Source organism: Haematobia irritans, chromosome 3 (assembly GCF_050003625.1).
Source record: "Haematobia irritans isolate KBUSLIRL chromosome 3, ASM5000362v1, whole genome shotgun sequence".
NCBI lineage: Eukaryota > Metazoa > Arthropoda > Insecta > Diptera > Muscidae > Haematobia > Haematobia irritans.
In genome coordinates this window covers 117,004,463-118,142,240 of record NC_134399.1, presented here as the reverse complement: position 1 = coordinate 118,142,240, position 1,137,778 = coordinate 117,004,463, and the positions used below count along the sequence as shown (strand labels likewise).

Sequence of the window (1,137,778 nt, the reverse complement as noted above, 5' to 3'; positions counted from 1 at the left end):
TTATTCTATAGAAAATTTTGTCTAAATTTTATTTCTATAGAAAATTTTCCCAAAAGTTTATTTCTATAGAAAATTTTGCCAAAAAATTTATTTCCATATAGAAAATTTTGTAAAAAATGTATTTCCATATAGAATTTTGTTAAAATGTTATTTCTATAAATTTATTTTCAAATTTTTATTTTTATAGAAAATTTTGTCAAAATTTTATTTCTATTTCTAAAAATTTTATTTCTATAGACAATTTTGCCAACATTTTATTTCTATAAGAAACTTTGTCAAAATTTTATGTCTATTGAAATTTTTGGCAAAATTTTATTTCTATAGAAAATTTTGTAAAAATTTTATCTCCATATAGAATTTTGTCAAAATTTTTTTTTCATTGGAAATTTTGTCAAAATTTTATTTCTATAGAAAATTTTATTTCTATAGAAAATTTTTTCAAAATTTTATTTCTAAAGAAAATTTTGTCAAAATTTTATTCTATAGAAAATTTTTTCTAAATTATATATCTATAGTAAGTTTTCCAAAAAGTTTATTTCTATAGAAAATTTTGCCAAAAATTTATTTCCATATAGAAAATTTTGTAAAAAATGTATTTCCATTTAGAATTTTGTTAAAATGTTATTTCTATACCAAAATTTTATTTCTATAGAAATTTTTGCCAAAATGTCATTTGCATAGAAACTTTTTCCAAAATTTTAATTTTATAGACAATATTGTCAAAATTTTGTTTCTATAGAAAATTTTGTAAATATTTTATTTCCATATTTTTATCAAAATTTTATTTTTATAGAGAATTTTGTAAACATTTTATTTCATTAGAGAATTGTGTCAAAATGTTATTTCTATAGAAAAATTTTCCAAAATTTTATTTATACAGAAAATTTTTCAAAATTTTTATTTCTATAGAACATTTTGCCAAAATTTTACTTCTTGAAAATTTTACCAAAATTTTATTTCTGTAGAAAATTTTGTCAAAATTTTATTTCTATCGAAATTTTTGTCAACATTTGGTTCTATAGAAAATTTTGTGAATATTTTATTTAAGAACAAAATGTATTTCTATTCAAATTTTATTTCTATAGAAAATTTTGTCAACATTTTATTTCTATAGAAAATTGTGTCAAAATTTTATTCGATAGGACATTTTTCCAAAAGTTTATTTCTATAGAAAATTTTGCCAAAATTTATTTCCATATAGAAAATTTTGTAAAAAATTTATTTCCATATAGAATTCTCTGAAAATGTTATTTCTATAAAAAATTGTTTCAAATTTTTATTTCTATAGAAAATTTTGTCAAAATTTTATTTCTATAGAAAATTTTGTAAAATTTTTTTTCATTAGAGAATTGTGTCAAAATGTTATTTCTATAGAAAATTTTTTCAAAATTTTACTTCTATAGAAAATTTTGCGAAAATTTATTTCTACAGAAAATGTTGCCAAAACTTTATTTCTATACAAAATTTTGTGAAAATTTTATTTCTATTGAAAATTTTGTCAAAATTTTATTTCTATAGAAAATTTTGTCAATATTTTATTTCTATACAAAATTTTGTAAAATTTTTATTTCATTAGAGAATTGTGTCAAAGTGTTATTTCTACAGAAAAAGTTGTCAAAATTTTATTTCTATAGAAAAATTTTGCCTAAATTTTATTACTATAGAAAATGTTGTAAAAATTTTATTTCTATATATATCAAATTTAAGTACCTTTTAGTAAAAGGAAGATTTTTTGGAAAATCTACCGAAACATCAATAATTCTACCCTACCAAAGAGTAAAAAAACTACCATTTTTGGTAGAATTCTACCAATTGTGGCAACCGTAATCACAAATCAATTATAACTTTATAGAGAGCTAGAGGAAGCTGCCGTATTGCCAAAATGGTTTTGCATAAAGATAGAAGTCAAGAGAAGAAAAAATATATAAAAAGTTGTGATTCCTAAAAATGTTTGATATTTTTTAAATCAGAGAAGGTTTGCCTCATATAACCTGCATACAGACTGTCCGAGCTCCACACAATAGATTTGCAGTTGATATACAAAAATTCATGTATTCATATTAAGTGTACGCTACATCGTCTTCTACTCTCATTACTTGAGTTTTAACTGACAATAATTTAAAATTGCATTCAATCCATCACAGGATAATCTTTGCGATAGTAGTGGTATCAGATAAATATGTACACTCATCTATACAATTTAAACCATATAATATTCACCAACATAAATACACACACACAGACATTCGCACACATCCATCATTATATCTCACTTATGGTAATTACACCAAACGAATGCCTAAAATTGGCCCGAACATCATCTGGTAGTTTTAATGCACTTAAAATCAGAAAAAAATGAGACCATCATCATTTGGTCATGTCCGTCCGTTCGTCCGTCCGTCCATCTGCACACAATTAATTCGGCAATAAATTGAAATCACTTGGATACTGGGTTACATAGATGAATGAACATCAATCAATAGTGTACATATACTATCATCGTACCTATGTATACAATAGGGTGTAATGAACACTTATACTTTGATTAAATTCCTTTAATTTAATTCAAATCAATTAACTATCCAGCGAAAAAATTTGGAAGTTCTAACTATGTCATTACTTTTAAAGTATATCCAAAAATGTTCTTCTAGACATGGATTTCATTTTAACTTTACAAAAAGTTTATCGATTGTTTGTTTTTATACCCTTCACCACTACTGTGGTACAGGGTATAATAAGTTTGTGCATTTGTATGTAACGCCAAGAAATAGTGGTCATAGACCCATCTTTTAGTATACCGATCGGCTTAGAATTAAATTCTGAGTCGATTTAGTGATGTCCGTCTGTCTGTCTGTCCGTCTGTAATTTTGTAATTTTGTGCACAAAGTACATCTCGCAATTTAAGTCCGATCGTCCTCAAATTTGGCATAGGGCCGTTTTTTGGGACAGAGACAATCGCTATTGGTTTTAGAAAAAATCGGTTCAGATTAAGATATAGCTGCCATATATATTTATCCCCGGTGTGGTCATAGTTAGCGTGTTTATCAACCGATTTTCTTGAAATACCGTACATCCAAATATTTTATGAATCTCGAAAATCTTGCAAAATATCAGCCAAATCGGTTCAGATTTAGATATAGCTCCCATATATATCTTTCGTCCGATTTAGACTCATATGACCACAGAGGCCAAAGTTTATTACCGATCTTCGTGAAATTTTGCACAGAGGGTAGAATTGACATTATACCAGTGCTTGGTAAAATTGATTGAAATCGGTTCAAATTTAGATATAGCTCCCATATATATCTTTCGTCCGATTTGAACTTATATGGCCACAAAAGCCAGAATTTTGCCGTGATTTGCTTTAAATTTTGCACAAGCGGTACTTTTAACGATACTATTGTATGTTCCAAATATGGTCAAAATCGATTCAGATTTAGATATAGCTCCCATATATATCTTTCGTCCGATTTGAACTTATATGGCCTCAAAATCCAGGGTTTTGCCGTGATTTGCTTCAAATTTGGCACAAGGAGTACGTTTAGTAGTATCGGTAATTGTGCCAAATTTGGTTGAAATCGGTTCAGATTTAGATATGGCTCGCATATATATATCTTGTCTCCTTTATATAGCTTCCAGCAAATGTGAAGTAGTTGAGATGGTAACAAAAATTTTGGCCTACATAGGGGTGAAGGGTATAATATAGTCGGCCCCGCCCGACTTTAGACTTTACTTACTTGTTTTTAAATTAAATTGGAAATACTGGATGCCAAAAAGCATTACTTTCGCCCTATGACAAGCCCATGTAAAAATGTTCGCTTTTGAGCCCTATTTGAACCACCACATCCGGATCTAAAAAAAAAAACTTTTTCATTTTTATACCCACCACCATAGGATGGGGGGTATATTAACTTTGTCATTCCGTTTGTAACACATCGAAATATTGCTCTAAGACCCCATATATATTCTGGGTCGTGGTGAAATTCTGAGTCGATCTGAGCATGTCCGTCCGTCCGTCCGTCTGTTGAAATCACGCTAACTTCCGAACGAAACAAGCTATCGACTTGAAACTTTGCACAAGTAGTTGTTATTGATGTAGGTCGGATGGTATTGCAAATGGGCCATATCGGTCCACTTTTACGTATAGCCCCCATATAAATGGACCCCAAAATTTGGCTTGCGAGGCCTTTAAGAGAAGCAAATTTCATCCGATCCGGCTGAAATTTGGTACATGGTGTTAGTATATGGTATCTAACAACCATGCAAGAATTGGTCCACATCGGTCCATAATTATATATAGCCCCCATATAAACCGATCCCCCGATTTGGCTTGCGAGGCCCCTAAGAGAAGCAAATTTCATCCGATCCGGCTGAAAATTAGTACATTGTGTCAGTATATGGTCTCTAACAACCATGCAAAAATTGGTCCACATCGGTCCATAATTATATATAGCCCCCATATAAACCGATCCCCCGATTTGGCTTGCGAGGCCTCTAAGAGAAGCAAATTTCATCCGATCCGGCTGAAATTTGGTACGTGATGTTAGTATATGGTCTCTAACAACCATGCAAAAATTGGTCCACATCGGTTCATAATTATATATAGCCCCCATATAAACCGATCACCAGATTTGACCTCCGGAACCTCTTGGAAGACCAAAATTCATCTGATTCAGTTGAAATTTGGTACGTGGTGTTAATATATGGCCTCAAACTCCCATGCAAAAATTGGCCGATATCGGTCCATAATTATATATAGGCCCATATAAACCGATCCCCAGATTTGACCTCCAGAGCCCCTTGGAAGAGCAAAATTCTTCCCATTCGGTTGGAATTTGGTACGTGATGTTAGTATATGGCATCCAACAACCATGCAGGAATTGGTTCATATCAGTCCATAATTATATATAGCTCCCATATAAACCGATCCCCAGATTTGACCTCCGGTGCCTTTTGGAGAAGCAAAATTCATCCGATCTGCTTGAAATTTGGTACGTGGTGGTAGTATATGATATTTAACAACCATGCCAAAAGTGGTCCATATCAGTCCATAAGCGTACATAGCCCCATATAAACCGATCCCGAGATTTGGTTTTGGAACCTCTTGGAGGAGCAAATTTCATCCGAGTGAGTTGAAATTTGGTACATTGTGCTAGTATATGGTCGTTAACAACCATGCTTAACTAGGTCCATATCGGTCTATAGTTATATATGGCCCTCAGATAAATCGATCCCCAATCACACAAAAATTGGTCCATATCAAGTTCATAATTGTATATAGCCCCCATATAAGCGACCCCCATATTTCAATTCTGTCTCTCTACGTACCGTGCAAAAGTCCATATCGATTCGTAATTATTTGTAGACTTACCTATACATAACTTTTTTGTCTAATATATACCATGTATGGACTAAATCACAATTTAGAAAACGATGTTAAGAAGTTTTAAGATACCACAACCCAAGTAATTCGATTGTAGATGATAGTCTTTCGTAGAAGTTTCTACGCAATCCATGGTGGTGGGTACATAAGATTCGGCCTGGCCGAACTTGCGGCCGTATATACTTGTTTTTTTTTTGGGTTACGCGTTGTTTGCTGGGTCATATATGCTAAGACCGTCTTTTTGTCTGTTGTAATCAGGCTACATCCTATTGTCCAAAAATTTGGCAACGATCCGTTTTTGTCTACAGGTAGGTCAAATTTGAAGATGGTCTAGGATTTGATATAGCCACCATATAAATCGACCCCGCGATTTTAGGCTTTGGACCTCTAGAAACCATAGTTGTTATCCCATTTGCCTAAAATTGGAAATTTTGAGGTATTTTAGAACCACCAATAGGTATGCCGAATATGGGCCAACAATGTTTTGATATAGTGGGAGTACGCAACAGAAATTTATTTTACAGACTAAGATTAGGAGAATGCTCGGTTATTACGGTTTTAAGGTAATTCGCTTTATTGTTGTGAGACATTTTTGAATTATAGAGTTATGATTTAGTAGGAGAGGATGGTTGTGCCAGGAGGATGCGGTTATGACGGGTTTTGGACACGGTTGTCACTAAGAGGTACTTCACAAATTTTCCATAAAAATAAAATTTTGACAAAATTTTCTATAGAAATAAAATATTGACAAAATTTTCAATAGAAATATCATTTTGAGAAAATTTTCTATAGCAATAAAATTTTGAGAAAATTTTCTATAGAAATAAAATTCTGAGAAAATTTTCTATAGAAATAAAATTTTTACAAAATTTTCTATAGAAATAAAATTTTGACAAAATTTTCAAAAGAAATAACATTTTGATAAAATTTTCTATAGCAATAAAATTTTCAGAAAATTTTCTATAGAAATAAAATACTGAGAAAATTACTGTAGAAATAAAATTTTTACAAAATTTTCTATAGAAATAAAATATTGACATAATTTTCAATAGAAACAAAATTTTGAGAAAATTTTCTTTAGAAACAAAATTTTGAGAAAATTTTCTTTAGAAACAAATTTTTGAGAAAATTTTCTATAGAAATAAAATTTTGAAACAATTTTCTATAGAAATAAAATTTTGGCAAAATTTTCTATAGAAATAAAAATTTGAAACAATTTTCTATAGAAATAAAATTTTGACAAAATTTTCAATAGAAATAAAATTTTGAGAAAATTTTCTATAGAAATAAAATTTTGACAAAAGTTTTTTAGAAATAAAATTTTAACAAAATTTTCTATGTAAATAAAATTTTAACAAAATTTTCTATGTAAATAAAATTTTGACAAAATTTTCTATATAAAACAATTTTTGACAAAATTTTATATAGATATAAAACTTTGACAAAATTTTCTAAAGAAATAAAATTTTGACAACATTTTCTATAGAAATAAAATTTGACTATAGAAATAAAATTTTGACAAAATTTTCTATAGAAATAAAATTTTGACAATATTTTCTATGGAAATAAAATTTTACAAAATAAAATTTATTTATTTTATTTTAGAAAAGTCTGGGCTGGGGTGGTCGCACATCCCTAACTGAGGAATAGGAGAAAACTGGGAAACGTGGTTAGAGTGATCGCACATCTCGGGCAGTGGAATAGCATACGACGAGGGAACTCGATAGGAAACTAATATATTTGATTAACGCTGGTAGTGAATATTTAAAATTCGACCCATCCCAACTTACGGATGTCTATCACGGTTGCCACTCGTGCCAAAAATAATCTACCAAAATTTGAAGAAAATTTTACCAAAAATCTACCAAATTAAAAAATCATATAAAAATTAAAAAAAATGTTTTTTTTTTATTCGAAAGAAATTATTATTATTTATTAATAGATTTTTCAAGTGTTGTTACAAAATTATTCAATATACACTATTTGTAATCTATAGTTGGTGTAGCAGAAAAATGCTGTGACCAATTTCTTTGAATGTTTATTATTACATACATTTTTATAATTCATATATTTAATACAAATGTAAATATGGCTATCTATTTAGGTTAGGTTAGGTTAAAGTGGCAGCCCGATTAAGATTCAGGCTCACTTAGACTATTCAGTCCATTGTGATACCACATTAACTAAAAGTACCTATTACATATGGGCACTTCTAGTTTTAACCGCTGAACCTTCTTGATTATTTTTCTTTGTTGAACCAACCAGATTGTTCCAAAAACAGTAGCAGACTGCTTAAGTTAACGTTTTCCAGATCCGCCAGTAATCTGAAGCTATATGCTCCTAAAAGTTGCTTGCGCTTTACACAAAATGCAGGACACTCACACAAGAGGTGTTTAATTGATTCTTTTTCCTCCGCATCATGACAGCTCATACAATAGTCATTATACTTCGCGCCAATAGTTTTTGCAAAATCGCCTATCAGGCAGCGACCCGTTATAGCAGATATCAGGAGTGATATCTGACGTCTCGAGAACATTAGCATATCTAGTGTGCGGTTTAAGTTGAAATGGGGCCATATTTGCTTGGTGTCGTTACAACCCTTGCAATTCTCCCATCGAACATTTGCCATCATAACAGCCTTCCCACGCAGCATGAGCTTGCAGGTAGCTAGGGGCATACCAACAAATTCTAGTTCCCCTGGAATATGTAAGGTAGTCCCTAGCCTTGCCAACTCATCCGCTTCGCAGTTCCCCGGTATGTTCCTATGGCCAGGCACCCATATTAGGTGAATATTGTACTGCTCAGCCATCTCATTGAGAGATTTGCGGCAGTCGATGGCCGTTTTCGAGTTGAGGAACACAGAGTCCAAGGATTTTATTGCAGGTTGACTGTCAGAGTATATATTAATGCCCACATTTTTTGGAACATTACTTCTCAGCCAATTCGCCACCTCTCTTATTGCTAATATTTCAGCCTGAAAAACACTACAGTGATTAGGTAATCTTTTCGCTATTCGAAGTTCCAGATCATTAGAATATACTCCGAACCCCACTTGTCCATCCAATTTGGAGCCATCAGTGTAGAAATCTATATATTCTTTATTCCCCGGGGTCTGTGCGCACCACGCCTCACTGTTGGGGATTAGAGTCTCAAACTTTTTGTCGAAAAGTGGACTCGCCAAAGTGTAATCCACTACGTTAGGCACATCTGGCATTATTTTGAGGACAGAACTGTGACCGTAACCTTTTTCCGACCACAGCGATAGCTCGCGCAACCGCACAGCCGTTGTTGCAGCTGACTGTTTGGCCAAAATGTCTAAAGGCAATAGATGCAGCACGACATTAAGGGAATTTGTTCCTGTCTTGCTGAATGCGCCTGAAATACACAAACACGCCATACGCTGAACTTTATCTAAACAAGTCGGTTTCTGAAGTGCCGGCCACCAGACTACAACACCATATAGCATTATAGGTCTAACCACTGCCGTGTATAGCCAATGCACAATTTTTGGTTTCAGTCCCCACTTTTTTCCTATTGCCTTTTTGCACGAGTACAAAGCTACAGTTGCCTTTCTCGCCCTTTCTTCAATATTAAGCTTAAAGTTCAGCTTCCTGTCCAAAAATAACGCCAAGGTATTTTGCAAATTCACCAAAGGGAATTTCAATACCCCCTAAGGAAATAGGCCTAACCGTGGGAGTTTTGCGATCGTTGCAGTACATGACTAATTCTGTCTTTGCAGGATTTACCCCAAGACCATTGTCTTTCGCCCATTTCTCGGTCATCCGGAGGGCCCTCTGAATAATATCTCTGATTGTGGATGGGAATTTTCCCCTGACTGCCAGAGCCACATCATCTGCGTATGCCACCACTTTTATTCTTTCTTTTTCTAGAGTAACCAGAAGGCTATTTATAGCAACATTCCAAAGAAGAGGTGATAGAACTCCTCCTTGGGGAGTGCCTCTGTTCACATACCTTTGTATGTTTGCTTGTCCTAGTGTGGCTGAAATACGTCTCTTCATTAGCAGTTCGTCTAACAGCCTGAGTATACATGGATCAACATTCAGAGTTGTCAGTCCATTTAATATCGAGCTCGGATGGACATTATTGAACGCCCCTTCGATGTCTAGAAACGCCACGATTGTGTATTCTTTGACAGATAGTGAGCTTTCAATAAAGCTGACTAGTTCATGTAGTGCGGTCTCAGTAGACCTGCCCTTCGAGTATGCATGCTGTCCTTTCGAGAACAACCTTGAATCGATGCTAGTTCTAAGATAAATATCTATCATCCTCTCCAGAGTCTTAAGTAGGAATGAGGATAAGCTGATTGGTCGGAAATCCTTCGCCCTCGAGTGAGAGGCTTTTCCCGCTTTAGGTATGAAAACGACTTTTGTTTCCCTCCACTTTCCTGGGATATATGATAAGTTGATACATCCTTTATATATCACTGACAACCAGGGGATAATTTTGTCAGTTACAGCTTGTAACTCCGCCGGAGTAATTCCATCAGGTCCGGGGGATTTGAATGGTCCAAAGCTATTTAGCGCCCATCTTATTCTAGTTTCCGATACAATTTCCTCGACAGGAAACGACCGCTGAGCAACTGTGGCACCGCCAGTACATGGTTCAACCGTCTGATTTCCAGGAAAATGTGTGTCCAATAGTACCTCCAGCGTCTCCTCACTGGACGTTGTCCAATTTCCCTCCGATGTTTTAATGAAACCTGGAGCGGAGTTGGTGGATGCTAGAACCTTCCGTAGTCTGGAAGCCTCGGACGTATTCTCAATACTGCTGCAGTAGTCATTCCAAGAGTTATGCTGAGCCTTTCTCAGTTCTCGCTTGTATCCTCTCAGATTCCTCTTGTAAGCGTCCCAGTCCTCAGGGGCTCTGGTGGACTTTGCCTTGTTAAAGAGCTTCCTGCAGGATTTCCTCATATTACTTAATTCCGTAGACCACCATGGTGGTCGATGTTTCCCCCTTGGCTTTCCTCTAGGGCATGCAGCTTTCAGTGAGATGTTGAAGGCCTTAGTAATCCGCTCCACTGCGTGTTCGATATCTTGCACATTTCTCATATTTGTCTCTGTTATTTCCGGTATCATCATATTGAACGATTCCCTATACCTATTCCAGTCAGCTTTCCTAACATTTGGCGAAAATATGGTCTTGGTGATATGAACATCAAATTTGAAACTGATGTAGCGATGATCTGAGAAGCTGTGTTCACTTAAAACATGCCACTCAGATATCATTTCATTCAGTTCTTGCGAGGCCAAGGTGATGTCCAAAACCTCTTGCCTGTTTTTAGTGACAAAGGTTGGGGCATCTCCCTTGTTGCAAACTACCAGATTAGTACGCAAAATAAACTCTATTAGCGACTCTCCCCTTGCATTAGTATCACTACTTCCCCATATACTATGATGCGCATTCGCATCGCATCCCATAATGAGTTTCGTCTTTGTTTTCAGTGACTCCTCAACTAAGGTCTTAACGGCACATGGAGGCATCTCCCTGTCATGTCCCATATAGACCGAAGATACCCAATATTTGCATTTGGCTATTTCTAAATTGGCAACGACAGTGTCTGCATTGCACATTGAAGGAAGCAGAAACAAGTTAAGCTCGTTTTTAGCAATTATACAGGCTCGAATTACATCATTACCAGTATACTGCAATAGTTTGAACCCCGGAGTACTTAATTCACATATTTTGTTTCTATAAACATATGGTTCTTGAATAAGAACTATGTCTATGTCCCCTTTCATCAGGAGAACTTTTAAGGCAGCACATGCAGCCTTACAATGATGAAGATTTATCTGGAGGATCCGTAGGACCATCGAGATTTTCAACAACCGTCACATCAGCCGCTTCAATCGAGTCATCAAGAATGTCTTCTTCAGAGATATCGGTGACTCTCGCAATAACCATAGGTTCGACTTTGGTGAGTTCTGAGGCAATAGAAGCCTCCTCACGCATACGGTATCTATCCATGTCTTCAACTTTGGTATCTCCCTCGACTTCGCAAGAGGATCCGCTTACTTCTGATTCAGACAGAGGCTTGTCCATTTCTGAATCCTTTAGCTGATCGTTTTTATACACCTTCATTTGGATATAATGAAAGCCATAACATACACGGCCCTGGGACTTTGCCAGATGTGGCAAAGACTGAGTGTTCAATATAAACACTGCATGCCGTCTTGGTCCATCCACTTCATCCAAACGGCCAACCTTCCAATCAGCTGTTGGAAGATCTGGATTGCATCGTTTCAGTCTATTTAAAATAGATTCAGGGTCAGAAGGGTTTGCAGGTATCCAGGCATGTGCTCTAGGTCTAGCCGGTATGTCTTTCTTCTCGACTAACTCTAGAGCAGCTCCTTCCCAAACTTCACCAATTAGTATCAGAGCAGCTTTAAAACATTCTATAGACCTCTGGTCCTCAAATGCGACTAGCTTAAATCGTCCTTGATACCAACCAGCCTCTTGGTGTCGAGGATCTGGGCCGGGAAACTTTTCCAGCACCTGTGAGTAGACGACAGACAGAGCATTCTCAATTTCCCCCCATTTCTGCTTTGGAATCATACCGTCCAATGCTCCTTTATTAATGATAGCCATCACAAGGCTATCTTTAGCAACTGAGGCAAACGATCTTTGATCCCTTTTGGAGGATGGCAGCTCATCCGGCGATCGTTCCCTTTTTCCAGTCTCAAGAATTCCTTGAGCCCATTTTAAGGAATCGCTTTGTTTAGCCGACAGCGTGCTTGGGTCGACTGATCCTAACTTCTTTAGGATAAACAAAGCATTTCTGCGTTCCTTGAATCTCTTTCGTGAGGGATTACCTCCTTTTGATGTCGTTACCTTAGAAAAGTTCGACTTGTCAGAGTGTCGCCACCTGGCTATCTATTTAACTAAATTCATTTACGATTATCCTTCTATATTTAATAGATGATTTTAAATACCAATATAGACTTATGTAATTCGTGCCGTTTAATATTTGCCGTACTTCAAATTCATTTAATATGCTTTTTCCAAAGTATATTATTCTTAAATCTCGATACATAGGACAGACACCAATAAAGTGTAATGTGTTTTCCGGTTCATCTAGATTACATACCGTACAAATACCATCACTGTTATTCCTAAAACTCCTCGCGTATAGATCTAGCAGACCGCCTCTAGTTCTTATAATTAAACCGATAGCATGAGTGGAAAGATTTGTCGTCAGTAATGGTGTCTGTTCATAATTTAATGTTGGGTACATATCGTGGAACTGAGAGCTTAAAGCATTCTCTGTAAAATCATGATTCTCTTTTATTGTAAGCCTCTCAACAACCTCCCTCGAGAACATGCATACCGATTGATTGTTAGTTGGAGGGTTATATCGAAGATAGTCGCACAAATTATTCCATTCTCCTGCCCAGTACGTTCGCCGTACTATTACTTCTTCGGCAAGTCTACGCGGCAGCCTATCAGGGGTAAGTGTTAGTACCTTCTGGATGTAACCAAAATACATTCTCAGCGTTGATACAAACAACGAGCTCAGACCAGTCTCAAGGTGTAACATGTAGTTGGGTGTATTTTCCGGTAGGCACAACATTTTCTTAACAAAGAATCGTAGTAATTTTTCTACATCATCGTACTTGGCATATCCCCAGACTTGTGCTGCATAAAACATTACAGATCTACAGCAAGAGTCAAAAATTTTAAGTTTATTGGCTTTTGATATTCTCCAGTTATTGATGTATCGGGACCAAGTCGAGGCGACTGCCATTTTGGAAGAGGCGAGTTTACTCCTTAAGTGTTTTCTGAAAGACAGATTGTATGTAATCTCAACTCCTAGGTATGGGTAACTGTTAACCACTTCTATATGTTGTCCGTTAAATGTCCAGTTCAAGCCTGCTGAAATTCTAGGTCCTTTACGGAACACTAGGATTTTTGACTTTGTCAAGTTGACCGTTAGTCCCCATGTAAAACAGTAGTCGAAAGAAATGTTTTATATTGAATTTATAGAAAATTTTATTTCTATACAAAATTTTGTCAAAATTTTATTTCTATAGAAAACTTTGTCAAAATTTTATTTCTATAGAAACTTTAATCAAAATTTTATTTCTATAGAAAATTTAATCAAACTTTTATTTCTATAGAAAATTTTGTCAACATTTTATTTCTATAGAAAATTTTGTTAAAATTGTATTTCTATAGAAAATTTTGTCAAAATTTTATTTCTATAGAAAATTTTGTGAAAATTGTATTTCTATAGAAAATTTTGTCAAAATTTTATTTCTATAGAAAATTTTGTCAAAATTTTATTTCTATAGAAAATGTTGTCAACATTTTATTTCTATAGAAAATTTTGTGAAAATTTTATTCCTATAGAACATTTAATCAAAATTTTATTTCTATAGAAAATTTTGTCAAAATTTTATTTCTATATAAAATTTTGTCAAAATTTTATTTCTATAAAAAATTTTGTCAAAATTTTATTTCTATAGAAAATTTTGTCAAAATTTTATTTCTATAGAAAATTTTGTCTAAATTTTATTTCTAGAGAAAATTTTGTCAAAATTCTATTTCTATAGAAAATTTAATCAAAATTTTATTTCTATAGAAAATTTTCTCAAAATTTTATTTCTATAGAAAATTTAAGCAAAATTGTATTTCAATAGAAATTTTTGTCAAAATTTTATTTCTATAGAAAATTTTGTCAAAATTTTATTTCTATAGAAACGTTTATCAAAATTTTATTTTTATAGAAAATTTAATCAAAATTTTATTTCTATAGAAAATTTTGTCAACATTTTATTTCTATAGAAAATTTTGTCAAAATTTTATTTCTATAGAAAATTTTGTCAAAATTTTATTTCTATAGAAACGTTTATCAAAATTTTATTTTTATAGAAAATTTAATCAAAATTTTATTTCTATTGAAAATTTTGTCAACATTTTATTTCTATAGAAAATTTTGTTAAAATTTTATTTCTATAGAAAATTTTTTCAAAATCGTTTTTCTATAGAAAATTTTGTCAAAATTTTATTTCTATAGAAAATTTTGTCAGAATTTTATTTCTATAGAAAATTTTGTCAAAATTTTATTTCTATAGAAAATTTAATCAAAATTGTATTTCAATAGAAAATTTTGTCAAAATTTTATTTCTATAGAAAATTTTGTCAAAATTTTATTTCTATAGAAAATTTTGTCAAAATAGCAACTTGTCTCAAAATTCTATTTCTATAGAAAATTTTGTCAACATTTTATTTCTATAGAAAATTTTGTCAAAATTTTATTTCTATAGAAAATTTTGTCAAAATTGTATTTCAATAGAAAATTTTGTCAAAATTGTATTTCAATAGAAAATTTTGTCAAAATTTTATTTCTATGAAAAATTTTGTTAACATTTGATTTCTATAGAAAATGTTTTCAAAATTTTATTTCTATAGAAATTTTTTGCAAAATTTTATTTCTACAGAAAATTTTTGCAAAAATTATTTCTGTAGAAAATAGTTGCAAAATTTTATTTCTATAGAAAATGTTGTTAAAATTTTATTTCTCTAGAAAATTTTGTTAAAATGTTATTTCTGTAGAAAATTTTTTCAAAATCGTTTTTCTATAAAAAATTTTGTCAAAATTTTATTTCTATAGAAAATTTTGTCAAAATTTTATTTCCATAGAAAATTTTGTCAAAATTTTATTTCTATAGAAACTTTTATCAAAATTTTATTTCTATAGAAACTTTTATCAACATTTTATTTCTATAGAAAATTTTGTCAACATTTTATTTCTATAGAAAATTTTGTCAAAATTTTATTTCTATAGAAAATTTTGTCAAAATTGTATTTCAATAGAAAATTTTGTCAAAATTGTATTTCAATAGAAAATTTTGTCAACATTTTATTTCTATAGAAAATTCTGTCAAAATTTTATTTCTATGAAAAATTTTGTTAACATTTGATTTCTATAGAAAATTTTTGCAAAATTTTATTTCTATAGAATTTTTTTGCAAAATTTTATTTCTACAGAAAATTTTTGCAAAAATTATTTCTGTAGAAAATAGTTGCAAAATTTTATTTCTATAGAAAATTTTGTTAAAATTTTATTTCTGTAGAAAATTTTTTCAAAATCGTTTTTCTATAAAAAATTTTGTCAAAATTTTATTTCTATAGAAAATTTTGTCAAAATTTTATTTCTATAGAAAATTTTGTCAAAATTTTATTTCTATAGAAAATTTTGTCAAAATTTTATTTCTATAGAAAATTTTGTCAAAATTTTATTTCTATAGAAACTTTTATCAAAATTTTATTTCTATTGAAACTTTTATCAACATTTTATTTCTATAGAAAATTTTGTCAAAATTGTATTTCAATAGAAAATTTTGTCAACATTTTATTTCTATAGAAAATTTTGTCAACATTTTATTTCTATAGAAAATTTTGTCAAAATTTTATTTCTAGAAGAAATTTTGTTAACATTTGATTTCTATAGAATTTTTTTGCAAAATTTTATTTCTACAGAAAATTTTTCCAAAAATTATTTCTGTAGAAAATATTTGCAAAATTTTATTTCTATAGAAAATTTTGTTGAAATTTTATTTCTATAGAAAAGTTTGTTAAAATTTTATTTCTATAGAAAAAATTTTCAAAATCGTTTTTCTATAGAAAATGTTGTCAACATTTTATTTCTATTGAAAATTTTGTCAAAATTTTATTTCTATTGAAAATGGTACCTTTTGATTGAAGAGGAACATTTTGCAAAATCTACAAAAACATCAAGAATTCTACCAATTTACCAATGTCAACATTTTATTTCTATAGAAAATTTTGTTAAAATTTTATTTCTATAGAAAATTTTTTCAAAATCGTTTTTCTATAGAAAATTTTGTCAAAATTTTATTTCTATAGAAAATTTTGTCAGAATTTTATTTCTATAGAAAATTTTGTCAAAATTTTATTTCTATAGAAAATTTAATCAAAATTGTATTTCAATAGAAAATTTTGTCAAAATTTTATTTCTATAGAAAATTTTGTCAAAATAGAAACTTGTCTCAAAATTCTATTTCTATAGAAAATTTTGTCAACATTTTATTTCTATAGAAAATTTTGTCAAAATTTTATTTCTATAGAAAATTTTGTCAAAATTGTATTTCAATAGAAAATTTTGTCAAAATTGTATTTCAATAGAAAATTTTGTCAAAATTTTATTTCTATGAAAAATTTTGTTAACATTTGATTTCTATAGAAAATGTTTTCAAAATTTTATTTCTATAGAAATTTTTTGCAAAATTTTATTTCTACAGAAAATTTTTGCAAAAATTATTTCTGTAGAAAATAGTTGCAAAATTTTATTTCTATAGAAAATGTTGTTAAAATTTTATTTCTCTAGAAAATTTTGTTAAAATGTTATTTCTGTAGAAAATTTTTTCAAAATCGTTTTTCTATAAAAAATTTTGTCAAAATTTTATTTCTATAGAAACTTTTATCAACATTTTATTTCTATAGAAAATTTTGTCAACATTTTATTTCTATAGAAAATTTTGTCAAAATTTTATTTCTATAGAAAATTTTGTCAAAATTGTATTTCAATAGAAAATTTTGTCAAAATTGTATTTCAATAGAAAATTTTGTCAACATTTTATTTCTATAGAAAATTCTGTCAAAATTTTATTTCTATGAAAAATTTTGTTAACATTTGATTTCTATAGAAAATTTTTGCAAAATTTTATTTCTATAGAATTTTTTTGCAAAATTTTATTTCTACAGAAAATTTTTGCAAAAATTATTTCTGTAGAAAATAGTTGCAAAATTTTATTTCTATAGAAAATTTTGTTAAAATTTTATTTCTGTAGAAAATTTTTTCAAAATCGTTTTTCTATAAAAAATTTTGTCAAAATTTTATTTCTATAGAAAATTTTGTCAAAATTTTATTTCTATAGAAAATTTTGTCAAAATTTTATTTCTATAGAAAATTTTGTCAAAATTTTATTTCTATAGAAAATTTTGTCAAAATTTTATTTCTATAGAAAATTTTGTCAAAATTTTATTTCTATAGAAAATTTTGTGAAAATTTTATTTCTATAGAAACTTTTATCAAAATTTTATTTCTATAGAAACTTTTATCAACATTTTATTTCTATAGAAAATTTTGTCAAAATTGTATTTCAATAGAAAATTTTGTCAACATTTTATTTCTATATAAAATTTTGTCAACATTTTATTTCTATAGAAAATTTTGTCAAAATTTTATTTCTAGAAGAAATTTTGTTAACATTTGATTTCTATAGAATTTTTTTGCAAAATTTTATTTCTACAGAAAATTTTTCCAAAAATTATTTCTGTAGAAAATATTTGCAAAATTTTATTTCTATAGAAAATTTTGTTGAAATTTTATTTCTATAGAAAAGTTTGTTAAAATTTTATTTCTATAGAAAAAATTTTCAAAATCGTTTTTCTATAGAAAATGTTGTCAACATTTTATTTCTATAGAAAATTTTGTCAAAATTTTATTTCTATTGAAAATGGTACCTTTTGATTGAAGAGGAACATTTTGCAAAATCTACAAAAACATCAAGAATTCTACCAATTTACCAACCAGTAAAACAATCTACCCTTTTTGGTAGAATTCTACCAACTGTGGCAACCGTGATGTCTATACATATTTAATTTTACTGGCGAGCAGTAAAGAGCCTTTTCGAATTTCTATTCAGACGTTAAATCATTTTTCTTACATTTATGGGCTTTATTTAATGAAATAGGAACCATTGTGGCAATATTCCGCTAGAAATATTTTATTCGAATACATTCTTGAGCACACACAAGCCAATGTAAAGAAACTGTATTTAATGAAAACAAACCACTTTAGTCGGTCGATTTCCAAAAATGTTTCGCAAAATTTCAAAGGGCCACCTAACCTATTATGAATTCATGCCACCCCAATGTTATGTATACAATGTATATGTATATTTATCTCTATAAATTGATAATATATGCCTTTTCCACATTTTCGCTTTTTAATTTATATACTTTTCAGATGCGTTTAAGACCATCGGCGTGGTGATGTAAACTGTACTCTTTCAGAGAACGGAAATCGATATGGCAATTGATTACATTTAATGTCTGATTCATTTTGTTATTGTGGGTTTTCTGAGATCCTTTGCAATTTAAAATATAACACTTACAATGGTTAAATATTAAAACCTTTAATGAGAAGTGCACTTTTTTTAATTGTATGGAAAAATGATTGACTCATTTATTGATTGATTGGTGTATTCTATGGCACACCACTTTGAGGATACACTAAGAAGGATGGCTCATTTCAATGAGTAAAGCGTATTGGCATAATATTAATACACCCAATGAAGAAAGACAGTAGAGGGGTTTGAGTGATATGAAGTTGACTCATCATTGTTCACGACAGTCTTTAACGATTTGTATTAAGCTGGAGTCAATTATGTGCAGATGTATTAATAATAATTTTATTTAACTTGTACTAATTCAGTTTCTTATAATTTCATTTAATTTATTTTAAATTCAATAAAAATTTATCTAACTTTACACATTTTGTTAGATGTTTGTTATTCATAAATACTCAGTTTTTTTATGTTGAAATATATTACACGAAAAAAAAAATATCACTAAAATATATCCAATTATAAAATTGATTACAATTGAAAATATACTCCATTAAAAAATTAACTTATTCAACTAATTGTCAATCAAATTAAAAAATAAAGTCAGTTAATAAAATAAGTGAATTTTTTAAAATTAAAATAATTATATTTCATTTAAATAAAAAATATATATTTCCAATTAAAAATATAATTGAAAGTTTGTTCTGAAATAATTAGTTTCTATATAATATAGTTATCGAAAAAAATCTCAAGAATAAATTATATAAAACAAGTATATACAGCAGTAAGTTCGGCCGGGCCGAATCTTAAATACCCACCACCATGAACCAAATATTAGGGTTTCATTTGAAATTTCAGGAGGGCTTGAGGACTTGAGGACACTTCCCGAAGATAAATTTAAAGATTTCACCTATGAGGACTATATCAGATTCTGGATTTATAAGAACCATTTTTGTTTGAGGTTTAGAGGAATCATTAACATCTCTTGTAAGTGTGCAAGAAAATTATAAAATAACGTCTTGATTTGAAATCTTAAATCTGTAGAAGTAAAATCTGGAAATTTTACATTGAGTTTCAAGCAATTTTCATTATCAGTGCGCCTTCTACACCCTCAAGAAGTAAAGTCGGTCTATATGGAGGCATTACCAAATGGACCGATAAAAACTTAATCCGATAAACGTTTTTGTGAGCCTAAAATACCAGAATATTTACAATTTCAGGCATATCAGATAAAAACTACGGTTTCTAGAAACCCAAGGAGTTAAATCGGGAGATCGTTCTTATGGGGGCTATACTAAAATATGGACCGATACTCACCATTTTCGGCACACCTCTTTGTGACCCGAAAATACCTCTAGATTTCCAATTTCAGGCAAATAGGATAAAAACTTCGGATTCTAGAAGCCCAAGAAGTAAAATTGGGAAATCGATCTATATGGGGGCTATACCAAAATATGGACCGGTACTCACCATTTTCGGCACACCTCTTTATGGTCCTAAAATACCTCTAGATTTCCAATTTCAGACAAATTGGATAAAAACTACGGTTTCTATAAGCCCAAGACCCCAAATCGGGAGATCGGTCTATATGGGGGCTATACCAAAATATGGACCGATACTCACAATTTTTGGCACACGTATTTGTGGTCCTACAATACCTCTAGATTTCCAATTTCAGATAAATTGAATAAAAACTGCGGTTTCTATAAGCCCAAGAAGTAAAATCGGGAGATCGGTCTATATGGGGGCTATACCAAAATATGGACCGATACTCACAATTTTTGGCACACATATTTGTGGTCCTACAGTACCTCTAGATTTCCAATTTCAGGTAAATTGAATAAAAACTGCGGTTTCTATAAGCCCAAGAAGTAAAATCGGGAGATCGGTCTATATGGGGGCTATACCAAAACGTGGACCGATACTCACCATTTTTGGCACACGTATTTGTGGTCCTACAATACCTCTAGATTTCCAATTTCAGGTAAATTGAATAAAAACTACGGTTTCTATAAGCCAAAGAAATAAAATCGGGAGATCGGTCTATATGGGGGCTATACCAAAACGTGGACCGATACTCACCATTTTTGGCACACCTCTTTATGGTCATAAAATACCTCCAGATTTCAAATTTCAGGCAAATTGGATAAAAACTAAGCCCAAGACCCCAAATCGGGAGGTCGGTTTATATGGGGACTATATCAAAACCTGGACCGATATAGCTCATCTTCGAAGTTGACCTGCCTGCAGACAAAAGACGAGCTTGTGCACAATTTCAGCACGATTGCTTCATTATTGAAGACTGTAGCGTGATTACAACAGACAGACAGACAGACAGACAGGCGGACAGACGGACATCGTTATATCGTCTTAGGATTTCTCCCTGATCAAGAATATATATACTTTATATAGTCGGAAATCGATATTTCGATGTGTTACAAACGGAATGACAAACTTATTATACCCCCGTCACCATTCTATGGTGGTGGGTATAAAAAGTTATAAAAGTACAAGAAATAATTGATTGCCTCTGTTAATAATTTAATTGAGGTTTACAACCAATATCAATTATATTTTTAATTGAACCAGTTAAAAAATTGATTGAAAAAGAAATGTATTTTTTAATCATTTCTATTATATAATTTATTTATAATTAATTCTATAATTAGTACCATCATTTTCGATTGATTAAAGCAGTTTCAATTAGAACAAGTATATACGTCTGTAAGTTCGGCCAGGCCGAATCTTATGTACCCTTCACCATGGATTGCATAGAAACTTGTACTAAAGACTGTCATCCACAATCGAATTACTTGGGTTGCGGTAACACTTGCCAATGGCATCTTAAAACTTCTTAACATCGTCTTCTCAATTGTAAGTTAGTCCATACGGGATATATATTAAACAATAAAAAGCCCATAAAATACGTATATAATTCAGTTCGACAAAATTTTTTATAGAAATACAATTTTGACAAAATTTTTCTATAGAAATATAATCTTGACAAAATTTTGTATAGTAATAAAATTTTGACAAAATTTTCTATAGAAATAAAAATTTTGTCAAAATTTTATATAAAAACAAGTAAGGAAAGTCTAAAGTCGGGCGGGGTCGACTATATTATACCCTTCACCCCTATGTAGGACAAAATTTGTGTTACCATCTCAACTACTTCACATTTGCTGGAAGCTATATAAAGGACACATATTTTTTACATCTACAAAATCTCTAGAATTAAAATTTAAATCGGCTAACGCTATCTAGTTAATTGGAGGAAACTTCCATTGACAATGGGTCTAAATTGTGTAACAGTCTACCATATTTCCCCAACTCTGGTGTACGTATATATGGGAGCTATATATAATCTGAACCGATTTTGACTAAATTTGACATGTATACACCCTCAAAAAAAATTGTTTCATTAACATATGTTCCAAACATATTTTGCAGGAAGCACATATATTATTGGATACTGCCGAAACATTAATATGTTTGTTTTATGTGAACATATTATATGTTTGGAAGCATTTTGAGCCCAAAAATATTATATGCTTGGAAGAATTTTTCCCAAAGACGATTGTGCTCATTGCCCAACATACTCGTAATTTTCAATTCCACGAAATATTTTAGTTCTTGGCACCTTTTTCTGTAATACAAATAATGTTGAAGAAATTATTCACTTTTATAAATTTTTTTAAATTTTACCTTTCGCCTGCACGGAGAATCGAACCGAGGACCATACAGTTTGTAAGCAAACACACTATCCACTGGACTACGTAGCTGTTATAGTCACCAGTAGATAATTATCGTTATAAGTTACATTTATTTAGCATAGTTTGCAGCGCCCACGAGCCCATGCAAACATAACATTATTTAACAGAAACATACATTTGTTTGCCACGTGGAGCAGTGGTTAGCATGTCTGCCTTGCATGCAAAGGGTCGTGGGTTCAATATTTATACTATATTAAATTTTTATAATGAAACTTCGAAATGTGGGTTATTAATCATTTTACTGACCCAACTCTAACAAGTACATACGGCCGTAAGTTCGGCCAGGCCGAAGCTTATGTACCCTCCATCATGGATTGCGTAGAAACTTCATCTAAACACTGCCATCCACAATCGAATTACTTAAGTTGCGGTAACGCTTGCCGATGGCAAGGTATCTTAAAACCTCCTTACACCATCTTCTAAATTGTATGTAAGTCCATACGTGGTATATATTAAATCAAAAAAGATCGATCCAATACGTATATAATTCAGTTTAACAAAGTAAAGAGATAAAATTTTAACAAAATTTTCTATAGAAATAAAATTTTCACAAAATTTTCTATAGAAATAAACTTTTGACAAAATTTTCTATAGAAATAAAAATTTTGACAAAATTTTCTATAGAAAGAAAATTTTGACAAAAATTTCTACAGAAATAAAATTTTAACAAAATTTTCTATAGAAATAAACTTTTGACAACATTTTCTATAGAAATAAAATCTTGGTAGATTATTTTTGGCTCGAGTGGCAACCATGATTATGAACCGAATAAAAATTGAACAAAATTTTCTCTAGAAATAAAATTTTGACAAAATTTTCTATAGAAATAAAATTTTGGTAGATTATTTTTGGCTCTAGTGGCAACCATGATTATGAACCGATATGGACCAATTTTTGTGTGATTGGACCAATTTTGGTATGGTTGTTAGCGACCATATACTAACACCACGTGCCTAATTTGAACCGGATCGGATGAATTTTGCTCCTCCAAGAGGCTCCGGAGGTCAAATCTGGAGAATGTTTTATATGGGGGCTATATATAATTATGGACCGATATGGACCAATTCTGGCACGGTTGTTAAAGATCATATACTAACACCATGTTTTAAATTACACCCGGATTGGATGAAATTTGCTTCTCTTGGAGACTTCGCAAGCCAAATCTGGGGATCGGTTTATATGGGGGCTATATATAATTATGAACCGATGTGGACCAATTTTTGCATGGTTGTTAGAGACCATATACTAACACCATGTACCAAATTTCAGCCGGATCGGATGAATTTTGCTCTTCCAAGGAGCTCCGAAGTTCATATCTAGGTATTGGTTTATATAGGGGCTACATATAATTATGGACCGATATGGACCAATTCCTGCATGGTTGTTAGAGACCATATACTAAAACTACGTGCCAAATTTCAACCGGATCGGGTGAATTTTGCTCTTCCAAGGAGCTCCGAAGTTCATATCTAGGGATCGGTTTATATGGGGGCTACATATAATTATGGACCCATATGGACCAATTCCTGCATGGTTGTTAGATACCATATAAACAAGTTGTATCCGATATATAAATATATGTAGCTCCCATATAAACCGATCCCCAGATTTGACCTCCGGAGCCTCTTAGAGGAGAAAAATTCATCCGATCCGGTTGAAATTTGGTATGTGGTGTTAGCATATGGTCTCTAACAACCATGCAAAAATTGGTCCATATCGGTCCATAATTATATATAGCCCCCATATAAACCGATCCCCAGATTTGGTTTTCGGATCCTCTTAGTGGAGCAAAATTCATCCGATCCGGTTGAAATTTGGTACATGTTGTTAGCATATGGTCTCTAACAATCATGCAAAAATTGGTCTATATCGGTCTATTGTTATATATAGCCGATCCCCAATCACACAAAAATTGGTCCATATCGGTTCATAATCATGGTTGCCACTCGAGCCAAAAATAATCTAGCAAAATTTTATTTCTACACCCTCACAAAAAATCGCTTCTGTAACATATACTCCCAAACATATTTTGCTTCAAGCATATACATTTTTGGGTATTGCCCAAACATTTATATGTTTGATCTCTTCCAATATATAATATGTTTGAAAGCATATTGGTCTAAATAATATATGTTTGGGTAGTCTAAGTTCCAAACATTTTGTATTTTTGCATCCAAATTCAATAATGTTGTCTTCCAAAAACAATATGTTATTATGTGAACATATAATATGTTTGGAAGCATTTTGCACCCAAAAATATTATATGCTTAAAAAAAATTCTCCCAAACAATATTGTGCTCAAAATTTTATTTATTTATTTATATATTTACAATCATAATGAATTATGATTAAAATAAACAGGTAATATAGGTGCTAACAACATAGGTTTTCGACCTGAATGCTCAAAATTTTGTTTCTGCCTAATTGTATATTCCCCCACATCTTTCTCACTTCCACGACATTGTTTAGTCCTTAGCACCTTTTTCTGTAATACAAACATTGTAGAAGAAATTATTCAATTTTTTTTATTTTAATTTTACCTTTTGCCGGACGGGGATTCGAACAGCGGACCACACAGTTTGTAAGGATCAAAGAAGTAGCTGATCAATTGCCCAAGGAAAAATAAATCCGTGTATGGACTACGTGGTATATATTACGGTTATTAGGAAGTTTTAAGATACCTTGCCATCGGCAAGTGTTACCGCAACCCAAGTAATTCGATTATGGATGACAGTCTTCAGTAGAAGTTTCTACGCAATCCATGGTGGAGGGTACATAAGCTTCGGCCTGGCCGAACTTACGGCCGTATATACTTGTTTTGTTTGGAAAATTTTTAACTACCCAGCAAAGAAAGTTTCGTCAAAAAAAGTAGTGAAAATGTTCTTTTCGTATCCGGAAGTGGTGCATAATTGGAGCAGAAGCGATTAATTAAACATGCACGGATGAAAAAGGCTGTTTTTCATATGTTTGGCTATAAACATTATATGTTTGGAACACAAATTTTTAAACACAATATTTTTGAGTACAAGCATATAATGTTCATAAACTAGCATAACATATTTGGGACATATATGTTAATATGTTAGAACATATTATGTTTGGGACATAAAATGTTTGTAAATATAATATGCTTGGATGCAAACATATATTAATTTAGAAATAGCCTATAAACATATATGTGTTTAGTAGCTTGGAGCGCTATTTAACAGGGAGCGATATTGAATTAAGTTGGTGGTTGTTGCTTGTTATTACAAAATTAACATTTTATTTTTCCTTGGGCAATTGATCAGCTACTTCTTTGATCCTAACAAACTGTGTGGTCCGCTGTTCGAATCCCCGTCCGGCAAAAGGTAAAATTAAAATAAAAAAAATCATACAATTGAAAAATTTCTTCTACAATGTTTGTATTACAGAAAAAGGTGTTAAGAACTAAAAAATCTCGTGGAAGTGAGAAAGATGTGGGGGAATATACAATTGGGCAGAAACAAAATTTTGAGCATTCAGGTCGAAAACCTATGTTGTTAGCACCTATATTACCTGTTTATTTTCATAATTCATTATGATTGTAAATATATAAATAAATAAATAAAATTTTGAGCACAATATTGTTTGGGAGAATTTTTTTAAGCATATAATATTTTTGGGTGCAAAATGCTTCCAAACATATTATATGTTCACATAATAACATATTGTTTTTTGGAAGACAACATTTTTGAATTTGGATGCAAAAATACAAAATGTTTGGAACTTAGACTATCCAAACATATATTGTTTAGACAAATATGCTTTCAAACATATTATATATTGGAAGAGATCAAACATATAAATGTTTGGGCAATACCCAAAAATGTATATGCTTGAAGCAAAATATGTTTGGGAGTATATGTTACAGAAGCGATTTTTTATGAGCGTGTGGGCTTGTCATAGGATGGATATCCACCATTTCAACAGAATGCAAAGGCAAATTCATCACATCTTAAGGTTTGATTCGAATTCAGTGTTTTCGATGTGAATTAAAAATGTTTATGATATTTTTCCAAATAAATAATTTTTATAATTTTTTGTGATTTTTAATGTATTCTAACGCTTGTCTGAAACGTTTGACCTCAACTATTTTCAAAAATTCGCAATTTTTCTAGATTTGATTTAGCATTTTTTCGATATTTTTCGACCCATTTGGATCAAAATAAGTTAAAATTATCTATAACAAGTAAGGAAAGTCTAAAGTCGGGCGGGGCCGACTATATTATACCCTGCACCACTCTGTAGATCAAAATTTTCGATACCATATCACATTCGTCAAATGTGTTGGGGGCTATATATAAAGGATTGTCCCACATACATACATTTAAATATCACTCGATCTGGACAGAATTTGATAGACTTCTACAAAATCTATAGACTCAAAATTTAAGTGGGCTAATGCACTAGGGTGGAACACAATGTTAGTAAAAAAAATATGGGAACCATTTAAATCTGAAGCAATTTTAAGGAAACGTCGCAAAAGTTTATTTATGCTTTATCGCTCGATATATATGTATTACAAGTTTAGGAAAATTAGAGTCGTTTTTACAACTTTTGGCGATTTTACAAGGAAAATGTTGGTATTTTGACCATTTTTGTCGAAATCAGAAAAACATATATATGGGAGCTATATCTAAATCTGAACCGATTTCAACCAAATTTGGCACGCATAGCTACAATGCTAATTCTACTCCCTGTGTAAAATTTCAACTAAATCGGAGTTAAAAATTGGCCTCTACGGTCATATGAGTGTAAATCGGGCAAAAGCTATATATGGGAGATATATCTAAATCTGAACCGATTTCAACCAAATTTGGCACGCATAGCTATAATGCTAATTCTACTCTCTGTGCAAAATTTCAACTAAATCGGAGTTAAAAATTGGGCTCTGTGGTCATATGAGTGTAAATCGGGCGAAAGCTATATATGGGAGATATATCTAAATCTGAACCGATTTCAACCAAATTTGGCACGCATAGCTACAATGCTAATTATACTCCCTGTGCAAAATTTCAACTAAATCGGAGCAAAAAATTGGCCTCTGTGGTCATATGAGTGTAAATCGGGCGAAAGCTATATATGGAAGCTATATCTAAATCTGAACCGATTTCAACCAAATTTGGCACGAATAGCTACAATGCTAATTCTACTCCCTGTGCAAAATTTCACTTAAATCGGAGTAAAAGATTGGCCACTGTGGTCATATGAGTGTAAATCGGGTGAAAGCTATATATGGGAGCTACATCTAAATCTGAACCGATTTCAACCAAATTTGGCACGCATAGCTACAATGCTAATTCTACTCCCTGTGCAAAATTTCAACTAAATCGGAGTTAAAAATTGGCCTCTGTGGTCATGTGAGTGTAAATCGGGCGAAAGCTATATATGGGATATATATCTAAATCTGAACCGATTTCAAACAAACTTGGCACGCATAGTTACAATGCTAATTCTACTCCCTGTGCAAAATTGCAACTAAATCGGAGCAAACAATTGGCCTCTGTGGTCATATGAGTGTAAATCGGGCGAAAGCTATATATGGGAGCTATATCTAAATCTGAACCGATTTCAACCAAATTTGGCACGCATAGCTTCTATGCTAATTCTACTCCCTGTGCAAAATTTCAACTAAATCGGAGCAAAAAATTGGCCTCTGTGGTCATATGAGTGTAAATCGGGCGAACGATATATATGGGAGCTATATCTAAATCTGAACCGATTTCAATAAAATTTGGCACACTAGACTACACTACTAATTGAACTCCTAGTGCAAAATTTCAACCAAATTGGGGTAAAACTCTGGCTTCTGGGACCGTATTAGTCCATATCGGGCGAAAGATATATATGGGAGCTATATCTAAATCTGAACCGATTTCTTCCAAAATCAATAGGTATCTATTCTGCGCCAAAACACATACTTGTGCCAAATTTGAAGTCGATTGGACTAAAACTGCGACCTAGACTTTGATTACAAAAATGTGTTCACGGACAGACGGACAGACGGACAGACGGACAGACGGACATCGCTATATCGACTCAGGAGCCCACCCTGAGCATTTTTGCCAAAGACACCATGTGTCTATCTCGTCTCCTTCTGGGTGTTGCAAACATATGCACTAACTTATAATACCCTGTTCCACAGTGTGGAGCAGGGTATAAAAAATATGAAAACAGTGAGTTATAAAAAATTGAATTAGAAGTACTTCCGAAAATAAATAAAGAACATCTTTGGGAGGAAAAATTTGGAAGTGCTTTAAAAGTTGTGCCTGTGGAACAACTTCCAAATTTGTTTGCTGGGAAATAAAAACCAATGGTAGTAGTAATAGTTAACATATCAAATTATGGAATTTCCTTATTCACCAAGGACTGCTTTTCAAGATGTCTGATACCGACTACTTTTTAATACAACAAATTTCTTTAAGTACATTTTATTAAAAAACCACAACATTCCAAACGATTTACCATTAATTGCAAAACCTCAATCTTTCTAATGAATTCTACCTTCTTTCCCTGATTATTACCCAATAATATTCAAATATATGATGAAATCATTGTACAAAATAATGAAGAGTTTAGGTTTTATTGAAATTTGTGGTTTACGATTGAAGAACTGTCTTCTGCCATCAACTTCTAAAGCTTTCTTGTGGATAGCAGTCTGTCTGTCTGTCTCTGATAGCACTTGTTACCATGCCAATAAAATGGTCAACAAAATGATAATCCTTTTGGTTATGGAACGGAACCAAACGAATACGTGTTGTGAAGAATCATTTCGTCATCGCATCTAGAGAGTGATAGGTGGGTATTGTGGTGGTAGCTTCAATGTGAGCTTATATACCTTGACCACTCTACTGATATCTTGGAATGATGGTAAATGTGCATATGCACAACATATGGTGACATCGGCTTTGGCAGTATTGCAGCTCTTGGTTGGCATTCAGGACAGGACAAACAATTAAATGTTGCACAAGTATCCTGGCAACATTTAAACATCAATACGAAGCGATAAGAGGCACTCATTTACGCATCTGTTTCCATGCACTTTACTCTACGTTGTACAATGGGATGGGATTTAATAAGAACAAATAAATTTTGATTTTTTTCTTTCAAAATTGCTAAAAAGTTGATTTTAGACTTTTGCGATTATTGAAAATCTAACTTCTGGCGTCAAAACTTTGTGACCTTTTACAGAGCTGTTTTTATAAAAATTACAAATTGTCGTAAGTTTGGGCAGGTTGAAGTTTGAAGTTTTGTCAAAATTTTGTTTCTATAGAAAATTTTGTCAAAATTTTATTATTATTGAAAATTTTGCCAAAATTTTATTTCTATAGATATTTTGTCAAAATTTTATTTCAATAGAAAATTTTTTCAAAATTTTATTTCTATAGAAAATTTTGTAAAAATTGTATATCTATAGACAATTTTGTAAAAAATTTATTTCTGTAGCAAATGTTATCAAAATTTTATATTTCTATAGAAAATTTTGTCAAAATTATATTTCTATAAAAAATTTTGTCAAAATTTTATTTCTATAGAAAATGTTGTAAAAATTTAATTTATATAGCAAATGTTATCAAAATTTTATATTTCTATAGAAAATTTTGTCAAAATTTTATTTCTATAGAAAATTTTGTCAAAATTAAATTTCTATAGAAAATTTTGTTAAAATTTTATTTCTAACGAAAATTTTGCCAACATCTTATTTCATAGAAAATTTTGCCAAAATTTTATTTCTATAGAAAATTTTGTCAAAATTTCAGTTCTATAGAAAATTGTGTAAAAATGTTATTTCTATAGCAAATGTTATCAAAATTTTATTTCTACAGAAAATTTTATTTCTATGGAAAATTTTGTCAAAATTTTATTTCTATAGAATTTTTTGTTAAAATTTTAATTCTAAAGAAAATTTTGCCAACATTTTACTTCTTTACAAAATTTTGCCAAAATTTTATTTCTATAAAAAATTTTGTCTAAATTTTATTTCTATAGAAAATTTTGTCAAAATTTTATTTCTATAGAAAATTTTGTCAAAATTAAATTCCTATAGAAAGTTTTGTCAAAGTTTTATTTCTATAGAAAATTTTGTCAAAATTTTATTTCTATCGAAATTTTTGTCAAAATTTTGTATCTGAAGAAAATTTTGTCAAAATATTATTTCTATAGAAAATTTTGTAAAAATTGTATTTCTATAGCAAATGTTATCAAAATTTTATTTCTACAGAAAATTTTATTTCTATAGAAAATTTAGTAAAAATTTTATTTCTATAGAAAATTTTGTCAAAATTTTATTTCTATAGAAAATTTTGTCAAAATTGTATTTCTATAGAAATTTTTGTCAAAATTTTATTTCTATAGAAGTGTTTGTCAAAATTTTATATTTCTATAGAAAATTTTGTCAAAATTTTATTTCTATAGAAAATTTTGTCAAAATTGTATTTCTATAGAAATTTTTGTCAAAATTTTATTTCTATAGAAATGTTTGTCAAAATTTTATATTTCTATAGACAATTTTGTCAAAATTTTATTTCTATAGAAAATTTTGTCAAATTTATATTTCTACAGAAAATTTTGTCAAAACTTTATTTCTATAGAAAATGTTGTCAAAATTTTATTTGTAAAGAAAATTTTGCCAACATTTTATTTCTATAGAAAATTTTGCCAAAATTGTATTTCAATAGAAAATTGTATTCTATAGCAAATGTTATCAAAATATTATTTCTACAGAAAATTTTATTTCTACAGAATATTTTATTTCTATAGAAAATTAGTCAAAATTTTATTTCTATAGAAATTTTTGTCAAAATTTTATTTCTATAGAAATTTTTGTCAAAATTTTATATTTCCATAGAAAATTTTGTCAAAATTTTATTTCTATAGAAATTTTTGTCAAAATTTTATTTCTATCGAAAATTTTGTCAAAATTTAATTTCTATAGAAAATTTTGTCAAAATTTTATTTCTATAGTAAATTTTGTCAAAATTTTATTTTAATAGAAAATTCTGTCAAAATTTTATTTCTATAGAGAATTTTGTCCAAATATTATTTCTATAGAAAATTTTGTCAAAATTTCATATCTATAGAAAATTTTGTCTAAATTTTATTTCTAAAGAAAATTTTGCCAACATTTTATTTCTATAGAAAATTTTGCCAAAATTGTATTTCTATAAAAAATTGTATTCTATAGCAAATGTTATCAAAATATTATTTCTACAGAAAATTTTATTTCTACAGAATATTTTATTTCTATAGAAAATTTTGTCAAAATTTTATTTCTATAGAAAATTTTGTCAAAACTTTATTTGTAAAGAAAATTTTGCCAACATTTTATTTCTATAGAAAATTTTGCCAAAATTGTATTTCAATAGAAAATTGTATTCTATAGCAAATGTTATCAAAATATTATTTCTACAGAAAATTTTATTTCTACAGAATATTTTATTTCTATAGAAAATTTGTCAAAATTTTATTTCTATAGAAATTTTTGTCAAAATTTTATTTCTATAGAAATTTTTGTCAAAATTTTATATTTCCATAGAAAATTTTGTCAAAATTTTATTTCTATAGAAATTTTTGTCAAAATTTTATTTCTATAGAAAGGTGTGTCAAAATTTTATTTCTATCGAAAATTTTGTCAAAATTTTATTTCTATAGAAAATTTTGTCAAAATGTTATTTCTATAGTAAATTTTGTCAAAATTTTATTTTAATAGAAAATTCTGTCAAAATTTTATTTCTATAGAGAATTTTTTCAAAATATTATTTCTATAGAAAATTTTGTCAATATTTCATATCTATAGAAAATTTTGTCTAAATTTTATTTCTAAAGAAAATTTTGCCAACATTTTATTTCTATAGAAAATTTTGCCAAAATTGTATTTCTATAAAAAATTGTATTCTATAGCAAATGTTATCAAAATATTATTTCTACAGAAAATTTTATTTCTACAGAATATTTTATTTCTATAGAAAATTTTGTCAAAAGTTTATTTCTATAGACATTTTTGTCAAAATTTTATTTCTATAGAAATTTTTGTCAAAATTTTATTTCTATAGAAATTTTTGTCAAAATTTTATTTCTATAGAAAATTTTATCAAAAGTTTATTTCTATCGAAAATTTGTCAAAATTTTATTTCTATAGAAATTTTGCTAAAATTTTGTAAATTGCGCATCCTAAAATTTAGTTTGTGTAATCTTAATATCATGTAAATATTTTTTCAATGTGGGATTGAGTTTTGAACCTTTTGTATACAAGGCCGGCATGCTAAACACCACAGTGGCTTCCGATTTTTAATTTAATTTAAAAAATGTCCATCTATATCCATCCCATTGTGCATGGTTAATTTACTATACGGTGTATGTGTTATCCTCTGATTGGCAAAAGTATGAATGTGTATTTACTACCTCATAAGTGCTTTTGTGCGAGTCCATTCACGTAGATTTGTTAGGCAATAAATCACAATTGAATTGATCGAGTGCAAATGTGGCCAATATTTAACATTTTGCAGCCGGATAAAAGCCAACGGATGTTCCCGATAGACACGTACAAATGTGTTTGTATCACAATACTATCGAACGGAAGCGGAAACTGAAAAACCACAGGTTAACACCCATTGCGGAAAACTGGAAAAATATGCGAAACCTTTTAAAATGCCAATTGACATCACATATGCATTTTTTTTAATTTCTCATATATGTATATCGCTTAAGGATTAAAGCATTTATTAAAGTATTTATTATCAATGGCAGTGGGAAACAAGAGAAAATACTTGATAATAAATTAACTACAATAAAGATGACAATATTTTCTATACAAATGATATTTTGACAAAATTTTCTATAGAAATACAATTTTGACAACATCTTCTATAGAAATAAAATTTTGACAAAATATTCTATAGAAATAAAATTTTAACAAAATTTTCTATCGAAATATAATTTTGACAAAATTTTCTATAGAATTAAAATCTTGACAAAATTTTTTGTAGAAATAAATTTTTTTTTGGTGTCAAAAACTGACGGGGTCAATCTGACAACGATAAAATATCACGTTGTCAAAACAACAACCAGCGTTCATGATCTGAAAACGTAATGGTTGCGAATTTATAAAAAGAGTTCGCTACTGCGACTCGAACCTGGATTGTCTGCTCCATACGCGTTAATAATCTCCTTAGCACTTTGCACCACCGACGGAGCTGCCATAAGAACGTCTGACGAATAATTTAAGACTTTTCATGCCCAAAGAAACTTGAAAGCCGATCATGACACCCCTGGACGAAACCAAAAACACTCCGCTTTGATTTTTCATGAACGTTTCCGTTTCATTTTGTAACCGCACGTTCACGATTTTAGAAAGTATTTTTTTCTATTAGTGTACTGACATCACGTATCGAATTTCAAACGCATCGGATGAAATTTGCTTTTTCACGAAGTTCCGGAGGTCTAATCGGAGGACTGATATCGATCGATTTTTGCATGGTTGTTAGAGGGCAATATCACGTACCAAAGTTCAACCTGATCGGATGAAATTTATTACTCCATGAGGATCTTGGGATCGATCTATATGGAGGCTATATATAATTATTGACCGGTTTGGATCAATTTTCGCATGGTTGTTAAAGCGCAAATACTAGAACCGGATTGGATGAATTTTGCTCTTCCAAAAGGCTTCGGAAGTCAAATCTAGGGATTGGTTTATACAGGAGTTGTTTTCCTAGAAAATTCTTATATGAGTTAATAGGACATGAGTATTTCTACCCCGATGGACTTTAGGCTGTATATTCTTGTTTATCTTAAATTTCCAATTAGATCAATATGGATACTGCAGTAATAGTATGAACAACGTAATCCCCCTTACACTATCGTTGGGAATTTTATCAACCTCTACGACCATTTCCAATACCCAAAGTGCATATTTTCATTGTATATCGCTATCAAATACAATGAAAATGGATAATAACCATATTTTACCGATTAGTGACATGCAATTAGGAGGATAGAGAAAACAAAAAAAAGGAATAATCGATGATATACCCAACCCATATTTGTGAGGTAAAACAAAAAAACATCAACTAGCCCCTTGAGTATGATTTCCGGTCAAAATCATTGATGTGATGACATTCCATTTGAACCATCCTCCATTTTATACGTATGTGGTTGCCATAAGAAGAATCATAAATACAATAAAACAAGGACATATCTCCATATACGTTGCATGTTCTTATGAAATTATTTAGATTCCCTATAAGTTATTTTTCGAAAACCCATGCGAGAGAGAAGCTCATATCATTCCAGAACAGAAAATGTGTTAAATGACAAAACATCACACACATCTGGATGTAAGCATCAGTGATAACTTGGTAAATTTTACGTTCTGAGGCCTTATTCAAGGCGTCTTAAAGTTTTAAAGAAATAAAATGTCAACAAAATGTTCTATAGAAATAAAATTTTGACAAAATTTTCTATAGAAATAAAATTTTAACAAAATTTTCTATAGAAATAAAATTTTAAAAAAATTTTCTATAGAAATAAAATTTTGACAAAATTTTCTATAGAAATGAAATTTTGACAAAATTTATTATAGAAATAAAATTTTGGCTAAATTTTCTATAGAAATGAAATTTTGGCTAAATTTTCTATAGAAATAAAATTTTGGTTAAATTTTCTATAGAAATAAAATTTTGGCAAAATTTTCTATAGAAATAAAATTTTGACAAAATTTATTATAGAAATAAAATTTGACAAAATTTTCTATAGAAATAAAATTTTGACAAAATTTTCTATAGAAATACAATTTTGACAAAATTTTCTATAGAAATAAAATTTTGACAAAATTTTCTATAGATATAAAATTTTGACAAAATTTTCTATAGATATAAAATTTTTACAAAATTTTCTATAGAAATAAAATTTTGACAAAATTTTCTATAGAAATAAAATTTTGACAAAACTTTCTATAGAAATAACATTTTGACAAAATTTTCTATAGAAATAAAATGTTGACAAAACTTTCTATAGAAATAAAATTTTGACAAAATTTTCTATAGAAATAAAATTTTGACTAAATTTTATATAGAAACAAAATTTTGACAAAATTTTCTATAGAAATAAAATTTTGACAAAATTTTCTATAGAAATAAAATTTTGACAAAATTTTCTACAGGAATATATTTTTGACAATAACATTTTGACAAAATTTTCTATAGAAATAAATTTTTGAAAGAATTTGCTATAGAAATAAAATTTGACAAAATTTTCTGTAGAAATAAAATTTTGACAAAATTTTCTATAGAAACAAAATTTTGAAAGAATTTGCTGTAGAAATAAAATTTTGACAAAATTATCTATAGAAACAAAATTTTGACAAAATTTTCTATAGAAATAAAGTTTTGACAAAATTTTCTATAGAAATAAAATTGTGACAAAATTTTCTATAGAAATAAAATTTTGACAAAATTTTCTATAGAAATAAAATTTTGACAAAATTTTCTACAGAAATAAAATTTTGACAAAATTTTATTTAGGAAAAAATTTAGACAAAATTTTCAAGGCCACAAATTACAAAATTGTACAAATTACAATTTTGACAAAATTTTCTACAGAAATAAAATTTTGACAAAATTTTCTATAGGAAACAATTTTGACAAAATTTTCTATAGAAATAAAATTTTGTCAACATTTTCTATAGAAATAAAATTTTGACAAAATTTTCTATAGAAATAAAATTTTGACAAAATTTTCTAAAGGAAAAAATTTGGACAAACTTTTCTATAGAAATAAAATTTTGACAAAATTTTCTATGGAATTAACATTTTGACAAAATTTTCTATAGAAATAAAATTTTGACAAAATTTTCTATAGAAATAAAATTTTGATAAGATTTTCAATAGAAATAATATTTTGACAAAATTTATTATAAAAACAAGTAAGGAAAGTCTAAAGTCGGGCGGGGCCGACTATATTATACCCTGCACCACTTTGTAGATCTAAATTTTCGACACCATATCACATCCGTCAAATGTGTTGGGTGCTATATATAAAGGTTTGTCATACATTTAAATACATACATTTAAATATCACTCGATCTGGACAGAATTTGATAGACTTCTACAAAATCTATAGACTCAAAATTTAAGGCGGCTAATGCACTAGGGTGGAACACAATGTTAGTAAAAAAATATGGGAAACATTTAAATCTGAAGCAATTTTAAGGAAACTTTGCAAAAGTTTATTTATGATTTATCGCTCGATATATATGTATTAGAAGTTTAAGAAAATTAGAGTCATTTTTACAACTTTTCGACTAAGCAGTGGCGATTTTACAAGGAAATTGTTGATGTTTGGTCAATTTTTGTCGAAATCAGAAAAACATATATGTCGGAGCTATATCTAAATCTAAACCGATTTCAACCAAATTTGGCACGCATAGCTACAATGCTAATTCTACTCCCTGTGCAAAATTTCAACTAAATCGGAGTAAACAATTGGCCTCTATGGTCATATGAGTGTAAATCGGGCGAAAGCTATATATGGGAGATATATCTAAATCTGAACCGATTTCAATCAAATTAAGCACGCATAGCTACAATGCTAAATCTACTCCCTGTGCAAAATTTCAACCAAATTGGGCCAAAACTCTGGCTATTAGAACCATATTAGTCCATATCGGGCGAAAGATATATATGGGAGCTATATCTAAATCTGAACCAATTTCAATCAAATTTTGCACACTTGACTATACGACTAAGTGTTATGTTTGTACAAAATTTCAAGCAAATCGGTATAAAACTCTGGCTGCTGGGTCCATATTAGTGCTTATCGGGTGAAAGATATATATGGGAGCTATATCTAAATCTGAACCGATTTCTTCCAACATCAATAGGGTTCTATTCTGACCCAAATCAGGAACATGTGCCAAATTTGAAGGCGATTGGACTTAAATTGCGACCTAGACTTTGATCACAAAAATGTGTTCACAGACAGACGGACGGACGGACGGACGGACGGACGGACAGACGGACATGGTTATATCGATTCAGGGACCCACCCTGAGCATTATTGCCAAAGACACCATGTGTCTATCTCGTCTTCTTCTGGGTGTTACAAACATATGCACTAACTTATTATACCCTGTTCCACAGTGTGGCGCAGGGTATAATAAAATTTTGACAAGATTTTCTATAGAAATGAAATTTTGGCTATATTTTCTATAGAAATGAAATTTTGAAAAAATTTTCTATAGAAATAAAATTTTGACAACATTTTCTATAGAAATAAAAATGTTGATACAATTTTCGATAGAAATAAAATTTTGACAAAATTTGTTATAGAAATAAAATTTTGGCAAAATTTTCTATAGAAATGAAATTTTGGCTAAATTTTCCATAGAAACAAAGTTTTGACAAAACTTTTTGAAGAAATAAAACTTTGACAAAATTCTCTATAGAAATAAAATTTTAACATAATTTTCCATAGAAATAAAATTTTGACAAAATTTTTTGTAGAAATAAAATTTGGGCAAAATTTTCTATAGAAATAAAATTTCGACAAAATTTTCAATAGGAATAAAAGTTTGACAAAATTTTCTATAGAAATAAAATTTTGACAAAATTTTCTATAGTAATAAAATGTTGACTAAATTTTTCTATAGAAATAAAATTTTGACAAATTTTTCTATAGTAATAAAATGTTGACTAAATTTTTCTATAGAAAGGGAATGTTGACAAAATTTTCTATAGAAATAAAATTTGACGAAATTTTCCCATAGAAATACAATTAAAAAAAAAATCTGTAGAAATAAAATTTTGATAAAATTTTCTATAGAAATAAAATTTCGACAAAATTTTCAATAGGAATAAAAGTTTGACAAAATTTTCTATAGAAATAAAATTTTGACAAAATTTTTTGTAGAAATAAAATTTGGACAAAATTTTCTATAGAAATAAAATTTTGACAAAATTTTCAATATGAAAAAGTTTAGACAAAATTTTCTATAGAAATAAAATTTTGACAAAATATTCTATAGAAATGAAATTATGACAAAATTTTCTATGGTATTAAAATGTTGACAAAATTTTCTATAGAAATAAAATTTTGACAAAGTTTTCTATAGTAATAAAATGTTGACTAAATTTTTCTATAGAAAGGGAATGTTGACAAAATTTTCTATAGAAATAAAATTTGACGAAATTTTCCCATAGAAATACAATTAAAAAAAAAAAATCTATAGAAATAAAATTTTGATAAAATTTTCTATAGAAATAAAATTTGACGAAATTTTCGCATAGAAATACAATTTTCACAAAATTGTTCTAGTTAAAAAAATATTGACAAAATTTTCTATAGAAATACAATTTTGACAAAATTTTCTATAGAAATAAAATTTTAACAAAATTTGCTATAGGGAAAAATTTAGACAAATTTTTCTATAGAAATAAAATTTTGACAAAATTTTCTATAGAAATGAAATTATGACAAAATTTTCTATAAAAATAAAATGTTGACAAAATTTTCTATAGAAAACAAAATTAAAAAAAAAATTCTATAGAAATGAAATGTTGACAAAATTTTCTATGGAATTAAAATTTTGACAAAATTTTTCTATAGAAATGAAATGTTGACAAAATTTTCTATAGAAATAAAATTTTGACAAAATTTTCTATCGAAAAAAAAAATTTGAAAAAAAATCTATAGAAATAAAATTTTACAAAATAAGTAGTTTTTTGGTAACATATTCTCCACGGCCCTTCACTGCATAAAAGGCCCCTTCAAATGTACAAAGTTAATTGGAATGCTCTCTACTCAGTCAAAGGATTATTTGCCAATTGTTTATGGGAATGTTTGCTACAAATGACTCTATGTGAGTGCGGTAAGAATACAAACAAAAAAAATGCTCTTTATTTTTACAGTTCCCCTGGGAGTAGTTATTTTGGCTGATTTGAAATAAAGATGTCCCACTGTGGAGGCCAACCACAGTTATTTTCTTTAGGCTTAAATGTCAAGAAAAAGCTAAAAACTGAAGATATATAAGTGTGCAAGCTGTACGAAGATCTGAAGAAAATCCATAAATTTTGTTGTCCTTTTTATGTGAATGTGGGGAGTTTTTATGCCTATGCGTGTGGTTGGGATGGAGCCGGTAAAAAAATGTGAAATAAAAAATAATTGCCACTGTTATTTGTGATTATTCGAAGGTATTTCTTGAAGACATTTCATTTGCGTTTGATTGTTGTCTACCTTTCGTGCAGGAAGGGGGTTTAGACGAGTTCATTGGCATTGGATTTTGGGAATATTGAGTTTGGAAGATGGGTTTAAATTTAATGTAACGATGCTTTGATCAATTTCGTTAGACAAAATTATTGGGTTTGGTTTGTCTACTGTTTCGATCCCATTAGGATCTCTTCAACAAAAAGTGGGTAAATGTTTGGCCCGGAATCAATAGTATTATTAATTAAGGTAAAGACAAAATCTTTTGAGCTTGCTAAGCTTTTTCAATGTATATTTATTTGCACTTCTTTGTCTCACTGCTTTCATAATAATATATCACCTTGCTCGGATGAGATTGCTAAAGTAGTATTGTGCCCTTTTACCGTAATATACATTCCTCTGGAGCTCGTTAACAATGATCGTAAATGCGTTAAATATTATTGCTTGTTTGCATTGGCCCAGAAAATTTTTGGTCGTCATTTTGCGTTTTCCATATCCCCGTCATTGTTTAAGCATTTTTTAATATCCCGCTGATATGAGGTATGTTGTCAAATACACGAATTACCCACAATATCGTACCATATGCATTTGTATAGAATATATTGTGTATCTCTATATGTATCCTTAGGGAATAATCGTAAAAGGATACAAACTTAACATCCTTTTACTCAAATGTTTTATGGGTACTTATCAATTTGATGTTTATTTACTTTTTCTCGGTGGCAAAACGATGTCACATTTGGTTATGGGTGTCCCTGTGTATTAACTGTTTATGGCGGACATTATAACACGTTATCGTTATGGTATGGTATATTTGTCTGTGTAATAAACATTATTGTGGTGGAAATCTTTGAAGGATAGAAGATTGACAATATTTTCACACAATTTGCATTCCTTCATATGAGACAGATGTCCACTAATAAAGGGTGGTTAAATTGTAAGGGCCCATGTTGAATGTGAACCACACCTAAACGCCAAGTTTTTTTTTCCTAATTTTATTTGACATTTCACTATTTCAGACTTACTCAATTTGAACCATGGAGAGATACACAATCCAACAACGTGTTAAAGTTATCCAGACTTATTATGAAAATGGGCGTTTATTTTCGAAGAAAATCATCTTCAGTGATGAGGCACATTTTCACTTCAGTGGATTCGCCAATAAACAGAATTTCCGCATTTGGGCGAATGAGAATCCAAGAGTGATTCTCGAAAAAACCAATGCACCCACAAAGAGTGACTGTTTGGTGCGGTTTATGGGCTGGCGGCATCATCGGGCCGTATTTTTTCCAAAATGAGGCCGGTCAGGCAGTTACTGTGAATGGTGTTCGCTATCGTGAGATGATAACGAACTTTTTATGGCCTGAATTGGAGGATATGGTTGTGGACGATATGTGGTTTCAGCAGGACGGTGCCACTTGCCACACAGCTAACGAAACAATAGCTATTTTGCGCAACAAATTCAATGACCGTGTTATCTCACGTAATAGCGATGTCAATTGGCCGCCAAGATCATGTGATTTGACACCGTTGTACTTTTTTCTTTGGGGTTATTTGAAAGAAAAGATGTACGTCGATAAGCCAGCAACAATTCAGGAGCTAAAGGATGAGATAATTCGGCACATTAACGGCATAGAACCTCCATTATGCCTCAGCGTCATCGAAAATTTGGACCATCGGATGGAGGTGTGACACCGAGGTCGCGGCGCCCATTTGAAGGAAAGAAGGGAAGAAATAATTACTAATCGATATGAACTTTTGTGCGGTAATTATAGAATTGATATATGGGGTCGGTTTGTATGGGGGCTATATAAAATTATTAATACGAGTCTATCAAAAATGGCAGATTTTTTACTGTTTTGTAGATTGGTAGAATTCTTGATGTGTTGGAAGATTTTGCAAAATATTCCTCTCCAACTATGAAATGCTTCATAAATTTTCTATAGAAATAACATTTTGATAAAATTTTCTACAGAAATAAAATTCTGACAAAATTTTCTATAGAAATAAATTGTTGACAAAATTTCCTAAAGACATAAAATTTTGACAAAATTTGACAAAATATAAAATTTTGACAAAATGTCGTGACTCACGAAAATTTTCGTGACTCACGCGTGAGTCGTGAGTTACGCTCATGGCAACGGCGTGAGTGTGCGTGATTAACAAACCAAAATGTCGTGTGTGAGCGTCAATCACGAAAATATTATCTTCGTGAGTGTGCGTGAGTAAAGATTTACGCTCACGAAAATAATCCCGCTCACTAACATAGAACGCTTAAGAGTTAAATTCATTTACATTTTTAGTGACACCTGGGATGTTAAAAGTGTAATAACGCTCTCGATTTTAATAATGCTCAAATTTTCAGACACGTCGCTAAGGTAATTACTCAAAAAATTGTTCGTGAGTCACGGTATTTTTCGTGAGTCACGGTATTTTTCGTGAGTCACGACATTTTCGAGCGTGAGTGTGCGTGAGTACAAATTTTATTTTCGTGAGTGTGCGTGAGCGTGAGTCCTACCAAACAATATCGTGCGTGAGTGTGCATGAGTAAGATATTTCCGTCGTGAGTGTGAGTGAGTAAAATATTACTCACGTGCACACCTCTAGAACCGATATGGACCAATTTTTGCATGATTGTTAGGGACCATATACTACCACCATGTACTAATATGGACCAATTTTTGCATGGTTATTAGAGGCCATAACAGACGGACGGACGGACGGACATGCTCAGATCGACTCAGAATTTCACCACGACCCAGAATATATATACTTTATGGGGTCTTAGAGCAATACTTCGATGTGTTACAAACGGAATGACAAAGTTAATATACCCCGATCCTATGGTGGAGGTTATAAAAAACTTGTGGAAACGAGAAAGATGTGAGGGAAGATGCAATTTGCTAGAAAAGAAAGTTTTTTTTTATACCCTCCACCATAGGATGGGGTTATATTAACTTTGTCATTCCGTTTGTAACACATCGAAATATTGCTCTAAGATCCCATAAAGTATATATATTCTGGGGCGGTCCATAATTATATATAGCCCCCATATAAACCGATCTCCAGATGTGATCTCCGGAGCCTCTTAGAGGAGCAAAATTCATCCGATCCGATTGAAATTTGCAACGTGGTGTTAGTATAAGGCCGCTAATAACCATGCCAAAATTGGTCCATATCGGTCTATAGTTATATATAGGCGATCCCCAATGACACAAAAATTGGTCCTTATCGGTTCAGAATCATGGTTGCCACTCGAGCCAAAAATAATCTACCAAAATTTTATTTCTATAGAAAATTTTGTCAGAATTTTATTTCTATAGAAAAGTTTATCCAAATTTTATTTCTATAGAAGATGTTTTCCAAATTTTACTTCTATAGAAAATGTTGTCAAAATTTTATTTTGTCAAAATTTTATTTCTATAGAAACTTTAAACTTAATTATATACGTATTTCATCGGCCTTTATACCGCCTATGGACTATGTGGTATATATTACGGTGTTAGGAAGTTTTAAGATACCTTGCCATCGGCAAGTGTTACCGCAACCCAAGTAATTCGATTGTGGATGACAGTCTTCAGTAGAAGTTTCTACGCAATCCATGGTGAAGGGTACATAAGCTTCGGCCTGGCCGAACTTACGGCCGTATATACTTGTTAGTTCTTAGCACCTTTTTATACCCTGCGTCACACTGTGGAACAGGGTATTATAGGTTAGTGCATATGTTTGCAACACCCAGAAGGAGACGAGATAGACACGTGGTGTCTTTGGCATAAATGGGTGGGCTCCTGAGTCGATATAGCCATGTCCGTCTGTCCGGGAACACATTTTTGTAATCAAAGTCTAGGTCGCAGTTTTAGTCCAATCGACTTCAAATTTGGCACAAGTATGTGTTTTGGCTTAGGATAGAACCCTATTGATTTTGGAAGTAATCGGTTCAGATTTAGATATAGCTCCCATATATATATATATATATATATATATATATATATATATATATATATATATATATATATATATATATATATATTTCGCCCGATATGGACTCATATGGCCCAGAAGCCAGAGTTTTACCCTAATTTGCTTACAATTTTGCACAAGAAGAACAATTAGTACTATGGTCAAGTGTGCCTAATTTTATTGAAATCGGTTCAGATTTAGATATAGCTCCCATATATATCTTTCGCCCGATATGGACTAATACGGTCCCAGAAACCAGAGTTTTACCCCAATTTGGTTGAAATTTTGCACAGGGAGTAGAATTAGCCTTATAGCTATGCGTGCCAAATTTGGTTGAAATCGGTTTAGATTTAGATATAGCTCCCATATATAGCTTTCGCCCGATTTACACTCATATGACCACAGAGGCCAATTTTTTGCTCCGATTTAGTTGAAATTTTGCAAAGGGAGTAGAATTAGCATTGTAGCTATGCGTGCCAAATTTGGTTGAAATCGGTTCAGATTTAGATATAGCTCCCATATATAGCTTTCGCCCGATTTACACTCATATGACCGCAGAGGCCAATTTTTTCCTCCGATTTAGTTGAAATTTTGCACAGGGAGTAGAATTAGCATTGTAGCTATGCGTGCCAAATTTGGTTGAAATCCGTTCAGATTTAGATATAGCTCCCATATATATATCGTTCGCCCGATTTACACTCATATGACCACAGTGGCCAATCTTTCACTCCGATTTAATTGAAATTTTCCACAGGGAGTAAAATTGGCATTGTCGCTATGCGTGCCAAATTTGGTTGAAATCGGTTCAGATTTAGATATAGCTCCCATATATATCTTTCGCCCGATTTACACTCATATGACCGCAGAGGCCAATTTTTTCCTCCGATTTAGTTGAAATTTTGCACAGGGAGTAGAATTAGTATTGTAGCTATGCGTGCCAAATTTGGTTGAAATCCGTTCAGATTTAGATATAGCTCCCATATATATCGTTCGCCCGATTTACACTCATATGACCACAGTGGCCAATCTTTCACTCCGATTTAATTGAAATTTTCCACAGGGTGTAAAATTGGCATTGTCGCTATGCGTGCCAAATTTGGTTGAAATCGGTTCAGATTTAGATATAGCTCCCATATATATCTTTCGCCCGATATGGACTAATACGGTCCCAGAAGCCAGAGTTTTACCCCAATTTGCTTGAAATTTTGCACTAGGAGTACAATTAGTAGTGTAGTCAAGTGTGTCAAATTTGGTTGATATCGGTTCAGATTTAGATATAGCTCCCATATATATCGTTCGCCCGATTTACACTCATATGACCACAGAGGCCAATTTTTTGCTCCGATTTAGTTGAAATTTTGCACAGGGAGTAGAATTAGCATTGTTGCTATGCGTGCCAAATTTGGTTAAAATCGGTTCAGATTTAGATATAGCTCCCATATATATGTTTTTTTTTTTGATTTCGACAAAAATGGTCAAAATACCAAAATTTTCCTTGTTAAATCGCCACTGCTTAGTCGAAAAGTTGTAAAAATGACTCTAATTATCCTAAACTTCTAATCCATATATATCGAGCGATAAATCATAAATAAACTTTTGCGAAGTTTCCTTAAACTTGCTTCAGATTTAAATGTTTCCCATATGTTTTTTTTACTAACATTGTGTTTCACCCTAGTGCATTAGCCGACTTAAATTTTGAGTCTATAGATTTTGTAGAAGTCTATCAAATTCTGTCCAGATCTAGTGATATTTAAATGTATGTATTTGGGACAAACCTTTATATATAGCCCCCAACACATTTGACAGATGTGATGTGGTATCGAAAATTTAGATCTACAAAGTGATGCAGGGTATAATATAGTCGGCCCCGCCCGACTTTAGACTTTCCTTACTTGTTTAGTAATACAAACAATGTAGAAGAAATTATTAGATTTTATCAATTTTTTAAAGTTTATTATCGCACGGAGAATCGAATCGCGGACCATACAGTTTGTAAGTCAACACACTATCCATAGGGCTACTTAGCAGTTATTGTCATCAACAGACAATTATCTCTATAGTCATCAGCGTACAAGCAACGTATACGGTCATGTAGTTATATGTAAAGAAACTTTATTTAACAGAAACATACTTTAGTTGGCCGCCGTGGAGCATACAAACGGTCGTAGGTAAATTCCCTGCTTCGAACGAACACCAAAAAGTTCTTTTTTCACGAAAAGATGTTCGACTTTACATACTAGTATTAAATTTTTACTATGAAACTTCAAAATGTGTTTTATTAACAAACTAGCGTATCCCGGCCCGCTTCGCTGCGCCTTCCGAAGCGTATTTGTAGGAACATTTTGCATTAACTTAGGCAACCATATCCTTCGTGCTGAAAACAAATTCGAAAATATTTGAATTCTTTCAAACAAATCGAACTACTTGAACTACAAATACGGCGGATATGCATATGTAAAACGGTTCGTCTTAAAAAATGTCGGGGAGAGGGTGTACCCTTTCCTCCAAATTTTTTAAATAATGTTTTGTATTCAAGTAGTTGGACAATCTTCTATATTTCTTGTGAATTTTAAGTGTGGTTTGTCAAGGAAAGGTATCCTTCTTCTCAACATATCTGAAAATTAAGCACTATATTATAATAACATACAAAAAAAATTACTGTAACCCATCAAATAAATCGGAAAAAGCAAAAGTAGTAAAAAATTTTACCACAATAACATTTGCTAAAATATTGTAAAATGATGCACCCTATACGTTGGCTGCCAATTTATGTAAATTTAAGTTCTTTACTAAAAAGAAGTCTGGCAGAAGCCAGTGCAAAAATCATAAAATTATGTACCGAGTTCCCATTTACGGACAACCCTCTACTTTCAATTTAAGGAAAAAAAAACGGACAAAAGGGAACCCTCTCCCCACCTACGCTCCACTCCGACCTGATATCGGACTATCACGTACCCTATATTAATTTCACAAATACTCAATGGTCCCTATAAATTCTATCGAAGTAAATCGCCAAAGTTTATTTCAATTTTCCCCTTCCTCAACCAGATATCGAAAAATCATACACTAATTTAAAAATCATGTATAAATTTAATCACCTCCTCCCACGTTCCCTGTAAATTTCAAGTAGATCGGAGATGTTTAAATGTTGCTCTATTGTTTTAAAGGGACGTCACTTTCCCCGATATCGATATCGACAAACACCGTAGAGAATAGCACCCCTAACCTTCCCTGAAAATTCTTAAAACTTTCCTTCAAGTGTGGAGCAAGGAAGGTTGCCTCTTTCTTCATAACCTTCCCCCACTGCCTTTGTAAATTTCAAGAAAACTTAAGAATTTTTGTTTTTTTTTTGCAGTTTTAGAGGAGAACCTCCTCCCCGACCAAATATCGAAAAGTGATGTAGCGTATCTTTTGTAAACGTCCCAGAAAATGTCAAGCAAATTATAAGCCTAAAGGGGCGGCCTCTCTTCCGTCCAAATATTACAAATCAAGTATCAACTATTAATATGGTAACCTCTCCCCAGTCCTCTGTAAATTTCAAGTAACTCGGTAAAGTTTAATTGTTTCTCTGTATGTACTTAAGAGAAGCGGATGTCTCCCTATGCCCTTTTATTTTTATTAAAAAATCAGGAACCTGATATAAATTTCATAACCTCACCCATTTTTTCCGTAAATTTTCAGTCGGGGGAGTTTAGTTTTGTTTTCACTGTACTTTAAAAAAAGTCGGGCAAAGGGTGGTCCCCCTCCCCGACCAAATATCAAAAAATAATGTAGCGGATTTTTGTCTAGATGCCAACCCCTACATTCAATGAAAATTTCAAGCAAATCGCATAATTTTGTTCCAAGTTTCAAAAAGTAGGGCAAGGGGGAGGTCCCCTCCCCGTCCACATATGAAATCATCAGGTACCCCATATTAATTCCATAACCTCACCGCATGTTCTCTGTAAATCTCAGATAATTTAGAGAATTTTAGTTTTTTCACTGTACTTTGAAAAAAGTCGAACAAAGGGGAGGTCCCCTTCCGCCACCAAATATCAAAATATAAAGTAGCGGATCTTTGTCTAGATGCCAACCCCAACCTTCAATGAAAATTTCAAGCAAATCGGTCAACTTTGGTCCAATTTTCAAAAAGTCCGACAAAGGGGAGGTCCCCCTCCGCGACCAGGTGTCAAAAAATGAGGTACGCTATTTTCACCGCATGAACGCCCCCTACGATCTCTGAAAGTTTCAAGTAAATCGGTTCAGCCGTTTCGGAGCCAACTCGGAACATACAAACAAACAAAATAACAAATAAACAAATTATAAATGAAATTTACTGTGTTTTTGGATCGAAAATTATTTTTTTTTAGCGCAGAAATAAAAATTTTGTAACAAAAAATTGTTTTGGTGATTATAGTTCGAAATTTGCAAAGGAATTAAAAAAACTCTAACAAAAGAAAAATGTTTTCGGTTCACGTTTTCCAAACGTTTTCTTTACGTGTAGTCAAGTTACAAAAATCATCTAATTAATGACGATTTTTATAATACTTAAGAAGTGGGACCAATTTATATAAGCCAAGTTGACCTCAGTTTAATAGATTTATTTTTATATAAATTGTTTTTACATCCTGTAAAATTCGCCAAAGTTTATCAAAAACACAACTTTTCTTCCAAACAAAGTTTTTAATCTTGAAATAAAAATTCCAAACCATGTTCGTTGGTTTATGATTTCGTTTGGGAGGAAAGATTTTTTTCTTCCTATAACATTTGCCCTCAATTTATTATTATTCAAACAAAAACACGTATTTCTTCAGAATCAGTACGCCACTATTAATCATACGTCTTTGGGAATGATTGCTAATTCAATTATTTATGTCAGATTCATAAAGCTCCATGGAAAATGCATTGCTGAATTGATTTGATAAATGAATGAAATGCACAGATCTGCCATATCATCATCAGCCATTTATACGAAGTCGAATAATGCCTTTGATGAAATGAAAATTCTTTGCTTTATTTAGGGTGAAAATGAAGAAAACTACCTATATAATGCCAAAGGAAAGAAAAACTTTTGTCAGGAGCTTCCTCCCTTATTCATACATATATTCCCTGACGCCACAATTATAAGACCATATCCCATAAATAAAGTCCTTATTATGTCGTTACAAAAAAAAAAACACAGACACAACAACGTACAAGTGGAAAAACTACTACCAAGTAAAAGATGGGGGAGGTTTATAAGACAAGAAAAAAAAACACACCACAACACTGAATAAAGTGAGAAAATTGCCAAGATCTTTTAGAAGGGTGGCAGATTTAATGATGAAAAGGGTACATGAGTCCTATCCTATTCATTTAGACCGAGGTGAAAATCTTGTGTTCTTTTTGAAATTTAAATAACCATTAACGTTGATGACACAGTCGTAAAAGAAAAAAACAGTATGAGCAAATAGTGTTTACATGGATATGTCTGTGTTGTAAGCTTGTAAACTTTCCCAGCGGGAAAATTGCGAAGTACCGTAAAAATCATGCCTTCTTAACCCATGATTTTGGGATCCTTAACACCTTCCCATATGCCTTCTCCTATCATGCATGTTAAAATGCCTTGCACTTCCTTTCTAAAAAATGCCCGCAAACATTATTCTGTGCCTTCTTTTGGAATTGGAAAAAGAAGAACCTACATTGTTGTTATAAGAACGAAAATTCAATTTTTTATATAATCATCAAACAAACATTTGTATCAATATTTTTAACAGGACACGGTTTTAACCCGATTTGCCTCAAAACTAGAATTTGCTGTTATTTCGCAAGATGATTTATATTTAGATATAGTTGTTGATTTTAGTTCTAGAACATGTAATGCGCTATTCTCATCCATTTGCCAGAAATTTGGAAATTAGTATTCCTCCCCGCCTTCCAGTGTATTAAAATAGAATATATTTTTATACCCTCCACCATAGGAACAAAAAAAATCAGAAGAAAATTGAAGTTTTGTACTCGAAACAGCGTTTCTGGCGATGTCTTAAAATTTACGTATTTTTTGGGATTAAGTTGGACATATAGTTAGTTGTAGATAAATTTACCAACATATTTTCCATTGGTTTTAATTTATACGTTTATTTTGATCGTGATATTTCTATTTGTCTTCTATATTAGTTGTTGTAGTTATAATACAGTTTCGTAATGTTGTTGTGAGAGCATACACACAGAAAAATTTATTTGACTTCAAATCTTTTGACCTTTCCTTTTGACATTTCGTTATTGAATCTGAGATATTGTTTTTTTTTTTAATATAAAGTCGCTTTTTTGGAAGCTACACCCAGAGAAGGAATATGATAACCTCAGACATGTTTTAAGAGCAAAATGTTATTTTTGGGTGGTGACCATGTAACATGGTTTTCGCAACCATGTTATTTTCTCAGAAATCATGTATCTGATTTCGGCAAGCAGATTATATTTGACGAGAAAATAACATTTTAGTGACAAACATGTTACATGGTCACCATACAAAAATAACATTTTGCTCTTGAAACATGTTTGAGGTGATCATATTCCTTCTCTGGGTGTAACAAGCTATAGATCTAGGCTCTGTGAATTTAAAGCTAGGATACAGGTCTCATTTATTGAATTTTCGTTCACGATTTGCGATATATCAACACAGGTATACAGCTATAAATAAATGTCGAATAAAAATCCAAATTGTAAAATACACATTAATGCAAAAAATGTTTTCTTATTTTCAAATAAATTTTTAACCAAAAATGTAAAATCCTCCAAATAAGTATTAGCCTATTTTGAAGTTTTTTTTTTATCTTTAATACAAGGGTTCAATATCACAGTTAATTAAAAGATTATTCACTTAAATCATTTCATTTCTTCTTTATATTAAGTGAAATTGGCCTTACTTTTAGGTCCTATTTGATAGAGGCACGAACATTTCAAAGACTCGTGTACTAAATTTAAATAAAATAGATTTTAATTTAAGATTATGAACTTTTATCAATTATTTTTTGTTTGTATATGTGCAGTTTTATCTCTTCATAACCATGAAGAAAAATGAAATTAAAAAAAAAATAAAAAGTATAGCACTTGTTGTATTACATATCAGTCACCCTGTACATATGGGGAGGCATATATAACTCCGATCAGGTTTGAACTAAATATAGTAAAAGTACTTGCTACTCAAAAAAAATGCTTGTTCAAAATTTCAAAAAATTGGCTGAGTAATATGGGATATAAACTCAAATCGGACGATTATATATACGGGCGCTATATATATGCCTGACACGATCTCTTTGAAAATTGACAGAGATGCTACTATTAACAAGAGCAAACGTTTTGCCAAATTTCATGTAAATCGGGTGTTCCCTTGAATTAATACCAGTTTGGGGATCAAATACCCCACTGTGCGACGGGATACTTTGTACAAGTAGCTACTATTTATGTAGGTCGGATGGTATTGCAACTGAGCTATATCGGACCACATTTAGGTGTACGATCCTCTTTGAGGAGACAATTTTATCACATCCGGTTGAAATTTGATACGTGGCCTGTAACAACCAGGCAAAAATTAGTCCAAACCGATCCCCCGATTTTATTTCCTGCGCTTTCTGGAGGTGAAAAATTCATTCGATCCAGTTGAAATGTGGTACGTGGTGTTAGTAACTGGCCTCTAACAACGATGCAAAAGTGGCCCATATCGTTCCAAAAATATATGTAGCCTCCATAAAAAGCAATTTCCATTATTTATTTATTATTTAATTTATTATAATTACAAATTACAATAAACTTATTTATACGTGCACTAGCAACTAGAGGCTATCGGCCTAAGCAATTTCCATATTTGGTTTCCTGCGCTTCTGCAGGGACATATTTCATACGATCCAATCGAAATTGGAAATTTTTATGTTAACCGACCAAGAACTGGTTTAGCTTATATAGGTATTTAATCTACCTCCATGTACATTAAGGCAATGTTAAGAGGTTTTAAGATACCTTGTCTTTAGTAGAACTTTCTTCGTATTACATGGTGGATGGTCCATAACACTCGGCCTGCCTGACATTACGGTCGTATTTACTTATTTTTATACTGCGGTTAAATAAATAAACATAAATCTTTCTAAATAATTAACAATTAAATTAATAATAACAAAAATCTATAACTTTGCCTATGGTAGAATCTGTTCGAACCCACCAATGATCCCATACTCATTCTTTGTTGGCTGCCAAGCTATTAATTTGCTTATGTCTAGTTACTCCTAACTTTGGCCTTCTAGAAGACATTCTCTGTAACATAAAGGGTGATTTGTTAAGAGCTTGATAACTTTTTTTTTTTAAAAACGCATAAAATTTGCAAAATCTCATCGGTTCTTTATTTGAAACGTTAGATTGGTCCATGACATTTACTTTTTGAAGATAATTTCATTTAAATGTTGACCGCGGCTGCGTCTTAGGTGGTCCATTCGGAAAGTCCAATTTTGGGCAACTTTTTCGAGCATTTCGGCCTGAATAGCCCGAATTTCTTCGGAAATGTTGTCTTCCAAAGCTGGAATAGTTGCTGGCTTATTTCTGTAGACTTTAGACTTGACGTAGCCCCACAAAAAATAGTCTAAAGGCGTCAAATCGCATGATCTTGGTGGCCAACTTACCGGTCCATTTCTTGAGATGAATTGTTCTCCGAAGTTTTCCCTCAAAATGGCCATAGAATCGCGAGCTGTGTGGCATGTAGCGCCATCTTGTTGAAACCACATGTCAACCAAGTTCAGTTCTTTCATTTTTGGCAACAAAAAGTTTGTTAGCATCGAACGATAGCGATCGCCATTCACCGTAACGTTGCGTCCAACAGCATCTTTGAAAAAATACGGTCCAATGATTCCACCAGCGTACAAACCACACCAAACAGTGCATTTTTCGGGATGCATGGGCAGTTCTTGAACGGCTTCTGGTTGCTCTTCACTCCAAATGCGGCAATTTTGCTTATTTACGTAGCTTATTTATGTAGACCATAAATCGGACGTAAAGCGCGAAACACATTTCGAACCGAACACTGATTTTGGTAATAAAATTCAATGATTTGCAAGCGTTGCTCGTTAGTAAGTCTATTCATGATGAAATGTCAAAGCATACTGAGCATCTTTCTCTTTGACACCATGTCTGAAATCCCACGTGATCTGTCAAATACTAATGCATGAAAATCCTAACCTCAAAAGAATCTCCCTTTATAAAAGATCCGATACCGATTATACGTTCACTTCCAACAGAAGGGAACGCGGAATGACCTCACGTGTAGCTTAACTTTACCTTTTGGCGCCCACATCACATAAATGTGTCGTAGGCCAGTGGATGAGTGTAGGACTACCAATAACGAGGACCCCGGTTCAAATCCCGACGGAGCAGAAAAATAAAAATAATATGAAAATCACAAAAATAAGATAAAGTGTATAGGAAAAGTAAGTCAAATTAAATTCTAACGTAAACGGTATGAGGGCAAATGTTCAGTTCATAGACAACCTTGCCTTCAAAATATTTATTTTTACACGCTTTCTTTTATGCCTTCCTGTCCAGGCCTTTTTGAGGGCCTTCTTTGGAAGGCATGATTTTTGTACTTAGTATGAAGGCCTGATAGCATGGCATCGACGACACCACCTCTAGAAGGCATACGAATAGAAGCGAGAGGCAAGGCCTTGGTCTCCAATCCAATCCAATGTTATTTTGAAATGAACACGTAATGCAGCGCCCAGGCCTTATAGCTACCCGGACAGCACTTCCATCATCGATTCCACGTCGCTTCCATTTCCCGCTGGGTTGGTTTGTATGGGTGTGTGTGTGTTTTGTATTCCTGCTTTCCTTTTTTTTGATACACTTTTCATTAAATTAAATTTCTATGAAAGTGTTGTAATTAATGGCTACAGATGAAAACAAAAAACTTTAGTAAGAAGAGAGTTAAATCTAATACGGCGTCTGTGTTAATAATGTCAACATATCTTGTACTAGCTAGCTGTCTGTGTGGGTGTGTGTGCCTGAGTTCCCAGCGGCGGAAATCGCTCTTCATAAGGCCTTTTAAAAGACATTTATTTGCAGACACAAGGCAATGATTTCCCATTACATATTCATTGATTTTTTACACAGGGTGTCATAGCCGACCAAGGGCTCCAACTTACAGCATAAGGGCTAATAAAAGGTTATTATTTTAAGGCCTTTTAGGAATTGCCTCAAATAAGTTCTTTATAATGTGTGATAAAATAGGGCCTTTTATAATGTATACATCAAAAGGTTTTATGAAGCATATATAAATAGAGGCCTCTTAATAGGAGTTTAAAATAATGCCAATTTAATTCCTTTTTATGAAGACTGTTTAAAAGGCCTTGTTTAGATACCTTATATAGGACCTACTCCAAATTTCATATACAAATAAGAAACCCAAAATTTGTGCAGATTTTTTTTTATTTCATTTTTATACCCACCACCATAGGGGGTATATTAACTTTGTCATTCCGTTTGTAACACATCGAAATATTGCTCTAAGACCCCATAAAGTATATATATTCTGGGTCGTGGTGAAATTCTGAGTCGATCTGAGCATGTCCGTCCGTCCGTCCGTCCGTCTGTTGAAATCACGCTAACTTCCGAACGAAAGAAGCTATCGACTTGAAACTTGGCACAAGTAGTTGTTATTGATGTAGGTCGGATGGTATTGCAAATGGGCCATATCGGTCCACTTTTACGTATAGCCCCCATATAAACGGACCCCAAAATTTGGCTTGCGAGGCCTCTAAGAGAAGCAAATTTCATCCGATCCGGCTGAAATTTGGAACATGGTGTCAGTATATGGTCTCTAACAACCATGCAAAAATTGGTCCACATCGGTCCATAATTATATATAGCTAGCTGTCTGTGTGTGTGTGTGTGCCTGAGTTCCCAGCGGCGGAAATCGCTCTTCATAAGGCCTTTTTAAAGGCATTTATTTGCAGACGCAAGGCATTGATTTCCCATTACATATTCATTGATTTTTTACACAGGGTGTCATAGCCGACCAAGGGCTCCAACTTCAACTTACAGCATAAGGGCTAATAAAAGGTTATTATTTTAAGGCATTTTAGGAATTGCCTCAAATAAGTTCTTTATAATGTGTGATAAAATAGGGGCTTTTATAATGTATACATCAAAAGGTTTTATGAAGCATATATAAATTGAGGCCTCTTAATAGGAGTTTAAAATAATGCCAATTTAATTCCTTTTTATGAAGACTGTTTAAAAGGCCTTGTTTAGATACCTTATATAGGACCTACTCCAAATTTCATATATAAATAAGAAACCCAAAATTTGTGCAGTTTTTTTTATTTTATTTTTTACTATATAAAATTGTACTATAAAAAATAAATCACCTTCTTCATAGGAACTGATTTCGTATTGGACGTCTGATTACCACATATTGAGCAGAACATTGGCTTTCATGGTAGAAGTTGCCGCTAAATAAATAAGTAAAATTATTATAAAATTATTATTATAATGTAATTCAATATAGTCAAAAAATATATACTTACCGCATATTTTACACTTCAGCTACTTAAAAAAAACAACAAGTATATACGGCCGTAAGTTCGGCCAGGCCGAAGCTTATGTACCCTCCATCATGGATTGCGTAGAAACTTCTTCTAAACACTGCCATCAACAATCGAATTACTTAAGTTGCTGTAACGCTTGCCGAAGGCAAGGTATATTAAAAACTCCTAACACCGTCTTCTAAATTGTATGTAAGTCCATACGTGGTATATATTAAATCAAAAGAGATCGATCAAATACGTATATAATTCAGTTTGACAAAATTTTCTATAGACATAAAATTTTGATAAAATTTTCTATAGAAATAAAATTTTGACAAAATTTTCTATAGAAATAAAATTTTGACAAAATTTTCTATAGAAATAAAATTTTGACAAAATTTTCTATAGAAATAAAATTGTGACAAAATTTTCCATAGAAATAAAATTTTGGTAGATTATTTTTGGCTCGAGTGGCAACCATGATTATGAACCGAATAAAATTTTACCAAAATTTTCTATAGAAATAAAATTTTAACAAAATTTTCTATAGAAATAAAATTTTAACAAAATTTTCTATAGAAATAAAATTTTAACAAAATTTTCTATAGAAATAAAATTTTAACAAAATTTTCTATAGAAATAAAATTTTAACAAAATTTTCTATAGAAATAAAATTTTAACAACATTTTCTATAGAAATAAAATATCGACAAAATTTTCTATAGAAATAAAATTTTGACAAAATTTTCTATAAAAATAAAATGTTGACAAAATTTTCTATAGAAATAAAATTTTAACAAAATTTTCTATAGAAATAAAATTTTCACAAAATTTTCTATTGAAATACAATTTTGACAAAATTTTCTGTAGAAATAAAGTTTTGAAAAAAATTTCTATAGAAATAAAATTTTGACAGAATTTTCTATAGATATAAAATTTTGACAAACATTTCTATAGAAATAAAATTTTGACAAAACTTTCTATAAATATAAAATGTTGACAAATTTTCTATAGATATAAATTTTTGACAAAATTTTCTATAGAGATAAAATTTTGACAAAATTTTCTATAGATATACAATTTTGACAAAATTTTCTATAGAAATAAAGTTTTGACAAAATTTTCTATAGAAATAAAGTTTTGACAAAATTTTCTATAGAAATAAAATTTTGGTAGATTATTTTTGGCTCGAGTGGCAACCATGATTATGAACCGTTATGGACCAATTTTGGTATGGTTGTTAGCGGCCATATACTAACACCACGTTCCAAATTTGAACCCGATCGGATGAATATTTTGCTCCTCCAAGAGGCTCCGGAGTTCAAATCTGGAGAATTTTCCACAGAAATAAAATTTTGGTAGATTATTTTTGGCTCGAGTGGCAACCATGATTATGAACCGAATAAAATTTTAATAAAATTTTCTATAGAAATAAAATTTTGACAAAATTTTCTAAAGAAATAAAATTTTAACAAAAATTTTCTATAGAAATAAAATTTTAACTAAATTTTCTATAGAAATAAAATTTTTACAAAATTTTCTATAGAAATAAAATTTTGACAAAAGTTTCTATAGAAATAAAATTTTGGTAGAGTGGCAACCATGATTATGAACCGATATGGACCAATTTTTGTGTCATTGGAGATCAGCTATATATAACTATAGACCGATATGGACCAATTTTGGTATGATTGTTAGCGACCATATACTAACACCACGTTCCAAAGTTGAACCCGATCGGATGAATATTTTGCTCCTCCAAGAGGCTCCGGAGTTCAAATCTGGAGAATTTTCCACAGAAATAAAATTTTGGTAGATTATTTTTGGCTCGAGTGGCAACCATGATTATGAACCGAATAAAATGTTAATAAAATTTTCTATAGAATTAAAATTTTAACAAAAATTTTCTATAGATATAAAATTTTAACTAAATTTTCTATAGAAATAAAATTTTTACAACATTTTCTATAGAAATAAAATTTTGACAAAAGTTTCTATAGAAATAAAATTTTGGTAGATTATTTTTGGCTCGAGTGGCAACCATGATTATGAACCGATATGGACCAATTTTTGTGTCATTGGAGATCAGCTATATATAACTATAGACCGATATGGACCGATTTTGGTATGGTTGTTAGCGGCCATATACTAACACTACGTTCCAAATTTGAACCGAATCGGATAAATTTTGCTCTTCCAAGAGGCTCCGGAGGTTAAATCTGAAGAACGTTTTATATGGGGGCTATATATAATTATGGACCGATATGGACGAATTCTGGCACGGTTGTTAAATATCATATACTAACACCATGCTCCAAATTAAAACCGGATTGGATGAAATTTGCCAAGAATCTCCAAGAGAAACTTCGCAAGCCAAATCTGGGGATCGGTTTATATGGGGGCTATATATAATTATGAACCGATGTGGACCAATTTTTGCACGGCTATTAGAGACCATGTACCAACACCATGTACCAAATTTCAGCCGGATCGGATGAAATTAGCTTCTCTTTGAGGCCCCGCAAGCCATATCTGGGGACCGGTTTATATGGGGGCTATATATAATTATGGACCGATGTGGACGAATTTTACCAACACCATGTACCAAATTTCAGCCGGATCGGATGAAATTTGCTTCTCTTTGAGTCCCCGCAAGCCATATCTGGGGACCGGTTTATATGGGGGCTATATATAATTATGGACCGATGTGGACGAATTTTAGCGTGGTTGGCGAATCGGATGAAATTTGCTTCTCTTTGAGGCTCCGCAAGCCAAATCTGGGGATCGGTTTATATGGGGGCTATATATAATTATGGACCGATGTGGACCAATTTTTGCACGGCTATTAGAGACCATGTACCAACACCATGTACCTAATTTCAGCCGAATCGGATGAAATATGCTTCTGTTAGAGGCTCCACAAGCCAAATCTGAGGGTCCCTTTATATGGGGGCTATACGTAAAAGTGGACCGATATGGCCCATTTGCAATACCATCCGACCTACATCAATAACAACTACTTGTGCCAAGTTTCAAGTCGATAGCTTGTTTCGTTCGGAAGTTATCGTGATTTCAACAGACGGACGGACGGACGGACATGCTTAGATCGACTCAGAATTTCACCACGACCCAGAATATATATACTTTATGGGGTCTTAGAGCAATATTTCGATGTGTTACAAACGGAATGACAAAGTTAATATACCCCCATCATATGGTGGAGGGTATAAAAAAACAAACACCGCGACTTGCTCCTACGAAATCACAAACCCGAATGAAGAAACACGTGTTGCTTTAAATTGTGCAAAACTATTTTTATTCTTAAATTTCGGTTACTTATAAACTTACGGCATAAGGGCTTATCAAAGGTCTCTTAGATTCAAGAAATGCGCATATGAGAACATGACTTGTTTCTTTAAACCCGTTATATTGTTTGTGACTCGTTGTCGAAAAACTTATAAATTGGCTTACGGAATAAGGGTTTTTCAAAGGTCTCGTAAATTATATGAGCTTGCTATGAGAATATGAGTTGCTTTTTAAAAATCGTTTTATTTTGTCTCGTTGCAAGAACACATTGTAATTCACGATATCAAACAAAACCTATTAGGAGTTCTTTAAAATGTGTCTTTAAACACATGTCCCAGATAAGCCACTTCAAAAGGCCTCGACAAGTATGCTATGAGAAAAGGGATAGCGATCTTAGTAAATAAAGACCTTTTTTAAGGCCTGGTTTTTGCAATGAATAATGAATGAGTATCAACTTTTTTTGTAAAGAAGGAAGAGGTCTTAAAAAGGGATTATTTTATAAGACCTAATCGTATGAGTATTGCCTCTCAAATAGGGGCTCCGTGAATGCTTTAAATCGAAAGTGCTCTCGATTTACGCTGCTGGGCATGGCTGTGTGAAATTGAAAATGTGTTGGATTTATCCTGTAAGAATTAGAGTGCATTTCCTTCCGGGTATTATATGGCATCAACATGGTTGCACAGTGTTTCTGTTTGTTCATTGAAGAGTTGAAGAGAGAAAGTGAGGGAGAGAGAGAGAGAGATCTTGAATATATTGTTTATTACGAAAATTCGTGTACTGAGACATACAGTCAGGAAACAAAAGTTGTACACCAATCAATGTGAAATAAATTGTGAAACGATATGGAAAATATCAAGTAAATGTATGTGTATCATATCTTAAATTAAAGCTTTAAATCCCAGCTACGAGTATAAAATAAAAAGAAAATTGTCATATTTCATACAAATAAAAACAAGTATATACGGCCGTAAGTTCGGCCAGGCCGAATATTATGTACCCTCCACCATGGATTGCGTAGAAACTTCTACGAAAGACTGTCATCCACAATCGAATTACTTGGGTTGTGGTATCTTAAAACTTCTTAACATCGTTTTCTAAATTGTGATTTAGTCCATACATGGTATATATTAGACAAAAAAGTTATGTATAGGTAAGTCTACAAATAATTACGAATCGATATGGACTTTTTGTACGTAGAGGGCCAGAATTGAAATATGGGGGTCGCTTATATGGGGGCTATATACAATTATGAACTTGATATGGACCAATTTTTGTGTGATTGGGGATCGATTTATCTGAGGGCCATATATAACTATAGACCGATATGGACCTAGTTAGGCATGGTTGTTAACGACCATATACTAGCACAATGTACCAAATTTCAACTCACTCGGATGAAATTTGCTCCTCCAAGAGGCTCCAAAACCAAATCTCGGGATCGGTTTATATGGGGCTATGTATGATTATGGATGCATGATTGTTAAATATCATATACTTCCACCACGTACAAATTTCAAGCAGATCGGATGAATTTTGCTTCTCCAAAAGGCACCGGAGGTCAAATCTGGGGATCGGTTTATATGGGAGCTATATATAATTATGGACTGATAGGAACCAATTCCTGCATGGTTGTTGGATACCATATACTAACATCACGTACCAAATTTCAACCGAATGGGAAGAATTTTGCTCCTCCAAGGGGCTCTGGAGGTCAAATCTGGGGATCGGTTTATATGATTATGGACCGATATCGACCAATTTTTGCATGGGAGTTTGAGGCCACATATTAACACCACGTACCAAATTTCAACTGAATCAGATGAATTTTGGTCTTCCAAGAGGTTCCGGAGGTCAAATCTGGTGATCGGTTTATATGGGGGCTATATATAATTATGGACCGATGTGGACCAATTTTTGCATGGTTGTTAGAGACCATATACTGACACCATGTACCAAATTTCAGCCGGATCGGATGAAATTTGCTTCTCTTAGAGGCCTTGCAAGCCAAATCGGGGGATCGGTTTATATGGAGGCTATATATAATTATGGACCGATGTGGACCAATTTTTGCATGGTTGTTAGAGACCATATACTGACACCATGTACAAAATTTCAGCCGGATCGGATGAAATTTGCTTCTCTTAGAGGCCTTGCAAGCCAAATCGGGGGATCGGTTTATATGGAGGCTATATATAATTATGGACCGATGTGGACCAATTTTTGCATGGTTGTTAGAGACCATATACTGACACCATGTACAAAATTTCAGCCGGATCGGATGAAATTTGCTTCTCTTAGAGGACTCGCAAGCCAAATTTTGGGATCCGTTTATATGGGGGCTATACGTAAAAGTGAACCGATATGGCCCATTTGCAATACCATCCGACCTACATCAATAACAACTACTTGTGCCAAGTTTCAAGTCGATAGCTTGTTTCGTTCGGAAGTTAGCGTGATTTCAACAGACGGACGGACTGACATGCTCAGATCGACTCAGAATTTCACCACGACCCAGAATATATATACTTTATGGGGTCTTAGAGCAATATTTCTATGTGTTACAAACGGAATGACAAGGTTAATATACCCCCCATCCTATGGTGGAGGGTATAAAAACGTTAATTTCGCATAGCAAAAAAACTTGTCAAAATTGAATTTCTATAGAAAATTATGTCAAAAATGTTATTTCTATAGAAAATTTTGTCAAAATTGTATTTCTATAAAAATTTTGTCAAAATTTTATTTCTATAGAAAATGGTGTCAAAATTTTTTTCTCAATAGAAGATTTTGTCAAAATTTTATTTCTATAGAAAATTTTGTCAAAATTGTGTGTGCTATAGTTGAGGTTGCACAATCTTTCATATTAGGTAAATATTTGATATTAGGTAAATGTTTCTCAGATTTCTCAGAATATCTCAGTTAGTTTAAAGAATATTTCTTAAAATCAAACATGTTTTTCTTTACTCTAAGGAAAATTTTCCTTACTTGAAAGCCGTGCCACATGAATGGATGGACGAAAATTTCAAAGATTCTTGTACTAAATTTAAAGAAAAAATATGTTAATGCAAAGATTATGAACTTTCATTTAATTAAAATTTCTTGATTTGAATGAAACTTGTCCTTAATATTGCGTAAATTTTGTGTCCTAACATGTAGGTTGTATAAGCGTTTTCTATAATAATTCACTGTGCTGAATTAATTTGAATAACCGCTATTTTGGTTCCACATCAAAAATCAACAGATTGCCGCGGATGCGGGTGTCTTGTCACCACAGTGAATGAAGGAATATGGTAATCACGTTGGAATAAATATGAATATATGCTTGTTCTTAACCATCATATTCTCAAGGATATGTGGCGGGCTTATAGATGAAAAAATGCGTGACTATGGTTACTCAACTGTAAGTAGAGATGGGAAAAACGAAAAAAAAAACAGCTCATGTGGATGTTTTGATTCCTTTGTACCACGTTCTTGGTAATAAACATAGACCACCGCCTCTCCCTCATTCAAACATCTTTGAGGGGTTCAAGAATTTTCTTTGAGATTTGTTTCACGTGTTGTTGTTTCATTTATTTTCTTGTTTTAAGGATTAAATCTTGGAAGAAGATGATTTAGAAATGTCATGATGATACTGAATACTGATGTGGTATGAGTGATATGTCTGTCTGTTGGTTAGAAAGAGATTTTATTAATGATTTACATCTGTGTTTACCGCATATTATGATATGTGAATAGAAAAAGTTTTGACAGAATTTGATTTTGCCAGATATTCCCAACTTTTATTAATTAAGAAAATTTTTTGTTTACTCAGATATTTATATTTCGGTATTAATATCACACCATAGCAAATATTCGACATAAATCGTGTAAAAAGAATAAAATATACAAACATATTTGGAAAATAAGATTATCTGTAAGATAATATGTTTGGTTGCAACAATAATATATCGTGAAAAAAATGGAGCACTATTTCAGCAGGATTGTAAGGGAGAGAGACAGTAGGTTAGGTTAGGTGGCAGCCCGATGTATCAGGCTCACTTAGACTATTCAGTCCATTGTGATACCACATTGGTGAAGTTCTCTCTTATCACTGAGTGCTGTCCGATTCCATGTTAAGCTCAATGATAAGGGACCTCCTTTTTATAGCCGAGTCCGAACGGCGTTCCACATTACAGTGAAACCACTTAGAGAAGATTTGAAACCCTCAGAAATGTCGCAGGCATTACTGATGTGGGATAATCCACCGCTGAAAAACTTTTTGGTGTTTGGTCGAAGTAGGAATCGAACCCACGTCCTTGTGTATGCAAGGCGAGCATGCTAACCATTGCACCACGGAGAGGCAGTACCAACTGCTTACGAAACAACCGAATCAGCACTGATTTTTGTGAGCGATGTCCCGATTTAGAGCAGCTTCTACAAAGCGGTGAATTGTTCATTTTAATAGAAATATTACTCAGAAGTGATAAATAATCTTGAGTATAGCATTGTTGGCGTGAGGGAAAACAGCACTACCTTTCATGCAGCTATACTGCATGAATTGGTTGCAATAACGTAAATGAATGATCATAAACTAGTTTGATTACTCGTTAAGTTATTGCCACCGATTCATACCAAAAAGCGCAACTAAACTCTGGGAGGGAAATCCAGAAAGAGAGTAGGAGAGTGAAAGAAAACTCCCAAATAAAGTTTCTTTACATCGGCTCATGTGTGTCCAACAATCTATAAATAGAATTGCTTGATTGTATGAGCTGCATGTGTGTTGATGGCTATAGTGATGTGGTTTTATTTGTAAACAAAAAGTGCGACATGGTCCACTGGATAGTGGCTTTGCTTACAATCTGGTTCGATTTTCCGTCAAAGGGTAAAATTCCACATTGTTTCTATTACAGGAAAAAGGACTTAGAGCTAAATAAACTAGAAAAGGGTAGAATTAGACAGAAGATTAATTATTGTAACACCCAGAAGGAAACGAAATAGACGTATTGTGTCTTTGGCAATAATGCTCAGGGTCGGCCCCTGAGTCGATGTAGCCATGTCCGTGAACACATTTTTGTAATGAAAGTCTAGGTCGCAGTTTTAGTCCAATCGACTTCAAATTTGGCACAAGTATGTGTTTTGGCTCAAAATAGAACCCTATTGATTTTGGAAAAAATCGGTTCAGATTAAGATATAGGTCCCATATATATATTTCGCCCGATATGGACTTATATGACCCCAGAAGCCAGAGTTTTACCCTAATTTGGTTAACATTTTGCACAAGAAGAACAATTAGTACCATAGTCAAGTGTGCGAAATTTTTTTGAAATCGGTTCAGATTTAGATATAGCTCCCATATATATCTTTCGCCCGATATGGACTATTACGGTCACAGAAGCCTGAGTTTTACCCCAATTTAGTTGAAATTTTGCACTAGGAATACAATTAGTAGTGTAGTTAAGTGTGCCAAATTTTATTGAAATCGGTTCAGATTTAGATATAGCTCCCGTATATATCGCTCGCCCGATTTACATTCATATGACCACAGTGGCCATATCTTTTAGTCCGCTTTAACTGAAATTTTGCACAGGGAGTAGAATTAGCATTGTAGCTATGCGTGCTAAATTTGGTTGAAATCGGTTCAGATTTAGATATAGCTCCCATATATATGTTTTACTGATTTCGACAAAAATGGTCAAAATACCAACATTTTCCTTGTAAAATCGCCACTGCTTAGTCGAAAAGTTGTAAAAATGGCTCTAATTTTCCTAAACTTCTAATACATGTATATCGAGAGATAAATCATAAAAAACTTTTGCGAAGTTTCCTTAAATTTGCTTCAGATATAAAGTTTCCCATATTTTTTTACTAACATTGTGTTCCACCCTTGTGCATTAGCCGACTTAAATTTTGAGTCTATGGATTTTGTAGAAGTCTACCAAATTCTGTCCAGATCGAGTGATATTTAAATGAATGTATTTGGGACAAACCTTTATATATAGCCCCCAACACATTTGACGGATGTGATATGGTATCGAAAATTTATATCTACAAAGTGGTGCAGGGTATAATATAGTCGGCCCCGCCCGACTTTAGACTTTCCCTACTTGTTTTTTTTCTAACATTGTGTTCCTCCCCCGGATAGTAGCCGGCTTAAATTTTAAGTCTATAGATTTTCTAGAAATCTATCATATGTTGTCCAGATGGGGTCAGCTTTTAATATATGTATATGAGAACATCATTCTTTATATATAGAACCCAATAAATGTTAAAAAAATGGTTTTGAAAATTTAGATCTACAAGGTGGTGCAGGGTATATGGTATTTTACTCGGCCCCGCTCTACATTAGACTTTCCTTACTTGTTATTCCTCCTATTTGGTTTTCATATTTTAATTGAGATCAGAGAATGAATCTGATCCATTGTTGTCAGCGGTGGCTGACACTATGTTTTCACCGCCAGCGACGGGGGCTGACCTCTTAGGCAAGCAAATCCGAATATTTTAGTTGTTCACAAACTGCTCAATTTGGAATGGCTCTGCTCGGAAAAATCAAAATTCGGTAACTGGTCACTTTCGTGGAAGCGAAGTAACTTCTTGGGCCTTTCCAGCCTAACTTTTTTGTACTCTTGTACTTCTTGGAACATCTATGGCTTCAATGGTCCAAGTCCGCGATATGTTCAGCTCACGAGCATAGGTTAGGTTAGGTATAGTGGCAGCCCGATATTTCAGGCTCACTATTCAGGCCATTGGGATACCACAGTGGTGAACTTATCTCTCTTATCACTGAGTGCGGTCCGATTCTATGTTAAGCTCAATGAGTCCGAAGGGCGTTCCACATTGCTTAGAGAAGCTTTGAAAAAATCGGAAATGTCACCAGCATTACACCCTCCAAAAATCGCTTCTGTAACATATACCCCAAACACATGTTGCTATAAGCATATATATTTTCAGGATTGGTCCAAACAAAATATTGTTTGTATTGTTCAAACATATTATGTTTCACCTTAGAACATACACTGGTAGTACAAAATTTTAATGAAATTTTCTTTGTGTGCATATATTTCTAAGGCGCCAATTGGTTACTTCCATTATTTTACTTGTGGCATACTCTCTAGGTCTCTCTGTCTAAACGCATATGTTTGCATGTAAGCATGTTATATTTACAAACATTTTATGTCCCAAATATAATATGTTAACATATATGTCCCAAACATGTTATGCTAGTTTATGAACACTATATGTTTGCATTTAAAAATATTGTGCTAAAAATTTGAGTTCCAAACATATAATTTTTACACCCAAACATATGAAAAACAGTATTTTGCGTCCGTGTACTGAAAGGGGATAATCCTCCGCTGAAAATCTTTTTGAACCCACGAAGCTGTGTATGGATTTGAACCCACGACGCTGTGTATGCAAGGTGGGGCTGAATGTAATTGATCAAAATGCTTTTGTTAGCAATAAGATAAACTGTCACTGTCAAATAAATGATAAATGATAGTAACCAGAAATTTTGTTGCAATACATATCAGTCACACTGAACGAAACGAACAGCGAGCTAAGTTGGAGGCGGCCCGAAAGTTTTAGTTAAACAAAACATAACACAATAAAGCGTTTGTTGGTCTGCAAAATAAGTATATGGAATAATGCATTTGCACGCTCATAAAAAATCGCTTCTGTAACATATACTCCCAAACATATTTTGCTTCAAGCATATACATTTTTGGGTATTGCCCAAACATTTATATGTTTGATCTCTTCCAATATATAATATGTTTGAAAGCATATTAGTCTAAACAATATATGTTTGGGTAGTCTAAGTTCCAAACATTTTGTATTTTTGCATCCAAATTCAATAATGTTGTCTTCCAAAAAACAATATGTTATTATGTGAACATATAATATGTTTGGAAGCATTTTGCACCCAAAAATATTATATGCTTGAAAAAAATTCTCCCAAACAATATTGTGCTCAAAATTTTATTTATTTATATATTTACAATCATAACGAATTATGAAAAAAAAACAGGTAATATAGGTGCTAACAACATAGGTTTTCGACCTGAATGCTCAAAATTTTGTTTCTGCCCAATTGTATATTCCCCCACATCTTTCTCACTTCCACGAGATTTTTTAGTTCTTAGCACCTTTTTCTGTAATACAAACATTGTAGAAGAAATTATTCAATTGTATGATTTTTTTTTTATTTTAATTTTACCTTTTGCCGGACGGGGATTCGAACAGCGGACCACACAGTTTGTAAGGATCAAAGAAGTAGCTGATCAATTGCCCAAGGAAAAATAAAATGTTAATTTTGTAATAACAAGCAACAACCACCAACTTAATTCAATATCGCTCCCTGTTAAATAGCGCTCCAAGCTACTAAACACATATATGTTTATAAATTAATGTATGTTTGCATCCAAGCATATTATATTTACAAACATTTTATGTCCCAAACATAATATGTTCTAACATATTAACATATATGTCCCAAACATGTTATGCTAGTTTATGAACATTATATGCTTGCACTCAAAAATATTGTGTTTAAAAATGTGTGTTCCAAACATATAATGTTTATAGCCAAACATATGAAAAACAGCCTTTTTCATCCGTGTGCACTACATGTTACACTAACATTTTGGATGGCTTCCCTAATACCAAATTCATTGGGAAATCCTGGCCTCCAGAGCGTAGTCGCAATAATGTTGATATTATGATTTCCATGCATGTAAAAAATTGCCATAAATTGAATTGAAACCACATTCTTCCCACCCATGCGAAAGTATATGTTTGGTGGTAATGGGTCCCAATAGCATTTTCAATTTATTATTTTAAATTGACTCTTTTTGGATTCAAAAATATTCAATCAAAATTTGATGTAGCTTATAGTCATAGATACTGTCAAATTTCTTGGCATCACAACTTCTGCCTTTTACATATCCTCCATCGTAGTCCTAGTCGCATGAAATGTGTTATTCCATTTTGGTGTGAGCATCAAATATTCTATCAATCACGTATTGTATTTTTCCAAAATAGAAAAAACAAAATATATGCTGAGAAGGAAAATAAGTAATATGCGGCCAATATAAGAAAGAATAACGTTCGTCTCATCATAAAAATGCTCGTTTCAATGTAACATTTGAAGCATATTTTAAACGCAAGACACGCATTTTGGTTTTATGCAACTCTTTTTGTTATGAACCCTACATTACCACTGGGATACACTAAATGTTTGTAGATATTTGAAACAATCCAGAAGGACAAGAGAGAGAGACCATGTAGTCATACAAATGGGTCAAAAATTATTTTTTGATATCTTCTAACGATTTGTCGAATTTTAAAAAAATTACAAAATTACTCACAATGAATTTTGATTGTATGATTGAACACGAAAATTGCAATTTTTAAAGACATTGAATTTATAGAAAATTTTATCAAAATTTAACTCCTATCGAAAATTTTGTCAAAATTTTACTTCTACATTTTTTTTTTGTAAAAATTTTATTTCTATGGACAATTTGCCAAAATTTTATTTCTATAGACAATTTGTCAAAATTTTATTTCTATAGAAAAAGAAAAATTTACTAATACAAAAACGGAGAACTTACTCACAATAGATTTTGATAGTAAGGTTTAACACGAAAATTAAAAATTTTAAAGATATTTAAATTATAGAAAATTTTATCAAAATTTAACTTCTATAGAAAATTTTGTCAAAATTTTACTTCTATAGAAAATTATGTCAAAATTTTATTTCAATAGAAAATTTTGTCAAAATTTTACTTCTATACAAAATGTTGTCAAAATTTACTTCTATAGAACTTTTGTAAAAAAGTTTACTTCTATAGAAAATTTTGTCAAAACTTTACTTGTATAGAAAATTGTGCCAAAATTTTTAAAGATATTGAATTTATAGAATATTTTATCAAAATTTAACTCCTATCGAAAACTTTTTCAAAATTTTACTTCTATATTTTTTTTGTAAAAATTTTATTTCTAGGACAATTTGCCAAAATTTTATTTCTATAGAAAAAGAAAAATTTACTAATACAAAAATTTTCAATTTTTAAAGACATTGAATTTATAGAATATTTTATCAAAATTTAACTCCTATCGAAAATTTTTTCAAAATTTTACTTCTATATTTTTTTGTAAAATTTTTATTTCTATGGACAATTTGCCAAAATTTTATTTCTATAGAAAGTTTTGTCAAAATTTTATTTCTATACAAAGAGAAAAATTTACTAATACAAAAATGGAGAACTTACTCACAATAGATTTTGATAGTAAGATTTAACACGAAAATTAAAAATTTTAAAGATATTTAAATTATAGAAAATTTTATCAAAATTTAACTTCTATAGAAAATTTTGTCAAAATTTTACTTCTATACAAAATGTTGTCAAAATTTTACTTCTATAGAAAATTTTGTCAAAATTTTACTTCTATACAAAATGTTGTCAAAATTTTACTTCTATAGAAAAATTTGTCAAAAATTTACTTCTATAGAACTTTTGTAAAAAAGTTTACTTCTATAGAAAATGTTGTCAAAACTTTACTTGTATAGAAAATTGTGTCAAAATTTTTAAGATATTAAATTTATAGAATATTTTATCAAAATTTAACTCCTATCGAAATTTTTTTCAAAATTTTACTTCTATATTTTTTTTGTAAAAATTTTATTTCTATGGACAATTTGCCAAAATTTTATTTCTATAGAAAGTTTTGTCAAAATTTTATTTCTATAGAAAAAGAAAAATTTACTAATACAAAAATGGAGAACTTACTCACAATAGATTTTGATAGTAAGATTTAATACGAAAATTAAAAATTTTAAAGATATTTAAATTATAGAAAATTTTATCAAAATTTAACTTCTATAGAAAATTTTGTCAAAACTTTACTTGTATAGAAATTTGTGTTAAAATTTTACTTCTTTAGAATATTTTTATAAAAATATTATTTCAGTAGAAAATTTTGTGAAAATTTTACTTCTAAGCAAATTTTGTCAAATTTTTAATTCTTTAGAAAATTTTGTCAAATTTTCACTTCTATAGAAAATTTTGTTAAATTGTATAGAAAACTTTACTTCTATTGAAAATTTTGTCAAAATTTTACTTCTGTAGCATATCTTGTTAAAATATTACTTCTATAGAATTTTTTTTTATCAAAATTTAACTCTTATAGAAAATTTTGCCAAAATTTAATTTATGTAGAAAATTTTGTCAAAATTTTATTTCTGTAGAAAATTTTGTCAAAATTTTATTTCTATAGAATATTTTGTCAACACTTTGTTTCTTTAGAAAATTTTGTCAAAATTTTAATTGTATAGAAAATTTTGTCAAAATTTTACTTCCACAGAAAATTTTGTCAAAACTTTACTTGTATAGAATATTGTGTCAAAACTTTACTTGTATTGAAAATTGTGTCAAAATTGTACTTCTATAGAAAATTTTCATCAAAATTTTACTTCCATAGAAAATTTTGTCAAAACTTTACTTGTATAGAAAATTGTGTTAAAATTTTACTTCTATAGAAAATTTTTATCAAAATTTTATTTCTGTAGAAAACTTTACTTCCATAGAAAATTTTTTCAAAATTTTACTTCTATAGAAAATTTTGTGAAAATTTTACTTCTACAGAAAAATTTGTCAAAATTTTACTTCTATAGAAAATTTTATAAAAATTTTACTTCTATAGATAATTTTGTCAAAATTTTACTTATGTAGGAAATTTTGTGAATATTTTACTTCTAATGAAAATTTTGTCAAATTTTTACATTTTGTCAAAATTTTACTTTTATAAAAAATTGTGTCAAAATTTTACTTCTGTAGCAAATTTTGTTAAAATATTACTTCGATAGAAAATTTTTATCAAAATTTAACTGCTATAGAAAATTTTGCCAAAATTTTATTTATATAGAAATTTTGTAAAAATTTTAATTTCTGTTGAAAATTTTGCCAAAATTTTATATCTATAGAATATTTTGTCAACACTTTGTTTCTTTAGAAGATTTTATCAAAATTTTACTTTTTTTATAGAAAATTTTTTCAAAATTTTACTTCTATAGAAAATTTTTATCAAAATTTTACTTCTGTAGAAAGGTTTGTCAAAATATTGTTTCTATAGAAAATTTTATTAAAAGTTTGTCAAAATTTTACTTCTATAGGCAATTTTATCAAAATTTAACTTCAATAGCAAATTTTGTCAAAAGTTTGCTTCTATAGAAAATTAGTTCAACATTTTACTTCTATAGAAAATTTTTTCAAAATTTTACTCCCATGGAAAATTTTGTCAAAACTTCACTTCTATAGAAAATTTTATAAAAATTTAACTTCTAAATAAAATTTTGTCAAAATTTTACTTCTGTAGAAAATTTTGTCAAAATTTTACTTCTATAGAAAATGTTGTTAAAATTTTACTTCAATGGAAAATTTTGTCAAAATTTTACTTCTATACAGAAATTTGTCAAAATTTTACTGCTATGGAAAATTTTGTCAAAATTTTACTTCTATGGAAAATTTTGTCCACATTTTACTTCTATAGAAAATTTTGTTAAAATTTTATTTCTGTTTAAAAAGTTACTACTATAGAAAATTTTGTCAAAGTTTTACTTCTATAGAAAACTTTGTCAACATTTTGCTTCTATAGAAAATTTTTTCGAAATTTTACTTCTATGGAAAATTTTTTCAAAATTTTACTTCTATGGAAAATTTTTTCAAAATTTTACTTCTATGGAAAATTTTGTCCACATTTTATTTCTACAGAAAATTTTGTCAAATTTTGTACAAATTTTACTTCTATAGAAAATTTTACTTCCATAGAAAACTTTGTGAAAATTTTACTTCTATAGAAAATTTTGTCAAAATTTTACTTCTATAGAAAATTTTGTCAAAATTTTACTTCTATAGAAAATTTTGTTAAAATTTTACTTCAATGGAAAATTTTGTCAAAATTTTACTTCTATACAAAACTTTGTCAAAATTTTACTTCTATAGAAAATTTTGTCGAAATTTTACTTCTATGGAAAATTTTGTCATAATTTTACTTCTATACAAAACTTTGTCAAAATTTTACTTCTATAGAAAATTTTGTCGAAATTTTACTTCTATGGAAAATTTTGTCCACATTTTATTTCTACAGAAAATTTTGTCAAATTTTGTAAAAATTTTACTTCTATAGAAAATTTTGTCAAAAATTTACTTCCATAGAAAACTTTGTGAAAATTTTACTTCTATAGAAAATTTTGTTAAAATTTTATTTCTGTTTAAAATGTTACTTCTATAGAAAATTTTGTCAAAGTTTTACTTCTATAGAAAACTTTGTCAAAATTTTACTGCTATAGAAAATCTTGTCGAAATTTTACTTCTATGCAATTTTTTTTTTCAAAATTTTACTTCTATGGAAAATTTTGTCCACATTTTATTCCTACAAAAAATTTTGTCAAATTTTGTAAAAATTTTACTTCTATAGAAAATTTTGTCAAAAATTTACTTCCATAGAAAACTTTGTGAAAGTTTTATTTCTATAGAAAATTTTGTTAAAATTTTGCTTCTATAGATAATTTTGTCAAAATTTTACTTCTGTAGACAATTTTGTGAATATTTTATTTCTATAGAAAATTTTGTCAAAAATTTACTTCCATAGAAAACTTTGTGAAAATTTTACTTCTATAAAAAATTTTGTCCAAATTTTACTTCTATAGAAAATTTTGTCCAAATTTTGTTAAAATTTTACTTCTATGGAAAATTTTACTTCTATGGGAAATTTTGTCAAAATATTACTTCTATAGAAAATTTTATTAAAATTTTTGTCAAAATTTTACTTCTATAGAAAATTATGTCAAAATTTTACTTCTATAGAAAATTGTGTCAAAATTTCTTCCATATAAAATTTTTATCCAAATTTTACTTCTTTATAAAATTTTGTCAAAATGTTACTTCTATAGAAAATTTTGTCAAAATTTTACTTCTATAGAAAATTTTGTCAACATTTTATTTCTACACAAAATTTTGTCAAATTTTGTAAAAATTTTATTTCTATAAACAATTTTGTCAAAATTTTATTTCTATAGACAATTTTGTCAAAATTTTACTTCTATAAATTTTTTTTTTAAATTTACTTCCGTAGAAAACTGTGTCAGAAAATTACTTCTTTAGACAATTTTGTCAAAATTTTACTTCCATAGAAAATTTTGTGAAATTTAGTTTGAAGTTCTATACGTAAAGTGTAACAGCTAGGCAATGCACAAAAAAGTTAAACTGGGAGGAGCTTAAGGAGTTTCTGTGCTTGCTAGTTGCCGAATATGGGTTTCTCCGATGAGAAGCCATTCTAAATTGATCGGGTCAAACGCTGTCATGTTAAAGGTGTGTACCGATAAGAGCAACAAACCACATTGGTTTAATTCCAGATGTGTGCTCCGATACCTTCATTTCTGCCCTTCTCCAATTTAATGCCCCTTCGACTCCATATATAGACCATCATACAGAATCATAGTGATCTTATATGCTGGCATAAACCTTACTCAAATAGGATATCTATAGAAAATAATATTTCTTATTCTTTCAATAACTTGGGTATTTTTGTCTGTACAACTTCCTTGGTATTTTCAGCATATTCATCAAATATTCGAAACATGTTCTTTTATGATTACAAAGCTTCATTTTCACGTTATCACGCATAGCTTGAAGTAAAGGAAAACCCCAATGTAAAGGAAAACAAAATGTATTGAACGAACGGAAGAGAAAGGAAAATTGGACGGAAATATTATTTTTGGAAAATTTTAGTTTTTGATAAGCTTCGATTTTGCAATTTTAATATAACAGGTTGATAAGTCCCCGGTCTGACACATAGATGTCGTCGCTAGTATTAAATGCATATTATTTTTATATAGTATCAACCTTCAAATGATTCGTGTCAAAATTTGACGTCTGTAAGTCAATTAGTTTGTGAGATAGTGCGTCTTTTGTGAAGCAATTATTGTTATTGTGAAAAAAATGAAAAAAAAAGAATTTCGTGTTTTGATGAAATACTGTTTTCTGAAGGGAAACAAGTATATACGGCCGTAAGTTCGGCCAGGCCGAAGCTTATGTACCCTCCACCATGGATTGCGTAGAAACTTCTTCTAAACACTGCCATCCACAATCGAATTACTTAAGTTGCGGTAACGCTTGCCGATGGGAAGGTATCTTAAAACCTCCTAACACCGCCTTCTAAATTGTATGTAAGTCCATATATGGTATATATTAAGTCAAAAAAGATCGATTAAATACGTATATAATTCAGTTTGACAAAATTTTCTATAGAAATAAAATTTTGACAAAATTTTCTATAGAAATAAAATTTTAACAAAATTTTCTATAGAAATAAAATTTTCACAAAATTTTCTATAGAAATAATATTTTGACAAAAATTTTTATAGAAATAAAGTTTTGACAAAATTTTTTATAGAAATTAAATTTAAAAAAAAATTTCTATAGAAATAAAATTTTGACAACATTTTCTATAGAAATGAAAATTTGACAAAATTTTCTATAGAAATAAAATTTTGGTAGATTATTATTGTGTGATTGGAGATCGGCTATATATAACTATAGACCGATATGGACCAATTTTGGTATGGTTGTTAGCGGCCATGTACTAAACCACGTTCCAAACTTGAACCGGATCAGATGAATTTTGCTCCTCCAAGAGGCTACGGAGGTCAAATCTGGGGATCGGTTTATATGGGGTCTATATATATGGTTGCATGGTTGTTAGAGACTATAAACTACCACGATGTACCAAATTTCAGCAAGATCGGATGAAATTTGCTTCTCTTTGGAGCTCCGCAAGCCAAATCTGGGGATCGGTTTATATGGGGGCTATATATAACTATGGACCGATACGGACCAATTTTTGCATGGTTGTTAGAGACCATATACTAATACCATGTACCAAATTTCAGCCGTATCGGATGAAATTTGCTTCTCTTAGAGGATCCACAAACCAAATCTGGGAATCGGTTTATATGGGGACTATATATAATTATGGACCGATATGGACCAATTTTTGCATGGTTGTTAGAGACCATATACTAACACCACGTACCAAATTTCAACCGGATCGGGTGAATTTTGGTCTTCCAAGAGGCTCCGGAGTTCAAATCTGGGGATCGGTTTATATGGGGGCTATATATAATTATGGACCGATATGGACCAATTTTTGCATGGTTGTTAGAGATCATATACCAACACCATGTGCCAAATTTAAGCCGGATCGGATGAAATTTGCTTCTCTTTGAGGCTCCTCAAGCCAAATCGGGGGATCGGTTTATATGGGGGCTATATATAATTATGGACCGATATGAACCAATTTTTGCATGGTTATTAGAGACCATATACTAATACCATGTACCAGATTTTAGCCGTATCGGATGAAATTTGCTTCTCTTAGAGGATCCACAAACCAAATCTGGGAATCGGTTTATATGGGGACTATATATAATTATGGACAGATATTGACCAATTTTTGCAACACCACGTACCAAATTTCAACCGGATCGGATGAATTTTGCTCCTCTAAGAGGCTCCGGAGTTAAAATCTGGGGATCGGTTTATATGGGGGCTATATATAATTATGGACCGATATGGACCAATTTTGCATGGGTGTTAGAGACCATATACCAACACCATGTACCAAATTTTAGCCAGATCGGATGAAATATGCTTCTCTTATAGGCTCTGCAAGCCAAATTTGGGGGTCCGTTTATATGGGGGCTATACGTAAAAGTGGACCGATATAGCCCATTTGCAATACCATCCGACCTACATCTATAACAACTACTTGTGCCAAGTTTCAAGTCGATAGCTTGTTTCGTTCGGAAGTTAGCGTGATTTCAACAGACGGACGTACGGACATGCTCAGATAGACTCAGAATTTCACCACGACCCAGAATATATATACTTTATGGGGTCTTAGAGCAATATTTCGATGTGTTACAAACGGAATGACAAAGTTAATATACCCCCCATCCTATGGTGGTGGGTATAAAAAGTGTTGTTCCACCAAGACAACGCACCGTGCCACAAGTCATTGAGAACGATGGCAAAAATGCATGAATTCGGTTTCGAATTGCTTCCCCACCCACCGTATTCTCCAGATCTGGCCCCCCAGCTACTTTCTCTTGTTCTCAGACCTCAAAAGGATGCTCGCTGGGAAAAAATTTGGCTGCAATGAAGAGGTGATCGCCGAAACTGAGGTCTATTTTGAGGCAAAATCGAAGGAGTACACCGAAAAAAATGTTTACTATTTTTTATGAAAAATGAACTAACCCATAGTAAGAATGACCATGATTTGGCGCCAAAGATTTTTTCATCTAGATAAGTTCATGATTTTCTTATAAATTAGTTCATGTATTGCATCGTATTTTAGTTCATTATTACTATGTTGTGGGAAGAATATACTTAAACTCATTCAAAATATTCCTGCTATCCAGAAAAATGAACAATTTTTTGGGAAACCTGTATTAAGAAATTGGTTTGAAATAAACTGTTTGTCAGTATAATTTTCAAAAAAGTAGAGAAATTGAGGAATCAAAGGTACAACAAGCCTCTATACAACTAAGAAATTTTTCGTACAAAGCAAGTCAATTTTCTATAACCACCAGTATTTTATTTCAAAAAAAAAAAAAAATTATAATATTACACAAAACTATGGCTTATGATATACAACAAAGGAAATATTTTTATTCGTACGTTGGATGCAGTTACTTGTCGGTAGTTAGTAATTGCTTCTTCAAAAGAGTAATATTCTATGTTAATAGGACTAAAGTAATTAATTTAAATTTCCATGTTTTCTATCCATATGAAAGATATATGTGGCATAAGTTGCTATTTTCAATTGAATTGTCCAATTTAATCGATTTTGGCTAACTTTTGTTGGGCGGATTTGTCTTTTAAACATCTGAAATTGCAAAGTTATACAAAATATAAGAAAAATATTATTAATTAATTAATTCTATCGTTCATATTGATTTTTAACTTATGGTTTTCAAGAGTATTTCTTAGAGCCAATAAGGATATCAGCTTAATTAGCATTAAACAGTAAGAATATTCAAAAAATTACCATTACAAGACCTGTCTAACTGCAAGTGAAAAAAATTATTTTTAATAAATTGAAATTTTGGTTTTATTAAAAACGGACAAAATACCGTTTATAGAAAAACTTACCACATTGAAAAATCCATCCTGTATTGGAATCATATCCATGGACTAATGGGACGTTTTTGAAATTATTCTCAGAATATATTTGAAATAAAAAATATTATAAAATTAGACATAATTTCCACTTGTCAGTATAGCATTTAGTATTTAAGTTGGACATTAAGTTCGAGTTTAGAGGCTAAAATCGCAATTTTCATGACAAGTTTTCTTTAATAATCCATTAAAAAAAATAATCTTTATAAAAAACTTGGTTTGGGCTATTCTCCATCAAGTTATATTTAAATTTGTATCGAAGACGTACAATTTTATAATTTTCTTAGTGATTTATTTTTAATTTTAGCGGCTAAACTCGAACTTAGTACTCACCTGTAGGAATTGCTGTAACATAAAAAAAATAGATTCCAAAAAATAGACTCCAACCTGTGATCCAGATGTGGAATAAATATAGATCATGCTATTACCACTCATGTTGTATATTTTTTATGTAAATCAATTAAAAATCCGCACTAATTTTAAACTATTAACAGAAATATACAGTTCCTTAATCTATTATTTGTTTTTTAATCAATAAAAAGCGTTTTTGATTTCTGTAACATCATATTCACTTCTCAGTTTCTAAAATGTTTCGAATAAATGTATTTTCATTAATAAACACCAATACCGCACGTACAATTTTGCAAAATTAAATCCACGTGTGCACTTCATAAATGCATCAACATAACTGCCCTTCAGTTCTTGGGACTGGTCCCAAACCGGTCGAATCACCTGTCCTTTATAGCCGGTACAGGTCCTTTAACTGGTTAGGTGACCGGTGAAATTAACATGGGGTTGTCATAGGAAGGGTCAATTGACCCCCACATAGATACCTACAAACCAATCCTTTAACCGGTTGTTTTCAACCCACCAATTAACCAGTTCAAATCAGGGATCCGGAGCGGAGCGGAGCGGAGCAAGCCCTTTTTTGCCGGAGCGGGAGCGGTATTTTTAAAATCCGGAGCGGAGCGGGAGCGGAGCGGTTTCCAAATGAAAAACCGCTCCGCTCCGAATAAAATATTACTTGAATGAAATGTGTAACTTTGAAATTACACTGTGTAGGTAATTTCAAATTTAGCTAGTACTTAGCGTAGTGTGAGTAAACGTTTAAAATGTACGATATGTATTTTTGTACGTACGTACATTGGGGAAAACACAACGTGTTTTTTAGTAATTGTTTTCAAAAACGGCAAATGTCAAAATATATATCTAGTATGTGTTGTAAAAGTAACAACAGTACTTTCGATCAATTTCATCCCGTATTACTACAAAGATGTTTGTAATGAACGTCAAATAAATGCAATTAAACGATCTTATTTATTTTTAATTTTTTAGTTTTCTACACTGAAAAAAATATTGTCGTGAAGTCAAAGATTCCATGTCCTTAGAATAAGAATGCAAATTTTGCTTAACATGGAAGACGCATTTCTCAAAATAAAGTTTTTTTCTTTTCCAAAAGGCAATAAACTTTTGAATGAAGTTGTAATGTCCTTATAATTAAGTGATTTTACTTAAAAATGTGTATCATAACAGGAAAGATACAATTTTTGAGGTAAGGTAAACGTGACTTTAATAATTAAGAAAAAATTATCTTTAAAATTAATAAAATTGTCTTTAAATTTGTTTCCTTTTTGCATCTTGCCTACAAAGCAAAAAATCGTTAAAAAATAAGACATGTTTTTCAACACTTTATTTTAAAGACGCTTTTTACTTGAAACATAGCATAATTTTTACTGGAAGTCGAGTCTTAATATGGAAAAAAAAATAACTCGTTAACTCGTTTTTAAAGGATTTTGATAACAACTGACGAAAAAAAAATCTAAAAAAAATTAAAAATTAACATTTTCTTCCTAGAAGCAAGTACATAACCCCCAAATTTAAAAGTGAATTACGTCTTTAAAGTATCCTTACTTGTATTCTCCGCTTCTTTGGCTCGGAATTAATACCCAAACTGTTAAAGTAAAGACAAAATCTTTGGAACCGGGCATGCTTTTTTTCATTCACATTTGCTTTACTATTGTACTATATCCTAGCATTCTCTTATTTCTGATATTAGTTCTCGAAAATTTAATTAAAATTTCAATTTTGGTTGAAAAATGTGCGCATATACATTTATTATACAATAAAGGGGAAAAAAGCGAAATTATGTAACACTAGATCTGAGTAAGAATATTCGTAGGTATACCACGGACTGATGTCGATGGAGGTTGTTGCAAACATAAACATACACACACACACATTACAAATATAACAAAACCTCTTCTCTACGTCTGTTGCAAAACAAAAAACTTTCGGAGAGTAGTTACTTATACTTATATACTGTATAGACTTTCAATTCCAATCAGCGTTGCCGTTTTGGTCCGATCGGACCAAAATTGGTCCAAAAGATTTCTAATTTTTAAATTTAGTCCGATGGTCAGACCAAACAGAACTTGGTTCATTTTCATAAATTTGGTTTCTATCACATATTAAATAGTAGATGGTGCACCGCAAAGAATATTGTCGGGAGGCCAAATATTTCACATGCTTAAAATACGAATACGAATTTTGCTTAGAATAGAAGACGTATTTCTCTGAAAGAAAGTTTTTCCTTGTCTAAAAGTCTCTAAACTTTTCAATGAAGTCTGTTTGTCCAATGAAGTCTGTCGACATAAAAATGTGTATCCTAACATGAATGCAAATTTCGTTTTAATGAAGTCAAAATGGATTTAATATTTCTGAAAAAATCTTCAAAATTAATAAAATATTTCAACACATTGTTTTAAAGTCATTATACCCTAAACCACATAGTGGTTAGGGTATAATAAGTTTGATCTGTCGAAAAATGTGCCTACAAGAAATATTGATTTTAGACCCCATAAAATATATACCGATCGACTCAGAATCACCTCCTGAGTCGATCTAGCGCTTGGCGTCCGTCCGTCCATCCATCCGTCTGTCCATGTATTTGTTGTTCACAGGATTTCGGTCGCAATTATTAACCGATTTTGATGAAATGGTACAGGGAGTTTTTTTGGGCACAAGGACGAACGTTATTGAATTTGGAAGAAATCGGATCAAATTTAGATATAGCTCCCATATATATGTATTGCCCGATTTCGACAAATGGGGTCACGTTGCACTTTTTTTACTAACCGATCGTCGTCAAATTTAGCACAAAATAATCTTTTGTATCACCCTTTAAGTCTGAAAATTTCATCGAAATGGGTTCAGATTTAGATATAGGTCCCATATATATGTATCGCCCGATTTTGTCAAATTAGGTCATAAAACCCTTATTTATCAACCGATCTTACTCAAAGTTGGCGAAATGTAATCTTCTATAGCACTAACTATATGTGCAAAAAATCATCGAAATCGGTTCAGATTTAGCTATAGCTCCCATATATGTACCGCTCGATTTTTCTAAATAAAATAAAACTCAATTGAACAAATAATACAATGTTTGTACTATAATTTTCTCGAAGAGGAGCGGAGCGGAGCGTGGAGCGGAGCGGAGCGATTTTTTTTTCTCGGAGCGGAGCGAGGAGCGGAGCGGTTTTTTTTTCTCCGGAGCGGGAGCGGAGCGGAGCGAAAAAAATGGACCGCTCCGGATCCCTGGTTCAAATAGACATGTTAGAGAGACAGTTCTAAAAAAAACAAATTTTTCCACCAATTTTACTTCTTATTTCTATCAATGTTTTTTTTATACCCTCCACCATAGGATGGGGGTATATTAACTTTGTCATTCCGTTTGTAACACATCGAAATATTGCTCTAAGACCCCATAAAGTATATATATTCTGGGTCGTGGTGAAATTCTTAGTCGATCTAAGCATGTCCGTCCGTCCGTCTGTCCGTCTGTCCGGCTGTCCGTCCGTCTGTGGAAATCACGCTAACTTCCGAACGAAACAAGCTATCGACTTGAAACTTGGCACAAGTAGTTGTTATTGATGTAGGTCGGATGGTATTGAAAATGGGCCATATCGGACCACGTTTACGTATAGCCCCCATATAAACCGATCCCCAAATTTGGCTTGGGGAGCCTCCCGGAGCAGCAAAATTAATCCGATCCGGTTGAAATTTGGTACGTGGTCTAAGTATACGGTCTCTAACAACCATGCAAAAATTGGTCCATATCGGTCCATAATTATATATAGCCCCCATATAAACCGATCCCCAGATTTGACCTCCGGAGCCTCTTGGAGGGGCAAAATTCATCCGATCCGATTGAAATTTGGTACCTGATATTAGTATATGGTCTCTAACAACCATGCAAAAATTGGTCCATATCGGTCCATAATTATATATAGCCCCCATATAAACCGATCCCCAGATTTGACCTCCGGAGACTTTTGGAGGGGCAAAATTCATCCAATCCGGTTGAAATTTGGTACCTGATGTTAGTATACGGCCTCTAACAACCATGCAAAAATTGGTCCATATCGGTCCATAATTATATATAGCTCCCATATAAACCGATCCCCAGATTTGACCACCGGAGCCTCTTGGAGGAGCAAAATTCATCCGATCCGGTTGAAATTTAGTACGTGGTCTTAGTATACGGTTTTTAACAACCATGCAAAAATTGGTCCATATCGGTCCATAATTATATATAGCCCCCATATAAACCGATCCCCAGATTTGACCTCCGGAGCCTCTTGGAGGGGCAAAATTCATCCGATCCGGTTGAAATTTGGTACCTGATGTTAGTTTACGGCCTCTAATAACCATGCAAAAATTGGTCCATATCGGTCCATAATTATATATAGCCCCCATATAAACCGATCCCCAGATTTGACCTCCGGAGCCTCTTGGAAGAGCAAAATTCATCCGATCCAGTTGAAATTTGGTACATGGTGTTAGTATATGGTCTCTAACAACCATGCAAAAATTGGTCCATATCGGTCCATAATTATATATAGTTCCCATATAAACCGTCCCCAGATTTGACGTCCGGAACCTCTTGGAGGAGCAAAAGTCATCCGATACGGTTGAAATTTGGTACATTTTGTCAATATATGGCCTCTAACAGCCATATAAAAATTGGTCCATATCGGTCTTTAGTTATATATATCCGATGACTTATTACACAAAAATTGGTCCATATCGCCAAAAATAATCTACCAAAACTTTATTCCCATAGAAAATTTTGTCAAATTTTATTACTGTAGAAAGTTTTGACAAAATTTCATTTCTATAGAAAGTTTTGTCAAAAGTTTATTCTATAGAAATGTTTGTCAAAATTTTATTTCTATAGAAAATTTTGTAAAAAATTTATTTCTGTAGAAAATTTTGTCAACATTTTATTTCTATAGAAATTTTTGTCAAAATTGTATTGCTATAGAAAATTTTGTCAACATTTTACTTCCATAGAAAATTTTGTCAACATTTTATTTCTATAGAAAATTTTGTCAAGTTTTTATTTCTATAGAAAATTTTGTCAAATTTTTATTTCTATGGAAAATTTTGTCAAAATTTTATTTCTATAGAAAATTTTGTCAAGGTTTCATTTCTATAGAAAATTTTGTCAAAATTTTATTTCTGTAGAAAATTTTGTCAAACTAGATTATATACGTATTTAATCGGCCTTTTTTTGTTTAATATATACCCCGTATGGGCTAACTTACAATTTAGAAGACAGTGTTAAAAAGTTTTACGATACCTTGCCATCGGCAAGTGTTATCGCAAGCCAAGTAATTCGATTGTGGATGACAACCTTTAGTAGAAGTTCCTACGCAATCCATGGTGGAGGGTACATAAGATTCGGCCTGGCCGAACTTACGGCCGTATATACTTGTTTTTATTTGTCTTATGTTATTTTATCTAATTTTTACAATTTGAAAAACTTTTTCGCTCCGGCCAGGTTTTGAACCTGGGTTTACTGGCAGCATAACAGAACGCCTTAACGCATTCAGCCACAAACGCCATTGAACACCCAGCGTTGAAACGTCAATTTAAATGTTTGTGATATTGGTAGAAAATGAACAAATGTAGGGAAAATATAACTGAAAAAAAATCTAAAAATAGAACTGTCCCTGTTATAGATGCAAAAGGGCCAGAAATGTGTTAATTAACCCTGTGATAGAGACATTTGAACCGGTTAGGGGATGGGTTCATTGTGGTCTAGAGACAAATTCATGAAGTGGCTACCAATTGGGTAAATACAACCAGTCCCACGACCGGTATAAAATTCCAATTGCTTGGAAAAAGGGGTCAATTGGCACCAAAAAAACTGAAGGGTAGTCATAACGGATACATAGCTGCCGTAAAGAAAAACAACTCCACACACACACGATCCCTTTCTGATCTCGCTATTGCAAGAAAACAATTCTCACCACAAAAGATACCAACAACACACAAGGAGCATTCCATTGTCTCTACACTGAAAAAACAGTGAACCCACCAGGAAAGATAACTTTCGATTAATTTTAGAAAATTTTGAATTTTTTTAGAAAATTTTAACTAAACAGTATTACAAGCGCTGGCATCACTCCGATATGGTAAAAATAAGTAAATATTTTTCGACAAATTCAAGAAAATTTATTAGACATAATTAAGTTTTTGCACTTGTTAAAGAAAATTTTGTAGTTTTAAGAGAAATCTTGGAGTTCAAAATTGCAAGAATGTCTTTAGTGTCATACGAAGTTCATGATGGACACATTTTTGGTAAAATTTACAAATTTAAAGAAATAATGAACTATTTTGTGAGAAATACGAAATTAGGAAACTTTTATGCTTTATTTTGTATAATTTTTTCCTGTTTTTTAGTTCATTTAACTAACATACGCAAAAAATTATTTGAGTAAAGTAAACTTTTTCCAAACATAATGATTCTATGAACTAATATAAAGTTAAATTGGCTTTAGTGAAATAGAGAGTTCACTTTTTTTTGAGTGTAGAATCGAAACAACCAACAACAGCATAAATGGCGCAATAACAAACACAAACAATCATACGAGATATACACAAAATGTCTCTAAAAACTCCCTCACATGATGCACTCACATTTTCCAGTAGCACGTTTATTGATTAGTTGGAATACTATCGATAAGTTAAGGTTAAATATATACCAAATCTATGAGGAATCTATATAAAATGATATACTTTATCTAAAATTTTCAATGTGAGTAAAAACACTCCAACATATAGTAAAAAGGGAAATAATCTGTAGGTAGCCATCGTACGAATCGGTAATGTCGTTAAGTTAATTTTTACTACAAAAATTTTTTTCCATACAAAATTTTTTCTTAGTAAATTGTCCACATTTCGTAGTAAGATTTTTATATTGCCCATGTATATTTATAATAGAATCAACGATGCATTAACTACTGTGTTGGAAATTTATTTAAGGAAAAATCCTTCCCATTTCGTAGTTAGTGAACTAAAAAACATTTACTGAATTTTTATAAGTTTTCCTTTAGCTAAGTTAATTTTCGTTGTGGTTACGAAAAATGAACTATATTATAGTAAATTTGTTGAACTATGTGGAAGTTAAAATGGTCCTTAAATTTACAAGACACTTTTTTTTCTGTGTACTACCAAAATGGTATCAAAAAATTGGAAGGTCGTTATAATCGTTATATCGCTCTTGAAGGAAACTATGTTGAATAATAAAAACGAATTTTGACAAAAAAATGTGTTTTTCTTTGTTAGACCGGGGACTTATCAGCCAACCTGTTACATATATGTGGGAGCTATATCTAAACGCAACAAAAGGTTAACTTGTGCTAAATTTTAGTAAGATCGAGTAATAAATAAGGCTATTTTGGTAAAAATAGGGTTTTTTGAAAATCGGGCGATACATATATATGCGAGCTATATCTACATCTGAACCGATTTAGATGATATTTGGCAGGTTTGGTTGATACTATGGAAGGTTACCTTTTGCTAAATTTGATTAAGATTGGTTAATAAATAAGGGTTTTATGGCCAAATTCGGCAAAATCGGGCGATACATACATATGGGAACTATATCTAAATATGGACCGATTTCGATGTTTTTTAGCACATATTGTTAGTACTATAAAAGATTAGAGTAAGTCAAGTTTGAGTAAGACCGCTTAATAAATAAGGTTTTTATGGGCAAATGTGGGAAAATCGGACAATACATATATATGGGAGCTATATTTAAATCTGAACCGATTTCGATTAAATTTTTCTAACTTGAGGGGTGATGAAAAAGTTTACTTTGTGCCAAATTTGACGACGATCGGTTAGTAAATGAGCGCAAACTGACCCCATTTATCGAAATCGGGCGATACATATATATGAGAGCTTTATCTAAATTTGATGCGATTTCTTCCAAATTCTATAGCGTTCGTCCTTGTGCCCAAGAAACACCCTGTACTAAATTTCATCAAAATCGGTTAATAATTGCGATCGGAATCCTGCGAACAACAAGTACATGGACAGACGGACGGACGGACACCAAGCTGAGCTAGATCGGCTCAGGAGGTGATTCTGGGTCGATCGTATGTATTTTATGGGGTCTAAAATCAATATTTCTGGTAGGCACATTTTTTGGCAGATCAAAGTTATTATACCCAGACCTCTAATTGCCCAGCAAAAAAAAAAAAATTGGAAGTTCTTCTAAACGCACAACTTTAAAAACGCTTCCAAAAATGTCCTCCCAAAAATGTTTTTTAGTTTAACTACAGGGAAGTTCTTTTAATTCAATATTTTATAACTCGACTTTCCCTATTTTTAATAGGTATTTTTAACTTTTTATATATAATAACATGACCACCAATTAATACACAAGAACACCAATTCCTCCGAAAAATATTTCATATGCAAAATGATAAAACAAAAAAAAAATTATTTTTTGTTTCTTTTATCTCTGTCAAATATTATTAACCTTCCAATTTGTAGGTTTTAAAATTTTTGATCAAAATTTGATTTGCAGTTTTGGTTTCAGATTACACAGAAGCATTATAGAAAAACACATTTTTATTTATACCCTCACACAAAGAAAATTTCATTAAAATTGAGCCAACGAAAATTTTTCATTGATATAACGAAACATTTTCATTAAGACAATGAAAATGTTCGTTAATAGTACGAAACGTTTCGTTGACTAAGAGAAAATTCGTTATAATAATGAAAAATTTCGTTATATCAATGAATTTGTTTCATTGGCTCAATTTTAATGACACATTTCATTAATATAACGAAACTTTTTCTACCAGTGCTCCACCATGGGATGGGGGATATATTAACTTTGTCATTCCGTTTGTAACACATCGAAATATTGCTCTAAGACCCCATAAAGTATATATATTCGGAAGAAATCAAACATATAACTATTTGGGCAATACCCAAAAATGTATATGCTTGAAGCAAAATATGTTTGGGAGTATATGTTACAGAAGCGATTTTTTTGAGGGTGTGGTCTCTACTCTTTTTAACGATGATAAAGATAATGAAGGTGGCATCGAGAAAAAAACATAACGATAAAGAAATACCAGTAAAATCTCTTCTGCCAATTTTAAAATTCCTATTAAATCCCAAATCGAAGTATTCCATAAAAATTCCTTATGGAATTTCCATTTCAATTATATTGATGATGCAGCTGAAAAGTCAGGTCTGATTTCATCATCTGTTGGAGATAAATGTGTGAAATGAAAAATAAAAAAGATAATAACAAAAAATCTCCTCCCGGCTAGTCACATAGTTATATAGGTATATGAATGGTGGGTACTGAAAGCAAAAAAATGCCAGAGTAAAAGAAAGAGGATGTAAAGAAATCCACTAGTAAATGGTTTCACCATATTGAAGATGATGAAAAGGGTAAGGAAATGCATACACGCTTAAAAAAAAATCGCTTCTCTAACATATACGACCAAAAACATTCTGCTTCAAGCATATGTATATATTGTCGGTATTGGTCCAAACAAAAATTTTTTTTTATTGTTCAAACATATTATGTTTTACCTTAGGCATACGCTGGTAGAAAAAAATTTAATGAATTTTTCTTTGTGTGTATATATTTTTATGGCGACCATTGGATACTTCCATTTTTTACTTGCAGCGTGCTTATAGGATATTTCTATATATATAGAAATATCCTATATCTAAATGAATATATCTTTGCATCCCAACATATCATATTTATAAACATTTTATGTCCCAAACATAATATGTTCTAAAATATTAACATATATGTCGCAAACATGTTATGCTAGTTCATGCTTCCACTTAAAAATAGTGTGTTAAAAAAATTTGAGTTCCAAACGTATAATTTTTACACCCAAACATATGAAAAACAGTTTTTTCGTCCGTGTAGGTATCACGGTTGCCATTCGTGCCAAAATAATCTACCAAAATTTGAAGACAAGATTTTATTTCTATAGAAAATTTTGTCCAAATTTTATATCTATAGAAAATTTTATCAATATTTTATTTTTATGGAAAATTTTGTCAAAATTTTATTTCTATAGAAAATTTTATATCTATAGAAAATTTTATCAATATTTTATTTTTATGGAAAATTTTGTCAAAATTTCATTACTATAGATAATTTTTGCAAAATTTTATTTCTATAGAAAAGTTTTGCAAAAAAAAAAATATTTCTATAGAAAATGTTTGCGAAATTTTATTTCTATATAAATATTTTGCAAAATTTTAATTCCATAGCAAATGTTTGAAAAATTTTATTTCTATAGAAATTTTGTCCAAATATTATTTCTATAGAAAATCTTGTCAAAATTTTATTTCTAGAGAAAATTTGTCCAAATTTTATTTCTATTGACAATTTTGTCAAAATGTTATTTTGTATTGAAAATTTTGACAAGATTTTCTATAGAAATAATATTTGGACAAAATTTCTATAGAAATAAAATATTGACAAAATTTTCTATAGATATAAAATTTTGACAAAATTTTCAATAGAAATAAAATTTTGACAAAAATGTCTATAGAACTAAAATTTGGACAAATTTTTTATACCAATAAAATGTTGGCAAAATTTTCTATAGAAATTAAATTTTGACAAAATTTTCTATAGAAGTACACTTTTGACAAAATTTTCTATTTAAATAAAAATTGGACAAAATTGTCCATAGAAATCACATTTGGACAAAATTTCTATAGAAATAAAATTTTAACAAAATTTTCTATAGAAATAAAATTTTATGTTTTTTATTTTCGAATAAACAAACTTTTATTTGAAATAAAATTTTCTATAGAAATAAATTTTTGACAAAATTTTATATAGAAATAAAATTTGGACAAAATTGTCTATAGAAATAAAAATTGGACAAAATTTTCTATGGAAATAAAATTTTGGCAAAATTTTCTATACAACTTGAATTTTAACAAAATTTTCTATAGAAATAAAATTTTGGCAAACTTTTCTATAGAAATAAAATTTTGACAAAATTTTCTATAGAAATAAAATTTTTACAAAATTTTCTATAGAAATAAAATTTTGACAAAATTTTCTATAGAAATAAAACTTTGACAAACTTTTTTATACCAATAAAATTTTGGCAAAATTTTTTTTAGAAATTAAATTGTGACAAAATTTTCTATAGAAGTAAAATTTTGACAAAATGTTTTATAGATATTAAATTTTGACAAAATTTTCTACCCACTCGTATTTTTTTATAAAATTTTCTATAGAAATAAAATTTTGACAAAATTTTCTATAGTAATAAAATCTTTATAAAATTTTCTATAGAAATAAAATTTTTACAAAATATTCTATAGAAATAAAATTTTGACAAACTTTCTTATAGCAATAAAATTTTAGCAAAATTTTCTATAGAAATTAAATTGTGACAAAATTTTCTATAGAAGTAAAATATTGAAAAAATTTTGTATAGAAATAAAATTTTGACAAAATTTTCTACAATAATAAAATGTTGACAAAATTTTCTATAGATAAAACAAAAATTTTCTATAGATAGAACAAAATTCTATAGATATTAAATATGGACAAAATTTTCTACCCACTTGTATTTTTTGATAAATTTTTCTATAGAAATAAAGTTTTGACAACATTTTCTATAGAAATAAAATCTTTATAAAATTTTCTATAGAAATAAAATTTTGACAAAATATTCTATAGAAATAAAATTTTGACAAACTGTTTTATAGCAATAAAATTTTGGCAAAATTTTCTGTAGAAATTAAATTGTGACAAAATTTTCTATAGAAGTAAAATATTGAAAAAATTTTCTATAGAAATAAAATTTTGAAAAATTTGTCCAAATTTTAGTTCTATAGACAATTTTGTCAACATATTATTTCTATTAAAAATTTTGCCAAAATATTATTTCTATAGAAATTTTGTCAAAATTTTATTTTTATAGAAATTTTGTCCAACTATAATTTCTATAGAAATCTTGTCAAAATTTTATTTCTATAGAAAATTTGTCCAAATTTTATTTCTATTGACAATTTTGTCAAAATTTTATTTCTATTGAAAATTTTGTCCAAATTTTATTTCTATAGAAAATTTCGTCAAAATTTGATTTTTATAGAAAATTTTGTCAAAATATTATTTCTATAGAAAATTTTATCAAATTGCATTTCTACAAAAAATTTAAAATCTACCAATATACCAAACAGTAAAAAATCTACCATTTGTTGTAGAATTCTACCAACTCTGGCAACCGTAATAGTATGCGCTTCAATTGCCATTCACCTTCCACCGCAATAGCCTTTATTGCCGACGTCATATCTATTATCCCAAAGGTGTGGCAACAGTTCAAATGCGCTCATCAACATCATTGGAAAGCAAAAAAATTCTCCACATTTTATCCTCATTGATCATAACGATTTGCTAAATTCTTTCTGTGGCTACAAATGAAGGCAATCATAAGTAACAATTTATTAAAACGGAAACGGAAGTTCAAAAAGTTAGCTTGGCAAAATGAAACGAAGCGACGAAAAAGGAATAAAAACCCCAGAGCAAACAACCATAATCATAATCTTCAGCATCAACATCATCATCATCGGCAGAGGTGGGCAACAAAAAAAAAAACAACATCATCGACATTTACAGTCATAATCAGGGGGGAGGTAAGTTTGCCACAAAAAAAAAAAAAAACAAGCAAAATGCCATAAAGAAATCATCATAAAGTCAAATATGAACCTAAATCGAAAGAAAGCTTAGAAAGGGGAAAACAGGATACCTATCGACAATGATATTGGTATGCAGACAGTGTACTGGTGGTGGCATTAATATTTTATGTGGCTGTCTGTCTGTCTGTAACTCTAACTTGTTTGCTGTGGTGTGATAATCACAAACCCCCTTTTATTGATTATAAAGAGTGGTAATGGTGGCTTGCCTGCCTGCCGAAGGAAATCAGCAAATATTGGAAATTGTGCCATATCTGAAGGAGGCAAAGCCAAATAGTCTTGAGTTGCTTGATTGTATTCAATAAGGTGAAGGTTAAATAAATGCGATTAAAATCAATCGAAAATATTCATTTGATGGCATATTTTTTTTTTTGCAAAATTCGGCAAGGGCTATGTTTCTCATTCAGAGATGAATTTAAATGTTTTCTTATCATTGTCAACACAGGTGCTGAAGGCTGTGTCCAATTAATATGGGAATATTTGAATATAAAATTGATTTTATGAGACACACCAATACGATTTCTAACGTAATGTAAGGAAAGAAAAATGATGACGAAAGTATGTCGGAGCAACCATCGTGATCCAATGGTTAGCATGGCCGTCTTGCATACAAAAAATCTTTGGATCAATCCCAGTTTCGAAAGAACACCAAAGGGTTTTTCAAGGACAGTTTATCTCCTCTCACTCTTGCTGGTGATATTTCTGAGAGGGAAAAAGCCGTGTGAAACACCGTTTGGATATGGCTATAGAAAGAAATTAAAAATAGAGCCGGTTAGCACTCAATGATGAGAGAGAAGTTCACCACTTGTCGTATAACAATGAACGGAATAGTCTAAGGGTTCTTAAAATATTGGGTCTCTGCCAAAATTTTCCTAATAATAGTTACGAACAAAAATCGATATCGTATTGGTGCGAAGATTGATAATCGAGATAGCTGAGGCATTTCAAAAGACCTCGCCGTTGTTACACGAAAGTTGAAAGGAAGCTGTCGGCGCAATGGATCTGGCAAATTTAAAGGAATTTCTGCATCTTTTTGTGACCGTAGTGCTTCTACGGTCCTATGGACCAACCGAAATACACGTTAGTTAATTGAATAGTCAATTCAGCGGATTAAATAGTGACCCAATTACTCGTGATTTTACCTGCATGTGTAGAGCAGTTACGAGTATGTTGATCCGGTTCATAACTGATCGATTGATGATGAGCTCTTCGGTTTACACTTAATTGGGTATTGGTTAATTTTCAGATGATCACTACGTGGTGGGAACTTTTGGTTTTGATGTTCGGTAGTTAATGAGAACTACGAAGATGATCGGAAACAGTTGAATATACTGATATGTTATTAGGTGGGTTTCGAATTAGAGGTAGTTACTGGAAATTTTGGTTCGTAGATGATGTATTCACTGAGATGTAGATGGTGAAGAATTTATGATCCTTCGGCTGGCAATTGATTGGGTGTTGCTTACTTTCCAAATGGTTGGTAGTTGACGAGAACTTCCGTTTATAGATGAAGGGAAACTGCAAAATTTGACTTTATGTAGCTTGAGAACTAGTGCCTTCATCAAGATGAAGGTGATCGTGAGATTATGAACATTTAGGTCTTCAAACGGTTTCTTGTGGTTACAGTAATATGGTGGCTAGCAAATGCCTTAGCTTCGGTATCGTTCGTGCTTGGCCGTAGTGGCGAGTGTGGTAGTCATCTCATGGTAGGTTGAAGCATTCGATAGGTAGGACAGTCTCAACTGTAGGCCTGAAGGTCTTAGAGTGGGAGTTGAAGGCCTCGTTGCTCCGATGTTCTATGTGGGGAACTGACTATGGGCTGAAAGTTTTGGTTTGGTAACTGAAGTCGCAAAGGTTTCAGTCTGAAAACTGAAGGGCGAAAGACTTAGTGGGGGGGAACTGTAGGTTTCAGTAAGAGAAGTGAAAGCCCAACCGTTTTAACTGTATTTGTGAAAGTCTCAGTCCTCGTAAGGGTACTACAGGCGCCAAGGGTAGTAATTGAAGACCCGAACTTCTCATTAAGGGGACTGAATTAGTCATTGTTGGACTTGTATTTCATATGTCTCGGTGCTGGAAAGCCATAGTGTAGGCCCGGAGGGCTTAGTGTGGGAGTTGAAGGCTCTGTTGCTCCGATGTTCTTTGTGTGGAACTATAGGCCTGAAAAATTTCGTGTGGTAACTGGAGTCGCGAAGGTTTTAGTGTGACAAGTGAAGGACTTAGTGTGGGGAACTACAAGTCCGAGCGACTCAGTATGGGATTGAAGACCCAAAGGTTTCTGTAAAAAAAGTGACAACTCAAATGTTGGAACTGTATTTGTGAAAGTCTAAGTCCTCGTAAAAGAACTGTATGCACCAAGGACTCAGGGTAGTAATTGAAGACCCGAAGTTGTCATTGAGGGGACTGAAAGAGACAGTTTTGGACTAGTATTTTGTATGTCTCGGTGCTAGAATATCATAGTGTGGGAACTGTAGACCAGAAGGTCTCAGTGGAATGCCACAGTTTATGAACTTAGTTCCGAAGGAGTCCAGAAGGTTGCTGTAAAGAAACAGAAAGTCACAATGTTCGAACTGGTGGTTCGAATGTCCTAGTCTGGAAACTGTATATTCTGAGAAGAAGTGAGGGTTGGAATGTCACAATATGCGAACTGTAGGCTGGAATACCACAATCTGTCCCGAACGACTCAGGATTGGAGTTGAAGGCCCGGAGGTCTCATTGTGGGAACTGTGGGCTGGAATGTCACAGTCTATTATAGACCCATAGAAATCAGTGTGTGAATTAAAGACCGGAAATACAATGTCTCGAAGTTGCAGTGCTACAGTATGGGAACTGTAGGTCCGAAGGACTCAGTGTGGGAATCGAACGTCGGAAGGTCTCAGTAAGGAACAAAAGGTCTCATTGCAACGGTATTTGTGAAGGTCTCGGTATAGGAACTATAGGCCTGAAGGTGTCAGTGTGGCAACTGTGGCTCTGAAGGACTTCGTTGGAAACTATAAGCCCGAGATTTCAGAGTGGTCTTAGTGTGGGGAACTGTGAACTGTGAGTCCGATAGTCTAATTGTGAGAGCTGAAGGACTGGAGGTCTCATTGACGGAACTGTAGCTTCGAAAGCCTATGTAACTATAACTCCGAACGCTTCAGTGTGGCAACTGAATTGTCATATTCTGGAAACTCTAAGCCTTGTAAGAATTGAGGGCTCGAATACCACAGTCATACACCCGAAGGACTCAGTGCGAGGGTTGAAGTTCGGGCCTTGGAAACTCTAGCTCCTAACATCTGTGTGGGGAACTATAGGTCCGAAAGTTTCTGTGTTGCAACTAACGGTTCGAAGGTAGTTTTGGAACTGTGGGTCCGATTGTCCCAGTATAGAAACAATAGTTCCTAGGAGAATTGAGAGCAGCAATGCCACAAACTGCGAATTTTAGGCTGGAATGCCGTGGAGGAATTGAAGACCCTGTGGTTTCACTGTAGTCGCGAAAATGTCGATACTTGAATGCAATAGCCGGGGAACTGTAGGCCCGAAGAACTGTGTGGAGTTGAAGGCCTCAAAGGTTTCATTGTGGGAACTATAGCACCAACGGTTTCAGAGTGACAACTGTCTATCGAAAATCTTAGGACAACTGTAGGACAATTAGAGCAGGAAAGACACAAATGAACTGAAAGTCTCAGTGTTGGAACAGTATTTGGAAAGTATCAGTGCTTGAATGCCATGTTCTGGGAACTGTCGATCAGAAAGATTCTGTTGAAGGTCCTAAAGTCTCATTGTGGGAACTGGATTTCCAACGGTCTGTGGGGGGAACTGTAGGCCCAAAGGTTCCAATGTGGCAATTAATGGCACGAAGGTCTTAGTGTTGGAATTGTATGTCCGATTGTCTTAGTTTGGAAACTGTAGGTCCTGAGGTCTAGAATGTCATAATCTGCGAATTGATGGCTGGAATGCCATAGTGTGGGAACTGTAGGCCTAAAGGACTCAATATACGAATTAAACACATTAAAGGAGGAAGTCTCAGTGTTGGAAAGTCTCGGTGCGAAGCACTCAGTGTGGATATTGAAATGCTGGAATTTTGGATCTAATTGTCTCCATCTGGAAACTGTTAGTCCTATGTGAATTGAGGGCTCAAATGCCACAATCTGCCAATTGTAGGCTGGAATGCCACAATGTGCAAACTGTGTGGCCGATGGACTCAGTGTAAGAAGTGAAGACCGGTAGTCTCAGCAAAGGAATAGAATATCTCAGAGTTGGAACTGTATATGTGGATGTCTTGGTGTGGGAACTGTAAACCCGAAGGAGTAGGTGTGGGAAAAGCAAGCCCGAAGATCTCAGTGTAGGAGTTGAATCCTCGAAATTCTCAGTGTGGTGTCCGTAAGCTGGAACTCAGTGTAGGTATTGAAGAGCCGAGGATCTCAATATGGGATCTGTGGCTGCGAACTTTTTATTGTGGGAACTTAAGGTCCGTAGGACTCAGTCAGGGAATTGGGAATGCTCTCAGTGTTGGAAAGTCTTGGTGTGAAGCACTCATTATGGAAATTGAAATGTTGGAATTGTGGATCTAATTGTCTCCATCTGGAAACTGTAGGTCCTATGGGAATTGAGGGCTAAAATGCCACAATTTGCCAATTGTAGGCTGGAATGGCACAATATGCAAACTGTGTGGTCGATGGACTCAGTGTAAGAAGTGAAGACCGGTAGTCTCAGCAAAGGAATAGAATATCTCAGAGTTGGAACTGTATATGTGGATGCCATGGTGTGGGGTCTGTAAACCCGAAGGAGTACGTGTGGGAAAAGCAAGCCCGAAGATCTCAGTGTAGGAGTTGAGACCTCGAAGCTATCAGTGTGGTGTCCGTAAGCTGGAACTCCGTGTAGGTATTGAAGAGCCGAGGATCTCAATATGGGAACTGTAGCTGCGAACTTATTATTGTGGGAACTTAAGGCCCGTAGGACTCAGTCAAGGTATTGAGAATGGTCTTAAGAAAAAATTGTGTTTAGACTAAATTCGTTACCCGTAACAGTCCCAAATATCTTACTGCGTTAAATATTACTGTGTCTTAATTTGTCTTGTCTTGTGTTTTCTTCTTCTCCCTTTACGTTTACGTTTTAAACACAATCCAAAATCGAGTCCTTGTTCAAATGTCTGCTATATAGCTTAAGACACTTGTCGCTCAGTTGCCGTTGAAATTGAAATGTTATTAAGTTCTTAGGTGGTAAAAAAAAAAACAAAATTCTCATCTGTAATTTTTCTAACAGCTTTATATGCGATGGTATCAATTTCGTTTCGATGTTTTTGCTCTCTATCCCATTGGTGTCTTATATGTGAATCCTTTTTGCCAAAATAAACAGACAAACAATATCCTTTTTTTATATTTTTGGATTGGTCGTTTTGCCGTTTTACCACAACCCAAAATGAACAAAATAATCGCAACATGTCTTTGGAGTGGAGTTTGTTTGCCAAAGGAAAGTCTGTTTGAAGAGTTACAGAAGACATTGAGAATTCATGAAGACGAAATGGAAAACGCTGATGAAAATGTTGATGATGACTATATGTCGATGTTTTTGTTTGATAAGTAAACGAATGTCAGACATCACGTACGAAATGTGTCACTTTGTGGTTTGGGGAAAGGAATGCTAAAATGACAACATTCTACTTCTTGGAAATGCAACAAGATAGGCAGGAGCATATCATGTCGGGGTGTGGATAGGGGGATTCAGGAATTGCTGAGGTAGCATCAACTAAAGGAAGGATTAAATTTTCTTAGGTCTAAGAGGGTCCTTGTCTTACCCGCTTATTATTCTAGGTGCTCCCTATATAACATATGTCTTCAAATTAAGTCAGACAGAATCTATACCTCATGAAGAAAACAGCATAATTTTAAAGCTTTTGATATAAAGCCCAAAAGAATACACCCATTTTTGTATAACTACGTCTCTGTTTTATTGGTATTGTCATGTCTCTAAGTCATTCCTTACGTAGTTCATATGTGTGTATGTACATTTTGAAATGTCAATATTGGCAACCACATTACAAAACACTCCAAAAACTACAGACAATAAATGGAAAACTTTATTAATGTTTTGCTTTACACCCCACCACCCATCTTCTACCGTAATACAAGAAGAAGTTGTTCATGAAGTCGTTCCTCGTAAGTCCTTGGTAGCCTTGAGACAAAGTGTATTATGTTTGAGTTGTCTAGCAACTGTCGTAAGAGGATTGTTTATCACAAACAAGGATTGTGTATTAACAACCAATGACAATTGTGGTTTAAATTTTTAAACTCATTCTCGATGTGGAATTTCCTTTGCGTCATATCATACTGCAACATATGCATTTAGATTTAGGTTTATGTTATACACTAAAGATGATATTTTCGTTATATTAAATATTAAGTGATTTAAATTATATGGCATCTATGTAAGGTGTTATTTTTTAAGGAGAGAATTTCATCGAAGATCCAAACGGCCTTTAATTTCGTTGCGCGACTTATCTTCCAAACGAAAAATCAAATCGAGGACCAATATTACTTTGGGAATCCTCGGAATTTCCGGGATTTTATGATACATTCAATCTCCGTAAACCGTAATTTTTATACCCTCCACCTTAGGATGGTGATGGAATGCCACCGTGTGGGAACTGTACGCCCGATGGACTCAGTGTAAGAATTGAAGACTGTAAAAATCCAGTAAGATTTTTACAGTCTTCAAGACTTGGTGTAGGAACTATAAGACCGGAGGTGTCAGTGTGTTAACTGAAGTAGAGGTGTGCACGTGACACGAAATTGTCGTGACTCACGCGTGAGTCGTGAGTCACGCTCATGGCAACGGCGTGAGTGTGCGTGAGCGTGATTAAAAAACCAAAACGTCGTGCGTGAGTCACGAAAATATTATCTTCGTGAGTGTGCGTGAGTAAAGATTTACGCTCACGAAAATAATCCCGCTCACCAACATAAAACGCTTAATTGTTAAATTCATTTACAATTTTAGTGACACCTGGGATGTTAAGAGTGTAATAACGGTCTCGACTTTAATAATGCTCATGTGTTCAGACACGTCGCTAAGGTAAATTATTCAAAAAATTGTTCGTGAGTCACGATATTTTTCGTGAGTGACGACATTTTCGTGAGTGATTGTGCGTGAGTACAAATTTTCTTTTCGTGAGTGTGCGTGAGTCCTTCCAAAAAATATCGTGCGTGAGTGTGCGTGAGTAAGATTTGTCCGTCGTGAGTGTGCGTGAGCGTGAGTAAAATATTACTCACGTGCACACCTCGAAACTGAAGGCGCAAATGTCTCTGAGGGCTGAGAGCCTGAAGCTCTCAGTGTGGTGTCTCTAGGCTGGAATGTCATAGTCTGAGATCTGAGCACGTGTAAACTGGAAGCCCGAATGTCTCAGTACAGGAGCTGAGGGCCTGATGTGGTGTCTCTAAGCTGGAATATTATAATCTGAGAAATGATCACCTGAAGAACTCAGTGTGGGAAATGAAGTCCCGAGGGACTCAGTGTGGGAACTGTGGCTTTCGGGATTTTATCATATTGCCACACTAGATCTCCTGGGAAACGAGTGCGGGAATATACCGTAATTTTTATACCCACCACCTTAGGATGGTGATGGAATGTCACAGTGTGGGAACTGTAGGGCCGATGGACTCAGCGTAAGAATTGAGGACTGTAAAAATTCAATGAAGGAGTTGAAAACCTCAGAGGGTAGAACAGTATTTACGGAAGTCTTGGTGTAGGAACTATAAGCTTGGAGGTATCAGTGTGAGAACTGGAGGACCGGATGTTTCATTGTAGGAGCTGAGGGCTCGAAGTTCTCAGTGGGGTATCTCTATGCTGCAAGAACTCAGTGTAGGAATTGAAGACCAGAAGGACTCAGTGTGGGAACTATGGCTTCGAGACATGATAGCTCATACAGTATTGATTATACTTCACGCCAATAGTTTTTGCAAACTCGCCTATCAGTCAGCGACCACGGTTGCCACTCGAGCCCAAAATAATCTACCAAAATCTGGAGAAATTTTTACAAAAAAACTACCACACAAAATTTTATTTCTATAGAAAATTTTATCAAAATTTTGTCTAATTTTTTTTCTATACAAAATTTTGTCAAAATTTTATTTCTATACAAAATTTTTTTAAAATTCTATTTCTATAGAAAATGGTGTCAAAATTTTATTTCTATAGGAAATGTTGTCAAAATTTTATTTCTATCGAAAATTTTGTCAAAATTTTATTTCTATAGAAAATTTTGTCAAAATTTTATTTCTATAGAAAATTGTGTCAAAATTTTATTTCTATAGAAAATTTTGTCAAAATTTTATTTCAATATATAATTTTGTAAAAATTTTATTTCAATAGAAAATTTTGTCAAAATTTTATTTCAATAGAAAATTTTGTCAAAATTTTATTTCAATAGAAAATTTTGTCCAAAATTTTGTTTTTATGTAAAATTTTGTCAAAATCTTATTTATATAGAAAATTTTGTAAAAATTTTATTTCAATAGAAAATTTTGTCAACATTTTATTCCGATAGAAAATTTTGTCAAAATTTTATTTTTTTTTAGACATGAGCATTGTAAGGAGAATGTCTATTACTTTTTAAAATATAATATCTCGCTGAACTTGATCACCGATGGTGTATCGAAATATCCGAGAACAGCAATATTTCAATAAAAAGTAATGAAAAGCATTAACACCAGCATTTTTCATTAGTCCATGACCTCAAGCCAAACAAATAATCCCAAAATTGTAAAATTTTATTATTTCTATAGAAAATTTTGTCAAAATTTTATTTCTATAGAAAATTTTGTCAAAATTTTATTTCAATAGAAAATTTTGTAAAAATTTTATTTCAATAGAAAATGTTGTCAAAATTTTATTTCTATAGAAAATTTTGTAAAAATTTTATTTCAATTTAAAATTTTGTAAAAATTATATTTCAATAGTAAATTTGTCAAAATTTTATTTCAATAGAAAATTTTGTCAAAATTTTATTTCAATAAAAAATTTTGTCAACATTTTATTTCTATAGAAAATTTTGTCAAAATTTTATTTCTATATAAAATTTTGACAAAATTTTATTTTTATAGAAAATTTTGTCAAAATTTTAATATTTTAGTGCTCAGCCATTACGTTGAGAGATTTGCGGCAGTCGATGGCCACTTTCGAGTTAAGGAACAAAAACTCAGCCAATTCACTACTTCTCATATTGCTAATATTTCAGTCTGAAAAACTCGTGCTACCGTACAGCCGTTATTGCAACTGACTACTTAACCAGTATGTATAAAGATAATAGACGCAATATGACATTAAGGGAACCTGTTCCTGAATGTGTCAGACACTGGTTAAGAGCAAGCCAAAGGACACATAGATTCCTTAGTATACATCGGAATTGAAGGAAGTGATAAGAGGTATAAGACCACTCTCGTTTAGTCAATCGCATAATTTACATTTTATTGCCAGCTCCTCTTGGTGAGGGTTTACAAGATGATGATAGCATCTTGCGTACACATTTAATATATTTTTCATTTTCGTTTACAGTAATCTGCCTTTGATATATTTGCATTATTAGTCATGTCTGTAAATTGCAAAATTAATCGTTTTTGACTGATTTTGTGAACACTAGTCTTGCCTTCTTAAAATGATAAATTTGATACTTAAAACAGAAATTTGCATATCAGCTCTTCAAATAACACTAAGAACTTTTTGTCTTTTAAATCGAATCGAATCGTTTTCTTTAATCCTCAGCCATTTGCAAAAAAAAACGTTTATTCAAAAATAATTTGTATCATTATTCAGGCGGGGGAATGTGATAAAGCAAATCGCATAGAATCCTTCAAATGAAATCTGCATCAATTTGCAAATATAATGCCTTAATACACGTGTTGTTATTTTACTCACACCCACAAATTCACACCTCAGTGGAAAATACCACCACTAACAAGCGGTAGGCGGATACAGTGGGTCATAGAAAAATATATAGATGAGACAAAAATTGTGAAGGGTTGAACAGTTGCATGCATTCACACTCAAATTTGAATGAAATGGCCTGAGTATGCAGGAATGAAACTTAATTGGCTATTTCTGTTTTGGAAGCCATCGTGATTCAATGGTTGTTTTTACCAAAACCGAAAAATTGTAATTTTATATATGTTCCAAAAATTTTCGGGAATATCCTTAAGAATTTTGACAAAATTTTGTATAGAAATAAAATTTTGACAAAAGTTTCTATAGAAATAAAATGTTGTCAAAGTTTTCTATAGAAATAACATTTTGAAAAAAATTTCTATAGACATAAAATTTTGACAAAATTTTCTATAGAAACAAAATTTTTTATAGAAATAAACTTTTGATAAAATGTTCTATAGAAATAAAATTTTGACAAAATTTTCTATAGAAATAAAATTTTGATAAAATTTTCTATAGAAATAAAATTTTCTACAGAAATACAATTTTGACAAAATTTTCTATAGAAACAAAATTTTGACAAAATTTTCTATAGAAATGAAATTTTGACAAAACTTTCTATAGAAATAAAATTTTGACAAAATTATCTATAGAAATAAAATTTTGAAAAAAATTTTCTAAAGGAATAAAATTTTGATAAAATTTTTAAATTAAATTTTCACAAAATTTTCTATATAGAAATAAAATATTAACAAAATTTTTTGTAAAAATAAAATTTGACAACATTTTCTATAGAAATAAAATTTTGACAAAATTTTCTGCAGAAATAAAATGTTGACAAAATGTCTATAGAAATAAAAGTTTGACAAAATTTTCTATAGAAATAAAATTTGACAAAATTTTGACAAAATTTCTATACAAATAAAATTTTGACAAAATTTTCTATAGAAATAAAATTTTGAAAAAATTTTCTAAAGGAATAAAATTTTGATAAAATTTTCTATAGAAATAAAATTTTGACAAAATTTTCTATAGAAATAAAATTTTGATAAAATTTTCTATAGAAATAAAATTTTGACAAAATTTTCTAGAGAAATACAATTTTGACAAAATTTCCTATAAAAATAAAATGTTGACAAAATTTTCTATAGAAAAAAATTTTGACAAAATTTTCTACAAAAAAAAATTTTGACAAAATTTTCTGTAGAAATAAAATTTTGACAAAACTTTCTGTAGAAATAAAATTTTGACAAAATTTCTATAGAAATAAAATTTTGACAAAATTTCTATAGAAATAAAATTTTGACAAAATTTTCTATAGAAATAAAATTTTGACAAAATTTTCTGTAAGATTAAATTGTGACAAAGTTTTCTATAGAAATAAAATTTTCTATAGAAATACAATTTTGACAAAATTTTCTATAGAAATAAAATTTTGACAAAATTTTCTATAGAAATAAAATTTTAATAAAATTTTCTATAGAAATAAAATTTTGATAAAATTTTCTATAGAAATAAAATTTTGATAAAATTTTCTTAGAAATAAAATTTGATAAAATTTTCTATAGAAATAAAATTTTGACAAAATTTTCTATAGAAATAAAATTTTGACAAAATTTTCTATAGAAAAAAATTGAAAAATGTTTTATATAATTTTGAAAAAATTTTCTATAGAAAAAAAAATTGACAAATTTTTTATAGAAATAAAATGTTCAGAAAATTTTGTATAGAAATAAAAATGTTGACAAAATTTTCTATAGAAATAAAATTAAACAAAATTTCTATAGAAATAAAATTTTGACAAAAGTTTCTATAGAAATAAAATTTTGACAAAATTTTCTGCCGAAATAAAATTTTGACAAAAATTTTTATAGAACTAAAACTTTGACACCATTTTCAAAAGAAATAAAATTTTGACAAAATTTTCTGTAGAAATAAAATTTTGACAAAATTTTCTATAGAAATAAAATGTTGACGACATTTTTTATATAGAAATACAATTTTGACAAAATTTTCTATAGAAATAAAATTTTGACAAAATTTTCTATAGAAATAAAATTTTGACAAAATTTTCTATAGAAATAAAATTTTGATTACATTTTCTATAGAAATAAAATTTTGATAAAATTTTCTATAGAAAAAAATTGACAAATTTTTTATATAATTTTGAAAAAAAATTCTATAGAAAAAAAAAATTGACAAATTTTTTATAGAATAAAATGTTCAGAAAATTTTGTATAGAAATAATATTTTTGACAAAATTTTCTATAGAAATAATATTAAACAAAATTTTGACAAAAGACAATTTTGACAAAAGTTTCTATAGAAATAAAATTTTGACAAAAGTTTCTATAGAAATAAAATTTTGACAAAATTTTCTGCCGAAATAAAATGTTGACAAAATTTTCTGCCGAAATAAAATGTTGACAAAATTTTCTACCGAAATAAAATTTTGACAAAATTTTTTATAGAACTAAAACTTTGACACCATTTTCAAAAGAAATAAAATTTTGAAAAAATTTTCTGTAGAAATAAAATTTTGACAAAATTTCTATAGAAATAAAATTTTGACAAAATTTTCTATAGAAATAAAATTTTGACGAAATTTTTTATATAGAAATAGAATTTTGACAAAATTTGCTATAGAAATAAAAATTTAACAAAATTTTCTATAGATATATAGAGATTTGACAAAATTTTCTATAGAAAGAATTGGAAAAAGATTAATGGATAGTGGTGGTCAATAGTAATTAATTCTCAAATATGTTAAAATATCGCTAAATTTTAATTTGCTCTCACAATATATTATGAAACCACTGTTTATCTGCAGTATTCTCCTTCTCTTCGTTAGTAATTTAAATCTCTTTCTTTGTCATTTCTTTCAAATCCACAAATCACTGGTGACACACTTTTTTAGTCCTTTGTTGCGAAAATGGCTGTATTGATGATGTGGCTGGCGATAAAACGTCGTTTCGTTACAAATTTGCAATTTTACGCATTTTTTTCTCTCAATCTCAATCGAACACATACACATATATTCCCGCAATCGTTTACAACCACTACCACAGCAACATTTTGTATTAGTGTTCAACATTTGAATCGTATGAAGGTTTATTGTCTCGATATCCTGTCGAGCTTCATTTATGTGAGTGTGTATCCCTTTATCGAGTAAAGCAAACCAATCAATAGCAAATCCATGACAGCCAAAAAAAGGACCACAAAAATGTGTCGTACAATCAAATCATCAAATAAACAACGACAAAATCCAGAGTCCTTTGTTCGATTTGTTAAACATTTGTCAGCATTTGAAAATGGCTATAAATGCAAATTCTTAATACGTGAAAATGTGCGAAATGGAGCAGGGAGAAGGAAAGAAAATATTGTAAACGTATTTTTCAATGCCCTCCATACCATAGGACCATGGGGGTATATTAAATTTTCCATTGTTTTTGTAAATCATTGAAATATTGTTATGAGCTTGATCGTCATGATAAAGCTAATTCATCTTACTTTAAAGAAAGATTGCTTTCGTTCAAAGACGTACGACATTAACATTTCCAAAATTTGGGTACTAAAATTAATAAAAAAAAAAATTGAAGCAAAGTTTAAAAACTTTCTTTGAATTAATTATTGTATTATTTTAAAGAAATTTCTCCTTAATATTGTGTAAATTGTGAATCTTAAAATGTAAGTTGTGTAATCGTTAATACCTTGGGGGTGATCCTTCGATCTGGTTTGGAAGGACCATATGTCCAGAATCAGATATTTACCAGGTATTAACGATTACATAACTTACATTTTAAGATTCACAATTTACACAATATTAAGGAGAAATTTCTTTAAAATAATACAATAATTAATTCAAAGAAAGTTTTTAAACTTTGCTTCAAATTTTTTTTATTAATTTTAGTACCCAAATTTTGGAAATGTTAATGTCGTACGTCTTTGAACTAAAGCAATATTTCTTTAAAGTAAAGAAACACATTTTTGATTTAAAGAAATCGTGCTTAAATTTAATGAAATTGTGAATCTTTAGATTTAAGCTAAAAACGCTTCAAAGTATGTAAGTCTACAAATAATTACGAATCGATATGGACTTTTGCACGGTACGTAGGGAGCCAGAATTGAAATAGGGGGGTCGCTTATATGGGGGCTATATATAACTATGAACTTGATATGGACCAATTTTTGTGTGATTGGGGATCGATTTATCTGAGGGCTATATATTACTATATACCGATATGTACCTAGTTAGGAATGGTTGTTAACGGCCATATACTAGCCCAATGTACCAAATTTCAACTGACTCGGATGAAATTTGCTCCTCCAAGAGGCTCCAAAACCAAATCTCGGGATCGGTTTATATGGGGGCTATATCTGATTATGGACTGATATGGACCACTTTTGGCATGATTGTTAAATATCATATACTACCACCACGTACCAAATTTCAACCAGATCGGATGAATTTTGCTTCTCCACAAGTCACCGGAGGTCAAATGTGGGGATCGGTTTATATGGGGGCTATATATAATTATGGACTGATATGAACCAATTCATGCATGGTTGTTGGATACCATATACTAACATCACTTACCAAATTTCAACCGAATCCGATGAATTTTGCTCTTCCAAGGGGCTCCGGAGGTCAAATCTGGGGATCGGTTTATATGGGGGCTATACATAATTATGGACCTATTTCGACCAATTTTTTCATGGGTATTTGAGGCCATATATTAACACCACGTACCAAATATCAACTGAATCAGATGAATTTTGGTCTTCGAAGAGGCTCCGCAAGCCAAATCTGGGGATCGGTTTATATGGGGGCTATATATAATTATGGACCGATATGGACCAATGTTTGCATGGTTGTTAAAAACCATATACTAACACAATGTACCAAATTTCAGCCGGATCGGATGAAATTTGCTTCTCTTAGAGGCTCCTCAAGCCTAATCGGGGGATCGGTTTATATGGGGGCTACATATAATTATGGACCGATGTGGACCAATTTTTGCGTGGTTGTTAGAGACCATATACAAATGCCATGTACCAAATTTCAGCCGGATCGGATGAAATTTTCTTCTCTTAGAGCAATCCCAAGCCAAATTTGGGGGTCCGTTTATATGGGGGCTATACGTAAAAGTGGACTGATATGGACCAATTTTTGCATGGTTTTTAGAGACTATATACTAACACCATGTACCAAATTTCAGCCCGATCGGATGAAATTTGCTTCTCTTAGACGCTCCGCAAACCAAATCGGGGGATCGGTTTATATGGGAGCTATATATAATTATGAACCGATGTGGACAAATTTGTCCATGGTTGTTAGAGACCATATACTAACACTTTGTAGCAAATTTCAGCCGGATCGGATGAAATTTGCAAACATATATTAATTTAGAAATAGCCTATAAACATATATGTGTTTAGAAAGAGAGACCTACACAGAAAAAAATATCACCAAAATATTTCCAATTAAAAAGTTAATTGAAGTTGAAAATTTTTTCAATTAATAAATTAATTGATACAATTAACTTTTTAATCATGATAGAAACATTAAGTTAATTAAGTCAATGATTGAAATTTTTAAAATGTTTAATTAAAAAATTAATTGATGCAATTAACTTTTTAATCAAATTCGGAAGACTAATTCAGTTAAAAAAAGTGCTGATTTTTTTTTTACTTTTTTAATTAAAAATGTATTTCAAACAATCATTTATTAATCCAAATAAAAACTCTAAACCAATCTAACTAAGTAATTAAAAATAGTTACCCTTTTTAATTAATAAATTAATTGCGTTTTGCAATCAACATCAATTAAATTTTTAATTGAATCAATTAAAAAATTAATTGAATTTTGCTGAAAAAATCAATTAATTTTTTAATCAAGAATTTTTTTTATGCCCAATTAAAACTGTGATTGATACTATCATTTTCGTGATTGAAGACATTTCAATTAAAAAATTAATTGGATCAATTAATTTCGTGATTGAATCAGAAAAATATTTTTTTGTGTGTAGAGAGTATGCTTCAAGTAAAATAATGGATGTCAATTGTCGCCTTAAAAATATATCCACACAATGAAAATTTCATTAAAATTTTTTCTGCCAATGTATGTCTAAAGATGAATCATAATATGTTTGAACAATACAAACAATATTTTGTTTGGATCAATCCTGAAAATATATATGCTTGAAGCAAAATGTGTTTGGGGTATATGTTATAAATAGAAGCGATTTTTTGAGGATGCGCGTTACAGCCCTAGTGTACACAAAATAAATAAATATTAAATTTTTAAAACAGAACCTCAAAATGTGTGTTATTTAAGATATAATGTCAGAAAAAAAAACAGTGCTTGATATAAACGAAGTAGACTGAGATTTTAAAATAAAAACTAATTTTTTATTGCAAAAATAAAACTGTTGTAACAAAAAATTGGTTTTAGATGATAAAGGGTTGAACTTTCAAAAACAAAAACTGTAATAAAAGAACTACGTTTTCGTGGTAAACATTGGCCCTATTCAGAAAATATATAAAATTATACAATAATCAGTTTACAATCTCCTCTTCTCCTCTTCTTGTTGGAAGCTTATAAATAGAAAACATTATGTTATTATACCCACCACCATAGAATGGTATAATAAGTTTGTCATTCCGTTTGTAACACATCGAAATATCGATTTCCGACTATATAAAGTATATATATTCTTGATCAGGGAGAAATTCTAAGACGATATAACGATGTCCGTCTGTCTGTCTGTCTGTTGTAATCACGCTACAGTCTTCAATAATGAAGCAATTGTGCTGAAATTTTGCACAAACTCGTCTTTTGTCTGCAGACAGGTCAAGTTCGAAGATGGGCTTTATCGGTTCAGGTTTTGATATAGTCCCCATATAAACCGACCTCCCGATTTGGGGTTTTGGGCTTATAGAAATCGTAGTTTTTATCCAATTTGTGTGAAATTTGAAATCTAGAGGTATTTTATGACCATAAAGAGGTATGCCAAAAATGGTGAGTATCGGTCCATGTTTTGGTATAGCCCCCATATAGACCGATCTCCCGATTTTACTTCTTGGGCTTATAGAAACCGCAGTTTTTATTCAATTTACCTGAAATTGGAAATTTAGAGGTATTGTAGGACCACAAATATGTGTGCCAAAAATTGTGAGTATCGGTCCATATTTTGGTATGGCCCCCATATAGACCGATCTCCCGATTTTACTTCTTGGGTTTATAGAAACCGCAGTTTTTATTCAATTTACCTGAAATTGAAAATCTAGAGGTATTTTAAGACCATAAAGAGGTGTACCGAAAATGGTGAGTATCGGTCCATATTTTGGTATAGCCCCCATATAGACCGATTTCCCGATTTTACTTCTTGGGCTTCTATAATCCGAAGTTTTTATCCTATTTGCCTGAAATTGGAAATCTAGAGGTATTTTCGGGTCATAAAGAGGTGTGCCGAAAACGGTGAGTATCGGTCCATATTTTAGTATAGCCCCCATAAGAACGATCTCCCGATTTAACTTCTTGGGTTTCTAGAAACCGTAGTTTTTATCTGATTTGCCTGAAATTGTAAATATTCTGGTATTTTAGGCTCACAAAAACGTGAATCGGATTAAGTTTTTATCGATCCATTTGGTAATACCTCCATATAGACCGACTTCACTTCTTGATGGTGTAGAAGGCGCACTGATCATGAAAATTGCTTGAAACTCAATGTAAAATTTCCAGATTTTACTTCTACAGATTTAAGATTTCAAATCAAGACGTTATTTTATAAGTTTCTTGCACACTTACAGTAGATGTTAATGATTCCTCTAAAACTCAAACAAAAATGGTTCTTATAAATCCAGAATCTGATATAGTCCTCATAGGTGAAATCTTTAAATTTATCTTCGGGAAGTGTCCTCAAGCCTTCCTGAAATTTCAAAGGAAACCCTACTATTTGGTTCATGGTGGTGGGTATTGAAGATTCGGCCCGGCCGAACTTAGTGCTGTATATACTTGCTTCATTATACCCACCACCATATAATGGTGACGGGGGTATAATAAGTTTGTCATTCCGTTTGTAACACATCGAAATATCGATTTCCGACTATATAAAGTATATATATTCTTGATCAGGGAGAAATTCTAAGACGATGTAACCATGTCTGGCTGTCTGTTGTAATCACGCTACAGTCTTCAATAATGAAGCAATCATGCTGAAATTTTGCACAAGCTCGACTTTTGTCTGCAGACAGGTCAAGTTCGAAGATGGGCTATATCGGTCCAGGTTTTGATATAGTCCCCATATAAACCGACCTCCCGATTTTGGGTCTTGGGCTTATAGAAATTTTAGTTTTTATCCAATTTGCCTGAAATTTGAAATCTAGAGGTATTTTATGACCATAAAGAGGTGTGCCGAAAACGGTGAGCATCGGTCCATGTTTTGGTATAGACCGATCTCCCGATTTTATTTCTTGGGCTCATAGAAACCGCAGTTTTTATTCAATTTACCTGAAATTGGAAATCTAGAGGTATTTTCGGGTCATAAAGAGGTGTGCCGAAAACGGTGAGTATCGGTCCATATTTTAGTATAGCCCCCATAAAAACGATCTCCCGATTTAACTCCTTGCGTTTCTAGAAACCGTAGTTTTTACCCAATTTGCCTGAAATTGGAAATCTAGAGGTATTCTAGGAAAATAAAGAGATGTACCGAAAATGGTGATTATCGGACCATGTTTCGATATATCCCCCATATAGACCGATCTCCAGATTTACTTCTTGGGCTTCTAGAATCCATAGTTTTTATCCAATTTGCCTGAAATTGGAAATCTAGAGATATTCCAGGATAATAAAGGGGAGTGCCGAATATATTGAGTATCGGTACTGTTTTTGATATAGCCCCCTTATAAGCCGGCCCTCAGATTTGGGGTCTAGATTCTAGAACTACAATTAAATGTGCTGAATACTGTGTATATCCTTCCATGTTTTGGTATAGCCCCCATTACCCCGAACTCCCGATTTTACTCCTAGGGTTTCTAGAAATTGTAGTTTTTATCCGATTTGCCACAAATTGAAAATATACTGGCATTTTAGACCCATAACAAAGTGTATAGGATTTAGTTTTATCGGTCCATTTGGTAAGGCTTCCATATAGACTGATTTCACTTATTGAGGGTATAGAAGGCGCACTGATCATGAAAATTGCTGAATGCGATTTCCAGATTTTACTTCTCGTAGTCATTTAAATAATTGGGATGAAAATTCATAGATTATAGATTTCAAATCAAGGCGTTATTTCATCATTTTCTTGCACACTTACAAGAGATGTTTATGATTCCTCTAAAACTCAAACAAAAAATGGTTCTTATAAATTTAGAATCTGATCTAGTCTCCATTGGTAAAATCTTTACATTTATCTGTGGGAAGCGTACTGGTTGAACTGATCTGCTTGGGAAAATATTTGTCATCAAACCCCCCTGAAATTTTCAAAGGAAACTATTATATTTGATTCATGGTGGTGGGTATTTAAGATTCGGCCCGGCCGAACTTAGTGCTGTATATACTTGTTTTTTCTCCCATATCTCTCACCATTTTGTTTATATTGTATTTTACAATAATATTAATGCTGCAAATATGCAGCAGTAAAAGTACACAAAAAACACTCTCTTTTGTCATGATTTATGATATGAAAACTATTTCTACACATTGGCCATATGTTGCATAGGAAGATAGTGCAAGAAAAAAATAAAAACGAACAACAATGGCCGATATGAATAAATTGTTATCACAGCAACATGTTGCAGGCATTTGAGATTATGATAAATGTCCAATAACATTGACCAAACTCCATTACAAACCCAAACGCATTCAATAGTCGTAGTGAACATTTTAAATAGTTTAAAGAAATTTTCGCAATCGATAGGGAAATTTAAACTTCGAATAATCTAACATTAATATATAGAATTAAATTTATACTCGGCTATAAAAAGGAGGTTCCTTGTCATTGAGCTAAACATAGAATCGGGCAGCACGCATTGATAAGAGAGAAGTCCATCGGGCATCTCCTAAAAGTAGACAACTTTCGTGAGACATTTCTTATACTACCGCTTTAAAGTTAATCTCTCATTAGGGAGCACCTCTCATAAATTAGAGTATCCGCTTCTGAGAGGTTTTTATTGAAGATAAGAAAATAAAAAAATCCTACATTTTATTAACTTTTCTTTACGCCCGGCTATATCTCTCTTTCTTGCTAATAGTTTATCTCAATACTTTATCTTAATAGACATATTCCATCTTGTTTATAGTTTTATCCACTTAAATACTTTGTTCCACTAAAATTTAATTAAAAACATTTCACCGTATTCTCAAATTAGATTGTTGTCGTCATTTTTTCCCATAAAACATAAAACGACCATACTAATGCTGGTGATGATGCTCACAATGATGAGGTTGTAAAGATTCTTGTTGCAGTTGTCATTTCCAAACAAATAAATTTGAAAGTTGTAAATTTAACTGCCGCCAGTGTTAGTGAGACATGACTAAATGCGCCACACACAGTACAAGTACATCCAAAATAAAAAATAATCTCATAGTTTGGATGATATTGCTGAACATATCGGAATGCTGAAGTAAGGTTTGTCGATGGCAAGATATGTCGATATCTTCTAAATTGTGCATGTGGTGTCAATGTTTGATAAAACAGGTCTAAAACGCCTTAGGTTAGGTTAGGTATAATGCCAGCCCGATATTTTAGACTCACTTCGACTATTCAGTCCATTGTGACACCACAATGGTGAACTTCTCCCTTATCACTGCGTCCGAACGGCGTTCCACATTGCAGTGAAACCACATAGAAAAGCTTTGAAACACTCAGTAATGTTAACCAGCATTACTGAGGTGGGAGTATCCATCGCTGAAAAACTTTATGTGTTCGGTCGAAGCGGGAATCGAAACTACGACCTTGTGTATGTAAGGCGGGCATGATTACCATTGCCCCACGGTGGCTCTCTTCGGCACATTTATTTATGCACCCAAAACACCACTAAATTTTGAAATTCAAATGGACCCATATAGCACATCTTTGAACTTGAGCTGCCTGCAGACAAAAGACTGTAGCGTGATTACAACAGACAGACAGGCAGACAGACGTATATACGAGTACGAAAATAGTTATATCGTCTCAGAAGAATCCCATATCAAGAAAATATGGGATCATGCTTCGAGAAGCAAGGTACCGATAATTGATCATAGTGGAGAATATTGTCTTCAGTAGACACTACGAAGAGATCCAGTAAAGTGTTAGCAAATTGCGTGAAATGTGTTGGAGTGTCAGTATATTATCACGTATAGACCAAGAGCTCTCATATCTCCCACTAATTGTTGGTTCGTAAGAAGATTGCTGTTAAAGACACCTGCTATCACAATTTCATCGAATTGTGTTGAAAAGATTTCCACTTGCATATCGATATTACTTCTGGGTCGGTATACACTCCCAATCAGAACTGTCCGATCGAGAGAGCAAATCTCCAAGAAAATGTACTCTATTGATTCGGTGTTGTCGGAAGTAAACCTAGGCTTGCAGTTTAAACCCTTCTTCACGTAAAGAGCTACTCCTCCTGCAAAACCTTTACGATCTACTCTAAATTTCTCCTAACTCTTCACCGACACCATCATATCGGTAATTGAGTCATCAAACCAAGTTTCGGTTTTGCAGACTATATCAACTGGGGATCCCTCGAAGATATGTATGAACTCATCCATTTTCCTATACAGGATTTGTGCGTTAATATGACATATGTGGGGACCACTATGCTGACTGGATAATATTTTTATCATATTTGCAGTTCCATCTCTGGACCATGATTGAGTGTTATTGGGTACACTCAACATCAATTAAGGCGCCACTTGGTTTCTTCCATTTTTTTACTTGCATCATAGTTTAGGTTAGGTTAGGTGGCAGCCCGATGTATCAGGCTCACTTAGACTTAGACTATCCATTGTGATACCACTTTGGTGAACTTCTCTCTTATCACTGAGTGCTGCCCGATTCCATGTTAAGCTCAATGACACTTGCATCATACTCTCTAGGTCTCTCGTTCTAAACCCATATATGTTTATAGGTTATTTCTAAATTAATATATTTTTGCATCCAAGCATATTATATTTACAAACATTTTATGTCCAAAATATAATATGTTTAACATATTAACATATATGTCCCAAACATGTTATGCTAGTTTATGAATATTATAGGCTTGCACTTAAAAATATTGTGTTACAAAATTTTAGTTCCAAGCATATAATTTTTAAACCCAAACATATGAAAAACATTCTTTTTCGTCTATTACTTCCCAGCAAAAAAAGAGCTTCCAAAAAAGTAGTTTGGATTCCCAATTTGTGATCCGGAAGTATTGTAAACTTGGATCATCTTCCATGAATTGTAAATGATCTTGTCATAGGACGGAAGTACTCCAGAAATGTCACCAGCATACTCCGTAATGCTGGTGACATTTCTGAGGGTTTCAAAGCTTCTCTAAGTGGTTTCACTGCAATGTGGAACGCCGTTCGGAGTCGGCTATAAAAAGCAGGTCCCTTGTCATTGAGCTTAACATGGAATCGGGCAGCACTCAGTGATAAGAGAGAAGTTCACCAATGTAGTATCACAATGGACTGAATAGTCTAAGTGAGCCTGATACATCGGGCTGCCATCTAACCTAACCTAACCTAACCTACTCCATTTTTGGATCCTTTGCATTACTTTAGAAGTTGTGTCTTGGAAGTTAATTTGTATGAAGAAATTAAAAAAAAAATTAAAAGCAAAAAATTTTTTTTTCCAATTTCACTTTCTCTTTTCATCAGTATTTTTATACCCACCACCATAGAATGGTGACGGGGGTATAATAAGTATGTCATTCCGTCTATAACACATCGAAATATCGATTTCCGACTATATAAAGTATATATATTCTTGATCAGGGAGAATTTCTAAGACGATATAACCATATCCGTCAGTCTGTTGTAATCACGCTACAGTCTTCAATAATGAAGCAATCGTGCTGAAATTTTGCACAAACTAGGCTTTTGTCTGCAGGCAGGTCAAGTTCGAAGATGGGCTATATCGGTCCAGGTTTTGATATAGTCCCCATATAAACCGACCTCCCGATATTGGGTCTTGGGCTTATAGAAATCCAATTTGCCTGAAATTTGAAATCTAGAGGTATATTATTACAATAATATGTGTGCACAAAATGGTGATATGTGTGCCAAAAATGGTGAGTATCGGGTCATGTTTTTATTCAATTTACCTGAAATTCGAAATCTAGAGGTATTTTAGAACCATAAAGAGATGTGCCAAAAATGGTAGCATCGGTCCATGTTTTGGTATGGTCCCCATATAAACCGACCTCCCGATTTGGGGTCTTGGTCTTATAGAAACCGCAGTTTTTATCCAATTTGCCTGAAATTCGAAATCTAGAGGTATTTTAGAACCATAAAGATGCGTGCCAAAAATGGTGAGTATCGGGTCATGTTTTGGTATAGCCCCCATATAGACCGATCTCCCTATTTTATTCTTGGGCTTCTCGAATCCGCAGTTTTTATTCAATTTACCTGAAATTCGAAATCTAGAGGGATTTTAGAACCATAAAGAGATGTGCCAAAAATGGTAGCATCGGTCCATGTTTTGGTATGGTCCCCATATAAACCGACCTCCCGATTTGGGGTCTTGGTCTTATAGAAACCGTAGTTTTTATCCAATTTGCCTGAAATTGGAAATCTAGAGATTTCTCCCGATTTAATTCCTTGGGTTTCTAGAAGCCGTAGTTTTTATCCGATTTGCCTGAAATTGTAAATATTCTGGTATTTTAGACTCACAAAAATGTGTGTCGGATTAAGTTTTTATCGGTCCATTTGATAATGCCTCCATATAGACCGATTTCACTTCTTGAGGGTACTGATCATGAAAATTGCTTGAAACTCAATGTAAAATTTCCACATTTTACTTTTCGGGTGAACATCTACAGATTTAAGATTTCAAATCAAGACGTTATTTTATAATTTTCTTGCACACTTACAAGAGATGTTAATGATTCCTCTAAAACTCAAACAAAAATGGTTCTTATAAATCGAGAATCTGATATAGTCTTCATAGGTAAAATCTTTAAATTTATCTTCAGGAAGTGTACTGGTTGAGCTGCTCTGCTGGATCTGTCCTCAAACCCCCTGAAATTTCAAAGGAAACCCTAATATTTTATTCATGGTAGTGGGTATTTAAGATTCGGCCCGGCCGAACTATTTTTTACAAATTGAAAAAATTCTCCGCTTTCACCAGGGATTGAACCTGGGTATGTTGCCACCATAACAGAACGCCTTAGCACACTCAGCCACAAACGCCATTGGACACGATGCATCAAAACGTCTTTTCAAATGTTTGTTATATGAACCTAATATGACACCACGGTATGACATTCTAATTACTTCCTGATATGTTCTTTATTATTATGAATGAAAAAATACGGAACACTGGTTCAAATTTCACCATCGGAAACTTTTTTATTAATTAGTTTTCTATTTTTTTTGTTTTTGTTATACATCGTTTTTATTTTGTTTTTTTCGTCCTATATTTTTGTAAAAATATATTTTTTTCCATTAAAAATCAACAAAAAATTAAAAATTATCGTTACGTGGTGTTAGTAACGTGCTAAGAACTAAAAAATCTCGTGGAAGTGAGAAAGATGTGGTGGAATATACAATTGGGCAGAAACAAAATTTTGAGCATTCAGGTCGAAAACCTATGTTGTTAGCACCTATATTACCTGTTTATTTTCATAATTCATTATGATTGTAAATATATAAATAAATAAAATTTTGAGCACAATTTGGAAATTGACTACCCAAACATTTTGTATTTTTGCATCCAAATTCAATAATGTTGTCTTCCAAAAAACAATATGTTATTATGTGAACATATAATATGTTTGGAAGCATTTTGCACCCAAAAATATTATATGCTTAAAAAAAATTCTCCCAAACAAAATTGTGCTCAAAAATTTATTTATTTATTTATATATTTACAATCATAATGAATTATGAAAATAAACAGGTAATATAGGTGCTAACAACATAGGTTTTCGACCTGAATGCTCAAAATTTTGTTTCTGCCTAATTGTATATTCCCTCACATCTTTCTCACTTCCACGAGATTTTTTAGTTCTTAGCACCTTTTTCTGTAATACAAACATTGTAGAAGAAATTATTCAATTTTATGATTTTTTTATTTTAATTTTACCTTTTGCCGGGCGGGGATTCGAACAGCGGACCACACAGTTTGTAAGGATTAAAGAAGTAGATGATCAATTGCCCAAGGGAAAATAAAATGTTAATTTTGTAATAACAAGCAACAACCACCAACTTAATTCAATATCGCTCCCTGTTAAATAGCGCTCCAAGCTACTAAACACATATATGTTTATAGGCTATTTCTAAATTAATATATGTTTGCATCCAAACATATTATATTTACAAACATTGTATGTCCCGAACATAATATGTTCTAACATATTAACATATATGTCCCAAACATGTTATGCTAGTTTATGAACATTATATGCTTGCACTCAAAAATATTGTGTTTAAAAATTTGTGTTCCAAACATATAATGTTTATAGCCAAACATATGAAAAACAGTCTTTTATATCCGTGTATACGGCCGCTAACAGCCATGCAAAAATTGGTCCATATCGGTCTATAGTTATATATAGCCGATTACCAATCACACAAAAATTGGTCCATATCGACAAAAAAATCTACCAAAATTTTATTTCAATAGAAAGTTTATTTCTATAGAAAATTTTCTCAAAATTTTATTTCAATAGAAAATTTTGTCAAAATTTTATTTCAATAGAAAATTTTGTCAAAATTTTATTTCTATAGAAAATTATGCCAAAATTTTATTTCTATAGAAAATTTTGTCAAAATTTTATTTCTGTAGAAATTTTTATCAAAATTTTATTTCTATAGCAAATGTAATCAAAATTTTATTTCTATATAAAATGTTGTCAAAATTTTATTTCTATAGAAAATTTTATTTCCATAGAAAATTTTGTCAAAGTTTTATTTCTATAGAAAATTTTATCAAAATTTTATTTCTATGGAAAATTTTATCAAAATTTTATTTCTATAGAAAATTTTGTCAAAATTTTTATTTCTATAGAAAATTTTGTCAAAATTTTATTTCTATAGAAAATTTTGTCAAACTGAATTATATTCTTATTTTATCGGTCTTTTTTTGTTTAATATATGGACTAACTTACAATTTAGAAGACGGTGTTAAGAAGTTGTAAGATACCTTGCCATCGGCAAGTGTTACCGCAACCCAGGTAATTCGATTGTGGATCACAGTCTTTAGTAGAAGTTTCTACGCAATCCATGGTGGAGGGTACATAAGATTCGGCCTGGCCGAACTTATGTGTTTTGGATATGAATTATAAAATATTGTGATATTTCGTCAAATAAATAATTTTTATATATTTTATGATTTTGTAATATTTTATTAGTTCTTACTCTGTTTTTAACGTATGTGAAAGAAAAAAAGTTAAAATTACCCATTAAATCTTACTCGGAAACACGACGTGCAGGCACACGGAACTTGTCGCTTCAGTTGGGCAGCGTCTAAGGACGGACTATATGGCGACCCAGCATGTATACGAGGGCAAGCTAAGATTGATTTTCCCAAGCATAGATGACTGGGAGGAAAGGCGTATACTTTATGGAGATCTGAACATGTATACGGACGGATCGAAGATGGCTGAAGGCACGGGTAGTGGTATCTACAGCGAAGAGCTAGGATGCAGGGAGTCATATGGATTAGACAACGCATGGAGTATCTTCCAGGCGGAGGTACTTGTTGTCGCCAAAGCTGCGGAGCTCCTGTTGATGAGGCCGATATTCAGAAGCGATATCTGCTTCTTCATCGACAGTCAGGCAGCAATGAAGGCCTTGGATAATACGAGTACGAACATAACGTCGGAGGTAGTCAGCCGCTGTCGTAGAGAACTAAGGGTTCTCGCTGAACAGCATAATATAACTCTGTGATGGGTACCTGGACATTATGGAATAAGGGGCGATGAGGAGGCAGATGTACTGGCTAAAGAAGGTGCACGCGGCACGAATAACATCGTCACGGACGTTTTCCCCCCGCTATCTTTGTATACACCCTCACAAAAAATCGCTTCTGTAACATATACTCCCAAACATATTTTGCTTCAAGCATATACATTTTTGGGTATTGCCCAAACATTTATATGTTTGATCTCTACCAATATATAATATGTTTGAAAGCATATTGGTCTAAACAATATATGTTTGGATAGTTTAAGTTCCAAACATTTTGTATTTTTGCATCCAAATTCAATAATGTTGTCTTCCAAAAAAAAATATGTTATTATGTGACCATATAATATGTTTGGAAGCATTTTGCACCCAAAAATATTATATGCTTAAAAAAAATTCTCCCAAACAATATTGTGCTCAACATTTTATTTATTTATTTATATATTTACAATCATAATGAATTATGAAAATAAACAGGTAATATAGGTGCTAACAACATAGGTTTTCGACCTGAATGCTCAAAATTTTGTTTCTGCCCAATTGTATATTCCCCGACATCTTTCTCACTTCCACGAGATTTTTTAGTTCTTAGCACCTTTTTCTGTAATACAAACATTGTAGAAGAAATTATTCAATTTTATGATTTTTTTTTATTTTAATTTTACCTTTTGCCGGACGGGGATTCGAACAGCTGACCACACAGTTTGTAAGGATCAAAGAAGTAGCTGATCAATTGCCCAAGGAAAAATAACATTTTAATTTTGTAATAACAAGCAACAACCACCAACTTAATTCAATATCGCTCCCTGTTAAATAGCGCTCCAAGCTACTAAACACATATATGTTTATAGGCTATTTCTAAATTAATATATGTTTGCATCCAAGCATATTATATTTACAAACATTTTATGTCCCAAACATAATATGTTCTAACATATTAACATATATGTCCCAAACATGTTATGCTAGTTTATGAACATTATATGCTTGCACTCAAAAATATTGTGTTTAAAAATTTGTGTTCCAAACATATCATGTTTATAGCCAAACATATGAAAAACAGTCTTTTTCATCCGTGTACTTACAGGGTCAATGCTAAATATGATGAACTGTGGAAGGAACGATGGACTTCCTCTGAGGGTTGCGAGCAGACCAAGCTGATATGGAACGATAAGAGTAATAGGAACTCAGAAATTCTAATGGCGATGAATAGAGAGGATTTGAGGCCATTGATAGGCATCATTACGGGACACAATACACCCAGAGAAGGAATATAATCACCTCAAACATGTTTCTAGAGCTAAATGTTATTTTCGGATGGTAACCATGTAAGATGTTCGCTGCAACCATGTTATTTTCTCGGAAATTATGTATCTGTTTTCGGAAAGCATTTTATGTTTGCCAAGAAAACAAAATTTTTGCGACAAACATGTTACATGGTCACCATCCAAAAATAATATTTTGCTCTTGAAACATGTTTAAGGTGATCATATTACTTCTCTGGGTGTACACTTGGGAAGTATATGGTAATGATTGGCTTAATGACCGATGATATTTGTAGATGGTGCCTTGACCCGGAGGTTACAGAAGACTCTTACCACTTTCTGTGCCAGTGTCCGGCACTATATTTTAGAAGAAACAAGATACTGGGATCCTTTTTCTTTCAGGACATTGCGCGCCTTTATCAAGGCTTCAGGATGGAAAACCGAGAGACGCGTAAAGGAGTTATGACCGACCAGGGCAGATGAAGACAGATGTCGAAGAGGAAAGAGAAAACCACGAGGAATTACAATGGACCATCATGGTCTAAGTGGACACCATTTCTCCGTATAAGGTTTTGGTGTCATCCTCCATAACCTAACCTAGCCTAAGAAACTAAAAAGCGAATCCACATTGTGTAGAATGGAAAATATTACTATGGGTACTTAGAATAGCATAATTGAACTCATGACGAGGGCATGCTAACCAATGTACTACGGTTGCTCCCTAATATTGATATCCTAGCATTAGGTAGCAAGGCCAAGACTTACTGAAACCGACCTGAGACCATCCATTCCGGTATTTTTTATATGCAATGGTACATTTAGCGCATCTGATTGTGCAATACAAAAATTTATATTTCTGCGAAAATCATTTACAATTTTTCCAGGTGTAACACCATAAAACATTGTCAAAGAAGTTGTACATGCAATTCATGCAGCCAGTGACTGGATTCTACTGCTCTGCTGGTGTTCACGTTGTGCTGTTTTTGATGTTTTGCAATTTTGGCAAATACAAGCATCTGACCCCCGCCCAACCCCTTTGAGTTGTGGGGTTTGGCGTTTTGTTGGCGTTGTCACCGTTTAACGACAAAACTGACAATTTTCCCATAAACAAACTATTTTTAATTTTAGACAAAACAAAAAACAAAAGTCATCATGTCGCGTACAACATGTGTCGCATGTGAACGAAACAGGCGAAAACACACAAACAACAACAACAACACCACCAATACCAAAATAAAAACGTCAAACGTTGAAGTATGGAAAATATTTTATTGCAACATATCATAGAAGCTCCCAAAACTCTGTGGGTCACAGTCGCCGCAACATGCAAGACACACACATATAAACATACTATGGAAGATACGAAAAGTTTTCGCGCCATTTGGTGATGAAGTCAGTGGCAAAAATCATCACTACCTACTCGAACGTGTGTCATCACAAACACAGGCTGGTTGGTTTATACTCCAGCTAGTTTTTGCATTAAAATCTGACTGTGTCAATGCACTTTTCTAACGGCGGCAGACACTGCAGACTGCACATGACAGGCGGTTGTTGCATTAGTACACGAACTCTCCCCTCTTTTCCTCACGGAGAGGAGAATACATCTGTAGCAGTGACAGTATTAGGAAAAATGATGAACGGACTGACTAACTCACTGACTATTGCCACGGGGATAAATTTTACGTTGGCTGTAGTACATCATGATTTTCATCATCAACATCAATGACACATATCTGCTGGCAATAACAATGCCATATATTTTTAATTTTGACAAGTTAGCACTGGTAGCCATGTGTGGAGTGACAAAGACGTTGGATTTGGAATGATTAAGATGATTTTAAAGTGCCATGGGAATGATCAAATTGATTTGTGAATGGCGTGAAATTGGGTTCCCTATCAGTATTCCTAGCAACTTTTCTAACTCGATCAAAGCTTCTCTTGGTGGTAACACACACTATTGAATATTTTATTTCTATTGAAAATTTTGTTAAAATTTTATTTCTATAGAAAATGTTGTCAAAATTTTATTTCTATAGAAAGTTTTGTCAACATTTTATTTCTATAGAAAATTTTGCCAATTTTTTTTTTATAGAAAATTTTGTCAAATTTTGTTCTATACAAGTTTTTGTCAAAATTTTAATTCTATAGAAAATTTTGCCAAAATCTTATTTTTATAGAAAATTTTATCAAAGTTTATCTCTGTAGAAAATTTTGTAAAAATTTTACTTCTATTTTGTCAAAATTTTATTTCTATACAAAATTTTGTTAAAATTTTTTTAATATAGAAAAGTATGTCAAAATTTTATTTCTATAGAAAATTTTGTCAAAATGTTATTTCTATAGAAAATTTTTTCCAGAATTTTATTTCTCTAGCAAATTTTGTCTATAGAAACTCTTGTCAAAATTTTATTTCTATAGTTTTGTCCAAATTTTATTAATATAGAAAATTATGTCAAAATTTTATTTCTATAGAAAATTTTGTCAGAATTTTATATCTACTGAAAATATTGTGAACATTTTCAAAAATTTTATTTCTGTAGAAAATTTTGTCAAAATTTTATTTCAATAGAAAATTTTGTCAAAATTTTATTTCTATAGAAATTTTTGGCAAAATTTTATTTCTATAGAAAATTTTGTGAACATTTTATTTCTTTATACAAATTTGTCCAAATTTTATTTCTATTGGAATGGAAAATTTTATCAAAATTTGATTTATATTGAAAAATTTATTTCTATAGAAATTCTTGTCAAAATTTTATTTCTATAGTTTTGTCCAAATTTGATTAGTATACAAAATTATGTCAGCATTTTATTTCTATACAAAATTTTGTCAAAATGTTATTTCTAGAGAAAATTTTGTCAGAATTTTAATTCTCTAGCAAATTTTGTCTATAGAAACTCTTGTCAAAATGTTATTTCTATAGTTTTGTCCCAATTTTATTAATATAGAAAATTATGTCAAAATTTTATTTCTATAGAAAATTTTGTCAGAATTTTATATCTACTGAAAATATTGTGAACATTTTCAAAAATTTTATTTCTATAGAAAATTTTGTCAAAATTTTATTTCAATAGAAAATTTTGTAAAAATTTTATTTCTATAGAAAATTTTGTCAAAATTTTATTTCTATAGAAAATTTTGTCGAAATTTTATTTCTATAGAAAATTTTTTAAAATATATCTATTGAAAATATTGTCAAAATTTTATTTCTATAGAAATTTTTGGCAAAATTTTATTTCTATAGAAAATTTTGTCAACATTTTATTTCTTTATACAAATTTGTCCAAATTTTATTTCTATGGAAATGGAATGGAAACTTTTATCAAAATTTGATTTATATTGAAAATTTTATTTCTTTAGAAATTCTTATCAAAATTTTATTTCTATAGTTTTGTCCAAATTTTATTAGTATAGAAAATTATGTCAAAATTTTATTTCTATAGAAAATTTTGTCAGAATTTTATTTCTCTAGAAAATTTTGTCAAATTGTTATTTTTATAGAAAATTTTGTCAGAATTTTATTTCTATAGAAAATTTTGTCAAATTTTTATTTCTGGAGAAAATTTTGTCAGAATTTTATTTCTCTAGCAAATTTTGTCAAATTGTTATTTTTATAGAAAATTTTGTCAGAATTTTATTTCCGTAGTAAATTTTGTCAAGATTTTATTTCCATATAAAATTTTGTCCACATTTTATTAATGCAGAAAATTATGTCAAAATTTTATTTCCATAGAAAATTTTGTCAAACTATTATTTATATAGAATATTTTGTCAAAATTGTATTTCTATAGAACATTTTGTCAACATTTGATAGCTATAGAAAATTTTGTCAAAATTTTATTTCTATAGAAAATTTTGTCAACATTTTATTTCTATAGAATATTTCATCAAAATTTTATTTCTATAGAAACTTTGTCAAAATTTTATTTCTGTAGAAAATTGTGTCAAAATTTTATTTCAATAGAAAATTTAGTTAATATTTTATTTAAATGAAAAATTTTATCAAAATTTTGTTTATATTGAAAATTTTATTTGTAGAGAAAATTTTGTCAAAATTTTATTTCTGTAGAAAATTATGTCAAAATATTATTTCTATAGAAAATTTAGTCGAAATTTTATTTGAATGGAAAATTTTATCAAAATTTTATTTACATTGAAAATTTTATTTCTATAGAAATTCTTGTCAAAATTTTATTTCTAAAGTTTTGTCAATATTTTAATAATATAGAAAATTATGTCAAAATTTTATTTCAATAGAAAATTTTGTCAAAATTTTATTTCAATAGAAAATTTTGTCAAAATTTTATTTCTATAGAAAATTTTGTCAAAATAAATTCTATAGAAAATTTTGAATTTGGAAAACTTGTCTTCAATCACAGAAAGTATCAATTAAAAAGTTAATTGAAAGTTAATTAAAAAATGAATTGATCCAATTTAAAAATTAATTGATACTATTAATTTTTGTGATTGATTTTTGTTTCAATTAAAAAATTTGCTGAATCAATTAACAATTTAATTGAATATTTTTTAAAACTCAATTAAGATTTTAATTGGAAAAATTGTCGTGAATTTTTTTCTGACGGTCGATACTAGCTCATAGTTAACTTTTCACAAATTACTGCACAAACTGGAAAGAAGGAAAACTAGAGAGAGTTTTATAAAATCACTTGTTGGCTTATTACAGCCAATTTCCATACTATTTAAAATTTTTCAAAATTGTAGCTAGTCATTAACTAAATCCAACAAAAGCTTGGATGGACATTATGGACCACGAAAACCAAGAATAGTTTGAAGTTGTGAATGAGAGATGTAAATCTAGTATAGCTTTGAATAAATACAATATACACAAAAAAATTTCACGAACATTTTTTCAATTAAAATTTTAATTGAGTTTTAAAAAATATTCAATTAAAAATTTAATTGATTCAACAAATTTTTTAATTGAAACAAAAATCAATCACAAAAATAATAGTATCAATTAATTTTTAATTGGATCAAATAACTTTTTAATAGACCTTCAATTAATTTTTAATTGATACTATCATTTCTGTGATTGAAGACATTTCAATTAAAAATTAATTGGATCAATTAATTTCGTGATTGAAGCAGAATTTTTTTGTGTGTATAAAGCATTTTTTGCATATCTTTTATCGGGGAGCCTAACAAAATTAATTTAATAAATATTCACAATTCTTTAATTCCAAATTAGGTTTTCTACAGTAGGTTTTACGACTTTTGCGACATACGTATTATACCGTCGTAAACGTATGTCGCAAAAGTCACAGTTTGCAACAGGCCAATCCTGGCTGCATTGCGCTGGTGATTTCTACCCAACCCAATAAAAAATTTCTAGAATAACACTTTATGTGTTCCGACAATACCTAACCTAAATAGAATAGATGATTGTGTAGATTCCTCTGTTATCTGTAGGTTAGGATTAGGTTAGGTATAGTGGCGACCCGATATTTTTCAGGGTCACTTAGACTATTCAGTCCATTGTGATAATACAGTGGTGAACTTCTCTCTTATCACTGAGTACTGAGAGGGTATAATCCACCGCTGAAAACTTTTTTTTTGGTTTTCAGTCGAAACTAGGGTTGAACCCATGACCTATTGTATGCAAGGCGGGCATGCTAACCATTGCACCGCGGTGGTTCCCTGTTATCTGTAGGTAAACGTGCTGTAGAAACGAGGACTGAAAACGAGGATAATCAGTGGACGGTCAATGTAATACAGTTTTGGCTACCAGTGCAGATTGTCAAGCAAGTTGAGGGTTTTTTTTTTGGCATATTTTGATCACCTACTTTCTGCTTCAGTTGTTTCGCCCAAAATGGAAATGAATACGGTTGGTTTCGAGGCCGCTCTATGCATAAGCGTGGAGGAGCGAAAGGTGGTTAAAAATTAAAATATGCAATTCCATCCAAATCCTGATATAAATCTAAATTTTTATTTATTTATTTCAGTCAATAGAATACATTCTTTACAGACTAAAATTAAATTAAGTCTAAGATATAAAGGGTGATACGTGCAAATTTGGTCAAGGAAAAACGCGTGTAAATCGGTGAAATAGTTTATTTAAAAAATCAAATTAAATTTATTTTTCAAGTTCAATTAGTATAAAATTCAGGAAAAATATTCAGTTAGGCTTTATTTTTTCCAAATCCGAATTGCCGGGCCTCACGCTTGACACCTGCCATCAGATTTTGTACAGCCACCTTCTTCGCCGCAGAAAGCCAGTTTGCCTTGAACTGCTGCTCGTCCTTAGCAGTTTTTTTGGTCTTCTTTAGGTTCCGCTTGACAATAGCCCAATATTTCTCAATTGGGCGGAGCTCTGGCGTGTTGGGAGGGTTCTTGTCCTTGGGAACCACCTGCACGTTGTTGGCGGCGTACCACTCCATGGCCTTTTTACCGTAATGGCAAGATGCCAAATCCGGCCAAAACAGTACCGAACAACCGTGTTTCTTCAGGAAAGGCAGCAGACGTTTATTCAAACACTCTTCCACGTAAATTTCTTGGTTGACAGTCCCGGAAGCTATGAAAATGCTGCTTTTCAAGCCACAGGTACAGATGGCTTGCCAAACCAGATATTTCTTTGCGAACTTTGACAGTTTTATGTGCTTGAAAATATCTGCTACCTTTCCCCTTTCTTTTGCCGTATAAAAATCCTGTCCCGGAAGCTGCTTGTAGTCGGCTTTGACGTAGGTTTCGTCGTCCATTACCACGCAGTCAAACTTCGTCAGCATCGTCGTGTACAGCCTCCGGGATCGCGCTTTGTCCGTCGTATTTTGTTTATCATCGAGATTTGGAGTCACTACCTTCTTGTAAGTCGATAGTCCGGCTCGTTTTTTGGCTCGATGCACGGTTGTAGATGATGCACCCAGCTTATTTGCGCCATCTCGTAGAGAGAGGTTAGGGTTTCGCTTGAAACTACCGGCAACTCTCTTTGTCGTCTGAGCGGCTTCCGGTTTTCGATTTCCCCCCGATCCAGACTTCCTGGCTGTCGACAAACGTTCCCCAAACACTTTAATTACATTTGTAACGGTTGATTTGGCAACTTTTAGCGATTTTGCCAGCTTTGCGTGCGAGTAGCTCGGATTTTCGCGATACGCGAGCAAAATTTTGATACCCTGCTCTTCTTGCTTGGACGGCATTTTGACAACTGAAGATTGAATTCCAAAATCAAAATAGGAGCAACATTCTACACACACACACACACCTTCAAAATGAGGGGTGTTCAGGTTTTTTAAATGCAAAATTGGAAGAAATACGTCAAGTTTATATTGATCAAATTTTGACCGTATCACCATTTAGTAGATACTATTCTTGTAAGCAATCCATGGATTGGTTTTATAACAATAACTTCAGCAAAAACTGTGGCTGTTATAACATGTTATACAAAATCTAGTCGACCCACCTCAGTGTACATACATATATTAATGTATTTATCCTCTGTCAATTGTTAAAATTTGGCATTAGACCAAATGTTTTAATAGAAACAAATAGCTTAATAACATACTTCAAAAAAAGAATCTCTTCCTCATTATTTCGTTCATTCGCGCCAGGAACAAATTGAATACTTTCTTATAGTAAATTAAGTAACGAAGTTTTTTCTTGGTGAGGTAAACTAAGTGACACCCTATACTTGATAGTTTCCCAAGACCAATTTCCCAGGAGGAAAGCATTTCTCAGCAATATTGCCAAGAACTAAATTGTAAGCATGAACGAAAAATAAACACACAATTTAGATTGCGAAAATTACGAGGATTGCCTTTTACATTTCGGGATAAGAGGACAAAAACAAATATTAATCAACCATCCACCGCTACTTCAGGTGTATATACGCAAAAATTAGTTTTGCTTCTTTTATATGTCTACTGTTTATCACAAAATTTTTAAGATTGTCTGAAAGAATTATATTTTTTTTTTGCATGCATAAATATGACAAAAATGTACCACTTTACCTTTATGATATTCATCAAATTTTAAATAGGCGGTACCAGAGGCTGGTGTAGGGTGTAACAAAATGAAATCTGAAACGAAACAATAATTTATAGTGTAATTTATTTTTGTTAGTAGACATATTTGTAGCGAAGGAAGTTAATGGTGAAGTTAGCAAATTTAAAATATTTCTCATTCAGCAATTGCCTTAACAATGTGTGTGGCATTCGAAGAAAATGAACAAAGTCTAGTCTTGGCTAAATAAAATTGCAATTTATTTAGCTCTTTCAAAAAATAGTGTTTTAAATAATTTCAGCATATGCCACCCATAATATAGCTATAATTACATAGTGCAAAATAAAAATTCCAAACAAAAAATCACTTATCCCAGCCGAAAGTTGTCGATGAGAGAAGAAAAGTAATTTCATTATTTTTCTAGATTGGTTGCCGTCCGTTTTTTTTATGATTTTGAGAACTTTTTTGTGCCGTCTTCATCAAAGTTGTAGCTCTTGACCAGCGTTGCCAGAATTGTTTCACCAAAAACCGCTAGATTTGTCAAAAAAACTAGCCAAAAAAAGCTAAAAAATTTAAAAAAATAGCTAGAAAAAAAGCTAAATTTTTTTTGTATCAAAAGTCACATTTTTGATTGAAATTTAACAAACTTAAAGGCTTTATTTCACTTAAAATGCATATTATTTTAATTGTATTCAATTTAATTCCATTTCTGTGAGACTGTAAGAAAATCTAAGTCATATTAGCTCTGTTGGCGTACTTGATACATTTTGATTACTATCACAAATTTTTACTGGAAGTCCTTCGTTTATATTTCCTTGTAAAAACATTTTTCCCAGTGAACTTGCAATTGTCAGTTGGTTAATCATGTCACATAGAACTGCATTAGAAAATATCTATATATTTCGTTTTAACTGAATTAATGATAAATTCGTGAACGTGTACACTTCTCCTAATTTTAGCCAAGCGAATAAAACCCATTCTAACTGTCTTGCAAGTTTATATTGAATATTTTTTATTCGAAAATTTCCCAAAACCTATTGTTGTCCAATTTTCGTAAATGTAAATCCATCCCATCCCACTACGAATTTTTTATTGCATTTTTTGGTGTTAAAAAAAATAATACCACATTCAAAAACTTTATTTCCTTAATTATTTCTATGTTCGGTTCCAAAGATTTTGTACATTAATGATTTTTGTATTGATTCCGAGTCAAATTTGAATTTATTCGTTTTCTCAGCTTTTTCTTCATGAGCTATCACAGTGCTTTAAAAACGTGCTAACGAAAACTTAAATTTTCAAATTCAGACTCGACTTTAAGTAGAAATTATTCTATGCATAAGTTTTTAAAATAAAATGTTGAAAACCTCTTCTATTTTTGAACGTTATTTTGGTTTGTGGTCAAGATACAAAAACTCCACAAATTTAGACTATTAATTTTAAGAATTTTTTAGAATTGACCCTAGCCTTCTTTTATGAAAAGATACCCATTTTTAAGTTGAATCACTTAACTATAAGGACAAAACGACTTTATCGGCTTTTGGACAAGGAAAACAGTTTATATAAGAGAAATTCACAAATGCTATTATAACCAAAATTCGCGTTCGTATTTTAAGGACATGAAATCTTTGGCCTCACGGCAATATTTTTACAGTGTACAAATCAATTCACATCTACTATTTTAATGTAGTAATATCATAATAACTTTAGAATATTATAATAACATAAAAAGGGTAAACGAGCCAAATGCTAACATTCCTAATAATTTAATGACGTTTATATAAGGAATTTGTATGGTAATAGTAGATTTAAAGTTTACGATAACTTTTATGAATACGAGGCAAGAACTTTACAACCAGGTGTATTTGCTGCAAAATGCTGGAATAATTATTAATGTTTCAATTGAGATTTGAAACATGTGAAAACCCTTATTCTGGCAGCAAGGCTTAGATAAAAACGAAGTTTTATCCATAATTCAATAGGAACATGTCGAAAATAAAAAAAGCCAAAAATAGCTAAAAGGGTCATGAAAAAAAGCCAGAAAAAAAGCTAAAAGCTAAATGCATTTTTTCCCCGCTAAACGTCTTCAAAAAAAGCCAAATCTAGCGGGAAAAAAGCTAAATTGGCAACGCTGCTCTTGACTCGGCCAACAAAAATGCTGAATATACACTGAAAACAAAGCATGCCCGGTTCCAAAGATGTTGTCTTTACTTTATCAAGTTTGGTATTGATTCCGAGCCAAAGAAGCGGAGAATACAAGTAAGGATACTTTTAAGGCACAATTCTCTTTTAAATTTGGGTTTTGTGTACTTGCTTCTAGGAAGCAAATTTTAACCTTTCACTTTTTCAGCCATTTTTCTTCATATGCTGTCAAAGTCCTTTAAAACCGAGTTAACGACAACTTTATTTTCCAAATTACGACACGACCTCCTGTAGAAATTATGCTATGTTTCAGTAAAAAACGTCTTTAAAATAAAGTGTTGAAAAACATGTCCTATTTTTGAACGAGTTTTTGCTTTGTAGTAAAGATGCAAAAATACAACAAATTTAAAGACAATTTCATTAATTTTAAAGAATTTTTCTGAATTATTAAATTCAAGTTGACCTTAGCCCAATAAATTTTTCTTTTTTTTTTTAAATGAAATCACTTAATTATATGATACGACTTCATTGAAAATACGACTTCATTGAAAAGTTTATCGACTTTTGGACAAAGAAAAAAACTTTATATTAGAGAAATGCGTCTTCTATGCTAAGCAAAATTTGCACCCAGAAAAAAGTGCCTTCGAAACTAAAGGAAAAAATGTTCATCAATATAGTTTATCCATTTTATTTCCATTAAGGTAAATTTTTGTGAAAAATAATAAAATTTACTCGTTTCAGTAAAAAAATCCTAAACTGTAAGCAGTTAGGAATAGTTCACTAACTAGAATAAGGCAAGGAATTTTACTCATACTATTTTCTTCGCTGGGTATAAGAATTTACTACTGAAAAAGAAAATTTTATTCACCGATAACAAAGCATTCGTAAAAATAAACAAAAAACCGAACTAAAACCAAGTTTCCTCAAAATTAGTAAAATTTCTTATAAAATGATAATTGCGACTTCCTTTATAATAGAAAGTTTTTCATACATACGAACAACACTTGGCATAGAAAAATATTTTAGTTCATTCGTACTAAGAAGTATGCAATCCTTTCAAAACTTAAGGAAACACACTTGTTAGAATATAGGAAATTTTCCTAAATTTCTATTGTTTACCTGTAATCGATACCTGTCATCGTAATCGATGTGTTTGCGCGTGGGTGTAATCGATATATTTGCGCGTCGGTTGTTTTTTTAGTTGGAATCGCGTTGTTTTGGTATACGGAGAGATTGTTAAAAAATAATATGGTAAAATAATATAATAAATAACAAATAAAATATATAAAATATTTGTTATTTTAAATTAGTGATTTTTCGTTTTTTTAAATAAATCTATCAATATTCGTGATAGTGTATAAAGAAAGAAAACACCAGCAGAATAACAACCCTTTCATTTGTCTTCATTTTGGAATCTTCAATTATCAGGTAATATTCAGTGACGCTAACCTTTTGCAACAAAAATGTTTTATGATTTTTTTATATTTGTAGGTATTGAAATTGTAAAAGGAGGACAAAATCGTTAAGCAGCAACTTATTAAAAGTTAAAAGTACAAGAAGAAGAAAAAGTGCGTTTTACAGTTGATAATATCACACGGAAATTGGAAATAGTGGAATAATAAACTAATATTTCAAAGAGATTCGATGCTGTTGATTCTTAATAAATATATTCAATATATTAATAAAACATGTCTTTTTATTGAAGATAAAATTGCTTATAGAAATAAATAAAATTGTATTTAAAAACGAAGGTAAGCAGTTCTAATTATGAAGTAAAAGTTTTACCACAAATGTGTAAGATTTGTCGAAATGAATGAAAAAATTTCAATAAAATCATTCCATATATGAATTCAAATTAGTTAAATTTTTTCATTCTGTAGTATAGTGGTATATAAATATAGGAAAATGTTAACTAATATATGGAATGCATTATTCCTAATTTCTACGAAAATCACATCGTTCAAACAAATAAAAATGTCTTTGGCGCTATACGAAGTTCAACTTTCTTCACAATGAGTTCATTTTAACTTAAAGAAGGGGTCACTTTTTTCTGGGTGTGCATTCGTATTTTAAAAACATAAAATCTTTGACCTCACGACAATATTTTTTGACAAAATTTTCTATAGAACTAAAATGTTGTCAACATTTTCTACCGATAAAAAATTTTGACAACATTTTTTATAGAATTAAAATTTTGTAAAATTTTTTATAGAATTAAAATTTTGTAAAAATTTTTTATACAATTAAAATTTTGTCTAATTTTTCTATAGAAATAAAATTTTGACAAAATTTTCTTTAAAAATAAAATTTTGACAAAATTGTTTATACACCCAGAGAAGGAATATGATCACGTCAAACATGTTTTAAGAGCAAAATGTTATTTTTGGTGGTGACCATGTAACATGGTTTTCGCAGCCATGTTATTTTCTCGGAAATCATGTATCTGATTTCGGCAAGCAAGTTATATTTGACGAGAAAATAACATTTTAGTGACAAACATGTTACATGGTCACCATACAAAAATAACATTTTGCTCTTGAAATATGTTTGAGGTGATCATATTCCTTCTCTGCGTGTAGAAATAAAATTTTGACCAAATTTTCCATAGAAATAAATTTTTTAAAAAATTTTCTATATTAAAATTTTTACAAAATTTTCTATATAAATAAAATTTTGACAAAATTTTCTATAGAATTAAAATTTTGACAAAATTTTCTATAGAATTAAACTTTTGCCAAAATTTTCTATAGAAATAAAGTTTTGTTAAAAGTTTCTATAGAAATAACATTTTGATAAAATTTTCTATAGAAATAAAATTTTGATAAAATTTTCTATAGAAATAAAATTTTGTCAAAATTCTCTATAGAATTAAAATGTTATCAAAATTTTCTATAGAATTAAAATGTTGTCAAAATTTTGTATAGAATTAAAATTTTGCCAACATTTTCTATAGAAATAATCTTTTGCCAAAATTTTCTATAGAAATAAAATTTTGCCAAAATTTTCCATAGAAATAAAATTTTGCCAAAATTTTCTACAGAATTAAAATTTTGCCAAAATTTTCTATAGAAATACAATTTTGACAACATTTTTTATAGAAAAAAAAATTTTGAAAAAAAAATTCTATAGAAATAAAATTTTGGCAAACTTTTCTGTAGAATTAAAATTTTCACAAAATTTTCTATAGAAAAAAAATTTGATAAGATTTTCTATAGAAATATTTTATTTTTTTGGCAAACTTTTCTATAGAAATGAAATTTTGACAAAATTTTCTAAAGAAATAAAATTTTGACAAAGTATTCTATGGAAAAAAAAAATTGAAAAAATGTTCTATAGAAATAAAATTTTGCCAAAATTTTTTATAGAAATAAAATTTTGCAAAAATTTTCTATAGAACTAAAATTTTGCAAAAATTTTCTATAGAACTAAAATTTTGACAAAATTTTCTATAGAAATAAAATTTTGACAAAATTTTCTATAGAAATAAAATTTTGACAAAATTTTCTATAGAAATAAAATTTTGATAAAATTTTCTATAGAAATAAAATGTTGATAAAATTTTCTATAGAAATAAAAGTTTGACAAAATTTTTTATAGAAATAAAATTTTGAAATAAATTTCTATAGAAATAAAATTTTGGCAAACTTTTATGTAGAATTAAAATTTTCACAAAATTTTCTATAGAAAAAAAATTTTCACAAAATTTTCTATAGAAAAAAAATTTTGATAAGATTTTCTATAGAAATAAAATTTTGACAAACTTTTCTATAGAAATGAAATTGTGACAAAATTTTCTATAGAAATGAAATTTTGACAAAATTTTCTATAGAAATGAAATTTTAACAAATAAAATTTTTGCAAACATTATCTGTGGAAATAAAATTTTGACAAAATTTTCTATAGAAATAAAATTTTAATAAGATTTTCTATAGAAATGAAATTTTGACCAAATTTTCTATAGAAATGAAATTTTGACAAAATTTTCTATAGAAATGAAATTTTGACAAAATTTTCTATGGAAATAAAATTTTGCAAATATTTTCTATGGAAATACATTTTCTATAAAAATTTGATGAAAAGGTTCAAATTAAGATTAAGGTAGATTATTGGTAATATGTTCTTCAAATTTTGGTAGTTTATTTTTGGCCCGAGTGGCAACTATGATTTTTTTTTTTAAGGTTGTAGCGTGATTACAACAGACAAAACGATAAGGTTCGATGACGAACTTCTCCGTGTTCTGTCAGGCCCCTCACGTAAATTACTCATGCAATTCTAGGATTGACACTACTAATTTCACGCACTTTTATTCGTCGATCATTTAATACCATATCATGCACTTTGGCTACAATTTCTGTTTTTGTTGTCTTCAATACTTGTACGACCACGTTTCAGCATTCCAATTTTGGTGGGTATATTAACTTTGTCATTCCGTTTGTAACACATCGAAATATTGCTCTAAGGCCCCATAATGTATATATACTCTGGGTCGTGGTGAAATTCTGAGTCGATTTGAGCATGTCCGTCCGTCCGTCCGTCTGTTGAAATCACGCTAACTTCCGAACGAAACAAGCCATCGACTTGAAACTTGGCATAAGTAGTTGCTATTGATATAGGTCGGATGTTATTGCAAATGGGCCATATCGGACTAGTTTTACGTATAGCCCCCATATAAACCGATCCCCAAATTTGGCTTGCGGAGCCTCTTGGAGGAGCAAAATTCATCCGATTTGATTGAAATTTGGTATGTGGTGTTAGTATATGGTCTCTAACAACCATGCAAAAATTGGTCCATATCTGTCCATAATTATATATAGCCCCCATATAAACCACTCCCCAGATTTGAACTACGGAGCCTCTGGGAGGAGCAAAATTCATCCGATTCGGTTGAAATTTGGTACGTGGTGTTAGTATATGGTCTCTAACAACCATGCAAAAATTGGTGCAAATCGGTCCATAATTATATGTAGCCTCCATATAAACCGATCCGAGGATATGATCTTCGAAGCCTCTTGGAAGAGCAAATTTCATACGATCCGGTTGAAATTTGGTACGCGATGTTAGCATATGGTCTCTAACAACCATGACAAAATTGGTCCATATCGGTCCATAATTATATATAGCCCTCATATAAATCGATCCCCAGATTTGATCTCCGGAATTCATCCGATTAGGTTGAAATTTGGTACAGTGCGCTGGTATATGACCGCTAACAGCCATGCAAAAATTGGTCCATATCGGTCTATAGTTATATATAGTTATATATAGCCGATCGCAAATCACACAAAAATTAGTCTATATCGCCAAAAATATCCTACAAAAATTTTATTTCTAGTTATAGAAAAAATTTTTAAGTTTATTACTATAGGAAATTTTGTCAACATTTTATTTCTATAGAAAATTTTGTCAAACTGAATTATATACGTATTTGATTGGCCATTTTTTATACCCTCCATCATAGGATGGGGGTATATTAACTTTGTCATTCCGTTTGTAACACATCGAAATATTGCTCTAAGACCCCATAAAGTATATATATTCTGGGTCGTGGTGAAATACTGAGTCGATCTAAGCATGTCCGTCCGTCCGTCCGTCCGTCCGTCCGTCCGTCCGTCCGTCTGTTGAAATCACGATAACTTCCGAACGAAACAAGCTATCGACTTGAAACTTGGCACAAGTAGTTGTTATCGATGTAGGTCGGATGGTATTGAAAATGGGCCACATCGGTCCACTTTTACGTATAGCCCCCATATAAAGGGACCCTCAGATTTGGCTTGTGGAGCCTCTAACAGAAGCATATTTCATCCGATCCCGCTGAAATTTGGTATATGGTGTTGGTATATGGTCTCCAACAACCATGCAAAAATTGGTCCACATCGGTCCATAATTATATATAGCCCCCATATAAACCGATCCCCAGATTTGGCTTGCGGAGCCTAAAAGAGAAGCAAATTTCATCCGATCCGGCTGAAATTTGGTACATGGTGTTGGTATATGGTCTCTAACAACCATGCAAAAATTGGTTTACATCGGTCCATAATTATATATAGCCCCCATATAAACCGATCCCCAGATTTGGCTTGCGGAGCCTCAAAGAGAAGAAAATTTCATCCGATCCGGCTGAAATTTGGTACATGGTGTTGGTATATGGTCTCTAACAATCATGCAAAAATTGGTCCACATCGGTCCATAATTATATATAGCCCCCATATAAACCGATCCCTAGATTTGGCTTGCGGAGCCTCAAAGAGAAGCAAATTTCATCCGATCCGGCTGAAATTTGGTACATGATGTTGGTATATGGTCTCTAATAACCATGCAAAGATTGGTCCACATCGGTCCATAATTATATATAGACCCCATATAAACCGATCTCCAGATTTGGCTTGCGGAGCCTCAAAGAGATGCAAATTTCATCCGATCCGCCTGAAATTTGGTACATGATATTGGCATATGGTCTCTAACAACCATGCAAAAATTGGTCCACATCGGTTCATAATTATATATAGCCCCCATATAAACCGATCCCCATATTTGGCTTGCGAAGTCTCCAAGAGAAGCAAATTTCATCCAAACCGGTTGTAATTTGGAACATGGTGTTAGTATATGATCTTTAACAACCGTGCCAGAATTGGCCCATATCGGTCCATAATTATATATAGCCCCCATATAAACATTCTCCAGATTTGACCTCCGGAGCCTCTTGGAGGAGTTAAATTCCGATCCGGTTCAAATTAGGCACGTGTTGTTAGTATATGGTCGCTAACAACCATACCAAAATTGGTCCAATCACACAAAAATTGGTCCATATCGGTTCATAATCATGGTTGCCACTAGAGCCAAAAATAATCTACCAAAATTTTGTTTCTATAGAAAATTTTGTCAAAATTTTATTTCTATAGAAAATTTTGTCAAAATTTTATTTCTAGAGAAAATTTTGTTAAAATTTAATTCGGTTCATAATAAAATTTTCATCATTGTCACAATTTTATTTCTATAGAAAATTTTGTGAAAACTTTATTCCTATAGAAAATTTTGTTAAAATTTTATTTCTGTAGAAAATGTTGTCAAAATTTTATGCCTACTTTGTCAAACTGAATTATATACGTATTGGATCGATCTTTTTTGATTTAATATATACCACGTATGGACTTACATACAATTTAGAAGATGGTGTTAGGAGGTTTTAAGATACCTTGCCATCGGCAAGCGTTACCGCAACTTAAGTAATTCGATTGTGGATGGCAGTGTTTAGATGAAGTTTCTACGCTCTATGATGGAGGGTACATAAGCTTCGGCCTGGCCGAACTTACGGCCGTATATACTTGTTAAGTTTAATATATACCACGTATGTACTAGGGAGCCACCGTGGTGCAATGGTTAGTATGCCCGCCTTGCATACACAAGGTCGTGGGTTCGATTCCTGCTACGACCGAACACCAAAAAGTTTTTCAGCGGTGGATTATCCCACCTCAGTAATGCTGGTGACATTTCTGAGGGTTTCAAAGTTTATCTAAGTGGTTTCACTGCAATGTGGAAAGCCGTTCGGACTCGGCTATAAAAAGGAGGTAAAAAGGAGGAGGTCCATTGTGATCATTGGTATCACAATGGACTGAATAGTCTAAGTGAGCCTGATACATCGGGCTGCCACTTAACCTAACCTACCACGTATGTACTATCTTACAATTTAGAAGACGGTGTTAAGAAGTTTTAAGATACCTTGCCATCGGTAAGTGTTACCGCAACCCAAGTAATTCGATTGTGTTTAGTAGAAGTTTCTATGGAATCCACGGTGGAGGGCAGGGATCCGGAGCGTGGAGCGGAGCGTGGAGCGGAGCGTGGAGCGGAGCGTGGAGCGGAGCGGAGCAAGCCCTTTTTTAGCCGGAGCGGGAGCGGAGCGGTTTCCAAATGAAAAACCGCTCCGCTTCGAATAAAATATTACTTGAATGAAATGTGTAACTTTGAAATTACACTGTGTAGGTAATTTCAATTTTCAGAATCACCTCCTGAGTCGATCTAGCGCTTGGTGTCCGTCTGTCCATCCGTCCGTCTGTCCATGTATTTGTTGTTCACAGAATTTCGGTCGCAATTATTAACCGATTTTGATGAAATTTGGTACAGGGAGTTTTTTGGGCACAAGGACGAACGCTATTGAATTCGGAAGAAATCGGATCAAATTTAGATATAGCTCCCATATATATGTATTGCCCGATTTCGACAAATGGGGTCACGTTGCACTTTTTTACTAACCGATCGTCGTCAAATTTAGCACGGTTTATTTTCTCCGGAGCGGGAGCGGAGCGGAGCGAAAAAAATGGACCGCTCCGGATCCCTGGTGGAGGGTACATAAGATTCGGCCTGGCCGAATTTATGGCCGTATATACTTGTTTTTTATACCCTCCACCATAGGATGGGGGTATATTAACTTTGTCATTCCGTTTGTAACACATCGAAATATTCATCTAAGACCCCATAAAGTATATATATTCTGGGTCGTGGTGAAATTCTGAGTCGATCTGAGCATGTCCGTCCGTCTGTTGATATCACGCTAACTTCCGAACGAAACAAGCTATGGACTTGAAACTTGCCACAAGTAGTTGTTATTGATGTAGGTCGGATGGTATTGCAAATGGGCCATATCGGTCCACTTTTACGTATAGCCCCCATATAAACGGACCCCCAAATTTGGCTTGCGATTGTTCTAAGAGAAGCAAATTTCATCCGATCCGGCTGAAATTTGGTACATGGTGTTAGTATATGGTCTCTAACAACCATGCAAAAATTGGTCCACATCGGTCCATAATTATATATAGCCCCCATATAAACCCATCCCCCATTTGGCTTGCCGAGCCTCTAAAAGAAGCAAATTTCATCCGATCCGGCTGAAACTTAGTACATGGTGTTAGTATATGGTCTCTAACAACCATGCAAAAATTGGTCCACATCGGTCCATAATTATATATAGCCCCCATATAAACCCATCCCCCGATTTGGCTTGCGGAGCCTCTAAGAGAAACAAATTTAATCCGATCCGGCTGAAATTTGGTACGTGGTGTTGGTATATGTTCTCTAATTACCATGCAAAAATTGGTCCACATCGGCCCATAATTATATGTAGCCCCCATATAAACCCATCTCCCGATTTGGCTTGCGGAGCCTCTAAGAGAAGCAAATTTCATCCGATCCGGCTGAAATTTGGTACGTGGTGTTAATATATGGCGTCAAACACCAATGCAAAAATTGGTCGAAATCGGTCCATAATTATATATAGCCCCCATATAAACCGATCCCCAGATTTGACATCCGGAGCCCCTTGGAAGAGCAAAATTCATCCGATTCGGTTGAAATTTGGTACGTGATGTAAGTATATGGTATCCAACAACCATGCAGGAATTGGTTCATATCAGTCCAAAGTTATATATAGGCCCTATATAAACCGATCCTCAGATTTGACCTCCGGTGCCTTTTGGAGAAGCAAAATTCTTCCGATCTGGTTGGTATATGATATTTAACAATCATGCCAAAAGTGGTTCATATCAGTCCATAATCAGATATAGTCCCCATATAAACCGATCCCGAGATTTGGTTTTGGAGCCACTTGGAGGAGCAAATTTCATCCGAGTCAGTTGAAATTTGGTAGATTCTGCTAGTATATGGCCGTTAACAACCATGCCTAACTAGGTCTATATCGGTCTAACATATAGTTATATATAGCCATCAGATAAATCGATCCCCAATCATACAAAAATTGGTCCATATCAAGTTCATAATTGTATATAGCCCACATATAAGCGACCCCCATATTTCAATTCTGGCTCTGTACCACGTATGGACTAACTCACAATTTAGAAAACGATGTTAAGAAGTTTTAAGATACCACAACCCAATTAATTCGATTGTGGATGACAGTCTTTCGTAGAAATTTCAACGCAATCCATGGTGGAAGGTACATAAGATTCGGCCTGGCCGAACTTACGGCCGTATATACTTTTTGTTATTGGTAATATTAAAAACTTAATTTAATTTCATGAAAAAATTAAAAAAAGAGATCGAAAAAATATCAGTGGATATGTAGTTATAAAGAAATTTAAATTAATAATTAAATTTCACGAAAAAGGCTAAACTAGTAAAAAAATTCGTAAGTGTATTTGAAATTGTATTTGGCATTGTCATCAAATTTCATGTTTTTCAGCGTTACGGAGTAGTTAGTGTAAGAAAAAGCGTGTTCACGTCATGCGGTGTTCGCGTTAGGCGGTGATCACGTTATCGCGAGTGCACTGTATTTCGAAAATTTACCTTTTCTATGAATACTTAAAATAAAAACAAACCATGTTTTCTATATTAAATAAGTACTTTATCTCACGGTGTCAATAATTTACAATTTAAAATGTCTGCAACTGCTACGATACATCTGCAACGGGTGTCACAATAATTTCAATATCACTAAAATGTCGAAAACAAATGCCCCGCCCCCCCCACCCAAATAGCAAAATACTGTACTGCTCTATAGTGAAGTTCATGAATAAATTAACATTCTATTGAACTCGGACAAGGAAATTCATCTGCAGATAGTGTTTATTTTATTTTATTTTATTTTATTTTATTTTATTTCTTTATTTCCATGTCGATATGTAATTAATATTTTTTGCTGTAGACAAACCACGATTAATTCCTTCATGTTTGTTTTATTTAAATTTCAATTTAATAAAAAACACTATGACAATGTGTCAGACACTATCTGTATAATATGAAATCAAAAAAAAAATTAAAAATTTTCCTATTGTTCTTTTGCAATTTATATTTTATTTCTTGTTTATATGGAACACAGTTGGTGAATCGATTTTTGTTTTGCTACAAAATCGTGATTGCAGTAAGAAGTACAAATGTAGGATTAAAAATAGAATTTATTGGTTTTTAAATTACCGATGAAGGGTAACATGGATGGTTACCATGTAAACTTATTGGAATTGATTTGCAAATATGAAAAATACATAATAATAAATATAATTGCATCAGCAACATAGATACACAAAAAACTGGATTCAAATTTTTAAATTTTAGACTTAGCATTGAATCCGAGCCAGAAACGTGATTTCTTTAAAAAGAAGATAATTGAGGAAGCACTAACATCTTAAATCTATATTTTTGTAGATTTAAAAATAGGATACAGATATCATTGTCACTGGTGTTCCAAGCACGGTTGCCAAAAAATCTACCAAAATTGGGAGACAATTTTATTTTGTTTTTATAGAAAATTTTCTCAAAATTTTGTTTCTATTGAAAATTTACTCAAAATTTTATTTCTATAGGAAATTTTATCAAAATTTCATTTCTATTGGAAATATTATCAATGTTTCATTTCTATAGGAAATTTTGTCAAAATTTCATTTCTATTGGAAATTTTGTCGAAAATTTATTTCTATAGAAAAATTTGTCAAAATTTTATTTCAGTAGAAAATTTTATCAAAATTTCATTTCTATAGAAAAATTTGTCAAAATTTCATTTTTTTCGGAAAGTTTTGTTAAAATTTCATTTCTATAGAAAATTTTGTTAAAATTTAATTTCTATAGAAAATTATGTCAAAATTTCATTTCTATAGAACATTTTGTCAGAATTTCTATAGGACATTTTATCAAAATTTAATTTCTATAGGAAATTTTGTCAAAATTTCATTTCTATAGAAAATGTTGTCAAAATTTCATTTCTATAGAAAATTTTGTCAAAATTTCATTTCTATATAAAATTTTTTCAAAATTTCATTTCTATAGGAAATTTTGACAACATATTATTTCTAAGGAAATTTTGTCAAAATTTCTGTTCTATAGCACATTTTGTCAAAATTTTATTGCTCTAGAAAATTTTGTCAAAATTTCATTTCTATAGAAAATTTTATCAAAATTTCATTTCTTTAGGACATTTTGTCAAAATTTCATTTCTATAGAAAATTTTGTGAAACTTTTATTTCAATAGAAAATTTTGTCAAAATTTCATTTCTATAGGAAATTTTATCAAAATTTCATTTCTATAGAACATTTTGTGAAACTTTTATTTCAATAGAAAATTTTGTCAAAATTTCATATCTATAGAAAATTTTGTCAACATTTCATTTCTTTATAAAATTTTGTCAAAATTTCATTTCTTTAGAAAATTTTATCAAAATTTCATTTCTATAGGTCATTTTGTCAAAATTTTATTGCTCTAGAAAATTTTGTCAAAATTTCATTTCTATAGAAAATTTTATCAAAATTTCATTTCTTTAGGACATTTTGTCAAAATTTCATTTCTATAGAAAATTTTGTGAAACTTTTATTTCAATAGAAAATTTTGTCAAAATTTCATTTCTATAGGAAATTTCGTCAAAATTTCATTTCTATATGAACTTTTTTCAAATTTTCATTTCTATATGAAATTTTTTCAAAATTTCATTTTTTTAGAAAATTTTATCAAAATTTCATTTCTATAGGTCATTTTCTATAGAACATTTTGTGAAACTTTTATTTCAATAGAAAATTTTGTCAAAATTTCATATCTATAGAAAATTTTGTCAACATTTCATTTCTTTATAAAATTTTGTCAAAATTTCATTTCTTTAGAAAATTTTATCAAAATTTCATTTCTATAGGTCATTTTGTCAAAATTTTATTGCTCTAGAAAATTTTGTCAAAATTTCATTTCTATAGAAAATTTTATCAAAATTTCATTTCTTTAGGACATTTTGTCAAAATTTCATTTCTATAGAAAATTTTGTGAAACTTTTATTTCAATAGAAAATTTTGTCAAAATTTCATTTCTATAGGAAATTTTGTCAAAATTTCATTTCTATATGAACTTTTTTCAAATTTTCATTTCTATATGAAATTTTTTCAAAATTTCATTTTTTTAGAAAATTTTATCAAAATTTCATTTCTATAGGTCATTTTGTCAAAATTTTATTGCTCTAGAAAATTTTGTCAAAATTTCATTTCTATAGAAAATTTTATCAAAATTTCATTTCTTTAGGACATTTTGTCAAAATTTCATTTCTATAGAAAATTTTGTGAAACTTTTATTTCAATAGAAAATTTTGTCAAAATTTCATTTCTATAGGAAATTTTGTCAAAATTTCATTTCTATATGAACTTTTTTCAAATTTTCATTTCTATATGAAATTTTTTTAAAATTTCGTTTCTAAAAAAAAATTTATTTCTAAGGAAATTTTGTCAAAATTTAATTTCTATAGGAAATTTTGTCAAAATTTTATTTCTTTAGGTGATTTTGTCAAAATTTTCTATAGAAAATGTTGTCAAAATTTTATTTCTATAGGACATATTGTCAAAATTTCATTTCTATAGGAAATTTAGTCAAAATTTGATTTGTCAAAATTTTCTATAGAAAATGTTGTCAAAATTTTATTTCTATAGGACATATTGTCAAAATTTCATTTCTTAGGAAATTTAGTCAAAATTTGATTTGACGGTGGCAAAGAAAAAGAGATATGTTTGTACGAATTTATTTCGGCATAAGCCGGCTATCATGTAAAACCTTTTTTCGGAAGGTTCAAGTGTGGTTCATTGTTGGGTTTAATGAACTGCCTGAATTTATTCTGATAATTGGTTGATAGTTTTGCTGCAAGTAAAGGATGCTGATGAGGAATGTGGTAATTCCGAAACGTGCGTCCATCCAACCATCTTGCAGTCTATAGGGCTTTGCCCAAATAAATGTGACAAACATTATTTTCCTCTGTTGGTTAAGCTACACTTATAGTTTGGTCAATGCATGGTTTTAAGCTGAAATCAAAAACAACAACAATTTCATTTCTACAGGAAATTTTGTCAAAATTTCATTTCTATAGAAATTCAAAATTTCATTTCTATATGAAATTTTTTCAAAATTTTATTTCTATCTGTATGGAATTTTTTCAAATTTTAATTTTTATAGAAAATTTTGTCAAAATGTTATTCCTATAGAAAATTTTGTCAAAATGTCATTTCTATAGAAAATTTTGTCAAAATTTCATTTCTATAGGAAATTTTGTCAAAATTTCATTTCAATTGCAAATTTTGTCAAAATTTCATTTCTATAGAAAATTTTGTCAAAATTATATTTCTACAGAAAATTTTATCAAAATTTCAGTTCTATAGCACATTTTGTCAAAATTTCATTTCAATTGCAAATTTTGTCAAAATATTATTTCTACAGAAAATTTTGTCAAAATTTTATTTCTGTAGAAAATTTTGTCAAAATTTCATTTCAATTGCAAATTTTGTCAAAATTTTCTTTCTGTAGGAAATTTTGTCAAAATTTTCTTTCTATAGCAAATTTTATCAAAATTTCATTTCTATATGAAATTTTTTTCAAAATTTCATTTCTATATGAAATTTTTTCAAAATTTCATTTCTATATGAAATTTTTTCAAAATTTTATTTCTATAGAAAATTTTGTCAAAATTTTATTTCTATAGGAAATTTTGTCAAAATTTCACTACAATTGCAAATTTTGTCAAAATTTTCTTTCTATAGGAAATTTTATCAAAATTTCATGTATATTTTCAAAATTTCATTTCTATAGAAAATTTTATCAAAATTTTATTTCTACAGAAAATTTTATCAAAATTTCATTTCTATAGGAAATTTTGTAAAAAGTTAATTTCTATAGGACATATTTTAAAAATTTGATTTCTTTAGGAAATTTAGTCAAAATTTCATTTCTATATGAAATTTCTTCAAAATTTAATTTATATATGAAATTCTGTCAAAATTTCATTTCTATATGAAATTTTTTCAAATTTTCATTTCTATAGAAAATTTTGTCAAAATTTTAGTTCTATAGACAATTTTGTCAAAATTTTATTTCTGTAGGAAATTTTGTCAAAATTTCTTTTCTGTAAGAAATTTGGTCAAAATTTCATTTATATAGAAAAATTTGTCAAAATTTCATATTTTCGGAACGCTTTGTCAAAATTTTATTGCTATAGAGAATTTTGTCAAAATTTAATTTCTTTAAAAAATTTTGTCAAAATTTCATTTCTGTAGAAAATTTTATCAAAATTTCATTTCTTTAGAAAATCTTGTCCAACTTTCATTTCTATAGGAAATTTTGACATAGTTTTCTTTCCATAGGAAATTTTGACAAAATTTTATTTCTAAGGAAATTTTGTCAAAATTTCATTTCTATAGCACATTTTGTCAAAATTTTATTTCTATAGGAATTTTTGTCAAAAATTTATTTCGGTAGGAAACTTTGTCAAAATTTCATTTCTATAGAAAATTTTGTCAACATTTCATTTCTATAGGAAATTTTGTCAAAATTTCATTTCAATTGCAAATTTTGTCAAGATTTTCTTTCTATAGCAAATTTTGTCAAAATTTTCTTTCTATAGCAAATTTTATCAAAATTTCATTTATATAGAAATTTTTTCAAAAATTTCATTTCTATAGGATATTTAGTCAAAATTTCAGTTTTATAGGAAATTTTGTCAAAATTTCATTTCTATAGAAAATTTCGTCAAAATTTCATGTCTATAGGAAATTTTGTCAAAATTTCATTTCTATAGGAAATCTTGTAAAAATTTAATTTCTATAGGACATATTATCAAAATTTCATTTCTATAGGAAATTTAGTCAAAATTTCATTTCTATAGGAAATTTTGTCAAAATTTCATTCCTATAGGACATTTTGTCAAAATTTAATTTCTATAGGAAATTTTATGAAAATTTAATTTCTATAGAAAATTTTGTCAACGTTTCATCCCTATAGGAAATTTTATCAAAATTTCATTTCTATAGAAAAATTTGTCAAAATTTCATTTCTATAGAAAAATCTGTCAAAAACTTCATTTCTATAGAAAATTTAGTTAAAAAATTTCAAAATTTCATTTGTCAAAATTTATTTTTATACAAAATTTTGTCAAAATTTCATTTCTATAGAAAATTTATCAAAATTTGATTTCTTCAGAAAGTTTTGCTAAAATTTTATTTCCATAGAAACTTTATGTAGTTCCTCTTTGCAAAATCTACCAAAACATCGATAATTGTACCAATCTACCAAAAAGTAAAAACCAGTTTGGTAGAATTCTACCAACTGTTGCAACCGTGGTTCAAATCGTTTCCTTACCTTCGTCGCTTTTTGTGTTTTCCATGTCCCGGGTCGTGAAGCCTCAATAGGAGTTGGTTTCTATAGGTTCACTTCCAAGAAATGCAAGAGTATCCCATGTACAAACAAAAATTAGTCTGCAAAGAGCAAAGAAGTTGCTTTGTTACACGAAAATGGCAAGTTACCGAATTTATTTAGTTTGTGTTACAAACGGAATGACAAAATTAGTAGAACCTCCCCGTCATATGGTGGAGGGTATACAGATATAGCTCTTTACTTTGTTCCTTAACATATCAACCACCCTCCATTTCCTCTATCTTCTTGCCGATTCAATATTGATAGCATAAAGGTGTCCCCATAATTCGCGCTTTATCCGGAACCAAACACGTGACTAACAGTACAAACGCCACCTGCCCGATGGCATTGTAGTATCCATAATGGCATACATGGATTGGGATTCATAAACACTCTTGACATTCGTATTATTAATGATTTCAAATCGTATTAAACAAATAAAATCGCTATTTGTTTTGCATACAAAATTAAAAAGTATTTAATTGTCGGCATGTGATTTTTTTTTGCAACCATAAAAGTACAAACAAAAAAATATGAAATCCATGACCAGTTTAAGGCGTGCTTACTATTAAGAAACTAAATGTCAATAGATAACATATGGAAGAATATTGTGTACTTGAATCTAATGGTCATTGAAATAATTTTCATTCCCAGTATGAATCAATGTTGAGAATGTTTTTTGCTTATAAAAGCAAACCCTGTGGTTATTCTTCATTTCTTACAAATTTAGCTTGAAGCTATCAATTTTTTCATTTCTTTTGTGCTAATTTGCTTATGCGGTGATTAAAAACTTATTGAAGTTTTAATTTAATACAATTCAAGTTTTGTTGTTAATACAGAGACTTGGGGACATCATAATTTTGTTTTGTATCCAATGACTTTTCTGTAAATTTATACATAGAGTAAAAAAAACAAGTATATACGGCCGTAAGTTCGGCCAGGCCGAATCTTATGTACCCTCCACCATGGATTGCGTAGGAACTTCTACTAAAGGCTGTCATCCACAATCGAATTACTTGGGTTGCGATAACACTTGCCGATGGCAAGGTATCGTAAAACTTTTTAACACTGTCTTCTAAATTGTAAGTTAGCCCATACGGGGTATATATGAAACAAAACAAAAAAAGGCCGATTAAATATGTATATAATATAGTTTGACAAAATTTTCTATAGAAATGAAAACTTGACAACATTTTCTATAGAAATAAAATGTTGACAAAATTTTCTATGGAAGTAAAATGTTAACAAAATTTTGTATAGAAATAAAATGTTGACAAAATTTTCTACAGAAATAAATTTTTTACAAAATTTTCTATAAAAATAAAATTTTGACAAAACTTTCTATGGAAATAAAATTTTGACAAACATTTCTATAGAAATAAACGTTTGACAAAACTTTCTATAGAAATGAAATTTTGACACAACTTTCTATAGTAATAAAATTTGACAAAATTTTCTATGGAAATAAAGTTTTGGTAGATTATTTTTGGCGATATGGACCAATTTTTGTGTAATAAGTCATCGGCTATATATAACTAAAGACCGATATTGACCAATTTTTACATGGCTGTTAGAGGCCATATATTGACAAAATGTACCAAATTTCAACCGCATCGGATGACTTTTGCTATATATAATTATGGACCGATATGGACCAATTTTTGCATGGTTGTTAGATACCATATACTAACACCATGTACCAAATTTCAACTGGATCGGATGAATTTCGCTCCTCCAAGAGGCTCCTGAGGTCAAATCTGGGGATCGGTTTATATGGGAGCTATATATAATTATGAACCGATATGGACCAATTTTTGCATGGTTGTTAGAGACTATATACTAACACCACGTACTAAATTTCAATTGGATCGGATGAATTTTGCTCCTCCAAGAGGCTCCGGAGTTCAAATCTGGGGATCGGTTTATATGGGAGCTATATATAATTATGAACCGATATGGACCAATTTTTGCATGGTTGTTAGAGGCCGTATACTAACATCAGGTACCAAATTTCAACAGGATCGGATGAATTTTGCCCCTCCAAGAGGCTCCGGAGGTCAAATCTGGGGATCGGTTTATATGGGGGCTATATATAATTATGGACCGATATGGACCAATTTTTGCATGGTTGTTAGAGACCGTATACTAACATCAGGTACCACATTTCAACCGGATCGGATGAATTTTTCCCCTCCAAGAGGCTCCGGAGGTCAAATCTGGGGATCGGTTTATATGGGCGCTATATATAATTATGGACCGACATGGACCAATTTTTGCATGGGTGTTAGAAACCGTATACTAAGACCACGTACTAAATTTCAACCGGATCGGATGAATTTTGCTCCTCCAAGAGGCTCCGGAGGTCAAATCTGGGGATCGGTTTATATGGGAGCTATATATAATTATGTACCGATATGGACCAATTTTTGCATGGTTGTTAGAGGCCGTATACTAACATCAGGTACCAAATTTCAACCGGATCGGATGAATTTTGCTGCTCCGGGAGGCTCCCCAAGCCAAATTTGGGGATCGGTTTATATGGGGGCTATACGTAAACGTGGTCCGATATGGCCGATTTTCAATACCATCCGACCTACATCAATAACAACTACTTGTGCCAAGTTTCAAGTCGATAGCTTGTTTCGTTCGGAAGTTAGCGTGATTTCCACAGACGGACGGACAGCCGGACAGACGGACAGACGGACGGACGGACGGACATGCTTAGATCGACTCAGAATTTCACCACGACCCAGAATATATATACTTTATGGGGTCTTAGAGCAATATTTCGATGTGTTACAAACGGAATGACAAAGTTAATATACCCCCATCCTATGGTGGAGGGTATAATAAATATTCCATATCAGCTTTTTATACCCTAAACCACATAGTGGTCAGGGTATAATAACTTTGATCTGACAAAAAATGTGCCTACAAGAAATATAGATTTTAGACCCCATAAAATATATAGCGATCAACTCAGAATCACATGCAGAGTCGATCTAGCGCTTGGTTTCCGTCCGTCTGTCTGTCAATGTATTCGTTGTTCACAGGATTTATTAACCGATTTTGATGAAATTTAGTACAGGGTGTTTTTGGGCACAAGGACACTATTGAATTTGGAAGAAATCTGGTAGGCACATTTTTTGGCAGATCAAATATATTATACCCTGACCACTATATATAAAACAAGTATATACGGCCGTAAGTTCGGCCAGGCCGAATTTTATGTACTCTCCACCATGCATTGCTTAGAAACTTCTACTAAAGACGGTCATCCACAATTAAATTACTTGGGTTGCGGCCGTTGGCAAGGCATCTTAAAACTTCTTAATATCATCTTCTAAATTGTAAGTTAGTTCATGCGGGATATATAGTAGACAAAAGAAAGGCCGATTAAATACGTATATATTCAGTTCTTGACCGGTATATAGGGAAAAAAATAATTACGAACCAATATGAACTTTTGTGCGGTAATTAGCCAGAATTGAAATATGGATGTCGCTTTATATGGGGGCTATATACAATTATGAATACGAGTCTACCAAAAATGGCAGATTTTTTACTTTTTGGTAGATTGGTAGAATTCTTGATGTTTTGAAAGGTTTTGCAAAATACTCCTATCCAACTATGAAATGCTTCATAAATTTTCTATAGAAATAACATATGACAAAATTTTCTACAAAAATAAAATTCTGACAAAATTTTCTATAGAAATAAAATTTTCACAAAAGTTTCTATAGAAATAAATTTTTGACAAAATTTTGTATAGAAATAAATTTTTGACAAAATTTTGTATAGAAATTATATTTTGACAAAATTTCCTAAAGACATAAAATGTTGACAAAATTTTCTATAGAAATAGAATTTTGACAAAATTTCCTATAGGAATATAAGATTATAACAAAATTTTCTATGGCAATAAAATTTTGGTAGATTATTTTTGGCATTGAGGGGCAATCGTGATTTTTCTGTGATTGAGGATCGGTTTATTTGGGGGCTATATATAATAGAGATCGATACGGACCAATTTTGGCATGGTTGTTATCGGCCATACACTAGCGAAATGTACCAAATTTCAACCGGATCGGATGAAGTTTGCTCCTTCAAGAGGCTTCGGAGGTCAAATCTAGGGATCGATTTATATGGGGGCTATATATAATTATGGACCGATGTGGACCAATTTTTGCATGGTTGTTAGGGACCATATACTAACACCACGTACTAAGTTTCAACCGGATCGGATGAATTTTGCTCCTCCAAAAGGCTCCGGAGGTCAAATCTGGGGATCGGTTTATATGGGGGCTATATGTAATTATGTATATGTATTGGACCGATGTGGACCAATTTTTGCACAGTTATTAGGGACAATATATGTCCCCAGAAGCCAGAGTTTTACCCTAATTTACTTAAAATTTTGCACAAGAAGAACAATTAGTACTATCGTCAAGTGTACCAAATTTTATTGAAATCGGTTCAGATTTAGATATAGCTCCCATATATATCTTTCGCACGATATGTAGTAATACGGTCCTAGAAGCCAGAGTTTTACCCCAATTTGGTTGAAATTTTGCACAGGGAGTAGAATTAGCATTGTAGCTATGCGTGCCAAATTTGGTTGAAATCGGTTCAGATTTAGATATAGCTCCCATATATAGCTTTCGCCCGATTTACACTCATATGACCACAGAGGCCAATTTTTAACTCCGATTTAGTTGAAATTTTGCACAGGGAGTAGAATTAGCATTGTTGTTATGCGCGCCAAATTTGGTTGAAATCGGTTCAGATTTAGATTTAGCTCCCATATATATGTTTTTCTGATTTCGACAAAAATGGTCAAAATACCAACATTTTCCTTGTAAAATCGCCATTGCTTAGTCGAAAAGTTGTAAAAATGACTCTAATTTTCCTAAACTTCTAATACATATATATCGAGCGATAAATCATAAATAAACTTTTTCGAAGTTTCCTTAAAATTGCTTCAGATTTAAACGTTTCCCATATTTTTATACCCTCCATCATAGGATGGGGGTATATTAACTTTGTCATTCCGTTTGTAACACATCGAAATATTGCTCTAAGACCCCATAAAGTATACATATTCTGGGTCGTGGTGAAATTCTGAGTCGATCTAAGCATGTCCGTCCGTCCGTCCGTCTGTTGAAATCACGCTAACTTCCGAACGAAACAAGCTATCGACTTGAAACTTGGCACAAGTAGTTGTTATCGATGTAGGTCGGATGGTATTGAAAATGGGCCATATCGGTCCACTTTTACGTATAGCCCCCATATAAAGGGACCCTCAGATTTGGCTTGTGGAACCTCTAACAGAAGCATATTTCATCCGATCCGGCTGAAATTTGGTACATGATATTGGTATATGGTCTCTAACAACCATGCAAAAATTGGTTCACATCGGTCCATAATTATATATAGCCCCCATATAAACCGATCCCCAGATTTGGCTTGCGGAGCCTCAAAGAGAAGAAAATTTCATCCGATCCGGCTGAAATTTGGTACATGATATTGGTATATGGTCTCTAACAACCATGCAAAAATTGGTTCACATCGGTCCATAATTATATATAGCCCCCATATAAACCGATCCCCAGATTTGGCTTGCGGAGCCTCAAAGAGAAGAAAATTTCATCCGATCTGGCTGAAATTTAGTACATGATGTTGGTATATGGTCTCTAACAACCATGCAAAAATTGGTCCATATCGGTCCATAATTATATATAGCCCCCATATAAACCGATCCCCAGATTTTGGTTGCGGAGCCTCAAAGAGAAGCAACTTTCATCCGATCCACCTGAAATTTGGTACATGATATTGGTATATGGTCTCTAACAACCATGCAAAAATTGGTCCACATCGGTTCATAATTATATATAGCCCCATATAAACCGATCCCCAGATTTGGCTTGCGAAGTCTCCAAGAGAAGCAAATTTCATCCAATCCGGTTGTAATTTGGAACATGGTGTTAGTATATGATCTTTAACAACCGTGCCAGAATTGGTCCATATCGGTCCATAATTATATATAGCCCCCATATAAAACATTCTCCAGATTTGACCTCCGGAGCCTCTTGGAGGAGCAAAATTCATCAGATCCGGTTCAAATTAGGAACGTGGTGTTAGTATATGGTCGCTAACAACCATACCAAAATTGGTCCAACCACACAAAAATTGGTCCGTATCGGTTCATAATCATGGTTGCCACTAGAGCCAAAAATAATCTACCAACATTTTATTTCTATAGAAATTTTATTTCTATAGAAAATATTGTCAAAATTTTATTTCTAGAGAAAATTTTGTTAAAATTTTATTCGTTTCATAATAAAATTTTCATCATTGTCAAAATTTTATTTCTATAGAAAATTTTGACAAAATTTTATTTCTATAGAAAATTTTGTTCAAATTTTATTCGGTTCATAATCATGGTTGCCACTCGAGCCAAAAATAATCTACCAAGATTTTATTTCTATAGAAAATTTTGTCAAAAGTTTATTTCTATAGAAAATTTTGTTAAAATTTTATTTCTGTGGAAATTTTTGTCAAAATTTTCTTTCTATAAAAAATTTTGTCAAAATTTTTATTTCTACAGAAAATTGTGTGAAAATTTTATTTCTATAGAAAATTTTGTTAAAATTTTATTTCTGTAGAAAATTTTGTCAAAATGTTATGTCTACTTTGTCAAACTGAATTATATACGTATTGGATCGATCTTTTTTGATTTAATATATACCACGTATGGACTTACATACAATTTAGAAGATGGTGTTAGGAGGTTTTAAGATACCTTGCCATCGGCAAGCGTTACCGCAACTTACGGAATTCGATTGTGGATGGCAGTGTTTAGATGAAGTTTCTACGCAATCCATGATGGAGGGTACATAAGCTTCGGCCTGGCCGAACTTACGGCCGTATATACTTGTTTTTTACTAACATTGTGTTCCACCCTAGTGTATTAGCCGACTTAAATTTTGAGTCTATAGATTTTGTAGAAGTCTATCAAATTCTGTCCAGATCGAGTGATATTTAAATGTATGTATTTGGGACAAACCTTTATATATAGCCCCCAACACATTTGACGGATGTGATATGGTATCGAAAAGTTAGATCTACAAAGTGGTGCAGGGTATAATATAGTCGGCACCGCCCGACTTTAGACTTTCCTTACTTGTTGAATATTATTAGAGACCAAATACCAACATCATGTACCAAATTTCAGCCAGATTGGATGAAATTTGCTTCTTTTTGAGGCTCCGCAAGCCAAATATGGGGGCCCGTTTATATGGGGGCTATACGTAAAAGTGAACCGAAATGGCCCATTTGCAATACCATCCGACTTACATCAATAACAACTACTTGTGCCAAGTTTCAAGTCGATTGCTTCTTTCGTTCGGAAGTTAGCGTGATTTCAACAGACGGACGGACGGACATGCTTAGATCGATTCAGAATTTCACCACGACCCAGAATATATATATACTTTATGGGGTCTTACCGCAATATTTCGATGTGTTACAAACGGAAAGTTAATATACCCCCTCATCCTATGGTGGAGGATATAAAAATTATATTCCCTAACCCATTATGTGGTTTAGGCTATACTAAATACCTCCCAGAAGTAAACACCCATAAAATTTTGTCCACATTTGCAAAATGGCCACGTATGAGTGGTTAAGTACAATTGAAAATTACAACAAAGTTCTTCGATTTAATACCTGCCCTTGACAAACCACGCTTGCAATTCCCAGGAAATATGGATGATGGTTCAATGAATGTGATCCAGAGATATAAATTGGGCAACGCTTTGTCGCAACAATTTTACTTTGAATTTCCGAAATCGCATTTTATTACAATTTTTAACAAATATCGGTGGATGAAATACCCAAACTATACAATACTCGTACATGAAACTCTTCCATGAGTGAACCCTCTCTTCAAAGTAAGTATTGCACGATTCTAATTAACGATTAATAATGCGATGGATGGCACCACTTGAAGAGAAATAAACCTCAGATGTTGTGTTCGCCCGGATTCATTTTATGTAAGGAGAGCTTTATCTTCTTCCTTTAGCTCAAACGAAAAAGCCATGATCAACCCCACTAATAATTTAAAATCAATATTCATGTGAATTTCAATAAAAATATCAAATTCTTCGGATTTTTTTTTCAGAAGGATTATCTTATTATCTTATCCTTCGAAATATTAAATAAAAGATATGATTGAAACAAAAACCATAAAAATGTGGTAATTTTTTAATAAATAGTCTCTCAGTTTTAATATATCAGAAAGACGCAGCGAAGCGGACCGGGCTAGTATAAAATAAAAATATTACATTAATAATAAACAATACCGAGGTAAGATAAACATCATTATTACTTTTCTTCAGCGTTATTCGTTTCAACAATGATGATGAAAAATATAAATATTGACAACTGCCAGGAAACAGATGTTGAATTTCTTTCTCGTAGCTTGCATTCCACTTGTTAAAAACAGAATATTAAACAAATTTACGATTTTAAACCAAGGCATTGACGACTAGATAGCTTTGCTTAATGATGAAAAGTTCTGTCAATATTCAGTTCACAAGTAATTTTTGGTTATATTGTTTTTCTCAAGCACAAAAGGTGGTAACAAAGGGAATTCCAAGTGTTCGATAATAGTTCGTCGATATTAAAATGTATACTAGTTAATAAATTGTGTTTTTATTTAATTTTTTTTTGCAGAGATGTGAACGTGAATAATCTATAAGTTACACTCATGACTGCATATTACATCATATGCACGATCATTTTGTCAAAATTTTATTTCTATAGAAAATTTTGTCAACATTTTATTTCTGTAGAAAATTTTGTCAAAATTTTATTTCTGTAGAAAATTTTGTCAAAATTTTATTTCTTTAGAAACTGTTGTCAAAATTTTATATCTTTAGAACATTTTTTCAAAATTTTTTTCTATAGAAAATATTGTCAAAATTTTATGTCTATAGAAATTTTTGTCAAAATTTTATTTCTTTTGGAAATTTAGTAAAAATGTTATTTATTTTGTAAAAATTTTATTTCTATACAAAATTTTGTCAACATTTTATTTCTATAGAAAATTTTGTCACAATTTTGTTTTTATAGAAAATTTTGTTAAAATTTTATTTCTATAGAAAATTTTGTCAAAATTTTATTTCTATAGAAAATTTTGTCAAAATTTTATTTTGATAGAAAATTTTGTCAAAATTTTATTTCGATAGAAAATTTTGTTAAAAATTTATTTCTATAAAAACTTTGGTCAACATTTTGTTTCTATATAAACTTTTGTCAAAATTTTATGTCTGTAGAAAATTTTATTTCTATAAAAAATTTTGTCAAAATTTTATTTCTATAGAAAGTTTCATCAAAATTGTATTTCTATAGAAAAATTTGTCAAAATTTTATTTCTATAGAAAATTTTGCCAACATTTTATTTCTATAGACAATTTTGTCAAAATTTTATTTCTATGAAAAATTTTGCCAAAATTTTATTTATATAGAAAATTTTGTCAAAATTTTATTATTATAGACAATTTTGTCAAAATGTTATTTCTACAGAAAGTTTTGTCAAAATTTTTTTTTCTATAGAAAATTTCGTCAACATTTTACAGAAAAAACATTCTACAGAAAATTTTGTCAAAATTTTATTTCTATAGAAAATTTTGTCAAAATTTTATTTCCATAGAAAATTTTGTCTAAATTTTATTTTTATAGAAAATTTTGTCAAAACTTTATTTCTATAGTAAATTTTGTCAAAATTTTGTTTCTATAGAGAATTTTTTAAACATTTTATTTCTATTGAAAATATTGTCAAAATTTTATTTCTATAGAAAATTTTGTCAAAATTGTATTTCTATAGAAAATTTTGTCTAAATTTTATTTTTATAGAAAATTTGGCCTAAATTTTATTTCTATAGAAAATTTTGTCAAAACTTTATTTCTATAGCAAATTTTGTCAAAATTTTATTTCTATAGAAAATATTGTAAAAATTTTATTTCTATAGAAATTTTTGTCAAAATTTTATTTCTTTCGGAAATTTAGTAAAAATGTTATTTCTATACAAACTTTTGTCAAAATTTTATTTCTATACAAAATTTTGCCAAAATTTTATTTCTATTATCAAGTTATCAAAATTTTATTTGTATAAAATATTTTGTCAACATTTTATTTCTATAGAAAATTTTGTCAAAATTTTGTTTATAGAAAATTATGTCAAATTTTTATTTCTGTAGAAAATTTTGTCAAAATTTTATTTTTATAGAAAATTTTGTCAAAATTTTATTTCTATAAAAAATTTGGTCAACATTTTGTTTCTACAGAGAATTTTGTCAAAATTTTATTTCTATAGAAAATATTGTCAAAATGTTATTGCTATAAAAAATTTTGTCATAATGTTATTTCTGTAGAAAATTTTGCCATAATTTTATATCTATAGAAAATTTTGTCAAAATTTTATTTCTATAGAAAATTTTGTCCAAATTTTATTTCTATAGAAAATTTTGTCAAAATTTTATTTCTATAGAAAATTTTGTCAAAATTTTATTTCTATAGAAAATTTTGTCAAAATTTTATTTCTATAGAAAATTTTGTATACATTTTATTTTTATAGAAAATTTTGTCTAAATTTTATTTCTATAGAAAATTTTGTCAAAACTTCATTTCTATAGAAATTTTTGTCAACATTTTATTTATACAGAAAATTTTGTCAACATTTTATTTCTATAGAAAATTTTGTCAAAATTTTATTTCTACAGAGTTTTGTCAAAAATTTCTATAAAAAATTGTGTCAAAGTTTTATTTCTATAGAAAATTTTGTCAACATTTTATTTCTCTAGAATTTTATTTCTGTAGAAAATTATGTCAAAATTTTTTTCTATAGAAAATTTTGTTTCTATAGAAAATTTTGTCAAAATTTTATTTCTAAATTATTAAAAATTTTGTCAAAAAAATTTTTTTGAAATTTTGTCAAATTTTTCTTTCTATAGAAAATTTTGTCAAAATTTTATTTCTACAGAAAATTTGGTCAACATTTTGTTTCTATAGACAATTTTGTCACAATTTTATTGCAAATTTTTGCAAAATTTTATTTCTATAGAAAATTTTGGCAAAATTTTGCTTCTATATATTTTGCTTCTATAGAAAAATTTATCAAAATTTTATTTCTGTAGAAAATTTTATCAAAATGTTATTTCTATAGAAAATTTTGTCAAATTTTTCTTTCTATAGAAAATTTTATCAAAATTTTCTTTCTATAGAAAATTTTGTCAAAATTTTATTTCTTTAGAAAATTTTGTCAAAATTGTATTTCCATAGAAAATTTTGTTAAACATTTATTTCTATATAAAATTTGGTCAACATTTTGTTTCTATAGAAAATTTTGTCAAAATTTTGTTTGTATAGAAAATTTTGTCAAAATTGTATGTCTTTAGAAAATTTTATTTCTATAGAAAATTTTGTCAACATTTTATTTCTATAGAAAGTTTCATCAAAATTTTATTTCTATAGAAAAATTTTTCAAAATGTTATTTCTATAGAAAATTTTGTCAAACTTTTATTTATTTAAAAAATTTTCTCAAAATTTTATTTCAAAAAAAAATTTTTGTCAAAATTTTATTTCTTTTGGAAATTTAGTAAAAATGTTATTTCTATAGAAAATTTTGTCAAAATTTTATTTTTATAGAAAATTTTGTCAAAATTTTATTTCTATAAAAAATTTTATTTATATAGAATATTTTGTCAAAGTTTTATTTCTATAGAAAATTTTGTCAACATTTTGTTTCTCTAGAAAATTTTGTCAAAATTTTATTTCTGTAGAAAACTATGTCAAAATTTTTTTCTATAGAAAATTTTGTCGAAATTTTGTTTCTATAGAAAATTTTGTCAAAATTTTATTTCTAAATTATTAAAAATTTTGTCAATTTTTTTTTTGGAAATTTTGTCAAATTTTTCTTTCTATAGAAAATTTTGTCAAAATTTTATTTCTACAGAAAATTTGGTCAACATTTTGTTTCTATAGAAAATTTTGTCACAATTTTATTGCAAATTTTTGCAAAATTTTATTTCTATAGAAAATGTTGTCAAAATTTTATTTCTATAGGAAATATTGTCACAATTTTATTTCTATAGAAAATTTTGTCAAAATTTTATTTCGTTCGAAAATTTTGTCATTTTGATTTCAATAGAAATTTTTGTCGAAATTTTATTTCTATGGAAAATTTTCTCAATATTTTATTTCTACGGAAAATGTGTTAAAATTTTATTTTTATTGAAAATTTTATTTCTATGGAAAATTTTGTCGAAATTTTTTTCTATAGAAAATTTTGGTTGTAGATATCATCTAACAGTGGCATTACCACGGATGTATTGCTATATATAGCAATACAATTGTGGTAATGCCTATAGTTTAAATCTGTTTCTGAATCTGCGTCTATATTTAATTTTTACAAAGTCGATAAAATCTGCGATGTCACCGTTTACCGAAAAAATATCGGCGATGGTTAACACAGCAAAAGACGCTAATCACGGGCTACATTGTCTGGTCACGAAAATATCTCCATCACGCTCATACCTTTAATTTTTGGTGTATTTTTATATTATGCAAAAATAAAGATGTTCATGAATAAACACACCAACAAAGTCTATTAAATATTGGAAATTGAGTGGAACGTCTAATTGAATGAAGTGATGGTATAATTAGCACCACAACTTTTGAAATCGCTTTCTATCCAAGTAATGCTAGATTTTAAATTTTGATTCCATAGTTGGTTTCTGTTTATTTAAGTATGTCTAAGTTGCAAATTATGAACCTTGATAAACATTTAAATAAAAAAGTTGCTATTGCAAATACCACACGGTGCAGTTAATTGTGGCGTTTTGTTGTGTGTTCATGAAGTAGCTCTCGCGAAAAAAGCCCTGATGCAACCGCAGCAGACGATGAACGACCATCACCTTAGAATAAGGAGAAGAAGAATAATTTAATGGCCGCATTTAGATATTCAGATAAAATACAAATTGTAATGAGATTTGCTAAAATTATAAAGATAAATATGTAATTTATTTTTTTCATAATAAATTATAAAAAAACAAAACAATTGTAAACTATCAATTATAATTGAAATTAATAAAATACTTGAATAATGCAAGGGAAAAAGAAATATAATTATTTGAAAAATGTATTCAAGGGGCAAGATATTTATTATAACTAAAGAATTGTATATATCTCTCACGACAATCCCGTAGGGTCATGGGGATACTTAATTTGCATGAATGGGTGGACCACAAATTTAATTCCAAGAAATAAGACCCCAAAGCGGAAATTAAACAAAGCCAAAAACCTTTGTATTGATAACAAAAACAACGATATTCGGCTTATTTTTTCGATTTTGTGTGTGTGTGTGTTTATAATAAACTTTAGGGTGTTATCTCATTAGAACACAGAAAGAACACCTTAATTTCTTGATGAAAGTAAAACCCAACGATATTTCTGGGCTTATTTTCATTTTCTATTCAGTTTTAACCTGTTTTAAGGAAATATTTAATAAACTCATAATTGAAATTACTCCTATGTCTTTTTTTCTACAATTCCAATAAATCTTATTTTTGATAATGAAAGAAATCCACATTGAGTCCTATTTCCAAATATTTGGATCATAACTTTATTCCTATAGATTTTGTCAAAATTTTATTTCTATAGAAATTTTAGTTAAAATTTTATTTCTACAGAGAATTTTTTCAAAACTATATTTCCATAGAAAATTTTGTCAAATTTTTATTACTATAGAAAATTTTGTCAAAATTTTACTTCGATAGAAAATTTTGTCAAAATTTTATTTCTACAGAGAATTTTGTCAACATTTTATTTCTATAGAAAATTTTGTCAAAATTTTAATTTTATAAAAAATTTGGATAAATTTTTTTTTTATTTTGCATTGCTTTCAAAATTTTATTTCTATAGCAAATTTTCTCAAACTTTTTTTCTATAGAAAATTTTCTCAAATATTTATTTCTATAGAAAATTTTCTCAAAAATTTATTTCTTCGAAAAATTTGTCGTATTTTTATTTCTGTAGAAAATTTTGTCAAAATTTTATTTCTATAGAAAATTTTGTCAAATTTTATTTTTTTGAAAATATGGACAAATTTTTATTTCTGTAGAAAATTTTGTCAAAATTTTATTTCTATAGAAAATATTGTCAAAATTTTATTGCCATAGAAAATTTTGTCAAAATTTTATTTCTCTAGAAAATTTTGTCAAAATTTTATTTCTTTGTTGTTGTTTTTTATTTCAGCTTAAAACCATACATTGACTAAACTACAAGAGTAGCTTAACCAACAGAGGAAAAGAATGTTTGTCAAATTTATTTGGGCAAAGCCCTATAGACTGCAAGATGGTTGGATGGACGCACGTTTCGGAATTACCACATTCCTCATCAGCATCCTCTACTTGCAGCAAAACTATCAACCAATTATCAGAATAAATTCAGGCAGTTTATTAAACCCAACAAAAACCACACTTGAACCCTCCGAAAAAAGGTTTTACATTGATAGCCGGCTTTTGCCGAAATAAATTCGAAACAAACATATCCTATGCCACTGTCAAATCATCGATTTGAATTCACACTACTCTTGTAGTTTAGTCAATGTATGGTTTTAAGCTGAAATAAAAAAACAACAACAATGCTTAAAGAACAAAACCAACAATAACAAAACAAAACAAATGGAAAAAGAAGAGGAGGCACGCTCAAAATAAACCCAGCCATGTGAATTCAAATCGATGATTTGACAGTGGCATAGGAAAAGAGATATGTTTGTTTCGAATTTATTTCGGCAAAAGCCGGCTATCAATGTAAAACCTTTTTTCGGAGGGTTCAAGTGTGGTGTTTGTTGGGTTTAATAAACTGCCTGAATTTATTCTGATAATTGGTTGATAGTTTTGCTGCAAGTAGAGGATACTGATGATGAATGTGGTAATTCCGAAACGTGCGTCCATCCAACCATCTTGCAGTCTATAGGGCTTTGCCCAAATAAATTTGACAAACATTCTTTTCCTCTGTTGGTTAAGCTACTCTTGTAGTTTAGTCAATGTATGGTTTTAAGCTGAAATAAAAAACAACAACAATGCTTAAAGAACAAAACCAACAATAACAAAACAAAACAAATGGAAAATTTTATTTCTATAGAAAATGTTGTCAAAATTTTATTTCTATAGAAAATTTAGCCAAAATTTTATTTCTTTAGAAAATTTTGGAAAAATTTTATTTCTATATAAAATTTGGACAAACCTTTATTTTTATAGAAAATGTTATCAAAATTTTGTTTCTATAGAAAATTTTGTCAAAATTTTATTTCTATACAAACTTTGTCAAAATTTTATTTCTATAGAAAATTTTACTTCGATAGAAAATTGTATCAAAATTTTATTTCTATAGAAAATTTTGTCAAAATTTTATTTCTATACAAAATTGTGTCAAAATTTTATTTCTAAACAAAATTGTGCCAAATTTTTATTGTTTAGAAAATATGGACAAAATTTTATTTCTATACAATACTTTGCCAAAATTTTCATTCTATAGAAAATTTTACTTCGATAGAAAATTGTATCAAAATTTTATTTCTATAGAAAATTTTGTCAAAATTTTATTTCTATAGAAAATTTTGTCAAAATTTTATTTCCACAGAAAATTTTGTCAAAATTTTATTTCTATAGAAAATTTTGTCAAAATTTTAGTTCTTTAGAAAATGTAGCCAAAATTTTATTTCTATAGAAAATGTTGTCAAAATTTTATTTCCAAAGAAAATTTTGTCAAAATTTTATTTCTATAAAAAATTTTATTTCTATACAAAATTTTTTGGAAACTATGGACAAATTTTTATTTCTATGCAAAATTTTGTAAAAATTGTATTTCTGTAGAAAATTTGTCTATTTCTATAGAAAATTTTGTCAAAATTTTATATTTATAGAAAATTTGCCCAAAATTTTAATTGTATATAAAATTCTCTAGAAAATTTAACCAAAATTTTATTTCTATAGAAAATTTTACTTCGATAGAAAATTGTATCAAAATTTTATTTCTATAGAAAATTTTGTCAAAATTTTATTTCTATAGAAATTTTTTTTAAAATTTTATTTCTTTATAAAATTTAGCCAAAAATTTATTTCTATAGAAAATTTTGTCAATATTTTAATTCCAAAGAAAATTTTGTTAAAATTTTAGTTCTTAAGAAAATTTAGCCAAAATTTTATTTCTATAGAAAATTTTGTCAAAATTTTATTTCTATAGAAATTTTTGTTAAAATTTTATTTCTTTAGAAAATTTAGCCAAAATTTTATTTCTATAGAAAATTTTGTCAATATTTTATTTCCAAAGAAAATTTTGTCAAAATTTTATTTCTATAGAAAATTTTATTTCTATACCAAATTGTGTCAAAATTTTATTTTTTGGAAACTATTCTATGCAAGATTTTAGTTCTATGCAACATTTTGTTAAAATCGTATTTCTGTAGACAATTTTGTCTATTTCTATAGAAAATTTTGTCACAATTTTATTTCTATAGAAAATTTTGTCAAAATTTTATTTCTACAGGGAATTTTTCCAAAATTTTATTTCTATAGAAAATTTTGTGAAAATTTCATTTCTATAGAAAATTTTGCCAACTTTTATTTCTATAGAAAATATTGTCATATTTTTATTTCTGTAGAAAATTTTGTCAAAATTTTCCTTCGATAGAAATTTTGTCAAAATGTTATTTCTATAGAAAATTTTGGTAAAATTTTGTTTCTATGAAAAGTTTCGTCAAAATTTTACTTCTGTCAAAATTTTATTTTTATAGAAATTTTGTCAGAATTTTACTTCCACAGAAAATTTTGTCAAAATTTTATTTCCATAGAAAATGTTGTCAAAATTTTATTTCTATAGAAAATTTTGTCAAAATTTTCCTTCGATAGAAAATTTTGTCAAAATGTTATTTCTATAGAAAATTTTGGCAAAATTTTGTTTCTATGAAAAATTTCGTCAAAATTTTACTTCTGTCAAAATTTTATTTCTATAGAAATTTTGTCAAAACTTTACTTCCACAGAAAATTTTGTCATAATTTTATTTCGGCTATCAATGTAAAACCTTTTTTCGGAGGGTTCAAGTGTGGTTTTTGTTGGGTTTAATAAACTGCCTGAATTTATTCTCATAATTGGTTGATAGTTTTGCTGCAAGTAAAGGATGCTGATGAGGAATGTGGTAATTCCGAAACGTGCGTCCATCCAACCATCTTGCAGTCTATAGGGCTTTGCCCAAATAAATTTGACAAACATTCTTTTCCTCTGTTGGTTAAGCTACACTTGTAGTTTAGTCAATGTATGGTTTTAAGCTGCAATAAAAAACAACAACAATGCTTAAAGAACAAAATCAACAATAACAAAACAAAACAAATGGATAATTTTATTTCTATAGAAAATTTTGTCAAAATTTTCTTTTTATAGAAAATTTTGCCAAATTCTAGTTCTATAGAAAATGTTTTCAAAATTTTATTTCGATAGAAAATTTTCTTAAAATTTTTATTTCTATACAAGATTTTGTCAAAATTGTTTTTGAAAATTTTGTCAACATTTTATTTTTTAGAAAATTTGGACATTTTATTTTTCTATACAAAATTCTGTGAAAATTTTACTTCGATAGAAAATCTTGTCAAAATTTTACTTCTATAGAAAATTTGCGCAAATTTTATTTTTGTAGAAAGTTTGGCCAAAATTTTATGTCTATAGAAAATTTTGTCAAAATTTTATTTCTTAGAAAATATTGTCAAAATTTTATTTCTATAGAAAATTTTGTCAAAATTTTACTTGTATCAAAATTTTATTTCTAAAGAAATTTTGTCACAATTTGACTTCCGCAGAAAATTTTGTTAAAATTTTATTTCCATAGAAAAATTTGTCAAAATTTTATCTCTATAGAAACTGGGTTCGAATCCACACCATTTTGGAACTTGTTTTATTGAGCTCCAACGTTTTGGAGCTTATTTTCATGAGCCCATAATCAAATGTGCCCAAACAGGTACATGGGGTAAATTTTCATTCGTAATATTGGAGTTTAATTTCATAATGTAATTTAATAAAAAAAATCATGTCCGGTTCCAAAGATTTTGTCTTTACTTTAACAATTTTGGTATTGAGTCCGAGCCAAAGAAGCGGAGAATACAAGTAGCATAAGGATACTTTTAAGACACAATTCTCTTTTAAATTTGGACTTGGTGTACTTGCTTCTAGGAAGCAAATTTTAATTTTTCGTTTTTTCAGCTTTTTTTCTTCATATGCTAACAAAGTCCTTTAAAAACGAGTTAACGACAACTTTAGTTTCCAAATTCAGACTCGAATTCCAGTAGCAATTATGCTATGTTTCAAGTAAAAAAACTCTTTAAAATAAAGTGTTGAAAAACATGTCCTATATTTTAACGATTTTGTAGTCAAGATGCAAAAAGACAACAAATTAAAAGACAATTTCATTAATTTTAAAGAATTTTTCCGAATTATTAAAGTCATGTTGACCTTGGCCCAAAAATATTTTCTTTCGTGTTATGATACCCATTTTTAAGTCAAATCACTTAATTATAAGGATAATACGACTTCATTGAAAAGCTTATAGACTTTTGGACAAGGAAAAAAGCTTTATATTAGAGAAATGCGTCTTCTACACTAAGCAAAATTTACGTTCGTATTTTAAAGACATGAAATCTTTGACCTCACCACAATATTTTTTTCAGTGTTCATATTTGTTGTAGTCTCACTTCAGTAAGGTTTTGGGGCCCATTTTCATGGGACCGATATTCATACCACCAACTGCATCCCTCCCATATCGGTAAATTACTTTATTAACATCAAATTAAGAATAAGTGTATAAAAACTAATCCACTAACTATTCAGATAGAATTTGTGGCCCTTTTTAATTTTCTATACATATTAATAAAATATATTATAAATAAATATTTACACGAGTAAAATAAAAGTATAATTAACCTCTTTTGCATACACACAAAAAATTTTTTTTCTGATTCAATCACGAAATTAATTGATCCAATTAATTTTTTAATTGAAATGTCTTCAATCACGAAAATGATAGTATCAATCACAGTTTTAATTGGGCATAGAAAAAAATCTTGATTAAAAAATTAATTGATTTCATTACCAAATTTCAATTAATTTTTTAATTGATTCAATTAAAAATTTAATTGATGTTGATTGCAAAACTCAATTAATTTATTAATTAAAAAAAAGGTAACTATTTTCAATTACCTTTTGAATTGGCTTAGAATTTTTATTTGGATTAAAAATTGATTGTTTGAAAAAAAAATGTTAATTAAAAATTTAAAAAAATGTTAATCACTTTTTTAACTGACTTAGTCTTCCGAATATGATTAAAAGTTTATTGTATCAATTAACTTTTTAATTAAAAATTTTAAAATTTTCAATCATTGACTTAATTAACTTAATGTTTCTATCTTGATTAAAAAGTTAATTGTACCAATTAATTTATTAATTGAAAAAAAATTCAACTTCAATTAACTTTTTAATTGGAAATATTTTGGTGATATTTTTTTCTGTGTACATTATTAACGCTATAGCAATCGACATGAATATTTTATTGTAATGAAAAAAATAACTTTAATTTTTTTACATCGAGTAACTAACATACAATAAATTACAATCGCTATGCCATATCAAAAATAAAAAAAAAACACAAAAAGAAAAATCTAAAATAATAAAAAAACAAAAATGTAATACCTGTGATTTCCACGAAGATGAACATTTGATATATTGTAGAAGCAGTTGTAGCTACAACATTTTTTTTTCATTTACAATTTTTTTCTTAACTACACAAAATATCGAATATCTCAAAAATATTGAAAGTTAGTTGAAGCGTATGCATTTGATGGATGGTCTTGTTGATGTATCGGTGTTATTGTGTCATTAGAAATAACAAAAGTGAATGGAAAATCAGTAAAGAAATATTTTGCATTTAAAAGTCTTTTTTTTTTGCAGATGTTTGACAATTTATGGGATATTTACATACACTCAAACAAAGTTTACCTTTATCCAATGATTTTGACCTTCCTTTAAGGATTTCGGTACAAACAAATGCCAGTTTAAAAATCCACATTATGACCTCAAAGTAAAAAATGTTTTCTTAACTCTAAAACAACTTTAAATAAAATATGTTAAATCTTCAAAATAAGTCCTGGCCCATATTTGAAGCGTTTTTATTTTAAATCTAAAAATTCAATATTTCAGTTCTTTTAAGGATGTTTTCTTTAAATCAAAAGTGTGCTTCTTTACTTTAAGCAAAATTTGCCTTGGTTCAAAGACATACGACTTTAACAGATGGACGCAAATTTCCAAAATTTATGTCCACCGTGGTACAATGGTTAGCATGTCTTCCTTGCATACCCAGGGTCAAGGGTTAAAATCCAGTTTCTACACGCAAAAAAATAATTCTTTCCTCCCAAACGAAATTTTAGACAAACAAAGTTCGTTTCTCATTTGCTTTTCGTTGAAACGAAGTGTATTTGGAAGAAAAGTATATTCTTTTTGTGATAAACGTTTATTCTTTTCCAGGATGTAATAACAATTTCATAAAGACTAACTCAAAAAATTTTTTTCTGGCTAATTGCATTTTCCCTCACATCTTTCTCACTTCCACGAAGTTTTTTATTTCTTAGCACCTTTTTCTGTAATACAAGCAATGTAGAAGAAATTATACGATTTTATAAATTTTAAATTTTTTTTACCTTTCGCCTGGACGGAGAATCGAACCGCGGACCATGCAATTTGTAAGCCAACACACTATCCACTGAGCTATGTAGCCGTTATAGTCATCAATAGACAATTACCCATATAAGTTATATTTATATAGCATAGCTTGCGGCGCCCACGAGCCGATTAAACAAAGTTTATTTAACAGAAAAATACATTTAGTTGGGCACCGTGGTGCAGTGGTGGCTACGTCCGACTTGCATGCCAAGGGTCGTGGGTTCGATCCCTGCTTCGACCAAAGTTTTTTTTTTTATTTTTTTTTTACATATATTCCAGAGATGGTCGAAAGATTCCGAAAAAATGTTCAACATTACATTCTACTATATTAAATTTTACTATGAACTTTAAAATGTGTCTTATTAAAGACCTAAAGTCAGAAAAGAACAGTGTTTGAGATAAACGAAATGGACTGTGTTTTTGGTTCAAAAATAACTTTTTTTATTGAAAAAATAAAAATTTTGTACCAAATGAATTTTTTTGGTGATAAAAGTGTATACTTTTCGAAGCAATTCAAAAAACTCTAACAAAAGAAAAACGTTTTCGGTACACGTTTTCCAAACTTTTTTTTTCTTTGCGTGTACCAAACAACAAAAAAATTTTCAGCGGTGGTTTATCCCACCTCAGTAATGCTGGTGACATTTCGGTTTACCGTACAAAACTTCTATAGAAATAAAAATTGACAAAATTTTCTATAGAATTAAAATTTTGACGAAATTTTCTTTAGAAGTAAAATTTTGACGAAATTTTTTATAGAAATAAAATTTAACAAAAAAAAATTCTATAGAAGTAAAATTTTGGAAAAAATTTCTATAGAAATAAAATTTTGAAAAAAAAATGTATTAGGTATAACATTTTGAGAAAATTTTCATAGAAATAAAATTTTGACGAAATTTTCTATAGAAATAAAATTTTGACGAAATTTTCTATAGAAATAAAATTTTGATGAAATTTTCTATAGAAATAAAATTTTGAGAAAAATTTTCTATAGAAATAAAATGTTGACAAAATTTTCTATATGTTCAATATCATTGAAAAGTTTAATTTTCATGTTGGTCCATTTCGTCAATTGTGAGTAAGTTCTCTCTTTTTTAGCAGTATCAACTTTCCCCTGTTTGTGCAAGCTAAATCGAGGGATTACAATTCGAGGGATATCATTTTTTTTTTGCACTAGTCGCAACTGTGAAATATATCCCTATTTAAATTGTAGGATACGCAATTTATAAAATATTGAAGACAAATTTCTAATTTTTAAAATAAAGTTTACAATCTTTGTTTCAAAATTTTTTTTTTCATAAGTTGTGGAAATTTGCGCCCTTCCGTTAAAGCCACATGTCTTCGAACTAAGACAAATCTTCCTTAAAATAAAGATTTAAAGTAATCGTCTTTAAATTAACTGAATTGAATCATTAGGTTTAAGATAAAAACCCTTCAAATATGGGATAAGACTTATTTTGAGGATTTAGCTTCTTTCGTTTAAAGTTCTTATACTCACCACCATAGAATGGCGACGGGGATATAATAAGCTTGTCATTCCGTTTGTAACACATCGAAATATTGATTGCCGACAGTATAAAGTATATATACTCTTGATCAGGGAGAAATTCTAAAGACGATATAAGCATGTCCGTCTGCCCGTCCGTCTGTCTGTATGTCGGACTGCCTGTCTGTTGTCAATAATGAAGCAATCATGCTGAAATTTTGCACAAACTCGTCTTTTGTCTGCAGACAGGTCAAGTTCGAAGATGGGCTATTAGAGGTATGCGCGTGAGTGAAATTTCACACACACTCACACACATTCACGAAGCAAAATGTTTATTCAAGCACGCTCATGCACGATACGTGTGGTAGCCACTCACACTCACGCACATTCACGAAATGTAAACCAGTAACATACTCACGCACGAACTATTTGTAATGACTCACGCTGACGCACAATCCACGTGACACACGACAAATTCACGAGACTCACGATATTTTCCAACCGGGAATGAGCAAAGGTAACAAAATTCATGGGAGCCACCGTGGTGCAATGGTTAGCATGCCCGCCTTGCATACACAAGGTCGTGGGTTCGATTCCTGCTTCGACCGAACACCAAAACTTTTTTCAGCGGTGGATTATCCCACCTCAGTAATGCTGGTGACATTTATGAGGGTTTCAAAGCTTCTCTAAGTGGTTTCACTGTTCGGACTCGGCTATAAAAATGAGGTCCCTTGTCATTGAGCTTAACATGGAATCGGGCAGCACTCAGTGATAAGAGAGAAGTTCACAATGTTTCCATGTTTTGGTATAGCCGCCATATAGACCAATCTCCCGATTTTACTTCTTGGGCTTTTAGAATCCGTAGTTTTTATCCAATTTGTTTGCAATTGGAAATCAAGAGGTATTCTAGGACCATAAAGAGGTGAACCGAAAATGGTGAGTATTAGTCTATGTTTTGATATAGCCCCAATATAGACCGATCTCCCGATTTTACTTCTTGGGCTTCTAGAATCCGTAGTTTGTGCCCATTTTACCTGAAATTGGAAATCAAGAGGTATTTTAGGACCTTAAAGAGGTGTACCGAAAATGGTGAGTATCGGTCCATGTTTTGGTATAGCCGCCATATAGACTGATCTACCGATTTTACTTCTTGGGCTTTTAGAATCCGTAGTTTTTATCAAATTAGTTTGAAATTGGAAATCTAGAGGTATTCTAGGACCATAAAGAGGTGAACCGAAAATGGTGAGTATTGGTGTATGTTTTGATATAGCCCCAATATAGACCGATCTCCCGATTTTACTTCTTGGACTTTTAGAATCCGTAGTGCTTATCTAATTTGCATGAAATTGGAAACCTAGATGTATTCTAGGACCTCAAAAAGGTGTGCCAGATATATTGTATCGGTACATATTTATACCCTCCACCATAGGATGGGGGTATATTAACTTTGTCATTCCGTTTGTAACACATCGAAATATTACTCTATGTTTGTTTGTTTGTATGTTCCGAGTTGGCTCCGAAACGGCTGAACCGATTTACTTGAAACTTTCAGAGATCGTAGGGGGCGTTCATGTGGTGAAAATAGGGTACCTCATTTTTTGACACCTGGTCGCGAAGGGGGACCTCCCCTTTGTCGGACTTTTTGAAAATTGGACCAAAGTTGACCGATTTGCTTTCATTGAAGGTTGGGTTTGGTATCTAAACAAAGATCCACTACTTTATATTTCGAAAATTGGGGGCGGAGGGGGACCTCCCCTTTGTTCGACTTTTTTTAAAGTACAGTGAAAAAACTAAAATTCTCTAAGTTATCTGAGATTTACAGAGAACATGCGGTGAGGTTATGGAATTAATATGGGGTACCTGATGGTTTCATATGTGGACGAGGAGGGGGACCTCCCCCTTGCCCTACTTTTTGAAACTTGCAACAAAATTATGCGATTTGCTTGAAATTTTCATTGAATGTTGGGGTTGGCATCTAGACAAAAATCCGCTACATTATTTTTCGATATTTGGTCGGGGAGGGGGACCACCCCTTTGCCCGACTTTTTTTTAAAAGTACAGTGAAAACAAAACTCCCCCGACTGAAATTTTACGGAAAAATGAGTGGGGTTATGATATTTATATCAGGTTCCAGATTTTTTAATAAAAATAAAAGGGTATTCGCTTCTCTTAAGTACATACAGAGAAACAATTAAACTTTACCGAGTTAGTTGAAATTTACAGAGGACTGGGGAGAGGTTACGATATTAATAGTTGATAACTGATTTTTCTGGGACGTTTACAAAAGATACGCTACATCACTTTCGATATTTGGTCGGGGAGAAGGTCCTCCTCTAAAACTGCAAAAAAAAACAAAAATTCTTAAGTTTTCTTGAAATTTACAAAGGCAGTGGGGGAAGGTTATGAATCAAGAGGCAACCTTTTTTGAAAATTTTGAAATTTTCCTTTAAGTGTGGGGCAACACTTAAAGGAAAATTTCAACTTCAGGGAAGGTTAGAGGTGCTATTCACTACGGTGTTTTTCGATATTGTACCGGGGAAAGTGACGTCCCTTTAAAACAATAGAGCAAAATTTACACATCTCCGATCTACTTGACATTTACAGGGAACATGGGAGAAGGTGATTAAATTTATCCATGATTTTTAAATTAGTATATGATTTTTCTATATCTGGTTGGGGAAGGGGAAAATTGAAATAAACTTTGTCGATTTACTTCGATAGATTTTATAGGGACCATTGAGTAGTTGTGAAATTAATATAGGGTATGTGATAGTCCGATATCAGGTTGGAGTGGAGCGAAGGTGTGGAGAGGGTTCCCTTTTGTCCGCTTTTTTTTCTTAAATTGAAAGTAGAGGGTTGTCTGTAAATGGGAACTCGGTACATAATTTTATGATTTTTGCACAGGCTTCTGCCAGACTTCTTTTTAGTAAAGAACTTAAATTTACATGAAATTGGCAACCAACGTAGAGGGTGCATCATTTTCCAACATTTTAGCAAATGTTAATGTGGTAAAATTTTTTACTACTTTTGCTTTTTCCGATTTATTGGATGGGAAACAGTAATTCTTTGTATGTTATTATAATATAGTGCTTAATTTTCAGATATGTTGAGGAGAAGGATACCTTGCCTTGACAAACCACACTTAAAAATCACAAGAAATATAGAAGATTGTCCAACTACTTGAATACGGAACATTATTTAAAAAATTTGGTGGAAAGGGTACACCCTCTCCCCGACATTTTTTAAGACGTACCGCCGTATTTGTACCTACGAAAAAGCACGTAGTCCGATTTGTTTGAAAGAATTCAAATCTTTTCGAATTTGTTTTCAGCACGAAGGATATGGTTGACTAAGTTAACGCAAAATGTTCCTACAAATACGCTTCGGAAGGCGCAGCGAAGCGGGCCGGGATACGCTAGTATATTATAAATTCTGGGTCGTGGTGAAATTCTGAGTCGATCTGAGCATGTCCGTCCGTCCGTCCGTCTGTTGAAATCACGCTAACTTCTGAACGAAACAAACTATCGACTTGAAACTTGGCACAAGTAGTTGTTATTGATGTAGGTCGGATGGTACATAAACGGACCCCCAAATTTGGCTTGCAGACCCTCTAAGGGAAGCAAATTTCATCCGATCCGGCTGAAATTTGGTACATGGTATTAGTATATAGTCTCTAACAACCATGCAAAAATTGGTCCACATCGGTCCATAATTATATATAGCCCCCATATAAACCGATCCCCAGATTTGGCTTGCGGAGCCTCTAAGAGAAGAAAATTTCATCCGATCCGGCTGAAATTTGGTACATGGTGTTAGTATATGGTCTCTAACAACTATGCAAAAATTGGTCCACATCGGTCAACAATCATATATAGCCCCCATGTAACCCGATTCCCCGATTTGGCTTGCGGAGCCTCAAAGAGAAGCAAATTTCATCCGATTCGGCTGAAATTTTGTACATGGTGTTAGTATATGGTCTCTAATGACCATGCAAACATTGGTCCACATCGGTGCATAATTATATATAGATCACCAGATTTGACCTCCGGAGCCTCTTGGAAGACCAAAATTCATCTGATTCAGTCGATATTTGGTACGTGGTGTTAATATATGGCATCAAACACCCATGCAAAAATTGGTCGAAATCGGTCCATAATTATATATAGCCCCCATATAAACCGATCCCCAGATTTGACCTCCGGAGCCTCTTGGAAGACCAAAATTCATCTGATTCAGTCGATATTTGGTACGTGGTGTTAATATATGGCATCAAACACCCATGCATGAATTGGTTTATATCAGTCCATAATTATATATAGCCCCCATATAAACCGATCCCCAGATTTTAACTCCGGTGCCTTTTGGAGAAGCAAAATTCATCCGATCTGGTTGAAATTTGGTACATGGTGGTAGTATATGATATTTAACAACCATGCCAAAAGTGGTCCATATCAGTCCATAATCATATATAGCCCCCATATAAACTGATCTCGAGATTTGGTTTTGGAGCCTCTTGGAGGAGCAAATTTCATCCGAGTCAGTTGAAATTTGGTACATTGTGCTAGTATATGGCCGTTAACAACCATGCCTAACTATGTCCATATCGATCTATAGTTATATATAGCCCTCAGATAAATCGATCCCCAATCACACAAAAATTGGTCCATATCAAGTTCATAATAGTATATAGCCCACATATAAGCGACCCCCATATTTCAATTATGTCTCCCTACGTACCGTGCAAAAGTCTATATCGACTCGTAATTATTTGTAGACTTACCTACACATACCTTTTTTGTCTAATATATACCACGTATGGACTAATTCACAATTTAGAAAACGATTTAAGATACCACAACCCAAGTAATTCGATTGTGGATGACAGTATTTCGTAGAAGTTTCTACGCAATCCATGGTACATAAGATTCGGCCAGGCCGAGCTTACGGCCATATATACTTGTATGATATAGCCCCCTTATAAACCGGCCCTCCGATTTTGGGTCTAGATTCTAGAGCTACAATGAGATGTGCTGTATATCCCTCTATGTTTTTGGCATAGGTCCCATTAGACCGATCTCCCTATTTAACTCCTATGGTTTCTAGAAATTGTAGTTTTTATCCGATTTGCCACAAATATTCTGGCATTTTAAACCCACAAAAAAGTGCATACGATTTAGTTTTTATTGGTCCATTTGGTAAGGCCTCCATATATACCGATTTCACATCTTGAGGGTACAGAAGGTGCACTGATCATGAAAATTGCTTGAAACTGAATGTAAAATTTCCAGATTTGACTTCTCGTAATCATTTAAATAATTGATGTAAAAATCTTCAGATTTTGGATGTCAAATCATGGCGTTTTTCCATCATTTTCTTGAACACTTACAAGAGATGTTTATTCCCCTGAAACTCAAGCAAAAAATGGTTCTTATAGATCCAGAATCTGATCTTGTCTTCATAGGTAAAATCTTTACATTTATCTTCGCGATGCGCACTGGTTGAACTGATCTGCTTGGGAAAATATCTGTCATTAAACCCCCTGAAATTTTTAAAGGAAACTATTATATTTGATTCATGGTGGCGGGTATATAAGATTCGGTCCAGCAGAACTTGCTGCTGAATATACTTGTTTCTGATTAATGGTGGGGGGTATATCAGATTCGGCCCGGCCGAACTTAATATATGCATAGCCTTTCGATATATCGACGATAGTTGAAAATTATTCATGTCAACATTACTATTTCATTATTCGGGTCAATATTCACATATATTTAACCATATAATTCTTAATCTAAGGTTATAATTAAGGTTAATTCCGCTTGTCTAATTATCTATTGTTTAATTGATTTAATAATTAAATGAAAAACCATTTGCTGATAGCCACTGTAAAAGAGCCCTCGATCGGCCGCATATCCATTTCTAACCAATATACTAGAATGTTAAACTTGACTTAGTTTTTGTTGTTCTGTGAAATCAAAGCAAACTCAAATCGTATGACAATAGAGAGATGAATGGTTCGAAATGTGGACCCAGAGGCGGGGTGTGTGAATGGTTTTATTTAGGGGTGGTTTGTGAGTTTAGTCCGGCATTTTAACTGAACGCCTACCGCGCCGTCTGACTATTTTTGCCTACGGTTACTTCTCGTCTTCATATATCGGCGAATAGAAGAGAAGCTCTCTCTCTATGATTTATAACAACAATAGATCAATGTAGATACCTCCAATAATTAGAGATACCATCGTCGTTGGCTTCAGCACCATAGAAAAATCAAATACAAAGCCAAACAAACACATCGACACAATAAATTGTTGGTTCCAATTCAAAAATTCTAAATAAAATGTCAACAAAAGATAGTACACAAAACCAAAAAAAAAAATACGAAATCGCAGACGCAAACGCATTTTAATTCTTCATTCATAAAAAAACAACCAAAATTCCAAAACAAACCGAAATTCTCTTCCGTCTGAAATAAGCGCAGCTATAGGTAGATTAGAGATATTTTTCGGCAGACTGCGGAAGTTTTCAGTTTGTGTTTTTTTTTATTCTATGGCGCACAGTAGCTTTTGGAAGAAGCCTCTTCATACCCATTTTTTGCTATACGCTAGCGTTTATTACTATAAAGCTAAGTTTTACGCTGACGTTCAAGTTACTGGTGTAGCGATAACGATAAGCGCCACTGTGTAGTGCTACTGAGTGTAGGTAAACAGTGGGGTGAGTAGTATTTGAAATGTCAAAAAAAAATAAATAAATGTGAATTGGGTTCAAGCAAGAGCTATGAATATTTTTAGGGTCTTATTTTTTTTTTAATTTTTAAAAAATTTTGTTTTTGTTTTTTTTATACCCTCTACCATAGGATGGGGGTATATTAACTTTGTCATTCCGTTTATAACACATCGAAATATTGCTCTAAGACCCCATAAAGTATATATATTCTGGGTCGTGGTGAAATTCTGAGTCGATCTAAGCATGTCCGTCCGTCTGTTCAAATCACGCTATCTACCGAACGAAACAAGCTATCGACTTAAAACTTTGCACAAGTAGTTGTTATCGATGTAGGTCGGATGGTATTGCAAATGGGCAATATCGGGCCACTTTTACGTATAGCCGCCATATAAACCGACGCTCAGATTTGGCTTGCGGAGCCTCTTGGAGGAGCAAAATTCATCCGATCCGGTTGAAATTTGGTACATGGTGTTAGTATATGGTCTCTAACAATCATGCAAAAATTGGTCCATATCGGTCAATAATTCTATGTAGCACCCATTTAAACCGATCCCCAGAGTTGAACTCCGGAGCTCTTGGAGGAGCACAATTCATCCGATCCGGTTGAAATTTGGTACGCTGTGAAATTTGGTACATTGCGCTAGTATATGGTCGCTAACAACCATGCCAAACTTTGTCCATATCGGTCAATAGTTATATATAGCCGATCCCCAAAAAAAATCTACCAAAATTTTATTTCTATAGAAAATTTTGTCAAACTGAATTATATACGTATTTACTCCCACACTGAAAAAAAGCATACTCGGTTCCAAAGATTTTGTCTTTACTTTAAAAAATTTGGTATTGATTCCGAGCCAAAGAAGCGGAGAATACAAGTAAGGATACTTTTAAGACACAATTCTCTTTTAAATTTAGGTTTTGTGTACTTGCTTCTAGGAAGCAAATTTTAATTTTTCGCTTTCTCAGCTTTTTTCTTCATATGCTATCAAAGTCCTTTAAAAACGAGTTAACGGCAACTTAACAAATTAGGTTAACGGCAACTTAACAAATTAGGACTCGACTTCCAGTAGAAATTATGCTATGTTTGAAGTAAAAAACTTCTTTAAAATAAAGTTTTGAAAAACATGTCCTATATTTGAACGATTTTTTGCTTTGTAGTCAAGATGCAAAAAGACAACAAATTTAAAGACAATTTCATTAAATATAAAGAATTTTTCTGAATTATTAAAGTCAAGTTGACCTTAGCCTCTAAATTTTTTCTTTCATCTTAAGATACCCATTTTTAAGTCAAATCACTTAATTATAAGGACAATACGACTTCATTGAAAAGTTTATCGACTTTTGGACAAGGGAAATAACTTTATTTTAGAGAAATGCGTCTTCTATGCTAAGCAAAATTTGTATTCGTATTTTAAAGACATGAAATCTTTAACGTCACGACAATATTTTTTTCAGTGCATTTTCATAAAGCTCCGTTAGTGTTCCGTTAACTAACCAACTTTTGAACCGTATTATGGACGAAGCTGTCATCTTGCATATAAAGGGTGATTAAATTGTAAGGGCCTATGTAGAATGTGAACCACACCTAAACGCCAAGTTTTTTTCCGAATTTTATTTGACATTTCTCTATTTCAGACTTACTCAATTTGAACCATGGAGAGATACACATTCCAACAACGTGTTAAATGCTTCCAATAAATGGCAACAATGGATGATACATTTCCGAAGAAAATCATCTTCAGTGATGAGGCACATTTTCACCTCAGTGGATTCGTGAGTGACTGTTTGGTGCGTTTTATGGGATGGCGGCATCATCGGTCCGTATTTTTTCCAAAATGAGGCCGGTCAGGCAGTTACTGTGAATGGTGTTCGCTATCGTGAGATGATAACGAACTTTTTATGGCACGAATTCGAAGATATGGATGTGGACGATATGTGGTTTCAGCAGGACGGTGCCACTTGCCACACAGCTAACGAAACAATGGCCGTGTTATCTCACGTAATGGCGATGTCAATTGGCCACAAAGATCATGTGATTTGACACCGTTGGACTTTTTTCTTTGGGGTTATTTGAAAGAAAAGGTGTACGTCGATAAGCCAGCAACAATTCAAGAGCTAAAGGATGTGATAATTCGGCACATTAACGACATAGAACCTCCATTATGCCTCAGCGTCATCGAAAATTTGGACCATCGGATGAAGGTGTGCCACCGAGGTCGCGGCGCCCATTTGGCAGATATTTTGTTCCATACATAATTGAGTAGTACCAATATATCATAATAATTTCCTAAATAGTTTGTGTTTTATTCAAAATCAACATCGGCCCTTGAAATTTTAACCACCCTTTATAGGGTCTCTAACAATCATGCAAAAATTGGTCCACATCGGTCCATAATTATATATAGCCCCTATATAAACCGATCCCAAGATTAGTTCTCCGGAGCCTCGTGGATGAGCAATATTCATCCGATTCGGTTGAAATTTGGTACGTGGAGTTAGTATATGGTCTCTAACAACTATGCAAAAATTGGTCCATATCGGTCAATAATTCTATATAGCCCCCATTTAAACCGATCCCCAGATTTGACCTCCGGAGTTCTTGGAGGAGCAAAATTCATCCGATCCGTCAATATTTTATTTCTATAGAAAATTTTGTCAAAATTTTATTTCCATCGAAAATTTTGTCAAAATTTTATTTCCGTAGAAAATTTTGTCAAAATTTTATTGGTATAGAAAATTTTGTCAAAATTTTATTTCTATAGAAAATTTTGTCAAACTGAATTATATACGTATTTAATCGGCCTTTTTTTGTGTAATATATACCCCGTATGGACTAACTTATAATTGAGAAGACGGTGTTAAGAAGTTTGAAGATATCTTGCCATCGGAAAGTGTTACCGCAACACAAGTAATTCGATTGTGTATGACAGCCTTTAGTAGAAGTTCCTACGCAATCCATGGTGGAGGGTACATAAGATTCAGCCTGGCCGAACTTACGGCCGTATATACTTGTTTTTTTTTTCAAAATATTCCCCATTATGACCTAACCAATTGTAGAAGAACTTTTGTCACTCTAATTGAGGTCACTACTTCTAGAAAAAAGGAGAATTTACAACGGATTTTGATATGATGATAATAATACAAAAATTAAATTTTTTAAAAATATTGAATATATAGAAAATTTAGACAACATTTTATTTCTGTAGAAAATTTCTAAAAATTTAATTTCTATAGAATTTTTTTTTTTCAAAATATAATTTCCAAAGAAATTTTTCTCAAAACTTTATTTCTATAGCAAATTTTGTAAAAAATTTATTTCTGTAGTAATTTTTTTTCAAAATTTTATTTCTGTCGTAATTTTTCTAAAAATGTTATTTCTGTGGATTTTTTTTTTCAAAATTTTATTTCTATAGAAAACTTTTTCAAAAATTTTATTTGAAAAATTAGAAAATTTTGTTAAAATTTTATTTCTATAGAAAATTTTGTAAACATTTTATTTCTATAGAAAAATTTGTTAAAATTTTACTTCTAAAGAAAATTTTATTCAATAAAAAATTTTATCAAAATATTACTTCGATAAAAAATTTGGCAAAAATTTTATTTCTATATAAAATTTTGTCAACATTTTTTTCATATAAAATATTTTTTTTTAAATTTTATTTCCACAGAAAATTTTGTCAAAATTTTATTTCTACAGAAAATTTGTCAAAATTTTATTTCCAAAGACATTTTTCTCAAAATTTTATTTCTATAGAAAATTTTGTCAGAATTGTATTTCTATAGAAAATTTTGTCAAAATTGTATTTCTGTTGAAAATGTTGTCAAAATTTTATTTCTAGAGAAAATTTTGTCAAAATTTTATATCTATAGAAAATTTTGTCAAAATTTTATTTCTATAGAAAATTTTGTCAAAATTTTATTTCTATAGAAAAAGGTAATTTCTATAGAAAATTTTGTCAGCATTTTATTTCTATAGCAAATTTTGTAAAAATTTTATTTCTGTAGTAATTTTTCTCAAAATTTTATTTCTGTAGTAACTTTTCTAAAAATTTTATTTCTGTGGATTTTTTTTTCAAAATTTTATTTCTATAGAAAACTTTTTCAAAAATTTTATTTGAATAATTAGAAAATTTTGTTAAAATTTTATTTGAAAAATTAGAAAATTTTGTTAAAATTTTATTTCTGTAGAAAAATTTGTTAAAATTTTACTTCTAAAGAAAATTTTATCAAAATTTTATTTAATAAAAAATTTTTTCAATATTTTACTTCGATAAAAAATGTGGCCAAAATTTTATTTCTATATAAAATTTTGTCAAAATTTTTTTCATATAAAATATTTTTTCAAAATTTTATTTCCACAGAAAAATTTGTCAAAATTTTATTTCTATAGAAAATTTTGTCAAAATTGTATTTCTATAGAAAATTTTGTCAAAATTGTATTTCTGTTGAAAATGTTGTCAAATTTTTATTTCTATAGAAAAATTTGTTAAAATTTTACTTCTAAAGAAAATTTTATTCAATAAAAAATTTTATCAAAATTTTACTTCGATCAAAAATTTGGCCAAAATTTTATTTCTATATAAAATTTTGTTAAATTTTTTTTTCTTATAAAATATTTTTTTAAAATTTTATTTCCACAGAAAATTTTGTCAAAATTTTATTTCTATAGAAAATTTGTCAAAATTTTATTTCCAAAGAAATTGTTCTCAAAATTTTATTTCTATAGAAAATTTTGTCAAAATTGTACTTCTGTTGAAAATGTTGTCAAAATTTTATTTCTAGAGAAAATTTTGTCAAAATTTTATATCTATAGAAAATTTTGTCAAAATTTTATTTCTATAGAAAATTTTGTCAAAATTTTATTTCTATAGAAAATTTTGTCAAAATTTGTTTTCTATAGAAAATGTTCTCTACATTTAATTTCTATAGAAAATTTTGTCAAAATTTTATTTCTATAGAAAAAGGTTATTTCTATAGAAAATTTTGTCAGCATTTTATGTCTATAGCAAATTTTGTAAAAATTTTATTTCTGTAGTAGTTTTTCTCAAAATTTTATTTCTGTAGTAATTTTTCTAAAAATTTTATTTCTGTGGATTTTTTTTTTCAAAATTTTATTTCTATAGAAAACTTTTTCAAAAATTTTATTTGAAAAATTAGAAAATTTTGTTAAAATTTTATTTCTATAGAAAATTTTGTAAAAATTTTATTTCTATAGAAAAATTTGTTAAAATTTTACTTCTAAAGAAAATTTTGTCAAAATTTTATTCAATAAAAAATTTTATCAAAAAATTTTGTCAAAATTTTATTTCTATAGAAAATTTTGTCAAAATTGTATTTCTATAGAAAATTTTGTCAAAATTGTATTTCTGTTGAAAATGTTGTCAAAATTTTATTTTTATAGAAAATTTTGTTTAAATTTTATTTCTATAGAACATTTTGTCAAAATTTTATTTCTATAGAAAATTTGGTCAACATTTTATTTCTATAGAAAATTTTGTCAAAATTTTATTTCTATAGAAATTGTTGCTATAGAAAATTTTGTCAACATTTTATTTCTGTAGAAAATTTTGTCAAAAGTTTATTTCTATAGAAATCTACCAGTTTTGGTAGAATTCTACCAACTGTGGAAACCGTGATATGAGCCCCGGGAAAAGTTGCCCAAAGCCTAAATGAAGTAGAACCCCAAAAATTATATGGGGAACAGCAACGCAAAGTGTTTATGTTTTTCGGGAAGTAACTTTTTATTTTATTTTTTGGAGACCGTTCGCAATACGAAAATAAATCCCAATATTTTAAATATTACGGATTGTGCTTTGTTTTCAAGTGGTGTCTATTTTCACATTCTGCGAGTTGGCAATGTCGTTCTAACTACCATTTTCTTGTCGTTCTGAATACCATTTTATCGCTCCACATCAGATTTTTGCGCTCCATATCAGATTTTGGACAGAGCCCAAAGGTGGTTAAGGCGATACCTCTAGATTTAAAATGTCAAGCAAATCGGATGAAAATTGAGCCTTCTATGCCCTCAAAACATCAAAATGGAAGATAGGTTTATATGGGAGCTATATCAAAACATAGACCGATATTTTAACAAATCTCTTTGTGGGCCTAAGGTACTTCTAGATTTCACATTGCAAAATTGCGGCTTCCATGGCCAATATGGGGGACTATACCAAAACATTGAACAATATAGCCCATTTTCGAACTTGATCTGTGTGCGGACAAAAAATGAATCTGTGCAAAGTTTCAGGACGATAACGCTATTATTGAAAGCTGTAACCTAATTACAATGGACAGACAGGCGGACATGGTTATATCATCTTAGAATTTCTACCGGATCTTTTTTTTGATTGGTGAAAACCCTCGGAAGTGGTCGCCTAAATTTTGTCCACATTTTTAGAAGTGTCCACTAATAAGGGGTTATTATTAGTAAGATACTATAGCAAACGTCTCATGAAAATTGTTCACTTTTGAGAAGAGTCCGCTCTTCAGATTTCCATTTTTGAGAGTTTTCACTGTACTTTATATAATGGGAAATGGATATTTCATTCTATGGTGGCGGGTATAAAAATTAATCCTTGATATAACATTTCCCAACAGTATTGACCTGAAATTCAAAACTCATTTTAAAAAGTACGACCCAAAGTATTCGCATTGTCTTAAAATTTTCCCCATAGTGCAATAGCGAACCATCAATCTGATTGACCTGCTACGCGATGACTACGACGTTTATAAAGGCGATAGCTGCTGATAGACAAACCGAATGAACTTGACTTAGAGCTAACGGTAGCTGCAGTTTAACGATTCAATGCGAATTTTAGTCACCGACTTTAAGCCGACATCAACAGTTGATCTCTGGACTGGGATTTAATAGAGACAACGTCGTTACCGGAGCACCAATAAAACAAAAATATACAATAAAAAAATATCCAAAAACGAAAATTAAAAAAAAATCAAACAACACACAAAAAGTGAAAAAAAATACATCACAAATATTCAACCTATTGTGTATCTGGAATGGTGTAGTATAGTCGGTGGAGAGTAATAGATTTGGTGATAGCAACAATTGTCATGCAATTGCAATTGGAGAAATCTAACAACAAAAAATATCACGAAACGAAACTATGTGTTTATAAACAAATCCAAAAAAAGTAAATAAAATGTACAACTATTCGAAAATCAGGCAATTTTAAATGTAACCAAAATAAATTCCCAAAGAAAAATACAAAAAAAAAATCAATTAAAACAGAAAACATAACAAATAAAACAAAGTGAAATTTTTTTTGTTGATGAAAGAAACCAAACCAATCAACCGCATAAAACAAAAACACCAGCATCCAAATACGAACCTTATTATTTAATTATTTATTCAAATAATAAGCAGCGACAACAGAGCAAAAACAAGTAAGTAAGTAAGTTTAGCAATCGTAGAGTTTGAAAATTAATTTTGAAATGGAATATAATTTTGAAAACGTGAATGGATCTTCTAAAAAAATTATTATGTGTTTGAAATGCTCGAAATATAATTTCTATTAAAACTTCTGAATAATGTGTTGATTCAGAATTTTTGGTTTTCTTTTTATACCTTCCGCTCTAGAATATCAATATATCAAAATATAGAACGCTATCTTGGAACTTCGCGAATTGGCATCACCGGTGCCACAGTTGGTAGAATTCTAAGCAAAATGGCAGATTTTTTACTATTCGGTAGAATTTTTGATGATTTTCTCTCTACCTAAGGGTACTTCACAAATTTCCTATATAAATAGAAATTCGACATGTTGGCATATGAGAATAAAATTTTAACAAAATTTTTCATGACAATAAAATTTTAATAAAAAAAATTAATAATAAAATTTTCCATAAAATTTTCTTCAAATATAAAATTTTGATAAAATTTTCTATAGAAATAAAATTTTCACAAAATTATCTACAGAAATAAAATTTTAACAAAGTTATCTACAGAAATACAATTTTGACAAAATTTTCGATAGGAATTAAATTTTGGCAAAAATTTTTATAGGAATTAAATTTTGACAAAATTGTCTACAGGAATTAAACTTTGACAAAATTTTCCATGTGAATACAATTTTAACAAAATTTTGCTATGTAAATGAAATTTTAACAAAATTTTCTATAGAAAAAAAATTGACAAAATTTTCCATGAAAATAAAATTGTGACAAAATTTCTATAGAAACAAAATTTTAACAAAATTTTCTATAGAAAAAAAAAAATTGACAAAATTTTCCATGAAAATAAAATTGTGACACAATTCACAATGGAAATAAAATTTTGACAAACTTTCTACAGAAATAAAATTTTAACAAAATTTTCTATAGAAATAAAATTTTGACAAAATTTTCTGTAGAAATAAAATATTCACAAAATAATAAGGAACGTCTAAAGTCGGGCGGGGCCGACTATATTATACCCTGCACCACTTTGTAGATTTGTCCCAAATACATACATTTAAATATCACTCGATCTGGACAGAATTTGATAGACTTCTACAAAACAAACTCAAAATTTAAGTCGGCTAATTCACTAGGGTGGAACACAATGTTAGTAAAAAGTCTAAAGTCGGGCAGGGCCGACTATATTATACCCTGCACCACTTTGTAGATCTAAATTTTCGATACCATATCACATCCGTCAAATGTGTTGGGTGCTATATATAAAGGTTTGTCCCAAATACATACATTTAAATATCACTCGATTTTGGACAGAATTTGATAGACTTTTACAAAATCTATAGACTCAAAATTTAAATTGGCTAATGCACTAGGGTGGAACACAATGTTAGTAAAATAATATGGGAAAATATTTAAATCTGAAGCAATTTTAAGGAAACTTCGCAAAAGTTTATTTATGACTTATCGCTCGGTATATATGTATTAGAAGTTTAGGAAAATTAGAGTCAGTTTCACAACTTTTCGACTAAGCAGTGGCTATTTTACAAGGAAAATGTTGGTATTTTGACCATTTTCGTCGAAATCAGAAAAACATATATATGGGAGCTATATCTAAATCTGAATCGATTTCAACCTAATTTGGCACGCATAGCTACAATGCTAAATCTACTCCCTGTGCAAAATTTCAACCAAATTGGGCCAAAACTCTGGCTTCTGGGGCCATATAAGTCCATATCGGGCGAAAGATATATATGTGAGCTATATCTAAATCTGAACCGATTTCAATAAAATTTGGTACACTTAACTATACGACTAAGTGTTATGTTTGTACAAAATTTCAAGCAAATCGGTTTAAAACTCTGGCTGCTGGGTCCATATGAGTACATATCGGGCGAAAGATATATATGGGAGCTATATCTAAATCTGAACCGATTTCTTCCAAAATCAATAGAGTTCTATTCTCACCCAAATTAGGAACATGTGCCAAATTTGAAGGCGATTGGACTTAAATTGCGAACTAGACTTTGATCACAAAAATATGTTCACAGACAGACGGACGGAAGAACAGACGGACATGGTTATATCGACTCAGGAGCCCACCCTGAGCATATTTGCCAAAGACACCATGTGTCTATCTCGTCTCCTTCTGGGTGTTACAAACATATGCACTAACTTATATACCCTGTTCCACAGTGTGGCGCAGGGTATAAAAATTGACAAAATTTTCCATGGAAATAAAATTGTGACAAAATTCCTCATGGAAATAAAATTTTAATAAAGTTTTCTATGAAAATAAAATTTTAACAAAATTTTCGATAGAAATAAAAATTTTACAACTTTTTCGATAGAAATAAAAATTTGGCAAAATTTTGTATAGAAACAAAATTTTGACAAAATAGTTTATAGAAATTAAAATTTTGACAACATTTTCTATAAAGATACAATTTTGACAACATTTTCTATAAAGATACAATTTTGACAAAATTTTCTATACAAATAAATTTTTCTATAGAAATAAAATTTCGATAAAAAATCTATAGAAGTAAAATTTTGACAACACTTGCTATAGAATTAAAATTTTAACAATTTTTTTTAGAAATACAATTTTGTCACAATTTTCTGTAGAAATAAAATTTTGACAAAATTTTCTATAAAGAAAAATTTTCTATGGAAAAAAAATTTGATAAAAAGTCTATAGAAGTAAAATTTTGACAAAATTTGCTATAGAAACAAAATTTTAACAAAAATTTCCATGGAAATAAAATCTTAACAAAGTTTTCCATGGAAATACAATTTTATCAACATTTTTTACAGAAATACAATTTTGACAAAATTTTCTATAAAAATAAAATTCCTATATAAATAAAATTTTGAGAAAATTTTCTATAGAAAAAAATTTTGACAACATTTTCTTACAAATAAAATTTTGACAAAATTTTCTACAGAAATATATTTTCTATTGAAATAAAATTTTGCCAAATTTTCTGTGGAAATAAAATTTTGACAAAATTTTCTATGGACATAAAATTTTGAAAAAAAAAAAATATACAGAAGTACATTTTCTATGTAAATGAAATTTTAACAACATTTTCTATGGAAATAACATATTGGTAAAATTTTCTATAAAAATAAAAATTTTAAAAAAATTTCTAAAATTTTAACAAAATTTTCTATAGAAATAAAATGTTGACAAAATTTTCTATACAAATAAAATTTTGACAAAACTTCTATGGAAATAAAGTGTTCAAAACATTTTCTATAAAAATAAAAATTTTACCAAAAATTTTCCAAAGAAATCAAATTTTGACAAATTTTCTATAGAAATACATACTCTACAACACCGTGGTGCAATGGTTAGCATGCCCGCCTTGCATACACAAGGTCGTGGGTTCGATTCCTGCTACGACCGAACACCAAAAAGTTTTTCAGCGGTGGATTATCCCACCTCAGTAATGTTGGTGACATTTCTGAGGGTTTCAAAGCTTCTCTAAGTGGTTTCACTAGAATGTGGAACGCCGTTCGGACTCGGCTATAAAAAGGAGGTCCCTTGTCATTGAGCTTAACATGGAATCGGGCAGCACTCAGTGATAAGAGAGAAGTTCACCACTGTGGTATCACAATGGACTGAATAGTCTAAGTGAGCCTGATACATCGGGCTGCCACATAACCTAACCTAACCTAACCTAACATTTTCGATAGAAATAAATATTTGACAAACTTTTGTGTAGAAATAAAATTTTGACAAAATATTTTATAGAAATTAAAATTTTGACAACATTTTCTATAAAGATACAATTTTGACAAAATTTTCTATACAAACAAAATTTTCTATAGAAATAAAATTTCGATAAAAAATCTATAGAAGTAAAATTTTGTCAACAGTTGCTAGAGAAATAAAATTTTAACAAAATTTTTGTATAGAAATACAATTTTGTCACAATTTTCTATAGAAATAAAATTTTGACAAAATTTTCTACAAAGATACAATTTTGCCAAGATTTTCTATACAAATAAAATGTTCTCAAAATTTTCTAAATTAAAAAAAAAATTCTAAAATTAAAAAAAAAAAAATTATAGAAATAAAATTTAAGAACTTTTTTGCTGCGAAAAATCTATAGAAATAAAATTTTGACAAAATTTGCTATAGAAACAAAATTTTAATAAAAATTTCCATGGAAATAAAATTTTAATACAATTTTCCATGGAAATAAAATTTTATCAAAATTTTTTACAGAAATAAATTTTGACAAACTTTTCTTTAAAAATAAAATACCTATATAAATAGATTTTGACAAAATTTTCTATGGAAATAAAATTTTGATAAAAAATCTATAGAACTAAATTTCTTACAAAATTTTCTATAGAAATAAAATGTTGGCAAAATTTTCTATAAAAATAAAAATTTGAAAAAAAAATCTCAAATTTTAACAAAATTTTTTATAGAAATAAAATTTAACAAAATTTTCTATAGAAATAAAATTTTGAGAAAATTTTCTATAGAAAAAAATTTGACAACATTTTTTATACAAATAAAATTTTGACAAAGTTTTCTACAGAAATATATTTTCTATTGAAATAAAATTTTGACAAAATTTTCTGTGGAAATAAAATTTTAACAAAATTTTCTATGGACATAAAATCTTGAAAAAAAATTCTACAGAAGTACATTTTCTATGTAAATAAAATTTTGACAAAATTTTCTATGGAAATAAAATGTTGGCAAAATTTTCTATAAAAATAAAAATTTGAAAAAAAATTCTAAAATGTTAACAAAATTTTCTATAGAAATAAAATGTAACAAAATTTTCTATAGAAATAAAATTTTAACAAAATGTTCTATAGAAATAAAATGTTGCCAAAATTTTCTATAGAAATAAAATTTTGACAAAACTTCTATGGAAATAAAATGTTCACAAAATTTTCTATAAAAATAAAAATTTTACCAAAAATTTTCTAAAGAAATCAAATGTTGACAAATTTTCTATAGAAATACAAATTTTACAACATTTTCGATAGAAATAAATATTTGACAAACTTTTGTATAGAAATAAAATTTTGGCAAAATATTTTATAGAAATTAAAATTTTGACAATATTTTCTATAAAGATACAATTTTGACAAAATTTTCTATACAAATAAAATTTTCTATAGAAATAAAATTTCGATAAAAAATCTATAGAAGTAAAATATTGACAACACTTGCTATAGAAATAAAATTTTAACAAAATTTTTGTATAGAAATACAATTTTGTCACAATTTTCTATAGAAATAAAATTTTGACAACATTTTCTATAAAGATACAATTTTGCCAAGATTTTCTATACAAAGAAAATGTTCACAAAATTTTCTATGAAAAAAAAAATTGATAAAAAATCTTTAGAAGTAAAATTTTGATAAAATTTGCTTTAGAAACAAAATTTTAACAAAAATTTCCATGGAATTGTTTTATTTCCATGGAAATTTTTGTTAAAATTTTCCATGGAAATAAAATTTTATCAAAATTTTTTACAGAAATACAATTTTGACGAAATTTTCTAATAAAATTCCTATATAAATAAAATTTTAACAAAATTTTCTATAGAAATAAAATTTTGACAAAATTTTCTATACAAATAAAATGCTTACAAAATTTTCTATAGAAATAAAATTTTGATAAAAACCTATAGATCTAAATGTTTTACCAAATTTTTTATAGAAATAAACTTTTGACAAAATTTTCTATAGAAATAACATTTTGACAGAATTTCCTATAGAAATAACATTTTGACAATATTTTCTATAAAAATAAAATTTTGACAAAATTTCCTATATAAATAAAATTTTGTCAACATTTTCTATACAAATATAATGTTCACAAAATTTTCTATGGAAATAAAATTTTGATAAAAAAATCTATAGAACTAAAATTTTTACAAAATTTTTAATAGAAATAAACTTTTGACAAAAATTTCCATGGAAATAAAATTGTATAAAATTTTTTTACAGAAATACAAAAAAAAAATTTATAGAAATAAAATTTAAAATTTTTTTTGCTGCGAAACAGCTGTCCACCCAACCATCTCGCAATATATAGGGTTTTGCCTAAATAAATTTCACAAGCATACTTTTCCTCTGTTGGTTATCTTGTAGTTTAGTCAATGCATTTGTTTAAGGTGAAATCAAAAATAACAATAATGATTGAAACCAACGATGAAACCAATGATTAAACCAACAATAACAAACAAAACGATTTTTTTTTTGGAAATAAAATTTCAACAAAAACTTCTACGAAAATAAAATTTTGGCAAAATTTTTTAAAGAAATAAAATTTTGACATTTTTTTCCATAGAGATAAAATTGTGAGAAAATTTCCTATAAAAATAAAATTTTAACAAAATGTTTAATGGAAATAAAATTTTAACAAAATTTTCCATGGAAACAAAATTTTAACAAAATTTTCTATAGAACTAAAATTTTGATAAAATTTTCTATATAACTCAAATTTTGGCAAAATTTTCTATAGAAATAAAATGTTGACAACATATTCTATGGAAATAAAATTTTAACAAAATTTTCATGGAAATAAAATTTTAACAAAATTTTCAACGGAAATAAATTTTTAACAAAATTTTCCAAGAAAATAAAATTTTAATATAATTTTCTATGGAAATAAAATTTTGACAAAATTTTCATAAGTCCATTCCTAGTTTCCCCTCATTTCAAGTTTTCATGCAATAGGTTTCGTCAATTTTGATCCCGGATATATGGAAAAACGTCTAAAGTTTTCTTTCTTTTTAAAAAGTTGTGCCCTTTTTATTGCAAGTTACTCTTTTTGTGCCACTTTCTAGAAATTCTCAACAATAACACTGGTTATATCTATAGTCAATATCAATGTCTCAATGTCCTCTGTAATCGACATTAGTAGATAGATATTTTAAAATCTCTAAAAACAAATTATATGGAAATCAAACAAAGTGAAATTTATTATCGATGTATCGAAAAAAAAAAAAAACAATCAACCGCATCACACAAAATACAAGCATCGAATCACGAACCCTATTATTTCATTAGTTATTCAAATAATGAGCAAAATCAAAGAATAACAAGTAAGCTATAGCAATCGTAGAATTTTAAAATAATAAAAAAAATAGAATATAAAATTTCAAAAATGAAAAAAATCCCCAAAAATAATAATTTTGTTAATACTTCTGAATTATGTAGTGCTTCAGAAAATTTCGTATATTAAAATATTGGTCCTTCCGTCTGTCGGTTGATCTCACGCTTTACTGATAGAAGAGTTTTCTTTTCTGAGAAACGACATGTTGGAGAAATCTACACTCAAAAAAAAGTTTACTTGGATCCAAAGATTTTGACCTTCTTTTAAGGTTTTGGTATTGATTTCGAACCAAAGATGCGGCTTCTTTAAAATAAGGACATTTTTTAGCGACCTATCTGGCTTTAAATCTAGGACCTATAAAATTAAAATTAGGATATATACCTCATTTATCAAATGTTCATTCTATTTTTCCGGTATATTAATAAAGCTATTCACGTACATATAACATAAATGCCAGTTTAAAAATCCATATTTCAACGGATACTTCAAAGTAAAAAATATTTTCTTAATTGAAAAAAAAACCTTAAACCAAAGATTGAAGCGTTTTTATCTTAAATCTAAAGATTCAATATGGGTTAATTTAAGGACGATTTCTTTAAATCTGTATTTCTTTATTTTAAGGAAAATTTGCCTTAGTTTAAAGACACACAACTTTAACGAAGGGACGAATATTTTCAAAATTTTAGTTCTAAAATTAACGAACAAAAAATTTTGAAGCAAAGATTATAAAGCAGTAGAGCATTGAAGAAAAATTATTTCCGAACTGGGGATTGTAATAAAAATCGAAGGGTTGACTTTTCTAATAAGGAAAAGTGTATTTTTACTTTAGACTTTAGTGATTATGGAAAAGTATACTTTTGGCGTCCAGATTTTAGAAATTTCTATATAAAGAAATTTAGAATTTTCTATAGAAAGACTTAAGGTCGACTTTTCGCTTTTTATAACCACCAACATAGGATGAGCGTAGGGGTATTATAAGTTTGCCATTGCGTTTGTAGCACATCGAGATAACGCTTTCCGACTATATAAAGTGTATATATTCTTGATCTGGGAGAAATTCAGTCTATTGTGATAGGGTAAGGTAATCTAACAATGTCCATCGGTCTATCACTATAGCGTTCAATGATGGAACTATCTGTCTGAAATTTAGTACAGATTAGTTTGTCTGCAAGCAGATCAATATCGAAGAGGGGCTCTAACGGTCCCGATTTTATTTAGCTCCATGCAAAATAATCCCCGATTGGATTTCTAGGGGTTTCTGACACCTCGTTTTTTTTTTATCAGATTTGTCTGAAATAGGAAATCTAGAGGTTTTTAGGTCCACAAATGGTTGTGCTGAATATGGTGGGAATAGGTCGATATTTTGATATAGCCCCCATATAAACCGCATTGATTTCTTGAACTTGTAGATCAGACATTTTTTACCGATTTCCTGAAATTGTAATGTCCACATATAGGTGTGTCGGATATGGTTCATACCTAGACTCCGCAATCTTTAATCAATTTGCCTAAAATTTTTTATGTCTCCTGATTTATTTTGAGGGGATAGAAGGAGATCATCCAAACTACCCGATACTAGAAGTAAAATTTCCCGATTTTACTTATCATGCTCATTCGTGTAATGGAGATAAATATTTGCAGAAATTATTTCCAAATCATATGAAGGCCGTTATTTTATACAATTTTTCTCCAATTGGGTAAAAACGAAAATGGCTCTTATAAATCCATAATCTGATGTAGAGTTGATATGTAGAAACTCTAAATTTTACTTCGGCATTCGTACCATTTGATTTTCTTGAGGGAGTATGTTTTCGATTTTTATACCCACCACCATAGAATGGGGACGGGGGTACGTTTGTAACACATCGAAATATCGATTATATAAAGTATATATATTCTTGATCAGGGAGAAATTCTAAGACGATATAACCATGTCCGTCTGTCTGTCTGTATGTCTGGCTGTCTGTCTGTTGTAATCACGCTACAGTCTTCAATAATGAAGCAATCATGCTGAAAATTTTCACAAACTCGTCTTATGTCTGCAGGCAGGTCAAGTTCGAAAATGGGCTATATCGGTCCATATATAGCCCCCATATAAACCGACCCCCCACCCGATTTGGGGTCTTGGGCTTATAGAAACCGTAGTTTTTATCCAATTCGCCTGAAATTGGAAATCTGGAGGTATTTTAGGCCCATAAAGAGGTTTGCCAAAAATGGTGAGCATCGGTCCAAGTTTTGGTATAGCCCCCATATAGACCGATATCCCGATTTTACTTCTTGGGCTTAAAGAATCCGTAGTTTTTATCCAATTTGCATGAAATTTGAAATCTAGAATTATTTTAGGACCATAAGGAAGTGCGCCGAAAATGGTCAGTATCGGTCAAAGTGTACGAGAAACCTCTTTTGTTTTAGTCGCTAGTATTAAATGCATATTATTTTTATATAGTACCAACCTTCTAATGATTCGTGTCAAACTTTGACGTCTGTAAGTCAATTAGTTTGTGAGATAGAGCGTATTTTGTGAAGCAACTTTTGTTATTGTGAAAAAAATGAAAGAGAAAGGAATTTCGTGTTTTGATAAAATACTGTTTTCTGAAGGGGAAAAATACGGTGGAAGCAAAAACTTGGCTTTATAATGAGTTTCCGGACTCTGCCCCAGGGAAATCAATAATAATTGATTGGTATGCAAAATTCAAGCGTGGTGAAATGAGCACGGAGGACGGTGAACGCAGTGGACGCCCGAAAGAGGTGGTTACCGACGAAAACATCAAAAAAATCCACAAAATGATTTTGAATGACAGTAAAATGAAGTTGATCGAGTTAGCAGAGGCCTTAAAGATATCAAAGGAACGTGTTGGTCATATCATTCATCAATATTTGGATATGCGGAAGCTCTGTGCAAAATGGGTGCCGCGTGAGCTCACATTTGACCAAAAACAACAACAAGTTGATAATTCTGAGCGGTGTTTGCAGCTGTTAACTCGTAATACACCCGAGTTTTTCCGTCGATATGTGACAATGGATGAAACATTGCTCCATCACTACACTCCTGAGTCCAGTCGACAGTCGGCTGAGTGGACAGCGACCGGTGAACCGTCTCCGAAGCGTGGAAAGACTCAAAAGTTTGCTGACAAAGTAATGGCCTCTGTTTTTGGGATGCGCGTGGAATAATTTTTATCGATTATCTTGAGAAGGGAAAAACCATCAACAGTGACTATTATATGGCGTTATTGGAGCGTTTGAAGGTCGAAATCGCGGCAAAACGGCCCCATATGAAGAAGAAAAAAGTGTTGTTCCACCAAGACAACGCACCGTGCCACAAGTCATTGAGAACGATGGCAAAAATTCATGAATTGGGCTTCGAATTGCTTCCCCACCCACCGTATTCTCCAGATCTGGCCCCCAGCGACTTTTTCTTGTTCTCAGAACTCAAAAGGATGCTCGCAGGGAAAACATTTGGCTGCAATGAAGAGGTGATCGCCGAAACTGAGGACTATTTTGAGGCAAACGAATGGTATCAAAAAATTGGAAGGTTATTATAATCGTTGTATCGCTCTTGAAGGGAACTATGTTGAATAATAAAAACGAATTTTGACAAAAACAAGTAAGGAAAGTTTAAAATCGGGCGGGGCCGACTATATTATACCCTGCACCACTTTGTAGATCTAAATTTTCGATACCATATCACATCCGTTAAATGTGTTGGGGGCTATATATAAAGGTTTGTCCCAAATACATACATTTAAATATCACTTGATTTGGACAGAATTTGATAGACTTCTACAAAATCTATAGACTCAAAATTTAAGTCGGCTAATGGACTAGGGTGGAACACAAAATCAATAGGGATCGTCTTTGAGCCGAAACAGGACCCTATACCAAATTTTAGGACAATCGGACTAAAACTTCGAGCTGTACTTTGCACAGAAAAATACATCAACAGACAGACAGACGGACAGACAGACAGACAGACAGACAGACGGACATCGCTAAATCGACACAGAATTTAATTCTAAGACGATCGGTATACTAAACGATGGGTCTCAGACTTTTCCTTCTTGGCGTTACATACAAATGCACAAACTTATTATACCCTGTACCACAGTAGTGGTGAAGGGTATAAAAATATGGGAAACATTTAAATGTGAAGCAATTTTAAGGAAACTTCGCAAAAGTTTATTTATGATTTATTGCTCGATATATACGTATTAGAAGTTTAGGAAAATTAGAGTCATTTTTACAACTTTTCGACTAAGCAGTTGCGATTTTACAAGGAAAATGTTGGTATTTTGACAATTTTTGTCCAAATTAGAAAAACATATATATGGGAGCTATATCTAAATCTGAACCGATTTCAACCTAATTTGGCACGCAAAATTTCAACTAAATCGGAGCAAAAAATTGGCCTCTGTGGTCATATGAGTGTAAATCGGGCGAAAGCTATATATGGGAGATATATCTAATCTGAACCGATTTCAACCAAATTTGGCACGCATAGCTACAATGCTAATTCTACTCCCTGTGCAAAACTTCAATTAAATCGGAGTAAAAGATTGGCCTCTGTGGTCATATGAGTGTAAATCGGGCGAAAGCTATATATGGGAGCTATATCTAAATCTGAACCGATTTCAACCAAATTTGGCACGCATAGCTACAATGCTAATTCTACTTCCTGTGCAAAATTTCAACTAAATCGGAGCAAAAAAAATGGCCTCTGTGGGCAAATGAGTAGTGGGAGCTTTATATAAATCTGAACCGATTTGGCGGATATTTTGCAAGTTGTTCGAGACTCATAAAATATTCGGATGTACGGAATTTGACCAGATCGGTGAAAAATATATATGGCAGCTATATCTAAATCTGAACCGATTTTTTCCAAAATCAATAGGGATCGTCTTTGAGCCGAAACAGGACCCTATACCAAATTTTAGGACAATCGGACTAAAACTGCGAGCTGTACTTTGCACACAAAAATACATCAACAGACAGACGGACAGACAGACAGACAGATAGACAGACGGACATCGCTAAATCGACTCAGAATTTAATTCTAAGACGATCGGTATACTAAACGATGGGTCTCAGACTTTTCCTTCTTGGCGTTACATACAAATGCACAAACTTATTATACCCTGTACCACAGTAGTGGTGAAGGGTATAAAAATGTGTTTTTCCTTGTTAACCAGGGACTTATCAGCCAACCTGTTAATTTGTATGTCATTGAAATTTTACTGCCATTTAGTTTATAAAATTTTTGAGATATACTTGGAATAAAGAACAAATCGTTGGACTGGGGAATTTTGTTTAAAAACAAAAATTTTTTTGCAATAAATATTAGTTCATTTTAGCATCAGTTTTACAACAGACTTTTTCTGTGTAGTTTTTATCCGATTTGCCATAAATTGTAAATATACTGGTATTTTAGACTCAAAAAAAACGTGTATCGGATTTAGTTGTTATCGGTCCATTTGGTAAGACCTACATATAGACCGATTTCACTTCTTGAAGGTATAGAAGGCGCACTGATGATGGTTAGGTTAGGTTAGGTTAGGTTAGGTGGCAGCCCAATGTATCAGGCTCACTTAGACTATTCAGTCCATTGTGATACCACATTGGTGAACTTCTCTCTTATCACTGAGTGCTGCCCGATTGCATGTTAAGCCTAGTACTAAGATCACGTTTTCACGCGAAAAACTGTTATACTCCATATAAAAAAGGTTAGCGCGGAATAAATGCGAAATCTTTGTTTTGAGCATTTTAAAGCAAATATTTATACAACCCTGGATTTTTCGCACGAAAAAATAGGCAGGTATATTATTTCGCATAAATAAGTTAACATCCCTGGGTTTGAGACCCTATTTACGGAGATATATGAAGATATTCGTTTTTCGCATAAACGAACTTAGTACTAGGCATTAAGCTCAATGACAAGGGACCTCCTTTTTATAGCCGAGTTGAATGTAGAATTTCCCGATTTTACTTCTCGTAATCATTTAAATAATGGGGTTGAAAATCTACATATTCTAGATTTCAAATCAAGGCGTTATTTCATCATTTTCTTGCACACTTACAAGAGATGTATTTGATTTCTCTAAAACTCAAACAAATAGGGTTCTTATAAATCTAGAATCTGATATAGTCTTCATAGGTAAAATGTTTAGATTTATCTTCGGGAAGTGTACTAGTTCAACTGCTATGTATTATATTTTTGTTTGATTATATATATATATTTTCTTGATTGGCTCAAATTCAATGACATATGTATATCTTTAATACAACAAAGATTTTCTATCAGTGTACCAATTCAGTAGAGTCTAGAGTTTCATATAGTCGACTTTGTTCGACTTGATCCCTGCCGTACTTGTTTTAACAAACATTTCATCATTAACTACATCATATTTCTTTAATTAGCTTGTATTTAAAAATTATTAATAATTAATTATATGTCCCCAATTGTACTCGTCAAACAATAGAATTTACACGTGAACTCTCGTCAAAGCTAAAATAAAATTAAAATTCCTGTATAATTTTTGTTACAAAGTATTTTAAATCGCAATTTCATATATATTTTTAAAATCTACCAATATTGCAATTGTGTGTGCACTATTACCCAGCAAAAAAAAAAAAACGTCGACAAAAAACTAGTGAAAATGTTCTTTTTGGATCCGGAAGTGGTGCAAAATTGGAGCAGATGCGATGAATTTAACATGGGCTTGTCATAGGACGGATGGATCCATCATTTCAACAGCCGTTGCACTGCATTTGCATTACTTCTTAAGATGTGATTTGATTTCAGTGTTTTGGATGTGAATTAAAAAATTTTGTAATATTTTGCCAAATAAATATTTTTTATGACTTTATGATTTTTAACGCATTCTAAAATGCAAAAAGGATTCTAAAATACCATAGGACCGATCGAAACAATCTATCGACTTGAAACTTGGCACAAATAGTTGTTATTGATGGAAGTCGGATGGTATTGCAAATGGTCCATATCGGACCACTTTTACATCTAGCCCCCATATAAACCGACGCTCAGATTTGGCTTGCGGAGCCTCTTGGAGGAGCACAATTAATTCGATCCGGTTGAAATTTAGTACATGGTGTTAGTATATGGTCTCTAACAACCATGCAAAAATTGGTCAACATCGGTCCATAATTATATATAGCCCCCATATAAACCGATCCCCAGATTTAGCTTGCGGAGCCCCTAAGAGAAGCAAATTTCATCCGATTCGGCTGAAATTTGGTACATGATGTAAGTATATGGTCTCTAACAACTATGCCAAAATTGGTCCACATCGGTCCATAATTATATATAGCCCCCATATAAAACGATCTTCCGATTTGGCTTGCGGAGCCTCTAAGAGAAGAAAATTTCATCCCATCCAGATGAAATTTGGTACATGGTGTTAGTATATGGTCTCTAACAACCATGCAAAAATTGGTCAACATCGGTCCATAATTATATATAGCCCCCATATAAACCGATCCCCAGATTTAGCTTGCGGAGCCTCTAAGAGAAGCAAATTTCATCCAATCCGGCTGAAATTTGGTACATGGTGTTAGTATATAGTCTCTAACAACCACGCAAAAATTGGTCCACATGGGTCCATAATTATATATAGTCCCCATACAAACCGATCACCAGATTTGACCTCCGGAGCCTCTTGGAAGACCAAAATTCATCTGATTCAGTTGATATTTGGTACGTGGTGTTAATATATAGCCCCAAAAACCCATGCACAAATTGGTCGAAATCGGTCAATAATTATATATAGGCCCCATATAAACCGATCCCCAGATTTGACCTCCGGGGCCCTTTGGAAGAGCAAAATTCATCCGATACGGTTGAAATTTGGTACGTGATGTTAGTATATGGTATCCACCAACCATGCAGGATTTGGTTCATATCAGTTCATAATTATATATAGCCCCCATATAAACCGATCCCCAGATTTGACCTCCTGTGCCTTTTGGAGAAGCAAAATTCATCCGATCTGGTTGAAATTTGGTACGTGGTGGTAGTATATGATATTTAACAACCATGCTAAAAGTGGTCCATATCAGTCCACAATCATATATAGCCCCCATATAAACCGATCCCGAGATTTGGTTTTGGAGCCTGGTTCATATCAAGTTCATAATTCTATATAGCCCACATATAAGCGGCCCCCATATTTCAATTTCCATGTCGATTCGTAACAAGGTATGTCGTACCTATACATACCTTTTTTGTCTAATATATACCACGCATGGGCTAACTCACAATTTATAAAACGATGTTAAGAAGTTTTAAGATACCACAACCCAAGTAATTCGATTGTGGATGACAGTCTTTCGTAGAAGTTTCTACTAGAGGTGTGCGCGTGACACGAAATTTTCGTGACACGCGTGATTCACGCGTGAGTCACGTGATTCGTGAATGAAATTTTGACCAAATCACGTGAATGTGCGTGAATGGGACTGAACAAAAATGTGTCGTGCGTGATCGTGCGTGAACATCAAATTCTGTTCGTGAATGTGCGTGAGTAAATTTTTTTCAAAATCACGCTCACGACAAAATTCACGTTCACGAAAAAATTCACATTCACGAACAATTCACGCTCACGACAAAATTCACGCTCACGAAGAAATTCACGTTCACGAAGAAATTCACATTCACGAAAACTTCACACTCACGATGACATTCACGTTCACGAAAAAATTCACGTTCACGAAAAATTCACGCTCACGATGAAATTCACGTTCTTCTTGTGCAAAATGTTAAGCAAAGTGGGGTAAAACTCTGGCTTCTGGGGCCATATAAGTTCATATCGGGCGAAAGCTATATATGGGAGCTATATCTAAATCTGAACCGATTTTTTCCAAAATCAATAGGGATCGTCTTTGAGCCGAAACAGGACCCTATACCAAATTTTAGGACAATCGGACTAAAACTGCGAGCTGTACTTTGCACACAAAAATACACCAACAGACAGACAGACGGACATACAGACAGACAGACAGACAGACAGACAGACAGACAGACAGACAGACAGACAGACAGACGGACAGACAGACAGACAGACAGACAGACAGACAGACAGACAGACAGACGGACATCGCTAAATCGACTCAGAATTTAATTCTAAGACGATCGGTATACTAAACGATGGGTCTCAGACTTTTCCTTCTTGGCGTTACATACAAATGTACAAACTTATTATACCCTGTACCACAGTAGTGGTGAAGGGTATAATAATGATTGAACATTTTTACATTTTTAAATTGAAAACATACTTCCAAATAAAAAATTAATAATATTCGGAAATAATTGGTTTCATTGGTTCATTAAATTTTGGCTTAGATGTAAAAAAAATAATTCTATATAGTATAATTATAATATATGTAATTATAATATAATAAAAAATAAAATAAGTAAACAATAACACTATAAATCATTGATTGCCTCAACTAAAAAGTAATTAAGTTTTTCGGCCAAAATCAATCCAAATTTTAATTGAATTTATATTTTGATTTGATTAAAATGTTAATTGTATCTGTTAATTTTTTAATTGAGTACGTTTTCAACTTCAGATTTTTAATTAGAAATATTTTGGCGAATTTGTGTGGGTAGCTCATTTGTATCACGAGCGAGAGTGAGTAAGTTTTTAAGTTCGTACTCATTCGTGAATTACATTTTTTCGTTTGTTTTGTAAGTATAATAGTCGTGAACGTGCGTGAGTTGCATTTTACATCGTGAGCGTGCGTGAATAGTTTTTTTATGAATCGTGAGTGTGTGGAAGTACGTTTCATTGTTCGTGAACGTGCGTGAGTAGTTTTTTTTTCGAATCGTGAGTGTGCGAATCGTGAGTGTGGATATATCAACTCACGTGCGTGAGTTGATATATCCACGGTGGAGGGTACATAAGATTCGGCCTGGCCGAACTTACGGCCGTATATACTTGTTTCACTTGTATGGGTGTTTGAGGCCATATATTAACACCACGTACCAAATTTCAACTGAATCAGATGAACATTGGTCTTCCAAGAGGTTCCGGAGGTCAAATCTGGTAATCGGTTTATATGGGGACTATATATAATTATGGACCGATGTGGACCAATCTGTGCATGGTCATTAGAGACCATATACTAACATCATATACCAAATTTCAGCCGGATCGGATGAAATTTGCTTCTCTTAGAGGCTCCGCAAGCCAAATCGGGAGATCGGTTTATATGGGGGCTATATATAATTATGGACCGATGTAGACCACTTTTTGCATGGTTGTTAGAGACCATATACTAACACCATGTACCAAATTTCAGCCGGACCGGATAAAATTTGCTTCTCTTAGAGGCTCCGGAAGCCAAATCTGGGGATCGGTTTATATGGGAGCTATATATAATTATGGACCAATTTTTGCATGGTTGTTAGAGGCCATATACTAACATCACGTACCAAATTTCAACCGAATCGGATGAATTTTGCTCTTCCAAGGGGCTCCGTAGGTCAAATCTGGGGATCGGTTTATATGGGGGCTATATATAATTATGGACCGATTTCTACCAATTTTTGTATGTGTGTTTGAGGCCATATATTAACACCACGTACCAAATTTCAACTGAATCAGATGAATATTGGTCTTCCAAGAGGTTGCGGAGGTCAACTCTGGTAATCGGTTTATATGGGGGCTATAATAATTGGGACCGATGTGGACCAATTTTTGCATGGTCATTAGAGACCATATACTAACACCATGTACCAAATTTCAGCCTGATCGGATGAAATTACACTTCTCTTAGAGGCTCTGCAAGCCAAATCGGGGAATCGGTTTATATGGGGGCTATATATAATTATGGACCGATGTGGACCAATTTTTGCATGGTTGTTAGAGACCATATACTAACACCATTTCAGCCGGATCGGATGAAATTTGCTTCTCTTAGAGGCATCGCAAGCCAAATTTGGGGGTCCGTTTATATGGGGCTATACGTAAAAGTGGACTGATATGGCCCATTTGCAATACCATCCGACCTACATCAATAACAACTACTTGTGCCAAGTTTCAAGTCGATAGCTTGTTTCGTTCGGAAGTTAACGTGATTTCAACAGACGGACGGACATACTCAGATCGACTCAGAATTTCACCACGACCCAGAATATATATACTTTATGGGGTCTTAGAGCAATATTTCGATGTGTTACAAACGGAATGACAAAGTTAATATACCCCCCATCCTATGGTGGAGGGTATAATAAAATTGAGGTTATCCGAATGGTTATGAGATTAGTTGTAAAACCAATCTTATAATGAAATTAACGTTTAATGCGCTTTACAGACTATCAGTTATTCCGGACGGAATGTCGGTGTTTGTAAAGAATCTTACAGTGTGTCGGATCGATACGACTTGTCGGTGATGACTAAATAATCGGTAAATGTGTTATCGATCCTATAAACATGCAGCAGTATCGATTATGCCTTCGGACTTAACTGATAATGTGCACAATATATAGGATATGTTCGACACGAGCACTGTCGTCCGGAATAACTGATAGTCTGTAAAGCGCATAATTCATATTTTCAGAGTGAGAAAATTGCAAAATTCTTCTATAAAATTTATATTGAATTATTGTGGGTGAAAAGTTAAAAATTTTAACAGAAAATACCACAATTACAATGATGTAAATAAATGCTTATTTATTAATTAGCGGCTAAATTTGAGTTGAGATGAGTCGACATATTTGTCGGCGGCGTCGACATATTTGTCGGCGGCGTCGACTGGCAAAAAATGGTCGGCGGAGTGACTCGGCGGCTTCATTCTCTGCTTATGGTTTTGCGTTATAATTTTGTAAATTTATAAAGAATAAAAACGTCAAACATTTCTTGGGGAGTTTCTTGTTTGCAAATTTCTATTCAAATTGGGGATTTTTAAGGACGACAGACACAATTAACGTTTTCTTTTCATCGTTGGTTTGAGGGAATGCAAAAAAACATTTGTGTGTGTAGAAAATATTTAATTTTCACATCTCTTCAGTATTACTTGTGCTTAGTACCGGAACTTTTTTAAATGTTTAAAAGCCCTTGGAGCTGATTATAATAAAATAATTTTTTATGCATTTGATTTGACAAGTTTAACAACATATATTAGATTTACTTGCTTTTCATTGAAATTCTCAACATTTGCTTCCATAATAATCTTATTTAATGACCATGTCATAAAATGTACATAAATTAATTCTATTTGGAAATTACGTCAATTTTACTAAGATAACAACTAACATCAAAGTGATATAATTTGTTTAATTTTATTTGCAACAAAAAAAAAAAGAATAAGGAAAATAATTACTTTTCGACAAAATTTGATGCAAATCAAATTTTTATTGTATTTTAGAATAGATTTTTGATACGTGGGAAAATGTGAATCCACCACCACGGATCATAATCACGGGATAATTTCTTTTGAAATCACCTCGTCGTAGTGGGTTACTTGATAGCATTTAGAATTTAGATATGACGAAAAATACTCCCCCATGAAGATGGGTTCAAAATGTAGGGTTCCTGAAGTTAAATTTAATGTTTCTACATATGAGATTATGGATTTATAAGAACCATTTTGTTTCAGATTCAGAGGAATCTTAAATTTCATTTGTTATGAAATGAAAGTTTAGTACATCTCTACTCCCATTACTCGAATGGGAACGAAAAATCAGGAAAGGTTTTTTTTCTAGTTTCTGACTATTTGGATGATAAGTAAGAATTTTATACCCTCAGGTATTTAATTTTATCCCCTCAAAATTTTTTATATCCTCCACCATAGAATGGGGGTATATTAACTTCCGTTTGTAACACATCGAAATATTGCTCTAAGACCCCATAAAGTATATATATTCTGGGTCGTGGTGAACTTCTGAGTCGATCTGAGCCTGTCCGTCCGTCCGTCTGTTGAAATCACGCTAAATTCCGAACGAAACAAGCTATCGACTTGAAACTTGGCACAAGTAGTTGTTATTGATGTAGGTCGGATGGTATTGCAAATGGGCCATATCGGTCCACTTTTACGTATAGCCCCCATATAAACGGGCCCCCAAATTTGGCTTGCGAGGCCTCTAAGAGAAGCAAATTTCATCCGATCCGGCTGAAATTTGGTACATGGTGTTGGTATATGGTCTCTAACAACCATGCTAAAAGTGGTCCACATCGATCCATAATTATATATAGCCCCCATATAAACCGATTCCCAGATTCGGCTTGCGGGGGCTCAAAGAGAAACAAATTTCATCCGATCCGGCTGAAATTTGATGCATGATGTTTGTATATGGTCTCTAACAACCATGCGAAAATTGGTCCGCATCGGTTCATAATTGGCTTGCGGAGCCTCAAGGAGAAGCAAATTTCATCCGATCTTGATGAAATTTGTTACCTGGTGTTGGAATATGGTGTCTAATAAACATGCAAAAATTGGTCCACATCGGTCCATAATTATATTTAGCCCCCATATAAACCAATCCCCAGATTTAGCTTGCGGAGCCTCTAAGAGAAGCAAATTTCATCCGATCCGGCTGAAATTTGGTACATTGTGTTAGTATATGGTCTCTAACAACCATGCAAAAATTGGTCCACATCGGTTAATAATTATATATAGCCCCCATATAAACCGATCCCCCGATTTGGCTTGCGGAGGCTTAAAGAGAAACAAATTTCATCCGATACGGCTGAAATTTGGTGCATGATGTTGGTATATGGTCTCTAACAACCGTGCCAGAATTGGTCCACATCGGTCATGGTAACCATTGCCACTGTGGTGCAATGGTTACCATGCCCGCCTTGCATACACAAGGTCGTGGGTTCGATTCCTGCTACGACTGAAAACCAAAAAGTTTTCCAGCGGTGGATTATCCCACCTCAGTAATGCTGGTGACATTTCTGAGGGTTTCAAAGCTTCTCTAAGTGGTTTCACTGCAATGTGAAACGCCGTTCGGACTCGGCTATAAAAAGGAGGTCCCTTGTCATTGAGCTTAACATGGAAGTGGGCAGCACTCAGTGATAAGAGAGAAGTTCACCACTGTGGTATCACAATGGACTGAATAGTCTAAGTGAGCCTGATACATCGGGCTGCCACATAACCTAACCTAACCTAACCTAAACTAACCTTCGTTCGGAAGTTAGCGTGATTTCAACAGAAATCAAAATCCGTGGTGCAATGGTTAGCATGCCCGCCCGCATACACAGGGTCGCGGGTTCGACTCCTGCTTCGACCGAACACAAAAAAGTTTTTCAGCGGTGTATTATCCCACCTCAGTAATGCTGGTGACATTTCTGAGGGTTTCAAAGCTTCTCTAATTGGTTTCACTGCAATGTGAAACGCCGTTCGGACTCGGCTATAAAAAGGAGGTCCTCTGTCATATTGAGCTTAACATTCAATTGGCAGCACTCAGTGATAAGAGAGAAGTTTACCAATGTGGTATCACAATAGACTGAATAGTCTAAGTGAGCCTGATACATCGGGCTGCCACGTAACCTTACCTAACCTAGAGGCTCCCCAAGCCTAATCAGGGGGGTCCGTTTATATGGGGGCTATACGTAAAAGTGAACCGATATGGCCTATTTGCCATGGCCATCAATAAGAACTACTTGCCCCAAGTTTCAAGTCAATAGCTTGTTTCGTTTGGAAGTTAGCGTGATTTCAACAAACGGACGGACGGACGTGGCTAGATCGACTCACAATTTCACTATGACCCAAAATATATATACTTTTGGGGTGTTAGAGCACTATTTCGATGAGTTACAAACGGAATGACAAAGTTAATATACCACCAATCCTATGGGGATATATTAACATTTTTGATTTAAAGAAATTAGCAGAGCTACTGTATTTTTCCATTAAACAAAAGCTTCAAAAAGCTTTCAAAAATGGTCTAAAACTTATTTTAACGATCTTTGATTTAAATTCAATTATATTAAGAAAACATTTTTGCTTTGAAGTATTTGTTATAATTTGAACTTTTAAATTAACAAGATAAGGAAAATTCGATAAATGAGATCTGTATCCTTATTTTGATTTTATTTAGCCTAGATTCAAAACTTGATAGCTCTCTAAAAATTACTTTATTTGCAAGATGCAACATATTTGGCTTGTATACCAAAATATAAGGGTAAATAAATAATGTTATTTTCAAAATCCCAAAGGGAATGTCAAAATGGTCGGATTCAAATAAACCTTGTTTGAGGCATTCATATTTTAAGGACAACACTTTTTGTTGTTGTTCAAGACAACATTTTTTTTCAGTGCGGATACATCCTTTGTCATGCTTTTTTCCTTTTTGAATTCTATTATTTATTTATTTTATTAAAAAATTGTATATATTGCAAAATTTTCCATCACATACCATTGCTTAACTAAATATAATTCACTTAAACATTTTTAATTCATTATAAAACTGAAAAAAATAAAACAATTGTTATGCTTACTCTAATAACAGTAGAGAACAATTTTAATTGGCCACACTGGCGACAAGAGTAAATTAAGATGCGAACCCCTCCCTGCTATTCCGGGTAATTTATTCCTTTTGATCAATTTTAAGTGTTTAATTAAAATTTTGCACAACAAGTAGTTTCTTTTTGTTTTTTGTCAACCGCAAACATTTTGTTATGGAGAAATTCCGTTAGAATTACTACAACTGCTCTATGTGACTATCAGTGTTAAATCGGTCATTTGTAATTGTTGTAATTCTTTTAATAATTTAGTTGAGTTGTTTTTTTTTTTTTTGCTAAGTGCGCACAGTCTGTTGATGTCAAAGTATTTCTACCTCGCGTAGTAGAATTTACGTTAATGTTTTAAGATATGATCATAAAGGCGATTTTAATTATTGCTCACCAGATAATCACACTCAATTATTTTATTAAAAAAGCAACAACTCTGATTAGAAATTGCTTTTTTATACCCTTCACCACTACTGTGGTACAGGGTATAATAAGTTTGTGCATTTGTATGTAACGCCAAGAAATAGTGGTCATAGACCCATCTTTAAGTATACCGATCGGCTTAGAATTAAATTCTGAGTCGATTTAGCGATGTCCGTCTGTCTGTCTGTCTGTCCGTCCGTCTGTATGTATATGTAATTTTGTGCACAAAGTACAGCTCGCAATTTAAGTCCGATCGTCCTCAAATTTGGCAGAGGGCCGTTTCTTGGGACAGAGACAATCGCTATTGGTTTTGGAAAAAATCGGTTCAGATTTAGATATAGCTGCCATATATATTTATCCCCGATGTGGTCATAGTTAGCGTGTTTATCAACCGATTTTCTTGAAATACCGTACATCCAAATATTTTATGAATATCGAAAATCTTGCAAAATATCAGCCAAATCGGTTCAGATTTAGATATAGCTCCCATATATATCTTTCGCCCGATATGGACTTATATGGCCCCAGAAGCCAGATTTTTGGCCGAATTTGGTTGAAATTTTGCACTAGGAGTACAATTAGTAGTATAGTCAAGTGTGCAAAATTTGATTGAAATCGGTTCAGATTTAGATATAGCTCCCATATATATCTTTCGCCCGATATGGACTAATATGGTCTTAAAAACCAGAGTTTTGGCCCAATTTGGTTGAAATTTTGCACAGGGAGTAGATTTAGCATTGTAGCTATGTGTGCCAAATTTGATTGAAATCGGTTCAGATTTAGATATAGCTTCCATATATATTTTTCGCCCGATATGGACTAATATGGTCTTAAAAACCAGAGTTTTGGCCCAATTTGGTTGAAATTTTGCACAGAGAGTAGATTTAGCATTGTAGCTATGTGTGCTAAATTTGATTGAAATCGGTTCAGATTTAGATATAGCTCCCATATATATCTTTCGCCCGATATGGACTTATATGGCCCCAGAAGCCAGATTTTTGGCCCAATTTGGTTGAAATTTTGCACAGGGAGTACAATTAGTAGTATAGTCAAGTGTGCAAAATTTGATTGAAATCGGTTCAGATTTAGATATAGCTCCCATATATATCTTTCGCCCGATATGGACTAATATGGTCTTAAAAACCAGAGTTTTGGCCCAATTTGGTTGAAATTTTGCACAGGGAGTAGATTTAGCATTGTAGCTATGTGTGCCAAATTTGATTGAAATCGGTTCAGATTTAGATATAGCTTCCATATATATTTTTCGCCCGATATGGACTTATATGGCCCCAGAAGCCAGAGTTTTGGCCCAATTTGGTTGAAATTTTGCACTAGGAGTACAATTAGTAATATAGTCATGTGTGCCAAATTTGATTGAAATTGGTTCAGATTTAGATATAGCTCCCATATATATGTTTTTCTGATTTCGACAAAAATGGTCAAAATACCAACATTTTCCTTGTTAAATCGCCACTTCTTAGTCGAAAAGTTGTAAAAATGACTCTAATTTTCCTAAACTTCTAATACATATATATCGAGCGATAAATCATAAATAAACTTTTGCGAAGTTTCCTTAAAATTGCTTCAGATTTAAATGTTTCCCATATTTTTTTACTAAAATTGTGTTCCACCCTAGTGCATTAGCCAACTTAAATTTTGAGTCTATAGGTTTTGTAAAAGTCTATCAAATTCTGTCCAAATCGAGTGATATTTAAATGTATGTATTTGGGACAAACCCTTATATATAGGATGTGATATGGTATCGAAAATTTAGATCTACAAAGTGGTGCAGGGTATAATATAGTCGGCCCCGCCCGACTTTAGACTTTTCTTACTTGTTTTTTTAATTTTGATATTTTATTAATTATTTTTTCGAATAGAAATTAAATTTGTGTGTTTTAAGGGTTGTTTTAACAAGCCATAAAATACACTTTAAAAAGTTTACTTGGATCTAAAGATGTTGACTTTCCATTGAGGATGATGCTATCGATTCTGAGCCAAAGATGCTGCTACTGCTTAAAAATTAAGTTATTTCTCTCTCTCTCTCTCTCTCTCTCTATATATATATATATATATATATATATATATATATATATATATATATATATATATATATATATATATATATATATATATATATATATATATATATATATATATATATATATATATATATATATATATATATATATATATATATATATATATATATATATATATATATATATATATATATATATATATATATATATATATATTAAATAATTTAAAGTAAATGAGTTTTTTTAAAAGTGAGTTGGCAACACTCACTCACAGAAGAAGAGTACAAAGTAACACAAACATAAATAACGATTATATTTGACAAATTGATTAGGCTACAGGCGGTTCATTGCTGTGTTTATAACTAGGTATTCAAACCTAGCCTTCTATATAGAAAAAAATCCCATAAAGAAATAGACATTTGGACATTTATACATGGACATATCCAAAAACAAAACGACCATCAATTGTTTTCCGCGAGGGTGTTTATTTGAACTTGAATTTTGGCTTTTGTTTGTTTATTTTTATTTAGTATACGAGTATAGTTGTATATTTCATTTTTTTTAGTTGTATGGTTTTATATAGTTATTTATTAGGGGTAAGTGCGTGGGAAGGTTTTCTTTTTTTAAATACAAATGTAAAAAAAAAAACATATTAAACGTATAAAAAATTTAAGGAACTTGATACTCTCGCTATGAAGTTTATAAACTTGTTGGTGTTCGATCGAAAATGGGATTGAACCTTTGTATGGAAGATGGGTATGCTACTTATTGTATAACGATGGCTCACAACCAGAGAATGAAGCCGACCCATTTTTTCGGCGGCGGCTGACACTAAATTTTTGCCTCCAGCGGCGGCGGCTCGACGGATAAGCTGGTATAAATTTGGTCATTCATTATCCATTATAAAATCAATTTGAATTTATATGAATGGTAATGAGATTAGTTGTACAACCAATCTTACAAGCAAATTTACATTGCCTTCGAACTTTCTGAGCTAATTTTTTGCAAAATTATTATAGCAGCTTGAAATTCATTGATTCTACGTGGAATGTTCAAAATTTTGAAATAAAAAATACGACAATTATTAATACATTTTTCTGATTTCAATCGATATTTTTGATTAATTGGCGGCTAAATTTGAGTCGACATATTCGGCGGCGGCGTCGACTGACCAAAAATGGTCGAAGGCGACTGAAATCGGCGGCGCGACTTGGCGGCTTCATTCTCTGTTCACAACAGGGCTAAATGAGAATATTCAATTTGGATTGAATATGAAAACAGATTGACCTGCATTGCGACAATAAGTCGAACCGTCAAAGGATACTGGTCATAATATACCGAAACACTACAAAGAAATTTTCCTAAAAAATTATTTAAAAACTCTCGTTTTGTGGAATGTCACACATGGTGCTTATGCCATTGGTTACCTAAAGCTCAGCAGTGAATTCATCTCAATCACATACACACTTCCGCTTCATTTAATTTAGACAAATAATATCCATTTGCAGTACTTAATTATTGAGATAATAAAACAAAACAACGTTGAATGCAAAATCATCTACATTTATGTATGTGAAGATAAGCGGTCGTAAACACTTGACCATAGATTGTGTTTAGGGTTGTCAAATGGGTGATAAATTCGAGATGGAAGACAATGATTAATATTTTTAAAATCAGATATATTTTCAATAAAAAAAATTACATTTTTTTTATTCTGTTATTGTTGATTACTTCATTAATATTTTTTTTTTTATTTCAACTTAAAGCCGTTGGCTATACGAACCAACAAAGGAAAAGTAGTTTTGTCAAATTGAATTTTTCACTTTCAAGAAAATTCTTTTGAGAAAATTGTTCAAATTATGAAAATTTTTAATTTTCTATTGAATTTAAATGGAAAAATATATTTATAGAAAAATAAAAAATAGAAACGATGTTCAACATAAAAAAATAATTCTTTAGAAAAATATTTAATAAAAAATTCACCGTGGGTGAGATTTGAACCTGCGTTCTTAATTTTTTATTCATGATAATAAAGAACAGCTCAAGAAGTAGTTAGAAAGCTATGCCTTGGTGTCATATTATGATCACATCACACAAACATCTTAATTGTGTTCGATTGTGTTGTCTGAGTGTGCTAGTGCCAAGAAACCCAGGTTCAACATCCGGTCTGAGCGAAAAATTTTAAATAATAAAAAAACTTAGATTAGATAGAAATATTGTTTGATATATGAGCATCAAAAAAGATACAGACGGCCGATGAGAAATTCAACATTGAAGGTCTTGTAAGTCATCATTGAATTCGAGGTCAAATTTTATTTCTATAGAAAATTTTATTTCAATAGGAATTTTTGTCAAAATTGTGTTTCTATAGAAAATCTTGTCAAAATTTTATTTCTATTGAAAATTTTGTCAAAATTTTATTTCTATAAAAATGTTTGCAAAATTTTATTTCTATAGAAAATTTGTGTCAAAATTTTATTTCTATAGAAAAGTTTGTCAAAATTTTATTTCTGTAGAATAGCATATTTGGTCAAAATTTTATTTCTATAGAAAATTTTATTTCAATAGAAAATTTTGTGAAAATTTTATTTCTAAAGAAAATTTTGTCAAAATTTTATTTCTATAGAAAATTTTGTCAAAATTTTATTTCTATAGAAAATTTTGTCAAAATTTTATTTCTACGAAAATTTTGTCAAATTTTTTCTATAGATTTTTTTAAATTTTATTTTCATAGAAACTTTTGTCAAAATTCTATTCTCATTTTTTGTCTATAGAAACTTTTGTGAAAATTTTATTTCTATAGGAAATTTTGTGAAAATTTTATTTCTATAAAAATTTTTACAAAATTTTATTTCTATCGAAAACTTGTGTCAGAATTTTATATCTATAGAAATTTTGTCAACATTTTATTTCTATAGCAAATTTTATTTCAATAGAAAATCTTGTGAAAATTTTCTTTCAATAGAAAATTTTGTCAAAATTTTACTTCTTAAGAAAATTTTGTCAAAATTGTATTCCTATAGAAAAATTTGTCAAAATTTTACTTCTATAGAATATAATGTCAACATTTTATTTCTATAGAAAAATTTTGTTAAAATTTTATTTCTATAGAAAATTTTGTCAAAAATTTTTTTTATGGAAAATTTTGTCATAATTGTATTTATGTAGAAAATTTTGCCAAAATTTTACTTCAATAGAAAATTTTGTCAAAATTTTATTTCAATAAAAATTTTTGTCAAAATTTTATTTCAATAAAAATTTTTGTCAAAATTTTATTTCTATAGCAAATTTTGTCAAAATTTTATTTCTATAGAATATTTGTCCAAAATTTTATTTCTATAGAAAATTTTATTTCAATAGAAAATTTTGTGAAAATTTTACTTCAACAGAAAATTTTCTCAAAATTGTATTTTTATAGAAAATTTTGTAAAAAATTTATTCCTATAGAAAAATTTGTCAAAATTTTATTTCTATACAAAAATTTTGTTAAAATTTTATTTCTATAGAACATTTTCTCAGAATTTTATTCTATAGAAAATTTTGTCAGAATTTTATTTATATAGAAAATTTTGCCAAAATTTTATTTCTATAGAAAATTTTGTCAAAAATTTATTTCAATAGAAAATTTTATTTCAATAGAAAATATTGTCAAAATTTTATTTCTGAAGAAAATTTTGTCAAAATTTTATTTCTGAAGAAAATTTTGTCAAAATTTTATTTCTGAAGAAAATTTTGTCAAAATTTTATTTTGTAAAAATTTTATACCTATAGAAAAATTTTTCAAAATGTTACTTCTATAGAATATAATGTCAACATTTTATTTCTATAGAAAAATTTTATTTCCATAGAAAATTTTGTCAGAAATTATTTCTATAGAAAATTGTATCAGATTTTTATTTATATAGAAAAGTTTGCCAAAATTTTACTTCAATAGAAAATTTTTTTCAAAATTTTATTTCAACAAAAAATTTTGTCAAATTTTTATTTCTATAGAAAAATTTTTTAACATTTATTTTCTATAGAAAATTTTGTCAAAATTTAATATCTATAGAAAATTTTGTCAGCATTTTATTTCTATATAAAATTTTGTCAAAATTTTATTTCTATATAAAATTTTCTAAAAGTTTTATTTCTATGGAAAATTGTATCAACAATTTATTTCTATAGAAAATTTTGTCAGATTTTTATTTATATAGAAAATTTTCCCAAAATTTTACTTCAATAGAAAATTTTTTCAAAATTTTATTTCAATAGAAAATTTTGTCAAAATTTTATTTCTGAAGAAAATTTTGTCAACATTTTATTTCTGAAGAAAATTTTGTCAAAATTTTATTTTGTAAAAATTTTATACCTATAGAAAAATTTGTCAAAATGTTACTTCTATAGAATATAATGTCAACACTTTATTTCTATAGAAAAATTTTATTAAAATATTATTTCCATAGAAAATTTTGTCAAAAATTTATTCCTACAGAACATTTTGTCAGATTTTTATATATATAGAAATTTTTGCCAAAATTTTACTTCAACATTTTATTTCAATAAAAAATTTTGCAAAATTTTATTTCTATAGAAAACTGGTGTCAGAATTTTATTTCTATAGAAAAGTTTGTCAAATTTTGTTTCTATAGAATATTTGGTCAACATTTTATTTCTATAGAAAATTTTATTTCAATAGAAAATTTTTCAAAATTTTATTTCTGAAGAAAAGTTGTCAAAATTTTATCTCAATAGAAAATTTTGTAAAAATTGTATTCCTATAGAAAAATTTGTCAAAATTTTACTTCTATAGAATATGTCAACATTTTATTTCTATAGAAAAATTTTGTTAAAATTTTATTTCTATAGAAAATTTTTTCAAAATTTTATTTCAATAAAAAATTTTGTCAAAATTTTACTTCTATAGAAAATTTTTTTTAAATTTTATTTCTATAGAAAATTTTGTCACAATTTTATTTATAGAATATTTTATTTCTATAGAAAATTTTGTCAGAATAGTATTTATATAGAAAATTTTTTCAAAATTTTATTTCAATAAAAAATTTTGTCAAAATTTTATTTCTATAGAATTTTTTTTTTTAAATTTTATTTCTATAGAAAATTTTGTCACAATTTTATTTCTATAGAAAACTTTGTCAAAATTTTATTTCTATAGAATATTTGGTCAAAATTTTATTTCTATAGAAAATTTTATTTCAATAGAAAATTTTGTGAAAATTTTATTTCAACAGAAAATTTTGTCAAAATTTTATTTCTAGAGAAAATTTTGTAAAAATGTTATTTCTATAGAAAAATTTGTCAAAATTTTATTTCTATAAAAAAATTTTGTTAAAATGTTATTTCTATAGAAAAATTTTGTTAAAATTATATTTCTATAGAAAATTTTGTCAGAATTTTATTTCTATAAAAAATTTTGTCAAAATTGTATTTTTATAGAAAATTTTGCCAACATTTATTTCTATAGAAAATTTTGTCGAAATATTATTTCTATAGAAAATTTTGTCAAAAGTTTATTTCTATATAAAAAGTGTTGCCAAAATTTTATTTCTACAGAAAATTTTCTAAAAGTTTTATTTCTATGGAAAATTTTATCAAAAATTTATTTCTATAGAAAAATTTGTCAGATTTTTATTTATATAGAAAATTTTGCCAAAATTTTACTTCAGTAGAAAATTTTTTCAAAAGTTTATTTCAATAGAAAATTTTGTCAAAATTTTATTTCTAAAGAAAATTTTGTTAACATTTTATTTCTATAGAAAATTTTGTAAAAATTTTATTCCTATAGAAAAATTTTTCAAAATTTTTACTTCTATAGAATATAATGTCAACATTTTATTTCTATAGAAAAATTTTGTTAAAATTTTTATTTCTATACAAAAATTTTGTTAAAATTTTGTCAAAACTTTATTTCTGCAGAAAATTTTGTCAGAATTTTATTTATATAGAAATTTTGCCAACATTTTATTTCAATAGAAATTTTTGTCAAAATTTTATTTCAATAAAAAATTTTGTCAAAATTTTATTTCTATACAAAATTTTGTCAAAATTTTATTTCTATATAAAAAGTATTGCCAAAATTTTATTTCTAGAATTTTTTGTAATTACAATTGTTATCTTGAAGCTACACCCAGAGCTGTAAAATTGTATGTTTGACATTCCCTTATGAGTGATTTTTGTCTGAATTATTTGCATGTCATCCCTATGTTTGACACTCCCTTATGAGTGATTTGTATTTGGATTCTTTGCATGTCATCCCTAATTCCCACATTTTACGTTTACGGTTGTATTTAAGTCGCGTGGGGTTTTAATTCTCAACAGAAACAATTGAAATTGCAATTTTGTGTTCTTTGAGTTTTATGAGACAATGTCAAGTTTTCAAACACACATTTTTTTCAATTTGATGGATTACATACAAATATGCGTTGTTATATAAAATGTTACTGTCTCTTTGGATAAACTTAATAGTAAGAATATGGTATGAGAAATAGTGGGAAATTCTCTACTAATCGTTCTGGTATGGTTTTTGGTAGGCAGATACAAACTTCGCGATTTGCAACCGGATCGCATCCTCCAACAAGCGTCGGACGTCCAATCTCGGGATAATTTTTTTTTTTGGGGTTTTTGTAAATTTAATCCAAAGTTTCAATATCTCAATTAATTTAAAGATTATTTCTTTAATTTTTTCTTGTTACTTTAATGAAAATTTGCCTTGCTTGAAAAACATATGATTTTAATGGAGGTATGCAAGTTTTAAAGATTCGTATTCTACTTTTTCTGAAAAGTTTTTAAATCAAAATTTTTATAAACTGTTTTTGTTTTTAATTGAAAATTCGTTAATTGCTTATTTTGAATAAATTATATTTTGGGTGCATAATCTTTCAATTAGGTCATTATTTTTTTCATTTCGCAATAATCATGGATATTTCCATATACTGTTATAGTTTGTTTTTAGCGCACTATATAAAATGAATTAAAATATTATATTAAGTAAATTAAACACACTTAAATGCAAGCGTCTTTATAGGCGCCAGTAGAAAAGAATTTCTCAATAAGTGGCTAAACAAGAATATTACAGCATCTTTTGAAACCAAATATATCCATCCATTTTAATTAGTAAACGTGTGATAAAATGGCTAGCATCTTTTTTTTTACTTCAAACCATAAAAATATTCCCCATGGGTAAGGGAATTGCAATCATCTTTAATTTTGATGGTTTTTCCTAATTGGCCTTTGTTTTATTTGGATTGACTGATATGGGGGGGATTTTAATTTTTTGTTCTTTTGTAAAAGCCTGACACGAAGCTCACTTTTATAAATTATTTTTAATTAAAATTTTCTCATTGTAATGTGTTTATATTACACGTGAATTAGTATATACATTTTTTGTGTGTTGTAATCGTTGTTCATGAAGCGATGTATCTAAATTAAATTGGTAGTAGAATATATACATTGTCGTCATATTTAATGATCCATTACAGACGGATGTGAAAAGCTCTGAATAGGGAAAATAAAGGGCTTTCCAAAAGAGGTGCTTTCCAAAAAGATATTTTACAATTCAGATTTTACTGGAGTTGGAGTCGATGTCGTATAAAGTATAAAAAATCTTGATCAGAGAGAAATGTTCATTCATTTTTGGACGCAATAAAACCGTGTTGCCACAGTCAATGGAATTTTACCACAAATGGTAGATTTTTTGCTCGATTTGGTAGAATTATTAATGTTTTGATAGATTTTGCAAAATATTTCTCCCCAACTAAGAAGTACATCAATTTACTATAAAAATAATATATTAACAAAAATTTCTATAGAAATAAAATTTTGAAAAAAATTTCTATAGAAATAAAATGAGAATAGAATTTTGACAAAATTTTCCATAGAAATAAAATTTTGACAAAATTTTCTATAGAAATAAAATTTTCAGAAAATTTTCTATAGAAATAAAATTTTCAGAAAATTTTCTATAGAAATAAAATTTTGCAAAAATTTTCTATAAAAAAAATTGACAAAAAAATCCATAAAAATAAAATTTTGACAACATTTTCTATAGAAATAAAATTTTGACAAAATTTTCTAGAGAAATAAAATTTTGACAAAATTTTCTATAGAAATAAAATTTTCACAAAATTTTCTATAAAAAAAATTTTTGACAACATTTTCTATAAAAATAAAATTTAGACAAAATTTTCAATTGGAATAAATATTTCACAACATTTCTTAACAAAATTTTGTATATATTTGTATATAAAAAAATTGACAAAAAATCTATGGAAATAAAATTTTCACAACGTTTTCTATAGAAATAAAATATTGACAAAATTTTCTATAAAACATTTTTTTGACAACATTTTCTATCGAAATAAAATTTAGACAAAATTTTCTATTGAAATAAAATTTTCACAAAATTTTTTACAGAAATATAATTTTGAAAATTTTTCTATATAAAAATATTTGACAAAAAATCTTTAGAAATAAAATTTTGACAAACTTTTCTATAGAAATAAAATTTTGACAAAAAATCTATAGAAATAAAATGAGAATAGAATTTTGACAAAATTTTTAATTGAAATAAAATTTTGACGAAATTTTCCATAGAAATAAAATTTTCACAACATTTTCTATAGAAATAACATTTTGAAAAATTTTTCTATAGAAACAAATTTAACAAAAAAATCTATAGAAATACAATTTTAACAAAATTTTCTATAGAAATAAAACAAAGTTTTGACAAAATTTTCTACAGAAATAAAATTTTGACAAAATTTTCTATAGAAATAAAATTTTGACAAAATTTTGTATATAAAAAAAAATTGACAAAATTTTCTAAAGAAATAATATATTGACAAAATTTTCTATACAAATAAATTTTTGACAAAATTTTCTATAGAAATAAATTTTGACAATATTTTCTATAGAAATAAAATTTTGACAAAATTTTCTGTAGAAATAAAATCTTGATAAATTTTCTATAGAATATAGAAATCAAATTTTCATAAAATTGTCTATAGAAACAAAATTTTGAAGAAATTTTCTATAGAAAACAATTTGACAAACATTCCTATAGAAATAAAATTTTGACAAAATTTTCTATAGAAATAAAATCTTGATAAAATTTGACTTGACAAGTAAATAAAATTTTGACAAAATTTTCTATAGAAATACAATTTTGACAAAATTTTCTAGAGAAATAAAATTTTAACAAAATTTTCTATACAAATAAAAATTTTCTATAGAAATAAAATCTTGATAAAATTTGACTTGACAAGTAAATAAAATTTTGACAAATTTTCTATAGAAATACAATTTTGACAAAATTTTCTAGAGAAATAAAATTTTAACAAAATTTTCTATACAAATAAAATGTTGACAACATTTTCTGGAGAAATAAAATTTTGGCAAAATTTTCACAAAATTTTCTATAGAACTAAATTTTTGATAAAATGTTTCTATAGAAAATGGAAATAAAATTTTCACAAAATTGTCTAGAGAAATAAAATGTTGACAATAGTTTCCATAGAAATAAAATGAGAATAGAATTTTGACTAAATATTCCATAAAAATAAAATATTCACAAAATTTTCTATAGAAATACAATTTTGAAGAAATTTTCTATAGAAAAAATTTGACAAACATTCCTACAGAATTACAATTTTGACAAAATTTTCTATAGAAATAATATCTTGATAAAATTTTTCTATAGAAAATAGAAATAAAATTTTCACAAAATTTTCTAGAAAAATAAAATTTGGATAAAATCGTCTATAGAAATTAAATGAGAATAGAATTTTGACAAAATTTTCAATTGAAATAATATTTTGACAAAATTTTCAATTGAAATAAAATTTTGACAAAATTTTCTATGTAAATAAAAATTTTTATAGAACTAAAATCTTGACAAAATTGTCTAGAGAAATAGAATTGTGACAAAATTTTCTATACAACTAAAATTTTGACAAAATGTTCTATAGAAATAAATTTTGACATTTTCTATAGAAATAAAATTTTAACAAAATTTTCAATTGAAATAAAATTTTCACAAAATTTGCTATAAAAATAAAATTTTAACAAAATTTTCAATTGAAATAAAATTTTCACAAAATTTTCTATAAAAATAAAATTTTGAAAAAATTTTCTATAGAAACAAATTTTCACAAAATTTTCTATAGAAATAAAATTTTGACAAAAGTTTCTATAGAGATAAAATGAGAATAGGATTTTGACAAAATTTTCAATTGAAAAAAATTTGGATAAAATTTTCTATGGAAATAAAATGATGACAAAATTTTCTATGGAAATAAGGTTAGGTTAGGTTAGGTGGCAGCCCGATGTATCAGGTTCACTTAGACTATTCAGTCCATTGTGATACCACATTGGTGAACTTCTCTCTTATAACTGAGTGCTGCCCGATTCCATGTTAAGCTCAATGGCAAGGGACCTCCTTTTTATAGCCGAGTCTGAACGGCGTTACACATTGCAGTGAAACCACTTAGAGAAGCTTTGAAACCCTCAAAAATTTCACCAGCATTACTGAGGTGGGATAATCCACCGCTGAAAAACTTTTTGGTGTTCGGTCGAAGCAGGAATCGAACCCACGACCTTGTGTATGCAAGGCGGGCATGCTAAGCATTGCACCACGATGGCTCCCGTGGGATGGAAATAAAATGTTGACAAAATCTTTTATAGAAATAAAATTTTAGACAAAATTTTCTATAGAAATAAAATTTTGACAAAATTGTCTATGAAAATAAAATTTTGACCAAATTTTCTATAAGAAAAAAGTAAAAAAAAAATTTTCTATAGAAAACAATTTGACAAAATTTCCGTAGAATTAAAGTTTTAGATAAAATTTTCTGTAGAAATAATATTTTTACAAAATTTTCGAAAGAAATAAAATTTTGACAAAATGTTCTATAGAAATAAAAAAAAATGATACAATTTAAGATAAAAATAAAATTTTTGATCAATACATCTTATCTTATTCATATGTTTAAAAATTATAATTTTAGTGTTAGGTCTGTAAGTACTCTCCACTTTTTGTAGAAATAGTAACTTCCCTTGTTGGTGCGATCTAAGTCGTAAAAATATTTAAATAAATGAAGTTTATGCACCCAAAAATGAATTTGAATTGTGAATGCAACGCTGTCATTATCACGATAACGAAAAACAAAAGCTATATTCACATTTAAATGCTAGAGGGCTCTAACGATAACCACACTCAAGAAAAGTTTATTTGGATCCAAAGATTTTGGACCTTCCTCCAAAGTTTTTGGTATTGATTTCGACGGAAATTTCAAAAAGTCATGCCCTAAATTAAAAGAAAATATTATATTTTCATTTCTCCAGCATTTGGATGACCTTATTGCTGGTAACATATAACAAAAATTATATATATTTTTTAAATTTTTATATTATTATTGATTTTCTACATCAGAGCCTAGTTTTCTTTGGTGATTGTTTGGGATTTAAATTGGTGATTTTTTGGGACAAGATTCAGAAAACAACTGGCAGCACTGCCCTCAAACATAGAATTAAAATGGGATTTTATTATACTCGGAGTACAGCAAAACTGGCTCGACTTCACAGCTCTGGGCTACTCTACAATAACCTTACAGTTGCTCCAGATAAGTAAACATGTTGACTAAGCCAACGCAGTGGAAATCCGGCCTCATCAGTCAATATGATTTGTCAATGGAATTTTCTCCACCACTTTTGTAGCGAATTTAATTGGTTAAATTTTTCATTTGAATATTCAATTCTTTTTTTAGTATTATATTGCAAATTATTTCGTTTTTAGTTTATAGAAAATTCATTACAATACCGAACAAATAAATAAAGTCGAAAATAAGAAAGAATCTATTATCTGTCATATCTTGTACTTGTCACGTACTTGTATGATTTGCAAAAAAAAACTCTAACAAAAAACCCGAGGTGCACCCTGGAAGCTCGAAAATTATTTTAGCGCCTTTGTGTTTTCTTTTGTTTTCATCGAAATGCTTGATGACACGCTGGCATATATTTCACATGTTAGAAAATAAATATTTGGTTTTCGATAACAGTTTTGGTTTATTTTTTGTTTCTTTTTTTGTTAATGAACAAAGTGTTATACAAATTGAATCTTTCATTGAATCTCATGAAATGTTGGAAGTCTATAAAATCTCTGTATGACGTCGCAACTGAAACACGATTAAAAATATTTTGAAATATTAATGAACAAAAAACAAATCACCCCACAAAAAAAATGTGAAGTTTTACTTGACTATAACAGATAATAATTTACGTTCGTGTGAAAATATTCAAAATATTTCAATACTCAATGAATGCTATTAATAAGAATGAGATATTCAATTATTTTGTAATTTTAAAACTAAAAATATATCACGGTTTTGGCACATATGGAAGTTTGTGAAAGGCTATAGGGTTTTAAGAACGACAATACTTTGTTTAAGATATGAAGACAATTGTTTAATAAATAAGGTTAACAATAAAATTGTCTATAGAAATAAAATTTGTACAAAATTTTCTATACAAATAAAATTTTGACAAAATTTTTTATACAAATAAAATTTTGACAAAATTTTCTATAGAAATAAAATTTTGACAAAATTTTCTATAGAAATAAATTTTTGACAAAATTTTCTATAGAAATAAAATTTTGATAAAATTTTCTATAAGAATCAATTTTTGGCAAAATTTTCTATAGAAATAAAATTTTGACAAAATTTTTTATAGAAATCAACTTTTGGGAAAATTTTCTATAGAAATGAAATTTTGACAAAATTTTCTAAAGAAATAACATTTTGGCAAAATTTTCTATAGAAATAAAATTTTGGTAAAATTTTCTAATGAAATAAAATGTTGACAAAATTGATTTCTATAAATTTTTGGCAAAAATTTTCTATAGAAATCAATTTTTGACAAAATTTTCTATAGAAATAAAATTTTGACAAAACTTTCTATAGAAATCAAATTTTGGCAAAATTTTTGATAGAAATGAAATTTTGACAAAATTTTCTATAGAAATAAAATTTTGACAAAATTTTTTATAGGAATAAAATTTTGGCAAAATTTTCTATAGAAATAAAATTTTTCATAGAAATAAAAATTTGACAAAAATTTCTATAGAAATAAAATTTTGGCAAAATTTTGCAAAGAAATCAATTTTTGGCAAAATTTTCTATAGAAATGAAATGTTGACAAAATTGTCTATAGCAATAAAATTTTGGAAAAATTTTCTATAGAAATAAAAATTTGACAAAATTTTCTAGAAATAAAATTTTGACAAAATTTTCTATAGAAATCAATTTTTGGCAAAATTTTCTATAGAAATAAAATTTTGACAACATTTTCTATAGCAATAACATGTTGGCAAAATTTCCTTTAGAAATAAAATTTTGCCAAATTTTTTATAGAAATAAAATTTTGGCAAAATTTTCTATAGAAATAAAATTTTGTCAAAAATTTTCTATAGAAATAAAAATTTGACAAAATTTTCTATAGAAATAAAATTTTGACAAAATTTTCTATAGAAATCAATTTTTGGCAAAATTTTCTATAGAAATGAAATTTTGACAAAATTTTCTATATCAATAAAATTTTGACAAAATTTTCTATAGAAATCAAATTTTGGCAAAATTTTCTATAGAAATGAAATTTTGACAAAATTTTCTATAGAAATAAAATTTTGACAAAATTTTTTATAGGAATAAAATTTTGACAAAATTTTTTATAGGAATAAAATTTGGCAAAATTTTCTATAGAAATAAAATTTTTCATAGAAATAAAAATTTGACAAAAATTTCTATAGAAATAAAATTTTGGCAAAATTTTCCAAAGAAATCAATTCTTGGCAAAATTTTCTATAGAAATAAAATTTTGACAAAATTTTTTATAGGAATAAAATTTTGGCAAAATTTTCTATAGAAATAAAATTTTTCATAGAAATAAAAATTTGACAAAAATTTCTATAGAAATAAAATTTTGGCAACATTTTCCAAAGAAATCAATTTTTGGCAAAATTTTCTATAGAATTGAATTTTTGACAAAATTTTCTATAGCAATAAAATTTTGGCAAAATTTTTTATAGAAATAAAAATTTGACAAAATTTTCTAGAAATAAAAATTTGACAAAATTTTCTATAGAAATAAAATTTTGAAAAAATTTTCTATAGAAATAAAATTTTGACAAAATTTTCTATAGAAATAAAATTTTGACAAAATTTTCTATAGAAATCAATTTTTGGCAAAATTTTATATAGAAATGAAATTTTGACAAAATTTTCTATAGCAATAAAATTTTGGCAAAATTTTCTATGGAAATAAAAATTTGACAAAATTTTCTAGAAATAAAATTTTGACAAAATTTTCTATAGAAATAAAATGTTGACAAAATTTTCTATAGCAATAACATGTTGTCAAAATTTCCTATAGAAATAAAATTTTGACAAAATTTTCTATAGAAATAAAATTTTGACAAAATTTTCTATAGAAATCAATTTTTGGCAAAATTTTCTATAGAAATGAAATGTTGACAAAGTTTTCTATAGAAATCAATTTTTGGCAAAAATTTTCTACAGAAATAAAATTTTGACAAAATTTTCTATAGAAATAAAATTTTGATAAAATTTTCTATAGAAATAAAATTTTGACAAAATTTTCTATAGAAATGAAATTTTGACAAAATTTTCTATAGAAATAAAATTTTGACAAAATTTTTTATATGAATGAAATTTTGACAAAATTTTCTAGAGAAATAAATGGTTGACAAATTTTTTTATAGAAATAACATTTTGACAAAATTTTCTTTAGAAATAAAATTTTTACAAAATTTTCTATAGAAATAAAATTTTGACAAATCCTTCGCATTTGACATTGCGATGCCATCTTTAACTAATTTCTACTCTCACTTTCGTTTTGTTATAGCCCTGAAAAATGGTGGCCTCCAATGAGCCGTCCAAAGCTGTAAATGCCAACACAAAATTGCCAGATCATAAACCCACAACAACAGCTCCATTAACATGGCGAGAGAAAATGCAAAAAGTCATAGCCAATATAACTGTGGAACCCATCGTGGCGGCCTATATTATGCCAAGTGTATTATCCAACTTGGCTACACAAAACTTAAATCTGGAAAAGGCATGTCGTGTGAATATGGAATATGGTGAAGAAATCTGTGATGCATTGACCCGTAGAGAAACAGCCAATTATACGATGTAAGTAATAACCAAAAAAATTGGAATATATAATTTCTTTGTTTTGCATATTTTTCCCAACAATGAACCGATCGTTTCTCGCTTAACGTGGAGTTTTCCAGAAAATTGGGGCTGGCATAGTTCCAAATGTCTTTAGATAGAGGTAGAAATCGAAGAAGAAAAAACAAAAACTTTCTATAGAAATAAATTTTGGAAAAAATTTCTATAGTAATAAAGATTTGTTAAAATTTTCTACAGAAATAAATTTTTGATAAAATTTTCTACAGAAATAAAATATTGGAATTTTGGAAAAATTGTCTAAAGAAATTAAATTTTAACAAAATTTTCTAAATAACAAAAAATTTTGAGAAAATCTTTTACAGAAAAAAATTTTTGACGAAATCGTCTATAGAAATAAAATTATGACAAAATTTCTATAGAAATAAAATCGTGACCAAATGTTCGATGGAAATACACTTTCGACACAATTTTTTAAAGAAATATGAAAAATAAATAATACACAAAATTTACAAAATTTTCCCTAGAAATAAAATTTTGGCAAAATTTTCTATAGAAATAAAATCATAATTACATTTTGTAAAAATTTTCTTAGAAATAAATTTTTGACAAAATTTTCTATTTAAAAAAATTGTTGTCAAAATTTTCTACAGAAATAAAACTTTGACAAAATTTTCTATAGAAATAAAATTTTTGGCAAAATTTTCTACAGAAATAAAATTTTTGACAAAATTTTCTACAGAAATACAATTTTGACAAAATTTTCTATAAAAATAAAATTTTGACAAAATTGTTCATAGAAATAAAATTTTGACAAAATTGTTCATAGAAATAAAATTTTGACAAAATTGTTCATAGAAATAAAATTTGACAACATTTTTAATAGAAATAAAATTTTGAGAAAATCTTTTATAAAAAAAATTGACGAAATCTTCTTTAGGAATAAAATTATGACAAAATTTCGATAGAAATAAAATCGTGACAAAATGTTCGATAGAAATACACTTTTAACACTTGGCCGACTATATTATACCCTGCACCACTTTGTATATCTAAATTTTCGATACCATATCACATCCGTCAAATGTGTTGGGGGCTATATATAAAGGTTTGTCCCAAATACATACATTTAAATATCACTCGATCTGGACAGAATTTGATAGACTTCTACAAAATCTATAGACTCAAAATTTAAGTTGGCTAATGCACTAGGGTGGAATACAATTTTAGTAAAAAACAAGTAAGGAAAGTCTAAAGTCGGGCGGGGCCGACTATATTATACCCTGCACCACTTTGTAGATCGAAATTTTCGATACCATATCACATCCGTCAAATGTGTTGAGGTTTGTCCCAAATACATATATTTAAATATCACTCGATCTGGACAGAATTTGATAGACTTCTACAAAATCTATAGACTCAAAATTTAAGTCGGCCAATGCACTAGGGTGGAACACAATGTTAGTAAAAAAATATGGGAAACATTTAAATCTGAAGCAATTTTAAGGAAACTTTGCAAAAGTTTATTTATGATTTATCGCTCAATATATATGTATTAGAAGTTTAGGAAAATTAGAGTCATTTTTACAACTTTTCGACTAACCAGTGGCGATTTTACAAGGAAAATGTTGGTATTTTGACCATTTTTGTCGAAATCAGAAAAACTTATATGTGGGAGCTATATCTAAATCTGAACCGATTTCAACCAAATTTGGCACGCATAGCTACAATGCTAATTCTACTCCCTGTGCAAAATTTCAAACAAATTGGGGTAAAACTCTGACTTCTGGGACCGTATTAGTCCATATCGGGCGAAAGATATATATGGGAGCTATATCTAAATCAGAACCGATTTCTTCCAAAATCAATAGGGATCTATTCTGAGCCAAAACACATACTTGAGCCAAATTTGAAGTCGATTGGACTAGAACTGCGACCTAGACTTTGATTACAAAAATGTGTTCACGGAGAGACGGACAGACGGACAGACGGACATCGCTATAACGACTCAAGAGCCCATCCTGAGCATTTTTGCCAAAGACACCATGTGTCTATCTTGTCTCCTTCTGGGTGTTGCAAACATATGCACTAACTTATAATACCCTGTTCCACAGTGTGGCGCAGGGTACAAATACTTGTCAAAATTTTCTATAGAAATAAAATCTTGACAAAATTTTCTATAGAAATAAAATTTTGACAACATTTTCTATAGAAATACAATTTTGACAAAATTTTTCAAAGAAATAAAATTTGAACAAATTTTTCTATTGGAATAAAATTTTGACAAAATTTTCTATAGAAGTAAAAATTAGACACAATATTCCATAGAGATACAATTTTGACAACATTTTCTAAAGAAATAAAATTTTGACAAAATTTTCTGTAAAAATAAACTTTTGACAAAATTTTCTATAGCAATAAAATTTTGCCAACATTTTCTATAGCAATAAAATTTTGACGAAATTTTCTATAGAAATAAAATTTTTACAAAATTTTCTATAGAAATAAAATTTTGACAAAATTGTACATAGAAATAAAATTTTGACAAAATTTTCCATAGAAATAAAATTTTGACAAAATTTTCTATTGGAATATAGTTTTGACAAACTTTTCCATAGAAAAAAAATTTTCTATGGAAATAAAATTTAGAAAAAATTTTCTATAGAAATAAAATTTAGACACAATTTTTCATAGAGGTACAATTTTGACATTTTCGAAAGAAATAACGTTTTGACAAAATTTTCTGTAGAAATAAACTTTTGGCAAAATTTTCTATAGCAATAAAATTTTGACAAAATTTTCTATAGCAATAAAATTTTGACAATATCTTCTATAGAAATAAATTTTGAAAAAAATTTCTATAGAAATAATAAATATAAATAATAAAAAATTTACATTTTCCATAGAAATAAAATTTTGAGAAAATCTTTTAAAGAAAAAAAGCTGACGAAATCTTCTATAGGAATAAAATTATGACAAAATTTCTATAGAAATAAAATCGTGACAAAATGTTCGATAGAAATACAATTTTGATACAATTTGTTGAAGAACTAAGAAAAATAAATAATAAAAAAAATACAAAATTGTCCAGAGAAATAAAATTTTGGCAAAATTTTCTATAGAAATAAAATCAGAATAAAATTTTGTAAAAATTTTCTTTAGAAATAAAATTTTGACACAATTTTCTACAGAAATAAAATTTTTACAAAATTGTTCATAGAAATAAAATTTTGACAAAATTTTCCATAGAAATAAAATTTTGACAAAATTTTCCATAGAAATAAAATTTTGCCAAATTCTCTATTGAAATAAAGTTTTGACAAAATTTCTATAGAAATAAACTATTGACAAAATTTTTTACAGAAATAAAATTTTCCATAGAAATAGACAAAATTTTCTATAGAAATAAAATTTTAACAAAATTTTCTATAGAAATAAAAGTTTTACAAATTTTTCTATCGAGATAACATTTTGACAAAATTTTCTATGGAAATGAAATTTTGCCAAAATTTCTTTAGAAATACAATTTTGTAAAAATTGTCTACAGAAATAAAATTTTGACAAAAATTTCCATAGAGATACATTTTCGACGACATTTTCTATAGAAGTAAAATTTTGACAGAAGTGTCTATAGTATAAATTTGATTCTATAGAATACAACTTTTGGCAATATTTTTAATAGAAATAAAATGTTGACAAAATTTTCTATAGAAATAAAATTTTGTATATAACTAAACTTTTGACAAAATTTTTAATAGAAATAAAATCAGAATAAAATTTTGATAAAATTTTCCTTAGAAATAAAATTTTTACAAAATTTTCTATAGAATTAAAATTTTGACAAAATTATCTACAGAAATGAAATCAGAATAAAACTTAGAAAAAAAATCTATAGAAATAAAATTTTGACAAAATTTTCCTAGAAATAAAATTTTGACAAAATTTTCCTAGAAATAAAATTTTGACAAAATTTTCTATAGAAATAGAATTTTGACAAAATTTTTTATAGAAATAGAATTTTGACAAAATTTTCTGTAGAAATAAACTGAGGAGCGAAAAAGTACTTCAGTCTTAATGCCAGTAAGGGGATATTCCCTTAAAAAGACCTTTCAAAGACCTCAAATAATTTAGATTCGAGGATGTAAGCATCCGAAATTGCAGCTTGTTGAACATTCTCAACAATACTGTTGTTTGTCAATGAATTTTATGATTTTAATCACAATACGAAATTGATCCAATTTTGATGCCCTTCAAATTTCTTTACAGGGAAGAAGAAACCATTCAGAAAATGGTTGCCCACATGGTAGCCTGGAAAACTGTGATACAATCTTTGTTTCCCTGCCTGTTGATATTATTTTGGGGCTCTTGGAGTGATCGACATCATAGACGAAAACCTTGTATCCTAATACCCATTGTGGGAGAGTTTCTCGGGACGGTGGGTCTAATACTCTGTGTTTACTTCAAGAAAACACCCATGGAGGTTGCTGGTCTAACTGAGGCCATATTTCCCTCGCTAAGTGGTGGCTGGTTTGTAATGCTGATGGGAGTATTCAGTTACATAGCCGATATAACAACGGAAGAAGAACGTACCTTACGTATTGGAATACTAAATGTATGCTTCTCAGTGGGTGTGCCCATAGGTACCGCTTTAAGTGGGGTACTATTGAAGTGAGTATCGAAAACAACACCGGAATAAAAAAAAAAAAATTTAAATAAAACTTATTTTTTTCTTTAGGAAAATTGGCTTTTATGGTGTCTTCTCCATTTCGGCTAGTTTATATGTTGTGTCCTTGATTTATGGTATCTTCTTTTTACCGGAGCCACGTCCTCGTTGCATTCAGCCTGAGGAGAAACATAAGCCCCGTAGTTTATTGGCCGATTTCTTTGATAAGGAACATGTCGTTGAGACATTCCGTGTTGCCTTTAAAAAAGGAGAGAATAAGAGAAGGGCTCGAGTCATACTTCTTATGATTGTTGTTATGGTCGTCATTGGTCCTATTTATGGTAACCGCTTGGATTTGAAATTTTGTTTGAGGAATCTAAGATGTTTTTTTTTTTTTGAATTTTAGGTGAAATGAATGTTATGTATCTGTTTACTCGTTACCGTTTCAATTGGAATGAAGTTGACTTCAGTGTCTTCAATACCTTTGCTGTGGTCACGGGTTTAGTGGGTAAGTTTTATGGAATTTCCAATATAAATTTGTGCGTTTTATATTTTTGAAAAATTTCTTTTTGAAAGTTTATTTAACTCTATTGACAATTTTGGAAAACTTATATTAGCTCATACCACGAGAGGTGTAATATAGTGGGTCTGGGATTTTGAACTTTCTTCGAGTACCCTCCTCCATGGATTGCGTAGAAATTTCTACTAAAGACTGTCATCCACAATCGCATTACTTGGGTTGCGGTAATACTTGCCGATGGCAAGGTATCTTAAAACTCCTTAACATCGTCTTCTAAATTGAAAGTTAGTCCATACGTGGTATATATTAGGCAAAGTGAATCGGTTTATATGGGGGGCTATATACAATTATGAACCAATATAGTCCAATTTTTGTGTGAAAAGTACCAAATTTTAGGAAGAAGTAAAATTTTGGGATTGGTTTATCTGGGCGCTCTATATAACTATGGGTTGTTAGCGACCAAACTTTAGCCGAATCGGATGAAGCTTTCGCATCCAAGAAATTTGAAAATTTTGTTTCTATAGAAAATTTTCTGAAAATTTTGTTTTAATAGAAAATTTTCTTAAACTTAGCCAAAATTTTATTTCTATAGAAAATTTTGTCAAATTTTCATTTTTATAGAATATTTTGTCTAAATTTCATTTTTATGGAAAATTTTGTCTAAATTTTAATTCTATAGAAAATTTTGTCAAAATTCTATTTTTATAGAAATTTTTGTCAAAATTTTATTTCTATAGAAAATTTTGTCACAATTTCATATCTGTAAAAATTTTGTCAAAATTTTATTTCTGTAGAAAATTTTGTTTAAATTTTACATCTTTAGAAAGATTTGTTTAAATTTTATTTCTATAGAAAATTTTGTCGACATTTTATTTTTTTAGATATTTTTTTTTACTTTTATAGAAATTTTTGTCTAACTTTTATTTTTGTAGTAAATTTTGTCAAACTTTTATTTCCAAAGAAAATAGTGTAAAAATTTTCGATCTATAGAACATTTTGTCAAAATTTTATTTCTATACAAAAGTTTGTCGAAATTTTATTTCTATAGAAAATTTTGTCAAAATTTTATTTCTATAGCAAATTTTGTCAAAATTTTATTTCTATAGAAAATTTTGTTTAAATTCTATATCTGTAGAAAGTTTTGTTTAAATTTTATTTCTATAGAGAAATTTATCTAAATTTTATTTTTATAAGAAATTTTGTCAAAATTTTTTTTCTATAGAAAATTTTGTCAAAATTTTATTTCTATTGAAAATTTTGTCAAAATTTTATTTCTATAGAAAATCTTGTCAAAATTTTATTTATATTGAAAATTTTGTCAAAATTGTATTTCTATAAAAAAAAATTTTTTTCTTTAGAAAATTTTCTGAGAATTTTATTTCTATAAAAATTTTTCTGAAAATTTTATTTCCAAAGAAAATTTTCTGAAAATTTTATTTCCATAGAAAATTTTCTCAACATTTTATTTCTCGAGAAAATTTTCTGAAAATTTTATTTCTATAGAAAATTTTCTGAACATTTTTTTCTATAGAAAATTTTCTGATAATTTTATTTCTATAGGAAATTTCAACATTTTATTTCTCGAGAAAATTTTCTGAAAATTTTATTTCTATAGAAAATTTTCTGAAAATTTTTTTCTATAGAAAATTTTCTGATAATTTTATTCCTATAGCAAAGTTTGTCAAAATTTTATATCTGTAGAAAATTTTGTGAAAATTTTAATTCTGTAGAAAATTTTGTCGAAGTTTTATTTCTGTAAAAAATTTTGTTTAAATTCTATATCTGTAGAAAGTTTTGTTTTAATTTTATTTCGATAGAAAATTTTGTCGACATTTTATTTTTATAGAAAATTTTGTCAAAATGTTACTTTTATAGAAATTTTTGTCTAAATTTTATTTTTGTAGAAACATTTTTTAAAATTTTATTTCTGTAGAAAATTTTGTCAAACTTGTATTTTCAAAGAAAATATTCTCAAAATTTTCGATCTATAGAAAATTTTGTCAAAATTTTATTTCTATAGAAAATTTTGTCGAAATTTTATTTCTATAGAAAATTTTGTCAAAATTTTATTTCTATAGAAAATTTTTTGAAAATTTTAATTTCTAAGAAAATTTTCTGAAAATTTTTTTCTATGGAAAATTTTTTGATAATTTTATTTCTATCGAAAATTTCCGCAAAATTTTATTTCTATAGAAAATTTCCGCATAATTTTATTCCTATAAAAATTTTCTAAAAATTTTATTTCTATAGAAAATTTTCTAGAAATTTTTTTTCTATAGAAAATTTCCGCAAAATTGTATTTCTATAGAAAAATTTGTTGAATAATTTAAGGAGAAATTATTTAAAAATTGTGCTTATATGAGCAAATGCAAGATCCGTTTAGGAACTTGATGCGAGGTACACTTGAAAGAACTTGATTTTAATAATTCTGAGAAATTCTTATTTTAAGGACTATTTTTATTGTTTTACTTTGGCTCGGAATTAATATCTAAATCATTAGTGTGAAGGAAAAATCTTTGGAACCGGGCATGCGTTTTTTTCATTGTGGTTATAAAAACTGTGAAACTTAATTTTAAATGTGAAATTCCTTTAGCATTAAATATTATTATTATTTTTGTTTTTTGTTTATATCCCACAAATATAGGTGTCCTCTTTTGTGTTGGTGTCCTTTCACACAAGTTGAAAATTGATGATGCCCTCATTGGAGTTCTATCGAGTACTTCGAAAATTCTATCAGGATTTGTTTATGCCTTTGCCACATTGCCATGGCACATGTATGTGGGAGCCATAGTGGAAATATTCAATGGTACCTCATTCATTGCAATGAGATCGATGGCCACAAAATTAGTGTCCAAAGATGAATTGGGAAAAGTTAATTCATTATTTGGTGTGGCCGAGGCTTTGATGCCTGTCGTATATGCTCCAATGTATAGTACCCTGTATGCGGCCACAATTAAGGTATTTCCAGGAGCATTTTATATTTTGGGAGGAGCAATTACCATATTGGCGGTCATTATATTTTTGTAAGTTCTTAAGAAAACCAAATTTTTTTAACAATTTTTATTTCATGTAAATTTTGTTTTTTTGTTATTTAGATGGATGTATGATTTCCAACGCAAACAATTACGTAAACAAAAATCTTTAGATTCGGAGGCTACGAAGAATGGCATCAAAGAGCCAATCTCTAATATTAGCACCATTGATGCCATGGCCTTGGCATCTGAGGCCAAAGGACATCTAAATGGTATCGTTAGCAGTGTCCTACATGAGCACATCTGTGATCACAGTTGCCGCAATGGCAACAGTACCTGTACGCAGGGTAATGGAACCATGAGCGGTTTCGATAATAAAGCCTATATGCCTGATTTGGTTGAGGGTGCTGGTGATACAAAATCTGAACATAATACGCATTTATAAGATAATAAAATTAGTTTGTAAGTCAAAGCAAATTTTTTATGTCCACGGCAAATCAAGTGAGCGAAGTGAAAATTATTTTCGTTTTTGTTAAGAAAAAAAAATTGTGCATATTTGGTTTGGAATAATCTTGTATGTGATGATTAAATAGAAAATGGTTTACCTCGAATTATTTACCACAATATTTTAGATATAATCACATGTGAAAATTCTAATTGGTTATAGTCAAAGTGAAGAATTACACAGGGAATGTTGCAATTAATTTTATCCGTGTTTTTTTGCTGTTATTCTACACAATTCTAAATGTTTTTATTTGTGTATATTTGTATTTTGATATTATTAGAATTTAATAATACATATTACACAATATGTTTTGTTATTTTAAGTTAGTGCAATAAATAAGAAAACAAAAAACTTTAATTCTATCTTATAAATTATGAATACTCTGATCTAATTCCTAAAAGTGTTTGCGGAGCAATTAAATCGGAAAATTACAATTATCGGTGAGTTCAAATAGAGGTTCCCAATATGTTTGTATCAGTCCCAGAATAGTTGTAATGATACTGGTAGTATTGCCAAATGCAGTAACAGGGGTCTAGAAAAACTTCGAAAACATTTAAAATGATTCAGTGAATGAAGATTTGAATTCAATGAAATCACTGCTCTCATTTGGGGAAAAAAATTAATTATTTTTTATTGAAATTACTTCAATCAATCAATAATATTTTGACAAAATTTTCTATAGAAATAAAATCATGACAAAATTTTCAATATAAATAAAATTTTGAAAAAATTTTCCATAGAAATAAAATGTTGACAAAATTTTCTATACAAATAAAATTTTGACAAAATTTTCTACACAAAATGAAATATTGACAAAATTTTCTATATAAAAACAATTGACAAAATTTTATATAGAAATAAATTTTGACAAAATTTTCTATAGAAATAATAATTTGACAAAACTTTCTATAGAAATAAAATTTTGACAAAAATTTTTATAGAAATACAATTTTGACGAAATTTCCTATAGAAATAAAATTTTGACACATTTCCTATAGAAATAAAATTTTTACGAAATTTCCTATAGAAATAAAATTTTGACAAAAATTTCTATAAAAATAAAATTTTGACAAAATTTTCTATATAAATAAAATATCGACAAAATTTTTTATAGAAATAAAATGTTGACAAAATTTTCTATACAAATAAAATTTGGACAAAATTTTCTACACAAAATTAAATTTTGACAAAATTTTCTATATAAAAACAAATTGACAAAATTTTATATAGAAATAAATTTTGACAAAATTTTCTATAGAAATAAAATTTTCTATAGAAATAAAATTTTGACAAAATTTTGTACAGAAATACAATTTTTACGAAATTTCCTAAAGAAATAAAATTTTGACAAAATTTTTTATAGAAATACAATTTTTACGAAATTTCCTATAGAAATAAAATTTTGACAAAATATCCTTTAGAAATAAAATTTTTACGAAATTTTCTATAGAAATAAAATTTTGACAAAATTTTCTATAGAAATAAAATTTTGACAAAATTGTCTATAGAAATACAATTTTGACAAAATTTTCTATAGAAATAATATTTTTTGAAATAAAATTTTGACAGAATTTTCTATAGAAATTAAATTCGACAAAATTTTCTATAGAAATAAAATTTTGATAAAAATTTCTATAGAAATACAATTTGGACAAAATTTTCCATAGAAATACAATTTTAAGCAAATTTTCTATAGAAATAAAATTTTTTAGAAAATTTTCTATAGCAGTAAAATATTGACAAAATTTGCTATAGAAATAAAATGTTGACAAAATTTTCTAGTAGATCTAGCTATGTTCGGGAGCCACCGTGGTGCAATGGTTAGCGTGCCCGCCTTGCATACACAAGGTCGTGGGTTCGATTCCTGCTTCGACCGAACACCAAAAAGTTTTTCAGCGGTGGATTATCCCACCTCAGTAATGCTGGTGACATTTCTGAGGGCTTCAAAGCTTCTCTAAGTGGTTTCACTGCAATGTGGAACGCCGTTCGGACTCGGCTATAAAAAGGAGGACCCTTGTCATTGAGCTTAACATGGAATCGGGCAGCTCTCAGTGATAAGAGAGAAGTTCACCAATGTGGTATCACAATGGACTGAATAGTCTAAGTGAGCCTGATACATCGGGCTGCCACCTAACCTAACCTAACCTAGCTGTTGAAATCATGGTAAATTCCGAACGAATGAATCTATCAACTTGAAACAAATACAAATAGTTGTAATTGATGTAGCTCGGATGAATTCCGGAGCCTCTAGGTGGGGCTATCATTTTATCGGAATTTATTATACCCTGCGCCACACTGTGGAACAGAGTATTATAAGTTAGTGCATATGTTTGCAACACCCAGAAGGAGACGAGATAGACACATGGTGTCTTTGGCAAAAATGCTCAGGGTGGGCTCCGATATAGCCATGTCCGTCTGTCCGTGAACACATTTTTGTAATCAAAGTCTATGTCGCAGTTTTAGTACAATAGACTTCAAATTTGGCACAAGTATATGTTTTGGCTCAGAATAGAACCCTATTGATTTTGGAAGAAATCGGTTTAGATTTAGATATAGCTCCCATATATATATTTCGCCCGATATGGACTTATATGGCCCCAGAAGCCAGAGTTTTACCCTAATTTGCTTAAAATTTTGCACAAGAAGAACAATTAGTACTATAGTCAAGTGTGCCAAAGTTTATTGAAATCGGTTCAGATTTAGATATAGCTCCCATATATATCTTTCGCCCCATATGGGCTAATACGGTCCCAGAAGCCAGAGGTTTACCCCAATTTGGTTGAAATTTTACACTAGGAGTACAATTAGTAGTGTAGTCAAGTGTGCCGAATTTTATTGAAATCGGTTCAGGTTTAGATATAGCTCCCATATATATGGTTCGCCCGATTTACATTCATATGACCACATTGGCCAATCTTTTACTCCGATTTAATTTTTTTTGCACAGGGAGTAGAATTAGCATTGTAGCTATGCGTACCAAATTTGGTTGAAATCGGTTCAGATTTAGATATATCTCCCATATATAGACTTCGCCCGATTTACACTCATATGACCACAGAGGCCAATTTTTAGCTCAGATTTGGTTGAAATTTTGCACAGGGAGTAGAATTAGCGTTGTAGCTATGCGTGCCAAATTTGGTTGAAATCGGTTCAGATTTAGATATAGTTCCCATATATATATGTTCTTCTGATTTCGACACAAATTGTCAAAATACCAACATTTTCCTTGTAAAATCGCCACTTCTTAGTCGAAAAGTTGAAAAAATGACTATAATTTTCCTAAACTTCTAATACATTATATCGAGCGATATATCATAAATAAACTTTTGCGAAGTTTTCTTAAAATTGCTTCATATTTAAATGTTTCCCATATTTTTTTACTAACATTGTGTTCCACCCTAGTGCATTAGCCGACTTAAATATTGAGTCTATAGATTTTCTACAAGTCTATCAAATTCTGTACAGATCGAGTGATATTTAAATGTATGTATTTGAGACAAACCTTTATATATAGCCCCCAAAAACATATGACGGATGTGATATGGTATCGAAAATTTAGATCTACAAAGTGGTGCAGGGTATAATATAGTCGGCCCCGCCCGACTTTAGACTTTCTTTTCTTGTCCTAATATCGAAAATATCATTATCTGAAAATATTTTTAATATATTAATCTTTATATTCTATCTCGTAGGTCTCTATCATGAAAATGTTCTGGCAACACTGTGTTAAACCGAAATCTAAAGCATACCTTTAGGCGATAGATTCAAGAAAGACTTCAAATCGAATTTTTGTTAGGTAGCACTAAAGATAATTCCAATATTATAAAGTCTAAAATCTTAAGCATATTGTTAGGAGGAAGTTTGAAGCCGATTTACTATATTGTTCGGTTCAGTAAACACCAGATTCCAATCGAAGCTATTAAAAATGCCGATTCATCAAATTGCCAACAAAAAATTTTGATAATGCAACTTAAGAGAAATTGTATCAGGGTTTTATTGCACATAAAACAAATTGCCAACATATATATTTTTTCAATCCAAAAGGCAATATTACAAATATACAACATTGTGAAGTCGTTTTGTTGTGATTTTGCATTTATTTTTATACCCTCCACCATAGGATGGGGGGTATACGAGTATTACCTTTGCCATTCCGTTTGTAACACATCGAAATATTGCTCTAAGACCCCATAAAGTATATATATTCTGGGTCGTGGTGAAATTCTGAGTCGATCTGAGCATGTCCGTCCTTCCGTTCGTCCGTCTGTTGAAATCACGTTAACTTCCGAACGAAACAAGCTATCGACTTGAAACTTGGCACAAGTAGTTATTATTGATGTAGGTCGGATGGTATTGCAAATGGGCCATATCGGTCCACTTTTACGTATAGCCCCCATATAAACGGACCCCCAAATTTGCCTTGCGATTGCTCTAAGAGAAGCAGATTGCATCCGATCCGGCTGAAATTTGGTACATGGTGTTAGTATATGGTGTCTAACAACCATGCACAAATTGGTCCATATCGGTCCATAATTACATATAGCCCCCATATAAACCGATCCCCCGATTTGGCTTACGATTGCTCTAAGAGAACCAAATTTCATCCCATCCGGCTGAAATTTGGTACATGGTATTGGTATATGTTCTCTAATGACCATGCAAAAATTGGTCCACATCGGTCCATAATTATATATAGCCCCCATATAAACCGATCCCCCGATTTGGCTTGCGGAGCCTCAAAGAGAAGCAAATTTCATCCGATCCGGCTGAAATTTGGTACATAATGTTGGTATATGGTCTCTACTAACCATGCAAAAATTGGTCCACATCGGTCCATAATTATATAGCCCCCATATAAACCGTTCTCCAGATTTAACCTCCGGAGCCTCATGGAGGAGCAACATTCATCCGATCCGGTTCAAATTTGGAACGTGGTGTATATGGCCGCTAGGTTAGGTTAGGTTAGGTTAACCTAACCATATGGCCGCTAACAACCATACCAAAATTGGTCCATATCGGTCTATAGTTATATATAGCCGATCTCCAATCACACAAAAATTGGTCCATATCGGTTCATAATCATGGTTGCCACTCGAGCCAAAAATAATCTACCAAAATTTTATTTCTATCGAAAATTTTGTCAAAATATTATTTCTATAGAAAATTTTGTCAAAATTTTATTTCTATAGAAAATTTGTTAAAATTTTATTTCCATAGAAAATTTTGGTTAAAATTTTATTTGTATAGAAAATTTTGTTAAAATTTTATTTCTGTAGGAAATTTTGTCAAAATTTTATTTCTAAAGAAAATTTTGTCAAAATTTTATTTCTTTAAAAATTTTTTGTAAATTTTTTTTTTCAATAGAAAATTTTGTTAAAATTTTATTTCTATAGAAAATTTTGTCAAAATTTTATGTCTATAGAAAATTTTGCCAAACTGAATTGTATACGTATTTGATCGATCTTTTTTGATTTAGTATATATGGACTTACATACAGTTTAGAAGACGGTATTAGGAGGTTTATAAGCTTCGGCCTGGCCGAACTTACGGCCGTATATACTTGTTTTGTCTAAGGAGTTTTGAGATACCTTGCCATCGGCAAGTATTACCACAATCCAAGTAATATGATTGTGGATAACAGTCCTTATTAGATGCTTCTACGCAATCCATGGTGGAGGGTACATAAGATTCGGCCTGGCCGAACTTAGGCCGCTGATACTTGTTATCATTGGATTTTCTTAATATTTCATTCTAGCCATCATCACTTGGTGCTTTCTTTATATGGTATTGGGTTTCTCATCACAATTGCGTGCTTGCTGTTCGACGAAAATATGAACTCATGTCAAATAAATTAGGAAACAAACAAAATTAGGTCAATTATAAAACCATAGATGTCTAAATAAATTTTCAGTAAAATTGCTTATTAAATGTGTGGTTCAATAGATTATGGGCTTTGCGAATGATATAGAAAGAATATTGCAAAGTATTTTTGCTAAAGCCAAAAATGAGTTAAGCGTACAGTAAAATTGCAATTTTATGGGCTTCTCAAAAGAATAAGGGGTAGATTGTAATAAGTTTGGCATTCTTTTGGTAAAATATTGAAATATTCGTTTTTAAAACCGAATTCATAGTAACGGCATAGAGGAAAAATTTGCAATATTTGTAACATGCAAATAGTTGCTTCCAAGCATACTAAGTACTTATGTTCTTTGCCAAAATGAAATTCTAAGAGAATTTTTAAATTGTCCATCTGAAATATTTTATATCACTTAGAGACTATACAAATTATTTATGTGATATTTACGGCAATTTCCCCAAAAAATTTAACCCATCATGAAAGAAAATGTAGGTCTTTTTAGAAAAGTATAATTAAAATATTTTAATAATTGCAATATGATACAAATAAGTTAATACTTTTTGTAAAATTGAATAAAATTTTATTTTACTGTTGTTTAAGAAAATTTTCATATTTTAAAAATATGGTAACAATTGAAGTTGAAAATTGTTAAAAAAAACCAACACAGCCACAATATATATAATTGATTTTAGAAAATGGTGAACACAATTTATGCAAAATTTTCAGATACTTATTGCAACATATTGCTATTATTTCTGAACCGATCATCTGACAGTTAATAGATTTATTCCAGTTGCAGTTCATTTTATTGCATAAAAGCTTACAAAATCCCTATGATCTATTGTATTCAGAAAACAAGTAAGGAAATTCTAAAGTCGGGCGGGGCCGACTATATTATACCCTGCACCACTTTGTAGATCTAAATTTTCGATACCATATCACATCCGTCAAATGTGTTTGGGGCTATATATAAAGGTTTGTCCCAAATACATACATTTAAATATCACTCGATCTGGACAGAATTTGATAGACTTCTACAAAATCTATAGACTCAAAATTTAAGTCGGCTAATGCACTAGGGTGGAACACAATGTTAGTACAAAAATATGGGAAACATTTAAATCTGAAGCAATTTTAAGGAAACTTCGCAAACGTTTATTTATGATTTATCGCTCGATATATATGTATTAGAAGTTTAGGTAAATTAGAGTAATTTTTACAACTTTTCGACTAAGCAGTAGCGATTTTACAAGGAAAATGTTGGTATTTTGACCATTTTTGTCGAAATCAGAAAAACATATATATGGGAGCTATATCTAAATCTGAACCGATTTCAACCAAATTTGACACGCATAGCTACAACGCTAGTTCTACTCCCTGTGCAAAATTTCAACTAAATCGGAGTTAAAAATTGCCCACTATGGTCATATGAGTGTAAATCGGACGAAAGCTATATATGGGAGATATATCTAAATCTGAACCGATTTCAACCAAATTTGGCACGCATAGCTACAATGCTAATTCTACTCCCTGTGCAAAATTTCAACTAAATCGGAGCAAAAAACTGGCCTCTGTGGTCATATGAGTGTAAATCGGGAGAAAGCTATATATGGGAGCTATATCTAAATCTGAACCGATTTCAACCAAATTTGGCACGCATAGCTACAATGCTAATTCTACTAGCTGTGGAAAACTTCAATTAAATCGGAGTAAAAGATTGGTCACTGTGGTCATATGAGTGTAAATCGGGCGAACGATATATATGGGAGCTATATCTAAATCTGAACCGATTTCAATAAAATTTGACACACTTGATAACACTATTAATTGTACTCCTGGAGCAAAATTTCAGCCAAATTGGGGTAAAACTCTGGCTTCTGGGACCGTATTAGTCCATATCGGGCGAAATATATATATGGAAGCTATATCTAAATCTGAACCTATTTCAATCAAATTTGGCACACATGACTATACTACCAATTGTACTCCTTGTGCAAAATTTCAAGCTAATCGGGATAAAACTCTGGCTTCTGGGTCCATATAAGTGCATATCGGTCGAAAGATATATATGGGAGCTATATCTAAATCTGAATCGATTTCAACCAAATTTGGCACGCATAGCTACAATGCTAAATCTACTCCCTGTGCAAAATTTCAACCAAATTGGTCCAAAACTCTGGCTTTTAAGACCATATTAGTCCATATCGGGCGAAAGATATATATGGGAGCTATATCTAAATCTGAACCGATTTCAATCAAATTTTGCACACTAGACTATACTATTAATTGTACTCCTAGTGCAAAATTTCAACCAAATTCGGCCAAAAATCTGGCTTCTTTGGCCATATAAGTCCATATCGGGCGAAAGATATATATGGGAGCTACATCTAAATCTGAGCCGATTTCAATCAAATTTTGCACACTTAACTATACGACTAAGTGTTATGTTTGTACAAAATTTCAAGCAAATCGTTATAAAACTCTGGCTTCTGGGTCCATATTAGTGCATATCGGTCGAAAGATATATATGGGAGCTATATCTAAATCTGAACCGATTTCTTCCGAAATCAATAGGGTTCTATTCTGACCCAAATTAGGAATATGTGTCAAATTTGAAGGCGATTGGACTTAAATTGCTACCTACACTTTGATCACAAAAATGTGTTCACAGACAGACGGACGGACATGGTTATATCGACCCTGAGCATTAGTGCCAAAGACACCATGTGTCTCTCTCGTCCCCTTCTGGGTGTTACAAACATATGCACTAACTTATAATACCCTGTTCCACAGTGTGGCGCAGGGTATAATTATTCGTAATGGAATTCAAGCGTGATAGTGTGATTGCTTTATATTTGACAGGAAAATCACAAGTCGCTATGTTACCTGTAGTATTTCAATGTGAATAAATCTTTGGTTTCTCTTACCATCGCGTCCAAAAAACGGACAGAAAACGGTATCAACATTAGAAATTATAGTGAAGACAAGATTTGATCGAAATCCATGCCGCAGCGTTACAAAAGTTGCGCGTGATCTAAACGCATGCACAGCATATTGAACAATTAGCTTGAGCTACAGCCATTAAAGCTCCAAAAGTGCTCATCGAGACACAAGGAGTTGCTTCGCTTGCATGAACGTGACCAGTTACCGAACTTGAGTTTTACCGTTTCCGCAATTTGTGAACAATCAAAATGATCGGGTTTAAGTGCCAAAGAGGTCAACTGAAAATTTACACCTTCGATTGGCCACCACAGCTTATCGTCACCGATGGTAATGGTGTGGGCCTTCGTAACGACCGCTGGTCGCTCCCTGCTCGTATTCATTGATCGTGAAAAATATCCTAAGACAGTATTGAAGCCTTGGGCAAACAAACAAACCGTGGACATTTCAATAGGACTCAGTACTCGTCAACTAAGAATGGTTTAAAAAAGAGTTGCGCGTTCCATTTCTACCGCACAATGGCTACCAGGATCTGGATCTCAATCCGTTGGATATTTACGCTTGAGGCATTTTGGAGAGTAAGGTTGGCATTTCCGACATTTTTCGATTTTGAACAATAAAATAAAAAATAACAAGAATATACGGCCGTAAGTTCGGCCAGGCCGAAACTTATGTACCCTCCACCATGGATTGCATAGAAACTTGTACTAAAGACTGTCACCCACAATCGAATTACATGGGTTGCGGTAACACTTACCGATGGCAAGGTACCTTAAACTTCTTAACATCGTTTTCTAAATTATGAGTTAGTCCATACGTGTTATATATTAGACAAAAAAGGTATGTATAGGTAAGTCTACAAATAATTACGAATCGATATAGACTTTTGCACGGTACGTAGAGAGCCAGAATTGAAATATGGGGTCGCTTATATGGGGGCTATATACAATTATGAGCTTGATATGGACCAATTTGTGTGTGATTGGGGATCGATTTATCTGGACCTAGTTAGGCATGGTTGTTAACGGCCATAAAGGGTGATACGGTCAAAATTTGGTCGGTCAAAATTTGGTTGACGTATTTCTTTCAATTTTGCATTTAAAAAACCTGAACACCCCTCATTTTGAAGGTGTGTGTGTGTAGAATGTTGCTCCTATTTTGATTTTGGAATTCACTCTTCAGTTGTCAAAATGCCGTCCAAGTAAGAAGAGCAATGTATCAAAATTTTGCTCGTGCATCGCGAAAATCCGAGCTACTCGCACGCAAAGCTGGCAAAATCGCTAAAAGTTGCCAAATCAACCGTTACAAATGTAATTAAAGTGTTTGGGGAACGTTTGTCGACAGCCAGGAAGTCTGGATCGGGGGGAAATCGAAAACCGGAAGCCGCTGAGAGTTGCCGGTAGTTTCAAGCGAAACCCTAACCTCTCTCTCCGAGATGCCGCAAATAAGCTGGGTGTATCGTCTACAACCGTGCATCGAGCCAAAAAACGAGCCGGACTATCGACTTACAAGAAGGTAGTGACTCCAAATCGCGATGATAAACAAAATACGACGGCCAAAGCGCGAGCCCGGAGGCTGTACACGACGATGCTGACGAAGTTTGACTGCGTGGTAATAGACGACGAAATCTACGTTAAAGCCGACTACAAGCAGCTTCCGGAACAGGAGTTTTATACGGCAAAAGGAAGGGGAAAGGTAGCAGATATTTTCAAGCACATAAAACTGTCAAAGTTCGCAAAGAAATATCTGGTTTGGCAAGCCATCTGTACCTGTGGCTTGAAAAGCAGCAGTTTCATAGCTTCCGAGACTGTCAACCAAGAAATTTACGTGAAAGAGTGTTTGAATAAACGTCTGCTGCCTTTCCTGAAGAAACACGGTTGTTCCGTACTGTTTTGGCCGGATTTGGCATCTTGCCATTACGGTAAAAAGGCCATGGAGTGGTACGCCGCCAACAACGCGCAGGTGGTTCCCAAGGACAAGAACCCTCCCAACACGCCAGAGCTCCGCCCAATTGAGAAATACTGGGCTATTGTCAAGCGGAACCTAAAGAAGACCAAAAAAACTGCTAAGGACGAGCAGCAGTTCAAGGCAAACTGGCTTTCTGCGGCGAAGAAAGTGGACAAGGTGGTTGATGGCAGGTGTCAAGCGTGAGGCCGGGCAATTCGGATTTGGAAAAGCGAAAGCCTAACTGGATATTTTTCCTGAATTTTATACTAATTGAACTTGAAAAAGAAATTTAATTTGATTTTTTTTATAACCGATTTCACCGATTTACACGCGTTTTCCCTTGACCAAATTTTGACCGTATCACCCTTTATACTAGCACAATGTACCAAATTTCAACTGACTCGGATGAAATTTGCTCCTCCAAGTGGCTCCTAAACCAAATCTCGGGATCGGTTTATATGGGGCCTATATATAAATATGTACTGATATGGACCACTTTTGGCATGGTTGTTAAATATCATATACTACCACCACGTACCAAATTTCAACCAGATTAGATGAATTTTGCTTCTCCAAAAAAGGCTCCGGAGGTCAAATCTGCGGATCGGTTTATATGGGGGCTGTATATAATTATGGACCGATTTTCGACCAATTTTTGCATTGGTGTTTGAGGCCATATATTAACACCATGTACCAAATTTCAACTGAATCAGATGAATTTTGGTCTTCCAAGAGGCTCCGGTGGTCAAATCTGGTGATCGGTTTATATGGGGGCTATATATAATTATGGACCGATGTGGACCACTTTTTGAATGGTTGTTAGAGATCATATATTGATACCATGTACCAAATTTCAACCGGATCGTATGAAATTTGCTTCTCTTAGAGGCCCCGCAAGCCAAATCTGGGCATCGGTTTATATGGGGGCTATATATAATTATTGGCCGATGTGGACCAATTTTTACGGGGTTGTTAGAGACCATATACTAACACCATGTACCAAATCGGATTAAATATGCTACTCTTATAGACTCCGCAAGCCAAATCTGGGGGTCCGTTTATATGGGGGCTATACGTAAAAGTGGACCGATATGGCCTATTTGCAATACCATCCGACCTACATCAATAACAACTACTTGTGCCAAGTTTGAAGTCGATAGCTTGTTTTGTTCGGAAGTTAGCGTGATTTCAACAGACGGACGGACGGACGGACATGCTTAGATGGACTCAGAATTTCACCACCACCCAGAATATATACTTTATGGGGTCTTACAGCAATATTTCGATGTGTTACAAACGGAATGACAAAGTTAAAATACCCCCCCCCCCGCATCCTATGGTGGAGGGTATAAAAATAAAAAATATACTTATTTTTATTATAGCAAACTAAAATTAATTCAATGCAAATTAAATTCATTGGAAATTCAAGAATAAAATTTTTACTACTTTTGATAAAAATGATTAATGCGAAATATAACAAGTATATACGGCCGTAAGTTCGGCCAGGCCGAAGCTTATGTACCCTCCATCATGGATTGCGTAGAAACTTCTTCTAAACACTGCCATCCACAATCGAATTACTTAAGTTGCGGTAACGCTTGCCGATGGCAAGGTATCTTAAAACCTCCTAACACCATCTCCTAATTGTATGTAAGTCCATACGTGGTATATATTAAATCAAAAAAGATCGATCCAATACGTATAAAATTCAGTTTGACAAAGTAGACATAAAATTTTGACAAAATTTTCTACAGAAATAAAATTTTAACAAAATTTTCTATAGAAATAAAATTTTCACAAAATTTTCTATAGAAATAAAATTTTCACAAAATTTTCTATAGAAATAAAATTTTTACAAAATTTTCTATAGAAATAAAAATTTTGAGAAAATTTTCTATAGAAAGAAAATTTGACAAAAATTTCTACAGAAATAAAATTTTAACAAAATTCTCTATAGAAATAAACTTTTGACAAAATTTTCTATAGAAATAAAATTTTCTATAGAAATAAAATTTTTACAAAATTTTCTATAGAAATAAAAATTTTGAGAAAATTTTCTATAGAAAGAAAATTTGACAAAAATTTCTACAGAAATAAAATTTTAACAAAATTCTCTATAGAAATAAACTTTTGACAAAATTTTCTATAGAAATAAAATCTTGGTAGATTATTTTTGGCTCGAGTGGCAACCATGATTATGAACCGAATAAAATTTGAACAAAAATTTCTATAGAAATAAAATGTTGACAAAATTTTCTATAGAAATAAAATTTTGATAATGATGAAAATTTTATTGTGAACCGAATAAAATTTTGACAAAATTTTCTATAGAAATAAAACTTTGGTAGATTATGAACAGATAGGACCAATTTTTGTGTGATTGGACCAATTTTGGTATGGTTGTTAGAGAACATATACTAACACCACGTTCCTAATTTGAACCGGATTGGATGTATTTTGCTCCTCCAAGAGGCTCCGGAGGTCAAATCTGGAGAACGTTTTATATGGGGCTATATATAATTATGGACCGATATGGACCAATTCTGGCACGGTTGTTAAAAATCATATACTAACACCATGTTCCAAATTACAACCGGATTGGATGAAATTTGCTTCTCTTGGAGACTTCGCAAGCCAAATCTGGGGATCGGTTTATATGGGGGCTATATATAATTATGAACCGATGTTGACCAATTTTTGCATGGTTGTTAGAGACCATATACCAATATCATGTACAAAATTTCAGCTGGATCGGATGAAATATGCTTCTCTTAGAGGCTCCACAAGCCAAATCTGGGGATCGGTTTATATGGGGGCTATATATAATTATGGACCGATGTGGACCAATACCATGTACCAAATTTCAGCCGCATCGGATGCAATTTTCTTCTCTTTGAGGCTTTGCAAGCCAAATCTGGAGATCGGTTTATATGGGGTCTATATATAATTATGGACCGATGTGGACCAATTTTTGCACGGTTGTTAGAGACCATATACCAACATAATGTATCAAATTTCAGCCGGATCGGATGAAATTTGCTTCTCGTTGAGGCGCCGCAAGCCAAATCTGGGGATCGGTTTATATGGGGGCTATACGTAAAAGTGGACCGATATGGCCCAGTTTCAATACCATCCGACCTACATCGATAACAACTACTTGTGCCAAGTTTCAAGTCGATAGCTTGTTTCGTTCGGAAGTTAGCGTGATTTCAACAGACGGACGGACGGACATGCTTAGATCGACTCAGAATTTCACCACCACCCAGAATATATACTTTATGGGGTCTTACAGCAATATTTCGATGTGTTACAAACGGAATGACAAAGTTAATATACCCCCCATCCTATGGTGGAGGGCATAAAAATAAAAAAATATACTCATTTTTATTATAGCAAACTAAAATTAATTCAATGCAAATTAAATTCATTGGAAATTTAAGAATACAATTTTTACTACTTTTGATAAAAATGATTAATGCGAAATATGAAAATGTGTGTTTTCGTCCAATGCTTATTTTGACATATGGTGTTAGCTGATCATAAGTCTCCCTTAATATGTGTAGGTCAAAGTTATCATACTTAAATGTGTTTCGTTTCACATCATTTCATGGAAAGATGGTGGAAATGCAAGAAACAATTATACAATTTTATTTTTATATGCAGTTTGATTATATTAGGGTGAACTGAATAAGCTACATTTATGAGAGTTTGCTCGAATCATTTAAAAATAATTGATATAACAATGTCTCATGTGCCCTTTTAGTAGGGAAACATATTTTATAAGGATATGCTTCTAACATATGGATGCTTATACACACAAAAAAATAAAATATGAAGTTTTACCCATATTTGTACATTTTTAAAAAATTATGGACCCTTCCGTAAAATAGATGTACGTTTACATAATATATGTTTTTCGTAAATACATGTTATTAAATTATGAAATTATTATTACTGCCCAGCAAAAAAATTTGGAAGTTATTCTCAAGGCACAACTTTAAAAGAACTTCCAAAAATGTCCTCCTAAATATGTTCTTTATTTTAACTACACTGGAAGTTCATTTGAGTCAACTTTTTTATAACTCGCTTTTTTCATATTTTTAATGGGAAATTTATAATTTTTTGTTTAAACTAGGTTAAAAACAGATTAAGAATTAATAAAATTGTACAATTTAGATAAATTTAGCCGAAAAAAATGCTAAAGCCTTTGTAGAAAAATTTCGAATTTTTGCAAATATTTGATCACAAAAGTTCCAGACAAGCGTTATAATGCATTAAAAATCATAAAAATTTTTAAAAATTATTTATTTGTCAAAATATCACAAGATTTCTTAATTCACATCCAAAACACTGAATTTGCCTCACACCTTACGAAGTGATGCAAATTCAGTGCAGCGGCTGTTGAAATGGTGGACATCCGACCTGTGACAAGCCTATGTTAAATTCATCGCTTTTGCGTCAATTCGGCACCACTTCCGGATCAAAAAAGAACATTTTCACTACTTTTTTGGCGACGCTTTTTTTGCTGCGTGCACGCACAGAAAAACCATGTTTGGACATGGTTGCCGCATCCATTTAATACTTATCTAGAACATGTAATTGCCGCGAAAACCATGCATTTTGTCTTTGTAAAACCAGTTTTCGAGCGGAGAAAAATATATGTTGGCAATAAGCATTTAAATGGTTCTCAAATGCCGCAAACATGTTTTATCAATTAAATGATAGAATTTGAAACCATTAAATGGTCGGGAAAATCATGTTCCTGACCATTCCATTTTTTTACTTTTTTACAGGGAAAAATGTATTTTTATAGGTTGAGTATAGACATGTCTAGAACCATTACATGGCCATAAAGACCATTTACATTTTTTAACTTTTTTGCAACGAAAAGAATTTTATAAAAACATTGACCAGGTACAGACGATTTTCATTTTGCGCGTCAGTCGTGTGTTGATTGTTTCTTGGAATGGACGGAGAATACGGATTTTTTGTGTTTTGTGTTAATTTATTTATTCAGAAGTGGCACGTGGTTTTATGTGACCACAAAAAAAGGAAAGTGTAATTGAAACAAGTATATACGGCCGCAAGTTCGGCCAGGCCGAATCTTATGTACCCACTACCATGGATTGCGTAGAAACTTCTACGAAAGACTGTCATCCACAATCGAATTACTTGGGTTGTGGTCTCTTAAAACTTCTTATTTCTGCATGGTTGTTGGATACCATATACTAACATCACGTACCAAATTTCAACCGAATGCGAAGAATTTTGCTCTTCCAAGGGGCTCTGGAGGTCAAATCTGGCGATCGGTTTATATGGGGCCTATATATAATTATGGACCGATATCGACCAATTTTTGCATGGTTGTTAGAGACCATATACTAACATCACGTACCAAATTTCAGCCGGATCGGATGAAATTTGCTTCTCTTAGAGGCCTCGCAAGCCAAATCGGGGGATCGGTTTATATGGGGGCTATATATAATTATGGACCGATGTGGACCAATTTTTGCATGGTTGTTAGAGACCATATACTAACACCATGTACCAAATTTCAACCGGATCGGATGAAATTTGCTTCTCTTAGGGGCCCCGCAAGCCAAATCGGGGGATCGGTTTATATGGGGGCTATATATAATTATAAACCGATGTGGACCAATTTTTGCATGGTTATTAGAGACCATATACTAACACCATGTACCAAATTTAAGCCGGATCGGATGAAATTTGCTTCTCTTAGAGGCCTCGCAAGCCAAATCGGGGGATCGGTTTATATGGGGGCTATATATAATTATGGACCGATGTGGACCAATTTTTGCATGGTTGTTAGAGACCATATACTGACACCATGTACCAAATTTCAGCCGGATCAGATGAAATTTGCTTCTCTTAGGGGCCTCGCAAGCCAAATCGGGGGATCGGTTTATATCGGGGCTATATATAATTATGGACCGATGTGGACCAATTTTGCATGGTTGTTAGAGACCATATACTAACGCCATGTACCAAATTTCAGCCGGATCGGATGAAATTTGCTTCTCTTAGAGGCCTCGCAAGCCAAATTTTGGGGTCCGTTTATATGGGGGCTATACGTAAAAGTGGACCGATATGGCCCATTTGCAATACCATCCGACCTACATCAATAACAACTACTTGTGGCAAGTTTCAAGTCGATAGCTTTTTTCGTTCGGAAGTTAGCGTGATTTCAACAGACGGACGGACGGACGGACATGCTCAGATCGACTCAGAATTTCACCACGACCCAGAATATATATATATATACTTTATGGGGTCTTAGAGCAATATTTCGATGTGTTACAAACGGAATGACAAAGTTAATATACCCCCCCATCCTACGGTGGAAGGTATAAAAATTGTAAAATTTGCAAAAAATGTCTTTAGTGCTAAACGAAGTTCAAGAGGGACGCATTATTTGTAATATTTACAAATTTTAAGAAATACTATTTTATGGGAGACATGAATTTAGATTTTATTTAAAATCTTTATGGTCCACGAAAATGGCTCTCAGGTATTTTGGACCTTTCCCAGTGTAGCGCTGTCTTACGATGATCGTCTTTCTTTCTTAATCGTTCCATCCTGCATTGTAAAATTAATTAGTATCCATTTGATGTTGTTTATTATTGAGCTCTATAGATGATCGTTACACCCTAATATACATAACCACAATGCACTGTTATTGATAATTTTTCTTAAAAAAACACATATTTCGTCTTGTTTCTTAAATGTTTCAAGAAATAAACCATGGATGCTGACGTCATAAGAAGAGATCAGAATTTTAATCTCACATTAAGAAGATGAAAATTTTCAAGAAAAGCTTAAGACAAGCAGTCGTGGCCGAGTGGTTAAGGCGTCTGACTCGAAATCAGATTCCCTCTGGGAGCGTAGGTTCGAATCCTACCGGCTGCGTAATATTAGAAATCTTCCGAAGTGCGCGGTCCTTTTTGTACTAAATTAGAAGCCCTGTCTCTCTCACACGTAAACCTTAATTATTTGTCATTTAATTTTTATATCTATTAGAAATATAGCAAATTCATAGAAATTATTTAACTGAAATATTCAAAAAAAAAAAGTAAACACGATTCTAAGTTGGGTTTAAAAAGAGTTAAGATCTACATATCAGTGATTGAGCTAAACATACACGGATGAAAAAGACTGTTTTTCATATGTTTGGCTATAAACATTATATGTTTGGAACACAAATTTTTAAACACAATATTTTTGAGTGCAAGCATATAATGTTCATAAACTAGCATAACATGTTTGGGACATATATGTTAATATGTTAGAACATATTATGTTTGGGACATAAAATGTTTGTAAATATAATATGCTTGGTTGCAAACATATATTAATTTAGAAATAGCCTATAAACATATATGTGTTTAGTAGCTTGGAGCGCTATTTAACAGGGAGCGATATTGAATTAAGTTGGTGGTTGTTGCTTGTTATTCCAAAATTAACATTTTATTTTTCCTTGGGCAATTGATCAGCTACTTCTTTGATCCTTACAAACTGTGTGGTCCGCTGTTCGAATCCCCGTCCGGCAAAAGGTAAAATTAAAATAAAAAAATCATAAAATTGAATAAATTCTTCTACAATGTTTGTATTACAGAAAAAGGTGCTAAGAACTAAAAAATCTCGTGGAAGTAAGAAAGATGTCGGGGAATATACAATTGGGCAAAAACAAAATTTTGAGCATTCAGGTCGAAAACCTATGTTGTTAGCACCTATATTACCTGTTTATTTTCATAATTCATTATGATTGTAAATATATAAATAAATAAATAAAATTTTGAGCACAATATTGTTTGGGAGAATTTTTTTTAAGCATATAATATTTTTGGGTGCAAAATGCTTCCAAACATATTATATGGTCACATAATAACATATTGTTTTTTGGAAGACAACATTATTGAATTTGGATGCAAAAATACAAAATGTTTGGAACTTAGACTACCCAAACATATATTGTTTAGACCAATATGCTTTCAAACATATTATATATTGGAAGAGATCAAACATATAAATGTTTGGGCAATACCCAAAAATGTATATGCTTGAAGCAAAATATGTTTGGGAGTATATGTTACAGAAGCGATTTTTTGTGAGCGTGTAGAATCCGGCAGCACTGATAAGAAAGAATTTCTCTACCACAATGGAATGGTTCAATGCTGCAAAAGCAACGTCCAAGGATATTTACTAATCATTTTCTTTGGATGTTGATTGCAAAACATAATTAATTAATCGTTTAATTGATTCAATTATTTTCAATCATTTTTTTAACTGACTTTGTGTCTTTAGTTTGATTACAAATTTTTATTTCAATTAATATTTGAATTAAAAATTACAAAAATTTTTAATCATTTTGTTGACTGCCTTAGTTCTTCGGGTTTAATTAAAATCTTAATTGTATCAATTAATTTTTTTTTAATTAAAAAGTTTTTAGCTTCAACTTTTTAATTGGAAATATGTTGGTGTTTTTTTTCTCGATTGTATAAAAATAAAGTCCTATTAATATATTTCCAAGAATATATTATATTTAGACAGTTGCTCAGTAAACTGTCCCAAAGATCTTGAAATAATTTTCTATAGAAATAAAAGAATAATAAAGAACATTTTCTATAGAAATAATATTTCGAGAAAATTTTCTATAGAAATAAAATTTCTACAAAACTTTGTACAGAAATAAAATGTTGACAAATTTTCTGTAGAAATAAGATTTTGACAAAATTATCTATAGACATAAAATTTTGAGAAAATTCTCTATAAAAACACAATTTTGAAAACAAATGTCTATTGAAATAAAATTTGGGATAACCCTCAATACAAATAAAATTTTGACACAATTTTCTATAGATATACAAATTTAAGAAAATTTTCAATAGAAATTGAGAAAATTTTCTGTAGAAATAAAATCTTAAGCAAATTTTCAATAGAAATAACGTTTTGACGAAATTTTTTTTTCTATAAAAAAAAAGAACTTTGAGAAAATTTTCTATAGAATTAAAATTTTGACAAAGTTTTGTACAGAAATAAAATGTTGACAAAATTTTCTATAGAAATGCAATTTTGACAAAATTTTCTATAGAAAAACAATTTTGAGAAAATTTCATATAGAAATAAAATTTTGAGACAATTTTCTATAGAAATAAAATTTTGAAAAAATTTTCTATACAAATAAAGTTTTGACAAAATTTTCTATAGAAATAAAATTTTGACCAAATTTTATATAGAAATAAAATTTTGACAAAATTTACAATAAAAATAAAATTTTGACAAAATTTAAAATAAAAATAAAATTTTGACAAAATGTTCTATAGAAATAAAATTTTATTTCTATGGAAATAAAATTTTGACAAAATTTTCTATAAAAAATAAAATTTTGACAAAATTTACTATACAAATAAAATGTTGAAAAAAGAAATAAAATTTTGCCAAATTTTCTATAGAAATAAAATTTTGACAAAATTTTCTATAGAAATAAAATTTTGACAAAATTTACAATAAAGATAAAATTTTGACAAAATTTAAAATAAAACAAAAATTGACAAAATTTTATAAAGAAATAGAATTTTGACAAAATTTTCGATGGAAATAAAATTTTGACAAAATTTTCTATAAAAAATAAAATTTTGACAAAATTTACTATAAAAATAAAATGTTGACAAAATTTTCTATAGAAATAAAATTTTGACAAAATTTTATATGGAAATAAAATGTTGACAAAATTTTCTATAGAAATAAAATTTTGACAAAATTTTCTATAGAAATATAATTTTGAGCAAATTTTCTACAGAAATAAAATTTTGACAAAATTCTCAATTAAAATAAAATAGTTACAAAATTTTTTTCAGAAAAAAATTGTGTGAAATAAAACTGTGAGAGAATTCTCTGTGGAAATAAAATTTTGACAAAACTTGTTATAGAAATAAAATTTTGACAAAAAATTCCATAGAATTTTCATAGAAATATCATTTTGACAGAATTTTCAAAATTTTGACAAAAATTTCTATAGAAATAAAATTTTGACAAAAATTTCTATAGAAATAAAATTTTGACAAAATTTTCTATAGAAATGCAATTTTGACACAATGTTCTATAGAAATACAATTTTGAGAAAATTTCATATAGAAATAAAATTTTGAGACAATTTTCTATAGAAAGAAAATTTTGACAAAATTTTCTATACAAATAAAGTTTTGACAAAATTTTCTATAGAAATAAAATTTTGACAAAATTTACATTAAAAATAAAATTTTGACCAAATGTTCTATAGAAATAAAATTTTGCAAAATGTTCTATAGAAATAAAATTTTGACAAAATTTTATATAGAAATAGAATTTTGACAAAATTTTCTATGGAAACAAAATTTTCTATAAAAAATAAAATTTTGACAAAATTTACTATAAAAATAAAATGTTGACAAAATTTTCTATAGAAATAAAATTTTGCCAAATTTTCTATAGAAATAAAATTTTGCCAAATTTTCTATAGAAATAAAATTTTGAATAAATTTTCTATAGAAATAAAATTTTGACAAAATTTTCTATAGAAATAAAATTTTGACAAAATTTTCTATAGAAATAAAATTTTGACAAAATTTTATATAGAAATAAAATTTTGACAAAATTTACAATAAAAATAAAATTTTGACAAAATTTAAAATAAAAATAAAATTTTGACAAAATTTTATATAGAAATAGAATTTTGACAAAATTTTCTATGGAAATGAAATTTTGACAAAATTTTCTATAAAAAATAAAATTTTGACAAAATTTACTATAAAAATAAAATGTTGACAAAATTTTCTATAGAAATAAAATTTTGACAAAATTTTATATAGAAATAAAATGTTGACAAAATTTTCTATAGAAATAAAATTTTGACAAAATTTTCTATAGAAATATATTTTTGAGCAAATTTTCTACAGAAATAAAATTTTGACAAAATTCTCAATTAAAATAAAATAGTTACAAAATTTTCTTCAGAAAAAAATTGTGTGAAATAAAACTGTGAGAGAATTCTCTGTGGAAATAAAATTTTGACAAAACTTGCTATAGAAATAAAATTTTGACAAAAAATTCCATAGAATTTTCTATAGAAATATCATTTTGACAGAATTTTCAAAATTTTGATAAAAATTTCTATAGAAATAAAATTTTGACAAAAATTTCTATAGAAATAAAATTTTGACAAAATTTTCTATAGAAATAAAATGTTGACAAAATTTTCTATAGAAATAAAATGTTGACAAAATTTTCTATAGAAATAAAATTTTGACAAAATTATATAGAAATAAAATGTTGACTAAATTTTCTATAGAAATAAAATTTTGACAAAATTTTCTATAGAAATAAAATTTCGTTTTGTTTTGTTATTGTTGGTTTTGTTCGTTAATCATTGTTGTTGTTTGCCAAATAAATTTGACAAGATGGTTGGATGGACGCACGTTTCGAAATTACCACATTACTCGTCAGCATCCTCTACTTGCAGCAAAACTATCAACCAATTATCAGAATAAATTCAGGCAGTTCACTAAACCCAAGGTGAACCACACTCGAACCTTCCGAAAAACGGTTTATGATAGCCGGCTTATGCCGAAATAAATTCATACAAACATTTCTCTTTATTTATTTATTTATACTTATTTATTCTGATAATTGGTTGATAGTTTTGCTGCAAGTAGAGGATGCTGATGAAGAATGTGGTAATTCCGAAACGTGTGTCCATCCAACCATCTTGCAGTCTATAGGGCTTTGCCCAAATAAACTTGACAAACATTATTTTCCTCTGTTGGTTAAGCTACTCTTGTAGTTTAGTCAACATAATGGTTTTAAGGCTGAGATCAAAACAACAAATACGAAATAAAATTTCGACAAAATTTTCTATCGAAATAATATGTTGACAAAAAATTCCATAGAAATAAAATTATAACAACATGTTCTATAGAAATAAAATGTTGACACACTTTTCTATAGAAATAAAATTTTGACAAAATTTTCTATATAAATAAAATTTTTACAAAATTTTCTATAGAAGTAATATTTTTTGCAAAATTTGTACTGAAATAAAATTTTGGCAAAATTTTCCAAAAAAAATAAAATTTTGAAAAATTTTCCAAAGAAATACGATTTTGTCAAAATTTTCTGTAGTGATAACATTTTGACAAAATTTTCTATAAAAATAAAATTTTCACAAAATTTGCTATGGAAATCCAATTTTGACAGCATTTTCTATAGAAATAAAATTTTGACAAAATTTTCTATACATATAAAATTTTGACAAAATTTTCTATACATATATAATATTGACAAAATTTTCTATACATATAAAATTTTGACAAAATTTTCTATAGAAATAAAATTTTGACAAAATTTTCTATAGAAATATAATTTTTACAACATTTTCTATAGAAATAACATTTTTACAAAATTTTCTATACAAATGAAATTTTGACAAAAATTTCCATAGAAATAAAATTGTGACAAAATTTTCTATAGAAATAAAATTCTGACAAAATTTTGAAGGAATAAAATTTTGACAAAATTTCCTAAAGAAATAAAATTTTGACAAAAGTTTTCAATAGAAATAAAATTTTGACAAAATTTTCTATAGAAATAAAATTCTGGCAAAATTTTCAAGGGGAATAAAATTTTGACAAAATTTCCTAAGGAAATAAAATTTTGACAAAATTTTCTATAGAAATAAAATTTTGATAAAAGTTTCTATAGAAGTAACATTTTGGCAAAATTTGTATTGAAATAAGATTTTGATAAAATTTTCTGTAGTAATAAAATTTTGACAAAATTTTCTATAGAAATAAAATTTTGACAAAATTTTCTATAGAAATAAAATTTTGTCAAAATTTTCTATATAAATAAAATTTTGACAAAATTTGTATGGAAATAAAATTTTGACAAAAGTTTTAAATAGAAATAAAATTTTGACAAAATTGTCAATAGAAATAAAATTTTGACAAAATTTTTTGGAGAAATAAAATTTTGACAATATTTGTTATAGAAATAAAATTTTGACAAATTTTTATAAAAAAAAATTTACAAAATTTTCTATAAAAAAATGTTGACAACATTTTCTATAGAAATAAAATTTTGACAAAATTTTTTATAGAAATAAAATTTTAACAAAATTTTCTGTAGAAATAAAATGTTGACAAAATTTTCTATATAAATAAAATTTTGACAAAATTTGTATGGAAATTAAATTTTGACAAAATTTTTATGGAAATAAAATTGTGACAAAAGTTTTAAAAAGAAATCAAATTTTGACAAAATTGTCTATAGAAATAACATTTTGAAAAAAAAAAATTTAGAACTAAAATTTTGAAAAAAAATCTATAAATTCAATATCTATAAAATTTTAAAATTTTTGTGTTAGGTCATTCTATACAGTTCCAAGTTCTCCCTTTTGGTAGTAACATTCCTTTATTGGTGCAAGCTAGATTCGTTAAGACATTTAAAATTCGACAACTTTACAATTCTAAGGATATTAATACACCCAAAAACTTGTCTCCGATAGGAGAGACCTTAATATATATTATTGCAAATACTGAAATAAACTTTTAAAATAAAATAATAAAACATTTCTTTTGAAGAAAAAAATCAGTTTTTCATATTAACCACAAAATTTATCAAACATTTCAAAATATTTTTTTTTTTAATTTGGTAGATTTTTATTAAAATTTTGGTAGATTATTTTTGTCACGAGTGGCAACCGTGTATGGGGACCAAATTAGTACCATATGAACCACGCTGGGGTTCTTTCTTACTACCCTTGAGGATTGTACGAAATTTGTATCTCTCTTTAGATATCATTGAACATACATGTACCACGTTTGGTTAGTTAGAAGCAGGGCTGTGGAGTCGGAGTCGGAGTCGGAGTCTTGGAGTCGGAGTCTGAAGATTTGGCTGGAGTCGGAGTCGGAGTCGGAGTCGTAAAAATTTTGCTCGACTCCGACTCCGGCTAAACCAAATTTTTTAAAACACTTCACATTTTTGTAACTAAAAAAGTTTTTACGCAAATTAGTTTCCAATGCGTTATGCATTCGATCAATGTACACCATGATTGGAAATGAAAATCAACTTCCAATTACGGCTATCATTTTATATTTCCTAGAATGTTAGACTAGCAAATGGGCTGGATCGATCCATTTTAATCCCCATATCAATTTATTTGAAATAATTCGAACAATAATTCGAATTTATTGTTTTTAATTTTATTTTAAGGCTATATACCTACACACATATGACAGAAAAAATTGTCAAAGCTGTTTTTTATAGAAAATTTTGTCACTATTGTATTTATATGGAATGTTTTGTCAAAATTTAATTTCTATAAAAAAATTATTCGAAATATTATTACTATAGAAATATTTTTTTCTATAGAAAATTAAGTCAACATTTATTTCTATAGAAAATAAAAAATAAAATAAGTATATACAGCAGTAAGTTCGTCCGGGCCGAATCATAAACATGAATCAAATATACTAATTTTCCTAGAAAATTCCATGGGGGTTTGATGACAGATCAGTTTAACCAGTTCGCATCCCGAAAATAAATGCAAAGATTTTACCTATCAGATTCCGGATTTATAAAAACTATTTTTGTTTGAGTTTAAAGGAATCATAAACATATCCTGTAAATGTGCAAGAAAATTAAGAAAAAATACCTTGATTTGAAATCTAAAATCTATAGTACACCAACTGTTTTATGATTACGAGAAGTAATATCTGGCAAATTTACATTAATGGTAAATGCACCTTCTGTACCCTCAATATCTGAAACCGGTCTATATGGAGGCCTTACCAGCGTTGCAACAACGAATTTTTATTTTGGACCAAATTTTTCCAAAATTCGTACCAGGGGACCAGTTTTCTAATTTAAATTAATATAATTTAAAAGTTACAATTTTTCTAAAATTTTTCTTCGAAAGAAAATTTTTTCAAAATTTTATTTCTATATAAAATTTTGACCTCATTCTATTTCTATCGAAAATTTTATCCATATTTTATTTCTATAGAAAATTTGGTCCAAATTTTATTTCAATAGATTTCATTTTAGCCAAAATTTCAATTTAGCCAAAATTTAATTTCTATAGAAAATGTAGCCAAAGTTTAATTCTATTGAAAATTTAGCCAAAATTTAATTTCTGTAAAAAATTTAGCCAAAATTATATTTCTATTACACATTTAGCAGAAATCTTTTTCTATAGAAAGTTATCGCAAAATTTTATTTTTTCTTAAAATTTGTACAAAATTTTTGCATAATATTGTATCCCAAAATTTTTTAAGAAGCTTATTTCTATACAAAATTTTGTTAAAATTTTATTTCTATGAAAAATTTGTTAAAATTTTATTTCTATGAAAATTTTGTTAAAATTTTATTTCTATAGAAATTTTTGTCCAAATGTTATTTCTGCAGAAAAATTCCATTTGGTCTGACCATCGGACCAACTTCAATAATTTTTTGGGTCTATTTTGGTCTAATCGGACTAATGGGGCTACGCCAAAAACATGGAAGGATACGTACAGTATTCAGCACATCTATTGTAGTTCTAGAATATAGACCCCAAAACGGAGGGCCGGTTTATAAGGGGACTATATCAAAAACTGGACCGATACACAATATATTCGGCACACCTCTTAATGGTCCTAGAATACCTCCAGATTTCCAATTTCAGACAAATTGGATAAAAACTACGGATTCTAGAAGCTCAAGAAATAAAATCGGGAGTTCTGTCTATATGGGAGCTATATTAAAACATGGTCCGATAATCACCATTTTCAGCACTCCTCCTTATAGCCCTAGAATACCTCTAGGTTTCCAATTTCTGGCAAATTGGATAAAAACTACGGTTTTTATGAGCCCAAAAACCCAAATCGGGCGATCGGTTGATATGGGAGCTATATCAAAACCTGGACCGTTCTAGCTCATCTTCGACATGACAAACTTATTATACCCCTGTCACCATTCTATGGTGGTGGGTGTAGAAATATTTTTATGTAGAAAATTTTGTCAAAAATTTATTTCTATAGAAAATTTAGCCAAAATTTTGCTTCTATAGAAAATTGTGCAAAATTTTATTTACACAAAAAATTTTCCAAAATTTCTATTAATAATTTTTTCAAATTTTTTTCTATAGAAAATTGTGCCAAAATTTTGTTACTATAGATTTTTTTTTATACAAAATTTATACAACATTTTATGTCGATAGAAAATTTAGTCAACATTTTATTTTTATAGAAAATTTAGTCTAAATTTTCTTTCTATAGAAAATTTTGCAGCATTTTATTTCTTTAGAAAATTTTGCAAAATTTTATTTACTACACAAAAAATTTTCCAAAAATTTCTATTGATATTTTTTTTCAAAATTTTATTTCTATAGAAAATTTTGTCAAAATTTGTTTACTATAGTTTTTTTTATAGAAAATTTGGTAAAAATTTATTTATATAGAAAATTTTCTCAAACATTTATTTATATAGAGAATTTAGTTCAAATTTTGTTTCTATAGAAAATTTTGCAAACTTTTATTTACTACACAAAAATTTTTCCAAAATTTCTATTTATATTTTTTTCAAAATTTTATTTCTATAAAACAATTTGTCAAAATTTTATTTATATAGCAAATTTTCTCAAATTTTTTTCTTACTGATACTCACTGCTAAGTCGAAAACTGGTAAAAGTGACTCAAATTTTGCTATATAAAAAATTATGAATGTTTCCCAAATATTGCACGAGATTTTGTAGAAGTCTGATTTCAGATTTTATCAAAAATGTAGATCTAAATACAAAGTTGTGCAGAGTATGTTACAATCGGCCCGCTCGACTTTAGACTTTCTTTGCGTTACGTCCCATAACGTTAGATTTAAATTTTAGGTACAGAGATTTTCTAGAAGTATATACAATTTTGTCTTAATCGATTCAGATTCAAATTCATGCATATGGGAATATAACCCTTTATAATAATTTTCGTCCACAAATACATATACTGTCGGTATCTTCTCATATTATGATGGGTATTTATATCATTATTTTATTTATTAAACATTGCCCTAAATTTGAAATAAAAAGTTTAATTGGTATAAATGCGAAATTAAGACCTTTCTTGCACACATAAATAAATACGATACTTTATATCGATCCATATATATACCCCATATATACCCCCTAAATAGAACTACAAATTAGTGGTACTAGAATGAGATTTAGTTATATTACCCGGAGTCGACTCCGGAGTCGGAGTCGGAGTCGAGTTGATGAAAAATGCTGGAGTCGGAGTCGGAGTCGGAGTCGAGCAAAATTGGCTCGACTCCACAGCCCTGGTTAGAAGCATACATACTGGCGAAAATTACTTCAAAATTATACAACTATGAAAAACAAACAATAAAAATAAGGCAATTCTTGCATCAATGCATTTTTGGTCTTTGAAATATTGCTAGAATACGAGATTTAATCTGTGTCAGCAATAGATAGGCATTCTGAACCCTCTTTGCCATTTTATTCTCCATGGTGTTGGCAAAGCGAGAACAATGTCATTCGCTGCTTATTCTCATTATCAACAAGTATTTCTGTTTCAACATGTTGCTTGACGTAACTCAACAATATACCACAGATGACGTCCACCCAAATAAAAGTAAAACAACAACGTATTCCATAAGTTCGTCTGTTGTTAAAAGCCAAATACAATAACATGTGTATAACATTTAACATGGCGTATGTACGTAACATAGAGATTATTATAGTGAATGCGGTTGGAATATAACACTTCTCAGTTAACACTAAATACATTTAAATGTTGATATGAATATGTTTTCATTCTCACCACTGTTATTTGGAATTAGTCATCCTCTTATGAAAGCAGTCGTGGCCGAGTGGTTAAGGCGTCTGACTCGAAATCAGATTCCCTCTGGGAGCGTAGGTTCGAATCCTACCGGCTGCGGTAATTTCATTTTTTATTTTTTTTCATTTCAATTATTTTATTACTAATAATAATGTTAATAAATAATTTGTGCGGTTCAGTAGCGTACGAGAAAAGGTAATAAATTATGTTATCCAAGACAGTGTTGTTGTTGTTCCTGCTTTTTATTATCAATTAATGGTGACTATGTTTACTATAATAAAAATTACATTTTAATCTATGCGAGCTCCACCCAATGCGACTGGTAAAAAAACACATACCGCCAACGATGTTTAATGAATGATTAAAAATATAAGAATGGCATCAACATATTCGTATTTTGCAGAAGGCGATAAATGATAGCATATAGTAGAATTATGGTTACCCTATTGTATGAAAAAGTAATATGATGATAAAATGGGTGAACGAAATATAATAAAATATAGGGTATAGAAAATGAAAAATTATCAGTTGAAACTTTCATAACATACCGCTAGGTCCAAACTTGTTCTATGCGAGTTTTTTTTTAATTAAATTAACAATAAAAATAAATTACACAGAAACAGAGTAAACTCTTTTGTGGAAAAATTAACTAGCCCTTGCAAAAAATTAAGGAAAATTAAATTGAACTGGAGAAAATTTTAAAAATAAATCCAAATTTTAGTTAGAGAAAATGTTCACTTTTCTGCTTTACTTCAAATTTATGGGAAATGTATGTAATAGAGCTCGGTCAAAAAATCGGCATCGAGAGGCCGAGTAACCGAAGCCGAAGCTTTTTTAATAATTTATTTCATATCGATTTATTCCAGTGTTGAATTTTTTTCAGTCAAAACACCCAGTATAATGGATTTCAATTTTCTTGTGTTGATATGACAGATGTGATTTTTTCATCTTTTCTGTGAAATTGAATTCTGTTGCGTGGATATACGAATTAACTTGGAGAACAATGAAGTTACCTGTCTGGCCCTTCTCGATCACTCTAAAGCCTTCGATGCGGTAGTTCATGACATATTGTGTGTTAAATTATTGAATATAATTAAATTTTTATCATCCGCAACCACGGTTGCCACAGTCGGTAGAAGTCTACCAAACATGGTAGATTTTTTACTGTTTGGTAGATTTTGCAAAATATTCTCCAACTAAGAGTTACTTCATGAAAAATAAAATAAATTTATTTGATAACATTTTCTATAGAAATAAACTGTTGACAAAATTTTCTATAGAAATAAAATTTTGACTTAATTTTCTATAGAAATATTTGGCAACATTTTATATAAAATAAAATTTTGACAAAATTTTCTATAAAAATAAGATTTTGACATAATTTTCTATAGAAATAAAATTTTGACAAAATTTTCTATAACAAAAAAAAAAAATTTCAAAATTTTCTTTAGAAATAAAATTTTGACAAAATTTTCTATAGAAATAAAATTTTGACAAATTTTCTATAGAAGTAAAATTGTGACAAAAGTTTCTATAGAAATAAATTTTTTCTAATTATTTCACTTAAAATTTTGAAGCTTCTAATACAAGAAAAGCACAATAACATTTTGACAAAATTTTCTATAGAAATACAATGCTGACAAAATCTTCTATAGAAATAAAATTTTGACAAAATTTTCTATAGAAATAAAATGTTAACAAAATTTTCTACAGAAATAAAATTTTGACAAACTTTTCTATCGAAATAAAATTTTGACAACATTTTCTATAGAAATAAAATTTTGAAAAAGTTTCTATACAAATAAAATTTGGCAAAATTTTATATAAAATAAAATTTTGACAAAATTTTCCATAAAAAAAAATTTTGACAAAATTTTTTTTGAAAAAAAATTTGACAAAATTTTCTATTTTTAAAAACGTTTATATAGAAATAAAATTTTGGCAAAATTTTCTATAAAAATACAATTTGGCAAAAGTTTATATAAAATAAAATTTTGACAAAATTTTCTATAGAAATAAAATGTTGACAAAATCTTCTATAGAAATAAAATTTTGACAAAATTTTCTATAGAAATAAAATGTTAACAAAATTTTCTACAGAAATAAAATTTTGACAAACTTTGTCAAAATGTTATTTCTATAGAAATAAAATGTTAACAAATTTTCTACAGAAATAAAATTTTGACAAACTTTTCTATAGAAATAATAGAAATAAAATTTTGACAAAATTTTATATAAAAAAAAAAATTTGACAAAATTTTTTTTAGGAATGAAATTTTGACAAAATTTTCTATAGAAATAACGTGTTGACAAACTTTTCTCTTGAAGTAAAATTTTGACTTAATTTTCTATAGAAATCAAAATGTGACAACACTTTCTATGGAAATAAAATTATCTATAGAAATAAAATTTTGACATCATTTTCTATAGAAATAAAATTTTGACAAAAGTTTCTATAGAAATACAATTTTGGCAAAATTTTCTATAGAAATAAAATTTGGCAAAATTTTATATAAAATAAAATTTTGACAAAATTTTCAATAAAAATAAGATTTTGACATAGTTTTCTATACAAGTAAAATTTTGACAAAATTTAATATAGAAATAAAATTTTGACAAAATTTTCTATAGAAATAAAATTTGGCAAAATGTTCTATAAATTAAAATTTTGACAAAATTTTCTATAAAAATAAGATTTTGACATAATTTTCTAAACAAGTAAAATTTTGACAAAATTTAATATAGGAATACAAATTTGACAAAATATTCTATAAAAATAAAATTTTGACAAAATTTTCTATAGAAATAAAATTTTGTAGTCACACCTATAGAAAAAATCATGAACAGCATGTTTCAAAACGATTCGTTCATGAATGTGAATCAACACACATGTGATGTCAAACGAAGAACATCTAACATGCCTTGTCAAAACAACAACCTGCGTTATTTATCTGAAAAGGTTATGGTTACGAATTTATAACAAAACTCACTACCGTGACTCGAATCAGCTACATACGCGTTATCAGTCGCTCTAGCACATTGCACTAACGACGGAGCTGCCAACGATAACGAATATTTCAAGAATTGATATCGCGAACGCCCGTAGACGAAAACGTGAACATTCCGTTTTGATTTTTCGTGAATGCTTCCGTGTCATTTTGTTACCGTCCGTTCACGATTTTGGAACGTAATTTTTTTCTTATTAGTGCAGGAACTTTGCCCGTTAGCAGTGGTGTTCCACAGGAGTCAATTTTGGGTCAACTGCTCTTTTCTATCCTAACGACCTTCCTAGTCATCCATCGTGCACTAAAGTGCATTTATACGCTGATGATGTACAGGTGTATGGTTAGGTTAAGTTATGCTATGGTCACACTGATCCGTCGCCACAGCCAAACCAGCAAACATTTTGAGCTCATATTGAATATATAACATCGTGGTAAATTATTCTCCAAAAACCGTACCAAGATATATGGAAAATGGTTCGGTAAACATGTTTGACACTCATTTTGGTCAAATATTTGCCTAGTGTGACCATAGCCTTAGGTTAGGTGGCAGTCCGATGTATCAGGCTCACTTACACTATTCAGTCCATTGTGATACCACATTGGTGAACTTCTCTCTTATCCCTGAGTGATGCCCGATTCCATGTTAAGCTCAATGACAAGGGACCTCCTTTTTATAGCCGAGTCCGAACGGCATTTCACATTGCAGTGAAACCACTTAGAGTAGCATTGAAACCCTCAGAAATATCCCACCATTACTGAGGTGGGATAATCCACCGCTGAAAAACTTTTTGCTGTTCGGTCGAAGCATTAATCGAACCCACGACGTTGTGTATGCAAGGCGGGCATGCTAACCATTGCACCACGTAGGAGCCTTATATTTCTCCACAAACTTGTCTACCAAAATTCTAACAGTCTTCGGCCGACTATTGCTTTCTTTGCCGAACATCGGCTTTGGCCAAAAATCCCGCTTCATTCAAGCTATATTGTGTAGAATGAGGGCAACCGGCGAAAATAGAAAACTTGAACTGTATAGTGCCTGTACTCAAATTTCCCGTCCTCTATAAGGTGTCACACAAAGTCACCTACATCCATCCAAACAAAAGTTTCTCTTTCGTTGCCTCCCATATCGATTTATTGATAAATTAAAGCGACATGCAACCCATCTACCGGTGCTAGGAAAGACTTAAATTTCAAACACCAAAATGCAAAAAAAAAAACACACGTCTCTATAGACTTCAGCTCTTTAGATTGAAAAACTAATTAAAGTATCGTTGCTATTACGGCAAAAATGTTTTGGCAGGCGTTGCCGGTGAATTTTAATGAATATCATGAGAACAGAATTTAAACTAAACCATCAACTTCCAATGAATGAAATGTACAGCAGTGAAATAAATAAAAATTATACAGATAAGGGGCCTTTATAATGCACACTACCGTGCGATAATGCTCGCGTCCAACTATTCGATATATATACCAGATATTGGTCACACTATATGTTAGAAAACACAATCGATACCGCACATTTTGTTAATGTCATCGATAACACATTTATCGACATTTTACTTATCGTCGATAATTTTAAGGATTTGGTCAAATTGTAAGATTCTTTATAAACACAGACATTTCGCCCGGATAAATTTATAGTAGTTAAATTTCAAGGGCCGATGTTGAATGTGAACCACACCTAAACGCCAAGTTTTTTTCCGAATTTTATTTCACATTTCTCTATTTCTGACTTATTCAATTCCAACCATGGACGTCGTGAATAGGCAGAATGGCTCCAAGAAATGGCAACAGTGGATGATCAATTTTCGAAGAAAATCATCTTCAGTGATGAGGCACATTTTCACCTCAGTGGATTCGTCAATAAACAGAATTGCCGCATTTGGGTGAATGAGAATCCAAGAGTGATTGTCGAAAAACCAATGCACCCACAAAGAGTGACTGTTTGGTGCGGTTTATGGGCTGGCGGCATCAGCGGGCCGTATTTTTTCCAAAATGAGGCCGGTCAGTCAGTTACTGTGAATGGTGTTCGCTATCGTGAGATGATAACGAACTTTTTATGGCCCGAATTGGAAGATATGGATGTGGACGATATGTGGTTTCAGCAGGACGGTGCCACTTGCCACACAGCTAACGAAACAATGGCTCTTTTGCGCAACAAATTCAATGGCCGTGTTATCTCACGTAATGGCGATGTCAATTAGCCGCCAAGATCATGTGATTTGACACCGTTGGACTTTCTTTCTTTGGGTTTATTTGAAAGAAAAGGTGTACGTCGATAAGCCAGCAACAATTCAAAAGCTAAAGGATGAGATAATTCGGCACATTAACGGCATAGAACCTCCATTATGCCTCAGCGGTCGCGGCGCCCATTTGGCCGATATTTTGTTCCATACATAATTGAGTAATACCAGGGGTAGGTAGCAAAAATAATGCCTTGATTAGAGCGTACCGAAAATGCATTCGATGCCGAGTCTGATTCCCAATATGCGGCTGAACTTCTCTAAGAAGGTATCACGGTTAACGGATATATAAGATGAGCTCCGGAAAGAGATTCGGACCAATTCTAAGCACCTGGTGGAGTTTGAAGTCCAAAATGTAATAATAGCATGGAACGATGCCTTTACAGCTTAGGGTCCAAAAAGAGAATGAAGATGATTTTAGTCGCTGCCGATACTCAATAGCGTTTATTAAGGCACATTTAGATTTCCATTGAAACCCACTTTTTGCCGACTATACCAAAATATATTGGATCTACGTCAAGCCGCCGTGGTTAAAAACTCAGAATTAAACTCCGCCGGGGAAAATGGGTCTGCTCGTACTCTGTCCCCATACTGCTATTCATTGGGAGCCACCGTGGCCTGATACATCGGGCTGCCACATAACCTAACCTAACCTAACCTACACGATAAAAAGCCAAGAGCAGTTGGATGGTGTAGCTAAGAGGATACAGAAGCACTTTTGGTAAGAAGAATCACGAGATATGGACGCAGTGCAAGTCCACCAAAGTTCCTGAAGGTCGTTTGAGAGTATGTTCCTCTTCAGTCAGCATGAAGTGAGGAACACGTATGATGTTCTAAAAGCATAGCAATGTGGGCAAAAGATGAATAGATGATCCTAAAGAATCATTCTACACTGAGAATACCAGTGTAGTAGATACTGAGAGTCCAGTGGCAAAGTTTTCAAATAGGCAGTTCATAGGCGATTCTAGTGATGAGATACTAATAACGGTCTTGGCGCCAGCTTACAAAGATGTTCCGATGTTTCGCATCGGAAGATTTCTCTTCTGACCCTTAAAGCTAAAGAATCAATCATCGTCATATTTTCATTGAAACCCACCTAGTTTTCAAATATTTCAGAATACTCTGGTAGATACGCTCCCATCAGGCTCGATTTTAGACAGGACCTTGGGACCGCCTTACACAGACGCTCTTTCGGCGCCTTCAAATCGGAATATTATTCTTCTGATCCTTAAAGCTCGGCGGTCTTTCGAGGGAAATACCGTTTCATACTTCCATTGAAAATCACGAAGTTTTCAAATACATCAGAATACTCTGGAGATGCCCTCTCATCAGGTTCGTTTTCAGACAGGGCCATCGCACATCTCATAAACGGTTCTAGGGATGAGCCAATAATGATGGCCTTGAAGCCGGATTATACAGACGCTCTACAGACGGTATTTTCTCCCAACCACTGCAGTGTTGAACTAGGAGGAATATCACCTTCTGGTAGTGTAGAAAAGAGACGACCAACCAAGGGAGAATGGATCAGCGCTATGCCAACTAGGACTGCTTTCCCAGGTTCTTACTAGCTGGTATATCCGGGTACCTATCTCTGTTCAAACGCAGGCATCATACGATAATCTGCATGGGTGAATTGATCTGTATGCGAATCAAAAATTCTGGCCAAATCAAAAAAAAAAAGCAACTCCTGGTTATTGACCTTATATTGGCAGATGGTTTGTAGGATCTGTTGATCTTTGGTATGAGATAAAAATTAAATGAATCACTTACAAAATTTTAATAAAAAACTTGACTCAAATTCCTTCAGTGTACCTTCGCTCCTGGAAACTAATCCTCCGACAGCTTTGTTTGTCGTTGCCTTGATGCATCGAAACCAGGATATTGAATGAACGTTGTTGTGATACTGATGATAACTGATATGGGAGAGCCAAACTTGCAATTACACAACGATGATACGGATGTTTTTCATCTGTTGGATATCTGCCTCGGTCATAGCAGGTGACCGGTGTCTGCCGTCTGTCTTCTCATGCTCAATCAATTGGGTATTGCTTGATGGCTGACCGTTTATCCAGTTGTTTGCTTATCAAACTGATGGGGGTATCTACAAAAATGCATTTGATTTTTGGCATGGGTCGTGTTGCAAACCTTTTAACTGTGGTTATTTTGGTTGCAAACTACATTTATCCCAAATTGTTGTTGGCATTCACCGTGTCATTTGCTTGTGGTTCTTTTTTCTATTCTATTTCTACGTGTTGGTATATGTTAGTTTTATTCCTAGTTCTTGTATTTTTATGTCGATTCCGAAACTTTTGATTTTTACAAATATTGGCTATATTTTGTTGGTTGTATTTCAGGGATTGTGGATTGCATACACGAATTGTTGGACCTATAATGCTATTAAGAATAAGGATGCATATGGAGTGAAGTAGGTATCAGATCAGTTAGTTTATCAGAATAGGCGAACATGAGCGACCTGATGTGAAATCTTGATGACGGGAATCTTGATGGCTCTACGATTTCTTCAGGTAAGCCTCCAGGGCTGTGCGTTATGCCTGAAAAGTCTTCCCAGAGACATGATACATATGTCTTATTAATTAAGTGTATGAGTATAGGAGATGTAGTTTACCAACTCCTGGTTTCGAGCCTCTTCAATATGCAATAGGCAGATGGAAATCAATCTGGTATATTTGGAAAGAATCACCCAATTATCATTTTGATTCCGACCTTAAGAAATAGATAACATGTTTCAAAGGATCCCATGATCCTTTGTGTCGTTCCCTGATCTTGTTCGGATTCCTCTTAGTATTCATGTTGATCTTCCGACCGCTTCGTTGATCCTTAATCTTAAAAATGTGTACAGTGTTCCGTTTCTACTTATATTTGCTTAGTTCGGCTTGAGGTCATGTGAATAAAAACAGATGTTGTTCCGTTTCTACTCAATAAGACCGCGTGGACTCTAACGAACTTGCAAAGTCTAAATTTACCTTCTTTATCTCTCTAGATTGTAGTGCCAAGTGGCCTCTTGTTTCGAGGTTGTGTGCTTTCCTCAATTTCAGGTGCCAAATGATGCTTTCTGAATCTCACAATGCTCATTGAGGCCCTCTGTGATAAGAGAATAATTTTTCTCGGATTATTCATATTAGGGTTTCGGATAAGTTTTCTGGGAAGTTGAATATACCACGCCATAGATCTGGTTATGCTGGACGTGGGTTCTATGGCTAATGTCAACCCACATATACCTCAGCCAGTATTCAACAAATTAGTTCTTATGGCCTTCTCTTATTCTAGCAATTTCGTTTCTTTATCAAATCGCTCAAACACAGTTTTCAAGTTGCATAAGTTTCTGTATCGGCACTTTGACCTTTGAGGTGGCGTCTATACCTTGAGAATGTACGGCAGCAACATAGGTAGTGTTCCGAGGTCTCCTTAATCACGCCCTACATGCATCATCGTCCCCTGCTGCCCATTCTAGGTGTCCGATTATGATTCCCATGTCAACTGGCATATTCGACTTGTTGTGCCCTCAATTCGTTTTTCACCGTACCCTTCCCTTATTTTAGCAACTCCCTGTCTTTTTCAAATCCCTAAAACGTTGTGCCATAGTTATATCAGGTTCTGTGTCAGCACTTTCTCCTATGAGATGGCATCTATAGCTTGAGATGGCTGGGCTTTGCTCCAAGGTCTGATTAACCATACAACATACCCTAGGTCCATCATCGTTCCCTACTTTCTATTCTAGGTGTCCGGTTATAATTCCTATGTCAACTGACATATACCTAAGCCAATAATCGATTTGTTGTGCCCTCAAGTTGTTTTTTTTTTCACCGTTTCCTTCTCTTATTCTATAAATTTTGTGTCTTTATCAAATCCCTCAAACGCTGTTTCCAAGTTGAATCAGTTTCTGTATCGGTACTTTCCCCTTTGAGGTGCGATCTATACCATGATAATGCAGGGCAGTGACATATGTAGTGTTCCAAGGTCTCTTGAATCACACCACACATCATACATCCATCATCGGTCTATGCTGTCTATTCTAGGTGTCCGGTTATGATTCCAATGTCAGCTGATATATTTGACTGGTTCTCTTATTCTATCAATTCCGTGTCTTTATCAAATCCCTCAAACACTGCTCCCAAGTTAGATCAGATTTTCTGTCAGCACTTTCCTCTATGAGGTGGCATCTATAGCTAGATAATGCAGGGCTCTGTTCCAAGTTCTCATTAACCACACCACATACCCTAAGTCCATCATTGTTCTCTGTTTTCTATTCTTGCTTTCCGCTTATGATTCCCATGTCAACTGAAGTATACCTAAGCCAGTATTCGACTTGTTGTGCCCTAAATCGGTTCTTTTCTCCGTATCCTTCTATTATCATCAATCAATTCCGTGTCTTTATCAAATCCCTAAAATACTGTTCCCAAGTTGGATCCGGTTCTGTGTCAGTAATTTCCTCTTTTAAGTGGGATCTTTAATTTGAGAATGCAGGGCAGTGTTTCTAGGTCTCCTTAACCATACCACACACCCTACATCCATAATCGTTGACTGTTGACTAGTCTTCTGTCAGGTTATAATTCGTGAAATCTTCCTGACTACCGACATACTCTTCTACAGAAGTTTATTGTGGGTCGCCACCGTCATTCGCATCTCCATCTTCGATGCAATTCCACTTATCGTGTTCCGACAATCCCTTTGTATGTTCGTGTTCCCTGGTATCCTATCGCCCAGACTTTCGTTTTCTGTAATAGGCAGACGGATTGCCATCTAAGTTTTCGGGTCCTGGAAATTGTATTGCGAACCCTTAATAACCCTCGTTTTTGATCTCACTTAGAGGTCATAACCCGGGTATACAAGGTTAGTTTAGGTTAGGTTAGGTGGCAGCCCGATGTATCAGGCTCACTTAGACTATTCAGTCCATTGTGATACCACATTGGTGAACTTCTCTCTTATCACTGAGTGCTGCCCGATTCCATGTTAAGCTCAATGACAAGGGACCTCCTTTTTATAGCCGAGTCCAAACGGCGTTCCACATTATAGTGAAACCACTTAGAGAAGCTTTGAAACCCTCAGAAATGTCACCAGCATTACTGAGGTGGGATAATCCACCGCTGAAAAACTTTTTGGTGTTCGGTCGAAGCTGGAATCGAACCCACGACCTTGTGTATGCAAGGCGGGCATGCTAACCATTGCACCACGGTGGCTCCCTCGGGTATACAACCATGGGACGATTTTCTTACATTTTCCTCTATTGCCCTTTAAAGGTGAACTAGGACAGAATGTACCACACCCAAAATTGGGACGTACCAGGTCTGAAATCTATAAATTTAGCCAAGTCACCTAGGTTCGTGTTATTACTGAGATATACTACACTTCCGGACCTACGCTTGCAGTCGGAATGGTGAATCTATTTCTAAGTCCACCGTTTATCCACCCTTACGGTTCTTTTCTGAACTTTCGATCCATACCTGTCCTTTATTATCCTCTGGTAACTTTTGTGGAACGCCAAACTCCCAGGACTACTTTTAGGGCGTCAGAGACTCCGGCTTACCAGTCACTTCGGATAAACGGTCATGGTTTACTGTTGTATCCGTTTCTGCTCTCTTTCGATATATTCTGACAAAATCTTCCATGACAATTTGCGCACTATCTCTACAGGTGAAGGTACCAGATTTGTGTTATTTGTAATGGCGGACGTACCACAACCTAAACATGAACGTCCACATCTGGGAGCCACCGTGGTGCAATGGTTAGCATTCCCGCCTTGCATACACAAGGTCGTGGGTTCGATTCCTGCTTCGACCGAACACCAAAAAGTTTTTCAGCGGTGGATTATCCCACCTCAGTAATGCTGGTGACATTTCTGAAGGTTTCAAAGCTTCTCTAAGTGGTTTCACTGCAATGTTGAACGCCGTTCGGACTCGGCTATAAAAAGGAGGTCCCTTGTCATTGAGCTTAACATGGAATCGGACAGCACTCAGTGATAAGAGAGAAGTTCACCAATGTGGTATCACAATGGATTGAATAGTCTAAGTGAGCCTGATACATCGGGCTGCCACCTAACCTAACCTAACGTCCACTTTTGGTCATTTTCATATTTTTGTAAATCTACTCAAATCGACTTTTGATGTTGGAAAAATCCAACTAATCGACATTTAACGAATATGTAAAACTGTCCGGTTTAATCGATGTCCACAAAATTGTGAAAAAAAGTTGAAATCCAAACTTTCCCAAATTCTGAAAAAGTCGATTGATCGAATAGTCGATTTTTACAATTTACATTAAAAACATTGAAAGTGAGATGGGCCACTACCAACAGCACAAAGCATTTTCTCCCATTGAAATAACATCTCTGTGTTTGAGTGTGTGTCTCCTTGCCCATTTCACATATTAATTGTTACCCACCCGACCAAAGTGCCGAGAAATGGCGAAGGTTCGCTAAAGCGAACATTTTTCGAAGTAAATTTACGAGCACATTATTCGAGTAAAGTTCGATAATAGAAAAATTTCGAACGTTCGTTGTTTCGAAGTAATAGCGAATATTTTTCGGCTTATTTGTTGGTGTTTCGCCATGTTTGTTTTTGACAAAACAGAGATTAAAAAGTCATTTCAGTTTAAGAAATTGTTAAGTGCGGGTGAAGTGTTTTAGCGAATCTAAAAGAGGTAAGTAATTTATTTATATATATTTTAAAAAACTACAAATTTTCTTTCATGTTTAATTTTCAGATGTATCCAGGAAAATGTTACTCATTGATTATAGTCCTTTTCCATGGCATAGCCCCGACCTGCTTAATAAGAAATTCCTCGCAAAGAAGTCAATGCAGTGCCTTAAATCACTTTAAATGTAAATATTTTAAGTATTTTGTTCGCAACACTAATATCTATATTATTTTGTATTATAATTATCTATATTGTGTTGTAATAAAATAAAAACAAACTTGAAAATTTTCTTTTACTACACAACAAATGGGAACAAAATGGGAATAAAACAGTATAGAAAACCTTCGAAAGCGGAATTATATCGAATACGAAAACGAATTCGAAATAGATTCATTAACGATCAATTATAGATATCGCGAAACCTTCTTTAACGAATAACTAGCAAGCCTTCGAAAACGAAGAGTTTGCTGGCAGTCACAGCACGACAGATGAACGTTTTTCGAAATATTTTCGAACCATTCTCGATATCGTTTTCGATAGTTTTCTTCGAGAAAAACCCGAGAATATTTCTATATCGAACACGATAACGAACGTTGTGGTCAGGTGGGTACCCAGCGAGCAATTATGTCCGACGTGTCGGACGTCCGAAAACGTCTGCTAAATCTCTGGTATTATATCAGACATTTAGCCGAAAATCTGTTATTTCTTCCGAGATTATCCGACTTTGTCCGCACATTCTCGGATCTTTTTTCAGACGATGTCTGCACAATCTCTGAAGTTTCGTACGAGAACTAACCGACGTAGTCGGCAGAATCTCTGAAGGGAATTTTGTCAACCGAGATTTGACCGAAAACCTCTGCAAAAGTTCGGAAGGAATTTTTGTTTTTGCATTTTGTTATTATTTTTGCATTCCATTGTCAGTTTCTATTGTGATATCGCGCGGAACAGATCGTACAAATAAAACGGTGAGTGAATAAACAAAATAGTGGCAATGTGAAGTGTTAAAATAGTAAATAACAATATCATAACGGTGTTCTAAAAAAATAAAAAAAACTTATATTTAAAGACGACAGCATTGCTTCAAAATTTTATTGGTCAAATACGAACAACAACATACCTGTCAAGGATTTCTATTTTATAAAGTTACTTAAAGGTAAAAGTTACTTAAAGGTATTTAAAATATAATTTTAATGATTATAACTTCATTTTTTAGATCTCACATTTGAATGAATTCCTCAAGCGTCGAACTCTACTATTGAATTAAATATGAAGGCTTTTTTCAATGCAGCAAAAGATCGATTGAATAAAAGAAATAAGAGAAAGATTGCCGAACTATACTGTATATATTTTTTAACAATATTAGGTTACATTATATGTAATATATTAATATTTAATTTACAAACTACCATTGAATTGAACAAATTAATATGATCTCTTAGCATAACATAGATTTTTAATAACTTTGAAATATAATTTTAGTTTAAAATCTTTTTAAATAACTTTGAAATAAAATTTTAGTTTTAAATCTTTTTAAATAACATTGAATCACATTCTAAATTGTCCGACAAAAGTCTGAGCTTCTCGGTAGAAAGTCGGACAAAGTGTCCGACAATGGTCCGAATTTCTCCGAACAAAATCGGACATAATGTCCGAGAAAGGTCCGAAATTCTCTGCTAAATGTTGGTAAAATTGTCCGAGAAAGTTCCGAGATGCTCTGCTAAATGTCGGGAAAAATGTCCGAGAATTGTTCGAGCTTCTCTGCATAATGTCGGTCAAACTATCAGATTTCCCTCAGAATTGCCCATCCGAATTCGGAACGAATTCTGTCGGAATGTCTGGACAATCATCCGATTTCCCTCAGACATTTCGGTCCGAATTCTTGTCAACCGCTCATTACACTTTCCGAACGATTTCGGACCGAATTCGGAATCAGACTCGGATGATTTAGCAGACGTTCTGTCAGAATTCGGACCGAATTCGGAAGTAATTGTTCGCTGGGTAATAACCTCTCTGTATTTGTGTGTGTGTGCGTGTGTCTCTCAAAATTTTCTAACATTCATTTTTCCACCCAATTCTATTGCAACAGGGTTGATATTGTGAATGAGTGTGGATGGAGTTTCGTTGGTTCATTCGTTATTTTTTTTTTTGTAACAAACGCAGGCGACATAAACGCCAATTATCGGTAACATGAGCAACTCAATCGGGTTGAGTTTAAATACAGGTTATGTTACCTTGCTCTGCGTTATCGAACAATCTCGGTAGTTGGAAAAACATACCCATCCTCCTGGTAGAGTTATAATTTTTTTTTTGTAATACGCTCGCGAGCAGGTAAAATAAACGACATTTAACCATTGGAGTTTTTTCTTTCGTATGTTGTTGGATTTGGTTTTTTCCTTGCATCAGCAATTTTCACTGTGACGTGTGTGGTTGGCTTGCTGGCTCGTTGGTTGGTGGCCTTGTTTGAAATATTTGGCTTGAGGAGTTTGCCCTCAGTCGATTGTAATGCAAGTATTTAGTTGTTGTTTTACTACAATGCATCTACATCGGAGATGGGAGATTAAACGGCCACATTGTTAGAAGGTTGATTGGAGGACAGTGGTCTGCGAAAAGATTACAAGTTCATTATCGAAGACTTCAATAGATTCGTATATTGAATTAGGCGTTGAAAGGTTTGATTTCCGCAGCCAATCCGATTGAAATTTGCAACGTCAAGTGCAAGACATTCAATTCGCCAGTCACCAAAACGCAGCTAATGTCCTTGTTACTCAGAGAAGATCACTCAAACCATGAATAATTGACGAGACCTTGCGTTAAAATGAGGGACAGGAAACAGCTAAATAACAAAGTCTATCACAAAAAATACCGTCGATCAGAGCGAAAGTTTAAATTCGAATATCGACAATCAACGGCGAAGGTCAAACTACTTGGCCGAAAAAAAACCGCAAAGACTATCTTAATATATATCATTAAGCATAGGCGGAGAAGTCCGTCACAAATGGCAATAGGAGGGGTGTTAACAACACAACTAAACAACTGAGCGGAACAAAATATGCGAACAACCAACGCGATCAAGGACGAAAATGGAAATTATATCACAATAACGACTGAAAAGTTAACACGCTGGCGTAAATTGTTCAACGATTCAAATCCGACTGCTCCTCATACAACTAGCATGAACTGGTATAATAATAGACGACTCCCAAGGAGGGATAACTCGACTTCAACACCGAAGTTCTCAGAAATATTAAGCGCCCTGTCAAATTTGAAAAACTCAAAATCCCCTGGGACAGACAAAATCCCCTGTGAGCTACTACGATACGGTAGGAAACCGATTGCAGAAGCTCTGATACCAATAATCACAAATGTGTGGAAAAAAGAAACTATAACGGATTGCTGGAAGTATGGCGTAATTGTAACGATTCCAATAAAGGAGATCTCAGGCTGTGCAGAAATTGGAGCCACATACGCTGCTGAATGTACTCGAAGTCAATAAATTACTGTCGGCAATGTTAGGTTAAAGGTTAAAATGGCAGCCCGAGTAATTTTCATGTTCACTTAGACTATTCAATCCATTGTGATGTTAAATAATCGCATATCTCCAGCGGAAAGGACAAGCAGGGATCAGACCTGGAAGATCGTGCACAGACCATATAAACACGGTTAGAATTTTATAGAGCAGTCCATTGAACGCAATTGAAATGCGGACCTCCTCATATTCGTTGACTTTGAGCGCGCGTTCGACACTGTATCCCGTCCAGCACTGTGGAATGCTCAAAGTATGAAACGCATACCGCCGACAATAGTCAACATAATACGGTAAGTGCATAGAGGTGCAAAATGCGCTATAAAGGAGAAGAATGCGAAGAATTCGAGATAGAAACTGGTGTCAAACAGGTTGCGTCCTATCACCCATTTAGTTTTCCTATTCTTAGACGGTGCCATGTAATTGACAAATGTCGAAGCAGCATATGTCGTACGCAGGAATATGAGAGGATTTCTATTTGATATCGGTTTTGAGGATGATATCTGCCTCCTTGCCCATCTTTTTGAGGACATTGAGAAGAAACGACTAATGCCAAAGGTCAAGATCAATGCAGCAAAAATAAAGTTTATGAAAATTGGAAGTAAAAACGATTTACTACTCACATTCGACGGCCAGATAATCGATGATGTTGAAGTTTTCTCATACCTGGAAAGCACCATTGCCAAAGACGGAGACTCACACGATTATATAGCGGGCAGAATAAATAAGGCCAGACATGCATTTCACTCGTTACACAGAGTATGGCGTGCAAATAACTTCTCGACAAATGTAAAACTGAGAATTTTCGACAGTAGGCGTTAATTCGGTCCTTGTATACCGCTGCACCACTAAAGTACTACATTTCACAAGAAATGTATGAAACAAATACTTCAAATCTTCTAGCCAAATTGGTTCACAAACTACCAACTACACTAATAGAAAAATTGCGTTCCACAATCGTGAACGGACGGTGACAAAATGAAACGGAAACGTTCACAAAAAATCAAAACGAAAAATCATGAACGGCATTCGTTTTTCTTTTTCCATGAAAATTCTTAAAATAATCGTTAGACGTTGTTGCAATGGGCTAAAGCGACTGTTAACGCGTATGGTGCACACAACACAGGTTCGAGTCACGGTAGCGGAAATCTTTTTTTTTAATTTTGTTTATAAATTCGTAACCATTACGTTTTCAAATCATGAGCACTCGTTGTTGTTTTGACAACGGATGGTGTCATTTTAACGTTGTCAGATTGACCCCGTCTGTTCACAGTTTGACAACACATGTGTGTTGATTCACTTTCATGAACGAAACGTTTTGAAATGACAACGCCGTTCATAATTTTTTCTATGGGTGTACTATCGATAGCTAACCATATGTTATGCCGATTGAAGCTGATATGCGACGACGTAAATGGACATGGATTGGACATACGATTATTGTGAGAAGATTATGCGATAATATTACCAGACAAGCTCTTGAGCGAAATCCACAGGCACATTCAAATCCCGGACGGCTTCGGAATACCTGGATTCGGATGGTTAAAACTGAATGCACAACTCGTTACATGAGCTGGAACCATGGTTGCCACAGTTGGCAGAATTCTAACAAAAAAGGTAGATTTTTTACTGTTTGGTAGATTGGTAAAATTCTTTATGTTTTGGTAGATTTTTCGAGGAGGTCAAATACATTTTTGACAAAATTTTCTATAGAAATAAAATTTTGACAAAATTCTCTATAGAAATAAAATATTCTATAGAAATAAAATTTTGACAAAATTTTCTATAAAATTAAAATTTTAACAAAATAAGATTTTTTGTTTGGTACACTGAAAAAAAAGCATGCCCGGTTCCAAAGATTTTGTCTTTACTTTAAAAAATTTGGTATTGATTCCGAGCCAAAGAAGCAGAGAATACAAGTAAGGATACTTTTAAGACACAATTCTCTTTAAATTAAGGTTTTGTGTACTTGCTTCTAGGAAGCAAATTTCAATTTTTCGCTTTCTCATCTTTTTTTCTTCATATGCTATCAAAGTCCTTTAAAAACGAGTTAACGACAACTTTATTTTCCAAATTAAGACTCGAATTCCAGTAGAAATTATGCTATGTTTCAAGTAAAAAACTTCTTTAAAATAAAGTTTTGAAAAACATGTCCTATATTTGAACGATTTTTTGCTTTGTAGTCAAGATACAAAAAGACAACTAATTTAAAGACAATTTCATTAAATTTAAAGAATATTTCTGAATTGTTAAAGTCAAGTTGACCTTAGCCCAAACATTTTTTCTTTCATGTTATGATACCCATTTTTAATTAAAATCACTTAATTATAAGGACAATACGACTTCATTGAAAAGTTTATTGACTTTTGGACAAGGAAAAAAACTTTATTTTAGAGAAATGCGTCTTCTATGCTAAGCAACATTTGCATTCGTATTTTAAAGACATGAAATCTTTGACCTCACGACAATATTTTTTTCAGTGTAGTTTATTGTTAAAATTTTGCCCTAATATTGGTAGATTATTTTTGGCTCGAGTGGCAACCGTGCCTGGAAGCAAGTCAAAGCGTTGGTTAATGACCGGGTAAAGTAGAAAAAATTCGTTGACGCCAATCAGTGTTGCCAGTATTAAGGATTTTTCCCCAAATCGGGGATATTTTTTCGAGAATGGGAACGAAATTTCTGAGTTGGGGACATGGGGAATTTCCATAAATGTGGAGATATTTGTGCGGACTATTTCAAGAAATCGGTTTATTTTTTTATACCCTCCACCATAGGATGGGGGGTATATTAACTTTGTCATTCCGTTTGTAACACATCGAAATATTGATATTAGACACCATAAAGTATATATATATATTCTGGGTCGTGGTGAAATTCTGAGTCGATCTGAGCATGTCCGTCCGTCCGCCTGTTGAAATCACGCTAACTTCCGAACGAAACAATCTATCGACTTGAAACTTGGCACTAGTATTGCTATTGATGTAGGTCGGATGGTATTGCAAATGGGCCATATCGGTCCACTTTTACGTATAGCCCCCATATAAACGGACCCCCAAATTTGGCTTGCGAGGCCTCTAAGAGAAGCAAATTTCATCCGATCCGGCTGAAATTTGGTACATGGTGATAGTATATGGTCTTTAACAACCATGTAAAAATTGGTCAACATCGGTCCATAATTATATATAGCCCCCATATAAACCAATCCCCCGATTTGGCTTGCGGAGCCTCTAAGAGAAGAACATTTCATCTGATCCGGCTGAAATTTGGTACATGGTGTTAGTATATGGTCTCTAACAACCATGCAAAAATTGGTCCACATCAGTCCATAATAATATGTAGCCCCCATATAAACCGATCCCCCGATTTGGTTTGTGGAGCCTCTAAGAGAAGCAAATTTCATCCGATCCGGCTGAAATGTGGTACATGGTATTAGTATATGGTCATAATTATATATAGCCCCCATATAAAACGATCACCAGATTTGACCTCCGGAGCCTCTTGGAAGACCAAAATTCATCTGATTCAGTTGAAATTTGGTACGTGGTGTTAATATATGGCCTTAAACTCCCATGCAAAAATTGGTCGATATACCCATATAAACCGATCCTCAGATTTGACCCCCGGAGCCCCTTGGAAGAGCAAAATTCTTCCCATTCGGTTAAAATTTGGTACGTGATGTTAGTATATGGTATCCAACAACCATGCAGGAATTGGTTCCTATCACTCCATAATTATATAGAGCTCCCATATAAACCGATCCTCAGATTTGACCTCCGGTGCCTTTTGGAGAAGCGAAATTCATCCGATCTGGTTGAAATTTGGTACGTGATGTTAGTATATGGTATCCGACAACCATGCAGGAATTGGTTCCTATCAGTCCATAATTATATATAGCTCCCATTTAAACCGATCCCCAGATTTGACCTCCTGTGACTTTTGGAGAAGCAAAATTCATCCGATCTGGTTGAAATTTGGTACGTGGTGGTAGTATATGTTATTTAACAACCATGCCAAAAGTTGTCCATATCAGTCCATAATTATATATAGCCCCCATATAAACCGATCCCGAGATTTGGTTTTGGAGCCTCTTGGAGGAGCAAATTTCATCCGAGTGTGTTGAAATTTGGTACATTGTGCTAGTATATGGCCGTTACAACCATGCCTAAATAGGTCCATATCGGTCTATAGTTATATATAGCCTTCAGATAAATCGATCTCCAATCACACAAAAATTGGTCTGTATCAAGTTCATAATTGTATATAGCCCCCATATAAGCGACCCCCATATTTCAATTCTGGCTCTCTACGTACCGTGCAAAAGTCCATATCGATTCGTAATTATTTGTAGACTTACCTATACATACCTTGTTTGTCCAATGTATACCACGTATGGACTATGTTAACTCACAATTTAGAAAACGATGTTAAGAAGTTTTAAGATACCACATCCCAATAAACTCGATTGTGGATGACAGTCTTACGTAGAAGTTTCTACGCAATTCATGGTGGAGGGTACATAAGATTCGGCCTGGCCGAACTTACGGCCGTATATACTTGTTTTTTTTTTATGTTTATTTTTATAGGCAATTTTGTCCAAATTTTATTTCTATAGAAAATTTTTGCAAAATTTTATTTTTATATAGAAAACTTTGTCATAATGTTATTTCTATAGAAAATTTTGTAAAAATTTTATTTCTATAGAAAATTTTGTCAAAATTCTATTTATTTATAGAAAAAATTGTCAAAATTTTATTTCTATAGAAAATTTTGTAAAATTTTTATTTCTATACAAAATTTTGTCAAAATTTTTCAAAATTGTATTTCTATAGAAAATTTTGTCAAAATTTCATTACTATAGAAATTTTGTCAAGATTTTTATTTTTATAGAAAATTTTATCAAAATTTTTATTTTTATAAAAATTTTTATCAAAATTTTATTTCTATATATAGAAAATTTTGTCAAAATTCAAATTTTGTCAGAAAAAAATCAACATTTTTCCATATACAAAATTTTCTCAAAACTTTGTCAAAAGTTTACAAAAAATCTACCATTTCTGGTAGAATTCTTCCAACTTTGGCAACGTGCCTGCCACCCAAATTTACTACTTGAATATTTAGAAGAAAATATTCGTTCATAAATACAAGGTGACCGAATTCATATCTCCAGTATTTGGAAGACGATTACCAGTCTCTTGATGTTGTGGTTCGAAATCTTAATTTTTTTGCAGCTTGCTGGATTTGGAAAAATTTTAATTTTTATGTTATTACTGATTTTCTACAGCAGAGCCATTTGCTTTATTTTTTTTTTTTTCGAAAAAAAAAAACTTTTCAAATATGTATTGGGAATTTTTGTGAGGAATTTATATTTAAATTGGGGATTTTTTGGGGACGAAAACATCATAATTTGGGACAAGAGCCAGAAAAATACTGGCAACACTGATGCCCATAGTTCTATATGAACTTTTAATCAAAATTTAAAACAAATGTAAATTTCAGTAATTTTTCCAATTGTGAAATATCAACATAAGGCCCATTCCTCGAGACAGCTTAGGACTACTGTACATCGCTATTATCCGTTATTATTTCTTTGTAATTGAGGAATTTGATCTCAATTTGTAAAATGTACACATTGGTTGTAAATTGCTTGCAACTTTATAAGCCACCTCTTCAGGCCCCTTCCATATGTTCGGATGTTAATAAACCCCTTTATAAAAAAATACCTGATGGGTTACATAGTTCGTTCCTTGCACCGACTTGCTGTACATTTGTGGGTTGTGTGTAATTAGAAACGTTTTCATAGACTAAGCGCCGCCAATTATTTTAGCCACCGTCGTATATGGTGGATTCCAACCAATATGCAACAAACTTGCCCCTCCATTGCCTGTATTTGTTTTTTGTTTTTCTATCGCATAGATTTCCAGATTTAACTAAAGTTGAGATTTTTCCATCGATTCAATGAAAATGAAGTCATTAGCTACGCTATAAATGTTTTCCCAAGAAAACGAAGAGGGAAAATGTCAGGAGATGGGAGTCATAAAATCAATAACAAAGGACAAATCTATGAAAAGTGTATTTTGTTGCTTTTTTAGGGCATCTGTGTTTAGATTAACTCTAATGAAGATCTTGATAAGACCAGATAAGCGAAGGGTTTGTTTAAATTTACGATCGAAAATTCAACAGATTGTAAAACTAAAGATCAATTTAGGCGTTGTTCTTGGAAGTCTCCATTAGATAAATACTAAATGAAGTTAATTTTTGGGGGATTTTAGTGGAATTCAAAAAGAAACCATTTTTTTTAATCGAATCAGAAGAGAGAACAAAGTTTAGTTCGATTTGTTTTTTTTTTTCAAATATCGAGTGAGAGGATTTTCCGATTCAGACAGCAGTAGATTTTTCTCAAATGAAATAATATTAAAAAAAATTAATTAAGTAAAATTAGAAGAAATTAAAGCAAAATGAATAAATTAAATTTATTTTATCATATACTGGCGTAACCCGGCCCTCTTCGCTGCTCCTTCCGAAGCGTATTTGTAGGAACATTTTGCGTTAACTTAGTCAACCACATCCTTAGTACTGAAAACAAATTCGAAAAGATTTGAATTCTTTCATTCAAATCGGACTACTTGCTTTTTCGTTTATAGATAGAAATACGGAGGATATGCAGATGTAAAACGGTCCGTCTTAAAAAATTTCCCCTTTAAAAAGGGTGTCCCCTTTCCACCAAAATTTTTAAATAATGTTCTGTATTCAAATAGTTGGACAATCTTCTATATTTTTTGTGAATTTTAAGTGTGGTTTGTCAAGGAAAGGTATCCTTCTCCTCAACATACCGGAAAATTAAGCACTATATTATAACAACATTATATTATTACTGTTTCCCGTTCAATAAACCAATAAAATTTACCACATTAACATTTGTTAAAATGTTGGAAATTGAAAACATGCCTTTACCGAACATATACCGGAAAATGATGGACCCTCTACGTTGGCTGCCAATTTCATGTGAATTTTAGTTCTTTACTAAAAAGAAATCTGCCAGAAGCCTGTGCAAAAATCATAAAATTATGTACCGAGTTCCCATTTACGGACAACCCTCTACTTTCAATTTTCAAAAAATCGGGCAAAAGGGAACCCTCTCCCCACCTTCGCTCCACTCCGACCTGATATCGGACTATCACGTAGCCTATAATAATTTCACAATCTACCCAACGGTCCCTATAAATTCTATCGAAAAAGTTTATTTCACTATTCCCCTTCCCCTACCAGATATCGAAAAATCATGTACTAATTTAAAAATCATGTATTAATTTAATCACGTTCCCAGAAATTTCAAGTAGATCGAAGAAGGTTAAAATTTTGCTCTATTGTTTTAAAGGGACGTCACATTCCCCGCTACAATATCGACAAACCCCGAAGTGAATAGCACCCTTAAACTTCCCTGAAAATTCCAAGAAAATCCAGAAACGTTCCTTCAAGTGTGGGGCAAATACTCAAATGATTTCATAAAAATGATGTAGCGTATATTGTGTAAACGTCCCAGAAAATGTCAAGCAAAATATAAGCCCAATTTTTAAAAAGCAGGCTAATGGGTGGCCCCTCCTCCCGTCCAAATAACACAAAATCGGATATCCAATATAAATTTCATAACTTCTCCCCCACGTCCTATGTAAATTTCAAGTAATTTGGAAAAGTTAAATTGTTTCTCTGTATGTACTTAAGGAGAAGCGGATATCTCCCTATGCCCTTTTATTTTTTCCCGACCAAATATTAAAAAATCAAGAACCTGATATAAACTTCATAACCTCACCCAGTTTTTCCGTAAAATTTCAGTGGGAGGACTTTAGTGTTTTCCACTGTAATTTAAAAAAAAAGTCGGGCAAAGGGATGGCCCCCCTGCGCGACCAAATATCGAAAAATAATGTAGCGGATCTTTATCTTGATGCCAACCCCAACCTTCAATGAAAATTTCAAGCAAATCGCATAATTTTGTTCCAAGTTTCAAAAAGTAGGGCAAGGGGGTGGTCCCCCTCCCCGTCCACATATAAACTCATCAGGTACCCCATATTAATTTCATAATCTCACCGCATGTTCTCAGTAAATCTCAGATAATTTAGAGAATTTTAGTTTTTACACTGTACTTTAAAAAAAGTCGAACAAAGGGGAGGTCCCCCTCCGCCACCAAATATCGAAATATAAAGTAGCGGATCTTTGTCTAGATGCCAACACCAACCTTCAATGAAAATTTCAAGCAAATCGGTCAACGTTGGTCCAATTTTCAAAAAGTCCGACAAAGGGGAGGTCCCCCTCCGCGACCAGGTGTAAAAAAATGGGGTACCCTATTTCCGAGCCTACCCGGAACATACAAACAAACATACTTTGAATTTTATATATATAGAAAGATATAACATAAAATATAACCTTAAATTTAATTTAAATTAAAATAACCCAGCATAAAACTTAGAAGTTGTTTCACAACAATTATATTTGAGTTGGTCCAGTTTTTCTGATGGTGTACTTATGGACAAGTCTGATAAAATTAACTGTTTGGCCATTTTAAATGAAAGATATAGTTTTGAACAATAAATGTCGCATAAAAACTATAAAACCAATAAAAAAAGTAAAAACAAAAATTTCCATAAATTTGTGGATTTTTTCGAAATCGGTTCAGCATAAAAATCAGGTTTATAATAATGAGTTACACGAAATTCGGTCATTAAAAAAATATACAAAAAGGTGCAATGAACCATTTGTTATAGCAATGGGCACAAGATCTTATTTTCAAGGTCTAAGCACTAATTTATAATTTTTCTCAATTTGGTTAAAACATTTGTGTACAATTTAGGACTCGGGCCTACATGTTGCTCTCTCATTAGTGTTCATCACTTATTTGGACAACATATCCCATAATTATAGATATGATTAAGATGGATCACCTTAATATTTAGTTATTTACCACCCAGTTTTACTATTTGAGTATTTAGAAGTAAATTTTCGTTCATAAATACATGGTGACCAAATTCCCATTTTAATTTTTCGAACATTTGGTAGACGATCAGAAATAAACGTTTGTCAAAACTTTTTATATAAATAAAATTTTGTATGAATTTTTATAGAAATAAAATTTTGGTATTTTTTTTAGAAATAAAATTTTAACACAATTTCCTAAAAAAATAACATTTTGATAAAGTTTTCTATAGAAATAAAGTTTTGGATTTTTTTTTATAGAAATATAATTTTGATAAAAGTTTCTATAGAAATAAAATTTTGACAAAATTTCTTATAGAAATAAAATTTTAGCAAAATATTCTATAGAAATAAAATTTTGGCTAAATTTTCTAAAGAAAAAACATTTTGATAAAATTTTCTGTAGAAATAAAATGTTGGCACAATTTTCTATAAAACTAGAATAATGGCAGAATTTTCTATTGAAATAAAAAATTATAAAATTTTTTATAGAAATAAAATTTTGGTAAAATTTTCTATAGAAATAAGATTTTGGCAAAGTTTTCTATAGAAATAAAATTTTTCGAAAATTTTATATAGAAATACAATTGTGGAAAAATTTTCTATACAAATACAATTTTGACAAAATTTTCTAAAAAAATAAAATATTGGCAGAATTTTCTATAGAAATAAAATTTTGTCAACATTTTTTACAGAAATAACATTTTGATAAAATTTTCTATAGAAATAAAATGTTGGCAAAATTTTCTATAAAACTAAAATGTTGGCAGAATTTTCTATAGAAATAAAATTTTGTCAACATTTTTTACAGAAATAAAATTTTGAGAAAAATTTTTATAGAAATAACATTTTGTCAAAATTATCTATAGACATAAAATTCTGGCAAAATTTTCTATAGAAATAAAATTTTGGCAAAAGTTTCTATAGTAATAAGATTTTGGCAAAGTTTTCTATAGAAATAAAATTTTTCAAAATTTTCTATAGAAATAAAATGTTGACAAAATTTTCCATGGAAATAAAATGCTGACAAAATTTTCTATGAAAATAAAATTTTGGCAACATTTTCTAAAGAAATAAAATTGTGCCAAAATTTTCTATAGAAATAAAATTTTGACAAAATTTTCCATAGAAATAAAATTTTGGAAATTTTTTTGTTTTAATAAAATTTTGACACAATTAAAAAAAAAAAATTGATAAAATTTTCTATAGAAATGAAATTTTGGAAATTTTTTTATAGATATAAAATTTTGAGCAAATTGTCTATAGAAATAAAATTTTGAGAGAATTTCCTATAGAAATAAAATTTTGCCTAAATATTCAATAGAAATAAAATTTTGGCAATATTTTCTATAGAAATAAAATTTTATTAAAATTACAAAAAACAAATTTGGCAAAATTTCGCATAGAAATAAAATTTTGAGAAAATTTTTCTGTAGAAATAAAATTTTGAGAAAATTTTTCTATAGAAATACAATTTTGACAAAATTTTCTATAGAAATAAAAATTTGGCAAAATTTTCTATAAAAATAAAATGTTGGCAAAATTTTTTAGATAAATAAAATTTTGACAAAATTTTCAATAGAAATAAAATTTTGTCAAAATTCTCTAAAGAAATAATTTTATTTCTATAGAAAATTTTGCCAAAATTTTATTTCTATTGAAAATTTTATTTTTCTCTTTAGAAAATTTGGACAAAATTTTCTAAAGAAATAAAATTTTTACAAAATTTTCTATAAAAATAAAATTTTGCCAAAATTTTGTATAGAAATACAATTTTGACAAAATTTTCCATAGAAATAAAATTTTGACAAAATTTTCTATAGAAATAAAATGTTGGCAACATTTTTTAGACAAATAAAATGTTGACAAAATTTTCTATAAAAATAAAATTTTGGCAAATTTTTCTATAGAAATAAAATTTTGCCAAAATTGTCTATAGAAATACATTTCTGACAAAATTTTCTATAGAAATACAATTTTGACAAAATTTTCTATAGAATAAAATTTTGACAACATTTTCTATAGAAATAAAATTTTGCCAAAATTCTCAATAGAAATAAAATGTTGACAAAATTCTCTATAGAAACAAAATTTTGACAAAATTTTCTATAGAAAAAAAAAATTGACAACATTTTTATCAATTTCAAAATGAGATTTATGAAATTTGGTAGATTTTGGGTAAAATTTTATTGAAATGTTGGTAGATAATTTTTGGCACGAGTCGCAACCGGGTGTCTGAGACCAATATTTCTATGTGTGTTAAACGGAATGACAAAGTTAGTATACCTCTCACCCTATGGTGGAGAGTATAAACATTTACGGTAGTTCTGCTTAATATATCGTTATTACATAATTTTGCTTTTGTTATCTATTTAATATAATCGAAGAGATTCCTTATCGATCTTTTGTGTTGCGTCGTAAAATTGCCATGTTGTTGTCTGCTGTTAGATTACCTGAGTGCCAGTGCTGCCGCTACTACTTCAATCGAAGTATTTTGCTTCATTTTAACAAAATTTACTTCGTCACTCCATCTTCCAAAAATCTGCTTCACTTTTGGTTCTGCTTCAAATTTTTAAATTTTCCCCATATTACCTAATTGTTATTCCTATTCCTTTAATTACGATGAACGTAGCGGTTTTATTCATTGAATTATTAACCGATGTGGACTAATTTTTGCATAGGTGTTAGAGACCATATACTTACACCATGTACTAAATTTCAGCCGGATCGGACGAAATTTGGTTCTCTTAGAGGCTCCGCAAGCCAAATCGGGGGATCAGTTTATATGGGGGCTATATATAATTATGGACCGATGTGGACCAATTTTTGCACGGTTGTTAGAGATCATATGCTGAAACCATGTACCAAATTTCAGCTGGATCGGATGAAATTTGCTTCTCTTAGAGTCCCCGCAAGCCAAATTTGGGGGTCCGTTTATATGGGGGCTATACGTAAAAGTGGACCGATATGGCCCATTTGCAATACCATCCGACCTACATCAATAACAACTACTTGTGCCAAGTTTCAAGTCGATAGCTTCTTTCGTTCGGAAGTTAGCGTGATTTCAACAGACGCACGGACGGACATGCTCAGATCGACTCAGAATTTCACCACGACCCAGAATATATATACTTTATGGGGTCTTAGAGCAATATTTCGATGTGTTACAAACGGAATCACAAAGTTAATATACCCCCATCCTATGGTGGAGGGTATAATAATATGAATTCTATTGTTTTGTTTTCAAAAATGTATGCTACTTCATTTTTATTCAATCTACTCCACTTTTTTCCAAAATCTACTTCACTCAATTTTTCACTAGCGGCAGCACTGCTGAGTGCTAAACATGTGCCATAACCCTGCAACATCTTATAACATAAAATCCAACTCTAACATAACATACTGTATTCATTGTTTATACAACGATATGTTTGGATACACGACATTACCATCAACATTGCTATAAACATCGCACTGAACACATGTTGCCATAACATTTAACATTGGCATGCGAATGACACACTACTGAACATTACTTATATTGTGGGATGAAAACAAATGAGTGAATGTGTTCTTCGCTCTTATCTTCCCCTTCGAAGAGAAAGTGAACAAGTAAAGAAGAAATGCTTTGCCAAATGTTTCGGATTTTTTTGTCGGTTTTTAAAATACAAATTTCATTGTTAGACAAACATTTATGAATGTTTACCATGCTATTTATATTTACCTATAGATAATTTATTTACTGTACAGTTAATGCCTTGTTAAAATGCACTTTACATCTATCAAACCTGTGCAAACATAGAAATGCAATGTCTAGTAGATGTGGTACAACACACCGTGCGTACACCGTTATTAACATGCATGCGTATGTAAATTTGTTCTGCATGTTTACTTTCTCAAATAAAAACTCAACAACAACAATAAAAACAAAACATTTACATAAGAAACTACATACATGTTAAGGCTTGCGTTAGTAACTTGTTGTTGTTTTGTAGCTTGTAATAAATCGTCGTGATTGTGTTTCGTTGCACATCATGCCCATTAAGGAATTACATATAACAGTGTTTATTGTTTCGTTATGGACTTTGTGTTTTATGTGTTGCCATATTTCTGCACTTTCTATAATATAATGAGAATATAATAAGATTGTCATTCCGTTTGTAACATATCCAACACACAAAAAAAAATTTTCTGATTCAATCACGAAATTAGTTGATCCAATTAATTTTTAATTGAAATGTCTTCAATCACAGAAATGATAGTATCAATTAAAAAATTAATTGAAGGTCAATTAAAAAGTTAATTGATCCAATTAAAAAATTAATTGATACTATTATTTTTGTGATTGATTTTTGTTTCAATTAAAAAAATTGTTGAATCAATTAAATTTTTAATTGAATATTTTTTAAAACTCAATTAAAATTTTAATTGGAAAAATTTTCGTGAAATTTTTTTGTGTGAAATTGCTAGAATATGAGTGCCATATAAACCGATCACTTGATTTGGTTTCCTGACAAATCAGTGAATTCGCGGAGTAGCCATTTTCATCCGATTTAGCTTGAAATTTACAATCTGGCGATATTATACATCCATAATCTAATATGTAGTTAACGCGGTTGCCATAGTTGGTAGAATTATACCCAAAAATGGTCGATTTGTTACTGTTTGGTAGATTGGTGGAATTCTTTATGTTTGGTCCGTTAGTGCTTCGTTAGCTAACGAACATTTAAACCGTACTACACCGAAATAATTCTATTCGTTAATTTTACGAAAAAGTCTTCATTAACTATTCTTCGTGAATTCTTTATTAAAACAACGAAATTTTCATTCATTTTCGTAAATTTCACGAAGAACATTTTACGAATATACGTAACGTTTACGAAATATTCTATATTAGTTTTTCTTCGTAAAAGTTTCGTAATTCGAAAATTTCTTCAAATTTCATGATTTTTGTGAAGAAGTTTTTACGAATTTATGAATATATTACGAAACATTCTGCGTTAAAATTTCTTCATAAAAAGTACGAAAATTTCCGTTCGCGACATAAAATTGCCTTTGATAATGTGAGTGTATTCCTTTATTCTATTTTTTATGCCTGTCTATGCTACTTCTCATTTGGGTGATAGCGTGCTATGAATAAAAGTGAAGCAATAAAACTAAAAATCATTCAAAAACTTAAGATGTAAAGTAGTGATGACATTTTTCACACTTGTTACTGTAAACAAATGCACTTTCGACTATAAATTTTTTTTAGAGTTCGAACATTTTTGCACAAAAACTACGAAAGTTTTTCATAAAAAGTACGAAATATTTTCATAAAAAGAACGAAATTGTTTCATAAAAAGTACGAAGATTCTTCATAAAAAGTACGAATTTTTTTCTTATAAACTACGAAAAATTTGGAAGAACTTTTCTTTGTAAAAAGTACGAAACATTTCGTATTTTTCATGAATAGTTTCTTTGGTTGTAAAACTATGACGAATTTCGTACTTCTAACGAAATCTTTCGTTCCTTTTACGAAGAAAATTCTTTCGGTATATAGACATATCTGTCACATTCCTTATGTAGTTCATATACCATTTAGGACTTAACTAACATCCATAGTTAGAATAATAATCCAGCTATCACAGCAAAAAACATGAATGGGAGAATAATTTTGGCCTCCGTGGTCATATGGGTGTAAAACGGGCGAAAGATATACATATATGGGAGCTATATCTAAATCTGAACCAATTTCAACCAAATTTGGCACACTTAACGATACTATTAAACGTACTCCTTATGCCAAATTTGAAGCAACTCAGGGCAAAACTATGGCTTTTGAAGCCATATAAGGGCAAATCGGACGAAAGATATATATGGGAGCTATATCTAAATCTGAACCGATTTGGCTGACATTTTGCATATCTCACGAAAGCCCCAAAATATTTGGCTGCCCGAAATTTTGATAAAATATGTTGATAAATACGTCAATTATGACCAGATCGGTGATAAATATATATGGCAGCTATATCTAAATCTGAACCGATTTTTTTCAAAATCTATAGCGATTGTCTTTGAGCCAATGTAAAACTCTGTGCCATATTTGAGGACAATCGGACTTAAACTGCGAGCTAGAGGTCTGCACAATTCCAGTTGTAAATGCAGAGTACACGTGTACTTGCTACATGAGTAGATCTATTTGAAAGAGTCGCAAAACTATTGGTACACATTTTGATGAACACCAAAAGCCACGAGTAACTTCTTGTTGCTACTCTGATGTCTTCACTACCAACAAACACATATTCCTCTTTCTCTCTTATTGAAGTGTACTCAGAGTGATCACGTCGAGTATGTTGCGAGAACAAAACTTCATAGTGTACTCCATGTACCAAGTGCAGTTTCAGAAATACAAAAAAACAGTTAATCTCCATAATATATGTTTTGGTTTATTATAAAGAACGGCAAACGTTAAGGTAAGTGTGTGACATACATAAATATATGAAATATGTGATATACATACATATCTATGATTAATAATAATGGAAAGTTTTGCTTCGCACATCACTGAGAAATACTTGTGGTACCACGTGAAGTAAAGAGAATCCATGTTGTACTTTTTCTCAAGTACTTACATTTTTATTGTTCCTTTTTTTCGGAACACATATTGTTTCGGATAAGTACTTGGTGGTATTTGACAAGCAAGTGTTCTCTTCACTACTTGCGCTCTGAGAGAAAGACAGTGTATGTACTATATTCGACAGCGAATTGCATACATGTAGTGAAAAGTTATTCGATGCAGACCTCTACTGCGAGCTGTACTTTGCACACAAATTACATATACAGACGGACAAACAGACAGACAGACGGACATCGCTAAATCGACTTAGAATTTAATTCTAAGACGATCTAGAGAAATACAATTTTGACAAAATTTTCTATAGAAATAAAATTTTGACAAAATTTTCTATAGAAATAAAATTTTGACAAAATTTTCTATAGAAATAAAATTTTGACAAAATTTTCTATAGAAATAAAATTTTGACAAAATTTTCTATAGAAATAAAATTTTGACAAAATTTTCTATAGAAATAAAATTTTGACAAAATTTTCTATAGAAATAAAATTTTGACAAAATTTTCTATAGAAATAAAATTTTGACAAAATTTTCTATAGAAATAAAATTTTGACAAAATTTTCTAAGAAATAAAATTTAGACAAAATTTTCTATAGAAATAAAATTTTGACAAAATTTTCTATAGAAATAAAATTTTGACAAAAGTTTCTATAGAAATAAAATTTTGACAAAATTTTCTATAGAAATAAAATTTTGACAACATTTTTTAGAGAAATAAAATTTTGACAAAATTTTCTATAGAAATAAAATTTTGACAACATTTTTTAGAGAAATAAAATTTTGACAATATTTGTATAGAAATAAAATTTTGACAATATTTGTTATGAAATAAAATTTTGACAAAAACTAGAGAAATACAATTTTGACAAATTTTTCTATAGAAATAAAATTTCGACAACTTCCTATGGCAATAAAATTTTGACAAATAAAATTTTGACAAAATTTACTATAGAAATAAAATTTTGACAAAATTTTCTATAGAAATAAAATTTTGACAAAATTTTCTATAGAAAAAAAATTTTGACAATATTTTCTATAGAAATAAAATTTTGACAATATTTTCTATAGAAATAAAATTTTGACAATATTTTCTATAGAAATAAAATTTTGACAAAATTTTCTATTGAAATAAAATTTTCTCTAGGAATAAAATTTTGACAAAATTTTCTATAGAAATATAAATTTGGCAAAATTTTCTATAGAAATAAAATTTTAACAAAATTTTCTATAAAAATAAAACTTTGACAAAATTTTCTATAGAAATAAAATTTTGACAAAATTTTCTTTAGAAATAAAATGTTGACAAAATTTTTTATAGAAATAAAATTTTGACAAAAACTAGAGAAATACAATTTTGACAAAATTTTCTATAGAAATAAAATTTTGACAAAATTTTCTATAGAAATAAAATTTTGACAAAATTTTCTATAGAAATAAAATGTTGGCTAAATTTTCTAAGGAAATAAAATTTTGACAAAATTTTCTATAGAAATAAAATTTTGACAAAATTTTCTATAGAAATAAAATTATGACAAAATTTTCTATAGAAATAAAATTTTGACAAAATTTTCTATAGAAATAAAATTTTAAAAAAAATTTCTATAAAAATAAAATTTTGACAAAATTTTCGATAGAAATACAATTTCGAAAAAACTTTCTATAGAAATACAATTTTAAAAAAACTTTCTATAGAAATAATATTTTGACAACATTTTCTACAATTTTTTTTGGAAAAATGTCTATATGAATAACATTTTGACAACATTTTCCATAGAAATAAAATTTTGACAAAATTTTCTATAGAAATAAAATGTTGAAAAATTTTCTATAGAAATAAAATTTTGCCAAAATTTCTATAAATTCAATATCTTTAAAAGTATGAGAGGTCATAATATATATAGTATTGCAAAAAGTGAAGAAAAACTTCTAGAATAAAATAAGTGAACATTTCTTTGGGAGGAAAAACAGTTTTTCATGTTAACCACAAAAAAATTCATAAATTTGTTTTAATTTGGTAGTTTTTTGGTAAAATTTCCATCAAAATTTGGTGGATTACTTTTGGCACTAGTGGCAACTAGACGTCTTGAAAGCACTAGCATATCTAGTGTGTGGTTTAAATTTTGATGGACCCATATTTGTTTTGTGTCGTTGCGACCCTTACAGTCCTCCCATTTTATTGCAGGTTGAGTGTCTGAGTATATAGTATTTATACATTACTCCTTAGCCAATTTGCCACCATTTTTATACCCTCCACCATAGGATGGGGGGTATATTAACTTTGTCATTCCGTTTGTAACACATCGAAATATTGATCTAAGATCCCATAAAGTATATATATTCTGGGTCGTGGTGAAATTCTGAGTCGATCTGAGCATGTCCGTCCGTCCGTCCGTCTGTTGAAATCACGCCAACTTCCGAACGAAACAAGCTATCGACTTGAAACTTGGCACAAGTAGTTTTTATTGATGTAGGTCGGATGGTATTGCAAATGGGCCATATCGGTCGACTTTTACGTATAGCCCCCATATAAACGGACCCCCAAATTTGGCTTGCGAGGCCTCTAAGAGAAGCAAATTTCATCCGATCCGGCTGAAATTTGGTACATGGTGTTAGTATATGGTCTGTAACAACCATGCAAAAATTGGTCCATATCGGTCCATAATTATATATAGCCCCCATATAAACCGATCCCCAGATTTGACCTCCGGAGCATCTTGGAAGAGCAAAATTCTTCCCATTCGGTTGAAATTTGGTACGTGATGTTACTATATGGTATCCAACAGCCATGCAGGAATTGGTTCCTATCAGTCCATAATTATATATAGCTCCCATATAAACCTATCGCCAGATTTGACCTCCGGTGCATTTTGGAGAAGCAAAATTCATCTGATTTGGTTGAAATTTGGTACGTGGTGGTAGTATATGATATTTAACAACCATGCCAAAAGTGGTCCATATCAGTCCATAATCATTTATAGCCCCCATATAAACCGATCCCGAGATTTGGTTTTGGAGCCTCTTGGAGGAGCAAATTTCATCCCAGTGAGTTGAAATTTGTGGATGACAGTCTTTCGTAGAAGTTTCTACGTAATCCATGGTGGAGGGTACATAAGATTCGGCCTGGCCGAACTTACGGCCGTATATACTTGTTTGATAATATTTCAGCCTAAAAACGCTACAGTGGTTAGGTAATCTTATCGCAGTTCTGACTCGATTGGGTCGAAGCAAACTGGGATGCTTACCACTGCAGTCTCAGAGAATAAAAAACTCAATCTTTGGATTCGTTGAACTTATCAAGTCCGACCGCAGGCTGAACGAATTAGGAGTAGAAAGGTATAAAAAAGCATAAGGAGGATAAGGCTCTTGATTTCCCCGTAATACTAGGAAGATATACTGTTGGAGATACGAAAGGAATTAATGAATTTAAGGTGGGCATGCTAAGCAATGCATCATGGTTGCTACCTACTCGATTATTTTCTGCTTTTGAAACAACCTGAATGTTCCAAAAACATTAGTAGACTGCTTAAGTTAACATTTTTCAGGTCCGCCAGTAAACTAAAGCTGTATGCTCCTAAAATACGCTTACGCCTTACACAAAATGCAGGACACTCACACAAGAGTTGTTTAATTGATTCCTTTTCCTCCACATCATGACAGCTCATGCCAGTCGTCATTATATTTCGCGCCAAAACAATAGCAGCATTACAGAAAGGTCGAAACTTGGACGGAACCGATCACCATTTGTATCCAAGAAGGGCATGTAATCATTGCACAGCGGTCGCTCCCAATTTCTGTTCTGTTGTCAATCCCGCATAGGGGTAAAATGTGCAGAAAATCATTTAAGATAATCGGTATAATAAGATACGTCCCGGCCTAATTTATTTGCTTGGCTTAAAAAAGATGTGTGACATAATTTTCTGAATATTGGTACCACGGTTGCCACTTGTGCCAGACTTAATCTACCAAAATTTGAAGAAAATTATACCAAAAATCCACCAAATTAAAAAACCCGTTTTATAGAAAATGTTGTCAATATTTTATTGCAAAAAATTTTATTTCTATAGAAAATTTTGTCAAAATTTTATTTCTATAGAAAATTTTGTCAAAATTTTATTTCTATAGAAAATTTTTGTCAACATTTTCTTTAAATAGAAAATTTTTGTCAAAATTTTATTTCGATAGAAAATTTTGTCACAATTTTATTTCTATCAGAAATTTTATCAAAATTTTATTTAAATAGACAATTTTAGTCAAAATTTTATTTCAATAGAAAATTTTAGTCAAAATTTTATTTCTATAGAAAATTTTGTCTAAATTTTATTTCTATAGAAAATTTTATACCAATTTTATTTATATATAAAATTTTGTCAACATATTATTTCTATAGAAAGTTTTGTAAAAATGTTATTTCTACAGAAAATTTTGTCAAAATTTTATTTCTATGTTGTTTTTGATCTCAGCTTAAAACCATGCATTGACTAAACTACAAATGTAGCTTAACCAACAGAGGAAAAGTATGCTTGTCAAATTTATTTGGGCAAAGCCCTATAGACTGCAAGATGGTTGGATGGACGCACGTTTCGGAATTACCACATTCCTCATCAGCATCCTCTACCTGCAGCAAAACTATCAACCAATTATCAGAATAAATTCGGGTGATTCACTTAACCCAAAGTGAATAACACTTGAACCTTTCGATTTTGTCTAAATTTTATTTCTATAGAAAATTCTGTAAAAATTTTATTTCTATATACAATTTTTGTATAAATAGCAAATCGAATTTGTTGGAGACGACGATTTTGCAAAATCTACCAAAACATCAAGAGTTCTACCACTCTACCAAGCAGTAAAAAATCTACCATTTTTGGTAGAATTCTACCAAGTGTGGCAACCGTGATTAGTAACCATTTAATATTCTGCCTATACCGAATATCTCTCATTTTATCAATCTCTACAAGATTGGAAATTAAATGTTTCAGCCATATGTCTCTTCTCCATATACAATATTCCCCACGCTTGTACAACCACACCAACACTCATTTATGCGGTGTACATGAAACTGAGCGTGAGCTCATAAATACGACATCAATGCTGTGTTTATGGAAATTTCTCATCGTTAACTAGCAATTTGGATGGATTTTGTTATACTGTCGTCTGTTTAACACGAGCCTAACACGACCACCCATTGATCGAGGGGATACCCCATAGTATTTTTCGGTAATTGACAAAGGCCAGGGAAGATGTCAGAGACTGCCTACCATTAAATAGGGGATAATTTGTCATAGCGTGAAAGTCACCAAATCGTATTCAGTGTCGTGTTTTGTAGAGTCAGTAGGTGATAAGAGGGAATCCTGGGAAAATCCTAAGAAAAATTAAGACCCTATTTGGAAATGTGTTTTTATGTGAATATTTTCTTTACATCGAGACACATTTTTCATTTAAATAAGTTGAAGCCCACACATATTCGTGGCATGCATTTTATTGACTGTATCAATTAATAAATGTCATAAATATGAAGTTATCAAATTGTAGCATAATAATATATTCAATTTTATATGCCTTACGAAATAAAATAAAAAGACGTGGTTAACTCAAACTGGTTTAAATTTCTTAACTCGATTTTTTGTGTTACACTAAAAAAAAAATAAAATAGTTGGATCTGACATTTACTTATCTACATTTTTCCAGAAAAAACAATGGTTAGCATGCCCGCCTTGCATACACAAGGTCGTGGGTTCGATTCCTGCTTCGACCGAACACCAAAAAGTTTTTCAGCGGTGGATTATCCCACCTCAGTAATGCTGGTCACATTTCTGAGGGGTTCAAAACTTCTCTAAGTGGTTTCACTGCAATGTGGAACGCCGTTCGGACTCGGCTATAAAAAGGAGGTCCCTTGTCATTGAGCTTAACATGGAATCGGGCAGCACTCAGTGATAAGAGAGAAGTTCACCAATGTGGTATCATAATGGACTGAATAGTCTAAGTGAGCCTGATACATCGGGCTGCCACATAACCTAGCCTAACCTAGCCTATGGATCATAGTGGCCCTCATGAGACGAAACTTCAATATAAAATTTTGACAAAATTTTGTATAAAAATTTAATTTTGAGATTTTTTAAAGTTTTGATAAAACTTTCTAAGAAATAACATTTTGTGCAAAATGTTCGATAAAGTAAAATTTTAACAAAAATTTCTATAGAAATACAATTTTGACAACTTCTTCTCTAGAAAACAAATTTTACAACTTTTTCTATATAAGAAAAATGTTGATAACTTTTTCATAGAAAAAAATTTTGACAAAATTCTCTATTGAAATAAAATTTTGAGATAATTTTCTATAGAAATAAATTTAGACAAAATTTTAAATAGAAATTAAGTTTTGAGAAATTTGTCTTTAGAAATAAAATTTTGACAATATTAAAAATTTCACATAAATTAAATCGTGACAAATTCTTCTATAGAAATACAATTTTGACAACATTTTCTATAGAAATATAATTTTGAGAAAATTTTCTATAGAAATAGAATTTTGACCAAAATTTCTATAGAAATTAAATTTTGATCAAATTCTCTATAGAAGTAAAATGTTAACAAAAATTTCTATAGATATAAAATTTTGACAAAATATTCTACAGAACTGAAATGTTAACAAAATAAAATGTTGACAATATTTTCTATTGAAATAAAATGTTTACAAAATAGAAATAAAGTTTTGAGAAAATTTTCTATTGTAATAAAATTTTAACAACATTTTCTATGGAAAAAAATTTTGACAAATTTTTTTTTATACATAATAAAAATTTGACAAAGAATTGGTAGAAACAAAATTTTAAGTAAATTTTTTATGGAAATAAAATTTTTTGTAGAAATAGAATTTTCACAAAATTTTCAATAGAAATAAAATGTTGACAAAATTTTCTATACAATTAAATTTTGAGAAAATTTTCTACAGAAATAAAATTTTGACAAAGTCCTTTATAGAAATAACATTTTGATAAAATTTTTCAATAAAGGGTGATACGGTCAAAATTTGGTCAATATAAACTTGACGTATTTCTTTCAATTTTGCATTTAAAAAACCTGAACACCCCTTATTTTGAAGGTGTGTGTGTGTAGAATGTTGCTCCTATTTTGATTTTGGAATTCACTCTTTAGTTGTCAAAATGCCGTCCAAGCAAGAAGAGCAGCGTATCAAAATTTTGCTCGCGCATCGCGAAAATCCGAGCTACTCGCACGCAAAGCTGGCAAAATCGCTAAAAGTTGCCAAATCAACCGTTACAAATGTAATTAAAGTGTTTGGGGAACGTTTGTCGACAGCCAGGAAGTCCGGATCGGGGGGAAATCGAAAACCGGGAGCCGCTGAGACGACAAAGAGAGTTGCCGGTAGTTTCAAGCGAAGCCCTAACCTCTCCGAGATGCCGCAAATAAGCTGGGTGTATCGTCTACAACCGTGCATCGAGCCAAAAAACGAGCCGGACTATCGACTTACAAGAAGGTAGTGACTCCAAATCGCGATGATAAACAAAATACGACGGCCAAAGCGCGATCCCGGATGCTGACGAAGTTTGACTGCGTGGTAATGGACGACGAAACCTACGTCAAAGCCGACTACAAGCAGCTTCCGGGACAGGAGTTTTATACGGCAAAAGGAAGGGGAAAGGTAGCAGATATTTTCATGCACATAAAACTGTCATAGTTCGAAAAGAAATATCTGGTTTGGCAAGCCATCTGTACCTTTGGCTTGAAAAGCAGCATTTTCATAGCTTCCGGGACTGTCAACCAAGAAATTTACGTGAAAGAGTGTTTGAATAAACGTCTGCTGCCTTTCCTGAAGAAACACGGTTGTTCCGTACTGTTTTGGCCGTCATGGAGTGGTACGCCGCCAACAACGTGCTGGTGGTTCCCAAGGACAAGAACCCTCCCAACACGCCAGAGCTCCGTCCAATTGAGAAATACTGGGCTATTGTCAAGCGGAACCTAAAGAAAACCAAAAAAACAGCTAAGGACGAGCAGCAGATCAATGCAAACTGGCTTTCTGCGGCGAAGAAGGTGGACAAGGTGGCTGTACAAAATCTGATGGCAGGTGTCAAGCGTGAGACCCGGCAATTCGGATTTGGAAAAGCGAAAGCCTAACTGAATATTTTTCCTGAATTTTATACTAATTGAACTTATTTAAAAAAATCAAATTAAATGATTTTTTAAATAAACGATTTCACCGATTCACACGCGTTTTCCCTTGACCAAATTTTGACCGATCACCCTTTAGAAGTAGTTTTAACAAAAATTTCTATAGATATACATTTTTGACAAACTATTCTATAGTGCTAAAATGTTGACAAAATTTTTCATAGAACTCAAAATTTTCACAATATTTTCTATTAAAGTAAAATGTTGCTAAAATAGAAATACAATTTTGAGAAAATTTTCTATTGAAATAAAATTTTAACAACATTTCCTACGGAAATACAATTTTGACAAAATTTCCTACGGATTTTTTTTTATTTTGATAGAAGCACAAAAAATTGTCTCCAAATCGTTTCAGATATAAATCAGATATGGTAACACAAATTTTGGTCAACATAATGGTGAAGGGTATAATATAGTCGGCCCCGCCCGACTTTAGACTTTACTTACTTGTTTTCAATTAGAAATAGTATCATTAAGGTTTACTTATAAGTCATACTCTTCGTTAGCAATCATTCAAACTATGAAAGGGACTAGAAAAAGGACTCTGTAAAAAATGGCTCCCACAAACAACTATTATTAAAATAAAAGGAAGCAGCAATAATAGCACAAACACAATAACTCTAGAAATTGTAATAATATGTTACAACAACTAAAATAACATGAAATTTCATGCATCGTTAGCATTTTGGAGCAAACAACACAAAAATGTTAAAATAAATGCCAATGGGAAAGGGAAATTCATGTGTCCACCACAGAAATGAAAACGATAGTGAAAGCCCTATCCTCCTCCCCATGGTAAAGACAGATGAATATAGAGCAACTAGTCTATCCGCAAAACTAATTCAAAACCCATTAGAACATTAAATAGTGACTGCACAAAAAGGATCCCTAACGGCAAACAAATGGGTTTCAGAGCTGTAGTTGAAGTTATAACAATAACAGCAAATATGATGACCACCAAGAATGGCAATAACAAAATAAATTATTTAAAATAAATTGTTGAAAGTCTCTGGAACAGAAGGCCTGTATAGAAATGTTAACATAACTATATATAAAGTCGTGGTAAGGGCAAGATACATTGTATGGCGGCCAGAATGTGTGAGTGTATATTAGGATGAACATACCGGAAACAATTTAAATATTCTCGCTTAGGGTAAAATCAAAATTTTACCAAAAACTACCAAAAAACTTACTTTGCAAGATTTTATTTCCATACAAAAAGTTGTCAACCTTGTATTTCTATAGGAAATTTTATCAAACCATTATTCCAATAGATAACTTTGTCAAAAATGTATTTCCATAGAAAGTTTTGTCAAAATTTTATTTCTGTAGAAAATTTTGTCAAAATTTTATTTCTGTTGAAAATTTTGTCAATTTTTAATTTCTGTAGAAAATTTTGTTAAAATTTTATATCTATAGAAAACTTGGTCAATATTTTATATTTACAGTAAATTTTGTTAACATTTTATATCAATAAAAATTTTGTCAAGATTTTTTTTATTGATAATTTTGTCAAAACTTTATTTCTAAAGAAAATTGATTCAAAATGTTATTTCTATAGAAAATTTTGTCAAATTTTTATTTCTATAGAAAATGTTGTAAAATTTTATATCCATAGAAAATTTTGTCAAATTTTATTTCTGTAGAAAATTTTGTCAACATTTTATTTCTATAGAAAATTTTGTCAAAATTTTAATTCTATAGAAAATTTTATTTATTTCTATAGAAAATGTTGTCAAAATTTTATTTCTATAGAAAGTTTTGTCCAAATTTTATTTCTATAGAAAAATTTGTCAGAATTTTATATCTATAGGAAATTTTGTCAAAATTTTATATCCATAGAAAATTTTGTCAAAATTTTATTTCTGTAGAAAATTTTGTCAACATTTTATTTCTATAGAAAATTTTGTCAAAATTTTAATTCTATAGAAAATTTTGTAAACATTTAATTTCTTTAGAAAATTTTGTATAAATTTCATTTCTTTAGAAAATTTTGTTTAAATTTTATTTCTTTTGAACATTTTGTGTAAAATTTTATTTCTATAGAAAATTTTGTCAAAATTTTATTTCTATAGAAATTTGTCCAAATTTTATTTCTATAAAACATTTTATCAAAATATCTAATTATACAATTATTTTTCGAGCTTTATGGACAGATATAGATTAAGGAACATGGTTAATAGAGCCATTGAAAAGAAAACGCCAGATACAAATATATACACGCCTGGACTGTACATGTTTCGGTTCGGGCGAATGAACCTTTCCACAGCCTTTAGTATAGATCTGGCTGGGAGAGATAACTCAATTTTTGGCCCTTTATGCTAACTCCTTATGGAGAAAACATTTGGGAAATTTCCTCTTACAAATTGAATCATCTTTTCTCCCACTGTACATCATCTTTTCATAAAACTTACACGTCCCTTAATCTTATTTTTATTTCGTTTTGTTACATAGTAATGCAACAACACGAAATTTACTTTTAGAAAGCTAATTTGTTAGAATTCACCTAAGTGGTGAACAGTCGAGCAATGCTTATTTTGTCAAAATTTTATATCTATAGAAAAATTTGTGGGAATCTATATAAAATTTCGTAAAATTTTAATTTTTATAGGAAATTTTGTCAAAATTTTATTTCTGTAGAAAATTTTGTCAAAATTTTATTTCTATAGAAAATTTTGTCAAAATTTTAATTCTATAGAAACTTTTGTCAAAATTTTTTCAAAATTTTATTTCCATAGAAAATTTTGTCAAAATTTTATATCTATAGAAAATGTTGTCAAAATTTTATTTCTATACAAAATTTTGTTTCTATAGAAAATTTGGTCATAATTTTATGTCTATAGAAAATTTTGTAAAAATTTTACTTTTAGAGGAAATTTTTTCGAAATGTTATTTCTATAAAAAATTTTGTTAAAAATGTTATTTCTATAGAAAATTTTGTTAAATATTTTATTTCTATAGACAATTTTGTCAAAATTTCATTTCTATAGAAAGTTGTATCAAAATTTTATTTCTTTTGAAAATTTTGTATAAAATTTTATTTCTATAGAAATTTTTGACAAAATTTTATTTCTATAGAAAATGTTGTCAAAACTTTCTGTCTATAGAAAATTTTGTCAAGATTTTATTTCTAGAGAAAATTTTGTAAAAATTTTGTTTCTATTGCTTTTTTTTGAAATGTTTATTTCTATAGAAAATTTTGTCAAAATTTTATTTCTATAGAAAATTTTGTCAAAATTTCATTTCTATAGAAAATTTTGTCAAAATGTTATTTCTGTAGAAAATTTTGCCAACATTTTATTGCTATAGAATATTTTGTCAACATTTCATTTGTTTAGAAAATTTTGTATAAATTTTATTTCTTTTGAAAATTTTGTGTAAAATTTTGTATCAATAGAAAATTTTGTGTAAAATTTTATTTCTGTAGAAAATTTTGTCAAAATTTTATAGCTATAGAAAAATTTGTGAACATTTTATATCTATATCAAATGTTGTCAAATTTTAATTTTTATAGGAATTTTAGTCAAAATTTTATTTCTGCAGAAAATTTTGTCAAAATTTTATTTCTATAGAACATTTTGTCAAAATTTTAATTCTATAGAAACTTCTGTCAATTTTTTTTCAAAATTTTATTTCTATAGAAAATTTTGCCAAAATTTTATTTCTATAGAAAATTTTGTCAAAATTTTATTTCTATACAACAGTCAAAATTTTATTTGTATAGAAAATCTTGTCAAAATTCTATTTCTATAGAAAATTTTATGTCTATAGAAAATTTTGTCCAAATTTTATATCTATAGAAAATTTTGCCAAAATTTTATTTTTATAGAAAATTTTGTCAAAATGTTATTTCTATAGAAAATTTTGTCAAAATTTTATTTCAATAGAAAATTTTGTTAAAAATTTTATTTCTTTAGAAAATTTTGTTAAAATTTTTTTTCTTTAGAGAATGTTGTCAAAATTTTATTTCTATAGAAAATTTTGTCAAAATTTAATTTCTACACAAAATTTTGTCAAAATTTTATTTGTATAGAAAATCTTGTCAAAATTCTATTTCTATAGAAAATTTTATGTCTATAGAAAATTTTGTCCAAATTTTATATCTATAGAAAATTTTGCCAAAATTTTATTTTTATAGAAAATTTTGTCAAAATGTTATTTCTATAGAAAATTTTGTCAAAATTTTATTTCAATAGAAAATTTTGTTAAAAATTTTATTTCTTTAGAAAATTTTGTTAAAAATTGTTTTTCTTTAGAGAATGTTGTCAAAATTTAATTTCTTTTGAAAATTTTGTGTAAAATTTTATTTCAATAAAAATTTTTGACAAAATTTTATTTCTATAGAAAATTTTGTCAAAATTTCATTTCTATAGAAAATTTCGTCAAAATTTTATTTCATTTTAATTCTATAGAAAATTTTGTCAAAACTTTATTTCTAAAGAAAATTTTGTCAAGATTTTATTTCTAGAGAAAATTTTGTTGAAATTTTATTTTTATAGAAAATTTTGTTAAAATTTTATTTTTATTGAATTTTTTTCAAGATTTTATTTCTATAGAGAAATTTGTCAAAATTTTATTTCTGTAAAGAAATTTGCCAAAATTTTATTTCTATAGAAAATTTTTTCAACATTTTAATTCTATCGAAAATGTTGTAAAAACTTTATTACTAGAGAAAATTTTGTTAGAATTTTATTTCTATAGAAAATTTTGTTAAAATTTTATTTCTACAGAAAATTTTGTCAAAATATTATTTCTATAGAATAATATAAAATTTTTTCAAAATTTTATTTCTGTAAAGAAATTTGTCAAAATTTTATTTCTATAGCAAATTTGTCAAAATTTTATTTCTATAGAAAATTTTGTCAAAATATTATTTCTATAGAATTTAAATTTTCTCTATAGAAAATTTCGTCAAAATTTTATTTCTATAGAAAATTTTGTCAAAATTTTATTTATATAGAAAATTGTGTCAAAATTTTATTTCTATTTATTTAGTGAAAATTTTAGTTCTATAGAAAATTTTCTCAAAGTATTATTTCTATAGAAAATTTTGTCAAGATTTTATTTCTAGAGAAAATTTTGTCAAAATTTTATTTGTAGAGAAAATGTTGTTAATATTTTATTTATATGAAATTTTTTCACAATTTCATTTCTATAGAAAATTTTGTCAAAATTTTATTTCTATAGAAAATTTTGTCAAAATTTTATTTCTATAGAAAATTTTGTCAAGATTTTGTTTCTATAGAAAATTTTGTCAAAGTTTTATTTCTATAGATTTTTTTGAATTCTTTTTTCTATAGAAAATTTCGTCAAAATGTTATTTGTATAGACAATTTTGGCAAAATTTTATTTGTATAGAAAATTTTGTCAAAATTTTGTTTCTATAGAAAATTTTGTCAAAATTTTATTTCTATTAATTTATTTCAATAGAACAATTTTTGAAGTACCTATTAGTTACTTCAAAATATAAGAAAACATCAAGATTTTTGCTAGATTCTAGCAATTGTGGCAACCGTGATCTAGATTCATATTTATCCAACGTGATGAGTAAAAATTTGACAAACCAAAAATAATAAGTACAGCATTCTAAATTGTCCGCAAAGAACTATACTTGTTTTATTGGTAAACGATTTAAAAGGCTTATTTGGTATGTATGCGATTGTATTAATCACCCATGTATAGCAAAACAAAAGAACTCACATAGAAGTAGGTAACGTGTACAAATCAATTTGCAAGCCAAAAAACACAATACAACAATAAGAAGCTAACAGTATATGTGTGCCGCCAACGTTGATGGATACAATAACTTTCGAAAAGAGGGAGAGAGAGGTATCCAAATCTCCTTTAGTTGAAATCATAATTATGAAAATTCTCTCTCTCTCAATCTCTTTCGCACAAACAAGTTTGAGAGAGTTTGTAAATTCTATGTGCAAAAGGAATATCAATTAAATAACATCGTTCAATTGTTTAGACATTTTCGTAGATAAATAAATTGAAGAAAAAAAAGCTAGAGTAAGTGGATAAAATCATTATTGAAGGAAACGATTGTTTTAATTTCATCATCCCTCCTAAACTAATAGTTTATGTGAGCCGACATGTTTGTTGAGTACATGAAGATTTACAACAACAAAAACAACAGGGAAAGAAGATCCACATCCCCACAGCTGAACCAATAAACACAGACACTAACTAACTCCTCTCTTACTCTCGTTTGACAAGAAAGTTTGGGAGAGGTTATAAATCATGTATGTAAATCTTTCAAATAACGTTATTTATTATATTTTTAGAAATATTTCATAAAACCAGAGTTATAAAAGCACTACATATGTGCACTAATTCAAATACAACAAATAAAATATGTACATACCCAAATGCCTGCACAAGGGTTTTGCTATCACATGTGCAAAACGTTTGTTGGTAAAATATGCAACGACTATTACCCTTTAACATTCCGCTCTTGTTTATGTTTATAAAATATGCAATAGCTATTACAGTTTAATATTGCGTTATTGTTCATATTGCGCAGCACACTATTCTTATCGTTAAATTGTTCACATTACGCACTATTCTTATCGATAAATACCGTTCTTAAAGGCAACTAATGTTTGCTCAACAAAACAAAACATTATTATTTTTATAATTACTCAAAATATGCAAGAATTTCTCCGATCACTACTGCGCAAGCAAACCGAACCGCTCAATTTAAAAATCCGTACTGACGTTGCAATAGAATTTTTTGGTGTTGGATACCTTGAAATAACCACCTTACTGAGTAAAGAGAGGAAGTGGTCAAAATGGCAATATATGAAGGGATATTTTTTTGGGAAAAGGCATAATTTCCCCCAATAAAGTTTGTGTCCCCTTCGTCTCTGCATGGTGGTTACTTCATGGTATTTGTATGTATGCAATTGTATCAATTGCCTATGTATAGCAAAAACCAAACTCATAAAAATAAAAAATGATAGTACAGATCAATGTATAAGTCAATACAATTACAACAACACAATACTAACAGTTAATGTGTGTGTTCATCGTTGTTTGTTCAAAAGCGGCGGAAAAGAGTGAAAGGGGATCCAAATCTCCAATAATAAACATGGAAACTCTCTCTCCCTCTCTTTAGAAAAAACAAAACAACAACAACATAAAATTAACATCGTTGTTACTAGGGGTACCAAAAAACGCGAGTAAAGAGGGAAAGGGTATCCAAATCCCCGTCAGTTGAAATAATAAATATGGAAACGCTTTGTAACTCTCTCTCTCTCGATTAATAAAAAGTTTGGGAGAGTTTGCAAATTCAATTTGCAAAAGTAATATCAATTAAATAACTTATTTTAACTTTTTTGATATTTTCATAAATATATTAATTTGAAAAGAGCAGAGGATATGGATACATTCATAATTGAGGAAAATATCCCCTTTCCAAAATATACTTTCGCCCCATGCAAGTTTACCAACGTTCTCTCACTACTCAGTAGGGTGGTTATTTCATGGTATTCAATAGCGAAAAATTCTATTGCATTGTCAGTTCGGTTTCTTACATTGCGTTGTTCGTGCGTGCAGTGGTGATCGGTAAAATGTTTTCATATTTTTAGTTTATGTGCAAAAAATGATTTGTTGTGTTATTGAGCAAACATTAGTTGTGTTTAAATACGTTATTTAACGATAATAATAGTGCGGTGCGTAATATGAACAATAACGGAATATTAAATTGTCATAACTATTGCATATTTTATAACCACAAAATAAATAGTAATAGACGTTGCATACAAGCTACGTTATACCAAAACCCTTCACCAGACATTTGGGTATGTATTTTATTTCCTCTTATTTGTTCTATTTGAATTAGTTTACATGTGTGTGTATTTTTAATAATGTGGCTTTATAAGATTTTTCTACAATTATAAATAAAGTTATTTCATAGATAATATTTATGCCCACATAGCTTAACATATATAATCTCCCAAACTTTTTTGCCAAAAGAAAGAGAGTGTAAAGTGAGTTTCTGTGTTTATTAGTTCAACTGTTGGGGTGTTGCAAATCTTGATATACGCAACAGCGATGAAGGCACACTTACACTTTTAGTTTTGTAGAGGGATGAATTTAGAAAAATCTTTGTGGAAGAAGGGATATTTTTCTCAATTGTTATTGTATCCACTTTCACTAGCCCTTTTCCAATTTATATATTTATGAAAAATATCTAAACAGTAGAACGACGTTATTTCATTCAAAGATAATAAAAGAGGAAGATGGGAGATTGGCTTGCGTCATACCAAATGTTGCATTTACCAGATTAGTTTAATACATGTTTGTAATCTTTTAGTTGTTTTTCGTTTTTATTTTTTAAATGAAAAATGTAATTTTCTTAATGAAACAATGTTAAATTTTAGGCAACAACAAAAAAAAATTACACTTTCCCCTTTATGGAAATTTATTTCGTGCTCTTAATTTCTTTTTATTTGCATTTTAATGCTATGTCAATACTTGTCGTATACGCGTTTGGTTCGAGTATTAAACTAATGTGGTAAATGGTTTGATGTGCTCAGTAGCCAATCTCCCATCTTCCTCTTTTATTATCTTTGATTTCATTGGTATTGCATTCGCAAATAGAATTTGCAAACTCTCTCAAACTTGTTTGTTTCTCGAAAGAGAGTGAGAGGCAGTTTCCATTTAAACTGGAGGAGATTTGGGTCCCTTCTCCCAAAGACAATAAACTCTAGGAAGATAGGAAATTGGCTACTGAGGAGATCAAACCATTTACCGTGTTAGTTTCATACTCGAACCAAACGCGTATACGACAAGTATTGACATAGCATTAAAATGCAAATAAAAAGAAATTAAGTACACGAAATAAGTTTCCATAAAGGGGAAAATATAATTTTTTGTTGTTGCCTAAAATTTAACATTGTTTCATTAAGAAAATTACATTTTTCATTTAAAAAATAAAAACGAAAAACAAATAAAAAAATTACAAACATGTATGGAACTAACATGGTAAATGCAACATTTGGTATGACGCAAGCCAATTTCCTATCTTCCTCAAGTTTATTGTCTTTGCCTTCTCCCTCTTTTCCAATGTTATTGTATCCAACAACGAAGGTGGTACACATATACTATTAGTATTATATTGTTGTAAGTGCATTGTTCGGTTTACACATTGATCTGTACACAAAAAAAAAATTTTTTCTGATTCAATCACGAAATTAATTTGATCCAATTAATTGAAATGTCTTCATTCACAGAAATGATAGTATCAATTAAAAAATTAATTGAAGATACTATTATTTTTGTGATTGATTTTTGTTTCAGTAAAAAAAATTGTTGAATCAATTAAATTTTTAATTGAATATGTTTTAAAACTCAATTAAAATTTTAATTGGAAAAATTTTTGTGAAAATTTTTTGTGTGTACAATTGAGAAGAATTTCTAGTCATTTCTTATTTTTATGTGAGTTAGTTTGTTTTTTAGCTATGTATGAGTGATTGATACAATTGCATACATACAAATCAGAGGATGAAGCCGACCCTTTTTTGGCAGTCGACGACACCGCCGAATATGACGACTAATGTCGACTTAAATTTAGACGCCTATTCATCAAAAATATTTAGTAAAAGTAGAAAAAAATCTTTAATAATTGTTGTATTTCTACCAACATTTTTAACTTTCGATCCACAATTATTCAATATTAGTCCACATACATTTCAAACACAACAAGAAAAATAAAGTGGTAGTACGACAGACACCAAGAGAAATGAGAAATTATATCAAATGTCTGGAATAGGATAGTTTAAGTGATCGATTCAGTCCATTGCGATACTGTAGGTGCTGAGTCCCCTATAGCCTAGTCGGAACAATATTGACAAAGGTATATAGTGGCCGTCATGCCCCGGGGAATCTTGGATCCTCATTTCAGCCTTACCTTTATTCAATGTAGTCAAAAAATAAACAAATATCAATGTCATTAATTCTCTTAAAACGGTATTTTAAGTAATATTATTTTTAAGAACATACTTTAATTTTACCAAATACTCGTGAGTTTCTTCTCATATGGAAAAAAACTACGATTTTCGACTAAAGTTAACCATTAAAATGTCCGTTCGATTTAACGAATTTTTCCAAATAACGAAAGGGCCTGACAATATATCGTTCGTTAAACCGAGCTTCGGCTGTATTTAAAATAGCAAAAAATAACGGGTACACTCAAAAAAAAGTGAACTCTATATTTCACTAAAGCCGATTTAATTCTATTTTAGTTCGTGGAATTATTACGTTTCAAGAAAGTTTCCATGATCTTAATAATTTTTTGCGTAATTTAGTTAAATTAACTAAAACAGTGAAAAAAAAATAAATATTTTCAAACGAAGTATAAAGTTTAACTAAATTCGTGTCTCCACCAAAATAGTTCAAAATTTCGTAAAATTTGTACATTTTTCCAATAATGAGCCCATCATGAACTTCGTATGGTACTAAAGACATTTTTGCAATTTTGAACTCCAATTTTTTTCTTAAAACTTCGAAATTTTCTTTAAGAAGTGAAAAAAATTAATTATGTCTAATAAAATTTTCTTGAATTTGTGGAAAATTATTTACTTATTTTTGTCTTTTCTTTCCTGGTGGGACCACAGTTTTTTTCAATGTAGCTCATAGTTGTTTGACTTTAAACATGTGTCCTCATATGGGGACATAGACCAATTAAAATAAAGACATACCTTGATAATTCACCATGGTGTTGTTTATTTGCAGTGCGCAGTCATTCCACTCAATTGCGCAGTCAAGTGACTCAATTTCTTTTTGGAAAACGAGAATTATCGTACAAATCAGTTAATTTGCATTACAAAAAAGGTGTGGATGTATATAATTTTTTCCATGTTTTTCCAATATTTGGTGTTTCATCAAAATAACAATCGAAAGAAAACAAATTAAAGCCAAATTTAAAAATCAATCAATTGCAGACGAAAAAGAGCCATCTACGGTGTGCAGACAAACTACAGCGCTGTGAATTCACTTTCGTTGTCTATACCTTCCTTGGTCTATGATGGGGACAGATGGGCTGAATATAAAAATTCAATATTTCAGTTAATTTAAGGACGATTTCTTTCAATCAAAAATGTGTTTCGTTACTTTAAGAAAATTTGGCCTTAGTTCAAAGACATACGACTTTAAGGGAGCGACGCAAATTTCCAAAATTTGTGTCCTATATTTAATTAAAAAAAATGTTGAAGCAAATATTATAATCTTTATATAAATTAACATTTCATTATTTTAAAGAAATTGGTCCATAATATTTTGTAAATTGCGCATCCTAAAATTAAGATTTCATAATCTTGAATATCACGTTAATATTTTCTTCAATGTACTCAATACTTTTCATATATAATTTGCAAACTCATGTCAGAGAGAGAGAGAGAGAGAGAGAGAGAGAATTCCCGTGTTCATTGTTGCAACCGAAGGAGATTTGGATCCCATTTCCCTCTTTTCTAATATTCTTGTATGCAACAACAATGTAGGCACACGAAAAACTGTAAGTGTATGATGTTGTCAGTGTTGCCAATTTGGTGCTTTTAGCACCAAATTTAGTGCTTTTCGATTTCTAAAAAGCACCAAATTGCCTTTTTGGTGCCTTTTCAAAAAAAGCACCAACTTGGTGCTTTCTGGCATTTTCATTTAGTGCTTTTGGTGCTTTTTTTTATTTTGAACAGTATTAAGTTTAATTGATACAAACATTTTGATTAGACTTTCAAGAGCCGAAGAAACTCAAATTTATTGCCAAATATAGAATTTGATTGTTATTAAGTTGGTATTGATTATTATACCCACCACCATAAAAGGGTGACGGGGGTATAATAAGTTTGTCATTCCGTTTGTAACGCATCGAAATATCGATTTCCGACTATATAAAGTATATATATTCTTGATCAGGGAGAAATTCTAAGACGATATAAGCATGTCCGTCTGTCCGTCTGTCTGTCTGTCTGTCTGTCTGTTGTAATCACGCTACAGCCTTCAATAATGGCGCTATCGTCCCGAAATTTGGCACAGATTAGTTTTTTGTTTGCAGGCAGGTCAAGTTCGAAGATGGGCTATATCGGTCCAAGTTTTGATATAGTCCCCATATAAACCGACCTCCCGATTTGGGGTCTTGGGCCTATAAAAACCGTAGTTTTTATCAGATTTGCCTGAAATTGGAAATCTAGAGGTATTTTGGGACCATAAAGAGGTGTGTCGAACATGGTCCGTATCGGTCCATGTTTTAGTATAGCCCCCATATAGACCGATCTCCCGATTTTTCTTCTTAGGCGTCTAGAAACAGTATTTTCTATCCGATTTGTCTGAAATTGAAAATCTAGAGGTATTTTAGGACCATAAGGAGGTGTGTCGAAAATCGTTCGTATCGGTCCATGTTTTGATATAGCCCCCATATAGACCGATCTCCCGATTTTGCTTCTTGGGCGTCTAGAAACTATATTTACCATCCGATTTGCCTGAAATTGAAAATCTAGAGGTATTGTGGGACTATAAAGAGGTGTGTCGAAAATGGTCCATATCGGTCCATGTTTTGGTATAGTCCCCATATAGACCGATCTCCCGATTTTGCTTCTTACGCGTCTAGAAACAGTATTTTCTATCCGATTTGTATAAAATTGAAAATCTAAAAGTATTTTGGGACCATAAAGAGGTGTGTCGAAAATGGTCCGCATCGGTCCATGTTTTGATATAGCCCCCCATATAAACCAACCTCCCGATTTGGATTCTTGGGCCTATAAAAACCGTAGTTTTTATCCAATTTGCCTGAAATTGGAAATATAAATTTATTTGAGAACCATAAAAAGGTGTGCCGAAAATGGTGCTCATCGGTCCATGTTTTGGTATAGCCCCCATATAGACCGATATCCCGATTTTGCTTTTAGGGCTTCTAGAAACTATATTTACCATCCGATTTGCCTGAAATTGGAAATCTAGAGGTATTTGAGGACCATAAAAAGGTGTGCCGAAAATGGTGCTCATCGGTCCATGTTTTGATATAGCCCCCATAGAGACTGATATCCCGATTTTGCTTCTTGGGCTTCTAGAAACTATATTTACCATCCGCTTTGCCTGAAATTCTTGAACTATAATAAACTGTATTTATTACATGATTTGCCTGAAATTCGAAATCTAGAGGTATTTTTAGATTACAAATAAGAGTGCCGAAATTGAGGTATATCGGTCCATATTTTGGTATAACCCCCATATAGACTGATCTCTCGATTTTTACTTCTTGGGCGTCTAGAGACTATATTTTCTTGCCGATTTGTTTGAAATTGAAAATCTGGAGATATTTTAAGATCACAAATATGTGAGTAGCAAATGGTGCCTATCGGTCCATGTTTTGGTATAGCCCCCATATACACCGATCTCCCGGCTTTATTTCTTGGGCTTCTAGAATCCGTAGGTTTTATCCGATTTGCTGGAAATTAGTAATCTATAATAAAATTTTAGACAAACGAAATTTCTTTTTCTTATTAAGTGTTTTCGTTTATTCAACGATTGTCTCTAAAATTTGTGTCAAAAGAAAACTTTGCTTGTCTAAAATTACGTTTCTCAAAAAAGAATACATTTCTTTCAGGGTATAGCAGACGCACTGATCATGAAAATTGCTTCAAACTGAAAGTAAAAGTTCCAGATTTTACTCATTGTATTTAAATAAATGCGGAAAAATCTACAGATTTAAGATTTTAAATCCAGGCGTAATTTCAACATATACACGATATGTTTATATTTTCTCTAAAACTCTAACAAAATTGGTTCTCATAAATAAAGAATTTTATCTGGTCTTCATAGGTAGAATCTTTAAAGTTTGTCTTCGGGCGCTGGCTCGTTTGGGAGAAGATTTGTCATCAAACCCCCTACAATTCTATATATTATCAAGTAACCCACTACGACGAAGAGTTTTCATAGTAAACTATTATACTTGATTCATGGTGGTGGGTATTTAAAATTCGGCCCGGCCGAATTTACTGCTGTATATACTTGTTTTTTAATTAATATTGTTATTTAGGGTATTCTGTAGGAAAGTCGAGCGATGAGTGTCGAATTTTTGAATTTGGTAAAGATGTAATTAAAAACGTTTGTATTAAATTCACAAAAGCACGCACAACTGAAATAAGCAATAGACTCCTTCCATATATAAATATTTTGAAAGTTGAAAAACATCACTGACCAAAATGAATTAGACGAAAGCACTAAAACTGATCAAAGTGTATACTTGAATAGCGGTTCATAATGGTTAGTACTAAGTTCGAGTTTTGCCGCTAAAGTGAAAACTATATCAGTAAAAAAGGCATATTTGCTGCAAATTTTATTATAACTTGATGGGGAATAGCCAAAAGTAAATTTTCACAAAGTTTGTATTCCTTAAAATGAATTATTATTATTGTGAAAAATTTATATTTTAGCAGCTAAACTCGATCTTAATACCCACCTTAACTTCTTAAAATTCAATTCACAAAAGTTCTATAATACATCTTCGGAAGTTTGTTTTTTTTTTGTTTAGTAGAGCATTTAGTTTTCGATTTTGTGGTGGAAGGTGGTAGTTAGAATTTATAATATATTTTTGGTGCTTTTTGGCCTTGGGGAGTTGGCAACACTGGATGCTGTATTTTTTAGCTATTGAGAAGAATTTTTAGCTATGACTTATTTGTGTGTGAGTTTGGTTTTTGCTATGCATGTGTAATTAAAACATTTGCATACATACAAATACAATAAAATAACCACCATACTCGTACTGGGTAAAGAGAGGAAATGGACACAAACGTTATTGTGGAAATTATGTCTTCTCCCCAAATACCCCTTTACAAAGAGCGATTTTGGCCACTTCCTCTATTTACTCAGTTAGATGGTTATTTCAAGGTAATTAATAGCGAAAAATAATATTGCAGTCAGTTCGGTTTTTTTACATTGCCTCGGTCGGTTTGCTCGCGCAATGGTGATCGGTGAAATTCTTCCATATTATTAGTTTTGTACAAATAAAAAATTTCGTGTTGTGGAGGAAACATTAGTTGCGTTTAAATATGTTATTTATCGATACAATAGTGTGCAGTATAAACAATGACGGACAATTAAACTGTACTAGATATTGCATATTTTATAATGAACGTAACGTACACGTGTTAACACAGAACCTTTGAGAAGATATTTGAGTAAGTCCTTTATTTATTGTAATTTGTGTATTTATTTAAATTAATTTACATCTGTGTATTCGGTTAATACTATAACTAAGTACTTAGCTTTTTCCGTTTTACCTTTTTCAAGTCTCACATCATTAAATGCCGTTACAATGTTATTGCATTGTATTGTTTTTCTTTTTGTTTAAAAGTATTGTTTATAAAATAACCCAGCGGCGGAAATCGCTCTTCGTAAGGCCTTTTAAAAGGCATTTATTTGCAGACACAAGGCATTGACTTCCCATTACATATTCATTGATTTTTTACACAGGGTGTCGTAGCCGACCAAGGGCTCCGACTTCATAAGGGCTAAAATTAGGTCATTATTTTAAGGCCTTTTAGGAATTGAAGGTTAACCTTGAGTAAGAAGGTTAACCTTCTTACTCAAACGAAATACACACCTATCCTCAATCTTCTCCACATTACAAAATTACTCTGCTCCACTTCATATTTTTATGAGAGATATGCAATTTGCAAATTCTCCGAAAGTATCTTGTCAAGAGAGAGAGAGAGCTTCGGTGTTAATTGTCTCAGAGAGATTTGGATCCACATATCTCTGATTAATTCATATTGCTTTTGCAAACTCTCCAAAACCTTTTCGTTTGTCGAAAGAGTGAGAGGGTTTCCATGTTTATAATTTCAAATTATGGTGGGTTTGACCCCTCTCCACCTGTTTTCAAGCAACGTTGTTGGTACACATAAACAGTTATTTTTATGTAATTGTAGTTATATTGTTCGTCTAATAAATGGTCCTAAAAAATTAAAAAGAAGTTTTTGTAATTTCCTATTTATATTTGAATTTGTATAATTAATGCAATTGCATTGCGACAAATATGATTTTGCAATAAAACAAATCTTCTACTTCGACTGGACAATTTAGCAGACTGTACTTATTAAGAGCGAGAAATCTAGGGGTTTATGTAGCCCTCATATAAAGTGATCTCTCGATTTGACTTCTTTGGGTATCTAGAAAATTTTTATTCGATTATTTCGACAAAAACAGGACATTCTAATGTTGACGTCCTCTAGCCCGAGAGATTTTTCATATTGGTTACATATGAACATATACAATTTCCCATATATGAAGACCGTTTCTCAAAAGTCAGACGGCAAAAGGACATTACAACCAAGAAACAATTATCATAAAAAATGACCACAATATATAACAAGGACACATACTTCAAATATACACAAGGATAACCATGCACACACACACACTCTCATAAATGTGCAAAATTTTTCTAGCTAAAGTCAGAACTGGAGTTGAATTTGATTAGATACCATTCACTCAGGGAAATAGCCCAGTGAAGAAATACAAAAAAGGCAATTTTAAATCAAGTTGGCAAGGGACAAATGGCAGTGACTTTATTAGAAGGACACTCGCATACAATGAAAGCAAAAAGGATATTTTTATGGGATATGGTTGTATTTGGGTCATTATGACACAAACAAAACAAAGGAACAAAGCACCAGCAGAATACAATGCCACTAAATACGAAAATAACACTCAAACATACATATACACATTAGTAGTCATATACACTTTAAAAATTTCCTTTGCTTATAGGAACACGCATTTCCATGATATAATATAAAAATTACATTTTGAGAAAATTTTCCACAGAAATAAAATTTTGAAAAAATTTTCTTAGAAATAGAATTTTGAGAAAATTTTCTATAGAAATAATATTTTGAGAAAATTTTCTATAGAAATAAAATTTTGAAAGAATTTTCTATAAAAATAAAATTTTGACAAAATTTCCTTAAGAAATATAATTTTGACAGAATTTTCTATAAAAATAAGATTTTGACACAATTAAAATTTTGAAAAAAAAAATTCTATAGAAATTAAATTTTGGATAAATTTTCTTTAGAAATAAAATTTTGACTAAATTTTCGTTAGAAATTCAATATTGAGAAAATTTTCGTTAGAAATAAAATTTTGACTAAATTTCCGTTAGAAATAAAATTTGCAAAATTTCCTATAGAAATAAAATTTTGAAAAAATTCTCCACAGAAATAAAATTTTGACAAAATTTTCTATAAAACTAAAATTTTCAAAAACATTCCTTTAGAAATAAAATTTTGACAAGATTTTCTATAGATATAAAATTTTGAGAAAATTTTCTATAGAAATAAAATTTTGAGAAAATTTTTTATAAAAATAAAATTTTGACAAACAATCCTTTAGAAATAAAATTTTGACACAATTTTCTATAGAATTAAATTTTGAGAAAATTGTCCATAGAAATAAAATTTAGACAGAATTTCCTTTAGAAATTAAGTTTTGAAAAAATTTCATATAGAAATAAAAGTTTGACAAAATTTTCTATAGAAATAAAGTTTTGACAAAATTTTCTATAGAAATAATATTTTGACAAAATATTCAATAGAAAAAAAAATTTTTGACAAATTTTCTATAAAAATAAAATTTTTACAATATTTTCTATGGAAATAAAATTTTTTCTATAGGAATAAAATTTTGACAAAATTTTCTATAAAAATAAAATTTTGACAAAATTTTCTATAGAAATAAAATTTTGACAAAATTTACCATAGAAATAAAATTTTGACAAAATTTTACATAGAAATAAAATTTTGACAAAATTTTCTATAGAAATAAAATTTTGGAAAATTTTCTATTGAAATAAAATTTTTACAAAATTATCTACAGAAATAAATTTTTGACAATATTTTCTATAGAAATAATATTTTGACAAAATTTTCTATAGAAATAAAAATTTGACAAAATTTTCTATAGAAATAAAGTTTTGCCAATATTTTCTATAGAAATAATGTTTTGACAAAATTTTCTATAGAAATAAAATTTTAATAAAATTTTCTATAGAAATAAAAATTTTGACGAAATTTTGTATAGAAATAAAATTTTGACAAAATTTTCTATGAAACAAAATTTTGACAAAATTTTCTTTAGAAATAAAATTTTGGCAAAATTTTCTATAGAAATAAAATTTTGACAAAATTTTCTATAGAAATAAAATTTTGACAAAATTTTCTATAGAAATAAAATTTTGACAATATTTTCTATAGAAATAATATTTTGACAAAATTTTGTATAGAAGTAAAATTTTGACAAAATTTTCTATAGAAATAAGATTTTGACAATATTTTCTACAGAAATAATATTTTGACAAAATTTTCTATAGAAATAAAATTTTGATACAATTTTATATAGAAATAAGAATTTTGACGAAATTTTGTAGCGAAATTAATTTTTAATGTTGACAATTTTTCTATAGAAATAAAATTTTGACAAAATTTTCTATAGAAATAAAATTGTAACAAGATTTTCCATAAAATTTTGACAAAATATTCCATAGAAATAAACTTTTGACAAAATTTTCTATATGAAACCAAAATTTTGACAAACATTCCTTTAGAAATAAAATTTTGACAACATTTTCTATAGAACTAAACTTTTGAGAAAATTTTCTATAGAAATAAAATTTTGAGAAAATTTTTTTTAAAAATAAAATTTTGACAAACATTCCTTTAGAAATAACATTTTGACAAAATTTTCTATAGAATTAAATTTTGAGAAAATTTTCCATAGAAATAAAATTTTGACAGAATTTCCTTTAGAAATCAAGTTTTGGAAAAATTTCATATAGAAATAAAAGTTTGACAAAATTTTCTATAGAAATAAAGTTGTGACAAAATTTTCTATAGAAATAATATTTTGACAAAATATTCCATAGAAAAAAAAACTTTTGACAAAATTTTCTATGAAAATAAAATTTTTACAAAATTTTCTATGGAAATAAAATTTTTTCTATAGGAATAAAATTTTGACAAAATTTTCTATAAAAATAAAATATTTATAAAATTTTCTATAGAAATACAATTTTGACAAAATTTACTATAGAAATCAAATTTTGGCAAAGTTTCATATAGAAATAAAAGTTTGACAAAATTTTCTTTAGAAATAAAGTTTTGACAAAGTTTTCTATAGAAATAATATTTTGACAAAATATTCCATAGAAAAAAAAAAAAACTTTTGACAAAATTTTCTATAAAAATAAAATTTTTACAAAATTTTCTATGGAAATATAATTTTTTCTATAGGAATAAAATTTTGACAAAATTTTCTATAAAAATAAAATTTTGACAAAATTTTCTATAGAAATAAAATTTTGACAAAATTTACTATAGAAATCAAATTTTGGAAAATTTTCTATTGAAATAAAATTTTTACAAAATTTTCTATAGAAATAAAATTTTGACAATATTTTCTATAGAAACAATATTTTGACAAAATTTTCTATAGAAATAAAAATTTGACAAAATTTTCTATAGAAATAAAATTTTATCAATATTTTCTATAGAAATAATATTTTGACAAAATTTTCTATAGAAATAAAATTTTGATAACATTTACTATAGAAATAAAAATTTTGACGAAATTTTGAATCGAAATTAAATTTTGTTAAAATTTACCATAGAAATAAAATTTTGACAAATTTTCTATAGAAATAAAATTTTGACAAAATTTTCTATAGAAATGAAATTTTGACAAATTTTTCTTCAGAAATAATATTTTGACAAAATTTTCTATAGAAATAAAATTTTGACAAAATTTTATACAGAAATAAAAATTTTGACGAAATTTTGTATCGAAATTAATTTTTAATGTTGACAATTTTTCTATAGAAATAAAATTGTGACAAGATTTTCCATAAAATTTTGATGAAATATTCCATAGAAATAAACTTTTGACAAAATAAAATTTTGACAATATTTTCTACAATATAACATTTTGACAAAATTTTCTATAGAAATAAAATTTTGACAAATATAATATTTCTATAATATAGAAATAATATTTTGACAAAATTGACAAAAATGACAAAAAAAGAAATAAAATTTTGATAAAATTTTATATTGAAATAAAAATTTGGCAAATTTTCTATTAGAATAAAACTTTGACAAATTTTTCCATAGAAATAAAATTTTACAAAATTGTCAATAGAAAGAAAATTTTGACACAATTTTTTATAGAAATAAAAATTTTCACAAAAATTTCTATAGAAATAGAATTTTGATAAAATTTTCGGTAGAACTAAAAGTTTATTTCAGTGTAGTATCACAACATACACACACACTCATATCGAGGACTATATGTTTTGTTTTCTTGAACTTTTTCGACTTCATAGAGAAGCGATTAAATGAACTGTTGCATAGCAGGAATGACCCACTGAAAAAGCTTTTCTTTATAGCCAGATGAAGGAATTTTGATATACTCTCTATTACCATGAATGTGAAAAAAGAAAGTTGAGGAGAAACTTTATCCATTAGCCCATATTTTTTAAAAAGGCAATGCTTCGGACGAAAACAAACGGACAAAGTGGTGAATTTTATATCGACTCATATGAAGGAATATAATTTTAAAGGGATTAGAAAAGAAACGAAAACAAACAAGCACAGCACAGCAGGGCAGACTGCCTCAATATCCTTGTTGCCATGGTCGTAAATTGTTGGAAGTATTGTTAATTTGATGTCACAAATATCCACAATTTATTCGAAATGTCCACTACCAATTAGAATATTAATGGATTCAAATGAAGATTTTTAATACAATAAAACTATTAATTGACTCAATACCAATTACAGTACCTAACTAAACCACTTACTTTTCTAATTGGATCAATTAATTTTGTAAGTGGCCTCGGAGATTTATTTTGTAATTCACATTCCTGAGCAATTTCATTTAATTTTTTTTAATATTATTTATTTATGATAATTCAATACAATTTAACGCCCCAACGCCTTATAGAGAATTAATGGACAACTAACTAAAGTTCAACTATTATTTATAAGTTATCTGATTATTCAAATTCAAAAAAGTTCTTCCACATCTTTTCTAATATAAATTTTCAAATGATTTTTAAAAGTAGATATTCCTGAAATATTCTTCAGGCTCTGAGATAAATTATTGTAGCGACTTCGTCCAGCAAAACGAATTTATTGTTTCGTGACTCCCAACCGACATTTTACTATTTTTACTGATTTTTGAATAATGAGGAAAGTTCATAATTCTAGAATTCGCGGAACCAAGGAGTGTTTATATGGTATGTACGATGAAAAAAGTGCTAAAAATCTTGTAACGTGGTTTTCTCGCCAGCTGAAGTAAGCTCAGTCGCTTCCAGGGTCTCCGTAAAGACCCACTAAACCTTTCAAAATAAGAACACAAATGTTTATCTCTCTCGAAGAAAATATTAATTTGGTTTTTTTGATTAAAAATATTTTGTAATCTACTCGTGTGATATATGACAATATCTTTAATATCATCAGGAACCGGCATTCGGTGATGAAGGATCTTCGCTGAGATGAAGACAATAAGTAGGTGATGGTCGTAATTTGCTGGCTGGGTGATCAAATATTGGCTGGCAGAGATGGTTGTTTAAGATGATTCGCTGATTAGGAATTCTGCCCGTATATACTTATGTTAGATGATGAGAACTTCTGTTCGTTGATGATAAGATCGGTAGTTATTGATGAGAAATTCGGTTCAGTAGTTGATATGAATTGTTTGTAAGATGATTCATAGGATGGCTGGACTTATTTTCAATATATATTGCTGTGATAGTCGTCAGTGGGATCTGATAATCCGTAGACCCCAGCAATGGAACGGTAGGCCTAAGGTGTCAGTGGAGGAACTATAGCACCGAAGGTTTCATTGGAAGAACTGTGTTTGTTGGTAGGATGATTAAATATTACCCGGCTTATAGATGATTGGTGGTTGTTCAAAATGATTTGTTGATGAGGAATTCGGTCCATAGATGATCAGAAAATTATAAGAATTTCCGTTCTTTGATGATAACTTGGTTGGTTAATCTATGATTGGTAGATCCGTTTTTTGATGATAGACAGTCAATGAGAACTTCGGTTCGTAGATGATAGGTAGTTAATATGAATAGTCTCAAAGATAATTCGTGGGACTCCTGGACTTATTTTCGGTATCGATAGCCGTCTCGTGTTCGGCAGTCGGTCACGTTCGGTTTTAGTATTACTGCTAATGTTTTTGGAACAATCAGGTTGGTTCAACAGAAGAAATTAATCGCGTGGTTTCAACGGTAAAAAAAAAACTAGAAGTGTCTATATGTAATAGGTACTTTTAGTTAATGTGGTATCACAATGGACTGAATCGTCTAATTGAGCCTGAATCAAATCACACTGCCACTTTAACCTAAGCTAGTATTACTGACGACTACTGTTGATAGAAACTGTTGATACTAAGTTCCCAGTGATGGAACTGCATGCCCGAAAGTCTGAGAGCTGGACCTGTAAGCCCGAAGGTCTCCGTAGTGGAACTGTAGGTTCATCGGTCGGCCTGTAGATCTTAGTGGTTAGACTGTAGATCTGAAAATCTCAGTGGTTGAACTGTAGGCCCGAAGATCTCATTGGTTGAATTGTAACAATCCTCAAGTCCTTAATACTTCACAAAAATTATAACCAAACCTCGAGCGAACGATGTACAATGAGCAACCCGTAGAACGATTATATACAGCTAAAGGTAGAATTCTAAAGGTAGAATTACATACCATGCGTACAATGCGTCCGATGATTGAAGAGTTGAAATTTCTCTTTGAAATCAAAAGCTCGAATAGTCTGCCGCAAACAGAACAAAATCAACCCTTCCATCAACGCACGGATTGACGCATGGTGTGTAATTCAACTTTAAAGTCTCCGTAGACCATCCGAGTATACTCTTGGTGCCCAAAGATCAACAATAAATTCATCCGATAGACTAATTGAGAATCAGGTCGCCTTCCAATAATTGCAAATGACAACCAAAAGCATGTTGTCAGGTTGTTAATTCAACATTACTGCTGGCAAATTGAGATGTGCGTTTCGTGCTTATTCGTTGATTCGCTTCGGGAGTATGCCTCATTAATTAATAAATTCAGCGTCAAATCCGCGTAATAATTCGACGTAGTACAGACTAGTGAACTTTTATATGTCTTATACAGATAATCTATCACATTTCTAACCGTTAGGAGTCACCTTCCTCGAAGCACGTTCTTTAACTGTTCCTTGGTCGCTGGATCCACACGAGCACATCTGTGTATAAATGTTTCGTTGACTATCTCGTAAGGAGACTTCCTAGCAATACGACCACACGCAGATTTAATATTTCGAATCACTTTGTCGTCCGTCGCAGTCGTTTTGGGGTGCTAAAATCGTAACACTCAGAAATGTCACTGCTTTTCTGACTTAAAATGTACACATTTGTTCCTATAGGTGGTAGCACAGTAATAGGTACCAACTGCGTAATAGTACTCGTATTAATGGCATATCTGCCAATAATACGATTTTTGCTCTGGTAGATAGGTCTAGTAGTACTGTAATAGGTACCTAACATGGGGTGTGTACGACTAGTAAGAGCTTTTCTTTGAAAATTTTGACAGTTGCATTATTGGTACCTTGTGGTGGTACAGTAATATGTTTGTAACTCCATAATATGTACCTGTTATGGCATGTCTGCGAGTAGTATGAACTTTTCTCTATAAAATTTAGACTGTTTCAATGTTGATATCTTGGGGTAGTAGCACAATAATACGCAGAAACTTCGTAATAGGGACCTTTTATGCCGTGTCTGTGATTAATACGAATTTTCTCTGAAAGAACTAGACGGGTTTATTATTGGTACTAGGGATCTATAAATCGAAAATCGATTATTAAAATTTTGGCATAAAAATCGAAATCGAGTATTAACCTAAAAATAATCGTAAAATCGATTTAAGATTTTCAACTAATTTTTAATTTTGACTGTCAAAAATAGATTTTAATGTTTTATTCATTGGTTTCAATTAAATTGAAATGTACCTATTCTCTATTACCAATAAGAATAAAAAATATGATTTGATTAAGTAAAATATGAAATTGGTGGAAATTAATACTTTGTGTTTTCAATTTCCTTGAACATTGTAAAAATATATTAAACAAATAAAAAAAGAAAAATAACATGTTTGATAGGAACACTACTTTTTGGAATTTTTTACTAACTCTTATTGATAACACTCATAAAAAGACAAATAGATTTCATAGAATCGATTATTTTGTAGAATCATTATTTCTATGAAATTCGATTTAAAACATCGAATATTGATTGGAAAAAATAATCCAAAATCGATTTTTGATTAAAAGTCAATAATCGAAAAGTCGAAAAATCGATTATTGGTTTGTACTATAGATCACTAATTTGTATATTGATGTAGTTGTTCTGTAATAAATACCTGTTATGATTGTCTGCAATTGATACGAGCTTTTCTCAGAAAAATTTAGATTCATTTAAATTTAGTTGCATTATTGGTACCTTGGTGTAGTAAAAAAGTGTTAGGTAGCAACTCCGTAATTGGTACCTATGAAATTAATTGGTCGGTTTTCTTTTAGTACCGGATGAAACATTTGTACGATTTATCCAGAATATCGTTGCGCTGATGTTCTATCCAGTATCCAGAGGGGTCAATATACACCCATATACCAAATTTTAGGGCACGATGAGTAGAATCTAAATATGAAATAATTCTAAAAAATAAAAAGTTGTTTATTTAATTCAATGATTTTGTGTTTATTAAGTGTCCTGCACTTATCTTTCCCAAAAATGTATATACATGCATATTCTTATTATTGGATATAGTTTAGTGTTGTATGTTTGTGTTAATTTACTAAAGTAATAATTTATTTGTTGTGCCCTGCACTTATTTTTCCAAAGCTTAGATATATTTTTAGTTTTAATTTTTATATGGTGTTGGGCTATAAGTCGATTGAGTAATCTAGAGGTTATTTTTAATTATTTCGGCACAACTAACATGACAGCATATCTATTCTTCCTCTGGATAGTAGCATCCGAAGTATCCATGGTCATTTACAACCATTACAAAGATTTTCGAATTGCTCTGATTCACTACAGTGTAAGCAGACGCTGTCCATGTCGTCGGAGTTTTCGATTAAAACATTTTCTATGTACTCCCTATATGATGGTGTATTAAATGAAAAAGTATCCTTATTATCTAAAATAGCGTCGGCATAGTGGCATACGAAAACGGCGCAATTGAAATTGTCATTTTGATGTGGATATGTTATTTCTTTGTAACGCCAGATATTTGGCTCGACCTTTCTTCTCGAATGTAAAAAATAAATTTTTGCCTTTGTATGCTGATCCAATAACGGGATTTAAATAAAAAATCCTTTGTTGATACATTCAAATATACCAGAACAAAATGGGATTTATGTAATACTGGCAAAAACATTAGACCTGTGAAGCGTGAGGGAATATTTATTTTTCCATCATCGTAAAAGAAATTGTGTCCCTCTTCACATGTTATGGTGTATGAATTTTTTTCGTTATGTGTCGCACAGATTGTACGACGTCGACGATAGAATTGTACAGCTCCTCGCGACCTTCTAGGCATTTGAATTCTAATATATCTAACAGTGGTATAATGGGAGAGTCTTCCAAAATTTTATTTTTGATAGTAGAAAATTTAAAAGAACAAATTTTCTTGTTCGCTTTGTTCCCATATTTTGTTGAACAAAGTTTTTCAACATTTGAGTGTTTTCCTCCACTTATCTTCTACTAGGTTTGGATTTGCTATCTTTTTTGGGCTTCGTTTTACTTCATAAATGTCCTCAATTTCAGCTCGCTTCGCCGAGATATATACAAATGATTTTCGGACATAGTCCGTCGCTCGAATGTTAGATTTAGTTGCTGAAGTCAAATCGAAAACTTCCTTCCACGTGCGGATTTCGAATTTGAAATCCGTCCCCCTATTGTGAACTTGCAGCTGATTTTCCAGAATGTATTCCATCAAGTAAATGGAGGGTCAGATTAGTCGAAGCTAGCTCACAGTTATGCAGGTTTATCTGTACTATTCTTAGCATCATTTACTTACTGAGCCATCTCTCAACCTTTCCTCCATATCTTTAACGGTTAACCGAGAGCACTGCTGAGTCCCACACTAAAGGACTGTTATTGGTACTTTGGGGTAGTAGTACAGTAATAAATATCAACTCCGTAATAGGTACCAGTTATACCGTATCTACGATTAATGTGAGTTTTTCTCTGAGAAATTTTGATTGTTCTTATTAAATGTACGTGAAAATTAAGTTAACTTTAAAATTTCTGTTAATATTGTCTTAACGTTAACAGAGCTCTTCAAAGTGCTTAACAGAGAACAAAATAAAAGAGTAAAAATTTAAAATACAAAACCGAACACTGTGCCAGAATTCGAGATATTTGCAATTTAAGTGTCGATTGAGTTAAAATTTAAAAAACAATATGACCACTGAGCACAAACTATAGAGGGGTCAATATACACCCATATACCAAATTTTAGGGCACGATGAGTAGAAACTAAATATGAAATAATTCTAAAAATAAAAAGTTGTTTATTTAATTCAATGATTTTGTGTTTATTAAGTGTCCTGCACTTATCTTTTCCAAAAATGTATATACATGCATATTCTTATTATTGGGTATGGTTTAGTGTTGTATGTTTGAGTTAATTTACTCAAGTAATATTTTATTTGTTGTACCGTGCACTTATTCTTCCAAAGCTTAGATACATTTTTAGTTTTAATTTTTATATGCTGTTGGGCTATAAGTCGATTGAGTAATCTAGTGGTTATTTTTTATTATTTCGCCACAGCTGACATATTGGTCGTTTACAACCATTACACAGATTTTCGAAGTGCTCTGATTCCGCACAGTGTAAGCAGACGCTGTCCATGGCGTCGCAGTTTTAGACTAAAAAAAATATTTTTTTACACCCTATATAATGATTGATTAAATGAAAAAATATCCTGATCATTTAAAATAGCGTCGGCATAGTGGCATACGAAAACGCCGCAATTGAAGTTGTCATTTTGATGTGGATAAGTTATTTCTTTATAACGCCAGATATTTGGCTCGACCATTTTGCTCGAACGTAGCAAATAAAGTTTTGCCTTTGTATGCTGATCCAATCACACGATTTAAATAAAATAATGCCTTTCTTGATACATTCAAGTATACCAGAACAAAATGGCATTTATGTAATACTGGCAAAAACATTAGTCCTGTGCAGTGTGAGGGAATATTTATTTTTCCTTCATCGTAAAATAAATTGTGTCCCTCTTCACATGTTATGGTGTATGTATTATTTTCGTTGTACGATGTCGACGATGGAATTGTACAGCTTCTCGTGGCCTTCTAGGCGTTTGATTTCTAATATATCTAATGTTGGTGTAATGGGAGAGTCTCCACAAATTTTATTTTTGATATTAGCAAATTTTAAAAGAACAAATCGTCTTGTTCGCTTTGTTCCCCTATTTTGTTGAACAAAGTTTTGTAACATTTGAGTGTTTTCCTCCACTTATCCTCTACTAGGTTTGGATTTGCTATCCTTTTTGGCCTTCGTTTTACTTCACAAATGTCCTCAATTTCAGCTCGCTTCGTCGAGATATATACAAAAGATTTTCGGACATTGTCCGTCGCTCGAATGTTAGATTTAGTTGCTGAAAGTCAAATCGAAAACTTCCTTCCACGCGCGGATTTCGAATGTGAAATCCGTCCCCCTATTGTGAACTTGCAGCTGATTTTCCAGAATGTATTCCATCAAGTAAATGGAGGATCAGATTAGTCGAAGCTAGCTCACAGTTATGCAGGTTTATCTGTACTATTATATAATTTACTTACTAAGCCATCGCTCAACCTATCCTCCATATCCTTTTACGGTCTAACGAGAGCACTGCTGAGTCCCACACTAAAGGACTGTTATTGGTACTTTGGGGTAGTAGTACAATAATAAATATCAACTCCGTAATAGGTACCAGTTATACCGTGTCTACGATTAATGTGAGTTTTTCTCTGAGAAATTTTGATTGTTCTTATTAAATGTACGTGAAAATTAAGTTAACTTTAAAATTTATGTTAATATTGTCTTAACGTTAACAGAGCTCTGCAAAGTGCTTAACAGAGAACAAAATAAAAGAGTAAAAAGTTAAAATACAAAACCGAACGCTGTGCCAGAATTCGAGGTATTTGCAATTTAAGTGTCGATTGAGTAAAAATTGAAAAGAAATATGACCACTGAGCAAAAACAATAGAGGGGCCAATATACACCCATATACCAAATTTTAGGGCACGATGAGTAGAAACTACATATGAAATAATTCTAAAAATAAAAAGTTGTTTATTTAATTCAATGATTTTGTGTTCATTAAGTGTCCTGCACTTATCTTTTCCAAAAATGTATATACATGCATATTCTTATTATTGGGTATAGTTTAGTGCTGTATGTTTGAGTTAATTTACTCAAGTAATATTTTATTTGTTGTGCCGTGCACTTAATCTTCCAAAGTTTAGATAAATTTTTAGTTTTAATTTTGATATGGTATTGGGCTATAAGTCGATTGAGTAATCTAGTGCTTAGTTTTAATTATTTCGACACAACTGACATATTGGTCGTTTACAACCATTACACAGATTTTCGAATTGCTCTGATTCACCACAGTGTAAGGCGTCGCAGTTTTAAACTAAAAAAAAATATTTCTTTACTCCCTATATAATGATGGATTAAAAGAAAAAATATCCTGATTATTTAAAATAGCATCGGCATAGTGGCATACGAAAACGCCGCAATTGAAGTTGTCATTTTGATGTGGATATGTTATTTCTTTATAACGCCAGATATTTTGCTCGACCATTTTTCTCGAACGTAGCAAATAAAGTTTTGCCTTTGTATGCTGATCCAATCACACGATTTAAATAAAAAAAATCATTTGTTGATCCTCTCCACTTATCCACTTATCCTCTACTAGGTTTGGATTTGCTATCCTTTTTGGGCTTCGTTTTACTTGATAAATGTCCTCAATTTCAGCTCGTTTCGCCGAGATATATACAAGAGATTTTCGGACATAGTCCGTCACGCGAATGTTAGATTTAGTTGCTGAAAGTCAAATCGAGAACTTCCTTCCTCGTCCCCTATTGTGACCTTGCAGCTGATTTTCCAGAATGTATTCCATCAAGCTTTCTCGTCTTGAATTGGTGTCTGTGCTCGCCCATAGGTTATGGTGAGCCTTTGCGTCGCATCCTATTATAAATTCTCTTTTTTTTTGTTACTGCAGTACTTTACCAAATCTCTCACTGCCTGAGGTGGTGGCAACGGAGCATAGTCGTGTGCAAAGTAAGCCGACGATAAAACCAACTGCCTTCTGTTCCAAAATCAGTGCTGTCTGATCCGTGCCACAAAATTGATTTAAAAAAAAGACTATATTTTTCCTTATTAAAATTCATGTTTACAATTTATTTCCATGAAATCATTCATAATTCCTATGGTCTAAGCCCACTATCATTCTCCCTCTTATCCAAGGTTCCTGCACCAGGGCGACGTCTATTCTATGCCTAAGTAAGTGGAGGATTAGATTAGAGGAAGCTAGCTCACAGTGATGCAGGTTTATCTGTACTATTCTTATCATCATTTACTTATTGAGCGATCCCTCAACCTTTCCTCCATATCCTTTAACGGTCTAACGAGAGCACTGCTAATGACCATATGTCTCGAGTTTCTCAATCGTTTCCACATTTACTGCCAATATAACGCTTCTCCCTGCTTCGGTTGGGGGGTCCATCTTTAGTATCGTCCAGTCGTCAGAGGGATAGACTGCTCTATTTTGCTCCTTCAACATGGTCAGTAGGCGATCCTGTGGAAGCATGGGCCCCGTATTGAAGACCCGTATCCTAGGTTGCCGCTTCTCCTCGTCTTTCGGGTTACTTCGAACTTCGAATCCTCCCATAACTCCAGCCCTCCAATTGTGTCCTTAAACCTTGCAAGAGTCTTTTGGTTTTTACAATGCATGATTTTATGCCCCTGTCTCTATTGTATATTCCCAATGTAGGGAGTATCTCCAGTTCCTTGACATATTCTTTCGGAGATTTCGAACATCAATTTGCTCTACAGGCGCTTCCAATTATCCTCTTTTACTCTTCTGTCCTAACTATACTCATCGACGGTCACTACCTTAAAACAACCCTTGTTATATAAGTTTTCGCCCTGTTCGTTTCTAGGCTTTTTTTATCATTGTGACCTCAGTTATAGCCAAACCCTTAGTCCCATTTCTCTTGTGTCGTCCATATTCCTCAGATTCAGGGGTAAATTTCCAAAGTTCCTTGACATATTCTTTCGGAGACTTCGAACAGCAATTTGCTCTCCAGGCGCTTCCAATTCTCCTATTTTACTCTTATGTCCTTACTAGACTCATCGACAATCACTACCTTAATACAACCCTTGTTGTACAAGTTTTCGCCATGTTCGTTTCTAGGCTTCATTATTATTGTGACCTCAGTTGTAGCCATATCCTTAGTGCTATTTTTCTTGTGTCATCCATATTCCTCAGATTCAGGGCTAAATGACACATCATCTGCCGAAAGTTTTGATCCATTAGCACTCTTGGCGGGATCTCGAGGCTGGCTCGGCTTTCCTTTCGAGGCCGCTAATGGACTGGACGCACACAATATCCCGTCTCGGTCTATCTTTCCCCTGACCTGGGAACGAGAGGACGAGCTTGGTTCATCCATCTTGTTTATGTTGCGACCCGCTTCAGCTGTGGTTAAATCCGCGAGTTCCATAAGGAAAAAAGTTCAGTTTCGAAGAGTTACACCCTCTTGATATATAGTTACCTTCCATGAGCTCCTTATTCGTTATCTCCCATCTCTTTATGGTTTCATTCGCTTTGAGGAGGCGCATCGAGTTATTTTCTGACATATCCTTCTTACCTGTTAATCTCTGCTTTACTCTAAAGGCTTCTTTGAACCTTGGAAAAAAGAAAGAGTCAGTGGAGGATATGTCATCCGATTTATCTCCAGACACACCCACATCGCGCATGGCCTCCATCAGCAAACCTGCTTCGCTGAACGGCATATTCAAAATATACTTCCGCTTTTCGTTCTCACCAACAAGAGCTGTTGCATTTTTGAGCCGCAAGGCCTTCCTTTCCGTCAACTCATTGGTGCACAGTGGTCGCTTTTGTATTTGTGCTTTTTACTCTTTTTAAAGTTAACTTTTTTTCTCTGTCAAGCACTTTACAGAGCTCTGTTAACGTTAAGACAATGTTAACATACATTTTAAAGTTAACTTTATTTTCGCGAACATTCCTATTAATCCCTTTAAAAGAATGTATGATAGCGATTTGTTATTGATATCGAAGTATAATCATTTTTTCACACTAATTTTATTTACCACGAATAGACTAGATTACGAATAAAGACAAAACTTGAATTCAATCTTGAATTTCATTTCACTTGATGATCTTAAATTGAAATCGGAGCAATTTCTTCATCGGTTCATGTTAGAATGATAATATAGACAAGACATAATAAAATTGTCATCACAACCATATATTGCTTATAGGCAAAGTTACATATGTCTCCTATGTTTATGTTGTAACTCTATCCCACTCTCATTTGGACATTATGACACTCGGAAATAAAAAAATAAACCAATGACAAGACATTTATTAGCAGATGGGACAGTTGGAAGAAATGGTAATGAAAAAGAAAACAAATGGCAACAGATTTCATCAAAAATCAAGAAAGTCATTGGACATGACCATAATGATGGAGCACTTTGGCAGCCTCCAGCCACTATCACTACCTACACATACGGGGGAAATAAAGCCAAATGTTAAAGAGGGTTAAGAATACTCATGTTTGTCAGTTCGGGTTATTCGTTTTTGGCAATTTTGCCCAAATGATGATTATTATCATCATTAGTTTTATGACAAGGAACTTTGGGTAGGGGGGAGGCGAAATGAAAACTGCCCATGAAGGAAATAGTTGTAGCTGGTTGCTGTTGTTGATTTTGGCCACAATGAAAATTTCTTTCATTGCCACCGGGTTTGTCATAATGTTTTTGACGGAAACGAGCTGCTTCTACTTTTGTTGTCTGTCCGTCTATCGTTTTTGGGGTTGCTGGCCTTTAGTTAGTTTTTTTTTTTTTTTGCACATTTGGCAGACCACACAATGCCAGTGAGAAAAACACATTTCCCAAAAAAAAGGCAAATGAAGCAAGAAATTACTCGGTTTTTCTTTGCCTTGAAGAGGAAATGTAGTGGGTGGATGAAATGAGGGTTAATGATTCTCACTCCACTCCAGATAGCCAGAGGTTAATGTTAAAACCATAAGAAGGTTTTTCTTTGTGAAGAAATTATTTGGAAAACATGTGGAGAAAAAAGTTTCATAGTTACACTCAAAGAAAATTTCCTTAAAATTTAGCTAAAGAAAAATTTTCATTGACACAATGACAATATTAAGAATGAAATTTTTCCATTTTTAAATAGAAGATAAATGGCAAATATTTATTTAATTTAATTTAACCCTAAACTTGAAAAATGCATTTAATAGCCTCAGATGGACGGACGTTTCACACGCATTGGCGCATAATTTTGAAATTCCGGGTGTACCTCATGCGGATAATAAGAAATTATCTCAAAGTCTGAATATTTATTGATATATATAACATCAACGACGGAACTAAAAGGGTCGAAATCACATCAGGAGCTGGCCAGCGAGCAATCCTGTCTATGGAATATTAGCTACGACGTGGTAATGTGGGATGTCAGTGGTAACTTTTTTGGTCGTATACGCTGACGATATCGCAGCGGCGGTACAAGCGCGAAACTCCAAAGAAGCGCAGAGAAAACATACACAGGTGATGATTGGGAGCCACCGTGGTGCAATGGTTAGCATGCCCGCCTTGCATACACAGGGTCGTGGGTTCAACCCAGTTTCGACCAAACACCAAAAAGTTTTCCAGCGGTGGATTATTCCTTCTCAGCAATGCTGGTGACATTTCTGAGTTTTGCAAAGCTTCTCTAAGTTGTTTCACTGCAATATAGAACGCCGTTCGGACTCAGCTATAAAAAGGAGGTCCCTTGTCATTGAACTTACAATAGAAACGGGCAGCACTCAGTGATAAGAGAGAAGTTCACCACTGTGGTACTACAATGGACTGAATAGTCTAAGTGAGTCTGATCTAGTCTAAGTCTAAGTGAGCCTGATCGGGCCGCCACTACACCTAACCTAACCTATGATGGAGGCATAGGTCAGGTTAGGCTAACCTGTTTGGGGACACATGGACTAGAACTTGCAAAATACAAGATAGATTGCTAATCATGTGGCGACACGTATCACCGTTGATTGGCCTTCAGATAGACGATGTCGTTATTCAAAGGAGGGACGCTATAAAATACCTAAAAATACGATTGGATACAAAGCTGAAGTTCTCGACGCAAATAGACTATGTCGCTAAGAAAGCAACGCAGATATCGCAAAAACTCAGCAGAATAATGGCGAACATACCCTACGGGAAATCGGTACAAATTGCCACTGACGGAGCTATCACAGGACTGGTACCGGTGATCCAGTTGTCGCAGTTTTTAAATAGTCACAATTTAATGATTTCCATACTCGCATGATATAAAAATCTTATTGGATCTAAACATTTGGTGAAGTAGAATTACCAGAGTAACCTATTTTTCAATATATTTTAAAAGTTTTTCATTTCTGGTGCGATGGTCGGATAACAAAACTGAAACAGATTCCTAAGTGTTTGTCCAAGACTGGTTCATGAGGACCTGTCTATGGAGTGCTACTACTAAAATGTCCCAGGACGTGTCCTAAGGAACGAGTCCAAGATGTGTCCTAAAGTGTAAATTTACCCCGTCCATGACAAACCCATGTTAAAGTGAACGACCCCTTACATACGTCTTGACCAGAACTAGGGCTGGTCCATGCATACCAAGGACTAAAGGGTGATACGGTCAAAATATGGTCAAGGGAAAACGCGTGTAAATCGGTGAAATCGTTTATTTAAAAAATCAAATTAAATTTCTTTTTCAAGTTCAATTAGTATAAAATTCAGGAAAAATATTCAGTTAGGCTTTCGCTTTTCCAAATCCGAATTGCCGGGCCTCACGCTTGACACCTGCCATCAGATTTTGTACAGCCACCTTGTCCACCTTCTACGCCGCAAAAAGCCAGTTTGCCTTGAACTGCTGCTCGTCCTTAGCAGTTTTTTTGGTCTTCTTTAGGTTCCGCTTGACAATAGCCCAGTATTTCTCAATTGGGTGGAGCTCTGGCGTGTTGGGAGGGTTCTTGTCCTTGGGAACCACCTGCACGTTGTTGGCGGCGTCCCACTCCATGGCCTTTTTACCGTAATGGCAAGATGCCAAATCCGGCCAAAACAGTACGGAACAACCGTGTTTCTTCAGGAAAGGCACACTGTTAGAAAAATATGTTTTTCATATGTTCCGATATAAACAAAATGTGTTTCGGGCACGATTTTAAACCACAATATATTTAAGTGCGAACATGTAATGTTCCTAAACTAACACTAAATGTTTGGGACATCTATGTTAATATGTTAGAATATATTATGTTTGGGGCATCAATGTTTCATAAAAACCATATGTGTGAATACAAACATATATAAATTTACAAATTTCGACTAAACATACATATGTTGTGATATTTTATTCAAAGCGACAAAGAGAGTATAGAGAGAAATAGAGATGGAAACCGGGAGAGTTGACGAAAGATATCAATATAACACAGCAAAAGAGTCAAAAGAGAACAATTTCTGTGAAACCGCTTGTATGTTGTTTCGGAAAACTGTTTTATGATAAGGCCAAAAATTTGATATGTTTAAGTCTAAATATTATTTAATTTGAATAAAGAGAATAGACATTAGGAACCAAGAGAATAGACATTTGAAAAACAAACAGCATATGTTTTCGCCTTGAGAGCAGCATTTTATGTATGTGTGGACGTGCGTTGGGTTTATCATTTTGGCATTATGGGCACAATTTCTTTCATGGTTCGTTAAAAGAAATCAGGGGTCTTCATAAAAATAACGAAAGGGCACTATACTCTTTTTAGAGTTGGGACAGTAAAATGAAATAAGGAGGAAATAGTGAAAAATTACACAGTAAAATGTAAAAAAACAAACTTTTGTTCCTCTTTATTAAAAAGTAGTCCTCGAGGAGTTGACGGACACCATCAAATATAAAAGCGGGCATTAAGTTCGACTTTTACAGCTAAAACAATTTAAAAAGTTTATTTTCTTTAAAATGAATTATTAAAGAAAAATAAAAGGAATTTTAGAGCGATGGTGTTAAATGCTAGTAAAAAATTGTTCACTCCTAAATAAATTTATGTTTATATTATAAAATTACGTATGTATGTTTATACTCGACTCCACGTTCTTCTTTTGTTAGTTTTTGAATTCCTTCCGAATTTTAAAGTTTTGTACAAAAACAGTTTTTTATTACAAGATTGTTATTTTTGCAATAAAAAATAATATTTTATCCAAAAATCAGTCAATTTCGTTTATATTTATATAACGCACATTTCGAAGTTTCATTTAAAATAAATTAATATAGTATAAATATAAATGTGTAAATTAAAAAAAAAAAAAACAAAAAAAAATGTTCGGTCGGAGCAGGGATTGAACCCACGACCCTTTGCATGCAAGGCAGACATGCTAACCACTGCTCCACGTGGCAAACAAATGTCTGTTTCTGTTAAATAATGTTATGTTTGCATGGGCTCGTGGGCGCTGCAAACTATGCTATATAAATGTAACTTAAAACGATACTTATCTACTGGTGACTATAACAGCTACGTAGCCCAGTGGATAGTGTGTTGGCTTACAAACTTTATGGTCCTCGGTTGATTCTCCGTGCAGGCGAAAGGTAAAATTTATAAAAGTGAATAATTTCTTCAACATTATTTGTATTACAGAGAAAGGTTCCAATAACTAAAAAATTTCGTGGAAGTGAAAATTACGAGTATGTTAGGGAATGAGCACAATCGTGTTTGGGAAAAATTCTTCCAAGCATATAATATTTTTGGCTCAAAATGCTTCCAAACATATAATATGTTCACATAAAACAAACATATTAATGTTTCGGCAGTATGCAATAATATATGTGCTTCCTGCAAAATATGTTTGGAACATATGTTAAAGAAGCGATTTTTTTTTGAGGGTGCAGCAGACGTTTATTCAAACACTCTTTCACGTAAATTTCTTGGTTGACAGTCCCGGAAGCTATGAAAATGTTGCTTTTCAAGCCACAGGTACAGATGGCTGCCAAACCAGATATTCCTTTGCGAACTTTGACAGTTTTGTGTGCTTCAAAATATCTGCTACCTTTCCCCTTCCTTTTGCCGTATAAAACTCCTGTCCCGGAAGCTGCTTGTAGTCGGCTTTGACGTAGGTTTCGTCGTCCATTACCACGCAGTCAAACTTCGTCAGCATCGTCGTGTACAGCCTCCGGGATCGCGCTTTGGCCGTCGTATTTTGTTTATCATCGCGATTTGGAGTCACTACCTTCTTGTAAGTCGATAGTCCGGCTCGTTTTTTGGCTCGATGCACGGTTGTAGACGAGAGAGGTTAGGGTTTCGCTTGAAACTAGCGGCAACTCTCTTTGTCGTCTCAGCGGCTTCCGGTTTTCGATTTCCCCCCGATCCAGACTTCCTGGCTGTCGACAAACGTTCCCCAAACACTTTAATTACATTTGTAACGGTTGATTTGGCAACTTTTAGCGATTTTGCACGCTTTGCGTGCGAGTAGCTCGGATTTTCGCGATGGGCGAGCAAAATTTTGATACGCTGCTCTTCTTGCTTGGACGGCATTTTGACAACTGAAGAGTGAATTCCAAAATCAAAATAGGAGCAACATTCTACACACACACACCTTCAAAATGGGGGTGTTCAGGTTTTTTAAATGCAAAATTGAAAGAAATACGTCAAGTTTATATTGACCAAATTTTGACCGTATCACCCTTTAGTACTGTACCGGTCCTGTGGTTGATCCATTTCCCGTAGGTTAGCTCCTAATGGAAGGTTGTAATAGTGTTCTGCTTTACGGAAGAGAGACCTCTTCGGGCAGTACAAAGTACGCCCTTTTACGTGTAACCCCCTCATATCGCACTGTATCTGCTGCGGCGGTGATGATCATAGCCATCATGACCCCATCTTCAAGCTGAAGAAAGGAAGAAGATTTTTGATCCAAAGTTGGAGAACAGACTTAATACAAACACGTTAGAGGCGATAAATCGAGAGACTATGCAAACGTGGCAGGATTGATGGAACTGCGATATATACGGCAGGTGGACAGCAAGACTTATCCCTGATATAGAGAAGTGGACGAACAGACATCACGGGGACATGAACTATTACATAACACAGATGCTATCTGGACAATGATATTTCCGAATGTATTTGCATAAGAAAGGCAAATATCATAGCCAATATTGCCCCGATGATGCGTATCACACGTTTTTCAGATACATACGATGGGGCACAACAAGATCGGAATTTGAGGGACAAGTAGGCGCAATGGATGAGCGGAACCTGATAGAAAAATGACGGCAGACGAACAGCATTGTATACGCAACAACTCAGCGGACTAATGGCGAACTTAGGCGGCTAGCTGCCAAAAAAAAAGCTGACGCTCCTGATGGAAGCCTGTAAAAGTGTTTTACTTTACGGAAGCGAGATATGGGCAAGCGCACTGAGACATGCAAATAAGGCACGAACTCTTCTGCTGCGGCGGTACTGATCAGAACCGGCATGATCCCAATAGACCTTCAGTCTGAAGAAATGAAGAAGATTTTTGGTCTAAAGATGGAGAACCGACCTAACGATTCAAACGTTTTTCAGCTACGTACGTTGGGGCACCGAAAAATCAAAATTAGAGTGACAAGTAGACTCAATAGATGAGCGGAAATGAGAAAAAATGACGGCAGACAAACAGCATTCACACAAAAAAAATGTTTTTCTTATTCAATCACGATTCATATGATGGGGCAACACAAGATCGGTATTAGAGGCACAAGTAGGCGAAATGGATCCCCGGAATCTGATAGAAAAATTACGGCGGACGAACAGCATTGGATATGCAGCAACTCAGTAGACTAATGGCGAACTTAGACGGCCTGCTGCCAAAAAAAGGTGAAGCTCCTGGCGGTACTGATCAGAACTGGCATGATTCCAATAGACCTTCGGTCTGAAGAAAGGAAGAAGATTTTTGGTCTAAAGATGGAGAACCGACCAAACGATTCAAACGTTTTTCAGCTACATACGTTGGGGCACCGAAAAATCAAAATGAGAGTGACAAGTAGACTGAATAGATGAGCGGAAATGAGAAAATATGACGGTAGACAAACAGATTTCACACAATTTTTTCTGATTCAATCACGAAATAATTGATCCAATTAATTTTTTAGTTGAAATGTTTTCATTCACAGAAATGATAGTATTAATAAAAAAATGAATTGAAAGTCAATTAAAAAATTAATTGTTACTATTAATTTTTGTGATTGATTTTGGTTTCAATTAAAAATTTTGTTGAATCAATTAAATTTTTAATTGAATGTTCTATAAAATTCAATTAAAATTTTAATTGGAAAATTTTCGTGAAATTTTTTTCTGGTCTGGACGGTGACACGGTAGACGAAAAGATCAAGCTCATGTAGGTGCTTGATCTTTTTGTGTCCACCTCGAAATAGTGTGGAAACTGGACCAAGGTGGAGCGAAACTCCAGGGTCGATAAGGGTCGGGTTTTGTAGACGGTATTATCGGTATATATCGATCGAGTCCGGCTTACGACGGGAGACGTTCTTGTCAGATGCGTGAAGGCATTTTTACCCACTATCCACCCCAAAAAAAAAAAAAATAAATTAGTTTAATTATACCCTTCACCACTACTGTGGTACAGGGTATAATAAGTTTGTGCATTTGTATGTAACGCCAAGAAGGAAAAGTCTGAGACCCATCGTTTAGTATACCGATCGTCTTACAATTAAATTCTGAGTCGATTTAGCGATGTCCGTCTGCCTGTCTGTCTGTCTGTCTGTCTGTCTGTCTGTCCGTCTGTCTGTCTGTTGATGTATTTTTGTGTGCAAAGTACAGTTCGCAGTTTTAGCCCGATTGTCCTAAAATTTGGTATGGGGTCCTGTTTCGGCTCAAAGACGATCCCTATTGATTTTGGAAAAAATCGGTTCAGATTTAGATATAGCTGCCATATATATTTTTCACCGATCTGGTCATAATTGGCGTGTATATCAACCGATCTTCCTCCAATTCCGAACATCCCAATATTTTATGAGTCTCGAACAACTTGCAAAATATCATCCAAATCGGTTCAGATTTAGATATAGCTCCCATATATAGCTTTCGCCCGATTTACACTCCTTTGTCCACAGAGGCCAATTTTTTGCTCCGATTTAGTTGAAATTTTGCACAGGGAGTAGAAATAGCATTATAGCTATGCGTGTCAAATTTGGTGGAAATCGGTTCAGATTTAGATATAGCTCCCATATATAGCTTTCGCCCGATTTACACTCATATGACCATAGAGGCCAATCTTTTACTCCGATTTAATTGAAATTTTGCACAGGGAGTAGAATGAGCATTGTAGCTATGCGTGCCAAATTTGGTTGAAATCGGTTCAGATTTACATATAGCTCCCATATATAGCTTTCGCCCGATTTACACTCATATGACCACAGAGGCTAATTTTTTGCTCCGATTTAGTTGAAATTTTGCACAGGGAGTAGAATTAGCATTTTTGCTATGCGTGCCAAATTTGGTTGAAATCGGTTCAGATTTATATATAGCTCCCATATATATGTTTTTCTGATTTCGACAAAAATGGTCAAAATACCAACATTTTCCTTGTAAAATCGCCACTGCTTAGTCGAATAGTTGAAAAATGACTCTAATTTTCTTAAACTTCTAATACATACATATCGAGCGATAAATCATAAATAAACTTTTGCGAAGTTTCCTTAAGATTGTTTCAGATTTAAATGTTTCCCATATTTTTTTTACTAACATTGTGTTCCACCCTAGTCCATTAGCCGACTTAAATTTTGAGTCTATTGATTTTGTAAAAGTCTACCAAATTATGTTCAAATCGAGTGATATTTAAATGTATGTATTTGGGACAAACCTTTATATATAGCACCCAACACATTTGACTGATGTGATATGGTATCGAAAATTTAGATCTATAAAGTGGTGCAGGGTATAATATAGTCGGCCCCGCCCGACTTTAGACTTTCCTTACTTGTTTTTAATTTAATTTTATGCAATTAAATTTAAATATTTTTCAGTTTTTTTACGTATTAAGTTTTCCTACAAAATTTTCTCTGTGCATGTCCAATGTGCCTTACTTGCTGTGAAAAATCTCTGCTTTGTTAAGATTATAATCAACTCCTTTCGGTTGTTTCCACATTAAGCAAATTACCCGATAAGAGGGTCACCGCAGTATGAAATGTACAAAGAAGCAAGAAAAAATCATTTCTTATTTTCATATGTTGTGAAGACATGAATGAAATGTTTGACCTCACCCTCTCCCCAAATTCACCCATAGGGAATGTATGAAAATAAAAATGAAGCAAAACAGAAACAAATGAAAGGCCATGAAGAAAACAAATTTCCGTTGTTAATATTGCACAATATTTAATAGAGTTGGAAAACAGGAAAGTCACAAAGTCCATTGTATTTTACCAACATAATGGTTACCTCCCTTAGGGTAGTTTGCTGTTGATGAGGCTAACGGAAACGGAAATGAATGGTGTATTAAACATGAACAAGTTTTTTCATCTTGTTTTTATTTACCAGTGAATGTTTCATGATTTTTTTTTCATTTATTTTTCATATATTTTTTTTTCTTTATGTGCTTGTGTATTTTTTTTCAGAGAACGGTTATTAGGGACTAGTTATTCATATAAGTTTTTGTCAGCTTTGTAGTTAGTTTTAAGAGGTCGATATGTTCTTGAACGACAAGGGACCTCCTTTTTATAGGCGAGTCCAAACGTCGTTCTACATTGCAGTGAAATCAAGGCCGGCATGCTAACCATTGCACCACGGTGGCTCCCTACTATTACCTAATAGGTATCATAATCACCACCTCTATGCTATGTCATTTCGTGTATTTCCATCCTTCCGTTGGTTTGGTGTAGCCGTTGTTCTCATCTTATTACTGCTGTATAGAGCCAATTAAAAAAGGACGGCGGTTTCATTTCCCAACGTTCCCCTACCAACTTTTGACAAATGTGTATTGTCGCCTAGGCCTTTAGATAATTCATTGTATTTTCTTACAAATTAAGTCTGGAGTCTAAGACAACTCCCAAGTACCGTGTCGATTTTGAGAGGACCAATATTTTCCATTCAAGTTCTGGGTCCTTATATCCACTAATTTTCCTTCTTCTGGTGAAGAGCACTAAATCTGTTTTCCTTAGATTAATCACTAAACCACAGCTGCCAACCCAGTCCGATAGAGATTTGTAACCGTCGATTTACCCGATCTTTGTATAGGGTAACACTCTCGGGAGGCCGGGGTACGTCACAGAAACTTATTGTACAGACTGAGATAATGAGAAGGCACGGTTATTATGGTTTTAAGGTAATCGAATTTATCGCCGTGAGAATTTTGTGTTTCAAAGTTTGAGATTTTGTAGGAGAAGACGGTGGTGCAGATTTTATGGAGCCCTCCTGGGTGCGGTTATGACGGGTTGTGGATCTCTGGGTGTGGTGAGGGCGGTACCTAAAGGCCCTCTTCTTGCTCAAATCTTGGCAGGCGACCAGCGGCTCTGCACAGCTATGGTTAGATATTTCAGGCTCACTTAGCCTATTCAGTCCATTGTGATACCACAGTGGTGAACTTCTCTCTTATCACTGAGTATTGCCCGATTTTATGTTAAGGTTAATGAAAAGGGACCTCCTTTTTATAGGCGAGTTCTAACGGCGTTCCACATTGCAGTGAACCCACTTAGAGAAGTTTTGAAACATTCAGAATTGTCACCAGCATTACTGAGAGGGGATAATCTACCACTGAAAAACTTTTTGGTGTTTGGTCGAAACTGGGTTTGAAGCCACAACCCTGTGTATGCAAGGCGAACTCGCTTGCAACACGGTGGTTGTGATGTCGTGTGCGCGCGGAGTGGTGAACCCTACTCCCGTGATTTGGTTGTGTTCGGGGAATGTCAGTGATTGGAAACGGCGAAGTGAATGAAAGTGGGTCAAGTGTGGGTCTTTGGCGGTGTGACACGAAAGGATACGGTGGTGCAGGAAAAGTCGGATTTCCTTGTCCTTCCGCCATGTGAGATGAAAGGACACAATGGTAAGGTACACGAGGCTAGAGCGACCGCACACCCTTAGCGGAGGAATGGGAAAACGGATGATGTACTGCAGTGATCGCATACTCCTGGTTGTGGAATGGGAGGAAATGTAGGTACATGTGGCTAGAGTGATCGCACACCTCTACTGATTCTACGTTAACATTCCCTTCACTTTCCAATATTACCTTGCACTGTTAGTTGTTTATTATTATGCTCAACTAACCGCGTCACCTCGAACTTGGTGACCTTCAGCGTCATAGCTTGTAACGACTCATCACCACGGTTGCCACAGTTGGTAGAATTCTACTAAACATGGTAGATTTTTTACTGTTTGGTAGATTGGTAGAATTCTTGATGTTTTGGTAGATTTTGCAAAATCTTCCTCGCCAACTAAGAAGAACCTCAGTTTGAGAAAATTTTCAATAGAAATAAAATTTTGAGAAAATTTTCTATAGAAATAAAATTTTGAGAAAATTTTCTATAGAAATAAAATTTTGAGAAAATTTTCTATAGAACTAAAAATTTGAGAAAATTTTCAATAGAAATAAAATTTTGAGAAAATTTTCTATAGAAATAAAATTTTGAGAAAATTTTCTATAGAAATAAAATTTTGAGAAAATTTTCTATAGAAATAGAAATTTGAGAAAGTTTTCTATAGAAATAAAATTTTGAGAAAAATTTCAATAGAAATAAAATTTTGAGAACATTTTCTATAGAAATAAAATTTAGAGTAAATTTTCTATAGAAATAGAAATTTGAGAAAGTTTTCTATAGAAATAAAATTTTGAGAAAATTTTCAATAGAAATAAAATTTTGAGAAAATTTTCAATAGAAATAAAATTTTGAGAAAATTTTCTATAGAAATAAAATTGTGGGAAATTTTTCAATAGAAATAAAATTTTGAGAAATTTTTCAATAGAAATAAAATTTTGAGAAAATTTTCTATAGAAATAAAATTTTGAGAAAATTTTCTACAGAAATAGAAATTTGAGAAAGTTTTCTATAGAAATAAAATTTAGAGAAAATTTTCAATAGAAATAAAATTTTGAGAACATTTTCTATAGAAATAAAGTTTAGAGTAAATTTTCTATAGAAATAGAAATTTGAGAAAGTTTTCTATAGAAATAAAATTTTGAGAAAATTTTCAATAGAAATAAAATTTTGAGAAAATTTTCAAAAGAAATAAAATTTTGAGAAAATTTTCTATAGAAATAAAATTGTGGGAAATTTTTCAATAGAAATAAAATTGTGGGAAACTTTTCTATTGAAATAAAATTTTGAGAAAATTGTCTATAGAAATAAAATTTTGAGAAAATTTTCTAAAGAAATACAATTTTGAGAATAAATAAAATTTTGACAAAATTTTCTACACAAATAACATTTTGAGAAAATTTTGTATAGAAATACAATTTTGAGAAAACTTTCTATACAAAATAAAATTTTGAGAAAATTTTCTATAGAAATAATATTTTGAGAAAATATTCTGTAAAAATAAAAATTTGTCAAAATTTTCTATAAAAATACAATTTTGAGTAAATTTTCAATAGAAATAAAATTTTGAGAAAATTTTCTATAAAAATAAAATTTTGAGAAAATTTTCTATAGAAATAGAATTTTGAGAAAATTTTCTATAGAACTAAAATTTTGAGAAAATTTTCAATAGAAATAAAATTTTCAATAGACATAAAATTTTGAGAAAATTTTCTGTAGAAATAAAATTTTGAGAAAATTTTCTATAGAAATAAAATTTTGAGAAAATTGTCTATAGAAATTAACTTTTGAGAAAATTTTTTATAGAAATATAATTTTGAAATAATTTTCTATAGAAATAAAAAGTTGAGAAAATTTTCTATAGAAATAAAATTTAGAGAAATTTTTCTATAGAAATAGAAATTTGAGAAAATTTTCTATAGAAATACAATTTTGAGAAAATTTTGTATAGAAATAAAATTTTGACAAAATTTTCTATAGAAATAACATTTTGAGAAAATTTTCTATGGAAATAGAATGTTGAGAAAATCTTCTATAGAAATACAGTTTTGAGAAATTATTCTAAAGAAATAAAATTTTGAGAAAATTTTCTTAAGAAATAAAATTTTCTATGGAAATAAAATTTTGTCAAAATTTTCTATAGAAATATAATTTTTTTCAATAGAAATAAAATTTTGAGAAAATTTTCTATAGAAATAAAATTTAGAGAAATTTTTCTATAGAAATAGAAATTTGAGAAAGTTTTCTATAGAAATACAATTTTGAGAAAATTTTCTATAGAAATAAAATTTTGACAAAATTTTCTATAGAAATAACATTTTGATAAAATTTTCTATAGAACTAACATTTTGAGAAAATTTTCTATAGAAATACAATTTTGAGACAATTTGGTATGGTTGAGAACATTTTCTATAGAACTAAAATTTTGAGAAAAGTTTCTATAGAAATAAAATTGTGAGAAAATTATCTATAGAACTAAAATTTTCGATAGAAATAGAATTTTGAGAAAATTTTCTATAGAAATACAGTTTTGAGAAATTTTTCTATAGAAATAAAATTTTGACAAAATTTTCTATAGAAATAAAATTTTGAGAAAATTTTCTATAGAAATAAAATTCGTGTTTTGTTTTTTATTGTTGGTTTATACTTCAATCATATTTGTTGTTTTGATCTCAGCTTTAAAACCATTGTGTTGACTAAACTACAAGAGTAGCTTAACCAACTGAGGAAAAGAATGTTCGTCAAATTTATTTGGGCAAAACCCTATAGACTGCAAGATGGTTGGATGGACGCACGTTTCAGAATTACCACATTCCTCATCAGCATTCTCTACTTGCAGCAAAACTATCAACCAATTATCAGAATAAATTCAGTTCACTAAACCCAAGGTGAACCACACTTTAACCTTCCGAAAAAAGGTTTATGATAGTCGGCTTATGCCGAAATAAATTCATACCAACATTTCCCTTTTCCTTTGCCACCATCAAATCATCAATATCAATGCAGTTGTCTGGGATTATTTTGAGCGTGCTTCCTCTTTTTTGACAAAATAGAAATACAATTTTGAGAAATTTTTCAATAGAAATAAAATTTTGAGAAATTTTTCAATAGAAATAAAATTTTGAGAAAATTTTCAATAGAAATAAAAGTTTGAGAAAATTTTCTATAGAAATAAAATTGTGAGAAAAATTTCTATTGAAATAAAATTTTGAGAAAATTTTCTATGGAAAAAAAATTTGACAAAATTTTCTATAAAAATAAAATTTAGAGAACATTTTCGATAGAACTAAAATTTTAAGAAAATTTTCAATAGAAATAAAATTTTGAGAAAATCTTCTATAGAAATAGAATTTTGAGAAAACTTTCTATAGAAGTAAAATTTTGAGAAAATTTTCTATTGAAATAAAATTTTGAGAAAATTTTCTAAAGAAATAGAATTTTGAGAAAATTTTCTAAAGAAATAGAATTTTGAGAAAATTTTCTATTGGAATTTTGACAAAATAAGCTTTTTTTGTAAATTTTCTTCAAATTTGTATAGTTTTTTTTTTTTGGCACTAGTGACAACCCTGCTCATCACATCGGAGATTGTGTCCAAGAATTATGAAAATTGGTTCATTTCCTTACGGGAAATGGATAAACCCCAGGACCGGTACAAGACTAGTCCCTGGTGTGTTTGGGGACCAGTTCCAGTCAAAACGTATGGAAAGGACCGTTCACTTTAAAATGGGTTTGTTATATAGGGGTAAATTTACACTTTAGGGCACGTATTGGACTCATTCCAAAGCACACGTCCTGGGACAACTTATTAGAATTACACCATAGGCTGATCCTCCTGAACTAGTCTGGGACAAACTTTCCAACAGAAAGGACAAAACTTTTGGAATATATCGAACAATAGATTGTTCTAATACTTTAATACCATGAGAGTATAAAATTCAATACCAGACTTGTGGACTTGTGATATGTCCTTTTGTGGCAATTCTTCCACCAATTCTTCTGTATGGTAGCCCTTATTTTAACCGGTTCTTAAGGCTTAGTTTTCATTTGATCCGCTAGAATTTTGTTATTTGACGTTGAGTTTTTTTTTTCAAATTATTCAAAAAATTCAATCTCTTCTCTTGTGATTTAAAGAAGTAACTAATAAATTTTATGACTAGCAAATTAATCAAGCATTTAAATGAAATTCGTTTGAAGCAGAGCGACCAATCAATTGTGGGCCCCTCAATAAACTTACAACCATTTGAGATTCATGACAAGGTTCTAAGGTCTTGTTAGAGAAGTTTAATATCAATTCTAATAAATTATGCCGCTTTAGTGGATAGTGTTGCTGGCATTGCTCCTACTGAAGTTGAAAACATTATTCTTTTCCATATTAGGTTGGGGAGGGTATGGTTTATAGGCCTTTAGAATGATGATGAGGAATAGAATGTTAGTCTCTAGAAAGTATTGTTATGATGAAGTCAATGGAGCAAGTCATTCATTCATGGCAATGGTATTTTCTAGTCGTTGTTGGTTTTTGTTTTCTTCATTTTTTTTGTTCTTGGTACACAACAAATCACAAACAATTAATTAAAATTTATTTGCTGGTCTATTGGACAATAACAAGGGCAATAACAAAAAAATCGGTACAATAAAAACAACTAACAACAAAAGACGAGTAATAACAATTCTGGTATAAGTCCAGAAAAACTGATAGTAACAATGACTAGCTAACCATAGAAGCATCTAAACCAAGAACAAACTTCATAGCATCTTCATCATCACGCTTGCTTTCCTCATCGATAACAAAACAGCCCACATTCAATCCCCATACAATGGGACTTACATCTATTGAGCCAGTACGGTCATCCGTATGCACTCAATCAACGACAGTATCTAGAAATTGGGAAGAATACTGGCTTAGATTTACTCAGTTTACCACATACGAGGGGCAATGGGAGAAAGGTAATTTAATAAAAATGCAAATTATTAAAAAAAAATTAATTTAGGTTAGGTTATGTGGCAGCCCGATGTATCAGGCTCACTTATACTGAAAAAAATATTTACGTGATATTAAAGATTTCGGAACCTAAATTTTAGGATGCGAAATTTACAAAATATTAAGGACAAATTTCTTTAAAATAATGCAATTTTAATTACAATAAAGTTTATAATATTTGCTTCAAACATTTTTTTCATTAAATTTAGGACACAAATTTTGTGAATTTGCGTCCCTCCCTTAAAGTTGCATGTCTTTGAACTTAGGCTAATTTTACTTAAAGTAAAGAAACATATTTTTGATTTAAAGAAATTGTCCTTAAATTAACTGAAATATTGAAACTTTAGATTTAAGATAAAAACGCTTGAAATATAGGCTAAGACTTATTTTGAGGATTTAGCGTTTTTGGTTTAAAGTTTTTTTGGAATTAAGAAAACGGTTTTTACTTTGAAGTATCCTTTATAATTTAGATATTTAAACTGACATTTGTTTGTACGTGAGTACCTTTAATTATAAACCGCGAAAAGAGAATGAAAAAATGATAAATGAGATCTGTATCCCAATTTTAATTATATTGGTCCTAAATTTAAAGCCAGATAGGTTGCTAAAAAAGTCTTTATTTTAAAGAACCCGCATCTTTGGTTCGGAATCAATACCAAAATCCTTAAAGGAAGGTCAACATCTTTAGATCCAAGTAAACTTTTTTTTCAGTGTAGACTATTCAGTCCATTGTGATACCACATTGGTGAACTTCTCTCTTATCACTGAGTGCTGCCCGATTCCATGTTAAGCTCAATGACAAAGGACGGCGTTCCACATTGCAGTGAAACCACTTAGAGAAGTTTTGAAACCCTCAGAAATGTCACCAGCATTACTGAGATGGGATAATCCACCGCTGAAAAACTTGTGTATTCAAGGCGGGCATGCTAACCATTGCACCACGGTGGCTCTCATTTATTATAAATTAATTTAACTTGAACTTGAATTTTAATTATTTATTTTAATTAAAAAAAAAAAAATTAAACTTAATTAAATTAATTAAATTAATAAAAATTCAATATATTAAAAAGCAATAATAAAATTGAAATGAATTTTAAGTTTAATTTGAACTTAAATTTTAATTTGTTATATTAATTTAAAAAAATGAAAATAAATTCAATTACTTTAATAAAAATTCAATTTAGTAAAAAACAAGTACTCGTATATATGGCCGTAAGTTCGCGCTTTTTGTGCTAGGCTAAGAAGTTTCCGAACTGCCCTCGTATACGGCCGTAAGTTCGGCCAGGTCGAATCTTATGTACCGTCCACCATGGATTGCAAAGAAAATTATACTAAAGCCTGTCATCCACAATCGAATTACTTGGGTTGCGGTAACACTTGCCGATGGCAAGGTATCTTAAAACTTCTTAACACCGTCTTCTCTATTGTAAGTTAGTCCATACGGGGTTTATATTAAACAAAAAAGGCCGATTAAATACGTATATAATTCAGTTTGACAAAATTTTCTATAGAAATAAAATTTTGACAAAATTTTTTATAGAAATAAAATTTTGACAAAATTTTCTATAAAAATAAATGTTTGACAAAATTTTCTTTAGTAATAAAGTTTTGACAAAATTTTCTATAGTAATAAAATTTTGAAAAAATGTTCTTTAGAAATAAAATTTTGACAAAATTTTCTATAGAAATAAAATCTTGACAAAATTTTGTTTAGTAATAAAATTTTTGGGGATCGGCTATAGATAACTATAAACCGATATGGACCACTTTTGGCTTGGTTGTTAGCGGCCATATACTAGCGCAATGTACCAAATTTCACCACGTACCAAAGTTCAACCGGATCGGATGAATTTTGCTCCTCCAAGAGCTCAGGAGGTCAGATATGGGGATCGGTTTATACGGGGGCTACATATAATTATGGACCGATATGGATCAATTCCTGTATGGTTTATAGAGACCATATACTAACACCGCGTACCAAATTTCAAACAGATTGGATGAATTTTCTTCATCCATGAGGCTCCGGTCAAATCTGGTGATCGATTTATATGGGGTCTATATATAATTATGGGCCGATGTGGACCAATGTTTGCATGGTTGTTAGAGACCATATACTAACACCATGTACCACATTTCAGCTGGATCGGATGAAATTTGCCAAATTTCAGCCGGATCAGATGAAATTGCCTTCTCTTATATATAGCCCGATATAAACCGATCCCCAGATTAGAACTCCGGAGCTTTTTAGAGGAGCACAATTCATCTGAGCCGGTTGAGATGTGGTACGTGGTGTTAGTATATGGTCTCCAACAACCATGCAAAAATTGGTCCATATCGGTCCATAATTATATATAGCCCCCATATAAACCGATCCACAGATTTGATCTTCGGAGCCTCTTGGAGGAGCAAACTTCATCCGATTCATTTGAAATTTGGTACGTGGTGTTAGTATATGGTCGCAACCATCCATGCAAAAATTGCTCCATATCGGTCTATAATTATATACAGCCTCCATATAAACCGATCGCCAGATTTGACCTCAGGAGCTTTTTGGAAGAGCACAATTCATCTGATCCTGTTGAAATTTGGTATGTGGTGTTAGTATATGGTCTCTAACAACCATATCGGTGCATATTTATATATAACCCCCATATAAATCGATCCCCAGATTTGACCTTCGGAACCTTTTGGAGGAGCAAAATTCATCCGATTCGGTTGAAATTTTGTACAGTGCGCTAGTATATGGCCGCTAACAGCCATGCAAAAATTGGTCCATATCACCAAAAAAAAATCTACCAAAATTTTATATCTATAGAAAATTTTTTTATTACTATAGAAAATTTTCTCAAAATTTTATTTCTATAGAAATGTTTGTCAAAATGTTATTTCTATAGGCAATTTTGTCAAAATTTTATTTCTGTAAAAAATTTTGTCAAAATTTTATTACTATAGCAAATTTTGTAAAAATTTTATTGCTATAGTAAATTTTGTCGAAATTTTAGTTCTATAGAAAATTTTGTCAACATTTTATTTCTATAGAAAATTTTGTCAAAATTTTATTTATATAGATAATTTGATCAAAATTTTATTTCTATAAAAAATTTTGTCAAAATTTTATTTCTATAGAAAATTTTGTCAAAATTTTATTTTTATAAAAAATTTTGTCAACATTTTATTTCTATAGCAAATTTTGTCAAAATTTTATTTTTATAGAAAATTTTGTCAAAAATTTTTTTTCTATGGAAAATTTTCTCAAAATTTTATTTCTATAGGAAATTTTCTCAAAATTTTATTTCCATAAAAAATTTTGTCAAAATTTTATTACTATAGCAAATTTTGTCAAAATTTTATTTCTATAGAAAATTTTGTCAAAATTTTATTTATATAGATAATTTGATCAAAATTTTCTCTACAGAATATTTTGTCAAAATTTTATTGCTATAGTAAATTTTGTCAAAATTTTATTTCAATAGAAAATGTTGTCAACATTTTATTTCTATAGAAAATTTTGTCAAAATTTTATTTCTATTGATAATTTTATCAAAAAGTTTTATTTCTATAAAAAAATTTTGTCAAAATTTTAGTTTTATAGCAAATTTTGTCAAAATTTTATTGCTATAGAAAATATTGTCAAAATTTCATTTCTATAGAAAATTTTGTCAAAATTTTATTTCTATAAATAATTTTGTCAAAATTTTATTCTATAGACAATTTTGTCAAAATTTTATTTCTATAGAAAATTTTGTCAAAATTTTATTTCTATAAAAAATTTTGTAAAAATTTTATTTTTATAGAAAATTTTGTCAACATTTTTTATACCCTTCATTGTGAGGGGTACAGGGTATAATAAGTTTGTGCATTTGTATGTAACGCCAAGAAATAGTGATCATAGACCCATCTTTTAGTATACCGATCGGCTTAGAATTAAATTCTGAGTCGATTTAGCGATGTCCGTCTCTCTGTCTGTCTGTCTGTATATGTAATTTTGTGCACAAAGTACAGGTCGCAGTTTAAGTCCGATCGTCCTCAAATTTGACATAACGTCTTTTTTCGGGTAGAAGACAATCGCTATTGATTTTGGAAAAAATCGGTTCAGATTTAGATATAGCTGCCATATATAGTTATCACCGATTTGATCATAATTCACGTATTTATGAACCGACGTTCTTCAAATTTTGTACATCTGAATGTTTTTTCAGTCCCGTCAAAACTGCCAAATATCAGCTAAATCGGTTCAGATTTATATATTGCTCCCATATATATCTTTCGTCCGATTTGGACTTATATGGCCCCAAAAGCGAGAGTTTGCCCTGATTTGCTTCAAATTTTGCACAACAAGTACGTTTAATAGTATCGTTAAGTGTGCTTAATTTGGTTAAAATCGGTTCCGATTTAAATATAGCTCCCATATATATCTTTCGTCCGATTTGGATTTATATGGCCTCAAAAGCCAGAGTTTTGCCCTGAGTTGCTTGAAATTTTGCACAAGGAGTACGTTTTATAGTATCGTGCAAAATTTAGTTGTAGTCGGTTCAGATTTAGATATAGCTCCCATATATATCATTCGCCCGATTTGGACTAATATGCCCACAGAGGCAAAAGTGCTACCCTGATTGACGTGAAGTTTTGCAGAGGAAGTAGAATTGAACTTGAAACTTTGCACAGGCAGTAGAATTAAGGTTCTGCATATGCGTGTTTATTTTGGTTGAAATCGGTTCAGATTTTGATATAGCTCCCATATATATCTTTCGCCCGATTTTCCGTCATATGACCACAGAGGTCAAAGTTGTTATCCGATTTACGTGAGATTTTGCACAGGGAGTAGATTCAACATAGTAACTATGCATGTGAAATTTGATTGCAATATAGATTCCATATATATGATTGCGATATAGATTCCATAAATATGTTTTCCTATTTAGGCAAAACTAGCCGAAATTCCTACATTTTCTTTATCAAATCGCCACTGCTAAGTCGAAAGCTTATCAAAATGACTCAAATTTTCCTATTACTCTATTACACATCTATCGACCGATAAATCATAAATACACTTTTGCGAAGTTGCCTCAAAATTGGTTCATATTTAAATGTTTCCTATATTTTTTTACTAACATTGTGTTCCACCTCAGCGCATTAGCCGACTTAAATGTAAACTCTATAAGTATTGCAGAACTCTGTACAGATCTGCTCAGATCTGCTCAGATATACAGAATATATGTATATGGATTCATATAGCATCCAACACATTGGACGGATTTGATATGGTATCGAAAATGTGGACTTACAAAGTGGTGAAGGGTATAATATAGTCGGCCCCGCCCGACTTTAGACTTTCCTTACTTGTTTTTACTAACATTGTGTTTCATACCAGGGCGTTAGCCGATTTAAATTTTAATTCTGGAGTTTTTGTAGAAGTACAAAAAATTGTTTCCATTGAAAGTATTTGTATCTGGAAATGCAAACTTTTATATAGCTCCCAGCAAATTTTAAGTAGTTGAGATTTTAACACAAATGTATGTCTACATAGTGGTGAAGGGTATAATATAGTCGGCTCCGCCCGACTTTAGACTTTACTTACTTGTTTTTCTATGGAAAATTTTCTCAAAATTTTATTTCTATAGGAAATTTTCTCAAAATTTTATTTCTATAAAAAATTTTGTCAAAATTTTATTACTATAGCAAATTTTGTCAACATTTTATTTCTATAGAAAATTTTGTCAAAATTTTATTTATATAGATAATTTTGTCAACATTTTATTTCTAAAGAAAATTTTGTCAAAATTTTATTTCTATAGATAGTTTTATCAAAAAATTTTATTTCTATAAAAAAATTTTGTCAAAATTTTATTTTTATAGCAAATTTTGTCAACATTTTATTGCTATAGAAAATATTGTCAAAATTTCATTTCTATAGAAAATTTTGTCAAAATTTCATTTCTTTTGTCAAAATTTTATTTCTATAGAAAATTTTGTCAAAATTTTATTGCTATAGAAAATATTGTCAAAATTTCATTTCTATAGAAAATTTTGTCAAAATTTTATTTCTATAGAAAATTTTGTCAAACTTAATTATATACGTATTTTATCGGCCTTGCTTGTTAAAACTACCCTCGCCGTAATGGAAATTCTACTACATGTGGAAGAAAAAACAAAACAGAAGATTTTGTCAAAATTTTATTTCTATAATAAATTTGGTCAAGCTTTGATTTCTTTAGAAAATTTTGTGAACATTTTATTTCTGTAGAAAATGTTGTAAAAATTGTTTTCTATAGAAAATTTTGTCAACAGTTTTATTTCCGTCGAAAAGTTTGTTAATTTTATTAAATTTAATTTTAAATTGTTTCAAATTTAAAATTAAAACTAAATTAAAATTTGAATTTAAATTAAAATTTAATTTTTTTTAATTATAATTTTATTTTCAAATTTGAATTTAATTTAATTTTTTTTTAAAGAATTAATTATATTTTAGTTTAAATAAAATAATTAAAGCAAATTAACCAATTCTACACTGACAAAACTTCCTTTTTAAAACTACCCTCGTCGTAATAGAAATTCTAGTACATCTGAAGGAAAAAACAAAACGGAAAATCTTCTCATTCTAACACAATCACACATTTCTACGCACAGAAACACACTCACATAACAGGCAACGATAAATCTGTTGAGTTAAGCATTAAATTAAGTAAAAAAGCCAATTTGTCGTAACCAAAGCTGGACGTTGTTTATTATTTTTATGCCATTATTAGTTGCTGTGATTGTTTCCAAAGGGTCGGATGGTCAACATAGTAGGCAAGGCATAAATCGAGAGCTTCCAAAGATTTGAATTTGTTGGTGTGGTGTTGGTTTTTTGGTTGGTCAAAGGAAATCGATCAAATAGAAAAATGGAGGCTAATCCAAAGGCAATAGAATTGTAGTTGTTGTTGTGCGTCATCAATAAAATCATAAATTATTTTCTTATTTTCCCGCCTTCTTTATTCTCCTCCATCGAGGACGATATCCATACATAAATCCATATATAAATTGTTGAATATCGACAGAATGAGGAAGAGGACAATATTTAAAGACAAAGTTTCCATGAATACCATGAAAAACTACAAGAGCTCACCCACACACACACACGAAAACTAACTCTAGCAAGACCTACCATACGCATATGTACGTCAGTGTGTATTGAAGGACTAATGGTTGGCAGGCCAAAGGACTATAGCAGAATAAAAACAAATTTTTTTGCGATGTGTGGTCAGTGAAGTAGAAAATATTGTTGTAAAATTATTGGCAATATTGATGGGAAATTCATGAAATATTCACAACAATTTATTATCAAAATGGGAATTTATTATGAGTCCAAATATCCTTTGATGTTAAATACAATCGAGGAGAAGTAGAATCTTGAAGATTGAAGTTAGTTGCCCTTAAAAATCGTTGATTAGTGTTTTTTTATTTTTTACCCTTCACCACTACTGTGGTACAGGGTATAATAAGTTTGTGCATTTGTATGTAACGCCAAGAAGGAAAAGTCTGAGACCCATCGTTTAGTATACCTATCGTCTTAGAATTAAATTCTGAGTCGATTTAGCGATGTCCGTCTGTCTGTCTGTTGATGTATTTTTGTGTGCAAAGTACAGCTCGCAGTTTTAGTCCGATTGTCCTAAAATTTGGTATAGTGTCCTGTTTCGGCTCAACGACGATCCCTATTGATTTTGGAAAAAATCGGTTCAGATTTAGATATAGCTGCCATATTTTTCACCGATCTGGTCATAATTGGCGTGTATATCAACCGATCTTCCTCAAATTCCGTACATCCGAATATTTTATGAGTCTCGGAAAACTTGCAAAATATCAGCCAAATCGGTTCAGATTTAGATATAGCTCCCATATATAGCTTTCGCCCGATTTACACTCATTTGGCCAAGTTTTTGCTCCGATTTAGTTGAAATTTTGCACAGGGAGTAGAATTAGCATTATAGTTATGCGTGCCAAATTTGGTTGAAATCGGTTCAGATTTAGATATATCTCCCATATATAGCTTTCGGCCGATTTACACTCATATGACCACAGAGGCCAATTTTTTGCTCCAATTTAGTTGAAATTTTGCACAAGGAGTAGATTTAGCATTGTAGCTATGCGTGCCAAATTTGGTTGAAATCTATTCAGATATAGATATATCTCCCATATATAGCTTTCGCCCGATTTACACTCATATGACCACAGAGGCCAATTTTTAACTCCGATTTAGTTGAAATTTTGCACAGAGAGTAGAATTAGCACTGTAGCTATGCGTGCCAAATTTGGTTGAAATCGGTTCAGATTTAGATATATCTCCCATATATAGCTTTCGCCCGATTTACACTCATATGACCTCAGAGGCCAATTTTTAACTCCGATTTAGTTGAAATTTTGCACAGAGAGTAGAATTAGCACTGTAGCTATGCGTGCCAAATTTGGTTGAAATCGGTTCAGATTTAGATATAGCTCCCATATATATGTTTTTCTGATTTCGTAAAACTTCCTTGTAAAATCGCCACTGCTGAGTCCAAAAGTTGTAAAAATGACTCTAATTTTCTTAAACTTCTAATACATATATATCGAACGATAAATCATAAATAAACTTTTACGAAGTTTCCTGAAAATTGCTTCAGATTTAAATGTTTCACATATTTTTTACTAATATTGTGTTCCACCCTAGTGCATTAGCCGACTTAAATTTTGAGTCTATAGATTTTGTAGAAGTCTATCAAATTCTGTCCAGATCGAGTGATATTTAAATGTATGTATTTGGGACAAACCTTTATATATAGCACCCAAACATTTGACGGATGTGATATGGTATCGAAAATTTAGATCTACAAAGTGGTGCAGGGTATAATATAGTCGGCCTCGCCCGACTTTAGACTTTCCTTACTTGTTTTTTAATGAATTTATGTTACAGTTTACTAGAACGCAAATCTCACTTTATTCTTAATACCAATTAAATTTCCCTGGCAGTGATGTTTTACTGAAATTGGTAAGAGGAGTGAGTGGAAAGCTTCGGAATAGTGATACAATAATCAATACTGGAGTTACATTGAACCCTTCTTGCTTATACTCTGAGAGTTTTCTTTTCGAACTTTCTTCAGAGCTTTAGTGGACGTTGGATATTAAAGAGTTTTCTGCAATAGTTCCTCTTAAAACTTAAAGCAATAGAACGCCAGGCAATCGAGATTTCTCTTCGTTGAGTTTACTTCAGAACATGCGGGTTAAAGCGAGATGTTGAAGGCTTTCATAGTTTGATCCACAGTTTGATGCCATGAACAATGCTCATTTTAGGATCCAGCCTTTACCTTCAAATTGAACGAAAGTCTTGCATTAATCTGTTAACATCTGAATGATTAACATTTTTCAAAGGAACTAAATGGAACAAAGGAACCATAAGTTCTTCTGATGGAATCGAACGACAAACACCGATCCATTTGATGAATGAAATTTCCTAAGACTAGTCCAAAATCTTTGGTCTGTTTGTAGTGGTTCATCCTCTTTATTTCCCAACACTAGATTAGTACGCAATGTGAACTCTATTAGTGAATTCGTCTGGTATTATGTTAGGTTAGGTATATTGGCAGGCTCACTTAGACTATTCAGTCCATTACGATACAACAGTGATGAACTTCTCTCTTATCACTGGGTGCTGCCCGATTCTATAGAAGTTCAACGACAAGGGAGCTCCTTTTTGTAGCCGAGTCCCATTGCAGCGAAACCACTTAGAGAATCTTTGAAACACTCAGAAATAGAGTAGAGGAATCGTAAAGCGGATGTAAGGCTGGTGACACGTGGGCTAATAACAAATAAGGCGAGACAGAAAGAACGGCGGAGTAAACTCCTGTATAACCCAGATGCTATCTGGTGACGGATATAAATATTTCTGGGAATATCCGAATGCAGTGAGATGAATAAAATATCGTTGGTGAAGCTGAGTGCATACCTTGCAATGCAAAATTGCAATGTAGCCGATGGGCAGAACGACGCATAGAACTGGAAGATAATATCGTATCTCCCCCGAAATATAGTCAGCAAGAATGAGAGACACAGGGAGGCTGTAAGCAGATGCAGTATCCGCAGAAGTACGGTGTTCGCAACAAGAAGATCGGCATAGATTTGGCGATGCGATATTTGATAGAGGAAGTCTGGATGCAGACTAAGAACAGATGGGCATAAGCCATGAAGTTGCTCACTTCGAAGTAATGCGAACGAAATTCGGAGGTAGAATGTATACCCCGGACGGATTTTAGCCGGTAGTGTCGACTGTGATGCGGTCTGGTACATGGCATGTGGACGTAGTGCCCCTTGTGGCGAAATCTCAGATATTAGACCACTTATAAGTACATCAGACGTCGCTTTTCTACTATCAATCAAAGTGGAAGAGTTGAGGTTGATTCATATGTACCTTCCTTCGGTTCCGCGAATGGCACGCTGGCTGTAAGTAGATGCGAATGACACGCACAGGGAGGCTGTAAGTAGATGCAGTATCCGCAGAAGTACGGTGTTCGCAATAAGAAGATCGGCATAGATTGGGCGTTGTGATATTTGATAGAGGAAACCCGGACGCAGACTAAGAAGAGATGGGCATAAGCCATGACGGTGCTCATCTCGAAATAATGCGAATGAAATTCGGAGGTGGAAAGTATACACTGGATCGATACCCAGGATGGGATTTTAGCCGGTAAGTGTCGCATGAATCACTTCTATTGAGTCCCTTTTGGCGGAATATCAGATATTAGAACACCTATAAGTACATCAGACGTCGTTTTTCTTCTATCAATCAAAGTGGAAGAGTTGAGGTTGATTCATATGTACCTTCCTTCGGTTCCGCGAATGGCACGCTGTCTTTGTAACTAATTCAAAGAATTGACAATTTCCATGGATATCGTGCTATCTGGCCACAGCTATTTCCCGAAATATTTGTACTCTAGGGAAATATCTAGTGTGGCTACGTGCGAGGAAGAAGAGATTGGCGATGGTGCTGAGCATACTTTTTTCAAATGTAGCCGATGGACAGAACGACTCAGAAAACTGGAAAACGAGATCGGTCGTATCTCCCCTTGAAACATAGTCAGCAAGATTGTATTGGATAACATCCACTGGAAGGCTGTAAGCAGATATATGGAATTCGTTCTTCGCAACAAGAATACCGGTATCGAGATTTGGAGATGTGATGAATGATAGAGGAAATCTGGATGCAGACTAAGAAGAGATGGGCATAAGCCATGAAGTTGCTCACCTCGAAGTAATGCGAACGAAATTCCGATGTAGAATGTACACCCCGGACGGATATCCAGGAGGGGATTTTAGCCGGTAGTGTCGACTGTGATGCGGTCTGGCACATGGCATGTGGACGTAGTGTCCCTTGTGGCGAAATCTCAGATATTAGACCACCTATAAGTACATCAGACGTCGTTTTTCTACTAGCAAACAAAGTGGAAGAATTGAGGTTGATTCATATGTACCTTCCTTCGGTTCCGCGAATGGCACGCTGTCTTTGTAACTAATTCAAAGAATTGAAAATTTCCATGGATATCGTGCTATCTGGCCACAGCTATTTCCCGAAATATTTGTACTCTAGGGAAATATCTAGTGTGGCTACGTGCGAGGAAGAAGAGATCGGTGATGATGCTGAGCATACCTTTATCAAATGTAGCCGATGGACAGAACGACCCAGAAAACTGGAAAATGGGATCGGAAGTATCTCCCTCTGAAATATAGTCAGCAAGATTGTATTGAAATGCTGACACTGGGAGGCTGCAAGCAGATATATGGAATCGGTTATTCGCAACAAGAAGACCGGCATGGATTTGGCGATGTGAAAAATGATAGAGGAAGTCGGGACGCAGACTAAGAAGAGATGGGCATAAGCCACGACAGGGGCTCACCTCGAAGTAATGGAAAGAAATTCCGAGGTGGAAAGTATACCACGGATGGATATCCAGAATGGGATTTTACCCGGTAATGTCGACTGTGATGGGGTCTGGCATATGGTATGTGGACGAAGTGTCGGATCAACCATTTCTATTGATTCCCTTCTGGCGAAATCTCAGATATTAGTACATCAGACGTCGTTTTTCTACTCTCAGTCAAAGTAGAAGAGTTGAATGCCTTCATGGTTGATTCATATGTACCTTCCTTCGGTTTCGCGAGTGACAATTTCCATGGATATCGTGCTATCTGGCTACAGCTATTTCCCGAAATATTTGTACTCTTGTGTGACTACGTGAGTGAGGAAGAGGAGATCGGTAATGATGCTGAACATACCTTTTTCAAATATAGCCGATGGACAGAAAGATCCAGAAAACTGGAAAATGAGATCGGACGTATCTCCCTCTGAAATATAGTCAGCTAGATTGTATTGAATGACAGACACTGTGAGACTGTAAGCAGATATATGGAATCGATTATTCGCAACAAGAATACCGATATCGAGATTTGGAGATGTGATAAATTATAGAGGAAGTTTGTACGCAGACTAAGAAGAGATGGTCATAAGCCACGACAGGGGCTGACCTCGAAGTAATGGAACGAAATTCCGAGGTGGAAAGTATACCCCGGATGGATATCCCGAATGGAATTTTAGCCGGTAATGTCGACTGTGATGGGGTCTGGCATATGGTATGTGGACGTAGTGTTGGATCAATCACTTCTGGCGAAATCTCAGATATTAGTACATCAGACGATGTTTTTCTACTCTCAGCCAAAGTAGAAGAGTTGAATGCCTTGATGTTTGATTCATATGTACCTTCCTTCAGCTTTGCGAGTGACAATTTCCATGGATATCGTGCTATCTGTCCACAGCTATTTCCCGAAATATTTGTACTCTAGGGAGATATGTGGTGTGACTACGTGAGTGAGGAAGAGGAGACCGATGATGATGTTGAGCATACCTTTTTCAAATGTAGCCGATGGACAGAACGACCCAGAAAACTGGAAAATGAGATCGGTCGTATCTAGATTGTATTGAATGACAGACACTGGGAGGCTGCAAGCAGATTTATGGAATCCGTTCTTCGCAACAAGAATACCGATATCGAGATTTGGAGATGTGATAAATGTTAGATGTGATAAATGTTAGGATTGACGGGATTCACCTCGAAGTAATGCGAAAGCGGTTTCGACGTGGAAAGTATACATTGGATGGATACCTAGGATGGGTCGCATCAATCACTCGTAGTGAGTCCTTTCCATTGATGCTCATCTTAGTTGACCTAAGTTGATCCCTCAACAATCATCGCCTTCCTTTTCTTAACTTGAAGACTGGCAAAATCTCAGACACTAGACACCTGTAAGTACTTTAGTGCGGCGTGTTTGCCACTATCAGCCAATAACAGGTTGGCTGATAAGTCTCCGGTCTGACACATAGATGGCGTCGCTAGTATTAAATGCATTTATATAGTACCAACCTTCAAGTGATTCGTGTCAAAATTTGACGTCTGTAAGTCAATTAGTTTGTGAGAAAGAGCGTCCTTTGTGAAGAAACTTTTGTTATTGTGCAAAATGGTAAAAAAGGAATTTCGTGTTTTGATAAAATACTGTTTTCCGAAAGGAAAAAAATACGGTGGAAGCAAAAACTTGGCTTGATAATGAGTTTCCGGACTCTGCCCTAGGGAAATCAACAATAATTGATTGGTATGCAAAATTCAAGTGTGGTGAAATGAGCACGGAGGACGGTGAACGCAATGGTCGCCCGAAAGAGGTGGTTACCAACGAAAACATCAAAAAAATCCACAAAATGATTTTGAAGGACCGTAAAATGAAGTTGATCGAGATAGAAGAGGCCTTAAAGATATCAAAGAAACGTGTTGGTCATATCATTCATCAATATTTGGATATGTGGAAGCTCTGTGCAAAATGGGTGCCGCGCGAGCTCACATTTAACCAAAAACAACAACGTGTTGACGATTCTGAGCGGTGTTTGCAGCTGTTAACTCGTAATACACCCGAGTTTTTCCGTCGATATGTGACAATGGATGAAACATGGCTTCATCACTACACTCCTGAGTCCAATCGACAGTCGGCTGAGTGGACAGCGACCGTTGAACCGTCTCCGAAGCGTGGAAAGACTCAAAAGTCCGCTGGCAAAGTAATGGCCTCTGTTTTTTGGGATGCGCATTTAATAATTTTTATCGATTATCTTGAGAAGGGAAAAACCATCAACAGTGACTATTATATGGCGTTATTGGAGCGTTTGAAGGTCGAAATCGAATTACTTGCGTTGCGGGAACACTTGCCGATGGCAAGGTATCTTAAAACTTCCTAACACCGTCTGCTAAATTACAAGGTAGTCCATACGTAGTATATATGAAACTAAAAAAGTACGTATATAATTAAGTTTAAATACGTATATAATAAGTTTAAAGTTTCTATAGAAATAAAATTTTGACAACATTTTCTATAGAAGTAAAATTTGGAAAAAAATTTCTATAGAAGTAAAATTTGGAAAAAAATTCTATAGAAATAAAATTTGGAAAAAATTTTCTATAGAAATAAAATTTTGACAAAATTTTCTATAGAAATAAAATTTTGACAAAATTTTCTATAGAAATAAAATGTTTACAAAATTTTCTACAGAAATAAAATTTTTACAAAATTTTCTATAGAAATAAAATTTTGATAAAAGTTTCTGTAGAAATAACATTTTGACAATGTTTTCCATAAAAATAAAATTTTGGTAGATTATTTTTGGCTCGAGAGGCAACAATGAATATGAACCGATATGGACCAATTTTTGTGTGATTGGGGATCGGCTATATATAAATATAGACCGATATGGACCAATTTTGGCATGGATATTAGAGGCCTTATACTAACACCACGTTGCAAATTTCAACCGGATCGGATGACTTTTGCTCCTCCAAGAGGCTCCGGAGATCAAATCTGGGGAACGGTTTATATGGGGGCTATATATAATTATGGACCGATATGGACCAATTCTTGCGTGTTTATTAGATACGACATTAACACTATGTTCCAAATTTCAACCGGATCGGAAGAATTTTTGTCTTCCAGAGGCTCCGGAGGACAAATCTGGGAATCTATTTATATGGGGGCTATATATAATTGTGGACCGACATGGACCAATTTTTGCATGGTCATTAGAGAACATATACCAACACCATGTACCAAATTTCAGCCGGATCGGATGAAATTTTCGTTTCTTAGAGGCTCCGCAAGCCAAATCGGGGGATCGGTTTATATGGGGGCTATATGTAATTATGGACCGATGTGGACCAAGTTTTGCAAGGCCATTAGAGAACATATACCAATACCATGTACCAAATTTCAGCCGGATCGAATGAAATTTGCCACTCTTAGAGGCTCCGCAAGCCAAATCGGGGGATCGGTTTATATGGGGGCTATATATAATTATGGACCGATATGGACGAATTTTGCATGGTTGTTAGAGACAATATACTAACACCATGTACCAAATTTCAGCCGGATCGAATGAAATTTGCTTGTCTTAGAGCAATCGCAAGCCAAATTTGGGGGTCCATTTACATGGGGGCTATACGTAAAAGTGGACCGATATGGCCCGTTTGCAATACCATCCGACCTACATCAATAACAACTACTTGTGCCAAGTTTCAAGTCGATAGCTTGTTTCGTTCGGAAGTTAGCGTGATTTCAACAGACGGACGGACGGACGGACATGCTCAGATCGACTCAGAATTTCACCACGACCCAGAATATATATACTTTATGGGGTCTTAGAGCAATATTTCGATGTGTTACAAACGAAATGACAACGTTAATATACCCCCATCCTATGGTGGAGGGTATAAAAAGTGTTGTTCCACCAAGACAACGCACCGTGCCACAAGTCATTGAGAACGATGGCAAAAATTCATGAATTGGGCTTCGAATTGCCTCCCCACCCACCGTATTCACCAGATCTGGCCCCCAACCGTGCCACAAGTCAGACCTCAAAAGGATGCTCGCAGGGAAAAAATTTGGCTGCAACGAAGATGTGATCGCCGAAACTGAGGCCTATTTTGAGTCAAAACCGAAGGAGTACTACCAAAATGGTATCAAACAAGTAAGTAAAGTAGAAAGTCGGGCGGGGCCGACTATATCATACCCATTACAGAATTAGTAATCATAAGCATTTGTGGGGTAACATATAGGTCTGGGAGATAAACCGGAGTTGCATATTTAAGAAAATTAAGGGGTACATGTTTATGGGTGCTTTGTCTCAATCTGACTATAGCTCATAGTCAGTGTTGCCAGGGAAAATGTTCGGTTTACCCTACAAGGACAAAAAAAGTTCCCTACATTCCCAAACAATTTTCCCTACTATATTTTTCGTTAAATTTAAAAAATTTTACAAAACAAAAATGCTTCTAAATAGTTTATTATCTTAAAACATGAATATGCAACGTATATAACTTAGAATATACATTTGTATTACCACCACGGTTGCCATAGTTGGTAGAATTCTTCCCAAATTAGTAATCTTTTTTGTTAAATCTCTATAAAAATAAAATTTTGGAAAAAGTTTCTATAAACAAATTTTTGTGAGAAATTTTTCTATAGAAATAAAATTTTGACAATAAATTCTATAGAAATAAGATTTTGAGAAAAAATTCCACAGAAATAAAATTTTGATAAAAAAAAAAAAATTATAGAAATAATATTTTGAAAAAAATTTCTATTGAAGTACAATTTTGACAAAATGTTCTATAGAAATAAAATGTTGACAAAATTCTCTACAGGAATAAAGTTTACCACACATTGTTAAAGATCAAGCCTTGCTGGCTTCTAATTTCCTCCTTTAGAGCCACCAAAATGTAAAAATTATTACAAATTGTGTTGAGTGTCCTACATTGTGGCCCTACGTCCCTACAAGACGCTAAATATTAGAAAAACCCTACATACCCTGCGCCTACGGAGTTAGTATGCCACTAATATTGATCCCATTATTATGTAAGAGCTACAAGCACGATCGGCTAGTACATCAAAATTTGAAATTTGAGTAACATTGGTTAATAAATAAGAGTACTATGACCAAATTTGGGAAAATCGAGCGATGCGTATATATGGAAGCTATATCTAAATCTGAACCAATTTGCATAATATTTTGCGGGTTTGATTAATACCACAAAAGGTTACCTTGTGCAAGATTTGAGTAGGATCAGTTAAAAAAATGAGGCCTGTATGGTCAAACATAAGGTTATTAGGGGCGAATTTTTCAAAATCGAGTGATACATATATGGGAGCTATATCTACATCTGAACCGATTTCGATGAAATTTTGCACATATAGTTAGTACTGTAGGGGACTGGATCTAGCCAACTTTTAGTAAGATCGGTTAATAAATATGGGTTCTATGGCCAAATTTGGCAAAATGGGGATATACATACATATGGGAGCTATATCTAAATCTGAACCGATTTCGATGTTTTTTGCACATATAGTTAGTGCTATAGAAGACTACATTTAGCTAAATTTGGGTAAGATCAGTTGATAAACAAGGGTTTTATGGTCAAATTTAGAAAAATCGGGCGGTACATATATATGGGAGCTATAGCTAAATCTGAACCGATTTCGATGATTTTTTGCACATATAGTTAGTGCTATAGAAGATTATATTTAGCCAACTTTGAGTAAGATCGGTTGATAAATAAAGGTTTTGTGGCCAAATTTGGGAAAATCGGGCAATACATATATATGAGAGCTATATCTAAATCTGAACCGATTTGGATGAAATTTTGCAGACTTGAAGGGCGAAGGAAAAGATTACCTTTTGCCAAATTTGGTGACGATCGGTTCGAAAAAAACGCGCAATGTGACCCATTTGTCGAAATCGGGCGATACATATATATGAGAGCTATATCTAAATTTAATCCGATTTCTTCCAAATTTAATAGCGTTTGTCCTTGTGCCCGAAAAGCTCCCTGTACCAAATTTCATCAAAATCGGGTAATAATTGCGACCGGAATCCTGTGAACAACAAATAGATGGACAGACGGACGGACGGACACCAAGCGCTAGATCGACTCAGGAGGTGATTCTGAGTCGATCGGTATATATTTTATGGGGTCTAAAATCAATATTTCTGGTAGGCACATGTTTTGGCCGATCAAACTTATTATACCCTGACCACTATGTGGTTTAGGGTATAAAAATTGGAAGGTCGTTATAATCGTTGTATCGCTCTTGAAGAGAACTTTGTTGAATAATAAAAACGAATTCTGACAAAAAAATGTGTTTTTTTTTGTTAAACCGGGGACTTATGGAAGATATGCATGTCTTCTTAGTTGATTCATATGTACCTTTTTTTGTCTATGATTCCATTATCATAGACAAAAAGCAGTGGCAATTTCTATGGAAGTCATAACTAGCTCGAGACTTTGGATATTTCCAATGTCTGGGTGAGGACCGACAACCTTTATATCCAAGGATAGCAAGAAAATACTTATACCATAATAGCTTCCCCCTTATTTGAATTAGTTTTAGCCTACTGCATAATTTCCATATCATATCTCTCTCTGGCACATGCATTCGAAAATTACTCTGTTGGCGTTTTCATTGAACTTGAATGAGATTGGACTAGAAACGCAGATAAACGAATTTCAGATACAAGAAAAAATTTAGCACAGATACCCATGTGTCTGGCTACGGCGCTAAGCTATCATTCAAACTTAGATCTCATTTTGAGATATGACAAATCAATTGACACAGCCTAGATGGACAACTCATCAAGTGCTGACCATTTAAGCAGTCCATCAAGATGGACATAGGAAATGCGGTATGCATTTTTCTTGAAAATGAATCCATGCAAATGGACAACTAAGATAGTCTGCTAAACAGCTTATGGGCAACATGATAGACTCTATTGAATTCACTGCCTTCATCTTCAATGGATTCTCAAGTGGTCAAATGCAAAGACATTTAAACAGCCAACACATTGCCATCAAATGATCTGTGTAATGGAAAGTTGCTTCCCAATGCCTGAATGAATAGGTGGAGCTTTCTCTTGTCTCCGTCATTGCAGAGAGTGTCATCTTCCTGATGCATCCAATGGACCATGTATTCATAAATAATTCCAAATTAATTGTAAGCAGATGTAATATTGAGGATAATCCCCTGAAATATCTTCAAATTGCTTGTAATCCCCCCTTTAGAGAGTTGATTTATCGTAGCAATCTAGTGTGGCTAGCAAAACTAGACCAGCAGTGGTGGACAAACATGCCTGGGACAGACAGACTTTCGCTTGAACCAGAGATAGACGCATTCAGGTGACGGATTAACCTGTAACAACAATACCAGCCAGCCAACAAGCTAGCTAGCTGTGATAATTCACTTTCCTCAAAATTCATTCATTGACATTTGAAGTGGGGATTATTCAAATGAGCCTGAGATTGTTCCGAAATCGTGAGTTAAGTGTCTGTTTACCAATTCTATTTGAATTCAGTTCAGTAGTTAAGGTTACAAGGAAACCGGGTCAAAATGCCAGATAGTAGAATATATTACCTACATATGTACATGGGGACTACTGGTCTGAGAGAGGTTCGATGTTGCTATGGCATTATGGTCGAAAGAGAAAGTAATGACAAATTACCAATGCAGCTGCTGCATAAGAAGTAGTTCTTAATTAATTTAGTTGCCACAAACAATTCATTTTTTCCTAAGAAAAATGTAAATTTTTTCTTAATCTTCATATGTTAGAATATAATTCGTTCACATGGTATTAATGAGTTATACTAATCTTATGACCATTATTTGTAATAATTTTGTTCTTCTAACAATATTTCTTTACATTGGGGATGACCCAGTTTGTTGGATCTCTTTGTACTAAATTTTTATCCAGAATTTCTGTAAAAAACTTAAAAACTCTATTTAAGGTTATTCTAAGCTTTTAAACGATTAATACAATAATTGTGCAATCAAAAGCTGGTAGATTTTTCAAAATATTCCTCTCCAACTAAGAGGTAATTCGTAAATAGAAATTAAATTTTTGACAACATTTCTATAGAAATAAAATTTTTAAAAAATTTTCAATAGAAATAACATTTTGACAAAACTGTCTATAGAATAAAATTTTGACAAAATTTTCTATAGAAATAAAAGTTTGACAAAATTTTCTATAGAAACAAAATTTACACAGAATTTAAAAAAAAAAAACAAAATTTTCACAAAATTTTCTATAGAATAAAATGTTCACAAAATTTTCTATAGAAATAAAATGTTGACAAAATTTCCTATAGAAATAAAATGTTGACAAAATTTTCTATATAAATAAAATTTTTGAGAAAATTTTCTATAGAAATAAAATTTCGACAAAATTTTCTATAGAAATAACATTTTGACAAAATTTTCTATAGAATAACATTTTGAAAAAATTTTCTATAGAATAACATTTTGAAAAAAATTTCTATAGAATACAATTTTGAAAAAAGTTTCTATGGAATAAAATTTTGAAAAAATTTTCTACACAATAAAATTTTGTAAACATTTTCTATAGAATAAAATTTTTAAAAAATTTTCTATAGAATAAAATGTTGACAAAATTTTCTATAGAAATTAAAGTTGGACAAAATTTTCTAAAGAAATAAAATTTTGACCAAATTTTCTATAAAAATAAAATTTTAACAAAATTTTCTATAGAAATAAAATTTTGACAAAATTCTCTATAGGAATAAAAGGTGGACAAAATTTTCTATAGAAATAAAATTTTGACAAAATTTTCTATACAAATAAAATTTTCTATAGATTAAAATTTTCTATAGAATAAAATTTTAACAAAATTTTTTCTACAGAGAAAAGTTTTGACAAAATTTTCTATAGAATAAAATTTTGACAAAATTTTGTACTGAAATAAAATTTTGACAAACACATAGAATACAATTTTTATAAAATTTTGTACTGAATAAAATTTTTGCAAAATTTTCTATTGAATAAAATTTTAAAAAATTTTCTATAGAATAAAATTTTGAAAAAATTTTCTATAGAATAACATTTTGAAAAAATTTTCTATAGAATAACATTTTTAAAAAATTTTCTATAGAATACAATTTTGAAAAAAGTTTCTATGGAATAAAATTTTGAAAAAATTTTCAACACAATAAAATTTTGTAAACATTTTCTATAGAATAAAATTTTTAAAAAATTTTCTATAGAATAAAATGTTGACAAAATTTTCTATAGAAATTAAAGTTGGAAAAAATTTTCTAAAGAAATAAAATTTTGACCAAATTTTCTATAAAAATAAAATTTTAACAAAATTTTCTATAAAAATAAAATTTTGACAAAATTCTCTATAGAAATAAAAGTTGGACAAAATTTTCTATAGAAATAAAATTTTGACAAAATTTTCTTTAGAAATAAAATTTTGACAACATTTTCTATAAAAATAAAATTTTAACAAAATTTTCTATAGAAATAAAATTTAAACAAAATTTTCTATAGAAATAAAATTTTGACAAATTTTTTTATAGAAATAAAATGTTGACAAAATTTTCGAAAAAATTAAAATGTTGACAAAATTTTCTATAGGGATAAAATTTCGACAAAGTTTTTCTACTAAAATAAAATTTTAACAAAATTGTCTATAAAAATAAAATTTTGACAAAATTTTCTACTAAAATAAAATTTGGACAAAATTTTCTATAGAAATAAAATTTGGTCCAAATTTTCTATAGAAATAAAATTTTGACCAAATTTTCTATAGAAATAAAATTTTAACAAAATTTTCTATAGGGATAACATTTCGAAAAAATTTTCTATAGAAATAAAAGTTTGACAAAACTTTCTATAATAATAAAATTTTGACAAAACATTTTCTAGGAATAACATTTTGAGAAAATGTTCTATATAAAAAAGATATTGTATATAAATAATATGTTGAAAAAAATTTTTTTAAATAACATTTTGATTAAAATTTCTATAAAGTGAATAGTAACATCTTTAAAGATTTTAATTTTCGGTGTAGGTCATATTATTAAAGTTCTTTATGTGTAAATTCTCCCGCTTGGTACAAGTAGCAATTTTCCCTTGTCGGTTTAAGCTAAAAATATTTAAAACTTCGACACATTTATAATTCAAAGAATATACATACGCCCAAATAAATTTTCAGCGAACATTAAATAATAAATAATCTCATTTTGTCTAAACTGGTGTTTAGACAATATTTTTTTTATTATTTTTTTATAATTTTTATCATTTAATTATTAAAAATGAATTTCCAAATTTGAATTTCAAAAATTTTCAACCGTTACAAATTGAAATATTTTCTGTATAACAGTTTAGAATTAATTTGTATCTTTTAATTGTGAATTATATATCGATAAAAATTAATGTGTAAAAACGGATACCGATACATTCTCTGAAGTACAAACTCAAGAATTACTTCACTTGCACTTTGACTACCAACTGGTGAGCCACCTATATTTAATAAAGGATTAATTGCCACTTGAAAAATCTTGTGTTTCTTATTCTTTTACCCGCGTATAATATCTCTAATACGGAGATTTTATACTACATAGGAATTCAAGTCGCTTTCCCCGCAACTTCAATTGGATATTGGTGGGTCATTTCACTCCTGCTGTGATTACAACAACTCCGCAATACAGTCCACAATTTTATTTCCACTCGTGTTGGTCAGCACACAAGCAGCAAGTGGGTGATAGTGACAAGATCCAAGCATTGTACTCCTGGGTTCTAATTGCTCTTTAATCCCACTCTTTCTCAACTTCCACTCCATTGGTTTTTGGTTCAGCTGTCATCCAATTGTTCACATTTCTTAGAAGAAAAAAAAATATTTTTTTTTAACCCCGAAATCAAACACCGCCAAATAAGATTTTTTGCCTTTTGTATTTTTTTCGATAGAGTTTTCTTCAAATTTTAGTAGAATATTTTTGACTCGAGTGGCAACTGTTACCACTCTCCATTATCATAGGGGCCTGCTTGAACTGTAGACAGATCATAACATGTTTATGTGTAAAAAAATATATTTACTTAATATGAAAGATTATGCAACCTAAATTTTGGCACATGCCTTATACACAATATTAAGAATATATTACTTTAAAATAATGAAATTTAAATTAAAAGCAAGTTTATACTCTACACCTCAAAAATATTTTTTCATTAAATTGAGGACATGAATCAAAGAATCCATTAAAGTCCTATATCTTTAAGCTAAGGTATGTTTTCCGTTAAATAAATAAAAAAAAAATAGTTTAAAGAAATTGTCCTTAAATTAATTGATGTATTTAATCATTAGACTTAAAATAAAAACACGTCAAATATATAATTATACTTATTTTGTATTTTTGGTTTAAAGGTTTTTTTTGGAATTTGGACTGTTATAATTTAGACGTTTAAATAGGTATGTGCTTGAACGTGAATATCTTTATTAATATATCGCAAAAAGAAAATTAAAATCTGATAAATGAGATCTGTATACCAATAAATTTTATTAATCATGATTTTAAAGCCTGGGCCTGAAAAAAGCCGTGTCTTTGGATGGGAATAAATACCAAAATCCTTAAGGGAAGATCAAAATCTTTGGATTCAAGGAAACTTTTTTTAATGCAGGTCTCTACAGTCAGTCAACTTTGCAAAAGCCTGATTGGGTTGCCATAAAAAAGTATCGTTGAAAAATCATGAATGATTTCTTGATACTGAACGGTGCTTTTTATTTCGGGTACAACGTCTGTTCTGTGCGTCGACTTACTTTCAAGAAAGGATATAATTGAAACGCGACTACACTTTGATTATTTCTACATGTTTATGTGTGCTTAGATTGCGTATGTATCCATTGAATTAGTCTGAAATTGAAAACGGAGATTTTTGTTAACTTTACCAAAAACCATTAACCCTTAAATGCGCACTGTATCTTTTAAGATACTACCAGAAAAAAAATCTTAAGTCTTAAAATGTTGACCGCATTCTATGAAAACAAGTTTGTTGCATTTAAAACATCATAACCCAGTTTCAAAAATTTTGATCAAAAATTTAAAAACCTACAAAATAGATTAATAATATTTCACAGAGATATAAGAAAAAAAAATATTTTTTTTTTGTTTTATCATTTTGCATAATATTTTTCGGAGGAATTCGTGCTCTTAATTGGTGGTCATGAATGCAATACGATATAGTAGATTAAATCCATTTCTTCGTACAGTATTTTAGTTGGGACTCCTTTGGATCTAATTCATTGTTGAAAAGTAGTAAGTAATGTGACGTAAAATTATTCATAGTCAAATTTATATACCAATGACCGGAAGAGATCAGTTTTCATGGTTGTGTTCAATTATTACAAAGTCGATTTTTCACAGCATCACCAAATGTATTGAAATTTGATATTTAACCCCATTAAATAAGGTCATGGAAAACAAAAACTCTGAAAAGAATTTTCGGTTCACACAAAACCATATAACGAAGAAACACCAAGTCGATAGTCAGTTTCTGTGAGCTAATCAAGGGGAAAATCATTATGGGAAATCCCCTGTGTGTACTCTGATTTATCCCAAAATAAGAAATAATGACGAAAAAGAAGAAGAAAAACTCAATGATTTTGGGATATCCTCCCGAAAACAAGAAAATCTCAAGTGTTTTTTTAGCAGCAGCAGATATAGCATTACAAATTGCCACCTTCATCATTTTGGATGGATACGTATCATTTTCCAAAGAAACCCGAAGATAAACAATCCCAACCATTTAACACTTCAGCTTCAAAAAATCATCATGCAATCAAGCTAAAAATTTCCATCCATTTATCCATCAATCTAAGCAACTGTAGAACAAATATGAACATGAAGACAAACTCCGACTTCCTTCTCAAAAAACGAAAAAAAAACCTTAGTGTCAACCTCAATCTTTAGGCATAGGGATTGTGTTAGGGAATAGAAAATTAGTGAGGTAGGATTTCATGCAACATCCCAAAACAACAACGCCACCAACGATATCTTTTACGTAAATGATAACAATAACATAATGGGCACGTAAAGATAATATTTACGTATATGGATTCATTGGCTTATTTTCTTCTTCATGGACGACCCTTTCTTCATCCCTATTGATGGTGGTCTTTGTTTGCCTCATCTATGGTCTATTGTCTTTTGTCATATTCTTGTGAATGAGTAGAATGTTATGATTTACCATTGATTCTTGCTTCTCGGATTGTAGTCAGTCAGTGAGTCAGTCGCTTATCCCATAGGACCACCATTATCTGATATGGTAGTGTAACTTAACTTATGACTTTATTAATTGGTCTCATTATTCCAACACGTACAAAATGATTGTGTTTTCATTTCTGTTGGTGTCATATTCAATGAATACCCTTTTAACACGGAGGCCATGGATATCATTAGCCAAGTGCAATGATGACTTCAATGTAATTAGGGTTGCCATTTGGAGTGGGAAAATGAAATGGATTTGGTGATTTTTTTAATTTTTATATTCTATTTCATTGTAATGAACTTTAATTGGAATAAATATGAGAAAAATGGTCGTATGAACAAAGATTTAATGTCCTAAAAATACAAATGTTAGTTTTTTGTAAAAGGTACTTCAATTCCCTATAGAATTCAAACATTGATAAAATTTTCTAAAAAAATAAAATTTTGAAAAAATTTTTTATAGAAATAAAATTTTTACAAAATTTTCTTTAGAAATAAAATTTTGACAAAATTTTCTATAGAAATAAAATTTTAACAAAATTTTCTATAGACATAAAATTTTAACAAAACTTTCTATAGAAATAAAATATTGATAAAATATTCTATAGAAATAAAATTTTGACAACATTTTCTATAGAAATAAAATTTTTACAAAATTTTCTATAGAAATAAAATTTCCAACAAAATTCTCTATAGAAATAAAAATTTTCTATAGAAATAAAATTTTGCCAAAATTTTCAATAAAAATAAAATATTGTAAAAATTTTATATAGAATCAAAATTTTGTGAAAATTTTCTTTAAAATTAAAATTTTTCAAAATTTTATATTGAAATAAAATTTTGACACAATTTTCTATAGAAATAAAATTTTGACAAAATTTTCTATAGCAACATAATTTTGACAAAATTTTCTATAGAAATAAAATTTTAACAAATTTTTCTATAGAATTAAAATATTGACAAAATTTTCTATAGACATAAAATTTTCTATAGAAATAAAATTTTAACAAAATTTTCTATAGAAAAAAAATTTTGACAAAATTTTCTATGGAAATACAATATTAACAAAATTTTCTATAGACATACAATTTTGACAAAATTTTTTATAGAAATAAAATTTTAATAAAATTTTCTATGGAAATAAAATTTTGACATTTTCTATAGACATAAAATTTTCTATAGAAATACAATTTTAACAAAATTTTCTATAGAAAAAAAAATGTTGACAAAATTTTCTAAAGAAATAAAATTTTAACAAAATTTTCTATAGAAATAAAATTTTGACAAAATTTTCTAACAAAAAAAAATAAAATTTTGACATTTTCTATAGAAATAAAATTTTAACAAAATTTTCTATGGAAATACATTATTAACAAAATTTTCTATAGAAATAAAATTTTGACAACATTTTCTATACAAATAAAATTTTGACAAAATTTCCTATAGAAATAAAATGTTGACAAAATTTTTTATAGAAATAAAATTTTAACAAAATTTTCTATAGAAATAAAATTTTGACAAAATTTTCTATAGCAACATAATTTTAACAAATTTTCTATAGAAATAAAATTTTAACAAATTTTTTTATAGAAATAAAATTTTGACAAAATTTTCTATAGAAAAAAAATGTTGACAAAATTTTCTAAAGAAATAAAATTTTAACAAAATTTTCCATAGAAATAAAATTTTGACAAAATTTTCTATGGAAATACAATATTAACAAAATTTTCTATAGACATACAATTTTGACAAAATTTTTTATAGAAATAAAATTTTAATAAAATTTTCTATGGAAATAAAATTTTGACAACATTTTCTATAGACATAAAATTTTCTATAGAAATACAATTTTAACAAAATTTTCTATAGAAAAAAAAATGTTGACAAAATTTTCTAAAGAAATAAAATTTTGACAAAATTTTCTATAGAAATAAAATTTTGACAAAATTTTCTAAAAAAAAAAATAAAATTTTGACATTTTCTATAGAAATAAAATTTTAACAAAATTTTCTATGGAAATACATTATTAACAAAATTTTCTATAGAAATAAAATTTTGACAACATTTTCTATACAAATAAAATTTTGACAAAATTTCCTATAGAAATAAAATTTTGACAAAATTTTCTATAGAAATAAAATTTTGACAACATTTTCTATACAAATAAAATTTTGCCAAAATTTCCTATACAAATAAAATTTTGCCAAAATTTCCTATAGAAATAAAATTTTGGTAAAATTTTCTATAGAAATAAAATTTTGATAATAGTTTCTATAGAACTAAATTTTGACAAAATTTTCTTTCGAAATAAAAATTTTGCAAAATTTTCTATAGAAATAAAATTTTGATAAAATTTTCGATAGAAATAAAATTTTAACAAAATTTTATTTTGAAATAAAATTTTAACAAAATTTTCTATTGAACTAAAATTTTAACAACATTTTCTATTGAACTAAAATCTTAACAAAATTTTCTTTTGAACCAAAATTTTAACAAATTTTTCTAAAGAAATAAAATTTTGATATAATTTTCTATAGTAATAAGATTTTGACAAAATTTTCTTTGGAAAAAAATTCTATTTAAATAAATTTTTTACGAATTATCTATAGAAATAAAATGATGACAAAATTTTCTATAGAAATAAAATTTTGACAAAATTTTCTATAGAAATAAAAATTTGACAAAATTTTCTATAGAAATAAAATTTTAACCAAATTTTCTACAAAAATAAAATTTTAACAATATTTTCTATAGAAATAAAATTTTGATAAAAGTTTCTATAGGTATAAAATATTTACGTATTTTTGAGTATTGTTGACCTATTTTGTGATCATAGAAACAATCGATTATTGATGTGTTTTAATATTTATTTCCAATATTTCGGTTACTGCCACAAACCATCTTCTGGGATTTTGTATCTACATAAAATACAAAAATTTAATTACACTTAATGTTCACAAAAATCACAATATTATTTAAGATATAATTTATTGAAAATCACCGTACACTAAGCTTGCTTTGTGTCGATGCCTGTGTATGATATGTCAATACATTCTCGCGCATTCTTCCGTGTCTTTTTTGAAATTCATTCTCTTGTCAGGAGAGAGATCTATTATATTGTTTCTATGACCTCAAGCCGAACAAAATTAATAATCGGTATAAAATTTTCTAGAAAAATTAAATTTTGACAAAATTTTCTTTGAAAATAAAAATTTTGCAAAATTTCATATAGAAATAAAATTTTGAAACAAATTTCTATAAAAATAAAATGTTGACAAAATTTTATTTATATTGAAAATTTTGTCAAAATTTTCTATAGAAATAAAATTTTAACAAAATTTTCTATTGAAATAAAATTTTAACAAAATTTTCTATAGAAATAAAATTTTGACAAAATTTTCTATAGCAACATAATTTTGACAAAAGCTTCTATAGAAATAAAGTTTCGGACAAAATTTTCTATGTATTTATTTATTTAAAATTTTGATAAAATTTTCTATAGAAATAAAATTTTGATAAAATTTTCGAAAGAAATAAAATTTTGACAAAATTTTCTATAGCAACATAATTTCTGACAAAATTTTCTATAGAAATAAAATTTTGAAAAAACAAAAATCAATAGAAATAAAATTTTTACAAAATTATCTATAGAAATACAATTTTGACTAAATTTTGTATAGAAATAGAATTGTGACAAAATTTTCTATAGAAATAAATTTTTGACAAAATTTTCTATAGAAATAAAATTTTAACAAAATTTTCTTAAGAAATAAATTTTTGACAAAGGTTAGATTAGGTTAGGTTAGGTGGCAGCCCTATGTATCAGGCTCACTTAGACTATTCACTCGATTTTGATACCACATTGGTGAACTTCTCTCTTATCACTGAGTGCTGCCCGATTCCATGTTAAGCTCAATGACAAGGGACCACCTTTTTGCCGAGTCCGAACGGTGTTCCACATTGCAGTGAAACCACTTAGAGAAGCTTTGCAAATGTTCAAAGGTTTCTATACAAATAAAAATAAATTGTTGGCAAAATTTTCTATTGAAATAAATTTTTTACCAAGTTGTCTATAGAAATAAAATTTTTACAAAATTTTCTATAGAAATAAAATATTGACAAAATTTTCTATAGAAATAAAATTTTCACAAAATTTTCTATAGAAATAAAATTTTAACAAAATGTTCTATTCGAAATAAATATGTAACAAAATTTTCTATAGAAACAAAACTTTAGACAAAATTTTCTAAAGAATATAATTTTGGAAACATTTTCTATAGAAATAAAATTTTAACAAAATTTCCTATTGAAATAAAATTTTGACAAAATTTTCTTTAGAATTTGTATTGTTGTTTTGATTTTAGCTTAACCAGTAGAGGAACAGTTTGTAAAATTTATTTGGAATAAGTTTGTCATTACGTTTGTAACACATCGAAATATCAATTTCCGACTATATAAAGTATATATATTCTTGATCAGGGAGAAATTCTAAGACGATATAAGCATGTCCGTCTGTCTGTCTGTTGTATTCACACTACAGCCTTCAATAATTGCGTTATCGTCCTGAAATTTTGCACAGATTCGTTTTTTGGTTGCAGGCAGGTCAAGTTCGAAGATTGGCTATATCGGTCCTAGTTTTGATATAGTCCCCATAAACCGATTTCTCGATTTGGGGTCTTGGGCTTATAAAACACGTAGTTTTTGTCCAGTTATTCTGAAATTGGAAATTTGGAGGTACTTGAGGACCATGAAGAGGTGTGCCGAAAATGGTGCCTATCGGTCCATGTTTTGGTATAGCCCCCATAAAGATCGATCTCCCGATTTGGCTTCTTGGGCTTCTAGAAACTGTATTTTCTATCCTATTGTCCTCAAATTGAAAATCTAGAGGTATTTTAGGACCATAAAGAGGTGTGTCGAAAATGGTCCGTATCAGTCCATGTTTTGGTATAGTCGCCATATAGACCGATCTCCCGATTTTTATTCATTGGCTTCTATAAACTGTATTTATTACCCGATTTGTCTGAAATTTGAAATCTAGAGGTATTTTGGGACCCCAAATATGTGTGCCGAAATTGAGGTGTATCGGTCCATTTTTTGGTATAACCCCCATATAGACCGATCTCTCGGTTTTACTTCTTGGGCGTCTAGAGTCTATATTTTCTAGCCGATTTGCTTGAAATTGAAAATCTACAAGTATTATAAGATCACAAATAGGTGTTTCGCAAATGGTGCCTATTGGTCCATATTTTGGTATAGCCCCCATATAGACCGATCTCCCGACTTTATTTCTTGGGCTTCTAGAATCCGTAGTTTTTATCCAAATTGCCGGAAATAAGAAATATAGACGTATCTTAGAACCATAAGGAGGTGTGTCGAAAATAGTCCGTATCGGTCCATGTTTTGATATAGCCCCTATATAGACTGATCTCCTGTTTTACTTCTTGGGCTTCTAGAATTCGTAGTTTTCACCAATTCGTCTGAAATTGGAATTCTAGAGGTATTTGAGGAACATTAAGAGGTGGTGCGTATTGTTCCATGTTTTGGTATAGGCCCCATATAGACCTAACTCCCGAATTTATTTCTAGGACTTCAAATCAAGGCGTTATTTCATCATATACACCATATGTTTATGATTTCTCTAAAACTCAAACAAAATTGGTTCTCATAAATGGAGAATCTGAGCTGGTCTTTATAGGTACAATCTTTAATTTTTTTCTTCGGAAATCGTACTGGTTTAACTGATTTGCTTGGGAGAAGATTTGTCATCAAACCCCCTAAAATGCTATATATTATCAAGTAACACGTTACGACGATGAGTTTTCAAAGTAAACTATTATATTTGATTCATGGTGGTGGGTATTTAAGATTCGTCCCGGCCGAACTTACTGCTGTATATACTTGTTAATATTTCAAGGGCGTCTAGTTCTTATTTCAATTATAAGTGCTTTTGTGAATTTAATATAAACGTTTTTAATGCCAACTTTATCAAGTTCAGAAAATTTGCATTCGTCGCTAGAAATATTGATTACAAAAAGGATCAACATCAGTTTTCTATATGTGGAAATATAGTTGACTTTCTTTAGCTTTTGATAGCATTCGGTGTTTTTTTTTTTGGAAAATCAAAAAGCACTAAATTTAGTGCTAAAAGCAACAAATTGACATCACTGGAAAAACGCTTTCAGTACACGTTTTCTACACGTTCTTGTCTTTACGTGTATAAAATATAACTTAAATTTAGCATCAGTTTAACGACAATCGGCTCGGAGAAAACATTGAGAGAAATTCAAAATTATTAAAATGTTCGAAAAACGAACATATTTGGAAATTCAATCTAGCTAAAGAGTTGGAATTCGGTCGGACTCATTTACCAGTCTTAAAATCGTTCACAAGTACTTACAAGTCTTTGGTTCAATATTCAGGTAATCGATACATGAGACCTAGATAAACCAAAATTTCATTGTTCACATCATCATCATTTTATTGGTCATAGTCTGTGTCTTTGACAATAGTTTCATATTACTTGAAATTTGCATAACATTAGGAAATCTTCAGCTACACCAATTTACTGTTTTATGGAGTCAAATAAAAGCTACGCCGTCAATTCAGACCATTAATATGGATAGCCCCTACTAACTAAGAAAGAGTTCATAACGCCTGCGCAATACCAAAAAAAAAATTCCCCAGCCGCATGGAAAACAAAGGTGATCTCCCACAAAATTTCATAGCAACCACTTCAACTATCAGTGGAAGATTATAATTTGTCAAGTTTTATAGATTTAAATGGATTTTAGCCGATCTCGTTAAAGCTTAATCTCTTGTTAATGGTCAACTTGGTCAATGGTCAAAACAGATTCTAAAGAACACAAAAATTATTTATGCTCTTATAATCGCTTCTATTCATTCATCTTACCACCTCCGATAAGAAGAAGAAGAAGAAGGAAAAGGAAAAACTTTTTTCTTTGGATTTACTGTTAATTTAATTCATATGCTAGAGGTTATACCCTAAGAACTTACATTAGGATCTACCCACAAAGAGTGGGAGCCTCCCAAAAAAAAAAAAAAAAAAAAAGATGATACATTTAATCAAAAGACATTAGGCGAAAATGAATTCCCTCATCTAAAAGCGAATTGTCCCACTTCTACCGCCCATGGAGAGTTCGAGAATCTAACATAAGAAAAAAATCTAAGCACAGAAGACCACATAGATACGGCTTCCAGGCATCAGCATATCCCGGAGATACTCTGTTCAATTGTCATCCGTTGGATTCAACTCAACTCGAATGATGAAATGATTGTTACGCGTCATGGTGCTCAGCATCTGTGAGCCTACCAACAATGACATGACCAGTGACAGTGCTAACGACAAAGATTATGGACAAGCATTGAGCATCCGTGAATGGGAATAAACATCGACCATCGACCGTTGGCCATTGATGCTGGGGTGCTGCCTGCAAGCCGCCGATATTTCATGCCACCCATAGCCTAAGCAAAATGCAATGTGCGATGGCGAGAAAAACCATTCAAGCGAGCTACCTACCTACCTACCCTACCTTCTGAACATTTGGATAAAAAGAAAAACAAGTGTTCCCCGACAAAAGATGGTCGTGTCAAAAGACAACTTGGAAATCAATAAAACCATAACCGATATACAAACCAATTGAGATTTCATTTCATTTCAATTTTTTTGTTATCTTTTCGATTCGTGTTTACATTCAAGAAGTCACGAGAATTTCCTTTTGTTATTCGAATTTTGGATCCAATAGCCTGATTGTATGTGAGTGTGTGTGTTAGCTGTCATTCCCTTTTTCTTTGAATGCCAATGTTTGTATCTAAACATTGACACTCATTGAAAAAAAAAAACACCCGTAATAGAAAAGAAAAACAAGATGATCCAACTCATTAGAAATCACTGGAAATTCTTTCATTGGAAGATAATTGAAATATGGGATATATAGGAATTATAGATTCAAGCTGACCCTTTACTATACGTTTCGGCTGGATCGCTATATCAGAAGGCCTCACGAGGTCGTAGGGCAATTTTTTTTATACCCTCCACCATAGGATGGGGATATATTAAATTTGTCATTCCGTTTGTAACACATCGAAATATTGCTCTAAGACCCTATAAAGTATATATATATATTCTGGGTCGTGGTGAAATTCTGAGTCGATCTGAGCATGTCCGTCCGTCCGTCTGTCTGTTCAAATCACCCAAACTTCCGAACGAAACAAGCTATCGACTTGAAACCAGGGTTGACCTGTCACAAACTGTGACTTTTGCGACATACATTTGCGACGGTACAATACGTATGTCGTAAAAGTCGTAAACCTACTGTAGAAAACTAAATTTTGAATAGAAGAAATCCTGAACATTTTTTAACCCTTTCACTACCGAAATAAACCTAATGTTTAAAACTTTAATTTTTCTTCTGTTTCTACTTGTACTAACAGCATGTAGAACAAAAATTGTAATTTTGAGAACCTACCTCAATTACTTCAAGAGCTATATGAGCTTGTTCTGAAAACTTGATTCTTCAATTGTGACCAAATGGCCTTACGAAAATAAGTGCTATTTGGCCTATAATATCTTTCAAAGTGTGAGAAAATATACAAAAAAGAACCCGAAGTAGTATCAGCTATAGTTTTTGTATGAATGTCCATTACTATAAACATATAGTAGAAAAATTGTCTCAAATTTTCGTATTTTTCGTTTATTGTTACAGAACTTTATAAAAATGTATTTTAGTGCTCACCAAAATGGAAAATATTTATAGCTTATTTAGATTAAAGCCTCTACTTTAAAATAACATCGAGAAATAATTCGAAACTAAGTGGGAAAATAGAATTTGTTGTCTTTTTCGAATGTCCTTCTAAGTGGACATCGGTAGTGAAAGGGTTAATTTAACTGGTTGGCTGATAAGTCCACGGTCTGACACATAGATGGCGTCACTAGTATTAAATGCATATTATTTTTATATAGTACCAACTTTCAAATGATTCGTGTCAAAATTTGACGTCTGTAAGTCAATTAGTTTGTGAGATAGAGAGTCTTTTGCGAAGCAACTTTTGTTATTGTGAAATAAATGGAAACAAGTATATACGGCCGTAAGTTCGGCCAGGCCGTAGCTTATGTACCCTCCACCATGGATTGCGTAGAAACTTCTACTGAAGACTGCCATCCACAATCGAATTACTTGGGTTGCCGTAACACTTGCCGATGGCAAGGTATCTTAAAACTTCCTAACACCGTAATATATACCACATAGTCCATACGTGGTATATATTAAAATAAAAAAGTCCGATATACGTATAAAATTAAGTTTAAAGTTTCTATAGAAATAAAATTTTTTCGGGAGGTTCAAGTGTAGTTCACGTTGGGTTGAGTGAATTACCCGAATTTATTCTGATAATTGGTTGATGGTTTTGCTGCAAGTAGAGGATGCTGATGAGGAATGTGGTAATTCCGAAACAGCTGTACATCCAACCATCTTGCAGTCTATAGGGCTTTGCCCAAATAAATTTGACAAGCATACTTTTCCTCTGTTGGTTAAGCTACACTTGTAGTTTAGTCAATGCATGGCTTTAAGCTGAGATAAAAACAAGTATATACGGCCGTAAGTTCGGCCAGGCCGAATCTTATGTACCCTCCACCATGGATTGCGTAGGAACTTCTACTAAAGGCTGTCATCCACAATCGAATTACTTGGGTTGCGATAACACTTGCCGATGGCAAGGTATCGTAAAACTTTTTAACACTGTCTTCTGAATTGTAAGTTAGCCCATACGGGGTATATATTAAACAAAAAAAGGCCGATTAAATACGTATATAATCTAGTTTGACAAAATTTTCTATAGAAATAAAATTTTGACAAAATTTTCTATAGAAATGAAACCTTGACAAAATTTTCTATAGAAATAAAAATTTGACAAAATTTTCTATAGAAATAAAAACTTGACAAAATTTTCTATAGAAATAAAATGTTGGCAAAATTTTCTATGGAAGTAAATTGTTGACAAAATTTTCTATAGCAATACAATTTTGACAAAAATTTCTATAGAAATAAAATGTTGACAAAATTTTGTATAGAAATGAAATTTTGACAAAATTTTGTATAGAAATAAAATGTTGACAAAATTTTCTACAGAAATAAATTTTTTACAAAATTTTCTATAGAAATAAAATTTTGACAAACATTTCTATAGAAATAAACTTTTGACAAAACTTTCTATAGAAATGAAATTTTGACAAAACTTTCTACAGTAATAAAATTTGACAAAATTTTCTATGGAAATAAAGATTTGGTAGATTATTTTTGGCGATATGGACCAATTTTTGTGTAATAAGTCATCGGCTATATATAACTAAAGACCGATATGGACCAATTTTTACATGGCTGTTAGAGGCCATATATTGACAAAATGTACCAAATTTCAACCTGCTCCTCCAAGAGGTTCCGGACGTCAAATCTGGGGACGGTTTATATGGGAACTATATATAATTATGGACCGATATAGACCAATTTTTGCACGGTTGTTAGAGACCATATACTAACACCATGTACCAAATTTCAACTGGATCGGATGAATTTTGCTCTTCCAAGAGGCTCCGGAGGTCAAATCTGGGGATCGGTTTATATGGGGGCTATATATAATTATGGACCGATATGGACCAATTTTTGCATGGTTATTAAAAACCGTATACTAAAACCACGTACTAAATTTCAACCGGATCGGATGAATTTTGCTCCTCCAAGAGGCTCCGGTGGTCAAATCTGGGGATCGGTTTATATGGGAGCTATATATAATTATGGACCAATTTTTGCATGGTTGTTAGAGGCCGTAAACTAACATCAGGTACCAAATTTCAACCGGATCGGATGAATTTTGCCCCTCCAAGAGGCTCCGGAGGTCAAATCTGGGGATCGGTTTATATGGGGGCTATATATAATTATGGACCGATATGGACCAATTTTTGCATGGTTATTAAAAACCGTATACTAAAACCACGTACTAAATTTCAACCGGATCGGATGAATTTTGCTCCTCCAAGAGGCTCCGGTGGTCAAATCTGGGGATCGGTTTATATGGGAGCTATATATAATTATGGACCGATATGGACCAATTTTTGCATGGTTGTTAGAGGCCGTATACTAACATCAGGTACCAAATTTCAACCGGATCGGATGAATTTTGCCCCTCCAAAAGTCTCCGGAGGTCAAATCTGGGGATCGGTTTATATGGGGCTATATATAATTATGGACCGATATGGACCAATTTTTTCATGGTTGTTAGAGACCATATACTAACATCAGGTACCAAATTTCAATCGGATCGGATGAATTTTGCCCCTCCAAGAGGCTCCGGAGGTCAAATCTGGGGATCGGTTTATATGGGGGCTATATATAATTATGGACCGATATGGACCAATTTTTGCATGGTTGTTAGAGACCGTATACTAAGACCACATACCAAATTTCAACCGGATCGGATGAATTTTGCTGCTCCGGGAGGCTCCCCAAGCCAAATTTGGGGATCGGTTTATATGGGGGCTATACGTAAACGTTGTCCGATATGGCCCATTTTCAATACCATCCGACCTACATCAATAACAACTACTTGTGCCAAGTTTCAAGTCGATAGCTTGTTTCGTTCGGAAGTTAGCGTGATTTCCACAGACGGACGGACAGCCGGACAGACGGACAGACGGACAGACGGACAGACGGACGGACGGACGGACATGCTTAGATCGACTCAGAATTTCACCACGATCCAGAATATATATACTTTATGGGGTCTTAGAGCAATATTTCGATGTGTTACAAACGGAATGACAAAGTTAATATACCCCCATCCTATGGTGGAGGGTATAAAAAACAACAATAACGATTGAAGAGAAGCCAACAATAACAAACAAAACGAATGAAGATAGAGGAAGCACGCTCAAAAACAAACCCAGCCAAATACATACAAATCGATGATTTGAGTTTGGCAAAGGAAAAGAGATATGCTGGCAAATTTGTTTAGGCAGTAGCCGACTATCAAACCCTTTTTCGGGAGGTTCAAGTGTAGTTCACGTTGGGTTGAGTGAATTACCCGAATTTATTCTGATAATTGGTTGATGGTTTTGCTGCAAGTAGAGGATGCTGATGAGGAATGTGGTAATTCCGAAACAGCTGTACATCCAACCATCTTGCAGTCTATAGGGCTTTGCCCAAATAAATTTGACAAGCATACTTTTCCTCTGTTGGTTAAGCTACACTTGTAGTTTAGTCAATGCATGGCTTTAAGCTGAGATCAAAAAAAAAAACAACAATAACGATTGAAGAGAAGCCAACAATAACAAACAAAACGAATTTTGACAAAATAAAATTTTGACATTTTCTATAGAAGTAAAATTTGGAAAAAATTTTCTATAGAAATAAAATTTGGATAAAATTTTCTATAGAAATAAAATTTGGGTAAAATTTTCTATAGAAATAAAATTTTGACATAATTTTGACAAAATAAAATGTTCTATAGAAATAAAATTTTGACAAAATTTTCTATACAAATAAAATTTTGACGAAATTTTCTATAGAAATAACATTTTGACAATGTTTTCTATAAAAATAAAATTTTGGTATATTATTTTTGGCTCGAGTGACAACCTGATTATGAACCGATAAGGACCAATTTTTGTGTGATTGGGGATCACCTATATATAACAACAGACCGAAAATCTGGGGATCGATTTATATGGGGGCTATATATAATTATGGACCGATATGGACCAATTCTTGCATGGTTGTTAGAGACCATATACTAACACCACGTACCCAATTTCATCCGGATCGGATGAATTTTGCTCCTCTAAGAGGCTCCGGAGGTTAAATCTGGGGATCGGCTTATATGGGGGCTATATATAATTATGGACCGATATGGACCAATTCTTTCATGGTTGTTAAAGACAATATACTAACACCACGGACCAAATTTCAATCGGATCGGATGACTTTTGCTCCTCTAAGAGGCTCCGGAGGACAAATCTGGGGATCGGTTTATATGGGGGCTATATATAATTATCGACCGATATGGACCAATTCTTGCATGGTCATTAGAGAACATATACCAACACCATGTACCAAATTTCAGCCGGATCGGATAAAATTTGCATCTCTTAGAGGCTCCGCAAGCCAAATCGGGGGATCGGTTTATATGGGGCTACATGTAATTATGGACCGATATGGACCAATTTTTGCATGGTTGTTAGAGACCATATACTTACACCATGTACCAAATTTCAGCCGAATCGGATGAAATTTGATTCTCTTAGAGTAATCGCAAGCCAAATTTGGGGGTCCGTTTATATGGGGGCTATACGTAAAAGTGGACCGATATGGACCAATTTTCGCATGGTTGCTAGAGACCATATACTAACACCATGTACCAAATTTCAGCCGGATCGGATGAAATTTGCTTCTCTTAGAGCAATCGCAAGCCAAATTTGTGGGTCCGTTTATATGGGGGCTATACGTAAAAGTGGACCGATATGGCCCATTTTCAATACCATCCGACCTACATCAATAACAACTACTTGTGCCAAGTTTCAAGTCGATAGCTTGTTTCGTTCGGAAGTTAGCGTGATTTCTACAGACGGACGGACGGACATGCTCAGATCGACTCAGAATTTCACCACGACCCAGAATATATATACTTTATGGGGTCTTAGAGCAATATTTCGATGTGTTACAAACTGAATGACAAAGTTAATATACCCCCATCCTATGTCCGTCCAAAAGGAAGGTACTTTAATAGATGTTGCAGATACTTCCAATCCATTATTAAGATTAGGGGGGCTTTCGTTTAGTGGGTTAGTTTTCGTAAAAATAATGTAATGGCGTTTACAATAAAATTGATTTTATAAATATTTTTGTAAAAACTACGATGTTATTTAGAGATTTGTTTGCGTAATATACAGTTCAGTAGTTAGACTGTGTGAGTGGTGAAATGTTTAAGTTAAAACAAATTCGATTGCAACTTATCTCGCTATTATTTTGAAGAATTCTAATTTATCTTTGGTTGCCTTCTGGATTTTTTGTTATTCCAAATGTCTTAATTTACTGCGCAGTTTGATTGTAACCTCAATGTTTATCTAAAATTATCTTTTGCACGTCCATGTGGAATCAGACAAGACAGCAGGACAATTGATTCTTCATAATTGCTTGGATCCTCAATGTTCTTTGTATATTCGATAAATTTTATTTGATGCGATTCATTCGTCTTGTGTTAATTGATTCAACTCGATTACGGACTTCACAAACTTGGACTAGCAGGATCGCCAATGTGGGTTTCTTGATATATCAACAAATGTAGATCTCTTACTATATATTTTAAAAGCGTAGGATTCGATATAGATTTATCGTTATAAAGTTTTTATTATAATAATTTTAATTATGGAAAATTAATGACAAACAAAACCTAGTACATAAGTATATTAAATTCAAAGCTTCTTTGTTTTTTATGAATTAAAGAATATAAAGTGTTATCTATAAAAGTAATAACTAATAACGCCACTACAGTGGAGGGTATAAAAATAAGTGGGGTTTTCTTTCCTGACGCTTTAACTCCAGAACGCACGAACCGATTTCCACCGTTTTGCATTCATTGGAAAGGTCTCGGACTCCGTAAGGTATATAGCAAAGAAAATTCAAGAAAAGTTTGAACGGAAAATCGGAAAATTCTTGTTTTTACATACAGCGCACATTACAAAAATTTATAATTTGAATTCATTGCTTTTGTTATAAAATAATTTTATTTTTTCACTTGAAAAATGTTCGGAGAACGTAGAGGGTAATCATGTGGTGAAAATAGGGTACCTCATTTTTTGATATCCGGTGGTGGAGAGGGGCACCCCCTTGCCCGACTTTTGCAAAATTGGGCCATAACATAGGTCGCCGATTTAGGCGAAATATTCAAGAAAGGTTAGGGGTGATGTCTAGACAAAGACCCGCTACTTTATTTGTCGATATTTGGTCGCGGGATACCTGGTTTTTTAATATTTGGTGGACCTCCCCCTTGCCCGACTTTTTGAAAATTGGAACAAAACTATCCGATTTGCTTGAAATTTTCAGGGAAGGTTGAAGGGGGCGTCTATGCAAAGAACATCTGCTTTATTTTTCGATATTTGGTCTAGGATAGGGGCCTATCCTTACTGAAATTTTATGGAAAGTTGGGGGAGCTCAAGGGATATTCGGCATGAGGCCGTTATGCGAGTCGGGTGGTTTTAATTTAGCACTTCCAAGCCTGAGTGCCAACTGTCATGATGAGCATTAAGGTCACCTAACTGGATGGTTTGTTCACCACTGCCAGTTCTTCAGTACTTGGTTATATGCTGTCTGGCAAACCGAATCGGGACGCATCGTTTAGTATACATGTATTTTTCTCTTCCACCGTGACATTTACTCCCTGTATCTTCAAATGGGTGTCAGATGTGGTCAATGACTTGGGTCTGTGTCTCACAGAATCATGGATAACGAAATCTACTATCCCTCCGGCATGCCTTTCCTGTCTTAGCACAGAGACCATTCCTACTTGAGACCATTCCTACTGGAGAGTTTAGAACCTGTGATTTCAGTAATCTTCCTTGTCAATCCATTGTAGTTCCACTATAGGATCATGGGGCCACCCTGCCCGCATGGTTGTAATACAGCACAGCATATTGTCGGTAGTCGGTGATTGCTGACATTATTGGGTTCTTCGGCAGCAGGTTCCAACAAAATCAGGATTATATTGGTCCGAATTTCTGAGATCTGAGCATCTCAGTTGTGTCGAGGTATTGTATATTGGACGGACTCAGATTTGCATGTGGTGAAAAAGTTATGTGTGATGAATATTTCATGACAGGGGATGTGGGATTTCTAGTCACAGCATGAGAGGGCCTCGCTGATGCGACTACAGTTGGGCGACATGTGGGGCGGGCGCGCATTGGTAAGCCACTTGAATGCAGGAGTGTTTTCTCCTACATTCTTGAGTCCCCAGCATGGCAAGTGTACCCAGTTGTCACAAAATCGCTGTACATCACAGAGTAACCTTCGAGCATAGGGAGCCACCGTGGTGCAATGGTTAGCATGCCCGTCTTGCATACACAAGGTCGTGGGTTCGATTCCTGCTTCGACCGAACACCAAAAAGTTTTTCAGCGGTGGATTATCCCACCTCAGTAATGCTGGTGACATTTCTGAGGGTTTCAAAGCTTCTCTAAGTGGTTTCACTGCAATGTGGAACGCAGGCTGCCACCTATCCTAACCTAACCTAACCTCCGAGCATGACTGGCCTCGAACAGACCACATGTACTTCACTGGTTCTGGATTGCTTTTAATGTCGCCGTAACACAGGTGTAGGATTCTGAATAGAGTGGCCGGCGGATTCTTCCCATGAAGAAAAGGGGAATGGAGATTGTGATATGGGATAGGGATAGTGTTATGGTTAGGGTTAGGGTAGTCATACACACAAACAATGCCACATCCAGGAGGGTACCCACCGAACGAGCCAACCCCCTTCGGTTCGAATTCGGGAAGGATATAAAGTCAATTAACCAATTGATCGGCTATGGCAGTGATGAAGGAATAAGGACGGCATTGAGGGCGACACACATGCCAGTGGTCCAGAAGTGTTGGGTGGAAGACCACCACCTGTCAGCGATGACGAGAGAGGGCTGCCTAGAGAGACGAAGGCGGTGCTATCCTAGCTAAAGTTCTGACATCTCCAAGAACTTAAGCAGTTACATCTACCTTCTAAACCCGACAATTTAAGATGTTTGGTCGATTTGTGGACAATCTCTTCACATCACAAGGCATCTTGTCGCGTGTCCTACAAAGTCAACAGACCTGACACCTATATCACTGTGGACACATCGAGTAGAGACAGCTCGCTTCTGCGAACTGGATATAGAGGCTTAATTTGTTTTGTTTTTATTTCCCTATTTGTTTTAGTTCGGACTCGGCTATAAAAAGGAGGTCCCTTGTCATTGAGCTTAACATGGAATCGGGCAGCACTCAGTGATAAGAGAGAAGTTCACCAATGTGGTATCACAATGGACTGAATAGTCTAAGTGAGCCTGATACATCGGGCTGCCACCTAACCTAACTTAACCTTCCCAGGGGCTACAAAAACAACAACTGCAGTCTTGAACACTCTAACCATCAACTTCATGGTCATCCGATGTACTTGGAATGGCGAATGACTTCTTTTTATTCCCGTGCGTAAAAAATAAAATGAGAGGTCAACGTTCTATGACACCTGAAGAAGCGGTTGATGCGTTCAAAATTCATGTCTTCGAGATACCTCAATCAGAGTGGCAATAGGGCTTCTACAATTGGTTCAAACGCATGCAAAAGTCTATAGATCTTAATATTAATATTTTTTTCCAAAATTATTCCAAATTATTTACGATTATTATACCCTCCACCATAGGATGGGGGTATATTAACTTTGTCATTCCGTTTGCAACACATCGAAATATTGATCTAAGACTCCATAAAGTATATATATTCTGGATCGTGGTGAAATTCTGAGTCGATCTGAGCATGTCTGTCCGTCCGTCCGTCCGTCCGTCTGTTGAAATCACGCTAACTTCCGAACGAAACAAGCTATCGACTTGAAACTTGGCACAAGTAGTTGTTATTGATGTAGGTCGGACGGTATCGATATCGGTCCACTTTTACGTATAGCCCCCATATAAACGGACGCCCAAATTTGGCTTGCGATTGCTCTAAGAGAAGCAAATTTAATCCGGTCCGGCTAAAATTTGGTACATGGTGTTAGTATATGGTCTCTAACAACCATGCAAAAATTGGTCCACATCAGTCCATAATTATATATAGCCCCCATATAAACCGATCCCCCGATTTGGCTTGCGGAGCCTCTAAGAGAAGCAAATTTCATCCGATCCGTCTGAAATTTGGTACATTGTGTTAGTATATGGTCTTTAACAACCATGCAAAAATTGGTCCATATCGGTCCATAATTATATATAGCCCTCATATCAATCCATTCCCAGATTTGTCCTCCGGAGCCTCTTAGAGGAGCAAAATTCATCAGATCCGGTTGAAATTTGGAACATGGTGTTAGAATGTCGTCTCTAACAAACACGCAAGAATTGGTCCATATCGGTCCATAATTATATATAGCCCCCTTATAAACCGTTCCCCCGATTTGATCTCCGGAGCCTCTTAGAGCAGCAAAATTCACCCGATCCGGTTGAAATTTGCAACGTGGTGTTAATATAAGGCCGCTGATAACCATGCCAAAATTGGTCCATATCTATAGTTATATATAGGCGATCCCCAATCACACAAAAAAAAATTTATTTCTATAGAAAATTTGGTCAAAATTTTATTTCTATAGAAAATTTTGTCAGAATTTTATTTCTATAGAAAATTTTATCCAAATTTTATTTCTATAGAAAATTTTTTCCAAATTTTACTTCTATAGAAAATGTTGTCAAAATTTTATTTTGTCAAAATTTTATTTCTATAGAAACTTTAAACTTAATTATATACGTATTTAATCGGACTTTTTTAGTTTAATATATACCACGTATGGACTATGTGGTATATATTATGGTGTTAGGAAGTTTTAAGATACCTTGCCATCGGCAAGTGTTACCGCAACCCAAGTAATTCGATTGTGCATGACAGTCTTCAGTAGAAGTTTCTACGCAATCCATGGTGGAGGGTACATAAGCTTCGGCCTGGCCGAACTTACGGCCGTATATACTTGTTAAAATTTGTTTTTGTGCTCTAATTGCGAAATATAAAAGCAATCCTCGTATTCCCTTACTAAGTATTATCTGTTGGATTTCCTTACAATAATATGAAGAATTTTCTGGGAGCTTTAGTTCGTTCAAAATTTCTTTAGCCTATATTTGATAGGAAATATTCAGGAACTCTCTCCACTTTAATTGATTACTTGTCCACTGGCTTTAAACCAATACAATCACTGCTCTTAAAAGTGTCATGTAATTTTTGTTAATAAATCTTGTTAACTCCCATGATAATGCATTATTCCCTATTACCCATTTTCTTCTTGTTTTTCAATTTCATGAAGTTGTAGTAGACAGGGACTATGGGACAAACTGAGAAATAGGAAAGAGATGGTGATAAAAAATAAATTAAATTTATTGTCCCACTCATCTTTGCCATAATGGATTGATTTTTCAATCAAAATATTTGTCTGTTTTTATTAAATTTACATTTTTCTCCCGACACTATGGTCGATTTCTATCCTCCTACCATCATTGCAAGAAGAAGACGAAGTACGAGAGAGAGAGAGAACCCCCTGAGGAAGATGGCAGGATGATTGTTACCCATAGCCTTTGCCAGTGATATTTGTGTTGCTGATGACGGAGGGATATGGTTGCTGCATGTGCTACTGACAATTTCCTCAAATAACATTGATTTCACTGTTGTCTGTTGGAGAACAGACAACAAACAACACACCTGAACGACCGACACCGGTGATACACATGTTCAGCCCCCAATATTGCTTCCTGTAACAGGCTGGTGGTGTATCCTCATTCCAATTTCGAATTTCATCGACCATTATGCCTTAAGTGAAACATTGATTCTGTATCATTCATACAACACCCATCGAACCAAAGATAATAAAAGAAGAAGATGGGAGATTGGCTACTGAGCACATAAAACCATTTACCACATTAGTTTAATACTCGAACCAAACGCGTATACGACAAGTATTGACATAGCATTAAAATGCAAATAAAAAGAAATTAAGAGCACGAAATAAATTTCCATAAAGGGGGAAATGTATTTTTTTTTTGTTGCCTAAAATTTAACATTGTTTCATTAAGAAAATTACATTTTTCATTTAAAAAATAAAAACGAAAAACAACTAAAAGATTACAAACATGTATTAAACTAATCTGGTAAATGCAACATTTGGTATGACGCAAGCCAATCTCCCATCTTCCTCTTTTATTATCTTTGCATCGAACTATTACCATTATCACCATCAGCACCACCACCAGCAGTTGGCATTGCGTCCCAATTGTTGATCAATGGAAGGTTGGATAAATGGATGGATTGAGGGATATGGTGATGAACGACAGACTATTCGACGACTTTATTTTGAATGAATTCAAAATAACGCCTTGTGGCAATCATTTTTTTTGTTTTCTTGCGTTGAAGTAGTGATGATTTTATTGCTTTCGTAAGTGGTATTTCATGAAAGGAGTTGGTTTGAAAATTGTAGTTATGCTCACGGTTGCCACTCGTGCCAAAAATAACATACCAAAATTTTAAGAAAATTTTACCAAAAATCTACCAAATAAAAAACTTCCTATTTTGTTTGTTTTAAAAATATTGAATTTATAGAAAATTTAGTTTCTAGTAAAAATTTTAAAAAATATTATTTCTTTAGGAAATTTTGTCAAATTTTTATTTCTTTAGAAAAATTTCTCAAAATGTTATTTCTTTAGAAAAGTTGGTCAAAATTTTATTCCTTTAGTAAGTTTTGTCCAAATTTTATTTCTTTAAAAAAGTTTGTCAAAATTTTATTTTTTAAAAAAAATTTGTTTCTTAAGAAAATTTTCTCAAAATGTTATTTTTTAGAAAATTTTGTCAAAATTTTATTTCTTTAGAAAATTTTATTTCTTTAGAAAATTTTATTTCTTTCGAAAATTTTATTTCTTTAGAAAATTTTGTCAAAATGTTATTTCTTTGGAAAATTTAGTCAACATTTTATTTCTTTGGAAAATTTAGTCAAAATTTTATTTCTTTAGTAAATTTTGTCCAAATTTTATTTCTTTAGAAAATTTTGTCAAAATTTTATTTCTATAGAAAATTTTGTCCAAATTTTATTTCCTTAGAAAACTTTGTCAAAATTGTACTTCTATACGAAATTTTGTCAAAATTTTGTTTCTATGGAAAATTTTGTCAACATTTTTATTTCTATCAGAAATTTTGTCAAACTTTAATTTCTATAAAAAAAAATTTTAAAAATTTTTTCAAAATTTTAGTCCTATAGAAAATTTTGTCAAAATTTTATTTCTGTAGCCAAAAATAACCTACAAAAATTTTAAGAAAATTTTACCAAAAATCTACAAAATAAAAAACTTCCTATTTTGTTTGTTTTAAAAATATTGAAGTTATAGAAAATTTAGTTTCTAGTAAAAATTGTAAAAAATATTATTTCTTTAGGAAATTTTGTCAAAATTTTATTTCTTTAGAAAAATTTCTCAAAATGTTATTTCTTTAGAAAATTTTGTCAAAATTGTATTTTTTGGAAAATTTTGTCCAAATTTTATTTCTTTAAAAAAGTTTTTCAAAATTTTATTTTTTAAAAAATTTTGTTTCTTTAGAAAATTTTCTCAAAATGTTATTTTTTAGAAAATTTTGTCAAAATTTTATTTCTTTCGAAAATTTTGTCAAAATGTTATTTCTTTGGAAAATTTAGTCAACATTTTATTTCTTTGGAAAATTTAGTCAAATTTTTTTTTTCTTTAGTAAATTTTGTCCAAATTTTATTTCTTTCGAAAATTTTGTCAAAATGTTATTTCTATAGAAAATTTTGTCCAAATTTTATTTCCATAGAAAACTTTGTCAAAGTTTTACTTCTATACAAAATTTTGTCAACATTTTGTTTCTATGGAAAATTTTGTCAACATTTTTATTTCTATCAGAAATTTTGTCAAACTTTAATTTTTATAAAAAAAAAAAATTAAAAATTTTGTCAAAATTTTAGTCCTATAGAAAATTTTGTCAAAATTTTATTTCTGTAGAAAATTTTGTTTCTTTAGAAAATTTTGTCAAAATATTATTTCTTTAGAATTTTTTGTCCAAAATTTATTTTTTTTAGAAAATTTTGTCAAAATTTTTACTTTTTTAGTAAAGGATGCTGATAAGGAATGTGGTAATTCCGAAACGTGCGTCCATCCAACCATCTTGCAGTCTATAGGGCTTTGCCCAAATAAATTTAACAAACATTCTTTTCCTCTGTTGGTTAAGCTACACTTGTAGTTTAGTCAATGCATGGTTTTAAGCTGAAATAAAAAACCAACAACAAATTTTATTTCTTTATTTTATTTCTATAGAAAATACTGTCCATATTTTATTTCTATAGAAAATTTTGTCAACATTTTGTTTCTATAGATAATTTTTTCAAAATTTTATTTCTATAGAAAATTTTGTGAAAATTTTATTTCTATAGCAAATTTTTGTCAAAATTTTATTTTTTAATGTATTTTTTAATTTTTATATCCGGCGCCACACTGTGGAACATGGTATTATTAGTTAGTGCATATTAGAAGTGTGCGCGTGACACGAAATTGTCGTGACATGCGTGATTCACGTGTGAATCATATGAGTCGTGAACAAAATCTGAAGCAACTCTCGTGAATGTACGAGAATGGGACTGAAACAAATATATTGTGCGTGAGTGAAACAAATATATTGGCTTCCATTAGCACGAATTAACGGTCAAACGGTCGACAAAATCATCAAACGCTGCACAACAGAAGTATATTTGTATAGTCTGCGGTATTTTGACATTATCCCGGAGAAGTGCCGTCGGCGATGATCGACATTTTGGTATTTTTTTTAGAGCCAAACTTACACTCCAAAATGTGGCAAAGTCCAAGGATTGAGATGTGGAGAATTTGGTGGCCCATGTGCGGTAGAAATGAAACGGGAAACCTCCTTTTGAAGCCATTCTTGGTTGTGGTGGTGCTGAGGGCGAAGGTGCTGAGTCCTGTTAGAATGCCCATGATCTGCTATCGAGATGTTCGTCTAACCAGGGCTTCAATTCTTCACCATATAAGGTGCAAGTTTTCAGCCGACTTCTTTGGTAGGTAAACCTGACCTTTTTGTTTAGTCCCAAACTGCTCAGTTTGGAATAGCTTCTCATCGGTTATAACCAAATTCGATAACTGGCCACTTTCGTGCAAACGAAGCAACTCCTTGGCTCCTTCCGGTCTAACTTTTTGTCTGCATCTTTGTACTCTTGCACTTTTTGGAATTTCAATGGCTTTAGCCCGTGCTCATTTTTCACTAAGATTGCATGCGTTTCGCACACGAGCAAGTTTTCTAAGCACTGCGGCGTGGATTTCGAAATTGCCTTCAATTTTCGGATTATTTCTGGTGTTGTTACCGTTTCTTCCGTCCACATTTTGGACTTGACGTAGAGATGCCAATATCAACGAGCAATGAAATAAATAGAAATAAAATTGTAACAAAATTTCCCACAGAAATAAAATTTTGACTAATTTTTCTATGGAAATAAAATGTTGACAAAATTTTCTATAGAAATAAAATTTTGACAAAAGTTTCTATAGAAATAAAATTTTAACAAAATTTTCGATAGAAATAAAATGTTGACAAAATTGTCTATAGGAATAAAATTGCGACAAAATTTCCTATCGATATAAAATTTTGACTCATTTTTCTATGGAAATAAAATTTTGACAAAATTTTCTATAGGAATAAAATTTTGACAAAATTTTCTATAGAAATAAAATTTCGATAAAACATTCATCAGAAATAAAATGTTGACATCATTTCCTATAGAAATAAGATTGTGACAAAATTGCCTATAGCAATAAAATTGCGAAAAAATTTCCTATGGAAATAAAATTTTGATATAAAATTTTTTAATTACATTGTTACTTTATTTTTTATTTATTTTTTAATCACTGTGTTAATTGACTATGTGCGTTTATTTTGATTAAATAATTTTGACAACAATTTCTATAGATATTAAATATTGACAAAATTTTTCATAGAACGAAAATTTTGAAAATTTCTATAGAAATAAAATTTTGACAAAATTTTCTATAGAAATAAAAATGTTGACTAAATTTTCTATAGAAATAAAATTTTAACAATATTTTCTATAGAAATAAAAATATTGACAAAATTTTCTATAGGAATAAACTTTTGACAAAAGTTTTTATAGAAATGCAATTTTGACAAATTTTTCTATAATAATAAAATTTTGCCAAAATTTTCTATAGAAAAAAAATTTTGACAAAATTTTCTATAGAAATAAAATTTTGACAACATTTTCTATAGAAATAAAATTTTGACAAAATTTTTTATAGAAATAAAAATATTGAAATAATTTTCTATAGAAATAAAATGTTGACAAAAGTTTTTATAGAAATTAAATTTTGACAAAATTTTCTATAGAAATAAAATTTTGACAAAAATTTCTACAGAAATAAAATTTTGACAAAATTTTCTATAGAAATAAAATTTTGACAAAATTTTCTATAAAAATAAAATTTTGACAAAATTTTATATAGAAATAAAATTTTGACAACATTTTCTATAGAAATAAAATTTTGGCAAAATTTTCTATACAAATAAAATTTTGACAAATTTTTCTATAAAAATAAAATTTTGACAAAATTTTCTATAGAAATAAAATTTTGAGAAAATTTTCTATGGAAATAAAATTGTCTAGGGAAATAAAATTTTGACAAAATTTCTGTAGAAATTAAATTATGACAAAATTGTCTATAGAATAAAATTTTGAATAAATGTTCTATTGAAATAAAATTTTTATTTTTTTACATGCTGCACAGAACTTGTCAACATTACCTCGTTTGGCTACATTTTCTTCTACATTCTTACCAAGAAGGCAGTATTTGCCAAATTGAAGGTTGTGAATCTCTTATTTTTTATATATATTTTTTGCACCGTTGGTGAGGAAGCTTTTAGTGATTTTCTGAGATTTTTGTGGATACCGCATAGCAGCCGCTGGACTTTTTTCGGCCTATAGAGAGACATTCTTCAAAATGTTCTTCTATATGTTTCGTTAGCAGTATCGCGAATCACAAGAGCTATGTTTCGCCCGTTGCCATTGATTTGTGGTTAATGAAATGTGGTAGCAAAACATTTTAGTCCAAATGATGTTTTAAATTTCAAAAAAAAAAAAAAAAACAATGGAGTAATGCAAAGCTTTATGCTCATATTTCCCATCATCCGTCCATGAATATGACAAAAACCATACAGGTATTGACTGAGTATGTCATTGGTGGGATAGTTAACATGTAATTTTATGAATTCATCGATTTTTGTTTTTCCCTCAGGGCCTTTTTTTCGTTGAATTCTATATTTTTGTGTGTGAATGTTTTGTGACAGCATCACTGCGTAGATTTCAGTTTAATACTGAATTTCTATACTCGTATTCGCCTGTATTTATGAAAATTGAGTACAAGGTTAGAGTGGCATTTTCTGGAATCAGGTGTGGTTTTAATTATGCTGCATAATGAATGAATAAATTCCATTGAAAATATTCCAATAATGTCTAATTAATTGAAGAACATTGAGAACTGTTTTTTTTTATTTTTTGCTAAAGGTGAGTTTCCCATAGAAAATCTTTAAGTTTGTGTTTCATAGCAAAAATTTTACCGTATTTTTGTAAGGTAATAATTTGTTTTAATAATTTAATGTAAAAAGAGAAATCTTGATACTTTAATCTTTCCTTTGTATCATTCACCATAGGAAAGAGAAAAGTTAGTCGGTTTGTTCCTACCACATCGAAATATTGGTGTGAGGCCCATAAATTCGATCTGATTTATATGAGTAGATAGCGCCATTAGAATTAAATAAAATTTTGACAAAATTTTCTACAGTAATAAAATTGTGACAAGATTTTCTATAGATATAAAATTTTGACAAAATTTTCTATAGTCAATGTATGGTTTTAAGCTGAAATAAAAAACAACAACAATGCTTAAAGAACAAAACCAACAATAACAAAACAAAACAAATGGAAAAAGAAGAGGAGGCACGCTCAAAATAAACCCAGCCATGTGAATTCAAATCGATGATTTGACAGTGGCATAGGAAAAGAGATATGTTTGTTTCGAATTTATTTCGGCATAAGCCGGCTATCAATGTAAAACCTTTTTTCGGAGGGTTCAAGTGTAGTTTTTGTTGGGTTTAATAAACTGCCTGAATTTATTCTTATAATTGGTTGATAGTTTTGCTGCAAGTAGAGGATACTGATGAGGAATGTGGTAATTCCGAAACGTGCGTCCATCCAACCATCTTGCAGTCTATAGGGCTTTGCCCAAATAAATTTGACAAACATTCTTTTCCTCTGTTGGTTAAGCTACAATTGTAGTTTAGTAAATGTATGGTTTTAAGCTGAAATAAAAAACAACAACGAAATAAAATTTTGACAAAATTTTCTATAGAAATAAAATTGTGACAAAATTTTCTGTAGAAATAAAATTTTGACAATATTTTCCTTGGTAAAAAAGTTTGACAAAATTTTCTATAGAAATAAAATTTTGACAATATTTTCTATAGAAATAAACTATTGGCAAAATTTTCTATAGAAATAAAATTTTAACAAAATTTTCTACTGAAATATTTGATATAGAAATAAATTTTTAACAAAATTTTTTAAAGAAATAAAATTTTGACAAAACTTTCTATAGAAATAAAATTTTGATAAAATTTTCTATTTTGACAAAATTTTCTATAGAAATTAAATTTTGACAAAATTTTCTATAGAACTAAAATTTTGACAAAATTTTCTATAGAAATAAAATCTTGACAAAAGTTTCTATAGATCGAAAATTTTGACAATATTTTCTTTGGAAATAAAAGTTTTACAAAATTTTCTACAGAAGCAAAATTTTGACAAAATTTGCTATAGAAATAAAATTTTTACAATATTTTCTTTGGAAAAAAATTTTGACAAAATTTTCTATAGAAATAAAATTTTGACAAAATTTTCTATAGAAATAAAATTTGTACAAAATTTCCTATGGCAATAAAATTTTTACAAAATTTCTTATAGAAATCAAATGATTACAAAATTTTCTATAGAAATAAAATTTAGACAAAATATATAGAATATTTTGTCTCAAAAAAAAAATCTATAGAAATAAAATATTGACAAAATTTTCTATCGAAATGAGGTTAGGACAAAATATTCTATGGAAATAAAATTTTGAAAAAAAATTTCTACAGAAATAAAATTTTGGCAAAATTTTCTACAGAAAAAAATTGTTGACCAAATTTTCTATAAAAATAAAATTTGACAAAATTTTCTATAGAAATAAAATTTTGATAAAATTGTCTATAGAAATAAACTTTTGACAAAATTTTCTATAGAAATTAAATTTTGACAAAAATTTCTATAGAAATAAAATTTTAACAAAATTTTCTATAGAAATAAAATTTTTACAAAATTTTCTGTAAAAATTAAATTTTGACAAAATTTGCTATAGCAATAAAATTTTGACAAAATTTTCTATAAAAATAAAATTTTGAAAAAATTTTCTATAGACATAAAATTGTGACAAAATGTTCTTTGCAAATAAAAGTTTGGCAAAATTTTCCACAGTTTTGACAAAGTTTTCTATAAAAATAAATTTTTGACAAAAATAGAAATAAAATTTTGACAATATTTTCTATAGAAATAAACTATTGGCAAAATTATCTATAGAAATAAAATTTTAACAAAATTTTCTACTGAAATATTTGATATAGAAATAAATTTTTAACAAAATTTTTTAAAGAAATAAAATTTTGACAAAACTTTCTATAGAAATAAAATTTTGATAAAATTTTCTATTTTGACAAAATTTTCTATAGAAATTAAATTTTGACAAAATTTTCTATAGAAATAAAATTTTGACAAAATTTTCTATAGAAATAAAATTTTGACAAAATTTTCTATAGAACTAAAATTTTGACAAAATTTTCTATAGAAATAAAATCTTGACAAAAGTTTCTATAGATCGAAAATTTTGACAATATTTTCTTTGGAAATAAAAGTTTTACAAAATTTTCTACAGAAGCAAAATTTTGACAAAATTTGCTATAGAAATAAAATTTTTACAATATTTTCTTTGGAAAAAAATTTTGACAAAATTTTCTATAGAAATAAAATTTTGACAAAATTTTCTACAGAAATAAAATTTGTACAAAATTTCCTATGGCAATAAAATTTTTACAAAATTTCTTATAGAAATCAAATGATTATAAAATTTTCTATAGAAATAAAATTTAGACAAAATATATAGAATATTTTGTCTCAAAAAAAAAAAATCTATAGAAATAAAATATTGACAAAATTTTCTATCGAAATGAGGTTAGGACAAAATATTCTATGGAAATAAAATTTTGAAAAAAATTTTCTACAGAAATAAAATTTTGGCAAAATTTTCTACAGAAAAAAATTGTTGACCAAATTTTCAATAAAAATAAAATTTGACAAAATTTTCTATAGAAATAAAATTTTGATAAAATTGTCTATAGAAATAAAATTTTGACAAAATTTTCTATAGAAATTAAATTTTGACAAAAATTTCTATAGAAATAAAATTTTAACAAAATTTTCTATAGAAATAAAATTTTTACAAAATTTTCTGTAAAAATTAAATTTTGACAAAATTTGCTATAGCAATAAAATTTTGACAAAATTTTCTATAAAAATAAAAGTTTGGCAAAATTTTCCACAGTTTTGACAAAGTTTTCTATAAAAATAAAATTTTGACAAAAATTTTTATAAAAGTAAAATTTTGACAAATTTTTCCATAAAAATAAAATGTCGACAAAATTTTCTATAGAAATAAAATTTTGACAAAATTTTCTTTAGACATAAAATTTTGACAAAATTTGCTACAGAAATAAAATTTTGACCACATTTTCTTTGGAAAAAAAGTTTGACAAAATTTTCTATAGAAATAAAATTTTGACAATATCTTCTTTGGAAATAAAATTTAGACAAAATTTTCTATAGAAATAAAATTGTGACAAAATTTTCTGTAGAAAAAAAATTTACAAAATTTTCTACAAAATTAAAATATATTTTCTTTGGGAAAAAAGTTTGACCAGTTTGAATTAAAATTTAAACAAAATTTTCTACAAAAATGAAATTTTGAAATAATTTTCTATAGAAATAAATTTTTGACTGTATTTTTTTTGGAAAAAAAGTTTGACAAAATTTTCTATAAAAATAAGATTTTGACAATATTTTCTTTGGAAAAAAAGTTTGACAAAATTTTTTATAGGATTAAAATTTAAACAAAATTTTCTATAAAAATGAAATTTTGAAAAATTTTTCTATAGAAATAAAATGTTGACAAAAATTTTCTATACAAATAATTTTTGACAACATTTTCTATAAAAATAAAATTTTGACAAAATTTTCTATAGAAATAAAATTTTGACAAAATTATCTATAGAAATAACATTTTCATAAAATTTTCTATAAAAAAAAATTGTGACAAAATTTTCTACAGAAATAAGATTTTGACAAAATTTTCTACAGAAATAAAATTTAGACAAAATTTTTTATAGAAATAATATTTTGACAATATTTTCTTTGAAAAAAAAGTTTGACAAATTTTTCTATAGAAATAAAATTTTAACAAAATTTTCTATAAAAATTAAATTTTGACAAAATTTTTGATAGAAATAATATTTGGACAATATTTTCTTTGGAAAAAAAAGTTTTACAAAATTTTGTATAGAAATAAAATTTTAACAAAATTTTTTATAGAAATAAAATTTTTACTAAATTTTCTATAGATATTAAATTTTGACAATATTTTCTTTGGAAATAAAAGTTTGACAAAATCTTCTATAGAAATAAATTTTTGACAAATTTTCTATAGAACTAAGATTAGATCAAAATTTTCTATAGAAATAAGATTAGGACAACATTTTCTATAAAAAGAAAATTTTGGCAAAATTGTCTATAGAAATAAAATTTGGACAAAATTTCCTATGGCAATAAAATTTTGACAAAATTTCTTATAGAAATAAAATGATACAAATTGTTCTATAGGAATAAAATTTAGACAAAATATATAGAATATTTGGTCTAAAAAAATTCTACAGAAATAAAATATTGACAAAATTTTCTATAGAAATAAGATTAGGACAAAATATTCTATGGAAATAGAATTTTGAAAAAATTTTTAATAGAAATAAAATTTTGACAAAATTTTCTACAGAAATAGAATTGTGACCAAATTTTCTATAAAAATAAAATTTTGACAAAATTTTCTATACAAATAAAATTTTGACAAAATTTTCTGTAGAAATAAAATTTTGACAAAATTTTCGATAGAAATAAAAATTTGACAATATTTTCTATACAAATAAAAATTTGACAATATTTTCTATGGAAAAAAAATTTTGCAAAATAAAATTTTTTTCCTCAAATTTTGTAAATTATTTTTGGGTCGAGTTTTATTTTGTGCAGATTCGGATATCATCGCACGGTAGTCCTTACCATTCACAGTTACGTTACGATTCGCATCATCTGTGAAAAAGAACGGTCCTAAATAGCATCAAACTGTAATGTTTTGTGAATGCATTCGTTGCTTTTGCAATACCTCTAAGTGGTTTTCACTCCAAAATCGATAATTCGCCGCCGAACACAATATTTCGATATAACATAAAAGTGTATCTTTGGCCAACTTTCCAAGAGCGCATTTTGATAATAAAATTCAATAATTTGCAAGCGTTCTTCGTTTGTAACCTTATTCATAGTTAAATTATAGACGAAAACCAAGATGCTTGGTGGTGAAACAAAACATGAAGCGTGCGTCAGCTGGTTACCAGGCTTCAGGCTCACTTAGACTATTCAGTCTTCAGTGACAATAAGGAAAGTGGTTTGTCTAGGTATTTCAACTGCCTTTTATTGTCTAATATAGACCGTATATGGACAAACTAACAATTTATGAGACAATGTTAAGAAGTTTTAAGATACCTTGACATCGGAAAATGTTACGACAACCCAAGTAATTCGATTATGGATGACGTTCTTTAATAGAGCTTTTTACACCATCTATGATGTAGAGTACATAAGATTCGACCTGGCCGAACTCTCGGCCGATTACACTTGTTTGAAAATTACATTGAAGCAATGGATGTTTTCACTAATAAATCACTTGACTTTAAACTGCTCTTTCCCGTTTTATAGGCCATCCAAAATCGCCTTCTGTCACAAAAAGCTAATATGACAATAAATTCCATTCATTATCACGGAACAGCATTAATCATTATTGTTTGCTTATGATACATATCTTAGGGCTATTCAAAACATCAATTAAAATTTAATTAATTTTAACCCCTTATCATTATTTTATTAATTTTACAACATCATTTCAGGAAAAAAAAGAAAACGCCCTACATATTGGCCCCTTAAAAAACGGAGGAACTTCAATTCCAGAGCTTATCATATTCACTAATAATGGATTTCACCTTTATGCCTTAAGAGACGGAGGAAATTTTATCCCAAATACCCAAAACTTAAAAAAATACGCATCTCCAGCATTGAAGCAAAATTCATTTCTTATTGCCATAATAAATTTTCAAAAGTGCCAATATGAAAAAGCAAAAACATATTCACTGCTATGTTAAGAAAAAATCAAAAAAAAAAAACCGAAAACTTTTTCCTTTTATATCGCATCATGAAATCAACCATAAATTCCAGCACCTCATGAGGCATGAATTAACAACCCAATGGTGAAAAAAAAACAAAAGAAACACAGAAAACCAAAAGTGGTCACAGTTAAAACTATGCCAAGATACTGCTGGTACAAAATTTTGAGATTTTACCACCAGAATTTTGAGAAGAGAAAAATGTAAGTATACAAATAAACAAAATAAATTTAAACTTTTGCCTTGGGATGACTTGTATGGTGATAAGGAAACATTGACTACACGCGAAATGTGACTGGAGACAAGTGCATTGGCTAAGGAGTGGGTGATGTGCAAAATACCCTACAATTTACAACAATGAAATAGGCTGTCAAGAATTGCAGGAGATTTTGTAGCGAAAGTATTTTTTCTAATGTATGTCACATGGGAAAATTCTACTTTACATCAATCTAATGAATTTTTAATGGTAAATTTTGAATTGAATACATTTCACCAAATTATCGGTAACTACAAAGAAGGTATATCTGCAGTATCAATTTCCCAATTGAAATTTAATACGTTTTTTTTAACAATTAATTTAAATCAATATTAGGCTCACATAGGTACTAAAGCCAATTCATCGTTAGTTTTTTAGTTCATGGAATAGATTTTAGTTAAAATTCCCCCAATATGTGATTGTAAATTATCAATGTATGAAATTTTCTTAACCAAAACATTTCTATGAGTTTTTCTCTAAAGAAAAATGTTTCTCTAAAAATTTCTATGAAATATTCTCTAAGGAAAAAATTTCTAACAAAATGATCTCTTTGAGGAAACCATTTCTATGAAATTTTCTCTAAAGAAAAATTTTCTATGAAATTTCCTCTAACGAAAACATCATGAAATTGTCTGTAAAGAAAAAGTGTGATTTTTTCTACAAAGAAAAATTTCTATAAAATGTTCTCTAAGAATTTCTATAAAATTTTTTCTAAGGAAAAATATTCTGTGAAATATTTATATAAAATTTTTTTCAAGAAATAATTTTTATTAAATTTTCTCTAAAGGAACAATTTCTATAAAATTTTCTCTAACGACAAAATTTCTACGAAATTTTCTCTAAATACAAAATTTTTATGAAATTTTCTCTAGAGACAAAATTTTTATAAAAATTTCTCTAAAGACAAAATTTCTATGAAATTTTCTTAAAAAAATTTGTATGAAAATTTCTTTTAAGGAAACATTTCTATGTAAACCCCTCTAACGATAAAGTTTCTTTGAAATTTTCTCTAAAGAAAAATTTCTATAAATTTTTCTTTAAAGAAACAATTTCTATGAAATTTTCTGCAAAGAAAAAATTCCTATGAACTTTTCTCTAAAGAGAAAAATTCATGAAATTTTCCCTAGTAAAAATTTCTATGAAATTCTTTCGAAAGACAAAATTTCTATTATGAAATTTTCTCTAAAGATAAAATTTTATGAAATTTTCCCTAACGTAAAAATTTCTATGAAATTCTCTAGAAAGATAAAATTTCTATGAAATATTCTCTAAGGCAAAAAAGTTCTATGAAATTTACTTTAAAGAAAAGCTTTCCATGAAATTTTCTCTTACGAAAAAAATTCTATGAAATTTTCTCTAAAGACAAAGTTTTTCTGACATTTTCTATAAACACAAAATTTCTAATTTTAAAAAATTTTATTCAAGGAAATAATTTTTATGAAATTTTCTCTTAAAGAACAATTTCTATAAGATTTTCTCTAAAGACAAAATTTCTATGAAATTTTCTCTAAAGAAACATATTTATGAAATTTTCTCTAAAGACAAAATTTCTATGAAATTTTCCCTAGACAAAATTTTTATGAAATTTTCTTAACAAAATTGTATGAAAATTTCTTTAAAGGAACAATTTCTATGTAAAGATAAAGTTTCTATGAAATTTCTTCTAAAGGAAAAACTCCTATGAAATTTTCTCTATAGAAAAATTTCTGGGAATTTTTCTTTAAAGAAACAATTTCTATGAAATTTTCTCTAAAGAAAGAATTCCTATAAAATTTTCTCTAAAGAAAGAATACCTATAAAATTTTCTCTAAAGAAAAAATTTTATGAAATTTTCGCTAAAGTAAAAATTTCTTTAAAATTCTCTTGAAAGACAAAATTTCTATGGATTATTTTCTAAAGCAAAAAGTGCAATGAAATTTACTTTAAAGGAAAACTATCCATATAATTTTGTCTTACGAAAAAAATTCTATAAACTTTTCTCTAAAGACAAAGTTTTTATAAAATTTTCTATAAACACAAAATTTCTATGAAATTTTCTCTAGAACAAAATTTCTATGACATTTTCTCTATAGACAAAATTTCTATGAAATATTCCCTAAAGAAAATATTACTATGAAATTTTCTCTAGAGCAGAATTCTTATGACATTTTCTCTATAGACAAAATTTCTATGAAATTTTCTCTAAAGACAAAATTTCTATGACATTTTCTCTAAATACAAAATTTCTATGAAATTTTCTCTAAAGACTAAAGACATCTGTATAGACAAAATTTCTATGAAATTTTCTCTAGCACAAAATTCCTATGACATTTTCTCTATAGACAAAATTTCTACGAAATTTTCTATAAAGACAAAATTTTTATGAAATTTTCTCTAAAGACTAAATTTCTATGAAATTTTCTCAAACGATTCTACGAAATATTCTTTAAATACAAAATTTCTCTGACATTTTCTTTCTACGAAATATTCTTTAAATACACAATTTCTCTGGCATTTTCTTTAAAGACACAATTTCTATGAAATTTCCTCAAAAGAAAAAAAAATTGTTAGACATTTTCTAAAGAAAAAAATTTTATGAAATTTTCACTAAAAAAAAAATTCTATGGAATTTTTCTAAACAAAAATTTCAATGAAATTATCACTCAAGAAAAAATGTCTATTAAATTTCTATAAAATGTTCTCTAAAAATTTCTATGAAATATTCTCTAAGGAAAACATTGATATAAAATTATCTCTGTGGAAACAATTTCTATGAAATTTCCTCTAAAAAAACAATTTCTATAAAAGTTTCTCCAACGAAAAAATTATGAAATTTTCTGTAAAGAAAAAATTTGATTTTTTCTCCAAAGAAAAAATTCTATAAAATGTTCTCTAAGAATTTCTATGAAAGTTTCTCTAAGGAAAACAGTTCAGTGAAATGTTCTCTAAAGAAAATATTTATATAAAATTTTTTTCAAGGAAATAATTTTTATGAAATTTTCTCTTAAGGAACAAATTCTATAAGATTTTCTCTAAAGACAAAATTTCTATGAAATTTTCTCTAAAGATACATATTCTATGAAATTTTCTCTAAGGGCAACATTTCTGTTGCATTTTCTCCAAAAACAAAATTTCTATGAAATTTTCCCTAAAGACAAAATTTTTATGAAATTTTCTTAAAAAAATTTTATGAAAAATTCTTTAAAGGAAAAATTTCTATGTAAACCCCTCGAAAGATAAAGTTTCTATGAAATTTCTTCTAAAGGAAAAACTGCTATGAAATTTTCTCTAAAGGAAAATTTCTATGAATTTTTCTTTAAAGAAACAATTTCTATGAAATTTTCTCTAAAGAAAAAATTCCTATGACATTTTCTCTAAAGAAAAAATTCCTATGACATTTTCTATAAAGAAAAATTTCTATGAATTTTTCTCTAAAAGAACAATTTCTATGAAATTTTCCCTAAAGTAAAAATTTCTATGAAATTCTCTTGAAAGACAAAACTTCTATGAATTATTTTCTAAAGCAAAAAGTGCAATGAAATTTACTTTAAAGGAAAACTATCCACGAAATTTTCTCTAGAACAAAATTTTTATGACATTTTCTCTATAGACAAAATTTCTATGCAATTTTCTGTAAAGACAAAATTTCTATGACATTTTCTCTAAAGACAAAATTTTCTCTAAAGGCAAAATGTCTATGAAATTTGCTTTAAAACAAAATTCCTATGACATTTCCTCTATAGATAAAATTTCTATGAAATTTTCTCTGACGATTCTACGAAATATTCTTTAAATACAAAATTTCTCTGACAGTTTCTTTAAAGACACACTTTCTATGAAATTTCCTCAAAAGAAAAAAAAATCTTTGAAACATTTTCTAAAGAAAAAAATTTTATGAAATTTCTATGAAATTTTCACTAAAGAAAAAATTCTATGAAAATTTTCTAAATAAAAATTTCTATGAAATTATCACTAAACAAAAAATTTCTATTAAATTTTCACTAACGAAAAAAATTCTATTAAATTTCTTTAAAATGTTCCTTAGAGAATATTTCATAGAAAATGAAATATTCTCTACGGGAAAAAATTCTATAAAATTATATCTAAGGAAACAATTTCTATGAAATTTTCTCTAAAGAAACAATTTCTATAAAACTTTCTCTAACGAAAAAATTATGAAATTTTCTGTAAAGAAAAAATTTGATTTTTTCTCTAAAGAAAAAATTCTATAAAATATTCTCTAAGAATTTCTATGAAATTTTCTCTAAAGATACATATTCTATGAAATTTTCTCTAAAGACAAAATTTCTGTTACATTTTCTCTAAAGACAAAATTTCTTTGAAATTTTCCCTAAAGACAAATTTTTTATGAAATTTTCTTAAAAAAAATTGTATGAAAATTTCTTTAAAGGAAAATTGTCTATGTAAACCCCTCTAAAGATAAAATTTCTATGAAGTTTCTTCTAAAGGAAAAACTGCTATGAAATTTTCTCTAAAGAAAAATTTCTATGAATTTTTCTTTAAAGACACAATTTCCATGAAATTTTCTCTAAAGAAAAAATTCCTATGACATTTTCTCTAAAGAAAAAATTCCTATGACATTTTCTCTAAAGAAAAATTTTATGAAATTTTCCTTAAAGTAAAATTTTCTATGAAATTCTCTTGAAAGAGAAAAAATTTCTATGAATTATTTTCTAATGCAAAAAGTGCAATGAAATTTACTTTAAAGGAAAACTATCCATGAAATTTTCTCTTACGAAAAAAATTCTATGAAATTTTCTCTAAAGACAAAGTTTTTTATAAAATTTTCTATAAACACAAAATTTCTATGAAATTTTCTCTAGAACAAAATTTCTATGACATTTTCTCTATATCCAAATTTCTATGAAATTTTCTCTAACAACAAAATTTCTATGAAATTTTCTCTAAAGACAAAATGTCTATCAAATTTTCTCTAACGAAAAAATTTCTATGAAATATTCTTTAAAGACAAAATTTCTCGAAAATTTTCTTTAAATACAAACTTTCTATGAAATTTCCTCAAAAGAAAAAAATCTTTGAAACATTTTCTAAAAAAAAAAAAATTTATGAAATTTCTATGAAATTTTCACAAAAGAAAAAATTCTATGAAATTTTTCTAAACAAAAATTTTAATGAAATTATCACTAAAGAAAAAATTTCTTTAAAATGTTCTCTAAAAATGTCTATGAAATATTCTCTAAGGAAAACATTTCTATAAAATTATCTCTGGGGAAACCATTTCTATGAAATTTCCTCTAAAGAAACAATTTCTATGAAAGTTTCTGTAACGAAAAAATTATGAAATTTTCTGTAAAGAAAACCTGTGATTTTTTCTACAAAGAAAAATTTCTATAAAATGTTTTCTAAGAATTTCTATGAAAGTTTCCCTAAGGAAAACAGTTCTGTGAAATGTTCTCTAAGGAAAATATTTATATAAAATTTTTCCAAGGAAATAATTTTTATGAAATTTTCTCTAAAGGAACAATTTCTATAAGATTTTCTCTAAAGATAAAATTTCTATGAAATTTTCTCCAAAGACACATATTCTATAAAATCTTCTCTAAAGACAACATTTCTGTTACATTTTTTCTAAAGAGAAAATTTCTATGAAATTTTCCCTAAAGACAAAATTTTTATGAAATTTTCTTAAAAAAAATGTATGAAAATTTCTTTAAAGGAAAAATTTCTATGTAAACCCCTCTAAAGATAAAGTTTTTTTATGAAATTTCTTCTAAAGAAAAAACTCCTATGAAATTTTCTCTAAAGAAAAATTTCTATGAATTTTTCTTTAAAGAAACAATTTCTATGAAATTTTCTCTAAAGAAAAAATTCCTATGACATATTCTCTAAAGACAAAATATCTATAAAATTTTCTCTAACGAGACAAAGTCTAAAGACAAAGTTTTTATGAAATTTTCGATAAACACAAAATTTCTTTGAAATATTCTCTAGAACAGAATTCTAATGACATTTTCTCAATAGACAAATTTTCTATGAAATTTTCTCTTAAGACAAAATTTCTATGATTTTTTTTTATTTCATTTCTTTATTAAATGCATTCCTATACACCAAGTTTAAAAACTTATAATTATAGAATAGGATTATTAATTTGAATAATACATTTGATTATCGTAGTAGTTTTAAAATAAATATAATTAAAGTAAAAGCAATTTAACAAAGGGAGAGAACAGAAGTGGCAAATAAGAAAAATATGTGATAAATTAACATTATGAGAAAAATAAAAAGATAAAAAAATAATATATAAAAAAGATAATAAATAAATAAAATAATATATAATATTATTCTGAAAATATTCAGTAATCAGTCTTTTGAAACTGAAAGCGTTGGTGTGATTTGCAGTTTATTTGGCAGTCTATTCCAGAGACGTATGGCCCATATGTGATAGTGCCAGAAAAAATGTCTATGAAATTTTCTCTAAAGACAAAATGTCTATGAAATTTTCTCTAAAGACAAACTTTCTATGCAATTTCTTCAAAATAAAAAAAATATGTGGAAGTTTTTCCAAAAAAAAAAAAAATATGAATTTGTCTAAAGAAAAAAAAAACTTCTATGAAATTTTCACTAAAGAAAAAATTATATGAAATTTTTCTAAACAAAATTTTCTGTGAAATTTTCACTAAAGAAAAAAATTCAATTAAATTCTCACTAAATAAAAAAAAATTAAAAAAAAACAACAACGAAAAAAAATTGCTATGAAATTTGCAATACAGACAAAATTTCTGCGAAATTTTCTCTAAGCAAAACATTTGATTTCTTCTCTAAAAATGTCTATGAAATTTCCCCTAAATAAAAAACTTCTATGAAATTTTCTTGAAAGAAAATATTTCTACGAAATTTCCTGCAACAAAACAAATCTATGAAATTTTTCTTAAAAAAAAAAAAAAAAATTATATAAATTTTTCTCTACAGAAAATATTCTATGAAATTTTCTCTAAAGACTAAATTTCTATGAGATGTTCTCTAAAGACAAGTTTCTATGAAATGAAAAAAAAATTATGAAATTTGTCTAAAGAAAAAAATTCTATGAAATTTTCACTAAAGAAAACATTCTAAGAAAAAACAAAATCAAAACAAATCTATGAAATTGTTCTTAAAGAAAAAAATATATATAAAATTTTCTCTACAGAAAATATTCTATGAAATTTTCTCTAAAGACTAAAATTCTTTGAAATGTTCTCTAAAGACAAAATTTCTATGAAATGAAAAAATATTTTATGAAATTTGTCTAAAGAAAAAAATTCTATGAAATTTTGACTAAAGAAAACATTCTAAGAAAAAAAATCTATGAAATTATCACTAAAGAAAAAATTTCTGTTAAATTTTCACTAAAGAAAAAAATTCAATTATATTTTCTCTAAAGAAAAAATTTCTGTGACATTTTTCTCTTAAGAAAACATTTCCATTTTGTTCTAAAAAAATCCTATGAATTTTTCTCTAAAAAAAGCAAATTCTATGAAACTTTCTCCAAAGAAAAAAATTTTCTATGAAATTTTCTCTAAGCAAAATATTTGATTTTTTCTTTAAAAATGTCTATGAAATTTTCTCGAAAGAAAATATTTCTATGAAATTTCCTGTAACAAAAAAAATCTATGAAATTTCCTCTATAGAAATTATTCTATAAAGGCAAAATTTCTATGAAATTTTCTCTAAAGAAAAAATTCTATGAAATTTCCTCTTACGAATTCTATGAAATGTTCTCTAAAGAAAAAATTCTATAAAGAAAAAAAATCTATGAAATTTTCTCTAGAGAAAAAATTTCTATGGAATTTTTCATAAAAAAGGTCTATTAAATTTCCTCTAAAGAACCAATTTCCATAAAATTTCTTCTCTAAAGACTAAATTTCTATGAAATGTTCTCTAAAGACAAAATTTCTATGAAATTAAAAAAAAATTATGAAATTTTTCTGAAGAAAAAAATTCTATGAAATTTCTTACTAAAGAAAAAATTCTAAGAAAAAAATTTCTATGAAATTATCACTAAAGAAAAAAATTTCTATTAAATTTTCACTAAAGAAAAAAATTCTATTAAATTTTCTCTAAAGGAAAAATTTCTGTGACATTTTTCTCTTAAGAAAACATTTCCATTTTGCTCTAAAAAAATCCTATGAATTTTTCTCTAAAAAAAGCAAATTCTATGAAACGTTCTCCAAAGAAAAAAAATTCTATGAAATTTTCTCTAAGCAAAACATTTGATTTTTCTTTAAAAATGTCTATGAAATTTTCTCGAAAGAAAAAATTTCTATGAAATTTCCTGTAACAAAACAAAAAAAATCTATGAAATTTTTCGTAAAGAAAAAAGGTATATAACATTTTCTCTACAGAAAATATTCTATGAAGACAAAATTTCTATGAAATTTTCTCTAAAGAAAAAATTCTATGAAATTTCCTCTTGCGAAAAAATTTCTATGAAATTTCCTCTAAAGCAAAAATTTCTGTGAAATTTCCTCTAAAGAAAAAATTCTATGAAATTTCCTCTTACGAAAAAATTTCTATGAAATCCTTTCGAAAGAAAAAATTTTTATGTAATCCTTTCTAGAGCAAAAATTTCTATGAAATCCTTTCTAGAGAAAAAATATCTTTGAAATTCTCTCTCAAGATAAACATTCTATGAAATGTTCTCTAAAGAAAAAGTTTCTATAAAATCTTCTATAAAGAAAAAATTTCTATGAAATCCTTTCTAGAGCAAAAATTTCTGTGAAATCTTTTCTAGAGAAAAAATATCTTTCAAATCCTTTCTCAAGAAAAACATTCTATAAAATGTTCTCTAAAGAAAAAATGTCTATAAAATATTCTATAAAGAAAAAAATGTCTATGAAATTTTCGCTAGAGAAAAAATTTCTATGGAATTTTTCATAAAAAATGTCTATACAATTTCCTCTAAAGAATAAATTTTCATAAAATTTCTTCTAATGAAAAAATTTCTATGAAAGGAAAAAATTTCTACAAAATTTTTAAAAAAAATAGAAACTATTTATGAATATTTCCTTAACGACATAATTGAAGTACAAATATATCCAAATCAAGCTTTTGTTTTTCAGTGTATGCTCCAAATCAATATTTCGATATGTTGCGAAAGGAATGGACTACAGGTAATAACATGGCCTATCCAACAATGGTTGGTCGAAGTAATCTAATGAAACGCAAATATTCTTTTTTTACAAATTTCACTGAGGATGCAACAGAACTTTGCATAACCCATAAACCGCTGGTGACTTCAAAATGTAGCCTCATTCCAAACTAAAACAGAAGCTTTATGTCAGTGAAAACACAAAACATAATTCGGATAAAATATTTTCATGGTAAATCCTAATAAAAGACTCGTCATCCATAAAGGATTTCTCTCACCTTCTTTGTTGGCTGTTGGCTTTACTCCACTTTCGTATGAAGTGATTTAAGTCCATTTTGGTTTCAATCAACGCAAAACTCCTGCCGGCAAAATCATTCTCGCATTTTATATTTGGACATAATTACTTAGCCCTTTGGCCATAAGAGATTTCTTTCTTTGTGCGACCACCAAAGATTTTGTGTGGCATGCTGCATGCATGGTACGAGGGAAAATTACAGAATCTTTCCAATCCACTCAAACCACGGGAATGGGGGTATAATAATAAGCAATTTGTTGCATTTGGTGTGATCTTCAACAGGTATTCTTGTTTTCCTTTACTTTTGGAACACCAACTATCACCACTTATTGATGGTCATCACAATGAGGTTTTTTTGTTTGAGAGTCTTGGTCGCATGCAAGCCAACATCATCATTGGCCTCTGCACCAAGCAAGTTTTTATACCCCAATGTAATCTTTCAATTCAATCATTTTGTGGCAAGAGAAGAAGGAGGATCGACACCACCGATCTTTTGGCCATAACCCAAAACCAAGGCACTTAACCATTTGGCAATTAGAAGTGTTTCGATATTTTTGAGTGTTTTTTTTTTCACTCGGCTTTGAAAAAAAAGCTATGGTCCCATCTTATTTGCCGAATCTCAAAGATGAAGTAAAGGCGTTTGTATTTTTTTGTTTTTGGTGTTTTGGGTTAAAGTATCTTTTCCACCCATTAAATTGAATGTTGCCTTATGATGAGTGAACATATCATTAAAGTCTCTATAATGATGGACTGGTAGCTAGTTGTAACGGATGTTTTAATGTACTTAATGGTTTTATGGGATGAACGAGTTGGCTACTTTTAGATCTTAGAGTTCTAGCATAGTCATGCGAAGGTTAGATTTATTTTGAAGTTCATGTGGATATGGTGGAAGAAATGTGATGTGCTTCTTGGCCAAGAATTTTCTTACATATAACTTTTATTTGATGTATTCTTAAGACTTTCTTCTTTTTGGTGCATCATTATCTCGAAGTATGTTCAGTTCGAGCCAACACATAAATGCAAAAGTTTTGAATATCGAAGTCCATCCGTTTGTCGAGTACATTTTTTCAAAATTGACCTTGACCACATTGATACGAATTTTAGTAAAAAAAAAACTAAATACTTTTAAAAACAACAAGTATATACGGCCGTAAGTTCGGCCAGGCCGAATCTTATGTACCCTCCACCATGGATTGTATAGAAACTTGTACTAAAGAATGTCATCCACAATCGAATTACTTGTGTTGCGGTAACACTTGCCGATGGCAAGATATCTTAAAACTTCTTAACACGTCTTCTCAATTATAAGTTAGTCCATACGGGGTATATATTACACAAAAAAAGCAGATTAAATGCGTATATAATTCAGTTTGACAAAATTTTCTGTAGAAATATAATTTTGACAAAATTTTTTATAGAAATAAAATTTTGACAAAATTTTGTATAGAAATAAAATTTTGACAAAATTTTGTATTGTAATAAAATTTTGACAAAATTTTCTATAGAAATAAAATTTTGACAACATTTTCTATAGAAATAAAATTTAGACAAAATTTTCTATAGAAATAAAATTTTGGCAAAATTTTGTATTGTAATAAAATTTTGACAAAATTTTGTATAGTAATAAAATTTTAACAAAATTTTCTATAGAAATAAATCTTGACAAAATTTTGTATTGTAATAAAATTTTGACAAAATTTTCTATAGAAACAAAATGTTGACAAAATTTTGTATAGTAATAAAATTTTGACAAAATTTTCTAAAGAAATAAAATTTTGGTAGAATTTTTTGGGGATCGGCTATATATAACTATAGACCGATATGGAGCAAGTTTGGCATGCTTGTTAACGGCCATATACTAGCGCAATATATCAAATTTCACAACGTACCAAATTTCAACCGGATCGGATGAATTTTGCTCCCCCAAGAGCTCTGGAGGTCAAATCTAGGGATCGGTTTAAATGGGGGCTACATAGAATTATAGACCGATATGGACCAATTTTTGTATGGTTGTTAGAGACCATATACTAACATCATGTACCACATTTCAACCGGATCGGATGAATTTTGCTCTTCCAAGGGGCTCCGGAGGTCAAATCTGGGGATCGGTTTATATGGGGGCTATATATAATTATGGACCGATGTGAACTAATTTTTGCATGGTTGTTAGAGACCATATACTAACACCATGTACCAAATCGGATGAATTTTGCTTCTCTTAGAGAAGCAAAGCCACATCTGGGATCTGGGATCGGTTTATATTGGGGCTATATATAATTATGGACCGATGTGGACCAATTTTTGCATGATTGTTAGAGACCCTATATTAATACCATGTACAATGTACATGGTACAAAATTTCAACCGAATCGGATGAATTTTGCTCCTCCAAGAGCTCAGGAGGATCGGATCTGGGGATGGGTTTAAATGAGGGCTACATAGAATTAAATTTGGGGATGGGTTTAAATGGGGGCTACATAGAATTATTGACCGATATGGACCAATTTTTGCATGTTTGTTAGAGACCACATACCAATACCACGTACCTAATTTCAGCCGAATCGGATGAAATTTGCTTCTCTTAGAGGCTCCGCAAGCAAAATCTAGGGATCGGTTTTTATGGGGGGCTATATAATTAAGGACCGATGTGAACCAATTTTTGCATGGTTGTTAGAGACCATATACTAACATCACGTACCAAATTTCAGCTGGATGGGATGAAATTTTCTTCAATTAGAGGCTCCGCAAGCCAAATCGGGAGATCGGTTTATATGTGCGCTACATAGAATTATTAACCGATATGGACCAATTTTTGCATGGTTGTTAGAGACCATATACTAACACCATGTACCAAATTTCAGCCGGATTGGATGAAATTTGCTTCTCTTAGAGGCTCCGCAATCCAAATCGGGAGATCGATTTATATGGGGGCTATATATAATTATGGGCCGATGTCGACCAATTTTTGCATAGTTGTTAGAGACCATATACTTCGAATATGTACCAAATTTCAGCCGTATGGGATGACATTTTCTTCTCTTAGAGGCTCCGCAAGCCAAATCGGGAGATCGGTTTATATGGGGGCTATATATAATTATGGTTCGATGTAGACCAATTTTTGCATAGTTGTTAGAGACCATATACTTACACCAGTACCAAATTTCAGCCGGATGGGATGAAATTTTCTTCTCTTAGAACAATCGCAAGCCAAATTTGGGGGTCCGTTTATATGGGGGCTATACGTAAAAGTGGACCGATATGACGGACGGACAGACGGACATGCTTAGATCGACTCAGAATTTCACCACGACCCAGAATATATATACTTTATGGGGTCTTAGAGCAATATTTCGATGATCCTATGGTGGAGGGTATAATAATAATAATAAAGTTGAATTGTGCACACAAAATTTTTTTTCTGATTCAATAATGAAATTACTTGATCCAATTAATTTTTTAATTGAAATGTTTTCAGTCACAGAAATGATAGTACCATTTAAAAAATTAATTGACCCAATTAAATAATTAATTGATACTATTAATTTTTGTGATAGATATTTGTTTCAATTAAAAAAAATTTTTGAATCAATTAAATTTTTAATTGAATATTTTTTAAAAATCAATTAAAACTTTAATTAAATTCGTGAAATTGTTTTTCTATGTGGAAGTCGACTTTTTGTTATCTTGTAAATTGACTAATCGCCTTTGATATTTTTAAAAATCGACCCAAATGTTTTTACAGTGACCGTTGCACTACTTTAGTGGTAAGTTTGCCAACTTTTGCAAGCAGTGATAAGTTTGTGCCACTAAATGCGATACTTTTTACATTTTTTGCCAACTTTGTTATACTGTGCCCCTTTTAAACTTCAATTCTATAATCTTCTTAAAATTTTGTATAAGATTAGAGCCTTAATGTATAATCGGGTTTATGCATTTCCAATTAGTTCCTCAGGCATGTTGCTGTTTTAGTATTTCGGATTTCATTTAAAAAAAAAATAAGGAAAAACTAAAAACAAATAAAAATTTTCTTATTTTTCCGACTTTTATCTCTATACAAAAAAAAAGTGAAGAATGAACTACTTGTGTGAAAATTGAACTAAATTGTATTTCAAGATTTCCATAATGTGTTTTAACTTTTGCTTACAATATTCGTCCTTGTAATAAAAGCAAAAGTGAACTTACTTACTATGCAATAGTTCATTCTTACTATTTTTAAGAAGTGTACGAAGATTTTCCTCTACTTTAACTGTACGGTTATTTAAATTTATACCCAAGTTTATTACATACAATTTTTGACACATACTTGAAATACAAAACAATTTTGTTGAACTGGAGAACATTTCAAAAAAATATTACAAAATTAACTGAAACAAAATAAAAATTTTAATGTTAAACAAAACAAAATAAAATTTAATGTTAATGTTAAATATTAACTAAAACAAAATAAAATGCAATAATAATTACTATTTTATTCTATTTTATTTGTCCTTACTGTGTTTTATACACACTAAAATTTAGAAAATATAAATTTAATTAGAAAAGTGCATAAAAGAAAAATATTTTTATATGGTAAAATCACTTATTATGAAGTAAAAATTAAGTTTGTTCTAGAGAATGACTTACAGCCATTTTCATGAAGCTCCGCTAGTGCTGCGTTAGCTAACGAATTTTTAAACCGTACTATGAACGTATCTGGGAGTTAAAGCCTAACGGAGCTACATGAAAATGGCCGTTAGAAAGAAAATCCTAAGATTAAGAATACAGTTTCTATAAAAATAAAATTTCAACTAAATTTTCTAGAAAAATGAAATTTTGGTGAACGTTTCCATAAAAATACGACATTTACAAAATTTTCTATAAAACTACAATTTTAACGAAATTTTCTATAAAAATGAAATTTCCTCGAAATTGTTTATAAAAATAAAATTTCCACGAAATTTTCTATAAAAATAAAACTTTGACGAATCTTTCGATAACGTTTCTATAAAAATAGGATTTAATAAATCTCGACATAATTCTCTATAAAAATAAAATGCGATGAAAGTTTATAGTCGATGAAATTTACTAAAAAAAAATTGCGAAATTTTCGATAACGTTTTTATAAATATAATATTTTTAAAAAATTTACTATAAAAATTAAAAATGAAATTTCTACGAAATGTTCTATAAAAATAAAAAATAAATTTTCTACAAGTATAAAATATGACAAAATTTTCTATAAAAATAAAATGTCGATGAAATTTTCTGTTAAAATAAAATTTCGATAAAATCTTCTATAAAAATAAAATTTCCACTTAAGTTTCTATACAAATAGAGATATTTACAATATTTTCCAAAAAATAAATTTTACACGAACTTTTCTATAAAAATGCAATTTCTACGAAATGTTCTATAAAAATAAACAAACAAAAAAAATCTAAAAAAATAATGTATGATTTTCTGTGAAAGTGAAATTTCGATGAAATTTGAGTTTTAAAAAAGTAAAAAAAAAAAATAAATTATAAAAATAAAATTGTGACGAGATTTTCAGGTAAAAATATAATTTCGACAAATTTTTTTACGAAAACAAAATTTTGACAAAATTTCCTATCAAAATAAAATTTCGTCAAAATTTTCTGTAAAAATAAAATTTTGACAAAATTTTTCTATTAAAAATGTAATTTCTTTCCGTAAAAAACAAATTTTGACGAAATTCCCCATAAAAGTACTATGTCAAAAAAAATTTTCAATAAGAATAATATTTCTATAAAAATAAAAAATAATATAAAAATAAATTTTCTACAATAATAAATTTTCGAAGATATTGCTATAAAAGAAAATTCTACGAAAATTTCTATAAAAACATGTTGACGAAATTATTTTGACGAAGTATTTTAATTGGAAAAATAAATTTCTACACAATATTCCACAAAAAAAAAAATTCAGAAATTCCCTATAAAAATAAAATTTCGACAAAATTATTTGATTAAACTTTTCCCTTTTTTTGTTTTTATATAAAAATAAAATTTCCACTAAAGTTTCTATACATATAGAGATATCTACATTATTTTCCATAAAAATAAGTTTTAAACGCACTTTTCGATAAAAATGCAATTTCTACGAAATGTTCTATAAAAATAAACATACAAAAAAAAATAATCTAAAAAAATAATGTATGATTTTCTGTAAAAGTAAAATTTCGATGAAATTTTGAGTTTTAAACAAGTTAAAAAAAAAATTATAAAAATAAAATTGTGACGAGATTTTCTGTAAAAATATAATTTCGACAAATTTTTTTACGAAAACAAAATATTGACGAAATTTCCTATCGAAATAAAATTTCGTCAAAATTTTCTGTAAAAATAAAATTTTGACAAATTTTTTCTATTAAAAATGTAATTTCTTTCCGTAAAAAACAAATTTTGACGAAATTCCCCATAAAAGTACTGTGTCAAAAAAATTTTCAATAAGAATAAAATTTCTATAAAAATAAAAAATAATATAAAAATTAATTTTCTACAATAATAAATTTTCAAAGATATTGCTATAAAGAAAATTGTACGAAAAAAAATAAAAAACATGTTGACGAAATATTCTAATTGAAAAATTAAATTTCTACACAATATTCCACAAAAAAAATTTTCAGAAATTGCTTATAAAAATAAAATTTCGACAAAATTATTCGATTAACGATTTTTTTTGTTTTTGTTAATTTCTATAATACTAAACGTTTGTCAAAATTTGCTATAACAAAAACTTCGGCGAAATATTCCAAAAATAAAAGTAAATTTCCAATGTTTGTTGGATAACTAGACCTCAGCCTATGTGTCATTTCGTTTATTGCTAATATTTCAGCCTGCAAAATATTACAGTGATTAGGTTGCAAGCAAGGTTGCGTTCTTATTGGAAATTAGTTTCTAAAAATTCTTTTCGAAAATGAATTGCCCATCTTGCGTTATTTTGATAACCGGGCCGTTGAAGCCAATTATCATGAATATAGAATTAGCGTAGCCGAGGATTTTAGTCATTACAATCGAATCCTACAGATACTACTCTTTTTACATTTTTTATAATTTGTGGCCCCAAACCATAGACTGATAGAGTTCATTTAAGAATTTGAGCAAATTTAAGTCCTACATACATATGTAGAAATGGAGTCTCATCACTGACTACAAAAGGCAAAATAGTGGACGACCACATCGACACATTTTCATATCCTCCATTCTATAGTGCAGGTCATAAAAATAGTTACAACTATAAAAAATGTCACAATAATTTAGGGGATTAAATATCGACAAGTTTTTCATATTTCATTTGTACCATCTCTTGAAGACAAAATGGCCTTCGATTCACTTCGCTTACTTTTACAATTTGACCATAATTTAGCATTAATTTTTCTGTTGCTGTGTGAAGTGATTTCGCTTCCTAGACTCTCTGACGCTGTAAACCATTCTCAAGGTTAAGAATTTGTCACAATCATCACTAACGGTAATTGACACTCGACCACTTAATGTTAACTCATCCGAAAGCTTCATTTAAATACAAGTAAATATTTTTAAAAATGTTTTTATTGCATATTCCTCTGCCTGTTCCTGTGACATGTTCCATATACTGTGTCGTGTTGGGAGAAAGGGGAATACGCTGAACTTAATACCTACCATAGCTGACGAGAGCGTTAACGAAGATCGAAACCTAACCTAATTCATATTCATATGGGTCTATACATTAGGAAATGGAATATATTTAGGAACACAATACATACAGTTAAGAGTCGGTTTTACGAACGATATATTGCGAGGCCCTTTCGTTAATTAGAAAAATTCGTTAAATCGAACGGAAAACGGAAAAAGTTTTATAATTTATTTATTTTATTATTCGCCTATATGTTTGGCCATATATCTTTTGAAAGGAGTGAAGTGACATAGATAGCGTTCCACAGTATCTTTATACGCCTTACAAACTCTGCCATCCACTACTCCTATTCGGCTTTACGACCACGGTTGCCACTCGTATCAAAAATAATCTACCAAAATTTTAAGAAAATTTAACCAAAAATCTACCAAATTAAAAAATATTTGACGAAAGAAATATTTGATATTTAATTTAGAGCAAATATCAAAATTTTATTTTTATCGACAATTTTGTCAAAATTTTATTTCTATAGAAAATTTTGTCGAAATATTATTTCTATAGAACATTTTGTCAAAATGTTATTTCTATTGAAAATTTTGTCAAAATTTAATTGCCATAGGAAATTTTGTCAAAATTTTATTTCCATAAAATATTTTTTCAAAATTTTATATCTATAGAAAATTTTTTCACAATTTTATTTCTTTCGTTTTGTTTTGTTATTGTTGGTTTTGTTCTTTAATCATTGTTGTTGTTTTTGATTTCAGCTTAAAAACATGCATTGACTAAACTACAAGTGTAGCTTAACCAACAGAGGAAAAGAAATGTTGCCCAAATTTTATTTCTATAGAAATTTTTGTCAAAACTTTGCTTCTATAGAACATTTTGCCAAAATTTTATTTCTATAGAAAATGTTGTCAACATTTTATTTCTATAGAAAATGTAGCCCAAATTTTATTTATATAGAAAAATTTGTCACCATTTTATTGCCATAGGAAATTTTGTCAAAATTTCATTGCCATAGGAAATTTTATTAAAATTTTATTTCTAGAGAAAATTTTGTTAAAATTTTATTTCTAGAGAAAATTTTGTCAAAATTTTATTTCTAGAGAAAATTTTGTCAAAATTTTATTTCTAGAGAAAATTTTGTCAAAATTTTATGTCTACAGAAAATTTTGTCAAAATTTTGCCCAAATTTTATTGCCATAGGAAATTCTGTCAAAATTTTATTTCAATAGAAAATGTTGCAAAATTTTATTTCTATAGAAAATTTTGTAAAAATGTTATTGCCATAGAAAATTTTGTCAACATTTTATTTCTATAGAAGAGGATACTGATAAGGAATGTGGTAAATTTCGAAACGTGCGTCCATCCAACCATCTTGCAGTCTATAGGGCTTTGTCGAAATAAATTTGACAAACATTATTTTCCCTTGTTGGTTAAGCTACTCTTGTAGTTTAGTCAACGCAATAATTTTTAAGCTGAGATCAAAACAAAAAATATGATGGAAAATTTTGTCAAAATTTTATTTCAAAGAAAAATTTTGTCAAAATTTTATTTCCACAGGAAATTTTGTCATTACTTTATTGTCATCGGAAATTTTGTCAAAATTTTATTTCTATAGAAAATTATGTCCAAATTTTATTTCTATAGAAAATTTTGTCAACATTTTATTTCTATAGAAAATTTTGTCAAAATTTTATTGCCATAGAAAAGTTTGTCATACTTTTATTGCCGTAGGAAGTTTTGTTAAAATTTTATTGTCATAGAAAATTTTGTGAAAATTTTATTTCTATAGAAAAATTTGTCAAAATTTTGTTTCTATAGAAGATGTTGTCAACATTTTATTTCTATAGAAAATGTAGCCCAAATTTTATTTCTATAGAAGTTTTTGTCAATATTTTATTTCTATAGAAAATTTTGTAAGAAATTTTATTTCAATGGGAAATTTTGTCAAAATATTATTTCTATAGAACATTTTGTCAAAATTTTATTTCTAAAGAAAATTTTCTTAAAATTTTATTTCTATAGAAAACTTTGTGAAAATTTTATTTCTATAGAAAATTATGTCCAAATTTTATTTCTATAAAAAAATTTAGTCAAATTTTTTTTTTCTATAGAAAATGTTGTCAAAATTTTATTTCTATAGAAAATTTTGTCAACATTTTATTTCCATAGAATATTTTGTCTAAATGTTATTGCTATAGGAAATTTTGTTAAAAATTTATTTCTATAGGAAATTTTGCAAGATTTTATTTCTATAGAAAATTCTGTTAAAAATTTTTTTGTATAGACAATTTTGTCAAAATTTTATTTCTATAGAAAATGTTGTCAAAATTTTATTTCTATAGAAAATTTTGTCAAAATTTTATTTCCATAAGAAATGTTGTTAAAAAATTATTTCCATAGGAAATTTTGTCAAAATTTTATTTCAATAGAAAATTTGGTAAATATTTTATTGCCATAGAAAATTTTGTCAAAATTTTTTAGAAAATGCTGTCAAAATTTTATTTCTATAGAAAATGTAGCCAAAATTTTATTTTATAGAAGTTTTTGTCAATATTTTATTTCTATAGAAAATTTTGTCAAACTTTTATTTCAATAGAAAATTATGTCCAAATTTTATTTCTATAAAAAAATTTAGTCAAATTTTTTTTTTCTATAGAAAATGTTGTCAAAATTTTATTTCTATAGAAAATTTTGTCAAAATTTTATTGCCATAGGAAATTTTGTAAAAATGTTATTTCTATGGAAAATTTTGTAAAAATGTTATTGCCATAGCAAATTTTGTCAAAATGTTATTTCTATAGAAAATTTAGTTGAAATTTTATTTCTATAGAAAATTTTGTCCAAATTTTATTTCTATAGAAAATTTTGTCCAAAATTTTATTGAAAAGAAAAGTTTGTCATAATTTTATTGCCGTAGGCAATTTTGTAAAAATTTTATTTTCATAGAAAATTTTGTGAAAATTTTATTTCTATAGAATATTTTGTCGAAATTTTGTTGCCATCGGAAATTTTGTTAAAATTTTATTTCAATAGAAAATGTTGCCCAAATTTTATTTCTATAGAAATTTTTGTCAACATTTTATTTCTATTAAAAATTTTGTAAGAAATTGTATTTCTATAGAAAATTTTGTCAAAATTTTATTTCAATAGAAAATTTCGTCAAAATTTTATTGCCATAGGAAATTTGCTAATATTTTGATTGCCATAGGAAATTTTGTTAAAATTTTATTTCTATAGAAAATTTTTTCAAAATTTTATTTCTATAGAAAATTTTGTTAAAATTTTATTTCTATAGAAAATTTTGTTAAAATTTTATTTCCATAGAAAATTTTGTCAAAATTTTATTTCAATAAACAAAATGTAAAATGTTATTGCCATAGGACATTTTGTTAAAAAAAAATTGTCAAAATTTTTTTTTCTATAGAAGAAGTTGTCCAAACTTTATTCCTATAGAAAATTTTGTCAAAATTTTATCCCTATAGAAAATTTTGTCAAAATTTTATTTTTTTTACTTCTTCGATTCCTTGTTGTGTTTGAAATGCATATTGGAATTTTAGGAATACCGTACTTGATAGAACGGATTTTTTTTATCTAAAGAAAATTTATTTCGACTTTTTGTTTTTAATGCATAGACGACCGCTTGATTACTACTAAACTCAATGAAGTCGTATTTGTTGTTTATTTTCATTTTCGTAAAACCGAACGTAAATTTTGGTAATCCGTTATTTAGGATACTCAATGTTAAGAATTTGGACGTTCGTTAAATTGCATTGGACGTTGGTTAAATAGGTTATTCGATATACAGAGCTTCGACTGTATTTATATAAGCGACCATATGCAAAGGTGTTTCCAAAAATGTTACCTAAAATTTTGAAAGCTATCAATTTTCAAGATTTTATGCGTTAACATTCGAAAGGTAGAAATTACCCTAATACCAAAAGTGGAACATGCACGATTTGTGGTGCTTGAAAAATCCAGGAGTTATTATTTAGAAGCATCCTATCCTCAGCGTGTGACTGTTTGGTTCAATTTATGGACCTTACTTCTTCGAAGACGAGGTTATTTTTTTGGAGTAAAAGGGCCAATATTTTTTTGTAGGCGAAATTCCTTTCGCTTTGGATAGACTCTTAGAAATCGTGTATTCATTTTATTTAGAATTCGTGTATTCATTTTATTTAGTTCTCATTTCTGAGCTCAGTAGAATGTCCCATATTACTAAAATCCAATCATTTCACAACTGATTTGTTTGCAAAGTCACGTTAGCTCGCGTCTTCGCCATGAGGTGAAGGTGCATATAATGCTTAACTTAAACATAAACGAATTAAATTTAAATATATTCCCATTACCTGTAACACCATAGCAACATCCATACAGCAGGCAACATGCCAGTATTTAAATCCCATTGGCTTTTGCTCATGCTTTGCCATGGATTCCCTTTGCCAAGTAGTTTGCAGAAAACCACACAACCTACATAGCAGCATTGAAAGACTAAATGCAATTCAGCTGGAATGCTGAAAAAATAATCGTAAAAAAAATCAATCGGAATTCTGGTTCTTATAGCACGAAGATTTAAAAACATTTTTGTTTGTAAAATTAAATCAGTTGTTGTATATTTTATATTCCAAATAATTTTGTTGAGATTTTTTGCCTTCATTTCATATAAGTGGGCATTTGTGGAGATTTCAAATAATGGTATTAAGTTTTACGGATGAAACTATTAATATTTTAATATCGTATTATCAGCTCTGAAAAATTCTGCTGAGATTTCAGAGTGTGTCAAAATTTCCCCGTACTCGGCAATGGAAAGGAGGTCCCTTGTCATTGAGCCATTGGCGTAGTTGGGGATCTTGAGGGGAACTAAGCCCCCTTCTCCTTAATAAATATTAAAACAAGTATATTCGGCCGTAAGTTCGACCAGGCCGAAGCTTATGTACCCTCCACCATGGATTGCGTAGAATCATCTTCTAAACACTGCCATCCACAATCGAATTACTTGGGTTGCGGTAACGCTTGCCGATGGCAAGGTATCTTAAAACTTCCTAACACCGTCTTCTAAATTGTATGTTAGTCCATACGTGGTATATATTAAATTAACAAAATTTTCTATAGAAATAAAATTTTAACAAAATTTTCCATAGAAAGATAATTTTGACAAAATTTTCTATAGAAATAAAATTTTGACAAAATTTTCCATATACTAACACCACGTTCCACATTTGAACCGGGTCGGATGAATTTTGCTTCTCTAAAAGGCTCCGGAGGTCAAATCTGGGGAACGGTTTATATGGGGGCTATATATAATTATGGACCGATATGGACCAGTTCTGGCACAATTGTTAGAGATAATATACTAACACCATGTTCCAAATTTCTACCGGATCGGATGAAATGTGCTTCTCTTAGTGGCTCCGCAAGCCAAATCTGGGGATCGGTTTATATGGGGGCTATATATAATTATGACCGATGTGGTCCATAATGACATGGTTGTTAGAGACCATATGCCAAAACTATGTACCAAATTTCAGCCGGATCGGATGAAATATGCTTCTCTTAGAGGCTCCGCAAGCCAAATTTGAGGGTCCGTTTATATGGGGGCTATACGTAAAAGTGGACTGATATGGCCCATTTGCAATACCATCCGACCTACATCAATAACAACTACTTGTGCCAAGTTCCAAGTCGATAGCTTGTTTCGTTCGGAAGTTAGCGTGATTTCAACAGACGGACGGACGGACATGCTTAGATCGACTCAGAATTTCACCACGACCCAGAATATATATACTTTATGGGGTCTTAGAGCAATATTTCGATGTGTTACAAACGAAATGACGAAGTTAATATACCCCCCATTCTATGGTGGAGGGTATAAAAAATTGAATTGGTAATGCGGATCATTCCCCTTTATATATATATATATATATATATATATATATATATATATATATATATATATATATATATATATATATATATATATATATATATATATATATATATATATATATATATATATATATATATATATATATATATATATATATATATATATATATATATATATAATTTTATTTCGATAACAATTTTTTTAAAAATTTTGTTATTATAGAACATTTTGTCAAAATTATATTTCTATAGAAAATTTTGTCAAAATTTTATCTCTACAGAAAATTTTGTCAAAATTTTATCTCTATAGAAAATTTTCTTAAAATTATTAAAATTATTCTTAAAATTATTTCTATAGAAAATTTTGTCAAAATTTTTTCTCTATCGATTTTTTTTTTCAAAATTTTATTTCTATAAAAAATTTTCTTAAAATTTTATTTCTATAGAAAATTTTGTAAAAATTTTATTTCTATAGAAAATTTTAGTTCTATAGAAAATTTTGTGAAAATTATATTCTATAAAAATTTTTCTTAAAATTTTATTTCTATTGAAAATTTTGTCAACACTTTTTCTCTATTGAAAATTTTGTCAAAATTTTATATTTATAGAAAATTTTGTTAAAACTTTTATTTGTTTATGGATTAAATACTCTTGACAATCTTATTATTAGAAAATCTATGATGTAGTGTATCTATCTATGATTAGGCAATCTTTATGATACAAAATATTTCAAGAATTTGAAATTTTTCCTCAACAATTCTGTTTAATATGTCGTGTTCTCTGAGAGCAAAAGAACCCTCATTAATTTTGATTAAGGTTCCCTTCATTTCATATTAGACACCTAATCTGCTTGGTTCCACGAATCATTCCCTAATGTCGTTTTCTAGGATGCCTGACATTCCTTGCCGTGAAGTGGTTTCCATTATGTTGTGACAATACCTCAAATATTTTGCGTCGTTATTGTCGTCGTTACTAGGTTTCCTCGACATTCTACGTCCCGTAAGAGTGACAGTCACAGTCACAGTAACACATATCCTGGCACCCAGGGCCATAAGTCACAGAGTTCGAGATTTATGACAAAGCCACGATGTCACAAGCAATAAATCACGGCCTAAATACGTTACAAACAGCGGTATACAATAACGCCGCCAAGCTATTGGGCTAGCTGTTAAATCGTTCCGAAAGAGGTAACTGTCGTGGAATGGTGATGGTGGCAGTAGAGCTATGGGCCTAAGGCAATGATTAAAACTTATATTTCATTTCTTTGGTGGTGGACATTGTTGGTTTTTGGATTGGATTTTCGTTTGTTTTTTTTGGGACTCCGTCATGATTTTCCTTGCATTGGATGTCTTTCGTCAACTGATTCTTTTCGGTGGGGAGGGGAGTAGACCTGCTGCTATGGCGTTGAATACCTTGGATCCCATAGTCTGACGGTCATCCATTTCTCGCTTAGTCTGTCTGGCAGAAGAATGACATACGCAGACAGACAGATGAACACAAAAAAAGAACCATCCAAAAAAGAAGACCGAATCACAAATGCATTACAAATTGTCGGAGATGACATTGCCTCTGGATGTATGAAGCGACACGCAAATGTCCCCAAACATAGGCTTAATGTAACATTCATGGTTACGGTCCAGTGCGGACGAGCGACAGAGACTCCATTGATACCTGGCTGGCCTACTCAAGTGGGAACTGCAAAACTTACTCACCCAATTGTTGCTTACAATAAATGCGAGGGACATAATAAAATTTAAATTAATTCACCAGAAATTGTAAGAAAAATGACTTGGATTTGCTGTGGGACGCGACAAAAGCACAATGGGATGAAATTCTGTAAAATGTTAAATTCACAAAATCGAGTAGGGCATGACATATGCCAATGTCGAAGTCAATTACTTATTTTAGAGGTTACTTGACAACATTTTCTATAGAAATAAAATTTTTTCAAAATTTTCTATAGAAATAATTTTTTTTTCAAAATTTTCTATAGAAATAATTTTTTTTTTTTCAAAATTTTCTATAGAAATTAAATTTTGTCAAAATTTTCTATAGAAATAAAATTTTGACAAAATTTTCTATAGAAATAACATTTTGACAAAAATTTTAATAGAAATAAAATTTTGACAAAATTTTCTATAGCAATAAAATTTTGACAAAAATTTCTATAGAAATAAAATTTTGACAAAATTTTCTATAGCAATAAAATTTTGACAAAAATTTCTATAGAAATAAAATTTTGACAAAATTTTCTATAGCATTAAAATTTGACAAAATTTTCGATAGCAATAAAATTTTGACAAAATTTTATAGAAATAAAATTTTGACAAAATTTTCAATAGAAATAAAATTTTGTCAAAATTTTCTATAGAAATAAAATTTTGAGAAAATTTTTTATAGAAATAACCTTTTGTCAAAATTTTCTATAGCAATAAAATGTTGACAAAATTTTCTATAGCAATAAAATTTTGACAAAATTTTCTATAGCAATAAAATTTTGACAAAATTTTCTATAGAAATAAAATTTTGACAAAATTTTCCATAGAAATAAAATTTTGTCAAAATTTTCAATAGAAATAAAATTTTGTCAAAATTTTCTATAGAAATAAAATTTTGACAAAATTTTCTATAGAAATAAAATTTTGACAAAATTTTCTATAGAAATAAAACTTTGACAACATTTTCAATACAAATAAAATTTTGACAACAATTTCTATATAAATAATATTTTGACAACAATTTCTATATAAATAAAATTTTGACAAAAATTTCAATAGAAATAAAATTTTCTATAGAAAAAAAAATTTGACAAAATTTTCTATAGCAATAAAATTTTGACCAAATTTTCTATAGCAATAAAATTTTGACAAAATTTTCTATCGCAATAAAATTTTGACAACATTTTCTATAGCAATAAAATTTTGACAAAATTTTCAATAGAAATAAAATTTTGACAAAATTTTCTATAGAAATAAAATTTTGACAAAATTTTCAATAGAAATAAAACTTTGACAAAATTTTCAATACAAATAAAATTTTGACAACAATTTCTATATAAATAATATTTTGAAAACAATGTCTATATAAATAAAATATTGACAAAAATTTCAATAGAAATAAATTTTTCTATAAAAAAAAAAATTGACAAAATTTTCTATAGCAATAAAATTTTGACAAAATTTTCTATAGAAATAAAATTTTGTCAAAATTTTCTATAGCAATAAAATTTTGACAAAATTTACTATAGCAATAAAATTTTGACAAAATTTACTATAGCAATATAATTTTGACAAAATTTTCTATAGCAATAAAATTTTGATAAAATTTTCTATATCAATAAAATTTTGACAAAATTTTCTATAGAAATAAAATTTTGACAAAATTTTCAATAGAAATAAAATTTTGACAAAATTTTCTATCGAATTAAAATTTTGACAAAATTTTCGATCGAAATAAAATTTTGACAAAATGTTCTATAGAAATAAAATTTTGACAAAATTTTCTATAGAAATAACATTTTGACAAAAATTTCAATAGAAATAAAATTTTGACAAAATATTCCATAGAATAACATTTTGACAAAATTTTCCATAGAATAGCGTTTTGAAAAAATTTCTATAGAAATAAAATTTTGACAAAATTTTCTATATCAATAAAATTTTCTATAGAAATAACATTTTGTCAAAATTTTCTATAGCAATAAAATTTTTACAAAATTTTCAATAGAAATAAAATTTTACAACAATTTCTATAGAAATAAAATTTTGAAAAAAAAATCAAAACATTTCCTATAGAAATACATTTTTGACAATATTTTCTATAGAAATAAAATTTTGCAAAATAAGAAATAAGGTTTCGATTGTTTGGTAGTTTTTTTCGGAAAAATTTTCTCCAAATTTCGGTGGATTTTTTTTTGGCCCGAGTTGCTACCATCTAAACATTATATGAGGTCAGCCTTAGAGAGCATCGTTCGGAGAGGAAGAAGAGTACTGGAATAATGTCCTGATCGGACTGTCAGAACCTAATACTCCATCTGTTGCATTCGATGAGATAAAATATTCCAATTTCGGAGTTAATTACTATATTTTGGCGGATGTCGCCACTGTCGTAAGTTGTGTTTGGTATCTAAGGTTAGGTTAGGTGGCAGCCCGATGTATCAGGCTCACATAGACTATTCAGTCGATTGTGAGATCTTATTGGTTAACTTCTCTCTTATCACTGAGTGTTGCCCGATTCCATGTTAAGCTCAATGGCAAGGGACCTCCTGCCATTATAAGAGGTCAGTTTCAGAATGTCGACATCGGACTACCAGAATTTAATACTCCCTCTGTTGCATTCGATGACATGTACCCAACGAATGAAATCGGTACGCTCTCGCTCTCTGTACTTTACATTGAATATTGTTGCCCCAGCTTCTAAAAGTCGATTTTAAAGTCTGACCCCATGTTTAGGTCTGGTGCCAAGTATGCGCTATCATAAATAAAGATAACATCCTCAATTTTTTACAATGGAGAAATCTACAGCCGATCCACAACTTCGGGCTGAGAATCGCAACACATCTTACTGACGGCTGGAGTTCAGATTGTAGCCGGATAGGGTTTTCAGAAACGTTCTATTAATTTGTAGGTAACCACTATCGACTCCATGTTCTTAGCAAATATGCAACAGCGCCTTCAGGATATTGCGACTTTACCCAACGATCTTAGTGATATATTACTACAGAGGAATAGGCAAACGTCATGAAGAACTCGCTCCAAAATTGACATGACTAACATCGTGAGGTGCCGTTCCATTTCTCCGGGTTTCGATACCTAGAGGTGTTAGATCGTGGCAGGTGGTTGTTGTTTTCCCACTCCGAAGTGCACATTAAAACAGCTTTCTGAATCTTTACTATATGCGAAGTCTCATCTCCAAAATGTGTCTCAACCACGGTTGCAAACATTTTGAGAAAATTTTATCACAAAACTACCAAACAAACAAACCTTATATTGTCAAAATTTTATCTCTATAGGAAATTTTGTCAAAATTTTATTTCTATAGAAAATTTTGTCAAAATTTTGTTTCCATAGAAAATTTTGTCAAAATTTTATTTCCATAGAAAATTTTGTCAAAATTTTATTTCAATATTATTTTTATTGAATTTTATTTCAATATTATTTTTATTGAAAAATTTATCAAAATTTTATTTTTATAGAAAATTTTGTCAAAATTTTATTTCTATAGAAAATTTTGTCAAAATGTTATTTCTATAGAAAATTTTGTCAAAATTTAATCTCTCTTATTTTGCAAAATTTTACCTCTACAGAAAATTTTTCAAAATTTTATTTCTATAGAAAGTCTAAATTTTATTTTTACAGACAATTTTATCAAAAATTTATTTTTATAGAAAATTTTATTTCTGTAGGAAATTTTGTCAAAATTTTATTTCTATAGGAAATTTTGTTAAAATTTTAATTCTATAGAAAATTTTGTTAAAATTTTATTCCTATCGAAAATTTTAAGAAAATGTTATTTCTATAGAAAGTTTTGCCAAAATGGTATTTATATAGAAAATTTTCTCAAAATCTCGATAGAAAATTTTGTCAAAATTTTATTTCTATAGAAAATTTTGTCAAAATTTTAATTCTATAGAAAATTTTGTCAACATTTTATTTCTATAGGAAAATTTGTCCACATTTTATTTCTATAGGAAATTTTGTCAAAATGATATTTCTATAGAAAATTTTGTCAAAATTTTATTTCTGTAGAAAATTTTGTCAAAATTTGATCTCTATAGAAAATTTTGTCAAAATTTTATCTCTATATAAAATTTTGGTAAAATTTTATTTCTATACAAAATTTTGTCAACATTTTATTTCTATGGAAAATTTTGACAAAGTTTTATTTCTGTAGAAAATTTTGTAAAAATTTTATTTCTGTAGAAGCCTTTGTCAAGGTTTTATTTCTATGGAAAATTTTTCAAAATTTGATTTCCTTTTGTCAAAATGTTATTTTTGTAGAAAATTTTGTCAAAATTTTATTTCTATAGAAAATTTTGTCAACATTTTAATTCTATAGAAAATGTTGTCAACATTTTATCTCAATAGAAAATTTTGTCAAAATTTTATTTCTATAGAAAATTTTGTCAAAATTTTATTTCTATAGAAAATTTTGTCAAAATTTTATTTCGATGGAAAATTTTGTGAAGATTTTCTTTTGTCAAAATTTTATTTTCATAGAAAATTCTGTCAAAATTTTGTTTGTATAGAAAATTTTATCTTAATTTTATGTCTATAGAAGCCTTTGCCAAGGTTTCATTTCTATGGAAAATTTTGTCAAAATGTTATTTCTACGGAAAGTTTTGTCAAGACTTTATTTGTATAGAAACTTCTGTCAAAATTTTATTTCTACAGAAAATTTTATCAAAATTTTATTTCGATAGATATTTATGTCAAAATTTTATTTGTATAGAAAATTTTGTCAAAATTTTATTTCTATAAAAAATTTTGTCAAAATTTTATTTCCATAGAAAATTTGTCAAAATTTTATTTCAATATTATTTTTATTGAATTTTATTTCAATGTTATTTTTATTGAAAATTTTATCAAAATTTTATTTTTATAGAAAATTTTGTCAAAATTTGATTTCTATAGAAAATTTTGTCAAAATGTTATTTATATAGAAAATTTTGTCAAAATTTAATCTCTCTTATTTTGCAAAATTTTATCTTTACAGAAAATTTTTCAAAATTTTATTTCTATAGAAAGTCAAAATTTTATTTTTATAGAAAATTTTATCAAAAATTTATTTTTATAGAAAATTTTGTCAAAATTTTATTTCTATAGGAAATTTTGTTAAAATTTTAATTCTATAGAAAATTTTGTTAAAATTTTATTCCCATCGAAAATTTTAAGAAAATGTTATTTCTATAGAAAATTTTGTCAGAATGGTATTTATATAGAAAATTTTCTCAAAATCTCGATAGAAACTTTTGTCAAAATTTTATTTCTATAGAAAATTTTGTCAAAATTTTATTTCTATAGAAAATGTTGTCAAAATTTTATTTATATAGAAAATTTTGTCACAATTTTAATTCTATAGAAAATTTTGTCAACATTTTATTTCTAAAGGAAAATTTGTCAACATTTTATTTCTATACAAAATTTTGTCAAAATGTTATTTCTATAGAAAATTTTGTCAAAATTTTATTTCTGTAGAAAATTTTTTCAAAATTTGATCTCTATAGAAAATTTTTCCAAAATTTTATCTCTATAGAAAAATTTTGTCAAAATTTTATTTCTATACAAAATTTTGTCAACATTTTATTTCTATGGAAAATTTTGACAAAATTTTATTTCTGTAGAAAATTTTGTAAAAATTTTATTTCTGTAATGAAAATTTTTCAAAATTGGATTTCTTTTTGTCAAAATTTTATTTCTATAGAAAATTTTGTCAAAATTTTTTTTCTATAGAAAATTTTGTCAAAATTTTAATTCTATAGAAAATGTTGTCAAAATTTTATCTCAATAGAAAATTTTGTCAAAATTTTATTTCTATAGAAAATTTTGTCAAAATTTTAATTCTATAGAAAATTTTGTCAAAATTTTATTTCTATAGAAAATTTTGTCAACATTTTATTTCTACAAAAAAATTTGTCAACATTTTATTTCTATAGAAAATTATGTCAAAATTTTATTTGTATAGAAAATTTTGTCAAAATTTTATTTCTATAGAAAATTTTGTCAAAATTTTATTTCCATAGAAAATTTTGTCAAAATTTTATTTCGATATTATTTTTATTGAATTTTATTTCAATATTATTTTTATTGAAAATTTTATCAAAATTTTATTTTTATAGAAAATTTTGTCAAAATTTTATTTCTATAGAAAATTTTGTCAAAATGTTATTTCTATAGAAAATTTTGTCAAAATTTAATCTCTCTTATTGTGCAAAATTTTATCTCTACAGAAAATTTTTCAAAATTTTATTTCTATAGAAAGTCAAAATTTTAATTTTTATAGAAAATTTTATTTCTGTAGGAAATTTTGTCAAAATTTTATTTCTAGAGGAAATTTTGTTAAAATTTTATTTCTATAGAAAGTTTTGTTAAAATTTTATTCCTATCTAAAATTTTAAGAAAATGTTATTTCTATAGAAAATTTTATCAAAATGGTATTTATATAGAAAATTGTCTCAAAATCTCGATAGAAAATTTTGTCAAAATTTTATGTCTATAAAAAATTTTGTCAAAATTTTATTTGTATAGAAAATTTTGTCAAAATTTAATTTCTTAGAAAATTTTGTCAACATTTTACTTCTAACAGTAAAAAATCTACCATACTTGGTAGAATTCTACCAACCGGGGCAAATGTGGCCTCAACACGGGGTAAATGTGGCCTCGTACCCAGACCATGTGGACCAATAACTGTTGAGTATTTGGCGGCCTATATCTACTGATAGAATCGTGAACCATAGCAGCGCGGATCCGTAACCAGAATCTTTCAAATGTTTGCACCACTATTTAGGCTACATATAAGTCGATCCTTATGGCGAAACTTAGGACCTTACGAGGGCGGTTCGGAAACTTCTTAGACTATCAATGAAAGAGAATAGTTAGTTTTTCAAAAATATTTTTATTTTTCAATATAATCTCCTGAAACTTCAATACACTTAGTCCAACGCTTTTCTAGCAATTCTATCCATTGTTTTAAATAGTTTTCCTCAAGGTCTTCAAAATAGTGGTTTACAACTGTAATTGCATCTTCATTTGAGGTAAAACGCTTGCCAGCAAGGAATTTTTTTAGATTTGGGAACAAGTAAAAGTCACTGGGAACTAAATCAGGAGAATAAGGTGGGTGGTCAAAAAACTCGTTCTTTAATTCGTTGATTTTAGCCATTGTTAAAACACTGTTGTGCGGTGGTGCATTGTCTTGATGAACAATTATTTTTTTGTGTTGTAAGCCAGGACATTTTTCTCGAATTTGTATATTTAATTGATCCAAAAGATTGCAATAGTATTCTGAATTTATTGTTTTACCCTTTTGCAGATAGTCAATCAATAAAATGCCTTTGAAGTCCCAAAAAACCGTTGACATAACCTTACCAGCCGATTGAATTGTTTTTGCCTTCTTTGGGGCACTTCCGCCAGCTTCAGTGCATTGTTTGGATTGTTCTTTTGTCTGTGGAGTATAGTGGTGGACCATGTCTCATCAACTGTTATGAAACGATGCTTAAAATTCATTTTATTTCGCTTAAAACGATCCAAACAAGCTTGACAAATTTTCATTCTTTTGCGTTTTTGATCGACTGTTAACAAATGCGGCACCCATCTTGCAGAAAGGTTTTTCATCTGTAGTTCTTCATGCAAAATTAAATGGACTCGATCATTTGAGATGCCCATGATATTAGCAATTTAACGCACTTTTATTCGTCAATCATTTAATACCATATCATGCACTTTGGCTACAATTTCTGTTGTTGTTGCAGTTTTTGGACGTCCACTACGTGGTTCATCTTCAATGCTTGTACGACCACGTTTAAATTCGGCAACCCAATTTTTTACTGTTGCATATGAAGGAGCACTTTCACCTAACACATTCACTATATCATTATGAATTTCTTGTCCCGATAAACCTTTTTTATGTAAATATTTAATGGCAGCACGCATTTCTAATTTCTCCATTGTAAAAAAATTTCGGATGCGTCTTTTTTGAATACCTGTTTCTATATGAAGGAGTTGCCAGATCGAAACAAAATTTAACCCCAAAATAGCTCACTCTAAAGAGAAATTTGTATTTAAATCGAATTAAAGTCCAAGAGTATCAATATTTTTTCTTATAAGAAATATAAATTCTTGTGATTTGCGATTCCCAATCTCCCAATATCACCGTGAACCACAACAAAATAATTTTCATAGAAATTTTTGCCCCATTGTGCAAGAGGAAAAAACACCATACAAAAGCATTCATAACGATACAATATACGTTTCTTTGCGTTGAGAATTTGGCTTTGTATCTTCCAGTCCATTTATGAGACCATCCGTCTGTTTGCATGTCTCGGGGGCTTACCATATTTTTAGTGGAATGAAATTGAATTCGAGAGTTACAATATTTTGTAAGTTTTTTCCTGCATTTGTTTTTTGCTTTTGTTTTTGTCCATGTCATTATCATCTTTGTCTCAGTCCAAATGCGGTAAAGCAGCAGCAGCAGTTATGAGATGGTGAATGGAGCAGTATGTAATATAATATCCCTCTTATTATTGCTATTACATGTCGACCGAGCGACCAAGAGACCAATCGACCTACTACTCGCTCGCTACCTTCATAAGATCATTTCAAAGGAAGAGCAGCTTAATTCATAGTCTAAACTGTACAGAGACTGTACAGAGAGTTACGGGGGAATCTCTAAGAAGATGATATATGGAATTAAAAAGTAAGCAATGAAAAACCACGGTTCAATAGAGAAGTATGCGCGCAACTGGTGTAAAGTATGACCGTAGGATGGTACAGTGGTTGTTTGCCAGAATGATCGTATTTATGATTGGAGAGGTAATCGTACATAGAGCTGAAAGCCCAAGGCTTCATGGCAGGGATCGAAAATGCAGTACTATAGTACTTTTTTCAATACTTTTTCACCTTGGTCAGTACCGTAGTACCCCCTCGAATGATTTAGTACCTTTTGTGTAGACATTTATTAGCCGATATATAATGTATGGTACAATGGTTTTGACATAATATTTTAATATTTTGAGAGAGTCTTTAACAAACTTATTTGCTAATAGTCTTTTTCTAATTTGGCAAAGCAGAAAAGTTCATGCGGGAAGAAAATCTCGATTTTTATAAAAGCCATTACAGTCACGGTCGAAACTTGAGAGAAAAATAATCTACCAACATTTGGAGAAAATCTTACCAAAAACTATCAAAAAAATATTATTTTGCAAAAATTGATTTCTTCAGAAAGTTTTGTCAAAGTTTTGTTTCTACAAAAAATATTGTCAAAATCTTTTCTTTTGGAAAAATTTATTTTTTGTCAAAATTTTATTTCTATAGAAAATTTTGCCAAAACTTTATCTCTATAGAAAATTTTCTATGCAAAATTTTGTCAAAATTTTATTTCTATAGACAATTTTGTCAACATTTTTTTTCTATAGAAAATTTTTTAAAAATTTTATTTTCATAGAAAATTTTGTAAAAATTTTATTTTCATAGAAAATTTTATTTCTATAGAAAATTTTGTCAACATTTTATTTCTAAAGGAGCCCTTGACAATAATTTTCCAATAGAATTTTATTTGAAATTTAGTGAAAAGTACCTTTTCTCTAAAAAAAATACCTTATTTGTACTTTCTTAAAAATTGTATTTTCCATCCCTGCTTCATGGTCGCTAGAAAAGAGAGAGAGAGAGTATTCTGTTGGATTTTATGGAAGTCTTTCGATCGGTCAAGTACCACGAAGACGGCAAATTTCCTCAGCTTGGACGGTATTCTCGGTTACTATTGAAATAAATTGTGTCAGTAGAAGTAATATCGGTGTGTGTGTGGACTCTCTTTTACTTTAACTCTCTTAACTTCTGCAACGGAAGTTCAGACGTCGCATATTACCAGGAAATGTATGCTCTTGTCAAAACATTAGAAACTTTCGCCACATTATGCCTACTCTAGCAGTGCTGTATTAGCAAACATGTCCTTCGAGCGAGGAAAATAGCAAACAACAAACCTCCCTGGAAATAAACGTTATATAGATGTCTACACCGATGGCTCCAATTTGAATGGACAAGTGGGTTTCGGAGTATGTTCTAAAGACTTGGAGATTAAAATAGCGAAACAGTTGCCTATTCTCTGTAGTGTTTTACAGGTTGAAATAAAAACCAGGAAAAGAGGTGGCAAATTGGTTGAGAATTAATGTTCCAACAAATGTTGGCATTAATATATACTCAGACAGTCAACGTGCAATAACAGGTTGGCTGATAAGTCCCCGGTCTAACAAAGAAAAACACATTTTTTATACCCTGCGCCACACTGTGGAACAGGGTATTATAAGTTAGTGCATATGTTTGTAACACCCAGAAGGAGACGAGATAGACACATGGTGTCTTTAGCAATAATGCTCAGGGTGGGTCCCTGAGTCGATATAACCATGTCCGTCTGTCCGTCCGTCCCTCCGTCCATCCGTCTGTCTGTGAACACATTTTTGTTATCAAAGTCTAGGTCGCAATTTAAGTCCAATCGCCTTCAAATTTGGCACATGTTCCTAATTTGGGTCAGAATAGAACAATATTGTTTTTGGAAGAAATCGGTTCAGATTTAGATATAGCTCCCATATATATCTTTCGCCCGATATGCACTAATATGGACCCAGCAGCTTGCTTGAAATTTTGTACAAACATAACACTTAGTCGTGTAGTCAAGTGTGCAAAATTTAATTGAAATCGGTTAAGATTTAGATATAGCTCCCATATATATCTTTCGCCCGATATGGACTAATACGGTCCTAAAAGCCAGAGTTTTGGCCCAATTTGGTTTAAATTTTGCAAAGGGAGTAGATTTAGCATTGTAGCTATGCGTGCCAAATTTGGTTGAAATCGATTCAGATTTAGATATAGCTCCCATATATATCTTTCGCCCGATATGGACTAATATTGTCCTAGAAGCCAGAGTTTTGGCCCGATTTGTTTGAAATTTTGCACCAGGAGTGCAATTAGTAGTGCAGTTAAGTGTGCAAAATTTGATTGAAATCGGTTCAGATTTAGATATAGCTCCCATATATATCTTTCGCCCGATATGGACTAATATGGTTCTAATAGCCAGAGTTTTGGCCCAATTTGGTTGAAATTTTGCACAGGGAGTAGATTTAGCATTGTAGCTATGCGTGCCAAATTTGATTGAAATCGGTTCCGATTTGTATATAGCTCTCATATATAGCTTTCGCCCGATTTACACTCATATGACCATAGAGGCCAATTTTTTACCCCGATTTAGTTGAAATTTTCCACAGGGAGTAGAATTAGCATTGTAGTTATGTGTGCAAAATTTGGTTGAAATCGGTTTAGATTTAGTTATAGCTCCCACAAATATTTTTCTGATTTCGATAAAAATGGTCAAAATACCAACATTTTCCTTGTAAAATCGCCACTGCTTAGTCGAAAAGTTGTAAAAATTACTCTAATTTTCCTAAACTTCTAATACATATATATAGAGCGATAAATCATAAATAAACTTTTGCGAAGTTTCCTTAAAATTGCTTCAGATTTAAATGTTTCCCATAATTATACCCTTCACCACTACTGTGGTACAGGGTATAATAAGTTTGTGCATTTGTATGTAACGCCAAGAAGGAGTAATCATAGACCAACCTTTTAGTATACGGATCGGCTTAGAATTAAATTCTGAGTCGATTTAGCGATGTCCGTCTGTCTGTCTGTCCGTCTGTCTGTCCGTCTGTCTGTCCGTCTGTCTGTCTGTCTGTCTGTTGATGTATTTTTGTGTGCAAAGTACAGCTCGCAGTTTTAGTCCGATTGTCCTAAAATTTGGTATAGGGTCCTGTTTCGGCTCAAAGACGATCCCTATTGATTTTGGAAAAAATCGGTTCAGATTTAGATAAAGCTGCCATATATATTTTTCACCGATCTGGTCATAATTAGCGTGTATATCAACCGATCTTCCTCAAATTCCGTACATCCGAATATTTTATGAGTCTCGAAAAACTTGCAAAATATCAGCCAAATCGGTTCAGATTTAGATATAGCTCCCATATATAGCTTTCGCCCGATTTACACTCTTTTGCCCACAGAGGCCAATTTTTTGCTCCGATTTAGTTGAAATTTTGCACAGGGAGTAGAATTAGCATTGTAGCTATGCGTGTCAAATTTGGTTGAAATCGGTTCAGATTTAGATATAGCTCCCATATATAGTTTTCGCCCGATTTACACTCAAATGACCACAGAGGCCAATTTTTTGCTCCGATTTAGTTGAAATTGTGCACGGGGAGTATAATTAGCATTGTAGCTATGCGTGTCAAATTTAGTTGAAATCGGTTCAGATTTAGATATAGCTCCCATATATAGCTTTCGCCCGATTTACACTCATATGACCACAGAGGCCAATTTTTAACTCCGATTTAGTTGAAATTTTGCTCAGGGAGTAGAATTAGCATTGTAGCTATGCGTGCCAAATTTGGTTGACATCGATTCAGATTTAGATTTAGCTCCCATATATATGTTTTTCTGATTTCGACCAACATTTTCCTTGTAAAACCGCCACTGCTTAGTCGAAAAGTTGTAAAAATTACTAATTTTCCTAAACTTCTAATACATATATATCGAGCGATAATAAATAAATAAAGTTTTGCGAAGTTTCCTTAAAATTGCTTCAGATTTAAATGTTTCCCATATATTTTTTTAATTTTTTTTGTGTTCCACCCTAGTGCATTAGCCAACTTAAATTTTGAGTCCCTAGATTTTGTAAAAGTCTATCAAATTCTGTCCAAATCGAGTGATATTTAAATGTATGTATTTGGGACAAACCTTTATATATAGCCCCCAACACATTTGACGGATGTGATATGGTATCGAAAATTTAGATATACATAGTGGTGCAGGGTATAATATAGTCGGCTCCGCCCGACTTTAGACTTTCCTTACTTGTTTTTAACCAACATTGTGTTCCACCCTAGTGCATTAGCCGACTTAAATTTTGAGTCTATAGATTTTGTAGAAGTCTATCAAATACTTCCAGATCGAGTGATATTTAAATGTATGTATTTGGGACAAACCTTTATATATAGCCCCCAACACATTTGACGGATGTGATGTGGTATCGAAAATTTAGATCTACAAAGTGGTGCAGGGTATAATATAGTCGGCCCGCCCGACTTTAGACTTTCCTTACTTGTTTTTTTTTTTTCAAAATTCGTTTTTATTATTCAACATAGTTCCCTTCAAGAGCGATACAATGATTATAACGACCTTCCTATTTTTTGACACCATTTCGGTAGTACTCCTTCGGTTTTGTCTCAAAATAGGCCTCAGTTTCGGCGATCACCTCTTCATTGCAGACAAATTTTTTCCCTGCGAGCATCCTTTTGAGGTCTGAGAACAAGAAAAAGTCGCTGGGAGCCAGATCTAGAGAATACGGTGGGTGGGGAACCAATTTGAAACCCAATTCATGAATTTTTGCCATCGTTTTCAATGACTTGTGGCACGGTGCGTTGTCTTAGTGGAACAACACTTTTTTCTTCTTTATATGGGGCCGTTTTGCCGCGATTTCGACCTTCAAACGCTCCAATAACGCCATATAATAGTCACTGTTGATGGTTTTTCCCTTCTCAAGATAATCGATAAACATTATTCCATGCGCATCCGAAAAAACTGAGGCCATTAATTTGCCAGCGGACTTTTGAGTCTTTCCACGCTTCGGAGACGGTTCACCGGTCGCTGTCCACTCAGCCGACTGTCGATTGGATTCAGAAGTGTAGTGATGGAGCCATGTTTCATCCATTGTCACATATCGACGGAAAAACTCGGGTGTATTACGAGTTAACAGCTGCAAACACCGCTCAGAATCATCAACTCGTTGTTGTTTTTGGTCAAATGTGAGCTCGCGCGGCACCCATTTTGCACAGAGCTTCCGCATATCCAAATATTGATGAATGATATGACCAACACGTTCCCTTGATATCTGTAAGGCCTCTGCTATCTCGATCAACTTCATTTTACGGTCATTCAAAATCATTTTGTGGATTGTTTTTGATGTTTTCGTCGGTAACCACCTCTTTCGGGCGTCCACTGCGTTCACCGTCCTCCGTGCTTATTCCACCACGCTTGAATTTTGCATATTAATCAATTATTGTTGATTTCCCTGGGGCAGAGTCCGGAAACTCATTATCTAGCCAAGTTTTTGCTTCCACCGTATTTTTTCCCTTCAGAAAACAGTATTTTATCAAAACACGAAATTCCTTTGTTTCCATTTTTTTCACAATAACAAAAGTTGCTTCACAAAAGACGCTCTATCTCACAAACTAATTGACGTACAGACGTCAAATTTTGACACGAATCATTTGAGGAATGGTACTATATAAAAATAATATGAATTTAATACTAGCTACGCCATCTATGTGTCAGGCCGGGGACTTATCAGCCAACCTGTTATATACTCAGACAGTCAACCTGCAATAAAATTCTTGGACTCTGTATTCCTTAACTCGAAAACGGACATCAACAGCCGCAAACCTCTCATTGAGATGGCTGAGCAGTGCAATATTCACCTAATATGGGTGCCTGACCACAGGAACATGCCAGGGAACAGAGAAGCGGATGAATTAGCAAGGCTAGGAACTACCTTACATATTCCAGGGAAATTAGAATCCGTTGGTATGCCTCTTGCTACCTGCAAGCTCTTACTGCGTGAGAAGGCTGTTATGATGATAAATATCCGATGGGAGAATTTCAAGGGTTACAACGACACTAAGCAAATATGGCCCCATCTAAACTTAAACTGCACCCTACATATGTTAGTGTTTTCAAGACGTCAGATATCACTCCTATAACGGGTCGGGGAAACTGAATTATAGAGGTATTTTAAAACGGGTCCAATGGACATGTTGAAAGCGTATCCGCCATGGTTGCGATTATATTGGGAGAAACACAAATCGTGACGAACCATCAAAGGATAATAACATAAGGAAGACGGCAGGTGAAATGGTGAATGACCTAAGTTGGCCATAGCTACCGAGTGTGACATTCTGACGCCAATAAGATGGTCCTGGTAGAATGGGACCCAAAACAGATATTAGTCTATATAAAGGACCCAGACACCGAGATACTAATCCGATTCCCGAAGTCGCACACAGCACAATCCTGCAGTCAGAAGACTAATGGAATGTGTTAAATGGATCAGAAAAAACTCGAGGCCACAAACATGAACATTTTCACATATTGTCGGAGAACAATAACAAATACTCGTTCCAGGATAGCCGTAATAAGAGGAAACCTAAAGGCAACTGAACTGGCGATAAGAGCTAGAACACATAGGGAAGTGAACTTAGAGAACACAAAGCCAATAGAGGCAACGCGGGCCTAGTTTGATAAATTGGCACAAGAGACACATAAGCGATGTGGAATAATGCAACACTCGGAGGGCTACTAAAATACTATGAGGTGATAAGAAAACGACTAAGGAGAGTAGGACGATAGTCAGGAGGGTTATGGAAATAATACCGGGCACCTAAATCTGTGCCGAATAGTAGCAGCAAAGGATGGTACATGTAGATCATATATTTAGGATGATGAGACTTTGGAACACTACCTTTGTCACTGCATATAGGCTAAAAGATGTCCCGAATCGTCTTTTGGTCCAGCTTGGAAGAAGAGCTGGAAAGAAACTTGGGAATTCGTTAGAGACACAAAGAACACGGACACAGAATATCCCTCTTGGTACGATGGAGAAAAGAAGTTAGAGCGGACAACAAACCAATTACTGTCGTGGGTCTAGGTTAGGTTAGGTGGCAGCCCGATGTAAGAGACTCACTTAGACTATTCAGTCCATTGTGATACCACATTGGTGAACTTCTCTCTTATCAATGAGTGCTGCCCGATTCCATGTTAAGCTTAATGACAAGGGACCTCCTTTTTATAGCCGAGTCCGAACGGCTTTCCACATTGCAGTGAAACCACTTAGAGAAGTTTTGAAACCATCAGAAATGTCACCAGCATTACTGAGGCGGGATAATCCACCGCTGAAAAACTTTTTGGTGTGTATGCAAGGCGGGCATGCTAACCATTGCACCACGGTGGCTCCCGCTACGTCATTTTAGTTTTCGTTCTCTCTTTATTCCGACTTGTTCGGTCTCCTAAATGCTGGGTATCGTATTTTAGTCTGAATTGCCGGGAACCGAACTTTCTACCACGAATTTTCATCTTTTACGTATAGCCCTGGCCGAACTTACGGCCGTATATACTTGGTATTTTTAATGTCATCTTGGAAAATGAAGTGTATGAAACACTTAAAAATACTTGATTTAGGGAAATCTGTTAAACGGGTAATGCAGTTTTTTGTTTGAAAAATACCTTCATTGAATATAGTCTAATTTTTTCAAAACCACGAAAATCGATACTTTCAACAACGCAGCCTCGAGGTTGAAATTTGCATTTTCCAAAGGCTAAAGTCAACTGATTGTGTTGGGCTGATCTTGTTTATCTGTGAAAAATGCTTTATGCAGTAGCTACTCATAATAGCAGTATCGAATCATCATAAAATGGGGGTTTTCTGAAGCCATCGCCCAAAACTCCAAAATTTTCCCAAAAACATTAATGGCTAAATGAGCATGGACTAAAAAGAGTGACATCCAGAACAGACTGGTGATTGAGGCAAAAAACACCTTTTGATTTCTCGTTATACACCCAGAAAAAAGTGAACCCACCATGAAGAAAATGTAGGTCCATTTTACAAAAATTGTACTAAAATGGATTTATAATGGCAACAGGATATAAATAATTTAGCAATTTTAGTCCAATTGAAGAAAATTTATTAAAAATAAAAAATGTTATATAATATATTAAATAAACTAAATAATAAATTTTTGCCTAATGCTTAAGAAAATTTTATATTTTGAAGGAAAAAATGGAGTTCACATTTTAAATGTCTAGTGCAAAATTTAAACAAGTAAGGAAAGTCTAAAGTCGGGCGGTGCCGACTATATTATACCCTGCACCACTTTGTAGATCTAAATTTCGATACCATATCACATCCGTCAAATGCGTTGGGGCTATATATAAAGGTTTGTCCCAAATACATACATTTAATATCAGTCGATCTGGAAGACTTTGATAGACTTCTACAAAATCTATAGACTCAAAATTTAAGTCGGCTAATGCACTAGGGTGGAACACAATGTTAGTAAAAAAATATGGGAAACGTTTAAATCTGAAGCAATTTTAAGGAAACTTCGAAAAAGTTTATTTATGATTTATCGCTCGATATATATGTATTAGAAGTTTAGGAAAATTAGAGCCATTTTTACAACTTTTCGATTTTACAAGGAAAATGTTGGTATTTTGACCATTTTTGTCGAAACCAGAAAAATATATATATGGGAGCTATATTTATATCTGAACCGATTTCAACCAAATTTGGCACGCATAGCAACAGTGCTAATTCTACTCCCTGTGCAAAATTTCAACTAAATCGGAATTAAACATTGGCCTCTGTGGTCATATGAGTGTAAATCGGGCGAAAGCTATATATGGGAGATATATCTAAATCTGAACCGATTTCAACCAAATTTTGCACGCATATCTATAATGCTAATTCTACTCCCTGTGCAAAATTTCAAATAAATCGGACCAAAAAATTGGCCTCTGTGGTCATATGAGTGTAAATCGGCCGAAAGCTATATATTGGAGCTATATCTAAACCTGAGCCGATTTCAACCAAATTTTGCACGCATAGGTACAATGCTAATTCTACTCCCTGTGCAAAATTTCAACTAAATCGGAGCAAAAAATTTGCCTCTTTGGTCATATGAGTGTAAATCGGGCGAAAGCCATATATGGGAGCTATATCTAAATCTGAACCGATTTCAACCAAATTTGGCACGCATAGCTGCAATGCTAATTCTACTCCCTGTGCAAAATTTCTACCAAATTGGGGTAAAACTCTGGCTTCTGGGACCGTATTAGTCCATATCGGGCGAAAGATATATATGGGAGCTATATCTACATCTGAACCGATTTCAATAAAATTTGGCACACTTGACTATAGTACTAATTGTTCTTCTTGTGCAAAATTTTATTTAAATTAGGGTAAAACTCTGGCTTCTGGGGCCATATAAGTCCATATCGGGCGAAACATATATATGGGAGCTATATCTAAATCTGAACCGAGCCAAAACACATACTTGTGCCAAATTTGAAGTCGATTGGACTAAAACTGCGACCTAGACTTTGATTACAAAAATGTGTTCACGGACAGACGGACATGGCTATATCGACACAGGAGCCCACCTTGAGCATTTTTGCCAAAGACACCATGTGTCTATCTCGTCTCCTTCTGGGTGTTGCAAACATATGCACTAACTTATAATACCCTGTTCCACAGTGTGGAGCAGGGTATAAAAAGAAACGTATTCATTGGAGAAACTTGTAAACGCAATTTAAGTAAACTTCATTCATTTTAGGAAAATATTAATTATTTTCAAATGTAGTATATTTGTGTCCTTATTTGTATAAAACGTTTTTTTTTTTCTTATTTTTAGGTCACGTCATTAAGGTAAGCAAAAAAATAAAATAAATTGTTTCCTATTTCGCAAAATTGTAATAAAATTAAACAAATTCCAGGAACTAAAATAAAGTTAAATTTGTAAATAAAATATGTCGCTGACATTTTTCTGAGGATATGAGGACACTTGCCCTTTTCGGTTTAGAGTCCCGAAAACATAAAGACTTATGACCATTATTATAATATTAAATAACCCCTGATCTGGAATATTAATGTGTTAATGGCAAACTTATCATACACCTCATTCAGTGGGGAGGGTGTGTGATTTGATATGATATGATAATAAAATGTGTTACCCAATCGTATGTCCAACATTTATCTTATTTGTTATAAATAATTTGCTCGTTATTCAAATATGGCCCTTATTTCCTCAAATCAGACTTTCAGTTATGCCACAGATTTATGACTTTAGAGATTTAATCTAAAAGTGAATTGCTATGTCTCTGTCTTTCCTAGGCTATTGTCTTTCATGACACTATATCCGGAATATAATTTGGAGGAGTATAAAGCCAACAATATTCAAATAAAAGCGCACCCACGTCACTGTACCTGCTACTTTTTTTTAAAGGGGTATTCATCGAGTGATCGAATCAGCAACAGTCTTCCATTCATTTGAACAATACCCCCAAAGTAACAAAAAACAAAAACCCCGAACAGGAGACTCTGACTTCCATAATAATCTTCTGGATTGTTGGCACGCATGTGATTATAGTCGATCTGGACCATACATGTCTTTATGCCACTTATAAAGTATTAATATCAAGCTAGTGTTCGAATGAACCTACGAACAAACAATCAAACAAACAAAACAAAGAAACGAACATATGAAAAACATGAGATTTTTTTCAGTGATGAAAAAAAGAATAAAAACTCGGCGGAAAGAAAACTATGCATTGTGTTTTGGATATCCAATTGCTACCACCTCTTCCATATGGAAGCTGAAAAAAGAGGGATGTAATTATAAGACATTTTTCTACACAAGCTAAATTTATATGGCTATAAAATTTCGAGAAAAATTTTTATAGAAATAAAATTTTGACAAAATTTTCTATGGAAATAAAATTTTGACAAAATTTTCTATAGAAACAAAATTTTGACAAAAATAGAAATAAAATTTTGACGACATTTTCTATAGAAATAAAATTTTGACAAAATTTTCTATAGAAATAAAATTTTGACAAAATTTTCTATAGAAATAAAAGTTTGACAAAATTTTCTATTGAAATAAAATTTTGACAAAATTTTCTATAGAAATAAAATTTTGACAAAATTTTTTATAGAAATAAAATAGAAATACAATTTTGACAAAATTTTCTACAGAAATAACATTTTCAGAATATTTTCTATAGAAATAAAATTTTCAGAAAATGTTGTATGTGAACAAATTTTGACAAAAATTTCTTTAGAAATAAAATTTTGACAAAATTTTCTATAGAAATAAAATTTTAATAAAATTTTCTATAGAAGTGAAATTTTGACTAAATTTTCTATAGAAAAAAAAATTGACAAAATTTTCTATAGAAATAAAATTTTGACAAAATTTTCTATGGAAATAAAATTTTGACAAAATTGTCTATAGAAATAAAATTTTGACAAAATTTTCTATAGAAACAAAATTTCAACAAAATTTTCCATAGAAATAAAATTTTGACAAAATTTTCTATAGTAATAAAAATTTGACAAAATTTTCTTTAGAAATAAAATTTTGACAAAATTTTCTATAGAAATAAAATTTTGACAAAATTTTCTATAGAAATAAAATTTTGACAAAATTTTCTACAGAAATAAAATTTTGACAAAATTTTCTATAGAAATAAAATGTTGACATAATTTTCCATACAAAGAAAATTTTGACAAAATTTTCTATAGAAATAAAATTTTGAAAAAATTTTCTATAGAAATACAATTTTGACAAAATCTTCTATAGAAATCAAATTTTGACAAAATTTCCTACAGAAATAAAATTTTTGATAAAGTTTCCTATAGAAATAAGATTTTGAGAAAATTTTCTATAGAACTAAAATTGTGACAAATTTTTTTATAGAAATAAAATTTTAACAAAATTTTCTATAGAAATAAAATTTTGACAAAATTTTCTATAGAAATAAAATCTTGACAAAATTGTCTATAGAAATAAATTTTTGACAAAATTTCCTATAGAAATAAAATTCTGACAAAATGTTCTATAAAAATAAAATTTTGACAAAATGTTCTACAGAAATAACATTTTGACAAAATTTTCTATGGAAATAAAATTTTGACAAAATTTTCCATGGAAATAAAATTTTGACAACATTTTCTATAGAAATAAAATTTTGACAAAATTTTCTACAGAATTAAAATTTTGACAAAATTTTCTACAGAAATATAATTTTGACAACATTTTCTATAGAAATAAAATTTTGACAAAATTTTCTATAGAAATAAAATTTTGACAAAATTTTCTATAGAAATAAAATTTTGACAAAATTTTCTATAGAAATAAAATTTTGACAAAATTTTCTGTAGAAATAAAATTTTGACAAAAGTTTCTGTAGAAATAAAATTTTGACAAAATTTTCTATAGAAATAAAATTTTGACAACATTTTTTATAGAAATAAAATTCTGACAAAATTTGATATAGAAATAATTTTTTTTATAAAATTTTCTATAGCAATAAAATTTTGACCAAATTTGATATAGAAATAAAATTTTGACAAAATTAGAAATAATACTTTGACAAAATTTCCTATAAAAATATATTTTTGACAAAATTTCCTATAGAAATAAAATTTTTCTTTAGAAATAAAATTTTGACAAAATTTTCTAAAGAAATAAAATGTTCACAAAATTTTCAATAGAAATATCATTTTGAAAAAAATTTCTATAGAAATAAAATTTTAACAAAATTTTCTACAGAATTAAAATTTTGACAAAATTTTCTATAGAAATAAAATTTTGACAAAAATTTTTATAGAAATAAAATTTTGAGAATATTTTCTACAGAAATAAAATTTTCAGAAAATGTTCTATGTGAATAAATTTTGTCAAAATTTTCTGTAGAAATATAATTTTGACAACATTTTCCATAGAAATAAAATTTTGACAAAATTTTCTAGAGAAATAAAATTTTGACAAAATTTTCTATAGAAATAAAATTTTGATAAAATTTTCTGTAGAAATAAAATTTTGACAAAATTTTCTGTAGAAATAAAATTTTGACAAAATTTTCTATAGAAATAAAATTTTGACAACATTTTTACAGAAATAAAATTCTGACCAAATTTGATATAGAAATAATTTTTTTTACAAAATTTTCTATAGAAATAAAATTTTTACCAAATTTGATATAGAAATAATTTTTTTACAAAATTTCTATAGAAATAAAACTTTGGCAAAATTTTCTATAAAATAAAATTTTGACAAAATTTTCTATAAAATAAAATTTTGACAAAATTTTCTATAGAAATAAAATTTTGACAAAATTTTCTATAGAAATAAAATTTTGACAAAATTTTCCATAGAAATAAAATTTTGACAACATTTTCTATGGAAATAAAATTTAGACAAAATTTTCTTTAGAAATAAAATTTTGGCAAAATTTTCTATAGAAATAAAATGTTGACAAAATTTTCTATAGAAATAAAGTCTTGATAAAATTTCCTATAAAATAAAATTTTGACAAAATTTTCTATAGAAATAAAATTTTGACAAAAATTTTTATAGAAATCAAATATAAATAAAATTTTGAGAATATTTTCTATAGAAATAAAATTTTCACCAAATGTTCTATGTGAATAAATGTTAACAAAATTTTCTGTAGAAATAGAATTTTGACAAAATTTTCTATAGAAATAAAATTTTGAAAAAATTCCTATAGAAATAAAATGTTGACAAAATTTTCTATAAATTTTTTTTTTCGCAAAATTTTCTAAAGAAATAAAAATTTGACAAAATTTCCTATATAAATATATAAAATTATTGACAAAATTTTCTATAGAAATAAAATTTTGACAAAATTTTCAAGAGAAATAAAATCTTGACAAGGTTAGGTTAGGTTAGGTTATGTGGCAGCCCGATGTATCAAGCTCACTTAGACTATTCAGTCCATTGTGATACCACAGTGGTGAACTTCTCTCTTATCACTGATTGTTGCCCGATTCCATGTTAAGCTCAATGAGAAGGGACCTCCTTTTTATAGCCGAGTCCGAACGGCGTTCCACATTGAAGTGAAACCACTTAGAGAAGCTTTGAAACACACAGAAATGTCACCAGCATTACTGAGGTGGATTAATTCACCGCTGAAAAACTTTTTGGTATTCGGTCGAAGCAGGAATTGAACCCACGACCTTGTGTATGCAAGGCGGGCATGCCATTGCACCACGGTTGCAAGATTTTCCATAGTGAAAAATTTTGTATAAAAATAACATTTTGAAAAAAAAATCTATAGAAATAAAATTTTGACAAAATTTTCTATAGAAATAAAGTTTTGCCAAAATTTAATTAAAATTTTGACAAAATTTTCTATAAAAATAAATTTTTGAGAAAATTTTCTATAAAAATAAAATGTTGACAAAATTTTCTATAGAAATAAAATTTTGACAAAATTTTCTATAAAAATAAAATTTTGACAAAATCTTCTATAAAAATAAAATATTGACAAAATTTTATACAGAAACAAAATTTTTTATAGAAATAAAATGTTGACAATATTTTCTATAGAAATAAAATGTTGACAAATTTTTCTATAGAAATAAAATTTTAACAAAATTTTCTATAGCAATAAAATTTTGATAAAATTTCCTATGCAAATAAAATATTGACAAAATTGCCTATAGAAATAAAATTTTGACAAATTTGTTTATAAAAATATAATTTTTACAAAATTTTCCATAGAAATAAAATTTTGACAAACTTTTCTATAGAAAAAAAATGTTGACAGAAAATTTTCGTTAGAAACAAAATTGTCTATAAAAATAGAAATTTTTTATAGAAATACAATTTTGACAAAATTTTCTATAGAAATAAAATTTTGTCCAAATTTTCTATAGAAATAAAATTTTGACAATGTTTTCTATAGAAATAAAATTTTTACAAAATTTTCTATAGAAATAAAATTTTGACAAAAAAATATTCCGTAGAAATAAAATTTTAATTTCCCAACAGACATCCCTAATTCCATCGCATAATTCATGACAATCATTTCGGCATTCATATTTCAGTTTTAACGTGAGTGCTGTAGCTTCTCTTCAAGATTTTAAGGCTGAAATCGAAATAGTAGTTCATCATCGTAGGTCGAGCCTCTCGTCCGCCATTCTACAGCATTGACCGTGCTATTGTAAAGCCATGATGCGGCACGATTCGAAGCACTAAAATACTTAGATGTGATGCTCTGACACACGCACTATTTTTCTTGAATTTCAACAGAAACTGAAAGGGAAAACTACAGAAAAAGCGAATGCAACAAAAACTAAAAACACCACCTCTAAAAATATGACTGTCAGTACGGTGGTGTGGCTTTGGTCACTTGAATATTTTCTTTGAATTGTTTGACGTTACGATTCTAGCGGTTAGAAAAGCTGTAGTACTACGAATGCTAGAAGAAGATAAAAAGCTTTTGAACCTCTTCAATTTGGTCAAGAGATGCATCCATTACATGCCATCGACGTTATAATCAGTCTGCTCTCACAAATAACACTTTGCCTTTACATTACTTGCAAACTAAATCATAAGTAAATTTATTATTTTTTTACAGAAATTTTGCAAAAGTTGCTTCTATATCATATATCATATACCAATATTGCTAATATTTTATTTCTATACAAAATTTTCTCAATTTTTTTTTATATCGAAAATATTAATATTATTTTAATGTTATAGAACGAGAGCGTTAAACAATTTTCAAAATTTGATTTCAATTGAAAATTTTGTCCACATTTTATATCTACAGAAAATTTCGTTAAAACTTTTTACTTATCTCAAAATTATTTCTATAGAAACTATTGTCAAAATTTAATTTTTATAGTATATTTTGTCAAATTTTTTTTTCCTATAGAATTTTTTTTTAAATTTTATTTCTATAGAAAATTTTACCAAAATTTTTTTCTATATAAAATTTTGTCAAAATTTATTTCTTATTTGTTGTTTTAATCTCATCTTTAAAACCATTGCGTTGACTAAACTACAAGACTGGCTTAACCAATAGAGGAAACGAATGTTTGTCAAATTTATTTGGGCAAAGCCCTATAGGCTGCAAGATGGTTGGATGGACGCACGTTTCGGAATTACCAAATTCCTCATCAGCATCCTCTACTTGCAGCAAAACTATCAACCAATTATCAGAATAAATTCAGGCAGTTCACTAAACCCAAAAGTAAACCACACTTGAACCTTCCGAAAAAAATGAAGTAAGAGGAAGCACGCTCGATGATGTGACGGTGGCAAAGGAAAAGAGAAATGTTTGTACAAAGATTTATTTAGGCAAATGCCAACTATCATTAACCTTTTTTCGGAGGGTTAGAGTGTAGTTCACTTTGGGTTTAGTGAACTACACGAATTTATTCTGATAATTGGTTGATAGTTTTGCTGCAAGTAGAGGATGCTGATGAGGAATGTGTTAATTCCGAAACGTGTGTCCATCCAACCATCTTGCAGTCTATAGGGATTTGCCCAAATAAATTTGACAAACATTCTTTTCCTCTGTTGGTTAAGCTACTCTTGTAGTTTAGTCAACGCAATGGTTTTAAAGCTTAGATCAAAGCAACAAATATGATTGAAGTACAAACCAATAATGGAAAACAAGTATTTCTATAGAAAATTTGTCGAAATTTTATTTATATAGAATTAGTTCTCAAAATTTTATTTCTATAGAAATTTTCAAAATTTTACTTGTAGGGACATTTTTCTCAAAACATTTTTTTTTCTATAGACATTATACTCGAAACTTATTTTCTACAGATTTGTTTTAAAAAAATTTTTTTTATAGGAAATTTTCTCAAAATTTTACTTTTATAGAAAATTGTCTTAAAATTTTATTTCTATAGAAAATTGTCCCAAGATTTTATTTCTATAGAAAATTTCTATTTTTATAGAAAATTTTGTTTCTAACGAAAATGTTCTCAAAATTTTATTTCTAAAACAAATTTTGTCAAAATCTTATTTCTTTAGAAAATTTTGTCAAAATTCTATTTCTTTGGAATTTTTTTTTTCAAAATTTTATTTCTAAAGTAAATTTTCTCAATTTTTTTTTTCTAAAAACAATTTTCTCAAAACTTTATTAGAAAATTTTCTCAAAATTTTATTCAATATTTTATTTCTACAGACAATTTTCAGATTTTTTTACAGAAAAATTTCAGAAGATTGTATTTTTATTTATTTCTACTGAATATGTTCACAAACATTTTTTTAAGGCAATTTTATGAAAATTGTATTTCTATAGACATTTTTCTCGAAACTTTATTTTTAAATAATTTGTTTTCAAAATTTTTATTTTTATAGGAAACTTATTTAAAAAATTTAGTTTTATAGAAATTTGTCTCAAAAAATTATTTCTATAGAAAATTGGCTCAAGATTTTATTTTTATACAAAATCTCTGATCATTTTATTTTTTTTTTTAGAAAATTTTCTGAAAATTTTGTTTCTATAGAAAATTTTCTGAATATTTTATTTCTATAGAAAATTTTCTCCAAATTTTATTTATATAGAAAATTTTATTACAACATTATTTCTGTAGAAAATTTTCTCAAAATTTTATTTCTATAGACAATTTTCAGATTTTTTTCTATAGACAATTCCGAGAAAAGATTTCATTTCTAAACAACATTTTATTTTAACAGAATATGCACACAAAATTTTATTTTAAAAGATAGTTTTCTGAAAATTTTACTTTCTCAAAATTTTATTTTTTTAGACATTTTTCTCAAAATTTTATTTCTATAAAAAATTTTCTCAAAATTGTATTTCTATAGAAATTTTATTTAAAATTTTATTTGTATCCAAATGTTGTCAAAATTTTATTTCTGTAAAAAATTGTTTTAGAATTTTGTTTTCTTAAATGTTTAAATTTGAGATAATTTTCTGAAAACTTTATTAGTATAGAAAATTTTATTTCTTAGGAAATTTTCTCAAAATGTTATTTCTTATAAAATTTTGTCAAAATTTTATTTCTTTAAAAAATTTTCTCAAAATTTTATTTCTGTAAAAAATTTTTTTGTATAAAAAATTTTTGTCAAAATTTTAATTTCTGTAGAAAATTTTGTCAACATTGTATTTTTTTAGAAATTTATTAAAATTTTTTTTTCTCAAAATTTTATTTCCATAGACAATTTTCAGATTTTTTTCTATAGACAATTTCGAGAAAAGATTTTATTTCTAAAGAACATTTTATTTCTACAGAATATTACACAACATTTTATTTTAAAAGATAGTTTTCTGAAAATTTTACTTTCTCAAAATTTTATTTCTTTAGACATTTTTCGCAAAATTTTATTTTAATAGAAATTTTTTCAAAATCATATTTCTATAGAAATTTATTAAAAATTTTATTTGTATACAAATGTTGTAAAAATTTTATTTCTGTAGAAAATTGTTTTAAAATTTAAATTTCAGATAATTTTCTGAAAACTTTATTACAATAGAAACTTTATTACTTTAGAAAATTTTCTCAAAATGTTATTTCTAAAAAAATTTTTTTAAAATTTTATTTCTTTAGAAAATTTTCTCAAAATTTTATTTCTGTAGAAAATTTTCTGAAGATTTTATTTCTGTAGAAAATTTTCTCAAATTTTTTTTGCATACAAATTTTTTTTCAAAAATTTAATTACAATAGAAATTTTTTTTTCGAAATTGTATTTCTATAGAAATTTATTAAAAATTTTATTTCTGTAGAAAATTGTTTTAAAATTTTATTTTTATAAAAAATTTTCTTAAATGTTTAAATTTGAGAAAATTTTCTGAAAATGTTATAGAAAATTTTTTCAAAATTTTATTTCTTTAGAAAATTTTCTCAAAATTTTATTTCTAAAAAATTTTTGTCAAAATTTTATTTCGTTAGAAAATTTTTATTTTTTTATTTCTTTAAAAAATTTATTTCTATAGAAATTTTTTTATAAAATTATTTTTTTTTTTTTTTCGATTTAACCCACCCTAATCCACAATCAATATATGGATGTGTAAATTTATGGATTATGATTTCAGAATCTCCAAACGAAGAAATTCCCGAGATTCAACAACTAAAACTGAAAACCTTTAGCGGCGAAAGTAAAATACTATTGAAGCCTTGGTATAACAGTCATCCGTTTGGGACACTTGTGATTATGAATGGATAGGTGTCATGTAGCTTGGCGGGATATTTTGCTCGCCCGCTGTTCTTGTACTTGTGGCCTGGGCGGCTATGAGTGAATGAGTAAAAGTGATTCAGTGTCTTTCCGGCGTCAGTGAGTTGAGTGTTTTGTTTCTTTTTCTTCTCCTTCATTCAAACATCACCGTCTTCTTATTCAGCAAATACGATATGAATTTTCCTTAAAGTTCTTTTTTGTCGTTGATCCCATAAACAAAAAAGTGAAGGGTTTTGTGCCAGTGAGGGCGTTTGTTGCGGTAATGGAAATTGTGGCATGTGGTGTGAATTTCTAAATTGGCTCATATTTCTGTATATCTCTCAAAGTCTCCTGGATGATGTTAGTCCATAGTGATTTATGTTGAATTTCTAAGACTTGGTCCATTGTCTGAGACCACTCTAAGTGCTGGAGTATGTGACATTTATGTGATGATATTTCTACCCTATTGGTTCTTGTGACCCCTTTCGGATGTTTCATAAGATTCTCCGGTTATAGATTTTTTCTACATTTTGTTTTTTTTTTTTTGGTTTATGTGTGTTTTTAATAAAGTTCTGGGTCACTTTGAAATTAGGTCGATCTCTTGATGACGGTCATTTATTCGAAAAGCCCCAGCTGCTTCATGTTGGAGTAGTCATTTCATTTTTCTTCTGACTTTGGTTTTTTGTTTTTAATATGAGGAAGGTATTATGGACAGTTTTTTGCTTTTGGATTATTACATCCATATGTGAGTTGCAATAAATTTTTTGTTGGGTGTGGATAGGAATGTCCATAGGTTGTGATCTTCTTATCATTTTGAAAAATAGTTTATGTTATGGCATGAATAATCTTTTATTTCCAGGAAATCACTTAGTAGTGCTTTTACACCACAAGCAAATGTAACATAAATTATATGTGAACAAATTTGAAGTAAAATAATTTAATATTTCTGATGGAGTGGTTTTGAATAAAATTCGATAAATCCTCCATCAAAGGGAACCGAGGATTTGGAGACTTCAACACCTCTAAGCTCACTACGTCAGAGGTTGACTACCTCCAATCTCATCGATAGAATTTCTGTAGCATTTGTCAATATCTTCGTCTGAAAGGTGCTGCATTCGTCGTCTTACTTAAAAGACCCTCAAATTACCAACTTTTTGCAGCTACCCTCGGTCGTTTTAGATCCATCGGTTTAGACGTAGAGATCTCCAAAATGTATCTTCTCCTCTATGATTGAGTCACCAAACTCATTCTTCCAAAAGCCCTAGGCTCATTTAAACGATTCTTGCTTGATGCGTGCTGGAGTGGCATAGTGCTGATTCCTATTGGAATTCCCGTGCTTTACGGTCGAAATGTTTGTCTGACTAGGGTTTCAATACTGTCTTTTGGATATTTTCCCTAAATATTCAGAATTTTTTCGACCCCATAGCCGATGAATACGAGCGGGGAGCTACTACCGGCCCAGACCATTAACATCGGCGGTGATTAAGTTCTGGTGGCCAATTGAAGGTGCCACACACACTGTGGAACAGGGTACATTATAAGTTAGAGCATATATTTGCAACACCCAGAAGGAGACGAAGTAGGCACATGGTGTCTATGGCAATATTGCTCAGGGCCAATATAGCCATGCAGGCAGACATGTGAGCACATTTTTGTAATCAAAGTTCTGGTCGCAATTTTAGTCCAATCGACTATAAATTTGACACAGGTTTATGGTTTGAATCACAATATAACTCTATTGATTTTGCAATAAATCGGTTCGTATTTAAATATAGCTCCCACATAACGGTTGCCACTCCTGCTAAAAATATTCTACCAAAATTTGAAGAAAAGTTTACCAAATTAGAAAAAAGCATCTTAAATTCTATAGAAAAATTTGTCAAAATTTTATTTCTATAGAAAATCATGTCAAAATTTTATTTTTGTAGAACATTTTGTCAAAATTTATTTCTATGGAAAATGTATAGGAAGTTTTCTGAAAATTTTGTGTAAATTTCATTTCTATAGAAAACTTTGTCAAAATGTTATTTCTATAGAAAATTTTGTCAAAATTTTATTTCTATAAAAAATTTTGCCAACATTTTAAATCTATAGAAATTTTTGTCAAAATTTTAATTCTATAGAAAATTGTGTCAAAATTTTATTTCTATAAAAAATTGTCTCAAATTTTTAATTCTGAAGAACAATTTGCCACAATTTTCTATAGAATTTAAGCTTTGACAAAATTTTTGTCACAATTTTATTTCTATAGAAAATGTTGTCACAATTTTATTTCTATAGAAAATGTTGTAACAATTTTATTTCTATTGACATATTTGTCAAAATTTTATTTTTCAAAAAAATGTTGTCAAATTTTATTTTCTATACAAAATTTACTCAAAATGTTATTTCTATAGAAAATTTTGTCAAATATCTTTTTCTATAGCAAATTTTCCCAAAATTTTATTTCTATAAAAATTTTTGTCAACATGTTATTTGTATAAAAAAATTTTGTCTAATTTTTATTTCTATAGAAAATTTTGTTAAAATTTCATATTTATTGAAAATTTTGTCAAAATTTTATTTCTATGAAAAATGTTGTCAAAATTTTATTTCTATAAAAAATTTTGCCAAAATTTTAATTCTATAGAAAATTTTGTCAAAATTTAAATTCTACAGAAAATTGTGTTAAAATTTTATTTCTATAAAAATTGTGCCAAGATTTTAATTCTGTAGAAAATTTTGTCAAATTTCATTTTCTATAGAAATACAATTTTGCCAAAACAATTTTATTTCTATAGAAAATTTTGCCACAATTTTATTTCTATAGAAAAATTTGTCACAATTTTATTTCTATTTTATTTTTCTAGAAAATTTTGTCAAATTTTATTTCCTATACAAAATTTACTCAAAATGTTATTTCTATAGAAAACTTTGTCAAATTTCTTTTTCTATAGCAAATTTTCTCAATATTTTATTTCTATAAAAAATTTTGTCAACATGTTATTTGTATAAAAAAATTTTGTCTAATTTTTATTTCTATAGAAAATTTTGTGTAAATTTCATTTCTATAGAAAACTTTGTCAAAATTTTATTTCTATAGAAAATTTTGTCAAAATTTTATTTCTATAGAAAATTTTGTCAAAATTTTATTTTTCCAAAAAATTTTTTAAAATTTTATTTTCTATAGAAAATTTACTCAAAATGTTATTTCTATTGAGAATTTTGTCAAATATCTTTTTGTATAGCAAAATTTCCCAAAATTTTATTTCTATAAAAAATTTTGTCAACATGTTATTTGTATAAAAAAAATTTGTCTAATTTTTATTTCTATAGAAAATTTTGTTAAAATTTCATATTTATTGAAAATTTTGTCAAAATTTTATTTCTATGAAAAATGTTGTCAAAATTTTATTTCTATAAAACATTTTGCCAAAATTTTAATTCTATAGAAAATTTTGTCAAAATTTAAATTCTATAAAAAAATGTGTCAAAATTTTATTTCTATAAAAAATTGTGTCAAGATTTTAATTCTGTAGAAAATTTTGTCAAATTTAATTTTCTATAGAAATACAATTTTTTTCACAATTTTATTTCTATAGAAAATATTGTTACAATTTTATTTCTATTGAAATTTTTGTCAAAATTTTATTTTTCTAGAAAATTTTGTCAAATTTTATTTTCTATACAAAATTTACTCAAAATGTTATTTCTATAGAAAATTTTGTCAAATTTCTTTTTCTATAGCAAATTTTCTCAATATTTTATTTCTCTAAAAATTTTTGTCAACATGTTATTTGTATAAAAAAATTTTGTCTAATTTTTATTTCTATAGAAAATTTTGTGTAAATTTCATTTCTATAGAAAACTTTGTCAAAATTTTATTTCTATAGAAAATTTTGTCAAAAATTTTATTTCTATAAAAAACTTTGCCAAAATTTTAATTCTATAGAAAATTTTGTAAAAATTTAAATTCTGTAGAAAATTTTGTCAAATTTCATTTTCTATAGAAATAAAATTTTGACAAAATTTTTGTCACAATTTTATTTCTATAGAAAATTTTGTCACAATTTTATTTCTATTGAAATTTTTGTCAAAATTTTATTTTTCTAGAAAATTTTGTCAAATTTTATTTTCTATAGAAAATTTACTCAAACTATTATCTCTATAGAAAATTTTGTCAAATATCTTTTTGTATAGCAAGATTTCCCAAAATTTTATTTCTATAAAAAATTTTGTCAACATGTTATTTGAATAAAAAAAGTTTGTCAAATGTTTAGAAAATTTTGTTAAAATTTCATATATATTGAAAATTTTGTCAAAATTTTATTTCTATGAAAAATGTTGTCAAAATTTTATTTCTATAAAAAATTTTGCCAAAATTTTAATTCTATAGAAAATTTTGTAAAAATTTAAATTCTATAGAAAATTGTGTCAAAATTTTATTTCCATAAAAAATTGTGTCAAGATTTTAATTCTGTAGAAAATTTTGTCAAATTTCATTTTCTATAGAAATAAAATTGTGACAAAATTTTTGTCACAATTTTATTTCTAAAGAAAATTTTGTCACAATTTTATTTCTATTGAAATTTTTGTCAAAATTTTATTTTTCTAGAAAATTTTGTCAAATTTTATTTTCTATAGATAATTTACTCAAACTATTATCTCTATAGAAAATTTTGTCAAATATCCTTTTGTATAGCAAGATTTCCCAAAATTTTATTTCTATAAAAAATTTTGTCAACATGTTATTTGAATAAAAAATGTTTGTCAAATGTTTAGAAAATTTAGTTAAAATTTCATATTTATTGAAAATTTTGTCAAAATTTTATTTCTATGAAAAATGTTGTCAAAATGTTATTTCTATAAAAAATTTTGCCAAAATTTTAATTCTATAGAAAATTTTGTCAAAATTTAAATTCTATAGTAAATTGTGTCAAAATTTTATTTCTATAAAAAGTGTGTCAAGACTTTAATTCTGTAGAAAATTTTGTCAAATTTCATTTTCTATAGAAATAAAATTTTGACAAAATTTTTGTCACAATTTGATTTCTATAGAAAATTTTGTCACAATTTTATTTCTATTGAAATTTTTGTCAAAAATTTTATTTTTCTAGAAAATTTTGTCAAATTTTATTTTCTATAGATAATTTACTCAAACTATTATCTCTATAGAAAATTTTGTCAAATATCCTTTTGTATAGCAAGATTTCCCAAAATTTTATTTCTATAAAAAATTTTGTCAACATGTTATTTGAATAAAAAATGTTTGTCAAATGTTTAGAAAATTTAGTTAAAATTTCATATTTATTGAAAACTTTGTCAAAATTTTATTTCTATAGAAAATTTTGTCAAAATTTTATTTCTATAAAAAATTTTGTCAAAATTTTAATTCTATAGAAAATTTTGTCAAAATTTAAATTCTATAGAAAATTGTGTCAAAATTTTATTTCTATAAAAAGTGTGTCAAGATTTTAATTCTGTAGAAAATTTTGTCAAATTTCATTTTCTATAGAAATAAAATTTTGACAAAATTTTTGTCACAATTTGATTTTTATAGAAAATTTTGTCACAATTTTATTTCTATTGAAAATTTTGTCAAAATTTTATTTCTATTGAAAATTTTGTCAAATTTTATTTTCTATAGAAAATGTACTCAAAATGTTATTTATATAGAAAATTTTGTAATATCTTTTTGTATAGCAAATTTTCCCAAATTTTTTATTTCTATAAAAAATTTTGTCAACATGTTATGTGAATAAAAAAATTTCGTCTAATTTTTGTTCCTATGAAAAATGTTGTCAAAATTATAATTCTATAGAAAATTTTGTCAAATTGAATTTTCTATAAAAAATTTTGTCAAAAATTTATTTCTATAGAAAATTTCATTTTTATAGAAAATTGTCTCAAGATTTTATTTCTATAGAAAATGTTCTCAAAATTTTATTTCTATGGAAAGTTTTTCGAAAATTTTGTCAAAATTTTATTTCTATAGAAAATTTTGTCAAAGTTGCAATTCTATAGAAAATTTTGTCAAAAGTTTAATTCAATAGAAAATTTTGTCAAAGTTGCAATTCTATAGAAAATTTTGTCAAAAGTTTAATTCATTAGAAAATTGAGTCAAAATTTCATTTCTATAATAATGTTAGGTTAGGTGGCAGCCCGATGTATCAGGCTCACTTAGACTATTCAGTCCATTGTGATACCACATTGGTGAACTTCTCTCTTATCACTGAGTGCTGCCCGATTCCATGTTAAGCTCAATGACAAGGGTCCTCCTTTTTATAGCCGAGTCCGAACGGCGTTCCACATTGCAGTGAAACCACTTAGAGGAGCTTTGAAACCCTCAGAAATGTCACCAGCATTACTGTGGTGGGATAATCCACCGCTGAAAAACTTTTTGGTGTTCGGTCGAAGCAGGAATCGAACCCACGAGTTTGTGTATGCAAGGCGGGCATGCTAATCATTGCACCACGGTGGCTCTATAGCAAATTTTGTCAAAATTAAATTCTATAGAAATTTTTTAAAATATTTTGTCAAAATGTTAGTTCCATAAAACATTTTGTCCCAATTTTTTGTCTTTTAAACATTTTGTCAAAATTTTATTTATGAAGAAATTTTTGTCAAAATTTTTTTTTATATTCGTTCGCTTTTAAGGTCATGTATTTTAATTTAATATTTCATTTTCTATAGAAATAAAATTTTGACAAAATTTTTGTCACAATTTTAATTTTATAGAAAATTTTGTCAAAACTAAATTCTATAGAAAATTGTGTGAAAATTTTATTTCTATAAAAAATGGTGTCAAGATTTTAATTCTGTAGAAAATTTTGTCAAATTTCATTTTCTATGGAAATAAAATTTTTGTCACTATTGTATATGTATAGACAATTTTGTCACAATTTTATTTGTATAAAATTTTTTTTATCAAAATTTTATTTCTATAAAAAGTTTTGCCAACATTGTAATTCTATAGAAAATTTTGTTAAAGTTGCAATTCTATAGAAAATTTTGCCAAAAGTTTAATTCTATAGAAAATTGAGTCAAAATTTTATTTCTATAAAAAATGTGTCAAAATTTTAATTCTATAGAAAATTTTGTCACAATTAAATTCTATAGAAATTTTTTAGAATATTTTGTCAAAATGTTAGTTCCATAAAATATTTTGTCAAAATTTTATTTATGAAGAAATTTTTGTCTAAATTTTATTTTTGAAGAAATTTTTGTCAAAATTTTATTTTTATGTTCGATTCGACCTTTTTAATTTTTTTTAGAACATTTATTGTTATATTTGGGCTTTTAGGGTCATGTATTTTAATTTAATATTTCATTTTCTACAGAAATAAAATTTTGACAAAATTTTTGTCACAATTATAATTCTATAGAAAATTTTGTTAAAATTTAAATTCTATAGAAAATTGTGTCAAAATTTTATTTCTATAAAATATTTTGTCAAGGTTTTAATTCTGTAAAAATTTTTGTCAAATTTCATTTTCTATAGAAATAAAATTTTGACAAATTTTCTGTCACAATTTTATTTCTATAGAAAATTTTGTCAAAATTTTATTTCTATAGAAAATTTTGTCAAAACTTTATTTCTATAGAAAATTTTGTCACAATTTTATTTCAATAGAAAATTTTGGTCAACATTTTATTTCTATAAAAAATGTTGCCAAAATTTTAATGCTATAGAAAAAGTTGCAATTCTATAGAGAATTTTGTCAATAGTTTAATTCTATAGAAAATTGAGTCAACATTTTATTTCTATAGAAAATTTTGTCGAAATTTCATAGAAATTTTTTTAGAATATTTAGTAAAAATGTTAGTCCCATAAAACATTTTTGTCAAAATTTTTTTGACAACATTTTTGTCACAATTTTAATTCTATAGAAAATTGTGGCAAAATTAAAACTCTACAAAAAGTTTTACCAACATTTTAACTATATAGAAAATTTTCTCAAAGTTGCAATTCTATAGAAAATTTTGTCAAAAGTTTAATTCTATAGAAAATTCTGTCAAAATTTATTTCTATAAAAAATTGTGTCAACATTTTAATTCTATAGAAAATTTTGTCAAAACTAAATTCTATAGAACTTTTTTTAGAATATTTTGTCACAATGTTAGTTCCATAAAACATTTTGTCAAAATTGTATGTCTATTTTTTTGTACAAATTTTATGTATGAAGAAAATTTTGTCAAAATTTTATTTGTATGTTCGATTCGACCTTTTTACTTGTTTTAAAACATTTATTGTTATTTTTTTGGCTTTTAAAGTCCTCATTCAGGGATGGTGCTTTTTATTGAATATGTAATCTTTCGTCAGATTATTCTTTATTGCACTTTTAAAGTTCAGACAAACATAAAACTTTTAAATAATTGCAGAAAATAATCAGATAAAAACATAAATATCACAGAGATTTCCTATTATCCAAATCACAGTTGAATCTATAGAAAATTTTGTCAAAATTTTATTTCTGTAGAAAATTTTCTCAAAATTTTAGTACTATATAAAATTTAGTCAAAATGCTATTTTTATAAAAAAAAATGTGAAAATTTTATTTCTAAAAAAAAAAATTGTGAACATTTTATTTCTACAAAAAATTGTTGTCAAAAGTTTATTTCCAAAAAAATTTTGTTAACATTTTATTTATATAGAGCATATTGAAGAAATTTTATTTCTATAGAAAATTTTGTTAAAATTTTATTTTGATTGAAAATTTTGTTAAAGTTTTATTTCTACAGAAAATTTTGTCAAAAGTTTATTTCTATAGAAAATTTTGGTCAAAATATTATTTATATAGAAATGAAATTTTCTCACTGTCTTTTTGTCATAATCATTTCAACTTCAGGACCCCCTTATACATTAACATAATTGCTTTCACGAAACTTTATCCGCGTATTCTTCTGTACAGTCATTGTATAAAGGACTTGTTGAATATTAAGCATGCAATTGTGTTTGTTCCAACCAAAGTAATAAAATGCCATAACATTGAAGGATTTTTACAATGTTCCCCTTATTAAACACAACAACAGCATCGAACCGCCTTCAAAAAAGAAAATCATATGCTAATAACATCCATGATGTTATTTATATAAAAGTTTTTTACAAGAGTATATTAATTTAACATTTTCCAATAATATCTACATTAGTGGATGTTAAATGTTACAACTGTTATATTAACATCCACAAAGTAACAGAGAAAATGTTAATTGTAAAGAGATTTTTCTCTGTAAGTTAAATTGAGAGTAAACTCATCATCATTCCAAACAATAACACAAACCTGAGTTTGGGTTATATTCTTATTGCTTGCTACCTTGTGGGTGGGTGGCTTGTATGAATTCAGGCAAATAAAAAAAAACAAAACAACAACAAAACATAAACACACAAGCCCCCCAAACAAACACAATTGGGATGCTTTGCTTTAGGAGTGGATGCTTTAGCATTGATGATAAAGTTGGTAGTGGTGTGGTAGCCAAGAATAAAAATGTAAACAAAACAAATATTTTTACTTTATTTTATTCTCATTATCTCTTGCTCTCTCACAATTCAATAACAGAGAATATGGTTGTCTTGTTTTAAGAGTTTGCATTGCTTTTGGGTGAGAGAGTCCAAATTTCCTATGTGGGGTTAGCATATATGGACCCTGTGTTACTTGGGTTGGTTGGTTGGTTGTTGTTGTTGTTTTACTAATGCCACCATACCAGTGTAGTGTTGGAAAATAACATTGAAGCATCAGTATTAATTGAGCTCTCGTTTGGTAAACAGCGTACGGTTGGTGTGTATTACCCCGAAAGGATTTTTAACGAATCGTTTGTATTCATATCACCGAAGCCGGGAGTGCGTGAGAGACGAACGAAGTTAATTGAGCTACTAGCATTGCGCAGAAACGAACGGTTGTTGTTGTTCTACACTCTGTTGTTGTTGTTGGTTATGATGATATTCAACCGGCCTTAACGAACTATAACGGAGTAAAAATTACGGTTAGATTTTTGTATGGCGTGGCGCGGAAAACCTTAAACGAAACGAAATAATTTTGATGTTTTTATTTTGGTGTTTTTTGTTTTTGTCTTCACCAAGGAAGGAAGTGTGGTGAAGTGTGAAAATATATATGAGATTCCTTGGTACGGAAGTGTGGTGAATATTATCAAGTGTAAAGAGAAAGAGAGCAAAGTGTTTGTCTTTGCGTAGGTGAAACGAAAAATAAAGCCAACACTTTTTGAAGGATATTATTAGCCTATGAGGAGTTGTAGTTGTAGTATGAGGCTGCAGAAGAAGAACATCGTCGTGTATTGTGTATGAGTTTAGTTTAAAGTGTTGTGGATAATTCAATGGTTATTATTTGCGGGCATACGCTTGATGTGGCACAGAATAACGGCAGCATTTGATGGTTAAGGAAGTAAAAATGGCTACTTCGGATGCTGGCCGGAAATGATAAAAGTAAATCAAAGAAATTTTGGCACATCGAAAATAAAAATATTAATTGAAAATCGAAAAACAAGTGGAAAAAAATAAATATTAAAAAATAATTCAATTGAATAATGTGGAAAATCGAATAATTAAGTGTGGTGACTTAAAGCAAACTTAAAAGAAAATCGTAAAAAGGCCAGACTTAAAGAATTTTCTAAAGCTATTGCGTGGTCTTTGCCACAACTTCAATTTCCAGACCAGGTGTCTAGGAACTTAAATATTTTGTTTTTTGCCTTTGAATGAAAGGCTAACCAAGTACCCAGTGTTTGTGGGTGCCATATAACTGGAGCTGCTATTGAGTTGAGACCAGAGACAAGCAGCCTTTAAGTCTAATGAATTTTGTTTCCCTTGGTGATCCAACTTCGTACCCCCCTCATCGCTAAAAATTTTGAGATTTCATTATATGCAAATTACCATAAAGTGTCTACCACCTCTGCTGCGTTAAGTTTACCGGTTTTACGGTTCATGCATTTCAATAAACAAAAACCCGGCCTAGTGTTTTTTTTCTACAGAGTGTCAAAATTTGTTGGTGCATAACATTTTGGGGGAGACAACAACGCGAACCAGAGGTCCAAAGACCCCATGCAATAACATCAAAGCTCTATAATTCTCAGGCATTCAGAAACCATAAAACCTAAAGTAAATGAAATTAGTGGAAATATTTATGGTTAAATGACAAAATGAAATTCTAGTGCAAGTTTTGTTCCCCAAAACAAAACAAAAAGTGAATAAAGAAAATTTAAAAAAAAAAATTTCCAAAAATCCATCATAAATTCTAACACTTAACAAACCAACAGTGGGGCGTCCCCCTTAATGTAAAACGAAGGTGTCAGTGAATGTTCAAGCACGTGTCTTAGTTGGGAAAACTTTTAATTAATTTCCATAGTCCCACACTTTCTCCAAATACCAACAGACAGACAGACAATGGCCCTGCAAACCACAAAAACAATTTTTGGGGTTACTCTCCTGGTACTATTGGCTCTAGTGGCTGTAGCGCATGGTGCAAAATCCTCGTCGTCGTCGTCATCATCGAATAACAATGATCCCTGCTATTTTGAGGGTAAACCGCGTAAATGTTTACCCAGCTTCGTTAATGCAGCCTATGGTAATCCAGTGGTGGCTTCTTCCACATGTGGTACTCATCAAACCGAACATTATTGTGAATTGAAACGTGATGGTTCGCTGGAGGAATGTAAGACCTGTGATAATTCCAGGCCTGATATGAGATTTCCACCATCTTCGCTGACCGATTTAAATAATCCCAATAATGTTACTTGCTGGAGATCAAGTGTGGTTCCTGTTCCAGCGGATCCAGATTCAGCTCCTCCGGATAATGTCACCTTGACCTTGTCATTGGGCAAAAAATATGAATTGACCTATGTGAGTCTTTCGTTTTGTCCCAAATCGCCTAAACCCGATTCCATGGCCATATATAAAAGTTCCGATTATGGCCAAACTTGGCAACCATTCCAATTCTATAGCTCACAATGTCAGAAATTCTATGGCCGACCCGATAGGGCCAAAATAAGTAAATTTAATGAACAAGAAGCTAGATGCATGAATTCCCATCATGATGGTAATACCAATCGTTTTGCTTTTAATACCCTAGAGGGTAGACCTTCGGCCAATGATTTGGACTCTTCATTGGTCCTGCAAGATTGGGTAACTGCTACGGATATTAGAGTGGTATTTCATCGTCTGGAATTACCCAAGGAATTACTCAATGCCCATTTGAAGGGGGATTCAAAGGCCGATGCCAATAGTTTCAGTGATGAAATGTCCTCCAGTCAAGAGGATGATGATGAGGAGGATGAGGATGTTGATGATATTGAAGATGAATATGATGACTATAATATTCATGATAATGATAGTGTCAACTATGATGATGATTTGGAAGATTATGCTGAGCCCAAGAAACATTTGGAGCTGGATGATGATTTGGATATGGACTATGCCAATGATGGCATCAATATAACACCGCTGAAATCGAAACGTATACCCAATAAACAAAAGTCCTTGGCCTATGAGAAACACTACAAGGCCAAGGCAGCAAACTTGGCCATGGCTACTGCTTCATCCTACCCAGCAACATCAACAAACAGCAATGCCGGTCCCACCATCACTAGCAGCAGCACCACCACCAATAAACCCCAAATTGTGGCTTCCAAATATCAACAAAAATCCTCTACGTCTTCTGATAAGCCCTCTTCGGCTTCGGCATCCATACGTGATTTGTTGGCCATTTCTCAGCATTATGCCGTCTCAGATTTTGCCGTTGGTGGACGATGCAAATGTAATGGTCATGCCTCGGAATGTATTGGCATAGTGAGCTCTAATGAAGCTAATCTCTTCACCCATGACGATGATAATACCGGTGGTGGCGGTGGTGGTGGGGGTATTGACTCCTTGGATGATGATGGCAATGTTATACGCTCCTCTTCATCGTCAACGAATACTGGCCTTTCGATTAATGCCAAATTGACAATGACTTGTTCCTGTAAACATAACACAGCTGGTCCGGAATGTGAACGATGCAAGCCATTCTATTTTGATCGACCATGGGGTCGAGCCACCGACACCGATGCCAATGAATGTAAAAGTAAGTAAAACTGAATTTTTTTTTTTTGTTCTTAGGCAAAGAGGGTCTTAGTCTTCTTTATGCCAGGTTCTTTATCTGTTTGTCCGTTTCACTATATTTGGAGTGCTTAGTTCCGATTAGATTTTTGTTTGTTTGTCTTTTTCTCTCTTGGCTTTACCTATCATCAATTTCGTGTTTCGTGAATTTTCAAAATATGATTTTGTCCTTGCTATGTCCTATTCTCTTGTCTCGGCTAGAGGACTATTTTACTTTTGGGTGATTTTATGGTTAGTCTGATAGGTTTTTGTGGCCTCAAAAAGTCATTAATGTTGGACAAATAAAGGAAGTAAAGTAAACTCAAACATAAATGTTCTATTACGTCGAGAGCGAGCAGTTCATTTCAAGTGTTGTCGATATGAGTTGAAGAGGTGATGAATGAACAGTGGGTAGCTTCACAGAAAAAAAGTTACACCAAAATTTTTCCAATTAAAGTCTTAATTGAAATTTAAAAAAAATATTCAATTAAAAATTTAATTGATTCAATTGATTTTTTAATTGAAACCTAAATCAATCACAATCAGTAATAGTATCAATTAATTTTTTAATTGATACTTTCATTTCTGTGATTGCAGATATTTCAATTAAAAACAAGTATATACGGTCGTAAGTTCGGCCAGGCCGAAGCTTATGTACCCTCCACCATGGATTGCGTAGAAACTTATTCTAAACACTGCCATCCAAAATCGAATTACTTGGGTTGCGGTAACGCTTGCCGATGGCAAGGTATCTTTAAACCTCCTAACACCGTCTTCTAAATGATAAGTAAGTCCATACGTGGTATATATTAAATTAAAAAAGACCCATTAAATACGTATATAATTCAGTTTGACAAAATTTTCTATAGAAATAAAATTTTAACAAAATTTTCTATAGAAATAAAATTTGGCAAAATTTTCTATACAAATAAAATTTTGACAAAATTTTCTATAGAAATAAATTTTTAACAAAATTTTCTATAGAAATAAAATTTTGACAAAATTTTCTATAGAAATAAAATTTTAACAAAATTTTCTATAGAAATAAAATTTGGCAAAATTTTCTATACAAATAAAATTTTGACAAAATTTTCTATAGAAATAAATTTTTAACAAAATTTTCTATAGAAATAAAATTTTGACAAAATTTTCTATAGAAATAAAATTTTGAAAAAAATTTCTATAGAAATAAAGTTTTAACAAAATTTTCTATAGAAATAAAATTTTGACAAAATATTCTATAAAAATAAAATTTTAACAAAGACCGATTAAATACGTATATAATTCAGTTTGACAAAATTTTCTATAGAAATAAAATTTTCACAAAATTTTCTATAGAAAGGAAATTTTGACAAAATTTTCTACAGAAATAAAATTTTAGCAAACTTTTCTATAGAAATAAAATTTTGACAACATTTTCTATAGAAATAAAATTTTGACAAAATTTTCTATAGAAATAAAATTTTAACAAAAATTTTCTATAGAAATAAAATTTTAAAAAAATTTTCTATAGAAATAAAATGTTGACAAAATATTCTATAGAAATAAAATTTTGACAAAATTTTCTATAAAAATAAAATTTTAGTAGATTATTTTTGGCTCGAGTGGCAGCCATGATTATGAACCGAATAAAATGTTAACAAAAGTGTTAACAATGATGATAATGAAATAAAATTTTAACAAACTTTTCTATAGAAATAAAATTTTAACAAAATTTTCTATAAATAAAAATTTTAACAAAATTTTCTATAGAAATAAAATTTTGACAAAATTCTCTATAGAAATAAAATTTTGACAATATTTTCTTTAGAAATAAAATTTTGGTAGATTATTTTTGGCTCGAGTGGCAACCATGACTATGAATCGATATGGACCAATTTTTGTGGGATTGGGAATCGGCTATATATAACTATAGACTGATATGGACCAATTTTGGAATTGTTGTTAGCGGCCATATACTAACACAACGTTCCACATTTGGACCGGATTGAATGAATTTTGATCCTCCAAGACAAAATTTTCTATATAAATAAAATTTGGCAAAATTTTCTATAGAAATAAAATTTTAACAAAATTTTCTATAGAAATAAAATTTGGCAAAATTTTTTATAGAAATAAAATTTTGACAAAATTTTCTATAGAAATAAAGTTTTGACAAAATTTTGTATAGAAATGAAATTTTAACAAAATTTTCTATAAACAAAAATTTTAACAAAATTTTCTATAGAAACAAAAATTTTGACAAGATTTTCTATAGAAATAAAATTTTGACAATATTTGCTTTAGAAATAAAATTTTGACAATATTTTCTTTAGAAATAAAATTTTGGTAGATTATTTTTGGCTCTAGTGGCAACCATGATTATCAACTGCTATGGTCCAATTTTTGTGTGATTAGGAATCGACTATAAATAACTATAGACCGATATGGACCAATTTTGGAAAGGTTGTTAGCGGCCATACTAACACAACGTTCCACATTTGAACCGGATCGGATGAATTTTGCTCCTCCAAGAGACTCCGGAGGTCAAATCTGGAGAACGGTTTATATGGAGGCTATATATAATTATGGACTGATGTGGACCAATTTTAGCATGGTTGTTAGAGACCATATACCAACACCATGCACCAAATTTCAGCCGGTTCGGATGAAATTTGTTTCTCTTTGAGCCTCCGCAACCCAATCTGGGGATCGGTTTATATGGGGGCCATTAGCGTAGCTAGACAATTTTCCTAGGGGGGCTATAGCCCCCCTAGCTAAAAATTTATAGACTGAACTTATAGGTTCAATTAATGTTTTATTTCATAAAATTGAATAAAAAATTAGACATCAAAATAACTCGACAATTAATTTATTATAAAGCAACTAAAAGTAGTTCCACACTTTTCCCAGCAAAAAAAAATGTGAGTTGTTCTAAAGGCACAACTTTAAAAGTACTTCCAAAAATGTCCTCAATTATTTTAACTACATATTTTACTTACTTTCATATTTTAATGTGTAATTTTTTGTTTTCGTTTTTTTGAAATAGTTAAAAAAGAGTAAGAATAAATAAATTGGTACAAATTATTCAAACTTTGCCACAAAACTGATAAATCCATGATAGAAAAATCGAAATTTTGGAAATTATTCGAGGAAAAACGTCTCAAACAAGCGTCAGAATGCATTAAAAATTATAAAAACAATATAAAAATTATTTATTTGGGAAAATATCACAAAACTTTTTAATTCACATTCAAAACACTGAATTCGGATATCACCTTAAGAAGTGATGCAAATGCAGTGCAACGGCTGTTGAAATGGTGGACATTTGTCCTATCACAAGCTCATATTACATTCATTGCTTCTCCGCCAATTTTGCACCACTTCTAGACCCAAAAAGAACATTTTCACTACTTTTTTGGCAACGCTTTTTTACAGCATTATTAAGATATTCATTTATGAAAGAATAGTTTTAATATCAATTACTATTTTTTTAATTAAATTGACTAAACTAAATCAATCATATGTTCAACCACAGCTTTATTTCATAAATATCTGACTTCATGAAAGTCTTTAGCGGAACTTTGTGCGATTGTATATACTTGTTTAATTTTTATAACAATTAAAAAAACTATTGACATTTATTGAAAAATGGAAAATCATAAATAGAGTTTCAAATACTGGGGGGGGGGCTAAAATTTTTCTGGGGGGGTCTAAGCCCCCTCCCCAGAGGCCTTCCTACGCTTATGATGGGGGCTATGTATAATTATGGTCCGATGTGGACCAATTTTTGCATGGATGTTAGAGACCATATACCAATACCATGTTCCACATTTCAACCGGATCGGATGAAATTTGTTTCTCTTTGAGCCTCCTCTAGCCAAATCTGGGGATCGCTTTATATTGAGGCTGTATATAATTATGGACCGATGTGGACCAATTTTAGCATTGTTGTTAGAGACCATATACCAACACCATGCACCAAATTTCAGCCAGATCGGGTGAAATTTGCTCCTCTTTGAGCCTACGCAAGCCAAATCTGGGAATCGGTTTATATGGGGGCTATGTATAATTATGGTCCGACGTGGACCAATTTTTGCATGGTTGTTAGATACCATATACCAACACCATGTACCAAATATCAGCCGGATCGGATTAAATTTGTTTCTCTTTCGAGGCTCCCCAAGCCAAATCTGGGAATCGGTTTATATGGGGGCTATGTATAATTATGGTCCGACGTGGACCAATTTTTGCATGGTTGTTAGAGACCATATACCAACACCATGTACCAAATTTCAACCGGATCGGATTTAATTTGTTTCTCTTTGAGGCTCCGCAAACCAAATCTGGGCATCGGTTTATATGGGGGCTATATATAATTATGGACCGATGTGGACCAATTTTTGTATGGTTGTTAGAGGCCATATACCAACACCATGTACCAAATTTCAACCGCATTGGTTGAAATATTATTCTCTTAGAGGCTCCGCAAACCAAATCTGAGGGTCCGTTTATATGGGGTCTGTACGTAAAAGTGGACCATTTCCTATACCATCCGACCTACATCAGTAACAACTACTTGTGCCAAGTTTCAAGTCGATAGCTTGTTTCGTTCGGAAGATAGCGTGATTTCAACAGATGGACTGACGGACGGACGGACGGACATGCTTAGATCGACTCAGAATTTCACCACGACCCAGAATATATATACTTTATGGGGTCTTAGAGCAATATTTCGATGTGTTACAAACGGAATGACAAAGTTAATATACTCCCCCATCCTATGGTGGAGGGTATAATTAATTGGATCATTTATTTTGGTGATTGAAGACAAAAAACATATTTTTGTGTTCGGTTACGAAAAATACGAAAAATTAAAAAAAAAACACGTAGGAATTGATTTTATTTGAATCTGTGATGTGACTTGTGTATGCTAAATGTAGGACATTATTTTTAATGTTAATTAAAAAATGCTCTTCTCGCGATGGACTTAGTTTAATTTTCATAAGAAGTTCCTTTGAGTTGATATATATATAACAAATCCTTTATTGTAAGCATTTTTTGCAATAAATTATAAATTTTCTGAATATTACGGGGAAAAATAAAATCATGGAAATTTCCAAGAAAAAAAAATATATTTGAAAACTTTATCGACCATTTCCCAACCGACATAGAAGTTACCATAAAATACGTGCTCTCTCAATACATGGTTAGATTTTCCATATAAAAATAACTTTAACATATTGACACTAATAAGGGGTGGTTTTATTAAATTTTATTCTCAAATTTTGTGATACCTCCAATCATTTAGTCTTTTTTTTTATTTATGGTTAATAACTTTTTTTATGACTTTGACTGAATTTTAACCATCTGATTTTGGCTTTCTCATAGTAAAATGGTTTTTGTTCAGAATTTTGAGATGAAATCATAATAAAACAAGCTAAAAAAGATAAAATAGTGAGCATTAGAACCCAAAACAAATAAAGATGATACTAAAACAAATAATTAAAATGCAGTAAAAAAAATAGAAGTGGACCACTAAAACCATAATAAAATGGAGGAAATATTATAGCCTTGATTTAGATGTTTGGTTTGCTTTCTAAATTGGTTATACACTTAGTGGAATTTGGTAGAACAGTTTCTGTCTTAATGTATGGTATAAAATAAACATCTGGCACAGAAGATTTTCAGTAATTTTTTAAGAAATATTTTTTTAAAATAAATTTTTAAAAATAAAAGTGCACCACACAAATTGTGGAAGCGGGAGAAAATATTTTATTTTGATTTAGTTGGTTTGTTTGCTTTCTAATTCGGTTATTACACCTTATGGAATTTATTATAATAATTTCTTTCTTAATGTATGGTACAAAATAAACATCTGCCACCAAAACATTGCACTTTTGTATTTTAAATTATAAATTTAATTCAATTTCAATTTTTTGTTTTTTAAATCCAATAACAAATAAGATTGGATTATTAAATTAGTAAAAGAATGGAGGAAATATTTTATTTTAAATTATTTGATTTTGTTTGCTTACTAAATCGGTTATTTTAATTATTTTGTTTTTTTTTTTTGTTTATTTTTTTTTTTTTTTGGAATATTGTACAAAAAATCTGTCGTCACAAAAAAATCAGTGTTTTTTTATGTCTGTTTCGAATTAAGAAATTTCTATTTCAAAAAATATTTCTTTTTTTTAAAGAACCAATCCAAGGCGACAATAAAATAGAATTTAATAAAGATAATAAAGTGAAAGATAGTAGTATGATAATAAATAAAAATACTATAAGTAACAACCAATTCAAAATGTAATAAAATAAATTTTAGATATGAGGTGCCCACGAAATAGTTTATATTGGAAATATAGTTTTCCATTTTTTTTAATGAAACAACGAAAAAATTCCTACTAAATTTCGAGATACTGCATTTTTATTGTTTGTTTTTCAATAAAAAAAAACATCTCGTTAGAAGTTCAAAAAAAGCATCGCCAAAAAAGTAGTGAAAATATTTTTTTTTTTGGGTTCCGGAAGTGGTGCAAAATTTGCGCCCAAGCAATGAATTTAATATGGGCTTGTCATAGAACGAATATCCACAGAACGGATATTAACAGCTCTTACAGTAAATTTGCATAACTTCTTAAAGTGTGATCTGAGTTCAGTGTTTTGGATGTGAAATAAAAAATTTTGTAATATTTTGCAAAATAAATAATTTTATTTTTTTTTTAAAGATTTTAATGCATCCTATCGCTTGTCTGACACGTTTGACCTTAAATATTTTAAAAAATTCGCAATTTTTATTCCCTCCACCATAGGATGGGGGTATATTAACTTTGTCATTCCGTTTGTAACACATCGAAATATTGCTCTAAGACCCCATAAAGTATATATATTCTGGGTCGTGGTGAAATTCTGAGTCGATCTGAGCATGTCCGTCCGTCCGTCTGTTGAAGTCACGCTAACTTCCGAACGAAACAAGCAATCGACTTGAAACTTGGCACAAGTAGTTGTTATTGATGTAGGTCGGATGGTATTGCAAATGGGCCATATCGGTCCACTTTTACGATTAGCCCCCATATAAACGGACCCCCAAATTTGGCTTGCGATTGTTCTAAGAGAAGCAAATTTCATCCGATCCGGCTGAAATTTGGTACATGGTGTTAGTATATGGTCTCTAACAACCATGCAAAAATTGGTCCACATCGGTCCATAATTATATATAGCCCCCATATAAACCCATCCCCCGATTTGGCTTGCCGAGCCTCTAAAAGAAGCAAATTTCATCCGATCCGGCTGAAACTTAGTACATGGTGTTAGTATATGGTCTCTAACAACCATGCAAAAATTGGTCCACATCGGTCCATAATTATATATAGCCCCCATATAAACCCATCCCCCGATTTGGCTTGCGGAGCCTCTAAGAGAAACAAATTTAATCCGATCCGGCTGAAATTTGGTACGTGGTGTTGGTATATGTTCTCTAATTACCATGCAAAAATTGGTCCACATCGGCCCATAATTATATGTAGCCCCCATATAAACCCATCCCCCGATTTGGCTTGCGGAGCCTCTAAGAGAAGCAAATTTCATCCGATCCGGCTGAAATTTGGTACGTGGTGTTAATATATGGCCTCAAACACCAATGCAAAAATTGGTCGAAATCGGTCCATAATTATATATAGCCCCCATATAAATCGATCCCCCGATTTGGCTTGTGATTGCTCTAAGAAAACCAAATTTCATCCGATCCGGCTGAAATTTGGTACATGGTGTTAGTATATGGTCTCTAACAACCATGCAAAAATTGGTCCACATCGGTCCATAATTATATATAGCCCCCATATAAAACGATCCCCCGATTTGGCTTGCGGAGCCTCTAAGAGAAGCAAAATTCAGCCGTTCCGGTTGAAATTTGCAACGTGGTGTTAGTATAAGGTCGCTAATAACCATGCCAAAATTGGTCCATATCGGTCTATAATTATATATAGCCGATCCCCAATCACACAAAATTTGGTCCATATCGGTTCATAATCATGGTTGCCACTCGAGCCAAAAATAATCTACCAAAATTTTATTTTTATAGAAAACATTGTCAAAATGTCATTTCTACAGAAAATTTTGTCAAAATTTTATTTCTATAGAAAATTTTGTCAAAATTTTATTTCTATAGAAAATTTTGTCAAAATTTTATTTCTATAGAAAATTTTGTCAAAATTTTATTTCTATAGAAAATTTTTTTCCAAATTATATTTCTATAGAAAATTTTTTCCAAATTTTACTTCTATAGAAAATGTTGTCAAAATTTTATTTTGTCAAAATTTTATTTCTATAGAAAATTTTGTCAAAATTTTATTTCTATAGAAAATTTTGTCAAAATTTTATTTCTATAGAAAATTTTTTTCCAAATTATATTTCTATAGAAAATTTTTTCCAAATTTTACTTCTATAGAAAATGTTGTCAAAATTTTATTTTGTCAAAATTTTATTTCTATAGAAACTTTAAACTTAATTATATACGTATTTAATCGGCCTTTTTTAGTTTAATATATACCACGTATGGACTATGTGGTATATATTACGGTGTTAGGAAGTTTTAAGATACCTTGCCATCGGCAAGTGTTACCGCAACCCAAGTAATTCGATTGTGGATGACAATCCATGGTGGAGGGTACATAAGCTTCGGCCTGGCCGAACTTACTGCCGTATATACTTGTTCTACAATGGATTTTGCATTTTTTTGGTCTACAGAATGGTTCAGATTATAATATAGTGGGCCCCGCCCGACTTTAAATGTTCCTTACTTGGTTTTAAATTAAATCTGAAATAATGAAATAGCATCACATCGGAAGAAAAAATGTGAAATAATGCAGTGGAGTCTTATAAAAATGTCTGTCGTCCGATGGTAAGCCCATGTAAAATTCATTGCTTTTAAGCCAAATTTGCGATATCCTTGATAGCTTTTGAGACATTCTTATAAATCTTTAGAAAATTGACTAATTAATGTAAAGAAAAATATGTAAGCAAAAATGTTTTTTTTTTAGATTAATGACAACAAGTTCATATTTCAGTCTAAAAAGGTTAAAGTGGCAGCCCGAGTAAGTTTGAGGCTCACTTAGACTATGCAGTCCATTGTGATATTTCAGTGTAGCTTTAATTAAAAAAAATCTCACCTAAAGAATGTTTGATGGCACAAAAAATTCCTATCGAAAATAATTTCTCCATAAGCTTCACATTAAAACCATAGTCACAGGCCCATATTGAGGATTTCCTCAGTGTACGAGAATGTCAATATGTTTATTCCCTTTCTCCTTTTTATTCTTATTGAAGTTTTTGTTCTTCTTCAAATATTTATTTTCAATCACCTTTAACCCCACAGTGCAAAATTTCCATCATTTGTGGCAAACATTGCCATATGTCATTGCGGAACTATTGAACTGTCTGCCGATAAAGAATATTTTGAATATCAAAAGAAAGAATGGGGAAAAATTTTTTTTGCAAAATTTATGATGTACGACTATGACTATGAAGTCAATGCATTGGCTAGGGAGATCGAGAGCAACCTGTAAAGCACACACACTTACTATACACGCCTCACTTGTAAATCAGAGCAAGCAAGATGCACTATCGACAACACATGTGTATGAACATTTGAATTGGTTGGTTGGTGGTTTTAGTTTTTCTTTTTGAGGTTCTAGATGATGGTTAACCATTTTGCTGTGGCTGATTTTGTGGCTTAAAACGCTTAAAACACTACCAAACGACGACCATGGCCACAACCATGACCAAGACCATGGTGCTGATGATAGTGTCATGAACATGGAAAGGAAGTCCGACATCATACACTCCGATGGTGATGATGAGGATGGTAATGTTTGGCGCTTTTATATATTCCTGTTAACATTTCCGAAATCCCTCTTGCGTCCTGCTTTTGTCGCCATGGCGACAGATGTCAATAGATATACGAGTGTCTTTTATGTGGTCTTTTGTTCAAAGTCTTCCAATGACTACACCAAATTGAAAGTCATTTGCAAAAATAAGTCCACACAAATTGTGGTGCATTAGAGATAGCTTCGTCTATACAATGATGACTATGATGATGATGTTCTTCATTGTTCTAATGGTCAATGGCCAGTGAATAGATTTGTCTGGCCTATTCCTATTGCCCTGCCATGATGGTTCATTTCTCTTTTCTATATATACCAGAGTATGGAAACATCTGCATTTAATTGCAAGGATTTTTATTTTCAATATTGACCATATAAAACAATAGCCTTAAAATAATCCTCTTTTAATTGTTTCGATATTAAAAACAAACAACAAATCTTTATTTTTGCTAAAATTATTTGCAGCTGTGTTTTAGAGGTGAAATATACGTGATTTGGTTGATGGTGTTAACTACCCTCCTCTCGCTATCATTCACCACGACCTTAATACAAATGACACTGTGAAGACCTAATGCTCTCCATACATCGATCGAGTCAATTAGTTATTGCAAATGAGAGAAAAATCCCCCTGCACAATGTGTGCAACAAATGCTGAACTATTGAATGGTCATAGCATACTCACACACACTCACGTATATATAGGCATTAATATTACGAACAGTAGTCGAACAGTGTTGTAAATTTAAATTTTGATTTTCTTTAGGGGGTGGGTGTGAGTGTGCATTCGTATTTGGCCTTAGTGTTGTTTGCGCTTTGCGTTCGTCTTTAATTTATAGATTAATTCTTTTGTATTGTCTCCAATGATAGCCCATTAAAATGCACACACACATGTGACATTATTGGCATACTTATTGGAGGAAAACAAAATGCTTTACGAGGAGAGTATATTCGGTATTGTAATACAATATTCATATTTTAGAATAATAGAGATGCATTTTAGGAGAGCGAGTTGGATATCTTAACTTACTTCTCTGAGAACAAAATATACAGTATTCTCGTTTTACAAATCACCTTATGTTACTAATCCATTGTTGTACAAGAGAACACATTTAGTATGTCTATTTAATTTACTTGATAAGAATAAATAAGAATATTTTTATTACATCGGCGGTTATAGTAGGTATAGGCTTTTTTAAAATTTTCAAGAAATAATCTACAAAATAACTTCAATCTTCATAGGTTGACAATGGGTGTCATACAATGGGGCCAATTTCAGTTTGAAATCAGCAATTTCGGCTTTATGTAATTTAAAAATTGACTCAAGTTGTCAATTACACATTTCGCGCTAGGCTCTATAGAAATTCCATATTGATCAAAAATCATTTGGTGAATTTTGAAGTGTGTCAAACCAACCCACAAATAGAATTTCAACTGCCTTAAAAATCGGACTTTGAAATTCTAAGCTCCGGTTTCTCCTCATTATTGAGAGGGGATGATTATACCATAGGGTCGATATTTTAATTCCCCTAATAATTTGTGATGCTGATTGCTAAACTATCGCATCTAACAAATCGACTTATCGACAATTTCAAATATTGAAAAATTGGTATTTTGACCACGGTTACCACTTGAGCCATGGTAGAATACCGAGAAAATTTTACCAATAACCTACAAAACAAACAAATTTTATTTTGCACATTTTTATTTCTATTTTTGTCAAAATTTTTTTCTACAGAAAAATTTTATCCAAATTTTATTTTTATAAAAAAATATTGTCAAAATTTTATTTCTATAGAAAATTTTGTCAAAATTTTATTTCTATAAAAAATTTTGTCAAAATTTTATTTCGTGTTTTGTTTTTTATTGTTGGTTTGTACTTCAATCGTATTTGTTGTTTTGATCTCAGCCATTGTTTCGGCATAAGCCGGCTATCATAAACCTTTTTTCGGACGGTTCAAGTGTGATTCACCTTGGGTTTAGTGAACTGCCTGAATTTATTCTGATAATTGGTTGATAGTTTTGCTGCAAGTAGAGGATGCTGATGAGGAATGTGGTAATTCCGAAACGTGCGTCCATCCAAACATCTTGCAGTCTATAGGGCTTTGCCCAAATTATTTTCCTCTGTTGGTTAAGCTACTCTTGTAGTTTAGTCAACACAATAGTTTTAGAGCTGAGATCAAAACAAAAAATGTTATTTCTAAAAAAAAATTTGTCAAAATTCTATTTCTATAGAAAATTTTGTAAAAATTTTAGTTCTATAGAAAATTTTGTTAAAATTTTATTTCTATAGAAAATTTTGTTATTTTTTTTTCTATAGAAAATTTTGTTAAAATTTAATTTCTATAAAAATTTTTGTCAAATCTTTTTCTATAGAAAATTTTGTCAAATTTTTTTTTATAGAAAATTTTGTCAGAATTTTATTTCTATAGAAAATTTTGTCAAAATTTTATTTCTATAAAAATTTTTGTAAAAAATTTTATTTCTATAAAAAATTTTGTCAAATTTTTATTTCTATAGAAAATTTTGTCAAAATTTTATTTCTATAGAAAATTTTGTCAAAATTTTATTTCTATAGAAAATTTGGTCAAAATTTTATTTCTATAGAAAATTTTGTCAAAATGTTAGTTCTATAAAAAATTTTGTGAAAAGTTTTATTTCTATAGAACAATTTGTCAAAATTTTTTTTTCTATAGAAAATTTTGTCAAAATCTTTTTCTATAGAAAATTTTGTCAAAATTTTATTTCTATAGAAAATTTTGTCAAAATTTTATTTCTATAGAAAATTTTGTTAAAATTTTATTTCTATAGAAAATTTTGTCAAAATTTTATTTCTATAGAAAATTTTATTAAAATTTTATCTCTATAGAAAATCTCGTTAAAATTTTATTTCTATAGAATATTTTGTTAGAATTTTATTTCTATAGAAAATTTTGTCAAAATTTTATTTCTATAGAAAATTTTGTTAAAATTTTATTTCTATAGAAAATCTTGTTAAAATTTTATTTCTATAGAAAATCTTGTCAAAATTTGTATTTCTATAGAAAATTTTGTGAAAATTTTATTTCTATAGAAAATTTTGTCAAAATTTTATTTCTATAGAAAATTTTGTCAAAAGTTTTTTTTTTCTATAGAAAATTTTGTCAAAATTTTATTTCTATAGAAAATTTTGTCAAAATTTTATTTCTATAGAAAATTTTGTCAAAATTTTATTTCTATAGAAAATTTTGTCAAAATTTTATTTCTATAGAAAATTTTGTCAAAATTTTATTTCTATAGAAAATTTTGTTAAAATTTTATTTCTATAGAAGATTTTGTCAAAATTTTATTTCTATAGAAGATTTTGTCAAAATTTTATTTCTATAGAAAATTTGGTCAAAATTTTATTTCTATAGAAAATTTTGTCAAAATTTTATTTCTATAGAAAATTTTTTCAAAATTTTATTTCTATAGAAAATTTTGTTAAAATTTTATTTCTATAGAAAATTTTGTTGAAATTTTATTTCTATAGAAGATTTTGTCAAAATTTTATTTCTATAGAAAATTTGGTCAAAATTTTATTTCTATAGAAAGTTTTGTCAAAATTTTATTTCTATAGAAAATTTTGTCAAAATTTTATTTCTATAGAAAATTTTGTCAAAATTGTATTTCTATAGAAAATTTTGTCAAAATGTTATTTCTATAAAATATTTTGTGAAAAGTTTTATTTCTATAGAACAATGTGTCAAAATTTTTTTCTATAGAAAATTTTGTCAAAATTTTATTTATATAAAAATTTTTGTCAAAATTTTATTTCTATAGAAAATTTTGTCAAAATTTTATTTCTATAGAAAATGTTGTTAAAATTTTATTTCTATAGAAAATTTTGTCAAAATTTTATTTCTATAGAAAATTTTGTTAAAATTTTATCTCTATAGAAAATCTCGTCAAAATTTGTATTTCTATAGAAAATTTTGTCAAAATTTTATTTCTATGGAATATTTTGTTAAAATTTTATTTCTATAGAAAATTTTGTCAAAATTTTATTTTTGTTAAAATTTTATTTCTATAGAAAATATTGTCAAAATTTTAATTCTATTTCAAAATTGTATTTCTATAGAAAATTTCGTCAAAATTTTATTTCTATAGAAAATTTTGTCAAAATTTTATTTCTATAGAAAATTTTGTCAAAATTTTATTTCTATGGAAATTTTTTTCAAAATTGTATTTCTATAGAAAATTTTGTCAAAAAATTTATTCGTTTTTTCTGCTTGCTTCTCCATGTGCTATCAATGTCGTTTAGAAACGTGTTAAATTCAGACTCGCCTTCAAGTAGAAAGTATGGTATGTTTCAAGGAGAAAACATCTTTAAAATAAGGAGTTAATTTGAAGGCTTTTTCTTTTTGTAGGCAAGATAGAAAAAGTCAATGTCGATTTTATTATTTTTGAAGAATTTCAAATTTTCTTTCTGGCTAACTCGAATCTCGTAACTGTAAAGACAAAACGACTTCATTGAGGAGTTTATCGACTTTTAGAAAAGAAAAAAAAAAAACAATCAGCAAAATGCCTTTCTTATGCTAAGCAAAATTAGCTTTCATATTTTAGGGACAAGAAATCTTTGGCCTCACGACAATATTTTTTAGTGTAGATAATATTTCATAGACCCATAATTTATTGTCATTTAAATATATGACCACACCAGGTGTGAACTTGGTAATTTTGTTATATATACAATACTGATAAAAATAAATTAATAATCTAATTTTACTCATTTTTTGCGGAATGCTGAGAGATCTGGTAATGGTTGTGCTACCTAACTATGCTCTTTTCCCCGCTGGATATACGGTAGATACAATATGACATTAAGGGCATCCATATAATTTTATTGAATGGGGCTTGAAATACTACGATACGACGTTCGACGTTTGTTTTTTAATCGATCTAATATTCGCTTACTAAACTACTGTATACATCCACTACACGCTCATTATCGTTAGCTGTTTGGTATTGCCTGTTTTCATGAGTGCAAATTCAAAGTGGCTTTCTTCACCCGTTCTTCAATATTGGCCTTCAACTTCAATTTGAAAATAGTTAGCCATCTTGGCATTGCATATTCATGATGGTTAAGAAAATGTTATCGAATTTCATTCAACAACTATATGCAATTCTCTCATAGTTACTGACCTCATTTACTTCATCTCATTGTTTGAAAAATCATCGAATCAATCTATTTATTCTTTTCCAAACAATTGAGAAAAGTAAATGATCAGAATGGTAAATGAAACCACTTGACCATCTATCGTTATCGTTGAAGTCCTTTGATATCATAACTCTAGAAATGAAATGGCCTTCCATCTCATTTTCCATGGTTGTTGTTTTTTGTTTGGGTTTCATGTCACAAGTAACCGGGATATCCATTCATACAATGTCCAGAGTAATGGTCAACCACCATCGCCACTACCAGCCTTACAATCATCAAAATAATTTTACAAAGGCTAGCCATATGCCTTTTCCTTCAAGCAAATACTTTTGCATTAAACCAATGACTGAGATGATGACGATGGGCAAGTGAAACGACACAGTTTAATGCCACAGGCATTATATGTGTTTGTCTCTGTGTACAGCAAGGAAACAGGAGCTGCAGGAGTAACATCAGCATCAGCAGTTTCAGCAGCGAAACATAAAAGTAAAGTATTGTTTAAGAGTAAATTGTAATGGCCTCAAGGCTCAGGAAAACTTCCATATGCAAAACTACAACGAGACATCAATGAAACAGGACGAATGACGATGATGAGGATGATGATAACTGCTGTATCATCCAATGTTACTGTCATCCCAATGCTTCAGTTTCAGTTTCAGTTACAGTTCCTCCAGCTTCAGCTATCACAAATGGCAATGGAGATGACACCATAGCCAGACAGCAGCACACCACTTTACTGGGGTGCTACAATGTTTTATTGAGTGGGGATGAATGACATGAGGGCGTGGTATAGTCATATAGTCTACATCGAGTTATATCAAATGGAAAATGAAACAATTTATGAGAATTACATGTTGAATGGAATTAAATTAAAAGTGATTTTATTTTTAGTTGCTGTTTTTTTTTTTTGTGAGAGAAAAAAAAAACCAAATCAAGAAACTTTGTTAAATTGCTTTGGTTGAGAAAATCTGCTTCATAAATATTGCCTAAGGTCATTTGATGAGCCTGGAGGGTTTTTATGTTTATAAGGATATATTTTGGGGTTGATTTTTATTCTGAGATTTTATTTAACAGATCTGAGATTTTTGTATATATACTCAGCGAAAAAAAATTGAAAGTTAGGCCACAAAAATCAATTTTCATCAATTTTTTCCACTATCGATAAAGTTCTTTTGGACTAGTCTGAAAAGGTTACCACTCGTGCCAAAAATAATCTAACCAAATTTGAAGAAAATTTTACCACAAATCAAAATTATATTTCTATAGAAAATTTTGTAAATTTTTTTTTCTATTAAAAAATGTTCACAAAATTTTATTTATATGGAAAATTTTCTCAAAATTTTATTTCTATGGTAAATTTTCTCAAAATTTTGATTCTACAGAAAACTTTGTCAAATTTTGTTTCAATTGAAAAATTTTTTTAAACTTTATTTTATAGAAACTTTTTTCAAAATTTTATTTCTATAGAGATTTGAATTACCTGTCACCCTTTTCAATTGCTTTCGATCAATGTAATTTTTCTAACAACTTTACAGTTACAGGTTAATTAAATGAAACAAAATTCCAAGTGAAATAATTGCATACTTTTAGGCTTAGAAATGTAGTTTTCAGAGTATGCAATGTGGGGCCGGAAAAATGCCTACCAGTTTTCTTGTTTACAGAAAATATTTAGTTATAAAAAGATTTTAATAATCTTTTAGTCGCAAGAAGAGTCCAAAAGTGCCACGCACATAAATGTAAAAAGTGCGGCATTTAGTGACACAACAGGACGAATTAGTCTCCGTTTCGCTCTATGACGAAGTTAGAGTTTTAAGCGAATCGGATACAGGAGGATCACATTATATACAAAATTCTAATCTAATCTAATTCAAAAAAATAAATATAAAATATAATAAAATAAATAAAACAGAATTTTGACCCATTTGTTTGTAAAAGGTACTTATTTTTTTTTCTGTCGTAACATTTTTTTCAAGACTTCTCCCAGTTTTTTTGCTTGTTTCTTATAGAAGACCAAATAGGAAAACGTTTTAAGCTTTTATCGGTCATTTAAGTTAAGTAGAATATTCGTTCTTTTCATCGCAAAATCGGCAATTAAAAAACATATGACCCCGCATTGGCGATTTTAGATACGAAATGATACGAATATTTTTCTGCAAAAAACAATACAATTCGCAATGATATCATAATTAGTTCAAAAATTAAAATGATTTGAATTCATATTTTTAATTCGCCAAAAAATTGCAGACGTACAGACGGACTTACGAACGGACAGACAGACGGACATGGCTAGCTCGACTCATAGATCTAACCTGAGCATTATTGCCAAGACCCCATGTGTCTGAATCGTCTCCTTCTGGGTGTTGCAAACATATGTACTAACTTTTAATATCCTATCCTACAGTGGGCGCAGGGTATACAAGTTTGTCCATGCCCCAAAACTCAATTTTAGTAACTTTTGTCTAAAATACATTTCTAACCATATATTATATATGCCGTTGCTCTGAAGAAAGAGCACATTTCTGCAAATGTACGGCATTTGATATACTTGAAATGTACTCCCTGTGCCCCAGAAACCAGAGTATCACTTTGCTTATTTCTAATTATGCACAAGGAGCACAATTGGTTATATTGTCAAGTTTGTTAAGGTGGGTTTTGCAAATCCTATCCAACAAAGTAAAAATGGTCGAGATCGGTTTATAATTGAGGATTTGGCGCTGATCAGCCTAGGGGCCCACAAGCTTGAAAACTTTGAGAAAACCACCTCAAGTTTCACACAAAGAAAAAAAATTGGATAAAATTTTACCAAAAAAAATCTTAGTTTATTTGTACAGAAACTTTTGTCAAAATTTTATTCCTATAGAAAAATGTGTCGAAATTTTCTTTCTATAATATTCTATAATAATTTTGTTAAAATTTTCTTTCTATAGAAAATTTTGCCAAAATTTTATTTCTATAGAAAATTTTGCCAAAATTTTATTTATAATGAAAAATATTGTCGAAATTTTCTTTCTATAGAAAATTTTGTCAAAATTTTCTTTCTATAGAAAATTTTGTAAAAATTTTATTTCTATAGAAAATATATCAAAATTTTGTCAAAATGTTATTTCTATAGAAAATTTATCCAAATTTTATTTATATTGAAAAATTTTGCCAAAATTTTATTTCTATAGAAAATTTTGCTAAAATTTTATTTCTATAGAAAATTTTGCTAAAATTTTATTTCTATAGAAAATTTTGCCAAAATATTATTTCTATAGAAAACTTTTCAAAAATGTTATTTCTATAAAAAATTTTGTAAAAATTTTATTTCATTTTATTTTATTTTGTTTTATTTTATTTTATTTTATGTTATTAAATTTTGCAAAATTTTCTTTCTATAGAAAAATGTGTCGAAATTTTCTTTCTATAACATAAAATTTTCTCACAATTTTATTTCTATAAAAAATTTTGTTACAATTTTCTTTCTATAGAACATTTTGCCAAAATTTTCTTTCTATAGAACATTTTGCCAAAATTTTCTTTCTATAGAAAATTTTGCCAAAATTTTATTTCTATAGAAAATTTTGTCAAATTTTTCTTTCTATAGAAAATTTTGTCAAAATTTTCTTTCTATAGAAAATTTTGTCAAAATTTTCTTTCTATAGAAAATTTTTTAAAAATTTTCTTTATATAGAAAATTTTTTAAAAATTTTCTTTATATAGAAAATTTTGCCAAAATTTTATTTATAATGAAATATTTTGTCAACATTTTATTTCTATAGAAAATTTATCAAAATTTTATTTATATTGAAAAATTTTGCCAAAATTTTATTGCTATAGAAAATTTTGCCAAAATTTTCTTTCTATAGAAAATTTTGCCAAAACTTTATTTCTTTAGAAAATTTTGCCAAAACTTTATTTCTATAGAAAATTTTGCCAATATTTTATTTCTATAGAACATTTTGCCAAAATTTTATTTCTATAGAAAATTTTGACAAAATTTTATTTATAATGCAAAATTTTGTCAAAATTTTATTTCCATAGAATATTTATCAAATTTTTATTTATATTGAAACATTTTGTCCAAATTTTATTTCTATAGGAAATCGTGTCAAAATTTTATTTCCGTAGAAATGTTTGTTAACATTTTATTTCTATGGAAAATTTTGCCAAAATTTGTTCCATAGCAATTTGTGTCAAAATTTTATTTTTAATGAAAAATGTTGTCAAAATTTTATTTCTATAGAAAATTTATCAAAATTTTGTTTATATTGAAAAATTTTGTCAAAATTTTATTTTTATAGAAAATCGTGTCAATATTTTATTATTTGTGCAGAAACTTTTGTCAAAATTTTATTCCTATAGAAAAATGTGTCGAAATTTTCTTTCTATAATATTCTATAATAATTTTGTTAAAATTTTCTTTCTATAGAAAATTTTGCCAAAATTTTATTTCTATAGAAAATTTTGCCAAAATTTTATTTATAATGAAAAATATTGTCGAAATTTTCTTTCTATAGAAAATTTTGTCAAAATTTTCTTTCTATAGAAAATTTTGTAAAAATTTTATTTCTATAGAAAATATATCAAAATTTTGTCAAAATGTTATTTCTATAGAAAATTTATCCAAATTTTATTTATATTGAAAAATTTTGCCAAAATTTTATTTCTATAGAAAATTTTGCTAAAATTTTATTTCTATAGAAAATTTTGCTAAAATTTTATTTCTATAGAAAATTTTGCCAAAATATTATTTCTATAGAAAACTTTTCAAAAATTTTATTTCTATAGAAAATTTTGTAAAAATTTTATTTTATTTTATTTTATTTTATTTTATTGTATTTTGTAAAAATTTTATTTTATTTTATTAAATTTTGCAAAATTTTCTTTTTATAGAAAAATGTGTCGAAATTTTCTTTCTATAATATAAAATTTTCTCACAATATAAAAAATTTTGTTACAATTTTATTTCTATAAAAAATTTTGTTACAATTTTCTTTCTATAGAAAATTTTGCCAAAATTTTCTTTCTATAGAAAATTTTGCAAAAATTTTATTTCTATAGAAAATTTTGCAAAAATTTTATTTCTATAGAAAATTTTGCCAAATTTTTATTTCTATAGAAAATTTTGCCAAAATTTTATTTCTATAGAAAATTTTGTCAAATTTTTCTTTCTATAGAAAATTTTGCCAAAATTTTATTTATAATGAAATATTTTGTCAACATTTTATTTCTATAGAAATTTTATCAAAATTTTATTTATATTGAAAAATTTTGTCAAAATGTTATTTCTATAGAAAATTTATCAAAATTTTATTTATATTGAAAAATTTTGCCAAAATTTTATATCTATAGAAAATTTTGCCAAAATTTTCTTTCTATAGAAAATTTTGCCAAAACTTTATTTCTATAGAAAATTTTGCCAACATTTTATTTCTATAGAACATTTTGCCAAAATTTTATTTCTATAGAAAATTTTGACAAAATTTTATTTATAATGAAAAATTTTGTCAAAATTTTATTTCCGTAGAAAATTTATCAAATTTTTATTTATATTGAAAAATTTTGTCCAAATTTTATTTCTATAGAAAATTTTGACAAAATTTTATTTATAATGCAAAATTTTGTCAAAATTTTATTTCCATAGAAAATTTATCAAACTTTTATTTATATTGAAAAATTTTGTCCAAATTTTATTTCTATAGGAAATCGTGTCAAAATTTTATTTCCGTAGAAATGTTTGTTAAAATTTTATTTCTATGGAAAATTTTGCCAAAATTTGTTCCATAGCAATTTGTGTCAAAATTTTATTATTAATGAAAAATGTTGTCAAAATTTTATTTCTATAGAAAATTTATCAAAATTTTGTTTATATTGAAAAATATTGTCAAAATTTTATTTTTATAGAAAATCGTGTCAATATTTTATTAAGGTTAGTTCTATAAGAAATCTTGTTAAAATTTTATTTCTGCTCGAAATAAAATTTTAAAATTTGTATTTTACTTCAATTATTTATTATCGGCTTGGAAAAAAATTAAATTATTTTAGACATCTATCAAAATTTTAATTTACTTCCAAAATGTCCTTGTGCTAGTTCTGCTTGAATTTTTCTCATTCCACTTCAACACAAATAATTCTTCTACTACTCCCCCACAAAACCTTTATCCTGTGAGGAAAGGAAACCAATCTTCATTACATTCAATGGATAAAATCCCATAAATTATGGAAGATTAACTTTGGTGAATTTACCCCAGTTTCTGTTGTGTTTTTTTTTTGTGACGTGAGCAAAAGCGAAGAAATAACAAATTACAAATATGAGCAAATTAATCAACAAAGAAAGAATGCGATTCGACCAAAAAGGGCGAGTGTAAGTGGGATAAATTCCAAAACCGCCTTTAAATTAATGCCACTACACCAGCCAGACAGACAGACACCCACCCATTCAACCATCTCTATGGCAAAGTGGTGGCATATATGTCAAAGGAAAAAAACCACGGGATATGTAAGAGATTCCAAAGAAACAAAAACACGAGCGAAATAAATGAGTTTCACTCCTCCACGAATGCTGATTGTGTCGTTGATCAACCCCCAAAATAAGATGAAGGTCATTGACGATGAAACACAACCACAAAATTCTCTTCAAATCCTTATTTACTGTAGAGCTATAAATTGGTCAATATAATCATAAAAAGGGGGCAATGATGAAAGGACTATAAAGTTCTTCAAAGTTTAAACAAACTTAAAAAAAATGGGCTTCAATATTGAAATGCATATAAATTTGCACGAAAGTTTGCAATCAAAATTTGTGAAAGAATCTTAAACTTTTTACAATTTTATGATATTAGGGCAAGGATGAAATTATCCCATTGAGGGAAAATCTTAAAGAAGAAATCCCAGAAGCTAATACTTTAAAATTTTTAGGTTTTTCTCAATTTTTTTTTTAATATTTTTGCCATTTTATACTTTATCTGTTGAGGTGACTTCTTCCATGATTTGCTTTCCCTAACAAAAACATAATTTCTCCCAAAAAAAAAAAAAATCCCCAATATTTTTATATATATTCCCATTTAAACATAAAATGACATTTTTATGTCCTTTTATAACACTTTGGGGAATTTTCACCTCAACATAAATGACTTTGCTCCTGCAAAGCAAAAACCAACCAAAGAAAAGTCCATAAAGGCTGTCATCCCATCTAGCTAGGGTGTCCTACCATTCACGGTTTATTATCCTGTACCTTAACAAATTATAATTTTCGGCACTGAATGCAAAATCAACAGAAAAGAAGGAGAGAGAAGAAAACCGGCATCAGCAGACAAATTTATAATATCAAGACTCCGGTATGTCTGGCGGTTTGTGTAAAACATTCATAAGAACAGCAGGGTGTTTTAAAGCCATCCACCTAGCGATATATGGTAGGGGGAGGTATGATCAGTTTCAAGGAGAAAGTCCTTGCAGGATTTTTTTTTTTCAAGAGAGAAGAAATCACTATAATGCTATATGGTTGGTCAAAATTTTATTTCTATAGAAAATTTTGTCAAAATTTTATTTTTATAGGAAATTATATCAAAATTTTATTTCTATAGAAAATTTTTTCAAAATTTTATTTCTGTAGAAAAAATTGTCAAAATTTTATTTCTATAGAAAATTTTGTCAAAATTTTATTTCTATAGAAAATTTTGTCTAAATTTGATTTCTATAGAAAATTTTGTCTAAATTTTATTTCTATAGAAAATCTTTTCAAAATTTGATTTCTACAGAAATTTTTATCAAATTTTTATTTCTATAGAGACTTGTGTCACCATTTTATTTCTATAGAAATTTTAGCAAAATTTTATTTATATTAAAAAATTTTGTCAACATTTTATTTATATTGAAAAATTGTGTCAATTTTTTTTTCTATAGAAAATTTTTCAAAATTTTATTTTTATAGACAATTTTGTCTAAATTTTAATTCTTTAGAAAATTTTGTCAAAATTTTATTTCTATAGAAAATTTTGTCAAAATTGTACTTCTATAGAAAATTTTGTTAAAATTTTATTTCGGTATAAAATTTTGTAAAAATTTTATTTCTATAGAAATTTTTATCAAAATTTTATTTCTATAGACATTTTTATCAAAATTTTATTTCTATAGAGAATTGTGTCACCATTTTATTTCTATAGAAATTTAAAAAAAAAAATTATTTATATTAAAAAATTTTGTCAACATTTTATTTATATTGAAAAATTGTGTCAATTTCTTTTTTCTATAGAAAAATTTTCAAAATTTTATTTCTATAGACAATTGTGTCAAAATTTTAATACTTTAGAAAATTTTGTCAAAATTTTATTTTTATAGAAAATGTTGTTAAAATTTTATTTCTGTATAAAATTTTGTAAAAATTTTATTTCTATAGAAAATTTTGTCAAAATTTGATTTCTATAGAAATTTTTATCAAAATTTTATTTCTATAGAGAATTGTGTCACCATTTTATTTCTATAGAAATTTTAGAAAAATTTTATTTATATTAAAACATTTTGTCAATATTTTATTTATATTGAAAAATTGTGTCAATTTTTTTTTCTATAGAAAATTTTTCAAAATTTTATTTCTATAGACAATTTTGTCAAAATTTTAATTCTTTAGAAAATTTTTTCAAAATTTTATTTCTATAGAAAATTTTGTCAAAATTGTACTTCTATAGAAAATTTTGTTAAAATTTTATTTCTGTATAAAATTTTGTAAAAATTTTATTTCTATAGAAAATTTTGTCAAAATTTTATTTCTATAGACATTTTTATCAAAATTTTATTTCTATAGAGAATTCTGTCACCACTTTATTTCTATAGAAATTTTAGCAAAATTTTATTTATATTAAAAAATTTTGTCTAAATTGTATTTATATTGAAAAATTGTTTCGAGATTTTATTTCTATAGAAAATTTTGTCAAAATTTTATTTCTTTAGATGATTTTGTCAAAATTTTATTTCTATAAAAAATTTGTCAAAGTTGTACTTCTATAGAAAATTTTGTTAAAATGTTGTCAAAATTTTATTTATATAGAGAATTGTGTCACCATTTTATTTCTATAGAAATTTTAGCAAAATTTTATTTATATAGAAAAATTTTTCAAAATTTTGTTTCTAAAGAAAATTTTTTCGAAATTTTATTTCTATAGAAAATATTGTCAAAATTTTATTTCTACGGGAAATTTTTTCAAAATTTTGTTCATATTGAAAAATTTTGTCAAAATTTTATTTATAATGAAAAATTTTGTCAAAATTTTATTTCTATAAGAAATTTTGTCAAAATGTTATTTCTAAGAAATTTTATTTAAATTCTATTTCTAAGAAATTTTATTTAAATTTTATTTATATAGAAAAATTTTATCAAAGTTTTATTTATGTTATTTATATTGAAAATTTCCTCAAAATTTTATTTCTATAGAAATTTTATCTAAATTGTATTTATATTGAAAAATTTTTTCAGAATTTTGTTTCTATAAAAATTTTGTCAAAATTTTGTTTCTATAAAAATTTTGTCAAAATTTTATTTCCATAGATTTTTTTGAATTTTATCGCTATAGAAAATGTTGTCAAAATTTTATTTCTATAGAATTTTGTTTTTAGATTTTATTTCTGTAGAAAATGTTGTCAAAATTTTATTTCTATAGTGGCAACCCTTTCTTTCAGGTTCAGTTAGACTATTCGGTCAATTGTGATACCACAGTGGTGAACTTTTCTCTTAACACTGACCTCAAGTTGGTTGCAAGATATATCAGCTACCCTTTAATATCATATAAATGTTATATCTCAGTATTATTATTATTAAGTAAATATTTAATAATTTTTAATTAATAATTGAAAGAAAATTTTTCTTTTCTGTTGAAAGAAATTTTAGAAAAAAAATGTTCTTCTTTTCACGGTAAAAAATTGTTCACTCGTTGCAAGGCTTGTCATAAATTCGGGATTATTTGTTCGTAAAGAGAATACTTTCGAAAATAGGGAAATTTTGTTGGTCTGGTTTCGATCGAAAGTATTTCCCGTTGGGTGTTAGTCGATTTACGGATCAGATATGTTTTTTTTTATAGCAACGATATTTTCCCAACTTATTATACCATCCTCTCTCCATTAATCTACACAAACTCATTCACAGCATGTATGGTCTATAGTCTGAATGGCTCAAATAAAAATACATACACACACTCATTCACTAAAAGAAACCAAAAAAAAACAACAAAATATTCAGTCACGCACATTGTGAAAATTATGTCAAAAGAAATTCCAAATGAAGGTCGATCACTGTTGCTGGGTTATTGCCTTTCTTATAGCCCAGGACTGTGAGCTGTGTTTGCTCTCACTGTGCTATGGGTTGGCGATTGGTATTTCTCTGCCAAGAAGGGATGCTCGCCATCAAGCCACATACAACAAACAAAGATTTATGAAGAGTTGTTTGTCCTCGCGAATGCCTCCGGCAAGGATACTCTAACAAACAAATGGACATATTGGCTTAAGTATTCTAACTAATCCTTGCATGCATTAACCTTTTGCGAGCCATGAATGCATGTTTGTCAGTATTTTTTCAACGTTTTGCCCCCTTCTCCCCTTAATATATAAGAGGCGTATTTTATATCCTGGATTTTTTCTTGTTGTTGTTATTGTGCCGAGCACTTTAATGGGTGGGTGAATATCCTTTTTTATCGAAGGGAGATGGATTTTTTATTCGAAGGTTGTTGTTTACAAATGTATTTGTGCGAAAGAGTGGGTAGAGGGGAATCTATGCAGACCAAAGAAGAAAAACAAATTGTTCATAATCCCGTATTTATTCCTTCCCTTTTTGTTTTTGATATCATTTGTGTTTTTTTTTTCTAAATCAAGTCTTTAATTTGGACATTGATCATAGGCAATAGCTCGAGCATTGAGAGATATTTATTTTTGTTTGTTTGCCTATCGGTTTTAGTTTATTTGCTTTTATCATTTGAAATGATGTCAATTATAGTCCATTGCTTTGATGATGTTGAACAAATATTTCAATTTCTTTATAGAGTTTCAAGATTTTTTCCCTTTTGTTATGATTTTCAATTTGTATATGAGACATGGGAGGAAATTTTAATATAATAGTTTAATGATAATATAAAAAAAATGTAATGGATTTAGAATTAAAATAAATATTTTGACAATACAAAAAACCTTCGACTTCTATAGAAATAATACTTTGAGAAAATTTTCTATATAAATAAATTTTTTAAAAAAATTTCTTTAGCAATAAATTTTTGAGAACACTTTGTGTAGAAATAAAATTTTGAAAAAATTTTGTATAGAAATAAAATTTTGACAAAATTTTCAATAGAAATACAATTTTGACAAAATTTTGTATAGAAATAAAATTTTGGAAAAATTTTTGCTATAGAAATAAAATTTTAACAAAATTTTCTTTGGAAATAGAATTTTGACAAAATTTTCTATAGAAATAAATTTTTCAAAAAAATTTCTTTAGAAATAAAATTTTGAGAACATTTTGTATAGAAATAAAATTTTGACAAAATTTTCTATAGAAATACAATGTTGACAAAATTTTCTATAGAAATAAAATTTTGACAAAATTTTCTATAAAAATAAAATTTTGACAACATTTTCTATAAGAATAAAATTTTGACAAAATTTGCAATAGAAATAAAATTTTTACAAAACTTTCAATAGAAATAAAATTTTAACAAAATTTTCTTTGGAAATAGAATTTTGACAAAATTTTCTATAGAAATAAATATCTCAAAAAAAATCTTTACAAATAAAATTTTGAGAACATTTTGTATAGAAATAAAATTTTGACAAAATTTTCTATAGAAATAAAATTTTGACAAAATTTTCTATAGAAATAAAATGTTGACAAAATTTTCTATAGAAATAAAATTTTGACAAAATTTTCTATAGAAATAAAATTTTGACAAAATTTTCTATAGAAATAAAATTTTGACAAAATTTTCTATAGAAATAAAATGTTGACAAAATTTTCTATAGAAATAAAATTTTGACAAAATTTTCTATAGAAATACAATGTTGACAAAATTTTCTATAGAAATAAAATTTTGACAAAATTTTCTATAAAAATAAAATTTTGACAACATTTTCTATAAGAATAAAATTTTGACAAAATTTGCAATAGAAATAAAATTTTTACAAAACTTTCAATAGAAATAAAATTTTAACAAAATTTTCTTTGGAAATAGAATTTTGACAAAATTTTCTATAGAAATAAATATCTCAAAAAAAATCTTTACAAATAAAATTTTGAGAACATTTTGTATAGAAATAAAATTTTGACAAAATTTTCTATAGAAATAAAATTTTGACAAAATTTTCTATAGAAATAAAATGTTGACAAAATTTTCTATAGAAATAAAATTTTGACAAAATTTTCTATAGAAATAAAATTTTGACAAAATTTTCTATAGAAATAAAATTTTGACAAAATTTTCTGTAAAATTAAAATTTTGACAAAATTTTTGCTATAGAAATATAATTTTGACAAAATTTTCAATAGAAGTAAAATTTTGACAAAATTTGCAATAGAAATAAAATGTTGCCAACATTTTCAATAGAAATAGAATTTTGACAAAATTTTCTATAGAATAAAAATTTTGAGAATATTTTCAATCGAAATAAAATTTTGATTGAAATAATTGAAATAAAATGTTGAGAAAATTTTCTATAGAAATACAATTTTGACAAAATTACATATTGAAATAAAATCTTAAGAAAATTTTCTATAGAAATAAAATTTTAAGGAAATTTTTTGTAGAAATAAAATTTTAACAAAATTTTCTATAGAAATAAATTTTTGACAAAATTTTCTAAAGAAATAAGATTTTGACAAAATTTTTTATAGAAATAAGATTTTAAGAAAATTTTTTTACTAAATAAAATTTTGAGAAAATTTTCTATAAAAAAAAATTTGAAAATTTTCTATAGGAATTACAATTTGAAAAATTCTCTATAGAAATAAAATTTTGACAAAATATTCAATAAAAGTAACATTTTGAAAAAAAAAATCAATAAAAATAATATTATTACAAAATTTTCTATAGACACAAAATTTTGAGAAAATTTTCTATAGAAATAAAATTGTAAGAAAATTTTCTGTAGAAATAACATTTTAACAGAATTTTCTATAGAAATAAATTTTTGACAAAATTTTCTACAGAAATAAAATTTTGACAAAATTTTATATTGAGATAGAATTTTAAGAAAATTTTCTAACTAGATACAATTTTGAGAAAATTTTCTATAAAAAAATCAGAAAATTTTCTATAGAAATAACGATTTGACAAATTCTCTATAGAAATAAAATTTTGACAAAATATTCAATAAAAGTAACATTTTGAAAAAAATCAATAAAAATAAAGTTATTACAAAATTTTCTATAGAAATAAAATTTGAGAAAATTTTCTATAAAAATAAACTTTTGATAAGATTTTCTATAGAAATAAAATTTTGACAAAACAAAATTTAAGAAATAAAATTTTGACAAAACAAAATTTTGGAAATAAAATTTTGATAAAATTTTCTATAGAGATAAAATTTTGACACAATTTTCTATAGAAATTTCCACATAAATTTATGTGGAAATAAAATTTGCTGAAAAAAATAAAATTTTCTGAAGAAACAAAATTTTGAGAAAATTTTCTATAGACAATAAAATTTTGTCAAAATTTTCAATAGACAGTAAGATTTTGACAAAATTATCTATAGAAAATAAAGTTTTGAAGAATTTTCTATAGATAAATAAAATTTTGAGGTAATTTTCCATAGAAATAAAATTTTGAGAAAATTTTCTACAGAAATAAAATTTTGATAAAATTCTCTAAAACAATACAATTTTCTATAGAAATAAACTTTTGACAAAATTTTCTATAGAAATAAAATTGTGACAAAATTTTCTCTAGATAAATTTATGTGGAAATAAAATTTGCTGAAAAAAATAAAATTTTCTGAAGACACAAAATTTTGAGAAAATTTTCTATAGACAATAAAATTTTGACAAAATTTTCCATAGACAATAAGATTTTGACAAACTTGTCTATAGAAAATAAAGTTTTGAAGAATTTTCTATAGAAATAAAATTTTGAGGAAATTTTCTATTGAAATAAAACTTTGAGAAAATTTTCTATAGAAATAAAACTTTGAGAAATTTTTTTCTAGAAATAAAATTTTCTATAGAAACATAATTTTGAGAAAAATTTTTATAGACAATAAGATTTTGACAAAATTGTATATAGAAAATATAGTTTTGAAGAATTTTCTATAGAATTTTGCGGAAATTTTCTATAGAAGTAAAATTTTGAGAAAATTTTCTATAGAAATAAAATTTTGGCGAAAATTTCTGTAGAGATACAATTTTGAAAAAATTTTCTACAGAAATAAAATTTTTACAAATTTTTCTATGGAAATAAAGTTTTTAGAAAATTTTCTATAGAAATGAAATTTAGACACAATTTTCTAAGAACTAACATTTTAAGAAAATTTTCGATAGAAATAAATTTTTGAAAAAATTTTATATAAATAAAATTTTGCAAAAATCTTCTACATAAATAAAATTTTAACAAAAATTTGATCAAAGAATTTAAAATATTTTTTTTTTTAAATTTGGTAGATTTTTGGTAAAATTTTCTTCAAATTTTTGTATATTATTTTTGGCACGTTGTCATCATACTCCGCATCTATTTGAGACTCTCCTTACTAAATTTCATTTCACAGATTTTTCAAGGAATATCTCATACACATTGCACCCATATCTCATGGGGTATGTTTTTCATGTCAAACACTCTTATATCAATAACATTACGACGGGGGGTAGTTTCAATAAAATGCACCACTAACTACTCTTGCCGTACCGTCTTCGGAGTTACCTATGATGATGCTATGATATCGCTGCAGCAGCATTGCCAGTAATAAAATGACGACAATGCTGCTGATGATTTTATTGTTTATTGGAGCAAAAGTTAATCAAAGACATCTGTTGATGTTTTATTTACACCCTCTTTGTACAGTCGACTGCATTACCTCATGGTGTGATATTGTGCAATTGATTCGTTTAGACATTTTTCTTATTTTTTTGCGTTCAAAATTTTGCATTCCGTTCATAGCAAAGTCATGTACGAAAGTCAATCGTCTAATGTTTTGCAATAACAGTGGGGGGTTCATTCAATTCTTTCCATTCACTTTTATAGATTGAAATAATGATTCGACTACTCAGTTTTAATTAGAAATTAAATTAAATTGAACACATGTTCAATTGTGTAAAGATAAAATTGGAATTTTCTCATTCTAACACTCAAAATGGTGTTGCCGATCATTTATCATTTTAAGGAATTTAATTAAGTGGAAATGTTTATTTATTGATTTCTTGTTGTTTTAATTTAATCAGCACTGAACGAAAGCTGGTGTCACATTTTTGCAAAATTTCCTATGGAAATGAAATTTTTAGTAAATTTCCTATAGTAATGAATTTTTTAGAAAATGTTCAGGAAAATTCCTATAGAAATGAATTTTTCAGAAAATTTTCTAAAGAAAGTACAAATTTTTAGAAAACTTTCTATAAAAATTCAATTTTATGAAAATTTCTTTTTGAAGTAAAATTATTGAAAATTTTCTATAGAAATTAAATTTTCTATAGAAATGAATTTTTTAGAAAATTTCCTAAAGAAATTAAATTTTTAGAAAATTTCATATAGAAATGCAAATTTCAGAAAATTTCCTATAGAAGCGAATTTCTAAAAGATTTTAGAATGCAATAAAATTTTTGGAAATTATCTATAGAAATAAAATTTTTATAAAATTTCATATATAATGAAATTTTTACAAAATTTCCTTTAGAAATAAAATTGTGACCAAATTTTCGAAAGAAATTACGTTTTCGGAAATTTTATTTATATATTTACAATCGACTTGGGAAATTTTACTATAGAAATGAAATGTTTAGAAATTTTTCTATTTTTATAAAATTTTAGAAGATTACAGTAATACTATTTTGGCGATATTTCCTATAGAAATAAATTTTCTTTTGTAATAAAATTTCTAGAAAATTTTCTGTATTAGTTAATTTTTTCCAAAAGTTTCTATAGTAATAACATTTTTAGAAAGTTTTCTATAGAAATGAAATTTTAATAAAATTTTATATAGAATGAAAATTAAAAAAAAAAATCTCAGAGGATTGAAATTTTGACAAAAATTTTCTATAGGAATAAAATTTTTAGAAACTTTTCAATAGAAATAAAATATTTATAATTTTTTCTATAAAAATAAAATCATGATAAAATTTCTATAGAACTCAAAAAAAAAACCCTCCGCCATTCGTTTTTGTTTTTCATTTCGAATGGTTACCAACCAAATGATAATTCTTTTTAAGGCGGTTGATAAAAAAATGTCCATCCTGAATAATGTTGATGAAGAGAGAAAGCCATATTCTAATTAAACTTCAAGTGCTTATTCATAGAGAAAGTAATGGATATTGATGGTTTGCAATTTAATGATTTTGTTTTTTGTTTGTCTGGCAGTAGCCTGAACATCTAATCAGGCCAATTTGTATGACAAATGCAATCACTGGTTGCACGTCAAATGCATTCCTCATGCCCCATCTGTGCCCACACATAACACCACCTCATTAGAGGCGGCGGCGGCTGCCATCCATAAAGTGCATTTAATTCGATTTTAAAATTTCCGTAGCTCTTCATAAATGCCCATTCTGGAAATGACTTGGTGACACTTTAATATACGTTTTAGTGGGTAATTCATTTTGAATTTTTAATGACTTACAAATTTTCAAAGTATTTAATTTTTGAAAGCACTTGAAAACTCCATCAATATCTTGTAATTTGGTTTTGATGGTGGTGGACTTGCGCTATTTGATCTTTCATCATGTGTCTGTATGAAAATGCTAGCGGGTTGGGGAATGAAGTCGATGAATGAAATGCCAAAGTGATGAGTTAAATGAAACGAAAAACCAGAAATGGTTGAGTTGTAGCTACAGACACCTCATTAAAGTTGAAAACTTGAAACATTTGCGGCAAACGCTTCTTTTCAATGCGCCACTATATGCCTGCCTGCCTCAGTCAGGCATACAAACAGCACCATCCAAACTCAACCATCCCCAACTAACGTCCATTTTCATGGTGTCTTGGCGGGCGTGCTGTTTTTTTCTTTTCACCGTCACACTCTTCACTCCCACAATATCGCCTAAGAAATTGTCTTCAATCTTCTTCATTCACACCTCAAGTACTGGCAAGTGTTGGTGGATATCATTGTCGTCGTTGTTTTTGTGGTAGCCACCATGTCTATGGAAGGAAGAATCGTCATCATCGTCATACACCATATCCCTTCCATATCTTTGGAAAAACCAATAAAATGTTCTGCCAGTCGTGAAGAAAGAACATAAATCGTTTTCCCCTTTCATTGCTTCCTGGGACCTGGATCTTAAATACACTATCTTACATTGCTTTGAGGGTTTTCACATCCAAAGCCCGGTGAAATGATGTAAAAGTGTTTGCTTAAGTTTTACGGCAACCAGCAGATGGTACAACCAGAAAATAAATTTTATATAAAAATGAAAAAATGTCATACAGAAATGAAAATTTTACTAAATTTCCTATAGAAATGAAAATTTGAAAAAATTTTCTATAGAAATAAAATTTTGACAAAATTTTCTATAGAAAACTTTTACTAAATTTCCCATAGAAATGAAATTGTGAGAAAATTTCCCATAGAAATGAATTTTTGACAAAATTTCCCATAGAAATGAAATTTTGACAAAATTTTATACAGAAATAAAATGTTCACGAAATTTTCTGTAGGAATAAAATTTACAAAAAAGAAATTTCTATAGAAATAAAATTTTGTCAAAATTTTCTATAGAAATAAAATTTTGACAAAATGTTCTTTAGAAACAAAATTTTGACAAAATTTCCTATAATAGAAATAAAATTTTAATAAAATTTTCTATAGAATTAAAATTCTGGAGATAAATTTCTATACAAAAAAAATTTTCCAATATAAATAATTTCCTATAGAAATAAAATTTTAAAAAATTTTTCTATAGAAATAAAATTTTAACAAAATTTTCAATATAAATAAAATTTTGACAAAATGAAAATGAATGAAATGACAATTTCAGAAAATTTCTTAGAGAAATGAAATTTTGAGAACATTTTTTATAGAATTGAAATTTTGACAATTTCAGAAAATTTCTTAGAGAAATGAAATTTTGAGAACATTTTTTATAGAATTGAAATTGTGACAATTTTAACAAAATTTTCAATATAAATTTTCCATTCAAATAAAATTTTGACATAACTTTCTATAGAAGTAAAATTTTGTTAAAATTTTCTATAGAAATAAAATTTTAATAAAATTTTCTATAGAAATAAAATTTTAATAAAATTTTCTATAGAAATTAAATTTTGACAACATTTTCTATAGAAATAAAATTTTGACAAAATTTTCTATAGAAAGATTTTCATAACATTTTATGTACAAATAAAATTTTGACAAAATTTTCTATCGAAATAAAATTTGGCTAAAATTTCCTATAGAATTATTATATGGCATTTGCTATAGAAAGGAAATTTTGACAAAATTTCCTATAGTAGTTAAATTTTGACAAAATTATATATAGAAATAAAATTTTGACAAAATTTTCTATAGAAATGCAATTTTGATAAAATTTTCTATAAAAATAAAATTTTGAAACATTTTTCTATGGAAATAAAATTTTGAAAAATTTTTCTATGGATATAAAATTTTGACAAAATGTTCTATAAAATAAAAGTTTGAAAAAATTTTCTATAGAAATACAATTTTGACAAAATTTTCTATAGAAATAAAAATTGTACAAACTTTTTGAAAGAAATAAAAATTTTGACAAAATTTTCTATAGCAATAAAATTTTGACCAAAGTTTCTTCAGCAATAAAATTTAGACAAAATTTTCTTTAAAAATAAAATATTAACAGAATTTGCTTTAAAAATAAAATGTTGACACAATTTTCTATAGAAATACAAATTTTGCAAATAAATTTTTGACAAAATTTTCTATGGAAATAAAATTTTCTTTAGAAATAAAATTTTGACAAAATTTTCAATATAAATAAAATTTTGACAAAATTTTCTACACAAATAAAATCTTAACAAAATTTTCTATTGAAAAGCAATTTTAAGGAAATTTTCTTTTAAAATAAAATTTTGACAAAATTTTCCAAAATTTTCAGCAATAAAATTTTGACAAATTTTCTTTAAAAATAAAATGTTAACAAAATTTTCTTTAGAAGAAAAATTTTGACAAAATTTTCTATAGAAATAAAAATTGTACAAACTTTTTGATAGAAATACAAATTTTGACAAAATTTTCGATAGCAATAGAATGTTGACCAAAGATTCTTCAGCAATAAAATTTTGACAAAATTTTCTTTAAAAATAAAATGTTGACAAAATTTTCTATAGAAATAAACATTTTAGAAATAAATTTTTGACAAAATTTTCTATGGAAATAAAATTTTGAAAAAATTTTCTATATAAATCAAATTTTGACAAAATTTTCTACACAAATAAAATCTTAACAAAATTTTCTATTGAAATAACATTTTAAGAAAATTTTCTTTAAAAATAAAATTTTGACAAAATTTTCAAAATTTTCAGCAATAAAATTTTGACAAAATTTTCTTTAAAAATAAAATGTTAACAAAATGTTCTTTAAAAATAAAATTTTGACAAAATTTTCTATAGAAATAAAAATTGTACAAACTTTTTGATAGAAATACAAATTTTGACAAAATTTTCGATAGCAATAAAATTTTGACCGAAGTTTCTTCAGCAATAAAATTTTGACAAAATTTTCTTTAAAAATAAAATGTTAACAAAATTTTCTTTAAAAAGAAAATTTTGACAAAATTTTCTATAGAAATAAAAAGTTTACAAACAAAATTTTTGACAAAATTTTCTATGGAAATAAAATTTTGAAAAAATTTTCTACACAAATAAAATCTTAACAAAATTTTCTATTGAAATAAAATTTTTAGAAAATTTTCTTTAAAAATGCAATTTTTACCAAATTTTCTCTAAACATAAAATTTTTACAAACTTTTTGATAGAAATAAAATTTTGACCAAATTTTCTTCAGAAATAAAATTTTGACAAAATTTTCTCTAGTAATAAAATTTTGAAAAAAATTTTCTGTACAAATACAATTTTGACAAAATTTTCGATAGTAATAAAATTTTGACCAAAGATTCTTCAGCAATAAAAATTTTATAAAATTTTCTTTAAAAATACAATGTTAACAAAATTTTCTTTAAAAAGAAATTTTTGACAAAATTTTCTATGGAAATAAAATGTTAACAAAATTTTCTTTAAAAAGAAATTTTTGACAAAATTTCTATAGAAATAAAAATTGTACAAATAATTTTTAAAAAAATTTCTATGGAAATAAAATTTTGACAAAATTTTCTATATTGAAATAAAATTTTTAGAAAATTTTCTTTAAAAATGCAATTTTTACCAAATTTTCTCTAAACATAAAATTTTTACAAACTTTTTGATAGAAATAAAATTTTGACCAAATTTTCTTCAGAAATAAAATTTTGACAAAATTTTCTCTAGTAATAAAATTTTGAAAAAAATTTTCTGTAGAAATACAATTTTGACAAAATTTTCGATAGCAATAAAATTTTGACCAAAGTTTCTTCAGCAAAAAAATGTTGACAAAATTTTCTTTAAAAATAAAATGTTAACAAAAAATAAAATGTTAAAATTTTCTATAGAAATAAAAATTTTACAAATAAATTTTTACAAAATTTTCTATGGAAATAAAATTTTGACAACATTTTCTTTAAAAATAAAATTTTGACAAAATTTTCTATATTGAAATAAAATTTTAAGAAAATTTTCTTTAAAAATAAAATTTTGTCAAAATTTTCAAAACTTTCTGCAATAAAATTTTGACAAAATTTTCTTTAAAAATAAAATGTTAACAAAATTTCCTTTAAAAATAAAATTTTGACAAAATTTTCTATAGAAATAAAAATTGTACAAACTTTTTGATAGAAATAAAAATTTTAACAAAATTTTCGATAGCAATAAAATTTTGACCAAAGTTTCTTCAGCAATAAAATTTTAAGAAAATTTTCTTTAAAAATACAATTTTGACAAAATTTTCTATAGACATACAATTTTTAAAAACTTTTTGATAGAAATAAAATTTTGACCAAATTTTCTTCAGCAATAAAATTTCGACAAAATTTTCTTCAGCAATAAAATTTTGACAAAATTTTCTTTAGAAATTGATTTTTTTACAAAAAATATGTTAGTTGAATTTCTCAATTATTCTCAAATTTCTTTACATGAAGCCCCTTTCGTTTCTTGAATAATTTTTCTTATTACCATTAATTGAGTCACGACCCACAGACACACTATTAGTATTAAATATTTTATCTCTTATTTTCGTTTTTCATTGGGAAATCTGGCAAACTTGAAACATTTTTCTAATTGTGTATTACAACGAATGGTTGTGTGGATTTTAAACTTCTGATAGTTTTTATTTGGTGAAAATTTATGAAAATGACATTTGTGTGTGAGCGGATGTGTCTGTGTGTGTGTGTTTCCCGCAGGTTGACAGGATTGAAATATGGGAAATAATTGTAGTGCATTGGCCAACAGTGTATTCTCCTAAACACATAAATATGTCCATGAAAATGTTTCCATTGAATACAACTTGGAACATTCTTCCTTAAGTGTTGCTTCCCGAAATAATATATGGCTCATATATCAGAAACTAATGAACTTTTGTTCTAAATATTTTGATGACCTTCCACAAACTACAAGACATTAATGTTGTTTATGGTCATGTTTTTTTTCGTTGGAAAGGAGAGCAATGGGCATTTTGGGGGAAATTTAGAGTAAACGTGCTTACTATACTCAGGCTGGGAAATATATCGTGAAATTTTAACAAAATGAAAATGAATGAAATTTTCAGAAAATTTCTTAGAGAAATGAAATTTTGAGAAAATTTCTCATAGAAATGAAGTTTTCGGAAAATTTTCTATAGAAATAAAATTTGGAGAAAATTTCCTTTACTAATGAAATTTTGACAAAATTTCCTACACAAATGCCAAATTTTCACAATAATTTTTATAGCTATCAAAATGAGGTGCCCTATTTTCACCACATAAGCGCCCCCTATGATCTCTGAAAGTTTCAAGTAAATCCGTTCAGCCGTTTCCGAGCTTACCCGGAACATACAAACATACTTTGAATTTTATATATATATATAGATTTTCTAACACTTTCGATTCTATAGAAAATTTTTGTCAAAATCTTACCTCCATAGGAAATTTTGTCAAAATTTCATTTCTACAGAAAAATTCTCAAAATTTTTTTTCTATGGAAAATTTTCTCAACATTTCATTTCTAAGTCCCCTTTGTCCGACTTTTTGAAAATTGGACCAAAGTTGACCGATTTCCATTGAAGGTTGGGGTTGGCGTCTAGACAAAGATCCGCTACTATATTGGGTCGCGGAGGCGGACCTCCCCTTCGTCCGACTTTTTCTTGAAGCACTAAATTGCCTGAGATTTACAAAGAATATGCGGTGAGGTTATGAAATTAATATGGGGTACCTTATGTGGACGGGGATGGAGACCTCCCCCTTGCCGGACTTTTTGAAACTTGGAACTAAATTATCCGATTTGCTTTCTTTTCAGGGAAGGTAGAAGGGGGCGTCTAGACGAAGAACGGCATCTTCATTTTTCGATATTTGGTCGAGACGGGGGACCTCCCCTTTACCCCGCTTTTTTAAAGTATAGAAATGCAATTTTCAAATTTTTCAAAAAAAATTTTATCGAAGTGTTCCTATAGAAGTCAAAATTTCAGAAAATTAACTTAACAAGTGAAAATTTCGGAATATTTCCTATAGAAATCAAATTTTCAGAAAATTTCCTATGAAATTGAAATTTTCGGAAAATTTCCTATAGAAAAAGTGTCCAAAATTTCGTACAGAAATGAAATTTTCGGAAATTTCCTATAAAAATGAAATTTTCGGAAATTTCCTATAAAAATGAAATTTTCGAAAAATTTCCTATAGAAATTAAATTTTCGGAAAATTTCCTATAGAAATGAAGTTTTTGGAAAATTTCATACGGAAATTAAATTTTGACAAAATTTCTATAGAAAAGAAATGTTGACAAAATTTCATATATGTTAAAAAAGAAATTTTGAGAAAAGTTTGAGAATTTTTCTGTAGAAATGAAATTTTGAGAAAATTTTCCATAGAAAAGAAATTTTGAGAATTTTTCTGTAGAAATGAAATTTTGAAAATTTTTCCTATAGAAATGAAATTTTCGGATAATTTTTCTAGAAATAAAATTTTCGGTACATTTCCTAAAGAAATGTAGTTTTTGGAAAATTTCATATAGAAATGAAATTTTAACAAAATTTTCTACAGAAATCAAAGTTTGAGAAAATTTTCTATAGAAATGAAATTTCGAGAAAATTGTCCGTAGAAATGATATTTTAGAAAATTTTCTGTAGAAATTAAATTTTGACAAAATTTTCTACAGAAATGAAATTTTCGGAAAATTTTTATAGAAATAACGTTTACGGAAAAATTTCTATAGAAATGACGTTTTTGGAAAATTGCACACAGAAATGTAATATTGACAAATTTTTCTACAGAAATGAAAGTTTTAGAAAATTTTCTAATTAAATGAAATTGCGAGAAAAATTTAAGTTGGAAGTGGAACTGTGAGAAACTTTCCTCCTTTTTCCCACCAAAGTCCCATTTTGAAATTTATTGAATTGTTCCTGCATTTCCATTTACCTTCGAATTTTCTAGTATGTGTCAATGAGGGAAGACTATAACATTTTCTCTCGCCTGCAAAGATGAACAGTGTTCATCAATTTTCTGCTGTTAACTTAATCCTTTTTCACCCTCCCCCTTTCCATGACATATTAACAAAATGAAAATGAATGAATTGAAATTTCCAGAAAATTTCTTATAGAGGTGAATTTTTGAGAAAATTTTCTATAGAAATTAAATTTGAGAAAATTTTCTATAGAAGTGAAATTTTCCAAAAAAAAATCCTATAAAAATTTCTTATAGAAATTAAATTTTGAGAAAATTTTCTATAAAATGAAAATTTCAGAAAATTTCCTTAGAAATGAATTTAAAAAACAAATTCTATAAAAAATTAATTTTCAAAAAATTTCCTCTAAAAATGAAATTTTCAAAAAATTTCCTATAGAAATGTAGTTTTTGGAAAATTTCATATAGAAATGAAATTTTAACAAAATTTTCTATAGAAATGAAAGTTCGAGAAAATTGTCCGTAGAAATATTATTTGAGAAAATTTTCTGTAGAAATTAAATTTTGACAAAATTTTCTACAGAAATGAAATTTTCGGAAAATTTTTATAGAAATAACGTTTACGGAAAAATTGCTATAGAAATGAAGTTTTTGGAAAATTGCACACAGAAATGTAATATTGACAAATATTTCTATAGAAATGAACGTTTTAGAAAATTTTCTAATGAAATGAAATTGCGAGAAAAATTTCAGTTGGAAATGGAACTGTGAGAAACTTTCCTCCTTTTTCCCACCAAAGTCCCATTTTGAAATATATGTTATTGAATTGTTCCTGCATTTCCATTTACCTTCGAATTTTCTATTAAGTCTCAATGGTGGAAGACTATAACATTTTCTCTCGCCTGCAAAGATGAGCAGTGTTCATCAATTTTCTGCTGTTATCTTAATGCTTTTTCACCCTCTTCCTTTCCATGACATATTAACAGAATGAAAATTAATGAAATGAAAGTTCTAGAAAATTTCTAGAAATTAAATTTAAAAAAAATTCCTATAGAAATTAAATTTGAGAAAATTTTCTATAGAAGTGAAATTTTCCAAAAAAAAAACAACCTATAAAAATTTCTTACAGAAATTAAATTTTGAGAAATTTTTCTATTAAAAATGAAATTTTCAGAAAATTTCCTTAGAAATGAAATTAAAAAACAAATTCTATAAAAATGAAATTTTCAAAAAATTTCCTCTAAAAATTAAATTTTCAAAATGAAATTTTGGCAAAATTTTCATTAGAAATGAAATTTTCTATAGATATGAATTTTTCAGAAAATTTCCTATAGAATTTAAATTTTGCAAAATATTCTACATAAAATAAATTTTCAGAAAATTTTCTATAGAAATGAAATTTTGAAAATTTATTCTAGAGAAATGTAAATATCAGAAAATTCTCTATTGAAATGAAATTATCAGAAAATTCTCTATAGAAATGAAATTTTCAGAAAATTTTTCTATAGAAATTAAATGTTGGATAAAGTTTTTTATAGAAGTGAAATTGTGAAAAAATGTCCTATAAAAATGAAATTTTGAGAAAATTTCCTATAAAAAGGAAAATGAACGAAAATTGTCTCGTTTTTTCCTGCAAAATTCCCATGTTGGACCATTCAATTGTCTCTGCATTTCAATTTACCAACGAATTTTCTATCTAATGCCAATGAGGGAAGACTATAAATTTTTTTTCTCGCCAGTTAAGATAAGCATTGCTCATCAATTCTCTGCCGTTGCCTTAATCCTTTTTAAGACCCCTCCCTCCTTTCCTTTGCCCCACAAAGGAACACAAAGCATAAAAAGAGAAAAAGAGTATATGAATAAATACTAAAAAAGTGGAAATCCGTTACATAAAAAACCTTCTGGTTTCTTCATGTTTGCATATTCCGTTTCGCAGCAGCAATACAATCATTCCGTTACGTTCTCTTTTTTTAAGTCATGAGAGCGTTTTTTTATCAACGCAAAGCTTAGCTGCTCACATATACACAAATACACTCGTAACGATATAAAAATTGCAACAACGTGAATGTGTAATGAAAATACAATCTGCACTTTTAACTGGCAATTCGGGCAGTGAAGAGAATGCAAACATTAAAAGAAACCCGAGGTACATTTGTTGCCATGACACTGTAAGTACATTGGAGTGCTACAGGACATTTCTGTTATAGATGAGCCTTTTTGGGATGTATGTTTGTTTTTTTTCCGTTTTTCCTTTAACCGTTGACTCTTTGGTACATTTGCCAAAGTGTGAGTGCTAGGAATTTATGAAATAATTGAAAAAAAATCTTATTGTTTATCCTAAGAGCTTTGCTTAGTTGGTTGGTTGTTGTTATTTAACGAACGAGCATTCAAAAAGAAATGTAATGAAATAAGGATATCCCTGAGTGGTATTAAATAATAATTTTATATACACTGTGGTCGTCACTGCCGTGGTTATTTTGAGAATGCTAATTGCTAAGTGATATTGAAGTGGTGAAGAGTTCGTTAAGACTTATTGCAAAAAATAATATTAAATAATTGGATAAGGATAAGCTAAAGCCGGCAGGGGACGACACCATAACTAAATCAATATATGAAATTCCTATTTCGTCACTAACGATGACATGTTATGGTGACATATAAGCGACCCTCTTAATTTCTCTTGCGGTGATGAAGGATTTTCAGGCAAAAGACTTCGTAAAAGTAGATTTAATGTCCCCTTATACAGAACTTGGGTTTTTTTTATTCAATCAAGAAATTAATTGATCCAATTAATTGGTTAATTGAAAATGCTTCAATCACCAACTCATTGAAAACAAGTATATACGGCAGTAAGTTCGGCCAGGCCGAATCTTATGTACCCTCCTCCATGGATTGCGTAGAAACTTCTACGAAAGACTGTCATTCACAATCGAATTACTTGGGTTGTGGTATCTTAAAACTTCTTAACATCGTTTTCTAAATTGTGAGTTAGTCCATACGTGGTATATATTAGACAAATAAGTTATGTATAGGTAAGTCTACAAATAATTACAAATCGACATGGGCTTTTGCGTGGTGCGTAGAGAGCCAGATTTGAAATATGGAGGTCGCTTATATCGGGGCTATATAAAATTGATATGGACCAATTTTTGTGTGATTGGGGATCGATTTATCTGATGGCTATATATAACTATAGACCGATATGGACCTAGTTAGGCATGGTTGTTAACGGCCATATACTAGCACAATGTACCAAATTTAAACTGACTCGGATGAAATTTGCTCCTCCAAGAGGCTCCAAAACCAAATCTCGGGATCGGTTTATATGGGGGCTATATATGATTATGGACTGATATGGACCACTTTTGGCATGGTTGTTATATATCATATACTACCACCACGTACCAAATTTCAACCAGATCGGATGAAATTTGCTTCTCTTAGAGGCTCCGCAAGCCAAATGTGGGGATCGGTTTATATGGGGGCTATATGTAATTATGGACTGATATGAACCAATTCCTGCATGGTTGTTGGATACAATATACTAACATCACGTGCCAAATTTCAACCGAATCGGATGAATTTTGCTCTTCCAAAGGGCTCCGGAGGTCAAATCTGGGGATCGGTTTATATGGGGCCTATATATAATTATTGACCTATTTCGACAAATTTTTGCATATGTGTTTGAGGCCATATATTAACGCCACGTACCAAATTTCAAATGAATAAGATGAATTTTGGTCTTCCAAGAGGCTCCGGAGGTCAAATCTGGTGATCGGTTTATATGGGGGCTATATATAATTATGGACCGATGTGGACCAATTTTTGCATGGTTGTTAGAGACCATATACTAACACCATGTACCAAATTTCAACCGGATCGGATGAAATTTGCTTCTCTTAGAGGCTCCGCAAGCCAAATCGGGGGATCGGTTTATATGGGGGCTATATGTAATTATTGACCGATGTGGACCAATTTTTGCATGGTTGCTAGAGACCATATACTAACACTATGTACCAAATTTCAGCCGGATCGGATGAAATTTGCTTCTCTTAGAGCAATCGCAAGCCAAATTTTGGGGTCCGTTTATATGGGGGCTATACGTAAAAGTGGAACGATATGGCCCATTTGCAACACCATCCGACCTACATCAATAACAACTACTTGTGCCAAGTTTCAAGTCGATAGCTTGTTTCGTTCGGAAGTTAGCGTGATTTCAACAGACGGACGGACGGACATGTTCAGATCGACTCAGAATATCACCACGACCCAGAATATATATACTTTATGGGGTCTTAGAGCAATATTTCGATGTGTTACAAACGGAATGACAAAGTAAAAATGAAATCAATTGAATAAAATTTCAATTGGTCCAACTGATTTCTGTAATTGATTAAAAAATTAAGTGAATCAAATAATTCTGTTTCAAATATTTTTAGTTGCCCTTCGATGTTTTAATGTACTCCAGAGGGGAATGAATGGATGCTTTTATTTTTCTTAACTTTTAACCCAAGAAGTCCATGATTTTTTTGAGTCGCTTATATGCCCTAATGTTGTTTTTCCAAATATCCCAGATCTTGGGAACTTTCGGAGTGGACTTTGTTGTTTTAGAGAGCTTCTTGGATTAAGTTAATGTTTGAACACACGCATTCAACATTTTTGCAACAATGTCTATTTTATTTTAATCAATCCATCTATACTTTATACTCGTAGCTTTTAGTGGCTAACCAAATATTATTCTCTTCTATATTGGCATCTCATCTCTTCTATACTATGGCCTTCTCTTCTATTGGGATTTATATAAGTTTTAATATTATTTTATAATGTTTCCCACGTACTGTTCCCTACACTACATCTCCATTCTTATCTACAACCATTGACAGTAGCAGCACACCTTAAATCCTCTTTAAGTGGAAAATATTTAAATGGAAGTGGCATTAGTGTGTGTGTGTGGCCAGTCAGAGCATCAACTCACACAAGTTTATGGTGCAAATTGCAATTAGTGTTGACTTTTGCACAAAGTTAAGCTCCAAACCAAAGTCACACTCCAAGGCAACAAAGATGCTTAAATCCTTTGCTGCTGATAGTGAAAAGTAAAGGTAGTAAAAATGTAGAAACCAGGGTACAAAATAAGACCCATAAACGAGCATTTGTTTTAGTAAATTGAAATCATTTTTTCTCGAGAGTCCTCTTTCTTTTTGGGGAAGATTCTGGTTGGAGTTTTTATTTAATAATCAAGAGAAAGTAATGAATAGGTGGTCCTTAAAATTAAGTTTGTGCTACGTAAAAATTACATTCGCATTTTAAAGACATGTAATCTTTGTACTTATGACAATATTTTTTTTAGTGCATCACAAATCAGCCCATAGTTTTAGTAGATATTTTAAAAATAATATTTTTTTGAATCTTGTTAAATATGCCAAATATCAGTAAAAACTGATTTACCCCCAGAAAAAAGGCAGTGGAATTTTTTATAGCCGATTTCTCCTTATTTTTTTATTGAAAATTAGTTGATTTGAGTTCAATTTTGCAAAATGTGAGAAAATTTTTTTATTTTAATTTTTTTTTTGCTTATTTTAATGACGTCAAGATCGGGTCAAGAACTGAATTATATACGTATTTAATCTTTTTTTTGTCTAATATATACCACGTATGACTAACTTACAATTTAGAAGACGATATTAAGAAGTTTTAAGATCCCAGGAAAAAAATTGGAAGTCCTTCTAACGGAACAACTTTAAAAGCACTTCCAAAAATGCCCTCCCAAAGATGTTCTTCATTTTAACTTCACAGGAAGTTCATTTATCAATTTTTGTTCATATTTTTAATGGGAAATTTAAAATTTTATTATTTCAAATAGGTTAAAAACTGATTAAGAATTAATAAAATAGTGCAAATTTTTTAAATTTTGAAAAAAAAAAAATACTTAATCCTTTCTAGAAAAATTGCGAATTTTTGAAAATATTTAATGTTAAACATTCCAGACAAGCTTAAAAATCATTAAAAACTTTTAACAATTATTTTTTCGTCAAAATATTACAAAATTTCTTAATTCACATCCAAAACACACACAATGGACTGAATAGTCTAAGTGAGCCAGAATCTTAATCGGGCTGCTACTTTAACCTGAAACACTGGATTCAATCACACCTTAAGAAGTGATTCAAATTCAGTGCAACGCTGTTGAAATGGTGGACATCTGTCCTATGACAAGCCCTTGTTAAATTCATCGCTTCTGCGTCAATTTTGGACCACTTCCGGATCCAAGAAGAACATTTTCACTAATTTTTTGGCGACGCTTTTTTTGCTGGGATGACAAGGTATTACCACAACCCAAGTAATTCGATTGGGGATGACAGTCTTTAGTAGAAGTTTCTACTCAATCCATGGTGGAGGGTACATAAGATTCGGCCTGGCTGAACTTACGGCCGTATATACTTGTTTTATTTTCCAATGACTCTCAAATTTTTTTTTGTACCTCACAAATCTGCCCAAATTTTTAATAGTGCTCTATAAGTAATATTTTTTTTTAATGTTGTTCAATAAGACTAATATTAGTCAAATTGGTATATAGTTCCCATTCATACACCCATATCCGCAGAAAAATATATTGATCAATTAAAATCAATAATCTTCACTTCATCCTCCATATCTATAATTTTAACTAAAACCAAACCAAACGGCCTTAATAGACATTTTATCTATTTATGATTTAGCTCTGTCTCACTCTCTTACTATTAATGTTTCCCAATGACCCTCAAACTACTGTCCCCGTGGTAGCACATTAACAGTCACATACAAAAACTACCCAAAGTAAGCAACCAACAGTTAATTAAAGTAATGCAACTACCATAATATAAACGTTATTTAATTAATTGCAACGTTATATCATAAATACATGATTAAATTAAAATATAATAGTGATTTGAAACCCGCACTAAATGCCATTAATTAATATCCCTTCGTCTTTTTTATTCGGTTATACAAATTCTAATTGCTTTATCTCACACACTCCCTCTCTCTCTGTGTGTCTCTCTTGCTAATAATGCTTTTCCAATGACCCTCAAACTGTTCTCCCTGTGGTAGCATGATAAAAGTCAAATACCAAAACAAACACATGCATCCAACAGCGCAACAACTGCTACAATGATGTTTTTTTAATGGATAATTCATATCCATTTATACGTGATGAAATTAATATATTAAAGTGATTTGCCATATCTTAAACAAATTTACATTCGATTGATGACAAATTTACACAGGAACATCAAATAAAATGTTTGCTTGCGTTCTCATTAACAATATGAAGGGGTTTTCAAAACGAGGACATTATTTTGTAGCTTTGGCTTTTGGAGCGTTGATTTAATAAATTACGCCTTTGCTAAAACTGAAATTATTAAAAATCAAAAAATCTTATCGTCATTGTTATTGGTGTTTTTTTTTTATAAATATTTCCCGCACTATTCAAGACAGATTTCAAGATTTCTTTTTATTTTCCATCGAACTCATATCTCCCTTTTCTTTATTCAAAAATATCTCAATATCATTTTTATTAATCTTTATGATACCACATAATATGAAAAAAAAAGATTTTATCACATTCACCTTTTGACCTCTTCAATGACCCAAACGATTGATCGTTCGATTACCATTACGATTGAGTAAAAATCAAATAGCCATAAATTATTGACCAAATTTCCGCATGTTCTCTCTCTGTCTCTATCTCTCTATGCTGGCAAATCAATTACAAAGCAATTTAAAAACAATTTAAAGATTTTCATTTAACGATAATATCTCCATTTGCGATTGCTGTAGTGTTGTTCTTCTTCTATTCACTTGGTATAGATATGCGTAGTTGGAAGTTTCCCTTTTGATAATGTCTACGGATATGCAATGCATTTGGCCATTGACCATTTGCTTCGGTTCTTCACATGCGAATAGAATAAAATAGGATTTAAATGTTTTCAAGCACCCAGACTCTAAGGCACATCAAATAATTTTCTACAAATGGGAATTTCTTTTACTTAAACGAAATATAAAAAATTGAAAAAAGGAGAAAAAAACATAAAACCATAAAAACTTTAGTACATTTGTTTTTTGTTACTCAAAACTACTTAGAAGAAATATGACCCTCAAAATGTCTAGTGTTAATATCTTGACCGCATTGATATTAGTTCTCTACTGATTTCTGGATGGTATGAGAAGGAATTTTTAAGGGATATTTTAAGTGTTTTTTTTTTTTCAACGGTAGTCACAAGTGAACTGCTTGTATTCGTGTGAAGAAGTTTAAAGACCTCACACACGCACACAAAGAGTGCAAAAAATATACAGTACGCAGTATTCGGATAATATTTACCCTTCATACATTACATTTCAATTTAAGATGATACCCAAATTTAGGTGTAATATCAGTCTGGGGCAGAATAGTAGAACTCTTTTTGCTCTCAGCGAGATAATTAGGTGAAACACAGTGAGTGAGAGAGACATAATAATGACCTTACAGGATAGGACATATGGATAGATCTTGTTTTTGCTAGATGATTAAGAGAAAGAGTGCGAGAGATATAAATTAATAACCACTTGTAATAAGCAACCTGTTACAAATCAATCGTAAAAAAATCAATGAGCCTTAGGCAACCGTGCCAAAAATATTCTACCAAAATTTGAAGGAAATTCTACCAAGTTTAGGAAATCATATTATTGTTCTAGAAAATTTGACAAACTCTTAATTCTCTACAAAATGTTGTAAAAATTTTATTTCTATAAAGAATTTTGTCAAAATTTTATTTCTATCGAAAATGTTGTCAACATTTTATTTCTATAGAAAATTTTGTCAAAATTTTATTTCTATAGAAAATTTTGTCAAAATTGTATTTCTATAGAAAATTTTATTTCGGTACAAAATTTTGTCAAAATTTTATTTCTTTAGAAAATTTTGACAAAATTTAATTTATCTAGAAATTTTTTCCAAAATTTCATTTAAGTTTAGGAAATCATATTTTTTTATCAAAATTTTATTGTTCTAGAAAATTTGACAAAATTTTATTTCTCTACAAAATGCTATAAAAATTTTATGTCACTAGAAAATGTTGTCAAAATTTTATTTTTATAGAGAATTTTGTCAAAATTTTACTTTTATCGAAAATTCATTAGCCAAATTTTCCAAAATTTTATTTCTGTAGAAAATTTTGTGAAAATTTTAATGCCTATAGAATATTTTATTTTATTTATTTCTACAAATAATTTTGGCAAAATTTTATTTCTATATAAAATTTGTCAAAATTCTATTTTTATAGAAAATGTTCTCAAAATTCTATTTCAATAGAAAATTTTGTCAAAATTTTATAGACAAATTTTTCAAAAGTTTATTTCTATAGAAAATTTTATGAAAAGTTTATTTCTGTAGAAAGTTTTTTCAAAAGTTTATTTCTGTAGAACATTTTTCAACATTTTATATAGATAGAAAGTTTTGTCAAAATTTTATTTCTGTAGAAAATTTTGTCAAAATTTTATTTCTATAGGAAATTTTGTCAAAATTTTATTTCTGTAGAAAATTGTGTCAACATTTTATTTCTTTAGAAAATTTTGACAAAATTTAATTTATCTAGAAATTTCATTCAAGTTTAGGAAATCATATTTTTTTTTGATCAAATTTTATTGTTCTAGAAAATTTTACAAAATTTTATTTCTCTACAAAATGTTATAAAAATTTTATGTCAAAATTTTATTTTTATAGAGAATTTTGTCAAAACTTTACTTCTATTGAAAGTTTTGCCAATATTTTATTCATCTAGCCAAATTTTCCAAAATTTTATTTCTGTAGAAAATTTTGTGAAAATTTTAATGCCTATAGAATATTTTGTTAAAATTTTCTTTCTATAAATAATTTTGTAAAAATTTTATTTCTTTATAAAATGTTGTCAAAATTTTATTTCTATATAAAAATTGTCAAAATTCTATTTTTATAGAAAATTTTGTCAAAATTCTAATTTTATAGACACATTTTTCAAAAGCTTATTTCTATAGAAAATTTTATGAAAACTTTATTTCTGTAGAAAGTTTTTTTTCAAATTATTATTTCTATAGAAAATTTGCAAAGTTTTATTTCTATACAAAATTTTGTTAAAATTTTATTTCTCTAAAAATTTTTATCAAAATTGTATTTCGGTAGAAAATTTTGTCACAATTTCATTTCTGTAGAAAATTTTTCAAAAGTTTATTTCTTTAAGAAAATTTTGACAAAATTTAATTTATTAAGAATTTTTTTACCAAATTTTCATTTATCTAGAAAATTTTGAAAAAATGTTATTTCTATAGAGAAGAAATCGTACTTTTTATCAATATTTTATTGTTCTAGAAAATTTGACAAAATTTTACTTCTCTACAAAATTTTGTAAATATTTTATTTCTATAGAAAATTTTGTCAAAACTTTAATTCTTAAGAAAATTTTACCAACATTTTATTTTTGTAGAAAATTTTGCGAAAATCTTATTTCTATAGAACATTTTGCAAAAATTATATTTATCTAGAAAATTTTCAAATCTTATTTCTATGGAAAATTTTGGAAAAATTTTATTTTTATAGAAAGTTTGCAAAAATTTTATTTTTATAGAAAATTTTGCAAATTTTTTTTATAGAAAATTTTGCAAAATTGTTGTTTTTATAGAAAATTTTGCCAATATTTTATTTATATAGAAAAATTTGCCAAAATTGTATTTCTATAGATAAGAAATTTTTTTTATCAAAATTTTATTGTTCTAGAAAATTTGACAAAATGATATGTCTCTACACAATTTTGTAAAAATGTTATTTCTATAGAAAATTTTGTAAATATTCTATTTCTATAGAAAATGTTGTCCAAATTTTATTTCTATAGAAAATTTTGTCAAATTTTTATTTCTATAGAAAATTTTGTCAAGATTTCATTTCTATAGAAAATTTTGTCAACATTTTATTTCTATAGAAAATTTTAAAGAAATAAAATTTTGACAAAATTTTATTTCTCTAGAAAAATTTGACAAAATTTTATTTATGTAGAAAATTTTTCCAAAATTTTATTTATCTAGTAAATTTTGCAAATATTTTATTTATATAGAAAAAAATGACGCAATTTTATTTCTATTTTTTATCTTTATAGAAAATTTTGCAAAATTTTATTTTTGTAAAAAATTTGCCAAAATTGTAGAAATTTGTCAAAATTTCATTTCTGTAGAAAACTTTCTCAAAATTTTATTTCTATACAAAATTGAAGTACCTCTTAGTTAAAGAGAAAGAGCCACAGTGGTGCAATGGTTACCATGCCCGCCATGCATACACATGGTCGTGGGTTCGATTCCTGCTTCGACCGAACACCAAAACATTTTTCAGCGGTGGATTATATCACCTCAGTAATGCTGGTAACATTTCTGAGAGTTTCAAAGCTTCTCTAAGTGGTTTCACTGCAATGTGGAACGCCGTTCGGACTTGGCTATAAAAAGGAGGTCCCTTGTCATTGAGCTTAACATGGAATCGGGCAGCACTCAGTGTTAAGTTCACCACTGTGGTATCACAATGGACGGAATAGACTAAGTGAGCCTAATACATCGGACTGCCACCTAACCTAGTTAAAAAGGAATATTTTACCAAAAAAAAAAAACATCAAGAATTCTACCAAACAGTAAAAAATCTTTTTTGGTAGAATTCTACCAACTGTGGTGCCAAGACTTTAAACCATTTAATTTTAGGTTATTTGCAACATACAATTGTTAAAGGTTAGACGGACAGGTGAAAAAGTGACTATGAATCAAAAGACATTTTTCTCTCTCTATCCAATAATCAAAAACATATAGACCATAGATCGAGAGATAAATCGACCCTGAACGAAGAAAATTATAACAGAGAGATGGAAATACAAGAAGAAGAAAATGGTTCCTTTGCAAAGAAAACAAATGTAGACCGTATAAATATCGCACAATGACCGCAGATTTTCGATATCAAAGGCGTTGCAGTTGAAGAGCTGCTTTGATAAATGAGTTATAGAAAGATCGGCAGTTATAATTTCAAATTGTCTGCCAAAACTTTAATAGAATGACATCGTTTATAAAAGCAAACATTTGCTACTACAAAGTAGGTTCTAAATCCTATTTTTTTGTAAAGCCGACAGAGAACAGAACTGGGTGACGCCGACACAAACTGAGAGAGAAACGCCATCAAAAACTACATGGCATTAGAGAATTTTTCATCATGACTGCCACCTTCTGACTCAGTTTCACTTCATAGTTTCTTTCTGTTGTATTTCCTACTCTCTGGATATAAGGTGCATAATCTATTTACAGAGCTTTTGTTTGCCTGTTTTTCTTTTGTAAAATAATAATTCTTAAAATGTTTCTTTCTTAAAAACAAAACAAATTTTTAAAAGAATCTAATCATTTTTTTACTATTAGTCAGTTAATTGATTTGTACGGTAATTCTCATTCTCCAAATAAAAATTGAGTAGGCACACTGTAAACATACAACAACACTGTTAACTTTATATGAGAAGCCTAGAACTCTCTTGGTGTAAGCAGAGACTTCTCAGGTAAAATTAACAGTGATATTGTTGTTTACAGTGCGCATACATTACACTGAATTGGATATACGATTTATTCTATAAACCTTTGCAAAACGAAAAATCGTGTAAAAATTAATAAATTTGCATTTGAAAAGAACTGATTTTGCAGAACTAAATATTCATTTGGAAAATTTGAACTTTTCCCAAAAGAAAGGAAACAAATGGTAGACAAATTATTTTTAGAAGAAAAAGCTACATTGCATGACACAACAGCCTGTACATTGCATGACACAACAGCCTGTCAATCTCGTCGTCTATATCTCTAACCGAAATTAAAATTTTTCTTTAACCCCGTACGTCTCAAAGGATTTAACAGCACCAATTGTTGCAAAAGTTATAACCAGCCGAACATAACTAAACCTTAGGAGAGCCAAAGAATGTCTTCTTCATTTAAATAAATCTCAAGAAATATTCAAATGTACTATTTTCAACCCACTCCCAAACTTCATATTTCATGGCAAGTGGGAGATGAGAAAATCTGTAGATGGATGGACTCTTGTAAATGTCTGCTACTGCTTTTCGTTGAAAATTTCAATGAGGCGCCACAGACGCCACATGGGGTATATCTAGCCACCCACTCATACTCAAATGCAAGAGCCAGTAGCAATCCATTAAAAAATGACTAAAGAACTTCATCATATTTTCTTCGAGAAAAACACACCCAACAAAAAGAAACGCACAACAATAAAACAAAAGTATTTAGGGAACTCTTGTCTTTAGCCACTATTACCAACAGTTCTGAATGCAATTGAGAAGACCCTGGATGTGGCTGTTAATGCGTTTAGCTTATTAGTTTTTTTGTGTTGCTTTCCAATGTTAGTTCTAACTTTGTAAATTATGAAAAATTTACTCTAATGCTTTAGGTTCCTCATCAACGAAAATAATTCTTTCGTTGTTTTGTGCAATTTCCCATTGAATGTAGATTTTCTATTAGGAACCATTGTGAGATGGTTTTACATTCGAAAAATATTAAGAATACACGAATTGGTAGAGGTGGTAGTGAAGGCGATGCTTTTTTTGCATGAAACTTGAAATTTAAATGAAAATAGTCGGAGAAATATTGCATTAAGATAGCGCCACAGACAGTGTGGATATAACGCTAAAAATATTTAAAAAAAATATAGAATTAGTGATCCACATGTGAGTTAAGGAGTATTCAAAAACAAATCTCAAGAACGTTAGGCATATAAAATCCTATATAGACTCACTTCTTCTTTAGAACTTTTGAATTGCTTGTGATAACCCTGTAAAAAATTTAGGACAGCAGTTCAATGCAATTTCATGTATTTTAAATTGCAAATATTCTCATAGAAATCCCATGAACGAAATCAAAATAAAATCCTATATAGAGTTTTTTCCATCCGAATTTTTGAATTTATTGTGATAATCCTATATAAAGTCTACGGAAGCATGATCGCCTTAAGCCGGCTGAGTTATTTAGATATTACATTCACGGTTCGGAAATTGCGAAAATTCTCCTAATTTTCCTATGATCTTGCAGTTTAACAATAAATACAAAATTCGGTACATGGCTGCGTATAAGTAATACTAATTAAATTGTATATTTATTAGAGCTGTAATATCTCGACATCTATTTACTCTAATGGAATTATTAAAACTGACTCTTGGAGCCTTGTAATCAAGCTTTTTCGATGCTTATGTCCAAATAATATAGTACAATCAGAGAAGCCCAAAAATCTTGATAATTTCTTGAATTTAGAATATACAACAAATATTTTCTGTGACGAATTTTTTAAATATTTCCTCGTAATGTCTCGAATATTTCAACAACGTTTTATTCTACTAGAAGCCATGAATGCAGTTTCTATTGGCACATTGTGAAATTTTATTAAATTTGTGATACATTAGGAATACATGAAATTTTGTTTAGTAGTAAAGTCCTTATTTGGAGAAAACTTTAACATTGGCGAAGATTTAAATGAGATTAGCTGGAGAAATATTCCGTTAAGATAATAACAATAATAATAATAATAATAACTGTGTAAATCTACCTTTAAAATATAGAAATCAATGTCTTAATTTAAAGTATCACTTATCCTCATTTAAATTTGCTGTATATTCGTAATTAGTCTAATTCTGACTTATTGAAAACATTTGAGTCCGGATTCAGGCAATCCCCTACAAATTCTACAGTTGCAAGATCGCTTAAAATGGATCACAATGTTCAGTTATGGTTTTCACGTGTTTGAAATTGTAAATATGTTTGTAGTTTTCTTATAGGTTCTGAATTAAAAATATATATATATATATATATGTACAGGTACATGGTTGCGTATAAGTGATAATAATTATTTTATAGTTTCTTTAAAACTTAAATATCCCAGCAACTATTGGACATATTAAAAAAATTTAAATTGGCTTTTGGAGCCTTGTAGTCATGCTTTTTCTCTGCTATGAAATTTACGTTATGGTCTTATGAGTAAAATCGTAAAATACCCCATCAACTTAAAAATTATCATCTTATTTTGGTTTTGCAGATTTGTTTTTGCTTTTAGTGGCTAAACTCGAACTTGGTACCCACCTTTAAAATGGGTCAAATTGTTCAGTTATGGTTTATACATATTTGAAATTATAAATATATTTTTAGTTTTCCTATAGGCTTTGAATTATGCTAAAATTAAATAAGTGATAAAAATTATTTTCTAGTTTCTTTAAAACTTAAATATCCCAGCAACTATTGGACATATTGAAAAAAATTAAATTGGCTTTTGGAGCCTTGTAGTCATGCATTTTCTCTGCTGTGAAATTTACGTTATGGTCTTATGAGTAAAATCGTAAAATACCCCATCAACTAAAAAATTATCATCTTATTTTGGTTTTGCAGATTTATTTTTGCTTTTAGTGGCTCAACTCGAACTTGGTACCCACCTGTAAAATAGGTCAAATTGTTCAGTTATGGTTTACACATATTTGGAATTGTAAATATATTTTTAGTTTTTCTATAGATTATATACTAAAATTAATTATACTAAAATTAAATAAAGTACATGGTTGAGTATAAGTGATAAAAATTATTTTCTTGTTTCTTTAAAACTTAAATATCTCAGCAACTATTGGCCATATTGAACAATTTAAAATTGGTTTTTGGAGCCTTGTAGTCATGCATTTGTCTGCTGTGAAATTTACGTTATGGTCTTATGAGTAAAATCGTAAAATATCAATTGGTTTTACAGATTTATTTTTGATTTTATTGGCTAAACTCGAACTTGGTACCCACTTTTAGAGTAAAAAAATTTACGCATATTATTTTCAAGAACTTTGTAAAATATTTGTTCATTTTACCAGCGCACCACATATTCGCTAAAAAGCTATTACAAACGCCGTTCTATATACGGTTGATCTATGTGAGCTAACCGGATTTCTTCTTGGAATTCGATAATTACAACGCTTCGCTTCTGTTTTTATTGTGGCCCCTACTATTTTCCATCCATCTACGTCTCTCTATGTTTTTACTTATCGGAAGGCTTCTAGCCTACTTTTGACTTCATATCTTTAGAAACACACTTCAGGCCCTAAATTTCTCCCTCCCTCTCAAAATATAAATTTTATTTTATTATATACAGTAAATTTGGTAATTATCGATGACATAAATAAAATCTCTTAATTTACCCATTTGCCACTCAATGTCAAAAATATTGAATTAGGTACATGGTTGCGTATAATTAATACTAATTATTGGCTATTTTGCTAAATCTAGAATATCTTGATTACTATTGCATATATTAAAAATATTAAAACTGTCTCATGGAGCTTGATTATCAAGCTTTCAAGATGACTTAGAGGTATCACCATTGTCATATTAGTGGAACCTTAATATAAAGCAGTTTCGGGAATTTAGTACACATAAATTGAAGGTTTTCTTCTTAGGTTAGTTTACGTTAGGTATAGTGGCAGCCCGATATTTCAGGCTCACTTAGACTATTCAGTCCATTGTGATACCATAGTTGTGAACTTATCTCCTTTCTTCTTGAGACTTAATCATTTCCATGCCTCATTTCCGTGCGTATCAAGGCTTTAATGTTTTTGCTTCTCAGAAAGTCCTTGCATATTTTGATATTCCTATTCTTAAAAAGACATTACAGTTTCAAAATTTCGCAAATATTATCATTTGTTCGATCTCTCTCATAACACATACATTTTGTATTTTTTCGATATCTCGAGTACTTTGCCTTAAAAGATCACGTACATAAACTTTGATAATTTTTAATGTCATTGAAAAATATATCTTCGATTTCGTATCGTCCCTCAACGGCAAAAATATTAAATTTGCTATATGACTGCGTATAAGTAATATAATTTTTTTGTATTTTTATTAAACCTGGAATATTTTGGTAACTATTGAATATAATTGAACTAATAAAACTGCCTTTCGGAGGCATACAACCACACAACAATCAGGCTTTCTTCTTGAGATTTGATAATTCCAAAGCCTCTCTTGTATTTTTGGTCCCTATTCCTTACGTCTGTATGGTGATTTTACTAAGGCTCCTCGCTTACTCCGTATTCCTATCCTGAGAAAGATACTTCTTGAGACTGGGTACATGGTTGCGTATAACTAATGTTAATTAATGTTAATGTTAATTGGACATATTGCAAATATTAAAACTTTCTTTTGCTGCCTTAGAATCTAGCTTTCTATAACTAGATGCCTTATCAACATAGTTCCAATAGCGAATCTGCAATTAATGGCAATTTCGGGAATTTATTACTCACAATAATCAGGCTTTCTAATTGAGACTTGATCATATCCACCCCTACCTTCTAGCTTTCAGCTCCTATTCCTTCTGTTCGTATCATAATTTTACTATGTTTCCTCGCCAACGCCTGTTTTCGTATTTTCAAAAAGACACTTCTCGAGACTAGATACAGGGTTGCGTATAATTAACTGGGTACATGGTTGCGTATAACTAATATTAATTATTTCCTATTTTTATTAAAACTGGAATATCTTGACAACTACTGGACATATTACAAATATTAAAACTTCATCTTGAAGCCTTATAATCAAGCTTTCTATGACTTGAAGGTACCAACATAGTTCCATTAGCGAATCTGCAATTAATGGCAATTAGGCAATCAGTCTTTTTTGTTGAGATTTGATCGTGTTCACGCCTTCTTTCTAGCTTTTGGCTGCGATTCCTTCTGTCCGTATCATGATTTTAGTAAGGCTCCTCGGTTACTCTTGTATTCCTATTCTGAGAAAGACAATTCTCAAGATACATTTTGTATATGACTTGCAACGTTTTTTATTTTCAATATTTGGAGTACCTTACAGTAATAGAAAACATATCACATATTTTTCGATGAAATTATGTCAATATATCTCCTAGTTTTCGAATTGTCCATCAATGAAAAAAAAAAAAAATATTAAATTTGGTACATGGTTACGTATAAGTGCTATTAATTATTTTCTATTTTTGTTAAAGCTAGAATATCTTGGCAACTATTAGTCATATTAAAATTATTTATATTGGTTATTGAAGCATTATAAGCCATCTTTGGATGGCTGGAAAGTACCAACATAGTTCCATTAGCGAATATGACAATTTGGGGAATTAATTATACAGAATTTTTTTTATTCCCTTGAGAATGTTTTTCTTGTGAAAAAAATTGGTAAAATATCTCTTCGCATTATTCCCAAATACTGTGCATTCGCAAAAATGATTTTGGTAATTACGAAATGTATTACATGGTTTTTTGTAGTTCATCCTCTTATATGGTACAGAAAGGAGGATGGAGTTTTACAAAATCTCTTACTAAATGTGCAGATTTTGTGGAATTCAATGCATTATTGTTCTTGCTTTGCTACCAGTCATTAGAAAATCTGGTGGTAATGATGGCGGTTGTTCAAATTTGTTGCACATGATTCGAGTTAGTCTGTGGTCGTGAGTTTTTCGTTTGTTTTGTTTTTGAAAGGGTAGAGAGATGGTTTTACTGGCTAACATTTGCAGTCATTTCGTTTTCAGTGAAATTTCTATTTTCTCTCTCTATCGCGTTTAAGTGGATTACAGTGAAGTGTGTGTAATTAGAAATTGAGTTTTTTTTGTTGCTGTTGTTGCCAATATGCTAGGATGGTTGTTGTATGTTTTCGAGCAACGAAATTCCAATCTGACCATTTAACTGCATTACATTTTCGTCGATGTTAATGTTATTTGTAGCAGCAATGATATGCTTTTACCACTATATTTTTCGATGGTAGAACTTTTAGTGTTCTTGATTTTCACTTGGCTTCGAACGATTGATGTATGTTTGTATAGAGAAATATTTTTGATTCTTTAATGTATTTAATGTAGATTTAATGAGTGTAATTTTGCTTTTAATGTATTTCGTAAACTCTAAGCAGATGTAATTAATTGAGTTAGTGAGGAAGAGAAGAGGGAAGAGAGAGAAGGAGGGAGGCTTTTCGTGGTTGTGGTTTTTGAAGTAACGAACAGAGGCGGTGGTGGGCAAATAGTTACATTACCAAAAATGCTTTTAGAGAAAATAATAATTAGTCATTTCGTAAGCAAGAGAATTATGATTTCGGTTTTCGCTCTCTTTTTCTTAACAAGGTAAATAGTTTTGATGAAGTGGTCTGAAATGAAGAACTGCTTAAGGTAATTTTGGTGTGCCAAGAAGTACTTTGAAGTGCCAGAACTCTTAAAGCTCTATTAGAAGTCATGGAAACCTTGCAGTTACTTTATGGAGAACCGTAATTGAATAACAAATAAAATCATGATATTAGAAGAGATGATTCAGTATTATGTTATAATTCTAATTTATTTATTATTTTCGATTAGAAAAATTTTGACAAATTTTTCTATAGAAATAAAATTTTGTTAAAAATTTTCTATAGAAATAAAATTTTGACAAAATTTTCTATAGAATAAAACTATGGCAAAATTTTCTATAAAATAACATTTTGACAAAATTTTCTATAGAAATTAAATTTTGACAAAATTATCTATAAAATAAATTTTGGACAAAATTATCTATAAAATAAAATTTTGACAAAATTTTTTATAGACATAGAATTTTGACTACATTTTCTATAGAAATAAAATTTTGACACAAATTTTCTATAGACATAAAATTTTGACAAAATTTTCTATAGAAATAAAATTTTAACAAAATTTTCTATAGAAATAAAATTTTGACAAAATTTTCTATAAAAATAAAGATTTGACAAAAATTTTCTACAAAAATAAAGATTTGACAAAATGTTCTATAGAAATAAAGATTTGACAAAATTTTCTATAGAAATAAAATTTTGACAAAATTTTCTATAGAAATAAAATTTTGACAAAATTTTCTATAGAATAAAACAATGCAAAATTTTCTATAAAATAACATTTTGACAAAATTTTCTATAGAAATAAAATTTTTACAAAATTTTCTATAGAAATAAAATTTTTACAAAATTTTCTATAGAAATAAAATGTTCGATAGACATTGAATTTTGACAATATTTTCTATAGAAATAAAATGACAAAAATTTTCTATGGACATACAATTTTGAAAACATTTTCTATAGAAATAAAATTTTGACAAAATATTCTCTAGAAATAAAATTTCAACAACATTTTCAATAGAAATACAAAATTTTTTACAAAATTTTCTATAAAAATTAAATTTTATCAAAATATTCTAAAGAAATAAAACTATGACAAACGTTTCTATAAAATACAATTTTGACAAATTTTTCTATAGAAATAAAATTTTGACAAAATTTTCTATAGAAATAAAATTTTGACAAAATTTTCTATAGAAATAAAATTTTGACAAAATTTTCTATAGAAATAAAATTTTGACAAAATTTTCTATAGAAATAAAATTTTGGCAACATTTTCTATAGAAATAACATTTTGACAAAATTTTCTATAGAAATAAAATTTTCACAAAATTTTCTATAGAAATAAAATTTTGAGAAAATGTTTTATGGAAATAAAACTATGACAAACTTTTCTGTAGAAATAAAATTTTGACAAAATTTTCTATAGAAATAAAATTTTGACAAAATTTTCTATAGAAATAAAATTTTGACAAAATTTTCTATAAAAATAAAATTTTGACAAAATTTTCTATAGAAATAAAATTTCGACAAAATTTTCTATTGAAATTAAATTTTGACAAAATTATCTATACAATAAAATTTGGACAAAATTATCTATAAACTAAAATTTTGAAAAAATTTTCTATAGATATAGAATTTTGACAACATTTTCTATAGAAATAAAATTTTGACAAAAATTTTCTATAGACATAAAATTTTGACAAAATTTTCTATAGAAATAAAATTTTGACAAAATTTTCTATTGAAATTAAATTTTCTATAGAAATAAAATTTTGACAAAATTTTCTAGAGAAATAAAATTTTGACAAAATTTTCTAGAGAAATAAAAATGAAAAATATTCTAAAGAAATGAAACTATGACAAACTTTTCTATAGAAATAAAATTTTGACAAAATTTTCAACAGAAATAAAATTTTGACAAAATTTTCTATAGAAATAAAATTTTGACAATATTTTCTATAGAAATAAAATTTTGACAATATTTTCTATAGAAATAAAATTTTGACAAAAATTTTCTATATAAATAAAATTTTGACAAAATTTTCGATAGAAATAAAATTTTCACAAAATTTTCTATGGAAATAAAATTTTGAGAAAATGTTTCATAGAAATAAAATTTTCACAAACTTGTATATAGAAATAAAATTTTTAAAAAAAGTTTATTAAAACTTCAATATGAGAATTTTTAAAGTTGATAGATTTTTGGTAAAAATTTTCCTAAAATTTTGGTAGGAATGTCAACCGTGGTAGCAATGCATTACTTTTATGCTTTTATATTAATACGGTTAATATAACATTAATTTTCCATAAAATTTTAATCTCCTAGAGCCAATCAATGAATTTATACCTTTATGCTTTAGATCTTAAAAGCTTAAAAAAAAACAAAAGCAATTTTAAATATCTAACGATTGAGAAGATTATTATAACTCATACGACCTCAGGAACCTCGAATTTAAAAATCCAATATTAGTAGAGAAGAATTTTTAATTTTAAATTTATTTTTGTTGTTGTCATATTCACTAATATCATTATCTTTTCTTTTTCATTTTAGGTAAGTTTGCCACATTTTATAAAAATAAAACAAAGTAAGTTTATGCATTAATTATATTGGAAACCAATCCTTAAATGGATTTACATTTTTTTAAATTCATTATCATCGTGCCAGGTCATCAATATACACTAAGCCTTTAAATGAATTGAAATGAAATTCCTAATTTCTTAATTTAAATCCCTTATTTTCTCTTCAACTACCTTTATATCAGATACAGTCAATAAATCCATGTTGACTGGTAATTTAGTACACTTAATCAGATTTGCATTAACTTTAATGCAAATTAAGAAAAAAAACACATCAAGGAGACAATGGTGAAAACATTAAAAAAAGTAGGTATTTCAAAAAAAAAAATCAAATACAAATACAAGTCTCTTGAACTCACTTCATTGACTAGACAATAAAGACCTGAAAGCAAATAAAATCTGGGAATAAAATGACCAAGCTCTGTTGATAGCCAAAAGAGCGCAGTAACATTGCAGACATTGCCATGGCATGAAAAAAAGGTCGACACCAAAATTGTTGCATTGCCATAGCCCAAGATTTCCGTCAAGGGTCAACAAATTCCATTCAATTGAATTGAATGCAACAGACCCACGAATAGATTCCACCATGGCGACGATGGACGACACTGGCGACAATAATTCCAATTGGAATTGGCAAATGGCGGTAGAGGAAACAGACAAAGCTATGCAATCACAAAATGAAATTGAGAAAAAAACACTGCAAAATCGAGGTGACAGAGCATAATAAAATCAACAATTTAAGGGGGAGAGGGGAGGAGAACACCCCATTGAGAATGCAAAAAAAAGGACATGGAAAAACTGGAATTCCTAAATAGAAAGATTCGATTACCTTGGCATACCAGTAACCTTCGATAGACCTTCTCTAGTCTGGCTGTAGCACAAATGGTTATTCTAAATCAGGAATAACATTAATTCTGGTATGAATGTTAGGTCATAGCAAGAGGGAAATCAGTTGGATATCAAAACTAAAGTTAACTTTATTCTCACCATTTCAACGGAGGGTGAAAAGAGAAAAAAACTAAAAGCTGGAATGAGAAAAATCAAACAATTGTAAACATTAACGCTGGAACATAGGAAAAATACAGATAACTATGAATCCTATTACAACTTTGATACCTCTTGAATCAAGTACCACCATCCTAGGGACGCGAAACAAGCAGAAATGCATTCATCTTCTTTTTATGTCGCCACAAAATGAACAAAAGTACTTAATTCCTATGGAAGTGTTTGTACTTGGGTCAGACCTCTGGGTGCTAAGATGATTAGGTAAAACAGTGGAATACAAAAGTGAATAGAAATTAAAAAAGAGAAAAGGCTTGAAAAAATTTGGAAAAATAGACAAGAGAAAAAGCTTGAAATAAAAAAAATGGAAAAATTTTCTATTGAAATAAAATTTTGTCATAATTGCTAAAGAAATAAAATTTTGACAAAATTTTCCATAGAAATAAAATTCGTGACAAAATTTTCTATAAAAATAAAATTTTGGCAAAAATTGTCTATAGATATAAAATCTTTACAAAGTTCTCTATAGAAATAAAATTTTGACAAAATTTTCTATAGAAATAAAATTTTGACAAAATTTTCTATAGAAATAAAATTTTGACAAAATTTTCTATAGAAATAAAATTTTGACAAAATTTTCTAGAGAAATAAAATTTTGACAAAATTTTCTATGGAAATAAAAATTTGACAAAATTTTCTATAGAAATAAAATTTTGACAAAATTTTCTATGGAAATAAAAATTTGACAAAATTTTCTATAGAAAAAATTGAAAAAATTGTCTATAGAAATAAAATTGTGACAAAATTTTCTATAGAATTAAAATGTTGACAAAATTTTCTATCCAAATTTTGAAAAAAAATTCTATATAAATGAAGTTTTGACAAAATTTTCTATAAAATAAAATTTTGACAAAATTTTCTATCGAAATAAAATTTTGAGAAAATTTTATATACAAATAAAATTTTGAGAAAATTTTATATAAAAATAAAATTTTCTAAAGAAATAAAGTAGTAATAAAATTGTGACAAATTTTTCTATAGAAATAAAATGTTGACAAAATTTTCTATACAAATTTTGAAAAAAAAATTCCATAGAAATAACATTTTGCAACAATTTTCTATGGAAATAAAATTTTCACAAAATTTTCTATATAAATGAAGTTTTGACAACATTTTCTGTAGAAATAAAATTTTGACAAAATTTTCTATAAAAATAAAATTTTGAGAAAATTTTATATCCAAATAAAATGTTGAGAAAATTTTATATAAAAATAAAATTTTTTAAAGAAATAAAATTTTGGCAAAATTTTCTAAAGAAATAAAATTTTGGCAAAATTTTCTATAGAAATAAAATTTTGGCCAAATTTTCTAAAAAAATACAATCTTGACAAAAAAATACAATTTTGACAAAATTTGTGATAGAAATAAAATTTCATAAAATTTTCTATAGAAATAAAATATTGGCAAAATTTTCTATAGAAATAAAAATGGGGTAAAAGTTTCTATAGAAATAAAATTTTGGCAAAATTGTCTAAAAAATACAATTTTGACAAAATTTTCTATAGAAATAAAATTTTGACAAAATTTTCGATGGAAATAAAATTTTGACAAAATTTTCTATTGAAATAAAACTTTGGTAAAATTTTCTATAGAAAAAAATTGAAAAAAATTGTCTATAGAAATAAAATTGTGACAAAATTTTCTATAGAAATAAATTGTAGAAAAAAATTTCGATACAAATAAAATTTTGAGAAAATTGTCTATAGAAAAAGAATTTTGACAAATTTTTCTATAAAATTAAGTTTTGGCAAAAGTTTCTATACAACTAAAATTTTGACACAATCTTCTATACAACTAAAATTTGGGCAAAATTTTCTATTGAAATAAAATTTTGACAAAATTTCCTACAGAAATAAAATGTTGGCAAAATTTTTTATAGAAATAAAATATTGGCAAAATTTATGGAGATATAAAATTTGACAAAATTTTATTTCTCCATAAAAAAATATTTCTATTGAAATAAAATTTTGACAAAATTTTCTATAGAAAAAAATTGAAAAAAAATTGTCTATAGAAATAAAATTGTGACAAAATTTTCTATAGAAATAAAATGGTGACAAAATTTTCTATACAACAGCGTTGCCAATTTAGCTTTTTTCCTGCTAGATTTGGCTTTTTTTGAAGACGTTTAGCGGGAAAAAAATGCATTTAGCTTTTAGCTTTTTTTCTGGCTTTTTTTCATGACCCTTTTAGCTATTTTTGGCTTTTTTTATTTTCGACATGTTCCTATTGAAATATGGATAAGACTTCGTTTTTATCTGAATTGTGAAATGTGAATTGATTTGTACACTGAACAAATATTTTCGTGAGGCCGAAGATTTCATGTCCTTAAAATATGAACGCGAATTTTGGTTATAAAGCATTGGTGAATTTCTCTTATATAAACTCTTTTCCTTGTCCAAAAGCCGATAAAGTCGTTTTGTCCTTATAGTTAAGTGATTCAACTTACAAATGGGTATCTTTTCATGAAACATGAAATAGGCTTTAAATATGTGGAGTTTTTGTATCTTGACCACAAACCAAAATAGCGTTCAAAAATAGAAGAGGTTTTTTAACATTTTATTTTAAACACGTAACATAGAATAATTTCTACTTAAAGTCGAGTCTGAATATGGAAATTTAAGTTGTCTCATGAAAAAAAAAAAAAGCTGAAAAAAAAGAATAAATTCAAATTTGACTCGGAATCAATACCAAAATCATTAGTGTACAAAATCTTTGGAACCGAACATAGAAATTATATAATAATAATAAATAAATTAATAATAAAGTTTTGAATGTGGTATTATTTTTTTAACATAAAAAAATGCAATAAAAAATTCGTAGTGATAAGATCAAAACAAATCTGCTATTTATTAATGGAAAGGATTTACATTTACGAAAATTGGACAACAATAGGTTTGTATGGGAAATTTTCGAATAAAAGTTATTCAGTATAAACTTGCAAGACAGTTAGAATGGGTTTTATTCTCTTGGGTAATATTAGGAGAAGTGTACACGTTCACGACTTTATCATTAATTCAGTTAAAACGAAATATATTGATATTTTCTAATGCAGTTCTATGTGACATTGTGCAATATATCGCATATTGGACTTGTTGATGATTAACTAGCTGATAATCGCAAGTTTACTGGGAAAAATGTTTTTACTAGGAAATATAAACGAAGGACTTCCAGTAAAAATTTGTGATAGTAATCAAAATGTATCGAGTACGCAAACATAGCTAATATAACTTAGATTTTCTTACAGTCTCACAGAAATGAAAATAAAATGAATACAATTAAAATAATATGCATTTTAAGTGAAATAAAGCCATTATGTTTGTTAAATTTCAATCAAAAATGTGACTTTTGATACAAAAAAAAATTTAGCTTTTTTTCTAGCTATTTTTTAACATCTTTTAGCTTTTTTTGGCTAGTTTTTTGGACAAATCTAGCGGTTTTTGGTGAAACAATTCTGGCAACGCTGCTATACAAATAAAATTTTGGGAAATTTGTCTATAGAAAAAGAATTTTGACAAAATTTTCCATAAAATTACATTTTGACAAAATTTTCTATACAACTAAAATTTTATCAAAATTGTCTATACAACTAAAATTATGACAAAATTTCTATAAAACGTAAAATTGAAGGTGCGAACTTTAGAGAATATGAAGGAAAAATCTTCTCAGCCTCGAAGTCCTTAAGCAACCATTCAAGTCTTTGGATCCATGTAAACAATATTTTTGTGTTCCATTTTTTGAGCCGGTCATCTATTTTTCAGATGAAAATTGATATGGGCTCTATTCTTTGATATAAGAGAATTTCTCTGTAGTCTTTCATGTCATGTTTGAATTTTATTTTGTGCTAAACTCAACCTTCAGAAATAAATTTAAAATCTCTGTGATTTAAACTTCTTTTACACCTCCACTCTCCTTATTGTCAAGTCAATAGAAAACACATAAAATTCTGTGATTCCCTAAAAAAAGGTGAAAGGCTGCCTATGTAAATTATAACCATAGCAGACTATTTTGTTTTCTATGCAACCGCTCTCACTCCCTTCATCTTTTTTTTCCATATTAAGAGAATGCTTGGACTCAACCCCACAAAATAGAATCTGAAACGCTCAGCATGTTGTCGTTAAATATACGCGGCACTTGCTGTGTGTTTTTTAATGTCACATAAAATAAACGAAATGAAGTGAAAATAAATGGAAAAAACACTAAATGGAAATAAAAACGCAATTCTGATATTAAACATTATCAAGGTATCAGTGGCCAGCGACTGCTTGGCTTTTTTCACTGTTGGTAGTAACGGCTTTTAGCCGCCAACCTATGCCGGCCATTGCCTTCATCACTGGTATGCGATTGCATCAAATGTGGCATTAAATTAAGCCAAACACTTGAAGTTTTTATGGCCACAAAACAAAATCGCAATTTACTACTACTAGCAGCTATTCAACTAAGCTCTATTACAGGTCAATGGGTGGTTGACAGGATTGCGATAATGATGGAGCTGGCGGAAAGGGGATTTGGTAGGAAGTTGAGTACGCCTTTAATAGTAGTTAAGCACACCAAAAGGAGAAATTTTATTTTTAAAGAAAATTTTATTATATTCCTCGAATTCACTGAATCCAAAATTTCATTTCTATAGGAATTTTTGTTAAATTTTAATTTCTATAGGACATTTTGTTAAAATTTCATTTCTATAGAAAATTTTGTCAAAATTTCATTTTTAGGAAATTTTCTCAAAATTTCAGTTCTATAGAAAATGTTTGCAAAATTGTATTCCTATAGAAAATTTTTGCAAAATTTTATTTCTGTAGAAAATTTTGTCAGAATTTTATTTCTATAAATTTGTCAAAATTTTATTTCTATAGAAAATTTTGTCAAAATTTTATTTCTATAGAAAATTTTGTCAAAATTTTAGTTCTATAGAAAATTTTGTCAAAATTTTATTTCTTTATAAAATTCTGTCAAATTTTTATTTCTATGGGAAATTTTATCAAAATGTTATTTCTATAGAAAATTTTGTTAAAATTTTATTTCTATAGAAAATTTTGTCATAATTTTATATATGTAGAAAATTTTATCAAAATTTTAGTTCTATAGAAAATTTTGTCAAAATTTTATTTCTATAGAAAATTTTGTCAAAATTTTATTTCTATAGAAAATTTGTCAAAATTTTATTTCTAAAGAAAATTTTGTCAAAATTTTATTTCTATAGAAAATTTTTTCATAATTTTATTTCTATAGAAAATTTAGTCAAAATTTTATTTCTATAGAAAATTTTGTCGAAATTTTATTTCTATAGAAAATTTTGTCATAATTTTATTTCTATAGAAATTTTTGTCAAAATTTTATGTCTATAGAAAATTTTGTCAAAATTTTATTTCTATAGAAAATTTTGTCTAAATTTTATTTCTATAGAAAATTTTGTCTAAATTTTATTTCTATAGAAAATTTTTTCAAAATTTTATTTCTATAGAAAATTTTGTCAAATTTTTATTTCTGTTGAAAATTTTTGCAAAATTTTATTTTTATAGAAAATTTTTGCAAAATTTTATTTGTATAGAAAATTTTTGCAAAATTTTATTTGTATAGAAAATTTTTGCAAAATTTTATTTGTACAGAAAATTTTTGCAAAATTTTATTTCTTTAGAAAATTTTTGTCAAATTTTTATTTCTATAGGAAATGTTATCAACATTTTATTTCAATTGAAAATTTTGTTAAAATTTATTTCTATAGCAAATTTTGTCATAATTTTATTTCTATAGAAAAATTTATAAAAATTTTATTTCTATAGAAAATTTTATTTCTATAGAAAATTTTGTCAAAATTTTATTTCTATAGAAAATTTTGTCAAAATTTTATTTCTGTAGAAAATTTTGTCAAAATTTTATTTCTATAGAAAATTTTGTCAAAATTTTATTTCTATAGAAAATTTTGTCAAAATTTTATTTCTATAGAAAATTTTGTTAAAATTTTATGTCTATAGAAAATTTTGTCAAAATTTTATTTCTATAAAAAATTTTTTCAAAATTTTATTTCTATAGAAAATTTTGTCAAAATGTTATTTCTTTAGAAAATTTTGTCAAATTTTTATTTCAATAGGAAATTTTATCAAAATTTTATTTCTACAGAAAATTTTGTCAAAATTTTATTTGTATAGAACATTTTTGCAAAATTTTATATCTGTAGAATTTTTTTTGCGAAATTTTATTTCGATATGAAATTTTTTCTATACGAAATTTATTTCCATACTAAATTTTCTGAAAACTTCATTCATTTTTTTCGACAATTTTATTTTTATAAAAAAATTTCCGAAAATATTGTTCTTATAGAAAATTTTCCGAAATTTTTATTTTTATAAGAAATTATCTGAAAATTTGATTTCTATAGAAATACTTCTGAATATTTCATTTGTATAGAAATTTCTCAAAATAGCCTTTCTATAGAAATTTTTCTGAAAATTTCGTTTTATAGAAAATTTTTCTGAAATGTTTGTTCTATAGAAATTTTTCTGAAATGTTCGTTTCTATAGAAAATGTTCTGAAAATTTAGAACTTTCGTCTTTCAACAGAAAAGATTGTCAATATTTTATTTCTTCAGAATTTTTTTTATTTCCGTAGAAAATTTGATTTCTGTAGATATGGTTTTGTAATTTTTTTAGATAGAAAATTTTTGATAGTTCATGCAAAATTTTATTTTTATAAAAAATTTTGCAAACTTTCATTTTAACAAATTTTCTAATAATTTCATTTGTATAAGAAATTTTCTAAAAAAATTAGTTTCTATAGGTAATTTTCGAAAACTAATTAAGTTTTAAGTCTACAGAAAATTTTCTGAAAATTTCGTTACTATCTTGTTTTGTCAAAATTTTATTTCTCTGAAAATTTCGTCAACATTTTATTTCTATAGAAACTTTTGCCAAATTTTTATTTCTCTAAAAAAATTTTGTTCGTTTTCGTTTCTATAGGAAGCTAACTTTCGAAAAATGTCACTTCTATAGGAAATTTTTGAAAATTGCATTTCTATAGGAATCTTTCGGAAAACTTTAATTTCTATAAAAAAATTTCTGAAAATTTCCGTTCTATAGGAAATTTTCTAAAAATTTAGTTTTTATGGAAAGTTTTTATAATTTTATTTTTCTGGAAAATTTTGTTAACGTTTCTGGTTTTATAGACAATTTTTACAAAATTTTATTTTTATGAAAAATTTGTGCAAAATTTTATTTATACAGAAAATTGTTTTATTTTCGTAGAAAATGTTATTCCCATAGAAGCTTTAGTGCACAATTTTATTTCTGTAAAAATTTTTTTTGCAAAATTACATTTCAATAGAAAATTTTTTCAAAATTTTATTTTCATAGAGAATTTTCGCAAACTTTTTTTTCTCTATCAAATTTTCTTTCGTTTCTATACGAATTTTATTTGAAAATTTCGTTTCTATAGTAAATTTTCTGAAAATTTCGTTTCTATAGTAAATTTTCTGAAAATTTCGATTCTATAGTAAATTTTCTGAAAATTTCGTTTCTAACATATACGAAATTTTCTGAAAATTTCGCTTCTATAGTACATTTTCTGAAAATTTCGTTTCTATGGAAATTTTTCTGAAATTTTAATTTCTATGGGAAATTTTCTGAAAATTTGGTTTCCATAAAAAAATTTTGTTAAAGTTTTATTTTTCTGGAAAATTTTGTTAAAACTTTATTTCTCTGAAAAATTTGTCAACATTTTATTTCTATAAAAAATTTGTCGATATTTTATTTCTATAGAAAATAAATTGTATGTCCATAGAAATTTTTATTAAAATTTTATTTCCGTAGGAAAATTTTTTTAAAATTTTATTTCTGTAGAAAAATTTATTAAAATTTCATTTCTGTAGAAAAATTTATAAAAAATTTATTTCTCTAGAAATATTAAAAAAAACTCTACAAAATTTTGCTAAAATTTTATTTCTCTACAAATTGTTTGCAAAATTTTATTTTTTCAGGAAATTTTCGCAATATTTTATTTTTATAGAATATTTTTGCAATGTTTCATTTCTTATGAATGGTTGCAAGTCTTGGTACAACAAGTTTTCGACTTTATGATCAACTCAAAAATTTAAATAGTAGACAAGCATATAACTATTGTAGCGAATGTTACTGACAGCCAGTTTGGAAACACTTCACATCAGCGTATGATTGCTTGTCGCTCAGTCATTCTGGTAGTCTATATGTCTATCTATTCCATTTCATAAGTTAACGTGGAACTTGGTCAAATATTTCAATGAAAAAAAGCAAAAAAAAAAAAAACAAAAACAATATCAACCATAGCCATAGTGGCAACAATGACACTACAACCGAGTAAACAACAAACATTGGCTGAAATTCGATTGGGAAGAAAAGGGGGAAAATGTTGTTTGTGAACCCCACTCACCAGCAGCAGTACCAACCAGCAACTGCAGGTCGCATTTGAGATGCTAAATGGCGGACATGTAAAGCATGTGTTAAACAGCAGGAATTCATTTGAATGCGCTTCACTCGACATCCTCCCCCCTCTGCACTTTAGAAATCCCCTCATTATTAATCAACGCAAGCATGGCACGAGCGAATGTGCCACAGCACTTCAAGCAGGCCAAACGTCATGCCCCAAAGCTGGCAGGGCAATAACGACAACACATGCCAATGCTGCCGGTGCTGTATGCTTATTTGGCTCATTTAAAGGCGCTATTTTCGTTAGAAGTTGTTTTTTTTTTGTTCCAAAGGGCTTGCAGACAATAATGGCAACAAAGAAACAAGAAACACAAAACACTGTAGAACCACATGAGGTTCATGGGAGTTGTTGGGGTCAGCTAGTCCTTACATGCATGTCTGTTTATTTAAACTTCACTTTGTTGTTTTTGTTTCGGGTTTGTAATCGCATTCAATCCTCGTGGAATAGGACAATGCTAGGGAATTGATTTGAGGACTATACATAAAATACATAAGATTGACCCTAAAGTTTTGCCAAACTAAAATATGAACAATTTGTGCTCTATATTGGTCAACATTTTTCTAATGGTTTAAGAAGCTTTCATGAATTTCATTTAATTCAATTTAATTTAAAAATATAAATTTGGTAAATAAAAAATTCCAAATTTAACTGTAAATTTTATTTTTAAGTAAATCTCTAAAAAAAAACTCCCCTATATGACATCCCTACTCCTCGCTCTCATGTTAATGGCAACACCATTGAAATACAGTTCTTGTCACCCCATAGTCTATAGTTTGGTATCCCAAACTCTTTAATTCTCAACATAGTCCTAATGGTTTAAGAAGCTTTAGATTTCAATAAATATAATTTTAAAATTTAAATTTGGTAAAAAATGCAAATTTGATTGTTTCAAATTTAACTGTATTTAATTAAATATTCTTCTTTAGTACATCTCTGTGTATCCTAAAAAAAATGCTCTATATGATATCCCTACTCCTCGCTCTCATGTTAATGACAACACCATTAAAATACATTTCTGGTCACCCCATAGCCTGCCTATAGTTTGGTATCCCACTGCTATGTAGCCCCTAATACATTCTCATATCTATACATCAGCTGACCAATTTCCAACATTTCAAAGTATATTCACCATATTCACTATTGCTTAGCACGGATTCTACCATATTCTTTGTGGCGACCATAAAAATGTTTGGAATGACTGTGTGCGAGTGTGACAACGGCTCACAGTAAGTGGTATTTGTCGGGCATGATGATGTTCAACATTAAGTGGAGCTACTAGAAAAAGTAATTAAAAATCTGTTGATTATGCATCGCATAGTTGAAAAAAAATATGGGGGGGAGAGGAGTTGGAGTGCTCATACTAGGTGTGTTCTCTATACCATTGGCCCTCTCTGAGTGGATATAGTTTACATGAAAGCCCATAAGTTTTATGCATACAAACCCACACACATACACATGTGAGCACAGGGAATTTGTATTAACTACAATCATATGACAAATTAAAGGAAGGTAGTAGCCATATAAGCAGTGGTTGTTAGTATTTTTTTTGTAAGGTTATCTAAGAATAAAATCGTAATGAACAGTGGTAAAGAAACTGCTTGATCGAGAGAAGATTTTTGTCGTTGTTATTTAATGTAATTGTGAAATTTGGAATTAATAAATTAATTTTCACTTCATAAGAAGTTTTTTTTTTGAGGTTAAGGTAAGTTAAACAGACGATTCAGGTTGCTTTGTCTCATGTCCGCTGACATACACCTACCCTGCACTCAAAGTATTGTGCAATCCCTGTTTTATTCCCTAAAAATCTGCGTCTCTAATTTCTTTTGTCCCTAATTCGACCCAGTTTCCCAGCTGGGTCAAGTCCCGAATCACATCTTCACCGATATGATTAACTCTTTATGATTAACTAGTAAAGACAGGGCAATGACAAAAGCAGTATTTCAGTGCAGATCTCATCATTCTCTATTCTAAGTAGCCGGTCATTATACCCCCCGGTCCTTCCCACTGCACAGTATATTCGTCGCTCTTCAGACTGTTTTATTGGTCCACATCGCTTTATGTGACTCTTGCCCGGTTCCCATTCGAGCTAAAAATAATCTACTAAAATTTGAAGAAAATTATAACAAAATTTTTGATCAAAAATTTCCCAAATTTTTATTTCTCTAGAAAATTTTGTCAAAATATTATTTCCCAAGAAAATTTTGTCAAACTTTTATTTCTATAGAAAATTTTAAAAAAATTTTATTTCTATAGGAAATTATGTAAAAATTTTATTTCTATAGATTTTTTTTCAAAACTTTACTTCTTTAGAAACTTTTACCAAAAATTGTTTTTTTGTTTTTATAGAAAATTTGGTCAAAACTTTAGTTGTAGGGATTTTTTAAGATTTTATTTCTTTCAAAAATTTGTTTCGAATGTTTTTTCTATAGAAAATTGTGTCAAAATTTTATTTCTACATTTTGTCAAAATTTTATTTCTATAGAAAATTTTGTCAAAATTTTATTTCTATAGAAAAAAATATCAAAATTTTATTTCTATAAAAAAATTTGTCAAAATATTATTTCTATAGAAAATTTTGTCAAAATTTTATTTCAATAGGAAATTTTGTCAAAATTGTGTTTCTATAGAAAAAATAGTCAAAATTTTATTTCTATAGCAAAATTTGTCAACATTTTATTTCTGTTGAAAATTTGGTCAATTTTTTTTTTGTAGAAAATTTTGTCAAAACATTATTTGTATAGAAAAAATTTTAGAATTTTTTTTTTTTGGTTTCTATAGAAAATTTTGTCGAAATTTTAGTTCTCTAGAAAATTCTGTCAAAAATGTATTTCTATAGAAAAAATTGTCAAAATTTTATTACTATAGAAAAAATAATCAAAATTTTATTTCTATAGAAAATGTTGTCAAAATTTTATTTCTATAGGAAATTTTGGTTAATTTTGTCAACATTTTATTTCTATAGGACATTTTGAAAACATTTTATTTCTATAGAAAATTTTGTCAAAATTTTATTTCTATAGAAAATTTTGTCAAAATTTTGTTTCTATAGGAAATTTTGTCTAGATTATATTTCTATAGAAAAAAATCAATTTTATTTCTATAGAAAATTTTGTCAAAATTTTATTTCTGTAGAAAATTTTGGCAACATTTTATTTCTATAGCAAAATTTTGTCAAAATTTTATTTCTATAGAAAATATTTTGAAAATTTTAGTTCTATAGCAAATTTTGTCAACATTTTATTTCTATAGAAAATTTTGTCAAAATTTTATTTCTGTAGAAAATTTTGTCAAAATTTTATTTCTATAGCAAAATTTTGTCAAAATTTTATTTCTATAGAAAATTTTGTCAAAAATTTATTTCTATAGAAAATTTTTGGAAAATTTTATTTCTATAGCAAATTTTGTCAACATTTTATTTCTATAGCAAAATTTTTTAAAAATTTTATTTCTATAGAAATTTTTTTGAAAATTTTATTTCTATAGCAAAATTTTGTCAAAATTTTATTTCTATAGAAAATATTTTGAAAATTTTATTTCTGTAGCAAATTTTGTCAACATTTTATTTCTATAGAAAATTTTGTCAAAATTTTATTTCTATAGAAAATGCTGTCAAAATTTTATTTCTTTATTTTTGTCAACATTTTATTTCTATTGAAAATTTGGTCAAATTTTGGTCTATTGAAAATTTGGTTTTTATAGAAAATTTTGTCAAATCTTTATTTGTATAGAAAAATGTTTCGAATTTTTTTTTTGGTTTCTATAGAAAACTTTTGCAAAAATTTAGCTCTATAGGAAATTTTGTCTAAATTGTATTTGTATAGAAAAAAATTTCAAAATTTTATTTCTATACAAAATTTTGTCAGAAGTTTAGTTCTTTAGAAAATTTTGTCAAAATTTTATTTCTATAGAAAATTTTTTCAAAATTTTATTTCTATCGAAAATTTTGTCAAAATTTTATTTCTATAGAAAATTTTTGGAAAATTTTATTTCTATAGCAAATTTTGTCAACATTTTATTTCTATAGCAAAATTTTTTAAAAATTTTATTTCTAAAGAAAATTTTTTGAAAATTTTATTTCTATAGCAAAATTTTGTCAAAATTTTATTTCTATAGAAAATATTTTGAAAATTTTATTTCTGTAGCAAATTTTGTCAACATTTTATTTCTATAGAAAATTTTGTCAAAATTTTATTTCTATAGAAAATGCTGTCAAAATTTTATTTCTTTATTTTTGTCAACATTTTATTTCTATTGAAAATTTGGTCAAATTTTGGTCTATTGAAAATTTGGTTTTTATAGAAAATTTTGTCAAATCTTTATTTGTATAGAAAAATGTTTCGAATTTTTTTTTTGGTTTCTATAGAAAACTTTTGCAAAAATTTAGCTCTATAGGAAATTTTGTCTAAATTGTATTTGTATAGAAAAAAATGTCAAAATTTTATTTCTATACAAAATTTTGTCAGAAGTTTAGTTCTTTAGAAAATTTTGTCAAAATTTTATTTCTATAGAAAACTTTGTCAAAATTTTATTTCTATAGAAAAAATTTTCAAAATTTGATTACTATAGAAAAAATAGTCAACATTTTATTTCTATAGAAAATTTTGTGAAAATTTTATTTCTATAGAAAAATTTTTCATCATTTTATTTCTATTGAAAATTTGGTAAAATTTTGGTCTATTAAAAATTTGGTTTTTATAGAAAATTTTTGTTTAAATTTTATTTTTATAGAAAATTTTATCTAAATTTTTTTTTTATAGAAAATTTTGTCAAAATTTTATTTCCATAGAAAATTTTGTAAACATTTTATTTCCATAGAAAATTTTGTAAAAATATTATTTGTACAGAAAATTTTGTAAAAATTTTATTTGTGCAGAAAATTTTGTCAAAATTTTATTTGTACAGAAAATTGTGTCAAAATTTTATATTTATGTATAGAAAATGTTGCCAAAATCTCATTGATATAGAAAATTTAGTCAAAATCCTATTCCTATAGAAATTTTTCCAAAATGTTATGTCTTTTGAAAATATTGCCAAAATTTTATTTCTATAGAAAATTTTTTTAGAATTTTATTTCTTTAGAAAATGTTTTCAAAATTTTATTTCTGTACAAGATTTTTTCCAAATTTTATTACTCTAGAAAATTTTGTCAATATTTTAGTACTCTACTCAAAATTTTATTACTCTAGAAAATTTTGTCAATAATTTGATACTCTAGAAAATTTAGTCAACATTTTATTTCTATAGAAAATTTTGCCAAAATCATATTTCTACAGGGAAAAATTTATTTCTATAGAAAATTGTGTTAAAATTGTATTTCTATAAAAAATTAATTATATCTTAATTGGAGAGGAATATTTTGCAAAATCTACCAAAATATCAAGAATTCTACCAAGTAAAAAATCGACCATTTTTGATAAAGTTCTATCAACTGTGGCAACCGTTGTCTCTTGTGCCCATTCATCCAACTCGACTCTTTTCGCCAGTTATTTTGCATTTACGTATCCCCTTTTTCCGATATATTCCTGCACCCGTATGATGCGGATCTTGTTGTTGAATTCCATCTAGCCATAATGTCTGCTATTGCCTTCATTGCCCTCAGGTAATCTATGAAAATGTTCACGTTCTGTGGCCTAGTGTTATTTCCGAGCCAATTAACACAATCCGTTATGGCATGCACATATGCCTGCAGGATTGTACTATGGTCATGTAATCGGAATAGGATCTCGGTGTCAGTGTCCTCCACATATATGTCCAGTCACGTCCTTTCACCGATCTTCGAGCCATTGGTGTAGCAGCTATTCTCCAGTGATATCTCTTCTGGGGTCCTAGTCTCCCAGGACCATTTTACAGGCGTCAGAAAGTCACACTCGGCAGCCTTAGGTATATAATTGGCATAAATTCCATTACTATATGGCTCGTATATAAAAATCAAGTGTGTTACTATCAATCATATCACTATATGATATCATAATAATGGGTACAAAATTTTCTCAAAATAAAATTTACGAAATTATTATTTTGAAAAATATTGAGGTTAACTGATAATAAAAAAAAACTCAAATTCCCTTCATAGTCACCTCATCCACATACAAAATATACTCTTTAGTACTTTATCTCACTCTTCTGTAGTAAATTCGCCAAAATATGGTAATAAGAATAATTGAATTCGCCATTAGTCACATTAGGAATGATTGCAGCAAACCAAAAATTATGTCGCTATATGGCATCCCTATTGCAATAATAATTGTTTTTTTCTAAATTTTCTCAAACTAATCTTCAGTTTATAAAATTATTGTTTGGAAAATAATCAGGATGCCTGATAATTTAAAGTATTCAAATTCTCTTCACACTCCTCTCATCGACATACAAAATATTGTATTGTAGTGTGAGTGAGTGAATTAAAGCACTGAAGAGTAGTAACTCTTTAACTCACCCTCCTGCAATGAATTCTTCACAATGGCTCTCAAACTATATTCTTCATGTCAGCATAACTAAAATCAAAGAGATATACAGCTATGTTAAAGCTACTCAAACTAATACAACAACGGAAAGATATACATATATGAAATGCAATTTTCACCGCTAAATAATAATAATCAATTTAGAATACTAAAGCAATATCTAAAGAATATTTCTTTTTCATTTGATACCAAACTGACTTAACTAAATAAATCATAGCCTATTAAGAAATTAATATTAAAACTGAAATTAAAATGAATAATAAAATTGAAATTAATTTATCAAATTCATTCGTCATCTTGGTCCAAAAAATTTGAATATAATTAAAATTATTTTATATTAAAGTTCAACTAAAATTTCATCCAATATAAACTGAACTTAATTTCCTTTTTATAAAAACACTGTGCTAGCTCTACAATGTATAAAAGCCATTGGCCATTGTCAACTGCCAACATGTATATGGTAGGAAAAAAGATTTGGTATTTAGATTTCTTGTTTTAATTGAAATTCAAAGTAATCAATTAAACTTAATGTAATGTTTAATGCATAAGGACAACTTGTATAGCCTTAGTCATCCAGCATCTTATTACTTTTCTAAGGTATTTGGCTATTACTTTTCTAAGGTATTTGTCTTTTGTTTTAATTATAAAAGATAAAGACCAGTACGACGTACATATATATAAAAATGCAGGTAAAGAAAACGGAATTAAAATTGAATTAATTGGGATATAATTAATAAATAAGACATCAAAATTTTGTTGTCATCAATCATCAACAGATGTAGACAGATTTATCTTAAAGTATAACTGCATTTCTTTGACACAATTTAATTTATTGTTTGTGATTTGAATTTATCCTCACTTACATTTATTTTTCTATAAAAATAATCTTAGAAAAATTTCCATAAATGTCAAAACAAAATTGATTTAAGGTAAAGAGTGTCAATCGAACATTGTTGAAATGTCGTAATTAAAACACCTTATATCGCCAGGTTGTCTATGAATGGAGGTAAACATGACATTCGCTTTGAGGCTTGGTGGAATATTGGAATGATTTGTTCTATGAAAAATGTAATAAATTAACTTTATGTTAATAATTGCAAAGTATGTGTTGATTTGACGTTTTTACAACAATCTCTAAGAGAACAATCAGTTCCGAATTTATGAAGGTTTTAAAACAAAAAAATTAACAATTACAAGGTCAGAATGTCTGCATGAAAATTTAAAAAACCAAGAAAAATAATTAAAACACTTTCTGATAAATTTTATTATGGATGTCCATCTGTCTTTACATTTTTGAGTTGGAATTTTTTTTAAGTTTGGTTTAGCATACAAACGTCTAACTAACGACTTTTGAGGCTAATGTTTTCTGACTAAACCTTTTTTTCAACTTGTTCGAGCCCCGAAAGCTCGAGTAGATAAATTGCATATTACAAGAACCCATCAAACTGATGTATGAGCCAGGGCCGCCAATTTTGCCGATTTATCGACATTTTGACGATTTTTTAATTAAAAAAATAGCAAATGGCGATTTTCTGATTTTTGCCCCATAAAGGAACAATATTAGCTCCGTTCAAAAATTTTGACTAGAAAAAGTTCGTTTAGAGCCAGCAAAAAGAATAAATTTGACAATAGTCAGATAGACAAAATTGCAAGTTTTTGCTAGAATTTTCATATATGTATTTTCATTTTACACCTACAGTATTAGTATCACGGTTGCCACTCGTGCCAAAAATAATCCACCAAAATTTGAAGAAATTTTTACCAAAAATCTACCAAATTAAAAAAAATATTATTTTGAAGTTATTGATCAAATTGTTGTGGTTAGGTTAGGTGGCAGCCCGATGTATCAGGCTCACTTAGACTCTTCAGTCCATTGTGATACCACATTAGTGAACTTCTCTCTTATCACTGAGTGCTGCCCGATTCCATGTTAAGCTCAATGACAAGGGACCTCCTTTTTATAGCCGAGTCCGAACGGCGTTCCACATTGCAGTGAAACCACTTAGAGAAGTTTTGAAACCCTCAGAAATGTCACCAGCATTACTGAGGTGGGATAATTCACCGCTTTTGCCAATTGTCACATTTTGTTGTGGTTAGTATATAAAAATATTATTTCCATAGACATTTTTTTCAACATTTTATTTCTATAAAAAGTTTTGTCAAAAATTTATTTCTATAGAAAATTTTGTCCAAATTTTATTTCTATAAACAGTTTTGTCAAAATTTTATTTCTATAGAAAATTTTGTCAAAATTTTATTTCTATAGAAAATTTTGTCCAAATTTTATTTCAATGGAAAATTTTGTCAAAATTTTATTTCTATAGAAAATTTTGTCAAAATTTTATTTCTATAGAAAATTTTGTCAAAATTTTATTTCTATAGAAAATTTTGTCAAAATTTTATTTCTATAGAACATTTTGTCAAATTTTTATTTCTATAGAAAAAATTGTCCAAATTTTATTTCTATAGAAAGTTTTGCCAACATTCTATTTAAATGGAAAATTTTGTCAAAATTTTATTTCTATAGAAAATTTTGTCAAAATTTTATTGCTATAAAAAATTTTGTCAAAATTTTATTTCTTTAGAAAATTTTGTCCAATTTTAATTCTATAGAAAATTTAGTCAAAATTTTATTTCTATAGAAAATTTTGTCCAAATTTTATTTCTATAGAAAATTTTGTCAAATTTTTGTTTCTATAGAAAATTTTGTCAACATTTTATTTCAATGGCAAATTTTGTCAAAATTTAATATCTATAGAAAATTGTGTCCAAATTTTATTTCTATAGAAAATTTTGTCAAAATTTTATTTCTATAGAAAATTTTGTCAAAATTTTATTTCTAAAGAAAATTTTGTCAAAATTTTATTTCTATAGAAAATTTTTTCAAAATTTTATTTCTATAGAAAATTTTGTCCAAATTTTATTTCTATAGAAAATTATGTCCAAATTTTTTTTCTATATAAAATTTTGTCCAAATTTTATTTCTATAGAAAATTTTATCCAAATTTTATTTCTATAGAAAATTTTGTCAAAATTTTATATCTATAGAAAATTTTGTCCAAATTTTATTTCTATAGAAAATTTTGTCCAAATTTTATTTCTATAGAAAATTTTGTCCAAATTTTGTTTCTATAGAAAATTTTGTCCAAATTTTATTTCTATAGAAAAATTTGTTAAAATTGTATTTCTATAGAAAATTTTATCACAATTTTATTTCAATGGAAAATTTTGTCAAAATTTAATATCTATAGAAAATTTTGTCAAATTTTTATTTCAATACAAAACTTTCTTAAAATTTTATTTATATTGAAAATTTTGTCAAAATTTTATTTCTATAGAAAATTTTGTCAAAATTGTATTTCTATAGAATATATTGTCAAAATTTTATTTCCATAGAACATTTTATCAAAAATTTATTTCTATAGAAAATGTTGTAAAAATTTTATTTCTATTGAAAATTTCGTCAAAATTTAATTTCTATAGAAAATTTCGTCAAAATTTTATTTCTAAGGAAAATTTCGCCAAAATTTTATTTCTATAGAAGATTTTGTCCAAATTTTATTTCTATAGAAAATTTTGTCAAAATATTATTTCTATAGAAAATTTTGTCCAAATTTTATTTCTATAGAAGATTTTGTCAAAATTTTATTTCTATAGAAAATTTTGTCAAAATATTATTTCTATAGAAAATTTTGTCAAAATTTTATTTCTATAGACAATATTGTAAAAATTTTATTTGTATACAAAATTTTGTCAAAATTTTATTTCTATAGAAAATGTTGTAAAAATTTTATTTCTATAGAAAATTTTGTCAAAATTTTATTTCTATAGAAAATTTTGTCAAAATTTTATTTCTATAGAAAATTTTGACAAAATTTTATTTCTAGAGAAAAATATGGCCAAATTTTATTTCTATAGAAAATGTTGTCCAAATTTTATTTCGATAGGAAATTTTGTCAAAATTTTATTTCTATAGAAAATTTTTTCAAAATTTTATTTCTATAGAAAATTTTATTTCTGTAGAGAATTTAGTCAAAATTTTATTTCTGTAGAAAATTTTGTCAAAATTTTATTTACATAGAAAATTTTATCAAAATTTTATTTCTATAGAAATTTTTGTCAAAATTTTATTTCTATAGAAAATTTTGTCAAAATTTTATTTCTATAGAAAATTTCGTCAAAATTTTATTTCTGTAGAAAATTATGTTAAAATTTTATTTCTATAGACAATTTTGTCAAACTTTTATTTCTATAGAAAATTTTGTCAAAAGTTTTTTTCCATAGAAAATTTTGTCAAAATTTTATTTCCATAGAAAATTTTGTCAAAATTTTATTTCTATAGAAAATTTGTTCCAAATTTTATTTCTATAGAAAATTTTGTCAACATTTTATTTCTATAGAAAATTTTGTCAAAATTTTCTTTCTATAGAAAATTTTGTTAAAATTTTATTTCTATAGAGAATTTTGTTAAAATTTTATTTCTATAGACAATGTTGTCAAAATTTTATTTCAATAGAAAATTTTGTCAAAATTTTATTTCCATAGAAAATTTTGTCAAAATTTTATTTCTATAGAAAATTTTGTCAAAATATTATTTCTAAGAAAATTTTGCAGCATTTTACGTTTAATAAAAAAATTTTTGCAAATTGTCACATTTTGGAATATCGGGCAACATATACATAAATATTAAATATCTTTATTTTTAAATAAAAAACTTACTTAAGTACAACTATACATAAAAAAATTTGCATAAAAATGTTTTGAGTTTTTTTATACAAAACTGAATTCATTATGTTGTTGAAATGCATAGTTGTGTTAATTTTCTATTTTTTATATGAAATAAATATTTTTGTTTTTTAACTATTTAACTAAATTAGTTTGGTTTTAATATCATTAACATTGCCGATTTTTTTGACGATTTTTAAAATGGAAGTGACGATTATTACGATTTTTTTCAGAAAAAAGTTCTCATTATTCTTGAAATTTCATTGGCAGACCTACTAGGAGCCATAATATTAACTAGTGCAAAGTACTGACGTGTGATGAATATTGATTATTGTCTATATCAAAAATTTCGCAATCACGGTAGCGTATGATGCATATTAATTATTTTAATTATTATGTCAATAGAGAGTTCAATAATATACTCCAACATTTTATAATGATTTTTAGATAGAGCAAGAACCAAGCCAACATATGGTTATATATTGAGCTGCTGATAAAATAGTATTTCATAAATTTTATTATATTTATTAACTGCACAAGGTAGCGTATGATTAATATAAATTCATGAGCTTTTTGGGAAATTTTAATATATATTGATAACCAATGACAATTTTTAAATTGTTCCAAAGTAACTTTACAAATAAACACTATTTTTTGTGCAACAAAATAATTTCCCATATAAAATTCTACTCAGGGAATATGGAAAATCTTCTGTGATTTTTCTTACTAGGTAAATATTTCCTATCCATCGTAGTTTCCTTCTTGTTCTCCTAGGCACATAATTTATTCTTCGTAAATCTTCATTTTAATTTTAATTCTTCGCTGGTTTCTTCAGGGCTTTAATAAAATCCTCTTAAAATATCCTCATTAAATCGCCCCCGGGTACAAAAATCAAAAAAACTCCCACTTCAAGAATTTTTAATTATTTTTGTCCAACAACCAAACAAACCAAAGAAAAAGTACTGAAATAATGAAAAGCACTTGAAATCAATATAACTGTCAATTAAACACACTTTGGCTGACTGACATTTGAATAAAAGGCAAAGTTAACGAAATACGCTTACAATACAAAGAAGAAAAAAAATTAATTTATTTTATAACAAAAAAAAAAACCCACAGAAATAAACAGTAAGCGATAAACAAATAAAAAATAGGTGTATACAAAAGAAGGCACAAACAACTTCAAAATACAAAAAAAAAACTTTCCCGAAGGACAAAAAACACCAACACAGAAGATGAAAAAATCCTTGTTATGAAAACAAAAGAAAGACCAGTCAAAGACACAAAAAAATGTTAGATTATTTCCAGACTTATGCAAGAAGTCCATAAATTTTTTCCTTAGTTCCTATTCGAAGAACTTTAATATGAAATAATGACAAGTTTTCATGGTAGGGCATAAAGTAAGACCTCCCCCGTCCCCCCCACACACAAGGAATTCATACAAGCCATAAGGTATGGCCCTTGGCACAATCAAGGCGTTCTTTTGAATAATACTGGGCTTTCGAACACAAACGGAAACGGAAATGAAGTATGAAACGCCCAACAAACGAAATGCCAACGCATAATAACAATGAAAATGTAAACAATTTAGTTAAATGAAATAGGAAGAAAATATGTACATAGTTGTGGTGCAATATTGGGGTGTATAGCAATAGATACGGAAATGAAATTTTGAGAACATTTTCTATAGAAACACAATTTTAAGAAAATTTTCATAAATAATGAAATTTTCACAAAATTTCCTATAGAGCTGATCACTGCATTTTGAAATAAAATTTGAGGAAAATTTTCTAAAGAATTCATACTAACGCAATGTACGATATTTCACCACGTATAAAATTACAACCAGGTCGGATGAATTTTGCTCCTCCCATAGCTCCGGAGGTCAAATCTGGGGATCGGTTTAAATGGGGGTTATATATAATTAAGACCGATATTGACCAATTTTTGCATGGTTGTTAGAGACCATATACTAACACCACGTACCAAATTTCAACCGGATCCGGTGAATTTGCTCTTCCAAGGGGCTCCGGAGGTCAAATCTGGAAATCGGTTTATATGGGAGCTACATATAATTATGGACCGATATGGACCAATTCCTGCTTGGTTTTCAGAGACCATATACTAACACCACGTACCAAATTTCAACCGAATGGGATGAATTTTGTTCATCCATGAGGCTACGGAGAACAAATCTGGGGATCGGTTTATAGAGGTCAAATCTGGGGATCGGCTTATGGGGCTATATATGATTATATACCTATGTGGACTAACTTGTGCATATGTTAGAGACCATATACTTACACCATGTACCAAATTTCAGCCGGATCGTATGAAATTTGCTTCTCTTTGAGGCTCCGCAAGCCAAATCTGGCGATCGGTTTATATGGGGGCTATATATAATTATGGACCGATGTTGACCAATTTTTGCATATTTGTTAGAGACCATATACTTACACCATGTACCAAATTTCAGCCGGATCGGATGAAATTTGCTTCTCTTTGAGGCTCCGCAAGCCAAATCTGGGGATCGGTTTATATGGGGGCTATATATAATTATGGACCGATGTTGACCAATTTTTGCACCATATACCAAATTTCAGACGGATCGGATGAAATTTGCTTCTCTTAGAGGCTCCGCAAGCCAAATCTGAGCTTCGGTTTATAAGGGGGCTATACGTAAAATTGGTCAGATATGGCCCATTTGCAATATCATCCGACCTAGGTTAGGTTAGGTGCAGCCCGATGTATCAGGCTCGGGCTGGACTATTCAGTCCATTGTGATACCACATGGGTGAACTTCTCTCTTATCACTGAGTGCTGCCCGATTCCATGTTAAGGTCAATGACAAGGGAGCTCCTTTTTATAGCCGAGTCCGAACGGCGTTCCACATTGCAGTGAAACCACTTAGAGAAGCTTTGAAACCCTCGGAAATGTCACCAGCATTACCATCCGACCTACATCAATAACAACTACCCAGCAAAAAAATTTGGAAGTTCTTCCAAAGGCACAACTTTAAAAGCACTTCCAGAAGATGCACTCCCAATGATGTTCTTTATTTTAACTACTCAGGAAGTTTTTTTAATTCAAATTGTTATAACATCGTTTTATCATACCTTTAATGGGTAATTTTAACTTTTTTGTTTAAAATCGGTTAAAAACGGAGTAAGAATTCATAAAATCGTACAAATCATTTAAACTTTGTCTAGAAAAATTCTAAATCCAATCTGAACAAATTGTGAATTTTTGAAAGTATTTGAGGTCAAACGTTTCCGACAAGCGTTAGAATCCATTAAAAATTATAAAAAATTATAAAAATTATTTATTTGACAAAATATCACAACATTTTTTAATTTACATCCAAAACTTTGAATTCGGATCACACCTATAGAAGTGATGCAAATTCAGTGGAACGGCTGTTGAAATGGAGGACTTCCGTCCTATGACAAGCCCATGTTAAATTCATCGCTTCTGCGTCAATTTTGCACCACTACCAGATCCTAAAAGAACATTTTCATTACTTTTTTGGCGACGCTTTTTTTGCTGGGTACTTGTGCCAAGTTTCAAGTCGATAGCTTGTTTCGTTCGGAAGTTAGCGTGATTTCAACAGACGGACGGAAATTCTTAGATCGACTCAGAATTTCACCACGACCCAGAATATATATACTTTGTGGGGTCTTAGAGCAATATTTCGATGTGTTACAAACGGAATGACAGAGTTAATATACCCCCCCATCCTATGGTGGAGGGTATAAAAATCTTCCTATAGGAAATTGTCGAAAAATTTCACTTCTATGGACATTTTCTGAAAATTTTATTTCTATAAGAAATTAAAAAATATATACATTTTATATGAAATTTTCTACAAATTTGAATATTTTCATTTCCATACGAAATTTTCTTGAAATTTAAATTAAAAAAAAAAAAATAATAATTTTTACATAACATTTTCTAAAAATTTGACAAAAAATTCTCATATAATAAACAAAATTATCTATAGATTTCAAACTTATAATAAAACTGAAATATTAACAAAATTGCCTATAGAAATGAAATTAAAACAAAATCCTATAGAAATGAAATTTTTAGGAAATTTTCGGAAAAAATGAAATTTGCAAAAAATTTATAGAAATGAAAGCTTGACAAAACATTTTCTATAGAAATGTGATTATTTGTATAGGTAAGTAATTTTTTTTATAAAAATGAAATTCGTAATACAATGTTCAAAAAGTAAAAAAAAAATCCAATAGAAATGAAATTTTTAGAAAATTTCTTATCGAAATGAAATTTTTAAAAAATTCTTATCAAAATGAAATTTTGAAAAAATTCTTATCAAAATGAAATTTTGAAAAAATTCTTATCAAAATGAAATTTTGAAAGAAATTTCTATAGAAATGAAATTTTCCGAAAATTTCCTATAGAAATGAAGTTTTCAGAAAATTTCGTATAGAAATGAAATTTTCAGAAAATTTCTTATAGAAATGAAATTTTCAGAAAATTTCCTATAGAAATGAAATTTTCAGAAAATTTCCTATAGAAATGAAATTTTTAGAAAATTTCATATAGAAATGAAATTTTTAGAAAATTTCATATAGAAATGAAATTTTTAGAAAATTTCATATAGAAATGAAATTTTCAGAAAAGTTCATATAGAAATGACATTTTTAGAAAATTTCATATAGAAATGACATTTTCAGAAAATTTCATATGGATATGAAGTTTTAAGAAAATTTCCTATAGAAATGAAATTTTCAGAAAATCTATATATATAAAATTCAAATTATGTTTGTTTATTTGTTTGTTTGTTTGTTTGTTTATTTGTATGTTCCGGGTTGGCGCGAAAACGGCTGAACCGATGTACTTGAAACTTTCAGAGATCGTGGGGGGCACTCATGTGCTGAAAATAGGGTACCTCATTTTTTGACATATGGTCGCGGAGAGGAACCTCCCCTTTGCCCGACTTTTTGAAAATTAGACCAAAGTTGACCGATTTGCTTGAAATTTTCATTGAAGATTGGGGTTGGCATCTAGACAAAGATCCGTTACTTTTTATTTCGATATTTGGCGGCGGAGGGGGCCTCCCCTTTGTTCGACTTTTTTAAAGTACAGTGAAAAAACTAAAATTCTCTAAATTATCTGAGATTTACAGAAAACATGTGGTGAGGTTATGGAATTAATATGGGGTACCTGATGATTTCATATGTGGTTGGGGAGGGGGACCTCCCCCTTGCCCTACTTTTTGAAACTTGGAACAAAATTATGCGATTTGCTTGAACTTTTCATTGAATGTTGGGGTTGGCATCTAAACAAAAATCCGCTACATTATTTTTCGGTATTTGGTCGGGGAGGGGGACCTCCCCTTTGCCGATTTTTTTTGTTTGTTTTGAAAGTACAAACAAAACTAAACTCCCCCGAATGAAATGTTACGGAAAAAACGGGTTATGAAATTTATATCAGGTTCCTGACTTTTTAATAAAAATAAAAGGGCATAGGGAGACATCCGCTTCTCGTAAGTACATACAGAGAAACAATTAAACTTTACCGAGTTACTTGAAATTTACAGAGGACTGGGGAGAGGTTACGATTATTAATAGTTGATACCTGATTTTGTGATATTTGGACGGAAGAGAGGCCGCCCCTTTAGGCTTATAATTTGCTTGACATTTTCTGGGACGTTTACAAAAGATACGCTACATCACTTATCGATATTTGGTCGGAGAGGAGGTCCTCCTCTAAAACTGCAAAAAAAATTAAGTTTTCTTGAAATTTACAAAAGCAGTGGGGGGAAGGTTATGAACGAAGAGGCAACCTTCCTTGTCCCACACTTGAAGGAAAGTTTTAAGAATTTTCAGGGAAGGTTAGGGGTGCTATTCACTACGGTGTTTGTCGATATTGTGACGTCCCTTTAAAACATTAGAGCAAAATTTAAACATCGACGATCTACTTGAAATTTACAGGGAACGTGGGAGGAGGTGATTAAATTTATACATGATTTTTAAATTGGTATATGATTTTTCGATATCTGGTTGGGGAAGGGGAAAATTGAAATAAACTTTCTCGATTTACTTCGATAGAATTTATAGGGACCATTGAGTAGTTGCGAAATTAATATAGGGTACGTGATAGTCCGATATCAGGTCGGAGTGGTGCGAAGGTGGGGAGAGGGTGCCCTTTTGTCCGTTTTTTTTTTTCTTAAATTGAAAGTAGAGGGTTGTCCATAAATGGGAACTCGGTACATAATTTTATGATTTTTGCACAGGCTTCTGCCAGACTTCTTTTTAGTAAAGAACTTAAATTTACATGAAATTGGTAGCCAACGTTTTAGCAAATGTTAATGTGGTACAATTTTTTACTACGTTTGCTTTTTCCGATTTATTGGATAATATAGTGCTTAATTTTCAGATTTGTTGAGGAAAAGGATACTTTTCCTTGACAAACCACACTTAAAATTCACAAGAAATATAGAAGATTGTCCAACTACTTGAATACAGAACATTATTAAAAAAATTTGGAGGAAAGGGTACACCCTCTCCCGCCGTATTGTACCTATAAACGAAAAATCAAGTAGTCCGATTTGTTTAAAAGAATTCAAATCTTTTCGAATTTGTTTTCAGCACGAAGGATATAGTTGACTAAGTTAACGCAAAATGTTCCTCCAAATACGCTTCGGAAGGCGCAGCGAAGCGGGCCGGGTTACGCTAGTTTCCTATAAAAATTGAAATTTTCAGAAAATTTCCTATAAAAATTTAAATTTTCAGAAAATTTCCTATACGAATGAAATTTTCAGAAAATTTCCTATACAAATGAAATTTTCAAAAAATTTCCTAGAGAAACGAAATTTTCAGAAAATTTCCTATAGAAATGAAATTGATACCTGATTTTGTGATATTTGGACGGAAGAGAGGCCGCCCCTTTAGGCTTATAATTTGCTTGACATTTTCTGGGACGTTTACAAAAGATACGCTACATCACTTATCGATATTTGGTCGGAGAGGAGGTCCTCCTCTAAAACTGCAAAAAAAATTAAGTTTTCTTGAAATTTACAAAAGCAGTGGGGGGAAGGTTATGAACGAAGAGGCAACCTTCCTTGTCCCACACTTGAAGGAAAGTTTTAAGAATTTTCAGGGAAGGTTAGGGGTGCTATTCACTACGGTGTTTGTCGATATTGTGACGTCCCTTTAAAACATTAGAGCAAAATTTAAACATCGACGATCTACTTGAAATTTACAGGGAACGTGGGAGGAGGTGATTAAATTTATACATGATTTTTAAATTGGTATATGATTTTTCGATATCTGGTTGGGGAAGGGGAAAATTGAAATAAACTTTCTCGATTTACTTCGATAGAATTTATAGGGACCATTGAGTAGTTGCGAAATTAATATAGGGTACGTGATAGTCCGATATCAGGTCGGAGTGGTGCGAAGGTGGGGAGAGGGTGCCCTTTTGTCCGTTTTTTTTTTTCTTAAATTGAAAGTAGAGGGTTGTCCATAAATGGGAACTCGGTACATAATTTTATGATTTTTGCACAGGCTTCTGCCAGACTTCTTTTTAGTAAAGAACTTAAATTTACATGAAATTGGTAGCCAACGTTTTAGCAAATGTTAATGTGGTACAATTTTTTACTACGTTTGCTTTTTCCGATTTATTGGATAATATAGTGCTTAATTTTCAGATTTGTTGAGGAAAAGGATACTTTTCCTTGACAAACCACACTTAAAATTCACAAGAAATATAGAAGATTGTCCAACTACTTGAATACAGAACATTATTAAAAAAATTTGGAGGAAAGGGTACACCCTCTCCCGCCGTATTGTACCTATAAACGAAAAATCAAGTAGTCCGATTTGTTTAAAAGAATTCAAATCTTTTCGAATTTGTTTTCAGCACGAAGGATATAGTTGACTAAGTTAACGCAAAATGTTCCTCCAAATACGCTTCGGAAGGCGCAGCGAAGCGGGCCGGGTTACGCTAGTTTCCTATAAAAATTGAAATTTTCAGAAAATTTCCTATAAAAATTTAAATTTTCAGAAAATTTCCTATACGAATGAAATTTTCAGAAAATTTCCTATACAAATGAAATTTTCAAAAAATTTCCTAGAGAAACGAAATTTTCAGAAAATTTCCTATAGAAATGAAATTTTCAGAAAACTTCCTATAGAAATTAAAATTTCAAAAAATTTCCTATAGAAATTAAATTTTCAAAAAATTTCCTATGGAAATGAAATTTTAAGAAAATTTCCTATAGAAATGAAATTTTCAGAAAATTTTCTATAGAAATGAAATTTTCAAAAAATTTCCTATAGAAATGAAATTTTGAGAAAATTTCCTATAGAAATGAAATTTTCAGAATATTTCCGTTAGAAATGAAGTTTCCACAAAATTTCCTATAGAAATGAAATTTTCAGAAAATTTCCTAAATAAATGAAATTTTCAGAAAATTTCCTAAATAAATGAAATTTTTAGAAAATTTCCTATAGAAATGACATTTTATACAAAATTACCCATAGAAATTAAATTTTCAGAAAATTTCCTATAAAATGAAATTTTCAGAAAATTTCCTATAAAATGAAATTTTCAGAAAATTTCCTATAGAAATGAAATTTTCAAAAAATTTCCTATAAAAATTAAAATTTCAGAACATTTCCTATAGAAATGAATTTTTAGAAAATTACCCATAGAAATGAAATTTTGAGAAAATTTCCTATAGAAATGAAATTTTTAGAAAATTACCCATAGAAATGAAATTTTGAGAATGCTTCCTACAGAAATGACATTTTCAGAAACTTTGGAATAGAAATGAAATTTTCATAGAATTTAGTAAAAAATTAACATTCAATTGAGCTGTGACAGATTTTTTATTCAGAAAATATTCTGAGTAAGAAAAAAAATCTATCAACCCTAAAAAGAGAATGGTCTATAAATTATGCTTTACCAAAAGTATAGAGCAATCAACCTTCAATCCATATTAATTTATTAGGTTTAAAAATGAGCTGACTAAGCAAAAGAATTATTAATCTTTCTGAATTGGATATTTTATGACAGGCTTAAAGTTTTGATGTCTTTTTCTAGAAAGTAAAATTCCTAATCGTATATTATTTTTTCCCCGCATAACTATATATAGACAACTAAGCATCTCAATTACCAATCGCCAACATGTCATCATAATTTTAATTCCATATTATGGTAATAAGGTGTGTCGTCCATCGACAACGACATGTCCAACAAAGACCATCAATTCGATCATGGCTTTAGTAACTGGGAAATGTTGTTCAAAACTATACAACCAAAAAATGTCTAAATGTTGTTAAAATTTATCTTCACAAATAAATCTGTGTCTCGTTTGTTACTCCCTCTTTTGTTGTTTAGTGTTTATAAAAAAAAAAAACAAATACAAAATAAAATTTAGTAGACAAAATAAAATTATCATGGAATTAGATGTTGCCTTTTTATGTAGGTATCTTAAATAAAACAAAAAAATCCACATTAAAATGTTTTGGGTTGGTTAGTTAGTTATTTTTTTATTTAGCTGAGATATTTAGTTATAAACCTCCCAAAATGTGTTTTTGTTTTATTTAAAAGCTTAAACTATATAACCAAATTCTGGGAAATTTTTCTCAGAATTCTGTATGAATGAATGAATGAATACCGGCACCAACAGACAACCAAAAAACATTTTCGGAATCGAAATGCTGTATTCAGCAATGAAAACTCCACAAAATAAAAATTGTCATAATTTGTGTATTGATATGCAAATTAAATTTGGATCTAACAAAGAAGACAAGCTACATATTCCCTCTCCCGCCCTCCATTCCTCCTACCACAACAACAGTAATAAACATAGATACATTCATTAACATTTACATTCATAGCCGCATAGATTTTCCAGCAGATATCAGTTACCATGAAATTTTGTAGCATAAAAATTCACTTCAGAGGATGATAATAACGATGATGTAGATGTCGATACCATGGACAATGGGATCCAAAACGGAAAGATACTTAAACTGATAGGGGGACATTAAAGCAAAAAAATCTAATATATATTCCAAAAGATTTGTCAAAAATTTCAGTTCTATAAGAAATTTTCTGAAGACTTGATTTCCATAGAAAATTTTCTGAAAATTTCATTTCTATGGAAATTTTCAGAAAAGTTTATTTCTTTAGGAAATTTTCAAAATTGCTATAGGAAATTTTCTGAAAATTTCATTTCTATAGGTAATTTTTTGAAAACTTAATTTCTATATTAGAATTTCGCGAAATTTCATTTCTGTAGAAAATTTTATCAACATTTCATTTCTTTTTTTATAAAAAATTTATAAAAATTTAATTTTTATAGAAAATTTGACTAGGAAATTTTCTGAAAATTGTATTTCTGTAATAAATGTTGTAAAAATTTAATTTCAATAGGAAATTTTCTGAACATTAAATGTCTATAGGAAATTTTCTAAACATTTCAATTCTATAAGACTTTTTTACAAAATTTCTTTTCTACAAGAAATTTATTGAAAATTTCATTTTTACATATAATTTTCTAAACATTTATTTTCTACAGAAATTTTTTTCAAAATTAACATTTCTATAGGAAATTTTCCGAAAATGTCATTTCTATAGGAAATTTTCCGAAAATGTCATTTCTATAGGAAATTTTCCGAAAATTTCATTTCTATAGGAAATTTTCTGAAAATTTCATTTCTATAGAAAATTTTCTGAAAATTTCATTTCTATAGAAAATTTTCTGAAAATTTCATTTCTATAGAAAATTTTCTGAAAATTTCATTTCTATAGGAAATTTTTTGAAAATTTCATTTCTATAGGGAATTTTCTGAAAATTTCATTTCTATAGGAATTTTTCTGAAAATTAAATTTTTATAGGAAATTTTCTGAAAATTTAATTTCTACAAGTAATTTCACGAAATTTCATATCTGTAGAAAATTTCCAGCAATTTCGTTTCTATCGAAAATTTTTCATGAAATTCGTTTCTATAGGAAATTTTCGAAAAATGTCATTTCTATAGGTAATTTTTTGAAAACTTCATTTCGATATAATATTTTCGCGAAATTTCATTTCAGTAGAAAATTTTGTCAAAATTTAATTTCTATAAGAAATTTTCTAAAAATTTAATTTTTATAGAAAATTTTTTGAAAATTTCACTACCTTAGGATATTTTCTGAAAATTTCACTATCATAGGAAATTTTCTTAAAACTTCGCTATCATAGGAAATTTTCTGACAATTTATTTTCCATACGAAAACTTCTGTAAATGTCATTGCTATAGGAAATTTTTTGAAAATTTCACTTCTATGGGAAATTTTCTAAAAATGTCATTTTTGTGGTCACTTTTGTACAAAGTTAATTTATTTAGGAATTTATTTCGCTTCTATAGGAAATTTTCTAAAAATTTTAATTACAGTGATTTATTTTTTTTTTTAATTTTATTTACATAAAAAATTTATTGAAAATTTCATTTTTATATGAAATTTTCAAAAATTTATTTTTCAAAAAAGATTTTTCGAAAATTTCATATCTATGTTAAATTTTATGAAAATTTCATTTTTATAGGAAATTTTCTGAAAACCTTTTCAAAAAAAAATTTTATTTCTCTGAAAATATTTCTTAAAATTTATTTTTCATAGGAAATTTTCTGAAAATTTCATATCTATAGGAAAATTTCATTTCGATAGAGAATCTTCTGAAAATTTTATTTTTCTGAAATTTGTCTGAAAACCTTTTCAGAAAAATTTTATTTCTCTGAAAATATTTTTCGAAAGTTATTTTCCATGGGAATTTTCTGAAAATTTCATATCTATAGGAAATTTGATCAAAATTTAAATTCTTTCCGGATAATTCAATTCGATAAAAAATTTTCTGAAAATTTCATTTCAATAGGAATTTTCTAAAAGTATATTTTCCACAGAAATTTGTTTGAAAACTTTACTTCCAAGTTTCCAAAAAATTCATTTTTATTTTTAGTAAATTTTACTAGACAAATTTTGCGAAAATTTCATTTCTGTATGAAATTTTTCGAAAATTTCATTCCTATAGGAAATTTTTTTTAGCAATTTTAGGAAATTACGTTTTTATATGAAATTTTCTAAAATAGTTATTTTTTAGGAAATCTTTTACTTTCAAGTTTCCGAAAATGTCATTTTTATGTTTAGTAAATTTTCCGAAAATTTAATTACTATACAAATTATGCGAAAATTTAATTTCTGTATACAATTTTTCGAAAATTTCATTCCCATATTTTAGGAAATTTCGTTTTTATATGAAACCTTCTAAAAAAGTTATTTTTTTAGAAAATCTTCTGAAAGTTTAATTTTTATAGGAAATTTTCTGAAATATTGTGTCAAAATATTATTTTGTAAAGAAAATTTGGTCACAGTTTCAAATCTTTAGAAAATTTGCTTAAAATTACATTTCAATAGGAATTTTCTAAATGTTTATTATCCACAGAATTTTTTTTTGAAAACTTCACTTCCAATTTTCTGAAAATTTCATTTTTATTAGTAAATTTTTCGAAAACTTAATTTCTAGACAAATTTTGCGTAAATTTCTTTTTTGTATAAAATTTTTCGAAAATTTCATTTCTATAGGAAATTTCTTAGCAATTTGGGAAATTTGCTGAAAATTTCATTTTTATATGAAATTTTGTGAAAACTTTATTTCTATAGGAAATTTTCTGAAAATTTATGTTATTATTTTGCAAACGAAATAAAGGACATTTCGTACAGGTAATTTGGTCAAACTTGAAATTCTTTAGAAATTTTCTCAAAATATCAAATTTATTGAAAATATTCTGAAAATTTAATTTCAATAGGAATTTTCTAAGAGTGTTTTTGCCATAGAAAATTTTCTGAAAACTTCACTTTAAAAGGAAAAATATTTTCTATAGAAATTTTTGCAAAAAAAAAAATTCTGCTTAAAATTGTTCGAAAATTTCATTTCTATAGGAAATTTCATAAAAATTTTCTGAAAATTTCAATTCTATAAGAAATTTTCTGAAAATTTAATTTCAATAAAAATTTTTTAAAAAATTTATTACTATAGGAAATTTTCTAAAAATTTAATTTCTGTAGGAAATTTTCTGAATATTTAATTTTTATGGGAAATTTTCATTTCTATAAAATATTTTCTAAAAAATTCAGTACTATTGAAAATTTTCTGGAAATTTTGTTTCTGTAGAAAATTTTCTAAAAACTTTATTTCTGCAGAGAATTTTCTGAAAATTTAATTTTCATAGGAAATTTTCTTTCACATTTTTCCCACTGTATCCACTATTCCCAAGCCAGCAAGTGTTTGTCTATATCCAAATTACTGTCCCTCGTTTATTTTGGGGGTTTAGCTGCTGGCTGGTTAGTTGCAGTAGAAGATTTTTCCAACAACCACATTGACTGTTTTGTGTTATTTGACTATGGTTTATGGGTATTATGATGAGGCGAATCGAATGGATCTATGACAAAGTTTACATATCAAATAAATATTGAATAAAATATCGGTTATAATAAAATTTATTATTGCATAATTGGCTGTGTAAATATTGACATGCAATAAAATGAGAAGAAAAACCAAAAACTATATCGAGTTATAAATAAAAGTTAACATGCAATAAAATCGAACAACAACAAATCAAATCACATTTCCAAATCCCACAAGGGGGTCATTGAGTCAAGAGATTTAGTCATCTCGGTATGAATTCTGAGAATACCTTTTGAAAATCAATTGGCTAACTGGATTTGAAAGATGACACACATGCTTATCGTTAGATGGAATTTTGAATAGCTTGTTTGTGAATTGATTTCTTTAGCATTGACATATTTATGTCACTTAACGGAGTATCATCACTTGAAAATGCATACCAGCAGTGTTGGAAAAAAATCATATTCAGGGCATTTAATGGTATTTTTCAATTCAGTGATGATATGAAAAAGTTTGAAGTATTTCTTCTGCTTGTTTGCATCACGTTTATATTTTGTTATGGAATTGAATATCGTATGCTATTTGAGAATCCATTTAATGATAGGGGCAGAATAAAATAAATTCTGAAAAAAAAATTCTATAGAAATGAAATTTTGACAAAAATTTTTATAGAAATAAAATTTTGACAAAATTTTCTATAGAAATAAAATTTTGACAAAATTTTCTATAGAAATAAAATTTTGACAAAATTTTCTATAGAAATAAAATTTTGACAAAATTTTCTATAGAAATAAAATTTTGACAAAATTTTCTATAGAAATCAACTTTTGACAAACTTTTCTATAGAAATAAAATTTTGACAAAATTTTCTATAGAAATAAAATTTTGACAACATTTTCTATAGAAATCAACTTTTGACAAAATTTTCTATAGAAATAAAATTTTGACAAAATTTTCTATAGAAATAAAATTTTGACAAAATTTTTTATACAAATAAAATGTTGACAAAATTTTCTACAGAAATCAACTTTTTACAAAATTTTCTATTGGAAAAAATTTTGACAAAATTTTCTATACAAATAAAATTTTGACAAAATTTTCTATAGAAATAAAATTTTAACAAAATTTTCTATAGAAATCAACTTTTGACAACATTTTCTATAGGAAAAAATTTTGACAAAATTTTCTATAGAAATAAAATTTTGACAAAATTTTTTTATAGGAATACAATTTTGATTAAATTTTCTAAAAAAATTTGCTATAGAAATAAAAATTTGACAAAATTTTCCATAGAAATAAAATTTTGACAAAATTTTCTATAGAAATCAACTTTTGACAAAATTTTCTATAAAAATAAAAGTTTGACAAAGTTTTCTATAGAAATCAACTTTTGGTAAATTTTTCTATAGAAATAAAATTTTGACAAAATTTTCAATAGAAATCAACTTCTGACAAAATGTTCTATAGAAATAAAATATTGACAAAATTTTCTATAGAAATAAAAATTTGACACAATTTTCTATAGAAATCAACTTTTGACAAAATTTTCTATAGAAATAAAATTTTGACAAAATTTTCTATAAAAATAAAATTTTGACAAAATTTTCTGTAAAAAAAAATTTTTGAGAAAATTTTCCATAGAAATAAAATATTGACAAGATTTTCTATAGAAATACAATTTTAACAAAATTTGACAAAATTTTCTATAGAAATCAAATTTTGACAACTTTTTCTATAGAAATAAAATTTCGACAAAATTTTCTACGCAATTAAAATTTTGACAAAATTTTTGAAAGAAATAAGATTGTGGCATTTTCTATAGAAATAAAATTTAGACAAAAATTTCTATAGAAATAAATTTGAGAGAAAAATTTCTGTAGAAATAAATTTGTGAGAAAATTTCTATAGAAATAAAACTTTGAGAAAATGTTCTATAGAAATAAAATTTTGCAAAATTTTCTATAGAAATACAATTTTGACAAAATGTGACAAAATTTTCTATAGAAATAAAATTTTGACAAAATTTACTATAGAAATAAAATTTTGACAATTTTTCTTCAAAAATAAAATTTTAACGCAATTTTCTATAGAAATAAAATTTTGGCAAATTTTCTATAGAAATACAATTTTGATAAAATTTTCTAAAGAAAGTTTGCTATAGAAATAAAAATTTGGCAAGCCTTCTACAGAAATAAATTTTTGACAAAATTTTGTATAGATATAAAATTTTGACAAAACTTTCTATAGAAATAAAATTTTGTATAGAAATACAATTTTGACAAAATTTGGACAATGTTTTGTATAGAAATAAAATTTTGACAAAATTTTCTATAGAAATAAAATGTTGATAAAATTTTCTATGGAAATAAAATTTGGACAAAATTTTGTATAGAAATAAAATTTTGACAAAATTTGCTGTAGAAATAAAATTTTGAGATGATTTTCGAAAAAATAAAATTTTCTATAGAAATAAAATTTTGATAAAACACTCTTAGTAACCTTTAACAACATTTTCAATTCACCAAATGAAAATTTCCTTTACGCGAAAACCTGTCAACCAAACTTTTAGTTAAGACTTTAATGTCACTCCCCGCTATTTTAATATACCACAGTAATTTGAATTATCTGCTGCAACGCAAAAAAAAGACAGCTTCTGTAATTGTCATTATCATTTAAAACATTATTCACACTTAATACAACTTTAATCCTCAAACAAAGTGTAAAACTCTTTAATTAATCTACTGTCCACTAAGTTTTTTACATAAATAACTCTTGAAGTTGTTATAGCGGTGGCGATTAATTTTTTTTGTTGGTTTACTACCAACACAGACCGACCGACGGACAATTTGAAAAATTGCACAAAAATAATGGTATGGCCATTGCTTGTTGTTGCTAAAACAGCTACTTTCCTTACTTCACAATATTTGAGAGCAAAAAAAAAAATAAAATTAATGGAACTAATTAAAGTCAGACAACAAAAATAATGCCAGAAAAAAAATGATTCCACAAATCGAAAGAAAATAAAAAACAGCAAAATAATACGCACCATCTGATGATATATACCGTGGTATTGGCCGGACTAGCGCTGATATACTCAGTCATTTGTGGATTTCCATATAAATCATTTACTTAAATTATGGACTTTTTTATGTGAGTACATTTTTGCTTTTGCATTTAAATTTCATTATTGCAAAAAACATCGCCCAAGCTGATGGTAATAAACAGTGGTCGTCGTTGTCTAGGTGATCTACAATGTGGAGAGATGGGGTGTTGGTAGGCTTCTATGGAAAACATTTCAATTGATATAAATGTAACACAAATACCAATACCAATACAGAAAAAAAGTCTCCACTACGTGAGCTTAACAATCAACCAAACCAAATTGAATACTAAATAAATACGAGTGCTATGAAACCATATAAAATGCAAAGTTAAAATACTCGCATAAATAAGGATTGCAATGAATGCCGGGATTAAAACGATTAAATGCAAATAACTCAAAGCTAAAACTTTAATCTGTATTTATTTCCATTTTTTTTTTTAATCTCAGCCACTTTTTACGTCGAAATATTATCGATAATGGAGTATAAATGGGTGGCTCTATATGATACTCAGAGAGATAGAGAGAGGAAGAGATAATATTTGACTGCACCATTATAGATATCATACAGGCATGATAACTGATGTTGACGAAAAAGTACTAAAAATGTATTAAAAATGTACTTTTCGAAGCCAAAAGGTGCTAAAATTACATAATATAAAATTTAAACCTATTGTAAAAGTATACAATAAATCTAGACCTATTCGGACAATTTTTTAAATCTTATTTTGCAAAATTTTATTTCTGCGCAAATATTGTCAAAATTTTATTTCTATAGGAAATTTTGTCAAAATTTTATTTCTAAATTTCATTTCTATAAAAATTTTGTCAAAATTTTATTTCTATAGTAAATTTTGCAAATTCTTTTGAAAAATTTTTGTCAAAATTTTATTTCGATAGGAAATTTTGTCAAAATTTTATGTCTCTAGGAAATTTTGTCAAAATTTTATATCTATAGTAAATTTTGTAAATTTTTTTTCTATAGAAGATTTTGTCAAAATTTTATTTCTGCGAAAATTTTGTAAAATTTTTTTTAAAATTTTATTTCTATAGGGAATTTTGTCAAAATTTTATTTCTATAGGAAATTTTGTCAAAATTTTATGTCTTTAGGAATTTTTGTCAAAATTTTATTTCTATGGGAAATTTTGTCAAATTTTTATGTCATTAGGAAATTTTGTCAAAATTTTATGTCTTTAGGAAATTTTGTAAATTTTTTTCAGTAGAAGATTTTGTCAAAAATTTTGTCACAATTTTATTTCTGCAAAAATTTTGTAAAAATTTTTTAACATTTTTTTCTATAGGAAATTTTTTCAAAATTTTATTTCTATAGGAAATTTTGTCAAAATTTGATGTCTTTAGGAATTTTTGTCAACATTTTATTTCTATAGGAAATTTTGTCAAATTTTTATGTCATTAGGAAATTTTGTCAAAATTTTATGTCTTTAGGAAATTTTGTCAAAATTTTATTTCTGCGAAAAATTTGTCAAAATTTTATTTCTATAGGAAATTTTGTCAAAATTTTATGTCTTTAGGAAATTTTGTCGAAATTTTATTTCTGTAGGAAATTTTGTCAAAATTTTATTTCTATAGGAAAAATTTTACTTCTACAGAAAATTTTGTCAACATTTTATTTCTATAGAAAATTTTGTCAGAATTTTATTTCTATAGAAATATTTTTCAATATTTTATATCTGTAGAAAATTTTGTATACATTTTTTTTTTGTATAGTAAATTTTGTCAATTTTTTTTCTGTAGAAGATTTTGCCAAATTTCAGTTCTATAGGAAATTTTGTCGAAATTTAATTTCTATAGAAAATTTTTTCAAAATATTATTTCTATAGGAAATTTTGTCAAAATTTTATTTCTATATATTGTTTTTTCAAAATATTGTTTCTATAGAAAATTTTTTTCAAAATTTTATTTCTATAGAAAATTTTGTCTAAATTTTATTTCTGTAGTAAATTTTGTCAATTTTTTCCTATAGAAGATTTTGTCAAAAATTCTATCAAGATTTTATTTCCGCGAAAATTTTGAAAGCATTTTGTCAAAATTTTATTTCTATAGGAAATTTTGTCAAAATTTTATTTCTATAGTAAATTTTGTCAATTTTATTTTGTCTGAGGAAGATTTTGTCAAAATTTTATTTCTGCGAAAATTTCTGGAAATTTTTTCAAAATTTTATTTCTATAGGTAAAATTTAATTTCTACAGAAAATTTTGTGAAAATTTTATTTCTATAGAAAATTTTGTCAAAATTTTATTTCTTATATTTCATGTTAGCCTGATACCGAAACCTGCAATTGGCGTCCAAATGCATTAGATGATTCAATTTGTAAGAGGAAATTTCCCAAATGTTTTCTCCATAAGGAGTTAGCATAAAGGGCCCAGAATTGAGTTATCTCTCCCAGCCAGATCTATACTAAAGGCTGTGGAAAGGTTCATTCGCCCGAACCGAAACATGTACAGTCCAGGCGTGTATAGATTTGTATCTGACGTTTTCTTTTCAATGGCTCTATTATCCATGTTCCTTTATTTATATCTGTCCATAAAGCTCGAAAAATAATTGGATAATTAGATAAAATTGTATTTCTATAGAAAATTTTGTCAATTTTTTTTCTGTAGAAGATTTTGTCAAAATTTTATTTCTGCGAAAATTTTGTCAAAATTTTATTTCTGCGAAGATTTTGTCAAAATTTTATTTCTATTGAAAATTTTGTCAATTTTTTATATCTATAGAAAATTTTGTAATTTTTTTTTTCTGTAGAAGATTTTGTCAAAAATTTTGTCAAAATTTTATTTCTGCGAAAATTTTGTCCAAATTTTATTTCTATAGAAAATTTTGTAAAAATTTTATTTCTATAGAAAATTTTGTCAAAATTTTATTTCTATAGCAAATTTTGTCAAAATGTTATGTCTTTAGGAAATTTTGTCAAAATTTTATTTCTATAGTAAATTTTGTCAATTTTTTTTTCTGTTTTTGTCAAAATTTTATTTCTATAGAAAATTTTTTTCAAAATTTGATATATGTAGAAAGTTGTGAATAAATTTTTTTCTATAGTAAATTTTGTCAATTTTTTTTTCTGTAGAAGATTTTGTCAAAATTTTATTTCTATAGAAAATTTTGTCAAAATTTTATTTCTATAGAAAATTTTTGCAAAATTTTATTTCTATAGAAATTTTGTCAAGATTTTATTTCTATGGAAAATTTTGTCAAAATTTTATTTCTGTAGAAAAGTTTGTCAATATTTTATTTCTATAGAAAGTGTTGTCAAAATTGTATTGCTATAGAAAATTTTGTCAAAAATTTATTTCTATAGTAAAAAATGACAAATTTTTCTTTGGAAGATTTAGTCACCAATTTTTTTACAATTTTATTTCAGCAAAAATTTTCTAAAAATTTTGTCAAAATTTTAGTTCTATAGAAAATTTTGTCAAAATTTTATGTGTTTAGGAAATTTGTTCAAATTTTATTTCTATAGGAAAAATTTTATTTCTACAGACAATTTTGTCAACATTTTATTTCTATAGAAAATTTTGTCAAAATTTTATTTCTTAGAAAACGTTTTAAATATTTTATATCTGTAGAAAATTTTGTATAAATTTGTTTTCCATAGTAAATTTTGTAAATTTTTTGTTCTGTGGAAGATTTTGTCAAATTTCATTTGTATGGGAAATTTCTATAGAAAATTTTTTCAAAATTTTATTTCTATAGAAGATTTTGTCAAAATTTTATTTCTATAGATTTTTTTTCAAAATTTTATTTCTATAGAAATTTTTTTTCAAAATTTTATTTCTATAGAAAATTTTGTCAACATTTTCTTTCTATAGTAAATTTTATCAATTTTTTTCTGTAGAAGATTTTGTCAAAAATTCTGTCAAAATTTTTTTTCCGCGAAAATTTTGAAAACATTTTGTTGAAATTTTATTTCTATAGGAAATTTTGTCAAAATTTTATTTCTATAGTAAATTTTGTCAAAATTTTATTTCTATAGAAAATTTTGTCAAAATTTTATTTCTATAGAAAATTTTGTCAAAATTTTATTTCCATAGAAAATTTTGTCAAAATTTTATTTCTATAAAAAAATTTGTCAAAATTTTATTTCTATGGAAAATTTTGTCAAAATTTTATTTCTATAGAAAATTTTGCCAAATTTTATTTCTATAGAAAATTTTGTCAACATTTTATTTCTATAGAAAATTTTGTAAAAATTTTATGTCTTTAGGAAATTTTGTCAAAATTTTATTTCTATAGGAAATTTTGTCAAAATTTTATTTCTATAGGAACATTTTTATTTCTACAGAAAATTTTGTTAAAATTTTTTTTCTATAGAAAATTTTTTTTTAAATTTTATTTCTATAGAAAATTTTGTCACAAGTTTATTTAAATAGAAAATGTATGAAGAAGTACCTCTTTGCAAAATCTACCAAAATCAATAATTGGACCAATCTACAAATCAGTAAAAAATGTTACCATTTTTTGTAGAATTCTACCAACTGTGTTAAATGATAAAAAGTAAAATGTCCTCATTTTGAAATATTTATTAACCCTCATCTCATATTAAAGAAGACGTAATTACATGACTCGTAACGCAACCTTATTACGTTAAGTACCTTTTTATTCTTCTATCAGACAAATTGGTAGTGTAATTAAAAAAAAAATCATGGAATCCTGTATTGTGACTTAAAAATTTTTTATTAATTACATTATTTTCGTTAAATATGTTAGAATATGCATTTATTCGCATTTTTATATTTTTTTGGAAGTTGTTTTTTTACCCTACAGGCAATAAAACGATGTAAATTTTTTTTTGTTTCAAAAAAAAAAAAAAACAAATTATGGTGATACACAAAAATAGCAAAAGTGTCAAAAGTGTACCAACCCATTTCTCGGTAGACATGGAATTTGAGACAAACTATTTGCTAGTATTCATCAAATAGGAACATTTTCAGATATAGATGGAAAAAGTAGAGATAAAGGTGGACATAATTTAAAAAATATTTTTTTTAATTATGAATTCAATAATTTATAGTTTTTATAACGCACAAGTTTTTCCCATTTTCACTCGTTATATAAATGCAATGGAAATCCAATATTCGGGATTTTTCTATTATCTCATCTTATGTTTATATAGCGGTCCATATAATATTTCTCTTCGAAATCATATATTCCTAATATAACAATGCGATAAAATTTCTGTGAATTTTCCTACCTTCCACTTCCTATCAGTAATAAATTCTCTAAATTATGGACTATTCGCTTCTAAATGCAATCCAAAAAAAGTACAGATAGTATATTTTGAATTTTCGATGAGCTTTTAGCTTACACATTCAATGCGATTTCCCCGCTCCATAAACATTCATTCAATAGGAGTATTTGCCATAAATAATCCATTTTAATGGCCATATAAAATATTTGTGTTGATTATTAACCTTTCGACCTAATCCTTATGTGCGAGCACTATGGACTTTATTGTGCATATTTTATCAATGCGTTTTTCTATGGAGCCCCACTGACAATCGAGAGTAATTAATTTTTAGGTATGCAAAGACTAAAAGGCCATCATTTGCACACCGAAAACCATTCGATTCGATTGAATGGATATTGAAGGATGTTTCAATTTGTCGCCGATATGGCAATTTTGTGATTGTTATTTACACTTATCGGTAATTAAAGTAAATTGCACTGAAAACGAGCATTCAATCAAAAATTGCCAAAACATTTCATTGGAAAATTATATGAAATAATTTGAATAAATTTGCACAAATAAACCAATTGAATGACCGCAAGTGTGTTCATATTTAACTAGCCTGAATCGTTGATTAGGGCAGAGATGAAAACTAATATAATGGGTTGAAGTGAAAACTTTATAATATTACATAAAATTTAGATTTCGTTCTACATATATATGGCAAAATTTCATTTTTATAGAAAAGTTTGTCAAAATTTTATTTCTATAGAAAAAATTGTCAAAATTTTATTTTTGCAGAAAATTTTGTAAAAATGTTATTTTTATAAAATTTTTTGTTAAAATTTTAATTCTGCACAAAATTTTCTCAAAGAATGACAAAGTTAACATACCCCCCCTTGTTAACTTTGTCATTCCGTTTGTAACACATCGAAATATCTGGGACGTGGTGAAACATTGAGTCGATCTAAGCCTGTCCGTCCGTCCGTTCGTCTGTTGAAATCACGCTAACTTCCTAACGAAACAAGCTATCGACTTGAAACTTGGTACAAGTAGTTGTTATGGATGTAGGTCGGATGGTATTGCAAATGGGCAATATTGGTTCACTTTTACGTATAGCGCCCATATAAACGGACCAACAGATTTGACTTGCGGAGCCTCTGAGAGATGCATCCGATCTGGCTGAAATTTTCTACATGGTCTCTAACAAACAAGCACAAATTGGTCCATATCGGCCCATAATTCTATATAGCCCATCCGATCCGGCTGAAATGTGGTACATGGTCTGTAACAACCATGCAAAAATTGGTCCACATCGGTCATAATTATATATAGCCCCCATATAAACCGATCCCCAGATTTGGCTTGCGGAACCTCTAAGAGAAGCAAATTTCATCCGATCCGGCTGAAATTTGGTACAGGGTATTAGTATATGGTCTCCAACAACCAAGAAAAATTGGTCCACATCGGTCCATAATTACATATATAGCCCCCATATAAACCGATCCCAAGATTTGGCTTGCGGAGACTCAAAGAGAAGCAAATTGGATCCGATCCGGCTGAAATGGTATATGGTCTCTAACAGCCATGCAAAAATTGGTTCACATCGGTCCATAATTATATATAGCCCCCATACAAACCGATCCCCAGATTTGACCTCCGGAGCCTCTTGGAGGGGCAAAATTTATCCGATCCGGTTGAAACTTAGTACATGACGTTGGTATATGGTCTCTAAAAACCATGCAAAAATTGGTCCACATCGGTCCATAATTATATATAGCCCCCATATAAACCGATCCCAAAATTTGGCTTGCGGCGACTCAAAGAGAAGCAAATTGGATCCGATCCGGCAGAACTTTTGTACATGGTGTTGGTATATGGTCTCTAACAACCATGCACAAATTGGTCCATATCGGTCCATAATTATATATAGCCCCCATATAAACCGATCCCAAGATTTGACCTCCGCAGCCTCTTGGAGGAGCAAAATTCAGTTGAAATTTGGTACATGGTGTTAGTATATGGTCTGTAACAACCGTGACAGAATTGGTCCATATCGGTGCATAATTATATATAGCCCCCATATAAACCGATCTCCAGATTTGGCTTGAGGAGCCTCTTGAAGGGGCAAAATTCATCCGATCCGGTTGAAACTTAGTGCGTGGTGTTAGTATATGGTATCTTACAACCATGCAAACTTCAAATTTCATCCGATCCGTATCGATCTATATTATATATAGCTCCCAGATAGGTTAGGTTAAGTTAGGTTAGGTGGCAGTCCATTGTAATACCACATTGGTGAACTTCTCTTTTATCACTGAGTGATGCTCGATTCCATGTTAAGCTCAGTGACAAGGGACCTCCTTTTTATAGCCGAGTCCTAACGGCGTTCCACATTGCAGTGAAACCAGTTGGAGAAGCTTTGAAACCCTCAGAAATGTCACCAGCATTACTGAGGTGAGATAATCCACCGCTGAAAAACTTTTTGGTGTTCGGTCGAAGCAGGAATCAAATCCACGATCTTGTCTATGCAAGGCGGGCATGCTAACTATTGCACCACGGTGGCTCCCAAATAAACCGATTCCAACTCACAGAAAAATCACGATTACCACTCGAGCCAAAAATAATCTACCAAAATTTTATTACCATAAAAAATTTTGTCAACATTTTATATTTCTATAGAAAATTTTTTTCGAAATTTTATTTCTATAGAAAATTTTGTAAAAATTTTATTTTTATAGAAAATTTTGTAAGAATTTATTTCTGTAGAAAATTTTGTCAAAATGTTATCTCTATAGAAAATTTATGATGGACCTTATAGTTGGAGAGGAATATTATGCAAAATCTTCCAAAACATTGTTGTTGTTTTTTGATTTCAGCTTAAAACCATGCATTGACTAAACTACAAGTGTAGCTTAACCAACAGAGGAAAAGAATATTTGTCAAATTTATTTGGGCAAAGCCCTATAGACTGCAAGATGGTTGGATGGACGCAGGATTCGGAATTACCTTATTCCTCATCAGCATCCTCTACTTGCAGCAAAACTATCAACCAAGTATCAGAATAAATTCATGCAGTTCATTAAACCCAACAATGAACCACACTTGAACCTTCCGAAAAAAAAGGTTTTGCATGATAGCCGGCTTATGCTGAAATAAATTCATTCAAAACATATCACTTTTCCTATTCCTTCTTCCAAAACATCAAGAATTCTACCAATCTACCAAACAGTAAAAAAATCTGCCGTTTTTTAGTAGACTCAATTCTGGCTCTATAATTACCGCACAAAAGTTCATATCGCTTCTTAATTATTTCTTCCCCCTTTATACCGGCCAAGAACTGAATATAAACGTATTTAGTCGACCTTTCTTTTGTCTTATATACACCGAAAAAAAAGTGAATTGTTTTATAGGAAGAATGAACTACCACGCACGAAAATTGAACTAAATTTTACTCCACATTTTGAGATTTCCACAAAGCGTTATTAAAACCAGGAAATTTTAATGTCCTGTTGTACTTTTTAACTGCTGTTCACGAAATTACATCATCTCATAGAAGAAAAAATTAACTAAAAGTAAAGAAGAAAATCATTGGCGCTAAATCATGACCATTTTAACCATACAGTAGTTCATTCTTACTATTTTTGTTGAATCGTACGAAAATTTTCATTTGTTTTAGTTCATATTGAATTTATGTGTATGGTCATTGAACTTTATACTCACGTTTAGTTCATAAAATTTTTGAGACATACTTACAAAAAAGTAAGATTTCATAAAGCTGTGGAAAATTTCGATAAAAATAATAAAATTTAACTACAAACAAATGTTTTTTTTTTTCAATAAAAATAAGTTAAATTTAGCGTTAGTTTAACTACGGCTTTTTTTCTGCGTATATCTTGCATGGACTAACTTACAATTTAGAAGATGATGTTAAGAAGTTTGAAGATGCCTTGCCATCGGCCACAAACCAAGTAATTCAATTGTGGATGACCGTCCACCCAAAAAAAAGTGACCCCACCGTGAAAGAAAATGTAGGTTTTCTTAAGAAAATTTTAACTAAAATAGTGTTCTAATTGCAACATGTTACAAATAAGTTAATACTTTTTGTCAAATTGAAGAAATTTTTTTTAAATAATTAATTTGTTTCTGTTGTTTAAGAAAATTTCATATGTTGGAAGAAAACATTGGATTTAAAAATTGTTAAAATGTCTTTAATAGTCTTTAGTACGAATGTCGAGACAGGTACAATTTTAGTAAAATTTACTCATTTGAGAGACTTGTGAAATCAATTTAAGCAAACTTCTGCCATTTTAGGAAAATATGAACTATTTTATTTTTTTAGTAAAATTGTGCACTATATTTGTATTTTCTTCTTTTTTTCTTATTTTTAGTTCCCGGTCATTAAAGTTAGCAAAAAATTATTCAAATAAGGAACATTTCCTCATATTGTTCAAAATTTAACTAAAATCAACTAATTTTCATGACCTAAAATAAAGTTCAGTTGGCATTAGAGCCTATTTTTTCTGGGTGTCCATGGTTGAGGGTATATAAGATTCGGGCTGACCGAACTTACTGCCGTATATACTTGTTTCGTTTTTTTTATATTTTGTCAAAATTTTATTTCCATGGAAAATTGCATACAAATTTTTGTTATAAAATGAAATATTCTTCATTGGAATTTGTATATACATACATTTTCGAACTTTTCCAATGTATCCTAATAAATGCCCACTCTTATTTATCTCAACTAATCACATATATCAGTCACGGGAAACGGAAATATCAACGCATAGAGTTTGTCGCAAATTGTTATTGGGTATACTACATGTGTTTAGTTGTACAACGATGTGCGTGTGTGTGTGTGTCCTATCATACAATAGAATATTAAATAGCCTAACATAAACTCTCATCATACCATCTTCATCATTTTAATCAGCCACCGACCAGTCATTCATTCACTACTCACTCATTCACTCACCTATTCAATAACGAACGTAAATAACCCAACAGACCAGACCTATTGTCTGTGTGGTCATAAACTATGATTATCTATAGAAATGTTGTTGGCTAGGCTCTGAGAAGAGATAGAGAGTGAGAGAGGGAGATGCAGAGAACTTTGGTGTAGGTGAATTGCATTATAACTAGTTGTTCTGGTAATGTTTTGTTATTGTTCGTGTTGTTGTTGTTGCGCCCCTATTGTTTTGTAGGAATCATGAAAAATTTTTGATATAATCACTGCAATAACAATAAAAATGTAAAATGGTTAATTATATGTAAATTTAGCCAAATAACAAGCGATAAAATTTACATAAACTCCTTTCTATTGAAAATAAACTAAAGCATGAATGACCCTGCCACCGCACCCAAACGACCCTCTAGACAATCAATAATGAATCTTTAGCGTGTAGAGTCTCACTATGCCTATAGAGCGCACTGCTCTTATTATTTGTCATTGGGCTAAATGAATCGAACCGATGGCTGGGCAGTTTTTAAAGTTCATTTATATGAATTTGGCTACATAATAAATTAAAATTAATTATTTTTAAATTACACAAAAGCCTAAATGGGAATTTATACAACATAGCTGTTTTCAATTTGCCATAGATGTTTTGTGATTAGTTTTTATTTAAAATTGTGTTAGTTTTATTTCAGCTTTTCACATAATTTATTTTTGAAGTGTGAATTATGTGGCGGCTGTTGTTGCAGTTTTTTCTAGTTTTTTTTTTTGTTTCCATAAAATTAGTTTTAAATAACATTTAACATTTAAAATGTTTTTGTTTTTGCCACATTTTTTATACCCACCACCATAGAATGGTGACGGGGGTATAATAAGTTTGTCATTCCGTTTGTAACACATCGAAATATCGATTTCCGACTATATAAAGTATATATATTCTTGATCAGGGAGAAATTCTAAGACGATATAACGATGTCCGTCTGTCCGTCTGTCTGTCTGTCTGTCTGTCTGTCTGTCTGTTGTAATCACGCTACAGTCTTCAATAATGAAGCAATCGTGCTGAAATTTTGCACAAACTCGTCTTTTGTCTGCAGGCAGGTCAAGTTCGAAGATGGGCTATATCGGTCCAGGTTTTGATATAGTCCCCATATAAACCGACCTCCCGATTTGGGGTCTTGGGCTTATAGAAATCGTAGTTTTTATCCAATTTGCCTGAAATTTGAAATCTAGAGGTATTTTATGGCCATAAAGAGGTGTGCCAAAAATGGTGAGTATCGGTCCATGTTTTGGCATAGCCCCAATATAGACCAATCTCCCGATTTTACTTCTTGGGCTTATAGAAACCGCAGTTTTTATTCAATTTACCTGAAATTGGAAATCTAGAGGTATTGTAGGACCACAAATACGTGTGCCAAAAATTGTGAGTATCGGTCCATATTTTGGTATAGCCCCCATATAGACCGATCTCCCGATTTTACTTCTTGGACTTATAGAAACCGCAGTTTTTATTCAATTTACCTGAAATTGGAAATCTAGAGGTATTGTAGGACCACAAATACGTGTGCCAAAAATTGTGAGTATCGGTCCATATTTTGGTATAGCCCCCATATAGACCGATCTCCCGATTTTACTTCTTGGACTTATAGAAACCGCAGTTTTTATTCAATTTACCTAAAATTGGAAATAGAGAGGTATTGTAGGACCACAAATACGTGTGCCAAAAATGGTGAGTATCGGTCCATGTTTTGGTATAGCCCCCATATAGACCAATCTCCCGATTTTACTTCTTGGGCTTATAGAAACCGCAGTTTTTATTCAATTTACCTAAAATTGGAAATCGAAAGGTATTGTAGGACCACAAATACGTGTGCCAAAAATTGTGAGTATCGGTCCATATTTTGGTATAGCCCCCATATAGACCGATCTCCCGATTTTGCTTCTTGGGCTTATAGAAACCGCAGTTGTTATTCAATTTACCTAAAATTGGAAATCGAGAGGTATTGTAGGACCACAAATACGTGTGTCAAAAATTGTGAGTATCGGTCCATGTTTTGGTATGGTCCCCATATAAAACGACCTCCCGATTTGGGGTCTTGGGCTTGTAGAAACCGTAGTTTTTATCCAATTTGTCTGGAAATCTAGAGGTAGTTTAGGACCATAAAGAGGTGTGTCGAAAATGGTGAGTATCGGTCCATATTTTGGTATAGCCCCCATATAGACCGATTTCCCGATTTTACTTCGTGGGCTTCTAGAATCCGAAGTTTTTATCCTATTTGCCTGAAATTGGAAATCTAGAGGTATTTTCGGGTCATAAAGAGGTGTGCCGAAAACGGTGAGTATCGGTCCATATTTAATATAGCCCCCATAAGAACGATCTCCCGATTTAACTCCTTGGGTTTCTAGAAACCGTAGTTTTTATCTGATTTGCCTGAAATTGTAAATATTCTGGTATTTTAGGCTCACAAAAACGTGTATCGGATTAAGTTTTTATCGGTCCATTTGGTAATGCCTCCATATAGACCGACTTCACTTCTTGAGGGTGTAGAAGGCGCACTGATCATGAAAATTGCTTGAAACTCAATGTAAAATTTCCAGATTTTACTTCTACAGATTTAAGATTTCAAATCAAGACGTTATTTTATAATTTTCTTGCACACTTACAAGAGATGTTTATGATTCCTCTAAAACTCAAACAAAAATGGTTCTTATAAATCCAGAATTGATATAGTCCTCATAGGTGAAATCTTTAAATTTATCTTCGGGAAGTGTCCTGAAGTCCTCAAGCCCTCCTGAAATTGCAAAGGAAACCCTAATATTTGGTTCATGGTGGTGGGTATTTAAGATTCGGCCCGGCCGAACTTACTGCTGTATATACTTGTTATTTTTTTCTTTGGAATTGAAAAAATCCTATATATAATTAAAAACGAAATATTTGTTTATTATTAAGCAATTTTGTTTAATTTGATAATTAGCTGTGGCATTTAGATGTTTTGCGAAAATTAGTTTTGTGGCATAATTTGCAATGAATAAATTTACAATGAAAATAAATAATGGTTTGTGGCTATTAAATAGTTTAGGTATTTTGCCAGCCAACAATTTCCACCAAGGCTAAAGCATTTGATTTTAAATGTTTCAAGCGAAGATTTATTTGTAAATGCATAAAGAGAATTGGGGAAATAGTTTTCTCGCCTACATTAAAAAATTTTTTTTTTTTTTAAATAATGTTTAAATAAATCCGAGAATTTTAAAGCAATCGTCAAAAGATGTGCCCACAAAAATGTTTACTTTGATTCAAAGATATTTTAAATTTTAATATTAGGTATATTTTGTATACCAAAATTTAGGCTGGACAAATTCAAATGTTCGACTACACAAAAAACAAGTATATACGGCCGTAAGTTCGGCCAGGCCGAAGCTTATGTACCCTCCACCATGGATTGCGTAGAAACTTCTACTGAAGACTGTCATCCACAATCGAATTACTTGGGTTGCGGTAACTTTTGCCGATAACAAGGTATCTTAAAACTTCCTAATACCGTAATATATACCACGTAGTCCATACGTGGTATATATTAAACTTAAAATGGCCGATTAAATAGTATATAATAAAGTTTGACAAAATTTTCTATAGAAATTAAATTTTGACAAAATAAAATTTTGAAAACATTTTCTATAGAAGTAAAATTTGGACAAAATTTTCTATAGAAATACGATTTTAACAAAATTTTCTATAGAAATAACATTTTGATAAAATACTCTATAGAAATAAAATTTTTACAACATTTTCAAAAGATTTAAAATTTTGACAACATTATCTATAGAATTAAAATTTTGACAACATTTTCTACAGAAATAAAATTTTGCCAAAATTTTCTATAGAAATAAAATTTGACAAAATTTTCTATAGGAATAAAATTTCGACAAAATTTTCTGTAGAAATAAAATTTTGACAAAATTTTCTATAGAAATAAAATTTTGCTAGATTATTCTTGCTCGAGTGGCAAGCATGATTATGAACCGATATGGACCAATTTTTGTGTGATTGGGGTCGGCTATATATAACTATAGACCGATATGGACCAATTTTGGCACGGTTATTAGCGGCCATATATTAACACCACGTTGCAAATTTCAACCGGATCGGATGAATCTGGGGATCGGTTTATGTGTGGGCTATATATAATTATGGACCGATATGGACCAATTTTTGCATGGTTGTTAGGGACCATATACTAATACCATGTACCAAATTTCAACCGGATCGGATGAATTTTGCTCCTCTAAGAGGCTCCGGAGTTCAAATCTGGGGATCGGTTTATATGGGGGCTATATATAATTATGGACCGATATGGACCAATTTTTGCATGGTTGTTAGAGACCATATATTAACACCATGCTTCTCTTAGAGCAATCGCAAGTCAAATTTGGGGGTCCGTTTATATGGGGGCTATACGTAAAAGTGGACTGATATGAACCAATTTTTGCATGGTTGTTAGAGACCATATACTAACACCATGTACTAAATTTCAGCCGGATCGGATGAAATTTGCTTCTCTTAGAGCAATCGCAAGCCAAATTTGGGGGTCCGTTTATATGGGGGCTATACGTAAAAGTGGACCGATGTGGACCAATTTTTGCATGGTTGTTAGAGACCATATACTAACACCATGTACCAAATTTCAGTCTGATCGGATGAAATTTGCTTCTTTTAGAGCAATTGCAAGCCAAATTTGGGGGTCCGTTTATATGGGGGCTATACGTAAAAGTGGACCGATATGGACAAATTTTTGCATGGTTGTTAGAGACCATATACTAAGACCATGTACCAAATTTTAGCCGGATCGGATGAAATTTGCTTCTCTTAGAGCAATCGCAAGCCAAATTTGGGGGTCCGTTTATATGGGGGCTATACGTAAAAGTGGACCGATATGGCCCATTTTCAATACCATCCGACCTACATCAATAATAACTACTTGTGCCAAGTTTCAAGTCGATAGCTTGTTTCGTTCGGAAGTTAGCGTGATTTCAACAGAGGAAGGACGGACGGACGGACATGCTCAGATCGACTCAGAATTTCACCACGACCCAGAATATATATACTTTATGGGGCCTTAGAGCAATATTTCGATGTGTTACAAACGGAATGACAAAGTTAATATACCCCCATCCTATGGTGGAGGGTATAAAAATTAATTGATCCAATTAAAAAAATAATTGATATTATTAAGTTTTGTGATTGATTTTTGTTTCAATTAAAAGATTTGTTGAATCAATTAAAATTTTAATTTAATTGGAAAAATTTTTGTGAAAATGTGTACCCACTACAAATAGTCACAGTTTGAAGACAAAGGGGCGTCTTATCAAGCCCCCGATGTGCAAATTTTTCTTGTTGATTTGGCTCTACTGAAAAAAAGCAAGGTTATTCCAAATAACCGCTATTGCTGGTAATCCCATTACTATAGAGAATCCCTACAAAGGACTTCATTCGCAAACCTAAACTTTTTCTCACATTAAATCGTGTACCTCCTCTACGTCCTCAATTTAAAGTAATTTTTCAATCTTGTAAAATATAATTTTAGTTTAATTTAATTTTATCTAAAAAAAAACAACAATACCAATAACTACCTCTTATGGTCTATTTTCCATTGAATAGAGAAAAAAAAAACATTATATGAGAATAATATTGATGGTCTTGCTGCTAGTGCAGTAACTATGATATTGGCCACATGCCAAAGGTTTAAGTAATGAAGGGTCTTTGCAGCACCACAACTACCACAAAACCAGCTAAAACTGCAATGCCTCAACCGTACCGTGCTTCATATCAGTTGAGTAATATCTTAGCAAATTTTCTCCTTAGCATGCTAATGCAGAAAATAAAAAAAAAAAAAAAACAAAAACAACTTTTCTTGTGCTATGACCATAGTGAGTTTTTGGCCTAAAGCTAACATATATCGACATCCTCTCTTTGAACGTTAGAGTTTTGTAATAGATGTTGTTTTCTTCAAAAAGTCTGGGCCCAGCGATTTCTCTAGTCAAGGGAGGGTATTTCGGAAAATTTATATCTGGGTATTTTTATCATGGAATTCTCTTTTGGGGGGATCTAAGCGTTTTTTTTTTTTTTTGATTGCGATCACCTGTAGTGTGGATACCACTTGTTAAGAATTGTTATCAGCAGTCACATATAATTTTAACCATATGTACCGGACATACCCTAATAAAATATGTTGCCCAAATTTCCGTCACGATATTTTCTGTATGGGACCTTAGCATTCTATACGACATTTTTTACAAAATTTTTCCATATATTTATTTTGTTAATATTTTTCATGGATAAATTTCCCAAAATTTTATTTATTAAAAATTTTTGTCAAAATTTTATTTTTATAGAAAATGTTGTCAAAATTTTATTTCTAAAAAAATGTTGTCAAAATTTTATTCCTAAAAAAATGTTGTCAAAAGTTTATTTCTACAGAAAATTTTGACAAAAGTTTATTTCTACAGAAAATTTTGTCAAAATTGTATTTCTATAGAAAATTTTGTCAAAATTTTATTTCTAACGAAAATTTTGGCAAAATTTTATTTTTATAGAAAATTTTGTCAAAATTTTATTTCTAAGGAAAATGTTGTCAAAAGTTTATTTCTACAGAAAATTTTGTCAAAATTTTATTTCTATAGAAAATTTTGTCAAAATTTTATTTCTATACAAAGTTTTAAGTTAATATTTGTCATGGAAAATTTTGCCAAAATTTTACTTCTATAGAAAATGTGGTCAAAAATTTTATTTCTAAAAAAAAATGCTGTCAAAATTTTATTTCTACAGAAAGTTTTCTCAAAATTGTATTCCTATTGAAAATTTTGTAAAAATTTTATTTTCTATGGAATATCTTGTCAAAATTTTATTTCTAACGAAAATTTTGGCAAAATTTTATTTTTATAGAAAATTTTGTCAAAATTTTATTTCTAAGGAAAATGTTGTCAAAAGTTTATTTCTACAGAAAATTTTGTCAAAATTTTATTTTTTGGAAAATTTTGTCAAAATTTTAATTCTATACAAAGTTTTAAGTTAATATTTGTCATGGAAAATTTTGCCAAAATTTTACTTCTATAGAAAATTTGGTCAAAAATTTTATTTCTTAAAAATTTGGTCAAAATTTTATTTTTATAGAAAATTTTGACAAAATATTATTTCTAAAAAAAATGTCAAAATTTTATTTCAACAGAAAGTTTTCTCAAAATTGTATTTCTATAGAAAATTTTGTAAAAATTTTATTTTCTATAGAATATTTTGTCAAAATTTTATTTTCTAAAAAAAAATTTGTTAAAATTTTTTTTCTATAGAACATTTTGTTAGAATTTTATTTCTATAGAAATTTTTGTCAAAATTTTATTTCTATACAAAGTTTGTCACAATTTTATTTCTATAGAAAGTTTGTCAAAATTTTATTTCTATACAAAGTTTGTCACAATTTTATATCTGTTATAGAACATTTTGTGAAATTTTATATCTACACTAATAGAAAAAATTGCGTTCCACAATCGTGAACGGACGGTGACAAACGGTGAAACGGAAACGTTCACAACAAATCAAAACGGAATGTTCACGATTTTGTCCACGGGCGTTCACGATTTCATGAACGGCATTCGTTTTTCTTTTTCCATGAAAATTGTTAAAATAATCGTTAGATGTTGTAATGACAACTCCACCGGTGGTGCAATGTGCTAAGGCGACTGTAAACACGTATGGTGCGCACAACACAGGTTCGAGTCACAGTAGCGGAAATCTTTTTTTTTTTTATTTTGTTTATAAATTCGTAACGATTATGTTTTCAGATCATGAACGCTCGTTGTTGTTTTGACAACTGATGGTGTCATTTTAACTTTGTCAGACGGGGTCAGTCTGTTCTCAGTTTGACAACACATGTGTGTTGATTCACTTTCATGAACGAAACGTTTTGAAATGACAACGCCGTTTTGAAATGATGGGTGTATAGAACATTTTGTCAAAATTTTATTTGTATAGGAAATTTTCTCAAAATGTTATTTCTATAGGAAATTTTCTAAAAAATTAATTTCTATAGAAAATTTTTTCAATATTTCATTATAATAGAAAATTTTGTCAACATTTTATTGCTAAAGAAAAGTTTGCCCACTTTTCATTTCATTAGAAAATTTTACCAATTTGATAGATTTCTATAAGATATATTCTCAAAATGTTATTCCTGTAGAAAATTTTCTCAAATATTTATTTCTTTAAAATTTTATTTTTATAGCAAAATTTGTTGAAATTTTTTATAGAAAATTCTATTTCTATAGAAAATTTTATTTCTATTTTATTTCTATAGAAAATTTTTTTTTAAAATTTATATCTATATAAAATTTTCTCAATTTTGTAAAAATTTTATTTTCTATAAAATATTTTGTCAAAATTTTATTTTCTAAAGAAAATTTTGTTAAAATTTTATTTCTATAGAATATTTTGTCAAAATTTTATTTCTATAGAAAATTTTGTTAAATTTTTATTTATATAGAATTTTTTTTTTATAATTTTATTTCTATTCTAAATTTTGTCAAAATTTTATTTCTATAGAAAATTTTGTCAAAATTTTATTTCTATGGAAAAATTTGTCAAAATTTTATTTCTATAGAACATTTTGTCAAATTTTTATTTCTATAGAACATTTTGACAAAATTTTATTTCTATAGGAAATTTTCTCAAAATGTTGTTTCTATAGGAAATTTTTTAAAAATTTAATTTCTATAGAAAAATTTGTCAAAATTTTATTATAATAGACAACATTTTATTGCTAAAAAAAGTTGGCCCACATTTCATTTCATTAGAAAATTTTACCAATTTGATAGATTTCTATAAGATATTTTCTCAAAATTTTATTCCTGTAGAAAATTTTCTCAAATATTTATATCTTTAAAATTTTATTTTTATAGTACATTTTGTTGAAATTTTTTTATAGAAAATTTTATTTCTATAGAAAATTTTGTTAAAATTTTATATCTATATAAAATTTTCTCAAAATTTTATTTCTATATAAAATTTTCTCAAAATATTATTTCTATAGAGAATTTTGTAAAAAATTTTATTGTCTAAAGAAAATTTTGTTAAAATTTTATTTCAATAGAATTTTTTTCAAAATTTTATTTCTATTGTCAAAATTTCTATAGAAATAGAAAATTTTTTTTATTTGTATAGAATCTTTTTTTAAAATTTTATTTTTATTCAAAATTTTGTCAAAATGTTATTTCTATAGAAAAATTTGTCAAAATTTTATTTCTATAGAAAATTTTGTCAAATTTTTTTTTCTATAGAACATTTTGACAAAATTTTGTTTCTATAGGAAATTTTTTCAAAATGTTATTTCTATAGGAATTTGCTAAAAATTTAATTTGTATAGAAAATTTTATAACATTTTCATTATAATAGAACATTTTGTCAACAGTTTATTGTTAAAGAAAAGTTTGCCCACCTTTCATTTCATTAGAAAATTTTACCAATTTGATAGGTTTGTATAACATATTTTCTCAAAATTTTATTCCAGTAGACAATTTTCTCAAAGGAAAAGATATATGTTCAATTTTATTTCGGCAAAGGCCAGCTATAATAAACCTTTTCTTGGAAGGTTCAAGTGTGGTTCAAGTTGGGTTTAGTGAACTGCCTGAATTTATTCTGATAATTGGTTGATAGTTTTGCTGCAAGTAGAGGATGCTGATGAGGAATGTGGTAATTCCAAAACGTGCGTCCATCCAACCATCTTGTAGTCTATACGACTTTTCCTCTGTTGGTTAAGTTACACTTGTAGTTTAGTCAATGCATGGTTTTAAGCTGAAATCAAAAACAACAACAACAACAATTATTTCTTTAGACATTTTTTTCAAAGTTTTTTTCTGTAGAAAATTTTGTCAAAATTTTATTTCTATAGAAAATTTTCTCAAAATTTTATTTCTATAGAAATTTTTGTCAACATTTTATTTTATCAGGAAATTTTGTAAAACTTTTATATTAATTGAAAATTTTGTAAAAATTTTATGTCTATAAAAAATTGTGTCAAAATTTTATTTCTGTAGAAAATTTTGTTAAAATTTTATTTTCAAAAGAATTTTTTTCAAAATTTTATTTCTACACAAAGTTTTTCAAAATTTTATTTCTTTAGAAAATTGTGTCAAAATTTCAAAATTTTTTTTTCTGTAGAAAATTTTGTCAAAATTTTATTTCTATAGAAAATTTTCTCAAAATTTTATTTCTATAGAAAATTTTGTCAAAATTTTATTTGTATAGAAAATTTTGTCAAAATTTTATTTCTATAGAAAATTTTGTCAAAATTTTATTTCTATAGAAAATTTTGTCAAATTTTATTTCTATAGAAAATTTTGTCAAAATTTTATTTCTATAGAAAATTTTGTCAAAATTTTATTTCTATAGAAAATTTTGTCAAAATTTTATTTCTATAGAAAATTTTGTCAAAATTTTAGTTCTATAGAAAATTTTCTCAAAATTTTATTTCTATAGGGAATTTTGTCAAACTTTTATATTAATAGAAAATTTTGAAAAATTTTATGTCTATAGAAAATTGTGTCAAAATTTTATTTCTATAGAAAATTTTGTCAAAATTTTATTTTACCAGGAAATTTTGTCAAAATTTTATGTCTCTAGAAAATTGTATCTATTGAAAGTTTTGTCAAAAAATTTCTGTAGAATAGAAAGTTTTATCAAAATTTTGTACGGTGGCTTGCAGAACGAACAGCATCACACGAACTCACATACAAAATCCCAGAAGATGGTTAGTGGCACTAACCGAAATATTGGAAATAAATATTAAAACAAATCAATAATCGATTGTTTCTATGACCTCAAGCCGAACAAAATTAATAATCAGAATAAACATAAAATAGGTCAACAACACTCAAAAATATTTTTAAAATTTTGTTTCTACAGAAAATGTTGTTAAAATTTGATTTCTATAGAAAATTTTGTTAAAATTTAATTTCTATAGAAAATTTGTCAAAATTGTATTTCTATAGAAAATTTTGTCAAAATTTTATTTCTATAGAAAATTTTGTCAAGAGTTTATTTCTAGAGAAAATTAAATCAAAATTATGCTAAATTTCATTTCTATAGAAAAATTTGTCAATATTTTATTTCTATAGAAAATTTTGTTAAAATTTTATTTCTGTAGAAAATTTTGACAAAATTTTAAATATAAAAATACAACTCAAAAAACAACAACATCTGTTTTTATTCACATGACCTCAAGCCGAACTAAGCAAATATAATTAAAAATTTTATTTCTATAGAAAATTTTGTCAAAATTTTATTTCTATAGAAATAAAATTTTCACAAAATTTATTTATTCCAGGACATTTTGTCAAAATTTTATGTCTCTAGAAAATTGTATCAAAATTTTATTTCTATTGAAAATTTTGTCAAAATTTTCTGTAGAATAGAAAGTTTTGTCAGAATTTTATTTCTACAGAAAATGTTGTTAAAATTTGATTTCTATAAAAAATTTTGTTAAAATTTAATTTCTATAGAAAATTTTGTCAAAATTGTATTTCTATAGAAAATTTTGTCAAAATTTTATTTCTATAGAAAATTGTGTCAAAATGTTATTTCTAGAGAAAATTAAATCAAAATTATGCTAAAGTTTATTTCTATAGAAAAATTTGTCAACATTTTATTTCTATAGAAAATTTTGTCAAAATTTTATTTCTATAGAAAATTTTGACAAAATTTTATTTCTATAGAAAATTGTCTCATATTTTATTTCAATGGAAATAAAATTTTCTCAAAATTTTATTTCTATTAAAAATTTTGTAAAAATTTTATTTCTATAGGAATTTTTTTTTTTAATTGTTTCTTTATGGCAACCCTGATATCTTCATGTATTTCACCTGTGGTATGATGTTAGTTGCTTGCATTATGTGGGAACTTTTTAATTTTACTTAACAGTTTGCAGCACATATGTATGTGCATCGTCTACAGCATCATAACAAACCTTAGCCTGGTATGGTAAAAAGATGCCAGGATTTCCTTCATGAAGTTGGACTATATTATGGGTGAGGTTTTTTTATTTGATTTTATTGGAGTTTTTTTCTCTATCCTCCGTTTCATTACTTAACTTCAAGATGCTCTAGTTAATTCATATGGTCTTGGCTTCCATTCCCGCCCCTTCAGAAACAGCTTTGGATTGTCGTTTAACAACAAACTTGAAATTTTTATTTTGTCTTCTATGGCTGCCGCCGGTGATGAAGATCATGTGTTGAAAGCTCGTTGAGTGTTTGCTGCAATGGTTGGAATTTATAAACTCATCGTTGCCTAAGCTCATCTTCAATCAGGGGTAAATTTATCTTAAATACTTTTCTTCGTCTGCTTCTTGATACCATTAAGTCTTCAATGATGTTCCAGTAGGGTTCTATCGTTTGCATATTTTCAAGATGTTTTTGTTTTTTATTTTTTTTTTTGTTTCTTTTGCAAAGAAGTCTTGGACTGTTCTTGTGGTTTGCGCTGGGTTTCTTCCAGGTGCATTTTATGGCTTTTTGTTCAGTTATTCTATACTATGAGCTTTTCGTATAAATGAAGTGCAGTCTAAGAATATTTCGCCCTCTAGCTAATCGAATAATGATACAAGAAGAAATATTCTGCACTATTAAGATAATGAGAACACTGGTTTGAGGATGATGCATTAAGAAGCATGGGTTTACTATTATTTTTGGAGTAATTTTTAAAGATTATCCCTTTAAGCTTTTACTGTAGTGATAAGCTACCAATCACCGAAGGTAGGGGAAAAAGGGAAATATTTTACCAAAAATGTATTAATGAATATTGCGTTTCGAGAAAAACGGATGCTGAACGGCTATTAGGGCTATAAACAGATCAACGGTTATTAGGACTATAGGGTAATCTTGCCTATATATTCCATAGGCCAGTTATGAAGTTAAATCCTGAAAATGTTTCAGTGAAAGTTAGTCGAATATATTATACCAACTATGGAAGAATGGGAGAAAAGGAGGATATTTTTCTGAACACTGAATATGTATACAGATGGATCTAAAATGGACGCAGGAACTGGTAGCGCTATTTATTGCAATGAGCTAAAAATATTGGAGTCTGGAGAATTGTGGAAATCATGAAATGGATTTTATTCATTCACTTAAAAGGTTTTCTACTGAAAAGATTTTAAAGAACAGAAAATACTTAAGTACTTACTGAGCTATAGCAGTTTTAGTAAATGTAGTGAATAATTAATAGTAGTCATACGCCATAGTGTACCAAATTCACACTATACGAGAATATTGCATTTCTCAAGCCCTAGTGATAGTTCCGGTGTCGATTTAGAGCAAAAAACTGCCTTTAAAAACTAAGGTTAAATATTAAATAAACTTTTCTGAATATTGACAATGGCAGTCAGTTTGTCATCTTGAAAAAAAAAGATAAGTAAAGATCTGCCTGTTTTTCTTTGAATTTGTTTTATAGCCTTTGGAGTCAGTTCCCATCTTCACAAAGTCATTGTTAAATATTTACCTGTAGTAGGCTATGACTAACTACAACTACTACTAGGTCTCTAAGTGCCTGTTTGAATAGATAGATGGCTTTACACAGAAAAACAATGCAATGAAAAATCTTTTTCAGTCACTTTTCGGGAGGGCATTGTGACATACCATTTTTTTTATTAAAGGAAAACTCGATGTGAATAGTAAAGAAGAAAATATACTAGCACTTGTTGTTAGTTTGAAGAAAGGATTGAAATTCTCGTTTCGTCGGTAGTTCTTGTTTATTATTTTTTTACATTGGCATAGAAATAGTTTGTTTTGTCCTTCGGGTTTATCGTTTTGCTGTCGATTTTATTTTTGCCATAGCCCTAGAATATTAAGGGAATTAGTGGATAAAAAGCAAAATATACTAACTTGTTGAAAAGCAAAGATATTTTAGAGCTCAATTGGGCCTTCAAAATGTTATAGATATTTGATAGCTTTTAGTGACTGAAATTTACCAAAAACAAAAATGATAGTAAATCCCATAAAATGGGATTAGGTTTTGGGCAATTTTATTGTTGACTTGAAATCATCCAAATTTATTTGGAGAATTTTAGATTTATCCTATTTTGCTTTTCACCTTTCTTTTTCTCTTGACATTCCATTCAGATCTATGCATATTCATGCTGAAATTGTTCCTTTTTTCTGGGTGTGTGTTTGTATACATTTTGTTTCTTAAAGTTTTCGTAGAGGATTTTTTTGTTTTCGTTTGTCTGTTATATTTTCATTTTCAGATCCGGTGTCTGCATTTGTGTGCGTGATGTGTGTATTAAGTATAAGCTCTCCTTGACATGTAGCAGACAACATCATCCCAGGCATCAGACTTGGTATCAGCATTGAATGTCTAAAGAATATAAACTAACGAACAAACTAAGCTTCTAGATTTTCTATGTGTGCTATTCATTTTAAATACAGTCAAGTAATATGTGAAAAGCCTTTAAAAACTAAAATGACAAAAAAAAAAAAACAATTCATGGCAGAAAAGAAAAATGAAAAATCCTTCAATGGATCTTATGGGACAAACTATTGCTCTCTTTTTTCTAAAAAAAATCTTTTTTTTTTTTTGCTTTGATTACAATAGGCATAATACTACAGTAAGTCTTTGGCAAATATGACTATGTTTTAATTGCAGGCCCTAAGAAAAAAAAATAGAAAAATTCCTATCAAATGCCAGGCGCATAGACCAATCATAAATCAAAATTTTAATATGAAAAGTTTTTCCAGAATAAAAAGGCAAAAACTACAAATTCAAATATTTTTTGAAATAGATCTATTAGACTAAAATACCATATACATTTAAATGCCATATAAATTTCATATAAATTTTTGCAGTATCCATAAATTAAAACCAATAAGGGATTTATAAAATAATTTTTGTTTCCATTTATGCTAGTATTTGGAAAGTATTTACTCTGGTTATGGGGAAATCTATGTAATAAAGAATAAAATGTGTCTTTCAGGCATTGATTTAACCTTAAGATATCCAAAATGGTTATTAAATAAGGCCTTTATCGTTATTTTATTTTATTTAATTTTTGGACTATATGGCGTATGAGTATTATTATTTATTAAATAATTTGACAAAATTGATTATAGCTCAGAAAATAATTGATATTTGACAATCATTTTTTTTAAATATAGATATTTAGACAATAAAGTCCAGTAAATAGATACAGTAATCCCTCGATTTACGTCGCCTCGGCTTACGTTGTTGCGATTTACGTCGTCAAATTTTTTGTTCCATCAAACTTAGATTTACGTCGTCGATTTTTTTGCTAAAATAACTTTATCAGAAACGCCTTGCATAAGTAAAATAAGTGTCAACGATGATCACATCGTAACATTTTTTATTCTGAAATTCTTACCGAAATTATTTTGACAAAATTTGCTATCGAAATAAAAATTTGGCAAAAATTTGTTATAGAAATAAAAATTTGGCAAACTAAAATATTGACAAAATTTTCTATAGAAAGAAAATTCTCTTTAGAAATTAAATTTTGGCATAAGTTTCTATAGAAATAATATTTTAACTAAATTTTCTATACAAATAAAATGTTGGCAAAATTTCATATAGAGTTAAATTTTGGCAAAATATTCTATAGAAATAAAATTTTGGCAAAATATTCTATAGAAATAAAATTATGACAAATTTTTCTATTGAAATAAATTTTGGAAAATTTTCTACAGAAATAAATTTTTGAGAAAATATTGTATACAAAAAAACATTTTTTTTACAAAGTTTGCTATAGCAATAAAATTTTGCAAAATTTTCTATCGAAATAAAATTTTGGCAAAATTTTCTATAGAAACAAAATTTTGACAAAATTTTTTATAGAAATAAAATTTTGGCAAAATTTGCTCTAGAAATAAAATTTTGGTAAAATTTTTTATAGAAATAAAATTTTGGCAACATTTTCTATAGCAATAAAATTTTGGCAAAATTTGCTATAGAAATAAAACTTTGGCATAATTTTCTATAGAAATAAAATTTTGGCAAAATTTTCTGTAGAAATAAAATTTTGGCAAAGTTTTTTATAGAAATAAAATTTTGGCAAAATTTTCTATAGAAATAAAATTTTGGCAAAATTTCCTGTTTCTATAGAAATAATATGTTTCTATATAAAATAATATAGAAATAATATTTTGACAAAATTTTCGATAGAAATAAAATTTTCACAAAATTTTCTATAGAAATAAAATTTTGTCATATTTTCTATAGAAATAAAATTTTGTCAAAATTTCATATAGAGTTAAATTTTTACCAAATATTCTATAGAAATATAGAAATTTTAGCAAAATATTCTATAGAAATAAAATGTTGACAAAATTTTCTATAGAAATAAAGTTTTGGTAATATAGAAATAAAATTTTGGCAAAATTTGCTGTAGAAATAAAATGTTGGCAGAATTTTTGTAGAAATAAAATTTTGGTAAAATTTTCTATAGAAATAAAATTTGGCAAAATTTCCTGTTTCTATAGAAATAATATGTTTCTATATAAAATAATATAGAAATAATATTTTGACAAAATTTTCTATAGAAATAAAAAATTGGCAAAATAAAATATTGAGAAAATTTTCTTTAGAAATTAAATTTTGACATAAGTTTCTATAGAAATAATATTTTAACTAAATTTTCTATACAAATAAAATGTTGGCAAAATTTTCTATAGAAATAAAATGTTGGCAAAATTTGCTGTAAAAATAAAATTTCGACAAAATTTTCGGTAGAAATAAAATTTTAGCAAAATTTTCTATAGAAATACTATGTTGACAAAAATTTTCTATAGAAATAAAATTTTGTCACAATGTTTTATAGAAATAATATTTTGACAACATTTTCTATAAAATTTTGGCAAAAATTTTCTATAGAAATAAAATAAAATTTTGACAAAATATTCTATAGAAAACAATGTTGCTATAGAAATAACATTCTTACAGAATATTCTATAGAAATAAAATTTTGGCAAAATTTTCTATTGAAATAAAATTTTGAAAAAATTTCCTATAGATATAAAATGTTGGCAAAATTTTTTATACAAATAAAATTTTTACAAAATATTCTATAGAAATAAAATAAAATTTTAAGAAAATATTCTACAGAAAAAAATGTTGGCAAAATTTTTATAGAAATAAAATTTTTACAAAATATTCTATAGAAATAAAATTTTGGCAAAATTTCCTAAAGAAATAAAATTTAGGAAAATTTTTCTATAGAAATAAAATTTTGACATAATTTTCTATAAAAATAATACTTTTTCCTAATATTCCATAGAAATAGAATTTTGGCAAAATTTTCGATAGAAATTATATTTTGGCACAATTTTCTATACCAATAAAATTGTGGCAAAATTTCCTAAAAAAATACAATTTGGGCAAAATTTCCTATAGAAATAAAATTTTGGAAAATGTTTACAAAATATTCTATAGAAAGAAAATTTTGGCAAAATTTTCTATACAAATAAAATTTTGGCAAAATTTCCTAAAGAAATACAATTTGGACAAAATTTCTAATAGAAATAAAATGTTGTCAAAATTTCCTATAGAAATAAAATTTTGGAAATTTTTTCTACAGAAATAAAATTTGGCATAATTTTCTATCAAAATAATATTTTACCTAATTTATAGAAATAAAATTTTGTCAAAATTTTCTATAGAAATAAAATGTTGACAAAATTTTCGATAGAAATAAAATTTTGACAAAATTTTCTACAGAAATACAATTTTGGCAAAATTTCCTAAAGAAATACAATTTGGACAAAATTTCCTATAGAAATAAAATGTTGACAAAATTTTCTACAGAATTAAAATGTTGACAAAATTTTCTACAGAAATAAAACGTTGATAAAATTTTCTATAGAAATAGAATTTTGAGAAAATTTTCTATAGAAATACAATGTTGAGAAAATTTTCTATAGAAATAAAATTTTGACAAAATTTTCTATACAAATAAAATTTTCACAAAATTTTCTATAGAAATAAAATTTTCACAAAATTTTCTATAGAAATAAACTTTGAACAAAATTTTCTATAGAAATAGAAGTAGAATTTTGACAAAATTTCCTATAGAAATAAAATGTTGACAAAATTTTCTATAGAAATAAAATTTTGACAACTTTTTCTATAGAAATAAAATTTTGAAAAAATTTCCTATAGATATAAAATTTTGGAAAAATTATCTATAGAAATAAAATATTGAAAAAATTTTCTATAGAAATAAAATTTTGGCCAATTCCCTATAGAAATAAAATTTTGACAAAATTTTCTATGGAATAAAAGCGGATGGCATTGTTTCCTTCGCAAAAGAATAGGATTTTAACAGACAGACTGTCATCGGTAGACTGTCTCAAAATTTCACCACGACTCAGAATATATATTCTTTATGGGGTCTGAGACCAATATTTCGATGGGTTACAAATTGAATGACAAAGTTAGTAAAGCTAAAAACTAAGGAAAGTCTATAGTCGGGAATAAAAATTCATTAATATTCGTACCATTCCAAGAAAGGAAAATTACTACGAAGTTAAAATCTCGGACTTTGGAAGTAATTTCAGTTTTTCTGTGTCGATTTTGCAGATGTGATTTTTAACATCTCATCTGTGAAATCGAATTCTGTTAGTCACTATGGTATCGATCCGAGCATCTTGTAAATTCTTATCCCTAATTTTTAATCGTTGGGCCAGATTGCGTATGATTATTATTAATTATTAAATATGTCTCTATAACTGGCTATAATTAACAAAACCGCAAATATTTTCCAATGATTTCACATAAGTGAAACATTGACATTACTTGTAGATATTGTTCAATATTAAAATGGCATAAATAATATGTACAGTTAAGCTCTTATCTCAATTTATTAATCGTTGGACCATATTACGTATGAATATTATTAATTATTAAACATAACTCTATAATTAAAAAACACTCTGTTACTTTCCAATAATTTCATATGATCTGGGTAAAGAATATTCGAGTTTTTTTTTACATTGTGAATCATAAAACAGTATAGCGAGTAAATGTTTATAAAAATCTCAAATTTTTGTAACTCACTAAAACACTTTAATGGGTATGATTTTTGTAATACAAACTAAGAAGTATATATTTTGAAAAATCTGTAATTTTGGATATTCCTAAAAGTTTTTGTTTTAGTTTTAAACGGTTCAATACTTTAAAATTACAAAATAATATTTTTAATTTTTTTAATCATTTTGAAATTAAAAAAAAATTGCTAATTTAATACGTTTTACTTTTTTTCAGGTAAGTTTCTAATGTCAAATCAACATATGTTTAAAATGATATAAGGTAAGTTCTTATTACCAATAATAGGAGTGTTTTGGTGTTTGATAAAGTGCCAATTGACGTCTCTATCCGCGAAAAAAAATATCCCCAATTTGGGGAAAAATCCCCAATATTGGCAACACTGGGTGGAATGTATCCATAGACAAATTAGACGAAGACGCAGTCTTGTCATAGCAAAACTTAAGCACCAGAGAACTCTGCCAACAAAATATCATGAAGTTTGCGTCGACGTGTCTCTCAAATGTACTGCCGTTTGCGTCGGAAAATATCATAACATTTGTGTTTTTCATAAATTTCTGAATTAAAACCCACAAAAGCAATACCAAAACGATTATAGAAAATTAAAATAAAACGTATGTGTATGTTAAAGCGAATATTTATTATGGTTTTATGTGAATATTGCTATTGCTGGAAAAAATTGACAAATGAAAACATTTTTTCTTATTGCCATCTACTCCTTGCCATTTGTTTTCTCTTTATAAGAGCACAAGGCGTAATCTTATTATTCTCAATTATCGTTGTACATCTAAGATTCGTCTTGGTGTATTAATTTATTGTTTAATTTGCAGTCCTCATGATATATTTCTCTCTCTGTCCCTTTCTTTCTTTGCAAGTGTTGTGGTATTCCTACTGATTGCTTAGGCTTTCAATCTATTCTCGGCTCCATAATTAGCGACAATTTATCTGTATTAATATGTACGACCGAATCTCACCACACCACTGGAAATGAGAAATATATTCTCACTGATAAATGATGAAATGTACATATGATTCGGCTTCTTCACTTATTTTTACAGTCCCCATGATATATTTCTCTCTCTTTCTCTTCTCTCCTTAAAAATACTTTTATTGTTTAAAGTAAGCCTTCTTTAACTCATCATTGATATCACATCATCTCAAATTCTCATGACATATAAACTGAAGAGGTTCACCCGATATTGTATCACGAACAATACAGGCACACTCACACATGTGTGTGGCACCAGCACTCATCAACTCTAATTCTATTCCCATAACATATCTCTTGAGTACAACATACATCTCTCATACACATGTGTATGTATGATAGACAAAATATGATGATAGCCTTTACCATTCCCAGAGTAGACAACGTGTATTATTATCAACAGCTACATCCTCATCACAGGCCATACACTCAACAACATCAATAACAAGATAGAAACCACTAAGAGTATGTGAGCTATAGAGGAGATGAGGAAAAAAAACTAGAAGTACCCAGTGGTGGTGTCTATTTCATTTTCCTTCCTTTGGAATTAGAGGCAAAAAAATATTGATGTCGTTCTGGTAGAAAAGAAATAGCTGGTTACAATCAAAGTTGTTGGTTCTACTACTGCTGGTGGTGGTGATGGTGGAGTATTGAAGCTCTTTGTTTTAAACTTCAAGTCAAGTACATTGTACTTTCAAGTATCATTGGAGCATATACTCTACTATGTGCAAACATGCCATCACTGAAGCTTTCTCCTTTTCACCTTATTGGAATGAAAAGACCCGGTGCCTTAATCTGAGTATATAGTCTGGGGTGGAGAGACTAAAGACGAGAGAGAGAGGAAAAGGTAATTCCTCTTTTTTTAAAGAGGTGCTTAATATCTATGTGACTTTGGAATTCCCGTAGTCCCGCAGTATACTAACTAAGGACAATCTATCAACTTAACTATGTCCCTCATAAGACCACGAATAACTCTTTAGTTTGAAGTTTTCCTTATTTTATTTCATTTTTACGTATTGTTTCTCCTTTGGAAGTTTTATTTTCCTAGCTCTTAGCTTCCATACCACATTCATATAAAAAATTGTTAGTTATGCAGGTGAGGTAATGAGGACAGATATATGATTGTTAGAGTTAAGTAAGGGCCTTTATGGGACTCCCAACGACCTTTACATACTAAAAAATATAAAATTTTAAATTTTAAAGATAATGAATTTTGTCAAATTTTTTTTTCTATAGAAAATTTTGTCAATATTTTATTTCTATAGAAAATTTTGTCAAACTTTTATTTCTATAGAAAATTTTGTCAAAACTTTATTCCTATAGAAAATTTTGTCAAAATTTTATTTCTATAGAAAATTTTCTCAAAATTTTATTTCTATAGAAAAATTTGTCAACATTTTATTTCTGTAGAAAATTTTGTCAACATTTTATTTCTATAGAAAATTTTCTCAAAATTTTGTTTCTATAGAAAATATTGTTAAAATTTTATTTCTATAGAAAATTTTGTCAAAATTTTATTCCTATAGAAAATTTTCTCAAAATTGTATTTCTATAGAAAAATTTGTCAACATATTGTTTCTGTAGAAAATTTTGTCAAAATTTTATTTCTATAAAAATTTTGTCAAAATTTTATTTCTATAGAAAAATTTGTCAACATTTTGTTTCTGTAGAAAATTTTGTCAACATTTTATTTCTATAGAAAAATTTGTCAACATTTTATTTCTATAAAAATTGTGTCAAAATGTTATTTCTATAGAAAATGTCAAAATTTTGTTTCTATAAAAATTGTGTCAAAATTTTGTTTTCTATAGAAAATTTTGTTCAAATTTTATTTCTATAGAAAATTTTGTCAAAATTTTATTTCCAAAAAAACATTGTCAAAATTTTATTTCTATAGAAAATTTTGTCAAAATTTTATTTTGAATAGAAAATTTTGTTCAAATTTTATTTCTATGGAAAATTTTGTCAACATTTTATTTCTATAGAAAAATTTGTCAAAATTTTATTTCTATAGAAAAATTTGTCAACATTTTATTTCTATGGAAAATTTTGGCAAAATTTTATTCGTATAGAAAATTTTCTCAAAATTCTATTTCTATAGAAAATTTTGTCAAAATTTTATTTCTATAAAAAATTGTGTCAAAATTTTATTTTCAATAGAAAATTTTGTTCAAATTTTATTTCTATGGAAAATGTTGTCAACATTTTATTTCTATAGAAAAATTTGTCAAAATTTTATTTCTATAGAAAAATTTGTCAACATTTTATTTCTATGGAAAATTTTGGCAAAATTTTACTTCTATAGAAAATGTTGTCAAAATTTTATTTCTATAGAAATTTTGTCAAAATTTTATTTCTATAGAAAATTGTGTCAAAATTTTATTTTCAATAGAAAATTTTGTTCAAATTTTATTTCTATGGAAAATTTTGTCAACATTTTATTTCTATAGAAAAATTTGTCAAAATTTTATTTCTATAGAAAAATTTGTCAACATTTTATTTCTATGGAAAATTTTGGCAAAATTTTACTTCTATAGAAAATGTTGTCAAAATTTTATTTCTACAGAAAATTTTGTCAAAATTTTATTTCTATAGAAATTCTTTTTTCACAATTTTATTTCTATAGAAAATTTTGGCAAAATTTTATTTCTGTAGAAAATTTTGTCAAAATGTTATTTCTATAGAAAATGTTTTCAAAATTTTATTTCTATAGAAAATTGTGTCAAAATTTTATTTTCTATAGAAAATTTTGTTCAAATTTTATTTCTATGGAAAATATTGTCAAAAGTTTATTTCTATAGAAAATTTTGTGAAAATTTTATTTCTATACAAAATTTTGTGAAAATTTTATTTGTACAGAAAATTTTGTGAAAATTTTATTTCTATAGAAAATTTTCTCAAAATTGTATTTCTGTAGAAAATTTTGTCAATATTTTATTTCTATAGAAACTTTTGTCAAAATTTTATTTCTATAGAAAAATTTGTCAACATTTTATTTCTGTAGAAAATTTCGTCAAAATTTTATTTCTGTAGAAAATTTTGTCAAAATTGTATTTCTATAGAAAATTTTGTCACAATTTTATTTCTGTAGAAAATTTTGACAAAATTTTATTCGTATATAAAATTTTCTCAAAATTCTATTTCTATAGAACATTTTTTTCAATTTTTTTTTTCTGTAGAAAATTTTGTCAAAATTTTGTTTCTATAGAAAATTTTGTCAAAATTTTATTTCTATAGAAAAATTTGTCAACACTTTATTTGTGTAGAAAATTTCGTCAACATTTTAATTCTATAGAAAATTTTGTCAAAATTTTATTTCTATAGAAAATTTTCTCAAAATTTTATTTCTATAGAAAAATTTGTCAACATTTTATTTCTGTAGAAAATTTTGTCAACATTTTATTTCTATAGAAAATTTTCTCAAAATTTTGTTTCTATAGAAAATATTGTTAAAATTTTATTTCTATAGAAAATTTTGTCAAAATTTTATTCCTATAGAAAATTTTATTTCTATAGAAAAATTTGTCAACATTTTATTTCTATGGAAAATTTTGGCAAAATTTTATTCGTATAGAAAATTTTCTCAAAATTCTATTTCTATAGAAAATTTTGTCAAAATTTTATTTCTATAAAAAATTGTGTCAAAATTTTATTTTCAATAGAAAATTTTGTTCAAATTTTATTTCTATGGAAAATGTTGTCAACATTTTATTTCTATAGAAAAATTTGTCAAAATTTTATTTCTATAGAAAAATTTGTCAACATTTTATTTCTATGGAAAATTTTGGCAAAATTTTACTTCTATAGAAAATGTTGTCAAAATTTTATTTCTATAGAAATTTTGTCAAAATTTTATTTCTATAGAAAATTGTGTCAAAATTTTATTTTCAATAGAAAATTTTGTTCAAATTTTATTTCTATGGAAAATTTTGTCAACATTTTATTTCTATAGAAAAATTTGTCAAAATTTTATTTCTATAGAAAAATTTGTCAACATTTTATTTCTATGGAAAATTTTGGCAAAATTTTACTTCTATAGAAAATGTTGTCAAAATTTTATTTCTACAGAAAATTTTGTCAAAATTTTATTTCTATAGAAATTCTTTTTTCACAATTTTATTTCTATAGAAAATTTTGGCAAAATTTTATTTCTGTAGAAAATTTTGTCAAAATGTTATTTCTATAGAAAATGTTTTCAAAATTTTATTTCTATAGAAAATTGTGTCAAAATTTTATTTTCTATAGAAAATTTTGTTCAAATTTTATTTCTATGGAAAATATTGTCAAAAGTTTATTTCTATAGAAAATTTTGTGAAAATTTTATTTCTATACAAAATTTTGTGAAAATTTTATTTGTACAGAAAATTTTGTGAAAATTTTATTTCTATAGAAAATTTTCTCAAAATTGTATTTCTGTAGAAAATTTTGTCAATATTTTATTTCTATAGAAACTTTTGTCAAAATTTTATTTCTATAGAAAAATTTGTCAACATTTTATTTCTGTAGAAAATTTCGTCAAAATTTTATTTCTGTAGAAAATTTTGTCAAAATTGTATTTCTATAGAAAATTTTGTCACAATTTTATTTCTGTAGAAAATTTTGACAAAATTTTATTCGTATATAAAATTTTCTCAAAATTCTATTTCTATAGAACATTTTTTCAATTTTTTTTTTCTGTAGAAAATTTTGTCAAAATTTTGTTTCTATAGAAAATTTTGTCAAAATTTTATTTCTATAGAAAAATTTGTCAACACTTTATTTGTGTAGAAAATTTCGTCAACATTTTAATTCTATAGAAAATTTTGTCAAAATTTTATTTCTATAGAAAATTTTCTCAAAATTTTATTTCTATAGAAAAATTTGTCAACATTTTATTTCTGTAGAAAATTTTGTCAACATTTTATTTCTATAGAAAATTTTCTCAAAATTTTGTTTCTATAGAAAATATTGTTAAAATTTTATTTCTATAGAAAATTTTGTCAAAATTTTATTCCTATAGAAAATTTTCTCAAAATTGTATTTCTATAGAAAAATTTGTCAACATATTGTTTCTGTAGAAAATTTTGTCAAAATTTTATTTCTATAAAAATTTTGTCAAAATTTTATTTCTATAGAAAAATTTGTCAACATTTTGTTTCTGTAGAAAATTTTGTCAACATTTTATTTCTATAGAAAAATTTGTCAACATTTTATTTCTGTAGAAAATTTTGTCAAAATGTTATTTCTATAGAAAATGTCAAAATTTTGTTTCTATAGAAAATTGTGTCAAAATTTTGTTTTCTATAGAAAATTTTGTTCAAATTTTATTTCTATAGAAAATTTTGTCAAAATTTTATTTCTATAGAAAAATTTGTCAACATTTTATTTCTATAGAAAATTTTCTCAAAATTGTATTTCTGTAGAAAATTTTCTCAAAATTTTATTTCTATAGAAAAATTTGTCAACATTTTATTTCTGTAGAAAATTTTGTCAACATTTTATTTCTATAGAAAATTTTCTCAAAATTTTGTTTCTATAGAAAATATTGTCAAAATTTTAATTCTATAGAAAATTTTGTCAAAATTTTATTTCTATAGAAAATTTTGTCAAAATTTTATTCCTATAGAAAATTTTCTCAAAATTGTATTTCTATAGAAAAATTTGTCAACATATTGTTTCTGTAGAAAATTTTGTCAAAATTTTATTTCTATAAAAATTTTGTCAAAATTTTATTTCTATAGAAAAATTTGTCAACATTTTGTTTCTGTAGAAAATTTTGTCAACATTTTATTTCTATAGAAAAATTTGTCAACATTTTATTTCTATAAAAATTGTGTCAAAATGTTATTTCTATAGAAAATGTCAAAATTTTGTTTCTATAAAAATTGTGTCAAAATTTTGTTTTCTATAGAAAATTTTGTTCAAATTTTATTTCTATAGAAAATTTTGTCAAAATTTTATTTCCAAAAAAAAATTGTCAAAATTTTATTTCTATAGAAAATTTTGTCAAAATTTTATTTTGAATAGAAAATTTTGTTCAAATTTTATTTCTATGGAAAATTTTGTCAACATTTTATTTCTATAGAAAAATTTGTCAAAATTTTATTTCTATAGAAAAATTTGTCAACATTTTATTTCTATGGAAAATTTTGGCAAAATTTTATTCGTATAGAAAATTTTCTCAAAATTCTATTTCTATAGAATATTTTGTCAAAATTTTATTTCTATAGAAAATTGTGTCAAAATTTTATTTTCAATAGAAAATTTTGTTCAAATTTTATTTCTATGGAAAATGTTGTCAACATTTTATTTCTATAGAAAAATTTGTCAAAATTTTATTTCTATAGAAAAATTTGTCAACATTTTATTTCTATGGAAAATTTTGGCAAAATTTTACTTCTATAGAAAATGTTGTCAAAATTTTATTTCTATAGAAATTTTGTCAAAATTTTATTTCTATAGAAAATTGTGTCAAAATTTTATTTTCAATAGAAAATTTTGTTCAAATTTTATTTCTATGGAAAATTTTGTCAACATTTTATTTCTATAGAAAAATTTGTCAAAATTTTATTTCTATAGAAAAATTTGTCAACATTTTATTTCTATGGAAAATTTTGGCAAAATTTTACTTCTATAGAAAATGTTGTCAAAATTTTATTTCTACAGAAAATTTTGTCAAAATTTTATTTCTATAGAAATTCTTTTTTCACAATTTTATTTCTATAGAAAATTTTGGCAAAATTTTATTTCTGTACAAAATTTTGTCAAAATGTTATTTCTATAGAAAATGTTTTCAAAATTTTATTTCTATAGAAAATTGTGTCAAAATTTTATTTTCTATAGAAAATTTTGTTCAAATTTTATTTCTATGGAAAATATTGTCAAAAGTTTATTTCTATAGAAAATTTTGTGAAAATTTTATTTCTATACAAAATTTTGTGAAAATTTTATTTGTACAGAAAATTTTGTGAAAATTTTATTTCTATAGAAAATTTTCTCAAAATTGTATTTCTGTAGAAAATTTTGTCAATATTTTATTTCTATAGAAACTTTTGTCAAAATTTTATTTCTATAGAAAAATTTGTCAACATTTTATTTCTGTAGAAAATTTCGTCAAAATTTTATTTCTGTAGAAAATTTTGTCAAAATTGTATTTCTATAGAAAATTTTGTCACAATTTTATTTCTGTAGAAAATTTTGACAAAATTTTATTCGTATATAAAATTTTCTCAAAATTCTATTTCTATAGAACATTTTTTTCAATTTTTTTTTTCTGTAGAAAATTTTGTGAAAATTTTATTTCTATAGAAAATTTTGTCAAAATTTTATTTCTATAGAAAAATTTGTCAACACTTTATTTGTGTAGAAAATTTCGTCAAAATTTTATTTCTATAGAAAATTTTCTCAAAATTCTACTTCTATAGAAATTTTTATTTCTATAAAAAATTTTGTCAAAATTCTACTTCTATAAAAAAATTTGTCAAAATTTTATTTCTATAGAAAATTTTGTCAAAAAATTGTATTTATTAAAAATTTGCAATATCAAGGCCGTCTCATATACCCAAATGTTTTTTTGTAGATAATCATCGTTGTAGTCCTCAACACCACAATCATCATACTCATCGACAATGTTTGCTGGATAGTCTGAAAAGAAGTCACAGTCTTGTGACTTCCATTGTTTTTGTTCAGAAACTATGGAACAGAACATTCATCCATCCATCCATCCACTTGAATGTTAGCTAGCTGGCTGGGTGACTGGTGGACTAGCTCACAGAGTGACTTAGTGGTGGGCTGGCTTTTGCCATTGCCTTAGAAAGGTATTATTTATTTGTTTTTTGTTAGATTTTTTGTCGTTATTGTTGTTGTTTTTTTCTAATTAATAACAGGTTTAAAATTCATTTTCCATAAAGGAAATCCACAAATCATCCTCGAACCAACAAAGAGGTGGTGTTTAGAAAAAACGCAAATAACTTACGAGTTGCTAAAAATAAAACAAAAAAAAAAACGTAGACCTTAATGATTATTTTGACACAGTTATGGCCAAGAACTCATTGGAAACATAATCTATCGATTTTTTCTTTCCCAACATATGTGAGAGTTTGTAGGCAGAAAAAAATGATAGTTTTATTTGTACAACAAAAAAAGTGGCTGTGTTTTTTATGGTTATAAGTTGACCCATGATTGGAAGATGTGACTTTACTTCCGTCTTTTTATTTTGAACACTATATGAGAATTCTCCAAGCAAGTTTTTTAAAGGGTAATGCTTATAACAAAAATTACAGCCATATCGAAATGTCGCTTTGTCCGTTTCCAACTGAATTTATTTTTCTTGACATATACATTTTTTTATTGCAAATAAATACTCCCACACACGTGAAAAAATAACTATACTTGGCAACTCTGGTCGCATGTAACAGTTAGTAGTCGACCAAGAGAAAGAAGTTCTTTAAATAGAGGGGGAGAGAGAGAAACCTACGCATTCTAATGAGATTTGACAAGATTTGAAGAGCAACCAGCTGTAGAGAGGCATCCTCTCTATATATTATTCTCAGAAAAGTGGTGAAATCGAAATTTATATAGGTTATGACACACGTGATCTGTTAATCTACTGTTGCGCAAGAATTTTTTTTATTTTTTTTAAGAGTAATTAAGTTTTATATTTGTAGCCAGTTTATATTATTAAAATAAACTATAACATTTCAAATAAAAATTAACCCCAGATTCCTTTGTAAGGATTGTTCCTTGTGGGACTTAGTTTGCTTTCTGGGATTTGACAATGTTGGCAACTATACTCACTTTTATTGTTCCGAATTGTATCGCATCGTATTTGCGTTTTCCGTGTTCAGCTTTCTTCACGATTTAAGTCGTTTTTCCTATGAACAGAGTCCAAAAGATTCGTACTCAGTAACACAAATGTTGTTCTTAATTGTTTTTTCAGTCAGTTAGGGTTAATTTTCACACGGTCTTTTAAATAAAAAGGGAAAATACACAGAAAAAAAAATCACAAACATTTTGCCAATTAAAGTCTTAATTGAGTTTAAAAAATATTCAATTAAAAATTTAATTCATTCAAAAAAATTTTTAATTGAAACAAAAATCAATCACAAAAATTAATAGTATCAATTAATTTTGTAATTGACTTTCAATTAATTTAATCATTTCTGTGATTGAAGACATTTCAATAAAAAAAAAATAATTGGAACAATTAATTTCGTGATTGAATAAAAAAAAAAATTGTGTAGGCTCTTATTTTATTTTGGGGGTCGATTTTCATGCTTTAGTTACTATTTCATTGGGCTCATATTTATTGTGAAGCAAACTAATTGTTCCAATTATTTTTTTAATTAAAAAATTAATTGGAATAATTAATTTCGTGATTGAATCAGTGAAAGATGTATTTTTGTGTGTAGGCTCATATTTTATTTTGGGGGCCGATTTTCATGCTTTAGTTACCTTTCATTTTCAATTAAAACAATTGATTTCGTGATTGAATCAGTGAAAAATGTATTTTTGTGTGTAGGCTCATATTTTATTTTGGGGGCCGATTTTCATGCTTTAGTTACCTTTTCATTGGGCTCATATTTATTTGGAAGCATTGTCCCATATTTGTGGTCCTGTTTTATTTGAGTTTTGGGGCTCATTTTCCTGGCATCCATGTTCATACCGCGCAATTGTTTATATTTGGGGTGTAATTTCATTTTTTTTATTGGGGCCCGTTTTCATTAAGAAACATTTTCCTCTTTAGGGATCGTTCTTTATTTCTGGGATTTGACAGTGGTGGCAACTACTCCAAATAGGCATTTTCCGTGGTCGGCCACCGTTTAAGTCTTTTGCTTATGGGCATAGACCACAGCGGACTAACTTGATTCCCAAGGGATTATTACTCAGTAAAACACATATTTTTTGTTTTTTTTTTTTTCTTAAAAATTCATATGTCCAACTTAATTTTTACATCAGCTGTAGTTCACACGATATTTTAAATCAAAAGATACAATGAGCCGTAACTTTATTATGGGATCGAGTTTTATGTTTCAGTTACATTTTGTCTGGGGTCATTTTCATGGAGCTCATAATCATTATGAAGCGTTGGCCCATATTTAAGGCCTTGTTTTGGGGTTCATTTTTCTGGGGCCCAATTTAATTGGCAAAATTCGCGTTCATATTTTAAGGACATGAAATATTTGGCATCACGACAACCTTACTATAGCGAAAGCCGACATTTTAGCCAATGTGGCAGTAAGAGGTCGATTCCAGCATTTAGTATGCTAGAGAAACATAAGAAACACCATGAGAAACGCCATTTACCAAACTTAATGTGGCCCATACCTTTTGCCAAGATTTTCCATATTCTTCTTAATATCATTGTAACATGTTTTTATCGGATGAAAATCTTTATTCCCAATTCCCATACACCTTGTAATGAATCTCTTAAATTCTAAGTAACAATTCTCTTCGAGTAAATTCCGAGTAACAATTACTTGTCTAATCTCTCAAAACATTTTGCATTGCCACCCGTGCGTATGATTGATATTAATTCCATAAAATTTTTACGTATAATTAACAAACCAAGCGTAAAAGATACCCAATTTACTACTAAATTAAATTTAACGCCCTAATACACAATAATTATCAAAAACAAGGAGATTTGTGAATATTTCTTTGAAGCCCAAAGAAGACACAAATATCTTCCTCAAAAGTGTTAACAAGACATCTAGGTTATTTACCAACCCCACTTATTTCCTATTTCTTACTCTAATCAAAGAAAAATATGTATACAAGTGTGTGAATATCATTGTATTGGAAACTTTTACTCTACAAAATCTCGAACCCTTTAATTTACCTTAGATTTTGATTATGGTGTTGCTGGGTAAACTGGTATTTTCTATTGTTTACCAACTCAGTGTGCTATTTTCGTATCAAAAGGAAAACAAACAAACAAACAAACATGAGAACAAGACCTTTTCACACTTTATTAAGCATGTCCAAAATGAAGAACTAAAACAGAAATAAAAGTAAAAACACTGACCAGTTTACACCCACTTAAGGATATGCTTGTGATATTCTATATTCTCACCCCTATCCCCATATTCACACTTACTCGCGTAAGGGAAATCACATAAATAAATCCTACGGTTATTTCAATGGTTACAACGGGGGAAGGGGATGAAGAGTCAATGGAAAACTCATTCAAGACAAAGACTAGAAGAGAAAAAAATCTTAAAGGTCATGTTGAGATTTTTGTTTGCTCATTAGGTGAACAGTAAACACGAGAACATGAGAAAAAAATCCCCAAATCAAAGAGGGCTAACAATGGGATGTCAAATGAGATTAAATTAATGGATTTGCAAAAACAAAAAAATAAAATGAGGGATTAGAAAAGAGAGTTTTATGAAGATTATATGGAAACCAAGGTTGGTTAGATTAAAAATATCATCATCAAAAAAATAGGGTTGCCATTTTGGGATAGGGTTGCCATTATGGTCCGATCGCACAAAAATTGGTTCAAAAAATTATTAATTTTTAAATTTGGTCCAATGGTCGGACCAAATGGAATTTGGTCCATTTTCGTCAAATCGGTAATTTTTCAAAATTTTCGATAGAAATTAAATTTTGCCAAAATTTTTATTTTGAAATTAAATGTTAACAAAATTTACTATAAAAATAAAATTTTAACAACATTTTCTATTAAAATAAACTTTTAAAAAAATTTGTATAAATAAAAAATTATGCAAACCTATGATAAAAATTGTATTTATAGAAATAAAAATTTTCGATACCTTTCTATAGAAATAAAAGTGTGACAAAATTTTCTATAGAAATAAAATATTGGTAAAATTTTCTATAGGAATAAAATTTTGAAAAAATTTTCTATAGAAATAAATTTTTGAAATAATTTTTTATAGAAATAAAATTTAAAAAAAAAAAAAAACCTATGTAAATAAAATCTTGAACAATTTTCATCGATATAAATAAAATTTTGACAAAAGTAATAATGTTTTATATAGAAAATAATTACAATAATTATTTTTATATAATAATTGCCCAAAACCATCTCATTGCTGAATGTTCTTGAAAAATAACACCTGACCCTAACCCAATATGAGACCATTTTGCATACCCACATTAACTCTGAGACATGCATGTGTACATTGCTACCCATGTTAAACTCTCAATTGGTGTTAAAGAATACAAACACAAAAATGCAACAACAGTAAAACATTCAAACTCCTTCAGTAGGCATAGAAAAAAAAGAGATTCATACAAGCTTTCGTATATTTGGGACGAACAGAATCATGCTAGCATGTGTGTGTATGCGTGGCGTTTGTGTGAAGGCATGTAGCTACTACTGTTTCTTGTTATTTTTGTTTTTTGCTGTTGGAGAGATTTCGTTTTCCTTTCAGATATTAACATTTGTACGACAACATCGAAATTTTTCCGGCATTCTTTAGCCAAACATCCTACCAACCATCCGGAGATGGCAAGACGAAGACTCGGCTCTCTCGCAAGATGGTAATATAACAAGATATGTTACATTTGCTAATGTTTGGTTTTATTTGTTGTTGTTGTTGCTATTGCTATTGCCGTTGATGATATTTATTTCATTGTACCAGAGAAAACCCCCTTTGGCAGTGTAAAATTATTCCATAGAAATGAAAACATGCGACAAGAACGCACTTCTCAACCGTTTGCTTGCTGAGGCGTAATACGGATTGACTGTTGGTGGTCCTTGAATATAGAGCGAGGATGGAATTTAAAGGCTAGGATAAGAATAATTAAATTTAATACAATTTAGATTTAATTTTATTTAAAGTTGAATTCAAAATTTTTAACATTTTAATTAAAAATTTTAAATTAAAAAAAAAATATATATATATATTTAGTTTTAAATATATAAAAAAATAAATAAAATTAATTTTAGTTTTTAACTTTAATTGTATTTGGAATTTTATATTTTATATTTAATTTGAATTTTGATTTTATTTTTTTTTATATTCTACTTTATTTATTTATTTTTTAATTGATTTTATGCTTTATTTTCAATTTTTATTTTATTGTGTAATTTTAATTGCAATTTTATTTATTGTAATTTTAAATGTAAGTTAATTGTAGTTATTTTAATTTAAATTTTATTTTTACTTGTACTTTTATGTTTAGTTTTAGTTTTAACTTTAAATTTAATTTTATTTTAGTTTTAATTTTAAATTTAATTTCAAAGACCAATTTAAAAATAATTTAATTCGATCCAATTTAAATTTACTTTTAGTTTAAAATTAAACTTTGAAATAATTAATTAATTAATAATTAAATTAAAAAAAAAATTTAATTTAAAAATAAATTAATTCGATCCAATTTAAATTTAATTTTAGTTTAAAATTAAACTTCGAAATATTTAGTTTTAAACACACTTTAATTAAGCATTAAAAAAAAAAATTAAAAAAAATGATTTTTAGATTTAATTTTAGTTTTTGAATTTTATATTATATTAAATTTTAATTTAAATTTGAAGGGCTACATAAAGAATAATTTTTTTTAATTTAATATTAAAATTTCGATTAAAATTTTAACTGTAATTGTAGCTCGACTTTGAATTTTGTATATTATATTAAATTTAATTTTATTTTATGTCTAATGTTGGTTTCAATTATAATTCAGATTTACATTGTAAAATTAATTTTACTTTTTTAAAATTAAAAACAATTTTTTGTCAACTATTATATATATATATATATATATATATATATATATATATATATATATATATATATATATATATATATATATATATATATATATATATATATATATATATATATATATATATATATATATATATATATATATATATATATATATATATATATATATATATATATATATTCGAAATATTTAGTTTTAAACACACTTTAATTAAGCATTTAAAATTAAAAAAAATGATTTTTAGATTTAATTTTAGTTTTTGAATTTGAATTTTATATTATATTAAATTTTAATTTAAATTTGAAGGGCTACATAAAGAATAATTTTTTTTAATTTAATATTAAAATTTCGAAATTTTAAGTTTTAAACAAATTTTAGTTATATATTTTATATTAACTTAAGCTTTTAACTGTAATTGTAGCTTGACTTTGAATTTTGTATATTATATTAAATTTAATTTTATTTTATGTCTAATGTTGGTTTCAATTATAATTCAGATTTACATTGTAAAATTAATTTTACTTTTTTAATATATATATATATATATATATATATATATATATATATATATATATATATAATATATATATATATATATATATATATATATATATATATATATATATATATATATATATAATATATATATATATATATATATATATATATATTATATATATATATATATATATATATATATATATATATATATATATATATATATATATATAAAAAAATTTAATTAAAATTTATTTTTGTGTTATTTTTATGTGTGTTTCGAATTTTATATATTATATTAAATTTTTTTTTAATTGTAATTTAAGGCTAGTATAAGAATAATTTAATTTCGATTCTAGTCAATTTTAATATTAGTTTAAAATTTCAATTTTGAAATTTTAGTTTTAAACTATTTTTTTAATTAAAATTATTTTAATTTTTTTTAATTTTATTTTTTTATTTTAGCTTTTTTAGCTTTTTTAAATTAAATTTGTATATAGAATTTGTATATATTATATAAAAATTTTATTTTATTTTGAAAATATTACACAAACAAATTTTTGTTGACTATTTAAAAACAAAATTTGATTAAATTTAATTAAATTTTATTTTTGTTTAAATTTTATGTGTGTTTTGAATTTTATATATTATATTATATTAAATTTTAATTTAATTTCAATTTCATTTCAATTCAAGTCAATTTTAATATTAGTTTCAAATTTAAATTTTGTAATTTTAGTTTTAAACTATTTTTTTAATTAAAATTAAATTTAGCTGTTTTATTTTAATTTTTTTAATTTTAATTTTTTTAATTTTTTTTTAGCTTTTTTAGCTTTTTAAAGTTAAATTTGTATATAAAAATTTTATATATTATATTAAAATTTTATTTTATTTTAAGTTTAATTTTAATTCAAGTTGTATTTTCTTTTTTTTATTTCAAAGGCTAGGTTAAGAATAATTTTATTTCGATTCAATACAATTTTTATTTTAGCTTAAAATTTAAACTTTAAAATTTTAGTTTTGAAAAAAATTTAATTTAACACTTCAAATTTTTAATTTTATCTTTTTTTAATTAAAAAAAATTGAAAAATGGTATATATTAAAAATTTATTGTAATTTAAGTTTAATTCTAATTTTAATTGTATTTTCAATATTAATATTAATTTTAATTTTATTTTTTTTTTTATTATTTTCAAAGGCTTCAATACACTTTTAATTTTAGTTAAAAATTTAAATATTGAAATTTTAATTTTAGTGTTTGCGTTTTATATATTTTTATTTTAATTCATTTTAATTTAATTTTCCTTTACTTATTAAACCTTTAGGTCTGCTGACTCTGTCCACATCAACTTTATGGCAAAAGGAAATGAAGCATTTACTCATAGTTAGCAAATTCTGATGAGGCAGAACCCACTGCGGGTAGCTCCATGTCAATGAATATGTTGATGTTATGCGAAAGTGCAATTTTTTTTTTTGTTGGTATGGGTGATGTTATACGACCATAGAAGCCCTAGTTAAATAATGCCCTCCAAACATATGATCCAAAGGAATGGAGATGCCTCTTGACGAAGACGGCAACGTTGATGATGATTATGAAGATGGTAGGCAGTCAGTGGTGATTCTGCTATTGTTGTGGTTCAAGCTCCCTGCCCCCATGCCTTGTTGCATTCGGTTTTTGTTGTTTTTCGTTTTGTGTTTGTTTTAGCAGACAAATCTTGTAGAAATCATTAGCAGACAATACCATTATTTGATGTTGTAACTGTCGCGTTGTCCGTTGTCGTTGCCTTCTCTGCTGCTACAATTTTCCAGGCATGAGAATTTTTCCAGACTTTGGGATTTCAAAATACACATAGCATATATCCTAGGAAAAGGAGGCTGGGAGCTCGGGTAGCTTGCTCCTTGTGAAATCTGTTCATGGTGTATGGATTTTTTCCATGCCTTTAAGGCATAATTTCATTTACATGCTTTTGTGATAATGTAGATGAAGCCCGCTAAGATGGCGGGCATGATACTCATGATATGGTGACGATAATGACGATGATGTCGGTGATGAGGAATATTATTACGATGATGATATTTGCTGATGTTTTTATCATGTAATCTACCTGGTGTATGAAATTTTCAAAACAAATACAAGGGAATAAAAATGAAAACATAATAAAATTCTCATGAAAGTTATGATGTGTTTAAACGGTAGGATATGGAGTTTACCGTATAATCCGCCTCAAGACAATGAAATTGAAAATAAATATGCATTAAAATGGATGAGAAAACAATTTTAATGGAATTTAAAGTAATCCTAATTGTTAGAGATGAAATGTTCTGAAGAAAATATTCTTAAGACTGTTTTTTTTTCTCAAAATGAATTTCTGAATAATATTTTCTAAATATTTTTCATCTTTACTTTGAGTTCACTTGGTTTATATTTTTTTTTTGTATTCATATTGATGACATTTGAAATTCATTTAATTTAAATTTTCTATATACGTTTTGTTTTATGAAATTGTAGATAATTTTATAAAGTGGCCCTTGTAGCGTATGATTATTATTAATTTTTTGGTATACTCAGTAAATATCATATAAATCACCAACACTTCACCTGTTTGCAACGAATGTTTACTTATTCTTATAGCATATTTATAGAGGAGTTCAGTTAATATAAAATTTGTGAAAATTTCTAAAAAAATAGCTTTAAAAAAATTATGAAAAATATTTTTTATTAGATTGCAGAAACATTTTTCATCTTTAGTTTGAGTTCAGGTGGTTTATATTTTTTTAATTGTATCCACTTGAAATATATTTAAAATTTTTCTAAAAAAAAACTTCCTTTTCCCCTATTTCATACATTTGTAATAAAATTATTGAGGTAATTTTCTCAATGTTTTATGAAATTGTAGGTTACTTAAATAATTTTGTACAGTGACCATTGGAGCGTATGATTATTATTAATTTTTGGGCAAAATCAGTAAATAACATATCAAACAATAATCGTGCAATATTTTGGTCTAAATGTTCATTATTTTTTTTATTGCAATTGCAAATTTCATAGATGATTTTCGGTGAATATAAAATTTGGAGAATATATAAAAAATAGCTTCTATAAAAATTATGAAAAACGCTTTTAATTAGGTTGCAAAAAAAAATGTTTCGTCTTTAGTTTAGGTTAGGTGGCAGCCCGATGTATCAGGCTCACTTAGACTATTCAGTCCATTGTGATACCACATAGGTGAACATCTCTCTTATCACTGAGTGCTGCCCGATTCCACGTTAAGCTCAATAACAAGCTTAACATGGAATCGGGAATCTTTACTTTGAGTACAGGTGGTTTATAATTTTTTATATCTATATTGGGGACATTTAAAATATATTTAAAATATATCTATATATGCCCTGTTTCCCTATTCTATACATAGTATTCGATTTTTATTCCAAAGAAGAGAGAACTGATTTTGGTTCTTCTATTTTGAAATTAACAATTATTTTCGAGTATCTAGTACAATGTATACAATATGTACCAAGAAAAACTTAGGATTTTTTATACCCTCCACCATAGGATGGAGGGTATATTAATTTTGTCATTCCGTTTGTAAGACATCGAAATATTGCTCTAAGACCCCATAAAGTATATATATTCTGGGTTGTGGGGAAATTCTGAGTCGATCTGAGCATGTCCGTCCGTCCGTCTGTCCGTCACGCTAACTTCCGAACGAAACAAGCTATCGACTTGAAACTTGGCACAAGTAGTTGTTATTGATGTAGGTCGGACGGTATTGCAAATGGGCCATATCGGTCCACTTTTACGTATAGCCCCCATATAAACGGACCCCCAAATTTGGTTTGCGAATCCTATAAGAGTAGCAAATTTCATCCGATCCGGCTGAAATTTGGTACATGGTGTTAGTATATAGTCTCTAACAAACATGCAAAAATTAGTCCACATCGGTCGACTTTTACGTATAGTCCCCATATAACCGGACCCCCAAATTTGGCTTGCGAATCCTCTAAGAGAAGCAAATTTCATCCGATCCGGCTGAAATTAGGTGCATGGTGTTAATATATGGTCTCTAATAACCATGCAGAAATTGGTCCACTTCGGTCCATAATTATATATAGCCCCCATATAAACCGATCCCCCGATTTGGCTTGCGGAGCCTCTAAAAGTAGAAAATTTCATCCGATCCGGCTGAAATTTGGTACATGGTGTTAGTATATGGTCTCTAATGACCATGCAAAAATTGGTCCACATTGGTCCATAATTATATATAGCCCCCATATAAACCGATCACCAGATTTGACCTCCGGAGCCTCTTGGAAGTCCAAAATTCATCTGATTCAGTTGAAATTTGGTACGTGGTGTTAATATATGCCCTCAAACACCCATGCAAAAATTGGTCGAAATCGGTCCACAATTATATATAGGCCCTATATAAACCGATCCCCAGATTTGACCTCCGGAGCCACTTGGAAGAGCAAAATTCATCCGATTCGGTTGAAATTTGGTACCTGAAGTTAGTATATGGTATCCAACAACAATGTAGGAATTGGTTCATATCAGTCCATAATTATATATAGCCCCCATATAAATCGATCCCCAGATTTAACCTCCGGTGCCTTTTGGAGAAGCAAAATTCATCCGATCTGGTTGAAATTTGGTACGTGGTGGTAGTATATGATATTTAACAACTATGCCAAAAGTGGTCCATATCAGTCCATAATCATATATAGCCCCCATATAAACCGATCCCGAGATTTGGTTTTGGAGTCTCTTGTAGGAGCAAATTTCATACGAGTCAGTTGAAATTTGGTACATTGTGCTAGTATATGGCCGTTAACAACCATGCCTAACTAGGTCTATAGTTATATTAGCCATCAGATAAATCGATCCCCAATCACACAAAAATTCGTCCATATCAAGTTCATAATTGTATATAGGTCCCATATAAGTCGCTTATATTTCAATTCTGGCTCTCTACGTATTGTCTAATATATACCACGCATGGACTAACTCACAACTTAGAAACCGATGTTAAGAAGTTTTAAGATACCACAACACAAGTAATTCGATTGTCGATGACAGTCTTTCGTAGAAGTTTCTACGCAATCCATGGTGGAGGGTACATAAGATTCGGCCTGGCCGAACTTACGGCCGTATATACTTGTTTTTTATTTGTTTTGACAATAGAAAATAGCGCCATCTGCGGACTTTTCAGACAAAAAACAGCACTGTTAATTTAGTTGAGACGTCCATTTATTTTTTTGTCTAAGCTATATACATATACTATAATATAATTATCTGTTTATTATCTATTCAGAATCTTGTTATGCTTCAGCTTTGCATGTAACCGATATTAAAAATGGGTGTGGTATTGCGTGACAGGAATACAAAAAAAAAAAAAAATTGGCCTTTGCATTTATTTATACGTTCGTTGCAAGACCACATACTCTACTACAACGACCTGTTGGTGGTCCTTTTGATTTGAGCTTTTGTTTTTAATTAAAATCTAAAATTTAATGAATTTTGATTAATTAACACTAAAATTGTTTTGAAAACAAACACAAGCTAGCTACCTCCGTTGAGGGGGAGGGGGATGTCTACAAAATTCCTCTAGCTTTAGGTTTAATTAATGAAATTCTATTGCATAGCATCATACAATAACCTTCTGGCTATTAAGCCATAATCTCGATTGAGAGTGACGCTATTTGGTCTTATGGATAGGTGAGATTTATTCACATATATTCACCGACATAACCATTTGGGATATACGGAATAGAACTACAACTACAGTTCAAAGGAGTTGTGGGTGTTAGTGCATTCAAACAGCATGTATTTTTCTCCCTCTCACTCTCTCTATCTCTTATGCTGCCTCTCTTCCATTATATATCAACGTCAATTGCAAAAATGAATGATTTTCCAATCAGCCTGTCTTGCTTGCAGCATTTTATACTCCAACTCTAGCCTAGTCATGGCAATGCATATATTTCAGGCCACATACAACTAAGGGACATTTGTTCATTAGGCTCGTTGGAGTAGTGTGCTTTGTTAGAGTAGCCCATTTCATTTGTTCCACCAATGGATAAATGACGTTTTTGTGGCATCTGCATTGGCATGACACAGCGTGTCAACAATTCAATTATCGTATACTCTTTTTGCATTTGGTTATGTTTTTGTTTTCATTCATCTTCCTTTGGATAACTACTCAACCATCATTGCTGATGCGTAGGAGCGTATGTTTTCTATGTGACGGTGCAACAACTGGTAGACAGTCCTTAGCAAGTGGTAGAATATGTCGCTCTGTTTGTATTGCTGTTGTTGATGACGCTTTTGCCTTAGTGATGATGTTGATGATTTTGTGGCATGTTATGTTCCCTGTTCGTGCATATGATGCGTATTTGCCGAAAAGTGGGGATTTGCCGAAAGTTTTATTTGCAAAACCGTTATTCGTCTAAAATAAATAAAATTTGATAAAAAAATGTTTGGGGAAGGAATTATTTCATTTTATTTTATTTAATGGTACTTTATATTATATTTTTATACCCTCCATCATAGGATGGGGGTATATTAACTTTGTCATTCCGTTTGTAACACATCGAAATATTGCTCTAAGACCCCATAAAGTATATATATTCTGGGTCGTGGTGAAATTCTGAGTCGATCTAAGCATGTCCGTCCGTCCGTCCGTCCGTCTGTTGAAATCACGCTAACTTCCGAACGAAACAAGCTATTGACTTGAAACTTGGCACAAATAGTTGTTATCGATGTAGGTCGGATGGTATTGAAAATGGGCCATATCGGTCCACTTTTACGTATAGCCCCCATATAAAGGGACCCTCAGATTTGGCTTATGGAGCCTCTAACAGAAGCATATTTCATCCGATCCGGCTGAAATTTGGTATATGGTGTTGGTATATGGTCTCTAACAACCATGGAGAAATTGGTCCACATCGGTCCATACTTATATATAGCCCCCATATAAACCGATCCCCAAATTTGGCTTGCGATTGCTCTAAGAGAAGCAAATTTCATCCAATCCGGCTGAAATTTGGTATATGGTGTTAGTATATGGTCTCTAACAACCATGCAAAAATTGGTCCACATCGGTCCATAATTATATATAGCCCCCATATAAATCGATCCCCAGATTTGACCTCTGGAGCCTCATGGGTGAGCAAAATTCATCCGATTCGGTTGAAATTTGGTACGTGGTGTTAGTATATGGTCTCTGCTAACCATGCAGGAATTTGTCAATATCGGTCCATAATTATATGTAGCCCCCATATAAACCGATCCCCAGATTTGAACTCCGGAGCTCTTGGAGGAGCAAAATTCATACGATCCGGATGAATTTTGCTCCTACGTACGTGGTGAAATTTGATACGTGGTAAAATTTAGTACGTGCTGAAATTTGGTACATTGCGCTAGTATATGGCCGCTAACAACCATGGCAAAATTGGTCCATATCGGCCTATAGTTATATATAGCCGATCACCAAAAATAATCTACCAAAATTGTATTTCTATAGAAAATTTTGTCGAAATTTTATTACCATGAAAAATTTTGTCAACATTTTATTTCTATAGAAAATTTTGTGTAAATTTTATTTCTATAGAAAATTTTGTAAAAATTTTTTTGCTACAGAAAATTTTGTCAAAATTTTATTACTATAAAAAATTTTGTCAAACTTTTATTTCTATAGAAAAAATTTTTCCAAATTTTTTTTCTATAGAAAATGTTGTCAAAATATTATTATACCCTGCTCCACACTGTGGAACAGGGTATTATAAGTTAGTGCATATGTTTGCAACACCCAGAAGGAGACGAGATAGACACATGGTGTCTTTGGCAAAAATGCTCAGGGTGGGCTCTTGAGTCGATATAGCGATGTCCGTCTGTCCGTGAACATATTTGTGTAATCGAAGTAGGTCGCAGTTTTAGTCCAATCGACTTCAAATTTGGCACAAGTATGTGTTTTGGCTCAGAATAGATCCCTATTGGAAGAAATCGGTTCAGATTTAGATATAGCTCCCATATATATCTTTCGCCCGATATGGACTTATATGGCCCCAGAAGCCAGAGTTTTACCCTAATTTGCTTAAAATTTTGCACAAGAAGAACAATTAGTACTATAGTCAAGTGTGCCAAATTTTATTGATATAGGTTCAGATTTAGATATAGCTCCCATATATATCTTTCGCCCGATATGGACTAATATGGTCCCAGAAGCCAGAGTTTTACCCCAATTTGGTTGAAATTTTGCACAGGGAGTAGAATTAGCATTGTAGCTATGCGTGCCAAATTTGGTTGAAATCGGTTTAGGTTTAGATATAGCTCCCATATATAGCTTTCTCCCGATTTACACTCATATGACCACAGAGGCCAATTTTTTGCTCCGATTGAGTTGAAATTTTGCACAGGGAGTAGAATTAGCATTGTAGCTATGCATGCCAAATTTGTTTGAAATCGGTTCAGATATAGATATAGCTCCCATATATAGCTTTCGCCCGATTTACACTCATATAACCACAGAGGCCAATTTTTAACTCCGATTTAGTTGAAATTTTGCACAGTAAGTAGAATTAGCATTGTAGCTATGCGTGCCAAATTTGGTTGAAATCGGTTAAGATTTAGATATAGCTCCCATATATATGTTTTTCTTATTTCGACAAAAATGGTAAAAATACCAACATTTTCCTTGTAAAATCGCCACTGCTTAGTCGAAAAGTTGTAAAAATTACTCTAATTTTCCTAAACTTCTAATACATATATATAGAGCGCTAAATCATAATTAAACTTTTTCGAAATTTCCTTAAAATTGCTTCAGATTTAAAAGTTTCAAATATTTTTTTACTAACATTGTGTTCCACCCTAGTGCATTAGCCGACTTAAATCTTGAGTCTATAGATTTTGTAGAAGTCTATCAAATTCTGTCCAGATCGAGTGATATTTAAATGTATGTATTTGGGACAAACCTTTATATATAGCCCCCAACACATTTGACGGATGTGATATGGTATCGAAAATTTAGATCTACAAAGTGGTGCAGGGTATAATATAGTCGGCCCCGCCCGACTTTAAACGTTCCTTACTTGTTTTTTACTATTGAATATATTTACTATATATAGCTTATTTCTTTTTATATTTTCTTATCATTATTGAAACTTCTACCAGTATCCATACACTTCCATATTAAGCCTATTATAACATGCTATTGCTTTTCACAATTCTCTTATAGCAATGAAATTTTGCTTCATGACAACTGACAGCAGGCATCTCTCTACACTCGTGTATTTTGTATTATTGCATATTGTTTTAGCGCGTTTTTAATGAGAAATTAATTGTGATAATGTGTCTTTGTCATCGGTGGCATTCGGTTGCTTGTCCATACACACACGCGCGCGCACACACACACACATAGACAATGCATTCTCCAATCTTCACTCATACTCTTATTGGCAAGCAATTGTCCTCACTGCATGTGGGAGAGAGATGTATGCAAATAAAACATATGCTAACACCATTGAGGAATATAACGAACAATTATCTGAAATACAGGATGATAATACTGGGGATGTATAAGTGAGTGAATAATGCAAACATATTAAATTTCGTTATGTCATTATGTCATTATGGCATTTCAATTGTTTTTTTTGTTGTTTTATTGTGAAATTCTTCATTAGCACTTGATGAGGGAATGGAGTTTAATTTTCTCTTGCTCTTCAATTGAAAAAAAAAATAATCTTTTTGTTTATTATGGTAGGTTCAAAAGGTTAAAGCAAAATGCAATGACAAAAGAACACAAGCAATGTGTCAATTATGTTCAAGTATTCAATTTCCTAAATGGAGTGACAAATTGAAATTTACAACAAATTATTGACACTTTAGGTTAATTTTCATTTTAAATGAGGGTAAGAAACGTATTTTACAAATTATTTAAATCGTTTCTTTTTAAAACAAAAATCTTAAGTGATAGGTCAAAATGTAGAATTTCATATTTGGGTGGAATTATTGGGTGACATATTGTCATATTCATTATAACAAATATTTTCGTAATGAATAAAGTAAAATTTCTAAAAGAAATTGGTCAGAATTAAGATATCGTGGAATATGGTGAAATGATTGACATATTTACCTTGCACTCAAAAGGTCATAAGCCCAATCATGGGAACTGACAAACATCAAGCAAGTGGTTAAAAATTTATAAAATCCTGTTCATCTATGTCAAACTGAACCTTTGTTTCATTTCAAGTTGCACTATAGATAATATTGAAGAATAAAAAAATAAAAAAGAAAAAATTAAAACAATAAACAATTTCCGAGTATAGAATGCAGAATATTTTAACCCACTTCAATAAAGGGTCTCATATATATTTTTGTAAAAATTTATAAAATATTAACTTAAGCAAGTATATACGTAAGTTCGGCCAGGCCGAATCTTATGCAACCTCCATCATACATTGCATAGAAACTTCTACGAAAGACTGTCATCCACAATCGAATTACTTGGGTTGTGGTAATACTTAATCGATGGCAAGGTATCTTAAAACTTCTTAACATCGTCTTTAAAATTGTAAGTTAGTCCATACGTGGTATATATTAGACAAAAAAGGTGTACTCGTATATAAGTAAGTCTACAAATAATTACGAACTGATATAAACTTTTGCGCGGTAATTATAGAGCATGCATTTTAAATATGGGGGTCGATTTATATGGGGACTATATACAATTATGAACCGATATGGACCAAATTTTGTGTGATTGGGGATCGATTTATCTGAGCTCTATATATAATTATAGACCAATATGGACCAGTTAAGCATGGTTGTTAGCGGCCATATACTAGCACAATGTACCAAATTTCAACAGAATCGAATGAAATTTGCTCCTCCAAAAGGCTCCAAAACCAAATCTCGGGATCGGTTTATATGGGGGCTATATATAATTATGGAGCAATATGGACCAATTTTTGGATAGTTGTTAAAGACCATATACTAACACCACGTACCAAAATTTAACCGAATCGGATGAATTTTGCTTCTCCAAAAGGCACCGGAAGTCAAAACTGGGGATCGGTTTATATGGGGGCTATATATAATTATGGAGCAATATGGACCAATTCCTGCATGGTTATTAGAGACCATATATTAACATCACGTACCAAATTTCAACCGGATCGGATGAATTTTGCTCTTCCAGGAGGCTCCGGAGGTGAAATCTGGGGATCGGTTTATATGGGGGCTATATATAATTATGAACCGATGTGGACCAATTTTGACATGGTTGTTAAAGACCATATACTAACACCATATATATATATACATACGGAATGACAACGTTAATATAAACAAGTATATACAGCACTAAGTTCGGCCAGGCCGAATCTTAAATACCCACCACCATGAACCAAATATTAGGGTTTCCTTTGAAATTTCAGGAGGGCTTGAGGACTTGAGGACACTTCCCGAAGATAAATTTAAAGATTTCACCAATATATATTCCTATCAGATTCTGGATTTATAAGAACCATTTTTGTTTGAGTTTTAGACATTAAAATCTCTTTTAAATGTGCAAGAAAATTATAAAATAACGTCTTGATTTGAAATCTTAAATCTGTAGAAGTAAAATTTGGAAATTTTACATTGAGTTTCAAGCAATTTTCATGATCAGTGCGCCTTCTACACCCTCAAGAAGTGAAGTCGGTCTATATGGAGGCATTACCAAACGGACCGATAAAAACTTAATCCGATACACGTTTTTGTGAGCCTAAAATACCAGAATATTTACAATTTCAGGCAAATCAGATAAAAACTACGGTTTCTAGAAACCCAAGGAGTTAAATCGGGAGATCGATCTTATGGGGGATATACTAAAATATGGACCGATACTCACCGTTTTCGGCACACCCCTTTATGACCCGAAAATACCTCTAGATTTCCAATTTCAGGCAAATAGGATAAAAACTTCGGATTCTAGAAGCCCAAGAAGTAAAATCGGGAAATCGGTCTATATGGTGGCTATACCAAAATATGGATCGATACTCACAATATTTGGCACACGTATTTGTGGTCCTACAATACCTCTAGATTTCCAATTTCAGGTAAATTGAATAAAAACTGCTGCTTTTATAAGCCCAAGAAGTAAAATCGGGAGATCGGTCTATATGGGGGCTATACCAAAACATGGACCGATACTCACAATATTTGGCACACGTATTTGTGGTCCTACAATACCTCCAGATTTCCAATTTCAGGTAAATTGAATAAAAACTGCGGTTTCTATAAGCCCAAGAAGTAAAATCGGGAGATCGGTCTATATGGGGGCTATACCAAAATATGGACCGATACTCACAATATTTGGCACACGTATTTGTGGTCCTACAATACCTCTAGATTTCCAATTTCAGGTAAATTGAATAAAAACTGCGGTTTCTATAAGCCCAAGAAGTAAAATCGGGAGATCGGTCTATATGGGGGCTATACCAAAATATGGACCGATACTCACAATATTTGGCACACGTATTTGTGGTCCTACAATACGTCTAGATTTCCAATTTCAGGTAAATTGGATAAAAACTTCTATTTCTATAAGCCCAAGACCCCAAATCGGGAGGTCGGTTTATATGGCGACTATATCAAAACCTGGACCGATATAGCCCATCTTCGAACTTGACCTGCCTGCAGACAAAAGACGAGTTTGTGCAAAATTTCAGCACGATTGCTTCATTATTGAAGACTGTAGCGTGATTACAACAGACAGACAGACAGACGGACATCGTTATATCGTCTTAGAATTTCTCCCTAATCAAGAATATATATACTTTATATAGTCGGAAATCGATATTTCGATGTGTTACAAACGGAATGACAAACTTATTATACCCCCGTCACCATTCTATGGTGGTGGGTATAAAAACGGAGGGTATTATAATTGCTTCAATTAAAAAATTATTGACTCAATTCAATTTTCAATATATTAATAAATTCAACAAAGTACAATGCAAATCTTTTTTTTTTTAATTAAAAATAATTTCTATCAAACGATTCAACCTTCGGAATGTCAAGATATATTTCAGGTTAAAAGTACAATGCACACATATTTTTCCCAATGTAATGTTGTCCAAAAATTGCGTATGATTAACAATGTAGTCACTCTGTAGTACAGGGTCTGTACCCCACAGCGTATGATTAATAATATTTAATATTGATAAACCATGTGGCGTATGATTACTAAAAATTGTCAAAAAAATTAAGAAAATTAATTATCAATTAATTGCTGCTATTTTTTCTGCATTAAAAAAATCACAATTTTAAGTTTCGACAGTAATATAATGAAAATGGAAATTATTTTTCAATATGTATAGCTCTTGCAGCAACTTCATATACATCTACATATATAGTTTCCCATGCTAAATAGGCTATTCTCATGTAACCTCTAAACATTCCATTCTCCTTGTCATAAACTCCCTGGCAAAGTTCACATAGGAAGTATATATCCTGTTTAAAAAAATTGCTTATTTCCGTTAGAGTTTCAACTCCATTTGTTAGAGGGACTTTAGAAACTCTGTAAATTACTTACTTCCTTTTAGGGGCAGACAACATGAAATAGTGCCTATGAACTACATACAAATTGAAATCTATTGAATTAATTTTACTATGAAAATTCTATTGTTTTCAATAGAGCTGTACGGAGGACAGGCCTTTTTGATGGTTTTCGTTTTCCTCCTATGCCTATTTGTAAAAAAAGAAAATCATTTTAAAACCAAAAAAATCATTCCTACCATATTGATAGACCGTTAAAGTTTACCCTGATAGTTAAACATGCGTGAGTGTAGGTTTCAATTTGATTGCATTCGTATGTTATTTGCCTTGACTGGTTTATATTAGCCTAGAGGACCTTTATTATGTTTTTTCGTTGGTAACAATTTTTCCTATTTCTTTTTTATTAAGCCTTTATTTTTTTCCACCATGCTCCACGACCACTTGCCATGTGGGGAGAGATATTTCCTCACAGACACACATGAGTTTTGGTTTCATGCTATTGTTCTTTTGACTTGACCATTTGGGTTACAATAACCACGTTTTGATTACACTGTCCATCCTGATTTGCCAGCCTTTACATGTAGACGACGAGTTTCGAAACCATCATCATCATCATCGTTTTTGGCCTCATAAAAAACATTGTTCAATTTGAATTGCAATGTTACAATATGTACTCAAAAGTTGTGTATTTTGACCAGCATAATATATACACACACACACTCACTCGTATATTCACACTCACTATACTCACTCACTCTCCCTCTCACAGCCATTGACCGGCAATGACAACTTAACATTGTTGTTATGGTGGAGTTATAACAAATGCCGATGCCCCAACATTGTTGTTGTTGTTTTTTAACTGTTGCCAATACTCAGGCAAATTTTTTACTATGGAGTGTATGAATGGGTGTCTCTTCTTAAAATACACTCGAAATTTGTAGCAAAGGGAAATTGAATTTTTATTTCTCACCAATTAAATTTCTCTTTTTTTATGTGTAAAGAGTGGCTGATCTATAGCAACAAAGTAAAGGGCATTTTTTTAATAAAAAAAAAATAATAATAACAATAAATAAATACATTAATTAATTAATAAATTAATAAATAAATCAGAAATAACGTAAAATTTCATGGAATGATTATATTTTGACAGTTTCCTTGACTTTAATAATTTTTTGTGTACTTTGTTTAAATGAACTAAAACGGGGAACAAATTATACACAACACACAAAAAATTTTTTTTTCTGATTCAATCACGAAATTAATTGATCCACTTAATTTTTTAATTCAAATGTCTTCAATTACAGAAATAATAGATTTCTCAATTTTTTAATTAATTGATATTATAAATTTGTATGATTGATTTTTATTTAAATTAAAACAATTAATTAAATTTTTAATTGAATATTTTTTAAAACTCAATTAAGATTTTAATTGGAAAATTTTCCGTGAATTTTTTTTCTGTGAAATGAAGCAAAGATTTACTAAATTCGTGTCACCCACCAAATATTACGGAATATCTCAAAATTTGTAAATGTTGTAAATAATACGCCCATCTTAAATTTCGTATGGCACTAAAGACATCTTTGAAATTTTTAATTCCAATTTTTTCTACAAATTACGAATTTTTTTTTAACTAATAAAAAAAGTTATTTATATTTAGTAAACTTTCGTGAATTTGTCCAAAAATATATACTAAGCTTTGTGAAATTGGCGTAAAATTCGTGTGCGGTGATAACGGTGAGGTCGAACCAACGGTGTTCGGGTGCGGTGATGACGATGGTATTGGGCCGACGGTAATCGTATACGAGGATGCCTATGGTGTCGGCCGACGGTGTTCCTGTGAGGTGATGACGGTGGGGGTCGGACCAACGGTGTTCGTGTGCGGTGATGACGATAGTATTGAGCCGACGGTGTTCGTATACGGGGATGTCGATGGTGCCGAGCCGACAGGTGTTCGTAGACTGGGATGATGATGATGTCGGTTCCGTCCCTCTAACGATATGAGGAAGAGGGGATTCGGCTATACTAGCCCTAGATTGAAGCGGACGAACCCTTGAAGCAGCCGAACTGCTGAAGCGAACGATTCGCGGAAGAGGACGAACCGCGGAGGCAGGATAACTTCTAAAGCGAACGAATCGCGGAAGCGAACGAACCGCTGAAGCGGGCGAACCGCGGAAGCAGCCGAATAGCTGAAGCGAACGAATCGAGGAAGCGGACGAACCGCGTTGGGTGGGTGCTAGTATAGCCGGGGAGGAAAAAAGGTAGGAGAGAAGGCGGTGGGGGTTTTGCCGTTCGGACTCGGCTATAAAAAGGAGGTCCCTTGTCATTGAGCTTAACATGGAATCGGGCAGCACTCAGTGATAAGAGAGAAGTTTCACCAATGTGGTATCACAATGGACTGAATAGTCTAAGTGAGCCCGATACATCGGGCTACCACCTAACCTAACCTATCCTATTACACTGTTAAAATGCGAATGGATCGCGTTAAGCCTACAAATATTGATGCGAACGAATCGCGTTGTGATGAATCGGTTCTGCTCTCGGAAGTTCGGCAGCGGTCGATGCCACTCGCTTTACAATTCTTTGAGCTTCTGGCGATTCATGCCATCGTCTCCAAAAATCCACATTCTTAAGTCGATGGTACTCTTGACCCAACGAGAATTACCAACATATACCCCACTTATGTTGGGTGCTGGAAATCGCTTTACCCCTATGATACTTATACTTTCCCTAACTAAATGAGGTCTTGGGCACAGTAGTGGGTAGTTAAATATGCGTATGGTAAACAGTGACGCAGAGCAAATAGGTAGATACAGTGGCGCAAAGAGAGACCAAATCTATCCAAAATAATAATAATCCATAGAATAAAGTATGTACGAGCAATTGGCTCGTTAAAATTTTTCAAAACTGAGTCAAAATTTTCCTTCCTATTGAGTTCAGTGTATGTTTTAGTGCCAACCTAACACTTCAAAATGCTTATGGCGCAAATGTTAAATGGATTGAGATTCTGAGATTTTGGTGGCAGTTCTGCGATAGAAATAAAGCGATTCTTGGTTGACTTGTGCTGAGTGCAAAGGTGCTGAGTCCTATCCCTGGTCTGCGTGGGTGATGTTTGTATGCGGTTTATATGGGAGCTATATTTAATTATGAACCGATATAGATAAATTTTTGCATGGTTATTAGAGTCCATATACTAATACCACGTACCAAATTTAAATCGGATCGGATGAATTTTGCTCCTCTAAGAGCCTCCGGATGTCAAATCTGGCGATCGGTTTATATGGAGGCTGTATATAATTATGAACCGATAAGGACCAATTTTTGCATGGTTGTTAGAGACCATATACTTACGCCACATACCAAATTTTAACCGGATCGGATGAATTTTACTCCTCCAAGAGGCTCCAGAGGTCAAATCTCGGGATCGGTTTGTATGGGGGCTATATATAATTATGAACCGATATGGACCAATTTTTGCATTGTTGTTAGAGACCATATACTTACACCACATACCAAATTTCAACCGGATCGGATGAATTTTGCTCCTCCAAAAGGCTCCGGAGGTCAAATCTGCAGGTCGGGTAGTATGGGGGCTATATATAATTATGAACAGATCGGACAATTTTGTATGGTTGTTAAGGACCATATACTAACACCATGTACCAAATTTCAGCCGGATCGTTCGAAGTTAGCGTGATTTAAACGGACGAACGGACATGCTTAGTTCGACTCAGAATTTCACCACGACCCAAAAAATATATATACATTATGGGGTAAGATCCCAATTTTATATATATTCAATATTTCGATGTGTTACAATCGGAATGACTAAGTTAATATACCCCCATCCTATGATGGAGGGTATTATGAACAAAATTTTGAAACAAGAGAGACCCTATTAACTCCGATTATGTAGATCGGTTCCATTGCTTACATAATGATTTAAAAAATTACCAAATTAAAGATCTCTTTCCACCTATTGAACCTGGCCCTTATTTGCAGGAAATTACAATTTTTGCCCCTGTGAATTCAACAGGGTCCCCTGATAAATAAGTGGAAATCGATTTGCTTAAATTATATAAAAAACAAGTATATACGGCCGTAAGTTCGGCCAGGCCGAAGCTTATGTACCCTCCATCATGGATTGCTTAGAAACTTCTTCTAAACACTGCCATCCACAATCGAATGACCTATGTTGCGGTAACGCTTGCTGATGGCAAGGTATCTTAAAACCTCCTAACACCATCTTCTAAATTGTATGTAAGTCCATACGTGGTATATATTAAATCAAAAAACATCGATCCAATACGTATATAATTCAGTTTGAAAAATAGAAATAAAATTTTAACAAAATTTTCTATAGAAATAAAATTTTCACAAAATTTTCTATAGAAATAAAAATTTTGACAAAATTTTCTATAGAAAGAAAATTTTGACAAAAATTTTAAAAAAATTTTCTATAGAAATAAAATCTTGGTAGATTATTTTTGGCTCGAGTGGCAACCATGATTATGAACCGAATAAAATTTGAACAAAATTTTCTATAGAAATAAAATTTTGACAAAATTTTCTATAGAAATAAAATTCTGACAATGATGAAAATTTTATTATGAACCGAATAAAATTTTAACAAAATTTTCTCTAGAAATAAAATTTTGACAAAATTTTCTATAGAAATAAAATTTTGACAAAATTTTCTATAGAAATAAAATTTTGGTAGATTATTTTTGGCTCTAGTGGCAACCATGATTATGAACCGATATGGACCAATTTTTGTGTGATTGGACCAATTTTGGTATGGTTGTTAGCGACCATATACTAACACCACGTTCCTAATTTGAACCGGATCGGATGAATTTTGCTCCTCCAAGAGGCTCCGGAGGTCAAATCTGGAGAACGTTTTATATGGGGGCTATATATAATTATGGACCGATATGGACCAATTCTGCCACGGTTGTTAAAGATCATATACTAACACCATGTTCCAAATTACAACCGGATTGGAAGAAATTTGCTTCTCTTGGAGACTTCGCAAGCCAAATCTGGGGTCGGTTTATATGGGGGCTATATATAATTATGAACCGATGTGGACCAATTTCTGCATGGTTGTTAGAGACCATATACCAATATAATGTACCAAATTTCAGGCGGATCGGATGAAATTTGCTTCTCTTTGAGGCTCCGCAACCCAAATCTGGGGATCGGTTTATATGGGCGCTATATATAATGATGGACCGATGTGGACCAATTTTTGCATGGTTGTTATAGACCATATACCAACATCATGTACCAAATTTCAGCCGGATCGGATTAAATGTTCTTCTCTTTGAGGCTCGGCAAGCCAAATCTGGGGATCGGTTTATATGGGGGCTATATATAATTATGGACCGATGTGAACCAATTTTTGCACGGTTGTTAGCGACCATATACCAACATCATGTACCAAATTTCAGCCGGATCGGATGAAATTTGCTTCTCTTTGAGGCTCAACAAGCCAAATCTGGGGATCGGTTTATATGGGGGCTATATATAATTAAGGACCGATATGGACCAATTTTTGCATGGTTGTTAGAGACCATATACCAACATCACGTACCAAATTTCAGCCGGATCGGATGAAATTTTCTTCTCTTGGAGGCTCCACAAGCCAAATCTGGGGATCGGTTTATATGGGGGCTATATATAATTAAGGACCGATATGGACCAATTTTTGCATGGTTGTTAGAGACCATATACCAACATCATGTACCAAATTTCAGCCGGATCGGATGAAATTTTCTTCTCTTTGAGGCTCCGCAAGCCAAATCTGGGGATCGGTTTATATGGGGGCTATATATAATTATGGACCGATGTGGACCAATTTTTGCATGGTTATTAGAGACCATATACCAACACCATGTACCAAATTTCAGCCGGATCGGATGAAATTTGCTTCTCTTTTAGGCTCCGCAAGCCAAATCTGGGGATCGGTTTATATGGGGGCTATATATAATTATGGACCGATGTGGACCAATTTTTGCATGGTTGTTAGGGACCATATACTAACACCATGTACCAAATTTCAGCCGCGTCGGATGAAATTTGCTTCTGTTAGAGGCTCCACAAGCCAAATCTGAGGGTCCCTTTATATGGGGGCTATACGTAAAAGTGGACCGATATGGCCCATTTTCAATACCATCCGACCTACATCGATAACAACTACTTGTGCAAAGTTTCAAGTCGATAGCTTGTTTCGTTCGGAAGTTAGCGTGATTTCAACAGACGGACGGACGGACGGACGGACGGACGGACGGACGGACGGACGGACGGACATGCTTAGATCGACTCAGAATTTCACCACGACCCAGAATATATATACTTTATGGGGTCTTAGAGCAATATTTCGATGTGTTACAAACGGAATGACAAAGTTAATATACCCCCATCCTATGATGGAGGGTATAATGACAATATTAGCAAAATTGCTAATTATTTTTGTTTTGTTTTGGAAGATGGTGGAGTATGATTGTAGCGCCTTAGAGCGTATGATTAACAATAAATTCCGGTATTTGGGTGCGTATAATTAACAATAATTCTTGTTGGCGTATGAGTAATAGTAATAAATTCACTATAGCAAATTATTATTATATCTTCAAAATACAATTAAAATTTACAAATTTAAATAATAAACTTATAAAATAGAAATAACATAGAAAAACAAGTACATACGGCCGCAAGTTCGGCCAGGCCGAATCTTATGTACCCACCACCATGGATTGCGTAGAAACTTCTACGAAAGACTGTGATTTAGTCCATACATGGTATATATTAGACAAGAAAGTTATGTATAGTTAAGTCTACAAATAATTACGAATCGACTTTTTGTACGTAGAGAGCCAGAATTGAAATATGGGGGTCGCTTATATGGGGGCTATATACAATTATGAACTTGATATGGACCAATTTTTGTGTGATTGGGGATCGATTTATCTGAGGGCCATATATAACTATAGACCGATATGGACCTAGTTAGGCATGGTTGTTAACGACCATATACTAGCGCAATGTACCAAATTTCAACTCACTCGGATGAAATTTGCTCCTCCAAGAGGTTCCTTATCCAAAAGGCACCGGAGTTCAAATCTGGGGATCGGTTTATATGGGAGCTATATATAATTATGGACTGATAGGAACCAATTCCTGCATGGTTGTTGGATACCATATACTAACATCACGTACCAAATTTCAACCGAATGGCAAGAATTTTGCTCTTCCAAGGGGCTCTGGAGGTCAAATCTGGGGATCGGTTTATATGGGGCCTATATATAATTATGGACCGATATCGATCAATTTTTGCATGGGAGTTTGAGGCCATATATTAACACCACATACCAAATTTCAACTGAATCAGATGAATTTTGGTCTTCCAAGAGGTTCCGGAGGTCAAATCTGGTGATCGGTTTATATGGGGGCTATATATAATTATGAACCGATGTGGACCAATTTTTGCATGGTTGCTACAGACCATATACTAACATCACGTACAAAATTTCAGCCTGATCGGATGAAATTTGCTTCTCTTAGCGGCCTCGCAAGCCAAATCGGGGGATCGGTTTATATGGGGGCTATATATAATTATGGACCGATGTCGACCAATTTTTGCATGGTGGTTAGAGACCATATACTAACACCATGTACCAAATTTCAGCCGGATCGGATGAAATTTGCTTCTCTTAGAGGCCTCGCAAGCCAAATCGGGGGATCGGTTTATATGGGGGCTATATATAATTATGGACCGATGTAGACCAATTTCTGCATGGTTGTTAGAGACCATATACTGACACCACGTACCAAATTTCAGTCGGATCGGATGAAATTTGCTTCTCTTAGGGGCCTCGCAAGCCAAATCGGGGGATCGGTTTATATGGGGGCTATATATAATTATGGACCGATGTGGACCAATTTTTGCATGGTTGTTAGAGACCATATACTGACACCATGTACCAAATTTCAGCCGGATCGGATGAAATTTGCTTCTCTTAGAGGCCTCGCAAGCCAAATTTTGGGGTCCGTTTATATGGGGGCTATACGTAAAAGTGGACCGATATGGCCCATTTGCAATACCATCCGACCTACAGCAATAACAACTACTTGTGCCAAGTTTCAAGTCGATAGCTTGTTTCGTTCGGAAGTTAGCGTGATTTCAACAGACGGACGGACGGACATGCTCAGATCGACTCAGAATTTCACCACGACCCAGAATATATATACTTTATGGGGTCTTAGAGCAATATTTCGATGTGTTACAAACGGAATGACAAAGTTAATATACCCCCCATCCTATGGTGGTGGGTATAAAAAAATACGAAAATTTATCCAATTAAAATTTTAATTGAGTTAAAAAATATTAAAAAAAAAAAAAATACCAAAAAGCCCAGTTTGAACAACTATAATAGAATAAAATTAAAAACGTACGGTCAAAAATACTTTCTATAAATTTGTTATTGATTCAACAAATTTTTTAATTGAAACAAAAATCAATCACAAAAATGAATAGTATCAATAAATTTTTATACCCTCCACCATGGGATGGGGGTATATTAACTTTGTCATTCCGTTTGTAACACATCGAAATATTGCTCTAAGACCCCATAAAGTATATATATTCTGGGTCGTGGTGAAATTCTGAGTCGATCTGAGCATGTCCGTCCGTCCGTCCGTCATCCGATCCGGCTGAAATTTGGTACATGGTGTTGGTATATGTTCTCTAATGACCATGCAAAAATTGGTCCACATCGGCCCATAATTATATATAGCCCCCATATAAGCCGTTCCCCAGATTTGACCTCCGGAGCCTCTTAGAGGGGCAAAATTCATCCGATCCGGTTGAAATTTGGTACGTGGTGTTAGTATATGGTCTCTAACAACCATGCAAGAATTGGTCCATATCGGTCCATAATTATATATAGCCCCCATATAAATCGATCCCCAGATTTGTCCTCCGGAGCCTCTTGGAGGAGCAAAATTCATCCGATCCGGTTGAAATCTTAGTATAAGGCCGCTAATAACAATGCCAAAATTGGTCCATATCGGTCTATAGTTATATATAGCCGATCCCCAATCACACAAAAATTGGTCCATATCGGTTCATAATCATGGTTGCCACTCGAGCCAAAAATAATCTACCAAAATTTTATTTTTATAGAAAATGTTGTCAAAATGTTATTTCTATAGAAAATTTTGTCAAAGTTTTATTTCTATAGAAAATTTTGTCAAAATTTTATTTCTATAAAAAATTTTGTCAAAATTTTATTTCTATAGAAAATTTTGTCAAAATTTTATTTCTATAGAAAACTTTTTCCAAATTGTTTTTCTATAGAAAATGTTGTCAAAATTTTATTTTCCTACAATTTTATTTCTATAGAAACTTTAAGCTTAATTATATACGTATTTAAATGGCCTTTTTTAGTTTAATATATACCTCGTATGGACTATGTGGTATTTATTACGGTGTTAGGAAGTTTTAAGATACCTTGCCATCGGCAAGTGTTACCTCAACCCAAGTAATTCGATATTGGAGGACAGTCTTCAGTATAAGTTTCTATGCAATCCATGGTGGAGGGTACATAAGCTTCGGCCTGGCCGAACTTACGGCCGTATATACTTGTTTTAATTGGAACAATTATTTTTTTTTATTGATACTATCATTTCTGTGATTGAAGACATTTCCATTACAAAATTAATTCGATCTATTAATTTCGTGATTGAATCAGAAAAACAAATTTTGGTGTAAGTTTGTCATTAAACTATTTAACATTAACCCTCCGATGAGTGACAGTTCTGAACTTCACTGCCGTGTGAAAAGGTCCCTACGGACCTTTTTTTGTAAATCATGTTATTTTTCATATAATTTTTTTAATTGGATCAATTAATTCTATTATTGATATTATCATTTCTGTGATTGAAGACATTTCAATTACAAAATTAATTCGATCTATTAATTTCGTGATTGAATCAGAAAAACAAATTTTGGTGTAAATTTGTCATAAAATTATTTAACATTAACCCTCCGATGAGTGACAGTTGTGAACTTCACGGCCGTGTGGAAAGGTCCCTACGGACCTTTTTTGTAAATCATGTTTTTTTCATTTGTTTTGTTTTTATTGTTTATAACTAAATTCTACATACAAAAATAATTTTCTAATTTTTTTAATTTTTTGTTTTTTTTTTGCTTGAATTTTCTTAAAAAATGCTTTTAAATTATGACCAATATTTTCGAGCGTATTGTTCTTTTAACTCCTGTCCGAAAACTCTTTCTCCTCTCTGTTTCTCACTGACTGACCACTCCACGTCCATAACTCGCAACGCTCATATCTCAGCCAAACTCTAGAACTTTGTTGTTGTTGTTATATGTTATTGTAGCAACAGACTTTCAAGGGCTGTTGTTTACGATTACAGACTCATTTCAAGAGTTGTTGTCTCGAAACTGTGTTGCAAATATGAATTGCCAATGGCATAGTAGCCAACCAGCCAGCATACAGTACAACAACGGTAAGGTTCATTCAAAAAAAGTTTACTCTTTGAAGAGAGTATTGGCCTTCATCTGTTGTAGGGTAGTTGAATTTGTTGTTATTGTTGATACCACAGCCCAGTCGATTCTCATTTTCATATACGATATTTGTTTTCCCCGGCCGGTATTTTAGAGTACCGGGATTTTTGTTTTTTTTTGGTATTTGTTGATTGTTATATATTTTTTTTAATTTTATTTGTTGTGGTTTTAGATATTTGTGGTCTTTGCCGGGTGAATAGTTACGTGTGAGTGTGGTAAATTTAATTTGTCATAAATGAATTCCGAAGAGATTTTGATATGGGAAGAAAGAACGGATGTTGGTTTTGATATTCTTCACCCAAGTGAAAGTGTATATTTTTAGCAGTGACATAAATGACAATGGTATTTTATAAATGATAGAAAAAAATTATTTATTTATTATTTATAATAACTTAAAAAAAATCTATAATAAATATTAAACCTAAATCCACAGAGGTTACCGTCTGAAATCATAACAAAATTAATTTTTTAATATATAAAATACATTAAGTCAAAATTTTTCCAATCCTTCATTAAGCTTTACCTTTACTTTAGGATACCAATTTTTATTTTTATTTTTTTTTTAGTTTAGTGTACACTGAATCTGATTCGTTATTGCTCGACCTTAGCTTTTACCTTATGATTTCCGCTGCAATTTTTCCAAGTTAGGCAACTTTTTTGTCGATATAATCTTCCCTCCCCCCCATCCCTCGATTGGCTATTGTTGATTGAAGAGTTTATTTCTGTTTTTGTTTGTTAAAATGTAATTGTCAATGTCAGTGATTGTTGGTGGTTGAAAGGAGGATATCATTTATCTCCGGGCTATATTGAAGGATTAACTTTTTTTGTCGAAATACTGATGATGTCTGGCCTAAGGGTTGACATTTTTCATTGTTTTATGTTACTGACATTTTGATAAGTTCATTTTTTTTAATTTTTATATTTTTGAATATCTGCATAAACTTAATTAAAATGATTGTTTTCTTATTCTCTTTTTAGGTAAGTGTCACTTTAAAATGTTAAAGTTCGTAAAACGGGGGATGATCGTAAGTAGAGTATTATTATTGAGGAGAGAAATAATTTGGCAAACACATTATTAGCTAAATTGACGATTTAAACCCAACGAAACGTTGGATGAAAATAGTGGAATAATTCAAGAATATTATTATTCGTATTAAAAAATGACCTTGATAGTCACTGTGGTATCACAATGGTTTGAATACTCTAAGTGGGCCTGAAATATCGGGCTGCCACTATACCTAGCCGAAAAAGAACAAAAAAAAAAACTGAGCCAACAATGTGAATAATCAGAAAAACGTGTATAAATTATACGATATATTTTTTGTGATTTAATTTTAAATTATTTTATTTTACAGTTAAGTTTTTTACTGGCATATTATTATATAGAAAGATTTTCATACCAATCCGTTCTACGTTTTAAAAATTGGTTAGCTCGCTCCAATGGAGGTTTACAAATTACGTAGAAAGAAAACTAAATTAAATTAAATTTACATTATATTACATTAAACAATAATAATTAATTAATTTAATTAAAATAGATTTGTAATATCCCCAATGGCACTCATCATTGTCATTTTTACTTTCCTAATGTCAAATGACATTTACCAGAGATCATTTATGTTAAATACTCATTGGAATGTTAGTAGCATGTTAAGTGAAGTTAACAGTGCTGTTGTTTGGCTATAAAGCGTATAAATACTCATTTGAGGAATTTCGTTCCTAATAGATCAAATTAACCCTCTAATGCCCAAGCCAAGCTTCATTTAATAAGGAAGCTTTTAGTAAAACACACCTTAAGACAACAAAAATGGGCAAAATAAAAAGAAAACTTATTTAAAACTATTCAAGAGGCTCTGCAACATATGCTGAACTTTACGGTATACATTTTTCTTGCTTAGTTATCTTGCTTTTGTGTCGTTAACATTGAAAATTTAATCAGCTGCCAAAAAAAAAAGTGGGGTATTAGAGGTTTAAATCTAAGCCAATCAAAATTAATTATTTTTTTAATATAGAATTTATTTTTCTTTTATGTTTCAAAAGCAAAAACCAAATCAGAGATAATATCGTATGTTAGAAGTAGTTCAGATGTGCTCGAAATGACAGGAAATGAAAACTTTAGACAATGTCATCACATGCTGAATGGTAATGGCTCTGGAGTATTTTTGCCTATTTACGGCATAGCTCTACATTGATAGGATCGACACTTTGGCATTATTTAGTATCAATATTACTTTCCAAAATGCTCCAAGCGCTAAGATCCAACGGATTGAGATTCATAGTTGTTGGTGGCCATTGTGCGGTAGAAATGAATGAAGGAAACTTAAATTTAAGAAATTATTGGTTTGACTCGTGCGTGGAATGACCATGGTGTGCGGCCTAAAGGCTTCAATATTGTTTTTATGATATTTTATCGATACACTTCAGTATTTATTTTGACGCCACGGACGACGAATACATTTTTCTATAAAAAAAAAATCAAAATGAAACAACATTTTGTAAATTTTTTTTATTTCTATAGAAAGTTTTTGTAAAAATTTTATTTCTAAAGAAAACTTTTGCAAAAATGTTATTTCTAAAGAAAACTTTTGTAAAAATTTTATTTCTATAGAAAATTTTGTCAAAAGTTTATTTCTATAGAAAATTTTGTCAAAATTTTATTTCTATTGAAAATTTTGTCAAAATTTTATTTCTATAGATAATTTTGTCAAAATTTTATTTCTATAGAAAATTTTGTCATAATTTTATTTCTATGGAAAATATTGTCAAAATTTTATTTCTACAAAAAATTTTGTCAAAACTTTATTTCTATAAAAATTTTGTCAAAATTGTATTTCTATAGAAAATTTTGTCAAATAATTATTTCTATAAAAAATTTTGTCAATTTTTTTTTTCAAAAAATTTTGTCAAAATTTTATTTCTATCAAAATTATATTTTTATAGAAAACATTGTCAAAATTTTATTTCTTTAGAAAATTTTTTCAAAATTTACACAAAATTTTATTTCCTTAAAAAATTTTGTCAAAATTTTATTTCTGTAGAAAATTTTGTCAAAATTTTATTTCTTTAGAAAATTTTGTAAAAATTTTATTTCTTTGGAAAATTTGTAGAAAATTTTGTCAAAATTTTTTTCTATAGAAGATTTTGTCTAAATTTCATTTCTATACAAAATGTTGTCAAAATTTTATTTCTATAGATAATTTTGTCAAAATTTTATTTCTATAGAAAATTTTGTCAACATTTTATTTCCATAGAAAATGTTGTCAAAATTTTATTTCTACAAAAAATTTTGTCAAAACTTTATTTCTACAAAAAATTTTGTCAAAATTTTGTAAAAATTTTATTTCTATATAAAATTTTGTCAAAATTTTATTTTTATAGAAAATTTTATCAAAATTTTATTTCTATGGAATATTTTATCAAAATTTTATTTCTATAGAAAATTTTGTCAAAATTTTATTTCTATAGAAAATTTTGTCAAAATTTTATTTCTATAGAATTTTGTCAAAATTTTTTTTCTATAGAAAATTTTGTCAAAATTTTATTTCTAGAAAATTTCGTCAAAATTTTATTTCTAGAAAATTTTGTGAACATTTTATTTCAATAGAAAATTTTGTCAAAATTTTATTTGTATAGAAAATTTTTTCAAAATTTTATTTCTATAGAAAATTTTGTCAAAATTTCATTTCTATAGAAAATGTTGTCAACATTTTATTTCTATGGAATATTTTATCAAAATTTTATTTCTATAGAAAATTTTGTCAAAATTTTATTTCTATAGAAAATTTTGTCATAATTTTATTTCTATAGAACATTTTGTCAACATTTTATTTCTATAGAAAATTTTGTCAAAATTTTATTTCTAGAAAATTTTGCGTATTCTTTTTTTATAGAAAATGTTGTCAAAATTTTATTTTTATTAAAATTTCGTCAAAATTATATTTTGATAGAAAATTTGTAAACATTTCATTTCTATACAAAATTTTGTCAAAATTTTATTTCTGTGGAAAATGTTTGTCAAAATTTTATTTCTATGGAATATTTTATCAAAATTTTATCTCTATAGAAAATTTTGTCAAAATTTTATTTCTGTAGAAAATTTTGTCAAAATTTTATTTCTATGGAATATTTTATCAAAATTTTATCTCTATAGAAAATTTTGTCAACATTTTATTTCTAGAAAATTTTGTAAAAATTTTATTTTTATTAAAAAGGTTATCAAAATTTTATTTCTATTGAAAATTTTGCCAAATCTTTTTTTTTATAGAATATTTTGCCAAATCTTTTTTTATAGAAAATGTTGTCAAAATTTTATTTCTATTAAAATTTCGTCAAAATTATATTTGTATAGAAAATTTGTAAACGTTTTATTTCTATACAAAATTTTGTCAAAATTTTATTTTTGTGGAAAATGTTGTCAAAAAATTGTATTTCTATAGAAATTTTTGTCGTAATTTTATTTCTGTAGAAAATTTTGTCAAAAATTTTTTTCTATAGAAGATTTTGTCTAAATTTCATTTCTATAGAAAATTTTGTCTAAATTTTATTTCTATGGAAAATTTTGTCAAATTTTTATTTCTATAGAAAATTTTGTCAAAATTTTATTTCTATAGAAAATTTTGCCAAAATTTTATTTCTATAGAAAATTTTATCAAAAATTTTTTTCTATGGAATATTTTATCAAAATTTTATTTCTATAGAAAATTTCGTCAAAGTTATATTTTTATAAAAAAATTGTAAAAATTTTATTTCTATAGGAAATTTTATCAAAATTTTATTTCTACATAAAATTTTGTCAAATTTTTATTTCTACAGAAAATTTTGTCTTAATTGTATTTTTTTAGAAAATTTTATTAACATTTCTATAGAAGATTTTGTCAAAATTTTATTTATATAGAAAGTTTTGTCTAAATTTCATTTGTATAGAAAATTTCCTCAAAATTTTATTTCTATAGGAAATTTAAATAAAATAAATTTAATTAAGTAATAACGTCTCTTCGTTTTCATATCTTTTCTCCACCATCATGAATATAGCTTTAAGTAGCACATATTCTTTGATTTATTATCCTGATTTTGGCTGCTGAACAAAGACATTTTTAGTTTCTTCATTGCAGCAATAACTTAATCTGTACTTAAAACTTTTAAATGGCACAGTAAAACGAGTTTGCCTCCCTTCGGAGTGGTAATGCTCTAAAATAAATGCTCACAAATATGTCTTTGGGAACTTCTGTTTGTTCTTCGTTTTTTTTTAGGGCTTCTCAATTCTTGTCTCGTTCGATGCAATTTCGGGCATTTGCATTTCTTCATTTATGCGTTTTGTTTCTTTGGCTTATCGCTTTATCTCAATGTTTGTCTGTCATTACTATGCTGTTTTCGTTTTTTTTGGGTTATTTTTGCTTTTATTCCAAAAAGCAAATTGTGTCGCATGCCACCATACGTCTGACTGGCTGCTGTCGCATGTTTTGCGATTTGCAAACTCTCAAGTAATGTTGTTGAAGTTGAATTTATGTTCGTTTGTCTCTGAGTGCGAGTTTATTTGTTGTTTGAAGTACAACTGCCATCCATCCATCCTGGTGGCAGAGCAGCGCTATCCTTTCAAAAAACTAACAGTGGGTAAAAAAAAAAATTTCACGGAAATGAGGATAAAGTTATGGAAAATAGCTCATGTGGTATAAAGACTATCGATTTCATTACATAATCAACTAGTTTTTAAATATTAAAATTGTTTTCTTTTACTTTTATTTTGAATTAAAATATAAAATTTTTAAATTTATTTTTAATCCTTTAGAAATACGAAATAATTCCACTGTTCGTTATGGAGTAACATTTGAGCAGCAAATATCTCTTGATGGCAAAATCTTGTTTTCTTTATTGTCACTGCTTGTAGTTGTCGTTGTCGTCATCAGCCGTTGACTTTGCTCTTTGCATCTTTGCTTCTCTGACGTTTTCAACAGTTTTCTTTTGTTTTTTGGGTTTATTTTGTACAAAAATAATCATGTTTTTTGCCTTAAGCTGAAATAATATTGAAATGGAATTTTAGGCATTTTATGGCTCTGCTACCCATTTTTGTCCGTCCTTCTAATATCTATCAACGCCCAGAAGTGAACAATTTAAACTAATCAATATATTTTCACATGGCGTTACTTTTTAAGAGGCCTTTATATTGGCGCCTACAGAATTCACAATATTTCATTAATATATTATGTCCTATATAACTCATCACGAGGTGAAAAGGATGGCACGAAAATTGGGGACCTCGGAGGCTCCATAAGGATATCAATTTATATGCACTAAAAAACTATTGTCGTAATGCCTTAAATTTTTAAAGCGAATTTTGCATTAGTCTGAAGACAAAATCTTTGCAACCAGATATGTTTTTTTTTCAGTGTGCCTATATAATTGGTTCAAACGCATGCAAAGGTCTATAGATCTAAATGGGGAACATTTTGAAATGCGATTTTCGATTAATATTTAGTTTTGTTCTCTAAACCCAAAATATAAAAGGCAAGCCTCGTATTTTTGCTATATTAACTTGTTGATATGTTTTATAAAGTCAAATATAGTGGGATCACAAAACAAATGGATACAACCCTGGCTGCAAACACTCTATTGTTTACGCACTGTTAGCACCTAACAGCACTGTTAATTTACATGAGATGTTTATGTATTACCAGTGTTGCCACAACGAAATTTTATTTTGCACCAACATTCAATTTCAATTTCAATTTATCGAGACAATACCAGCGAACCATTTTTCCAAATTAAAAAAAACTAACATTTAAAAGTTAAAACTTTTAAACAATCTACTCCGATAGGAATTTTTGTCAAATTTTTAGTTTTATTCAAAATTTTTATTTCTACAGAAAATTTTGTCAAAATTTTATTTCTATGGAAAGTTTTGTTAAAATTTTCGAGACAATACCAGCGAACCATTTTTCCAAATTAAAAAAAACTAACACTTAAAAGTTAAAACTTTTAAACAATCTACTCCGATAGGAATTTTTGTCAAATTTTTAGTTTTATTCAAAATTTTTATTTCTACAGAAAATCTTGTCAAAATTTTATTTCTATGGAAAGTTTTGTTAAAATTTTATTTCTATAGAATATTTTGTCAAATTTTTATTTTTATAGAAAATGTTGTCAAAATTTTATTTCTATAGAAAATTTTGTCGACATCTTATTTCTATAGAAAATTTTCCCAAAATTTTATTTCTATAGAAAATTTTGTCAAAATTTTATTTCTATAGAAAATTTTGTCAAAATTTTATTTCTATAGAAAATTTTGTAAAAATTTTATTTTTTAGAAAATTTTGAAAAAATGTTATTTCTATAGAAATTTTTTTCAAAATTTTATTTCTATAGAAAATTTTGTAAAAATTTTATTTTTTTAGAAAATTTTGTAAAAATTTTATTTCTATAGAAAATTTTGTAAAAATTTTATTTCTATAGAAAATTTTGTAAAAATTTTATTTCTATCGAAAATTTTGTCAAAATTTTATTTCTATAGAAAATTTTGTCAAAATTTAGTTCTATAGAAAATTTTGTCAAAATTTTGTTTCTATAGAAATGTTGTCAAAATTTTATTTCTATAGAAAATTTTGTCAAAATTTTATTTCTATAGAAAATTTTATCAAAATTGCATTTCTAAAGAAAATTTTTTAATAAAATTTGTATTTCTAAAGAAAATTTTGTTAAAATTTTATTTCTATAGAAAAATTTATCAAAATTTTATTTCTATAGAAAAATTTATCAAAATTTTATTTCTATAGAAAAATTTATCAAAATTTTATTTCTATAGAAAGTTTTGTTAATTTTTTTTAAAGAAAATTTTGTCAAGATTTTATTTCTATGGAAAATTTTGTCAAAATTTTTTTTATAGAAAATTTTGTCAAGATTTTGTTTCTATAGAAAATATTGTCGAAATTTTATTTCTATAGAAAATTTTGTTAAGATTTTGTAGAAAATTTTGTTAAAATTTTATGTCTATAGAAAAGTTTGTAAAAATTTTATTTCTATAGAAAATATTGTCAAAATTTTATTTCTATACAAAATTTTTATTTCTGTAGAAAGTTATAGTAAAATTTTATTTCTATATAAAATTTTTACAAAATTTTTGTTTTTTGGTGATTTATTCGATCTATTTCCTTCAATAAATGTCAATAGTTTATTAAGTTTGAAGATCTCAAGCTTAATAAACTATTGGCATTTATTTTTAAAAAATGTTTTTTTGTACAAAATTTTTGCACAATTTTTAATTTTAAGGTTTATTACTGTACAAAATTTTGCAATTTGTTCTTTCTATAGAAAATAGTAAATTTTATAAAAATTTTACTTCTATAGAAAATTTTGAAAAAATTATCGATTTGACGAAAATGGACCAAAATGAGTCAAATTCCAGTTGGTCCGATTAATAATTTTTTGGACCAATTTTGGTCCGATCGGACCAAGATGGCAACCCTGTATATTACATGTTCTAGGAGAGAAGCAAGTTCTCTTAGTTCCTAAAACACAAATCTTATTGATTTAATTTTGATATAACTATACTGAAAATTTTCTTGGGAAATGTAATGTTATTATTTTTGCAATAATTCGAACAGTATGCCTTCCTTTGATAACCTCAAATATAAACTTTTTATACCCTTCACCTCTACTGTGGTACAGGGTATAATAAGTTTGTGCATTTGTATGTAACGCCAAGAAATAATTGTCATAGACCCATCTTTTAGTATACCGATCGGTTTAGAATTAAATTCTGAGTCGATTTAGCGATGTCCGTCTGTCTGTCTGTCTGTCTGTCTGTCCGTCCGTCTGTCTGTATATGTAATTTTGTGCACAAAGTACAGGTCGCAGTTTAAGTCCGATCGTCCTAAAAATTTGACATAACGTCTTTCTTCGGGTAGAAGACAATCGCTATTGATTTTGGAAAAAATCGGTTCAGATTTAGATATAGCTGCCATATATAGTTATAACCGATTTGATCATAATTCACGTATTTATGAACCGACGTTCTTCAAATTGTGTACATCTGAATGTTTTGTCAGTCCCGTAAAAACTGCAAATATCAGCTAAATCGGTTCAGATTTATATATAGCTCCCATATATATCTTTCGTCCGATTTGGACTTATATGACCCCAAAATCGAGAGTTTTGCCCTGATTTGCTTCAAATTTTGCACAACGAGTACGTTTAATAGTATCGTTAATTGTGCCAAATTTAGTTGAAATCGATTCAGATTTAGATATAGCTCCCCTATATATCTTTCATCCGATTTTGACTTATATGGCTTCAAAAGCCAGAGTTTTGCCCTGATTTGATTAAAATTTTGTACAAGGAGTACGTTTAATAGTATCGTTAATTGTGCCAAATTTAGTTGAAATCGGTTCAGATTTAGATATAGCTCCCATATATATCTTTCGCCCGATTTGGACTTATATGGCCCCAAAAGCCAGAGTTTTGCCCTGATTTGCTTCAAATTTTGCACAACAAGTACGTTTAATAGTATCGTTAAGTGTGCTTAATTTGGTTAAAATCGGTACCGATTTAAATATAGCTCCCATATATATCTTTCGTCCGATTTGGATTTATATGGCCTCAAAAGCCAGAGTTTTGCCCTGAGTTGCCTGAAATTTTGCAAAAGGAGTACGTTTTATAGTATCGTTAATTGTGCAAAATTTAGTTGAAGTCGGTTCAGATTTAGATATAGCTCCCATATATATCTTTCGCCCGATTTGGGCTAATATGCCCACAGAGGCAAAAGTGCTACTCTGATTTACGTGAAATTTTACAGAGGAAGTAGAATTGAATTTGAACTTTACACAGGCAGTAGAATTAAGGTTCTGCATATGCGTGTTTATTTTGGTTGAAATCGGTTCAGATTTTGATATAGCTCCCATATATATCTTTCGCCCGATTTTCCGTCATATGACCACAGAGGTCAAAGTTGTTATCCGATTTACGTGAAATTTTGCACAGGGAATAGATTCAACATAGTAACTATGCATGTGAAATTTGATTTCAATCGGTTCAGATTTCGATATAGATTCCATATAATGGGTGATTTGTTAAGAGCTTGATAACTTTAAAAAAAAAAAACGCATAAAATTTGCAAAATCTCATCGGTTCTTTATTTGAAACGTTAGATTGGTCCATGACATTTACTTTTTGAAGATAATTTCATTTAAATGTTGACCGCGGCTGCGTCTTAGGTGGTCCATTCGGAAAGTCCAATTTTGGGCAACTTTTTCGAGCATTTCGGCCGGAATAGCCCGAATTTCTTCGGAAATGTTGTCTTCCAAAGCTGGAATAGTTGCTGGCTTATTTCTGTAGACTTTAGACTTGACGTAGCCCCACAAAAAATAGTCTAAAGGCGTCAAATCGCATGATCTTGGTGGCCAACTTACCGGTCCATTTCTTGAGATGAATTGTTCTCCGAAGTTTTCCCTCAAAATGGCCATAGAATCGCGAGCTGTGTGGCATGTAGCGCCATCTTGTTGAAACCACATGTCAACCAAGTTCAGTTCTTCCATTTTTGGCAACAAAAAGTTTGTTAGCATCGAACGATAGCGATCGCCATTCACCGTAACGTTGCGTCCAACAGCATCTTTGAAAAAATACGGTCCAATGATTCCACCAGCGTACAAACCACACCAAACAGTGCATTTTTCGGGATGCATGGGCAGTTCTTGAACGGCTTCTGGTTGCTCTTCACTCCAAATGCGGCTATTTTGCTTATTTACGTAGCCATTCAACCAGAAATGAGCCTCATCGCTGAACAAAATTTGTCGATAAAAAAGCGGATTTTCTGCCAACTTTTCTAGGGCCCATTCACTGAAAATTCGACGTTGTGGCAGATCGTAAGTCTATTCATGATGAAATGTCAAAGCATACTGAGCATCTTTCTCTTTGACACCATGTCTGAAATCCCACGTGATCTGTCAAATACTAATGCATGAAAATCCTAACCTCAAAAGAATCACCCTTTATAATGTAATGACTGAGTGTGTGAAATGTTATTCACATTGTCACTTAGTTTTGTCTATCTTGCAGTTTGTTAGTTTCGAATTTTTTTGGGTGGTTGTTAGTTTATCTGACTATGGCTCTGTCAAACAGCCAATCATTTGGAATTTATTGAAAATATATTTTCAGCTGTTTTGAAATCTTTTTGCTCTTTGCTATTGGCAAAGTAGAAGCAAATGAAGAACTAATTTACGAGGTGGTTTCGAAAAATCGGTTAAAATTTTCTAGGTGGTAAAGCAGTGTATGTAGTATTTCTCATAGAATATTACCTATAACTATAAAAAAAAATCAAAATGTTATAATTTTTTTGGTATTATTTTTGTTGTTTTGTTTTTCAGTCTTTTTGGTTACAAAATGCATTTATCATCTGTAATGCTCAATAGAGACTGTTTACTGAACGTAGTATAAATAAAAGAAAAGAAAATTCTAAATACAAAATAAAATAATAGAAAATAAAACAAAATTCTGAACATCCGCCCAGGTATAAATGCAAACTGTTTGTTGAATTTGATTGTTACAGGAATTCTCGTTCTCCAAAGAGAAATTAACAAAGTTGGAATTGCATTTGAGAGTAATGTATGATCAATGCATACACTACTCTCAAATGTATGCTCACTGCATACACTGTTAATTATACCACAGACCAAGAAATGTGTAGACGTAACAGTGCTATTGTGTGTCAACGTTATTAACTCATAGTTTAAATTATTATAAATAAGAATGTGGCACATTTTACCATTCAATCGAAATTAAAAAAAAAAATAAGTTAATCTATAGTTTATAATTGTACAAAATAATTTTCTTAAATTTCCGCCAGCCAAAAAAACTTTAACCCATTACACACACACCATCCAAATTATTTAATTTAAGCAATGGGTTTTCTCATCTCTTAATTCCGATCAAAATTTTTGCCTTTGTATATCATATTCGGCATTTAATGTTTGTTGTTTGTGCCAACAATTTGTCATCTGCCCAATTGAATTTCATTCATTTTTTTAAGAATAATTTTTTTTCTCGTACACTGACTGTGACATGCAACTCACATTTGTGCTTATGCCCATTCACAATCCAAGATATCATCACTTGGTAATTTGTGTTTACGAAAAAAAATGAAAATTTTTCAATTATTAAATTTTTTTCACAGATCATTTTAATGTCTCGCACTTTTTTTTTTTTTGATAGGGCATTGAACTTTGGCCCAAATATTGTGCAATTTGTTGCATGCTCATTTGCTTTGCTTCTTTTATGAATCAACAAAATAATTTGACTGTTTTTCATTGCGACCCATTATCATAATGGCTTTTGTAAATTTGTATACAAATTTATCGATGGTTATGCCAAGTGAAAAAGTGATTTTTGGAGCGTAAAGATTTTTAGATGTCTATAGAAAAAAAAAAAACAATAGCCTTACAAATCATGGGGAATGTATAAGGAATTTAATTAAAATTAAACTAATTAAACAATTTTAGTATGTCTGTCGATGACTAATGATATTAACCGAATTATTGGATAAATAAATTATACAAGTATAATACAAGTAAGGCCATAAAAACAATTTTTTTTATTAAAAAGAACTGCAAGCCCAAATAAGAAAATAGGAAAAAAATAATCTAAAATAAAATAATCGTATTGTAATATTAAATATAATTTCAATTTATTGAAGGAGGACCTTTTCTATGGTCCTGTTCAATTTCTCTATATCCGGAAATTATTTTTTTGTATATTTAGAAAATTTTAAAGTATTTCCTTTAAGAGCAAATAAATCTGAATTTAGCGATACAACAATGTATTGCTTGAAAATATTTCATTGCCTCAAAAGAAAACTTTATTTCTTTCAAATTGTCTACATTTGTCTTTCAGTGTAGATGGTGTTCTAATGTAAAATCGCAATTTTTAATTTGCCTATATATTCTTCTTCTTTTGAAAACCAACAATTTTTCTAAAAAAATATAAATTTTGCACATTTGACTCTGTTTAAATCCAGACTTATTGATTTGTACGGCAATTATCGTTCACCAAATAGAAAATTTAGTAAGTCGTAAGCACAATAGAGGCTAATGTATGTGCAAAATAACAGCACTGTTAATTTTACTTAGGACGTCAGTTAACATTGCTGTAGTTTATCTGCTCACTGTACGGTTGATGGTCGTATGTGAGGTAAAAATTTTAAATTTTTCCTTTTTGGGGAAAAACTCCCATTTTTTCTAAAATACTATGATATTAGGCACATTCGACTTTGTTTAAATTTAAACTGGTTGATTGATTTCTACGGCAATTGTCGTTCTCCATAGAAAAATTGAGGGGTCTTAAGCGCAACTGAGTATAATGTATGTGTACTCTAGACAAGCAACAACACTGTTAATTTTACTTATAACAGTGCTCTTGTTTGTCTGTTTATAAATTAATATAATAATTTTTAATTTTTCTTTATATTTTAATTTTTTTTTTTCGTTTAAAAAACTAAAATTTTCTAAAAGAATATAAAATTCTGAACAGCCGACTCTATATAAATGCAAAATGATAAATGATACGATGAAATTATCGGAGTAGTAAGAACATTTGCCATGGTTGGTAGAATTCTACCAAAAATGGTAGATTTGTTTATTGTTTGGTGGAATGGTAGATTTTTTTTTGGTAGATTTTGCAAATACTTCCTCTCCAACTAAGAGGTACTTCTACAAAGATACTTCTATAGAAAATATAGCCAACATTTTATTTTTATAGAAAATTTAGCCAAAATTTTATTTCTAAAAAAAATTTTCTCAAAATTTTATATTAATAGAAAATGTTCTCAAAATTTCATATTTATAGAAAATTTTCTCAAAATTTTATTTTTATAGAAAATTTTGCCAAAATTTTATTTTTATAGAAATTTTTTTTAAAATTTTATTTCTATAGAAAATTTTCCCAAAATCTTATTTCTAACGAAAATTTTGCCAAAATTGTATTTCTATAGAAAATTTTGCCAAAATTTTTTTTCTATAGAAAATTTTGTAAAAATTTTATTTCTATGGAAAATTTTGTCAAAATTTTATTTCTATAGAAAATTTTGTCAAAATTTTATTTCTATAGAAAATTTTGTCAAAATTTAATTTCTATAGAAAATTTTGTAAAAATTTTATTTCTATAGAAAATGTTGCCAAAATTTTATTTCTATAGTAAATTTTGCCAAAATTTTATTTCTATAGAAAATTTTCCCAAAATCTTATTTCTAAAGAAAATTTTGCCAAAATTTTATTTCTATAGAAAATTTTGTCAAAATTTTATTTCTAAAGAAAATTTTGCCAAAATTTTATTTCTATGGAAAATTTTGTCAAAATTTTATTTCTATAGAAAATTTTGTCAAAATTTTATTTCTATAGAAAATTTTGTCAAAATTTTATTTCTATAGAAAATTTTGTCAAAATTTTATTTCTATAGAAAATTTTGTAAAAGTTTTATTTCTATAGAAAATTGTGTAAAAGTTTTATTTCTATAGACAATTTTCCCAAAATCTTATTTCTATACAAAATTTTGCCAATATTTTATTTCTATAGAACATTTTGTCAAAATTTTATTTCTAAAGAAAATTTTGCCAAAATTTTATTTCTATAGAAAATTTTGTCAAAATTATATTTCTATAGGCAATTTTCCCAAAATCTTATTTCTAAAGAAAATTTTGCCAATATTTTATTTCTATAGAAAATTTTGTCAAAATTTTATTTCTAAAGAAAATTTTGCCAAAATTTTATTTCTATAGAAAATTTTGTCAAAATTTTATTTCTATAGAAAATTTTGTCAAAATTTTATTTCTATAGAAAATTTTGTAAAAATTTTATTTCTATAGAAAATTTTGCCAAAATTTTATTTCTATAGAAAATTTTGTTAAAATTTTATTTGTAAAGAAAATTTGGCAATATTTTATTTCTATAGAAAATTTTGTCAAAATTTTATTTCTATAGAAAATTTTGTCAAAATTTTATTTCTATAGAAAATTTTGTAAAAATTTTGTGGTAGATTATTTTGGGCTCGAGTGTCATCCGTGGTTGCGAGTGCATTTGAGAGTAATGTATGCTCACTGCATATCAAGTTAATTAACAGTCAGGGTTGCCATTTTTGTCCGATCGGACCAAAATTGGTCCAAAACATTATAAAATTTTAAATTTGGTTGATTTTGGTCCATTTTCGTCAAATCGGTAATTTAGTAATATTTTTAAAATTTTAACAAAATTTTCTAAAGAAATAAAATTTGGACAAAATTTTCTATCGAAATAATATTTGGACAAAATTTTCTATCGAAATGAAATTTTGATAGAAATGAAATTGGGACAAAATTTTCTATAGAAATAAAATTTGGAAAAAATTTTCTATAGAAAATAAATTTTGTCAAAAATGTTTATAGCAAAATTTTCTATATTTTCTATAGAAATAAAATTTTGGCAAAATAAGATTTGTTTGTTTGGTATTTTGGTAAAATTTTCTCCAAATTGTGGTAGATTATTTTGGGCTCGAGTGTCATCCGTGGTTGCGAGTGCATTTGAGAGTAATGTATGCTCACTGCATACCAAGTTAATTAATAGTCAGGGTTGCCATTGTGGTCCGATCGGACCAAATTTGGTCCAAAACATTAGTAAATTTTAAATTTGGTTGATTTTGGTCCATTTTCGTCAAATCGGTAATTTATCAATATTTTTAAAATGTTGACAATATTTTATGTAGAAATAAAATTTTGACAAAAAATTCTATAGAAACAAAATTTGGACAAAATTTTCTATCGAAATAAAATTTCGACAAAATTTTCTATAGAAATAAAATTTGGATACAATTTTCTCTAGAAATATAATTTTGACAAAAAATTCTATAGAAACAAAATTTTCTATCGAAATAAAATTTTGACAAAACTTTCTATAGAAATGAAATTGGGACAAAATTTTCTATAGAAATAAAATTTGGAAAAAATTTTCTATAGAAATAAAATGTAGACAAAATTTTCTATAGAAGTAAATAGAAATAAAAATTTTTAATAGAAATAAAAATTTGACAAAATTTTGTATCAAAGAAAAAAAATTGTAAAAATTTTAGATTTTAAGGTTTTTTATTTATGAATTTATTATTTCATAATGTAATTTGAAAAAAATTGTCCGCTGGTACGAATTTTTGTCCAATTTCGGAAGAATATTGGTCCAAAATAAAAATTTATTGTGGCAACGCTGTTAACAGTGCTATCAGAGAGAATGAAAATACAAGAGAACGAAACTGTGAAGCGAAACTGCGTCAATAAGTGGCAGTCATGAGGAAAAATTTCTCTAATATTATGCAGTTTTTTTCGGCGCTTCTCTCAGTTTGCGTCAGCGTCACCCAGTTCAGTTCTCTGTCTGCTTTACGAAATGTAAGGAAATAGGATTTATAACCTACTTTGTAGTAACAAATACTCTTTTTTTATAAATGTTTACATTCCATTAAATATTTTGGCAGACAATTTGGTATTGTAACTGCCGATGCCTTTATAAGAATTTATCAAAACAGCGCTTCTACCGCAACGTTGGTAACACCAAATCTGCAGGCATTGTGCGACATATTTACGGTTGACATTTGTTTTCTTCGCAGAACAGAACCTTTCGTTAGCTTGTATTTTCATTCAGTCTGTTGCTGTTGTTTCTCTGCTCATTGAGAGAGCGCTCTTCACTTATTTAAGACAATAAGTTTAAAGTTGTCGTTATTTTAAAATATTGTTTTTTAATTTGTCTTTAAGTTTTTGTTAACATATTTTCTTCATTGAAAAAAAAAAAATATATATATATATATATATATATATATATATATATATATATATATATATATATATATATATATATATATATATATATATATATATATATATATATATATATATATATATATATATATATATGTAGGAAACTTTCTTTTGATTTTTATTTATAATGAAGTTTATTGAATAATTTCCTTACAAGTAGTAAAAATAATAAAGGATGAGTTAATTCACTTAAAATTATGCTTAAAGACTACTTCTTTTCTCGTTCACGGTCTAAGAGAGAGTGTTCTTGAGGAAGGCTGTACAAGTACTAGTAAGCGTCAAGTTACTGTTCACTGTCTGTCTTTGTATGCAACAAGGTTGCCATCCTACAACCGGCCCTCCTGACGGCAATACGCCCCGGATTGCAGAACCCACGGCTTCATGTTCTCAGCTACCGTCGATGTTCTGTTGGGTCCCTCATGCTCTCCGACTTTCTCCACTTCGTACCTTCCATGTCGTGACACTCTCGTTATCTTGTATGGTCCCAAAAATTTACCTCTCAGCTTTAAACCAGTACCAAACTGGGTACGCTTAATCGCGACCAGATCATTCTCCTTATACACGGTCTCTGGCTTTCGTCTTTCATTGAAGGTTTTGCAATTCTCATTCTGAATAGCGGTTATATTCTCTCTTGCCGAAGTTCTCACTTCCTCTCTTTCCTGGCAAAAATCCATCATCAATTCCGCTTCTAGAATTTCTCTCAAGTCAGGGTTCTCTTCACGTCTCATCTCAACTCCGGTTAACAATTTGAATGGTGACACCTTAGTACTTCTTGGTGGTGTACTATTTATCATCATCTGCACTTTACGGACGTGCTTATACCAACTCTTTGGGTCTTCTTGGCAACATTTCGCAATCATGGGTACTACAATTCGATGTATCCTCTCGACTTGACCATTGCCTCTAGGTACCCCTGTCGCTATCATCAAATGTTGTATTCCAGCTTCTTCGCAATACTTCTCAAAATTTGTGGACGTAAATGCTGTCCCGCGATCCGTAATTATCCGAACTGGATTTCCAAATATAGCAGCCTGTCTCTCTAGACATTCTAAAACAGCGCTAGTATCCGTTGACTTTGTGGGATAAAGCCACACAAACTTCGTGAATGCGTCTATAACAACTAAAATGTGATTATAAGCCTTACTCGTCGTTTCCATTGGTCCAACATGATCAATGTGATAGGTTTCCAAAGGTCGGGCTTCTTTATCAATCGGATTCAAAAATCCTTCCTTTCTTCCACTCTTAGCGTCCGTGATGATGCACTGCACACAACTTCGCACGATCCTCTCAACTTTCTGGGTAAGTCCTGGAATAAAATATTGTTTTTGCACTAAATCTTTTGTCTTGGTCACCCCAAAGTGACCTTGTTTATGCGCCATCGTTATTATCTCGTCTTCCATTTGATGTGGAACCACTATTAATTCCGTTGTAGGGTCTTTGAAAATTACACCATTCTTCAAATAATAGTCCTCATAAGGACCCTTCTCCAAAACAGATCTTACAGCTCTTGTCCATTCGTCCTTCAACTGGGCATCTTTAAGTCTATGACTCAAACTGCTCTCCACCAAAAGACACGACACCCTACTCAATGCATCTACGTGCCTCATCTTGGTTCCGGATCGGTGTTCAATCTTGTAATCAAAGTCTTGTAAAAACATTGCCCATCTAGAAACTCGTGGTGGAACATCAGCTTTACTCATTGTCATCTTAAATGCGTTACAATCGGTAATAATTTTAAATGGTATCCCCAATAAATAAATGCGCCATTTTTTCAGAGCTTCTACGATTGCAAGAACTTCCAACTCGTAGGAGTGGTACCTTTCTTCATACGGCTTGGTTCTTCGACTCATAAATTGTATCGGATGCATCTGCTGATCCTCTGAGTCCTTCTGCAAAAGCATTGCACCATATCCAAACTTACTCGCATCCGCATGTACCTCAGTAACAGCATTCGGATTAAATAATTTCAACACAGGTGCACTCACAAGAGCATCTTTCAATTGTTGACACGCAGCCAAAACTTCATCGGTTATCTTAAATGTTGTCTTCTTTCTCAATAAATCCGTCAACGGCTTCGCAATAATTGCATATTCACAAATGAATCTTCGAAAATACGTCGTTAGTCCAAGAAATCGTTCTACGGTCTTACGATCAGTCGGCACTGGGAAATTCTTAACTGAAATAATCTTATCCTCATCAGGCCTAATAGAACTATCTTCTATGACATATCCCAAGAAATGCACTTTCGTTCTCAAAATTTGACTCTTCCTCCACTTTATCTTTAATCCGCTCAAAGACGCTCTCTCCAAAACTAATTCCAATTTTTGCAACCCTTCTATCATATCCTTGGCTGGAATAATGATATCGTCCATGTACACTACTATCGTACCATCTTGTATCAAATCTTGTAACACAGCAAAAATAAATCTTGTAAACACAGCAGGAGAATTTGTAATGCCAAATGGGACATACAGAAATTCGTATTGCCCATTGTGCGTTACAAACGATGTGTACTTCCTAGACGACTTCTCCATAGGTACGTGGAAAAAACCATTCACTAAATCCAATGTCGTATACACCTTGGCACTCTGCAACTTATCAAGTACGTCGTCAATTAAAGGCATTGGGAAATGATCTCGAATTATCTTCTCATTCAGCTTTCGATAGTCGCAGCATAGTCGCTTTGACCCGTCTTTCTTTGAAACTAATACCACTGGGGAAGCATATTCTGATGTGCTCGGCACTATGATCCCTTCATGCAACCAATGCTTTACTTGTTGCTCCACTATTTCCTGATCGGAAATCGGCATTCGTCTTGCGCGTTGGTAAATTGGTGTATCGTCTTTTAAAATCAATTTCATCTCAATCGGGCTTTTCACACCACTTCTTGGTTTATACCCATTCACTAATTTTTTCACGTTTGTCAAAATGTCTCCATCTAGATGACCCAGATCAACATCATCATCATCTCCGTGGTCTACTTCAAAATTAAGGCAAATGCTACCAAATTCTTCCAAAAATAGATTTCTCTCTGATGGTTTTCGAATTGTAATTTCTCCATCTTTCATGTTCATTTCAGTTCTCAAAAGTAGGCTATTTCCAATCATTATCGAATGATTTACGTCACGCTCAGCGACGATATAAAACGTAACATCGAAATTCTCGCCATCTATAATTATCTCAGAATTAAAACGACCCATCGTAGCAATTCCACTGTCGCCTATGCCTCGTAGCACCACTTTCTCTGGCACAAAATTCACTTCGCCAAGTAGGAATAACGTATCAAACCTCATTATGCAAATGTCACATCCAGTATCAATTAAAGCAGACAACTTCTTGCCTTTTATAGTCACGTCTTTAAAAATTAAATTCGAACCTTTCTGCACCATGTTCGCTTGTCTCTTCTCATTCGTCTCAGGTCCTTGTTTCACTTCTTCACATTCAAATGAACGATGTCCATATTTTTGGCATTTAAAACATTTGTAATCTTTAACAGAACAATCTTTAGCCAAATGTGACTTTCCACCGCATTTAAAACATTTCCTCTGGTCTTGCGTCTTTTCGACATGTCCACTATTATTCTTCGCAGCACTCGAATTAGAAAATTTCGCTCTATTTAATGATTGAGGATTTTGTCTAATTTTCTCATAAATCGAAATTTGCTTTTTAAGGCCCCTTATGTCATTCGCCTCGTATAGCACTGTCTTGCCGACTCTGGAATCCGGAATACCTTCAATGAAATATTCAATTATACTTTTTTCGTCTACGTCAGATTGTTTTGCTATCTCCATCATGCTATACAAATAAACAAGCAAGCTCTCATCTTTCTGCAAACGTCGGTTACGCAGTTTGTTATGAACTTGAGCCGCCGATAACGTCGAACCAAATTCTGCTAACAATGACTGCTTTAACAACTCCCAGTTGGTTATACCTCTTTGACTTCGTATGAATGACTTTGCCGCACCAATTAGCAATTGCTTACCATAAACAAATTTTTGCAAATTAGACCAACTAACAATTTCGGCCAATTCCTCAAATTCTTGTAGCCATTGGTCAATATCGGGTGACGAAGTTCCATTAAATTCAGTCAGGCTATCTTTAACTTCTTTTAGGGTATACATACTCTTCGCAACAGAATCTTCTCGAACAAAGCCATGCAGTGGGCTCTGGTCCTCCAAGGAATTACAGTCATCTTGCCGCTCACCATCGTCAACGGTCATCTCAGTCCGTAAATCCAACTCAAAATGTCTTAACAATCTTTCTTGTAATTCGGCCTTTAAGCCCTGCGTACTTAATCCCAACTCTGCTAATTTCCCTCTCAAAGCCTCCACAGTCATCCCCAAAACACTCTCTCGGTCCATGTCCGACATTTTTATCAATTATTTAACTTATAATGAAATCAAAATTGACAAAATAATTTTAGGAAATATAGATAATTAAAATCAATTTAAAATACAAAAATTATACAAAGCAAAATAAAACTAGAATACTCTCACCAATATTCTCTACAAAATTAAATTCGTCTTTACAAAGCATAAATCAACATAGACATCAAAACAGCTCTGCTTCCTTCACTCCGTTCTGCTTGCGTCTTTGCTTTTGCGCACACACAACAAAATCTCTTCTCTCAACACGGCAAACTTCTCTGTACCACGGCAAAATTCTTCTCAATACCACGGCAAAATTCTTCTTCTTGACAACAGCAATTAAGCTCTTCACAAACTCGGCAACACGGCCCTTCACAATACAGCTAACAAAAGCTCTTCACAACACAGCTAAATAGCTCTTCACAACTACGGCAACACGGCCCTTCACAATACAGCTCACAAGCTCTTCCCAAGTACAGCAACAAAACTTTTTCGCCCTTAAGCAGTTTTCTTCTTTCTGGATTCTTCTTTATTTTCGGCAAACTTCTCAGCCGTTTTTTCAAACTTTTTCGTCTCGGCAACACAAACTCTATTTTTTAGTGTACATACAATGGCGTGATGCACATAAAAAATGGTCTCTCTCACACACTCTGTCTCTCTCTTATATCGACCAACCCTTATTTTCAAAAAGTAACGACGTTTTCAACCAACTACTTGTGCTTCACTCATACACACACATATGTCCATCGATGTTAGTGATCGCTTTAGCTTCAATCTGAATTTCACAACAAGACTGTCTGTGCATGCCCGCGCAAAATGCCTTCGAGATTCTTGTTTCAGTGAATTTCACAACTCAATAGCAAACTTTTTGTTGTTGTTGGTTCTTTATTGTCTTACTATGCTTAACACAGAGTTTTACTATGTTACTTTTTATAATTGCTTCTTTTTCACAACTTCACAAAATTCTTTTTGGTCGAGTCTCTTTAATTAACAAACATAAGCTTTTTCTTTTTCTTTTCGTCTCAGCTTCTTAGTCTTTTCACCACACAATTCAATAGAATTACTCGACTCCTTTATCCTCGGTCGAGCCCCCAAAGTTTGTAGGAAACTTTCTTTTGATTTTTATTTATAATGAAGTTTATTGAATAATTTCCTTACAAGTAGTAAAAATAATAAAGGATGAGTTAATTCACTTAAAATTATGCTTAAAGACTACTTCTTTTCTCGTTCACGGTCTAAGAGAGAGTGTTCTTGAGGAAGGCTGTACAAGTACTAGTAAGCGTCAAGTTACTGTTCACTGTCTGTCTTTGTATGCAACAAGGTTGCCATCCTACATATATATATATATATATATATATATATATATATATATATATATATATATATATATATATATATATATATATATATATATATATATATATATATATATATATATATATATATATATATATATATATATATATATATATACATATATATATAATTTTTATAAAAGAATATAAACCGCTAAAAATCAAACTCTGTTTAAATGCAAACTAATTGATTTGTTCGCCAATTCTCTCCAAAGAGAAATTAACTGAGTTATAAGAACATTTGAGTGCAATTTATGCGCTCTGTAGACAAACAACAAGACCAAGAAATATATAGACGTGCCAAATCAATTAACAGTGACATGGTTTGTATGCTCACTGAAGATAGTGCTCTTTACTTTTGCAAGACAGTAATTTCAAAATTATCTTTGTTTTTGTTTGTTTGAAAAAAGTGTTTCTTTATTTTCTACTTAAAAACATAAAATTTCTAAAATAATATAGAATTCTAAATATCCGATATAAATGGAAATTGATTAAATTGTACAGCTCTTCTCATTCTCCTTATCATTCTCAAATGAGTGAGTTATAAAGGTATTTGAATGTAATGTGTGTGCATTGTCGATAAACAACAGCACTGTTAAATTTACATAACTTCTCATATATACCCTTCTTAGTCTATGCTATTGCTTGACAACTTAATATTAATGACAATTTGTTTTATCATATTACTCATTAACTTACTTCCGATATATTTTTCTTAAATATTACGCCTTTGTCAAACCAATTCCAATTTGTCATTGGATCTATCTATTACCCCACTTACAAATAAAGCAACAATTAATAATTATTATACCAATCTCTCTTGACTCCTTTCACTTCTATGCCAAAGACTTTTCCAATGCTCCTCAATTTGCCAGAAGCCATTGAATGAAAATCTCTTCATGCGTGTCAGATATCAATACGAACAACTTGTTTCTTTCCCACCACCAATTAATATTACCATAGTCGTATTGCTTGTGATTAATTTTCCACATGACAAAAGATAATTTTTGAAAAATCAAGAAAAACAATCTAGACTCATATCTTTATGTTGTAACATTGGAAAAATTGTGTAAGGCGGTTATTTATCATAATTTACAACATAACAAATAATCTTAAAACTCATTAAAAACAATTAGTAAGGAAATTATTAATGGCCTAGACAGACACATATACCCCATATTCTAAAGATAGGAGATTGGGGCTTGCCATCGAAGAAAGGATAGACTTGGGATATGAGTACACGTTTGAGACTGTGTTTGATGATAGGCAAATGAGTGCAACAAAGGCTAGAGTTCTTACATTGGGAGAAAATAATTCTGTGATCACTTGAATTGCATTTTCGTTCGAGTCAACTGCTGATGTTCACGTTTCAGTTGAACGAAAGCTATCTTTTCGGTTATAAGAAATTGGCTGTAGGAATTCAAATAAACAACAAAAAGTGTGTAAAAAAATCCATTTAAAATTTTTTATTCGATTTCTTTAAAATTTCAAACTTTTTAGTTTTTCTCAAAATGCAAACTGTCCTTCTGACTACTTTAGAATTTGAAAATGTTGACTTTAAGAATTTTCAATTAGGGATGCAGTTTGTTCTTAATACTGAGTAAATTTTCTCATTTTTAAAACTTAGCCTTGTGAATTTTGAATTTTTATTCATTATAAAAAATTGCCTGTAAGAATTCACATAATTAATTTTTTAATTAAAATAAGGTAGCAACTACAAAATGACTACTTCACATTAATTTTTTTTTTTAAGTGAATTGTCCTTCTGAATTCTTTAGAACTTGGAAATTGAGACGCAAAAATAATATTATTTTTTTGGTTTTTAATATTGGGTAAGAATGCATTTTTTTTCATTTGTAAAAGTCCATCTAGTGAATTTTGACTTTTTCCTATTTTTTATTTTAATTTATTTATGTTTTGTATTCATTGTGGCAATATTTTGTTAATACTTTTTCGATTCTTGCTATTCTATTTTCCCCTGTGTATGTTCTATTCTATTTTCCCCTGTGTATAGCAAACTTCTTGCGCAGCAATTAACCCGGACAGACTATTATCCAGAAATAAATCTGTGTTGATTATTTTATCCATTGTTGACAAGTTGTCGTTACCCAAGTCATTAAGACTAATAGACAGATAACCAGACACCACCAACTCCATCCAATCGAATCCCGTTGGGGAACGCCAGACACATCATGTCAAACAATTAAAGCTTCTAATAAACTAAATTGTATGGAAAAGCGATAAACAAATAGAGATGACTTATAGGGAAATTTGTATTTAAGATTTTAAAGTTAATCTTTTCTAGGATACCTAAACAACAAGGGAATTTTGCTATAGTTTCCGCCATAGGATAAAAATTTTATCATTCCTTTTCTAAGATATATGCATATTTCGATTTAGGATCATTTAGTGTAAGTTAGCTATAGTGCCAGCCCTTTATTTTAGGCTCACTTAGACTATTCAGACCATGGTGGAACCACTGGTCTATTCTTAGTCCATTGTGGAACCAAAGGTCGTGACTTTATCTCTTATCACTGAGTACTGGTCGATTCTATATTTAGCTCAAAGGCCTGGTCCAAACGCACAGTTGCCAGTCGTGCCAAAAATAATTTATCAAATTTTGAAGAAAAATTTAACAAAAATCTACCAAATTACAAAAAAAAAAAATATATATTTTGAATTTTTTTTTGCAAAATTTTTGTTAAAATTTTTGTTGTTTTAGAGAATTTTATTTCTATAGAAAATGTTTGCAAAATTTCATTTCTATAGCAAATTTTAGCAATTTCTTTTATACCTTTAGATAATGTTTGTCAACATTTTATATCTATAGAATATTTTTGCAAAATTTTATTTCTGTTTATAAAATTTTTACAAAATTTTATACTTATAGACAATTTTTGTTCAAATTTCATTTCTATAAAAAATTTCCACAAAATTTTAGTTCTATAGAAAATTATTGCAAATTTGTTATTTCTATTTCAAAATGTCAAAATTTTATTTCTATAGAAAATTTTGTAAAAATTTTATTTCTATAGAACATTTTGCCAAAATTTCATTTCTATAGAAAATTTTATCAAAATTTTATTTCTATAGAAAATTTTGTTAAAATTTCATTTTTTTAGAAAATTTTTGCAAAATTTCATTTCTATAGCAAAATCTTTCTTTAGCAAATATTTGTCAAAATTTTTTTCTATAGAACACCTTGACAAAATTGTATTTCTATAGAAAATTTTGTCAAAATTTTATTTCTATAGAACACTTTTGTCAAAATTTTATTTCTATAGAAAATTATGTCAATATTTTCATAGCAAATACAAAATTTTATTTCTACAGAAAATTGTGTCAAAATTTTATTTGTTTAGAAAATTTTGTCAACATTTTAATTTTTTAGAAAATGTTCTGAATTTTTTTTTATATAGAAAAGTTTTTCAAAATTTTATTTCTTTAGGCAAATTTTGTCAAAATTTTATTTCTATAGAAAATTTTGTCATATCTTACTTTTATAGAAAATTTTATCAAAATTTTATTTCAATTGAAAATTTTTTCAACATTTTATTTCTATAGAAAATGTTTGTCAAAATGTTGTTTCTATAGTATATTTTTTGTTCTTATAGAAAAGTTTTGCAAAATTTTATTTTCATAGGAAATTTTTACGAAATTGTATATTAAAAAATTGTCCATGTTCTAGTTCTATAGAAAATTTTGTCAAAATTTATTTCTATTAAAAATTTTATCAAAATTTCATTTCTATAGAAAATTTTTACCAATTTTTTTTTTCTATAGAATATTTTTGCAAAATTTTATTTCATTATACAATTTTTGAAATTTTTTTTTTTCTATTTGAAGAACACTTTTGTCAAAATTTTATTTCTATAGAAAATTATGTCAATATTTTCATAGCAAATACAAAATTTTATTTCTACAGAAAATTGTGTCAAAATTTTATTTGTTTAGAAAATTTTGTCAAAATTTTAATTTTTTAGAAAATGTTCAGAATTTTTTTTTATATAGAAAAGTTTTTCAAAATTTTATTTCTTTAGGCAAATTTTGTCAAAATTTTATTTCTATAGAAAATTTTGTCATATCTTATTTTTATAGAAAATTTTATCAAAATTTTATTTCAATTGAAAATTTTGTCAATATTTTATTTCTATAGAAAATGTTTATCAAAATGTTGTTTCTATAGTATATTTTTTGTTCTCATAGAAAATTTTTGCAAAATTTTATTTTCATAGGAAATTTTTACGAAATTGTATATTTATAAAAAAATTGTCCATGTTCTAGTTCTATAGAAAATTTTGTCAAAATTTTATTTCTATTAAAAATTTTATCAAAATTTCATTTCTATAGAAAATTTTTACCAATTTTTTTTTCTATAGAATATTTTTGCAAAATTTTATTTCATTATACAATTTTTGAAAATTGTTTTTTTTCTATTTGAAGTTTGTATCAAAATTTTACTTCTATAGAAAATTTCTCAAAACTTTATTTCTATAGAAAATTGTGTCAAAATTGTATTTCTATAGAAAATTTTGTCACAATGTTCTGTAATTTTTTTCTAAAGAAAATTTTTTTTTTTAATTTTATTTCTATAGCACTTTATTTCTATTGGTTAATTTTGGCAAAATTTTATTTCTGTAGGAATTTTTTTTTAGAAAATTTTCTCCAAATTTTATTTCTATAGAAATATTGTTAAAACTTTATGTTAATAGAAAATTTTGACAAAATTTTATTTCTATTAAAACTTTTGTCAATATTTTACTTTTATAAAAAATTTACTCAAAAATTTTTTTCTAAAGAAAATTTTGTCAAAATTTTATTTCTATAGAAATTTTGTCAATATTTTACTTTTATAGAAAATTTTATCAAAATTTTTTTTTTCCATTCTCTTTGTTTTGTTATTGTTGGTTGTGTTCTTTAAGCATTGTTGTTGTTTTTATAGTAGTTTACTCAATATATGGTTTTAAGCTGCAATAAAAACAACAACAAAATTTTTTTCTATAGAAAATTTTTTCAAAATTTTATTAAATTTTTTTTTTGTATAGAAAATTTTTATATTTTTTTTTCTATAGAAAATGTTCTCAAAATTTTATTTCTATAGAAATTTTGTTAAAATTTTATTTCTATAGAAATTTTGTTAAAATTTTATTTATAAAGAAAATTTTCTCACAATTTTATTTCTATAGAAATTCTGTTTTTGCAAAATTTTATTTCTATGTATAAAATTTTTACAAAATTGTATACTTATAAACAATATTTGTCCAAATTTCATTTCTATAAAAAAAATTAAGCAAAATTTTATTTCTATAGAAAATTTTGTCAAAATTTTTATTTCTATTTAAAAATGTCAAAATATTATTTCTATAGAACACTTTGTCAAAATTGTATTTCTTTAGAACACTTTGTCAAAATTGTATTTCTATAGACAATTTTGTCAAAATTTTATTTCTATAGAAAATTATGTCAATATTTTTATTACAAATACAAAATTTTATGTCTACAGAAAATTGTGTCAAAATTTTATTCGTTTAGAAAATATTGTCAAAATTTTATTTGTTTAAAAAATGTTCGGATTTTTTTATATAGAAAATTTTTTCAAAAGTTTATTTCTATAGAGAAATTTTTGTCAAAATTTTATTTCTATAGAAATCTTGTCAAAATCTTATTTCTATAGAAAGTTTTATCTAAATTTTATTTCAATAGAAAATTTTGTCAACATTTTATTTCTATAGCAAATGTTTGTCAAAATTTTGTTTCTATAGAATATTTTTTATTCTCATAGAAAAATTTTGCAAAATTTTCTTTTCATAGGAAATTTTTTACGAAATTGTATATTTATAAAAAAATTTTGTCCAAGTTGCATTTCTACAAAAAATTTCTACAAAATTGTGTCAAAATTTTATTTCTATAGAATATTTTTGCAAAATTTTATTTCTATAAAAATTTTTTTCAAATTTGTTTTTGCTATTTAAAATTTGTATCCAAATTTTATATCTACAGACCATTTTGTCAAAATTTTATTTCTATAGAAAATTGTGTCAAAATATTATTTCTACAGAAAATTTTGTCGTTATTTTATTTCTATAGAAAATTTTGTCAAAATTTTAATTTTATAGAAAATATTTGCAAAATTTTATTTTTATAGAAAATTTTGTCAATATTCTTTTTATAGGAAATTTGGGCAAAATTTTATTTCTGTAGAAAATTTTCTCAATATTTTTTTCTTTTTTTATGTTAATAGAAAATTTTGTCAATATTTTACTTTTATAGAAAATTTTCTCAAAAATTTTTTTCTATCGAAAATTTTCTCAAAATTTTATTTCTATAGAAATTTTGTTTAAATTTTATTTATATAGAAAATTTTCTCATTTGTTTTTTCTACAGAAAATTTTCTCAAAATTTTATTTCTATAGAAATTTTGTTAAAATTTTATTTACATAGAAAATTTTCTCAAGTTTTTTTCTATAGAAAATTTTCTCAAAATTTTATTTCTATAAAAATTTTGTTAAAATTTTATTTTAATAGAAAATTTTTGTCAAAATTTTATTTCTAAAGGGTGATTTGTTAAGAGCTTGATAACTTTTTTAAAAAAAAAAACGCATAAAATTTGCAAAATCTCATCGGTTCTTTATTTGAAACGTTAGATTGGTCCATGACATTTACTTTTTGAAGATAATTTCATTTAAATGTTGACCGCGGCTGCGTCTTAGGTGGTCCATTCGGAAAGTCCAATTTTGGGCAACTTTTTCGAGCATTTCGGCCGGAATAGCCCGAATTTCTTCGGAAATGTTGTCTTCCAAAGCTGGAATAGTTGCTGGCTTATTTCTGTAGACTTTAGACTTGACGTAGCCCCACAAAAAATAGTCTAAAGGCGTCAAATCGCATGATCTTGGTGGCCAACTTACCGGTCCATTTCTTGAGATGAATTGTTCTCCGAAGTTTTCCCTCAAAATGGCCATAGAATCGCGAGCTGTGTGGCATGTAGCGCCATCTTGTTGAAACCACATGTCAACCAAGTTCAGTTCTTCCATTTTTGGCAACAAAAAGTTTGTTAGCATCGAACGATAGCGATCGCCATTCACCGTAACGTTGCGTCCAACAGCATCTTTGAAAAAATACGGTCCAATGATTCCACCAGCGTACAAACCACACCAAACAGTGCATTTTTCGGGATGCATGGGCAGTTCTTGAACGGCTTCTGGTTGCTCTTCACTCCAAATGCGGCAATTTTGCTTATTTACGTAGCCATTCAACCAGAAATGAGCCTCATCGCTGAACAAAATTTGTCGATAAAAAAGCGGATTTTCTGCCAACTTTTCTAGGGCCCATTCACTGAAAATTCGACGTTGTGGCAGATCGTAAGTCTATTCATGATGAAATGTCAAAGCATACTGAGCATCTTTCTCTTTGACACCATGTCTGAAATCCCACGTGATCTGTCAAATACTAATGCATGAAAATCCTAACCTCAAAAGAATCACCCTTTATATGCGAATTTTGTCAACATTTTCTTTCTAGAGAAAATTTTGTCAAAATTTTATTTTTACAGGAGAAGTTTTTCAAAATTTTATTTCTATAGGCGAATTTTGTCAAAATTTTTGTCTATTAAATTTTTGTCAATATTTTACTTTTATAAAAAATTTTCTGAAAATTTTGTTTTCTATCGAAAATTTTCTCAAAATTTTATTTCTATAGAAATTTTGTTAAATTTTATTTCTATAGAAATTTTGTTAAATTTTATTTCTATAGAAAATTTTCACAAAATGTTATTTCTATAGAAATTTTTTTCATTATTTTTTATATTTTTGTATATTTTGTCAAAATGTTATTTCCTTAGAAAATTTTATCAAAATTTTATTTCTACAAAAAATTTTACCAAACAGTAAAAAATCTACCATTTTTGCTATAATTCTACTAACTGTGGAAACTATGTGCTAAAGGCGTTTCACTTTACGGATAAACCACTTAGAGAAACTTTGACACACTCTGAAATATCACCCGAATTACTGAGGAGATCATCCAGCGTTTAAAAGCGTTTTGTTGTTTATTCGAAATTGATTGAATCCATGTCTCGTTTTATACCAGACGGACATGATACCCAGTGCTCCACAGTGGGTCGGACCTCTAAAAGTACAATAATTTTTCTGTTCACCAACCTTCACCAACTCTGGCACAAGTGTGTCACTTTCGTTGAAAAGTACCCATATTTTTCAAGCGATGCCACTTGTGGGCCACTAAATGCTACATATATATTTATGTGCTTTACATTTATGTGCCACCATTTTGTCAGGTTGTGCAACCTTTTAATTGAGAGGAAGTTGAGTTGAGAGTCTAGAGCGACCTTTAATGTAGAGTCATCAAGTTTCTTTATCAGCTCAAATTCGAAACTGCAGTTTTCTTTGACATTTTTAGTAACATCTTAATTTTCCCTAGTAAAACTTTAAACTCTATAGTGAAAAAAGAAAATACCAACTAACATCATACTCCTTTATCTTAGTATCAATTTAAAAACTAAACGTTTGAAGTGGAAGTGGAGATAGCCTTCATATTAATAATGACAAGAGACAAAGCAAGGCCGATTAAATGACACAAAATTAGTTGTCCATGGACAAGTCTCTGACTTGGGTTGTATTTAGCATACAATCAAGTGTTGATAATGACCGATATTTCTTCATTATCAGTCGTTTTTCAGGCAATGAAAAACCCACCATACGATGATGCTAATACCGACTTACATATGAGTTCATAACAAGCATACCAAAAGCACAGGCATCTATGGTAGCACTTTGGGGAATAAAAAAAAAACCAAACCACAAAAAAATTCATATAGACAGTGGCAACTTTGATAATAAGAAAACTGCTGGACATTGTCTCCAAATGTATATTTGCCTTTTGTCTGGTGGCTGTCTCTTTATACTTGACTGGCTGGCGGTCGGTGACACTCCAATGGTGTATGCCACAAATGAAAACTAATAATACTTTCGTAATAATAATAATAATCGTTAAGAAAAAGTGTCTGATATATTAATTTATGGCAATCAGCCAAAGGCCGACGTAGAAGCATCATCAGCAGCAGCAGTCAGCTTGCTCCTATGGCAGTAGATGCCTTTTGGTTGTTTTTTTTTCCTACCTACCAACCTCAGATATCATAAAAGTGTGTAATAAATTATTCAATGACTAGATGTGGTGGGAAAAATCGAAGTCTTCGAGATACAAGGAAGGCGCCTAGCCATACTACAGCGAAGAAAATATAAAACATCTATTTTTACCAGGCTTTACCATGGACTGGAGAGAATCAAAGGAATTCATATTTGCAATAAAATGTCACACTGTCGTAAGCTGTGAATAAGGCATTGGCATCATAATAACACCCAGTGAAATTCTTGAAAGAAATACAAATTTTAATTCACATATTATATTTAACGGAAATAAGTCAGAGAAATATGGCAACTACAATAATTCTCTGTAGTTAATACAAATTCCCTTGTTTGCTTATTAAGGATATACAATATTCATTCACAATGGTGCCTGTGTAAGTGGTTGGAACGAGAGAGAGAGTGAGAGGCAGAACCAAAATTACTTTATTCTGTTGATGGAGCTGCAAACGATATTTTCTCGATTAAATTAAATTAGATTTTTAAACAAATACTTTAATGTTAAAAAATAAATAAAATATTAATTATGATTATAATAATTAAATTTCAATTGATTTATAATGAAATGATTACAAAAACTACAAATGTGTTATCCTATACAAACGTAGAACAGTTAGAACAGCGAACAGTTTTTACAGTAAGAATGTAGCATTCAATTAAAGTGAGATATCTCTCATTGTGAGAGTAAGTTTAAGATGTTCCATGTTATCGTTGTTTTTTAAGAGATAATCCGTTGTTTGTTACCAATGATTTACAATTATTCTTTTATATTAGCAATTGTGTAATGGCAGAGAGAGATAGAAGTAGAGATGATCAAAATTACATTGGTTGAACTATTAATGAAAATTTCTCTGTGAAATTTAATGTTAACCATACATTATATGGGGAAACATAGCAAACAATTATCTCACCGACAATAAAGCATGTAAATAAAATGAAATATCTCTTAAAGTGAGTGTAAGTTTGAAAAGCCCAAAGTTATTATTGTGTTTGGGAGAGTATAGAGAAAAATGATAATACCATTAAGAAATAACATAAATACACAATAACAGTTAAAGGGTAGATTAACATGAAATATTAAACATGATAATGACGATAATGATTGTGATTTGAATTGGAACTGCTACTAATTAGAATTCAAATTACAATCAATACAATTTAATTTAATAAAAGCAAATCAAATATAATATCCCGTTTAATAATAAAATGGTCTCAGGAAAAAAAATATTTTATTCAACGTACTCGTAATCCCCATTTTTAATTGAAAATATATTTTTTAAAGAGATGGACCAAATTTTTTATCCATTTCGGTTATATGAAATTGACTATAAGAATTTACATAAAGAAACAAATATAAATCTATTCAAAATTTTTTATCCAATTCCTTTTTATATTTTTTAATATTGACTTTTTTATACCCTCCATCATAGGATGGGGGTATATTAACTTTGTCATTCCGTTTGTAACACATCGAAATATTGCTCTAAGACCCCATAAAGTATATATATTCTGGGTCGTGGTGAAATTCTGAGTCGATCTAAGCATGTCCGTCCGTCCGTCCGTCTGTTGAAATCACGCTAACTTCCGAACGAAACAAGCTATCGACTTGAAACTTGGCACAAGTAGTTGTTATCGATGTAGGTCGGATGGTATTGAAAATGGGCCATATCGGTCCACTTTTACGTATAGCCCCCATATAAAGGGACCCTCAGATTTGGCTTGTGGAGCCTCTAACGGAAGTATATTTCATCCGATCCGGCTGCAATTTGGTATATGGTGTTTGTATATGGTCTCTAACAAACGTGCAAAAATTGGTCCACATCGGTCCATAATTATATATAGCCCCCATATAAACCGATCCCCAGATTTGGCTTGCGGAGCCTAAAAGAGAAGCAAATTTCATCCGATCCGCCTGAAATTTGGTACATGGTGTTGGTATATGGTCCCTAATAACCACGCAAAAATTGGTCCACATCGGTCTATAATTATATATAGCCCCATATAAACCGATCCCCAGATTTGGCTTGCGGATCCTCAAAGAGAAGAAAATTTCATCCGATCCGGCTGAAATTTGGTACATGATGTTGGTATATGGTCTCTAACAACCATGCAAAAATTGGTCCATATCGGACCATAATTATATATAGCCCCCATATAAACCGATCCCCAGATTTGGCTTGCGGAGCCTAAAAGAGAAGCAAATTTCATCCGGTCCTCCTGAAATTTGGTACATGGTGTTGGTATATGGTCTCTAACAACCATGCAAAAATTGGTCCATATCGGACCATAATTATATATATCGCCCCCATATAAACCGATCCGCAGATTTGTCTTGTGGAGCCTCTAAGAGAAGAATATTTCATCCGATCCGGCTGAAATTTGGTACATGGTGTTGGTATATGGTCTGTAACAATCATGCAAAAATTGGTCCACATCGGTCCATAATTATATATAGACCCCATATAAACCGATCTCCAGATTTGGCTTGCGAAGCCTCAAAGAGAAGCAAATTGCATCCGATCCGGCTGAAATTTGGTACCTGGTATTGGTATATGGTCTCTGACAACCGTGCAAAAATTTGTCCTCATCGGTCCATAATTATATATAGCGCCCATATAAACCGATCCCCAGATTTGGGTTGCGGAGCCTCAAAGAGAAACAAATTTCATCCGATCCGCCTGAAATTTGGTACATGATGTTGGTATATGGTCTCTTCGGTTCATAATAAAATTTTCATCATCAATTTTATTTCTATAGAAAATTTTGTTCAAATTTTATTCGGTTCACAATCATGGTTGCCACTCGAGCCAAAAATAACCTACCAAGATTTTATTTCTATAGAAAATTTTGTCAAAAGTTTATTTCTGTAGAAAATTTTGTTAAAATTTTATTTCTGTAGAAATTTTTGTCAAAATTTTCTTTCTATAGAAAATTTTGTCAAAATTTTTATTTCTATAGAAAATTTTGTGAAAATTTTATTTCCGTAGAAAACGTTGTCAAAATTTTGTGTCTACTTTGTCAAACTGAATTATGTACGTATCTTTTTTGATTTAATATATACCACGTATGGACTTACATACAATTTAGAAGATGGTGTTAGGAGGTTTTAAGATCCCTTGCCATCGGCAAGCGTTACCGCAACTTAAGTAATTCGATTGTGGATGGCAGTGTTTAGAAGAAGTTTCTACACAATCCATGATGGAGGGTACATAAGCTTCGGCCTGGCCGAACTTACGGCCGTATATACTTGTTATTTTTAAATATTTGGTATAAATGCATTTTCTTATTTTTACAAGTCAACCTTGCGAAGTTTGCATTTTTATTTTTTATTTATTTACAATTTTATACATAATAAGAATATTTTGGAATCTTAGTGAAATTTACTCATGTTGTGTGAAAAAAAAAATTATGATAAATAAATTTACAATAAAAAGAAATAAATTAAAGAAAAGCAAATTTAATATAATTTCCCGCTTAATATTAAATTCTCTGTATCAATTTATTTCATCCAAATTTTAATTCAGATTAGTTTCACAGAAAAAATACCACAGGCCAAGAAAGATATGAACGTCTCAAGCCCATTTACAGCGCTGTAGTTTGTCTGCACACCGTAGGTGACACTTTTTCTTCTGCACATAAGTCATTTTTAATTTGTCTTTAATTCGTTTTTTTCTTTCGATAAGACACCAAATTTTATAAAATAATATAAAATTCTGTGTATCTACCACGATTGCCACAGGTAGTAGAATTCCACCAAAAATGGTAGATTATTTATTGTCTGGTAGATTGATAGAATTCTTGATATTTTTGTAGATTTTGCAAAAAATTCGTCTCCAATTAAGAGGGCACATTACAGATTGTTTATAGAAATAAACTTTTTACAAAATTTTCTATAAAAATAAACTTTTGACAAAATTTTCTATAGAAATAAAATTTTGAAGAAATTTTCTTTTAAAATACAATTTTGACAAAATTTTCTACAAAAAATAAAATGTTGGCAAAATTTTTTATAGAAATATTTTTTTACAAAATATTTCTATAAAAATTTTTGACAAAATTTTCTATACAAATTAAATTTTGTATAGAAATAAAATTTTGACAAAATATTGTAAGGAAATAAAATTTTGACAAAATTTTCTATAGAAATAAAATTTTGACAAAATTTTCTACACAAATAAAATTTTTACAAAATTTTCTATAGAAATAAAATTTTCACTTAATTTTCTATTGAAATAAAATTTTGACGAAATTTTTTATAGAAATAAAATTTTCACTTAATTTTCTATTGAAATAAAATTAAGACAAAATTTTTTATAGAAATAAAATATTGACAACATTTTCTTTAGAAATACAATTTTGACAAAATTTTCTACAAAAATAAAATTTTGACAAAATTTTTCATAGAAATAATTTTTTACAAAATTTGTATAGAAATAAACTTTTGAAAATTTTCTACAGAAATAAAATTTTAACAAAATTTTCTATAGAACTAAAATTTTGTATAGAAAAAAAAAAAATTTGACAAAATTTTCTAAAGAAATAAAATTTTGACAAAATTTTCTACAGAAATAAAATTTTGACAAAATTTTCTACAGAAATAAAATTTTGACAAAATTTTGTATAGAAATAAATTTTCTAAAGAAATAAAATTTTCACAAAATTTTCTATTGAAATACAATTTTGACAAAATTTTCTTTGGAAATACAATTTTGACAAAATTTTCTACAAAAAAAAAATTTTCGACAAATTTTTTTATATAAATATGTATCATTTTGATAAATTTTTTTATAGAAATAAAATTTTTCAAAATAAGATTTTTTCGTTTGTTAGCTTTTTCCTAAAATTTTCTCCAAATTTTTTATAGAAACAAAATTTTGACAAAATTTTTTATTGAAATAAATTTTTGACAAAATTTGTATAGAAATAAAATTTTGATAAATTTTTCGATAAAAATAAAATTTTGACAAAATCTTCTATAGAAATAAAATTTTGACAACATTTTCATAGAAATACAATTTTCACAATTTTTTTTTAGATATAAAATTTATTCAAAATGTAATTCTTTTGTTTGGTAGCTCTTTGGTAAAATTGTCTCCAAATTTTTCTTTCGGAAATAAATTTTAACGAAATTTTCTATAGCAATAACGTTTTGAAAAAAATTTTCTATAGAAATAAACTTTTTACAAAATATTCTATAGAAATAAAATTTTGAAAAATATTCAATAGAAATAAAACTTTGATAAAAATTTTCTATAGAAATAAAATTTTGATAAAAATTTTCTATATAAATAAAATTTTGATAAAAATTTTCGATAGAAATACAATTTTGAGAAAATTTTTTACAAAAATAAAATTTTTCAAAATAAAATTTTTTGTTTAGTAGTTTTTTGGTAGATTATTTTTGGCTCGAGTGGCAACCCTGGTATCTACACCGTTTTTTGAAATTTTTTTTTGCAAATCGACTGATTTGATTCTCGTTCTCAATAAAGAAATTGAAAGCAGCGTTGCCACAATGAATTTTTATTTTGGACTAACATTTTTCTGAAATTGGACCAAAATTCTTACAAGCGGATCATTTTCCTAATTAAATTAATATCATTTAATATTTAAATTTTTCCAAAATTTTACTTCGATAGAAAATTTTATAAAATTTTTATTTATATTTATTTCTATAGAAAATTTTATTTCTACAGAAAATTTTGTCAAAATTTTATTTCTATAGAAAATTTTGTCAAAATTTTATTTCTATTGAAAATTTTGTCAAAATTTTATTTCTATAGAAAATTTTGTTAAAATTTTTCATATTTCTATAGAAAATTTTGTCAAAATTTTATTTCTTTAGATATTTTTATCAAAATTTTATTTCTATAGAAAATATTTTCAAAATTTTGTGAAAATTTTATTTCTATAGAAAATATTTTCAAAATTTTGTTTTTATAGAAAATTTTGTCAAAATTTGATTTCTATAGAAAATTTTGTTAAGATTTGACATATTTCTATAGAAAATTTTGTCGAAATTTTGTTTCTATAGAAAATTTTGTCAGAAAATTTTTTCTATAGAAAATTTTATTTCTATATAAAATTTTTACAAAATTTTCTTCTTGAACAAAATTTTTGAATAATTTTGTATCTATACAATTTTTTTTTAAAGTTTTTTTGACAAAATTTTATTTCTATAATTTTTTTTGTAATTTTATTTCTACAGAAAATTTTGTTTCTCTAGAAAATTTTTAAAAAATTACCAAATTGACGAAAATCGACCAAATTCCATTTGGTCCGACCATGGGACCAAATTTATAAATTAATAATTTTTTGGGCCACTTTTGGTCCGATCGGACCAAACTGGCAACCCTGATTGAGAGCGATGAATCTCTCTCTCTCTCTTTCACACACTGCAAATAAACAAAATCATTGTGATTGATCGTCTATACATTTATTGATTTATGATTATACTTACCGATGTTTGAATATCAATGCTGTACAATTATTGATTCACAGTGGTGACTATGTAAATCAGTGAAAAAAAGAGAGACACCCAAAACTACATTATTGTTTTGTGGTAGAACTACAAATTTTAAATTAAATTTTATTTTTTTTTAAGTTTAAGATAACTTCTTTAAAATTTAGCATGAATTATATTCTAAAATTTAATTCAATATATGAATTAAATTTTTGTTTAAATTCAAATTAAATTAAAATAAATGTTAGCCAATATAAATGTAGAATCATAACGAACAGTTAGTTCAGAGAGCCTTTGCCATACAAATGAAAATGAGATATCTCTCATGGAGAGAGTGTAAGATTGAGAAGTTATCATTGTGTTTATGAGTTAAACCAATTGAGTATAGAGTACAATGATAATAACATTTAAGATAGATCATATTAATGTTAACATAAGAAATAACATAAATAAATAATAACAGGTAATGTAAAGCGTAACGTGAAATATAAAACATGATAACTATGTTAATGTGTTGTATTTTTAATTAGTATTAATACAAACTAAAATTAGTGTTTACAAAATGAAATTGAATAAAAACAAAATAAAATAAATAAAATATTTTCCAGCTTAATAGTAAAATCTCTCTAACCCCCATTTTCATGAAGCTCCGTTAGTGCTACGTTAGCTAACGAAATTTTAAACCGTACTATCGACATATCTGTCATCTTGCCTATATATTTCATATGACAGTTAGGACATTAACCGCTGAAATTATTTTCAGTAAAAGTTAACCGGAGAGAAGATATTTGCAATTTACATCCTGTTAACTGGGAGTTAAAGCCTAACGGAGCTACATGAAAATGGCCGTAAGTCAATCAAGTAAGTGGTTAAGTCAAGCCTTCATATTAATAACAATTTAAATGTAATTTAAATAAAAGCAAATTTAGAATAAATCCCTTTTTAATATTAAATTCTCTCTGCACACAAATTATTTCATCCAAATTGTTTGCTTGGCCAAATGCTAACTAATTAAGGCCGCATTTGTGTCATTTTTGACACTTTTTCTTGCCGACTTGCTGGTTAACTACGTTTGCGGTTTGGTCTTCGGAATTTTCGTCGTGAGGATGTCTCTCAAGAATGAAAATTCATTACTTTCGCGTAATTCATTTCATATATTCCATAATACCGAGTGTCAGTTGGTGCGCATTTCACAAGAATTATGTTGTGGACGATGCTGTGCCTGATGAAATTTTTGGTATGACAGGAGGGTTTACATTTCGGTTTGTGTATGCAAATCTAATGAAGGATAATGTTATGCATTTTGATATTGGATACAAGTTCGTATCACAACAGCAAGCAGCACTTTATAAATGATGCAGTAAATCCATAAATGACCACTATGAAGACGAAGAGGAGTAGGATGATGATGATGATGAGAATATGGTCAAACCACATGTTTTGTGTGTCGACAAGTCTCAACGGGTGAAACGCCTTAACTGGTCAGGCGACATAACCAGCAAACAATCCAAGCATTGAGACCAACCATGCCATCACAAGTTGACAAATTATGATTTATGTCCACGATTGTCGTCCACCCGGTATAGTGTGGAACTGCAGGTTTTTGTTTTTCGGCAGATGCTCAACCGATACATCCTTTTGAATGTCCACTCATTTTAACAGCAAAGTTTATAGTTTAACAGCTAAATTTTATATGGAAATTTGGAATTTGTATAATTTTAACAATCTTTAGGACATTTGTATTTTTTTTATGATAGTGGTAATTTGAAATTATCAGCTTTTGGCTTGACACAAAGATATTACCATAAAGTTTTTATTTTTTAAAGCTATCAAAGCTTCTTTCTTCTTTCGCCATGGCATTCTTAATTCCCATGAATAAAGCCAAATTCTTAGAAATTCAATTCTTTTCAACCTGCATTTGATGTATTTCCTTTGCAGATTAAAATCCAAATTAATGCTTAAATATTTTTAGCTAATTAGTAAACTGGCCTTTGTTTCGTACATCCTGCTACCGCTCCTCATTATTGTGAATATCCAAATAAAATCTGGGGAATTTTTATTTTTTTTTTAATTCTTGGAAATCATCTTCTTTCACACGACCCAAAAGCCACACAGGCGGCTGTGATCATAAATAATAATTTCAAGTGTTAATTAAAAAACATAAACAAAACATCTCGGTTGTCATTGTTTTTTTTTTTGGAAAAACAGGTCTGAGACATGTTGACAATATTCATGGTTTTTTGGTTTCTTTTAAGTTAATGGCTCACCCGCCGCGTTGTTAATTGATATGATTTGGGTTCTGAGTTAAATCACACTCAATGATTGATTTGCCTTAATTTTGTGGCATTAAAACAAAGACGAGATTTTTATGCGGTGATATGAAAAGATTTTTTGTGTATATTATTTTAAGATTGAGGGTGCTGATTAAAACAGCTAAATTCATATTTATAAAGCGTGGATTTTGCGTAAATTAAAATTTTCGAAAATTGTGTAGCTGAGAATAAGAAAGAACAAAAAACTAGTTTAAAATCTAAGACATTTCTATGGAAAATTTTGTCAAAATTTTATTTCTATAGAAAATTTTGTTAAAATTTTATTTCTATAGAAAATTTCAACAAAATTTTATTTCTATAGAAAATTTTGTTAAATTTTATTTCTATAGAAAATTTTGTCAAAATTTTATTTCTATAGAAAAATTAGTCAAAATGTTATTTTTATAGAAAATTTTTCAAAATTTTATTTCTATAGAAAAATTAGTCAAAATGTTATATCTATAGACAAATTTATCAAAATTTTATTTCTATAAAAAATTTTATTTCTATAGAACATTTTCTTTGAATTTTATTCCCATAGAACATTTTACAGAATTTTGTTTCTACAGAACATTCTGTTAAAATTTTGTTACTATAAACATTTTTATGAAAATTTTATTTCTATAAAACAATTTAAGGAAAATTTTATCTCTATAGAAAATTTTGTCAAAATGTTATTTCTATAGAACATTTTGTCAAAATTTTATTTCTATAGAAAATTTTGTCAAAATTTTATTTCTATAGAAAATTTTGTCAAAATTTTATTTCTATATAAAATTTTGTCAAAATTTTATTTCTATATAAAATGTTGTCAAAATTTTATTTCTATAGAAAATTTTGTCAAAATATTATTTCTATAGAAAATTTTGTCAAAATTTTATTTCTGTAGAAAATTTTGCCAAATTTTATTTCTATAGAAAATTTTATTTATTTTATTTCTATAGAAAATTTTGTAAAAATTTGATTTCTATAGAAAATTTTGGCAGAATTTTATTTCTATAGAAAATTTTGGCAAAATTTTATTTCTTAGAAAATTTTGTAAAAATTTTATGTCTATAAAAATTTTTGTCAAAAATTTATTTTTATAGAAAAATTTCCCAAAATTTTATTTCTATTAAGCATTTTCTTTGAATTTTATTTCTACAGAAAATTTTGTCAAAATTTGATTTCTATAAAAAATTTTGTCAAAAATTTATTTTTGTAGAAAATTTTCCCAAAATTTTATTTCTATAGAACATTTTCTTTGAATTTTATTTCTATAGAAAATTTTTTCAGAATGTTATTTCTACAAAAAATTTTGTTAAAATTTTATTACTACAAAAAATTTTATGGAAATTTTATTACTATAAAAAATTTTACGAAAATTTTATTTCTATAGAAAATTTTGTAAACTTTTATGTCTATAAAAACTTTTGTCAAAAATTGATTTTTATAGAAAAATTTCCCAAAATTTTATTTCTATTAAACATTTTCTTTGAATTTTATTTCTATAGACAATTTTTCCAGAATTTTATTTCTACAGAAAATTTTGTCAAAATTTCATTTCTATAGAAAATTTTGTCACAATTTTAGTTCTATAGAAATTTTCGTCAAAATTTTGTTTCTATAGAAATTTTCGTCAAAATTTTGTTTCTATAAAAAATTTTGTAAAAATTTTATTTCTGTAGAAAATTTGGTCAAAAATGTCTTTCTAAAGAAAATTTTTTTCAAAATTTTATATCTATAAAATTTTTTTTCAAAATTTGATTTCTATAGAAAATTTTGTCAAAAAAATTATTTCTATAGAAAATTTTGTCAAAATTTTATTTCTATACAAAGTTTTATCAAAATATTAATTTCTAAGGAAACTTTTGTCAAAATTATATTTTGTAGGAATGTTATCAAAATGTTATGTCTTTAGAAACATTTTTCAACATTTTATTTCTTCAGAAAATTTTGTCAAAATTTTATTTCTATAGAAAATCTTCGATTCTCAAAATAAGTTTTCCCTTTAACAAAAGTATATTTTTGAATCTCGCTTGATTGTGTGTATATTTCCTATATTTCCCACATTCAACTTTCAACTCAACACCTTCCTTAGCGGCAAAAGCAAACTCCGAATTATTCATTAAATGATTGCCATTGCTGTTTGACAAACTATCATCCTGTCTAAATTGGCTTTAAAAGTCATATCTGGTAGATATAAAATCTAAATGACACTATTAAAGAAAATACTACAAATAATTTGTATCAAAGTCCTTCCTAAATATTAAGCTCACATTCTCCTGGTAATGCTCTAAAATTGTAGTATATATGCAGCCAGTTTACTCCCACCTTCTGTTGTCCTATCATATAATTAGCAAAAATAAAAGAAGAACATTATACGGTTATAGTCTATTCAATTCAGGTTTCACTTGAATGGCCCACCTAATATTCGGTCTCGACATGATAGTCGGCCATTTTAAAAATATTTCTCTATTGTAGAATATACAAAACAAACACAAGTTCTATCCTTGAAGACTCGAGGATGGAGAGGCTCTCAAAAATAATTCTTGAAGCGAATGAGAAAATTTTGTTTCTTCTTATTATCTCCGAAGTGCAAGTGAGCTTCATTATCATCGGTTAAAACGTCGTATTTTTGGTATACCGCAACTGTGACTGAATTTGATTTTGTTTAATATTTTCATATTTTTTTTTATTTCCATACAAAAATTCTATGCCGAACATTTTTTGTGATCTCTGTGCGCATTTTCTATCCCCCTTTAATAATTCTAGGCCGAATATTTTTTTTCGGCTCCGGTCAGGATTTTTACTCTTCGGTTTTTTCCTCTCAATATAATTTCTTTCATTTTGTCACTATTTCGAAATTGTTTTTGTTGACATCGTAGAGAGTGAAGCTTATCACAAGTACTCATCACTGTCATCCTCGTCAACATTATTATCATCAACACAAGAGCTCAGCAAAACTACCAGTATAAATGTCGCAGGCATTGTAATCATCGTCACTGTCGTAGCTAGAAAATGCCACCAACGCCTCGATGTCACAATTGTGAAAATGCATTGCAGGGTACATACAAAGGCAGCATATTTACCTCACTATGTGAGGTCTAAGTCAATGAATGACTGAATGACTCATTGAGTGGCTCTCTATGCTGCACTCTCTCTCTCTCTCTTTGCCTATCATGGTATCTTTGGTATGGCTTAACGGGTGTTTTACCATGACTGTTACTGACATATCACGTTTGTCAACCAGTTTATTTGGTGTAGATGTTCTTGTTCTCCCTCACCGTTAGTGGTAACAGTGTTTGTAGTATGTATACACCGAAAAAATCTAAGTATATTGAAATTTATAAAAATATTTTAATTTTATTATTTTCATAAGTTTTATAGAATACAAATAGAATAGAAACAAAATTTATAACAATAAGCATAGACCGTGAAAGGTCTCTACAAAATTAACAGTGCTGTTGTTTGCCTACACGTTACTCAATTGCTCTTACGATTACTCTCTTTTTTTCTTTGAAGAGAAAGAGAGAAATGTTTTGCAGATCAAACATTGCATTTTTCTTCGCATTTTAAAAAGAAATTAATGGACAGAATTTGGTATTATTTTAGAAAATTTATTATTAAAAAAACGGAAATTTACTATTTTTTCAAAAGAACATAACAAAGAAACTATTATTTTACAGAAGAAGAGAGTGCCATCTATGGTGAGCAAACATGCAACAGCGCTGTTTATTAACTTAAGGCGTCTTTACCTCTCTTAGCCTATACGCCATCCTAAATGAAGGATGATTATTTTAAGTCATCATTATTTTTAGGCACGATAAAAATATTATCAAAATTTTATTTCTATAGAAAATGTAATCAAACATTTTATTTCTGTAGAAAATTTTATCAACATTTTCTTTCTATAGAAAATTTTATTTCTACAGAAAATTTTGTCAAAATTTATTTCTATGGAAAAATTTGTCAAAATTTTATTTCTATAGAAAATTTTGTCAAAATTTCATTTCTATATAAAATTATGTTAAAATTAATTTTAATAGAAAATTTAGTAAAAGTTTGTTCAATAGAAAATTTTGTCAAAATTTTATATCTATATTAAATTTTATCAAAATTTTATTTTTATAAAAAATGATGTTAAAATTATTTCTATCGAAAATTTTATCAAAATTTTATTTCTATAGAAAATTTTGTCAAAATTTTAATTCTATGGAAAATTTTATAAAAATTTTATTTCTATGGAAAATGTTATCAAAATTTTATTTCTATGTAAATTTTTATCAAAATTTTATTTCTATAGAACATTTTGTCAAAATGTTCTTATCTATAGCAAATATTGTAATTTTTTTATATATAGAAAATTTATCAAGATTTTATTTCTGTAGTAAATTTTGTGAAAATTTATTTTAATAGAAAATTTTGTTAATTTTTTTTAATAAAAAATTTTGTTGAAATATTATGTCTATATTAAATTTTATCAACATCTTACTTTTATAGCAAAGTTTGTTAAATTTTTTCTAAAGAAAATTTTGTTTTATAGAAACTTTTGTCAAAATTTTATATTTACAGAAAATTTTATCAAAATTTTATATTTACAGAAAATTTTATCAAAATTTTATATTTACAGAAAATTTTGTCAACATTTTATTTCTATTGAAATAAAATGTTTTTCTACTGGAATAAAATTTATTTCTATTGGAATAAAATGTTAAAGTGTTGTTCTATATTTTGTTAAAATTTAATTTTTATAGTAAATTTTGTCAACATTTTATTTCTATAAAATAAAAGTGTTGTTAGAATTTAATTTTTATAGAAAATTTTGTTAAAATTTTATTTCTATCGAATATTTTATTTCTATAGAAAATTTTGTCAAAAATTTATTATATAGAAAATTTATTCAAAATTTTATTTCTATGGAAAATTTTATCAAAATGTTATTTCTATGGAAAATTGTTTCAAAATTTTATTTCTATAAAAAATGTTGTCAAAATTTTCTTATCTATAGAAAATGTTGTCAAAATTTAATTTGATGAAAACTTCTGTCAAAATTTTATGTTATAGAAAATTTTATCAAAATTTTATTTCTATTTCTATATTTGGCAAAATTTTGTTTCTATAGAAAATATTGTCAAATTTTTTTTCTATTTCTATAGAAAATTTTGTTTCTATACAAAATTTTATTTCTGTACAAAATTTTATTTTTGTACAAAATCTTATTTCGATAGAAAATTTGTTTAAAATTTTATTTCTATAGAAAATTTGGTTAAAATTTTATTTCTATAGAAATTTGGTTAAATTTTTTTTCTATAGAAAATTTGGTTAAAATTTTATTTCTATAGAAAATTTTATAAAAATTTTTTATCTATAGAACATTTTGTCATACTTTTATTTCTACAGAAAATTTTCTCAAAATTTTATTTCTCTAAAAATTTTCTCAAAATTTTATTTCTCTAAACATTTTCTCAAAATTTCATTTCTAAAGAAAATTTTATTTTATCTCTATATTATTTTATTTTATTTTATTTTGTCTCTATACTACATTTTATCAAAATTTTATTTTATAGCAAAGTTTGTTAACATTTTATTTCTATTGAAAATTTTGTTTAAATTTTGTTTTATAGAAACTTATTTATTTACAGAAAAATTTTCAAACATTTTATTTCTATTGAAATAAAATGTATTTCTATTGGAATAAAATGTTAAAGTTTGTTCTATATTTTTTTAAAATTTAATTTTTATAGAAAATTTTGTCAAAATTTTACTTCTATAGAAAATATTGTCAAAATTTTATTTCTATAGAAAATTTTGTCACAATTTTATTTCTATAATTTTTCAAAATTTTATTTTTATAAAAAATTTTACAAACATTTTATTTCTATAGAAAATTTTGTCAAAATTTTATTTCTATAGAATATTTTTTCAAAATTTTATTTTTATAAAAAATTTTATTTCTAAATCAAATTTTGTCAAAATTTGATTTCTATAGATAATGTTGTCAAAATTTTATTTCCATGGAAAATTTTATCAAAATTTAATTTGATAAAAACTTTTGTCAAAATTTTATGTTATAGAAAATTTTATTAAAATTTTATTTTCTGGAAAATTTTGTCAAAATTTTGTTTCTATAGAAAATATTGTCAACATTTTATATCTATAGAAAATTTTGTCAAAATTTTATTTCTATACAAAATGTTTTCAAAATTTTATTTCTATAGAAAATTTTGTAAAAATTTTATTTCTATAGAAAATTTTGTCACAATTTTATTTCTACAGACAATTTTGTAAAAATTTCTTTCTCTAAAAAAAATTCTCATAATTTTATTTCTCTAAAAAATTTTCTCTAAATTTCATTTCTATAGAAAATTTTATTTTATCTCTATATTATTTTAATTTATTTTGTCTCTATACTACATTTGATCAAAATTTTATTTTATAGCAAAGTTTGTTAACATTTTATTTCTATTGAAAATTTTGTTTAAATTTTGTTTTATAGAATCTTATATATTTACAGAAAAATTTTCAAACATTTTATTTCTATTGAAATAAAATGTATTTCTATTGGAGTAAAATGTTAAAGTTTGTTCTATATTTTTTTTAAATTTAATTTTTATAGAAAAATTTATCAAAATTTTATTTCTATAGAAAATATTGTCAAAATTTTATTTCTATAGAAAATTTTGTCACAATTTTATTTCTATAATTTTTCAAAATTTTATTTTTATAAAAAATTTTACGAACATTTTATTTCTATAGAAAATTTTGTCAAAATTTTATTTCTATAGAATATTTTTTCAAAATTTTATTTTTATAAAAAATTTTATTTCTAAATCAAGTTTTGTCAAAATTTGATTTCTATAGAAAATGTTGTCAAAATTGTATTTCTATGGACAATTTTATCAAAAAATTTTATGTTATAGAAAATTTTATCAAAATTTTATTTCTCTGGAAAATTTTGTCAAAATTTTGTTTGTATAGAAAATATTGTCAACATTTTATATCTATAGAAAATGTTGTGAAAATTTTATTTCTATACAAAATTTTTTCAAAATGTTATTTGTATAGAAAATTTTGTCAAAATTTTAGTTCTATTGAATATTTTTTCAAAATTTTATTTTTATAAAAAATTTTATGAAAATTTTATTTCTATAGAAAATTTTGTCAAAATTTGATTTCTATAGATAATGTTGTCAAAATTTTATTTCTATGGAAAATTTTATCAAAATTTAATTTGATAAAAACTTTTGTCAAAATTTTATGTTATAGAAAATTTTATCAAAATTTTATTTCTCTGGAAAATTTTGTCAAAATTTTCTTTCTATAGAAAATATTGTCAACATTTTATATCTATAGAAAATTTTGTCAAAATTTTATTTCTATAGAAAATTTTTTCAACATTTTATTTCTATAGAAAATTTTGTAAAAATTTTATTTCTATAGAAAATTTTGTCACAATTTTATTTCTACAGACAATTTTGTAAAAATTTCTTTCTCTAAAAAAATTTCTCATAATTTTATTTCTCTAAATTTTATTTCTATAGAAAATTTTGTTAAAATTCTATTTCTACAGAAATTTTTGTCAAAATGTTATTTCTATAAAAAATTTTGTCAAAAAATAGAAAATATATAGTTACTCTAAATACTCTTTTTTTTGTAAAATTTATTCACTGTGTATCAGTAGTTTTGGAATATTGTAGTCACTTCTCACATTACCACCCACATTATCCAGCCTCATTTTAGCTCTACAATAGCTATGTCTAAAAATGGATGATGGCGGTGGTGGCTCCATAGGTTCCGACTGTTACAATTTTCTTCATGCTTCATGCTGCATTCACCAGCTTTGTTTTTGTTTTTATTCGTCTGCCCGGAGAAGAGCTAAGTGCAGTGTTTAATTTGCCATAATTTAAGTACATTTGGTCTAGTAGTGCCTACTTTTTTTCCAAACCTTCTCTTCTTATTTTGTCTTTGACACTTTATGCTAGTTTTTATAGCCTAAGGGCCTACAAGAGATGACGTTGGAGATGGGCTAAGGGGTTTCTCTCTGTTATAAAATTAGGTTGATGAACAGCCATGCTTTTTAAGGTTAATAACATTTGGCTTTTGTGTTACAGTTCTTGTGAACTGTAATGAATACAATTGCTGGTGCTAATGATGGGGTTATACCTATGGGCAAGGGGTTTAAATTTAATAAGTTGTTACAAAAAAAAAATTAAATTTATTCACTGATTGAAGAATTTAAATTGTCTGATGATCGTAATTGGGGGTTTATTAAAATTTAATTTTAAACGTATTTAGTTTGATTATAGTTTTGTGTCGTTGAACGGTTTTTTCAATTTCAGTTTCTCAAAAAAATTTTTATGAAAACCAGCTTCCATATGACATTTTCAAAATCTCAAATATCTATTCATATCCCGATTTCAGTTCAGATTCTGACCTGTAGGTATTTATTCCGCCCTATAAACTATTAACCAAAAGAACATCCGTTAGTCTCCCGTTGGTCTCCCCTTATTTGTTAGACCCTCTATCCTAGTTCATAATATCCTCAAAAAACGGAAACTCATTAGCACAACTAAAACGTGTGGAAAAACGATAACAAATTGTAACTGCAATCTATGGACGGACATACAAACGCTCTCTTTGATATAGAATAACCAACTCAAACTCAATGCAAGTGAATAGGGAAGAAAATTTCATCTTTTTGAACTAAGTAGTAGTCGTACTTGGCATAACTCTGCTTCAATGCGGATTCCCTTTTTGGAGTAACAAAGGTATGAAAGAAATCGGGCTATTCCACAACAATGATGGTGGCATAAAAATTTAAATTGTTGTGGTCTTAGGATGAAAAGTTGAAAAATAGTAAATAGAGGGTTTTTTTGTGCAAGCTACAGTACTAACATAGTTTAAGTTAAATGCATTCATTTGTCTGGTGAGGTTTTACGGATGATATGGATGAATGTGAGATAAAAAATATATTTGTATGATGGGAAGGTATGCCAAAGAGAATGAAGCGTTCTATTTTTCCACTATCTTCTTAATTTTATTTTTTAACCCCTCAATGCACAAGGTCAACGTCGTCTCTGGTAAATATTTTTCAATTTCAATTTGTTGTTTTTTTTTTTTAATTTTTGGTCAAGATTTGATTTTTATTTTTGATTGAAGATTACTCAGAAGTACAACAAATTTTCCGAAAAATCATATTTTTAGAAATAGCGCTGCGATTAAATACAACAAACTTGATTTCATAGAATTCTGTCAATATTTTAAGTCATAAGATTCTTTTTCTGGTTGTATCTTAAAAGATACAGTGAGCATTTAAGGGTTAAAAGCAAAATATGTCGTAAATAATATCGAATTTTAGAATCACTTTAAATTTTTTTTTCGAATTGGATCACTTTGTTACGAATTATGGCCTTAAAATGGCCGACAAAGCCATCACACACTGCGGTATCTTGACCTATTCTCAGTCAAGCTCCGTCTTGAAATGATCGATATTTTGGTCAACCTTACTCACCATTCTATTCAACCGTCGAACGGAACGGACGTGTTTTTCAATAGCGGATAAACTCATCGTAATAGGTACCTACTACGAATTTCAAGTGTGGTGGGATATTAAGCCACCATGCAGCGAAATTCCAAGTCATCCACTGGGTTGCTAACTTCAGGGCCCAGTGGACGGGTATCGACTGGAGTTATAAATCTGGGCAATGACCAAGAGTTAGGCCCAATTAGTCGACCTGTAGACGGGTCGACAGGTGGCGACACTCTGACAAGTCGAACTTTTTCTAAGGTAACGACATCAAAAGGAGGTAATCCCTCACGAAAGAGATTCAAGGAACGCAGAAATGCTTTGTTTATCCTAAAGAAGTTAGGATCAGTCGACCCAAGCACGCTGTCGGCTAAACAAAGCGATTCCTTAAAATGGGCTCAAGGAATTCTTGAGACTGGAAAAAGGGAACGATCGCCGGATGAGCTGCCATCCTCCAAAAGGGATCAAAGATCGTTTGCCTCAGTTGCTAAAGATAGCCTTGTGATGGCTATCATTAATAAAGGAGCATTGGACGGTATGGTTCCAAAGCAAAAATGGGGGGAAATTGAGAATGCTCTGTCTGTCGTCTACTCACAGGTGCTGGAAAAGTTTCCCGGCCCAGATCCTCGACACCAAGAGGCTGGTTGGTATCAAGGACGATTTAAGCTAGTCGCATTTGAGGACCAGAGGTCTATAGAATGTTTTAAAGCTGCTCTGATACTAATTGGTGAAGTTTGGGAAGGAGCTGCTCTAGAGTTAGTCGAGAAGAAAGACATACCGGCTAGACCTAGAGCACATGCTTGGATACCTGCAAACCCTTCTGACCCTGAATCTATTTTAAATAGACTGAAACGATGCAATCCAGATCTTCCAACAGCTGATTGGAAGGTTGGCCGTTTGGATGAAGTGGATGGACCAAGACGGCATGCAGTGTTTATATTGAACACTCAGTCTTTGCCACATCTGGCAAAGTCCCAGGGCCGTGTATGTTATGGCTTTCATTATATCCAAATGAAGGTGTATAAAAACGATCAGCTAAAGGATTCAGAAATGGATAAGCCTCTGTCTGAATCAGAAGTAAGCGGATCCTCTTGCGAAGTCGAGGGAGATACCAAAGTTGAAGACATGGATAGATACCGTATGCGTGAGGAGGCTTCTATTGCCTCAGAACTCACCAAAGTCGAACCTATGGTTATTGTTCTTAGTTCTTATTCAAGAACCATATGTTTATAGAAACAAAATATGTGAATTAAGTACTCCGGGGTTCAAACTATTGCAGTATACTGGTAATGATGTAATTCGAGCCTGTATAATTGCTAAAAACGAGCTTAACTTGTTTCTGCTTCCTTCTATGTGCAATGCAGACACTGTCGTTGCCAATTTAGAAATAGCCAAATGCAAATATTGGGTATCTTCGGTCTATATGGGACATGACAGGGAGATGCCTCCATGTGCCGTTAAGACCTTAGTTGAGGAGTCACTGAAAACAAAGACGAAACTCATTATGGGATGCGATGCGAATGCGCATCATAGTATATGGGAAAGTAGTGATACTAATGCAAGGGGAGAGTCGCTAATAGAGTTTATTTTGCGTACTAATCTGGTAGTTTGCAACAAGGGAGATGCCCCAACCTTTGTCACTAAAAACAGGCAAGAGGTTTTGGACATCACCTTGGCCTCGCAAGAACTGAATGAAATGATATCTGAGTGGCATGTTTTAAGTGAACACAGCTTCTCAGATCATCGCTACATCAGTTTCAAATTTGATGTTCATATCACCAAGACCATATTTTCGCCAAATGTTAGGAAAGCTGACTGGAATAGGTATAGGGAATCGTTCAATATGATGATACCGGAAATAACAGAGACAAATATGAGAAATGTGCAAGATATCGAACACGCAGTGGAGCGGATTACTAAGGCCTTCAACATCTCACTGAAAGCTGCATGCCCTAGAGGAAAGCCAAGGGGGAAACATCGACCACCATGGTGGTCTACGGAATTAAGTAATATGAGGAAATCCTGCAGGAAGCTCTTTAACAAGGCAAAGTCCACCAGAGCCCCTGAGGACTGGGACGCTTACAAGAGGAATCTGAGAGGATACAAGCGAGAACTGAGAAAGGCTCAGCATAACTCTTGGAATGACTACTGCAGCAGTATTGAGAATACGTCCGAGGCTTCCAGACTACGGAAGGTTCTAGCATCCACCAACTCCGCTCCAGGTTTCATTAAAACATCGGAGGGAAATTGGACAACGTCCAGTGAGGAGACGCTGGAGGTGCTATTGGACACACATTTTCCTGGGAATCAGACGGTTGAACCATGTACTGGCGGTGCCACAGTTGCTCAGCGGTCGTTTCCTGTCGAGGAAATTGTATCGGAAACTAGAATAAGATGGGCGCTAAATAGCTTTGGACCATTCAAATCCCCCGGACCTGATGGGATTACTCCGGCGGAGTTACAAGCTGTAACTGACAAAATTATCCCCTGGTTGTCAGTGATATATAAAGGATGTATCAACTTATCATATATCCCAGGAAAGTGGAGGGAAACAAAAGTCGTTTTCATACCTAAAGCGGGAAAATCCTCTCACTCGAGGGCGAAGGATTTCCGACCAATCAGCTTATCCTCATTCCTACTTAAGACTCTGGAGAGGATGATAGATATTTATCTTAGAACTAGCATCGATTCAAGGTTGTTCTCGAAAGGACAGCATGCATACTCGAAGGGCAGGTCTACTGAGACCGCACTACATGAGCTAGTCAGCTTTATTGAAAGCTCACTATCTGTCAAAGAATACACAATCGTGGCGTTTCTAGACATCGAAGGGGCGTTCAATAATGTCCATCCGAGCTCGATATTAAATGGACTGACAACTCTGAATGTTGATCCATGTATACTCAGGCTGTTAGACGAACTGCTAATGAAGAGACGTATTTCAGCCACACTAGGACAAGCAAACATACAAAGGTATGTGAACAGAGGCACTCCCCAAGGAGGAGTTCTATCACCTCTTCTTTGGAATGTTGCTATAAATAGCCTTCTGGTTACTCTAGAAAAAGAAAGGATAAAAGTGGTTGCATACGCAGATGATGTGGCTCTGGCAGTCAGGGGAAAATTCCCATCCACAATCAGAGATATTATTCAGAGGGCCCTCCGGATGACTGAGAAATGGGCGAAAGACAATGGTCTTGGGGTAAATCCTGCAAAGACAGAATTAGTCATGTACTGCAACGATCGCAAAACTCCCACGGTTAGGCCTATTTCCTTAGGGGGTATTGAAATTCCCTTTGGTGAATGTGCAAAATACCTTGGCGTTATTTTGGACAGGAAGCTGAACTTTAAGCTTAATATTGAAGAAAGGGCGAGAAAGGCAACTGTAGCTTTGTACTCGTGCAAAAAGGCAATAGGAAAAAAGTGGGGACTGAAACCAAAAATTGTGCATTGGCTATACACGGCAGTGGTTAGACCTATAATGCTATATGGTGTTGTAGTCTGGTGGCCGGCACTTCAGAAACCGACTTGTTTAGATAAAGTTCAGCGTATGGCGTGTTTGTGTATTTCAGGCGCATTCAGCAAGACAGGAACAAATTCCCTTAATGTCGTGCTGCATCTATTGCCTTTAGACATTTTGGCCAAACAGTCAGCTGCAACAACGGCTGTGCGGTTGCGCGAACTATCGCTGTGGTCGGAAAAAGGTTACGGTCACAGTTCTGTCCTCAAAATAATGCCAGATGTGCCTAACGTAGTGGATTACACTTTGGCGAGTCCACTTTTCGACAAAAAGTTTGAGACTCTAATCCCCAACAGTGAGGCGTGGTGCACACAGACCCCGGGGAATAAAGAATATATAGATTTCTACACTGATGGCTCCAAATTGGATGGACAAGTGGGGTTCGGAGTATATTCTAATGATCTGGAACTTCGAATAGCGAAAAGATTACCTAATCACTGTAGTGTTTTTCAGGCTGAAATATTAGCAATAAGAGAGGTGGCGAATTGGCTGAGAAGTAATGTTCCAAAAAATGTGGGCATTAATATATACTCAGACAGTCAACCTGCAATAAAATCCTTGGACTCTGTGTTCCTCAACTCGAAAACGGCCATCGACTGCCGCAAATCTCTCAATGAGATGGCTGAGCAGTACAATATTCACCTAATATGGGTGCCTGGCCATAGGAACATACCGGGGAACTGCGAAGCGGATGAGTTGGCAAGGCTAGGGACTACCTTACATATTCCAGGGGAACTAGAATTTGTTGGTATGCCCCTAGCTACCTGCAAGCTCATGCTGCGTGAGAAGGCTGTTATGATGGCAAATGTTCGATGGGAGAATTGCAAGGGTTGTAACGACACCAAGCAAATATGGCCCCATTTCAACTTAAACCGCACACTAGATATGCTAATGTTCTCGAGACGTCAGATATCACTCCTGATATCTGCTATAACGGGTCGCTGTCTGATAGGCGATTTTGCAAAAACTATTGGCGCGAAGTATAATGACTATTGTATGAGCTGTCATGATGCGGAGGAAAAAGAATCAATTAAACACCTCTTGTGTGAGTGTCCTGCATTTTGTGTAAAGCGCAAGCAACTTTTAGGAGCATATAGCTTCAGATTACTGGCGGATCTGGAAAACGTTAACTTAAGCAGTCTGCTACTGTTTTTGGAACAATCTGGTTGGTTCAACAAAGAAAAATAATCAAGAAGGTTCAGCGGTTAAAACTAGAAGTGCCCATATGTAATAGGTACTTTTAGTTAATGTGGTATCACAATGGACTGAATAGTCTAAGTGAGCCTGAATCTTAATCAGGCTGCCACCTTAACCTAACCTAACCTAACCTACTCACCAAAAAGCCCCAGGCGCAAATGTCCGACGGATTGAGATCCACAGATTTTATGGACTATTGTGAGTTAGAAATGAAGTGAGGACCATCCTTTTCAAAACATTCTTACTGACGCGTGCTGCGTGCTGGGTACTGAGTCCTGTTGAAATGTCCATCGTCTGAGGCCTAAATGTTTGCCTGCTTAAGGCTTCATACTGACTTTTGAATATTTTCCCGATAATATTTTGACCCCACGGTCGTTGAATACGAGCGTTGAGCAACCATCTGTCATTACGACGGCCCATACCATTATCATCGACGGCGTTTGATTTTTGGTCTCCAAACAACCGTGTAAGTTTTCAGCTGGCCTCTTTGGTAATTAAACCCGATTATTTTGTTTGGTCACCAACACAAACAATTTTGGATTGGTTTCTCATCGAAGAAAACTAAATTTGGTAACCGGATTTCGAACAAAATTTTTCGGTTCATTGCCACTCGAGACAAAAATGATCTACCAAAATTTGGAGAAAATTTTACCAAAAACTATCAAATAAAAAAATAATTTTGCAACATTTAACTTCTATAGCAAATTTTGTCAAAATTTTATCTCTTTAGAAAACTTTGGCAAAATTTTATTTCTATTAAAAATTTTATCAAAATTTTATTTCTATAGAAAACTTAGCTAAATTTTATTTCTGTAGAAAATATTGTCAAATTTTTATTTCTATGGAAAATTTGGTCCAAAATTTATTCCTATAGAAAATTTTGTCAAAATTTTATTTCTATAGAAAATTTTGGTAAAATTTTATTTGTATAGAAAATTTTGTATATTTTTTTTACTATAGAAAATTTTGTCAAAATTTTATTCCTATAGAAAATTTTGTCAAAATTTTATTTCCATAGAAAATTATGTCAAAAATTTATTTCCATAGAAAATTTTATTTCTATAGAAAATTTTATCAAAATTTTATTTCTATAGAAAATTTTGTCAAAATTTTATTTCTATAGAAAATTTTGTCAAAATTTTATTTCTATAGAAAATTTTGGCAAAATTTTATTTCTATAGAAAATTTTATCAAAATTTTATTGCTATAAACTATTTTTTCGAAGTTTCTACAGAAAAGTTTGTCAAAATTTTATTACTACGGAAAATTTGGTCCAAATGTTAAAGAAAGTTTTGTTACAATTTTTTGTTTTCTACAGAAAATTTTATTTCTATGAAAAATTTGGTGCAAATTTTATTCCTATAGATAATTTTGTCAAAATTTTATTGCTATGGAATCTTTTTGTCAAAATTTTATTTCTATAGAAAATTTTATTAAAATTTTATTTCTATAAACAATTTTTTCGAAATTTTACTTCTACAGAAAATTTTGTCAACATTTTATTACTATGGAAAAATTTGTCCAAATTTTTTCCCTATAGAAAATTTTTTCAAAATTTTATTTCTAAAGAAAATTTTGTTAATTTTTTTTCTATTGACAATTTTGACAATTTTTTTCTATAGAAAGTTTTGTCACAATTTATTGCTATAGAAAATTTTGTTAAAATTTTATTTCTATATGAAAGTTTGTCCAAATCTTATTTCTATAGAAAATTTTGTCAAAATTTTATTTCTATAGAAAATTTTGTCAAAATTTTATTACTATAGAAAATTTTGTCAAAACTTTATTTCTGTAGAAAATTTTAGCAAAATTTTATTTCTATAGAACATTTTAGCAAAACTTTATTTCTATAAACAATTTTGTCGAAATTTTACTTCTACAGAAAATTTTGTCAAAATGTTATTACTATGGAAAATTTCGTCCAAATTTTATTCCTATAGAAAATTTTTTCAAAATTTTATTTCTATAGAAAATTTTGTCAAAATTTTATTTCTATAGAAAATTGTGTCAAAATTTTATTTCTATAAAAAATTATGTCAAATCTTTATTTCTACAGAAAAGTTTTCCAAATTTTATTTCTATAGAAAATTTTGTATATTTTTTTACTATAGAAAATTTGGTCAAAATTTTATGTTTATAGAAAATTTATCAAAATTTTGCCTTTATAGAAAATTTTACCAAAATTTTATTTCTACAGAAATTTTTGTTAAAAATTGTTATTTCTATAGGAAATTTGGTCAATATTTTATTTCTATAGAAAATTTTGTCAAAATTGTATTTCTATAGAAAAGTTTGTCAAAATTTTATTTCTATAGAAAATTTTGTCAATTTTTTTTTTGTATAGAAAATTTTGTATATTTTTTTTTACTATAGAAAATTTTGTCAAAATTTTATCTCTATAGACTATGTATCAAAATTTTATCTTTATAGAAAATTTTATCAAAATTTTATTTCTACAGAATTTTTTGTTAAAAATTTTTATTTCTATAGAAAATTTTATCAAAATTTTATTTCTACAGATAATTTTGTCAAAATTTTATTTCTACAGATAATTTTGTCAAAATTTTATTGCAATAGAATTTTTTTTGTCAAAATTTTATTGCAATAGAATTTTTTTTGTCAAAATTTTATTTCTATAGAAAATTTTATTATAATTTCATTTCTATAAACAATTTTGTCGAAATTTTACTTATACAGAAAATTTTGTCAAACTTTTATTACTATGGAAAATTTTGTCCAGATTTTTTTCCTATAGAAAAATTTTTCAAATTTTATTTCTATAGAAAATTTTGTTAATTTTTTTTCAATGGTGTCAAAACTTATTGCTATAAAAAATTTTTTAGAATTTTATTTCTAGAGAAAATTTTGTCGAAATTTTATTTCAATAGAAGAGTTTGTCCAAATTTTATTTCTATAGAAAATTTCGTCCAAATTTTATTCCTATAGAAATTTTTTTAAAAATTTTATTTCTATAGAATAGAAAATTTTGTCAAAATTTTATTTCTATAGAAAATTATATCAAAATTTTATTTCTATAGAAAAGTTTGTCAAAATTTTATTTCTATAGAAAATTTGGTCAAAATTTTATATTTATATAAAATTTTTCAAAATTTTATCTTTTTAGAAAATTTTACCAAAATTTTATTTCTACAGGAATTTTTGTTAAAAATTTGTATTTCTATAGGAAATTTTGTCAATATTTTATATCTATAGAAAATATTGTCAAAATTGTATTTCTATAGAAAATTTTGTCATAATTTTATTTCTATAGAAAATTTTGTCAAAATTTTATTTGCATAGAAAATTTTGTATATTTTTTTACTATAGAAAACTTTGTCAAAATTTTATCTTTATTGAATATTTATCAAAATTTTATTTCTACAGAATTTTTTGTTAAAAATTTTTATTTCTATAGAATATTTTGTCAAAATTTTATTGCTACAGAAAATTTTGTAAAAATTTTATTTCTATAGAAAATTTTGTCAAAATTTTATTTCTATAGAAAATTTTGTAAAAATTTTATTTCTACAGAAAATTTTGTTTTCTATAGAAAATTTTGTCAAAATTTTATTTCTATAACAAATTTTGTATATTTTTCTACTATAGAAAATTTTGTCAACATTTTATCTTTATAGAAAATTTATCAAAATTTTATCTATATAGAAAATTATATCAAAATTTTATTTCTATAGAAAAGTTTGTCCAAATTTTATTTCTATAAAAAATTTCGTCCAAATTTTATTCCTATAGAAATTTTTTTAAATATTTTATTCTATAGAATAGAAAATTTTGTCAAAATTTTATTTCTATAGAAAATTTTGTATATTTTTTTTTTACTATAGAAAATTTGGTCAAAATTTTATATTTATATAGAATTTATCAAAATTTTATCTTTATAGAAAATTTTACCAAAATTTTATTTCTACAGGAATTTTTGTTAAAAATTTGTATTTCTATAGGAAATTTTGTCAATATTTTATTTCTATAGAAAATTTTGTCAAAATTGTATTTCTATAGAAAATTTTGTCAAAATTTTATTTCTATAGAAAATTTTGTCAAAATTTTATTTGCATAGAAAATTTTGTATATCTTTTTTTACTATAGAAAACTTTGTCAAAATTTTATCTTTATAGAATATTTATCAAAATTTTTGTCTTTATAGGAAATTTTATCAAAATTTTATTTCTACAGAATTTTTTGTTAAAAATTTTTATTTCGATAGAAAATTTTGTCTAAATTTTATTTCTACAGAAAATTTTGTAAAAATTTTATTTCTATAGAAAATTTTGTAAAAATTTTATTTCTATAGAAAATTTTGTAAAAATTTTATTTCTATAGAAAATTTTGTCATAATTTTATTTCTACATAAAATTTTGTCAATTTTTTTACTATGTCAAAATTTTATTTCATTGAACATTTTGTCAACATTTTATTTCTATAGAAATTTTTGTTAAAAATTTTTATTTCTACAGAAAATAATGTAAAAATTGTATTTCTATGGAAAATTTGGTCCAAATTTTATTCATATAGAAAATTTTGTCAAAATTTTATTTCTTAGAAAATTTTGTGAAAATTTTATTTCTTTGGGAAATTTGGTTCAAATATTCTTCCTATAGAAAACTTCCTCAAAATTTTATTTCTATAGAAAATTTTATCAAAATTTTATTTCTACATAAAATTTTGTGAAAATTTTATTTGAAGAAAAATCGACCATTTTTGGTAGAATTCTACCAACTGTGGCCACCTTGGTCGATACTCAAATCAGAATTTAGGAAAACGTTAAGATTAACTCAACAGTCACTGAACACATAGCTTTTAACCTTTCTTGTGTTCGGTGCTTCTATGCTTTTAGGGTCCTCTTTGGCGTTTCTTTGTTTGTCTTTGTCTTAGAAATGTCGCTATAATGCTCATCCAGACTAATTTCCGTTTGGATGAACCTTCCTGACCTCAAGCAATTTTCCCTTGGCTTTCATATAGCTTGGAATTTTTATATATATTTCGTCAAAGTTCAAATTTTGGAACATTTTTTCTATCAAAATATTCGATACTGTAAAATTTGGCGCCCGAGCACATACTCTCCCTTAGATTTCCTTCTGTCTCAGTTCCTATTTCTTAGTATTTTTCCTTATGTTTAGTATTTTGCAACTCAATACAGAGTTCTCTTACTCTCATGAAATCCATTAAAAGCTTCTATCTTCGTTATCCTTCTCTTTTGTTCATCTATCACAGTTCAAAACCATCACGAAATCCTTAAATAAATCGTTTGTTTCTCTCTCGCTCTCACACACGTGCCTTATTCTCTCTAAACAATTTTTTACACATATCCGTGTCATACCGGTAGTATGGTCTTTTTTTTTTTTCATTGTTATTCAACTCAAACTATTCGTATCATTTCTACAATTTGATACGAATACGTATACCATGCATCAAGGCATCAGGCCAGCACCTCCTTTCCATTTAACTGAATACACAGATAGTAGCAATTGGAACATGGAGCAATGGGACATTTGGTGAATCCTTGAACAAAGTGAAAGATGGGTTGACATGTAACCGCCATTAGTGCAAGTTGTTAGCAGCGGTAACCGAAGCCTAGGTGATGGTATGAAAAAAATGGAATTTTCTCACATAAAAAATCACCAGACCAAGAAGAGTAAGGCTAACACCCATATGGCAGCAAAAAAAAAACGCAACAACCATCTCACTTATACACAGTCAAAGCCTGTGAACTGAAGCGGATTCGTTGCAATGCAGTACAAAGAACGAAAGAAAAAATATGTCCCGCAAACTATTATGTTTCAACATCTATTCGATGATGGCGTGTCTCTTGGAATCAGCAGCATCCATCACACGGATTTTAGATGTGGCACGCCTTGTGTATGCATTCAAGAATCCGGAACCAAATATACAGGTATTTTGCAGTTATTTTTGCTGTCTTCTAACATTTTGGTCATGCTGTTTTTTTCGCAATCGCAGCAGCAGTCGTTTTGGATAACATGTTGGGTTTTACGTTGGGTGTGTTTTTCGTTGTTTTTCATCGCAATGACTATGGCATCAAACTAAAGAAGCGCAACAGCAACACCTGAGGCTTGCCAAGCAATTCATAGTTGTCACTTTAATGTGGTGGAAAATATTATTTCTCTCCAATGCCTTTGGGTTTAAATTCGTCTACAAGATGGATTCGGTTTTCGTAAGTATTTGTGTAATTTTTTCGTAGATTCCTGAAGAACGGTGTGATTTAGATGAAGTAGCTTTTTTCGATTTCGAATTTTTGTATGTCGATGTTTTTAAATGGATCGATAAATTATAATTTGTTTTTTTTTTTGTAGTGATCTGAGAGACAATTCCTTTGCAAAACAGGGATTATTGTTTGACTTAGAGCCAGCCTTACTCTCCAAAATGCCCCAGATGCAAAAGTCTGGGGCAGGATTTTTGTGGCTGTTCAGCGGTAGAAATGATGCGAGGTACCTCCTTTTTAGGCCATTCCTGGATAACACGTGGTCAGTGCGGTGGTACTGAGTCCTGTTTGAAGGTCCATTGTCTGCGGCCGACATACTGGTCTGCACAAGGACCCCCTACTTATAAACGAGTGCGAACGGCTTTCGACATTACGGTGAAACCGCTTTGAGATGTTCAAAAATGTTATCAGCATTACTGAGATATAAATATAATCCGCCGCTTAAACACGTTTTGTTATTTGGTCGAAGCTGGGATTGAACCCAAGATCCCGATAATATGTTATTTGACATTAGCCATCGGCGGCGCTAGACCAATCATGCCAACGAAGCTTCTTTGGTCAGCCCATGCACTTTTTGGAACTTCATATGTTCATATGGTTTGAGAACTGCGGCGTGGATTTTTGTGCTCCGCCTTAGGTTTGGTTAGGATAGGTGGCAGTCCGATGTATCAGACTCACTTAGACTATTCATTCCATTATGATACCACAGTGGTGAACGTCTCACTTATCACTCTTTTATCGCTGAGTGCTGCCCGATTCCATGTTAAGCTCAATGACAAGGGACCTAATTTTTATAGCCGAGTCCGAACGGCGTTCCACATTGAAACCACTTAGAGAAGCTTTGAGTCACTCAGAAATGTCACCAGCATTACTGAGGTGGGATAATCACCCGCTGAAAAACTTTTTGGTGTTCGGTCGAAGCAGGAATCGAACCCACGACCTTATGTATGCAAGGCGGGCATGCTAACCATTGCACCACGGTGGCTCCCTGTGCTCCGCCTTCAAAGCTGCTTTTATTCTCTCTTCACTGATGTTTCCATTCAAGGATTGATTGTTTGTATATCTTCTGGGCAATCAAACCGGATGACCGTGGTTCTTTCAGAGGGTACCCCCTAATGCTAGCACGGTTTGGTGGGTTTTGCCCACAAACCTGTGTAAATTGCTGGTATGTGAGGAGTTCACATTGTGGTCTCACCGAAATGGTAAACGGTGGTACAAATGCCAGGTAGTAGCACCGTTTCCAGTCGAGTGCGATTCCAGTCGAGTTTGAGTCTCCAGCTCGTGTTCTCTTTGCTCCCATTTGAAACAAGTGAAGAATGTGTTAGGACGTTATGGGCCGACTTATTGTTTTCGTATAAGCAATATTCCGATCAGGTGATTTATTGCTTGTATGTCTTTTCTAAAATCAAACAGAATAACCTTGGTTACGACCAAAAGGAGGCATGTATGCTGTTGGGGTATCTCAGAGTTACAACCGGTGACAATCCTCAGAGTATTATTCTGATATGTTTGCAGCTTTCTCCACTAGATTCAGACATTATTGGGAGTCCAAAATGTATAATATTGAAAGCCACATACTCGATGAGGGAACGTCTAGTGGACTCCTAAGCCTTGGAATCGTCACCTAATTTTATACCATCTGATGCCTTCAGAATCTCGTTCCTGCTCCCAAAAAAAAAATCCTTTGTTTACCAAAGAAGAACACGCGACCACGACAATTATAGACATTTCAAGTATCTACATCCAGTTCGAGAGAGCCATCTGTTCTATTGAATACATCCCAAGTGAAATCTGTGTCAGGTGTTTCAGGTTTACAAGACCATTCGGGCAAGCATCTTGGAAGGCTCGGTTCAGAAGAGAGATAGGTAACTGTTTATTTATTTTGAAATAGTAGATTGTGGCTGGGATAGCATCGACCTGATCTCTTTAGACAGCGTTGTCGCAACATCGCCGACTAGAGGTGGTCTTCCGCCAGTACAATGGTACACTGGATAAGAAGAGATAGCTTCGTGAACTGAAGCTGTGTGCGTCGCTCCAATGCTATCCTTATTCGCGCAGTATTTTGAACCGTTTTCCATTGGACATCGCTAGTATTAGAGTTCAAATTGATGAGGAGACGTTTAATGGGTATGTAAGTCTTTTAAATCATTTGCTTATAGATTGCCCGAGTGATACCAGCCAAGGCCTTCTGGATCTCGTTTCTGTTCCCAACATTTTTGGCATCCATTTCCGCTGTTTACCAAAGAAGAACACGCGACCACGACAATTATAGACATTTCAAACATCTACATCCAGTTCGAGAGAGACAGCAGTTTTACTGAATACGTTCCGAGTGAAGTCAGTGTCAGGTGTTTCAGGTCACTCACTGGACCCTTAGAGCAAGTATCTTGAAAGACTGGGTTCAGAAGAGAGAGAGGGGTAACTGTTTAGTTATTGTGTGTTACCAAATCGCACCTCGAGTAGCACCGATCTGTTTAGGCAACCTTCTCAAAACATCGCGCACTAGAGTTGGTCTTCCCTTACTACAAAGTTGCACTTAACAGGAGGAGATAGCTTCCTGAACTGCAGATGTGTGGTCCGCCTTCAACACTTCTCTTATTCCCTAATTAAAGTTGTCGCCGATCAGATGATTGGATGTTGACATGTCTTTTCATAAATCAAACGGAATGGTCTTGGTTCTTTCGAAGAGTACGCCCTAAATGTGGCATGGTTTGGGAGGTTTACCCCAAATGAGAGGAATTCTCCGTGGTCTCATTTTGCATGCTGTTCACTGTATTGGAGTGACAAATGGTGACATCCCGCACTGCAGCATTTTGAACCGTTTGGAGCTTTTACCATTGCGTTAAGCGTCACTACATTGGATAGGAAGAGATAGCTTTCCGAAAAGGTGCTGTATTCGTCACCTCCAATCTCGGTCCGATTTCTTCATTATTGTTGTCGCTGTTCAGTTGATTTATTGTTTATGTATCTTTTGTTCTTGGTTCCTTCGAAAGGTACCCCTAAAGGTTCCATGGTTTTGGGAGTTTACTTCACTTTATCAGATGCTTGTCAACACTGAGAACTGTCTACCTGGTTCGCAGTGTTGACTAATCAAAATCATTCTGGACTCGTACTGAAAATTGAGAAAGACAACCGGTGACAATTCTATTGTGTATTGCAAATATTGGGAGTCCAAATCGGGGTTTCATGGTCGATGAGAGGACGTCTAATTATCTTGTAAGTCTATTGAATCGTCTCTTTATCTTTTCCCCAAGTGTTACCAGCCAAAGCCTTCGGAATCTCATTTCTGTTTCCAACATCTTTGATAACCACTTTCAAACAAGAAATCGCTATCGAACGTCACGCCAAGAACTTTATAATGATGACAATTTGGTTCGGCCTCCAAGAGCAGTGTACCAATTACTCGGGAGAAAAAGTTTCCCTTTAACTTGTGAAGAAGAGTTTGCCATTAACACATAACGAAGAGATGGTTCGTTCAATTAGAATGACCTTCGATACGGTTTCGATAGTGGGTCTCCTCAGGTTCAGTAGAAGGTTTACTTCTTTAATACATTTTGAGATACCAGATTGTAGCTGGGATTACACGGATTTGATCTCTTTAGGAAGACTTTTCCTGGCATCGCTGGATAGAGTTACTCTTCCCCCAGTACAATGGTACATTGGATAGGAATACTAAACAAGAACACGCTATCAAACGTCACTTCATTGCTACACTTGATAACCTTCTAAACCGCAGCTGTGTGCGTCGCCTTCAATGTTGTTATTATTCCATCAAGACTATAGTTACCGATCAGGTGATTGATTGTTTGTGTGTCTCTTCTGAAATCTAACGAAATAACGCTTGTTCTTTCAGAGAATACCCACTAATCGTGGCATGGTTCGGGATGTTTACCCCACAGCACTTTATACAATGCTGGTAGATGGAGAGTTCGCATTGTTGTCTTACCGAAAACCTTCTGGACTCATTCTCAAGGGATGGCAACCTAATATGTAAAGTCCAAATCGATTAAGAGACGACTAAACGACTTGTAATTCCTTTGAATTGCCATTTTCCGCAAATGGAACCAGCGAAGGTCCTTGACATCCCAATTTGTTTTGCAACATTGAATTGATGGAAACTTAGTTCGGCGTCTACACAGCTTCTTACGAAGAGCAGTGTACCCCTTACTCGTGGGAAATAGTTTACCCTCAACTTGTGAAGAAGAGTTTCCCACCATCATGTAACGAAGAGATGGCTCGTTCAATTGGAATGACCTCAGCTTCGGTTTCGGCATTGGTCCTCCTGTCTCCTCAGGTTCAGTAGAAGGTTCAGGTCTTTAATATGTTTGGTTTCGGCAAACGTTACAAGTTCATAAATGCTTTGCATAAATTCACTTCATATTTGAAGATCTTAGTGTTTAAACTAAAGGCCTGAAGGTCTCAATTGTGAAACTGTTGATCCGGTGATCACAGCGATGGATCTGTAGGTCCGAAGATCTCAGTGGTGGTGGAACTATAGCCCCAAAGCTCTATAGAAATAAAATTTTCTACTTAAATATTTTCTATAAAAACCAAATTTTGACAAAATTTTCTATGGAAACGTTACGATGTATTACTCGTCCAGGAAGGAATTCCTTAATTTGCGGAAAACTATAACCGTAGTACAAGCAGAACATTGAGTGTTACTTACTGCAAACAACCTCTCCCATCTTCCCGCACGATTCTGGGTGAATTTGTTCCGTAACCCTTAAGTTTTGTATTGATTCTCTAGATATGATCTCTAAATATGGATCTTCTCTATTCAAGTTTCCCATTAATTACTTAATTTTCTCTCGCGGTAAAAATGTCGGCAATAAATCGCTCAAAATACCAAAAAATATTTTAAATCATTTGTGGCAATGGTAAAGCAATTTAGTTTTATGATAGCAACTCCCTCACATCTTCAAATTGAGATCTTAATTCACAGCGAGCATAACACATGCTTTAATACTTTCACAAAACCGAAAGGACCACATCATCATCAACAAGAAAATCTCAATGAAAGATCTCAAATTAGTAAAACAAACATCAATCAATCCACAATGGCTTTGGAGTTCTCTCGAAAACGAAACAGGCTGTTGATTATGTGCGGTTGATGCATTCGTTAAATTCATCATAAAAAAAAACGCATAAAACGAGCATGTAATATGAACTACTGACTGACTGCCCTCTACACAATTCACTATGGCCATTATCATCGGCATCGTCATCATCCTCATATGGAGACCATAAAACTTTAGGCAAGTGAAGTAGAGCTCCTTTAAACTGCTATTCAGCTTCCTGCAAAGCATAAATAAACATACTTATGCATGAATACAAGAATACAGTACTGCATATCCCATGTGCCAGTAACACGTAGGTAGTTTTGTATTTGCTTTATTATGCTTCTCGATCGATTGGATAGTTTGGCTGGGTTGGACAATGGCGAGCGAGAATCATTTACGAATAGGTCGCCTTGTCTGTTTTGTTGATTTCGACTTCGACATTTCTTGTTAAAGGTTATGGCAACAATACCAAAAATTGGAAAAAAAGAACTGCTACAACCATTCACTACTCTTCGATTCGTCTCATATCCATATGGACAAAGTCAACCCATTCACTTGGTTAGTCATGAATTCATTTTGTAGCTTCATTTCAACGTTTAAAAACACATTTGTAATGACTATGCTCTTGCAGGATCTAAAAAGGAGTGACCAATAACAGTATCTTAGTAAAGTAAATTATAAATATAAATTAAAATGAAAATGAAAACAATTTAAATTAATGTATAGAAAATTAAAATAAAGTGAAATGAAATTAATTAAAATCGATAAGATTGTATGGACCATCACAATGGGTTGTGTCGCATTTTCCAAGTCCTAGAGACTAAAAACTCTCTATCTACTTTCCTGGAAATTTAATCCACCCGCAATTGTTTCTTGCATTACTATGGATTGGTTTCCAGTGTAACTCTGATTCCCATTTCCTACAAGTTCTAGGTATCTCTTTTTAGTTTTCAGTATATACTATCAGTATCGTCTCAGTGCTCGCCAATAGTCTTTCCTCTCTCTCTCTCTTGTCATTACTAATGTCAGATTCTCCGATCAGTTTAGTTAGGTTAGGTTACGTGGCAGCCCGATCAGGCTCACTCAGTCTATTGTGATACCACAGTGCTGAACTTCTCTCTTATAACTGAGTGCTGCCCGATTCCATGTTAAGGCGGGCATGCTAACCATTACAACGACAAGAGACCTCCTTTTTATAGTCGAGTCCGAATGGCGTTTCCCATTGTTGTGAAACCACTTTGAGAAGCTTTTAAACACTCAGAAATGTCACCAGCATTACTGAGGTGGGATAATCCACCGCTAAAAAACTTTTTGGTGTTCGGTCGAAGCAGGAATCGAACCCACGACTTTGTGTATGCAAGGCGGGCATTCTAGCCATTGCACCACGGTGGCTCCATCGATCCAATTTGAGACTCCAGCTGGTGTTCTCTTTGTTCCATTTGAAACAATTGAAGAAGGTGTTCTCGACGTCATGGACCGACTCCTCCTTTTCGTATAGACACTGTCGAATGTCTCATTTATGGGTACTTGCGGAAATATCCGCGTACTAGAAGCATCTATTTCATGTTATAGTCATTGTTTAACACATTTTAGCCCTCCAAAGTTTGTTCTAATATAATGCAATTTCTCCGATATGAAATTCGATCTCAGTTGATAAATGTCTTCTTGTAAAAAGAAGCACTTCAGGCTTGTGAGTTGCCAGAACTAACTAACCATGAGAGTCACGCCCATCCTGAGCCCTAATAATTACTTATCGTAGCTTAGGTTGTACCTCTTCGTTAAATTTGGGGCGAATTACTGCTGTTGTATCATCAGCATATCCTATCAGCAATGTGGGAGCCACCGTGGTGTAATGGTTAGCATGCCCGCCTTGCATACACAAGGTCGTCGGTTCGATTCCTGCTTCGACCGAACACCAAAAAGTTTTTCAGCGGTGGATTATCTCACCTCAGTATTGCTGGTGACATTTCTGAGAGTTTCAAAGCTTCTCTAAGTGGTTTTACTGCAATGTGGAACGCCGTTCGGACGCGGCTATAAAAAGGAGGTCACTTGTCATTGAGCTTAACATGGAATCGGGCAGCACTCAGTGATAAGAGAGAAGTTCACCAATGTGGTATCACAATTGACTGAATAGTCTAAGTGAGCCTGATACATCAGGCTGCCACCTAACCTAACCTACCCTATCAGCAATGTGTCCTGAGCCATATTGAGTCATAGTATCTCGTTCATGTTCCACAAGTCAGAGGCCGATAATGAATCGTTGCGCCGCCCTGCAGTTATGGTTATCTTTCTAGAATATTCCTCAAGTACGTGAAGGCCCATGGTCGCGACTTTAAGGCCTATATAACAGCCGCCCTTCCATACGAGGTCGTTAAATGCAGTTCTGGCATCCAAGGTAGCCAGTAGGATCAATAGCCTGCTGTGATGATTCTTTTTTTGAGCTGCTCTATGGATTTAACAAAGACATATATTGCAAAGCCCGCGGATATTCCGGCAATAAGACCTTGCTTGCTTGTGGTTTTGTAAGTCGTTGGATTCAGGCAGTAGAACACAGTCGTTGTTTGTCTTGCGTTGATCCTCCAAGGTTCGCCTGGTGTTGGTCCTCCAAAGTTGGGCAGTCACCTTAGATGCTGTCGTCACCGCATGTCTTATCTGGTTTGTGTATGTCATCTTCCGGTCTATTATAATGAAATGTATGCGATATTAAATGCTATCTAAGTTGACATATGAATTCTGGTAGGCAGGAATACTTCAGTCTTCTGAGTTGCTAGGCTTCGTCGTGAGAGTATAACCAGGCATAAGCCCTAGTCATTACATATTGAAACTTAGGTAGTGTCTCTTCGTTGTCTGTGGCGTTTATTTCTGCTATTGCATTATCATCTTATCCTTCGAGAAATGCGTCCTGAGGCATTTCCATCCGTAGTATTTCATCGTAGCCAATAATTCTTGCGCATCGGAATACGTCTCAGATAACGTACTTCCATCTGAGACTTTTAGAAGCATTTCTAACATCTAAGGCAGTCAGTAAAATCAACAGCCTGCTCTAATGATTCTTTTGTTGAGGTGTTTCTTAGGCTTTAACACATACATATATTGCTGCCCCTTCTGTAATCTTCCGTGTATGAAGCCATACTGTTTACTTGGAAATCCTCCAGCAGTGTTAAACGAGCAGATTTGGGGGGTCAACGACTGCGATTCTGGGTCTCATTTTTCCTTGTTTTACTAGTGTAGCAACTCCAAATCCTGTATAATGTCCTTTCATCTGAGGTTGTTAAAAACATTTCTGATATCTAAGGGAAGCTGTAAGATCAATAGCCTGCTATGATGATTGAGCCTACTAGTTCTTAAACCTTCCAAGTTTTAGGGAGTTTTCCCACTACTAAGCATTTTTGGGAACCTTTGGTAGTAGCTCCAGTTGTCTACTACATTTTTTCTGAAAGTATCCCTTCGGTGTCTGATCCTTCCAGGTTTCATCGAGTTTACAAGTTGTGTGATAAGAAAACTTCTCCTCTAACTTATTTATAACCCATTCCCGAAGATTTTCGAGTTTATATAGTCTCGAAGGGTGTATTTGCTTTTTAGTATTCTCCACAGCATCCTGCCCTATTTAGTCTCCTTCTGAATTTAAAGCAATCCCTTGCGCTTTCGCAATTTGGAATTCTACCTTCCTGTCATGCCTTATTGTCAAAAAGTTTTGGCATTGCTATATCGCAGGCTTTACCAATTATTTCGGGTAGGATCGTTGCTCTCTGAGTTAAGTTGAGTCTATCTGACAGCACATATGATCCTGCTCCGTATCTTCGTGGCAAGCCTTTTCGAATTCCTCTCGCGGATCGACCTTGGTCAATTCTTGATTCCCGACCTTCAAAGATTTTCATATTCGAAGGTGTACGATATGTACTGGTGTAAAGGGTGATACGGTCAAAATTTGGTCAAGGGCAAACGCGTGTAAATCGGTGAAATCGTTTATTTAAAAAATCAAATTAAATTTCTTTTTCAAGTTCAATTAGTATAAAATTCAGGAAAAATATTCAGTTAGGCTTTCGCTTTTCCAAATCCGAATTGCCGGGCCTCACGCTTGACACCTGCCATCAGATTTTGTACATCCACCTTGTCCACTTTCTTCGCCGCAGAAAGCCAGTTTGCCTTGAACTGCTGCTCGTCCTTAGCAGTTTTTTGGTCTTCCTTCGGTTCCGCTTGACAATAGCCCAGTATTTCTCAATTGGGCGGAGCTCTGGCGTGTTGGGAGGGTTCTTGTCCTTGGGAACCATTTGCACGTTGTTGGCGGCGTACCACTCCATGGCCTTTTTACCGTAATGGCAAGATGCCAAATCCGGCCAAAACAGTACAGAACAACCGTGATTCTTCAGGAAAGGCAGCAGACGTTTATTCAAACACTCTTTCACGTAAATTTCTTGGTTGACAGTCCCGGAAGCTATGAAAATGCTGCTTTTCAAGCCACAGGTACAGATGGCTTGCCAAACCAGATATTTCTTTGCGAACTTTGACAGTTTTATGTGCTTGAAAATATCTGCTACCTTTCCCCTTCCTTTTGCCGTATAAAACTCCTGTCCCGGAAGCTGCTTGTAGTCGGCTTTGACGTAGGTTTCGTCGTCCATTACCACGCAGTCAAACTTCGTCAGCATCGTCGTGTACAGCCTCCGGGATCGCGCTTTGGCCGTCGTATTTTGTTTATCATCGCGATTTGGAGTCACTACCTTCTTGTAAGTCGATAGTCCGGCTCGTTTTTTGGCTCGATGCACGGTTGTAGACGATACACCCTGCTTATTTGCGGCATCTCGGAGAGAGAGGTTAGGGTTTCGCATGAAACTACCGGCAACTCTCTTTGTCGTCTCTGTGGCTTCCGGTTTTCGATTTCCCCCGATCCGGACTTCCTGGCTGTCGACAAACGTTCCCCAAACACTTTAATTACATTTGTAACGGTTGACTTGGCAACTTTTAGCGATTTTGCCAGCTTTGCGAGCGAGTAGCTCGGATTTTCGCGATGCGCGAGCAAAATTTTAATACGCTGCTCTCCTTGCTTGGACGACATTTTGACAACTGAAGAGTGAATTCCAAAATCGAAATAGGAGCAACATTCTACACACACACACACCTTCAAACTGAGGGGTGTTCAGGTTTTTTAAATGCAAAATTGAAAGAAATACGTCAAATTTATAGTGACCAAATTTTGACCGTATCACCCTTTACAATATGTACTTCACTATTTTGGTTAGTGCCAGGGACATATAGCGTCAGACGGTGTTAATCTGACACTGATAAAATGACACCATGCGTTGTCAAAACAACAAACAACCAACCAATGACCTGAAAAAGTAATGGTTACGATTTTATATAAAAAAAAAAGAAAACGGCCACGATGACTCGAACCTGCATTGTCTGCTCCATATGCGTTAACAGTCGCCTTAGCAAAGTGCACCACCGACGGAGTTGCCACATCTAACTTTACATGGCCAAATTAAAATGAAAGCCGTTCGTGGAATCGTGAACGTCCGTGGACGAAACGTTTTCATTTTTCGTGAACGTTTCCGTTTCATTTTGTTACCTTCCGTTCATGATTTTGGAGTGTAATTATTTCTATTAGTATTCTCACTCTGAAATCAGTGTGAGAATACTAAGAACTCGAGTAGAAAATTCCATTTCTATATCGTTCACTCATACCTCAATTAGGTATGCTCGAATATCACGTATTAAGTCCTGGATAGCATTAAATTTTCTCTCGCAATTCTCAAAAATAATTTAATTAAAATAAAATAAAATTTAGTTAATATTTGTTTTTAATTTCAAACTAAACTATTCACTGTAGTTTCTTATTCTATAGCATCGCAATATTTCTCATCACATGGAGTTCACTTGAAGCTATTCGTCTTTCCACTTCAACTTAACACAAAAATTCTATGCATGAAAACGTTACGGAAAGAAGCAATAAATCGCTTTTATGAATTTTTCACACAAAAATGCAATATATTAAACGCTCACACATAAATTCAATGTCCGAGTCATGCGATCAATGAAGGAAAGATGAAACCCAACAATGCGAGTATGAGTCAAGATTTTGTAAAAATAGAATAAGAGTCCTTCTGTTGTTATGTTCAAGAAACTTTTGCTTGCACACTGTCGTTGCACAATCGACACTCTGGATAGTCTGCCAGTAACATAGAATGACTGACAATGCAACTTCAACAGCTACGCCAACACTACAATAGGAATGTACAAAGGATGAGATTTACTTAGCAATCGTTATTATATGGATCAGTTGGTTGGTTGCTTACAATGTAGATTTGGACTATAGCAAAAGGCTCTTCAAGTAACGACATTTGAACATTCCATAGAAGAATTGACAGCAATATCTCAGTGAACAATTGTAAACGGACCAAGGAATATGAAAAATCACATTTTGTTGTGGTCATCTTCACTGTTCGTTATTTCTATTTAAACAAAACATGAAAAAATCGGGGTTCAGAATACTGGGGCAAATAATCTTAAATGTTATTTGACCATGAGGTATATATTGCAATAAATGAAACACTAGGTTTAAGCACAAATTATTCTTTTTATTAATAAAATATTAATCCTTATATTAACTTCTTCTCTTTCCAGGTAAGTTTTCAATTGAATTTTGTCATATTTACATGGTAGGGGTAAGTCCTATAAAAATTTGTGAATATATACCCAGCAAAAAATTTTGGAAGTTCTTTCAAAGGCACAACTTTAAAAGCACTTCCAGAAGATGCACTCCCAATGATGTTCTTTATTTTAACTACCAAGGAAGTTCTTTTAATTCAATTTTTTATAATTTCGTTTTTTCATACTATTAATGGGAAAGTTTAACTTATTTTTTATTTCAAATAAGTTAAAACAGAGTAAGAATTCATAAAATGGTACAAATCATTTAAATTTTGTCGAAAAAAATGCTAAATCTAATCTGAAAAAATTGTGAATTTTTGAAAATATTTGAGGTCAAATGTTTCCGGCAAGCGTTAGAATCCATTAAAAATTATAACAAGTATATACGGCCGCAAGTTCGGCCAGGCCGAATCTTATGTACCCACCACCATGGATTGCGTAGAAACTTCTACGAAAGACTGTCATCCACAATCGAATTACTTGGGTTGTGGTATCTTAAAACTTCTTATTCCTGCATGGTTGTTCGATACCATATACTAACATCACGTACCAAATTTCAACCGAATGGGAAGTGTTTTGCTCATCCAAGGGGCTCTGGAGGTCAAATCTGGGGATCGGTTTATATGGGGCCTATATATAATTATGGACCGATATCGACCAATTTTTGCATGGGAGTTTGAGGCCATATATTAACACCACGTACCAAATTTCAACTGAATCAGATGAATTTTAGTCTTCCAAGAGGTTCCGGAGGTCAAATCTGGTGATCGGTTTATATGGGGGCTATATATAATTATGGACCGATGTGTACCAATTTTTGCATGGTTGTTCGAGACCATATACTAACACCATGTACCAAATTTACGCCGGATCGGATGAAATTTGCTTCTCTTAGAGGCCTCGCAAGCCAAATCGGGGGATCTGTTTATATGGGGGCTATATATAATTATGGACCGATGTGGACCAATTTTTGCATGGTTGTTAGAGACCATATACTGACACCATGTACCAAATTTCAGGCGGATCGGATGAAATTTGCTTCTCTTAGGGGCTCGCAAGCCAAATCGGGGGATCGGTTTATATGGGGGCTATATATAATTATGCGAGTATGAGTCAAGATTTTGTAAAAATAGAATAAGAGTCCTTCTGTTGTTATGTTCAAGAAACTTTTGCTTGAACATTGTCGTTGCACAATCAACACTCTGGATGGATGGTCTGCCAGTAACATAGAATGACTGACAATGCAACTTCAACAGCTACGCCAACACTACAATAGGAATGTACAAAGGATGAGATTTACTTAGTTATTATATGGATCAGTTGGTTGGTTGCTCACAATGTAGATTTAGACTATAGCAAAAGGCTCTTCAAGTAACGACATTTGAACATTCCATACAAGAATTGACAGCAATATCTCTGTGAACAATTGTAAACGGACCAAGGAATATGAAAAATCACATTTTGTTGAGGCCATCTTCATAGTTCAGTATTTCTATTTAAACAAAACATGAAAAAATCGGGGTTCAGAATTCTGGGGCAAATAATCGTAAATGTTATTTGACCATGAGGGTATATTTATTGGAATAAACGAAACACTAGTTTAAGCACAAACTATTCTTTTTATTATTAAAATATTAATCCTTATATTAACTTCTTCTCTTTCCAGGTAAGTTTTCAATTGAATTATGTCATATTTACATGGTAGGGGTAAGTCCTATAAAAATTTGTGAATATATACCCAGCAAAAAATTTTGGAAGTTCTTTCAAAGGCACAACTTTAAAAGCACTTCCAGAAGATGCACTCCCAATGATGTTTTTTATTTTAACTACCAAGGAAGTTCTTTTAATTCAATTTTTTATAATTTCGTTTTTTCATACTATTAATGGGAAAGTTTAACTTATTTTTTATTTCAAATAAGTTAAAACAGAGTAAGAATTCATAAAATGGTACAAATCATTTAAATTTTGTCGAAAAAAATGCTAAATCTAATCTGAAAAAATTGTGAATTTTTGAAAATATTTGAGGTCAAATGTTTCCGGCAAGCGTTAGAATCCATTAAAAATTATAACAAGTATATACGGCCGCAAGTTCGGCCAGGCCGAATCTTATGTACCCACCACCATGGATTGCGTAGAAACTTCTACGAAAGACTGTCATCCACAATCGAATTACTTGGGTTGTGGTATCTTAAAACTTCTTATTCCTGCATGGTTGTTCGATACCATATACTAACATCACGTACCAAATTTCAACCGAATGGGAAGTGTTTTGCTCATCCAAGGGGCTCTGGAGGTCAAATCTGGGGATCGGTTTATATGGGGCCTATATATAATTATGGACCGATATCGACCAATTTTTGCATGGGAGTTTGAGGCCATATATTAACACCACGTACCAAATTTCAACTGAATCAGATGAATTTTAGTCTTCCAAGAGGTTCCGGAGGTCAAATCTGGTGATCGGTTTATATGGGGGCTATATATAATTATGGACCGATGTGTACCAATTTTTGCATGGTTGTTCGAGACCATATACTAACACCATGTACCAAATTTACGCCGGATCGGATGAAATTTGCTTCTCTTAGAAGCCTCGCAAGCCAAATCGGGGGATCTGTTTATATGGGGGCTATATATAATTATGGACCGATGTAGACCAATTTTTGCATGGTTGTTAGAGACCATATACTGACACCATGTACCAAATTTCAGCCGGATCGGATGAAATTTGCTTCTCTTAGGGGCTCGCAAGCCAAATCGGGGGATCGGTTTATATGGGGGCTATATATAATTATGGACCGATGTGGACCAATTTTTTCATGGTTGTTAGAGACCATATACTAACACTATGTACCAAATTTCAGCCGGATGGGATGAAATTTGCTTCTCTTAGGGGCCTCGCAAGCCAAATCGGGGGATCGGTTTATATGGGGGCTATATATAATTATGGACCGATGTGGACCAATTTTTGCATGGTTGTTAGAGACCATATACTAACACCATGTACCAAATTTCAGCCGGATCGGATGAAATTTGCTTCCCTTAGAGGCCTCGCAAGCCAAATTTTGGGGTCCGTTTATATGGGGGCTATACGTAAAAGTGGACCGATATGGCCCATTTGCAATACCATCCGACCTACATCAATAACAACTACTTGTGCCAAGTTTCAAGTCGATAGCTTGTTTCGTTCGGAAGTTAGCGTGATTTCAACAGACGGACGGACGGACGGACGGACATGCTCAGATCGACTCAGAATTTCACCACGACCCAAAATATATATACTTTATGGGGTCTTAGAGCAATATTTCGATGTGTTACAAACGGAATGACAAAGTTAATATTCCCCCCATCCTATGGTGGTGGGTATAAAAATTATTTATTTGACAAAATATCGCAGAATTTTTTAATATAAATCCAAAACATTGAACTCTGATCACACCTAAAGAAGTGACGCAAATTCAGTGCAACGGCTGTTGAAATGGAGGACTTCCGTCCTATGGCAAGCCCGTGAAATTCATCGCTTCTGCGCACCTCTTCCGAATCCCAAAAGAACATTTTCATTACTTTTTTGGCGACCCCTTTTTTTTGCTGGGTAGCGAATATATAGAACTCTGGAACACAAGTTTAACAAAATAAACACATGCTGTAATTAATTAGTTAATATTATACAGAATGTAATGTTATCACAATTTTATTTTTATAGAACATTTTGTCAACATTTTATTTCTATAGAAAATTTTGTTAAAATTTTATTTCTAAAGAAAATTTGGACAAAATTTTATTTCTATAGAAAAAATTTCCAAAATTTTATCTCTATAGAAAATTTTCCAAAATTTTATTTCTATTTTGCCATTTTTATTCTATAGAATATTTTGGTAAAATTTTGTTTCTATGGAAAATTTGGACAAAATTTTATTTCTATAGAAAAAATTTCCAAAATTGTATCTCTATAGAACATTTTTCCAAAATTTTATTTCTATTTTGCCATTTTTTTTTGCTATAGAATATTTTGTCAAAATTTTATTTCTATAGAAAATTTGGACAAAATTTTATTTCTATAGAAAATTAGGACACAATTTTAATTCTATAGACAATTTTGACAAAATTTTATTTTTATAGAAAATTTTGTTAGGTTAGGTATGAGTATAGTGGTAGCCCGCTATTTCAGGCTCACTTAGACTATTCAGTCCATTATGCTACCACAGTGGTGAACTTCTCTGTTATCACTGAGTGCTGCCCTTTTTTATGTTAAGCTCAATGACAAGGGAGTCGGAACGGCGTTCCACTATAGAAAATATCTCAAAATTTTTATTTTTGTAGAAAATTTTGTCAAACTTTTATTGGTATTAAAGTTTTTATTAAACGCTTATTACTATAGAAAAATTTTCCAAAATTTATTTCTATAGAAAATTTTATTAAAATTGTATTTCTATAAAAAACATAAACATTTTACTTTTATAGAAAATTTTCTCAAAATTTTATTTCAATAGAAAATTTTCTCAAAATTTTATTTCTATGGAAAATTTTGTCATAAACTTATTTCTATAGAAATTTTTTTCAAAATTTGACTTCTATAGAAAAGTTTGTCAAAAAATGTTTAATTTAATTTTATCACAATTTTATTTCAATAGAAAATTTTCTCAAAATTTTATTTCTCTAGAAAATTTTGTCTTTTTTTTGTATAGAAGATTTTATCAAAATTTTTATTTTTATAGAAAATTTTGTTATTTTTTTTTTCAATTTTTTTTTCTTATTTGTTATTTTGATTTCTGCTTAAAACCATGCGTTGACTAAACTATAAGAATAGTTTAACCAACAATAAAAATGTATTTGTGCAAAGCCTTATAGACTGTAAGATGGTTGGATGGACAGCGGTCGGAATTACCACATTCCTCATTTTGTTAAATTTTTTCTTAATTTTCCCAAAATTTCACTTCTATGGAAAGTATTGTCGAAATCTTATTTCTATAGAAAATTTTGTCAAAATTTTATTTTTATAGAAAATTTTGTCAAACTTTTATTTCTAGAGAAATTTTGTCAAAATTTTATTTTTATAGAAAATTTTGTCAAACTTTTATTTCTAGAGAAATTTTGTCAAAATTTTATTTCTATAGAAAATTGTGTCAAAAATTTTATTTACTTTTGTCAAAATTCTACTTTTATAAAAAATTTCCTCAAAATTTTATTTCTATAGAATTTTTTTTTTCAAAATTGTATTTCTATAGAAAATATTGTCAAAATTTTATTTCCATAAAAAATTTTTTCAAAAATTTATTTCTATAGAAAATTTTGGAAAAAAATTTGATTTCTATAAAAAATTTTGTTAAAATTTAATTTCTATATAAAAAAATATATAAAGTTGTAAAAAAAATGCCAAAATTATGTTTCTATAGAAAATTCTCCCAAAATTTTGTTTCTATAGAAAATTTTGTCAAAATTTTATATTTATAGAAAATTTTGTCAAAATTTTATATTTATAGAAAATTTTGTCAAAATTTTATTTCTAGGGAAGATTTTGTCAAAATTTTATTTCTATAGAAAATGTTGATAAATTATTTATTTCTTTAGAAAAGTTTGTCAAAATTTAATTTTTTTAAAAAATTTTGTTAAAATTTTATTTCTATTAAAAACTTTGTCAAAATTTTATTTCTATAAAAATTTTTGTCAAAATTTGATTTCTATAGAAAATTTTGTCAAAATTTTATTTCTAAATTTTGACAAAATTCTATAGAAAAAAAATTTTGTCAAAATTTTATTTCTATAGAAAATGTTGACAAATTATTTATTTCTTTAGAAAAGTTTGTAAAAATTTAATTTCTGTAAAAAAATTTGTTAAAATTTTATTTCTATTAAAAACTTTGGCAAAGTTTTATTTCTATAGAAAAGCTTGTCAAAAATTTTAATTCGATAGAAAATTGTGCAAAAATTTTATTTCTATTGATTTTTTTTATTTTCGCAAAATTTTATTTCTATAGAAACTTTACGGAAAATTTTACTTCTACAGAAAATTTTATTTCTAACGAAAATATTGTCAAAACTTTATTTCTATAGAAAATTTTGTTAATTTTTTTGTAGATTTTTTTTAATTCTAAAGAAATTTTCATTTCTATATAAAATTTTGTCGAAATTTTATTTCTACAGAAAATTATGTCAAGACATTACAAAATGTTTGTCGAAATTTTATTTCTAACGAAAATTTCGTCAAAATTTTATGTCTAGAGAATTTTTTATCAAAATTTTATTTCTATTAAAAATTTTGCCACAATTTTACTTCTATAGAAAATGTTGTCAAAATTTTATTTCCATAAAAAATTTTGTCAAAAATTTAATTCCATAGAAAATTTTGGCAAAATTTTATTTCTATAGAAAATTTTGTTAAAATTTAATTTCTATATAAAGAAAAAAATATATAAAATTGTATTTCTATAAAAAAATGCCAAAATTATATTTCTATAGAAAATTCTTCCAAATTTTTGTTTACGTGAAACATTTTGTCAAAATTTTATTTCAAAGAAAATTTTGTCAAAATTTTATTTCTATATAAAATTTAATCAACATTTTATTTTTATAGAAAATTTTGTCAAAATTTTATTTCTAGGGAAGATTTTGTCAAAATTTTATTTCTATAGAAAATGTTGACAAACTATTTATTTCTTTAGAAAAGTTTGTCAAAATTTAATTTCTTTAAAAAATTTTGTTAAAATTTTATTTCTAGTAAAAACTTTGTCAAAAATTTATTTATATAAAAAATTTTTGTCGAAATTTTATTTCTGTAGAAAATTTTGGCAACATTTTATTGCTAGGGAAGATTTTGTCAACATTTTATTTCTATAGAAAATGTTGACAAATTATTTATTTCTTTAGAAAAGTTTGTCAAAATTTAATTTCTCTAAAAAATGTTGTTAAAATTTTATTTCTATTAAAAACTTTGTCAAAATTTTATTTCTATAGATTTTTTTTCTTAAAATTTTATTTCTATAGAAACTTTTCGGAAAATTTTACTTCTATAGAAAATTTTATTTCTAAAGAAAATTTTTTCAAAATTTTATTTCTATAGAAAAATTTGTCAAAATTTTATTTCTATAGAAAATTTTGTCAAAATATTATTTCTACAGAAAATTTTGTCAAAATTTTATTTCTAGAGAAAATTTTGTCGAAATTTTATTTCTACAGAAAACTTTGTCAAAATTTTATTTCTATAGAAAATTTTGTCAAAATTTTATTTCTAGAGAAAATTTTGTTAAAATATTATTTCTATAGAAAATTTTGTTAAAATTTTATTTCTATAGAAAATTTTGTCAAAATTTTCTTTCTATAGAAAATTTTGTCAAAATTTCATTTCTATAGAAAATTTTGTCCAAATTTTATATAGAAATACTTCCCTTATACGCCATATCCTTGAGAAGGTAAACAAGATTCCCATTTGTATGAAACCCAGGGCAATTTAAAAAAGTCTTTAAAAGATGGATCGTCAAGTATATTTGAATACGACTAAATTCTATTTTAGTTTATTTAAGTTTAACTTTAATTTAATTTTCTACGGTACCTACAATTAAATTCTATTTCTTTTTGGGTTTGCTTTTAACCCATAATAACTTCTTCAATTAAAATCTCTCAGATTGAATTACGAATTAATATCATGTCAGTACAAACCGTCTATAATGGCAGAAACAGACATTGAAATTGAAATGAACAAATTACAATTAGGGTGATGATGACAACAAGAAACATTATCTCAAACTGAATTATGACATGAAAGTGATTAGCTTTTTGGCGTTGAAAGCCTTTTGGGCAGTGAATGACTTGTGATGTAGTGCTAATGTTTGGTTAGATGTGGATAAGTGAATGGGCCTGAAATTTTAGAAATCATCGCACACTTTAATTAAAAACGGAAATTATTAAAAATTGTATACATACATATCGCAGACCTCATAGCTTGATGGCCGGACAAAGAATGTAATTTTTCTGGCAACCATAAGAGTTTTAGGTCGTCTTGGGTTTCCGCAGTTGTATAGGAAAAATTTAAAAAATACACTCAAAAAAATAAGAATAAGAATTCCCTTTGGGAATTTTAATTTCAGAACATTTTCAGTTTTCTGTGGGGTATAAAAAAAGGAAAGCCAGATTGTTCTCAAATGGAATCCATATTTACAGGAAGTTTGTGTTTGTTTTTTTGCCAGTGTATTTCCTTCTATCTCAAATACGTAAATGTTTGTGGATGATAAAAACAAAAATTTAATAATAACAAAATTTTGCCATATATGCGTGTAATATTGAACAACGACTCCACATTCTCCTCGACCACCATGTGATTGAAGTCAGTTTGTTGAAAAACCGAAGTAGACGGTTGCTAGCCAGACATATCCGTTAGACATGAGAAGATGATACCCAACTAACAGAGAACAGAGAATGGATATGGACCGGATTCTGTTGGAGGAAGATATTACAAAATACACAGAGTTTGGTTATTAATATCCAACAAACAACTTTTGATGGTCATCCAAGCAATACACAAGAGAGCCCAGTCAGGAGGAAGACAAAGATGCCGCTTCGAAGAGTGTGATGATGGTGTTGATGGGCCTGGGAATGCTAGTGCCCGAGTCATGATGGGTGGTACTTGGTACTGGGATACAAACTACATATTTCATGGCAGTCAAAGCATTTTGGCATAAACAATTCAATTAAAATCAAATTAATACTTTGATGTTGATTTCGAGGGCAGCCGCATTTAGTCGGAAATTGTGTTTGTCTTTTTTCCACTGACGTTTGAAAGACTATTGCATTGGTTTTATGCGCTCGTATCTCAGATGTTATATTTGATGCCTCTTTGATGTGAGTGAAATCAAGGTCTTAATAATTTCTTTTCTCTTCTTTGTAGAAATATGAGAATCATTCACAAAATTATTAGTATACAGTTTTAAAGTAAAAAGTTCATTAGGTAAGGAAACAAAATTTGAAAAGTACAAATGTTCGAATTTTACAAAATTTTTAATCAATCCAAATCCATCCTGTGTGATAGCCTAACGAAAAAGAAGCAGAATATTTTTTATATCAAAAAATGTTTGTGGAAATTTTATTTCTATAGAAAATTTTGTGAAAATTTTATTTCTATAGAAAATGTTGTCAAAATTTTATTTCTATAGAAAATTTTGTCAAAATTTTATTTCTATGGGAAAATTCCTACAAATTTCCTACAAAAATAAAATGTTGCCAAATTTTGTTTTTATAGGAAACTTTTGTAAAAATTGTATTTCTATAGAATTTTTTTAAATTTTATTTCTATGGAAAAATTGTAAAAATTTTATTTCTATAGAAAATTTTGTCAAAATTTTATTTCTATAGAAAATTTTGTCAACATTTTATTTTTATATTTTTGTTAAAATTTTATTTCTATAGAAAATTTCGTCAAAATTTTATTTCTATAGAAAATTTTGTCAAAATTTTATTTCTATAGAAAATTTTGTAAAAATTTTATTTCTATAGAAAATTTTGTCAAAATGTTATTTCTAAAGAAAATTTTGTCAAAATTTTATTTCTGTTGGAGAATTTTGTCAAGATTTTACTTCTATAGACAATTTTGTCAAAATATTAATGCTATAGAAAATTTTGTCAAAATTTTATTTCTGTAGAAAATTTTGTTATAGTTTTATTTCTATAGAAAATTTTGCGAAAAATGTTTTATATATATAGGAAAATTTGTTCAAAATTTTATTTCTGTAGACAATTTTGTCATAATTTTATTTCTATAGAAAAATTTGTGAAAATTTTATTTCTATAGAAAATGTTGTCAAAATTTTATTTCTATAGAAAATTTTGTCAAAATTTTATTTCTATTTATATTATTTCCTACAAATTTCCTACAAAAACAAAATGTTGCCAAATTTTGTCAAAATTGTATTTCTATAGAATTTTTTTTAAATTTTATTTCTATGGAAAAATTTTTAAAATTCTATTTCTATAGAAAATTTTGTCTAAATTTTATTTCTAGAGAAAATTTTTTCAAAATTTTATTTCTATTTGTCAAAAGTTTATTTTTATAGAAAATTTTGCGAAAATTTTAATTCTATAGAAAATTTTGTCAAAATTTTATTTCTGTAAAAAATTTTGTGAAAAATGTTTTATATATAGGAAAATTTTTCAAAATTTTACTTCTGTAGAAAATTTTGTTATAGTTTTATTTCTATAGAACATTTTGTCAACATTTTATTTTTAGAGGAAAAATTTGTCAAAAATTCATTTCTATTTATCAACATTTTTTTTAAAGAAAATTTTGTAAAAATTTTGTTTATACAGAACATTTTGTCAAAACTTTATTTCTACGGAAAATTTTGTCAAAATTTTTTGCTACAGAAAAATTTGTCAAAATTTTATTTCTATAGAAAATTTTGTCTAAATTTTATTTCTAGAGAAAATTTTGTCAAAATTTTATTTCTATAGAAAATTTTGTCTAAATTTTATTTCTAGAGAAAAGTTTGTCAAAATTTTATTTCTATAGTAAATTTTGTCAACATTTTATTTTTATAGGAAAATTTTGTCAAAATTTTATTTCTATTTGTCAAAAGTTTATTTTTATAGAAAATTTTATTTCTATAGAAAATTTTGTCAAAACTTTATTTCTACAGAAAATTTTGTCAACATTTTATTTCTACAGAAAATTTTGTTAAAATTTTATTTCTATCGAGAATTTTGTTATAGTTTTATTTTTATAGAAAATTTTGTCAAAATTTTATTTCTATAGAAAATTTTGTCAACATTTTATTTTTATAGGAAAAATTTGTCAAAAATTTATTTCTATTTGTCAAAATTTTTTTAAAGAAACTTTTGTAAAAATTTTATTTATACAGAACATTTTTTCAAAACTTTATTTCTACGGAAAATTTTGTCAAAATTTTTTTCTACAGAAAAATTTTTCAAAATTTTATTTCTATAAACAATTGTGTCAAAATTTTACTTCTATAGAAAAGTTTGTCTAAATTTTATTTCTGGAGAAAATTTTGTCAACATTTTATTTTTATAGGAAAATTTTGTCAAAATTTTATTTCTATTTGTCAAAAGTTTATTTTTATAGAAAATTTTGTAAAAATTGTATTTCTATAGAAAATTTTCTCAAAATTTTATTTCTATAGAAAATTTTGTCAAAATTTTATTTCTACAGAAAATTTTGTTAAAATTTTGTTTCTATCGAAAATTTTGTCAAAAAATTATTTCTATAGGAAAATTTTATCACAATTTTATTTCTGTAGAATATTTTGTCAAAATTTTATTTCTATGGAAATTTCCTATAAAAAATAATATGTTGACAAATTTTATTCCTATAGAATTTTTTTTTTCAAAATTTTATTTATAGAGAACATTTTATTTATAGAGAAAATTTTATTTAAAAAACAAACTTTATTTCTTGAGAAAATTTTGTCAAAATTTTATTTCTATAGAAAATTTTGTCAAAATTTTATTTCTATAGAAAATTTTGTTAAAACTTTATTTCTATAGAAAATTTTGTCAAAATTTTATTGCTATAGAAAATTTGGTCAAAACTTTATTTCTGTAGCAAATTTTGTCAAAATTTTATTTCTCTAGAAAATTTTGTCAAAACTTTATTTCTCTAGAAAATGTTGTCAACATTTTATTTCTCTAGAAAATTTTGTCAAAACTTTATTTCTATAGAAAATTTTGTCAACATTCTATTTCTGTAGAAAATTTTTTAAAAATTTTATTTCTATATAAAATTTCGTCAAAATTTTATTTTTAAAGATAATTTTGTCAAAATTTTATTTGTATAGAACAGTTTGTCAAAATTTTATTTTTATAGAAAATTTTGTCAAAATTTTATTTCTATAGAAAATTATGTCAAAATTTTACTTTTATAGAGAAAATTTTGTCAAAATTTTATTTCTATAGGAAATTTAGTCAAAATTTTATTTCTAAAGAAAATTTTGCCAAAATTTTTATTTCTATACAAAATTGTGTCAGAATATTTCGTCAAAATTTTATTTTTATAGATAATTTTGCCAAAATTTTTATTTCTATACAAAATTTGGTCAAAATTTTATTGCTATAGAAAATTTTGTCAAAACTTTATTTCTATAGAAAATTTTTGTCAAAGTTTTATTTGTATAGGGAATTTTGTCAAATTTTATTTCTATACAAAGTTTTGCCAAAATTTTATTTCTATAGGAAAATTTTGTAAAATTTTTAATTCATTAGAAAATTTTTTCAAATTTTTAATTCTATAGAAAATTTTGTCAAATTTTTTTCTATAGAAAATTTTGTAAATTTTTTTTTCTATAGAAAATTTTGTCAAAATTTAGTTGGTGAAGAATATTTTGCAAAATCTACCAAAGCATCAAGAATTCTACCAATTTGCCTAACTAATTTACCAGGTTTGGTAGATTTATACAATTGTGGCATCCATGGATGGACATCACACAATTTGTCCATTACTCAAACTCGATTGGTGTTAAGAAATTGTCCGAAAATACGATCGCGATGCTTCGAAACCCGTTTAAAAGTACATCGATTTTTTTTTTGCTGGAAATATATAGAGTTAGTGCTTTCAAGCGTGACATACTGAATGTAATTCTGCGACTGTTTCATTATTTTTTTATATCGGCAATAAAGTACTTCGTAATCAATACGACATCTGAAATAAATAAATAGAAAATCATGAAATAATATAAAATTTCTTTTCATCGATCAACATGACATCATGTCACCAAAATATCATAAATTTTTCCCTCAATAGGATTAAAAATTGAAAATTTTTTAATAATAAAAGAATTCACCTTCTACCTTACTATAATTTCTCTCAGACACCTAAAGATATAATTGATAAGATACAATGATCCCCGAGGCACGTATATGTTACTTTATTATAATCCTCTACGTTGATGCATGACAACGACACCCAGAAATCTGTTGTTGACATAATTCTGACATTGCACCATTGTTTGGACATGGAAATTCAAAAGAATCTCGTCTTTTTTCACACACAGACTGGTGGCAAAGTTAAACCGGTCGCTATGGTTATGGATGATCTCCATGTCATGATGTTAATTCATTCATTCATTCACTGCTATGGGATATTGACTTTGCCTGCAACGAACGACATGGTGTAATGATGAACGCACCTTTGATTGGATTTTCTCATATTCTTGGGAGTTGGAGTTATTACCTAGTGGGTTGTATGTTTTTTTGTTTAAATTAAATTAATAAAAATTTAATCAAGTCTTAATTGAAAATATTTTAAAAATGTACGCCATACAAAAAAATCGCAAAATATTTGCATCTTGATTTACCTGCTGCATTGCAATAGGCTGTTTGACTTCTTGCAATTATGATCACACCTTACAAGATGTTGCAGATGCAATATAATTACACAGTGGGTTAGGATAACAGCAAGATTAGAGCACAATTGTAATGGAAAGATAATAGAATCTCGGGTATAACAGTTAAACATTATTGCACAGTTTTGTGAACTGGTTCATGAAGACTTGCGTATTGGATGGTTCTGCTAAACTGTTCCAGGTCGTGTCCTTCGGAATGAATTCAAGTTGAGTTCTCAAAGGTAAATTTATCCCTCTGACAAATCTCGTCTGAAAAAATGTCTGGTCCTTACGTTTTGACCAAAAATGATAATGCTCCATAAACACCAGTGACTAGTTCTGTACCGGTCCAGGGATTGATCCCTATTCCGTGGGGTAGCTAGTATAACATTATACAACAAATTTTAAAATTGTATAACAGTGTATAAAACTGTTATACAGCTGTTATAAGCAAATATTTTAAAAATACTATGAATTGTTATACATTCTCGAATAATAAGTGCAAAACAAATCGGTCTCCACGTTCAGAGATTTCACAGTATTACAATTTATTTCAATCGAACTACAACTATCATATGACCCTGCATTTCTTATACCAGTTATACCACAGTGCAATGGATAATATCCTTATCAAAAGATCTTATTAAAAAAAATTATTTCTATAGAAAATTTTGTCAAAATTTTTGTTCTATAGGTACATTTTGTCACAATTTCATTTCTATAAAAAATTTTGTCAAAATTTTATATCTATAAAATATTTTGTCAAAATTTTATTTCTATAGAAAATTTTGTCAAAATTTTTGTTCTATAGGAACATTTTGTCAAAATTTTATTTCTATAAAAAATTTTGTCAAAATTTTATTTCTATACAAAACTTTGTCAACATTTTATTTTTATAGAAAATTTTGTCAATTTTTTTTTGTAGAAAATTTTGTCAAAATTTTATGTCTATAGAAAATTTTATCAAAATTTTTTTCTATAGAAAACCTTGTCAACATATTATTTCTATCGACAATTTTGTCAACATTTTATTTCTATAGCAAATTTTGTCAATATTTTATTTCTACAAAAGATTTTGTCAAAGTTTTATTTCTATAAAAAATTTGTCAAAATTTTATTTCTATTGAAAAATTTGTGAAAATTTTTGCTCTATAGGAACATTTTGTCAAAATTTTATTTCTATAAAAAATTTTGTCAAAATTTTATGTTTATAGAAAATTTTGTCAAAATTTTATTTCTATAGAAAACTTTGTCAAAATTTTATTTTAATAGAAAATTTTGTCAAAATTTTATGTCTATAGAAAATTTTATTTCTATAGAAAACTTTGTCAACATATTATTTCTATCGACAATTTTGTCAACATTTTATTTCTATAGCAAATTTTGTCAATATTTTATTTCTATAAAAGATTTTGTCAATATTTTATTTCTATAAAAAATTTGTCAATTTTTTTTGTAGCAACTTTTGTCAAAATTTTATTTCTATAGAAAATTTTGTCAACATTTTTGTTCTATAGGAACATTTTGTCAAATTTTATTTCCATAAAAAATTTTGTCAAAATTTTATTTCTATAGAAAACTTTGTCAAAATTTTATTTTAATAGAAAATTTTGTCAAAATTTTATGTCTATAGAAAATTTTATCAAAATTTTATTTCTATAGAAAACTTTGTCTACATATTATTTCTATCGACAATGTTGTCAACATTTTATTTCTATAGCAAATTTTGTCAATATTTTATTTCTATAAAAGATTTTGTCAAAATTTTATTTCTATAAAAAATTTGTCAACATTTTATTTCTATAGCAACATTTTGTCAAAATTTTATTTCTATAAAAAATTTTGTCAAAATTTTATATCTATAGAAAATTTTGTCTAAATTTTATTTCCATGGAAAATTTTGTCAAAAATTTATTACTATAGAAAATTTTGTAAATTTGTTTTGTAGAAAATTTTGTCAAAATTTTATATCTATAGAAAATTTTATCAAACATCTATAGAAATTTTTATCAATTTTGTCAAAATTGTATATCTATAGAAAATTTTATCAAATATCTATAGAAAATTTTATCAATTTTGTCAAAATTTTATATCGATAAAAAATTTTATCAAAATTTTATTTCTATACAAAATTTTGTTAAAATTTTATTTCTATAGAAGATTTTGTCAATTTTTTTATAGAAAATTTTGTCAAAATTTTATTTCTATAGAAAATTCTGTCAAAATTTTTGTTCTATAGGAACATTTTGTTAAAATTTTATTTCTATAAAAAATTTTACCAAAATTTTATTTATATAAAAAATTTTGTCAAAATTTTATTTCTATAAAAAACTTTGTCAAAAGTTTATTTTTATAGAAAATTTTGTATTTTTTTTTTGTAGAAAATTTTGTCAAAATTTTATGTCTGTAGTAAATTTTATCAAAATTTTATTTCAATAGGAAACTTTGTCAACATATTATTTCTATCGACAATTTTGTCAACATTTTATTTCTATAGCAAATTTTGCCAATATTTTATTTCTATAAAAAATTTTGTCAACATTTTATTTCTATAGAAAATTTTGTCAAAATTTTTTATCTATAGAAAATGTCAAAATTTTATTTCTATAAAAAAATTTTTCAAAATTTTATTTCATAAAAAATTTTGTCAAAATTTTATTTCTATAGAAAATTTGTCAAAATTTTATTTCTATAGAAAATTTTGTCAAAATTTTATATCTATAGAAAATTTTGTCAAAATTTTATTTCTATAGAAAGTTTTGTCAAAATTTTATTTCTATAGAAAATTTTGTAAATTTTTTTTTGTTTAAAATTTTGTCAAAATATTATATCTATAGAAAATTTTGTCAACATTTTATTTCTGTAGAAAACTTTGTCAAAATTTTATTTTTTAATAGAAAATTTTGTAAAAATTGTATGTCTATAGAAAATTTTATCAAAATTTTATTTCTATAGAAAACTATGTCAACATATTATTTCTATCGACAATTTTGTCAACATTTTATTTCAATAGCAAATTTTGTCAATATTTTATTTCTATAAAAGATGTTTTCAAAATTTTATTTCTATAAAAAATTTTGTCAAAAATTTATTTCTATAGAAAATTTTGTCAAAATTTTATTTCTATAGAAAATTTTGTCAAAATTTTTGTTCCATAGGAACATTTTGTCAAAATGTTATTTCTATAAAAAATTTTGTCAAAATTTTATATCTATAGAAAATTTTGTCAAAATTTTATTTCTATAGAAAGTTTTGTCAAAATTTTATTTCTATAGAAAATTTTGTCAAAATTTTATTTCTATAGAAAATTTTGTCAAAATTTTATTTCTATAGAAAATTTTGTCAAAATTTTATATCTATAGAAAATTTTGTCAAAATTTTATTTCTATAGAAAACTTTGTCAAAATTTTATTTTTTAATAGAAAATTTTGTAAAAATTGTATGTCTATAGAAAATTTTATCAAAATTTTATTTCTATAGAAAACTTTGTTAACATATTATTTCCATCGACAATTTTGTCAACATTTTATTTCAATAGCAAATTTTTTCAATTTTTTATTTCTATAAAAGATGTTTTCAAAATTTTATTTCTATAAAAAATTTTGTCAAAAATTTATTTCTATAGAAAATTTTGTCAAAATTTTTGTTCCATAGGAACATTTTGTCAAAATTTTATTTCTATAAAAAATTTTGTCAAAATTTTATATCTATAGAAAATTTTGTCAAAATTTTATTTCTATAGAAAGTTTTGTCAAAATTTTATTTCTATAGAAAATTTTTCAAAATTTTATTTCTATAGAAAATTTTGTCAAAATTTTATATCTATAGAAAATTTTGTCAAAATTTTATTTCTATAGAAAACTTTGTCAAAATTTTATTTTTTAATAGAAAATTTTGTAAAAATGGTATGTCTATAGAAAATTTTATCAAAATTTTATTTCTATAGAAAACTTTGTCAACATATTATTTCTATCGACAATTTTGTCAACATTTTATTTCAATAGCAAATTTTGTCAATATTTTATTTCTATAAAAGATGTTTTCAAAATTTTATTTCTATAAAAAATTTTGTCAAAAATTTATTTCTATAGAAAATTTTGTCAAAATTTTTGTTCCATAGGAACATTTTGTCAAAATTTTATTTCTATAAAAAATTTTGTCAAAATTTTATATCTATAGAAAATTTTGTCAAAATTTTATTTCTATAGAAAGTTTTGTTTCCATAGAAAATTTTTCAAAATTTTATTTCTATAGAAAATTTTGTCAAAATTTTATATCTATAGAAAATTTTGTCAAAATTTTATTTCTATAGAAAGTTTTGTCAAAATTTTATTTCTATAGAAAATTTTGTAATTTTTTTTTTGTTTAAAATTTTGTCAAAATGTTATATCTACAGAAAATTTTGTCAAAATTTTTGTTCTATAGGGACATTTTGTCAAAATTTTATTTCTATAAAAAATTTTGTAAAAATTTTATTTCTATAAAAAACTTTGTCAAAATTTTATTTTATAGAAAATGTTGTCAATTTTTTTTGTAGAAAATTTTGTCAAAATTTTATGTTCATAGAAATATTTATTTTTATTTTTTATTTCAATAGAAAACTTTGTCAACATATTATTTCTATCGACAATTTTGTCAACATTTTATTTCTATAGAAAATTGTGTCAAAACTTTTGTTCTATAGGAACATTTTATCAAAATTTTATGTCTATAGAAAATTTTATCAAAATTTTATTTCTATAGGAAACTTTGTCAACATATTATTTCTATCGATAATTTGTCAACATCTTATTTCTATAGAAAATTTTGTCAATATTTTATTTCTATAAAAAATTTTGTCAAAATTTTATTTTTATAGAAAATTTTGTCAATATTTTACTTCTATAAAAATTTTTTTCAAAATTTTATTTATTTTTTGTCAAAATTTTATTTCTATAAAAAATTTTGTCAAAATTTTATTTCTGTAGAAAATTTTATCAAAATTTTATTTCTATAGAAAACTTTGTCAACATATTATTTCTATCGATAATTTTGTCAACATCTTATTTCTATAGAAAATTTTGTCAATATTTGATTTCTATAAAAAATTTTGTCAAAATTTTATTTTTATAGAAAATTTTGTCAAAATTTTATTTCTATAGAAAATATTGTCAAAATTTTACTTCTATAGAAAATTTTGTCAAAATTTTATTTTTATAGAAAATATTGCCAATATTTTATTTCTATAAAAAATCTTGTCAAAATTTTATTTCTATAAAAAATGTTATCCAAATTTTATTTCTATAGAAAATTTTGTCAAAATTTTATTTCTATAGAAAATTTTGTCAAATTCTACCAATCTACCATTTTTGGTAGAATTCTACCAACTGTGGCAACCGTGATCCTTATGCCTTATGGTGATTCGTCTGTTGATATTTATGCCAATATGATGAACGCATCCATCGCCAACTTTGCCAAGCATCGTCAAAAGCTGCAATAATTCTTCATACAAGTTTCATATAACTTTTTCTTTTGTTGTTTTTGTTTTTCTTTGTGTTTTCTTGGGTTTATTTGGTTTCGTTAATATCAGACAGCAATAAATATGTTGTAAGACATAAATCATTAAGCAAAGGTGTTCAAGAGGAAAATATTCATTAAATTGTATGACATGAAGACTACCAGACAGACAGATATGCAGACATACACACAGCCAGACAACAAAACAGGCTCGAAAATTTTCTTCACACATGTCGAGCTAGCTGCTCTGCCTGTTGGTGAATATCCTCATGTTTGTATTTTGATCTGATTGTTTTTCGGCTACGAAAACCATCAATATGACTTCATGGACTTCAATGTACATATTGTCTAGAAAGGGGGTGGGGGTGAGAGAGAGGGAGAAGACAGGAGCATTTGTGGCTGTGTCTTCATCCTCAATGTCGTCCGTCTTGATGTGCATAAATTTTATGGATTTTTATTAAAAATTAATTTGTTAACTTAACAAATTTATTCAAATTTTTTTGAAAGCATGAAACGAAAAGCTTCGGAGAATATTAATTGCCTGTATATAGAAGACAAACATGAAGAGTGATGACACAAATTTTGATTTTCTTTTTTTTTTCTGCGGGTGGGGGGGTGGTTAATATTAAAGTGTTTTCTTTATATGTTTTTCATGCAAGTTTTATATTAATTGTTGTCTTGTATAGAGAAAGTCCCATAAATTTTACTAAATCATTAAATTTCAGGCGCCAAGCCCTCTATAGATTTATTATTATATTTACTATAAATAATAAAATTCTTTCAAACAAAAATTTTAAATTAATAGTTTTAGTTGTCGAAACTTAAAACTAAATTAATTTAAGTATATGAAATTAATTGCTTTAAAATTATTACACATTCTGCTACATTTCTTTTCTGCTCACTGGAAAAAATTATTATTGACTTTTTAATTTCTAACCTCTTTGAAAATTGAACTCTTCAAAAAACTTAAAATGAAAAACAAAAAAAAACATTTTAGTTGTCAAAACTTGAAAATTAAATTAATTTTATTTTTGTCAAAATTAGATTTTAATAGAAAATTTTGTCAAAATTTTATTTCTCTAGAAAATTACGTCAAAATTTTATTTTTATAAAAAATTTTGTCAAAATTTTATTTCTATAGAAAATTATGTCAAAATTTTATTTCTATAGAAAATTATGTCAAAATTTTATTTCTATAGAAAATTTTGTCAAAATTTTATTTCTATAGAAAATTATGACAAAATTTTATTTCTATAGAAAATTTTGTCAAAATTTTATTTCTTTAGAAAATTGTGTCAAAATTTTATTTCTATAGAAAATTTTTTTTTATTTAAATTATAAAATAATTTAAAAAAATGCGTTGTCGAGACTTCAAAATTAATTTTTTTAATTATATTATATTTATTAAATACAATTTTAAAATTATAACACATTCTGGTGCATTTCTTTTCTGCTCACTGGTAAAAAATAATTATCTAACCCCTTTGAAAACTGAAATCTTTACATAATTACCAAGATTTTCTTCCCATGTAATAAAAAATCCGACATCTTCTCAAATGTTGAACATCACTTGCATAATTCTAGACGACTGTCCAACGTGTAATCATATTGTCAATAAACTAAATGCATTAATTTTATTTTTTTCATGTCGCCTGCTAATCTTTCACAAACCAAAGTTGTCTAAAAAATTACAAAATGATTAGCTGAAATGTCTACCAGATAACACAGCAAAGTGACAGAAAGACGGGCATTCATGCAGACAACAACACAGACAGGGTGGTGGTGGTGGTGCACACAATATCGTCACATGATCAAGGTGGTGGAGGTTATGGTCTGCTTATAGTTCCATACATTTTCCCAAGAGCTTTTAAATGTGGTGGCCATTGAAATCGGTATTAGCCACGAACCAATAAATTGGGGGACAATTTTTTGTTTTTGAAAGATGCATAAAAACACCCATATATAATCAAACTTACTAACAACTTAAAAAAAACTCATAAATTGAAATCGGTTTCCAATCTGGTGTTTAAAAACTAGGAAAATAAAATATAAGAAAAGTGGAGAATTGCCAGCAGAAGTGTACAAAAACAGAAAAATGTTGTATTTTGGCACCCATGACTGGCCATTACATTACAGACACGCAATCGCGTGACATATTTCTTCCCAATTGAAAATTAAAACCCATTGCAGAAGCAATAACGAACAGTGGAATTTGAAATTAAATATTAAAGACAAAAAATAAAACGCGTAATTAATATAAATCCATTGCCTATTTCATAAAATAAAATGAAACTAAATTCAGCTGAATTGATTTTATATTAAATTAAATTGAATTATGCTAAAACTAAAGCCAAATCTAAAAATCAAATTAAAATTAAAATAAAATTAAAAATAATTAACATTAAGATCAAAATTAAAATTACATTTGTTCTAAAATTAAAAAAGAAAAAATAAAAAAATGAAATTTAAATTAAAATCACACGTTCCAGACAAGCGTTATAATTTGTCAAAATATCACAAAATTTCTTAATTCAATTTCAATTTCCTTAAGAAGTGATGCAAGTTTAGGCTGTTGAAATGGTGGACATCCGTCCTATGACGTTTTTGGCTTGGTATCTATAATATAATTTTATATAGTATTGAATAATATCCTTATGCCTATGGTGATCGCGGCTACCACTCGAAGCATAAATAATTTACCAAAATTTGGAGAGAATTCTTCCAAAAAACTAACAAACAAAAAATTTTCTATAGAAAATTTTGCAAAATTTTATTTCTATAGAAAATTTTGCCAAATTTTATTTCTATAGAAAATTTAGCCAAATATTATTTCTATAGAAAATTTTGCCTAAATTTTATTTCTAAAGAAAATTTTGCTAAAATTTTATTTCTATCGAAAATGTTGTCGAAATATTATTTCTATAAAAAAAATTCGTCGAAATTTTATTTCTACAGAAAATTTTGCCAAAACTTTATGTCTATAGAAAATTTTGCCAAAATTTTATTTCTATAGAAAATTTTGCCAAAATTTTATTTCTATAGAAAATTTTGTCAAAAGTTTATTTCTATAGAAACTTTTGTCAAAATTTTATTTCTATAAAAAAATGTTGCCAAAATTTTGTTTCTATTATATCTATAAAAAATTTCGTCGAAATTTTATTGCTATAGAAAAATTTGCCAAAATTTTATTTCTATAGAAAATTTTGTCAAAAATTTATATCTATAGAAAATTTTGCCAAAATTTTATTTCTAAAGCAAATTTTGCCAAAATTTTATTTCTAAAGAAAATTTTTCCAAAATTTTATTTCTAAAGAAAATTTTGCCAAAATTTTATTTCTATCGAAAATGTTGTCGAAATATTATTTCTATAAAAAAATTCGTCGAAATTTTATTTCTATAGAAAATTTTGCCAAAATTTTATTTCTATAGAAAATTTTGTCAAACATTTATTTCTATAGAAACTTTTGTCAAAATTTTATTTCTATAAAAAAAATTTGCCAAAATTTTGTTTCTATAGAAAATTTTGCCAAAATTGTATTTCTATCGAAAATTTTGTCGAAATATTATATCTATAAAAAATTTCGTCGAAATTTTATTGCTATAGAAAAATTTGCCAAAATTTTATTTCTATAGAAACTTTTGTCAACATTTTATTTCTATAAAAAATGTTGCCATAATTTTATTTCTGTAGAAAATTTTGTCAAAATTTTATTTTTATAGAAAATTTTGTCAAAAATTTATTTCTATAGAAACTTTTGTCAAAATTTTATTTCTATAAAAAATGTTGCCAAAATTTTATTTCTATCGAATTTATATCTATAAAAAATTTCGTCGAAATTTTATATCTATTGAAAATTTTGCCAAATTTTATTTCTATAGAATTTTTTGCCAAATATTATTTCTATAGAAATTTTTGCAAAAAATTTTATTTCTAAAGAAAATTTTCCAAAATTCTATTTCTATCGACGATGTCGTCGAAATATTTTTTCTATAAAAAATTGCTTCGAAAATTTATTTCTATAGAAAATTTAGCTAAATTATATTTCTATAAAAAATTTTGTCAAAATTTTATTTCTTTAGAAAATTTTGCCAAAATTCTATTTCTATCGACAATGTTGTCGAAATATAATATCTATTAAAAAAAATTCGTCGAAATTTTATTTCTATAAAAAAAAATTTCGTCGAAATTTTGTTTCTACAAAAAATTTTGGCATAATTTTATTTCTATAGAAAATTTTGCCAAAATTTTATTTCTATAGAACATTTTGCCAAAATTTTATTTCTATAGAAAATTTTGCCAAAATTTTATTTCTATAGAAAATTTTGACAAAATTGTATTTCTATCGAATTTATATCTATAAAAAATTTCGTCGAAATTTTATATCAAATTTTATTTCTATAGAAAATTTTGCATAAAATTTTAGTTCTAAAGAAAATTTTGCCAAAATTCTATTTCTATCGAAGATGTTGTCGAAATATTTTTTCTATAAAAAATTTCTTCGAAATTTTATTTCTATAGAAAATTTAGCTAAATTATATTTCTATAGAAAATTTTGACACAATTTTATGTCTAAAGAAAATTTTGCCAAAATTTTATTTCTATAGAAAATTTTGCCAAAATTTTCTTTCTATAAAAAATTTTGTCAAAATTTTATTTCTTTAGAAAATTTTGCCAAAATTCTATTTCTATCGACAATGTTGTCGAAATATAATTTCTATTAAAAAAAATTCGTCGAAATTTTATTTCTATAAAAAAAAAATTTCGTCGAAATTTTGTTTCTACAAAAAATTATGTCATAATTTTATTTCTATAGAAAATTTTGCCAAAATTTTATTTCTATAGAACATTTTGCCAAAATTTTATTTCTATAGAAAATTTTGCCAAAATTTTATTTCTATAGAAAATTTTGACAAAATTGTATTTCTATCGAATTTATGTCTATAAAAAATTTCGTCGAAATTTTATATCAAATTTTATTTCTATAGAAAATTTTGCATAAAATTTTAGTTCTAAAGAAAATTTTGCCATAATTCTATTTCTATCGAAGATGTTGTCGAAATATTTTTTCTATAAAAAATTTCTTCGAAATTTTATTTCTATAGAAAATTTAGCTAAATTATATTTCTATAGAAAATTTTGACACAATTTTATGTCTAAAGAAAATTTTGCCAAAATTTTATTTCTATAGAAAATTTTGCCAAAATTTTCTTTCTATAAAAAATTTTGTCAAAATTTTATTTCTTTAGAAAATTTTGCCAAAATTCTATTTCTATCGACAATGTTGTCGAAATATAATTTCTATTAAAAAAAATTCGTCGAAATTTTATTTTTATAAAAAAAAAATTCGTCGAAATTTTGTTTCTACAAAAAATTTTGCCATAATTTTATTTCTATAGAAAATTTTGCCAAAATTTTATTTCTATAGAACATTTTGCCAAAATTTTATTTCTATAGAAAATTTTGCCAAAATTTTTTTTATGTAGAAAATTTTTTCCAAAATTTTATTTCTGTAGAAAATTTTGTCAAAATTTTATTTCTACAGAAAATTTTATCAAAATTTTATTAGTACAGAAAATTTTGTCAAAATGTTATTTCTGTGGATTTAAAATTAAACAAAAAATTAAAATTAGAATTAGAATAAAATTAAAACTAAAATTAATATAATTATAACTAAAATAAAATTAACGTAACTTAGATTTAGTTAATATACAAATTAAATAAAATAACAAACTTTAAACTTAATTAAAAATAAAATTTTAAATTAGAATCAAGTGAAAACTAAAATTAAAATTAAATTAAATTTACTTAATTTATAACAAAAATTAAATAAAATGAACTCACTTAAATGCTCAAAGTCCACTGTGCTCTGCTGTTTGTTGGTTGTTCAATAATATTTTTATCATGAAAGTGGAAAATATTTTTTTTTTTATGATATGGTCATTACTACGGGTAGACCTGAAGCGAGAAATGAGCGTAAAAACTAAAAGCGTGTTAAGATTAATTAAAACTCCTGCAATAATGTAGCATAGCAAAAAAACTGGGTGATAATCACAAATTTGCGTGTACTCCTTTAGTACAAAGCATACATATGCTTTTCATAGATCCATGTGGATTGGCATGAATAGAGCCTCCTTGTTTTTAACCTCCCCCTAATCACCGTGCTTTTTCTTCTAATAAAATTGAAAATGTATTACCCAAATGCATTTTACACTCCCAAATTTGTTGTGTACGAAAATCAATAGATATCCATAGCAATGAACCCAGGGGATGGGTGTCACACCACCACTTTCAAATAAATCGAATAGTTTTCTTGATTATTTCTGGTTTTGTTACAATTTAGGGTGTGTTTTTCAATCTGCTAAGGTAAAGAAATAATTAAGAAATTTTCCTGCTCTTTTTGTTACATTTTTTCTGCTCCTTCCCTCTGGTTTGGTGTTCGTTAGCTTTTTGCACTTTTACACCTTAAAATATGTTGTGGGATATAGACCCACAAAGGTTGTCTGCTGTGGTGTCATGTCTAAATCTAATTTGATGACAGCCAGTTGACACATAGACTGACAGGGCACGTGTCTATGTTGTGGGGGGAGCTAAATGAAATTGAGGAAAAAATGCATGCAGCTGGAAAATGTGAAAATTTGAAATAGAAATGGATTAAGATTTTATATTTCTGTATATAGTCACTGACTTAGGGTATGGTCATATTAGGTAAACATTTGACAGAAATAAAACAAGAATCCGTCAAAAATTTCCTTAGAATAAAATGTTGACAAAATTTTTACTAGAAATAAAATTTTGACGAAATTTTCTATATAAATAATATATAGAAAATATATAAAATAATATAAATAATATATATAAAATTTTCTACAGAAATAAAATTTTGCCACAATTTGTTATATAAATACAATTTTGACAAAGTTTTCTTAGAAATAAAATTTTGACAAAATTTTCTATAGAAATAAAATTTTGACAATATTTTCTATGGAAATAAAATGTTGACAATATTTTCTATAGAAATACAATTTTGACAATATTTTCCATGGAAATAAAATTTTAACCAAATTTGCTATAGAAATAAAATTTTGACAAAGTTTTCTATATAAATTAAATTTTTATAAAATGTTGTATACAAAAAAAATAGTTTAGACAAAATTATCTATACAAATAAAATTTTGGCAAAATTTTCAATACAACTAAAATTTTGACAAAATTTTCTATACAAAAAAAAATTGACGAAATTTTCTATACAAAAAAAAATTAGACGAAATTTTCTATACAAATAAAATTTTAACAAAATTTGCTATACTAATATATTTTTGACAAAATTTTCTTTAGAATAAAAATTTGACAAAATTTCGTAAAAATTTTATTTCTATTGCAAATAAAATTTTTACGAAATTTTCTATATAAATAATATATAGAAACTATATAAAGTAAAATTAATAATATATATAAAATAATATAAATAACATATATAAAATTTTCTATAGTAAAAAATTTTCCCAAAATTTGCTATATAAATACAATTTTGACAAAGTTTTCTTAGAAATAAAATTTTTGACAAAGATTCGTATAGAAACAAATTTTGACAAAATTTTCTATAGAAATAAAAATTTGACACAATTTTTATAGAAATAAAATATTGACAAAAATTTCTATAGAAATAAAATTTTAACAAAATTTTTTATAGAAATCACATTTTGACAAAATTTTCGATAGAAACAAAATTTTGATAAAATTTTCTACGGAAATAAAATTTTGACAACATTTTCTAGAAAATAAAATTTTGACAAAATTTTCTATAGAAATAAGATGTTGACACAACTTTTTATAGAAATAAAATGTTGACAAAAATTTCTATACATATAAAATTATAACAAAATATTCTATAGAAATAAAAATTTAACACAATTTTTTTAGAAATAAAATGTTGACAAAAATTTCTATAGAAATCAAATTTTGACAAAATTTTCTATAGAAATAAAATTTTGATAAAATTTTCTACGATAATAACATTTTGACAAAATTTTCTATGGAATTAAAATTTTGACAAAATTTTCCACGGAAATAAAATTTTGACAAAATTTTCTACGGAAATAAAATTTTGACAAAATTTTCTATACAAATAAAATTTTGACACAAAATTTTTTATACAAATAAAAAAAAACAACAACATACAAATAAAATTTTGACCAAATTTTCTATAGAAATAAAATGTTGACAAAATTTTCTATAGAAATAAAATTTTAATAAAATTCTCTATGGAAATAAAATTTTAACAAAATTTTCTATAGAACAAAGTTTTGAGAAATAAAAGTTTCTATAGAAATAAAATTTTTGACAAAATTTTCTATAGAAATAAAATTTTGACAAAGTTTTCTGTATAAATAAAATTTTGATAAAATTTTCTATACAAAAAAAAAAAAGAGTTTACACAAAATTTTTTATACAAATAAAATTTTGGCAAAATTTTCTATACAAATAAACTTTTGACAAAATTTTCTATACAAATAAAGTTTTGACAAAATTTTCTATACAAATAAAATTTTTACAAAATTTGCTATACAAATAAAATTTTGGCAAAATTTTCTATAGAAATAAAATTTTGGCAAAATTTTCTATGGAAATAAAATTTTGACAATATTTTCAATAGAAATAAAATTTTGACAATATTTTCTATGGAAATAAAATTTTAACAAAATTTTCTATAGAAATAAAATTTTGACAAAGTTTTCTATATAAATAAAATTTTGACAAAATTTTCTATACAAATAAAATTTTGACAAAATATTCTATAGAAATAAAATTTGGATAAAATTTTCTATGGAAATAAAATTTTGACCATATTTTCTATAAAAATAAAATTTTGACAATATTTTCTATGGAAATAAAATTTTAACAAAATTTTCTATAGAAATAAAATTTTGACAAAGTTTTCAATATAAATAAAATTTTGATAAAATGTTGTGGTGGTGAACGTACTTTTAATCCACACTGTGCTCGCTTCAAATTTATTATTATTTACTTCATTCATGCTTAGCTGTCTATTTGTTATATTATATATTTCTCGTTGTGTATAACACATTGCTCTCATTCATAAATATAACACTGTGTTCTCATTCATAATTATACTCATTGCTCTTGTCACTTTAATAATCTCACGTAGAATGATTCTCAATGAGTATTGTTATTGTTGTTTTTTATATTACTTTACTAATATGAATATGTTGTTGTTGCTTTCAAAAACTGTTAATATCAACGAATGTAAACCTATGAATGCAAAAGAGTAAGCTTAAGCAATACTTTATACGTATGTAGAAAATATGAATGACTTTGAAATATCATTGATAAAATAATGAATGAAGTACCGCTTTAAATTTGGTACACTAGAATTGAACAATGAAATCAAAAATCACTTTAGCTTCGCCCATTGATTGAAACAAGTGAACAGCTCGCGAATAAAGTCTTCAACAGAATTTTAATAAATCTACCTTATGGTGTAATAAAATTCAAACTCAACATTTGTTTTATTCCTCACCATAAGTGTTAGTCCTTCGAGCCGGATCATCCAGTCATTTAATAAAATCTGGAATTCCACAACTATCAAAATCGAAAAACGAAGTTATTGTGCAAATTAGAGTAAAAAATAACACATCATGTCGGAAGAAATGAATTCCTTGACGATGACCAGAGGTCGCTTGAAAGGCTCAATTACTCGTGCTTTGGCGTTTGCTCAGGTTCCATCCGCAGAAACAACTTTCGATGATGTGGTTAGCCGCTTGGAGCGTTTGGAAGAGGTTTGGCAAGCGTTTGTAAAATTAACAGATGATTTATACAAATTCAAAGATGTGGAAAATTTTGCGGACCCGGAGGCTGATTTTGCAAGCTACGAAGAGAAATACCTTTCAGCGCGTGGTAAACTGTATGCTTTAAAATCACAATATGCTCCTACTTTGAATGAAAGTACAGCCAACTCGGGAGCAATAGCAAAGTTGGCAGATCAACAGGCTGCATTTTTGGAAAAACTTTCAACGACTAGCCATCCTAAAGAAAATGATTTACCTCGCATAAATATTCCATTTTTTACAGGGACATACAAAGATTGGCCAAGTTTTAAAGATCTTTTTGAGAGCGCTATAGGATCAAAACGAATATCAAATATTCAAAAGTTTCATTACCTGAAGTCGCTACTCAAAGAAGATGCCGCAAGATTAATACAACATATTCCGGTTACCGAAACTGCTTTTCAAACAACTTGGACAAGGCTCAATGATAGGTATGATCGCCCTAAGCAAATTGTTACTTCTTTCATAGAAGCATTTATGGCCCTACCATCAATATCGACGGAAAATGCTGCAACCATGAGAAAAATATCTGACGGGGCAAATGAAATAATTCGTGGTCTTGATGCTATAGGTAAAGATGAAAGAGATTGGTGGTTAATCTATTTATTGTTATCTAAACTTGATCCTGAATCAAAGAGCAAGTGGATTCGTGAGAGTCGAGATAATCCACTTCCTACCATTAACGATTTTTTTGAATTCTTAGACAATCGCTGCGAAGAGGTTGAATTGTGTGCAAAGAAACAGGCCCATCAATCCAAGCACAGTCATTCAGGCAAGTCACAAGGTAACCATACAAAATGTCTGGTGAGTACTAAAGCAAAACCCAGCTGTTTATTGTGCAAGTCTCCCGACCATTCAATCTTTACATGTCCCACATTTCTGCAAAAAGATATTAATGAGCGCCGTCACTTCGTAAAAGAATCTGCACTATGTTATAATTGTCTCAGACAGGGTCATGCGGTTTCCAACTGTGCATCAAAAGGTAGATGCAAGCAATGTCATCGAAGACATCATTCACTCCTACATCTTCCGAGTAATGAACATGAACCTACATATTTACCCGGTCAAGTTTCGGAGTCTTCACCCCCTGAATCACCGTCTTCTTCTAATAATACAGCTAGTGCCAATATTCAGTGGTCCACTACCGCTAACGTTGCATGTCCCATTTCGTTACCTTCACTTCCATCTAGTAGTAAACATTGTACGTCAGACAAAGAATTTATCATGCCCACTGCTTCTATTTATGTCAAAGATCGCTTTGGAAAGTTTATAACATGTCGAGCTTTATTAGATACCGCTTCAAAGCTGTCTTTTATCACTGAGAGTTGTGCTCAACGTCTAGGCCTTCAAAGATATCCCTCAAAAATAATTGTAAATGGTATTTCATCAATTAAAGCCGAGACAACTCGGGGTTTATGTCAAATATTCGTACGTTCACGCATCTCTGAGCAATCGATTAACGCCAAGGTACATGTTCTGCCTAAAATAACTACATCTCTTCCTGGCTACAGCTTTGAAAATAAGATCAAAAATCAACTTATGGATTTGCCTCTTGCTGACCCCACATACAACATTTCGTCACAGATTGATATTTTATTTGGCCTAGAACATATTTGGAACATTTTCACATTCAACAAACGTATTGATTCACAGGGCAATACTATTGCAATTTCAACAATTTTTGGATGGGTTGTAACTTGTGCTGAGACAGAGCAAATTTACAACCAAACTACTACACTTGTTACCACCGTGGATATTGATCGTTGCCTTCGAAGCTTTTGGGAACTAGAAGAAACTGAACACCATACTAAAGCCGATCCAGATAACATTTTTGTAGAGACGCACTTTCAAACCACTCACTCGCGTGCAAGTGATGGTAAGTACGTAGTTCAGTTGCCCTTTAAAAATGAAAACCCAATATTTGGAAATACACTAAATGGCGCGCTATCTCGATTCTATGCTGTCGAAAGAAGGCTTCAACGAAATCCAGCAATTCGAGATAAGTATATTGGTTTTATGCGAGATTATGAAAAATTGGGACATATGCGTAAACTCAAACCTCATGAGATTAATGTTACTGATGGTAGAGTTTTTTATCTACCCCATCATCCAGTCTTGGGAGAAAAAATTAGAGTCGTGTTTGATGGCTCATTTCAAGATTCCAACGGTATATCGCTTAATAATAACTTGCACATTGGGCCAAGTATACAACGGGACTTATTTGCTGTTTGTTTGAGATTTCGTTTCCACAGGTATGTTTTCTCAGCCGACATAGTAAAAATGTTCAGACAAATATGGATATCTGAACATCACAAAAATTATCAACGTATTGTATGGAGAGAGTCGCCGTTACACGAGGTACAACATTACATTTTATGCACGGTTACATATGGCACATCTTGTGCGCCATATCTTTCAGTACGAGTGTTGGAGCAGTTAGCCTATGATTATAAATCCAAGTTCCCCATTGCATCGAAGGTGGTAATGGAGGACTTTTATGTAGATGATGTTATTACCGGGGCACAAACGGAAGAAGAAATAGTTTTCATACGTGACAATTTGGTAAATCTACTAGCCCAAGCAGGCCTGGAACTAAGGAAATGGGTTTCAAATTGCGTGAGTATATCAGATAGTACACAAGATCAATTGTTTTTTGCAGCTCCCGAAAAGGATGTAAAAAAGGTGCTCGGTATTTTTTGGAGACCATCGTCAGATCAACTGGGGTATCATATAGAACTCAACAAAAATCCAGTCGCAACAAAAAGGCAGGTACTATCTGATGTATCACGTATATTTGATCCCATGGGTTTATTATCTCCTGTGGTAATACAATTTAAAATTCTACTAAGAGAACTATGGTCACACAAGCTATCGTGGGATGAACCACTTCCTGAAAATCTTACACGTCAATGGACTACATTTCGACAAGATTTAATTTCTATTCAAGATTTTACACTTCCACGATACATTTTGAATGATGTTACAAAATTGGAGCTGCATGGTTTCTCGGATGCTTCCATACACGCATACTCTGCCGCAGTTTATTGTCGATTCGTAGACGACACTGGTCATACTCATGTCAAACTCATTGCTGCTAAAACAAGGGTAGCTCCCATCAAACAAAAATCGTTGCCGTGTCTTGAATTATGCGGAGCTCTTATTTTATCTCGTCTACTCAAAAGAATAAAAGAAGCCTTGCCACACAAATCAATTGATATACGAGCTTGGTGTGATTCAACAATTGTTTTGTGTTGGCTATCTCAACCACCCATTAAGTTAAAGACATTCGAAGCCAACAGAACATCAGAAATATTGGAAATATTGCCTCGTAAGTTTTGGAATCATGTTGCCTCTAAAGAAAATCCGGCCGACTGTGCCTCAAGAGGTCTTTGGTGGACGGGCCCACAATGGCTGAGGGACCCATTCCAAATCAGTAATATGAATAACTGTTCTAATTCATTTGATGTAATTACAGATCCTGACGCCCTTTCTGCCTTTAAACTTTCTTCAAAAGTTCTGGTCTCAACAGTGAATGACTATAATCCACTACATGAATTGGTACACCGCATTTCGAAATGGAATAAACTCATACGTGTCGTAGCCTACATCTTCAAGTTCATCAATGCCACTAGATATCCACACCAAATAAAATCGCCGAATATTTCGTTCAACAACTTTAAACACGCCGAACTGATTCTGACAAAGTATGCCCAAGATGCCTTTAGCGAAGAGCGCACGCTATTACAAAGTAAACGCCTAGTAAGTACAACATCTTCATTAGCAAAACTACACCCCTTCATAGACGGCAGCGGCTTGTTACGGGTAGGTGGGCGCCTACGTAACTCAGAACTAGACAATGCTTCAAAATATCCAATAATCTTGCCAAAATGTAGCCGAATAACCAAATTGATTTTACAAAACCTTCATGAGAAAAATCTGCATCCCGGAGTATCGGCCTTATTTGTTATTGCCCGTCAAACCTATTGGATTATTGGTGCAAGAAATCTGATTCGAAATCTGACTCATAATTGCCTCAAATGTTTTCGACAACGACAAATTAATACACAACAGTTAATGGCAGATTTACCATCCATCCGGGTACGTCAAGCGTTTCCCTTTGAAAACACTGGTTGCGACTATGCAGGCCCAATAATTTTAAAACAATACTCAGGACGAAATGCAAAGAAATCTAAAGGGTATATCTGTTTATTTGTATGCCTAGTCACCTCCGCCATACATTTGGAACTCGCCACTGATTTAAGCACCGATTGTTTTATTGCCGCTTTAAAAAGATTTATATCGAGAAGAGGAAAATGTAAAAAAATCTTTAGTGACAATGGAAGAAATTTTCTTGGGGCATCTCGAGAATTAAACGAGATGCACAAAGTAATTTTGTCGCAAACTCATAACGAAATTGTCTCCGCATCTTTAGCCGAAGACGGTATACAATGGACGTTTATTCCTCCATTTGCACCCCACTGGGGTGGAATGTGGGAGTCGGCGGTTCGATCGGTTAAGTTGCATCTTAAACGAGTTATTGGAAATACAGAATTAACATTCGAGCAGATGCACACTCTATTGGCTCAGGTGGAAGCCGTAGTTAATTCAAGACCCTTAGGCACTGTTCCAGATACAGATTGCGAATACCTTTCGCCGGCTCATTTTCTTATTGGCAGGCCTTATACAACTGTTCCCGAAGGAGATCTGGTCAACCTCACACCAAACAGACTTGGATATTGGCAGCATGTACAAAATATGTTTCAAGGTTTCTGGCGACGTTGGCATCAGGAATATTTAACTTCTCTGCAACAGCGACCAAAATGGAATAGACCTCAACCAAATCTAGCAGTTGGAGATGTTGTTGTAGTCAAAGAAAAGAATTTACCTCCCTCCAAATTTCTACTGGCAAAAGTGATCGAAACATATCCCGGTATAGATGGCAATGTAAGAGCTGTAAAACTTAAAACGCAATGCGGAGAAATGACACGTCCTATTTCTACCTTGGTAAAACTTCCCATAATCTGAAACTACGTTTCAGGGGGGCCGGGATGGTGGTGAACGTACTTTTAATCCACACTGTGCTCGCTTCAAATTTATTATTATTTACTTCATTCATGCTTAGCTGTCTATTTGTTATATTATATATTTCTCGTTGTGTATAACACATTGCTCTCATTCATAAATATAACACTGTGTTCTCATTCATAATTATACTCATTGCTCTTGTCACTTTAATAATCTCACGTAGAATGATTCTCAATGAGTATTGTTATTGTTGTTTTTTATATTACTTTACTAATATGAATATGTTGTTGTTGCTTTCAAAAACTGTTAATATCAACGAATGTAAACCTATGAATGCAAAAGAGTAAGCTTAAGCAATACTTTATACGTATGTAGAAAATATGAATGTAGAAAATATGAATGACTTTGAAATATCATTGATAAAATAATGAATGAAGTACCGCTTTAAATTTGGTACACTAGAATTGAACAATGAAATCAAAAATCACTTTAGCTTCGCCCATTGATTGAAACAAGTGAACAGCTCGCGAATAAAGTCTTCAACAGAATTTTTAATAAATCTACCTTATGGTGTAATAAAATTCAAACTCAACATTTGTTTTATTCCTCACCATGTTGTATACAAACAAAAAATAGTTTAGACAAAATTTTTTATACAAATAAAATTTTGGCAAAATTATCTATACAAATAAAATTTTGGCAAAATTTTCTATACAAATAAAATTTTTACAAAATTTGCTATACAAAAAAAATTTGACGAAATTTTCTATACAAATAAAATTTTGACAAAATTTGCTATACAAATAAATTTTTGACAACATTTTCTATAGAAATAAAATTTTGACAATATTTTCTATGGAAATAAAATTTTAACAAAATTTTCTATAGAAATAAAATTTTGACAAAGTTTTCTATATAAATAAAATTTTGACAAAATTTGCTATAAAAATAAAATTTTGAAAAAATTTTCTATAGAAATAAAATTTGGATAAAATTTTCTATGGAAATAAAATTTTGACAATATTTTCTATAGAAATAAAATTTTGACAATATTTTCTATGGAAATAAAATTTTAACAAAATTTTCTATATAAATAAAATTTTGACAAAGTTTTCAATATAAATAAAATTTTGATAAAATGTTGTATACTAACAAAAAATAGTTTAGACAAAATTTTTTATACAAATAAAATTTTGGCAAAATTATCTATACAAATAAAATTTTGGCAAAATTTTCTATACAAATAAAATTTTGACAACATTTTCTATACAAAAAAAATTTTGCGAAATTTTCTATACAAATAAAATTTTGACAAAATTTGCTATACAAATAAATTTTTGACAACATTTTCTATAGAAATAAAATTTTGCAAAATTTTCTTTAGAAATAAAATGTTGACAAAATGTTAAAAAATAAAATTTTTTAACATTTAAAATGTTGAAAAAATAAAATTTTGACAAAATTTTCTATAGATAAAAAAATTTTGACAAAATTTTCTATAGAAATAAAATTTTGTCACTTGAGTTTATTTTTTGTATGGGGATGTAAATTTATTCATTGAACTTTCAAGGCGCAACTTCTTAGATAATGCAAAGGATCCTAAAAGGAATAATGTGATCCTTTATCTGATATGGATCCCATAAGGCTTAATCTGCTGCAAAATATTTCATCCAATCAATAAAACCACTAAATATGACACTACAGAAAAATATGATAAATTTCCTTTTCTAAATATTGAACCACAAAAAAATCTAATTTAAAAATGCCCCATTCAATTTTGCATAAATAAAGAGCCAAGAGAATGCAAAACAGGAGGAAAAAATATTTCTTAACGAAAAAAAAATCACCGCCTTCAAAAGCATAAGGAAACTGTATTAGAAACAGAAAACCACAACAAAGAAAAACCAACGGCATTAGAGGCAGAGTAATCGTTGACTTTCCATTCAGCCACCATAGAAACTGCTGCCATAGATCCATTGCAAGTCTATTGCCAGCCATAAACAAATAACTAATGGCAAACTGTCAACAATAGCAAATTGCAAATGAACATTTGTAAATGTCCATAACTTGAAGCGATTGAAATCGGAGAAAACTAAATATGAATGGTCCAAATAGTCCCAGTTGAGGATCTGGATCTCGAGGTGGTTGAGGAGGCCGACTCATAACAGAATAGACCAGTAAGTTAAACGGGCCAAATGGGTGGTTAGATGAATGGCTGGATTGAATATTCATTGGACTCTGGTCTGGAGTATATGCACAGAGATTGATGATTCGATGAATGAATGCTTCCTTTGGTCCAGTCTCTATTTCATGAAATATTATCTTGCATTTTTTCCCATTTTTTACTTGGCATTATGAGCCCAAGATGTTGGCGTTTTTTTCTAGCTCTCATCTCCTTCAGTTAAACAAACAAAATTTTAATAATTTTTTTTGTGCAAAAAAATATTGAAAAACCACCGCAAACTTTAACGCTGTGGAGGAAACAATTTTAACACATTTGTTAAAGTTCCATGAAATATGAGTACACTTCCCCGTTTTATTTTCAATGTGGGCAAAAAATGTGGCCAGAAGTGGTGCTCTTAGAGTCTCAAGGAAAAAGGAAATGAAGAAAAATTTATTGCATTATTACTGAGCTTAGTAGAAATGAAAGACACTTGGGAAATGGAATTTAATAGAAAATATTCTATCTTGGCGATTTAAAAAAAAAGCAAAATTATTAAAGTACATTAATTTGAATTTTCATATTGTTTTATTTATTTTAATTTGTAATTACAATTGCTTAAATGAGATTTGAGGGCGTTCTTGGACTTGCGAAATCTTGATGAACAGGAACAAAATGCAGGCCTTTGTTGGGAGACACATGGTATGAATAGGATTTAAAGATGACATTTGTAGATTATGTCTGGACACGGAAGTTACGGAACACTCGTACCACATTGTCCTTTAGGAGAAACAAAATATTGCGCTCATTTTTCCTTCAGGATCTCATCGATCTGCGGAAGTGTAGTTTAAAGAACATACTCGGCTTCACCAGACCCTCTGGCTGAGTGTTTTAAGCAACGTATATATGGAAGTCCATGAGCGGCTTTAATGGAGACCACCTCAGGAAGAAGAATTGAGAAAATCACCTCGAGGATTCATAATGGACATGATGTCGATTCGATTCAAAAATGGTTGTCATACTATGCAACCTAACTTAACTGCATTTATTGCACGATATTAAAAAATCTTTAGCAACCCTATTACCAACGAGGATATAGCGAGCCACAGAGGTGCAATGCATACATAGGGTCGTGGATTCAACCCTAGTATCGACGGAACACCGAAAAGTTTTTCATCAGTGGATTATACCCTCCCATGCTGGTAAAATTTATAAGGGTTTCAAAGGCTTCTCTAAGTGGTTTCACCGCAATATGGACCGCCGTTCGGACGAGGCTATAAGGAGTAGTTCCCTTGTCATATAATCGGGCAGCACTCAGTCATATGAGAGAAGTTCTAAATTAAATTTAAATTGTAATTTTTACAAACATTAAATTCTTACCCTTTTTCACAAATAATTGCATCTTAGCGAACAAGTTCCCACATTGTTTCGCAAAAGGCCTTCAGTGTTTTCAAGAGCATAATAATTTATTGCCATCAGCTACCAACAAGTTTCCCAAAAATACTTATTGCTACTTCACATTAAAGAAAATTTCCTTTTCGCTATTTAAGCTCACTACAAAACAATTCTTGTCATAGTCCTACTGCTTCTTTGACCATTGACAATTTAGTCGTTTTTCTTTAGTTTGGCCATAGCGAAATTGCATGTACTTGCAACTAAATAAAATTTTGATAAAATGTTGTATACTAACAAAAAATAGTTTAGACAAAATTTTTTATACAAATAAAATTTTGGCAAAATTATCTATACAAATAAAATTTTGGCAAAATTTTCTATACAAATAAAATTTTGACAACATTTTCTATACAAAAAAAATTTTGCGAAATTTTCTATACAAATAAAATTTTGACAAAATTTGCTATACAAATAAATTTTTGACAACATTTTCTATAGAAATAAAATTTTGCAAAATTTTCTTTAGAAATAAAATGTTGACAAAATGTTAAAAAATAAAATTTTTTAACATTTAAAATGTTGAAAAAATAAAATTTTGACAAAATTTTCTATAGATAAAAAAATTTTGACAAAATTTTCTATAGAAATAAAATTTTGTCACTTGAGTTTATTTTTTGTATGGGGATGTAAATTTATTCATTGAACTTTCAAGGCGCAACTTCTTAGATAATGCAAAGGATCCTAAAAGGAATAATGTGATCCTTTATCTGATATGGATCCCATAAGGCTTAATCTGCTGCAAAATATTTCATCCAATCAATAAAACCACTAAATATGACACTACAGAAAAATATGATAAATTTCCTTTTCTAAATATTGAACCACAAAAAAATCTAATTTAAAAATGCCCCATTCAATTTTGCATAAATAAAGAGCCAAGAGAATGCAAAACAGGAGGAAAAAATATTTCTTAACGAAAAAAAAATCACCGCCTTCAAAAGCATAAGGAAACTGTATTAGAAACAGAAAACCACAACAAAGAAAAACCAACGGCATTAGAGGCAGAGTAATCGTTGACTTTCCATTCAGCCACCATAGAAACTGCTGCCATAGATCCATTGCAAGTCTATTGCCAGCCATAAACAAATAACTAATGGCAAACTGTCAACAATAGCAAATTGCAAATGAACATTTGTAAATGTCCATAACTTGAAGCGATTGAAATCGGAGAAAACTAAATATGAATGGTCCAAATAGTCCCAGTTGAGGATCTGGATCTCGAGGTGGTTGAGGAGGCCGACTCATAACAGAATAGACCAGTAAGTTAAACGGGCCAAATGGGTGGTTAGATGAATGGCTGGATTGAATATTCATTGGACTCTGGTCTGGAGTATATGCACAGAGATTGATGATTCGATGAATGAATGCTTCCTTTGGTCCAGTCTCTATTTCATGAAATATTATCTTGCATTTTTTCCCATTTTTTACTTGGCATTATGAGCCCAAGATGTTGGCGTTTTTTTCTAGCTCTCATCTCCTTCAGTTAAACAAACAAAATTTTAATAATTTTTTTTGTGCAAAAAAATATTGAAAAACCACCGCAAACTTTAACGCTGTGGAGGAAACAATTTTAACACATTTGTTAAAGTTCCATGAAATATGAGTACACTTCCCCGTTTTATTTTCAATGTGGGCAAAAAATGTGGCCAGAAGTGGTGCTCTTAGAGTCTCAAGGAAAAAGGAAATGAAGAAAAATTTATTGCATTATTACTGAGCTTAGTAGAAATGAAAGACACTTGGGAAATGGAATTTAATAGAAAATATTCTATCTTGGCGATTTAAAAAAAAAGCAAAATTATTAAAGTACATTAATTTGAATTTTCATATTGTTTTATTTATTTTAATTTGTAATTACAATTGCTTAAATGAGATTTGAGGGCGTTCTTGGACTTGCGAAATCTTGATGAACAGGAACAAAATGCAGGCCTTTGTTGGGAGACACATGGTATGAATAGGATTTAAAGATGACATTTGTAGATTATGTCTGGACACGGAAGTTACGGAACACTCGTACCACATTGTCCTTTAGGAGAAACAAAATATTGCGCTCATTTTTCCTTCAGGATCTCATCGATCTGCGGAAGTGTAGTTTAAAGAACATACTCGGCTTCACCAGACCCTCTGGCTGAGTGTTTTAAGCAACGTATATATGGAAGTCCATGAGCGGCTTTAATGGAGACCACCTCAGGAAGAAGAATTGAGAAAATCACCTCGAGGATTCATAATGGACATGATGTCGATTCGATTCAAAAATGGTTGTCATACTATGCAACCTAACTTAACTGCATTTATTGCACGATATTAAAAAATCTTTAGCAACCCTATTACCAACGAGGATATAGCGAGCCACAGAGGTGCAATGCATACATAGGGTCGTGGATTCAACCCTAGTATCGACGGAACACCGAAAAGTTTTTCATCAGTGGATTATACCCTCCCATGCTGGTAAAATTTATAAGGGTTTCAAAGGCTTCTCTAAGTGGTTTCACCGCAATATGGACCGCCGTTCGGACGAGGCTATAAGGAGTAGTTCCCTTGTCATATAATCGGGCAGCACTCAGTCATATGAGAGAAGTTCTAAATTAAATTTAAATTGTAATTTTTACAAACATTAAATTCTTACCCTTTTTCACAAATAATTGCATCTTAGCGAACAAGTTCCCACATTGTTTCGCAAAAGGCCTTCAGTGTTTTCAAGAGCATAATAATTTATTGCCATCAGCTACCAACAAGTTTCCCAAAAATACTTATTGCTACTTCACATTAAAGAAAATTTCCTTTTCGCTATTTAAGCTCACTACAAAACAATTCTTGTCATAGTCCTACTGCTTCTTTGACCATTGACAATTTAGTCGTTTTTCTTTAGTTTGGCCATAGCGAAATTGCATGTACTTGCAACTGAAATGTTTCTTTCGCGAATTTTTCGCTTAAGGAAATTTAAAGACACATTTCTACTGTTGCAATGTCTCTCTCTCTCTCTTGCTCTTTGCCTATGACTTGTATGCTGGTAGTATTGCCGCCAAAATATCCTACCACCAAAGGAATAAAGTCAAATCATTCGCATTGACAAAAGAAAAAGTGTGAAAACCAAAAGCATTTATCTGACGTGCTATACTGATAGGAGGTGGCATGCAATGTGCGCAGTCACTGCAGTCTCTCAAATGAACTTGGCATCAGGCTAGCCAACAACATTAGCCCGTGACACTTGTGATAAATGTTGCACAAGTTGTGCTTGCGCTCCCTCCCGATAAGCTTATAAAGAAAATGCAACCAACAGTAGCAGCACAGGCAATGGTCATTGCAGGAGGACCCAAGGCAGGCATAATATTTACCGCTTAAAATAATGTTGCCATTGTTGTTGAAGTTTATGTCGTTGCAATGGCTGTTGACTCAAATGCAATGTCGCCGAGAGTGTTGGTCCATAAAAAATCGTACTCATAAATTTTAATGTGCGCAGCAACAGCTACATTAGCAACACTGGTTAACAATGATTTATGGTTTTATAAAGTTATATGCAAAATTAAATTTTAAATTAAAATAAATTTAAATTAAATTAAATTAAATTAAATTAAATTAAATTAAATTAAATTAAATTAAATTAAATTAAATTAAATTAAATTAAATTAAATTAAATTAAATTAAATTAAATTAAATTAAATTAAATTAAATTAAATTAAATTAAATTAAATTAAATTAAATTAAATTAAATTAAATTAAATTAAATTAAATTAAATTAAATTAAATTAAATTAAATTAAATTAAATTAAATTAAATTAAATTAAATTAAATTAAATTAAATTAAATTAAATTAAATTAAATTAAATTAAATTAAATTAAATTAAATTAAATTAAATTAAATTAAATTAAATTAAATTAAATTAAATTAAATTAAATTAAATTAAATTAAATTAAATTAAATTAAATTAAATTAAATTAAATTAAATTAAATTAAATTAAATTAAATTAAATTAAATTAAATTAAATTAAATTAAATTAAATTAAATTAAATTAAATTAAATTAAATTAAATTAAATTAAATTAAATTAAATTAAATTAAATTAAATTAAATTAAATTAAATTAAATTAAATTAAATTAAATTAAATTAAATTAAATTAAATTAAATTAAATTAAATTAAATTAAATTAAATTAAATTAAATTAAATTAAATTAAATTAAATTAAATTAAATTAAATTAAATTAAATTAAATTAAATTAAATTAAATTAAATTAAATTAAATTAAATTAAATTAAATTAAATTAAATTAAATTAAATTAAATTAAATTAAATTAAATTAAATTAAATTAAATTAAATTAAATTAAATTAAATTAAATTAAATTAAATTAAATTAAATTAAATTAAATTAAATTAAATTAAATTAAATTAAATTAAATTAAATTAAATTAAATTAAATTAAATTAAATTAAATTAAATTAAATTAAATTAAATTAAATTAAATTAAATTAAATTAAATTAAATTAAATTAAATTAAATTAAATTAAATTAAATTAAATTAAATTAAATTAAATTAAATTAAATTAAATTAAATTAAATTAAATTAAATTAAATTAAATTAAATTAAATTAAATTAAATTAAATTAAATTAAATTAAATTAAATTAAATTAAATTAAATTAAATTAAATTAAATTAAATTAAATTAAATTAAATTAAATTAAATTAAATTAAATTAAATTAAATTAAATTAAATTAAATTAAATTAAATTAAATTAAATTAAATTAAATTAAATTAAATTAAATTAAATTAAATTAAATTAAATTAAATTAAATTAAATTAAATTAAATTAAATTAAATTAAATTAAATTAAATTAAATTAAATTAAATTAAATTAAATTAAATTAAATTAAATTAAATTAAATTAAATTAAATTAAATTAAATTAAATTAAATTAAATTAAATTAAATTAAATTAAATTAAATTAAATTAAATTAAATTAAATTAAATTAAATTAAATTAAATTAAATTAAATTAAATTAAATTAAATTAAATTAAATTAAATTAAATTAAATTAAATTAAATTAAATTAAATTAAATTAAATTAAATTAAATTAAATTAAATTAAATTAAATTAAATTAAATTAAATTAAATTAAATTAAATTAAATTAAATTAAATTAAATTAAATTAAATTAAATTAAATTAAATTAAATTAAATTAAATTAAATTAAATTAAATTAAATTAAATTAAATTAAATTAAATTAAATTAAATTAAATTAAATTAAATTAAATTAAATTAAATTAAATTAAATTAAATTAAATTAAATTAAATTAAATTAAATTAAATTAAATTAAATTAAATTAAATTAAATTAAATTAAATTAAATTAAATTAAATTAAATTAAATTAAATTAAATTAAATTAAATTAAATTAAATTAAATTAAATTAAATTAAATTAAATTAAATTAAATTAAATTAAATTAAATTAAATTAAATTAAATTAAATTAAATTAAATTAAATTAAATTAAATTAAATTAAATTAAATTAAATTAAATTAAATTAAATTAAATTAAATTAAATTAAATTAAATTAAATTAAATTAAATTAAATTAAATTAAATTAAATTAAATTAAATTCAACTCAATTCAATTCAATTCAATTCAATTCAATTAAATTTATTTTAATTTATATACAACCCCAACAACATCTATTGAAATACGAAGAGATTTTTTTTTCGATTACCCAATATTTGTAGCGTGGTGCCTTCTGCGTCCACAGAGTTTCGAACAATATGCATAATTTTATAGCAAAAAAGCATTTTAAGCATTTCCTTTCTTTTGGCTGCCCCTTAAATGGTGTCTTATCTTGGAAAGATTTGTTTTATTTGGCCCCATCCTATGTTGATGCCATAGAGAAACTATTGCTGATTATAGCATAAAACTTCTAAAACGGTGGCTTTGAAAGCATTTTGCTATAATAATCAGCAAACTTAATGTCCATATCAAGTTTGTACAAAAAAAAAATACAAAAAAACATAAGACCGATTTGCTCTTTGCTTGTGAGGGGGCAACATGATGCCACTTACATGTGCACATCACAATTACTATCAGCGGAAGCATCATCATAATCACCATAATATCACAAAACCATTGGTTTTATGGAATGATGCAGCTCTTAGCCGGCTACCAGGGACCATGGTCGAATGCATGAGAAGAATTATGCTGTCGCTGTCCCTCGTCCATGTCCATGGAGCGGATAAGCGAATAATGGCCCATGCCATTGCTGCATTTTGTGTCATTATTAATGTTAATGTCTTCATTTCAATCCATTTGATTCATTTATTCATTCGTGTATCGTCACCCCTCTTAATCCTGAGAATGGTGATTGTTACGCGATTGCTGGCTGCTTCTGTTGATGATAGCTTCAAGTGAGTTTACAGGCAATTTTCACATTATGCCGACATTAGTCACTGAATCCATTCATTTATTCAATGGCTTGAGCCACAGAGTGTCCCCTCTGTTTAGAGAACAATGTTTATGAGCTTAAATTTGTGCTTATTCACAGCATAGATAGAGTATAGATCACGGCTTTTTGGTGTAAATTATGGTCTCATATAAATCACACTAATCTCGTTTGAGCCTCCAACGAAAATGGAGGCTTGGGTGAAGCCGTAGACAATTTTTCTTTAGCATAAGGATATCAGGGAAAGGTAATTGAGGACAATGAGTTGAATGGTATGTAGAAATATTTTTAGTATGATAAATTTAATATAAATAAAAATTTTATAAAAATAAAAATGAATTAAAAACAAGTAAGGAAAGTCTATAGTCGGGCGGGGCCGACTATATTATACCCTGCACCACTTTGTAGATCTAAATTTTCGATACCATATCACATCCGTCGAATGTGTTGGGTCCTATATATAAAGGTTTGTCCCAAATACATACATTTTAATATCACTCGATTTGGACAGAATTTTATAGACTTTTACAAAATCTATAGGCTCAAAATTTAAGTTGGCTAATGCACTAGGGTGGAACACAATGTTAGTAAAAAAAAATATGGGAAACGTTTAAATCTGAAACAATTTTAAGGAAACTTCGAAAAAGTTTATTTATGATGTATCGCTCGATATATATGTATTAAAAGTTTAGGAAAATTAGCGTCATTTTTACAACTTTTCGACTAAGCAGTGGCGATTTTACAAGGAAAATGTTGGTATTTTGACCATTTTTGGCGAAATCAGAAAAACATATATATGGGAGCTATATATAAATCTGAACCGATTTCAACCAAATTTGGCACGCATAGCAACAATGCTAATTCTACTCCTTGTGCAAAATTTCAACTAAATCGGAGTTAAAAATTGGCCTTTGTGGTCATATGAGTGTAAATCGGGCGAAAGCTATATATGGGAGCTATATATAAATCTGAACCGATTTCAACCAAATTTGGCACGCATAGCAACAATGCTAATTCTACTCCTTGTGCAAAATTTCAACTAAATCGGAGTTAAAAATTGGCCTCTGTGGTCATATGAGTGTAAATCGGGCGAAAGCTACATATGGGAGATATATCTAAATCTGAACCGATGTCAACAAAATTTGGCACGCATAGCTACAATGCTAATTCTACTCCCTTTGCAAAATTTCAACTAAATCGGAGCAAAAAATTGGCCTCTGTGGTCATATGAGTGTAAATCGGCCGAAAGCCATATATTGGAGCTATATCTAAATCTGAACCGATTTCAACCAAATTTGGCACGCATAGCTATAATGCTAATTCTACTCCCTGTGCAAAATTTTAACCAAATTGGGGTAAAACTCTGGCTTCTGGGACTGTATTAGTCCATATCGGGCGAAATATATATATGGGAGCTATATCTAAATATGAACCGATTTCTTCCAAAATCAATAGGGATCTATTCTGAGCCAAAACACATACTTGTGCCAAATTTGAAGTCGATTGGACTAAAACTGCGACCTAGACTTTGATTACAAAAATGTGTTTACGGACAGACGGACATCGCTATATCGACTCAAGAGCCCACCCTGAGCATTTTTGTCAAAGACAACATGTGTCTATCTCGTCTCCTTCTGGGTGTTGCAAACATATGCACTAACTTATAATACCCTGTTCCACAGCGTGGAGCAGGGTATAACAAGTATATACAGCACTAAGTTCGGCCGGGGCGAATCTTAAACACCCACCACCATGAACCAAATATTAGGGTTTCCTTTGAAATTTCAGGAGGGCTTGAGGACACTTCCCGAAGATAAATTTAAAGATTTCACCTATGAGGACTATATCAGATTCTGGATTTATAAGAACCATTTTTGTTTGAGTTTTAGAGGAATCATTAACATCTCTTGTAAGTGTGCAAGAAAATTATAAAATAACGTCTTGATTTGAAATCTTAAATCTGTAGAAGTAAAATCTGGAAATTTTACGTTGAGTGTCAAGCAATTTTCATGATCAGTGCGCCTTCTACACCCTCAAGAAGTGAAGTCGATCTATATGGAGGCATTACCAAATGGACCGATAAAAACTTAATCCGATACACGTTTTTGTGAGCCTAAAATACCAGAATATTTACAATTTCTGTCAAATCAGATAAAAACTACGGTTTCTAGAAACCCAAGAAGTTAAATCGGATACTCACCAATTTCGGCACACCTCTTTATGACCCGAAAATACCTGTAGATTTCCAATTTCAGGTAAATTGAATAAAAACTGTGGTTTCTATAAGCCCAAGAATAAAATAGGGAGATCGGTCTATATGGGGGCTATACCAAAACATGGACCGATACTCACCATTTTTGGCACACCTCTTTATGATCACAAAATACCTCTAGATTTCAAATTGCAGGCAAATTGGATAAAAACTACGATTTCTATAAGCCCAAGACCCCAAATCGGGAGGTCGGTTTATATGGGGACCATACCAAAACATGGTATACTGGATGGACGATACCGATACTCACAATTTTTGGCACACGTATTTGTGGTCCTACAATACCTCTAGATTTCCAATTTCAGGTAAATTGAATAAAAACTGCGGTTTCTATAAGCCCATGAGGTAAAATCGGGAGATCGGTCTATATGGGGGCTATACCAAAATATGGACCGATACTCACCATTTTTGGCACACCTCTTTATGGTCATAAAATACCTCTAGATTTAAAATTTCAGGCAAATTGGATAAAAACTACGATTTCTATAAGCCCAAGACCCCAAATCGGGAGGTCGGTTTATATGGGGACTATATCAAAACCTGGACCGATATAGCCCATCTCGAACTTGACCTGCCTGCAGACAATAGGTTAGGTTAGGTTAGGTTATGTGGCAGCTCGATGTATCAGGCTCACTTAGACTATTCAGTCCATTGTGATACCACAGTGGTGAACTTCTCTCTTATCACTGAGTGCTGCCCGATTCCATGTTAAGCTCAATGACAAGGGACCTCCTTTTTATAGCCGAGTCCGAACGGCGTTCCACATTCCAGTGAAACCACTTAGAGAAGCTTTGAAACCCTCAGAAATGCCACCAGCATTACTGAGGTGGGATAATCCACCGCTGAAAAACTTTTTGGTGTTCGGTCGTAGCAGGAATCGAACCCACGACCTTGTGTATGCAAGGCGGGCATGCTAACCATTGCACCACGGTGGCTCCCTGCCTGCAGACAATAGACGAGTTTGTGCAAAATGTCAGCACGATTGCTTCATTATTGAAGGCTGTAGCGTGATTACAACAGACAGACAGACGGACAGACGTTATATCGTCTTAGAATTTCTCCCTGATCAAGAATATATATACTTTATAGTCGAAAATCAATATTTCGATGTGTTACAAACGGAATGATAAAATTATTATACCCCCGTCACCATTCTATGGTGGTGGGTATAAAAAAAAATTTCTAATATTAAAATTAAATTTAAAATTCAAATTTAAATTAATATTAATATTAAAATTGAAGTTACAAAAAAAAATTAATTTAATTGTCTGTTTTTCTGATAGCAGCTTTTTCCCCATACTTACTTTACCTCTCGCTTTCTTCCTAGTAAGACCTAATCAATGGCTAACATCATTTACAGACAAACTGACGCTATTTAGCCTTAAAACAAGTACAATGAATCCATAGATTGATAATGTTTTTTTTTTTCTTTTCTCCATTTACCCTATCGTAGATTGCTGCTGTTTAGCTTCCAGTATTGTAATGCAAGTTTAGTTATTTTAGCTTTGAGGCGATTATCATAAACATAAGCTTTAACACTTCCCCATATTTCCACCCAAAACCTATAAACTACACTGGCTTTCTGACAAGTCCCTATACCAAACCTGCCCCATCTTCCGTCTTCCGTCTCCTATTCGCCTTATGAAAGTATCCAATTTTACTTATGTCTCGTTTAGTTCACTTCATTGGATTTTGCAGCAACTGGAATGCCTGGCATAGTCAGCATTTGCTGAATTGTCAGAAAACAAAAAATTGTGCCACGCGTATTCAATTCCATTTGTTGTGTGCCACAATCACATGGAGCTTAAGTAACTTAGTTAACATGGCAGGAACTATGACTATTTTCTTGTCTAACTTAAGCTACCATATAACTTGGAATGGTGGCAGTGGTGGTGATGGTGCTACTACTGCCCCAGTCTTTCGCTTGCTCTTTAGCTTGTGCTAGGCTATTAATTATGCGCTTCATTTGGATTTGTTGCACTTATCGCCGCGCAGACAATTGTCGGAGGCCATTTAAAAGCGATGGTGCTTTTTGTATGTTGTCCTAGGGTCTCATTTTTTCGCCATATGTTGGTGGGATGGTATCGGTGCGATGGGGTAACTATTAGGGATGCCAATTAAGAAATGGGCAATAGCGATTTGAAAAATATATATATAAGAACATCTGCATAGCACTTTTTTTTTTTTTGCGTTTTATCATTTATTTCTGATAAAAATTAATTATTCTCTAATTTGTAGTTTATTAAATTTTCGTGTAAAATTTCATTTTCAATTTTGGTTTCAGTTTAGACAGAAGTACTCTAGATCTTCAGGAAAAACATACTTTTTAAAACTACGTTATGATGCTTTAAATAGGGCTGTGGAATCGGAGTCTGAAGATTTTGCTACAGTCGGAGTCGTAAAAATGTTGCTCGACTCCGACTCCGGATAAACTACATTTTTTAAAACACTTCACATTTTTATAACAATACAAGTTTTTACTCAAATTAGTTTCCATTGCGTTATTCATTAGATCAATGTACGATATGAAATGAAAAGCAACTTCCAATTACGGAGATCATTTTATGTTTCCTAGAATGTTAGAGTAGCAGATGGGCTGAATCGATCAATTTTAATGCCCACCACCATAAAATTTTTTTTGAAATATTTCGAACAATCGATTTTATTTTTTTAATTTTATTTTAAGACCATATTATTTTAAGACATATGTCGAATATTGGCAGAACATTCTTTCAAAACTTTATTTCTATAGAAAATTTTGTAGAAATTTTATTTCTATCGAAAGTTTTTCAAAATTTTATTTCTATGGAAAATTTTGTCAAAATTTTATTTCTATAGAAATTTTTTTCAAAATTTTATTTCTATAAAGAATTTTTTCAAAATTTTATTTTTATAGAAAATTTTGTTAAAATTTTATTTCTATAGAAAATTTAGTCAAAATGTTATTTCTATAAAAAATTTTGTCAAAATTTTATTTCTATAGATTTTTTTTTTCAAAATTTTATTTCTAAAGAAAATTTTGTCAAAATTTTATTTCTATAAAAATTATGTAAAAATTTTATTTCTATAGAAAATTTTGAAAAATTTAATTATGTAGAAAATTTTGCAAAATTTTATTTTTATAAAAAATATAGTCAAAATTTTATTTTTATAGAAAATTTTGAAAAATTTAATTATTATTAAAAAAAAATAATTATTTATATAGAAAATTTTGTCAAACTTTTATTTCTATAGAAAATTTTGTCAAAAGTTTATTTCTAAAGATTTTTTTTTCAAAATTTTATTTCTATGGAAAATATTATCAAAATTTTATTTCTATAGAAAATTTTGTCAAAATTTTATTTCTATAGAAAATTTTGCAAATTATTATTTCTAGAGAAAATTTAGTCAAAATGTTATTTCTATACAAAATTTTGCCAAAATTTCAATTCTATAGAAAATTTCGTCAAAATTTTATTTCTATAGATTTGTTTTTTCAAAATTTTATTTCTATAGATTTTTTTTTTTTCAAAATTTTATTTCTATAGAAAATTTTGTCAAAATTTTATTTCTATAGAAAATTTTGTCAAAATTTTATTTCTATAGAAAATTTTGTCAAAATTTTATTTCTATAGAAAATTTTGTCAAAATTTTATTTCTATAGAAAATTTTGTCAAAATTTTATTTCTATAGAAAATTTTGTAAAAATTTTATTTCTATAGAAAATTTTGAAAAATTTAATTCTGTATAAAATTTTGCAAAACTTTATTTTTATACAAAATAAAGTCAAAATTGTATTTTTATAGAAAATTTTGAAAATTTTAATTCTGTAGAAAATTTTGTAAATTTTTTTTCTATAGAAAATTTTGCAAACTTTTATTTCTATAGAAAATTTCAAAATTTTATTTTTATATAAAATATTGCAGAATTTGATTTCTATGGAAAATTTTGCAAACTTTTATTTCTATAGAAAATTTTGCAAATTGTATTTCTATATAAAATATTGCAAAATTTTATTTCTATAGATAATTTGGCAAAATTTTTCAAAAAATTATTTCTATAGCAAATTTTTGTCAAATTTTATTTCCTTTGAAAATTTGGTAAAAATTTTATTTCTATAGAAAATTTTGTCAACATTTTATTTCTATAGAAAATTTTGCAAAATTTAATTCTATAGAAAATTTTGCAAAATTTTATTTCTATAGAAAATTTTGCAAGATTTTATTTCTATAGAAAATTTTGCAAGCTTTTATTGCTGTAGAAAATTTTGCAAAATTTAATTCTATAGAACATTTTACTTTACTTCTAAAGAGAATTTTCAAATTTTTATTTTTATAGACAATTTTGCAAAATTGTATTTCTATATAACATATTGCAAAATTTTATTTCTATATAACATATTGCTAAATTTTATTTCTATAGATAATTTTGCAAAATTTTTTTTCTGTTGATAATTTTTTCAAAAATTTATTTCTATAGGAAATTTTGTCAAAATTTTATTTCTATTGAAAATTTGGTTAAAATTTTATTTCTATAGAAAATTTTGTCAAAATTTGATTTCCATAAAAAAATTGTCAAAATTTTATTTCTATAGACATTTTGGTCAAAATTTTATTTCTACAGAAAATTTGCACAAATTTTTATTTCTATAGCAAAATTTCTCAAAATTTGAAGTTTTTGAGGTTTTATCTAAATGTAGATCTAAATACAAAGTTGTGCAGAATATATTATAGTCGGCCCCGTCCGACTTCAGACTTTCCTTATTTGTTTTTTACTAAAATTGTGTTTCGTCCCATAACGTTAGATTTAAGTTTTAAGTACATAGTTTTTGTAGAAGTGTATACAATTTTGTCTAAATCGGTTCAGATTCAAATTCATATATATGGAAATATAAACCCTTATATAGCTCGCATTTACTGTACCCCCCACAATAAAACTACAAATTAGTGGTATTAAAATGTGATTCAGTTATATTACCCGGAGTCGATTTCGGAGTCGGAGTCAAGGCTGGTGAAAAATATTGGATTTGTTTGCTCGCCCTGTTTTTAAATACAACAAACTTAATTTCGTAGAATTCGGTCAAAATGTTAAAACGTAAGATTTTTTTCTGGTTGTATCTTAAAAGACACAGTGCGCATTTAAGGGTTAAAATATAATGCTGTGGTCAATAGGTTATGATTATTAGAAGTTTTTTTCCTGTCATCTACTTCGCATTGATTCGTTTACACGCAATCCCATTCAATTCCATATTTCTTTTTTGGAATGACATTCCTTACATCTGTACTTGCGAATTAACATTCATTTTTTTCCTTTTAGATCTCTATATTGGTGGTACAATGCGATTATCATTTGTATCGCCCCATTGTTAAAATATGTTATTTTTTATGCTTTTCTTTCAAGCAATACTCCTTTAAACCTTTCATTTAGATGCACATTTTTATTGGCTATAGAGTAAAATAGAAAGAAGTTTAAGTTGGCAAAATTATGGCCTGAAAAAGAAATGGGGTTCCATGTTAGAAACTCTAAAATATGGTATTTTCCCTCTGGTGTTCAATGCCAGTTTTCTATAATAAATGATTACAATTTTCCATGATTTCTTGGAATTTTGCTGAAAGACAAAGCTTTTTTAATTATTATACTCAAGAATTTATGAAATATGAAATAGTTTTTAAAGGAATTTAAATCATGCCAATTAATTTATATTTTTTTCTCTTCGAACTATTACATGTTATAATAACGCCAATGTCTGTGAAAATGTATTTATTGGTTCCAAATTATATATTCTGCTTAATAGAGAACGAATTTGTAAATGTATTCAAACTTGGCAAGTCAATAGATGGTCCTTACAACTATTTGTTGTTCTCTAGGTAGATGGAAGGTATGGTTCATGTAAATGGTTTAATGTATAATATATGTGACTGGTCAGCCATCTCATTGAGAGATTTGCAGTCATTTTTAGTCGTTATCCATTTGTAAAACACAGAGTCCACAACATGCAATAATTAGCAAACCTCTGCTGAGGTCTGTTCAATCAATAAGTCTAAAGGTTGTAGATGCAATATGACATTAACGGCTTATGTCCCTATATTACACACTGTTAGCAAAGAAAGAAATGACATTGAGCCAAATATATATTGACCAAAAATAAATTGAGAGTAAAATCATACAAGTATGTTATAGACATGCGTGAAATTAATTCTCAGTTAATCCATTAACCGAGCTGCTCATATCGGCATCGAAAGAAAGTTGAAAATTCCCTCACTGAGAATTACGAGCCTAACATTCTTTCACAGAGACAATCACGCCTACAGTATGGGTACAAAAATGCCAAATCAACTTTCCGTCTAATCGACAGTTCGTTGAAATCGACTATTGCTATATCCAAAATTGACTGGCAGACTTGTGTATTTTTTGGAACTCGGCTAAAGTGGACTTTCTTAAATTTTGAAAATATCGAAAACTCAACTTTTTGATTCGCACTGCTTTGAAATCGCACTTTACTTCATTGAGAACTTCGGGCCTTTAGTACCTCACTCAGATACCGGGTTACAGCTCCATGTGACATTCTAGCCTATAGTTCCCTCATTGAGATCATCTGGCTTACTGTTGCCGCACTGATAACTCTTATCCTACAATACCTTCTCTGTGATATTGCAGCTCATAGTACTCTCATTGAGACCTTCTAGCTTACAGTTCCCCCCACTGAGTTCTTTAGAATCTACAATTCCCTCGCTATGATATTCCGGCTGATAGTTCTCTCTTTGAGACCTTCTGGTTTACATTTCCCTTAATGAGTCCTTTGTCGCTTACCGTTCCCTCGTAGATTTCATAGCAAAGTAACCTTCGTCAGTAAGGCTAAATATGTCCCAATTACCAAACAATTACCGACCCAAAATTGCCGCCTAACTTGGGGCTTTTACCGACTCCAAGCTAATAACGAACTTAAAACTTTAACTGAACCTATACCTATTACCAACTTGAAGCTCTACCGAAGTCGAGATGACCACTACCATACAGCGATGGCCATGGGGAGTACACCAATTGTGGTAGCGTAATGGACTGAATAATCCAAGAGAGCGTAACAATAATGGACTGCCTCTTTATCTAACCTAGTCTTTTGAGAGCCGAAAAGCTCATCACCTGCTAATTACCTAGTACACTAATAGAAAAAAATACATTCCAAAATCGTTACCGGACGGCAACAAAATGAAACGGAAACGTTTAAAAATGAAATGTTCACGGTTTCGTACACGATTTCATGAACAGCTTTCGTTTTTATTTAGCCTTGTCACTTGAAAGCCGAAAAGCTCAAAATCTGCTGATTACCTAGAACACTAATAGAAAAAATTAAGTTCCAAAATCGTTACCGCACGGTAACAAAATGAAACGGAAACTTTCACGAAAACGGAATGTTCACGGTTTCGCCAATGGGCCTTCACGATTTCATGAACGGGTTTCTTTGCCCATGAAAAGTCTTAAAATATTCGTTAGACATTCTTATGGCAACTCCGTCGGTGGTACTAGGCGACTGTTAACGCGTATGAAGCAGACTACCGGTTTCGTACACGATTTCATGAACAGCTTTCGTTTTTATTTAGCCTAGTCACTTGAAAGCCGGAAAGCTCATCACCTGCTGACTACCTAGTACACTAATAGAAAACAATAAGTTCCAAAATCGTTACCGGACGGTAACAAAATGAGAGGTTCACGAAAACGGAATGTTCACGGTTTCGCCCACAGGCGTTCACGATTTCATGAACGGCTTTCGTGTTTCTTTGCCCATGAAAAGCCTTAAAATATTCGTTAGACATTCTTATGGCAACTCCGTCGGTGGTACAATGTGCTAAGGCGACTGTTAACGCGTATGAAGCAGACTGCCAGTTTCGTACACGATTTCATGAACATCTTTCGTTTTTCTTTAGCCTAGCCACTTGAAAGCCGAAAAGCTCATAATCTGTTGATTACCTAGTACACTAATAGAAAAAATTAAGTTCCAAAATCGTTACCGGACGGTAACAAAATGAAACTTTCACGAAAACGGAATGCTCGCGGTTTCGCCCACAGGCGTTCACGATTTCATGAACGGCTTTTGTGTTTCTTTGCCCATGAAAAGTCTTAAAATATTCGTTAGACATTCTTATGGCAACTCCGTCGGTGGTACAATGTGCTAAGGCGACTGTTAACGCGTATGGAGCAGACAATCTAGGTTCGAGTCACGGTGGCAGATTTTTTTTGGTTTGTTTTTTTATAAATTCAACTCATGAACGCATGGTGTCATTTTATTGTCGCCAGATTGAAATGGGCGTTGATTCACTATCTTGAACGGATCGTTGTGAAACAAGCACGTCGTTCATGATTTTAGCTATGGGTGTACATCTCAGTGAATACATACCTAAACTAACCTACGTGCCCAGACGTCTGATCTCACAAGAAGAGAACCTGATTGATTAAAATTTCCCTCGAGGGGAATAAGCATTCCGAAAGGTTCATTGGGTCCACCGTGGTGCAATGGTTAGCATGCCAGCCTTGCATACACAAGGTCGTGGGTTCGATTCCTGCTTCGACCGAACACCAAAAAGTTTTTCAGCGGTGGATTATCCCACCTCAGTAATGCTGCTGACATTTCTGAGGGTTTCAAAACTTCTCTAAGTGGTTCCACTGCAATGTGGAACGCCGTTCGGACTAGGCTATAAAAATGAAGTCCCTTGTCATTGAGCTTAACATGGAATCGGGCAGTACTCAGTGATAGGAGAGAAGTTCACCAATGTGATATCACAATGGACTTAATAGTCTAGGTGAGCCTGACACATCGGGCTGCCACCTAGTGGGTCCTCTGTGAGACCCTAAAGCCGACTGACCTTTCCTCGGCCAACAAGAAGGCCACACTGAAACTTTTCGAATGATCCTTCAATGTCGATTATTAAAGGAAGACAAATGTCCCTTTCTGCTTTTTCATAAAATAAGCGTAGCCTTATTTCTATCTAGCATATATCTCTCAATCAATTCTTACTGTAGGGAATTTGATATTCTGATTGTCCACAATTTTTGGTTTTAAACACAAAAATTTTTTTCTGATTCAGCCACAAAATTAATTGATCCAATTAATTTTTCAATTAAAATGTCTACAATCATAGAAATGATAGCATCAATTAAAAAATTAATTGATCCAATTTAAAAATTAATTAATTTTTGTGATTGGGTTTTGTTTCAATTGAAAAATTTGTTGAATCAATTAATTTTTTTAATTGAATATTGATTATTTTTTAAAACTCAATCAATATTTTAATTGGAAATATTTTCGTGATTTTTTTTCTATGTATATACAAAATTTTACATACATTTCTAAATTTTTTACTAATAAATATTTTTATTTATTTTCAGGTAAGTGCAAAACCCAACTAATATGTTTTCAAAACGATATGTGGTGAGTTGAACTGAAATATTTCGTTTATTTTCAATTATTGAATTTAGCAACGATACTTGTCTCCATAAGATTTTCCACTGGCTTACAAATCAAAATTTTTCCTATAAATAAGATTTAGAAATTCTAATTTATTTTTTCAAAGAGCCCCAGCTAGTTTGGCATTTTTGTCCCCTTAACGTTATCTTGAATATTGAGTTTTCAGCATATTTTGTTAAACGTCCTTTAATCCAGCGTGCTTAAATATCAAGGCAACCAAGCGTTACCATGGAAAAAAATTATAAAGGAAAATCCGAAAACCCCATCATCTCACATCCATATGAGCGTATGGATTTATTTCTTTAATATTTTTCTTTCTTCTCTCTTTCAAACATTTAAAACTTTTGCTTTTCCACGCCATAGGTAAAATGATTTTTGAATTTAGCATTTGTTTTAAGATTTTTTTCACGATGATGTTTGTTTAGGGTTTATGGCTGAGGGGGGGTTGAGAAGCAGGTTACCACCTGGCTGGATGGCTGACAGCTTCTATGGATGTTTGGTTTGTTTGGGTTTCTTCTTGGAATTGCTTTGAGAATTGTTTTTTTTTTTGCTTCTTTGAATACTTGTCCTGGTTTGTTTGTGCCACACATTTTTCCATATGAATGCATTAAGAATAGCACAGTACCAACGGAAAAGGAAAAGGGAGCACATGGTTGTTACGAAAGAAAACAATGGAGATTTACAGCTGGGTGAAAAAGCGTAAAGAAGAGTTTAAAAAGTGGAGAGGAGATGGAAAACTAACTCTCTTAATGCCGTCTCGCTGGTGTTTTCGTTTAGACATCGTCAACTTTTACTTTAAACATCCGTATCCGGTGAGCATCAATGTGTGTTCAGAGAGTGTGAGGGTGTGTGCGAGAGTGAGTGCGTTTGTAACTAAGAGCCTTAGTTAATGCATATTAGGGTGGAGGGAATAAGAAAATGAGAACTCAGAGACATTTTAGCATTGAAGTGAAAAAGCAATGTTGATATCCATAAATACAGGGTAAAGGTCACGAGTTGTCACCAATTCGAATGACCAGATATATATTTTTTGTGAAAGTATTTTGTGTTGATTCAAAGGCAAAAAAGAATGAAAGATATTTTTTTTGTTTTTTTTTTTTGCTTGATTTGCTATAGCAATACAATTTAACAAAATTTTCTATGGAAATTATTCGGTTAAGTCTAATGTAGTATTTTTGTTAATTCCTTACAAATTCTTTTAGAATATAAATAAACAAAAATTGTCAGCAACTTTTTTTATAAAAATAAAATTCTCAGAAAATTTTTTAATGGATTGTTATTTTAAGAAACCCAATCTCAAAAAACTATCAATAGAAAGAAACTTGTGACAATATTTTTTATAGAATGTTAAATTTGACAAAATCTTCTATGGAATAACATTTTGACAAAAATTTTCGATACAATAAAAGTTTGACAATTTTCTATAGAATAAAATTTTGACAAAATTTTCTATAGAATAAAATGTTGACAAAATTTTCTATAGAATAAAATTAAAAAAAAATTATAGATTAAAATTTTGACTAACATTTTGACAAAATTTTTTGTAGAATAACATTTTCACAAAATTTTCTATAGAATAGCATTTTGACTAAATTTTCTATAGAATAAAATTTTGACAAAATTTTCTATAAAATAAAATCTAATACAAACTTGACAAATTTTTCTATAGAATAAAATTTAAACAAAATTTTCTTTATAATAAAATTTTGACAAAATTTTCCATAGAAAAAAATTTTGACAAAATTTTCTATAGAATAAAATTTTGACAAAATTTTCTATAGAATAAATTCTTGACAAAATTTTCTATAATAAAATTTTAACAAAATTTTCTATAGAATAAAATTTAAGAAAAAAATCAAAAAAAAAATGTTGACTAACATTTTGACAAAATATTCTGTAGATTACAATTTTGACAAAATTTTCTAAAGAATCAAATTTTGACAAAATTTTATATAGAATAAAATTTTGACAAAATTTTCTATAGAATAAAATTTTCACAAAATTTTTTATAGAATAAAAATGCACCAAAATCTTCTATAGAATAAAATTTTGATAAAATTTTTTATAGAGAAAAAATGTTGACAAAATTGTCTATAGAATAAAATCTAATAAAAATTTGTCAAATTTTTCCATAGAATAAAATTTTAACAAAATTTTCTATATAATAACATTTTGACAAAATTTTCTATACAATAAAATTTTGGCAAAATTTTCTATGGAATAAACTTTTGGCAAAAATGTCTATAGAGATAAATATTTGACAAAAATTTTTACAAAATTTTCTATAGAATAAAATCTTGACAAAATTTTCTATATAATAAAATTTTTGTGGAATAAAATTTTGACTAACATTTTGACAAAATTTTCTGTAGATTAAAATTTTGACAAAATTTTCTAAAGAATCAAATTTTGACAAAATTTTATATAGAATAAAATTTTGACAAAATTTTCTATAGAATAAAATTTTGACAAAATGGTCTATAGAATAAGATATTGACAAAATTTTCTATAGAATAAAATTTTGATAAAATTTTTTATAGATAAAAAATTTGACAAAATTTTTTATAGAATAAAATTTTGACAAAATTTTTTATCGAATATAATTTTAACAAAATTGTCTATAAAAAAAAAATTTTGAAAAAAAATTTTACAGAATAAAATTTTCACAAAATTTTCTATAGAATAAAAATGCACCAAAATCTTCTATAGAATAAAATTTTGACAAAATTTTTTATAGAGAAAAAATCTTGACAAAATTTTCTATACAAAAAAATTTTGCAAAATTTTCTATGGAATAAAATTTTGGCGAAATTGTCTATAGAGATAAATATTTGACAAAATTTTCTATAGAGATAAAATTTTGACAAAATTTTCAATATACATAAAATTTTATCAATATTTTTTATAGAATGTAAAATTTGACAAAATCTTCTAGAGAATAACATTTTAACAAAAATTATAAAGATATAGTAAAATTTTGACAAAATTTGATATACAATAAAATTTTGACATAATTTTCTATAGAATAAAAATTTGACAAAATTTTCTATGGAATAAACTTTTGCCAAAATTGTCTATAGAGATAAATATTTGACAAAATTTTATATAGAGTTAAATATTGAAAAAATTTTCTATAGAATGTAAAATTTGACCAAATTTTCTATAGAATGGCATTTTAACGAAAATTTGCGATATAGTAAAATTTTGACAAACTTTGATATAGAATAAAATTGACAAAATTTTCTATAGAATAAAAATTTGACACAATTTTCTATATAATAAAATTTTGAAAAAGTTTTCTATATAATAAAATTGTGACAAAATTTTCTATAGAATAAAATTTAAAAAAATCTGTAGAATAAAATTTTGACTAACATTTTCACAAAATTTTCTGTAGAATAACATTTTGACAAAATTTTTTATATAATAAAATTTTGACAAAATTTTCTCCAGATTAAAATTTTGACAAAATTTTATATAGAATAAAATTTTGATAAAATTTTTTATAGAGAAAAACTTTGACAAAATTTTTTATAGAATAAATTTTTGACGAAATTTTTTATCGAATATAATTTTGACAAAATTGTCTATATAAAAAAAATCTTGAAAAAAATTTTACAGAATAAAATTTTCGCAAAATTTTCTATAGAATAAAAATGCACCAAAATCTTCTATAGAATAAAATTTTGACAAAATGTTTTATAGAGAAAACACGTTGAAAAAAATTTCTATACAATAAAATCTAATAAAAATTTGACAAATTTTTCCATAGAATAAAATTTTAACAAAATTTTCTGTATACTAACATTTTGACAAAATTTTCTATACAATAAAATTTTGCAAAATTTTCTATGGAATAAACTTTTGGCAAAATTGTCTATAGAGATAAATATTTGACAAAATTTTCTATAGAGATAAAATTTTGACAAAATTTTTAATAGAGATAAAATTTTAATAATATTTTTTATAGAATGTAAAATTTGACAAAATCTTCTATAGAATAACATTTTAACAAAAATTTGCGATATAGTAAAATTTTGACAAACTTTGATATAGAATAAAATTGAGAAAATTTTCTGTAGAATAAAAATTTGACAAAATTTTCTATGGAATAAACTTTTGGCAAAATTGTCTATAGAGATAAATAGTTGACAAAATTTGACAAAAAATGCACCAAAATCTTCTATAGAATAAAATTTTGACAAAATGTTTTATAGAGAAAACATGTTGAAAAAATTTTCTATACAATAAAATCTAATAAAAATTTGACAAATTTTTCCATAGAATAAAATTTTAACAAAATTTTCTGTATACTAACATTATGACAAAATTTTCTATACAATAAAATTTTGCAAAATTTTCTATGGAATAAACTTTTGGCAAAATTGTCTATAGAGATAAATATTTGACAAAATTTTCTATAGAGATAAATTTTTGGCAATATTTTCAATAGAGATAAAATTTTAACAATATTTTTTATATAATGTAAAATTTGACAAAATCTTCTATAGAATAACATTTTAACAAAAATTTGCGATTTAGTAAAATTTGGACAAACTTTGATATAGAATAAAATTTTGACAAAATTTTCTATAGAATAAAAATTTGACAAAATTTTCTATATAAGAAAATTTTGACAAAATTTTCTATATAAAAAAATTTTGACAAAATTTTCTATAGAATAAAATTTAAAAAAAAAATCTGTAGAATAAAATTGTGACTAACATTTTCACAAAATTTTCTGTGGAGTAACACTTTGATAAAATTTTCTGTAGAATAACATTTTGAAAAAATATTTTATAGAATAAATTTTTGACAAAATTTTCTGTAGATAAAAATTTTGACAAAATTTTCTATAATAGAATACAATTTTGACAAAATTTTCTATAATAGAATAAAATTTTGACAAAATTTTCTATAGAATAAAATTTTGACAAAATTTTCTATAGAATAAAATTTTGACAAAATTTGCTATAGAATAAAATCTAATAAAAATTTGACAATTTTTTCCATTGAATAAAATTTTAACAAAATTTTCTATATAATTTTTCTATATAATTTTGCATAGAATAAAATTTTGACAAAACTTTCTATAGAATAGAATATTGACAAAATTTTGTATCGAATATAATTTTTACAAAATTTTCTATTTAAAAAAAAGTCTTGAAACAAATGTTACAGAATAAAATTTTAACAAAATTTTCTTTAGAACAAAAATGTACCAAAATCTTCTATAGAATAAAATTTTGACAAAAAAAGTTTGACAAAAATTTCTATAGAGATAAGATTTTGACAAAATTTTCTATATAATAAAATTTTGACAGAATTTGTATAGAATTCAATTTTGACAAAATTTTTGTGTAGAATAAAATTTTGACAACATTTTCGATAGAATACGATTTTGACAAAAATAAAGTTTTGACAAAATTTTTTATAGAATAAAATTTTAACAAAATTTTCTATATAATAAAATTTTAACCACGTTTTCTATATAATAACATTTTAACAAAATTTTCTATATAATAAAATTTTGGTTTTGAAATTCATCCAAAATTTTGTATAAAAATAACATTTGGTTAAGTCTGATCCAGAGTCTTCTTGGTAATTTGTTACAAATTGTTAGAAATATATACTGTAGAATCGTTTTTCCAATTAAATAAATGATTTTCGTACAAACAATTTTTTTTTTTGAAATTCCAAAAGATTGATTTTGCATATACATTAAATTTCTAATTTATTTATCATTCAATATTAAATACGATTGGAAATTTCTACGATATAATTTCGAATTTGTATTATTCAAAATTACCTTTACAGCCTATTATTTAAATATCACTTACATACATAACTAAATTTCCTTTAGGGTATTAAGCCCATTTTAGTAGAGTTTTATGCCGTGACTTCGGATGTTCGTTCTCCCTGGCAACGACAAAAATAAAAAAAAAACGTTTACTTAACTTTGTTCCCACCATTTTTACAAAGTACAAATGATGCTGCTAAGTGCATTGTAGCTTCAAGAAAAACTTCATTATACATTTGCCACACTGATACCTTTAAGCCGGTTTAAGGCAACTTTCTTTACTCTCCCTTCCATCCTTTTAGGAATATTTTACCTTATCGCTTAGGGTTACTGTTGATGGAAGATTCCCTTCATAACTCACCCATCCTTAAGGGTGGATGACTAAACACCAAAAAATAGCAACAACAACAACACAATTGCTTATTTCACCGTTAAAAGCTCATTGAAGAGTATACAAAATTTAATTTGCATAACAATTTTTATGCCATAAAGCAAAGGAACAAAATTAAGTCTGCGAGCAACAAATATACTCACCCAATACAAGGACATTGTTGTTGCCTCTTTACATTTGCAAGGTGAAGGTAAGAGAATATACATCAACCTCCTCACCATCAACAATGTGGCGGGCTTAATGAAATATGAATTTTACCGGAAATGTAAGAAACAAAAAAAAATTGCGATGTTCTTTTATTTCGCTTTGGGATGATGTATTGTTTTAGTTATTAACCAACATCAAAACAAAAAAAAACAACGACACGCTTTTCGATTAGGGAAAATGATGAAATGATGACAACATTAATGTTTATTTAAAGCACATTTGGAATATTTTTTAAATACTAAAGTTTCAGTAAAATTAAAAATTAAAAGAAAATTTCTATAACATTTTCATTTTTACAACATTTCTATAATAACATTTTGAGAAGATTTCCTACAAAATAAAATGTTCAAAAAATATTCCATATAAATATTGTTATATATATATATATATATATATATATATATATATATATATATATATATATATATATATATATATATATATATATATATATATATATATATATATATATATATATATATATATATATATATATATATATATATATATATATATATATATATATATATATATATATATATATATATATATATATATAGAAATTAAATTTTTTATAGAAATAACATATTCCAAAAATTTTCTATTGGTTGATGTGAGACAATATTCTATATAAGTAAAATTTTGACAAAATTTTCAATAGAAATAAAATTTTCTGAAAATTTTCTATAGAAATAAAATGTTGACAAAAATTTCTTTAGAATTAAAATTTTGAGAAAATTTTCTATATAAGTAAAATTTTGACAAAATTTTCAATAGAAATAAAATTTTCTGAAAATTTTCTATAGAAATAAAATGTTGACAAAAATTTCTATAGAAATAAAATTTTGACAAAATTTTCTATAGATATTCAATTTTCTGAAAATTTTCCATAGAAATAGAATATTAAGAAAATTTTTGATGTAAATAAAACTTTCCAAGAAAAAATCTTCAAAGGAAACACAATCTTGAAAAAATTAAAAATTTTTTTATATCAGTTGTTGTACACATTTTTTCCAGTGTCAGAGTCGAGTTCATTAGCATGTTTAACATCACCAACACTGTCAACTTCATTATTGCCTTTGACATAGACATTTCATTTGCCATATCTGCTTTCATGTAGGAATCGAAACTTTCTTGTCTTGCACGTAAAGTCTGACATTATTTAGAAGGATAAAATGAATTCGTGTACGTGTTTTTGGTAAATATGTTGTTTTCTGTTGCATGTAAATGATGGGAGGAGGGGATATTGCGGGGGTGGCAAATACCTTTAACGCGCATAATGTATTGGTTGTGTATGGGTGTGTGTGTGTTTTTGGTAAAAGTAATATCTTATGTAACACATGAAATAATGGATGACATATCAGTCTCCTGTTACCACAAATTGGAAACAATGTCATTTTGTTTTTTTGTTCTTTTTGATCTTTAACTTTTTTATTATTTTTTTTTTTTTTGTATAAACGAAAATTAATATATACAGCTTTAACACCTGGTAAAGGAAAATAACTTTATTGTACAAAACAGAGGCTGTCAATAATTTATACTCAGCCAATACTGACAGATCTGTAATTAGATCCTTAAGCTCTGTGATCTTGATCTGGAGAAGAACTTTACACTTTCGCAAATTTCTCGACGACGAACTCATTCCTTGAGTTATGAGAATATATTCAAGGAATGAGTTCAGAGCACGGTTGCCACTCGAGCCGAAAATAATCTACCAACATATGGATAAAGTATTACCAAAAAACTACCAAACAAAACACTTTTTGTTTCTATAGAAAATTTTGTTAAAATTTTATTTCCATAGACAATTTCATCAAAAGTTTATTTCTATAGAAAATTTTGTCAAAATTTTATTTCTATAGAAAATTTTGTCCAAATTTTATTTCTATAGAAAATTTGTGAGCCAATTATATTTCATTCGTTTTGTTTTGTTATTGTTGGTTTTGTTCTTTAACCATCCAACCATCTTGCAGTCTATAGGGCTTTGCCCAAATAAATTTGACAAACATTGTTTTCCTCTGTTGGTTAAGCTACACTTGTAGTTTAGTCAATGTATGGTTTTAAGCTGAAATATAAAAAAACAACAAAATTATATTTCTATAGAAAATTTTGTCAACAAATTTTTGCTATAGACAATTTTGTCAAATTTTTTTTTTTATAGAAAATTTTTTTTCTATAGAAAATTTTGTCAAAGCTTTATTTCTAAAGAAAAATTTGCCAAAACTTTATTTTTATAGAAAATTTTGTCTAAATTTTATTTTGATAGAAAATTTTGTCAAAATTTTATTTCTATAGAAAATTTTTGACAAAATTTTATTTATATAGAAAATGTGACAAAATTTTATTTCTGTATAAAATTTTGTCAAAATTTTATTTCTATAGAAAGTTTTGTCAAAATTTTGTTTCTAAACAAAATTGTGTAAGAATTTTATTTTTATAAAAAAAATTTGCGGCAATTTTATTTCTAACAAAAATATTGTCAAAATGTTATTTCCGTAGAAATTTTTTTCAAAATTTTATTTCAATAGAAAATATTGTCAAAATTTTATTGCTTTAGAAAATTTTTTCAAAATTTTAGTTCTATAGAAAATTTTGTCCAAATTTTATTTTCATAGAAAATTTTGTCAAAATTTTATTTCTGTAGAAAATATTGTCAAAATTTTATTTCCATAGAAAATTTTGTCAAAATTTTATTTTTATAGAAAATTTTGTCAAAATTTTATTTCTATAAAAAAATTTGTCAAAATTTTATTTCTAACGAAATTTTTGTCAAAATTTTATTTCTAACGAAAATTTTGTCAAAATTTTATTTCTATAGAAAATGTTATCAAAATTTTATTTCTATAGAAAATTTTGTCAAACCTTTATTTCTATAGAACATTTTGTCAAAATTTTATATCTATAGAAAATTTTGTCAAAATTTTATTTCTATAGAATTTTTTTTGTCAAAATTTTATTCCTATAGAAAATTTGGTCAAAACTTTATTTCTATAGAAAATTTGTCAAAACTTTATTTCTATAGAGAATTTTGTCAAAATTTTATTTCTATAGAAAATTTTGTCAAAATTTTATTTTTAAAGAAAATTTTGTCAAAATTTTATTTCCGTAAAAAATGTTGTCAAAATTATATTTCTATAGAAAATTTTGTCAAAATTTTATTTCCATAGAAAATTTTGTCAAAATTTTATTTCTATAGAAAATTTTGTCGAAACTTTATTTCTAAAGAAAATTTTGTCAAAATTTTATTTCTATAGAAAATTTTGTCAAAATTTTATTTCTATCGAAAATATTGTCAAAATGTTTTTCCGTAGACATTTTTGCCAAAAAATTATTTCTATAGAAAATGTTGTCAACATTTTATTTCTATAGAAAATTTTACCAAAACTTTATTTCTATAGAAAATTTTGTCAAAATTTTATTTCTATAGAAAATTTTGTCAAAATTTTATTTCTAAAGAAAATATTGTCAAAATTTTATTTTTATAGAAAATTTTGTCAAAGCTTTATTTTTATAGAAAATTTTGTTGAATCTTTATTTTTATAGACAATTTTGTCCATTTTTTTCGATAGAAAATTTTGTCAAAATTTTATTTCTATAGAAAATTTTGTTAAAATTTTATTTCTACAGAAAATTTTGTCAAAATTTTAAGTCTATAGACAATTTGGTCAAAATTTTAGTTCTGTAGAAAATTTTGTCTAAATTGTATTTTCATAGAAAATTTTGTAAAAATTTTATTTCTATAGAAAATTTTTGACAAAATTTTGTTTCTATAGAAAATTTGTCAAAATTTTATTTCTATAGAAAATTTGTCAAAATTTTATTTCTATAGAAAATTTGTCAAAATTTTATTTCTATAGAAAATTGAGTTATAAAAAATTTGCGCCAATTTTATTTCTATCGAAAATATTGTCAAAATGTTATGTCCGTAAAAATTTTTGTCAAAAGTTTATTTCTATAGAAAATTTTGTCAAAATTTTATTTCTATAGACAATTTTATCAAAATTTTATTTCTATAGAAAATTTTGTCAAAACTTTATTTCTATAGAAAAGTTTGTCAAAACTTTATTTCTATAGAGAATTTTGTCAAAATTTTATTTCTATAGAAAATTTTGTCAAAATTTAATTTCTATAGAAAAATTTGTCAAAATGTTATTTCCGTAGAAAAATTTGTCAAAACTTTATTTCTATAGAGAATTTTGTCACAATTTAATTTCTATAGAAAATGTTGCCACAATTTAATTTCTATAGAAAATATAGTCAAAATCTTATTTCTGTAGAAAATTTTATTAGCCCAGCATCTTTCTTTCTAAGACTTTAATCTTCAAAAGCCCTAACAAAAAAAAAGAACTGTACGCTCTATCCATATTTATTAGCCCACTAGAAATCAAAAGATGAACTGAAGAACCAAAAATGAAAACAAACAAAAAGCTCTAAACAACTCCCACTCTTTTCACAAAATGTGTACAAGGAAATCTCTTGTGACATGATTTTGAAGTGACTCCGCCGCCCCACATTCGGAACCAATTTCTTTCATTTTATTCAGGTCCCCTTTTGCCATTCATCTAACCAACGCTCACTTCACCTCGTCTCCATTCATTCGCAGTACTGGTGCAAGTGAAATGCTTTACATGCAAAACACATGTTGAATTTCGAATATTTACTTATATTTTTTTTTTTTGCTTTTAGTCGATTCAAAATTTCTTTTCTTATAAAAAAACGAAAATCATCATCATCATAATTCTCATAGCAATCATCTTCATATGTCTGGTTGTTTGCTGAGTGAAATATAGAGTGGGTGGATGACTTTGCAAAGGAGCAAAGCGCCAGGGATATATGGAGCACGGTTATATTCACTAAAAGTAAAAAAAAATAATATTCATGGAATATGAATATGAATTTGGATTTTTTGAATGTATTTCGATTTTTTTTTTTTGTAAAGAAAAATTTACATATTTTTGGGGAAAATGTAAACAGCATTCATAGACACAGACACATAAATATTTATTTATTTTGACTCGAAGCAAAAAGGTAGAAAATGATGATGCTGATGACGATGATGATATGCTGATCCACATGTTTGCATGTGCTTTGAAATTTAACACAGAAAAAAAAATAAATTGAAAAGATGTTGCTTTTTGTGGTAGTAATTTTTTTCATACATGCTTTTTAGGATTTTCAATTGGCTGTGAATGAATAGGAAAAATGGGTAGCATGGAAATAGTGGCGAGTTAGATGGAAATGTAAAAAGCCGCTGGTTTAAAGATTTTCAAGGGATTTTATAGAGGTACGGGTACAAATGTTATTTAAACTTTAAAAAGAAAATTTGAAAATTAAATTGTTTTTTTTTTTTTTAATGGTTCAGTAAATGTGGCGTATTAGTGATATTATTTAGATCAATATTATTTCTCAATTGGCTGTATTAGAATTAGAAATAAAGTGAGGAGGTAGATGGACATTTAAAAATCCGGTGATCTTAAGATTTTCCACGAATTGTATATAGATATAATTATTTAATAAGCTTTACAAAATCAATGAAAACTATATGCTATATTTAAAAATTAAATTGAGTTCTAAATATTTAAATAGTTTAGCTTTAGATGCGTATTAGTGATATTAATTACAGGTTGAAAACACCATGGCGTATGATAAATATTAATTAATTCAATATTATTTCTCAATTGGCTCTGAATGAATGTAAGGAATGGGGATTAGAAAAAAAACAACGTGAGAAGGTAGATGGACATTTTAAAAGTCGGTGGTTACAATTTTTCCAAGAATTGTAATAGGTACATATATTTGATAAGCTTTAAAAATTAATGAGAGATGCTATATGTAAAAATTTAAATAAGTTTTAAATATTTAATTGGTTTAGCTTTGGTGGCGTATTAGTGATATTAATTACAGGTTGAAAACACAATGGCGTATGATAAATATCAATTATTTTAAGAATAATTTTCAATTTACTGTAAATAAATGTCAGCGAGGGGAGTAGAAATATAGTGAGGACATAGATAAATATTAAAAAAAAATAAGTTTTTAAGGAATTGTATATAAAATCATTTGAAAATATTTATAAAAGAGAAGAATTCTTTTATATTTAAAAAATAAATTGGTTTTTAAATACATAATTGATTCAAATTCCCATAGTATCATGGATTTCAAGGCACTGGGATCACGGTTGCAACTCAAGTCCAAAAAATCTACCAAAATTTGAAGAAACTTTTACCAAAAACCTAGCAAACAAAAACTGTCAAAATTGTATTTCTTACAAAATTTTCTCAAATTTGTTTTTCTATACAAAATTTTGTCAAAATTTTATTTCTATAGAAAATTTTTGACAAAATTTTATTTCTATAGAAAATTTTGTCAAAATTTTATTTCTATTGAAAACTTTGTCAAAATTTTAATTCTATGGAAAATTTTATAAACATTTGATTTCTATTGAAAATACTGCCAAAATAGACAATTTTTTCAAAATTTTATTTATATAGAAATTTTTGTTAAAAATTTATTTCTATCGAAAATTTTATCAATTTTTTTCCCATAGAAAATTTGGTTAAAATTTGAATTCTATAGAAAATTTTGTCAAAAGTTTATTTCTATAGAAAATGTTGTCAAAATTTTATTTCTATAGAAAATTTCTTTAAAATTTTATTTCTACAGAAAATTTTGTTAAAATTTTAAAAATTTTGTCAAAATTTTATTTCGATAGAAAATTTTATCAAAATTTTATTTCTATAGACAATTTTACAAAATTTTATTTTTATGGAAAATTTTGTCAAATTTTTTTTCTATCTAAAAATTTGTCAAAATTTTATTTCTATTGAAAATGTTCTCACAATTTTACTTCTATGGACAATTTTGTCAAAATGTTATTTCTATAGAAAATTTTGTTAAAATTCTATTCAAACTATTGTCAAAAGTTTGGACTTTGTCAAAATTTTATTTATAGAGAAAATTTTGTCAAATTTTTATACCTATAGAAAATGTTGTCAAAAGTTTGGACTATAAGATGTATGCAAATTTTGCCAAGTCTGGACTATAAGATGAATGCATAATAACCTCCCAATCAAGTTCCTTGAACTTCTGGCGATTCACTCTCGAAGTGTGTGGCCTTGAGTTATCCAGAAGCTACTCCATTCTTCTCCTATGGGCGAATGCTGGGCGATTTCTTCCTTGGTAACAGGTGGCGTATGGTTAATATTAACCCTCTGTATCATAGTGTAGGCAACATACCGTTCGAATGCCTCAAAATTAATAGAAATAACTTCTTTATCTCAATCACGCACTGTATCCCATGGTTTATATACTGAGCTAATAAACTTGTAAAAATAGAACATTTAGGTGGCACTACTTGCAGGAAATTGACATTTCATTATTGACTATAGGTATTTACGAAAAAGTGCCTGTTTGCTGAGATTTCAAATAATAATAAAAAATTGCTGTGCTTGTGTTTTGTGTGTAATTTTGATAAATTGGAGAGGTAAGTGTTTGAGCTTTATTGTAGAATGTCCTCTTTGAACAATTGTTACGTTTTTTTTTTTTTGTTTTTGGTGGCAAATAATGTTTGGCAGCACACCCAATTTGTGGGAGTTTCTCTTCAAATAATAAAAATAAATTAAAATTAAAAAATACGTGTATTTTATTTTTTTGTTATCATCTCCAATACAAAACATCATACAAATCATAGTTCATGAGTGATAGAGGGTTAATTTTATTTTTTAGGTTCTACATAGCGTATGATTCTTAATAATTTCGAAAAATTATTGAAATATTAAAGAATTTTTTTTAATGATAAAATATATGTCACTGATAGCTTTAAAATGCACATTCATTCATAAAAAACAAACAAATTTGTTATGCCTTTAAATCCAAAAAAAAATTAAACGCTCCAATCAAAAGTTCAAAGTTTTCTATTTTTCTTTTTTCTGACAAAAAAATATGCCCAAGTATTCACTTTCCCTAGAAATTTGACTCCCTTTTGTTATATTCAACCTTTCGATAATAAACAATGATTTACAACAATGCTTAAACTTACCGTTTAAATGGCAACACTAACACACCCCCTAGTTGTTCGCTCTCTCTTTGTTTTTGTTGCCACAAAACAAATGGCATTACCTAAACATTTACCATTCACTCATTATTTGGTGGTTTCACTTCGTTCATTCATTCATTCAAGTGCCTGCCTGTCATTCTGTAAACAATTCCATACAGCTTTTATTGCCTTTCAAAAATTGTTGTAACCTAAAACGAAACTTTTTAACCTTTGACCTACATTGTGAGCATGTTAAGAGAGTTGAGGTGTTATCGATAGTCAGAATCATTTACATGGCAATTTTCACCTCATAAACCTTGTCTGAGTGGGTGAATGTATGCCGCCCATATTCTCACACATACATGTGAATGCTATTCAAAGTTGGAAATGATAAAGAAAATTGGTGGTTGTGTATATTTTTTTTTATTTTTTCTGACAAATGCATATCTAATTTTTATGCGCCTTCTTCGCCAACCTGCTACTACAATAATAGTTTGGCGGTTGTCAAATTACTTTATAAATAATTTTGGTTGTTACGCTAGCACAAAAGTTTTAACGTATGAAAATAAAATAAATCTCCATTTGCAATGTGGAAGACAGTCAAATGAAAAGCATTTAGTTTTTATAGTAAACAGATATGTAAAGGGTGATTCTTTTGAGGTTAGGATTTTCATGCATTAGTATTTGACAGATCACGTGGGATTTCAGACATGGTGTCAAAGAGAAAGATGCTCAGTATGCTTTGACATTTCATCATGAATAGACTTACTAACGAGCAACGCTTGCAAATCATTGAATTTTATTACCAAAATCAGTGGCAGAAAATCCGCTTTTTTATCAACAAATTTTGTTCAGCGATGAGGCTCATTTCTGGTTGAATGGCTACGTAAATAAACAAAATTGCCGCATTTGGAGTGAAGAGCAACCAGAAGCCGTTCAAGAACTGCCCATGCATCCCGAAAAATGCACTGTTTGGTGTGGTTTGTACGCTGGTGGAATCATTGGACCGTATTTTTTCAAAGATGCTGTTGGACGCAACGTTACGGTGAATGGCGATCGCTATCGTTCGATGCTAACAAACTTTTTGTTGCCAAAAATGGAAGAACTGAACTTGGTTGACATGTGGTTTCAACAAGATGGCGCTACATGCCACACAGCTCGCGATTCTATGGCCATTTTGAGGGAAAACTTCGGAGAACAATTCATCTCAAGAAATGGACCGGTAAGTTGGCCACCAAGATCATGCGATTTGACGCCTTTAGACTATTTTTTGTGGGGCTACGTCAAGTCTAAAGTCTACAGAAATAAGCCAGCAACTATTCCAGCTTTGGAAGACAACATTTCCGAAGAAATTCGGGCTATTCCGGCCGAAATGCTCGAAAAAGTTGCCCAAAATTGGACTTTCCGAATGGACCACCTAAGACGCAGCCGCGGTCAACATTTAAATGAAATTATCTTCAAAAAGTAAATGTCATGGACCAATCTAACGTTTCAAATAAAGAACCGATGAGATTTTGCAAATTTTATGCGTTTTTTTTTTTTAAAGTTATCAAGCTCTTAACAAATCACCCTTTATAAATACTTATTAAATAAATTTAAAAAAATCATGGGAAATGAATTTTACTTTATTTATCTATTTTTTTGAAATTTCATTGGATTAAATTAAATTTTAAAATAGATATTAAAATTTTAAAACAGATTTTAATTTATATAAATTAAATTAATTTTTTAATTTAAATTTATTTGATTTAATGTAAATTACTTACTTAAATTAACTACAAAATTTAATTAATTTTTATATTACGTATTTTTGACCGTACGTTTCAATTTTATTCTATTATAGTTGTTCAAACTGGGCTTTTTGCCCATATACAAAACAATTTATTGACAGTTTAACGAATGAATTTATATGGCAACAGTAGGCTTGAAGTTTTCTTAACTATAGAGGTTATAATATAATTTAAAGTAAACGTATATTCAATTCAAGTAATTTACATTAATACAAAAAAAAATTAAATTAAGCTAGATTAAATTTAATTAAATAAATTTAAATAAATATTTTTAACTAATTTAATCTTATAAAATTTAAATTTTATTAATACAAAAATGAACTAAGTTAGTTTGGATATCAGGCTGAGAAATAAATGCTTTGTAATTAACTGCTTTCAACATTTTTTTTGGCAATTACAACTAGCATAAAATTTATTTGATTTAATGGAAATTTAAATATAATATAATATTCAATTAAAGTATATGTCTAAATATACTTTAATTGAATATTATATTTAAATTAATTGAATTTCTTTGATATTAATTTATTACAATCTAATTTAAATTAAATAAATGCTGCTTATTTTAATGTATTCTAATTATATTTTATATAATTAACTTGAATTTATAGTAATTCCATCAAATATATGTTCTTAGAATAAATAAAATTTAAATTTTATTAGATTAAATTAAATTAAAAAAAATTAGTTAATATAAATTAATTTATTCTTGTTTAATTTAAATTTATTTTGCTTAAATTAAATATAAAATTAAATTTAAATTAATTTAATTATATATGTTTTAAATAATTATATATATTTTTTAAGTAAACATATATTCAATTCAAGTAAGTTACATTAATAAAAATAAATTAATATTAAGCAAGAATAAATTATATTATATAAACTAAAATAAATCTTTTTTAATTGAACTTAAACTAATAAAATTTATTAATACAAAAATTAATTACGCTAGTTTCGATATAAGACTGATAAACAAATGCTTTTTAATTAACTGCCTTCAACAATGTTTTATTTTAACAATTACAACTAGCATAAAATTTATTCGATTTATTTACATTAATTATTTTAAATACTTTAATTGAATTTTATATTATATTTAAAATAATTTAATTTCTTTAATTCTAATTTAGTTTAAATTTATTTAATTTTATATAATTATCCTGAGTTTATAGTAATTTCACTAAATATATTTTTTTAAGAATTACTTTAAAAAAATTGCTGATATTTTCTATTCATAGCCATCTTCAATTTCTAATTTTATTTATTTTTGTTCCTTTTAATTTATTATAAATAAATTAAAATTTAATTAATTTAGCTTGTTTTTTGTAATTTATTGTAATTTTAATTTTGTATTTATTAAATTCTAATATTTATTTAATATTTACATTTATTTAGGTTTTATTTAATTGTTTCTAATTCACTTGAATTATTTGATAACATTTTCAACCCTTTATTTAATTTAAATAATTTTTGAAATTTTGGATTTTTTTTTTAAATTAATATAAATAAAATTAAAATAATTTAATTTTATCTATTGAAATTTATAATTTAATTTAAATTTAATTGATTTAATTTATTGTATTCTATTTGAGTGGATTTAATTCTATTTTATTAAATTAAGACTAAAATTTATCTTAATGACATATATCTTTATAAGAACTATGTAACCATTATGGTGAGATTTTATATTCTCAGAGCCAAAAGGACGTTAATTTGTAATCACGTCAAAATATTTGAAAAATCCATCCTAGGACTAAGACAAATTTTTATATGAAAAAATTCTTTTGGCCAACTAATTTAATTTAATCTTGTTTAACAAAATTTTATAAATTTAATAAAATAATTTAATTGAATTCAATATTAAATTAAAATTAAATTACTTTATTTTTGTATTATAATTTATTTTTGTATTATAATTTACTTTAAATTGAATTAATGTTATTTTAATTATTATTTTTTATTTTATTAAATTTTTGCTTGATTTTATTTTAATATATTTTTGCAAGAATTACACAAAATTGTGTTAATATTTTCTATTCATAGCCATTTGCCATTTTGTTTTCTTCCCACGTTTCAAAGTGTTTTTCCCAAAAAGCCTGCTAAAGCATGAATAAAATAGCAAGAATCTTTTCGTCCCTATCATCAAAATACACTTATCCCTAAGGGTCCTAAAACTCAAAAAAAAAAAAAAAATTATTTTAGAGACACATAAATAGACAATTTGTTTTCTTTTTCATAGAGATTTTCAGATTTTGTTATTCAATTATTTTTCGCTTTTATTTTTGGTTTCCTAAAGCTTATTTGCATATTCTTTACAAAAACTTAAAAACGTCCTCCGGCACTTGAATCCCTATAATTTCTCACTGTAAATGGTGGCGCAGAGCATGCTTGAACATCTCAATGGTGGTGTGAATTGAAAATCCAAACGGAAATTGCCAACCATCACCGTTTTGTTTATTGTTTCAACAGAAAATCTTCACAATAACAACTATTTTCGTTTCCGTTTCCTCTAAGGATGTCATAGACTATTGTGACGGTTTCTGGTGAAAGCTATTGTCATTCGTTTGTCGTAGTTGTGTCGTAATCGTCATCTCATAGTCGTTATAGTAATGATGGCATTTCCGCAAATGTGTTTCTTCAATTGTTCTTGGTGTTGTCATTGTTAGCTAGTGTTTGCGTTTGCTTTCATTGCACGCACTCAATCTCAATCTCAAGCTCGCTTTTTCTCTCTCTCACTCTCTGCTTTTCTTCTACACATACTGGGATTTTGAGGATTTTATACTAAAGTCATATACAATAGGAGAAAAAGTCACAAAACTATGTTCTCCAAAGTGATGTGAAAGTATGTGTGTGGTTTGTGTTGTTGTTTTTTCTCTCATCTTGTTGAAAAAGACAACTACGTATTGAAAGCCAATGTCAATGTTAATGTCAAATTTCCGTTTTCTTAACACCACAATTGAAGAAACACTATGAATTAGATGTTGCTGTTGTCATGGCTTTTGTAGTGAGTGGTCCTTAAGCTCATTGTATCTATTTTGGCTCTTACATACTTTGGACAAAAGAAAAAATAAATTCAAAAGTAATGCTTGTCAAGAAATGTGTTTTACAATTTTTTTCTGCATATAAAAAAAATTTAAAAATATTTTGCTAGCCCTACAAATAATTTGGATTTTAGAATTGAAGTATTTGAATATAAAATAAAAAAAAAATCAATTATTATTTCAATAACAATTTTTACAATATTTTAGTAGTGAAAGTGTATCACGGATATTTGTAGAGTTTATGATTTGTAGCTTTTTAGGAAGGCAGATTTCTCCAAAGAGGTATATTTGGGCTGCTTTAATTGTACTGCAGTTGAAAACGATGCGTTTAATACTGATGGTTTCATTTTTACATAGTGCACATTTTTCAGCTCTTGATCGGTTAAAAATATGACGATGGGTTAGATAGGTGTGTCCTAATCGTATTCTTATGTATTTTTGTATGGGATATTTTCACAAAATTTTATTGGCGTAAAAAATTCTTTGCAAAATTTTATTTCTAAGAAATATTTTTTGCAAAAATTAAAATTTTATATAAAATATTTACCAAAATTGTTTGTCTTTAGAAGGGAGCCACCGTGGTGCAATGGCTAGCATACCATACAAGTTTTTCAGCGGTGGATTATCCCACCTCAGTAATGCTGGTGACATTTCTGAGGGTTTCAAAGCTTCTCTAAGTGCTTTCACTGCAATGTGGAAGGCCGTTCGGACTCGGCTATAAAAAGGAGGTCCCTTGTCATTGAGCTTAACATGGAATCGGGCAGCACTCAGTGATAAGAGAGAAGTTCACCACTATGGTATCACAATGGACTGAATAGTCTAAGTGAGCCTGATACATCGGGCTGCCACATAACCTAACCTAATTTAAATATTATTTTGGTTGGGGGCTACCGGGGTTCAAGGGTTAGAATGCCTGCCTAGCACACAAAGAGTCGTGTATTCAACTCTGCTTCGATCGAACACTAAAATGTTTTTTAGCGGTGGATTATCCCCTCTCAGTAATGTTGGTGGCATTACTGAGTGTTTCCAAGCTTCTTTAAGTGGTTTCACTGCAATGTGGAAGGCCGTTCGGACTCGGCTATAAAAAGTCATTGAACTAAACATGGAATCTGGCAACAATCAGAGAGAGAGAGAGAGAAGTTCACCCACTGTGGTATCACAATGGACTGAATAATCTACGTGAGCCTGAAATATCGGGCTGTCCTATATCTAACCTAACCTTTGGCTTAAAATTTTTGCTGTATCCTAGCCGCGATAAAAGGAGACTGTGATTTTGTCCAATGTTTTATTAGAGCTGATGTAACTTTTGATTATCAAAAAGTGTTGGTAGCAATAAAAAGTGGTAAAATCTTTTTTAAAAAAATTGGCAGAACGGTGACACACATTTTTGCAACAACCAGATTTACCTACTACAGACAATCTTCTTTGTATAAGTTTGGGTGTCACAATTTTCTGCTTGATGGCAAAGTGCTAAAAATTATGATAGTGAACACATAAGTTTAATTTTCTATTGAAGCTACTAAGTTCGATTTTTTCCATAAAATCAAAAATAAATCGGTAAATGCGGAATAACAACATGGTATAAAAATGACACAAAAATTTTGAAAAGTATGGCATTTAATGGCACCAAAGTGTCAATCTTTCCAAAAAGTGGCAAAATTGCACACTGTAGTATTTTGGCTTGTTGTGTTTTCTAATTTATTCCTACCATCAAACCGTTCTTTTATTCTAGGTGTCTTTCATAAATTCCCCAATTTGTTCCATTTGACAAATTCACGCTGAGCCATAAACCATCATATTTTGTTCCTAGTAGGCACATATGTAGCTGGTTATGATTCCTACGGTTATTCTGCTTATTGTCCTACTTTCTTTCAATAATTTTTCATTTTATACACCTCAGCGTATGATTATTATTAATATTGGCCACTATTGCGTATGATTGTTCTTAATACTTTTAACACTGGACATTAGTGCGTATGAGTATTACTAATTATAGACACTATTGCGTATTTTTGTTCATAATTTTTCGAATTGTTTCCCAAAAGCTTTTGAAATTTTTTATTTAAGTAAATAATTGCAGAAATATTTAAAAGATTTGTTAAGCAATCAATACCAAACAAATTTTTAGAGAAGAAGTGTATATATTCCTATATTTTTAATGATGTATAAAGAACGTGAAATTTTTCATAAAGGATTGTATGATTTGTCACAATGAAGAGAACTCAAAATATATGCCTTAAATTTATTCGTGCAAACGAAAAATATGCCTCTTAATTCCCATCCAATCAATTTATTGCATCAAGCTATTGGTGCTCGCCCTACTAATTGGTCGTCTATATTTTGTCTCGATTTTTGAAGCTAAAAATGCAGTACTCTTGTACGTATGATTATTATTAATATTGGACCCATGCAACGTATGAATATTGGTAATATTAGACACTATTACGTACGATTGTTCTTAAAGTATTTTAACATTTTTATTATACTCGTCAACATTTTTGTAAATCTCGTTTCATCAACGAAATTACTTGCTGTGTTTCCATAGAAAAATTTTCTGATATTATATATATGTTGTGTAGATTTTTAAATTAAAAATTTTGTACATCTACACGTATGATTATTATTAATTTTGAAAACTTTTGCGTATGATTATTCTTGCTAATTTTTTTTGCTAAAAATTTTATTTTACTCGTAGAATTTTTTGTGAAACTCCTTTTATTAAAGAAATGATTAAAAACGGTGTTTTTTTATTATTATTTATGACCCGCTTAAAAATACTACTTGATAATGTGTATTTTATCTGAATTTTTAAGTTAAAGATTTTGTACACTTGAGCGTATAATTATTATAAATATTTGACAATATTGCGTATGATGGTTTTTAATACTATAATTCTTTCTCGACATTGTAGTTTACTCGTCGATTTTTGTTTTTGTGAATTTCCTTTTATCAAGTGAATTACTTACATTGTTTTCATTGAAGAATATTTTGAAGAATACTAGATTAGGTTAGGTGGCAGCCCGATGTATCAGGCTCACTTAGACTATTCAGTCCATTGTGATACCACATTGGTGAACTTCTCTCTTATCACTGAGTGCTGCCCGATTCCATGTTATGCTCAATGACAAGGGACCTCCTTTTTATAGCCGAGTCCGAACGGCGTTCCACATTGCAATGAAACCACTTAGAGAAGCTTTGAAACCCTCAGAAATGTCACCAGCATTACTGAGGTGGGATAATCCACCGCTGAAAAACTTTTTGGTGTTCGGTCGAAGCAGGAATCGAACCTACGATCTTGTGTATGCAACGCGGACATGCTAACCATTGCACCACGGTGGCTCCTAATTACTAATTGGTTGTCTATATTTAGGGTCGATTTTTATTTTAGTGCTTTTGTACACTTCTGCGTATGGTTATTATTAGTAAAAATATGGGACATTAGTGCGTATGAATATTATTAATATTGGACACCATTGCGTATGATTAGTCCTAATACCTCCACCATAGGATGGTGGTATATTAACTTTGTCATTCCGTTTGTAACACATCGAAATATTGCTCTAAGACCCCATAATTATATATATTCTGGGTCGTGGTGAAATTCTGAGTCGATCATCCGATCCGGCTGAAATTTGGTACATGGTGTTAGTATATGGTCTCCAACAACCATGCAAAAATTGGTCCACATCGGTCCATAATTATATATAGCCCCATATAAACCGATCCCCCGATTTGGCTTGCGGAGCCTTTAAGAGAACCAAATTTCGTCCGATCCATGGTGTTGGTATATGTTCTCTAATGACCATGCAAAAATTGGTCCATATCGGTCCATAATTATATATATAACCCCCATATAAATCGATTCCCAGATTTGTCCTCCGGAGCCTCTTGGAGGAGCAAAATTCATTCGATACGGTTGAAATTTGGAACATGGTGTTAGAATGTGGTCTCTAACGAACACGCAAGAATTGGTCCATATCGGTACATAATTATATATAGCCCCCATATAAACAGTTCCCCAGATTTGATCTCCGGAGCCTCTTGGAGGAGCAAAATTAATCCGATCCGGTTGAAATTTGCAACGTGGTGTTAGTATAAGGCCGCTAATATCCATGCCAAAATTGGTCCATAACGGTCTATAGTTATATATAGCCGATCCCCAATCACACAAATATTGGTCCATATCGGTTCATATTCATGGTTGCCACTCGAGCCAAAAATAATCTACCAAAATTTTAGTTTTATGGAAAACATTGTCAAAATGTTATTTCTATAGAAAATTTTGTCAAAATTTTATTTCTATAGAAAATTTTGTAAAATTTTTATTTCTATAGAAAATTTTGTCAAAATTTTATTTCTATAGAAAATTTTTTCAAAATTTTATTTCTATAGAAATTTTTTTCCAAATTTTATTTCTATAGAAATTTTTTTTCAAATTTTACTTCTATAGAAAATGTTGTCAACATTTTATTTCTATAGAAACTTTAAACTTAATTATATACGTATTTAATCTGCCTTTTTTAGTTTAATATATACTACGTATGGACTACCTTGTAATTTAGAAGACGGTGGTAGGAAGTTTTAAGATACCTTGCCATCGGCAAGTGTTACCGCAACCCAAGTAATTCGATTGTGGATGACAGTCTTCAGTAGAAGTTTCTACGCAATCCATGGTGGAGGGTACATAAGCTTCGGCCTGGCCGAACTTACGGCCGTATATACTTGTTATATTTTAATTTTACTCTAGATTCTTTCTGCTCTCATCATCAAAATTATTAATTATTTATTTATTTATCTCTCGTTTAAAACTACAAATTGGTCGCCTATATGTTGTCTCGATTTTTAAGTTAAATATTTTGTACACGTTTATGTAGGCTAGTTGCTAATGATATTAGTACAAACACCAATACTCAAATTTAAGTTCCATTGTGGATTCATTGGCACATCAAGAGCCAATAGTGAGGCGATAAGGTCATCCACAAAATTTTCTGTGGGTTACTTAGGCCACATTAAAGTTCATGCGAGACGTATAAAAAATTCTCTTCCACAATTCAAGGCTATAAGGCCTCAATATTATGCCGCTTGGAAAATCATATCAATCAAATCATTTCAAATATGGGGCCGCAGTGCGTATGAAAATTATTAATATTGGATACTAGGGCGTATGAGTATTATTAATATTAGACACTAGTGCGTATGAGTATTATTAATATTAGACACTAGTGCGTATGATTGTTATTAATAATTTTTTTTTTTCAATTTTATAAATATTTTCTCAAATATTTAATCGCCTAGAAAACCCGTCAAGACCAGCTGCATTTTAGGGAAATAAATTTTATATAGTTTTTATACCCTCCATCATAGGATGGGGGGTATATTAACTTTGTCATTCCGTTTGTAACACATCGAAATATTGCTCTAAGACCCCATAAAGTATATATATTCTGGGTCGTGGTGAAATTCTGAGTCGATCTAAGCATGTCCGTCCGTCCGTCCGTCCGTCTGTTGAAATCACGCTAACTTCCGAACGAAACAAGCTATCGACTTGAAACTTGGCACAAGTAGTTGTTATCAATGTAGGTCGGATGGTATTGAAAATGGGCCATATCGGTCCACTTTTACGTATAGCCCCCATATAAAGGGACCCTCAGATTTGGCTTGTGGAGCCTCTAACAGAAGCACATTTCATCCGATCCGGCTGAAATTTGGTATATGGTGTTGGTATATGGTCTCTAACAACCATGCAAAAATTGGTCCACATCGGTTCATAATTATGTATAGCCCCCATATAAACCGATCCCCAGATTTGGCTTGTGGAGCCTCTAAAAGAAGAAAATTTCATCCGATCCGGCTGAAATTTGGTACATGATTTTGGTATATGGTCTCTAACAACCGTGCAAAAATTGGTCCATATCGGTCCTTAATTATATATAGCCCCCATATAAACCGATCCCCAGATTTGGCTTGCGGAGCCTCAAAGAGAAGCAAATTTCATACGATCCGGCTGAAATTTGGTACATGATATTGGTATATGGTCTCTAACAACCATGCAAAAATTGGTTCACATCGGTCCATAATTATATATAGACCCCATATAAACCGATCTCCAGATTTGGCTTGCGAAGCCTCAAAGAGAAGCAAATTGCATCCGATCCGGCTGAAATTTGGTGCATGGTGTTAGTATATGGTCTCGAACAACCATGCAAAAATTGGTCCACATCGGTCCATAATTATATATAGCCCCCATATAAACCGATCCCCCGATTTGGCTTGCGAGGCCTCTAAGAGAAGCAAATTTCATCCGATATGGCTGAAATTTGGTACGTGATGTTAGTATATGGTCTCTAACAACCATGCAAAAATTGGTATACATCGGTTCATAATTATATATAGCCCCCATATAAACCGATCACCAGATTTGACCTCCGGAACCTCTTGGAAGACCAAAATTCATCTGATTCAGTTGAAATTTGGTACGTGGTGTTAATATATGGCCTCAAACTCCCATGCAAAAATTGGTCGATATCGGTCCATAATTATATATAGGCCCCATATAAACCGATCCCCAGATTTGACCTCCAGAGCCGCTTGGAAGAGCAAAATACTTCCCATTCGGTTGAAATTTGGTACGTGATGTTAGTATATGGTATCCAACAACCATGCAGGAATAAGAAGTTTTAAGATACCACAACCCAAGTAATTCGATTGTGGATGACAGTCTTTCGTAGAAGTTTCTACGCAATCCATGGTGGTGGGTACATAAGATTCGGCCTGGCCGAACTTGCGGCCGTATATACTTGTTATACCCACCACCATAGAATGGTGACGGGGGTATAATAAGTTTGTCATTCCGTTTGTAACGCATCGAAATATCGATTTCCGACTATATAAAGTATATATATTCTTGATCAGGGAGAAATTCTAAGACGATATAATGATGTCCGTCTGTCCGTCTGTCCGTCTGTCTGTCTGTCTGTCTGTCTGTCTGTTGTAATCACGCTACAGACTTCAATAATGAAGCAATCGTGCTGAAATTTTGCACAAGCTCGTCTTTTGTCTGCAGGCAGGTCAAGTTCGAAGATGGGCTATATCGGTCCAGGTTTTGATATAGTCCCCATATAAACCGACCTCCCGATTTGGGGTCTTGGGCTTATAGAAGTCGTAGTTTTTATCCAATTTGCCTGAAATTTGAAATCTGGAGGTATTTTATGCCCATAAAGAGATGTGCCAAAAATGGTGAGTATCGGTCCACGTTTTGGTATAGCCCCCATATAGACCGATCTCCCGATTTTACTTCTTGGGCTTATAGAAACCGCAGTTTTTATTCAATTTACCTGAAATTTGAAATCTAGAGGTATTGTAGGACCACAAATACGTGTGCCAAAAATTGTGAGTATCGGTCCATATTTTGGTATAGCCCCCATATAGACCGATCTCCCGATTTTACTTCTTGGGCTTATAGAAAACGCAGTTTTTATTCAATTTACCTGAAATTGGAAATCTAGAGGTATTGTAGGACCACAAATACGTGTGCCAAAAATTTTGAGTATCGGTCCATATTTTGGTATAGCCCCCATATAGACCGATCTCCCGATTTTACTTCTTGGGTTTATAGAAACCGCAGTTTTTATTCAATTTATCTGAAATTGGAAATCTAGAAGTATTGTAGGACCACAAATATGTGTGCCAAAAATTGTGAGTATCGGTCCGTATTTTGGTATAGCCCCCATATAGACCGATCTCCCGATTTTACTTCTTGGGCTTATAGAAACCGCAGTTTTTATTCAATTTACCTGAAATTGGAAATCTAGAGGTATTGTAGGACCACAACTACGTGTGCCAAAAATTGTGAGTATCGGTCCATATTTTGGGAGAGCCCCCATATAGACCGATCTCCCGATTTGGGGTCTTGGGCTTATAGAAACCGTAGTTTTTATCCAATTTGTCTGAAATTGGAAATCTAGAGGTATTTTAGGACCATAAAGAGGTGTGCCGAAAATGGTGAGTATCGATCCATATTTTGGTATAGCCCCCATATAGACCGATTTCCCAATTTTACTTCTTGGGCTTCTAGAATCCGAAGTTTTTATCCTTTTTGCCTGAAATTGGAAATCTAGACGTATTTTCGGGTCACAAAGAGGTGTGCCAAAAATGGTGAGTATCGGTCCATATTTTAGTATAGCCCCCATAAGAACGATCTCCCGATTAAACTCCTTGGGTTTCTAGAAACCGTAGTTTTTATCTGATATGCCTGAAATTGTAAATATTCTGGTATTTTAGGCTCACAAAAACGTGTATCGGATTAAGTTTTTATCGGTCCATTTGGTAATGCCTCCATATAGACCGACTTCACTTCTTGAGGGTGTAGAAGGCGCACTGATCATGAAAATTGTTTGAAACTCAATGTAAAATTTCCAGATTTTACTTCTACAGATTTAAGATTTCAAATCAAGACGTTATTTTATAATTTTCTTGCACACTTACAAGAGATGTTAATGATTCCTCTAAACCTCAAACAAAAATGGTTCTTATAAATCCAGAATCTGATATAGTCCTCATAGGTGAAATCTTTAAATTTATCTTCGGGTTGTGTCCTCAAGTCCTCAAGCCCTCCTGAAATTTCAAAGGAAACCCTAATATTTGGTTCATGGTGGTGGGTATTTAAGATTCGGCCCGGCCGAACTTACTGCTGTATATACTTGTTTTATTTTATTTTTTTATTTTTTTTTAGTTTTTTTTTTTATGAAAACTTTAATCATCAACATTTTTCTCTTGTATTCCCATATTCTGATTGATGTATAATGAACGTGAAATTTTTCATAATGCATTTTATGCTTTGTCACACTAAAAAGAAACGAAAACGTTGTTCCTTAAAATTGTTGGAGCAATCCCAAAAAAAAAAAAAACTCTTAAAACCCATCCAGTCAATTTATTACATCAAGCTACTGTTGCTGTTCCTACTGCTCTTGGCAATGGTTAGAGTAATAGTGTTAGTGTTTGTGCCGGCAACTGCTGCTGTTAAGTAACAAATGTTGCACCATTGAACATTGAATGCTACTTTTGCCGGCATTATTGGTACTCCAGCAATTGCTGAGCAATATGGACCATTTGCTATTCATGCCACTTTTGCAACAAATTTGTATTCTCTACCATCCATTCGGGTGTTTCACTTTATAATGGATCTTGTCGAAGTTGCAGAAGAACAAATCGACAAAGAAAAAACCGAAACATATTTAAAAAGTTTTTGGTTCTTGGTTCTTATTTGTTGCTACCATTGCAGGATTTGTTGATGTGACTAAAGAATGCCATTGGGTGAGGATGATTGTTGATTTGAAAAAAAAAAGCTTCTGGCTGGCTGCAGTTGCAGCACAAAAAAACGAAATAGTTGGCAAAAATATGCATAATTTTTTTACAAAAAAAGACATTTTAAGTTGCCACATAGAAAATATATAGTAAGAAAACTTGGAATATATAAAACTTTTGTTGGTTATGACAGGAGGGAGGGGTAAAGAGAAGAGCTGAATAATAATTTCAAAGGAAAAACTTGTTATGAACTGTTGGCGGTGGTGCTTGGTACTGGCGGTAATGGCTTAGCCATGTTTAAATCATAAATGTGTGGTATGGTAACAACAGTTCAATGCTATAATATTTAATGTTCCCTCTCAGCAGGCATAAAGTTTTGGGAGAAGTCTCAACAACATCAAGAAAATTCTAGGGAGCCGTATAAATACAATAAACGAATTTTCCACATACAAACAAATTTTTATTTTTCAAACTTAAGTTTATCCATAAAAATGCTTTTTTTTTTTGCTTAACCCTCCTTTTTATATTGCCTTAAACTTTACATGGCTTTCTATTGCCAATACTTTAATCAAGAAATATCAATTTTCCTTTTATCATTGCCAGGATGTAGAAATTTTCTAAAAAAAAACTGAAACATTGAGAACCCATCGAGTAGTCATAAAATCTGAAAAAGTCAATATCCTTAACCTTGCCAAGAAATCTAATGCTCGAAAAAAAACGAAAATACTATTAAGGCGTTGCCTGAACCATGGCCAGATTCAATATTGCCTTTAAACAATAGGAACAGAGAGGAATTTGTCCATCCATCGTATTCTTGAAGCAATTTACAAGTCTTGCTATAACATCTTTGTGTGCATGGCTTTAGCACAAGCCAAATTCCTTTTTTTTTGTTGGAAGAGGGAAAATATGAAAAACGGATGAAAACACCCATCGATGTCCATAATGGAGTCATAAAACGCTTATGCTTATGATAACGGGTATACAGTAAAGACCATAGAAATAATTTTGGAAATCTATTCAATACTAGGAATAATAAATGATGACAATATGAAGCAATCCATAAGAAAATTCATAGAGGAAAGGGATATTAGCTCTGACGGCAGGTAATGAAGGGACAAAAGCATAAATCTACGGCAAATAATGGGTTAATGGTAACACTAAACAGAAATGATCCAATAAAACTCCAACAATCTTCAATAATTTTTCAATTTAAATTTTAAATTAATTTTATTTAAATTAGAATTTTAATTAATTTTATTTAAATTAGAATTTTAATTAAATTGATTAATTTTCTAATTTACGTCGATGACTGATAAAAGCATAAATCTGCAGCAAATAATGGGTTAATGGTAACACTAAACAGAAAAGCTCCAATAAAACTCCAACAATCTTCAATAATTTTTCAATTTAAATGTAAATTAATTTTATTTAAATTAGAATTTTAATTAATTTTATTTAAATTAGAATTTAAATTAATTTTATTTAAATTAGAATTTTAATTAAATTGATTAATTTTCTAATTTACGTCGATGACTGATGTATCATTCCTGTAATTGAAGAAGTTTCAATTAAGTTTAGTGTATCCATCCATGACTGGGGATAAAGAAAAATATTTTTTTTTTTTATGAATTTTCCGTTTTTCAAAGAAAGTATTAAATACGTTGTTTCCACTGAAAAAATTTTTTGATTTTTTATTTATTTATGACTCACTTAAAAATACTAATTGGTATATATTTTGTGTGGATTTTTAAGTTAAAGATTTTCTACACTTGAGCGTATGATTATTATTAATATAAGACACTTTTGCGTATGATTGTTTTTAATACTAGATATTTTTATTTTACTAGTCGAATTTTTTGTGAATTTTCTGTTAACAACTGAATAATTCAGAAAAAATTTCCTATAGAAATAAAAAATGACGAAATTTCCTATAGAAAACAAAATTTGGCAAAATCTTCTACAGCATAAAAATTTGGCAAAATTTTCAATAGAATTAAAATTTTTGCATATTTTTCCATAGAAATAAAATTTTAGCAAAACTTTCTATAGAAGTAAAATTGGTTGGTAAAGTATTCTATAGAAATTATATTTTCGTAAAATTTTCTACGGAAATAGAATTTTTACACAAAAAATCAAAGATCAAAAAGTACGAAATAAGAGTTTTTTTAATGATAAATTATTCTTAGCACAATAAATTATTCTTGGCACGAGTGGCCACCGTGTATCGAAATCGTATTGTGGATTCACTGGCAATACAGCAGCCAGTAGAGGGACCGTAGGGTCATCAAAAATCGTCTGTGGGCATCTTAGGATAATCAAAAACATGAAGTTTGGTGTAGATTTGTGTAGACTGAATTTTTTACGGTCTTTCCAGTGAAAAATATTTTCAGATTTTATTCTCTATTTTTGCCTCGATTTTTAAGCTAATGATTTTGTACATTTAAGCGTATGATTATTATTAATATTGGATACTAGTGCGTATGAGTATCATTAATATTAGAGACTATTGCGTGACTGGAGACAAAAAAAAATATTTTTGTAAATCTACTTTTATCAAAGAATGTATTGAATATGGTGTTTCCAATGAAAAATCTTTTGATTTTTTATTTGTGGCCCGCTTAAAAATATTAATTGGTAATGTATATTTTGTCGGGATTTTTAAATTAAAGATTTTGTACACTCGAGCGTATGATTATTTTTAATATTGGATACTATTGCGTATGATTGTTATTAATACTAGAATTTTTATATTTTGTCGGGATTTTTAAGTTAAAGATTTTATACACTCGAGCGTATGATCATTCTTAATATTGGATACTATTGTGTATGATTGTTATTAATACTAGAATTTCTTCCCGACATTTTTATTTTACGAAAACTTGGAATATATAAAACTTTTGTTGGTTATGGGAGGAAGGAGGGGAAAGAGAAGATCTGAATAATTTTCAAAGGAAAAAATTGTTATGAAATGTTGGCGGAGGTGCTTGGTACTGGCGGTAATGACTTAGGCATGTTTAAATCATAAATATTGTGGTATGAGTATTATTAATATTAGAGACTATTGCGTGACTGGAGACAAAAAAAAAATATTTTTGTAAATCTACTTTTATCAAAGAATGTATTAAATATGGTGTTTCCACTGAAAAATCTTTTGATTTTTTATTTGTGGGCAGCTTAAAAATATTAATTGGAAATGTATATTTTGTCGGGATTTTTACGTTAAAGATTTTGTACATTCGAGCGTATGATTATTTTTAATATTGGACACTATTGCGTATGATTGTTATTAATACTAGAATTTTTTCCCGACCTTTTTATTTTACTCGTCGAATTTTACATACATTTCCTTTCATCAACTGAATTACTTACGGTCTTTCCATTGAAGAATATTTTGATATTTTATTTATTTTATAATAATAATCATACTAATTGGGTCTGAATTTTTGTCTCGATATTTAGGCTAATGATTTTGTACATTTCAGCGTATGATTATTACTAATATTACACAATATTGCGTGACTGGAGAAAAAAAATTTTTTTTTTCTGTGCATTTGCCATTTTTAACCCTATTTCCAAAGGCTTAAGGGATCGACTGTTTTTCGCCAATACTAAATTGGAATGCCTACCAACAGGTTAAAAGTCTTTGATGAACTCTAAATCTAAACCAAACTTCACGTTTTTTATCATCCTAAGACGCCCACAGACGATATTTCGATGACCCTATGGTCCCTCTACTGGCTCCTGTATTGCCAGTGAACCCACTATACGATTTCGATACACGGTGGGCACTCATGCCTAGAATAATTTATCAAAATTTTAAGAAAATTTTAGCGAAAATCAACCGACATTACAAAAACTCTTATTTTGAACTTTTTGATCTTTGATTTTTTTTTGTAAAAATTCTGTTTCCGTAGAAAATTTTTCTCAAAATTCCATTTCTATAGAAAATTTTACGAAAATATAATTTCTATAGAATACTTTACCAACCAATTTTACTTCTATAGAAAATTTTGCTAAAATTTTATTTCTATGGCAAAATATGCAAAAATTGTATTTCTATTGAAAATTTTGCCAAAATTTTATTCTGTAGAAGATTTTGCCAAATTTTGTTTTCTATAGGAAATTTCGTCATTTTTTTTATTTCTATAGGAAACTTTTTTTCAAAATTTTATTTCTATAGAAAATTTTGTCAAAGTTTTAATTTTATAGAAAATTTTTTCAAAATTTTATTTCTATGGGAAATTTTGTCAAAGTTTTATTTTTATAGAAATTTTTTTCAAAATTTTATTTCTATAGAAAATTTGTCAAAATTTTATTTTTTTAGAAAATTTATTCAAAATTTTATTTCTATAGAAAATTTTGTCAAAATTTTATTTCTATTGAAAATTTTGTCAAAATTTAATTTTTATGGAAAGTTTTACCAACAATTTATTTTTCTAAAAATGTTGTCAAATTTTTTTTCTACAGAAAATTTTCCCGTAATTTTATTTTTATGGAAAATTTTGCCAAAAATGTATTTCTATAAAATTTTTGTCAAAGTTTTATTTCTACAGAACATTTTTTTCTATAGAAAATTTTGTCAAAATTTAACTTTTGTGGATAGTTTTGCCAAAAATTTATTTTTCTAAAAATGTTGTAATTTTTTTTTAACAGAAAATTTTGCCATAATTTTATTTTTATGGAAAATTTTGCCAAAAATTTATTTCTGTAAAATTTTTGTCAAAGTTTTATTTCTACAGAAAATTTTGCCAAAATTTTATTTTTATTGAAAATTTTGCCAAAATTTTATTTTTATTGAAAATTTTGCCAAAATTTTATTTTTATTGAAAATTTCGCCAAGATTTTATTTTTATAGAAGATTTTGTCAAAATTTCTTTTCTAAAGGAGGTTCAGTCATAATTTTTTCTTTATTAATAAATCCACAATATTTCAACAGTGTAACCCAGAGAATCTCTAAAAGGTGCACAAAAAGTGTCATTCACAATGAAACGTGAGAAAGTTGGCACAAGAAACTTGACTTTCTGTCATCAAACTATGTCTCTTCATCAATAAGTCCCCAATATTCAGCAGTTTTATCATTCACATGAAAACCATTCACAATAAAAAGTGCCACACTAAGTTAGGTTAGGTTAGGTTAAAGTGGCAGCCCGATTAAGATTCAGTCTCACTTAGACTATTCAGTCCATTGTGTGCCACACTAAGTGAGAGAAGTTCGCACAAGTGATTGGACTCTTTCTCATTAGAGACAGAACTAGGTTTCTTCAACAAGAAGTCCATAATATTTCAATAGTGGACAGGACTATTTCTCTTCTTCATTAAATCCACCATATTCCTACAGTGTAACCCAGAGAATCTCTAAAAGGGGGCACAAAAAGTGTCATTCACTATAAAAAAAAGTGCCACACTAAGTGAGAAAAGTTCGCACAAGTGATTGGACTCTTTCTCATTAGAGACAGAACTAGGTTTCTTCAACAAGAAGTCCATAATCTTTCAATAGTGATATGAGAATTTCAAAAAAAGTGATACAAAAACTTTCATTCACAATGAAAAAGTGCAACAGTTATTTTGAAGTAATTGCTCAAGAAATTTGACTCACATCAGAGACAGGACTATTTCTCTTCTTCATTAAATCCACCATATTCCAACAGTGTAACCCATAGAATCTCAAAAAGGGGGCACAAAAGTGTCATTCACAATAAAAATTGTCATTCCATTCAAGAAAATTTTGACAACTTTTGCTATAGAAATACAATTGTCATTCACAGCGAAAAAGTTGGCACAAGGAATTTGACTCTCTCTCTTCATCAATACTTCCACAATATTTCAACAGTGTTACTTGTGGCGACTTGTAAAAGGTGCACATAAAGTACAATTCACAAAAAAAAAATTGCCACACTCAGTGAGAAAAGTTCGCACAAGGAATTGGTCCCTTTCTCATCAGGGACAGAACTAGGCTTCTTCATCAATAAATCTACAATAAGTCAACAGAGGTATGAGAATTTCAAAAAAAGTGACACAAAAACTTTCATTCACAATAAAAAATTGCAACAGTTATTTTTAAGTAATGGTCTACAATATTCCAACAATGTAACCCATAGTATCTCTAAATGGTTGCACGTCATTTACAATAAAAAGTGTCTCATGCAGTGAGAAAAATTGGCACATGGAATTTTCCTCTCTCTCTCTCATCAATGACAGAACTATTTCTCTTCTTCAATAGGTCCACAATATTCCAACAGTGTAACCCGGAGAATCTCTAAAAGGTGGCACGTATAGTGTCATTCACAATAAAAAGTGACACCTACAATTGGCCCAATGAATTTGAATCTTTCACCTCAGGAACAGAACTATGCCTCTTCATTGATGAATATTCCAACAATGTTACTTATGAGAAATTTTAAAAGGTGGCAAAGAAGTGCCACTCGCAATAAAAAGTGCCACACTTATTAAGAAAATGCAAAGTGCGATGGTTGCTGAGTCCTGTCCCTGGTCTGCAGCCGAATTGTTTGTCTGTCCAGGGCTTCTGAACTGTCTGTTGGACATTTTTCCGATAAATTTCTGCATTATTATGTTGTTTTGTTACAAGTTCTCAAAGTGCCACCAAGATGACAAAAGGGAATAAATTTAAAAACTTTATGGAAACATTTTTTTCAAATTTTTAACTTAAAATTTTATTAACTTTATTCTTTTATTCAGCCAAAAGAAGAAAAAAACTATGCGAAAAAAAAAATTATAAAGTTTTTTTAAAATTTTAAAAATTTTAATTTGCTCAAATTTGTTTTCTTGGTGTTAAGTAAGACCCACGTATCAGAATTTTTCACTTTTTCGAAGCACTATCTGGCGGTCTCTTATATGTGAAACGTCTCATATTCCAGTTTCTAATATCTGTTACGAACTAAACTAAAAAGATTTTCAATTTTAATATTATACTACTGTCATACATAGTTAACCAAACTAAAGTCCGAAACAGAATATAACAAAATAGAAAATATTAAAATTTCATTTCATACTCCAGCTGAAGTAAAAATCAATATTTATGAAGACAAAGCATTTTATTAAAAAAATTCAAAAGCTAAAAAGAAAATATAATATTCTTACAAATTATGAAATATCATGATAATAACGAAAATCTATATTGTAGAATACGCTTAATACGTATTTCTCCATTTTCCCTCTCAGTGTTTATTCAATTCAATCTCTAGCTGCAGGGGATCTATAAGAAAGCAAAAAAAATATGAAAAAATATATTAATACCAGATATTGTGTTAATAAATAAACTAGATTTTCTCTTTGTGGTATTTGCTTGTTAAACATGTCGAATATGCAAGAAACTGGAGTAAAATTAATAGAACATCTATTCATTTGCTTTCTATCTGGGGTAATGGGCAACTTATTACCACAGAAAAGAAAGAAAAAGAAGGATAAAACAGCAGGCTTTTGGCCATCATTAGACTTTTATAAACTTTTTGGGTTGGCTTGAAGTTTTTCTTTCATTTGGGACTAACATGCTTTATTCGCCTGAACCATATTATATGTAGCCCCATTTGTTTTCTGTGTGTCAAAGAATATGTCTTCCTTTTCAAGGTCAACTTTTTAAATATGCGCATAAATTATTTTTTTGTGGACCCCAAAATAAGTTTTAGGCTTTCCATTCCCTTTCATTTATTCTTAAGTTTAGTTTGTTTAGTTACTTAAGGCATTCATTAGTGGTCTTTTTAGGCAAAATAGCATAATGAATGACCATGATATTTGTTTTTTACTTTGTGGCACAGTGTTTCAAAAGGGGATGGTACCATAAACTAGCACTAATATTAAATTGAAATTTAAAATGACTTTCATATGAGTCAACAATTTATCCTAGGCCAACGACGCACGTGATTTTTGAGAACTTTCTATAGAAATAAAATTTTGACAAAATTTTCTAGAGAAATGAAATTTTGAAAAAATATTCTATAGAAATAAAATTTTCACAAATTTTAGTATAAAAATAAAATTTAGACAACATTTTTTACGGGAATAAAATTTTGACAAAAGTTTCTATAGAAATAAAATTTTGACAAAACTTTCTATAAAAATAAGATTAGACCATATTCTCAATAGAAATACAATTTTGAAACAATTTTTACAAATAAAATTTTGAGAAAATTTTCAATAGAAATTTTCTATAGAAATAAATTTTTTACAAAATTTTCTATCGAGATTAAATTTTGACAAAATTTTCCATACAAAAGTTAGACCATATGTTCAATAGATATAAAATTTTAACAAAATTTGCTATAGAAATACAATTTTAACAAAATATTCCAGAGAAATAAAATTTTGACAAAATTTTCTATAGATATAAAATTTTGAAAAAATTTCTATAGATATAAAATTTTGACAAAATTTTCTATAGATATAAAATTTTGAAAAAAATTTCTATAGATATAAAATTTTCAAATAATAATTTGAAATAAAATTTTGTTTAAATTTTTCTTAAGAAATATTATTTTTGCCAAACAAAATTCTATAGAAATAAAATTTTGACAAAACTTTCTATAGAAATTAAATATTGACGAAACTTTCTATAGAAATAAAACTTTGGCAAAAAATTTCTATAGAAATAAAACTTTGGCAAAAAATTTCTATAGAAATAAAAGTTTGACAAATTTATCTATAAAATTAAAATTTTGACAAAATTTTCTAAAGAAATAAAATTTTTGAAATAAAACTTTGGCAAAAAATTTCTATAGAAATAAAAGTTTGACAAATTTATCTATAAAATTAAAATTTTGACAAAATTTTCTAAAGAAATAAAATTTTGACAACATTTACTATATAAATAAAATGTTGACAAAATTTTCTACAGAAATAAAACTTTGCCAAAAAACAAAAATTTAGAAATAATATTTTGACAAAATTTTCTATAGAAATAAAATTTAGACTAAATTTTCTATAGAAATAAGTTTTGAGAAATTTTCTATAAAAAGAGTTAGACCAAATGTTCTATAGAAATAAAATATTGACAAAATTGTTTATACAAATCAGATTTTGACAAAATTTTGTATAGAAATACAATTTTGCCATAATTTTCTATTGAAATAAAATTTTATTGTTGTTTTTGATCTCAGCTTAAAGCAAAAACAACAATAACGATTGAAGAGGAGCCAACAATAACAAACAAAACGAAATAAAATTTTGACAAAATTTTCTATAGAAATAAAATTTTGACAAAATTTTCTATAGAAATACCATTTTGACAAATTTTCTATTGGAATAAAATGTTGACAAAATGTTCTATAGAAATAACATTTTGACACAATTTTATATTACAAGTATATACAGAAGTAAGTTCGGCTGGGCCGAATCTTAAATACCCACCATCATGAAACAAATATAATAGTTTCCTTTGAAAATTTCAGGGGAGGTTTGATGACAGATATTTTCCGTAGCAGATCAGTTCAACCAGTACGCTTCCCGAAGATAATTGTAAAGATTTTACCTATGAAGCTAGGTCAGATTCTGGATTTATAAGAACCACTTTTTGTTTGAATTTTAGAGGAATCATAAACATCTCTTGTAAGTGTGCAAGAAAAATATGAAATAATGCCTTGATTTGAAATTTAAAGTCTGTATGTAGAAGTAAAATCTGGAAATTTTACATTCAGTTTCAAGCAAATTTCATGATGCACCTTCTGTGCCCTAAAGATCTGAAATCGGTCTGTATGGAGGCCTTACTAAATGAACTGATAAAAAAGTCATATACACTATTTTGTGGGTCTAAATTCCCAGGATATTTTCAATTTTGTGGCAAATCGGATAAAAACTACAATTTGTAGAAACCCTGGGAAATCGATCTAATGGAGGCTATGCCAAAAACATGGAGGGATACGCACAATATTCAGCACATCTAATTGTAGTTCTAGAATCTAGACCTCAAATCGTAGTGCCTGTTTATAAGGGTGCTATATCAAAAACTGTAGGGATACACAATATATTCGGCATACCTCTTTATGGTCCCAGAGTACCTCTAGATTTCCAATTTCAGGCATATTGGATAAAAACTACGGTTTCGATAAGCCCAAGACCCCATCGGGATATCAGTTTATATAGGAGCTATATCAAAACTGAGTGCAGACAAAAGATTCTGTACCAAATTTCAGGACGATAGTTCCATTTTTGAAGACTGTAGCGTGATTACAACAGACAGACAGACGGACATGCTTACATCGTCTTAGAATTTCTCCCTGATCAAGAATATTTATACTTTATATAGTCGGAAATCGATATTTCAATGTGTTACAAACGGAATGACAAACTTATTAAACCCTTATATAATGATATAAAATTTTGAGAAAATATTTTTATAGAAATTAAATTTTGCTAAATTTTCTATAGAAATAGAATTTTTCAAACGGGGAATTTTTCGGGAATTTTTCAAAAGTAACATTTTTAGCATTCACAGTAGGTTTAGTGTGGTTAAAGGTGACATTTAAAAATCAAATGGATTTAATTCCATTGTCTTGGGCCTCAATTTTCAATTCTCCTTTTAGCTTTTGTGTAGTTGCTTTCGACTGTCCTTGGTGTCCGAACACTGTAAATCATAAGGAAAATAAAAGCTAACATGCAACCCTAATATCGTCACATCTGACAAACAACACTCTTAACAACAAACAACTAATTCAGAGAAATCTCTTTTAAATGTTTTGCATAATGAAAGTTTTAAATATTCAAGAGCATCTCTCAACGATGACTATGATGATGACTATGCTGATGTAGTGAAAAGGAAAATAAACATATTAACTTAAATAACTTTATTGTTGTTTGTTAACACTGCCAACGAAAGCAGCAGCAAAAGCCGGCATTCATCATCCTTCTGAAGGCAGCTAGGAACTCTAAGCAAACCAGCATCTCATTGGCATCCAAAAGCAACACAAAACAACCGGCACCAAGACGAAGGCGAAAAAGATTTGAATTTCATTCATTGAAAGTCCTCAACATGATGGATAAAAGTGGGTGTTTGTGTTGGAAAAAGTTTTTCATCAAATTGAAATGTTAGCATGCTAATAATCAAAGTATAAAAGGGACCCCTAACACGCACACACACACACACTCACACACACACATACGCCACAAGCAAGCACATGTGAAATCTCATAGCAGATCTAAATGCTTTGAATTATAGTATTGGGAGAGAGAGAGTGATAGAATGAGAGAGCGAGAGATGGAGTGATATGTGCGTGTCATATGCCTCAGCATAGGTTAGCTTGTTTGAGTTTACTTGCCAAACATGGCTTATTTGATTGTAACTTCACACACACTTGAGAAACAGGCAGACAGTCATAGAGCCAGCCAACTAGCAGACAGTCATTCCAGCTATCAAGCCACTTGTACTTTTATATCTGGCCAACAGGGATATGGTAAAACTTTTCCAACAATCCCCAATTGATGTATAAGAGTGCATGTTTACATCGTAATACATAGAACATATGATTATGGATTAGGGTAAAAGGATATCAGATCAAATATATAATAGAGAAAAAAAGTGATGGATCAGAACTCGGAAAAATCAAAAAATTAGCAAGAAAGCAAAAAGGTTGAATTACGATAAAAGTATTGGGACTAGATGCGAAATAATAGAATAGAATAAAATTTTGAAAAAATTTTCTAACGAAAAAAAAAAAAAAAATAAATTGATTAAAAATATAGAAATAAATTTTTCAGACAATTTTCTATAGAAATAAAACTGTTAAACAATTTTCTGTAGAAATAAAGTTTTCAGAAATTTTTCTATGGATTCTGATATCCATAGAAAAATTTGACCAAAATTTGACCAAATTATCTGTTGAAATAAAATTTTACCAAATTTTTGAATAAAAATAAAATTATGAGAAAATTTTCTATAGACATAAAATTTTGAGGACATTTTCTACGAAATAAAATTTTGAGATTTTCTATAGAAATAACATTTTCACAAAATTTTCTGTACAAATAAAAATGTTATAAATTTTTCTGTAGAAATAAAATTTTGACCAAATTTTCTGTAGAAATAAAATGTTTAAAAATTTTCCATTGAAATAAAATTTGGCAATATCTTCTTTAGAAATAAAATTTTGGCTAAATTTTCTATAGAAATAAAATTTGGAGAAATTTTTCTATAGAAATAAAATTTGTAGAAAATTTTCAATAGAAATAAAATTTTGTCAAAAGTTTCTATATAAAAAAAATTTTGACAACATTTTCTATAAAAATAAAATTTTCCATAGAAGTAAAATATTGAGAAAATTTTCTATAGAAACAAAAATAAAATTTTTAGAAAATTTTCAAATGAAATAAAATTTTGTCAAAATTTACTACACAAATAAAATTTTGATAAAATTTTCCATAGAAGTAAAATTTTGAGAAAATTTTCTATAGAAATAAAATTTTGACAAAATTTTCTATAAAAATAAAATTTTCTGTAGAAACAAAATATTGAGAAAATTTTCTATATCAATAAAAATAAAATTATGAGAAAATTTTCTATAGAAATAAAATTTAGAGGACATTTGCTATTGAAATAAAATTTTGAGATTTTCTATAGAAATAACATTTTCGCAACATTTTCTATACAAATAAAAATGTTATAATTTTTTTTTGTAGAAATAATATTTTGGCCAAATATTCTTTAGAAATAAAATTTTGGCTAAATTTTCTATAGAAATAAAATTTGGAGAAAATTTTCAATAGAAGTCAAATTTTGTCAAAATTTACTATACAAATAAAATTTTGACAAAATTTTCCAAAGAAGTAAAATTTTGAGAAAATTTGCTATATAAAAACAATTTTGACAACAATTTCTATAAAAATAAAATTTTCTATAGAAATAAAATATTGAGAAAATTTTCTATAGAAATAAAATTTTGAAAAAAATTTCTATAGAAATAAAATTTTGAGAAAATTTTCTTTAGAAATAAAATTTTGAGAAAATTTTCTATAGAAATAAAATTTTGAGAAAATGTTCTATAGAAATAAAATTTTGAGAAAATTTTTCTATAAAAATAAAATTTTCAAATGAAATAAAATTTTGTCAAAATTTACTATACAAATAACATTTTGACAAAATGTTCCATAGAAGTAAAATTTTGAGAAAGTTTTCTACAGAAATAAAATTTGGAGAAAATTTTCTATAAAAATAAAATTTTCTATAGAAACAAAATGTTGAGAAAATTTTCTATAGAAATAAAATTGTGAAAAAAATTTCTATAGAAATAAAATTTTGACAAAATTTTCTATAGAAATAAAATTTGGAGAAAATTTGCTATAGAAATAAAATTTTGACAGAATTTTCTTTAAAAATAAAATTTCGACAAATTTTTCTATAGAAATAAAATTTTTAGAAAATTTTCAATAGAAATAAAATTTTATCAAAATTTACTATACCAACAAAATTTTGACAAAACTTTCCATAGAAGTGAAATTTTGAGAAAATTTTCTATATAAAAAAATTTTGACAACATTTTCAATAAAAATAATTTTTTTCTATAGAAATAAAATATTTAGAAAATTTTCTATAGAAATAAACTTTTGACAAAATTGTCTCTAAAAATAAAATTTCGACAAAATTTTCTATAAAAATAAAATTTTTAGTAAATTTTCAATAGAAATAAAATTTTGTAAAAATTTTGACAAAATTTTCGATAGAAGTAAAATTTTGAGAAAATTTTCTATATAAAAAAATTTTGACAACATTTTCTATAAAAATAAATTTTTCTATAAAAATTAAATATTGAGAAAACTTTCTATAGAAATAAAATTGTGAAAAAATGTGTATAGAAATAAACTTTTGAAAAAATTTTCTATAAAAATAAAATTTTGACAAATTTTATTATAGAAATAAAATTTTGACAAAATTTATAATAGATGTACATTTTTGAGAAAATTTGCTATAGAAATGAAATTTTGACAAAATTTTCTATAAAAATAAAATATTGACAAAATTTTTTATAGAAATAAAGTTTTAACAAAATTTTCTATAGAAATAAAATAGTGAAAAAAATGTTCTATAGAAATAAAATTTTGAAAAAATTTTCCATAGAAATAAAATGTTGAGAAAATTTTCTGTAGAAATAAAATTTTCTATAAAAATAAAATTTTCCGAAAATATTCTTTCGAAATAAGATTTTCAGAAAAATTTTCTATAGAAATAAAATTTTCAGAAAATTTCTTATAGAAATAAAATTTTCAGAAAATTTCTATAGAAATAAAATTCGGAGAAAATTTTCTGTAGAATTACAATTTTGAGAAAATTTTGTATAGAAATAAAATTTTGAAATAATTTTCAATAGAAACGAAATTTCGGCTGTTTTTGACATAAATTCATACTGAAGTTACGTTACGCAATTCCATTGGGGAATAATTTTCCATAGACCCTAATAACCATCATCATCGAACTGGTTATTTTTCTCTTGGCTACCATATTCTCGAACAACCAAACAAAAATCAACAAGAAAAAGTTTTCTCCTCTAGATACGCATATACTCTTCATGTTACTTATTTGAAGGCTTGAATTAATTCGAATATTTCCAGTCAATAGTCCTCATCAGAAAACTTTGAGAAGTGACTAGGGACCAACCTCAACCCACAACAACAAAAAGGATCAAAGGTATTTGGTTGTAAATTCAAATTATTCTCGAGTATTTGAAATTATAGAACAGCAATGTATGAAAAAACCAGACCTAAATAAATATTTAAAGAGGTTACTGAGAGGGAAAATGCTTGGCTAAAGGGTTCCACAATATAACAAATGAACAAGACTATAATCGTTTAAAGGATTTAAAATAAATATAGAAATTAGTAAAATGTTTATCGTGAAGGCTTTTATGATGGGCTAATCAAGGATTTATCTTATTTTAGTGTCATGTGTTGTTAGAAAAATATTTTACCATATTGATATAGAACGATTATTTAAAAATGTCAATTAAATAAAAAAATTTAATTATTTTTAAATTATTATTTTACAGTAGAAATTCTCATTTATAACAATTTGAATATTTTTCACTAAATTAAATTTTTTTTCTTTCATTTTAGGTAAGTTGAAACTCGAAATTTAAGTTTAGTAGACCGCGTGAGTACAATATATACAGATAAGCAGAAGACAGTCGAAGCATACAAAACTGACCTTGCACTAGAAACGCTTGATTTATAAGTTGTCTCTTTCACAAAATCGGCAATTTTTCAGTTATTATTATTTTTATTTTATTTTATTTATTTATTTATTATTATTATTTTTTTTGAAACTGGAAAATAATGGTTTGCCAAAATGAGAAAAATTTTCAATATCCTAACGGTAAACAGCTGAACGAAATACTAAAAAAATTTAATTTCTTTTAAATATTTTCTCATTGGGAATAATTACAGTAAAAGCAAATGTAACGATGTGATAATCAGTTCAAAATGGCCACTAAAAGCTACAGATCTCAATCCGTTGGACTTTTGGGCTTGAGCATTTTGGAGCGCTAGGTTGGTTAATACAATACCAAAGTGTCGACCATTTCAAGACGGCACTTCGCTGGGAATTATCCAAAATGCCACAGAGTCGCTTCCGTGGCTTTTGTCGGCCATAATCCATGCCAAAGATAGCCAATTCCAAGAAATTAAAATTTATTCTACAAATTGATGTTATTTCCAATATTTTTTTCGTTTTAACAATAAAATTAAAAACATAATTGTTGTAGAAAAAAATAAGAAACTATTCTAAAGAAATAAAATTTTCACAAATTTTTGTATAGAAATAAAATTTTGACAAAATTATCTATAGAAATAAAAGATTGAGACATTTTTTTATAGAAATAAAATTTTCAAAAATTTTCTATAGAAATAAAATGTTCGAAAAATTTTCTATAGAAATTAAATTTTGATAAAAATTTCTATAGAAATAAAATTTCAACAAAATTATCTATTGAAATAACATTTTGAGAAAACTTTCTATAGAAATAAAATTTTGATAAAATTTTCTATAGAAATAAAATGTTGACCAAATTTTCTATAGAAATAAAATTTTGATAAAATTTTCTATAGAAATAAAATGTTGACCAAATTTTCTATAGAAATAAAATTTTGATAAAATTTTCTATAGAAATAAAATTTTGACAAAATTTTCTATAGAAATAAAATTGTGAGAATATTGAAAAAATTTTCTATAGAAATAAAATTTTGATAAAATTTTCTATAGAAATAAAATTTTGACAAAATTTTCGATAATTTTGAGAAAATTTTCTAAAGAAATAAAATTTTCCGAAAATTATCTATAGAAATAAAATCTTGACAAAACTTTCTATAGAAATAAAATTTTGACAAAATTTTCTACAGAAATACAATTTTCACAAAATTTTTTATAGAAATAAAATTTTCCGAAAAATTTCTATAGAAATAAAATTTTCTATCAAAGTCTATGAAAATTTTCTATAGAAATAAAATTTTCACATATTTTTGTATAAAAATAAAATTTTGACAAATCTTTCTATAGAAATAAAATTTTGATACAATTTACTATAGAAATATATAATGTTGTTTTTTTATAAAATTTTCCACGTAAATAAAATTTTCACAACATTTGTTATAGAAATAAATTTTTGAGAAAATTTTCTATCGAAATATGATATTAAGAAAATTTTCTATAGAAATAAAATTTAGATAAAATTTTCTATAGAAATAAAATTTAGATAAAATTTTCTATAGAAATAAAATTTAGATAAAATTTTCTATAGAAATAAAATTTTGACAAAAGTTTGAGAAAATTTTCTATAGAAATAAAATTTTGACAAAATTTTCTACAGAAATAAAATTTTCACAAAATTTTCTATAGAAATAAAATTTTCCGAAAAATTTCTATTGAAACAAAATTTTCTATCAAAGTCAAATGCTGAGAAAATTTTCCACGGAAATAAAATGTTCACCACATTTGTTATAGAAATAAATTTTTGTGAACATTTTCTAATATTGGAAAAATTTTCTATAGAAATAAAATTTTTACAAAATTTTCTATAGAAATAAAATTTTGAGAAAATTTTCTATGCAAATAAAATTTTGACAAAATAATCTATAGAAATAAAAGATTGAGAAATTTTTTTATAAAATTTTCCACGGTAATAAAATTTTCACAACATTTGTTATAGAAATAAATTTTTGAGAAAATTTTCTATCGAAATATGATATTAAGAAAATTTTCTATAGAAATAAAATTTAGATAAAATTTTCTATAGAAATAAAATTTAGATAAAATTTTCTGTAGAAATAAAATTTTGACAAAATTTGGAGAAAATTTTCTATAGAAATAAAATTTTGACAAAATTTTCTACAGAAATAAAATTTTCACAAAATTTTCTATAGAAATAAAATTTTCCAAAAAATTTCTATTGAAATAAAATTTTCTATCAAAGTCAAATGTTGAGAAAATTTTCCACGGAAATAAAATTTTCACAACATTTTTTATAGAAATAAAATTTTCACAACATTTTTATAGAAATGCATTTTTGAGAAAATTTTCTATAGAAATATAATGTTGACCAAATTTTCTATAGAAATAAAATTTTCATAAAATTTTCAATAGAGATAAAATTTTGACAAATTTTCTATAGAAATAAAATTTTGAGAACATTTTCTATACAAATAATATTTTCCAAAAATTTTCCATTGAAGTCAACTGTAGAGAAAATTTTCCACGGAAATAAAATTTTCACAACATATTTTATAGAAATAAAATTTTCACCACATTTGTTATAGAAATAAATTTTTGAGAAAATTTTCTAATATTGAAAAAATTTTTCTATAGAAATAAAATTTTGAAAAAATTTTCTATAGAAATAAAATTTTGAAAAAATTTTCTACAGAAATAAAATTTTCCGAAAATTATCTATAGAAATAAAATTTTGACAAAACTTTCTATAGAAATAAAATTTTGACAAAATTTTCTATAGAAATAAAATTTTTCGAAAAATTTCTACAGAAGTAAAATTTTCTACTAAAGTCAAATGTTGAGAAAATTTTCCTCGAAAATAAAATTTTCACAACATTTGGTATAGAAATAAATTTTGGAGGAAATTTTCTATCGAAATATAATATTAAAAAAAAATTCTATAGAAATAAAATTTTCCGAAAATTTTCTATAGAAATAAAATTGTTACAAAATTTTCTATAGAAATAAAATTTTCCGAAAAATTTCTATAGAAATAAAATTTTCTACTAAAGTCAAATGTTGAGAAAATTTTCCACGGAAATACAATTTTCACAAAATAGTTTATAGAAAAAAATTTTTGAGAAAATTTTCTATAGAAATATAATATTGAAAAAATTTTCAAAAGAAATAAAATTTTAATAAAATTTTCTATAGAAATATAATATTGAAAAAATTTTCTATAGAAATAATATTTTGAGAAAATTTTCTATAGAAATAAAATTTTGAGAAAATTTTCTACAGAAATAAAATTTTGACAAAATTTTCTTTAGAAATAATTTTCTTTAGAAATAAAATTTTCTATAGAAATTAAAATTTTCCGAACATTTTCTGCAGAAATTAAAGATTTGCTATAGAAATAAAAAGAGTAACATTATCAGAAAGTATTCTATTGAGTAAAATTTGATGTTTGATGTTATTTCCGAGATTTTTTGTTTTTGATAAATAAAATTAACTGTTGTTGGCGAAACAAAATTGTTCATTGGTTAGTAGCATAACCAAAACGAAAAACTACTTGTAGCTCTCGTGCTAATATACAAAAACAGTTTTGTCTAAAATGAAGTAGCACATTCTAAGAAGGAAATGTTTAGCAAAAAAAGACCACAAAATATAAGTGTCTCTGAATTATTGTACAAATTGCTATTATGAACTCTTCCACTGGAAAGAATTTCACAACATGTATTTGCAATTTGTAAAATTTATTTAGTTTTACTTTTAATTATTATTACCGACTACTCTCCACCATGGTGATATCCCTAAATTATTGCCATTATGTTGCAAAGAATGTAGAGTTGAGTATTTTTATTTTTGCTGAATTGACAGAGGAAACTGCTGGGGAGGCAAAGAAAACTGAGTGACTATGATGGTAGCAAGGAAGGAGCTAAAGGAACTATTATGGCCCAGGCACTCAAAGTAATTAGGAACAATCTGTGTAAAAATTTGTCAAACTCATTAAATTAAAAACTTGGTTGCTTCTCCTCATCCTCATATCCTCAAAAGTATGAACAGCAATTTCTATAGAGGAACTTATGTTGGTGGCACTGTATTTTTCTTTAGACTGAAAGCTATTGCGGCACAAACTGACTTCTGATGTCTTTTGCAAACTGTGAGTGACATTTAAGGCCAAAGATTCTTATTTGGTTGTATAAAAAGAGTTTTGCAAAAAACGAAATGAGAAACAGAAAAACGACAATATTAACTTTCTATGATTTACGACTCTAATTTTTAATAGAATTTTGTTCGTGAAGAATAAAAAACAAGGAAGAAGACTCAAGTAAAATTAGATCACATTACAAAGTTGTATATATTTCTTAGAGTAAAGTAGTAAGAAAGCCCTACCGGCGAGCGGAGCTGAACCATACTAAGAGGGTAGAAGTGGGCGTAGTTTTGAACTACAGAAAATAAAATAAACTGTGTTATAGCAAACATTAGCAGAAATTTCGTTGGAGATCCACTAACTGATATCTTAAAAAATATCTTCCCTTTAGTCACTCCTCTTTCGATTATCATCCACTTTATTTCTTCTAAGGATCTTTATCCCAATAAGAGCTACCTTAAATCTTTCTTTTGCTTTATGTAAACAAACCCGAATACTATTCCGAGGAAACCAACCCCTCCCATGTCTACCAAAATTTGAAGAAAATTTACCAAGAAATTGATTTTATAGAAAATTTTATCCAAATTTTATTTTTGTAGAAAATGTTGCCAAAAATTTTATTTTTATAGAAAATTTTGGCATAATTTTATTTCTATAGAAAATTTTGTCAACATTTTATTTCTATGGAAAATTTTGTCAAAATTTTATTTCTATAGAAAATATTGTCAAAACTTGTATTATATAGAACATTTTGTCAAAATTTTATTTCTATAGAAAATGTTAACATTTTATTTCTATAGAAAATTTTGTCAAAATTTTATATTTATCGAAAATATTGTCAAAACTTTTATTATATAGAACATTTCGTCCAAGTTTCATTTCTATAGAAAAATTAGTCAAAAATTTTGTCAAAATTTTATGTCTATCGAAATTTTTCTGAAAATTTTATTTCCATAGAAAATTTTTAAAGAAAATTTTGTCAAAATTTTATTTCTACAGAAAATTTTCTGAAAATTTTATTTCTATGGAAAATTTTCTGAAAATTTTATTTCTATAGATTTTATATAGAACATTTTGTCAAAATTTTATTTCTATAGAAAATGTTGTCAAAATTTCCTTTCTATAGAAAAATTTGTCAACAATTTTTGTCATTTCTTTTTTGTTATTTCCATAGAAAATTTTCTAAAAATTTAATTTCGATAGAAATTTTATTTTCTGAAAATTTTATTTTTATAGAAAATTTTCTGAAAATTTTATTTCTATAGAAAATTTTGTCAAAATTTCCTTTCTATAGAAAAATTTGTCAAAAGTTTATATCTATCGAAAATTTTGTCTACATTTTATTGCTATAGAAAATTATGACAAAATTTAATTTCTATAGAAAATTTTCTCAAAATTTCTTTTTATAGAAAATTTTCTGAAAATTTTATATCTATGGAAAATTTTGTTAAAATTTTATTGCTATAGAAAATATTCTCAAAATTTAATTTCTATAGAAAATTTTCTGAAAATTTTATATCTATAGAAAATTTTATCAAAATTGTATTTCTATAGAAAATTTTGTGAAAATTTTATTTTTATAGAAATTTTGTAAAAAAAATATTTCTATAAAAAAAATTCTGAAAATTTTATTTCTATAGAAAATTTTCTGAAAAGTTTATTTCTATAGATTTTATTTAGAACATTTTGTCCAAATTTTATTTCTATAGAAAATGTTGTCAACATTTTATTTCTATAGAAAATTTTGTCAAAATTTAATTTCTATAGAAAATGTTGTCAAAACTTTTATTATATAGAACATTTCTTCAAAGTTTCATTTCTATAGAAAAAATTGTCAAACATTTTGTCAAAATTTTATTTCTATCGAAAATTTTCTGAAAATTTTATTTCTATAGAAAATTGTGTCAAAATTCTATTTCTATAGAAAATATTGTCAAAACTTTTATTATATAGAAAATTTTGTCAAAGTTTCATTGCTATAGAAAAATTTGTCAACAATTTTTGTCATTTCTTTTTTGTTATTTCTATAGAAAATTTTCTAAAAATTTTATTTCTATAGAAATTTTATTTTCTGAAATTTTTATTTTTATAGAAAATTTTCTGAAAATTTTATTTCTATAGAAAATTTTGTCAAAATTTCCTTTCTATAGAAAAATTTGTCAAAAGTTTATATCTATCGAAAATTTTGTCAACATTTTATTGCTATAGAAAATTATTACAAAATTTAATTTCTATAGAAAATTTTGTCAAAATTTCTTTTTATAGAAAATTTTCTGAAAATTTTATATCTATGGAAAATTTTGTTAAAATTTTATTGCTATAGAAAATATTCTTAAAATTTAATTTCTATAGAAAATTGTGTGAAAATTTAATTTCTATAGAAAATTTTGTCAAAATTTCTTTTTATAGAAAAAATTTCTGAAAATTTTATATCTATGGAAAATTTTGTTAAAATTTTATATCTATAGAACATTTTATCAAAATTTTATTTGTATAGAAAATTTTGTCAAAATTTTGTTTCTATAGAAGATATTATCAAAACTTTTATTATATAGAACATTTTGTCAAAATTTTATTTCTATAGAAAATGTTTTCAACATTTTATTTCTATAGAAATTTTTGTCAAAATTTTATTTCTATAGAAAATATTGTCAACATTTTTTTATATAGAAAATTTTGTCAAAATTTTATTCTATAGAAAATTTTGTGAAAATTTTATTTCTATAGAAAATTTTGTAAAAATTTTATTTCTATAGAAATTTTTGGCAAAATTTTATTTCTATAGAAAATTTTCTGAAAATTTTATATTTATAGAAAATTTTCTGAACATTTTATATTTATAGAAAATTTTCTGAACATTTTATATTTATAGAAAATTTTCTGAACATTTTATATTTATAGAAAATGTTGTCAAAATTGTATTCTATACAAAATTTTGTGAAAATTTTATTTCTATAGAAAATTTTGTGAACATTTTAATTCTACAGACAATTTTGCCAAAATTTCATTTCTATAGAAAAATTTGTCAAAATTTTATTACTGTAGAAAATTTTGTCAAAATTTTATTTCAATACAAAATTTTGTCAAAATTTTATTTCAAGTGAAAATTTTTGCCAAAATTTTATTTTTTAGAAAAAATTGTCAAAATTTTATTTCTATAGACATTTTTGTCAAAATTTTATTTCTGTAGAAAATTTTGTGAAAATTTTATTTCTATAGAAAATTTTGTCGAAAATGTATTTCTTTAGAACATTTTTGAAGTACCTCTTATTTGGAGAAGAATAGTTTGCAAAATCTAAAAAATCCAAAACATTAAGAATTTTAGCAATCTACCAAACAGTAAAAAATCTATCACCTCATTTTCGACACATCGTTGTAAAACTTATTTCCCTATAATATTTCTTGTGCACTTTCATACTACCGTCTTTATGCCACAATTTATGGCAAAATTTTATTTCTATAGAAAATTTTCTGAAAATTTTATATTAATAGAAAATTTTCTGAACATTTTATATTGATAGAAAATTTTGTTAAAATTTTATTCTATAGAAAATTTTGTGAAAATGTTATTTCTAAAGAAAATTTTGTGAAAATTTTATTTTTTATTTATTATATCATTTCTATAGAAAAAATTTTCAAAATTTTATTTTATAGAAAATTTTGTCAAAATTTTATTTCGATAGAAAATTTTGTCAAAATTTTATTTAATAGAAAATTTTATCAAAATTTATTTTTATAGAAAAAATTGTCAAAATTTTATTTTATAGAAAATTTTATCAAAATTTATTTTTATAGAAAATTTTGTCAAAATTTTATTTCTATAGAAATTTTTGTCAAAATTTTATTTCTATAGAAAATTTTTGTGAAAATTTTATTTCTATAGAAAATTTTGTCGAAAATTTATTTCTTTAGAACATTTATGAAGTACCCCTTTTTTGGAGAGGAATATTTTGCAAAATCTAAAAAATCCAAAACATTACGAATTCTAGCAATCTACCAAACAGTAAAAAAATCTATCATCTCATTTTCGACACATCGTTGTAAAACTTATTTCCCTATAATATTTCTTGTGGATTTTCAAACTACCGTCTTTATGGCACATTTCCCACTCTGCCTTCATAGTCATCTCGATTAAACGATCATCTTATACTAATGAATTTTTCACTTGACAAATAGTGGGAACGAGGAGAGTTTCCGTTATTATCCTTTAATGGCTCGTCATGTTAGGTGTTTATATTTATACACCTAATATCTTCATAATTATCGCCACGCAGCCTCGATCTTGATGTTTATCACTATAGGTTTAAAATTAAACCTTTGTGCTGTTATATATAAGATTTAAATCTGTTGTAGTAAGGATCACCAAATATACGAATAATTTAACTGAGATCAAATATTGTTTCTAAAACTTTTCTTGGCGTGGTTCTCTTGGCCATGGCTAGGATATGCCTATGTTAGACCCTTTGCCAAATTCCTTTGGTGGATTTTCTCTTTCCGTTCCATGACTACGAAACTATTGGCGTATATGCTGCACATAATTACGCTTTTGTATCTCCAGTGTGTAACCTTTTGGTTTCAGTTTCCATTTTTAATTTACAGACCATGTCAAATAATTAACATATGTTTAATTTTTCCTCATATTGTTAAAAATTATAGAGTTGCTTGTTTAAATATAAATAAACAATTTCATAGCACTACTTTTTTGTAGAGAGGTTGCTATTTTTGTTTTCTTTTTGGTATACTCTCTAGTATATTCTTACACTTTGTTTTATAAAGAAAGCAGTAGGACTGTTAAGATACCATAAACAAGCAAAGAAAGTTCAAAAGTTATAAAGTCATTAAATTACTCAAACTGCATTTTGCTCGCTGCACCACCCCTTTTACACACACACACACACATAAATAAACACTTGCATCTAAAGCAACCAAATACCTAATGAGAGGGGAGGGGTGTGAATGAGCATCCACATGCCCCAAAAAGTTCTCAAACTACAGTACTTACAAAACCCTTCTAACTCAATAGGCAATACACAATGAATACAGTAGCAACTCCCTTTCCCTTTTATTTACAATCTCCCTCTCTTTCTCCCTCTCTGAATTTACAACTCTCACTTGTTCTCAAAACAAAACCCATGCATTACTTACCATATACTCATACAAAGAACAACATAGGTTGGGTGTATACCAAAGGCTTAAAGTGAACTTTAAGCAATACCATAAGTTTTGTTGATGTTGTTGTTTTTGTTGCTCTGTTGATGCTCTCTTATTCATTGTTACTTCGTTCTTTTGTTATAGCAAAGAAAACTTCGTTCTCCAAAAAATACAATATAGCTTTTACTTTTTTTTCTTACAATATTTTTAATAAATTTTCTTTGTTATTATTTTATTTTGTATACTTGCTGTTGTTGTTGTTGCTGCTGTGCACACTTTTCTCTGTTTGCCAAACATTACACCCGACAGGAAACTTGAAGTGTTGTTAAAAAGGTGAAAAACAAAAGCACCAACAGAAGCATCTGCAGCTACTGCTGAACCCAAAACTAAATAGAAACAACAACAAAACAAATTTAATGAAACAATAACAAAAACAAGACTAGAACGAGTTATTCTCTATGGGATTTTTTGGGAAGTTTTCGCCATGGTCTCTTGTTTTAGCATTTGTGCACTCAGAAAAAAACATTCAGAAAAAAACATTAAATAGGGTGGAAAATGTTGGGAATATGAAAAAAATAACATAGATGTTGTTATAACTCCAAGGGACTTAACTCCAATTGAACTAAATATAGACTGTTTATGATATGAATAAAATAAAATTAAATTAATTTTACTAGGAACTCTAAATTATTCGGGGCCAATTTCTAACCATTTTTTTCTGAGTGCGTTAAATTAAAAATAAAAATCGCAAACTTTGTGTTGCAGCAACACTTTTTTGTGCTGGATCTCTTTTAAATATTTGTTTGTGAGCTGTAGTTTTTGCTACCGTTGATGTTGTTTCTTTTGTTTTATTTATTTTGTTTTCTTATTGTTCATAGCCTTGGCAGTTAAGACTTTCTCCTGGAAAAATGTGTATGAGTATATGACACTCATGTATGAATGTGTGTGTGTCTGCGTAGAGATTGTTTTGTTATTTTCTATTTTCCCATTACTTTTTTTTTGTTAGGTCATAGTTACCTAACTTTGATTTCGTAGTAGTTCGCCACTTGTTCTCCTTGGGTTCCTGTTCTCTTTCCCTCTCTTCAAACTCTGGCTTTCTTTCTATTTTGGCTTGTATACTTTTTACAAGGAAATTACGCTTGTTGCTGACAGCTCATAAGAATTATGTTCCTTACACTAACGGGAAACTAAGGAAGCGACTATGAGACAAACACCAAAAGGAAGAAATTTAATGAAATATCTCAAACTCTAGAAACAAATGCACTAACAACAACAACAAAAACAAAAGGAATACTAATAAACTTGAAGAAAGAGAAAACGATGAAAAAAAAAAACAAGAACTGTTAATGAAATTTACTTTGAGTGCCTAAATTATGTGAAAGTTTCTCATAATAACCGTGATTGCATTTCCTATAGCGTAGAACTTTTTTTTGCGAGACATTAGAGAGTAATGGAGAAATTTCCATTGTATCCTGGGCTAATGTAATTTATTGTCTGTGTGAAAATAAATTTGCTGGAATTTATGTAAAATTTAGTTTTTTAGTAACAAAAATTTTTTTATTGAAATATTTTAATTATGATGAAAGCTTGACACAAGTTTCCTTATTTTTTTGGCAGGCAGTTTGAGTTTGATGGCCTAGCTTTTCTTATAAACAAATCTTCAATTGGGCTTCTTGAAAGCTTAGAAATCCTATCATTAATCCATTTTACCCACAATTCGGATACTGGGCTTTTCCCACAATTTTTTCCTGTAGAAGGTTCATATAGGTTTATTTTCTTAAACATCCCCCATATTAAACGATTCCGTTTGTGTTTTTTTTAGCATCTCGCTTTAAATTCCGTACTATTCTCGATCCATAAGTAAATCTGCTAACAGCATAGAGCCATCTCCCTAACTTATTTCAAGTCGCAATTTTTGTCAGATTTTCCATACGGTTTATATTAGTTCATTGTTTATGTGCCTTGGTTTTGATTCTTGATCGTCGAAAAAAATCTCTGGTTTTAATAGACTCGTAAACTGAAATGATTAAGTTGTAATCTGTCCATTCATAAAATCAGAGTCTCCGACCCCATATAAATTACTCGAACATGCACGCGATTGCCTTAGTTGGTAGAATTCTACCAATAACGGTAGATTTTTATTACGGTTTGGTAGATTGGCAGAATTCTTGATGTTTTTTTCTATGGAAATAAAAGAAATAACAAAATTTTCTGTAGAAATAGAAATTTTACATAATTTTCTGTATAAATAAAGTTTTAACAAAATTTTTTATAGAAATAAAATTTTGACAAAATTTTCTTTAAAAGTCAAATGTTGACAAATTTTTCTTAGAAATAAAATTTTGACAAGATTTTCTATAAAAAAAAATGTAGACAAAATTTTCCACAGTAATAAAATTTTGACAAAATTTTCTTATAAATGAAATTTTGGTAAATTTTTCTTATAAATACAATTTTGATAAAAATTTTCTTAGAAATAAAATTTTGAAAATATGTTCTTAGAAATAAAATTTTGACAAAATTTTCTATAAATATAAAATTTTGACTAAGTTTTCTACAGAAATATTTTCCACGGTAATAAAATTTTGACAACATTTTTTTATAAATAAAATTTTGATACATTTTTCATATAAATAATTTTTTCTTAGAAATAAAATTTTTAAAATATATACTTAGAAATAAAATGTTGACAAAATTTTCTATAAATATAAAATTTTGACAAAGTTTTCTATAGAAATATTTTCCATAGTAATAAAATTTTGACAAAATTTTTTTATAAATAAAATTTTGATACATTTTTCATATAAATAATTTAGAAATAAAATTTCGACAACATTTTGTATAAAAATAAAATTTTTACAAAGTTTACTATAGAAATAAAATGTTGGCAAAATTTTGTTATAAATAAATTTTTGATAAATTTTTCTACAAAAATAAAATTTTGACAAAAGTTTCTATCGAAATAAAATTTTGACAAAAGTTTCTATAGAAATAAAATTTTGACAAAATCTTCAATAAAAATAAAATTTTAACAAAGCTTTCTTAGAAATAAAATTTTGGGAAAATTTTTCTATACAAGTAAAATGTTTAAAAAATTTCTATATAAATAAGATTTTTATATAAATTTCTATAGAAATAAAATTTAGACAAAATCTTCTATAAAAATAAAACTTTGACAAAACTTTCATAGAAATAAAATTTTATTTTGAGAAAAATTTCTATAGAAACAAAATTTTGACAAAATTTTCCACAGAAGTAAAATTTTGACAAAATTTCTAAAGAAATAAAATTTGGAAAAAATTTATAGAAGATAAAAATAAAATTTTGACAAAATTTTCTATAGAAATATAATGTTGGCAAATTTTTCTTAGAAATAAAATTTTGAAAAATTTTCTATAATAAAAAAAAATAGACAAAATTTTCTTATAAATAAAATTTTGATTAATTTTTCTTACAAACAAAATTTTGCAAATATGTTCTTAGAAAAAAAAAACAAAATGACAAAATTTTCTATAAAAATAAGATTTTTTCATAATTTTCTATAGAAATAAAATTTCGACAAAATTTTCTATAAAAATAAAATTTTCACAAATTTTCTATAGAAATTAAATTTAGAAATAAAATTTGACAAAATAGAAATAAACTTCTGAGAAAATTTTCTATAGAAATAAAATTTTGACAAAATAGAAATAAACTTTTGAGACAAATTTCTATAGAAATAGAATTTTGACAAAATTTTCTATAGAATTAAAATTTTGAAAAAATTTCTAAAGAATTAAAATTAACGAAAAATTTATAGAAGATAAAAATAAAATTTCGACAAAATTGTCTATAAAAATAAAATTTTGACAAATTTTCTATAAAAATAAAACTTAGACAAAATCTTCAATAAAAATAAAACTTTGACAAAACTTTCATAGAAATAAGCTTTGAGAAAATTTTCTGTAGCAATAAAATTTTGACAAAATTTTCTATAGAATTAAAATTTTGACAAAATTTCTAAAGAAATAAAATTTAGGAAAAATTTATAGAAGATAAGAATAAAATTTTGACAAAATTTTCTATAGAAATATAATATTGACACATTTTTCTTAGAAATAAAATTTTGACAAAATTTTCTATAATAAAAAAATTTAGAGAAAATTTTCCACAGTAATAAAATTTTGACAAAATCTTTTTATAAATAAAATTTTGACAAAATTTTTCTTAGAAATAAGATTTTGACAATTTTTTCTTATAAATAAAATTCTTACAAAATTTTCTTAGAAATAAAATTTTGACAAAATTTTCTATAAAAATAAAATTTTGACAAAGTTTTCTATAGAAATATTTTCCACAGTAATAAAATGTTGACAAAATTTTCTTATAAATGAAATTTTGGTAAAATTTTCTTATAAATAAAATTTTGATAAAATTTTCTTAGAAATAAAATTTTGAGAACATTTTGCTATGGAAGTAAAATGTTTAAAAAATTTCTATATAAATAAGATTTTTACATAATTTTCAATAGAAATAAAATTTCGACGAAATTTTCTATAAAAATAAAATTTAGACAAATTTTGTATAGAAAAAAAATTTAGACAAAATCTTCTATAGAAATAAAACTTTGACAAGGGTTAGGTTAGGTTACGTGGCAGCTTACTTAGACTATCAGTCCATTGTTATACAACATTGGTGAACTTCTCTCTTATCACTGAGTGCTGCCCGATTCCATGTTAAGCTCAATGACAAAGGACCTCCTTTTTATAGCCAAGCCCGAACGGCGTTCCACATAGTAGTGAAACCTTTTAGAGAAGCTTTGAAACCCTCAGAAATGACACTAGAATTACTGAGGTGGGATAATCCACCGCTGAAAAACTTTTTGGTGGTCGGTCGAAGCAGGAATCGAACCCACGACCTTGTGTATGCAAGGCGGACATGCTAACCATTGCACCACGGTGGCTTCACAAAAACTTTGACAAAACTTTCTTAGAAATAAAATTTTGCGAAAAAATTTCTATAGAAATAAAATTTTGAGAACATTTTTCTAAAGAAATAAAATTTTGACAAAATTTTCTATAGAAGTAAAATTTTGACAAAATTTCTAAAGAAATAAAATTTAGGAAAAATTTATAGAAGATAAAAATAAAATTTTGACAAAAATTTCTTAGAAATACAATTTTGATAACATTTTCTTAGATGTAAAAATTTGAAAAGATGTTCTTAGAAATAAAATGACCTTCCTACGTTCCTTTCAAATTCGAAGATGTTTAGATTTTTTACTATTCCAAAAGGGAGTTTCATTCCCCTCTGCACTCGAATATCAAGAAATAATCTTTGCATAGGTGGCCTCCAACCTTCCCTGAATATTTCAAGGAGATCAGAGATCTTTGGTCCAATTTTTCAAAATGTAGGATAAGGGGGATGTCTCCTTCCACTACCAGATATAAAGAAAATGCGGTCCTCACATGATTTAGGTAATGCTCCGAAAAATTCAAGTAAATCGATTCAGTAGTTTCCGAGCTTACCGGAACATACAAACATTTTTCAAATTTGTTTTTATGTTATGCTAGACTTTTTTTTTGTTTTGCTGCAAATATTTTTGATTTTTTTTTAATATGAAATTTGACACATTTTTTTGCAAACCTTAACTTGGTACCAGCCTTTTCGGAAAATTCAATTTATTCCGTCAAAAATTTCTGTGATGGAGGTTTCATTCCACTGTGCACCATTTCCATTGCTATATAACATTATTATATAATATTGTATAAACTTCTTGTGATTAACATAATTGTGAATACATATAAATATTTTTTTTATTATTATTTACATTTTATGAAGTGCCAAAGACAAGTATTAAAAAAAATTCATTATTGTAGTTGAATTAATATTCGACTAACAAGTCGTAATAAAGACTATAAATTAAATTTATTACAATACACGACAAGGCTGGTTTTGGCTTTCACTACATTGCTCGGAACATAAGTAAAACGATGTGGTAAATTGAGTAAATGGTACTGTAAGAGTGTACAACACGTATGGGCCGTATTAATATTCATAAAGCTCAGGTTATGGCAAAAAGTAGGCATGGAAAATGGAATATTCATTGTAAGTACCATACTAACACACAACACAATAGTGACATTATTTGGCCCAGGCGGCGTATGATTGTGTGTTTGTCTCTGTCATTAATATTAATAATCATACGCCCAGGTGTAATTTTATTAATTACGAAACAAGCTATGAACTTTTCGGCAAGTCATTAACATCATAACACAAATTGGCAGAGTGAGACCATGAGAGAGAGCAAGGGGGAAGGAGCTACAGTGTGATGTAATGCAATTAAAAACTTTTCCTTTGCCCCCACTAACAACGAAAAACCAATACATGGGCTATAGCAATAGAGTAGAACAAATTAATTTTAATTATAAATATTTTGTCGTAGCCTTTGTAGGGCAAATGCGTGTTGATTAGATCCATAAAAGGGGTTTGCCTACACCTATAACCGAGTATCACGGTGCTAGTACTCTTTTTTCCACACCCATTCCCATCATGATTTAGGAGTACAGCAATAATCAATTTAAATTCTTTTATTACTACTCTAACCACTCTAAGGTGACTGTGGTGGCAAGCGGTAAATAAATTCCTTTACGCCAAACCTCCCTCCGCCCCTTTCTCTACACAGCAATAAAAGCGGAAATATTTAATTTCACTCATTTGTAAAGCTATGGCAAATAATCATCACACCAAATTTAACAAAGGAAATTTTTAGAAAATTCAAATACGAACATTACTTAAGCTATAAAGCATATTTGAGCATAACCAATTCGCCCCATTCGTGGTGTCCTTGCCACATTGGCTCTATATTTGCCATGCAGCAGATGGCTGCAAATATAATGGGCGCTGAGAGGTGAGAGTATGAGGGAACATGGAGTGTTGTTGCCTTTATGATAATAATACAACACATTCCTACATTAACCCTTCTGCATGAAAGAATTCAAACTCCTACAGGCAGGAAGTCATATAGGCATTGTATGCTATCATAGGGAAATGAGTATATTTCTCTAAGAGTGTGTGTTTCTTTGTGTGTGAAAGAGTATTTGAGGAGGTGAATGTGAACATGGGAGTATGAGAGCATGAATAGCGATACCCGCACATTCCAGGTGGCAATATCACATAACACATACTAGTTGGCATTACGGCAAGTGTGTGATGCAATGCACACTGGTCTCAGAGAGATTAAAATGGTACAAAATGGGATTTTGACTCGGAGAGAGAGAGAGATAGCTAAAGAGAGCTTTTATTGAACTACATTTTATACATTGCCAATGCGTTTGTAGCATGTCAGCATTATTTGATCAGAGGGATTAAAATCGTACAAAATGTTATTTTTTACTCAGAGAGAGAGAGAGAGAGAGAGAGAGATAATTAAAGAGAGCTTTTATTGAACTACATTTTATACATTGCCAATGCTTTTGTAGCATGTCAGCATTATGTGATCAGAGGGATTAAAATCGTACAAGATGTGATTTTGACTCGGAGAGAGAGAGAGAGTTAAAGAGAACTTTTATTGAACTACATTTTATACATTGCCAATGCTTTTGTAGCATGTCAGCATTATTTTATCACAACATATTGGTCTCTCTTTCTGTTAGATGTGAAGTAAACAAAAATGAAAGTAATTTACGTATTTTATTTTACAAAAACTAGTTTTCTTAGTTTGATCGAAAGGCCATTGAAAAACACATTTTTAATCATTTCGCCATGGGATGGCTTGAACGATAGACTTGTCATTTAATTAAATCCAATGATAGACTGTTTCTATATCCTTGGTAAATATGATGCAGTTTTAAGTATTCGACTTATTGAGGTGACATTTGGTACAGATTTGAATTTAATATGCTTTCTGGTAAACTTCGAATTTGAACCCAGCACAAAAAGCGAAGCCAAACAAGCAATGAAAATGTTCTTATTGGACCCGAAAGTCGAGCAAATCTGGCATGGGGTGAATGTGATCTTTTTTAAACATCCGCTATAATGATTTCGCAGAGATTATACTATTTCAGTATTTCGGATTTAATTAAAAAAAAAATAAATAAATAAAACTTAACAAAGATAATATTTTTTCTTAATTTTTTTTTCTAGAAATACTAGAAAATATTTTAACACTCGTCTGCCGAGACATCAGTCGGTATAATTTTCAAATATTTTTTGGATAATTCCATTATTTTTCTATTGCCCTTACTGTGTTTTATACACAGTAAAATTTAGAATTTAAATCTATTGCGAAAACTGTATGAGACAAAGAATTTTTATACGTGAACTTAAAAGAACTTCTTGTGAAGGGAGCCACCGTGGTGCAATGATTAGCATTGCCCGCCTTGCATACACAAGGTCGTGGGTTCGATTCCTGCTACGACCGAACACCAAAAAGTTTTCAGCGGTCTATTATCCCCCCTCAGTAATGCTGGTGACATTTCTGAGGATTTCAAAGCTTCCCTAAGTGGTTTCACTGGAATGTGGAACGCCGTTCGGACTCGGCTATAAAAAGGAGGTCCTTGTCTTTGAGCTTAACATGGAATCGGGCAGCACTCAGTGATAAGAGAGAAGTTCACCACTGTGGTATCACAATGGGTTGAATAGTCTAAGTGAGCCTGATACATCGGACTGCCACATAACCTAACCTAACCTTGTGAAGGGAACGTTATGTCCATCTGTAGAAGAATGTACATTAATAGTAATGACTTGGAAATAACTTAGATTTTTTACCCTTTTTACTCGGAATTGGCTGACAATTTTTTAGAATAATGTTCGTGAGATTCTGAACTACTGGTCAGAATCTCACGACTGGTCATTCAGTCTGCTGTCTGTCTGCTGATATAAAGGCAGCAGTCAAATCAAAAGAGCCCTGAGACTGATGGAGCGGTCTATCCTATGAAGGTTACCGGATAAATACTTACCCTCATCATCTGATGCATACGATTTTTAAGAGATTTGAGCCAAACAGGACACGCCTGGTTTTATTTTGTTACGTTGGGTATGTCAATATTAAGAAAGAGAAGCGATATAAGGATTAAATGAAATAAAAAAGAGGTATTCTAGAAAAGAAATTCTAAAATTTCAATTCTCTTTTCGGCGGATTTGATTCACGGTTGCCACTCGAGCTAAAAATAATCTATCACACTTTGGAGCAAATTTTACCAAAAAAACTACCAAACAAACAAATTTTATTTCTATAAAAATTTGTCAGTATTTTATTTCTATAAAAAATTTTAGTCCTAACCTTATTTCTCTCAAAATTTTATTCTATTTTCTCAAAATTTTATTTCTCTAGAAAATTTCAAAATTTTATTTTTATTGAAAATTTTGTCAAAATTTTATTTTTATTGAAAATTTTGTCAAAATTTTATTTTTATTGAAAATTTTGTCACAATTTTATTTCTATAAAAATTTTATCACTATCTAATTTCTATAGAAATTTTAGTCCTACTCTTATTTCTAGTGTAAATTTTATCATACTGTTATTTCTATAGAAAATGTCAAAATTTTATTTTTATAGAAAATTTTGTCAAACTATTATTTTTATAGAAAATTTTGTCAAAATTTAATTTTTGTAAGAAATTTTGTCTACATTTTTATTTTATATCAAATGTTCTCAAATCTTTTTTTCTATAGAAATTTTTGTCAAAATTTTAGTTTTATATAAAATGTTGTCAAAATCTTATTGGTTTATAAAATTTTGTCAAATCTTTATTTCTATAGAAAATTTTGTCAAAATTGTATTTCTATAGAAAATTTTCTCAAAATTTGATTTCTATAGAGATTTTTGTCAAAATTTTATTTATACATAAAATTTTGTCAAAATTTTATTTATACATAAAATTTTGTCAAAATTTTATTTATACATAAAATTTTGTCAAAATTTTATTTTAATAGAAAATTTTGTCAAAATTTTTTTTTTCTAAAGAAAATTTTATCAAAGTGTTATTTCTATAGAAAATTTTATTTTTATGCACAAATTTTATTTTTTATAGAAAATTTTGTCAACATTTTATTTTTATAGAAAATTTTGTAAAAATTGTATTTCTATAGAAAATTTTGTCAAAATCTTATTTTTATAGAAAATTTTGTCAAAATTTTATTTCTACAGAAAATTTTATTAAGTCTTTATTTCTATATAAAATTTTGTCAACATTTTTATTTTACATACAATTTTTTCAAAATTTTATTTCAATGGTAAATTTTGTCAAAATTGTATTTCTATAGAGATTTTTGGCAAAATTTTATTTATACGTAAAAGAGAACATGTTTGTAACAATTTTGTTTTTTCACTAAAATTTTAAATTTTTTAAAAAAATATACATAAATAAACAAACATATAAATTTTAAATTTATATCTTTGTAAACAATACTGGACTCCCTTCAAACCACTGTTATTTTTATTTCATGATGTGAATATAAAACCGAGTCAAGTATTTTGCACCTGTTTTAAAAGCCACGTTTCATTTGCATTTTATGATCATAAAATGAAATATAGCAAAAATATATGAGCAAAAAAAAGGACACATACGAATAAAATCATTCATCGAGAATAACTACACACACATACCGACACACACGCTTGCCAGTTATTGAAGCAAACGAAGCGGTTGGTATGAAAGTTTTGCATAACTATGCAAAAAGCCATAGATATCATAACCAGGGTTGCCATTTTGGTCCGATCGCACCAAAATTGGTCCAAAAAATTATTAATTTTTAAATTTGGTCCAATGGTCGGATCAAATGGTATTTTGTTGATTTTTTGTCCATTTTCGTCAAATCGGTATTTTCTTCAAAATTTTCTATAGAAATAAAATTTTCTATGGAAATGAAATTTTGACAAAATTTTCTATAGAAATAAAATTTTGACAAAATTTTCTATAGAAATAAAATTTTGACAAAATTTTCTATAGAAATAAAATTTTGACATATTTTCTATACAAAAAAAATTATTCTATAGAAAAAAATATGTAACATATGGGCTAAATTTTGACAAATTTTTCTATAGAAATAAAATTTTGGCTAAATTTTCTATAGAAATATGATTTTGACAAAATTTTCTATAGAAATAAAATTTTGACAAAATTTTCTATAAAAAAAATTTTGACAAAATTTTCTATAGAAATAAAATTTTGAAAAAAAAAAAATTCTATCGAAAAGAAAATTTTGCCAAAATTTTATTTCTATAGAAAATTTTGCTAAAATTTTATTTCCATAGAAAATTTTGCAAAATTTTAATTCAACAAAAAATTTTATTTCTATACAAATTTTGTCAACAATTTATTTATATAAAAAAATTTTGTCAAAATTTTATTTTTGTAGAAAATTTTGTCAAAATTGTATTTCAAAAGAAATTTTGACAAAATTTTCTATAGAAATAAAATGTTGACAAAATTTTCTATAGAAATAAAATTTTGACGAAAGTTTCTATAGAAATGAAATTTTGACGTAATTTTCTGTAGAAATAAAATTTTGACAAATTTTCTATATAAATAAAATTTTTCTCTAGAAAAAAAGATATGTAACATATGGGCTAAATTTTGACAAAATTTTCTATAGAAATAAAATTTGGCTAAATTTTCTATAGAAATATGATTTTGACAAAATTTTCTATAGAAATAAATTTTGACAAAATTTTCTATAAAAAAAAAAATTTTACAAAAATTTCTATAGAAATAAAATTTTGAAAAAAAAAATCTAACGAAGTAAAATTTTGGAAAATTTTTAACTTTTAAATGATATTAATTTAATTTGGAAAACTGGTCCGCTTCATTTTTCATTCATTGTGGCAACGCTGATCATATCGATACGAACACACAAAACTCATACATTTATCTTAATGCTCTCCCAGAAAGGAGCTTGTGGGAAAATGTGTGGCTACAAGTTTGCATGTTTTCGTTTCTCATACTCACATACACACACATACATTGTGACATTCGCACACATTCCTATATAGGAGAATTTGCATAGCCTTATGTTGTATGTTTGAGTGTTTGACCGACCGACCGACCAACCATATTTGCACGTGAGTAAGCTGCTCAATGTTTTTAAAAGCAGGTGTATGTCTGTCTGTCTGTTTGAGTGTGTGTGTGAGCAAGTGTCTCTTGTAGTCTCGCATGTGTTTGAATGTTTTTGTTATGTTTTTTAAAACCCCATGAATATTATAAATATTTGTGTTGACACACTAACACTTTAATATGTCACAACCGCAGCAACAGAAACTACAAAAAAAAGATGCATACACGCAAACATATCTGTGTGTATGGAACTCAACTGAAATAATAACAGCAACAACCTGGGCTGGTTGAAAAACACCGGAATGAAAAAAAGATAAACGAACTATAACCGTTAACACTTTAATTTGTATACTGCTCTACAATTTTATGACAAAAACTAATTTTTACCCATATTTTCACAGGACTCATACAGAGTCTGTTTAAAGTGAACTGGTGCAGTTTAAATAACAGTGGGGACATAGTTTAATACAAACTTTGATTGGGGTTTTGATGAGAAAAATGGCTAATGTTGTAAGTAAAACCACAATAATATTTTAAATAAGTTAAAAAACGGAAGAAAATTCTCTCCTCTGGAATGATATTTGGGACAAACGAAATTCCGATTTAAAATAACACTGAAAAAAGTGAACCCACCAGGATGAAAAATTTTGGTAAATTTGAGAAAATTTGGGGTTTTTTTTAACGAAACAGTATTACAAACGCTGACATCATGCCAACATATTTTATAAAAAAAATATCCAAGAAAATTCATTAGACATGTACCTATGTCCGTCCGTCTGCAGGCTCTTTAACTTTCATCTATATTAAAACTGACCTGTGAGACATTGGTCCTGGACCCCACGTTTTAAAAAATTTTATGTCTTAAAAAATGTTGTGAAAATTATATTTCTAAAGAAAATTGTGTCAACACTTTATTTCTATATTTTTTTATGTTTTTAGAAAATTTTGTCAACATTTTATTTCTAAAGAAAAATTTTCAAAACTTTTATTTATATAGAAAATTTTGTCAACATTTTATTTCTAAATAAAAATTTTCCAAAATTTTATTTCTATAGAAAATTTTTCCAAAAATTTTTTTTTTCTACAGAAAATTTTTCCAAAATTTTATTTCTATAGAAAAATTTGCAAAAATTTTATTTCTATAGAAAATTTTGCCAAAATTTTATTTCTATAGAAAATTTTGCTAAAATTTTATTTCCATAGAAAATTTTGCCGAAATTTTAATTCTACAAAAAATGTTATTTCTATAAAAAAGTTTTGTCAAAATTTTATTTTTGTAGAAAATTTTGTCAAAATTGTATTTTAAAAGAAATTTTTTCAAAATTTTATTTCTATAGAAAGTTTTGCCAACATTTTATTTCTATTGATAATTTTGCCAAAATTTTATTTCTATTGATAATTTTGCCAAAATTTTATTACTATTGATAATTTTGCCAAAATTTTAATTCTACAAACAAATTTATTTCTATAAAAAAGTTTTGTCAAAATTTTATTTTTGTAGAAAATTTTGTCAAAATTTTATTTTTGTAGCAAATTTTGTCAAAATTCTATTTTTGTAGAAAATTTTGTCAAAATTGTATTTCAAAAGAAAATTTTTCAAAATTTTATTTCTATAGAAAGTTTTGCCAATATTTTATTTCTATTGATAATTCTGTCAAAATTATATTTCTAAAGAAAATTGTGTCAAACTTTATTTCTATAGTGAATTTTATCAAAATTGTATTTCTATAATTTTTTTTTATGTTTTTAGAAAATTTTGTCAACATTTTATTTCTATAGGAAATTTTACCAAAATTTTTTTCTGTAGGAAATTTTACCAAAATTTTATTTCTATAGAAAATTTTGCCGAAATTTTATTTTACTGAAAATTTTTCCAAAATTTTATTTCCATAGAAAATTTTGCTAAAATTTTATTTCTATAGAAAATTTTGCTAAAATTTTATTTCTATAGAAAATTTTGCCAAAATTTTATTTCTATAGAAAATTTTGCCAAAATTTTATTTCTATAGAAAATTTTGCCAAAATTTTATTTATATTGAAAATTTTGCCAAAATTTTATTTCTATAGAAAATTTTGCCAAAATTTTAATTCTACAAAAACTTTTATTTCCTAAAAAAATTTTGTCAAAATTTTATGTTTTGTAGAAAATTTTCTCAAAATGTTATTTTTGTAGAAAATTTTATCAAAATTGTATTTCAAAAGAATTTTTTTTCAAAAGTTTATTTCTATAGAAAGTTTTGCCAACATTTTATTTCTATTGATAATTTTGCCAAAATTTGAATTCCACAATAAAATTTTGCCAAAATTTTATTTCTATAGAAAATTTTGCTAAAATTTTAATTCCATAGAAAATTTTGCCAACATTTTAATTCTACAAAAAATTTTATTTCTATACAAATTGACATGTTGTCAAAATTTTATTTTTGTAGAAAATTTTGTCAAAATTGTATATCAAAAGAATTTTTTTCAAAATTTTATTTCTATTGATAATTTTGCCAAAATTTGAATTCTACAAAAAAATTTGCCAAAATTTTATTTATATAGAGGAATATTTTACAAAATCTACCAAATCATCAGGAATTCTACCAATCTACCATTTTTGTTAGAATTCTACCAACTGTGGCAACCGTGTTTATGAGTCCATGTAGTGCAGGCAGTCCGTTTGTAGTAGGTTAGGTTAGGTTATGTGGCAGCCCGATGTATCAGGCTCACTTAGACTATTCAGTCCATTGTGATACCACAGTGGTGAACTTCTCTCTTATCACTGAGTGCTGCCCGATTCCATGTTAAGCTCAATGACAAGGGACCTCCTTTTTATAGCCGAGTCGGAACGGCGTTCCACATTCCAGTGAAACCACTTAGAGAAGCTTTGAAACCCTCAGAAATGTCACCAGCATTACTGAGGTGGGATAATCCACCGCTGAAAAACTTTTTGGTGTTCGGTCGTAGCAGGAATCGAACCCACGACCACTCAGTGATAAGAGAGACGTTCACCAGTGTGGTATCACAATGGACTGAATAGTCTAGGTGAGCCTGATACATCGGGCTGCCACCTAACCTAACCTATGGCATGCCCATGTTAAATTCATCGCTTCTGCGTCAATTTTGCACCACAATGGCAACTCGTAGATAGGTTTTTAAATTCTGGGGGGGGGCTAACATTTTTCTGGGAGGAGTCTAAGCCCCCTCGCCAGAGGCCTTCCTAAGCCTATGATTTTTATCCATATGTAGATCAGCAAATTTGGTCCATATAGTTTTAATTTTAAATGTCGATCCCATATCCTTATGGGAATATATAAAATTTTATTCCTATGCACCATCATTGCTGTTGGAAACCATTAAACGAAAAACACAAAATCTCTGATGTAAAATTTCATCTAATCATTCAGGGGCTTAGTTAGATTTTACAATACCCAATGGCTACCTACTTAAGTATCGCCTGATTTCTACATTTTATGCAAAAATTTTATTTTAAACTAACGACAATTTAAAACACAACTTGTAACCCCCCTAGGTGCTGTGATTTCCTTTTCTGTTTTTTTGCTGCTGCAGCTATGCTGTTGTTTCAGTTATTAAAAATTTTTTTATTTGTTTTTCCGCCCAAGAGTGTTTGTGCTGTGTGGGGCCAGGGTAGTAATATGGCCCAAAGTTTATAAATTCTACTTCTGTGAATATATTCATTCCGGTCTATAAAACAAACTTTTAACATGCTCATTTTTATATGGATTATTTGTGAGTGAGCGAGAGTATATCTATATGTGTGTGTATGGTTGTGTGCGTAAATTCCCTTTGGACTATTTAATATAAAAAAATCTTTTGCCCAACATCTATGGAGTTTAGCTCACATTGAAAAGTTTCCTGGTGAAAAAAATGGAAAAAACAAAATAGCAACTACTACATGGAGAACAGACAAAAATAATGCACACACACATATAAATACCCTTACTACCACTACACACCTAGTAACTTTGTCTATACATACGGTTGAAGGAACATGGGAAAAGTTGTCCTTAATTGAACAACAATAACAAGGACATGGCTATAAAAGTAGCAAACAGAGAAAAAAGTTAGACCTTTACCTAAAACACACACACACACTCACACCATACAAATACCCAATAAGGCCCATACAAATACCCAATAAGGCTTTTCACTAAGGTATCTATTGTAGGTAGGTCAGTTCGAAAAACAAAACAAGAAACAACTACCCAGCCAATACAATAGTCGGGGAAGTTTAACAGGAAAGTCCCAAAGTGGATTCGCTTTAAAAAGGCTGAAAGCAAATTACAAATTGATGATATTTGTTAATATCAACCTGGTATATAGGAAACCAAAGGAAAAACAAAAACCAGCAAAATATCTTTTGTGTCTACAAAAGCAAAAACTTTTGAACAGATTGAAAATTGAAATTGATATGAACATATTGGAAACTGAACCCATGATATTGGAAACAATTTGGGAAAAAAGGAAAACATGGGATTCAAAGGCAAGAAATTTAATATCTCAATACAACCAATTATTAAATAATTAATAAAATTTTATTAAATTTTTTTTATTATAAAAAAACATAAACTTAAAATAAAATTTGTTCAATTAAATTAAATTTATTTCATAAACTAAATTGTAAGTTAGCCCATGCGGGAGCCACCGGATGCAATGGTTAGCATGTCCGCCTTGAATACACAAGCTCGAGGGTTCGATTCCAGCTTCGACCGAACATCACCTCTGTAATGCTGGTGACATTTCTGAGGGTTTCAAAGCTTCTCTAAGTGGTTTCACTGCAATGTGGAACGCCGTTAGGACTCGGCTATAAAAAGGAGGTCCCTTGTCTTTGAGCTTACCATGGAATCGGGCAGCACTCTGTGGTAAGAGAGAAGTTCACCAATGTGGTAACACAATGGACTGAATAGTCTAAGTGAGCCTGATACATCGGGCTGCCACCTAACCTTACCTAGTCCATGCAGGATATATATTAGGCAAAACAAAGGCCGATTAAATACGTATTTATTCACTTCTTGGCCGGTATATATAGGGAAGAAATAATTACGAACCGATATGAACTTCTGTGCGGTAGTTATAGAGCCCGAATTTAAATATGGCGATCGCTTTATATGGGGTCTGTATACAATTAAGAACACGAGACTACCAAAAATGGCAGATTTTTTACTAATTGGTAGATTGGTAGAATTCTTGATATTTGGGAAGATCCTGCCAAATATTCCTCTCCAACTATGAAATGCTTCATAAATTTTCTATAGATATTAAATTCTGAAAAAATTTTTTATGGAACTGAAATTTTCGATAAATTTTCTATAGAAATAAAATTTTGAAAAAATTAGAAAAAAAAAAATTGACAAAATTTTCTATAGAAATAAAATTTTGACAAAATTTTTTATAGAAATAAAATTTTGACAAAATTTTCTATAGAAACAAAATTTTGACAAAATTTTCTATAGAAATAAATTTTTAACAAAATTAGAATAGAAATATAAAATTTTGACAAAACTTTCTATAGAAACAAAAGAAATAAAATTTTGACAAAATTTTCTATAGAAATATAAAATTTTGACAAAATTTTCTATCGCAATAAAATTTTGGTAGATTATTTTTGGCTCGAGTGACAATCGTGATTATGAACCGAAAAGGGCCAATTTTTCTGTGATTGGGTATCGGTTAATCTCGGGGTAATATATAACTATAGATTGATACGGACCAATTTTGGCATGGTTGTTAACGGTCATATACTAATTCTAATAATTCTAACCAGATCGGATGAATTTTGCTCTTCCAAGAGGCTGCAGAGGTCAAATCTGGTAATCGTTTTATATGGGGCCATATATAATTATGGACCGTAGTGGACCAATTTTTGCATGGATGTTAGAGACAATATGCCAATACTATGTACCAAATTTCAGCCTGATCGGATCCAATTTGCTTCTGTTTGAGGCTACGCAAGTCAAATCTGGGGATCGGTTTATATGGGGGCTATACCAAAACATCGACCGATATACCCCATTTTCCACACACCTATCTAAGGTCCAAAAATACTTCCCGATTTTCAATTTCAGGCAAATCGGATAGAAAATACAGTTTCTAGACGCCCAAGAAGCAAAATCGGGAGATCGATCTATATGGGGGCTATACGAAAATATGGACAGATGGGCACCATTTTCGACACACCTCTTTATGGTACCAAAATACCTCTAGATTTCCCATTTCAGGTAAATCGGATGGTAAATACCGTTTCTAGAAGCCCATGAAGCAACATCGAGAGATCGGTTTATATGGGGGCTATACCAAAACATGGACCGATAAACCCCACTTTTCGACACACCTCTCTAAGGTCCAAAAATACTTCCCGATTTTCAATTTCAGGCAAATCGGATAATAAATACAGTTTCTAGAAGCCCAAGAAGTAAAATCGGGAGATCGGTCTATATGGAGGCTATACAAAAACATGGACCGATACACCCCATTTTCGACACACCTCTCTAAGGTCCAAAAATACTTCCCGATTTTCAATTTCAGGCAAATCGGATATAAAATACAGTTTCTAGACGCCCAAGAAGCAAATCGGGAGATCGACCTATATGGGGGCTATATCAAAACATGGACCGATACGGACGGTTTTCGACACACCTCTTTATGGTACCAAAATACCTCTAGATTTCCAATTTCAGGTAAATCGGATAGAAAATACAGTTTCTAGACGCCCAAGCAGCAAAATCGGGAGATCTATCTATATGGGGGCTATACCAAAACATGGACTGATAAGGACCATTTTCGACACACCTTTTTATGATCCCAAAATACCTCTAGATTTCCAATTTCAGGCAAATCGGATAGAAAATACAGTTTCTAGACGCCCAATAAGAAAAATCGAGAGATCGGTCTATATGAGGGCTATACCAAAACATGGACCGATACGGACCATTTTCGACACACCTCTTTACGGTCCCAAAATACCTCTAGATTTCCAATTTCAGGCAAATCGGATAATAAATACAGTTTCTAGAAGCCCAAGAAGCAAAATCGACAGATCGGTCTATATGGGGGCTATACCAAAACATGGACTGATACGAACCATTTTCGACACACCTCTTTATGGCCAAAAAATACTTCCCGATTTTCAATTTCAGGCAAATCGGATAGTAAATACAATTTCTAGAAGCCCAAGAAGCAAAATCGGCAGATCGGTCTATATGAGGGCTGTACCAAAACATGGACCGATACGAACCATTTTCGACATACCTCTTTATGGTCTTAAAATACCTCTAGATTTCCAATTTCAGGCAAATAGGATAGTAAATACAGTTTCTAGAAGCCCAAGAAGCAAAATCGGGAGATCGGTCTATATGGAGGCTATACCAAAACATGGACAGATGGGCACCATTTTCGGCACACCGTTTTATTGTCCTCAAGTATCTCTAGATTTTCTATTTCAGGCAAATTGGATAAAAACTACGGTTTTTATAAGCCCAAGACCCCAAATAAGGAAGTCGGTTTATATGGGGACTAATCAAAACTTGGACCAATATAGCCCATCTTCGAACTTGACCTGCCTGCAAGCAAAAAACGAATCTGTGCCAAATTGCAGGACGATAGAGCCATTATTGAAGGCTGTAGCGTGATTACAATAGACAGACAGACAGACAGACAGACAGACGGACAAACAGACATGCTTATATTGTCTTAGAATTTCTCCCTGATTAAGAATATATATGCTTTATATAGTCGATGTGTTTCACACGGAATTACAACCTTATTATACCCCCATAAAAACTTATGAAGTACATCTATTTTTTCATAGAAATAAAACTTTGACAAAATTTTCTAAAGAAATAAAATTTTGACAAAATTTTCTATAGAAATAAAATTTGGGAAAAATTTAATAAAATTTATTTCTATTAAATTAAGTAAGCTCACATTAAATTAAAAATTAAATGTATTTACATAAAAATTAACTTTAATTAAATTTCTAACTTTTTCTAGCAAATTTTCATTGCCAAAAACAATCAATGAATTTTTATGGGCCCTAAAAGCTCATCAATAAATGCCTCGAATCAATGTAGATGATTCGAGTTTGCAACACCAATGGCTATAATATTGATAAAAACTCTTCGGGAATCATAAAATATGATGATAATGATAAAATATTGAGCTCAAGCAATAGATTCCATTCCAAAGGAGTAGAATTCGTTTACGAAGACCCATGATTTAGCTTAGTTTACTCAAAGAATATTTTCCTTAACGGTCTTGGTCCCTTTGCGAAGGAGTTGAAAAAGCATCTGTTGCTAAGCGTTATAGTGGTAAAGTTCACACGTTTACTTGCGTTGACCATAAATTTCAATAAAGTCACAAAATCCCATGGCCAAGAGCCTTGAGAAAAAAGAGGTACAAGAAACTAAGTACCAATCGTAGACGTTAACAAATATCTTAGCCTAGCATTATGTGGGTGGTTCAAAAAGCTTGCTTGCTTGCCTTAATTTTGGAGACGTCTCCTTCGACGACTCCTTTATATGGATGTGGTACAAGCCGTTCTTCTGTTTGTTGTTGTTGATTTCCTTTTGGCTAGCTAACTTGGCACTTTAGTAAATTTATTGCTATTATGTGAATTTTATGCGCGATGGTGTATTTATTTAATTAAATTTTATGAGTTTCTTTGAAATTGTTTATGACCCTAGAACGAACCATGAAGGTGATATTCACTTAATGTTATTTCGCAAAAAGCCCAGTGAGCTGAAAATCTTAATGTTTCTTTTAGCATTATTAATAGTATTAAGTTAGGATATTTGGAAATGAAGGGGAAAATTAGGCAAAAGGGGTTTCCTTTGGCATAAGGTCAATGAGATTTAAATTAATTGAATTTTGAAAGTTTCCAGAAATTTTCAATTTAATTTTATTTAATTTATTTTAATTTAATTTAGATTATTTTAATTTATTTTACATTAATTTAATATATATATTTTTTTAAGTTTTATTATTTTTTTTTTTGTGGATTGATTTCGTTTCTATGCGCTCCTCTATAAAAAAAAACCTTCTCATTCAGTTTGAAAAAATACATTTTATATTTAAGAGAATATTTTTAATAATTCAATTTAAATATAAAGAATTTTTATTTTCAATTATTTGGAACGTTAGTAGAAAATTCTCTGATATTCTCATGTTTTTTAAATTTCCTTTGCAAGTTTCTAGAAATTGTCAATTTAATTTAATTCAATTTAGATTATTTTAATTTATTTTACATTAATTTAATATATATATTTTTTTAAGTTTTATTTTTTTTTTTGTGGATTAATTTCGTTTCTATGCGCTCCTCTATAAAAAAAAACCTTCTCATTCAGTTTGAAAAAATACATTTACATTAATAATTCAATTTAAATATAAAGAATTTTTATTTTCAATTATTTGGAACGTTAGTACAAAATTCTCTGATATTCTCATTTTTTTTCTCAATTTCCTTTGCAAGTTTCTAGAAATTGTCAATTTAATTTAATTTAATTTAATTTAATTTAATTTAATTTAATTTAATTTAATTTAATTTAATTTAATTTAATTTAATTTAATTTAATTTAATTTAATTTAATTTAATTTAATTTAATTTAATTTAATTTAATTTAATTTAATTTAATTTAATTTAATTTAATTTAATTTAATTTAATTTAATTTAATTTAATTTAATTTAATTTAATTTAATTTAATTTAATTTAATTTAATTTAATTTAATTTAATTTAATTTAATTTAATTTAATTTAATTTAATTTAATTTAATTTAATTTAATTTAATTTAATTTAATTTAATTTAATTTAATTTAATTTAATTTAATTTAATTTAATTTAATTTAATTTAATTTAATTTAATTTAATTTAATTTAATTTAATTTAATTTAATTTAATTTAATTTAATTTAATTTAATTTAATTTAATTTAATTTAATTTAATTTAATTTAATTTAATTTAATTTAATTTAATTTAATTTAATTTAATTTAATTTAATTTAATTTAATTTAATTTAATTTAATTTAATTTAATTTAATTTAATTTAATTTAATTTAATTTAATTTAATTTAATTTAATTTAATTTAATTTAATTTAATTTAATTTAATTTAATTTAATTTAATTTAATTTAATTTAATTTAATTTAATTTAATTTAATTTAATTTAATTTAATTTAATTTAATTTAATTTAATTTAATTTAATTTAATTTAATTTAATTTAATTTAATTTAATTTAATTTAATTTAATTTAATTTAATTTAATTTAATTTAATTTAATTTAATTTAATTTAATTTAATTTAATTTAATTTAATTTAATTTAATTTAATTTAATTTAATTTAATTTAATTTAATTTAATTTAATTTAATTTAATTTAATTTAATTTAATTTAATTTAATTTAATTTAATTTAATTTAATTTAATTTAATTTAATTTAATTTAATTTAATTTAATTTAATTTAATTTAATTTAATTTAATTTAATTTAATTTAATTTAATTTAATTTAATTTAATTTAATTTAATTTAATTTAATTTAATTTAATTTAATTTAATTTAATTTAATTTAATTTAATTTAATTTAATTTAATTTAATTTAATTTAATTTAATTTAATTTAATTTAATTTAATTTAATTTAATTTAATTTAATTTAATTTAATTTAATTTAATTTAATTTAATTTACTTTAATTTAATTTAGATTATTTTAATTTAATATATATATTTTTTGAAGTTTTTATTATTTTTGTTTTTTTTTCTTTTTGTGGATTAATTTCGTGCGCTCCACTATAAAAAAAAAACTTCTCATTCAGTTTCAAAAAATACATTTTATATTTAAGAGAATATTTTTAATAATTCAATTTAAATATAAAGATTTTTTATTTTCAATTATTTGGAACGTTAGTACAAAATTCTCTGATATTCTCATTTTTTTTTCAATTTCCTTTGCAGCTTAATTTCACTATTCATTAGCAAATTCATTGTTCGATAAAAAATAAATTGCATTAAAAATAATATGAAAATATATGTAAATAGCAATGCAAAAATTTGCATTATTCCCAGGGAATGCGAAACAAGAGAAAAATTCAATTTGAAATACCCATGGGTTGCGATGATTGAGTTTTTATGATGGCATCATAAAATACACAATCAAGCTTTAAATGATTTTGGAGTGGATGAAACAAATACGAAACTAGAGCAATTTGAGAAAAATCAATTGAAAAAATTACTATGTAAATGATGCTGAAATAAAAAATTAAAAAAAAAATCAAATTGCATGATACTGATATGACAGTTGAAGAGAAAATGTTTTTGTTTAATGTTAAATTGATTGATTTTTGAACAAAACTCATTGGACAAGTGGATATGAAAAGCTATTATTTATACATGTATGTGATCTGTTATTTGGTGACAAAGCATACAAAACAAATTATAGGACTATCATATGATATGATTTTTGCTTGATAGCATAAACAAATGAAAAAGAAATCCGCTTAGCGGTCAGTAAGCGTATCTAGGAAAGTGGAATCATTTCACATTTCCACTTTTTTTTTAATATTATTTAAGATAATATTATATACATTTTAAGGATTATGAAAGTAAGGTGTGAAGAATATATATAATGTCCTAACACTCTTTCGGGTCGAATATGGTATTCAGAAAAAAAAAACTTTTAAATAAACCAGGTACTTAGGAATTTATATTAGTTCGGTCGCTAAAATTTTGACATAATTTGCTTAAAAAAATAAAATTTTAATTCTAAAATTTAATTTAAAAAAAAACTAATTTATCAAAACAAAATTTTGAGAAAATTTTCTATAGAAATAAAATTTTGAGAAAATTTTCTATAGAAATAAAATGTTGACAAAATTTTCTACAGAAAAAACTCAATTGACAATTTTTTTTTGCATATATATATAGAAATAAAATGTTGATAAAATTTACTAATGAACTAACATATTTACATTTTCTACAGCAATAAAATTATGACAATATTTTCTACACACAAAACAAAATTGACAAAATTTTCGATAGAAATCAAATTTTGACAGAATTTTCAATAGAAATAAAACTTTGACAACATTTTCTATAGAAATAAAATTTTGACAAAATTTTCTATAGAAATAAAATTTTGCCAAAATATTCTATAGAAATAAAATTTTGCCAAAATTTTCTACAGAAATAAAATTGTGCCAAAATTTTCTATAGAAATAAAAGTTTGACAAAATTTCCATAGAAATAAAATTTTAACAAATAAAAATAAAATTTTTACAAAATTTTCTATAAAAATAATATTTTGATAAAACTTTCTATTAAAATAATGATTTAACAAAATTTTCTATAGAGATAAAATGTTGACAAAATTTTCTATAGAAATATAATTTTGACAAAATGTTCTATAGAATAACCAAAATTTAAAAAATTCTCCATAGAAAATTGACATCATTTTCTATAAAAATTACATTTGGACAAAATTTTCTATAGAAATAAAATTAAGATAAAATTTTCTATAGAAGTAACAAAATCGACAAAATTTTCAATAGAAATAAAATTTTGAGAAAATTTTCTAAAGGAACGAAATTTGATACAATTTTCTATCGAAATAAAATTTTGATAAAACTGTCTATTAAAATAATGATTTGACAAAAATTTTCTATAGAAATAAAATTTTGACAAAATTTTCTATAGAAATAAAATTTTGACAAAATTTTCTATAAAAATATACTTTTGACAAAATTTTCCATAGAAATATAATTTTGACAAAATTTTTTATAGAAAAACCAATATTTAAAAAATCTCCATAGCAAATTGACATCATTTTCTATAAAAATTACATTTTGACAAAATTTTCTATAGAAATAAAATTTTGGTAAAATTTTCTATAGAAATTAAATTTTGATAAAATTTTCTATAGAAATAAAATTTTGACAAAATTTTCAATAGGAATAAAATTTTGAGAAAATTTTAAATAGGAACGAAATTTGATAATTTTTCTATCGAAAAAAAATTTTGACAAAATTTTCTATCGGAAAAAATTTTGACAAAATTTTCTATCGAAATAAAATTTTGACAAAATTTTCTATCGAAAAAAAAAATTGACAAAATTTTCTATCGAAAAAATTTTAATAAAACCATCTATAGAAATAAATTTTTGACAAAATTTTCCATAGAAAAAAAATTTTGACAAAATTTTCTATACAAATAACATTTTGATAAAATTTTCTATAGAAATAAAATGTTGACAAAATTTTCTATAGAAATAAAATTGTGATAAAATTTTGACAACATTTTATATAGAAAAACAATTTGACAAAATATTCTATAGAAATAAAATTTTCCAAAAATAATCTACAAAAATTCTATAGAAATATACTTTTGGCAAAATTTTCTATAAAAATAAAATTTTGACAAAATTTCTACAGAAATAAATATTTGACAAAATTTTCTATATAAATAATATTTTGATAAAACTTTCTATGAAAATAATTGTTTGACAAATTTTGCTATAAAAATGAAATGTTGACAAATTTTTCTAAAGGAACAACATTTTCTATCGAAATAAAATTTTGAAAATGTTCTATAGAAATAAATTTTTAGCAAAATTTTCCATAGAAATTAAATTTTGACAAAATTTGATATACAAATAACATTTTGATAAAATTTTCTATAGAAATAAAATGTTGACAAAATTTTCTATAGAAATAAAAATCAAACAACAACTTATATAGAAAAACAATTTGACAAAATTGTCAATAGAAATAAAATTTTCCAAAAATAATCTACAAAGATTCTATAGAAATATACTTTTGGCAAAATTTTCTATAAAAATAAAATTTTGACAAAATTTCCTATAGAAAAAAAATGTTGATAAAATTTTATATAGAAAAAAACTTTTGGCAAAATTGCCTATAGAAATAAAATTTTGACAAAATTTTCTATAGAAAGAAAATTTTGGCTAAATTTTCTATAGAAATAAAATTTTGACAACATTTTCTATAGAAATAAAAATTAAACAAAATTTTTTATAGAGAAACAATTTGACAAAATCTTTTATAGAAATAAAATTTTCCAAAAATAATCTACCAAAATTCTCCAAAGATTGATAGATTTTTTTTTGCTCGACAACTGTGCTCACGACCCAAATCATAAATCTTTCAAATTTTTATTCACCTATTACTCTGAAGGATTTAACCACATGGTGATATAGTACACTCAAAAAAATGTTTACTTGGATCCAAAGATTTTGACCTTCCTTTAAGGATTTTGATATTGATTCCGAGCCAAAGATGCGGCTTCTTTAAAATAAAGACATTTTTTAGGGACCTCCCTGGCTTTAAATCTAGGATCGATAAAATTAAAATTGGATACAGATCTCATTCATCGAATTTTTATTCTCTGTTTGCGGTATATTAATAAAGGTATTCATGTACAAACAAATTCCAGTTTCAAAATCCAAATTATGCCAAGTACTTCAAAGTAAAAACTGTTTTCTTAATGCAAAAAAAAATATTTTAAACCAAAGATTTGAAGCAGTTTTATTTTAAATTTAAAAACTCAATATGTCAGTTGCCTTACTTCAAAGATCTACAACTTCAACAGAGGGACGCAAAATTTCAAGATTTGTGTCCTAAATTGAATGAAAAAAATTTTTGAAACAAGGATTATAAACTTTCTTTTAATTAAAATGTCATTATTTTAAAGAATTTAGTCCTTATCATTGCGTAAATTTCGAGTCCTAAAATTTAAGTTGCATAATCTTCCATATTAGGTCAATATTTTTTTCAGTGTATTTACGACAAATTTTTCCTTCGTTAAATCCCCCTATAATGTCGATTAATGTAAACAAGGCATGTCTAAGTTTAGCAATCACCGGTAAATAAAAATATTCCTTTCCTATATGCCCAATATTCCAATATACCTCCACCATATTGGGCATATAGGAGTTTTTTTATGCTCCAGCATTTTTTTAAATCCCTACCAACAAACATGGATACATGGAAGCACTGCAAAATGAACCCCCACAAATACGCTAAGGGAAGTATGTAGTCATTAAAAACAAATTCATTTGCATGAAAATCTCTTCAATTAAATTTCAAACGACATTGGGAAGAGATGTTCATATGTGTTCCTTATTTTAGAGGGGAATTTGTGTAAGTTTGGAATATGCAAAAACAAGTTGTGAGATTTTAAAGAGAGTCAGTGGGAAAATCTGTAATTTTTCAACCAGGTCAGAATCAGATATGGGCTAATATAAGAAAAAAAAAAATTATAAGCAGCAAGTCACTTTTGACCATAAATGTTGAGAAAAACTTTTGCAAAAAAGAGCTTTCAAACAAGTAGTTTAGTTTCTATAGAAAATTTTGTCAAAATTGTATTCCAATAGAAAATTATGTCAAAAATTTGTCAAAATTTTATTTCTATAGAAAATCTTATCAACATTTTATTTTTATAGAAAATTATGTCAAAATTTTATTTCTATAGAAAATGTTGTCCACATTTTATTTCTATAGAAAATTTGGTCAAAATTTAATTTCTGTAGATAATTTTGTCAACATTTTAGTTCTATAGAAAATTTTGTCAAAATTTTAGTTCTATAGAAAATTTTGTCTACATTTTATTTGTATATTTTCTATATACAAATAAAATGTTGTTGTCAAAATTTTAATTCTATAGATTTTTTTAAGATTTTATTTCTATAGAAAATGTTGTCAAAATTTTATTTCTTCAGAAAATTTTGACAACATTTTATTTCTATAGAAAGTTAGGCAAAATTGTAATTCTATAGAAAATTTTGTCAAAATTGTATATTTATAGAAAATGTTGACAAAATTTTATTTCTGTAGAAACTTTTGTAAAAATTTTATTTTTATAGAAAATTTTGTCAAAATTTTATTTCTATAGAAAATTTTGTCAAAATTTTATTTCTCTAGAAAATTTTGTCAAAATTTTATTTCTCTAGAAAATTTTGTCAAAATTTTATTTCTATAGAAAAATTTGTCAAAATTGTATTTCTATAGAAAATTTTGTCAAAATAGTGGAATATTTTGGAAAATCAACCGAAACATATACAATTCTAACAATCTACCAAGCAGTGCAAAATCTACAATTTTTGGTAGAATTCTACCAACTGTGGCAACCGTGCCCCCAACTTGTGTTCCGGAATTAGTGCAAACTTGGATCATCTCCAATGATTTTTACGTAGACTTGTTATAGGACTAAAATTAAATTAAATTAATATATTTTGTTTCAATTTAAGTTTATTATTTCAATAATTTCATGAAGTAAATTTAATTTAATACAATTTAATTTAATTTTAATTTAATGTCATTGAAATTAATCTTCTCTTTTGATGTAAAACATCTCATATATGCCTTACAAAAAGCATAGACTGGATTAAAACACTAACACATAAGGATATATAGAGGCAATAGTAAAATAAAAAAAAAAAACCTCACACATATACAAATACAAACGCATTCATTCATTTTGCAACCAAAAGAGCTCTGATTGATGTCACACAAGGCTGATGTTTATGAGAGAACAGTTGGCTTAAATATCACAGCGTAAAACGTTCTATGCATGGCTTGGACTATATGCGTATATGTCTACACACACATACATACAAACAAATTTGTATAATACCCATGTAAATACATTCAAGTGTGTCATAGTCTTTTACCAGCAGCAGCACGAGCCTGTGTATTTAAAGGAAATTTATGTAGAACTGTTGTAATACCAACTTGACATCTATGCATTATCCTTAGCTAGCAATAGCAAAAAACAACAACAACAACAACCAGAAATGATTCAAACGGATGTAGTTGTAAGAGCTTTCACCAAATATCCATGTGTGGGATGTGTGTGTGTGTGTGTTCGGGCGTATTTAAAAAGAGACTGTGGTCCCTTATGGGTAGGAGAGTTTGTTTAATGATGAACATTTTCGTTTCACAGTTTTTTTGTTGCTTTCTTTATTTTGGAAAAAGAGAAAACATGTGTTAGAATGTGTGCGGTTATTTGCATGAACATGTGTGTGTGTGGGGGTGTATAAACAGCATGTTGAAATCTTTAGAAAACATGGTTTCGGGTATTTGAAGTTCAAAATCATTAGTTGTTCATATACATGAATATATGGTATGTGTGGGTAGGATGCAAAAGAAGTGTTTTTGTGTGAAGGTTTGTGTTGTTTTGTTGTGGTCTCATAATAGTTGGAGTTTTTTTTTGTTTTTTAATTTGTATATTAGAAAGGCGAGAAAGAAAGATTAATGAGAACTTCTGGGGCTTGAAATATAAATAAATGTTCTACTATCAGGCACATCTAGATGTAAGCTATACTGGACCAAAACATATGTACCATTGACAATGGGTCTGATACCAAAAATCATCTTAAGAAGCAATAGCTCACAATCGGATTAAGTTTCAGGATTGATTCTTAGATTGAAGATTTGTCGGTTATAAATTTATATCAGACAATTGATTTAATAAAGATCTCTCTATTATTATTAGAATGTAAATAATCAAAAATTTGGAATCTTGTGTTTTAGCACATTTTAAGAGAATCACACACACAAAAAAAATCTAACAAAATTTTAAGAAAATTTTACCAAAAAAAAAACTACCGAATAATAAACCTTATTTTGAAGTGTTTTATAAATTTTTTTACTTATTATGAAAAATTGTTCCTTAGGATTTATTATTTTATTTTAATATTGACTTTATAGAAAATTCAATCTGCATTTTATTTTGTTTTAGTTTTATTCCCTTAGAAAATTTTCGTTTTTATAGAAAATTTTGCCATATTTTATTTCTATAGAATATTTTGTCAAAAATTTATTTCTATAGAAAATTTAGTCAAAAGTTTATTTATATAGAAAATTTCTTTAAAATTTTATTAATATAGAAAAATTTGTCAAAATTTTATTTCTATAGAATATTTTGTTCAAAATTGTATTTCTATAGAAAATGTTGTAAATTTTTTTTTGATAGAAAATGTTGTCCAATATTTTGTGTTTCGATTGAAAATTTTGTCAAAATTGTATTTCTATAGAAAATTTGTTTTTTTATTTCTATAGAAAATTTTATTTCTATAGAAAATTTGTTTTATTATTTCTATAGAAAATTTTATTTCTATAGAAAATTTTGTCAAAATTTTTTTCTATAGAAAATTTCGTCAAAAATTTATTTCTATAGAAACTTTTTGTGTTTATTATGAAAAAAAAAAATGTTTATTAGTTTTCTTAATTTATTTTAATATTGACTTTATAGAAATTTAGTCAAAATTTTATATTGTGTAAAATTTATTTTTATACAAAATTTTATTTCAATAGAAAATTTTGTCAACATTTTAATTCTATAGAAAATTTTGTTCAAACTTTTATTCCTACTGAAAATTTTGCCACAATATTATTTCTTTAGAAAATTTTGTCGTAATTTTATTTATATAGAAAATTTTGTCAAATTTTTTTTTTCTATAAAAAATTTTGTCAAAATTTTTTTCTATAGAAAATTTTGTCAAAATTTAATTTCTAGTAAATTTTGTCAAAATTTTGTTTGTATAGAAAATTTTCACAAAATTTTATTTCTATAGAAAATTTTGTCAAAAAATTATTTCTATAGAAAATTTTGTCAAAAAATTTTCTTATATAGAAAATTTTGTTTAAAATTTTATTTCTATAGAAAATTTTGTCAAAATTTTTTTCTATAGAAAATTTTGTCAAAATTTAATTTCTATAAAAAATTTTGTCAAAATTTTATTTCTATAGATGATTTTGTCAAAATTTAGTTTCTATAGAAATTTTGTTTTTCATTTCATTTCTATTAAAAATTGTGTCAAAATTTTATTTCTATAGAACATTTTGTCAAAATCTTATTTCTATAGAAAATTGTGTCCACTTTTTTTTTAGAAAATTTTGTTGAAAATTTTATTTCTATAGAAAATTTAGCCAAAAAATTATTTCTATAGAAAATTTTGTCAAAATTTAATTTCTATGGAAAATTTTGTCAAAATTTTATTTCTATGGAAAATTTTATTTCTGTATTTTTTTTATTTCTCTAGAAATTTTTGTCAAAATTTTATTTCTATAGAAAATGTTGTCAAAATTTTATTTCTATAGAAAATGTTGTCAAAATTTTATTTCTATAGAAAATTTTGTGAAAATCTTATTTCTATACAAAATTTTTCCAAAATTTTTTTTCTCTAGAAAATTTTACCAAAATTTTATTTATAAAGTAAATTTTGGTGAAAATTTTATTTCTATAAAAAATTTTGCCAAAAAATTATTTCTATAGAAAATTTTGTCAAAATTTAATTTCTATAGAAAATTTTGTCAAAATTTAATTTCTATAGAAAATTTTGTCAAAATTTTATTTCTATAGATGATTTTGTCAAAATTTTAATTCTATAGAAATTTTGTTTAAAATATTAATTCTATAGAAATTTTGTTTAAAATTTTATTTCTATAGAAAATTTTGTTCAAAATTTTATTTCTGTAGAAATTTTGTTCAAAAGTTTTAATTTTTTATATATTTATAGAAAGTTTTGTTCAAAATGCTATTTTTATAGGAAATTTTGTTTCTATAGGAAATTTTGTTAAAATTTTATTTTTATGGAAATTTTTGTCCAAAATTTTATGTTTTTAGAAATCTTTGTTAAACATTTTATTTCTATAAAAAATTTTGTTAAAAATGTTATTTTTATGGAAAATTTTGTTCAAAATTATTATTATAGAACATTTTGTCAAAATTATATTTCTATAGAATTTTTGTTTAAAATTTTATTTCTATTGAACATTTTTTCAAAATTTTATTTCTATAGAAAAATTTGTTCAAAATTTTATTTCTATAGAAAATTTTATTCAAATTTTTTTTATAGAAAAATTTGTTCAAAATTGTATTTCTATAGAAAATGTTGAAATTTTTTTTTTGATAGAAAATTTTGTCCAATTTGTGTTTCGATTGAAAATTTTGTCAAAATTGTATTTCTATAGAAAATTTCGTAAAAATTCCTTTCTTTAGAAAATTTTGTCAAAATTTTATTTCTATAGAAAATTTTGTCAAAATTTTATTTCTATAGAAACTTTTTGTGTTTATTATGAAAACACAAAATGTTTATTACGTTTTATTAATTTATTTTAAAATTGACTTTATAGAAATTTAATCAAAATTTTATTTTGTGTAAATTTTATTTCTATACAAAATTTTGTTCAAAATTTTATTTCAATAGAAACTCTTGTTAACATTTTTTTCTATAGAAAATTTTGTTCAAACTTTTAGTCCTATTGAAAATTTTGCCACAATTTTATTTCTTTACTAAATTTTGTCATAATTTTATTTATATAGACAATTTTGTCAAAATCTTATTTCTATAGAATATCTTGTAAAATTTTTTTCTATAGAAAATTTTGTTGAAAAATTTTATTTCTATAGAAAATTTTATCAAAATTTACTTTCGATAGAAAATTTTGTCAAAATTTTATTTCTATAGGTGATTTTGCTTTAACCTAACCTAACCTATAGAAAATTTTGTCAAAATTTTATTTCTATAGATGATTTTGCCAAAATTTAATTTCTATAGAAATTTTGTTTAAAAATTCATTTCTATTGAAAATTTTGTCAAAATTTTATTTCTATAGAAAATTTTGTTAAAAATTTTATTTCTATAGAAAAATTTGTCAAAAATTTATTTCTATAGAAAATTTTGTCAAAATTTAATTTCTATAGAAAATTTTATCAAAATTTTATTTCTATAGAAAATCTCGCCAAAATGTAATTTCTATAGAAAATTTTGTCAAAATTTATTTCTATAGAAAATTTTGTTCAAATTTTTATCTCTATAGGAAATGTCAAAATTTTATTTTTATAGAAAATTTCGTCAAAATGTAATTTCTATAGAAAATTTTGTCAAAATTTATTTCTATAGAAAATTTTGTTCAAAATTTTATTTCTGTTGTCAAAATTTTATTTTTATAGAAAATTTTGTCAAAATTTAATTTCTATAGCAAAATTTTGTAATTTTTTCGCTTTTTGTCCAATTTTTTTTGACTACAAATTTTGTCAAAATTTTATTTCTATAGAACGTTTTATCAAAATTTTATTTTTATAGAAAATTTTGTTAAAAATTTTATTTCTATAGAAAAGTTTGTTCGAAATTGTATTTCTTTAGAAAATGTTGTTCAAAATTTTATTTCTATAAAATATTTCGTTAAAAATTTAATTTCTGTGGAAAATGTTGAAGAAGAATATATTGCAAAATCTACAGTATATGCCCATGATTTTTGAACATTATTTAAAATCCACCCATTTTCCCACTATCCTACAACAAAGTTCATTTAGCTACTGTTTTTAGTGTTGTTGGTCTTGTCATTTAGTTGATGATGTTTATCCTTCGCTATAGGTTTTCTGGTATTTTAGCCATGCTTGTGTTAGCCATGCTTTATTTATGCTAAAGACTTTAGCCCAGCTAAGGCTTACTAATCCGTAAACATTAATTTTTCTTTACTCGCAAAAAACCAAACAACAACAAGAACAACTTCATCCTTCTCCAGCTGCCTGTCACCATCAAAAACAACATCAGAAGCAGCAGTAGTAGTACATGAACATCCTACACCGCTGCCGCCTTCCTCATCAACGGCAACGAGGGAGTTGTGTCAGAAAAATTTGTTCATCCAAATAAATGGCAAAAACGACACAACAACTGAGCCGAAAAAAGCACAACGAAACAAATCTCAACGGAAGTTGGTATTTAAAAAGTCTCAAAAACATCACACCCCTTAGAAAAGTAAAGGCTTATGGAAGAAACAGCTACACATCACCGGCAAGTGGAAGGGCTATAGGAAAATGAATGCCAATTTTCCTAAGATTTCCATGTAGGCTGACTGATACACACTCTGGTTGCTTGTTAGTATAACCTTTTTCAGTAGGGCAAGCAAACAAACAAACAGACAGACAGACATACTAAAACCTCGAAATTTTCAAAATGATGAATTACCCAAAAGCTTGGGATAATGTAGGATGTTGGGATTTAATAATGGTGGGTTTTAAGTTTTCGCTGCATGTATGTTTTCCTCAAATTTGATACAAGTCATGTTTGCAGTTATTACGAATGTATTAGAAAGTATTTATAGATTTATTATTACTTTTTTAGGAAAAATTTATAAAATAAATTATATTGAAAACATTAAATGAATATAAATATTAATATTTATATTATTTAAAATTAAATAAAATAAAATTAAAATAAATTATATTAAATCAAATATACTAATAAAACTTTAAATAAAATTAAATCAAAATTTAGAATAATATAAAAAATATATTAACATTAAACTGCTAAGTTTAAATTATAACTATATTGTGTTAATTTTATAACTTGTATATTTAAATTACAAGTTATAAAGTAATTAACAATTGAAATTATGTTTGATTAAATTGTATCTATTAATAAAGTTAAATTTAAATGAAATCTAAATTTATTATGAAATAAAATTTATCTTTAATTTTATTAGATTAATACTAAATATAATTTAGTTAAATTAAAAACAAAAAGTTTTGAATAAACGTAATGAATTAAAATTTAAAAACTATTATATTCTTATATATTCGATTTAAATTACACGTTTTAAATTAATTAGCTATTGGAATTAACTTTAATATAAATATTAATTTAATACTAGCCTACCAGGCATTCGAAAATGGTGTATATTGACGAAGGAATAATACCCCTAGGCAATATGGCATTACACTATTTTCAGTCCAACATTTTTAGATGAAAATATAAATAACCTAAAATTGGGGTAAATCGGCAATATGATTTTTTAATGAAATAATATTTCATGAGAACTAAAAATACGAAATTTAAATCTTTGATTTATATACTGCTAACAAATACACATTTACAGGTCAATTTTTCAACTGTAAAAATAAAAGATACGTTACTGAAATATATGGCAATTTTTTATATAAAACGATCTGATATGTTTACAACAAATTTATTATGACTTTTATAATTCGAATATTATGGATGGTCTGCGTATTTTATTTATTTTATTTTCAAAGTAATATATTCAGAAACCGACTCCATTGCCAGTTTATAATATACTTTTTCAAAAAGGGGACAATTCCAACAATTTTGCTTGCTTTCTATTGCAATCACCCACCAAAAGTGACTTTACCAGCGGAAAAAATAAAACCCTCTTGAGACAACCATGTATCCATGGCATCCCTATTTCACTACTCGCAGAAAAAGGACAACGAAAATTTTTATAGCCGATTTAACTTTAATTTTAGTATATGAAAATTTAATTTTAGTTCAATTTTGCCAAATGTGGAAACTTTTTTCTCGTTTTAAAAATGAAGAAAAACTGTTTTATTCATACGAAGTACTGAATTTTACTATATATGAATAAATAGTTCATATTTTCCTAAAACGGCTGAAGTTTGCTTAAATAAAAAAATCATAAATTTCTCAAATAAGTAAATTTTTCTTATATTGTGTCTGTCTTGAACTTCATTTAGGGCTATAGAAATTTTAAAATTTTTTAATTCAATTTATTTCTTCCAAAATATGAAATTTTATTAACCAACTGAAAACAAAAATATTATTTTTAATAAAATTACTTTAATTTGATAATAATTATTAATTTATTTTTATCATGTTGCAATTACTAAATTATTTAAGTTAAAATTATGTAATATAAATCTAAGTTTTCTTTCATGGTGGATTCACGTTTTCTGGGTGTAGCTACATATTTACATACATTAATAAAGATCGATTTATTTATCTAAATTTTATTATTTCTCTAAAAAGAGATATGTTTAAATTCACAAAATTAATATTTGGAGCGGCTTTATTAAAAATAAAAATATAAAAATAACAAAAAATCACTTATCCCAGCCGAAAGTACTCGAGGAGAGGAGAAAATAAATTTCTGGATTTTGCTTGATTGTTTGCCGTTCGTCTTTTATGAGCCTGTAATTTTTGTAATTTTGTCGCCAAATTCGATTTTGAGTGCTTTTATGCAATGTTCGTTTGGCCATATCTCGAAAAGTGCTGTGAATTCGTTTTTGATGTATTTAACAAAGTTGTTACTCGGCCAAAAAAATGCTGAATATATTAAGTCGGAAAATTTTCATCTTCATGCTCAAAACCTCAAAAATGTCGAAAAAATTGCCAGTTTTATCACCAATTTGTTCCGTTTTTGGACTATAGTTCTTGAATTATTAAATTTTTTACGAAACAGTCGAGGGAGGAAATGTAGCCTGTAAAATTATGAACAACTTTTTACTACATGCCAAATTCATACGACCACTCCTTGATACGGATAAGAGATTTTTTTTTGTTTGGATTTTTTTTTTGTGTTGCATTGTGTTATTTTAACACCTAAAACCTGCAATCACTCTCCCATCCACCCAATCCATAACATTTATGAAGAACAAACATATTATTGCTATTGCTTTAAGCCTCTCTCTTGCTCACAATCAAAGCTCTCCCAATGACTATCTAACTGTTCTTAATGCCAGCATAATAAAAGCCAAACAAACACGCACAACCTCTATCCAAAATAACACAACACAACAGTCACAATAATTTGTATATTTTTAGTATAACGCACATGTCTCCACTAAAAACTTTATAAAAATATAAAAATAAATTAAATACAAAAGTTTCCTCTCATTACACACCAATCTTACATACCATATAACCCTTTTGAAAGTACCCCATATCCCTATATGACATTTCAGTATCTACATATTAAGAGACGTTAATAAAAATGAATTTATTTTTCTAAATTTTCTTAAAATAAATATGTTCAATTTCGCAAAATTAATATTTTTGAATGGGTTTCTCAAAAACATTCGTCTATCTGATAATTTCAACACTCAAAAAATCCAAACTCCCAATACACTTGCCCACCCACCCCACCTATAATCAGGGCTGTCAATAAAATTTCAAGAAAAATCGTCACTTTTTTCCGAAGAAATCGTCATAACCGTCACATCCTTGTTAAAAATCGTCAAAAAATCTGCCATGTAAATAATATTAACACTAAACTATTTTTTTTTTGTTTAAAAACCAGAGCATTTATTTCATATAAGAACAGAAAATTAACACACCTAACTATGCATTTCAACAACAAAAGCATAATAAATTTAAATTTGTCTAAAAATAACATTAAAAAACACATTTTTATGCAATGCTATGGTATGCAATTCTAAAAATAATATAAAAAATAATTTTTCAATAAATAGTTACGAATTCAGTATGTGTTGCCCGAATGTTCTATAGAAATAAAAATGTGTAAAAATTGTCTACGTATATAAAGTTTTGGGAAAGTTTTCTATAGAAATCAAATGTTGATAACATTTTCTAAAAAAATAAAATTTTGACAAAATTTTCTATAGAAATAAAATTCTGACAAAATTTTCTTTAGAAATAAAATTTTGATAAAAATTTTAAAATTTTAGAAAAAAAATTTTGGCAACATTTTCTATAGAAATAAAAGTTTTACAAACTTTAAAAATTTTAGAAATAAAATTTTAGCAATGTTGACTAAGTTTTCTATAGCAATAACATTTTGGCAAAATTTCCTACGAAATTTAAAAATTTTTGAAATAAAATGTTGGCAAGATTTTCTATGGAAATAAAATGTTGACTAAGTTTTCTAAAGAAATAAAATTTTGACTCAATTTTGTAATGAAATAACATTTTGACAAAATTTTCTATAGAAATAAAATTCTGACAAAATAAAATGTTGACTAAGTTTTCTATAGCAATAACATTTTGGCAAAATTTTCTATAGAAATAAAATTTTGCCTTCTGTTTTCCTTTTGTAAATTCAAGCTCGAGGTCAAAGTTTTATATTCTGTTTTATTTTTTGATAATTCCATATTTCGATCTCCTTCGGAAATCATCGACGGGAATCTATATTGTATTAAAATCAAATATGTAATAATGACAATATACAATATAGATTCCCGTCGATGATTTCCGAAGGGGATCGAAATATCGAATTATAAAAAAATAAAACAGAAAATAAAACTTTGACCTCGAGCTTGAATTTACAAAAAGAAAACAGAAGGTAACAAAAAGGTCAAAAAACAAAAACAACAAACTTAGATGAAATAAAATTTTGACGAAATTTTCTATAAAAACAAAATTTGAACAACTTTTTCTGTTAAAATAAAATTGTAACAAAATTTTCTATAAATTCAACAAAAAAATTTCTTTCGAATAAAACAATATTTTTGTATATACTAACCACAAAAATTTGATCAACAACTTCAAAATATTTTTTTTTTTAATTTTCTTCAAATTTTGGTGGATTATTTTTGGCACGAGCGGCAACCGTGATACTAATACTGTAGATGTAAAATGAGGTATAGCTCCTATACGTATGAAATATCTAGCAAAAACTTGCAATTTCTCTATCTGACAACTGTCAAATGCATTCTCTCTTTTGCTGGCTCTAAACGTGTAAATGAACTGCTTCTAGTCAAAATTTTTGCTAATCGCAATTTTTGGGTCAAAAATCGTTTTGAGTAAAAAATTGTCAAAATGCCGATAAATCGGCAAAATGTGCAGCCCTACCTATAATATATACAGAGAACAATCCTATTACTGCTATTGCTTTAAGCAACTATCTTGCTCACAATCATTGCTCTCCCAAAGCCTATCCAACTGTTTTCTCCAAGTCAGCATAACAATAGCCTACACAAAATGTGGCTAATACACACACACACACATCATCGTCTAAGCGAGAGTAATTAATGTTCTATGCTTTTAAAGCTCTGTTTTTTTGTTTTCAACATTAGGTCCTAACACATTGCGTTCTAAGGTCGTAATAAAATATCTGTTTTTGAGGGTGAGAAGTGGGTGACACCGTATACACAATGAAAAGTATAATTCCTTTAACTCATGACACAAAATAAACATTCATCTCCTCCTTTTTATGAAATATTAAACTTGAAAATTGCCAGTAAGGAATTTCACACAAACTTTGGTGTCATACGAAAGGAAAGGGAAATGCCATGGCTCGAAACGGAAATACTTATATAAACACATAATTTTAATGATGAAATATGCAGGAAAGTAAATATTCTGATACACGACTTACTCGTAGGTGAAAATACCATAGGGACGGTCTTGGTTTGTTAAAATGAAAATAAATATGGGGAAATATGTTGAATACACGGTGAGGGGTACTCAAAAGAAATTCGAAAAAAACTAATAAACTGGTGGACGTAACTTTTCAGCCCTTTCTTTGTTTGACTTAGGTAAGTACTCTAGTTATAATGACAGGCCGTTGTATCAAATCTTAGTTTAATATACTGGAAATCGGGGTTATTTTAAAGTAAATATAAACTGTTTTGTTTTAATCCTATTTGGGATCTTCGAAATCATCCTTGAATAAAAACCAGTTCTCTATTTTTGAATACATAAAAATAAACAAATATTTTGCTAAAAAATGGAGAAGGATGGACTGACACCCGGCGATAAATTAACGGAGGAGGTATTTATGAATTAATCAGTGTAATAAAAGCAGGATGTAGGGTCAATATTTTTGGTATAAGTTTTGTTATACAAATTGAAACGGTTCTCATAAATCCATACTCTGATAAATATGCGTCATAAATGGATCATTACATTTGATTTTCCGATCTTTGTTATCGAGCTAGGAAAAAACCTTAAATTGGACCAATTTCTTTCTAATTTATTAAAATAGTCTTTATTAAATTTTATTTGGTGTTTCGACGACCCCACTTAATATACATTTGCATATGTGTGTATTTTCCCTTTTATATTTAAATATACATTTCATACAATGTTTGGAAGCAAAAATGAATGAATGCTGTAACAGCAATAATGAATATTAATCGTCAGGAATATTTTGCACAAATTTATTATGCTTTTCACAAAATGTTATGTTTAAATTTTCTGAAAGGCCAGAACAGCAGACAGTCAAATGTCTATAATAGCAATGATCAACTATTGTTTAAACTAAAATTCCTTTGAGTATAGCCTAGATGTCTGGGGAAAATTTTTGCTTATGCTTGTGTAAATTTACAAGTCATTCAAAATTTCTACACTTGAATAATTTATGGAAATGTTTCACCCTTTTAGGATGATTGCTACATTGGCTTCAAGGAAGTGTTTGAAAAATATTTAAACTTAATTATTATTATTGTTACTATTGTTTCTTAAAACTTAAATAATTAAATATTGATACTAATGAATATTTCTCTTTCATGTTAGGTAAGTTGAACCAGTTCTATTGAAATATTGCTTAAGATTGGTGAGTTAATTTAGAAAATTGATTTAAAGTAAATATTTGCGATATATTTGCAATATATAGAATATTGGTCTCTTTAAAGTTTTTACACAATTTATTTATTTTGTTTCTTATTCGATCTTTTTCTGTTTTAATAAAAACGCTTTATTTTGTCAAGCTTGAGATCTATTTTTACACAATTAAAGTTCCTACCATGAATATTTCTACTTAAGTCCAACATCTAAAAAATCAAAGAATTTGGAATTCTTGATTTTGCATCGGGAGATGTATAAACGGTTGCCACCATTGGTAGAATTCTACCAAAAATGGTAGATTTTTTACTGTTTGGTAGATTTTGCAAAATATTCCTCTCCAACTAAAAGGAACTTCATAAATTTTCTATAGAAATAAAATTTTGACAAAATTTTATATAGAAATAAAATTTTTGGCAAAATTTTCTATAGAAATAAAATTTTGATAAAATTTTCTATAGAAATAAAATTTTGACAAAATTTTCTATAGAAATAAAATTTTGACAAAACTTGCTATAGAAATAAATTTTTGAAAAAATTTTCTATAGAAATAAAATTTTGACAAAATTTTCTTTAGAAAAAAAAAATTGACAAAATTTTCCATACAAATAAAATTTTGACAAAAACTCTATAGAAATAAAATAACATTCTTGGAAATATTTTCTATAGAAATAAAATTTTGACAAAATTTTCTATAGAAATAAAATTTTGACAAAATTTTCTATAGAAATAAAATTTTGACAAAATTTTCTATAGGAATTAAATTTTGACAAAATTTTCTATAGAAATAAAATTTTGACAAAATTTTCTATTGAAATAAAATTTTGACAAAATTTCTATAGAAATAAAATTTTGACAAAATTTTCTATAGAAATAAAATTTTGACAAAAGTTGCTATAGAATTAAAATTTTGAAAAAATTTCTATAGAAATAAATTTTTCACAAAATTTTCTATAGAAATGAAATTTTGACAAAATTTTCTATAGAAATGAAATTTTGACAAAATTTTCTATAGAAATAAAATTTTGTCAAAATTTTCTATAAAAATAAAATTTTGACAAAATTTTCTATCAAAATAAAATTTGACGAAATTTTCCATAGAAATAAAATTTTGACAAAATTTTCTATAGAAATAAAATTTTGACAAAATTTTCTATACAAATAAAATTTTGTCAAAATTTTCTATACAAATAAAATTTTGTCAAAACTTTCTATGGAAATAAAATTTTGAAAAAATTTTGTATATAAATAATATTTTTTGCAAAATTTTCCATATGAATAAATTGTCAAAATTTTATTTCTATAAAAAATTCGAAAAAAAACTAGACATGTTGTAATCGTACTGCAGAACAGCCAATTCTAAGTGGTACACAATCACAAAAACCAACCGCCGAAGAGAGACCATTCTTTACCACGGCTATCCAAGCTCTCCGACATCGGCTCAAACAACTGTATTTTTGAGCACTCAAAACATCAATTTGATGGTTTATCCGCCGTATAGTCCCGACTTCTATTTATTCAACTTTTTTCAGCATCTGAAAAAGCGATTGATGCGTTCAGATACGTCAATCAGAGTGGCAAAAGTGCTTCGACAACTTATTCAAACGAAAAGCGATTATCGACACTTAACCCTCTAATGTCCCATTTTGTTGGGAGCTGAACAAAATTTCCAAGGTTTATGATACAAAAGCAAGAAAATGAATAAAGAAAAAATTATACGGTAAAATCCAGTATATGCTGCAAAGTCTCTTGTAGAGTTTTAACTAAGTTTTGTTTTTATTTTAGCCGGTTTTATTTTATATACGTTTGTTTTACTAAAAGCTTCCCGTTTAAACGAAGCCCGCCTAAAGGCGGGATTTGGCATTAAAGGGTTATTATATGGTTTTGTTCTCAATTCCCTAAATATAAAAGACAACCGGCTGTCCGTCTGTCTGTCTGTTTGTGAACACATTTATCTAGTTCGCAGTTTTAGTCCAATCGACTCCAAATTTGACACAAATATGTGTTTTGAGTCATAATAGAATCATACTGATTTTGAAAGAAATCTGTTCAGATTTAGACATATCTACTATATACTCTGAATAAAATAAAATTTTGCGCAGGGTGTAGAATTAACATTTTAGCTTCGTATGCCAAAATTGGTAAAAATATTCCTTCCATTTATATCTTTCGCCCGATATGCACTTAATTGTCCCCAGAGGCCAGAGTGTTGTCTCGTTTATTTGCTTCAAATTGTGCACAAAGAGGAAAATTAGTAGTATTGTCAAGTGTTCGAAATTTGATTGAAATCAGTTCAGATTTAGATACAGCTACCACATATACTATCTTTTGTCCGATTTATACGCATATGACCACAGAGACCAGAGTTTTACTGCAATCAATGTTGCCAATATTGAGGATTTTCCCTAAATTGGGGATATGTTTTTATTGATGGGAACGACATTTTTGAGTTGGGGACTTTTCCTAAATTTAGGAATTTTTGTGGGTTTTTTTTTGTTTTTTAATTGGTTCAGTATTATTAATCAGGGTTAAATTCTTTTTAATTCTAAATTACAAAAAAAGAAACACAGCGAATCATCAAACTTTAAAAAAGAAAAATTTGCTCTTAATTCCATGGCATAAAATAGTTTAGAAATGGAGCATTTGGTCTAGAAACGGCCACAAGGTTTTATTTTGGGGCCCAAGCGCTAATTTATAATTTTACTCAGCTTGGCTAAAGACGTTTTTCCACAATTGCAAACTCAGTTCGTGAGGACTCAGACCTAAATGTGCATCACTTATTTGGACAATATATCCTATAAATATAGAAATGACGAGGATGCTTCAGCTTCATATTGATTTGTCATTCAATTTTATTACTTAAGAAAAATCTCTTTTTTTTCAATTTTAACATTTCTATTGATTTTCTTTAATTTTTGCATAATGTCAAAAATCTAATATGTAACATATATAGAAATAAGTCGGGGTTTCCTTCCTGACGCAATAAACGCACAAACCGATTTTCACGGTTTTGCATTCGTTGGAAAGGTCTCGGGCTCCGTGAGGTTTATAGCAAAGAAACTTCAAGAAAAGTTTCAACGGAAAAGCGGGAAAATCTTTTTTTACATACAGCGCACATTACAAAAATTTGAATTCATCGCAGTTGCTTTTGTTATAAAATAATTTTATTTTTTCAAATGAAAAATGTTCGGAGAACATAGAGGGTAGTCATGTGGTGAAAATAGGGTACCTCATTATTGATATCTGGTGCCCGACTTTTTCAAAATTGGTCCAAAGTTCTCCGATTTGGTTGAAATTTCCCAGGAAGGTTAGGGATGTTGTCTAGACAAAAACCCGCTACTTTATTTTTCGATATTTGGTCGCGAAGGTGAACCAACCCTTTATACGAATTTTGTTTAATTTACATTAAAAAATAAAAATTCTCTGATTTACTTGAGATTTACAGAGAACACGCCGTGAGGTTATGAATTTATTATGGGGTACCCGATTTTTTAATATTTGGACGATAAGGGGGACCTTCCCCTTGCCACACTTTTTGAAAATTTGAACAAAATTATCCTAAGCAAAGAAAAGCTACTTTATTTTTCGATATTTAGTCGACGAGGGGCCTCCCTTTTGTCCCTCTTTTTTTAAAGTACAGTGGAAAAACTAAAATTTTTCGACTTACTGAAATTTTATGGAGAGCTTGGGGGAAAGAATGAAATTTATATGAGGTATATGATTTTTTAGTATTTGTTAGAGGAAAAATAAAATTGCACAGGGAGACCTCCTTTCTCCTCAAGTACATACCGTGAAACAATTACACTTTTCCAATTCACTTGAAATTTACAGAGGATGTGGGGTAGGTTATATTGTTCTAATGGACATCTGATTTTGTGATATTCGGATGCGAATTGCCCTGCTGTTTAAAAATTTGGCTTATAATTTGCTTGAGATTTTCTGGGACGTCTACACAATATATGCTATATCATTTTTCGATATTGAGACGGGAAGGGATAAAACTAAAAAAACAAGAATTCTCAAGTTTACTTGAAATTTACAAAGGCCGTAGGGAGAAGGTTAGGAAACCAATATGGTGTATTTGATTTTTGGGTATTTGGACGGGAACCTTCTTCTTGCCCTACACGATGAAACTTGAAGGAAAGTTTACAGATTTTCTTGGAAAGTGTGACGTCCCTTGACAAAAAATAGAGCAACATCTAACCTTTCCGATTTACTTGAAGTTGGGAGACAGGATTTTTCGATGTCTGGTTGCGGAGGGGGAATAGTGAAGTTGGGTAGTTTGCGAAATGGATATAGGGTACGTGAATTTACGATATCTGGTCGTGGAGGAGCGAAGGAGGGGGCATCTCTTTTGCCCGATTTTTTGAAAATAAAAAGTAGAGGATTGTCGATAAATGGGAACTCGTTACATAATTTTATGACTTTTCCACTGGCTTCTGCCAGACTTTTTTAAGTAAAAAGTATAATGTTAAGTATATGTTTGGGGGAAGACATGTTCTCCGTGTCCAACACTTTAACAAACGGTCAATTTTCCATTACTTTTATTTTTCATACCCGACGTTTGTTAAGCCGGTCCGTTTTACATCTGCATGACGGCCCTATTTCTGTATAACATATAAACGAAAAAGCATGTAGTCCGATTTTTGTGAAATGTACGGGACACGTGTGTTGAAACCATGCAGTGATTAATCAGTACTTCATGTTTTGTGCCAGACTTCCCCTGACCCTACTCTTTAAGAGTTCAAATCATTTCGAATTTGTTTTCAGATCGAAGGATACGGTAGACCACGTTAACGAAAATATGTTTCGGGAGGCGCATCGAAGCGGGCCGGGTTACGATAGTGTATTATATTTATTTTGTGAGTAGTTTAAATTTTTGGGGAAATAGGCGTTCTAATTTAGGAACAAGAGCCAGAAAATTATTGGCAACACTGATTCCGATTTATGTGAAAGTTTGAACAGTTAGTAGAGTTAACATTGAAGGATTTGAGATGATACGGAATTGTCGTGTTATCGAAAATATTATGCAAATTACGTGTCCTAAAATTTAGGTTTCATAAATTTGAAAATTAAATATTTTTTTAATATTATTATAATGGACTGTAAGTCTATATATAACCACAATAATGCGTTGTTCTTTATATGTATATATATATAATTCCTCTTTATATTATTAATTATAAGCTCTATGCGTTTTGCGTCATATGTAGTTGTTTGTTTGCTACTTATAAGCTTTTATTGTTCTCAATAAATCGCACTGTTTGTAGAATATCTTAGTGATAAGGGTTTCTCAATGATAGTTTCTATTTAACAAATCATGCTAGTTGGTGTGGTTTGTATTTCGCCACAAGTGAAAATGAAACTGCACATTGTATCTGCAATTCGTAACCTCTATATGTTGGAGCATAATAGCAAAATAGCATATGTTTATGACAATAATAATCCTTTAATGCAACATAGCAAAGTAGGGTTTTGTATTGTGAATTCACAAAATGCATGGTGGCATCATAAAACTACACGTAAATACATAAAGGATGTTTACAATTTTAACTTACAAATAAGAAAAAAAACTAGCAATTCTATTGTGCGATGACGATGATTATGTTGCAGTTTAGTTTTTCATTGTTTCCACTACACAACCCCCCTCTCTCTACCTACCTCAAATACCACATTTGTAAAAAGGATTCAATGCTGCCAAATGCTACTTAAACTTTGTGAAATCCTTATGTTACAGAATAAGAGGAGAACGTTCATACAACGAAAGGAATAAAGCTTGTGAAAATGATACCAAAAACAACAAGTATATACGGCCGTAAGTTCGGCCAGGCCGAATCTTATGTACCCTCCATCATGGATTGCATAGAAACTTCTACTAAAGATTGTCATCCACAATCGAATTACTTGGGTTGCGGTAACACTTGCCGATGGCAAGGTATCTTAAAACTTCTTAACACCGTGTTCTCAATTGTAAGTTAGTCCATACGGGGTATATATTAAACAAAAAAGGCAGATTAAATACGTAAATAATTCAGTTTGACAAAATTTTCTATAGAAATAAAATTTTGACAAAACTTTCTATAGAAGTAAAATTTGACAAAATTTTCTACAGAAATAAAAACTTGACAAAATTTTGTATAGTAATAAAATTTTGACAAAACTTTCTATAGAAATAAAATTTTGACAAAAAATTTTATAGTAATAAAATTTTGACAAAATTTTCTGTAGCAATAAAATGTTGACAAAATTTTCTATAGTAATAAAATTTTGACAAAATTTTCTATAGAAATAAACTTTTGACAAAATTTTCTATAGAAATACAATTTTGGTAGATTATTGATTTTGGTGGTCGGCTATATATAACTATAGGCGGATATGGACCAATTTTGGCATGGTTGTTAGCGGCCATATACTAGCGCAATGTACCAAATTTCACCACGTACTAAATTTTACCACGTGTCAAATTTCACCAAGTACGTAGGAGCAAAATTCATCCGGATCGGATGAATTTTGCTCTTCCAAGAGCTCCGGAGTTCAAATCTGGGGATCGGTTTATACGGGGGCTATATATAATTATGGACCGATATGGACCAATTTTTGCATGGTTGTTAGAGATCATATACTAACACCACCTACCAAATTTCAACCGGATCGGGTGAATTTTGCTCTTCCAAGGGTCTCCGGAGGTCAAATCTGGGGATCGGTTTATATGGGGGCTACATATAATTATGGACCGATATGGACAAATTCCTGCATGATTATCAGAGACCATATACTAACACCACGTACCAAATTTCAACCGAATCGGATGAATTTTACTCACCCATGAGGCTCCAGAGGTCAAATCTGGGGATCGATTTATATGGGGGCTATATATAACTATGGACCGATATGGACCAATTCTTGCATGGTTGTTAGAGACCATATGCTAACACCACGTACCAAAATTCAACCGGATCGGATGCATTTTGCTCCTCTAAGAGGCTCCGGAGGTCAAATCTGGGGATCGGTTTATATGGGAGCTATATATAATTATGGGCCGATGTGGACCAATTTCTGCATGGTCATTAGAGAACATATACCAAAACCACCATCCTATGGTGGAGGGTATAAAAATTACTAAACCATTTATGTGGCGTAAAGTAGTGCCCGTATGAATTGTAAATAACAAGGGTTGCCTTCTATATTTCGAGATTAGAGAACAAAAATAAATATTTAACGTCGAAAATCGGTTAATTGTTTTTAAAATTATTCCCCATTACACTGAAAAAGATCATGCCCGATTCCAAAAAAAATTTGTCTTTACACTAATGATTTTGGTATTGATACTGAGCAAAGTTTAGTGTCCTAAAATAGAGTATCTTCAAGGAAGATTTTTAATCAAAGTCTAAAAGATCGTAGTATTTATTTCAAGAAATTACCCCTACATGCACTATGTCTCTAAAAAATAATTATCTACATTCTCCTCTCTATTCTAATCGCTGAAACTTCTTTCACATACTACATTGTACCACATGTAAAAGATAGCAAAATGACATATATCCCTAAAAACGATTTCCATTTCTCCAAAAGAAAAAATAACCACGAGCTTTGCCAGACAACTATCTGTAATTACTACCTTTCATTCAAAATTTAAACAAATTGCTCCATTCATGGAACAAAAACAAAACTGCAAAAGGCAATAAAAATTGAATGACTCTTTACTACCGCAAAAATTAAAGCGTCATGAAAGCTAAGCCACAAACAAGCCTACTTAGCCATATCCATAGTCATGGCTTAAGCATTATGAGAGCTATGCCTTTGCCTTAGCCAAGGCAATGAAAATGTCACATAAACTTAACTTTGGAAAATATATTATCTCTTTATGGCTTTTGACGTTTATCTTAATGTTGTATAGAAAGAATCCTGCTATAGACGAAGCAGACAAACACTGACAGAAAAAAAACTTATGGTTGTAAGAACAAATATTTAATGTCCTTAAAATACGCAGCTCTCTGATGCAAAGATTTTGTGCCACATATGTATGCATGTAAATACAACGAAATAAAAGATTTTGTATTTTTTTTTTTAATTTTTTCAAAAGCAAAAATGCAGAAAATACCATCAAATTTTGATCGAATTAGCTATTTTCTATAGAAATAAAATTTTTACAAAATTTGCTATAGAAATAAAATTTTGAAAAAATTTTCTATCAAAATAAAATTTTGACAAAATATTTTATAGAAATAAAATTGTGACAAAATTTTCTATCGAAATAAAATTTTAACTAAATTTTCTATAGATATAAAATTTTGACAAAAATTTGTATAGAAATAGAATTTTGACAGAATTTTTTATAAAATTCAAATTTTGCGAAAATTTTCTATAGAAATAAAATGTTTACAAAATTTACTATAGAAATAAAATTTTGGCTGCATTTGCTATAGAAAAAAAAATTGATAAAATTTTCTATAGAAATAACATTTTGACAAAATTTTCTATAGAAATAAAATTTTGACAAAAATTTCTATAGAAATAAAATTTTGAGAAATTTTTCTGTAGAAATAAAATTTTTACAAAATTTGCTATAGAAATAAAATTTTGAGAAAATTTTCTATCAAAATAAAATTTTGACAAAATATTTTATAGAAATAAAATTGTGGCAAAATTTTCTATCGAAATAAAATTTTAACTAAATTTTCTATAGAAATAAAATTTGGACAAAAATTTGTATAGAAATAGAATTTTGACAGAATTTTTTATAAAATTCAAATTTTGCGAAAATTTTCTATAGAAATAAAATGTTGACAAAATTTACTATAGAAATAAAATTTTGGCAGCATTTGCTATAGAAAAATAAAATTGATAAAATTTTCTATAGAAATAACATTTTGACAAAATTTTCTATAGAAATACAATTTTGACAAAAATTTCTATAGAAATAAAATTTTGAGAAATTTTTCTGTAGAAATAAAATTTTTACAAAATTTGCTATAGAAATAAAATTTTGAGAAAACTTTCTATCAAAATAAAATTTTGACAAAATTTTTTATAGAAATAAAATTGTGACAAAATTTTCTATCGAAATAAAATTTTAACTAAATTTTCTATAGAAATAAAATTTGGACAAAAATTTGTATAGAAATAGAATTTTGACAGAATTTTTTATAAAATTCAAATTTTGCGAAAATTTTCTATAGAAATAAAATCTTGACAAAATTTACTATAGAAATAAAATTTTGGCAGCATTTGCTATAGAAAAATAAAATTGATAAAATTTTCTATAGAAATAACATTTTGACAAAATTTTCTATAGAAATAAAATTTTGACAAAAATTTCTATAGAAAAAAAATTTTGAGAAATTTTTTTCTAGAAATAAACTTTTGAGAAAATTTTCTATAGAAATAAAATGTTGAAAAATTTGCTATAGAAATAAAATTTTGACAGTATTTGCTATAGAAATAAAATATTGATAAAATTTTCTATAGAAATAAAATTTTGACAAAATTTTCTATAGAAATAAAATTTCCTTTCACTTAATATCAAATTATGCCACCAAAAACCTTGTTTTTTTTTGTCAGTGCAATTATTCACTTCAAATACCAATGACTGCTCTTTGTATTTCCCTCATTATAGGTACGCATGCGCATGGTCATTGCATTGAAATGAAGTAAAGCAAATGCCTTCGATTATTATCTCATGAGGACACAAAAAAAAGAAGCAAAACCCATTCAACCAAGACCTAATCCATGCAAATCATAAACAAATCATATGACGCCCAAACACCAAATTTCCATGCGTTTAACTGCCATGCTAATTCATTTCCTTGGTAATTTTCTCTTACCCCCCACCAGCCAACACCACCATCACAACCTTCACTAATGTCTGTCTCATTTTACACTTGAAATTAATACGGATTGTGGAAGATGCCTATGGCTAAATTGCCAGACATTTTGTTGTTGTGTTTGTATGTGAGTGTGTCTGTGCGTGCGTCTGTTTGCCTGTGGCCGTAAATAACCATCAAAAGGCAATGGGAAAATCTTTTCACCAATTAGTTTTCTATTGAATATGTGGGGAAAAATATGCTGCTTAAATATTGTGTTGGTTGATTGTGACAAAAAAAAAAACGAAGAATATGAACTATAATTGTGTGGCGCTCCCCTTCCTGTGTCAATTGAATGGGAATTTTTACAAATTATGGAGTTTAGAGAAATGGTGTTGCGTGATATGAGAATCATTGTGAAAATTTCACTAAGATCCAAAGATGTTGGATTTTTTGCAGTTATTTTTGAATATATTGGCAAATGAAACAGACGGACGAACATATAAACCAGACGTACAAAATTTTCTATAGAAATAAAATTTTCACAAAATATCGGAAGGCACGAAATAAAATTTTGACAAAATTTTCTATAGAAATAAAATTTTCACAAAATATCGGAAAGCACGAAATAAAATTTTGACAAAATTTTCTATAGAAATAAAATTTTGACAAAATTTTCTATGGAAATAAAATTTTGAGAAATTTTTCTATAGAAATAAACTTTTGAGAAACTTTTCTACAGAAATAAAATTTTGACAAAATTTTCTATAGATATATAATTTTGACAAAATGTTCTGTAGAAATAAAATTTGGACAAAATTTTCTATAGAAATTAGTATTTGACAAATGTTTTTGTAGAAATAAAGATTTGACAAAATTTTATATAAAAATAAAATTTTGACAAAATTATCTATAAAATAGAATCGTACAAATAAAATTGTGACACAATTTTCTATAAAAATAATGATTTGACAAAATTTTATTAAGAAAAAATAAAATTTTGACAAAATTTTAAATAAAAATAAAATTTTCTATAAAAAAAAATCCATATAAATAAAATTTTTAAAAATTTTCTATAAAAAAAAATTTGAAAAATTTTTCTATAAAAATAAAATTTTAACGAAATTTTTATAGAAATAAAAATTTGACAAAATAAGAGTTTATGTTTGGTACTTTATTCGTAAAAGTTGCTCCAAATTTTGGTAGAGTGGCAATCGTGTATGAGAGAGAAAACAGTACTCTAAATTATATGGGTATGTTTCGATATTCGGAATCGCAAAAATCGCAAAATTTTCATTTTCTTAACCCTAAAACATAAATAAAACAGTAAGGAAAGTCTAAAGTCGGACGGGGCCGACTATATTATACCCTGCACCACTTTGTAGATCTAAATTTTCGATACCATATCACATCCGTCAAATGTGTTGGGGGCTATATATAAAGGTTTGTCCCAAATACATACATTTAAATATCACTCGATCTGGAAGAATTTGATAGACTTCTACAAAATCTATAGACTCAAAATTTAAGTCGGCTAATGCACTAGGGTGGAACACAATGTTAGTAAAAAATAAATATGGGAAACATTTAAATCTGAAGCACTTTTAAGGAAACTTTGCAAAAGTTTATTTATGATTTATCGCTCGATATATATGTATTAGAAGTTTAGGAAAATTAGAGTCATTTTTATAACTTTGCGACTAAGCAGTGGCGATTTTACAAGGAAATTGTTGGTATTTTGACCATTTTTGTCGAAATCAGAAAAACATATATATGGGAGCTATATCTAAATCTGAACCGATTTCAACCAAATTTGGCACGCATAGCAACAATGCTAATTCTACTCTCTGTGCAAAATTTCAACTAAATCGGAGTTAAAAATTGGCCTCTGTGGTCATATGGGTGTAAATCGGGCAAAAGCTATATATGGGAGATATATCTAAATCTGAACCGATTTCAACCAAATTTGGCACGCATAGCTACAATGCTAATTCTACTCCCTGTGCAAAATTTCAACTAAATCGGAACAACAAATTGGCCTCTGTGGTCATATGAGTGTAAATCGGGCGAAAGCTATATATGGGAGATATATCCAAATCTGAACCGATTTCAACAAAATTTGGCACGCATAGTTCCAATGCTAATTCTACTCCCTGCGCAAAATTTCAACTAAATCGGAGTTAAAAATTGGCCTCTGTGGTCATATGAGTGTAAATCGGGCGAAAGCTATATATGGGAGATATATCCAAATCTGAACCGATTTCAACCAAATTTGGCACGCATAGTTACAATGCTAATTCTACTCCCTGTGCAAAATTTCAACCAAATCGGAGTTAAAAATTGGCCTCTTTGGGCAAATGAGTGTAAATCGGGCGAAAGCTATATATGAGAGCTATATCTAAATCTGAACCGATTTGGCTGGTATTTTGCAAGTTTTTCGAGACCCATAAAATATTCGGATGTACGGATGTACCAATTATGACCAGATCGGCGAAAAATATATATGGCAGCTATATCTAAATCTGAACCGATTTTTTCCAAAATCAATAGGGATTGTCTTTGAGCCGAAACAGGACCCTATACCAAATTTTAGGACAATCGGACTAAAACTGCGAGCTGTACTTTGCACACAAAAATACATCAACAGACAGACAGACAGACAGACAGACAGACGGACAGGCAGACGGACATCGCTAAATCGACTCAGAATTTAATTCTAAGCCGATCCGTATACTAAAAGGTTGGTCTATGATTACTCCTTCTTGGCGTTACATACAAATGCACAAACTTATTATACCCTGTACCACAGTAGTGGTGAAGGGTATAAATATGGGAAACATTTAAATCTGAAGCAATTTTAAGGAAACTTTGCAAAAGTTTATTTATGATTTATCGCTCGATATATATGTATTAGAAGTTTAGGAAAATTAGAGTCATTTTTATAACTTTGCGACTAAGCAGTGGCGATTTTACAAGGAAATTGTTGGTATTTTGACCATTTTTGTCGAAATCAGAAAAACATATATATGGGAGCTATATCTAAATCTGAACCGATTTCACCCAAATTTGGCACGCATAGCAACAATGCTAATTCTACTCTCTGTGCAAAATTTCAACTAAATCGGAGTTAAAAATTGGCCTCTGTGGTCATATGGGTGTAAATCGGGCGAAAGCTATATATGGGAGATATATCTAAATCTGAACCGATTTCAACCAAATTTGGCACGCATAGCTACAATGCTAATTCTACTCCCTGTGCAAAATTTCAACTAAATCGGAACAACAAATTGGCCTCTGTGGTCATATGAGTATAAATCGGGCGAAAGCTATATATGGGAGATATATCCAAATCTGAACCGATTTCAACAAAATTTGGCACGCATAGTTTCAATGCTAATTCTACTCCCTGCGCAAAATTTCAACTAAATCGGAGTTAAAAATTGGCCTCTGTGGTCATATGAGTGTAAATCGGGCGAAAGCTATATATGGGAGATATATCCAAATCTGAACCGATTTCAACCAAATTTGGCACGCATAGTTACAATGCTAATTCTACTCCCTGTGCAAAATTTCAACCAAATCGGAGTTAAAAATTGGCCTCTTTGGGCAAATGAGTGTATATCTAAATCTGAACCGATTTGGCTGGCATTTTGCAAGTTTTTCGAGACCCATAAAATATTCGGATGTACGGAATTTGAGGAAGATCGGTTGATATACACGCCAATTATGACCAGATCGGCGAAAAATATATATGGCAGCTATATCTAAATCTGAACCGATTTTTTCCAAAATCAATAGGGATCGTCTTTGAGCCGAAACAGGACCCTATACCAAATTTTAGGACAATCGTACTAAAACTGCGAGCTGTACTTTGCACACAAAAATACATCAACAGACAGACAGACGGACAGACAGACGGACAGACAGACGGACAGACAGACGGACAGACAGACGGACAGACAGACGGACAAACAGACAGACGGACATCGCTAAATCGACTCAGAATTAAATTCTAAGCCGATCCGTATACTAAAAGGTTGGTCTATGATTACTCCTTCTTGGCGTTACATACAAATGCACAAACTTATTATACCCTGTACCACAGTAGTGGTGAAGGGTATAAAAATAGTTCTCTTTGATAAGAAGTTCAAATACAAATTGAATTTAAGTCCGATAGTACTCAATTTTTATACCCTCCACCACAGGATGGGGGCTATATTAACTTTGTCATTCCGTTTGTAACACATCGAAATATTGCTCTAAGACCCCATAAAGTATATATATTCTAGGTTGTGGCGAAATTCTGAGTCGATTTAAGCATGTCCGTCCGTCCGTCTGTTGAAATCACGCGAACTTCCGAACGAAACAAGCTATCTACTTGAAACATGGCACAAGTACTTGTTATTGATGTAGGTCGGATGGTATTGAAAATGGACCATATCGGACCACTTTTAGGTATAGTCCCCACATAAACCGACGCTCAGATTTGGCTTGGGGAGCCTCTTGGAGGAGCTAAATTCATCCGATCCGGTTGAAATTTGGTACATGATGTTAGTATATAGTCTTTAATAAACATGCAAAAATTGGTCCACATCGGTCCATAATTATATATAGCCCCCATATAAACCGATCCCCAGATTTGGCTTGCGGAGCCTCTAAGAGAAGCAAATTTCATCCGATTCGGCTGAAATTTGGTACATGGTGTAGGTATATGATTTCTAACAACTGTGCAAAAATTGGTCCACATCGGCCCATAATTATATATAGCCCTTATATAAACCGATCCCCAGATTTAACCTCCGGAGCCTCATGGATGAGCAAAATTCATACGATCCGGTTGAAATTTGGTACATGGTGTTAGTATATGGTCTCTGACAACCATGCATGAATTGGTCCATATCGGTCCATAATTATATGTAGCCCCCGTATAAACCGATCCCCAGATTTGACCTCCGGAGCCCCTTGGAAGAGCAAAATTCATCCGACCCGATTGAAATTTGGTACTTGGTGTTAGTATATGGTATCTAACAACCATGCAAAAATTGGTCCATACCGGTCTTAATTATATAAAACCCCCATATAAACCGATCCCCAGATTTGGCCTCCGGAGCTATTGGGGAAGCAAACTTCATCCGACCCGGTTGAAATTTGGTACGTGGTGAAATTTGGTACATTGCGCTAGTATATGGCCGCTAACAGCCATGCCAAAATTGGTCGATATAGGTCTATAGTTATATATAGCCGATCCCCAAAAATAATCTACCAAAATTTTATTTCTATAGAAAATTTTGTCAAAATTTTATTTCTATAGAAAATTTTAACAAAATTTCATTACTTTAGAAAATTTTGTAAAAATTTCATTTCTGTAGAAAATTTTGTCAAAACTTTATTTCTATAGAAAATTTTGTCAAAATTTTATTTCTATAGAAAATTTTGTTAAATTTTATTGCTATAGAAAATTTTGTCAAAATTTTATTTCTATAGAAAATTTTGTCAAAATTTTATTTCTATAGAAAAGTTTGTCAAAATTTTATTTCTATAGAAAATTTTGTCAAACTGAATTATTTACGAATTTCGACCTTTTTTGTTTATATGTACCCCGTATGAACTAACTTGCAATTGAGAACACGGTGTTAAGAAGTTTTACGATACCTTGCCATCGGCACGTGTTACCGCAACCCAAGTAATTCGATTGTGTATGGCAGTCTTTAGTAAAAGTTTCTATACAATCCATGGTGGAGGGTACGTAAGATTCGGACTGGTCGAACTTACGGCCGTATATACTTGTTTTTTATACGAAAACTAAATTCTTGCGATTTGCGATTCCGAATATCGGAACTTGGGGGTATTGGACCGCATAACTTCGATAATATTATTATTGCATTTTTTTTATTGCAAAAAATACAATAAAAATAATCTGTTTGGATCCGAAAGTGGTGCGAAATTGCCTCAGAAGCAATGAATTTTACATGGGCTTGTCATATGAAGAAAGTCATCTTTTTAAACATCCGCTGCATTGATTTTCCATTCATTCGTCAGAAGCAAAGCTAAATCTGTATTTCGGATCTGGCTAACTCATTATCTTTGCAGCACCCTGATATTTTCCTGTTCTTAATCATCTCGTTGGGAGATTTGCGCTCCCATAGTGCCTCTGTGCTCATATCTTAAAATGTTTGCCAGCCTTAGAGTGGCTAAAATACGTCTCACCATTAGAAGTATGTATATCTTCGACATCATTTAAATTTCACAATGTTTTGTTTAACGATCTTTCAATATATAGAAATTTGCACAATTGTGTATTTGTCCACTCATAGTCAGCTTTTGATAAAATCCAATAGTTCATGCAATGCGGACGGATAGATCTGACACTGTACAAGACCTTGTACAATGGCCCTTCAATGTTTCACAGAGCGAACTCTATGCAGATGCAGATTTGTGAATGAAAAATCGGTCATATATTCCCATCAAGTGAATTAAACCCCCTACATTTGTATATCAAATAAATTGACACAATTTCTCTTTTCAAAAAATTAAACAGTATGTTGTAATACCACTGGTCTTGCTGACACAGAAAAACCCACGTCAAATCAATTTCGGAAAAAAATAAAACCACAATATTCGTCTCAAGTTTCATCATTTGGATGGCCAGAAAAAAATTCTTTGGGTTTTTTTTCCATCCTACTTACTAGATTCAGCACATACATGCAAATAATTCCAATTCTAGCCTTGTCAACGCCATTGCCATTCCCGTCATTGATGTCACCAATGAAAATTTGCATAAAAAACTTGCTGGCATTTTGGAAATGTTCTCTTTAGTCTGCTTCTCTTTCTTTTTCTCCATAACATTTGCATCTGTTAATATCGAAAGAAAACCCACAAACCCCACCGAAAAACAGCTCCTCAAGAGTTTTAGAAATATTTTCTTTTTTTCTCGTCTTTTTTTTAGGAAAACCTCTTTAAATAGTTGTGCTTAATGTGTCCCGCCAAAGTTTATGAGCCATGAAAATAAAGTTCCTCCTAATACAGTTCACAATGTCGCATGTGTCGCATTGGAAAAATTGCAACTCAAATTGGGCGTTGCATTCAAACGGAATAAAAAAGGAAAATTCAATGTTCAAATCACATTTTTTGCAATTGGTGGGCCTTGCGTTCTCTCTTATAGGGGAAAATGCAATTATTAATAGTCTTAACAAATTGACTTAGTTTGTATAACGTTGTGTGTAATTGCAATGCCTACAATTTGCTCGGGATGGTAAGCACGGTTGCCAATCGAGCCAAAAATATTCTACAAAACTTTGCAAAAAAAAATGTACTTAACAATATTTTATTTTGCAGTTTTTGATGAAATGTTTTGTGGTTAATATGAAAAAAAAATGTTTCTTCGAAAGAAATGTTTTATTATTTTATTTTACGAACCTACATTTTATTTTATGGGTGTATATCCCTTGAACTGTTACTGTGCCGAAGCTACTACTTCTACAAATTAAGAAAACTTACCGACAATGGACTTTGCTAGTGAGACCTAAAACGAAAATTAAAATTTTTAAAGATATTGACTTAATATTGACTATATAGGAAAATTTTTAAAAATTTTATTTTCTATATTTTTCTTTTATTTCTGTAGAAAATTTTATTTCTATAGGAAATTTTATAAAATTTTATTTCTACAAACTATTGTGTCAAAATTTTATTTCTACAGAAAATTTTGTCAATGTTTTATTTCTATAGAAAAATTTGTTAAAATTTTATTTCTATAGAAAATTTTGTCAAACTTCTATTTCTATAGAAAATTTTGCCAAAATTCTAACTCTATTGAAAATTTCTATAGAAAATTTTATTTCTATAGAAAATTTTGTAAAAATGTTATTTCTATAAAAAATTTTGCCAATTTTTATTCTATAGCCATTTTTGTCCAAATTTTATATATAGAGAAAAATTTGTTAAAATTTTATTTATAGAGAAAATTTTATTAAATTTTATTTATAGCAAAAATTTTGCCAAAATTTTATTTCTACAGAAAATTTTGTCGAAATTTTATTTCTTTAGAAAATTTTGTCATAATGTTTTTTCTAAGAAAATTTTGTCAAAACTTTATTTCCATAGAAAATTTTATTTCTATAGAAAATTTTGTCATAATGTTATTTCTAAGAAAATTTCATTTCCATAGAAAATTTCTCAGAATTTTGTTTCTATAGAAAATTTTGTCAAAATTATATTTCTATAGAAATTTTTGTCAACATTTTAGTTCTATAGAAAATTTTTTCAAAATATTATTTCTATAGCAAATCTTGTCAAAGTTTTATTTCTATAGAAAATTTTGTAAAAATTTTATTTCTATAGAAAATTTTGTCAATTTTTATTCTATAGCAATTTTTGTCCAAATTTTATATATAGAGAAAAATTTGTTAAAATTTTATTTATAGAGAAAATTTTATTTATAGAGCTAATTTTATTAAATTTTATTTAGAGAGAAAATTTTGCCAAAATTTTATTTCTATAGAAAATTTTGTCGAAATTTTATTTCTTTAGAAAATTTTATCATAATGTTTTTTCTAAGAAATTTTGTCAAAATTTTATTTCCATAGAAAATTTTGTCAACATTTTGTTTTATGAAATTTTTTTCAAAATTTTATTTCTATATAAAATTTTGCAAAAAATTTATTTTTATAGAAAATTTAGTCAAAATTTTAACCCTATAGAAAATTTTGCCAAAATTTTATTTTTGTAAAAAATTTTGTCAAAATTTTATTTCTATAGAAAATTTTGTCAAAATTTTATCTCTATAGAAATTTCGTCAAAATTTTATATCTATAGAAAATTTTGTCAAAATTTTATTTCTAAGAACATTTGGTCAAAATGTTATTTCTAATTTTTTCAAATTGTATTTCCATAGCAAATTTTGTGAATATTTTAGTCCTATAAGAAATTTTGTCAAAATTTTATTTCTATAAAAATTGTTTTCAAAATATTATTTCTGTAGACAATTTTGTCAAATTTTTATGTTTATATAAAATTTTCTCAAAACTTTATTTATAGGGATGGTTTTACCAAAATATTATGTATAGCGCACATTTTCTCAAAATTTTATATATAGAGAAAATTTTGTTAAATTTTTATTTACAAAGAAAATTTTGTTAAAAGTGTATTTCTACAAAAAATTTTGTCAAAAGTTTATTTCCATAGAAAATGTTGTCAAAATTTTATTTCTATAGAAAATGCTGTCAAAATTTTATTTCTGTAGAAAATTTTATCAAAATTTTGTCAAAATTGTATTTCTTTGGAAATTTTTTCAAAATTTTATTTCTTTGGAAAATTCTGTCAAATTATAAAATTGTTTCTATACAAAGTTTGCCAAATCTATAGAAAATTTTGTCAAATTTGTTTATATGCAAATTTTTATCTCTATAGAAAAAAAATTTTCAAACTTTTATTTCTATAGAAAATGTCAAAATTTTATTTCTATAGAAAATTTTGTCAAAATTTTATTTTAATGGAAAAAATTCTCATAATTTTGTTTCTATAGGAAATGTTGTCAAAATTTTATTTCTATAGAAAAATTTTGTTAAAATTTTATTTCTGTAGCAAAATTTTGTCAAAATTTTATTTCTATAGAAAAATTTTGTCAAAATTTTATATCTGTAAAAAAATATGACAAAATTAGATTTCTATAGAAAATTTTGCTAAAATTAGATTTACATAGAAAATTTTGTCAAATTTTTTTTTTCTATAGAAAGTTTTGTCAAAATTTTATTGCTATAGAAAAATTGGTCCAAATTTTATTTGTATAGAAAATTTTATTAAAATTTTTTATAGAGAAAATTTTATTAAATTTTTTTGTAGAGAAAATTTTATTAAAATTTTTTATAGAGAAAATTTTATTAAAATTTTTATAGAGAAAATTTTATTAAAATTTTATTTATAGAGAAAATTTGATTAAATTTTATTTGTAAAGAAATTTTGTCAAAATTTTATTTTTATAAAAAATTCTGTCAAAATTTTATTTCCATGGAAAATTTTGTCAAAATTTTGTTTCTATAGAAAATTTTGTCAAAATTTCATTTCTATAGAAAAATTTCTCAAAATTTTATTGCTATAGAAAAAGTTGTCAAAATTTTATTTTTCAAATTTTATTTTATATTTTTAGCTTACTTTCTTAGAAACACAACGTTCAGAAAATATTCTATAAAAATTTTCAGAAAAATTTGTATACAAAAAAAAATTTAATACAATAAACTTTGAACTAAATTTTCTAAGGAAATTAAATTTTATAAACAATTTTCAAAATTTTGTTTCTATAGAAAATTTAGGCAAAATTTTATTTCTATAGAAAAAAATGGAAAATTTGGTAAGAATTTTATTTATATAGAAAATTTTGTCAAAATTTTATTTCTGTAAAAAGATTTGCCACAATTAGTTTTCTATAGAAAATTTTGTCAAGATTTTATTTCTATAGAAGATTTTGTCAAAATTTTATTTCTATAGAAAAATTTTGTTAAAATTTTATTTCTGTAGCAAAATTTTGCTAAAATTAGGTTTCTATAGAAAATTGTGTCAATTTTTTTTTCTTTTTTTGACAGAATTTTTTATAAAAATAAAATTTTGACAAAATTTCTTTACAAATAAAATTTAATCAAATTTTCTCTATAAATAAAATTTTAATAAAATTTTTTATAAAAATAAAATTTGGACCCATTTTTCTATAGAAAGAAAATTTTGACAAAAATGTCTACAGAAATAAAATTTTTACAAAATTTTCTATAGAAATAAAATTTTGACAAAATTTTCTATAGAAATAAAATTTTGGTAGATTATTTTTGGCTCTAGTGGCAACCATGATTATGAACCGATATGGACCAATTTTTGTGTGATTGGACCAATTTTGGTATGGTTGTTAGCGACCATATACTAACACCACGTTCCTAATTTGAACCGGATCGGATGAATTTTGCTCCTCCAAGAGGCTCCGGAGGTCAAATCTGGAGAACGTTTTATATGGGGGCTATATATAATTATGGACCGATGTGGACCAATTTTTGCACGGTTGCTAGAGACCATATACCAATACCATGTACCAAATTTCAGCCGGATCGGATGAAATTTGCTTCTCTTAGAGCCTCCGCAAGCCAATTCTGGGGATCGGTTTATATGGGGGCTATATATAATTATGGACCGATGTCGACCAATTTTTGCATGATTGTTAGAGACCATATACTAACACCATGTACCAAATTTCAGCCGGATCGGATTAAATATGCTTCTCTTAGAGGCTCCACAAACCAAATCTGGGGATCGGTTTATATGGGGGCTATATATAATTATGGACCCGTGTCGACCAATTTTTGCATGATTGTTAGAGACCATATACCAACACCATGTACCAAATTTCAGCCTGATCGGATGAAATATGCTTCTGTTAGAGGCTCCACAAACCAAATCTGGGGATCGGTTTATATGGGGGCTATATATAATTATGGACCCGTGTCGACCAATTTTTGCATGATTGTTAGAGACCATATACCAACACCATGTACTAAATTTCAGCCGGATCGGATGAAATATGCTTCTGTTAGAGGCTCCACAAGCCAAATCTGAGGGTCCCTTTATATGGGGGCTATACGTAAAAGTGGACCGATATGGCCCATTTTCAATACCATCCGACCTACATCGATAGCAACTACTTGTGCCAAGTTTCAAGTCGATAGCTTGTTTCGTTCGGAAGTTAGCGTGATTTCAACAGACGGACGGACGGACATGCTTAGATCGACTCAGAATTTCACCACGACTTTATGGGGTCTTAGAGCAATATTTCGATGTGTTACAAACGGAATGACAAAGTTAATATACCCCCATCCTACGATGGAGGGTATAAAAACAACAAAAATTTTATTTCTATAGAAATTTTTGTCCAAATTTTATTTATAGAAAAAATTTTGTTAAAATTTTATTTATTTTGTCAACATTTTATTTCTATAGAAACTTTTGTCAAAAATTAATTTCTATAGAAAATTTGGCAAAATTTTATTTCTATAAAAAATTTTGTTAAAATATTTTCCTTTAGAAATTTTTGTCAACATTTATGTTTTATGTTGTTGACAAAATTGTATTTCTATTGTCAAAATTATATATTATACAAATTAGAAAAAATTTTTAGTTAAACACTTATTTTTAATTTCATAGGAATTCACCCAAAACTACTCCAAATAATAGTGATCAAATATTCTTATTTTTTAATTTGCTACCACAAATACAAAATAAAAATTTCCAAATCTCCCTTTGCATGTGAAATTCTCATTACACTATAATATCCGCCAACAAATATAAATATTCACGTGATTCCTTGCCACAAATGCAGTTGCTAAGCCAACAGAAGTGAATAAATTTTTGACACCCAGTCGCAGTTACCACAAAAAAAACTGAAAAATGAGCACTATGCGGAAGAGGAGACCTATATACAAATACCTACCGCCGAGTGCACTAAGTTATATCATTTAAATGCGGCAAATTAAGAATGTTAAAAATCCTCTTTTTCTAAATTATTTGGAAAACTCTTAAGGCCAAGGCGAAGGGTGGAGAACTCCAGGAAGCTATGGCAGATAAAGTTCTTGCCGAAAAAACAAAATCAAAAGACAAACATTGTACACTCGACTGGAGCAATCTGTAGTCAAGTATGAAAGAAAAACCAAACAACAACAACAACAGTACGAGAATGGTTAAAGAACAACACCGTGGAATAGCAAAAAGTGGCAACAGACATCTGATGATGTTGATACTACTTCTACAATTGTGGTGTTAAAGATGCAACAGGACAGACATAACTCCAAAAATGAACAACAGCAGCCAAAGAAAGAAGCCATACAAAACCAACAAAAAAAAAAAAAAACAGAAAACCAGCAAACTCCTGTCTGCAAAAGCAGCAGACCAGTAAGCGTAATCCAGCCAACCGACGCATGCAGTTAATGACAGTGCATGCAACAAATGTTGCCCCCACCAACGATATCTAGGAAGCTATTGCAAGGGCTGTGTATGATATGAAATGATTACAACCTAAAATCGCGGAGAGGGGACATAAAGTGAGAGGGCGTTGGGAAAAAGTTTGTCTTTCATTGTAAGTATCTGGAGTTGTTTGTATTCATATTTTGGCGTTAAATTGTAAACCACAAAAATAAAAGATGAAACGGAAAATGTGGCAGAATAAAACCCCAGCAATACGGCAATGGCCAACACCATTAAGAACACAGCGACACCAACTACATAACTATCGAAAAAAAAACAAGAAATAAATAAGTAAATAGAACTACACCATTTCCTGTAGCTTTTTGGACCAACAAAAAAAAATAAAAATTTAATAATTTAGCAATCAATATTTGCGAAAAAAAAAATTTTCTGTAGAAAAAAAAATTTGCAAAATTTTTCTATAGAAATAAAATTTTGACAAAATTTTCTATAGAAAAAAAGAGAATATATCCTATAGAAATAAAATTTTCAGAAACTTTCCTATAGAAATAAAATTTTCAGAAAATTTCCTATAGAATTAAAATTTTCCGAAAACTTTCTATAAAAATAAAATTTTGCGAAAATTTTCATAGAAATAAAATGTTGACTCTATATTTAATAAACAAAAAAATTAACAAAAATTTTCTGTAGAAATAAAACTTTGACAAAATTTTCTATAGAAAAAAAATTGAGAAAATGTTCTATAGAAATCAGATTTTGACAACATTTTCCATAGAAATAAAATTTTGGCAAAATTTTCTATAGAAATATTATTTTGACATTTTTTTAGAAATAAAATTCCGAAAAAAATTTTTTACAAATAAAATTTTCACAAAATTTTCTATAGAAATAAAATTATGACAAAAATTTCTAAAGAAATAAAATTTTGAAAAAAAATTATATAGAAATAAAATTTTGACAACATTTTAGATAGAAATCAACTTTTGACAAAATTTTCAATAGAAATATAATTTCGACAAGATTTTTTTAGAAATAAATTTTCGACAACATTTTTTTTTACAAATAAAATTTTGACAAGATTTTCTATAGAAAAAACATGTTTACTAAATTTTCTATGGAATTAAAATTTTCCGAAAATTTTCTATAGAAATAAAATTATGACAAAATTTTCTAAAGAAATAAGATTTTGAAAAAAAAATCTAAAGAAATAAAATTTTGCAAAAATTTTCTATAGAAATATAATTTCGACATTTTTTTAGAAATAAAGTTTCAACAAAATTTTTTGTACAAATAAAAATTTCACAAAATTTTCTATAGAAATAAAATTATGACAAAATTTTCTATAGAAATCAACTTTTGACAAAATTTTCAATAGAAATATAATTTCGAAAACATTTTTTTAGAAATAAATTTTCGACAACATTTTTTTTACAAATAAAATTTTGACAAGATTTTCTATAGAAAAAAACATGTTTACTAAATTTTCTATAGAATTAAAATTTCACGAAAATTTTCTATAGAAATAAAATTTTGACAAAATTTTCTATAGAAATAAAATTATGACAAATTTTTCTAAAGAAATAAGATTTTGCAAAAAAAATCAAAAGAAATAAAATTTTGCAAAAATTTCCTATAGAAATATAATTTCCACAACATTTTTTTAGAAATAAAGTTTCAACAAAATTTTTTGTACAAATAAAATTTTCACAAAATTTTCTATAGAAATAAAATTATGACAAAAATTTCTAAAGAAATAAAATTTTGCAAAAATTTTCTATAGAAATATAATTTCGACAACATTTTCTTAGAAATAAAATTTCGACAAAATTTTTTTAACAAATTAAATTTTCACAAGATTTTCTATAAACAAAAAATGTTGACAAGATTCTATACAGAAAAAAAATTTGACAAGATTTTCTATAGAAAAAAAAAAAACGTTTACACAATTTTCAAAAAGAAATAAATTGACAAAATTTTATATAGAAATAAAATTTTGATATAATTTTCTATAGAAATAAAATTTTGACAAAATTTTCTACAGAAATCAAATTTTGACAATATTTTCTATAGAAATAAAATTTTGACAAAATTTTATATAGAAATAAAATTTTGACAAAATTTTATATAGAAATAAAATGTTGATACAATTTTCTATAGAAACACAATTTTGACAAAATTTTCTACAGAAATAAAATTTTGACAAAATTTTCTATAGAAATAAAATTTGGACAAAATTTTCGATAGAAATGCAATTTAGACAAAATTTTCTATTGAAATGAAATTTTGTAAACCTATTCTATAGAAATAAAATTTTGTAAAATTTTTCTATAGAAATAAAACTTTAACTCTACTTTCTATAGAAATAAAATTATGCGAAAATTTCTTAAATTTTCTATAGAAATATAATTTCGACAACATTTTTTTAGAAATAAAATTTCGACAAAATTTTTGTTACAAATAAAGATTTTCTACAGAAAAAAATGTCGACAAGATTTTCTATAGACAAAAAATGTTGACAAGAAATAAGAGCCACCGTGGTGCAATGGTTAGCATGCCCGCCTTGCATACACAAGGTCGTGGGTTCGATTCCTGCTACGACCGAACACCAAAAAGTTTTTCAGCGGTGGATTATCCCACCTCAGTAATGCTGGTGACATTTCTGAGGGTTTCACAACTTCTCTAAGTGGTTTCACTCGAATGTAGAACGCCGTTCGGACTCGGCTATAAAAAGGAGGTCCCTTGTCATTGAGCTTAACATGGAATCGGGCAGCACTCAGTGATAAGAGAGAAGTTCACCACTGTGGATGACTATTCAATGGACTGAATACTCTAAGTGAGCCTAATACATCGGGCTGCCATATAACCTAACCTAACCTTGACAAGAAATAAAATTTTGATATAATTTTCTGCAGACATCAAATTTTGATAAAATTTTCTACAGAAATAAAATTTTGACAACATTTTCTTTAGAAATAAAATTTTGACAAAATTTTCGATAGAAATGAAATTTAGACAAAATTTTTTATTGAAATGACATTTTGTAAAACTATTCTATAGAAATAAAATTTTGCAAAATTTTTCTATAGAAATAAAACTTTAACTCTATTTTCTATAGAAATAAAACTTTAACTCTGTTTTCTATAGAAATAGAATTTTGCGAAAATTTTTCAAATTTTCTATAGAAATATAATTTCGACAAAATTTTTTTAGAAATAAAATTTCGACAAAATTTTTTTACAAATAAAGTTTTCACAAAATTTTCTATATAGAAATAAAATTATGACAAAATTTTCTAAAGAAATAAAATTTTGAAAAAATTTTCTATAGAAATATAATTTTCACAACATTTGTTTACAAATAAAATTTTCACAAGATTTTCTATAGACAAAAAATGTTGACAAGAAATAAAATTTTGATATAATTTTCTAGAGAAATAAAATTTTGACAAAATTTTCTACAGAAATAAAATTTTGACAAAATTTTCTATAGAAATAAAAATTTGGCAAAATTTTCGATAGAAATGCAATTTAGACAAAATTTTCTATTGAAATGAAATTTTGTAAAACTATTTTATAGAAATAAAATTTTGCAAAATTTTTCTATAGAAATAAAACTTTAACTCTATTTTCTATAGAAATAAAATTTTGCGAAAATTTTTCATAGAAATAATATTTTCGGAAAAATTTCTATAGAAATACAATTTTGCCAAAATTTTGTACAGAAATAAAATTTTGACAAAATTTTTTTACAAATAAAGTTTTCACAAAATTTTCTATATAGAAATAAAATTATGACAAAATTTTCTAAAGAAATAAAATTATGAAAAATTTTCTATAGAAATATAATTTTCACAACATTTGTTTACAAATAAAATTTTCACAAGATTTTCTATAGACAAAAAATGTTGACAAGAAATAAAATTTTGATATAATTTTCTATAGAAATAAAATTTTGACAAAATTTTCTACAGAAATAAAATTTTGACAAAATTTTCGATAGAAATGCAATTTAGACAAAATTTTCTATTGAAATGAAATTTTGTAAAACTATTCTATAGGAATAAAATTTTGCAAAATTTTTCTATAGAAATAAAACTTTAACTCTACTTTCTATAGAAATAAAATTTTGCGAAAATTTTTCATAGAAATAATGTTTTCGGAAAATTTTCTATAGAAATACAATTTTGCCAAAATTTTGTACAGAAATAATGTATCCTATAGAAATAGAATTTTCAGAAAACATCCAATAGAACTATAATTTTTCGAAATTTTTCTACAGACTAATTTTTTTCGAAAATTTTCTATAGAATTAAAATCTTCCAAAACATTTCTATAGCAATAAAACTTTAACTCTATTTTCTATAGAAATAAAATTTTGACTTTATTTTTTAACGAAATAAAATTTTTCGAAAATTTTCTATAGAAATACAATTATGACAATATATCCTAAAGAAATAAAATTTTCTACAGAAATAAATCTTTTCAAAAACTTTCTATAGAAATAAGATTTTCCGAATGTTTAAATTAGTAGATTAATATAAATTATAATTTAATTTGAATATTGTTTTCCATAGTTGAAAGTTCTCATTAACATCTATTTATTTCGGTCGGTTACAACCTTGTAATGAAATGTCATATTTTAATGAGAAGCTTGTATTGTCAAGGGTCAAACACCCCTGCCTTTCTCCATATTGGCTTTTTTAGTCGACCTTTGCACCGTACGGCTATCCGTTACATACAGGTATTCTTGTTTACCACCTTTTGTATTGCATTTTAAATAAAAGCTAACGGCTATCATTATTTTACACTACATTAAAACCAAATTGTGTTTCTTTTCTTTATTTTCCGCTTACGACGAACACCGAAAATTTTCTATAAAAATAACATTTTCACAAAAAATTACTACAGAAATAAAATTTCCAAATTTACAGAAATAAAATTCCCTATAGAAAAAAAATTTCCGAAATTTTTCTATAGAACTAAAATTTTCAGAAAATTTTCTGAAACAATAAACTTTGAACTAAATTTTCTAAGGAAATAAAATTTTCCGAAAATTTTCTATAGAAATAAAATTATCATAAAATTTTGTATAGAAATATTTGTACAGAAAATTTTGTATAGAATATTTTCACAAAAGATAGATATGGTTTTAGAATAAACATTTTTACAAATAAAATAACGATGGAATTTTCCATCTTGGGAAATTGTGTCGCCAGTCGCCAAAAAGACAACAAACGAAAATTAAATACCACCACCGCACAAAAAGAGTGTGGTTTTAATGACAACAACGAGAACAACAGCAAAATTCTATCCAAAAGATGCAACAGCACGAGCAAACAGTCAGACAGACATCCAACAATTGTGGCACAGAAACAAAAAACAACAACAAACAACGTACTCAACCACAACAGAAGATATCTCCGTTTGATGCTGGTGGTGGCGGTGATGGTGTTGGCGATGAAAATGGAAAATGTTGATGTTGTTGGTGTTGGGACTTTAGTGTTTCATGTCTTTTGATTTCGTTGTTATTATTTTTCTTATTTCAATGGCTGATGTTGCAATAAAAGAAACACCGGCTATAAAGCGAAAAATTGCAATCACCACCCTTGTATGTAAATCTAGATGGGGGCAGCAGCATCTCTACCCATACCCATATTCAACTTTACATAACATATTTTTCTCCTTTTGAAATTGCAGTCATTTGGCTGCCTTCGTACTATGCAACAAAACCGAAAAACACAGTGCAATATGGTCCTCAGTATTGCAGTTAATTTTTTTTTCGTCTAGCCTGCTGCAACCATAGAAGAGACATGCCGGATGGGAGGATAGTAGGATAGTGTGCAATGATGGTGTTTATTATATCAAGTTTGTAGACTTTTTTAATTTACTTTCTTATTATCTGCTGGAGATCATCTTCACGCTTCCATCCAAGCCATCTATCTACCCTTTTACAACTGGATTTATTTGATGAGTTGTCTACAGAGTCTACAGCTTGAAGGAGCCTATGTGCAAACTAAGATTTTTTTGTTTGTGGCAACATGGATATCTAGACTGCAATTGAATTTGTATTTATGCTTTATTCTTTGAGGGTGTATGTGTGTGAGTGTGTTTGTGTCTGCTGTGTTGCTAAATTGAATGCATGATTCTAAAGATTTAAAGCAATTTGTTTACAAATTTGCACATTTCTTGCTAAACATGGTCTATGAGGTACAAAATGCTTCTCTAACATTGATTGTTTGTTTGTCGACAGTCAGCCACGATACAACTGAATGAGTGAGCGGAGGAGGTTGCATTAAGGAACAGTGCTTTGAAATCGAAAATAGAATAACCTAAATCAATTTACAGCAAACTGATCTCAATGCCACTATATAAAGAATAATCAAGCCGTGATTTATAGAGCTCTCCAATAAGATGTGCTAAATATGGCAAAAGTCATTTTTTTAAAGAAGAAGACAAAAAAATAAAAAAAATATTTAAAAATGTATTGTCCAACTTAAAGGTGATATTATTACTAAACCGTGCGTCTGACTGCTTCACAATTTATTTCAAAATTTTGGAAAAAAATTCTATTGAATAAAATTTTGGAAAATTTTTCTATTGAATAAAATTTTGGAAAAATTTTCTATAGAGATAAAATTATGGAAAAAAAAAAAATTTCTATAGAAATAAAATTTTGAAAAAAAATCTATAGAAATATAATATGTAACAAAGTTTCTATAGAAATACAATTTTTAAAAAATTTTCTATAGAGATAAAATTAAGAAAAAATTTTCTATAAATTATTTTTATAGAAATAAAATTTTGAAAAATTTCTTTAGAAATTAAATTTTCAAAATTCTATAGAAATAAAAATTTCAACAAGTTTTCTATGAACATAAAATTTTGGGAAATTTTTCTATAGAAAAAAAATTTTGGGAAAATTTTTTATAGAAATAAAATTTTGGGAAAATTTTCTATAAATAAAAAAATTTTGGTAAATTTTCTATAGAAATAATATTTTCTGACATATTTTCTATAGAAGTAAAATACTGAGAAAATTTTCTATAGAAACAAAACTTTGAGAAAATTTTCCATAGAAATAAAAGTTTGTGAAAATTTTCCAGAAATAAAATTTTGACAAAATTTTGACAATACCTCCTATAGAAATAAAATTTTCAGAAAATGTTCTATAGAAATAAAATTTTGATAAAATCATCTATAGAAATAACATTTTGGCATTTTTATATAGAAATAAAATTTTGACAATATTTTCGAAGGAAATAAAATTTTGAGAAAATTTTCTATAGAAATAAAATTTTGACAATATTTTCGAAGGAAATAAAATTTTGAGAAAATTTTCTATAGAAATAAAATTTTGACAATATTTTCGAAGGAAATAAAATTTTGAGAAAATTTTCTATAGAAATAAAATTTTGATAAAATTTTCTATAGAAATAATATTTTCAGACATTTTTTCTATAGAAATAAAATTTTGGAAAAATTTTCTATAGCAATAATATTTTGAAAAAATTTTCTATAGATAGAAATAAAATTATCAGAAAATTTTCTATTTAAATAAAATTTGCAAAAAGTTTTCTACAGACATATAACTTTGACAACATTTGTTATGGAACTAACATGTTGACAACATTTTCTATAGAAATAAAATTTCGAGAAAATGTTCTATAGAAAAAAAAAATGCAAAAATTATCTATCGAAATACAATTTTGGAAAATGTTTCTATAGAAATAAAAAACAAGTATATACGGCCGTAAGTTCGGCCAGGCCGAATCTTATGTACCCATGGATTGCGTAGCAACTTCTATTAAAGACTGTCATCCACAATCGAATTACTTGGGTTGCGGTAACACTTGCCGATGGCAAGGTATCTTAAAACTTCTCAACACCGTCTTCTAAAAAAAATAATTCTTTCCTCCCAAACGAAATTTTAGACAAACAAAGTTCGTTTCTCATTTGCTTTTCGCTGTAAGGAAGTGTATTTGGAAGAAAAGTACTTTTTGTGATAAACGTTTATTCTTTTCCAGGATGTAAAAACAATTTCATAAAGACTAACTCAAAAAAAAAAACATTGTTTTCTTGCTAATTGCATTTTCCCTCACATCTTTCTCACATCCACGAGGTTTTTTAGTTCTGAACACCTTTTCCTGTAATACCAACAATGTAGAAGAAATTATACGATTTTATAAATTTTTAAAATTTGTTTACCATTCGCCTGGACGGAGAATCGAACCGCGTACCATGCACTTTGCAAGCCAACACACTAACCACTGAGCTATGTACCTGTTATGGTCATCAATAGATAAATATCCATATAAGTTATATTTATATAGCATAGCTTGCGGCGCCCACGAACCGAATAAACAAAGTTTATTTAACAGAAACAAACATTTAGTTTGGCACCGTGGAGCAGTGGTTGCTACGTCCGACTTGCATGCCAAGGGTCGTGGGTTCGATCCCTGCTTCGACAAAAGTTTTTTTTTTACATATATTTCAGATATGTTCGGAAGATTCCGAAAAAAATGTTCAACATTACATTGTAGTATATTAAATTTTGAACTGCAAAATGTGTCTTATTAAAGACCTAAAGTCAGAAAAGAACAGTGTTTGATATAAACGAAATGGACTGTGTTGTTGTTTCAAAAATAACTTCTTTTAGTGAAAGAATAAAAATTTTGTAACAAACGAATTTTTTTGGTGATAAAAGTTTAAAATTTTCGAAGCAATACAAAAAACTCTAACAAAAGAAAAACGTTTTCGGTACACGTTTTCCAAACGTTTTTTTTCTTTGCGTGTACTAACACCACGTACCACATTGCAACAGGATCGGATGAATTTTGCTCCTCCACGAGGCTCCGTAGGTCAAATCTGGGGCTCGGTTTATATGGGGACTATATAGAATTATGAACCGATATGGACCAATTTTTGCATGGTTGTTAGAGACCATATACTAATACCACGTATCAAATTTCAACCGGATCGGATGAATTTTGCTCCTCTAAGTGGCTCCGGAGGTCAAATCTGGGGATCGGTTTATATGGGGGCTATATATAATTACGGACCGATGCGGACCAATTTTTGCATGGTTGTTAGAGACCATATAATAACACCACGCACCAAATTTCAACCGGATCGGATGAATTTTCCTCCTTCAAGAGGCTCCAGAGATCAAATCTGGGGATGGGTTTATATGGGGGCTATATATAATTATTGACCGATATGGACCAATTTTTGCATGGTTGTTAGATACCATATACTAACACCATGTACCAAATTTCAGCCAGATCGGATGAAATATGCTTCTCTTAGAGGCTCCGCAAGCCAAATCTGTGGGTCCGTTTATATGGGGGCTATACGTAAAAGTGGTCCGATATGGCCCATTTTCAATACGATCTGACCGACATCAATAGCAACTACTTGTGCCAAGTTTCAAGTCGATTGCTTGTTTCGTTCGGAAGTTAGCGTGATTTCAACAGACGGATGGACGGACATGCTTAGATCGACTCAGAATTTCACCACGACCCAGAATATATATACTTTATGGGGTCTTAGAGCGGTATTTCGATGTGCGACAAACAATGACAAAGGTAATATAGCCCCCCATCCTATGGTGGAGGGTATAAAAAATTGGGAATTTTGGAACTTTTGGGAATTTTGTCAAAATTTTATTTCTATAGGAAATTTTCTCACAATTTTATTTCCTATAGAAATAAAATTTTCGAAAATGTTTCTATAGAAATAAAAAAAAATTTGGGAAACAATTTGTGAAAAATTATGTATAGAAAGGTCGTGGGCTCGATTCCTGCTTCGACCGAACACCAAAAAGTTTTTCAGCGGTGGATTATCCCACCTCAGTAATGCTGGTGACATTTCTGAGGGTTTCAAAGCTTCTCTAAGTGGTTTAACTGCAATGTGGAACGCCGTTCGGACTCGGCTATAAAAAGGAGGTCCCTTGTCATTGAGCTTAACATGGAATCGGGTAGCACTCAGTGATAAGAGAGAAGTTCACCAATGTGGTATCACAATGGACTGAATAGTCTAAGTGAGCCTGATACTGCCACCTAACCTGCCACCTAACCTAACCTATCTATATATATGAAATTTTGGAAAAATTGTCTATAGTAATAAAATTTTGACAAAATTTTCTAAGGAAATAAAATTTTGACAAAAATTTCTATAGAAATAAAATTTTGACAAAATTTTCTATAGAAATAAAATTTTTACTAAATTTTCTATGGAAATAAAATTTGGACAAAATGTTCTAAGGAAATAAAATTTTGACAAAATTTCCTATGGAAATAAAATTGTGACAAAATTTTCTATGGAAATATGAGTTGGACAAAATTTTCAATAGAAATAAAATTTTGACAAAATTTTTTATAGAAATGAAATTTTGACAAAATTTTCTATAAAAATAAAATTTTGACAAGATGTTCTATAGCAATAAAATTTTAATCAAATTTTCTATAGAAATAAAATTTTGACAAAATTTTCTATAGAAATGAAATTTTGACAAAGTTTTCTATGGAAATAAAAGTTGGACAAAATTTTCTATGGAAATAAAATTTCGACAAAATTTTCTATGGAAATAAAATTAGGACAAAATTTTCTATGGAAGTAAAAGTTGGACAAAATTTTCTATAGAAATAAGATTTTGACAAAATTTTCTATAGAAATAAATTTTTAATCAAATCTTCTATAAAAATAAAATTTTTACAAAATTTTCTATGGAAATAAAATTAGGACAAAATTTTCTATATAAATAAGATTTTGATAAAATTCTATATAAATAAAATTTTTGACAAAATTTTCTATAGAAATAAAATTTTAATCAAATTTTCTATAGAAATAAAATTTTGACAAAATTTTCTATGGAAATAAAATTTTGACAAAATTTTCTATGGAAGTAAAAGTTGGAAAAAATTTTCTATAGAAATAAGATTTTGACAAAATTTTCTATAGAAAAAAATTTTTAATCAAATCTTCTATAAAAATAAAATTTTGACAAAATTTTCTATAGAAATGAAATTTTGACAAAATTTTCTATGGAAATAAAATTTTGAAAAAATTTTCTATACAAATAAAATTTTGACAAAATTTTCTATAGAAATAAAATTTTAATCAAATTTGCTATAGAAATAAAATTTTGACAAAATCAAATCAAAATTTTCTATAGAAATAAAATTTTTACTAAATTTTCCAAGAAAATAAAATTTGGACAAAATTTTCTATGGAAATAAAATTTTGACAAAATTTTCTATGGAAATATGAGTTGGACAAAATTTTCTATAGAAATAAAATTTTGACAAAATTTTTTTATAGAAATGAAATTTTGACAAAATTTTCTAAGGAAATAAAATTTTGACAAAATTTTCTATAGAAATAAAATTTTGACAAAATTTTTTTATAGAAATGAAATTTTGACAAAATTTTCTATTGAAATAAAATTTTGACAAAATTTTCTATACAAATAAAATTTTGACAAAATTTTCTATAGAAATAAAATTTTGACAAAATTTTCTATAGAAATAAAATTTTCGATAGAAAAAAAAATTTGTCAAAATTCTTCGTGGAAATAAAATTTTGACACAATTTTCTATAAAAATTAAATTTTGAAAATTTTTTTGTGTGGAATTTGATGGATGTGTGGTAAAAATTTGGTAGATTCTTTTTGGCACCAGTGGCTACTATGCTTTCCAGTCCTCCAAGTCTCCATTGGATATTGCCTTACAAAAAAATTTAAAACATTTTTTTAAGCTTCAGAAGAGTAGCCATGATTTTTGTATGGTTACTATCGCCAAAACGATTTACTGTGCTTCAAGTGTGAGGACAATATTACCATTGTGGAGTCTGTGGTCTCAAAGCCTCATTCGCACAAAAGTTCTTCCACAGGTCGACAGACAATAAATATATACCCTAAGAACATCCACAATTCTCGAGGTTTTCGTGTTAGATTTCCACATCCATATGATGGAAGCTGAGGAAGATTGATTGATTGTAGGTTGAGTCATTGCTAATTTTCCAAGCATAAACAGCGCTCGTGTGCCAAAGCATTTATGGTGGGGTGACATTGCGTTTTGTATACCGCAGAAGAAAAACAACCGTTGATTGTTTTTCCCATAAATGTAGATGGGACTTTTGTTGGAACAATGTTACGACAATGAAGGTGGTGCTGAGTTTTTTTTTTTTTTTTTTTTGTTGCTGTTGTCATTTTGGCGAATATCTTGGGTGCGGATAATTTTCAATTAACGGAAATTAGAAATGATAAATAATGACAAATGGGCAAATGGCGCCAGGAAATAAATGGATTACATTCTAGCAAACACACACACACACACACTTCTATATAGGCTATAAGAATTTTATATAAAAAATGAATATACAACGTCCACAAAGTTTGATTGAATATTCATGCTTTGTGTATATCTATCGATTTGCTGATTGCTCTTCCAAATCCAATTACAAATTGAGAATTATTTCCAACATCTGAGGACCATATTTGACTTTAATTGATGATGACACGACAAGATGATAAAAGCAAAGTCATTGCTAATATTTAATGAAAATTATTGAAGATTTCTCTTTAATTGATGGTTGTTTGTGTTTTTTTTTTGCAAATTCGTATATAGAGGATTTGTGGTAAAGCTGATTGGTAGTTATGTTTTTATGAAGATTAAATAAAACTGATGTGCAATTAGTCATCAGTTTAATGGGATTTCCATAAAAGAAAAATAATTGATCTCTGAAAAAAAGAAATGCACAAGCATATGAAAGAAAATCGATTTTGATATCATGTGTAGAAGGAACTCATTGTGCACCTCACCCCTCGAAAAGTTTGATTTCCAAATTCACCTTGTCGTTTGCCCACCAGGATCTACCCTAATGTCTTCAACATCCTTCGGTATTTGTATTAAAATTATAATGTATTTGTATCATGTCATGTACCAGAACATTTTTTCACTTGATTCTTACAACATTTTTTGTTTAGTAGTACATGACATTCGATGTCTGTATAGAATGCAAAAGAATCAGAAGAAAAAACAAAACACCAATCCCCAGAGACTCAGACAAAAAAAAAAAAAAAAAACACACCATCGAAGTCCAATTGAAAAAAAAAAAACTTTTCAATATGAAAGTCTATGCTACATGTTGGCCCCATATCAAATTTGAACTTGTACATCTTGTTAACATATATACAACTTAAAGATGGACCTTTGATCTTCAAAGTCTTAACAATGTCCACAAAAAACTACATTGAGACAAAAGTACTACAATAATTTAAAAATAAATATAAATTTTATGCGAACAATTATAAAGTATTATTGAGAAATTTTGGTGTCTTAAAATTAAGGTTACGTACTTTTTCATATCACTTCAATACTTTTAGAGTGTTTTTCTTCATAAGTTGAAACTGTGGTGCAATAGTGAGCATGCCCGCCTTGTATACAAATGGTCATGGGTTCAATCCACGGTTGCCACAGGTGCTAGAATTCTACCAAAAATGGTAGATGTTTTGGTAGATTTTGCAAAATATTCCTCTCCAATTAAGAGGTACTTCACAAATTTTCTACAGAAATAAAATTTTGACAAAATCCAACAGAACTAAAATTTTGAAAAAATTTCCAATAGAATTAAAATTTTGATAAAATTTCTTATAGAAATAAAATTTTAATAAAATATTCTCTAAAAATTGATAAAATTTTATATAGAAACAAAATTTTGATAAAATTTCTTATCGAAATAAAATTTTGACAAAATTTTCTACAGAAATAAAATTTTGACCAAATTTTCTATAGAAATAAAATTTTGACAAAATTTTCTATAGAAAAAAATTAACAAAATTTCCTATAGAAAAACAAAAATGACAAAATTTCCTATAGAAATAAAATTTTGGCAAAATTTCCTATATAAATAAAGCTTTGACAAAACTTCCTATAGAAAAAAATTAACAAAATTTCCTATAGAAATACAATTTTGACCAAATTTTCTGTACAAATAAAATTTCGACCACATTTTCTATAGATATAAAATTGTGACAAAATTTTCTGTAGAAATAAAATGTTGACAAAATTTTCTGTAGAAATAAAATGTTGACCAAATTTTCTATAGAAATAAAATTTCGACCAAATTTTCTATAGATATAAAGTTTTGACCAAATTTTCTATAGAAATAAAATTTTGACCAAATTTTCTATAGAAATAAAATTTTGACAAAATTTTCTATAGAAATAAAATTTTGACAAAATTTTCTATAGAAATAAAATTTTCACAAAATTTTCTATAGAAATAAAATGTTCACAATATTTTCTATAGAAATAAAATTATGACAAAATTTTCTATAAATATAAAATTTCGACCAAATTTTCTATAGATATAAAATTGTCACAAAATTTCCTATATAAATAAAATTTTGACAAAATTTTCTATAGAAATAAAATTTTGACAAAATTTTTCAATACAAATAAACCTTTGGGAAAGTTTTCTATAGAAATAAAATTCTGAAAAAATTTACTAAAGGAAAAAATTTTCTACAGAAATAAAATTTTGACAAGATATTCCATAGAAATAAAATTTTGACAAAATTTCCCATAGAATAAAATTTTGACAAAATTTCCTATAGAAATAATATTTTGAAAAAATTTTCTATAGAAATAAAATTTTGACAAAATTTTCTATAGGAATAAAAATTTGAAAAAATTTGCTATAGAAATAAAATTTTGACAAAAATTTCTATAGAAATAAAATTATGACAAAATTTCCTATAAAAATAAATTTTTGACAAAATTTTCTAAACAAATAAAATTTCGACAAATGTTCACAAAATTTCCTATAAAACTAAAATGTTGACAAAATTTTCTAAGGGAATAAAATTTTGGCAAAATTTTCTATAGAAATAAAATTTTGACAAAATTTCCCATAAAAATAATAGTTTGACAAAATTTTCTATAGGAATAACATTTTAACAAAATTTCCTATAGAAATAAAATTTTGTCAAAATTTCCTATAGAAATACAATTTTGACAAAATTTTCTATAGAAATAATTTTTTTACAAAATTTCCGTTTTTGTTTGGTAGTTATTTGGTAAACTTGTCTCCAAATTTTGGTTTATTATTTTTGGCTGAAGTGGCAACCGAAATAAGAATAGAAATAAAATTTGTAAACAAAATTTTGACAAAATTTTCTATAGAAATACAATTGTGGCAAAATTTACTATAAAAATAAAATTTTGACAAAATTTTCTACAGAAATAAAATTTTGACAAGATATTCCATAGAAATAAAATTTTGACAAAATTTCCCATAGAATAAAATTTTGACAAAATTTCCTATAGAAATAATATTTTGAAAAAATTTTCTATAGAAATAAAATTTTGACAAAATTTTCTATAGAAATAAAAATTTGAAAAAATTTGCTATAGAAATAAAATTTTGACAAAAATTTCTATAGAAATAAAATTATGACAAAATTTCCTATAAAAATAAAATTTTGACAAAATTTTCTAAACAAATAAAATTTCGACAAATTTTCACAAAATTTCCTATAAAACTAAAATGTTGACAAAATTTTCTAAGGGAATAAAATTTTGGCAAAATTTTCTATAGAAATAAAATTTTGACAAAATTTCCCATAAAAATAATAGTTTGACAAAATTTTCTATAGGAATAACATTTTGACAAAATTTCTCATAGAAATTAATTTTTAACAAAATTTCCTATAGAAATAAAATTTTGTCAAAATTTCCTATAGAAATACAATTTTGACAAAATTTTCTATAGAAATAATTTTTTTACAAAATTTCCGTTTTTGTTTGGTAGTTATTTGGTAAACTTGTCTCCAAATTTTGGTTTATTATTTTTGGCTGAAGTGGCAACCGAAATAAGAATAGAAATAAAATTTGTAAACAAAAGGTTGACAAAATTTTCTATAAAAATAAAATTTTGACAAAATTTTCTATAAAAATAAAATTTTGACAAAATTTTCTATAGAAATAAAATTTTGACAAAATTTTCTATAGAAATAAAATTTTGACAAAATTTTCTATAGAAATAAAATTTTAACAAAATTTTCTATAGAGAAAAAATTTTGACAAAATTTCCTATAGAAATAAAATTTTGGCAAAATTTCTTATAGAAATACAATTTTGCCAAATTTTCTATAGAAATATTTTTTTACAAAATTTTCTTTTTTTGTTTAGTAGTTCATTGGTAAAATTGTCTCAAAATTTTGGTAGATTATTTTTGACTCGAGTGGCAACTGTGGTTTAATCCCATCTTTGACCAAACACCAAAAAGGCGTTCAGCTGTGGAGTATCCCCTCTACTCATATTTCTTATTGTTGCAAAGCATATCAAATGGTTTCACCATAATAAGAAATCCCGTTCGGACTTGGCTATAAAAAGGAGTTCCCTTGTTATTATCTTAAAAAATCGTATAGCACTCATTGCTATGAGAGAAAGTCACTCCCTGGGATACCCCAATGAGCTGAATTGCCAAAGTGAGCGCCGTTCGGGCTAAACTATAAAAAGGAGGTCCTTAGTCTTTGAGCTAAACATAAAAACGGGCAGCTCTCATTGGTAAGAGAGAAGTTCAGCACCTGTGGTACCCTAATGGACTGGTTAGTCCAAGCGAGCCTAAATAACGGACTGTCACCTAATATCATCGGGTTAGGCATTTTTTTCGAGGTGATTATAAATTAAGCTCCGGTTTAGGAGTTTCGAGGAGAATAAGTTTACCGTACAAAAAATTGTCTTTTATCACAATTTTTATTAAATTAAACTTCGTTTCGCTCCAGAACGTATAGTTTAGATGATATGAGCAATATAAGTTTTTCATATACAAATTTTTGCTGTTGTTCAGGATTTGGATAAAATTTTATTTCTTCCTTTGGGTAATCATGAATTTAAATCTTTGCGGTGTTTGTCACGAATTATGAAGGTGATCACGAGTTAAGCTCCTTTTCATTCTATAAATTATAGTTTTCATATAAAACAATCCGTTCTGAACTTTTTTAGTAAAATTTTAAAACTTTTAATGGTTTTCGAAGAAATGAAATTTAATTCCAATTATTACTTATTTTAAACTATTAACGAATATTCAAGTTATTGCACTGTTATATACCACTGTTTTTTCTACATGTACATGGAAACATGATGCCATTTTAAAGAGTTGGTGTTTCAAACATGTTCGGTTGATGATTTTTGTTTTTTTTTCTTTCTTCCAATTTCAATTCCTATGCTACAGAGGATTTTATTGCATAGTTTTTTTTTTTTTGTTTTTTTGTATGCAAAGTTTTTTTCTGAACAATTTATTTCTTGGTGTTTTATTTTTAAACAGCAATTATTCAGTTTGTAATTCGGTGAGTGTGTGCTTTATTGCCAACAATTAAGTTCCACAGCATCATTAGTTTAATTGTTTTGTGTGGTGTGTGCCTTTTTGTTCTTTTTTGCCTTCATTTCATGCAATCCATTATTTTCGTGGGTTTTTTGTATCACAATGCCCTTCTTCTGTACTCTCAGCAAGCATTTAAATTTTTTTTGCTTCATGTTGTTTTGGACCGTCTTCAAATGTCATTTTGAGTGAAATGTTGTTTTCAAGGGGCGCCAATGTTTAGCGCACATGAATTTTGTTCCCTTTGACAGTGCTAACAATGTTTTGACTTGCCTTTGAATTTCTTGGTGGGTTTCAGGAAACATATAATCTTGTCAAGATTTTAAATTCTTCCCGTAGAAAAAGGGGCGTAAACTTATGTCACCGGCAGGGAGTGAAAGTGACATTGGGTAAATAAATTCACAATTGATTCTTCTGAATCATTTGAATATTTATTTCAAAAATAGTCAACTGACCATTATCTTTCATGTAAAATGAATTACCTGATTGGAATTTTCAAATGGAGATATGTTGACATCCCATCCCAACCCATTGACCTAGAAACCTTTGGCAGATTAGCAGCACAGTTGCCACATGTGCCAAAAATAATTTACCAAAATTTGAGGAAAATTTTACCCAAAAATCTACTAAATTAATAGAATCCCAAATAAATTTGATAAACATATACATATTTTCTCTTATCATATCTTATTTTGAAGCTTTTAATAATTTTTTTTTCAAAATTTTATTTCTCTGAAAATTTTGTCAACATTTCAGTTCTACAGAAAATTTTCTCACAATTTTATTTCTATAGAAAATGCTGTCAAAATTGTATTACTGTGGAAAATTTTTCCAAAATTTTATTTCTATAGAAAAATTTGTCAATATTTTATTTCTATAGAAAATTTTGTCAAAATGTCATTTCTATAGAAAATTTTCTCAAAATGTCATTTCTATAGAAAATTCTATAGAAAATGCTGTCAAAATTGTATTACTGTGGAAAATTTTTCCAAAATTTTATTTCTATAGAAAAATTTGTCAATATTTTATTTCTATAGAAAATTTTGTCAAAATGTCATTTCTATAGAAAATTTTCTGAAAATGTCATTTCTATAGAAAATTTTCTCAGAATGTTATTTCTATAGAAAATTTCCTAAAAATTTTATTTCTATAGGAAATTTTGTCAAAGTTTTATCTCTATACAAAATTTTGTTAAAATTTTACTTTTTGGAAAATTTTGTCAAAATTTTTATTGCTATAAAAATTTTTTTCAAATTTGTATTGCTTTAGAAAATGTTGTCAAATTTTTATAGAACAATTTCCCAGAAGTTTATTTTTATAAAAAATATTTTCAGAATTTTATTTCTATAGAAAATTTTCTCAAAAATTTATTTCTATAGAATATTTTGTCATATTGTTATTTCTATAGAAAATTTTCTAAAAAATGTATTTCTATACAAAATTTTGTCAAAATTATTGTTTTTTTTTGTCAAAATTTTATTTCTATAGCAAGGTTTTGTCAAAATTTTATTTCTATAGAAAATTTTGTCAAAATTTTATTCCTATGGAAAATTTAGTCAAAATTTTATTTTTATAAAATATTATGCCAATATTTTATTTCTATAGGAAATTTTCTGAAAATTTTATTTCTGTAGAAAATTTTGTCAAAATTTTATTTCTATAGAAAATTTTGTCAACATTTTATTTCTATAAACAATTTTCTCAAAATTTTATTTCTATAGAAAATGTTCTCAAAATTTTATTTCCATAGAATATTTTATCAAAATGTTATTTCTGAAGAAAATTTTCTAAAAAATTCATTTCTCTACAAAATTTGGTCAAAATTTTATTTCTTTAAAACAGTTTGCCAACATTTTATTTTTGTATCAAGATTTTGCCAAAATTTTATTTCTATAGAAAATTTTGTCAAAATTTTATTTCTATGGAAAATTTTGTCAAAATTTAATTTCGATAAAATATTAGTCAAAATTTTATTTCTATAGGAAAGTTTCTGAAAATTTTATTTCTATAAAAAATTTTATTTCTGTAGAAAATTTTGTCAAAATTGTATTTCTATAGAAAATTTTGTCAAAATTTTATTTCTATAGAAAATTTTGTCAATATTTTATTTCTATAAACAATTTTCTCAAAATTTTATTTCTATGGAAAATTTTCTCAAAATTGTATTTCTATAGAAAATTTTATTTCTGTAGAATATGTTGTCAAAATTTTATTTCTATAGAAAATTTTGTCAAAATTTTATTTCTATAGAAAATTTTATCAAAATATTATTTCATTATTTTTTCAACAAATGATTAACGAACAAAACCAACATTAACAAAACAAAACGAATGAAATTTATTTTCTATAAAAATTTTTCTCAAAATTTTTGTTTTCTATAAAAAATTATGTTAAAATTTTATTTTTATAGGAAAATTCCAAAAATTTTATTTCTATAGAAAATTTTTGTCAAAACTTTATTTCTTTAAAAAATTTTGTCAAAAGTTTAATTCTATAGAGAATTTTGTCAAAATTTTATTTCTTTAGAATATTGTGTCAAAATTTTATTTCTATAGAAAATTTTCTGAAAATTTTATTTCTATACAAAATTGTGTCAAAATTTTATTTCTATAGAAAATTTTCTAAAAATTTTATTTCTGTACAACATTTCCTGAAAATTTTATTTCTGTAGAAGATTTTCTAAAAATTCCATGTCTATAGAAATTTTCCCAAAAAACTTATTTCTATAGAAAATTTTCTAAAAAAATTATTTCTATACAAAATTGTGTCAAAATTTTATTTCTATAGAAAATTTTCTAAAAATTTTATTTCTATACAACATTTCCTCAAAAATTTATTTCTGTAGAAGATTTTCTAAAAATTCTATTTCTATAGAAATTTTCCTGAAAATCTTATTTCTATAGAAAATTTTCGAAAAAAAGTTATTTCTATACAAAATTTTGTCAAAATTTAATTTCTATAGAAAATTTTGTCAAAATTTTGTTTCAATAGAAGATTTTGTCAAGACTTTTACATATATTGAAAATTTTGTCAAAATTTTTTTTTCTATAGAGAATATTGGCAAAATTTTCTTTCCATAGAACATTTTTTCAAAATTTTATTTCGATAGAAAAAAAATAGAATTTTCTATAGAAATAAAATTTTGATAGAATTTATCAAAATTTTATTTCTATAGAAAATTTTGTCAAAATTTTATTTCTATAGAAAATTCTACAACATTTTTTTCTATAAAAATTTTTCTCAAAATTTTTTTTTTCTATACAAAATTATGTCAAAATTTTATTTCTATAGGAAAATTCTGAAAATTTTAGTTCTATAGAAAATTTTGTCAAAATTTTATTTCTATAGAAAATTTTCTGAAAATTTTATTTCTATACAACATTTCCTGAAAATTTTATTTCTATAGAAATTTTCCTGAACATCCTATTTCTATAGAAAAGTTTCTAAAACAATTATTTCTATACAAAATTGTGTCAAAATTTTATTTTATAGAAAATTTTCTAAAAATTTTAATTCTATAGAAATTTTCCTGAACATCATATTTCTATATAAAAGTTTCTAAAAAAATTATTTCTATACAAAATTGTGTCAAAATTGTTTTTCTATAGAAAATTTTCTTAAAATTTTACTTCTATAGATAATTTTGTCAACATTTTATTTCTATGGAAAAATTTTTCAAAATTTTATTTCTATAGAAAATTTTGTCAAAATTTTATTTCTATAGAAAATTATGTCAAAATTTTATTTCTATAGATAATTTTGGCAAAATTTTATTTCCACAAACAATTTAGTCAAAATTTTATTTCTATAGAAAATTTTATTTCTATAGATAATTTTGGCAAAATTTTATTTCCACAGAAAATTTTTTCAAAATTTTATTTCTATAGAAAATTCTATCAAAACATCTTATTTCTATAGAAAAGTTTCTAAAAAAATTATTTCTATACAAAATTGTGTCAAAATTTTATTTTATAGAAAATTTTCTAAAAATTTTAATTCTATAGAAATTTTCCTGAACATCTTATTTCTGTAGAAAAGTTTCTGAAAAAATTATTTCTATACAAAATTGTGTCAAAATTTTATTTCTATAGAAAATTTTCTTTAAATTTTATTTCTATAGATAATTTTGTCAAAATTTTATTTCTATGGAAAAATTTGTCCAAATTTTATTTCTATAGAAAATTTTGTCAAAATTTTATTTCTTCAGAAAATTTTACCAAAATTTTATGTCTATAAAAATTTTTCTCAAAATTTTATTTCTTTAAAAGATTTTGTCAAAAGTTTATTTCTATAGAGAATTTTCTCAAAATTTTATTTCTATAGAATATTGTGTCAAAAATTTTTCTGAAAATTTTATTTCTATACAACTATTCCTGAAAATTTTATTTCTGAAGAAGTTTTTCTAAAATTTTATTTCTATAGAAATTTTCCTGAACATCTTATTTCTATAGAAAAGTTTCTAAAAATTTTATTTCTATACAAAATTGTGTCAAAATTTTATTTCTATAGAAAATTTTCTGAAAATTTTATTTCTATACAACATTACCTAAAAATTTTATTTCTGTAGAAGATCTTCTAAAAATTCTATGTCTATAGAAATTTTCCTGAACATCTTATTTCTATAGAAAATGTTCTTAAAAATTTATTTCTATACAAAATTTTGTCAAAATTTAATTTCTATAGAAAATGTTGTCCAAATTTTGTTTCAATAGCAAATTTTGTCAAGACTTTTACTTGTATTGAAAATTTTGTCAAAATTTTATTTCTATGGAAAAATTTGTCAAAATTTTATTTCTATGGAAAAATTTGTCAAAATTTTATTTCTATAGAAAATTTTGTCAAAATTTAATTTCTATAGAAAATTTTGTCCAAATTTTGTTTCAATAGAAAATTTTGTCAAGACTTTTAATTGTATTGAAATTTTTGTCAACATTTTATGTCTATAGATAAATTTGGCAAAATTTTATTTCCATAGAAAATTTTTTCAAAATTTTATTTCTATAGAAAATTTTGCATAATTTTACTTTTATAGAAAATTTTGTTAAAATTTTGTTAAAATTTTCTTTCTACAGAAAATTTTGTCAAAATTTTCTATTACAAAATTTGTGAAATGTTATTTCTATAGAAAATTTTGTCAAGACTTTTACTACTATAGAAAATGTTGTTAAAATTGTATTTCTATAGAAAATATCGTCAAAATTTTATTGCTATAGAAAATTTGGATTGTTGGATTATTTTATCCAAAATTAAAAAAAAAATGGCAGCGGTTTATTGTTACAAATCTCCTTCACTGATTTCCACACCTCAATAATACTAGCCTTTCGAGAATAGTTAATTGTATATATTTTTGTTGATGGAAAATTGTTGAACTTGACACATGTTTGCAATCGCTCACAAAGACTTTAAAAAATTGGAATTTCTTGAGAAAACGATATCCTAAGGGGCTTTTAACAGATTAACAGATGTTAATAATTACCAAGTACCAGTGTAACCATAACCCTGCCCACTACAAAGAAATCACGTTGAAAACGAGGAAAAGGGAGGTATCTAACACAACTGCATATGTCCATCATGCAGTGTAAATCAGCCCCATAATCAACATCGACCTGTTTTCCATTGGGGGCCATAACCAAAGAGCGTCGTTTCTAAGGAAAAGCTATTAAAAGGGGGTCATGTGGTCATTTGTAAACAGGCCATCTTGCAGTTTATTTGCATCTTATCGCGTGTAAACAAATTTGGCGAAATAAATGGAAATGTGTGGTAGTTTCAATGACTTGGCTATCCTTTCAGTGGTTACCCAGTGCTGTTGCAGCAGCACTTGCCTAGCAATTCCACTGCACTGACAACCAAGCATCAGCCATAATATCTGCAGAGCCATTGCTTTGGTATGAGGCAACTTCACTTTATTGGCTTCATTTATGTTTGTGAAAATTGAATTATGACTTGGGAGGTGCAATATTTCTTGCACATGTTTATGGGAGTTTTCCAGGCAGCAGCTTCGAATGCCTGGCAATCATCACCAAAGAGATGTTTATTGATTTTTATTACACCATTCACATGTCCGTCTCACTGCCAGTCTTTGTTGCCAACCGGTTCGGCTTCTTGACTCGCATGCTAAGGTTAACATACAAAAATTATCACTTAGTGCAAATAAACAATAGCAAGGGGGGGGGGGGGGAGCATAGTCATAATAAAGTCTGACCATAAATTTCCAAGATCATGGAATGTAAATTTTGCCATCTACGGGTATTGAATAAAGAGTAATTAATGGCTATTGCGTGGAGGTTAATAGATCGGTGCAGAATTCGCATTGAAATACTTTATTCGATATGATTTACGTATCACTTGAGCATTTTTCAGTTTTCAATTTATTTGCATATGAATTGGAGAATGCAAACAAGGCATGGTTTATAGATAGGCTTATGAAGCGATAGAAGAATAGCAAATAAGAAAGCAAACACAATACAAATAAGAAAGAAATACATAAACAAACATTAAAAATTACATTAAAATTTAATAAATAAATTAATAATTAAAACAAAAACTTAATTTAATTTAATATAGTTAGTATTAAAACAAGTAAGAAAAGCCGAAAGTCGGGCGGGGCCGACTATATTATACCCTGCACCAGTATGTAGATCCACATTTTCGATACCATATCAAATCGATCAAATGTGTTAGCACCCAACGCATTATATAGATTAAGTTTATGTTCCCATATACATATATTTAAATCTGACTCGATCTGGACAAAGTTTGTTATACTTCTGTAGACTTAAAATTTAAGTCGGCTAATGCCCTGGGGTGGAACAAAATGTTAGTAAAAAATATGGGAAACATTTAAATCTGAAGCAATTTTTAGGCAATTTTCCAAAACTATATTTATGATTTATCGGTCGATAGATATGTATTAGAAGTATAGGAAAATTGGAGTCATTTTTACAAGTTTTCTACTTATTTGTGACATTTTTACAAGAAAAATGTGGGTACTTTGACCAATTTTGCAGAAATCAGAAAAACATATATATGGAAGTTATATCTAAATCTGAACCGATTTCAACCAAATTTGGCGTGCAAAGCTACAATGTTAATTCAACTCCCTGTGCAAAATTTCACTTAAATCGGATTACAACTTTGACATCTGTTGCCATATGAGTGAAAATCGGGGGAAAGATATATATGGGAGCTATATATAAATCTGACCCGATTTTAACCAAATTTGGCATGCATAGCTAGAATATTAATTCTACTCCCTGTGCAAAATTTAAAGCAAATAAGGGCAAAACTCTAGCTTCTGGGACTATAGGAGTTCATATCGGACGATAGATATATATATATATGGAAGCTATATCTAAATCTGAACCGATTTCAACCAAATTTGGCATGCATTGCTAGAATATTAATTCTACCCCCTGTGCAATATTTAAAGCAAATTAGGGCAAAACTCTAGCTTCTGGGACCATATAAGTGCATATCGGGCGAAAGATATATAAGGAAGTTATATCTAAAACTGAACCGATTTCAACCAAATTTGCCATGTATAGCTGCAATATTAATTTTACTCTCTGCGCAAAATGTCAATTAAATCGTATTACAAATTTGACCTCTGGGGTCATATAAGTGTAAATCGGACGAATGATATATATGGGAGCTATATCTAAATCTTAACCGATTTCAACCAAAATCAATAGTGTTATATTCTGGCCCAAAACACATACTTGAGCCAAATTTGAAGTCGATTGGACTTAAATTACAAATCAGGGCAAACTTCTAGCTTCTGGGGCCATATAAGTTCATATCGGGAGAAAGATATATATGGGAGCTATATCTAAAACTGAAGCGATTTCTTCCAAAATCAATAGGGTTCTATTTTGACCCAAAACACATACTTGAGCCAAATTTGAAGTCGATTGGACTTAAATTGCGACCTAGACTTTGATCACCGTGGGGAGCCACCGTGGTGCAATGGTTAGCATGCCCGCCTTGCATACACAAGGTCGTGGGTTCGATTCCTGCTTCGACCTAACACCAAAGAGCTTTTCAGCGGTGGATTATCCCACCTCAGTAATGCTGGTGACATTTCTGAGGGTTTCAAAGCTTCTCTAAGTGGTTTCACTGCAATGTGGAACGCCGTTCGGACTCGGCTATAAAAAGGAGGTCCCTTGTCATTGAACTTAACATGGAATCGGGCAGCACTCAGTGATAAGAGAGAAGTTCACCAATGTGGTACCACAATGGACTGAATAGTCTATGTGAGCCTGATACATCTGGCTGCCACCTAACCTAACCTAACCTAACCTAACCTAACCTAACCTAACTTAACCTAACCTAACCTAACCTAGACTTTGATCACAAAAATGTGTTCACATAAAGACGGACATAGATCGACTCAGGCGCCGACCCTGAGCAATATTGCCAAAGACACCATATGTCTATCTTGTCTCCTTCTGGGTGTTGCAAACATATGCACTAACTTATAATTCCCTGTTCCACAGTATGGCGCGGGGTATAAGAATTAAAATTAAGGTAAAATTAAATTTAACTTCATAACTAACTTTAACATTAAATTATAATTATAATTATAATTAAAAAAGAATTAATATTAATACTAAAATAAAATAAAGATTTAAATGTAAATTTAAAATTTTAATTAATAAAAAAATAAAATTAAAAATAAACTTAAAAAAATGTAAATAAATTAAATAAATTAAAAATTACGTTAATTGTATTAACTTTAAATAATTTAAAACTAATTGCATTGAAGAACGTAAACAAGACATGATTTATGCAGATGTTTTAATTTTAATCAAAATTAAATTTAAATTGAAAGCTATAATTAGGCTTAGAATTAGAATTAAAATAAAATTATAATTAATATTAATAATATTAATATTAATTTATATTAAAATTAAAAAGAAAAAAAAAAAGAAAAATAAAATTAAAATATCAAAAGTAAATTATAATTAGAAGAAATATTATCAAAAATTAAACTATTAAAATTAATTAATTAATAAAAAAATTAAATTAAAAATAAACTTAAAAAAATGGAAATAAATTAAATAAATTAAAAATTACGTTACTTGTATTAACTTTAAATAATTTAAAACTAATTGCATTGAAGAACGTAAACAAGACATGATTTATGCAGATGTTTTAAATTTAATCAAAATTAAATTTAAATTGAAAGCTATAATTAGGCTTAGAATTAGAATTAAAATAAAATTATAATTAATATTGATAATATTAATATTAATTTATATTAAAATTAAAAAGAAAAAAAAGAAAAATAAAATTAAAATATCAAAAGTAAATTATAATTAGAAGAAATATTAACAAAACTTAAACTATTAAAATTAATTAATTAATAAAAATATAAAATTAAAAATAAACTTAAAAATGGAAATAAATTAAATAAATTAAAAATTACGTTAATTGTATTAACTTTAAATAATTTAAAACTAATTGAATTGAAGAACGTAAACAAGACATGATTTATGCAGATGTTTTAATTTTAATCAAAATTAAATTTAAATTGAAAGCTAAAATTAGGCTTAGAATTAGAATTAAAATAAAATTATAATTAATATTGATAATATTAATATTAATTTATATTAAAATTAAAAAGAAAAATAAAATTAAAATATCAAAAGTAAATTATAATTAGAAGAAATATTAACAAAAATTAAACTATTAAAATTAAGTGAATTTAAAATTGCATCAATTTATGTAGAACAAGGCTTTGTTCATTTATATCTTTGTAATTCGGTAGCAACAAATAATATCGGATATACCAAATATAGTAAACTAATTTAAATTCTAATTCAAATTAAAATTTTAATTTAAAAAAATAAATAGATCAAAATTTTTTCAACAATTGGTGTTATTGTGGTATTCAAAGGGAAGGAATATGATCACCCCAAACATGTTTCAAGAGCAAAATGTTATTTTTTGACTGTGGACATAGAACATGTTTGTGGCCACCATGTTAATTTTTCGAACATTATATACCTGTTTCGGCAACCATGTATATTTTTACCGAGACAACACCATTTGCGTGCACGCACTCTGTTTTGGTCACCATGGAATGTACGCCCTATTTTAGCATAACCCACATTTTATGTCCGATGTCGAAGAGCTTGATATGACATCATTAACTTAGTATGACGATTTTTTTCAATTAGCTCAGATTTAAATATAAATGAGAAAACATATCTTTACTCCCCATATCTTTCACTTCTCACAAATTTTAACTACCGCCTGTCTTTAGTTTCTATTTGTCAAATTTCATAACAGAAAGGTTTCAAAGGTGACAATTAACGAAATATCAAGAGATTCCAAATTGCACATCTTATTAGAAACGTTTTCATATTTCTTCTTAGATTCTCCAAATTTGCTAGATACCAAGAGATTCCAAATTACACATCATATTAGAAACCTTTTTATTTTTCTTTCCATATCCTCTAAATTTACTATAAAAAAATCTTTCTTTTCTAATTTATTAATTCCTACCACAATGATCAGTTGCTTTTATGCTCAATTGCAATTGATCCATACCCACAGATCTATTAAAGATAATTCTTTGTCAATTTATTGTTGACAACTTTCACTTTATGAAGTGTAACGTTGCGGAACATTGAGTTTTTTCCCATTGAGTTTTATATAATGTGGCACTCTTTTACCGAAAGTGTTAAATAATTTATTTCATTTTTTTCCATACAATTTCAAAGGCCAATAATACATTTTACAATTAACACTTCCTTTAAATTGTATCTCGTAAAAAAAAAGAAATTTCACATTAAGTGACTACTGCCGCACATCGATAAAGCCGAGCTATAAATAAATTAAAAAATAAAAACTTAAAGTGACAATATGACAACGATAAATGATATGACTCAAGGCACACGCATACCCTGGCTCCTTATTCGTTCAATCATTTTGGTAATAAATAGATTTCATTCATTATTGATAGATGCAAGACTTTACTATAGGTGGGGATTTGTAAAAAAAAAAGAGTTGTGTCTTCTGTTTGTTCTTCTCAATCTATGATAAACTATAAATGAACTCCTTCTATTAAAATGCATGCATGCACAGCCACTTTATACTGGAGATATTTTCTTATAATCTCTTGCACAACATAGAGATACGTGACAAAGTATGTGATGCATCCATATATTAAAGTGAGTCTGTAGTATATTCGTAAACTAAGTGAGTTTACATTAGGGCTTTTGTATGTTACGAGTAGAGAGTCTCTACTAGAGAAACGCCAACATACACACACACACAAAGACTCTGTGAGATTATAATGTAAAAAATATATGATGCTTTGATACTGAAAAGGTTCTCAAATAGAGCAATGTAAAAAAATAAAAATACCCTACAGTTCCATTGCTATTTCTCTCATTGTCACACACTAACTTAGAAAACAACAACTAGATTGAGTTATCTCAATTTATTCTTCTGAGATTAAAGATTCCAGCATCGTAGAGTTTGAGATTATAAGATCTGTAAAGAAACAATTATCATTTTTTTTTTACATTACACAAAAAAAAATTTCCTAGTTCTCATAAAGGGTAATATTCTCATAAAGATTCTCCCAAGCTTATCAAAGAGGGCAATGAAAAAAGGGCCTGCAGCAAAAGCCTCATTACCATTGCTTACTTTGATCTGTCTCTCATTCTCAATCTCTCACACTTATAAAACAATAACAAGACTGACTTATTAAACTATCGTTCTTCTGAGCTTAATGATTCCATTGCCGCAGAGTATTGAAATTATTAGCTCTGCTGAGAAACTATAATCAGATTCATCGGGCATTTGATACCCAATTATTTTTTTTTCATGGTTAATTTTTAATCATGTCTTTCAATTTGATAACCCTAAACTAAAAACCAGAATATATTTTTTGCGTTTTATTTGAACCCCCTATTTTTTACTCTTGCTATTAATAATTCATTAACAAGTTACGAAAAGTTGTGAAACAAACTAAAAAAAACATACGCGACATAATCTCTTCTCATCATCATCATAATCAACAACTTCCTCTCACTTTTTTGTATGCATGGGAGTTCGAGAATTAAGTGAAAAACCACAAATTGCAATATAACCCTCTCACATACTACACCATGGAAATCCATATTTCCTGCACTAGAGTAGTTTTTTTTTGTTTTTTTTTTTTTTTTTTTCTGGAGCTCTGAAACAGAAAAACCAACAATAATGTGTGAACGGGACCTGTAAATACTTATGACTTGAGATCATTTAAAGAGCTCTATAAGGGATTGCATTATCGTCATCAACATCATCAGCATGCGAGATTATCTAACGTCAAACATGGAATAATGTATGATGAACATGTGCAATGTGTTGTAAGAAATTTTCTTATGAACAAAAAAGTATATAAATTATTAAATCTGGGGTGTACTGAAAGTTTATTAAGTTATATAATTTCCTGTTACAGTGTGCACAAAATATTTTAGTCTAATAAAATTTGTAATTTTACACATGTAATTTTGTTGTGAAAATTTTAAGATTTTATTTACATTAGGTTTTTTTCTTGATCACATATGCATTATTAAAATTTTTTAATGAATTTGTTCTCATTTATTTTCAGGTAAGTGTCTAAAAAGTTTGCTTTTGTATTGCTTATGAAGAACGTAAGTATGTCGAATGCATAGGAAAACAAGTAAACTGTTTTATGGAAAAAATTAAGTACCATGAAAGTAACAATGAATGTAATGATAAAAAAATAATGGATGCCAAATATTGATGGTATTTCCCGTGTAAAAATGTTGATAAAAACTTCTATGGAATTAGAATTTAACAAAATTTTCTATAAAAAGAAAATTTTAACAAAATTTTCTATAGAAAGAAAATTTTAACACAATTATTTATAGATATAAAATTTTAACAATATTTTCTATAAAACTAAAATTTTAACAAAATTTTCTATAGAAATAAAATTTTTTGAAAAAAAATTTCTATAAAAATAAAATATTGAAAAAAATTTCTATAGAAATAACATTTTGACAAAATTTTCTGTAGATACAAAACTTTGAAAAAATATTCTATAGAAAAAGAATTTTGTTCTATAGAAATAAAACTTTGATAAAATTTTCTATAGAAATAAAATTTTGACAATAGTTTCTATAAAAATAAAATGTTGACAAAATGTTCTATAGAAAGAAAATTTTAACAAAATTTTCTATAGAAAGAAAATTTTAACAAAACAAAATTTTCTATAGAAAGAAAATTTTAACAAAATTTTCTATTTTTACAAATTTTAACAAAATTTTCTCCAGAAATCAAATTTTAACAAAATATTCTATAGAAAGAAAATTTTAACAAAATTTTCTACAGAAATAAAATTTTAACAAAATTTTCTAAATAAATAAAATTTTGACAAAAGGTTCTATCGATATGAAATTTTGATAAAAAAAATCTATAGAAATAAAATCTTGTTCTATAGAAATAAAATGTTGACAACATTTTCTATAGAAGCAAAATCTTAACAAAATTTCCTATAGAAATAAAATTTTGACAAAATTTCTATAGAAATAAAATTTTGGCAAATTTTCTATAGAAAAAAAATTTGACAAAACTTTCTATAAAAATACAATTTTGACCAAATTTTCTTGGAAATAAAATTTTGACAAAATTTTCTTGGAATTAAAATTTTGACAAAATTTTCTATAGAAACAAAATTTTGACAAAATTTTCTATAGAAACAAAATTTTGGCAAAATTTTCTATAGAAATAAAATTTCTATAAAGTTTTCAGTAGAACTAAAATTTGAACAAACTTTTCTATAGAAATAAAATGTTGACAAAATTTTCTGTAGAAATAAAATTTTAACAAAATTTTCTATAGAAATAAAATTTTAACAAAAGTTTCTATAGAAAGCAAATTTTAAGAAAATTTTCTATAGAAAGAAAATTTTAACATATTTTCTATAGAAAGAAAATTTTGACAAAATTTTCTATAGAAATAAAACTTTGGCAAAATTTTCTATAGAAATAAAATGTTGACAAAATTTTCTATAAAAATAAAATTTTAACAAGATTTTCTATAGAAATAAAATTCTAACAAAATTTTCTATAGAAATAAAATTGTAACAAAATTTTCTATAGAAAAAAAATTTTAAAAAAAATTTCTATAGAAATAAAATGTTGACAGAATTTTCTATACAAAAAAAATGTTGACAAAATTTTCTATAAAAATAAAATTTTAACAAAATTTTCTATAGAAATAAAATTGTAACAAAATTTTCTATAAAAAAAAAAATGTTAACAAAATTTTCTATAGAAATAAAATGTGGACAGAATTTTCTATACAAAAAAAATGTTGACAAAATTTTCTATAAAAATAAAATTGTAACAAAATTTTCTATAGAAATAAAATTTTAACAAAATTTTCTACAGAAATAAAATTGTAACAAAATTTTCTATAAAAATAAAATTGTAACAAAATTTTCTATAGAAATAAAATTGTAACAAATTTTTCTATAGAAATAAAATGTTGGCAAAATTTTCTATAGAAAGAAAATTTTAACAAAATTTTCTTTAAAAATAAAATTTTGACAAAATTTTCTATAGAAATAAAATGATGACAAAATATTGTGGGTGTTGTTTCTTTGGTCTCACGACAATATTTTTTGCCAATGTATATTGTTACATAATATCGAACATTGACACTCAAAGGACAATATGTTCTTCAAGATTTCATTTGAATTAAATAAAGCGATTAATTTATTTATTATTATATTTTAAGGCTCGTTTCTTATTTTATAGATCGAAAATTGTCACCCAAAGGAAAATATGTTCTTCAAGGTTTCATTTGAATTGAATTAAACGATTTCATTTATTTCTTATTATTTTTTTAAGGCTCTCTTCTTATTTTATAATTTTTTGCTTTGAAAAATGAATTATTTTTTTTTAAATATATTATATATTTTAAATATAAAAGGTAGAATTTAAAAATGCTATTTAATTCCCAATTCTAGAAAATTGATTATTTATTATCTTAAATAATTAAGTAAAAATCAATCAAACACTAACTCAAAAGAAAAACACACACACACGCATTCAAGAGAATAATATTTTCTCAATAAATTTCAATGAAAGCAATGATGGATTATTTCAATGACTCACACCCCCACATGTAGTAGAGTAGATGGTGAGAAAACACAAACAAAAACTTAAGAGATGCCATAAGAAAACAATAACAACACAACACAACAATAGAAAATAACAGAGAAACCCCAATAGAGGATTTTCTGAGAGCAAAATAAACTAATCCACAAATGTGAACAGCAAGTATTCAATCAACAGCATCAACATAGCCAACCCATAATAGTGGGCAAAATAAATATAATAAAAATGAAAATCGAATCAATATTTGTATGTTTGTTGAATATTCATGCTTTTTGTACTATGGCAGCCATGAATGAATTTCATTTTATGCAAATAAATAAACAAAATCAACTAAGATGAGCATCGAAAAGTGAATTCACATAAAGAAAAAAAACAAAAACATTAGGGGAAATTTTAGCAACTGGTAAAATTTATCCAAAACAAAATAAATTTCTTTTAAGCATTAACACTTATATTTTTATTGGCTTAACCCAAAAGAAAGAAAAACAATAGGGGCCTTATCAAATAATACCACTAGAGAAATGGATTAAGCTAAAAAGGCTAACATACATAAATGTTTTTTGTTTGTTTTTGTTTTCTTTGTATAATTGTTGTGGTTAAAAAGTTAAGTGAAAAATAATAGTACATAATTGGACAAAAACATTTACTTGAATTATTTATCTATTAAAATGATTTCGTGCAACTAATTGTCTTTGTAACCCTTTTAAGGAGAACACCCAAAATGTGATATCAATAATGTAGTGTAAGAGTCGATTATTGAGACTATTACAGCCCAATTTTTTGTAATTATAAAATGACTGGGGGCGCTTATAGATAAAATTAAGTTAATTGGTCATTGAAAAATTTGTAACGAAAGAGTTGTTCGATGCAAACAAGAAAGGGAGTTATATATATTGTAGTATTTGTATTTATGGTGCTATTTGGGGGAAAAATAAATATACTACAATCCAATATATTATGAAAAAATAAATTCCCTAATGCTATACATAATGAATGGATTTTTTGAATATATACTAGACAAAAAAAAAACATTTATTTGATGAATAGTGTTTATAAAAAAGACAAAATTTTCTATAGAAACAAAATTTTGACAAAATTGTCTATAGAAATAAAATTTTGACAAAGTTTTCTATAGAAATAAAATTTTGACAAAATTTTCTATAGAAATACAATTTTATCAAAATTTTCTATAGAAATAAATTTTCTACAAATTTCTCTACAGAACTAAAATTTTGACAAAATTTTCTATAGAAATAAAATTTTGACAAATTTTCTAAGGAAGTAATATTTTGACAAAATTTACTATAGAAATAACATTTTGAACAAATTTTCTATAGAAATAAATTTTTAACAAAATTTTCTATAGAAATCAAATTTTGACAAAATTTTCTATAGAAATAAATTTTTAACAAAATTTTCTATAGAAATCAAATTTTGACAAAATTTTCTATAGAAATAAAATTTTGACAAAAATTTCTTAGAAGTAAAATTTTGTCAAAATTTTCTATAGAAATAAAAATTTGAAAAAATTTTCTATAGAAATACAATTTTGAGAAAATTATCGATAGAAATTAAATTTTGACAAAATTTTCTATAGAAATACATTTTTGACAAAATTTTTTATAGAAATAAAATTTTGATTACGTTTTCTGTAGAAATAAATTTTTGACAAAATTTTCTATAGAAATAAAACTTAAATAAAATTTTCTATAGAAATAAAATTTTGACAAAATTTTCTATAGAAATAAAATTTTAACAAAATTTTCTATAGAAATAAAATGTGGACAAAATTTTCTATAGAAATAAATTTTCTAAAAATTTTTCTACAGAACTAAAATTTTGACAACATTTTTTATAGAAGTAAAATTTTGACAAAATTTTCTATAGAAATAAAATTTTTAAAAAAATTTTCTATAAAAAGAAAATTTTTAAAAAATTTTCTATAGAAATAAAATATTTACAAAATTTTCTATAGAAATAATATTTTGACTAAATTTTCTCTAGAAGTAAAAATTTGACCAAGTTTTCTATAGAAATAAAATTTTGAGAAAATTTTTGATAGAAGTAAAATTTTGACAAAATATCAACATTTTCTATAGAAATAAAATTTTGATAAAATTTTCGATAGAAATAAAATTTTGATAAAATTTTCTATAGAAATAAAATTTTGACAAAATTTTCTATAGAAATAAAATTTTGCGAAAATTTTCTATTAAAATATAAAATATTGACAAAATTTTCTATAAAAATAAAACTTTCTATAAAAATAAAATTTTGACAAAATTTTCTATAGAAATAAATTTTTGAAAATTTTTTCCATAGAAATAAATTTTTGGCAACATTTTCTATAAAAATTGAATTTTGACAAAATTTTCTTTAGAAATAAAATTTTGACAAAATTTTCTATAGAAATAAAATTTTGACAAAATTTTCTATAGAAATAAAAGTTTATTTCCGATTGATTATCGTTGACCTTTGTATTTTATTTTTAAGCAATACTTATCATAGTTTCGGCTATAGGTCGATTAAAAAACATAGGATTGATGTTTTTATTTAAGTTTTATTTCCAATATTTCGGTTGACTTCGTCAAAACCGTTTTCAAGGATTTATTCTGGTGTGCACAGCTTTACACTCTGTTTTACACTGTGTAAAACAGAGTGTAAAAACATTAACCCTATGTTTTTTAATCGACCTATAGCCGAAACTATAATAAGTATTGCTTAAAAATGAAATAAGATTTTAACAAAATTTTCTATAGAAATCAAATGTTGACTAAATTTTCTATAGAAATGTTTTCTATAGAAATAAAATTTTGAGAAAATTTTTGATAGAAATAAAATTTTGATAAAAATTACTATAGAAATAAAATTTTGACTAAATTTTCTCTAGAAGTAAACAATTTGACCAAGTTTTCTATAGAAATAAAATTTTGAGAAAATTTTTGATAGAAATAAAATTTTGACAAAATGTTGGCAAAAATTTTGATAAAATTTTCTATAGAAATAAAATGTTGATAAAATTTTCTATAGAAATAAAATTTTCTATAGAAAAAAAAGTTTTCTACAGAAATAAAATTTTAACAAAATTTTCTATAGGAATAAAATTAAAAAAAAAATATCTATAGAAATATAGAAATACAATTTTGACATAATTTTCTACAGAAATAAAATTTTGACAGTATTTTCTGTAGAAATAAAATTTTGACAAAATTTTCTATTGAAATAAAATTTTCTATAAAAATAAAATTTTGACAAAATTTTCTATAGAAGTATTGTTTTGTAGATTTGTGGTAAGATTTTCTTAAAATTTTTGTAGATTTTTTTGTCATGTGTAGTAACCGTTTTTACCACACATTGATCAAACCTTGCCGACTTCCAATTTCCTCCTCTAGAACCACCATAATGTAAAAATTATTAAAAATTGTGTTGAGTGAAAAAGTACCCACATTGGGTCTCTACGTCCCTACAAGACGCTAAATAGTAGAAAAAACCTACATGTAGGGAATTTCCCCTACTTCTGGTAATACCGTTGTGACTCCACTTGGTTCAATGTTTTGTTCAAATTCTTTCTCAATTATAATTGGCTATAATTCCTCCCACGAAAAAATGATTTTCAATGACCCAATCAATAGTTTATAACACCAATAATGATTCTTCATCTCGAGCATCATACTCGTATATGACCTTAGCATGTTGCTTTTGCCCGTTTACCAAATTCAATGATCCCTAAAAGCTAAACAGGGTGTGTTGTATTGTATGTTGGTTCATAAATGTTTATAATCCTATTTAAACATTATTTATTGTCATATTTATGGTCACATTGTATGGAAGAATAAAGGGAAACCAATTCAACAAAAAGAGAAAAACAAAGAATAAAAAAAATCACAAACGAAAGCTTTAAACGAATCATATAAGAATTGGCCAAAAGACTTTCAAACTTGTTGAGATCTAAGGAGCAGCAGCAAAAAAAGATAGAAAACGGAAGTAAAGGACAAACTTGTAAAGGGACCACCTACACATTCTGTCGGGAAAAAACCTTCTTGTTTTGTAGGCCAAAAAGCTAAATAAAAATCTAAACGACGTCTATGTAACACAACATCCCACCCATTCATTGTCAATATTTAGACACAACATGTTATAATTTCATGATCCAACTAATCGCATTGCATGAAGAGTGTAGTAGTTTTTGTCTTAGGGTAAAGTTGAATGCCAAAATGAAGAAGGCCAAGTACTTCACATATTGAATTCGATGTATAAAACTCCTCTAAAAGATCTACACAGGATGGGGGCGTTACAAGGTAGGTTTATGTGTATCTTATATTGTTCAGGTATCGTGATTCATTGGAACATAAATTGGTTGGTAAAATATCTTGCCATTATTTGCAAAGTGATATCCACAGTCTGACTAGACGATAAAGAAGCAAATTTAGTTTTAATTTTTATAGCCTAGGACGTCTTTGTTAAAACGTGCTTAAAAAAACAAAACAAAGATCTTCAACAAACATTTTTTCGATTAAAGTATTATTTGATTTTTTTTGACATGCTGAGGTTTCTATACCCTCTACCATAGGATGGGGTTATATTAACTTTGTCATTCCGTTTGTAACACATCGAAATATTGGTCTAAGACCCAATAAAATATATACAGTGACACACATAAGTATTGGCACACCAAACAATTTTGTTTAAAAATCACACCAAGGGCTAAACCGACTCAGGAGGTGCTTCTGAGTCGATCGGTATAATTTTTATGGAATATTTCTGGTAGGCACATTTTTTCGAAACCCTGACCAATATGTGGTTTACGGTGCTGTGCCAATACTTATGTGTGGCACTGTATATTCTGGGTCGTGGTGAAATTCTGAGTCGATCTTGCGATGTCCGTCTGCTAAAATCATGACCTTCTGAACGAAATAAGCTATCGACTTGAAACTTGACACAAGTAGTTGTTATTGATGTAGGTCGGATGGTATTGCAAATGGGCCATATTGGATTACTTTTATGTATAGACCCAAAAATATCGATCCCCAGATTTTGCTTGCGGTTCCTCTTGAAGGTGCAAATTTCATCTGATCTGGTTGAAATTTGGTACGTGGTGTTAGTATATGGTCTCCAACAACCCTGCCAAAATTGGTCCATATAGGTCGATAATTATATATAGCCCCCATATAAACCGATCTCCAGATTTGACCTCCGGAGCCTCTTGGAGGTGCAAATTTCATCCGATCTGATTGAAATTTGGTACGTGGTGTTAATATATGGTCTCCAATACCCTTCCAAAATTGCTCCATATCGGTCTAGAATTATATATAGCCCCCATATATACCTATCCCCAGATTTGACCTCCGGAGCCTCTTGGAGGTGCAAATTTCATCCGATTCGGTTGAAATTTGGTACGTGGTGTTAGTATATGGTGTCCAACACCCCTTCAAAAATTGGTCCATATCGGTCTAGAATTATATATAGCCCCCATATAAACGATCCCCCGATTTGACCTCCGGAGCCTCTTGAAGGTGCAAATTTCATCCGATTTGGTTGAAATTTGGTACGTGGTGTATATGGTATCCAACGCCCCTGCAAAAATTGGTCCTCATCGCTCGATAATTATATATCGCCCCCATATATACCGATCCCCAGATTTGACCTCCGGAGCCTCTTGGAGGTGCAAATTTCATCCGATCTGGTTGAAATTTGGTACGTAGCGTTAGTAGATGATCTCCAATACACCTGCCAAAATTGGTCCATATCGGTCGATAATTATATATAGACATATAAACCGATCCCCAGATTTGACATCCGGAACCTCTTGGAAGTGCACAATTCATCCGCTTCATGCAAAAATTGGTCCATATCGGTCCATAATTATATATAGCCCCCATATATACCGATCCCCAGATTTGACCTCCGGAGCCTCTTGGAGGAGCAAAATTCATCCCATCCGGTTGAAAATTGATACGTGGTGCTAGTATGTGGTCTCCAACACCCCTGCAAAATGTTGGGCTATATCGGTCGATAATTATATATAGCCCATATATAAACGAATAGGCTCCGGATCGGGGCCTATTGGAGGAGCAAAATTCATCCGATCCAGCTGAAATTTGTTACGTGGTATTGCATATGGTTTCTAACGTGGTCCAAATCGGTCTATAGTTATATATCCCCAGGTAAACCGATCCCCAGATTTGACCTCCGGAGCCTCTTGGAGGAGCAAAATTCATCCAATGCGGGTTAAATTTGGTACGTGGTTTTAGTATATGGTCTCCAACATTCCTGCAAAGAGAAGATAACTTCGTTTCGAAGAAATCAACAATTCCGATTTTCTTCTAATTAAAAAATCAGTTTTATCAAATGTGTGTTGATGTGGATAAATTTACTGTCCACAATAAACTAAATTTGCTCTATCATTGCTCCGTTAATAAAATCCAATGTGAAAACACTTTCCTTTGATTAATAATGGGACTGTTATTGAGTTACTATATAACAGCATCTATGACACTAGCTCTCCATAATGCAGTATCATCAATCGCTACAAAAAATGACAATTTAGTTTTTGCTTTTTTTTTGATTTAATATTGGCAATGATTTGGCCACGCACTCCCATCAATGAAATCAGTAACAGCTGCAGTGACATCTCTTAGAATGGTACTGCATACATCATCCCTATTGAAGATGATAATAGAAACGAACGTATCAGCGTTTTTCTACAGAATCATCGTTTAGAGTTGAGTGAATTGTTAGTAATTGTCTGGATGATTATTGAAGTCAAGTCATGTCCAGATATATAAAAAAACCAGAATACGAGTAGAGTTAACATCCATTGCCATGGATATAGTCTAAAGAATAGTAAGTGGACGAAACAATAAAGCTTTCTTCTATGGGATGATGTTCAATATTGATAGTGAGATGTTCCTAAGGTTGTCCACCATATCAGATGTTGTTGTTATCTTTTTGACTTATTGTTGTCTAAATAAATGTTTGTTTTTTTGTTTTCTTCCCCATCCTCGGGCCCCCAATTGTGACTTCATGTGACTATTCCTTGATTGGGATAACAATGACCATGGACTATGGTGTGGACAATAATAAAAATAATAATGGTTAAGTGGTGTCATGGTGATATCAAGTTTGCAATATGAGATAATGATGGATTGCTCTATAGAACCATAGATATGAGAGAATCGTGAGGATATAATGTCACAGTAAAAGCTTTCATTACAAAATAATCATGGAGGTAACTCAGTCCAAAAGTGTTAACTCTTGGTAAGCAGTTATTCACCTCAACTACCTACCCAGTCTTTGCTGGGGTTTTCGACTGTATTTCCTCTATCCTTCCACTTTGCTTAACTAAAAGCTACCTATGTGTGTAGGTCATTTTGAAAATTTTATTAGTATAGCCTTATCCCTTGACTATTCTTTATATCCTTAAGCTCACCTGGTGCACATTCAAAGTTATAACCCTTGTCAGGAATCAATTTTATTGCTCCTATATTTCTCATTTTTTTTTTGCTTTTTTGTCTATGCAACATTTAATTGTAGTTGAAGGTCCTTCAGGAGAACAACTATGCCTTTGTGTTATTTATTAATTTTTCAATTCATTTTGTTGCTCCTTTTCCTTGTGATTTTTATGTCCTTAGTTTGGTAGCACATGCTTTCCTACAAAGAGCAAAGGAAAAGGTAAAAAAGTTACTAAGAATTATGAGTATGAACTGAAAAATTTCTTTCTAAGTAGCAAGAGCTACAGAGGGGTATTATCAGATGATAGACATTATCGGATGTTGTAACAGTGTGTCACAAACAACAACCTCTATAGAAAATTTTATCAAAGTCTACTTTTGTTAAAAATTTATTTTTATAGAAAAATTTGTAAATATGTTATTTCTATAGAAAATTTTGTCAAAATTTTACTTCTATAGACAATTTTTATAAAATGTTATTTCTCTAGATTTTGTCTAAAATTTTGCCAAAATTTCTGTAGAAAATTTTGTCAATTTTTTTTGTTTAGGAAATGATGCTAACATTTTTTTCATACAAAATCTTGTCAAAAATTTTTTTCTATTGAAAATTTTGTCAAAATTGTTTTTCTATAAAAAATTGTGTCAAACATTTTTTCTATAGAAAAATTTTTCAAAAATTTATTTCTCTAGAAAATTGTGTCAAATTTTTGTTCTAAAGAAAATTGTGTCAAATTTTTGTTCTAAAGAAAATTTTGTCAACATTTTATTTCTATGGAAAAGTTTGTCAACATAGAAAATTTTGTTAAAATTAATTTTTTTAAAATAAAGAAATTTTGTCAAAATTTTATATCTCTAGAAAATTTACCAAAATCTTATATCTAAAGAAAATTGTGTGATTATCTTATTTCTATAGAAAATTTTGTAAAAATTTTAGTTTTGTAGAAAATTTTATAAAAATTTTATGTTTAAGAAAATTTTGTCAAAATTTACCTCTATAGAAAATTTTGCCAAAAAATTTTTCTATAGAAAAATTTTTCAAAAATTTATTTCTCTAGAAAATTGTGTCAAATCTTTTGTTCTAAAGAAAATTGTGTCAAATTTTTGTTCTAAAGAAAATGTTGTCAAAATTTTATTTCTATGGAAAAGTTTGTCAACATAGAAAATTTTGTTAAAATTAATTTTTTAAAATAAAGAAATTTTGTTAAAATTTTATATCTCTAGAAAATTTTGCCAAAATCTTATATTTATCTAAAGAAAATTGTGTCATTATAATATTTCTATAGAAAATTTTGTAAAAATTTTAGTTTTATAGAAAATTTTATGCTTAAGAAAATTTTGTCAAAATTTTATGTTTGAGAAAATTTTGTCAAAATTTACCTCCGTAGAAAATTTTGTCAAAATTTACCTCCGTAGAAAATTTTGTCAAAATGTTTGCTGTAGAAAATTTGGCAAAAATGTTTTCTATAGAAAATTTTGATAAAATTTGTTTCTATAGAAAATTTGGTCAAAATTTAGCTCCATGAAAACTTCAGGCAAAATTTTATTTCTATAGAAATTTTTTTCAAAATGTATCTCTTTAGTTCTCTAGAAAATTTTGTCAAAAGTTTGTATCTCTATAAATTTTTTGTCAAAATTGTATTTATCTAGAAAATTTTATTTTGATAGAATAGTTAGTAAAAATTTTATTTCAATAGAAAAATTTCTCAAAATTTTATTTCTATAGAAAATTTTAACAAAAATTTTATTTCTTTATGGGGAATTTTATTAAACTTTACCTCTATAGAAAGTTTTATTTCTCTAGAAAATTTGGTCACAATTTCTTTTTCTCTAGAAAATTTTGCCAACAATTTACATCTAAAGAAAATTTTGTCAAAATTTTATTTTTATAGAAAATTTTGTCAAAGTTTTATTTCTATGGAAAATTTTGTCAAAATTTTATTTCTATGGAAAAGGAAAAAACTTTAATGACTAATTCACCACTATTCCATACGATAATACTTTAAGGTGTTGTTGTTGTAACAGTGTGTCACAACAACAACCTCTATAGAAAATTTTGTCAAAATTTACCTCTATGGCAACTTTTGTTAAAATTTTATTTTTATAGAAAATTTTGTAAATATTTTATTTCTATAGAAAATTTTGTCAAAATTTTATTTCTATAGAAAATATTTATAAAATAGTATATCTCTAATTTTTGTCTAAATTTTATTGCTCTAGAAAAATTTGCCAAATTCTTATTTCTATAGAAAATTTTGTCAATTTTTTTTCTTTAGGAAATGTTGTTAATTTTTTTTTTCATAAAAAATCTTGTCAAAAATGTTTTTCTATTGAAAATTTTGTCAAAATTGTTTCTATAGAAACTTTTACCAAAATTTTTTTCTATAGAAAATTTTGTCAAAAATTTATTTCTCTTGAAAATGTTATATAGAAAAATGTTTAAAAAATTTATTTCTCTAGAAAATTGTATCAAATTTTTTTTCTAAAGAAAATTGTGTCAAACTTTTATTGCTATAGAAAATTTTGTCAAACTTTTATTTCTATATTATTTGTTCTAAAGAAAATTTTGTAAAAAATTGTTGCTATAGAAACCTTTACCAAAAATTTTTTCTATAGAAAATTTTGTCAAACTTTTATTTCTATAGAAAATTTTATCAATTTTTTTTTTCTATAGAAAATTTTATCAAAATGTTTTCTATAGACAATTTTGATAAAATTTTTTTTCTATAGAAAATTTGGTCCAAATTTGCGTCCATGGAAACTTTTGGCAAAAAGTTATTTCTTTAGATTTTTTTTCAAAATTTACCTCTTTAGTTATCTAGAAAATTTTGTCAAAATTTTGTATCTCTATAAATTTTGTCAAATTTTTATTTCCATAGAAAATGTTGTCAAAATGTTATTTGTATAGAAAATTTTGTCAAAATTTTATTTCTCTAGAAAATGTGGTCACAATTTTATTTCTCTAGAAAATTTTGCCAACAATTTATATCTAAAGAAAATTTTGTCAAAATGTTATTTTTATAGAAAATTTTGTCAAAATTTTATTTCTATGGAAAAGTTTGTCAACATAGTAAATTTTGTTAAAATTTGCCACTATAAGAGATTTTGTCAAAATTTTATTTCTCTAGAAAATTTTGCCAAAATCTTTTATTTCTATCGAAAATTTTGCCAAAATTTTATTTCTCTAGAAATTTTTGTCAACATTTTACATTCATAGGAAATTTTACTTCTATAGAAAATTTCAATATTTTCTCAGAAAATTTTGTCAAAATTTTATTTCTATAGAAAATTTTGTCTAAATATAATTTCTATAGAAAATTGTGCCTAAATTTCATTTCTATCGAAAATTTTGTCTAAATTTTATTTCTAAAGAAAAAATATTTTTATAGAAAATTTTGTCAAAATTTTATTTTTTTAGAAAATTTTATTTTGATAGAATAGTTTGTCAAAGTTTTATTTCTATAGAAAATATTGTCAAAATGTTATTTGTATAGAAAATGTTGTCAAAATTTTATTTCTATGGAAAATTTTTTCAAAATTTAGCTCTATAGAAAATTTTGTCAAAATTTACGTCTATAGAAAACTTTGTCACAATTTTATTTCTCTAGAAAATTTTTACAACAATATATTTGTCAAAATATCATTTTTATAGAAAATTTTGTTAACATTTTATTTCTATGGAAAAGTTTGTCAACATGGAAAATTTTGTTAAAATTTACCTCTATAAGAAATTTTATTTCTCTAGAAAATTTTGCCAAAATCTTTTATTTCTATAGAAAATTTTGCCAAAATTTTATTTCTCTAGAAATTTTTGTCAAACTTTTACATTCATAGGAAATTTTACTTCTATAGAAAATTTCAATATTTTCTCTAGAAAATTTTGTCTAAATTTTATTTCTATAGAAAAAAATATTTTTATAGAAAATTTTGTCAATTTTTTTTTTCTATTGAAAATTTTGTCAAAATTTTATTTCTAGAAAAATGTAGTCAAAAAATTTGTTTTCTAGCAAAAATTTTGTCAAAGTTTTATTTCTATAAAAATTTTGTCAATATTTTCTATAGAAAATTTTGTCAAAATTTGATTTCTAGAGAAAATGTCATTTTTTTTTTTCAAAATATCTAGCACAATATCAAGAATTCTACCAAATTTAATAAAATCTACCATTTTGGTAGAATTGTACCAACTGTGGTAACCGTGACCCCAAGGGCTGCCTGCAAGAAACTTGAGGAACTTGTTTCTAGAGCGGATTTTATCACAAATTGGAATGGCATGGGCAGTCGAATGTAACCCCTTGAAACTTGGGGTAATTGTTAGTAGAATTGTTTAGCCATCGATTCTGGCATTCAACTGCATGCTTACTCCTGCCGTCCATGTAGTAAAAAGTGTGGCTGAGGATTTGGTGCCAGATGTCCTTAAATTTCTAGCAGTCAAGTAACTGCTACGACCAGAAAACTAGGCTTTTAACATGTGATTTTTTTTGGTGTAAATCTTCGGAAATTCCCATTTAGCAAACGTCTAGTATTCCTTGACTTGTGGGTTTTGTTATTTCTTTCTCCATCGCATAAACTACTTTAGGAATACGATTGTCATTTTTCAATGTGTCTACTGCCATTGACATTGTAGACTACCCTCCAAAGACTTGCAATTCCAAAGTTCATGTGTTTGTCCATCTGTCTGCATAGTTTTTTTTTTTTATTAATACTGTTTGTCTATTCGTCCGTCCTTACTCTAGGGAGTGTATACCTTCATTTGGTGATTTCCTTCAAGGGACTACCATCAACATTGGTCTCCATTGTTTTGGTTTCCCAATGATATTTATGACAAAAGTCGAAGGCGTTACATTTGTTGTGTTTTCATGCTATAGTCATTGAATTCGTAGAGCTTGACAACGTCGTCATCATCATCATCTTCATTATAGGCAACTATAACAGAAGCGGCAGTGCCAATATTATTATTGTTATTATTATCATTATTATTTCCTGTTGCGACACCCAACGATTTGAGTAGAGGTAGTCTGTCGATCTATCCTTTATGCTAGACCACATAACAGAGTGGGTGCCCATGAGCCCTGCTAAAGGACTAAGGGTATTCCTTACACATTTTGTCATAAGAACATCAATATTGAGCTTTTGAGCTCTGTCATTCTCCTTTCCAATATGGGGGGAATTTCTATTAATGACATATAATAACAATATTCATTAATTTAATTTTGTTTTTACTTTTAATGTGCCTAAAATATTCCCTTGTCGGTTTTTTCTCCAATATGGAATAACCATTCCAATGAGAATATTTCCTAGTCATTATTGTAATTGATATTGACAATTATTAGTTATCCACCCTTGAATCGATTTTTCTGCTTATTGCCTTACTATGGTTTGTCAATCTAATATTTTATGATAAGGATGGACGGACTGAGGCGCCTTCATTTTCTTGCCTCTCGAAAGAAATTTTTAGTGTCACATAGTTTAAGCAACAATTAGCCTTTTTACCCAATATGAATTGTTATTATTATTATTTGGGCTAAACTATATATTTGACCATAATAACAAATAGAAATGTTTCGAATACCTGCACAATTCGACAAATACAAATAAATTAAGAGAATTTTTTTCTTTAGGTCTGTCTATTGGCTTATGTGATAGTTATAGAGAAATTAAGACCAACAAAATTTGACCCAAATGGTATAATTTAGAAGTAATTTATGTGACAATCAGGGTAATAAAATTGTAGATATAATTATGGGAGAAATACGAATAAAATATTACAATAGTAGAGTATGTCCGGATTAAAATAGATGAAATGTAAGACAACAAAGTAAAGCGCCAAATTTGTTCATGTTTTGTTTTGTTTTTTTTTTTAGAAAATTTTGAAATAACATAACATTTTAAAATTACTTTACAATTAGTTTAAAAAACAAATAAAATTTTGACAAAATTTTCTATAGAAAGAAAATGTTGACCAAATTTTCTATAAAATTCTAGAAAAATTAAATTTTGAGAAAATTTTCTAGAGAAATAACATTTTGACAAAATTTTCTATAGAAATAAAATTTTGACAAAATTCTCTAAAGAAATTTAATTCTAACAAAATTTTCTATAGGAATAAAATTTGACAAAATTTTCTATAGAAATAAAATTTTACAAAATTTTCTATAGAAATAAAATTTTAACAAAATATTCTATAGAAATAAAATGTTAACCAAATTTTCGATAGGAATAAACTTTTGACAAAATATTCCATAGAAATAAATTTGACAAAATTTTCCATAAAAATAAAATTTTGACAAAATTTTCTGTAGAAATAAAATTTTGACAAAATTTTCTGTAGAAATAAAATTTTGACAAAATTTTCTATAGAAATAAAATGTTGAGAAAATTTTCTATAGAAATAAAATTTCGAGAAATTTTGTGGCAACATTTCCTAGAGAAATAAAATTTTTAAAAATTTCAATTTCTATGTTATTTCATTTAATTTCCAAGTTTTGTGGAAGTAGTCACTTTTTTACAAAATGTTCTGTTGAAATAAAATTTTTACACATTTTTTTACCAAATTTTTTATTGAAATGATATTATAACAAAATTTTATATATGAATAAACTTTTGACAAAATTTTCCATAGAAATAAAATTTTGACAAAATTTTCTATAGAAATAAAATTTTTACAAAATTTTCTATAGAAATAAAATTTTGATAACAATTTTTTATAGAAATATAATTTTTACAAAATTTTCTATAGAAATAAAATTTTGATAAAAATTTTCTATAGAAATAAAATTTTTACAAAATTTTCTACAGAAAAAATTTTTGACAACATTTTCTGTAGAAATAAAATTTTAATAACAATTTTATATAAAAATAAAATTGTGACAAAATTTTCTATAGAAATACAATTTTGACAAAATTTTCTATAGAAATAAAATTTTTGTTTTGTTATTGTTGGTTTTGTTCTTTAAGCATTGTTTTTGTTTTTTATTGCAGCTTAAAACCATACATTGACTAAACTACAAGTGTAGCTTAATCAACAGAGGAAAAGAGTGTTTGTTAAATTTATTTGGGCAAAGCCCTATAGACTGCAAGATGTTGGATGGACGCACGTTTCGGAATTACCACATTCCTCATCAGCATCCTCTACTTGCAGCAAAACTATCAACCAATTATCAGAATAAATTCAGGCAGTTCATTAAACCCAACAATGAACCACACTTGAACCTCCCGAAAAAAGGGATATGTTTGTTTTGAATTTATTTCGGCATAAGCCGGCTATCATACAAAACCTTTTTTCGAGAGGTTCAAGTGTGGTTCATTGTTGGGTTTTGGGTTGGGTTTCTGTAGAAATAAACATTTTAACTTCCATGTTATTTCATACTATCAAAGTATATTGTAAGTTCTCTAGCTTTGTAGAAGTAGTTATTTTTTTGACAAAATGTTCTGTTGAAACAAAATGTTTACACATTTTTTTCCAAATTTTTTATTAAAATAAAATTTTTACAAAATTTTCTATAGAAATTAAATTTTCAGACATTTTTCTATAGAAATAAAATTTTGACAACATTTTCTGTAGAAATAAAATTTTTACAAAATTTTCTATAGAAATAAAATGTTGGCAAAATTTGCTGTAGAAATAAAATTTTGACATTTTCTGTAGAAATAAAATTTTGACAAAATTTTCTATAGAAATAAAATTTTGGCAAAATTTGCTGTAGAAATAAAATTCTAATTTTTATGTTATTTAATACTATCAAAACCCATAGAAACAAACCTTAATCAAATTTTCTATAGAAATGAAATGTGACCAAATTTTATAGGGAAATGAAATTTTGAGAACATTTTCTAGAGAAATACAATTTTGACAAAATTTTTATAATTTTTTTTATAGGACTAAAATTTTCAGAAAAATTCTATAGAAATAAATTTTTGACAAAATTTTCTTTAGAAATAAATTAAAAAAAAAATTGGAGATATAACATTGTGACAAAAATGTTTTATTTTAGAGAAATAAAGTTTTCAGAAATTTTTGAGAAAATTATCTATAAAATAAAATTTTGACAAAATTATCTATAAAATAAAATTTTGACAAAACTATCTGCAAAATAAAAGTTTGTCAAAATTATCTATAAAATAAAATTTTGAAAAAATTTCCTATAGAAATAAAATTTTCACGTAGTAGTAGTTTTTTGGTAAAATTTTCCTTCAAATTTGGTAGGTTTTTTTTAACTCGAGTGGAAATCGTGCGTTGCATGTATAGCAATTGTATAGAAAACAAAAGATTTGTTCACATTTAAATATAAAAGAATTAATCAAAAATATCACGCTTGAATTCCATCACGAATAACTTTACTTCTGAATGTAATATGTTAGATCAAAACGATTTTGCAAACTTGTAAACAATAAACTGAATTTTCACTGGAATAAATCTGTCAGCGGGCTGACGAGCGCTCTAGAAATGATAAGAAACTGAAGTTTCCATTTCTAAAACCAATGATGGCACCAAAGCTCCTTATTTTTTTTTTAATCTAATATCCTTTCTATATTAAACCTATAAAGTTAACCCTGCTGGAAGTTACAGGGAAGATAACCATACGTCAGTGGGACGTATGATAGTTTATCTTCATGGTGATCATATTTGGGGAAATTTTTCTTTAACATTTTTATAATTACCTAGATTCTTTATATGATTTTTTTTTAGAGAAATAAAATTTTGTCAAATTTTTATTTGAATAGAAATTTTGTCAAACTTTTATTTCTATAGAAAATTTTGTCAAAATTTCTATTCAAATAACATTTTGACAAAATTTTCTATTCAAATCAAATTTTGACAAAATTTCTATAGAAATAAAATTTTGACAAAATTTCTATAGAAATAAAATTTTGACAAAATAAAATTTCAAAATAAATTTTTGACAAAATTGTCTATAGAAACAAAATTTTGACAGAATTTTCTAAAAAAAAATAGAATTTTGACAAAATTTTCTATAAAACAAAATTATGACAAATTTTGAATTTTTGACAAATTTGAAAATATTTTCTTTTGAAATAAAATTTTGACAAAATTTTCTATAGAAATAATGTTTTGACAAAATTTTCTATTGAAATAAAATTTTGACAAAATTTTCTATAGAAATAAAATTTTGACAAAATTTTCTATTGAAATAAAATTTTGACAAAATTTTCTATGGAAATAAAATTTTGACAAAATTTTCTATTGAAATAAAATTTTGACAAAATTTTCTATTGAAATAAAATTTTGACAAAATTTTTTATTGAAATAAAATTTTGACAAAATTTTCTATAGAAATAAAATTTTGACAAAATTTTCTATAGAAATAACATTTTGAAAAAATTTTCTATAGAAATAAAATTTTGACAAAATTTTCTATAGAAATAAAATTTTGACAAAATTTTCTATTGAAATAAAATTTTGACAAAATTTTCTATAGAAATAAAGTTTTGACAAATTTTTCTATAGAAATAAAATTTGACCAATTTTTCTAGAGAAATAAATTTTTGACAACATTTTCCAGAGAAATAACAATTTTGACAAAATGTTCTATAGAAATAAAATTTTGACAAAGTTTACTTACATAGATCTTGCATAGAATTCTTATCGTTTAACCCTCCGATGATTGGTACAGTTCCTATGGACATTTTGGGGACTTTTTTTCATGCATAAATTTATCTTTTCTGTGATCTCAAATATAATGGTTTATCACTTCATGTACAAATTACTACAGGTAGTCATCGTGTTAGAGATCACAACAACTAGAGAGTTATGAAATAATAAAGGTTAAAAACTTCCACAGGTACCTTGCCAACGAAGGGTTAAATACGTTTTTGGATAAAGTTTTAATTTATGTGTAACAAAAATACTCTATTGCCAGTATTAATTTTCGGAAAGGGAGATCGAAAAATTAGAAAGGCATTCGTTTCTCAGACTTATGGTAGCTGCCTACAATTAACTAAACTTATCACCATTAAAAAACTAATCCACTTGGGTTCAGATATTCAAAAGATTTTTGATGTTGAGTTGATGAGGCTACTAAAGATTTGGACAAGCCTAAATTTCCGTGTTTTATACAAGCTTTCATTAGCATTTTGAGGAAAATTTTACTAATGCCACAATTTAGTCAAAGTTGTATGCTTCCACTCCCATTTTATATTACGACTTTAACTCTATCCATCAACACTTCCCACAGTTGTTATACATATATCTACCTCAAAATCCAATAATTAAGAAACAATGACAGACAGTTGATGTTGAAATTCAAATTTAACTTCAAAAGTATGACACTTTGATATTCTCTGTAGTTGATTTGCTTTAATTGGACAATGTTAGTCCGAATTGCATTCATTTCATTTAGTGTCTATGATAATTTCCTTAATTTTGGGCAAAAATCAAACATTAAGTAATCAATATGTCCTGAATATTGCCCAACACATCTCATACGATACGATATCCATTGGAATTTCCTATAAAGAGCAGACAAAGCAAAGCAAAAAATTGCTTGCATTTAATTTGCAAAATATCTTTGATGTTGTTGCACCAGCTTCACAAATTCAATTTCATAGCAAATTGAGAGAGATGTGAATGTCGATAATTTAGAGTCTTGTTGTTTTTCTTCGGTCCCCAATAAATCATGCCTTCATTCAACTGTTGTTCATTCAATCAAAATCATTTCACACCCACCACAATGGCATATGTGAGAGTTTGTATACACGTCACTTATACATATACGCACACATATATGCCATGCGCTCTATAATGAATTGAACCACAATACAAATGCAAAAAAGAGAATTGTGGTTGGAGCATTGGAGGTCTTTAGCCAAAGTGAAAATGCCCAAGCAACAACCAAATGCCCAAATGCAGATTGTAGTTGCAATAAACGAATGTTTCTTTATTCTTGAATGTGTTTCAGAGTCGGTGGAGTTGAGGGCTATATGCAGTTATGCATGTCGATTCACAACCAGACTAAATTCCAATGTTATTCTGAATGCCTCAGTATTTAGGTATACTGAAGCGTAACGTACTACGTAACGTAATACACTCGATTTGGGTTGACAATAAAATTGTGGTTTTAAATTTAATTATAAGGTTCAATGCATCCAAACAATGTGTTAGGTTTCCTTCACTCCCATGTATGTCAACTCAACTCTGATCTGGAAACGAATGCAAATAAATGTGCATATTTTCAATTCTAAAGGGCTAAAGGGATATTGTAGAAGAACAAGACAAATGGGAAAAGGCTCCGGAATATAGGCTTATATTTGTCAAGGAAATTATTTTAGTTACTTTGGGGTTTTGCGGATGGGGTTGCATATCGGGTGCCGGACTCCATCACAGTTGACGATACTTGTTAAATAGCTCAACCTATGTCTCTCAGGATGTTGTTTCCATTACTTTCGCACTACTTCCAGAAGAAGAACCAACAATGTCCTTGACCCTATCCATCTAGTCTGCGTCACAGATATCCGGTTTTAATCCTCATTATATGAATAACAGGTTCAATAAATCGCCCTATTGGCTCCAACTTGTTCTCATTTCTTATCCCTTCTTACATGTTCCAGCTCTATACCCGGAATCGCAAACATTTCCTTTGGCCATAATTTCTTAACCCGGAAACTTATAAACTTAAATATTGGCAATGTAGTTCCCCTACGGGAAATGGATCAACAACAGAACCGGTACAGGACTAGTCCCTAGTGTGTATGGACCAGTCCCAGTTCTGGTCGAAACGTATGGAAGGGACCGGTCACTTTAACATGGGTTTGTCATTGACGGGGTAAATTTACATTTTAGGACGCATCTTAGACTTCATCCCAAAGGACATGTCGTGGGACAATTTAGCAAGAGCACCCCATAGATAGGTCCTCAGGAACCAATCTCGGACAAACTCTTAGAAATCTGTTTCAATTTAGGCATCCCAATCGAACCCGAAATGAAAAAAAAACTTTTGAAATATGTCGAACAATAGGTTATTCTGATAATTTTATTTCACTAAATGTGAAAATGCTTGATATTAAAATCTTGATGGATCTAAGATTTTAATATAAAGCTAGTACGGAAATAAATAAATTAAGACTATTTAAAAATTGCACCTAACTGGAGCACAGGTACCAGTTCTGCGACAAGAAAAACAAAATAAATTCTCGCGATTTCGAATATCGGACCATGGAGGTATGCGTCGTTCTAGTCAGCGACAACATCTAAAGAAGAAATGCTTGACATCAGCCATAATTTTATTCGTCATCATATCCTTCTGGTCTGCAACCCGACTCCCTCTTCGCATTTTTTTACAATGAACAGGTTTAATTACTCACCCTTTACCCCCCAGTTTCTCCTGCCTCTCAAAATTTTAACAAAAATCTAACAAATTTAAAAAATCTTATTTTTAAGGTTTTTATCACAATTTTGTTAAAATCTTATTTTTTTAGTAAATTTGACAAAATTTTATTTTTTTATTAAAATTATTTTAGAGCCCGAAAGTATCTCTATTTTTTTCGTTACAAGAAAAATAAATTCTCGCGATTTCGAATATCGGACCATGGAGGTATGCGTCGTTCAAGTCAGCGACAACATCTAAAGAAGAAATGCTTGACATCAGCCATAATTTTATTCGTCATCATATCCTTCTGGTCTGCAGCCCGACTCCCTCTTCGCATTTTTTACAATGAACAGGTTCAATTACTCGCCCTTTACCCCCCAGTTTCTCCCTCCTCTCAAAATTTTATCAAAAATCTAACAAATTAAAAAAAAATCTCATTTTTAAGTTTTCAATCAAAATTTTGTTAAAAACTTATTTTTCTAGTAAATTTTGTCAAAATTTTTTTTCTTATGAAAATTTTCCCAAATTGTTATTTCTATCGAAAGTTTTGACAAAATTTTCTAGAGAAATAAAATTTTGATGAAAAACTTAAAAATAAGATTTTTTAAAGTTGATTGATTTAAAAAAACCTTACGTTTAAGTTTTTGATCAAAATCTTGTCAAAATTTTAATTCTCTAGGAAATTTTGTCAAAATTTTATTTCTCCAGAAAAATTTCACAAAATTTTATTTTTTAGAAAAATTTGCCAAAATTTTATTGTTATAGAAAATTATTGTTGTTTTTGATCTGTTTTAAGCTACAAGTGTAGCTTAACAGTATGCTCGTCAAATTTATTTGGACAAAGCCCTATAGACTGCAAGATGGTTGGATGTACAGCTGTTTCGGAATTACCACATTCCTCATCAGCATCCTCTACTTGCAGCAAAATTATCAACCAATTATCAGAATAAATTCGGGTAATTCACTCAACCCAAAGTGAACTACAATGGAACCTTTCGAAAAAAGGTTTGATAGTCGGCTACTGCCTAAACAAATTTGTAAGCATATCTTTTTTCCTTTGCAAAACTCATCGATTTGAATGTAGTTGGCTGGGTTTGTTTTTGAGCGTGCTTCGTCTATCTTCATTCGTTATAGATTTTTTTTTTAATATTTGGCCCAAATTGTATTTCTATAGAAAATTTATTTCTGTAGATTCTTTAAAAATTTTGTTTTCCTATTTTTTTGTTTTAAATTTTATTTTTATAGAAAATGTTGTCGAAATTTTATTGCTTTAGAAAATTTTGCCAAAATTTTATTTCTCCGGAAATTTCTTGTTTCGAAATTTTATTTATCTGGAAAATTTTGTCGCAATTTTTTTCTTTGGAATATTTTGCCAAAATTTTATTTACATAGAAAATTTTGTCGGATTTTTTTTTTCTCTAGAAAATTTTGCCAAAATTTTATTTTCATAAAAAATAATTTCATAGAAAGTTTTGTCAACATTTTATTTCTATACAAAATCTTGTCAAAATTTTAACGAAATGTTATTTCTATAGAAAAATTTATCAAAATTTTATTTCTGTAGAAGATTTTGACAAAATTTTATTTCTATAGAAAATTTTGTCAAAATTTTATTTCTATAGAAGATTTTGACAAAATTTTATTTCTATAGAAAATTTTGTCAAAATTTTATTTCTATAGAAAATTTTGTCAACATTTTATTTCTATAGAAAATTTTGACAAAATTTTATTTCTATAGAAAATTTTGTCACAATTTTATTTCTATAGAAAAGTTTGTCGAAATTTTTTTGCTATAGAAAATGTCAAATTTTATTTCTATAGAAAATGTCAAATTTTATTTCTATAGAAAATTTTGTCAAAATTTTATTTCTATAGAAAATTTTGTCAAAACATTTTTTCTATAGAAAATTTTGTCAAAATTTATTTTTATAGAAAATTTTGTGAAAATTTTATTTCTATAGAAAAGTTTGTCAAAATTTTATTTCTATAGAAAATTTTGTCAAATTTTATTTCTATAGAAAATTTTAACAAAATTTTATTACTATGGAAAATTTTGTCAACATTTTATTTCTATAGAAAATTTTGTCAAAATTTTATTTCTATGGAAAATTTTGTCAAAATTTTATTTCTATAGAAAAGTTTGTCAAAATTTTATTTCTATAGAAAGTTTTGTCAAATTATATCTATAGAAAATTTTGTCAACATTTTATTTCTATGGAAAATTTTGTCAAAATTTTATTTCTATAGAAAAGTTTGACAAAATTTTATTTCTATAGAAAATTTTGTCAAAATTTTATTTCTATGGAAAATTTTGTCAAAATTTTATTTCTATAGAAAATTTTGTTAAAATTTTATTTCTATAGAAAAGTTTGCCAAAATTCTATTTCTATAGAAAATTTTGTCAAAATTTTATTTCTATAGAAAATTTTGTCAAAATTTTATTTCTATAGAAAATTTTATCAAATATTTAATTCTATAGAAAAATGTATCAACATTTTATTTCTATAGAAAATTTTGTCAAAATTGTATATCTATAAAAAATTTTAACAAAATTTTATTTCTATAGGAAATTTTGTCAATATTTTATTTCTGTAGAAAATTTTGTCAAAATTTTATTTCAATAGAAAATTTTATTTCTATAGAAAAGTTTGTCGAAATTTTATTTCTATTCAAAATATTATTTCAATAGAAAATTTTGTCAAAATTTTACTTCTATAGAAAATTTTGTCAAAATTTTATTTCTATAAAAGAAATTGTCAAAATTTTATTTCTATAGAAAGTTTGTCAAAATTTTATTTCTATAGAAAATTCTGTCAAAATTTTATTTCTATGGAAAATTTTGTTAAAATTTTATTTCTATAGAAAATTTTGTCAAAATTTTATTTCTATAGAAAATTTTGTCAAAATTTTATTTCCATAGAAAATTTTGTCAACATTTTATTTCTATAGAAAATTTTGACAAAATTTTATTTCTATAGAAAATTTTGTCACAATTTTATTTCTATAGAAAAGTTTGTCGAAATTTTTTTGCTATAGAAAATGTCAAATTTTATTTCTATAGAAAATGTCAAATTTTATTTCTATAGAAAATTTTGTCAAAATTTTATTTCTATAGAAAATTTTGTCAAAACATTTTTTCTATAGAAAATTTTGTCAAAATTTATTTTTATAGAAAATTTTGTGAAAATTTTATTTCTATAGAAAAGTTTGTCGAAATTTTATTTCTATAGAAAATTTTGTCAAATTTTATTTCCATAGAAAATTTTAACAAAATTTTATTACTATGGAAAATTTTGTCAACATTTTATTTCTATAGAAAATTTTGTCAAAATTTTATTTCTATGGAAAATTTTGTCAAAATTTTATTTCTATAGAAAAGTTTGTCAAAATTTTATTTCTATAGAAAGTTTTGTCAAATTATATCTATAGAAAATTTTGTCAACATTTTATTTCTATGGAAAATTTTGTCAAAATTTTATTTCTATAGAAAAGTTTGACAAAATTTTATTTCTATAGAAAATTTTGTCAAAATTTTATTTCTATGGAAAATTTTGTCAAAATTTTATTTCTATAGAAAATTTTGTTAAAATTTTATTTCTATAGAAAAGTTTGCCAAAATTCTATTTCTATAGAAAATTTTGTCAAAATTTTATTTCTATAGAAAATTTTGTCAAAATTTTATTTCTATAGAAAATTTTATCAAATATTTAATTCTATAGAAAAATGTATCAACATTTTATTTCTATAGAAAATTTTGTCAAAATTGTATATCTATAAAAAATTTTAACAAAATTTTATTTCTATAGGAAATTTTGTCAATATTTTATTTCTGTAGAAAATTTTGTCAAAATTTTATTTCTATGGAAAATTTTGTCAAAATTTTATTTCTATAGAAAATTTTGTTAAAATTTTATTTCTATAGAAAAGTTTGCCAAAATTCTATTTCTATAGAAAATTTTGTCAAAATTTTATTTCTATAGAAAATTTTGTCAAAATTTTATTTCTATAGAAAATTTTATCAAATATTTAATTCTATAGAAAAATGTATCAACATTTTATTTCTATAGAAAATTTTGTCAAAATTGTATATCTATAAAAAATTTTAACAAAATTTTATTTCTATAGGAAATTTTGTCAATATTTTATTTCTGTAGAAAATTTTGTCAAAATTTTATTTCAATAGAAAATTTTATTTCTATAGAAAAGTTTGTCGAAATTTTATTTCTATTCAAAATATTATTTCAATAGAAAATTTTGTCAAAATTTTACTTCTATAGAAAATTTTGTCAAAATTTTATTTCTATAAAAGAAATTGTCAAAATTTTATTTCTATAGAAAGTTTGTCAAAATTTTATTTCTATAGAAAATTCTGTCAAAATTTTATTTCTATGGAAAATTTTGTTAAAATTTTATTTCTATAGAAAATTTTGTCAAAATTTTATTTCTATAGAAAATTTTGTCAAAATTATATTTCTATGGAAAATTTTGTCAAAATTTTATTTCTACAGAAAAAAAATTATCAAAATTTTAATTCATTAGTTTTGTTTTGTTTTTGTTCTTTAAGCATTGTTGTTGTTTTTTATTGCAGCTTAAAACCATACATTGACTAAACTACAAGTGTAGCTTAACCAACAGAGGAAAAGAATGTTTGTCAAATTTATTTGGGCAAAGCCCTATAGACTGCAAGATGGTTGGATGGACGCACGTTTCGGAATTACCACATTCCTCATCAGCATCCTCTACTTGCAGCAAAACTATCAACCAATTATCAGAATAAATTCAGGCAGTTTATTAAACCCAACAAAAACCACACTTGAACCCTCCGTAAAAAGGTTTTACATTGATAGCCGGCTTATGCCGAAATAAATTCGAAACAAACATATCTCTTTTCCTATGCCACTGTCAAATCATCGATTTGAATTCACATTGCTGGGTTTATTTTGAGCGTGCCTCCTCTTCTTTTTCCATTTGTTTTTTGTTTTGTTATTGTTGGTTTTGTTCTTTAGTTTTGCTGCAAGTAGAGGATGCTGATGAGGAATGTGGTAATTCCGAAACGTGCGTCCATCCAACCATCTTGCAGTCTATAGGGCTTTGCCCAAATAAATTTGACAAACATTCTTTTCCTCTGTTGGTTAAGCTACACTTGTAGTTTAGTCAATGTATGGTTTTAAGCTGCAATAAAAAACAACAACAAAATTTTATTTCTATAGAAAATTTCATCATTTTTATCATTTATTTCACCAGAAAAATTTCTCAAACTTTTATTTTTACAAAAAATGTTGACAAAATTTTATTGTTATAAAAAATTTTTCGAAAAATGTTATTTCTAAAGAAAATTTTACCAAAATTTATTTCTATAGAAAATCTTGCAAAATTGTTTTTTATAAAAATATTATTTCTGTAGCACTTTTTTTCAAAATTTTGCTTCTTCAGAAAATGTTGTCAAAATGTCATTGCTATTCCCATAGAAAATTTTGTAATTTTTTTTTCTACAGAAAATTTTGTTATAATTGATTTTTTGCGAAATTTTAGTTTTTTAGGAAATTTTTGCCAAAATTTTATTTGTATATAAGATCAAATTTTTATTTCTATAGAAAATTTCTTAAAGCATTTATTTCTATAGAAAAAAATCTACAATTTCACCAACTGTGGCAACCGTGGTTATGGTTAGGTCAGAGAATAATAAGAGGACGAAAATTTCTATTCTACAAAAACAACATATGTCAACTGTATAGATGTCGCACAATGCCTGCAGCTTTGGTATAACCGACGTTGCGGTCGAAGCGCTGTTTTGATAAATTCTTTATTAAGGCATCGGCAGTTATAATTTCAAATTGTCTGCCAAAAAAATTAATGGAATGAAAAGATTTATAGAAAAAAATATTTGTTACTAAAAAATAGGTTCTAAATCGTATTTCCTTACATTTCGTAAAGCAGGCAGAGAACTATACTGGGTGACTCCGACGCAAACTATATGATATTTGAGAGAAGCGCCGACAAAAACTGCATGATATTAAAGAAATTTTCCTCATGACTCCCACCTACTGTCGCAGATTCGCTTGACAGTTTCGTTCTCTTGTTTTCTTAATACACTCTGGTTAGGTTAGGTTATGTGGCAGCCTGATGTATCAGGCTCGCTTAGACTATTCAGTTCATTGTGATACCACATTGGTGAACTTCTCTCTTACTCACTGAGTACTGCCCGATTCCATGTCAAGCTCAATGACAAGGGACATCATTTTTATAGCCGAGTCCGAACGGCGTTCCACATTGCAGTGAAACCACTTAGAGAAGCTTTGTAACCCTCCTAAAGGTTCTCTAAGTGGTTTCACTGCAATGTGGAATGCCGTTCGGACTCGGCTATAAAAAGGAGGTCCCTTGTCATTGAGCTTAACCGTGGTTATGCTCCTAGTGGTGTATTTATGAGAATCTCCTACAATATTATTAATTCGTAATGTATCAACCAAGTGTTGCATGCTAGTTTTATATTAAATATTTACTATAGTGGTTAATTCGCAATAATTCATCTGATGATCCTGAAAACCCGACTACTATCCCGTCATAAAAGAAAACACTTCGTCCATTTGCATTACCCTTTTCAGTTTTGGTCCAATTGAAATTCCACAACCCAATACATTCTATGCAACAATTTAGTACAGAATATAAAATTAACATTTCCCTACATAGGACAAATTACATTCGGATATAGAGATCCTGCATATACATATTCAAAGAGCTATACCCTCTGTGTTGAGTATATGAAAACCAATTGAATTCAATATGAATGGTATGGAAGTGTTAAAGTCAATTTTGAAAAACCAAAAGCTTCAACACCTTTCATATAATGAACACAAGCATAAATTGGTTGTAAATGCTATGTGTGTGTCGCTCTCTCTCTCTCTCTCTGTTTGTTGGTCGTTATCGGTGTCGTTGATACCGAATGTTTATGTGGCGGTAGATAAATCGACCGGATTGTAGTAAAACTTCGATACAAATGTGTCATGGTTTTCAATTTTATTTCCAACATCATCAACAGTGTTAGCGACAACAAACATGACACTTGAGCACAGCCGCAGCTCAAAAATGCCGGATGCGGATTAACATGAAATGTTTGCCTTAATGACAAAACTGTTTTCAATTACAATTTTAATCATTGCATGGGTGCTACATTACGTCAACTTGAATAGTTTGTTGTCGTAAATTTAGTTTCGTATGGAATAGCCTGCAATTAAGAAGCCTTAAACCAAAATCGCAAATTTTTTTTAGGTACTTGTGTCTTCAATTTTCTAAGATTGCATGCATTGCAAAATATGACTGTAAAGTGTGCATACTGATAGTATTGTGAATTGCTTATTTAATTCACAATATTATACTACGAGAGACTCTGTATTTTTATCAGATGCTGCTATTAATATTCAATTGGGTATAACTTAAAATGTACTTGCTTTATTTCTTATATTGTTTGTCCGGTAAATCACAATATGATACTATTGTGATTGAAGTAAGCATACATTTTCAATAACTTATCTGTCACAGATATCAATTTAGTGAATATGCTAAACCAGCAGAACAAAAATTATTATGTAGCTCCTATGTATCCCCGATATTTGCAGACAGGAAAATATATCACCCATATGGGGCAACATTTAATTTTATTTTAAAAGTTATTCTATATAATCTGCTATTGAAAATAGAGCTCGAAACATTTTGCCATAAATCATTCCAATATTATTAAGTCTGTTATTCACAATAGATAGCTATTGTGATTGTAGGAAATATTGAAATACGGAAATTGATTTACATACAAAACTAATGCTTTATGACCCAATATTAGGGCTGTTTTCTTTTAGCACTGGATACAACATTTGTATGGGCTATCCAGAAAATCGTTGTACTGGTGTTCTATCCAGAACAACTCATCAGCGCAAGTCGCGCAGATGTTGCCAGATTGTATTTTGATAAAGTGACGCTTCTTTGATTCACAATAGCAATTTATTGTGACTAATTTATCGAAAAACATGAAATTCAAAGTGGTAGAGTGTCATAAATAATCGCAGCAGTAAATATTTATTACTAATTGGAGCATTTCAATTCTGTGATTTGTTTTTAAACAGCTGATGACAGTGTTGCATATTTTTGGAGATGTTCTGGATAAGCGAGTACACGGTTTTCTTTTAGTCCTTCACGGCTTAGGGTATCCAGTGGTAAAAGAAAACAGCCCTATTCTGATTGGAACAGTCGACTGCTATTTCACAATATTGTACTATTGTGATTGGATAGATGCAATTCCACTAGCTAAAGATGAAGTATGTGAATTATGTCGTTATTTGTAATTTCCTTACAGGAAATAGATCAGCACCAGGACCGCCAGGGCCAGGATTACTCACTTGTGTGTATGAACCTGATCCAGTTCTAGTTACAACATATAGATGGGGCGATTACTTTAACATAGGTTTATCAGATTAACCCCCATTTTCATAAAGCCCCGTTAGAGCTACGTTAGCTAACGAACTTTTAAACCGTGATATCTACATATCTGTCATCTTGCGTATATATTCCATACTCCAGTTAGAAACTTAACTACTAAAAATCTTTCAGTTAAAGTTAACCGGCGAGAAGATATTTCCATTTTACTTTCTGTTAACTGGGAGATAAAGTCTAACGGAGCTACATGAAAATGGCCGTAAGTGTTAAAAATTGAGGTAAACTGGAGCATCGATACAAGTCCCGTCATAGGTTCATCAGAGGCAATTTGCACGAATTTCCCGTAGGAGTTTTAATACTTGACATTTTGGCATAAATCATTCCAATGTTATTACGTTTGTTATTCACAATAAATGATGTCTGCTATTCACAATAGATTTGTTCACAATTCACAACAGATTTGTTGTATTGCTATTGGAAACATCCATATTAATGGTAATTCTTTAATACTCTATATTCGAATTATTAGATTTAGTTTATTATGAAAAAAATTCACAATATTTTACTACTGTGATTGGAAAAAAAATTAATTACAGATGATGTTTTTGAAGATTAATTAACATTATTTTATTATTCGTAGTTTTTTTATTTCTTTCACTTACTCTGATTTGCACATGTAATTCACAATAAATTGCTATTGAGATTGGAAGAACTGATAATTTCGAAGCCACAACTTTCATTTGTTTTACAATTATTACCCGTCCCTTCGAAAGTTATTGGAAAATTTTCTACCAGATATTATAGCCCTTTATGTAAATGACGCTCAAATAATTCACAATCACATGATATTGTGATTGAAGAAAACCACAATTTGAAACAAGCAATATTTAATTCTTTTAAATGGTATTAAATACCATTTTGATGCAATTCCAAATTTTCGTCAATAATTTAGATCCTTTAATTATCGTTATTGTGAATTTTGATACCCAATACCGGCTAACTTTTATTGACCAAAATGAATATGGACGACGAGAAGTATTGCGCCTGTATTTTTATTTATTTATTTTTTTTATACCCTCCACCATAGGATGGGGGTATATTAACTTTGTCATTCCGTTTTTAACACATCGTAATATTGCTCTAAGACCCCATAAAGTATATATATTCTGGGTCATGGTGAAATTCTGAGTCGATCTGAGCATGTCCGTCCGTCTGTCTAGTGAAATCACGCTAACTTCCGAACGAAACAAGCTATTGACTTGAAACTTGGCACAAGTAATTGTTATTGATGTAGGTCGGATGGTATTGCAAATGAGCCATATCGGTCCACTTTTACGTATAGCCCCTATATAGACGGACCCCTCTAAGAGAAGCAAATTTCATCCGATGCGGCTGAAATTTGGTACATGGTGTTAGTATATGGTCTCTAACAACCTTGCAAAAATTGGTTCACAACGGTCTATAATTAAATATAGCCCCCATATAAACGGACCCCCAAATTCGGCTTGCGATTGCTCTAAGAGAAGAAAATTTCATCCTATCGGGCTGAAATTTGGTACATGGTGTTAGTAAATGGTCTCTAACAACCTTGCAAAAATTGGTCTACAACGGTCCATAATTAAATATAGCCCCCATATAAATCGATCCCCCGATTTGGCTTGCGGAGACTCTAAGAGAAGCAAATTTCATCCGATCCGGTTGAAATTTGGTACATGGTGTTGGTATATGGTCTCTAACAAGCATGCAAAAATTGGTCCACATCGGTCCATAATTATATATAGCCTCCATATAAACCGATCCCCCGATTTGGCTTGCGAAGCCTCTAAGAGAAGCAAATTTCATCCGATCCGACTGAAATTTGGTATATGGTGTAAGTAAGTGGTCTCTAATGACCATCCAAAAATTGGTAGAAATCGGTCAATAATTATATATAGGACCCATATAAGACGATCCCGAGATTTGGTTTTGGATCCTCTTGGAGAAAATGGACAAAATTTTCCTTTCTGGTGTGTTCATTGCTTTTTGAGTGTATAAGACCTTCTCTATAATTGTTGGAAAATTTCCAAGTTAATTTAATTTTTACACACTTTGCTGGTACTCTACTCAACAATTTATTTATTTTCACAAGGAAACACAAATAATCTACTAGTTCCCAAAGGTATATTAAAGTCGTTTCCTATCCAGTTTTCCCTTTCAAACATTAAAACATATCCATTTTCATACATCTGGCTAAAATCAACTTCAAATGAACAGCAACAGCAGCAACTAAAAACCAAACACTTCAGAGAGTTTAGTCAAGTGCAATTATTTCACACATTCGAATGAATGGAATACAAAAAGGTGATATGGACGATAGTTGTGATGACGATAATGATGTTGGCTGCTAATGATGCTTTCAATGATTTTTCTCGATGACTATCAGGTAGCAGGTTAGAGATTGGTGTTGATACAATTGTTACTTTACTCTCAAGTGTTGGCCATGGTTGGAAATGGAAAACAGAAAATTTAACTTAATTTAGACAATTTTCAAAAGTCAAATGCAATTTAAAATTAAGTTGATTGGATACATAGGAAAAAATTTGTTTTAAATCCGTCAGACAGATGGGGATAAAGTTTTAAATTATAATCTAATTTATTATTATAATAAATTTATTTTAATTTAATTTTAAAACGTCCAAAGTCCTCAATATTGTTTCTCTTGAAATTGAGCGATACTTCCACTTGGTGTTAGGTTTGGTTTATCAGTTAGTATCCAAACGAATCTATTTACTCTTCCTCTATCCTTTGTAAGATGCCTACACGGTAGCCACCGTGGTGCAATGGTTAGCATGCCCGCCTTGCATACACAAGGTCGTGGGTTCGATTCCTGCTTCGACCGAACAACAAAAATTTTTTTAGCGGTGGAGTATCCCACCTCAGTAATGCTGGTGACATTTCTGAGGGTTTCAAAGCTTCTCTAAATGGTTTCACTGCAATGTGGAACGCCGTTCGGACTCGGCTGTAAAAAGGAGGTCCCTTGTCATTGACCTTAAGTTGGAATCGGGCAGCACTCAGTGATAAGAGAGAAGTTCACCAATGTGGTATCACAATGGACTGAATAGTCTAAGTGAGCCTAATACATCGGGCTGCTACCTAACCTAACCTAAGATGCCTACAAGCTGGGTTCCATATTGCAGTAGTTCCAGACTCGTCTTTAATCCGCAGGCCATTTCCCATACCTCCGTATTGCTCGCAGATAATTATAAAATCTGCCTCCTCTTCTTCCACTATCTGTGACATTAAAGCATGCGCCACTTTGCCTCTGCACGTTGGCTTGTAAGAACCTCACTGATTGTCTTGTGCAATGGGCTTACATCTGCGAGAACACGGCATGTGATCCGTAGATTGGCCCTAGCTCTGTGAGCGCCTCGGCTTCTGGAAGCGAAACAAAATCTATTTTCTTTTTCTCTCTCTCTTTACCGCTGTGAGTCGTATAGTCATGTCATCATGCGCTGTCTCCGGTACTTTCTTGATAGTCTCCCTAATTTCCCCTTCTAAGATGAGCGCATCGATGTCTTGAAACTCTATGGTGGGGTCGATTTTAAAGCTCTGTACCACTGCTTCGTCCTTCAGAGAAGCCATAATAGTTTCCCGGAAGGTTTCATTGTTTCCACTGTTCCTCATTACTAATAATAGTACGGATCCGCTTTTTTGAGGCGTAGCCTCCCTTAGGTTAGGTCTGTTGGGATCCCGATTTTAAGCTAACTTAGACTATTCAGTCCATTGTGATACCATAGTTGTGAATTTCTCTCTTATCACTGAGTGCTGCCTGATTCTATGTTAAGCTCAATGACAAGGAACCTCGTTTTTATAGCCGAGTCCGAACGGCGTTCCATATTCCCGGAAGGTTTCCTTGTTTCCACTTTTCCTCATTACTAATAGTACGGATCCGCTTTTTGGAAGCTTAGCCTCCCTTAATTGTGAATTTCACTCTTATCACTGAGTGCTGCCTGATTCTATGTTAAGCGCAATGAAAAGGGACCTCCTTTTTATAGCCGAGTCCGACTAGCGTTCCATATTCCCGGAAGGTTTCCTTGCTTCCACTTTTCTTCATTACTAATAGTACGGATACGCTTTTTGGAGGCTTAGCCTCCCTTAGGTTAGGTCTGGTGGGAGCCCGATATTTCAGACTAACTGAAATATCGGGCTCCATTGTAATACCACAGCTGTGAACTTCACTCTTATCACTGAGTTCTGCCTGATTCTATGTTAAGCTCAATGACAAGGAACCTCGTTTTTATAGCCGAGTCCGAACGGCGTTCCATATTGCAGTGAAACCATTTAGAGGAGCTTTGAAACACTCAGAAATGTCACCAGCATTACTGAGGTGGGATAATCCACCGCTGAAAAAAATTTTAGTTTTTGGTGGAAAGTGGGTTTGAACCCACGACCCTTTGTATGCAAGCGAGCATGCTTAACATTGCACTACGGTGGTTCCCGCGGCGCAAAGGGACTTTATCCTTCAAACTCCTCAGTTCATTGGCAAAACTATATCCGCCACGGGGTTCTATAAAAAAGTCGTAAGGTCGTTCTTTTATTCGTTTTAAGTGTGGTTCCCGGTGGCTCCCGTGGTGCAAAGGGACTTTATCCTTCAAACTCCTCAGTACATCGGCAAAACTATATCCGTCACGGGGTTCTATAACAACGGCGTAAGGTCGTTCTTTTATTAGTTTTAAGTGTGGTTCCCTTTAAGAGTTCTCCTCTTTCCTTCCAGAGAAAGCTATATCTGCCGCTTTATTGTCCTCTGTAGAATCCAGGGTGTCGTTTGCAGTCTTTGGTTTCTTTCAGCTGAGCTCGTCAAACTTCGTTTGTATTTGAAAGTTTGCAAAGTCGGGGTACCTATGGTAATATCCTGTTGCATCCTCTTCTGTATACTGGTTTCTCTTTCTTACTCTGCCGCCTTCCAGTTTCTTCGATAGTTGCCGATTACGTCACTCATGACATCAGTCTAGGAGACTCTGTTTTGAGTATCCTTACTAATTTTCGATTGCTGCCTATCGCTGTTTTCATCTTCCGAAGTATTGACTGACAAGGCCTCTTCTTCTGATAATCTCATTGTACTATATACTCCTATTTTGGCGGGTAGTATTTGGGAATGATCCTTACGGAATCATTCACTTATTTGTCATCTCTTAAGTTGTTCGGAGTGGTACAGTGTCTGGTACTCGATTCCGCAATAATACCACGAGGCGTATCTATTGCTATGGCGTGGTGCAATGGTTAGCATGCCCGCCTTGCATACACAAGGTCGTGGGTTCGATTCCTGCTACGACCGAACACCAAAAAGTTTTTCAGCGGTGGATTATCCCACCTCAGTAATGCTGGTGACATTTCTGAGGGTTTCAAAGCTTCTCTAAGTGGTTTCACTGGAATGTGGAACGCCGTTCGGACTCGGCTATAAAAAGGAGGTCCCTTGTCATTGAGCTTAACATGGAATCGGGCAGCACTCAGTGATAAGAGAGAAGTTCACCACTGTGGTATCACAATGGACTGAATAGTCTAAGTGAGCCTGATACATCGGGCTGCCACATAACCTAACCTAACCTAACCTAACTGCTATGGCGTGCCGCATTAGTCGGCAAACGGAGTACCTTAGAGCTTCTTTCAAAGATAGACTCTATTCTCTCGTCTGCTATATTAATTTAATTAGATTATATTTAATTTAATAATTAGAATTAATTTTAGTTAATTTAATAACTAATAACAATTAATTCAATTTAATTTAATTTTATTAAATTAATTTAATGCATTAAAAAAAAATCTAAATATTTTCTAAGTGTACTTTCTATCAATTCTTATACCTATGAACGTTTCTTCCAAAGAATTTATTTAAATTGAAATAATTGGAGATATTCGTATATATATATAGCTTGATATTACAAAAAAAGTTTTCTTTTGAGAAATTACCATAATTTCGAGTAGAATGTGATAAAAGATATCTTTAAACACCGACGAGTGACCAATAACCAATGCGGTTGGCATAAGTTAGTAAAAGTCTTTTGTCTAGTCTCATTCTATATGAAAATGTATTTTAATTTCTGGTTTTCCAATCTCAAGGATTACATTTTCCTTTAGATATAAAAATTTTGGAATTTTTCAAATCACATTGGGAAACACTTAAAATTTGATTAATTATTCAAAATAGCAAAATGTCATTTTCAAATGTTATGGGATGATCGGAGGAATAATTTTTCATTGACTTTGGACAGTTTTGCTCTGGCTTTCTTTTATTCACTTTTCACTATTCGAGCTTATCATCCTTTATAATGGTTGAGATTTTCTTTCGTTTTTGCATTTTGTTTGAGTAAGGTCTTTTTCTGTCTGTTATAGATGGTAACTGGTTGATACCATTTTTTTTCTTAATCCAGTGTGAACAATTTGTGTTAATTTACTTTCTATGAATCCATAGTCAATTTGTCATTTTTCTTCTTCAAAACATCAATCATATTTTACTCTAAATGCCTGAATGCACAGGGGTAAGTAAGGCTGAGAGATGGTTTTAGGTGGTTTAATAGAAAAAGAGGATATTGGAAATTTGTTCACTTCAGAGACGGATTTTGAAAAGAATTTGATACGGGACCAAAACCAAGTCAACCAAATTTGTTCGATACCATCTATTGGTCTGCTAATCCCAATTGTCTTATAGTAAGACCGGCTTGTTATAAAAGATATCACAGTCCCTGTCTGCAGATCGCTTTGTATAACCTAGCTTTTTGCCATCGCCCAATTTGGCAACGTCTAAAGAAGACCGTCAGTACTACCATAATAGAAATTCGCAATAGGTACCTATTACAAAATTACGATTTGCATATTTCCATACATGTACTCTTAATTCTTTTTCTCGACTATCGCCGATGTATTTCAGTCATAAACTTCACAAAACATTCCGTTCAGATTTAGATAAATAAAATGTGCTCAATAAAGATTTGTGGCCGAAAAGGTTTGCAGGTATCCATAAATGTTTTAGTGGTCTTGAACCACTGCTCGGTCATCTCGTAAATCTCTTTCTCAAACTTCAAAAACTAGCATTAAATCCTCTTTAAAATGGTTTGTTGATCTCTAATCTGCAAAAAGATTAAATATTGCACCAGCATCGTGATGTCAAGACCATAGACCTGGCATACTCGGTTCACCATTCGGAACCACACCATCCGGGATCTTTTATCCCATTTACAATTTGACGGCTCATCCTTAAGACCATTCTAATGAGTTCATCTATTTAACGGTTGATTAATTGCAATTTCATTTTTTAGCAAAGCTTTCCGATGTGTTTTTAAACTTTTTCGTTGGATTACTTCCTTCGCCTCTTGCAATCTATCATTGCCCAAGATGGTAACTATTTATTAAAAATCCGCCAACTGAAATCTATAGTGTGAAGACCAATGAATGGCGTTGTGTGTGCTTTCATAGTGGCTTGTTGTACTAGAAATTGGTAATAGGTACCTATTACATCAACACTCAATTTACGGACTTCCGATAAGTGAAACACGTCGGTTCAGCTCAACGGAGGCAAAACCTGTTGATAGCGTCGAATTTCTTTACCTTAAAGAAATTTGTTATGGGTACACTACTTCAAATATTACCTATTACGATGACTTTCAAGAATATGCATTTTTTGAGTATGGAAACCCCAGTTGATAACTTCCTTACATACTATAAATTAGTAATAGGTACCATATTAGATTTTGAAAAATGTGCCTATTACAGTGATTGTCAAGAATGCATTCTTCTTTTTAATTAGATGTATTCAGTAATGTTAGGGACAAATATGATTACTCCTCCTCTCAACTTCTCACTTTTGTATCGAACATTAGTTCGATTTTAAATAGAGCTTTGATCAAAATTTACGAAAACTATTGCATTAAAAATGGTTTAAATAAAAGAAAGACTAGAAATTCGTAATAGGTACCATCCTTCAATTTTTACCTATTACGGTTACTGTCAAGACAATATACGTATACATACATTGGATATGGAAAATACAAACTGATATCTTCGAGTTTCCTTACATACTACAATTTGGTAATAGGTACCATATTAGAATTTATTAAAGGGTACCTATTACAGTGACTGTCAAGAATGCGTATTTTGGCCATATATTTTAATAATGAGAAATATTCAGTAATGTTAGGGACACATCTGAATTCTCTTCTTCTCACTTTGGTATCGAACATTGCCCCTGGCATAAGCCCGATTTTATGCTAAGACACTCGTAATTTGATAGAAAAAAACTACGAAATATATTGCATTGAAAAACGGACTTAATTAAAAAGTGGCACTAAATGGAAAAAGTGACACAAAAATTTAAAGTGTTGCATTTTAGTTCTATAAAAAATTTTGTCAAAAATTTATTTCTATAACAATTTTGTCAAAAATTTTATTTCTATGCCAAAAACTTATTTTATTTCTATAGAAAATTTTGTCAAAATTTTATTTCTATACAAAATTTTATTTATATACAAAATTTTGTCAAAATTTAATTTCTATACAAAATTTTGTCAACATTTTATTTCTATAGAAAATTTTGTTAAAAATTTATTTCTATAGAAAATTTTGCCAAGATTTTATTTTCTATAGAAGATTTCATCAAAATTTTGTTTCTATAGAAAATTTTATTTCATGAAAATGTTTTTCAAAATTTCTATAGAAAGTTTTGTCGGACTTTTTTTCTCTTTAAATTTTGTCAAAATTATATTTCTATAGAAAATTTTGTCAAAATTTTATTTCTATAGGAAATTTTGCCAAAATTTTATTTCTATAGCAAATTTTGTCAATATTTTATTTCTATAGCAAATTTTGTCAACATTTTATTTCTATAGAAAATTTTCCCAAGATTTTATTTTCTATAGAAGATTTTATTAAAATTTTGTTTCTATTGAAAATTTTTTCAAAATTTTATTTCTATAGAAAAATTTGTAAAAAATTATAGTTCTATAGAAAAACTTGTCAACATTTTATTTCTATACAAAGCTTTGTCGGATTTTTTTTCTATTGAAAATTTTGTCAGATTTTTTTTTGTTTTGAAATTTTCGTCAAAATTTTATTTCGATTGAAAATTTTGTCAAAATTTTATTTCTAAAGGTAATTTTGTTCCTATAGAAAATTTGTCAAAATTTTATTTCTATAGAGAATTTTGTCAACATTTTATTTCTATAGCAAATTTTGTCAATATTTTATTTGTATAGAAAATTGTCCCAAGATTTTATTTTCTATAGAAGATTTTATTAAAATTTTGTTTCTATAGAAAATTTTATTTCATAAAAATTTCTTTCAAAATTTTATTTCTATAGAAAAATTTGTCAAAATTATAGTACTATAGAAAAACTTGTCAAAATTTTATTTCCATAGAAAGTTTTGTTGGATTTTTTTTTCTATTGAAAATTTTGTCAGAATTTTATGAATATGGAAAATTTTGTCAACATTTTATTTCTATAGAAAATTTTGTCAATATTATATTTCTATAGCATTTTTTTTAATTTTATTTATTTCTAGTGAAAATTTTATCAAAATTTTATTTCTATGGAAAATTTTGTTAAATTTTTTTTTTTATAGAAAATTTTGTCAACATTTTATTTCTATAGAAAATTTTATCAAAATTTTATTTCTATTGAAAATTTTATAAAAAATTTTCTTTCTATTGAAAGTTTTATCAACATTTTATTTCTGTTGAAAATTTTGTCAAGATTTTATTTCACTAAAAAACTTTGTCAGAATTTTATTTCTATTGAAAATTTTATCAATTTTGTTTTTTTTTTTTTTGTTTTGAAATTTTCGTCAAAATTTTATTTCTATTGAAAATTTTGTCAAAATTTTATTTCTAAAGGCAATTTTGTTTCTATTGAAAGTTTTGTCAAAATTTTATTTCTATAGAAAATTTTATCAAAATTTTATTTCTATCGAAAATTTTATTTCTATTGAAAATTTTATCAAAATTTTATTTCTATTGAAAATTTTGTCAAAATTTTATTTCTAAAGGCAATTTTGTTTCTATTGAAAGCTTTGTCAAAATTTTATTTCTATAGAAAATTTTATCAAAATTTTATTTCTATCGAAAATTTTATCAAAATTTTATTTCTATTGAAAATTTTATCAAAATTTTATTTCTATTAAAAATTTTATCAACATTTTATTTCTGTTGAAAAATTTGCCAAGATTTTATTTCACTAGAAACCTTTGTCAAAATTTTATTTCTATAGAAAATTCCATCAAATTGTTTTTGTTTTGAAATTTTCGTCAAAATTTTATTTCTATTGAAAATTTTGTCAAAATTTTATTTCTAAAGGTAATTTTGTTTCTATTGAAAATTTTGTCAAAATTTTATTTCTATAGAGAATTTTGCCAACATTTTATTTCTATAGAAAATTTTGTCAACATTTTATTTTTATAAAAAAGTTTTTCAAAATTTCATTTTTATGGTAGAAAGCATAAAAAAAGTGGCACAACGGTAACTCTGGTTTGTAGCAATAGAAAATCACTTTAATAACCTTAAGCGTACAGGACCCCTTAGAAAACAGTGTCTTTCTTTTTTTCCACAATACAAAAAACTTCGTCCAGTTCTTTGAATCAAAGTGAAAAGGGAAAAGTTTTGAAAATCTTTACCAGTTACTTCAAATGATGCAGTTAAAAAAAGCCAAGTAGATATAGAAATAATTTTCATGAAGTTAAAAACAAAAAGTATCGAAGCCACAAGAGGGATCACAATATTCTCACAAATAAAAGAGCAAAAAAATAAATTTATTCCGGATTCTCCAATTTTTGCTTTCATTTTGGTATTTGCCAATATCCCTATCGGCATTATCATCATAATGGAAACTCCCATCAGAATATTGATGACTTTTCATGCAGCATAATTTTTCCATTAATAATTATGTGAAAAAGACCAAAAAGGATGGGTGACAAAAGGACTCTTTAAAGGACTCTTTTTTTTAAATTAAATGACTGAAACTGTTTTCAATATGCTTTTGGAAGAAGATTAAATTCACTATTCAATTAACTGATTAGTTTCTTATAGTCTTGACTTGCTACAATAAATCAACACTGTGATACATGTACAAATCGTGCAAAATGGGTTGACTAAGTTTTAAGAAGATTAAAAATGGCCGATAAAATATTACACTGAGTGTAAGAGAAAGGTAATTAAAGATGGTCAGCGTAATACCATAAAGGATCATTAGTCAAGCATGCGGTTAGAGAGCTAAGAACTTAGCGATTGCTGGTGGACATGATAAAATTAATTTAGGATTAGTAATAAGCGATTTATAAGGGCTTTATCACAAAGCTGTATAAGTGGTTCAATAAGCATTAATGTGTAGTGTGATACATTTTTGGCTGATGGTGATAGTAATGCCAAAGATTACTAGAACCTTCGCCCGAAAAAAATCCTTATTTTAAACTGGAATTCATTTTTGACTAGTTTTAAATATTTTCGCTAGTAGCAAAATTTTATTTCGATAGAAAATGTTGTCAAAATTTTATTTCTATAGAAAATTTTGTCAATTTTTTTTCTATAGAAAATTTTGTCAAAATTTTATTTCTATAGAAAATTTTGTCAAACAATTTTTTTCTATAGAAAATTTTGTCAACAACAGACAAGCCAATGGAACAAAAAACAGCACTTGCGGACCACCGCACTTTGACTGGTCACAAACCTAACATAAACGACGTAGAAATCCTAAGCAAGGAAAACAACTACAGACGAAGATTTACTCTGGAGATGTTACACATCATCCAATTAACGAGAGAATAAATTATAAGTAAGATATTGAGAACTGCGCGAGAATATATCGGCATACGATACAAAAACACAAGAGAAAGTAATCACCAGTAGAAAAACAGACAGCGAAGTAACAAGACAGCGGAGAAAATGTAAAGTACAATAGATAGTTTCATTTTATTTTGTGAATTTTGTAATTAATTTTTGTACAATTTTGTAATTTGTAGCCTTGAAAACGGTTCTGACGAAGTCAACCGAAATATCGGAAAATAAAAAAACAAGAAATCAACAATTTCATGTTTAATTTATAGACCTATAGCCGAGATTATGAGATAAAAAATCATAAAATTTAATTTCTATAGAAAATTGTGTCAATTTTTTTTTCTATAGAAAATTTTGTCAAATTTTTATTTGTATAGAAAATTTTGTCAATTTTTTTTTCTATAGAAAATTTTGTCAAAAGTTTATTCTATAGAAAATTTTGTTAATATTTTATTTATGTAGAAAATTTTGTAAAATTTTTGTTTCTCTAGAAAAGTTTGTCAAAATTTTATTTCTCTAGAAAAGTTTGTCAAAATTTTGTTTCTATAGAAAATTTTGTCAAAATTTTATTTCTATAGAAAATTTTGTCAACATTTTATTTCTATAGAAAAATTTGGTCAACATTTTATTTCTATAGAAAATTTTGTCAAAATTTTATTTATTTCTATATTCTGTAAAAATTTTATTTTTATAACAAAATTTGGCAAAATTTTATTTCTACAGAATATATTGTCAAAATTTTACTTCTATAGAGAATTCTGTCAAAAGTTTATTTCTATAGAGAATTTTGTCAAAATTTTATTTCTACAGAAAATTATAGCAAAATTTTATTTCTATAGAATATATTGTCAAAATTTTTTTTCTATAGAGAATTCTATCAAAAGTTTATTTCTATAGAGAATCTTACCAAATTTTATTTCTTTATTTCTATAGAAAATTTTCTCAAACTTTTATTTATATAGAAAATTTTGTCAAAATTTTATTTATATAGAAAATTTTTGTCAAAATTTTATTTCTATAGAAAATTTTGTCTAAATTTTATTTCTATAGAAAATTTGGAAAAATATTTAATTTTTATTTCTATAGAAAATTTTGGCAAAATTTTATTTCTATAGAAAATTTGGAAAAATATTTAATTTTTATTTCTATAGAAAATTTTGCCAAAATTTTATTTCTATAGAAAAATTTTGTCAAAATTTTGTTTCTATATAGAAAATTTTGTCAAAATTTTATTTCGATAGAAAATTTTTGCAAAATTTTATTTCTATAGAGAATTCTGTCAAAAGTTTATTTTTTTATCAAAATTTTATTTCTATAGAAAAATTTAGCAAAATATTATTTCTATAAAAAATTTTCTCAAACTTTTATTTATATAGAAAAATTTGTGAAAATTTTATTTCTATAGAAAATTTTCTCAAATTTTTATTTCTATAGAAAGTTATGTCAACAGTTTATTTCTATATAAGATTTCGTCAAAATTTTATTTCTGTAAAAAATTTGTAAAAAAAATTTATTTTTATAGAAAATTTTGTCAAAATTTTATTTCGATTGTCAAAATTTTATTTATATAGAATATATTGTCAAAATTTTATTTCGATAGAAAATTCTGTCAAAATTTTATTTTTATAGAAAAATTTGTCAATATTTTATTTCTAGAGAAAATTTCGGCAAAAATTTCTTTCTATAAAAAATTTTGGCAAAATTTTATTTCTATAGCAAATTTTGCCAAATTTCTGTTTCTATAGAAAATTTTGTCAAATTTTTATTTCTATAGAAAGTTATGTCAAATTTTCATTTCCATAGAGAATTTTGTAAAAAAATGTATTTTTATAGAAAATTTTGTCAACATTTTATTTCGATAGAAAATTCTGTCAAAAGTTTATTTCGATAGAAAATTCTGACAAAATGTTATTTCCATAGAAAAGTTTGTCAAAATCTTATTTCTATAGAAATTTTTGTCAAGATTTTATTTCTATAGAAAATTTTGTCAAACTTTTATTTCTATAGAACATTTTATTTCTATAGAAAAATTTGCCAAAATTTTATTTCTATAGAAAAATTTTGTAAAAATGTTATTTCTATAGAAAATTGTGTCAAAATTTTATTTCTTTAGAAAAATTTTGCCAAAATTTTTTTTTCTATAGAAAATTTTGTCAAAATTTTATTTCTATAGAAAATTTTAGCAAAATTTTATTTCTATAGAAAATTTTGTCAAAATTGTATTTCTATAATTTTATTTTTATAGAAAATTTAGGCAAAATTTGATTTCTATAGAAAATTTTGTCAAAATTTTATTTTTAAAGATTTTTTTTCAAAATTTTATTTCTATAGAAAATTTTGCCGAAATTGCATTTATATTGAATTTTTTTCAAAATTTTATTTCTATAGAAAATTTTGTTGAAATTGTATTTAAAGGGTGATACGGTCAAAATTTGGTCAAGGGAAAACACGTGTAAATCGGTGAAATCGTTTATTTCAAAAATCAAATTAAATTTCTTTTTCAAGTTCAATTAGTATAAAAATTCAGGAAAAATATTCAGTTAAGCTTTCGCTTTTCCAAATCCGAATTGCCGGGCCTCACGCTTGACACCTGCCATCAGATTTTGTACAGCCACCTTGTCCACCTTCTACGCCGCAAAAAGCCAGTTTGCCTTGAACTGCTGCTCGTCCTTAGCAGTTTTTTGGTCTTCTTTAGGTTCCGCTTGACAATAGCCCAGTATTTCTCAATTGGGCGGAGCTCTGGCGTCTTGGGAGGGTTCTTGTCCTTGGGAACCACCTGCACGTTGTTGGCGGCGTACCACTCCATGGCCTTTTTACCGTAATGGCAAGATGCCAAATCCGGCCAAAACAGTACGGAACAACCGTGTTTCTTCAGGAAAGGCAGCAGACGTTTATTCAAACACTCTTTCACGTAAATTTCTTGGTTGACAGTCCCGGAAGCTATGAAAATGCTGCTTTTCAAGCCACAGGTACAGATGGCTTGCCAAACCAGATATTTCTTTGTGAACTTTGACAGTTTTATGTGCTTGCAAATATCTGCTACCTTTCTCCTTCCTTTTGCCATATAAAACTCCTGTCCCGGAAGCTGCTTGTAGTCGGCTTTGACGTAGGTTTCGTCGTCCATTACCACACAGTCAAACTTCGTCAGCATCGCCGTGTACAGCCTCCGGGATCGCGCTTTGGCCGTCGTATTTTGTTTATCATCGCGATTTGGAGTCACTACCTTCTTGTAAGTCGATAGTCCGGCTCGTTTTTTGGCTCGATGCACGGTTGTAGACGATACACCCAGCTTATTTGCGGCATCTCGGAGAGAGAGGTTAGGGTTTCGCTTAAAACTACCGGCAACTCTCTTTGTCGTCTCAGCGGCTTTCGGTTTTCGACTTCCCCCCGATCCAGACTTCCTGGCTGTCGACAAACGTTTCCCGAACACTTTAATTACATTTGTAATAGTTGATTTGGCAACTTTTAGCGATTTTGCCAGCTTTGCGTGCGAGTAGCTCGGATTTTCGCGATGCGCGAGCAAAACTTTGATACGCTGCTCTTCTTGCTTGGACGGCATTTTGACAATTGAAGAGTGAATTCCAAAATCAAAATAGGAGCAACATTCTACGCACACACACCTTCAAAATGAGGGGTGTTCAGGTTTTTTAAATTCAAAATTGAAAGAAATACGTCAAGTTTATATTGACCAAATTTTGACCGTATCACCCTTTATATAGAAAATTTTGTCAACATTTTATTTCTATAGAACATTTTGTTAAAATTTCATTTCTATAGAAAATTTTGCCATAATTTTATTTCTACAGAAAATTTTGACAAAATTTTATTTTCATAGAAAAGTTTGTCAAAATTTTATTTCTAAAGAAAATGTTGTTTAGTTAGTTTGGAATAACAATGAATTTAATTATTGCCATATTCGTATTTTATTAAAATTGCTTTTAATTAATTACAATATTTTTCTCTCTTTTTCAATTTTCTTTACAGTGTGCCAATGTAATGGTCATGCCCGTCGCTGCCGTTTCAACTTGGAACTTTATAAACTATCCGGTCGTGTGTCAGGCGGAGTTTGTTATAATTGTCAACATGATACTACCGGCCGATATTGTCATTATTGTCGTGAAGGTTATTACAGGGATAATACCAAACCGCTTAATCATCGTAAAGTTTGCAAACGTAAGTTAATGAACGATTTATAGATTTATTGATTCGTATTTATAAAACTCAATTCAATGGGAGTCACTTTTAAAGTCCGATCAAAAAAAATTTCAATATATGTGAAAAAGGGCTTCTGTGGGGCTTACCAGTAGCACGTCGAGCTAAATAGACATGTTTTATAAATTCGATTTGAGTGTCACCGTAATGGCTAGCTATTTTCTTAATTCAAAAAATTCGTTAATTTTAATTTCCAAAAATAAAAAAAACATTCTATTTCAAATGACTTTTAAAGTATAGAAATGATCATAATTGAAAAAAGTTTTTATATACTAAAATTTAGGAGAATTCTAGGTTAGGCGAGAAGGATAAAATCTATGGCCAAATTATGGTCCATTCACCTTAATTAAATATATATTAAAAAAATGGTTAATAAACCAAACATTTTTAATACTTTGAATCTTTCTGGTTTTTTGATTTCCTTAGGGCTTTTAAAGTCTCTATATATGAAAAAAATATTTTTTTTGTATTTCTTCTTTGCCTATTCCATATTCCGAATTTCGCCTGATATATATACTTCAACTCATGGCATACTTCTATATTTCAAAGTTATCCCTCGCTTAGGCGTTACACAGAGAATGTCATGTCCTACGATAGAATCTCATGTACATCAGCATTTGTTATCAAAAAGTTTTTCTATTTTGTATCCACTAAATAATCTGTTAGACATGACTTTCGTCATGGTAAATCGAATTTTCAAAATACAAAGATACAGAAGAAGGCATTAATTTCATTGGAGTTTTGTCCATGTTCTCGATAGATTGGGGCAAGCGATTGGAGGTAGATTTTATTGAGATATTAAAGAGGGAGGGGGAGATAGCTGTATAAAAACTTTGTGACATTAACGTGGATTTAAAAAATATTGCATTCAATTTGCTAGGTGGAATGGAACATGTGCAAAAAATATAGGCAATAATAAGTCCAAATATAAAAAAAAAAATAAAAATTAAATCTGCTGAATTAAATGAAAATGTAAATAAACTTAATTTGAATTAAATTAAATTTAATCCAAATATCATGAAACTCCATTAAAACACGTTAGCCAACCAACTTAAAAACCGTACACAGAGAATTCATTAAAATTTCATTAAAATTGAGCCAACGAATTTTTTTTCATTGGCATAACGACCATTTCCCATTAAAACAATGAAAGTATTCATAAATATTAAAATTTTCGGTGCTTAATAGAAACATCATTAGAATAATAAAAATATATATTGTATTTATGAAATTGTTTATTTGGCTCAAAAATAAAATAAAAATTAAATGAAATTGTAAATAAAATTAATTTGAATTAAATTAAATTATATTTAATTAAATTTAATCCAAATATCATGGAACTCCATTAAAACACGTTAGCTAACCAACTTAAAAACCGTACACAGAGAATTCATTAAAATTTCATTAAAATTGAGCCAACGAAATTTTTTCATTGGCATAAAGACCATTTTCCATTAAAACAATGAAAGTATTCATAAATATTAAAATTTTCGGTGCTTAACAGAAACATCATTAGAATAATAGAACAATTTATTGTATTTATGAAATTGTTTCTTTGGCTCAAGATTAATAAAAAAATTTCGTTAATATTACGAAATTTATTTTTATATCACTATACAACGGATTTGTCGGTAACCTAGGCAATATATTGACAACGAAAATATCATCAACTAGTTTTCGTTAACTGGCATTTAAAACTCTCACTCACCTATATGCAAATGGCCGTTTTCCAAGTTTTCGTCTGTCCGTCCGATCATCTATGTTATCTATGCACATCAAATTTTAGAATAAATGAAGCGAGAAAACTCCGTTTTAAGGCACTCTTGGTTAACGAGTTCTGAGTGCCAAGGTTTTGAGCCCCATTGGAATGTTCATGGTCTGCGACCGAAATATTTCTCTACCTAGGGCTCCAATATTCTCTTTGGTCATTTTTCCGATTATACACGGCATTTGTTTTAACGCCACTGCCCACTTTCCTTGGCTCCTACCAGTCTATTTTTTACAAATTTCAATGACTGTAGTCCAAAGTAATTTTTCAAAAATGTGTTGCATTCGTCTTTGCGATATGTTCAGCTCACGTGCAAATTTCCTACTAGAGGTATGCGCGTGACACGAAATTGTCATGGCACGCGAGAATCACGTGAGTCGTGAACAAAATCTGAAGCAACTCTCGTGAATGTGCGTGAATGAGACTGAAAGAAATATGTTGTGCGTGAGCGTGCATGAGAAATAAAATCAGTTTGTGAATATGCGTGAATAAAATTTCGGCAAAATCACACTCACGAATAAAATCAAGATTTACTTCTTACTCGATTTACTATTCATGAAGAGAGAAGCAAATTTCATCCAATTATATGAATAAATCTTTTGTTTCTCGTACCATTGCCACGGTTGGCAGAAATATCTACCAAAACGTGGAGAAAATTTTACTTCTATAGAAAATTTTGTCAAAATTTTAGTTCTATGGAAATTTGTCAAAATTTTATTTCTAATGACAATTTTGTCAAAAATTGATTTCTATAGAAAAGTTTGTCAAAAGTTTATTTTATAGAAAATTTTGTCAAAAAAAATTTTTTTAGAAAATTCTCTAAAAATTTAATTTCTGTAGAAAATTTTGTCAACATTTTATTTCCAAAGAAAAATTTTGTCAAAATTTTATTTCTGTAGAAAATGTTTTCAAAATTTTAGTTCTATAGAAAATTTTGTCAAAATTTTATTTTTATGGAAAATTTTATTTCTATAGAAAATTTTGCCAAAACTTTCTTTCTATAGAAAATTTTGTCAAAACTTTCTTTCTATAGAAAATTTTGTTAAAAGTTTATTTGATCGAAAATTTTGTCAAAAAATTTTTTATAGAAAATTTTCTCAAAATTTTATTTCTGTAAAAAATTTTGTCAACATTTTATTTTCAATGAAAAATTTTGTTAAAATTTTATTTCTATAGAAAATTTTGTCAAAATTTTACTTCTACTTCTATAGAAAGTGTTGTCAAAACTTTCTTTCTATAGAAAATTTTGTTAAAAGTTTATTTTATCGAAAATTTTGTCAAAATTTTTTTTATAGAAAATTTTCTCAAAATTTTATTTCTGTAAAAAATTTTGTTAACATTTTATTTCTATAGAAAATTTTGTCAAGATTTTATTTCTATAGAAAATTTTGCCAAAATTTTATTTGTATAGAAAATTTTGTCAAAATTTTATTTCTATAGAAAATTTTACCAAAATTTTATTTCTTTTGAAAATTGTATTTCTATAGAAAATTTTGCCAATATTTTATCTCTATAGAAAAGTTTTTCAAAATTTTATTTCTATAGAACATTTTGTCAAAATTTTATTTCTAATGACAATTTTGTCAAAAATTGAGTTCTATAGAAAAGTTTATCAAAAGTTTAGTTTTTTATAGAAAAATTTGTCAAATTTTTTTTTTTTTAGAAAATTCTCTAAAAATTTAATTTCAGTAGAAAATTTTGTCAACATTTTATTTCCAAAGAAAAATTTTGTCAACATTTTATTTCCAAAGAAAAATTTTGTCAAAATTTTATTTCTATAGAAAATTTTGTCAAAATTTTACTTCAATAGAAAATTTTGCTAAAAGTGTATTTCTATAGAAAATTTTGTCAAAACTTTCTTTCTATAGAAAATTTTGTTAAAAATTTATTTTATCGAAAATTTTGTCAAAATTTTTTTATAGAAAATTTTCTCAAAATTTTATTTCTGTAAAAAATTTTGTCAAAATTTTATTTTCAAAGAAAAATTTTGTTAAAATTTTATTTCTATAGAAAATTTGGTCAAGATTTTATTTCTATAGAAAATTTTGCCAAAATTTTATTTGTATAGAAAATTTTGTCAAAATTTTATTTCTATAGAAAATTTTACCAAAATTTTATTTCTTTTGAAAATTGTATTTCTATAGAAAATTCTGCCAATATTTTATCTCTATAGAAAAGTTTTTCAAAAATTTATTTCTATAGAACATTTTGTCAAAATTTTATTTCTAATGACAATTTTGTCAAAAATTGATTTCTATAGAAAATTTTGTCAAAAGTTTATTCTATAGAAAATGTTTTCAAAAATTTTTTTTTTAGAAAATTCTCTAAAAATTTAATTTCAGTAGAAAATTTTTGTCAACATTTTATTTCCAAAGAAAAATTTTGTCAACATTTTATTTCCAAAGAAAAATTTTGTCAAAATTTTATTTCTATAGAAAATTTTGTCAAAATTTTACTTCTATAGAAAATTTTGCTAAAAGTGTATTTCTATAGAAAATTTTGTCAAAACTTTCTTTCTATAGAAAGTGTTGTCAAAACTTTCTTTCTATAGAAAATTTTGTTAAAAGTTTATTTTATCGAAAATTTTGTCAAAATTTTTTTTATAGAAAATTTTCTCAAAATTTTATTTCTGTAAAAAATTTTGTCAAAATTTTATTTTCAAAGAAAAATTTTGTTAAATTTTATTTCTATAGAAAATTTTGTCAAGATTTTATTTCTATAGCAAATTTTGCCAAAATTTTATTTGTATAGAAAATTTTGTCTATAGAATTCTATAGAAAATTTTACCAAAATTTTATTTCTTTTTAAAAGTTTGTCAAAATTGTATTTCTATAGAACATTTTATGAAAATTGTATTTCTATAGAAAATTCTGCCAATATTTTATCTCTATAGAAAAGTTTTTCAAAATTTTATTTCTATAGAACATTTTGTCAAAATTATTAGAATAAAACAATTTTGTCAAAAATTGATTTCTATAGAAAATTTTGTCAAAAGTTTATTCTATAGAAAATGTTGTCAAAATTTTTTTTCTGTAGACAATTTTCTCAAAATTTTATTTCTTTAGAAAATTTTGTCAAAATTTTATTTCGTTTGAAAATTTTGTCACAATTTTATGTCTATAAATAATTTTGTCAAAATTTTATTTCTATATAAAATTTTGTCAAAATTTTATTTCTATAGAAAATTTTGTCAAATGGTATCTCTATAGAAAATTATGTCAAAATTTTATTTCTATAGAAATTTTTATCAAAATTTTATTTGAATAGAAAATTTTGTCAAAATTTAAGTCCTATAGGAAATTTTGTCAAAATTTTATTTCTATAAAAAAATTTTGGCAAAATTTTATTTCTAGCAAATTTCATCCGATCCGGCTGAAATTTGGTACATGGTTTTAATATATGGTCTCTGCCAACTGTGCAAAAATTGGTCCACATCGGTCCATAATTATATATAGCCCCCATATAAACCGATCCCCAGATTTGGATTGCGGAGCCTCTAAGAGAAGCAAATTTCATCCGATCCGGCTGAAATTTCGTATATGGTGTTAGTATATAGTCTCTACCAACCATGCAAAAATTGGTCCATATCGGTTCATAATTATATATAGTCCCCATATAAACCGAGCCCCAGATTTGAACTCCGGAGCCTCGTGGAAGAGCAAAATTCATCCGATTCGGTTGAAATTTGGTACATAATGTTAGTACACGGTCTCTAACAACCATGCAGGAATTGGTCCATATCGCTCCATAATTATATATAGGGCCCATATAAATCGATCCCCAGATTTGACCTCCGGTGCCTTTTGGAGAAGCAAAATTCATCCGATCTGATTGAAATTTAGTACGTGATGTTAGTACATGGTCTTTAACAACCATGCAAAAATTGGTCAAAATTGGTTCATAATTATATATAGCCCCATACCTCAAGTTGGTTGCAATATATATCATCCACTCTGTTTTATATGTATATTTTTGGCAAATTTTTCCTTTCAGTTTTCCTCATATACATTTCAGCCACTATTCCTCACATAAGTTTCCACTCTAATCGATTTTTTCCTACGCTATCGTTTATTTTGTTTTGTTTTTTATGGACCAGCAAATATTGAAATACCAAAAATAGTATCGGTCCATATAGACGATGGAAATAAACAAAAGAATGCTGATACCAACCAAAGATTCTTTCTCCATTAATACCCATCCATATATAGCACTCACACATGCTTCAAAACTTCTAACAAAAGATCCGAATAACAATATAGCTGTCCGACAGACATAGTGACGAATGGTCATTGTGTCCATCATCAATTCGTGGTTGTTGTTAATATGGATGGACATCACTGTTCCATTCATCACATCACACACTATCTCCCGGTCCCTTCTGTCTACACTTCATTTTGCATGGAATGAATTCATTCGGAATGCCTTCACTTTTTTATTGAATGTTTGGAAAAGCTGTCTCCTCCTTTCGGTCGGATGAATATTTGGAGGAGCTACCTCCTCCTTTCATTCGGATGAATGTTTATTTTTTGTTCTCAATACTTTAGATGACCAGAGGCTTGATAGTAAACAATGTCTCCATGAAAAAAAAAATCTATTTGAAGTTGTTTTTTTTTTTTTTGGGGAGAGGGGATTACATTCCTCAATGGCTCATTAAATATTTGTGATCTAGTGGATGGAAGCTTTGTTCCCGGAAATATTTTATAGCAACTAGAGATTTTTTTCTATTTTCGGGATATTTGCTCTGTTCAATGGTTAGGGGAAAAAAATGAATCAAATCAATGTTTTTTTTTTTTTGAGGGAAATCCTTTAAACCCTGGTTTGATAGTTGGGCTTAGGATTTAATTCCTGTATAGTGTTGACGGGTTTCTATGTATTTTTGAAACACTAATGAATTCCTGAACAGCTTTTGTCAGATGCATGACATCGATATCATCGGCCATGCCATTAGCCCATGTTGCGGGATATAGTCACGTATATTTTGGTTTTAAATGACTCAATTATTTCGAGGAACAAATTTTTATATCAAATGAAAGAATTTTACTGGCACCACTGATGGCAAAGACTATGTTTCGAGCAGCGTTTGATGGTTTTGTCGGCCGTTTGAATACAATATTTCGGACTAAAGGTAGCCAAATCGAACACACCTAAAAAATCACAATGAATCACATTGTGATATCACAGTGGTTCTTCTCTTTTATCAATGAGTGCTACCCCATTCTATTTTTAGCTCAAGAGGAAAGGTCCATATTTTTATAAACGAGTTCTAGCGGCATTTCAAATTACGGTGAAACCACTTACAGAGGCATTCTGAAATGTCACCAGCATTACTGAGAGGGGATAAACCATTTCTGAACAACTTGTTGGTATTCGCCTGGAACTAGGATTAAGTCCAGGATCCTTTGTATGCAGGGCGAACATTAAAGATAAGTTGTGGAATACTCCACCAACAAATGAAAAAAAAAACTTGAAACCTAACGATTGGCCATTCCGCAAAATAATCGATAGGTTAGACAGACAATGCTGGCAAACCAACCAATAACTACCCGCAAAAAAACACATTACCTTCAAATGTAATTTAAATTCAATTAAAAAGTAATTTTATGTTTAATTTAAATTTTGCCAAAATTTTCTATACAAATAAAATTTTGCAAAAAAAAAATTTATAGACATACAATTTTAACAACATTTTCTATAAAAGGTTGGGATAGGTTAGATGGCAGCCCGATGTATCAGACTCACTTAGACTATTCAGTCTATTGTGATACCACATTGGTGAACTTCTCTCTTATCACTGTTGGCTGCCCGATTCCATGTTAAGCTCAATGACAAGGGACCTCCTTTTTGAATGCAAGCACTTAAAGAAACACTCAGAAATGTCACCAGCAATACTGAGGTGGAATAATCCACCGCTGAAAACTTTTTGGTGCTAGGTCGAAGAAGGAATCGAACCCACGACCTTGTGTATGCAAGGCGGGCATGCTAACCATTGCAACACGGTGGCTCCCTACCCCTATAAAAATAAAATCTTGGCAAAATTTTCTATAGAATTAAAGTTTTAACAAAATTTCCTATAGAAATAAAATTTTGGTAAAATTTTCTATAGAAATAAAATTTAGGCAAAATTCTCCATAGAAATAACATTTTGGCAAAATTGTCTACAGAAATAAAATTTTGGTAAAATTTTCTATAGAAATAAAAATTTTGCAAAATTTTCCATAGAAATAAAATTTTGCGAAAAAAAAATTATAGAAATAAAATTTTTTATAGAAATAAAATTTTGGAAAAACTTTCTATAGAAGTAAAATTTTGGCAAAATTTTCTACAAAAATAAAATTTTGGCAAAACTTTTTATAGAAATAAAATTTTGGCAAAATTTTTTGTAGAAATAAAATTTTGGCAAAATTTTTTATAGAAATAAAATTTTGGCAAAATTTTCTATAGAAATAAAATTTTGGAAAAACTTTTTATAGAAGTAAAATTTTGGCAAAATTTTCTATAAAACTAAAATTTTGGCAAAATTGTCTACAGAAATAAAATTTTGTCAAAATTTTTTATAGAAATAAAATTTTGGCAAATTTTTTTATAGAAATGAAATTTTGGCAAAATTTTCTATAGAAATAAACTTTTGTCAATATTTTCAATAAAAATAAAATTTTGTCAATATTTTCAATAAAAGAAATTTTGGCAAAATTTATAATAGAACTAAAATGTTGACATAATTCTCTACAGAAATAAAATTTTGGCAAAATTTTCTATAGAAGTAAAATTTTTAAAATTTTCTACAGAAATAAAATTTTGATAAAATCTTCTTTGCAAATTTTTCTATAATTTTTTTTTTTACAAAATTTCCTAAAGAAAAAAAATTTTGGCAAAATTTTTTGACAAAATAGTTTGTTTTTTATTTTTGGACAATTTCTAATTTATTGGGGAAATAAAATAAAAACAAAAGTTCTTTGAACTAAAATAAGGTTAATTGGCTTTAAAGCACACTATTTTGAGTATACACGGAGAAAAATGTACTTAGTCCTACTATATATATATATATTTTTTAAGTTTTGAAATATTTATAAACTCTTTAAACAGTTTATCTCACTAAAAAATAAATTAACAAATTTTTGCATAAATTATTTGAATATCAAATGTAGCTTAAATTAAAATTTCCCATCCAAATGGAATATTGTTTTTCCAATCAACTTTAAATCATTTCACAGCTTCCTTCCAATAGTATTTACTGGCCCCATGAAATACATTTTCATGTTGAATAAAATAATTCTGCAGCATTCGTATGCCTTGCGGCTGTAACAGTCAGTGGTAAAGAATATAAATTGAAACGACACCCAATGTATACGTTGAAGTAGCTGATGCGAAGGAGGAGTAGCATTGCGGTTTTACAAATTTGTTTTTGGCGGTTCTTCATTCCTATTAAATTTCATCACCCAAAATATGTTTTTTTTTTTGTCGAAGCTTACAAATGGTGGTCTCTGATTTTCCCCATTAGAGACTCAGTCCATTCATTTCATCTCCCACGACATATTCTCTTTAAGCATCGTCAGAGTTCAATTAAATACAACGATGAAATTTTTGTAGTGTTTGGATAAATTTTTCGGTTGGTTGGCGGAGTGGGTAATATTTAAATTAAACATAAAATTACTTTTTAATTGAATTTAAATTACATTTCGAGGTAAATGTGTATTTTTTTGTGGGTAGTTTTTGGTTGGTTTGCCAGCATTTTCTGTCTAACCTATCGATTATTTTGCGGAATGGCCAATCGTTAGGTTTCAAGTTTTTTTTTCGTTTGTTGGTGGAGTATTCCACAACTTATCTTTAATGAAAAGTTGATGGAATTTACAATGGTTCTTTAAGTAATTATAGGACTTCGATTTGATACACTTAAAATAAAATATAAAAAAATAATAAATGATGCTGGTGACATTTCTGAGTGTTTCAAAGTTTCTCTAAGTGCTTGCATTCCAAAAGGAGGTCCCTTGTCATTGAGCTTAACATGGACTCGGGCAGCAATCAGTGATAAGAGAGAAGTTCACCAATGTGGTATCGCAATAGACTGAATAGTCTAAGTGAGCCTGATACATCGGACTGCCATTTAACCTATCCCAACCTTTTATAGAAAATGTTGTAAAATTGTATGTCTAAAAATTTTTTTTTGCAATATTTTATTTGTATAGAAAATTTTGCCAAAATTTTGTAAATATATAAAAATTTGTCAAAATTTTATTAATATAGAAAATTCTATTAAAATTGTATGTCTATAATTTTTTTTCGCAAAATTTTATTTCTATATTTTTTTCTGCAAAATTTTATTTCTATAGAATTTTTGTCAAAATTTTATTTCTAGAGAAAATTTTACCAAAATTTTATTTATATAGAAAATTTTGCCTAAATTTTATTTCTATAAAAGTTTTGTCAAAATATTATTTCTATAGAAACGTTTTTCAAAATTTTATTTCTATAGAAAATTTTACTAAAATTTTATTTCTATAGAAAATTTTGCCAAAATTTTATTTCTATAGAAAATTTTATCAAAATTTTATTTCTATTGAAAATTTTGCCAAAATTTTATTTCTATTGAAAATTATGCCTAAATTATATATCTATTGAAAACTATGCCTAAATTTTTTTTTCTATAGTCAATTTTGTCAAAATTTTATTTCTACAGGAAATTTTGTTATAACTTTATTTCTATAGAAAATTTTGGCAAAATTTTATTTTTATAGGGGTAGGGAGCCACCGTGGTGCAATGGTTACCATGCCCGCCTTGCATACACAAGGTCGTGGGTTCGATTCCTGCTTCGACCTAACACCAAAAAGCTTTCAGCGGTGGATTATTCCACCTCAGTAATGCTGGTGACATTTCTGAGTGTTCCAAAGCTTCTCTAAGTGGTTTCATTCAAAAAGAAGATCCCTTGTCATTGAGCTTAACATGGAATCGGACAGCACTCAGTGATGGTTAGGTTCGGTTAGGTATAGTGGCAGCCCGATGTATCAGGGTCACTTAGACTATTCAGTCTATTGTGGTACCACATTGGTGAACTTCTCTCTTATCACTGAGTGCTGCCCGATTTCATGTTAAACTCAATGACAAGGGACCTCCTTTTTATAGCCGAGTCCGAACGGCGTTCCACGTTGCAGTTAAACCACTTAGAGAAGCTTTGAAACCCTCAAAATGTCACCAGCATTACTGAGGTGGGATAATCCACCGCTGAAAAACTTTTTGGTGTTCGGTCGAAGCAGGAATCGAACCTACGACCTTGCGTATGCAAGGCGGGCATGCTCCCTACTTCTATATAAAGTTTTTCCACAATTTTATTTTTATAGAAAATTTTGCCAAAATTTTATTTCTATAGAAAATTTTGCCTAAATTTTATTTTTATAGGGTTAGGGTGCCACCGTGGTGCAATGGTTAGCATGCCCGCCTTGCATACACAAGGTCGTGGTTCGATTCCTGCTTCGACCTAACACTGGTGTCCTGCTTCGACCTAACACTGGTGTCCTGCTTCGACCTGCTGGTGATATTTCTGAGTGTTTCAAAGCTTCTCTAAGTGGTTTCACTGCAATGTGGAACGCCGTTCGGACTCGGCTATAAAAAGGAGGTCCCTTGTCATTGAGCTTAACATGGAAGCGGACAGAGTGAAGTTCTCCAATGTGGTATCACAATAGACTGAATAGTCTAAGTGAGCCTGATACATCGGGCTGCCATCTAACCTATCCCAACCTTTTATAGAAAATGTTGTTAAAATTGTATGTCTATAAATTTTTTTTCGCAATATTTTATTTGTATAGAAAATTTTGCCAACATTTTATTTTTATAGAAAATTTTGTTAATATATAAAATTGTGTCAAAATTTTATTAATTTAAAAAATTTTATTAAAATTGCATGTCCATAAATTTTTTTCGCAAAATGTTATTTCTATATTTTTTTTCTGCAAAATTTTATTTCTATAGAATTTTGGTCAAAATTTTATTTCTAGAGAAAAATTTACCAAAATTTTATTTATATAGAAAGTTTTGTCTAAATTTTATTTATATAGAAGATTTTGTCTAAATTTTATTTCTATAAAAGTTTTGTCTATATTTTATTTCTATAAAAGTTTTGTCAAAATATTATTTCTATAGGAAATTTTGCCAAGATTTTATTTCTATAGAAAATTTTACTAAAATTTTATTTCTATAGAAAATTTTGTCAAAATATTGTTTCCATAGAAAATTTTGCAAAAAAAAAAAATATATAGGAAATTAGGTCAAAATTTTATTTCTATAAGCACATTTTTCTCCGTGTCCACTCTAACTGGGGGACACATAAAATCAATTTGACTTTATTTTAAATCTTGGAAATTATTATGTTTTTTTAATAATTTACAAATTTTCCACAAATAAAACAAAAACTATAAAAAAGTAAAGGACTGCTCAAAAAAAAATGTTTGTGTATAATGTAATGAAGTAGAATTTTATATAGTTTTAAAATTTTTATTAAAATTCCCCTAATAATGTAAAAATTTCAAAATTAAAAAAAAAACTATAGAAGCGCTATACATAATTTTCTCAGTGTAATTTTTATTGACATAACATTTTATGAATAATTTAAACATTTTCCAAAAATAAAAAAAAAGTAGTAGGGATAAGGACATTTTCTCTTTGTACACTCAAAATAGGGGGCACTAAAGCCAATTTAATGAATATTTTTTTTTTTTCAAAAATTTAAAAAAAAAATTATAGTAGGGCTAAGCACACTTTTCTTCGTCTAATTTTTAGTGGCATCAAGTTCTATGAATAATTTAAAAATCTATAAAAACTATATTTCAGTCCAAATTTTTCTCCGTGTTCACTCAAAAATAGCGCCACTAAGGTCAATTGAGCTTTATGTTATTTCATAGTAATTATTATATTTTTTTTTAATTTCTTTAATAATTTACAAATTTTACAAAAATTAAAAATGCCTCTAGTCTTACTACACACAAAAAAATATTTTCTGATTCAATCACGAAATTAATTGATGCAATTAATTTTTTAATTGAAATGTCTTCAATCACAGAAATTAAAAAATAATTGACAGTCAATTAAAAAATTAATTGATCCAATTAAAAAATTAATTGATACTATTAATTGTTGTGATTGATTTTTGTTTCAATTAAAAAATTTGTTGATTCAATTAAATTTTTAATTTAATATTTTTTCAAACTCAATTAAGATTTTAATTGGAAAAATTTTCGTGAAATTTTTTCTGTGTAGATAAAGATTTTTCTTTATGTAATTTTTAATGACATAAGATTTTATGAATAACTTAAAAAATTTCCAAAAATTAAAAAACAAACCTGTAAGAAGGCTGAGCAAAAATTTCTGCGTGTACACTACAAAAAAAAGTAGCAACTAAAGTCAATTTAACTTTTTTTGGTTCATGGAAATTGTTATGTTTTTATTTAAATTGTCCCAAAATTAAAAACAAAAAATTAAAAAAAAAAAACTGTAGTATACCTGACTAAATTTTTCAGCGTGTACATGCAATACGCGGCAATAAATCCAAGTTACCATATTTTATTTCATGAAAATTATTATGATTTAGTAGATTAGATTTACCTACGAGTATAAAGTATAAAATTTTACTAAATTTGAATTTCCTACCAAATATTTCAGAATTTCCAAAAATTTATAAATTTTGCCAAAAAAGTCAATTTTCAACTTCGTATGTAAATTCTAACTCTTACTTTTACTTGTAAAATTTTCTTAAATTTTTCGAAAATTACTTAAATTTTAATTCCTAATTTCCTTTGCTGGTGGATTTCCTACAGTTTTTGTTTTCTGAGTGTAACTTTAACACAACATCACTTTTGTTTCTTTTATCTTTCTATGCCATCTGTAAGTGTGCTTTGTTTTCAATTAAATTTCAATCTCTGATAACAAAAAATATAACCCCAAAAGAACACTTGTAATTTGTGAATAAATCTTGATATAGTCACATTGAAGGCGTCATACGATAAAGATAAAGCGATGCTAAAACGAGGTGCTATTGTGGAAAATTAAAATAAATAAATTGGGTTGTATTTTTGTTATTGTTCCATTCCAAGGAGAAAATTGTAGGCGCAAAAAATATATTAAGAAAAATTGGTGTAGAACCTCTTTCCACTTGAAAGGAAAAATCATTGAAACCCTAGAGATTCATATCGGTGGCAAATGACCTGAATTCAGTTTTTTTGTTTTTGTATTCTTTTTGAAAAAAAAAAATGCTGGCTAAAATATGGAAAACTGTATGGCATAGTAAATGTTTGGCTTTCATCGAGATAAGTGAACAAATATTTGCTCTTGGAATTCTGTGTCAAGTGCTTAATTGTTGTTGAAATGCAATGCAAAGGGCTGCGAAAGAAACTGAAACTATGAAGGGGGTGTTTTAAAGAATCTACTATAAATTGGAGGTTATGTTGGATATTTTGTTGGGTTTTTGTAGTACCATTCTTAGGCATGAAAATGGGAACAGGGTTATATCCTTCAATCTAGGTGGATAGTTTTTGTTTATAAAACATACAAAATATTTTTAATAAATATTCTGAATGAGCCAGAAAATATGGATGTAGGGTTTCTTCAAATGTCGAATGGTACATGGTGTCAGCATATGATCTCTACCAACCATGCACAAATTGGTCCACATCGGTCCATAATTATATATAGCCCCCATATAAAACGATCCCCCGATTTGGCTTGCGGAGCCTCCAAGAGAAGCAAATTTCATCCGATGCGGCTGAAATTAGGTACATGGTGTTAGTATATGGTCTCTAATAACTATCCAAAAATTGGTCCACATCGGTTAATAATTATATATAACCCCCATATAAACCGATCCTCAGATTTGGCTTGCGGAGCCTCTAAGAGAAGCAAATATCATCCGATCCGGCCGAAATTTGGTACATGGTGTTAGTATATGGTCTCTAATGATCATGAAAAAAATACTCCACATCGCTCCATAATTATATATAGCCCCCATATAAACCGATCAGAAGATTTGACCTCCGGAGTCTCTTGGAAGACCAAAATTCATCTGATTCAGTTGAAATTTGGTACATGGTGTTAATATATGGCCTCACACATCCATGCAAAAATTGGTCGAAATCGGTCCATAATTATATATAGTCCCCATATAAACCGATCCCCAGATTTGTCCTTTGGAAGAGCAAAATTCATCCGATTCGGTTGCAATTTGGTACGTGATGTTAGTATATGGTATCCAACAACCATGCAGGAATTGATTCATATCAGTCCATAATTATATATAGCCCCCATATAAACGGATACCCAGATTTGACCTCCGGTGCCTTTTGTAGAAGCAAAATTCATCCGATCTGGTTAAAATTTGGTACGTGGTGGTAGTATATGATATTTAACACCAAAAGTGGTCCATATCAGTCCATAATCATATATAGGCTCCATATAAACCGATCCCGAGATTTGGTTTTGTAGTCTCTTGGAGGAGCAAATTTCATCCGAGTTAATTGAAATTTGGTACATTGTACTAGTATGTGGCCGTTAACAACCACGCCTAACTAGGTCCATATCGGTCTATAGTTATATATATCCCTCAGATAAATCGATCCCCAATCACACAAAAATTGTCTTTTCTGGATCGTCGGGTATTTGGGAATATTTAGAGAATGAAATGCGCTCAATGTTGGGCCCACAAAAGCTCTTGATCCAAATTTGTTCATTACACAAGAAAAAATAAAAAATATATAGAAAAAATCGTGAACGGCGTGCTTATTTCAAAACCATCCATTCATGAAAGTGAATCAACACTATATGTGCGACCTCAGGGGTCCCTGGTTATATATTCTCTGAGATTCTCACATTTATCATTTTATAGCCTCTTTTATATGTTTCTCTATCTACTTCTGCTCCGTCTCTTCTCGCGCTATCATATCTCTATAACTACAGTGGAAATTCGTAATAGGTACCTATTATGGTGACACTTTAATTACTTAAAAAATAAAAAATTACTCAGTAAAGGCAAGTCTGTCTAGTCTGTCGCCACATAAATGAGAAGTAAATTAATTAATAGTAATTTAACAAAATATTGTTAAATTTTAATAAAATATTGTTACATTTTAATAAAATATACTGTAATCAATTTTAATTGATATTCATTTTGATTTAATTATTTTCTTAATTGTTTTGTTTCGTTTTTTCTTTCAGGATGTGATTGCCACCCTGTCGGCTCTACAGGTAAAACATGCAATCACTTGAGTGGTCAATGTCCCTGCAAAGAAGGTGTTACTGGACTGACGTGCAATCGTTGCGCACGTGGATATCAACAGACCCGTTCACATGTGGCTCCCTGCATAAGTAAGTTGTCCGTCATTGCTCGTTGGCATTGGGGGGAAAAGTGTGGAAATTAATTGATTTATAAACAAGACAACATGATGGGAATGCACAAACGCATTCGAGACTGACCTAACAAAGACTCCAATCCAACTGACTCGTTTAAGGAAATGAACAAACTGATAAGGAAATGAACAAACTGACAGAAACTACATTTAATTACAACAATTTTATTATTAAAGCTCTTGCTGCTACTTGCTGATTCTTCCTTGGCTAAGGTGTTTTTTACGATATTAATTCTGGTTTTTTTCTTCGTTTTCCTTTCCATTCTCGTCTCTTTTTCTCGTTGAAATTTATTATTTTATTGCCTGTGGTGCTCCGGCTGTGGCGTTATACTTTTAATTTCATTTGGGTTTGATTCATCCAACCCATCTACCTTGCACTCACTTTCTTCGCCATTTTTTTTTTACTTCTGGCCGCCACGAATGCCACTGTTTGTTGGACGTAATGTAATGACCATGGCTATTTTGTGATGTTGTTATGGACACCATGCACCATCCACGGATTGCATTCACCATTGCTGTTCGACCCAATTAATAGAAGTGCCAACAAATGCAAATATGATACAGGCGGAAAGTGCAGCGGTCAGTGAATATAGAGAACCCACACAGGCGGAAGAAATGAAAAAATGTAAGTACAAGTCCATGTCTGAAAACTAAGCAAGCAATTAAATACTAGTGTAGAGGGTTATTACAAAATTTTATTTTATTTTTAGTTTATTGAATTTAAATTTAATTTAATGTAAATTAATTTAATTTAATTTACTTTACTTTACTTTACTTTACTTTACTTTACTTTACTTTACTTTACTTTAATTTAATTTAATTTAATTTAATTCAATTCAATTTAATTTAATTTAATTTAATTTAATTTAATTTAATTTAATTTAATTTAATTTAATTTAATTTAATTTAATTTAATTTAATTTAATTTAATTTAATTTAATTTAATTTAATTTAATTTAATTTAATTTAATTTAATTTAATTTAATTTAATTTAATTTAATTTAATTTAATTTAATTTAATTTAATTTAATTTAATTTAATTTAATTTAATTTAATTTAATTTAATTTAATTTAATTTAATTTAATTTAATTTAATTTAATTTAATTTAATTTAATTTAATTTAATTTAATTTAATTTAATTTAATTTAATTTAATTTAATTTAATTTAATTTAATTTAATTTAATTTAATTTAATTTAATTTAATTTAATTTAATTTAATTTAATTTAATTTAATTTAATTTAATTTAATTTAATTTAATTTAATTTAATTTAATTTAATTTAATTTAATTTAATTTAATTTAATTTAATTTAATTTAATTTAATTTAATTTAATTTAATTTAATTTAATTTAATTTAATTTAATTTAATTTAATTTAATTTAATTTAATTTAATTTAATTTAATTTAATTTAATTTAATTTAATTTAATTTAATTTAATTTAATTTAATTTAATTTAATTTAATTTAATTTAATTTAATTTAATTTAATTTAATTTAATTTAATTTAATTTAATTTAATTTAATTTAATTTAATTTAATTTAATTTAATTTAATTTAATTTAATTTAATTTAATTTAATTTAATTTAATTTAATTTAATTTAATTTAATTTAATTTAATTTAATTTAATTTAATTTAATTTAATTTAATTTAATTTAATTTAATTTAATTTAATTTAATTTAATTTAATTTAATTTAATTTAATTTAATTTAATTTAATTTAATTTAATTTAATTTAATTTAATTTAATTTAATTTAATTTAATTTAATTTAATTTAATTTAATTTAATTTAATTTAATTTAATTTAATTTAATTTAATTTAATTTAATTTAATTTAATTTAATTTAATTTAATTTAATTTAATTTAATTTAATTTAATTTAATTTAATTTAATTTAATTTAATTTAATTTAATTTAATTTAATTTAATTTAATTTAATTTAATTTAATTTAATTTAATTTAATTTAATTTAATTTAATTTAATTTAATTTAATTTAATTTAATTTAATTTAATTTAATTTAATTTAATTTAATTTAATTTAATTTAATTTAATTTAATTTAATTTAATTTAATTTAATTTAATTTAATTTAATTTAATTTAATTTAATTTAATTTAATTTAATTTAATTTAATTTAATTTAATTTAATTTAATTTAATTTAATTTAATTTAATTTAATTTAATTTAATTTAATTTAATTTAATTTAATTTAATTTAATTTAATTTAATTTAATTTAATTTAATTTAATTTAATTTAATTTAATTTAATTTAATTTAATTTAATTTAATTTAATTTAATTTAATTTAATTTAATTTAATTTAATTTAATTTAATTTAATTTAATTTAATTTAATTTAATTTAATTTAATTTAATTTAATTTAATTTAATTTAATTTAATTTAATTTAATTTAATTTAATTTAATTTAATTTAATTTAATTTAATTTAATTTAATTTAATTTAATTTAATTTAATTTAATTTAATTTAATTTAATTTAATTTAATTTAATTTAATTTAATTTAATTTAATTTAATTTAATTTAATTTAATTTAATTTAATTTAATTTAATTTAATTTAATTTAATTTAATTTAATTTAATTTAATTTAATTTAATTTAATTTAATTTAATTTAATTTAATTTAATTTAATTTAATTTAATTTAATTTAATTTAATTTAATTTAATTTAATTTAATTTAATTTAATTTAATTTAATTTAATTTAATTTAATTTAATTTAATTTAATTTAATTTAATTTAATTTAATTTAATTTAATTTAATTTAATTTAATTTAATTTAATTTAATTTAATTTAATTTAATTTAATTTAATTTAATTTAATTTAATTTAATTTAATTTAATTTAATTTAATTTAATTTAATTTAATTTAATTTAATTTAATTTAATTTAATTTAATTTAATTTAATTTAATTTAATTTAATTTAATTTAATTTAATTTAATTTAATTTAATTTAATTTAATTTAATTTAATTTAATTTAATTTAATTTAATTTAATTTAATTTAATTTAATTTAATTTAATTTAATTTAATTTAATTTAATTTAATTTAATTTAATTTAATTTAATTTAATTTAATTTAATTTAATTTAATTTAATTTAATTTAATTTAATTTAATTTAATTTAATTTAATTTAATTTAATTTAATTTAATTTAATTTAATTTAATTTAATTTAATTTAATTTAATTTAATTTAATTTAATTTAATTTAATTTAATTTAATTTAATTTAATTTAATTTAATTTAATTTAATTTAATTTAATTTAATTTAATTTAATTTAATTTAATTTAATTTAATTTAATTTAATTTAATTTAATTTAATTTAATTTAATTTAATTTAATTTAATTTAATTTAATTTAATTTAATTTAATTTAATTTAATTTAATTTAATTTAATTTAATTTAATTTAATTTAATTTAATTTAATTTAATTTAATTTAATTTAATTTAATTTAATTTAATTTAATTTAATTTAATTTAATTTAATTTAATTTAATTTAATTTAATTTAATTTAATTTAATTTAATTTAATTTAATTTAATTTAATTTAATTTAATTTAATTTAATTTAATTTAATTTAATTTAATTTAATTTAATTTAATTTAATTTAATTTAATTTAATTTAATTTAATTTAATTTAATTTAATTTAATTTAATTTAATTTAATTTAATTTAATTTAATTTAATTTAATTTAATTTAATTTAATTTAATTTAATTTAATTTAATTTAATTTAATTTAATTTAATTTAATTTAATTTAATTTAATTTAATTTAATTTAATTTAATTTAATTTAATTTAATTTAATTTAATTTAATTTAATTTAATTTAATTTAATTTAATTTAATTTAATTTAATTTAATTTAATTTAATTTAATTTAATTTAATTTAATTTAATTTAATTTAATTTAATTTAATTTAATTTAATTTAATTTAATTTAATTTAATTTAATTTAATTTAATTTAATTTAATTTAATTTAATTTAATTTAATTTAATTTAATTTAATTTAATTTAATTTAATTTAATTTAATTTAATTTAATTTAATTTAATTTAATTTAATTTAATTTAATTTAATTTAATTTAATTTAATTTAATTTAATTTAATTTAATTTAATTTAATTTAATTTAATTTAATTTAATTTAATTTAATTTAATTTAATTTAATTTAATTTAATTTAATTTAATTTAATTTAATTTAATTTAATTTAATTTAATTTAATTTAATTTAATTTAATTTAATTTAATTTAATTTAATTTAATTTAATTTAATTTAATTTAATTTAATTTAATTTAATTTAATTTAATTTAATTTAATTTAATTTAATTTAATTTAATTTAATTTAATTTAATTTAATTTAATTTAATTTAATTTAATTTAATTTAATTTAATTTAATTTAATTTAATTTAATTTAATTTAATTTAATTTAATTTAATTTAATTTAATTTAATTTAATTTAATTTAATTTAATTTAATTTAATTTAATTTAATTTAATTTAATTTAATTTAATTTAATTTAATTTAATTTAATTTAATTTAATTTAATTTAATTTAATTTAATTTAATTTAATTTAATTTAATTTAATTTAATTTAATTTAATTTAATTTAATTTAATTTAATTTAATTTAATTTAATTTAATTTAATTTAATTTAATTTAATTTAATTTAATTTAATTTAATTTAATTTAATTTAATTTAATTTAATTTAATTTAATTTAATTTAATTTAATTTAATTTAATTTAATTTAATTTAATTTAATTTAATTTAATTTAATTTAATTTAATTTAATTTAATTTAATTTAATTTAATTTAATTTAATTTAATTTAATTTAATTTAATTTAATTTAATTTAATTTAATTTAATTTAATTTAATTTAATTTAATTTAATTTAATTTAATTTAATTTAATTTAATTTAATTTAATTTAATTTAATTTAATTTAATTTAATTTAATTTAATTTAATTTAATTTAATTTAATTTAATTTAATTTAATTTAATTTAATTTAATTTAATTTAATTTAATTTAATTTAATTTAATTTAATTTAATTTAATTTAATTTAATTTAATTTAATTTAATTTAATTTAATTTAATTTAATTTAATTTAATTTAATTTAATTTAATTTAATTTAATTTAATTTAATTTAATTTAATTTAATTTAATTTAATTTAATTTAATTTAATTTAATTTAATTTAATTTAATTTAATTTAATTTAATTTAATTTAATTTAATTTAATTTAATTTAATTTAATTTAATTTAATTTAATTTAATTTAATTTAATTTAATTTAATTTAATTTAATTTAATTTAATTTAATTTAATTTAATTTAATTTAATTTAATTTAATTTAATTTAATTTAATTTAATTTAATTTAATTTAATTTAATTTAATTTAATTTAATTTAATTTAATTTAATTTAATTTAATTTAATTTAATTTAATTTAATTTAATTTAATTTAATTTAATTTAATTTAATTTAATTTAATTTAATTTAATTTAATTTAATTTAATTTAATTTAATTTAATTTAATTTAATTTAATTTAATTTAATTTAATTTAATTTAATTTAATTTAATTTAATTTAATTTAATTTAATTTAATTTAATTTAATTTAATTTAATTTAATTTAATTTAATTTAATTTAATTTAATTTAATTTAATTTAATTTAATTTAATTTAATTTAATTTAATTTAATTTAATTTAATTTAATTTAATTTAATTTAATTTAATTTAATTTAATTTAATTTAATTTAATTTAATTTAATTTAATTTAATTTAATTTAATTTAATTTAATTTAATTTAATTTAATTTAATTTAATTTAATTTAATTTAATTTAATTTAATTTAATTTAATTTAATTTAATTTAATTTAATTTAATTTAATTTAATTTAATTTAATTTAATTTAATTTAATTTAATTTAATTTAATTTAGTTTAATTTAATTTAATTTAATTTAATTTAATTTAATTTAATTTAATTTAATTTAATTTAATTTAATTTAATTTAATTTATTTTATTTAATTATGATTATGATAATACTTGGTTTTTTATTTATGTTTCTATAAGCCTTTTGAGATAACCCTTTACCAACAAAAAAAACTTCTCTCTGTTTAGAAAATTCTAACAAAAGCCATTTTTTTTACATTTCATTTCCATTTTTGCAACAGATTGTGGCAAATGCAAAGCAACACCGAAAAAATTGAATTTAAATAAATTCTGCATGGAAGATTATGGTAAGTTCCCCATACATATGAGTTTATGAAATCTAAATGGATTATTGTTTAATCTTCTTGAATTTGTTAGTGCAGTCATATGTGTGTGTAGATTTAAATTAAATATTCCATTTTTCTTCTGTTTATTTTGCTTTTTTTTCTGCAGCTCTTATTGCCAAAGTCATTGGCCATGACCGTGCTTCACAGGATATCAGTACCGAAAAATTCTCCATTGAACGCCAAAATGAAATATTCAAATATGAAATTAATATTCATACAATATTTAAACGTAATCCCATGATGGGAACAACAAGTTCTATGTTGGCCCGAGGCCATATGATGTGGTTGGTGCCGCGTAAGAATCTCGAATGCCAATGTCCAAAAATTAAAATGAACAAGTAAGTTGGGGAAAAAGTAAAATAATAATAAAGAAAACTAAATAAATAAAATTAAATACATTTTAATTTTGTAAACTATTTTCTTTTTAAATTATATTAAAATTAAGAATAAATTAAAATTAAGAATAAAAAAAAATTAAATGACATTGTAACCAAAAGTATGATTAAAATTCATTTACTTTAAATTATTTGTTTAATTTGTTTTATTCCAAATTTCATATTTTTATACCCACCACCATAGAATGGTGACTGGGGTATAATAAGTTTGTCATTCCGTTTGTAACGCATCGAAATATCGATTTCCGACTATATAAAGTATATATATTCTTGATCAGGGAGAAATTCTAAGACGATATAACGATGTCCGTCTGTCCGTCTGTCTGTCTGTCTGTCTGTCTGTCTGTCTGTCTGTTGTAATCACGCTACAGACTTCAATAATGAAGCAATCGTGCTGAAATTTTGCACAAGCTCGTCTTTTGTCTGCAGGCAGGTCAAGTTCGAAGATGGGCTATATCGGTCCAGGTTTTGATATAGTCCCCATATAAACCGACCTCCCGATTTGGGGTATTGGGCTTATAGAAATCGTAATTTTTATCCAATTTGCCTGAAATTTGAAATCTGGGGGTATTTTATGACCATAAAGAGATGTGCCAAAAATGGTGAGTATCGGTCCACGTTTTGGTATAGCCCCCATATAGACCGATCTCCCGATTTTACTTCTTGGGCTTATAGAAACCGCAGTTTTTATTCAATTTACCTGAAATTTGAAATCTAGAGGTATTGTAGGACCACAAATACGTGTGCCAAAAATTGTGAGTATCGGTCCATATTTTGGTATAACCTCCATATAGACCGATCTCCCGATTTTACTTCTTGGGCTTATAGAAAACGCAGTTTTTATTCAATTTACCTGAAATTGGAAATCTAGAGGTATTGTAGGACCACAAATACGTGTGCCAAAAATTGTGAGTATCGGTTCATATTTTGGTATAGCCCCCATATAGACCGATCTCCCGATTTTACTTCTTGGGCTTATAGAAACCGCAGTTTTTATTCAATTTATCTGAAATTGGAAATCTAGAGGTATTGTAGGACCACAAATATGTGTGCCAAAAATTGTGAGTATCGGTCCATATTTTGGTATAGCCCCCATATAGACCGATCCCCCGATTTTACTTCTTGGGCTTATAGAAACCGCAGTTTTTATTCAATTTACCTGAAATTGGAAATCTAGAGGTATTGTAGGACCACAAATACGTGTGCCAAAAATTGTGAGTATCGGTCCATATTTTGGGATAGCCCCCATATAGACCGATCTCCCGATTTTACTTCTTGGGCTTATAGAAACCGCAGTTTTTATTCAATTTACCTGAAATTGGAAATCTAGAGGTATTGTAGGACCACAAATACGTGTGCCAAAAATTGTGAGTATCGGTCCATATTTTGGGATAGCCCCCATATAGACCGATCTCCCGATTTGGGGTCTTGGGAAACCGTAGTTTTTATCCAATTTGTCTGAAATTGGAAATCTAGAGGTATTTTAGGACCATAAAGAGGTGTGCCGAAAATGGTGAGTATCGATCCATATTTTGGTATAGCCCCCATATAGACCGATTTCCCAATTTTACTTCTTGGGCTTCTAGAATCCGAAGTTTTTATCCTATTTGCCTGAAATTGGAAATCTAGAGGTATTTTCGGGTCACAAAGAGGTGTGCCGAAAATGGTGCGTATCGGTCCATATTTTAGTATAGCCCCCATAAGAACGATCTCCCGATTTAACTCCTTGGGTTTCTAGAAACCGTAGTTTTTATCTGATATGCCTGAAATTGTAAATATTCTGGTATTTTAGGCTCACAAAAACGTGTATCGGATTAAGTTTTTATCGGTCCATTTGGTAATGCCTCCATATAGACCGACTTCACTTCTTGAGGGTGTAGAAGGCGCACTGATCATGAAAATTGTTTGAAACTCAATGTAAAATTTCCAGATTTTACTTCTACAGATTTAAGATTTCAAATCAAGACGTTATTTTATAATTTTCTTGCACACTTACAAGAGATGTTAATGATTCCTCTAAACCTCAAACAAAAATGGTTCTTATAAATCCAGAATCTGATATAGTCCTCATAGGTGAAATCTTTAAATTTATCTTCGGGTTGTGTCCTCAAGTCCTCAAGCCCTCCTGAAATTTCAAAGGAAACCCTAATATTTGGTTCATGGTGGTGGGTATTTAAGATTCGGCCCGGCCGAACTTACTGCTGTATATACTTGTTTTTAATTTCACTGGCACTTTAGAAAATATTTAAATTTCTATACATTTTTGTTTAAATTAAATCCTATAATTTAAAATTAAAATTAATTTTATTATTACAATTAAAATAATATCTCTAAATTGCATTTCAATATAAAAACAAAACCAAATTAATATTTAAATTAAAATTAATTTAATTGCATTTAAATTATGTTTGTTTGCTTTATTTAAAATTTCCTATTTGTTTTTAAATTATAAAAATATTATAATTTTAATAATTTAAAAAAATGTTTATTTGACTTATGAATATCTGTATTAATCCTTTTTTGTTTGCTAAATATAAATTCGATTGAAAAGTAAATTAACTGTTTTTAATTAAACGAATTAAAACTAACACAAAATTAAAATTAAAGATTTATTAAAATTAAAACTTTAATTAAATTTAAATGAAATTATGTTGGCTTGTTTTATTCCAATTTTTTTCATTTATTAATAATATTTAATTTTTTATTCATATATTAATTTAATTACATTTAAATTATGCTAGTTTGCTTTATTCAAAATTTGTTTTTAAATTTTACTAATATTGCAATATAAATGATTTAATTATTTTTTTTATTTTATATCTATATTTATCCTTTTTCGCTAAATATATATTCAATTTAAAAATAAATTAACTAATTTTACTTAAACGAAATTAAAATTAACACTAACCTAAAATTATAATCAAATTAAAACTAAAGTAAAAATTTAATTTAATTTAATAAATTTAAATTAAACTATGTTTGTTTTTTTTCTTTAAATTTTTTTTTTTAAATTATATATTTTATTTTATTTGATTTTTTTTATATGAATATATATATTTATTTATTTTATTTCTTTTATTAATTTCCTAATTTTATTTATTTTCAGAACGTATTTAATATTGGGTCGTGATGCTGAAGCGGCGCCTGGCTATATGGCCATTGGTCCCAGCTCTGTCGTATTGGAATGGAAAGAAGAATGGTCGCTGCGCATGAAACGTTTCCAACGGCGAGCGCGTAAATGTAGTTGAATCGAACCGGAAGCGGAATATGTCAGAACAGATTTTAATTTCGTACATTTGGAACGTTATAGAATTATGTATAAATTGTACAGTTTGCTCAAATTTTTAACTTTCTTTGGCATAATGCTATAAATTTTATTAATACAACACTTCATCCACAAACACTCATATAAACACGCATACATACACGCATATACAATTAACACATACACATGCATATAACTAAATTTAAAATTCACTAACACTGATACATATAGAAAAAAAGAAGCATAGCATTTTTAATTTAATTAGTTTTTTATATATATTTCTGTATGTAAAACATTATATTTAATATATTGCAAAACAAAAGTATTTAATTTTAATTTTTACAAACAAAAACACACACATATCTCAACACACAAACAAAAAAAAATGGTCCACCCCAAAAATGGCAACAACCACAAAATAAGCCAAGTTACTTAATTATGCTTACAAAATTAAGAAACGGCAAATACACTATGCAACAAAACTAAAACGAAAATTTTGATAAGAAAATATCAATCTGGGAAGAAATTTGAAGTTTTCATAAATTAATCCATTAAATGGATCTTAAATTAATTCTGCTTGGGATCTTCCTTAAAAATTTCCAGCAAATAGGATGAAAATCACAACGACAGATATTTTAAATGTAAAATAGAATTATCACAAGTCTGTAGCAGATTATGGCCCTATTCAGACAATTTGGGTTTTGAGCAGATATACGGGGCCTGTGCCAAATAAAAATTCTTGATTTCCTAAGCATCACTGTGTGGATGCTTAAGAAATGCAGAGATTGTAGTATATGAGAGTTACATTAAAGATCAGACCAATTTATCCAAATCCCTTCAGGGTTTATTCACAAACCGTTCACTTCTGAAAGGCAGGACCCAATTTCCTATTTTTGCATTGTCTTAGTTAATTTATTTCAGAAATTGAGGCTCAGTCATTCTTCGTTTCAATATTAAAGCTTGTGGTATTTTAAAAGGAAATTTCAACAACGAACTTTAATTGATTAATCAAAAAGTCTGTCAAGAGAAAGGACCCTCTGTACTGGCAAAAATAGTAAATAATATGTTGGCAGTGCATAATCTTCCTCTCAATAAAGCGGAGAATGTGGAGGCCCACTCTTCATCCAAATATTTAGCCATGGTCTACCAAGATCATATCATAGAAAGTGTTCTAAGAAATTTTCAAATAAACCGATGAAATTAAATTTATTTTTCAAAAATTGGGCAGACCATTGTTCCCTTCTACATTACGAAACCTAAATGAGCCTCTTGTTCACACCTTGATATGTCCTATTTGTTGTACATAAATGGTTTAAAATTTTAAAATTTAACATTTCTCTATGTTCTTAAGTTGGCGTAATACAAGAGCTGGACGGACGGACAAGTCAAATGTCGGAAGCACACAACTTTAACAATTAATACTAAATTTCAAGTGTATAAGATTTTCATATTTAAATGTTGAGAACTATTTTTTATTTCCCTCTAAACGCCAGACATTGTCATCGTCTAGGTACATTTGGACCGATTCTCGTACTAATGCACAATAGGGATGGAAAAAAAAATTTTACAAAACAGGTATATTTTTGAGGCAAAAGGTATTTTTCACTTTCAACAAAAATCCCATTGTCAAGAGCTCCTTTAGACTGAATTTTAAAGAAAATAAAACTCCTCAATTTTAAATATATATATTTTTTTCGTTTTATATTCGACCGTAGTATTACAATCACGGGTGTAGGTAGATAAATAAAAATAGATTTTCTAAAGAAATAAAATTATGACAAAATTTTTTAAAGAAATAAAATTTTGGCAAAATTTTCTATAGAAATAACATTTTAACAAAATTTTCTAAAGAAATAAAATTTTGACAAAATTTTCTATAGAAATAAAATTTTGATAAAATTTTCTATAGAAATAAAATTTTGCCAAATTTTCTAAAGAAATAAAATGTTGACAAAATTTTCTGTTGAAATAAAATTTTCTATAGAAATAAAATTTTCTATAGAAATAACATTTTGCAAAATTTTCTAAAAACATAAAATTTTGACAAAATTTTCTATAGAAATAAAATTGTGACAAACATTTCTAAAGAAATACAATTTTGACAAACTTTTCTATAAAAATAAAATTTTGACAAAATTTTCCAAAGTAAAAAAATTTGGACAACATATTCTGTATAAACAAAATTTTGACAAAATTTTCAATAAAAATAAAATTTTCTATAGAACTAAAATGTTGACAAAATTTTCTATAAAAATAATATTTTGACAAAATTTTCGATAGAAATAAAATTTTGACAAAATTTTCGATAGAAATAAAATTTTGACAAAATTTTCTATAGAAATAAAATTTTGACAAAATTTTCTATAAAAATAAAATTTTGACAAAATTTTTTATAAAAATTAAATTTTTGTAAAAGTTTTCTATAGAAATAAAATTTTGACAAAATTTTCCATAGAAATAAAATTTTGATAAAACATTTATTGAAATAAAATTTTAACAAAATTTTCTATAGAAATAAAATTTTGACAAAATTTTCTATAGAAATAAAATTTTGACAAAATTTTCTCTAAAAATAAAAAAAAATTTGATCACAATTTTTTAAAGAAATAAAATTTTGACAAAGTTGTAGATAAATAAAAATACATTTTCACAAAATTTTCTATAGAAATACAATTTTGACAACATTTTCTATAGAAATAACATTTTGACAAAATTTTCTATAGAAATAAAATTTTGACAAAATTTTCTATAAAAATAAAATTTTGACAAAATTTTCTCTAAAAAAAAATTGATCACAATTTTTTAAAGAAATAAAATTTTGACAAAGTTGTAGATAAATAAAAATACATTTTTCACAAAATTTTCTATAGAAATACAATTTTGACAACATTTTCTATAGAAATACAATTTTAACAAAATTTTCTATAGAAATAAAATTTTGTCACAATTTGCTCATGAAATAAAATTTTACCAAATTTTCTAAAGAAATAAAATTTTGACAAAATTTTCTATAAAGAAAAAATTGTACAAAATTTTCTATAGAAATAAAATTTGACAAAATTTTCTATAGAAATAAGATTTTGCCAAATTTTCTAAAGAATTAAAAATTTTACACAATTTTCGATATTTTTACACAATTTTTTAGTTTGATATCCGCTTACAAAGGCTACCGCAGTATTACAATCAAGGTTGTAGATAAATAAAAATAATTTTTTTGATAACATTTTCTATAGAAATACAATTGTGGCAACATTTTCTATAGAAATAAAAATTTGACAAAATTTTCTTCAGAAATAAAATTTTGAAATAACAAAAATAAAATTTGATCAGAATTTTCTAAAGAAATAAAACTTTTACAAAATTTTCTATAGAAATAAAATATTGATAAAATTTTCTATAGAAATAAAATTTTGACAACATTTTCTATAGAAATAAAATTTTGACAAAACTTTCTATAGAAATTAAATTTTGACAAAATTTTCTTCAGAAAGAGAATTTTGACAAAATTTTCTATAAAAATAAAATTTTGACAAATTTTTCTAGAAAAATTAAATTTTGACAAAATTTTCTATAGAAATAAAGTTTTGACAAAATTTTCTATAAAAATAGAATTTAGATAAAATTTTCTAAAGAAAAAAAAAATTGACAAAATTTTCATAAGATATAAAATCGAAAATTTTCTATAGAAATACAATTTTACCAAAATTTTCTATAGAAATAAAATTTTGACAAAAATTTCTATGAAAATAAAATTTTGACAAAATTTTCTATAGAAATAAAATTTTTACAAGCTTTTCTATAGAAATAAAATATTGACAAAATTTTCTATAAAAATTTTGCCAAATTTTCTAAAGAAATAAATTTTTTACACAATTTTCTATAGAATTAAAATTTTGACAACATTTTCTCTAAAAATAAAATTTTGACAAAATTTTCTCTAGAAATAAAATTTTTAAATAACAAAAAAATTAAAATTTGATCACAATTTTGTAAAGAAATAAAATTTTGACAAAGTTGTAGATAATAAAAATACATTTTTCACAAAATTTTCTATAGAAATACAATTTTGACAAAATTTTCTATAGAAATACAATTTTGACCAAATTTTCTACAGAAATAAAATTTTGACAAATTTTCTATAAAAAAAAAAAATTTTACAAAATTTTCTATAGAAATAACATTTAGACAAAATTTTCTATAGAAAAAATTTTGCCAAATTTTATAAAGAAATAAAATTTTTATACAATTTTCTATAGAAATAAAATTTTGATAAAATTTTCTATAGAAATAAAATGTTGACAAAATTTTCTATAGAAATGAAATTTTTGACAAACTTTTCTATAGAAAATTTTGATAGAAAATTTTCTAAAAAACGTTCTTGAAATTCAATATAATCGTGTTTTTGACTATTGCTTTTACAAAATCGAGATTTTCTTCCGGCATGAACTTGTCTGTTTTGCCAAATTTGTTAAATATGTTTGTAAAAGACTTTCTCAAAATATTAAAATATTTTGTCAAAACTATTGTACCATAAATCTGATATCGGCCCAAAAATGTCTATACAAAAGGTGCGGGGGTATTACGGTACTAACCTGGGTAAAAATGTACTGCATTTTCCATCCCTGTTCACAATAGTTCATTGAGACAGATATCAGTATTGATACAAAACTATTATCTTTCCCAATTCGAATAGGAATAGATCTGAAAATTTTGAAATATTGCATTATTGACATGACAATGTAAGGTCGTTATAATCATAGGTAAATAAAAGTTGTCTTTCTTGATCTTGTCCGTTTTATATCTTGCCCAATTACAAATACTTGGTGATAATTCCCTAAATGATTTTTCCCTGGTTTTTCTATTGACTGGAATAAATTTACATATATATTTTTTTTTAGATTTAAATTTTATTTTTCTGTTGCCTAGTGTATTTGCAAAATTTTTCATGAATATAGAACAAAGACCCGTCTTTCGATAGACCAAAACATTTTAAGCCAATTTATTTGTACAAGCTTTTGTGTTGGTGGGGGTGGTGTTGCAAAAAAATTTATGGCATTGTAGAGCAGCATATTTGTGGTCACATGTGAAACTTATTTATGTTAAATACAAAATTATGGAATCCATGGATCGCGATGACAAAATGAATAGGCCACAAGAATCCTTGAATATCGCTAGCAAGCAAAAAAAAAAAATGGTGATACAAGCAATATTCGAAATAAATGCATTATACAATGCCAGCTGCTTTTACCATTTTCTCTTCCCCTTTCTTGAAATTTGATTGGTATTCTCCAGAGAGGGTAAATGAGTGAAATAAAAAAAAAAAAAAAACACAATAATGGCAGCTTTAACCAAATGCAAGAGAAAGTGAGTTATGGCATAATACACATATATTATTAATAATTACTTAAAAGCCATTTATTCATAATTGTTTTACAATAATTAATTTTTTTTTAATGTTTTTTTGTTTCTTTACTCCCTGATGAAATATAATTTATTATTCCAATTTTTTTTTTGCTAGCCATCAGCATAATGTGTGACTTTTATTTCATCTATAATTTACATTCAAAATGGGTATATTTAATCATTATTGTATTATATACTGGACCGAAAAAAAAACAAGAGCTTTTGCCACTATTTCCATAAAAATTGGATTTTAATAAAGTTCTTTAAAATGAATTAATATTAACTTAACAGTTTTTTACACTTTAACAAAATTATATTTCACTTTTGGACCAATGGCCTTTAATGGAATTCAATCAACTTTGTGTTTTTTTCTATTTGTTGGCTATTATGTCTGCACCATATAGCCATAGTATCTCATATGTCTATACGATGTCATCATTTTTACATTATGCAAATAATTTGAAAATTTAATTTAATATTATATACATATATATTTTATATTCAATTCAATTAAATTTATATTGAGGGTGATGACTTTTGAATGTTTTACATGAACCTGATGAATTATGGAAATTAAATTATGATGATATTTAATATTGAAGTCACAAAATGTGTGAATTGTGTGAAAAACCATATTTAGCTAATTGGAAAATTAACTCTGCGAAATGATATACCAGGGATGGAAAATACAATTTTTAAGAAAGTACAAAAATGTATTTTTTGAGCGAAAAAGTACCTTTCACTAAATTTTAACAAAAATTCCATTGAAGATTATTGTCAAGAGCTCTCTAAAATTGAATTTTAAAGAAAATAAAATTTTGTTTGTCAACTCCTAAATTTTAAATATTTTCGTTTTTAGTCTTATATTTGCTTACAAAGACTACAGTAGTATTGTAATCGCGGTTGCCACAGCTGTACTTTATGGTACTACATAAATTTTCTGTAGATAAATAAAAATAAATTTTTGACAAAATTTTCTATAGAAATAAAATTTTGAAAAAATTATTCTATAGAAATAAAATTTTGACAAAATTTTCTATAGAAATAAAATTTTGACAAAATTATGTAATGAAATAAAATTTTGACTCAATTTCTAATGAAATAAATTTTTGACAAAATTTTCTATAGAAATAAAATTTTAACAAAATTTCCTATAGAAATGAAAATTGTAAAAAATTTCCTGCAGAAATAAAAATTTGACAAAATTTTCTATAGAAATAAAATTTTGACAAAATTTTCTATAGAAATAAAATTTTGACAAAATTTTCTATAGAAACAAAAGGTTGACAACATTTTCTATAGAAACAAAAGGTTGACAAAATTTTCTATAGAAATAAAATTTTGACTCAATTTTGTAATGAAATAAAATTTTGACTCAATTTTCTAATGAAATAAAATTTTGAAAAAATTTTCGATAGAAATAAAATTTTAACAAAATTTCCATCAAAATGAAATTTTTACAAAATTTCCTATAGAAATAAAATTTTGACAAAATTTTCTATAGAAATAAAATTTTGACAAAATTTTCTATAGAAATAAAATTTTAACAAAATTTCCTATAGAAATGAAATTTTTAAAAAATTTCCTATAGAAATAAAATTTTGACAAAACTTTCTATAGAAATAAAATTTTGACAAAATTTTCTATAGAAATACAATTTTGACAAAATTTTCTATAGAAACAAAAGGTTGACAAAATTGTCTATAGAAACAAAAGGTTGGCAAAATTTGCTACAGAAATAACATTTTGACAAAATTTTCTATAGAAAAAAAATTTTGACTCAATTTTGTAATTATATAAAATTTTGACTCAATTTTTTATAGAAATAAAGTTTTGACAAAATTTTCTATAGGAATAAATTTTTAACAAAATTTCCTATAGAAATGAAATTTTTAAAAATTTCCTATAAACATGAAATTTTTACAAAAATTTCCTATAGAAATAAAAATTTTGACAAAATTTTCTATTGAAATAAAATCTTGACAAAATTTTCTATAGAAACAAAAGGTTGACAAAATTTGATATAGAAATAACATTTTGACAAAATTTTTTATAGAAATAAAATTTTGACTCAACTTTGTAATGAAATAAAATTTTGACTCAATTTTCTATAGAAATAAAATTTTGACAAAATTTTCTATAGAAATAAAATTTTAACAAAATTTCCTATAGAAATGAAATTTGTAAAAAATTTCCTGCAGAAATAAAAATTTGACAAAATTTTCTATAGAAATAAAATTTTGACAAAATTTTCTATAGAAATAAAATTTTGACAAAATTTTCTATAGAAACAAAAGGTTGACAACATTTTCTATAGAAATACAATTTTGACAAAATTTCCTATAGAAACAAAAGGTTGACAAAATTTTCTATAGAAACAAAAGGTTGACAAAATTTTCTATAGAAATAAAATTTTGACTCAATTTTGTAATGAAATAAAATTTTGACTCAATTTTCTAATGAAATAAAATTTTGACAAAATTTTCGATAGAAATAAAATTTTAACAAAATTTCCTATCTAAATGAAATTTTTACAAAATTTCCTATAGAAATAAAATTTTGACAAAATTTTCTATAGAAATAAAATTTTGACAAAATTTTCTATAGAAGTAAAATTTTAACAAAATTTCCTATAGAAATGAAATTTTTAAAAAATTTCCTATAGAAATAAAATTTTGACAAAACTTTCTATAGAAATAAAATTTTGACAAAATTTTCTATAGAAATACAATTTTGACAAAATTTTCTATAGAAACAAAAGGTTGACAAAATTTGCTATAGAAACAAAAGGTTGACAAAATTTGCTATAGAAATAACATTTTGACAAAATTTTCTATAGAAATAAAATTTTGACTCAATTTTGTAATTATATAAAATTTTGACTCAATTTTCTATAGAAATAAAGTTTTGACAAAATTTTCTATAGAAATAAAATTTTAACAAAATTTCCTATAGAAATGAAATTTTTAAAAAATTTCCTATAAACATGAAATTTTTACAAAAGTTTCCTATAGAAATAAAAATTTTGACAAAATTTTCTATAGAAATAAAATCTTGACAAAATTTCCTATAGAAACAAAAGGTTGACAAAATTTGCTATAGAAATAACATTTTGACAAAATTTTCTATAGAAATAAAATTTTGACTCAATTTTGTAATGAAATAAAATTTTGACTCAATTTTCTATGGAAATAAAATTTTGACAAAATTTTCTATAGAAATAAAATTTTAACAAAATTTCCTATAGAAATGACATTTTTACAAAATTTCCTATAGAAATAAAATTTTGACAAAATTTTCTACACAAATAAAATTTTGACCAAATTTTCAATAGAAATAAAATTTTGAAAAAATTTTCTATAGAAATAAAATGTTGGCAAATGTTATTTAAGCTTGAAATCTTGATTTGTTTTTCGTTAAATTGTTTTTTAATTTTCCCAAAATTTCGAAATTTGCATTGAAATCTTCTTCTTTAGGGGAATATTGATAAGTGATACAAATACTACCACATATGGATATTTTTCTTATGTTATAAGAGAATTGGAGAATGTAGAGAATAGTGATGTTACTCTAGGTTAGGTTAGGTTAGGTGGCAGCCCGATGTATCAGGCTCACTTAGACTATTCAGCCCATTGTGATACCACAGTGGTGAACTTCTCTCTTATCACTGAGTGCTGCCCGATTCCATGTTAAGCTCAATGACAAGGGACCTCCTTTTTATAGCCGAGTCGGAACGGCGTTCCACATTGCTGTGAAACCAGTTAGAGAAGCTTTGTTGATGGCAAGCTCAGAAATGTCACCAGCATTACTGAGGTGGGTAATCCACCGCTGAAAAACTTTTTGGTGTTCGGTCGAAGCAGGAATCGAACCCACGACCTTATGTATGCAAGGCGGGCATGCTAACCATTGCACCACGGCGGCTCCCGTTGTTACTCTAAGCATAATGAGAGCAATATGAATTACTTCTGTACGGGGTAATTAATAAATGCTACAAACACTATAACACACATAGATTATTTTTATACAAGAACTAGAGAATAGAGAACGTAGAGACTAGTGAGACGAGTGATGTTACACTATCTATAATGGGAGTAATGTATGTTATTGTATTTCTCGCACTCACTAAACGAGAGCTGTGAAGTTATATTAGCTCTCATAGGAAATGTATGTAAACGTATGGTAGTGTCATTAATTAATTACCCCTAAGAAAGCAATTCAATATGAATTGGAAAATTTTGGCAATATAGGAAACAAATAAAAGAAAATATATGATATCAAAGAAAATATTGAATTTGATTTAAAAAAAAAATATATCGAAAACGTAAAACCTAAATTATTTTTTTTTATAATATTTTTTATTAATTTTTATTACTTTCAAGCCTCAAAAGAATCAAGAAATTTTCGAATGCCATTTTAACTTTAGATTAGTTCGTGAAAATTAATAAATAATTTTTTACAAACGTAACAAAGATAAAACCATTTTTTTTTTTCAATTAAATTTTTATTACATTTAAAATCAAAAGACATTAAAAATTTAATTGATATTTTTTTTTTTAACAAAAATCAATCACAAAAAATCAATTGATACGATCATTTCTGTGATTGTACAAAAACTCGATTAAAAATTAGTTGTATCTATTTATTTCGTGATTGAGACAAAAAATACTTTTTTCTGTGAAGAAAGCGCATAACATTACAGGTAAAATCGAATTTTTCACAAAATAGTTCATATCTTTCTAAAATAAACAAATTTTAACTAAAGTTTATTTTAACGGAATTTTAAGTCTATTTTTTTCGAAATGGGAAATTTTCTTAAGCAGCAGAAAAAATTACTTATGTTTAAAAATGTTACTTCAACTTAACTAAGATTATTAAATAAGTACAGTTATGTACATAGAGATTCGGGAGAGTGCATAGAATTGGAAAAAAACTAAACCTTTACTTGAATTTCCTAAATGAATCCTTTATCTTTTCATAAGCATCTCTCCAATTTGAAGCTTTCCTTCCATTGTGAATTTTATTTATATTCTTATCCTTGCTAAAGGATCAAATCAACTAAAACAAACTAAACATGAAATATCTGAAATAAAGACTATAACAAAAAAAAGAAACAATAAAACAAACAAATGAATCCATTAATACCATTTAGAAAATCTAATCTATTATTTACCATCAACAGTTTTACTTGACTATGGTAGGATTAGATAAAAAAAACAAACAAACAATAAAAGACCCACATTTGTATAGCAAAGGAACTGACCAGCGGAAGACCTAAAAACCTCATTCGAATTGTAGACACAATGTACCCCACATGTATCTTTTCGGCTTTGGTAACAATGCCAACAATAAGACCAACTTCACCATACCTTCTAAATATCAGAACCATAGACAATATCAGACCCGCACTGAAGATTTGTTACATTCACACAAAACAATGTCAGTATGTTGGACTTTACACGCGACATGGAAATGTCACATGTTAACTGTCAACAGCCAAACCGAAAAATGTGATTTACAGTCTCATGGTCATGGCCATTGTGAATGATGTACAATTCATTCAAATGTACACATAGCGCTTATGGATTTCTGGGTACACAGGGAATGTGAAGAAAATTTCCTATAAATTTTGCCAAAATATCAATTTCTATAGAAATTCTGTTAAAATTTCAATTTAGTCAAAATTTAAATTTTTATAGAAATTTTACAAAATTTAAATTTCTATAGAAATATTATAAAAATTTAATTTTCTATAGAAATTTTCTCAAAAATTCATTTTTTATAGAATTTATGTCAAAATTTCAACTTCTATAAAAATTAAGTCAAAATTTCATTTTCTATAGAAATTTTGCCAAAATTCCATTTTCTATAAGACTTTTGCCAAAATTTCATATTCTATAGACATTTTGTCAAACTTTCATTCTCTGTAGAAATATTGTCAAAATTTCATTATCTATAGAAATTTTGTCAAAATTTTATTATATATAGAAATTTTGTCAAAATTTCATTTTCTATAGAAATTTTGTTAAAATTTCATTTTCTATAGAAATTATGTCAAAATTTCAACTTCTATAAAAATTTAAAAAAAAAATTAAATTTCTTTAGAAATTTTACAAAAATTTAATTGTCAACTTCTATAAAAATTTTACAAAATTTAAATTTCTATAGAAATTTTACAAAAATTTAATTTTCTATGGAAATTTTATAAAAATCTAAAATTTCATTTTCTATAGAAATTTTGAATTTAGACATTTTGTCAAACTTTCATTCTCTGTAGAAATATTGTCAAAATTTCATTATCTATAGAAATTTTGTCAAAATTTTATTATATATAGAATTTTTGTCAAAATTTCATTTTCTATAGAAATTTTGTTAAAATTTCATTTTCTATAGAAATTTTGTTCAAATTTCATTTTCTATAGAATTTATGTCAAAATTTCAACTTCTATAAAAATTTTACAAAATTTAAATTTCTATAGAAATTTTACAAAAATTTAATTTTCTATAGAAATTTTACAAAAATTTAATTTTCTATAGAAATTTTGTTAAAATTTAATTTTCTATAGAATTTATGTCAAAATTTCAACTTCTATAAAAATTTACTCAAAATTTAATTTTCTATAAAAATCTAAAATTTCATTTTCTATAGAAATTTTGCTAAAATTTAATTTTCTATAGAAATTTTTTTCATTTTCTATAAAACTTTTGTAAAATTTTCATATTCTATAGAAATTTTGTCAAAATTTCATTTTCTATAGAAATTTTGGTAAAATTTCATTATCTATAGAAATTTTGTAAAAATTTTATTATATATAGAAATTTTGTCAACATTTCATTTTCTATAGAAATTTTGTTAAAATTTAATTTTCTATAGAATTTAAGTAAAAATTTCAACTTCCATAAAAATTGTACAAAATTTAAATTTCTATAGAAATTTTACAAAAATTTAATTTTCAACTTCCATAAAAATTTTACAAAATTTAAATTTCTATAGAAATTTTACAAAAATTTAATTCTCTATAGAAATTTTGTTAAAATTTCATGTTCTATAGAATTTATGTCAAAATTTCAACTTCTATAAAAATTTAGTCAAAATTTCATTTTCTATAAAAATCTAAAATTTCATTTTCTATAGAATTTATTTCATTTGCTATAGAATTTCATTTGCTATAGAAATTTTGCTAAAATTTAATTTTCTATAGAAATTTTTCCAAAATTTCATTTTCTATAAAACTTTTGCCAAAATTTCATTTTCTATAAAACTTTTGCCAAAATTTTATTTTCTATAGAAAATTTGGCAAAATTTAATTATCTCAAGAAATTTTGTCAAAATTTTATTATCTATAGAAATTTTGTCAAAATTTCATTTTCTATAGAAATTTTCAAAATATATAGTTCTATAGAAATTTTACAAAAATTTAATTTTCTATAGAAATTTTGTTAAAATGTCATTTTCTATAGAATTTATGTCAAAATTTCAACTTCTATAAAGATTTAGTCAAAATTTCATTCTCTATAAAAATCTAAAATTTCATTTTCTATAGAATTTATGTCAAAATTTCATTTCCTATAGAAATTTTTCCATAATTTCATTTTCTATAAAAATTTTGCCAAAATTTCATTTTCTATAAAACTTTTGCCAAGAAACTTCACATTCTATAGAAATTTTGTCAAAATTTCATTTTCTATAGAAATTTTGGCAAAATTTCATTATCTATAGAATTTTTGTCAAAATTTTATTATCTATAGAATTTTTGTCAAAATGTTATTATCTATAGAAATTTTGTCAAAATTTCATTTTCTATAGAAATTTTGTCAAAATTTCATTTTCTATAGAAATTTTGTCAAAATTTCATTTTCTATAGAAGTTTCCCGAAATTTAAATTTCTATAGAAAATTTTGAAACTGTTCGATGTCTATAAAATTTTTTAAAATTTTAACTTCTAGAGAAATGTTCTCAAACTTCTGATTTTTTACTTTTCTCAATTTCGATTCCTATAGACTTTTTGTCAAAATTTAATTTTCTATAGAAATTTTGTCAAAATTTGAATTTCTTTAGAAATTTTGTCAAGATGTTAATTTCTATAGGAATTTAGTCAAAATTATAATTTCTTTAAAAATTTTGTCAAAATTTCATTTTATTTAGAAATTTTGTCAAAATTTTAATTTCTATAGTAATTTATTCAACGTTTTATTTTCTATAGAAATTTTGTCAAAATTTCATTTTATTTAGAAATTTTGTCAAAATTTTAATTTCTATAGTAATTTATTCAACATTTTATTTTCTATAGAAATTTTGTCAAAATTTCATTTTCTATAGAAATTTGGTCAAAATTTCAATTTCCACAGAAATTTTGTCAAAATTTGAATTTCTAAAGAAATTTTGTAAAAATTTCAATTTTTTAGGAATTTGGCCCAAATTTGAATTTTTTTTTTAGAAATTTTGTCAAAACTTTAATTTCTTAGAAATTTTGTCAATATTTTAATTTATACAGAAGTTTAGTCAACATTTTAGAAATGTTGTCAAAATTTTAATTTCTATAGAATTTTTGTCAAAATTTTAATTTCTTTAGAAATCTTGTCAAAATTTTAATTTCTTTAGAAATTTTGTCAAAATTTTAATTTTTTTTTAGAAATTTTGACAAAAATTTGAATTTCTAAAGAAATTTTGCCAAAATTTTAATTTCTATAGGAATTTAGTCAATATTTTATTTGCTATTGAAATGTTGTCAAAATTTCAATTACTACAGAAATGTTGTCAAAAATTTCAATTTAGAAATTTTGTCCAAGTATGAATTTCTAAAGAAATTTTGTAAAAATTTAAATTTCTTTAGAAATTTGGGCCAAATTTGAATTTCTATAGAAATTTTGTCAAAATATATTTCAAGAGAAAAATGTTATTTTTGTATGGTGACCATGTAACATGTTTGTCAATAAAATGTTATTTTCTCGTCAAATATAACCTGCTTGTCGAAATCAGATACATGATTTCCGAGAAAATAACATGGTTGCGAAAACCATCTTACATGGTCACCACCCAAAAATAACATTTTGCTCTTAAAACATGTTTGAGGTGATCATATTCCTTCTCTGGGTGTATAGGAATTTATTCAACATTTTATTTTCTATAGAAATTTTGTCAAAATTTTAATTTCTTTAGAAATTGTGTCAAAATTTTAATTTCTATAGTAATTTATTCAACATTTTATTTTCTATAGAAATTTTGTCCAAATTGAAATTCCTTTACAAATTGTGTCAAAATTTCAATTACTACAGAAATTTCAAAATTTCAATTCAATAGAAATTTTGTCAAAATTTGAATTTCTAACGAAATTTTTCAAAATTTTAATTTCTTAGAAATATTGTCAATATTTTAATTTCTATAGAAGTTTAGTCAACATTTTAATTTCAACAGAAATTTCAAAATTCAAAATTTTAATTTCTATAGTAATTTATTCAACATTTTATTTTCTATAGAAATTTTGTCAAAATTTTAATTTCTTTAGAAATTGTGTCAAAATTTTAATTTCTATAGTAATTTATTCAACATTTTATTTTCTATAGAAATTTTGTCAAAATTGAAATTCCTTTACAAATTGTGTCAAAATTTCAATTACTACAGAAATTTCAAAATTTCAATTTAATAGAAATTTTGTCAAAATTTGAATTTCTAACGAAATTTTTCAAAATTTTAATTTCTTAGAAATATTGTCAATATTTTAATTTCTATAGAAGTTTAGTCAAAATTTTAATTTCACCAGAAATTTCAAAATTCCAAATTTTAATTTCTATAGTAATTTATTCAACATTTTATTTTCTATAGAAATTTTGTCAAAATTTTAATTTCTTTAGAAATTTTGTCCAAATTTCAATTTCTATAGAAATTTTGACAAAATTTTAATTTCTATAGGAATTTAGTCAAATTTTTAATTTCTATAGAAATTTGGTTAAAATTTTAATTTCTATAGAAATTTATTCAATATATTATTTTCTACAGAAATATTTGTCAAAATTTCAATTTCTACAGAAATTTTGTTAAAATTTCAATTTCTATAGAAATTTTGTCAAAATTTAAATTTCTATAGAAATTTGGTTAAAATTTCACCTTCTATACAAATTTTCTCAAAATTTAAATTTCTATAGAAATTTTTGAAAATTTTAATTTCTATAGAAAGTTTATAAAAATTTGTGAAAATTTTTCAAATTTTAGATTTCTAGAGAAATGTTCTCAAACTTTTGATTTTTACTTGTCTCAAAGTTTCGATTCCTATAGTATTTTTGTCAAAATTTCTATAGCATGTTTTTAAAAATTGCGATTTCCTTATGAATGTATTTCATAGCATTTTCTTTGATTTTTCGTTTCCATATATCCACTAAAATTTTCCCAAAAAAAAATTACAATCAATTTATCTCCAAGACAATTTAGTCATGGCTTATCACCATGTAATACGACTTGAATTCAATTAGAATTCCTATTCACCATTCGATGCTTGAAAAGATGATATATGTAAAGGGTGATTTGTTAAGAGCTTGATAACTTTTTAAAAAAAAAAACGCATAAAATTTGCAAAATCTCATCGGTTCTTTATTTGAAACGTTAGATTGGTCCATGACATTTACTTTTTGAAGATAATTTCATTTAAATGTTGACCGCGGCTGCGTCTTAGGTGGTCCATTCGGAAAGTCCAATTTTGGGCAACTTTTTCGAGCATTTCGGCCGGAATAGCCCGAATTTCTTCGGAAATGTTGTCTTCCAAAGCTGGAATAGTTGCTGGCTTATTTCTGTAGACTTTAGACTTGACGTAGCCCCACAAAAAATAGTCTAAAGGCGTCAAATCGCATGATCTTGGTGGCCAACTTACCGGTCCATTTCTTGAGATGAATTGTTCTCCGAAGTTTTCCCTCAAAATGGCCATAGAATCGCGAGCTGTGTGGCATGTAGCGCCATCTTGTTGAAACCACATGTCAACCAAGTTCAGTTCTTCCATTTTTGGCAACAAAAAGTTTGTTAGCATCGAACGATAGCGATCGCCATTCACCGTAACGTTGCGTCCAACAGCATCTTTGAAAAAATACGGTCCAATGATTCCACCAGCGTACAAACCACACCAAACAGTGCATTTTTCGGGATGCATGGGCAGTTCTTGAACGGCTTCTGGTTGCTCTTCACTCCAAATGCGGCAATTTTGCTTATTTACGTAGCCATTCAACCAGAAATGAGCCTCATCGCTGAACAAAATTTGTCGATAAAAAAGCGGATTTTCTGCCACTGATTTTGGTAATAAAATTCAATGATTTGCAAGCGTTGCTCGTTAGTAAGTCTATTCATGATGAAATGTCAAAGCATACTGAGCATCTTTCTCTTTGACACCATGTCTGAAATCCCACGTGATCTGTCAAATACTAATGCATGAAAATCCTAACCGCAAAAGAATCACCCTTTATTTAATAACCCATGACAAATTCTCTTTTCAATTTCAATATTCTTTAATCACATTGGGATTCTCCCCAACTCCCTCTCTCTCTCAACAAACATATTTGATTCTCATTAATCCCATAGATTTATTGTTATTCTATTTACATCAGTGTGTCATAGTAGCCCCCTGAATGAAAAGGAATTTGTGGGGAGAGGTCTGCTACTCTGGGGAATTGTATTGAATTCTCTCCAATACAATTGGGACAAATGTGTCACTATTGTTTGAATACATTGTCTAAATACACTCGTGTCGTTGTGCCTTTGCAACAACAAATTGAGAACTTAAAGCTCTACACAAAATACCATAAACCACTACAAATGTCACTTCAACATAAAATCCATGTACATTAGATTCTGGCAACACCTACCTTGGAATAAGACAACAACACGCATTGACATCGCTTCATTTGTCACAACCAAAAAAGTGACAACAGTTTAACTTGTAACAACTCAGGCTAGGGTAAGGTAAGGTTAGGTGGCAGCCCGATGTATCAGGCACACTTAGACTATTCAGTCCATTGTGATACCACATTGGTGAACTTCTCTCTTATCACTGAGTGCTGCCCGATTCCATGTTAAGCTCAATGACAAGGGACCTCCTTTTTATAGCCGAGTCCGAACGGCGTTCCACATTGCTGTGAAACCACTTAGAGAAGCTTTGAAACCCTCAGAAATGTCACCAGCATTACTGAGGTGGGATAATCCACCGTTGAAAAACTTTTTGGTGTTCGGTCGAAGCAGGAATCGAACCCACGACCTTGTGTATGCAAGGCGGGCATGCTAACCATTGCACCACGGTGGCTCCCTAGGGTATCATTAGAACGAAATCATAATGGGCGAATTCCCCAAATGGATGACCATGTTGTTAAAACGCACACAAACGAATTTATATCATACGTCCTGCTAAAGTGGGGAGATTCGGAATCATTATTGGGACCTTCTAACAAATGAAACAAGAGAAATGTATAAATGTGAGATATGTCAAAATATCTAAATGAGGTTATGTTTGATGTTGTTGTATTCTGTGGGATATGGTGCGAGACAAGGGTCGAAGGCAAGTAGCCATATGGAAAAAAAATTCCAATGAAAGAAAATCTTTTGAAAAATATTTATCTAAAATGTCTATAGAAATCGAAAATTATTTTGTTGTTTTAGAAATATCAATAGAAACAAAAATCAGTGAAATAAAAATTTTGTCAAAATTTAAATTTTGTCAAAATTTAAATTTTTATAGAAATTTTGTCAAAAAATTTTGAAAAAATTTCTATAGAAAATGAAATTTTGACAACATTTCTTCACAAATTAAATTGAAATCGAAATTTTGTAAAGTTTTCTATAAAAACCGAAATTTCTATAGAAAGTGAAATTTAGACAAAAATGTTTATGGAACTGTACTATGGGCATATGTCACCTTGTCTATATATTCCATATGCCAGTTTGGAACTTAACTGCTGAAACATGTTCAGTTAATTTTAACGGAGCTACATAAAAATGGACGTAAAAGCCATTTTAAGAGTTTAAGTATGTATCCATTGTTGGGTGATCACAATGTTCCTGATATATTCGTTTATTTTGTTGACACGATGTTACGATTTCACCAGCAGTACAATGAAGAACGATAACCAATGCTGTATGAATTTGACTTTAATAATAGGGTAGTTTCACTTACGACTTTCCCATCATTGCAATGGAGATTGGAAACTAATATTATTGTGTTTTTGCCTGGAATAATTTCGTTACACCCCAATATACTTTGCAGAGTACAAGTGTATGCTGTAGTGACACAAATGTCTAACACATATTCCATCTCTTTACATAGGCGGTAACGAAATCATGGTGACAAGATTGAAAAGACACCATGCCACATATGTGTTAAAGCTTTTCCAAATGAACAATGTTGTAACTTTTCGAGGGCAATAACCATGCAACGTTTTTGTTTTTTTTTGCTTTTAGAGTAAATATCGTTGCCTATTGGAATTAATGTTGTTGTGTATATTTCATCAATGTCATTAAATCAATTTTTACATATTTTGAAAAAAAAATGTAAAACATTTTTTCAAAAAATATTTACATATAAATTGAATGTGTTTTTTTTTTTTGACGAAACATGGGAATGACTTAAATGAATGTCGTATGTAGTTTACATCAATCATATAATGGGGCTTTAAGCAAAATATGTTGGTTAAAATTTTGAAATTCATGTACTTGTTTTAAAACTAAACTAAATGGTAAATTAAATGAAATTCCATTAAAATGATTAATTTATCTTGTTTGCTATAAAATTTTGTATATTTTCCTGTAGGCATTGACATTTATTAAAAATGTCGGTAGAAATTGTACCTGTCTCGAACTTCGTACAGCGCTAAAGACATTTTAACAATTTTTAAATCCAATTTTTTTCTTTCAACATAGGAAATTGTCTTAAACAACAGAAAAAAATTAATTGTTTTTAAAAAATTTTCTTCAATTTGACTTTGATTATACTTTTTGTATTAACTTATTTGTAACATGTTTCAATTAGAAAACTATTTTAGTTAAAATTTTCTAAAATAAACCTACATTTTCTTCCACGGTGGGTTCACTTTTTTTTTGGTGTATAAACATCGTATTTTTGTTAAATTTTCTATAAAAATCGAAACTTGAAAAAATTCCTTTAGAGAGCGAAACTTTGTTAAATTTTCTATAGAAATTGAAAATTTGTAAAATTTTCTACTACAATCAAAATTTTGAGAAAATTTTTACAGAAATCGAAATTTAGAGGAAATTTCTATATAAATTAAAATATTGAAAAACAAATTCTTTAGATATCGATATATGGAAAAAATTTACAGCAATGGAAAACGAAATTTTGTTAAAAAATTTTGCGAACATTTCAACAAAAATCTAAATTTTGAAAAAAATCTATTGGGATCGAAATTTTGGGAAAATTCTATTTGTATCGAAATTTTGTAAATTTTTCTGTAGGCAATTTTTTTTTTAGCATATTATAAAAATCGAAACTTGAAAAAATTTCTTTAGAAATCGAAACCTTGTTAAACTTTCTATAGAAATCGAAAATTTGACAACATTTTTACAGAAATCGAAATTTTGTAAAATTTTCTACTACAATCAAAATTTTTAGAAAATTTTTACAGAAATCGAAATTTAGAGAAAATTTCTATATAAATGAAAATATTGAAAAAACAAAAAAAATCTATAGATATTGACATTTCGAAAAAAATTTATAGCAATAGTAATCGTAAAAAAGCAATAGTAAATTAAGTAAAATTTTTGACTATAATCAAAAATTTTGCGGACATTTCTACAAAAATCTAAATTTTGAAAAAAAAAATCTATTGGGATCGAAATTTTGGGAAAAATCCTATTTGGATTGAAATTTTGTAAATTTTTATGTAGGCAAATTTTGTAAAAAAATCGAAACTTGAAAAAATCTCTTTAGAAATCGAAAACTTGTTAGATTTTCTATAGAAATCGAAAACTTGACTTGATTTTTACAGTAATCTAAATTTAGAGAAAATTTCTATACAGTTTAAAATATTGAAAAAAATTCTATAGATATCGATATATCGAAAAAAAAACATTGATGGCAATATAAATTTTGTCAAATCTTCAATAGAAATCGAAATCTTGTGATTTATTTAACTTGAATGATACGAATGAAATAAAATAAGCATAAAGTTTAACAAATAATAAATTGTTTTTGGGGTGGCAAAATTTTGTCAAATTTTCTACTACAATCAAAATTTTTTTTAATTTTATTTCTATAGAAAATTTTGTCAAAATTTTATTTCTATAGAAAATTTTGTCAAAATTTTATTTCTATAGAAAATTTTGTCAAAATTTTATTTCTATAGAAAATTTTGTCAAAATTTTATTTCTATAGAAAATTTTGTCAAAATTGTATTTCTATAGAAAATTTGTCAAAATTTTATTTATATAGAAAATTTTGTCAAAATTTTATTTCTGTAGAAAATTTTGTCAAAATTTTATTTCTATAGAAACTTTTGTCAAAATTTTATTTCTATAGAAAATTTTGTCAAAATTTTATTTCTATAGAAAATTTTGTCAAAATTTTATTTCTATAGAAAATTTTGTCAAAATTTTATTTCTATAGAAATTTTTGTTAAAATTTTATTTCTGTGGAAATTTTTTTTCAAAATTTTATTTCTATAGAAAATTTTGTCAAAAATTTATTTCTATTCCGAAATTTATTATTCCTTATTATTCCGAAATTAGAGAAATCGAAAATTAGAGAAAATTTCAATGTATATTTAAATTTTCAGAAAATTTCAATATAAATTTAAATGTTGGGAAAATTTCTAAAGATATCGATACATCGAAACAAAATTCTATAGCAATCTAAATTTTGTCAAATCTTCTATAGAAATCGAAATCTTATGATTTTTTCTAATTTGAATGATATGAATGAAATAAAATAAACATAAAGCTTACTGTTTCTGGCCCAAAAACTAAATTGTTTTTGGAGTGGCAAAATTTTTTTTTTATTATTCCGAAATCGAAATTTTGTCAAATTTTCTACTACAATCAAAATTTTGAGAAAATTTCTACAGAAATCGAAATTTGATAGTATAAAATATTAAAATATGATTATTTTAACTTGAATGATATGAATGAAATAAAATAAACATAATGTTTAACAGTTTTCTGGTCCAATAATAAATTGTTTTCATACCCTCCATCATAGGATCATCGAAATATTGTTCTAAGACCCCATCAAGTATATATATTCAGAGTCGTGGTGAAATTCTGAGTCGATATAAGCTGTCCGTCCGCCCGTCTGTTGAAATCACGCTAACTTTCGAACGAAACGAGCTATCGACTTGAAATTTGGCGCAAGTCGTTGTTATTGATGTAGGTCGGGGGTATTGCCAATGTGCCATATTGGACCACTTTTACGTATAGGCCCCATATAAACGGACCCCCAGAACTCCGGAGCCTCTGGGAAGAGCCAAATTCATCCGATCTGGTTGAAATTTGGTACTTCGTGTTAGACTATGGTCTATAATAACCATGCAAAAATTGGTCCATATCGGTCCATAATTATATATAGTCCCCATATACACTGTTCCCCATATTTGACCTCCGGAGTATTTTGGAGGAGCAAAATTTACCCGATCCGGTTACAATTTGGTTCGTGGTGTTAATATATGGTCTCTAACAATCATGCAAAAATTGGTCCATATCGGTCCATAATTATATATAGCGATCCCTAGATCCCTAGATTTGACCTCCGGAGCCTCTTGGAGGAACAAAAATGATCCGATCCGGTTTAAATTTCGTACATTATGCTAGTATATGGCCGCTAACAACCACGCCAAAATTGGTCCATATCGGTCTATAGTTATATATAGCCGATCCTCAATCATACAAAAATTGGTCCATATCATATTTTGTCCAAAATTTTATTTCTATAGAAAATTTTGTCAAAATTTTATTTCTATAGAGATTTTTGTCAAAATTTTATTTCTATAAAAATCTTTTTTCAAAATTCAAAATTTTGTCAAAATTTTATTTCTATAGAAAATTTTGTCAATATTTTATTTCTATAGATTTTTTTTAATTTTATTTCTATAGATTTTTTTTAATTTTATTTCTATAGAAATTTTTTCAAAATTTTAATTTTATAGAAAATTTTGTCAAAATTTTATTTCTATAGAAAAATTTGTCAAAATTTTATTTCTACAGAAAATGTTGTCAAAAATTGAATTCTATAGAAAAGTGTCTCAAAATTTATATCTACAGAAAAGTTTGTCCAAAATTTTATCCTATAGAAAATTTTGTCAAATTTTTATTCTATAAAAAATTTTTTCAAAATTTTATTTCTATAGAAAATTTTGTGAAATTTTTATTTCTATAGAAAATTTTTTCAAAATTTTATTTCTATAGAAAAGTGTCTCAAAATTTTTTTTCTATAGAAAAATTTGTCAAAAATGTATTTCTATAGAAAATTTTGTGAAAATTTTATTTCTATAGAAAAGTGTCTCAAAATTTATATCTACAGAAAAGTTTGTCCAAAATTTTATTTCTATAGAAAATGTTGTCTAAATTTTATTTCTATAGAAAAGTGTCTCAAAATATTATTTCTATAGAAAAATTTGTCAAAATTTTATTTCTATAGAAAATTTTTTTAAAATTTTATTTCTATAGAAAATTTTTTCAAAATTTTATTTCTATAGAAAATGTTGTCAAAATTTGATTTCTATAGAATTTTTTTTTTTAAATTTTATTTTTATAGAAAATTTTGTCAACATTTTATTTCTACAGAAAATTTTGTCAACATTTTATTTCTAAAGAAAAGTGTCTCAAAATTTTATTTCTATAGAAAAGTGGCTCAAAATTTTATTTCTATAGAAAATTTTGTCAATATTTTATTTCTATAAAAAATTTTTTCAAAATTTTATTTCTATAGAAAATTTTGTCAAAATTTTATTTCTATGGAAAATTTTGTTAAAATTATATTTCTATAGAAATTTTTGTCTAAATTTTATTTCTATAGAAAATGTTGTAAAAATTTTATTTCTATAGAAAATTTTCTCAAAAATTTATTTCTATGGAAATTTTTGTCTAAATTATATTTCTATAGAAAATTTTGTCAAAATTTTATTTCTATAGAAAATTTTGTCAAACATTTATTTCTATAGAAAATTTTGTCAAACGAATTGTATACGTATTTAATCGGTCTTTTTTGTTTGTATATATAGTTGTTTTTTTTTGGTGGCAAAATAATTTTTTACTATTTTTTATTGTCTTTTATAACAGTAATTTATTTAAATATGCTTTTTTAATTAACCATAATTTAATATAATTACCAACCACATTATTTACTAATTAATGGGATTTTAACATTATTTTTAATACCAATGCACACTTGTGAGCTGCCATAATTACCCATACTCTGGAATACCATGAAAATAAAATCATAAGTTAATTCTTTCTCCGCATATTAGCAATTGCAAAGGCTTGATAATATTTATAAATTCATTAATATAACCGTAAAAAATGTAAGCGAAATTAAAATCCTACAAAAACCTATATCATTAATAACGAAAAAAATCTGACTTCCGTTTCCGTTACAAAAAAAAAAAAAGTAAATAGAATATTTTGATTTATATATGTATGTAGAACAAATAAAATTGTTTTTTTTATAATAATATTTTTTATTGTTTAATATATATAATTAAATGACAACAGAAAAATATAAATCCATTTACAAAAAAAAAACCAAATTTAACACATGAAGAACTCAAAACAAAACCATGTATAAGTGATATTAAATAATTAATTGTTAGTCTATAAATATATGCATATTTTTAGTTTTATAATTTTTTATTAATGAAAAATGTTTTTTTTGTTTTTAATTATAAATCAGAGTACTAGGATCAGGGAATATTTTTTCAAAAATATTTATATTAAATTAAAGGATTTAAGGTCCTTATTTTTATTAGCTTCCAAAAATAAATAAATTCCATTCCTTGAATCTTTTACTCATTATATAGAACAAATTTCATTATTTTTAGGTCTATGATATTTGTTCTATGCTTTAAGGAAATATTAAAGATAATGGAAATTTTCATTAATAATATGAAATTATTATAATAAAAATTTCCATTATATTAACGAAAATATGCATAAGAAATTTCCTAAATATTACCAAATTTTTTTCGCCTTAAGGTGGGTATTAAGTTCGAGTTTAGGCATCAAATTATATATATTTGTTGCAAATGTTATTAAAACTTAATGGGGAATGGCCCAAAGCAAATTTTCACAAAGTTTGTATTCCTTAAAGTGGATTATTAAAGAAAAGTAATCGTGAAAAAATGGCGATTTTAATGGCTAAACTCGAACTTAATACCCACCTTTACTGTAAATGGCAAACCAAATTGGTTTTCATAAAAATGTATTAATAAAAATGCCACAGACACAAAACAAGCCAACATATCCTTAAAAAAAAAAAACAAAAAACCTATATACATAATTACACTTAATACATAATTAATACATAATACATATATTTAAGATTATCAATTAAAATTGTTTAGTTTTCAGTAATATATGTGTGTGTGGATATAATTTCTGTTTTCTTAAATTGAATTCGGAAAGTCAAAATTAAAAATTTTGTCAGTATCTATTTTCTACAAAAAAAAAAATTCTTGAATACTACAATAAAAATTTTTGTAAATACTTTTTTCTAATTTAAGTGCAACTAGTATTAAAAATTAAAAAAAATATTACCAATATAATTTTCCTATCTTACCTATATTAATTCGTTTTTGTTTTTATTTTCTGACCTCCCCTTGTGTTGACAAAAAAGATAAAAAGCCAATTGTATTAAACTTATACAAAATTTATTTAATATAAATTATTTATAATATATAAATGAGGTTAAAACACTTTACAAATACATTATCTATACATATTTGATATTATTGCTATTAATTAATTAACGTCTCTGACACTTATTATAAGTTAATAATTATTATTATTATTAATAAATATTTAATTATAATTAATTATAAAACTGTATACAAAAACAATAACATCCACAGCAACATACAAACCTACAACAACAACAACTAAATATTATACACACATACATACATAAAATCTACACTATATAGCATTCAAACAAGAACCCCCTCCCCCATTCTTATATATCAAAAAGAAAAAATTAATGCAAAAAAAAAACAAAGCAAAAGAAGCCTAAATGAACTTTAATGGATTGTGTAACAAAACATATAAAAAACAAACATTAATTTTTTTCAAAAATGATCTGTGTATTAGACGATGATGTAGTTTGAGGAATGCATATACATGTATGGCAAATGTGAGAAAGAAAAAAAACTATATACTAAAAAAAAAACAAAAATAATATACGACACAAATTAATAAATCAATAAAGAAAAAAAAGAATTAATTAGAACAATATCATTATAATTGAAAAATAATAACGAACACAATAGTCTTTTATTTGGTCCATAGCATTGAAAAGAATTTGTTGATAGGTAAGTATGGGATATGGGAAAATCTTTCTTACGCAGGTAGGAAAACTTTGAGATATTAATGAAATTTCTTATTAAAATTCCGTCAACGAACAACCTTTTTATACCCTCCACCATAGGATGGGGGGTATATTAACTTTGTCATTCCGTTTGTAACACATCGAAATATTGCTCTAAGACCCCATAAAGTATATAAAGGGTGATACTGTCAAAATTTGGTCAAGGGAAAACGCGTGTAAATCGGTGAAATCGTTTATTTAAAAAATCAAAATAAATTTCTTTTTCAAGTTCAATTAGTATAAAGTTTAGGAAAAATATTCAGTTAGGCTTTCGCTTTTCCAAATCCGAATTGCCGGGCCTCACGCTTGACACCTGCCATCAGATTTTGACAAGCCACAGGTAGAGATGGCTTGCCAAACCAGATATTTCTTTGCGAACTTTGACAGTTTTATGTACTTGAAAATATCTGCTACCTTTCCCCTTCCTTTTGCCGTATAAAACTCCTGTCCCGGAAGCTGCTTGTAGTCGGCTTTGACGTAGGTTTCGTCGTCCATTACCACGCAGTCAAACTTCGTCAGCATCGTCGTGTACAGCCTCCGGGATCGCGCTTTGGCCGTCGTATTTTGTTTATCATCGCGATTTGGAGTCGCTACCTTCTTGTAAGTCGATAGTCCGGCTCGTTTTTTGGCTCGATGCACAATTGTACACGATACATCCAGCATATTTGCGGCATCTTGGAGGGAGAGGTTAGGGTTTCGCTTGAAACTACCGGCAACTCTCTTTGTCGTCTCAGCGGCTTCCGGTTTTCGATTTCCCCCCGATCCAGACTTCCTGGCTGTCGACAAACGTTCCCCAAACACTTTAATTACATTTGTAACGGTTGATTTGGCAACTTTTAGCGATTTTGCCAGCTTTGCGTGCGAGTAGCTCGGATTTTCGCGATGGGCGAGCAAACTTTTGATACGCTGCTCTTCTTGCTTGGACGGCATTTTGACAACTGAAAAGTGAATTTCAAAATCAAAATAGGAGCAACATTCTGCACACACACACCTTCAAAATGAGGGGTGTTCAGGTTTTTTAAATGCAAAATTGAAAGAAATATATATATTTATATTGACCAAATTTTGACCGCATCACCCTTTATATGGTCTCTAAAAACCATGCTAAAAGTGGTCCATATCGGCCCATAATTATATATAGCCACCATATATACCGTTCTCTAGATTTGACCTCCCAAGCCTCTTGGAGGAGCAAAATTCATCCGATCCGGTTGAAATTTGGTACATGGTGTTGGTATATGGTCTCTAAAAACCATGCTAAAATTGGTCCATATCGGTCCATAATTATATATAGCCCCCATATAAACCGATCACCAGATTTGGCTTGCGGAGCCTCAAAGAGAAGCAAATTTAACCCGATCCGTCTGAAATTTGGTACATGGTTTTGGTATATGGTCTCTAACAACCATGCAAAAATTGGTCCACATCGGTCCATAATTATATATAGCCCCCATATAAACCGATTCCCAGATTTGGCTTTCGGAGCCTCAAAGAGAAGCAACTTTCATCCGATCCGGTTGAAATTTGGAACGTGGTGTTAGTATATAGCCGCTAACAATCACACCAAAATTGGTCCATATCTGTCTATAGTTATATATAGCCGATCCCCAATCACACAAAAATTGGTCCATATCGGTTCTTAATCATGGTTGAAATGGCCAAAAATAATCTACCAAAATTTTATTTCTATAGAAAATTTTGTCAAAATTTTATTTCTATAGAAATTTTTTTTAAATTTCATTTTTATAGAAAATTTTGTCAAAATTTTATTTGTGAAGACAACTTTGTCGAAATTTTATTTCTATAGAAAATTTTGTCAAAATCGTATTTCTATAGAAAATTTTGACAAAATTTTATTTCTATAGAAAATTTTGTTAAAATTTTATTTCTATAGAAAATTTTGTCAAAATTTTCTTTCTATGAAAATTTTTGTCAAAATTTTATTGCTATAGAAAATTTTGTCAAAATTGTATTTCTCTAGAAAATTTTGTCAAAATTTTATTTCTATAGAAAATTTTGTCAAAATTTTATTTCTATAGAAAATTTTGTTAAAATTTTATTTCTATAGAAAATTTTGTCAAAATTTTCTTTCTATAAAAATGTTTGTCAAAATTTTATTGCTATAGAAAATTTTGTCAAAATTGTATTTCTCTAGAAAATTTTGTCAAAATTTTATTTCTATAGAAATTTTTTTTAAATTTCATTTTTATAGAAAATTTTGTCAAAATTTTATTTGTGAAGACAACTTTGTCGAAATTTTATTTCTATAGAAAATTTTGTCAAAATCGTATTTCTATAGAAAATTTTGACAAAATTTTATTTCTATAGAAAATTTTGTTAAAATTTTATTTCTATAGAAAATTTTGTCAAAATTTTCTTTCTATGAAAATTTTTGTCAAAATTTTATTTCTATAGAAAATTTTGTCAAAATTGTATTTCTCTAGAAAATTTTGTCAAAATCGTATTTCTATAGAAAATTTTGACAAAATTTTATTTCTATAGAAAATTTTGTTAAAATTTTATTTCTATAGAAAATTTTGTCAAAATTTTCTTTCTATAAAAATGTTTGTCAAAATTTTATTGCTATAGAAAATTTTGTCAAAATTGTATTTCTCTAGAAAATTTTGTCAAAATTTTATTTCTATAGAAAATTTTGTCAAACTGAATTATAGACGGTGTTGGGGGTTTTAAGATACTTTGCCATCGGCAAGTGTTACCGCAACTCAAGTAATTCGATTGTGGATGGCAGTGTTTAGAAGAAGTTTCTACGCAATCCATGGTGGAGGGGACATAAGCTTCGGCCTGGCCGATCTTACGGCTGTATATACTTGTTTAATAACAACATTTTTCATACTATTTGCCACAATGTTCATCGAAACATTTTCGTTATATCATTGAAAAGTTTCGTTGGCTCAAATTTAATTAAAAGATTCTTTGTGTGTATTGGAGTACGTGTGAAGTGGATTCAGGACTATAACAATGATATGTTCCCGAGACGTATGATTTGTACCGATGTCCAAATGAAGAGTGGACTGTTAACATACATACAGATTGGAAAAGATATTATGGGCAGTGGGTGAATAGACAACAAACTGGGTTAACATTTCTAGTGCTAGAGATACTTGCTACGAAACAAAATTGAACATTTTCTGTTGACTTGAAATTTATAGTTGTTATTGATGTAGATCGGATGGTATTGCAAATGGGCCATATCGGTCCACTTTTACGTATAGCCCCCATATAAACGGACCCTCAGATTTGGCTTGCGGAGCCTCTAAGAGAAGCAAGTTTCATCCGATCCGGCTGAATTTTGATACATGGTGTTGGTATATGGTCTCTAACAACCATGCAAAAATTAGTCCACATCGGTCTATAATTATATATAGCCCCCATATAAACCGATCCCCAGATTTGGCTCAAAGAGAAGCAACTTCCATCCAATCCGGCTGAAATTTGGGACATGGTGTTGGTATATGGTCTCTAAAAAACCGTGCTAAAATTGGTCCATATCGGTCCATAATTATATTTAGCCCCCATATAAACCGTTCTCCAGATTTGAACTACGGAGCCTCTTGGAGGAGCAAACTTCATCCGATCTGGTTCAAATGTGGCACGTGGTGTTAGTATATGGTCTCTAACAACCATGCTAAAATTGATCCACATCGGTTCACAATTATATATAGCCCCCATATAAACCGATCCCCTGATTTGGCTTGCGAAGCTTCTAAGAAAAGCAAATTTCATCCGATCCGGTTGAAATTTGGAACATGGTGTTAGTATATGGTCTCTAACAACAGTGCCAGAATTGGTCCATATCGGTCCTTAATTATATATAGCCCCCATATAAACCGTTCTCTAGATTTGACCTCCGGAGCCTCTTGGAGGAACAAAATTCTTCCGATCCGGTTCAAATTTGGAACGTGGTGTTAGTATATGGCCGCTAACAACCATACCAAAATTGGTCCATATCAGTCTATAGTTATATATAGCCGATCCGGTTGAAATTTGGTACGTGGTGTTAGTATATGGTCTCTAACAACCATGCAAAAATTGGTCCATATCGGTCCATAATTATATATAGCCCCCATATAAACCGATCCCAAGATTTGACCTCCGGAGTAGAGATGTGCGCATGACTGAAATTTCACTCACACTCACGTACATTCTCGAAGCAAAATATTTATTCACGCACGCTCACGCACGATACGTGTGGTAGCCAATCCCACTCACGCACATTCACGAAATGAAAACCAGTGCTCACGCACGATTCACGACATTTTCTAAACGGAAATCAGCAAAGGTAACAAAATTCATAAATAGAATATAGTTCGAGAGCTAAATTAATTTCAGTTTACATTTACAATGTATGAATTGAATATTGATTTTTTTTGTGAGCGAGTGATTTTGCAGAAATTTTATTCACGCACATTCACGAACGGATTTTAGTTCTCACGCTCGAAATGTTTATTTTAGTTCCATTCACGCACATTCACGAGACTTCCTTTCGAGTTTGTTCACGACTCACGTGATTCACGTGTGAATCACGCGTGTCACGAGAATTTCGAGTCACGCGCACACTTCTACTCCGGAGCCTTTTCCAGGAGCAAAATTCATCTGATCCGGTTGAAATTTCGTACGTGGTGTTACTATATGGTCTCTAACAACCATGCAAGAATTGGTCCATATCGGTCCATAATTATATATAGCCCCCATATAAATCGATCTCCAGATTTGTCCTCCGGTGCTTCTTGGAGGAGCGAAATTCATCCCATCCGGTTGAAATTTGGAACGTGGTGTTAGAATGTGGTCTCTAACAAACACGCAAGAATTGGTCCATATCGGTCCATAATTATATATAGCCCCCATTTAAATCGATCCCCAGATTTAACCTCCGGAACCTCTTGGAGGAGCAAAATTCATCCGACTCGGTTGAAATTTGGTACCTGGTGTCATATGGTCTCTAACAACCATACCAAAATTGGTCCATATCGGTCCATAATTATATATAGCCCTCATATAAACCGTTCACCTGATTTGACCTCCGGAGCCTCTTGGAGGAACAAAATTCATCCGATCCGGTTCAAATTTGGAACGTGGTGTTAGTATATGGCCGTTAACAACCATACCAAAATTGGTCCATATCAGTCTATAGTTATATATAGCCGATCTCCAAGCACACAAAAATTGGTCCATATCGGTTCATAATCATGGTTGTCACTCGAGACCAAAATAATGTAACAAAATTTTATTTCTATAGAAAATTTTGTTAACATTTTATTTCTATAGAATATTTTGTTAAAATTTTATTTCTATAGAAAATTTTGTTAAAATATAATTTCTATAGAAAATTTTGTCAAAACTTTATTTCTATCGAAAATTTTGTCAAAATTTTATTTCTATAGAAAATTTTGTTAATTTAATATATACCACGTATGGAATTACTTACAATTTAGAAGACGGTGTTAAGAGGTTTTAAGATACCTTGCCATCGACAAGCGTTACCGCAACCCAAGTAATTCGATTGTGGATGGCAGTGTTTAGAAGAAGTTTCTACACAATCCATGGTGGAGGGTATATAAGCTTCGGCCTGGCCGAACTTACGGCCGTATATGCTTGTTTTGCGTTAACTTAGTCAACCCTATCCTTCGTGCTGAAAACAAATTCGAAAAGATTTGAATTCTTTCAAACCGAGTTCCCATTAACGGACAAACTTTTATTTTCAATTTTGAAAAAATTAGACAAAAGGAAACCCTCTCCCCACCTTCGCTCCACAGCGACCAGATATCGGAAAAACACGTACCATATATTAAATTCACAAAATACCCAACGGTCCTTATAGGTTAGGTTAGGTTAGGTGACAGCCCGATGTATCAGGCTCACTTAGACCATTCAGTCCATTGTGATACCACATTGGTGAACTTCTCTCTTATCACTGAGTCCTGCCCGATTCTATGTTAAGCTCAATGACAAGGGACTTCCTTTTTATAGCCGAGTTCGAAGGGCGTTCCACATTGCAGTGAAACCACTTAGAGAAGCTTTGAAACCCTCAGAAATGTCACCAGCATTACTGAGGTGGGATAATCCACCGCTGAAAAACTTGTTGGTGTTCCTCCGAAGCCGGAATTGAACCCACGACCTTGTGTATGCAAAGCTGGCATGCTAACCATAGCACCACGGTGGCTCCCTATAAATTCCAAGTAAATCGATAAAGTTTATTTGACTATTCACCTTCCCCAACCAGATATCGAAAAATCGTGTATTAATTTAATCACCTTCTCCCACGTTCCCTATAAATTTCCAGATCGGAGAAGGTTAATTTTTGCTCTATTCTTTTAAAGGGACGTCACTTTCACCGATCAAATATCGACAAGCAACGAAGTGAATAGCACCCTTAACTTTCCCTGAAAATTCCAAGAAAATCTAGAAACTTTCCTTCAAGTGTGGGGCCAGGAGCAGGTTCCCTTCACGTCGAAATACCCAAACAACAGGTACACAACATTGATTTCATAACCTTCCCCCACGGCTTTGTAAATTTTAAGAAAACTTGAGAATTTTTTTTTCTATTTTAGAGAAGGTTCCCCTCCCCGACCCAATGTCGAAAAGTGATGTAACATATCTTGTGTAAACGTCCCAGAAAATGTCAAGCAAATTATATGCCCAATTTTCGAAAAACTGGACAAGAGGCGGCCCCTCTTCCCGTCCAAATATCAAAAAATCAAGTATCCAATATTAATTTCATAACCTCTCCCCATGTCCTCTGTAAATTGGAAAAGTTTAATTGTTTTTCTGTATGTACTTAAGGAGAAGCGGGTGTCTCTCTATGCTTGTTTATTTTTCCCTGACCAAATATTAAAAAATCAAGAACCTGATATAAATTTCATAACCTCACACTGTTTTTCCGTAAGATTTCAGTCGGAGGACTTTAGTTTTGTTTTCACTGTACTTTAAAAAAGTCGGGCATAGGGTAGGTTGCCCTCCCCGACAAAATATCGAAAAATAAAGTAGCGGATCTTTGTCTAGATGACAACGCCAACCCTCAATGAAAATTTCAAGCAAATCCGATAATTTTGTTCCAATTTCAAAAAGTTGAGCAAGCGGGATGTCCCCCTCCCCGTCCACATATGAACACACCACGTACACCATATTAATTTCATAACCTCACCCCATGTTCTCTGTAAATCTAAGGTAATTTTGAGAATTTTAGTTTTTCATTGTACTTTAAAAAAAGTCGGACGAAGGAGAGGTCCCCCTCCGCGACTAAATATTGAAAAATAAGGGAGCGGATCGTTGTCTAGATGCCAACCCCTTCAGTGAAAATTTTAGGCAAATCGGTCAACTTTGGTCCAATTTTCGAAAAGTCGGACAAAGGGGAGGTCCCCTCCGGTACCAGGTGTCAAAAATGTGGTACCCTATTTTCACCACATGACCGCCCCTTACGATCTCTGAAAGTTTCAAGTAAATCGGTTGAGCCGTTTCCGAGCTTACCCGGAAACATCCCAGCAAAAAAAGCGTCACCAAAAATGTAGTGAAAATGTTCTTTTTGGATAAGGAAGTGGTGCCAAATCGACGCAGAAGAGATGAATTTTACATGGGCTTGTCGTAGGACTACACAAATTTTTTTTCTGATTCAATCACGGAATTAATTGATCCAATTAATTTTTTAATTGAAATGTCTTCAATCACAGAAATGATAGTATCAATTACAAAATAATTGAATGTCTATTTTAAACATTAATTGATCCAATTAAAATATTAATTGATACTATTAATTTTTGTGATTGATTTTTGTTTCAATTAAAAAATTTGTTGAATCAATGGGTTTTAATTGAATATTTTTTAAAACTCAATTAAAATTTTAATTGGAAAAAATTTCGTGATTTTTTTTTTCTGTGTATAGGCTGAAAATAAGTTACAATAACTATCAGTATTATAATTCACAATAGAGTTTTATGGATCGTAATGTATTCGATTGTGATTGGTATATTAAAAATATCTAGTACAGCCACAAACCCCAAGCACAGACCATAATCAGAAATAGTGGTTTTGTGTTTATGTGTTTTTTTTATTCGGTAGGTTAAATATGTTTTGCTACCACGGCTGCCGCAGTTGGTGGAATTCTACGAAAAAAGGTAAATTTTGAACTGTAGAATTCTTGATGTGCCGACCGATTCTGCAAAACAGTCCTCTCCAAAAGAGCTACTTCAATTTTCTATAGAAATAAAATTTTGACACATATTTCTATATCAATAAAAATTTAAAATAAATAAAATTTTGACAAAATTTTCCATAGAAATAAAATTTTCACATATTTTTGGATAGTAATAAAATTTTGACAAAATAAATAAAAAAACAAAATTTTAACAATATAAATAAAAAATAAAATTTTGACAAAAATTTCTACGGAAACAAAAATTCGACAAATTCAATTTCTGTGAAAATCTTAATTATCGTGTTATTTCAACAATCCATTGTGAGTAATTTCTCACTTTTTGTGGATGTAGTCCCGTGCATGTTTTATTCCCAAAATAGAAAATACATTTTGGCAAAAGTTTTCTATAGAAATAAAATTTTGTCAAAACTTTGACAAAATTTTCTACAGGAATAAAATTTTGACAAAATTTTCTATAGAAATAAAATTTTGACAAAATTTTCTATAGAACTAAATTTTTGATAAAATTTTTTATAAAAATAAATTTTTGACAAAATTCTTTTATAAACACAAATTTTGACAAACTTTTCTATAGAAATATATTTTTTATAGACATAAAATTTTTTACAACATTTTCTATAGAAATAAAATTGTATTTGTTGTTTTGATCTCTGTTTTAAACCATTTCGTTAACTAAACTACTCTACATATTTCTATATCAATAAAAATTTAAAATAACATTTTGACAAATTTTCCCATAGATATAAAATTTTGAAAAAATTTTTCTATAGAAATAAAATTTTGATAAAATAAATAAAAAACAAACATTTTAACAAAATAAATAACAAATAAACATTTTGACAAAAATTTATACGGAAACAAAAATTCGACAAATTCAATTTCTGTGAAAATCTTAATTTTTGTGTTATTTCAACAATCCATTGTGAGAAATTTCTCACTTTTTGTGGATATAGTCCCGTGCATGTTTTATTCCCAAAATAGAAAATACATTTTGGCAAAAGTTTTCTATAGAAATAAAATTTTGTCAAAACTTTGACAAAATTTTCTACAAGAATAAAATTTTGACAAAATTTTCTATAGAAATAAAATTTTGACAAATTTTCTATAGAACTAAATTTTCGACAAAATTTTCTATAGAACTAAATTTTTGACAAAATTTTCTATAAAAATAAATTTTTGACAAAATTTTTTTATAAACACAAATTTTGACAAACTTTTCTATAGAAATATTTTTTTATATAGAAATAAAATTTTGACAAAATTTTCTATAGAAATAAAATTTTGACAAAATTTTCTATAGAAATAAAATTTTGACAAAATTTTCTATAGAAAAAAAATTTTGACAAAATTTTCTATAGAAATAAAATTTTTGACAAATTTTTCTATAGAAATAAAATTTTTACAAAATTTTCTGTAGAAATAAAATTTTGACAAAATTTTTTATAGAAATAAAATTTTTGACAAATTTTTCTATAAAAGTAAAATTTTGACAAAATTTTCCATAGAAATAAATTTTTGACAAAATTTTCTATAGAAATAAAATTTTGAGAAAATGTTATATATGAGTATTTATATGATAGCATACGGTTTGCTAGGTCTAATAGGGGAAATATTATTGTTCCAATTCGGTATCAAAGTCATGTTTCAGATTGGCATTTCTACATAAATGCAGTACGCCTCTGAAATATATTACCCCAGGACATTCAACTGACAAGTAACACAATGCAATTTAAAAAACGTTTATTTAATCATTATTCAAATGCACAACAATTGTAGTAAATTAAAACCAGTTTTATTTATTTACTAGCGTAACCCGGCCCGCTTCGCTGCGCCTTCCGAAGCGTATTTGTAGGAACATTTGGCGTTAACTTAGTCAACCATATTCTTCGTGCTGAAAACAAATTCGAAAAGATTTTAATTCTTTCATACAAATCGTACTACTTGCTCTTTCGTTTATAGGTACAAATACGGAGGATATGCATATGTAAAATGGTTCGTCTTAAAAAATGTTCTGTATTCAAGTAGTTGGACAAACTTCTACATTTCTTGTGAATTTTAAGTGTGGTTTGTCAATGAAAGGTATCCTTCTCCTCAACATATCTGAAAATTAAGCACCCATCTAATAAATCTGAAAAAGCAAAAGTTGTAAACAATTTTACCACATTAACATTTGCTAAAATGTTGGAAAATGATGTACCCTCTGCCAATTTCATGTACATTTAAGTTCTTTACTAAAAAGAAGTCTGGCAGAAGCCTGTGCAAAAATCATAAAATTCCCATTTACGGACAACCCCCTACTTTCAATTTAAGAAAAAACAAGTATATACGGCCGTAAGTTCGGCCAGGCCGAAGCTTATGTACCCTCCATCATGGATTGCGTAGAAACTTCATCTCAACAATGCCATCCACAATCGAATTACTTAAGTTGCGGTAACGCTTGCCGATTGCAAGGTATCTTAAAACCTCCTAACACCATCTTCTAAATTGTATGTAAGTCCATACGTGGTATATATTAAATCAAAAAAGATCGATCCAATGCGTATATAATTCAGTTTGACAAAGTAGACATAAAATTTTGACAAAATTTTCTACAGAAATAAAATTTTAACAAAATTTTCTATAGAAATAAAATTTTCACAAAATGTTCTATAGAAATAAAAATTTTGACAAAATTTTCTATAGAAAGAAGATTTTGACAAAAATTTCTACAGAAATAAAATTTTAACAAAATTTTCTATAGAAATAAACTTTTGACAAAATTTTCAATAGAAATAAAATCTTGGTAGATTATTTTTGGCTCGAGTGGCAACCATGATTATGAACCGAATAAAATTTTAACAAAATTTTCTCTAGAAATAAAATTTTGAAAACATTTTCTATAGAAATAAAATTTTGACAAAATTTTCTATAGAAATAAAATTTTGACAAAATTTTCTATAGAAATAAAATTTTGGTAGATTATTTTTGGCTCTAGTGGCAACCATGATTATGAACCGATACGGACCAATTTTTGTGTGATTGGACCAATTTTGGTATGGTTGTTAGCGACCATATACTAACACCACGTTCCTAATTTGAACCGGATCGGATGAATTTTGTTCCTCCAAGAGGCTCCGGAGGTCAAATCTGGAGAATGTTTTATATGGGGGCTATATATAATTATGGACCGATATGGATCAATTCTGGCACGGTTGTTAAAGATCATATACTAACACCATGTTCCAAATTACAACCGGATTGGATGAAATTTGCTTCTCTTGGAGACTTCGCAAGCCAAATCTGGGGACCGGTTTATATGGGGGCTATATATAATTATGAACCGATGTGGACCAATGTTTGCATGGTTGTTAGAGACCATATACCAATATCATGTACCAAATTTCAGGCGGATCGGATGAAATTTGCTTCTCTTTGAGGCTCCGCAACCCAAATCTGGGGATCGGTTTATATGGGCGCCATATATAGTTATGGACCGATGTGGACCACTTTTTGCACGGTTGTTAGAGACCATATACCAATACCATGTCCCAAATTTCAGCCGGATCGCATGCAATTTGCTCCTCTTTGAGGCTTCGCAAGCCAAATCTGGGGATCGGTTTATATGGGGGCTATATATAATTATGGACCGATGTGAACCAATTTTTGCATGGTTGTTAGAGACCATATACCAACATCACGTAACAAATTTCAGCCGGATCGGATGAAATATGCTTCTCTTAGAGGCTCCACAAGCCAAATCTGGGGATCGGTTTATATGGGGGCTATATATAATTATGGACCGATACGGACCAATTTTTGCATGGTTGTTAGAGACCATATACCAACATCATGTACCAAATTTCAGCCGGATCGGATGAAATTTTCTTCTCTTTGAGGCTCCGCAAGCCAAATCTGGGGATCGGTTTATATGGGGGCTATATATAATTATGGACCGATGTGAACCAATTTTTGCATGGTTGTTAGAGACCACATACCAACACCATGTACCAAGTTTCAGCCGGATCGGATGAAATTTGCTTCTCTTTTAGGCTCCGCAAGCCAAATCTGGGGATCGGTTTATATGGGGGCTATATATAATTATGGACCGATGTGGACCAATTTTTGCACGGTTGTTAGAGACCATATACCAACACCATATACCAAATTTCAGCCGGATCGGATGAAATATTCTTCTGTTAGAGGCTCCACAAGCCAAATCTGAGGGTCCCTTTATATGGGGGCTATACGTAAAAGTGGACCGATAATGCCCATTTTCAATACCATCCGACCTACATCGATAACAACTACTTGTGCTAAGTTTCAAGTCGATAGCTTGTTTCGTTCGGAAGTTAGCGTGATTTCAACAGACGGACGGACGGACGGACGGACGGACGGACATGCTTAGATCGACTCAGAATTTCACCACGACCCAGAATATATATACTTTATGGGGTCTTAGAGCAATATTTCGATGTGTTACAAACGGAATGACAAAGTTAATATACCCCCATCCTATGATGGAGGGTATAAAAACGGACAAAAGGGAACCCTCTCCCCACCTTCGCTCCACTCTGACACTCCGATATCGCACTATCACGTACAATATATTAACATAATTTCGTAACTACTCAATGGTCCCTATAAATTCAATCGAAGTAAATCGACAAAGTTTATTTCAATTTTCCCCTTCCCCAACCAGATATCGAAAAATCATATACTAATTTAAAAATCATGTATAAATTTAATCACCTCCTCCCACGTTCCCTGTAAATTTCAAGTAGATCGGATATGTTTTAAATTTTGCTCATTGTTTTAAAGGGACGTCACTTTCCCCGATACAATATCGACAAACACCGTAGTGAATAGCTCCCCGACCAAATATCGAAAAGTGATGTAGCGTATCTTTTGTAAACGTCCCAGAAAATGTCAAGCAAATTATAAGCCTAAAGGGGCGGCCTCTCTTCCGTCCAAATATCACAAAATCAGGTATCAACTATTGATATCGTAACCTCTCCCCAGTCCTCTGTAAATATCAAGTAACTCGGTAAAGTTTAATTGTTTCGCTGTATGTAGTTCTTAAGAGAAGCGGATGTCTCCCCTTGTCCTTTTATTTTTATTAAAAAATTAGGAACCTGATATAAATATCATAACCTCACTCATTTTTCCGTAAAATTTCAATCGGGGGAGTTTAGTTTTGTTTTCACTGTACTTTAAAAAAAAGTCGGGCAAAGGGGTGGTCCCCCTCCCCGGCCAAATATCGAAAAATAATGTAGCGGATTTTTGTCTAGATGCCAACCCCAACATTCAATGAAAATTTAAAGCAAATCGCATAATTTTGTTCCAAGTTTAAAATAGTAGGGCAAGGGGGAGGTCCCCCTCCCCGTCAACATATGAAACCATCAGGTACCCCATATTAATTCCATAACCTCACCGCATGTTCTCTGTAAATCTTAGATAATTTAGAGAATTTTAGTTTTTTCACTGTACTTTAAAAAAGTCGAACATAAGGGAGGTCCCCCTCCGCCACCAAATATCGAAATATAAAGTAGCGGATCTTTGTCTAGATACCAAACCCAACCTTCAATGAAAATTTCAAGCAAATCGGTCACCTTTGGTCCAATTTTCAAAAAGTCAGACAAAGGGGAGGTCCCCCTCCTCGACCAGGTGTCAAAAAATGAGGTACCCTATTTTCACCACATGAACGCCCCCTACGATCTGAAAGTTTCAAGTAAATCGGTTCAGCCGTTTCGGAGCCAACTCGGTACATACAAACAAACAAACAAACAAACAAATAAACAATCATAGATTGAATTTTATATATATAGATCTATTAATTATTATTTATCTCTCTTTTTCTATTTATATATTCATTTCTTTTGTATATATTAATTAATTCATTAATTTATTACTTTAATTTAGTTTATTTATACAATTTATTTTTTCGTTTTTGTTTTCTTTTTTGCTCAAACAAACAAATTGTAAATGTAATAAGTTAATTTCTATTTTTATGTTCAAATCTTTTTATTTTCATTTATATAACATAACGATGTTATTGTTGGACACTAAATGCCTGTACTGTAATTATAAGAATTACTTCTATTTATGCAGGCTACTAAAATACACAATAAAAATAAAATTAAACTAAATAAATAAAATTTTGACAAAATTTTCTATAGAAATTAAATTTTGACAAAATTTTTTATAGAAATAAAATTTTCTATAGAAATAACATTTTGACAAAATTTTCTATAGAAATAACATTTTAACAAAATTTTCTATAGAAATAACATTTTGACAAAATTTTCCAAAGAAATAACATTTTGACAAAATTTTCTGTCGAAATAAAATTTTGACAAAATTTTTTATAGAAATAAACTTTTCACGAAATTTTTTACAGAAATAAAATTTTCTATAGAAATAACATTTTGACAAAATTTTCTATAGAAATCTCAATTTTAAAAAATTTTTTACTGGAATAAAATTTTGACAAAATTTTCTGTTAAAATTAAATTTTGGCAAAATTTTCTTTCGAAATAAAATTTTCACAAAAATTTCTATACAAATAAAATTTTGAAAAATTTTCTATAGAAATAAAATTTTGACAAAATTTTCTATAGAAATAAACTTTTGAAAAAATTTTGAAAAAAATATTCTATAGAAATAAAATTTTGAAAAAGATTTTCTATATTTTCTATATAAATAAAATTTTGTCAAACTTTTCTAGAGAAATAAAATTTTGACAAAATTTTCTATAAAATTAAATTGTGGCAAAATTTTCTATAGGAGTAAAATATTGACAAAATTTCTATAGAAATCAAATTTTGACAAAATTTTCTATAGAAATAAAATTTTGACAAAATTTTCTATAAAATTAAATTTTGGCAAAATTTTCTATAGGACTAAATTATTGACAAAATTTCTATAGAAATCAAATTTTGACAATATTTTCTATAGAAATAAAATTTGGACAAAATTTTCTATAGAAATAAAATTTGGACAAAATTTTCTATAGAAATAAAATTATACAAATTTTTTTATAGAAATACACATGTGACAAAATTTTCTATAGAAATAAAAAATACAAATAAAATTTTGAAAAATTTTCTATAGAAATAAAATTTTGACAAAATTTTCTATAGAAATAAACTTTTGAAAAAATTTTGAAAAAAATATTCTATAGAAATAAAATTTTGAAAAAGATTTTCTATATTTTCTATATAAATAAAATTTTGTCAAACTTTTCTAGAGAAATAAAATTTTGACAAAATTTTCTATAAAATTAAATTTTGGCAAAATTTTCTGTAGGAGTAAAATATTGACAAAATTTCTATAGAAATCAAATTTTGACAAAATTTTCTATAGAAATAAAATTTTGACAAAATTTTCTATAAAATTAAATTTTGGCAAAATTTTCTATAGGACTAAATTATTGACAAAATTTCTATAGAAATCAAATTTTGACAATATTTTCTATAGAAATAAAATTTGGACAAAATTTTCTATAGAAATAAAATTTGGACAAAATTTTCTATAGAAATAAAATTATACAAAATTTTTTATAGAAATACACATGTGACAAAATTTTCTATAGAAATAAAATGTTGACAAAAATGTCTATACAAATAAAATTTTGAAAAATTTTCTATAGAAATAAAATTTTGAAAAATTTTCTATAGAAATAAAATTTTGACAAAAAAAAAAGTTTTAAAAAAATGTTGAAAACTATTATCCATAGAAATAAAATGTTACAAAAAAATTCCTATAGAAATAAAATTTTGATTTAATGTTCCATAGAAATAAAATTTAGACAAAAATTTCTATTGAAATAAAATTTTCACAAATTTTTCTATAGAGATAAAATTTTGACAAAATTTTCTATAGAAATAAAGTTTTGAAAAAATTTTGAAAAAAATATTCTATAGAAATAAAAGATTTTCTATATAAATAAAATTTTGACAAAATTTTTTATAGAAATAAACATTTGACAAAATTTTTTATAGAAATTAAATTTTGGCAAATTTTTCTATAGGAGTAAAATATTGACAAAATTTCTATACAAATAAAATTTTGACAAAATTTTCTACAGAAATAAAATTTTGACAAAATTTTTTATAGAAATAAAATTTGGACAAAATTTTCTATAGAAATAAAATTATACAAAATTTTTTATAGAAATAAACATTTGACAAAATTTTCTATAGAAATAAAATTTTGACAAAAATTTCTATACAAATAAAATTTTGACAAAATTTTCTATAGAAATAAAATTTTGACAAAATTGTCTATAGAAATAAAATTTGACAAAATTTTTCATAGAAATAAAATTTTGACAAAATTTTCTATAGAAATAACATTTTAACAAAATTTTCTATAGAAATAACATTTTGACAACATTTTCCAAAGAAATAAAATTTTGACAAAATTTTCTGTCGAAATAAAATTTGAACAAAATTTCCTATAGAAATATCAATTTTAAAAATTTTTTTACTGGAATAAAATTTTGACAAAATTTTCTTTCGAAATAAAATTTTGACAAAAATTTCTATAGAAATAAACTTTTGAAAAAGTTTTGAAAAAAAATATTTTATAGAAATAAAATTTTTAAAAAGATTTTCTATATAAATAAAATTTTGACAAACTTTTCTAGAGAAATAAAATTTTGACAAAATTTTCTATAAAATTAAATTTTGGCAAAATTTTCTGTAGGAGTAAAATATTGACAAAATTTCTATAGAAATCAAATTTTGGCAAAATTTTCTATAGAAATCAAATTTTGGCAAAATTTTCTATAGAAATCAAATTTTGGCAAAATTTTCTATAGAAATAAAATTTTGACAAAATTTTCTATAGAAATAAAATTTGGATAAAATTTTCTATGGGAGTAAAATATTGACAAAATTTCTATAGAAATCAAATTTTGACAAAATTTCTATAGAAATCAAATTTTGACAAAAATTTCTGTACAAATAAAATTGTGAACTGGAATAAAATGTTGACAAAATTTTCTTTCGAAATAAAATTTTGACAAAAATTTCTATACAAATTTTCTATAGAAATAAAATTTTGACAAAATTTTCTATAGAAATAAACTTTTGAAAAAATTTTGAAAAAAAATATTCTATAGAAATAAAATTTTTAAAAAGATTTTCTATATAAATAAAATTTTGACAAACTTTTCTAGAGAAATAAAATTTTGACAAAATTTTCTATAAAATTAAATTTTGGCAAAATTTTCTGTAGGAGTAAAATATTGACAAAATTTCGATAGAAATCAAATTTTGGCAAAATTTTCTATAGAAATAAAATTTTGACAAAAATTTCTGTACAAATAAAATTGTGAAAAATTTTCTATAGAAATAAAATTTTGTTAAAAAAATGTTTTGAACAAATTTTGAAAAAAATGTTCTATAGAAATAGAATGTTAACAAAATTTCCTATAGAAATAACATTTTGATTAAATGTTCCATAGAAATAAAATTTAGACAAACATTTCTATAAAAATAAAATTTTTACAAAATTTTCTATAGAAATAAAATTATGACAAAATTAAATTTTTTCGAAAATGTTAAAATATTTTAAATTGAACCGTTTACAATTCAAGGGATAAATATCCACAAAAGATTGTTCTTCATTCGAATAAAAAAATCGTTTCTACACTGAAAAAAATATTGTCGTGAGGTCAAAGATTGCATGTCTTTAAAATAGGAATGCAAATTTTGCTTAGTATAGAAGACGCATTTCTCTAATATAAAGTTTTTTTCCTTGTCCAAAAGTCGATAAAGTCGTATTGTCCTTATAATTAAGTGGTTTCACTTAAAAATGGGTATCATAACATGAAAGAAAAAATGTTTTGGGCTAAGGTCAACTTGACTTTCATAATTCAGAAAAATTCTTTAAATTTAATGAAATTGTCTTTAAATTTGTTGTCTTTTTGCTTCTTGACTACAAAGCAAAAAATCGTTCAATTATAAGACATGTTTTTCAACACTTTATTTTAAAGACGTTTTTTACTTGAAACATAGCATAATTTCTACTAGAAGTCGAGTCTCAATTTGGAAAATAAAGCTGTCGTTAACTCGTTCTTAAAGGACTTTGATAGCATATGAAAATAAAAAGCTGAAAAAACGAAAACTTAAAATTTGCTTCCTAGAAGCAAGTACACAAAACCTAAATTTAAAAGAGAATTGTGTCTTAAAAGTATTCTAACTTGGCTCGGAATCAATACCAAAATTTTTAAAGTAAAGTCAAAATCTTTGGAACCGGGCATGCTTTTTTGTCAGTGTACTAACCACAAAATTTTGATCAAAATCTTCAAAAAAAAAGGTTTGCTTTTAAATTTGGTAGAGTTTTGGTAATAATAATGTAGTTTATATCGCCAATTTATATTACCTTAAAGGCTATTTTTAACTAAATTTTAAATGCTCCATAATCAATAAATATATTGTTGTATAGAATATGTTTTAATTATTCTTAGGCAATTACCATGGCATGGTAGCAGAAATGAGCTTATGATTAAAATTTATATTCGCAAACAGTATCGTTCGCTAATACCCTCCCCACACCAACAAACACACCAAGGCATGTATAATAAAGTTATGTTAATAATTTGCACTTCGGTGTTTTTATACCCACCACCATAGAATGGTGACGGGGGTATAATAAGTTTGTCATTCCGTTTGTAACACATCGAAATATCGATTTCCGACTATATAAAGTATATATATTCTTGATCAGGGAGAAATTCTAAGACGATATAACGATGTCCGTCTGTCCGTCTGTCTGTCTGTCTGTCTGTTGTAATCACGCTACAGTCTTCAATAATGAAGCAATCGTGCTGAAATTTTGCACAAACTCGTCTTTTGTCTGCAGGCAGGTCAAGTTCGAAGATGGGTTATATCGGTCCAGGTTTTGATATAGTCCCCATATAAACCGACCTCCCGATTTGGGGTCTTGGGCTTATAGAAATCGTAGTTTTTATCCAATTTGCCTGAAATTTGAAATCTAGAGGTATTTTATGACCATAAAGAGGTGTGCCAAAAATGGTGAGTATCGGTCCATGTTTTGGTATAGCCCCCATATAGACCGATCTCCCGATTTTACTTCTTGGGCTTATAGAAACCGCAGTTTTTATTCAATTTACCTGAAATTGGAAATCTAGAGGTATTATAGGACCACAAATACGTGTGCTAAAAATTGTGAGTATCGGTCCATGTTTTGGTATAGCCCCCATATAGACCGATCTCCCGATTTTACTTCTTGGGCTTATAGAACTCAATTTACCTGAAATTGGAAATCTAGAGGTATTGTAGGACCACAAATACGTGTGCCAAAAATTTTTAGTATCGGTCCATGTTTTGGTATGGTCCCCATATAAAACGCCCTCCCGATTTGGCGTCTTGGGCTTATAGAAACCATAGTTTTTATCCAATTTGTCTGAAATTGGAAATCTAGGGGTATTTTAGGACCATAAAGAGGTGTGTCGAAAATGGTGAGTATCGGTCCATATTTTGGTATAGCCCACATAAGAACGATCTCCAGATTTAACTCCTTGGGTTTCTAGAAACCGTAGTTTTTATCTGATTTGCCTGAAATTGTAAATATTCTGGTATTTTAGACTCACAAAAACGTGTATCGGATTAAGTTTTTATCGGTCCATTTGGTAATGCCTCCATATAGACCGACTTCACTTCTTGAGGGTGTAGAAGGCGCACTGATCATGAAAATTGCTTGAAACTCAATGTAAAATTTCCAGATTTTACTTCTACAGATTTAAGATTTCAAATCAAGACTTTATTTTATAATTTTCTTGCACACTTACAAGAGATGTTAATGATTCTCTAAAACTCAAACAAAAATGGTTCTTATAAATCCAGAATCTGATATAGTCCTCATAGGTTAAATCTTTAAATTTATCTTCGGGAAGTGTCCTCCAGTCCTTAAGCCCTCCTGAAATTTCAAAGGAAACCCTAATATTTGGTTCATGGTGGTGGGTATTTAAGATTCGGCCCGGCCGAACTTACTGCTGTATATACTTGTTTTTTTCTCCGCTCGTCATTGCCTGTTGTGGAGCTTAGTTGTGTTTCGTTTTAATGGAAATTCATTTTTTATTCTAAATACATATTCTCTTTGTAACAGGTTTCATAAAGAGACCAATTTCTCCGACCACCTATCCGGCATAGAGTAGCCCAGCCGGACGCAACTCTATTTGTAAATTGCATACTTTAGGGCGCGTGTTGTAAAACAATGAAAGTCAGCATAAGGAAATCAAATAATTTATGCGATGCATGTTTCTCCATTGTGGCCTTATGGGAGAGCAACAGCAGCAACAACAGCAACATCAATAAGCCACAAAGGTAAGCAAGGAAGCGAGTAAGCCAACCTCTGGCCATAGTAGGATTAGTGTGTGAGAATTGTTAATAAATATTAGTAGTGAAGGTGTTGCGCGCTATTTCTTTTTTCTCTCCTTCGGTTGTCTTGTTTTTTCTCGCTCACTTGCTTGCCTGGCCGAAGATTTATTATTTTAATTTAAATTTGTAGAATATTCGCGCTCATAAAGGCCAATGTAACGCACATCATGGCAAATGCTGTTAGTAAAGGGAGTTCATATAACACGTAATAAATGTCCCAAGTGTAATAATCACCATTTTATGGAATGGTAAGGAGTATATAAGAGCAAATATGGATAAAGGTTCGGCCGGGCAGTATAGTTTAAATTTCCCCCGGGCAGAATGATCATGGGGTATACAACAAATTGCTAATGTAGGGTAACAAGAAAAACTTATGGAAATGGGTTTGACTGAACGATATTCATTAAATTTTCTACAGGAAAAGCAATCGTTGTATAAACAAACTCGCAAATCGCAGCATGCTGTGTTTTCTTTGTTAGTTAATAATGCTAATACGTATTGCAATCTGTAACGAACAGTGGGTGTCATTTTTTCGAAGAGGTGAGATGCAAAAGAAAACAAGTAAGGAGAATCCGAAGTCGGGCCATTAATGGCCATTTTCATGTCGTTCTGTTAGGCTTTAACTGCCAGTTAACAAAACATAAATTGCAGATATCTTCCCTCCGGGTAAGCTTTAACTGAACATTTTTCAGCAGTTAAGTTCCTAACTGGCAATGGACTGAATAGTCTAGGGATCTATAAATCGAAAATCGATTATAGTTTATAGGAATTTTGGTATGAAAATCTAAAAAAAGTCAAAACAGATTATTAACCTAAAATTAATAAACAAAATCGATTTCAGATATTTAACTAATTTTTAATTTGGACCATTAAAAATCGATTTTACATTTTCAACTATTTCATTATTTTGACTTCATAGTCATTGAATTCAATTGAATTGAAATATACATAGATGAATGGGAACTAGCACATATTTAATTATACCCTCCACCATAGGATGGGGGGTATATTAACTTTGTCATTCCGTTTGTAACATATCGAAATATTGCTCTAAGACCCCATAAAGTATATATATTCTTGGTCGTGGTGAAATTCTGAGTCGATCTAAGCATGTCCGTCCGTCCGTCTGTGGAAATCACGCTTCCGAACGAAACAAGCTATCGACTTCAAACTTGGCACAAGTAGTTGTTATTGATGTAGTTCGGATGGTATTGCAAACGGGCCATATCGGTCCACTTTTACGTATAGCCCCCATATAAACAGGCCCCCAGATTTGGCTTGCGGAGCCTATAAGAGAAGCATATTCCATCCGATCTGGTACATGGTATAAGTATATGGTCTCTAACAACCATGCAAAAATTGGTCCATATCGGTCCATAATTATATATAGCCCCCATATAAACCGATCCCCAGATTTGACCTCCGGAGCCTCTTAAAGGAGCAAATTTTATCCGATCCGGTTGAAATTTGGTACGTGGTGTTAGTGTGTGGTCTCTAACAATCATGCCAAAATTGGTCCATATCGGCTCATAATTATATATAGTCCCCATATAAACCCATCCCCAGATTTGGTTTGAGGACCCTCTAAGAGAAGCAAATTTCATCCGATCCGGCTGAAATTTGGTACATGGTATTAGTATGTTATATGGTCTCTAAAAACCGTGCAAAAATTGGTCCACATCGGTCCATAATTATATATAGCCCCCATATAAACCGATCCTCAGATTTTGAACTCCGGAGCCTCTTAGAGGAGAAAAATTCATCCGATCCGGTTTAAAACGCCAATATTCGTGTTAGTGTGTGGTCTCTAACAAACACGATATGGACACGAATTGGTCCATATCGGTCCATAATTATATATAGCCCCCATATAAACCGTTCTCCAGATTTGATCTCCGGAGTCTCTTGGAGAAGCAAAATTCATCCGATCCGGTTGAAATTTGCAACGTGGTGTTAGTATGTGGCCGCTAATAACCATGCCAAATTTGGTCCATATCGGTCTATAGTTATAATCATAATCTACTAAAATTTTATTTCTATAGAAAATGTTGTCAAAATTTTAATTCTATAGAGAATGTTGTCAAAATTTTAATTCTATTGAAAATTTTGTCAAAATTTTATTTCTATAGAAAATATTGTCAAAATGTTATTTCTATAGAAAATGTTGTCAACATTTTATTTCTATAGAAATTTTTGTCAAAATTTCACAGAAAAAACAAAACGTTTGGAAAACGTGTGCCGAAAACGTTTTTCTTTTGTTAAAATTTTTTGAATTGCTTCGAAAATTTTAAACTTTTATCACCAAAAAAAAATCGTTTGTTACAAAATTTTTATTTTTTCAATAAAAAAAAGTTATTTTTGAAACAACAACACAGTCCATTTCGTTTTTATCAAACACTGTTCTTTTCTGACTTTAAGTCTTTAATAAGACACATTTTACAGTTCAAAATTTAATATACTACAATGTAATGTTGAAAATTTTTTTCGGAATCTTCCGAACATATCTGGAATATATGTAAAAAAAAAAACAAAAAAAAAAAACTTTGGTCGAAGGCGGGATCGAACCCACGACCCTTGGCATGCAAGTTGGACGTAGCAACCACTGCTCCACGGTGCCAACCTAAATGTTTGTTTCTGTTAAATAAACTTTGTTTATTCGATACGTGGGCGCCGCAAGCTATGCTACATAAATATAACTTATATGGATATTTATCTATATATTTATCTATGTGTTGGCTTACAAAGTGCATGGTCCGCGGTTCGATTCTCTGTCCAGGCGAAAGGTAAAAAAATTAAAAATTTATAAAATCGTATAATTTCTTATACATTGTTGGTATTACAGGAAAAGGTGCTAAGAACTAAAAAATCTCGGGGATGTGAGAAAGATGTGAGAGAAAATGCAATTAGCAAGAAAACAATGTTTTTTTTTTTGAGTTAGTCTTTTGAAATTGTTTTTACATCCTGGAAAAGAATAAACGTTTATCACAAAAAGTATATACTTTTCTTCCAAATACACTTCCTTACAGCGAAAAGCAAATGAGAAACGAACTTTGTTTGTCTAAAATTTCGTTTGGGAGGAAAGAAACATTTTTGATATATAGAAATATGATTTATATTTAAAATAAAAACGCTTCATAAGTCCCCGGTCTAGGTTAGGTTAGGTTAGGTTAGGTGGCAGCCCGATATTTCAGACTCACTTAGACTATTCAGTCCATTGTGATACCACATTGGTGAACTTCTCTCTTATCACTGAGTGCTGCCCGATTCCATGTTAAGCTCAAAGAACTAACAAAGAAAACCACATTTTTTGTCAAAATTCGTTTTTATTATTCAACATAGTTCCCTTCAAGAGCGATACAACGATTATAACGACCTTCCAATTTTGATACCATTTTGGTAGTACTCCTTCGGTTTTGCCTCAAAATAGGCCTCAGTTTCGGCGATCACCTCCTCATTGCAGCCAAATTTTTTCCCTGCGAGCATCCTTTTGAGGTCTGAGAACAAGAAAAAGTCGCTGGGGGCCAGTTCTGGAGAATACGCTGGGTAGGGAAGCAATTCTAAGCCCAATTCATGCATTTTTGCCATCGTTCTCAATGACTTGTGGCACGGTGCGTTGTCTTAGTGGAACAACACTTTTTTCTTCTTCATATGGGGCCGTTTTGCCGCGATTTCGACCTTCAAACGCTCCAATAACGCCATATAATAGTCACTGTTGATGGTTTTTCCCTTCTTAAGATAATCGATAAAAATTATTCCATGCGCATCCCAAAAACAGAGGCCATTACTTTGCCAGCGGACTTTTGAGTCTTCGGATACGGTTCACCGGTCGAGTTAACAGCTGCAAACATCGCTCAGAATCATCAACACGTTGTTGTTTTTGGTCAAATGTGAGCTCGCGCGGCACACACGCAAAGAAAAAAAAACGTTGGAAAACGTGTACCGAAAACGTTTTTTCTTTTGTTAGAGTTTTTTGAATTGCTTCGAAAATTTTAAACTTTTATTACCAAAAAAATTCGTTTGTTACAAAATTTTTATTTTTTCAATAAAAAAAGTTATTTTTGAAACAACAACACAGTCCATTTCGTTTATATCAAACATTGTTCTTTTCTGACTTTAGGTCTTTAATAAGACACATTTTACAGTTCAAAATTTAATATAGTACAATGTAATGTTGAAAATTTTTTCGGAATCTTCCGAACATATTAGGAATAGATGTAAAAAAAAAACAAACAAAACTTTGGTCGAAGCAGGGATCGAACCCACGACCCTTGGCATGCAAGTCGGACGTAGCAACCACTGCTCCACCGTGGCAAACTAAATGTTTATTTCTGTTAAATAAACTTTGTTTATTCGGTTCGTGGGCGCCGCAAGCTATGCTATATAAATATAACTTATATGGACAATTATCTATTGATGACCATAACAGGTACATAGCTCAGTGGTTAGTGTGTTGACTTACAAAGTGCATGGTCCGCGGTTCGATTCTCCGTCCAGGCGAAAGGTAAAAAAAATTTTAAAAATTTATAAAATTGTATAATTTCTTCTACATTGTTGGTATTACAGGAAAAGGTGTTAAGAACTAAAAAACCTCGTGATTGTGAGAAAGATGTGAGGGAAAATGCAATTAGCAAGAAAACAACGTTTTTTTAGTTAGTCTTTATGAAATTGTTTTTACATCCTGGAAAAGAATAAACGTTTATCACAAAAAGTATATACTTTTCTTCCAAATACACTTCCTTACAGCGAAAAGCAAATGAGAAACGAACTTTGTTTGTCTAAAATTTCGTTTGGGAGGAAAGAATTATTTTTTTGCGTGCACATTTTGCACAGAGCTTCCACATATCCAAATATTGATGAATGCTATGACCAACACGTTCATTTGATATCTTTAAGGCCTCTGCTATCTCGATCAACTTCATTTTACGGTCATTCAAAATCATTTTGTGGATTTTGTTGATGTTTTCGTCGGTAACCACCTCTTTCGGGCGTCCACTGTCCTCCGTGCTCATTTCACCACGCTTGAATTTTGCATACCAATCAATTATTGTTGATTTCCCTGGGGCAGAGTCCGGAAACTCATTATCAAACCAAGTTTTTGCTTCACCGTATTTTTTCCCTTCATTTCCATTTTTTTCCTTTTTTTTCCATTTTTTTCTCAATAACAAAAGTTGTTTCACAAAAGACGCTCTATCTCACAAACTAATTGACTTACAGACGTCAAATTTTGACACGAATCATTTGAAGGTTGGTACTATATAAAACTAGTATGCATTTACTTACTAGCGACGCCATCTATGTGTCAGACCGGGGACTTATCAGCCAACCTGTTATCGTGACGTGGATCGTGAACGTGAACTTTAATCGTGAGCATGATTTCGGAGAAAATTTTGCTCACCCAAATCACGAACACAATTTGATTTTTTGTTCACGCACGACAAATTTAAAACGCCAATATTCCAGTATGTTGCCAAGAAGGCCGATATCTATGGCTTCTTCCCTTTTTACGATTCCTTTCAAATTCCTTCTCAGCACTGCAGATATGTCTTCCAATTCATTGCCGCATTCCTAGCCACTGGGACATCTCAATCGAAGTTCAAAATTTGTTTAACCCTCTAATGCCCAATCCCGCCTTTAGGCGGTCTTCATTAAATAAGGAAGCTTTTAGTATGGGGGCTATATATAATTATGGACCTATATGGATAAATTTTTGCATGGTTGTTAGAGACCATAGACTAACACCACGTACCAAATTTCAGCCGGATTGGATGAATTTTGTTCCCCCAAGAGGCTCCGGAGGTCAAATCTGGGGATCGGTTTATATGGGGGCTATATAATTATGGACCGATATGAAAAAAATTTTGCATGGTTGTTAGAGACCAAAGACTAACACCACGTACCAAATTTCAGCCGGATTGGATGAATTTTTCTCCTCCAAGAGGCTCCAATACCAGATCTGGGGATCGGTTTATATGGTAGCTATATATAATTATGGACCGATATGGACCAATTTTTGCATGTTTGTTAGCGAGCTTATACTAGCACAATGTACCAAATTTCAATTGAATCGGATGAAATTTGCTTCTCCAAGAGGCTCCAATACCAGATCTGGGGATCGGTTTATATGGTAGCTACTAGCGTAACCCGGTCCGCTTTGCTGCGCCTTCCGAAGCGTATTTGTAGGAACATTTTGCGATAACTTAGTCAACCATATCCTTCGTGCTGAAAACAAATTCGAAATGATTTGTATTCTTTCAAACAAATCGGACTACTTGCTTTTTCGTTTATAGGTACAAATACGGCGGATATGCATATGTAAAACGGTTCGTTTTAAAAAATGTCGGGGAGAGGGTGTACCCTTTCCTCCAAATTTTGTTCTGTATTCAAGTAGTTGGACACTCCTATATATTTCTTGTGAATTTTAAGTGTGGTTTGTCCTTCTCCTCAACATATCTGAATATTAAACTTACAAAGAATTACTGCTTCCAATTCAATAAATCGGAAAAAGCAAAAGTATTAAAAATTTTTACCACATTAACATTTGCTAAAATGATGCACGCTCTACGTTGGCTGCCAATTTCATGTAAATTTAAGTTCTTTACTAAAAAGATGTCTGGCAGAAGCCTGTGCAAAAATCGTAAAATTATGTAGCGAGTTCCCATTTACGGACAACCCTCTACTTTCAATTTAAGAAAAAAAACGGACAAAAGGGAATTCTCTCCCCACCTTCGCTCTACTCCGACCTGATATCGGACTATCACGTACCCTATATTAATTTCATAACTACTCAATGGTCCCTATAAATTCTATCGAAGTAAATCGACAAAGTTTATTTCAATTTTCCCCTTCCCCAACCAGATATCGAAAAATCATATATTAATTTAAAAATCATGTATAATTTTCATCACCTCCTCCCACGTTCCCTGTAAATTTCAAGTAGATCGGAGATGTTTAATTTTTGCTCTATTGTTTTAAAGGGACGTCACTTTCCCCCATACAATATCGACAAACACTGTTGTGAATAGCACCCCTACCTTCCTGAAAATTCTTGAAACTTTCCTTCAAGTGTGGGGCAAGGAAGGTTGCCCCTTCGTTTATAACCTAATAAGGCAGTGGGCTTTGTAAATTTCAAGAAAACTTAAGATTTTTTTTGCAGTTTTAGAGGAGGACCTCCTCCCCACACCATATATCGAAAAGTGATGTAGCGTATCTTTTGTAAACGTCCCAGAAAATGTCAAGCAAATTATAAGCCTAAAGGGGCGGACTCTCTTCCGTCCAAATATCACAAAATCAGGTATGAACTATTAATAGTTCAGTCCTCTGTAAATTTCAAGTAACTCGGTAAAGTTAAATTGTTTCTCTGTATGTACTTAAGAGAAGCAGATGTCTCCCTATGCCCTTTTATTTTTATTAAAAAATCAGGAACCTGATATAAATTTCATAACCTCACCTACTTTTCCGTAAAATTTCAGTCGGGGAGTTTAGTTTTGTTTTCACTGTACTTTAAAAATAAAGTCGGTCAAAGGGGTGGTCCCCCTCCCCGACCAAATATCGAAAAATAATGTAGCGGATTTTTGTCTAGATGCCAACCCCAACCTTCAATGAAAATTTCAAGCAAATCGCATAATTTTGTTCCAAGTTTCAAAAAGTAGGGCAAGGGGGAGGTCCTCCTCTCCGTCCACATATGAAATCATCAGGCACCGCATATTAATTCCATAACCGCACCGCATGTTATCTGTAAATCTTAGATAATTTAGAGAATTTTAGTTTTTTCACTGTACTTTAAAAAAAATTCGAACAAAGGGGAGGTCCCCCTCCGCCACCAAATATCGAAATATAAAGTAGGGGATCTTTGTCTAGATGCCAACGCCAACCTTCAATAAAAATTTCAAGCAAATCGGTCAACTTTGGTCCAATATTCAAAAAGTCCGACAAAGGGGAGGTCCCCCTCCGCGACCAGGTGTCAAAAAATGAGGTACCCTATTTTAACCACATGAACGCCCCCAAGTAAATCGGTTGAACCGATTTACTTGAAACTTTCAGAGATCGTATATTTATATATATATATATATATATATATATATATATATATATATATATATATATATATATATATATATATATATATATATATATATATATATATATATATATATATATATATTTATATATATATATATATATATATATATATATATATATATATATATATATATATATATATATATATATATATATATATATATATATATATATATATATATATATGTATATATATATATATATAGATATAGATATAGATATAGATATAGATATAGATATTATATATAATTATGTACCGATATTGAAAAATTTTCGCATGGTTGCTAGAGACCATATACTAAAACCACTTACCAAATTTCAGCCGGATTGGATGGATTTTGTTCTTCCAAGAGGATCCGGAGATCAAATTTGGGCATCGATTTATATGGCGGCTATATATTATTACGGATCGATATGAACCAATATACTAACACTATGTACCAGATTTCAACCCGATCGGATGAAATTAGCTTCGCTAAAAGGCTCCGCAAGCCAAATTTGAGGGCCGGTTTATATGGGGGTTATACGTAAAAGTGGTCCGATATGGTCCATTTGCAATACCATCCGAACTACATCAATAACAACTACTTATACCAAGTTTGTAGTCGAAAGATTTTTTCGTTCGGATATTAGTATGATTTCAACAGACGGATAGACGTGGCTATTTCGATGTATTACAAACGAAATGTCAAAGTTAATATACCCCCATCCTATGATGGAGGGTATACAAATAACCCACACGCAAAAATATCAATTATATCAATGAAAGGTAGATAAAAAAATCTAGGAAAATTTCTCATGTCCTAACAAGTGTGATTCCTTAAGTTTAGAAAGAATTGAATACTTCTTAGTACAGGTAGTACAACACAATAAAAATAATAGATTCTTTCTATCGCAATAAGGATTTAAAAGTTTCCTGCAAAAAATCTGCCATTTGTCAAAATAATTGCGATATAAAAGTATTTCACTTACTTGCTTCCATGTTTTGAAAATATGTTTTCAAATCAAATTACTATTTTTATCCGTACCTACTGGTTGAACTGATCTGCTTGGGAAAATATCTGTCATCAAACCCACCTGAAATTTTCAAAGGAAACTATTATATTTGATTCATGGTGGTGGGTATTTAAGATTCGGCCCGGCCGAACTTACTGCTGTATATACTTGTTTACTATATTTTCGTTCCTGCACATTTAACAAATGTTGAACTCTGAGAGGATTTTCAATATTTCTCTCTTCTACTACTTTTTACTGCGAGTAAAGTAAAGCAACACAATTTATATTTCTATGCTAAGTCTTATTCATACATATGATAAGCTTTCTATAATAATGAAGTCAGATTTATCATTTAATAAGAAATTTTACTTGATTTGAGGATAGCCGGTTTTAGTTTGGCTTTTGTTCATTATACCCTAAACCACAGATCGACCCTTAACCACCACCTGAGCCGATCTAGTTCTTGGAGTCCGTCCGTCCGTCTGTCCATATATTTGTTGTTCGCAGAATTCCGGTCGCAATTATTAACCGATTTTAATTAAATTTGGTACGTGACGTCAAAAGGACAAACGTTATTGAATTTGGAAGAAATTGTATCAAATTTACATATAACTGCTATATATATATATATATATATATATATATATATATATATATATATATATATATATATATATATATATATATATATATATATATATATATATATATATATATATATATATATATATATATATATATATATATATATAGCTATCACACCGTTTCATACGATAGATAGTAAATAATATTATCAATTAATCTAACAATTCATTACTAAAAAGTTGTCTATATAATCTGTAATATAAAAAGTTATTGTAACAATTTAGAGTTAAGAATAAATTCTTTACGCCTCTAACACCATCAACTCGGTCTTTTGCCACCATTTCACCATTAATTGAATATAAAGATTCATGACTCTTTTGGAATAAAATGGCCAAGTTAGGTGTTATAGTTAGCCTCAGGTGATGTTAGAAAGAATCTTCACTTCACTAAGTGCTTATTTTATTTCCATTATCGTTTTACTTTCAATTTATATTTCATAACGCCAAAAGAGTTAGATATATCTCTAAGACTTAGCTGAAGAGTAGGTGAAGATAAAATAACTTGCTCGGTAGCTAAGGAAGCTGGCAGCTATGGTGATGATGTGGCAGACAAAGCTGTGTCTGTGAGGATGACGACCACGACGACAATGAGGATGATACTCCTTTAGGTTATTTCCTTGGAGGTAATTTTATCCTTGTTAAATTGTCTTTTAATTAGTACAACGTATATAAAGTTAATTACGTATCAGCAGTTTCCGTAGCCATATTTAGTTTCTAATGAAACCATCCCTAAGATGTTTAGAATGGCTATATCATTCAGACTGCTTCCATCACTCCATAAGGCATTAGATTGTAGTATAAATATTATTTTGGAAGTATAATGTTCATCATATAAACATAAAGGGTTGATAAATGTACGTTATATGAAGAAGGAGAGTTTGAGTGAAAGCTTTTGTGGTCCTAAAATATCATACACTTACAAAAATAACAATGTGGCAAAATCATTAGCGGATGTTCACGTAACCAAGAACGGGCGTTTACAAAAAATAACAAGTATATACGGCCGTAAGTTCGGCCAGGCCGAATCTTATGTACCCTCCACCATGGATTGCGTAGGAACTTCTACTAAAGGCTGTCATCCACAATCGAATTACTTGGGTTGCGATAACACTTGCCGATGGCAAGGTATCGTAAAACTTTTTAACACTGTCTTCTAAATTGTAAGTTAGTCCATAAGGGGTATATATTAAACAAAAAAAAAGGCCGATTAAATACGTATATAATTCAGTTTGACAAAATTTTCTATAGAAATAAAATTTTGACAAAATTTTCTATAGAAATAAAAACTTGACAAAATTTTCTATAGAAATAAAATGTTGACAAAATTTTCTATGGAAGTAAAATGTTGACAAAATTTTCTATAGCAATAAAATTTTGACAAAATTTTCTATAAAAATAAAATGTTGACAAAATTTTCTATAGAAATAAAATGTTGACAAAATGTTCTATAGAAATAAAATGTTGACAAAATTGTCTATAGAAATAAAATGTTGACAAAATTTTCTACAGAAATAAATTTTTTACAAAATTTTCTATAGAAATAAAATTTTGACAAAATGTTCTATAGAAATAAAATGTTGACAAAATTGTCTATAGAAATAAAATGTTGACAAAATTTTCTACAGAAATAAATTTTTTACAAAATTTTCTATAGAAATAAAATTTTGACAAAATTTTCTATGGAAATAAAATGTTGACAAACATTGCTATAGAAATAAACTTTTTACAAAACTTTCTATAGAAATGAAATTTTGACAAAACTTTCTATAGTAATAAAATTTGACAATTTTTACATGGCTGTTAGAGGCCATATACTAACGAAATGTACCAAATTTCAACCGCATCGGATGACTTTTGCTCCTCCAAGAGGCTCCGGAGGTCAAATCTGGGGATCGGTTTATATGGGAGCTATATATAATTATGGACCGATATGGACCAATTTTTGCATGGTTGTTAGAGACCATATACTAACACCACGTATTAAATTTCAATTGGATCGGATGAATTTTGCTCATCCAAGAGGCTCCAGAGTTCAAATCTGGGGATCGGTTTATATGGGAGCTATATATAATTATGGACCGATATGGACCAATTTTTGCATGCTTGTTAGATACCGTATACTAACATCAGGTACCCAATTTCAAACGGATCGGATGAATTTTACCCCTCCAAGAGGCTCCGGAGGTCAAATCTGGGGATCGGTTTATATGGGAGCTATATATAATTATGGACCGATATGGACCAGTTTTTGCATGGTTGTTAGAGACCATATACTAACACCACGTACCAAATTTCAATCGGGTAGGATAAAGTTTGCTCCTCCAAGAGGCTCCGGAGGTCAAACCTGGTGATCGGTTTATATGGGAGCTATATATATTTATGGACCGATATGGACCAATTTATGCATGGTTGTTAGAGACCGTATACTAACATCAGGTACCAAATTTCAACCGGATCGGATGAATTTTGCCCCTCCAAGAGGCTCCGGAGGTCAAATCTGGGGATCGGTTTATATGGGGGCTATATATAATTATGGACCGATATGGACCAATTTTGGCATGGTTGTTAGAGACCGTATACTTAGACCACGTACCAAATTTCAACCGGATCGGATGAATTTTGCTGCTCCGGAAGGCTCCGCAAGCCAAATTTGGGGATCGGTTTATATGGGGGCTATACGTAAACGTGGGCCGATATGGCCCATTTTCAATACCATCCGACCTACATCAATAACAACTACTTGTGCCAAGTTTCAAGTCGATAGCTAGTTTCGTTCGGAAGTTAGCGTGATTTCCCCAGACGGACGGACAGCCGGACAGACGGACGGACGGACGGACATGCTTAGATCGACTCAGAATTTCACCACGACCCAGAATATATATACTTTATGGGGTCTTAGAGCAATATTTCGATGTGTTACAAACGGAATGACAAAGTTAATATACCCCCATCCTATGGTGGAGGGTATAAAAAAACACTGAACGACTTTATACTGTATCAAAGGGATATATACAATTAAAGATATAAAAAACTATTTTTAACAATTTTCAGGGAGCAAAAAAAATTTGTAAACGATATTAAAAACAAACAAAAAATATAACAAGTTGGCTGATAAGTCCCCGGTCTCACAAAGAAAAACACATTTTTTTGTCAAAATTCGTTTTTATTATTCAAGAGCGATGCAACGATGATAACGACCTTCCAATTTTTGGATACCATTTTGGTAGTACTCCTTCGGTTTTGCCTCAAAATAGGCCTCAGTTTCGGCGATCACCTCTTCATTGCAGCCAAATGTCTTCCCTGCGAGCATCCTTTTGAGGTCTGAGAACAAGAAAAAGTCGCCGGGGGCCAGATCTGGAGAATACGGTGGGTGGGGAAGCAATTCGAAGCCCAATTCATTAATTTTTGCCATCGTTCTCAATGACTTGTGGCACGGTGCGTTGTCTTGGTGGAACAACACTTTTTTCTTCTTTATATGGGGCCGTTTTGCCGCTCCAATAATGCCATATAATAGTCACTGTTGATGGTTTTCCCTTCTTAAGATAATCGATAAAAATTATTCCATGTGCATCCCAAAAAACAGAGGCCATTACTTTGCCAGCGGACTTTTGAGTCTTCCCACGCTTCGGAGACGGTTCACCGGTCGCTGTGCACTCAGCCGACTATCGATCAGGAGTGTTGTGATTGAGCCATGTTTCATCCATTGTCACATATCGATGGAAAAACTCGGGTTTATTACGAGTTAACAGCTGCAAACACCGCTCAGAATCATCAAATGTGAGCTCGCGCGGCAACCATATTGCACAGAGCTTCCGCATATCCAAATATTGATGAATGATATGACCAACACGTTCCTTTGATATCTTTAAGGCCTCTGCTATCTCGATCAACTTCATTTTACGGTCATTCAAAATCATTTTGTGGATTTTGTTGATGTTTTCGTCGATAACCACCTCTTTCGGGCGTCCACTGCGTTCACCGTCCTCCGTGCTCATTTCACCACGCTTGAATTTTGCATACCAATCAATTATTGTTGATTTCCCAGGGGCAGAGTCCGGAAACTCATTATCAAGCCAACGTTTTGCTTCCACCGTATTTTTTCCCTTCAGAAAACATTATTTTATCAAAACACGAAATTCCTTTTTTTTCAATTTTTTTTTCACAATAACAAAAGTTGCTTCACAAGAGACGCTCTATCTCACAAACTAATTGACTTACAGACGTCAAATTTTGACACGAATCATTTAAAGGTTGGTTCTATATAAAAATAATATGCATTTAATACTAGCGACGCCATCTATGTGGCAGACAGGGGACTTATCAGCCAACCTGTTAAGTAAAAACACTTTTCCAATATGGAATCGTACTATGTGCTCATCTCATCATATTGGTTGCATTGTAAAGTTGTAACCATAATGTTTTTCTGTGACTGAAGAAATTTCAATTAAAAACTAGTATATACGGCCGTAAGTTCGGCCAGGCCGAATCTTATGTACCCTCCATCATGAATTGCATAGAAACTTGTACTAAAGACTGTCATCCACAATCAAATTACTTGGGTTGTGGTATCTTAAAACTTCTTAACATCGTTTTCTAAATTGTGAGTTAGTCCATACGTGGTAGAGAGCAAGAATTGAAATATGGGGGTCGCTTATATGGGGACTATATACAATTATGAACTTGATATGGACCAATTTTTGTATGATTGGGGATCGATTGCTATGAGGGCTATATATAACTATAGACCGATATGGACCTAGTTAGGCATAGTTGTTAACGGTCATATACTAGCACAATGTACCAAATCGGATGAATTTTGCTTCTCCAAAAGGCACCGGAGGTCAAATCTGGGGATCGGTTTATATGAGGGCTATATATAATTATGGACTGATATGAACCAATTCCTGCATGGTTGTTGGATACCATATACTAACATCACGTATCAAATTTCAAACGAATCGGATGTATTTTGCTCATCCAAGGGGCTCCGGAGGGCAAATCTGGGGATCGGTTTATATGGGGCCTATATATAATTATGATCCGATTTTGACCAATTTTTGCATGGGTGTTTGAGGCCATATATTAATACCACGTACCAAATTTCAACTGAATCAGATGAATTTTGGTCTTCCAAGAGACTCCGGAGGTCAAATCTGGTGATCGGTTTATATGGGGCCTATATATAATTATGGGCCGATGTGAACCATTTTTGGCATGGTCATTAGAGACCATATACTAACACTATGTACCAAATTTCAGCCGGATCGGATGAAATTTGCTTCTCTTAGAGGCTCCGTAAACCAAATCTGGCGATCGGTTTATATGGTGGCTATATAATTATTGACCGATGTGGACCAATTTTTGCATGTTGGTTAGAGATCATATGCTAACACTATGTACCAAATTTCAGCCGGATCGGATGAAATTTGCTTCTCTTAGAGGATCCGCAAGCCAAATCTGGGGGTCCGTTTATATGGGGGCTATACGAAAAGTGGACCGATATGGCCCATTTGTAATACCATCCGATCTACATCAATAATAACTACTTGTGCCAAGTCCACACAAAAAAAAAATTTCTGATTCAATCACGAAAATAATTGATCCAATTAATTTTTAATTGAAATGTCTTCAATCACAGAAATGATAGCATCATTTAAAAAATTAATTGAAGGTCAATAAAAAAATTAATTGATTCAATTAAAAAACAAGTAAGGAAAGTCTAAAGTCGGGCGGGGCCGACTATATTATACCCTGCACCACTTTGTAGATCTAAATTTTGGATACCATATCACATCCGTCAAATGTGTTTGGGGGCTATATATAAAGGTTTGTCCCAAATACATACATTTAGATATCACTCGATCTGGACAGAATTTGATAGACTTCTACAAAATCTATAGGCTCAAAATTTAAGTCGGCTAATGCACTAGGGTGGAACACAATGTTAGTAAAAAAAAACAAGTAAGGTCTAAAGTCGGGCGGGGCCGACTATATTATACCCTTCACCCTTATGTAGGCCAAAATTTGTGTTACCATCTCAACTACTTCACATTTGCTGGAAGCTATATAAAGGAGACAATTTTTTTACTTCTACAAAATCTCTAGAATTAAAATTTAAATCGGCTAACGCTATCCAGTTAATTGTAGGAAACTTCCATTGAAAATGGGTCTAAAATGTGTAACAGTTTACCATATTTCCCCAACACTGGTGTACGTATATATGGGAGCTATATATAAACTGAACCGATTTTGGCTAAATTTGACATGTATAGTTGGAATAATAATTCTGCTATCTATGCGAAATTTCACGTAAATGGGAGTATAACTTTGGCCCCCCTGGTCATATGAGTGCAAATCGGACGGAAGATATATATGGGAGCCATATCTAAATCTGAACCGATTTCAACCAAATTTGGCACAATTACCGATACTACAAAACGTACTCCTTGTGCGAAATTTGAAGCAAATCACGGCAAAACCCAGGATTTTGAGGCCATATAAGTTCAAATCTGACGAAAGATATATATGGGAGCTATATCTAAATCTGAATCGATTTTGACCATATTTCGCACATACAATAGTATCGTAAAGTACCGCTTGTGCAAAATGTGAAGTAAGCCAGGGCAGGACTCTGGCTTTTGAGACCATATAAGTCCAAATCGGGCGAAAGATATATATGTGAGCTATATCTAAATCTGAACCGATTTTAACAAAATTTGACACACTTAACGATACTATTTAACGTACCCCTTGTGCAAAATTTGAAGCAAATCACGGCAAAACTCTGGCTTTTGTGGCCTTATAAGTTCAAATCGGACGAAAGATATATAAGGGAGCTATATCTAAATTTGAACCGATTTCAATCAAATTTACCAAGCATTGGTAGAATGTCAATTCTACCCTCTGTGCAAAATTTCACGAAGGTCGGTAGAAAACTTTGGCCTCTGTGGTCATATGAGTCTAAATCGGACGAAAGATATATATGGGAGCTATATCTAAATCTGAACCGATTTGGCTGATATTTTTAAGATTTTCGAGATTCATAAAATATTTGGATGTACGGTATTTCAAGAAAATCGGTTGATAAACACGCTAACTATGACCAAACCGGGGATAAATATATATGGGAGCGTTATCTAAATCTGAACCGATTTTTTCCAAAACCAATAGCGATTGTCTCTGCCCCAAGAAACGGCCCTATGCCAAATTTGAGGACGAGCTGTACTTTGTGCACAAAATTACATATACAGACAGACGGACGGACAGACAGACAGACGGACATCGCTAAATCGACTCAGAATTTAATTCTAAGCCGATCGGTATACTAAAAGATGACCACTATTTCTTGGCGTTACATACAAATGCACAAACTTATTATACCCCGTACCACAGTAGTGGTGAAGGGTATAAATATGGGAAACATTTAAATCTGAAGCAATTTTAAGGAAACTTCGCAAAAGTTTATTTATGATTTATCGCTCGATATATCTGTGGTCACAACCCTTAACAGCCTAACTCGAGTTAGGACATAATTGAGTTATTAGCACCATCGTATTCAGCGTATCTAAATTTATTTGCTCTAAATTGTCCATGTTTGTATCTCTTCTAGGAATCTGTAGCAAAGTTTTCCAAAAAAACACCTTCTCCTGATTTACAGTGAAGATTCAAAACGTTAAACTCCTGTACTGAAAATATTGAAAAACAGACTTAGGCTGTTATGGATTGTGACCACAGATATATGTATTAGAAGTTTAGGAAAATTAGAGTCAGTTTTACAACTTTTCGACTAAGCGATTTAACAAGGAAAATCTTGGCATTTTGACCATTTTTTCGAAATCAGAAAAACATATATATGGGAGCTATATCTAAATCTGAATCGATTTTAACCAAATTTGGCACGCATAGCTACAATGCTAATTCTACTCTATGTGCAAAATTTCAACTAAATCGGAGTTAAAAATTGGCCTCTGTGGTCATATGAGTGTAAATCGGGCGAAAGCTATATCTAAATCTGAACCGATTTCAACCAAATTTGGTACGCGTAGCTACAATGCTAATTCTACTCCCTGTACAAAATTTCAACTAAATCGGAGCAAAAAATTGGCCTCTGTGGTCATATGAGTGAAAATCGGGCGAACGATATATGGGAGCTATATCTAAATCTGAACCGATTTCAATAAAATTTGGCACATTTGACTACACTACTAATTGTACTCCTAGTGCAAAATGTCAACCAAATTGGTGTAAAACTCTGGCTTCTGGGGCCATATAAGTCCATATCGAGCGAAATATATATATGGGAGATATATCAAAATCTGAACCGATTTCTTCCAAAATCAATAGGGTTCTATTCTGAGCCAAAACACATACTTGTGCCAAATTTGAAGTCGATTGGACTAAAACTGCGACCTAGACTTTTATTACAAAAACGTGTTCACGGACAGACGGACGCTATATCGACTCAGGAGCCCACCCTGAGCATTTTTGCCAAAGACACCATGTGTCTACCTCGTCTCCTTCTGGGTGTTGCAAACATATGCACTAACTTATAATAGCCTGTTCCACAGTGTGGCGCAGGGTATAATTAATTGATGGGTGTGTATGTATGTGTGTGTTATGTCCAAAAAGGATTGTCATGACGTTGCTATGGTTTGCTAGAAAGCTAGTTAGTAGTAAACGAGTATAGGATGATGCCAACGACAATATTAACTACCTAATATCCTTGGAGGATAAGAACAGCGAGTGCGGCAGGGGCATTTGTGTAAATGTTGTTGTTAATTAAAAATGTTAATTTTTATTAAATTTTAAGTAAATATTATTTCTTAGGGGAAACTTGACATAAATTTACTATTGCGTTTTGTATTTTATTTGCTTAGCAATTAGGGAAGTATGACGTAGTCATTGTGAAACCAAACCGAGTGCATTTGGGAAGGATACAAATTATTTTGGGGAAAGAAGACCCTATTGAGTACTTCCCAAAGTAAAGAGAGTGAATGTAATCGAGGAAAGTTAATAGTTAAATTAATTGTTTCTTTTCATCGATATTGTATAGTCAACCTAATCTTAAATGTGTCGATCAGCGTTGTCATCCCAAAAAAAAGTTATTCGTGATGAAATTAAAGCGTGATAGTGTACAACCATAGAAAAAATCATGAAATTGAGCACGCCAAGTGCCGTTGATGAAAATGAATGAACACAAATGTGGTGTCAAACGGAGAACAGACTACACTCAAAAAAAAGTGAACTCTCTATTTCACTAAAGCAAATTTAACTTTCGTTTAGTTCATGGAATTATTATGTTTGGAGAAAGTTTCATCTACTCTAATAATTTGTTGTGTACTTTAGTTAAATTAACTAAAACCGAGGAAAAAAATATACACAAATGAAGGATAAAGATTAACTAAATTCGTGTCTTCCACAAAATAGTTCAATATTTCTTTAAATTTGTAAATTTTACTACAAATACGTTCATCATGAACTTCGTATGTCACTAAAGACATTCTTGCAATTTTGAACTCCAATTTTTTCCTTCAAACTACAAAATTTTCTTTAACAAGTGAAAAAACTTAATTATGTCTAATAAATTTTCTTGAATTTGTCGAAAAATATTAACTTATTTTTATGACATCGGCGTGATGCCAGCGTTTGTTATACTGTTTAGTTAAAATTTTCTAAAAATATTCAAAATTTTCTAAAATTAACCGAAATTGTTCTTCCTGGTGGGTTCACTGTTTTTTCAGTGTATGTCAATATGACAACGATAAAATGGCACCATGCGTTGTCAAAACAGCAGCCAGCGTTCATGATCTGAAAACATAATGGTTACGAATTTATAAAAAACAAGCAAGGAACGTCTAAAGTCGGGCGGGGCCGACTATATTATACCCTGTGTTGGGTGTTATATATAAAGCTTTGTCCCAAATACATACATTTAAATATCACTCGATCTGGACAGAATTTGATAGACTTCTACAAAATCTATAGACTCAAAATTTATGTCGGCTAGCCACCGTGGTGCAATAGTTAGCATGCCCGCCTTGCATACACAAGGTCGTGGGTTCGATGCCTGCTTCGACCGAACACCAAAAAGTTTTTCAGCGGTGGATTATCCCACCTCAGTAATGCTGGTGATATTTCTGATGGTTTCAAAGCTTTTCTAAGTGGTTCCACTGCAATGTGGAACGCCGTTCGGACTATAAAAAGGAGGTCCCTTGTCATTGAGCTTAACATGGAATCGGGCAGCACTCAGTGATAAGAGAGAAGTTCACCAATGTGGTATCACAATGGACTGAATAGTCTAAATGAGCCTGATACTGCCTGAGGCTGCCACCTAACCGAACCTATGTCGGCTAATGCACTAGGGTGGAACACGATGTTAGTAAAAAAACAAGTATATACGGCCGTAAGTTCGGCCAGGCCGAAGCTTATGGACCCTCCACCATGGATTGCGTAGAAACTTCAACTGAAGACTGTCATCCACAATCGAATTACTTGGGTTGCGGTAACACTTGCCGATGGCAAGGTATCTTAAAACTTCCTAACACCGTAATATATACCACATAGTCCATACGTGGTATATATTAAACTAAAAAAGGCCGATTAAATACGTATATAATTAAGTTTAAAGTTTCAATTGAAATTTTGACAACATTTTCTATAGAAGTAAAATTTGGAAAACATTTACTATAGAAATAAAATTTGGAAAAAATTTTCTATAGAAATAAAATTTTTAAAAAATCTTCTATAGAAATAAAATTTAGACTAAATTTTCTATAGAAATAAAATTTTGACAAAATTTTCTATAGAAATAACATTTTGGCAATGTTTTCTATAAAAATAAAATTTCGGTAGATTATTTTTGGTTCGAGTGGCAACCATGATTATGAACCGATATGGACTAATTTTTGTGTGATTGGGGATCGGCTATATATAACTATAGACCGATATGGACCAATTTTGGCATGGTTACTAGCGGCCTTATACTAACACCACGTTGCAAATTTCAACCGGATCGGATGAATTTTGCACCTAAAAGAGGTTCCGGAGATCAAATCTGGGGAACGGTTTATATGGGGGCTATATATAATTATGGACCGATATGGACCAATTCTTGCATGGTTGTTAGAGACCATATACTAACACCACGTACCAAATTTCAATCGGATCGGATGACTTTTGCTCCTCTAAGAGGCTCCGGAGGTCAAATCTGGGAATCGGTTTATATGGGCGCTATATATAATTATGGACCGATATGGACCAATTCTTGCATGGTTGTTAGAGACGATATACTAACACCACGTACCAAATTTCAACAGGATCGGATGAATTTTGCTCCTCTAAGAGGCTCCGGAGGTCAAATCTGGGGGTCGGCTTATATGGGGCTATATATATACCAATTCTGATATGGTTGTTAGAGACCATATAAATACAGCACGTACCAAATTTCAACTGGATCGGATGAAATTTGCTTCTCTTTGAGGCTCCGCAAGCCAAATCTGGGGATCGATTTATATAAAGGCTATATATAATTATGGACCGATGGGGAACAATTTTTGCATGGTTGTTAGAGACCATATACCAACACCATGTACCAAATTTCAGCCAGATCAGATGAAATATGCTTCTCCTAGAGGCTCTGCAAACCAAATCTGGGTGTCGGTTTATATGGTGGCTATATGTGATTATGGACCGATGTGGACAAATTTGTGCATGGTTGTTAGAGACCATATACCAACACCACGTACCAAATTTTAGCCAGATCCGATGAAATTTGCTTCTCTTTGAGGCTCCGCAAGCCAAATCTGAGGATCGGTTTATATGGGGGCTATATATAATTATGGACCGATGTGGACCAATTTTTGCATGGTTATTAGAGACCATATACCAACACCATGTACCAAATTTCAGCCGGAACGGTTGACAACTACTTGTGCCAAGTAGTCGTCAACCGGTCGATAGCTTGTTTCGTTCGGAAGTTTGCGTGATTTCAACAGACGGACACGCTTAGGATCGACTCAGAATTTCACCACGACTCAGAATATATATGCTTTATGGGGTCTTAGAGAAATATTTCAATATGTTACAAACTGAATGATAAAGTCAATATTATTATTTTTTAATATTCTTTATCATACGATTTACTCAAAAGTTGTCAACTGGGCTAATTATATTCAATAAAGTGTTTTAGTTTTTTGGTAACGCTGATGTGAGATTTCGTATAGAAGACCGCCAACACGTCATACTTTAGTATTTTTTTTTAGGAAATTTCACTTATGCTTAATGAATGAACTTGTGAATAATATATAAGAAACTTGGCTTATATTTAAATAATTAGCCTAGAGGTATGCTACAATATACCGAACAATTTTTTTCCACCCCAAAAGCGGACTACATAATAACTGAAGTAATTAACATTTTCAAATATTAAAGAGTTTTAAATGATGGTATTCTTTTTGGCCTTTTTTTCCTTCCAAGTAATAAGCATGTTCATTATATCACAGCCCAGATTTTTTTCTAAAAACAATGTTTTCATTTTTTACGCTTATAAAACCACAACAAATGCGTAAAATTTTTGTTAATGAACTCATTTAACTTTAGCTTTTCCGTTTCGCCACTTCCGCGAAATGAACATTATCCATCTCCTGGCAATCCCATCCCATCCGTCCTTTTAGCGGAAATTGGAACCACAACAATACTCACTTTCACTTGTTCCGCCTTCAGCTCTCTCCCCGTCTTTAGGATGTTCACAAGCTTTCACAAGGGTTGCTGCAATTATGTATATAAAATTTCAAGCGTATCATTTTCATTGTCTTCGACGAGAACGGCAATGCGAACCGGAAAAAAAACTTAAAAGTTACCATCTAACCGGGTAAAGTAAGAAATACAAACAAATGGGCCGTGGAGATTGAAATGCTTACTCTTACGCTATGGAATAATCAGAACACAGACATTTCCTTGGATGGCCAATAATTTTCTCTAACATCCAGGGGTATGGAATATAAATCGCAATGTAGAAACAAATATTCATGGTCATGGCGAATGATAATGTGCCATTGTAGCGGCAACAGCTCTAACCGAGCATCCTTAAAGCCATGCCATACAGACAATAGACAAATGCTCCATAAGCCGACAACAAATGAGAATTTTTAATTCAATTAAAGTGAAAAATTAAAAAAAAATATTTCCGTTTTTTTAAGCTTGAGATTTTTTGGTCTACAACAAAAAAATCCCTGGAATTGTTCAAATATAATTTGGCTGACAAAATGAAAATATGCAGGAAAGCAAATTATTTTTGAAATCCCTTCTATGGACTTTTGTCCTTATATATCGTTGTATTTGCTTGGTTTGGAGAGGGTAAAAGATTTTTTTTAAATGGGGATTTTTTGGCGTATTGTTGGAGGATAGTAATAATATGACTAATATTTTGGATATTGTTCTGTATTCAATAATGGCTTTAGAACAAACGAACACAAGAGTACCAATCATTACCATTTGTTTCACTTTGAAACATTGTTTGAATATTGTTAGTAAACATTTTCAATAGAAAAAAATTTTGACAAAATTTTCAATAGCAATAAAATTTTGACAAAATTTACAAAAAAAAGGTAACAAAATTTTCTATTGAAATAAATATTTGAAATAAAATTTTGACAAAATTTTCTATAGCAATAAAATCTTGACAAAATTGTTTAGAGAAATAAAATTTTGAAAAAAATTCTAATAAAATTTTGACAAACTTATCTAAAGACATTAATTTTGACACCAATGTCTATAGAAATAAAATTTTGACAAAATTTTCTATAGAAATAAAATTTTGACAAAATTTTCTATAGAAATAAAATTTTGACAAAATTTTCTATAGAAATACAATTTTGACAAAATTTTTATACAAATAAAATTTTAACAAAATTTTCTATAGAAATAAAATTTTGATAGAAAAAAAATTTTCAATAGAAATAAAATTTTGATAAAATTTTCTATAGAAATAAAATTTTGACAAAATTTTCTATAGAAATAAAATTTTGATAAAATGTTCTATAAAAATAAAAGTTAGACAAAATTTTCTATAGAAATACAATTTTGGCAAAAATTTTTATATAGAAATAAAAATTTGATAAAATTTTCTATTGAAATAAAAATTTGACAAAATTTTTATAGAAATAAAATTTTGACAAAATTTTCTGTAGAAATAAAATTTTAGCAATGTAAAAATAAAATATTGACAAAATTTTCTATTGAAATAAAATTTTGATAAAATTTTCTATAGAAATAAAATTTTGATAAAATTTTTATAAAAATAAAATTTTGACAAAATTTTCTATAGAAATAATACTTTTCTATAGAAATACAATTTTGACAAAAATTTTTATATAGAAATAAAAATTTGATAAAATTTTCTATTGAAATAAAAATTTGACAAAATTTTTATAGAAATAAAATTTTGACAAAATTTTCTGTAGAAATAAAATTTTAGCAATGTAAAAATAAAATTTTGACAAAATTTTCTACAGAAATAAAATTTTGATAAAATTTTCAATAGAAATAAAAATTTGATAAAATTTTCTATTGAAATAAAAATTTAACAAAATTTTTATAGAAATAAAATTTTGACAAAATTTTCTATAGAAATAAAATTTTGAAAAAATTTTCTATAGAAATAAAATTTTGATAAAATTTTCTATGGAAATAAAATTTTGATAAAATTTTCTATAAAAATAAAATTTTGATAAAAATAATATTTTTCTATAGAAATAAAATTTTGACAAAATTTTCTATAGAAACAAAATATTGATAAAATTCTCTATTGAAATAAAAATTTTACAAAATTTTTATAGAAATAAAATTTTGACAAAATTTTCTATAGAAATAAATTTTGATAAAATTTTTTATAGAAATAAAATTTTGACAAAATTTTCTATAGAAATAAAATTTTGATAAAATTTTCTATAGAAATAAAATTTTGATAAAATTTTCTATAAAAATAAAAGTTAGACAAATTTTTCTATAGAAATAATAATTTTCTATGGAAAAAAAAAATTTGACAAAATTTTCTATAGAAATAAAAATTTGATAAAATTTTCTATTGAAATAAATATTTTACAAAATTTTTTTAGAAATAAATTTTTGACAAAATTTTCTGTAAAAATAAAATTTTAATAAAATTTTCTATAGAAATAAAATTTTGACAAAATATTCAATAGCAATAAAATTTTGATAAAATTTTCTATAAAAATAAAATTTTGATAAAATTTTCTATAGAAATAATATTTTTCTATAGAAATAAAAGTTTGATAAAATTTTCTATTTAAATAAAAATTTTACAAAATTTCTATAGATCAAGATTTTGACAAAATTTTCTATAGAAATAAAACTGTGACAAAATTTTCTATAGAATTAAAATTTTGACAAAATTTTCTATAGAAATAAAATTTTGACAAAATTTTTAATAGAAATAACATTTTCACCAAATTTTCTATTGAAATAAAATATCGACAAAATTTTCTATAGAAATAAAAATTTGATAAAATTTTCTATATAAAGACAAATTTGATAAAATTTTTATAGAAATAAAATTTTTACAAAATTTTCTATAGAAATAAAATTTTTACAAAATTTTCTATAGAAATAAAATGTTGACAAAATTTTCTATAGGAATAAAATTTTGACAAAATTTTCTATAGAGGGGAGCCACCATGGTGCAATGGTTAGCATGCCCGCCTTGCATACACAAGGTCGTGGGTTCGATTCCTGCTTCGACCGAAGACCAAAATGTTTTTCAGCGGTGGATTATCCCACCTCAGTAATGCTGGTGACGTTTCTGAGGGTTTCAAAACTTCTCCAAGTGGTTTCACTATAATGTGGAACGGACTCGGCTATAAAAAGGAGGTCCCTTGTCATTGAGCTTAACATGGAATCGGGCAGCACTCAGTGATAAGAGAGAAGTTCACCAATGTGGTATCACAATGGACTGAATAGTCTAAGTGAGCCTGATACTTCGGGCTGCCACTATACCTGACCTAACCTAACATTCTATAGAAATAACATTTTGATAACATTTTCTATAGAAATAAAAATTTGTTAAAAATTTTCTATTTAAATAAAAATTTGACAAAGTTTTCTATAGAAATAAAATTTTCTATAGAAATAAAAATTTGATAAACTTTTCTATTTAAATAATTTTGATCTATAAATCAAAATTTTGACAACATTTTCTATAGAAATAAAATTGCGATTGCAATAAAATTTTGACAAAATTGCTTAGACAAATAAAATTTTGACAACATTTTTTAGAGAAATAACATTGTGGAAAAAATTTTAATAAAATGTTGACAAACTATTCTAAAGAAATTAATTTTGACACAACTGTCTATAGAAATAATATTTTGACAATTTTTTTTAGAAATATAATTTTGACAAAATTTTCCATAGAAATAAAATTTTGACAAAATTTTCTAATCAAATAAAATGTTGAGAAATTTTTCTGTTGGAATAAAATGTTTTACAATTTTCTACAAAAATAAAATAAAGTTTTGACAAAATTTTCTATAGAAATAAAATTGTGACAGAATTTTCTGTGGAAATAAAATTCCGACCAAATTTTCTATAGAAATAAAATTTTTACAAAATTTTCTATAAAATTTTCTAAAAAATAAAATTTTCACAAAATTTTCTAAAGAAATAAAATTTTGACACAATTTTGTATTGAAATAAAAATTTGACAAAATTTTTATAGAAATAAAATTTTGTAAAATTTTCGATAGAAATAAAATTTTGACAAAATTTTCTATAGAAATAAAATTTTGACAAAAAATTGTCTATATAAATTTTCTATTAATAAAAAAATATATATTAATAAAATTTTCTATAGAAATAAAAATTTGATAAAATTTTCTATAGAAATAAAATGTTGACAAAATTGTCAATAGAAATAGAAATTTGATAAAATTTTCTATAGAAATAGAAATTTGATAAAATTTTCTATAGAAATAAAATTTTGATAAAATTTTCAATAGAAATAAAATTTTGATAAAATTTTCAATAGAAATAAAATTTTGATAAAATTTTCTATAGAAATAAAATTTTGACAAAATTTTCTATAGAAATAAAATTTTTATAAAATTTTCTATAGAAATAAAATTTTGATAAAATTTTCTATAGAAATAACATTTTGATAAAATTTTCAATAGAAAAAAATTTTGATGAAATTTTCTATAGAAATAAAATTTTGATAAAATTTTCTATAGAAATAAAAGTTTGATAAAATTTTCTATTTATATAAAAATTTGTCAAAATTTCTATAGTTCAAAATTTTGACAAAAATTTCTATAGAAATAAAATTGTGATAAAATTTTCTATAGAAATAAAATTTTGATAAAAATGTTCAATCGAAATAAAATTTTGACAAAATTTTTAATAGAAATAACATTTTCACCAAATTTTCTACAGAAATAAAATATCGACAAAATTTTCTATGGAAATAAAAATTTGATAAAATTTTCTATATAAATACAATTTTGACAAAACTTTTATAGAAACAAAATTATGACAAGATTTTTTATAGAAATAAAATTTTGACAAAAAAGTTTAAAGAAATAAAATTTTGATAAAATTTATTATGGAAATAAAATTTTGATAAAAATGTTCAATCGAAATAAAATTTTGACAAAATTTTTAATAGAAATAACATTTTCACCAAATTTTCTATAGAAATAAAATATCGACAAAATTTTCTATAGAAATAAAAATTTGACAAAATTTTCTATAGAAATAAAATGTTGACAAAATTTTCAGTAGAAATAATATTTTGAAAAAATTTTCAATAGAAATAAAATTTTGACAAAAGTTTTTATAGAAATAAAATTTTCAACAAATTTTCTATAGAAATAAAACAACAAATTTGTTTAGAAATAAAATTTTGACAAAATTTTCTATAGAAATAAAATTTTGACAAAATTTTTCATAGAAAGAAATTTTTTCCAAATTTTCTATAGAAAAAATAAAACTGCAAAATACGATTTTGTTGTGTCGTAGTTTTTTGGTAAATTTTTTCCAAATTTTGGTAGATTAGTTGTTGCACGAACGGCAATCGTGTCCGCAAGATAAATCTGGGCATTGGTTTATATGGAGGCTATATCTAATTATGAAACGATATGGACCAACTTATGCATGTTCCAATCGTCACATGCCAAATTTACCAAAATTATTAAATTTACCAAAAAAAACTTTAAAATGACGAAAAATCATTGTCACCGCAATTGGTGTCCCCAAAATAGCACGTGATTCCGAAACCTGTTAAGATTACGGAATCGAAATTTTAATAAAATAACATGTGAAGTAAAAAGAGATTCTTTAGTTTGTAATATTAATACTTACATTTATGTCTACCAAACAACCGTTTCGAATATTCCATCGAAATCCTGAAAAAATATAAATAAAATTTTTATATGAAAAGCTTATTGTGCTTGTATCAAACAGAACGTTTTTTAATCAGTTAACTTAAAAAAATATACTCCCAAACATATATGGATATTTTCAGAATTTGTTCAATTAATTAATTCCTTTCTTTATTTGTTAAATAAATATTTTAATACAATTGTTCTGCTCTCCGTTATTTTATTATTTTTGCTCGATTTGTTTTGATGTCAAAAGAAAAATGTCAAACAACGGAATGTGTGAATTCAATAATGTTTAGACTTAAATATTTTAAATTTTTGGGTGCCTCGTTTATGTACCAGCCGCATACCAGAATGAATGAGAGCACATTTATCCACAACAAATAATGTCTCTCAAGTAGAGCATCAGTTGCTCTAATTTGATTCTCTCGTAGGGTTATATTGATTCCTTTCTTTAATTAACTTCGTCGCTAACTTCGTCATCTTCTCAATACGCACTATCTGACGTTTTTTTTTAATTTATATATGTTTGCATACAGACACACTATATTTAAGAAAACAAGTATGTACAGCAAGTTGGGCTGGCCGAATCTTAAATACCCACCACCATGAATAAAATATAAGAGTTTCATTTGAAAACTTTTCGTCGTAATTACAGAATTACAGGAGGGTTTGATAGGAAATATTCTCCCAAGCAGATCAATGCAACCAGTACACTCCCCGAAGATAAATTTAAAAATTCTACCTATGAAGACTAGATCTACCTATGAAGACTAGATCTGGATTTATAAAAACAATTATTGTTTGAGTTTTAGAGAAAACATAAACCTCTGGCGCAAGTGTGCCTGAAGAATTCTGGTATATGAGTCCCAGAATTCAGGGGGATTAAAGATGATTTCCCAAAGGAATAAAACACTTACACACGGACGAAAAAGACTGTTTCATATGTTTTTTAACACAATATTGTTAAGTGCAAGCATATAATGTTCATAAACTAGCATAACATGTTTGGGACATATATGTTAATATGTTAGAACATATTATGTTTGGGACATAAAATGTTTGTAAATATATTATGCTTGGATGGGAACATATATTAATTCAGAAATAGCCTATAAACATATATGTGTTTAGAAAGAGAGACCTAGAGAGTATGCTGCAAGTAAAATAATGGAAGCACCCAATTGGCGCCTTAAAGATATATCCACAAAAAGAAAATTTCATTAAACTTTTTTTTATACCAGTGTATGCCTTAAGGTGAAACATAATATTTTGTTTATACCAATCCTGAAAATATATATGCTTGAAGCAAAATGTGTTTGGGGTATATCTTACAGAAGCGATTTGAGGGTGCAAATGTTTCTTTGAGAAAAAACAATTTAAAGCTTCTTTAGGTTCCGCTTGACAATATCCCAGTATTTCTCAATTGGGCGGAGCTCTGGCGTGTTGGGAGGGTTCTTGTCCTTGGGAACCACCTGCACGTTGTTGGCGGCGTACCACTCCATGGCATTTTTACCGTAATGGCAAGATGCCAAATCCGGCCAAAACAGTACGGAACAACCGTGTTTCTTCAGGAAAGGCAACAGACGTTTATTCAAACACTCTTTCATGTAAATTTCTTGGTTGACATTCCCGGAAGTTATGAAAATGCTGCTTTTCAAGCCACAGGTACAGATGGCTTGCCAAACCAGATATTTCTTTGTGAACTTTGACAGTTGTATGTCCATGAAAATATCTGCTACCTTTCCCCTTCCTTTTGCCGTATAAAACTCCTGTCCCGGAAGCTGCTTGTAGTCGGCTTTGACGTAGGTTTCGTCGTCCATTACCACGCAGTCAAACTTCGTCAGCATCGTCGTGTACAGCCTCCGGGATCGCGCTTTGGCCGTCGTATTTTGTTTATCATCGCGATTTGGAGTCACTACCTTCTTGTAAGTCGATAGTCCGGCTCGTTTTTTGGCTCGATGCACATTTGTACACGATACACCCAGCATATTTGCGGCATCTCGGAGGGAGAGGTTAGGGTTTCGCTTGAAACTATCGGCAACTCTCTTTGTCGTCTCAGCGGCTTCCGGTTTTCGATTTCCCCCCGATCCAGACTTCCTGGCTGTCGACAAACGTTCCCCATACTACGTTCTCGCTATTTAGAACTCAAATCTCTTTACAAATCTCAAGTGTTCGGACTGGCAAAATAACGAGATTTCGTTGATTTGAGGATCTAACAGCTGTTTGTAAATATATCAATACAAACACAAACCCGTATGTGCACACGCACACACCCAATCATCCAGAAGGAAAATTGGGACAGGGTTGCAAAAAGCGATTTTTTAGTACTAAAACCACAGTTGTACAAGGCAGTATAGGGGATTTTGAAAGAGATTTTGTTGAAATCCTCTACGAGTCAGCTGATATTTGCCCATTGCAAATCTACTGACATCTTGGATGATTTCGGCCAAAATCCTCGTTTTCGAGGATTTCGTGTCTAGTGCGAACGTAGTACCAAACACTTTAATTACATTTTTGATTTGGCAACTTTTAGCGATTTTGCCAGCTTTGCGTGCGAGTAGCTCGGATTTTCGCGATGCGCGAGCAAAATTTTGATACGCTGCTCTTCTTGCTTGGACGGCATTTTGACAACTGAAGAGTGAATTCCAAAATCAAAATGGGAGCAACATTCTACACACACACACCTTCAAAATGAGGGGTGTTCAGATTTTTTAAATGCAAAATTGAAAGAAATACGTCAAGTTTATATAGACCAAATTTTGACCGTATCACCCTTTACATTACTTTTGTCACGAGTGGCAACCATGATTATGAACCGATATGGACCAATTTTTGTGTGATTGGGGATCGGCTATATATAACTATAAACCGATATGGACCAATTATGGCATGGTTATTAGCGGCCTTATACTAACACCACGTTGCTAATTTTAACCGAATCGGATGAATTTTGCTCCTCCAAGAGGCTCCGGAGATCAAATTTGAGGATCGGTTTATATGGGGGATATATATAATTATGGACCGATGTGGACCAAGTTTTGCATGGTTGTTAAAGACCATATACTAACACCATGTACCAAATTTCCGCCGGATCGGATGAATTTTGCTTCTCTTAGAGGCTCCGAAAGCCAAATCGGGGGATCGGTTTATATGGGGGCTATATATAATTATGAACCGATGTGGACCAATTTTTGCAAGGTTGTTAGAGACCATATACTAACACCATGTACCAAATTTCAGCCGGATCGGATGAAATTTGCTTCTCTTAGAGGGTCTGCAAACCAAATTTGGGGGTCCGTTTATATGGGGTCTATACGTAAAAGTGGACCGATATGGCCCATTTGCAATACCATCTGACCTACATCAATAACAACTACTTGTGCCAAGTTTCAAGTCGATAGCTTGTTTCGTTCGGCAGTTAGCGTGATTTCAACAGACAGACGGACAAGCTCAGATCGACTCAGAATTTCAACACGACTCAGAATATATACTCTATGGGGTCTTAGAGCAATATTATCTGAGTCGATTCCTGCCATAAAGGAAATTATAATTAAGTTGGACAATAATGTTGCTGAGCCAAGGGTTGTCGCCTTCTAATTTTCAGGTATACATTGGAGCCTGCTTTATTCATCTAACGGCGGGAGTCCCTATAATACGGTGGCACTTACTGGCCTAAAGGCTCGGAGGGTCCTTTCTGGCCCATTTCTAAAACACACGATGCGCCCATACTCTGACTGCTGGAACTTTAAGCCTTTTTGGCTCAACGGAGTATATGGAGTCCCTTCTGACCCATTTGTTGATATATGTTGAACCCTATCGAGTTCCGCGGAGCCCTTACTGGCTCAACGGGGTCCCTCCTGACCTATCTCGACTAACTAACTTGGAGTCCCATACTCTGACTTCTGGAACTTTAAGCCTTTTTGGCTCAACGGAGTATATGGAGTCCCTTCTGACCCATTTGTTGATATATGTTGAACCCTATCGAGTTCCGCGGAGCCCTTACTGGCTCAACGGGGTCCCTCCTGACCCATCTCGACTAACTAACTTGGAGTCCCTTCTGACTCGCTGTGGTCCTTACTGACCTATAGGGTCCCTTCTGACCCAATTGTAATATTGAATTATATTTAATTGAATTGTTATATTTTGTAATGTCCCGGCTGCTATTAGCCGTGTAAATAAATAAATAAAAATAAATAAATTTCGATGTGCTACAAACGGAATGACAAAGTTAATATACCCCCATGGTGGAGGGTATAAAATTCATACAAATGGGCGTGAATGGGCAAGAAATGGCAACAGTGGATGATCAATTTTCGAAGAAAATCATCGTCAGTGATGAGGCACATTTTCACCTCAGTGGATTCGTCAATAAACAGAATTGCCGCATTTGGGCGAATGAGGATCCAAGAGTGATTGTCGAAAAACCAATGCACCCACAAAGAGTGACTGTTTGGTGCGGTTTATGGGCTGGCGGCATCATCGGGCCGTATTTTTTCCAAAATGAGGCCGGTCAGGTAGTTACTGTGAATTGTGTTCGCTATCGTGAGATGATAACGAACTTTTTATGGCCCGAATTGGATGTGGACGATATGTGGTTTCAGTGGGTTCAATAGTGCCAGAAAATTTTGAAATCTATAATCTTTTTTTACACCCATTATTCAAATTATTACGAGAAATAAAAGCTAGAAATATTACTTTCCGTTTTACTTCTTGAGGCACCCTGATCATATGGAGGCCATACCAAATGGATCAATAAAAACCAAATCCGATATATGTTTTTCTGCGTCTAAACAACCAGTATATTTGCAATTTCCGGCAAATCGAATAAAAACTACGGTTTCTACAAGCCCAAGAGTAAAATCGGGAGATTTATCTATGTGGGGGCTATGCCAAAAAACATGGACCGATATACACTATACTCAGCACACTTAATTGCGTTTCTGAAAAACCTACAAAAACTAAACCCAAATCGGAGGGCCAGTATACACAATATATTTTGCACACCTATTTATCGTTCTTAAAAGCCTCTAGATTTCCAATTTCAGGCAAATTAGATAAAAAACTACGGATTCTAGAAGCCCAAGAAGTAAAATCGGGAGATCGGTCTGTATGGGACCTATACCAAAACATGGACCGATGCTCAACATTAGGGAAAATCGGGCAGTTTTATTATGTAAGAGTTACATGTAAGTCTAAATAGGGTCGGATAGTACATAAAAATTTGAATCTTGTGTAGCATTGGTTAATAAATAAGACTATTATGGTCAATTTTGTGAAAATCGAGCGATGTATATATATATATATATATATATATATATATATATGAAAGCTATAACAAAATCTGAGCCGATTTCGATGATATTGTTCAGGTTTAATTGAAACCACAGAAGGTGACCTAGTGCTAAATTTGAGTAAGATCAGTTAAGAAATGAGGCCTCTATGGTCAAACATAAGGTTATTAGGGGCAAAATTTTCAAAAACAGGCGATACATATATATGGGAGCTATATTTGAATCTGAACCGATTTCGATGAAATTTTGCACAAACAGTTAGTGCTATAGAGCACTGGATCTAGCCAACTTTGAGTAAGGTCAGTTAATAAATAAGGTCTCTTTGGCCAAATTTGGGAAATCGGGCTATACATATATATGGGAGCTATATCTAAATCTGAACCGATTTCGATGATTTTGTGCACATATTGTTAGTACTATAGAAGGTTATAGTAAGCCAACATTGAGTAAGATCGATTGATACATTAGGATTTTATGGCCAAATTTGAGAAAATCGGGCGATACATATATATGAGAGCTATATGTAAATCTGAACCGATTTGGATGAAATTTTGCAGACTTGAAGGGTGATGAAGAATATTAATTTTTGCCAAATTTGGTGACGATCCGTTTGTAAAAAAGCGCAACGCAAAAATTTGTCGAAATCGGGCGATACATATATATGGGAGCTATATCAAAATTTGATCCGATTTCGTCCAAATTCAATAGCGTTCGTCCTTGTACCCAAGAAACACCCTGTATCAAATTTCATCAAAATCGGTTTATAATTGCGACGGGAATCCTGTGAACAACAATTACATGGACAGACGGACGGATGAATACCAAGCGCTAGATCGACTCATGAGGTGATTCTGAGTCGATCGGTATAACAGGTTGGCTGAAAAGTCCCCGGTCTGACACATAGATGGCGTCGCTAATATTAAATGCATATTATTTTTATATAGTACCAACCTTCAAATGATTCGTTTCAAAATTTGACGTCTGTGGGGCAATCAGTTTGTGAGATAGAGCGTCTTTTGTGAAGCAACTTTTGTTATTGTGAAAAAATGAAAAAAAAGGAATTTCGTGTTTTGATAAAATACTGTTTTCTGAAGGGAAAAAATACGGTGGAAGCAAAAACTTGGCTTGATAATAAGTTTCCAGACTCTGCCCCAGGGAAATCAACAATAATTGATTGGTATGCAAAATTCAAGCGTTGTGAAATGAGCACGGAGGACGGTGAACGCAGTGGACGCCCGAAAGAGGTGGTTATCGACGAAAACATCAAAAAAATCCACAAAATGAGTTTGAATGACCGTAAAATGAAGTTGATCGAGATAGCAGAGGCCTTAAAGATATCAAAGGAACGTGTTGGTCATATCATTCATCAATATTTGGAAATGGGTGCCGCGCGAGCTCACAACAACGTGTTGATGATTCTGAGCGGTGTTTGCAGCTGTTAACTCGTAACACACCCGAGTTTTTCCGTCGATATGTGACAATGGATAAAACATGGCTCCATCACTACACTCCTGAGTCCAATCGACAGTCGGCTGAGTGGACAGCGACCGGTGAACCGACTCCGAAGCGTGGAAAGACTCAAAAGTCCGCTGGCAAAGTAATGGCCTCTGTTTTTTTTTTTTGCGATGCGCATGGAATAGTTTTTATCGATTATCTTGAGAAGGGAAAAACCATCAACAGTGACTATTATATGGCGTTAGTGGAGCGTTTGAAGGTCGAAATCGCGGCAAATCGGCCCCATATGAAGAAGAAAAAAGTGTTGTTCCACCAAAACAACGCACCGTGCCACAATTCATTGAGAACGATGGCAAAAATTCATGAATTGGACTTCGAATTGCTTCCCCACCCACCGTATTCTCCAGAACTGGCCCCCAGCGGCTTTTTCTTTTTCTTAGACCTCAAAAGGATGCTCGCAGGGAAAAAATTTGGCTGCAATGAAGAGGTGATCGCCGAAACTGAGGCCTATTTTGAGGCAAAACCGAAGGAGTACTACCAAAATGGTATCGAAAAATTGGAAGGCCGTTATAATCGTTGTATCGCTCTTGAAGGGAACTATGTTGAATAATAAAAACGAATTTTGACAAAAAAATGTGTTTTCCTTTGTTAGAACGGGGACTTATCAGCCAACCTGTTATATAAGGGAGCTAAAATCAATATAGTTTTTATATCCTGACCACTATGTAGTTTAGGGTAAAAAATTACATCCAAATCCAAAAAAATTGAAATTTTGACATGAAAAACTTCTTTGGCCATATCTCCTAAACTAATCGTCCTATTTATAGCGAAAAGGACTTTAATTCGTGATCACTCTCAACAAAGTGAAAATTCCATCCAAATCCTAAAGAAAAAATGTAAATTTTTATACGAAAAAATTCTTTTGGCCATATCCAGGGTTGGTCTGTCCAAAACTGTGACAGTTTTTTCGTCCGTGTAGGTATTTGAGAATCAACATTGGAAATATCAGTATTATATTCTTTATCTCCATAAAAAATTTGCACTTTAGATTCTCTTTTTTTTTATTAATATAAAAAAATTTTAGCCATTTCAAAGACATATTTTTATATTCACCACCCTTTGGAGACCCGAAGACCACAAAATATTACCATCGTAAATGTTATAGGTTACAATTTACGCACACATTTAGACAAGTTCATACAAACAGTCATTAAAATGTAATGGAGAAGAGATATTTTTGCTTTCTCATATCTCTCTGTGTGTTAGTTATGATGCAAACATAAGCAAACAAAGAGAGTGTTGAGTGTCATTAAATTAACGTTCTTAGTGTGCATTTTACAGCATGTATTATTACATTAAGTCCCAGCCAGGACTTCCATGCTTGAGTGAGTGAGAGATTTGTTTCGTTTTTGTTAAAGTTATAAAATAAACAAATTTCTAAAACAAAAAAAATAAAAGCCCCAAAACAAACAAAGAAAAGTAGCAACAACAGAAATTCTTTTTCATTCTTTGTGCTTTTTGGCAAACAAACTTTTTTCAACATGAAGTGTTTTATAACTTTTTTTATATGCTGCCATTTTAAAATGAGGAAGCAACAAAGGAAGACAGAATAACTTCACCCTCTGTAATGGGTGACGGCCCTGGGAATTACTTGCAAAGAAAAAAAAATTATACGTTTAAAAGAAAACTTCAAAAGCAAATAAAATTTCATTCATAGCTTATTGTCATAAGCAGAAATGAAGAAAACTCAAAAATGTTTTTCTTTTAATAGCGCGCATTTCGTTTTTTATAAATGTTTCTTTTATATTCTAATAAAAGTAAAAACAAGTGAACTTCCATAAAAAATATGCTACAAAAATTCTTACTCACTACTTAATATTTTTTCTAAATTATATATGCAGTGATATTGCAAATGTGTTGTTTTTTATTTGTGCGGAAATATTTTCAATAAGTCTAAAGTCGGGCGTGGCCGACTATATTATACCCTGCACCACTTTTGCGATACTATATCAAATCCGTTAAATGATTTAGGTGCTATATATAAAGTTTTTTGTCCCAAATACATATTTTTTCCTGACTCCATACGAAAAAAAAATCATAATCTATAGACTTAAAATTTAAGTCGGATAATGCCCTGGGATGGTACAATATGTTAATAAAAAACAAGTATATACAGCACTAAGTTCGGCCGGGCCGAATCTTAAATACCCACCACCATGAACCAAATATTAGGGTTTACCTTGAAATTTCAGGAGGGCTTGAGGACACTTCCCGAAGATAAATTTAAATATTTCACCTATGAGGACTATATCAGATTCTGGATTTATAAAAACCATTTTTGTTTGAGTTTTAGAGGAATCATTAACATCTCTTGTAAGTGTGCAAGAAAATTATAAAATAACGTCTTGATTTGAAATCTTAAATCTGTAGAAGTAAAATCTGGAAATTTTACATTGAGTTTCAAGCAATTTCAAAGAAGTGAAGTCGGTCTATATGGACGCATTACCAAATGGACCGATAAAAACTTAATCCGATACACGTTTTTGTGAGCCTAAAATACTAGAATATTTACAATTTCAGGCAAATCAGATAAAAACTACGGTTTCTAGAAAGCCAAGGAGTTAAATCGGGAGATCGTTCTTATGGGGGCTATACTAAAATATGGACCGATACTCACCGTTTTCGGCACACCTCTTTATGACCCGAATATACCTCTAGATTTCCAATTTCAGGCAAATCAGATAAAAACTACGGTTTCTAGAATCCCAAGGAGTTAAATCGGGAGATCGTTCTTATGGGGGCTATACTAAAATATGGACCGATACTCACCGTTTTCGGCACACCTCTTTATGATCCGAAAATACCTCTAGATTTCCAATTTCAGGCAAATAGGATAAAAACTTGGGATTTTAGAAGCCCAAGAAGTAAAATCGGGAAATCGGTCTATATGGGGGCTATACCAAAATATGGACCGATACTCACCATTTTCGGCACACCTCCTTATGGTCCTAAAATACTTCTAGATTTCCAATTTCAGACAAATTGAATAAAAACTACGGTTTCTTTAAGTCCAAGACCCCAAATCGGGAGGTCGTTTTATATGGGGACCATACCAAAACATGGACCGATACTCACAATTTTTGGCACACGTATTTGTGGTCCTACAATACCTCTAGATTTCCAATTTCAGGTAAATTGAATAAAAAGTGCGGTTTCTATAAGCCCAAGGTGTAAAATCGGGAGATCGGTCTATATGGAGGCTATACCAAAACATGGACCTATACTCACCATTTTTGGCACACCTCTTTATAGTCATAAAAGATCTCTAGATTTCAAATTTCAGGCAAATTGGATAAAAACTACGATTTCTATAAGCCCAAGACCCCAAATCGGGAGGTCGGTTTATATGGGGACTATATCAAAACCTGGACCGATATAGCCCATCTTCGAACTTGACCTGCCTGCAGACAAAAGACGAGTTTGTGCAAAATTTCAGCACGATTGCTTCATTATTGAAGACTGTAGCGTGATTACAACAGACAGACAGACGGACATCGTTATATCGTCTTAGAATTTCTCCCTGATCAAGAATATATATACTTTATATAGTCGGAAATCGATATTTCGATGTGTTACAAACGGATTGACAAACTTCTTATACCCCCGTCACCATTCTATGGTGGTGGGTATAAAAACGTTTGGAAAACGTGTACCGAAAACGCTTTTTTATACCCTCCATCATAGGATGGGGGTATATTAACTTTGTCATTCCGTTTGTAACACATCGAAATATTGCTCTAAGACCCCATAAAGTATATATATTCTGGGTCGTGGTGAAATTCTGCGTCGATCTAAGCATGTCCGTCCGTCCGTCCGTCCGTCCGTCTGTTGAAATCACGCTAACTTCCGAACGAAACAAGCTATCGACTTGAAACTTGGCACAAGTAGTTGTTATCGATGTAGGTCGGATGGTATTGAAAATGGGCCATATCGGTCCACTTTTACGTATAGCCCCCATATAAAGGGACCCTCAGATTTGGCTTGGGGAGCCTCTAAAAGAAGCATATTTCATCCGATCCGTCTGAAATTTGGTATATGGTGTTGCTATATGGTCTCTAACAACCATGCAAAAATTGGTCCACATCGGTCCATAATTATATATAGCCCCCATATAAACCGATCCCCAGATTTGGTTTGTGGAGCCTCTAACAGAAGCATATTTCATCCGATCCGGCTGAAATTTGGTATATGGTGTTGGTATATGGTCTCTAATAACCATGCAAAAACTGGTTCACATTGGTCCATAATGATATATAGCCCCCATATAAACCGATCCCCAGATTTGGCTTGCGGAGCCTAAAAGAGAAGCACATTTCATCCGATCCGGCTGAAATTTGGTACATGGTATTGGTATATGGTCTCTAATAACAATGCAAAAATTGGTTCCCATCAGTCCATAATTATATATAGCCCCCATATAAACCGATCCCCAGATTTGGGTTGCGGAGCCTCAAAGAGAAGCAAATTTTATCCGATCCGCCTGAAATTTGGTACATGATATTGGTATATGGTCTCTAACAACCGTGCAAAAATTGGTCCACATCGGTTCATAATAATATATAGCCCCAATATAAACCGATCCCCAGATTTGACTAGTGGAGCCTCTAAGAGAAGCATATTTCATCCGATCCGGCTGAAATTTGGTACATGGTGTTGGTATATGGTCTCTAACAATCATGCAAAAATTGGTCCACATTGGTCCATAATTATATATAATCCCCATATAAACCGATCCCCAGATTTTGGCTTGCGGAGCCTCAAAGAGAAGCAAATTTCATCCGATCCGACTGAAATTTGGTACATGATGTTGGTATATGGTCCCTAACAACCGTGCAAAAATTTGTCCACATCGGTCCATAATTATATATAGCGCCCATATAAACCGATCCCCAGATTTGGGTTGCGGAGCCTCAAAGAGAAGCAAATTTTATCCGATCCGCCTGAAATTTGGTACATGATATTGGTATATGGTCTCTAACAACCGTGCAAAAATTGGTCCACATCGGTTCATAATTATATATAGCCCCCATATAAACCGATCCCCAGATTTGACTAGTGGAGCCTCTAAGAGAAGCATATTTCATCCGATCCGGCTGAAATTTGGTACATGGTGTTGGTATATGGTCTCTAACAATCATGCAAAAATTGGTCCACATTGGTCCATAATTATATATAACCCCTATATAAACCGATCCCCAGATTTTGGCTTGCGGAGCCTCAAAGAGAAGCAAATTTCATTCGATCCTACTGAAATTTGATACATGATGTTGGTATATGGTCTCTAACAACCGTGCAAAAATTTGTCCACATCGGTCCATAATTATATATAGCGCCCATATAAACCGATCCCCAGATTTGGGTTGCGAAGCCTCAAAGAGAAGCAAATTTTATCCGATCCGCCTGAAATTTGGTACATGATATTGGTATATGGTCTCTAACAACCGTGCAAAAATTGGTCCACATCGGTTCATAATTATATATAGCCCCCATATAAACCGATCCCCAGATTTGGCTTGCGAAGTCTCCAAGAGTAGCAAATTTCATCCAATCCGGTTGTAATTTGGAACATGGTCCATATCGGTCCATAATTATATATAGCCCCCATATAAAACGTTCTCCAGATTTGACCTCCGGAGCCTCTTGGAGGAGCAAAATTCATCCGATCCGGTTCAAAGTAGGAACGTGGTGTTAGTATATGGTCGCTAACAACCATACCAAACTTGGTCCAATCACACAAAAATTGGTCCATATCGGTTCATAATCATGGTTGCCACTAGAGCCAAAAATAATCTACCAAAATTTTATTTCTATAGAAAATGTTGTCAAAATTTTATTTCTAGAGAAAATTTTGTTAAAATTTTATTCGGTTCAAAATAAAATTTTCATCATTGTCAAAATTTTATTTCTATAGAAAATGTTGTCAAAATTTTATTTCTATAGAAAATTTTGTTCAAATTTTATTCGGTTCATAATCATAGTTGCCACTCGAGCCAAAAATAATCGACCAAGATTTTATTTCTATAGAAAATTTTGTCAAAAGTTTATTTCTATAGAAAATTTTGTTAAAATTTTATTTCTGTAGAAATTTTTGTCAAAATTTTCTTTCTATAGAAAATTTTGTCAAAATTTTTATTTCTATAGAAAATTTTGTGAAAATTTTATTTCCATAGAACATTTTTTAATATTTTCTTTCTGTAGAAAATTTTGTCAAAATTTTATGTCTATTTTTTTATGTTGTCAAACTGAATTATATACGTATTGGATCGATCTTTTTTGATTTAATATATACCACGTATGGACATACAATTTAGAAGATGGTGTTAGGAGGTTTTAAGATACCTTGCCATCGGCAAGCGTTACCGCAACTTAAGTAATTCGATTGTGGATGGCAGTGTTTAGAAGAAGTTTCTACGCAATCCATGATGGAGGGTACATAAGCTTCGGCCTGGCCGAACTTACGGCCGTATATACTTGTTTTTGCTTCGAAAATTTTAAACTTTTATCACCAAACAAATTCGTTTGTTAGTTTTGTCAAAATTGTATTTCTGTAGAAAATTTTGTCAAAATTGTATCTCTATAGAAAATTTTGTCAAAACTTTATTTCGATAGGAAATTTTGCCAAAATTTTCTTTCTATAGAAAATTTTGGCAATATTTTATTTTTATAAAAATTTTGTCAACATTTTATTTCTATAGAAAATTTTATTTCTATAGAAAATTTTGCCAAAATTTTATTTCTATACAAAATTTTGTCAAAATTTTATTTCGATAGAAAATTTTGTCAAAATTTTATTACTATAGGAAATGTCGTCAAAATTTTCTTTCTATAGAAAATTTTGTCAAAATTTTATTTCTTTAGAAAATTTTGTCAATATTTTATTTCTATAGAAAATTATGTCAAAATTTTATTTCCATAGAAAATTTTGTCAATATTTTATTTTTATAAAAAATTTTGTCAAAATTTTATTTTTAATAGAAAATTTTGTCAAAATTTTATTTCTATAGAAAATTTTGTCAAAATTTTATTTCTATAAAAAATTTTGTCAACATTTTATTTTTATAAGAAATTTTGTCAACATTTTATTTCTATAGAAAATTTTGTCAAAATTTTATTTCTATAGAAACTTTTGTCAAAATTTTATTTCTATAGAAAATTTTGTCAATATTTTATTTTTATCAAAAATTTTGTCAAAATTTTATTTTTATCAAAAATTTTGTCAAAATTTTATTTTTAATAGAAAATTTTGTCAAAATTTTATTTCTATAGAAAATTTTGTCAAAATTTTATTTCTATAGAAACTTTTGTCAAAATTTTATTTCTGTAGAAAATCTTGTCAATATTTTTATCAAAAATTTTGTCAAAATTTTATTTTTAAAAGAAAATTTTGTCAAAATTTTATTTCTATAGAAAATTTTGTCAATATTTTATTTTTATAACAAATTTTGTCAAAATTTTATTTTTAATAGAAAATTTTGTCAAAATTTTATTTCTATAGAAAATTTTGTCAAAATTTTATTTCTATAGAAAATTTTGCCAAAAGTTTATTTCTATAGAAAATTTTGTCAATATTTTATTTTTATAAAAAATGTTGACAAGATTTTATTTCTATAGAAAATTTTGTCAAAATTTTATTTCTATAGGAAATTTTGTCAATATTTTATTTCTATAGAAAATTTTGTCAAAATTTTATTTCTATAGAAAATTTTGTCAAATTTTTATTTCTATAGAAAATGTTGTCAAAATTTTATTTCTATAGAAAATTTTGTCATAATTTTATTTCGATAGAAAATTTTGTCAAAATGTTATTTTTATAGAAAATTTTGTCAATATTTTATTTTTATAAAAAATTTTGTCAAAATTTTATTTCCATAGAAAATTTTGTCAATATTTTACTTTTATAAAAAATTTTGTCAAAACTTTATTTTTAATAGAAAATTTTGTCAAAATTTTATTTCTATAGAAAATTTTGTCAAAATTTTATTTCTATAGAAAATTTTGTCAAAATTTTAGTGCTGTAGAAAATTTTGTCGAACTGAATTATATACGTATTTAATCGGCCTTTTTTATTTTGTTTAATATATCCCCGTATGGATTAACTTACAAGTTAGAAGACGGTGTAAAGGAAGTTTTGAGATACTTTGCCATCGGCAAGTGTTACCGCAACCCAAGTAATTGGATTTTGGATGACAGTCTTTAGTAGAAGTTTCTACGCAATCCATCGAGGAGGGTACATAAGATTTGGCCTGTTCGAACTTACGGCCCTATATACTTATTTGTAATGGCAAATTTTGAAACATTTGGAAATGTCACCAGAGATCGATCTAAACTGCGATTGAACCCAGGAACATTTTTGTACGAGGCGGGTATCCTAACTACGATGACTTCCAATTATGATCCAGGCAAGTAATTTTTTCTAATATGGTAATATCATTCTCCTATACTAACCTTACTTAACTTAAAAATTTCACCGCAGTATTTTTTCATTGGAATTTTATAACCCATCTTATCCACTAATATTTCATTGTAATAACACCCCTTTTTCAATGGACCATTAAATTTGAATTAGGTAGAATGTAGAAGAAGAAGAAAATATATTTTCATAAAAGTGTCATGACACTGGCTTCGTTGTTAAAAGATTTTAGACATTTTTCGGTCGGTGGTGATTTATTATGCCACGACCTTTTACAATGTTACTGCGTCGTGGCGTATATTGCATCGCTTCGCTTCATGTCACAAGGCGGGGTATGAGTCGGTGTGGTTATGATGATAGTTAAGTGTTTGGATGTGAGCAAAAGTACCATACTTTTTTCACAAGTGTTTGCATAGACATAGGAAATATACAGGATACACCAACACCTCCATGAGGAAACAAATAAGCGGTTAGATACATGAGACAACGAGGAATCTGACTAAGCGTTGCAAATTCCAAGAGTTGTTTTTTTTGCTATTTTCTTAACTTCCATAATTTCAACTTCACATATTCCTTAGCACACTTTCAGGCTTTGTGTTGCAACGTGCTAAAAAAACAATCCTAAAGAGTAGAAAAAACGCAGAGTGATGCAAGTGACAGTGGTTTCGATGAAAGAAAAAATATTTAACTGAAATCGGCCATTTTTTATACCCTCCACCATTGGATGGGGGTATATTTACTTTGTCATTCCGTTTGTAACTCATCGAAATATTGCTCTAAGACCCAATTAAGTATATGTATATTCTGGGTCGTGGTGAAATTCTGAGTCGATCTGAGTATGTCCGTCCGACATGCAAGTAGTTGTTATTGATGTAGGTCAGATGGTATTGCAATGGGGCCATGTCGGTCCACAGGACATAGCCTCTTAAAGGAGCAAAATTCATCCGATCCGGTTGAAATTTGGTACATGGTGTTAGTATATGGTCTCTAGTAACCATGCAAATTGGTCCACATCGAGCCATAATTATATATAGCCTCCATATAAACCGATCCCCATATTTGAACTCCGGAGCCTCTTGGAGGAGCAAAATTCATCCGATCCGGTTGAAATTTGGTACGTGGTGTTAGTATGTGGTCTCTAACAAACATGCACCAATTGGTCCATAATTATATATAGCCCCCATATAAACCGATTCCCAGATTTGATCTCCGGAGCCTCATGGAGGAGCAAAATTCATCCGGTCCTGTGGAAATTTGGTACGTGGTGTCAGTATATGGTATCTAACAACCATGCACCAATTGTTCAATAATTATATATATCCCCCCATATAAACCGATCCCCAGATTTGACCTCCGGAGCCTCTTGGAGGAGCAAAATTCATCCGATCCGGTTGAAATTTGATACGTGGTTGCAGTATATGGTCTCCAACCATCATACAAAAATTGGTCCATATCGGTTCATAATTAGAGATAGCTCCCATATAAACCGATCCCCAGATCTGACCTCCGGAGCCTCATTGAGGAGCAAACTTCATCAGATCCGGTTGAAATTTAGTACATGGTGTCAGTATATGGTATCTAACAACCATGCTCCAATTGTTCAATAATTATATACATCCCCCATATAAACCGATCCCCAGATTTGATCTCCGGAGCCTCTTGGAGGAGCAAAATTCATCCGATCCGGTTGAAATTGGGTACGTAGTGTTAGTATGTGGTCTCTAACAACCATGTTGAAATTTGGTAAGTGGTGTTGGTATAACATATGGTGTCTAATAACCATGCACCAATTGGTCCATAATTATATTTAGGTCAGATATAAACCGATCCCCAGATTTGACCTCCGGAGCCTCTTGGAGGAGCAAAATTCTTCCGATCCCGTTGAAATTTGGTACGTGGTGTTAATATAGGGTCTCTAACAAGCATGTACCAGTTGGTCCATAATTATATATAGCCCCCATGTAAACCGATACCCAGATTTGACCTCCGAAGCCTCTTGGAGGAGAATAATTCATCCGATCCGGTTGAAATTTGGTACGTGGTATCAGTATATGGTCTCCAACCACATGCAAAAATTGGTCCATATCGCTCCATAATTATATATAGCCTCCATATAAATCGATCCACAGATTTGATATCCGGAGCCTCGTGGAGTAGCAAAATTCATCCGATCCCGTTTAATTTTGGTAGGTGGTGCTAGTAAATTAAGGTGTCAGTAGCAGGATTTCCATAGTTGGTAGAATTTTACAAAAATTGGAAGATTTTTCACTGTTTGGTAGATTGGTAGAATTCTTGAAGTTTTGGTACAATTTGCAAAATATGCCTCTCTATCTAAGATGTACTTCAAATTTTATATAGGAATACAATTTTGGCAAAATTTTCTCTAAAATTTTGACACGAATTTCCTATAGAAGTTCAATTTTGACTAACATTTCTATAGAAATAAAATTTTGTCAAAATTTTTTTATAAATTTAATAACTTCTAAACTTTAAATTTTTTAATTGCTATCCAAATCCATTGTAAGTTCGCGTTTTTTGTAGAAGCAGTAAATTTCCTCCGATGTTGCAAGCTAAAATCTTTATAACATTTAAAATTCGACACATTTACAATTCAAGGGATATTTTATACCAAAAAAAAAATGTCGCCAGTAGGTGAGATCAAAATATACAATAAACTTCTAAAATAAAATAATAAAATATTTCTTTCGAAGAAAACAAATCACTCGAATGCGAAGGATTTCCGACCAATCAGCTTATCCTCATTACTACTTAAGACTCTGGAGAGGATGATAGACATTTATCTTAGAACTAGCATCGATTCAAGTTTGTTCTCGAAACGACAGCATGCATACTCGAAGGGCAGGTCTACTGAGACCGCATTACATGAACTAGTCAGTTTTATTGAAAGCTCACTATCTGTCAAAGAATACACAATCGTGGCGTTTCTAGACATCGAAAGGGCGTTCAATAATGTCCATCCGAGCTCGATATTAAATGGACTGACAACTTTGAATGTTGATCCAGGTATACTTAGGCTGTTAGAGGAACTTCTAACAAAGAGACGTATTTCAGCCACACTAGGACAAGCAAACATACAAAGGCATGTGAACAGAGGCACTCCCCAAGGAGGAGTTCTATCACCTCTTCTTTGGAATGTAGCTATAAACAACCTTCTGGTTTCCCTAGAAAAAGAAAGGTGGTGGCATACGCAGATGATGTGGAGCTAGCAGTCAGGGGAAATTCCCATCAACAGTTAGAGAAATTATACAGAGAGTCCTCCGGATGACTGAGAAATGGGCGAAAGATAATGGTCTTGGGGTAAATCCTGCAAAGACAGAAATAGTCATGTACTGCAAAGATCGCAAAACTCCCACGGTTAGGCCCATTTCCTTAGGAGGTATTGAAAATCCCTTTAGTGAGTGTGCAAAATACCTTGGCGTTATTTTGGACAGGAAGCTGAACTTTTAGCTTAATATTGAAGAAAGGGCGAGGAAAGCAACGGTAGCTTTATACTCGTGCAAACAGGCAATAGGGAAAAAGTGGGGACTAAAACCAAAAATTGTGCATTGGCTATACACGGCAGTGGTTAGACCTATAATGCTATATGGTGTTGTAGTCTGGTGGCCGGCACTTCACCAGCCAACAAGTTTAGACAAAGTTCAGCGTATGGCGTGCTTGTGTATCTCAGGTGCATTCAGCGAGACAGGAACAAATTCCCCTAATGTCATACTGCATCTATTACCTTTAGACATTTTGGCCAAACAATCAGCTGCAACAACGGTTGTGCGGTTGCGCGAGCTATCGCTGTGGTCGGAAAAAAGTTACGGTCACAGTTCGGTCCTCAAAATAATGCCAGATGTACCTAACGTAGTGGATTACACTCTGGCGAAACCACTTTTCGACAAAAAGTTTGAAACTCTAATTCCCAACAGTGAGGCGTGGTGTACACAGACCCCGGGAAATAAAAGATATATAGATTTCTACACTGATGGCTCCAAATTGGATGGCCAAGTGGGTTTCGAAGTATATTGTAAAGATCTGGAACTTCGAATAGCGAAAAGATTTCCTAATCACTGTAGTGTTTTTCAGGCTGAAATATTAGCAATAAGAGAAGTGGTGAATTGGCTTAGAAGTAATGCTCCAAGCAATATTGGCATTAATAGATACTCAGACAGTCAACCTGCAATAAAATCCTTGGACTCTGTGTTCCTCAACTCGAAAACGGCCATCGACTGCCGCAAATCTCTCAATGAGATGGCTGAGCAGTACAATATTCACCTAATATGGGTGCCTGGCCATAGGAACATACCGGGGAACTGCGAAGCGGATGAGCTAACAAGGCTAGGAACTACCTTACATATTCCAGGGGAACTAGAATCTATTGGTATGCCTCTGGCTACCTGCAAGCTTTTACTGCGTGAGAAGGCTGTCATGATGGCAAATGTTCCATGGGAGAATTGCAAGGGTTGTAACGACACCAAGCAAATATGGCCCCATTTAAACTTAAACCGCACACTAGATATGCTAGTGTTCTCGAGACGCCAGATACACTCCTGATATCTGCTATAACGGGTCGCTGCCTGATAGGCGATTTTGCAAAAACTATTGGTGCGTAGTATAATGACTATTGTATGAGCTGTCATGATGCGGAGGAAAAGGAATCAATAAAACACCTTTTGTGTGAGTGTCCTGCATTTTGTGTAAGGCTTAAGCTAATTTTAGGGGCAAATAGCTTCAGATTACTGGCGGACCTGGAAAACGTTAACTTAAGCAGCCTGCTAATGTTTTTGGAACAATCTGGTTGGTTCAACAAAGAAAAATAATCAAGAAGGTTCAGCGGTTAAAACTAGAAGTGCCCATATGTAATAGGTACTTGTAGTTAATGTGGTATCACAATGGACTGAATAGTCCAAGTGAGCCTGAATCTTAATCGGGCTGCCACTTTAACCTAACCTAACCACAAAAATTTGATAAAAAAAAACTTACAAATAAAATTTTTTAAAGTTGGTAGATTTTTAGTAAAATTTTGATAAAGAATTTTTTGGCACGAGTGGGAACCGTGGTCAGTAGCTGCCCAAACATATGGGGGAAACCGATTATTTTCCATTTGTCGAAATTCTAGAAATTGCTTCATTTCCATTTCTGAGTTACTCCTTGCCACTGTACTCAATTTGCTTCATACGTTCAGTGGTATCCTCTAAGAAGACACTTGGAACCGTCAACCAAGATTATCTCAGGATGTTGTTTTTTCCTGTGGGTGGGCAACTAGCTGGCAGAGCAAAGTATGAATGCTCCCCTTATATAGATCCCTCTATGGCAGATGTACAAGACACTGAAGTGGAGTGTTTGCTTTCCATTTAGGAAACATTCGGGCATATTCCCTTGAGATAATAAAGGCTTAATCCTCCCTGTAAGAAATGAATGTTGTATCCTTAGCCAAAGAAACAGGGCTGTCGGGCTTCCATGGCTATGGTCGTTGGGTTATCTTATGCCACGTCAACAGGGTATATCGGTTCTGTTAATTCCGTTACATCAGTCGTTCGTTCAGTCATTGAAACTGGATTTTCCATAGATTTTCCCATTTTCCCTTTGTTTAAGGATTTTCTCTTCTACTTTGTCAGGGAAGGGGGTGGCGAATGTTACTTCCGGCCTTGGGTTTTTTAAAGGCCAAGATTTTTTCCTTTTGGAAATATTTTCATGCCATACGAATTGAACTGTCTTTGAAAAACTTAAGCCTATTGCAAAATAAAAACGAAAAATCCTTTATCCATTTGAGCTTTACATTCCATATTCACCATGTATGAAAGAACTTTTGCTTTACTCGACATTATAGACTTTGCTAACTCACTCCGTTTTTTTTTTTTTTTGCCTATCGATGGCAAAACGTTTCCTAACGAGAAATCGAAAACTTTATTGACTCCAATGACGATTTGAATTTCTTATTAAACATTTCTTTTCTGCTTTTTATCTTTTCGATTGCTTCTACTAAAGTTGGAAAATGTTCGAAGGGAGATTTCTCTATGAACGCGTCTGCATAGGAGTGTGCTCAAGGAAACATTCCTTTTGAAGGCAAATAAATTTTCATTGGCAAATTTTCATAGTTAGCAGAAAGAAAATTTTTCATTTAAGTTGACACCTTAAGTGGCATACAATCCCATGCAACTTTCTCCTTTCGCCGTCCAAACGTCAGCCTTGAAGAGGGGTTACGAATTGAACAAACGAAATTGGCTGTCGAACGTCAAGTCATTTAAAAGTTGTTAAAAGTTAATAAGATACGAAATTTTGCATGCATACTTTTGGGGATCAATAGGAAATTAAAAATGAAGTATAATATTGTGAAAGGGGTTTTTAGGAGAATGGAGGAAAGATGTGTTTGCAACAGTTCGTAAGTGATTAATATCAATGTTATTTAATGTATATATAACACTTGGTAGTTGAAGAAAATTTCATTTCTATAGGAAATGCTTGTCAAATTTTTTTTAAAATTTCATTTCTATAGGATATTTTGTCAAAATTTCATTTTTATACGAAATTTTGTCAAAATTTAATTTTTATAAGAAATTTTGCCAAAACTTAATTTCTATACGCAATTTTGTCGAAAGTTCACATCGATAAGATATTTTTGTGAAACTTTAATTTCTATAGGAATTTTTTGTGAAAATTTCATTTCTATAGCAAATTTTGTCACAATTTCATTTCTATAGGAAATTTTGTCCAAATTTCATTTCTATAGCAAATTTTGTACAAATTTCCTTACCATAGGAATTTTTCAAAATTTCATTTTTATAAAAAAAATATTGTCAAAATTATATTTCTATAGGAATTTTTATCCATATTGCATTTTAATACGAAGTTTTTTTTTTCATATTTAATATTTATAAGAAATTTTGTCCATATTTCATTATAGGAAATTGTGTCAAAATTTCATTTCTATAGAAAATTTTGCTAAAATTACATTACTGTCAGAAATTTTTCAAAATTTCATTCTATAGGAAATTTTGTCAAAATTTTATTTCTATAGGAAATTTTGTCACAATTTTATTTCTATAGGAAATTTTGTCAAAATTTTATTTCTATAGGAAATTTTGCCCAAATTTCATTTCTATAGGAAATTTTGTCAAAATTTAATTTCTATAGAAAATTTTGCCCAAATTTCATTTCTACTGGAAATTTTGTCAAAATTTAATTTCTGTAGGAAATTTGGCAAATTTTATTTTTATAAAGAATTTTATCAAAATTTAATTTCTATAGGAAAGTTTGTCCAAATTTAATTTCTATAGGAGATTTCGTCCGTATTTCGTTTTAATAGGAAGTTTACTTCATATTTCATTTTATAAGAAATTTTGTCAATATTTTGTTCTAATAGGAGATTGTATCAAACTATCAAATTCTATAGCAAATTGTGTCAAAATTTCATTTTTATAGAACATTTTGTCCAAATTTCATTTCTATAGAAAATTTTGTCAAAATTTTATTTCTATAGAAAATTTTGTCAAAATTCCATTTCTATAGGAAATTTTGTCAAAATGCCATTTCTATAGAAAATTTTGTCAAAATTTCATTTCTATAAGAAATTTTGTCAAAATTTCTACAGGATATTTTGCCAAAATTTCATTTCCATAGTAAATTTTGTCTAAATTTCATTTCTATATGATATTTTGGCCAAATTTCATTTCTATAGAAATTTTTGTCAAAATTTTATTTCTATAGCAAATTTTGTCAAAATTCCATTTCTATAGGAAATTTTGTCAAAATGCCATTTCTATAGAAAATTATTCCAACATTTAATTTCTATAGGAAATTTTGTCAAAATTTCACTTCTATAGGATATTATGTCAAAATTTCATTTTTATAGGAAATGTTGTCCAAATTTCATTTCTACAGGAAATTTTGTAAGAATTTCATTTCTATAGCAAATTTTGTAAAAATTTCATTTCCATAGGAAATTTTCTCTAAATTTTATTTCTATATGAAATTTTGTCAAAATTTCATTTCTATAGGAAATTTTGCCAAAATTTAATTTCTATAGGAAATTTTGCCAAAATTTAATTTCTATAGAAAATTTTGTCAAAATTTCACTTCTATAGGAAATTATTTCAAAATTTCATTTCAATAGGAAATTTAGTCAAAATTTCGTTTCTACAGGAAATTTTGTAAGAATTTCATTTCTATAGGAAATTTTGCCAAAATTTCATTTCTATAGGAATTTTTGTCTAAATTTCATTTCTATAGGAAATTTTGTCAAAATATCATTTCTACAGGAAATTTTATCAAAATTTTTTTATTTAAATTTATTTCATTTCTATAGTAAATTTTGTCAAAAATTCATTTCTATAGGAAATTTGTCAAAAATTCATTTGTATGGGAAATTTTGCCAAAAGTTGTCATTACAATTTGCTTATTTCCCATTTAGCCTTGTTAGCCAAATCCAACCGATTGTGACAACATTGTCTTAGTAGGCGTAAATAACATTATAATAATAATGTTAATAAATTGCTTTTTATTTTCCAGTATACACAAATAATTTCATAGGAAATTTTGTCAAAATGTAATTTCTATTTGAAATTTTGTCAAAATTTTATTTCTATAGGAAATTTTGTCAAAATTTCATTTCTATATGAAAATTTGGCAAAATTTCATTTCTATAGGAAAATTTGACAAAATTTCATTTATATAGGAAATTTTTTCAAAATTTCATTTCTATAGGAAATTTTGTCAAAATTTAATTTCTATAGGAAATTTTGTCAAAATTTCACTTCTATAGGAAATTATGTCAAAATTTCATTTTTATAGGAAATTTTGTCCACATTTCATTTCTACAGGAAATTTTGTAAAAATTTCATTTCTATAAGAAATTTTGTCAAAATTTCATTTCTATAGAAAATTTTTTCAAAATTTCATTTCTATAGAAAATTTTGTCAAGATTTTATTCCTATATGAAATTTTTTCATTTCTACAGGAAATTTTTTAAAAATTTCATTTGTATAGGAAAATTTGTCAAAATTGTACGTCTATAGGAAATTTTGTCAACATTTATTTTTTTTTTTGGGAAAATTGTTTAACATTCATTTCTATAGGAAATTTTGTAAAAATTTTAATTTCTATAGGAAATTTTGTCAAAATTCCATTTCTATAGGAAATTTTGCCAAAATTCCATTTCTATAGAAAATTTTGTCAAAATTTCATTTCTATAGGAAATTTTGTAAGAATTTCATTTCTATAGGAAATTTTGTCAAAATTTCATTTCTATAGGAATTTTTGGCAAAATTTCATTTCTATAGGAATTTTTGTCAAAATTTCATTTCTATAGGAAATTTTTTCAAAATTTCATTTCTATAGGAAATTTTTTCAAAATTTCATTTCTATCGGAAATTTTGTCAAAATTTCATTTCTACAGGAAATTTTGTCAAAATTTCATTTCTATAGGAAATTTAGTCCAAATTTCATTTCTATAGGAAATTTTGTCAAAATTTCATTTCTATAGGAATTTTTGTCAAAATTTCATTTCTATAGGAATTTTTGTCAAAATTTCATTTCTATAGGAAATTTAGTCCAAATATCATTTCTATAGGAAATTTTGTCAAAATTTCATTTCTACAGGAAATTTTGTCAAAATTTCATTTCTACAGGAAATTTTGTAAGAATTTCATTTCTATAGGAATTTTTGTCAAAATTTCATTTCTATAGGAATTTTTGTCAAAATTTCATTTCTATAGGAAATTTAGTCCAAATTTCATTTCTATAGGAAATTTTGTCTAAATTTCATTTCTACAGGAAATGTTGTAAAAAGTTCATTTCTATAGGAAATTTTGTCAATATTTCATGTCTACAGGAAATTTTGTAAAAATTTCATTTCTATAGGAAAATTTGTCAAAATTTCACTTCTATAGGCAATTTTGTCAAACTTTAAGTTCTTCTTCTTATCATTACAGGATAGAGGTAAAATATGACGAACCATGGCGAAGACGCGGGGTTTCTTCGGTTGGTTGCGAGCAAACCAAGTTGATATGGGACGAAAAGAAACGTAGGAGCTGCGAAATTTTAATGCCGATGAACAGAGAAGAATTGCGGCCACTGATTGGTATCATAACAGGACATAACACACTTGGGAAACACATGGAAAGAATAGGACTTAAAGACGATGATATCTGTAGATGGTGCCTGGACCCGGAAGTCACGGAGGACTCGTACCACTTGCTGTGCCAGTGTCCAGCTTTATCTTTTAAAAGAAACAAGATACTGAGCTCCTTTTTCTTTCAGGCTCTCACTGATCTGCGGGAGTGCAGCTTAAGTAAAATACTTGCATTCGCCAGGGCCTCTGGTTGGTTGTTCTGAGATTTATTTCAAAGAGAACGAGCAGGAGGAAGCTCTGGGACAAAGCGGACCACATCGGAAGGAAGAAGATGGAAAGATCACATCGAGGAATCACAATGGACCTATACTGGTCTAAGTGGACATCAATTTCAACACAAAAATTGATGTCATCCTCTACAACCTAACCTAACCTTCATTATATATATAGGAAATTTTATCAAAATTTCATTTCTATAGCAAAATTTGTCAAAATTTCACTTCTATAGAAAATTTTGTCAAATTATCATTTTTATAGAAATTTTTGTCAAAATTTAATTTTTATAGAAAAATTTGTCAAAATTTAATTTCATAGGAAATTTTGTCAAAATTTCATTTCTATAGGAAATTTTATAAAAATTACATTTCTATACGAAAATTTTTCAAAATTTCATTTCTATAGAAAAATTTGTCAAAATTTAATTTCATAGGAAATTTTGTCAAAATTTCATTTCTATAGAAAATTTTGTCAAAACTTCATTTCTATAGGAAATTTTGTCAAAATTTCATTTCTGTAGGAAATTTTGTCAAAATTTCATTTCTATAGGAAATTTTTTCAAAATTTCATTTCTATAGGACATTTTGTTAAAATTTCATTTCTATAGGAAATTTTGTCAAAATTTCATTTTTATAAAAAGGAATTGTCAATATTCCATTTCATAGGAAATTTTATCAAAATTTCATTTTATAAGAAATTTTGTCAAAATTTAATTTCATAGGAAATTTTGTCAAAATTTCATTTCTATAGGAATATTCAATTTTGAAAAATTTCATTCTTTTAGATTTTTTTTGTAACCATTTCATTTCGATAGGAAAGTTTGTCACGCTTTCATTACTGTGGGAAATTTTTGTCAAAGTTTCATTTTTACAAAAAATGTTGTCAAAATTTCATTCCTTTAGGAAATTTTTATAAAAATTTCATTTCTATGGACATTTTGTAAAAACTTCATTTATATAGGACATTTTGTCAAAATTTCATTTTGTAAAAATTTGACCAAAATTTTATTTCTATAGAAAAATTTGTCAAAATTGTATTTCTATAGGAGATTTAGTAAAATTTTTTTTCTACAGAAAATTTTATCAAAATGTCATATCTATAGGAAATTTTATCAAACCCTGTGCTCTCTTTGGCAAACTTTTTTTCTATGTATATATAGCATAAAATATTAAGTACCCAAAACATTCTATTACGCCCATCGAAATTAATAACCAAGGATCTACAGCTTATTGCCAAAATTTACTTAAAATCCTCTTCTAATTCATATACTCCAAAGTTGTTGTGTCATCTTTTTGGCAAGCTCATGGACATATGTACACACTCATATGCTGCGATTTTACGAGAGCTTATTAAATTATTTGATCATATTATGAATATATAATTTGTTCCCACTCTGACACTTGCCAACCAAGAATATTTTTTGGCAGTCAAAAAATATAGTCTACACATAGAGAAAATAAAACAAACAAAAGAAATAAAAATTTTCCACACAATTACTTTTGTAACATCCTCGCACATTAACAGCAACTCCTAATACAGACAAAATAGCAACATACAACAAAATTGCCGTAAAAGTTAATTTGTGCCAAAAGTCAGGCAAAATAAAGCGTCCCAAATGGTTTCTTAAGAAAATACTCGGGTGTATGTGAATAAGGCGGAAAAGAAGAATTACAAAGATGCACAGTGGCCTAGGCTTAACCAAATGAACGGTTCCACTGAATACAGTAGGATAACAGAAGGTTCACATAGAGAGCGCAAGGTCGGTACACAACAGATAGGATGTAGTCATTCTATAGGAAATTTTGTCAAAATTTCATTTTTTAAAGGAAATTTTGTCAAAATTTCATTTCTATAGGAAATTTTGTAAAAATTTCATTTCTATAAGAAATTTTGTCAAAATTTCATTTCTATAGGAAATTTAGTCAAAATTTCATTTTTATAGAAAATTTTGTCAAGATTTCATTTCTATAGGAAATTTTGTCAAAATTTCATTTCTATAGGAAATTTTGTCTAAATTTCATTTTTTAAAGGAAATTTTGTCAAAATTTCATTTCTATAGGAAATTTTGTCAAAATTTCATTTCTATAGGAAATTTTGTCAAAATTTCATTTCTATAGGAAATTTTGTCAAAATTTCATTTCTATAGGAAATTTTGTCAAAATTTCATTTTTATAGAAAATTTTGTCAAGATTTCATTTCTATAGGAAATTTTGTCAAAATTTCATTTCTATAGGAAATTTTGTCTAAATTTCATTTTTTAAAGGAAATTTTGTCAACATTTCATTTCTATAGGAAATTTTGTCAAAATTTCATTTCTATAGGAAATTTTGTCAAAATTTCATTTCTATAGGAAATTTTGTCAAAATTTCATTTTTATAGGAAATTTTGTCAAAATTTCATTTCTATAGGAAATTTAGTCAAAATTTCATTTTTATAGAAAATTTTGTTAAGATTTCATTTCTATAGGAAATTTTGTCAAAATTTCATTTCTATAGGAAATTTTGTCAAAATTTCATTTCTATAGGAAATTTTGTCAAAATTTCATTTCTATAGGATATTTGGTCAAAATTTCATTTCTATAGGAAATTTTGTCAAAATTTCATTTCTATAGGAAATTTTGTCAAAATTTCATTTCTATAGGAAATTTTGTCAAAATTTCATTTCTATAGTAAATTTTGTCAAATTTTCATTTCTATAGGAAATTTTGTAAGAATTTCATTTCTATAGGAAATTTTGTCAAAATTTCATTTCTATAGGAAATTTTGTCAAAATTTCATTTCTATAGGAAATTTTGTCAAAATTTCATTTTTTAAAGGAAATTTTGTCAAAATTTCATAGGAAATTTTGTCAAAATTTCATTTCTATAGGAAATTTTGTCAAAATTCCATTCCTATAGGAATTTTAGTCAAAATTTCATTTCTATAGGAAATTTTGTCAAAATTTCATTTCTATAAGAAATTTTGTCAAAATTTCATTTCTATAAGAAATTTTGTCAAAATTTCATTTCTATAGGAAATTTTGTAAAAACTTCATTTCTATAGGAAATTTTGTAAACATTTCATTTCTATAGGCAATTTTGTAAACATTTCATTTCTATAGATTTTTTTTTCAAAATTTTGTTTCTATAGGAAATTTTGTCAAAATTTCATTTCTATAGGAAATTTTGTCAAAATTTTATTTCTATAGGAAATTTTGTAAAAAATTCATTTCCATGGGAAATTTTGTCAAAATTTCATTTCTATGGGAAATTTTATCAAAATTTCCTTTCTATAGGAAAATTTGGCAAAATTTCATTTCTATAGGAAATATTGTCAAAATTTCATTTTTATAGGAAATTGTGTCAAAATTTCATTTCTATAGGAAATTTTGTCAAAATTTCATTTCTATAGGAAATTTTGTCAAAATTTTATTTCTATAGGAAATTTTGTCAAAAATTCATTTCCATGGGAAATTTTGTCAAAATTTAATTTCTATGGGAAATTTTATCAAAATTTCATTTCTATAGAAAAATTTGTAATATTTCATTTCTGTAGGAAATCTTGTCAAAATGTCATCTCTATAGGAAATTTTGTAAAAATTTAATTTCTATAGGAAATTTAGTAAAAATTTCATTTCTATAGGAAATTTTGCAAACATTTCATTTCTATGGAAATTTTTGTCAAAATTTCATTTCTATAGAAAATTTGTCAAAATTTCATTTCTATAGGAAATTTTGTCAAAATTTCATGTCGATGGAAAATTTTGTCAAAATTTCATTTCTATAGGAAAATTTGTCAAAATTTCATTTCTATAGAAAATTTTGTCAAAATTTCATTTCTATAGGAAATTTTGTGGAAATTTCATTTCCATAGGAAATTTTGTCAAAATGTAATTTCCATACGAAATTTGGTAAAAATTTCATTGCTTTGGGAAATTTTGTCAAAATTTCATTTCTGTAGGAAATTTTGTCAAAATTTCATTTCTGTAGGAAATTTTGTCAAAATTTCATTTCTGTAGGAAATTATGTCAAAATTTCATTTCTTTAGGAAATTTGTCAAAATTTCATTTCTATAGGAAATTTTGTCAAAATTTCATTTCTATAGGAAATTTTGTCAAAATTTCATTTCTATAGGAAATTTTGTAAAACCTTCATTTCTATGTGAATAATTGTTAAAATTTAATTTCTATAGGAAATTTTGTAAAAATTTAATTTCTATAGAAAATTTTGTCAAAATTTCATTTCTATAGGAAATTTTGTCAAAATTTCATTTCTATAGAAAATTTTGTCTAAATTTCATTTTTTAAAGGAAATTTTGTCAACATTTCATTTCTATAGGAAATTTTGTCAAATTTTCATTTCTATAGGAAATTGTGTCAAAATTTCATTTCTATAGGAAATTTTGCCAAAATTTCATTTCTATAGGAAATTTTGCCAAAATTTTATTTCTTAGGACATTTTGCCAAAATTTCATTTCTATAGGAAATTTTGTCAAATTTCATTTCTATAGGAAATTTTGTCAAAATTTCATTGCTATGGGATATTTTGTCAAAATTTCATTTCTACAGGAAATTTTGTGAAAATTTCATTTCCGTAGGAAATTTTGTGAAAATTCTATTTTTATAGTAAATTTTGTCAAAATTTCATTTCTATGGAAAATTTTGTCAAAATTTAATGTCTATAGGAAAATTTGTCAAAATTTCATTTCTATAGAAAATTGTGTTAAAATTTCATTTCAATAGGAAATTTTGTCAAAATTTCATGTCTATAGGGAATTTTGTCAAAATTTCATTTCTACAGGAAATTTTGTGAAAATTTCATTTCCATAGGAAATTTTGTGAAAATTTTATTTCTACGGAAATTTTGTGAAAATTTCATTTCTATAGGAAATTTAGTCAAAATTTCATTTCTATAGGAAATTTTGTCAAAATTTCAATTCTATCGTAAATTTTGTCAAATTTTCATTTCTACAGGAAATTTTGTCAAAATTTTATTTCTATAGAGAATTTTCTACAAATTTCATTTCTATAGGAAATTTGGTAAAAATTTCATTGCTATAGGAAATTTTGTCAAAATTTCATTTCTATAGGAAATTTTGTGAAAATTTCTTTTCAATAGGAAATTTAGTCAAAATTTCATTTCTATAGGAAATTTTGCCAAAATTTCATTTCTATAGGAAATTTTGTAAAAATTTCATTTCTATAGGAAATTTTGTACAAATTTCATTTCTATAGGAAATTTTGTGGAAATTTCATTTCTATAGGAAATTTTGTCAAAATGTCATTTCCATACGAAATTTGGTAAAAATTTCATTGCTATAGGAAATTTTGTCAAAATTTCATTTCAATAGGAAATTTCGTCAAAATTTCATTTCTATAGGAAATTTTGTCAAAAATTTCATTTTTACAGGAAATTTTGTCAAAAATTTCATTTTTACAGGAAATTTTGTCAAATATTTTATTTTTACAGGAAATTTTGTACAAATTTCATTTTTTTCTATGGGATTTTTTTTTAAATTTCATTCCTATAGAAATGAAATTTTGTCAAAATTTCATTTCTATAGGAAATTTTGTCAAAATTTAATTTCTTTGGGAAATTTTGTCAAAATTTCTTGTGTATAAGAAATTTTGCCAAAAGTGGTCATTACAATTTGTTTATTTCCCACTTAGCCTTGTTAGCAAAATCCAACCCATTGTGACTACATTGTCTTAGTAGGCGTAAATAACATTATAATAATAAAGTTAATTAATTGCTTTTTATTTTCCAAAATACAAAAATAATTTCATAGGAAATTTTGTCAAAATTTAATTTCTATATGAAATTTTGTCAAAATTTAATGTCTATATGAAATTTTGTCAAAATTTCGTGTCTACAGAAAATTTTGCAAAAATGGTATCCCTATAAAAAATTATTTTCAAATTTTCATTTCTATATGAATAATTGATTAAATTTAATTTCTATAGGAAATTTTGTCAAAATTTCACTTCTATAGGAAATTTTGTCAAAATTTCATTTCTGTAGGAAATTTTGTCAAAATTTCATTTCTATAGAAAATTATGTCAAAATTTCATTTTTATAGGAAATTTTGTCAAAATTTCATTTCTATAGGGAATTTTATCAAAATTTCATTTCTATAGGAAATTTTGTCAAAATTTAATTTCTAAGGGACATTTTGCCAAAAGTGGTCATTACAATTTGTTTATTTCCCATTTAGCCTATGTAGCAAAAATCCAACCCATTGTGACAACATTGTCTTAGTAGGCGTAAATAACATTATAATAATAATGTTAATAAATTGCTTTTTATTTTGCAGCATACAAATATGGGCTCAAGGGATATATTGCAAACGAAGGAGAGAAAGAGATAGAAAGGGGGAGTGTGACTCAAAAAACAAATTAACTTTATAGTATTTAAAATCACATTATGACTTAACATAATAAGCATGCATCCCTCCCTTCTTCCCTTCCACCAGACCACCCAAAAGCGACACTCACAATAAACAAATACAGATAAATTAGTCTCTAACCTTACAACACCTACACCACCACACACAATGCCATAAAAATAATGTGGGGAAAAATTTAAAACTTTTTGCAATGTGTACATTATATGTTCAGTAATTCCATTTTTGTCATTTATTTATTTCATGTAGGGGAGAAATATGAAAATATCATAATTTATGACCTTGCAAACACGGTAGAAAAAAAAAAAAACTAAATTATGCCTTCAATAAAAATAAAACACATTCTTGGCTTATTTCCATGTTTTGTTGTCGATAGAAATCAGCAATAAATTTCATCGTTTATCTAGTTCGTAATTGAAGATTTAATAGAAGAATTTGAAAGAAGGATACTACAACACATTTTGAGGTATGAAAATTACTTGATTTTGAAGGCAACGATGTTGTTTAATAAAAACGAATTTTGACAAAAAAAATTGTTTTTCTTTGTTAGACCGGGGACTTATCAGCCAACATGTTATAGCTGTATGGAAAATACGTAGCAACGGAAAATGTTGTATATTGAAAGAATACAAAACAAGGATATACGGCCGTAAGTTCGGCCAGGCCGAATCTTATTCACCCTCCACCAAGGAATGCTTAGAAACTTCTTCTAAAGACAGTCAAACGAACCGAACTGTTGCGTGGTAATTAGAGAACCAAAAGTGAAATATTGGGGTCGCTTTATATGGGGGCTATATACAATTATGAACTGATATGGATCAATTTTTTGTCATAATTGTTAGCGGCCATATCCTAACACCACGTACCAAATTTCAACCGGATCGAATAAATTTTACTCTTCCCAAGGGCTCCGGAGGCCAAATCTGGGGGTCGGTTTATATGGGTGCTACACATAATTATGCACCGAAATGAAGCAAGCTTTGCATGATTTTTTGTGACAACGTACAAAATTTCAACCGAATGGATGAAAATTGCTCCTCCAAGAGGATGTCAAAGCTGGGGATCACTTTATATGGGGGCTACATATAATTATGGGCCAATATAGACCACTTTTTGCATGATTGTGAGACACCATATACTAACGCCACCTACCGAATTTCAACCGGGTCGGATGAATTTTACTCCTCCCAGATGATCCGCAAGCAAAATCTGGGGATCGGTTAATATGGGGTCTACATATAATTATGGATAGATATAGACTAATTTTTGCATGAGTATGAGAGACCATATCCTAACACCTCGTTCGAAATTTCAACGGGATGGGATGAAATTTGCTTCTCTAAGAGGCTCCGCAAGCCAAATCTGGGGGTCGGTTTATATGGGGCCTATATAATTATATATCGATTGGGACTACTTTTTGCATGGTTGTTAGATGTCATATACCATATTAACACCACCGATCCAATCTAAACCGGATCGGATGAAATTTGCATCTCCAAGAGGCTCCGAAAATCGTCGAACTGAACGGACGTGTTTCTTTATTAGCGGGTTATTTTATCGTAATAAGTACTTGTTACGAATTTCACGTGTAGTGGAAAATCAATCCACCATGCAGCGAAATTCAAAGTCATCCACTGGGTTGCTAACTTCAGGGCCCAGTGGACGGGTATCGACTGAAGTTATGAATTTGGGCAGTGACCAAGAGTCAGGCCCAATTAGCCGACCTGTAGACAGGTGACGACACTTTGGCAAGTCGAACCTTTTCTAAGGTAACGACATCAAAAGGAGGCAATCCATCACGAAAGAGATTCGCAGAAATGCTTTGTTTATCCTAAAGAATTTAGGATCTGTCGATCCAAGCACGTTGTCGGCTAAGCAAAGCGATTCCTTGAAATGGGCTCAAGGAATTCTTGAAGCTGGAAAAAGGGAACGATCACCGGACGAACTGCCATCCTCTAAACGGGATCAAAGATCGTTTGCCTCAGTTGCAAAAGGCAGCCTTGTGATGACTATCATTAATAAAGGAGCATTGGACGTTATGGTTCCAAAGCAGAAATGGGGGAAAATTGAGAACGCGATGTCTGGTGCCTACTCAGAGGTGCGAAAAAAGTTTCCCGGACCAAGTCCTCGACGGCAAGATGCTGGATGGTATCAAGGACGATATAAGTTAATAGCATTTGCGGACCAGAGGTCTATGGATTGCTTTAAAGCTGCTTTGATGCTAATTTGTGAAGTTTGGGAAGGTGCCGCTTTGGAGTTTGTCGATAAAAAAGACATACCGGCTAAACCTAGAGCACATGCATGGGTACCTGCAAACCCTCCTGATCCTGAGTCAATACTAGAGAGACTAAAATAATGTAACCCAGATCTTCCAAGCGCCGATTGGAAGGTTGGTCGTTTGGATGAGGTGGATGGACCAAGACGACATGGGGTGTTTATATTGAACATTGAGTCGCTGCCACATCTAGCCCAGAGTCAATACTAGAGAGACTAAAATAATGTAACCCAGATCTTCCAACCGCCGATTGGAAGGTTGGTCGTTTGGATGAGATGCTGGATGGTATCAAGGACGATATAAGTTAATAGCATTTGCGGACCAGAGGTCTATGGATTGCTTTAAAGCTGTTTTGATGCTAATTTGTGAAGTTTGGGAAGGTGCCGCTTTGGAGTTCGTCGATAAAAAAGACATATCGGCTAAACCTAGAGCACATGCATGGGTACCTGCAAACCCTCCTGATCCTGAGTCAATACTAGAGAGACTAAAATAATGTAACCCAGATCTTCCAACCGTCGTTTGGATGGACCAAGACGACATGGGGTGTTTATATTGAACATTGAGTCGCTGCCACATCTAGCCCAGACCGAAGGACGTGTAAGTTATGGCTTTCATGATATCCATATGAAGGTATGCAAAAGCGATCAGCCAAAGGATTCCGAAACGAACAAGCCTCCGGTAGAGTCAGAAGTGAAAAAATCTTGCGATGCCGAAGGAGACATAAAAACTGCAAACATGGACGAACATCGTATGCGGGAAAACCCTACAGGCTCAAACCTCACCAAAGCTGAACCGCAGATTGTTGCGAGTGTCAACGAGATCTTTGAAGAGGAAACCCTTGATGACTCAATGTGCCATTAAGACCTTAGTTGAAGAGTCACTGAAAACAAAGACAAAACTCATTATGGGATGTGATGCAAATGCACATCACAGCATTTGGGGAAGTAGTGATACTAATGCAAGGGGAGAGTCGCTAATAGAGTTTATTTTGCGTACTAATAAGGGAGATGCACCAACCTTCGTCACCAAGAACAGACAAGAGGTTTTGGATGTCACGTTGAGCTCTCCGGAACTGAATGATGAGATATCTGAGTGGCAAGTTTTGAGGGAAAATAGCTTCTTAGATCATCGCTACATCAGTTTCAGATTGCCTGTTCGTACTTCAAAGACCATATTTCCGCCAAATGTTAGAAAAGCTTATTGGAATAGGTATAGGGAATCGTTCAATATGATGATATGAGGAAATACCAGAGACAAATATGAGCACTGTGCAAGATATCGAAACGCAGTGCAGCGGATTACTAAGGCCTTCAACATCTCACTGAAAGCTGCATGCCCTAGAGGGAAGACAAGGGGGAAAAATCGACCCCATGGTGGACTACGGAGTTAAGTAATTTGAGGAAATCCTGCAAGAAGAACAAAGCAAAGTCCACAAGAACTCCGGAGGATTGGGACACTTACAAAATGAATCTGAGAGCATATAAACGAGAACTGAGAAGGTCTCAACAAAACTCTTGGGATGATTACTGTAGCAGTATTGAGAATACGTCAGAGGCTTCCAGACTACGGAAGGTACTAGCATCCACTAACACCGCTCCAGGTTTCATTAAAACATTGGAGGGAAATTGGACAACGTCCAGTGAGGAGACGCTGGAGGTACTATTGGACACACATTTTCCTGGAAATCAGACGGTTGGACCATGTTCTGGCGGTGCTACAGTGGCTCAACGGTCATTTCCTATGGAGGAACTTGTATCGGAATCTAGAATAAAATGGGCGCTAAATAGCTTTGGGTCATTCAAATCCCCCGGATATGATGGAATTGCTCCGGCGGAGATACAAGCAGTGACTGAAAGAATTATCCCTTGGTTGACGGTGATATATAAATGATGTATAAACTTAGCATATATTCCAGAAAAGAGGAGGGAAACAAAAGTCGTTTTCATACCTAAAGCAGGAAAAGCCTCTCACTCGAGTGCGAAGGATTTCCGACCAATCAGCTTATCCTCATTCCTACTTAAGACTCTGGAGAGGATGATAGACATTTATCTTAGAACTAGCGTCGATTCAAGTTTGCTCTCGAAACGACAGCATGCATATCGAAGGGCAGGTCTACTGAGACCGCTTTGCATGAACTAGTCAGCTTTATCGAAAGCTCACTATCTGTCAATGAATACATAATCGTGGCGTTTCTAGACATCGAGGGACATTCAATAACGTCCATCCGAGCTCGATATTAAATGGACTGGCAACTCTGAATGTTGATCCAGGTATACTTAGGCTGCTAGACGAACTGCTAATGAGGAGACGTATTTCAGCCACACTAGGACAAGCAAACATACAAATGTATGTGAAGCACTCCCCAAGGAGGAGTTCTATTTCTCTTCTTTGGAATGTTGCTATAAACAACCTTCTGGTTTCCCTAGAAAAAGAAAGGATAAAAGTGGTGGCATACGCAGACGATGTGGCTCTAGCAGTCAGCGGAAAATTCCCATCCACAATCAGATATATAATACAGAGAGCCCTCCGGATGACTGCGAAATGGGCGAAAGAGGATGGTCTTGGAGTAAATCCTGCCAAGACAGAATTATCCATGTACTGCAAAGATCGCAAAACTCCCACGGTTAAGCCCATATCCTTAGGTGGTATTGAAATTCCCTTTGGTGAGTGTGCAAAATACCTTGACGTTATTCTGGACAGTAAGCTGAACTTTAGGCTTAATATTGAAGAAAGGGCGAGGAAAGCCACGGTAGCTTTGTACTCGTGCAAAAAGGCAATAGGAAAAAAGTGGGGACTAAAACCCAAAATTATGCATTGGCTATATACGGCAGTGGTTAGACCTATAATGACCTATATGGTGTTGTAGTCTGGTGGCCGGCACTTCAGCAACCGACAGGTTTAGATAAAATTCAGCGTATGGCGTGCTTGTATATCTCAGTCGCATTCAGTAAGACAGGAACAGATTACCTTAATGTCATGCTGCATCTATTGCCTTTAAACATTTTGGCCAAACAGTCAGCTGCAACAACGGCTGTGCGGTTGCGCGAGCTATCGCTGTGGTCGGAAAAAATGTACGGTCACAGTTCGGTCCTCGAAATAATGCCAGATGTGCCTAACGTAGTGGGCTACACTCTGGCGAAACCACTTTTCGACAAAAAGTTTGAAACTCTAATTCCCAATAGTGAGACGTGTGCACACAGATCCCGGGGAATAAAGAATATATAGATTTCTACACTGATGGCTCCAAATTGGATGGACAAGTGGGGTTCGGAGTATATTCTAATTATCTGGATCTTCGAATAGCGAAAAGTTTACCTAATCACTGTAGTGTTTTTCAGGCTGAAATATTAGCAATAAGAAAGGTGGCGAATTGGCTGAGAAGTAATGTTCCAACAAATATTGGCATTAATATATACTCAGACAGTCAACCTGCAATAAAATCCTTGAACTCTGTGTTCCTTAACTCGAAAACGGCCATAGACTGCCGCAAATCACTCAACGAGATGGCTGAGCAGTACAATATTCTCCTAATATGGGTGCCTGGCCATAGGAACATACCGGGGACTGTCAAGCGGATGAGTTAGCAAGGCTAGGAACTACCAGGGCTGTGGAGTCAAGTCAACTTTGCTCGACTCCGACTCCAGCATTTCTCATTAGCCTCGACTCCGACTCCGGAGTCGACTCCAGGCGGTGTACCTAAATCTCATTTTAACAGTATTCCAATTGTAATTTTGTAAAAGTTGGCAGAGGTTTAATTTAAAATTCAGCTTCCCAGGACAACGGGTGTATATGGAGATATATGGTACTTATCTCCATATACAAAATCTGGGCCGACGGGAAATTTCCACATTTATTTATGGATCTCAAATAACTCAAAATTTCTGACAAATCTTAAGAAAATGTTAGACTAGGAAAATTTCTTAAAACAAATCGGAGATATATGGTGCTATATCACAAAATTGTCCGGTATGACCCATCTTCGTACTCTGCGAAGATGGGTCTACTGCTATATTGCCTTAAAATTGTGCCTTTATCAAGAGCATATATAGGGTTAAAAATCGATAGTTTAATATGTTAAAAATGCACTATATAAGTGATATTCTAGAAAACCCTACTTTTTATATCACCGTGAAATTTCACCCATATAAATACACTTTGAATGGCCTGAAATCCAGTACTTCGTTTTTCGTTGTTCGATTAAAAACCCAATCGAATCTAATTTGTCGAAATATTTCTTTAGTTACAAAGATATGAAGTGTTCTTCAAATTTTGTTTCGCCGGAGTCGAGCAAAATTTATACGACTCCGGCTCCGACTCCAGGAAAATCTTCAGACTCCGACTCCGGCTCCAACACCACAGCCCTGGGAACTAATTTACATATTCCAGGCTAGGAACTACCTTATATTTTCTAGAATCTGTTGGTATGTATCTGTCACCTGCAAGCTCTTACTGCGTGAAAAGGCCGTCATGATGGCAAATGTTCGATGGGAGAATTGCAAGGGTTGTAACGACACCAAGCAAATATGGCCCCATTTAAACTTGAACCGCACACTAAATATGCTAGTGTTCTCAAGACGTCAGATATCACTTCTGATATCAGCTATAACGGGTCGCTGCCTGATAAGCGAATTTGTAAAAACTATTGGTGCGAAGTATAATGACTATTGTATGAGCTTTCATGATGCGGAGGAAAAGGGAATCAATTAAACACCGGGAGCCACCGTGGTGCAATGGTTAGCATGTCCGCCTAGCATTCACAGGGTCGTGGGTTCAAACCCATTTCGACCAAACACCAAAAAGTTTTTCAGCGGTGGATATCCCACCTCAGTAATGCTGGTGACATTTCTGGGGGTTTCAAAGCTTCTCTAAGTGGTTTCACTGCAATGTGGAACGCCGTTCGGACTCGGCTATAAAAAGGAGGTCCCTTGTCATTGAGCTTAACATAAAATCGGACAGCATTCAGTGATAAGAGAGAAGTTCACCACTGTGGTATCACAATGGACTGAATAGTCTAAGTGAGCCTGAATTATCGGGCTGCCACTATACCTAACCTAACCTAGACACCTCTTGTGTGAGTGTCCTGCATTTTGTGTAAGGCGTAAGCGAATTTTAGGGGCATATAGCTTTAGATTACTGGCGGACCTGGAAAACGTTAACTTAAGCAGTCTGTTAATGTTTCTGGAACAATCTGGTTGGTTCAACAAAAGAAAATAATAGAGAAGGTTCAGTGGTTAAAACTAGAAGGGCCCATATGTAATAGGTACTTTTAGTTAAATGTGGTATCACAATGGACTGAATAGTCTAAGTGAGCCTGAAACTTAATCGGGCTGCCACTTTAACCTAACCTAACCTAATCTACCCCAATCACCATTCTATGGTGCTGGGTATAAAACTAGTAGAATTGCGATTTGAAATCCGTAAAGACTTTTTCGACTATCCAATATTTGAGCACTAACATCACATAATGCTCTCCTTCAAAGTTTATAAATTCTGTTCTGTGCAATATATAACAATTTGTTAAATTAACAGGAACATGTTGTCTCTATAAAAAAATAAAAACTTCCACTTTGCACTGCAAACGAGGGCATAAACAATAAATGCGCAGTTTACATGTCACTCTGAATATTTTCTACAGCTACTGCTAGTCAAGAAAATGACATAAAAACTAAACTTTTTTCCCCGGTAACGTTTTTTTTATTTTTATTTTGCCTTGTCATTTTCACAACAATTGCATTTTGTGGAAAATTCAGCGATGTACTTGGGAGGAAAATAGGAAAGAAGGAGAAAAGTTTTCCAAACGAATTAAGTTACGGATTATTACCTGGGTTTATAGTTAAAGTAACAGCTATGAATGGGACTTTGAAGTTGAAAGCCAACAACAATTCTGGCATACATACATATATACCAGCTAACATTCACTCAAGCAAGGACATTTAGAGACGAAAAAAATGAGAATTTTCTGCAGAAGCTACAAGAAAAATAAAACCAACTTTAGAAAAATAATTTTTAACAATTTCCAAGAAATACTCGTAGGAATGTTTAAGAAGGAAGAAAACGACCTAGTGAAATTCCATAAAAAAAAGAGGTTAAAGTTTACCATCATCGTTTTCTAAGAGCCAGGCAAATGGCAACGATAGACATAATAACAATTCCCCAAACGACATTTATTTGCAAAAGGATGACGAAGGATATCACTACCGTTGCTGATGGCACTTGGAAAACTCTAGGTGGTATTAGAGCTATATGGAGTTGTAATGGTAGCATTTAGCCTATTACAGATTGAAAATATTTTCTTTGCATAGCTTCCGCTATCACAACCCTCCCTCGCCGCCAACAAGTATTGTTGATCCTAGTAAGTGGTTTTGGTGTTGAAGAACTATAAATGTTTCAAATGGGAAATAAGGAGTCAAGTTGGATGTCAAACACGGATCAAGCACATAAAAGTCCAATCAAAAAATGTCTTAAAACCAAGTATGACTGCCATGGGGTAAAGGAAACTATTAAGGATTTTGAGCGTAGATCCACATTAACTTATTTTTTTGGAAATATATAGAGGACACCTTGCTTATAAAGCGAATCAAAATGAAGCTATGATTTCTATAAATTAAAATTTCAAAGGGATGGCAAAACTAGTAATGAATCCTTTAGGAAACGAACTTTAAGTCATAAACTTTGGAATGACGGTAGGCAATAGAAGTAAACAGAAATATGCAGAGAGAGGAAGATGTTTCACAAGATTAACGAAGTCGACTTCGTTCCCTTCGTTCTACATCCATTTTTATACCCACCACCATAGAATGGTGATGGGGGTATAATAAGTTTGTCATTCCGTTTGTAACACATCGAAATGTCGATTTCCGACTATATAAAGTATATATATTCTTGATCAGGGAGAAATTCTAAGACGATATAACGATGTCCGTCTGTCCGTCTGTCTGTCTGTCTGTCTGTCTGTTGTAATCACGCTACAGTCTTCAATAATGAAGCAATCGTGCTGAAATTTTTCACAAACTCGTCTTTTGTCTGCAGGCAGGTCAAGTTCGAAGATAGGCTATATCGGTCCAGGTTTTGATATAGTCCCCATATAAACCGACCTTCCGATTTGGGGTCTTGGGCTTATAGAAATCGTAGTTTTTATCCAATTTGCCTGAAATTTGAAATCTAGAGGTATTTTATGACCATAAAGAGGTGTGCCAAAAATGGTGAGTATCGGTCCATGTTTTGGTATAGCCCCCATATAGACCGATCTCCCGATTTTAATTCTTGGGCTTATAGAAACCGCAGTTTTTATTCAATTTACCTGAAATTGGAAATCTAGATGTATTGTAGGACCACAAATACGTGTGCCAAAAATTGTGAGTATCGGTTCATGTTTTGGTATGGTCCCCATATAAAACGACCTCCCGATTTGGGGTCTTGGGCTTATAGAAATCGTAGTTTTTATCCAATTGGCCTGAAATTTGAAATCTAGTGGTATTTTATGACCATAAAGAGGTGTGCCAAAAACGGTTAGTATCGGTCCATATTTTGGTATAGCCCCCATATAGACCGATCTCCCGATTTTACTTCTTTGGCTTATAGAAACCGCAGTTTTTATTCAATTTACCTGAAATTGGAAATCTAGAGGTATTGTAGGACCACAAATACGTGTGCCAAAAATTGTGAGTATCGGTCCATGTTTTGGTATAGCCCCCATATAAAACGACCTCCCGATTTTGGGTCTTGGGCTTATAGAAACCGTAGTTTCTATCCAATTTGTCTGAAATTGGATATCTAGAGGCATTTTAGGACCATAAAGAGGTGTACCGAAAATGGTGAGTATCGGTACAAATTTTGGTATAGCCCCCATATAGACCGATTTCCCGATTTTACTTCTTGGCTTCTAGAATCCGAAGTTTTTATCCTATTTGCCTGAAATTGGAAATCTAGAGGTATTTTCGGGTCATAAAGAGGTGTGCCGAAAACGGTGAGTATCGGTCCATATTTTAGTATAGCCCCCATAAGAACGATCTCCCGATTTAACTCCTTGGGTTTCTAGAAACCGTAGTTTTTATCTGATTTGCCTGAATTTTTAAATATTCTGATATTTTAGGCTCACAAAAACGTGTATCGGATTAAGTTTTTATCGGTCCATTTGATAATGCCTCCATATAGACCGACTTCACTTCTTGAGGGTGTAGAAGGCGCACTGATCATGAAAATTGCTTGAAACTCAATGTAAAATTTTCAGATTTTACTTCCACAGATTTAATATTTCAAATTAAGACGTTATTTTATAATTTTCTTGCACACTTACAAGAGATGTTAATGATTCTTCTAAAACTCAAACAAAAATGGTTCTTATAAATCCAGAATCTGATATAGTCCTCATAGGTGAAATCTTTAAATTTATCTTCGGGAAGTGTCCTCAAGTCCTCAAGCCCTCCTGAAATTTCAAAGGAAACCCTAATATTTGGTTCATGGTGGTGGGTATTTAAGATTCGGCCCGGCCGAACTTAGTGCAGTATATACTTGTTTATGTTTTACAAAGTCGATTATTATTGCAATCAAATTAAAGTTGCTATCATTTCTAAACCCCTTGCTGGATTTCTTCCGTAAAATTTACACCAACATCTCCGGATTTCAATCAGTTGGACTTCTGCGTCTTGGGCATTTTAGGGAGTAAAAAAACCAGAGTTTTGATCATCTCAAGACGGTGCTTCACCGGGAATAGACTAAAATACCGCAGAGTCACTTTCCTGCGACGTGTGTTCACTTTGTCAGACGTTTGAAGGTCATCATTCATGCACGGACGAAAAAGATTGTATTTCTTAAATTTTTAGCACAGCTCTACTTGAGAGACATATTTTGTTGTAGATAAATGTGATTGCAGTCAATTTGGTATGTGTCTGGCACTTGAAAGAGACACTCCAAAAATTTTAAATGTTTAAGTTTAAACATTATTGAATTTACACCCTCAATAGTGTATTCGGAGAAACGAACAGAGAGCGAAATTTGAAAATTTGTGTTTGTTTTGATTTGAATGAGTAGGTGTTTTTATACCCTCCACCATAGTATGGGGGGGAGGTGTATATAAACTTCATCATTCCGTTTGTAACACAACGATATATTGGTCTAAGACCCCAAAAAGTATACATATTCTGGGTCGTGGTGATATTCTGAGTCGAGCTAGCTATATCCGTCCGTCCGTTCGGCTGTCCGTCCATCTGTGGAAATCACGCTAACTTCCAAACGAAACATGCTATCGACTTGAAACTTAGCACAAGTAGTTGATATTGATATAGATCGGATGGTATTGCAAATGGGTCCTATCGGACCCATTTGAGCCTGCGCAAGTCAAATCTGGGAGGTCGGTTTATATGGGCCCAGATTTGACTTGCGCAGGCTCTAGGAGTAGCAAATTTCAACCAGATGTGATGAAAACCGACCTCCCAGATTTGACTTGCGCAGGCTCTACGAGTAGCAAATTTCAACCAGATGTGATGAAATTTGTTCCTCCTAGAGCCCCCGCAAGTCAAATCTGGAAGTTCGGTTTATATCTGGGGCCATGCAAAAATTGGTCCATATCGGTATTTAATTATATATAGCCCCCATATAAACCGTCCTCCAGATTTGAACTCCGGAACCTCTTGGAGGAGCAAAATTCATCCGATCCGGTTCAAATGTGAAACGTGGTGTTAGTGTACGGAAATTCGGAAAATGCTAAACTGATTCTTAAATTTTATGTTATTCCCACATTTTGGAAGCTCTTTTTTTTAACTTTAACTTTGTCATTCCGTTTGTAACACATCGAAATATTGCTCTATGACCCCATAAAGTATATATATTCTGGGTCGTGGTGAAATACTGCGTCGATTTGAGCATGTCCGTCCGTCCGTCCGTCCGTCTGTTGAAATCACGCTAACTTCCGAACGAAACAAGCTATCGACTTGAAACTTTGCACAAATAGTTGTTATTGATGTAGGTCGGATGGTATTGCAAATGGGCCATATCGGTCCACTTTTACGTATAGCCCCCATATAAACGAACCCCCAAATTTGGCTTGCGGGGACTCTAAGAGAAGTAAATTTCATCCGATCCAGCTGAAACTTGGTACATGGTGTTAGTATATGATTTCTAAGAACCATGCAAAAATTGTTCCACATCGGTCCATAATTATATACAGTCCCCATATAAACCGATCTCCCGATTTGGCTTGTGGAGACCTAAGAGAAGCAAATTTCATCCGATCCTGAAATTTGGTACATGGTGTTAGTATATGGTCTCTAACAACCATGCAACAATTGGTCCACATCGGTCCATAATTATATATAGCCCCCATATAAACCGATCACCAGATTTGACCTCCGGAGCCTTTTGGAAGACCAAAATTCATCTGATTCAGTTGGAATTTGGTACGTGGTGTTAGTATATGGTCTCTAACAACCATGCAAAAATTTGTCCACATCGGTCCATAATTATATATAGCCCCCTTATAAACCGATCCCCAGATTTGACCTCCGGAGCCCCTTGGAAGAGCAAAATTCATCCGATTCACTTGAAATTTGGTACGTGATGTAAGTATATGGTATCCACTAACTATGCAGGAATTGGTTCATATCAGTCCATAATTATATATAGCCAACATATAAACCGATCCCCAGATTTGACTTCCGGTGCCTTTTGGAGAAGCAAAATTCTCCGATCTGGTTGAAATTTGGTACGTGTTGGTAGTATATGATATTTGACAACCATGCCAAAAGTGGTCCATATCAGTCCATAATCATATATAGCCCCCATATAAACCGATCCCGAGATTTGGTTTTGGACCCAATTGGAGGAGCAAATTTCATCCGAGTCAGTTGAAATTTGTTACATTGTGCTAGTATATGGCCGTTAACAACCATGCCTTACTAGGTCCATATCGGTCTATAGTTATATATATGTAGCTCTCAGATAAATCGATCCCCAATCACACAAAAATTGGTCCATATCAAGTTCATAATTCTATATAGCCCCCATATAAGCGACCCCCATATTTCAATTCTGGCTCTCTACGTACCGTTCAAAAGCCCATGTCGATTCGTAAGTATTTGTAGACTTACCTATAACTAACTAACTAACTAACTCACAATTTAGAAAACGATGTTAAGAAGTTTTAAGATCACAAAACCCAAGTAATTCGATTGTGGATGACAGTCTTTCTTAGAAGTTTCTACGCAATCCATGGAAAATTTTGTCAAAATTTTATTTCTATAGAAAATTTTTTCAAAATTTTATTTCTATTGAAATTTTTTTATTTTATTTCTATAGAAAAAATTTTCAACATTTTATTTCTATAGAAAATTTTGTCAAAATGTTATTTCCATTGAAAAATTTCTGTAAAAAATTTTGTCAAAATTTCATTTCTATAGAAAATTTTTTCAAAGTTTTATATTATTGAAAATTTTTTAAACATTTTATTTCTATAGAAAATTCTGTCAAAATTTTATTTTTATAGAAAATTTTGTCATTTGTCTGTTGCTAAAGAAAAGTTAGTCAAAATTTTATTTAAAAAAAAAAATGTCAAAATTTTATTGCTACAGAAAAGATTGCCAAAATTTTATTTCTATTGAAATTTTTTTCAAAATTTTATTTCTATAGAAAATTCTGTCAAAATTTTATTTCTATAGAAAAAATTTTACAAATTTTATTGCTACAGAAAAATTTGTCAAAATTTTTTTTCATAGAAAATTTTGTCAAAATTTTTTTTCTATAGAAAATTTTTTCAAAGTTTTATTTCTATTGAAAATTTTTTCAAAATTTTATTTCTATAGAAAATTCTGTCAAAATTTTATTTTTATAGAAAATTTTGTGAAGAACCCCTTAGTTGAAGAGGAATTATTTGTAAAATCTACCAAAAAATTAAGAATTCTAACAATCTACCAAACAGTAAAAAATTACCATTTTGGTAGAATTCTACCAACCCTGGCAACCATGGGCTGAAGCCCTAAATAAAATCCAGGTTGGCTAAGACATTTTTATACAATGTCTCGGTCCTACATGTGTCCCCTTCATCAGGACTCGGTCCTACATGTGTCCCCCTCATCAGTGTTCATGATTGATATGGACAATATATCCCACAAAGAGAGAAGATACGAGGATGGTTCACCTTCATATTGATCTACAATCCAATTAGAAATTTGTTCATAAAAACCTGTCGATAGAACTCCCACTTCCATTTCTTGAGCATTGGAAAGACGATCACCGGTCTCCTGGTTTTTTGTTTCGAAGTCATTATCTGATATGACAAACGTTTGTTTTTTTTTTTTTTAATTTTTAAATTATTACTGATTTTCTTGACAGAATAAGGGAGGTGGTCTCAGTTCTATAGGAACAACATTTTCTACACTCAAAATGTCAAACATTTATTGGCGGTTTTTATGGGAATTTTAAATTTAAATTTGGGATTTTTGGGACGAAAGTGATTTGGGCACAAGAGCCAGAACCATTTAAAAATTGCGACAAACTGGAGCACTGGAACCAATCCTATAATAAATCCATTAGTGGCAATTTGCCCAATTTCCCGTAGGGTTGTTTTAAGATACCTAACACATATGCCCTTAAACTTTAAGCTATTGAAAGTAAAGTGGCAAAATTAGCTTACTTGGTTGAAAATATTCCTAGACCCATCGAGTGAATAAATGAATCTGCGGTTTGTGTCAATTCTCGCAGTGGGTGATGTAAACCGACTGGCGGGCTGACATAAAAGCATCCTTCTTTGTTGTCGAAAAAAAAACTTTAAGCCAATTTGTTCAAAATACAAAGCAACAAAATCCTTCAAAGGAGGTGGGCAAACAGCGGGGCATAGGCAACACACAAGGGGTAAAGAAACCACATGGAGGAAAATTTTATGTCAATCACTTGCTTTTCACAGGCAATTTATCACATTAATCAAGCGGTGGAAAATTTCACATACAAACCCGAGCACACACAGACACATTCACATCCATTTACAAAATCTGCAAATAAAAACATTATCAGTCACGGATAATAAAGGATAAAGAAAATATTTTGCACTGATTCGCTTTAAAGTCATTTTCATAAAAATTCATTTTATTCATCAAAACATAAAAATAACAGTAAAGCTAAAATAAAAAAATCCAACTCTTTTTAGGTCCTCTGTGTGACTGGAGATATGAAAACTTTCAAAAGTTTTTGTCTTTTTTATTGTTTTTGGATGGAAGGAGTTGATCAGCATTGATGGTAGTTTTTTGTGCTGCATTTCTTTTTGCTTGGCTGCTTTTCTCAATTTCCTGCCTCGTCATTGTCCTGCCTTTGATTTTAATACCCGCAACTTGGAATAAATTATGTCCCAATCCAAATAGGCACCCACAATGTATCGTACATTGTCTTCGGTATCATCATAACCGGTGCGACCGTGCAGCAGACGAATGTTATTGAATGTCAAAACGTCACCGGGCTTCGTCTTGAACGAATGGGCATCCTCACGAGCCATGCGAACAAATTTCGCATAGGCCTCGTACCAGGGCATGACTGCATCCAATGGCACCGAAAAATGGCTGTCACGTTGTGGTATACTGTGATTTATGCGCGTATAATTTCCGTCATTGTCTAAACTGTTAGGAATATAAGGAGAGTCAAGATTATGGGCGAAAAAAAAGGACCAAAATTCAATGACAAAAATCATCATAAAAATGTTGTCAAAACGAAAATAATACTCATGAAGATGATGATGAAGTAGTTGATGATATTGATGGAGACGATTAAAGGCGTTACCATGATTACTTTGAGGAGAGCACAGATCGGTAAGGAAGAAGGTCACAGTGTTAGGTAGTTACATCTCAAATTATAAAAATGATTTTCTTAAAAGCAGGTTGTACACACAACGGATGAAATACAATTTTGACAAAATTTTCTATACAAATAAAATTTATACAAAATTCTCACAAGAAACAAATTTTTGGCAAAATTGTCTATGGAAACAAATTTTTGACAAAATTTTCTTTAAATATAACAAACTGACAAATTTTTTTATAAAAAATAAAATTTCGCCAAAATTGTCTATAGAAATAAAATTTTGACAAAATTTTCTACAGAAATAAAATTTTGACAAAAATTTCTATAGGAATAAAATTTCGACAAAATTTTCTATAGTCATAACATTTTGACAAAATTGGCTATAGAAATAATATTTTGACAAACTTTTCTATAGAAATAAAATGTTGACAAAATTTTCTATAGAAATAATATTTTGACAAAAATTTCTATAGAAATGAAATTTTTACAAAATTTGCAACAGAAATAAAATTTTGACAAAATTTTCCTAAGATATAAAATGTTGACAAAATTTTCTATGTAAATACAATTTTGAAAAAATTTTCTATAGAAATAAAATATTCACAAAATTGTCTATAAAAATAAAATTTTGACAAAATTTTCTTTAGAATTACAATGTTGACACCATTTGCTATAAAAATAAAATTTGACAAAATTTTTTATAAAAAATAAAATTTCGGCAAAATTGTCTATAGATATAAAATTTTGACAAAATGTTCTATAGAAATAAAATTTTGACAAAATTTGCTATAAAAAGAAATTGTTAACAAAATTTTCTATAGAAATAAAATTTTGACAAAATTGTCCTAAAAATAAGAGAAATAAAATGTCAAAATTTTATATAGAAATAAAATTTTGACAAAATTCGCAATAAAAATAAAATGTTGACAAAATTTTCTATAGAAATAAAATTTTTCCCACATAGAAATAAAATTTTGACAAAATTGCCTTAGAAATAAGAGAAATACAACATCAACATTTTCTATAAAAATAAAATTTTGACAAAATTTTCAATAGAAATAAAATTTTGACAACATTTTCTATAGAAATAAAATTTTGACAAAATTTTCTATAGAAAAAAAATTTTGCCAACGTAGAAATAAAATCTCGATAAAATATTCTATAGAAATAAAATTTTGACAAAATTTCCTGTAGAAATAAAATTTTGACAAAATTTTCTATAGAAATAAAATTTTGACAAAATTTTCTATAGAAATAATATGTTGACAAAATTTTCTATAGAAATAATATGTTAACAAAATTTTCTATAGAAATAAAATTTTGACAAAATTGCATTAGAAATAAGAGAAATAAAACGTCAAAATTTTCAATAGAAATAAACTTTTGACAACATTTTCTATAGAAATAAAATTTTGACAAAATTTTCTATAGAAATAAAATTTTGCCAACGTAGAAATAAAATCTCGACAAAATATTCTATAGAAATCAAATGTTGACAAAATTTTCTATAGAAATAAAATTTTGACAAAATTTTCTATAGACATAAAATTTTGACAAAATTTTCTATAGAAATAAAATTTTGACAAAATTTTCTATAGAAATAAAATATTGACAAAATTTTCTATAAAAATAAAGTTTTGACAAAATTTGCTATAAAAATAAAATTTTGACAACATTTTCTATAGAAATAAAATGGTGACAAAATTTTCTATAGAAATAAAATCTCGACAAAATATTCAATAGAAATAAAATTTTGTCAAAAGTTTCAATAGAAATAAAATTTTGACAAAATTTTCAAAGAAAATAAAAAAAATACAAAATTTTCTGTAGAAAAAAATTGTGACAAAATTTTCTATAGAAAAAATTGTTGACAAAATTTTCTATAAAAATAAAATTTTGACAAAATTTTCTATAGAAATAAAATTTTGACAAAATTTTCTATTGAAATAAAATTTTGACAAAATTTTCTATAGAAACATAAGTTTTACAAAATTTTCCATAGAAGTAAAATTTTGACAAAATTTTCTATAGAAATAAAATTTTGTCAACATAGAAATAAAATCTCGACAAAATATTCTATAGAAATAAAATTTTGACAAAATTTTCTAATGAAATAAAATTTTCTTTAGAAATTAAATTTTGACAAAATTTTCTATAGAAATAAAATTTTGACAAAATTTTCTATAGAAATAATATGTTGACAATATTTTCTATAGAAATAAAATTTTGACAAAATTGCCTTAGAAATAAGAGAAATAAAACGTCAAAATTTTCTATAGAAATAAAATTTTGACAAAATTTTCTATAGAAATAAAATTTTGACAAAATTTTCTATAGAAATAAAATGTTGACAAAATTTTCTATCGAAATAAAATTTTGACAAAATGTTCACAAAATTGACTATAGAAATAAAATGTTGACAAAATTTTCTATAGAAATAAATTTTTTTGCCAAATTTTCTATAGAAATAAATTTTTGACAAAATTGTCTATAGAAATACAGCTTTGGCAAAATTTTCTACAGAAATAAAATTTTGGCAAAATTTTGTGTAGAAAAAAAATTTTGAGAAAATTTTCTATAGCAATAATACTTTAATAAAATTTTCTATAGAAATACAAATTTGACAAAATTTTCTTAGAAATAAAATTTTGACAATTTTTTCTATAGAAATAAAATTTTGACAAAATTTGTTAAAGAAATAAAATTTCTTTAACAAAAAAAAATTTGAGAAAATTTTCTATAGCAATAATACTTTAATAAAATTTTCTATAGAAATACAAATTTGACAAAATTTTCTTAGAAATAAAATTTTGACAATTTTTTCTATAGAAATAAAATTTTGACAAAATTTGTTAAAGAAATAAAATTTCGACAACATTTTTAAGTCATAAAATTTTGACAAAATTTTCTATAGAAATAAAATTTTTTGACAAAATGTTCTATAGAAATACATTTTTGACAAAATTGTCTATAGAAATAAAATTTTGGCAAAATTTTCTACAGAAATAAAATTTTGACAAAATTTTCTATACAAATAAAATTTTGGCAAAACTTTGTGTAGAAAAAAATTTTTGAGAAAATTTTCTATAAAAATAAATTGTTTAGAAAATTTTCTATAGCAATAAAATTTTAACAAAATTTTCTATAGAAATAAAAATTTGACAAAATTTTCTTAGAAATAAAATTTTGACAATTTTTTCTATAGAAATAAAATTTTGACAAACTTCTGTATAGAAATAAAATTTTGACAAAATTTTCTATAGAAATAAAATTTTGACAACATTTTCCATAGAAAAAAAATTTTGACGAAATTTTCTATAGAAATAAAATTTTGACAAAATTTTCTGTAGAAATAAAATTTTGACAAAATTTTCTATAGAAATAAAATTTTGACATAATTTTCTATAAAAACATTGACAAATTTTTCTTTGGAAATACAATTTTGAAAAAAAATTCTATAGAAATAAAATTTTGAACAAATTTTCTATAGATATAAAATGTTAACAAAATTTTCTATAGAAATACAGCTTTGGCAAAATTTTCTACAGAAATAAAATTTTGGCAAAATTTTGTGTAGAAAAAAAATTTGAGAAAATTTTCTATAGCAATAAAACTTTAATAAAATTTTCTATAGAAATACAAATTTGACAAAATTTTTTTAGAAATAAAATTTTGACAATTTTTTCTATAGAAATAAAATTTTGACAAAATTTTTTAAAGAAATAAAATTTCGACAACATTTTCTAAGTCATAAAATTTTGACAAAATTTTCTATAGAAATAAAATTTTTTGGCAAAATGTTCTATAGAAATACATTTTTGACAAAATTGTCTATAGAAATAAAATTTTGGCAAAATTTTCTACAGAAATAAAATTTTGACAAAATTTTGTATACAAATCAAATTTTGGCAAAATTTTGTGTAGAAAAATAATTTTGAGAAAATTTTCTATAAAAATAAATTGTTGAGAAAATTTTCTATAGCAATAAAATTTTAACAAAATTTTCTATAGAAATAAAAATTTGACAAAATTTTCTTAGAAATAAAATTTTGACAATTTTTTCTATAGAAATAAAATTTTGACAAACTTCTGTATAGAAATAAAATTTTGACAAAATTTTCTATAGAAATAAAATGTTGACAAAATCTTCTATAGAAATAAAATTTTGAAAAATTTTCTATAGAAATAAAATTTTGACAAAATTTTCTATAGAAATAAAATTTTGACAAAATTTTCTGTAGAAATAATTTTTTTACAAAATTTTCCATAGAAATTAAATTTTGACAACATTTTTTATGTAAATATTATTTTGAACAAAAAAATTCTATAGAAATAAAATTTTGAAAAAAATTTCTATACATATAAAATGTTGACAAAATTTTCTATAGAAATAAAATTTTGACAAAATTTTCTGTAGAAATAAAATTTTGACAAAATTGACAAATTTTTCTTTAGAAATACAATTTTGAAAAAAAATTCTATAGAAATAAAATTTTGAACAAATTTTCTATAGATATAAAATTTTGACAAAATTTTCTATAAAAAAATTGACAAATTTTTCTTTGGAAATACAATTTAAAAAAAAAATCTATAGAAATAAAATTTTGAACAAATTTTCTATAGATATAAAATGTTGACAAAATTTTCTATAGAAATGAAATTTTGACAAAATTTTCTGTATAAATAAAATTTTCGATAAAAAATGACAACATTTTCTATGGAAATACAATTTTGAAAAAAAAATTCTAAAGAAATAAAATTTTTAAAAAAATTTCTATAGATATAAAATGTTGACAAAATTTTCTATAGAAATGAAATTTTGACAAAATTTTCTATAGAAATAAAATTTTGAAAAAAATTTTCTATAGAACAAAGGTTTTGCAAGTTGTCTAAAGAAATAAAATTTTGACAAAATTTTCTATTGAAATAAAATTTTTAGAAAATTTTCGATAGAACTAAAATTTTGCAAAATTTTCTATAGAAATAAAAATTTGTCAAAATTTTTATAGAAATAAAATTTCGACAAAATTTTCTATAGAAATAAAATTTAGAAAAAATTTTCTACAGAAATAGAATTTTGACAAAATTTTCAATAGAAATAAAATTTTGAAAAAATTTTCAAAAGAAATAAAATTTTGACAAAATTTTCTATAAGAATACATTTTTCTTGGTAGATTATTTTTGGCTCGAGTGGCAACCGTGGAATGGAGTCCTATTCTCGTCCAGTATTTCCCTGACAGCAAAAGTTACTTCGTGAGTAAAATTCAACTAACGTGCACATTCCAATTTTAATGCTTCTTTATTTGCATTTCGTAATACTGTGATTTTTATATAAAAGAAATTTTCAAAAGTGCTTCCAAGGGAATTTATGCAGAGAGAACACAAGTCAGTTAAATCACCCGCTGCACAACAACAGACGGATATGGTGCTGCCACATTGCCCACTCTTTGCTAAAGCAAATTTTCACAGTGGGATTCACAGCTCAGCTGCGTCGAGTTGACTCGGGGCATGTTGTAGTAAAGTGATGAGCTATCGCAAATGAAGTGTCATAGCGATAAAATGTATTGGAATGTAGTCATCTTCTCCATCCTTCCTTCCATCGTTCTTCTGCTCTGCTCTTTATCGACACTGATGATATGAAAGCATATTTTCATGTCTCTCACTAGCACACCATCTTACCATGATGATGATGAAACAAGGAAATAATAGGAAACACCAGAGAACAAACTCAGGAGCAATAAATAAATTGAAAATCGATTTTTATTCTTTGTTTTGTGGTGTTTGTCCTTTCTTGGTTGCAGCACGGCAACGACTTACCATCAAGTAAAACGGAATGCAATATAGCAGGAGCCCATTATTTCTGATAAATTCAGTCCCCACATTATCCACATTCACTTGTTTTGCAGATGACGCGCGGCTATGAAAACAAAAATATTGTTTGTTACAACCACATATCGCGTTGGTTGTTTTTGTTATTTTTATTGGACGGAAGTAGGAAGGATTTTCACATTATGCATTTTTGTTGCACAGGATGATATCGTTTTAGATTGGCAATGCACAGTATCTTCACTTGAGTCAAGTTGAATCATTTTGGGAAGCGGGAATAGATTGGGGCAGTTGAATTGGGGTTTAGAATGTTTACACAACTTCAAACCTTCATATCAGATTTTCGCAAATAGGCACGTAAATTGAAATCCTGGGGAGATCTCCGTTCCAGGGTCCTGGTTTCCAACACAGGTTACACACACAGAGTAATTCTTTACAATTGAGACAAACGTTTTTTAATTGACTCAACGAAAATGGTCATTAATATAATGGCAATGTTCATTAATAGTTTTGATATCTCGTTGAACAGAGGGGCCCTCTTGCCCGATTTTTTTGAAGATTTTATATAAGTCTTCCACTAGGCCATCGAAGATCCGGAGGGATGATGCTGACTTTTGTGGGGACCAGTCTATTGCGGACTGTTTCGCGGGCTATTTTGAGTCTGTTTATGGGAATAGTCCCAGGAAAAAATTTGGAAGTTATTCCAAAGGCACAACTTTAAAAAGTATATACGGCCGTATGTTAGGCCAGGCCGAATCTTTTGTACCCTCCACCATGGATTGCGTAGAAACTTCTACGAAAGACTGTCATCCACAAATTTCAACTCACTCGGATGAAATTTGTCTCCTCCAAGAGGCTCCAAAACCAAATCTCGGGATCGGTTTATATGGGGGCTATAAATGATTATGGACTGATATGGACCACTTTTGGCATGGTTGTTAAATATCATATACTACCACCTCGTACAAAATTTCAACCAGATCGGATGAATTTTGCTTCTCCAAAAGGCACCGGAGGTCAAATCTGGCGATCGGTTTATATGGGAGCTATATATAATTATGGACTGATAGGAACCAATTCCTACATGGTTGTTGAATACCATATACTAACATCACGTACCAAATTTCAACCGAATGGGAAGAATTTTGCTCTTCCAAGATGCTGCGGAGGTCAAATCTGGGGATCGGTTAATATGGGGCCTATATATAATTATGAACCGATATCGACCAATTTTTGCATGCGTGTTTGGGCCCATATATTAACATCACGTACCAAATTTCAACTGAATCAGATGAATTTTGGTCTTCCAAGAGGCTCCGGAGGTCAAATCTGGTGATCGGTTTATATGGGGGCTATATATAATTATGAACCGATATGGACCAATTTTTGCATGGTCATTAGAGACCTTATACCAACACCATGTACCAAATTTCAGCCGGATCGGATGAAATTTGCTTCTCTTAGAGGCTCCGCAAGCCAAATCGGGCGATCGGTTTATATGGGGGCTATATATAATTATGGACCGATGTGAACCAATTTTTGCATGGTTGTTAGAGACATATACTAACACCATGTACCAAATTTCAGCCGGATCGGATGAAATTTACTTCTCTTAGAGGCTTCGCAAGCCAAATCGGGGGATCGGTTTATATGGGTCTATATATAATTATGGACCGATATGGACCAATTTTTTCGTGATTGTTAGAGACCATTATACTTACACAATGTACCAAATTTCAGCCGGATCGGATGAAATTTGCTTCTCTTAGAGGCCTCGCAAGCCAAATTTGGGGGTCCGTTTATATGGGGCCTATACGTAAAAGTGGACCGATATGGCCCATTTGCAATACCATCCGACCTACATCAATAACAACTACTTGTGCCAAGTTTCAAGTCGATAGCTTGTTTCGTTAGGCAGTTAGCGTGATTTCAACAGACAGACGGACAAGCTCAGATCGACTCAGAATTTCACCACGACCCAGAATATATATACTTTATGGGGTCTTAGAGCAATATTTCGATGTGTTACAAACGTAATGACAAAGTTAATATACCCCTCATCCTATGGTGGAGAGTATAAAAAAGTGTTGTTCCACCAAGACAACGCACCGTGCCACAAGTCATTGAGAACGATGGCAAAAATTCATGAATTGGGCTTCCCCACCCACCGTATTCTCCAGATCTGGCCACCAGCGACTTTTTCTTGTTCTCAGACCTCAAAAGGATGCTCGCAGGGAAAAAATTTGGCTGCAATGAAGAGGTGATCGCCGAAACTGAGGCCTATTTTGAGGCAAAACCGAAGGAGTACTACCAAAATGGTATCAAAAAATTGGAAGGTCGTTATAATCGTTGTATCGCTCTTGAAGGGAACTATGTTGAATAATAAAAACGAATTTTGACAAAAAAATGTGTTTTTCTTTGTTAGAACGGGGACTTATCAGCCAACTTGTTAGTTCCAGAATCTAGACCCCAAATCGGTTGGCCGGTTTATAAGGGGGCTATATCAAAAACTGTGCCCATACTCAATATATTCGGCACACCTAGAATACCTCTAGATTTCAAGTTTCAAGCAAATTGGATAAAAACTACGGATTCTAGAAGCCCAAGAAGTAAATCTGGGGGCTACATCAAACCATGGACCGGTACTCACCCTTTTCGGCACATCTCTTTATTTTCCTAGAATACCTCTACATTTTCAATTTCAGGCAAATAGGGTAAAAACTACGGATTCTAGAAGCCCCAGAAGTAAAATCGGGAGATCGGTTTATATGGGGGGCTATATCAAAACATGGTCCGATAATTACACTTTTCGGCACATCTCTTCATTTTCCTAGAATACCTCTAGATTTCCAATTTTAGGCAAATTGGGTAAAAACAACGGATACTAGAAGCCCCAGAAATAAAATCGGGAGATCGGGCTATATGGGGGCTGTATCAAAACATGGACCGGTATTCACCATTTTCGACACACGTCTTTATGGTCCTAGAATGCCTCTAGATTCAAAATTTCAAGCAACTTGGATAAAAACTACGGATTCTAGAAGCCCAAGGAGTAAAATCGGGAGATCGGTCTTTATGGCGGCTATACCAAAACATGGACCGATAGGCACCATTTTCGGTACACTTTTTAATGGTCCTAATAGGGATCTATAAATCGAAAATCAATTAATCGATTATTCGAATTTTAGCATGAAAATCTAAAAAAGTCGAAATCGATTATTAACCTAAAAATAATCGCAAAATCGATTTTAGATTTTAACCAATTTTTTAATTTTGCCTATCAACAATCGATTATAGATTTTGAACTATCTTTTTAATTTTGACTATCAGAAATCGATTTTAATGTTTCAGTCATTGGTTTCAATTAAATTGAAATGTAGCTAGATGTAAGGATACGACCACATATTTCTTCATTTTTATACCCTCCACCATAGGATGCGGGGTATATTAACTTTGTCATTCCGTTTGTAACACATCGAATTATTGCTCTAAGACCCCATAAAGTATATATATTCTGGGTCGTGGTGAAATTCTGAGTCGATCTGAGCATGTCCGTCCGTCCGTCCGTCTGTTGAAATCACGCTAACTTCCGAACGAAACAAGCTATCGACTTGAAACTTGGCACAAGTAGTTGTTATTGATGTAGGTCGGATGGTATCGCAAATTGGCCATATCGGTCCACTTTTACGTATAGCCCCCATATAAACGGACCCTCAGATTTGGCTTGCGGAGCCTTTAACAGAAGCAATATGCTCATCCGATCCGGTTGAAATTTGGAACATGGAGTTAGTATATGATCTATAACAACCGTGCGAGAATTGGTCCATATCGTTCCATAATTATATATAACCCCCATATAAACCGTTCGCCACATTTGACCTCCGTAGCCTCTTGGAGGAGCAAATTTCATCCGATCCGGTTCAAATTTGGAACGTGATGTTACTTACTATATGGTCATACCAAAATATAACCATATAGAAATAAAATTTTGACAAAATTTTCTATAGCATGCCCGCCTTGCATACACAAGGTCGTGGGTTCGATTCCTGCTACGACCGAACACCAAAATGTTTTTCAGCGGTGGATTATCCCACCTCAGTAATGCTGGTGACATTTCTGAGGGTTTCAAAGCTTCTCTAAGTGGTTTCACTGGAATGTGGAACGCCGTTCGGACTCGGCTATAAAAAGGAGGTCCCTTGTCATTGAGTTTAACATGGAATCGGGCAGCACTCAGTGATAAGAGAGAAGTTCACCACTGTGGTATCACAATGGACTGAAATGAGGTCTGCTGGACTTCGTCTCGTCTGTTAAAATTAGACCACCTCAGCTACAGAGGGTTAAATAAAATATCAAATTGGTGGAAATGAATCCTTTGTGTTTTCAATTTCCTTGAACATTTTAAAAATATATTAAACATATTAAAAAAAACATGTTTAGCTGGAACACTAATTTTTGGCATTTCTTAGCAACTATTGTTGACAACAACCACAAAAAGACAAATAGATTTCATAAAATCGAATATTTAGTAGATTAAATTTTTTTCTATGAAATTCGATTAGGAAAAATCGAATATTCGAATTTTGATTGGTAAAAGTAATCGAAAATCGATTTTTGAATAAAAGTCAATAATCGAAAAGTCGAAAAATCGGTTATTGGTTTGTACTATAGATCCCTAGGTTCTAAAATACCTCCAGATTTCCAATATCACACAAATTGGATAAAAACTACAGTTTTTATAAGCCCAACACCCCAAATCGGGAGGTCGGTTTATATGGGGACTATATCAAAACTTGGACCGGTATAGCCCATCTTTGAACTTGATCTGCCTGCAAACAAAAGACGAATCTGTGCCAAATTTCAGGACGATAGCGCCATAATTGAAGGCTGTAGCTTGATTACAACAGGCAGACAGACGGACTTGCTTAGAATTAGAATTTCTCACAGATCAAGAATATAAAGGGTGGTTAAATTGTAAGGGCCGATGTTGAATGTGAACCACACCTAAACGCCAAGTTTTTTCCGAATTTTATTTGACATTTCTCTATTTCAGACTTACTCAATTTGAACCATGGACGTCGTGAATAGGCAGAATGGTTCCAAGAAATGGCAACAGTGGATGATCAATTTTCGAAGAAAATCGTCTTAAGTGATGAGGCACATTTTCACCTCAGTGGATTCGTCAATAAACAGAATTGCCGCATTTGGGCGAATGAGAATCCAAGAGTGATTGTCGAAAAACCAATGCACCCATTAAGAATGACTGTTTGGTGTGGTTTATGGGCTGGCGCCATCATCGGGCCGTATTTTTTCCAAAATGAGGCCGGTCAGGCAGTTACTGTGGAACGGTGTTCGCTATCGTGAGATGATAACGAACTTTTTATGGCCCGAATTGGAAGATATTGATGTGGACGATATGTGGTTTCAGCAGGACGGTGCCACTTGCCACACAGTTAACGAAACAATGGCTCTTTTGCGCAACAAATTCAATGGCCGTGTTATCTCACGTAATGGCGATGCCAATTGGCCGCCAAGATCATGTGATTTGACACCGTTGAACTTTTTTCTTTGGGGTTATTGAAAGAAAAGGTGTACATCGATAAGCCAGCAACAATTCAAGAGCTAACGGATGAAATAATTCGGCACATTAACGGCATAGAACCTCCGTTATGTCTCAACGTCATCGAAAATTTGGACCATCGGATGAAGGTGTGCCGCCGAGGTCGCGGAGCCCATTTGGCCGATATTTTGTTCCATACATAATTGAGTAATACCAATATATCATAATAAAATAAAATTACAATAATTTCCTAAAAAGTTTGTGTTTTATTCAAAATCAACATCGGCCCTTGAAATTTTAATCACCCTTTATATACTTTATATAGTCAGAAATCGATATTTCGATGTGTTACAAACGGAATGACAAACTTATTATACCCCCTTCACCATTCTATGGTGGTGGGTATAAAAATGGAAAGGTACCTTGCCACCGGCAAGTGCTACCATATGGGCAATAACCTTGAGTAGAAGTTTCTACATAATCCATGGTGGAGGATACGTAAGATTCAGCCTGACTGAGCTTAAGGCCGCATATACTTGTTTGATATATGGCCGATGAGGGAGACCTCCTTCTTGCCTGGCATTTCGAAGAAAAGATATTGACATTTTTGAAAAGGTTGAGGGTATTTTTCGATATTTTCGATATTTGATCGGGGAAGAGAACGTCCTTTGAAATTTCCTTTTCCTTTGAAAGGGAACTCCCCTTTGGAATAGTCAATAATCTAAATTTCTTCGATTTACCTGGGGAGGTTATGAAATGAATATAAAACATCTGGTCGGTAAATAGCATATCTTCCTAGAAAGCAGTTGAAATAGGGTTCTTAATTGTCTGATATGTTGAGGAGATGGATACCTCCCCTTGACAAATCAGACTTAAAATTCACAGGAAATTTGGAGGATGGTCCAACGAATACCGTACCACTCTCTCCTCGATATGTGGTTAGGAATATTAACAAAACCAAATATTAACAAAAATAAAATATTTTTCTGTAGTTTAAATGGACTATTTTAGTATTCACCGTATATTTGTACATATTTTTTTTTTTTTTGGAAAATAAAGGATACTGACTGTAAGACGACTTGGTTTGATAAATTATGGTCCGTGTTAATGATTCGACATATATTTACTGTACGACTCAAGAAATTTGAAATTTTCGTTGAAAGTGATCAAGCAAAAAAAAAAAAAACGAGTTAAGGCTTAAACTCAAAAACAAAGAACTATCTGACCAATAAATTTAAATTCGTATTCATATGCATTTCGAAAATAACTTCAAATACTTTTAATTTTTTTAGAACGATTATATTATCTGAAGCAAATGGCTGACATAGTTTCTTCGAAATAAATGCGAAATTTTTAAAAAACATGTCTCCCAGTTTAAAAAAGAATGATGCAGCGAAGCTGGCCGGGTTCGTGAGATAATCTTTTGTAGTCCCTTGGAGCAATATAAAGTAACGTCAAATTCTTTCTTTAACAAGTATATACAGCAGTAAGTTCGGCCTGGCCGAATCTTAAATACCCACCACCATGAACCAAATATTAGGGTTTCCTTTGAAATGTCAGGAGGGATTGAGGACTTGAGGACACTTCCCGAAGATAAATTTAAGGATTTCACCTATGAGGACTATATCAGATTCTGGATTTATAAGAACCATTTTTGTTCGAGTTTTAGAGGAATCGTTAACATCTCTTGTAAGTGTGCATGAAAATTATAAAATAACGTCTTGATATGAAATCTTAAATCTGTAGAAGTAAATTTTACGCCTTCTACACCCTCAAGAAGTGAAGTCGATCTATATGGAGGCATTACCAAATGGACCGATAAAAACGTAATCCGATACACGTTTTTGTGAGCCTAAAATACCAGAATATTTACAATTTCAGGCAAATCAGATAAAAACTACGGTTTCTAGAAACCCAAGGAGTTAAATCGGGAGATCGTTCTTATGGGGGCTATACTAAAATATGGACCGATACTCATCGTTTTCGGCACACCTCTTTATGACCCGAAAATACCTCTAGATTTCCAATTTCAGGCAAATAGGATAAAAACTTCGGATTCTAGAAGCTCAAGAAGTAAAATCGGGAAATCGGTCTATATGGGGGCTATACCAAAATATGGACCGATACTAACCGTTTTCGGCACACCTCTTTATGGTCCTAAAATACCTCTAGATTTCCAATTTCAGACAAATTGGATAAAAGCTACGGTTTCTATAAGCTCAAGACCCCAAATCGGGACGTCTTTTTATATGGGGACCATACCAAAACATGGACCGATACTAACAATTTTTGGCAGACATATTTGTGGTCCTACAATACCTCTAGATTTCCAATTTCAGGTAAATTGAATAAAAACTGCGGTTTCTATAAGCCCAAGAAGTAAAATCGGGAGATGGGTCTATATGGGGGCTATACCAAAATATGGACCGATACTCACAATTTTTGGCACACATATTTGTGGTCCTACAATACCTCTAGATTTCCAATTTCAGGTAAATTGAATAAAAACTGCGGTTTCTATAAGCCCAAGAAATAAAATCGGGAGATGGGTCTATATGGGGGCTATACCAAAATATGGACCGATACTCACAATTTTTGGCACACGTATTTGTGGTCCTACAGTACCTCTAGATTTCCAATTTCAGGTAAATTGAATAAAAACTGCGGTTTCTATAAGCCCAAAAAGTAAAATCGGGAGATGGGTCTATATGGGGGCTATACCAAAACATGGACCGATACTCACCATTTTTGGCACACCTCTTTATGGTCATAAAATACCTCTAGATTTCAAATTTCAGGCAAATTGGATAAAAACTACGATTTCTATAAGCCCAAGACCCCAAATCGGGAGTTCGGTTTATATGTGGACTATATCAAAACCTGGACCGATATAGCCCATCTTCGAACTTGACCTGCCTGCAGACAAAATACGAGTTTGTGCAAAATGTCAGCACGATTGCTTCATTATTGAAGACTGTAGCGTGATTACAACAGACAGACAGACAGACAGACAGACGGACAGACGGACATCGTTATATCGTCTTAGAATTTTTCCCTGATCAAGAATATATATACTTTATATAGTCGGAAATCGATATTTCGATGTGTTACAAACGGAATGACAAACTTATTATACCCCCGTCACCATTCTATGGTGGTGGATATAAAAAGAATATTTTCATATCTAATTTTTCCCTTTGGAGAGGAAAACATAATGCGAACGAATAAAAGTAGAACATTGTTGCCAACTCCCATCTATCGGCGCACTTTCGATTTCCCAGAGGATATTTTTGATCCGCAAATGACCGTAGATTCCACTGCTAAACACTGTTCCATGCTAATCCTATGTCCTGACTCATGAATAGTTTAGCATAAAAAATCTACATCACATTCAATTCCACTAAAATGCCATTCTACGACGCTACCACCATTCGAATCGCACGGTTAAAAATCGCTGTTTTGGCCAAAAGTACCACCAAGAGAGTGACATAATGCTTTTGACAATAAATTATTCAAAAGTGAATCACAACCACCAGAATCTCATTGACCCCCCCTCAATATGTTGTGCCAAAGATCCTGCCCCCTCGTCGATGACCTTTAAACCATGCCAATCCATTTACCTTCTGCTACTCTTCATTTAATGTGCCCGAATGACTATATCAGGTGTACGTGAATGCGAATGAAATGGAATTATGTTCTGCTTACCATATGACCGGAGCACGCCAAATATTATGGAAATGTTTGTCATCCTCGCTGCCAATATCATTCCAGTCCACTAGAGTCTCTGTTAAAATTTTGTAATCCTCTGGGTAGTCCCTCTTCATACAGTCTGCAATGTGGAATGCATCGACTAGGAGATTACTACCACCCTGGGATTTTGACTGGACCATACAGTGTAAAATATTGCAACTTGGCTTATATTCGTAGTAAGGCAGGTCAGTGTGTAGTGGCAGAGGATCCGAAAGATAGGCCACATTTTTAGCACCTGGTTTTGACTGAACAATAAACTCCTCCCTGTTGAATGGGGTTGGGCGAACAGCATGAGAGTGTGGATTAATGAATTAATGTTTCATAAATTCTTCTTACCCATAGGTAGTGCGACGGATAAAACCGACACGCTCAGCTAATTGGCGTACCACCGTCTTCTCGATGGGTGAATTTCTAATGATGGAGACGCCATAAACAGCCAATGCTTCTAGCCATTTTTTAAGAACTATGGAATTTAATGGAGTCATAAATCGACGTAAAGATATTTAACGGTTTGATGGTTATAAAAAATGTTCTATAGAAATAAAATTTTGACAAAATTTTCTATAGAAATAAAATTTTGACAAAATTTTCTATAGAAATAAAATTTCGCCAAAATTTTCTGTAGATATAAAATTTTGACAAAATTGTATATGGAAATAAAATTTTGACAAAATTGTATATGGAAATAAAATTTTGACAAAATTTTCTAGAGAAATAAAATCTTGACCAAATTTTCTATGGAAATAACATTTTAACAAAATTTTCTATAGAAATAAAATTATGACATTAATTGCTAGAGAAATAAAATTATAACAATATGTTTGTAATTAAATTTTAAAATTTCAGGTTTTTGTTTCACTTCAGCCTTGAAAACAGTTTTGACGAAGTCAACCGAAACATTGAAAATAAAACTTCAATAAAAACATCAATCCTATGCCTTTTAATCGACCTATAGCCGAAACTATAAAAATTAAAAATAAAATAAGAAGGTCAACAATAATCAATCAGAAATATTTTCTATAGAAAAAAAATTTGACAATATTTTCTAGAGAAATTAAATTTTAAGAAAATTTTCTACAGAAATGAAAATATGACAAAATTTTCTATAGAAAAAAATTTTGACAACACTTTCTGTCGAAAAAAAAAAGTTTCATAAAAATATTCTATAGAAATAAAATTTGGCAAAATTTTCTATAGAAATAAAATTTTGACAAAATTTTCTATAGAAATAAAATTTTGACAAAATATTCTACAGAAATAAAATTTTGACAAAATTTTCTACAGAAATAAAATTGTGACAAAATTTTCTATTGAACTAAAATTTTGACTAAATTTAATATAAAAAAAAAAAAAATTTTTTTTGACAAAATTTTTTTTAGAAATAAAATGTTGACAAAATTTTCTATAGAACTAAAATTTTGAAAAAAAAATTCTATAGAAATAAAATTTTGACAAAATTTTCTATAGAAATAAAATTTTGAAAAAATTTTCTATGGAAATAAAATATTGATAAAATTTTCTATGGAAATAAAATTTTGACAATATTTTTTAGAAAAATAAAATTTTGACAATATTTTCTATAGAAATAAAATTTTTACAACATTTTTAAAAATAAATAAAATGATGACAAAATATTCTACAGAAATAAAATTTTGCCAAAAATTTCGATAGAAATAAAATTTAAACAAAATTTTCTATAGAAATAAAATTTTGACTAAATTTTCTATGGAAATAAAATTTTGACAAAAATTTCTATGGAAATAAAATTTTGACAAAATTTTCTATAGAAATAAAATTTTAACAAAATTTTTGATAGAAAAAAATTTTGAGATAATTTTCTACAGAAATGAAATTTTGACAAAATTTTCTATAGAAATAAAATTTGGGCAACACTTTCTGTAGAAAAAAAGTTTCAAAAAATATTCTGTAGAAATAAAATTTTGACAAAATTTTCTATAGAACTAAAATTTTTACAAAATATTAAAAAAAATTATATATATAGAAACGAAATTTTGACAAAATTTTCTTTAGACATAAAATTTTGACAAAATGTTTTACAGAAAGAAAATTTTGACAAAATTTTCTATAGAACCAAAATTTTGACAACACTTTCTGTAGAAAAAAAAATCATAAAAATATTCTATAGAAATAAATTTTGACCATTTTTCTATAGAAATAAAATTTTGAAAAAATTTTCTATTGAAATAAAATATTGACAAAATTTTCTCTTGAAATAAAATTTTGACAAAATTTTCTATAGAAATAAAATTTTGACAAAATTTTCTATAAAAATAAAATTTTCACAAAAATTTATATAGAAATTAAATTTTGACGACATTTTCTATAGAAATAAAATTTTGACAATAATTTTAGAAAAAAAAAAATTTGACAATATTTTCTATAGAAATAAAATTTTTACAATAATTTTTTAGAAAAAGAAATAGAAATAAAATTTTGACAAAATTTTCTATAGAAATAAAATGTTGACAAAATATTCTAGAGAAATAAAATTTTGCCAAAAATTTCGATAGAAATAAGATTTAAACAAAATTTTCTAAAGAAATAAAATTTTGACAATATTTTTTTCTGTAGAAATAAAATTTTGACAAAAATTTCTATGGAAATAAAATTTTGACAAAATTTTCTATAGAAATAAAATATTAACAAAATTTTTGATAGAAAAACATTGTGAAAAAATTTTCTATAGAAATAAAATTTTAACAAAATTTTCGATAGAAATAAAGTTTTGACAAAATTTTCTATAGAAATAAATTTTTGACAAAATTTTCAATAGAAATAAAATTTTGACAAAATTTTCTATAGAAATAAAATTTTGACATTATTTTTTAGAAAAATAAAATTTTGACAATATTTTCTATAGAAATAAAATTCTGCCAAATTGTCTAAAGAAATAAAATACTTACAAAATTTTTAATAAAATTTTTGATAGAAAAAAGTTGTGAAAAATGTTTCTATAGAAATAAAATTTTAACAAAATTTTCGATAGAAATAAAATTTTGACAAAATTTTCTATAGAAATAAAATTTAACAAAATTTTGAAAAAAAATTAAGATAATTTTCTATAGAAATGAAATTTTGACAAAATTTTCTATAGATATAAAATTTTGACAAATTATTCTACAGAAATAAAATTTTGACAAAATTTTCTATTGAAATAAGTTTTTGTCAAAATTTTCTATTGAAATAAAATGTTGACTAAATTTTATATAGAAACGAAATTTTGACAAAATTTTCTTTAGAAACAAAATGTTTTACAGAAAGAAAATTTTGACAAAATTTTCTATAGAACCAAAATTTTGAAAACACTTTCTGTAGAAAAAAAGTTTCATAAAAATATTCTATAGAAATAAAATTTTGACAATTTTTCTATAGAAATAAATTTTTGACAAAATTTTCTATTGAAATAAAATTTTGACTAAATTTTATACAGAAACAAAATTTTGACAAAATTTTCTTTAGAAACAAAATGTTTTACAGAAAGAAAATTTTGACAAAATTTTTTTTGAACCAAAATTTTAAAAACACTTTCCGTAGAAAACAAGTTTCATAAGAATATTCTATAGAAATAAAATTTTGACAATTTTTCTATAGAAATGAATTTTTGACAAAATTTTCTATTGAAATAAAATTTTGACTAAATTTTCTACAGAAACAAAATTTTGAAAAAATTTTCTTTAGAAATAAAATGTTGACAAAATGTTTTACAGAAAGAAAATTTTGACAAAATTTTCTATAGAACTAAAATTTTGACAAAATTTTCTATAGAAATCAAATTTTGACAATATTTTTTAGAAAAATAAAATTTTGACAATATTTTCTATAGAAATAAAATTTTCCATAAAAAAAAAATTGAAAAAAATTTCTATAGAAATAAAAGTTTGACGAAATTTCCTATAGAAATAAAATTTTGACAATATTTTCTACAGAAATAAAATATTGACAAAATTATATATAGAAAAAAAATTGGCAAAATTTTCTATAGGAATAAACTTTTGACAAAATATTATACAGAAATAAAATTTTGCCAAAATTTTCTATAGAAATAAAATTTTTACAAAATTTGCTATAGAAATAAAATTTTTCCAAAATTTTCCATAGAACTAAATTTTTGACAATATTTTCTATAGAAATAAAATGTTGACAAAATTATATATTGAAAAAAAAAATTGACAAAATTTTCTATAGGAATAAAATTTTGACAAAATATTCTACAGAAATAAAATTTTGCCAAAATTTTCTATAGAAATAAAATGTTGACAAAATTATAAATAGAAAAAAATTTGACAAAATTTTCTATAGGAATACAACTTTGACAAAATATTCTACAGAAATAACATTTTGCCAAAAATTGTCTATAGAAATAAAATTTTTACAAAATTTTCCATAGAACTAAAATTTTGACAAAATTTTCTATAAAAATAAAATTTGGAAAAAAGTTTCTATAGAAATAAAATTTTGACAAAATTTTCTTGGAAATAAAATTTTGATAAAAAATTTTTCTGAATAAGCTTAATTAAGGCGGGCTAAATAGAGTTTTCTATAGGAAAACTTTAAGTTAGCCAGGCTGAATACAGTTTTCTATAGGAAAACTTTGATTCAGCCAGGCTAAATTAAAGTTTTCCTATAGAAAACTCTGAATAGAATTTTCTATAGGAAAACTTTAATTCAACCAGGCTGAATAGAGTTTTCTATAGGAAAACTTTAATTCAACCAGGCTGAATAGAGTTTTCTATAGGAAAACTTTAATTCAGCCAGGCTGAATAGAGGTTTCAATAGGATAACTTTAATTCAGCCAGGCTGAATAGGATTTTCTATAGAAAAACTTTAATTTAGCCAGGCTGAATAGAGTTTTCTATAAGAAAACTTTTATTCAGCCAGCTTGAATAGCGTTTTCTATAGGAAAACTTTAATTCAGCATGGCTGAAAAGAGTTTTCTTACAGAAAACTCTAATGTAGCATGCCTAAATTAAAATTTTGGTCGCTTACCCTCATCATTGTGTATAACATCGTTGAAATCAAAAATTTCTGTAATATTATTGAAATCAGCTCCCCTCCAATGTTTTGGTTTTGGTCGATAAAAATCATTCAAATACTCTTGGCGCCGTTTATCATCGAAAGCACGTTCCTGCAACCATTTAAGATTGTATACCGACTGATGATTGTCACTCCAATCGATAATTAATTCTTTCGTCTTCTCATTGGTCTTTTGAAAATGAAATTGAAATGAAATTGATGATGACGTTACGGATCATTAAAATAAGCGTGGCTAAATAGAATTGACCCTCTCACCTGTAGCTTCACCACACGGACATTCACATCGAATTTATCCCAATCATGTTTACGTGACTTCGAGGTGGGATGGAAGCATTGAGGACAATAGCAATTGTCACGTAGCCAAACACTAGGGAACTTTAATGGCGCCGAAGATAATGAGGATGTCTGATTTGCAATATTCTCCGATTCTACTACCACAAATTTGTCATTTTCTACGGAGGCACTAATGAACCGCTGAACCAGTACGCCGGTATTAGGTATATGGGTTTTGGAGGTTCTATTGATTAACTGAACTAGAGCGCTTTTTAACATTCCGAAATTCCGCGTTCGACACGTTTTCGTTTTGCCTGCGAAAGATGTTGACGTGCTGACGGTTTAATTGAGACTGATTGGACAAAGGCCAGATATTATAAAGTCACTCAGCGTTGTGAATGGGAACATTTTTTTTTATTCAGCTACTAGTTTGTTATCAATTTTTGTGTTTTGATTTCTTATCAGCAAAGCAGCGTCACCAATACTCTACACGCAAAATTGTATCACTTGATTTGGCCGCAACTCGTACGCAGACTTTGGACCGTCATGGTAAAGAGCCACCTGTTGTATTTATCTCTGTCAAGGGTCAGGTTTTATTTTCATTTTATTTACATAGATTGCAAATAAAACCGGCCTCTGAATTTGCTTTCATCCGTAATGTTTGTTTACTTTATAATGAAGAGGGATGTATAGAAATTTTGGTAAGTAGTTGATCTGAAAATCGTTTGTTATTAATCGGCTTGGTTACCTACATATATTTGGCCTAGCCATTATTCAAGTTTTTTTAACCCGAATGAGGGACAAGTTTTTAAAAAATCGAAAATAGACAAGTCTACAAAATCGATTTCAAAAATAATCTGCAAAATAGAACGTTTGTACACTTTTATAGCATATTCGACTAGTTGCCTTTTTATAGTTACCAAAATAAACTAATCGAACTATACTGAAAAGGTTGACTGTGTAATGAAAATTCATCAAAGATTCGAAAATCGATTTTTAAAATTAATAGATGAAGGTCCAAAAATCGACTTTTGCAAACATCAAATAACCAAAAGTCATATACAGTAAAACCTCCCTAGTTTAGACAGATATAGTTTCGCCTCTGTCCAGTCTACATTCACAATTGCCAAAAGAACCAAAACTAATCTACCAAAATTTGAAGAAAATAAAAAATCTTTCCTTTTGCAGAGTTTGGTCAAATTTTTGTGGTTATTAGGGGGAAAAATTTTAATTCTATAGGACATTTTGTCACATTTCTTTTTTTTTTTTTTTCAATAAAAAAAATTTAAAAAATTGTATTTCTACACAAAATTTTTAAAAAATTTAATTTCATATAAAAATTTTGACAACATTTTCTATAGAAATAACATTTTTCTAAAGAAATAAAATGTTGACAAAATTTTCTAAAGACATAAAATTTTGACAACTTTTTCTATAGATGTACAATTTTGACAAAATTTTCTATAGAAATAAAATTTTTCTAAAGAAATTTTGACAAAAATTCTGTAGAAATAAAATTTTGACAAAATTTTCTATAGAAATAAAATTTTCTATAGAAATTTTACAAAATTTTCTATAGAAATAAAATTTTAACAAAATTTTCTGTAGAAGTAAAATTTTCACAAATTTTTCTCTGGAAATAAAATTTTGACAAAATTTTCTATAGAAAGGAAATTTTGACAAAATTTTCCATAGAAATAAAATTTTGCAAAATTTTCTACAGGAATAAATTTTTCTAAAAAAAAAGTTTTGAAAACATTTTAACAAAATTTTCTATAGAAGTAAAATTTTGATAAAATGTTCTATAGAAATTTTCTATAGAAATAAATTTTAATTTTACAAATAATTATTCTTCGAGCTTTACGGAAAAATACATTGAAAAGAAAACGCCAGGTACAAATCTATACACGCCTATACTGTACATGTATCAGTTCGGCGAATGTACTTTTCCACAGCCTTCAGTATCACCCTAAAATGAAAAATAAGAAACAAAATTTTGATAAAAATTTCTATAGAAATAAAATTTTGACAAAATTTTCTACCGAAATAAAATTTTGACAAAATTTTCAGTAGAAGTAAAATTTGCACAAAATTTTCTCTGGAAATAATATTTTGACAAAATTTTCTATAGAAATAAAATTTGACAAAATTTTCTATAAACAAAATTTTGACAAAACTTTTTATAGAAAGGAAATTTTGACAAAATTTTCCATAAAAATAAAATTTAGCAAAATTTTCTACAGAAATAAATTTTTCTAAAAAAATAAAGTTTTGAAAATATTTTAACAAAATTTTCTATAGAAGTAAAATTTTGATAAAATTTTCTATAGAAATAAAATATGCACAAAATTTTTTATAGAAATAAAATTTTGACAAAATTTTCCATAGAAATAAAATTATAACAAAATTTTCTAAAGAAATAAAATTTTGACAAAACTTTCTATAGAAATTAAATTTTGACAAAATTTCCTGTAGAAATAAAATTTTGACAAAATTTTCTATAGAAATAAAATTTTGACAAAATTTCCTATAGAAATAAAATTTTGACAAAATTTTCCATTGAAATAAAATTGTAACACAATTTTCTACAGTAATAAAATTTTCTATAGAAATAAAATTTTGACAAAATTTTCAATAGAAAAAAAATTTACACAATTTTCTGTAGAAGTAAAATTTTCACAAAATTTTCTATGGAAATAAAGTTTTGACAAAATTTTCCATAGAAATAAAATTTAGCAAAAATTTCTACAGGAATAAATTTTTCTAAAGAAATAAAGTTTTGAAAACCTTTTAACAAAATTTACTCTAGAAATAAAATTTTGATAAAATTTTCTATAGAAATAAAATTTTGACAAAATTTTCCATAGAAGTAAAATTTTAAAAAAATTTTCTACAGGTATAAAATATTTTAAAGAAATAAAATTTTGACAAAATTTTCTATAGAAATAAAATTTTATTGTTGTTTTTGATCTCATCTTAAAGCCATGCATTGACTAAACTTTTGACAAAATTTTCCATAGAAATAGAATTTTAACAAAATTTTCTACAGAAATAAAATTTTGACAAAATTTTCTATAGAAATAAAATTTTGACAAAATTTTCAATAGAAAAAAATTTACAAAATTTTCTGTAGAAATAAAATTTTCACAAAATTTTCTATGGTAATAAAATTTTCTAAAGAAATAAAATTTTTACAAAATTTTAACAAAATTTTCTACAAAAATAAAATTTCGATAAAATTTTCTATATAACTAAAATTTTGACAAAATTTTCCATAGAAATAAAATTTTCTATAGCAATAAAATGTTGACCAAATTTTCCATAGAAATAAAATTTTGCCAAAAAATTTGTATAGAAATGAAATTTTGACAAATAAAAGGAAATAATATTTTGAGAAAATTTTCTATAGAAATAGCATTTGGAAAATAAAATTCTGAAAAAAAAATTCTTTAGAAATAAAATTCTGAAAACAAAATTTTCTACAAAACTAAAATTTTGACAAAGTTTTCCATAGAAATAAAATTTTGGCAAAATTTTCCATAGAAATAAAATTTTGACAAATAAAATTAAATAAAACTTTGACAAAATATTCTACAGGAGTAACATTTTCTATAGAAATAAAATTTTGACAAAAATTTATATAGAAATAAAATTTTGACAAAATTCTCTATAGAAATAAAATCTTAACAAAATTTTCTATAGAAATAAAATTTTGACAAAATTTTCTATAGAAATAAAATTTTGACAAAATTTTCCATAGAAATAAAATTTAGCAAAATTTTCTGCAGGAATAAATTTTTCTAAAACAATAAAGTTTTGAAAACATTTTAACAAAATTTTCTATAGAAGTAAAATTTTGTTAAAATTTTCTACAGAAATGAAATATGCACAAAATTTTCTTTAGAAATAAAATTTTGACAAAATCCATAAGGAGTTAGCATAAAGGGCCCAAAATTGAGTTATCTCTCCCAGCCAGATCTATACTAAAGGCTGTGGAAAGGTTCATTCGCCCGAACCGAAACATGTACAGTCCAGGCGTGTATAGATTTGTATCTGGCGTTTCCTTTTCAATGACTCTATTGACCATGTTCCTTAATCTATATCTGTCCATAAAGCTCGAAAAATAATTGTATAATTAGATATGATGCATTTGGACGTCAATTGCCTGTTTCGGTATCAGGCTAACATGAAATGAAATAAAATTTTAACAAAATTTTCTACAGGAATAAAATTTTCTATAGAAATAAAACTTTGACAAAATGTTCTATAGGAATAAAATTTTGACAAAATTTTCTATAGAAATAAAGTTTTGACATAATTTTCAATAGAAAAAAAATTTACAAAATTTTCTGTAGAAGTAAAATTTTCACAAAAATTTCTATGGAAATAAAATTTTCTAAAGAAATAAAATTTTGACAATATTTTAACAAAATTTTCTATAGAAATAAAATTTTGATAAAAATTTTCTATAGAAATAAAATGTGTACAAAATTTTCTATAAACATACAATTTTGACAAAATTTTCTACAAAAATAAAATTTTGCAAAAATTTTCTATAAAACTAAAATTTTGACAAAATTCTCCATAGAAATAAAATTTTCTATAGAAATAAAATGTTGACCAAATTTTCTATAGAAATAAAATTTTGACTAAATTTTCTACAGACATAAAATTTTGCCAAAAAATTTGTATAGAAATAAAATTTTGACAAAATTTTCTATAGAAATACAATTTTGACAAAATTTTCTATAGAAATAAAATTTGGAACAAATTTTCGATAGAAATAAAATTCTGAAAAAAAATGTATAGAAACAAAAGTTTGAAAAATTGACTATAGGTGAGCTGTTTTATAACGAAAGTGTGATATTTGATTCATTGTAATAGGTACTTAAGATTCAGACCGGCCGAACTTAAGGACGTATATTGTTGTTGTTTTTTTTTTTTTATTTTTTATAAAAAGGTATTGCACGGTTTGTGCCACTTTTAAGGAATTTTCAGCGGTACGCCGCATTGAAAAAATTCACATTTGTTACAGAAATTGTTCGATTTAATTTCGCTTCAGATGTTAATTTGGTCCATTGAATTGTTCACAAACAAACAAACAATTCATTTCGTTCCCAAACTTCCAACATCCTTTTGCAGCCAAACTTTTTTAAATCGTTCACATCCGTTGAATAGTAAATATTTTCCATAATTTTTTTAAAGATATGTTATGGTTTTTTTTGACAATATAAGTCAGATCTTTCAATATTTATGGGTTCCGAAAATTTAAATTTTTTAAAAAATTATTTATTTATAAATATTTATCAAATTTCTATCAATATTTTTCGATCAATTCAAATGCATTTTCCATGTCATCACTTTGATGCGAGTGTGTAACACAATCGACATGAGGTAAATGAACTCATTGGAATGCGACCGACTTAGATAAGGGTTGATGGATGCTAAAATTACAACAACAAAAAAATAAACTGCAAAGAGATTCCCCAAAGACACAACCTATCAGACGTACAGACACAGATAAGCGAACTTTACCACAAATTAGATTGAAAAAAAGTGTTAGAAATCTAATCTGGCAGTTTCGCTTAAGCCACCCACCCCCAACATCATCATCATCATCATCGTCATGTGCAACTGAGACATGCGACACGAGTTCGTCATCTGGAATCAGCGGCAAATTTAATTATGGCAACAATTTAATTTATAAAAACTTGGCAAATGCAATGCCGAGACTTGTGACTAAGGGTGATGAGAAAACGGAAAACAACTCTCTCTCTCTCATTTAATTTCATTAAAATGTTGACGTTTATGTTGATTCATTCACCGATGTTGTTGATGTTGTTGTCTGATGCTGCTGCCTGCTAATACTCATGAGCATTGCAGCCTTTGGAAGTATTTTTCAACGTTTCTGTTGATGCTGAATCACCTTGTGAGAAAAAACCGAAACTCCTAAAAGTATGCTTTAGCAAACATATAAAAAATGTTTTCCCTATCACATAGCATTGCACAGTGAATATAATGAAGCGAAATGAAAATAATATGCTGCAGTTAAAAAAGATCAGAATATATGAGTTACATGAGTTACCGCTACAGTATAAAAAACTAGGTTAATATTTTAAAATTTTAACTAAACTATATTACAAACGCTCATATAAAAATACATAAATACAAAATTTTATTGCAAAGCTTGTGACGTCTCAAAGAAAGATTTTGCTTTTACAGGGTGCCTGATATTTCAACCAACACCTAAAAAAATACTATAGTGACAGTTCATTTACAAGCTTAGAAAAGCCTTTTGCTCTATAGAATTCACAAATAGAGTTATTTGTGATAGAATTCAAGCGTGATAGCTGGAAAACCATAACATGCTATAGTTAGAATCCTTCAATATTTAAATGTGAATAAATATTTAGTTTCTCATACCATTACTCGTGCCAGATTTGATCGAAACCCTTCAAAAAAGCCGTCGCCAAAAAGTAGTGAAAATGTTTTTTTTTTTTTTTTTGTATACGGAAATGGTGCAAAATTGGCGCAGAAGTGATAAATTTAATATGGACTTGTCATAGGACGGCTGTCCACCATTTCAACAGCTGTTGCACTGAATTTCCATCATTTCTTACGATGTGGTCTGAATTCAGTGTTTTGGATTTGAATTAAAAAATGCTGTCATATTTTGCCAATTAAATATCTTTTATATTTTTTTATGATTTTTAATGCATTGTAACGCTTGCCTGAAATGTTTGACCTAAAGTATTTTGAAAATTCGCAATATTTCTTGATTAAATTTAGCATCAAACCAAATTTTAACATACATAATTTGTACAATTTTATTAATTTTTACTCTGCTTTTAACCTTTTTGAAACCAAAAAAATACCCATTAAAAATAAGAGCTAGAGCTAGTAATAACAAGTATAAACGGCCGTAAGTTCGGCCAGGCCGAATCTTATGTACCCTCCACCATGGATTGCGTAGAAACTGTCATCCACAATCGAATTACTTGGGTTGTGGTATCTTAAATCGTTTTCTAAATTGTAAGTTAGTCAATACGTGGTATATATTAGACAAAAAAGGTATGTGTAGGTAAGTCTACAAATAATTACGAATCGATATGGACTTTTGCACGGTACGTAGGGAGCCAGAATTGAAATATCGGGGTTGCTTATATGGGGGCTATATAGAATTATGAACTTGATATGGACCAATTTTTGTGTGATTGGGGATCTATTTATCTGAGGGCTATATATAACTATAGACCGATATGGACCTAGTTAGGCATGGTTGTTATCGACCATATAAAGGGTGATTCTTTTGAGGTTAGGATTTTCATGCATTAGTATTTGACAGATCACGTGGGATTTCAGACATGGTGTCAAAGAGAAATATGCTCAGTATGCTTTGACATTTCATCATTTATAGACTTACTAACGAGCCACAACGTCGAATTTTCAGTGAATGGGCCCTAGAAAAGTTGGCAGAAAATCCGCTTTTTTATCGACAAATTTTGTTCAGCGATGAGGCTCATTTCTGGTTGAATGGCTACGTAAATAAGCAAAATTGCCGCATTTGGAGTGAAGAGCAACCAGAAGCCGTTCAAGAACTGCCCATGCATCCCGAAAAATGCACTGTTTGGTGTGGTTTGTACGCTGGTGGAATCATTGGACCGTATTTTTTCAAAGATGCTGTTGGACGCAACGTTACGGTGAATGGCGATCGCTATCGTTCGATGCTAACAAACTTTTTGTTGCCAAAAATGGAAGAACTGAACTTGGTTGACATGTGGTTTCAACAAGATGGCGCTACATGCCACACAGCTCGCGATTCTATGGCCATTTTGAGGGAAAACTGCGGAGAACAATTCATCTCAAGAAATGGACCGGTAAGTTGGCCACCAAGATCATGCGATTTGACGCCTTTAGACTATTTTTTGTGGGGCTACGTCAAGTCTAAAGTCTACAGAAATAAGCCAGCAACTATTCCAGCTTTGGAAGACAACATTTCCGAAGAAATTCGGGCTATTCCGGCCGAAATGCTCGAAAAAGTTGCCCAAAATTGGACTTTCCGAATGGACCACCTAAGACGCAGCCGCGGTCAACATTTAAATGAAATTATCTTCAAAAAGTAAATGTCATGGACCAATCTAACGTTTCAAATAAAGAACCGATGAGATTTTGCAAATTTTATGCGTTTTTTTAAAAAAAAAAGTTATCAAGCTCTTAACAAATCACCCTTTACTAGCACAATGTACAAAATTTCAACTGACTCGGATGAAATTTGCTCCTCCAAGTGGCTCCAAAACCAAATCTCGGGATCGGTTTATATGGGGGCTATATATGATTATGGACTGATATGGACCACTTTTGGCATGGTTGTTAAATATCATATACTACCAACACGTACAAAATTTCAACCAGATCGGATGAATTTTTCTTCTCCAAAAGGCACCGGAGGTCAAATCTGGGGATCGGTTTATATGGGTGCTATATATAATTATGGACTGATATGAACCAATTCCTGCATGGTTGTTGGATACCATATATTAACATGACGTACCAGCCGAATCGGATGAATTTTGCTCTTCGAAGGGGCTCCGGAGGTCAAATCTGGGGATCGGTTTATATGGGGGCTATATATAATTAAGGACCGATTTCGACCAATTTTTGCATGACCATTAGAGACCGTATACTTAGACCATGTACAAAATTTCAGCCGAATCGGATGAAATTTGCTTGTCTTAGAGGCTCCGCTAGCCAAATCGGGGGATCGGTTTATATGGGGCCTATATATAATTATTGACCGATGTGGACAAATTTTTGCATAGTTGTTAAAGACTATATACTAACACCATGTACCAAATTTCTGCCGGATGGGACGAAACTTTCTTCTCTTAGAGGCTCCGCAAGTCAAATCTAGGGATCGGTTTATATGGGGGCTATATATAATTAATGACCGATTTCGACCAATTTTTGCATAGTTGTTAAAGACCATTTACTAACACCATGTACCAAATTTCAGCCGGATCGGATGAAATTTGCTTCTCTTAGAGGCTCCGAAAGCCAAATATGAGAATCGGTTTATATGGGGGCTGTATATAATTATATACCGATGTGGACCAATTTTTGCATGTTTGTTAGAGACCATATACCAACACCATGTACTAAATTTTAGCCGGATCGGGTGAAATTTGCTTCTCTTAGAGGGTCTGCAAGCCAAATTTGGGGGTCCGTTTATATGGGGGCTATACGTAAAAGTGGACCGATATGGCCCATTTGTAATACCATCCGATCTAGATCAATAACAACTACTTGTGCCGAGTTTCAAGTCGATGGCTTGTTTCGTTCGGAAGTTAGCGTGATTTCAACGGACGGACATGCTTAGATCGACTCAGAATTTCACCGCGACCCAGAATATATATACTTTATGGGGTCTTAGAGCAATATTTCGATGTGTTACAAACGGAACGACAAAGTTAATATACCCCCATCCTATGATGGAGGGTATAAAAATAAGAGCTAGAGCTAGTAATAAAAAGTTGTATTAAAAGAACTTCCTATGTAGTTCTGGAAGTGCTTTTAAAGTTGTGCCTTTGGAAGAACTTCCAATTTTGTTTTCTGGGTAATAATAAAAAACATCTCGGGAAGTAGTTAGAAAGTTTTGCCGTGGTGTCATCATAAACATTTGAATAGACGTTTTGATGCATCGTGTTCAATGGTGTTTGTGCCAAGGCGTTCTGTTCTTGTGCCAACAGACCCAGGTTCAAACCTCGGGGGAAGCGAAGAAGTTTTTCAATTTGTAAAAATTAGATAATAAGAAAATAAAAGTCTAAACAAAAATACTGATAAAAATAAAAAGTGAAATTGGAAAAAATTAGTTTTTTTTTAGATTTTTAAATTTCTTTATTCTAAAGCAGTGCAAAGGATCATAAAATGGAGTACTTCCGTTCTATGACAAGCCCATGTAAAATTCATTGGAGATGATCCAAGTTTGCACTACTTCCAGATTACAAATTGGGGATCCAAACTACTTTTTTGGAAGCTCTTTTCTTGCTGGATTGTACCTTGCTTCATTCAGAAGCTAGCGCGATTTCAAACAGACGGACGGACATCGCTAGATCGAATCAGAATTTCACCACGATTCAGAATATATACACTTTACACAGAAAATAATATTTTTGGTCCTCAGTCACGAAATTATTTGATCCAATTTAGTACCCAGCAAAAAAAGCGTCGCCAAAAAAGTCGTGAAAATGCTCTTTTTTGGATCCGGAAGTGGTGCAAAATTGGCGCAGTAACGATAAATTTAATATGGACTTGTCATAGGACGGATGTCCACCATTTCAAAAGCTGTTGCACTGAATTTCCATCACTTCTTAAGGTGTGATCCGTATTCAGTGTTTTGGATGGGGTTTGGACAATTTTGTGATATTTTGTCAAATAAATAATTTTTATAATTTTTATGCATTCTAACGCTTCTCTGAAACTTTTGACCTCAAATATTTTCAAAAATTCGCAATTTTTTTGTAGATTGGATTCAGCAAAAATTTTAACAAAATGTTCTATAGAAATAAAATGTACACAAAATTTTCTATAGAACTAAAAATTTTGACTAAATATTCTATAGAAAGAAAATTTTGACAAACATTTCTACAGAAATAAAATTTTAACAAAATTTTCTATAGAAATAACCTTTTGACAAAATTTTCTATAGAAATAAAATCTTGGTAGATTATTTGTGGCTCGAGTGGCAACCATGATTATGAACCGAATAAAATTTGAACAAAATTTTCTATAGAAATAAAATTTTGACAAAATTTTCTATAGAAATAAAATTTTGCAAATGATGACAATTTTATTATGAACCGAATAAAATTTTAACAAAATTTTCTCTAGAAATAAAATTTTGACAAAATTTTCTATAGATATAAAATTTTGACAAAATTTTCTATAGAAATAAAATTTTGACAAAATTTTCTATAGAAATAAAATTTTGACAAAATTTTCTATAGAAATAAAATTTTGGTAGATTATTTTTGGCTCTAGTGGCAACCATGATAATGAACCGATATGGACCAATTTTTGTGTGATTGGACCAATGTTGGTATTGTTGTTAGCGACCATATACTAACACCACGTTCCTAATTTCAACCGGATCGGATAAATTTTTCTTCTCCAAGAGGCTCCGGAGGTCAAATCTGGAGAACGTTTTATATGGGGGCTATATATAATTATTTACCGATATGGACCAATTCTGGCACGGTTGTTAAAGATCATATACTAACACCATGTTCCAAATTACAAACGGCTTGGATGAAATTTGCTTCTCTTGGAGACTTCGGTTTATATGGGGGCTATATATAATTATGAACCGATGTGGACCAATTTTTGCATAGTTGTTAGAGACCATATACCAACATCATGTACCATATTTCAGCCGGATCGGATGAAATTTGCTTTTCTTTGAGGCTCCGCAAGCCAAATCTGGGGATCGGTTTATATGGGGCGTTATATATAATTAAGGCCCGATGTGGACCAATTTCTGCATGATTGTTAGATACCATATACCAACACCATGTACCAAATTTCAGCCGGATCGGATGAAATATGCTTCTCTTAGAGGCTCCACAAGCCAAATCTGGGGATCGGTTTATATGGGGGCTATATATAATTAAGGACCGATATGGACCAATTTTTGCATGGTTGTTAGAGACCATATACCAACACCATGTACCAAATTTCAGCCGGATCGGATGAAATTTGCTTCTCCTTTAGGCTCCGCAAGCCAAATCTGGGGATCGGTTTATATGGGGGCTATATATAATTATGGACCGATGTGAACCAATTTTTGCATGATTGTTAGGGACCATATACCAACACCATGTACCAAATTTCAGCCGGATCGGATGAAATATGCTTCTGTTAGAGGCTCCACAAGCCAAATCTGAGGGTCCCTATATATGGGGGCTATACGTAAAAGTGGACCGATATGGCCCATTTTCAATACCATCTGACCTACATCGATAACAACTACTTGTGCCAAGTTTCAAGTCGATAGCTTGTTTCGTTCGGAAGTTAGGGTGATTTCAACAGACGGACGGACGGACGGACATGCTTAGATCGATTCAGAATTTCACCACGACCCAGAATATATATACTTTATGGGGTCTTAGAGCAATATTTCGATGTGTTACAAACGGAATGACAAAGTTAATATACCCCCATCCTATGATGGAGGGTATAAAAATTAAAATTACCCATTATAATATGAAAAAAGCGAGTTATTAAAAATTGTATTCCTGTGTACTTAAAATGGAGAACATATATGGGAACATATATGTCAATCAATTTTTTTTTTTTTAATTTTTAAAATTCAATTAAAATTTTGATTGGAAAATTTTGGTGATCTTATTTTCTGTGTATGGGATCTGAGACCAAAATGAGGTTATGGCATTAATGTAGTTTCAGTATTGTCTGATGCTTACACCCCAAGCTACGCCATACATTGTCAATCCCGCATTACTAATTTGTGCACCCAATAAAAAACTTAGTTATAAATATATAAATATTTTCTATTAAATACCACTGTGTTGAGCCTGTTATCTTGGAGCGAAAGGTAGCATATAACATCAAATTCGCGCGCACAGTGTGTAACTAAGAAGCATTGGTGCGTAATAATTCGTGGTTTCCACAACGTTAAAATTTAAGCTGATGTTTTCCTAAAGGGTGATTCTTTTGAGGTTAGGATTTGCATGCATTAGTATTTGACAGATCACGTGGGATTTCAGACATGGTGTCAAAGAGAAAGATGCTCAGTATGCTTTGACATTTCATCATGAATAGACTTACGATCTGCCACAACGTCGAATTTTCAGTGAATGGGCCCTAGAAAAGTTGGCAGAAAATCCGCTTTTTTATCGACAAATTTTGTTCAGCGATGAGGCTCATTTCTGGTTGAATGGCTACGTAAATAAGCAAAATTGCCGCATTTGGAGTGAAGAGCAACCAGAAGCCGTTCAAGAACTGCCCATGCATCCCGAAAAATGCACTGTTTGGTGTGGTTTGTACGCTGGTGGAATCATTGGACCGTATTTTTTCAAAGATGCTGTTGGACGCAACGTTACGGTGAATGGCGATCGCTATCGTTCGATGCTAACAAACTTTTTGTTGCCAAAAATGGAAGAACTGAACTTGGTTGACATGTGGTTTCAACAAGATGGCGCTACATGCCACACAGCTCGCGATTCTATGGCCATTTTGAGGGAAAACTTCGGAGAACAATTCATCTCAAGAAATGGACCGGTAAGTTGGCCACCAAGATCATGCGATTTGACGCCTTTAGACTATTTTTTGTGGGGCTACGTCAAGTCTAAAGTCTACTGAAATAAGCCAGCAACTATTCCAGCTTTGGAAGACAACATTTCCGAAGAAATTCGGGCTATTCCGGCCGAAATGCTCGAAAAAGTTGCCCAAAATTGGACTTTCCGAATGGACCACCTAAGACGCAGCCGCGGTCAACATTTAAATGAAATTATCTTCAAAAAGTAAATGTCATGGACCAATCTAACGTTTCAAATAAAGAACCGATGAGATTTTGCAAATTTTATGCGTTTTTAAAAAAAAAAAAGTTATCAAGCTCTTAACAAATCACCCTTTATTAGAGTTGGTTTAGCTTGTGTTTTACCATTCGTTTTCCTAGCTGAGATGCCATTTTTTTCTTCCGAATACCCTGCATCCACTTCAACCATTATATTTTCGTTTCTTCATATCCTTCACATACTTTACTAGGGTACTTTCTTTTACGTTGACAGGCATGTATCATTTTGTATGAAACAAGAGTTGTATTACATTCGTTTTTTCACATCTAAAAAAATGCCAAATGAATGGATCATATACATTTAAAGGAAGTACAACCAAAAGGATACAAGAGGAATCACAAACATTTTTCCACATAGTCACATCCAAATAAAAAAAAAATCATTACAAACCAACACTTCTTTGCATCTACATCAATTTTGGTATATCTACATTAGACAAGAATGTAAGGCAAAAAAGAACAAAAATTGAAGATACATTTGATAGGCAGTTTTTTAATAAGTAATCTTAACATTTAAATTGGGTAAGATTATTGCCTATATTGACTGCATTTGCGGAAAACGAAAAAAAGTTGCCTCACCAAACAAAAAAAATTGATTTCGTTAAATCCGAGAGATAAATCACCGAAGCACTTATAGTGTATTTGTAGATATTTATGGACCGCCACCATGTCTTTTTGTAATGCTACGAGAATCATTATAACGATTTGTAGTGTGTTCAGTAAATAGGAAGTCATATCAAATTTGGCACAGATCTTTACAAAACCTAAAATACTTCTAAATTTCCAATTTCAAGTTAATGGGATGAAAATTGCGGCTCCCATGCGCGGTTGCCACATTTGGTAGAATTCTACTAAAAATGGTAGATTATTTACTGTTTGGTAGATTGGTAGTATTTTCGATTTTGATTTACAAAAGGTGATTT

General features: G+C 29.0%; 4 protein-coding genes and 2 non-coding genes across 7 annotated transcripts; 5 read left to right on the top strand and 1 right to left on the bottom strand.

Moving 5' to 3' along the window:
- Positions 1-179,906: 179,906 nt before the first annotated feature.
- On the top strand, positions 179,907-229,757 carry LOC142229033 (putative peptidoglycan muropeptide transporter SLC46). 2 transcript variants are annotated; one of them, XM_075299571.1, is made up of 7 exons: positions 179,907-180,503; positions 220,454-220,743; positions 225,007-225,408; positions 225,476-225,744; positions 225,810-225,911; positions 228,568-228,946; positions 229,019-229,757. In XM_075299571.1, exons 2-7 carry the CDS (start codon positions 220,463-220,465, stop codon positions 229,338-229,340), a joined length of 1,755 nt encoding a protein of 584 aa, XP_075155686.1. In that variant the 5' UTR covers positions 179,907-180,503; positions 220,454-220,462; the 3' UTR covers positions 229,341-229,757. The 2 variants fall into 2 exon arrangements, with proteins under 2 accessions (XP_075155686.1, XP_075155685.1); XM_075299570.1 differs by having other exon boundaries at positions 179,908-180,499.
- A 17,232-nt stretch (positions 229,758-246,989) lies between these two features.
- On the top strand, positions 246,990-247,071 carry TRNAS-CGA (transfer RNA serine (anticodon CGA)). Its single transcript has one exon. It is a non-coding gene; the product is annotated as a tRNA-Ser (tRNA).
- Positions 247,072-258,040: 10,969 nt separating this feature from the next.
- Positions 258,041-258,122, top strand: TRNAS-CGA (transfer RNA serine (anticodon CGA)). Its single transcript has one exon. It is a non-coding gene; the product is annotated as a tRNA-Ser (tRNA).
- Positions 258,123-463,569: 205,447 nt separating this feature from the next.
- On the top strand, positions 463,570-980,799 carry NetB (Netrin-B). The gene is given in 9 exon segments (XM_075299521.1): positions 463,570-466,344; positions 466,346-466,399; positions 466,471-466,867; positions 953,846-954,034; positions 970,033-970,182; positions 970,759-970,848; positions 976,419-976,484; positions 976,630-976,861; positions 980,025-980,799. Coding segments are annotated over 9 exon segments (2,472 nt in total). The 5' UTR covers positions 463,570-465,192; the 3' UTR covers positions 980,167-980,799.
- LOC142228991 (uncharacterized) lies at positions 734,283-739,685 on the top strand. The gene is made up of 2 exons (XM_075299520.1): positions 734,283-737,805; positions 737,953-739,685. Exons 1-2 carry the CDS (start codon positions 734,289-734,291, stop codon positions 739,500-739,502), a joined length of 5,067 nt encoding a protein of 1,688 aa, XP_075155635.1. The 5' UTR covers positions 734,283-734,288; the 3' UTR covers positions 739,503-739,685.
- Positions 980,800-1,102,068: 121,269 nt separating the features above from the next.
- LOC142229991 (gamma-butyrobetaine dioxygenase) lies at positions 1,102,069-1,123,629 on the bottom strand. Its single transcript, XM_075300597.1, has 5 exons — positions 1,123,250-1,123,629; positions 1,122,947-1,123,163; positions 1,118,276-1,118,402; positions 1,117,895-1,118,203; positions 1,102,069-1,102,625 (listed from the first exon to the last, which is right to left on the bottom strand). Exons 1-5 carry the CDS (start codon positions 1,123,544-1,123,546, stop codon positions 1,102,310-1,102,312), a joined length of 1,266 nt encoding a protein of 421 aa, XP_075156712.1. The 5' UTR covers positions 1,123,547-1,123,629; the 3' UTR covers positions 1,102,069-1,102,309.
- Between the last annotated feature and the right edge of the window lie 14,149 nt (positions 1,123,630-1,137,778).

Coding starts and splice junctions, on each gene's coding strand:
- LOC142228991 (XM_075299520.1), top strand. CDS start 734,289: ATGTCGGAAGAAATGAATTCCTTGACGATGACCAGAGGTCGCTTGAAA. Junction 737,806..737,952: donor AATATTGGAAATATTGCCTC/GTAAGTTTTGGA, acceptor ATGTAATTACAG/ATCCTGACGCCCTTTCTGCC.
- LOC142229991 (XM_075300597.1), bottom strand. CDS start 1,123,546: ATGTTAAAAAGCGCTCTAGTTCAGTTAATCAATAGAACCTCCAAAACC. Junction 1,118,403..1,122,946: donor TGTTATACACAATGATGAGG/GTAAGCGACCAA, acceptor TAAATTCCATAG/TTCTTAAAAAATGGCTAGAA. Junction 1,118,204..1,118,275: donor ATCCGTCGCACTACCTATGG/GTAAGAAGAATT, acceptor CCCATTCAACAG/GGAGGAGTTTATTGTTCAGT.
- LOC142229033 (XM_075299571.1), top strand. CDS start 220,463: ATGGTGGCCTCCAATGAGCCGTCCAAAGCTGTAAATGCCAACACAAAA. Junction 220,744..225,006: donor GAAACAGCCAATTATACGAT/GTAAGTAATAAC, acceptor ATTTCTTTACAG/GGAAGAAGAAACCATTCAGA. Junction 228,947..229,018: donor TTGGCGGTCATTATATTTTT/GTAAGTTCTTAA, acceptor TTTGTTATTTAG/ATGGATGTATGATTTCCAAC.